Source organism: Ascidia mentula, chromosome 6, assembly GCF_947561715.1.
Source record: "Ascidia mentula chromosome 6, kaAscMent1.1, whole genome shotgun sequence".
Classification (NCBI taxonomy): Eukaryota; Metazoa; Chordata; class Ascidiacea; order Phlebobranchia; family Ascidiidae; genus Ascidia; species Ascidia mentula.
In genome coordinates this window covers 15,092,112-16,139,571 of record NC_138571.1, presented here as the reverse complement: position 1 = coordinate 16,139,571, position 1,047,460 = coordinate 15,092,112, and the positions used below count along the sequence as shown (strand labels likewise).

Genomic DNA, 1,047,460 nt, shown 5'->3' with positions numbered 1-1,047,460 from the left:
AAACTTTGCTTGTAGTTTATAGATAGGTCATTGAAAATAGGCGATAGTTGTTGTAATAAGACTCAGAATTAAAGCTACAGTTACGAAAATGAGCGAGTATAGGTCTTATGGAAAACGATAAGGGTGAAATACGATAAAGGCAACCTGTATTAGGTTTGCTGATCATATTTCATGCCTATTGTTTTCCATATGACTGATATGTATGTTGCCTTCATCGAGAGAAAAAGTGTTTGTAAACCATAAAAAGTTTGAAAAACACTGCCATACCAGATGGAAAGGTAGAGGTTTATTACTGTATGACTGCAAGACATCAAACAAATATGGGTAAGCAATTGACAATAGGGTAATTCCCCATGTGGCTGTACGTCGGTCTAGTGGGTGTCGTCCGTGTTAAACCGAAAATTGTCCTCTGTGTCAGATACATTGCTAATTGACGTAGCTGGCCACAATATAGGTCGATACAACGCCATTGAGACCTGAAATACAGTGTATTCACATAGCGTTTACAAAAAAAATGCGAAGTAATCTAGTGGTCATTCTCCCTGTATCACCGAAATGTTTTAATTGAAACGTATCATGAAATTCGTTAGTGTATTAAACGTGGTGTAGTGTTTTATATACCACTTGCGAACAATGTGAAATTGTTTTTGTAGCTTTGTTTGTTTGTGTGTGCGCAGGGCGTCGATTTGGTTTTCTACGTGTCGAACATCTTCAGAAAAATTATCGTGCGTGTGAAATAGTAAAAATGTCGTATCCGGTAACTAACGCATGAGAACGACCAGGCTTATTTCGATTACAGAATTCTTGTAAGTTTTGCACAAACGAAAACAAGGCTATAACAAAATTCATTAAAAAATATGCATTTACTTTCATAGCAACACAACTTCCTAACAGATCAAAATAATTTGACAATCTCCAAGATGATCTCTTTTTGAACCAATTTAGTATAAAGTGTAAACATCTGAGAAACGAGGGGGTTACCTAGGTCTCCTCTATAGCCCGCGACAAGTGGTTCCACCAGTACATTAGCACGGCTTACCCTTTACTTAAATAGAAACCATACAATGATTAGTTAATAAATCAAAACTTTAACCATATTACAATTTCACCCTGTAAAATATGTCGTCCTGAAGACAGGTACATGTGCGGGTGAACACAAAACACGTTACTGGTTAAAGGTGAACCCGAATCAATCAAGTCTTAACAAGTTGCTAGGTGCCCATCGGCAACGAGCATCGTCATACCACGCTCAGTGCAACGGCATTATAGAAAGAATGCACTGTCAGCTTGAAGCCGCGCTAAAAGCGCGCTTGGAAACAAATGATTGATTTGATCATCTTCCCACTCTAATACTCGGCATCAGGGCTCGATTTTTTTTCTGCTTGTCGAACATTTTGAGAAAATTATCGTAAGTGTCGAATAGTAAAAATGTCGTATCCGGTATCTAACGCATGATAACGAACAGGCTTATTTCGATTACAGGATTCTTGTACTTGCATAAGTTTGGAATACACGTTAAAATAACGACAAAGCAATTAAAACCATGCATGTTGTAGGCTGCTTTGTCTCTTTTAAGGTCCGATTGAAAGAAAAATGGTACTTGTTTCGTAACAATGCAACATGTTTGGTAACAATGCCACGTGTTCGGTAACAATGCTCCATGTTTGAAAACAATGTTTGCTTTTAGGTTTAACGCGCTTATTCACTGAACGTTAAAGCAAGTGTGGGCTGGTTTTCGCATGGATTTTGTCCAAAAATTTATTGGGGTTCCGTTTATTTAGCCATCTAAATAGACAAATTTATTTTGGGAGGGTATCACGAACGATGATACTATTAAGTTTTCAACACCACGCAACGGTTCAGTTAAAAGCTGTTGTTTGATAGAGACTCAAATACAAATTTCTCCCCAAATAATTGTTTGCGGTTTGAACTTAAACGACTTATCCTGGCACCAACGTCTTCGAACCAAAAAATTGACGGATACATTTTAATAGGAAAATCGTTGGCGTCCAAATCTTCGAAACAAGAAAACTAGTAAGATCGATGAGAATGTTGCAAGATTATCGTGACGGATACGTTAGGCTAAATGAAGTAATTACAGTAATTCAATTTAAGGTCTTTGGTAGATAACAATAGCGTTGGTCTGTTCGTAGTGCTGCATACCGGTAACTTAACATTTATTCACGCCGCTCGTGTTCAACAGTGACGTCGCGTGTCGAACACTTAGAATGGCGAAAAAGGCATAAATCGACAACCTGCTCGGCATGAACTCAACTGAAACGGAAGACATCGGATGTTCTGCCGCAGAGTTGGTTTATGGTGCTGCACTACAATTGTCCGGCAAGTTTTTCACGTCTTCAAACGAACTTCAAGATCCCAGGTCGTTTTGTCAAAGTTAAGACACTCAATGCGGGAATTGCGACCGACACCGACAACCTGGCATCGACATTCTCAAGACAGGGTGGACGTTCTATTACGTAACTGCACGTTTGTTTTCGTTCGAAACGACGCACACCGAACACTTTTGCAATGTCCATACGACGGCCCATTTGAAGTTACTCGAGAATACGCTAAATACTTCTGTCTTGAGATGGATGGCCGACAAGACAGGGTGTTTATTGATCGCCTTAAACCGGCACATTTCAAACAAAGTTTTACATCGCAGAATTCTGACAATCGTGTTTCACCTGTTCCACAGCCAAACGCACCCTATCGTCCGACAATTCAAGCAATAAAAGTGACGGACAATGTTTCCCAAACATTTTTATCCTCGGAACACGGCAACGCTCATCTAGAAAAGAACTCTCAGGTGTTTTGCTAGGGTGTAGCGTTCCCCACTTAAGAAAAATAATTTGAGGTTCGAATCCCGGTGTGACCAAGAAAAGATGTATGTAATTAAAAAATTGCATGAGTACGTTTGCAAAATTGCGTCGATATAACATCACACGGCGAATTACAATGTTATTAATTTGTTGCCATACGTTGCAATTTTCGCCCTTGATATTTACGCCAATAGCGTTTCAACCTTGTGCTAAAGCACCTCTTTTCTGAACAAATTCATACACAAAATTGTTGTAATTAAAAAAACATGTTGCGAGCACCAAGTGATGAAGGAAGTGGTTTCAGTCGCTAAAATCCTGAGGATTTTCGAAACCTTTGTTGAAAGTTTTCCCCGTGTTGTTGTTTGGCAAAACTCGTGCTCGCATTTGACAATACCAACTATACCTGTAGGCTTGTGTCCTGTAACAACGTTGTGTGGTTAGAGGAATTGTTTGTTTGGTTTATACCACCCCCGCGGTTCAACAGGGGATATCTAGTGACACGAGATTCTTTCCGCACGTCGTGTAAATGGGAAACAACGATGGATCAAGTGACAAAATCATTGCGCAGGATCATTTTGTCTCGTGATTTAACCAGTGTGAGATTTAACGAGACAGAATGTAACAGCTATGAATGGATACTACAAAAAACATTTCAGAACAGAAGCAAACTGCATTTTTTATAGGTTAAACGCATGACTAACATGCCGAATTAGCAAAGTGTCAATATATTTGACTCTTTTACATATTTTTACTGTTATCGGATTGGGAAGTAATGCGAGGCAACATATGCCTTTGTATGTTATTTCCTAACCAAAATTCGGGATTTACATGTTTTGCAAACAGTTTTCTGTTATTCTTCACTTGATTTTGTGACGTTTCTCAATGAAATTTTCGTTTGTTTTGTCACCGATACAACCTCAGCACTTACATCTTATTTTAGTACAAACTGTTGTGTTTAGTGTATTGGCCAGTTATTGGGCTTACGTTGTCAATGTTTGTATTATTTTGGCAGTGGTTGAACGGTTCAAAATATAGGCTAAAGACGTAGCACAAAATGTTTCAATGTCAGCTTTGCATTAATCAAGCAAGTCATTGGACATTTTAAAATTGTTGTTAATTTTTACGAGAGAAAAAATTACAGGTTTTGTCAAAAGGTACCACGAAGTGTATATCTGTTTGCCTTCTAGTTTAAAAGCCAGCCGGTGGTGCGTGGAATCATGAATGTCGTTTCACTCGTGTCGTTGTTTGTCAAAACTTGCGCTCGCATTTGTGTGGGATTATGTCTTGTGAAAACGTTGGTCCGCAATTGTTTTGTGGTTAGGAGGAACTGTTTTGTTTTGCTACACATCACCTCAACACTTTACGTTATTGTCAACATGTTGCTTATTAACCTGTAACCATGGGGGTGATATTACCACATTCGATATCCAACGACACGAGATTCTTTTCCGCGTCGTGTCAAATTAAACAACGCACTGGTAAAACATTGTGCAAGGTGGGTGATGTAACATGGGGGGAAGCCCGATACCTTTTGCCGAACGAGACCTGGCGAGGCGAAAACGACACCTACAAAAAGTGCCAACATTTCAAAACAGAAGCAAACTGCAGTTTTGTAGGTTAAATGCAAGACTAACATGCCGAATTATCAAAGTGTTATTATATGATGATTCCTGTGTCTAAAATAATAATGTTACATGACTCCTTCACATATTTTTACTGTAATAAAGTAATGCTAAGCAATGACTTTTAATTATCTACCAATCAAGCCAGGATTTAATTGTTTTTAATTTTTTTGCACTTGATTTTGAAAAGTTTTTCGTTAAAATTCGTTTTCGTTAAATTAACATTCGTATATTGTGTCACCCATGCAATCTCAGCACTTAGATCTTATTTTAGTAAAAATTTCGCGTTGGCCTTTTAGTGTATTATCTGGGTATTCGGCAAATGTGTGTCAGTGGTTACATTTATGTGCAGGTGACTAACAGTTAAAAAATAAGCTACAAACGCAGCACAAATTGTTTCGACGCCAGTTTTGCATAAATTAACTTCTATCATTATTATCCTGACAATATGGCTTTCACGTAAAGATTTTGTTATTTCGCAGATACTGCAAAAGTCTTACAGTTGCCGCAGTTGTTTCTAACGCCTAAATATGCATTTGATTTTGTATTTTATGCAAGTGATTATGACGTACAAATATGAAAGAATACTTATAGGCTGTCAATGTATTGCTGTCAAGCGGTTTATGAGAGAAATGATAACGTAGTGCACTGAACCCCGGATTTTTTCAGTTAAGTTTTTTTGTTGAATCTTTAATCTGTTGGTAAAACTTTTTTCTTTTTATAATTTATTTTTGATTTTGTGAATAGCGTCAACCTTCCGTTAATATCTAGTTACTATAATCATAAAGTTATTGCCACATCGAAGAAAGATGTCCAGTCCCTAGAAAAAGACCGAAAATGTGCACTGAAGGCGCTGGCACCTCAGGTGTGCGTTATTGTATAAAAATCCAAACGCTGTATTCTATTTTCGGCGTTCCAGTTAATGATTTATTTAACATTTCAACTGTCTTTCCAACCCGGGGTGAACAGAACGCTTCCAGTTACGACAAGATTTTTATGGCACAGACTATTGACGTCTTTTGTTTGTAACTGTATAACAAGGGACCTATAACGAAGGCTTGTTCAGCTCCAACGACGAGATATAAAATCTTTCGCAATGCTATGTGCTTGTAAAGTTTGGTTGCTTGTCATCTAAAATTTGAATGTAAGCTCTGCTTTGTATGTACAATTTCAGGAAACAAAAATAAGGAATTTTTTTCAGTGGGAATGATGAAATTCCACCGATACTCCAATGCATGCGATAAGCTGTATTATAGTGTAGATTAAATTTCATAAAACACAGGGGATTAAACAGCACGCAGTTTTCATGCAATTGCGTGCCTTGCCTGAACTAATAGTTTGTAACACGAACCATGACTTAGCAGGCAAATTGCGTGTGACTTATTATTTGTGTACAGGAACTCATGTCCGTGCAAATGTCACATTAGTGAGTTTTCTGATGCGAGAAAGATTGAAAAATGAAGCGCCGAAGGCAACAATATTAGGTCCCCAGAGTGCAACTTTTATAGTATGGATTTTTCCGAACCAAACGCCTTGTTAAATCAGCTGAAAACAATAAAACAATAAAAAAGTCATTATATAAAAGAAACTCGAAACTTGGTTCGAACTTTGGCTCGAAACTTTACGAGGTTTTATGCATTTAAATGTGAACCTCTGATTGAAAGCAGATTGCAGCAGGATGAGGCATGAAAACAAAATTATAGGTCCCAAATGCAGTATGTTTGTATGAAATCAGTCTATCAGTCCACTGAATCAATGAATGGACTGCTTTCTGTGTTTGTAATAAGAGCTCCTTTTTAGTTCAACTTTTGGGGGCACTGATTTTTTCCGAATATTCGGCAAAAGTTGCCGAAAAAAATCGGACGAATAAACCGAAACTAATTTTGGTGTCCATCTCTTTAAAATCGCAATAAATTTAAACAAAACATGTGCTGGAATGAATCTGATCCTATTATACAACCTTTTATTGGCACTTAAGGAATGCTGGAAAACAATCAACGTACATGAATGAAACATACAAACAAATTTACTGAATTTACGGCATGTTTGCAGAATTTTGGAGATTTTAAAGGCAGAAATATGTGATCACAATTTTTACAATATTCATACAGAATTAGTCTCAATTAAATTAACAAATTATCTATTTGGACGTATGGTTTCACTATAAGGTCGATATGGCGTGCCCAATCACAACAATACTTTTCGGTGCTGTATTTGCCGGATTGAAGATTTGTAACTGAAATTTCCGTTATGTGTCTCAAGAGCCGACTCTCCAAACGTGCCACGAATCAACTATATAACAACCGAAAACCTAATACGAGAAATGACAAATTAGATTCCTTAGTTTTCTGTTTGGCCAACAAGCCTCAAAGAATAATTGCAAACACCACTTTTTTGTCAACTTCTATACAAATCAGTCGAAATTGTTTTACTGGCTAAATTAACAAAATTTGGTTAAAGTAATAAATACCAAGACTATTTGGACGTAAGGTAAATTTTTTAAGCAAAATAAAGTGCGAACAATTGATTAGCATCATAAATGCACGCAGTTTCGATTGCTACCTCCAATCGGCCAGAAAAAAAATCTTGCGAGAATTTGCGATTTACTTCAAATAATAATATTTCCATCTATCTTTAACCTATTGCATTTGGTTATAATAGAAAAAACATTGCAACTTTAAAGTTTATTCAACATGCATTGTATCGCCACAAGCGATACAGACGAAGAAATCGACATGAGCTCCAGCGTACCGAGCCTTTTATATGCAGTTAAAAACCAAAATAAGCTTGGAAGATTTTTGATCTTCAATCAGAAGGTAGGAAATGGCTACCAAATAGCAGCATTTTCGCAATGCGGAAATATGTTTTTGTCCAGTAACAATCAACGTTACGTAATTTTGCCATGTAGAAATTTCGTCCCTATTTTTGTAAAAAAGATTTCTAATAAACTTGAATTTTTATACTCTATGGTCTTACATTGGTACTTTGACCTATACGGATGCGTCTTAATCAAGACTGGACATTCTTCTTTCTTGTAATAGGAATTCATAGGTTATCCCAAAAAAACACGGGTTGGGACCGATAAAGATGTACAAAAACTAAAAGAAATTGCTGAAAAAATGCATTTTGATGTTGATGTATTCACCGACTACGGAAAAAGTGCCATAAAGCAGAAACTTGAAAGTTGTAAGTACCAGTGTTACATAAACGTACAAGATCGCACCGCTAATTTTCCGTGTATAGATGCAGTTGATTGCCAAGACAAGAACTACTCGTGTTTTGTGTGTGCATTTCTCACTCATGGCATAAAAAAGGAAAATGTTCTAAAGCTGGCAGCAAACGACGATTTTTTGGATCTTGCGCAAGACATACTGTCCCCTTTTACCGCTGAGAAATGTAAAGAATTGTCAGAAATTCCCAAATTATTTTTCATACAGGTGATTCGTGTGTAATTCAAATTTTTCATGCCAAAGTAAAAAGCTACCAAACAAATATACGCATTTATATATTCTTTTAGGCGTGTAGAGGAAAATGGGAAAATTTATTCGAAACTCCATCCAACAGATGCCTTGAAAAGCCTGACCTTAAAAAAGTAACGGAGTTGTCCGTGGCACCGGAAGCGCATTTCCTCATTGCACATTCTACGTTGCCAGGTTTTATAATAAAAAAATTTAAAAATTAAGTGAGCTAACCTTTTGTTAAAACAAACAACGTCAGCGATGCCACTTTCTGCATGTTTAGGCGGTAATCGTTGTTGATTTGGCTGCAACCTAACTCGTACCTAACTACCCTAACTGAAGATGTCACAAAAACTTCGCCTGTGTATTGACCATCATATCTATCTTAACGTACCAGAAAAAAAAAGGCGACCGGCCAACCATATTTCACAAACCAAAGTATTAATTTCTCCTAGTAATCTAATCATAGTTTTGATTTGGTTCAAATTGGTGTGTATACAAATACAAAATATATTCTCTTAGAATCTAAGTCAAGGCGCAGTCTAAAAGGGACTTTATTTGTTCAAACGCTTTGTAGCTCTTTTGAACATTATTTAGAAAAGAAGGAATTCACTCTGAACGAGGTCGGTGTGCTTTCAAAGTTACATTGTATTGTGTTCCATAGTAAAACAAATACTAATTTGTTTACTTTTAGGTGCTGTACCATACGAACAAACGTTTGGCCGAAAAAGATATGGCAGTGGTCAGGAAAATAAAGGGAGATGATATCAATTGCATTAAGAAAGAAATTGCTTCTGTCACAACACAATTAACTAAGGACATTTTCTTAAAGTAAGTTGATTATATATTAGCAAAATTCAAAAAATTTCAAACAAATTTATACCTTCTCCGTAAGGAAGCACACAAAATGTTTTTTTAAACATACAAGTTTGTTGTGGAACGAAAATAACACACAATCTTTGTTTGCGCAATCAAAATGAAAAAGGATTATCTGCAGAAGCAAATGGGCCTTAACATCAGTGATTAAAACCTAATGTTTTCAGAGGAAATGGACTTTCGCCGATGAATCTCCAATTTCATGCAAATTCAAATAATTTTTTGATATTATCTTCCGAGGTATGATGAAAGATGACGGTAATGCACTTAAGTAAACAATGAAGTACATATTCAATTTCACACAAAACTGCTCCTTGTTTAGGGATACAACACAGAGTACGGTTTAACGGACCAACATAACTTACAGAACACTGCAGAAGAGATGGGTTTTTCCATTCATAACATTTCGTACACAAACACAAAAGACATGTCTGAAAAAATTAAAGGTCGTAAGCAATAGGAATTTGTGTTATAGAAGTTTCTTCGAGCACTGGTCACAGTTGTAGAAATAATTCAGACCGAATTGCCATAATTTTTGAGCGAGTATGGACTTTTAAGACTTGCAATGAATTTTATTGTAATAAATATATTTCAATATTACTGTTTCTTGCAGATTTCATCAGTTATGAAATCACTGAACCTAGCGTATTTCTTTGCGCCGTGCTCACTGCGAATGACAGTAATGACAGGGGAACACATCCTCACGATGACTTTACAGTTGGGGCCCTGATGAGCGAATTAGACGGGGAAAAATGTCCTAAACTGATCAGAGTTCCAAAATTGCTTTTTATCCAGGTATTTCAACATTTCGACACACACAACTATAAATATTGTTATGTTCAATTGTAATCTTTTCTGTATTCGAATCGGGTATTGTAGTGTAGAACTTTATAGGAATTAACAAGGTATTGTTGATATTTCTTTTCCTTTTTTGAAGGCTTGTAACCCTATCTTCGATGATACCACTGAAGGTTTCGATGACTCTCATCACATGGCAGAATACCCTTGCATTCACCCAACATATGCCGATTTTCTAGTATCGCACTCCCGCTCGAGTAATTATTTGCCTTTTTTCTTGAACTAGTAAGAAGTTATTACGAGTAAATGCATTTGAGGGCACGTTTTATCTCACAGACCGATACGAAGACGTCGAACGAGGCGGCTACAAATCAGTGTTTGTCACCAGTTTGTGCGATTGTCTGCTCGAGTTTCAGAACAAGTTGGATATTTTGCAAGTAAGAAATAAAAGCTCAGAACCCATCACAATATCATGCATTTATGCCCGGTTTAAACCACAAAACATATGCGTTTGCCATAGTTGTTGCGTTATCACTCTATTTTGGATACGATTCAATATATTCTAAAAGACTAAAATAAATTCTTTACTGAAGAATGATGTCGAAGGTAGCCGATCAGGGCACAGCCTGAAAGTAGTTATGTTGTTGCAACTTAACTACTGATGTAAAGCGTTAAAAAAACTATTGTATCGATGAATATGGACGCTGTAAATCAGGATACTTCACGTGAATGTACTGTTTAAAACCGCACTGCATTTGTGTTTGCCAATGAGCTGATAAGTCTTTCAGTCTATCATTGTATTACATGCTCCTTTCGATTCCATATTATTGCTGTGAAAAGACACTGCTGCCATTACCGAGACGTATCAAGTCTGATATAAACTGTTTTTAGTCGGATTAAAAGTGTTTTACAGTGAATCCTGCAGCGTAAAAGTTAGGCCTTTATTCTCTCACATTTCGCCTGCGCCATCATTTCTATAGTATTGGGTAGCGATTCTAATCCCTACAATATTAAAAGGTCCATCAAAATGGACATTAAAAGGTCCTTCCTTGTGTGGATTGTCTTAGTGTCGTATCTCAAAGTAATTCAAACACGAATTTAATTCATGACATACATTTTGTCGCAGATCATGCAACAAGTGAATTTGAAGATGTCACTTGTAAGTCTTGTAGACGTTCCTCAGGTGACAATGCATCTTACACAGCCGGTGAGCGTGGCAACCAAAAAGAATGAATAAAAAAACTATCATAAATCAATGATACGTTTTAATGGTATTTTTGTAGTGTTATTGGCCCGATACTAGCAAATTATTGGCCCGATACTGGTAGTGTGAATAGCGACAAAAGTAGGTGACTCATTTATTTGTCACATGCTTTGTTTACATGGAAGTGTGGCGAAAACGACACACGACACACGGCACTAATTCTTTTCTTTATGTTTTCTTTGTTCACCTGCGTTGTTTATTCAAATCACTCTTTTTTACTTATATGCGCGCATCACATCGCACTATGCTATTGTTTTCCATCTTTTCTCGCACTTTATATTCACACTATAGTCGTTTTTCTATGTTTGCCACGTCCCAACGCTCCATTGATTTCCGTGTAAACCGTTGATTGGTTGATTAGTCGGTGCGAAGAGGTGCTACGTTTTATCATCGTTTTAGTTCGTTTATTAAAGAGACGCCCATTTAGTGAATTCAGTGTGAGAGACTTTGGTTTTGGTGATGGGCCGTTTTTAAACCAGGAAATAATTCCGTGACAGAAGCGTGAAATTATGTGTGCAGGTCCCTTATAACACGAAATTGTTCTTGACATTTCACTGTAGATTTTTATGACTTTGCTTTGTTAGCATGTTGAAACATGAGAGTTCTTTAGCGATTTGCCAATCGTAACATTTTTCAGGTGTACACGTAGTGGATAATAAACAGTAGCGATGTAGTAAACAGTAGTGATTGTGATCGGTGAAGCGTAGCGTTGTTCGTGCCCTGTATTACTTCATTTCGCACCCTGTTAATCATTCCAATGCTGGATTGTAATTAGCTTCTCTTCCCATATAATCACGGTTGTTCCCTCCTATGGGCAGTTTTTATTTGTACGTGTTGTTGGATCATGCTTTTGTAAATACAAGAACCCACAGTGGCGATATTTTCTGTGCATGGCCCACAGGCAACGATTTTTGCCAAGCGAACAAACTGCCGACATATTTGTCTTGTTTTTAAGTACACGCAAAAAAGATTTACATCATACGAAAATTGCGATTATCGAGGATACATAACAAATATATAGGACTTCGAAAACGAAATCAAACCTATTGTAGCGCAACTGAGGATGTGACAAAGGTATTAAAATAAACAAAATTACGGCCGTGCCGTATTGTTCACACACCAACGTGGAAGTTAACGATTTGGATGGAAATATGATTGCAGTCTTCAATGGCGACGGTGGATTCCTGGTTTGAAGAAATCAAACAGCAGCATGAATAATCAAGCAAACAATTGAGCATTAAAATAAGCATGGAGTCGATAATATGAATTTTGTGAGCTGCCTACAGATGGTCGGTCACTGCCACTCTTTTCTCCGAATGGTTCGCCAAGTTCAGTGGCCATGGATAACGGTGATTGTGATCACCACAATGTGGTTTTTTTCATCGATTTGGTTTTCTCGTGACAAACTTTGCTTTTCAAGAATTTTCAACGCGGGGCCCTATTTGATTATTAGATAAATAATTAATTTGTTCAATTGAAGGCACTTTGTTCAATCCCAAACAATGTCCAATAGTTTACGGTGCAATTTTCAGACAAATTATTGCCACAAACACAGTGTGAAACTGTGGGAGATATACTTCAAAAAAATGCAGGTGACTTTACCAAACATTTAAATGACAACAAATTATGTAATTTCAAACCGATTCAGTTACTAGAGCTAAAACAAAGTTCTGTCACACTTATCACATTTTTCCAACATGTTTTTCTATTGGAGAATACCCCGAAGACCTGGCGGCCTTTTCGATGTAGAGTGCGGCAGTGAAGCAGAATGCATTGTAATCTAATGTATCAACACAATGAAAGGCACCGGTCGTGGGAGGTTCCGATTACGAACCCTCCATAGGGCTTCACACGTAAGAGCTTTTCATCGTACGAAAATTACGACTGTATCGAGGGCTGCATCACAAACATAGAGGACTTGGATGAAAAACAAACTGAAACTGTTGTAACGTAACTGATAATGCGATAAGGGATATGTGCTTCATACAAACGAAACTACGACAGTACCGTACATTGTTTACATGCCGACGTGGAATTTAAAGGCACAGGCTAATGTAGCGAATAGACAAGACTGCAAACAAACAAAAGTTTGCCAAACATTTCATTGTTCCGAGTTTTAAAAAGGTGCCAAAAACGTTTATGCCAAAGGTTTATATGGAAATGGGTTACTACGTCGTGTACGCGACAAAAACCTAATTGGTTTGTTTGACAAAGAATTGTGAAAAGGTAGAGACGAAAAACATGCGGTAGAATTGACGACAAACAATGTAGGAAACAATCGCATATGAAACTTATCATAGAGAGATGGCCTGTTTCTAACATCTGCTTTACGTTAAATACTCGCTCTAGGACATTAAGAATACACACATAAAGCGGCATTGGTATTCATACAAAGCTAAAGCCCCCCAACAGTGTGGTCGTATGTCACGGCAATGGTTCCCAATCACAATTATATCGCGTACCGCAGGTTGCTTTATGGACCGAGGGGCGGAAAGGTTTGACACGGGAAATACTGGGTAGGCGTAGCAAGGTTACATTGAAACTCTGAAAGCGCGTGAAGATACAGAACAAGTTTTTGTTTGCATTTCGAGCGATAGGCGACGGTCAGTGTATAGTTCAGATTAATACAAAAGGCATGCAAAGGGAAAGAAAAACATCATTTTGCGAAAAATGTCAAGTTCCGAATATACGAACATAAAGTTCCCAGGAAATTTTGAATAACGTTAACTTGGCGCGTATAGTGTCACTCATGAAACGCACAACAGGTTTTTTGTTGCGAATATATTACGAGCAGTGTTTCTCGATTTTAAGTTGGAACCCCCAATACGCCAGAACCACAAATTTCAGTTTAAGATTGTACAACGTCACAACACAGATCAGGGGTAAATCTATCAGTTGTTTTAATCAGAACAAAATAAAGTCTGTTTTTCACTATGTTTATTGTGGGCATTTCGTTGGTTGAAACATATGTTAAATATTTTAAAGTTTTGAGTAAAATCAGATGGCTTCCATGTTTACCAATGAATTTAACCAATGTTTGCCTTTCAACAACGTCTGGTTTGGAAAACTATTTACCAGGTTAGGTAATCTGATATAACAACAATTAAAACAAAGCGTATTCATGGTAAACCATTGATTGTCAACGGATGACTTGACCTCTTACATGAATTCACGTCGGGCTGCGATACAAAATTCTACTTTTCAACCAGGGTCAACTTTGTACACTGTTTTTTTGCCTGAAATACATGGCATAGAAACTTCAACTAAAAAGCGGTGAGATTTCTGTTGACACAAATATCAAACATGCTTTTAAAAAAATATTCGCCGAATGCATTTCATGTTTGCATATCGCATATCAGCACAAGCATTTCTCGTTCAATGTTTTTAATTTATACATCATACAATAAATTTAGGTATCTTAGTAAGCAGTCAACAACCTCATTGATAAAGCAAATATTTCCGTAAATATTTGCCCCAGTTTCAATAGTTGGTTGCGTTGCGTTAATAAAATGTTATGGCAAAGGCATGATTGATTTGAAGAAACCTTTTTGGTGATTTCCACAAACTCGCGCAATGACTTGGATTTCTTTGTGATGACCTTTGGCTTTATTTGATGAATTGTGCCAAAGACCTGCCTCATTCAGGCAAGGTCAAAATTAATTAAACCGTGTGGGCCTAAAGTAAACAATCTTCTGTCCCGATAACATACGCCTTCGTTTCAAAAACATTGACTTTTGTGAGGCAACGCACTTGTGTCAGTTAACAAAGGCTCCTGTTCGTGTTGTTTGTCGCGATTGAGAACTTCGCACATTTTTAAAAATCTTTTTAACTCTGTTATAGTCTGTTGAAAACTGAAAAGAAAACATTGCAACACACAGAAATTCTAAGCATTGTCCTATTGTAAGCCAAGTACATAATACAAAATAATAATATTTGCCTCGTACAACTGTAAAGTACAGCACATGGGGTGTAAATAGGTTGGCAATATATATTACTAGATACTTGCCATCATAATTTGAAGTCTGAATCGAGTTTTCAGTCAATTGTTTGATGTCAATAAGATTTAAAGAATGAGAGCACTTAGCTGAAGGCTAATTTTACTTACACCTGAATAGTTTTTATATAGTTTCAAAATATGCAAGGTTGTTTTCAGACGAACTGTTGCTACAAAACCGGTGTGTGAGAGAACGCGGTTACTTCAGTCATCGTCTAACAGTCATACTATATTAAAGATGTTCATACGATCTCGCGCATTTTGAAATAACCTGCAAAAAATATAATGTTGCCTTGAACTGTAGGCATGTAGCAAGGGTACATTTGAACATTGTGCATGGTATTTTTGATCAAATAGCATTTGTTCAAAAGTTATATAATGACAGGAAAAAGGTCGTTTTGAAAAGTTTATTAGTCACAGACCCCAAACCAGGTGGGGAAGTCTGATATAACAACAATTCAAACAAAGCGTATTCATGGTAAACCATTCATTGTCAACGGATGACGCGATCTCTGACATGAATTCACGTCATGCTGCGATACAAAATTCTACTTTTCAGCCAGGGTCAACTTTGCACACTGTTATTGTGCCTGAAATACATCAGGCATAGAAACTTCCAACAACTAAAAAGCGGTTAGTTTTCTGTTAAAACAAATATCAAACATGCTTTTAAAAAAAATTCGCTCAATGCATTTTACACTTGCATATCAGCAAAATCATTTCTGGTTCAATATTTTTTAATTTATGCCTCATACAATCAATTTGTCTTAGTAAAGCATCCAAAAACATTGATAAAGCAAATATTTTCGTTAATATATTTGGTTACGCTTCTTTATTAAAATGTTAGGGCGAGATTTTTTTGCAAAATCTGTAATGCCGAGAACTAGTTCTTTTTAGTGATATAACAACTCGCGATTACCTGGATTTCTTTGTAATAACCATAGGCTTTATTTGATGAATTGTGCCAAAGGCCTGCCTCATTCAAGCCAAGGACAAAATACATTGCGTCCCAATAACATAACCCTTTCATTTCAAAAATATTTGCCTTTGTGAGGCAGCGCTCTTGTGTCAAGTCCTGAACAAAGGCTTCCTTTATTTTTGTTCGTGTTATTTGTCGCTACGCGATTGAGGACTGACGCTTCGCCCTTTTTATAAAAATTCTTTCAACTCTGTATTAGCCTATAGAAAACTCGCGAAAGAAAATATTGCAACAAATGGAAATTCTAAACATTGTGTTATTGTATAAACCAACGCACAATAAAAAGAACAATACTTGCCTCCTACAAATGTATGAATCGGGAGTAAATAGGTTAGCATCGCCATACGGCCATCATAAGTTGAAGTCCACATTGAGTTTTCAGTCTTCATTTGAAAAAATAAGATTGAAGGAATGTGACCACTTAGTTAAAGGCCAATTTTACTTACACCTAAATAGTGTCCGATAAGGTTTCTACAAGTGAGTTTTGCAATACCAGATAGGCGTTGCAAGGTTACATTCATACTCTGAAAGAGTGTGAAGATATAGAACAAACACCACTGTGTTCAACATTTTGACAGGATGCTACGACTCCATGGAAAGATTATGAGCATTAAGTCAAAGAAGGCTTCTGCAAGTTTCTGTTGAATGTCAACAATTGCGCCGAGTCAGACTAGATATACGTGAGGAAACGGGATAATATGAAATGTCACATTACTGTGTTTTCTGACGCGAGACAGATTGAAAGATGAGGCGCACAATATTAGGTCCCCAAAGTGCAACTTTTATAGCATGGATTTTTCCTGAACCAAACGCCTTGTTAAATCAGCTGACAATAAAATAAATTCATTAAATTAAAGTAATTTTCCCTTATGGCGAAACTTTACGAGGTTTTATGCATTTAAATGTACACTTTTGATTAAAAGCAGATCGCAGCAGGATGAGGCATGAAGACAACAATGTTAGGTTCCAAATGCAGTGTGTTTGAAAATCAGTCCACTGAATCAATAATGGACTGCTTTCTGTTTTGATAAGGGCTCCTTTTTAGTTCAACTTTCGGGGTACTGATTTTTTCCGAATCACAACCTTGTTATAATTTATTTTTGATTTTGTAAATAGCGTCAACGTTCCGTTAATATCTAGTTACTATAATCACAAAGTTATTGCATCATCGAAGAGAGATGTCCAGCCCCGAAACAAAACGACAGAAAATGTGCACAGAAGGCGCCGACCCCTTAGGTGCGTGTTAAGTCCAAAGACTGTATTCTATTTTCGACGTATAGGAACAAAGCTTGATAAGTTAATGATTCATTTAACATTTCAACGGTCTTTTTACCCCGGGGTGAACAGAACGTTTCCAGTTACGACAAGATCTTTATGGCACAGGCTGACTATATTGACTTATTTTCTTTGTAACTGTATGACAAGGGTCCTATAACGAAGGCTTTGTTCAGACGAGATATAAAATATTTTGCAATGCTATGAGCTTGTAAAGTTTGTTTGCTTGTCATCTAAGATTTGAATATAAGCTTTGCATTGTAGATACAATTTCAACAAACAAAAATAAGGATTTTTTTCAGTTGGAATGATGAAATTCCACCTATACTCCAATGCATGCGATAAGCTGTATGGTTAGTGTAGATTAAATTTAATAAAACACAGGGGATTAAAAAACATGCAATTGTCTTGCAACTGCGTGCCTTGCCTGAACTAATAGTTTATAATACGTACCAACCAAGCTTGGGAAGCTTTGGAGACACAGATCTTGTCCCGTAAACTACATTGTCAGCAATAAGTTCTTCTTGTACTTAAACGTATGTTTAGTGCACTTTCCGTCAAGCAACCTCAGTTTTGGTCCCAATGACGTAGTTTTCGGTTGCCACCATGAAAAGTGTTACTCCTTCGCTGTCGCATCTAAACCTGTGTAGCTGCCAGGAAACAGTGTGGGGGCTGTGTTTTTTTTTAAATGATTCAAAGTCCTTCATTGGCAATGGCCAGTGGCGTAACATGATTTCCTGTTAATTGTCAACAATTGCGCCAGTCAGATTGTATTCGTGTGTTTGGAGTTCATTAAGAGAGTTCGCGAACAAGTGCATCTTTTTGGCAGATCAGTCTGTAAATCGTAACTGGCAGAAGATTTTTGCTTTATCTGAAAAGACTTTTCCTAATCCGCTGGTATAACTAATCTTTGCAATGGTAGTTGCATCTTGATGTTTAAAATGTCTTTCGTTATCAAAACTTTTCCGTCATTACTTCAGTATACCAAATTACTTTTTTTCTCTCTAAGGTGTTACAAGCGATTGCAGTGAAAGTGGAGTTGATGAAACTTGGTTTCGATATAAAATTAATGACCCGGGGAAACTTGGAAAATTCTTCATCTTTAATCAGGTAATTGATAACTGGAGTAGTGACGAAAAAGTTTTGATAACGACAGACATTTTAAACATCAAGAAGTAAAACTAATCCTTAATAAACATCTTTTAAGTCTTGTTCTTCCAGACTTTTGCGAACGTATCCGTTAAAAAAAGAGATGGAACAAACAAGGACGCACAAGATTTAGCCGGGATTGCCACAGATTTAAATTTTGATGTTGTAATATTCAAAGATAAAACAACCGATGAAACATTCAAAATACTGAAAAGCTGTCAGTAACTTTTTTGAGATTTGCAAATCTCTATGGCATTTGTATTAACTTCCTGTTGTTTTTAACAAACGTTTGTATGTTCAGTTTCTGCAAAATATAAAGATGAGAGCTTCTCGTGTTTTGCGTGTGCTTTTTTTTCTCACGGAAGAACAAAAAACGGATGTCAGGAGATTGCAGCACACCGCCTTGAGTCGGGAGGTCGAAAAGTCACCGACTATTTTAAACTTGAAGATGTGCTGAAGTGTTTTACGGATAATAACTGCGATTGTCTATCCGGAAAACCAAAACTTTTTTTTATACAGGTGACATTATCAAGTTCATAATTTTAATATAAGATAATAATTTACTGGATTATTCATGATTTTAATGAATGGGCACTTTTTACGTGCGTAATAGTTGCGTTAGCTCGTAACTCAAGGGGCCAATAACAAATACTGTGTTAAATTTCCTTTTTTTGCGTTAGGCGTGTAGGAACACAAAAAAAATTAAAACCCAAAAGAGATTCGAAACACCTAATTTAGATGACGTAAAGGTATTGTCTGTTGCACCAGAGGTCCATTTCTTCGTTGCACAATCAACACTTCCAGGTTACTATTATGTTTAACTGTATATATCACACAGTGTATTCATACTGCCCATCAAACTTTTTTACAGAAAGCGTATCACTTCGCCACACATCATCTGGAACTGTTTTCATACAAACTTTGTGCAAATCATTTCGAACATTCTTGGAGAAGAACCAAAAATTTACTCCCGAAGAGGTGCAAAACAGAACGTTTGTGCAACCGAAAAACAAATATTTATCTAAACCAAATCATAATACAGATCATCGTGTTTATTTTGCTTATTGGTAAAATCAAAGCATGTTTGTATTTCAAACTTGCTTCTTGCCTCAGGTCTTATGCGACACAAACGCCATTATGTCCGTGAAGGAACAAAAATTTGTGAAGGAAATTAAAAGGAAAAAGTATAAGTTCAAAATGAAACAACTGGTACCATTTACATCTCAGTTGACAAAAGACTTTTACTTTGGGTAATCATTTTTAATTGCGTTACTGTCTTTAAGTAAACAAAACAAACGAAATTTGTAAACAGATTATATGATAGGACGGTGTTAAATATTTTTTGCAGAAATGAGCATGAAAAAAAAGAAGAAGAACGGGGTTTCATTGGTACCAGCAGTATTGAAAAGCGCGAGACGAATTTCAGCAGTATTGAAAAGCACGAAACAAATTCCAATTCATTTTTAATTTTTTGCTCTAAGGCAAGAGTTTCTAAAATTGTATTGCCTTTTTAATCATATTTTGTGCTGCATTTGCAAGGTGCAGATTAAATACAATTGCGTTTTTACAGGGATACAAAAAGGCTTATGGTAAATTGGACCAAACTAATTTGTCCAAAACAGCGAGAAAGATGGGATTTGTTCCCCGTGAATTTCGTTACAAAGATAAAAAGTGTCTATTTCAACAAATAGAAACATGTAAGTGATAAATATGTTGCATAATTATTTATGTATGGAAAACAATTCAAAAGAAAACTTTTAGATTTTAGCACTACGAAGCACGAAAACAGCAGCATATTTCTCTTTGCTTTACTCTCCACCCATGAAGGTAATGCCTTTGACAATGAATGGGAATACGATCCTACCATTGGGGAACTGTTGAGTGCATTTTCCACTAAGAATCGTCCTCAATTAAAAGATGTTCCAAAACTGTTCTTTTTGCAGGTGCGTTTTTGCGGGGTAAAACATTAAAAAACTAAAAATGTAGTATCAGGTTGCTGATTCAACTGATCTCGACGATGGAAGCCCTGACGAGAATAAATACCCTGCTCCTCCTTCTAGTAACCCATATGCTGATATGCTGGTTGTCCATTCACGTTCCAGTGAGCAGAAGTGAGCTTTTTCGTGATAAACATTTATTAAAAAAAATATTATTATTGCTAGAGAAATATGACAACTTGCAAGACAATGTTTGTATGTCCCATTTTGTGAACATCTTGTGCGATAGCCTTCTTGAGTATCAACACCGGTTGGACATCATGCACGTAAGATATCAAATCAATGTATTGAACTTATGGAAGCTTTAAAAAAAATTTTCGTACCTCCATAAATGGTCAAAAGTGTTTCTTGCCAATGCGCCAAAAAACAATGTTCAATAGGCCTGGATTTAAGAAATTATTATATCTAAACGTCAATTTTCTCTGTCGTGTATGTACTCGTCGTCCTTTTGCACCGTCGAATAAAACTATATATGCAAAACTATACAAATTAATGTTCAGGAGAAAAAGAGTAAGTAATAAAGTTTCAGACCATCGTACAGCACGGTCACCAAACTTGGGTAGATAAAAATACGTTTATAACAAAACACTGGCCCTATTACTGTTTTGTAGATAATGAGGCGGGTAAACCACAGAATGGAAAAAAATAATCCACAAAACATGGCCTTGGTAACATCGCATCTTAGACAGTCGATAACCTTGGCTACAAAACCGAAGATTGAATGATATTGTGATATAAATTGGTAAACGTGTACCTGCTTACATTGAAAAAAATTTGTGCATAAGTTTGTTTTCTTTTTGATGTGTGTTTTCTTAATTTGAATATCATTTCTGGTGTGCTGTTGCTGACGCCGCGATGTACTTTTCACCGCCTTATAGAGGTCACTTATATTGCAATTGTGTGTATTTTATGAGCTAAGAAAAACGAGAGTATAACTGGTTCTACATAATTCGTTTTACATTTGCTCTGAGCAAGTTAATTGCCACTTGGTTTATTTCAGTTTACCCTGATGATGTTGTATTGGCCGCAACTTGAACGCAAAAATATTATGTGTATTTTGTTTGCCTTTAACTTCAATTTATTACGTTCGCTTGTTTTGCTGCACATGTTCTAGTAAGCTTATGTATATTCAGAAACACTGCTGTCACTTGTGTTTGTGCTAAGCGTTGCCTGCCTCGAGTATAAACCAAAAACCGAGGTCAGTAATAAATGTACATCAATTTAGAAACGACTAAAACCATTACCTTTGAAGTAGTTTTGCGGAATAGGGCCTGCTGCTGCCCTCATGCTCGAAAGTCAGAATGTGGTGCCAGGCCTTGAAACTTGTGCATCACAAAAACCTACATTACATGAAATTTTGATGCAGGACATTCGTTTGCTTTAGTCTGTTGTTCAAACTTCAGGTGTTTAAACGTGTCTTCCTGACAGTGCTGCTAAGAACATGACATGCAAAATCATTCAGGCGTTGTTTGATTCGTATATACGTTTTAATTCAAAGTGTGGTTCAAGAATGGAAATGTAATCACTTAAACCCGTGGTAAAATCATTTTTTTTTATTTGTTCAGTCGTCCCCTATCGCTACTTAGTAAACTGTACTAACAAGTATCTAAAAGGCAATTTAATCGACACTTTTAATGTATGTTGATAACTTGTCATGTTATACCTAGTTATTATGCTTTTTTAGCCGCATTCACAGCAGATTGCCACGGTTTTGGAATAGCACCAATATAAATTTTTAGTACGTTTTATCAGTTTATTTCGTCGCGACACCGCATTTAACAACGTCGGAATCATGTGAATTACATAGTAATTACGACGCCAACTTGAGAAAATTAAACGCTATAAATTCCGTAAAATCCCGACAAGGATTTTTGATTTTAGAATAACGGACTGTTCCAATTAATTTTCGACTGGCATATTTGGGTTTATACCCATTGTCTTAGTGAGATTCCTACCGACCTGCAAAGGCTGATTCTTGCAGTCACATTTCTGACGTTTTTTCTATTGTCTTAGTTAGATATCGAAAGCGTAATCCAAATGCAAATTTAATTCATAGCATACCTCGTGCATCAGATCATGCCAGAATGTAACTTGATAATGTCGCGCGTCAGTTCGTTTGACGTTCAGCTTGTTACAACGCACCTCTCACAGGCGGTGACTGTGGCGACTGAAAAGCCAAGAATAATAATGGCTGAAGAACAAAAACATAAATGAAAAAAATAGAACATTAAATTGTCCAAATAATAGTAATTTTGCCTCAGTCGTCTGCGCGTGATGATGTATATATACATGTTGATTTTTGTGATTGTTAACTCTGTTGGAACTGCATTTAGTGTGCTGTGCTATTATACTCACATTTTCTTGTACAAGTGATGAATATACAACATAATGTACATATATACAATACCTAGTTGATCTATTGGCAAATTAAAGTGCTGGCCCTCGGGCAAATTGCGACAAGTGGCCATAAACCAAATAAATGTCACGCTCGCCAAGAATAAGGGTGAAACACTAAAGAAAAAAATCGTCATTCAATTTTAGTTATATGTAAAAACAAACAAGCAACAACCCCGTACCACCAAACGTAACCCTGGAACCTTAATTATAATCTTTACCCAAACATTGCTTCCTTCATTCGGTAAAGTACCCGGACTCTACAGTAATGGTTCACCAGTAAAACCTAAATACCTCACAATGGTTTTACTATAAAGGCGTCTTGTTAATAAAACATGAAAAATACATAAAACATACACAGATCAACTTTCGAGTGCAAATTTCATGCTTCGCAACAATTTAACGACCGCCGTACAACGTTCACGCACATCACAAGACTCACGGTCATTCTCGCAACAGTCCTCTTACCAACCAATTAAGCAATCGCCGAAAATTTAAACAACAACTGATCTACAGTATTGTTTTACTTGTTTTTATTAAAAAACGCGTCGGTTTAGACAAAGTCACCAATTCGTCAATATCATTGCACCTATTATGCACTAAAAAGTTGTTGGTTGTCACAAGTTAATATACCCCGTGAAGCCACTGAGCTCCTGTAGCTCAGTTGGTAGAGCGTTGGGCCTGGTTAGCCCAGGGTCGTGAGTTCAAACCTCACCGGGAGCTTAATTTGTCAGATCTCGCTCCGACTTGTCGGGAGAAGTGGCTGATCCAGCTTGGCCTGTGAACCTTATGATCATAATATTACAGCTGTGATCGCCAAATATAAAGCGCCTGCGCAGTGGGGCGATCCCGCCTTGCTATGCGTAAGCATGGCATTGCTTCCACCGTCAACAATTTATTGTTAAAATAGTTGTTTGGCAACATTGCTTTTACATCGAGTTTTGGACGGATTTATGCCCTGTGATGTGCTAGCCATATATTAATGTGACTTTAAAATCCGCGATAGGCACGCGACAAGAACTGCTTTAGCTATACGTGCTGTACAAAGCTCATTTTACATTTACGGAGTTAGCTATGTTTGAATGAGTTGTCACATTTATGTCATTTCATAATTTAGGATTGGATACTTGTGGTAATAAACAGTGAATAACACAACGAATATGTTAAACTATATACAGCTGCATCTTCGGTGTAAACCATTATATTTCATATTATATGCTTTTTAAAGTCTGTAAGGTATCCAACCTCAATAATATATGCGGATCGACTTGACCTAAGAAAGACTTTGTTTGTTGGTTTTGACTCATCGTTGAAAACAGTTTTGTTTGGAAAAATCCTGTGTACCAACTCAATTGGTCTCATGGCCCTTAGAAAGGCAAGAGTCGGTGTGGTGACGTGACCATACTTTTGTATTGTTTAAGGAATTGTTTCTTGTAAATACTGCGAGGAAGTCAAGTCACAAAGTGGCATTGTGTTTGAAACGTATGAGTAATATATCTCTGTCAAATATTTTGGCTTTGACTCCTGTATCAATTGTTCACGCAATGCCAATTTCATTTAGACTCTTGTCAATTTTAGGGAAATTATAAAAGTGTTGTGTAGCCATGATACAAGTATAAACCAAAGCCAATTTCAAAAAATTTTACTCATTAAAAGATAAACTTGCTGTTATTAGCTGGGTGCCATTATGCCCTACGTTAAATTTTTGCCCACACAGAGCAAATCTTTCCAAAACTCATCACAGTGAGCTGTCGAAATCAGCTTCACAAATCCACCAACGCCATTGGCGACATTAAATAAGCTGGTTTCTCACCAATACTACTTAACATTGTAACCACGTTCCGCCCTTCCACAATGAAATGAAATTCGTTTACCAGGGGTGCACAACCTGCGGACGTAAACATGCTTTATATTACATTTGTATTGTCGGCCGTGCATTGTGAAAAAACAGGTTATGTTTGGATGTTTGGCTTATTGAATTGGTCAGTCTTTGTTATAAAACAGAATAAGGTCATGTATTTTTGAAGAAAAATTGTTAAATATATCATTTTAGTACACTTTTATGCATAATTAAATGCGAAATTATCAGTTTGGTCTCACTGGCGACTGTTGGTAAAATAAAGTCTGTGTGATGCGGCCGGTATTAATTAAAAGGTTGTGCGCCCCTAGCGTATACGACCTGTGGTAAACAGGTGCTGCAAGGCAATAACACCAGGCGGCACTGATTCTGGTATAAATCATGAAGGCGAAAATTTTCAACTGTTTATTGTTCTTTGCTATAACAAAAGCTGACATATTTGCAATTCTGGTGGATGGAGAAAATGTTATGTTAAATTTGTAATTACAAACACAGTCTAGTTTATGTAGCGAATTGGTTTATTTCGAAACAATACTGACAAGACACAATTGTTTGGTGAAAAGTTTGTTAAACAGAGTTGCATAACATACGCAAAGACGCTATACAATAACAGAACAGTGTGTTAAGATTAAGCTGGTAAAACTGAATAAGTAGCGGGCAATATTTAGGATAAACGCTCAATAAAGCTAAGCGTAAAGTAATGACTAAAAACATTACATAATTGTTTGTAATGTTGTTTGTAAATAAACTACATTCTTAAACCCAACATTGCACTGAATCACTATATTTTCAACTTTTCATTCAACATTACGTATTACTGCAAGTTTCACAGAACTCCTGAGGTGTGAGGTAACAAGCGGTACTTGGTTGTACCCCTTCAACGACATGGTAAAGTTGACTTTTTTCATGGTCTGGAAATTACAAGATCTTGTTTAGTGTCTGGATGTGGAGCAAGTCATACAACAACTTACTTGCAAGATGTCAAGTTTATCTTGAAATTCAGTCAGTTTATCACATAAGGTACGAACAACGATTGATGCCCGTCTGCTTCTTGATAGTCACCTTTGAAAAAGAGGCAAACCATGTGTAAGTAACAACCTTTAAGTCTAAATGAACAATGAAACTTTGCACTAAATTATTCAAAAACTTGTTTGAAAATTATGAATATTCCTAACTGTATCATAACACTTTCAAAAGACGAACATTCGAGTCTGCCGCAATCAATTTTCGTTAAACAACGATGACGGTATTTTATGACTTGCGGCATGTCATTTTTTTGCCATGTTGTAACTTACATGAAGATGAGTGCACAACCAAAAAATCAGCCAATGTTGGTGGAAAATGAATGCTTTTTTTCATGAATGAATTTCCTTTGTATAAACCCTCAGCATTGTCGTCAGCCTGAAATTCTGGGTCCTTGCATCATGAAAAGTAGGTATTAACTGCACTATTAATTGTGTGTTTGTTTCCTGCTAAACGCAATTAATTGTATCACTCCAAAAACTAACTTAGGACGATACCTTGACAAAAAAAACTTTAGGTTGATGCTTTAATTCTGTGCAGTTGTCCCAAGTAAACCTGTTTAAAACTTCTCCAATCTTTAAAGTGTCTCTCTCCATCAGCATTGCACAGAGAAACACGTTAGTTTGTTTAAGAAGGACAGAAGATAAACCTAATAATAGCACGAAAATTTACAAAGCTTGATATTTTCCCGACAGAAAATTTGGCGTACGGCATTGGGTTTGTCACTTACTTCTTAGTTTGGTGTTTAAATCTTCTTTCGTATGAAAATACAATTTTGCGGGAATGCATTTTAATTTTTTCGCAGCATTAATGAGGCTTTCCTCGTCAACTGCACCAAACTTGTTAGTGTATTTCTGCAAATAAGAAAAACAACTTAAAAAAAGGTATATGAAGACAAAAAAGTTCCTACATTCTGAATTATTATCAAAAAAACGTTCCATTTTCGGTCCTGTTTCATCCTATATAGAAATAAATGTAGTTTGCGAAGTGATATTTTCTTTTTAAAACACAAACCCATCTTTAAAGTAAAGCTCCTTGGTCATTTGGGTCGTTATTGACGCCATTTGCATTCTGAAGAATTTTTCTTCCAGATCTTGATCTTTGACATACAGTGAAGTGGTGGCCATGTCGTGGCAAGTGTTGCACAGAACCTAATAAACAGTTTCGATTGTATATCATATTAACGCAGAGCAACAATTGTTTCAAATTATTTTACATTTATATGTTTTAACTTGCTTCCGAAAATGCCCACAACGTGTCCAAAAAAAAAAGAAAAAATTTGAAGTCTGCGAACAAAAATTGGAAAACGACTTTAGGTTAATGATGTCACGAATATTGTCTGACTTCTTCGAATATAGGAAACAAAAATTACCTCATCGATGGTAAACTCCCGATCTTTGGAAATTAGTTCTTCAAATGAGTTACAAAGAGTTTGAATGAAGAAGGTGCCAGTTGTTAAAGAACGTAATGATTTACAGTCTGCAGGCACAAGACATATGCTTTACGTTGTAAGTCGTATTTAGTTTCAGGCATTACCACGTATATGATTCAAAACATCATATACTTTGGCGTTTATTCCCTAAATATAAATCCACATCGCATACCTGGAAGTGTTGACTGCGCAACAAGAAAATGTGCCTCTGGTGACACTGACAATTTGTTGATTTCCTTCACGTCAGGTCTCTGAACTCGCTTCATGTCTTTTGATCTGTACAATTCCTTTGCTTTTCCTCTGCATGCCTACGTTGGTAAATGCATTGGCCGGTGATGATTTTTTTAAAAAGCATTCGTTTTATCGCATGTTTTTTGAAAATAAAAACTTTTGTATCACCATTGAGTCACAAATTGTTGGTGTAGAGTGTATATTCGTCTTACCTGAATAACGAATAGTTTTGGCTTTTGTGACCACATTGGGCTCTCTCCTTCAGTAAAATAACTCAAAACTTTTCTCAATTCAAAGAGCTTGTCATATGCAGCAAGTTCAGTACCGTTTTTTCCAGTTCTTCCGTGAGTTAAAAACACGCACATAAAACACGAGTGGTTGTCATATTTTTCTTTATCAGTAGAACCTGAAATAGAACATTGCAAGTAATGTTAAAATCACTTAAAAGGTAAAATTTAAGTGAGGTACAAACATGATTTCAGGACATCAAATATTTCTTTTTTTTTCAAGTTTTTTCCCTTAAGGACCGTAAACTTCAAATCATTGGCTACAGCTTCCAATCGCTGAACGTCATGGTCTGTTCCTTCTCGAATATTGTCAGAATCACTGTTTTCATATTTCTAAAACAAATGTAGTTTACCGTTTTATCCATAATAGTGAACACTCTTTACGGATTTGCTCATAATTCTAAAAATGAAGAGATTGGCCCATACTATTGTCAACATTGTCCTGTTACATACAAAAACGTTTCGGCAAAAACTTATCCCATCATCAGACGCGGTTGGGGTAGCTCCATCATTATACTAAGTACACAATAAACAGCAAAAAATAACACATTAAACAATAAATAGAAATAGTGATTCAGAAGTGCGGTCCACATTAAGTTGTGGTTGTCGTGTAATGAAATAAGAAGGCAGTTATGCCTTTTAACGCACTTCATGATTGAATATCACTAATAAACCAGGATAATCTTTGTTGACTGGATACCGGGTGTCATCATTGACAGGATCGGTAAATACATGTGGGGTTTCGCTGTTGGCATCAGGTAATAGTGGCAAACCAGGTTCCGCTGGAACAAAGTTGTTTCAAATTAAGATTAGCAAAATTTCAGTGCCGAATAGTATTGTGTGTGTCATTTACTACAGAGGTGGACCCCCCAAATGGTTATACATCATAAGTTTGCATCACGACCTAAACGTTTGCGTAACCTTTCCAGATGAGACGTTTCAAATGTTGTAAAAACAACCTACAATTAACGATGTTACTTGGAAAATCTTTTCTGAGAGGTTAGTCAAATTTAACCAGCATGCTGATTTCCAACTAATAACTTGTTAAATTGTTCTACTAGGATATTCAACACAAATCATGCATTAAACCTAATATATATTTGTCCGATGCTGCGATTATGTTTAGCAATATTACACACCCGAGGTGCCGGCGCTCTCCGTTGTCCTTTTTAGTCGTTTTGATTCTTGAGTCATGCCTGGACGTCTTTCCTCGTTGTTGGGATAACTTATTTTTACCAACAAGCAATTAGTTGAAGGTCGGAGCTATTTACAAAATAAATTATAACAAAGAATTATAGGTTGGCCAAAAAAATAAAGAATGAAAAAAATGAAACGCTCGGTGCTCTTTGCATATTATGTCATAGCAGCGACAGACGACCCAAAAGTATCATACTTCTCTCATAAACACATCTGCTGCACAAAATGTAAAATCCAATGCATAGTTTGACATTTGAATAGATATGTGTTTAAGTTGGATTTAAAGATATAACTGAAACAACTTTTAGACTTCCACAGTCTCTGCCCGATATGGAAAGAAAAAAAATCTCTTTGTGAAAGACATTTTCAAAAATTTAATCATTCATTTTAAATCACAGCCGGATGAGTTAAAAATAAGTCCTAGTTTATTTGACTCGAAAGGCTTTGCACATATTTAGCCCGAGATTCGACCTTCCGTGTATATTCTACATAATCCTTTTTTAGAAGAAGTATTCAAACCTGATTTCGCAACAAGTGATCGCACTGAAACAAGCCACTCCGAATCAAATGGACCGAAGCATCAATATAAAGTTACAGACCACACAAACCTTGGTCGATTTTTCATCTTCAATCATGAGGTGGTCATTGTGAAAACACAGTAAGTGGGCGTGTCGTTTGCCCTCTAAGTTAACTTCTGTGTGCAAACAGAACTTCGATAATATGAATCGACGGGAAGGAACGAATGAAGATGCAAATCGATTAGAGGAAGTCGCAACGAAGCTTGGTTTTAAACATGAAACATTCAAGGATTGCACGAAAACGGAAATAGTAGAAAAAATTCAAAATTGTAACTTTTGCTTTGTTTTCTATGTTCTTGGAGACAGTTATACGAACCTTCGTTTTCAGATGCTAAATTTCATGATGATAACTACTCTTGTTTTGCGTGTGCAATTCTCACTCACGGTTATACAGTGGAAAATGGGCCAGAGTTAAGTGCACGTGACACTTTTCTGAATCTGGCACGAGACATACTATCTTACTTCACCGCCGCTAAATGCCCGGCTTTGAAAGGAATTCCCAAATTATTTTTCCTGCAGGTGATTAAACCGATCAGAGTGAATAATTCCTAAAAAATTCAAAGTTTGACACAATTTTTCGCAACATTTTGCAAATATATTGAAATGATTGTTCAGACATGCAGAGGACGTCACGAAGACCTGTTTGAAGCTTTTTCTGGACAAAATGTTCAAAAACCTGAACTCCAAGATCTAGCAGAGTTGTCAGTAGCACCGGAGGCACATTTCCTCATTGCACACTCTTCACAACCTGGTAACGCTAATATTATGAACAATAACACGAAATGAAATACTTCAAAACATTTCATGCCAAAATATGTGCGACACTTTATAACAAGTATCACCTTGAAAACTTGTAGCAACCAAATCGAAACGTAAGAAGGTTAAGGGATCCTTATTTGTTCAAGAGCTGTGCGATTCGTTTGACCACCATTTTCAAAAAACACAGTTTACTTTGAACGAGGTAAGAAGTTTTCAAATCACACCCTTAGTTTACTGCAGTTAAACTTAATCCAAAAATATTGGTTTGAAATAGATTCCAGGGCATAGTTCTTTTTAAAATTTGCACTCACTGCATTACCCAGTGGGAAATGTTACTTTTCCTGTCGTGGATTAAGATCTTTACATGTCTATTAAAGCATTTTAGACTCTAGCCCCCCTTTTCGACACCTTTTCAACCGCTTTTAGAACCGCGTCCGAAAATATTTTGTGTGTCTTCATTTCTGAGTTCCAATATGAATAATTAGTATACGCTCTAAACACGTGATCACGTCTTTTATCTTGTTAATCCAACCATGTTTGTCGGTGAACATGCATGATTGTTGTTTCTACGAAATACCCAATAACTTCATGGATTGTTAATTGTTGATTGTTAATTATATTTATTTAGGTCTTATGCCACATGAATAGAAATTTGGTTCAAAAAGATATTGAGGTAGTCAGGAAAGTAGATGGTAGGCCCACAAATTGTATTATAAAGCAAATTGCATCCGTGACGTCACAGTTGACTCATGACTTTTACTTTAGGTAAGTGAATGTTTTACGTGTGACAATGGAATAAACTCTGCATTTTTGTCCAATTTAACGTTCTAGAGGAAATGAAGGCCAACAAACTAGCTTTCAACGTGATATATTTCCGGATGTCCTGCAACACCACCGTACACCAAACCACTTTTTGATATTTTCCTCTGAGGTACAAAAAAAATGACATAGATTTGCATCATACTACTGTTAGGTCGAAACGACAATGCTCGCTATTCTATTTTAGAACTATACTTCCAATTATGGTGAACTGGACCAAATTCACTTATATGAAACAGCAGAAAAGATGGGTTTTATTGCTCAAAGTTATTCCTATAAAAACACCAAAGATATTTCTGCCCAAATTGACACACGTGGGTATCAAGAACTTTACATCAAGCCTCAGACAGTTTTATCAATTTGTACAGTTGTATTTACCATGTTTTCAATGCTGGAGCCGTGGTAACAACAAAATTTCTGTGTTGTCAGCAAGTCATTACGTCTACCGCTAAAGAAAATTATCAGATTATAAAAATCCTTCACAGTTTTGCACGTTTTTATTCCAGACTTTGATAATACCGATCATGGAAACAGCAGCATTTTCCTTTTTGCCGTACTTACTGTCAATGACAAAAATAACAGGGGTTGCAATTGGGACGATGATCTAACAGTTGGGGCTCTAATGACCAAATTTGACGGAGACAACTGTCCTGATCTAAAGAAAGTTCCAAAAGTACTTTTTATTCAGGTATAAAGTTGCTGTTAAAAAAACGAACATTCTGTGACGTTTGCTACTTTCAATATTGAGAGATGCCATAACCATTCTGCGACAAATTGTCCCCAAGTTGTTTTGCATTACATGCGTTTTGGTTTTGATTCGCTTCCGCTTTCCTTATAGGCGTGTGACCCTATTGATGATGATTCTGGGTGGCTCATATCCCTTATGTTGAAAAAAACAATGCCAGCTTACCCAGGGATTCCACCAACATACGCTGAGTTTCTTGTTGTACATTCTCGATCAGGTTCATGTTTTATTTTGCATTTACATTAAACTTTATCCGGAACAGGAGTTTAACCAAGGGTAGAGATTTGCTCCCAGGAAGTGCATAAGTGTTAAATTATTAGTGTTGGCATAAAAATATATTATTTAAAATATATCAGAATTACAGTAATATCAGAAAAATTAGAGAATTTTATTTGAACATTTTAAAGGATTGTCGACAAGAAAAAGTTGATAATTACTGTTATAGATAAAAATTTAAAAAGCACTTTGATAGCACATTGTGTACTATAACCTATAGCACGGTCCGACACAAAAAAAAAATTTGAAAACGAAATTTTCGTTTTGAAATTTTGTTTTCAAATTTCCAATTTTTCGCATGGTGTCGCAAGAGGACTATGTAGATATGCGGTACAATTTGCCTTGATTTGGCGATTGATTCTTAGTTCTTAAACGATCTTATCATAGAAATACTGGATTACATCAACTGGCATTACAATCAAACCCAAATTGCGTGATTTAGCTGTAGGTGTAGCAAATGTTCGTCGGACACTTCGATTTAGGAAATATAAATTCTTGTTAATTGTCGCAATGGTGGACTAAATTAATTGATTTGCAATTTAGCAGACAAATACCACAGTCATGTAGCAGACAATGCCGAAAAACTTCTCTTTATTTTGACGTATAGCGCGTAATAACCTTGTCTTTTACAGGTGATCGCATGTTAGTATTTACTTTTACATACAAGCGAATTGAAATTTAGCAGATATATACTGCAGCCACGTCAAGACGATCATTGAAAAACGTAATACGCTACATGTTTTATGTTTTTCTTGCCACACCAAAAAGCATTCATTAATTTGTTTTAGGAAGTAGCGGGGAATGAGAAAACGCTTGGTAGATGTTCGGTGTTGATTTTATGAAAACTTTTATAATGCACTATCAAAATGCCAAACAATCCTAGGTGAAAACTTTGGCGGAAACACGACGAACTACAATTTCTTTTGTAAACATCAAACGAAATCATAGTTTCCCTTTTGTAAACCAAATGTCAAGTTTGCAAACAAAATTTCCCTTTTGAGAACAAAATTTTGAGTTTGTAAATAAAATTTCACTTCTGTAAACAAAATTTTCTATTGCGAAAAAAATTAAAAAAAAAATTTCATATCGGAATAGTGTTGTTCAACTGATGGATAGACCCGTAAGAGCACTTTCATGAATGTTGCAGGTTTACTACTTCAGTGGATACAAGCTATATCAAATTCGAATCAACTGTTTTAAAGATAATCATCGAATATCTTACACATTTTTGTATGCATAGTGCTGAAATTCGCTGGGCTGTTTCATGTTCGTATCCACTATGAATTCTGCAAAGATGAATGCTGTATCTATCGTACTTTTAGAGTTGATAAGGGTCAAGGTGTTGAAAACGCGTCAAACCACCGTCATAGAATTTGCGCCCGTTTTAAGGCAAATCATCGAATATCCTACACATTTTTCGATGTACAGTGCTGAAATTCGCTGTAATGTTTAATGTTGGCATCCTCTAAGACTACTGCAAAGATTAATGTTGTGGCTTAAGTAGTTTTGGAGTTAATAAGGGTCAAGCTACTTGAAATTCTGGTTAGCGCCTGTTTCAACGATAATCATTCAATATCTAACACATTTTTGTATGCATAGTGCTAAAATTCGCTGGGCTGTTTCATGTTGATATCCACTATAAGTACTGCAAACATGAATGCTGTAGCTATCGTACTTTTAGAGTTGATAAGGGTCAAGATGTTTAAAACGCGTCAAACCACCGTCATAAAATTTGCGCCCGTTTTAAGGCAAATCATCGAATATTCTACACATTTTTCGATGTACAGTGCTGAAATTCGCTGTACTGTTTAATGTTGGCATCCTCTAATACTACTGCAAAGATTAATGTTGTGGCTTGAGTAGTTTTGGAGTTAATAAGGGTCAAGCTACTTGAAATTCTGATTAGCGCCTGTTTCAACGATAATCATTCAATATCTAACACATTGTTGTATGCATAGGACTGAAGTTCGCTGTGCTGTTTCATGTTGGTATCCACTATAAGACCTGCAAAGATTAATGTTGTGGCTTATGTAGTTTTGGAGTTAATAAGGGTCAAGCTACTTGAAATTCTGATTAGCGGCCTGTTTCAACGATAATCATTCAATATCTAACACATTGTTGTATGCATAGGACTGAAATTCGTAGTATTTGAGTTGATAATAAGGATCAAGCTGTTTAAAACGTCTATTCGTTTTCCAATTTAAAGTCAATGTAATTAAAAGCAAACGGTTTCCACAGTCCGATATCAAATGGACAGTGGTATCACGTTGCAAAATTTTATTAAAATTGAAGTTGAAACAAGCAAATAAACGGCTTGACGCGATTCAAAAAAGTTTGACCCATATTACATTTTAAAGTACGGAAGTTATAATAGTGATTTTTAAACTACACATGCAAGATACCAATAGCAAACAGCCCTGTGATTCTCAGCCTCATAAACAAAATAGTTTGTGAGTTATTGAATGATTTGCTCCAAAACGTGCGCCGTTCTAGGCGAATGACGCGTCTCAAAAAAAGGTTGACCCTTATTTAATTTAAAAGTGCAAAAGCTACACTAGTCATTTTTGACCTACAGGTACAAGATACCAATAAGAAAAAGCCCAGCGATTCTCAGACTCATAAACAAAATAGTTTGTGATTTATTGAATGATTTGCTCCAAAACGTGCGCCGTTCTAGGTGACGTCTCAAAAAAGGTTGACCCTTATTCAATTCAAAACAAGTAGCAAGACTTTTCGAACCTAAGTATTCTCCATGGCGGTAACCTCGTTGGCCAGTGAACCAATCGGAAACGACATAAGTTTGCTGAGCAACACACATCACAACTGTCAAAAATCCCCAAAATTATGTAAATACATCAGAACTATTAAGCGTAAAGACTTTATTTGATGGAAAGTGAATAAAGAAAATTAATGTACAGCATAACACTCAGTACTAGCAAAATTATGAAAGCATTTGAAGGACTTTCTATAAAAGTGAACAAAGTCATTTACAGCAAACACTTGGTACCAGCAGAAATATTAAAGCATTTGAAGGCAATTTTTCTATAAGTGAACAAAGTCATTTACAGCGTACACTTGGTACCAGCAGAAACATTAAAGCATTTGAAGGCAATTTTAAGTGAACAAAGTCATTTACAGCAAACACTTGGTACCAGCAGAAAGATTAAAGCATTTGAAGGCAATTTTAAGTGTACAAAGTCATTTACAGCAAACACTTGGTACCAGCAGAAATATTAAAGCATTTGAAGGCAATTTTAAGTGAACAAAGTCATTTACAGCGTACACTTGGTATCAGCAGAAACATTAAAGCATTTGAAGGCAATTTTAAGTGAACAAAGTCATTTACAGCAAACACTTGGTACCAGCAGAAAGATTAAAGCATTTGAAGGCAATTTTAAGTGAACAAAGTCATTTACAGCAAACACTTGGTACCAGCAGAAATATTAAAGCATTTGAAGGCAATTTTAAGTGAACAAAGTCATTTACAGCAAACACTTGGTATCAGCAGAAATATTAAAGCATTTGAAGGCAATTTTAAGTGAACAAAGTCATTTACAGCAAACACTTGGTACCAGCAGAAATATTAAAGCATTTGAAGGCAATTTTAAGTGAACAAAGTCATTTACAGCAAACACTTGGTACCAGCAGAAATATTAAAGCATTTGAAGGCAATTTTAAGTGTACAAAGTCATTTACAGCAAACACTTGGTACCAGCAGAAATATTAAAGCATTTGAAGGCAATTTTAAGTAAACTAAGTCATTTACAGCAAACACTTGGTACCAGCAGAAATATTAAAGCATTTGAAGGCAATTTTTCTATAAGTGAACAAAGTCATTTACAGCATACACTTGGTACTAGCAGAAACATTAAAGCATTTGAAGGCAATTTTAAGTGTACAAAGTCATTTACAGCAAACACTTGGTACCAGCAGAAATATTAAAGCATTTGAAGGCAATTTTAAGTGAACAAAGTCATTTACAGCAAACACTTGGTACCAGCAGAAATATTAAAGCATTTGAAGGCAATTTTAAGTGAACAAAGTCATTTACAGCAAACACTTGGTACCAGCAGAAATATTAAAGCATTTGAAGGCAATTTTAAGTAAACTAAGTCATTTACAGCAAACACTTGGTACCAGCAGAAATATTAAAGTATTTGAAGGCAATTTTAAGTAAACTAAGTCATTTACAGCAAACACTTGGTACCAGTAGAAATATTAAAGCATTTGAAGGCAATTTTTCTATAAGTGAACAAAGTCATTCACAGCGTACACTTGGTACCAGCAGAAATATTAAAGCATTTGAAGGCAATTTTAAGTAAACTAAGTCATTTACAGCATAACACTTGACAGAAATAATCAGACCATTCACACTCAAAAACGTTAATGTAAACTAACAACATTAATCAAAGGCTGAAATTGCATTTCATTGTTAGCTTTTTGGTTTTGATGGGGACATATTTGAGGCCTCTGAATCAGAATGTGTGCAGCTTGACCGACCTGTTCACAGAAAAAAAGCTTAAATTATGTACTGTTTCCCAGCATTCAAAAACAACTCATGATTCTATTATGCTTAACAAAATTAGAACTGATAATTCATTTTACCTTCATCTTTGGCAATTCTCCCTGCCTTGTAAAACAGTTTGTTTCCAGGCCAGCGAGCGAAGCACAAATCTTTCACCTTTATTTCTTCAAAGTGTTTTATTTTCTTTCGGCCTTCCGTTTTCAAATCTGTAATCCGGTAGATGTCAAGGCATTCACCATCATCCAAGAACACTACTCGAATAAACTTGACCTCTACAAAACAAAAAGCCAGACAAAGATAAACACTTTAACAATATTTTAGTAATTTGTTCGTATTCATTACCTTGCAAATCATCTTGTTGTTGTGATGGTGCTGGTTGAACATCTGTCAAAAACAATCAAAAGGTTAACCACATTTTATTTTGTCTTTAAACATTTAACTATACAGAGGCAATCAATAGTGCAAACCTTGCAAATCATCTTGTTGTTGTGATGGTGCTGGTTGAACATCTGTCAAAAACAATTGAAAGGTTAACCACATTTTATTTTGTCTTTAAACATTTAACTATACAGAGGCAATCAATAGTGCAAACCTTGCAAATCATCTTGTTGTTGTGATGGTGCTGGTTGAACATCTGTCAAAAACAATTGAAAGGTTAACCACATTTTATTTTGTCTTTAAACACTTAACTATGCAGAGGCAATCAATAGTGCAAACCTTGCAAATCATCTTGTTGTGATGGTGCTGGTTGAACATCTGTCAAAAACAATTGAAAGGTTAACCATATTTTATTTTGTCTTTAAACATTTAACTATACAGAGGCAATCAATAGTGCAAACCTTGCAAATCATCTTGTTGTGATGGTGCTGGTTGAACATCTGTCAAAAACAATTGAAAGGTTAACCATATTTTATTTTGTCTTTAAACATTTAACTATACAGAGGCAATCAATAGTGCAAACCTTGCAAATCATCTTGTTGTTGTGATGGTGCTGGTTGAACATCTGTCAAAAACAATTGAAAGGTTAACCATATTTTATTTTGTCTTTAAACATTTAACTATACAGAGGCAATCAATAGTGCAAACCTTGCAAATCATCTTGTTGTTGTGATGGTGCTGGTTGAACATCTGTCAAAAACAAATAAAAAGTTAACCATTCACTGAAGAAATATATTTAATATAATACAAATCACACACAACACTTACCAGATGTAGAGGCACGAGCCTCCAACAACAGTCGAGCCTTTTCAACCCTTCTGTGTGGGTGTTGTACATTATATACTTGGTCAGCAACAGCAAGTGAATGACCAGAGGCTTTTGCCACAGCAATTTGAACCTCTTTTGGCTCATCTGCCATCCATGTGTGTATGAGTTTTCGTACTTCAGTCGCCGTTAAAGATGTGTTTTCAAACACAAAAGGAATAACCTTTTTAAAAATTTTTGAAAATTCTGCATTTGTCATTTTAAATGAGCCTGTTGCTGCTAAGTTTCTTGCTGACGTTGTTGGAAAAACTGGTGACTGCCCTGTAGGTTTTATCTTGTGATACATCCAAGCCAATTTACTGGTGGTTTCAATGTCTTGTAATTCAAGTGCATTTAAAACAATGCACGCCGGTTGCTTGTCCTTCTGGTCCACCACCAGAATTGAGTAATTGCCCTCGTCAGTTTTTTCATAGTCCTGGAGCTCTCTAATGAGGAGACCAATCATTACAGATGGTCTACAGCCTAGTCTGCATATCACCCTGCAGAAAATATCCCCATACAATAGTTGCAGGTTTTCGTTTCCAACTTGGGATTCAGACATGGCTCTAATTCTTGCAACTCTCTTGAATTCTTCGCTTTTTTCGTACTGTAGTATGGCATTATATGCATTTGATTTTATGTTGGACAACTTCTTTCTGGATTTTTCTTTAGTGTAAAATTCTCTTTTCTTTTTCTCTTTGTTTATGCGTGCATGCAGGTCCATTGTTTCCGAATGCACTAAATTTAAACATTTCTCGGAAATCAAATCAAACTGATTGTTTTTGTAAAATCTAAGGAAATTCAGTAATGTAGACAAATATGCAACTTTCGATGAAACTTGACCTTCACCTTTCAAATGTTGCTCTAAATTTTCAAAAATCTTTTGGGGGTTTTTAAATACTTCAATAGTTGGTATTAAAGTTCTTATTTGGTTGGCATTTGAGTGGGCCACTGCCTTGTCAACTCTTTTGCGTTTCCCTACTCCAAACTTTGATAAGTGCTCCTCATATTTAGTTATTACAGATTGCAAAGAACCAATCTGGGTCTTTGCAACAAGAGTTTGAAATTGCTTGGATTTGGTGTCGATTGTTTTATGTAAATTTTCATAATGCTTAGATAAATTCTTTACTGCCCTTCCGCAAATGGGACAGAAGTGTCCCTCAAAATTTTGATACTTTCCAATTCTGTTTTTCTTCGCCCTACTGGCATACAGGAATTCTGACTTGTCCATGTCTGGATGGTATGTTTTGTAGTGGTATGTGACATTTTTATACAGCTTATCACATGCATGGCATTCCCTCAAACCACTTGATGATTCTACAAAGTATATTAAACGTTACTGAAGGCATATCCAAAAATTTTACACGTATTTTACTTTAGTTTTTAATTGACTAACCTAGAATAAAATTTATGTAACTTATAAAGCATACTTTTTATGTTGCTTTCTGGGTTGAACATTTTTTTTGAGTGTTTGCGGTCTTTTCTCCTTTTATGGTGATATCGCTCAATTTTTTTTCTGCAAATTAGTGAAGTGGTAAAATCTTTGTTACATAACACAAGACATTAGCAAATTCTAACCTTTGGTCTTTTTTTGCTTTCCTGAAAAAAACAAAAACAACAGTATAAAATCTTGTAAACCTATTGATTCATTCAGACACTAATTATTCGCTGTTTCTCTATAGGAAGCAGGTTGCCAATTGTCTATTATTTAAAAATTTTAACAAACATTAATAGATAAAATATATTGCAAAACAAAAATGGCATGGTCGGGTATGTAACACAATTTTATCATAAGTCTGCTTAAAGTGTAAAAAAATGAAAGGTCAGGTAAAGTAATTTTGAGGTTTCCTCATGTTTGAAACTAATCAAATGATAAACACTCTAGCTTTTTTTTTATTTAGGATGTGAAGCTTTTCAACCTATTTAGGAGATTTAAAGACGTGTTAAATAGTTTTTAATGGAAACATGCAAACACAGTTGTTTGTGCAATTGTCACATAACTGGCATTTTAAAGTTTACACCATTGTATAAAGTTAGCAAAAATTTTTTTTCAGTTCTCATAAATGAATGAATGCAACTGTATTTTTTTTGTCTAAATCCTTAAACCAAAACCTCTTTTTAAATGTTGACCTAATCAACCTGACACAAAACAGATCAACTTAATAAAAATTTTTTACTGACGCAACTCTATTTTGTTATGTAACAGTAATGTCACAATGACTAGTTTTTGAAAAACGTTGAAGATTTTTTTTGGACACTTTTTGAAAATATGACATATTGTGCTGCATAGGACAATAAATTTACCACAAAAAATGGAAGTTTTGTTATAGAGCTTGTGTCCCCAATTAAAAATGGTTAAGTCCCCCCTCCCCCCGACTGATGTAAACAGCATGTAAAAAGTAACAAAACACTTACCATTTCAGAAATTGTTGGTATTGTTTATAGTCACTGCTACTGCTGCTGGAGGAACTACTGCTACTGCTTTCTTCAGTAGAGTCATCAGATGACGATGATAAACTTGAATAAAAAGAAAATACATGTTTACATCACCCAACGGTTTTCAGAAGTTAAAAGCACTAGTAATCATATATTTACCAATAGAAGCTATCCTCATCACTGCTGCTATCAGAAAACTGTAGGGTTCTGTTAAAAAATTAAAATTATAAAGTAAACAACCCAATTTTCTTTTATTTCTGCAACACCAAGATTGTTAAAGAAGCCAAAAACCATTCTTAGATGAGGGAGTTAAAAACATTTTTTTTAAAGTTTTACCACTGATCAGAAGCCAAGACAACTGATAAGAAGCCAATAAACGTTGTATATACCTTTTATGTTTCTTTGAAGCTTTTTCATCCTTCTTATAGTCTCTAAAAATGATAATAAAATAAATTACACCACAAGAGTGAAAAATGCAATAAATTACACAGCAAGTAAAATAAAATAAAATAAATTACACAGCAAGAGTGAAAAATGCTATGAAAAAAAGTGCCCAAAACATAAAATTTTGTGAAAATATGAATGAAAAGGGCTTTAAACAACTTGTGTAAAATGCACATTAAATTCATTATCTAAACCAGGGGTTCTTAAAGTGGGGAGGGGGGGTGTAGATGCTTGGCAAGGGGGAGCGCAAACATTTTCAAAAATGACCAATCAGCGTTCCATTTGTATTTAGTATTTCCATGCAAAGAAACCTTTGTTTAAATGTTTGAAAGATTATGATGTTTGTCCCTCTTTACATCAGTTTTGTTACAATGGTAACTGTGTACCAAAATTGATCATTATATTGTCGAAAATAGTTTTGCTACCTTTATCTGCGGCAAATATTTAAAGATATCGAAGTTTAGAAAAAAAGAGCAGTGCAGAGTATTTGCAGATTGTTTCGTTTCAAAAATGCAGTCACATCCCTCCCATTGACAAACGTTAAAAAAAGCTTGTTTTTGAATTGCGCATTTTTTGAGTTGTCGGACTAAGAGGGGGGCAAGATTTGACTAGTAAGGGGGCGCGACCAAAATAGTTTAAGAACCACTAATCTAATTACTACTTATAGTTACAGCCGCGGTTACGCTGTGTGAATCTCAAGATGTGCGTTCTGCGTTGTTACAGCGAACATTTGGGGCAGTGCATAAAAGTGACAAAATAATAATGTTCCGGGCCAGAGAATTTTTTAAATTGGTGTAGAACAAGCTTACAACATATAAATCACGTTATCATTGCATTTTTTTAAACACCTATGAAGTATAATCGCAACGCAATGGGTTTGACAGTGATCAAAATGAATAGTTACATAATGCGTAGATAGCGAGCATTTGGGCGCTGCATACAAGTGTCAATTTAATGATGTTCCGGGTCATAGAATGTTCAAAAAAATGGTGAAGAATAAGCACAGAACATGTACATTACATTATTGTTGAGTTTTTTAAACACCTATAAGTGTATCGCAACGAAATGTGTTTGACCGCGGTCACCAATCAACTGCATCGTAAATGCTACGACTTACATAAATAACTCGCATTCGTAATAGCTAATTGTTACGTCATGTGTGAAACACAATTATAGAAAAAAGATTTTTCGCACAAAAGACTGTGATCTTCATAGTATTAAAAATTTTTCATGCGGTCCACACGCTATTGTTGATAAAATTTTTTAAATAAATTCGGTTAACCGAAGCTTCGATACATCACTACCAAAACTTAACATCAACTTAAAACACACAAAAGTTAAAATTAAAGAACAAGCATTTTTTCAAAAAAAAAAGTTAATTAAGCTTACTTGGCAAACAACTTTCTCCTTCTGAAATTGTCCATTTCGCCCTCCGCTGAACCACGTAACTTTGACAAAGAAAAACTGTGCCGAACAAAGACTTTGAAATCAATGTAGCCGAAAATAATTTGACATAAAACCTTCTTTCATTTGAGTGAATAACTATTGGTTACAGAATAAAGCGTCAATTTAAAAAAAAAAAAAATAAAATAAACTGTTAAAAGATTTTTCATTCAAATATCATCAGGGCTCAATCTACCCAGAAATAATAACAATTGCACTACTGCCGCGGCGCTGAATTATTCTTTTTCTGGTACGGCTTATTTGCTTGACTAACACTGATCTTTGGTGCGGTTTCGAAATGCGCTTCAGCTTTCGTTCTTATGCGTTTTATACAAAAAATTTTCATTTTTTTAAACAGCTAACAGCTTTAAATAACTAACACCAACACTGTTACGACGCACTAGTTAAATTCCAACACAGTGGGGCAACGCAAAAACAACTTGCAATGTAGGTCGAGTCGCAGCTGGGCATCTAAGCCCAGGGACAACCAGACGCCTAATAAACTGCATAAACGATCGAAACCTGCACGGTTGAAGGGACGCCTGTTTACTTGTAATGAAAACAATCACAACTTTGCTTTACTTCAAAGTAAACATTAAATTTACGCAGATTTATCGTCGGCTGAGAAAATTGCAAACGTTATTCGAAAAGAAATTATAATTCGAAACCAAAATTTGCGTTTCCAACGCCCTGGTTGTTGGGAAACATGATTACTTGTAAATAACTGATGTTCGTGCGATCCATTTTGGAATTGTTTCGAAACACGCCTTAGTGTTCGTTGTTCTGTTAAATATTATAAAAACAATTACAATTTTACTTTACTTCAAAGTAAATATTCAATTTACGCATAATTAGCGTAAACTTGACATTAAAATAAACTGCTTTTCACACAAATAACAACTTTAAACTTTCGAATAGCAACATGCAGTTCGTGGATTGTTATTATTGTAAATCTATGACGTAATTATGTAACAATTTTATTGATAAACATAAGTGGTGTGATATTTTAGTAATTTATTGGCGGAACCCAAACCAACTTGCATTTCGTTGTTAAATCAAAACTAAATTTGGTTTGCATGCATTTTTCAAACGGGAATTCAAATGAGATCTACGTGCGGAACATTTTGGAACTGTTCGAAACAGGCTTTTATTGTTTTTTTTCTTTTGTTCACAAAACATGTTCAATATTGCATGACGTTTTTGTAAATTGAAACAGTGGCTAACAGCCTTGTAAAACCATCACCAACACTGTCACGACGCACTAGTTAATTTCCAACACAGTGGGGCAACGCAAAAATAACTTGCAATGTAGGTCGAGTCGCAGCTGGGCATCTAAAACTTAAGAGAAAAAAGCCCAGGGACAACCAGACGCCTAATAAACTGCATAAACGATCGAAACCTGCACGCAGGGTTGCCAGGGTGGCGGTATTCCCGCCCAATTGGCCTGGTTTTCAACATCGAGTTGCGGGTTATTTTTACGAGTTGCGGGTTGCGGTTTATTGGGCGGGTTCGCCAATGACATTTTCAACCCCTATAATCACGCATTCTGGCACTAATGTCTCATACCAAGAGTAAACCAATGCGTTCATTTCCCGACAAACGAAACAATCGTACGGCGCAGAGAGTAATAATGCGTTCAGAGAAACACGCAGTGGGTGGGTGCGACAGAAACTTGAACCATGCAACTGGAGTCGTTTTTGCAAAGCAGCAATGGTGCTGAGAAAATTTTATTTTTGCAAACAAATTTAAAAAATATAGTAACCAATGAACTAAGGATTGCTTGAGAAAACAATGCAGTCAAGAGGTCTTTCGTAGTGGGTAAATTTTTTTGCCATAATGCTTGCAGCTTCCACGTTTGATCGCTTTACACACGCGTATGACGAAACTACGGAATACAGATGTACGAGATTTTGTAGTTGTAAAAATACATGTTTTAATTGATTGCGTTTTTTAAAGTTGTTAGTTTTAGTTATATTATGACCCAAATTCATCAAATATTGCAATGTTTTTGCTATGTATTAATGCTCCTTGCAATTAAAGAAAACGTAATAGGTAGCGCCATGGTCAGAACCAAATGTGAAAAAACGTAACCGCGGTAGGTTAAAGCTACTGAGTGCGACAATTCACTAACAGTTGTCGATTTCAAGCTAAGTCAGAGTAAAATTGGGCTGGTTTTGGGCTTGTTTCAGAAATTTCTTGTTTGGACGGTTTTTGGGCTAGTTTTGGCAAGGCGTTGGGCGGTTTTAGAAAATTTTACCTGGCAACACTGCCTGCACGGTTGAAGGGACGCCCGATTACTTGTAATGAAAACAATCACCACTTTGCTTTACTTCAAAGTAAACATTAAATTTACGCAGATTTATCGTCGGCTGAGAAAATTGCAAACGTTATTCGAAAAGAAATTATAATTCGAAACCAAAATTTGCGTTTCCAACGCCCTGGTTGTTGGGAAACATGATTACTTGTAAATAACTGATGTTCGTGCGATCCATTTTGGAATTGTTTCGAAACACGCCTTAGTGTTCGTTGTTCTGTTAAATATTATAAAAACAATTACAATTTTACTTTACTTCAAAGTAAATATTCAATTTACGCATAATTAGCGTAAACTTGACATTAAAATAAACTGCTTTTCACACAAATAACAACTTTAAACTTTCGAATAGCAACATGCAGTTCGTGGATTGTTATTATTGTAAATCTATGACGTAATTATGTAACAATTTTATTGATAAACATAAGTGGTGTGATATTTTAGTAATTTATTGGCGGAACCCAAACCAACTTGCATTTCGTTGTTAAATCAAAACTAAATTTGGTTTGCATGCATTTTTCAAACGGGAATTCAAATGAGATCTACGTGCGGAACATTTTGGAACTGTTCGAAACAGGCTTTTATTGTTTTTTTTCTTTTGTTCACAAAACATGTTCAATATTGCATGACGTTTTTGTAAATTGAAACAGTGGCTAACAGCCTTGTAAAACCATCACCAACACTGTCACGACGCACTAGTTAATTTCCAACACAGTGGGGCAACGCAAAAATAACTTGCAATGTAGGTCGAGTCGCAGCTGGGCATCTAAAACTTAAGAGAAAAAAGCCCAGATGTAAAACCCGCGAAGTTTCGCATATTTAGTGCGTGGTGATAATGTTATCACTGAAATAAACTGTTTTCTACGTAAATAACATCATTACACATTACAGTCGCATAAAACAACTCGAGTATTTCGAAAATGTCACACAATTGTGTCGCAATTTCATTGATGGCTTGTAATATTTAACTAATTTCTTCGGGGGAACCCAAACCAACTTCTGTTTCGTTTTCAAACCTAACACGAAAACGAAATTTCCTTTTGCAAAGGTTTTTCGAAACGAAATTTTGTTTTAAAAACCAAAATTTCGTTTCCAATTCCCCTTTGCGGCACACGGTCAGATTCGTATGTGAAACAAGATCTTTCATCATCTTTTGGCGTAAATAATGCAGGATTCACTTTATCACGATGAACAATCACGATTTTGCTTTACTTAGATGTAAAACCCGCGAAGTTTCGCATATTTAGTTTGTGGTGAGAATGTTATCATTGAAATAAACTGTTTTCTACGTAAATAACATCATTACACTTTACAGTCGCGTAAAACAACTCGAGTATTTCGAAAATGTCACACAATTGTGACGCAATTTCATTGAGGGCTTGTAATATTTAACTAATTTCTTCGGGGAACCCAAACCAACTTCTGTTTCGATTTCAAACCTAACACGAAAACGAAATTTCCTTTTGCAAAGGTTTTTCGAAACGAAATTTTGTTTTTAAAACCAAAATTTCGTTTCCAATTCCCCTTTGCGGCACACGGTCAGATTCGTATGTGAAACAAGATCTTTCATCATCTTTTGGCGTAAATAGTGCAGGATTCACTTTATCACGATGATCAATCACGATTTTGCTTTACTTAGATGTAAAACCCGCGAAATTTCGCTTATGTAGTGCGTGGTGATAATGTTATCACTGAAATAAACTGTTTTCTACGTAAATAACATCATTACACATTACAGTCGCATAAAACAACTCGAGTATTTCGAAAATGTCACACAATTGTGTCGCAATTTCATTGATGGCTTGTAATATTTAACTAATTTCTTCGGGGGAACCCAAACCAACTTCTGTTTCGTTTTCAAACCTAACACGAAAACGAAATTTCCTTTTGCAAAGGTTTTTCGAAACGAAATTTTGTTTTAAAAACCAAAATTTCGTTTCCAATTCCCCTTTGCGGCACACGGTCAGATTCGTATGTGAAACAAGATCTTTCATCATCTTTTGGCGTAAATAGTGCAGGATTCACTTTATCACGATGAACAATCACGATTTTGCTTTACTTAGATGTAAAACCCGCGAAGTTTCGCATATTTAGTGTGTGGTGAGAATGTTATCATTGAAATAAACTGTTTTCTACGTAAATAACATCATTACACTTTACAGTCGCGTAAAACAACTCGAGTATTTCGAAAATGTTACACAATTGTGTCGCAATTTCATTGATGGCTTGTAATATTTAACTAATTTCTTGGGGGAACCCAAACCAACTTCTGTTTCGTTTTCAAACCTAACACGAAAACGAAATTTCCTTTTGCAAAGGTTTTTCGAAACGAAATTTTGCTTTAAAAACCAAAATTTCGTTTCCAATTCCCCTTTGCGGCACACGGTCAGATTCGTATGTGAAACAAGATCTTTCATCATCTTTTGGCGTAAATAGTGCAGGATTCACTTTATCACGATGAACAATCACGATTTTGCTTTACTTAGATGTAAAACCCGCGAAGTTTCGCATATTTAGTTTGTGGTGAGAATGTTATCATTGAAATAAACTGTTTTCTACGTAAATAACATCATTACACTTTACAGTCGCGTAAAACAACTCGAGTATTTCGAAAATGTCACACAATTGTGACGCAATTTCATTGAGGGCTTGTAATATTTAACTAATTTCTTCGGGGAACCCAAACCAACTTCTGTTTCGATTTCAAACCTAACACGAAAACGAAATTTCCTTTTGCAAAGGTTTTTCGAAACGAAATTTTGTTTTTAAAACCAAAATTTCGTTTCCAATTCCCCTTTGCGGCACACGGTCAGATTCGTATGTGAAACAAGATCTTTCATCATCTTTTGGCGTAAATAGTGCAGGATTCACTTTATCACGATGATCAATCACGATTTTGCTTTACTTAGATGTAAAACCCGCGAAATTTCGCTTATGTAGTGCGTGGTGATAATGTTATCACTGAAATAAACTGTTTTCTACGTAAATAACATCATTACACATTACAGTCGCATAAAACAACTCGAGTATTTCGAAAATGTCACACAATTGTGTCGCAATTTCATTGATGGCTTGTAATATTTAACTAATTTCTTCGGGGGAACCCAAACCAACTTCTGTTTCGTTTTCAAACCTAACACGAAAACGAAATTTCCTTTTGCAAAGGTTTTTCGAAACGAAATTTTGTTTTAAAAACCAAAATTTCGTTTCCAATTCCCCTTTGCGGCACACGGTCAGATTCGTATGTGAAACAAGATCTTTCATCATCTTTTGGCGTAAATAATGCAGGATTCACTTTATCACGATGAACAATCACGATTTTGCTTTACTTAGATGTAAAACCCGCGAAGTTTCGCATATTTAGTTTGTGGTGAGAATGTTATCATTGAAATAAACTGTTTTCTACGTAAATAACATCATTACACTTTACAGTCGCGTAAAACAACTCGAGTATTTCGAAAATGTCACACAATTGTGACGCAATTTCATTGAGGGCTTGTAATATTTAACTAATTTCTTCGGGGAACCCAAACCAACTTCTGTTTCGATTTCAAACCTAACACGAAAACGAAATTTCCTTTTGCAAAGGTTTTTCGAAACGAAATTTTGTTTTTAAAACCAAAATTTCGTTTCCAATTCCCCTTTGCGGCACACGGTCAGATTCGTATGTGAAACAAGATCTTTCATCATCTTTTGGCGTAAATAGTGCAGGATTCACTTTATCACGATGAACAATCACGATTTTGCTTTACTTAGATGTAAAACCCGCGAAGTTTCGCATATTTAGTTTGTGGTGAGAATGTTATCATTGAAATAAACTGTTTTCTACGTAAATAACATCATTACACTTTACAGTCGCGTAAAACAACTCGAGTATTTCGAAAATGTCACACAATTGTGACGCAATTTCATTGAGGGCTTGTAATATTTAACTAATTTCTTCGGGGAACCCAAACCAACTTCTGTTTCGATTTCAAACCTAACACGAAAACGAAATTTCCTTTTGCAAAGGTTTTTCGAAACGAAATTTTGTTTTTAAAACCAAAATTTCGTTTCCAATTCCCCTTTGCGGCACACGGTCAGATTCGTATGTGAAACAAGATCTTTCATCATCTTTTGGCGTAAATAGTGCAGGATTCACTTTATCACGATGATCAATCACGATTTTGCTTTACTTAGATGTAAAACCCGCGAAATTTCGCTTATGTAGTGCGTGGTGATAATGTTATCACTGAAATAAACTGTTTTCTACGTAAATAACATCATTACACATTACAGTCGCATAAAACAACTCGAGTATTTCGAAAATGTCACACAATTGTGTCGCAATTTCATTGATGGCTTGTAATATTTAACTAATTTCTTCGGGGGAACCCAAACCAACTTCTGTTTCGTTTTCAAACCTAACACGAAAACGAAATTTCCTTTTGCAAAGGTTTTTCGAAACGAAATTTTGTTTTAAAAACCAAAATTTCGTTTCCAATTCCCCTTTGCGGCACACGGTCAGATTCGTATGTGAAACAAGATCTTTCATCATCTTTTGGCGTAAATAATGCAGGATTCACTTTATCACGATGAACAATCACGATTTTGCTTTACTTAGATGTAAAACCCGCGAAGTTTCGCATATTTAGTTTGTGGTGAGAATGTTATCATTGAAATAAACTGTTTTCTACGTAAATAACATCATTACACTTTACAGTCGCGTAAAACAACTCGAGTATTTCGAAAATGTCACACAATTGTGACGCAATTTCATTGAGGGCTTGTAATATTTAACTAATTTCTTCGGGGAACCCAAACCAACTTCTGTTTCGATTTCAAACCTAACACGAAAACGAAATTTCCTTTTGCAAAGGTTTTTCGAAACGAAATTTTGTTTTTAAAACCAAAATTTCGTTTCCAATTCCCCTTTGCGGCACACGGTCAGATTCGTATGTGAAACAAGATCTTTCATCATCTTTTGGCGTAAATAGTGCAGGATTCACTTTATCACGATGATCAATCACGATTTTGCTTTACTTAGATGTAAAACCCGCGAAATTTCGCTTATGTAGTGCGTGGTGATAATGTTATCACTGAAATAAACTGTTTTCTACGTAAATAACATCATTACACATTACAGTCGCATAAAACAACTCGAGTATTTCGAAAATGTCACACAATTGTGTCGCAATTTCATTGATGGCTTGTAATATTTAACTAATTTCTTCGGGGGAACCCAAACCAACTTCTGTTTCGTTTTCAAACCTAACACGAAAACGAAATTTCCTTTTGCAAAGGTTTTTCGAAACGAAATTTTGTTTTAAAAACCAAAATTTCGTTTCCAATTCCCCTTTGCGGCACACGGTCAGATTCGTATGTGAAACAAGATCTTTCATCATCTTTTGGCGTAAATAGTGCAGGATTCACTTTATCACGATGAACAATCACGATTTTGCTTTACTTAGATGTAAAACCCGCGAAGTTTCGCATATTTAGTGTGTGGTGAGAATGTTATCATTGAAATAAACTGTTTTCTACGTAAATAACATCATTACACTTTACAGTCGCGTAAAACAACTCGAGTATTTCGAAAATGTCACACAATTGTGTCGCAATTTCATTGATGGCTTGTAATATTTAACTAATTTCTTGGGGGAACCCAAACCAACTTCTGTTTCGTTTTCAAACCTAACACGAAAACGAAATTTCCTTTTGCAAAGGTTTTTCGAAACGAAATTTTGCTTTAAAAACCAAAATTTCGTTTCCAATTCCCCTTTGCGGCACACGGTCAGATTCGTATGTGAAACAAGATCTTTCATCATCTTTTGGCGTAAATAGTGCAGGATTCACTTTATCACGATGAACAATCACGATTTTGCTTTACTTAGATGTAAAACCCGCGAAGTTTCGCATATTTAGTTTGTGGTGAGAATGTTATCATTGAAATAAACTGTTTTCTACGTAAATAACATCATTACACTTTACAGTCGCGTAAAACAACTCGAGTATTTCGAAAATGTCACACAATTGTGACGCAATTTCATTGAGGGCTTGTAATATTTAACTAATTTCTTCGGGGAACCCAAACCAACTTCTGTTTCGATTTCAAACCTAACACGAAAACGAAATTTCCTTTTGCAAAGGTTTTTCGAAACGAAATTTTGTTTTTAAAACCAAAATTTCGTTTCCAATTCCCCTTTGCGGCACACGGTCAGATTCGTATGTGAAACAAGATCTTTCATCATCTTTTGGCGTAAATAGTGCAGGATTCACTTTATCACGATGATCAATCACGATTTTGCTTTACTTAGATGTAAAACCCGCGAAATTTCGCTTATGTAGTGCGTGGTGATAATGTTATCACTGAAATAAACTGTTTTCTACGTAAATAACATCATTACACATTACAGTCGCATAAAACAACTCGAGTATTTCGAAAATGTCACACAATTGTGTCGCAATTTCATTGATGGCTTGTAATATTTAACTAATTTCTTCGGGGGAACCCAAACCAACTTCTGTTTCGTTTTCAAACCTAACACGAAAACGAAATTTCCTTTTGCAAAGGTTTTTCGAAACGAAATTTTGTTTTAAAAACCAAAATTTCGTTTCCAATTCCCCTTTGCGGCACACGGTCAGATTCGTATGTGAAACAAGATCTTTCATCATCTTTTGGCGTAAATAATGCAGGATTCACTTTATCACGATGAACAATCACGATTTTGCTTTACTTAGATGTAAAACCCGCGAAGTTTCGCATATTTAGTTTGTGGTGAGAATGTTATCATTGAAATAAACTGTTTTCTACGTAAATAACATCATTACACTTTACAGTCGCGTAAAACAACTCGAGTATTTCGAAAATGTCACACAATTGTGACGCAATTTCATTGAGGGCTTGTAATATTTAACTAATTTCTTCGGGGAACCCAAACCAACTTCTGTTTCGATTTCAAACCTAACACGAAAACGAAATTTCCTTTTGCAAAGGTTTTTCGAAACGAAATTTTGTTTTTAAAACCAAAATTTCGTTTCCAATTCCCCTTTGCGGCACACGGTCAGATTCGTATGTGAAACAAGATCTTTCATCATCTTTTGGCGTAAATAGTGCAGGATTCACTTTATCACGATGATCAATCACGATTTTGCTTTACTTAGATGTAAAACCCGCGAAATTTCGCTTATGTAGTGCGTGGTGATAATGTTATCACTGAAATAAACTGTTTTCTACGTAAATAACATCATTACACATTACAGTCGCATAAAACAACTCGAATATTTCGAAAATGTCACACAATTGTGACGCAATTTAATTGAGGGCTTGTAATATTTAACTAATTTCATGGGGGAACCCAAACCAACTTCTATTTCGTTTTCAAACCTAACACGAAAACGAAATTTCGTTTTGCAAACGTTATTCGAAACGAAATTTTGTTTTCGAAACCAAAAATTTCGTTTCCAATTCCCCTTTGCGGCACACGGTCAGATTCGTATGTGAAACAAGATCTTTCATCATCTTTTGGCGTAAATAGTGCAGGATTCACTTTATCACGACGAACAATCACAATTTTCTTTACTTAGATGTAAAACCCGCGAAATTTCGCTTATGTAGTGCGTGGTGATAATGTTATCACTGAAATAAACTGTTTTCTACGTAAATAACATCATTACACATTGCAGTCGCATAAAACAACTCGAGTATTTCGAAAATGTCACACAATTGTGTCGCAATTTCATTGATGGCTTGTAATATTTAACTAATTTCTTGGGGGAACCCAAACCAACTTCTGTTTCGTTTTCAAACCTAACACGAAAACGAAATTTCCTTTTGCAAAGGTTTTTCGAAACGAAATTTTGTTTTAAAAACCAAAATTTCGTTTCCAATTCCCCTTTGCGGCACACGGTCAGATTCGTATGTGAAACAAGATCTTTCATTATCTTTTGGCGTAAATAGTGCAGGATTCACTTTATCACGATGAACAATCACGATTTTGCTTTACTTAGATTTAAAACCCGCGAAGTTTCGCTTATTTAGTGTGTGGTGAGAATGTTATCATTGAAATAAACTGTTTTCTACGTAAATAACATCATTACACATTACAGTCGCATAAAACAACTCGAGTAATTCGAAAATGTCACACAATTGTGACGCAATTTCATTGAGGGCTTGTAATATTTAACTAATTTCTTGGGGGAACCCAAACCAACTTCTGTTTCGTTTTCAAACCTAACACGAAAACGAAATTTCCTTTGGCAAAGGTTATTCGAAACGAAATTTTGTTTTTAAAACCAAAATTTCGTTTCCAATTCCCCTTTGCGGCACACGGTCAGATTCGTATGTGAAACAAGATCTTTCATCATCTTTTGGCGTAAATAGTGCAGGATTCACTTTATCACGATGAACAATCACGATTTTGCTTTACTTGGATGTAAAACCCGCGAAGTTTCGCTTATTTAGTGTGTGGTGAGAATGTTATCACTGAAATAAACTGTTTTCTACGTAAATAACATCATTACACTTTACAGTCGCGTAAAACAACTCGAGTATTTCGAAATGGCACGCAATTGTGTCTCAATTTCATTTAAGTTTTGTAATATTAAACTAATTTCTTGGGGGAACCCAAACCAACTTCTATTTCGCTTTCAAACCTAACACGAAAACGAAATTTCGTTTCGCAAACGTTATTCGAAACGAAATTTTGTTTTAAAAACCAAAATTTCGTTTCCAATTCCCCTTTGCGGCACACGGTCAGATTCGTATGTGAAACAAGATCTTTCATCATCTTTTGGCGTAAATAGTGCAGGATTCACTTTATCACGATGATCAATCACGATTTTGCTTTACTTAGATGTAAAACCCGCGAAATTTCGCTTATGTAGTGCGTGGTGATAATGTTATCACTGAAATAAACTGTTTTCTACGTAAATAACATCATTACACATTACAGTCGCATAAAACAACTCGAATATTTCGAAAATGTCAGACAATTGTGACGCAATTTAATTGAGGGCTTGTAATATTTAACTAATTTCATGGGGGAACCCAAACCAACTTCTATTTCGTTTTCAAACCTAACACGAAAACGAAATTTCGTTTTGCAAACGTTATTCGAAACGAAATTTTGTTTTCGAAACCAAAAATTTCGTTTCCAATTCCCCTTTGCGGCACACGGTCAGATTCGTATGTGAAACAAGATCTTTCACCATCTTTTGGCGTAAATAGCGCAGGATTCACTTTATCACGACGAACAATCACAATTTTCTTTACTTAGATGTAAAACCCGCGAAATTTCGCTTATGTAGTGCGTGGTGATAATGTTATCACTGAAATAAACTGTTTTCTACGTAAATAACATCATTACACATTACAGTCGCATAAAACAACTCGAGTAATTCGAAAATGTCACACAATTGTGACGCAATTTCATTGTGGGCTTGTAATATTTAACTAATTTCTTGGGGGAACCCAAACCAACTTCTGTTTCGTTTTCAAACCTAACACGAAAACGAAATTTCCTTTTGCAAAGGTTATTCGAAACGAATTTTTGTTTTAAAAACCAAAATTTCGTTTCCAATTCCCCTTTGCGGCACACGGTCAGATTCGTATGTGAAACAAGATCTTTCATCATCTTTTGGCGTAAATAGTGCAGGATTCACTTTATCACGATGAACAATCACGATTTTGCTTTACTTGGATGTAAAACCCGCGAAATTTCGCTTATTTAGTGCGTGGTGATAATGTTATCACTGAAATAAACTGTTTTCTACGTAAATAACATCATTACACTTTACAGTCGCGTAAAACAACTCGAGTATTTCGAAATGGCACGCAATTGTGTCTCAATTTCATTTAAGTTTTGTAATATTAAACTAATTTCTTGGGGGAACCCAAACCAACTTCTATTTCGCTTTCAAACCTAACACGAAAACGAAATTTCGTTTCGCAAACGTTATTCGAAACGAAATTTTGTTTTTAAAACCAAAATTTCGTTTCCAATTCCCCTTTGCGGCACACGGTCAGATTCGTATGTGAAACAAGATCTTTCATCATCTTTTGGCGTAAATAGTGCAGGATTCACTTTATCACGACGAACAATCACAATTTTCTTTACTTAGATGTAAAACCCGCGAAATTTCGCTTATGTAGTGCGTGGTGATAATGTTATCACTGAAATAAACTGTTTTCTACGTAAATAACATCATTACACATTACAGTCGCATAAAACAACTCGAGTAATTCGAAAATGTCACACAATTGTGACGCAATTTCATTGAGGGCTTGTAATATTTAACTAATTTCTTGGGGGAACCCAAACCAACTTCTGTTTCGTTTTCAAACCTAACACGAAAACGAAATTTCCTTTGGCAAAGGTTATTCGAAACGAAATTTTGTTTTAAAAACCAAAATTTCGTTTCCAATTCCCCTTTGCGGCACACGGTCAGATTCGTATGTGAAACAAGATCTTTCATCATCTTTTGGCGTAAATAGTGCAGGATTCACTTTATCACGATGAACAATCACGATTTTGCTTTACTTGGATGTAAAACCCGCGAAGTTTCGCTTATTTAGTGTGTGGTGAGAATGTTATCACTGAAATAAACTGTTTTCTACGTAAAAAACATCATTACACATTACAGTCGCATAAAACAACTCGAGTAATTCGAAAATGTCACACAATTGTGACGCAATTTCATTGTGGGCTTGTAATATTTAACTAATTTCTTGGGGGAACCCAAACCAACTTCTGTTTCGTTTTCAAACCTAACACGAAAACGAAATTTCCTTTTGCAAAGGTTATTCGAAACGAATTTTTGTTTTAAAAACCAAAATTTCGTTTCCAATTCCCCTTTGCGGCACACGGTCAGATTCGTATGTGAAACAAGATCTTTCGTCATCTTTTGGCGTAAATAGTGCAGGATTCACTTTATCACGATGAACAATCACGATTTTGCTTTACTTGGATGTAAAACCCGCGAAATTTCGCTTATTTAGTGCGTGGTGATAATGTTATCACTGAAATAAACTGTTTTCTACGTAAATAACATCATTACACTTTACAGTCGCGTAAAACAACTCGAGTATTTCGAAATGGCACGCAATTGTGTCTCAATTTCATTTAAGTTTTGTAATATTAAACTAATTTCTTGGGGGAACCCAAACCAACTTCTATTTCGCTTTCAAACCTAACACGAAAACGAAATTTCGTTTCGCAAACGTTATTCGAAACGAAATTTTGTTTTTAAAACCAAAATTTCGTTTCCAATTCCCCTTTGCGGCACACGGTCAGATTCGTATGTGAAACAAGATCTTTCATCATCTTTTGGCGTAAATAGTGCAGGATTCACTTTATCACGATGAACAATCACGATTTTGCTTTACTTGGATGTAAAACCCGCGAAATTTCGCTTATTTAGTGCGTGGTGATAATGTTATCACTGAAATCAACTGTTTTCTACGTAAATAACATCATTACACTTTACAGTCGCGTAAAACAACTCGAGTATTTCGAAATGGCACGCAATTGTGTCTCAATTTCATTTAAGTTTTGTAATATTAAACTAATTTCTTGGGGGAACCCAAACCAACTTCTATTTCGCTTTCAAACCTAACACGAAAACGAAATTTCGTTTCGCAAACGTTATTCGAAACGAAAAAAAAACAAAATTTTGATTTTAAAATGCAAGTGTGTTTTGATACAAAATTTCCTCCAAACCGACATGTTTCGCTCAAGGGCATCATCAAGTGCCCATTAAATTACAATTTTTTTTTGTTTTTTGGCATTATGTTTTTACCCAAAATTTCGTTTTTGTATATCGTTTCGAAACGAAAAAGTGTCATACGAAACGAAATTTCGTTTTTCAAAACGAAAGTCAAAACGAAATGAAGAAACTCCATGCATTTAGATAGGCTGACCATGCCCGCTGATGCATTGTTAAAGGGGATTATAAGAAAGTCGGGAAAAACGGTCACAAATCTACGTTCGTCAGCATTTTGTGCGATTGCCTGCTTGAGTTCCAGAACGAGTTGGACATTATGCAAGTAAAAAATACGCCTATGTAGAACACGGCACTAAACCTTAAAAAACGATTTTTTTTCTTAATTTTAATGCATATTTTAAAAGTAAAGTTTTTTAGACCTTACGCCATGTTCTGTAAATTAATATACCGGTCGACAATGGTTGATGCATACTGTGCCACAGATCATGCAACAAGTGAACTTGAGGATGTCTCACGTCAGTTTGGTTGACGTCCCTCTTGTCACAACACACCTCACACGGGCGGTGACCGTGGCGACCGAAAAATCAAGAACAACAACAACGTTCAAAGAATGAATACATAATGGGAAAAAAATTAAACATGGAATTGTCCAACTATAATTAAAATTATAATTTTGCCTTGGTGGTCTTCGCGTAATGATACATGTTGATTTTTGTGATTGTTAACTGTGTTGGAACTGCATTTAGTGTGTTTAGTGTGCTGTGCTACTATACTCACTTTTTCGTGTGCAAGTTATGAACATACAACATGATGTACATATATACAATACCTAGATCATCTAATCGAAGTGCTGGTCCTAGGGCGACGAAGTGTCCATAAACTACATAAATGTTGCGCTCGCTATAGCGGCCTGCATGATAAAAAATTGTCTCACTTTTGCCCTTTATTGTTATGAGGAAAAAAACAATGTACTTACTTGAACGTGAGTGCGTAACTAGAAAATCAGCGTATGTTGGTTGAATATGTTGGTATTTTGACATGCAACGAATGCCGTCAAGACCAATGGTATCATCGGAGGTAGGGTTACAAGCCTACAAAACCGAAATTTACAAACAGGTCAATGCGTCACGATTCGTCATTGATTACGTGTATGGAGTTGTACGAACCTCGATTTGGACATAGTGTATGAGGCATTAAATTATACAAAATACAACAGCTGGTGAAATAATTGCAGTTTCTATCTTCCTAACTCTTCGGTCCATACCTGGATAAAGAGTATTTTTGGAACATTTATCAGTTGAGGACAATTTTCCCCGTCAAAATCAGTCATCAGAGAGCCAACTGTAAAATCATCGTACCAATCCTCTCCCGTGTCATTTTTTGTCATTCACAGTAAGCACGGCACAAAGAAATACGCTGTAGGTTTCTCCATCTTTCACATCATTGAAGTCTAAAAAAATCATCATCGCCAACATAAATACATTTTTTAACATAATTTTTAGATTACTGCAATTCTTCGTTAAAAAATTCTTTACATAAAGCGCTGACGTAAATAAGCAAAGGCTTCAAGCGCTAAACTGTGACAGATGCAATATAATTTAAACATAGGGTCGTAAGAAGATTGAACTTAAGGACAACATTCACCGAGCTCTCCGTGCTGAGATAATCACAACGTTCTGTACCATGTCAATTGTACCTTGATGTACACTGTCATACATATTTAAAACTCTGGTTACTTACGTGCTTTAATTTTGGCAGTCCTGTCTTCTGCGTTTTTGTAGCAAATGATGTGAGTGGTAAAACCCATTTTGGTTGCAGTTTCATGAAAGTTCAGTTTGTCCAGAGAACCATACGCTGAGTGGTAACTCTAAACACGCAGCGATATATAACTTATGAGTGGATTGTCATATTTGTACAGAAGTATATCGAGCATTCACAACATTACTAAGTGAAAAAATTAATAATACCTCGGAGGATAAAATCAAAAAGTGGTTTGAGTTTGCGTGCTGAACATTTTGATCAATAACTGTTAAAGAAACTTCCTTTCCACTAAAAAAATTGGTTTTACTTCAGTTTTTGGATGTGCGGAGAAATAGAATGCGTTAATTTTGTAACATATACAAATGTTGTATTTTTTTCTTTATTAACTACTTACTTTAAACAAATGTCCTTGGTTAATTGTGTTGTGACTGACGCAATTTCCTTTTTAATGCATTTGATTTTTTCCCTGACGACTTTCATGTCGTTTTCCGCTAAACTTCGGTTCATATGACACAAAACCTAAAGGTACAAAAACGCAGAAGACAGGACAGCAAAAATTAAAGCACGTAAGTAACCAGAGTTTTAAATATGTATGACAGTGTACATTAAGGTACGAATGACATGGTACAGAACTTTGTGATTATCTCAGAACGGAGAGCTCGGTGAATGTTGGCCCGAAGTACAATCTTCTTACGACCCTATTTTTAATTTTTTATTGCATCTGCCACAGTTTAGCGCTTGAAGCCTTTGCTTATTTACGTCAGCGCATTATGTAAAGAATATTTTATCCAAGAATTGCAGTAATCTAAAAATTATGTTAAAAAATGTGTATTATGTTGGCGATGATGACTTCAATGATGCGAAAGATGGAGAAACTTACAGCGTATTTCTTTGTGCCGTGCTTACTGTGAATGACAAAAATGACACGGGAGAAGATTGGTATACGATGATTTTACAGTTGGCTCTCTGATGACTGATTTTGACGGGGTAAATTGTCCTCAACTGATAAATGTTCCAAAAATACTCTTTATCCAAGTATGCTTCGAAGATTTAGGAAGATAGAAACTGCAATTATTTCACCAGCTGTTGTATTTTGTATAATTCAATGCCTCATACACTATGTCCAAATCGAGTTTCGTACAATTCCATACACGTAATCAATGACGAATCGTGACGCATTGACCTGTTTGTAAATTTCGGTTTTGTAGGCTTGTAACCTTACCTCCGATGATACCAATGGGTGTCTAGACGGCATTCGCTGCATGTCAAAGTACCAACATATTCAACCAACATACGCTGATTTTCTAGTTACGCACTCACGTTCAGGTAAGTACATTGTTTTTTTCCTCATAACAATAAAAGGGCGAAAGTAAGACATTTTTTATCGTGCAGGCCGCTATGACGACGATGGAGAAAATACACGCAAATCTGTGTTCGTCTGCAGTTTGTGCGATTGTCTGCTTGAGTTCCAAAACAAATTGGATATTTTGCAAGTAAGGAAAACTAGTCCTTTAACAAACAAAAACAGAATAATATTTGCTTGTTGAATTGCACAAGGAAAATCTCCTGTACAAATTTGTCCCATTTTATCCATCCAGCATATTTTAAAACCATCAAAATTTCGTGCATGCAATGCATTTTTAAGCGCACTAATTTACGCTATGCGTTTGCAATCCATCCTGGAAGGAAGCTATTTAACGTTTAAATGTATACCTCGTGCATGTGTTTATACCCAAACGGTCGGTAATCGCTAACAAATTGATTAAACTACTTACGTGCTTTATAGAAAAGAACAAAATTAACAAGTAAGGGGATGTCTAGATTAGCGAGAGTTGCCCGTTAGCCTGGGAAGGCTATACTTACCTCAAAATTAGTTGCATTAAAACAGTGTTTCCTAACCTTTTTGTGGTTGCACCTTGTTGAGTGTTACGAAGTAACCTAGGTGATTAAGTAACGAACATTTTAAGATCATTTAGGATTTTTTAAATTCGAACTATATCATAAAATTACGGATAGCGAGCGTACCACCTGGAATGCCGTCGCGTACCGCTAGTGGCACACGTACCACCGGTTGGAAAACATGCATTAACTTTTTAAAGCTTCCAGAACTGACAAGAAGTCCAACAAAACAATTTCTCCTTGGTTCTTATCTAGAAGTATTCCCGACACAAAATTAATTTCTGTAAATACATTGTACCACAGATTATGCAACAAGTGAACTTGAGGATGTCGCGGATCAGTTTAGTGGACGTCCCGCTTGTTACAACACACCTCACACAACAGGTGACGGTGGCTACGAAGACAAACGATCAACAAGAGTGACTATGTTTTTATAGTTTGTCCTAATTTTCTGTAATAACTTTATTTACAACTATAGGAATTTCCATTCAAATTTTAATTTTTGTAAATTTTTGTAAATTTTTGTAAATTGGTCGTTTTCGCATTTCATTTTGTGCATTGTCATTGGTTATTGACATTGTCACAAGTTTGAGTAATTTGTGCCACGTATATTTTTCATTTATTTTCATGAAGTTTTCATTTTGTACGCAATTTAAGTTCACTGCACTTTTTATGCTGTTTATCACTGTGCGATAATTAAATCAGTTTATTACGAGTCTTCATTAACTTTCTTCCAAACATTTGGCTTCAAATATTTGATGGCGTTTGTGTTTGCTTAAACATGCACGTAACGTGTGCACTTCAAAGTGTCAGTCAGTGATCACACAGTTAAAGACCCCTGAATTTTATGTACTGCGGGTGTCCAGTTCGTTTCTATATTTAACATTTTTGTTGTAAATATTATTAATGCAAATAACAAAGTGCCCTAATTGCGTGATCCGTGAACAATTAAAACAATGGTTCTATGGAAAGGCTAAGGTTTTTCATCAAAATAGCACTGGTTGTGCCATATGAGCGTCGGTGGCGTATAACTTTCGGAAATAATTTCAGCGTTTAGTTTTTTTTTGGTTCACCTCATCCTATAGCAAACAGATTGCTGTGGCTACATTGTAACATTGAATTTTAATCACATTTCCAATCAAATCATTCGTGTGGACTACGCGAATAAACACTAAATACAAGGAGGTCCCTTAATTCCTCACTTCAACTTCCTCAGAAAAGCTTCATGATTAACAGTGTCTACAGTCAATTCAACTAAGAAATGCCTCTGTCATTCTTAGGTTCTGCAAAAATGGTATGCTGTCTTTTGGAGTGAAACTTTGGTATGACTGATAACAATCTTGTCAGCTATATGGTCATGTAACCACTTTGCTGTCATTTGGGCAATGTTAGTGATCAGAATGATGAGTTACGAACAACGCTATTTTCATTGGATGTGGCCTGTGTGGCCCACGTTGGCTAAAGTTGAGGAGATTAAGCAAATGCGGTGGTGTAATAGCTTGACGGAAATCAGTATCGAACCCACGTTTCACTACATCGTATGGCACATACGTAGTGACAGTGACAAGCAAGGTTGAATCCCTTATAATTACGAGTTAATTCGACACGATTTTGCACCACTGTACTGAACTCTTATTTACATCGAACATTATAAATTGGTACCAGGTGATACATCATAACAAATGCAGCAAGTTGCCTACGTCAACATGAGTTGTGGAAGGAAGCTTTTAGCATTGTTAAGCTTGTAATGCAAGTAAATTGTGATGCTCCTTTTTTCAGGTCTGCCACCAACGCTGTCTGAACGATCCCTCGACACGTGAGAACTCTGACTTTCGTGAGAGCAGCAGCAGCAGGCCCACCCACCCATTCCACAAAACTACTTCAAATGTAGTGGTTTTAGTCGTTTCTAAATTTATGTACATTTATTACTGACCTCGGTCTTTTGGTTCAGACTCGAGGCAAGCAACGCTTAGCACAAACACATGTAACAGTAGTATTTCTAAATATATATAAGCTTACTAGATTTCGTGCAGCAAAACAAGCGAAAGCAATAAATTGAAGTTTACAGGCAAACAAAATACACATAATATTTTTGCGTTCACGTTGCGACCAACGCATCATCATCAGGAAATGTGTAGAACCAATGATACTCTTGTTTACCTTAGCTCATATTTATCGTAAAATACACATACAATTGCAATATAAATGACCTCTATAAGGGTGTAAAAAATATTTCGCGTCGTCAGCAACAGCACATCAGAAATGATATCCAAAGAAAGAAAACAAACTTATGTACAATTTTTCTTCAATGTAAGCAGGTACACGTTTACCAATTTACATCACAATATCATTCAATCTTCGGTTTTGTAGCCAAGGTTATCGACTGTCTGAGTTGCGATGTTACCAAGGCCATGTTTTGTAGATTCAGTTTTGTCAATGTGTAGTTCACCCGCCTCAATATCTACAAAACAGTAATATGCCTATGCTCAGTTTTTTTTTCAGTTTTAGTTTTATTCTATGGTGTAAATACAATGAATACACACACGACATGGAAAATTGGCGTTTTGATATATTACTTACTTAACTCCAGGCCTATTCAACATTGTTCTTTGGCGCAATGGCAGGAAACACTTTGACCATTTATGGAGGTATGAAAATCGTTTTTAAAGCTTCTATAAGTTCAATACATTGATTTGATATCTTACGTGCATGATGTCCAACTGGTCTTGATATTCAAGAAGGCAATTGCACAAGATGTTCACAAAAATGGACATACAACCATTGTCTTGGAAGTTGAAATAACTCTCTAGTATAATAATAAAACATTTATTAAAATGTTTATCGCGAAAAAGCTCACTTCTGCTCACTGGAACGTGAATGAACAATCAGCATATCAGCATATGGGTTATTAGAAGGAGGGAAAGGAAATTTATTCTCATCTGGGTTTCCATCGTCGATCGCAGTTGGATTAGCAACCTTAAATTACATTTTTAGTTTTTTTATGTTTTACCCCGCAAAAACGCACCTGCAAAAAGAACAGTTTTGGAACATCTTTTAATTGAGGGCGGTTCTTAGTAGAAAATGCACTCAGCAGTTCCCCAATGGTTGGATCGTATTTCCATTCATTGTCAAAGGCATTACCTTCGTTGGTGGAGAGCAAAGCAAAGAGAAATATGCTGCTGTTTTCGTGGTTTGTTGTGCTAAAATCTAAATGTTTGGTTTTAAATTGTCTTCCATACATAAATAATTATGTAACATATTTATCACTTACATGTTTCTATTTGTTGAAATAGACATTTTTTATCTTTGTAGCAAAATTCACTGGGAACAAATCCCATCTTTCTCGCTGTGTTGGACAAATTATTTTGGTCTAATTTACCATAAGCCTTTTCGTATTTCTGTAAAAACGCAATTGTATTTAATCTGCAGCTTGCAAATGCAGTACATACATCAAAAATATGATTAAAAAGACAATACAATTTTAGAAACTCTTGCCTCAGAGCAAAAAATTAAAAATGAATTGGAATTTGTTTCGTGCTCTTTAAGACTGCTGAAATTCGTCTCGCGCATTTTAATGCTGCTGGTACCAATGAAACCCCGTTCTTCTTCCTTTTTTTCATGCTTATTTCTGCAAAAATTAACATAGTCCTTATAATCTATTTTACAAATTTCGTTTGTTTTGTTTACTTAGTACGTAAGCAAATAAAAATGATTACCCAAAGTAAAAGTCTTTTGTCAACTGAGATGTAAATGGTGCCAGTTGTGTCATTGTAAACTCATAGTTTTTATTTTCCATTGTCTTCACATATTCTTGTTCCGTCAGGGACATAATGGCGTTCGTGTCGCATAAGACCTGAGGCAAAGGCAAGTTTAAAATACAAACATGCTTTGATTTTACCAATACGCTAGACAATCACGATGAACTTTATTATGATTTGCTTTAGATCAATATTTGTTTTTTGGTTGCGCAAACATTTGCTTTGCACCTCTTCGGGAGTAAATTTTTTATCCTTTTCCAAGAATTTTCCAAATGTTTCGCACAAAGTTTTTATAAAAGCACTTCCAGATGCTGAGTAGCGAAATGATACGCTTTCTGTAAAAAAGTGGGATGGGCAGTGTGAATACACAGTGTGATATACAGTTAAACATAAGAGTAACCTGGAAGTGTTGATTGTGCAACGAAGAAATGGGCCTCTGGTGCAACGGACAATACCTTTACGTCATCTAAATCAGGTGTTTCCATTGCCTCCTGCGTTTTAATTTCTTTTGTGTTCCTACATGCCTAAAGCAATAAAGAAAATTTAACACATCATTTTTTGCTGGTCCATTAAGTTACTAGCAAACGCAACTATTACGCACGTGAAAAGTGCCCATTCATTAAAAGTTTTACGTCGCTTTTGGTCAGTGTCTGCACAAATATTCTAGTAAATTATTTTCTTACATTAAAATTATGAACTTGATATTGTCACCTGTATAAAAAAAAGTTTGGGTTTTCCGGATAGACAACTGCAGTTATTATCCGTAAAACACTTCAACGCATCTTCAAGTTTAAAATAGTCGATGACTCTTCGACCTCCCGACTCAAGGCGGTATGTTGCAATCTCCTGACATCCTTCTTGTGTTCTTCCGTGGGAAAAAAACGCACACGCAAAACACGAGAAGCTCTCATCTTTATACTTTTCAGAAACTAAACATACAAACGTTTGTTAAAAACAACAGGAAGTTAATACAAACGCCATAGAGATTTGCAAATCTCAAAAAAGATACTGACAGCTTTTCAGTATTTTGAATGTTTCATCGGTTGTTTTATCTTTAAATGTTTCGACATCAAAATTTAGGGCTGTGGCAATCCTGGTCAAGTTTTCTTCGTCCTGGTTTGTTCCACGTCTTTCTTCAACGGATGTGTTCTCAAAAGTCTGGTAGAACAAGACTTAAAAGATGTTTAGTAAAGTTTAGTTTTATTTTCTTGATGTTTAAAATGTCTGTCGTTAACAAAACTTTTCCGTCATTTCTTCAGTTATCAATTACCTGATTAAAGATGAAGAATTTTCCAAGTTTCCCCTTGTCATTAACATCATATCGAAACCAAGTTTCATCAACCCCCGCGCTTTCACTGTAATCGCTTGTAACACCTTAGAGAAAAAAAGGCACTAAACATTTTGTAACAACGTCTGTTTACGGAAAAAGAACATATGGTTAGGAGCCAACGTTGCAGTTTGTGACAAACCCATCGGTACGAAACCTCAGTCCTACATACGACGTAAAATTGCAAAATATTAACAACGTGGGCCCGCTTTGTTAAACGAGTGGTCTAAGCAACGGAGGTAATATTCGTTGTATTTCAGTGGAAGCAGCACGTTTATTTTAAATTATATAATTCAAAAACGCTTTTTCTTCATTAATAGTGTATACTCGGTGCCACCAAGGTGATCATGCGTAATGATAAATATGATTGCCGTTTCCCTATGTTGATATTTTTTTAAATAAATTAGGACTTTCTTTAATCGTGCAGAATAACCCCATTAACAATCTCTGGTCGCATCAACATTTGTATCTAATTTTGGGAAATAAACAGAAGACCACGCCAAGCATTGATACCACGTTAAACCAACTTACTTGTCATCATTTGGTCTGTTGACATAGTTGCTTCATGTTCGATTCCACCCTTTGACGTCATAGACGATCCTGCATCCATGACGATATAGTTTATGTTGTGAATCCACTATCTTGCGCAATATACCGCTTAAGCTAACGTCGTAGTTGTAGTAAGCCACTTAACATAAAAGAAAAATTTTAAAGCAGTGAAAACGTAGGCTTCGCATCAGCAGAAAACTGAAAAAAACAACAGACTGCAATCAGGATACCGCAAATCTCTGTGTGATGCACTCAGCATGTGATTGCAATATACGTGTGCAGTTTGTCATCTGAATTCTTTAGAATTTGTCGCGCACCAGTCACTAACAAATTGCTGCTACAATGCCAACATCTCTTGTACGCATATCATTCATAGCTGAGCCTGACAATAACGCAAATCATTAATAATAAATCAAATTTCCGATACTCTACAGCGAAATAATGAATATTATCTCAATCGTTAGAATTTAAGGCCATCCACCATTGCTATAATTAACTCTGATTCAAATTATTATAAATTACAATTTTACTCGTGCACAAACTATGGTTTTTCTATCATTTGACATTAACAATCGTCGTAATTGCACATTCCCCCCCTTTCAATAGCAATAATTGACCTTGCCAGTTGCCAAACACATAATTAAAACCTTCTTTATTTATTAAATCTAACGTAGATAAGGGTAATTTAGTTAATTTTTAAATTTAACGATATCGCAAGAAAATTAGCACAAAATTGTACCATTCCTAGCTAATGCGTCTTTGGACCCCACATCACTGTTCTGTGCGTAGAGCTGTTAGCTCGGCCTGGCATGAATGTTGACTACCGATTTCAAATCAAAAACCAAACTGTGAATTAAACGAGTTTATTTTAATCGTTTGGAAATTTACGTAATTCATCACTGCTATAACTGTCTTTGTGTCAATTTCAAATCAATTATGGTTTTGATTAACATGCTCCAATGGACTAACCGAATGGCGTCCATTTCTCATCCCATCGACATAGTCTATAATATCGTTACTGTGAGCTTTTCGTTTTATTGTATATACACGGTTTTTTTTTAGATTGCAACAATTTTGTGTATGAATTGGTTTAAAAAAGGTGGTGTAATACAAGGATGAAACGCTTCTGGCGTAAATATCAAGGGCGAAAACCTTTCAAATATTCCAACAAATTTACTACTTCGTAACTCGCCTTGGTGATGTTATATCGGCGCAATTTTTGCAAACGTACTCTCAATTGTACATTCATTATGTAGACAAATTCACATTATGGCAAATTCTAACGCACTTATCGAACAGTTTTGCGACCGATCTTATTCAGTAAATTGTCCGTTGTGACAACACATCTTTTAGTTGCATTATCATAATACCAGGAAACGTTTTAATTGTTGCAAAGCACAGTCAGCAAACTATTACGCAGTTTTGTAACTAAGTCCTCATTCTAATGGAATTATTCATATTTAAATGTGCCAAAATAACTGGCAACACAACCAGCAAAAAAATAACCACGCGGTCTGCACGCGCACTGCTACTGCGCAGCCTTTGTTATTCAGTAGAACCTAACTCATTCTTACTTAGCACCAATGATGAACACAGTGGTATTTAAAACGTCTGCTCAATAACTAGCATATCAACTTTTCTGTTCACACTACTTAACTCCAAGTTTTTTATACTAAGTAACATATACTTCAGAATGCCCCACCACGTTTTGGGCTGGCTACGCTACTGCTAGCTTCTGTGACGTTTTCATCACATCTTATTCTCTCACTGAATGTCCAAACACCTAGATGCAAAAGTCGTTAGTCTGACTTGCCGTAATTGTTGACACTCAACCGAAACTTAAGGTACGCTATCGGTCATCACCATGATTATTTTACCAACGTCAATAACCTGTTTTTCAAAAAAAAACAGACTGCAATCAGAGACCGCAAATCTTTACCGGAATCACACACAACGTTTTGTGATGCACTTAGGTATGCCATTGCCTTATACGTGTGCAGTTTGTCCTATAAATTCTGATGAATTAGTTGATGGCGCAACTATCATTGATAGCTGAGTCTGGCAATAACGCTAATCATCAATAATAAATCAAAATTCTGATGCTCTGCAGCGAAATATTAATATTATTTAATCGTTTAAAATAAACGCCAGCCACCAATATCATAAATAACTCAAATTATAATCTTGACCATCACAGTCATCGTATTTTGATCAAGGTTCACTGGCATAGCAACCAAGCTGCTTTGAATTTTTTTTTTCACGAAATCTTTGTCTTTCTGGCGCATTCTGGGCATCACAGTTTAAGTGCTAAATAGCGGAACACCGTTCAAAACATGTTGACTCCCTATATGCTTTTATAACACACCACCGCTATTATCATGAGTTTTGGTTGGTAATTATAACATACAAGTACAAACATTATTCCGTGTTACTCCAATCCGCCGCCAACAACTTAAAATCACATATACAAAAAATAAGAACGGCCCATGTATCGTTACGTTCTGAAACCACGTATTACTACCATAGTTATTTCGACACATAGTAGGGCATAATCCACAAAAAAACACTTCTTTCTTCTGAAATGATCAAATTTCATCTAATTCTTGTATACTTTACAGCTTCATCAGCTATATAATTCTGAGAACATAACGTAATATACAATTTTCATTTTATCTGGCAAGGTTCTCAAACCAACAGAATCTGTAGCGTCAAGATTTAAAACACGCAGCAACACTCTGCTTCATACTAGAAGCAGTAGGTTTTGTTTAAAGCTTGCTTGCAACCAATGCATTAAAATGTTGTCAATGGTTTGTTTAGAGGCAAAGTTTTTTTTAACGATCAGAAGCTTTTTCATGGTAGGTTGCATTCACTGCCCACGATGGGTAAAATAACACGTGGGCGGTGATTTAACATAAATCGTCATGAAAGCGTTGCACTGTGGAATATTGCATTGATTACACTTTTGAAAGAAGAACAATTGCACAATCCATACAAGGTACGAATTCCGTACAATACGAAATCCGTATACAGCATGGGTAAATAAATAATCATTTTTCGGTACCTTAAAAAGTTTTGCACCCTCACAACGAAGTTACACAAGGAACACATCCCGCAATTACGTTTTTCAGAATTTCGAGATTTTTCGTCATCCTTATTTATGGCAACTAAAGTAAGAAGAACCAAGTAATTAGTTTTTGTACTGGTATTTTAATTCGTCTTACCTATAAATTTGAGTAAATGATGTAACAGCATTACAAAATTCATGTCCTGTCACGTCATTATTGCGCAATGCTGCAGGACATTATCTGGTGTGCATTGCATGTTCTGTTCATAACTTGGATGGACCACAAACAAAGAAGATTTTGTAAAATACGAAGTGGTCAAGCAACACGCTTGCTTGCAACCATACATCAAAATATTGATAATGCGTTGTTATTAATTTGGAGACAAAGTTTGTTGTTTTAACGATGAGAAGCTTTTTCATGGTAGGCTGCATTCACTGCCCACGATGGTTAATGTACACGTGGGAAATGTTTTAACGGAAATTGTCATCACAGCGTTGCTCTGTGGAATATTACATTGATTTCGCTTTTGAAATCTGCTTTTTTCGCAATGGCTTTTCCATATGCAAAAAGACCCATTTCACAATCCATATAATGAATGTTGTATGTTTCGTTTATCCTTTGTGGCACCACAAGGTAAAAAAAATAGGTCAATGCTCTTCTAAAAAACTAGTAGCTTATCGTCCAAGCAAACCAAGGCGTAAATGGCGCAATTAAGTCTTTCTTCGCCCTAACATAACATAGTTTATTCTCACACAAAAAGCAATCAAATATAGCGAAAAAAAACAGATTACATTTTATATTAACGGGATTGGCCAGCTTAGAACCAAAAGTGATTGTCGAGAAGCCGATCTTGATCCAATAGCTGAACAAGTGACAAGGTAAGTTTTTCAACTGGCTTTTTCATTTGTCGTACCTACATGTTATTAAATGCTGCAACTGTATTATACAAAACGCATCTCCTAACAAGTCATTAGACCTGTTTGTTCGGAATCGTAAAGATCTTAGATTTAGATGGAACCCAAAAACGATTTCTTAAGTAAATGCCATTTAACGCATTGTTTAAAACTACGCAGTAATATTTCATGCAATGGCATGATAGGCAGGATCGCCCCACTGCGCAGGTCCTTGCTTGGCGATCACAGCCTATCATACCATTGCATGAAATATTACTACGTCATCTGATACGGTGGTAGAGATCCCCTACATATATGAGAAGGTTGCCTGGCAAGTTGTGCGCTTGCGCACCAGTGTACCTTGGCCACAATATACCCCGTGAAACCACTGAGCTCCTGTAGCTCAGTTGGTAGAGCGTTGGGCCTGGTTAGCCCAGGGTCGTGAGTTCAAACCTCACCGGGAGCTTGATTTTTCAAATCTTGCTTCGACTTGTCAGGAAAAAGTGGCTGATCCAGCTGGGCTGCATTGCCTGGGCTGCCAAGCCTGAAAACCTCATGATGTTGTTTAAAACTATTTGGTTTTGTAAATAAATAATGATTTATTTGTCATTCTTAGATTCTGCAAACATGTTATGCTGCCTATTTGCTTGGTTTGCTGTCTATGCAGCTTGTTTTCATTGGATTTGTTTGTGTGGCCCACGTTGGCTAAAGCAACACGTTGACGGCATTAAGGTTCATACTGCGTGGTGCAATAGCTTGACGGAAATCAGTATCGAACCCACGTTCCGCGCATTACATGACACATCGCACTGTTATTGATCAGAAGCTGGAGATCACGCGATTCTACGTACATTATGGTGTCCACACGGTTTTGGACATAAATAAACTCTATTCACACAACACTGACGCGGCGGTACAGCACTCGTCAATATAAACGTAAGCATGTCATACGGGAACTCAAAGCCTGCATACACCCATCAACAGGTTGGATAACATCTGATTTTTTATTATCGTTTCTTTTAAATGCTGCGAGGAAGTGAAGTCGTAAGGACATTGTGTTTGAAACGTTGCGTAATATGTCTTTGTAAAACATCTTAACTTTGACTCCTGTTCAGGTTTGTAGACATAAGGCTGATTCGGCCCATTAAATAATCCGTAGTAAGCTCCACGTTCTTTAAGTTGTGCTGACGTTTGGGAATAATAGCTGGTAAACCGTTCTGTTCCCCAAGTAATTTATTTTGCATATGTCATTTATGTCGAGGAAAATAAAAACATACATGACACGTGGTTTTAAGTCATAACACATAGAAGCATAAAGCACTGTATCGACAGTTTTTTTTTCTAATGTTAGCTTTTATATTCGGTCTGGTTTAATCTAATGTACTAAAAGTAATGGGTCTTGCTCCAATAACATGATGCTAAAATTTTACTCGAACCGAATACACAGAGAAAAAATTTTACATCAACCACCTTGCACAACTAATTTACCTCCTGAGGCAGTGCGCACCGTCGTACTTTTTGACAGGACGCGGATAAGAATCGCGTGCCACAGCTGAATATCATCTGGTAATTTCACGCTCACGGGTCTGAACAGGTTGAAAAAGAGAACAACGTAAACCGATAGGGTGATATAAAGTAAACAAACCAATTCTTCTGACCACAAAACAATTCTGACCAACGTTCTTACAAGACACAATCGCACAGCTATGGTTGGTAGTTAGCTACAGTTTCCGTTTAGAACCGTTAATCACCGCCAAATGAATGTAAGCACTGACTAATACGACCCAAATACCCACCCAATACACTACAAAGGCCAAGCAATATTTTGTCAAAAAAATTTGCGAGCAGTGAAAACGTAGGCAGGAGAAAAACAACAGACTGCAATCAGAAGACCGCAAATCTCTACCGGAAGCACACACAGCGTTTTGTGATGCACTCAGTATGTCATTGCCATATACGTGTGCAGTTTGTCCTATTAATTCTGATGAATTTGTTGGTGGCGCACCTATCATTCATAGCTGAGCCTGGCAATAACGCTAATCATCAATAATAAATCAAAATTCCTATGCTCTGCAGCGAAATATTAATATTATTTAATCGTTTAAAATAAACGCCAGCCACCAATATTATAAACAACTTAAATTATAATCTTGGTGATCACAGTCATCGTATTTTGATCAATAGGTTCACTGGGATAGCAACCAAGCTGATAAAGCCACGTTTTTCTCGACATGTCGGAGAGAGACAGGAAAAATCGAATGCCAGATGAGGTTTCAACTCCTTTTCGGACCCAATGATTGTGAATCAACGAATGAAACCTTGAAATATAGCTTTGAATTTTTTTTGTCACGAAATCTTTGTCTTTTTGGCGCATGGGTATCACAGTTTAAGTGCTAAATAGCGGAACACCGTTCACATGATGCCCTATGCTTTTATAACACAACTATTATCATGGGTTTTGGTTGGTAATTATAACATACAAATTCAAACATTATTCCGTGTTACCCCAATCCGCCGCCAACAACTTAAAATCACATATACAAAAAATAAACGGCCCATGTATCGTTACGTTCTGAAACTACGTATTACCACCATAGTTATTTCGACACATAGTAGGGCATAATCCACAAAAAACACTGCTTTTCTTCTGAAATGATCAAATGTCATCTAATTCTTGTATACTTTACAGCTTCATCAGCTATATAATTCTGAGAACTTAAACGTAATATACAATTTTCATTTTATCTGGAAAGGTTCTCAAACCAACAGATTACTGTGGCGTCAAGATTCAAAACACGCAGCAACACTCTGCTTCATACTAGAAGCAGTAGGTTTTGTTTAAAGCTTGCTTGCAACCAATACATTAAAATGTTGTCAATGTTTTGTTTAGAGACAAAGTTTTTTTTTAACGATCAGAAGCTTTCATGGTAGGTTGTATTCACTGCCCACGATGGGTAAAATAACACGTGGGCAATGATTTAACGGAAATCGTCATCAAAGCGTTGCACTGTGGAATATTGCATTGATTACACTTTTGAAAGAAGAACAATTGCACAATCCATACAAGGTAGGAATTCCGTACAGTACGAAATCCGTATACAGCATGGGTAAATAAATATTCATTTTTCGGTACCTTAAAAAGTTTTGCACCTCACAACGAAGTCACACAAGGAACACATCCCGCAATTACGCTTTTCAGAATTTCGAGATGTTACGTCATTCTTACTTATGGCAACTAAAGTAAGAAGAACCAAGTAATTAGTTTTTACACTGATATTTTAATTCGTCTTACCTAGATTTGAGTAAATGATGTAACAGCATTACAAAATGCATGTCCTGTCACGTCATTGTTGCGCAATGCTGCAGGACATTATCTGGTGTGCATTGCTTGTTCTGTTCAAAACTTAGATGGACCACAAACAAAGAAGATTTTGTAAAATACAGAGTGGTCAAGCAACACGCTTGCAACCATACATCAAAATAGTGACAATGCGTTGTTATTAATTAGGAGACAAAGTTTGTTGTTTTAACGATGAAAAGCTTTTTCATGGTAGGCTGCATTCACTGCCCACGATGGTTAAATTACACGTGGGAAATGTTTTAACGGAAATTGTCATCACAGCGTTGCTCTGTGGAATATTACATTGATTTCGCTTTTGAAATCTGCTTTTTTCGCAATGGCTTTTCCATATGCAAAAAGACCCATTTCACAATCCATATAATGAATGTTTTATGTTTCGTTTATCCTTTGTGGCACCTCAAGGTAAAAAAATAGGTCAATGCTCTTCTAAAAAACTAGTAGCTTATCGTCCAAGCAAACCAAGGCGTAAATGGCGCAATTAAGTCTTTCTTCGCCCTAACATAACATAGTTTATTCTCACACAAAAAGCAATCAAATATAGCGAAAAAAAAAAGATTTCACTTTATATTAACGGGATTGGCCAGCTCAGAACCAAAAGTGATTGTCGAGAAGCCGATCTTGATCCAATAGCTGAACAAGTGACATGGCAAGTTTTTCAACTGGCTTTTTCATTTGTCGTACCTACATTTTATTAAATGCTGCAACTGTATTATACAAAACGCATCTCCTAACAAGTCATTAGACCTGTTTGTTCTGAATCGCAAAGATCTTAGATTTAGATGGAACCCAAAAACGATTTCTTAAGTAAATGCCATTTAACGCATTGTTTAAAACTATTTGGTTTTGTAAATAAATAATGATTTATTTGTCATTCTTAGATTCTGCAAACATGTTATGCTGCCTATTTGCTTGGTTTGCTGTCTATGCAGCTTGTTTTCATTGGATTTGTTTGTGTGTCCCACGTTGGCTAAAGCAACACGTTGACGGCATTAAGGTTCATACTGCGTGGTGCAATAGCTTGACGGAAATCAGTATCGAACCCACGTTCCGCTGCATTACATGACACATCGCATTGTTATTGATCAGAAGCTGGAGATCACGCGATTCTACGTACATTATGGTGTCCACACGGTTTTGGACATAAATAAACTCTATTCACACAACACTGACGCGGCGGTACAGCACTCGTCAATATAAACGTAAGCATGTCATACGGGAACTCAAAGCCTGCATACACCCATCAACAGGTTGGATAACATCTGATTTTTTATTATCGTTTCTTTTGAATGCTGCGAGGAAGTGAAGTCGTAAGGACATTGTGTTTGAAACGTTGCGTAATATGTCTTTGCAAAACATCTTAACTTTGACTCCTGTTCAGGTTCGTAGACATAAGGCTGATTCGGCCCATTTCATCTTTAAGTTGTGCTGACGTTTGGGAATAATAGCTGGTAAACCGTTCTGTTCCCCAAGTAATTTATTTTGCATATGTCATTTATGTCGAGGAAAATAAAAACATACATGAGACGTGGTTTTAAGTCATAACACATAGAAGCATAAAGCACTGTATCGACAGTTTTTTTTTGTAATGTTAGCTTTTATATTCGGTCTGGTTTAATCTAATGTACTAAAAGTAATGGGTCTTGCTCCAATAACATGATGCTAAAATTTTACTCGAACCGAAGAGAAAAAATTTTACATCAACCACCTTGCACAATGATTTTACCTCCTGAGGCAGTGCGCACCGTCGTACTTTTTGACAGGACGCGGATAAGAATCGCGTGCCACAGCTGAATATCATCTGGTAATTTCACGCTCACGGGTCTGAACAGGTTGAAAAAGAGAACAACGTAAACCGATAGGGTGATATAAAGTAAACAAACCAATTCTTCTGACCACAAAACAATTCTGACCAACGTTCTTACAAGACACAATCGCACAGCTATGGTTGGTAGTTAGCTACAGTTTCCGTTTAGAACCGTTAATCACCGCCAAATGAGTGTAAGCACTAACTAATGCGACCCAAATACCCACCCAATACAAAACAAAGGCCAAGCAATATTTTGTCACAAAAATTTGCGAGCAGTGAAAACGTAGGCTGGAGAAAAACAACAGACTGCAATCAGAAGACCGCAAATCTCTACCGGAAGCACACACAGGGTTTTTTGTGATGCACTCTGTATGCCATTGCCTCATACGTGTGCAGTTTGTCCTATTAATTCTGATGAATTTGTTGGTGGCGCGCCTATCATTCATAGCTGAGCCTGGCAATAACGTGAATCATCAATAATAAATCAAGTTTGCGATGCTCTGCAGCAAAATATTAATATTATTTAATCGTTTAAAATAAACGCCAGCCACCAATATCATAAATAACTCAAATTATAATCTTGACGATCACAGTCATCGTATTTTGATCAATAGGTTCACTGGGATAGCAACCAAATCTGATAAAGCCACGTTTTTCTCGACATGTCGGAGAGAGACATGAAAAATCGAATACCCGATGAGGTTTCAACTCCTTTCCAGACACAATGATTGTAAGTCAACGAATAAAACCTTAAAATATAGCTTTGAATTTTTTTTGTCACGAAATCTTTGTCTTCTGGCGCATGGGTATCACAGTTTAAGTGCTAAATAGCGGAACACCGTTCACAACATGTTGATGCCCAATTCTTTTATAACACAACTATTATTATGGGTTTTGGTTGGTAATTATAACATACAAGTTCAAACATTATTCCGTGTTACCCCAATCCGCCGCCAACAACTTAAAATCACATATACAAAAAATAAGAACGGCCCATGTATCGTTACGTTCTGAAACCACGTATTACCACCATAGTTATTTCGACACATAGTAGGGCATAATCCTCAAAAAAACCACTGCTTTTCTTCTGAAATGGTCAAATGTCATCTAATTCTTGTATACTTTACAGCTTCATCAGCTATATAATTCTGAGAACATAAACGTAATATACAATTTTCATTTTATCTGAAAAGGTTCTCAAACCAAGAAACTACTGTGGCTTCAAGATCAAAACACACAGCAGCAACACTCTGCATCGAACTATAGAAGACGTAGGTGTTGTTTAAAGCTTGCTCGCAACCACTACATTAAAATGTTGATGTATTAATTTGGAGACAATGTTTGTTGTTTTAACGATCAGAAGCTTTCATGGTAGGTTGCATTAACTGCCCACGATGGTAAAATACACGTGGGCAATGATTTAACGGAAATTGTCATCAAAGCGTTGCACTGTGGAATATTGCATTGATTACACTTTTGAAAGAAGAACAATTGCACAATCCATACAAGATACGAATTCCGCACAATACGAAATCCGTATACAGCATGGGTAAATAAATAATCATTTTTCGGTACCTTAAAAAGTTTTGCACCCTCACAACGAAGTCACACAAGGAGCACATCCCGCAATTACGTTTTTCAGAATTTCGAGATTTTAGGTCACCCTTACATATGGCAACTAAAGTAAGAAGAACCAAGTAATTAGTTGTTATACTGGTATTTTAATTCGTCTCACCAAGATTTGAGTAAATGATGTAACAGCATTACAAAATGCATGTCCGGTCACGTCATTATTGCGCAATGCTGCAGGACATTATCTGGTGTGCATTGCTTGTTCTGTTCAAAACTTGGATGAACCACAAACAAAGAAGATTTTGTAAAATACAGAGTGGTCAAGCAACACGCTTGCTTGCAACCATACATCAAAATATTGACAATGCGTTGTTATTAATTTGGAGACAAAGTTTGTTGTTGTAACGATGAGAAGCTTTTTCATGGTAGGCTGCATTCACTGCCCACGATGGTTAAATTACACGTGGGAAATGTTTTAACGGAAATTGTCATCACAGCGTTGCTCTGTGGAATATTGCATTGATTTCGCTTTTGAAATCTGCTTTTTTCGCAATGGCTTTTCCATTTGCAAGAAGACCCATTTCACAATCCACATAATGAATGCTGTATGCTTCGTTTATCCTTTGTGGCACCTCAAGGTAAAAAAATAGGTCAATGCTCTTCTAGAAAACTAGTAGCTTATCGTCCAAGCAAACCAGGGCGTAAATGGCGCAATTAAGTCTTTCTTCGCCCTAACATAACATAGTTTATTCTCACACAAAAAGCAATCAAATATAGCGAAAAAAACTGATTACATTTTATATTAACGGGATTGAAGTGATTGTCGAGAAGCCGATCTTAATCCAATAGCTGAACAAGTGACAAGTTAAGTTTTTCAACTGTTTTTTTCATTTGTCGTACCTACATTTTATTAAATGCTGCAACTGCATTACACAAAACGCATCTCCCAACAAGTCATTAGACCTGTTTGTTCGGAATCATAAAAATCTTAGATGGAACCCGAAAACGATTTCTTAAGTAAATGCCATTTAACGCATTGTTTAAAACTATTTGGTTACTTGTAAATAAATAATGATTTATTTGTCATTCTTAGACTCTGTAAACATGGTATGTTGCCTATTTGCATGGTTTGCTGTCTATGCAGCTTGTTTTCATTGGATTTGCTGGTGTGGCCCACGTTGGCTAAAGCAACCCGTTGACGGCATTAAGGTTCATACTGCGTGGTGCAATAGCTTGACGGATATCGGTATAGAACCCACGTTCCGCTGCATTGTTTGACACATCGCACTGTTATTGTTCAGAAGCTGGAGATCACGCGATTCTACGTACATTATGGTGTCCACAAGGTTTTGGACAAAAATTAACTCTAAATTTGAGATGTGTTGTGACTAGTGGGGCTTCCGCGACTCCCTGGTTGGACATTGTAAAGTTGACTCGCTGCATGATCTGCAAAAGCATGTTGTAAGCGTAAGCAAGTGGACGACACATGATGAGGAAATAAAATTGAACACAATTGGAAGAAAATTTCAATCTCATTTCTTACTTGCATAATATCGTTTTTGTCGCAATACTCCTCCAAGTGTTCACACAATGCGCTCACAAACGATGATGCACACGAATCAACGCCGTATTTCAGATTGCAACCTACATTAAACGGTATTTTGCAGCCATTTGGGCGGTAGAACATGAAAACTGTTGCACATTTTTATCGTCATATCTCTTTATCGCCTCTAACGGTTACGTGAGATTTCTATGATAGTTCTTTGGTGTGGTCAACGAGAGAATATATGCAGAGCAGTAACGGGAAGGACTTGTTTTGCCCAAAGGCTTACTTTTTATCGCTTGTACGGTTGTAAATAAAGGTATACACATTACTGGTTTGAAACAGATTATATACGTGCCCTAAGAAACTACTTACTTGAGCGAGAGTGAACAACCAAAACATTTCTAAGTATTGGTGAAACTTCTGGATATTTTGTCATGCTGCTTGTGTCATCAAACAAACCATTTCCATTGTCTTCCTCTGAATTATTCGGTTCCTACGACGATCACAAAACGTATTGTAGAAACGTATTTAGTAAAAGGAATGCTGCGCACTTAAAACTAATTTGAATTTATTAAATTACTGTACATAAGTTTAAGTTTTTTCCTATTGTGGGTTATTAATAAACACAGCATCACGACAGATCGCCAAAAACACCGTGGAGTATTCAACAACAACAAAAACTACTACTAATTACCATTGTGTATTATCCATATGAAGAAAACATAAAATCTACACTACATTTAAACAAGGATGATTGGAAATTCATTAACGGCCACCATGTGCAATTCTTACTCATGGGCAACCTGGTTCAAATGGTCTTCAGTTGGCAGCATATGATGAATGTTATGATCTCGCGGAAGTTTTGGGATGTTTTTCAGAATCAAAGTGCCCACAATTATCTGGGAAACCGAAGTTTTTTTTCATACAGGTAGTAAAAACATTTCTACTCACAGATGGAGACGTTATAATGTCGAAATTTTCAATAATTTTTATTGAGTTTTTGATAGTTATGTAACAGTTTAGGAAAAGATTTGGTTTATTTTCGATCGTCGACTTCCTTACAGGCTTGCAGTGGTCGTCGGAAAGACCAGTTCTTTACATCAAATAATAAACCACAAAACCTATGGAAATCAAACAATGTAACTGAAATGCTTCTTTCACCTGAAAGTCACTTTTTGGTTGTCTATTCAAGTCCACCAGGTCATCAGTTATTTCATTAAAAATGATAAACGTTTTGATCTTAAATTTCAAACCTTAATAAAGTAATGAAGAAAATGTTTTCAATGATTAAATTTTTTGCAACTGTTAATTATTGATCTATTTAGGCTACGCCTCACTACGCCACTATGAAAAAGGCAGTGTATTTATACAAAGCCTCAGCGAAGCATTTGAATACTATCTTCAAAAAAATGCCGGATTTTCAATAAACAAAGTAAGCATACCATTTTAATGGCCACAAAGGTGAATAATTTTTTTGCAGGTTTTGTACAAAATGAATGATAACATGGCGAAAATTGAAACGCTAAAAGAAGATGGAAAAATTGTAAGAAAACACATTGCTTCATTGACTTCTAAACTGACGAAGGACTTTTGCTTTAAAATGGATACCAATTCCACACCAAGGTAAATACTCTTTTAATTTGAAAACAGAAGTAAGATTAAAAATAGAAATGAGAAACACACCAATGTAAAAAGTTTTGCATGCACAAATTTGTTTTTAGTTCCCCTTATGTAGACCTTAGCACTCCGGAGTTAAATGACACACAGTTGATAATGGCTTTCAGACCCAATCAACAACAGTTTATTTTTATTTTCGCATGTGAGGTACGTTTTGACTAGTTTTGACAACGCGCTATCGTATTCAAATTTAAATGTTTGTTTGAACATGAAAACGCGTTTACAGGATTACATTAAACGTAGCAAGGTAGACGTTGACAGCCTAATCACAACCGCTGAAACATTGGGCTTATCTGTTGTTTTCAAAAACAAGTTTGAGGATCTTTTAAACTGCTTTTCACGTTGTAAGTGAAAAATTATTTTTGGTGCAATAACATTTTACACTGCGTTTTTGGTAGACGACATGTTTCGTATGATGAACCTCGATTTAGAGTTAAAGGACTCCTGTTATTAGTGCGTCTTCCGCTAACTGTTTAATTCACGATAAGGAAAACCAACATTCCAAGCTCAAACCGTATGATGTAAAATTACGGTATGGGGCCTCATCACGCAAACCTCATTTTTTGCTGGATGTTTAATAAATGTTAGTATCACATTTTTGCCAGACAGCTCAAGCTGCAAATTGTTGTTATGCGTATTGCTTATAACGACACATGATTATGATGAAAGCAACAGTTGCTTTGGCAATGGAAAGACATTTTCAAAATTGCTTGAAGTTACTTCCTCGCTGAAGAATACCCCAAAAGTGTTTTTCATTAAGGTGTCTCAAACTCATATCTGTGGTTACATAAGTAACAATAAAAGTACAATGTAGTTCATAAACTGAAAACATATCTGTGTTGTTCAATATCTTTGTTTTTATGGCGGTTTTAGGAAAAAATTCTATCGCAAGATGACGGTGGAATAGATTTGTTTGGCGACAAAACGAACATGCAAAAGTATCCGATGATTTCACCAACATATCAAGATTTATTGGTTGTATACTTCCACTCAAGTAAGTAGCTTTATCGTCACAACCTCTCTCAAATTTTACAATTGTAAACTCCGAAAAGTAACAACAAGTTGTATCAATCAAAACAATACATATTTAAATATTGTTTTTAGATCATGTAGGATAAATTGGCTCTGAAAACATATTTTCGATGAGTCCTACAGTACCCAGCGGTCACATGACAATATTTGTAACTTACATACTTTTGACTAAAACATTGATTTTACAAAAGAGTAATCTTATGTTTAGGTTGCTATCAAAAAGTTGATAATAACTCTTTCCAGTCGTTGTTGATCAGCAATCTGTGTAAAAGTCTCAAGTATTTCTACGACCCGGATATAATGCAAGTAGGACAGAAACTTTTGTCCAAATTAGTTATTAACGCTTTTCAAATATTTTTACACGCATTGTTACAATTTGTAGTAATAACGGGAATAATGTTTGGGTAACATTATTCTTTTGCAGATAATTCTACGTGCTATTTCACTAATGTCTCAAAAAGATGAGGAGGATATTCCTCTTGTCATAAGCCACCTTACAAAACCAGTTTATTTGTGGTCAGAATCGATGAACGACTTGGTTAAATTGCCTTTTTGTAAAAGGGATTGGTCAAAAAAACACTATGATTTAAATAAACTGAGCATGATACCGTCAAAAAAACACCATAAGTCGAAGGTATCGTTTGATTTTTTTACTGGTGCATAATCGTTGACGTGTCGCAAAACTTTCAAAATTCAAACATTCGTACTTTCTTTACAGAAATGACGTGCGTACATTCTACATATGACGTAGTCGGTTACTTGGCCCTCATGTGCAGAAGCATAATTGTTCAAATGCATAATTGCATTGCAGTAACACGAAAAGCCTGTAAAAAATTTATTTTTAGAAAACTGATGAACTTATTCGAATGATGAGGATTACTAGTCATCTAATGGAAGTGAATGAAAATTCACAGACTGACAGTTTGTGTGGCATTGTAATCGTGCTCTATAGTGTATGTAAAGAAATAAACGAAAGTTAAAATTTTAACATTTTTGAATTCTGGTCAACAGATTCCCTTTGCAATATCATTCGTTGAAAAAGTGATGGGCAGTGCCACTGATGAGAACATTTTAATTTCGCAAGTATCTATAGTATCCTACTGGCCGGTATGTATAAAAGTAAAACTGTATAAAAGTAAAAATTTGCAGTCGCGTGCTAATAGAAATTGTCCAATTTTATTAAAAATATGCATTCTGTCAACAGATCGAACAAAGAACACATTACCTTCAAGAACAACTTTGCGTTGGTGTTAAAAAAAGTCTATTCTTGACAATACACACAGGAACTAAGTGTTTACAATTCTTAAAGAAGATGTATGGAAACGAAAATAGACGTAAGTAATGCATGTTTTCAATACCCAAAATAAGTTTATATGCTAAGATATTTAGTGCGTCGTATTTACAGCAACGTGTTACAAGTACACAACAATACAACCCCATAACCACAAATTTCACCTAAAATAACGATAATTGGGTTATTCTAAAACATTATATAATCGGTAAAACTCGCTAGATCGCTCTAATGTGGGCACGGTCTAACACCTGACTGTTTATTGAGGTGCGCTGGGCCGTTGGTTTGTATGGTATTATAAATTTCCTATTAACATGGGTGAGGTGATCATTGCGAACGTTTAATATAGTCCTTGTGGTTTTGCGTAATTTAATGTACTTTTACCTTGGGCAGTTGCATGATCGAAACAAGTGCATACTTAATCTGTTGCATGATCGAAACAAGTGTCACTGCTTAATTGGGGATTTTGCAATTCCGTCACGTACCTCTGAGCAACTAAAGAACTGTTGCAGCCCGACGAAACAATTAATACTGTGGTTTGGCGAACTGCTTAGGTATCTGTCTCTCTTTTAACCAAATGGTCTAGACTATGTCAAAAAATATTTGTGAATGTGGGCTGAAAATGTTCCAGATTTTTAGGGTAATTGTGCGTAAAATCACTTCCCAGCAATTTGCCAATGCTGAGTTGGTACAAAGCCAGTTAGTTTTTTATAGCCTAATAAATTAAAATGGGACGTTTTGATGTAAGCGATAAACGAAAACAAGGCAGTACTGTACTATAACAAAAGACATTACGAATAGGCATTTAAATTTATGGCAATACAACTTCCTAACAGATCCAAAGACTTTAACAATCTTCAAGAAAATGTCTTTTTTTAACCTGTAGCAAACAATTTAGTAAGTTCGAAACATCTGAGAAACGCAAAAACTTGGTTTGTATTTTTGCGGATTGTTTTGTTTCCGAAAATACAGAGGCACTTTAAAGCAAAGTATATTAAAATTGTATTGAGTTAAAATGGGCTGTAGCAAACACTTGTCAAGATTGCGCTATGGTTGTGTAATCTCGGGTGGAAATTTCCACTACGTAACACAATGCCTTTGTCTGCTAACACTGACGATCCAATGACTTGTTTATTCACAGATCCATTTACTTTCTTGTTAATAGAGATACCGCGCGAAAAACAAAAGCCAGATGCTTTGTTGGTGTCGTGAACAAAATGTGCCAGTGCGAAGACATTTTTGTGATTAAATAACATTATTGACCTTTGTCGTAGAAATCCCCCGGTTTCAAAACAAACAAAGGATAAATTCCCACCCTCCACCGCCACGCCGCTTAAAAAGCATTTTCTCATTTCTCATTTGTGGATAAGTGTATCTTGATCTCAATTTGTGATACTGAGAATAAAGAGACTGGCCCATACTGTTGTTTACATTGTCAGTTTTCAAACTAATGAAACTAATGTTTTTGCCGAAACGTTTTTTCGTACATGAAACATGACAATGTTAACAACAGTATGGGCCAGTCTCTTTATTCTCAAAATTATGGGCAAATCCTTGTTGATGATAAATTCCCAAATTGCACGGAAAATAACTTTCATAACTTTCTGCATCTGAAGGTAACTTTAGATCAAGGAATGATGAGAACAGGTTATCACCAATGTTTTTGCTTCATTTATCGCCAACGGTCCACATTCTCCAGTCTCAAATCTGGCCAATCAAAACTCTTTACTCCAAAGGGATCAATTTCCTGCAGGTCCACACAAGTGTATCACGCAATACCTTGCGTCAACTAGCTTCATACATCAAACAAATCGGACAAACACTGATACAAAGGATAAATAGACAAAACAATGACATCCTGGCCTGGTTACAGAGTTGGAGACGTGAGGGTCATGTTGCTTCAGAAGGTTGAGACAAGATCATGACTAGCCATAAAGACGACTGAAAAACGTCACATTGAACGGTTTAACTCTATCAACCACGCTCTCAACAAAGACTAGGGCTGTATGATTCACTAAATGCCCCAAGAGGCCACGGGCACAAGGTGAACAACAGTGATCACCCCTTCGTGCGATTTTATTGTTTTGTTTTTAGCGTCGTTACCGCCGTTACCGCCGTTACCGCCGTTACCGCCGTTACCGCCGTTACCGCAGCGAAATTTAGCTCACAAATAAAGATTTTAACATCTGTCAAAAGAGTGAACCAGCAACTAATGAAGTCGTCTACTTCAGACTGACACGGCGCATAGAATAATTTGAATAATATATATGAAATCAAAACAATATTTTGGCGGATTCGGCATTTTTAAAATTTAGTCAGTTAGAAGTTACATGCTTTAATAAATCGAACCAACACTGAAATGTATTACAAATAGTGTGGGACAGTAATATGAAGTAGAGAGTATAGGATTGTATATTCTTTGTCTACATAGTAAAGCTGCACAAACACAACGATATCACAATGGCTATTTGTCAAGAAAATTTGCTTCTGCACCTTGATAGCATTTTAATGAAATTTATTTGTGGGTTCTACGTTACTTGTGTTACTTAAAACTCACATATGTATAGTAATTTCATAAATTCAAGTTGGTTTTAAGTGTGAAGTATTCCTTTTACTAATACGTTTCTACAATACGTTTTGTGATCGTCGTAGGAACCGAATAATTCAGAGGAAGACAAAGGAAATGGTTTGTTTGATGACACAGGCAGCATGACAAAATATCCAGAAGTTTCACCGACACTTAAAAATGTTTTGGTTGTTCACTCCCGCTCAAGTAAGTAGTTTCTTATGGCGCGTATAGGATCTTTTTCAATCCAGCAAGGTGTATGCCTTCATTAAAAACCGGATAAGCGATAAAAAGTAAGCGCTTAAAGCACAAGTCGTTTCCGTTACTGCCCTGCATTTATACTTTCGTTGACCACACCAAAGAGCTATCATAGAAATCTCACATAGCCGTTAGAGGCGATAAAGAGATATGGCGATATAAGTGTGTAATATTTTTTTCGAATACTTTAAATACGATATGTTCTACCGCCCAAATGGCCAAAATTCCGTTTGATTAATGTAGACTGCAATCAGAAATACGGCGATGATTCTTGTGCATCGTCGTTTGTGAGTGCATTGTGTGAACACTTGGAGGAGTATTGCGACAAAAACGATATTATGCAAGTAAGAAATGAGATTCAAATTCCTTCCAATTTGTTCAATTTTATTTCCCCATAATGTGTCGTCCACTTGCTTACGCTTACAACATGCTTTTGCAGATCATGCAGCGCGTCAACTTCACAATGTCCAACCAGGGAGTCGCGGAAGTCCCACTAGTCACAACACATCTCACAAAACCGGTTTTTATTGGCTCGAAACCCAAATGCAACCAAATACAGGTATATAATATTTTTCCTCTGACTAACACATGTTTAATTACTGGTCTTAAAGATAAAAATACAAGAAAAAAATCCGAAAATATGAAGATATGGCTATTGCGCTATATATATTTTATGCTTTTGTTGTATATCCTCTTATACTCACTGTTCCCCAAAAACAAATGGCCTATAAAATACCATTGTTGTAAAGTGTTTTATAATATTTACTCTTTCATACAACCGGAGATTTTTGTCTTGCAAGTTGAATTTGCCAAGAAACAATTGAAACTTGAACAGTTAAACACAAACTTAACCAAACTTTTACAGAATGTTCACCCGAGTGTTAGAGGAGCAACTCCATTCCAGGAAGGATGAACTTTGCGATGCATTTAATCTCTGACATATAGTTTAGGTTATTATGTATATATCACATATGTAAAATGTACACATAACGTATCGTGTATATGTGCAAATGTTCTTGCAAATCATGATTACTGTATAAGTCACACATGAGCTTTTGTTTGCGATAAACTTTTTTTTCTGCCCCGCGTGAACTCCTGCAAAAAACAAAATTTGTACTATATCACTTTGGTGCAACTTCGATAATATTGAGCTTAACGTTAACGAAAAACGTTAACTTGTCGGGTATAGTGTCACTCATGAAACGCGCGATAGCTTTTTGGTTGCGAATATATGACTTGAATACGAAGTGTTAATTTGGCGTTCTAAACTATAAGCACTGGGTGGCGCCATAGGCCTATATTTCAGCAATCCATCATTTTTGAAAAAGGCTACCTGTTAGCTATTCATAGATCTCCGTCAGCCGTTCACCACATACAGACGAAACATTTTCCTGATTTTTATCAGTATCCAGTAAGGTTCAAACAATCGAAGTGACGAATAATGTTTCCCAAACTTTTTAGTCGCGGAACACGGCAACCCTCATCTAAAAAAGAACTCTCAGGTGTTTTCTCTAGAGTGTAGCGTTCCGCATGTAAGAAAAATAATCTGAGGTTCGAATCCCGTTGTGGCCAAAAAAGATGTTCGTAGTTTTATCATTGCATGAGTATGTTGGAAAAATTGCGTCGAAACAACATCACACGACGAATTATAATGTTATTACTTGGTTGGAATGTGTTACAATTTTCAACCTTGTTATTTACGCCAGAAGCATTTCAACCTTGAGCTACAGTACCTCTTTTAAACAAATTCATGCACAAAATTGTTGCAAATTATAAAAAAAACGTGTTGCAAGTACCGAGTGATGAAGGAGGTGGTTTCAGTTGCTAAAATCGTAAGGATTGTCGAAACCTTCGGTGAAAGTTTTCCCCGTGGTGTTGTTTGGCAAAACTCTTGCTCGCATTCGACAATGCCAACTATACCTGTAGGCTTGTGTCCTATAACAACGTTGTGTGGTTAGAAGAATTGTTTTGTTTGGTTTATATCCCCCCAGCGTTTCAACAGGGGATATCCATCAGTGATACGAGATTCTTTCCGCACGTCGTGTCAATGGTAGCGGTTTTACCGTCGACCGTCATCAGAGCGTTCTTCGGGTTCGCGAACTCGCTTTCCATGTTTGCTATCTCTTTCTCCGTGCTCGATACAATCTTCATCAACATGCTGCGGAAAAAAGTTCCACTCAATAACATTTCACAGTATTTTCCGTGAAAGTCCACACTGCATCCAAAGACTTTTTCCCAAACGTTGGCGATTCTGGTTTAAACTCACCTGTACCATTCCCCCGCCTCCTCGCTCGATTCCGCCGAAAGGTGGTGCACTTTTGATGACGTCATAATGATGTCAATGCCATTCTCTTCCTCTGTGACGTCAGTTACGTCGGAGATTTTGACTGAGGTCGATCGTCCCCCGACACTTGGCGTTCTCTTCGTCGTTATCGTAAAACTTCAACTCCTGGTTGCGCAGCGTGAACCATCTAGGTTTGGTTATTTGTTGTTGTACCTTGTTTAGTGTTTTGTTGTAGTACCTTGTTTAGTGTTTTGTTGTTGTACCTTGTTTAGTGTTTTGTTGTTGTACCTTGTTTAGTGTTTTGTTGTTGTACCTTGTTTAGTGTTTTGTTGTTGTACCTTGTTTAGTGTTCAAGCTTCGTGTAACTTACAACTGCTACGTAGAACTAACAACGGAAATATAATATGAAATACATCGCCGACCACCAACCTTTTCTGCCAATTCTTCCTTGGGAGAGTTCCTCTCAGAGTTCCGTTGCCACTGTCAGCTTTCTTAAACAGCCAGCCACACTTAAACTATCCTGTTTGCTTCTGAAGATTATGAAAGTGCTGTTACTCAGGACGCACCACCGTCTCTTCCACTGGCTCATGAGGCCACCCTATAACAGGTTGTAAGGTTGGGGTGACGCTTGCTAGTTTGTTACTTAAATGTTGTTGGTCGATCGCAAACATACGTGGAGGTGAATTTTATTTCCATAACAAGCTGAGCCATTTAGTTGTTGCACTGATCAAACCAACAACTGTATTACTATTACACCCCTAAAACGTCACGAAATTTCAGTGCGCCGTGAGAACATATTGGACGAATGCGAGTTGTGAACACTGGGAACCACGAAGGTGGAAATCTCAGTCCAACATATTATTCCGTCTAACCTTCACGTCGAGGTAGGAATGAAAGTATACGTTGGGACTCCACTTCTCTGCGACCTCCATACCGCCACTAGTGGACGTTCCATCGTCACTCATGTCGTCATCATCGACGTCATCAAACGACGAATCAGTGTAATAACTCTCTATAGTGGGTAAACACCCATGAATAATGTTTCATTATCAACAAGTTTGATTGAAAACACCAGCAATAGTTCAACCCCCATGCATCAATTCAATACAAAAACATTGATGACGTCACGACAAATCACATGATGTCGTCACTACTTTGCCATAGAAGTATTAGCACCCCGTGTCAAAACTGCGAAATTTTAAAACAAAGCCTTTAAACACTTACCGTCGTCCATATCAGACGTTTTAATGTCTTCCGCTTCGTAATTCTCCTCGTCATCTGGAAAAATTCCATCCTGTGTGTTCTGTGGGTCGGGGGAAATATTTGTTTACTAACTTTCCCATGTAAGGTTGAAATTAACCTTTTACACTTGTTGTTAGTTGAGAAACGATAAAGATTAACTTTAAATAATCAAGAATCAAAACCCTTGTCTGTTTGTAGCAAAAGAAAAACGCACACGGGCAACTGCAGAGTTACGTGTTAATAAAATAATATCAAATCGTTTGCTCTTAGCATAAATAAAACGACTGCCATATTGTTGTTTACTAATTGTCACCCAGTGCGAGAATACTTCCCTGCAAACATAAACAATATAACCACAACCTCTTCCCCGTCTCGGAAACTTACAATGTGACTCGTCGCCACTCAGGTAACTGTTACAAAACAACGTGCAAATCAGCTTAAAACAAAAACAAATATCGTACATTCATTTGATCGACGTCATACGATGTGTTATGCATCATTGCGTCCACTTGGCTTTCAAAATCTTCAAAACCCAAATCCTGGGACAACAAAATGTTTATAAAATCTTCTTTTTTGTTTATAGTATCACCAGCACCCCGAAATTTGCTTTGTGGTTGCGAGTAACTCGCTTATGCGTTGCATAAATCACAATATTACGCACTCGGGGGCAATTTAAAATCAATCAGAAACCGCCATTAAACTATAGACCAATTATAATTTAAACGGTAAATTATTTTGAGATGATTTCAGACCTAATACAAGCTGACTTGCTACGTCACGAGGATGACGTCATCGGATTGATTATCGGAATTACAACTGATAAGAATGATCTCGGGTTACGTAAAATCATTTGTCAGTGAATTTAAAAATAGCAACCACCATTATGCAATTGAGCCGGATTGAATTGTTAGTATGGACAAAACAAAATCCTAGTAACATTCACAGTGTTGTTTGTACGCAAACAACTTATATTTGTAACCTGTAGAATGTCCATTCCTCTGTTTTCGTCTGCCTTCTCGTCGGGGTAATATTCCTCACCCACGTTCGTTACGAATTCATCGGTTGCTTCAGGTTGATCCTGATTAAAAATTATTAGAGTCAGCAAAACAAACAAAAATTCTTTTTTTGTAAAAATACCAGATTATTTTTTTGCCAACTTAGATTGTTCTTAAATACCTTCCAGTATTCTGAATCATATTATGACATCACAACACTTATTCTCACCACTTCCAGTGCAAGACTCTCCCTGGCCTCGCTTCGTCGATGCATCTACATGATCTCAAGTTCAAGTTGGAAGATCCTCTCCATCTCCTCCCGTTCCGCATCATCAAGCTCCTCCTCTCCACCGGATGAGAGCATCCTCTTGTTTACGGTTGAGTAAGCACTGTCTACGTCAGCGGAATCAATGACGGCGTCGAGTGACGCAAGAGCCGATTCCTGCCCGAAGAGATAGGCGAGTTGTTTTTTTACAATAGAAATATGATTTGAAACTCTTGCTGGCGGAAACCAAGAAAAAATTAAATTAAAAGTTCCAAGTGTTAGAAAGTAACCAACCCAAAAAGCAAGTATTTTGTTTAAAAGAACAAGATTTGTTTCACAAAAACGTATACGTAGCACACACAAGCACCCACGTGTTCGCCATCCATGGATTTGCGGGGGCTGTACATTTTTTCACAAGGTGGGGGCGGTGGGGGTGAAGGAAGACCCTCAGCGTCCTCCTCCAATTCGTTCTCCGTCGCTTCCCTGGCCATTTCAGCCTCTCTCGCCATCTGGAAAAGGGAAATTTTTCCAGATAATCAGAGAGTGGCCAAGTATTGTGGGAATGATTACCACACAGAAAGTATTGCACTGTTCGTGTTACTTGTACAAACATTTCAACCAATTGCTAAAATAAATCTTTTCAGTATTTCCACTGCAAAAATCAGATTGTTGAGATTTAAAGCAATTTGGTGTCTGGGTTTCTTCAAACAATCAACACAGGAAAGGTAACTTTTCCTTCTATGCAAGGAAACCAAAAAATTTTAAGGTTTTTTTTTACCACCTCTTGTTCCTGTTTCTCTCTTCGCCTTTTTTCTTCTTCCTCCCTCGCGAGTCTCTCCCGTTCCAAGCGCGCCTACAGAAACCATTTTCTTGTCTTAGTTTATTCAAAAACCTAATTTTTGAGAACAATTCGCCCAACTTTTGAAACCTCAACAAACTTATTGCAAACACAAAGTCAAACTTTAAATATTAGTCAAACAATTTATGTGGAAATTCATAAAATTGGAGGAAACCGTTCTGTTCCAGGATTCTTACACAATGTTATTGTGACCTTTAAATTTATAAAGCTGGCGGGTAAAAGGAAAGTAAGGGACGGACAAACCTGTTCCTCCCTCTGTTTCCTCTCCCTTTCCATTTGTTCCCTAAGAGCCTTGAGTTGTCTGTGTTTTTCAAGCAGGATCTAAACAATGGGAAAGGTGTAAACATAAAGGTTGCCATGGAAATCGTATCAGCAAATGCACTCAATGACTTTTTACACAAAGTGATAGTGCTTTGGGTGTATTTAGTATTTTAAGTAGAAAATCGTAAACCCCAAGTGTGGTCATTGATAGTATGTTTATCCAACAATGTTGCGTCAAGTTTCCTTGCCAGCAAGCATCAATCACTGAAAAGAGGTCACGCAAATGTTTGGCATGTGACAACTAATATGACACGCATGGGTTGTGTAATCCTGTGTTAAACTACCAACAATTTATGTATTGAAACCATCCAAAAACAGCAACATCCTACCTTAAACATCTTCCGGGCTGCCCGCCCTCTCGTGTATTTCTGGAAGACGATCGTCGCCTCCGCCCTTTTTCTCTCCCTCTCTCGTTTTTCTGCGAGAAGAAGTTTGAATAATTTTCTTGCTTTCCTTCCTCTCTCGAATTTCTGCATTGTGATGATCCCCTTGCGAACTCGTTTGAACTTCCTCCTTGCAACAAACCCCTGAATAATGGCGGGAAAACAAGAAACACACATGTTGTGTAGTATATTTGTATAAAATACAATCATTGTTTACATTAAATAACAAAAAAATGTAAATACAATACTTTGCTTTATAGAGATGGAAGTTCAATGTTGTTTCAAATCAACAGTTGAGTTATGGCTCTGATTATAGTGTTCCTCTGTCTAGTTCTCTGCTAAAGACTAGACATGACACCAGATGTATGTTTGATACTTCGTTATTGTTCGTTCGAATAGAATACCAATAGAATCCCTAGCATGTGGTTATCCGGTCACGTGACGTATTGTTTACATAGAGATCATGTTACACTCGATAGTTTGTAAACACTACACTGATCTTACTTGCATCATTTTCACGAAGTAGTGTTGTCCCATTGTTTGTCCAAATATACTTGAAGGCTTGTCTTTTTTTGTGCTGCAAGCAAGTGTTGAATAATTTTCGGTTTTGTCTTGTCAAACTTTCTGTCATGAAAATATTTTGCAGGTTGGAAGTTGTTTCTTTGGAGTTGGGGAAATGCCGATTTGATTTGTTGAAAAATATTTAATTCCTGATTTTCCTTGAGATAAACTTTCAGTTATCGGTGGGGATTATTTTGATGAGCTGCTTGTTGTTCTCACAGGTATTCTGTGTGAGATGCCAGATCAGTTTTTTTAATCAATACTCCCATGTGTTTGGCAATTGCAATTTGGTCGGTGCATTCTTCTTTAGTTTGTGTTACTCAAAATATTTGTTTGTAAAAAAAAACAGAAAACAACAACAATTGAACTGAAAGAAAAAGTATTAAAATTGCGAACATACATATTTAAATGCATTCTCTTCTGCTATGTTGTCCAAGGATATTTACTTCACTTTTGCTTCTTCAACATCTGTTCGCAATTTTAATACTTTTTCTTTCAGTTCAACTGTTGTTGTTTTCTGTTTCTTTTACAAACAAATATTTTTAGCCAAAATTTTCCTATTCCAACCTTATTGAAATAGACCTGGGGACACTGTGGATGGTTTTGACTTGTAGGGGTCTCATAAGTGCAGTTGGTGACTGTGGCCCAGGACTAGCTCGCAAACTAGCCAGGAACAGATATTTTTCAACGTAAGTCAGTTGGGTACCCATAACTGGGCATCAAACAATATAGACGAACCACTGTAGAGCACATTATGCCCAAACAACTGCTTGGTATTCAACAGTGTTATCAGCATCAAACCATATGGTTCGTTATGGCTCATATGTATTTTTCTTTACAATCAATTTTGTTTTGAATGAATTTGTACACAGTTTTTACTTCATGTATGGAGTTTAGGTCGGCATAAACTCAACGTGATAATAAACAGTTCAAATTAAAAACCTGCATTTTGCGGCTGTTCAGCAATTCATGATATCACGTTTATAAACAGCGCCGGTTCTCTTGTTTAGAAATGTTCACAACAGATTTTTGTGCTGGAACCTGTATGAGACAAACAACAAAAGTTAAACATAAATTATATAAAAAAGAACAAAATGTTACATTATAAGATTAATGTAGCAGTTAAAATCTGGAGCTAAACAAGAATTTAACTCGACCACAAAAAGTGGAAAAACTCACTAAAAGTCCCATGAAATGGTGACAATACCGATGTCCATGTGAGTATTGTGGATGTCAACTGATGGAACTTAGTTTACATGAAAACATTTTGTTGCCACTTTTACAAACAACCTCATCCACATCAATTGTAAAAAGTTTTCTCCAATTCTATTTTGTTCCAATTTGATGAAAGTTTTGAAAATAATTTGGATTCTTCTGTGAATTGGTTGAGATGCCAAGCAACACTCATGTGGTAGGATGGGTTTGTGTAGTAAGGTTTGCAATGAAAATCCATGAATGCATTATCCACGATCTGAACGACTTTATTCTGTCGGTTTACCCGTTGTCGGGGTATGTCCCCGCTGGGTGACCGTGGGGTACGACTGCGTCTCGGCCTCGCACCTTATGGATCCGACTGAGTCTCGTTGGCAACTCGGCCACGTAGGCAACTTGCCTTCTCTATCTCAAGGTTTACTGTTGGAGTTAAAGAACTCCTTTACACAAGTCTGTGCGTCTTCTAAATAGTCTAACTCCCGACTAAACACATACATCCACCAAGCTTCAAGCCAGTCCAAAGTTGTTCATAAATCCATTTATTGATAAATCCAACGAATAAATCCAAGTACAGTACAGTATAATTGTAACTCCTATACAGTGTACTAAAGCAGAACCAACAGCCTAGACCCTTACACAGCAACAGTTAAAACACACTGATTTGGCAGGCACTAGTTGCTCTGCTTATATAGTCTGCGGTTGTTGCGCAACTTGAATGCAACTTGAAGTTGACCGATTTGGTCGATTACGTCAGTTATTTATATAGCTTAATTAACTAAGTCCCCTAATAGGTTATTTATGTATAGGTAGACTTTGTTTTCAGAATAACTAAAAGTAGTTATGTTTATTTTAGCTTTATTTATCATTTGCGAAAGAAGTACTTGTGTTTAAATCAACCTTTATTTATTATTTGCCAAAGAAATGTCTGTAATTATTTTAACTTGATTTACATAGTTAGTTTGGTTGCCTAAGTTACCTATATGACTTTATTGCCCAAATTACATGGTTTATAACACATCTATAATGTGGCTGCTTCTACCGGCTACAATTTTTTCACCTGCCACCCGCTCGGCAGGTTTTTCCTATTAAATTGTCCGGTCAGGAATTGACCTAAACCGGAAATGAGTTCTTCTTTTTTCCCATGTCGTTTTATTGGACATCACAACTTGGACATGCGTTGAACGCGTGATTACAATGACTTTGGTTTTAACTCTCGGTCATAATATAGTTATACGCTTTGGGCCTTTTTTAGTATATACATGTGTTGTGCGGCGACATAATACCCCCCCCCCGCATGTCTGGTACTTGCGGTCCATATATGAACGCAAGATGTTGGTTCTGTTGAAGAGAGCGACGTACAAAGTACACTCACAAATATATTTTATAGTACACCAAAATATATATATATATATTTACACAAATTTCCGTTGTTCGATTGTAACATATATACATATAACAAAGCAATCACGGGACACGATTGTTTAGACGAGGAGACATTTACAAAGATATAATTGTAGATCCACAGATTATTTTAGTACATTATGGAGAGCAACGAGAATACATATACACAAATTTTACATTGATACATAGGCGATAGCTGGTGTTATTAACACAGTAACAAGCGTATAATTGATGTTAAGTAAGCGTCTGATTATTAATAGTTGCCACTATGTGGACTATATATCTCTTTTATTATTTCGCTTTGTCGCTTTGCGAAACTGTTTATAGCGTTATTAGGCTTTACACCATTGAAATTGCAAGCAAGGTGTAAGTAGGTACACGTGCATTCGTTGTTTGTATCGTGAAATGGCTTGAAAAATTGCTTCAAAATTTTGAACTGTGGAAGAGTGATTACATAGGATACCAACTACTTCCACGTTGGTGCCATTTGATATCAGAAAAAGTGAGATATTGGACAGAAGTGTCCTCATGAACAAGGCTATAAATGGCTGTAAAATGCCTTGTAAGTTGAAGATAAAAAAACGCGATTCGCATTCCTCGAGGTAAATACAAATCGCGAAATGAAGTAGAGATCTACGTTATTTATTGCAAGAAGATCCATTCCACGTCACCCGACTGGGCCCAAATCAGGTTCAGTGGAACGGAGTCTTGTCGCGAATAGATTCCAAACGTAGGGATCTCATGACTTATATTTATTTGAACAGCACAATTGCATTAATATGTCGGCTGTCGCAGTCGCTGATCGAGTGACCCCATTCAGTTATAATAAGGTTTTGTGGGGTTGATCACTGCTGATGTTTACGTGTTGAAGGATGCGCGTCGCATGAGATAGCTGCCTCAGGAATTTATATCCTGATTTGAGAGATGCAGAAAGAAAGGCGATGCACGTTGCATGAGATTACATTGGCGGAGTGAAATTGTGTTAAGCATTGATTCGGTTCTTATACATATATAAACACATATAACGTTTTGGTGGGTCAAACATAAAAAATGTAACGAATCTATGTAAAAAGTGTGCTTTGTTGATTTATCAACATTTGTGCAGATGCCGGGTGTTGGAAATTTTATGCGGCCTTCAGTAAACACAGACGGCTCACTATATTTGTAAATTGTAAAAGTCTTGTGACTTTATGGATGACTTCACCAAGACCGGAGTAGTCATACCTTGAAATTTCATGGCGGTCATTCCGCATGATGGTCGCTTCTGATTGATGCATACGGAACTGTTCGCAGTTGAATTAGGAAAAATATTTCCTACTTCCATCACCGGAAAAAGGAGAGTTGACATGCAGTTTTTGTTGCGGTTTAACAGACTGCTTTTGGTAAGCGAGGATTGTTTCCTCCTGTAATTGTTGCATTGCTACTTTGGCGTTTTCTGACGCTTGGGTACCTGGCCTTTTTGGTTTTTGGTACTGAGGCAATTTATCTGCAGTTGAAGAAGAGTGAAGTTTAGTTTTTTGTTGATGTTGGGGCACGTCTGTTGAGCCAAGTGTGTTTGCCACAACAATACTAGGCTTGTCCTTTGCAGTTGTTTTTATAAGAGTGCTATTTGCATGACTGCCTCGGTGCGCAACTTTTACAAGGACTGTATTTATTTCCTTCGAGCTTTCTTTCATGTTAAATTGAACTGATTTCTTGTTTTGTGATGACTGCAACAGATTTTTATCAGGTCTGATAAACAAGTCGTGCTTTTGAAGGAAGTAGTATCCGAGAATAGGTCTTTTAACTTTGCAAACAGAGAAAGTTACAGGCATGTTGCCGAAGCCAATGTCAATGTTGAGTACAGTTTGTCCAAAGTAGGGTATGGGCTCTCCGCCTGGTCCAATAAAGTCTGATTCAACTTCTTGGGTGTGGTGCTGTGTAACTGGGAGGAAATTTTTGGATGATCCAGTGTCCAACAGAAATGACATTTTATTATTTTTGTCGTAGACATGCGGCAAAGAGTTTGATGCCGACTCGGAATATTGCCGTCGATTTGGTGCTTTTGGAATCTGATTCGGTCGGTTCATAGGCCTACAGATGTTGATATTATTGACTTGATTGTAACTGCAAGGTTTGTTGCATTTTAACGCCTTGTCACCAAAGCGTGCATGATAAAAACACAAGCCATCTGTTGACTGGTGTTGGTGCTGGGTAGTCTGAGTATTTATTTGCCCTTGCCTTTGGTATTGTCGGAAGGGCTGTCTGTGATTTCCTTGTTGTGGCTCGTAATAACCGTTTTGATTTCTACACTGTTGTGCATATTCTTGTCTTGTCGGGCGGTATGAAAACTTTCGTCGGTTGGTCATATTGTTACTTTTGTTTTGTTCAACAAAATTTCTGCGACTTTGTTGTCTTTGATTGCTTATATCAGACTTTAACTCAGTAAACAGTTCTTGTATCTGACCGGTAATTCTCTGCATTTCATTGTTTTGTGTCTGATCTTCCGGTACACTATAATCAGTTGGCGTAATGATTCTGTCAGCCAGCCACCCCAGCTCTTCTAGAGATATGTCTGGGTGTTGGGCGCGAAGTACATTGCTGACGTCCCTTGGCATTTTATCAAGAAAATTGTCCACCACAATTTGGCGTGTTGTCTCGTCATAGATTGGGTCTTTTGCGCACACTGCGCATAATCGTCCCATGAAAGTTGAAGGAAGTTCACCTGAATCCAACCTCAAAGATTTTAGCTTTGAGAGCCAAGCTGTGCTGCTTGTTCCAGTGGACAAGCGAATTAAAGAATTTTTCAGAGTTGTATAAGGGGTAAGTGAAATAGCTGCTTGTGCAATAATGTGCTCATATCTGGCACATTGTTCTTGTGAAAATCCTGACAAAAGTTGAGCAAATTTGTCTCTGTCGTCCATTATATTATACGTTTGAAAGTATCGGTCGAGGTACAGAAAATAAGAGCGGTAGTTCTGTTGCGACCATAGTTTTGGAATTTTAATTCCAGCTGTGAAGTTAAACGTTTGACGTGGAAAAGGTGCGTTTGAAAAAACATGTTGGTCGGTGTTGGATGGCCTTATGTCAGCATGCTTATCTTGGGAGGGAGGTATGCTAAATGGGTTTCTGCCCAAACTTTCTTCATCATTTGTGTTTGATCTGGGGGGAGTGCGACCTGAAACTGTGGGATTATCAGGTGGTGGTCTGTTTCCAGGATTTTCAGCCCACAAGGTGTCGGCCGGGGTTTCCATACTTGCTTTTATTTGAGTGTGATATCTAGTTCTAGATGCAATTGAGTTACCAGATGGAACAGTTTTGCGTTTTTTATTGCCTTTCTCTGCCAAAGTTGCGGACTTTACCACGTGCGGCAACGTGATGATTTTATATTAGCGTTTTGATGCAATAAATGTTTGTTGAATAAGCTGTTCTTCCTGATGGCACTTTCCTGTAGTTCCAGTGTTCTTTCTCCGTATGGGATGTTATCAGGAACAAGCTGTAGTAAATCCAATAGTAAGGTAATTCCGTTTGGCGCCTGATAAGGGTATTCTTTTCTTCGAAAAGGATGAAGGCAGACCAGTTGCGGTATAATCCGTAATCAGTATAAATCCTTATAATTCCGTATAAATCCGTATAAATCAGTATAAATCCTTATAAATCCGTATAAATCCGTATAAATCCGTATAAATCCGTATAAATCCGTATAAATCCGTATAAATCCGTATAAATCAGTATAAATCCGTATCAATCCGTATAAATCCGTATAAATCCGTATAAATCCGTATAATACGTATAATCCGAACTGTTGCCGGAAGTTGTCTTCTTGTTTGTTAATGACTGGTGCAGTTGACTGCTTGCTGTTGCTGTGCTGGGTAGGCTGCTGGAACTGGAACGGGTGTGAATTAACCCGTTCGGCGGGAAATTTGGCTGCTAAATCCGGGAATGGTCGGAATAATATCCGGACAAGTTTTGATGACACTGACTTGTGCAGTGAAATCGCCAAACTTCTGGTCCCGACTAAACACATACATCCACCAAGCTTCAAGCCAGTCCAAAGTTGTTCATAAATCCATTTATTGATAAATCCAACGAATAAATCCAAGTACAGTACAGTATAATTGTAACTCCTATACAGTGTACTAAAGCAGAACCAACAGCCTAGACCCTTACACAGCAACAGTTAAAACACACTGATTTGGCAGGCACTAGTTGCTCTGCTTATATAGTCTGCGGTTGTTGCGCAACTTGAATGCAACTTGAGTTGACCGATTTGGTCGATTACGTCAGTTATTTATATAGCTTAATTAACTAAGTCCCCTAATAGGTTATTTATGTATAGGTAGACTTTGTTTTCAGAATAACTAAAAGTAGTTATGTTTATTTTAGCTTTATTTATCATTTGCGAAAGAAGTACTTGTGTTTAAATCAACCTTTATTTATTATTTGCCAAAGAAATGTCTGTAATTATTTTAACTTAATTTACATAGTTAGTTTGGTTGCCTAAGTTACCTATATGACTTTATTGCCCAAATTACATGGTTTATAACACATCTATAATGTGGCTGCTTCTACCGGCTACAATTTTTTCACCTGCCACCCGCTCGGCAGGTTTTTCCTATTAAATTGTCCGGTCAGGAATTGACCTAAACCGGAAATGAGTTCTTCTTTTTTCCCATGTCGTTTTATTGGACATCACAACTTGGACATGCGTTGAACGCGTGATTACAATGACTTTGGTTTTAACTCTCGGTCATAATATAGTTATACGCTTTGGGCCTTTTTTAGTATATACATGTGTTGTGCGGCGACAATTCAGTTGTTGAACTGCAGGTTGCCCTGAAATCTGGAATTGTTTGCAAACAATAACAAACAATCTGATACCAAATCAAGACAAGAAATTCTGTCAAAAAAGTTTCACCCTTACCTTAAACCCACGAAATGATCTTGTTTTTTCATCGTTCACACAAATATTCAAATCATCAGATGATAATGTGATTGAAAATCTTCGAAACCGTTTTAAATTTTGTCTGAGACTTTCCACTAGAGGGTCTATGCAGTGGTGAGGTATGACATTAGTCCTTGAAATACTCACATGGAAATCATCCACAAGATGCCATGTCGATTCTATCAATTAATTCCCAAACATTTAAAACTGTACACAATAATTTAAGCAGATAATTTAACACCCTTTTCTCTGCTTTCGAGGGTTTTTTCAACGTTGAATTTAAATTCATCCAAACTTTTTTTGGGGTAAGGTATGTAAACATACGTTGCCTATGACTTTACCCAATTTCCGCGCTCATGGGGGAACGACCAGATTCGACCTCGGTGTTCCTGGGGTTTCAACGACTTGGTGTCTCCAAACAATGAAGAAATAGCTTGCGGTAAAGGCAAATTCACTTTGGTGCCAGCTTGATCTACTTGCGTAAATTCAGAATCGCTAAAATCAGAATCACTACCGTAAGCGTCGCAAAGCGAAGCCAAGGCCGCCACCAGAAATCAGTTTAAAACCGGCACCTTTAATCAAATATGAGGGAAAGCACCCGAAAAACCATTGAAGCGTGCAAACGTCAACATCTGTATGAAATGCAACAGGGGGCAAACTTTGTTTCCCCTTACAATTACTAAACATCTTAAACTGTACTGACTGCAGCGGAAACATCACTGTTCGATGGCGAGTTACTTGAATGGCGCGTTTGTAATGCTGGAAAGTGACCACGTGGTGCCGCTGTGCGTACATTTTCATCCCAGTGTTACGAACGGGAGACACTTAAACCACCTCACGGATGGGCGAAACGGGATTTCTCCGTTTCATGCGTGGCTACTCAACATTAGTTTTCACGAAGACTTTGCAATATTATAACTCTAATATTAATTTTGTTCATGCAAAAACGTTGTTACACACTAAAGGCCCGTTTACAATACAGACGATTCCGTGTTTGTTTTATTGTGCGCGCATGCTGAGTTGTGCTGGGATGAGATCTGCCGGTCTGTGCTAGGATGTGCTCGCTTTTGCTCGACGAGCATAAATTCGGACACAGTTGGGCACATTTCGGCACACATTAATGCGAGAGTGCAAGGCTACTGCTTAAAATTAGGAGAGGACATATATTATTTTAGTTCTGGTTGTGTGATGTGACCGCGTTTGACATGTGAGCGATTGTTTTGAGCGTGTGAAATGATGCCGTAACTGCATTACAAAGCGGTGTGTAGAACGGCGTCTAAGCGGGATGCTGCTGTGAAAAACCATTGGTTCAATTATACCATCTTTGTTTTCATGATCTGTGCTGTTTGGTTCAACACATACTGTAGTGTTACCTTGCGTCGTAAAAAAATACGTAAAAGCAGTACATGCCTTAACTATGTAAAACAGTACATGCTTTTTGTTGAAGAATTCGTACAGCCAATAGCAACAACTTCAATTTGTACTTATAATAACGCTGGCGGGGCTGAGAAATGCAAGGCAAGACTGACATCCTTGAAAAATTATCAACGTAACTTGTCACTTTTACTTGTCGGTTTCGTGTTCATTACAGGAAAATCCCCGTAGTCGTGCTCGATTATTCCAGTTGTGTAAACACCGTGTGTCCCAGACTGTGCTGTACCGTGCCAGACTGTGTTCGTGTGTAAACGGGCCTTAAGAGCATATTGTTTTTTGGTAGATTTGCCTAAAGAACAAGAATTTCGATACTTTAGGACGTGTGTGGCATTGCCGAAGCACGTGGTGAACGAAACAAACATTTCGTTGATGTAAGATGTTTTGCTTGTTTTTAACATACCTCTAGACAATGCCTTGATAACTATTTTAGTTCAGAAAGAATAATATTTCCAACAAACATGTTTGAAATGCTAGTTTAACCATTACACGATGAACCGGGGAAATCCCGTTTCGCCCGTCCGTGAGGTGGTTTAAGTGTCTCCCGTTACGAACAGTTTAACCATTTAATAACATTTCTGTGTTACTTGAACCCACGTGTGTATATGTGCACATTTGCATCACATCATCGCATTCCTTTGTTTCACAAAGCGTGCTCACTGGTCTACTTGCGGGAAATAGCCACAGTAATCGTTGAAATTAATGTAGATTAGACTTTGTCTAGATTCTAGTGATACTTTTAATGTTTGTGACAAGTGTTATGAATACTTAAAGGCCTGTCATGTGCCTCTTTCAGTGTTTTGTAAGCCAGTTGACTACGTAGCAAATTTGTGACGTTTGTTTGTATGTTTTAGACGCTAAGCTAACTAAACAGTGCCTTTAGAAACGTGGTACTGTGACCTTCAGAAATCTCCACCCTGCCCTGTATAACTGACTGCGCTAAACTGTGCCCTGTTTGTACTGACTACCCCAATGCTGTTTCGTTGCTGATGTATTGTGTCTCGCCCATTCTACACTGCGTACTGATTCGTTGTTCTTTCACTGCACAATATATTCACTAAAAACCAAGAGACTGGGGTGCGGTTGCGAATTTCTGACTCATCGTACATGACGTTGGTACCTACGAAGACCTGATATAGGCAGACCGATAGCGTAGGCCTATGCATCACTTTATTTATGAAGATAATACCGAGCATCCGGTTTACCATGGAAGGCAGTCTGTAGTTTGTTCAAACCTTCAAGCAAAAATTACACAGATTACCTTAAGCTTATCAAAGCCATTCCAACAAAATAGAAAAACCCCAAGAAAACAACAAAACGAACGGGAAACCCACATGGAATCGACCTTAACGGAAACCCAATAGCAGTCGCTCTACTATGATAATTTTAAATGCACTTTGAAAACGAAATTAAGATCTTTTTAAATTAAATTTGTGGGCATTGGTAACGAATGACGCTCTATTTGACTTCAGACTGGTTGACAGCACGGGTGAATATGTTTTTCTTTGCGAAAACGAAATGGAAACAATTTAGCATGTATTTTTTGTGTGTAATAAATGTTGCAATATTCTGGGAAGATGTAAGTGCATGGTTGGACGCCAAATTAATGGAAAGAATTCTACTGACCAACTTTTGATGTAGAAAACGTAAATACGAACCGAGTAAAACTGGTTAATTTGTTCTTATTGGTAGCAAGATTTTGTGTTTCAAAATGCAAATTAGCTAAATTGCAAGAATGTTTTGAAATATTCTATACAAAAGTTCAGCAAATCAAGGCAGCAGAACGAAAATCCACTGCCAACTAAAAATGGCAAAGCATTCAAACTAAAATGAAATGCATTCAAATTTAACCGCGATTGTAGGGAACGATCTGAGTGATTTTGTTACGCTGATTTTTATCCCACATTCCTTGTAACACATGCAAAGTATGTTAGAAAATACGTGAACAGAAACATGAACATTGACATGAAGACACGTTTTGCAAACTCGCCGTGAGTCCAAGGCAACTGCTGACCGAGTGCTGTTTACACTTTTCTGCTGAAACGAACGCCTGGTTACAGTTGCCTGCAGGCATAGGTTTGAACCCATGACCGAGAGCTGTTTACACTTTTCTGCTGAAACGAACGCCTGGTTACAGTTGCCTGCAGGCATAGGTTTGAACCCATGACCGAGTGCTGTTTACACTTTTCTGCCTGAACAACGCCTGGTTACAGTTGCCTGCAGGTATAGGTTTGAACCCATGACCGAGTGGAAAACAAAGGTGGACAACAACAGCGAAACCGACGCATTTCCTGCTCCTTAAGAAATGCCACCATAACCTCCTTGTGTTGTTGGCTGCACTCCACAAACTTTCGTGTTAGATTATCTTGCGCACACGTAGAGGTGGTTGTTTGTTTTTATTTTCTGGTCGATCAACATTTTCACCGCAAATGAATCGCGAAAGTTATGAAATGACGGCTCGCTCTGGTCCCCAGGAAAACAGTAAGTCGTACAAACTGGTTATATTATCTTTGTGTGGAGAAACTAAGATCTTGTTGTCTGACGCGGTTTCCCAACCGAAGTGAATAAAGCGGAAAAGTCAAAACAATTTTTTAACAACTATTGACGTCACAATTGACGCTTTGTACCAAAATGACATTTATTTGAGAACGTGTATTATGACGTCATAACCTTTACATAATGAAACGCCAGTAAAAATGGGCTTACGTAAGAGTTGGAATATTACATGACAAACTCAAGGAGAAAGATACTAGACCTCGTAGCGTAAGGGTTTGTTGGAAGCTAAATTTCCCGAACTAAAAGCACGTCTGTAAACTTAACAACAATCAGTTTACGAGGAACCTCAGCGAAGCGCGGAGAAAGAGAAGTTGTCACAATTACGTTCTGAGCTTAGAGGAATGAAGATTGTGCTGGTGGTACAGGGTTTGGTTATCGCAGCAGCTCTCGCTCTGGTAAGTTTCATATCAGCAAGAAATTAGCTTTGCGTCATCACTCTATGGGTAAACACAAGTTGGAGCGTAATTAATCAACCGTGTGCTTTGTGAAACGAGATATATTCAATCATGACCAATATGAAAGTTTCGTTTCTGGTTTGGGAGCTAACATAGATCTTGTACGCTTTCACTACTTGGGGTAAATACGAATGGAATAAAACAATGTTTGAAACAAGGTGTTTCTGATTACCGTCAGTTGGTTTATTTTTTTAATTTGTGAAAAATCGATTTCTCGTACAACATACGTCATCATCAGTTTCTGCAAACAAAATGCATTAAAACACACGAAGCTACATGTACCTAAAATAAGAAAACAAATTAAAATAAAACTGAAATGGTGAACACCATCTCCCCTCATACCATTGCATCTACACAACTGTTAACTTCACTGCAGTGCAAGGCCCTCTAACACGGGAGACAGAAAGATAAGAGAGTGCGAATCAAAACAATGACGACCCGCAGGACGAACGCACGACGTTATTGAACAACATTAAAACAATGGTAAAATATGTTCTCCATCCATAAAATACAACATCAAGCAAAACTGCCAGCAATTGCTTATGAATTCGGGGGGAATCATTTTTTAAATTTTTATTTAAACTTGGGTGCGGTTCAACCATTTGGCTTCGCACACATCCAGTCCTTTGGCCATGGGCTGTTCCACAAATACCACCGAAAAACAACTTGAAATGCTTATGCGCGTTCGTTCCGGATGATGCGCGTTTGCAAAATGATGGCGCAGAGCCGTTTTGTCGTTGCTTCTCAACTTGCCTTTGGTTGAATTCCAAAAATGTCGCCCAAGGAGGGGGGTCGTTTGTAAACGATTTGGGCCTGGCTCTTTAATTGCGCTTCTTTTTGTGTGAGCTTGAGAACCTGAGGAAATGCTGTACCCCAAGTTCTGTCTTTCGTTGTTGCGGCGCAAGCGGAATGCTTCACCGAGGACAATCAACTTGTCCTGCAAACGAACTGCAACGACCCTCCTGGTAGCTACCCTTGTGGGCGGTTCGCATTGGGCGGTCACCATGGTAACTACATATCCATGGTTAATGAAACGACAACATTAACAACAATAGCAGGCAAACAATATAAACTGCTTCAACATGTAACGTGTGCGAGTTTCAACATTGATGTTGCGACGTGCACAACATGTCATGAACAATACGTTGGCAAAACCAAAAATAAATTTTCAACAAGATGGACACAACACAGATTAGAATTTAACCAAAGGCAAGTTGGGAAGCAACGACAAGGCGGCTCTGCGCCACCATTTTGCAAACGCTCACCCACCGGCAGGAACGCGTTTAAGCATTTCAAGTTGTTTTTCGGTGGTATTTGCGGAACAGTCCATGGCCAAAGGACTGGATGTGTGCGAAGCCAAAATGGCTGAACCGCACCCAAGTTTCAATAAACATTTAAAAAATGATTCCCCCCGAATTCATAAGCAATTGCTGGCAGTTTTGTTTGGTGTTGCGTTTTATGGATGGAGAACATCTTTTTTCATTGTTTTAATGTTGTTCAATGACGTCGTGCGTTCATGCTGCGGGTCGTCATTGTTTTGATTATCTTTCTGCCTCCGGTGTTAGGGGGCCTTGCACTGCAGTGAAGTTAACAGTTGTGTAGATGCAGTGGTAGGGGACATTGTGTTCACCATTTCAGTTTTATTTGTTTGCTTATTATTGGTACATGTAGCTTCGAGTGTTTTAATGCATTTTATTTGCAGAAACTGATGATGACGTATGCTGTAGGCGAAAATCAATTTTTCACAAATTAAAAAAATAAACCAACTGACGGTAATCAGAAACACTTGGTTTCAAACATTTGCTATCGGTTAATTGCTGTCGTGTTTTAAGACTGTGCAACATCAGGGGCTAGATTCTGTTCATTTTAGAGATCACGGAATAAAACAAATTATTTTTCAGGGTTTGATTCAGATCTTCGTGACCAATGGTAGGAAAATATGAGAATTTATGAGATTGTGAAAGCTGACACTTAAATACAAAGGAAGTTATAATTACTTTAAACAAAGAATTAAATATTACCGGTTTTGTAATAAAAATATTTCCCCTTTTCGTTAACGATCGCACTTTCAGGTCAAGTTTCGAGTTGCAGGAAATTCAGACCCAACAGACTGACCTGGTGGATATTCAAAGTAAAATATCTTTCTTTAGCGCCACCTTTTGGCCTTATCATCGCCACCTAGTGATTACTAGTACAGCTATCCAGTTACCGACTACATTAATGACCTTTGTGTATACAGTATATCTTACAACTTAACTAATACCAGGAAAAAAAATACAACCGAACCATACTAAGAAAACCCGGTGAAGTTTTTTTACACTGGTGCAAAATTACATGTGAGTGCAGGAAACCGATGAAAACAAAGGGATAGAAGGGGTGCGTTGTGTGCATAAACAACACAGATAATCAAAGAAAACGTGAAGAAAAGTATCAATATGTGGTTTTCCTCCATACGATGTTGGGAAAAAATTATGTTGTATTTTTTGAGAAGGTCCGCACAGTAAATAACATCAGGCACTTTATAAATTTCGATGAATAACACAAAGACGCACTGACCTGGACTAGTCTAAAAAATACCTTGTTTTGTTTCTTAAGAGTTATATCAGAAAAACATGCATGTTTTCAGGCCAACTCAAAAAAGACAAAAACCAAACGATCCAAGAAATGCAGACCGATTACATTGGAGTTCATGGTAAGGGTAATGTTAGTGACGTAAAACATGTCAACGTTAACGTAAGTTTTATTCACAGAGTTGTCGAACAGAGTGGATCAACTGCAGAGTGAACAGAACCGCACATCTAACAGTTAAGTTCATGCACTTAACATTCAATGTCAACTCACACATCGAACATTATATTCACAGAGTTGTCGAACAGAGTGGATCAACTGCAGAGTGAGCAGAACCGCACATCTAACAGTTAAGTTCATGCACTTAACATCCAACGCCCACTCACACATCGAACATTATATTCACAGAGTTGTCGAACAGAGTGGATCAACTGCAGAGTGAGCACAACCGCACATCTAACAGTTAAGTTCATGCACTTAACATCCAATATCCACTCCAACATCTAACATTTTATTCACAGAGTTGTCGAACAGAGTGGATCAAATGCAAAGTGAGCAGAACCGCACATCTAACAGTTAAGTTCATGCACTTAACATCCAACGCCCACTCACACATCGAACATTATATTCACAGAGTTGTCGAACAGAGTGGATCAACTGCAGAGTGAGCAGAACCGCACATCTAACAGTTAAGTTCATGCACTTAACATCCAATATCCACTCCAACATCTAACATTTTGTTCACAGAGTTGTCGAACAGAGTGGATCAAATGCAAAGTGAGCAGAACAGCACATCTAACAGTTAAGTTCATGCACTTAACATCCAATGTCCACTCACACATCGAACATTATATTCACAGAGTTGTCGAACAGAGTGGATCAACTGCAAGGTCAACTGAGTAACACTTCCAACAGTTGAGTTTTGTTTTATTTAAATATAAATCTCACATATGTGTCAAATTCTGAAAACCTTTGCCCGTAAGTCACGTCATTACTCGCTTCTGCCCCTAGTGGTGTAGATTGGTGAGATATCTACACCACTAGGGGCAAAAGCGAGTCATGACGTGAGTTACGGGCAAAGGTATTGGCATACCCAACATATACGTCATCACGTGCGAATCAGAGAGGGTTCCATCTGGCACCGGTATATTCTGGTCATAATGCAGGTCGTGCAAGTATTGTGGGGTTTTCACCGCCTACTTGCTTGTAAATGAGTTTAACTCAATACTTCTACCAATCTGATGAGTTTTAGCCGTCTGCAGATCTCTGGAATCTCATATATGCTGTTTCACGGGATTCCTGTAAGACTTCAGATCTTAAAGGTCGCCAATATATCAGATCGGGAGAAGAAGTTTACTGTGAAGATGGATGGCAGGTATTGATACTGTGGTAAATATCACTAACACAGGGGTGGGCAATCCCTGGCACCAGCGCTATGTTGGGTAAGCGAGGTTATTATGCACGACAAGTAATTTACGATTTCACATTACAATATTTAACCATACGCCCGGGATTGTGTTGTTTATAAAGGTCAGGAAATTACACACGAAAGTGAAAAGTCATACATTGACATGGAGGTCATCTAACTTTTTTAGACCAATTCACCGAAAATCAGTGTCAAGTGTTTTACTTGATAAATACCAGGTGTTCCAGCGTCGTTATGATGGATCTGTTAGTTTCGATAGAGATTGGGTGGATTACAAGAACGGGTTTGGGGATCTATCAACAGAATTTTGGATGGGTTTGTATTCCAATAAAGCAATCCTTAACCAAGTACAAATGTTGCAAAACTTTGATTATGGTTTGTTTTAGTTTAAAATGTACCGCTGGCATAAAATATAAGTGCTGTATTTTACGACGTTTCGTCTGCCATTCAGTGAGACTTCATCAGGTATTGATGCCGCAATTTCAAAGTAAACTGCACTAAAACATTCAGGGGCACAAAAAAGAAAAAAGGACACGTTGACACCGCTTGTCAGATCACGTGACAGAGGCAAAACACGAAACACTGCGGGAGGCGCAACAGTTACAACAAATTGTTATAAACTGCAGGAAAGTAAACACATTGTTCTTTGTCGTTGACGCATCCACTGTTTTTGTGAATGTGAAGCGACTCAAGAATGCTAAAATAATCGCTCCTTTTGTTGAGCAATAGTCCGCACCATGTGAAAAACTCACTCGAGTTTGCGGTCGAGGTACGGAGCTTAGGAGTGGCGCAACATGACAGCATGGTATCCTTTGATGTGGTGTCATTGTTCACCAATGTACCGGTATCCCTATCAATCACCACTGTTATGGCACGCTCAAAATATACTGGCAATAACCCGTAAGGATGAAACGCCCACTAGCGGAGCAGTTGTTATTCCCTTCGTCCCTGGCCTTAACGAAACATTGCGAAGATTGATGTCGGATTAGGCATTAAAATCTATACTAAGCCCCATACAACGCTTGGCAATGTAATTTCACGACCCATTGCTACGGAGGCTTCCGAGCCAAAGGGAATGGTCTGTTTAATACCATGCAAATATTGCGATGGTATTTACATCGGCGAAACTAAAAGGGCCTTTAAGACGCGACTGAAAGAGCATCGCCGTGATGTCGCATCGAAAGATGCCAGCAAGACTGCGTTGGCCAAGCATGCGGTGACACTGCGACACGAAGTTGCCTTCGATAAAGCCCTTTCCAAGTTCTGGAAAAGGAGTTGGACCACACCAAGCGGCTCTTTCTTGAGTCGTTTCACATTCACAAAAACAGTGGATGCGTCAACGACAAACAACACTGTGTCTACTTTCCGGCAGTTTATAACAATTTGTTGTAACTGTTGCGCCTCCCGCAGTGTTTCGTGTTTTGCCTCTGTCACGTGATCTGACAAGCGGTGTCAACCTGTCCCTTTTTCTTTTTTGTGCCCCTGAATGTTTTAGTGTAGTTTACTTTGAAATTGCGGCATCAATACCTGATGAAGTCTCACTGAATGGCAGACGGAACGTCGTAAAAATACAGCACGTATATTTTATGCCAGAAGAGCGGTACATTTTAAATTGCAATATGCCTGTGGCAGCAACAGGAGTTTCAGCTTTGTTTTAGGTTGAATACATTTACTGAACACATTGTTATAACTTGTACACACCCAGTTAAATATACAGGCCAACCAAGCAAAACGTTTCAAGCAAGCTACGTAACAATCCTAGAGTCACTATAACAGTATCAGTTAATTCAATTTAAATTCCAGTGTTTTCAGCAATATTATTACAACCAACAAATTTTATCAGGTTTGGAGAAACTGCATCAAATCACCAGTGCGTCCACTAGATGTCGCCTTCGTGTTGACCTTCAGGATTTTTCCGGGGGTCAAGGATTTGCCGAGTATAGGTAAGACTATGACGTATTTTACGTTTTCAATTTAATGCCATTGTTCCAACGATAATTTACCTGATGCTGCCAGGTCGTCATAACTAACAAAATCTTAAAAGTCATTAGGGAAATACCCTCCTTATTACGTCAGATTCCCAAAATTCGTGTTTGAAGTTTGAAGCAACACAGAATATTCTTGCTGTGTTTCAATGCATTTACTCGGTTCGGAATAATTATGAAAACAAAAAGTTTAGATACCGCACACACATAGGGATGGTAATCAACTCGTAACGACCCCACATCACCGCTTTTGAGGTTTGCGCGATCGCTTGGTCGCGGATTTCCAGGACCGAGCTCAGTGGGGCTCGGATTGGGTCGAACGTCACCTTTTTGCGCAGTTCAAGCGAAAATGACCACGGTCAAACCGTTTGACAATTGGTTGCAGCAATCCAGTGAATATTAGTGCTGTGTCCCGCATCGATATATGGGATGAAAATGATTATTATATTCTCCAGCTAACACCCATGCATAATCCAGTGTTTGAAATTTCGATTTTCTGCCCAACATGCTCGGCCCCCAATGTTTTGAATGAGGCAACAAAAATCCCGTAATCGCGACGTGTAAGACGCTGACACAACTTGATTGTCAGTGTATAAGTTGTATAGTGTAAACTCTCTGTGTTCTCTTTGCCCACCCCTGCTGGTCGTTGCTTGGTTGATTGGATATTGTTGGGTCTCTATGCAAGAAAATGGGTGTATTGGCCTGCAGAGTTAATTCCTTAGGCCAGTGGTTCTTATCCGGTGGGACATTTAAGGGTTGTAGGTGGATAATTAGTCGGTAACGAAATACACAAAAGTATTTGGAAAAGAAATATAATGATATGTATTCACTGTGTGTTGAACACTTATTGGTAATTGGTAATGCCATGCGGTAGAAAAAGTTAAAAAAGTATAACAGATATAACGAAAATACAATAATTAAATTCTTAGTTAAAAAATGTAAATACCAGTGGGAAATAAGGATTCCGTTTACACTGGAAGTGGGAAATGACATAAAAAAGGTTAAGAACCACTTAAAAAAGGTTAAGGAAAATCTGTTGCCCAGACGAGTTTATGCGGTCGTTGTTGCCCAAGTCCTTGTGGTGAAATCTTGAGTGCCAAGTACTGACCTTTGCCAAAACGTTGCATCTTGACTGGAAAGTTAGAATTATCTGCTTTGTTCTTCAGCTACAATAAAGCCTCCTTGTAATCCTCCAGTCGTTTGTGAACTTAAAGTTGAAAAATAACTGGGTTTCCTTCTCAAAACTACTAATCCCACTCTGTGTTTATTGCTTAGTTGACAAATAATTATCCCACACAACACAACACAATGTATGACACATATCGTTTATTACGTCATAAAGGGTTTTATGTTTAACAATCATTTCCATGAGCAACAAACCAATGTAAACGGATTGATTTAAAACAACAAATTATCCGTTGTTATTTAAATTACTTTGCATTAAATTAAACATTATGACATTGTTGTTTTCAGTAATTTCAGCATTGGCGATGAAGGAAGTTCTTACACAATTACTATATCCGGATATTCGGGGAATATAGGAGATTCTATGGCATATAATGATAATGGGATGAGATTTACAACACGCAACAGAGACCATGATCCGTGAGTAACAATGATACAACGTGTCTGATTATATTTCTGTTTTACTAACGAAGTAAATCGAGTTGTTTAGAAAAAGATGAAATGCATTTCCTCAAATAGTTGATTTTCGTTGACAAAGTTAACCGCCTACCCTAAATCAACAATTGTAAAAATCAATTACTCTGAAACAGGGGGTTGCGTTAAAGTTTTAGTTAAACACAAGTTATAACTGAGTTTAAACAAGTTGTAACACAGAGTTGTTGACAACCGACTTAATTATAATTGCAGGCATCCAGATAACTGTGCTGTGTATTATGGTGGAGCTTGGTGGCATCGTGATTGTACATTTGCCCGCCTCAATGGTCCGTGGTCGAGAACTTCTACTGGTGTCAACACTATGAGTTGGTATTATTGGAAGAGATCATGGAGCGGAATAATGAGTTCTACGATGAAAGTGAAATGCGAATAAATGTTGGGGAGGTTTAAGTGCCGAAAATTAACATTGCGTCGTTAGTTACCATGGCAACATTGTGTTGATTTACAATTATTGACAGACATTGTAAATACTTTCACCTGTTTTGATAAAGGCTTTAAATCGTAAATAACAGGAAAGCAATTAAACCGAACCGAATTTATTTCACAAATCCTTACAATTTTTGTGTTAATAACGAACTTCACCTTTCTGCATTTTTGTTATTATCATGGTATTTGTAGGGCGTTACTTAAAACGTCTACACAAATAATAACACTGCCGTATATCTGACTCCTGATGAAAAGCCTGCTATTAAACCCACAGTCAATCGATCAGTTTAATGCATAATAAACAAGCGGACGAGGATTAACAATAACACGTTACAAACCACGCGTACAAAAAGTTTGTGTCCTATATGTCCTTTGTCCTCTTTCCCTTCAAAACACAACATAATAATTGCAATTATGACGTCGACAGTACCTATTATTACATTTTGTGCGTTTCGGATGCCACTTCTTCCATAGAATTATGTCAATGCGTCAATTAGATATTGACAACATATTCCGTTTTATCATTCCTTGTATATCATGTCGTTGTTGTAATATCGCATGCAACCGTTTCCATGCTTTATGTTGATAATCCATGTAAATACAAACATTGATCCATCAGATTTGACGGTTGATTCTGATTCGAGGATGTCAGTAAATTTGATTCAGTTCAGTTTGGCTTTCTCTGATAAACCCCAAAAATGCAGTCACGCCAATTCACCGCAAATATTTACAGAAATGCGCGGATATCGCGGCGCCATTTCACCGACTTATGTAAAAGGTTTAATGTGAGGGTAAATTGTGTAACAGGGTTTCTTGTCAACACCCAGGTCCTCATTGCAGACCAAATGAAGACGTCACGACCGTTGGCATTCGAATGGCGTCTGTCACGTGTTTCATTTGTGTTGTTGTTTTTGTCTGTTCAGTTACCTGCCTCCCTCCGCGCACACCTTGCTGCAACTCATTCTTACTTGGCACTGATGATGAACACAGTGGTGTTTGAAACGTTTGCTTCGGCATGAGTAGCATACTAGCTTTGGCTTTCCTTTACAAATCATTTTCTTGTCACCCCCAAGGTTAGACCTTATACACTCTTGTGTAATAACCAAACTTAACACAGCAGTTTGTGGAGGACACAGACGCGTCTGATGCGTCTGCCGGATGCATTACATGGAAGAATGTAGATGGCATGGAGAGAGTGAAGTTTTGTAGAATTGATTCCTAAACCCGAAATTAACTACTCAATAAATAGAATTTCTAGCCACCAAAAACCAAGGGTCATGACGTCAGTTTCAGGCCTCAAAATATGAATTTCTTTTCGATCCCAATTCAGGGTTTGTTTCTTTTTTGAAACCGAGCGACAGTGAAACAATAGCAGTAATTGGAACGTAACAATAAGCAATTGTGACATCACAGGCCTCAACTGGCTTGCCGCAGACATACAAGGAACTGTGTTTATAAAACAACCAAATCGAAGAAGCAATAAATTGATGCAAATGTACAATAAATAATATTAGACCGATAACAATGATAAAAGATAGGCAGTCTTAAGGATAAAAGGGTTAACAACAATAGGTACGAAAGCGGTTGGAATATTTCATGTTACGTGGTGACGTCGGGTGAGGTTCATGATTGCGGCGAAAAATTGTGAAATAATATTGAAATTACAAATCACAAGTTGAAATGCCATGAGTGGGACTGACAACTTTATCGCTGGTAGTGATTTCTAGGGTTATGGAATTTGGTTTCCCGAAAACAAAATAGACAGAAGGATCACCAAGTGCTTCAGGACAAGAAAGAATATGACTAGCGAAAAAAACATGTGAAAGTGGCAAAACAAATGAAAATCGTCACTGCAAGGTTTAAACACTGAAGCGGAGTATTGAGAGTGGGTGTAAGCGTATATGCCGAAACTATAAGATACATGATCCTGTAAATAAACCTTATTGGACGTGAAAGACTTGGAACATCTCGCGAGCTCGTTCGGGTACAACGACACCATGGTTAACTCTGTGGATCCTCCTAACCGACGAAAGTTTTTGCTGAGTAATGTCACAAAAACATGCATCGGCGAAGGTAATATTGTGTGGTAATGTGGAAGCCATTGATATAGATCGCTGTGGTCCATATGGTGACCCTGTGGAAAACCCCTGATCTTAACATTCAAGTTTGTGGCTAGAACGACAAATACTAAAGTTTCGTTAAAATCTGAACGCAATAAAATTGCTCGTTGTCAACTTTCAATGCTTTCGGCGGAAGAGGGCGGTGACGTAAGCTCGCATGAGTTTCACAATCTCGTTAACTTGTTCTGCGGTGAAGGAAATATCCCCTCTTGACTCGGTCTGAAGTCTGAAAACATTCGCAGATCCCGCTCCGAAAGACTGGATCCTGAGAGGAAGACACAATAACATGTTCAACTCAAGGAATGTAGCTGGAAAATCTTGTTTAATTGTTTGGAACAGTGGTTCTGAGACTTTTCAAACGTCAGAGCCGAATTCGAAACCGGCCGCAGCAAACCCGAAACCCTATTTGAAAACTTTTTTTGTAAGTGGGCATTTGACCGAATCAAACATTTGGGCCGTAGTTTACCAACAATTTTGTTTTCTGACGCCAAATAAACTGCAGGGAAATATGGACTCCACGTTACCCCACTACTATGGGAAACAACGATTTATCAAGTGGCAAAATCATTGCGCCGGATCATTTTGTCTCGGGATTTTACCAGTGTGGGATTTGACGTGACAGAATGTAACAGCCAAAATTGGAGACTACAAAAAACACTTCAGAACAGAAGCAAAGTGCATTTTTTGAGGTTAAACACAAGGCTATAACATGCCGAATTAGCAAAGTGTCATTATATGATGGTTGGCTCCTGTGTCTAATATAATAATACATGTCTCTTTTATATATTTTTACTGTTGTCGGATTGAGAAGTAATGCGAGGCAGCATCTATCTCTGCATGTTATTCCCAACCACAATTCGGGATTTACATGTTTTGCAAACAGTTTTCTGTTATTCTTCACTTGATTTTGTGACGTTTCCTAATGGAATTTTCTTATATTGAGCCACCTATACAACCTTAACACATCTTATTTTAGTACAAACTTGTTTTTGGGCGGATATTCCGCAATTGTTTAGTGGTTTGAAGAATTGGTTTGTCTGCTTTGTGTCACACCAGAGGTTTACGCAGGATATCCAGGGTTCAATTCTCGGTGTGGCCAAAGAAACATTCGAATCGTGTAGCGTCCCCCATTTAAGACAAAAAAATCTGAGGTTCGAATCCCATGCAGTGTGACCAAAAACAGATGTTTGTTGTTTTATCATTGCATGGGTTCGTTTGCAAAATTGCTTCGACATAACATCACACATCAAGCGAATTACAATGTTATCAATTGGTTGGAATATGTTACAATTTTCGCCCTTGATATTTACGCCGGAAGCGTTTCACCCTTGTGCTACAGCAACTCTTTTTAAACAAATTCATACACAAAATTGTTGCAATTTATAAAAAGACATGTTGCAAGCACCGAGTGATGAAGGAGGTGGTTTCAGTCGCTATAATCATGAGGATATTCGAAACCTTTGGTGAAAGTTTTCCCCGTGGTGTTGTTTGGCAAAACTCGTGCTCGCATTTGACAATACCAACTATACCTGTAGGCTTGTGTCCTATAACAACGTTGTGTGGTTAGAAGAATTGTGTTGTTTGGTTTATATCCCCCCAGCGTTTCAACAGGGGATATCCATCAGTGACACGAGATTCTTTCCGCACGTCGTGTCAATGGGAAAACAACGACGTATCAGGTGGCAAAATCACTGCGCAGGATCATTTTGTCTCGTGATTTAACCAGTGTGAGATTTAACGAGACAGAATGTAACAGCCAAAATTGGAGACTACAAAAATCATATCAGAACAAAAGCAAAGTGCATTTTTATAGGTTAAACGCAAGACTATAACATGCCGAATTAGCAAAGTGTCATTATATGATGGTTGGCTCCTGTGTCTAATATAATAATACATGTCTCTTTTACATATTTTTACTGTTGTCGGATTGAGAAGTAATGCGAGGCAGCATCTGTCTCTGCATGTTATTCCCAACCACAATTCGGGATTTACATGTTTTGCAAACAGTTTTCTGTTATTCTTCACTTGATTTTGTGACGTTTCCTAATGGAGTTGTCTTATATTTAGCCACCTATACAACCTCAACACATCTTATTTTAGTACAAACTTGTTTTTGGGCGGATATTCCGCAATTGTTTAGTGGTTTGAAGAATTGGTTTGTCTGCTTTGTGTCACACCAGAGGTTTACGCAGGATATCCAGGGTTCAATTCTCGGTGTGGCCAAAGAAACATTCGAATCGTGTAGCGTCCCCCATTTAAGACAAAAAAATCTGAGGTTCGAATCCCCGGTGTAGCCAAAAAAAGATGTTTGTAGTTTTATCATTGCATGGGTTCATTTGCAAAATTGCGTCGAGCATAACATCACACGGCGAATTACAACGTTTTCAATTGTTTGGAATATGTTACAATTTTTGTTTTAATGTTTACGCCAGAAGCGTTTCACCCTCGTGCTGCAGCACCTCTATTAAACAAATTCATACACAAATTGTTGCTATTTATAAAAAAAAACATGTTGCAAGCACCAAAAGATGAAAGAGATGGTTTCAGTCGCTAAAATCATGAGGATTTTTGAAACCTTGATACAAAGTGTGGAAGGTTTTTCCCACTTGCACTAATGTGCCGTTCCTAATTGAAATATGACGCATGGAATCTATTTTCATAATCGGAAGAATCTTGACATAGACACCGAATATTGACCTTCAATTCTCCATTTATTGTCCTTCAACTTAAATTGATCTGCGGTGCTTGGAATCATGAATGTCGTCAAAGATGGCATTGGAGAAAACCCGTGCTGTTGTTTGGCAAAACTCGTGCTCGCATTTGACAAATACCAACCATAGCTGTGCGATTGTGTCTTGTAAAAACGTTGGTCGGCAATTGTTTTGTGGTGAGGAGGAACTGTTTTGTTTGCTTTATTTCACACCAGCGGTTGACGCTGTCTTCTCTATTGTGTTGCTTTTTGACATGTAACTCGTTGAGGTAAAATTACCACATTGGAATCCACGAGAGTACGGACACGTGATTCTTTTCTGCGTCGTGTCAAATAGCACGACGGTGCGCATTGTCTTATGCTGTAAAATCATTATGCACGGTGGTTGATGTAAGATTTTGTCGCTGTGTATTGAGTTGGAGAAGGTTTAGCTACAAAATGGCATTTGTTTGACTTTTGTCCCTTCTTGCAATAATGTGCCGTTCCTAATTGAAATATTATATACGGAATCTATTTTAATAATCGGAAGAATACGGATATAGACGTCGAATTTTAATATTGACCTTAAATTCTCCATTTAATGTGATTTAACTTAAATTTATACTTGAGCTTGGCAAAATTAGGGTGTTCATAAAAGTGCGTTAAAGCCACGCCGTGTATTTAGTGATGGTATTGCGTGAAATTTGCACCCGTGCTATTGTGTGGCAGTGACATATTTCTTTAAAACGTTGTTCGTAGAAAATTTACAAATAATGAACTGTATGTAATGTGTAAATGAAACAAGTTAGTGCAAATATCAAAGGCCTTGTCACATAGAAGTTCGTCTTGTCTTTGTAGTGTATTGGGCGGGAATTCATCTCGCGATCATCAATTCTTACATTTACTTGTGGGTGAATAAAACGGTTCAAAAATAGGCTGCAGACGTAGCATAAAAAGCTGTATACAGAAGGTCAATGTTTTGACCTACAAGGTCTCATCAGTGCAGCTGGTGTGACTATCAGACGACTTTGCTGACCAAACGGCCAAGCAAAGACTTCCACTTTAAAATGTTTTCATGACAGGTTTGCATCAGTCAGTGACGCCTTACTTATTTTCACGTTTCGTAGTTACTTAGCTTGGTAAAATTAGGGTGTTTATGAAAGTGCGTCAAAGCCACGCCGAGTATATAGAACAGAGTTTGAACTAATAATGAAAGTGGACCGCAAAGAATCTTGCGATAAATTTCGAACCGACATCAGAATAGGCTCGAAAGTGTTTTTTTTTTCAGGGGTAAATAAGTTAAGAAACAATAAAAGAGGTCTAAGGTGAACTTTCATCAAATATTTGTAAGCTAGTGAAGATTAAAATGCTGGACATGTTGAACAGACGTATACATGTCGCTTGAAGGAAAAATCAAAGCATGGCGAATACATGTGCAAGAAAAAAATTAGAGAAATTTTGAAATTGAATATGCCAATAGGTGCAAAAAGTTTTCCAAAGTTTGTGTCGACTGGGCATAAGAAACAGTTCAACTAGACGTGTCGGTGTACTAATTGCCTAAACAATATTGCCTACAAATACACGTCCATTTGCGCGCTTTTTCCTGTTTGGAAAATATAGTATTTGTGAAGCTACATAGTATTGATGAATCATACGAGAAGTGATTTATACATACGTTTTTGTCGCTGTATATTGGGTTCGAGCAAATTTTAAACAGCATGTCATTGGTATAAGACCCATTATACTGCGAGATTTAACGACGCAGAACATAACAGCTAAGATTAGATAATCACAAAAGTGCTGAAATTTTAGAACAGAAGCAATCTGCATTTTCCAGTTAAACGCAAGCCTAATATGCCGAATCAGGCAAGTAATGCAAAGCAACATCTGGCACTGTATGTTATAATTACCAAACAACCAAAGCCAGAATTTTGTTTTGCAAAACAGTTTTCTGTCATTTTGCATTTGAACTGTTATGCCCACACGCTAGTAAAATAAGGATTTCATGAGAAAAGTAGTCTGTCCGATTAAGGACGGGTAAGAAACAAATTGAGATGCAGCCGTATCGTGTAATACCATGAAACACTTGTACGTGAAATAATATGTGTTATATCTGGCGTGTTGCCTTTGTAGTGTATTGGTTGGGTATTCAGCTCGTGATCGTTAATTCTTACATGTATTTGTTGATTACTAAACGGTTTAAAAAATAGGCTACAGAATGTTTCGACGCCAGTTTTGCCTATATAAACTACATCATTATTTACCTCAAAATATATCTTTCACAAAGAGATTTTTTATTTACATATCGGACAGAGAGAAGTGTGAAAGTTTGGCAGTTATTTCTTTATATCTAACTATTGAAATGTTAAACTATGCATTGGGTTTTTCATTTTATGCAGATGTGTTTATGATAAAAGAATGATACTTTTCGGTCGCCTGTTGCTGCTAAGCAGTTCCAAACATCATTTACTCAAAAAATGCTGACGTAATGTGCAAAGAGCACCGAGCGTTTCAATTTTATTATCCTTTATTCTACAAGCCAAACCTATTTTTTGTTATAATTTATTTTATAAATAGCTCCAACCTTCTGCTAATTGCATGTTGGTAAAAATAAGTTATTCCAACAACGAAGAAAGACGTCCAGACATGACTCAAGAAACAAAACGACTGAAAATGTCAATGAAGGGCGCTGGCACGTCGGGTGAGTGGGATTTTTTTAAATGTTAAACATAATTAAATGTTAAATCGCAAGATTTGACAAAGCGTAATCTGTTTTATCAATTGTTGATGTGTTAGGTTTAATGCATCTACTAGTAAACTAGTAGAAAAGTGGTGCCGAATTTAACACATCACTAGTTGGAAATCAACATGCCGGATAATTTTGACTAACCTCTCAAAAAAGATTTTCCAATTGTCGTCGTTAATTGTAGGTTGTTTTTTCAACATTTAAGACATCTCATACAGTAGCTCGAACAAACGTTTACCATATAATGCATAGTATACAAACAAAGTTATGATGTATAGCTATTTGGGTTGTCCACCTCTGTAGTAAATGACACACGCAATACTATTCAGTATCTGACGAAAATTGTTACTCTCTGTATACGTAACAACTTTGTTCCAGCGGAAAGTGGTTTGCCTCTGTCACCTAATGTCACCAGAGAAACCCCGCATGTATTTATCGATCCTGTCAATGATGACTCCCGGTATTCAGTCAACAAAGATTGTCCTGGTTTACTAGTGATATTCAATCATGAAGTACGTTAAAAGGCATAACTTATTTCATTACACTAATTCAGAGACGTGGCCATAAAAATACACTTTTAGGTAAAATGGTAAAATATATAGTGCTATTCTTGTTGCCGGGCATGGTAAATTTAAAGAATTGTTCTTCTGGCATTTTGGATATACAACCAAAATTTTTTCTATAATCCGACATGACTAGAAGCTAGAAGAACAGCTCTTTAAATTGGTAAACTTTATTTGTTTTAGAAATATGAAAACAGTAATCCTGACACTGTTAGAAAAGGAACAAACTGCGATGCTCAGCGATTGGAAGATGTAGCCAATGTTTTGGGGTTTACAGTCCGAACGGAAAAAGATTTAAAAACAGCCAAAATATTTGACATTCTTGACAATTGTTTGTATCTCACTTAATTTTATAAAATACTTTTAAAACTTGCAATGTTCTGCTTTAGGTTCTACTGATAAACAACATAAAAACTACTCGTGTTTTATGTGTGTGTTTTTAACTCACGGAAACCCTGGAGACGACGGTCTTCAACTTGCAGCATATGACAAGCTCTTTGAATTGCAAGATGTTTTGGAACATTTTACTAAAGGAAAGAGCCCAATGTGGTCAGAAAAGCCAAAACTTTTTGTTATTCAAGTAAGAAAATTATGCAGTGTTCAAAAACATACAATAACAAAACAAATACCTCTGTTAAACTCATTTCCAGCAATTTATGCATTAACTAACGTAGGCATGCAGAGGAAAAGCAAGGGAATTGTACAGGCCAGAAGACATGGAGCCAGTTCTAAGGCCAAACGTGGAGAACATTAAAATTATGTCACAGTCACCAGAGGCACACTTTCTTGTTGCTCAATCAACACTTCCAGGTATGCGATGTGGATTTCTATTTAAGAAATAAATGCCAAAGTATATGTTGTTTTGAACCATAAGTGGTAATGTCCGAAACTAAATACGATTTACAAAATCGTAAAAGTATATGTCTTGTGCCAGCAGACTGTAAATCATTACGTTCTTTAACAACTGGCACCTTCTTCATTCAAACTCTTTGCAACTCATTTGAAGAACTAATTTCCAAGGATCAGGAGTTTACCATCGATGAGGTAATTTTTCTTCCTTATATCAAAGAACGCAGTAATGATTCATGCAATGGCATGATTGGCAGAATCGTCCCACTGCACAGGTCCTTACTTGTCGATCAGAGTTATTATATTGAGATCATTAGGTTTACAGGCTTCCAGCAGCCGCTTTATCCCGACAAGTCGGGACAAGATTTAAAAAATCAAGCTCCAATGAGGTGTGAACTTACGACCATGGGCTAACCAGACCCAACGCTTTACCAACTGAACTGGGCTAAAGGAACTATAAAGTGGTTTCACAGGGTATATTGTGGACATGGTGCATTGGTGCACAAGCGCACAATATACGTAGGGGATACCTACCATGATATTCAGACAACACAGTAAAGTTCTATGCAATGGCATGATTGGCCGGATCCTCCCATTGCGCAGGTCCTGGCTTGGCATTCACAGCTATTGTATCGAGATCATTAGGTCAGATAATATTTGTGACGTCAATACCTTAAAGTCGTTTTCCAAGTTTTATTCATACTCTTTGAAATCTTTTTTAGTGGACATTTTGTGCGCATTTTCTTGGGTATGAAAAAACATACAAATGTAAAATAATTTGAAACAATTGTTGCTCTGGTTTAATTTGATATACAATCGAAACTGTTCATTAGGTTCTGTGCAACACTTGCAAAGACATGGCCACCACTTCACTGTATGTCAAAGATAAAGAACTGAAAGAAAAATTCTTCAGAATGCAGATGCCATCCACATCCACCCAATTGACCAAGGAGCTTTACTTCAGAGACGGGTTGGTGTTTACAAAGAATGTTTCACTTTGCAAACTACATTTATTTCTCTATAGGATGAAACCGAATCGAAAATGGAACGTTTTTTTGATACTAATTCAGAAGGTAAAAACTTTTTTGTCTTCACAGACTTTTTTTGTATTTTGTTTTTGTCTTTTGCAGAATTACACAAACGAATTTGGAAATGTTGACGAGGAAAGCCTCATCAATGCTGCAACAAAATTAAAATGCCTTTCCCAAAAACTTTATTTTGATAATAAAGAAGATTTGAACACCAAACTAAGAAGTAAGTGACAAACCCAATGTCAGATGCCAAATTATCTATCGATAAAATATCAAGCTTTGTTAATTTTCGTGCTATTTTTAGGTTTATCCCCTGACCTTCTTGCAAAAACTAACGTGTTTCTCTGTGCATTGCTGATGGAGAGAGACGCATTCAATATTGGAGAAATTTTAGACAGGTTTACTTGGGACAATTGCCCAGAATTAAAGCATCAACCTAAAGTGTTTTTTGTCAAGGTAACGTCCTAAGTTACTTTTATATTTTTATTTGCGATTAAGAGGAAACAAATGTGAAATGTAAAACGGCTCTCTGAAAAATAATCTAGTACAAATAATAGTGCTGTTAATACGTACTTTTCATGATGCAAGGACCCAGAATTTGAGGCTGATGACATTGCTGATGATTTATATGGAGGAAATTCATTTATGAACAAAAACATTCATTTTCCACCAACATTGGTTGATTTTTTGGTTGTGCACTCATCTTCAAGTAAGTTACAACATGGCAAAAAAGTGAAACGTCGTAAGTCACTACAAGTCATAAAATACCGTCATCGTTGTTTAACGAAAGTTGATTGCGGCAGACTCTAATGTTCGTCTTTTGAAAGTGTTAGGATACAGTTAGGAATATTCATAATTTTCATACAAGTTTTCGAATAATTTAGTGCTAAGTTACGTTGTTCATTTAGACTTAATTGTTGTTACTTACACTTGGTTTGCCTTATCTCTTTCAAAGGCGACTATCAAGAAGCGGACAACGGGCATCAATCGTTGTTCATCAGTACCCTATGTGATAATCTGACTGAATTTCAAGATAAACTTGGCATCTTGCAAGTAAATTGTTATATGACTTGCTCCACACCCAGACACTAAACAAGATCTTGTAATTTCCAGACCATGAAAAAAGTCAACTTTACCATGTCGTTGAAGGGGGACAACCAAGTACCGCTTGTTACGTCACACCTCAGGAGTTCTGTGAAACTTGCAGTAATACCCAATGTTGAATGAAAAGTTGAAAATATAGTGATTCAGGGCAATGTTGAGTTATAAGAATGTAGTTTATTTACAAATAACATTAGAAACAATTATGTAATCTTTTTAATCATTACTTTACGCTTAGCTTTAAATGAGCGTTTATCCTAAATATTGCCCGCTACTTATTCAGAATTACTTACAGTTGTAGGTACTTACTGTAAAAAATATGATCGATACTAATATAGCAAGCTTTCCCAGCTTAATCTTAACACACTTGTACAGAAAAATTGTACAAAAATGTTTTGTTATTGCAGCGTCTTTGTGTATGTTATGTAACTCTGTTTAACAAACTTCTAACCAAACACGTGTGTCTTGTAATTAATGTTTCGAAATAAACCAATTCGCTACAGAAAGTAGACTGTGTTTGTAATAAAAAAAATTAACATAACATTTTCCTTTATCCACCAGAATTGCAAATATGTCAGCTTTTGTAGGTGGAAACTTCCATTATAGCAAAGAACAATCAACTGGTTTAAACAGTTGAAAATTTTCGCCTTTATGATTTATACCAGAATCAGTGCCGCCAGGTGTTGTTGCCTTGTAACATCTGTTCACCACAGGTCGTTTGGGCCAGGGGCGCACAACCTTTTTCTGAATGCAGACCGCATCACACGGACTTTATTTCACCAATTGCCGCCAGTGAGTCCAAACTGATAAATTCGCATTTACTTTTGCCTAAAAGTGTACTGAAATGTTATTTTTAACAACCTAAAAAAACATGATTTTATTCTGTTTATAGCGAAGACTGACAAATTCCATAAGTCAAACATCCTAGTAAAACCTGTTAAGTTTTTCACAATGCACGGCCGACAATACAATATAAAGCAAGTGTCCGCATGAGGTCGTACGGCCATATATAGGTTGTATTGAAGTCACCAATTGCGTTGGTGGATTTGTGAAGCTGATTTCGACCGCTGATTGTGATGAGTATTGGAAAGATTTTCTTTGTGTGAGCAAAAATTCAACGTCGGGTGTAAAAGCTACAAACAGAAAAAGATATCTTGGTTATCAAAGGAGTATGAAACGACTGATGTTCATACAAACAAAATTAGTTAAAAAATAGCAGGATAAACAGATAAACCAAAACGTTCCATATCTGATCAATCAGCTACTTTATCGCTAATTCAAAGAAAATGTAATTCAAGCCTAGTGATAAATTGTCATTAGAGTTGTTTTATGTCATATTTCAAAGCTTCGAACCACAAACACCCAAAAAGGAGACTATATTTCTTTGTAACATCGTCTGTTCCGTTCAACGAAACCCAATCCCAACGTTTGCAGCGGCAAATGTTGTACACTGTTTTAACATCATGTCAATGAGTGTTATTAATCGCATTGTCCAATTCCGAAAAGGGCATAGTCATAACCGGGTAAATGAGTATTGGGGATATTAAAACACTCACAGACACAGCCAAATGGACGAGCTATTCACCAGTCTTATCATGGAAATTCATGGCGACCGTTTCAAACCAGTTGTTTTCCGTGTTGCGATGTTCTCCCATTGAGTAACAATATGGAGTCAACGGTCCGTATATTCGCCGCAGACCCCAGCCGCGGTTCCCAGTTCGCCCTATATGGTTTCTGCATTGAGTGGTTGGGTCACTTTACTAGACCAGATTTACCTCAAGTACAATGGTTCTATTTGGTTCCAAGCGCGGTTGCTAATCATGCTGAGCTCGATGACTAGACTATATTTCAAAATTCATGATATTTATTTTCTATGACTAACATTTGGCAAAGAATAATAAACCGCTATTTTGTATTCCATGTCTAATAGAGTACCCCACCTGTTTAACGTGGTAATCGACCGCGGGGTCGCTATGCTCGTATCAGGTTTTCATGCGATAAACTAAAAACGCAAACTTTGCTTGTAGTTTATAGATAGGTCATTGAAAATAGGCGATTGTTGTTGTAATAAGACTCAGAATTAAAGCTACAGTTACGAAATTGAGCGAGTATAGGTCTTATGGAAAACGATAAGGGTGAAATACGATAAAGGCAAACTGTAACAGATTGGCTGATCATATTTCACCCCTATTGTTTTCCACATGACTGATGTGTATGTTGCCTTCATCGAGAGAAAAAGTGTTTGTAAACCATAAAAAGGTTGAAAAACACTGCCATACCAGATGGAAAGGTAGAGGTTTGTTGCTGTATGACTGCAAGACATCAAACAAATATGGGTAAGCAATTGACAATAGGGTACTTCCCCCATGTGGCTGTACGTCGGTCTAGTGAGTGTCATCCGTGTTGAACCGTAGATTGTGCCAGATACATTGCTAATTGACGTAGCTGGGCACAATATAGGTCGATACAACGCCATTGAGACCTAAAATACAGTGTATTCACATAGCAATCACAAAATGTAACCCCGAAGTAATCTAGTGGTTATTCTCCCTGTAACACCGAAATGTTTTGATTGAAACGTGTCATGATGTTCGTTAGTGTATTAAACGTAGTGTAGTGTTTTATATACCACTTGCGAACAATGTGAAATTGTTTTTGTAGCTTTGTTTGTTTGTGTGTGTGCAGGGCGTCGATTTTTTTTCTACGTGTCAAACATCTTCAGAAAAATTATCGTGCGTGTGGAATAGTAAAAATGTCGTATCCGGTAACAAACGCATGAGAACGACCAGGCTTATTTCGATTACAGAATTCTTGTAAGTTTTGCACAAACGAAAACAAGGCTGCAACAAAAGTCATTAAAAAATATGCATTTACTTTCATAGCAACACAACTTCCTAACAGACCAAAATGATTTGACAATCTCCAAGATGATGTCTTTTTAAACCTTAGTATAAAGTAGAAACATCTGAGAAACGAGGGGGTGACCTAGGTCTCCTCTATAGCCCGCGACAAGTGGTTCCACTCCACCAATACATTATCACGTCTTACCCTTTATTCAAATAGAAGCCAGATAATGATTAGTTAGTTATTCAATTAAAAGTTTAATCATATCACAACTTCACCCTGAAAACATGTTGTCCTGAAGACAGGTATGCGCGGATGAATACAAAACACGTCACTAGTTAAAGTTGAACCCGAATCAATCAATCAATCAATCAATCATTTCTTGACAAGTTGCTAGGTGCCCATCGACATCGAGCAACGTCCTACCACGCTCAGTGCAACGGCATTGTAGAAAGAATGCACCGCCAGCTTAAAGCCGCGTTAAAAGCGCCCTTGACAACAAACGATTGGTTTGATCATCTTCCCATTGTATTTTTCGGCATGAGCTCAGCTGTAAAGGAAGACATCGGGTGTTCTGCCGCAGAGTTGGTTTATGGTGCTACACCACAATTGCCCGGCGAGTTTTGCAGGTCTTCGACCGAACCTCAAGATCCAAGGTCGTTTTGTTAAAATTAAGAGATTCAATGCGGGACTTGCGATCGACTCCGACAACCTGGCATCGACATTCTCACTTAAAGGTGCAATTGGGTGGTAACAAACCATTATCATTTGTCGAGCATCGTTCTACAAAAAATGTAATGTTATTTGATTTGCAAAGTTACTAAAAAGATCAGTAAAATTATAGGAACATATCGAAAAATAATTTGTGATTAAGGTTTGGCACTTTGATAAGAGTGCCATATTACTTATTAAATATTTACTTATCCTAAAGCAATGCAAAAACACCTATGTACTTGGAAAGTATGATAAGGACTTGATCTTACTTGGTAGTTATATTGGTACCTTTAACAAGACGTCGAACTGTTTTCTTTAAAATAGAACTTTGAAGGGCACCCGGAGAAACGACGGGATGGGACTGATAAAGATGCACAACGACTACACAAAATTGCTGCAAAATTAGGATTTGTGGCTGAAACATTCAAAGACTTCACAAAAACCAAAATCAAGAAAAAACTTGAAAACTGTAGGATATGGTGGCCTATACATTTTTCCATAAGAAAAAAAAATTCGTTTCGAATTTCGTTTTCCCGAAACAAATTTTGTTTTGAAATAATCAATTTTGTTTCCAAAAGCAAAATTCGAAACAGAGTTCAAAACGAATTTCAGAAAAGGTGGTTATGGTCAAAAACGAAATTCGAAACAAATTTTTTGGAAAAACTTTTTTTTAAAAGTGAATATCGCTTGATGGAAACAAAGAGCTGATATTTAATATAATGACGTCAGTATTCAAAAACATATTTTTGTAAACAAATTTTGTTAACAAATCAAAGACCGTTTTGAAATGCCCAAATTTTGAACTATCAAAAATGAAACTGTAAAAACAAAATTTGTTTTCGAAACAAAATTCGTTTACAAATGCCTTTAGTACGTTACTCACTATGTTGTAAACAGTGGGAAACAAATTATGTTTTCGAAACAAAATTCTTTTACAAATGCCTTTGGATCATTAGTATCTATGTTGCCCATAGCGGAAAACAAAATTCGTTTCCGAAACAAAATGCGTTTACAAATGCCTTTGGATCGTTACTATCTATGTTGCCCATAGCGGAAACAAAATTTGTTTTCGAAACAAAATTCGTTTACAAATGCCTTTGGATAGTTACTATCTATGTTGCGCATAGCGGGAAACAAAATTCGTTTTCGGAACAAAATTCGTTTACAAATGCCTTTGGTTCGTTACTCACCATGATGTCTATACCGGGAAACAAAAATTCGTTTTCGAAACAAAATTCGTTTACAAACGCCTTTGGATCGTTACTATCTATGTATGCCCATAGCGGGAAACAAAATTTGTTTTCGAAACAAAATTCGTTTACAAATGCCTTTGTATCGTTGCTATCTATGTTGCCCATAGCGGGAAACAAAATTCGTTTTCGAAACAAAATTCGTTTACAAATGCCTTTGGATCGTTGCTATCTATGTTGCCCATAGCGGGAAACAAAATTCGTTTTCGAAACAAAATTCGTTTACAAATGCCTTTGGATCGTTACTATCAATGTTGCCCATAGCGGGAAACAAAATTCGTTTTCGAAACAAAATTCGTTTACAAATGCCTTTGGATCGTTACTATCAATGTTGCCCATAGCGGGAAACAAAATTCGTTTTCGAAACAAAATTCGTTTACAAATGCCTTTGGATCGTTACTATCTATGTTGCCCATAGCGGGAAACAAAATTCGTTTTCGAAACAAAATTCGTTTACAAATGCCTTTGTATCGTTGCTATCTATGTTGCCCATACAGGGAAACAAAATTCGTTTTCGAAACAGAATTCGTTTACAAATGCCTTTGGATCGTTGCTATCTATGTTGCCCATAGCGGGAAACAAAATTCGTTTTCGAAACAAAATTCGTTTACAAATGCCTTTGGATCGTTGCTATCTATGTTGCCCATAGCGGGAAACAAAATTCGTTTTCGAAACAAAATTCGTTTACAAATGCCTTTGGATCGCTTCTATCTATGTTGCCTATAGCGGGAAACAAAATTCGTTTTCGAAACAAAATTCGTTTACAAATGCCTTTGGATCGTTGCTATCTATGTTGCCCATAGCGGGAAACAAAATTCGTTTTCGAAACAAAATTCGTTTACAAATGCCTTTGGATCGCTTCTATCTATGTTGCCTATAGCGGGAAACAAAATTCGTTTTCGAAACAAAATTCGTTTACAAATGCCTTTGGATAGTTACTATCTATGTTGCGCATAGCGGGAAACAAAATTCGTTTTCGGAACAAAATTCGTTTACAAATGCCTTTGGTTCGTTACTCACCATGATGTCTATACCGGGAAACAAAAATTCGTTTTCGAAACAAAATTCCTTTACAAACGCCTTTGGATCGTTACTATCTATGTTGCCCATAGCGGGAAACAAAATTCGTTTTCGAAACAAAATTCGTTTACAAATGCTTTTGGATTGTTACTATCTATGTTGCCCATAGCGGGAAACAAAATTTGTTTTCGAAACAAAATTCGTTTACAAATGCCTTTGGATCGTTACTATCAATGTTGCCCATAGCGGGAAACAAAATTCGTTTTCGAAACAAAATTCGTTTACAAATGCCTTTGGATCGTTACTATCTATGTTGCCCATAGAGGGAAACAAAATTTGTTTTCGAAACAAAATTCGTTTACAAATGCCTTTGTATCGTTACTATCTATGTTGCCCATAGAGGGAAACAAAATTCGTTTTCGAAACAAAATTCGTTTACAAATGCTTTTGGATCGTTGCTATCTATGTTGCCCATAGCGGGAAACAAAATTCGTTTTCGAAACAAAATTCGTTTACAAATGCCTTTGGATCGTTGCTATCTATGTTGCCCATAGCGGGAAACAAAATTCGTTTTCGAAACAAAATTCGTTTACAAATGCCTTTGGATCGCTTCTATCTATGTTGCCTATAGCGGGAAACAAAATTCGTTTTCGAAACAAAATTCGTTTACAAATGCTTTTGGATCGTTACTATCTATGTTGCCCATAGCGGGAAACAAAATTCGTTTTCGAAACAAAATTCGTTTACAAATGCCTTTGGATCGAAATTTTGCACACAAATACTAGATGCCAGTACAAAACGAGCAGTGAAAACCAAATTGGCCTATGTCCTTTAGCATTTTTATATCAAGCGACTTGAAATTTTGAACACAAATACTAGATGCCAGCACAAAACGAGCAGTGAAAACCAAATTGGCCTATGTCCTTTAGTTTTTTATTCGTGACCGAAAACGCATGTTTGACACTATATTGGCTAAGGATCGGCGAAATTAACTCAAATTGACAGTTGCCCGCCTGCAATTTGAACATTTCTATATCAAGCGACTTGAAATTTTGCACACAAATACTAGATGCCAGTACAAAACGAGCAGTGAAAACCAAATTGGCCCATGTCCTTTAGTTTTTTATTCGCGACAGAAAACGCATGTTTGACACTATGGTGGCTAAGGTTCGTCGAAATTAACTCAAATTGACAGTTGCCCGCTTGCAATTTGAACATTTTTATATCAAGCGACTTGAAATTTTGCACACAAATACTAGATGCCAGTGCAAAACGAACAAGAAACACCAAATTGGCTTATGTCTTTCAGTTTTTTATTCGCGACCGAAAACGCATGTTTGACACTATGGTGGCTAAGGTTCGTCGAAATTTACTCAAATTGACAGTTGCCCGCCTGCAATTTCAACATTTTTATATCAAGCGACTTGAAATTTTGCACACAAATACTAGATGCCAGTGCAAAATGAACAATTAAAACCAAATTGGCCTATGTCTTTTAGTTTTATATTCGTGACCGAAAACGCATGTTTGACACTATGGTGGCTAAGGTTCGGCGAAATTTACTCAAATTGACAGTTGCCTGCTTGCAATTTGAACATTTTTATATCAAGCGACTTGAAATTTTGCACACAAATACTAGATGCCAGTACAAAACGAGCAGTGAAAACCAAATTGGCCTATGTCCTTTAGTTTTTTATTCGCGTCCGAAAACGCATGTTTGACTCTATGGTGGCTAAGGTTCGTCGAAATTAACTCAAATTGACAGTTGCCCGCTTGCAATTTGAACATTTTTATATCAAGCGACTTGAAATTATGCACACAAATACTACATGCCAGTACAAAACGAGCAGTGAAAACCAAATTGGCCTATATCCTTTAGTTTTTTATTCGCGACCGAAAACGCATGTTTGGCACTATGGTTGCCAAGGATCGGCGAAATTAACTAAAATTGAGAGTTGGCCGCTTGCAATTTGAACATTTTTACATCAAGCGACTTGAAATTTTGCACACAAATACTAGATGCCATTAAAAAAAGAGCAGTGAAAACCAAATTGGCCTATGTCCTTCAGTTTTTTATTTGCGACCGAAAACGCATGTTTGACACTATGGTGGCTAAGGATCGGCGAAATTAACTCAAATTGACAGTTGCCCGCCTGCAATTTGAACATTTTTATATCAAGCGACTTGAAATTTTGCACACAAATACTAGATGCCAGTGCAAAACGAACAAGAAAAACCAAATTGGCCTATATCCTTTAGTTTTTTATTTGCGACCGAAAACGCATGTTTGACACTATGGTGGCTAAGGTTCGTCGAAATTAACTCAAATTGAAGGTTGCCCGCTTGTAATTTGAACATTTTTATATCAAGCGACTTGAAATTTTGCACACAAATACTAGATGCCAGTGCAAAACGAACAAGAAAAAACAAATTGGCCTATGTCCTTTAGTTTTATATTCGTGACCGAAAACGCATGTTTGACACTATGGTGGCTAAGGTTCGGCGAAATTTACTCAAATTGACAGTTGCCAGCTTGCAATTTGAACATTTTTATATCAAGCGACTTGAAATTTTGCACACAAATACTAGATGCCAGTACAAAACGAGCAGATCAAACCAAATTGGCCTATATCCTTTAGTTTTTTATTCGCGACCGAAAACGCATGTTTGGCACTATGGTTGCCAAGGATCGGCGAAATTAACTCAAATTGACAGTTGCCCGCCGGCAATTTGAACATTTTTATATCAAGCGACTTGAAATTTTGCACATAAATACTAGATGCCAGTGCAAAACGAGCAGTCAAAACCAAATTGGCCTATGTCCTTTAGCTTTTTATTCGCGACCGAAAACGCATGTTTGACACCATGGTGGCTAAGATTCGTGGAAATTTACTCAAATTGACAGTTGCCCGCCTGCAATTTGAACATTTTTGAATCAAGCGACTTGAAATTTTGCACACAAATACTAGATGCCAGTGCAAAACGAACAATTAAAACCAAATTGGCCTATGACTTTTAGTTTTATATTCGTGACCGAAAACGCATGTTTGACACTATGGTGGCTAAGGTTCGGCGAAATTTACTCAAATTGACAGTTGCCCGCTTGCAATTTGAACATTTTTATATCAAGCGACTTGAAATTTTGCACACAAATACTAGATGCCAGTACAAAACGAGCAGTGAAAACCAAATTGGCCTATATCCTTTAGTTTTTTATTCGCGACCGAAAACGCATGTTTGGCACTATGGTTGCCAAGGATCGGCGAAATTAACTCAAATTGAGAGTTGGCCGCTTGCAATTTGAACATTTTTACATCAAGCGACTTGAAATTTTGCACACAAATACTAGATGCCATTACAAAACGAGCAGTGAAAACCAAATTGGCCTATGTCCTTCAGTTTTTTATTCGTGACCGAAAACGCATGTTTGACACTATGGTGGCTAAGGATCGGCGAAATTAACTCAAATTGACAGTTGCCCGCCTGCAATGTGAACATTTTTATATCAAGCGACTTGAAATTTTGCACACAAATACTAGATGCCAGTACAAAACGAGCAGAGCAAACCAAATTGGCCTATATCCTTTAGTTTTTTATTCGCGACCGAAAACGCATGTTTGACACTATGGTGGCTAAGGTTCGTCGAAATTAACTCAAATTGACAGTTGCCCGCTTGTAATTTGAACATTTTTATATCAAGCGACTTGAAATTTTGCACACAAATACTAGATGCCATTGCAAAATTAACAAGAAAAACCAAATTGGCCTATGTCCTTTAGTTTTATATTCGCGACCGAAAACGCATGTTTGACACTATGGTGGCTAAGGTTCGTCGAAATTAACACAAATTGAAAGTTCCCTGCCTGCAATTTGAACATTTTTATATCAAGCGACTTGAAATTTTGCACACAAATACTAAATGCCAGTGCAAAACGAACAAGAAAAAACAAATTGGCCTATGTCCTTTAGTTTTATATTCGTGACCGAAAACGCATGTTTGACACTGTGGTGGCTAAGGTTCGGCGAAATTTACTCAAATTGACAGTTGCCCGCTTGCAATTTGAACATTTTTATATCAAGCGACTTGAAATTTTGCACACAAATACTAGATGCCAGTACAAAACGAGCAGATCAAACCAAATTGGCCTACGTCCTTCAGTTTTTTATTCGTGACCGAAAACGCATGTTTGACACTATGGTGGCTAAGGATCGGCGAAATTAACTCAAATTGACAGTTGCCCGCCTGCAATTTGAACATTTTTATATCAAGCGACTTGAAATTTTGCACATAAATACTAGATGCCAGTGCAAAACGAGCAGTCAAAACCAAATTGGCTTATGTCTTTTAGTTTTATATTCGTGACCGAAAACGCATGTTTGACACTATGGTTGCCTAGGATCGGCGAAATTAACTCAAATTGACAGTTGCCCGCCTGCAATTTGAACATTTTTGTATCAAGCGACTTGAAATTTTGCACACAAATACTAGATGCCAGTGCAAAATGAACAATTAAAACCAAATTGGCCTATATCTTTTAGTTTTATATTCGTGACCGAAAACGCATGTTTGACACTATGGTGGCTAAGGTTCGGCGAAATTTACTCAAATTGACAGTTGCCCGCCTGCAATTTGAACATTTTTATATCAAGCGACTTGAAATTTTGCACACAAATACTAGATGCCAGTGCAAAACGAACAAGAAAAACCAAATTGGCCTATGTCTTTTAGTTTTATATTCGTGACCGAAAACGCATGTTTGACACTATGGTGGCTAAGGTTCGGCGAAATTTACTCAAATTGACAGTTGCCCGCTTGCAATTTGAACATTTTTATATCAAGCGACTTGAAATTTTGCACACAAATACTAGATACCAGTACAAAACGAGCAGAGCAAACCAAATTGGCCTATATCCTTTAGTTTTTTATTCGCGACCGAAAAGGCATGTTTGGCACTATGGTTGCCAAGGATCGGCGAAATTAACTCAAATTGAGAGTTGGCCGCTTGCAATTTGAACATTTTTACATCAAGCGACTTGAAATTTTGCACACAAATACTAGATGCCATTACAAAACGAGCAGTGAAAACCAAATTGGCCTATGTCCTTCAGTTTTTTATTCGTGACCGAAAACGCATGTTTGACACTATGGTGGCTAAGGATCGGCGAAATTAACTCAAATTGACAGTTGCCCGCCTGCAATGTGAACATTTTTATATCAAGCGACTTGAAATTTTGCACACAAATACTAGATGCCAGTACAAAACGAGCAGAGCAAACCAAATTGGCCTATATCCTTTAGTTTTTTATTCGCGACCGAAAACGCATGTTTGGCACTATGGTTGCCAAGGATCGGCGAAATTAACTCAAATTGAGAGTTGGCCGCTTGCAATTTGAACATTTTTACATCAAGCGACTTGAAATTTTGCACACAAATACTAGATGCCATTACAAAACGAGCAGTGAAAACCAAATTGGCCTATGTTCTTCAGTTTTTTATTCGTGACCGAAAACGCATGTTTGACACTATGGTGGCTAAGGATCGGCGAAATTAACTCAAATTGACAGTTGCCCGCCTGCAATGTGAACATTTTTATATCAAGCGACTTGAAATTTTGCACACAAATACTAGATGCCAGTACAAAACGAGCAGAGCAAACCAAATTGGCCTATATCCTTTGTTTTTTATTCGCGACCGAAAACGCATGTTTGACACTATGGTGGCTAAGGTTCGGCGAAATTAACTCAAATTGACAGTTGCCCGCTTGTAATTTGAACATTTTTATATCAAGCGACTTGAAATTTTGCACACAAATACTAGATGCCAGTGCAAAATTAACAAGAAAAACCAAATTGGCCTATGTCCTTTAGTTTTATATTCGCGACCGAAAACGCATGTTTGACACTATGGTGGCTAAGGTTCGGCGAAATTTACTCAAATTGACAGTTGCCCGCTTGCAATTTGAACATTTTTATATCAAGCGACTTGAAATTTTGCACACAAATACTAGATGCCAGTACAAAACGAGCAGATCAAACCAAACTGGCCTATATCCTTTAGTTTTTTATTCGCGACCGAAAACGCATGTTTGGCACTATGGTTGCCTAGGATCGGCGAAATTAACTCAAATTGACAGTTGCCCGCCTGCAATTTGAACATTTTTATATCAAGCGACTTGAAATTTTGCACATAAATACTAGATGCCAGTGCAAAACGAGCAGTCAAAACCAAATTGGCCTATGTCCTTTAGTTTTATATTCGTGACCGAAAACGCATGTTTGACACTATGGTTGCCTAGGATCGGCGAAATTAACTCAAATTGACAGTTGCCCGCCTGCAATTTGAACATTTTTGTATCAAGCGACTTGAAATTTTGCACACAAATACTAGATGCCAGTGCAAAATGAACAATTAAAACCAAATTGGCCTATGTCTTTTAGTTTTATATTCGTGACCGAAAACGCATGTTTGACACTATGGTGGCTAAGGTTCGGCGAAATTTACTCAAATTGACAGTTGCCCGCCTGCAATTTGAACATTTTTATATCAAGCGACTTGAAATTTTGCACACAAATACTAGATGCCAGTGCAAAACGAACAAGAAAAACCAAATTGGCCTATGTCTTTTAGTTTTATATTCGTGACCGAAAACGCATGTTTGACACTATGGTGGCTAAGGTTCGGCGAAATTTACTCAAATTGACAGTTGCCCGCTTGCAATTTGAACATTTTTATATCAAGCGACTTGAAATTTTGCACACAAATACTAGATGCCAGTACAAAACGAGCAGAGCAAACCAAATTGGCCTATATCCTTTCGTTTTTTATTCGCGACCGAAAACGCATGTTTGGCACTATGGTTGCCAAGGATCGGCGAAATTAACTCAAATTGAGAGTTGCCCGCCTGCAATTTCAACATTTTTATATCAAGCGACTTGAAATTTTGCACATAAATACTAAATGCCAGTGCAAAACGAGCAGTGAAAACCAAATTGGCCTATGTCATTTAGCTTTTTATTCGCGACCGAAAACGCATGTTTGACACTATGGTGGCTAAGGTTCGTCGAATTTAACTCAAATTGACAGTTGCCCGCTTGTAATTTGAACATTTTTATATCAAGCGAATTGAAATTTTGCACATAAATACTAGATGCCAGTGCAAAACGAGCAGTGAAAACCAAATTGGCCTATGTCCTTTAGCTTTTTATTCGCGACCGAAAACGCATGTTTGACACTATGGTAGCTAAGGTTCGTCGAATTTAACTCAAATTGAGAGTTGCCCGCTTGTAATTTGAACATTTTTATATCAAGCGACTTGAAATTTTGCACATAAATACTAGATGCCAGTGCAAAACGAGCAGTGAAAACCAAATTGGCCTATGTCCTTTAGCTTTTTATTCGCGACCGAAAACGCATGTTTGACTCTATGGTGGCTAAGGTTCGTCGAATTTAACTCAAATTGACAGTTGCCCGCTTGTAATTTGAACATTTTTATATCAGGCGACTTGAAATTTTGCACACAAATACTAGATTCCAGTGCAAAACGAACAATCAAAACCAAATTGGCCTATATCCTTTAGTTTTTTATTCGCGACCGAAAACGCATGTTTGGCACTATGGTTGCCAAGGATCGGCGAAATTAACTCAAATTGAGAGTTGCCCGCTTGCAATTTCAACATTTTTATATCAAGCGACTTGAAATTTTGCACATAAATACTAGATGCCAGTGCAAAACGAGCAGTGAAAACCAAATTGGCCTATGTCCTTTAGCTTTTTATTCGCGACCGAAAACGCATGTTTGACTCTATGGTGGCTAAGGTTCGTCGAATTTAACTCAAATTGACAGTTGCCCGCTTGTAATTTGAACATTTTTATATCAAGCAACTTGAAATTTTGCACACAAATACTAGATGCCAGTGCAAAACGAACAATAAAAACCAAATTGGCCTATGTTTTTTAGTTTTTTATTCGCGACCGAAAATGCATGTTTGACACTATGGTGGCTAAGGTTCGGCGAAATTTACACAAATTGACAGTTGCCCGCCTGCAATTTGAACATTTTTATATCAAGAGACTTGAAATTTTGTACACAAATACTAGATGCCAGTACAAAACGAGCAGTGAAAACCAAATTGGCCTATGTCTTTTAGTTTTTTTTTCGCGACCGAAAACGCATGTTTGACACCATGGTGGCTAAGGTTCGTCGAAATTTACTCAAATTGACAGTTGCCCGCCTGCAATTTGAACATTTTTGTATCAAGCGACTTGAAATTTTGCACACAAATACTAGATGCCAGTTCAAAACGAACAATCAAAACCAAATTGGCCTATGTCTTTTAGTTTTTTATTCGCGACCGAAAACGCATGTTTGACACTATGGTGGCTAAGGTTCGTCGAAATTTACTCAAATTGACAGTTGCCCGCCTGCAATTTGAACATTTTTGTATCAAGCGACTTGAAATTTTGCACACAAATACTAGATGCCAGTGCAAAACGAACAAAATCAGCCAAATTAGCCTATGTCCTTTAGTTTTTTATTCGCGACCGAAAACGCATGTTTGACACTATGGGGGCCAAGGATCGGCGAAATTAACTCAAATTGACAGTTGCCCGCCTGCAATTTCAACATTTTTATGTCAAGCGACTTGAAATTATGCACACAAATACTACATGCCAGTACAAAACATGCAGTGAAAACCAAATTGGCCTATATCCTTTAGTTTTTTATTCGCGACCGAAAACGCATGTTTGGCACTATGGTTGCCAAGGATCGGCGAAATTAACTCAAATTGAGAGTTGCCCGCTTGCAATTTGAACATTTTTACATCAAGCGACTTGAAATTTTGCACACAAATACTAGATGCCATTACAAAACGAGCAGTGAAAACCAAATTAGCCTATTTCCTTCAGTTTTTTATTCGTGACCGAAAACGCATGTTTGACACTATGGTGGCTAAGGATCGGCGAAATTAACTCAAATTGACAGTTGCCCGCTTGCAATTTGAACATTTTTATATCAAGCGACTTGAAATTTTGCACACAAATACTAGATGCCAGTACAAAACGAGCAGAGCAAACCAAATTGGCCTATATCCTTTAGTTTTTTATTCGCGACCGAAAACGCATGTTTGACACTATGGTGGCTAAGGTTCGTCGAAATTAACTCAAATTGACAGTTGCCCGCTTGTAATTTGAACATTTTTATATCAAGCGACTTGAAATTTTGCACACAAATACTAGATGCCAGTGCAAAACGAACAAGAAAAACCAAATTGGCCTATGTTATTTAGTTTTTTATTCGCGACCGAAAACGCATGTTTGACACCATGGTGGCTAAGGTTCGTCGAAATTTACTCAAATTGACAGTTGCCCGCCTGCAATTTGAACATTTTTGTATCAAGCGACTTGAAATTTTGCACACAAATACTAGATGCCAGTGCAAAACGAACAATAAAAACCAAATTGGCCTATGTCCTTTAGTTTTTTATTCGCGACCGAAAACGCATGTTTGACACTATGGTGGCCAAGGATCGGCGAAATTAACTCAAATCGACAGTTGCCCGCCTGCAATTTGAACATTTTTATATCAAGCGACTTGAAATTTTGCACACAAATACTAGATGCCAGTTCAAAACGAACAATCAAAACCAAATTGGCCTATGTCTTTTAGTTTTTTATTCGCGACCGAAAACGCATGTTTGACACTATGGTGGCTAAGGTTCGTCGAAATTTACTCAAATTGACAGTTGCCCGCCTGCAATTTGAACATTTTTGTATCAAGCGACTTGAAATTTTGCACACAAATACTAGATGCCAGTGCAAAACGAACAAAATCAGCCAAATTAGCCTATGTCCTTTAGTTTTTTATTCGCGACCGAAAACGCATGTTTGACACTATGGGGGCCAAGGATCGGCGAAATTAACTCAAATTGACAGTTGCCCGCCTGCAATTTCAACATTTTTATGTCAAGCGACTTGAAATTATGCACACAAATACTACATGCCAGTACAAAACATGCAGTGAAAACCAAATTGGCCTATATCCTTTAGTTTTTTATTCGCGACCGAAAACGCATGTTTGGCACTATGGTTGCCAAGGATCGGCGAAATTAACTCAAATTGAGAGTTGCCCGCTTGCAATTTGAACATTTTTACATCAAGCGACTTGAAATTTTGCACACAAATACTAGATGCCATTACAAAACGAGCAGTGAAAACCAAATTAGCCTATTTCCTTCAGTTTTTTATTCGTGACCGAAAACGCATGTTTGACACTATGGTGGCTAAGGATCGGCGAAATTAACTCAAATTGACAGTTGCCCGCTTGCAATTTGAACATTTTTATATCAAGCGACTTGAAATTTTGCACACAAATACTAGATGCCAGTACAAAACGAGCAGAGCAAACCAAATTGGCCTATATCCTTTAGTTTTTTATTCGCGACCGAAAACGCATGTTTGACACTATGGTGGCTAAGGTTCGTCGAAATTAACTCAAATTGACAGTTGCCCGCTTGTAATTTGAACATTTTTATATCAAGCGACTTGAAATTTTGCACACAAATACTAGATGCCAGTGCAAAACGAACAAGAAAAACCAAATTGGCCTATGTTATTTAGTTTTTTATTCGCGACCGAAAACGCATGTTTGACACCATGGTGGCTAAGGTTCGTCGAAATTTACTCAAATTGACAGTTGCCCGCCTGCAATTTGAACATTTTTGTATCAAGCGACTTGAAATTTTGCACACAAATACTAGATGCCAGTGCAAAACGAACAATAAAAACCAAATTGGCCTATGTCCTTTAGTTTTTTATTCGCGACCGAAAACGCATGTTTGACACTATGGTGGCCAAGGATCGGCGAAATTAACTCAAATCGACAGTTGCCCGCCTGCAATTTGAACATTTTTATGTCAAGCGACTTGAAATTTTGCACACAAATACTAGATGGCAGTACAAATCAAGCAGTGAAAATCAAATTGGCCTATGTCCTTTAGTTTTATATTCGCGACCGAAAAAGCATGTTTGACGCTATGGTGGCTAAGGTTCGGCGGAAATAATTGATTTTGAGAGACCGCCTGCGATGGTGGTCGAAAAATTTTTTGACATTTTTAAATCAAGTGACTTTGAACTTCACACACAAATTACAGATTCTGTTTCCACTATGAACAACATGTTTGTGTCGGACTAATGGTATTACAACACAGTGATTAATGGATCAACGGCATTTGTAATCGAATTTTGTTTCAAAAACAAATTTTGTTTCCCACTATGTACAACACAGTGATTAACGGATCAAAGGCATTTATAAACGAATTTTGTTTCGAAAACAAATTTTGTTTCCCACTCTATACAACACAGTGATTAACGGATCAAAGGCATTTGTAATCGAATTTTGTTTCGAAAACAAATTTTGATTCATGCTATGTTCATGATGTTTTTGTGCAACTTTTTGCATTTTTGAATAGATAAAATCAGTTATCACAGTATATATAGACGTAAGTTATACTTACTGATGCGTTTCAACTTTAAATTAAGAAACGTTTTGCTTCAACATATGCCCTACTCACACATATTTCGCACAGCGTTTGTTTCGTGTGATAGTGGATGAAAATCTAGTTTGTTTTGGATTAATTCGTATGACATGTTCCAACAGATTAGTTTGATAAATTAGTTGAAAAAGATTTCAGATTTAGGAACAATCCTTAACCCCGGCCCCATTATCTCACGTTTGGACCAACATTGTCCAATTTATCCGATAGTGTTGATTTAAATAGCTCATTTGACACCTGTATAACCTAGCATTTTTATTCCATAATATGTTACAGCACGTTTGCGTAACGCTTCTAATTTCAAGTATGGCCCTCTACCCCCATCATGTGGCCAGTCGTCGTCAAGAATTTTGTTCACAAAATTCGTTCACAAAATTCGTTTACAAAATTTCAATTTTGTTTCCCACCATTACATAGGTTACGGTGTTGTGTGAAACAGTGAAGATCCACAGGTAATTTTCTGTATTTAGACGCAGTTGAATTCTGTGATAAAAACTATTCGTGCTTCGCTTGTGCGTTTCTCACTCACGGAGAAACTGGCAACAATGGTCAAGAGTTAAAAGGCAAAGACGAATATTTGAATCTTGAGCGCGACATACTGTCCCACTTCACCGCCGATAAGTGCGCACCATTGGCAGGAAAACCAAAACTTTTTTTCATACAGGTGAATCAAATGTAAAATAATCTGCTGTTTTTCAACATTTTGTACTTTGCCTGTTTAATGCAATATAATGAAAAAAAAACAACGCAAAAAACAATTTGATAATTTTGGGCTTGTAGAGGAGATGGAGAAGATTTATTTAATGCTTCCACTAAAGAAAGGGTCGAAAAGCCTGACCTTCAAAAAGTAACAAAGCTGTCCGTAGCACCGGAAGCCCATTTCCTTATTGCACACTCTACACTACCAGGTTTTGTGATAAAAATGTTGAAACTGTGGCATTTAACTAGACAAATATGTGTATTCTATAGCTCCCGTGAGTTCAAAACTCACCGGGAGCTTGATTTTTCAAACTTGCTCCGACTTGTCAGAAAAAAGTGGCTGATCCAGCTAGGCTGCATTGCCTGGGCTGCCAAGCCTGCAAACCTAACGACCGCGATACGATAGCTGTGATCGCCAAGCAAGGACCTGCGCAGTGGGGCGATCCTGCCAATCATGCGATTGCATGAAATATTACTTCGTTCTATAGCTTAAATACCCTTTGTGTTTTTTCGAAAAATGTATTCTTTTAGAATCGAAGTCAAGACGCGTGAAGACGAAAGGGACTACATTTATCCAAGCGCTTTGCGATTCCTTCGATCATTTCTTGGAAAAGTCAAAGTTTACAATAAACGAGGTGGTAAACAATTTAAATTTATAGTGTAAATAAGTCCTCCCATTTCAAAAGTGGTTTTGCATGGTGTATTCATGGTTAACTCACGTTTAGGTTTTGTGTCATATGAACCGAAGTTTAGCGGAAAATGACATGAAAGTCGTCAGGGAAAAAATCAAATGCATTTAAAAGGAAATTGCGTTAATCACAACACAATTAACCAAGGACATTTGTTTAAAGTAAGTAGTTAATAAAGAAACAAATACAACATTTGTCTATGTTACAAAATTAACGCATTCTATTTCTCCGCACATCCAAAAACTGAAGTAAAACCAATATTTTTAGCGGAAAGGAAGTTTCTTTAGCAGTTATTGATCAAAATGTTCAGCACGCAAACTCAAACCACTTTTTGATTTTAGCTTCCGAGGTATGATTTAATTTTATACTTAGTAATGTTGTGAATGCTCGATATCTGTACAAATATGACAATCCATTCTTAAGTTATATATCGCTACGTGTTTAGAGTTACCGGTCAGCGTACGGTTGTCTGGACGAACTGAACTTTCATGAAACTGCAACCAAAATGGGTTTTACCACTCACATCATTTGCTACACAAACGCAGAAGACAGGACAGCAAAAATTAAAGCACGTAAGTAACCAGAGTTTTAAATATGTATGACAGTGTACATCAAGGTACGAATGACATGGTACAGAACTTTGTGATTATCTCAGCACGGCGAGCTCGGTGAATGTTGGCCCGAAATACAATCTTCTTACGACCCTATTTTTAATTTTTTTTTTGCATCTGCCACAGTTTAGCGCTTGAAGCCTTTGCTTATTGACGTCAGCGCATTATGTAAAGAATTTTTTATCGAAGAATTGCAGTAATCTAAAAATTATGTTGGCGATGATGATTTTTTCAGACTTCAATGATGCGAAAGATGGAGAAACTTACAGCGTATTTCTCTGTGCCGTGCTTACTGTGAATGACAAAAATGACACGGGAGAGGATTGGTACGATGATTTTACAGTTGGCTCTCTGATGACTGATTTTGACGGGGAAAATTGTCCTCAACTGACAAATGTTCCAAAAATACTCTTTATCCAGGTACGGGCCGAAGATTTAGGCAGATGGAAACAGCAAATATTTCCCCATATTTCACCAGCTGTTGTATTTTGTATAATTTAATGCCTCATTCACTATGTTAAAATCGAGTTTCGTACAAGTTCCATACATGTAATCAATGACGAATGGTGACGCATTGACCTGTTTGTAAATTTCGGTTTTGTAGGCTTGTAACTCTACCTCCGATGATACCATTGGGTGTCTCGACAACATTCGTTGCATGTCAAAATACCAACATATTCAACCAACATACGCCGATTTTCTAGTTACGCACTCACGTTCAAGTAAGTACATTGTCCTTTTTCTCATAACAATAAAAAGGGAAAAGTGAGACAATTTTATCGTGCAGGCCGCTATGAAGACGCTGAAAATGATGGTTATGATGGTTACAAATCTGTGTTCGTCCGCAGTTTGTGCGATTGTCTGCTTGCGTTCCAAAACAAATTGGATATTTTGCAAGTAAGAAAAAACTAGTCCTTTAACAGACAAAAACAGAATAATATTTGGTCATTGAATTGTACAAGGAAACTCTCCTGTACAAATTTGTCCCATTTTATCCATCCAGCTATTTTAAAACCATCAACATTTCGTGCATACAATGCATTTTTAAGCCCATTTATTTACGCTATGCGTTTGCAATCCATCCTGGAAGGATTCTATTTTAAATACGTTTAAATGTATACCTCGTGCATGTGTTTATATCCAAACGGTCGGTAATCGCTAACAAATTGATTAAACTACTTACGTGCTTTATAGAAAAGAACAAAATTAACAAAATTAACAAGTAAGGGTTGTCTAGATTAGCGAGAGTTGCCCGTTAGCCTGGGTAGGCTATACTTACCTCAAAATTAGTTGCATTAAAACAGTGTTTCCAAACCTTTTTGTGGTTGCACCTTGTTGAGTGTTACGAAGTAACCTAGGTGATTAAGTAACGAACATTTTAAGATCATTGAAGATTTTTTAAATTCGAACTATATCATAAAATTACGGAAAGCTGCTCGCGTACCACCCGGAATTCCGTCGCATACCGCTAGTGGCACACGTACCACCGGTCGGAAAACATGCATTAAAGCTTTCAGAACTGACGAGAAGTCCAACAAAAAAAACTCTCCTTGGTTCTTATCTAGAAGTATTCCCGACACAAAATTAATTTCTGTAAATACATTGTACCACAGATTATGCAACAAGTGAACTTGAAGATGTCGCGGATCAGTTTAGTGGACGTCCCGCTTGTTACAACACATCTCACACAACAGGTGACGGTGGCTACGAAGACGAAGGATCAACAAGAGTGACTATGTTTCTAGTTTGTCTTACTCAAAAAGAAATATTTTTATATATTAAGTATATATTTTGTAAGAAATTTATGTAGAACTGTAGTAATTTTTGTTCAAATTTTACTTTTTGTAAATTTTTGTGAAGTGGTCGTTTTCGTATTTCATTTTGTGCAATGTCATTGGTTCTGTCATTGAAATTGTCACAAGATGGATTAATTAGTGCCACGTATTTATTTTCATGAAGTTTTGATTTTGTGCACAGTTTAAGTTCACTGGACTATTTATCCCGTTTATCGTTGTGCGATAATTAATTTGGTTTATTGCGAGTCTTCTTTAATTTTCTTCTTCTTTAATCTTCTTTAAAAATATGTCTGGTGCTGTGTTCATGCGGGCAACAAGGAACAATTCAGTGCGACTTTTGTTTATACTTGCCCATGCAAATGTAAAACGGCTTTAAAACAATTTTGGTTGGTTAATAGTATCTTTTGTTTATAAACCAATACATTTGTTAATTTGCTTCATGAATAGTTGGTGTGCGCCACCATTTCTTTCCAAAATACAAATTTCTTTGGTGCATCTGTCGGTGAAAGCAAACAAGTTGTTTACAAGATTCGAGAAAAGATCATCCTGGGCAAGGATCCCGACCAGGCTATGTCGATCGACAGATGTTGCCAAAGCAACAAAAACCACGACTGCCACCTTGCGGTTAACAGAGGGCTAGTAATGTAAGAACTACAGAAAATGTCAAAAATGACCTCAGGAATCAGTCTGTGCATGTAGGTGATTAATTAAATGTAAGAACTTCAATTAGATTGCAATGGGATTTAAAGAAACTGCTATTTACGGAGGTGTAAGTTTTGTGCTTTGGTACACCTTGCCTTGTATATTCAATCTGTATTATATCCAGCTAGACAAAAAAATATAACAAAATTGTCAGCCATCGTAATGCATACATTGTTTTTAATAATCTTTATTAATTTAGTTACCGTGACATTGTAGGTAAGTAATACAAGAAATAAGTTTGGACTAAAAAAAATTCATTTGATGTGAAACTATTGTTTCGTGCTTTTCTCAACTTCTCTCTAATTATTTGATACAACAGCAGTCATGCTAGTTTCACATGCGCTGTAACCCTTTATGTACTTTATCGAAACACATCGGAAAAATTTTGGAGCAGTAGTTAATCATTGAGTGGCTATTGCGCAAGAGGAGTTATGGTCGATTGTCAAGAATTGTGCCACGCCGAGCTGGCAGCTGTTGGCCATATAGATGTGGGCCTTACAATACTCAGTACAAGTACGGAATAATACTAAAGTATAAAAAATTTGGAGTTAAAAAAATTTAAACAGAAAAGCCAAAGTTAATATGCTAATTATTGAGCAGACGTTTCGAACAGCACTGTGTTCATCATCAGTACTAAGTAAAAATGAGTTAAGTAAAATACTAAGTATGATGATGGGGGGCAAATTCTACTGAATATAGGTAGATTGCGCGACTATGAGGCTTTGGAGACAGATAATTGTCACTTTCCGACTATGAGATGTTTACAAAGATCCAGTCTTAGCTGAATCAATTGGAGGTTTTCTATGGTTATATGACTTGGCTATCGTTTGTTTTCAACAAAAGTGCCACCAAACCCAAACAAATTTAGTCATATATGGCAAATAAATTAGTTTTCTATTACTTTACTAAAGAATGAGTAAGTTTTGGGACAATTAACAAAGACAAACCCGAGCTCACTCTGCGACATGACTTAGCAGGCAAATTGCGTGTGACTTATTATTTGTGTACAGGAACTCAATTTTCCATTCACTGGGTTGTTAACAACCGTTAGCCTTTTGACAGGATGCTACGACTTCATGGGGAGTTTATGAGCATTTAGTTAAAGAAGGCGTAACTTGACTTTCGGTTGATTGACAACAATTGCGCCAAGTCATACGTGAGGGAACAGGATAATATGAAATGTCACATTAGTAAGTTTTCTGATGCGCGACAGATTGAAAGATGAAGCGCCGAAATCTTTGCAATGGTAGTTGAAAGCTGGGATTGAATTTTGTTTGGAACGTCACACACCAACCAACCTATGATATGCTTTGAAACCTTCCGTAAAACTAAAATGTTTTGTTGTAGTACAGGTTACTGTGTTATATTTTATTTTTTCATTAAAATTTGTATCATGAGTTACTCATATGACCTCAGCATTTTGTAATTTTAGTACAAAAGTTATCATTGTAAATTTAGTTGCAGTGACATCCCTCCTCTTTGTTGGTAATGATATAAGAAAGAAATTTGGGCTAAATCAAAATCTATTTGATGTGAAACTATTGTTTCGTGCTTTTCTCAACTTCTCTCTAATTATTTGATACAACAGCAGTCATGCTAGTTTCACATGCGCTGTAACCCCAGGTTACTTTATTGCAAAGGTTGCTTTATCGAAAAACAATGAAAAATTTTGCAGCAGTAGTTAATCATTGGCAGTGGATGTTGCGCAAGAGGAGTTATGGTCGATTGTCAAGAATTGCGCCACGCCGAGCTGGCAGCTGTTGGCCATATAGATGTGGGGCTTACAATACTCAGTACAAGTACGGAATAATACTATAGTATAAAAAAATTGGAGTTAAATATTTTCAACAGAGAAGCCAAAGTTAATATGCTAATTATTGAGCAGACGTTTCAAACAGCACTGTGTTCATCATCAGTGCTAAGTAAGAATGAGTTAAGTAAAATACTAAGTATGATGATGGGGGGCAAATTGTACTGAATATAGGAAGATTGCGCGACTATGAGGCTTTGGAGACAGATAATTATCACTTTCCGACTATATGAGATGTTTACAAAGAGCCAGTCTTAGCTGAATCAATTGGAGGTATTCTATGGTTATATGACTTGACTATCGTTTGTTTTCAACAAAAGTGCCACCAAACCCCAAAAAAATTAGTCATACATGGCAAATAAATTAGTTTTCTATTACTGTACTAGAGAATGAGTAAGTTTTGGGACAATTAACAAAGACAACCCCGCGCTCACTGTACGACATGACTTAGCAGGCAAATTGCGTGTGACTTATTATTTGTCTACAGAATCTCATGTCAATGCAAAACCCGTCTTAGGCGTAAGAGGTCAAACGTCAGCCAAAGGCAAGTGCGCCAATTTTGAAAATAGACTTTCAAGGAACTTGGGTCAAATGATAAAGGCATTTGTCCTTGGAACAGGAAATCACGGGTTGTTTTTATTTGAAAATCGTTTTAAAGTTAAACATTAAAAGGCCTATGACGTAAATTTGCGACAATTAAATTAATGTTGTTTACTTTTCTCACGATATTGAGTTTCGGAAATTTTCCATTCATTGGGTTGTTAACAACCGTTAACCTGTTGACAGGATGCTACGACTTCATGGAAAGGTTTTGTGTATTTAGTTAAAGAAAGCGTAACTTGGATTTCGGTTAATTGACAACAATTGCGCCGAGTCAAACCAGATATACGTGAGGGAACGGGATAATATGAAATGTCACATTAGTGAGTTTTCTGATGCCCGACAGATTGAAAGATGAAGCGCCGAAATCTTTGCAATGGTAGTTTAAAGCTGTGATTGATTTTTGTTTGGAACGTCACACACCAACCAACCCATGATCTGCTTTGAAACCTTGCATAAAACTAAAATATTTTGTTGTAGTACAGGTTACTGTATGTTATATTTTATTTTTTCATTCAAATTTGTATGATGCGTTACTCATATGACCTCAGCATTTTGTAATTTAATACAAAAGTTATCGTTGTAAATTTAGTTACACTGACATCTCTCCTTTATGTTGGTAATGATATTAGAAAGAAACTTGGGCTAAATCAAAATCCATTTGATGTGAAACTATTGTTTCGTGCTTTTCTCAACTTCTCTCTATCTATTTGATACAACAGCAGTCATGCTAGTTTCACATGCGCTGTAACCCCAGGTTACTTTATTGCAAAGGTTGCTTTATCGAAACACAATGGAAAATTTTGCAGCAGTAGTTAATCATTGGCAGTGGATGTTGCGCAAGAAGAGTTATGGTCGATTGTCAAGAATTGCGCCACGCCGAGCTGGCAGCTGTTGGCCATATAGATGTGGGGCTTACAATACTCAGTACAAGTACGGAATAATACTATAGTATAAAAAAATTGGAGTTAAATATTTTGAACAGAGAAGCCAAAGTTAATATGCTAATTATTGAGCAGACGTTTCAAACAGCACTGTGTTTATTATCGGTGCTAAGTAAGAATGAGTTAAGTAAAATACTAAGTATGATGATGGGGGGCAAATTGTACTGAATATAGGAAGATTGCGCGACTATAAGGCTTTGGAGACAGATAATTATCACTTTCCGACTATGAGATTTTTACAAAGAGCCAGTCTTAGCTGAATCAATTGGAGGTATTCTATGGTTATATGACTTGACTATCGTTTGTTTTCAACAAAAGTGCCACCAAACCGAAAAAATTTTATTCATATATGGCAAATAAATTAGTTTTTCATTACTGTACTAGAGAATGAGTAAGGTTTTAACAAAAATTACTGATTAACAAAGACAAACCCGAGCTCACTGTACGACATGACTTAGCAGACAAATTGCGTGTGACTTATTATTTGTCTACAGGATCTCATGTCAATGCAAAAGCCGTCTTAGGCGTAAGAGGTCAAACGTCAGCCAAAGGCAAGTGCGCCAATTTTGAAAATAGACCTTCAAGGAACTTGGGTCAAATGATAAAGGCATTTGTCCTTGGAACAGGAAATCACGGGTTGTTTTTATTTGAAAATCGTTTTAAAGTTAAACATTAAAAGGCCGATGACGTAAATTTGCGACAATTAAATTAATGTTGTTTACTTTTCTCACGACATTGAGGTTCGGAAACTTTCCATCCAGTGGGTTGTTAACAACCGTTAGCCTTTAGACAGGATGCTACGACTTCATGGGATGTTTATGAGTATTTAGTTAAAAAAGGCGTAACTTGAGTTTCGGTTAACTGACAATAACTGCGCCGAGTCAGACTAGATATTCGTGAGGGAACGGGATAATATGAAATGTCACATTAGTGAGTTTTCTGATGCGAGACAGATTGAAAAATGAAGCACCGAAGGCAACAATATTAGGTCCCCAGAGTGCAACTTTTTTAGTATGGATTTTTCCGAACCAAACGCCTTGTTAAATCAGCTGAAAACAATAAAACAATAAAAAAGTCATTATATAAAAGTAACTCGAAACTTGGTTCGAACTTTGGCTCGAAACTTTACGAGGTTTTATGCATTCAAATGTGAACCTCTCATTGAAAGCAGATTTCAGCAGGATGAGGCATGAAAACAACGTTATTAGGTCCCAAATGCAGTATGTTTGTATGAAATCATTCTATCAGTCCACTGAATCAATGAATGGACTGCTTTCTGTGTTTGTAATAAGGGCTCATTTTTAGTTCAACTTTTGGGGCACTGATTTTTTCCGAATCACAACCTTGTTATTATTTATTTTTGATTTTAGAAAGAGCGTCAACCTTCCGTTAATATCTAGTTACTATAATCATAAAGTTATTGCATCATCGAAGAAAGATGTCCAGCCCCAAAAGCAATCAACGGGAAAAGTGCACAGAAACTTTGCGTGAAACTAGAGGTACATCTACAAGCAACATATAACCAAAGTTTATTGGTTCTACGCCAACTAAAAAATGTAGAAAACTGCACGAAAAGTAGCGGCGACCAAAAATCGTGAACCTTTTTCGGCGTCGCAAAATTTACATCACACAAGGCGCTCGCGTCAAAAAAATTCATTGTTTACATAGGAGAGGGCGCCTTATATTGCAGATATCGAATAGTTTCAAACATAGGAGAATCCACAGATTACGTTACCTCAAAGGTCAGCACAAGGTTTTACATCACACAAAAATATGTCACTGTGACGTCACAAACCAAAGTCTTATTTGTCCTTGATTATCGGAAGACCAAAGGTTGTAGCAGCAACGACATTACTCTGTACTTCGACAAGACGGGGATGGTGCGTTTCTTTGCTCAGTGACATTACATGACGTAATTTTGGGTGTGATGTCATAACTTTAACCTCACCTCTGTGTTGACTTTAATTTGATGATTCCAACATTTCTAGTTACAAACTATATTGCGAAAAATACATTAGTGGTTGATTGTGGGGAATTAAATAAATCATTTATGACGAGAACTCGTAGGCAACGCTACTGCCAGACAAAAAGTGGTTCTATGACAGAATAACAGTGTTGTGTTGCATAATCAGCTAATTTGGTCGGTTTTTCTCGGCGGTCTTTGCCGGCCTCAAATTCAATTAACCTGCTTCTATCTTTTGCTGTGAGTGGACAAAACGACAATACTAAATTGACGGTTTGTCTCTGTCGTGTTTTCAAAAGTTCATGTATCACGTTAGCGATCATAAATGCTGAAAACAACAAGAATACCCTGTCCCAGTAACTGTTTTGTTATTACGCAACTGAATAAGACATAATAGGTCGAAACAGCGGCCATCTGTCTGCAGCTCAAATTAACAACACGTTTGTTGCACTTGTTCACTTGTTGTCCCCTGTTTAATGCAAAACTATACTAAACCAGTTTTACACTCGCTTTCGCACGATTTCGTTCGCAGCGGTAAAAATGCGACTCTGATCAGCTGTATCTCAGAAACCAGTCGTATCAAGCTACTCTTTTCGCCAAAAATGTTTTAAAGTTATGAACATCTCTCAGTTTAATTATTAACATGCTTTATTTTTCCGTGTCACATGCACTTTAAGGAAGTTGGAAATCATTTATTGCTGGGCGACCATATAGGTCGCTATTCAAAGCTATATTCAAGGTTTTATTTGCACTGGTTATACTGACAAACTTGTACTGATGATGTTGTCACGCGGTTTTCTCTGTAGGTTGAGCATTGGGCCCGGAAATGCGCAGGGTCGTGAGTTGAAAACCCGTCGGGAATTCGATTATGATATCTAGTTAAAAGAGCTTAAAGCTTGCAGAACATATTTATAAAACAAAACTGAGTAAAACATCCCATAAACCACTTAAACAAACAAGATGAATCAGCAGATAGTGGCCGGCACGTCGGATGCGTGATGATGCGGAGAAGTTTAAATCATGGAAGTTTTTATGATTGTTTAAAGTAAAAAGTCCGACAAGCAACCGTTGTGCAGAAAAAAATAATATTTTCTCAAAAAGTTGTATTAAATTAAACTTTCTCATTTTTGGTTCAGCTGCTATTTCCGTGTCGTCTGATTCCGTGGAAAATGAAGAGGGCGACTTTCAATACGAAGTTAATCGCCGGAATGAGGAAAAAATCGGGAAATTTTTTATCTTTAATCAGGTAGACAATTTTCTTTAATAATAATGATAAAAAGTAATTTTTTATGTCACCGTTACAACAAGCGTTCCAGTTGGGATATTTTTTTTGTTTTAAATTACTACAAAAAACAACTTAAAATTTTTATTTCATCAGACATTTGAAGGCATTGAAGGAATGGAAAGAATGGGAACAAACGAAGATGTAAAAGCGTTGACAAAAGTTGCCAAAAATTTAAGATTCGATGTTGAAACATTCAAAAACAGAACAGTGAAGGAAATAGAGGAAACACTCAAAAGCTGTAAGTGTTTTTCGAGGCAGTTGCACACATTTTGTATTGTTTCTTTCAAAATTTTTGATGTTTAGATGCTGAAAAATATCACAGTGAAAGCTACTCGTGTTTTGCTTGTGCGTTTTTATCTCATGGAAGGATAAAAGACGGATGTCACGAGGTGGCAGCATATTGCAATAGGGAGGAAGGTCAAGTAGAAGAAGACTACATAAAACTTGAAGATGTGTTGAAATACTTCAATGATTCTAACTGCCCATCTCTATCCAAAAAACCTAAATTTTTCTTTATCCAGGTGATTATAATTAGGCTGAGTAAAGGCATGCGCCGCAATAGCAGTGGGGAAAAGGTTGTACTAAATGAATTGTAACGCGCTCTGCGTAAAAGAAACACAACACTTGTTAATTTACGACTATATGTGCGGGGTCATTGGCATGGAGCAACTAATTTACAGGAAAGAACGAGGAACACATATAAAATATAAAACACTGAACACACAGACTGCGTTTCCATATGATTTTAACGAAAATGTGCATACTCAAATGTGACAAAACACAATAAAATCCTTGATGTTTCAGGCGTGCAGATGGAATACAAAAAAAGTTCTTACACGGGAGTCAGTAAAAACACCTGACTTGAAGGAAGTAAGGAAATTGTGCATTGCACCAGAAGCTCACTTCTTCGTTGCACAATCAACACTTCCAGGTTTGCTGTCATGTTTAACTGTAGTTGTTACAATCACACTGCGCATATTTTGCAGAAAGTTTTTCAATTCGGGACCAAACAACTGGAAGCACTTTCATACAAACCCTGTGCAAATCTTTTCAAGAGTTTATCGAAAGTGAAGAAATGTTTACTCCTGAAGAGGTAAAAACTTGGTTTTTATCCAATGTTAAAGCTAGCCGTTAGATTAACAGTAACCTACTAAACCTATTTTTAATTTCAATGGCCATTTTTGTTTTAGTCCAATTGGCAAGACACAACGACTGACCTTATTTTGTTTCACCAGGTTTTGTGGGAAACGAACGCCATTATGTCCGTGAAGGAACAAGAATTTTATAGTGAAGTGAAAAATGAAACACAAAGGTTTAAAATAAAGCAATTGGCACCAGTTACTTCTCAGTTGACAAAAGACTTTTATTTTGGGTAAACGTTTGCGTAAAAAAGAACTTTTGCGCACTTGTCTAACCATGGGATGATGAATAGCTCTATTATAAGTTAATTGTTTTTTTAGAAAAGAAAAGCCAGAAAAGGCGTTCGTTGATTTACCCGAAGACTGGCCCGAGAGACACTCCAATTTTTTTTTCATTGTTTCATCCAAGGCAAGAATATTTCTCTTTTTTAAATTGGTGTTGATATAGGTATTGCACACCTTTAAGTAAATTAAAACTAACCATTTGTTATTGCAGAGATACAAAAGCAAATTTGGGACTTTGGACCAAAACAAATTGTTTGGCACAGCGAAGATAATGAGATTTAGTCCTCAACTTTTGAGTTATAATAATAAAACAGACTTGTTTGAACAAATAGACAGTGGTAAAATATGGGTTTTTATTCCATTTCAGATTAACAAAAATGTATTTTCTTGACATAGTTGTAGTTAACACAGTAAATTTACCCAAACTCAAAAGTCAAATAATATCACAGCAAATTTTCCCATCTGTTTGCGATTATCATTATATTTCTTGCGGTTGTTTGGAAAAATTGTAAATCCCCAACTGTTATAGACTTGCGGGGAAAAGTATACAACGGCTATAAAGGAGTTTTTGCTTTTGCTTTGCTCGCCACAAACGATGGGAACCCATATAACGATAATTGGGAACACGATCCCACAATTGGAGAACTTCTGGATAAATTTTCCTCCAAAAAATTTCCACAACTGGAAAATATTCCCAAGCTGTTTTTTCTGCAGGTTAGTAGTTATGGTAAAAACAATTCAAAAAAAACTGTTAATGGCGTTTGTAGGTTTTTGATCCAAATGAACTTGACTGTGGACAGCAAAACTCAAAAAAATTCCAGAGTATACCTTCTAGCAGCCCATATGCCGACATGTTGGTTGTGCATTCCCGGTCCAGTAAGAGGAGACATAGTTTTTCTTGCACGAAACATTAGGTTCATGTATTTTGTTGCATATAGAGCTCTACAAAGTCCGACAAACGACAGACGGGACCAACAAACGTAAATCCGTATTTGTAAGAAACTTGTGCAAATGCCTGATTAAATATCAATACCAATCAGACATCATGCAAGTAAGTTATCAAACCTATTTGCTGAAAGACGCAAAAAATTTTTTTTAAATTTTCCACACTGCCTGCATGCTTTATTCCTAAAATATTGACATTTTCATGTTTTGTAGATAATCAGGCGGGTTAACTTCGAAATGGAGAAAAAGGATAAGAGGGTACCCCTGGTGACATCACTCCTCAGAGCACCAGTCACTATGGCCACAAAAACGGACTAAAACTGGCAGTTTTGGAACCTTAGAACAGTAGTTTCTTTTCAAAGAAATGGTGAACAAGATTTTACGTTGTGTAATCATCAAATTATTTGCATTTTTGTTGTAGACATTTTGAGTAACATTTACATTTTTTCCATGTTGTGTAGCCTATACTTTACTTATGTTGAAACGTTTAACCAAGGTCAATGGATCTGGCTAGAATTTATAAAGCTGTTTCGACATTGCCTGTTGTCGACGTGAATCATATGTTGGCGTGTGATAATGTAAGAAACTAACCTTCGCTTGTTGGGGTGAAAAGTAAAATTCATATGGCAACACCTCGACCCATCTTCGCCATATTGGGAATCGAACCCGGGATAACCTGTTCACGTTTTTTCTTGGTATTCGGTTCTGGCGCTTGCTGTCAATTTGCCTGCTGTTATTTTTTTACCGCACCGGGATTTGAACCCAGGATGTCCTGGTCACGAAATCCGATCAGGTTTTCTTCTTTGTATATGGGTCGGGCACTTGACCAATGCTGCCAATCACCCGCCCCTTGACTCCTAATGTTGCTCAAACCTGCAAGTCGTCCTTGCGTTGCGAACGCCCCCTTGTGACAGGCGATAAAGCCTATGAGTCTGCAGCGCACAAAGACAAGGTTTTGTGTATTATTGCCTTTTGTGTCGCTGTTAAAGCTATGTCAAGTAATCTACCGCTATACATTGCATTGCACTTTGCATTTCTAATTTAGTTTAAATGTATATGGGTCTGTTCGTTTATCAGTCCATCATATGTACAATTCGATTCTATTTTTTCGCTGTGTCAAGATATAATTACAATTTTTTCCATAAGAATCCTGATAATAAACTGTTGATTGAGATTAAACTGTTTGCCATTGAATCGCGCGGAACGACAGCTGGGAGAGACATACAGACAATTATTAGGCAACGGGGCTTTGGTCTTCCACAAACTCATTCCCCTGCGCCATTGAAGCCACAGCTTTATGAAAAATAAATTCCCTTTTTCATAATGTTTATCAAGTCCTTAACGTTATTCGATATACATTATGAAAATAGGAATTTATTTGACTACTGCCGTTTTGAACAAACAAACCACACAACTCAGTATTGTCCACATTTAATACGGAGCATATTCGTTCAAGATCATTTTGCGTGTTACACCGGAGTACGTTGAATTGTATTGTCAGTTTATGACTGGTGCGACAACGTTGATATGACAGATGTTTTTTCCGTTTGGGATCTAACACCTTGGTAATGTGATAATAAACGAACAGAGCTTTTTATAAAAGTAATGACGGTGACATAAAATGTTAAAATGTTGTTTAAACGCAACTCTAGGCACTGGACTTCGTTCGAACCATAGAATAATTCGTATGTGAACGGTATCCTCACTCGTTTTCATGACGTAAACATCCTTCTCATACGTCACAATTACGTCATCCGATCCAAAACCACCGGGTGGTTTGTCACGTGATTATGCGGCGACAATTGATTCGAATTTTACGACGTTTTCCTTCCAGTTGGTGAAGGAGGGTTTCTGGTTCCTTCTCGCCCAGTAAATGTTGATGTAAACGAACCCAGCGATTGCTGACAGCGAGTTTCCTGCTAGTGAGGTTAGGAAGGATGGACCAAGTTGTGTGTACGGATCATCTGTGTTGGTACGGGCGTACACCAAGTCGCCCAGCAATCCCAAACTACCTGTAAGAAAAAAGAATAAATTTACGAACCCGTGCACTGGGATGTGATAGACGAGCGCAGAGTGGAACCTCACGAGGTTTTATACAGACAGGATATGTTGTTTGTGCAACCGCAGGGGAAATGCACGGAACTTATCCGGGTGAGCATTAGGAAACTGGGAACACCATACCCAGGTTGGTTTCACCACAGATGGGAATATATATGACTGACTAACCTGCTACACACCAAGCAAGGTTGGCATAGATCACAGCTTGGCTTTCACTGTGCGATAACAACCTCGTGTACATCGCATAAGCACTAAAGGTACAGGTAAACATTGACACGAGAAACAAGAACAACGGGAGAAGTTTTGATGCTGAATCTGTAAAAAAAATCCGTGTTTTTATTTGTGATGATGACACAAATATTTACTTCTGTTAGAGTCAAAGTATTTCAAAAAAAAAGATATTTTTGGTGTTTCGAGCAAGCTTAAACGAATTTTGTTTTGATAAAACACATTTTTATAAGAAACCTTACCAAAGAAAATGCGTTCACATTCTGGCGGGTCAGAATAACAAATAGTGAAAAATCCAAGCTTGAAAGTTCCGGGCCGTTGAATCCAGGCAGGTGAGTAGATTGAAACACAAGATAGGATGAATGAAATCAACACTAGGGACAGGTTGCGACGAAACAATCATGCTTATCAAAGCAAATTGTTCAATCTGTTACGATCGAAACACTACTGTTGGCGGGTTGTAAACATATTAATTACTAACTGAATCTACTTGAAGTCTTTTTAACGCCATCAAGGGCCATCTAACGTAAAAGTAGTCAACAAATCATGTAACCTTAGCATTTATATTTTTATACCAGCGCGCATAGCTTAATTATCATTTGACTACCTTTTTTTTCACCTGGGCATCACAACAAAATTGAAATATCAACCATAAACGATACGCAATAGAGTCATTTCCGACTCGAACTGTTTTGATCAAGGAGATTAATGTATAAACAGATTTGGAAATTCCATTAGTACGAAGGTGATTTCTCACTTAATGAACAAAAATTCCGCGGTGTGCTACGTGATCTACGCAATAAAGAAGGTGCCGTTTTAGTTAAAGTCACTAATTTGTTCATATTATTACACTTATAATGTGTCCAAAAAAAGTTGTTGGTTGTTAACAGTCACTTTTATGAGAATAGAAATGCAATACACCTTCTACAATCAATTGTTAAAAGTAGGTGCATGTCTGGCAATATTGTTTTCACATCGAGTTTTGAAGGATATCTATCCGCCACATTCAATCAATACAATTAATGCAATCCAATTGTTCTTGCTAGCACAAAGATATAAACAATAAAAAAATATATAAAAAATAATTACTTGGGAAACAGAACGGTTTACCAGCTAATACTCCCAAACGTCAGCATATAACCGTATATAGTGCTGTTTTCGGTGTGAAAAATTTCGTGGCTTCATTGATAAAAAAACAAACATGGCTGAAACACACACATCCTAATCGAACGCACTGGAAAGATTTTGAACTTCAGAATTGAAAGAAAGTAGTCCATGGCAAATCTTGAAAACAAATATTGATCACCACTTATTTTAGGCCCATGTGAATGTTAGATCTAACCACAAAACTCAGTATTGGCCATATTAATACGCAGCGTATCCGTTTAAGATCCGTACGTGTTGCATCGTAATACGTTGAATTATATTGTCAGTTCATGGCTGGTGCGCCAACATTGATATGACAGATGTATATCTACATAAAATACGCATTTCCGTTTGGGATGCAACACCTTTGTAATGTTCGTGCAGCTAAACCGACAGTCTAGGCGTCAGAGACGAACATTAGTAACGTGATGGTATTATATATATTAATAGCAAAAGCTTACAGTGGCGATGTATAGCTCGCGTCGCCATACGGAAACGAGACTCAACTCGATGGGTGGAAGAAAAAGACGACCCTTCGGTTTGTTCATAATACATTAAGAGTATAATTGATTTTGAATTGACACAAAGACAGTTATAGCAGTGACGAATTGTGTCAGTTATTGATGATGAAAATAAACTTATGTCTCTACGCACAGGGCAGTGGTTCCAAATGTGGGTTCAAAGACGCCTTAGCGAGAGATCGTTCCATGGAAATAAGATTTAATGCGAGATTTTTTGCGATTTTATTAAATCTAAAAATGAATCAAATTGCCCTTGAAAACAAAACAGACAGTTTCCCTATGAATAAGTGGTAACAAAATATGCTTTATTTTTGTTTGAAAGCTTACGTCGTTTGGTCTAAAAGTTGTCAAATTAAACGCGTAGCAACTTGAATATTCTGTACAGAAAAGGAAAATCAAACGTTCACGGGTTGTGTTTATTAAAATAGAGTGTTATGTGGCTAAGTAGGGGGTTTGCAACCATGAGTTAGAGTGATGGGTATTATGCCACTAAAAACGTTAGTTTTTCACGGTCCTAGCATACGAAGACAGTACTTATTCCTTGTCGTCACTTTCTTTCTTATTTATAAATGATTTACCGAAATAAACAAGGTAAATTTAAATGTTAGGTGGCTAGCAAGTTCGATTATTGTTATTGAAACGATGGAAATGTGCAATTACAACGATTGTTTTTATCGAGTGAGAGTGTAAAAATTATATGGTTTGTGCCCGAGTAACAATTTAACTGATTCTAATTTGAGTTATTCATAACAATGGTGGATGGCGTTTGTTTCAAACGATTAAGATAATAATATTACTTAGCTGCAGAGCCACGGAAATTTGATTTATTGTTGATGATTAGCGTTATTGCCAGGCTCAGCTACCAATGACAGGTGCACCATCAACAAATTCATCAGAATTAATAGGACAAACTGCACACGTATATAGCAATGGCATACAGAGTGCATCACAAAACGCTATGTGTGCTTCCGGTAGAGATTTGAGTTCTTCTGATTGCAGTCTGTTGTTTTTCTCCAGCCTACGTTTTCACTGCTCGCAAACGTTTTTAGCAAAATATTGCTTGGCCTTTGTAGTGTATTGGGCGGGTATTTGGGTCGTATAATTCAGTGCTTACATTCATTTGGCGGTGATTAAACGGTTCTAAACAGAAGCTGTAGCTAACTGCCAATCATAGCCGTGCGATTGTGTCTTGTAAGAACGTTGGTCAGAATCGTTTTGTTCAGAAAAATTGGTTTGTTTATTTTGTATCATCCCAGTGGGTTATGTTGTTCTCTCTCAATTTGTTCAGATCCGTGAGCGTGAAATTACCAGATGATATTCAGCAGTGACGCGCGATTCTTATCCGCGTCCTGTCAAAGGGTACGACGGTGGTTATTTTCTCAGAGGGTAAAATCATTGTTCAAGGTGGTTGATGTAACATTTTGTCGCTGTGTATTCGGTTCGAGCAAATTTTTAACATCATGTTATTGGAGCAAGACCCATTACTTTTACTGCATTAGATTAAACGAGACCGAATATAAAAGCTAACATTAGAAAACTATAACAGTGTTGACATTCTAGAGCAGAAGCAAACTTCATGTCCCTGTATGTTATATTTAACAACCTAAAAAGTCAGGATTTACTTGTTTTGCAAAACAGTTTTCTGTTAATTCGCATTTGCCCACACGCCAGTAAAATAAGGATTCCATGAGGAAAAAGTATTTTGTCCAGTTAAGGACAAGGTAAGAAACAAATTAAGATGCAGCCGTGCCGTGTAATGCATAGCTTAATTATCATTTGTCTACCTTTTCTTATTTTTTACCTGGGCATCACAACAAAATTGAAATATCAACCATAAACGATACGCAATAGAGTCATTTCCGACTTGAACTGTTTTGATCAAGGAGATTAAAGTATAAACAGATTTGGAAATTCCATTAGTACGAAGGTGATTTCTCACTTAATGAACAAAAATTCCGCGGTGTGCTACGTGATCTACGCAATAAAGAAGGTGCCGTTTTAGTTAAAGTCACCAATTTGTTCATATTATTACACTTATAATGTTTAAAAAAAAGTTGCTAGTTGTTAACAGTCACTTTTATGGGAATAGAAATGCAATACACCTTCTACAATCAACTGTTAAAAGTAGGTGCATGTCTGGCAACATTGTTTTCACATCGAGTTTTGATGGATGTCTACCCGCCACATTCAATCAATACAATTAATGCAATCCAATTGTTCTTGCTAGCTCAAAGATATAAACAATAAAAAAAATATATGAAAAATAATTACTTGGGAAACAGAACGGTTTACCAGATAATACTCCCAAACGTCAGCATATAACCATATATAGTGTTGTTTTAGGTGTGAATGATTTCGTGGCTTCATTGATAAAAAACAAACATGGCTGAAACACACACATCCTAATCGAACGCATTGGAAAGATTTTGGACTTCAGAATTGAAAGAACGTAGTCCATGGCAAATCTTGAAAACAAATATTGATCGCCACTTATTTTAGGCCCACGTGAATGTTAGATCTAACCACACAACTCAGTATTGGCCATATTAATACGCAGCATATCCGTTTAAGATCCGTACGTGTTGCATCGTAATACGTTGAATTATATTGTCAGTTCATGGCTGGTGCGCCAACATTGATATGACAGATGTATATCTACATGAAATACGCATTTCCGTTTGGGATGCAAAACCTTTGTAATGTTCGTGCAGCTAAACCGACAGTCTAGGCGTCAGTGACGAACATCAGTGACGTGATGGTATTACGTGTATTAATAGCAAAAGCTTACAGTTACGATTTATAGCTCGCATCGCCAGCACACAGAAACGAGACTCAACTCGATGGGGGGAGAAATAGACGACCCTTTGTTTGTTCATAATACATTAAAAGTATAATCGATTTTGAATTGACACAAAGACAGTTATAGTAGTGACTAATTGCGTCTGTTACTGATAATGAAAATAAACTCATGTCAGGTCGAACTAACTGCTCCACGCACAGAACAGTGGTTCCGAATGTGGGTTCAAAGACGTTCAAAGTAGGGTTTGCAACCATGAGTTAGGGTGATGGACATTGTGCCACTAAAAGCATTTAGTTTTTCACGGTCCTAGTATACGAAGACAGTATTTATTCCTGGTCGTCACTTTCTTCCTTATTTATAAAGGATTTAACGAAATAAACAAGATAATATAAGTGTTAGGTGGCTAGCAAGGTCAATTATTGCTATTGAAAGGATGGAAATGTGCAATTACAACGATTGTTTTTATCGAGTGAGAGTTTAAAAAATATATTGTTTGTGGCCGAGTAAAAAATTAATTAATTCTAATTTGAGTTATTCATAACAATGGTGGATGGCGTTTGTTTCAAACGATTAAGATAATAATATTACTTAGCTGCAGAGCCACGGAAATTTGATTTATTGTTGATGATTAGCGTTATTGCCAGGCTCAGCTATCAATTATAGGTGCACCATCAACAAATTCATTAGAATTAATAGGACATACTGCACACGTATATAGCAATGGCATACTGAGTGCATCACAAAACGCTATGTGTGCTTCCGGTAGAGATTTGCGGTCTTCTTTGTGATTGCAGTCAGTTGTTTTTTCCAGCCTACGTTTTCACTGCTCGCAAATTTTTTCGGCAAAATATTGCTTGGCCTTTGTAGTGTATTGGACGGGTATTTGGGTCGTGTTAGTCAGTGCTTACATTCATTTGGCAGTGATTAAGCGGTTCTAAACAGAAGCTGTAGCTAACTACCAACCATAGCTGTGCGATTGTGTCTTGTAAGAACGTTGGTCAGAATTGTTTTGTGGTCAGAAAAATTGGTTTGTTTATTTTATATTCTCCCCGTTGTTTTAGGTTGTTCTCTCTCAATTTGTTCAGACCCGTGAGCGTGAAATTACCAGATGATATTCAGCAGTGACGCGCGATTTTTATCCGCGTCCTGTCAAAGGGTACGACGGTGCGCATTGTCTCAGGGGGTAAAATCATTGTGCAAGGTGGTTGATGTAACATTTTGTCGCTGTGTATTGGGTTCGAGCAAATTTTTAACATCATGTCATTGGAGCTAGACCCATTACTTTTACTGCATTAGATTAAACCAGACAGAATATAAAAGCTAACATTAGAAAACTATAACAGTGCTGACATTCTACAACAAAAGCAAACTGCATGTCCCTGTATGTTATATTTAACAACCTAAAAAGTCAGGATTTACTTGTTTTGCAAAACAGTTTTCTGTTAATTCGCATTTGCCCACACGCCAGTAAAATAAGGATTCCATGAGGAAAAAGTATTTTGTCCAGTTAAGGACGAGGTAAGAAACAAATTGAGATGCAGTCGTGCCGTGTAATGCCAAGAAACACTTGTACGTGAAATAATATATGTGTTATGTTTTATTTTGACACTGACTTTTTTCATTAAAATTTGCATAATGCCTTAGCACTTATATGTTTATACCAGCGCACATAGCTTAATTATCACTTGACTACCGTTTCTTTTTTTTTACCTGAGCATCACAACAAAACTGAAATATCAACCATAAACGATACGCAATAGAGTCATTTCCGACTCGAACTGTTTTGATCAAGGAGATTAAAGTATAAACAGATTTGGTAATTCCATTAGTACGAAGGTGATTTCTCACTTAATGAACAAAAATTCCGCGGTGTGCTACGTGATCTACGCAACAAAGAAGGTGCCGTTTTAGTTAAAGTCACCAATTTGTTTATATTATTACACTTATAATGTGTCCAAAAAAAGTTGTTGGTTGTTAAAAGTCACTTTTATGAGAATAGAAATGCAATACACCTTCTACAATCAATGGTTAAACGTAGGTGCATGTCTGGGAATATTGTTTTCACATCGAGTTTTGAAGGATATCTACCCGCCACATTCAATCAATACAATTAATGCAATCCAATTGTTCTTGCTAGCACAAAGATATAAACAATAAAAAAATATATAAAAAATAATTACTTGGGAAACAGAACGGTTTACCAGCTAATACTCCCAAACGTCAGCATATAACCGTATATAGTGCTGTTTTAGGTGTGAATGATTTCGTGGCTTCATTGATAAAAACAAACATGCCTGAAACACACACATCCTAATCGAACGCATTGGAAAGATTTTGGACTTCAGAATTGAAAGAAAGTAGTCCATGGCAAATCTTGAAAACAAATGTTGATCACCACTTATTTTAGGCCCATGTGAATGTTAGATCTAACCACACAACTCAGTACTGGCCATATTAATACGCAGCATATCCGTTTAAGATCCGTACGTGTGGCAACGTATTACGTTGAATTATATTGTCAGTTTATGGCTGGTGCGCCAACATTGATATGACAGATGTATATCTACATGAAATACGCATTTCTGTTTGGGATGCAACACCTTTGTAATGTTCGAGCAGCTAAACCGACAGTCTAGGCGTCAGTGACGAACATCAGTGACGTGATGGTATTACGTGTATTAATAGCAAAATCTTACAGTTACGATTTATAGCTCGCATCGCCAGCACACGGAAACGAGACTCAACTCGATGGGGGGAGAAATAGACGACCCTTTGTTTGTTCATAATACATTAAAGGTATAATCGATTTTGAATTGACACAAAGACAGTTATAGTAGTGACGAATTGCGTCAGTTACTGATAATTGAAATAAACTCATGTCAGGTCGAACTAACTGCTCCACGCACAGAACAGTGGTTCCGAATGTGGGTTCAAAGACGTTCAAAGTAGGGGGTTTGCAACCATGAGTTAGGGTGATGGACATTGTGCCACTAAAAGCATTTAGTTTTTCACGGTCCTAGTATACGAAGACAGTATTTATTCCTGGTCGTCACTGTCTTCCTTGTTTATAAAGGATTTAACGAAATAAACAAGGTAATATAAGTGTTAGGTGGCTAGCAAGGTCGATTATTGCTATTGAAAGGATGGAAATGTACAATCACACCAATTGTTTTTGTCGAGTGAGAGTTTAAAAAATAAATGGTTTGTGCCCGAGAAAAATTTGATTAATTCTAATTTGAGTTATTCATAACAATGGTGGATGGCGTTTGTTTGAACCGATTAAGTAATAATATTACTTAGCTGCAGAGCCACGGAAATTTGATTTATTGTTGATGATTAGCGTTATTGCCAGGCTCAGCTACCAATGACAGGTGCACCATCAACAAATTCATCAGAATTAATAGGACAAACTACACATGTATATAGCAATGGCATACTGAGTGCATCACAAAACGCTGTGTGCTTCCGGTAGAGATTTGCGGTCTTCTGATTGCAGTCTGTTGTTTTTTTCCAGCCTACGTTTTCACTGCTCGCAAATTTTTTCGACAAAATATTGCTTGGCCTTTGTAGTGTATTGGGTGGGTATTTGGGTCGTACGAGTCAGTGCTTACAATCATTTGGCAGTGATTAAGCGGTTCTAAACAGAAGCTGTAGCTAATTACCAATCATAGCTGTGGGATTGTGTCTTGTAAGAAGGTTGGTCAGAATTGTTTTGTGGTCAGAAGAATTGGTTTGTGTACTTTATATCACCCCAGTGTTTACGTTGTTCTCTCGCAAACTTGTTCAAACCCGTGAGCGTGAAATTACCAGATGATATTCAGCTGTGGCACGCGATTCTTATCCGCGTCCTGTCAAAAAGTACGACGGTGCGCATTGTCTCAGGAGGTAAAATCGTTGTGCAAGGTGGTTGATGTAACATTTTCTCGCTGTGTATTCGGTTAGAGTAAACTTTTCACATCATGTTATTGGAGCAAGACCCATTACTTCTACTGCATTAGGTTAAACGAAACCGAATATAAAAGCTAACATTAGAAAACTATGAAAGTGCTGACATTCTAGAACAGAAGCAAGCTGCATGTCCCAGTATGTTATGTTCAACAACCTAAAAAGTCAGGATTTACTTGTTTTGCAAAGCAGTTTTCTGTTAATTCGCATTTGAACGAGTATGCCCACACGCCAGTAAAATTAGGATTTCATGAGGAAAAAGTATTTTGTCCGGTTAAGGACGAGGTAAAAAACAAATTGAGATGAAGCCGTATCGTGTAATACCATGACACACTTGTACGTGAAATAATATACGTGTTATATTTTATTTTGACACCGATTTTTTCATTAAAATTTGTGTAATGCATTACTCATATGACCTTAGCATTTATACTTTTCACCAGCGCGCATAGCTTAAATATCATTTGACTACCTTTTCTTATTTCTTACCTGGGCATCACAACAAAATTGAAATATCAACCATAAACGATACGCAATAGAGTCATTTCCGACTCGAACTGTTTTGATCAAGGAGATTGAAGTATAAACAGATTTGGTAATTCCATTAGTACGAAGGTGATTTCTCACTTAATGAACAAAAATTCCGCGGTGTGCTACGTGATCTACGCAACAAAGAAGGTGCCGTTTTAGTTAAAGTCACCAATTTGTTTATATTATTACACTTATAATGTGTCCAAAAAAAGTTGTTGGTTGTTAAAAGTCACTTTTATGAGAATAGAAATGCAATACACCTTCTACAATCAATGGTTAAACGTAGGTGCATGTCTGGCAATATTGTTTTCACATCGAGTTTTGAAGGATATCTACCCGCCACATTCAATCAATACAATTAATGCAATCCAATTGTTCTTGCTAGCACAAAGATATAAACAATAAAAAAATATATAAAAAATAATTACTTGGGAAACAGAACGGTTTACCAGCTAATACTCCCAAACGTCAGCATATAACCGTATATAGTGCTGTTTTAGGTGTGAATGATTTCGTGGCTTCATTGATAAAAACAAACATGCCTGAAACACACACATCCTAATCGAACGCATTGGAAAGATTTTGGACTTCAGAATTGAAAGAAAGTAGTCCATGGCAAATCTTGAAAACAAATGTTGATCACCACTTATTTTAGGCCCATGTGAATGTTAGATCTAACCACACAACTCAGTACTGGCCATATTAATACGCAGCATATCCGTTTAAGATCCGTACGTGTGGCAACGTATTACGTTGAATTATATTGTCAGTTTATGGCTGGTGCGCCAACATTGATATGACAGATGTATATCTACATGAAATACGCATTTCTGTTTGGGATGCAACACCTTTGTAATGTTCGAGCAGCTAAACCGACAGTCTAGGCGTCAGTGACGAACATCAGTGACGTGATGGTATTACGTGTATTAATAGCAAAAGCTTACAGTTACGATTTATAGCTCGCATCGCCAGCACGCGGAAACGAGACTCAACTCGATGGGGGGAGAAATAGACGACCCTTTGTTTGTTCATAATACATTAAAGGTATAATCGATTTTGAATTGACACAAAGACAGTTATAGTAGTGACGAATTGCGTCAGTTACTGATAATTAAAATAAACTCATGTCAGGTCGAACTAACTGCTCCACGCACAGAACAGTGGTTCCGAAAGTGGGTTCAAAGACGTTCAAAGTAGGGGATTTGCAACCATGAGTTAGGGTGATGGACATTGTGCCACTAAAAGCATTTAGTTTTTCACGGTCCTAGTATACGAAGACAGTAATTATTCCTGGTCGTCACTGTCTTCCTTGTTTATAAAGGATTTAACGAAATAAACAAGGTAATATAAGTGTTAGGTGGCTAGCAAGGTCGATTATTGCTATTGAAAGGATGGAAATGTGCAATTACAACGATTGTTTTTATCGAGTGAGAGTGAAAAAATATATTGTTTGTGGCCGAGTAAAATATTAATTAATTCTAATTTGAGTTATTCATAACAATGGTGGATGGCGTTTATTTCAAACGATTAAGATAATAATATTACTTAGCTGCCGAGCCACGGAAATTTGATTTATTCTTGATGATTAGCGTTATTACCAGGCTCAGCTATCAATTATAGGTGCACCATCAACAAATTCATCAGAATTAATAGGACAAACTGCACACGTATATAGCAATGGAATACTGAGTGCATCACAAAACGCTATGTGTGCTTCCGGTAGAGATTTGCGGTCTTCTTTGTGATTGCAGTCTGTTGTTTTTTTCCAGCCTACGTTTTCACTGCTCGCAAATTTTTTCGGCAAAATATTGCTTGGCCTTTGTAGTGTATTGGGTGGGTATTTGGGTCGTACGAGTCAGTGCTTACATTCATTTGGCAGTGATTAAGCGGTTCTAAACAGAAGCTGTAGCTAACTACCAACCATAGCTGTGCGATTGTGTCTTGTAAGAACGTTGGTCAGAATTGTTTTGTGGTCAGAAAAATTGGTTTGTTTATTTTATATCCTCCCCGTTGTTTTAGGTTGTTCTCTCTCAATTTGTTCAGACCCATGAGCGTGAAATTACCAGATGATATTCAGCAGTGACGCGCGATTTTTATCCGCGTCCTGTCAAAGGGTACGACGGTGCGCATTATCTCAGAGGGTAAAATCATTGTGCAAGGTGGTTGATTTAACATTTTGTCGCTGTATATTGGGTTCGAGCAAATTTTTAACATCATGTCATTGGAGCAAGACCCATTACTTTTACTGCATTGGATTAAACGAGACCAAATATAAAAGCTAATATTTCAAAACTATAAAAGTGCTGATATTCTAGAGCAGAAGCAAACTGCACGTCCCTGTATGTTATATTTAACAACCTAAAAAGTCAGGATTTACTTGTTTTGCAAAACAGTTTTCTGTTAATTCGCATTTGAACGAGTATGTCCACACGCCAGTAAAATAAGAATTTCATGAGGAAAAAGTATTTTGTCCGGTTAAGGACGAGGTAAGAAACAAATTGAGATGCAGTCTTATCGTGTAATACCATGACACACTTGTACGTAAAATTATATATGTATATTTTATTTTGACACCGATTTTTTCATTAAAATTTGTGTAATGCATTACTCATATGACCTTAGCATTTATACTTTTACACCAGCGCGCATAGCTTAATTATCATTTGACTACCTTTTCTTATTTCTTACCTGGGCATCACAACAAAATTTAAATATCAACCATAAACGATACGCAATAGAGTCATTTCCGACTCGAACTGTTTTGATCAAGGAGATTAAAGTATAAACGGATTTGGTAATTCCATTAGTACGAAGGTGATTTCTCACTTAATGAACAAAAATTCCGCGGTGTGCTACGTGATCTACGCAACAAAGGAGGTGCCGTTTTAGTTAAAGTCACCAATTTGTTTATATTATTACACTTATAATGTGTCCAAAAAAAGTTGTTGGTTGTTAACAGTCACTTTTATGAGAATAGAAATGCAATACACCTTCTACAATCAATGGTTAAACGTAGGTGCATGTCTGGCAATATTGTTTTCACATCGAGTTTTGAAGGATATCTACCCGCCACATTCAATCAATACAATTAATGCAATCCAATTGTTCTTGCTAGCACAAAGATATAAACAATAAAAAAATATATAAAAAATAATTACTTGGGAAACAGAACGGTTTACCAGCTAATACTCCCAAACGTCAGCATATAACCGTATATAGTGCTGTTTTAGGTGTGAATGATTTCGTGGCTTCATTGATAAAAACAAACATGCCTGAAACACACACATCCTAATCGAACGATTTGGAAAGATTTTGGACTTCAGAATTGAAAGAAAGTAATCCATGGCAAATCTTGAAAACAAATGTTGATCACCACTTATTTTAGGCCCATGTGAATGTTATATCTAACCACACAACTCAGTACTGGCCATATTAATACGCAACATATCCGTTTAAGATCCGTACGTGTGGCAACGTATTACGTTGAATTTTATTGTCAGTTCATGGCTGGTGCGCCAACATTGATATGACAGATGTATATCTACATGAAATACGCATTTCTGTTTGGGATGCAACACCTTTGTAATGTTCGTGCAGCTAAACCGACAGTCTAGGCGTCAGTGACGAACATCAGTGACGTGATGGTATTACGTGTATTAATAGCAAAAGCTTACAGTTACGATTTATAGCTCGCATCGCCAGCACACGGAAACGAGACTCAAGTCGATGGGGGGAGAAATAGACGACCCTTTGTTTGTTCATAATACATTAAAAGTATAATCGATTTTGAATTGACACAAAGACAGTTATGGTAGTGACGTGTTGCAGTTATTGATGATGAAAATAAACTCATGTCAGGTCAAGCTAACTGCTCCACGCACAGCAACACTGGTTCCGAATGTGGGTTCAAAAACGCCTTAGCGAGAGATCGTTCCACGGAGATACGATTTAATACGAGATTTTTTGCGATTTTATTGAATTTAAAAATGAATCAAATTATCCTTGATTACAAAATAGACAGTTTCCCCATATATAGGTGGTTGCAAAATATGCTTTATTTTTTGTTTAGAATGGAAAAGCCTTCTTCGTTTGGTCTAAAAGTTGCCAAATTAAACGCTTAGCAACTTGAATATTCTGTACAGAAAAGGATAATCATTCTTTCAGGGGTTGTGGTCATTAAAATAGAATGATATGTGGCGAAGTAGGATGTTTGCAACCATGAGTTTGGGTGATGGACATTGTGCCACAAAAAGTTTTTTTCCAGCCTACGTTTTCACTGCTCGCAAATTTTTTCGGCAAAATATGGCTTGGCCTTTGTAGTGTATTGGGCGGGTGTTTGGGTCGTATTAGTCAGTGCTTACATTCATTTGGCGGTGATTAAACGGTTCTAAACAGAAGCTGTAGTTAACTACCAACCATAGCTGTGGGGTTGTATCTTGAAAAACGTTGGTCAGAATTGTTTTGTGGTCAGAAAAATTGGTTTGTTTATTTTATATCCTCCCCGTTGTTTTACGTTGTTCTCTCGCAAACTTGTTCAGACCCGTGAGCGTGACATTACCAGATGCTATTCAGCTGTGGCACGCAATTCTTATCCGCGTCCTGTCAAAAAGTACGACGGTGTGCATTGTCTCAGGAGGTAAAATCGTTGTGCAAGGTGGTTGATGTAACATTTTGTCGCTGTGTATTGGGTTCGAGCAATTTTTTAACATGATGTCATTGGAGCAAGACCCATTACTTCTAGTACATTAGATTAAACCAGACAGAATATAAAAGCTAACATTAGAAAACTTTAAAAGTCCTGATATTCTACAGCAAAGGCAAACTGCATGTCCCTGTATGTTATATTTAACAACCCAAAAAGTCAGGATTTTCTTATTTTGTAAAACAGTTTTCTGTTAATTCGCATTTCAACTGTTATGCCCCCACGCCAGTAAAATAAGGTTTCCACGAGGAAAAAGTATTTTGTCCTCAGAATAAACTCAGAATTCTGTAATTTTAGCATAAAGTTTGTGTTGTCTTTGGAATGTATTGGGCTTGTCGGTGATTTAAACGGGTTTGTAAAACAGGCTATACAGACATAGAACAAAATGTTTCGACGCTAGGTTTTCATGAGTCAACTTCTTTCACGCTAGGTTTGCATGAGACAAAGTGGCTTTCACGCAAAGTTTTTTGTTTACATATCTGTCAATGAAAGTCTGGCTTTGGTAAAACAATCATAGGTAGTGTTTCGGTTAATTGTCAACAATTACGGCAAGTCAAACTTGCTACGTGTGCACCGATATGTTTGGACATTCAGTGAGAGAATGGGATGAGATCAAAACGTCATACAAGTTAGCAGTGACGCAGCCAAGTCCAAAGTTTTAGTGGAGCATTCTAAGTGATTTAATGGAGGGAATAATATTTAATTCATGTTTAGCCAACATGATACAACACGCCGTCATTTATATGTCCGCGAACAAGTGCATCTTGTTGACAGATGGGTCTGTGAATCGTTGTAACCAGAGTTTGTAAGAGAATTTAAATTACCAATTTATTGCAGAAGTTATTTGCTTTGTCTGAAAGGCTTTTCGTTATCCGCTAGTAGAATTAATCTTTGCAATGGTAGTTGCAAGTAGTAAGCGGTGATTAAATTTTGTTTGGAACGTCACACACCAACCAACTGTTAATCTGCTTTGAAACCTTGCGTAAAACTAAAATGTTTTGTTGTAGTGCAGCGTCAACCTTCCGCTAATATCTTGTTACTATATTCATAAACCCCAGGTTACTTTATTGCCAGAATTACTTTATGTACTTGTGGTTTGAACAGAAAAGCCAAAGCTAATATGCTAGTCGTTATGAACAGATGTTGCAAACACCACTGTGTTCAACATTTAGACATGATGCTACGACTTCAAGGGAAGGTTATGAGCATTAAGGTAAAGAAGGCTTGAGTTTCTGTTGAATGTCAACAATTGCGCCGAGTCAGACTAGATATACGTGAGGGAACGGGATAATATGAAATGTCACATTACTGAGTTTTCTGCTGCGCGACAGATTAAAAGATGAAGCGCCGAAGGCAACTATGTTAGGTCGACAAAGTGCAACTTTTACAAAAAGAATTTTTCCGAACCAAATGCCTTGTTAAATCAGCTGAAAACAATAAAATGAAATTATTTACGAGGTTTTATGCATTTAAATGTGAGCCTCTGATTGAAAGCAGATTGTAGCAGGATGAGGCATAACGACAGCAATGTTAGGTTCCTAATTCTGTGTGTTCATATAAAATCACTGAATGAATCAATGTACTGCTTTCTGTGTTTGTAATAAGGGCTTCCTTTTAGTTCAACTTTTTGGGGTACTGTTTTTTTCGAACCACAACCTTGTTATAATTTATTTTTGATTTTGCAAATAGCGTTAATTTTGATTTGATTTTGCAAATCGCCTTCTCGGTAGTTTTGTTACTATAATTATAAAGTTATTCCATCGTCGAAGAAAGATATCCAGCCCCGAAACAAAACGACCGAGAATGTGCACAGAAGGCGCCGGCACCTCAGGTATGTGTTATTGTATAAAAATCCAAAGGCTGTATTTTATTTTCAACGTACAGAAACAAGCCGAATAAGTCAAGGATTCATTTAACATTTCAACTGTCTTTCCAACCCGGGGTGAACAGAACGCTTCCAGTTACGACAATATTTTTATGGCACAGACTATATTGACGTCTTTTGTTTGTAACTGTATAACAAGGGACCTATAACGAAGGCTTGTTCATCTCCAATGACGAGATATAAAATCTTTCGCAATGTTATGTGCTTGTAAAGTTTGGTTGCCTGTCATCTAAAATTGTTATGTAATCTTCTTAGTGTGGATCCACTTAACCTAAGAAAGTTTTTTTTGTTGGTATTGACCTCCTTCATTTCTCAAAGTATTGTTTTTGGGGGGAATTTCTGTATAACTCAATAGGTCTCTGAAGCGCCATAGCCCTTAGAAAGGCAAGAGTCAGCGTGGTGACGTGAACATACTTTTTTGTTGTTTAAATTGTACTTAGGCAACACTAATTATTTTGAGGCCAGGTTGCCCAATTTACATCCAAACAAAGCTACCTATTGTGAATCTACTACAAGGAATAGCAAATCTGCTCTAACGCTAACATTATATGCTAACATCACATAAAGTCAGTCTGAATAAATATTTGGCATGGTTTTCTGTGCTTGGACGTGTGGGCACATTTTTAGTGGAACTTAAATTGTTTGGATTTTTCTGATCCTTGCGCTTTGTTAAATCTACGATAAACAATATAATGAAGATATATGGTGAATTGAGCTGTGTTTATGTCAATTTTACAAGAATAAACCCCTTAAGTATCACGTACAAAAATTTGTGGAACATAGCACGCATATTATAACATTGTTAGCGTAATAGGTCCAATCGTAAGAAGTGTTACAGTTTTGATAGTGTCAAGGCGAAGTCGGCATCAGGAAATGACAGTTGTTACATTTAAGCGATAAATTGCGGAAAAACAATTAAAAATTTTCGCAATTAACAATCAAATGAGTCAATAAATGCGAAAAGTTTTTCAATGTTTGTGTTGTGGAATAGGCATACGAAACAACATAACCCCAAAAAAATCCCCAGTGTTATTAACCGCGCAGGGCTCTACAGTAAAATTGTTGCTCTTTCTGATAAATAAACATTTTGCGTGCGAACGGAACGAGGGTAAATTTGCATGGGACAGGTGTGTAAAAAAGAGATACAAAAGGCATAAGAAGCAGCACAGAAACACCACAAACGTGCCAAAGTTGTAAGCATTTATTGGATAGACAAAGTACACAATTTCCCAAATTAAAAGAATTTTAACTGGAAAATTGGGATTACTAAATTACTACAAAGAAGCTTAGCACAAGAGAAACTACGATCTATTTGCAGCCACTACACCTCAAGAAGCCGATGACCGTCATTTTTCGCCAACGAGCGATGCTCCTGCTGTTGATAACAATCGATACACAAACAATGGAAAACCGCTGGGTGTTTTCTTCATATTTAATCACGTGGTTGGTCATGGTTAATAACCTTCCTACTGTAGGAGAGAATCCGCAGGCCGGTGCAGAAAAACCTGATTAAGCATCTTAATGTACCTTGAAATGCTTGACATAAATTACAATGCAGTACAATGGTTTTAGGTGTATATAACATTTTTCACTACAATTTCATATTAACTTTGTACCGTATGTAACTTTAAACTTATATCTGGGATACTTCGGTAAACTTTTACCCTCTTGTGTCTTGGTTCGTTTATTAGGTTAACTTCAATTGTTCTATGCAGATATATAAGTCGAAAAAATTTCCTCGACATGGAACCGAATATGACGTGGAGAAACTGTCAAAAGTTGCGGTAAAGCTGGGATTTGAAGTACACAGTTTTAAAGACCAAACAAAAGAGGAAATATTCAAAAAACTTAACAATTGCAAGTGCTTTTTCATGAGGTATTGTATGCAAAGATTATTAACTTTTAAAACGTTTCCCGTTTAGATTCAACTGAGTATCATGGGGCCAGTTACTCATGTTATGCATGTGCATTTTTATCTCACGGAATACCTGGTCCTAATGGTCATCAGTTGGCAGCATATGATGAATTTTTTGATCTTGAAAAGGTTTTGGAATGTTTCACAGAATTAAAATGTCCTGTATTATCTGGAAAGCCAAAGTTTTTTTTCATACAGGTAGAGGAAAAATAATTACCCAATCACAACAAGCCTTTTTTTTGCAAAAATCGAGTAAATTTTGTGTTAAAGAGTTGCTGGGTATTATGTATATGGTTGCGGTAACATTTAGTACTCGTTTTTTACCAAGCAGCAAGTCCATTTTATTTGCAAGCAAAAATATATTTGTCATCAGATTAAAAGAAAAAGCATTTTAATTTGGTTTAACATGTGATTGTCGACTTAGGCATGCAGGGGATCATACAAGGACCGGTTTTTAACAACAACAAAAGAACCAAAAGAATCATTAGATCTAAAGGAATTGGTTGCAATGTCTCTGTCACCTGGAGGTCACTTTTTGATTGCTCAATCAACTCTACCAGGTCATATATATTTATTTACATATGTTTTTATATCTTGAGAGATGCGGACAGGGTGTACGCGCCAGTGTTATTGCTCTTTTTGTACATTTGAATTGGGTCAATTTGAGCCGGTAGCACTATCGGATACCAAGTAGTTTTTTAGCCATAGTGCGAACCATGGTGGTTCATCTCTGTTGTTTGGTACCCAGTTTGATACCCAACGAATCGACGTTGACCTTAATGTACCACAAAGTGGAAATGCGGGTGCTTTCTAGTGAAAAAGCTAGCAGAGCGCCACAGTGAACAGCTGCACTGATGAGACCTTGCAGGTCGAAACCCTGTCTGCAGCTCTCAATGATTATTTTGTATTTTTAAATGATTATTTTGGATTATTTTGCACATATAATTGTTTCTCAGTTTACATGTGAGTTGTTTTGTGTAGTTTAATGTTGTGTTTTTTTAAAGTTTTAAAGAAAACAAAAACGTTTGTAAAAATTTTACGTGACAACATTTTCTTGAAACTGTAGTTTTTTTTGTCTGTTTAGGCCATTCATCACCACGTCTCCTTCAAGAAGGCACTATATTTATTCAAACCCTTTGCAAGATATTCAAAGAGTATTTGCGTAATACCAAAGAATTTTCCATTAATGAGGTCAGAACGGCAAAAGATTGTCATTACACATGTCAAAGTTAACATAAAATGTCTTGAAGGTTTTGTGCAAAATTAACCTCAGCATGACAGAAATTGAAACAGAAAACAAGGCAGGAACAATTGTAAGGAAACACATGGCTTCCATAACTTCCCAGCTGACCAAAGACTTCTTTTTTAAAAATGATTCGGTTTCCACATCAAGGTAAATACTATTTAAGTCCAGTAAAGAAGGAAAACAGCAAAACTCATGCAATAACCATGCTGTATTTTTGATAAAATGTACTTACAAATCAAATAACTGAAGTAGGCCTGTTTTTGCCATATTTCAATAGTTTTACATATAAATTAAACATTTTGTTTGGTTAGTCTTACCAACGCAAATAGCAACGCGTTCGTAAGTGAGGTACCGGTTCATGTTTGTCCACCAGACACATGCAAGCTCTTTTTGGTTCTATCAAGTCAGGTTTGTTTTGAATGCTGTTGTTACATATGCAAAATGCTTATTCAACGGGAACGCGTTTTTATAGGATTTTGTTCAACATAACCAGTTCGATGTCAAAAACCTGACCAAAATGGCCAAAGCCCTGGAATTTTGTGTCGAGGATTTGTCTTACGAAACCGATGGGTCGAATCTTTTGCAACTTGTTGAGAATTGTAAGTTGCAATTATTTGTAGATATGTAACTTCCTGCTTAAAGACACCGGGTAAGTGTTTTTGCTGTTTGAAAACTTTGGTTAGAGTCAAGATGTTACGTGATGAACTAAACACGTAACGTTGTTATATGCAATATAATGTATGTCATATGTATAACAGCTATTGTAAATAGAAGAAAGATATTTTTGAAGTGGTAGGCATCGTGTGTTAGAAAGTAAAGTTTCCATGCAAAGAACTCCATTGTATTCTCTGTTTTAAGCTATTTAATGATAATTGTTCCTCACAACCAGACTTCTCCAAAGCAAACTGTGCAAAAGCCAGTATGTTTGTCTGTGTTTGGCTAACTACAATGGATGATGAAGAAGGTGGCGATGAAGGAAACATTAAAGGCAATTTAGGAAATCTGCTCACAGAATTCGACGACAAAATCAAAAAAGCGCCAAAATTATTTTTCATTCAGGTAAAGTAGGCGAACCACCTTTAAGTTAGAAAAAAATTTAAAAAGTAGAATTAAAATAAATAAAAAGATTGAATGAACGATATTTAATTAATAAACCTACATATGGCCATTTGTTCTAAATTGGTTAAATCTATCTGAGGCATTTTATAAAAATACAGCAATGTAAGTATTGTTTTAATAGTTTTGAAGAGACGAAGTTACAATAACGTTTCTGTACATTTGTATAAATCTGTTTTTAAATAAATCAGATATTGCGATAAAAGCAATATGTTTTATGGAAATAGGAAAAAAGCTTGTCACAAGAAGACAATGGAAAAGGGTTGTTTGATGGCACACCGGATATACAAAAGTATCCAGAGATTTCACCGACATTTAAAGATTTTTTGGTTGTTCACTCACGGTCAAGTAAGCATAGTGTTGTATTCATAGGCGTATCCTCGATGTTTTATTGGAGGGTCGAATTTACTTTGGGGAATTTCCCGTATTTTCTACTGTAAATTAGGTTTGCCTGTGGTCAAGCAGTACAAAATACGAACACCCGTGTACGCGCGAATCGTCACATAAACGCGTATCGTTTTAAACATTCGGATGCAAGTTTTTGTGGTAGTACTTGCGCCGTAGTTATATTACTATTAGTTTGAAAGAAAGCTCTTTGTAACCAACATTGGGATTAATGTCTTTGCGCCCTCCTGGATAGGTCTATAATTCATAACCAACAATATGTAAAAAAAAGTTTCATCGACACTCTTCTTCTGCAAATTTACCGCAGCAATTCAAAGTAGTCCTTTTGGGCAGCTCCTCCAAAATTTGTGTCAAAAAGGTATGTCGTAGTACAGACCAGCATGGCCCTATCAGCACAATCATGATTTTTAATTTCTGGGTGGTTCTGTTTTTTGTTTAAACATCTCTGAACATTCACTTTGTGTTTAGATTGTTATCTCAAAGCTGAAGAAGAAAACGGTATAAACTATTTCTCGTCATTGTTTATCAGCACGTTGTGTGAGAACTTGGAGGAGTACTGTGACACCCTTGATATCATACAAGTAAGAAAATACCACGCTTCCTTAAAAACCTAAAAAAAAATCTTGGCTCTGTAATGCTCGTGTGGTGTAAAGCAAAATTGTACAAATAATGCAAACCTTGGACAGCTGCAGACAGGGTGTTCATGCACTGTTTCGACCCGTAACGTCTCATCAGTGCAGCTGTTGACTGTGGCACTGTGCTAACTTTTTCACTAGCGGGCACACTAATTTCCATATTGTGGTACCTTTCGGTCAACGTCGATCTGTTGGGTACCCTATACTGAGTACCAAACAACAGAGATGAACCACAGTCAACAGCTGCACTGATGAGACTTAACAGGTCGAAACAGTGTATGTACACCCTGTCTCCAGCTCTCCAATATTATGGCTTTTTTGCACTTATAAAATGCAAACCTGTTTTACTATAGTTACATTTTAGTTTAACCCCATTTAAACCTGTTTGTGACAAATTAAAGTTTACCTTTATGGTTTTGCTGCTGGTTTCCACATTAACGGAATACGTTTGTAGATCATGCAACGTGTTAACCTGATAATGTCCCATGAAGGAGTGAAAGAGGTGCCCCTCGTTACAACACACCTCACAAAACAGATTTTTATTGGCCCAAAACCGAAGACAGCGGAGGTTAATTGTTATTCTTTATTTGGCGTGTTACCTGAATTGGTTTTCGTTAAATGTTGACATCAATCGTCTGCAGTAAAGCAGCATAAAGAATAAAAAATATTTGAACAGCTACACAGTGTAAATTGCTTCATGACACCCTTTCCAATGTGGCAAAATATATAGATTGCCATGATCTACTGTCTGGTTTAAAGCAAAACCTACTGAATGCCCGTTGTGTCTTGAATAACAAACGTAGGAAAACAATGGCAAAATCTAAAACTACGACTTGGTGTAAAACGTGAAGGTTTACTTGTCGTTTCTAAAATTATATTGGTTTCTTGTAAACTTAAATACAATCTTGCAGGGTTTTGCGATTAGACATGTAGGGTTAGGGGAATGGAATATTACATTTGATTCTTACATCTGCAGTTGTGTGGTCGAAAAACAACTTTTGTGAATTTTTGTAGGTTTTTTACCCGACTGACGAAGGAACTCCTTTTTGGGAAGAATGAAGTCTCTACAATCGGTGTAAATTACGTATATATATATTCCAAATGGTCAAAAAGGATAAGAAAAAGGTACCCCTGGTAACGTCGCACTTCAGAGCACCAGTCATGATGTCCACAAAAAAAGAAGAAAACCGGTAGCTTTGATAAACTCAGAGCTGTTTCTCTTAAAAATATATTGTATAAGATTTATGTGTTGTGTAATCATCAAATTATATTCATTTTTGTTGTAGACATTTACCGTATCATATACATTTTTCCATGTCGTGTAGCCTATGATTTAATTATGTTGAAAGGTTTAACCAAGGTCACTGGTTCAGGCGCTTGCCCCATGTTGTTAATTGCCTGCTGTTATTTTTTGATCACATTTTAACCCAGAATATCCTGGACAAGAATCCCTTTCAGGTTTTCTTCTTGGTATGTGGTTCGGGCGCTTGACCCGGTTGTTGCTTAAACCTGCAAATCGTCTTTGCGTTTTAAACGCCCACGTGTGACAGGCGATAAAGCCTATTGAGTCTACAGCGCACAAAGACAAATTTTAACTGTAATTATGTAACATTGCCTTTTTCCTCCTAATTAGTGTCGCCGTTATAGCTATGTCGCGTGATCTACCGTTACATCGCATTGTATTTTGTATTTCTAATTTAGTTTAAATGTATATAAGTTAGCTATATATCATCTATAATGCATCTTTATTTCGATTATATATATCAATGCTGTGAAAAGACATGTCATTCATTAAGGAGATTCTTTAAACTGTTTCTCACAAGCCTGACAATAAACTGTTATTCGGATTAAAAGTGTTTGCCAGTAATCACGCAGTGGTACAGTTGGAAGAGATTGTCAGACGAATATCAGCAAACAGACTCATTCGCCTGCGCTATTGGGGCAATATCATGTCCATGACGTTATTCGATATACATTACGAAAAATGAAGATTAGTTGTCACCTGCCGTTTCGCTAGGGGTGATTTGCCCGCGCAAACACTCTTCCACCTTTTCATCCACTCATGTCACAAGGGATTAGCGGGTCTTGGATCAAAAACTTGCGGGGTGGGAACCTACCCTTTCATTAATACCCCACGGATCTACATTTGCCTAAAGCAGTGACTCACAAGCTTGTATTTATTCCACACGTTGGAAACCACAGATTAGGGTAGTGTCCTAACTGCGTTATATCTCGAAGGTTAACAATGACTAATTTTAGTTTTAAAACTATCGATGCAATGCTTCATACACAAATTACATGAGCAAAACAAATTACTTGGGAAACAGAACGGCTTACCAAATAATACACCCAAACGTCAGCACATTATACGGTATATAGTGGTGGTTTGAGTGTGAAAGATTTTGTGGCTTCATCGATCGGGAAAAAAACGTACCTAAAAAACACATAATCGGTTGCATTGGGAAGATTTATGCGCATTTATTTACAAAAACATGATTACTGTATATACCAAACATGAGCGTTTGTATGCGGTAGGCATCTTTTTTTCTACCGTGCGAGAACTCCAGCAAAAAACTAAAATTTTTACTATATCACTTTGGTGCAACTTCGATTATTTTGAGCTGCATGCAAACACTACAAAACAAGTTTTTGTTTGCATTTCGAGCGATAAGCGACGGTCGGTGTATAGTACAAAATAATACATAAGGCACGCACTGTGAAAAAACCTCATTTTGCAAAAAATGTCAAATTTTGAATATACGATCATAAACTTTCCAGGAAATTTCGAATAACGTTAACTTGTCGCGTATAGCACCACCTAGTACGTATAGTGTCACTCATGAAACGCCCGAGAGCTTTTTCTTGCGAATATCACTAGAAAACGAAGTGTTCATTTGGCGTTCTAAACTATAAGCACTCGGTGGCGCCATAGGCCCGTATTTTAGCGTACCATCATTTTGGAAGAAGACTTCCTGCTAGCTATTCTTAGATCTCCGTTTAGCCGTTACACCACAAAGAGACGAAACGTTTTCATATTTTTGATCAATAGATTCAAGCAAATAGAAGTGACAGGGAGCAGTGTTTACCAAAACTTTTTTTGTCGGCAAAACACGGCAACAATTTTAAGTTGACAGAACACCCAATACGCGGGAACCACAAAAATTTCCGTTTCAGATTGTACAACGTCACAACACAGTTCAGGGGTAAATCCATCAGTTGTTTAAATCAGAACTAAATAAAGTCTGTATTTTACTATGTTTGTTGTGGGCATTTTGTTGGTTGAAACATTTGTTAAATATTTTAAAGTTTAGAGTAAAATCGGATGGTTTCCATGGCTACCTCATTTTAACTAAGGCAACACTGAATGCTTTGTCACAATGTTGCGCAATTTACATCCAAGTCCATTATACCAGTAACATGGCTTTAACAACGATATATTTATGTACAATTCCAGACAGCGCTTTCCTATCAGTATGTTTGTAACGTAACATACATGACAATGATTGCGTACAAGTACTTGACATAAAGACTAAATTGTAATCACTAGTTGGCGTAGTATGCCCAAACGGATTTTGGCAAGATGCTTCAGCGGTACATATACTAAAATTGGAACGATACAGAGAAGATTAGCATGAAAAAAACAAAGGTTCGAAACCTGGTTAATAGTGTTCGGGAAATATGTTTTCTTGAATTAATATTTGGCAACATTTCAACATCAAGTAACGATTGCTCAACTTGGGTTGCATAAGTTGTAAATAACCCAATGACGGGAGACGATTTCTGTCAACGGAGTGAAAACACATTTTGAAATCCAACCGACACAGAAGATAAGCAAGCTCGACTGACAAGCCCACGATGTTCACGCATGAACACCCACAACAGTTGTATTCTTTAAACAACCTGAGCACCACTGCTGTGTAGCGCAAAGATAATTCTACTGGTATTCTGTCTTCAACTTTTGACTTCTTTTGACAGGTGTCGGTAACGAAACAAGTTGTAGTTAAAACATCCAATGAGATGGCAAAAGCGAGTAAAGCGCGAAAAAGGGGAAAATGTTACAAAGGCGTTGAGCTCTGTAGTTGAGGCGTGAAGTAATGTGGTGTGGGTTAAATGTTGCCATTAAAGACTGAACTTTACTTTCCGTAGTAAGACAGAGTTCTCTAAATTGAAACAGATTGCAGCAGGCATGGAAGACAACAATGTTAGGTCTCAAATGCAGTATGCTCATTTAAAATCTGTCAGTTTTTGTTTGTACCTAATATGAGCCCTTTTTAGTGCAACTTTTTTTGGTACTGATTTTTTCCGAACCACAACCCTTTTTCAATTAACTACAAACGATAAAGTAAAGCGATTTCTTTAATAACATGTTTCTTTAACTTTAACACATTTAAATTAATCTAACATGACGGCAGGTAAAAAGTAGGGGTTTGCCAATACAGAACAGGGCCAATATTCAGTCAGACATGTTGAAAGTAAGTAAACACAGAACATACAAAGGGTTGCGATATTTGTTGCTTGTTTGAAGCCCCAGTGTCGTCAAATTGTTTTCACCAACAATCAGAAAGTGTTTGCTTTTCCACCACGACTAGTTTCAAAACTGTTTACCAGCCTTTGACCGCAAAAGCTGTTGAGCTACCCGTATGGTCCAATGACATAGAAAGGTCGCTTCATGTTTAAATGTTAAAAGTTGTGGACCTCGACTTGGTGCACGGTAGTTTGTGTGTGTTACGTTTTGAGGTAAATCAGCATTATGATGTGGATTCAATTTTGGTAATTTATATAAGCCGTGGAAGATGTATCGCTTGGCTTGTCGTGGGAAATGTGTCACTTAACTGGTATGTGGCCTCGTGTGTAGCAAGGTTGCTGAACTAAGTTATGTCACAGTCTTCCAATCACTAAACTAAGAGAAATCAGACAAGATATAAGTTATCTCCAAAGAAATTGATATAATTGATATGCACGTCTAAAACACAAGAAACCTTACTTTCGAGTCAAACACAGCACATCTCCATAACTAATACATAATGGGAAAACTAAATGTATTTTCAAATTAAAACAGGATAAAAATTACAACTGGCAAGATTGTTTTGTTGGCATTGGCCTTCATTACAGAAAGCATTTTAGTTTGAAAAACTTCTGTACACAACCTCAATCTGAAACGTAATAGCCCTTAGAAAGACGAAAACCGGTGTGGTTTAAGGAAAGTTGGAAACCTTTTATTGCTGGGCAACCGTATCGGTCGCTACAGTAACTGGCAACACCGGATGATATTTTTACTGAGGCAACACTGAATGTATTGACGCCGTGTTGCCCAATTCACATCAAAGACCATTATACTAACAACATGGCTTTAACAACGAATATTTTTTTGTACAATTATGACAGTTGTTACATATGTCGTAGTTCGAACAGATATGTGTTATTTCAAGGAAATTTACAAATAATAAACTGTATGAAATGTGTTGATGAAAGCAGTGCAAATATCAATTATGTCATGAGTGTCGATCTTTTATAGTATTTTTTGGTAACGTGGGCACCCAAAGCAAATCTTTCAACAACTAACAACCCGCATTTGGTTAAAATAGGCCTTGCCACATTGACGTTCGTGACAAAGGTTGTTTCGACGGCGTTATGCCAAGCAAGCAGTTTACGGTTGATTGGTTTGCTTTTCAACATCTACAAAGGCGGTTAACTCTTATTTTTCTCAAGTTCAACCTACCAGAGCCGAAAAAATAAACTGTGCGTGCAGAGACGCCCTACTGTATTTTTACGTTTTGCTGTTACTTGAGCTTGGTAAAGTTAGGATGTGTGTCAGAGTCGCTTATAGAAGAGAGTTTGGATCTGTATTGAAGGTGGACTGCAAAGAAACTTACGTTAATTTTGAACCGACCAACGGTTTGTTTGCAACACATTTGTAGATTCCCAAACCCAATCGCGTTGATTTTTTGATGTCATGTTCTCTATGTTTGGCATAAATTTCGTTTTTGTGTAACAAAGGCTGAATTTTCGTTTTTGTGCTACTGCAACTCTTTTAAACGAATTTATGCACAAAATTGTTGCAATTTAAAAAAAACGTGTTGCAAGCACCGTATAATAAAGGAGGTGGTTTGAATCGCTAAAATCATGAGGATTTTAGAAACCTTGTTAGAAAGTATGGAAAGTCATGTCCCTAATTGAAAAACTGTGCAAGGAATCTGTTTTAATAACCGGGAGAATCCGGATGTGGACATCGAATTTTAAATATACATGTGTTATTTTTATTTGACGCCGACGCTTTTCAACAAAATTTGTATAATGCGTTACTCATAAAACCTCAGTACGTAATTTTAGTTAAAATGTTCGTTTTGTCATTGTAGTGTATTGGGCAGCTCATGATTGTCAGTTCTTACATTTATTTGTTGGTCATTAAACGGTTCCAAAAATAGGCTACAGATGTAGCAATGTTTCCACGCCAGTTTTGCATAATTCAACTGCTATCAGTATTATCCCATCAATACGGCTTTCACGTAAAGATTATTATTTCTTTGTCTAGCGGTGAATGTCTGACATTATGAAATGTGGCAACAAAAGGTGTAAATTCAAGTTAATTCAGACGGTAACAACGCTAGAATATAGTTTGTATTATGTCAGTATATATTGTACAATTATTTACCGCTGAATTGAATAGCAACAAAAAAAGGAAAACGACCCAGTTGCTAAGCAAAAATAGTAGGAACATGACAGCAGCTGAAGTGTAAAGCGAGACTACTTACGGCCGTGGTTTTGTGGATTCCCGCAAAAATGACTGCTATACTGTCGGCACATGCCAAATATCAAAATTTGATAAATCGGTCATGCTGTACGGCAATCATGCACATTATTAACGGTGCCCCAAAATCCACAGACAAACCTTTAAAACCAAAAAAAATAATTAAATAACTGTCGTGTTGAGCATCTATTACACTTTGCTTTGCTTTTGTACAGTGTATTGCAACACTAAAGTAATATACTATTTGCAAGAAGTAATTTTGGATAGCAACGTTAATTAACCAACGTTATAACGAACAGGGCTTTGCAATAAATTTCGCTTTGGCGCTGAGCTACCAAAACTTGGCAATCACATATGACAGGCAAACGTGAGAATAAAAACTGAATTTAATCTGCTGTTTAGATAAAAGAGTGTGTTGGATGCAATGAATTGCCCAAATTGTATAGTCTGCCGGAGCTTGCATGGTATTTACTAGTGAGGCACCGAAACAGCATTTTTTTTATTCGGCCGAAACCGAATATTCGGCAAAAGTTGCCGAAAAAATTCGGACAAATAAACCGAAACTAATTTTGGTATCCATCTCTTTAAAATCGCAATAAATTTTAACAAAACATGTGCTGGAATGGATCTGATCCTATCATACATTCTTTTATTGGCACTGAAAGAATGCTGTACACCTCCTTAAAGTTGATTTCGATAACAGTTAACAAACACACTAGTACAGTTTGAACAATGATTCGAAACTTTGCGTATCAGCGTTGCATGCAGTAAAAAAAATTTCGGAATATTTTTGGAAAATTCGGTCGAAACCGAATAATTATAAAAAACTTGGTTTCGGCCGGATAAATTCGGCGAACCGAACTTTCGGTGCATCCCTAGTATTTACGGCTATAGTAACTATTTTAATTAAAGTACTTAAAACGGTTTGAAAAGGAGCCTAAAACTTCAAACAAAAAGTGTTTTTGGAACTCAATATATTTTTTATTTTTCGCAATCGTACATGAATGAAACATACAAACAAATTTACTGAATTTAAGGCATGTTTGCAGAATTTTGGAGATTTTAAAGGCAGAAATATGTGATCACAATTTTTACAATATTCATACAGAATTAGTCTCAATTAAATCAACAAATTATCTATTTGGACGTATGGTTTCACTATAAGATATGGCGTGCCCAATCACAACAATACTTTTTGGTGCTGTATTTGCGGGATTGAATATTTGTTACTGAAATTTCCGTTATGCTCTTCAAGAGCCGACTCTCCAAACGTGCCACGAATCAACTATACAACAACCGAAAACCTAATACGACAAATGACAAATTAAATTCCATAGTTTTCTATTTGGCCAACAAGCCTCAAAGAATAATTGCAAACACCACTTTTTTTGTCAACTTCTATACAAATCAGTCGAAATTGTTTTACTGGCAAAATTAACAAAATTTGGTTGAAGTAATAAATACTAAGAGTATTTGGACACGTATTTACAATGTAAATCAAGCAAAATAAAGTGCGAACAATTGATTAGCATCATAAATGCACACAGCTTCGATTGCTACCTCCTATTGGTCAGAAAAAACATCTTGCGAGAATTTGCGATTTACTTCAAATAATAATATTTCCATCTATCTTTAACCTATTGCATTTGGTTATAATAGAAAAAGCATTGCAACTTTAAAGTTTATTAAGTTTAATACAGAACAGGGCCAATATTCAGTCAGACATGTTGAAAGTAAGTAAACACAGAACATACAAAGGCTTGCAATATTTGTTGCTTGTGGTGTTTGAAGACCCAGTGTCGTCAAATTGTTTTTACCAACAATCAGAAAGTGTTTGCTTTTCCACCACGACTAGTTTCAAAACTGTTTACCAGCCTTTGACCGCAAAAGCTGTTGAGCTACCCGTATGGTCCAATGACATAGAAAGGTCGCTTCATGTTTAAATGTTAAAAGTTGTGGACCTCGACTTGGTGCACGGTAGTTTGTGTGTGTTACGTTTTGAGGTAAATCAGCATTATGATGAGGATTTAATTTTGGTAATTTATATAAGCCGTGGAAGATGTATCGCTCGACTGGTCGTGCGAAGATGTGTCACTTAACTGGTATGTGGCCCCGTGTTCACAAACGTTACTGCACTAAGTTATGTCACAGTCTTCCAATCACTAAACTAAGAAAAATCAAACAAGATATAAGTTATCTCCAAAGAAATTCATATCAATGATATGCACGCCTAAAACACAAGAAACCTTACTTTCGAGTCAAACACAGCACATATCCATGACTAATACATAATGGGAAAACTAAATGTATTTTCAAATTAAAACAGGATAAAAATTACAACTGGCAAGATTGTTTTGTTGGCATTGGCCTTCATTACAGAAAGTATTTTAGTTTGAAAAACTTCTGTACACAACCTCAATCTGAAGCGTAATAGCCCTTAGAAAGACGAAAACCGGTGTGGTTTAAGGAAAGTTGGAAACCTTTTATTGCTGGGCAACCGTATCGGTCGCTACAGTAACTGGCAACACCGGATGATATATTTACTGAGGCAACACTGAATGTATTGACGCCATGTTGCCCAATTCACATCAAAGACCATTATACTAACAACATGCCTTTAACAACGAATATTTTTTGTGCAATTATGTCAGTTGTTACATATGTTGTAGTTCGAACAGATATGTGTTGTTCCAAGGAAATTTACAAATAATAAACTGTATGAAATGTGTTGATGAAAGCAGAAAGTGCAAATATCAATTATGTCATGAGTGTCGATCTTTAATATTATTTTTTGGTAACGTGGGCGCCCAAAGCAAATCTTCCTACAACTAACAATCCGCATTTGGTTAAAATAGGCCTTGCCATATTGACGTTCGTGACAAGGGTTGTTTTGACGGCGTTTCGCCAAGCAAGCAGTTTACGGTCGATTGGTTTGCTTTTCAGCCTCTACAAAGGCGGTTAGTTTTTTCTCAAGTCCAACCTACCAGAGCAGAAATAATCAACTGTGCGTGCAGAGACCCCTACTGTATTTTTACGTGACTAAAAAAAAGATATATGTTGTTAAAAATTACAAGAGTACGTTTGCAAAATTTGCGCCGATATAACAACACCAAGGCGAGTTACAAAGTAGTCGATTTGTTGGAATATTTCAAAGGTTTTCGCCCTTGATATTTACGCCAGAAGCGTTTCACCCTTGCGTTAGAAAACATTTTTTGAACAAATTCATGCACACAATAATCGCAATTAAAAAAACGTGTTGCAAGCACCGTGTAATAAAGGGGGTGGTTTCAGTCGCTAAAATCGTGAGGATTTTTGAAAGCTTATCACAAATTGTGGAAGGTTTTCCCCACTTGCAATAATGTGCCGTTCCTAATTGAAATATTATGCAAGGAATCTGTTTTAATAATCGGAAGAATCTTGATATAGAAACCGAATTTTAACATTGACCTTAAATTCTCCATTCAATGTGCTTTAACTTAAATTTATCTGCGGTGCTTGGAATCATGAAAGTCGTTAAAGATGACATCGGAGAAATTTGCACCCGTGCTGTTGTTTGGCAAAACTCGTGCTCGCATTTGACAAAACCAACCATACATGTATGACTGTGTCTTGCAAAAAGTTGATTCGCAATTGTTTCTTGGTTAGGAGGAACTGTTTTGTTCGCTTTATATCACCCAAGCGGTTTACGTTGTTCTCTCTATTGACAACCTGTTAAGATCTGTGGTGTGAAACACCCACGGACCAATATCCAATGACACGCGAATCCGCTTCGTGTCAAATTACACGACGGTGGCATTGTGTTGGAGGGTAAAATCATTGTGCAAGGTGGTTGATGTAAATTTTGGTTTCTGTGTATTCGGTTAGAGCAAGATTTAAACAAAATGTCATTTGAGCAAGACCCATTACCGCCACAGTGCCAGATTTAACGAGACAGACTCTAAAAGCTTAGATTGGATAACTACAAAAGTGCTATCATTTTAGAACAGAAGCAAAGTGCATGGCCCTTTAAGTTATATTTAACAACCTAACAATCCAGGATTTACTTGTTTTGCAAAACAGTTTTGTATTATTTCGCATTTGAACTATTATGCTCCCAGGCCAGTAAAATATGAATTTCATGAGAAAAAAATATTTTGTCCGGTTAAGGACGGCAACAAACTCATATCTAGCTGAATCATTCTTTAATGGTCACTATGGTGTAGTAATATGTTAAGCGTGTGCATGCGTGTAAGACTCATTTAAAAATGACCTTGTCACAATACAATCATTATCCAGAGGAATTATGTCAGCGTGAAAATGGTCCTTAGTAGGTTTAATTTGTACCACATGCCTATAGTAAGCCACCAACTTATTTTTCCTTAGATTTTTTTTGCTGTGTTGTCTGCGTGCTTCTGTAACCTTTAAATAAAGTAGCTGCCTACTACAACAAAACTTGTAGATGCTCATATGATCATGTATGAGTAGGACCTTATAATTGCAATTAAAGTTAAAACGTTGTGGACTTAATGGATGCTGTATCGTCCAGGTCTGAAAACGTCGCAAGCGAGCATGAGGCGACAAATGTCAGGGATATGGCAGAGTCAAAATACGATTTTCACGGTTCTGTTTTGTCGCTATTGCGAAACAAAACAGTTATCCCCTTGCCACCCTCCAGACGCCCATATGCTTCTCTCAAAACTAAAGTCCAATGGAAAGGCTAAGAATTTTTCATCAAAATAGCACTGGTTGTGCCATATATGTTACGATAGGGCTGAAGTAAAATTCCTTTTCACAATTTAACGAGCCAAAGCCATAACCTATCCGTACATTTCTGAAGTAAAAACACTTTTTTCAACATGTTTTTCTATTGGAGAATACCCCGAAGACCTGGCGGCCTTTTCGATGTAGAGTGCGTCAGTGAAGCAGAATGCGTTGTAAACTAATGTATAAACACAATGAAAAAGGCACCGGTCGGTCACCAACCCTCCACAAGGCTTTTTTTAAAAGGCGCGTATGTATACGCCTATAGAAATGTAGGCTACCATGTCGAGTATGTTTACAAAAACATAATTAGTATGTTAGAATCCATATTGTGGAAAGGTAAAAGACGGAAAACATGTAGTCGAAATTGACGACAAACAATGCAGGAATATTGCAACAATTACAGGTGAAATTTATCATAGAGAGATGGCCTGTTTCTAATATCTGCTTTACGTTAAATACTAGGACATTAAGAATACACATATAAAGCGACATTGTCATTCATCCAAAGGTGTGTGCTCATATGTTACGGGAATACGGGGCAAGGGGCGGAAAGGTTTGAGACGGAGAATAATGGACAGGCGTAGCAAGGTTACTTTTTTTTAATTTTTATTTACCGACAATAAGACGAAAGTCCGAAAACTGTGCCCTTTGTCGTGTCACCATGCAAGGTTGCATTGAAACTCTGAAAATTCGTGAAGATATGGAACAAGTTTTTGTTTGCATTTCGACCGATAGGCCACGGTCAGTGTATCGTTCAGTTTAATACATAAAACTGAACGATACACTGACCGTCGCTGACCGTACACTGACCGTTTAATACATTTTTAAACCGTGTGGGCCTAAAGTAAACAATCTTCTGTCCCGATAACATATGCCTTCGTTTCAAAATCATTAACTTTTGTGTGGCAACGCACTTGTATCAATTAACAAAGGCTCCTGTTCGTGTTGTTTGTCGCGATTGAGAACTTTTTAAAAATCTTTTCAACTCTGTTATAGTCTGTTGAAAACTCAAACGGAAATTCTAAACAGTGTCTTATTGTAAGCAGACATACAATACAAAATAATAATATTTGCCTCAATCAACTGTAAAAAGTACATAAATTACTAGATACTCGCCATCATAAGTTGAAGTCTGAATGTTGAAGTCTGAATCGAATTTTCAGTTAATTTTTTGATGTCAATAAGATTTAAAGAATGAGAGCATACTTAGTTGAAGGCTAATGTTACTTACACTTGAATAGTTTTTATATAGTTTTGAAATATGCAATGTTGTTTTCAGACGAACTGTTGCTACAAAACCGGTGTGTGAGAGAACGCGGTTACTTCAGTCATCGTCTAACAGTCATACTATATTAAAGATGTTCATACGATCTCGCGCATTTTGAAATAACCTGCAAAAAATATAATGTTGCCTAGAACTATAGGTATGTAGCAAGGGTACATTTGAACATTGTGCATGATATTTTTGATCAAATAACATTTGATCAAAAATTATATAATGCCTGACAGGAAAAAGGTCGTTTTGAAAAGTTTATTAGTCACAGACCCCAAACCAGGTGGGGAAGTCTGATATAACAACAACTTAAACAAAGCTTATTCATGGTAAACCATTCATTGTCAACGGATGACGCGATCTCTGACATGAATTCACGTCGTGCTGCGATACAAAATTCTACTTTTCAGCCAGGGTCAACTTTGCACACTGTTATTGTGCCTGAATTGCATCAGGCATAGAAACTTCCAACAACTAAAAAGCGGTTAGTTTTCCGTTGAAACAAACATCAAAATCATTTCTGGTTAAAATTTTGCCTCATACAATCAATTTGTCTCAGTATAGCACCCAACAACATAATTGATAAAGCAAATATTTCCGTAAATATATTTGGTTACGCTTCTTTAATAAAAATGTAAGGCGTGATTTTTATTGCAAAATCCGTAATGCCGAAACCGAGTTGAAAAGATATTTTTAGTGATATATAACAACTCGCGATTACCTCGATTTCTTCGTACTAAGCCTTTTTTTGATGAATTGTGCCAAAGCTCTCTGCCTCATTCGCGCCAAGGGCAAAATACATTGGGTCCCAATAACATAACCCTTTCATTTCAAAAATATTTGCTTTTGTGTGGCAGCGCTCTTGTGTCAAGTCCTGAACAAAGGCTTCCATATTTTTGTTCGTGTTGTTTGTCGCTACGCTATTGAGAACTGAGGCTTCGCCCTTTTTTCAAAAATCCTTTCAACTCTATATTAGCCGGTAGAAAACTCGCGAAAGAAAATATTGCAACAAATGGAAATTCTAAACATTGTCTTATTGTAAGCCAACGCACAATAAAAAGAAAAATACTTGCCTCCTACAAATGTATGTATTGGGAGTAAATAGGTTAGCATTGCCATACGGCCATCATAAGTTGAAGTCCACATTGAGTTTTCAGTCATTTATTTCATTTGAAAAAATAAGATTGAAGGAATAAGAGCACTTAGTTGAAGGCTAATTTTAATTATACCTTAACACTGTCATATATATTTTCTACAAGTGAGTCTTGCAATACGCGTTGCAAGGTTACTTTTAAACTCTGAAAGAGCGTGGAGATATAGACCAAGTTTTAGTTGCATTTCAAGCGATAGGCGACGGTCGGCGTACAGTTTAGATTAATACACACGCACGTACTGTAAAAGAAAAACGTCATTTTGGAAAAAAATGTCAAATTTCGAATATACAAACATAAACTGAATAACGACAACTTACCGCATATAGTGTCACTCACGAAACGCACGAGAGCTTTTTGTTGCGAATATATTACTTGAAAACAAAGTGTTCATTTGGCGTTCTAAATTATAACCAATGGGTGACGCCATAGGCCAATATTTTAGGGACCCATCATTTTCGAAGAAGGCTTCCAGTTAGCCATTAATAGATCTTCGTTTAACCGTTCACCACAAACAGACGAAACATTTTCATGTTTTTTTATCAGTATTCAGTAAGATTCGGGTAATGTTTCCCAAACACTTTTATCCGCGAAACAGGGCAACGTTCATCGAAAGAAGAACCCTTCGGCGTTTTGCTATAGGGTGTAGCGTTCCCCATTTAAAAAAAAATAATCTCGAATCCCAGTGTGACCAAGAAAAGAAGTTTGTAGTTTTATCATTACATGGCTTCTTTGCAAAATTGCGTCGAGCGTAACATCACACGTCAAGCGAATTACAATGTTATTAATTGGTTGGAATATGTTACAATTTTCGCCCTTGATATTTACTCCTGAAGCGTTTCAACCTTGTGCTACAACACCTTTCTAAGCAAATTCATACACAAAATTGTTGCATTTTATAAAAGACGTGCTGCAAGCACCGAGTGATGAAGAAAGTGGTTTGAATCGCCAAAATCATGAGGATTTTCGAAACCTTTAGTGAAAGTTTTACCCGTGTTAATGTTTGACAAATCTCGTGCTCGCATTTGACACTACCAACTATACCTGTAAGCTTGTGTCCTGTAACAAAGTTGATTTTGTTTTTATTCGTTTGGTTTGTTTGGTTTGTTTCACTCCAACGTTTCAACGGGGAATATCCAGTGACACAAGATTTTTTCGTGCATTTGCTTTATATCACCCCAGAGGTTTACGCCGTTCTCTCTATAGTGTTCCTTTTTTTACCTGTAACTCGTGGCGGTGGAACTAGCACATTGGATATTGCGTGTCCTATAGCACGACGATGGTCTAATGCTGTAAAAACATTATGTACTGTGGTTGCTGTAGCATTTTGTCGCTGTGTATTGAGTTGGAGAAAGTTTAGCAACAAAATGGCATTTGTTTGAACATTGTCCTTTCTTGCAATATTGTGCGGGTCCGAATTGAAATATTATCCAAAGAATCTATTTTAATCATTGGAACAATTCGGATATAGACACATAATTCAATTATTTACCTTTAATTGCTCCACGCAAATGAGCTTTGAGCTTTAAAATCATTGTGCACGGTGGTTGACGCAAAAGTGTTTTGCTTTGTCTGAAAGGTTTTTCGTAATCCGCTGGTACAATTAATCTTTGCAATGGTAGTTGAAAGCAATGATTGAATTTTGTTTGGCACGTCACACACCAACCAACTGTTAATCTGCTTTGAAACCTTGCGTAAAACTAAAATGTTTTGTTGTAGTACAGCGTCAACCTTTCGTTAATATCTTGTTACTATAATCATAAACCCCAGGTTACTTTATTGCCAGAATCACTTTATGTACTTGTAGTTTGAACAGAAAAGCCAAAGCTAATATGCTAGTCGTTATGAACAGATGTTGCAAACACCACTGTGTTCAACATTTAGACATGATGCTACGACTTCAAGGGAAGGTTATGAACATTAAGGTAAAGAAGGCGTAACTTGAGTTTCGGTTGATTGTGAGCAATTGCGCCGAGTCAGACTAGATATACGTGAGGGAACGGGATAACATGGAATGTCACATTAGTGAGTTTTCTGCTGCGCGACAGATTAAAAGATGAAGCGCCGAAGGCAACTATGTTAGGTCCACAAAGTGCAACTTTTATAATATGAATTTTTCCGAACCAAATGCCTTGTTAAATCAGCTGAAAACAATAAAATGAAATTATTTACGAGGTTTTATGCATTTAAATGTGAACCTCTGATTTAAAGCAGATTGTAGCAGGATGGGGCATAACGACAGCAATGTTAGGTCCGTCTATCAGTCCACCGAATGAATCAATGTACTGCTTTCTGTGTTAGTAATAAGGGCTTCCTGCTGTTTTAACAGTTTTTTTACTGTTTTTTTTTCGAACCACAACCTTGTTATAATTTATTTTTGATTTTGCAAATAGCGTTAACTTTTCGGTAGTTTTGTTACTATAATTATAAAGTTATTGCATCGTCGGAGAAAGATGTCCAGCCCCGAAGCAAAACGACCGAGAATGTGCACAGAAGGCGCCGGCACCTCAGGTGTGTGTTATTGTATAAAAATCCAAAGGCTGTATTTTGTTTTCAACGTACAGAAACAAGCCGGATAAGTTAATGATTCATTTATCATTTCAAACGTCTTTCCAACCCGGGGTGAACAGAACGCTTCCAGTTACGACAAAATCTTAATGGCTCAGGCTGACTATATCATTTTTGATAGTATTGTTTTGGGGGGAATTTCGGTACAACTCAATAGGTCTCTGAAGCGCCATAGCCCTTAGAAAGGCAAGAGTCGGCGTGGTGACGAGAACATACTTTTTTATTGTTTAAATTGTACTTAGGCAACACTAATTATTTTGAGGCCAGATTGCCCAATTTACATCCAAACAAAGCTAACTATTGTGAACCCAGTACAAGGAATAGCAAATCTACTCTTACGCTAACATCATATGCTAACATCACATAAAGTCAGTCTGAATAAATATTTGGTATGGATTTCTGTTCTTGAACGTGTGGGCACATTTTTAGTGGAACTTAAATTGTTTGGATTTTTCTGATCCTTGCGCTTAGTTAAATCTACTATAAACAATATAATGAAGATATATGGTGAATTGAGCTGTGTTTATGTCAATTTTACAAGACAGTGAATAAACCCCTTAAGTATCACGTACAAAAATTTGTGGAACATAGCACGCATATTATAACATTGTTGGCGTAATAGGTCCAATCGTAAGAAGTGTTACAGTTTTGATAGTGTCAAGGCGAAGTCGGAATCAGGAAATGACAGTTGTTACATTTAAGCGATAAATTGCGGAAAAACAATTAAAAATTTTCGCAATTAATAATCAAATGAGTCAATAAATGCAGCAGCACAGAAAACACCACAAACGTGCCAAAGGTGTAAGCATTTATTGGATATACAAAGTACAAAACTCCCCAATTTCCCAAATCAAGGAATTTTAACTCTAAAATTGGGATTACTAACTTACTACAAAGAAGGTTAGCACAAGAGAAACTACGATCTATTTGCAGCCACTTCACCTCAAGAAGCAGATGACCGTGCTTTTTCGCCAACGAGCGACGCTCCTGCTGTCGATAACAATCGATACACCAACAATGGAAAACCGCTGGGTGTTTTCTTCATATTTAATCAAGAGGTTGGTCATGGTTAATAACCTTTCGTACTGTACCAGAGAAATCCGTAGTCCGGTGCAAATAAACCTTATTAAGTATCTTAATTCACCTTGAAATGCTTGACATAAATTACAATGCAGTGCGATGCGTTTAGATGTATATAACATTTTTCACTACAATTTCATGTAAACTTTGTGCCGCATGCAACTTTAAACGTTGGGGATACTTCAGTAAACTTTTACTCTCTTGGTTCGTCTATCAGGTTAATTTAGATTGTTCTATACAGAATTTTGATAATATGCCAGATGTTCGTCGACATGGAACCGAATATGACGAGATGAAATTGTCGAAAACTGCGAAAAAAATTGGATTTGAAGTACATAGTTTTAAAGACCAAACAACAGAGAAAATATTTAAAAAACTTAACAAATGCAAGTGCTTTTTAAATAATAAAACAAATTTGCAAGAATATTAACCTTCAAAACGTTTCCCGTTTAGATTCAACTGACTACCATAATGCTAGTTACTCATGTTTCGCATGTGCATTTTTTACTCATGGAAACTCAGGTCTGTTGGCAGCATATGATGGATTTTTTGATCTTGAAAAGGTTTTGGAATGTTTCACAGAATCAAAGTGCCCGGTATTATCTGGAAAGCCAAAGTTTTTTTTCCTCCAGGTAAAGAAAAATTTTAATCCCATTACAGCAAACCATTTTTTTGCTAAAAACGAATAACCTTTGTGTTAAAGAGTTGCTGGGTTATAAGAAAACGGTTATTGTAACTGTCAGCACGTCTATTTTATCATATTTAAAAGAAACAAAATTTGTTTCTGGTTTAACATGTGATTTTCGACTTAGTCATGCAGGGGTGATTACAAAGACCTGTTTTCAACAAAAACAGCAAAACGAGTAGGACAACCAAAACATAGCGATTCACCGACAATGTCGGCTTCGCCTGAAGCACACTTTTTAATTGCCCGAGCAACTCCACCAGGTCATAAATTTTTTACATTTTTTAACTCCACAATTAGTTATTTTCTCGTTTATAAGTAAGTTGTTTTGTGTGGTTTAATGTACCTTCAAAGGTGTTTTGTCGTTTTTCCTAAACCTGTAGGTATTCTTTTTTATCTATTTAGACTATTTAGCAATGCGAAATACGCAACAAGGTAGTATATTTATTCAAACCCTTTGCAAGACATTCGAAGAGTTTTTGCAAAATACCAGAGAATTTTCCATTGATGAGGTCGGAATGGTAAAACATTGCAATTATATTTGTCAAAATTAACATAATATGGCTTGAAGGTTTTGTGCAAAACTAACTTCAATATGGAGAAAATTGAAACAGAATACAAGTCACGAAAAATTGTAAGGAAACACATTGCTTCCACAACTTCCCTGCTGACCAAAGAATTCTTTTTTAAAAATGATTCGGTTTCCACATCAAGGTAAATACTACTTAAGTCCAGGAATACGAGTAAAGAAGGAAAACAGCAAAACTCATAAAATCACCATGCTGTATTTTTGATTAAATAAACTTAGAAATTGAATAACTGAATTAGGCCTATTTTTGCCATATTTCAATTGTTTTTCATATAAATTAAACATTTTGTTTGGTTAGTTTTATCCATGCACATGACAGAGTGAACGTAAGTGAGGTACCGACTCATGTTTTTCCACCAGACACATGTAAGCTCTTTTTAATTCTATCAAGTCAGGTTTGTTTTGAATACTGGTTTCACATATACAAAATGTTTATTTCACGGAAACGCGTTTCTACAGGATTATGTTCAACGCAACCAGTTCGATGTCAAAAACCTGACCAAAATGGCCAAAGCACTGGAATTTTGTGTCGAGGATTTGTCTTACGAAACCGATGGTTCGGATCTTTTTCAATGTGTTGAGAATTGTAAGTTGCAATTATTTGTAGATATGTAACTTCCTGCTTAAAGACACCGGGTAAGTGTTTTTGCTGTTTGAAATACATTGGTTAGAGTCAAGATGTTACAAATACTATCAAATCGACAATAAGTCCTAAACACGTAACATTGTTATTTGTAATTTAATGACATATGTGACATAACAAATGTTGTGAAAAGGAGACAGATATTAACCCATGCTATGGTGACTAGTTAAGAAATTCTCTGTTTTAAGCTATTAAATGATAATTGTTCCCCAAAACCAGGCTTCTCTAAAACAAACCGTGAAAAAGTGAGTATGTTTGTCTGTGCTTGGCTAACTACAACAGATGTTGAAGACGATGATGATAACGGCAACATTGCAGCCACGTTAGGAAGTTTGCTTACAGCATTCACCGATAAAATCAAAGAAGCACCAAAATTGTTTTTTATTCAGGTAAAGTGGGCGAATCACCTTTAAGTTAGACAAGAATTAAAAAATATAATTAAAATAAATAAAAAAATGGCCATTTGATTTAAATTAGTGACAATTTTATGAGGCACTTTATAAAAATACAATAATGTGAATATTGTTACGACAGTTTTAATGTGACGGAGTTCGCTTTCGTACATTAGTTAAAATCTGCTTTTAATTACAACATATATTGCGATAAAAGCAACATGTTTTATGGATATAGGAAAAAACCCTATCTCAAGAAGACAATATAAAAGGGTTGTTAGATGGCACACCGAATATACAAAAGTATCCTCAGATTTCACCGACATTAAAAGATGTTTTAGTCGTTCACTCACGGTCAAGTAAGTATATTGTTGTATTCATAGGCGTATCCACAAAGTTTTAAAGGAGGGTCAAATTTACTTTGGGAAATTTCCCGTCTTTTTTGCTGTAAATTAAGGTTAACTGTGGTCGAGTATTACAAAATACGAACACCCGCGTTAACGCGAATCGTCACATAAACGTCGGAATATGCAATTGCGTAACGTTTTAAACAATCGGGTGCAAGTTTTTGTGGTAGTACTTGCGTCGTAATTGTATTATTATTAGTTTGAAAGAAAGCTCCTTGTAACCAACATTGGGATTAATGTCTCCTGGATAGGTCTATAATTGTGTAACCAGCAATATTTAAAAAAAAGTTTCATTAACATTTTCCTCTGCAACTTAACCGCAGCAATTCAAAGTAGTCCCTTTGGGCAGCTCTTTCAAAAATTTTGTCAAAAAGATGTCACAGTACAGATCAGCAAGGCGCTATAAGCACAATCATGTTTTTAATTTTTAAATATAACTTGATAATTTGGTTCTGTTTTTTGCTGAAATATCTCTGAACATTTACCTTGTGTTTAGATTGCTATCTCAAAGCTGAAAAACAAAACGGTATAAACTATTTCTCGTCATTGTTTATCAGCACGTTGTGTGAAAACTTGGAGGAGTACTGCGACACCCTTGATATTATGCAAGTAAGAAAATACCACGCTTCCTTTAAAACCTTAAAAAAAAGCTAGGCTCTGTAATGCTCGTGAGGTGTAAAGCAAAATTGTACAAACAATGCAAACCTGGTGTGCCTGCTAGTGTGAAAGCTAGAACAGTGCCACTGCAACAGCTGCACTGATGAGACCTCACAGGTCAAAACAGTGCGTGTACACACCCTGTCTGCAGCTTGCCAATAATGCAAACCTGTTTTGCTTATTTAATTGTAGTTTAACCCCATTTTAACGTGTTTGTGACAAATTGAAGTTTTCCTTTATGGTTTTACTGCTGGTTTCTACATTAACGGAAGATGTTTGTAGATCATGCAACGTGTTAACCTGATAATGTCCCATGAAGGTGTGAAAGAGGTGCCCTTCGTCACAACTCAACTCACAAAACAGATTTTCATTGGCTCAAAACCGAAGAAAGCGGAGGTTAATTGTTATTCTTTATTTGGCGTGTTACCTGAATTGGTTGTCGTTAAATGTTGATATCAATCGTTTGCAGTAAAGCAGCATCAAGCAAAAAAAAATTTGAACGGCTACACACTGTAAATTGCTTCATGACAGCCTTCCCAATGTGGCAAAATATATAGATTGCCATGATTTACTGCCTGGTTTGAAGCAAAACGTACTGAATATGCCTGTTGTGTCTTGAATAACAAACGTAGGAAAACAATGGCAAAATCTAAAACTACGACTTGGTGTAAAACGTGAAGGTTTACTTGTCGTTTCTAAAATTGTATTGGTTTTTTTGTCAACTTAAATACAATCTTGCAGGGTTTTGCGATTAGAAAGGTAGGGATGATGCAATACATTTGATTATTACGTCTGCAGTTGTGTGATCGAAAAGGATCAAAGTCGCAAAAAACATGAAATACAACTTTTGTGAATTTTATAGGTTTATCAACCGATTGTCGAAGAAACAACTCCTTTTCGGGAATAATGAAGTCTCTACAATCGGTGTAAATTACGTTGTATATATACACTCCGAATAGTCAAAAAAGATAAGAAGAAGGTACCCCTGGTGATGTCACACCCCAGACCACCAGTCATGATGGCCACAAAAAAGGAATAAAACTGGCAGTTTTGATAACCTCGGAGCTGTTTCTCTTTAAAAAATAGTGTACAAGATTGATGTGTTGCAACACTTACACATGTGTAAGCATCAAATTATTTGCATTTTTGTTGTAGACATTGAACGTAGCATATACATTTTTCCCATGTTGTGTAGCCTATACTTTACTAATGTTGAAACGTTTAACCAAGGTCACTGGTTCAGGCGCTTGCCCCATGTTGTTAATTGCCTGCTGTTTTTTTTTTGATCACATTTGAACCCAGAATATCCTGGACAAGAATCCCTTTCAGGTTTTCTTCTCGGTATGTGGTTCGGGCGCTTGACCCGGCTGTTGCTTAAACCTGCAAATCGTCTTTGCGTTTTAAACGCCCCCTTTGTGAAAGGCGATAAAGCCTATTGCGTCTACAGCGCACAAAGTTTTAACTGTAATTATGTAACATTGCCTTTTAACTCCTAATTAGTGTCGCCGTTATAGCTATGTCGCGTGATCTACCGCTACATCGCATTGCATTTTGTGTTTCTAATTTAGTTTAAATGTATATAAGTTAGCTATATATCATCTATAATGCATCTTTATTTCGATTATATATATCAATGCTGTGAAAAGACATGTCATTCATTACGGAGATTCTTTAAACTGTTTCCCACAAGCCTGACAATAAACTGTTATTCGGATTAAAAGTGTTTGCCAGCAATCACGCAAAGCTACAGCAGTAAGAGACAGTCAGACGAATATCAGCAAACAGACTCATTCGCCTGCGCCATTGGGGCAATATCAAGTCCGTGACGTTATTCGATATACATTATGAAAAATGAAGATTAATTGTCTCCTGTTTCGCTAGGGGTGATTTGCCCAGCGCAAACACTCTTCCACCTTTTTATCCACTCATGTCAAGGGATTAGCGAGTCTTGGAGTAAAAACTTGCGAGGCGCCAACCTATAGGTTACCCTTTTATTAATACCCCACGGATCTACATTCGCCTAAAGCAGTGACTCGCAGGCTTGTATTTATTCCCCACGGTGGAAACCACAGATTAGGGTAGTGTCCATACTGCGTTATGTCTCAACGGTTAACAATGCCAAATTTTGGTTTTAAAACTATTGATGCAATGCTTCATTCACAAATTACATGAGCAAAACAAATTACTTGGGAAACAGAACGGGTTACCAAATAATACACCTAAACGTCACGGTATATGGTGGTGATTTGAGTGTGAATGATTTCGTGGCTTCATCGATCAATAAAAAAAAACATACCTGAAAAACATACAATCGGAAGCATTATTTATGTGATTTTGTTTACAAAAACATGATTTCTGTTGTTGTAAGTTTGAGCGTTTGTATGCGGTAGACATCTTTTTTCTACCGTCCGAGAACTCCTGCAAAAAACTAAAATTTTTGAAATATCACTTTGGTGCAACTTGGATTTTTTTGAGCTGCATGTAAACAGAATAGAACAAGTTTTTGTTTGCATTTCGAGCGATAAGCGATGGTCGGCGTGTAGTTCAGAATATTACATTAGGCACGCACTGTAAAAAAACGTCAAATTTCGAATATATTAACATCATCTTCCCGGGACGTTGTGAATAACGATAACTTGCCGCGTATAGTGTCAATCAAAATTACAAAATGATCAATATTTTAGCGACCCATCATCATTTTGGAAGAAGACTTCCTGTTAGCTATTTATAGATGTGCGTTTAGCCGCTACACCACAAACAGACAAAACTTTTTTGTCGGCGGAACACGGCAACGATTTTAAGTTGACAGAACACCCAATACCCAAGAACCACACAAATTTCCGTTTCAGATTGTACAACGTCACAACACAGATCAGGGGTAAATCCGTCAGTTTAAATCAGAACAAAATAAAGGTACCACAAAGTGGAAATCTGTGTGCCTGCTAGTCTACCAGCTAGCACAGTGTCACTTCCACAGCTTCACTGATGAGACCATGAGCTGCTTTAATAAATTGTTGTGGAAAAGGCATGATTTATTTGAAGAGACCTTTTTGGTGATTTCCACCAACTCGCAATGACTTGGATTTCTTTGTGATGACCTTCAGCTTTATTTGGTGAATTGTGCCAGTGACCAATTTCATTAAACCGTGTGGGCCTAAAGTAAACAATCTTCCCGATAACATATGCCTTCGTTTCAAAAACATTAACTTTTGTGTGGCAACGCACTTGTGTCAGTTAACAAAGGCTCCTGTTCGTTTGTCGGGATTGAGAACTTCGCACAATTTTAAAAATCTTTTCAACTCTGTTATAGTCTGTTGAAAACTCAAACGGAAAAATTTTTGTAAGCCAACACACAATACAAAAAAATAATATTTGCCTCGTACAACTGTAAAGTACAGTACATGGGGTGTAAATAGTTTGGCATCGCTACATAAATTACTAGATACTCGCCATCATAAGTTGAAGTCTTAATGTTGAAGTCTGAATCGAATTTTCAGTTAATTTTTTGATGTCAATAAGATTTAAAGAATGAGAGCACTTAGCTGAAGGCTAATTTTACTTAAACTTGAATAGTTTTTATATAGTTTTAAAATATGCAATGTTGTTTTCAGACGAACTGTTGCTACAAAACCGGTGTGTGAGAAAACGCGGTTACTTCAGTCATCGTCTAACAGTCATACTATAAGATGTTCCTACGATCTCGCGCATTTTGAAATAATCTGCAAAAAATATAATGTTGCGTTGAACTGTAGGCATGTAGCAAGGGTACATTTGAACATTGTGCATGATATTTGTGATCAAATAGCATTTGTTCAAAAATTATATAATGCCTGACAGGGAAAGGTCGTTTTAAAAAGTTTATTAGTCACAGACCCCAAACCAGGTGGGGAAGTTTGATATAACAACAATTTAAGCGTATTCATGGTAAACCATTCATTGTCAACGGATGACGCGATCTCTGACATCAATTCACGTCATGCTGCGATACAAAATTCTACTTTTCAGCCAGGGTCAACTTTGCACACTGTTATTGTGCCTAAAATACATCAGGCATAGAAACTTTCAACAACTAAAAAGCGGTTAGTTTTCTGTTGAAACAAATATCAAACATGCTTTTAAAAAAAATTCGCTCAATGCATTTTACACTTGCATATCAGCAAAATCATTTCTGGTTCAATATTTTTTAATTTTTGCCTCATACAATCAATTTGTCTTAGTAAAGCATCCAAAAACATAATTGATAAAGCAAATATTTTCGTACATATATTTGGTTACGCTTCTTTATTAAAATGTTAGGGCGTGATTTTTTTGAAAAATCTGTAATGCCGAGAACTAGTTCTTTTTAGTGATATATAACAACTCGCGATTACCTGGATTTCTTTGTACTAACCTTAGCCTTTTTTTTAATGAATTGTGCCAAAGCCCTCTGCCTCATTCGCGCCAAGGGCAAAATACATTGGGTCCCAATAACATAACCCTTTCATTTCAAAAATATTTGCTTTAGTGTGGCAACGCACTTGTGTCAAGTCCTGAACAAAGGCTTCCATATTTTTGTTCGTGTTGTTTGTCGCTACGCAATTAAGAACTGAGGCTTCGCCCTTTTTATAAAAATCCTTTCAACTCTATATTAGGCTGTAGAAAACTCGCGAAAGAAAATATTGCAACAAACGGAAATTCTAAACATTGTCTTATTGTAAACCAACACACAATAAATGTATAATACTTGCCTCCTACAAATGTATGTATTGGGAGTAAATAGGTTAGCATTGCCATACGGCCATCATAAGTTGAAGTCCACATTGAGTTTTCAGTCATTTATTTTATTTGAAAAAATCAGATTGAAGGAATGAGAGCACTTAGTTGAAGGCTAATTTTAATTACACCTAAATAGTGTCCGATATAGCTTCTCCAGGTGATTTTTGCAATACTGGAGAGGCGTATAGTTCAGATTAATACACAGACACGTACTGTAAAAGAAAAACATCATTTTGCGAAAAAAAGCACATTTCGAAAATACGAACATAAACTGGATCACGTCAACTTGCCGCATATAGTGTCACTCACAAAACGCACGAGAGCTTTTTGTTGCGAATATATCAGTTGAAAACGAAGTGTTAATCTGGCGTTCTAAAATACAAGCACTGGGTGACGCCATAGGCCAATATTTTAGGGACCCATCATTTTCGAAGAAGGCTTCCAGTTAGCAATTAATAGTTCTTCGTTTAAGCGTTCACCACAAACAGACGAAACATTTTCCTGATTTTTTATCAGTATTCAGTAAGGTTCGGGTAATGTTTCCCAAACACTTTTATCCGCGAAACAGGGCAACGTTCATCGAAAGAAGAACCCTTCGGCGTTTTGCTATAGGGTGTAGCGTTCCCCATTTAAAAAAAAATAATCTCGAATCCCAGTGTGACCAAGAAAAGAAGTTTGTAGTTTTATCATTACATGGCTTCTTTGCAAAATTGCGTCGAGCGTAACATCACACGTCAAGCGAATTACAATGTTATTAATTGGTTGGAATATGTTACAATTTTCGCCCTTGATATTTACTCCTGAAGCGTTTCAACCTTGTGCTACAACACCTTTCCAAGCAAATTCATACACAAAACTGTTGCAATTTATAAAAGACGTGTTGCAAGCACCGAGTGATGAAGAAAGTGGTTGGAATCGCTAAAATCATGAGGATTTTCGAAACCTTTAGTGACAGTTTTACCCGTGTTAATGTTTGGCAAATCTCGTGCTCGCATTTGACAATACCAACTATACCTGTAAGCTTGTGTCCTGTAACAAAGTTGATTTTGTTTTTACTTGTTTGGTTCTTTTACCCCAGCGTTTTAACAGGGGATATCCAGGGACACGAAATTCTTTCCGCACATTTGCTTCATCTGGGGATTTGCACATTTACCCCAGATGTTTACGCCGTTGTCTCTTTTGTGTTGCTTTTTAATACCTGTAACTCGTGGCGGTGGAACTACCACATTGGAAACCTTTTTATCTGCGTGCTTCTGTAACCTTTAAATAAAGTAGCTGCTTTCTACAACACTGCTTGTAGGCTACTTGTAGTAACACTACTTGAGTAGGACCTTACAATTGTAATTAAAGTTAAAACGTTGTAAACGTAATGGATACTGCATCGTCCAGGTCTGCAAACGTCGCAAGCAAGCATGAGGCGACAAATGGGAATACGGCAAAGTTACAAGACATTGAGCTAAGTACAGGTAGATTCATATGTATAGCGTGGTCATGCGACTTGGTTGATAAAAACGACCCTAAAAAGGACTTTTATTTGCAAGCAATTGCAAACAGTTCTGATTTGTCCCTAAATATTTCCTATACATTTATTGCGAAGCAAAACAATATATTGGAATAGAATAGGGAAAACTGTTAACTATTCTGGAATTGGAATAGTTAACTATTCCACAATGAAGCGCAACACAAAAAAAAAAAGATAATAATGTCTAGTTGCAGCCACTACATCTCAACAAGAGGATTACCGTGCTTTTATGCCAACGAGTGACGCTCCTGCTGTCGATAACAATCGATACACAAACAACGGAAAACCGCTGGGTGTTTTCTTCATATTTAATCACAAGGTTGGTCATGGTTAATAACCTTCCCACTGTAGGAGAGAATCAGCAGGCCGATGCAGATAAGCCTGACTAACTATCTTAATGCACCTAGAAATGCTTGACATAAATTACAATGCAGTAACGATGCTTTTAGGTGTATGTAACATTTTTCACTAGAATTTCTTTAGCATTGTATCGTACGTAACGTTAAACGTCTATTTGGGATGCTTCAGTAAACTTTTACTCTTGTGTCCTGGTTGGTTTATTAGGTTAACTTCAATTGTTCTATGCAGAAATATAAGTCGGAAAAACGTCCTCGAACTGGAACCAAATATGACGAGGAGAAATTGAAGGATGTTGCGGAAAAGCTGGGATTTGAAGTACGCAGTTTTAAAGACCAAACAACAGAGGAAATATTTAAAATACTTAACAATTGCAAGTGCTTTTTCATGAGGTATTGTGTGCAATAATTATTAACTTTCAATACGTTTCCCGTTTAGATTCAACGGACAATCATAAGGCCAGTTACTCATGTTTTGCATGTGCATTTTTAACTCATGGAACATCTGGTCCAAATGGTCATCAGTTGGCAGCATATGATGAACTTTATGATCTTGAAAAGGTTTTGGAATGTTTCACAGAATTAAAATGTTCTGTATTATCTGGAAAGCCAAAATTTTTTTTCATACAGGTAGAGGAAATATAATTATCCAATAACAACAAGCTATTTTTTGCTAAAAATTGAGTAACTTTTGTCTTAAAGAGTTGCTGGGTTAAATTTTAGGTTTATGGTTGGTGTAACAGTGAGGAACTCGTTATATTTCAGCACGTCCATTTATTTGCAAGCAAAAAAAAATGTTTTTGGTTTAACATGTGATTGTCAACTTAGTCATGCAGGGGACCATACAAGGATCTGTTTTCAACAGCAACAAAAGAACCAAAAGAACCATTACATCTAAAGGATTGGCCTGCAATGTCTCTGTCAGCTGAAGGTCACTTTTTGATTGCCCAATCAAGTCCACCAGGTCATGTATTTATTTACATATGTATTTATTTATTGAGAGATGCGGACAGGGTATACACGTCATTGTTGTGGCTCTTTGTGTACATTTGAATTGGGTTAACCCGAGCCGGTAGCACTATCGGATACGAAGCAGTTGTTTGGCCACAGTGCGCTCCACGGTGGTTCGACCTGCAAGGTCTCAACGGATCGACGTTGACCGAAAGGTACCACAAAGTGGAAATGTGCGTGCTTGCTAGTGAAAAATCCAGCACAGCGCCACAGTGAACGGCTGCACTGATGAGACCTTGCAGGTCGAAACCCAGTCTGCAGCTCTCAATGATTATATTGGATCTGTAAATGATTATTTTGGATTATTTTACACATATATTTATTTCTTAGTTTACATGTGAGTTGTTTTGTGTAGTTTAATGTTGTGTTTTTAAAGTTTTAAAGAAAACAAAAACGTTTTACTTGACTATATCTCGGTTTACTAAGTACTATAAAATTTTTACTTGACTACATTTTCTTGAACCTGTAGTTTTTCTTTATCTGTTTAGGCCATTCATCAAAACATCTACCAGAAGAAGGCACTATATTTATTCAAACCCTTTGCAAGATATTCGAAGAGTATTTGCATAAAAAAGAATTTTCCATTAATGAGGTCAGAACGGCAAAAGATTGTAATTACACATGTCAAAGTTAACATAAAATGTCTTGAAGGTTTTGTGCAAAATGAACCTCAGCATGACAGAAATTGAAACAGAAAACAAGGCAGGAACAAGTGTAAGGAAACACATTGCTTCCATAACTTCCCAGCTGACCAAAGACTTCTTTTTTAAAAATGATTCGGATTCCAAATTAAGGTAAATACTATTTAAGTCCAAGAGTGCCAGTAAAGAAAGAAAACAGCAAAGCTCATGAAATTACCAAGTCGTATTTTTAATTAAATGTAGTTACAAATTGAATAACTAAGGTAGGCTGTTTTTGTCATATTGTGATAGTTTTACACATAACTTAAACATTTTGCTTGGTTAGTCTTACCCACGCAAATAGCAGAGCGTTCGTAAGTGAAGTACCGATTCATGTTTGTCCACCAGACACTGACAAGCTCTTTTTGATTCTGTCAAGTCAGGTTAGTTTTGACTGCTGTTTTTACATATTCAAAATGCTTATTCAAAGGGAACGCGTTTCTACAGGATTATGTTCAACGAAACCATTTCGATATTGAAAACCTGGACAACATGGCCAAAGCACTGGAATTTGATGTCGAGTGTTTGACATACAAAACCGATGGGTCGGATCTTTTTCAACTTGTTGAGAATTGTAAGTGTCAATTATTTAAAATATATGTAGCTTCCTGCTTAAAGACACCGGGTAAGTGATTTTGCTATTAGAAATAGTTTGGTTAGAATCGAGATGTTACAACTATTATAAAATCGACAATAAGTCCTAAACACGTAAGTTTGTTATATGTAATACAATGCCATATGTAACATAACAAATGTTGTAAAAAGGAGTCAAATATTATTTTTGAAGTGACAGTCATCGTGTGATAGAAAATACAGGCCCATGCTATGAACTCCATTGTATTCTCTGTTTTAAGCTATTAAATGAAAATTCTTCCTCTAAAATCAGACCTATCCGAAACACTCTGTGCAAAAGATGGTATGTTTGTCTGTGCTTGGCTAACTACAACAGATGTTGAAGACGATGGTGACGAGGGAAACATTGCCGCCACCTTAGGAAATTTGCTTACAAAATTCATCCACAAATTTAAAGAAGCACCAAAATTGGTTTTTATTCAGGTAAAGTAGGCGAATCACCTTTAAGTTAGACAAAAATTTGAAAAATAGGAAAAAAATTTGATTTAATTAATAAACTTACAGATGGCCATTTGTTTTAAATTAGTTACAACTGTATGCGGCATTTTAATACATTAGTGTAAATATTGTTTGGATAGTTTTGAAGTGACGGAGTAACAATAAGGTTTTCGTACATTTGTTTAAATCTGCTTTTAAATAAAACATATATTCCGGTTAAAGCAGCATGTTTTATGGATATAGGAAAAAACCTTATCACAAGAAGACAATGGAAAAGGGTTGTTTGATGGCACACCGAATATACAAAAGTATCCTCAGATTTTACCGACATTTAAAGATGTTTTGGTCGTTCACTCACGGTCAAGTAAGTATAGTGTTGTATTCATAGGCGTATCCACGATGTTTTAAAAGAGGGTTGAATTAACTTTGGGGAATTCCCCGTTATTTTGCTGTAAATTAGGGTTAATTGTGGTCGAGCATTACAAAATACGAACACCCGCGTTAGCGCGAATCGTCACATAAACGTCGGAATACGCAATTGCGTATAACGTTATAAAACATTCGGATGAGAGTTTTTGTGGTAGCACTTGCGCCGTAGTTTTATTAATATTAGTTTGAAAGAAAACCAAAATGGGATTAATGTCTTTGTGGCCTCCTGGATCGGTCTATGGTTGTATTTACCTTGTGTTTAGATTGCTATCTCAAAGCTAAAAAAGAAAACGATAAGAACTATTTCTCGTCATTGTTTGTCAGCACGTTGTGTGAGAACTTGGAGGAGCACTGCGACACCCTTGATATTATGCAAGTAAGAAAATACCACGCTTCCTTCAAAAACTTCTGGGCTCTGTAATGTTCGTGAGGTGTAAAGCAAAATTGTACAAATAATGCAAACCTGTTTTGACTGTTAAATTACATTTTAACCTCATTTAAACGTGTTTGTTTTGCTGCTGGTCTCCACATTTACGGAATACGTTTGTAGATCATGCAACGTGTTAACCTGATAATGTCCTATGAAGGAGTGAAAGAGGTGCCCCTCGTTACAACCCACCTCACAAAACATATTTTCTTTGGCTCAAAACCGAAGGATGCGGAGGTTAACTGTTATTCTTTATTTGGCGTGTTACCTTTGGTTGTCGTTAAATGTTGACATCAATCGTCTGCAGCAAAGCAGCATAAACCATAAAATTTATTTGAACAGCTACACAGTGTATATTGCTTCATGACAGCCTTCCCAATGTGCAAAATGTATAGGTTGCCATGATCTACTGTCTGGTTTAAAGCAAAACCTATTGAATATGTCCGTTGTGTCTTGAATAACAAACGTAGGAAAACAATGGCAAAATCTAAAATTACGACTTGGTGTAAAACGTGAAGGTTTACTTGTCGTTTCTAAAATTTTATTGGTTTCTTGTCAACTTAAATACAATCTTGCAAGGTTTTGCGATTAGACATGGTTGGGTTAGGGGAACGGCGTAATACATTTGATTGTTACATCTACTGTTGTGTAGTCGAAAAACAACTTTTGTGAATTTTTTTAGGTTTTTAAACCGATTGTCCAAGGAACTACTATTCGGGAATAATGAAGTCTCTACAATCGGTTTAAATTACGTTGTAACTGTTATATATGTATATATGTATATACATTCCAAATGGTCAAAAAGGATAAGAAAAAGGTATCCCTGGTGACGTCACACCCCAGACCCTAGTCATGATGGCCACAGAAAAGGAAAAGCTGTTTTTTACAAAAGATTTATGTGTTGTGTAATCATCAAATTATTTGCATTTCTGTTGTAGACATTTAGCGTAGCATATACATTTTTTCCATGTTGTGTAGCCTGTACTTTACTTATATTGAAACGTTTAACCAAGGTTAATGGATCTGACTAGAATTATAAAACTATTTCATTGGCTGTTGTAGACGTGAATCATATATTGGTGTGTGATAATGTAAGAAACATAACCTTCGCTTGTTCGGGTAAAAAGTAAAAATCATTTGACGACACGAACCATTTCCATCCACACAGAAACTCGAACCCGGGATATCCTTGTCAGGTTTTCTTCTTGATTAATGCTACAAACCGCCGTTTTTTTTAATTTTGTTTTATCACACCACACTGTAAAGAGATTTTCTATACTTCAGCCAGTCATATTCTTTTAGGTTCCTGGTGTTTTGCACCTTTTAAATTGCAAACAGATTATACAACGAGGTCTGCCGTTAAACCGTATATACATCATACAAAATGCAGGTAGCTTTACCTAAAATTGAAATGACAACAAAATATGTAATTTTAAACCGATTCAGTTACTAAAACTAAAGCAAAAATCCTCTGTTACACTACCAATGTGTCAAAGCATCACATATTTCAACATGTTTTTATATTGGAGAATACCCCGAAGACCTGGCGGCCTTTTCGATGTAGAGTGCGGCAGTGAAGCAGAATGCATTGTAATCTAATGTATCAACACAATGAAAAAGGCACCGGTCGTGGGCGGTTCGGATTACGAACCCTCCATAACTTCACATGAAACACGTAAGAGCTTTTCATCGTACGAAAATTACGACTGTATCGAGGGTGAATACGCGAACATAGAGGGCTTGGATGAAAACCAAAATGAAACTGTTGTAACGCAACTGAGAATGTGAAAAGGAAGATGATGTGCTTCATACAAACGAAACTATACGGCAGTACCGCACATTGTTTACAGACCGACGTGGAATTTAAAGGCACAGGCTAATGTAGCGAATAGACAAGACTGCAAATCAAGCATAAGTTTGCAAAACATTTCATTGTTCCGAGTTTTGAAAAGGCGCCAAAAATGTTTATGCCAAAGGTTCATATGGAAAGGGGTTACTACGTTATGTACGGGACAAAACCTAGTTGGTATGTTTGACAACGAATTGTGAAAAGGTAGAGACGAAAAACATGCGGTAGAATTGACGACAAACAATGTAGGAATATTGCAACAATCGCATATGAAACTTATCATAGAGGGATGGCCTGTTTCTAACATCTGGTTTACGTTAAATACTAACTCTAGGACATTAAGAATACACACATAAAGCGACATTGGTATTCATACAAAGCTAAAGCCCCCCAACAGTGTGGTCGTATGTCACGGCAATGGTTCCCAATCACAATTATATCGCGTACCGCAGGTTGCTTTATGGACCGAGGGGCGGAAAGGTTTGACACGGGAAATACTGGATAGGCGTAGTAAGGTTACATTGAAAATCTGAAAGCGCGTGAAGATACAGAACAAGTTTTTGTTTGCATTTCGAGCGATAGGCGACGGTCAGTGTATAGTTCAGATTAATACAAAAGGCACGCACTGTAAAAAGAAAAACGTCATTTTGCGAAAAATTTCAAGTTCCAAATATACGAACATACTTCCCAGGAAGTTTTGAATAACGTTAACTTGGCGCGTGTAGCGCCACCCAGTACGTATAGTGTCACTCATGAAACGCACGAGAGCTTTTTGTTGCGAATCACTTGAAAACAAAGTGTTCCTTTGGCGTTCTAACGGATAGGTACTAGTTGGTTTTGCTATTTATTTGGTATTTATAGATTTTTATCAGTAGGTTCAAGCAAATAGAAGTGACAGGGACAGTGTTTCCAAAACTTTTTTGTCGGCGGAACACGGCAACGATTTTTAGTTGACGGTACCCCAATACGCCAGAACCACAAATTTCAGTTTAAGATTGTACAACGTCACAACACAGTTCAGGGATAAATCTATCAGTCGTTTAAATCAGAACAAAATCAAGTCTGTTTTTTTACTATGTTTATTGCCTGAAATACATAAAACACAGAAACTTTCAACAACTAAAAAGCGGTTAGTTTTCTGTTGAAACAAATATCAAACATGCTTTTAAAAAATTTTCTCAATGCATTTTACACTTGTATATCAGCAAAAGCATTTCTGGTTCAATATTTTTTAATTTATGCCTCATACAATCAATTTGTCTTAGTAAAACATCCAACAACATAATTAATAAAGCAAATATTTCTGTAAATATATTTGGTTCCGTTTAGGGCCTGATTTTTTTTGCAAAATCCGTAATGCCGAGAACTAGTTGAAGACATCTTTTTAGTAATTTATAATAACTCGCGATTACCTAGATTTCTTTGTAATAACCATAGGCTTTATTTGATGAATTGTGCCAAAGGCCTGCCTCATTCGAGCCAAGGACGAAATACATTGGGTCCCAATAACATGACCCTTTCATTTCAAAAATATTTGCTTTAGTGTGGCAACGCACTTGTGTCAAGTCCTGAACAAAGGCTTCCATATTTTTGTTCGTGTTGTTTGTCGCTACGCAACTGAGAACTGAGGCTTCGCCCTTTTTACAAAAATCCTTTCAACTCTATATGAGACTATTGAAAACTCGCGAAAGAAAATATTGCAACAAACGGAAATTCTAAACATTGTCTTATTGTAAACCAACACACAATAAAAAGAAAAATACTTGCCTCCTACAAATGTATGTATTGGGGGTAAGTAGGTTAGCACTGTCATACGGTCGTCATAAGTTGAAGTCCACATTGAGTTTTCAGTCATTTATTTCATTTGAAAAAATAAGATTGAAGGAATGTGAGCACTTAGTTGAAGGCTAATTTTACTTACACCTAAATAGTGTCCGATATAGTTTCTACAAGTGTGTTTTGCAATATTGGATAGTCGTTTGCAAGGTTACATTGAAACTCTGAAAGAGCGTGAAGATTCACAACAAGTTTTTGTTTGCATTTCGTGCGATAAGCGACGGTCGGTGTATAGTTCAGAATAATACATAGGCACGCACTGTAAAAAAAAAACGTCATTTTGCTAAAAATGTCAAATTTCAAATATACGAACATGAACTTCCCAGGAAGTTGTGTCACTCATGAAACGGGTGGCGCCATAGGACTGAGTGGCGCCATAGGACTATATTTCAGCGACCCATAATTTTCGAAGAAGGCTTGCTGTTAGCCGTTTATGGATGTCCGCTTAGCCGTTATACCACAAACAGACGAAACGTTTTCCTATTTTTTATCAGTGTTCAATTCATTTTATTTTCGTGGACGTCAGCGAAAAATCCGTACAACTTGCGGTGGACAATTTGAACGTAGACGGTGACGAGGGACCGGTGGAACCATTCTTGGTTATAGGACCGGAAAGTGGCAATTAGAAAGTAAACTTTGCATTTTTTTTTTGTTTAACTATTTGTTTTTAAAAAAACAAACAATGTGTTTCGTATCTTTCAATGTGTTTTCAATGTATTTTCGTAATCTTTCAAATGTGTTTACAATGTGCTTTCGTAACAGAAGACATTAAACGGCGTGAACACATTTCTAAGCATGTCTATGGACTTTGGGCACGTGCTGTCGGCAAGTTTTCGATAATTGCTTGATTAATGGAATGTCGCGTCTGGTTGAACCATAACATTCCTGGGGGTGTTTACCTCGGTAAGGTTCAAGCAATAGAAGTGACGGCCAATGTTTCCCAAACTTTTTTATCCGCGGAACACGGCAACGCTCATCTAAAAAAGAACTCTCAGGTGTTTTGCTTGGGTGTAGCGTCCCCCATTTAAGACAAAAAAATCTGAGGTTCGAATCCCCGGTGTAGCCAAAAAAATATGTTTGTAGTTTTATCATTGCATGGGTTCGTTTGCAAAATTGCGTCGAGCATAATATCACACGGCGAATTACAATGTTTTCAATTGGTTGGAATATGTTACAATTTTTGTTATTAATATTTACGCCAGAAGCGTTTCACCCTTGTGCTGCAGCACCTCTATTAAATAAATTCATACACAAAATTGTTGCTATTTATAAAAAAAACATGTTGCAAGCACCAAAAGATGAAAGAGGTGGTTTCAGTCGCTAAAATCATGAGGATTTTTGAAACCTTGATACAAAGTGTGGAAGGTTTTCCCCACTTGCACTAATGTGCCGCTCCTAATTGAAATATGATGCATGGAATCTATTTTAATAATCGGAAGAATCTTGACATAGACACCGAATTTTAATATTGACCTTCAATTCTCTATTTATTGTCCTTCAACTTAAATTGATCTGCGGTGCTTGGAATCATGAATGTCGTCAAAGATGGCATTGGAGAAAACCCGTGCTGTTGTTTGGCAAAACTCGTGCTCGCATTTGACAAATACCAACCATAGCTGTGCGATTGTGTCTTGTAAAAACGTTGGTCGGCAATTGTTTTGTGGTGAGGAGGAACTGTTTTGTTTGCTTTATTTCACACCAGCGGTTGACGCTATCCTCTCTATTGTGTTGCTTTTTGACCTGTAACCGGTGGTGGTGAAATTACCAAATTGGATATCCACGAGAGTACGGACACGTGATTCTTTTCTGCGTCGTGTCAAAAAACACGACGGTGCGCATTGTCTTATGCTGTAAAATCATTATGCACGGTGGTTGATGTAAGATTTTGTCGCTGTGTATTGAGTTGGAGAAGGTTTAGCTACAAAATGGCATTTGTTTGACTTTTTTCCCTTCTTGCAATAATGTGCCGTTCCTAATTGAAATATTATATAAGGAATCTATTTTAATAATCCGAAGAATCGGATATAGACACCGAATTTTAATATTGACCTTAAATTCTCCATTTAATGTGATTTAACTTAAATTTATACTTGAGCTTGGCAAAATTAGGGTGTTCATAAAAGTGCGTTAAAGCCACGCCGTGTATTTAGTGATGGTATTGCGTGAAATTTGAACCCGTGCTATTGTGTGGCAGTGACATATTTCTTTAGAACGTTGTTCGTAGAAAATTTACAAATAATGAACTGTATGTAATGTGTTAATGAAACAAGTAAGTGCAAATATCAAAGGCCTTGTCACATAGAAGTTTGTCTTGTCTTTGTAGTGTATTGGGCGGGAATTCATCTCGCGATCATCAATTCTTACATTTACTTGTGGGTGAATAAAACGGTTCAAAAATAGGCTACAGACGTAGCATAAAAAGCTGTATACAGAAGGCCAATGTTTTGACCTACAAGGTCTCATCAGTGCAGCTGGTGTGACTATCAGACGACTTTGCTGACCAAACGGCCAAGCAAAGACTTCCACTTTAAAATGTTTTCATGCCAGGTTTGCATCAGTCAGTGACGCCTTACTGTATTTTCACGTTTCGTAGTTACTTAGCTTGGTAAAATTAGGGTGTTTATGAAAGTGCGTCAAAGCCACGCCGAGTATATAGAACAGAGTTTGAACTAATAATGAAAGTGGACCGCAAAGTATCTTGCGATAAATTTCGAACCGACATCAGAATAGGCTCGAAAGTGTTTTTTTCAGGGGTAAATAAGTTAAGAAACAATAAAAGAGGTCTAAGGTGAACTTTCATCAAATATTTGTAAGCTAGTGAAGATTAAAATGCTGGACATGTTGAGCAGACGTATACATGTCGCTTGAAGGAAAAATCAAAGCATGGCGAATACATGTGCAAGAAAAAAATTAGAGAAATTTTGAAATTGAATATGCCAATAGGTGCAAAAAGTTTTCCAAAGTTTGTGTCGACTGGGCATAAGAAACAGTTCAACTAGACGTGTCGGTGTACTAATTGCCTAAACAATATTGCCTACAAATACACGTCCATTTGCGCGCTTTTTCCTGTTTGGAAAATATAGTATTTGTGAAGCTACATAGTATTGATGAATCATACGAGAAGTGATTTATACATACGTTTTTGTCGCTGTATATTGGGTTCGAGCAAATTTTAAACAGCATGTCATTGGTATAAGACCCATTATACTGCGAGATTTAACGACGCAGAACATAACAGCTAAGATTCGATAATCACAAAAGTGCTGAAATTTTAGAACAGAAGCAATCTGCATTTTTCAGTTAAACGCAAGCCTAACATGCCGAATCAGGCAAGTAATGCAAAGCAACATCTGGCACTGTATGTTATAATTACCAAACAACCAAAGCCAGAATTTTGTTTTGCAAAACAGTTTTCTGTCATTTTGCATTTGAACTGTTATGCCCACACGCTAGTAAAATAAGGATTTCATGAGAAAAGTAGTCTGTCCGATTAAGGACGGGTAATAAACAAATTGAGATGCAGCCGTATCGTGTAATACCATGAAACACTTGTACGTGAAATAATATATGTTATATCTGGCGTGTTGCCTTTGTAGTGTATTGGTTGGGTATTCAGCTCGTGATCGTTAATTCTTACATGTATTTGTTGATTACTAAACGGTTTAAAAAATAGGCTACAGAATGTTTCGACGCCAGTTTTGCCTATATAAACTACATCATTATTTACCTCAAAATATATCTTTCACAAAGAGATTTTTTATTTACATATCGGACAGAGAGAAGTGTGAAAGTTTGGCAGTTATTTCTTTATATCTAACTATTGAAATGTTAAACTATGCATTGGGTTTTTCATTTTATGCAGATGTGTTTATGATAAAAGAATGATACTTTTCGGTCGCCTGTTGCTGCTAAGCAGTTCCAAACATCATTTACTCAAAAAATGCTGACGTAATGTGCAAAGAGCACCGAGCGTTACAATTTTATTATCCTTTATTCTACAAGCCAAACCTATTTTATGTTATAATTTATTTTATAAATAGCTGCAACCTTCAGCTAATTGCTTGTTGGTAAAAATAAGTTATCCCAACAACGAAGAAAGACTGCCAGTCATGACTCAAGAAACGAAACGACTGAAAATCTCAACGAAGGGCGCTGGAACGTCGGGTGTGTGGGATTTTTTTAAATGTTAAACATAATTAAATGTTAAATCGCAAGATTTAACAAAGCGTAATCTGTTTTATCAATTGTTGATGTGTTAGGTTTAATGCATCTACTAGTAAACTAGGAGAAAAGTGGTGCCGAATTTAACACATCACTAGTTGGAAATCAACATGCCGGATAATTTTGACTAACCTCTCAAAAAAGATTTTCCAATTGTCTTCGTTAATTGTAGGTTGTTTTTTCAACATTTAAGACATCTCATACAGTAGCTCGAACAAACGTTTACCATATAATGCATAGTATACAAACAAAGTTATGATGTATAACTATTTGGGTTGTCCACCTCTGTAGTAAATGACACACGCAATACTATTCAGTTTCTGACTAAAATTGTTACTCTCTGTATACGTAACAACTTTGTTCCAGCGGAAAGTGGTTTGCCTCTGTCACCTAATGTCACCAGAGAAACCGATCCTGCTGTCATTGATGACTCCCGGTATTCAGTCAACAAAGATTGTCCTGGTTTACTAGTGATATTCAATCATGAAGTACGTTAAAAGGCATAACTGCCTTCTTATTTCATTACACTAATTTAGAGACGTGGCCATAAAAATACACTTTTGGGTAAAATGGTAAAATATATAGTGCTATTCTTGTTGGCGGGCATGGTAAATTTAAAGAATTGTTCTTCTGGCATAAATTGATGAGATATACAACCAAAATTTTTTCTATCATCCGACATGACTAGAAGCTAGAAGAACAGCTCTTTAAATTGGTAAACTTTATTTGTTTTAGGAATATGAAAACAGTAAACCTGACACTATTAGAAAAGGAACAAACAGCGATGCTCAGCGATTGGTAGCTGTAGCCAATGTTTTGGGGTTTACAGTCCGAACGGAAAAAGATTTAAAAACAGCCAAAATATTTGACATTCTTGACAATTGTTTGTATCTCACTTAATTTTATATAATACTTTTAAAACTTTCAATGTTCTGTTTTAGGTTCTACTGATAAACAATATAAAAACCACTCGTGTTTTATGTGTGTGTTTTTAACTCACGGAAAGCCTGGAGACGACGGTCTTCAACTTGCAGCATATGACAAGCTCTTTGAATTGCGAGATGTGTTGGAACATTTTACCAAGGGAAAGAGCCCAATGTGGTCAGAAAAACCAAAACTTTTTGTTATTCAAGTAAGAAAAGTATGTAGTGTTCAAAAACATACAGTAACAAACAAATACCTCTGTTAAACTCATTTCCAGCAATTTATGCATTAACTAACGTAGGCATGCAGAGGAAAAGCAAGGGAATTGTACAGGCCAAAAGACATGAAGCAAGTTCTAAGGCCAAACGTGGAGAACATTAAAATTATGTCACAGTCACCAGAGGCACACTTTCTTGTTGCTCAATCAACACTTCCAGGTATGCGATGTGGATTTCTATTTAAGAAATAAATGCCAAAGTATATGTTGTTTTGAACCATAAGTGGTAATGTCCGAAACTAAATACGATTTACAAAATCGTAAAAGTATATGCCTTGTACCTGCAGACTGTAAATCAATACGTTCTTTAACAACTGGCACCTTCTTCATTCAAACTCTTTGCAACTCATTTGAAGAACTAATTTCCAAAGATCAGGAGTTTACCATCGATGAGGTAATGTTCTCTTTCCTATATTCAAAGAATTCAGACAATATTCGTGACATCATTAACCTAAAGTCGTTTTCCAATTTTTATTTGTAAACTTTAAAATTTTTCTTCTTTTTTTGGACACGTTGTGTGCATTTTCGGGGGCAAGTTAAAACATATAAATGTAAAATAATTTGAAACGATTGTTGCTCTGCAAAAAACATTAATATATACAATCGAAACTGTTCCTTAGGTTCTGTGCAACACTTGCAACGACATGGCCACCACTTCACTGTATGTTAAAGATAAAGATCTGAAAGAAAAATTCTTCAGAATGCAAATGCCGTCCATAACAACCCAAATGACCAAGGAGCTTTACTTTAAAGATGGGTTGGTGTTTTATAAAGAATATATCACTACGCAAACTACATTTATTTCTATATAGGATGAAACCGAATCCAAAATGGAACGTTTTTTTGTTACTAATTCAGAAGGTAAAAACTTTTTTGTCTTCACAGACTTTTTTTGTATTTTGTTTTTGTCTTTTGCAGAATTACACACACAACTTTGGAAATGTTGACGAGGAAAGCCTTGTCAATGCTGCAACAAAATTAAAATGCATTCCCGAAAAACTTTATTTTGATAATAAAGAAGATTTAAACACCAAACTAAGAAGTAAGTGACAAACCCAATGTAAATTATCTATCGAGAAAATATCAAGCTTCGTAAATTTTCGTGCTATTTTCAGGTTTATCTTCTGACCTTCTTAAACAAACTAACGTGTTCCTCTGTGCATTGCTGATGGAGAGAGACACATTCAATATTGGAGAAGTTTTAAACAGGTTTACTTGGGACAACTGCACAGAATTAAAGCATCAACCTAAAGTTTTTTTTGTCAAGGTATCGTCCTAAGTTAGTTTTTTGAATGTCATGATTTTAGTTGCGTTTAGCAGGAAACAATTGTGAAATGTAAAACGGCTTTCTGAAACATAAACACACAATTAATAGTGCTGTTAATACGTACTTTTCATGATGCAAGGACCCAGAATTTGAGGCTGACGACGATGCTGAGGGTTTATATAAAGGAAATTCATTCATGAAAAAAAACATTCATTTTCCACCAACATTGGTTGATTTTTTGGTTGTGCACTCATCTTCAAGTAAGTTAAAACATGGCATAAAAAGTTACACGCGACAAGTCACTACATGTCATAAAATACCGTCATCGTTGTTTAACGAAAGTTGATTGCGGCAGACTCTAATGTATGTCTTTCAGAAGCTTTTCTGTGTGCAAGTGTCATGATACAGATAGACTTATTATAATTTTCATACAAGTTTTTGAATAGTAAAAAGAAACCTAGTTTTTTTTTAGTGCAAAGTTTCGTTGTTCATTTTCACTTAAAAGGTTGTTACTTACGCATGGTTTGCCTTATCTATTTCAAAGGTGACTATCAAGAAGCGGACGAAGGGCATCAATCGTTGTTCATTGATACCCTATGTGATAGACTGACTGAATTTCAAGATAAACTTGACATCTTGCAAGTAAGTTGTTATATGACTTGCTCCACATCCAGACACTAAACAAGATCTTGTAATTTCTAGACCATGAAAAAAGTCAACTTTACCATGTCGTTGAAGGGGTACAACCAAGTACCGCTTGTTACGTCACACCTCAGGAGTTCTGTGAAACTTGCAGTAATACCCAACGTTGAGAGTGAAGTTGGAAAAATATAGAAGCGTGGCAATGCTGAACGAGTTTTATTTATTTACGAATAACAGTAGATTGGATTTTGTAATCATTTTAGGCATTAGTTTACGCTTGGCTTTAGATGAGCGTTCATCTGAAATATTGCCCGCTACTAATTCCGAATTACCCACAGTTGTAGGTACTTACAGTAAAAAGTATGTGCAGCGTATTTTCGATACTACCATAGCAAGCTTTGACAGCTTAATTTTAACACACTTGTACAAAAATGTTTTGTTATTGTAGCGTATTTGTGTATGTTATGCAGCTCTGTTTAACAAACTTTTCACCAAACACTTGTGTCTTGTAATTAATGTTTCGAAATAAACCAATTCGCTACAGAAACTAGACTGTGTTTGTAATAAAAAAATTAACATAACATTTTCTCCACCCACCAGAATTGCAAATATGTCAGCTTTTGTTGGTGGAAACTTTCATTATAGAACAATAAATTGGTTTAAACATTTGAAAATTTTCGCTTTTATGATTTATACCAGAATCAGTGCCGCCTAGTGTTGTTGTAACATCTGTTCACCACTGGTCTTTTTCCCAGGGGTGCACAACCTTTTTCTGAATGCAGACCGCATCACACAGACTTTATTTCACCGATTGCCGCCAGCGAGACCAAACTGATAAATTCGCAATTACTTCTGCCTAAAAGTGTACTGAAATGTTATTTTTAACAACCTAAAAACACATGATTTTATTCTGTTTTGTAACAAAGACTGACCAATTCCATAAGCCAAACATCCAAACGAAACCTGTTAAGTTTTTCACAATGCACGGCCGACAATACAAATGCACTATAAAGCATGTGTACGGCCGCATGAGGTCGTACGGCCATATATATGTTGTATTAAAGTCACCAATTGCGTTCGTGGATTTGTGAAGCTGATTTCGACCGCTGATCGTGATAATTATTTGAAAGATTTTCTTTGTGTGAGCAAAAATTTAACGTAGGGTAAAAAAGCTACAAACAAAAAAAATATCTTGGTTATCAAAGGAGTATGAAATGACTGATGTTCATACAAACAAAATTAGTTAAAAAATAGCAGGATAAACAGATAAACCAAAACGTTCCATCTCTGATCAATCAGGTACTTTGTCGCTAATTCAAAGAAAATGTAATTCAATCCTGGTGATAAATTGTCATTAGAGTTGTTTTATGTCGTATTTCAAAGCTTCGAACCACAAACACCCTGAAAGGAGACTATATTTCTTTGTAACATCGTCTGTTCCGTTCAACGCAACCCAATCCCAACGTTTGCAGCGGCAAATGTCGTACACTGTTTTAACATCATGTCAATAAGTGTTATTAATCGCATTGTCCAATTCCGAAAAGGGCATAGTCATAACCGGGTAAATGAGTATTGGGGATATTTAAACACTCACAGACACAGCCAAATTGTCGAGCAATTCACCAGTCTTATCATGGAAATTCATGGCGACCGTTTCAAACCAGCTGTTGTCCGTGTTGCGATGTCGTCGTCTCCTTTCTCCCATTGAGTTACAATATGGGGTCAACGGCCCGTATATTCGCCGCAGACCCCAGCCGCGGTTCCCAGTTCGCCCTGTATGGTTTCTGCATTGAGTGGTTGGGTCACTTTACTAGACCAGATTTACCTCAAGTACAGTGGTTCTAATTGGTTCCAAGCGCGGTTGCTAATCATGCTGAGCTCGATGAATAAACGATATTTCAAAATTCATGACATTTATTTTCTATAACTAACATTTGCCATAGAATAATAAACCGCTATTTTGTATTCCATGTCTAATAGAATACCCCACCTGTTTAACATGGTAATCGACCGCGGGGTCGCTATGCTCGTATCAGGTTTTCATGCGATAAACTAAAATCGCAAACTTTGCTTGTAGTTTATAGATAGGTCATTGAAAATAGGCGATAGTTGTTGTAATAAGACTCAGAATTACGAAATTGAGCGGGTAGAGGTCATATGGAAAACGATAAGGGTGAAATACGATAAAGGCAAACTGTAACAGATTGGCTGATCATATTTCACCCCTATTGTTTTCCACATGAACAATGTGAAGTTGTTTTTGTAACTTTGTTTGTTTGTGTGTGTGCAGGGCGTCGATATATTTTCTACGTGTCGAACATCTTTAGAAAAATTATCGTGCGTGTGGAATAGTAAAAATGTCGTATCCGGTAACTAACGCATGAGAACGACCAGGGTTATTTCGATTACAGAATTCAAGTTTTGCACAAACGAAAAGGCTGTAACAAAAGTCATTAAAAAATAGGCATTTACTTTCATAGCAACACAACTTCCTAACAGATCAAAATTATTTGACAATCTCCAAGATGATGTCTTTTTAAACCTATTTAGTACAAAGTAGAAACATCTGAGAAACGAAGGGGTGACCTAGGTCACCTCTATAGCCCGCGACAAGTGGTTCCACCAATACATTAGCACGTCTTACCCATTATTTAAACAGAAACCATGCAATGATTCGTAAAAAATTAAAAGTTAAACCATATTACAATTTCACCCTGCAAAACATGTCGTCCTGAAGACAGGTACATGTGCGGGTGAACACAAAACACGTTACTGGTTAAAGGTGAACCCGAATCAATCAAGTTTTAACAAGTTACTAGGTGCCCATCGGCAATGAGCAACGTCATACCACGCTCAGTACAACGGCATTATAGAAAGAATGCACTGTCATCTTGAAGCCGCGTTAAAAGCGCGCTTGACAACAAATGATTGATTTGATCATCTTCCCACTCTAATACTCGGCATCAGGGCTCGATTTTTTTCTGCTTGTCGAACATTTTGAGAAAATTATCGTGCGTGTCGATTACAGGATTCTTGTACTTGCATAAGTTTGGAATACACGTTAAAATAACGACCAAGCAATTAAAACCATGCATGTTGTAGGCTGCTTTGTCTCTTTTAAGTTCCGATTGAAAGAAAAATGGTACTTGTTTCGTAACAATGCAACATGTTTGGTAACAATGCCACGTGTTCGGTAACAATGCTCCATGTTTGAAAACAATGTTTGCTTTTAGGTTTAACGCGCTTATTCACTGAACGTTAAAGCAAGTGTGGGCTGGTTTTCGAATGGATTTTGTCCAAAAATTTATTGCGAATGCGTTTTTTTAGCCATCTACACAGACAAATTTATTTTGGGAGGGGATCCCGAACGATGATACTATTATGTTTTCAACACCACGCAACCGTTCAGTTAAAAGCTGTTGTTTGATAGAGACTCAAATACAAATTTCTCCCAAAATAATTGTTTGCGGTTTGAAGTTAAACGACTTATCCTGGCACCAACGTCTTCGAACCAAAAAATTGACGGATACATTTTAATAGGAAAATCGTTGGCGTCCAATCTTCAAAACAAGAAAACTAGTAAGATCGATGAGAATGTTGCAAGATTATCGTGACGGATACGTTAGGCTAAATTGAGTAATTACAGTAATTCAATTTATGGACTTTTGTAGATAACAATAACGTTGGTCTGTTCGTGGTACTGCATACCCGGTAACTTAACATTTATTCACGCCGCCCGTGTCGAACAGTGACGTCGCGTGTCGAACACTTAGAATGGCGAAAAAGGCATAAATAGACAACCTGCTCGGCATGAACTCAACTGAAACGAACGACATCGGATGTTCTGCCGCAGAGTTGGTTTATGGTGCTACACTACAATTGTCCGGCAAGTTTTTCACGTCTTCAAACGAACCTCAAGATCCCAGGTCGTTTTGTCAAAGTTAAGACACTCAATGCGGGACTTGCGACCGACTCCGACAACCTGGCATCGACATTCTCAAGACAGGGTGGACGTTCTATTGCGCAACTGCACGTTTGTTTTTGTTCGAAACGACGCACACCGAACACTTTTGCAATGTCCATACGACTGCCCATTTGTAGTTACTCGAGAACACGCTAAATACTTTTGTCTTGAGATGGATGGCCGACAAGACACGGTGTCTATTGATCGCCTTAAACCGGCACATTTCGAACAAAGTTTTACATCGCAGAATTCTGACAATCGTGTTTCACCTGTTCCACAGCCAAACGCACCCTATCGTCCGACAATTCAAGCAATAAAAGTGACGGACAATGTTTCCCAAACATTTTTATCCTCGGAACACGGCAACGCTCATCTAGAAAAGAACTCTCAGGTGTTTTGCTAGGGTGTAGCGTTCCCCACTTAAGAAAAATAATTTGAGGTTCGAATCCCGGTGTGACCAAGAAAAGATGTATGTAATTAAAAAATTGCATGAGTACGTTTGCAAAATTGCGTCGATATAACATCACACGGCGAATTACAATGGTATTAATTTGTTGCCATACGTTGCAATTTTCGCCCTTGATATTTACGCCAATAGCGTTTCAACCTTGTGCTAAAGCACCTCTTTTCTGAACAAATTCATACACAAAATTGTTGTAATTAAAAAAACATGTTGCGAGCACCAAGTGATGAAGGAAGTGGTTTCAGTCGCTAAAATCCTGAGGATTTTCGAAACCTTTGTTGAAAGTTTTCCCCGTGTTGTTGTTTGGCAAAACTCGTGCTCGCATTTGACAATACCAACTATACCTGTAGGCTTGTGTCCCGTAACAACGTTGTGTGGTTAGAGGAATTGTTTGTTTGGTTTATACCACTCCAGCGGTTCAACAGGGGATATCTAGTGACACGAGATTCTTTCCGCACGTCGTGTAAATGGGAAACAACGATGGATCAAGTGACAAAATCATTGCGCAGGATCATTTTGTCTCGTGATTTAACCAGTGTGAGATTTAACGAGACAGAATGTAACAGCTTTAAATGGATACTACAAAAAACATTTCAGAACAGAAGCAAACTGCACTTTTTATAGGTTAAACGCATGACTAACATGCCGAATTAGCAAAGTGTCAATATATTTGACTCTTTTACATATTTTTACTGTTATCGGATTGAGAAGTAATGCGAAGTAACATATGCCTCTGTATGTTATTTCCTAACCAAAATTCGGGATTTACATGTTTTGCAAACAGTTTTCTGTTATTCTTCACTTGATTTTGTGACGTTTCTCAATGAAATTTTCGTTTGTTTTGTCACCGATACAACCTCAGCACTTACATCTTATTTTAGTACAAACTGTTGTGTTTAGTGTGTTGGCCAGTTATTGGGCTTACGTTGTCAATGTTTGTATTATTTTGGCAGTGGTTGAACGGTTCAAAATATAGGCTAAAGACGTAGCACAAAATGTTTCAATGTCAGCTTTGCATTAATCAAGCAAGTCATTGGACATTTTAAAATTGTTGTTAATTTTTACGAGAGAAAAAATTACAGGTTTTGTCAAAAGGTACCACGAAGTGTATATCTGTTTGCCTTCTAGTTTAAAAGCCAGCCGGTGGTGCGTGGAATCATGAATGTCGTTTCACTCGAGTTGTTGTTTGTCAAAACTTGCGCTCGAATTTGTGTGGGATTATGTCTTGTGAAAACGTTGGTCCGCAATTGTTTTGTGGTTAGGAGGAACTGTTTTGTTTTGCTACACATCACCTCAGCACTTTGCGTTATTCTCTACATGTTGCTTTTTAACCTGAAACCGTGGAAGTGAAATTACCACATTCGATATCCAACGACACGAGATTCTTTTCAGCCTTGTGTCAAATTACACAACGCACTGGTAAAACATTGTGCAATGTGGGTCATGTATCATGAGGGGAAGCCCAATAACTTTTGCAGGACGAGGCCTGGCGAGGCGTAAACGACATCTACGAAAGTGCCAAAATTTCAGAACAGAAGCAAACTGCTTTTTATAGGTTAAACGCAAGACTAACATGCCGAATTAGCAAAGTGTTATTATATGATGATTCCTGTGTCTTAAATAATAATGATACATGACTCCTTCACATATTTTTACTGTAATAAAGTAATGCTAAGCAATTACTTTTAATTATCTACCAATCAAGCCAGGATTTAATTGTTTTTAATTTTTTTGCACTTGATTTTGAAACGTTTTTCGTTAAAATTCGTTTTCGTTAAATTAAAATTCGTATATTGTGTCACCCATGCAACCTCAGCACTTAGATCTTATTTTAGTAAAAATTTCGCGTTGCCCTTTTAGTGTATTATCTGGATATTCGGCAAATGTGTGTCAGTGGTTACATTTATGTGCAGGTGACTAACAGTTAAAAAATAAGCTACAAACGCAGCACAAATTGTTTCGACGCCAGTTTTGCATAAATTAACTTCTATCATTATTATCCTGACAAAATGGCTTTCACGTAAATATTTTGTTATTTATATATTTCGCAGATACTGCAAAAGTCTTACAGTTGCCGCAGTTGTTTCTAACGCCAAAATATGCATTTGATTTTGTATTTTATGCAGAAGTGATTATGACGTACAAATATGAAAGAATACTTATAGGCTGTCAATGTGTTGCTGTCAAGCGGTTTATAAGAGAAATGATAACGTAGTGCACTAAACCCCGGATTTTTTCAGTTAAATTTTTTTGCTGAATCTTTAATCTGTTGGTAAAACTTTTTCCTTATTATAATTTATTTTTGATTTTGTGAATAGCGTCAACCTTCCGTTAATATCTAGTTACTATAATCATAAAGTTATTGCCACATCGAAGAAAGATGTCCAGTCCCAAGAAAACGACCGAAAATATGCACTGAAGGCGCTGACACCTCAGGTGTGCGTTATTGTATAAAAATCCAAACGCTGTATTCTATTTTCGGCGGACAAGTTAATGATTTATTTAACATTTCAACTGTCTTTCCAACCCGGGGTGAACAGAACGCTTCCAGTTACGACAAGATTTTTATGGCACAGACTATTGACGTCTTTTGTTTGTAACTGTATAACAAGGGACATATAACGAAGGCTTGTTCAGCTCCAATGACGAGATATAAAATCTTTCGCAATGCTATGTGCTTGTAAAGTTTGAATTTTTTTCAGTGGGAATGATGAAATTCCACCGATACTCCAATGCATGCGATAAGCTGTATTATAGTGTAGATTAAATTTCATAAAACACAGGGGATTAAACAGCACGCAGTTTTCATGCAATTGCGTGCCTTGCCTGAACTAATAGTTTATAACACGAACCATGACTTAGCAGGCAAATTGCGTGTGACTTATTATTTGTGTACAGGAACTCATGTCCGTGCAAATGTCACATTAGTGAGTTTTCTGATGCGAGACAGATTGAAAAATGAAGCGCCGAAGGCAACAATATTAGGTCCCCAGAGTGCAACTTTTATAGTATGGATTTTTCCGAACCAAACGCCTTGTTAAATCAGCTGAAAACAATAAAAAAGTCATTATATAAAAGAAACTCGAAACTTGGTTCGAACTTTGGCTCGAAACTTTACGAGGTTTTATGCATTTAAATGTGAACCTCTGATTGAAAGCAGATTGCAGCAGGATGAGGCATGAAAACAACATTATAGGTCCCAAATGCAGTATGTTTGTATGAAATCAGTCTATCAGTCCACTGAATCAATGAATGGACTGCTTTCTGTGTTTGTAATAAGAGCTCCTTTTTAGTTCAACTTTTGGGGGCACTGATTTTTTCCGAATATTCGGCAAAAGTTGCCGAAAAAATTCGGACGAATAAACCGAAACTAATTTTGGTATCCATCTCTTTAAAATCGCAATAAATTTAAACAAAACATGTGCGGGAATGAATCTGATCCTATTATACAACCTTTTATTGGCACTTAAGGAATGCTGGAAAACAATCAACGTACATGAATGAAACATACAAACAAATTTACTGAATTTACGGCATGTTTGCAGAATTTTGGAGATTTTAAAGGCAGAAATATGTGATCACAATTTTTACAATATTCATACAGAATTAGTCTCAATTAAATTAACAAATTATCTATTTGGACGTATGGTTTCACTATAAGGTCGATATGGCGTGCCCAATCACAACAATACTTTTCGGTGCTGTATTTGCCGGATTGAAGATTTGTAACTGAAATTTCCGTTATGTGTCTCAAGAGCCGACTCTCCAAACGTGCCACGAATCAACTATATAACAACCGAAAACCTAATACGAGAAATGACAAATTAGATTCCTTAGTTTTCTATTTGGCCAACGAGCCTCAAAGAATAATTGCAAACACCACTTTTTTGTCAACTTCTATACAAATCAGTCGAAATTGTTTTACTGGCTAAATTAACAAAATTTGGTTAAAGTAATAAATACCAAGAGTATTTGGACGTAACGTATTTACAATGTAAATCAAGCAAAATAAAGTGCGAACAATTGATTAGCATCATAAATGCACGCAGTTTCGATTGCTACCTCCAATCGGCCAGAAAAAAAATCTTGCGAGAATTTGCGATTTACTTCAAATAATAATATTTCCATCTATCTTTAACCTATTGCATTTGGTTATAATAGAAAAAGCATTGCAACTTTAAAGTTTATTCAACATCCATTGTATCGCCACAAGCGATACAGACGAAGAAAGCGACATGAGCTCCAGCGTACCGAGCCTTTCATATGCAGTTAAAAACCAAAATAAGCTTGGAAGATTTTTGATCTTCAATCAGAAGGTAGAAAATGGCTTCCAAATAGCAGCATTTTCGCAATGCGGAAATATGTTTTTGTCCAGTAACAATCAACGTTACGTAATTTTGTCATGTAGAAATTTCGTCCCTATTTTTGTAAAAAAGATTTCTAATAAACTTGAATTTTTATACTCTATGGTCTTACATTGGTACTTTGACCTATACGGATGCGTCTTAATCAAGACTGGACATTCTTCTTACTTGTAATAGCACTTCATAGGTCATCCCGATAAAACACGGGATGGGACCGATAAAGATGTACAAAAACTAATAGAGGTTGCTCAAAAAATGCATTTTGATGTTGATTTATTCACCGACTACAAAAAAATTGCCATAAAGCAGAAACTTAATGATTGTAAGTACCAGTGTTACATAAACGTACAAGATCGCACCGCTAATTTTCCGTGTGTAGATGCAGTTAGTTACCAAGACGAGAGCTACTCATGTTTTGCGTGTGCATTTCTCACTCATGGCAGAAAAAAGGAAAATGTTCTAAAGCTGGCAGCATACGACGGTTTTTTGGATATTGCGCAAGACATACTGTCCCCCTTTACCGCTGCGAAATGTGCACCATTGTCAGAAATTCCCAAATTATTTTTCATACAGGTGATTCGTGTGTAATTCAAATTTTTCATGCCAAAGTAAAAAGCTACCAAACAAATATACGCATTTATATATTCTTTTAGGCGTGTAGAGGAGATGGGGAAAATTTATTCGAAACTCCATCCAACAGATGCCTTCAAAAGCCTGACCTTAAAAAAGTAACGGAGTTGTCCGTGGCACCGGAAGCTCATTTCCTCATTGCATATTCTACGTTGCCAGGTTTTATGATAAAAAAATTTAAAAATTAAGTGAGCTAACCTTTTGTTAAAACAAACAACGTTAGCGATGCCACTTTCTGCATGTTTAGGCGGTAATCGTTGTTGATTTGGCTGCAACCTAACTCGTACCTAACTACCCTAACTGAATATGTCACAAAAACTTCGCCTGTGTTTTTTCGTATTGACCATCATATCTATCTTAACGTACCAGAAAAAAAATCAAAAAAGGGATTAGGCGACCGGCCAACCATATTTCACAAACCAAAGTATTAATTTCTCCTAGTAATCTAATCATAGTTTTGATTTGGTTCAAATTGGTGTGTATACAAATACAAAGTATATTCTCTTAGAATCTAAGTCAAGGCGCTTGAAGGTAAAAGGGACTTTATTTGTTCAAACGCTTTGTAGCTCTTTTGCACATTATTTAGAAAAGAAGGAATTCACTCTGAACGAGGTCGGTGTGCTTTCAAAGTTACATTGCATTGTGTTCCATAGTAAAACAAATACTAATTTGTTTACTTTTAGGTGTTGTACCATACGAACAAAAGTTTGGCCGAAAAAGATATGGCGGTGGTCAGGAAAATAAAGGGAGAGGATATCAATTGCATTAAGAAAGAAATTGCTTCTGTCACAACACAATTAACTAAGGACATTTTGTTAAAGTAAGTTGATTATATATTAGCAAAATTCAAAAAATTTCAAACAAATTTATACCTTCTCCGTAAGGAAGCACACAAAATGTTTTTTTAAACATACAAGTTTGTTGTGGAACGAAAATAACACACAATCTTTGTTTGCGCAATCAAAATGAAAAAGAATTATCTGCAGAAGCAAATGGGCCTTAACATCAGTGATTAAAACCTAATGTTTTCAGAGGAAATGGACTTCCGCCGATGAATCTCCAATTTCATGCAATTTCAAATAATTTTTTGATATTATCTTCCGAGGTATGATGAAAGTTTACCTTAAATGATGACGTTAATGCACTTAAGTAAACAATGAAGTACATATTTAATTTCACACAAAACTGCTCCTTGTTTAGGGATACAACACAGAGTACGGTTTAGCGGACCAACATAACTTACAGAACACTGCAGAAAAGATGGGTTTTTCCATTCATAAGATTTCGTACACAAACACAAAAGACATGTCTGCAAAAATTAAAGGTCGTAAGCAATAGGAATTTGTGTTATAGAAATTTCTTCGAGCACTGGTCACAGTTGTAGAAATAATTCAGACCGAATTGCCACAATGTTTGAGAGAGTATGAACTTGTTATTTAAGTCTTGTAATAAATTTTATTGTGATAAATATACTTCAATATTACTGTTTCTCGCAGATGTCATCAGTGCTGAAATCACTGAACCTAGCGTATTTCTTTGCGCCGTGCTCACTGTGAATGACAGCAATGGCAGGGGAAAACATCCTCACGATGACTTTACAGTTGGGGCCCTGATGAGCGAATTAGACGGGGACAAATGTCCTAAACTGAGCAAAGTTCCAAAATTGCTTTTTATCCAGGTATTTCAACATTTCGACACACACAACTATAAATATTGTTATGTTCAATTGTAATCTTTCCTGTATTCAAATCGGTATTGTAGCGTGGAACTTTATAGGAAATAACAAGGTATTGTTGATATTTCTTTTCCTTTTTTGAAGGCTTGTGACCCTATCTTCGATGATACCACTGAAGATTTCGATTACTGTCATCACATGGCAGAATACCCTTGCATTCACCCAACATATGCCGATTTTCTAGTATCGCACTCCCGCTCGAGTAATTATTTGTACTTTTTTCTTGAACTAGTAAGAAGTTATTACGAGTAAATACATTTGAGGGCACGTTTTATCTCACAGGCCGATACGAAGACGGCGAACGAGGCGGCCACAAATCAGTGTTTGTCACCAGTTTGTGCGATTGTCTGCTTGAGTTTCAGAACAAGTTGGATATTTTGCAAGTAAGAAATAAAAGCTCAGAACCCATCACAATATCATGCATGTATGCCCGGTTTAAACCACAAAACATATGCGTTTGCCATAGTTGTTGCGTTATCACTCTATTTTGGATACGATTCAATATATTCCAAAAGACTAAAATAAATTCTTTACTGAAGAATGATGTCGAAGGTAGCCGATCAGGGCACAGCCTGAAAGTAGTTATGTTGTTGCAACATAACTACTGATGTAAAGCGTTAAAAAACTATTGTATCGGATGAATATGGACGCTGTAAATCAGGATACTTCACGTGAATGTACCGTTTAAAACCGCACTGCATTTGTGTTTGCCAATGAGCTGGTAAGTCTTTCAGTCTATCAGTGTATTACATGCTCCTTTCAATTCCATATTATTGCTGTGAAAAGACACTACTGCCATTACCGAGACGTATCAAGTCTGATATAAACTGTTTTTAGTCGGATTAAAAGTGTTTTCCAGTGAATCCTGCAGCGTGAAAGTTAGGCCTTTATTCTCTCACATTTCGCCTGCGCCATCATTTCTATAGTATTGGGTAGCGATTCTAATCCCTACAATATTAAAAGGAGGTCCATCAAAATAGTCCTTCCTTGTGTCGATTGTCTTAGTGTCCAATCTCAAAGTAATTCAAACACGAATTTAATTCATGACATACATTTTGTCGCAGATCATGCAACAAGTGAATTTGAAGATGTCACTTGTAAGTCTTGTAGACGTTCCTCAGGTGACAACGCATCTTACACAGCCGGTGAGCGTGGCAACCAAAAAGAATGAAGAAAAATTAAGAAGAAAAAAAAAACAAAAACTATCATTAATCAATGATATGTTTTTATAGTATTTTTGTAGTGTTATTGGCCCGATACTAGCAAATTATTGGCCCGATACTGGTAGTGTGAATAGCGACAAAAGTAGGTCACACATTTATTTGTTCACCTGCGTTGTTTATTTAAATCACTCTTTATTACTTATATGCGCACATCACATCGCACTATGCTTTTGTTTTCCATCTTTTCTCGCACTTTATATTCACACTATAGTCATTTTTCTATGTTTGCCACGTCCCAACGCTCCATTGATTTCCGTGTAAACCGTTGATTGGTTGATTAGCCGGTGCGAAGAGGTGCTACGTTTTATCATCGTTTTAGTTCGTTTATTAAAGAGACGCCCATTTAGTGAATTCAGTGTGAGAGACTTTGGTTTTGGTGATGGGCCGTTTTTAAACCAGGAAATAATTCCGTGACAGAAGCGTGAAATTATGTGTGCAGGTCCTTTATAACACGAAATTGTTCTTGACATGTCACTGTAGATTTTTATGACTTTGCTTTGTTAGCATGTTGAAACATGAGAGTTCTTTAGCGATTTGCCAATCGTAACATTTTTCAGGTGTACACGTAGTGGATAATAAACAGTAGCGATGTAGTAAACAGTAGTGATTGTGATCGGTGAAGCATAGCGTTGTTCGTGCCCTGTATTACTTCATTTCGCACCCTGTTAATCATTCCAATGCTGGATTGTAATTAGCTTCTCTTCCCATATAATCACGGTTGTTCCCTCCTATGGGCAGTTTTTATTTGTACGTGTTGTTGGATCATGCTTTTGTAAATACAAGAACCCACAGTGGCGATATTTTCTGTACATGTACTAACGCCCAAACAATGTCCAACAGTTTACGGTGCAATTTTCAGACAAATTATTGCCACAAACACAGTGTAAAACTGTGGGAGATATACTTCAAAAAAATGCAGGTGACTTTACCAAACATTTAAATGACAACAAATTATGTAATTTCAAACCGATTCAGTTACCAGAGCTGAAACAAAAATCCTGTCACACTGATCACATTTTTCAACATGTTTTTCTATTGGAGAATACCCCGAAGACCTGGCGGCCTTTTCGATGTAGAGTGCGGCAGTGAAGCAGAATGCATTGTAATCTAATGTATCAACACAATGAAAAGGGCACCGGTCAAGGGCGGTTCGGATTACGAACCCCACATAGCTTCACATGAAACACGTAAGAGCTTTTCATCGTACGAAAATTACGACTGTATCGAGGGTGCATACGCGAACATAGAGGACTTGGATGAAAACCAAAATGAAACTGTTGTAACGCAACTGATAATGTGATAAGGGATATGTGCTTCATACAAACGAAACTACGACAGTACCGTACATTGTTTACATACCGACGTGGAATTTAAAGGCACAGGCTAATGTAGCGAATAGACAAGACTGCAAATCAAACAAAAGTTTGCCAAACATTTCATTGTTCCGAGTTTTAAAAAGGCGCCAAAAATGTTTATGCCAAAGGTTCATATGGAAAGGGGTTACTACGTCATGTACGGGACAAAACCTAGTTGGTATGTTTGACAACGAATTGTGAAAAGGTGGAGACGGAAAAACATGCGGTAGAATTCAACACAAACAATGCGGGGATATTGCAACAATTACAGGTGAAACTTATCATAGAGAGATGGCCTGTTTCTAACATCTGCTTTACGTTAAATACCAAGTCTAGGACATTAAGAATACACATATAAAGCGGCAATGGCATTCATCCAAGGGTGTGTGCTCATATGTTACGGGAATATGGGTCGAGGGGCGGAAAGGTTTGAAACAGAGAATAATGGACAGGCGTAGCAAGGTTACTTTTTATTTTTTTTAGTTTTATTTAACGAAAACTGTGCCCTTTGTCGTGTCACCATGCAAGGTTGCATTGAAACTCTGAAAGTGCGTGAAGATATGGAACAAGTTTTTTTTTGCATTTCGACCGACAGGCAAGGGTCAGTGTATCGTTCAGTTTAATACATAAGGCACGCAAAGGATAAGAAAAACGTATAAGTTTCGAACATTAACTTCCCAGGAAGTTGTGAATATCGTTAACTTTCTGTGTATAATGTCACTCACGAAACGCCCAAAAGCGTTTTGTTGCGAATATACCAGTTGAAAACAAAGTGTTCATTTGGCGTTCTAAACCGCAAGCACTGGGTGGCGCCATAGGCCTTTTCAAAGAAGGCTTCATGTTGGCCATTCATAGATGTCCGTTTAACCTTTCACTACAAACAGATGAATCATGTTCCTGTTTTTTATCAGTATTCAGTAAGGTTCAAGCATTGGTAGTGACGGGCAGTGTTTCCCAAACTTTTTTTTTTATCTAAAAAGAACTCTCAGGTGTTTTGCTAGAGTGTAGCGTTTCCTATTTAAGAAAAGTAATCTCGAATCCCCAGTGTGAACAAGAAAATAACTTAGTAGTTTTATCATTGCATGAATTGGTTAGAATATGAACCTTTTTGAAACAAATTCAAACACAAAATTGTTGCAATTTATAAAAGACGTGTTGCAAGCAGCGTGTGAACAAGGATGTGGTTTCAGTGGCTAAAATCCTGAGGACTTTCGAAACCTTGTTACAAAGAGTGGAAAAGTTGTCCCCTCTTGCAATAATGTGCCGTTCCTAATTAAAATATTAAGCACGGAATCTATTTCAATATTCGAAAGAATCAGGATATAGATATTTTTTTTAAATTTTGACCTTAAATTCTTCATTTAACTTAAATTGATCTGCGGTGCTTGGAATCATGAAAGTCGTTAAAGATGGCATCGCAGAAATCGCACCCGATTGATTGTTTGGCAAAACTCGTGCTAACATTTGACAAATTCAAACCATAGCTGTGCGATTGTTTCATGTAAAACCGTTGATTCGCAATTGTTTTGTGGTGAGGAGGAACTGTTTTGTTTGCTTTATATCACACCAGCGGTAGACGCTGTCTTCTGTATTGTGTTGCTTTTTAACCTGTAACTCGTTGGGGTAAAATTACTACATTGGATATCCACGAGAGTACGGACACGTGATTCATTTCCGCGTCGTGTTAAATAGCACGACGATGCTCATTGTCTTATGCTGCAAAATCATTGTGCTCGGCGGTTGATGATTTTGTCTCTGTGTATATTGAGTTGGAGAAAGTTTAGTATCATAATGACATTTGTTTGAAATTTGTCTTCTCTTGCAATAATGTGCCGGTCCGAATTGAAATATTATGCCAGGAATCTGTTTCAATAATCGGAAGAATCCGGATATAGATACCGAATTTTAATACTGATCTTAAATTCTCTATTAAATGTCCCTTAAAATAAATATATCAGTGGTGCTTGCAATCATGAAAGTCGTTAAAGATGGCATCGGAGAAATTCGCACCCGTGCTATTGATTGGCAAAACTCGTGCTAACATTTGTGTGCGATGGTTTCCTGTAAAAAAGTTGATTGTTTCTTGGTTAGGAGGAACTGTTTTGTTCGCTTTATATCACCCAAGCGGTTTACGTTCTCCTCTCTATTGTCAACCTGTTAAGATCTGTGGTGTGAAATACCCACGGACCGATCCAATGACACGCGGCGAATCCGCGTCGTGTCAAATTACACGACGGTGGTTTTTTTTTAGAGGGAAAAATCATTGTGCAAGGTGATTGATGTAACATTTGGTCGCGTGTATTCGGTTAGAGCAAGATTTAAACAAAATGTCATTTGAGCAAGACAAAAAAAAAGCTATGATTGGATACTACAAAAAACGTTTCAAAACAGAAGCAAACTGCACTTTTATAGGTTAAACGCAAGACTAACATGCCGAATTAGCAAAGTGTCATTGTATGGTGGCTCCTTTGTTTAAAACAATAATTTATGACTCTTTTTCATATTTTTACTGTTGTCGGTTGAGAAGTAATGCGAAGCAAAATTCTGCCTCTGTATGTAGCACTTACATCTTATGCTTTGTAACACACCAGCGGTTTACACAGGTTATACTGGGTTCAAATCCCAGTGTGGCAAACAGGCGAATCGTGTAGCTTTCCCCAATTAAGGTGTTGCAAGCACCGTGTGAACAAGGATGTGGTTTCAGTAGCTAAAATCATGAGGACTTTCGAAACCTTGTTACAAAGAGTGGAAAAGTTGTCCCCTCTTGCAATAATGTGCCGTTCCCAATTAAAATATTAAGCACGGAATCTATTTTAATATTCGAAAGAATCAGGATATAGTTACTTTTTTAATTTTGACCATAAATTCTCCATTTAATGTCCTTCAACTTTAATTGATCTGCGGTGCTTGGAATCATGAAAGTCGTTGAAGATGACATCGGAGAAATTCTCACCCGTGCTATTGTTAGGCAAAACTCGTGCTAACATTTGACAAATACCAACCATAGCTGTGCGATTGTTTCATGTAAAACCGTTGATTCGCAATTGTTTTGTGGTGAGGAGGAACTGTTTTGTTTGCTTTATATCACACCAGCCGTAGACGCTGTCTTCTGTATCGTGTTGCTTTTTAACCTGTAACTCGTTGGGGCAAAATTACCACATTGGAATTCACGAGAGTACGGACACGTGATTCATTTCCGCGTCGTGTTTAATAGCACGACGATGCTCGTTGTCTTATGCTGCAAAATCATTGTGCTCGGCGGTTGATGATTTTGTCTCTGTGTATATTGAGTTGGAGAAAGTTTAGTATCATAATGACATTTGTTTGAAATTTGTCTTCTCTTGCAATAATGTGCCGTTCCTAATCAAAATATTATGCAAGGAATCTATTTCAATAATCGGAAGAATCCGGATATAGATACCGTATTTTAATACTGATCTTAAATTCTCTATTAAATGTCCCTTAAAATAAATATATCAGTGGTGCTTGCAATCATGAAAGTCGTTAAAGATGGCATCGGAGAAATTTGCACCCGTGCTGTTGTTTGGCAAAACTCGTGCTAACATTTGTGCGCGATGGTTTCCTGTAAAAACGTTGATTGTTTCTTGGTAGGAGGAACTGTTTTGTTCGCTTTATATCATCCAGGCGGTTTACGTTGTTCTCTCTATTGTCAACCTGTTAAGATCTGTGGTGTGAAACACCCACGGGCCGATATACAATGACACGCGGCGAATCCGCGTCGTGTCAAATTACACGACGGTGGTATTGTGTTGGAGGGTAAAATCATTGTGCAAGGTAGTTGATGTAACATTTGGTCGCTGTGTATTCGGTTAGAGCAAGATTTAAACAAAATGTCATTTGAGCAAGACAAAAAAAATCTTTGATTGGATACTACAAAAAAACATTTCAAAACAGAAGCAAACTGCACTTTTATAGGTTAAACGCAAGACTAACATGCCGAATTAGCAAAGTGTCATTGTATGGTGGCTCCTGTGTTTAAAACAATAATACATGACTCTTTTACATATATTTACTGTGGTCGGTTGAGAAGTAATGCGAAGCAAAATTCTGCCTCTGTATGTAGCACTTACATCTTATGCTTTGTCACACACCAGCGGTTTACACAGGTTATACTGGGCTCAAATCCCAGTGTGGCAAACAGGCGAATCGTGCAGCTTTCCCCAATTAAGGTGTTGCAAGCACCGTGTGAACAAGGATGTGGTTTCAGTGGCTAAAATCCAGAGGACTTTCGAAACCTTGTTGCAAAGAGTGGAAAAGTTGTCCTCTCTTGCAATAATGTGCCGTTCCTAATTAAAATATTAAGCACGGAAACTATTTTGATATTCGAAAGAATCAGGATGTAGATACTTTTTTTAATTTTGACCTTAAATTCTCCATTTAACTTAAATTGATCTGCGGTGCTTGGAATCGTGAAAGTCGTTAAAGATGGCATCGGAGAAATTCGCACCCGTGTGATTGTTTGGCAAAACTCGTGCTAACATTTGTGCGCGATGGTTTCCTGTAAAAACGTTGATTGTTTCTTGGTAGGAGGAACTGTTTTGTTCGCTTTATATCACCCAAGCGGTTTACGTTGTTCTCTCTATTACCAACCTGTTGCGATCCGTGGTGTGAAATACCCACGGGCCGATATACAATGACACGCGGCGAATCCGCGTCGTGTCAAATTACACGACGGTGGCATTGTGTTGGAGGGTAAAATCATTGTGCAAGGTGGTTGATGTAACATTTGGTCGCTGTGTATTCGGTTAGAGCAAGATTTAAACAAAACGTCACTTGAGCAAGACCCATTACCGCTACAGTGCCAGATTTAACGAGACAGAATGCAAAAGCTAACATTGTTGCTTTTATTTTAGAACGAAAGCATTGTGCATTTTTGCCACCAACGATCTGTATGCAGTGCATTGTCAATCCAGATCAATCAGTGGCTCTAATTAACCAGTGGGAAGTTATAAGGTTGTAGGTGATCAATTAGTTTGCATCGAAATATACCATAGTATTTGCAAGAAGAATGTTATATTCTGTATTCTCCCTGTGTCGTACACTTGGCATTTGATCACGCAATGTGACAAAAATGGAATACTCAAATTCTAAGTTACAAAATTTAAAAACAAGGATTTCGTCAAAACTGATTTGTGGGAAATGAGAGGAGAAAGGTTAAAGGTTAACCACTGAGATAGGGGCCAAGACATCCTGGGTTCAACTCCTGGCGTTTTTAAAATAAGGTTGTATTTAGTTAACTTTTTTGTAAGGGTACGTTTGCAAAACTGTACCGATATTACATCACACGGCGAGTTACAAAGTTGTTAATTTGTTGGAATGAGGTTTTCTCAATATTTTCTACGGAAGCGCTTCGTCCTCGTGTCATAGTTTTTTAAGTGAATTGGACACCCAGCGGATCGACGTTGAATAAAAGGTACCGCACAATGTATATCTGTTTGCCTTCCAGTGTAAAAGCTATAGCCCCATGCCACAATCACAAGCTGCACTGATGACATCTTATAAGTCGAAACAACGTGTACATTTGTGTGCAAAAAAAGTGGTGCAGGCAACAAGTGATATATGAGGGATATGTTAGACGTTAACATCGTTTAAGGATTCTTGAAACCTTGTTAGAAACTTTGAAAACGTTGTATTCTTTTGTGGTAATGTGGAATTCCGAATCGAAGTATTGCTCAAAGACCCTGTTTTGACAATGTAGCGAATCCCAAAATGGACGCCAAATCCAATCATTGAACGTGTAGCCGAAATTAGTACAACTCGGTAAATGCCCAGGGTACCCTGCATTGGCGGCCTACCGCGAAGATCTGGAGTCGCGCAACCACATTGATGACTACTTTTGCATTTACAAAAACATACGATAATACGTATAATAAAGGCTAAAAACGATTAAAGCGTTTGTTTTTTGGCGCTTGCATAAAAGAGGACAGCACTTCATCTGGCGCCCAACAACCAGTCTCTATCAGACCACAGCGCTACAAACATCACACAACGGCACCTCACAAAAACAACCGGTCCTCACCATGCGTCACCACCAGAGAACTGTCGGGCTTGCCACTGATTACTTCGCCCGTCAGCACCTTAACTAATTAGCGTACCACATGTCTGCCACCCAAACACGACTGCTCAAGCGTGCCAAATTAAACTGTGAAAAGGTGAAACAAATACCGATACATATTAAATATGCAGGAATATAACCAAGAAAAATATGTGAATTAAAGTGCATAGAGGTCAAGTAAAAACAAAGAAAGCAACAAAATATGCGTAAAACAAAAACAAATAAATTCGTTTTCAAACACAAGTCCTCTAACTAATGCCCTTTAATTTAAATTAGTCAATGGAGTTTGGAATTATAAATGTCGTGCAATATGGCATTGCGAGAAATCTACACCCGTGTGATTGTTTGGCAAAACTCGTGCTCGCATTTGACAATACTATTCATACATGTATGACTGTGTCCTGAAAAAACGTTGATTTGCAATTGTTTCTTGGTTAGGAGGAACTGTTTTGTTTGCTTTATATCACACCTGCGGTAGACGCTGTCTTCTGTATTGTGTTGCTTTTTAACAATGTAACTTGTTGGGGTAAAATTACCACATGGGAATCCACGAGAGTACGGACACGTGATTCTTTTCCGCCTCGTGTTTAATAGCACGATGATGCTCGTTGTCTTACGCTGCAAAATCATTGTGCTCGGCGGTTGATGATTTTGTCTCTGTGTATATTGAGTTGGAGAAAGTTTAGTATCATAATAACATTTGTTTGAACTTCGTCTTCTCTTGCAATAATGTGTCGGTCCGAAAATATTATGCAAGGAATCTATTTCAATAATCGGAAGAATCCGGATATAGATACCGAATTTTAATATTGATCTTAAATTCTCTATTAATGTCCATTAAAATAAATATATCAGTGATGCTTGCAATCGTGAAAGTCGTTAAAGATGGCATCGGAGAAATTCGCACCCGTGCTATTGATTGGCAAAACTCGTGCTAACATTTGTGTGCGATGGTTTCCTGTAAAAACGTTGATCGTTTCTTGGTAGGAAAACTGTTTTGTTCGCTTTATATCACCCAAGCGGTTTACGTTGTTCTCTCTATTGTCAACCTGTTAAGATCTGTAGTGTGAAATACCCACGGACCGATCCAATGACACGCGGCGAATCCGCGTCGTGTCAAATTACACGACGGTGGCATTGTCTCAGATGGTAAAATCATTGTGCGAGGTGGTTGATGTAACATTTGGACGCTGTGTATTCGGTTAGAGCAAGATTTAAACAAAATGTCATTTGAGCAAGACAAAAAAAAAACTATGATTGGATACTACAAAAAACATTTCAAAACAGAAGCAAACTGCACTTTTATAGGTTAAACGCAAGACTAACATGCCGAATTAGCAAAGTGCTATTGTATGGTGGCTCCTTTGTTTAAAACAATAATACATGACTCTTTTACATTTTTTTACAGTGGTCGATTGAGAAGTAATGCGAAGCAAAATTCTGCCTCTGCATGTAGCACTTACATCTTATGCTTTGTCACACACCGGCGGTTTACACAGGTTATACTGGGTTCAAATCCCAGTGTGGCAAACATGCGAATCGTGTAGCTTTCCCCAATTAAGGTGTTGCAAGCACCGTGTGAACAAGGATGTGGTTTCAGTGGCTAAAATCCTGAGGACTTTCGAAACCTTGTTACAAAGAGTGGAAAAGTTGTCCCCTCTTGCAAAAATGTGCCGTCCCTAATTAAAATATTAAGCACGGAATCTATTTTAATGTTCGAAAGAATCAGGATATAGATACTTTTTTTAATTTTGACCTTAAATTCTCCATTTAATGTCCTTCAACTTAAAATGATCTGCGGTGCTTGGAATCATGAATGTCGTTGAAGATGACTTCGGAGAAATTTGCACCCGTGCTATTGTTAGGCAAAACTCGGGCTAACATTTGACAAATACCAACCATAGCTGTGCGATTGTTTCATATAAACCGTTGATTCGCAATTGTTTTGTGGTGAGGAGGAACTGTTTTGTTTGCTTTATATCACACCAGCGGTAGACGCTGTCTTCTGTATTGTGTTGCTTTTTAACCTGTAACCCGTTGGGGTAAAATTACCGCATTGAATATCCACGAGAGTACGGACACGTGATTCATTTCCGCGTCGTGTTTAATAGCACGACGATGCTCATTGTCTTATGCTGCAAAATCATTTTGCTCGGCGGTTGATGACTTTGTCTCTGTGTATATTGAGTTGGAGAAAGTTTAGTATCATAATGACATTTGTTTGAACTTCGTCTTCTCTTGCAACAATGTGCCGGTCCGAATTGAAATATTATGCAAGGAATCTATTTCAATAATCGGAAGAATCCGGATATAGATACCGAATTTTAATATTGATCTTAAATTCTCTATTAATGTGCTCTAACTTGAATATATCAGTGGTGCTTGGAATTATGAATGTCGTTAAAGATGGCATCGGAGAAATTTGCACCCGTGCTGTTGTTTGGCAAAACTCGTGCTAACATTTGTGCGCGATGGTTTCCTGTAAAAACGTTGATTGTATCTTGGTAGGAGGAACTGTTTTGTTCGCGTTGTATCACCCAAGCGGTTTACGTTGTTCTCTCTATTGTCAACCTGTTAAGATCTGTGGTGTGAAATACCCACGCACTGATATCCAATGACACGCGGCGAATCCGCGTCGTGTCAAATTACACGACGGTGGCATTGTCTGAGAGGGTAAAATCATTGTGCAAGGTGGTTGATGTAACTTTTGGTTGCTGTGTATTCGGTTAGAGCAAGATTTAAACAAAATGTCATTTGAGCAAGACAAAAAAAATCTATGATTGGATATTACAAAAAACATTTCAAAACAGAAGCAAACTGCACTTTTATTGGTTAAACGCAAGACTAACATGCCGAATTAGCAAAGTGATATTGTATGGTGGCTCCTTTGTTTAAAACAATAATACATGACTCTTTTACATATTTTTACTGTTGTCGGTTGAGATGTAATGCGAAGCAAAATTCTGCCTCTGTATGTAGCACTTACATGTTATGCTTTGTAACACACCAGCGGTTTACACAGGTTATACTGGGTTCAAATCCCAGTGTGGCAAACTTGCGAATTGTGTAGCTTTCCCCAATTAAGGTGTTGCAAGCACCGTGTGAACAAGGATGTGGTTTCAGTGGCTAAAATCCTGAGGACTTTCAAAACCTTGTTACAAAGAGTGGAAAAGTTGTCCCCTCTTGCAATAATGTGCCGTTCCTAATTAAAATATTCAGCACGGAATCTATTTTAATGTTCGAAAGAATCAGGATATAGATACGTTTTTTTAATTTTGACCTTTCTCCATTTAATGTCCTTCAACTTAAATTGATCTGCGGTGCTTGGAATCATGAAAGTCGTTGAAGATGACATCGGAGAAATTCGCACCCGTGCTATTGTTAGGCAAAACTCGTGCTAACATTTGTGTGCGATGGTTTCCTGCAAAAACGTTGATCGTTTCTTGGTTAGGAGGAACTGTTTTGTTCGCTTTATATCACCCTAGCGGTTTACGTTGTTCTCTCTATTGTCAACCTGTTAAGATCTGTAGTGTGAAACACCCACGGACCGATCCAATGACACGCGGCGAATCCGCGTTGTGTCAAATTACACGACGGTGTGCATTGTCTCAGAGGGTTTTTACAACCCAGTTAAGTTTATTGGGTTTCCCCTCGAATCAACCCAACATGGTTTGTGGCAACTACCCAATATGTTCGGCCTCTAGACAACCAATTTGTTTTTCAGTGTAGGAGGTGAAACATCATGATAAAGGCATTTGCCCTTTGAACAGGAGACCACGGGTTGTTTTTATTTGCACTCGTTTTAAAGTTGGCCATTAAAAGGCCGATGACGTGAATATGCAACAATTAAATTAATTAATTTAACTTTCTCGCGACATTGAGGTTCGGAAACTTTCCATCCAGTGGGTTGTTAACAACCTTTAGCGTTTTGACAGCATGCTACGACTTCATGGGAAGAGTATTAAGTTAAAGAAGGCGTAACTTGAGTTTCGGTGAATTGTCAATATTTGCGGCGAGTCATACGTGATGTAATGGGATAATATGAAATGTCACATGAGTGAGTTTTCTGATGCGCGACAGATTGAAAGATCAAGCACCGAAGGCAACAATATTAGGTCCAATAAAATAAAGTCATTAAACAAAAGTAATGCCAGTCCTGGCACGAAATTTGAAGTTAATCATTGGGTTTGCGCCATGTAGAACGCCGAATTATTTGTATTTGGTCGCAAGCATGAGTTTTGCCAAACAATAACGCAAGTGCAAGTTTGTGTTTTTGGAACTCATCTTTTTTATTATTACACAGTCAACGTACATGAATGAAACATAAAAACGATTTTACTGAATTAAGGCTGATTGCAGAATTTGAAGAATTTTAAAAGCAAGAATATGCTATCGCAATTTTTAAACTATTTGTACAGAATCAGTCTAAATTAAATCAACAAACTGTCTACTTGGACGTATGGTTTCGTCCCTAATCGAAAGAATATTGTTTAGATGCTGTATACGCAGGATTGAAGATTTGTAACTGAATTTTCGTTATGTACTCAGAAAACAACTCTCCAAATGTGGCATGAATCAATCTAAGACAAGAAATGATAAATTCGAAGGATAGTTCTAAAGGTGAGTTTAATTTGCAAAATCCCCTTGCGTGATCTGCCCTATTTGGCCAACACAACCCTGAAAGTAATTGCAAACACGACTTTTTCAATTTCTATAACAATCAGTCGTAATGGTTTTACTGACCAAATTAACAAAATTTAGCTTGAGTAAAACACAAATCAAGAACATGTGGACGAAACGCATTTACAATGTAAATCAAGAATTGATTTGCGCGCTAAAAATTTATGCAATAACATCAACAAAATGTATATAGTTGAGCTACAACGTTTCGATTATCACCTCTGTCGGCCAGAAAAAGAAATCATACAAGAATTTGCTAACTTACTTCAACTGACATTACTTCTATCTTTCTTTAACCCTCAGCCGTGATTTAAGGTTATACAAAAATCCGCATCTCCACAAGCGACATGGAAGAAGGCAGCAACATTGGCTCCAACGTAACAGACAAAACTTATCCGATTACAAACCAGGAAAAACTTGGAAGATTTTACATATTCAATCAAGAGGTAGGACAAAAACCAAAAAGGACACTTCTTGAAAGAAAAGCTGCTGCACAGTGCCCATATTTTCTGGTCAAGTAACGAAAGACGCTATGTTGTTAAAATGTGGCACCATCAATTCCTTATTTCACAAAAAATTGGTAATTCGTCAGAAATAATAAAATATTTAAGCCGGCAAGCAAAGGACAGTATAATACAGCCTATAGGTGTACTTTTAACGTAAGATCGATCTGTTTTTGCGAAAAAGGAATTTGAGGGGCTCCCAGAGAAGCGACGGAATGGGACCGATAAAGATGCACAACGACTGCAGGACATTGCTAAAAAATTGGGATTTGAGCCTGAAACATTTAAAGACTTCACAAAAACCAAAATCAAGAAAAAACTTGAAAACTGTAGGTTACGGTGTTGTGTGTAACTGTGCAATACCAACAGGTAATTTCCTGTATTTAGACGCAGTTGAATTCTGTAATGAAAACTATTCGTGCTTCGCTTGTGCGTTTCTCACTCACGGAGAAACTGGCAAAAATGGTCCAGAGTTAAAAGGCCATGACGCATATTTGAATCTTGAGCGCGACATACTGCGCCACTTTACCGCCAATAAGTGCTCACCATTGGCAGGAAAACCAAAAATTTTTTTCATACAGGTAAAAAAAAAGTAAAATAATTGCTAACTGCTGTTTTTTACCGTTTGAACTTTACCTGTTTAAAACAATATGCAAAAAACGCACAAAAACAAATTTTAACAATTTTAGGCTTGTAGAGGAGATGGAGAAGACTTATTTGATGCTTCCACCAAATCGAATGTCAAAAAGCCTGACCTTCAAAAAGTAACAAAGCTGTCCGTAGGATCGGAAGCACATTTCCTTATTGCAGACTCTACAATACCAGGTTTTGTGATGAATATGTAAAAAAATTTAAATTCAAAATTTTCGCAAAATTTGTAAACGGCAAAAAATTTGCGCATTTTATAGCTTAATTATGCTTTTAGAATCGAAGTCAAGACGCGTGTTGACGAAAGGGACTACATTTATCCAAGCGCTTTGCGATTCCTTCGATCATTTTTTGGAAAAGTCGAAGTTTACAATAAACGAGGTGGTGAACAAATTTAAATTTAAAGTGTAAATAAGTTCTCCTATTTCAAAAGTGATTTTGCATAGTGTAATCATGGTTAACTCACGTGTAGGTTTTGTGTCATATGAACCGAAGTTTAGCGGAAAATGACATGAAAGTTACCAGGGAAGTAAATGGGACAAGAGCCAAATGCATTAAAAAGCAAATTGCGTCGGTCACAACACAGTTAACCAAGGACATTTGTTTGTGAGTTGTTTATAAAGAAAAAATATTACAATATTTAGTATATGGCCCAAAATTTACCCATGATATTTTTCTGCACAACCAAACACTGAAGTAAAACCAATGTTTTAGTGGAAAAGGAGTTTCTTCAACAGTTATTGATCAAAGAGTCCAGCACGCAAACTCAAACCACTTTTTGATTTTAGCTTCCGAGGTATGATTTAATTTTATACTTAGTAATGTTGTGAATGCCCGTACTCCTGTTCAAGTATGACAATCCACCAATGAGATGCATATTGCTACGTGTTTAGAGTTACCGCTCAGAGTACGGTTGTCTGGACGAACAGAACTTTAAAGAAACTGCAACCAAAATGGGTTTTACCACTCGCGTCATTCGGTACAAAAACGCTGAAGACAAGACTGCAAAAATTAAAGCATGTAAGTAACCAGAGTTTCAAATATTTACAAAAATAACATGGACACAGAGCTTTTGCGATTAGACCAGCGTAGCTCGATGAATGCTGGTTTAAAGTACAATCTTCATTCGACCCTATGTTTAAATTTTATTGCATCTGTCACAGTTTAGCGCTGCAAGCCTTTGCTTATTGACGTCAACGCTTTATGTAAAGAATTTTTTATCCAAGAATTGCAGAAATCTAAAAATTATGTTGGTGATGATAATTTTTCAGACTTCAAAGATGCGAAAGATGGAGAACCTTACAGCGTATTTCTTTGTGCCGTGCTTACTGTGAATGACAAAAATGACAAAGGAGAGGATTGGTACGATGATTTTACAGTTGGCTCTCTGATGACTGATTTTGACGGGGAAAATTCTCCTCAACTGATCAATGTTCCAAAAATACTCTTTATCCAGGTATGGACCGAAGATTTAGGCAGATAGAAACTGCAAATAAATCTCCATATTTCACAAGCTGTTGTATTTTGTATAATTCAATGCCTCATATACTATGTCCAAATCGAGTTTTGTACAACTTCATTCACGTAATCAACGACGAATGGTGACGCATTCGCCTGTTTGCAAATTTTCGGTTTTGTAGGCTTGTAACCCTAACTCCGAAGATACCATTGGTTTTGACAGCGTTCGCTGCATGACAAAGTACGAAGATTTTCCACCAACATACGCTGATTTTCTAGTTACGCACTCACGTTCAAGTAAGTACATTGTTTTTTTCCTTATACAATTAAAGGGCGAAAGTGGGACAATTTTATCGTGCAGGCCGCTATGAAGACGCTGGAAATGATGATTACAAATCTGTGTTCGTCCGCAGTTTGTGCGATTGTCTGCTTGAGTTCCAAAATAAATTGGATATTTTGCAAGTAAGTAAAACTAGTCCTTTAACAGACAAAAACAGAATAATATTTGGTCATTGAATTGTACAAGGAAACTCTCCTGTACAAATTTGTCCCATTTTATCCATCCAGCATATTTTAAAACCATCAACATTTCGTGCATACAATGCATTTTTAAGCGCACTAATTTACGCTATGCGTTTGCAATCCACCCTGACAGGGAGCTATTTAACGTTTAAATGTATACCTCGTGCATGTGTTTATACCCAAACGGTCGGTAATCGCTAACAAATTGATTAAACTACTTACGTGCTTTAACAAATAAGGGGTTGTCTAGATTAGCGAGAGTTGCCCGTTAGCCTAGGTATACTTACCTCAAAATTAGTTGCATTAAAGCCGTGTTTCCCAACCTTTTTGTGGTTGCACCTTGTTGAGTGTTACGAGGTAACCTAGGTGATTAAGTAACGAACAAAAAATGACTTAAGATATTTTAAATTCGAACTATATCACAAAATTACGGAAAGGTGCTCGCGTACCACCTGTAATTCCGTCGCGTACCGCTAGTGGCACGCGTACCTCCGGTTGAAAAACATGCATTAAAGCTTCCAGAACTGACGAGAAGTCAAACCAAACAACCTCTCGTTGGTTCTTATCTAGAAGTATTCCCGACACAAAACAAATTTCTGTAAATACATTGTACCACAGATTATGCAACAAGTGAACTTGAAGATGTCGCGGATCAGTTTAGTGGACGTCCCGCTTGTTACAACACACCTCACACAACAGGTGACGGTGGCTACGAAGACGAACGATCAACAAGAGTGACTATGTTTCTAGTTTGTCTTACTCAAAAAGATATATTTTTATATGTTAAGTATATATTTTGTATATCAGTATATATTTTGTAAGAACTTTATGTAGAACTGTAGTAATTTTTATTCAAATTTTACTTTTTGTAAATTTTTGTGAAGTGGTCGTTTTCGTATTTCATTTTGTGCATTGTCATTGGTTCTGTCATTGACATTGTCACAAGATTGAGTAATTTGTGCCACGTATATTTTTCATTTATTTTCATGAAGTTTTTATTTTGTACACAGTTTAAGTTCACTGCACTTTTTTTCCTATATATCACTGTGCGATAATTAATTCAGTTTATTATGAGTCTTCATTAACTTTCTTCCAAACATTTGGCTTCAAATATTTGATGGCGTTTGTGTTTGCTCAAACATGCACGTAACGTGTGCACTTCAAAGTGTCAGTCAGTGATCACACAGTTAAAGATCCCTGAATTTTATATACTACGGGTGTCCATTTCGTTTCTATATTTAACATTTTAGTTGTAAATATTATTAATGCAAATAACAAAGTGCCCTAATTGCGTGATCCGTGAACAATTAAAACAATGGTTCTATGGAAAGGCTAAGGTTTTTCATCAAAATAGCACTGGTTGTGCCATATGAGCGTCGGTGGCGTATGACTTTCGGAAATAATTTCAGCGTTTAGTTTTTTTTTGGTTCACCTCATCCTATAGCAAACAGATTGCTGTGGCTACATTGTAACATTGAATTTTAATCACATTTCCAATCAAATCATTCGTGTGGACTACGCGAATAAACACTAAATACAAGGAGGTCCCTTAATTCCTCACTTCAACTTCCTCAGAAAAGCTTCATGGTTAACAGTGTCTACAGTCAATTCAACTAGGAAATGCCTCTGTCATTCTTAGGTTCTGCAAAAATGGTATGCTGTCTTTTGGAGTGAAACTTTGGTATGACTGATAACAATCTTGTCAGCTATATGGTCATGTAACCACTTTGCTGTCATTTGGGCAATGTTAGTGATCAGAATGATGAGTTACGAACAACGCTGTTTTCATTGGATGTGGCCTGTGTGGCCCACGTTGGCTAAAGTTGAGGAGATTAAGCAAATGCGGTGGTGTAATAGCTTGACGCAAATCAGCATCGAACCCACGTTTCACTACATCGTATGGCACATACGTAGTGACAGTGACAAGCAAGGTTGAATCCCTAATTATGAGTTAATTCGACACGATTTTGCACCACTGTACTAAACTCTTATTTACATCGAACATTATAAATTGGTACCAGGTGATACATCATAACAAATGCAGCAAGTTGCCTACGTCAACTTGAGATGTGGAAGGAAGCTTTTAGCATGGTTAAGCTTGTAATGCAAGTAAATTGTAATGCTCCTCTTTTCAGGTCTGCCACCAACGCTGTCTGTACGATCCCTCGACACGTGAGAATTCTGACTTTCGTGAGAGCATCAGCAGCAGGAGCAGGCCCACCCACCCATTCCACAATACTACTTCAGATGTAGTGGTTTTGGTCGTTTCTAAATTTATGTACATTTATTACTGACCTCGGTCTTTTGGTTCAGACTCGAGGCAGGCAACGCTTAGTACTAACACATGTAACAGCAGTATTTCTAAATATATATAAGCTTACTAGATTATGTGCAGCAAAACAAGCGAAAGTAATAAACTGAAGTTTACAGGCAAACAAAATACACATAATATTTTTGCGTTCACGTTGCGACCAACGCATCATCATCAGGAAATGTGTAGAACCAATGATACTTTTGTTTACCTTAGCTCATATTTATCGCAAAATACGCATACAATTGAAATATAAATGACGTCTATAAGGCGGTGAAAAATATTTTGCGGCGTCAGCAACAGCACATCAGAAGGGATATTCAAATAAAGAAAACACACATCAAAAAGAAAACAAACTTATGTACAAATTTTCTTTGATGTAAGCAGGTACACGTTTACCAATTTACATCACAATATCATTCAATCTTCGGTTTTGTAGCCAAGGTTATCGACTGACTGAGATGCGATGTTACCAAGGCCATGTTTTGTAGATCCACTTTTGTCATTCTGTAGTTTACCCGCCTCATTATCTACAAAACAGTAATATGCTCAGTTTTTTATTATAAACGTGTTTTTGTCAACCTAAGTTTGGTGACCTTGCTGTACGATGGTCTGGAACTTTATTACTTACTCTTTTTCTCCTGAATATTAATTTGCCTAGTTTCGCATATATAGTTATATTTTATGATGTAAAAGGACAATCAATACATACACGACAGAGAAAACTGGCGTTTTGACATATTACTTTCTTAACTTCAGGCCTATTCAACATTGTTCTTTGGCGCACTATCAAAAACAATTTTAACCATTTATGGAGGTATGAAAATCGTTTTTAAAGCTTCTATAAGTTCAATACATTGATTTGATATCTTACGTGCATGATGTCCAACTGGTCTTGATACTCAAGAAGGCAATCGCACAAGATGTTCACAAAATAGGACATAGTACCATTGTCTTGCAAGTTGTAATAACTCTCTAGCAGCAATAATAAAATGTTTATTAAAATGTTTATCGCGAAAAAGCTCACTTCTGCTCACTGGAACGTGAATGAACAATCAGCATATCAGCATATGGGTTACTAGAAGGAGGGGAAGGAAATTTATTCTCATCTGGGTTTCCATCGTCCATCGCAGTTGGATTAGCAACCTTAAATTACATTTTTAGTTTTTTATTGTTTTAACCCCGCAAAAACGAACCTGCAAAAAAAACAATTTTGGAACATCTTTTAATTGAGGGCTATTCTTAATAGAAAATGCACTCAGCAGTTCCCCAATTGTAGGATCGTCTTCCCATTCATTGTCAAAGGCATTACCTTCGTGGGTGGAGAGCAAAGCAAAGAGACATATGCTGCTGTTTTCGTGCTTCGTTATGCTAAAATCTAAAAGTTTTGTTCTGAATTATTTTCCATACATAAATAATTATGCAACATATTTATCACCTACATGTTTTTATTTGTTGAAATAGACATTTTTTATCTTTGTAACAAAATTCACGGGGAACAAATCCCATCTTTCTCGCTGTGTTGGACAAATTAGTTTGGTCTAAATAACCATAAGCCTCTGCGTATCCCTGTAAAAACGCAATTGTATTTAATCTGCAGCTTGCAAATGCAGTACATACATCAAAATTATGATTAAAATGACAACACAATTTTACTCTTGCCTCAGAACAAAAAATTAAAAATGAATTGGAATTTGTTTCGTGCTTTTCAATACTACTGGAATTCGTCTCGCGCTTTTCAATACTGCTGGTACCAATGAAACCCCGTTCTTCTTCCTTTTTTTCATGCACATTTCTGCAAAAATTATTTAACATAGTCCTATCATATAATCTATTTTGTTTTGTTTATTTGAAGGTCGTACGCAATTAAAAATGATTACCCAAAGTAAAAGTCTTTTGTCAACTGAGATGTATATGGTGCCAGTTGTTTCATTCTAAACCTATACTGTTTTCCTTTAATTGACTTCACAATTTTATGTTCCTCCCCCACTTCCATAATGGCGTTCGTGTGACATAACACCTGAGGCAAAAAGCAAGTTTGAAATACAAACATGTTTTGATTTTACCAATTAGCTAGACAAACAAATTTATCTGTATTATCATTTGGTTTAGATTAATATTTGTTTTTCGGTTGCACAAACGTTCTGTTTTGCACCTCTTCGGGAGTAAATTTTTTATTCTTCTCCAAGAATTTTCCAAATGATTTGCACAAAGTTTTTATGAAAAAAGATCCAGATGATGTGTGGCGAAATGATACGCTTTCTGTAAAAAGTGTGATGGCCAATATGAATACACAGTGTGATATACAGTTAAACATAACAGTGACCTGGAAGTGTTGATTGTGCAACGAAGAAATGGGCCTCTGGTGCAACGGACAATACCTTTACGTCACCTAAATCAGGTGTTTCGAATGCCTCTTGCGTTTTAATTGCTTCTGTGTTCCTGCACGCCTAAAGCAACAAAGGAATTTTAACACAGCATTTTTTGCTGGTCCATTAAGTTACAAGCTAACGCAACTATTACGCACGTGAAAAGTGCCCATTCATTAAAATCATGAATATACCAGTAAATTAGTATCTCATATTAAAATTATAAACTTGATATTGTCACCTGTATAAAAAAAAGTTTGGGTTTTCCGGATAGACATTTACAGTTATTATCCGTAAAACACATCAACGCATCTTCAAGTTTAAAATAGTCGATGACTCTTCGACCTCCCGACTCAAGGCGGTATGCTGCAATCTCCTGAAATCCGTTATTTATCCTTCCGTGAGAAAATAACGCACACGCAAAACACGAGAAGCTCTCATTGTGATATGTTTCAGAAACTAAACATACAAACGTTTGTCAAACAAACAGGAAGTTAATACAAATACCCAAAAAGTTACTGACAGCTTTTCAGTATTTTGAATGTTTCATCGGTTGTTTTATCTTTGAATGTTACAACATCAAAATTTAAAGCTCTGGCAATGCTGGCTAGTTTTCTTTCGTCCTGTTCTGTTCCAACTCTTCTTGAATGGAACATGTTCGCAAAAGTCTGGTAGAACAAGACTTAAAAGATGTTTAGTAAAGTTTAGTTTTATTTTCTTGATGTTTAAAATATGTGTCGTTATCCAAACTTTTCCGTCATTACTCCAGTTACCTGATTAAAGATGAAGAATTTTCCAAGTTTCCCCGTGTCATTAACATCATATCGAAACCAAGTTTCATCAACCCCACTTTCACTGTAATCGCTTGTAACACCTTAGAGAAGAAAAGTCGCTAAATATTTTGTAACAGCGTCTGTTTACTGAAAAAGAACATATGGTTAGGAGCCACCGTTGCAGTTTTTGACAAACCTAATCGGTACGAAACCTCAGTCCTACATACGACGTAAAATTGCAAATTATTAACAACGTGGGCCAGCTTTGTTAAACGAGTGGTCTAAGCAACGGAGGTAATATTCGTTGTATTTCAATGGAAGCAGCACGTTTATTTTAAATGATATAATTCAAAAACGCTTTTTTTTTCATTAAAAGAGTATACTACGTGCCACCAAGATGATCATGCGTAATGATAAATATGATTGCCGTTTTCCTTTGTTGATATTTTTCTAAATAAATTAGGACTTTCTTTAATCGTGCAGAATAACCCCGTTTGCAATCTCTGATCGCATCAACATTTTTATATAACTTTGGGAAATAAACAGAAGACCACGCCAAGCGTTGATACCACGTTAAACCAACTTACTTGTCATCGTTTGGTCTGTTGACATAATTGCTTCATGTTCGATTCCAGCCTTTGACGTCATAGACGATCCTGCATCCATGACGATATAGTTTACGTTGTGAATCCGCTATCTTGCGCAATATACCGCTTAAGCTAACGTCGTAGTTGTAGTAGGCCACTTAACATAAAAGAAAAATTTTAAGCAATGGAAACGTAGGCTTCGCATCAGCAGAAAACTGAAAAAAACGACAGACTGCAATCAGGATACCGCAAATCTCTGTGTGATGCACTCAGCATGTGATTGCAATATACGTGTGCAATTTGTCATGTTAATTCCTTTGAATTTGTTGGTCGCGCACCAGTCACTAACAAATTGCAGCTACAATGCCAACATCTCTTATACGCATATCATTAATAGCTGAGCCTGACAATAACGCAAATCATCAATAATAAATCAAGTTTCCGATACTCTGCAGCAAAATATTAAATATTATCTCAATCTCAAATATAATTAACTCTGATTCAAATTAGTAAATAACAATTTTACTCGTGCACAAACTATGGTTTTTCTATCATTTGACATTAACAATCGTCTTGATTGTACATTTCCCCCCTTTCAATAGCAATAATTGACCTTGCCAGTTGCCAAACACATAATTAAAACCTTCTTTATTTATTAAATCTAACGTAGATAAGGGTAATTTAGTTAATATTTAGATTTAACGATATCGCAAGAAAATTAGCACAAAATTGTACCATTCCTAGCTAATGCGTCTTTGGACCCCACATCACTGTTCTGTGCTTAGAGCTGTTAGCTCGGCCTGTCATAATTGTTTACTACCAATTTCAAATCAAAAACCCAACTGTGAATTAAACGAGTTTATTTTAATCGTTGGCAATTTACGTAATTCATCACTGTTATAACTATCTTTGTGTCAATTCCAAATCAATTATGGTTTTGATTGATATGCTCTAATGGACTAACCGAATGGCGTCCATTTCTCATCTATCGACATAGTCTATAATGTCGTCACTGTAAGCTTTTTGTTTTATTGTGTATAAAACCATTACGTCACTGATGTTCGTCACTGACGCTTGACTGTTACGTTACTACCTAAAAAAAACACACTGTTACGTAGCAACCATTCCGGTTAGTAATTACCTTAGATACAAATACCTTATATTGTTACATGTTCGTTACCATATGAAATAAAACAATGTGATATAAAAACTTCTAATAACGCCGAGGACAACAATTTCAAGTTCAATTCGCAAAACAGTATTTTATGCTTGCAGATAAAGGTCGCCAGATGGCTTCTCGCATTCCTACCGGTGGCGAAATATTCCCTTGCTGGCATAATGATATAAACCAAGCTCGGAACGACAGTCAGAACATAGCGCAGGCTAACAAAAACAAAACACCGCTATATCACCAAATGCTATGCCAGCAAGCAGTGCAAGTAAAGTACACTAACACCAAAGCTATAGCTAAATAAAGCAGATTTGTAACAGATAACAACGCTGTTCCTATACCAACAAACATAGGAAGATTTTATATAAAACGACACAATGTACTGAATGTTGCGCAAAAGTATTATGGAAACCGGTATCGAGCCCACGGAATGCTGAATTTATAATTTTATATCCATTAACAAATAAGTACGGTTCCACACAAAGTTTGCAAGACAAAGTTTGTTTTTTTAACGATGAGAAGCTTTCATGGTAGGTTGCATTCACTGCCCACGATGGGTAAAATAACACGTGGGCAATGATTTAACGGAAATCGTCAATAAACCCGCGCAGTGTTGCATCACAGTGGCTTTGCGTTTGAAGGAAGATCGATTTACACATCAGGCGTGGGCTGCCAAGCCTGCAAACCTAAGGATCGCGATACGATAGCTGTGATCGCCAAGCAAGGACCTGCGCAGTGGGTCGATCCTGCCAATCAAGCCATTGCATGAAATATAACTGCGTTATTTATTAAATCTAACGTAGATAAGGGTAATTTAGTTAATTTTTAAATTTAACGATATCGCAAGAAACTTAGCACAAAATTGTACCATTCCTAGCTAATGCGTCTTTGGACCCCACATCACTGTTCTGTGCGTATAGAGCTGTTAGCTCAGCATGGCATGAATATTGACTATTAATTTCAAATCAAAAACCCAACTGTGAATTAAACGAGTTTATTTTAATCGTTGGAAATTTACGTAATTCATCACTGCTATAACTATCTTTGTGTCAATTCCAAATCAATTATGGTTTTGATTAATATGCTCTAATCGACTAACCGAATGGCGTCCATTTCTCATCCCATCGACATAGTCTATAATATCGTTACTGTAAGCTTTTTGTTTTATTGTATATAAAACCATTACGTCACTGATGTTCGTCACTGACGCCTGACTGTTACGTTACTACCTAAAACACACTGGTACGTAGCAACCATTCCGGTTAGTAATTACCTTAGATACAAATACCTTATATTGTTACATGTTTGTTACTATCTGAAATAAAACAATGTGATATAAAAACTTCTAATAACGCCGAGGACAACAATTTCAAGTTCAATTCGCAAAACAGTATTTTATGCTTGCAGATAAAGGTCGCCAGATGGCTTGTCGTATTCCTACCGGTGGCGAAACATTCCCTTGCTGGCATAATGATATAAAGCAAGCTCGGAACCACAGTCAGAACATAGCGCAGGCTAACAAAAACAAAACACCGCTATATCACCAAATGCTATACCACCAAGCAGTGCAAGTAAAGAACACCAACACCAAAGCTATAGCTAAATAAAGCAGATTTGTAACAGATAACAACGCTGTTCCTATACAAACATAAGGAAGCACATTATATAGCCTTGTCTGGTGTATTGCCAACTTCCTTCTTTCTTGCGTTCATCACGTAGCAAACCGCGGAGTTTCATGTTTATTATATTGAGACTACATGAAGAATGCTATTTCGTGTTCGCTTACTTGTGAAGTGGAAAAAGCGATTAAAAACGAAATGCTGTACAAGCCTGAGAAATCACCATTAGACCGATGGAATTACCAAATCTGTTTTAAATCACCTTTACCAAAACTGTGCGAGTCGGAAATGACGCAGTTTTGTTGTGTGTGGCTGTGATATATACACATGACGGTGTGGGAAATATACAATCTTTCTTCATACAAATTGCTTGTTGCATATTGTTTGAATGCAATATGACTATATTAAAAATATTAATGTTTTTATTATAATCAAGCCATCAAAATGAGGTGTGATCTTAAAGGCAGCGATGTCGGGACGTTTTACTCCCTCTGTGTCCACCTTTAAATAATAAGCATGTTTTTGCACGAGCAATGCTATGTTACGACAGTGACGCTTCAGCAATATTGTTGAACCAGTGCGTCGCGGCGCCTTATTCGGGAATATGTATGATGAATTCTGTCATTCTTAGGTTCTGTAAACATTTAGAGTGAAACTTTGGTGTGACTAATAACGATCTTGTCAGCTAAATGGTCATGTAACCACTTTGCTGTCATTTGGGCAATGTTAGTGGTCAGAATGATGAGTTACGAACAACGCTGTTTTCATTGGATGTGGCCTGTGTGGCCCACGTTGGCTAAAGCAACAAGTTGAGGAGATGAAGCAAATGCGGTGGTGTAATAGCTTGACGGAAATCAGTATCGAACCCACGTTTCACTACATCGTGTGACACATCGCGGCTAATGTAGTGACAGTGACAAGCAAGGTCGAATCCCTAATTATGAGTTAATTCGACACGCCACAAAACGATTTTGCACCACTGTACTGAACTCTTATTTATCATCGAACATTATAAATTGGTACCAGGTGATACATCATAACAAATGCAGCAAGTTGCCTACGTCAACTTGAGATGTGGAAGGAAGGTTTTAGCATGGTTAAGCTTGTAATGCAAGTAAATTGTGATGCTCCTTTTTTCAGGTCTGCCACCAACGCTGTCTGAACGATCCCTCGACACGTGAGAACTCTGACTTTCGTGAGAGCAGCAGCAGCAGCAGGCCCACCCACCCATTCCACAAAACTACTTCAAATGTACTGGTTTTAGTCGTTTCTAAATTTATGTACATTTATTACTGACCTCGGTCTTTTGGTTCAGACTCGAGACAGGCAACGCTTAGTACTAACACATGTAACAGCAGTATTTCTAAATATATATAAGCTTACTAGATTACGTGCAGCAAAACAAGCGAAAATAATAAATTGAAGTTTACAGGCAAACAAAATACACATAATATTTTACGTTCACGTTGCGACCAACGCATCATCATCAGGAAATGTGTAGAACCAATGATACTCTTGTTTACTTTAGCTCATATTTATGGTAAAATACACATACAATTGCAATAAAAATGACCTCTATTGCAAGGCAGTGAAAAATATTTCGCAGCGTCAGCAACAGCACATCAGAAATGATATTTAAATAAAGAAAACAAACTTATGTACAAATTTTCTTTAATGTAAGCAGGTACACGTTTACCAATTTACATCACAATATCATTCAATCTTCGGTTTTGTAGCCAAGGTTATCGACTGTATGAGTTGCGATGTTACCAAGGCCATGTTATGTGGATTCAGTTTTGTCAATGTGTAGTTCACCCGCCTCATTATCTACAAAACAGTAATATGCCTAAAATTGTTTGCTATAAACGTGTTTTTATCAACCCAAGTTTGGTGACCTTGTTGTACGATGGTTTGGAACTTTATTACTTACTCTTTTTCTCATGAATATTAATTTGCCTAGTTTCGCATATATAGTTTTATTCTATGGCGTAAATACAATGAATACATACACGACAGGCAAAATTGACGTTTTGATATATTACTTTCTTAACTCCAGGCCTATTCAACATTGTTCTTTGGCGCAATGGCAGGAAACACTTTACCATTTATGGAGGTATGAAAATCTTTTTTTAAGCTTCTATAAGTTCAATACATTGATATGATATCTTACGTGCATGATGTCCAACTGGTCTTGATATTCAAGAAGGCATTCGCACAAGATGTTCACAAAAATGGACATACAACCATTGTCTTGCAAGTTGTAATAACTCTCTAGCATTAATAATAAAACATTTATTAAAATGTTCATCACGAAAAAGCTCACTTCTGCTCACTGGAACGTGAATGAACAACCAGCATATCAGCATACGGGTTACTAGAAGGAAGGCCAGAGCATTTATTCTCATGTGGGTTTCCATTGTCGATCGCAGTTGGATTAGCAACCTTAAATTACATTTTTAGTTTTTTTATGTTTTAACCCCGCAAAAACGCACCTGCAAAAAGAAGAGTTTTGGAACATCTTTTAATTGAGGGCGATTCTTAGTAGAAAATGCACCCAGCAGTTCCCCAATTGTAGGATCGTATTCCCATTCATTGTTCAAGGCATTACCTTCGTGGGTGGAGAGCAAAGCAAAGAGAAATATGCTGCTGTTTTCGTGCTTCGTAGTGCTAAAATCTAAAAGTTTTCTTTTGAATTGTTTTCCATGCATAAATAATTATGCAACATATTTATCACTTACATGTTTCTATTTGTTGAAATAGACATTTTTTATCTTTGTAACAAAATTCACTGGGAACAAATCCCATCTTTCTCGCTGTGTTGGACAAATAATTTTGGTCTAATTTACCATAAGCCTTTGCGTATTCCTGTAAAAAGGCAATTGTATTTAATCTGCAGCTTGCAAATGCAGTATATACATCAAAAATATGATTAAAAAGACAATACAATTTTAGAAACTCTTGCCTCAGAGCAAAAAATTAAAAATGAATTGGAGTTTGTTTCGTGCTTTTTAAGACTGCTGAAATTCGTCTCGCGCTTTTCAATACTGCTGGTACCAATGAAACCCCGTTCTTCTTCTTCCTTTTTTTCATGCTCATTTCTGCAAAAGTTAACATAGTGCTTATAATCTATTTTACAAATTTCGTTTGTTTTGTTTACTTAGTACGTAAGCAAATAAAAATGATTACCCAAAGTAAAAGTCTTTTGTCAACTGAGATGTATATGGTGCCAATTGTGTCTTTTTAATCCGACAGTTTTCATTTTCTATTGTCTTCACATCTTTTTGTTCCGTCAGGGACATAATGGCGTTCGTGTCACATAAGACCTGAGGCAAAGGCAAGTTTGAAATACAAACATGCTTTGATTTTACCAATACGCTAGACAAACACGATGAACTGTATTATGATTTGGTTTAGATCAATATTTGTTTTTTGGTTGCGCAAACATTTGTTTTGCACCTCTTCGGGAGTAAATTTTTGGTTCTTCTTCAAGAATTTTCCAAATGATTCGCACAAAGATTGTATGAAAAAAGATCCAGATCTTGTGTGGCGAAATGCTACGCTTTCTGTAAAAAGTGTGATGGCCAATATGAATACACAGTGTGATATACAGTTAAACAAAACAGTAACCTGGAAGTGTTGATTGTGCAACGAAGAAATGGGCCTCTGGTGCAACGGACAATACCTTTACGTCATCTAAATCAGGTGTTTCAAATGCCTCTTGCGTTTTAATTTCTTTTGTGTTTCTACACGCCTAAAGCAATAAAGAAAATTTAACACAGCATTTGTTAATGGCCCATTGAGCTACCAGCTAACGCAACTATTACGCACGTAAAAAGTGCCCATTCATTAAAATCATGAATATTCCAGTAAATTATTATCTTATATTAAAATTATGAACTTCATAATGTCACCTGTATAAAAAAAAGTTTTGGTTTTCCGGATAGACATTTGCAGGTATTATCCGTAAAACACTTCAACACATTTGCAAGTTTAAAATAGTCGATGACTCTTCGACCTCCCGACTCAAGGCGGTATGCTGCAATCTCCTGACATCCTTCTTTTGTTCTTCCGTGGGAAAAAAACGCACACGCAAAACACGAGAAGTTCTCATCTTTATAGTTTTCAGAAACTAAACATACAAACGTTTGTCAAACAAACAGGAAGTTTATACAAATACCATGGAGATTTGCTAAATTCTCTAAAAAGTTACTGACAGCTTTTCAGTATTTTGAATGTTTCATCGATTGTTTTATCTTTGAATGTTTCAACATCAAAATTTAAAGCTGTGGCAATGCTGGCTAAGTTTTCTTCGTCCTGTTCTGTTCCAACTCTTGTTGAACTGAGCATGTTCGCAAAAGTCTAGAAGAACAAGACTTAAAAGATGTTTAGTAAAGTTTAGTTTTATTTCCTTGTTGTTTAAAATGTCTTTCTTTATCAAAACTTTCGCGTCATTACACCAGTTATCCATTACCTGATTAAAGATGAAGAATTTTCCAAGTTTCCCCGAGTCATTAACTTTGTATCGAAACCAAGTTTCATCAACGCCCGCGCTTTCACTGTAATCGCTTGTAATACCTTAGAGAAAAAAAGTCGCTAAGTATTTTGTAACAGCGTCTGTTTATTGAAAGAGAACATATGGTTAGGAGCCACCGTTGCAGTTTGTGACAAACCCATCGGTACGAAACCTCAGTCCTACATACGACGTAAAATTACAAAACATTAACAACGTGGGCCCGCTTTTTTAAACCAGTGGTCTAAGCAACTTCATAAAAAGAGTATACTCCGTGCCACCAAGGTGATCATGCGTAATGATAAATATGATTGCCGTTTTTCATTTTCGGTATTTTTCTAAATAAATTAGGACTTTCTTTAATCGTGCAGAATAACCCCATTAACAATCTCTGGTCACATCAACATTTTTATATAAGTTTGGGAAATAAACAGAAGACGACGCCAAGCGTTGATACCACGTTAAACCAACTTACTTGTCATCATTTGGTCTGTTGACATAATTGCTTCATGTTCGTTTCCACCCTTTGACGTCATAGACGATCCTGCATCCATGATGATATTGTTTACGTTGTGAATCCACTTTCTTGCGCAATATAACGCTTAAGCTAACGTCGTAGTTGTAGTAGGCCACTTAACATAAAAGAAAAATTTTAAAGCAGTGGAAACGTAGGCTTTGCATCAGCAGAAAACTAAAAAAAAAACAGCCTGCAATCAGGATACCGCAAATCTCTGTGTGATGCACTCAGCATGTGATTGCAAGATACGTGTGCAGTTTGTCATGTGAATTCTTTAGAATTTGTCGCGCACCAGTCACTAACGAATTGCTGCTACAATGCCAACATCTCTTATACGCATATCATTCATAGCTGAGCCTGACAATAACGCTAATCATCAATAATAAATCAAATTTCCGATACTCTACAGCGAAATAATGAATATTATCCCAATCGTTTGAATTTAAGGCCATCCACCATTGTTATAATTAACTCTGATTCAAATTAGTATAAATAACAGTTTTACTCGTGCACAAACTATGGTTTTTCTATCATTTGACATTAACAATCGTCTTGATTGTCAATCAGCAATAATTGACCTTGCCAGTTGCCAAACACATAATTAAAACCTTCTTTATTTATTAAATCTAACGTAGATAAAGGTAATTAGTTAATTTTTAGATTTAACGATATCGCAAGAAAATTAGCACAAAATTGTACCATTCCTAGCTAATGCGTCTTTGGACCCCACATCACTGTTTTGTGCGTAGAGCTGTTAGCTCGACCTGGCATCTTTGTTTACTACCAATTTCAAATCAAAAACCCAACTGTGAATTAAACGAGTTTATTTTAATCGTTGGAAATTTACGTAATTCATCACTGCTATAACTATCTTTGTGTCAATTCCAAATCAATTATGGTTTTGATTAATATGCTCTAATGGACTAACCGAATGGCGTCCATTTCTCATCCATCGACATAGTCTATAATATGGTTACTGTAAGCTTTTTGTTTTATTGTATATAAAACCATTACGTCACTGATGTTTGTCACTGACGCCTGACTGTTACGTTACTACCTAAAACACACTGGTACGTAGCAACCATTCCGGTTAGTAATTACCTGAGATACAAATACCTTATATTGTTACATGTTCGTTACCATCTGAAATAAAACAATGTGATATAAAAGCTTCTAATAACGCCGAGGACAACAATTTCAAGTTCAATTCGCAAAACAATATTTTATGCTTGCAGATAAAGGTCGCCAGATGGCTTGTCGTATTCCTACCGGTGGCGAAACATTCTTTTGCTGGCATAATGATATAAAGCAAGCTCGGAACGACAGTCAGAACATAGCGCAGGCTAACAAAAACAAAAACAACGCCATCACCAAATGCTATACCACCAAGCAGTGCAAGTAAAGAACACAAACACCAAAGCTACAGCTAAATAAAGCAGATTTGTAACAGATAACAACGCCGTTCCTATACCAACAAACATAGCAAGATTATATATAAAACGACACAATGTACTGAATGTTGCGCAAAAGTATTATGGAAACCGGTATCGAGCCCACGGAATGCTGAATTTTAAATTTTATATCCATTAACAAGTAAGTACGGTTCCACACAAGGTTTGCACGACAAAGTTTGTATTTTTAACGATGAGAAGCTTTTATGGTAGGTTGCATTCATTGCCCACGATGGGTAAAATAACACGTGGGCAATGATTTAACGGAAATCGTCAATAAACCCGCGCAGTGTTGCATCACAGTGGCTTTGCGTTTGAAGGAAGATCGATTTACACATCAGGCGTGGGCTGCCTAGCCTGCAAACCTAATGATCGCGATACGATAGCTGTGATCGCCAAGCAAGGACCTGCGCAGTGGGTCGATCCTGCCAATCATGGCATTGCATGAAATATTACTGCGTTATTTATTAAATCTAACGTAGATAAGGGTAATTTAGTTAATTTTTAGATTTAACGATATCGCAAGAAACTTGGCACAAAATTGCACCATTCCTAGCTAATGCGTCTTTGGACCCCACATCACTGTTCTGTGCGTAGAGCTGTTAGCTCGGCCTGGCATAATTGTTTACTATCAATTTCAAATCAAAAACCCAACTGTGAATTAAAGAGTTTATTTTAATCGTTGGAAATTTACGTAATTCATCACTGCTATAACTATCTTTGTGTCAATTTCAAATCAATTATGGTTTTGATTAATATGCTCTAATGAACTAACCGAATGGCGTCCATTTCTCATCCCATCGACATAGTCTATAATATGGTTACTGTAAGCTTTTTGTTTTATTGTATATAAAACCATTACGTCACTGATGTTCGTCACTGACGCCTGACTGTTACGTTACTACTTAAAACACACTGGTACGTAGCAACCATTCCGGTTAGTAATTACCTTAGATACAAATACCTTATATTGTTACATGTTTGTTACTATCTGAAATAAAACAATGTGATATAAAAACTTTTAATAACGCCGAGGACAACAATTTCAAGTTCAATTCGCAAAACAGTATTTTATGCTTGCAGATAAAGGTCGCCAGATGGCTTCTCGCATTCCTATCGGTGGCGAAATATTCCCTTGCTGGCGTAATGATATAAAGCAAGCTCGGAACCACAGTCAGAACATAGCGCAGGCTAACAAAAACACCGCTATATCACCAAATGCTATACCACCAAGCAGTGCAAGTAAAGTACACTAACGCCAAAGCTATAGCTAAATAAAGCAGATTTGTAACAGATAACAACGCTGTTCCTATACCAACAAACATAAGGAAGCACATTATATAGCCTTGTCTGGTGTATTGCCAACTTCCTTCTTTCTTGCGTTGATCACGTAGCAAACTGCGGAGTTTCATGTTTATTATATTGAGACTACGTGAAGAATGCTATTTCGTGTTCGCTTACTTGTGAAGTGGAAAAAGCGATTAAAAACGAAATGCTGTACAAGTCTGAGAAATCACCATTAGACCGATGGAATTACCAAATCTGTTATTGCTTTAAATCACCTTTACCAAAACTGTGCGAGTCGGAAATGACGCAATTTTGTTGTGTGTGGCTGTGATATGTGCACATGACGGAGTGGGTAATATACAATCTTTCTTCATACAAATTGCTTGTTGCATATTGTTTAAATGCAATATAACCATACTATGGTTAGAGTAATCTGCAGTGGAATCATTAAAAGCTCAACGTAATTGTCTTTTTTTGTCATGTTTGGTAGGAGATTACTTTTCTTTAACCGCGCTTGGTAATATTACGTGCATTCCATGATGAAAGTAATCGGACATAGCGATGTATATAATGTAAAAATGTAATGTTTTAACATTTGGACAAAACCCTGATTCAAAACACTTGCTAGTTCGACGACCACTCCGTATTTCTAAGGCATATGTCACTGATTTCCAACTTGCGTTGAATGACACATGCACTCATCAGTTATAAAATGTCATGACAGCGAACACAAAAATATTAATGTTTTTATTATAATCAAGCCATCAAAATGAGATGTGATCCTAAAGGCAGCGATGTCGGGACGTTTTACTCCCTCGGTGTCCACCTTTAAATAATAAGCATGTTTTTGCACGAGCAATGCTATGTTACGGCAGTGACGCTTCAGCAATATTGTTGAACCAGTGCGTCGCGGCGCCTTATTCGGGAATATGTATGATGAATTCTGTCATTCTTAGGTTCTGTAAACATTTAGAGTGAAACTTTGGTGTGACTAATAACGATCTTGTCAGCTAAATGGTCATGTAATTACTTTGCTGTCATTTGGGCAATGTTAGTGGTCAGAATGATGAGTTACGGACAACGCTGTTAACATTGGATTTGCTTGTGTGGCCCACGTTGGCTAAAGCAACAAGTTGAGGAGATGAAGCAAATGCGGTGGTGTAATAGCTTGACGGAAATCAGTATCGAACCCACGTTTCACTACATCGTGTGACATATCGCGGTTAATGTAGTGACATTGACAAGCAAGGTCGAATCCCTAATTATGAGTTAATTCGACACGCCACAAAACGATTTTGCACCACTGTACTGAACTCTTATTTATCATCGAACATTATAAATTGGTACCAGGTGATACATCATAACAAATGCAGCAAGTTGCCTACGTCAACTTGAGATGTGGAAGGAAGGTTTTAGTATGGTTAAGCTTGTAATGCAAGTAAATTGTGATGCTCCTCTTTTCAGGTCTGCCACCAACGCTGTCTGAACGATCCCTCGACACGTGAGAACTCTGACTTTCGTGAGAGCAGCAGCAGCAGGCCCAACCTCTATTCCGTAAAACTACTTCAGATGTAGTGGTTTTAGTCGTTTCTAAATTTATGTACGTTTATTACTGACCTCGGTCTTTTGGTTCAGACACGAGGCAGGCAACGCTTAGTACTAACACATGTAACAACATTATTTCTAAATATATATAAGCTTACTAGATTACGTGCAGCAAAACAAGCGAAAATAATAAATTGAAGTTTACAGGTAAACAAAATACACATAATATTTTTGCGTTCACGTTGCGATCAACGCATCATCATCAGGAAATGTGTAGAACCAATGATACTCTTGTTTTCTTTAACTCATATTTATCGGAAAATACACATACAATTGAAATATAAATGACCTCTATAAGGCGGTGAAAAATATTTCGCAGCGTCAGCAACAGCACATGAGAAATTATATCCAAATAAAGAAAACAAACTGATGTACAAATTTTCTTTAATGTAAGCAGGCACACGTTTACCAATTTACATCACAATATCATTCAATCTTCGGTTTTGTAGCCAGGGTTATCCACTGTCTGAGTTGCGATGTTACCAAGGCCATGTTATGTGGATTCAGTTTTGTCAATGTGTAGTTCACCCGCCTCATTATCTACAAAACAGTAATATGCCTAAAATTGTTTGCTATAAACGTGTTTTTATCAACCCAAGTTTGGTGACCTTGTTGTACGATGGTTTGGAACTTTATTACTTACTCTTTTTCTCATGAATATTAATTTGCCTAGTTTCGCATATATAGTTTTATTCTATGGCGTAAATACAATGAATACATACACGACAGGGAAAATTGGCGATTTGAAAAATTACTTTCTTAACTCCAGGCCCATTCAACATTGTTCTTTGGCGCACTATCAAAAACACTTTTAACCATTTATGGAGATACGAAAATCTTTTTTAAAGCTTCTATAAGTTCAATACATTGATTTGATATCTTACGTGCATGATGTCCAACTGGTCTTGATATTCAAGAAGGCAATCGCACAAGCTGCTCACAAACAAGGACATACAACCATTGTCTTGCAAGTTGTAATAACTCTCTAGCATTAATAATAAAACATTTATTAAAATGTTTATCGCGAAAAAGCTCACTTCTGCTCACTGGAACGTGAATGAACAACCAGCATATCAGCATATGGGTTACTAGAAGGAGGGGAAGGAAATTTATTCTCATCTGGGTTTCCATCGTCGATCGCAGTTGGATTAGCAACCTTAAATTACATTTTTAGTTTTTTAATGTTTTAACCCCGCAAAAACGCACCTGCAAAAAGAACAGTTTTGGAACATCTTTTAATTGAGGGCGGTTCTTAGTAGAAAATGCACCCAGCAGTTCCCCAATTGTAGGATCGTATTCCCATTCATTGTTAAAAGCATTACCTTCGTGGGTGGAGAGCAAAGCAAAGAGAAATATGCTGCTGTTTTTGTGGTTTGTTGTGCTAAAAACTAAATTTTTGTTTTTATATTGTTTTCCATACATAAATAATTATGTAACATATTTATCACTTACATGTTTCTATTTGTTGAAATAGACATTTTTTATCTTTGTAACAAAATTCACTGGGAACAAATCCCATCTTTCTCGCTGTGTTGGACAAATTAGTTTGGTCTAATTTACCATAAGCCATTTCGTATTGCTGTAAAAACGCAATTGTATTTAATCTGCAGCTTGCAAATGCTGTACATACATCAAAAATATGATTAAAAAGACAACACAATTTTAGAAACTCTTGCCTCAGAGCAAAAAATTAAAAATGAATTGGAATTTGTTTCGTGCTTTTCAATACTGCTGGTACCAATGAAACCCCGTTCTTCTTCTTCCTTTTTTTCATGCTCATTTCTGCAAAAATTAACATAGTCCTTATAACCTATTTTACAAATTTCGTTTGTTTTCCATATACTGCTATTTTTGTTGCCAGACACACTAATTAATCGGAATTGCTCTTCTGGCACTTAGTTTCTAAAGTGTTTATTGGATTGCTGCTTGCGACGCCAAAATTGAGTCGCACAAACCTTCGAGCCATTCTTAAGGCATGAGACCCATACAACAAAATAAACACTTTAGAAACTAAGTGCCAGAAGAGCAATTCCGATTAATTCGTTTGTTTTGTTTACTTAGTACGTAAGCAAAAAAACAATTATTACCCAAAGTAAAAGTCTTTTGTCAACTGAGATGTAAATGGTGCCAGTTGTGTCATTGTAAACCGATAGTTTTTATTTTCTATTGTCTTCACATATTGTTGTTCCGTCAGGGACATAATGGCGTTCGTGTCGCATAAGACCTGAGGCAAAGGCAAGTTTGAAATACAAACATGCTTTGATTTTACCAATACGCTAGACAAACACGATGATCGGTATTATGATTTGGTTTAGATCAATATTTCTTTTTGGGTTGCACAAACGTTCTGTTTTGCACCTCTTCGGGTGTAAATTTTTGGTTCTTCTCCAAGAATTTTCCAAATGTTTCGCACAAAGTTTTTATGAAAAAAGATCCAGATCTTGTGTAGCGAAATGATACGCTTTCTGTAAAAAAGTGGGATGGGCAGTATGAATACACAGTGTGATATACAGTTAAACAAAACAGTGACCTGGAAGTGTTGATTGTGCAACGAAGAAATGGGCCTCTGGTGCAACAGACAATACCTTTACGTCATCTAAATCAGGTGTTTCCATTGTCTCCTGCGTTTTAATCTTTTTTGTGTTCCTGCCCGCCTAAAGCAATAAAGGTATTTTGACACAGCATTTTTTGCTGGTCCATTAAGTTACTAGCTAACGCAAGTATTACGCGCGTGAAAAGTGCCCGTTCATTAAAAGTTTTATGTCGCTTTTGGTCAGTGTCTGCATAAATATTCTAGTAAATTATTTTCTTACATTAAAATTATGAACTTGATATTGTCACCTGTATAAAAAAAAGTTTGGGTTTTCCGGATAGACATTTGCAGTTATTTTCCGTAAAACACATCAGCACATCTTCGAGTTTAAAATAGTCCATGACTCTTCGACCTCCCGACTCAAGGCGGTATGCTGCAATCTCCTGACATCCTTTTTTTGTTCTTCCGTAGGAAAAAAACGCACACGCAAAACACGAGAAGCTCTCATCTTTATAGTTTTCAGAAACTAAACATACAAACGTTTGTCAGACAAACAGGAAGGTAATGAAAATACCATAGATATTTGCAAATCTCTAAAAAGATACTGACAGTTTTTCAGTATTTCGAATGTTTCATCGGTTGTTTTATCTTTAAATGTTTCAACATCAAAATTTAAAGCTGTGGCAATCCTGGCTAAGTTTTCTTCGTCCTTGTTTGTTCCACGTCTTTCTTCAACGGATGTGTTCGCAAAAGTCTGGTAGAACAAGACTTAAAAGATGTTTAGTAAAGTTTAGTTTTATTTTCTTGATGTTTAAAATTTCTGTCGTTATCAAAACTTTTCGCGTCCTTTTTTTCAGCATATCAATTACTTGATTAAAGATGAAGAATTTTCCAAGTTTCCCCGAGTCATTAACATTATATCGAAACCAAGGTTCATCAACGCCCGCGCTTTCACTGTAATCGCTTGTATCACCTTAAAGAAAAAAGTCACACATACGACGTAAAATTGCAAAATATTGACAACGTGGACCCGCTTTGTTAAAAGAGTGGTCTAAGCAACGGAGGTAATATTCGTTGTATTTCAAAGGAAGCAGCACGTTTATTTTAAATTATATAATTCAAAAACGCTTTTTTTTCATTAAAAGAGTATACTCCGTGCCACCAAGGTGATCATGCGTAATGATAAATATGATTGACGTTTTCCTTTGTTGATATTTTTCTAAATAAATTAGGACTTTCTTTAATCGTGCAGAATAACCCCGTTTACAATCTCTGTTCGCATCAACATTTTTATATAACTTTGGAAAATAAACAGAAGACGACGCCAAGCGTTGATACCACGTTAAACCAACTTACTTGTCATCATTTGGTCTGTTGACATAATTTCTTCATGTTCGTTACCACCCTTTGACGTCATAGACGATCCTGCATCCATGACGATATAGTTTACGTTGTGAATCCACTATCTTGCGCAATATACCGCTTAAGCTAACGTCGTAGTTGTAGTAGGCCAATTAACATAAAAGAAAAATTTTAAAGCAGTGGAAACGTAGGCTTTGCATCAGCAGAAAACTGAAAAAAACGACAGGCTGCAATCAGGATACCGCAAATCTCTGTGTGATGCACTCAGCATGTGATTGCAAGATACGTGTGCAGTTTGTCATGTGAATTCTTTAGAATTTGTCGCGCACCAGTCACTAACAAATTGCTGCTACAAATGCCAACATCTTATACGCATATCATTCATAGCTGAGCCTGACAATAACGCAAATCATCAATAATAAATCAAATTTCCGATACTCTACAGCGAAATAATGAATATTATCTCAATCTCAAATATAATTAACTCTGATTCAAATTAGTATAAATAACAATTTTACTCGTGCACAAACTATGGTTTTTCTATCATTTGACATTAACAATCGTCTTGATTGTACATTTCCCCCCTTTCAATAGCAATAATTGACCTTGCCATTTGCCAAACACATAATTAAAACCTTCTTTATTTATTAAATCTAACGTAGATAAGGGTAATTTAGTTAATTTTTAGATTAAACGATATCGCAAGAAAATTAGCACAAAATTGTACCATTCCTAGCTAATGCGTCTTTGGACCCCACATCACTGTTCTGTGCGTAGAGCCGTTAGCTCGGCCTGGCATAATTGTTTACTACCAATTTCAAATCAAAAACCCAACTGTGAATGAAACGAGTTTATTTTGATCGTTGGCAATTTACGTAATTCATCACTGCTATAACTATCTTTGTGTCAATTCCAAATCAATTATGGTTTTGATTGATATGCTCTAATGGACTAACCGAATGGCGTCCATTTCTCATCCATCGACATAGTCTATAATATCGTTACTGTAAGCTTTTTGTTTTATTGTATTTAAAACCATTACGTCACTGATGTTCGTCACTGACGCCTGACTGTTACGTTACTACCTAAAACACACTGGTACGTAGCAACCATTCCGGTTAGTAATTACCTTAGATACAAATACCTTATATTGTTACATGTTTGTTACTATGTGAAATAAAAAAAAGTGATATAAAAACTTCTAATAACGCCGAGGACAACAATTTCAAGTTCAATTCGCAAAACAGTATTTTATGCTTGCAGATAAAGGTCGCCAGATGGCTTGTCGTATTCCTACCGGTGGCGAAACATTCCCTTGCTGGCGTAATGATATAAAGCAAGCTCGGAACGACAGTCAGAACATAGCGCAGGCTAACAAAAACAAAAACAACGCCATCACCAAATGCTATACCAGCAAGCAGTGCAAGTAAAGAACACTAACACCAAAGCTACAGCTAAATAAAGCAGATTTGTAACAGATAACAACGCCGTTCCTATACCAACAAACATAGCAAGATTATATATAAAACGACACAATGTACTGAATGTTGCGCAAAAGTATTATGGAAACCGGTATCGAGCCCACGGAATGCTGAATTTTCAATTTTATATCCATTAACAAATAAGTACGGTTCCACACAAGGTTTGCAAGACAAAGTTTGTTTTTCTAACGATGAGAAGCTTTCATGGTAGGTTGCATTCACTGCCCACGATGGGTAAAATAACACGTGGGCAATGATTTAACGGAAATCGTCAATAAACCCGCGCAGTGTTGCATCACAGTGGCTTTGCGTTTGAAGGAAGATCGATTTACACATTAGGCGTGGGCTACCAAGCCTGCAAACCTAATGATAGCGATACAATAGCTGTGATCGCCAAGCAAGGACCTGCGCAGTGGGTCGATCCTGCCAATCATGCCATTGCATGAAATATAACTGCGTTATTTATTAAATCTAACGTAGATAAGGGTAATTTAGTTAATTTTTAAATTTAACGATATCGCAAGAAACTTAGCACAAAATTGTACCATTCCTAGCTAATGCGTCTTTGGACCCCACATCACTGTTCTGTGCGTATAGAGCTGTTAGCTCAGCATGGCATGAATATTGACTATTAATTTCAAATCAAAAACCCAACTGTGAATTAAACGAGTTTATTTTAATCGTTGGAAATTTACGTAATTCATCACTGCTATAACTATCTTTGTGTCAATTCCAAATCAATTATGGTTTTGATTAATATGCTCTAATCGACTAACCGAATGGCGTCCATTTCTCATCCCATCGACATAGTCTATAATATCGTTACTGTAAGCTTTTTGTTTTATTGTATATAAAACCATTACGTCACTGATGTTCGTCACTGACGCCTGACTGTTACGTTACTACCTAAAACACACTGGTACGTAGCAACCATTCCGGTTAGTAATTACCTTAGATACAAATACCTTATATTGTTACATGTTCGTTACCACCTGAAATAAAACAATGTGATATAAAAACTTCTAATAACGCCGAGGACAACAATTTCAAGTTCAATTCGCAAAACAGTATTTTATGCTTGCAGATAAAGGTCGCCAGATGGCTTGTCGTATTCCTACCGGTGGCGAAACATTCCCTTGCTGGCATAATGATATAAAGCAAGCTCGGAACCACAGTCAGAACATAGCGCAGGCTAACAAAAACAAAACACCGCTATATCACCAAATGCTATACCACCAAGCAGTGCAAGTAAAGAACACTAACACCAAAGCTATAGCTAAATAAAGCAGATTTGTAACAGATAACAACGCTGTTCCTATACAAACATAAGGAAGCACATTATATAGCCTTGTCTGGTGTATTGCCAACTTCCTTCTTTCTTGCGTTCATCACGTAGCAAACCGCGGAGTTTCATGTTTATTATATTGAGACTACATGAAGAATGCTATTTCGTGTTCGCTTACTTGTGAAGTGGAAAAAGCGATTAAAAACGAAATGCTGTACAAGCCTGAGAAATCACCATTAGACCGATGGAATTACCAAATCTGTTATTGCTTTAAATCACCTTTACCAAAACTGTGCGAGTCGGAAATGACGCAGTTTTGTTGTGTGTGGCTGTGATATATACACATGACGGTGTGGGAAATATACAATCTTTCTTCATACAAATTGCTTGTTGCATATTGTTTGAATGCAATATGACTATATTAAAAATATTAATGTTTTTATTATAATCAAGCCATCAAAATGAGGTGTGATCTTAAAGGCAGCGATGTCGGGACGTTTTACTCCCTCTGTGTCCACCTTTAAATAATAAGCATGTTTTTGCACGAGCAATGCTATGTTACGACAGTGACGCTTCAGCAATATTGTTGAACCAGTGCGTCGCGGCGCCTTATTCGGGAATATGTATGATGAATTCTGTCATTCTTAGGTTCTGTAAACATTTAGAGTGAAACTTTGGTGTGACTAATAACGATCTTGTCAGCTAAATGGTCATGTAACCACTTTGCTGTCATTTGGGCAATGTTAGTGGTCAGAATGATGAGTTACGAACAACGCTGTTTTCATTGGATGTGGCCTGTGTGGCCCACGTTGGCTAAAGCAACAAGTTGAGGAGATGAAGCAAATGCGGTGGTGTAATAGCTTGACGGAAATCAGTATCGAACCCACGTTTCACTACATCGTGTGACACATCGCGGCTAATGTAGTGACAGTGACAAGCAAGGTTGAATCCCTAATTATGAGTTAATTCGACACGCCACAAAACGATTTTGCACCACTGTACTGAACTCTTATTTATCATCGAACATTATAAATTGGTACCAGGTGATACATCATAACAAATGCAGCAAGTTGCCTACGTCAACTTGAGATGTGGAAGGAAGGTTTTAGCATGGTTAAGCTTGTAATGCAAGTAAATTGTGATGCTCCTTTTTTCAGGTCTGCCACCAACGCTGTCTGAACGATCCCTCGACACGTGAGAACTCTGACTTTCGTGAGAGCAGCAGCAGCAGGCCCACCCACCCATTCCACAAAACTACTTCAAATGTACTGGTTTTAGTCGTTTCTAAATTTATGTACATTTATTACTGACCTCGGTCTTTTGGTTCAGACTCGAGACAGGCAACGCTTAGTACTAACACATGTAACAGCAGTATTTCTAAATATATATAAGCTTACTAGATTACGTGCAGCAAAACAAGCGAAAATAATAAATTGAAGTTTACAGGCAAACAAAATACACATAATATTTTACGTTCACGTTGCGACCAACGCATCATCATCAGGAAATGTGTAGAACCAATGATACTCTTGTTTACTTTAGCTCATATTTATCGTAAAATACACATACAATTGCAATAAAAATGACCTCTATTGCAAGGCAGTGAAAAATATTTCGCAGCGTCAGCAACAGCACATCAGAAATGATATTTAAATAAAGAAAACAAACTTATGTACAAATTTTCTTTAATGTAAGCAGGTACACGTTTACCAATTTACACCACAATATCATTCAATCTTCGGTTTTGTAGCCAAGGTTATCGACTGTCTGAGTTGCGATGTTACCAAGGCCATGTTATGTGGATTCAGTTTTGTCAATGTGTAGTTCACCCGCCTCATTATCTACAAAACAGTAATATGCCTAAATTTTTTTTACTATAAACGTGTTTTTATCAACCCAAGTTTGGTGACCTTGCTGTACGATGGTCTGGAACTTTATTACTTACTCTTTTACTCATGAACAATAATTTGCCTAGTTTCGCATATATAGTTTTATTCTATGGCGTAAATACAATGAATACATACACGACAGGCAAAATTGACGTTTTGATATATTACTTTCTTAACTCCAGGCCTATTCAACATTGTTCTTTGGCGCACTATCAAAAACACTTTTAACCATTTATGGAGGTATGAAAATCTTTTTTAAAGCTTCTATAAGTTCAATACATTGATTTGATATCTTACGTGCATGATGTCCAACTGGTCTTGATATTCAAGAAGGCATTCGCACAAGATGTTCACAAAAATGGACATACAACCATTGTCTTGCAAGTTGTAATAACTCTCTAGCATTAATAATAAAACATTTATTAAAATGTTTATCGCGAAAAAGCTCACTTCTGCTCACTGGAACGTGAATGAACAACCAGCATATCAGCATACGGGTTACTAGAAGGAAGGCCAGAGCATTTATTCTCATGTGGGTTTCCATTGTCGATCGCAGTTGGATTAGCAACCTTAAATTACATTTTTAGTTTTTTTATGTTTTAACCCCGCAAAAACGCACCTGCAAAAAGAAGAGTTTTGGAACATCTTTTAATTGAGGGCGATTCTTAGTAGAAAATGCACCCAGCAGTTCCCCAATTGTAGGATCGTATTCCCATTCATTGTTCAAGGCATTACCTTCGTGGGTGGAGAGCAAAGCAAAGAGAAATATGCTGCTGTTTTCGTGCTTCGTAGTGCTAAAATCTAAAAGTTTTCTTTTGAATTGTTTTCCATGCATAAATAATTATGCAACATATTTATCACTTACATGTTTCTATTTGTTGAAACAGACATTTTTTATCTTTGTAACAAAATTCACTGGGAACAAATCCCATCTTTCTCGCTGTGTTGGACAAATAATTTTGGTCTAATTTACCATAAGCCTCTGCGTATTCCTGTAAAAAGGCAATTGTATTTAATCTGCAGCTTGCAAATGCAGTATATACATCAAAAATATGATTAAAAAGACAATACAATTTTAGAAACTCTTGCCTCAGAGCAAAAAATTAAAAATGAATTGGAGTTTGTTTCGTGCTTTTTAAGACTGCTGAAATTCGTCTCGCGCTTTTCAATACTGCTGGTACCAATGAAACCCCGTTCTTCTTCTTCCTTTTTTTCATGCTCATTTCTGCAAAAGTTAACATAGTGCTTATAATCTATTTTACAAATTTCGTTTGTTTTGTTTACTTAGTACGTAAGCAAATAAAAATGATTACCCAAAGTAAAAGTCTTTTGTCAACTGAGATGTAAATGGTGCCAGTTGTGTCATTGTAAACGGATAGTTTTTATTTTCTATTGTCTTCACATCTTTTTGTGCCGTCAGGGACATAATGGCGTTCGTGTCACATAAGACCTATGGCAAAGGCAAGTTTGAAATACAAACATGCTTTGATTTACCAATACGCTAGACAAACACGATGAACGGTATTATGATTTGCTTTAGATCAATATTTGTTTTTTGGTTGCGCAAACATTTGTTTTGCACCTCTTCGGGAGTAAATTTTTGGTTCTTCTCCAAGAATTTTCCAAATGATTCGTACAAAGATTGTATGAAAAAAGATCCAGATCTTGTGTGGCGAAATGCTACGCTTTCTGTAAAAAGTGTGATGGCCAATATGAATACACAGTGTGATATACAGTTAAACAAAACAGTAACCTGGAAGTGTTGATTGTGCAACGAAGAAATGGGCCTCTGGTGCAACGGACAATACCTTTACGTCATCTAAATCAGGTGTTTCGAATGCCTCTTGCGTTAAAATTTCTTCTGTGTTCCTGCACGCCTAAAGCAACAAAGGAATTTTAACACAGCATTTTTTGCTGGTCCATTAAGTTACAAGCTAACGCAACTATTACGCACGTGAAAAGTGCCCGTTCATTAAAATCATGAATATTCCAGTAAATTATTATCTTATATTAAAATTATGAACTTCATAATGTCACCTGTATAAAAAAAAGTTTTGGTTTTCCGGATAGACATTTGCATTTTTTTTCCGTAAAACACTTCAACACATCTTCAAGTTTAAAATAGTCGATGACTCTTCGACCTCCCGACTCAAGGCGGTATGCTGCAATCTCCTGACATCCTTCTTTTGTTCTTCCGTGGGAAAAAAACGCACACGCAAAACACGAGAAGCTCTCATCTTTATAGTTTTCAGAAACTAAACATACAAACGTTTGTTAAAAACAAGAGGAAGTTAACACAAACGCCATAGAGATTTGGAAATCTCAAAAAAGATACTGACAGTTTTTCAGTATTTCGAGTGTTTCATCGGTTGTTTTATCTTTAAATGTTTCGACATCAAAATTTAAGGCTGTGGCAATCCTGGCTATGTTTTCTTCGTCCCGGTTTGTTCCACGTCTTTCATCAACGGATGTGTTCTCAAAAGTCTGGTAGAACAAGACTTAATTTTTTTGATGTTTAAAATGTCTGTCATTATCAAAACTTTTCCGTCATTTCTTCAGTTATCAATTACCTGATTAAAGATGAAGAATTTTCCAAGTTTCCCCGTGTCATTAACATCATATCGAAACCAAGTTTCATCAACCCCACTTTCACTGTAATCGCTTGTAACACCTTAGAGAAAAAAAGTCACTAAACACATTGTAACAGCGTCTGTTTATTGGAAGAGAACATATGGTTAGGAGCCAACGTTGCAGTTTCTGACAAACAGTCCTACATACGACGTAAAATTGCAAAATATTAACAACGTGGGCCCGCTTTTTTAAACGAGTGGTCTAAGCAACGGAGGTAATATTCGTTGTATTTCAAAAAAGCAACCCGTTTATTTAAAAAAATATAATTCAAAAACGTTTTTTCTTCATTAATAGTGTATACTCGGTGCCACCAAGGTGACCATGCGTAATGATAAATATGATTGCCGTTTTTCATTTTCGGTATTTTTCGAAATAAATTAGGACTTTCTTTAATCGTGCAGAATAACCACATTTACAATCTCTGGTCACATCAACATTTTTATATAACTTTGGGAAATAAACAGAAGACGACGCCAAGCGTTGATACCACGTTAAACCAACTTACTTGTCATCATTTGGTCTGTTGACATAATTGCTTCATGTTCGTTTCCACCCTTTGACGTCATAGACGATCCTGCATCCATGACGATATAGTTTACGTTGTGAATCCACTATCTTGCGCAATATAACGCTTAAGCTTATGTCGTAGTTGTAGTAGGCCACTTAACATAAAAGAAAAATTTTAAGCAATTGAAACGTAGGCTTCGCATCAGCAGAAAACTGAAAAAAACAACAGACGGCAATCAGGATACCGCAAATCTCTGTGTGATGCACTCAGCATGTGATTGCAAGATACGTGTGCAGTTTGTCATGTGAATTCTTTAGAATTTGTCGCACAAATTGCTGCTACAATGCCAACATCTCTTATACGCATATCATATATAGCTGAGCCTGACAATAACGCAAATCATCAATAATAAATCAAATTTCCGATACTCTGCAGCGAAGTATTTAATATTATCTCAATCGTTTGAAATAAACGCCATCCGCCATTGTTATAAGTAACTCTGATTCAAATTAGTATAAATAACAGTTTTACTCGTGCACAAACTATAGTTTTTCCCCATTTGACATTAACAATCGTCTTGATTGTACATTTCCCCCCTTTCAATTGCCAAACACATAATTATGCTTTATTTATTAAATCTAACGTAAATAAGGGTAATTTAGTTAATTTTTAGATTTAACGGTATCGCAAGAAAATTATCACAAAATTGTACCATTCCTAGCTAATGCGTCTTTGGACCCCACATCACTGTTCTGTGCGTAGAGCTGTTAGCTCGGCCTGGCATAATTGTTTACTACCAATTTCAAATCAAAAACCCAACTGTGAATTAAACGAGTTTATTTTAATCGTTGGCAATTTACGTAATTCATCACTGCTATAACTATCTTTGTGTCAATTCCAAATCAATTATGGTTTTGATTAATATGCTCTAATCGACTAACCGAATGGCGTCCATTTCTCATCCATCGACATAGTCTATAATATCGTTACTGTAAGCTTTTTGTTTTATTGCGTATAAAACCATTACGTCACTGATGTTCGTCACTGACGCCTGACTGTTACGTTACTACCTAAAACACACTGTTACGTAGCAACCATTCCGGTTAGTAATTACCTTAGATACAAATACCTTATATTGTTACATGTTCGTTACTATGTGAAATAAAACAATGTGATATAAAAACTTCTAAAAACGCCGAGTATTTATGCTTGCAGATAAAGGCCACCAGATGGCTTCTCGTATTCCTACCGGTGGCGAAATATTCCCTTGCTGGCGTAATGATATAAAGAAAGCTCGGAACCACAGTCAGAACATAGCGCAGGCTAACAAAAACACCGCCATCACCAAATGCTATACCACCAAGCAGTGCAAGTAAAGAACACTAACACCAAAGCTACAGCTAAATAAAGCAGATTTGTAACAGATAACAACGCTGTTCCTATACCAACAAACATAAGGAAGCACATTATATAGCCTTGTCTTGTGTATTGCCAACTTCCTTCTTTCTTGCGTTCATCACGTAGCAAACTGCGGAGTTTTATGTTTATTATATTGAGACTACGTGAAGAATGCTATTTCGTGTTCGCTTACTTGTGAAGTGGAAAAAGCGATTAAAAACGAAATGCTGCACAAGCCTGAGAAATCAACATTAGACCGATGGAATTACCAAGTCTGTTATTGCTTTAAATCACCTTTACCAAAACTGTGCGAGTCGGAAATGACGCAATTTTGTTGTGTGTGGCTGTGATATATGCACATGACGGTGTGGGAAATATACAATCTTTCTTCATACAAATTGCTTGTTGCATATTGTTTAAATGCAATATGACTATACTATGGTTAGAGTAATCTGCAGTGGAATCATTAAAAGCTCAACTTGATTGTCTTTTTTTGTCATGTTTGGTAGGAGATTCCTTTTCTTTAACCGCCCTTGGTAATATTACGTGCATTCCATGATGAAAGTAATCGGACATGGCGAGTAATCTGACAAAACCCTGATCCAAACACTTGCTAGTTCGACGACCACTCGGTATTTCTAAGGCACATGTCACTGATTTCCAACTTGCGTTGAATGACACATGCACTCATCAGTTACAAAATTTCATGACAGCGAACACAAAAATATTAATGTTTTTATTATAATCAAGCCATCAAAATGAGGTGTGATCCTGAAGGCAGCGATGTCGGGACGTTTTACTCCCTCGGTGTCCACCTTTAAATAATAAGCATGTTTTTGCACGAGCAATGGTATGTTACGACAGTGACGCTTCAGCAATATTGTTGAACCAGTGCGTCGCGGCGCCTTATTCGGGAATATGTATGATGAATTCTGTCATTCTTAGGTTCTGTAAACATTTAGAGTGAAACATTGGTGTGACTAATAACGATCTTGTCAGCTAAATGGTCATGTAACCACTTTGCTGTCATTTGGGCAATGTTAGTGGTCAGAATGATGAGTTACGAACAACGCTGTTTTCATTGGATGTGGCCTGTGTGGCCCACGTTGGCTAAAGCAACAAGTTGAGGAGATTAAGCAAATGCGGTGGTGGAATAGCTTGACGGAAATCAGTATCGAACCCACGTTTCACTACATCGTATGGCACATACGTAGTGACAGTGACAAGCAAGGTTGAATCCCTAATTATGAGTTAATTCGACACGATTTTGTACCACTGTACTGAACTCTTATTTACATCGAACATTATAAATTGGTACCAGGTGATACATCATAACAAATGCAGCAAGTTGCCTACGTCAACTTGAGATGTGGAAGGAAGGTTTTAGCATGGTTAAGCTTGTAATGCAAGTAAATTGTGATGCTCCTTTTTCAGGTCTGCCACCAACGCTGTCTGAACGATCCCTCGGCACGTGAGAATTCTGACTTTCGTGAGAGCAGCAGCAGCAGGCCCTACCTCCATTCCGCAAAACTACTTCAGATGTAGTGGTTTTAGTCGTTTTTAAATTTATGTACATTTATTACTGACCTCGGTCTTTTGGTACAGACTCGAGACAGGCAACGCTTAGCACTAACACATGTAACAGCAGTATTTCTAAATGTATATAAGCTTACTAGATTACGTGGAGCAAAACAAGCGAAAGTAATAAATCAAAGTTTACAAGCAAACAAAATACACATAATATTTTGCGTTCAAGTTGCGACCAATGCATCATCATCAGGTTAAACTGAAACAAACCAAATAGCAATTAACTTGCTCAGAGCAAATGTAAAACGAATTGTGTAGAACCAATTATACACTCCTTTATCGTAGCTTATATTTATTATAAAATACAAATAATTGCAATATAAGTGACAGCAACTTAAGGCGGTGAAAAATATTTCGCAGCGTCAGCAACAGCACATCAGAAATGATATTCAAATGAAGAAAACAAACTTATGTACAATTTTCTTTAATGTAAGCAGGTACACGTTTACCAATTTACATCACAATATCATTCAATCTTCGGTTTTGTAGCCAAGGTTATCGACTGACTGAGATGCGATGTTACCAAGGCCATGTTATGTAGATCCACTTTTGTCATTCTGTAGTTTACCCGCCTCATTATCTGCAAAACAGTGATATGCCCAGTTTTTTACTATAAACGTGTTTTTGTCAACCTAAGTTTGGTGACCTTGCTGTGCGATGGTCTGGAACTTTATTACTTACTCTTTTTCTCCTGAATATTAATTTGCCTAGTTTCACATATATAGTTATATTTTATGATGTAAAAGGACAATACATACATACACGACAGAGAAAACTGGCGTTTTGACATATTACTTTCTTAACTTCAGGCCTATTCAACATTGTTCTTTGGCGCACTATCAAAAACAACTTTAACCATTTATGGAGGTATGAAAATCTTTTTTAAAGCTTCTATAAGTGCAATACATTGATTTGATATCTTACGTGCATGATGTCCAACTGGTCTTGATATTGAAGAAGGCAATCGCACAAGCTGTTCACAAACAAGGACATACAACCATTGTCTTGCAAGTTGTAATAACTCTCTAGCATTAATAATAAAACATTTATTAAAATGTTTATCGCGAAAAAGCTCACTTCTGCTCACTGGAACGTGAATGAACAATCAGCATATCAGCATATGGGTTACTAGAAGGAGGGGAAGGAAATTTATTCTCATCTGGGTTTCCATCGTCGATCGCAGTTGGATTAGCAACCTTAAATTACATTTTTAGTTTTTGCTTGTTTTAACCCCGCAAAAACGAACCTGCAAAAAAAACAGTTTTGGAACATCTTTTAATTGAGGGCGATTCTTAGTGGAAAATGCACTCAGCAGTTCCCCAATTGTAGGATCGTCTTCCCATTCATTGTCAAAGGCATTACCTTCGTGGGTGGAGAGCAAAGCAAAGAGAAATATGCTGCTGTTTTCGTGCTTCGTTATGCTAAAATCTAAAAGTTTTGTTTTGAATTGTTTTCCATACATAAATAATTATGCAACATATTTATCACCTACATGTTTCTATTTGTTGAAACAGACATTTTTTATCTTTGTAACAAAATTCACTGGCAACAAATCCCATCTTTCTCGCTGTGTTGGACAAATTAGTTTGGTCTAAATAACCATAAGCCTCTGCGTATCCCTGTAAAAACGCAATTGTATTTAATCTGCAGCTTGCAAATGCAGTACATACATCAAAAATATGATTAAAAAGACAATACAATTTTAGAAACTCTTGCCTCAGAGCAAAAAATTACAAATGAATTGGAATTTGTTTCGTGCTTTTTAAGACTGCTGAAATTCGTCTCGTGCTTTTCAATACTGCTGGTACCAATGAAACCCCGTTCTTCTTCTTTTTTTTCATGCTCATTTCTGCAAAAATTATTTAACATAGTCCTATCATATAATCCATTTTGTTTTGTTTATTTAAAGCCGTACGCAATTAAAAATGATTACCCAAAGTAAAAGTCTTTTGTCAACTGAGATGTAAATGGTGCCAGTTGTTTCATTCTAAGCTTACACTGTTTCCCTTCAATTGACTTTACAATTTTTTGTTCCTTCTTCACTTCCATAATGGCGTTCGTGTGACATAACACCTGAGGCAAAAAGCAAGTTTGAAATACAAACATGTTTTGATTTTACCAATTAGCTAGACAAACAAATTTATCTGTATTATCATTTGGTTTAGATTAATATTTGTTTTTCGGTTGCACAAACGTTCTGTTTTGCACCTCTTCGGGAGTAAATTTTTTATTCTTCTCCAAGAATTTTCCAAATGTTTTGCACAAAGATTGTATGAAAAAAGATCCAGATCTTGTGTGGCGAAATGATACGCTTTCTGTAAAAAAGTGGGATGGGCAGTATGAATACACAGTGTGATATACAGTTAAACAAAACAGTGACCTGGAAGTGTTGATTGTGCAACGAAGAAATGGGCCTCTGGTGCAACGGACAATACCTTTACGTCATCTAAATCAGGTGTTTCGAATGCCTCTTGCGTTAAAATTTCTTCTGTGTTCCTGCACGCCTAAAGCAACAAAGGAATTTTAACACAGCATTTTTTGCTGGTCCATTAAGTTACAAGCTAACGCAACTATTACGCACGTGAAAAGTGCCCATTCATTAAAATCATGAATATACCAGTAAATTAGTATCTCATATTAAAATTATAAACTTGATAATGTCACCTGTATAAAAAAAAGTTTGGGTTTTCCGGATAGACATTTACAGTTATTATCCGTAAAACACATCAACGCATCTTCAAGTTTAAAATAGTCGATGACTCTTCGACCTCCCGACTCAAGGCGGTATGCTGCAATCTCCTGAAATCCGTTATTTATCCTTCCGTGAGAAAATAACGCACACGCAAAACACGAGAAGCTCTCATTGTGATATGTTTCAGAAACTAAACATACAAACGTTTGTCAAACAAACAGGAAGTTAATACAAATACCCAAAAAGTTACTGACAGCTTTTCAGTATTTCGAATGTTTCATCGGTTGTTTTATCTTTGAATGTTACAACATCAAAATTTAAAGCTGTGGCAATCCTGGCTAGTTTTTCTTCGTCCTGTTCTGTTCCAACTCTTCTTGAATGGAACATGTTCGCAAAAGTCTGGCAGAACAAGATTTTAAAGATGTTTAGTAAAGTTTAGTTTTATTTTCTTGATGTTTAAAATATGTGTCGTTATCCAAACTTTTCCGTCATTACTCCAGTTACCTGATTAAAGATGAAGAATTTTCCAAGTTTCCCCGTGTCATTAACATCATATCGAAACCAAGTTTCATCAACCCCACTTTCACTGTAATCGCTTGTAACACCTTAGAGAAAAAAGTCACTAAATATTTTGTAACAACGTCTGTTTATTGAAAGAGAACATATGGTTTGGAGCCACCGTTGCAGTTTGTGACAAACCCATCGGTACGAAACCCCAGTCTTACATGCGATGTAAAGTTGCAAAATATTAACAACGTGGGCCAGCTTTGTTAAACGAGTGGTCTAAGCAACGGAGGTAATATTCGTTGTATTTCAAAGGAAGCAGCACGTTTATTTTAAATGATATAATTCAAAAACGCTTTTTTTTCATTAAAAGAGTATACTCCGTGCCACCAAGGTGACCATGCGTAATGATAAATATGATTGACGTTTTCCTTTGTTGATATTTTTCTAAATAAATTAGGACTTTCTTTAATCGTGCAGAATAACCCCGTTTACAATCTCTGTTCGCATCAACATTTTTATATAACTTTGGGAAATAAACAGAAGACGACACCAAGCGTTGATACCACGTTAAACCAACTTACTTGTCATCATTTGGTCTGTTGACATAATTTCTTCATGTTCGTTTCCACCCTTTGACGTCATAGACGATCCTGCATCCATGACGATATAGTTTACGTTGTGAATCCACTATCTTGCGCAATATAACGCTTAAGCTAACGTCGTAGTTGTAGTAGGCCACTTAACATAAAAGAAAAATTTTAAAGCAGTGGAAACGTAGGCTTTGCATCAGCAGAAAACTGAAAAAAGCGACAGACTGCAATCAGGATACCGCAAATCTCTGTGTGATGCACTCAGCATGTGATTGCAAGATACGTGTGCAGTTTGTCATGTGAATTCTTTAGAATTTGTCGCGCACCAGTCACTAACAAATTGCTGCTACAAATGCCAACATCTTATACGCATATCATTCATAGCTGAGCCTGACAATAACGCAAATCATCAATAATAAATCAAATTTCCGATACTCTACAGCGAAATAATGAATATTATCTCAATCTCAAATATAATTAACTCTGATTCAAATTAGTATAAATAACAATTTTACTCGTGCACAAACTATGGTTTTTCTATCATTTGACATTAACAATCGTCTTGATTGTACATTTCCCCCCTTTCAATAGCAATAATTGACCTTGCCAGTTGCCAAACACATAATTAAAACCTTCTTTATTTATTAAATCTAACGTAGATAAGGGTAATTTAGTTAATTTTTAGATTAAACGATATCGCAAGAAAATTAGCACAAAATTGTACCATTCCTAGCTAATGCGTCTTTGGACCCCACATCACTGTTCTGTGCGTAGAGCTGTTAGCTCGGCCTGGCATAATTGTTTACTACCAATTTCAAATCAAAAACCCAACTGTGAATTAAACGAGTTTATTTTAATCGTTGGCAATTTACGTAATTTATCACTGCTATAACTATCTTTGTGTCAATTCCAAATCAATTATGGTTTTGATTGATATGCTCTAATGGACTAACCGAATGGCGTCCATTTCTCATCCATCGACATAGTCTATAATATCGTTACTGTAAGCTTTTTGTTTTATTGCGTATAAAACCATTACGTCACTGATGTTCGTCACTGACGCCTGACTGTTACGTTACTACCTAAAACACACTGGTACGTAGCAACCATTCCGGTTAGTAATTACCTTAGATACAAATACCTTATATTGTTACATGTTCGTTACTATCTGAAATAAAACAATGTGATATAAAAACTTCTAATAACGCCGAGGACAACAATTTCAAGTTCAATTCGCAAAACAGTATTTTATGCTTGCAGATAAAGGTCGCCAGATGGCTTGTCGTATTCCTACCGGTGGCGAAATATTCCCTTGCATAATGATATAAAGCAAGCTCGGAACCACAGTCAGAACATAGCGCAGGCTAACAAAAACAAAACACCGCTATATCACCAAATGCTATGCCAGCAAGCATTGCAAGTAAAGTACACTAACGCCAAAGCTATAGCTAAATAAAGCAGATTTGTAACAGATAACAACGCTGTTCCTATACCAACAAACATAAGGAAGCACATTATATAGCCTTGTCTGGTGTATTGCCAACTTCCTTCTTTCTTGCGTTCATCACGTAGCAAACTGCGGAGTTTCATGTTTATTATATTGAGACTACGTGAAGAATGCTATTTCGTGTTCACTTACTTGTGAAGTGGAAAAAGCGATTAAAAACGAAATGCTGCACAAAGCCTGAGAAATCACCATTAGACCGATGGAATTACCAAATCTGTTATTGCTTTAAATCACCTTTGTCAAAACTGTGCGAGTCGGAAATGACGCAATTTTGTTGTGTGTGGCTGCGATATATGCACATGACGGTGTGGGAAATATACAATCTTTCTTCATACAAATTGCTTGTTGCATATTGTTTAAATGCAATATGACTATATTAAAAATATTAATGTTTTTATTATAATCAAGCCATCAAAATGAGGTGTGATCCTAAAGGCAGCGATGTCGGGACGTTTTACTCCCTCGGTGTCCACCTTTAAATAATAAGCATGTTTTTGCACGAGCAATGCTATGTTACGGCAGTGACGCTTCAGCAATATTGTTGAACCAGTGCGTCGCGGCGCCTTATTCGGGAATATGTATGATGAATTCTGTCATTCTTAGGTTCTGTAAACATTTAGAGTGAAACTTGGGTGTGACTAATAACGATCTTGTCAGCTAAATGGTCATGTAATTACTTTGCTGTCATTTGGGCAATGTTAGTGGTCAGAATGATGAGTTACGGACAACGCTGTTAACATTGGATTTGCTTGTGTGGTACACGTTGGCTAAAGCAACAAGTTGAGGAGATTAAGCAAATGCGGTGGTGTAATAGCTTGACGGAAATCAGTATCGAACCCACGTTCCTCTGCATTGTATGACTCATCGCGGTCATCGATGACGTTTCAATTTTTATCATGCACAAATTACTCATTTAAGGGTTTACATGCTTTATAAAATTGTTAATAACCACAACGAAAACGACATCATCCACTTTGCAAAAGCTAAGGCCAAATGAAAAAATGACAGCTCATTGAAAACTCGGACTGAATCACTGATGATGGCGCCATCATTTCTATAGTATTGGGTAGCGATTCTAATCCCTACAATATTAAAAGGAGGTCCATCAATATAGTCCTTCCTTGTGTCGATTGTCTTAGTGTGATATCTCAAAGTAATTCAAACACGAATTTAATTCATCACATACATTTTGTCGCAGATCATGCAACAAGTGAATTTGAAGATGTCACTTGTAAGTCGTGTAGACGTTCCTCAGGTGACAACGCATCTTACACAGCCGGTGAGCGTGGCAACCAAAAAGAATAAATAAAAAAAAATATCATTAATCAATGATACGTTTTAATAGTATTTTTGTAGTGTTATTGGCCCGATACTAGCAAATTATTGGCCCGATACTGGTAGTGTGAATAGCGACAAAAGTAGGTCACTCATTTATTTGTCACATGCTTTGTTTACATGGAAGTGTGGCGAAAACGACACACGGCACTAATTCTTTTCTTTATGTTTTTTTTGTTCACCTGCGTTGTTTATTTAAATCACTCTTTATTACTTATATGCGCACATCACATCGCACTATGCTATTGTTTTCCATCTTTTCTCGCACTTTATATTCACACTATAGTCGTTTTTCTATGTTTGCCACGTCCCAACGCTCCATTGATTTCTGTGTAAACCGTTGATTGGTTGATTAGCCGGTGCGAAGAGGTGCTACGTTTTATCATCGTTTTAGTTCGTTTATTAAAGAGACGCCCATTTAGTGAATTCAGTGTGAGAGACTTTGGTTTTGGTGATGGGCCGTTTTTAAACCAGGAAATAATTCCGTGACAGAAGCGTGAAATTATGTGTGCAGGTCCTTTATAACACGAAATTGTTCTTGACATGTCACTGTAGATTTTTATGACTTTGCTTTGTTAGCATGTTGAAACATGAGAGTTCTTTAGCGATTTGCCAATCGTAACATTTTTCAGGTGATAAACGCTGTGGATAATAAACAGTAGCGATGTAGTAAACAGTAGTGATTGTGATCGGTGAAGCGTAGCGTTGTTCGTGCCCTGCATTACTTCATTTCGCACCCTGTTAATCATTCCATTGCTGGATTGTAATTAGCTTCTCTTCCCATATAATCACGGTTGTTCCCTCCTATGGGCAGTTTTTATTTGTACGTGTTGTTGGCTCATGCTTTTGTAAATACAAGAACCCACAGTGGCGATATTTTCTGTGCATGGCCCACAGGCAACGTTTTTTGCCAAGCTTGTCTTGTTTTTAAGTACACGCAAAAAAGGTTTACATCATACGAAAATTGCGATTGTCGAGGATACATAACAAATATATAGGACTTCGAAAACGAAATCAAACCTATTGTAGCGCAACTGAGGATGTGACAAAGGTATTAAAATAAACAAAATTACAGCCATGCCGTATTGTTCACATACCAACGTGGAAGTTAAAGGCACAGGCTAAACTAGCAAATAAACAAGACTGCAAATTAAACATTGGGAGCAAACGATTTGGATGGAAATATGATTGCAGTCTTCAATGGCGATGGTGGATAATTCCTGGTTTGAAGAAATCAAACAGCATGAATAATCAAGCAAACAATTGAGCATTGAAATAAGCATGGAGTCGATAATATGAATTTTGTGAGCTGCCTACAGATGGTCGGTCACTGCCACTCTTTTCTCCGGATGGTTCGCCAAGTTCATTGGCCATGGATGACGGTGATTGTAATCACCACAATGTAGTTTTCTTCATCGAACTGGTTTTCTTGTGACAAACTTTGCTTTTTATTGTTCTGCATTTAAAGAAATTTTCAACGCGGGGCCCTATTTGATTATTGGATAAATAATTATTTAGTTCAATTGAAGGCACTTTGTTCAATAAGGTACTAACGCCCAAACAATGTCCAATAGTTTACGGTGCAAATTTTCAGACAAATTATTGCCACAAACACAGTGTGAAACTGTGAAAGATATACTTCAAAAAAATTCAGGTGGCTTTACCACACATTTAAATGACAACAAATTATGTAATTTCAAACCGATTCAGTTACTAGAGCTAAAACAAAAATCCTGTCACACCGTTCACATTTTTCCAACATTTTTTTCTATTGGAGAATACCCCGAAGACCTGGCGGCCTTTTCGGTGTAGAGTGCGGCAGTGAAGCAGAATGCATTGTAATCTAATGTATCAACACAATGAAAAAGGCACCGGTCGTGGGCGGTTCGGATTACGAACCCTCCATAGGGCTTCACATGAAACACGTAAGAGCTTTTCATCGTACGAAAATTACGACTGTATCGAGGGTGCATACGCGAACAAAGAGGACTTGGATGAAAACCAAAATGAAACTGTTGTAACGCAACTGATAATGTGATAAGGGATATGTGCTTCATACAAACGAAACTACGACAGTACCGTACATTGTTTACATACCGTGGAATTTAAAGGCACAGGCTAATGTAGCGAATAGACAAGACTGCAAATCAAACAAAAGTTTGCCAAACATTTCATTGTTCCGAGTTTTGAAAAGGTGCCAAAAATGTTTATGCCAAAGGTTTATATGGAAAGGGGTTACTACGTCTTGTACGGGACAAAAACCTAGTTGGTATGTTTAACAACGAATTGTGAAAAGGTGGAGACGGAAAAGCATGTGGTAGAATTGACGACAAACAATGCGGGGATATTGCAACAATTACAGGTGAAACTTATCATAGAGAGATGGCCTGTTTCTAACATCTGCTTTACGTTAAATACTACCTCTAGGACATTAAGAATAAGCGTATATAGCGGCATTGGCATTCACTCAAAGCAAAAGCCCTCCAAGGACAACAGTGTGGTCGCATGTTACGGCAGTGGTTCCCAACCTCAATTATATCGCATACCACAGGTTGCTTGGAGCCACTGTGTTACGGGAATATGGGCCGAGGGGCGGAAAGGGCTTGAGACAGAGAATACTGGATAGGCGTAGCAAGGTTACATTGAAACTCTGAAAGCGCGTGAAGATATAGAACAAGTTTTTGTTTGCATTTCGAGCGATAAGCGACGGTGGGTGTATAGTTCAGAATAATACATGTAAGGCACGCGCTGTAAAAAGAAAAACGTCATTTTGCGTAAGGATAAAAGCGCAAATTCAACTTAAAAACTTGGGCAGCGAACGAAAAAAAGGCCTCTTCGCAGGCCTACTGTATAAACACGGCTATTAGCCGCAAAAAAAACGAAAAAAGATAGAAAAGCCGGACGCCATGAATCGCATCGAATAGGGCAAGGTTTTTACATAGTGAAATAAAACGAGGGAAACAAAATAAAAAAGGCGCCAAAAACTTAGTTCGTTGCGCCACCACGTGTCCGGGGTCAAATGACAAGGTCGACCGGCTTCACTTTGCCCGTTGCATTCTTGCGTACCCACAGTTCACGGTCCTTGTCCGCGTCAGTGATTGCCAGGTGTTGCATTATGACGTCACAGGTCTGTAAACACGTTTGAATTTTAAAGATAATAATTCAGAGTTTGCTTTAACTTTCCAGAACGTTCGAAATGAAAGCTTGAATAACCAACCACCTCACAAAGCAGAAAAGCTCTTTGAAAACCTAGTGGTATATTTAAGTACTAAACTAAACGCACTGGATGGCGCCAGAGGTCCGCATTTTTGCGATTCGTCGTCTTTCAGGTACATTTGTCAGCAGATTGCCACACAAATATTGATTGGAACCTAAGATATCCGTTGAACCGTTACTCCACACACAGGCGCAAGGTTTTCCTGTTTTTTATCATTAGGTCCGATCAAATTATGTGTTGTTCGAGGAAAACTGCCAACATTAGTTAGGTTAGGTTGACCAAGAACACGCCAAAACTGTACGTAAAGCGTCACAATAAAAGTTTTCGCATAAAACCATATACTGTTATCGTCCATTTTGGGTAAACGTTGGCTTCACATAAAACATCGAAAACTATTGGTGCTTGAATTATGACAGTAAAGCTAACAGTTCCAGTTATTTCAACACATTTGTTGTGCTAGTTTGAAATGGGAGACATCATCGTGGCAAACTGCAAATTCATTCCAGTACATGCCAACAATGTGCGGGCAGTCTTGGGACCATTTCCTCAACTATTTGGCGGAAATGTTCCGGCAGGACTGTGAGCCTTTGCCAAAACGTCTAATTACGCCTGCTTAAGTCGCTTTTTTTTCAGTCCGCAGAGCCGCGCGGTTACAAATTTTCCAAGTCAACCCAAGTTTAATCTGCGCGTGCGTCGATCTTTGTGACGTCACAAATCGCTGCCGAAAAGTGGAAGCGAAGCGCACGCTTTCAACTCCCGGTCGACACGCAAAAGCAATTTTTGCACGCCGCACCGAGTCTTTCCGCTTCACGTTGTCTGCGTTCGGATTGTGACGTCACAAAGACGTGCTGACGCAGCTTCGGGATTTTGCGCAACGTCTGCCCTTCGGGGCTCCCTTGGGCCCGGGCCCAAGGAGTCATTGCCCGACATGCAACAGTTAACTGGGTGCAACCGTTGCATAATATGGCGGTGATAAAAATAACAAGATAGAGACAGACTAACTCACATGACTACAAAAGGCTTCAATTTTTTTCCTGCACTGCAAAGAGACCATTAACCTATGGTCTTCAATCAAACATAGGATGCTCATTTATGCTGTGGTCGCATGCTTAACAAAAAAATTTTACCCATACAGTCGCCCAACAAATTTTACATTGGTTACGCCGGTGGTCGTCCATTCTGTATGGTGCTCATCATTTTTGCTCAGTAAACCAAAAAAACAGCTCCACAAACGCTGTATTTTAACGTTAACGGTCGCTAGCCCCACCTGGTGGCACTTGGTGGTCGTGTCCTGAAGTATTTTTGCGTAATGAGAAAGGACTGATTTTATGGCTTCGATTCTGGCCACCTCGTGGCGCTCAAGCACCAGCGTTGACGTCACCATCTCCTCGAACCAGTGCTGGCGCGTTTGGTTGTACGCCTCCACTGAATGTGTAAGTTCCTCAGCTGCAATGAAAACAAACTACTTTCAACACCAGTTATTTCAAAAGGAAACCATTACCTATAGTTACGTTATAATGGGCGATAGATGCTGAATCTTTACTACAAGCAACTTTACAGTGTAACCCTGGGCGCATAATCACTGCCATAAAAGCGACAGGCATGTCTTCCTACGAAGTCCAACGTGGCCTGACTTAACCCCGAATGCATGACCTCAAGTAACCCCACCTTGTTTTGTCGACTTCTTCTTGGCCTTGTTCACGTCTTCTTTCGTCTGCGAGCAAAAATATAAGGTCAAGTTTTCTTTTCTAACGCGTGCAAGGCAATGACGGTCGATTGCTGGCGAGATCGCGGTTAACCGGGCACGTGATTTTTGCAAGATAACGTTTTAAATTTCGCCTGGTTAGGAAGTTTTAGTTTACTGCTTAAACAATAAAATGCCAGGTCACCATTTTTGAATGTAATAGCGCGGCAAATGCTGGTAGCCATGTACAGACTATATTTGAACAGTCAAAAATCACTTATTTAGGTCACGAGACATCAAAAGATTCACACATTATCTTGCCAAAATAGATATTGCAGGACGTTAGATATCAAGAATCTTAAGCAGACCCATGCTTACATATTTAGGTGAGTTAATTTTTGTTTCCAAATCTCTTCCTCTTTCCAAAAGAAGTTGCTTTGCCCTCTCAGCCCCTTGGTATCTGCAATAAAACGATATGGGTTGTAAAAGGTGATATATTTTAAGTGTCTATTTGAATATAACCCAGTGTCCATAGGCAAATCGCCAATAGAAACAATATTTACTCTTACAAAGCGATTTAAACAAAAAATCCAACGTTATCGAGAGCACAGTCGTGAGCATAAAACTACTGTCGCGTCACCTATGAAAAGGAAGGCATTCGAGGGCAATTTCTCACAGTAAAGCTACTGGAAAAGGGCTGGTAGGCAAAGCGCCTCATTAAACATAAGTCCCAGGGCGTTTTAATGCGTCACAGTGCTGAACCGCCATGTTTTGTACGCCTGGTAACTATTACGGGAGAAATTCACTTTCGCTGAAGCAGCGCACATGCTTTCCGCGCCTTAATCAAGGTCTGACGCAGTTTCACTCGTAAACAAAACTGAACTGTTATGACACAACCGGCCACTGTGACGTCACAAATAAAGTAAGAATGCATTAGCGAGGCATGACTGTGAAGTCACCTTGATTAAAAGAAATATTCTACAATCGTAAAATGCTGGATATTTATCTGTTGGCAAATGTTAACCGATGATAAGCGGTTCAAAAAATTTGTTGCTGCTGGCTGAAATTTATCATTGACTCATTATTGTGGGAAAATAAATATTAAACATTTGAGCGCCCTGGCTAAGAACGTAGGCTGATTAAAAATGAATGTTGCGTCACGGATTAAACGGTTTAGTGGTTTAACGGCTTTCAAATACACAAAACGTTAGTCACACACCACACGGCGTTAACACAGGCTAGTCTCAACGAACAGTACCATCGTGCATAACTTAAATTTTACCAAGACGACCATTACCACATTGATCAAAAGCGGAAGTCGTGGACCAGGAAAAGTCAACTAAATTTTACAAAGGCCAAATTAAGAGCAAGCAGACGATCAAGGCTTGACGCACAGACTTATATTCCTAGGCGTGACCCGTGATCTCTCGTTACAATACCTTCCCTTGCGACCACTTCTAAACACGGACAGATTGGTCGTGTAATTCGAAGGCTGGGCCATTAGCCCGACTTGCCGATGACTACGTAAACGATAACGTATGACGTTTCCCTTGTGTCGTCGGAGTTTTAACAGATAACGACATTGCGTTTGGTCAGGAAATACAAATCTTAAACTGTTGTGTAGGCGACTTGTCACAAGGTAACATTATGACGTCATAGTGGTACATCAGCGCATTAGAACGGGGCCTTTGTTGAGATGCTGCCCATGCTTTGACGTGAGGCAACATATTTTAGAGACCAACGGAGCGCTGTGGTTCAAGCAAAATATTTCTACGTCGGCTAACAGACGTAAACAAGGCACATAAACAAGAATTGTTACTTATGGGTGGCGTTTGGCTAACATTGCAAATGGTTTCTGGACGTGACAATTTTAAATCGACGAGTCGACGGAAACATACTTGTGAACTTTAGACCAACTTGCAACATGCACGACTGCAACATGTGATTCTACTCCCTGCGTTCCAAAATTACAAAAACATGCGCAAACGAAATGGATCAAAAAGGGTATGACTTAGTTCAACAAGAGAATGTTGGTGACCACATGGCTATTGCTGTACTAATTATTTCTGGCCACGTTTTAACCATTATACAACAACCTTTATCAGGGTGGAGAGTACCTCGGAAATACGCCAACAAAAAGATATTAACCTTCTGGTATTTCCAGGCAGACAACCATATTGGGACATCATTAACCTATTTGGGAAAGCCAAAAAAGTAGCACGTTACAGCAACAATATATAGTAACTGCTTGTTACCTCATCGAAATACCGTCATAACGTATGAATACACTGGAGTATATTCATAACTCGTCATAACAACTTCGTTAAGTTATGACATAACTTTCGGTTGTGTCAGCGTTTCGGTTATAGTCATGCATTGCTAAGCACAACATATATACATTTCGATGGGCAATTCTTTAATCAATGTTTGTGCATTTTAACCGCTAGCAAACAGAACTAATTAAAGTAAGTTGTACATTTATAATTGTTGACTTCGTATATTTAACCTCGGGGCCATTTTTGACCACCAACAGTCAAGGCGTTACTTTAACCGTTAAGATGGAAATAGTGATGATCACTAACTCGTGTTATCAGCTACGGTTTCGTCAGCATCACTTTCTCCTCTAAATGTCGTGACGTCACAGTAAAATTAGTGCTTCTGGCAACCGCACTTTCCACCACAACGGATAAGACCGGTTTTGTTTTTTCACGGTTGGAGTCGCCAGTCCTAATTTTTTCCACGTTTTACCCATTTATTCTGTACATTACTATGAGCTCATTTTCGTCGTTTTATGATTCTATTTGAAAGCGATATTGGCGATGTCTGATTGTAGGCGGAATATTTAAGTCAAGAGGGTCGATAAATGACTTCGGTTTTTTTTTCTTACATAACGTTTTTATTTCAATTGAATTGTGTCCGTTTCATGGAGTACATATTTTATGCGGGATAACTTCAAGGTTTTGCAAACGAAAACTTTTTGCTACGATGCAGTGTCCAGTGAACCACGAAAATCATAAAAGTCATGCGGGTGATACTGAAAGGTCACGTGGGCTGTGGGTGTTTAACACAAACAGGTCATGAACTCACTTTAACTGGACTTGTTTCCTCATTTCGCTCATGCCCGCGTCCAGCTTCTTCAGTTCCTTTTTCGAGTCCTCTTTCTGGTCGAGCAGCGGCCGTTCCACTTCACCGCGCAACTGAGCATGCAAAAAACATTGTCACGTGAACGATGTGCAGCGGAGCGTGAAGGACAAACGAGTTGGGTCGACCAAAGGCCGTATTAGGCAGAAAAAGCTGCACGGGTTTGTTTGACAAATAGACCCACGTTGACAAATCGCTGAGGCCCGCAAGCACGTTTTTCCGGGGTTGTGGAAAGTGGGCAAATGGGGCATAAGATTGCGCTCGCGAGCCGTCAAATTTAAGTTTGTATATAACAGGGCGGCGTAACAGAATAAAGAGATGCCAAAACGCAAGAAACGATGTCAATTTAATAGGCGTTTATGCCAAAATTAAAAAAACATAAAATTTAGCTAAACGAGAGCATGTGGCAACTGTATTTCCATTTTTTCATTCGTCCTTCATTGCACAAAAATACCTTAAGCGTCACTACACGGCAGGACGTATTATATCGCATTTTACCGCAAAGGGGAGAGGCCGTCCTGGCCAACATATGTAATATGACACCTTCGTCTCTCATAGCTTAAACCGCTGTCGAATGCAATGTCGTGACGAACGCACAGAAAAATCACCAATTGCACATAAATTTGCGCGTTATCACCATACATAACAGCTAACACGGGATTACCAAGCCTTGTATCTCGACTATTAACGCATCTGACAACATTGAAATTTTGCGTAAAGGCTGTTTTTGACGACAATACGTGATGTGCATGCGTCAGCCGCAAACTAACATAAAAATAAGGCATATGATGAGCACGACCATCACGAAGAGCAATATATCACCTCATTACTATAGTGATTGACGCATGCATATCACGCATAGCTGCCAATGCAACATATATTCCAGAAAACTGAACTGGTCTCTGCTTTGCCTGTACGTGATATCCCGGGCTCGATAACCTTACCACTTCCGTACGTTTAAACCCTTATCGGCCCGGATGCGGTTTAATATTTCTTTATCGCATTGCTGTCGGGCTTTGTGTACAGGGTTCTGCATAAAACAACTTCAAAAACTCGGAATTTGAAACTTAACATGTTTAAAGTCTGCGTTCAAGTTCGGATGAAAGTGTTTGCAAACAGTTGGTTTTTGGTGCTGCTAAGTTTCCCAGGCGCTTTTTACAATACTCGCAGTTGCCTTTGTAATTTACAAGCTTTCCAATTTTTAGTCGTTTTAGGTTGATTGTTTATCATAAAGGGCTACATGTGACCATGTTTTACAATACCACATACCGACCTACGTATGAGATCAAATAAATTAGCAAAGCCAATAAATATTAATACAAGTAAACAGGTTCTGGGTTATACAGGGCCTATATTGATAAGTCCCAGAACTTCCATCAATGCCCTACAACAGCAAAAATGTAAACACTAAACTGTGCACAACTGGTTAATGGGACGGGGAAATTGGAACGATTCTATTTAGATCAAGCCCCACTGCGCAATAACTTTTGATTCCCGGTTTGTAAAGCGCAGACAAACCGCGCCGATCGAACAAGTCAAAAAGAAAGCCGCGGTTTCAACACGCGTTATGGCGTTTAGCGCCAAATGATACTATGTTGCTGTATCCAACTATAATATTTAGTCAATTTTAAAGCTCTACCGGCAAAAAAAACTTAATCGACGTTTCGGCCGTCATGTACTCGACCTTCAACCTGTGTGTGAGTGCAAACAACAGTTACCTTGTTGGCAAACTCCTGGTGGATCTTGGCCTCCTGCATTGCAGCCTCTTTCACTTGTTTCCAAGTTTCGCCCAGCGTCCTGCAAATAAAACGGGGTGTTAGTTCGTCAAGATGACAACAACGTTCACCGCGGGCCGTTATTGTGTTGTTCGACCACAAGTTGATATTTGATATGAGAGCTGATCCATTTTTAGAAAACGAAGAGATTTATTTCCTCGTGACAAGAGCAAGGCGGCTATGGTGGTTATGGGAATATTACGACCTATATTTCGATAAGAAAATCGGCTTGTTTTCTACTGGCCATGGAACTGTGTTACCGCTTGGTCCATGGTAAGTTGCTTGTCCGGATTAATGTGATATTATATCGGTAACCTGGGTTGTTGCGTCAACTCTAACTAGCCATGCCAAACTATAGTGTACAAAAACTTTGCAGATAATCTATCAATTACGAAAAACCTGTAAGCTCTTTCGAGCAAAGTTGTAGCTGGGTCAATTTTTAGCAGGCGTCCGTCTGTTATAATCATACCGAACGGGTCGATACGTGACAAACTTGTAAGTTCCCCTTAGGAGAGACCACGGATATTAAGTTTTCCAAGAATAAAACCGAAAAGAGACCACAACAAATCCGCCACGGTTCACCGCACACGCCCGCGAACGCTTTCGCAGCGAAATCGCAACCAGCGCTTGTCGAGTGGAAAGCAAAAAGGCGAGCAAACAAACCCGACACGACAGTCAATCTCACCGACATTTCGCCGGAACAAAGTTGCGCGCATGTGACGGAGACCAAACAGGGTCGCCAAACACTAGTAAGGTATTCCTATATGGGTGGGGCACTCTCGGAGGGGTCGTTAACCGATTTTGGAGACGTAGCTCGAACCCAGGCGGGCTTTGGTCGCGTAAACAGCGGTCGTTATGTAATTAGAACAGGCGGTCGTGCGCGCAGTACCTAATTTCGAGCCTTTCGGTCGGCGCCAGGTATTGCACTCAATATTTATGCGACTTAATTGGCGTTTTGCTTTGCTCTTTATGGCGATTTGGACCTGGGCAAAAAGCGCGTACTTTTTTTAGAACGTGAATCACATTTTATTCGATGGTTTGTGACGTCAGTGTTTTTAAGTCACGTGGTTTTGTTATCGGCCAGCGAGAAACAGATTGAGTCATGTGTCTATCTAGCTCATAACTCATAATCGGTTGCTATGGTGCTTTTTACCTGCTTTAAACACCTGAGGAACTTTCCACGTTTAATTGAAGGTCTTAATTGAATAATTAATCATGTTTTTAAGATTAATTCTCAATTCACTGCTTTACAAAGTACTTACCCTCCTTCCTGTGAAGCATGCATACTGTTGGCAATGTTGGTGAGACCTTTCACATACTGTACTTCTAATGCTTCCCTGCAATAAAAATACATCATCATTCCACTATTCGAAGAACTTCTATTTGAATGAACACGGCAGACTGTAATTAGTGTAATAAGTCATAAACTCATCAATGGTGTGGTCACAGTACACATTGTATTATGGTTTTAGTATGTATATTATTTTGCCTTTTTAATAATTTCTGAATTTAAATTAACCAATCGAACATAATTTCCATTGTATACATAGAATTGTTATTTCCTTAGTGTGTAAAAAGAAACAATTGTTCCAAAATGGTTGCATATCAGATGTCAACGAAACGGGGTATAGGAAAAACATCAAAAGCAGTAAAGTTTCATTTTTGTTTGTCATGTACACATGGTTCGAACGAGGTATATACCATTACTTCACACTAAACAACACCACTGGCACATGGGCTTTTGTGTTTTTTGAGCTATTGTGTGCATAGAATGGGTAATAGTGTTTGCTGACAAGCAAAGGTGCACAAATGTGCATTTATCTGACCTGGCTTTGAAGAGATCGGACATTTCCCTGCACATTTGTTTGCCTTTGAGCATCTTTTGGTAGAGAACGTAGAATCCAGGTTGAAAGCTGTGATTTTCAACTCGATCCGACTGGAAAAGTTGTCAGTTTTTAAATGTTTGGAAAATTTGCTTTTTTTGTTGGATGTTGGATGAACTTTAGCTTAAAATGAAACAGCTACAAATTAAATCATTAGGAAACGAAAAACAAGAATTATTGCATGTGCAAAAGAGCTATAATAATCAATGAGAATTATTGCATTTATAAGTCCATAACCCTACAACCAATTGACACTGTTTTCAATGTGACCCCTTCGCCATGGTAACTATCATAACTTTCTATGTACTTTGTGCTTTCTGTTGTACAAAACTTTTCATATGATAATGTTAATTTGGAAATATCACCACACAAGGTAAATGCCACAGCTTGAGAAATACTGTACTTGTCAAAACCCCCTTGAGCAATTTAACACAGTACAAGACGTCATGAATGTATCATATGTCAGTCCTCACCCAAAAATAATCACAGTAGCTGAATTTTCCAGGCTGCAATAGACTTTGCTCCTTTGCCTCTTTTTCAGTGGGATAGGAGATTCCATTGTGCTGCAAGGAAATAATGGCATGAATAACACGCAATTATACTGCAGCACAGTTGCCTGGGGTAATATGGGCTTGTCAGATACCAAACTGCCATCTCTACAACCCATTGTAAAGTTTGTTGAATAAAATTGACAAATATATTTTGTTGCTACTATAAAAATTACACATTAAACAGATTTGAGTTGATTTCTATTGTTTTCTGCTTACTTTAGTTTGACATATATATATTTATATACAGATAGCATAACAAAAAAGTTTAACCCATATTTACTGTTAAGATTCCCAGGTAAACGTTATTTATCAGTAACCAAACACTAAGAAAATGCTTTAATAACATAACAACCTACAGTACAATGAAACTTAACAGCTAGACACCTTTACCAAATCACTATAGTGCAAGTACATACTATTCTAATCTGTGGTTTTGGGCTGTGCCCGTTCGACTGTGGAGTCGTTGGTCTGGGTGAGATATTGTTTGTGGAGTTTGACTTCGGCATGGGAGTCGCAGGTTGTGAATTTGACTGTGGTGTCAGTTCTATTGTGGGCTTGTTCTGTTGTGGTGTGGTTGGCAGGGACACTGAAATCGGCTTGGCAAGAGACTGTATAAAAAGCACAAGTTGAGTATTCAGTAAATGCTGTAGACACATAGTTTGCCTTCAAACTGTTACAAGCATTACTGAAAAGTCATATACATAACTCAGAAATTGCACCAAAATGAAATAAAAGTTGTATAATTAAAATCAAAAATCCTCACAAAGATTGAATCTAAAATATAAATAAACTTTTACTCTTCGCATGGGCTGTAATACCTCAATATGGTTATTCGTCTTTTCTTTGTATTCTGGGGACAAGTCTAAGGTAAGACCAGAACCTATAAACCAAAGGATATTATATAGATAATCGTACACTTGTGGTAAAGCAGAACGTTCTAAAATTTTCTCATTCAATTACGATCACAATATTGCCACAATTCAATATCCTTGATAACTTCCTGTGTTACACAACCCGCATGCACAATGACGTCCTTCGGTCTAAACAATTACCTATTTTATCTTCCTTTGGTGCTTCCTCAAGGTTCTTCACGCCATCTGGAAGTTCCCAAGTTGTTTCTATTGAAAGTAATGGGCAATTGTCACATGGTCCAAAACCCAGAAAGCATGAGTCAAGTCATACCAAAAAGCCGGCACATGCAAAAATAGCCACAGTTTCTAACACACTTTATTAATGATCGCACAAGGAAATGCTTACAAGGGCGGTTTCTTATTGCATCACAGACAGCTAATTATCCGACAATATACAAAAAACTTCCTGCATAGAACTTAATGCATGGTTTGGAGCCATATTTTGAAAGGATTGTAATCTGTGCAATACTAGCATCACTTTTAAAAGGACAAAGAAGTACATACAAGTAACTTTTCACTTGGTAATAGGAACATAAAAATTTTGCACTACAGGCACATACCGTTTGTCTTTGTGTTTACATAGTAAATCTCCCCATTGGGGGTCTTCACCTCGTTCCATTCATCAGATGTAGTGGACGAGACCTCATAATCCTGGAAACAAATAAAGGCCCATTTTTAAATGCCGACCATCAAAACCCTGTGTTTGACCTATCATTTCCTGCTTGCTTACCATCACAATTACTGAGAATAGTGTGTATTTTTAGCTGACACATACAGTTTGTCCTAATTTGAATAAAGCTCCAAAGTAACAGGAAATTGCAGTGGTTTGACACTGACAAATGATCACTTAGGCTGGCAGAAATGAAGAAAAGTATTTGAAAGTCTCAGACATTGTTCAGTTTTACAAAAATGAACTCAACATTAACTTTCTTAGCAGCAACTTGTAAAAATAAACTATGTCAGACACCTGAAATTTGGTGACATAGGACGCAGGAAACCATCCACGTTTGCCATTTAGTTCACCTTCCCACCATCCTTCGTCGCCAGAAAACAATACCTGGATAACTTCGCCTGCTTCGAAAGTCAAAGTCGTGATCTGCAAAGCACAGAGTCACCGATTGCATTTTATCGCAACTGACAGTAGGCTATATCGTACAAATGAAAGCCATTTTCATTATCGTGCAAGGAAAAGGTAGTGGATACTGACATGGCTAAGTCATTTGCAACAATTCGCAGCAAGTATATATCAGTATAAAACAGTCAAATACTCACTTCTCCGCCACCAGCACCATTGTACGAATAAATCGTTCTGCAAGTTCCTTCGGCCATCTTCAAAACAAATTAAAATAATCCCAATCACAGAATAATCCAAGTTAAAATCCAAGCTGCTTTGAAAAATCCCGAACAGGGTCCAATCACGTCAGCAAGTCCCTTGTGAATTTGAATAAATGAGTCACCTGCTACTACTTGAGCACCGCGCTGCCCTCGAACAATCGTTTCTAGAATAACGCTTCAGCGAGAAACGCGCTTGTTTACGCGAGACACGCCGATGACGTCACAGTTGACTAGTAGGTGCGACGTGCGATCGCCCTCGTGTGGTAGGATGTTAGGTTTTCGTTTTTTTTAACATTTTTTTGTGCAGCCGCCTTTGCAAACATTGCGAATGGGCGTTGCTTCGCGACAAAAGAATTATAGTTCAGCCACGAGGCGTGATTCATACGCAGACGGTCGTGAGCAGTTTAATCGCCTCACCGAAAATATTTCACCGTCTGTTGCTATTTTTAGCTGATATCGGTTAATGCATTAGCTGTACTTTTTCTGCGAGCAAATATCAGCTGGTCTGTCTGTGGCATTTGCATTTACCCTTACCTACACGTATTGGCACTTATGGCATTTTATTTTGACCGCGTGCATATCAGCACGATATTGTCCTCGCAAGAAGGACCTGGACCTCTTGGACAATAATGGACATTACGGATAATATATTTGCATGCAACATTTGTCAATAGAAATTTTTCTGATACTTCTGATACTTTGATACAAAGCAGATGTCCTCCAGTGAGGCTTCGCAACGCTCTAGTGCGTCGTTTTGTTATTGTTGAGGCTTCCAGGAGTATTTCCTTTACCATAAGTTCAAGGTGAAAGGAAACAACTAACGCAAGCGAATTTTTTTTAAAAACAACGCGAACAATTGTGTGTCGTCATATTATGTTGCAACGCTTTAATGAAAATTGATAACCACTGACATAATGTATTGATTTCCAGCAGTAGTAAAATCTTGACAACTGTCCCAATCTGGTTTCAAAAGCCTATACCATCGTATATGCTCTGAGATCCAGCTCTCAATGTGATCAATTCACAACACAAACATCATACTTTTCTCTATTTCTACCAACAAGCTACCAAACACCGTAGCACGAGATCTACTCAGGCGGCGAAAAAAAATGCAACAAAACTCAGTCGCCAAGTGGTGACGTCATGGTTTTTACAGAGATGCGCAGTGACGTCAGCGTCATAACACGGCCACGTGATCATAAACACGATTACACTCAAATTGCGAATGACAAAAACGCAAGAAAAATGGTCCGATGACGCGCGTTCGCCCACATCGGGTGACGTCATAATGGCGCGATTGTTACGTCATCACAGAAACAATGATACATCATCAAATAGTAATAAATATAAAATCCACTAGGGGGTGTGTATGAGCGTAAAAAACGTTTTTTGTGTAAATTTGTTTACAAAAAAAATTTGTGTAAATTTTTTGTCAACATTTTCTTGCAATGAATATGAACACTTTGCCGGAAAAACGGTGGACGAAAAAAAAACACATTTAAATCTATATCCGCACTTACGCAACTTGCCGTGCAACAATGATATAATACTGAATTTCTCTGCGAATCGATCAATCGTTAATCAATATTAATAACGAGTTCAGTAAATAAATCGTCAAGGTATTATCAGGTGCGCTTTGTACACCGACTGCGGGTAGATCGGAACTTTGCGGAATGATTCAGGTAAGTGGTTTGCAAGCTTGCATTGAGAGTTGCCGAGAGTGCGAAGAAACGAGAAAAGCGCAAGTCCTCGTGGACCTGGAAAATGGATTTGATCACAAAAAACACTGTTTCTATTTGTGCCACGCCAAACGTGTGGTACACCGAGCGTTTGCAACCGAGACATTCGGCGTGCGGCGATGCCTGAACGAGCAAGAACGAACACAAACAACTCGTATGTATATGTGTACACAACAGAACAACAATAACATAAACCCCACTCAGCTCAAGAGGGTATTCCCCAAGAAATGGGGTCATGACCTTCTCTCACCGCTGTGAAAAAAAATTCGTTTTTTTTTAGAAACGCGTCAACGCGTGTTAGAGGTAAGGCAATGATCAAATATATGTTCAATGTGGGTTTTGTGCAACGACAATCATTAGCGTGCGTCTGTGTAGTACGTCAATGTAACGGTATTGGTAATAGGTATAGAAAATAGAGTTTTCGCATCAAGCGCAACCATTCGAAAAGCGATATCTTAAAAAAACGTTTTCGCCGCATAGACAATACAATAACGCTCTTTTTGCGACATCTTACGGCCACCTGTCGGTTTAAAAACGTCATGCGGTGGCGCCAGAGGTCTGATAGATTACAGAAAGGGGGTGAATGTCGAAAATTTTAGCCAAATGCACGACCCCAAATTAGTGTAGAGAACGAATAAAATACGTTTTCAATAGGAAAGATAAAGAGGTCGGGTAAGTCACAACTACCTTGTATCAACAATTGCTATGAGGTTTCGGCGAATTTAAATTAACAACAGCGCGGCAAATGATTTGCGGGTCAGTGTTGATTTCTGAGGGTCTGATGTCTAGAGCATAAGCTGCAAGAAACAGCAGAGGATCACGATTCCAAAGAGGACGACTTTGGCCCAGAACGAGCTATCACCGCTGGAGGCTGAACAGCAAAAAACATGGTAATTGGGTCAATATAGGTTGCATAAAATATATTGTTTAGCGTTTGAGTCCAAATGACACGCACAGAGCCCAATTAAAAACACGGGTACGTCTTTGTAATAGAGAAAGTGCGACAGTTTTCGGGCTATTCTTAACAGGTTGCTATTACTGAGTGTTCAATACAGCAAAATTTTATTATTGGCTTATTGCTTGTACAGCAAGGTTTTGTTGCTGTTTCCTAATCGAAAAAAAAACTTATTGCCGTCGTTTTTACCTGGTTTGGGGCGTTCTTTCAGGTACAACTTTACCACGTCAGCGAAATCGTATTCTTTGGGTTTGTAACCGAGCTCTTTCATTGCCTTGTCCATGCGGTGGTAATGGGAAAGTCCCATCTTCATGATCTGCAAACAAGAAAGTTTCATTCATAAAAATCTCACCCATACAGTATAACACGAAACGTTTATGTCTTTTAATCAACGACACGCACCGTTAAGTCGCATTCTGCGTGTAGCCTTAAGCAAGCAGTTATCCGTTCTAATCGGGACTTGCGTCACAAAGGCGCTTTTATGACGTGGACAGCAGCACAAGGAATTTATAAACACCATAAGCGCGACGCCGTGCCTTGCGCTTTTTGCTTGTGAGATGCGAGACAGTGAGAGCAAAAAAAACTTGCTTCGGATTTAATAATTGTGTTTTAAGTGCTATTGGTGCCCCAGGCATAAATACATGTCGGAATAAATTGGGATTTCGTCTGCAAACAACAATAGTTTGGAAATGACAGTCAATTGACTTGATTGTAAACATTTTGGTATAACATCACAAGTTGAACAAAATCAAGTAAATAAGTTCATAGTAACAAATTCCACCGCTATTGACTACGTGCTTAATTCCACGGTCACTGTGGACAACTTAACTATCAATGGAGCATCACAAAACCTCGGACAGCCCAAAATTCGAAAACTTTACCGCGGATTTTGTCGAGTCACTCTATTAAGCGGTCGCTCTTTCCGGTTATCGAACCCGAGACGAGTTGTTGGCACGCAATGTCAAGAGTAAGCGAGTCTCAACATGACGTCATTGTACCTCCACGTGCGTTACCTCAAACAGTTTTGCTTTAGCAATGAAATAAATTATGCAGTTAAGTTTGAAGTTTCAAGCTGATTTTTCCACTTGCAGCGAGGAATAGGCACACGTGGAATCAACAATTTTCATATCCAGGGATCAAAGTTTCAGGATATATACGTATCGGGCAAGCAGGATATTTGGACAAAAGGAAAACAATCCTTTGTTCTGGACAAGGATTTTATTCTTACATAAAAACTGATAGGACATTTTGCGCAGTCTATAAATAGGCGACCTGAGCTCGGTATATTGGAACACGAAAGCGTACAGCCAAGCGGGTGACACAATTTTCACTAAATTGTATCTCTGACAAGCATTGCACGGGTTTAACAAACACTAGGTTAACTACGCGCTATATTGTAATGGTACAATGGTAAAGGGCAGTTTTAACCACTGCCGTACTCACCACATATCCAGTTAACCTGGAGTGTTTTTGACTCTACAGAAATGCATGTGATACAAGGTTTGCACTATTAAAAAGAGTTTTATATATGTCTGTGCGGGTTAATTGGACACGACTTGAGTGTAATCGGTTGTCAATTTCAATGTCAAGTTGGTTCACACGGGTTAATTAGCAATATTACAGGGGCATATAGAACGAAAACTGTTCAATTTATAATTCGCACATTATGCAGCTACAAAAAACGACAACCTTTAAAAACTCAGTAGGACATTAAAGTAACAAAAATGAAATCAAGTCACAAGATAAACGAGGCTCAATGAGCAAAAGAAACTCTGGGGTGGAAGTACCAAGCAATGATATAGGCACTGGTAGATTACCGTATGCGTAGAACCCCACTATTAAACCCAGCTAAATGACACCAACAACTAGCTGAGTGTGCATTTCATGAGAAAAGTTTACACGTAAATCCAGCACCAGAAACATGACACTGTATATACCAGTACTGCTGGACCATAGTGTAGATGCATGTCAAGCCAAACAAGTCGGTACGCGTTTCAGGAAGTAGTCGAAAGCGTGTGGCGGCGTTCAAATCGCTGACTTATGGCCTGTTGTGCCATCATACCTAGTACGACAATCTACTGCCATACTTTTGATACGACAATACAAATTGATTTATCTGACGACATTGCAAGGGTGAAGATCATCACGATTTCATGAACCTACTTCAAGTTTTGCATGAAAGTAAGCTGTACTGTGTATGGCATTAACTTTCCACTGTTTTAACAACAAACGTTCACTTGACACCTCACATAATATTTGTTTAAAAAGGTGCTGGTTCAATGGTTAAGTTAATAATACCCTACAATAGACGCCAGTCAAAATCACGCAACATTTTTCCTTAAAACGGCGCACTGTTAATGCTGAAAAATATTGGTCGGCAAGCTAACATGCGGAAAGTTATTTTTGACTGGCACCGGTAATACTGGAAAAACACGATATCGAAAACGGCTTGGCCATAATTATGCAAAGCAGTCATATAATGATGGGTGGTTGTAGGTTAAGCTGTCAAAATTTTGGAATTGAGTATACGATGCTGCCGACCACACGTTGCTAAGCGACGCCACACAAAATACCAACCAACACACCAAATTTGAAATTTTAGGCGCTATGTTGCTTTTTTTAACAATTTTTTATAAAGCCCGCACTTTTATAAACAGCCCAATGCCTGCTGGTTAACCAAATTCAGAGGATCTAAGTTTGTCAACAAGGAAGTGAATGGGTTAGATTTGGACTTCCGCTGTCTACGTTGTTATTGTTTATCGTGGCTTCGCGCTGCGCCTTGGGGCGCGAGGAGCTGTTGAAAATCAGGTACATCAACACGCAACAGTAACCACATCCTGCAAGTGCAGAATTTGCATTTCTAAACTACTTCAATGGGAAATTTGTGTGGGACCTTTCACTTTATCACGTCATAAAAGTTCGTCTTGCTGAGGGCCTAAGCAATCAAGTGGTATAGCGAAATATTTAATCCGCTCGTTAAATCGTTAGCAAGAACGTCAAACCGGCCATAGTCAAGTGGTAAATTACACGTGTTCAGCAGTCGGATACCGTTCTATCGAGTGAAGGCAACATTTACCTACTTTCACATACCGATGAGACAACAGCATAACGGATACAAAACGCCTTCAGAAAAGTACGGCAAAGAAACCATATATCCCCGGTAATTACCTCTGTCCTCGTTGCCAGCGGAGCTACGACGCGCCAGGGCTTCAGCAAATGATAAACCAGCTCCATCAAGAATGCTGCAAAGAAAGTATTGTGTGATTAACTTGATTGGTTTAAAATCGGCACCTGTATAGTCGGTTTAGGGGTTTAGGCGTCTGTGTCTGAGTGGAATGCTTGGGATTTTGAAATGATTGAATGAAAGTAGCGCGACGCAGAACATTTTTGTCATACAATCGTTCCAGACATCTTCGTTCGCGTTGTATGTACGGTGTACCGTAAAAGTACACACACCAGTATGTCGCAATTGTCCACAATCCGCTTAATACAACTGTATGATGGGGTTCGTTCGTGTTAAAGAGGTCAAATTACACCCAAGTGTATTTCGTCAGTTATGCTCCACAAATGCTGCCTTAAACTTCGTTGAAAGATACGTTTGCTTAAGTATATACACAACGACGAAGTACCCTCTTGGAAATTAAACAGTAAAAAGCGGCAGTTTAAATAGGAGGGAGTAGAGGACTCAATGTGGCGCCGATACTACAAAGGATCCCTCAGTTGGTTTCGTGTACTTTAGTCCGGACAAGTTTAACTCGGTCGCGCAACGAATCGGTTGAGAATTTTTGTTGTTGCAGAATTCTACTATAGTAGATAATATTGTAATTTCGCTATATGCCGTTTAACATAGCTTCACACTTTTTAAAGCATCAACAACAAAATGGGTGTGAACGATAAGCGGAGAGTCCTATCACGAAATTAGAAAAATCTGAAGATTATTACGTCATAAACCACCATTTCTTTCTACTTTGTGCGCGAAATTGACTAAGGATCAACACGTGTGTAGGTTTTGTCTGTGGGAACAAAACACACCCCCGGCCTACGGAACGGCGGTTATTCCACAATCGGGCGGGCGTCGCGATGCCGAGCGCACTTACCGGCGTAGTAGACGAATATGTAAGGGCACTTGTAGCGTGGCAGGGTACGATGGAGGCCGGTCCACTGCAAAAACAAAAGAACAGGTTTTGTATTGAATGTTAGAAGAACGGGTCCCTAATTCTTTGAACTTCTCGGCTTGGGTAAGTATTTGGAGGGGTGCGGTTACACGGGAGGTTTCGAAAGTTACACCAGCGCCTCATGTTCGGCACCGGCTACTTGTTACTTGATACTGCGACCAACGGGTATTTGATTGTTTAACAGTTTCGCCAACGCAAAGCCAATGAATGCCCACATTAAAAGCTATTCAACGATTTAAAAAAACGTGTTTCTTCAAAAAGTTAACAATAAACATAATAATCAAAAGAATTCCGATAAGGTTCTGAAACGCCCAATAAAAATCCCCCCTATAGTAAGTTAGATGGAACAAGTCTGTGAGAAGATGTCGGGAGACAAAAAGAGCTCCATTTCTAACGCGACTGCGGAGTGATTGTTTCCACTTGGCTCTCCTCTAAACCAGGGCTCCTTAAACAGTGTGTGTCCCTAGGAATGCCTGGGTGCGGTAATGAAGTTGGTTAAATAAATACACCACTACTATCATGAGAAGGGGGCAAGATTATTAAAAGGGTTGGGTGATTTTAAAGGGCTGATAAGGATCATGGTTGTGAATCACTGCTCTTAACCTTAGAACATAAGCGGGCGAAAATCAAGATAAACGTTCAAAACTTGTGCGTGAAGTCTTAGTATGTTTAGTGGACTCCACATACAATATTACGTCTGTGAACTGGCAGCACTGATGATGAGCACAGCAGTGTTCACAACGTTTGCTTAATAATGATGGCTGATCGGCGTACTAGCTTTGGCTTTCCAACTCCGTGTAATTAACTCGTTTTCCGCACCTAAATATTACTTTAATTTTCACAAACTTGTTTCTACATTTTCTGAAATGCGAATACAATAAAAAAGCAAACGAGTCACAATGATTAGTAAGCTACAGAAGAGAAAAAGCATGTCACGTGGCAATAGTTAACCAGCTGGGCCACCCCACAGACACCGTCATACCAGCTGCACTGATAAGACCTCATACAGTAGCCCTGTCTGCATTTCACAAAATTTTAATATACGTGAATATTACCTCCCAGTTTTGAAATAACATTAATATAAGTAACGATAAATGAGACTGGACCTACCAGAGGTGACAGGAATTCGAAGAATGGCATGGGTTTGTTGTCTGATACGAAGTAAGCCTTGCCAGCCTACACAAAAAACAAAACACTGCATTTCAACAACAGCAAAAGTAGTACATCAACTGTTTGCTAAGTTTAATGGGGCCGCTGTATCTTTCGAGAGGTAATGATTGAGATCCGGGTACCTCATGTGGCTTACAGCACTTCTAACGTACTTGCTTGCCTATTCATATGTATCTGTGGGAGATGCGTTGGTTTGACAAAAGCTTGCGGGACACTTTGATATATTAGCACATACTTGCATGCGTTGTTGACGCATGAATAATAATTGAGCTTGTGACGTAATAGAGTCATTTGTAACAGCATTCGACCTTCATTGTCTGCATTTCATTCTATCTTTGAGCGGCTTATACTGTGTGGACGTGATTTACTTGGCATTTAAAGCTACACGTGGCAATTACCGCGAATGCAAAGTTTAAGAGCACAAGGCCACAAAACTAATAGTGGCATAACTTCTTGTGAAAGTTTTCAAAATTAATCCCATTTTAATTTTGTTTCGAATAAGCCCAGATGTATACACATTGGCCGGTTTATAAATTTCGTTATCAGTATGAAGGGCGTTCCATTTCTAACCAAAAAAACGTGCCATTCCTAGAATTCACCTTGCAAAGCTAAATATAACATTTCTCCTCAAACGTTATACCCATTGAAATGAAGATTGAGGGCTAACGCTACGTCGGTTAAACAAAAGCGCTGCATTACGTCATCTAAAGAGTGGGCGTTTTCAAAGCGACAGTATGAGGGCGTGGGCTTTTGGGAGCGTTAGTATTATGCCGCACGCTCTCATTCTAGCATTCCCAGTTGATTAGCAAACTCGGCGGGAGACCTTTATCTTCATTCGCGGGGATTGTTACGTGACAATCGGCGTAAGCGCTCACGCCACGCCGCCAGTTATTTCGTCACACAAGACGCGAGTTTGAATAATTCATCGTCTAGCTCTAGGAGAGAGCAAGCGATTGTGAAGATCACAGTATGGTTTTGGGAAGCGTAATACAACCTAAGTTGAACAAAATCGTTTTTACGTCGGTCTTTATTGAATGACTCTTTGGCAATACTCATAATTAAAGGAAGTTACGCAGGTAACGGTGGCCATACTGATCACAGATCACACATTTAAAACTACTGTACAAGTCGCTAACTACTGTAAGTATGTTACACGACAACTACAAAAGGCAGCTGTTATTTAGAAGAATATCACATGCTAATTAGGCCTTAAGCCTACAAGATCGGGTTGCTTGTTTGACAGTTTTCAAGTGACTCAAACGCAGTACTGCCGATGACACGATGGCCATTTTCGCTAAAAAAGCATGACAAATACGTACAACAAAATAAAGCTGATACAAAAAAATATGATCAAACCACGTACCGCTATGCCCTTGCCAGCAGGAGATAGGGCGGCCAAAGCTAGAAGGTGAATTTGTACCAAGTTATTAACATGCACCCAGTCGACCGTTGCATCTCCGATCTTCAAAATGACCACGTTCATTTCCACGAGCGCCTGCGAAAATATGGGAATCATTAATATTGCATGGGCGTTCGGCGCCAATTTTCGGGTTTATGAGACGGTACGATGCGCACATAAGCACTTTGCAACCACAATTTGCCGAGTCGTTTTATGGTACTAAGGACTTACTCGCAACTCACAGAGCCCGCAAAATAAAACACGCATTTCAACATGATGCAAACTAAAGGAACAGTTTTTGTTACATCATAAGCAAGAAATCTGCACGATGACAAACATCACGTCCTTATATATGGTCAAGGTAAAGACAATAAGAATGCTGTAGAAGCGGGCAACCGAGAAACGGTACACTGCAAGCTGGAAACCCATCAGAACGTCGGTACACAACAACGCTGCAAGTAGGGGCATATGGTGCATCGTACATTACAGCTGCGCCGCGGTTAGGAACTTCCGAAAACTAAGGTTGGCTGCTGCCAGCTCGCTAAACGACCCTGTTGTGGTTGTGACGGTGCGTATGTCATGCCGTTCTCCCAGGAAGGCAATGTTCGCTATATAAGGGAAGATTCAGAAGTGGAACATTTTGGCGTAAGCGATTCATTTGGAAAGAGAGTTCCCATGTGACAAAATGCAATTTTCCATTTCAGCGGCTGATATCCCAGAGGAAAGCCAAGTTTCACATCGACCAACTGTCAATGCCAAAATAAATCGAATCTTTAGCCATGGCCAAACTCCTGCCGAAATTTTTCCAGACTTTTTGAATACTGTACTTTAACAGCACCGTCAGCGTGCATGACACGACGTTACACAAGCATTATATCCTGTATTAATACGCGAACGACGAAAGGAGAAACGATAACTACAGAAAGCTCCGTACAGTGCCAATTGAAACATGATCCTTTTAGAAGATCGACCACCATTTTCGAGGTTACTATGTTAAAAATAATTAAATTACTAATACGCAATGGATGACTACGTAATTGGTTCGTCAGGCGACTCTGCGCTTCTATACAATGAACTAAAAAGTTGACGTCAGACAGGAAATAAAATCATTTTGACGAGCCGACGACTGGCATGACGGCCTTGCTGGTTAACTGTCTGACTCTGGTCGGCCAACCAACATCGTGAATTTAAAAAACTCGCGGCTATCACGACCTTCGCATTGTAGCGAGTCAACATGGGTTAATGTCGCTCATCCAATAAAAATGCAATAAGCTGGATGAGAGGGCGGGTTCATAACTGGGAAAACCATTTGATGTTTTTAAAACGCCTATATTGGATTTTAATGAATAGGTTTAATGGAAAACAGTTTGAAAAACGTTTAAACATTTGTGTGGCGCCCAAATTAACGTACAGTCTCCATTACATTTGTAATCAGACACCGACTGTCCAAATGACAGTATACGGTTACCACTTACAAGATACGACCCCTGTATCAGTACACTTGTTCTGGCTTGAAATTGTCGCGCAATTAACGCGAAAAAACACGTTTGGGAACAAATCAATTTACTGAAGTTTGGAAAAAACAGCATTCCTACTTTTTGCTGAATTAGACATTTTTGACACGGTGTTCGAATTTATATTAAGAATGGACAAAATAAAGATTGACACATCCACAAAAATATATAACGACAAACTTTTGGAAACTGCGCTTTATTTTAAGAATTCGATCTGTGCTTTACGGTCATTTGTACAAAGAGTAATAATTGACAAACTTTAAAACAGAAAGTACACACCCACAGCAATTTAACGATGCTGTGTGCTTGCAGACATTGAAAAAAACATCGTAATTTCGACTTTTACAACGTGGTTTTCCCACAAACAGCTGGTGCCATTGTTTGGGGATTCGTGATTGAAATTGCGGCGACATCCAGCTGGGTTTTGACCAACTAGCTTTCAGAACGAACATAAAATTAATTGGATTCTGCTTTAATGTACATGCGCCATATTTATTATTTGTACCAATAGGACAAAGTTCGTGTATGCTGAGGGCTTGGCATTTTTTTTATCTTTTTAATGCAACAAAAACTAATTCGAGTATTGATAAATATGCCACAAAACACTGCAGTATTATGTTGTGGCCGAAGCTCAGGAACTTGAAAAAGAAATCAAGTTTTGCTGCAAGACTCCACAGCACCAGGAAATGGAAAAGAAGTCAGTTCCACTTCCTTCAGACCTTCATAACATGGACGAACAGGCAAAATCCTTTGGTAACTGACACAGACAAACAGACAGAGACGTTGACCAGCTCGAAATCAATGACAAAAAAACATCACTCATGAGTCCTACACCGGAGACCAAAACGATAATATCACGTTTTCGTATCCGGTAACTGGCGTTTTCGAAGCAATCATTTAAGGAATTATCTGGAGCCGCGCAATTCTCGGGAAATACGGTTGGTTGGTATATCAGTGCCCGGCTTTTGACCCATCATGTCTGGACTCGATCCACTAGATCGATGCAGGCCTCCTATTTCCGCCGGTTTCGACCAACGATGGACGCTCAATTAATCACAGAGGGAGAATTTCCCAGCAGTCTTCAGACCAAAACAAGTCTGTTGTTAAACTAGGTCACTCAAGACGTACATTACTCACACATAACTGAATTCACCAGCCGCAGTTATCTTGCCTATCAGTGATTCCAGAAGTAGGTGGGTAGAATTGTGGTTGGTTACTGAGGTTTAGGCCATAACATTTTCACTGTTCTACCTGTCACTGCTCTGGTATTGTTTTCCGTGCCGGCGAACTGCGCATGTGTTTTTTTTTAATTTCTTTTAAATAGTGTTGGTCGACTCTAAGCACGTTCGTAATGGGACCAAACCATATATATCAACTACGCATGCGTTGGAAAGACTTTGGCCTATTAGAGATGGCGCACAAGCCAAAGTAAAGACCACGCTGTTTTGGGGTTAACAGTGAATTGTATAAAGTTTGTAAGTGACTGTGTTGGCTAATGCTGTGTGCCAAGCCTGGTGATTGACCTCTGTTTGGTGACACGTCTAATCAACAGTCAGGACTTCCTCAATACTTTGGTGGAACTATCCCATTGAGTAATGGAGCAACCATTCGCCCTAGTCCATTTTCAAAAGCTAAGCAGATAAGTCGTAATTGGGCCGTTCTCAGGCATTTTGGCCCAACCCATCCACTTTTGACCTGCAGGTCCCATTAAATATGCCGGGGCACGTTAAGAATCAAATCCTTACTACTTACATCGTACAGTATTTTGTGTTTCAATTAATCTGTGTTTCTGGTACAATTAATTGAAATACAATATGCCTGACAGCAACAACACAATAGTATTATCTTCCCAGTCAATTTGAAATGTAATAAAAAGTTTTTTTTTCCGCCGTTTACATTTTTTAACCCAGTGTGACGTAAGATCAATAAAATATTCCGTGGTTAAGACTGTAGCACGCCGAACGGGCAAGATAAACAAAAATTTTAGTGACGAAATTGCAGATCATAATCTCACCGCTGCCCGGTCAATGTGTCTCCTTTCTCCAGGCCCAAATATCCCTGCAGGTCGCAAGCAGCAGGTCGATAGACGGGAACCCCCTGGAATGTAAATAATGTACAGTATGTTGAGTCATTCTGGCAATAGCGGAAAAGGGTTTGACGATGATGGCAAAGTGCCTATTTCATACCAGCTAAAACCTATTCGTTCTGCCATGGTGATAGGACAAATATAAGGGCTAGAAACGTGTTTCGTATCCATCCTAGACCAAAACGTGGACAAAATTAAACATATGCCCTGAAATCCCCTGATTTGGGCTCTAAATTTGTTGGGTCGTCGCAGAAAAACTTTACAGATTCAATAGACTCTGACTTCTTATAAATCTTGTTGTGAAAAGGAAAATAGGCGAAAATATAACATCTATATTACAGGTAAAACGCCAGTTTGGGGGTTTAAGTGCATTTTGTAAATCAAGACTTCGCAATATTATGCAATACCTTCGAGCACCACGTAAGCATTTACAGGCAAAATGGACACTTACCCAATTTAGACATAGGGGTTAGCACTGAGAACACAAAAACAAAGCGGGCATTTTGTTGCATATGTTTATCGTCTTTCAAACTTATCTTTTGGGGTTTAAATAGACTTTGTCAAAACAATAACAACATGGTGTATGTCTGCCATCCAAAGAAATGCGTATTGCAACGTTTTTGGTAACAAAAGTCGGCATTCCATTCGTAGGTTTTGCAAAACTTCCAACTAATAACCTACATCGCTTAATACCAAGGCGCATACGGCTGCACGTTACCGCAGCCGCAAATACGTATTTCGTCTGACAGATGGAATCGCCGATAAGGAGCTTGCGGCGTCGCGGGCGGCTTTGTGTTATGCGATGTGAAAGCTAACTTTATGCACCACCTAAAGCTAGTCAGACTGGTTCGCTCGTGGTAATGGCCGCTTGACTACATGCCTTCTCGGAAAAAGGTCAATATCCAGAATTTGAATTGAGACTTGCGTGTGATCCAGATACGAACGGCAATTATTGGATGTTAGTTTGGACATACCACAATAGCTTCGGCACTTCTGAATGCTGAACGTATAATTAACAATTGGGAAAACAATACAGTTGCCTGTCGAAGTGGTATCGCAAATACAACTAATTCAAAGGCGATTTCCCTAAACAATATCAAGGTTTGAGTTTAAGCCTTATAGGATTTTTTCATCTCGCTACATGACTTGTTAGGTAACATTTGCTTCGAGCCAGCTATGGTTTAATCCCACTGCAACGTGCGATCGATGGCGTAAATATCCAAGAAAAGGATGCATAGGGCGACGACTAAAAATAGCATAAATACGCATTAATTCTGCGTTTACTGTCCTTGTATCACGTGTTTGTTTATGTTAAGCACGCTTGACATTCACAACACGATAACCGCAAACGATTATCCCGTTGGGAAGGCACGAACGAATGTAACTACAACGACATGAAAGAAAATAATCAATACGACGCAGTAACCTTTGACCCAGTGACGTTGCGGCGTTCGACGCGATTCGAAGGCTGTTCAGAGGTAATTTGGGGCGGATTTTGAGCGTTTGAACAGAGTACTGTATCAGATGTTGAAGTAACCGTATCACGTTGCTTGAATTGGCCTATTCATGCTTTGGGAGATTGGGCTACTCGCGTCTACCCCTTTGTTTAAATGTGTTACCCCTCGGTGACGGTTTTATTTTCGTTTTCTCGACCTGCAACTGCTGATTTCAAAAAATGCACAAAAATCTAATTACTATGCAAGTGTCCCTCGCCTTGATAAACGAAACTGAAAATCATTCAAGAAGTTGGTTTGGCGGTTGAAACGGGGCGAAAATTATTATCATTTATATTTACTAGTGATGGTAGGGGTGTTTGCCAACGGCACCGCGTGATTGGTGTCTCTCGAAGGCCGCTTCAAATAATTACGCTAATTCGTTTGAAACAAGAGGTTAAAAACAGCAAATCACAAATGCAATCACCAAGCCTTACTGGTGAAACAAGATTGTGCAGCAATTAGTTTAACAAGCCCCAATTCCATTAAGCACCGTTGAACAGGGTTGCGATTAACTCCATCGACTACATTATGTCGTAAATAAATTGGGTCTGTTGCTAGGCGATATGCCACGGTCGATTAGCCACATACAATTCCCAACCGTTTTGTGTTAATAAGCACATAACAGCGTGTGGGCACTTAAGTAGCGTACTAGTACTTGACTACTGGTCGGTCGCAATATGCACTCGATTACTTACCGGCTATGTCTGAGCCATTCGCTTCCAATACCAGTTTATCAGCTTTGAGTTTTGACGAAGAGTAATAGTCCACCATCTGAAATGTTTGTTTTTATTTTAACGATTTTCAACCTAAGACAACTGGAGGGCAAATGGGAAACAATCACATTGTATTAGGGAAGCAAATTGCGATTTGCATGATAACTTTTTAATATTTTGTGGCTTGTTTTCAGTAAGTCCTGGCACTTATGCTCCTTATGCTTCCATACCACAACAAAAAATAACCATTTTCAGAATAACAACATTTCTTTTACTTTGTCTGGATTGCCATAGGGAGCGTCCTCAGTGGCGTTGCAAAGAGCTTTTCCCTCAAGGACCACATTGTAGGTGCTTGTATAGATCAGACGGCTGATGCCACATTCTTGGCATGCTGTGCCCATAAAAAATTCATGATGTCTCATAACAGAGTGCTTCATAAGTACCCAACATATCAGTTCAAAATTGTGAGTCAGCCATGGTTGGGTACTCTTAACAACGGACGTGCATTAAAGATAGATGATTCATTGAATGTCTGATACTCGCAAGATTAAATTCATGTTGAGTAAAAAAATTTAAGGTCTCTTTCTACTCACCCTTAATGACGTTTTTGGTTCCGCCGAAGTTCACGGCTTCATTCATGTCTTTTTCCAACTAAAAAAAAAGAATGTTTAATTATTTATAACAGGCTTAAAAAGTGACTTCTTTCAATTTAAATATATTTTTATTTAATTTTTATTTTAATGTATCTACCTGATCTTTTCCACTTAGGCCAAATGAAGCGACATGGTAGACACAATCGATGTTGCAACAGGCTTTAACAATATCAGAATAATTCCTAATGTCACCCTACAAAAACAAACATTTTATAAAATTACGTTATTAGTATTAGAGTATGCTGAAATTGTAGGTTAAATATAGGTAAATAATCATTATTTTCATTTTATTCAATTTGTTGCACACACAATTTCTTTATAACACCACCATGTTATGATTTTTAAACTGCATCAAATTAATTGACAACAAAGTTTTTTTCAATAGTTTTAAAATATTATTTTACACATACATAGGAACAAATACCTGCACAAATTTTAGTCGCTGGTCAAGATATTTTTCACATAGCTTCGGTAACTGGATATCAAGGATTGTAACATACGCTCCAAGATGATGCAATGTCCTTGCCAGTCTGAAGCCGAAGTAGCCACAGCCCCCCGTGATAAGAAAATTCAGTTTTCGACTGTTAAAAATAGAAATATCTGTTTTTTGTAGATCAAAATAAGGCAATTTCTTGATCTGAAAAACTCTGTTTGACCACATCTGTAGCCCAATAAATCACTATAAACAACAAAACAAAAACATAGGCCTAAAAAGCTCATTATGTAACCCAGACAAAAAAGCACAATAAATGTAATGCTAACCTGTGCCCATTGGTGCCTGTAGTTAGAGTGAATTCCCGAGGCACACCAATGTCTTCCACATTAAAATTATCACCCATGGCAATGTTAACACTCTTGGGGCTGTAGCTGCCTTACGCAAGTTCGGGAATTGAAAGATCTGCAAATGAAACAGCTTTAGCTCTGAAATAATAGGTCCTCCCACAAAACGCACTGTCGTCTGCTTTGCGTCGTCTTTAAATTTTCTACGTTAAGCATTAATTAATTAAGGCTCATGAAAGCATTATCAGCTAGTGCTCACACTTAACGGTTAAAAGGAGAAAACAAACCGCTGGTGCTCTGCGCACACAGCAAATTTAAAATTGCCGCAAATCTCTGCATAACCGAGAAGAACTATAACGCACATGCCACTGCACTGCATAGTGCGACTTTGAATAAGTGACCAAATCCTGTCTGGAACAGAACGCCGCGAAAAAATGACTCTTTTTTCTTCTTCTCTCTTTATTGGGGTTATTGCTCGTAAATTAACGTCGTATCGCTGCTTGAATTACGCGGCCATTAGGGTAAAAAGGCATGTATTCTTTTGTGTTTTAAATATTTCCTTTTATTAATTTGTTGATGCAAGTTAATTTTTCGTAAATTGGTACATTTAAAATTTTGCTTTGTTTTCAAAAGATTGTTTCTGCAGTAATCACTTATTCCGCAGAAATAATAAATCTTAAAAAAATGTACTAAATCCAGCACAATACTATATCATAACTCAATAATATTTTGACACGTTTGAATTGGCACAAAATTCAAACACTTCATAGAAAAGAAAAAGTAAACAACGGCTCGAGATTGAGCATCGGAGGCACCTCACGAAAACAGCTTTGCCGTTTACGAATCAACTAACAGGAAGCAAGGCGGTGTCACTGCATCCTCTACTCAGCTATAAGACCCACACTACACACGAAGCCCTCACAATTGAAGAGAAGCATTACGATTCTAATTGTTCTACGGCAACCCTTTAGTAAAGTGAGTATGGATCCATCCTGTAAGTGCGCAGGTATGTTGTAGGTATTTGTGTTTACATAGTATAACAGCAGTCACTTTTGTGATGATAACTTGAGCATTTTATGCTCATTTATTTACCAACAACTATCTTGCCATATTTGGCGCAGCGGCAAGTATAATTTTTATCAAAGCATCGGTTAAAATTTATTTGAGGAAGTTATGTGTTTGCTCTTCGTGTTTATTTGCAGAAACTGGCCAATGTTCTTGCACACCTGAAAATTGCAAGTGCCTGGATTGCAAGTGTCACTCTAGTCAAACAGCAGAATCAAAGCCTGGCTGTTGCAAGAGTACCGGAACTAAATAAAGTTGTAAAGTACCACAACCTTTTTTGACAGTCTGTGGACTAAACACCATTTTCATTTTTAGAATCTGATTCCAAGCTGCGAAGCATCAGAATGGCAGTTCCTTGTTCTGGCGTTTGTCCTTGTAAATAAATACAAATATAGCAATAATTATCTGGTGTTTTTATTGCGTGTCGAGTGCTTGTCAAAACAGTCTCATCTTTTCTAAAGACACGTTTCCATCGCCACTATATAAAATTTATGTTCATGTGATAAATTTCACATAAATGGGACATATAGAGTTTGTTAGTCGTCATAAAAATACATGCGCATTTTTATGCGATTAATCTTTGAACAGGCTTTGAAAAGATTGCTTTACAGGATAAAGTATTTTTTTAATTTTTCAAGAGTGTTTATTTAATTTATCCTTGTTACACTGCAACGGGTTGGAGCCTGTTAAAAGGACAAAAACTGACAAATTGTCATTGAAGGGCGTGCACTGACGGCCTGTGTCGTTTGTTGTGTCGCTGTAGTACCAATAAAGTCCAACAAAATGGGGTGCAACGCACCAGGGCCCATACGAATGTTAAAGGGGGCTATAAATATCAAAAGGAGTTATGAATATGATTGTTTTCTTTGAAACCGAAGAATTTCTATGGCAAAACTTTCCGACATCAAAAATCTAAAAAAGGTCTCGTATCGGAACATATTTTTTCCTCCTGGCATTTAATACACGTGAGTAACCTGAACTGGCTTTGTGGTGGTGCTATTTTTTAATTTTCTAAAGTCATCGAAATTTAAGCACACAAATAGTCCCCTATAAAAAAAATTGAGAATGTAACCGCAAAATGCAAATCAGGTTTCTGTGACGCTACAATGAACGTGCACAATTGAATTTTGCAGCATAAAACTCGAGAGGACCACGAGTTTCAAAATATCAGTTGAAAGAAGAGTCCTAAAACGTATTAAAAACTATATTGAGAAAAGCATTTGTGTATACAATAGCTGCACAATTTCGTCTGTCGTTGAAAGTCCTGATATATCAAAAACTAATGTTAATTTACCCCAAACATTGATAAAATGTGCGTATTACCATAGTGGCATAATCCGCACGTACATGCATGGACTATGGTATTACGTATATATGTAAACCAGATTTTTCTTGTGGTTGTCACAAAAAAAGTACTGTTAAGTTACGTTAAACTCAATAGTCATACCTAAACTTGTTTTTGGAGTAGTACCATCCAGAGAAACATGATAATAAGAATTCAGACGAGTGATGGGACGAAGCGAATTGAGCTGTCCAATAATGACACAGTTGAAAAACTGTTCAACCAAGTTGAAGACCTACTTCACCTAAAAGACTCCTCTTGGCAGATGTATCGTGAGCGCAATAGGACACAGCAGCTAAAGAAGAGCAAACAAAAACTGAAGACGGCAAAGTTGAATCATGGGGATATGTTATATTTGGTATCATCCAATGCATGCTCTTCGCGACCTGATTCATCAAGGCAGGTCGAAAAGTTGCCGGAGGTTGTCAAAGAGGATTCAATTGACTTACATTTATGGAAACAAGATGGACGAATACAGCAGAACAAAAGTGAATCTGGGGTCTTCAAAATCGATGATCTGCCGACTGAACCTTGGGACGAACTTTACTTAAAAGAAAAGGAAATTAAATTTATGTCTTTTCATGCATACATGCGACAACAAACAGCCGGAGTTGACAAAGGCAAATATTTTAAACTAGAGAATTTTCGTGCATCATATCAAATGAAAGCCAATGGGAGCAAGCACTCTGCCGTCGACTTACCATCTGCGGTGACTCTCAACCGACAAAAGTACCGTCATGTGGACAATATCATGTTTGAAAATAGAGAAATCATGGACAGATTTTTAAACTTCTGGAGAAATTCTGGCCATCAGAGAATGGGTTATTTATATGGTCGTTATGCCCCCAGCTCAGAAGTGCCTTTGGGCATAAAGGCTGAAGTATGTGCTATATATGAACCACCTCAGGACAGTTCTGTGAACTCCTTACAGTTCCATGATGATCCCAAACAGGCCATTGTAGACGAAATAGCAAAAAAAATTGGTCTGCGAAAAGTGGGCTGGATCATTACAGACCTGATAGCACAAGACCGTCAAAAAGGTACTGTAAAAAATTTCCGTAATCCCGAAACTCACTTCTTGACGGCAGAAGAGTGTATCACTGCTGCTTATCTTCAAAACCAGCATCCTAATCCCTGTAGACTGGCCACAAATGGAAAATATGGTTCCAAGTTTACAACTGTGGTGGTATCTGGGGACAAGGATTTCCAAATTTCATTTGAAGGTTATCAGGTGGGTGTTATTTGTTACTTTTATCACCATTCCTTATTTTTGAAATTTTGGTGAGTCATGTTTGCTGCCAAGATGTAGTTTTATGAACATAAAGCAATACAGGAAAATAGTCATATTACACTCCTTGTGTTGTTGCACTTTGACTCGTTACATGTGCTTGTCATTCTATTCTTATTCCAGTTTGAACGCAACTAAATTGGTCTTTAACTTTATCACAGGTTTCAAACCAAGGTATGGCTCTGGTAGCAGACGACAGTCTTATTCCAACCATTGATGCCCCTGAGCTAGGTTACATTCGTGAAAGCACACCTGAACTGTTTGTCGCTGATGTCTACTATAAGGAGAAGGATGACTATGGCAATGAAATCACAAAATTGGCACGACCATTGCCTTTAGAATACCTTCTAGTTGATGTAAGTGGTACAGTAGACCTAAAAATTTGATCAAACTGCTGACCCTGTTTAATGTCGTAGTATAGTATTTAGAACAACACACCAACAACTACACTCAAACTTGGTAAAAAGTGAATTTAAATTACTGTTTGGCAGACCCAACAGCCAAATTGTAAATGATGTGTGTCAAACATATAAAATTGTTAAGTATGGGATTCTTTGTATGACAACACAACAGATATTTGATGTTTTTGTAAAACAAAAATCGCTATAAGAATAGGTTTAAGCTTAACACTCTGTTTTCAGGTGCCAACTGCATTTTCCCGGGAGTCCCAATTTACTTGTAGCAATGATATTTGTGAATTTCCAATTTGTAATCGGGATGCTGTGGGACAGGTACAGTCATTGTCAGCTCTCTCAAAATACCTCAGCAACTTTGCAGAAAATAAGTTTGTGGATGCACTGTCAGATTTCCATGTTTTGGTATATTTGGCCACCAATGACACAATTCCATTGAAGGTAATATACTTGTTGCTCAGTGAAATGCAAAAACTGCAAGTTCCTTAAACTGTAAAAGAACGTTTAATGGTTGCTGATTGAAGCATTTTATACATTTTTGTTTTATAGTTTAGAATGATTAAATTTATTGTAAACTTGGTTCAATTTGATTTTTTGCTGATAAACAACGAGTTAGTTACTTTGATTGAAGCACATTAGGTACTTTTTGATAACTTTAACTGTAGGATGAGATGGGGGTCCTACTCGATGCAGTCCGTAACCATGACAATGAACTCGCGAAACACTGGAGTCAATCGGCCAATTGGTCAACGCTGCAAGAGCTAATGAAGCATTCCAACGAATCCATTATGGGTGATCATCAAAGCAATGCACATAATATGGATGCTGAAATGCGCGAGGCCATCAAGAGAAGTTTGCAAATGCAATGAAACAATAGGTGAGCGATCACTTATACCTACGCTGTTTGTGAAAAATCGTTTTCTCGGAATTGTATGACAATGAGAATTTATTCATATAAAATTTAATTTTGTTTTAAAATGAACACGCAGCACATAATTTAATGCGAAAGTAATTATAATGTTGACTTTTCAAAATCTAATGCTGACTTTTTTGTTGTTTTAGATACAAAACTGTGTTTGGGTGATGAGCAATACTATCCTGACTTTTTGGATGTTGTTGAAGTTGCAATAAATCATAACTGCTCTGTTTTGTGTGTGTAATTGTAACAGACGGTGTCAAACTCTTTCTGTGCATTTACAGCATAAAGCTTTGATGTTAAACCTGCATGATTTAAGGTAATGGTTTGAATTAAACTTTTTTTGACCTGTGCATGTTTACAAATGGCCAAATTATATGAATTTGCCAATTCTCCGCGCATGAACATATTACTTCTGCATCACTTGATATGTTTTCTGCTACAGTTTATTTGTTCTATGTACGTTGTTCATGACCCCAAGCCAAGTTCACATTATTCTGCTGTGTTGTTGTTTAACTGGGAATAAAAAATTTAAATTTGTTGTCATTTGGTTTAAATTTCCAGAAAAGTTCCATCTGACAGCAAAACATGTATTCATCAACGCCAACAGGGCCAGTCCCAGAATTGGTTATGATATTTGCAATGGCAAAATGCATGAATATGACTTTTAACCTTGGTCTGCTGCTAAACTTTGCGGCCCACTTTATCAAGCTTGTGGCTGGGTTAGGTTTTACGATTCCAGGACCTACACTGCATGCCAATCGTTGTTTGGTCTAAAAATTCACTGATAGAAGCCTAATGTGTTTGTTTCTTACTGTTGTTCCAAAATATGTAGTCTAGGGTTTAGCAAGGTGGGTTAACGACTGCTCGGGAACAGTTTTAACAGCACTAAACTGTAAATGAAAAGTGCCGTTAAGTTAGGCATTTGAATGAGAAATGAAGCTCGGATTTGAGCGTCTGGTAAAAATTTACGTTCATGCATGAAATATAGGCTGCTGGGAGTCAGGTACAGGCAAACGTGATATATCGGAGGCCGGTAAGCCGGAGGTTCACTGCAGGACATTAAATGTAATGACTGAAGGGTAAGTTTTTGTAACCTATTGCTGATGGTTTCTCCATGCCATCATTTGAAATGTGTATAACTTTTCCCGTTAATTGATAAAACCTCCGTTGCTCGGAAACTTTACAGGCGTCCTGTGATTCTGCTATCACCTCCGTTCTTCTCGTGCCACAAGTATTACACGAAGCTTGGTGAAGAACACTTATGTTTGGAGCAACAAAAAACATGCATTAGCGCATCGTACAAATATGTACTGGGTTGCGACAACATTTTTGTAGGCCTGTTTTTGATAGCAAAGGTGGTGCAAGTTCACTATGGTGTAAGCAATTGTTTTCATACGTAGTGGCAGTTTTCAGCAATACGTTTGGGTTTAATTGGGCGTTTCGAAGTCTCAAAAAGTGTTTGTTTTTCATAGCAAACACACGGCGAGCCATTTTGCGCCAATTCGAAAATAGCAACAAAATCCGTTCGAAAATAAATAACCACAATAGCTATGCCTCGATAAACCATGCACAATCGGACAACAGTTGGCCGCGAATGGCTAGAAAACACTTAAATAAAAGCCGAAAGGGTATTTACACATTTTGAGGTCAACAAAACACAGCTTATTTTCTACGTTTCGGTGACGAAGGCTTTGAATCCGGAGCACTGGCGCCCCGTTTACGTGAGGGAGAGTTGGAGCGAGCACTGGCGCTGAGGTTGCGCTGCCGAAATTCTTCCGATAAAAACGTCGGTAAATCTGGATGGAAGTCTGAAAATGGAACACATTTAAGTCGAGTTGTTAATTTTTTCGGAAGTTGGAGTAATTTGAATCTCAGCAATTAAAGTTACATACTGTAAAATATGGAACATATGGAAACATGCTAACCATATCAATCGCATATAGAAACAAGTGTGACAACAGATTTTTCAATGTAAATAGTAAAAATGGTTATTTAAGTGGACATTAAATTCATAAATAGCAATTTTGTTTTGCATTTAAGACAAGAAAGGAACTTTTGTTGATTTATTAACTGTTTTGTTGAACTATTAAATAAACATATCCCTTACAATCATAATTTATGCCAGTTATATTGACCAAAATAAATGTAATATTAATCATTATGAAGGTAACAAACAATTTAGCAATTGGTGACATATAAGATGTAACAAAATTCCAGATATTGACAAGCACTTTTAACTTTTCAGTCTGAAATCCTAGACATTGCCAGAAAAAAATGTATGGTAACCTTAACGCTACATATATCAAAACCAGGCAGGAATAATTAAAACCTTCTGGTAGTTTTTGGCAAAAAATTCTTAAATTATTACTTTGTTGACATGCTCTTGCTGCTGATGACGTTTGTCGTAATGGTGACTCACCTCCGAAGTTAATACCAGCCATCGCACCATTTAAGCCTGGAATACAAGATGTAAAGCCTTAATCTTAACATAACCGCAAGGGAAAATAACTGCTCCAAAGTTGCAAACATGGCTTAATATTTAAATATAACCTACACAGAATATTTTGTATTAGCGTAATTATTTTGACGCATGTAAAACATGATGTGAATTTTCTTACACCAAGTTACTTTAAATTTTGTTATGATGCTACCCGATCTATGTTTACAGTGTTGCATAATGCCAGGCTTTATCACATCGGTAATTGCTGCAGCATCACCTGGGGCAACTCAACAAAGGGCTCTTTATTTTGTCATAAAGCCAGCACTGACAGTCTAGCATTTTGGACCCGATGCTACATTCTCCTTTCATTACACAAGATGGTTTAAAGATGTTGGTTTGATTACAATTTACTTGTTTACTTCTCATGGAATGGAGATGAAAAGTTGCACACAAATAATTTCAAATCTACATTTTAAGTGTGTTTCAACTGCTCACCACGCATTAACAATTAGAAAAGTTCGTAAACACAAAACAAGAGTACAAAAAATTAATAGTGATAAACACTGTAGTAAAAACGTACTGATCTTCTGGCATAAACGTATTGTATTTTTACGATGTTTCGTCTGCCATGCCCGCCATCTCTTTCGTGCCACTGCATGTTTTAGTGTGATTCACTTGTTGTTTTATACCTGATGAAGTCTCACCGCATGGCAGGCGAAACGTCGTAAAAATACAGTACGTTTATGCCAGAAGATCAGTACGTTTTTAATTGCAATATGCCTGGCAGCAACAGGAACTTCACTGCAGCAAAAGTAAGCGAGAACGTCATTTTTTTAGGATTCAATGGCTGGCATATACCAAATAGTTCTAACTTATCAAATCAGCTTGAATATGAAAACACAATTGTTTATTTTTTTGTTTAAATTTAATCGTTCTGGTAAGTTCTGTATTTTTGCCTTTCCCACTGCATACTGTGATACAAGCTTATTTAAGACTATGGTTACCATTCATAGACACTGCTTCATGAAAAGTTTGAAGTCTGTTTTCCCTGTTTGCGTCCTGCGTTTTTGAGTGTGATGAACTCGGTCGATTTGATCGATGCGGCGGAGATCGTCCACACAAAAATCCTATTAGATCTTCTCGCCTACAAAAAATCTCAAGTTATACTTAATAAACAATTGTCTAATGTGATAGATAATTCAGCATGTTGAATAAAGATCATATGACAGTCATAAATCCTGGACCTTATGTGTCGACGCTTTTTCTTCACCCAGGAAAGCATTTCTTTATTTCTTCTGTTGTAGCCACATTGCAATGAAAGCTCACACAGGCTTTTAGATCCATCCAAGCCATCTGTAAGTACAATATTATTGCAGTTTTAGGCTTTACGATTGAAAAAATGAAAAACTGGTCCAGTTCCAGTTGTGTCGCATTTTATAATATAACCTCTCATATTTTGTCTGTGAGTATAATTTTTTACCTCTGTACATGTTTGTTGCATACTCTGCAGCATTTTGAAATGACACCCACATCTCATCGCGGGCTTGGGCCCGATCTAAAAAAGAAGTTAAATGTAATTTACCAAACTGTGTGTCTTAATAACATTTACTTTGTTCATAAAACAGAATGGGAAGTTTGCAATTTGGATTTTTTTAGTGATTATGTGTGGATTTGTGTGGACTAGCAAATGTTTTTGGTCTATTAATATATTAGTTATATAATTATTTGTGTCAATTACTGGTCTTTACAAATGACATTTCCAATTTGGTTCATACAAGACTTTTTGGCAGTCATTCTGGTATGGTTCCGCAAGCTTGCAGCAGCTACATGTTTTAATACCTTTGCACAATCATTAAGTTTCCATGAACAATTACCTTTGTACAATTGCGCAATTGCAGAAGCAGTATTTTGAAATGAGGTCCACAGTTTTTGTTCTAGGTCTGTTTGTTCATTTGTGTACAGAGTTTCTGCTGGAGGATCAGTTTCAGCCTGCAATAAAAGAACAAAATTAGTTACAAAAGCATCAAAATAAATTGTCTTTGCAAAAATCAATAAATTACCTCCAGTAGACACTGCTCCTCCCAGTTAGTAAACCATTTTCCTGGGCTGTGGTCTTGTAAATCGTTTGTACCACTCGGAAAATTCTTTCCAGACTTTCCCAATGAGTGGTCTTCCATTGTTAAAAACTTGTTAGCAGAAACTTAACTTTATCTACTACATGAGTTAGGGCACTTTGGTTTGAACAACAGTTTACTACTGAGACTATACTTTCTGAAAAGCGGACAGAGTCATTTAGGGACAGTTAAAAATTCAGTGAAAGTACATCTATTGTAGTAATACAGACAAGTTAGTTCCTGTTTCAAATACTTTAATTCCAAAGTATCCGGCTTAGTGACTTGTTAACAACTGAAGTATATAGGTTGTATGCCTGTGGTTCACACGCATATGATATTATAAGTTTAGCATTATCATGACCCTCTCCGCCATTTGCGGGACTATCGACTGTTTGTGCTCTCTCAACCATTCACCAGTATGTAGGTCAATGCGCATGCGCAGTGGCAATCAGCTGATATGTCGAAACTCTGCAAAAAATTACGTCAAGGTTCACGCTTGTCACAAAAAATTTTACCCCGTGTTGGTCATCTCCTGACAACGATTATTGCGTCACTATAAGAAATATTGTGTTGATTTGTTGAGATGTAATTAATGGCGGTAAATTGCGCAAAATGTTCCCATTGCAAACTCTGCAAGCAATCGCAAGGACTATTGTGGATCAAATTAAAGCCAAAAAGGCCAACATGGACTTATCGGATAGTTTCAAGGAGTTGGCACCAGAAAGTGAGCTACAAGAGTTGGTCGAGGAGAACAAACGTCTTGAAGACGAAATCGAAAAGTTGTCCTTTACCTCGTTGAAGCAGAAAAGCAAAACAAATTCTACTGAGGCACTGGAGAAGGCAACCGACGGCACAACTCCTAAACTTACATCGTTAGACAAGGAAAACGAAATATCCTTTTTCGGTACGAAGTTTTCTGCGTAACATTTGAGATTTACACTCGTAAGCAGGAAAATATAACGATTTGCAACTTTTGTTAGAAACCACATTCAAGCCCCTTCCGTTTGAAAAAAATGAAACAACTATTGACTCCTCCTATAACAACACTACTTCAAAACCACACACAGTACACGAGTCGTATGGCATCGATGAAATTCCTTTATATCGACCTGCGGATGATCAAACGACTTTTACAAACACCAGCACTTTTCCACCCAAAAATAATGTACCTGGGCAAAACGCTCAAAGCTTGAGGTATGCTTGTTTCTTTGTTCTTATAATGCCTGGACTATAAGGTCTATTTATTTCCACGACTTGCTGACTCCGGGTTTGCGAAGGAAATTTTCGACAATTTGACTTTGGTAGGCATTGCCTTTCAACTGCTTTATTAGAATAGCAAACATTTGTTTGTGATATCGTACTGACGTGACCAGTTGTACTGGGTGATGGTACGGTATCACATAACATAAACGTTTGGGAGTGATGTCACATAATCGTTGGCGCTTCTAGCACCCAAACGTTGGCAAAGACGTCACGTACGTCATATTCCAAATTAGCCCCAGGAGCAAATTTCCTGAAGACTGGTAAAGAAGGGCTTGTTAATGAACAACCGATAGTGTATTTGACGTCACAATCACTTATTGTCCTTAAGTATTTAGTGGGAAAGAATAACCCAGAAATGCTTGATTCACAAATGTAGCCAAATTCATTTTGGGTTGCTAAAATCTATTTTATGACGTCACTGTGGCCTATTGAAGGTCATGTCATTAACATAAAATCCATCTTACTAGGTTAGTTACTAACTGCTGAACGACTGACACACTATTAATGAACAACCGATAGTGTATTTGACGTCACAATCACTTATTGTCCTTTAGTATTTAGTGGGAAAGAATAACCCAGAATTGCTTAACTCACAAATGTAGCCAAATTCATTTTGGGTTGTTAAAATCTAATTTTTGACGTACCTTTGCTAAAATTTATTTTATGACGTCACTGTGGCCTACTGAAGGTCATGCCATTAACATAACCTCCATCATACTACGTTTTACTAACTGAATAGCGGACACACTGTTAATTATACGCATTCTATAGTTGTGCAGAAAAATTGCCTAATAGGCTACCTGTGACAGTTATGGTTTTCAGAAAGGCTTTGGATAAGCACGATGAAGCGGCTCGTCGGCTGGTCGGAGAAATAGCGTTCCAGCTCGATCGCCGAATCTTGCAACACGTTTTTTCCTACCGCAAGCGCCTGTACGGTTTTACAGTACGGAACATAACACAGAAAATTTCGGAATACACTGAAGATTTCGAAACAGGGAAAATCGACCACGAGAAACGACAGATGCTGACCGAAAAACGGAACGACCTGTTTCACTTTTTGCAACTCAACGTTGGCTACAACCCAAAATACCACCCAATATTTTCAGAAATGTTGGTAAATAAGTTCGGGGTTCTTAAAATCAACCCAAGTAAAAACTCGCCCGCCTTTGAAAGCTTGCAACAACCTGATTACGTTAAGTCCACGATGCTCAATACTTTGGATCCCGAATACACGTATGACGCGTTGATTTTACTGGACGCTTTAGTTTTATTTTCAAATTTTGACAAAAAGTCGTTGCTCGTTTGGTGACCAATAAAAAAAATTATTTTCTGCTAGTGACCCGGCTTTCCGGGTCAGGGAATGCGCGTCAATGCATAGAAATCATACGGTTTGTCTAAAATTATCTTTTTAGGCAAACTTCCGTAATAGCACAGATAGATAAAACACTTTCGATGAGGATTTGAAGAACTGCTTTTGTCAGGCAAGTTTTCCAACCATTTATTTGATTTGGCTGACGCGGTCACGTGACCGCCTCGTCATGATTGTCAGCTGACTTGCAATTTGTTTGTTGAAAGAAATTACGAAGGGCTTGGTTACAAGAAGGGGTTCGGCTGCTATCAGGTTTTGCGAACACGAACCCATAGCCGAAAAAATGCCTCGGAGGAATTTGTATGGTTGTGACAGCCATTGGTCTTGGACCTTTCAAAATGTTTTTACAATCGTTAGTTTCTTTATGTGACGATATGTATTGTATAACGATAGAGATTATGTGACGATATGGCTCGTAAAATGTTGGATGCTGGGCCATTGTTCAGCTGTAGTAATGTCGTAGTTGGACACAGCGTTGTTTGCGAAAGTATGTAGTATTTAAACAAAAACAACAAACTTTAGTAAATCAACTAATTCTGGGAATCAAAAGCATTTGTTAGATACAAGATGATCTTGTTTATTGCCCGAAAATAATACTACATAATGTACTCTGCCACTATGGTGATTGATTTTGTTAAAAAGGAAGTTGTAAAACTATTTCTTTTCTCATGGCACAAATGTATTTCGCTTGTCGGAAAAAACATATGAATAATTATCCGTTATTTTTTGTCCGAATTGTAATTTTTTGCCAATTATATCTGTAAACAAATGTATGAAACCCACTCATTCAATGCAGTATAAATTATGTAATTCCCATATAACAGGTAAAATTATTAAATTATCACCACAACAACTAGCTTTCGTGTTTGTGTTTAATTTGATTTCTTTTAGCACTGTGTAGTATTGTCTCCACAAAACGCATTGGTACTAATATTCTCAACTAAGTTTTTTGTTGAACCAAGGTTGTTAGGAACTTTATAGATGGATCTGATTTGAAAACATGATACAAGTAGAATGGCGGAGAACTCCACAAACGACGTTTTACATCAAGTGCAAATAACAGGTAAAGTCGTGAAGTAAATTTTAATACCTTTGCATATGTTGGGCTAAATTTTTTATCTCAAATAAAAACCCAAATTGTTTTCTTTTAACAACAAAAGAATATATACTTACGAGAACTATGAAATACAAAAATGGTTGGCGGTGTATATATATACATTACATTTACAAGAAAAAATATGTCATTGTTCTGGAATGTTGTTGGTTTTGTTGTTTACATTCGCAGAAACTGGTAAAGGTTAGGTTTGTTGCTTTAAAAGACTATTTATATCCTGTTGTTTTTTATGTCATTTTATTTTACAGTATTAAGAGGATATCTCAAACAACTACCAACTACTTGGATTTTTAGCAGCAGAATACCAGATTCATATGTCACTGTTAGCATTGACAATCAACCACCCCGAAAGACTGAAATCGCTACCAAAAGTCTGAATCCTATTTATGATGCACAATTTACTTTGTAAGTTCTTATGACGTATTTTGCTTCAAAACCCAGTGGAATCTCTAAAGCTCTGTCTTGGGATTTGGAGATTAACACTTTAAAAGGAAATGTCCATGTACCAGAAAATACACAGAGATTGCTGTTGGGATTACATAAATTACCAATTCATCATTTAAACCCGATTGTCAATAACGCCAAGAATGACATTTAAAACTTCATGATATTTGTCTTGATTCAAAAATAGGCATTGTTTGTGGAAAACAAATCGGTGCATCATACAGTATTTACGAAATTTACACAAAAATACATTGTATATGTACTTTATCTATAATTGGTTGCAGTTGTTAAATTAAAATGCTGGTGTGGACTTCATACCATTACTATGTGGCTTTTTCAAAATATTAGGGTGTATTTCTGGGTTTTGTAACGATAAATGGTTTTATTTCTGGGAAACTTACTCTATTAATAATATTGTCTCTTTTGCAGATTAGTTACTGTGAACAGTGTAGTCGATCTTAAAGTGTTCAGTTTCTCATCGCTAAAAGCGGACACTCTGCTCGGCTCTGCAAAGTGCAGCATCAAGGATTTGCTTAAAACTAACAAGGGCGCATGTGAGTATATGAACATGTATTGAAATCTTACCACCATTGAGCAAATATGTAGTTCAAAGTGTTATTTTTATTACTGGGTACAGGGTTTGGCGTTGACAGGTTTCCACAATCATGATTGAAACTGCCAAGGACAGAATGACATCAATAAACATGTCATAAATGTCTATTGTTAGTGTGGAAATGGCCAGTTGGTGACTGGCCAGGCATTACCATACAAATATTCATTACCTTTACACTGCGTATGTGTAATTACCACTGTGCTTAATTTCTTTGTTTAGAAAAAAGGCATTAGGCTCTTTGTCTCCATTTTTGACTATGTTTTTATTTGGATATTTTGAAGTATATATGATTTTTTGTAAAGGTGTTATAGGGCTGATTTTGTAAGGCCCGAAACATAATTAATTTGGGTTCTGGCCTTTGGATTCATTTCACTTAAACCTAAAGTGGGTGAAAAACCAACCATAAAATCATGCAGTAGTTCATTTAGAAGCAGACAAAATCAATGTCAATTAGTGGCAGAGTTCGTGCAGTGTGTTTCAAAGTGATTTGCCATTCCTACTGGCCCAGGTCATTCACACTGTTGAGTGATCCAAACAGTGTATGTATGTATCAAATAGCAGTTTTTCACAATTTCTCACATTTCCTAATCGCTGTTATTGAAGCTTTACAGCTATGTTTTTAGCTACTGCTGTAGCATGGAAGTGAAGAGGGCCACTTCCACTTGTGTCAATTCTTATCACTTAACCGAGTATAAATTTTTAATGCTAACCATATAATGGGCACTGATAGCTATTCATACAAATTCCCCAATGTAAAATGGTTCCATTTCACATCTTGACAATTATGATATATATACAGAATATATTTCAACCAACACAATACCTATTTCAGTGCACAAAGTAGACAAAAAGCTACACTTGTTGAGCGAGTCCAAGGCACAAACCCATGTTGGGGAACTTGATGTTCAGTTTGACGGTTTGGTTGTACAGCAACCACCCTCATCCAATGGTGTAACAGGTAGGTTTCATTTGATGAACAGAATAAAACCAATGATAATCTAAGTTAACTTTTGCCTGCTTTGTTTGTGAGAATGTCACAAGCTGTTAGCACGTTTGGGGGTTTTAACGCTGAAATTGCATAAATGTTATAAATACATGTCATGCTAATGATGAGATAAATATCATATAAACTTGGTCACCTGAGCAGACCATTGAAAGAACAAGGAAATACATTTTCTTGTACCCCACCCTTAAATAAACAACAGTACTGAGATTGTATGTTGTGGCCGTTGCTTTATCTATAACACAACCAGTGTGAATAAACTTGTAATTATGTTAGGTCAAGTACACCTTGAAGATTTTAACTGTTGGTAGGAGTTTATTTTGAAGACTAATGATTTGTTTTCCTTTGAAACAATTTTTTTCTTTTCGTCATACAATCGTAGTGTAACAGTTCAATTTTTCGCCAATCACTTTTAATATCGTTAGATCCTAAATATTATATCAACATGTTTTTTGGCTTAATGCACGGCATTTGCCACAGTCAAAACCTGGTCTATTATACTTGCAATTGTTAGCTTTCTCAGCCTCCGCCCAAGTTGAGAGTGGTACCACAAGTGGGCCGCTTGCACCCCCTGTTCCACCACGTGTCGCACCCCCAATACCTCCCAGAGCTGGTAAGTGTGTCGCTGATTCGGTTGTAATGTTTCATGACACTTGCGATTCAGTGACTCTTTCAACCTTGTTTTGGTGGCTCTCAGTATACCGCTGTGCAAATTGTAACACTTTTTTCGACGGAGCAACCCAGGGCAGCACAATGTTTTGCATTTGAATAAGCAGTTAGTTGTCAATCTTCAGGATTTTTTTGAACTTAAATTGTTTTTGTGTGGCTACTAACAGACTTGAGGTTTTGCGTTTTGTGCCTCCACATAAACAGGTTGAAATCAACCGTTTAAAGTGATCTTTCGGTATATTGTGCCAGTTTGTTATGAGCAATTGAGTTTTCGGTAACAAAACTACCATAGGTGGCTGCATATTCTCGTCGTATTGTGTGTGCTGTTTGCACAAACAGTTCTGTCTGTGAAAATGCTTTGCTGGTTTATATAGAAATAAGGACTTTTATCGAAATTGATGTACAATTTCATAAAATTGTGTCATATTAAAATAAGTGATGTGCTCATCTAAGTTTTTATTGTCATTGGTTTGTTCTTCTATTATCTGTTACACTTTTATGAAGACCCGACTCCGAGTACCAGCAGTGAGACTTCCAGCACCTCTGACCCCCCCGAAAGACCAGCCAGACCTCCGAGGCCTGTTCTTAACGGGTATGCACATTTTAAAAGTTGTAAAAATTTGTATTTTGAAGTTATCATGCTGTAAATATATATGGTATTATGTGCTTGAAAATAGTCGTTTACCACCTGCCACTATGACAACAAACAGAGAGTAGCCTTAACTCACAGGACACAACAACAGATTTGCACTAAAAATTTTTGCAATGTTATTCTGAATACATCTCAAAAGGTATCATTTTAATAAGTTTAAAATGTAATTTACAACCTATTATCAAGGTTTGTCAAAAACATTTTTATATGATCATTAATGGTATCATTCCACAAACAAAACAGATGCCAGTGCTCTACATACAAGCCCTGCAGAAGGCTAACAGAATCAAAAGTACATTAAAACAATACATGTGTAAAACAAATGTTCGTTGTATCAATAGTTCTTTAGCTTTGCTGTACAATAACTTCCCTGGCATGATGTAATGCCCATACAGTGGGACGTCACAGTACATACCCTGCTCCAGACATGACAACATAAGTCATTATGGCTGAGTGCACAGAACTACAACGACATGCTGTACTGAAACCAGATTAACACAAATGTAAAATGTAAAGTTGTTTGATAACAACAACTGTATATTGTGTAGGAAAATCCCCTCGAATCACACCCCCGACCCAATTTTACCCACTTCGACAAACACCAACATGCCAAGGTCATCAAGCTCAGTGGGTAAGTGCAGGCCATGCTAACGTACGCTCAGTGGTAATAGAGTTTGTCTTGTGTTAACTAACTCTATGACTTAACCTTGTTGGATTTCAATATCAGGGGAAAAGCATTTAGACTTTGTTAAATTGTGTTCTTTTGTTGATGACAAAAGTCTGTGAATGGATATGCATCAATCAATGCAATGTCCTTCCTTCAAAGAATATTCATATATTTTGTTGTTACAATAAAATTTCTCCATACTGTAGACATATTTCAAAGTAAGCCAAATAGTTTAAAGATCCAGTTTATGTCAAATATTGGCCATGGCGATACTTAAGCTTTGAGCAAAGCACTTTGTCTGGATATCAAATTATTTCCACACCTTTTCCCACAATTAATAAAAAAAGCTTCAGTTAACAACATTCAAGTGTTGGATTTGCACAAAAAAGGACTCAACATTTTTGTTGTTGATGTTATAGTTTATAATTGTTGATGCCAAGTCCATGGCTTGATTTTTATTTTACATTAACGATTTTGCACGTTGATCCTTTGTGACGTGCTGTGGTATTTCAAACTATTTCGAGATAAATGCATCATCAAATCATCATTATTTTTATTTAATTTTAAATAATATCATTATATTTCTCAATAAAAAATAGGTTTTATTCTATATATAGTGAAGCAACAAGCCTCTGATTTACATCAGCAGATTTTATTTTATTTTGAAAAATTTTGAAAGGTTTCATTCCATTTCTATTTTATCAATTCCCAATGTCAATGGTTAAAGAATGTTTTAATCATCATACTTACTTTACCCATTGTTGTACCAGACACCCCAGCCGCAGTAACTAATGGACCAACCCCTCCGAGCACAGCGGGAAATAACACGACTCCAAATGCAGCCGCTACCCCCGGAACCCACCCTTTACCTTCTGGGTAAACTTTTTGATGTTTTATATATATAAGCATGAAGGCAATAGTATGAATTCTGTGAGCTGCATACACATGGCCACTGTTTCGAGCCATAAGGTTTATGATGTTTGTTTTTGCGAAGGGTAAAGAAAACTTTATTGGCCATAATCACAGTTTTCATAAACTTATCTGGGCCCTACAAAGCAGTATTTTGAATCTAAAGCAAAAAGGCATTGCACGTTTCCAAAATCACAAAAAATTTTGCTGTGGAAAATTTTAGTGTAAACTAAACTGCTTATGTGATTGCAGCAATTACCATTTACAGTTAGACAATGTTAATCCATCCATACTACTTATATGGTCAGATAATGCCAGTTTAGATGGGTATCCTGATTAATAAAACAAAAAAATGAGAGTTAAATGCACGGAAAGAGATCAGCAGGGTTTCTGAATGTTCATACTTTGGATAACCGAGGTCTGACTACATATTCAGTGAATGAAACTTAACCCTTTCTTATTTTTTGCCTGCAGTTGGGAAATGAGGACTGACCAAATGGGCAGGGTTTATTATGTCGACCACAACACGAAAACCACCACTTGGGAGCGCCCAGAACCACTTCCGTCGGGGTAAGTCCTTTGTACTGTCAGCTGCCAATTTCTCCTGTGGTGTTTTGTCAGAAAAACAAACAACTCCCGTTGATATAATTTGCATTTATTCATTATATCAAAACATACATTGGCCAAATTGTTAATTCGGAACACAAGAGTTTGGGGAATGATTTATTTTGTCAAATTTTTGTTTCTGCAGAAGTCTTGCTAACCAGAGCAGACAATATTTAATTTGTACCTGTGACACAAATGCTCAATAAAATTAGTATGACGCAAACGCATACCACCTTGCCCTCACAAAACTTGTTATGACCAATAACCCGCCCAAATTATTTTATAAAAACCACCCGCAAGTCCAACGCAATCATATCAATTTAAACCAATGCATTTCAGGTGGGAGAGGCGCTTGGACGGCAGGGGGCGAATGTACTACGTTGACCACAACACGCGCTCCACAACCTGGCAGAGACCCACACAGCAGAGAGTTCAGAATTACGCAGATTGGCGTAATCAGCGTACCAACATACAGAATCAACGACAGGTATTCCAGGGACTGGAGTTTATATCGCAACGCACTAACGGTTAATGATTGACCGTGCGGACTCGGCGGTGCTACTGCGCGAGCCTTTAACACAAGGTCACGTGACGAACGTTGCCTCGTGACGTACCGTGTTAGGCCGATATGCGGCGTTCATAGGTTCACGCTGTTTGACTGGTCGTTGTTTGTGACGTGAGCGACATGGAGGTCTGCGACCTTTGGATAAGCGATCACGTGGCCACGCGATTGTGTTTTACCACTAGGCAGTTATTTAGGTGCGCTGACTGCGGCCTTCAACGCCACCGATCATGCACACGACATACTGTACACAACATTTAAAAACGTTTCACTGGTTTTGTTTTACGTTTAACTGCCCCCCCCCCCCCCCCCCCCCTTAGCTGTTGTGGGTTTTACTGCATTTCTATACAAAGTATGCGTTTTCGACTGGCCAGCTTTTACTAATTTTAAACAAATTTAGATTCCTATACCCTGGTGTTATTGCGGGCAGTTACAATAGTTGACCATCGAACTTCGGTTCACCAGATTTTTTCGGCACTTTATTTGTTATTGGTCGGGTAAAGTTAAACAATCCCCAACGTAAAGTTGAACAACGTGCACAAAATACTCACTAGATGATGTTTTAAGTGTAAAACTATTGCACAGACCAGTTTCCTTATCTTCATTCGTGAATCCAATACTTTCATCTCCTTTACCTTCCAGGCGTTCAACCAGCGATTCATGGTTGGCCAAACAGGGGCGCCACCGCCAGAGGCAGCAGGGAGCAGTAGCAGTTCCGGCCAAACTGCCACGCAACCAAATGATGGACTTGGAGTCCTACCTAAAGGCTGGGGTGAGTTTGTATACTGATGGAAAGAAAAAATCTTCAGCCAGACCGAATCACTCCCGGTTACTGTTTGAATATCTTAAATCGCAACTGGATACCGCCACGGTGATATTTAACTACTGTGGTGTTATGAAAATTTAATTTTTTTCCAGTCATTAATAGTTAACAAGCCTTTTTTGCCGTTGGTAATAATCACCAATGGACCAATACCCTTTGACCTCTTGAATCGGCGGCTACCTTGTAACCTGTAATTTTCTGTTTCTGACGGCGCTATTGCTAATCGCTTAGGAACGTATATATTAAACTGCTTGTGATTATTCTACCAAAGCTTTGAGCTGATACATTTTCCTTTTATTACAGAGCATACGCTGTTTGGCAAAATTTATTTAATTATAATTTTTAAATTTTTTTTGTGTCACGCAAGAAGTGTTGCTGGAATAGGTTGATTTCGCCATGAGAAAATATTTTCATTATTAAAAAAGTACCAACTGTCTACGCGGTTTCACCATCCATCGATTCTTTATCATTTAAAACCTTTTCGCAGAGCAAAGGACTGAAGCTAATGGTCGGGCATATTTCGTCAACCACAACACAAGAACCACGCAGTGGGAAGACCCGCGTACACAGGGGTGCGTAGAAACACTGCTAAACAGTTGGTTTATATTGATAAACATGCCGCGGCCAAGTGGCCTGTTTTGAACCAGTTTTTTTCCATGAATTTCAATATGCCTAATCAGGGCGTGGATTTTTTTCTGCGTGTCGAACATCTTAAGAAAAATTGTCGTGCGTGTCGAACAGCGTTGGTCTGTTCGTGGTACTGTATACCGGTAACTTAACATTTATTCACGCCACCCGTGTCGAACAGTGGCGTCGCGTGTCGAACACTTAGAATGGCGAAAAAGGCATAAATCGGCACCCTGTGCCTAATAGTGGTTGGGATTTTTTGTTGTGAAAATTGCGCGTGGACCGCTCTGGCGTTAGTTTGTCCACACGCGCTTTGTTTATTGGTATTTTACCTTAGCTCTTTGAACTATTCAAAAACTGTGCTTTGGTACACACTGGTTGCAAAACGTTTGACTTGGTCTTACAAAAATGCATATAACACCGACTTATTTTGTGAAATCATTCCCATTGAGTGTATTGTCGTCTGTGTTTGTAATGCAACGGACTTTTCAATAGCGCGTAGTTAAAAGTTAACTTCTGGTTCAGTTCATATCATCATTAGGTCATTAAGCTATTTTTAAACATTACGTATAGTTTTTACACACGATTTGTGCTCATTGAGCTTGTGTCAAGCAATGTCGACCTAGGGGCCAGTTCGTATAGTCGTCCGTGGCCTTGTTATATTCCAGCACGAGTGTATGTGCTTTAAAACATCCGTGCAGCTGGTGACCGTTGCCGGTGTTAGCTGTAGTTCAGTGCAACAGTCACCAGCTGCACTGACGAGACCTTGTTGGTCCAAACAGTATGTGTACTGCTGTCTGTATCCCAATGATTTTACTACTCTTTTGCTTTAATGTATGAAATAGTTGCCGTCAACCGAGATACTTTAAGATTCAACTTGCATGAAAAACGCGCCCGAAAGTCCAAGGTTACCAACACCTGCTTAAAAGCGTAGCACGTTAAATTTTCTTGGAGGGGCGTAATCATGTAGATATGTGATTGAACAAAACAAGGTCACGGACGACTACACGGACTTGTACTTGGAAGAGTTTACTGAAGTTCCTTTAAACACCCTCGTTTACATTAAAATTACCAACGCACTTGCATTTCAGTAAAGTATCTACAACTGTGTGGTTCATCAACCAGGTGTTACCCAAGACCTCTGGTGTCAAAATGGTTATTTGAGAAAACGCTAAAACGTTTAATACGTCATATTTTAGTGACGTCATATATCCTCAATATATGCCACCACTCAGTAAGACTTAACCCCTTGCGTCGATACCCTCCAGTGATTGGAGTCCAATCTCATTTCCTATTGTGTTTTTGCAGCATGGTTAACGAGGCCCCAATGCCACCGGGCTGGGAGATGAGATACACGGACGAGGGCGTGAGATACTTCGTGGACCACAACAAGAAGTCAACCACCTTCCAAGACCCACGGTCTGGTGGAAAATCGTCAGGGTAGGTTGCTATTGACTTGGTTGTTATTCATAGCACGAGGGCGCGCCGCGAATGTCTTTTTCTTACGTGTTATTGTAGGGTAATTTTTGGCGCGTATTTTTCACAAGATTCTGTGACACTGAAATCCATGTAATTTTGTATTGTAAGGACAGTTGCAATTCTTGGCAGGGGGTTTCAAATGCTCAATTTATTCTTCACGAAAACAAAAAATCTCACTTTATTTCGCCCAAAAAACAACGAGTTAATGCCGCGGGTTCCTCCAAACTCAAAAGTGTGACGCAATAAATCTGTGGCATAAATTTTACAAGTTGGTATTTATTTTATTTTACTCATCACTTTAGACACGGCGTTCCTGCAGCTTACGAACGAAGCTTCAAGTGGAAACTGGGTCAATTCCGGTATCTGTGCCAGGTAAGAACTACGTCCCTATTCAACCTATTGTAGTCTTTGTAAACTTGTTCCGAATCGGTGTTGTGTGAATAAGTGCTCGGAGCTGATTCTTCTATGCGGCATCACACAGGAATGGTTTCGGTTCCAGTTCAACTTTTTCGGTTTGTTTTTCGGAGAGATAGGGGCATAGGGGTGAACAAGCGGTCACGGGTTTCGCAACGAATACTGCGGCATTAGTGGGCAAAAATATATCCCAATCTTTTATTTTGTATTCCCCTCCTTAAAAAGCAGCACGATTTTTTGAACTCGCCTCTTTTGTACCAATTTCTGTCACAATAATACATCGCAGAACCAATGGAAAATAAATGCTGTCAAATTGTAATCGATCGCACTCAGTCAAATGCTCCCCAATTAGAAACATAATAAAATTAATGGTAGCCAAGCGCCTAATCACTGAAAGAACGCGCATGGCAGAAACCAATCGAAATAAATTTGACAAATGCGCAGTGCGGTGTGACAATTACGACCTTAACAAACCGAATTATTCAAACGCCAAAAATACGTAGAAAGTGCTGCTGAGCAAGCAAAACAAACGAACCATGCAATTTGTACCTAAAATATATTGACGATGGTGGAAAAATTGTGGAACTGGATGCGTTCTTTTGCAGTCCAATACACTTCCGAGTCATGTGAAGATCAACGTGGGCAGACCAACGATTTTCGAGGACTCTTTTCAACAGATCATGCATCTCCAACCGTACGATCTCAGGCGTCGTCTCTACATAACCTTCCGCGGCGAAGAAGGATTGGACTACGGTGGCGTTGCTAGGTAACGCTGAGTATACTTTGTATACCTGCTCGGCAAGACGAGCTTTTCTTCAGAAAGCGTATTTATGCGATTTTACGTGTGTTTCATCTAAAAAAGCCAGTTATTGTTTTAACTCGGCAAAAATTACGAATTTATTTAACAAGAACTGCCTATTTAATCTAATCTGTTTGCTAACAATAAACGGTCACAGCTTTTAAACGTAAATTATTTTAATTTGGTGATTGAGTGATTTCTAAGACTGACCCCAGGTGATTGCATACAATCATCCAGCAAACTTATTGTGAGAATACATGGAAGATTGTGCAATATCCTAGGTCGGTCCTAGTAATCACTTTTAACAAGACTTTTAGTGCAACGATCCCAAAAGCAAGCGGAGTTGTAAGTGGAGATCTGTGCTTTACACAAATATTTAAATTTATTGTAAATAAATTACTTAAAAAACTCTAGTGTGAACACTCTTATGATCGAATGTTCCATTGGCCCACAGTAAACCTTTATTAAAATTCTGCCACATTTGGAGTCGAACAAACCCTCCAGTTTAAAATATTACGAAACCTTCTACGCAGGGAATGGTTTTTCCTCGTTTCACACGAAGTCCTCAACCCCATGTACTGCCTGTTCGAATACGCGGGTACAAGCAACTACACACTGCAGATAAACCCTGCCTCCACCATCAACCCCGACCACATCCACTATTTCCGTTTCGTTGGACGTTTTATCGCCATGGTAAGAGAGGGAGTTATTGGTGTTTACTTATGTATAATCAGGCAACGCAGTAATGTTTAAGCAATGGCATGATTGGCAGGATCGCCCCACTACACATGTCCTTGCTTGGCGATCACAGTTATCGTATCGAGATCATAAGCTGGTCCACCTGGGCTGCAAAGCCTGTAAACCTAATGTTCAAATATATTGTGGAGCGATGGTTGCTATTCGTTTGTGTGGAATTGGTGGCGCGAGCAGCAATCAGTTAAACTTCTCGACAACTGTTTAGCGTATGTGCAGAAGGGCGTGGCAGCTTTTTAGCGTGTTTATACGTCCCCTTAGCAGACGAGAGGCAGGCTTGATAAAGGAAATCCGCATTTTGTAAAAGTGCACATTGCAATTTTGTAAAAGTTACAACCCATGTTAAAAGCTGATGGAAAAACAATAAACAACACCGGATCGGTGAACCAAGCCGTCCTGGTAGGCTGTCGATCGATACCGTATCTATAGTAGCTGAGTAAACCCATGTTAAAGTATTGTTTTGTGGCGTGGGGGAATCGTACAGAAGGCGGGTTTAACAGTTTTAACCTTGGTTTGGTTGCAGGCGCTCTACCACGGCAAATTCATCGACACCGGATTTTCGCTTCCCTTCTACAAGCGCATGCTGAACAGAAAACTAACTATCAAGGATATCGAGTCGGTCGACGAAGAATTTTACAACTCCCTCGTCTGGATCAGGTCAGACGAAGCTCCTTTTGACTTCAAAAATTTTGTTTGTTTTATGGTGTTTTTCCAAGCGGCCAAAAAGCCCAAAACGGTTTCTTGAAATGTCTGGAAACTTTTGTGGTTATTTCGCGTCAGTTTACAAATTGTCTTTGGCGTTTTTCATTTTGCTTTCAGTTTTAGTCATAACATAAATTGACGTCAAAATTGGCCAAAAATATTTTCATCCCCAATGTTGCTTTTCAATTTTCCGCTCATCAACTTGTCAGTGTGTTTTGAAAATTCGATAAGCAAACCTCAAATCCGCACGCAAAGCCAAAATCGTGTGGACAGATCCCCAGAAAACTGCAACTAAACAACTGCTTATAAGCCTAAAAAGTTGGTTCCGTGAAAGCGAAGGGTTCCATAACAAAATATTTAGGGTTCCATGAGCTACTATTTACTTTCAAGCGAAAACTGCTGAAATTCTCCCCAAACTCTTTGGGGTTGCATTGTAAAATTAAATAACCATGCAGGGTTCGGCCGACAAAAAAAATTGGGAAACACTGACACATAGAGATCAAATTAAAGCAATTCGCGTTTTTCAGGGACAACGACATCGAAGAATGCGGGCTTGAACTCGACTTTACGATGGACTTCGAGGTGCTCGGTAAGATCGATACGATCGAGCTCAAAAAAGGTGGCTCCGAAATTAAAGTGACAGAAGAGAATAAAGACGAGTACATCAAGTAAGGCTTCGCAAATGCTGGCGTTCGACCAAATCTTGTGTTTTTCTTGGCTTTTTTAGTATATTAGACCACACTTTGTCTATGAGAGCAATACCTAGCTGGTGCTGCGAAGAAATTACCACGATGTAATTTGTTCTACAACCCCAGGGTTGCCGTGCTTATTAATAAGATTTTTTTGGGGTATTGTGTGTCTAGTTTTCTTATCTAAATGTGCTTACTTTTGCATTAAATACGGATTATTGGGCACGTTGCGGTTTTGACCATCTAAGCTAAATAAAAACAAATTTCCATAAATAATCGCTTTGCACTACAAAAATCATCATCTGTCGCACAATATCCTCCAAAATCGGGCAAAGTTTCATATTATTGGATCAATGCTTAGTCGATTGCGCTTACTTGTCTTAATATTTTTAATTCTTCAAAGGTTGATGATCGACTGGCGATTTTCCCGTGGAGTTGAAAACCAAACAAAGTCCTTCCTGGACGGATTCAACGAAGTCGTTCCACTCCAGTGGCTTCAGTACTTTGATGAACGGGAACTGGAGGTGCGTAGATATGCACTTCATGTGCAACATGCATGGACGTATTGATAGGCGCTGTTAACTTATTTTTTTGCGTGCAAGCAGTTTTTGGGTGTAAACTACAATTGCAAACCGGGCTGTATATTGCACCTTGCATGGTGAATGCACCAAGTTTGTGGTGGTTTCAGATAATTTTATTGAACCAATATACATGCACTATGTGCAGTGGTGAAAGGTTCCTATGAATCTATACGCTGAAAAATAACATAAAAATTGGAATGCTGGGTAAAAAAATTCTCATTTTAAGAAAGTTAATGGTGCTAAATTTTGGTTTCGTAAAGCTTCAACCTACATACAATAAGTATCTTTCAACCGTCGGGTTTCTTAGAATGGATAAATTCCCACTTCAAGTTATGAACACGTGTAAAACAAAAATTATGCCAAAAAACAACGGCATGATATGCGAGTCCACCGTGTTTTTTTCTCTAAAAACGTACGTTCGCACCCTGTAGTACCGCTTAATAGATTAAAATGCATCGCTAACCTATACCTCTCGCCCACAGCTGATGTTGTGTGGGATGCAGGAATTCGACGTCGACGATTGGATGAAAAACACAATCTACAGAAATTACAATAAAAACAGCAAACAGGTAACTCCCACAAACATATAAACATGAGGGAGATGCAAACAGTACACATTAGTATGTAAGGGACATACATATGGCCACTGTTTCGACCTAGTTAAGGTCTCATTAGTGCAGCTTGTTGTGACTTTGAACGATCTTGCCTGCCAAATGGACTGGCAAAGACTTCCACTTTGTGGTGACTATACAATCATCGACATCCATTGGGTACCTGCAACCATCCATGGCCAAGCAAAAAGCTAAACCAATAGTTCAGTCTGCCCCAGGGCCACAATAAAACCAATTCATATTATTGGATCAATGCTTACGTACACACGATGGTGCGTTTTGCGATGGCTGTCTCCTGGGGATTGCAGTGTGGTACCCCACGGATTGACCGCAACAGCAAGTCACCAAATTGGAGTAGTCTAGTTAGCTGCCACGGTCGTCGTCAGTCACCCGTTGCATTGATCGAAACAGAGTGCACCTTTGCAGCTCATTGCTCACTATTGGCTCTACTGCTTGTATAATAACATTATCTTAAAGTTGCTGTTATTCAAAATGCCGCCTTAAAAGAAACTGTTATCATTTGGTTTTAATCGTTTTAAAGTTTACAAATCATTTGCATTTAAACAAAAAGTATTGGTAATTAGCTGTAAGTCCTTGAAAATGTTCCACATTCCTTCCTAACCTGGTCAATGTGTTCCTCTCCAGGTAATTTGGTTCTGGCAATATATCCGTGAGATCGACAACGAGAAACGTGCAAGACTTCTCCAATTCGTGTCCGGAACGTGCAGGATTCCTGTCGGCGGTTTTGCCGAACTCCTTGGTATGTAATTTGACCTTCAAGTACAAATAATTTGACATCTACTGCACCTCTCCATTCATTTGTATTTGAATTAAACTGGTGTTTGTCTTAATTACGGCACAGATTATTTAATATATGTCAGTCCGCATGTGATGTTTGAAAGTACATCCAAGAACCTTTCTAGCCCTTTGTCCCGTTACCACAACCAATGTACTGTATAGTGCTGCTATTGCTATGAGGCATTGTAGATTTAAAAGTACTTTGCTTCTGCTGGCACATTTTATTGCAACCGAAATTTCGTCTGCCATCCGTCGAGACGTTTGCAATAAAATCTAGTAAGTTATGTGCCAGAAGCGCAGTTCTTTTAAACAAAATACTGTAGTTGGTTTCTTTGGAATAAGGAGTTTTGTACGCAATCTGGTAGTTAAATGTTGCTCGCAAATGCGTTTTCAGCACCTTTTTCCGTATGTAGTGATTTACAAAACGTGTTACCATGTTTTCGCATAGCAAGATCTCGCTCCGACTTGTCGGGAAAAGTGGCTGATTCAGCTTTGCTGTAATGACTAGGCTGCGAGGCCAGTGAACCTCATAACATATAAACGTGATTTGTCTGACAGCGTGGCCGTAGTTTGACACCTCCGCTTTAGTCGATTTAATTGATTCTTTTTGTGACAGGGAGTAACGGACCACAGAAGTTCTGCATCGAAAAAGTCGGGAAAGAAACTTGGCTTCCAAGAAGCCACACGTGGTAAGTTGAAACAGGAGTCGCCAAGCGGCGATAGAGAGCAATGTGCATGTAATAGAACTGCAGTTATCATCGTCTTATGTGTTCTGCTGTAGTTTCATATTCCCTGCAGAGTTAAAATGCAAAAAAATCTTAACTGAATTGTAACATTTTGGATTACCGAAATGTTATTCGGACAAAATTTAAATTTGTTAAACTTCATCTATTCAAGGTAAGGATAAATGCCATTTTGCCCCTCGTGTATTTCTTGCCAATACTCTAATATAGACGTTTATAACATGGCAACGGTACAAATGCCATTAAACAATTTTATGTTTCTTCAATAATTAACCTTTCGACAATATTTTCCCAAAAGCTTCAACAGACTGGACCTGCCACCGTACAAGAGTTACGAACAGCTCAAAGACAAACTCACCCTCGCTATTGAAGAAACCGAAGGCTTCGGCCAAGAGTGACGTCACAACACAAGGGTGACGTCACCGCCCCCGTTCGAAATCAGGGCGTCCGATGCAAGCCACAGCACGAGGCCCTGTTACGACAATTTTCAAACCTTTCGCGTGACGTCATTGATTTGGTGACGTCAGTGCTCGGATTTTCGCGAACTGTGCGCCGCGCGCGGCACTTTTTTGTACATTGTTATGTTTGTTTGTTTGTTTGTTTGGAAGGCTATAATTTTATATATACTTCGTATGAAGCGAGGATTTCGCACTTGCGGGGAATTTGCGTGCGTGTCCACGGTCAAGACAATATTCCATCATATTAATTTATGCCCCACGTTGTTATATACATTAAGCGAGCGTGTTAACTTCGGCCGAACCTAATCCACGCGTTACCCTTTAATAATATTATAATGTGGGCGGGCGTCGGTTCCCCTTTGAAGCTGCTTCACTGGTCAAAAATCGAATACACCAGGGCACGCACACAACCGCTGCCAAATACCGCATCCCCGCCATCGACAGACCTTCGCATCGCTATATAAATATTTATGTAGATTCGTAAAAAAATATTCGGCCCACCTTGTACAGTTGTCTACCAGCTATGCAGCGCCACGTCACAATGGCGTCGCGAGCGCTGTTGCCAAGCAACGCGACCCTCGCTCGCGTTTGGTTTTTCGCATCTTCGTATGTTTCTAATATATAAGCGCGCGGCCTCTCGAGTAATACAGCATCGCGCGTTTCATACTTTCGGGTGCTATACACCTCTCCTCCACACACCCTACGCGTCGCCGTTCCTCGCTTAGCTAAAATACTCGCACTCTGTAATTACTTGTGTTCCTATTGCTATGGGTGTCGCTTTGCGCAGCGTTGGGTTCCGCGGTCCCCCCCCCCCCCCACAGGCCGCAACTTAACCGCAACGCGCGCGCGTTTATGCGAAATGCTTGTACCGTTGTATTGTGCAATTGCTCTATTCCTATTCCCTCGGCGCGCGGCGTGACGATTGATGACGTCACGCCTGGTCGTGGCGCGCTCATCCGTTTGTACAGGCGGCGTCCGCGATGGTCCCTGGAATCCGCTCCCTTTTCCCGTTGCGTCGTTCGGTCGTAGCGTTGTGTACAAAATACAAAAGTACCACAAACGAGAAACGAATGCCTTTTGTTGAGAGGAAATTGTGGTAATGTTTTCATCTCTGCGCGATTTCGAGCCCCCGTTTCTTTTGCTTTGGAACGTCGGGTCTCGAAGTCCGCGCAAAAAGTGTTTGTTCTCTGTGAAAATCAACGCCGGACGAAGCTTTAAGTGCGTCCCTGGTGTCAAACGCAGAGATACATTTTTTCATGAGAGTTTGTTTAGATTGTTTGCAATCTTTACGCCCAAGATACAGTGACTTTTTTGCTGGTTGGCTAAGACTGGCTCTATAGATTTTTTTAAATTTTTGAGTCCTTGTGTTGTTGGAAAAAACTAGGTGGTCGCGATGCCGGGGCTGACGTCATACTACAACAGAACTATATTAACACCAATTAAAATTTATTATTGCAGTTTTAACCAGGCCGTAGAAAATAGGGCGAAAGTGTTATGGATTGTAAAGTGATACGGGGTACTCTAGCGACACCGGACGGCGAAAGTGAAGAATTCGAGGTGCCGGTCGATGGCGCAAGTGTTGGGGATTTGAGAAAAGCGGTTGCGGCGATGCAAAAGGCGTGCGGACAGGCGATAACCAAGAAAATTGACGCTGCGAAGGAGCCGGATGCAAAAAAGACACGGATTTCTTCTCCTGAAGTGGAGGACCCTTAGAGTTCGTGATGGTGCTCCACCACCTCATCTTGATATGGGTGATTCTCGAAGTCGGCGTGCTTCTTTGGATCCATATGTTCTGGATCTCTTTCGTCCGGGTCCAGATGATGCAACGGATGTTCTTCTTTGTATTTGGGATTGTCGTGTGGCTCCTCGCCTGCAAATAAAAGTTGCACGTTGGTTCTTTTGACTGCGGCTTTATAGCGTTGCGTAACTACAGATTATGAACTCTCAGTGACCAAGGCTTGTTTTTCCTTTAGTAGTTCTAACCAGACATACCTAGTCCATTAATAGTGACACTACATTAAGATATGAACACAGTTGGTTAAAACGTCTACACAGTATAAGTACACCTGTTACAAAAGTGCAGATAGCTAACAATTCATACATACGCTAAAAATGTGGTTAAGTGCGACATGCCGCAGCACTGTCACCAGTCGCTGATAACACCTTTACAGACAAAAACAGTGCGCACTATTGTCTGCAACTTAATGAAATGCAACAGTTCAAGCAGTTTTCGTTGCAATAAGTCGAGATGTTCTAAAGCCATGGATTGATTGGAAACTTACGATTACTCATTTCTTAGAGGGACTTTTGTACGATTTGTGTTGCCTCATTATGATGCTTGTTTTTTGGGGAGGGGTTGTCGAAATTCTATGCCGTCATCTTTCAAATTTTAACATTGTTTTGACAACCATGTTTTTATGACATATCTGATTGTCCCGAAACTTACAGCAAACCGAGAAGACGATGGGGACAATGATATTCCAGATACCTTGGTTAAGATGAAAATCTCCCCATACTTACCAACTTGGTGTTCGACTGCTTTCTCCAGGAACTCTTTTTCCTCTTCTGCCCATTTCTTCTTCCTCTCTTCCTCATCCCTCCAGTCGTCGACTGGATGAGCCTTGTCATGCCACGAGAAGTCGTATTCCGCACCTCCGTGGTGTTCGTCAGGATTCTATGAGCAAGAGGAAATCTTAATGATTTCAAAGCAGTGAAGAAAAAATATCGCTACTTTGTTTCCATAACAGGTTTTGCAAAGTGTGTAAAAAATGATACCTGTTGTTTTTGTTTAGTCAGGAGAGAGGAGATATATACAATACACCAGCTCTCTATGATTCTATAGGCAAAGAGGAATCTTTATACTTTTAAATTTGAAAAAAAATGTGTCTCAATTTGCTGTTTTATTTCCGCTATTGATTTATGAATCGAAGTTACGTATTTTTTTTAGTCCAAGGAAACACTTTTATATACAGCAACTGCGCAATTGCCGCTATTATACCGTTTGTAAGATGTTTGCTACATAGTCTTTCATAAGTACCCTAAAGCTAATCAAATAACGTTTCCCGATATTTATCAGTGATCCCCCTGCCTTCCCGTAGTTCACCTACGTGCAATTCAACACAATAACATGCAGTACATTACCCCCATGTGGGTGACTCCCCCCGTTTCGATGAAAGCCTTCATTGCCCCGAGGTTGACGTCTCCACGGTACTTCGTCACCTGCACAAAATCAGTATTTTCAACATTTTGCTAGGCAAAGGTGCAGTTTGCGCGTGGGAGGTTGCAGGCAGTAAATTTGAAAGAAAAGTTGAGAAAAAAGAATTGACATTGCATGTGTGTGTAAAATTGCATCCTTTTTAATGTCATAACAGAGCTTTGCGTGGGTTGCCGAAAATTTTCAGGTACAACTGTACTTAAATTACGTAAGCAAACTGTGACGTATTTTGGTTTCTATGGTAACTACACAGCTTTTTATAGATTCGCGGGGCCCGATTTTTGTCAAATCGGTTGAATATGTCAAGGATGCCGGCTGTAATGAGGAAAACTAAGATAGGTTTCCTGATACAAATGATTTCCTCACGGGACACCGCGGAACAGAACTACGTTACATCAAACAAAATTATTCTCTTTTCGAGATGAAAAATTAGTATATACACTGCAACTCAGCTTTAATTTGCTACAAAATCACATCCATTCACACCTCTCCGTTTGTCCTGAACAACTTGAAGGTGGGATAAGTAACGTGAACGTCGATTTCTCCGTCGTTTGTTGCAACGTCCATCTTTCCAAACAGCAACGTCTGATTCGATCTCATTTCTCTGGCGAGTTGATTGAAGACACCCAAGGCGGTTGAACATGCATCGTTGTCGAGAACGTCTGCAAGTATTCGAGGCCATTAGGTATATGCTAAAGCACCGTCACCATAACAGGTCGACATATGCAATTTACATATAAGTCTATGTAACATAGAAACCTGTGCGATTGTTAACGGTCAGGAGTGAACAAGGCAACTGCTGCTTTGGTAATAAATGAAAATACTACTTTAAATTATAACTCTAATATTCTAACTCTAACATATTTCAAAATTGTAACAATATTGACGCTCACATAAAGTGCGTAGTCGCGCTTGCATATGTGTTGTCGGAGTTTGTTTGGAAATCCATTACATAAAGGTCAAGGGAATTCATGCCGTAGCAAATTTTTTATGGGTTTCTTATGACTAATTTATACCTATAGGTAACAAAGTTTGACCTTATTTTTAAACGCTCTTTTGAATATTTCAATCTTATTAGAACTCAAACCAAGCCAAAAATTGAAATATGTAAGTTATATCACTTACAGACTTACAACAGTTCTTAAGTAGGATTGTATAGAAAATTCGCAATTTCATTTTGCAAATTCACAATTTTTCTGATTCAAACGACTAGCACAACTCACAATAAATCATAAAGACCACTCGCTTCTCGTCGCGTATGAATTTGTCGTAGGTCGAACCGACGATGATTTTCACATCGTAGTTATTCCAGTCGGCAGGGGAAGGATCGCTTCTTATGTTTCTCTGTGGAGAATATAAGCCTGGTTGAATATTTCCGTAATAAAAACTTTAATAGCCTTGTCAGGTCTCCGAGCGTAAAGTGGCCTGAGCACCGATAAAACCATAAAGGTTATCTAGTCAGGAGTACATGTGAAGGCGATTTCCTTACGGAAAATCACGGTCATAGCAGCCAGTCGCACTGGGAGGTGATGGGTTGGGACGGTTAGCTAGCTTGGATAATCTTTCCTAATTCTTGGTGTTCAAATCTATTATTTACATGGACACACAAAAACCGTGCTTTAGTTTACCATTGGGCGATGACACACAGGTTGAGAAACAATGGTTTAAGAAACTCCTAATTTTCAAAACACCCAGATTAAAAATTAAATCGCAGTTTTAAAAGCCATTTTCATTTAAATCTCGAATGATGATGTCACCTGCACTTTGCCGTTCATGACGTCATCGGTAAACCTCACAAAGGCCTCAGTGGAAAAGTCCTTTTTAGAGGGTACGAAACGAGAGTGGTATTTGTCGATCTTCGTCATACGGTTGCACGGCAGATCTTTATCCGGGTCTACGTGGTAGAAACCAACGTACTGACTGATTCTCTCGTGTGACGAATCAACGTGAACGAAGAGGACCTTGCTGTCCTGTGATAATGTATTTGAGTTTATCGACACTGTATAACTATAACAGGACAAATTGCAATGACATTTTACAGAACTTGGTTAAGTTATGTGGCTGCAAACAGATGGCCACTGTTTCGACCTATAAGGTCTCATCAGTGCAGCTTGGTGTGACTCTTAGACGACTTTGCCGACCAAACTTCCACTTTGGACATCTGTATGCAGCTCACAAAAACCGTATTATTGGCTCCACTTGCTTATATATGTGACTTGGTTATAGGTTCTTTTAACATCTAGTCGCACTTTCCAAATAAATCTTTTCAAAAATGAGCTCATTTAAACCGCTGTAACATTTACTATTTCCTGTCACACAAGTGCTACCTTTTGTTGATACTTTTTGGCGGCTTGCTTGAAGTTGTTGAATGTCTGCCTGTAGTTTCGATCTTTGCTCGAGTAAAAGAGAATATGATGATATTCTATGGTGGAATCGTGCAAGCGACTGTTGTACTGCAGCAATCAATTTTCCGTTTAAACAGTATGTATGTGCAAAAAGTTCTATTGCATCAAAAATAATAAAGAATTTGGACGCCGTAAATCGTCGGCGTGTTTTTTTTGTAATACAGAAGATATACACTAATTAAAACATTATCTTTTTAATAAATCAAGCTCAGAAATTGCTGTAAATTAACAACAGCATTGCATTCTACCTGCAGAGTTTTTATCGTAAACCATAATTCAAAAGTTGTTCTTTCCAACACTTACAACATTATATGGCGCGGTAAATCATTTGATTAATTTTATGGTGCATTGTTTTTGGAAAACCACGCGTAATATTTACCCCGACTTGATCATGCTTCAAAACAACCGGAGTCGTTTCTTCTTCCACAAACTTCAACAGTTTGTCAAAATACGTCGCGTCGCCATCGTAAACAGATTTTTCGCCGTCCTCGAACTGTAACAAAAAAAACGAGTTTTTTAGTGATACTGATGGATCGTAGGCGGAATACATACATATTTATATATATATCAGAAGCAACGTAACGACCAATGACTTGGGTTTTTCTCTTGTATAACTTTGGGAGATTATTTTACTTTTTATTTGTACCAAAATATGTAGAACTTATTAAGCCCGCGAGACAAACCACTGATAACTGTAAAAGAGTCTCTAAGTACTACAGAGCACACCAAAGATGTGTTTGGTAGAAAAAATACAACTTGCCTTTTTGAAAACGGTCACCGAACCGCTGCTGAGGGATAAACTCCTGGCTATGCTCGCCGAAGTAACCACAGCGAAACGGGGCAACATCATCCTGGGGTCGTACACGAAATATTCACTAACTTTTTTGAAGTTTACCATTGCGTCCTCGGGTTTTCCCTGCGAGAAATGTTGGACTGTATAAGTGGAAGGAATGTTTTTCTTAAATCGATTTGCTGCAAAGCGTCAAGCATTTGCATTTTGGATGCTGAAAGTCTCGTAATGGTTTTGGACTTTTCGGTCGTCAAATAGATACATATAGTTGTTTACAGGTAAGTCACATTAGCCTATGCATTTTCATATGCAGTGTAACTGGAGTGGTTCTAAACCTCAAAGCCCAAATCGAACCTGGAACAATTATCATAAAAAACAAAAGGAAAAACAATAAGAATATGTTATAGCGACCGAATTGCAGTGTGCAATAGAGAAGCACTCTAAGCAAACCGTTCCACTTGGACCAAAGTTGGATAAATATTTGTATTTGAAAGTGATATATAGTCGCACTATATCTTTTGCATACATGTGTTGTTGACGCTTAAACAGTAATTGAGCTTGTGACGTAATACAGTCACTTGTAACAGCATTCGACGGTCATTGTCTACGATTCATTCTATTTGTAAGTGACTACCGTGTGGACGTGTTTTACTTGGCGTTAAGAGCTACATGTGGCAATACCTGCGACAATTTCAAAGTTTTACAGGACAAGGTTAAAAGACGTAGCAGAAAGGACCTCCGTGGAATCCTCACAATGTCGCTGTCTAACTCATAGGTTAAGAACCACTAATCCAGTGATTTTCAACCGGTGTTCCGCGGAACACCAGTGCTCCGTGAAAGTTCATCAGGTGTTCCGCAAGAAATTTATTAGTTTGACTGATGTTCTGTAGAACACGGATCGAAAATCACTTTTTATATGACAGTAATCATCCACTATCACCAGTTTGGATGTTCCATTGTTGTGAAACAATAAGATTCGTTTTGTAATGATAAGAATGTAAATTAGCGCGAGCCTGTTGCTGGTTAAGTACCAATGCCGAAGTACTTCCAACAATTTGGTGTTTCGCAAGATTATTTTGATAAAAGTAGTGTTCCGTGGCTCAAAAAGGTTGAAAAATACTGCACTAATCTACACAAATAATTAGTTACCCCGGGAAAACAGCCAACTATGACGCAAGTTGTTTCCCGCAGGTCGTCCAATTCTTTTGGGATGTTGATTTGAATTGGAACGTTCATAGCCAGATTGATCCAAGTAAGAATGTGCTCCACTGTCTTTGTTCCTGAGGAGTAAACAGATCAACTTTAAGACCAATGTACTGCATTTTACCGCAGTTTGCCGCTTTATAAACTTTCCCCTGTAAGTGAGCATGTCAAGTACAATATAACAATGTACTTTCAAAATGTTTTGTCCATTTTCCTAACATGTAAACATGTCGTCTGATGAAACCTTCTTTAAAAACCTTTTTTAAAAAACAAAAATAGTATTAAATAGTGGGTCTCAAAAAGTGCCAATACACTACAAAATACCAATCAAACAACAAGGGACTGATACGGCCTATACTGTAGAATATGATAGTACCGTGGTAATCAAACTTTCTGCCGTTTTTGAAAAGCCTGAAAGCAGGCATTTCGTACACAGGGAATTTTCGCAGACTTTCCGAATGCTTTTCGGCGTCCAACGTTGCCACGTGGACGTCGGGGTTTTCAGCGAGGAGTTTTGCTTCAATTTTGGGGATAAATTCAGCAGCACTGTTACTTTCCTTGCTTTTGTCATCTGTGAAATACCCGTGTTAAAAATCTGCTGTGTTCCTTGAAATTCAATTGTTAAAAAAAGAATTTGAAGACGAGCTGTAGTAAAGAATGCTTTGTTAAGCCATTGTTTAAAATCATAAACAAACAAAAGAATCCAGCTAATATTGCCGCCGTTGCCAACAGAAAAAGTCAGCTAATATTCAGACAAATCATACAGAAAGACACTCTGTATAATTATACACAAGATAGTTTCTTTCTGTGTGATTTGACCAATTATAAATAAACTGACAAGTTAACACTTTTACGACAACCTTCGAGTTAAAAACAACTTACAGTAAAAAACAAGCACGAATTTGTATTTCAGCAACGCTGCGAAAAAGCAATGATCGTCCAAAATCAGAACTCCGTTTTTTCTTGGAAAATGCTGATCCTCTTTCCTTTCCGCTGCGGCAAAAGACACAAACAACAAAAGACCCAAACAGTAGAGTCCGGTTTTAAACATCTTGCTTCCGTAACGTGTTACTGTAACTATGTGCATGGCGGAAAGGCAGGGAATCCCTTTTGTGCTGGCTAAAAACACGTGTTGCATCTGCGGGGTTCGGTGCGTGTTCTTCTCTCATTGGGCGCTTGGAGTATCGGCTTGAAAAAACAGTTGTTTTAGATCTGTTGCCACTCATTACAACATTCTGTATGCGGGGATCTATACCAAACTCCTTAGAGTTTACGAGTTTTCTTATTCTTTTTCAATAAACCCTCTTATAAAAGAATGCACAAGTTTTAAAGACACTCCTGGTATATTTCTGTGTATCACCCATATAACCAATTAAAAACTTCAAACGTACATTGACAACTCTCCATAAGGTTTATGCATCATACTTACATACAATTCAAAATTATTTGTTTTTACGATCTTTGTGATGTTTATGATTGACATGTGTGTCGATATATAACTTTAACCGAAACCAAAGAAGCACCGGTGTTTATTTAGTTCAGTTTTGATAGTTCAACATATTTTGATTGAACATTTTCTGAAGAAATGGATGCACGGTGACCGCATTTGTTGGACATTGCAAAGTAAACGTCCTGTTGCCTAGGCAATTCATATGGCGGGCTTAGTGGATTTCACAAATGCAGAGGAGGTGGAGGAATATCTCAATAACACGGAGATCGAGTTCATGTTCGGATGTCACAAGGAAAATAACCAAGACAGTTGCTTCCGCTTGGGCCAGTTTAAGGAAACCGTGAGAAAACAGTTCAAAGAAGCTGGTGCTTTGTATACAAGTTGCTGCGAAAGGTTTTCTAATGCTCCATGTTGCTACAAAGCTGGACAGTATCATATGATCGGCAAGGGAGGATTAAAGAAAAGTTATTTGGAGGCGTTTAAAAAATACAATGTTGCATGTTCGCAGCAAAACTACACAGATCACGGCAAAAACGACACCATCGCTGCAGCCTGCTGCAATATGGCCATGCTGTTGGCACAAGATACTGAAAACCGAAAAGAATATGTCAATGTACTAGAAACCAGTACAGGCACAAAACTAAAGCCTGTTAATGATATTGTTCTAAATGCATTTACTAGGGCTTGTAAACTGAATGATAAGGTAGGGTGCAGTTTGTTGAGTATGTTTTACATGGATGCTTTCAAACTGGGCGTGAACACAAACTTAAAATTGGCAGCAAGTTATGCCGAAAAGGCTTGTGACCTTGGTGATGCAAGGGCTTGTCATAATTTATCGATAATGTACAAAAGAGGTGATGGGGTACCTCAGAGCAATGAAAAGGCAGCTGAGTTTTCAAACAAATCTAGAGAAATGTATGAAGGGAATGTGGCATTAGAATTTGGAGAAAAATGATGTTTGTTCATTGTTGGGTCATTATTTTAAATAAAAATGCATTTTAGACAACTTTTACATTTACACCTTAACAAATTTTGTGCTTTTTTTCTAGTCATTACATTATCAATGAATTTTTAAAACATGTGCTCAAACTTGGAGCTGAGCAACGATGTGGTGTCAATGCTACAGAAGCAAAATGAATTCTTGTTTAAGCAAATGATGCAACTGAAAAAAGAAAGTGTGAAACTACACCGTCTCATCCAGTTGAATCGCTGGGGTCACAAGCAGTTTGCCAAAGATGATGAAACACTTGACTATATGACAGGCGCCAGCTCATATGCGATATTCGCCTCACTAGTGCAAAGTCTCACAGAGGACCCACCTTCGAAAATAAGAATGTCACCGGCCAATCAATTATTCCTGACACTAATGAAGGTCAAACTGTATGTGCCAGACTGTTACCTCAAGCAGCTGTTTCATGGCATCAATGTTGGCGATGTGCTATCCCACTGGCTGCCACAGCTTGAACAAACTCTATCTAGACTCTTTATTTGGCCACTTAACAAACAAAGAACAAACTACATTCTGTACTGTTTTAATGTGCGCTATATGGTACAAGTTGGTGTTTTGCTAACTGAAGATGGGACAGTTTGCCATGTGACGCAAGTAACACCTTCAGTCACTGAGAAGCTACTAAGCGACAAGCACTTCTTGTCAAATTTGCATCCAGGTGACCGTCTGGTGTTGGCACAAAGTGACGTGATCTACAAGGTTGTGAAATCACCAGAGGGATTAAGATTTATGATGATTTCAAAAATACCCTCAGCAATAACATCACTAAAAGCAGCAAAGGGTGTCATTGAAGACACCATAGAAAAACTACGATCCTTTGCGATTTTTGCTGGAGATGTCAGTGAGTTTAGACATATGAACTTGTTGGTCAAGATCTCGGCTGCCTTGGTCAATCTACACCAAGGACATGTGCCTAAAGTTGAAGAAGACGATGATGAAAAAATGGATGAAGATTCGACACTCGTCACCTGATATACTATGTTCCTTTTATTGACCTATATTAAATTGTGTTAAGCTTTCAAGTAAGAGTAAACTTTTCCTAAAGGTAAGTGATAAAGGTGAATTTTTTTACTTCTTTTTTTGTATGATTCCAGCAAAAAACTCACAAGTTTGTAACTGGAAATTTTACCACTTTCACTGTTCAACATTTTTCTGCAAATTATGGAGAAGAATTCCACAAACAGCAAAACAGATTTTGTATCGCATGTAATTTCATGGTTATTTCATTCAAATTCAAAAATAAACAAAAAGGCACGTATGAGATAAAACTGCCCATTTTCGGGGGCACAAAGAAAATAGGCACAACAAACTGCACTACAAGGTCATAGTTAAAAGCAACAAAGTCAACAAGGAATGAGATGAACAGCAGGAAATGTTAATCTGCAGTTTTAAAAGAGACTTGCTGAAATGGATTCAAAATCGTGTGCTTAGTAACAAGATAGGTAGCATTACATCACAAAAATGTTCAAAAATCTTGATTAAAAGTGTGATTAAACTGTAAAAGTAGATGTTTCGCAGCGTTGTGTTGAGGCTATTTTGGGGTGTCGGTCTGCATACGAAGTACAAATGCTACAGTTTGCGAATGCATGGGATTGCAATGCACATACATGATTGCACGCGTTTAGCAACCAGTGGTGGCCATTCTCGCATAATTCATTTAAAGGTCAAGGTCACTTATCACTTGAACATACCCATCACACCAAAAAATAAATGCATTGCAAGGGTTCAACAAATCAAAAATATTACACACAGAAAATAGTGCTCTATTACTACGACTACTACCTCATTGATACAGAAAACAGGGCAAAATGTATCTACCTGGCTACTATGCTTATTGTTGCAATGGTGCATAGTTTTAAAAAACATGAGCTAAATGGTTGCAAAACATTTTTGGAGCATTTGAGGGAGATACAAAAAACCTTTTAAAATATTGTTTAAAAAAAAGGTATTGTTTAAATCATTCATTTTTGAAGTAGGTTCCAATTCAAACAGGTAAATTTTATCACAAAATTTCACTAATTAAGTCCAAAGTGAACAAGCCTTGTTTTAAAAGCAGAATTCACAATCCTACAGAGCTGTTTTTCGTACAGCTTGCGGATATGATCTGTAGTACCATACTTGAAACAAAATTGCCAGGTCTAAACAAACTTGCATTATGCCACAGATCCAGAACTGCTTTGGCGCTTGATTAGCTATGAAGTAACCAGTTTTGAATATGTCTCCACTGGTCCACATTAACACCATCTGCACACTGGGAAAATAAAAAGACCAGATTAAAGTAGGCATAACAGATCAATATATACAGCTAAATAATGTGCTGTTTTATGACAAAAGTTATAAAATGTTCAGGAGGAAATCTGAAAAAAAAACAAACAACATAATTTAGAAATCTAACTGGCGGATATTTGGATTAAAACTTCCCAAATTTCAAACAATTCTTTAATTCTTAAGGAAGCCTTGTTGAATAACAGGCGAAACGTCGGTGAATAAAGTTACGTTTTATATATGCCAGAAGAACAGATTATTAAGTTACAATATGCCTGGCAGCAACAAAAACATTATAATTCTTTAATTACCAACAAAAGTTTTTTTGCATACCTCATCCCAACTGTAGAACGATTTTGAAAATTTCTGTAAAACTGTGGGGCACCAAGCATTGCTTCAATGAAAACTGCAAGAAAACCAATTGTTTCAATGTAGACTACAGAGTCGATCAATACATAGGTGAGGTAGCTTCCACATGCCATAAATAAAAGAACAGCTTGTACATAATCAGAAAATCTGTTCCACTTCCAAAATGTTCGAAGTTCAAAATCTGGAGTAAATACAATTGACATTATTTTGCTTTGTTCATATACCTGTAGATTTTACCAACTGAATAACCCGAACATTCGTAAATCATGTTTATTCTACAAATTTATCATTTTATAAATGTATTTCTGAAAGTATGCAAGTTGATAACTTTATACGACTTGTAGTTTAACGCTGTTACATTTTATCTGGCAACAAAGTATTATATTGGCAGTAAACGAACTGTTTGGGTTACTCTGTTGTTAGTCATAAAGTTTGTCCTAGACCTCACTTAATAGTTTATTGTCCTTCACCTATAAAGGCAAATCTTCCAATTAATATGTAGTATTTATGAATAATAAAGCTAATTAATACAGAAATACAACATGATATTTACCAATAAATGCTTTTCTTCTTGATGTCAAGTCGTGTATGTTCTGCACACGAACACATAAGTTCAACATGCCCATCATTGTAAAAATCATGACAATGCTTTGTAGTAGCAGAGGCAACTCAAAGTGGCGACCGAACCTATAGAGATCAAAGTTTTTAGCTGTTTTGCAATATTGAAGACGTGCAAAGTTCAATGGCATTAAAATCACAAGGGGGTTATTACACTATCAGTTTAAAGTTACATATTAAGAATCTGATGCAACCTTATCATATTTTTCTCACCAAAACATAATTCTCAAAAGATTTGCCACCAGAAGCACAAGACACACGTATGTTGAAAAACCCTCAGAATTCTCTGAACGTTTTATGTCCCTGTACTGTGGTATGTACGGTACCACACCACCGATCACCATAGCACCAGAAGATATCCATTTTACCAGGGCTTGAATTAATGCAGTAACACTCCAATGGCTGAGTGATGCATCCATCAGAACATTCTGCAGACGCATAAGTCAGCAGAACTATAGTTCACTAGCAAAGAGTTCAACAAAATAAGTTTCTAAACTGACAAGGAAAAAATTTAAATTAGCGTATTTACATCAACTGAAATTGAACTAAATGTAAAGAGTAATGCATTTTATTGAGTCAAAAACATTTAGTTCGCAAGTTTTTGCATAAAGTTTTTTTTTTCCAAATCCAATGTCTTATTCTGTTTTGACTATATCTGTTATATAACAGTTATCTGGTGTACAAACAAAGACTTCGTCCCAGTGCCTGTGGTAAAAATACGTTTGGTAATTGGCCTGTAATCATTGAGGCGCATCGATGTCAGCTGTCCTTTGATAGTTGTTACGTCACAACGTAAACAAGAGCTACCACGTGGGCAAAAGAATGGATGGTTTTAAAGCAAACAGACGGAAACTAACAACGTTATGCTTTTTTATTTTAGTTTGTACCCATTTAACAACTTTCTGTTGCGTAGTGAATAGTGAATTCGATGCTGGTGATGTTAAGGTGCATTAATGAGGAGTGTGCATAAAAGCAAAATGGTCAACAATAAAACGACTGCAAAGTGGATTCAAGTTTCTAAACAAGAACATCGCACGATAACCCAAATATCAATGGGGTTTCAAAAGTAAAAAAATAACCGATAAAACATAATGATTTTCATACCTGTTAAATTTTACGGAGCCCCTTTTCTCCCATGACTTCCTGTTTGATTTTTTTTAAACACATACGCAGTAAAGGCGAGTATTTACAGAAGGCTTTTGATTATATTTGCTTCCATTCCGCGGGAACAAGAACAAAAGCATGGGGAGAAAACTGGTCCAGGCAAGCCCTCCTCGTCGGTCATAACGATTGAAACGCATACTTAATGATTGGCAATAAGCGGAGCATCGGTTGAAGTGAACATTATTAGCTCGCTCGAAATGGAGGCAGGCTTGCCCGGACTTGTCTGGTTTGATTCATCTGCGCAATTTTTGCAGAATGTCTTCTCGATGGCGTAACATATGCTGTTGCTCCACAGGAAAAAAGTCACTCATATATTAGACCGACAATGATTTATTGTATGGTATCCATTATTAGATTTGGTGTAGCTGTGTAGGCAGTTGTGTTTTCAACGTGTGCACAACCAAGGACTCATCGGGACTTCAATTGTAAAAACTTTCCGGGATTCCCCTGCTGGTGTGAATCTTTAACCTTCGACGGTAAAATCATGGTAAGTTATAAACTTGGAATCTATAAGGTTACTATGTTTGTTGTTGTTGTTGCTTAAAATATCGTTGAAAATATTTTTATCTTTAAAACTTGAAAAAATACAATTTATCTTTGCCCTGCAGTTCTACACTTGAAATGTTAATTATTTTTTTTGCAGACAACCCAACAGTATTTTCAGACAAAACCCAAGCTTCTAGCAATTTTACAGATGGGTGGTGCGCAAGGTCAACTTTTCACAGCGAAACAGGTTATTTTTATTTGATTTTTTTTATATGTTGCCAAATGTGTAGTTGTGTACTAAGCAAATCAAGAAAATATATGGTTTTGTTAATCCAATAGTTTAAGTTGAAAAGCAATGGGATTGTTTCGTATTACAGTACTTCAAGAGCCATAATAATCTTTGAGAGCTGTAGACCGTAGTGTATACAGTTAAAATGAACTGGAATTATTTCGTATAACGATATTTATATGCAGGTTGTATACTTTCTTGGAAAATACATTGAACAAAAGGAACTGTATAACCCCAACAATCAACGACTAATATCATGCGAGTCAGACCTGCTTGGTGAAGTTTTGCAAGTAGAGCAGTTTGTCGTCAGCGATTTTGAGTAAGCAGACTAAAACCTAGTTTCTGTGTCTGTGTGTATTAATTTAACAGTGTTCCTGTTAAAGGATCAGACAGTTTTGTATGAATACTGTTAGAGATATGGTGCCCTGTCAATTTATCCATGTTTCCTTGCATTACAGTTACTTAACTTTGTATTAAATTCGTCATTTTTTCCTTTATTCATAACGTTTAGGCACAGTTCATTATCGATTTATACTTGTTAATTCTAATTTAATTCATTTAGAAATTTGTGGAAGCTTGTATTTCCTTGTTTAATCCCAGCAACAAAAAAAGAAGTTTCCTCCAAAACTTTGGTGCAAGATCAAGTAAGCATTTGCCTAAATATTTTCCTTTTTTAAGATAATTTTTGTCTTTAACTTTTATATCCTGTTAAAAAAAAAGTGGCAATGTAATTTTTGTTTTATAATTTATTTCCCCTGCGGCAATTTTACAACTTTGTAATTTGCCAAATAACTTGGTTGTTTTAAAATTATTACATATGATATTCTCGGACCAGTTGGCAATTTTTAGGGAAATTTGATTTTTAATGTGGTTTTAATTATTTCAGGGTGAACCAAGTTCAGACTTGCCATGGTGGTATTTTGTCTCAAGAAGTCGGCGTCAAACAGAAGGGGACGATGCAACTGAAGTTGGCAGTTACACTGTTAGTTCTTAATCGTTTTGATATTTGTGACAGTAAACATTAGTCATCTTTGTACGGGTTGTAATGGCAAAAAGACCAGCTTTTTATCAATATAATTGGGAATTTCAAAGAAAATTGAGTGTCTCCTTAAGCTTGCTTTGTATACAAACTAACATGACAGGTTTTTGCCCAATATTCAACCTTGACAAATATTTCAGACAAAACTTTTGTCAGTCAATGACACTACAGATCCAGAAGAACAGATGAGGCGATAAGATAAGACAAATGTTTGTCTTGATAGCACATGTAACAAGTAAAGCACATTGCATATTTTTGATGAAAAATTGTTCATTAATATGCAACAATGATGTCATAATGAAAAAAGGGAAGAATTTATGTTGCAAAGTATAAGTGTATTTTTTGACATAAAAAGAAAGAATTTAAAACCTAAACTGAGACATGTGATGAATTATGGATGTCTTAGTTCTTTTGGTGAGAAAATAAACACCGTTTTTGATGTTTTGCTAAACCTGTTGACTCCAAAGCCATTTCAGAAAAAAATGCACCAAAGTGGTGATATTATAGGCAATATCAATACTATAAAACACCAAACAATGTTGTTTGTCTGCCATACTGTAAGCCATAAAGAGAATTAAAAGCAACAGAAGTCGAACACTATGTAGTGCTCTCTACGTTTTTGCTGTTTGTTTGTGTAATGTTGTTTATACAAATTAGAAAATCAATTGAAGGTTTGTTGGAATGCTGTTACTTTTGCATTGTTCCAACACAGCAACTTATTACTAAAACATGAATGTTAGGGAACCGTAGTATTGCAGAATTCACCACATCTAGAACAATACAGATTAAATCAAACTTGTAGCACCTGGAACTGGAAAACTCATTTTATTTATCACCCTTTTTTCAACAGGGTTAAAACAATTGGATGACATTGTTTGTCCTATTATTTTGATTTGGATAAAAACTTTATAATGGGGTAAAAAAAATTCTTCGCAGGAAAAAGAAACGATTGGCGTCCACGACAGCGTATACGACAGTGAGGAAGAGGTCGTCGAATATGAACCCGTGGACAGTGAGTCAGATTCTGATGCTACAGTTCCTCTTTCCGATGACGAAGAAGCTCCAAATGTAAGACTATCTATTAAAAAAGGTCTTAGAAAGTAAAATGGTAGTACTTTCGATGGGTTTTCTAGGCCTAGTTTTTCTTGTGATATACTATTGCATCATATTCAAAAGTAAGAAAAATCTGCATAGAAAGTCAATATATTTTACTAATTAAACTATAGTAATCAAGTTGGGCTATGTGATGACAGTTATTAACTGGGAAGCATGATATAAGTTGTTGCTTTCTCATTGCTGTTATTATAACTATATGTACAACTTTGTGCAAAGGAATGCAGCCAACGAGATTCGAACCTGCAAGCATTTGAAAACTGGGCAAGTCATGCCCTTTAGTCCATGCCCATATGTGGCATTAGATCTATGGAAAGAGTTATTCACACAGGGATGTGAGCTATTTGTTTCTAACTTTTTACTCTTAGAACTTCTTCGTTTCCTGGTAACATATTCCTGTGTAGGTTGCTGGGCAGTTGACATTTTTAGTTTATGTTCCATATTTTCCAGCTCTAAAGATTAATCCCAAAGAAATTAAAGACTAGCATTATGATATACTAGCATTTCCATTATGATGCCTGTCAGCAATATTTGCTGTTTATTTTAAGCAATACACTCACAGTACCTAATTGTGTTGGGCTGCAGCAATTTTATTTGTGCTTTTTCCTGCTTAGAGTGAAAGTTATTTTAATTATTAGGTTTAACTGAACTAAAGCACCTGTGTGTGTAGAAATATTGATTAATACTCAAATTTAATACAGGTAGTTAGTTCCAAGTTTATTAATATCATTGCATAAATCTTTATTGTTTTAATAAAGTTTCTAAAAATGCACTTTCCATTTTTTTTTTTTCAGTTGGAACCACTAGAACAGTTTCAGCATGATTCCGACGATGAAACTACGACGACAGATTTCAGTATGGACTCTGACATCCTCCTTGAGGTCAGTCTGAGATAATTCACATGGAACAACAATTACATTGTTGTCATCATTACTCTTAAACCAGATATGGGCTTTAGCATGCAAACAACAGATTATATACACTTTTTGCACCAGACCAAAGCATTTCAGAGTTACAAAACCGAAAAAACATCACTGTACATTTTCATCACTATACCAAAACTTTTGAATATTTTCCATCTATTTACATAATAGTTTTTTTTCCTAAATAAGCTTGCCGCCTCTATGGAATCATAACAGAAGGTGAAAGAGCCACATGTGGCTCCGGAGCCAAGGGTTGCCGACCTTGTTTATGATGCAGTGTTCTTTTCATGCCTCTTCAGTGTATCTGTGCCTTTGTTTGTAACAAGCTGTCATGGGATATGATTAATGTTCAGCTCTTAGAAGAATCACCAATAGAAAGACAAATTTAAGTTGTATTTAACAATTAAATCTTTTTTGTAGCCTTGTAAGAGTTTTGGCTGCTGCATAAGAATTGACAAGGTCTGCATTATTTTGTTCCATATTTTTATCTTATTTTAAGTGCTTTACACTGGTTGTTTGACTTAGTATTTTATTCAAAATAATTCGACTTTGCCTGAAAAGATTGGAGCTTTGCATGAAACTGATTTTGACATCCTGGAAATGGGAGTTTGATTTTATATTTCAGTCTTTTGTGCCATGTGTGGTTCTATAATTATTTAAAGTAATTGAAACTATCAGTTCAGCACACAACCAATAGGGTGAAACATGTAATTAGTATCTGAAAACATTGTTAAGAGGTTTAACTTTCTTTTGAAAAAATGCAGTATTGATTCAACTAATTCTTTTTAAGCAATCACTTTATGAATATACATATATATTCAAACTTAAGTTTAAATGACCTTTTTAGCTTGGGATTGGTGTGTTGCATAGCAATGCTGTCTTCCCAATTGTTAATTTGAATGTAACACTTTTGTAACTACAGGAACACTGGAGCTGCCAAGAGTGCAACACTAGAAATCCTCCAACAGTGGGCTTTTGTCGGCGTTGCTGGAAGCTGAGACCAGGCTGGGTGACAGAGAGCAAAATTCAGCAAGATCTGGAACGCAGCCTTACGGACCCTACGCCATCGCAAGACAAACCAGTTTTACACAGAACTGCCAGTTTGGATGTACCAGATTGCAGCCAAACCTCGAAGATATCGGTCGGTTTAACGTTACCAAGGACTTCCAGCGAAATGAGTGAAATAACTCCCGTATTGCCGACTTTTGAAACCAAACACAAATTGCCGCCTAGCGACTATGAACAATGTGGTAAGAAACCACATTTGGACGACAGTCTGACGGACTCCAGTTCGTCAAAGGTTGGCAGTTCTTCTAGTGGTTCCACGCACAGTAGTTGGAGCGACACAAGTTTTCCAGGTCCGTGCAATATATGCCGCAATAACCCGAATGACGCCACTATAATTCATGGCAACAATAGCCACCAGTTCTGCTGCTTCCGCTGCGCAAAACAGTTGAAGAAACGAGGAAAAAGTTGTCCAGTCTGCAGACAGCCCATAATGCTAGTAATCAAAAATTTTATTGTACAGTTTTAGTTTTAATAAAAAATGTTCTTTTCCTTACGTCATTTTGGCTTTGTTGTTTCTTTTTTATCAGAGTTGGTTTATTTTAAAGTGTATTATAGAAAGGGTTTCGGTTAGTGTAAACAAAAAAAGGCAAGGTGAGCGCCAGTCCCGCGCATGTTGGTGTGGAAAAAAGAAGAAAGGCGCAGAACCAACTTGTTATAAGCTCAACAGTTTTAATTCGGTCATTGTTTGTTAAGTTTGTACTGCATTCTTTATATTCTTTAACAGTGACCCCTTTGTTGATGTTTAAAACAAAGTCATATCCGTTTAAAACAAAATCCTGATTTTTTTATTTGCTTTTTATATCGGTTACGGTTTGATGACTTCATAAAAATCTTCATTGTTAAGTTTTCAATCCAACATTATGCTATGATAAGATTATTTAGGAGTAAAACAGTTTAACGTGGTGGAAGTGTAGATTTTTTGAAAGGGAGAGGCAATTTAGTTTTGTTGGAATATATTTTTGCATGAAGCTCGACCCCTGTAATATGGAAGAATCGTCGTTGAGATCAAATGGACAACAGTATATTACCGAGTCTTCAATTTCAAACGATCACTTTGCTGCTGAATCAAAGGATACTTACGTCAGCAAACAGTTTGAAATAGAGCAACAAAACTCTTTGAGCTCATACTCAAACCTTCCCACCAAACAGTTTGATAATGATGATATTTTTGGAATTAAACCACCGCCATATGAACAAAATTCACCTTCAGTGGCATCTTATGGAACTGCTACCCCCATGACAAGCAAGCAAAGGCGCACCTACAAATTTGACGTTTTACTTATGTATGACGATAAAGTTGACCACATCTTCGCAGAGGTATAATTACAGCAACTGGTGTATGCTATAAATGATGATACATGTGTATAACTTCTAGTGCTGGCTGAATTTTTACCTTACCACAGTAGGACAACTAATAACATTTGTTGTGACATGAGTAGATAATTGGATTTACTTTGTTTTCTTTTTGAATAAAAATTAACAGTAGTATTTACTCAAAATTTAAAAACATTTACAGGAAGTGCGTGTACACACCCTGTCTGCAGCTTTGCAATAATATGGCTTTTTTTGCACATATTTACAGGAACTTTTGGAATTACTCGAGCCTCGGGAATTGAAAATTTGTGATTTTGCAAAAGAACAAACACCTGGAGTCACTAAACAGAAATTTTTTGCTGATGCACTGAAGGAGTGCAAATACACTTGCATTGTTGTCACCAGGTATTGGTCTGAACTTCTCCCTAGCATTGACTTAGTTTTTTTTGCAAAGATAGCATGGCTGGTTGTGGAACAATTTTGAAACATGTGTATGCATTACTAAACATAAGTTTGTGTGTTACATCCAAGCATAATGTTTTTATTTGTCACAAAAACACACCATTATGTAAGATGTGCAGGAATATCCTGAATCATAAAAATATTTCCTACTACTTAAAAGGGCACAGCACCTTTAGGCATACATGCCAAGTTTAGCTGGCATTGTGTGTGTAATAATAAAGGTTTAAAAGTGCATCGATATTCAGGAATTCTGAATTTACTCCTTGAAGGAGTAAATATTATCTAGCCTATGTAATGAGGGGTGTCATGATTCAGTGTCTGTGCTGATTACACACTCAGAAATAATGCATGGGAAGTCATTAGCATTTGACATAATTTTTAAACCGGTATGCTGCATTCCAAAGGTTGCTGACCGCTTTACTCCATTTCCTGAATAGGCTCTTTCCATATGGTATGCAATGTTACTAAATCAAGCAAATAAAACAAACAAAATCATCAGATAATGAATTCATTGCTGTATGTTTTGTCTAGCAACTTTATCAACACTTTCTGGCTGAAATTAAAAGCAGATATGGCCATACAAGACATGTTTGACAATGAACACAAACAATACACTTTGGTGGTAGTGGTAATGGACATGGCTCTCACTGAAAAGGATTTACCACTTGAGTTAACAACTTTGTCACCCATTTTTCGGAGAGAAAGATATTTTCGTGAACGACTTTCCAAAGCATTTGGAGGTAAGTTTGGACTGGTTTTTGTAGATTTTGATTCGTACGATGGGTATGATTTTTTCTAATTTTTGTTTTCACATATAATATATTTGCAGACCATTTTTTGAACAAACTTTTGTTTTTCCTTTTTATTTTGGCTTATTCTTTGTCACATAGATCAGTGCATGCGAATTTTCTGTTACTGAAGCTGGGCAGAAAAGCTTCACATGTGATTGCACTAAAAGTAAAGGTAACTTCTTCTGTTATTCATCATGATTTCTTAACGACAATAATTTCCAAACAGTGTATTTTTAATTTCAGCATTTGCTTTGTTTAATAAAAATTGAAACAAACCTCCATAATACACTTGGTGCCTTTTCAAATGTGTCACATGCAGTTTGTGACCACTGCATTATTGTGTACATATTGTGCAAACCTTTCACCCCCTTGGGTGTTTCGAATTTTTTTACACTACTTTAAATACAAATCAGCCATCTTAATTATCAATTATAATTCCAGCGTCATGTTTGTTTATGGAACAAGGTCTGAAGAATCAACGTCCAAGTACAACTAGCTCTTTAGAAGCAGGATCTTCGTTCCTCGACCATCAATTCACTAAAGACCCAACGAAATTTCAAAACTCCATTGAGTCCTACCATCCACCCAAAAAATTCATCGAAACTGGTCCTGAAAGTTTCACAACACTGCTGGAGAAAAGCTCATATTTGATGTCTCAAGAAAGCAGTTCGAGTGATTCCGAAACTGTAATGAGCGGGGTATGTAAGTGTATATACATTTAAAGAAATTAAACATCGGCCACTACAAACCCATAAGTTGTAAAGTTTAACACAATAAATAATGCCACATTTTTTTCAATAAAGTACATTTCTTTTGTTTTACAGAAACACAAACCTATGCCATCAAACCTGCTTTCACACCAAAGTTACTCAAGGTGAATATGCCATTGTCCGCTGAAAGAAGTTGAACCTTATATGTCAAGTCTTTGTGAAAATTAAAATTCTTTTACTCAGAGAAGTTTAATGATTGTGTTTGAAATACAAAAATTCCTTTTGTCAGTGACTCAGCAATATCTGGCAGACCATCCAGAACGCCCAAGGAACATGCAGAGTCATCACACATCAAGTCATCCCAGAAAAATATGTCAAGATTAACCAGTGTAACAAGAAGGTACAATAACAAAGTACGCTTTTTGTCTTTGCTACACAAATAAAAACATAAATTATTGTGGAACTATTGTTCTCAAATTTAGCCATGGATAGATTTTTTAATTGGTGTTGTCTTGTAAAAAAATTAATCATTTTTAACATGGTAATATCCGTTAAACTATTTCATGGCGAAGAGACATGATTTACCATAATGTTGCTTTTAGTGCCCTTTCCCTCATACTGCGTACATTTAGCGTGTTTTCGAAGGAAAAAAACAAGTTTATCTGTAATAGAAGAAAGTGTACCTCCTTGATAGTTTAGGAACAAAATTAATAATCGCTCAGGCATCGTAAATTGAATTAAATTTTGGCCCCATTTATTTGTATGCAATTGCTGGTGCACACACTAAATGTTTTAATAGCACAGGACTGTGGTTTCAGACAAAAATACTGACTTATTTCCAAACCAAACAGTCGGAAATTGGAGATAGATGTGGATGTTGATTGCAATGTCTTGTAATTCAATGTAGTTCTCCTTGTATTTTAATAAGGAACCCACGCATTGTTGTTGCAGCTCCACAGGTTTACGACAACCTGCAGAGTCGGACGAGTCCATCAGCCCGGTGATAATCAGACCTCCACAAGCTCACTGCCATGCGTCAAACCCAACGTCATTTCCCCCAATCGTCACGGGTAAGTACTTTACCAATCACGTGCTTTCCCGCTAGCCATCAGGTCACTAACAATTAAAATCATAACCGTGGAAATATTATCGGGATTTTGTGACATCAATCGGTTGCGGGCCGTGTTGTTTGGCGGTCTTTTGGAGATGCCCTCAAACATTTTCAATGTTAAATGCTACAAGCCGATGTTGAAACCAAGCGAAACTTCAATGAGGAGTTTCCCTGGGCATTACCACCAGGTTCGCTTTGGTTTACTTAAAGATTCGAGGATTACCATAACGGCAACCTTGTAACATTACAGTAGCGTTATTTACGCCACGGCCACAACCACAATCCATATACGTGTTTGTCCCGAGCGTTCCCGTAAGACATCCGGTATCACAAGCAACACTTTGTTACAAACACTATGCCGACGTCTCAGTTTAAGGGCGTGGCAATTTAATGTTTTACTTAACAGTGCGTTCGTGACTGTCCATTAGGTCTTGGATCTATAAAATTTCTGACTCAACGTCCGGTCCGCATTTTGTGATGAAATATGTCTGTGATTGAGGGGAAATACCACGGCGCCGGCCATTGTGTTCTTGCATTTCGTCTTGTGTGCAGATACGACAAAGTCATGTGGTCTCCAGCGGCATTTTTCGATAGACTCCTCGTTATGAGATTAAATGGTGACGCAAGAGTTCCTTGTCTGACATCAGTGTTCCTTATCTGACGTCAGTGTTCCAAGTCGGGACGGGCTTTTCCTGTAGGATTGGTTTCGGTCGCAAATTTGCACTCTGGCACTTTTTCGGTACTCTGTCAGAAATGTGTACATGCAAAATGCTCAAAACCTCCATGGAGCGTAAAGCGCAATTAGAATGAAATGTGGTGACATCATCTACGGAGTATATTTACAGATTTAAAGTCTTTTTCGGGTTTTGGCATAAAACCCAGGGTCATGATTACAACACTGCCTAACATACTTCGTCTGAATATTTCGTCTGTGTCCAGACGGCTGCTGTTGCTCAACCCACCTATCAAAATATTGCGTTGTGTTATTTGACCGAGCAACTGTTTATAATGCGTTACGAGGTGCGTTCAACATGAGCTTGATGGGCTGTTGCGCAACGGGAAGTAATTTAAATACAGTAGCGCCCTCTCAATACAGTACATGAAAATTAACACTCTTCCCATTGAATTACCTGTTCGATCTCTGAAACGAAAGTAGGAATGAAACTGGACTTGTTGCTTTACACCCGGAAGCCTGTTGGCCTACATTGTAAATTTTAGCCGCCTGAGATAGTCATCGGCGCCACAGGCCGTGAATAGTCTTTTTATATCAAAAGACAATAGTCTTGTTGGCCAAGAATTCAAGAACGCTCGTCAATTTGTGTTGCGTTGACTGAAACTAACGTGAAACAATGTATCGGAAGCCCATACATGCTAAACTCAGCATTTATTTCGAGGTTATAAACCCTGTCAATATGTGAAAGGGCATTTACAACCTGGGGATGACGTAGGCTTTGTTTTTATAAATTCAATGTCCCTTGCGTGGCCTCCATGAGTCAAAATACAAATCTAAACTAAGACTGAAGTCAACATCTTTTGTCTTCAGTTCCTTAATTTTATGCATTCCACTTTTTTGTTAATTGTTTTGTGAGTTGGACAGAAAATAACTAAATGAAATCGTTCAATTCTCAAAAACAAGCCAACGCGTTACGTCGCTCTGTTGCATTCCGTCGGTGCAAAACTTGTACGCACACTCAGCCCACGTGACTCGCCTACGCAATAATCTACTCACCTTTTCTAGGTACCAGTCTACTGTCAGCTGTCCCAGAAACGACCACAACAATGCTCAGCGTGGACGCTATTCATTCCAGAGAAACACCTCCACTTCCCAATGCAGAGGTACGGCAAACAAGCTTTAAATGTTGTGATGTTGTAGTTGCCACGATGCCCTGCCTCGCATGCTTATATACAGTTTTTAGCAATGGTTTTGAAACTCCAAACAGTTCGTTTCATCATGTTCCAATTTCAGTTTTCAGAACGTGTTATGTTGTGCGTGTTCAAAGTTGTTATTGTCTTCGGTAGTAATATGTTCGTGGGTCTGTTGTGTTTTGATGCTCCCAGCGAATTGGTCAATGACGCAATGTCATCTTGTTATGACATCACTGAACCGAAACTCGCTAATAATATAACGGTTTTATCAGTTAAATTTAATAGTGGGTCACTGGTAAATGAACGACTTCAAACTTTTGCAGCATTTCTCTTTCGAGGAACGGGATGCCAATGTAGTTCGTGTCCCTCCGGAGGGTGGCGGCACACCGGGCCCCAGTAATGTCGTCGAAGAGGCGTCCGCGGCCCAAGACTCTGATGATAGTATGGAAAAGGTAAACCTCGAAATTTCGACTGACGAAATTCCCGCCGCCTTTCTTCGCCCCGATCCGGAGCCGCAGAGTGATAGTGTGAGAGAGAGTGTTGATGAATCCGAGAGAAGCACTTCCCTGCACTCAATTCGGATGGCATACAACACAGTTAGTGTGGCATTTAAACGCTGGCGTGGTAAATTGAAATAGCAGCTTTCTTGGCCAAACTATGGTTTCCATTTTATTGAGGAACATTCCTGCGTTTTTCGGAAATTAGTGTTCCCTCTTGTGTCGCTATTGATTTTCAGAACTTGAGGGTTTGCAGTATGTGTGATTAAAAGTCTGAACTTGCAAATGATTCCCTGTATATAAGAATGTTTTAAAGCGTTGCATAATTTCTGATTGTAAAATCTGCGGATATTTATTTCATTTTCAGTGCAATAGTGTCTTTGCTTGGGTTGCATCAAAATATGAACTTTTAAAATCATTTGAATCTTTTTTGTTTGTTACTGTGGTGTTGTACATGGCTGTATAGTGTTATGTTTTAATGGTCACCTTAATTTAATCACCAGCATTTTTGTAAAATATAATTGAAATTTTTTGAGTCCAGTTGTGCAATATGGACGCCACTTTTCTCAACACTTTTAAATTGACAATACAACAAATGCTAGTGAGCTCATTGCCAGTTGGTGCATAGAATTAAAACTTTATTAGCCTATACAAAATAAAAACAATGAAACATAGCACATTGGTTAGATTTTTCATATTAACCGAACTGCAATACTCTGCTTGGCCAGCCTCTTGTTAAACAATATTTTTTCAAATTATATGGTGTCAACAGAAGCATACACAATTAATGTATTGAACTTTGATTATCAGGCATAAGAGAAATCCCTACAATTTGCTTGATTGTGCATCCAAGCAAACCACAACCTTGCCTTTGCTTTTCTTGGAGTATAAGTAATCCACAGCTACAGATATATCATCGATGCCCTTAAAGCCACCTTCTTTGACGCTTTGGCCAATATCAATACCACTCGATATCTTATTCGAGTTGTAAAGCGCCGATAGCTCCTCAAATGCCCTTTTCCAGTCATCCGCATAGTGGAAAAGAAAAAAACCATGCACGCAAGCACTTTTCATCAGTAACTTTATTGGGAGTGCAGCAGCAGACCTACGAAAAGACAGTTAAATTACCAGAGCTTGTAACCTAAAATATATCATAAGTTACAGTATGAGGTGTCAACCAGGTAATACCGTATTGTAAAGATAAAACACATATAAATTGAATACAAAAAGGGGCTACAGAAATCTCTATGTTGAAGCGTAGCTTTTGAGAAAAAACAACTCTTGTTGCACAAAACTCATTACCTTGCTGACTTGCTCATTGCAACTCCCATAGGTTCTTGGTAGCCCGAAATGTAACCTATTACTATTAAGCGGCCCTTTGGTGCCAGTCTGTTAACACAGGTTTCATAAGTATCACCACCAACAGACTCGTACACCACATCCACTCCATTGGGATAATCCTTCTTGAGCACATTGTTCAGGTTCTGTAAACAGGTATTTGTTTGTCAGATAGAAAACTGCTTTTTTACTGCCTGGATTTCAGTTAGAAAACTGTTATTTCCTGGCATATTAGGAGTGGGAACTAGCATTCTAACATATACAGGCGGAGTAAAATGGAAAACTGCACATTAACTTGAGTAAAGTGTCTGTGTTTTGGGTTGGTGGCTCCCAACCTTTTAAAGATTGATGCCCATATTTTGTGTTGGACCACTATGAAAAATTTGGCAACTTTTTGCGAGATTGGTTGTTGGCTCTCACAGTGAGCAACTTTGACCATCTGTGGGATTTTACAATGAAAGCAATTAAACTTAAAGTAGATTTCATGAATTGTGGACTTTGTAGCAGACCCATCAATAGAATAATTTGGTTCCGCTGAAAGATCTTCATGGGCCACAGCTTTGGTAGTTCTGATTTAAACAATCCAATTATGTGTCACCCAAAACCTCATGGGTAAAATTTATTTGTATCAAACCAATATGATAAGCATTGGGCCACTGACAAAATACATTGTGAACAAGTAATAGACGGCCATTGCAGCTTATGATTGGTAACAAACATCCCTGATTTTTTTTCAGCTGCAGAAAAAAATGACGTCTATAGGTAATATATTTGCACCAAGTATGGACTAAAACACGCCTTTACCTCTGTCTTGATGTTAATTGCATGATCACATCCAATGGACTTTAAGAACTTTACTTTTTCATCTGTGGAACAAGTTCCAATAACATGACAGCCAGCAAGTTTGGCAAGTTGAACAGCGAACTGTCCAGTTCCCCCAGCAGCAGCTGTTACCAACACCTGCGACATTTAAAAAATAGTGCACTGATATATATTTTTATGTGTCTGCTAGGTTACATACTACAGGTCACAACAGTTTGCATTGCTGTTTGGATCTTAATGTTTTTTATGGCTCTTTTACTTGTTATAATTTGTAATCTTTATGATAACACGGAACAAAAGTAACACTTTTTCTGTCACTTTCACAAATAGATAACATGCAACTGTCTAAGAAACTTTCGTTTCAGGTTAAAATCTTTCAGTCTATAAGGTGGAAATCTTCAGGGCCAAATTGCAACAGAATGGGAAATGATTCCCAGAATCAATTCTCAAGCATAGATAACATGCAGATAACAATATCTCTTATTACCTTATCTGTTGGTTTAAGGAAACCGCAGTTTTCATATGCAAGCTTGGCAGTCATGCCACTGACAAGGCAAGGCAAATACCGAGGATCCGCTTTCTTCAGTGGATATACTCTTTTGCTTGACACCGCTTGAAACTCGGAAAATGCACCATTTGAAAGGTGAGCAACCGGCATGCCTTTAATGTCCTTTGGAACATTGCTTCCTAAAGCTACCACCTCACCCACTGCTTCAAAGCCTGCATCAAATGGAGGTGGCAGACCTGGGTTATATTTTCCTGCCGTAAAATTGATGTCCGATGCGTTTATGCCGACGTAGCGGTTTTTAATGAGTACTTCATTGGCCTTGAGGGTTGGTAATGGGACAGTCTGCATTTCTATCGCTTCTTTGAAGTTTGCAGATAGCGCTCGGACAACCAGCTTTCTCATGGAAGCAGGCAAAGTGGAAGACATGTTTGTGCGAGAAAATCTACTTTTCTACAAGCTGAAAAATACTGCAAAATGTTGTGTTTTAGAAAGGTTTCAGAGGTAGAGCTTATTAGAAAAACTACAAAGTTTTAAGTGAAGTTGTCTCATATAACAAAAAGGACAATAGTAAAATCACACCAAAGCACATTAACAGAAAGCATCATTGATGTTTTGTATAAACACATAAAAAAATGTGACAATGTGTGCCTTGTTACTTTTTCGAAGCAGGTGCAAAAAATGTCTCTATGCAACGCTGTCCATTTCTCCTTTTCTTTGAACTGGTGGATGAAGACTTGCACTTTTGACTGTTGTTTTCTTGACACAGCTTTAAAACTTTCAAAACAGAACTTGAAATTGCACTTTCTTTTAACTCATTTGCAGTGACGAATCTAAAATTCCTGTCTTTTGAAAGGTTCAAGCTTTCAGCTTGTGCATTTGCTCTAACGTGAACAACATGATTAGTTTGATGAATATGGGAAAATATGTGAACAAAGCTTCCAACATGATTAGTTTGAATGTTGTCGCCTAATTCAGTTGTACAAATTTTGGAAAACAATAGCCTCGAAATGGTTATTATGTCATCACTCTTAAACTCTGAATTTTCATTTTCACCAGAGACACGCCTCCGTTTTTTTGTTTTGTTTTCTTTGTTATGTTGATGAGGGTCGGCAGCTATTGGTTCATTTGGAAATTCCCACAACCCAGCCAACAATCCTGTCTTCGGCCGTTGGGCAATTAACCATCTTGCCAAATTTTCTTCTGTGTCTTTAAAAAGTTCAAGTGCAAGCACAACAATATTTTCAGAACGAGGGGGCTTTTTGGGAGGTTTCTGGGGGTAGTTCATTACACCCAGCTCTGGATCCCAAACTGTCGATGCAGGTAAGGCCAAAAAAGTGTTGGCACAATCCTCAATGTCTGTAGTCGTATTTTCATGTTTGATTTTGACATCAGCATCTGTTTCAGTCTCAGCAGAGCAAACTTCCTGCTTCAACTTCAGTTTCTGCAAATTTTTGTGAGCCTCCACTTGTCGATAAGCTTTGCAAATGGAATTTACAGGACACTGGGAGCATTTGGGACCCTTTGGCAAGCAGACCATTGCTCCAAGTTCCATGATGGCCTGAAAGACATGTACATAGGTTTAGTTTGTGATAGTACTTAATGTGTAAGTTGATAAATGAATAGCTTTCATGTGGAAAGATACAACTGGAATTCAAAAACTTTAAAATATGGTGTTTGGGCATTGGCAGAAATATAAACAGTAATGTACTCAGCAATTTCTGGTTTACACTTGTATTATTAATATCTCAACTAGATGTCCATATACAAGATGAAATCAACTAGGCGTTTCTGCTAAAACTATAAAAAACAATTACCTGATTAAAATCACCAGGTCTTTTGCAGTCAACCACATCATTGCATAGCCTCCATAAATGAGCTTGTACATCTTTGCTTGTGCTGTTCCCACCTATGCACTGTAGACGACAGAGCACTCTGATCACATTTCCATCAAGTACGCCACATGCTTCATCAAATGCTATCGATGCAATTGCAGCTGCTGTGTACCTGTAAAATCAACATGCATACAAATTACTGTGGTCACCAAATGTCTGACTTGGCTTGTCACAACCCTTTACTTCCTAGTGCTATTTGGCAATCCTACAGCAGCCGGTGATTCCTTGTGTGAAAATCACCTTCCCATGGGTGCCTGATTCGACAACCTCTATGTAAGGTTATGGGCTGTGACAACCTTATGGCCCATGTCATTTTTGCCTATTAATTGTTCATGTGAGTAGAACTTTTTCAGGCAAATAAAAACAAATTTATTTTTACACTTGAAAGAACAGAAAAGTGATTTGCACATTAACCAAATTGTTGTCCATAAACCTCAAAATTAGCAAAAAGTTGTTCAGTGTCACCTACCTTCCCACGCCTGGTAGCTGGCTCATCAATTTTGAGCTGTCAGAAGGCATTTTACCTCCTAAACTGTTGACCACTTTTAAGGCTCCCTCTCGCAGCCTTCTCCCTCTCGAATAATATCCTAAACCAGCCCACATCTCGTTCACTTCTTCTTCACTTGATTTGCTCAAAGCTTCGACATTTGGCCATTTCTTCATCCATCTTTTGAAGCAAAATGTACGCTTTTGTTCAACTTGGTTATTATAATGTTGGTAACATGTACTTGACTGACAAAGTTTGGGCTTTCGGAAGTAAAAATACATTATGAAATTGCTGGGAAAAGAATTGAAATCAATCACATAATTTTATATATAACACTAACCTCGTGTAGTAGTCAATAACTGTTGCCACCCGAGTCTGTTGCAGCATAATTTCCGAAACCCAGACGGAATAAGCATGTTGGTTTATGTTAGTGCCTGGGCAGACTCGCCGCCATGGCAAATCCCTTTTATTAATGTCGTACCATCTCAGCAGATCCTCGCGAAAGGCCACGATTTCGTCATTAGCAAACGTGTAGGAGGAATGGGCCATTTTTTTAAGTACAGTATGTTGAAAAATTGGTTGAAAAGTGCAAAGTCTGATCTGATTAGCGATACCACGTGACTTTGTTTACACCACCGGGAAAGCTTACTGAACCGTGTCGGTCTGTACCAATATATAAGTAAAGCATACTAAAAATATGTGTTCACGTAACATATAGTATGTAAACATATGTTTAGTGCACTATGATGTAAATCATGAACGCCAAAACTGTTTTACTTTTTCTGTATATCTTAAATAAAGATACCTGATGAACAAATTAAACAAGCAAAAATGCCGTACTGATATGTCTATGCACTGCGTACAGGACAAACTTTCAAATACCTTCATTATTTAGCCAGGAAAGGCGCTTAAAAGGTTGATTAAATTTATTTGTATGTACAAAAAACGTCTGCTTGCAAACGGCTGCAGCGGCGATGGCGGAAAAAAAGAGGAAAAAATATAACAAAATTCAGCGTGACGTAAAACTCATAAAAACGCACATGGGAAAAATTTCTGAGAAAAAAATATAGAGGATCCGCCGGCTACAGAAAAACACGACAGCGCAGAAGCAGGTATAGCAAACGAACGAGCAATGGTTAATGGCACACTTAAACGCGAAATCGTTGCAGCAAACGAACAAAAAGTGGAAAAGGCGAACGGAAACGTAAGGCCCATTTGACAAAGCACAGCAATGCTGGAAGCAAAACGGTGAGGAGGGGTCAAAATAATTCGGCCCAAGTTTAGAATGCGTGAAAAATGGAGCTAAAAAGGTAATGTAGGAGTGTTTGGACACAAGTCACGGAACAGAATCTCGCACAGCAGGTACAAAAAAACATTGTTTGGTAACAGGTAACTCTGCATTTTACACCAAAGTTATTTTTGACAAAAACACGCACTTTCGAGTTATTTTGTTCTCCAGAGTTCTAAACTTGTTTCTATGTTAATACTCGCAATTACGTCAACAGTAATACTACACCATAATTCCTGTATAAAGCACTGCGGGCCAACACAGCAAAAAACACCTATTGGAAGTATTTGATTTGGGTTGATTTAAACGCAGTTGGTAGCAATGCTCTGTGGAACAAGAACGCTCAACAAACACTAAGGAAGACTCACAAGAGCGAAATTACAATGGAAAAGAATAAAAACTGCGTTGCCTTTTGGCAGTTTTACTGCATTTGCCAACAATATGATTGTTCAAATGCAAAGGAAAGAGGCGCACTTGGAAAATAGAATACACCATAAAAGGAATTACATTAACGTATTAGTTTTGGTCACTTGACAGTATTGGTTGAGGCGAGTGATATATGGCAGCTTTTTGAAACTCACGATTCAAGTATCGCTGGGACAAAGGCCGTTTGGTCAAAGCAGGCGTGCGGGTTACTTTTGTTTGATACTCGCCACCATTATCGCTTTATTGGCGTAATTTACGTGTCTTTCCAATAGTATTTGCGTAGGGTTTGTAGAAATGCAGAAACGGCCCACTTCGTATGTATATAGAATCTAGTCTGCCAGAACATACAGCGCTTTGTATAAAAATTTGAAAATGTTCCATGTGTTGGTTTGGCACAGCACGGCTTTTACGTGGGACAAAATATAAGTGCATGAAACTGGGTTTGGACTTCAGGGCCACTGTAACTGCGACCATTGGAGCCGATTCCGGCGTCGGATCAAAAACGAACGTCAGAATAACGGGACGAGGAGCATGGGATAAAAATCTTCTATAAACTTATCATTTTTTTTGTAAGATCAACGAATGACAGGAATATAATGCGACAATGGAAGAACGTTGCACAAGCCAAGCGGAATTTGCTACGAGAGAAACTCAAAAATAAAACACTTTTGTGGGCAGCGTTAATTTCAACGGGATCCTGGTTGCTACTGCCACTATTAACGTAAGTGCCTTCAGCCACTATATCGACGCTACCAACCAATCCAGTCCAGAAACGTTGTTCGCGGGTTGAAAATGGTACCCTTTTTCGCAGCAAAATGCAACTTTCTCTAAATTAGAAATCGGGGTTCTACGACATGTATAAGAATTGCAGCATTGTGCGTTTTTGTACTACATCGCCACGCAAAAAAAAGTGTCAAATTGGTTACCGTCGCCATGGACAAAGCCATCACCGACACACAATTGTATCAGGGAATTTCTGCCACACCGAGCACCCGTTTAACATAGAAAACGCAAGGGCTGTTTAGTAAAACTGCACGCATTAAAATACCAAACTGGAACACTTTGGTGCCGTTCACGAAGCTTTGCGTCGCATGTGATTGTGACGTCATCGAAACAGGGGTACCAGGTTTGCAGATGTTAATTTTGTATGGAAGCTAATTTGTAAACAAAGCTCGGTAACGTTCAACTCTACAGGTTGCAAGTTCGACGTTTTACCACAAAAACGGGCGGCCCCATCTACAAGGCACATATTGATTGCTGTTTCGAGAGCAAGCGCTGGGGGTGCCTTGTCTGCGCGCTGATTCTTCTATAATTAGCAGAATGACCGCTTTTTGAACGCGAACACGTCGGAAGCGTGTGCACAACCACGTGAATGAAACCCTACCGATTACCAGTTGCTGACATTTCGGGGTACGCGCGCCCACACAGTTGCGGCCAGGGGGCGCTGCGCATTTGGGAGAAAACTACTGTGTGACGTCACAAAGGGGCTTGTTGACCCGGATTATTACGTTAATTACAATTGCGGAACGCGTTAATAATGTCGTTTGGTTGATACATTGACATTTTGCAGTTTTTAGTTTTAATATTGGTGATATGGGGCACCTATATGGTACTCCCGTGGTTTCAAGTAGCTTCAGCGCGTATTGTTGTGCATAGTTTATAATTTTTGTTGTTGGGCAGCATCCGTCAACCTTACAATTCAAAAATTTGTGTTAACAATTCCAGTGTAAAGCAACGAAACCCTTTTTTGATTGATTGAAAAAAGGCAATGGAAACAAAATGCCCGGTATGTTTCCACAATAAGTCGACACGTATGCACCCATAAAGTGACATGAATATGATTGTAAATTAAAGGATATTGAAACGGCCAGCAATTGACAAACCGTCCGTGCACTGGAAACTATCAAAAACCAGCCAGCTGTGGCCGAAATGGGTTGAATCCTTACCGGAATGCTGACGTCATAAATGCGTGCAGTTACTATGAATCGAGTGACAAAATTAGAGAGGGTTTTCGTTCGACAAAACGTTGCACAATACACTCGGTCCTACTAGTTGTTATTATTCAATAAAGAACGCCTTTGTGACGTAATAAAGCGCGAGTTGCATACAAACATGAGTTGGGTAGTTTAGTAGTGGTTTACTGCAGTCACGTGTTAGTTGAAACAGTAACAAACCAGTGACCACACGATAGTCACAAGTACTCTGCCGTACAGTTCGCAAAGCGTGGCAGAGTGACAACATTAAAAGGAACCTAAACAATGCGCCAAGCGTTGACCAGATAACAAACCACACGGACCCGGAAATATGAAATAAAGGCGGCGCACTTTGTCATAACTGGCATACGGAAATACTGCTAAAAGAGAACACACAATCAAGCACGCCCTCACCCGCACCCGAAGGCGCTCCGTAGTTTATTACGTCACGCTGACGTCACAAACGCCGCGTGACGCCGGCCTGCCCTCGCGTGACGTCAAGGCGCCTTTCCGCTGGCGTGCGAGCGGTTCTTGTCCAGTGGGGCGCTCACTGTAGCATGAGCTGATGAAGATTCTCATGCAAGATCGTGTCCTTGACGGCGTTGAACACGAAGCGGATGTTGTTTGTGTCGATTGCCATCGTAAAATGGTGGAAGAACGGCTTGCTGCGGTCCCTCCGTTGCGATTCGAACCTGCACGCAAAGTTCGACGTCAGTTTTCCTGCTCAAACAGCCGGCTTGGGCCTTGTCCGGTCATTCGCAAGAAATGTTATGTTTTTTTTCACTCCCTTTCAGTAGGTTACCACAGTTTTATGGCACAAAACGGACAAATTCCAATTCAGTCTATCATACTTTGTTGTGAATTTAATAGGATATCATTAAAAGTTCCCAAAATTAATAGATTTGCCCAAGAAAACGCATGTATTTCTAAACTAAAAAAAATTATAAAAACAGATATGTCATATATATAGCAGGTTTGTATTGGCAACAGCTTGATGGTTATTAAACGCATTTCATGAAACTAACTAACTTCCTCAAGGAGGGGAGAACAATAAGACTTCCCCCCATAAATTAGAGACAACATGCATTCAATGCCAGGAAAATTAACAAAACCTAAGTGAGATAGGGAAAATACCTGGTTCTCTACTGGAGCTGGGCCAGTTTTGTGGATACTTGGATATACATGCCAAGTACTTTGAAACAGAAACCAACAAAAAAGGCGCTTTATGAACAAACAAACAACATTTGGTGTAACCTTAAACCATAATGTTGGTTTACCCAATCTTAAAGAGTTAGCTTATGTTAAATTGAAATTAAAATCAGTTAGGCTAAGGAATTCCATGTTATTAATATAGTTTAATAGATCTCTTGTCTCAAAATTTTAATGCATCTGTTTTACCGATGAATGTGTTAAGAATGTGAAACAAGTGATTCATATGCATGTTTCCAGAGCGCTTTAATGACCACATTTAGAATAAAGTTCAAGTCACCTGTATACTAGGTAGTTCTGTACGTCAGACAAACTAAGAGGGTTGCCCTCAAAATCGGGAAAGTAATCGGAGAGCAAAACTTCATGTCGAACTTTTTCTTCCAGGAGATCGGTTTTGTTGAGGAAGAGGATGATGGAGACGTTGACGAAGTAACTGTTGTTTACGATCACCTCGAAGATGTCCAGAGACTCCTAAATGGTAAACTACTTTTTAGGACTAAAATGCTTCAAAGCTATACGATTATATTATAATATATATTATGATGTATATAATTTAAGGTGATTTGACACCTTACACATGTGCATATGCCAAAAGGGTGGCCACCCAGGTGCAATGTTGTTTATTTTAACTTAAATGCACCACAAGTTTTACCCCATTTCGATCTTTGAAGCTTCTCTAATTTCTGATTAGAATTAATTGCAGTGAAACTCACTTCTAGTGATGAGTGAGGTTGGCCACCTCTGATATATTGGCTTACGATTAATAAGGATTTTTTATGAAACTTACAATTTATTATTCAAAAAGGGTAAAAGATAAAAACAATTTTGTGTTCAAGTTTAATCATGGTGCTGTTCCATAGTAACAAGCAGCTTAATTTCACAAATAAAATGATTTAACATTGGAACGGATTATTAGTTCTGTTTGTTGCACAAAACACAAGTGGAAGAGGCTTGTTTTTCACTGATAAACAATCATAGACAATTAACACTACTTTGTAACCTGCAATCTGTTTGTTCTTCTGTCCTCCATCAGGACTTGATCGAACTCTGACGAGGAAGCAAGGAACAGAATTGACGTCACGTCCTCAAAACACTGGAACCATTTCTATACAAAAAAAAACATATGATTGGGTAAAGTGGCTGATCCTGCTTGGCTGCAATGCCTTTGTTGTGATGCCAGTAAACCTTATGATTAGTAACTTATATGCTGTGCTTTTGATCTGTTAAAAAAAAACTGAAAACAGCGGTTGGTTTTAGAAGCATTTCTACTGAATGGTACACTTTTGCACAATTTGCATGAAAAGCTTGAATACAATTATGACTAATTGCCCGGTATATATGTGTTTGACAACCATTTCAAATCAACATTTTCAAAGTGATTCTTTGATCAAATAATTTTTCAAAATTTCTCAAATTTTGAAAAAAAGGTAAAACCATTGAATTGCTAAGGGCATAGAAACCTCAAGTTTTTCTATAAGGTATATTACCTGCCGTTGACTACGCTGGCCACCGACATCAAAGAATCGAAACGGAATTCTCCTTATCTCAAACATATATTCCTGAATGCCTTTTGTGGCTTGTCGCGATAATAATATGTCTTGCATTGTGGGAATGTACTCCTGGTTGAAAAAGGTACAATGAGTTGCTTTGGTTTCAGTCAGACAAACAACTGGAACTTACTGATTGTCCGATGCGCTCCAAATTTTCTAAGAAGTAGCGAACAGATTCGCCCTGTAAAAGTAGTACAAGGTGAACTGTGGCATGTTTTAAAACTGTTAAGTTGTTCTAGAAAACATCAATGTCAATTTAACACATTTATCAAAACATTACATTATTCTTAAGTCAGTATACATGCGAAAAACTTATCATATGTCATGGCTAAATTTTGGTCCTAACTTAAGCTGAGAAGAAACAACAAATGGAAAAACTTTGCAAACTTTGCAACTGATTCTTACCAGCTGGAATTCTCGTCGTCGATCATAAGCATTGTGTATTCCTTCATCTTTCCATAACTCCTTGATGTGCGGCACATATCTGATGAAGCTGTTAACTTCGAGGTTAGCTCCTCTGTCGAATGCCATGACAATTTCTGCCTGTTGGCTTCTACTAGGGTCCTCCCAAGGAATACCTAGTTTGTCTCTGGCATCCACCAGCACCTAAACATAAAATCGTCAGGGTAACATTCAAAATAGAATTATTTAAGCAAGCATGTTTTTTTCTTTAATTGCTAAATGTAATTTTTATTTGTGAAACATAATAATTATAAAATATAATCAACTTCATAAAAAAAAACAGTTTCTTTTATATGCAAAAATAACCTTTCTATGGCAGACAAAAGTTGCAGAAATTTAAAACAGCGTGCATTGGGAAACCACTGACCTTTAACTCCAGGCAAATAATTGGTAACAAAAACACCAGATTTTAATCCAGACAGAGTTTTATTTTCATAAAATAATTAGAATCAATCAAAGTTCAGTTAAAACTGAAATAATCTTTCAGGGAAATCTAATAAACCACACCCACATTTTTGAGGTTAAATAGTTCATAAACCTAAAAATTATTGGAATATATTACATCTCACAGACCTGTCAAGGGAATTTGAATATGTAGTATGCCCAAGATTGTATTTTAAATGTTGGTTTTCGTCCAGCCGTTTTAGGATTTAATTGCACAAAAGTATGTAGAAAACATTCTGCTACACCCAGTATCATGCAGTATGAAGTGTTATCACTAGTTGCACATAAAGAACATTTACTGCTTATGGCAATCCAGCACTATTGACTTAAAAGTAGTAAAAGGAGATCTTGGTGAAATTTCAAATTGCTGCCATCAGGCATCCATTCCTAATTACACATGCACCCTTTTTGGAACAGCGCAAGGGCAATTAATTAAAGCAAAAATTCAACAGCATGCTTCCTATAGGCTTCTTAATGTAGTACTATTGCTCATACCACGAACATGTTATGAGTGGCCAGGGTTGTACAGAGCCATACAGTCTTCACATCTGAAGTTTGACTTATAAAATGTGACTTCACTTACAACCCACAATAATTTAGCACTGCATTATAAAGGAAATATAATTTGTATTTCTTGTATGATACTGGTTTAAGACATGCCTGTTTCTATTAGAAGTTATTTGGCATATGTATATGTTGTATATGTTAATATACATATTATACATATACCCAACTGCCACTGGTATTAATCTTTAAAACATTTCACATATCATGACTCTGTTTACTTGATATTTTGACTTGCATGCCAAGGCATGAATGACTATGTCACCTTTTACTAGTAAAGTAGCTCCACTACTAAAATGTCATATGCTGAGACAACACAAAGTAGGCTTTTTTGAAGCAACAAACATGTGCTTACCTTCATGCCTTTTATGATGTTGCTGTAAATCGTTGACCGAAAATCTTTTAAAGCTGACTCATCATAACCTTGACCATGAAGGATTCTCATCTGTTTGAGAAATGTGCTTTTCCCACTTTCACCAGCACCAAGCAACAGAAGTTTCACCTAAGTGACAACAAATATTTTCAAGTTTTCATCCAAATTGCAAGCTTAGGTTATTGGTTATATTAAAGTTTAGTATAAAATGTACTGCCAGGAAATGTTTTCCATGGTATATACCTATAAGTGCAGTATACATTGTCTTTAGGGGTTTAAGGCATTTTAAACATGTAAACCCACATTACAAACCTGTCTTTTGTAATACAACTTTTCTTTAGCAAGGTCCTTGTCTATCTTATTGCTCTTTGTTTTATTGACATCACTAAAAAAGCACCAACTGCAGTCGAACGGCATCTTGGAGCACTTTTGTCCCATGGGCAGTTCTTCCACTAATGTGAGATATTTGTCCAATGACACAGGCTCAGATCACCTGCGAATTATTCTAATGTACCCTACCATTTAACCACTCTAGCCACAGTATCTGCAAAGACCAATCACATTTTACAGATATTTGTTGTCTGTTTTAAACCTTTCAAAATTTTCTGAGAAATTTGGTAAATTTTAAAGAGAAAAATAGTGCTTGTCTAAACATGTCTGAAAATACTGTAGACGTATTTGTCTTACTGCCTCGAAAATAGTAACAAGAAATTTCTTAGCACACTAATTTTTGCTTAAACATGTTTAAAAATACTTCCAACAGTGTACTTATAGATTAAAGGCATTTTATGCAACACACGTTTGTGACCACTTACATAGGCAACCACTTAAAATAAGTTGAGTCACACAACAGAAAAAGTTTTTAAATTTAGTTTGCTTATTATGTCACTGTACACATGTATATGTGCACGAACTACTTAAACTAACTTGATGCAAGATTTTTGTACTAATTATGATGCATTGTACATATGACTCAAGCTTGTTTTGGGAAAAATGCTTGTGTGTTATACATAAACACACTGACTGGCATATTTCAGTAATTTGAACATGTTGTTTTCTGGTCTGTGTGAACTTAACTTTAGCAGAAATAACCAGTTACAGCAGAGTTGGCATAAATTACCAGCAATATGATACTGCAGTTTATTTCAGATAGAAATACAACATTTTATTTTAAACTAGAAACTAAACCAAACATATTAGTGAGAACTCCTACATACAATAATATACATTGTAAATCTCACATGTTTCTTTACTACAAGGCAACGAATGGTGTTTGTTGTTGTTGCTTTCTGGGGAAATCCGTATGGAGAAAACACCACTTTGTGGCTTAAACTTGGGCATAAAGCTCTCTATTAATCATCATGAATCATAACTAACAGTGGATTCTTCTGAAGCCTTGTTTGAAAACAGAAAAGTTGGCAAATCCACAATTGCCAGCGTAGTAATGGGTGTTGTTTAAAGCCCTGTTAGTTATAATAACTCCGTCACTGACAACTCTTACTCTTATGAACTGGTAAATTCCTGCCGTTAAGCGTAGTTATATGTTTGTGCAATTTTTGGCATTTGAGAAAAGTAGTTGCTGCATGGTAGATATAGATAAGGTTAAATAAAAAGCTTGAAAACAATTTAGGCATGATAAATATATTAAAAATATGCTAAACACAGAATTTAATAAGTAGGGTTTTTTTTTTCTTAATTTTTTCGTTTTTACTTATGTTTTTGCTAATTCAAGGAATATTGTTTATAGGCCATCCATGATGCCGTAGCAACAGTCCCACACACCAACAATTATAACACGCCATCTTTTTTTACCTAAATCCGGAATAAACTCATGAATCATCACTGGCAAAACGTCAAGTGCCAAAGCAAACAACATCAGAAGAAGCCACAGGAACAAACAATTCAAATCCAGTGGTTAATAATCTGCCAAAACTTGATTGCAACACAATGAACATAGGTGCTATACACAAAAGATACTTAATGCAGCCAAAAGTGGTGAAAGTTGAAAAGTCATTTAAACCACATGTGTCAACAGTAATGTTACCTTTTTTCAAGAAGAAAGTAACATTAAAATAGCAAACATGTTTCTGGGTTCAACGGTTGTTAAATATTCTAGTTCAATGAATTAAGATTATGATCATTTTGAAGAGCTGGTCCTGTTTTGTAAAAGATGTTTAGTGATGCACAATTTATGACTTGACAAATATGAAGTCACTTCAAGTTCCAATTATTACATACCTTCAATAATGCCCCTGGGGCAGCTTACATATTTTTACATAATTCTTGAAACTAAATATAGCACTGAAACAGGAATGAAACTTAACTTTTGATGACAAACATGAGTAAAATGCCTAAATTTCATCAACCATCACTTTAGAAAAGTTCTTGACATTTTCTGAATAATTTTTTACAAGCAAATGACTTTTCATTTTGTCAAATAGACAATTTGAAGATAAACAATTAAAACAATTGTGCAAATTCAGTTGAATACAAGACCAAAAATACAAAGGTTGGTTTCAAATGTGTCTAATTATAAATGTACCCCAAATAAATTTCATGACTTTTCCATTTGTAACTTTTGCAAATTTGCAAAAAAAGCAAGATTCTGATATTTCAGAAAAAAATGTGCAAATCAATGTTAATATCACCTATTTGTGCCTAAACTAAATCAAGAAAAGAACCATATCAAATAAACCAAACAATATGTGCAACCAATTGCTTTTACAACACATTGACCGACTTTAAAATACACTACTTTCTTAATTGCAACTATAAAGTATCTGCCATAGGTGGGCTTTTGAATCAGTTTTAAGCAATCATTCCACAACATAAACTGAAAGCGAGCTTGCATTTCATACATTTATCACATTTGAACTGAAAAGGTGGTGAAAAAGCATTCATATTACTAACAGGAACATAACACTTACTCAATGTACTATGAAGCATCTTTATTGCTATATTTGTAAAGTATTACTAATATATAGTAAGTACACACCACATACTGCAGTCATGGTGTATACACTTTTCAGTCCAAAGCATCTACATGGATTTGATATTGTGTATAGCAATACAAACATGGGTAGCAGGTAGCAGTCCCATGACAGGCAACCTTACTAAGTGGATGGACATGAAACATAGCTGAAACTAGCATTGTAACAAACATAAACTATCCTTTGAATCTGTGAAACTACAACAATAACAAACAATATATCAATGCACCACAATTGTCCGAAAGAATGTACGTTTTTAAGAACAGGCCACAGTCCATACACATAACTCCACGCTGTTTACTTAGTACCCCCGTGGCCCCGTCCACTAACGCCCTGCTATTATAGCAGCGCCGGTGTAGCCTTGCTTCCAATTTCCGTTCGTTTGGTCGCAGGTCAATTAACGGACGACAATGCAAATCACTTTGCAGTCAAACGCTTTCGGATTCTTTGGGAAAATCGCATCGCAAACTTTTCCAACATTTCCAAGCAAACACACCCACCCAATATCACTAGGTGGAGCAAATGATGCAAGTTTTGAGCAGGGATTTTCATCAAGCAGCTGTAGAGCATTTTTGTTTTCCAAGTTGGACTTAAAATAATCATCTATTTAGCAAAGTTTTCGAATAAGGTTCTTGTTAAACCTAGAAAAAAATGAAAATCTGCACGAGACCAGTCCAAGCGAATTGACAATGACAAATCTTCGGATAATTTCAGAAGGCCCACGTCGTGTCATAGACCAAATTTTGAGAAATACCAATGACCAACGACCAATAACCAAAAGTCAAATGTGCGCAAAGCAAACAAAACGACCCCTTTGTCAAACGTTACTCTGGCAATTTTAACGCCACAACAAGAACCATTAAAGTATGTTTTAGCTAGTTCGACTAAAAAGATAGGCCACATAGTATAGGTCGTACATCACGCTGTTATCACTAACGTTTTAACTTTTAAATTTAAAATTGTTGTGTGTAGCCCAGACAGGCAAGGATTGTTAAGTCAGACATTAGGTTATAATGACCAACGATCGAGATACAAAGTTTGTTTTTAGTAAAACTTTTAATGCAGTGGTTCGCAACTTAAACAAAGCGACCACGAGCCTATTCCCCAAAAAAGGTAATGCTTTTACCCGTTTTCACAGGCAAATTCTCCTTTGTAGCGTTGTAGGCTATTAATTGCAAGTCGTTGTAAATACTACAACAACTAAGAGTCTAGCTTTACAATAAAATATGCCAAACAAAGGCTCTGGAAGTACGCTCGTAACGCCCCAATATGGTGTCTAAACGACACAGCAGTCCTTCGTGACACAACGTTTTGGACCCTCTGTTCCAATGCAGAATTTTAATAGTTTTTCACGGTTAATATACCCGAAAGTAATGCTTGCCACCCCTTGCATTACATCAAATATAGCAAATTAAGGCGATGGATCGCTATCCAAAAATTTCACTAACGCTTCTGTATAAGGCAATAATTTGTGTTTCAAGCAGGTGCTCTAAATCACGTCGAAATGCATCAACGTGCGATATTATTTATTCGAATCTACAAAATACGTGAGAAATAATACATTGGATGAGAGAAACGAATTCCACGATAAACAGCATGTACTGTGGTCTGAGGCAAATGACACATTGACGCATTGAACATATACGAAGCGTTTGGCCAAAGATTTTATGTTGGTAGCTGGAGTCCTCAGTACCTTGCCAGAAGTTTACTTGCAGCTTGGTTGAAGTATGACTGTTTGAATTGTAATATTGTAGCATTAATCACGTAAGTTATATACAATAAAAGTATTGTTAAATGTAATGTAAATTAAATATTGGAAAAAATATCCCGCGCAATAAAAATTTGCTAATGCAATAACATATAAAAACGCTGCAATCGCTGAAAAAAAACCTCCGTGCAAACAGCAAACTTTTTATGGTAGGATTTTGACAAATTTGTGTATATTTAATAATAACACACCAACTATAGTAACTCCAATGAATAGTGACAAGTCGGACGAAGAAACTGCAAATAAGGAGGCAGAGTCTCCAGAAACTGAAAACGATGTGCCTGAACTTTTGAAAAATGAAGATGATGTCACTTTTGAGTCACTTGGTGTCACAGATGTCCTCTGTCAAACATGCACTGAACTTGGCTGGAAAACTCCTTCCAAAATACAGCAGGAGGCCATTCCAGTTGCACTGCAAGGAAATGATGTAATTGGGCTAGCTGAAACTGGCTCTGGAAAAACAGGAGCATTTTGTCTCCCAATACTGCAGGCTCTTTTAGACAATCCTCAAAGGCTCTTTGCGTTAGTGTTAACTCCGACAAGAGAACTGGCATTCCAAATTGAAGAACAGTTTAAAGCTCTTGGTTCTGCGATAGGTATCAAAACATCCGTTGTTGTTGGAGGTGTTGATATGATGGGTCAAGCCATAATCCTCGCCAAGAAACCACATGTAATTGTTGCAACTCCGGGACGACTCGTTGACCACTTGGAGAAAACAAAGGGATTTACCTTGCGCTCCCTGAAGTTTTTGGTTCTAGACGAGGCTGATAGAATTTTAAACATGGATTTTGAAACAGAGTTGAACAAAATTTTGAAAGTTATTCCTCGGGAAAGAAACACCTTTCTTTTTTCTGCCACCATGACCGGAAAAGTGAAAAAACTGCAGAGAGCTGCATTAAGCAAACCGGTCAAGTGCGCCGTTAACAGTAAATATCACACAGTGGATAAACTACTGCAGTATTATTTGTTCATACCAGCTAAAGACAAGGACTGCTACCTTACTGCTGTAATCAATGAGCTCGCTGGCAATGCAATGATTGTCTTCTGCAGCACTTGTGCCAATGCACAAAGGACTGCCTTGATGCTCAGAAACCTGGGTATATCTGCTGTACCTCTACATGGCCAAATGTCTCAGCCGAAGCGCCTTGGTGCCTTAAATAAGTTTAAAAGTGCCACTCGGTCTATTTTGGTTGCTACCGATGTTGCCAGTCGTGGGCTGGACATTCCCCATGTGGATGTCGTAATAAATCTAGACGTGCCAACAAGGTCTAAAGACTACATTCACAGGGTAGGAAGAACTGCCCGCGCCGGTAGGTTTGGAAAGTCAGTTACTTTCGTCACCCAGTACGATGTTGAACTGTATCAGCGCATTGAAGAGCTAATTGGCAAGAAGTTGCCACCCTACGAGATGCAGCATGATGAGGTTTGTAAGCTTTAAAAAATTAGCTGTGTCTCTGTAAATTCCCTTTTTAATTGTTTGCTAATAGGCTTTTTCGCTTCTCAACTGCCGCATCATTATTGATTGCAATGATTTCATTGTAATTCACAAATGAAAATTCTCTCACAGGTCAAAGTCCTCCAGGAGAGGGTCTCGGAGGCTCAAAGGTTTGCCAGAACTGAGCTGAAGGAGCGGGAGCATGCCAAGCGTGAGAAGAGGAAGGGTAGAGATGATTTGAGTGACACGGAGGAGGCAGCCACATTTGGTGGAAAACAATCCAAACTCTTCGTTAAACAAGGCAAGGGAAAACGGAGGCGAAAGAAGTGACCTTATATTTGTGATTGAGTTTTCTTGATGTTAGGATTGGAATAAACTATGGCAAGCAATTTTTTTTACTTAAATATTTCTTAGATTTTACAGGAGTTTATTAGGTTCCAAAAGAGATAGAAGCAGGTATCATACAATCGTTAATACTGCGATTTTAAATAAAATTATATTGTGCTACAATAAATGAATGGTTACAATACTAGATATGGCCCAGATGACGCAGCAGCAAATGATTCTGTTGGCACCAAGGAGGCAAATATATACAATAGTATAGTCAAGGAGAAGTACAGATATGCTATCAACTATAGGCAGTTCCTATCACTTGATAATATATCTGTGCTTTGTCCGCTTTATCGCTGGGGGCAATAAGTAGTATGTAGAGGAGAAACTCCCACAAAACGTAATTACAGAATAATTAGTGCTGAAAGCGGCAAAAGGGAACGGGCCTCCTGCTGGACGAGAAAGAATTCCACATTCCTGTGGTGCGTGTATGACGAGTAGCAACGTTCAACGCCATTCCCTCTCCAGACCCTCTTGGATAAGCAGGAAGCCATTGAACGTAAACATCTCCACCAGTCGAACTCACAACCTTTCCTCCCTGTTCATATCAAGATAGTTGCTATGGATTAAGTGCTTGTGGGTTTTTTATTTCTTCAATTTAAAAAGTAAATTATATTAGATTTGTAACGATGTGCTTTATCTAACTCGGGCTACAAAGTCAAATGACAAACCTGGAATCTGGATGCCAACCATATATCAACATAGTTTATTGTCGGATTATCAACGTATCCCATCCATGTGCGTTTCAAGTAGTCATATATTTTATTGTAGAGTTCTTGGGTGTCGATGTCCACTAACTCTCCTCCATGGAACGCGCATAAATTGGCTGCATACACTTTGCCACCCTTGTCTGTAGATTTAACAGCCGTGGTGTAGATCAGCCTGTAGCAGTAACCACGATCCAAAAACCCAGCACTGCAGTTGAGTCTTTCTGCACCAAGAATCGTATTACAGGCTACTTCCATATCACATCATGCCATAATCACTGCAGAACTTTGACTTTAGTATTTATTCATTTGGTCAATTCATTGGATTAATTTGCTTCTAATGTTTTCAAAAATTTCAATGCATTTATAAGGATATATATAGTACAGTGATACGAATATCATTAAAAGGATTAATTAAGTGCGACATATTTTGACGACAAACACACCTTCAATCTTGTCATCAATCCGTTCAACCACAGTGTCCCAATCAATATCTGGCTGCGGCCCTGTGGGTCCGGTCTCTCCCTTTATACCTTGGGGGCCACGCTTTCCAGGTGGCCCTGGCGGACCTTTAGGACCAGACAGAACCCGATTTCCTCCAGGAGAAGAGCTATTTTCTTTAAAAAGGTTTTCGATCGGTTTGCAGACCAAATAGTCGCTGCCCAATTGACACTTGATTGCAGGCAAGGCCACAAGCATTAAAACAACAATAAATGCTGTTGTCAGGTGTATCATGTTTATATCCTTATTACCCTGCATTAAGTACAATGCTTTTTTGCTTATTTCTTTGCAGTTAAGTTTTCTCAAATCGTTGTCGTTACACAGATTTATTATATCGGAAATGATTGACCAAAATGTGTTTTATGGTTTGGTAATACGTCGTGATTTAGCAATTTCGCCACTAGGCATGTCTGCCATAGACTAGCTTCATGGCTGAATACATCGGACAAAACGATTGTTCGTATTCCTGTGGGTTTCAATATAAACGACCAAACGTCTCTTTTGCTGTTTTCTGCGTTTATTTGGTGTAATGTGTTATGTTAAACAATATTTAGGACTTGATATCCTTTGCAATATATCAAATACAGGACTTCTCACATCTCTGTAACTTCCTTATGCTCGTAGTTCCTGCTTCGTACACGAAAGTTAAAACAGCCAAGGTCCAAACATCATTTTTTCTTGATCAAACTCTTCCTCCATTGCGGTTGGGTTTATTTATAGGAGTGGCAAATTACTTCCGAAAGACATAAGAATCTGTACATGGAAAGGAGCAATGCGGTTTAACGACCTTGAGTGTGTAACATACGTCACAGAAATCAGTTCTTGTATTTCGTAATGTTTTGTGTGCAACATTGCACAGGTATTGCATAATCCATTTTGTGTGCAACATTGCACAGGTATTGCATAATCCATTTTGTGTGCAACATTGCACAGGTATTGCATAATCCATTTTGTGTGCAACATTGCACAGGTATTGCATAATCCATTTTGTGTGCAACATTGCACAGGTATTGCATAATCCATTTTGTGTGCAGCATTGCACAAGCATGTGCAAGCTCGTAAACAAATGTATTAAATATTTCGTAAGTTTTGACCTAAATGACTAACCGGTTGAATGTTCTCACAGGATATATACTTGCATTAAAATAACCATTTTAATGCGTTCCAGATAATACAAGGAGGATTAACTCCTTCCGCTAGTGTGCGTGATCAAGTGACTGCTCATACAGCACGCGTGAATCATCTATATCCGTTCCTACAGATAATCTTGATGTGTTCTGTATTTTATGCTCTTGTATTATATTACTTCGACTGGCTCGTGATATCACGTGACATTATTGACCAATCAGCTCTCATAATGAAGAGCGTTAAAGAGTCCAGTTTTTACCCGTAAATTCAGTCAAGTCTAGTCTTCGCCATTCTATTTGCTGACATTCTATCAACCTTGTATTGAAAGTTGTAATGTACCGTCGTAATAAAGAAGATAACAGAAATGAATACAATTATTCGGGAAGAGATTTTGGTTGTGGGTGCTTTATAGAACGGGGCAGAATCAGGTTTAACAATCGAAGAGACTCAACAAACGCTCAGGCCATCGAGACCCTGTTAAATATCTCAGAGACACGAGTTATTTACAGGTGTATTTTATTGTTGCCACTGGTGTTGTCAGTCGTGGGCTTATACGTCTAAATACTTACGTTACAGTTTATAGTGATATATATATAGACATTGTAATTGGGTCCTGTTGACAGTTGAAGTCACCAACAAAACATTAATTAGAACAACCTTAGTCACCACAACAAATTTGCCTTCGAAAAATCGCATTTTGATTACATTTCTCTGACCAAGTAAACGTAAACAGTTCTTATCGTAAATCATTCAGGTTTTGTAGAATTAAAGAATCGTTATGTAGAACACGAAAGTGGGTAGTTATATACAACCTGTGACGAGCAATCAACGGGATTTCGAAATATTTTCAGGCTTCTTCGTGATATATATTTATATTTTGCGATAACTCAATGCGTTTTCAAAGAATGGTAAAAATTTGCAGAAATATGTAATTACGCACATTCCAAATACTTCCAACATAATTTATAATCCTAACAATCAATGTTTCAAATTTGTTTCAACTAAATGTTTGCAGAAAATCGACCATTAATGCGGGATACGGCAAAAGGGCACAGGATGCCCACTGGAAGTATCAATAATCCACATTCCTGCAGTGGTGCGTGCATGACGAGTAGCAACGTCCAACGTCATTCCCTCATTTGACCCTCTTGGATAAGTGGGATACCACTGAACGTAAACATCTTCACCAGTCGAACTCACAACCTTTCCTCCCTGCCCATGTGAAGATAGTTACTATGGATTAAGTGCTTGGGGTTTTATTTTCGTTAATTGTAAAAGTAAATTGTATTGGTTTTGTAACGATATACTTTATTAAACTTTCAAGGTCTACAATGTCAATTGATAAACCTGGAATCTCGATGCCAACCATATATCAACATAGTTTATTGTCGGATTATCAATGAATCCCATCCATGTTCGCTTCACGTAGTCGTATATTTTATTGTAGAGTTCTTGGGTGTCGATATCCACTAACTCTCCTCCATGGAACGCGCATAAATTGGCTGCATAGTCTTTGCCGCCGTGGTTTGTAGATCGAACAGCCGTGGTGTAGATCAGCTTGTAGCAGTAACCACGATCCAAAAATCCAGCACTGCAGTTAAGTCTTTCTGCACCAATAATCGCATTATAGGCTACTTCCATATCACATCATGCCACAATCACTGCAAAACTTTGACTTTGGTATTTATTCATTTGACCAATTCATTGGATTAATTTGCTTTAAATGTTTTTAAAAATTTCAATACATTTATAAGAATATATATAGAACAGTGATACTGTAACATACGTCACAGAAACCAGTGTTTGTATTGCGTAATGTTTTGCGTGCGAAACATACGTCACAGAGGCCAGCGCTTGCACAATCCCATACTGCGGCCCATATGATAAATTCATCGAATGTTCTCGAGTAAAATAATACAAGGAGGATCAACTCCTTCAGCTAGTATGCAACAGAATGTGTGAACAAACGACTGCTAGTACAGCACGCGTGAATCATCTATATCCGCTCCCACAGATAATCTTGATGTGCCCTGAGGAAGTCTCGCCGGATGGCAGACGAAACGTCGGTTTCAAATAAACACTAGAAACTTGAGTGCCAGAAGAACAATTCTGATTAATAAGTATGCCTGGCAGCAAAAATAGCAGTATAATCTTGATGTGTACTGTATTTTATGTTCCTGCAAAATATTACTCATGATATCACGTGACATTATTGACCAATCAGCTCTCATAATGGAGAGCGTTAAAGAGCCCAGTTTAGACCGGTAAATTCATTCCATTCTATTTGATTCTATTTGATTCTATTTGATTCTACTTGATTCTACTTGATTCTATTTGAATAAGCTATTATTACTGAGACTCTACAAGCTATTCGCCGGCTTGGGATTTATTCCCATAGCCTGATAATAAACTGTTTATTTGGAATCAGCGGTTTGCTGGTGAGAACGAGGCAGAAGCAGATTTAACAATCGAAGAGACTCAATTCGCGCTCAAGCCATCGAGACACTGTTAAATATCTCTGAGACCCTTAGAGTTATTTACAATACGAATGCTGTCATAAAGAGGATTAATCAAGTGCGACATATTTGAACGACAAACACACCTTCAATCCTTTCATTAATCCGTTCCACCACAGTGTCCCAATCAATATCTGGTTGCGGTCCCGTGGGTCCAGTCTCCCCCTTCAAACCTTGGGGGCCGCGTTTTCCTGGTGGCCCCGGCGGACCTCTTGGACCAGGCAAAACCTGATTTCCTCCAGGAGAAGAGTTATTTTCTTTGAAAAGGTTTTCGATCGGTTTGCAGACCAAGTATTCGCTACGCAATTGACACTTGATTGCAGCCACAAGCATTAAAACAACAATGAATGCAGTTTTCTGATATTTCATGTTTTGCCTTTTTCTTGATCACCCTTTCCTTCTGCAAGTCCAAAATAGTTATATTGTTTGTTTTGCTTGTAGTTGAATTGATACAAACGTACGTCGTCACTTATTTCGTAAATGGCAACTTGTGATTACAGTTTGGCATTTGGCTGCATGTAAGGTCACAAGCGTCAAAGCAATGATTAGTATTGTTGTCTGATTTAACATTTCTGTCTGGTTACAAGTTAGCCGGACCCCTAAAAGTTATTCGTCCCGTCTGCACCTGGGTTAAAAGTTCAAAAAAATCATACCTGACAGATTAAATTTACAGAAATAAACAAAACATTGACACAACAGCCATTGAATTCTTACTGGAATGGCGTACCGTACTGCATCTGCATACTTTCAGCAATGGCTTGCAGGCAATCAGCTTGTTCGTGCAAACTAATCTTATCAGAAAAGATTAAATGATTTGGAGTTATCCCACGAAGTAGGTATGTTGGCAGGAGTTCGTGACTCGTCTATGTACTCTTTGGTATGCACGTTTGCTGGTGAGCACAGGACTGCCTTGAAGCTGAAACACTTAAACATGTCTGTTTTCTCACGGCCAACAAACATATCTCAGCAAAACCAAGTTCATTAACGACCTTGGGTCTATTATATTGTTGCCACTGGTGTCGTCAGTCGTGGGCTTATATGTCTAAAAACTTACGATACAGTTACATATGTATATATTGTAATGGGGCCTGTTGACAGTTGAAGTCACCGATAAAACATTAATTAGATGAACCTTAGTCACCACAACAAATTTGCCTTAGGAAAATCGCATTTTGATTACATTTCTCTGAACAAGTTAAAGTAAACAGTTTTTATCGTAAATTACACCTTTTGTAGAATTAAAGAATCGTCATGTAGAACACGAAAGTGGGTTTACGAAAGAATATACACAACATGTGACAAGCAATCAACGGGATTTCGAAATATTTTCAGGCTTCTTCATGATATATATTTATATTTTTTTCCAAATAGACCCAAGCTAATTTATAAACCCAACAATCAATGTTTTAAATTTGTTTCAACCAAATGTTTGCAGAAAATCGACCATTAATGTTGGAAACGGCAAAAGGGCACAGGTAGCCCACTGGAAGTCTCAATATTCCATAGTCCTGTAATAGTGCGTGTATGGCGAGTAGCAACTACCAACGCCATTCCCTCTTCAGACCCTCTTGGGTAAGTGGTAGCCCATTGAATGTAAACATCTCCACCAGTCGAACTCACAACCTTCCCTCCCTGCCCATATCAAGATAGTGTTACTATGAATTAAAACAAATTTAATAAAATAAGATTTTTGGTATTTTTTAACATTAATTTTTTTTTTATGTTGAGTAATAGATCAAGTTTGGTTTTATTGTCTTTATTTGTAAAAGTAAATTGCATTGGTTAGGTAACCATGTGCTTTATCAAAATAGGGCTACAACTTCAAATGATAAACCTGGAATCTCGATGCCAACCATATATCAACATAGTTTATTGCCGGATCATCAACGTATCCCATCCATGTGCGTTTCACGTAGTCATATATTTTATTGTAGAGTTCTTGGGTGTCGATATCCACTAACTCTCCTCCATGGAACGCGCATAAATTGGCTGCATACACTTTACCACCCTTGTCTGTAGATTGAACAGCCGTGGTATAGATCAGCTTGTAGCAGTAATCACGATCCAAAAACCCAGCACTGCAGTTGAGTCTTTCTGCACCAAGAATCGTATTGCAGGCTACTTACATATCACATCATGCCATAATCACTGCAAAACTTTAACTTTGGTATTCATTCAATTGGTCAATTAATTGGATTAATTTGTTTAAAATGTTTTTGAAAACTTCAATGCATTCATATAAGAATGTATATCGTACAGTGATACGAATGTCAAAAAAAAGTATTAATTAAGTACGACATACTTTGACAAGAAACACACCTTCAATCTTTTCATTAATCCGTTCCACCACAGTGTCCCAATCTATATCTGGCTGCGGCCCCGTGGGTCCAGTCTCCCCCTTCACACCTTGGGGTCCCTGCTTTCCTGGTGGCCCTGGCGGACCCCTTGGACCAGACAAAACCCGATTTCCTCCAGGAGAAAAGCTATTTTCTTTAAAAAGGTTTTCGATCGGTTTGCAGACCAAGTATTCGCTACGCAATTGACACTTGATTGCAGGCAAGGCCACAAGCATTGAAACAACAATGAATGCGGTTTTCTGATATTTCATTTCTATATTCTTGTACTGCTTACCTATGTCCAATGCAAACCGATTGTTCGTATTCCTGTGGTTTTCAATATAAACAATCAAACATCTCTTGTGCTGCTTTCTGCGTTTATTTGGTAATGTGTCATGTTAAACAATATTTAGGACCTTATATGGTTTGCATCATATCAAATACGGGACTTCTCATTTCTCTGTAACTGCCTTGCTCGTAGTTCCTGCTTCTGCATCTATCACGGCATATTTGAGAACAACATGCAATTGCTTTGTCCCGACATCAACATGTTACAGTTCATCATTCATGCTAACTTACAAGCGCCCCGTCTTCTTCATCAAGACGTTCGAAAACAATCTTGTCATCACCTTTTTCAACGTCATACGTCAACACCAACGTCATTTTCAATGTAGTTTTTCTTTTAACTGAACCCAATTAACTGCACTCTCTCTGGCTATATATTCCGTTCGAATTTATCAAGTAACCAGTCCTAGAGCAGATCAAGAGACCAGGAGAGACACAAAATTTGGTAATAAGTCCAAGTCAAGTTTAAGCCACGCTCACCAGTATAAGGAGTTGATTGTCGCCTAGCTTTCCGAGCTACTGATTGGGACCCGATTCGATGCGTTGTTTGTGAGTTGTCGATGTGTTTGTGTTTCAACGTATTAAATTGGAGGGTAAATCTTAAATGTCTACAGTCTTTGTTAAACTCGTAGCGCTCAGGAGTCAGATATGCGGCAGTGTTATATTTTGTACCACGCCCCAGACCCGGGTCAGCGCACTTCATACAGGAAAGTTAAAACAGCCAAGGTCCAAACATCATTTTTTCTTGATCAAACTCTTCCTCCCTTGTGGTTGGGTGTATTTATAGGAGTGGCAAATTACTTCCGAAGTATACAACAATCTGTACATGGAAAGGAGCAATGCGGTTTACACGTATGTGGCTACTGTGAATCAGTGCAGGAAACTTTCGACATGCCTGTGAAGGTTAATATTGTTTGTTTTGATGATGCCATGTGTGTGATTAAATGTAAATTTATAACTAACTTTACACTTTATATTTCTGATCCACTGCAACACATTGGTGCAGATGTTCTGTAACTTTTTCTCTTTACCTTTTAGGGGCATTTTTTGCCTTCCTATCCTCTGCTTCTACTTCTATGCGAAAATAGGGGTGAAAGGTTACGTGTGACGTAAGGGGGTTATTTCTGCGCATCGAACACGTAGAATAATACGTCGAGGGACAATTTTCGCAGTTACTGAAGGGCAGGTTTGTTCTGATTTACCCAAATAATGCGCGAGTTCTTTGTATAGTTTAGTCAGGTGTTGCTCTAATAAAATGTTTGATTTATACGCGTCAACTGTAGAGATGGCTAACGAGACTCAACGCGTTACTTTTGGACGTTTTCTTCGCCTAAAAGAGAATTTTCGTTTTTGGTGCTTAGTACTAATATTCCTGGACAATTTCTACTTTGCCCAAACGTAAATTTTTCCGTAAAGGAGTCTTGCCGCTGCGATACACGCGTTTTATTAAAAACTCCTATCTAAACCAATGCATTTTGAAACAATCTTTACCTGCAGCATTGTGACGTCAGACGCATTGTTGATGTAAATTTTGTAATGGAGCCTGTTGACAGTTGAATTCACCAATAAAACATTAATTAGATCAACCTTAGTCACCACAACAAATTTGCCTTTGGGGAAATGGTCTTTTGATTATTTATATTTTGCGGTAACTATATGTGTTTTCAAATATCGGTAAAAATTTGCAGAAATTTAAAATTACACACATTCCAAATACTTCCAAGCTAATTTATAATCCTAATAATCAATGTTTCAAATTTGTTTCAACCAAATGTATGCAGAAAATCGACCATTAATGTTGGAAACGGCAAAAGGGCACTGGCTGCCCACTGCTGGGAGCATCAACATTCCACATTCCTGTAGTGGTGCGTGTATGACGAGTAGCAACTTCCAACGCCATTTCCTGAACCATTCCTTTTGGGTAAGTGGGATACCATTGAACGTAAACATCTCCACCAGTCGAACTCACAACCTTTCCTTCCTGCCCATATCAAGATAGTGTTACTATGATTAAAAACAAATTCAATAAAATAAAATTTTTGGTATTTTTTAACATTAAAATTTGTTTTTTATGTGGAGTAATAGATCAAGTGCTTTTGCTTTAATTTTCTTTAATTGTAAAAGTAAATTGTATTGGTTTTGTAACGATATGCTTTATTAAACTTTCAGTCTACAATGAAATTGATAAACCTGGAATCTCGATGCCAACCATATATCGACATAGTTTATTTTCGGATCATCAATGAATCCCATCCATGTTCGCTTCACGTAGTCATATATTTTATTGTACAGTTCTTGAGTGTCGATGTCCACCAACTCTCCTCCATGGAATGCGCATAAATTGGCTGCATACTCTTTGCCACCATTTACTATAGATCGAACAGCTGTGGTGTAGATCAGCTTGTAGCAGTAACCACGGTCCAAAAACCCAGCACTGCAATTGAGTCTTTCTGCACCAAAAATCATATCTAGGTTACTTGTAAAATATCACATGATGAAAACTGAAAATGGTTTTTGACCGCCAGGTATCATGATGAATACGATTTCAAATCATATCATTGCAGAACTATGCTTTGGGGTAAGAATTCATTTGGTCAATTATTTCGTTTAGTTTGCATCAAAATGTTTTTAAAACCTTCTACGGATTTATAACAAGTAAACTAAGTTGATCCAATTAAAAGTGAAATATGCGACATATTGAGACCACAAACACACCTTCAATTCTTTCATCAATCCGTTCCACCACAGTGTCCCAATCAATATCTGGTTGCGGTCCCGTGGGTCCAGTCTCCCCCTTCATACCTTGGGCGCCCTCCTTTCCAGGTGGCCCTGGCGGACCCCTTGGACCAGACAAAACCCCATTTCCTCCTGGAGAAGAGCTGTTTTCTTTGGGAAGGTTTTTGATCGGTTTGCAGACCAAATAGTCGCTACGCAATTGACACTTGATTGCAGGCAAGGCCACAAGCATTAAAACAACAATGAATGCTGTTGTCCGGTGTATCATACTTTTGTATCTGTTGCGGGCGTTACTTAAAACGTCTACATAAATAATAACAGTGCTGTTTATCTGACTCCTGATAAAAGGTTACTCTCAAACTCAACGCCAATCGATTAGTTTAATACACAATAAGCAATCGCACAAGGACTTATAATAAAACTTCACAAGCCTCCCATGTGACGTCTGACACGAAAGTTACGGCCACGCATAAAATCGCTTGACTGGCGGTCGTTTCTTGTTCAGCCCAAGTCGCCTTGACTTAACTTTCTGTGTTCACATTTTTCGCACTGTTTTGACTCTCTATTTTACAGAAAGGGTGTGCGGCTTATATAGAACGAATGCTCAGTTTAATTAGGTTTAAACTCTACCGGAGCTTATACAAAAAAAGGACTTATTGCCTTTAGAAGAGGTTCATATACGACAAACGATTGCACTAATTATGTCCGCGAATTAACGCATTCGTCGTAAATCGGTGTGTGACAATAAAATCATTGACCCCAGTCAATTAAAGCCAGGTGATGCCAGGACAAAAACAATTACTTGAGTATATTAACGTCGTAAAATACTCTATAACACGACATAATACATGGGAAATATGACGTTAACAGCTACATATCCCTGTACTGGCAGCCATGTCCTCAGTTCAAAGCTGTTCCTTTGCTTATTTCTTTGCAGTTAATTTTTTTCACATTCTTGTCGTCACAATAATTGATTATATTGGAAATGATTGACCAAAATGTGTTTATGGTTAGATAATATGTCGTGATTTAGCAATTTCGCCACTAGGCATATTTGCTGTGGACTACATAAATGTATCGGGAAAACCGGCTGTTCATTTTCCTGTGGGTTTCAATATAAACGACCAAACGTCTCTTGTGCTGCTTTCTGCGTTTATTTGGTAATGTGTTATCTTAAACAACATTTAGGACTTTATATCTTTTGGAGTATATCAAATACGCGACGTTTCCCGATTCTCTAATTGCCTTATGAGTGTCGTTCTTACTTCAACGATACACGAAAGTTTAAACAGCCAAGATCAAAACATCATTTTAAAACACAAAAAGAAACACAAAAAATCTATGTAGGATATAATGAGGCAGTGATTCCCAACCTTTTTGTGGTTGCGTACCACCTAGTGGTAAAATAATTTTGACGCATACCACCTAGTTAAGTGTTAAAAGTAACCTAAGGTATGAAGTAACAAACATTTTGACATCACTAGCGATTTTTTTTATTCAAACTATATCCGCAAATTACGGAAAGGTGCTCGCGTACCACCTGGAATGCTGTCGCGTAACACCGGTAGGGAAACAATGCAGGGGTGCTGTGTAGGCCATCGATTAGAAAATGACACATGAGCATAAAACTACGTTATGCATTCTGCTGTGGCTTAACATATCCTTTTCTTTGCAGCCCATCGTTTGTTTTGGACTTGCGCACGCGATCGGATTGTATGACAAATTTTGGCCCGCAAACGCATATGAGTTGTTCAGCCTTACACTTAGAAATAAAATATATTGTTATTTTCGATCAACGTATGCCTAATTTTTATGTAGATTTGCCATAAAACTCGTCAAAAAATAAGCACGCTGCATTTTGATTTTGAAATTGGATTGAATTTAGAAACTCTGTCCGATTTTGGTGCAGACACTACATTGTGTGAATTACTGCAACTGCTTAATATTCATTTTCAAAGCGATAATATCTGTAAATTTGATTTTTGGCCTGTTTGGTACGTCCAAGAACGCCAATATCACTAATAATCCGTATTTAACAAATAAAAGCGCTCAAGTGCGAAAACTGAGGTCAAAATAAGCACCTTTTTAAAGAAATAGGCACATTTGTATTTTCTGAAACACTGCCGACAAAAGTAACCACAACGTTTTCGCCCATTTGGAGTTGATTTGTTTCCGACCAGAAGAAATCCAAGCAAGTAAAGTAATTTACTATATTGCAAAAATTGAGATGTTTGTAAACGACCTGCATGAAGTTCCATTCTGAAATAATTGCCCAATGTTTGTAAAATTCTACTTCTGTAAAAACATTGATCGACTCTTTCACATTCGCCCTTTTCGCTGAATAAATTTCCAAAATGTATGCAAAAAAAACTAATTTGATCACTTTTCAACCGTGGAATTACTTTATAGGCAAAAAAATTATGCCGGTGGTGTTTATAATATTGTTTGTTTCGATAATGATAAGCGTGTGATAAAATGTATATTTAAAACAATATTAAACTGTAAAAATCAACTGCAACATAGTGGTGCAGATGTTCTGTATCCGTAACGTTTGTTTTTTTCTTTTTTGGGTATATTTTTTGCCTTCCTACCTTCTACTTTTACTTCTATGCGAAAACAGAGGTGAAAGGTTACGTGTGACGTAGGGGGTTATTTTTGCGTATCGAACACGTAGAATAATACGTCCAGTGACGTTTTTTGCAGTTACTGAAGGGCAGGTTTGTTCTGATTTTTACAAATAATACGTGAGTTCTTCATCTGATTGGGTAACAGGTGTTGCTCTCATAGAATGTTTGACTTATAAGCGTTAATTCCAGGGATGGCTAACGAAACTTAAGCGGGAATTGGCGTGATTTTCTTGTATTATTTTCAAACAATGTTTTTGAAATCATCATTATTCTTCTGGCAAAGTTAGAAACAGGCAAAAAGACTAAAGGGGCACTTTTTTATTTCAAAATCAAAAAGCTTGTAAATAAATAGGTAAATATCATAAATCTGGTAAATTCTAGTTAGCCTACTACAAATAGTAGTTACATATATTTTTTAACGTAAGCTGCTCGCAATATTAAGCCTGAATGACTGTTTTACAGAATACTGTAAATTGCCCTGCTATTTTTGGCGGTGTTAACAACGTTATTAAAAATCAGCAACATAATTAACATGGCTGGATGACGGTGGGGCTGAACAAACTCTAACAATGTACAAAAGTGTAAGTTTTTCATCGCTCGGTGTCCACGATATGAGTGGAGGTAATGACTGGAGAAAAAGCATCGATGTCCCTGTTCTGTCGCAAGGTAATAATCCAAAATTTGTCATATAATTATATTATTATGTAGTCTTGTATTTTTTGTGGCATGAACATTGACTGAAAAGCCTCCTGGAAACCTTGGCATAGTTTTAAACTTATGTTGTAAAAATTGTTTGTCAGGTTGTCAAAACTTCTACCATTTTCTGTTGATTGCCGTAGTGCTGGTATTGACAGTATAATTTAAATAATATTTTGTTTGTTGTTTAGTTGGAAGACCCACGGGGGTAATTACGCTAAAAAAGAGACGGATTATGTTGGCAATACTTGCAGTTATTTGCCTCATAGTTTTTGTTCATTTGGTAACCAACAAAACGGGCATAGAAGCACATTCGTACATGAGATCAGGACTTGTCCATGAAAAAAGTAAGCGCAGGATTTTGTGTTTGGAAAATTTACTTCCAACAAAAAAAAAATTGAGTAGATTTTAGACAACTATGACTGACGATTAATGTTAACCATGACATTTTTTTTCCTTCAAGTTCACCAATTATCACAAAAACGAAAACTGATGTCATACAACAGAACATATCCGCTAACAAGGCCAGTTTCCACCGGTTCGGGAACATATTTTCGAATCGGTCTCATAACAGATATGGATACTGAATCAAAAGGTACAGGAACTGGCTGATTTTAAATGATATATTTTGGCTTGTGAATGCCCTCTTTTGTTTAAACAAATACACTGGTATTAAAACAGTTTCTTTTTTCAGACGTTGATGCTGCAAACAAATGGCACAGTCTACTTCGATATGCAACGCTGTATTTCGATAACCAGACCTTGTCAATTTCTATCAAGTGGAATGGTGGTGACAAGGACGCTGTACATCTCAACTCTGCTTATGCTAATGGGTAAGTGGTTTGTTTATAATGTTGCTTGTATCGTTAGTGGCAAGAAAAATGGCAAAACAACTACACGTAGTAACTACGTTATTAATATCATTTGTATGTTGCTGATTTGACCACTTTAAATTGTGCAGAACTAATGTATAACCAAGTATATTTAAATTTTCGATCATGTAAATTAAAACATTTCAAATCGACAATGAATATGGCGTTTAGGTCAGTTACACATGCTGTAATTATTAACAATTTGATTTTAAGCCATTGGTGTATAAGTCAAAACTGCTCATTTTATGAAAAATAAGAAAATGTTTTTGAGTTTACACATCCTTCTTTGTGTCTGTAGGGGTAGAGGTATGGAATTATCAGAACTAGCTGTGTTCAATGCGAAAGTTTACACTGTGGATGATAGGACAGGCATTGTGTATCAAGTATTAACAAACAAAGTTGCTCCATGGGTTATTTTGTCCGATGGAGATGGAAAGCAAACTAAAGGTAATGTTTGTTTTTCTGGTTTGCAACGTATTTTTTTTGCAAGAGGTTGTTGATATAGCGTTACTGGCATCAATGGTGTTAACAACCTAAAACTATTCTTTTGTGATTTAAACTGTTCAAATGTATGATAATTTGACATGAAACGCAGTTCATGATCTTAAAATCATTTTCAAAGTTATTAACTCCAAATATTTTGCACCCAATCTAAAATCGTTTAACTAAAAAATGCATGAAAAGATATTGTGATGAAAATAATGGTACAAAGTACATATGCAAAGAGCTGATTTTTAATTTTGCCATAGGTTTTAAGGGAGAGTGGATGGCTGTGAAAGACGAAAAGCTGTTTGTTGGTGGACTCGGCAAAGAATGGACAACAGCAACTGGCGAAGTATTACACGATAACCCACAGTGGATAAAAACTATTGACAAAGACGTAAGTTGGGATGAAATTTCCTTTTTCGTATCAATTGAAATCAACATAATATAAAGTGTGTGAAACATAATACACATACATAAAGTCTTTTAGTGGAAATGACTATTTTTTTAGTTAATGTTTGATGAATAAAATTTATTCCATCAACATAGTTTCTCATCTTGTAATGAATCGTGGTCATTTTGTCATAAATGTTTAATGCTACTAATTCCTGAACACTGTGTTTACTTGTTCAAATACGACCCACTTTATACGATCCACTACATTTTAACTTCTGTTTGACTGAAGTAGTAAATTTATTTGCCAAGTGGGTGTGAAAAGGTGAAACCTCATTCCTACCCTTTCAACCAACGCAAAACAAACTTACCCTACACGTGCTATGATAATTCAAGACCGCAATTGGAACATTTTTATTGGAACAGATATAATTGTTATATGTTATTCCACAGGGCTCCGTATCTCACTTTAACTGGGTTCCGAATTACAAAGCAATGCAAAGAGAGGCACACTGTGAATCTCCCGGTAATTTTCTCTAAGACTACAGTATTGTGTGTGTGTGAATGTGCCTAATACCCATGACTTAAAGGCTGTATTTTAAACATACTTGCTTCATGGAGTGAAAAAAATTGGCAAAACAAAACTATTCTGTATTTTATAAGGCAAAACGTGTAACCCATAATCTGTCCATTGTGGTGTAGTGGTTTCCAATTTTGTGTCTTTGTTTTTGCAATCCGTAAATTTTGTCACACAACAGTCGCCAGCTGCACTGACGAAACCTTTCAGATCAAAACAGTGTGTGCAAATCAATACATTTTGTGATTTAATAAGAAGTATTCCTTCCAGGTTACATCATCCACGAGAGCGCAGTATGGAGCGATATTCACAAATCGTGGTTTTTCTTGCCTCGTCGTGCGAGCCAGGAAAAGTACGACGAAGATTTGGATGAATACCGGGCCACCAACATGCTGTTCAAATGTGCCGAGGACTTTAGCAATATCAAAGTTATAAGAATTGGTAGGTGTTTAAGAAATGGAGGCAAACCTTATGCATAAGTCGTTTTGAATTTTTAAATGTCAATTTCTATTGTAAACCATTTGCAAATACGGTTGTTTGCAAAGTTTGACTTTGCAGCTTAATAGTGCAAGCAAAGCAAGTGCAACTGGTTTTATTAAAATTTAGGTGATATATCCAACATTCATAAATTTTATGTGAAAATACTAATACTACATTAAAATTATTTAAAAGTATGGTGAAATTTTGATTTTGATATTAGGTTGCTTTAAACAAGAAACTTACACACACACAAAAAATATGTAATTTTTTGCACTTCAACAACACATCTACCTGCTTTACAAAATAAGTGGGAAAGATATGTTTCAATTACGTCTTTCTAGCAGAACGACATGGCAAAAGCAGAATAAATGACCCAAAAACATTCCAAATCAAGTTTTTCAAACCCTGGCACGATTGTAACCTTTTTTTCTCTCCAGGTAAGTTGGAGAGTTTGACGCGCGGGTTTTCCTCATTCAAGTTCATCCCGGGGAGCCAAGACCGAGTCATCTTGGCGCTGAAAACGGAAGAGGTCAAAGGAAAGACGAGCTCCTACATATCAGCCTTTACGGTGGACGGCGAAATCTTACTCCACGACCAAGTCGTATCGAACAGCTACAAATACGAAGGCCTGGAGTTTCTATGACGACCGTCGTGGAGGTTCGCCGCGCGATATTTTTTTCATACTTGCGCTTATAGGATAAGTTGTGTGCTTGCGTTTAAATGTGTTTTCTTGCGCACGAAAGGCTTCCTGCAGTATTTTGCGTACTGGTTTTATTGCTGACCGAAGAAGCAAAGTGCATCTACGAATCATAAACAAACATGTCACTGTTTCTTTTGTGCTGATAAATTCACTCTTTGAAAGTCCCGCTGTGGATTAAAAGCATGGAGAAGAACAATTTTGTTTTTTTCGCATTTTGCCACAAACGACAAAAACACCTGTCGGTTTACACTATTTGAAGCTCAACAATGGTTAAAGATTTGTAGCTCTCACGATGACAATGAATATACCTAAAATTAAAAGCCTCGTGCATACTAGTTTTCAAAGCGCGTTAAGTTCGGCCTGAGAATCACCTTTAAACGTGGATTCTTCTCCCTGGTGCTATACCGGGACCGTAGCACATTCATCTGTCGTGTTTTTGTGTCCTATCTTGTCACTCTTTGTTTTGAAGCGTCCGCACTTTTCAGGACGGTTTCGCCTACTTTAAGTTGCACTTTTGGATTGCTGGAAGCGAAAAGCAGCATTTCGTAAATCTATTTTCACTACCTTAAGGCCTATAGCGATCACACCGTTGAAGTAATTCTAGAGCCGATAGGCAGAACGAGTGTTGTTTTTGCCCAAGTGTGTAAAAAATGGTGTTTTCTCCTAGTTAGCATAACTTTTACTTCGCATGTGCACAACATATTCGCTTGAAAAAACGCTACCGCCAGAGGTCGCCGTGGAGTAAGTTTACCTTCTTTTTTGTGGCGAGTGAGTGGATGCAGAGCACAAGGCGTTTGCATTGCTCAGAGCCCAATTTGTACTTTGTGTGTTTATTTTATATTTATTCCTTTGCCGGCGACCGTTATTTGTTTCCAAAACCTAGTGCAGAATGTACAGGCTGTGTAAACAGATCAACGCTAAATATTGCATTTAGCGTTTGTTACTGAACTCCGTTGAAAACGGACGGTTGGGTGAAAGCTCTCAAGTGAAAGTTGGCCATTCGTTAGGTTGTATCCAATTCTTTACTCTATAAAAAAAATACTTTTTCTGTTGTTTGGGTGTTGTACCTTATTCAAACAGTTTTCATGACAAGGACATTTGACAACTTCTGTTTTTACTGCGAATGTCGGTGCCTTCCGTCGGATTTTTGCTATGCGTACATTCGTGTCTTGCGTCCTTTGAAAAACGAGGCTTGTGCAATAATGAGGACTTTGTACAAAACTTCGGCCAACGTATTTCTGCGGTTTAAATAAAAAATAAATGTGCTTTGGCAAATGTCTTTTTTTTATGACCCGGACTACTTTTAAACCAGCAAGGCAGCTTAACGTTTGTTAAAATATACTTTAAACATCTGGACGTAACAAAATTTAAAGAAAGTTCCAGTAATGGCAAAAAATTTTTTTTGAAAAAAAGGGAATTTTTGAGTCTTAGGTACCAAACGCATTAACAATTTCACCTATAACAGCTTACCACAGATTCTTGTAACTTCATAACACAACAAAATTAGTTAAAAGAACCTCCGAAAGGGGAATTGGAAAGCTTGGCCACAACCAAATCAAGGCTTCCGATCAGTGTAGTTTTCCAATCTTTTGTCAACGCGCGGCATACACAGTTTAACCACACATACGGGTAGCGGTTCTACAAATAGCAAAGAAAGAGATCTACACGCGACAATCATACGATCCTCGGCAGTCCAAGTAAAGTACCCCGCGTTTAGGCAATGATAACATCGCGACGTTTTCCACAGAAAAATAATTTGCGTAGGCGAGATCGTCTGTACCGCCTACTTGTCACCCTAGGCTGTTTCAAAAGCCAAAATTTGTGGAGTTATGCGGTGATAACGGTAAGACAGGTGGACTTGCGCATTGCTCAGTTGCTGCGTGGGCTTTAAAAAGCGTAGACAGGTAAACACTGAACGCCAAGATAACCACCACTGGCCACGCAATACAGGTGTAAGGATTTTCCAACGGTTTCCGGTTTAGAGGATATTTTTGCAAATTACATTTCTCGAAAATTTTGCCTCCGTGCATACAGTAGGGCGCAGCGATCCACTGCGACAGATAAATACGCACCGCAACGAACAATTTAGCGAGTGGTGTATGAGAATAAAAGAACTATTGTCCCGTATCTACCCCTGAACACACACGTTTTGTCTTTGTCGCGATCTTATACAGAACCAGCAGGCGTCTATTTGTGGGCAGTGTCTGACAAACGTTTAATGAATCATTCACAGCGATGGGGAATTCCGATATTTATGACTTTTCTGTTGATGTGATGTTGGGGAACATAGCCCGTAAATAAATGCTGTGATTCCCTATGTGTTCAACGACGAGATACTGCCGATAAAAATTTCATCGCTATTATGCTGGAGAGCAGTGCTTCCCAACCAGTGGGTCGCGAAGCTATTTCAGGTGGGTCGCGAAGCATGTGTTAGATGTTACAGTTTTCTGTTAGATCACGAAATTATTGCGTTATCATTACGTAACATCGTTTGGTCATATCTCATTATGGGTCGCACAATAAAACTTGCATTAAAAGTGGGTCGCCAACTGAAAAAGGTTGGGAAGCACTGCTGTAGAGGAATATATTCACAAGTGCTACCACTTTGGCGTATGAAGCGGAGAGTGTTATAGCAATCTTTGCCGATATCATAAAACCTCAAACACCAAGCCTGAAATTCAAATCTGAAAATCAATGTCATTTACCGTTTTCCATTTCAGGCAGGAGCTTGTGATACAGAGACCACTGGCCACGTCGTTACGGTTTGAAATACACGATTCAGAAAATAGCACAAACAAGGTTGACATCGCCTGTCGCTGGCTTTCCATCGGTCGGTTGAACTTGTTTAGGCGTTTGTTATGGTGTTACGACCTGGCTTTGAGCCGGCCTTGGCAGCTTAATCTATCGTCTGGATGGTCGCCAGGATTGCTATTTGGCTAAAATTGGCTTGAAAGGCGCACGCACTCATCCGGAACGGGAAGATTACTTCCGCGTGGCAGTGACTTCTTGTCCCTGGTTAAGGATCAGCTATACTAACCGATTTTTTGGCGTGCCAAGATTTGAAATTAAATTTTCTTCGACGAGATTGCTTCCGCGTGGCAGTGGATTCTAGTTCCTGTATTAGAATCAGTTTTACTAACCGATTTTAAGGAGTTCCAAAATTTGAAATAAAATTTTCTTCGTAGTATTCTGTGAACAACATCTCTACGTGTGCCTAGAAAATCATTTCCGTATTAAAATTCGAATAAAACAACCAAAAAGATGTCATAAAAAACAAGACATACTTCAGAATGAAAGTTTAAAAACCATTGCCGGTAATTTTGTACAATAGATAGTGAAGCGAAAAATGCTTTACATCAAAGATACATGAAAATTGGTCATTTCGAAAAAATTTTTAAGCGTGCAGGAGCTGACGTGCATATGGAATGGCAAAATGAAAACCAACAGTACATAATGAAGTTGAACAACAAGCTACGCACCACTGGCGCGTGTTTACCGTCCGCTGTATGGAACCACATTAATCACTTAGACATAGCAACAACACGCGGCTGCCATATAGGTGGTCTCCAGAAAAACGCGTACTACTATTGATAAACCCTTTCCGTTAATAACGGTTTCCGAATGCCAGCCAAAGAATTTGTGTTAGGTTGTGTGCATTTGTTGTGTAACGGACGGCTATCACTGCTTTTGAACATGTTTAAACATGTTCGATGCAGTCGTGAACTTTGTTTACACATTTTCTACACATTCGTCCATGACTGTTATATGTTCCTGGCATTTCCTCTAAAGAAATCTGTCTAGTTGCTAGTTAGGCTCCTGAACTTATTTCACGGCGTTGTATACAAGTTTATTAGATGTCGAATCAGCATGTTACCCCGATTTACATGTTCATGTACACTCTTAACCTTTCAATCATATGTCGAAAATTCAAAACAACTCTAAGGGGTAACAGGCTCGTTATGTCAATATTGACTTCCCTGCCAGGAAAACTAAGTTTGCCTGCGAAACTGCGAAACTGCTTTTGCAGCTTAGGAGAAAATAAAGGCACTTTACCTGTGCGAGGTCGCCACACAAATCAAAAACGTCGTACGGTAACTGCTTGTTTGCTTAGCTCGACCATCTGTTAAACACAGAGTTATCAGCTGCATTCTGTTTGTTTCAGTAAAACTTTGCCACAATATGCTATTGTTGCAAAACAAACAACGCTTCGTAAACGTGCAGAAAAAAACAAGATAAATGTAATCCAAGCCGTATCATCTACAGTTTTGCGCCATGCACAGCGTAGTATTCATTACTTGGTAATGCCTTTGGCAAAGTCGATTGATGGTGTTGAGATCGACTACTTGGACTTAAACTTGTTGTGAAAGGAAGGGGGATTTCGGAACGCCGCGCCAGCCTCTTGAAAAAGGGTCGCAGGGGTACAAGGCTCGCGATTGAAGGCAAATCAAGTGAAGTTTGCGTGACCGAAGTGTGCAGGCTTGAGAAAAGACCGCACCGCTTTGCTTGATAGCCGTCGCCGCGGTGCGCGCGCAAGAAAAAATAGAGCGCCGGTTTTTGAGTCAACAGCTTGCCGGCCACATTAAACCTTTGCGGCGCTGGCGTAACTGCTGTCGTTATTATCGCATGTCGCATGTGGTGTTGTACATAGTGCAAATGCTTAAAAAAAGTTTTGAAAATCTGTGAGGATTCAGTGTACAGTTTGTAATTTCATTTTATAGCTGCAGTGGTGCTTAAGTATTGTGTTAAGCGATTATAGCACAGTTAGTCTTGCGAGATGCCTACAATACGTTTTTAAATTAATTTAATTAAATTAATAGTGGACCAGTTCATAAAACGGGTTGTGGGCAGTTGTACTTAACCAACACAAGATCTTTGCAAATTGATAGTGTCGCTTGGATATCGGAATGCTTGAGGTAGAAAATCGACGATACGTTATCGCGACAAAATGCCAGTCCGCGGGCTGGTTCTGCGCACGCCGTCTCCTTTTTCTTTGCACAAACAGACTTGAAGTATCCGAAGATTTTGTCGGTCCAACAGATTTTCTGTTTGGTTAGCCACAAAGCCCAGTCGCCAGCCGCACCAGTTAGTTCAGTCGCCGTAGGCTGTTTCTCTGCGATAAAGTCTAAATTCTGGCTAGTATTGATGTATTGGTTTGTGGCTTGTTGCGTTTAGTTTTTTGTATTCAGTTTATTTGAGACAAAGAAATACTTGTACAGAGAATACATTTGGGGAATTTTCAGTCGCAAACTTTAGATGCAGTTGCTAATAAATAGTCATCATGAAACTATTTTTTCTGTACAGGCCTGTTATTATTATGTGTACAGGCCTATAGGCTATAGGTTGAAAAAAAAACATGGCAAAAGTAATGGTCATTGCGTTAATTTGCTTGGGCTTAGCGCAGGCCGATATCTCAGTGCGTCCATTGTTGGCCCCATCAGCAACTTGCAAACCGTACAAAGCTGTCTTGAGTGACGTCATGGTAACTGTGGCCGCATCTTACTTTGCCGACCACCCGCGTGACAATTCCTCCGTCTTGGACCCAAAAGCCATCGTGCCTTTCACGCCGGACGGTTTGTTTTGGGCCTATTACGGCCACAGGTCCACCGCGGAAGAGTTCAAGAAGACCATCTTGGAAATGGCGTACGTCAAGTTTGAAACCCAGATCAATGAGGACCGTGTGATTCTGCGACAAAATATCGCTCTGTACGGTGCATCAGGATCTTTTGATTTTGCTCGGGAACGTCTCGCCGCTTTGCTGTTCTCTATTACTGGGGATTACGCGCAAGGCAGTGCTGACTGGTCAAGCGACGGTTGTTTGCCACAGGAACACGTGCAGTCGGCGGAACTGGGGTTGGCCATCGAGTTTGCCAGGTAGATTGATCATTCCCACGCGCCCACAAGCGTATCGTTATATCGCAGTTCTGTCCGCCGAGCGCACAAGCGGAAAGTAATAAAACCCAAGTAATCGATTACCTTTTGCTCATAAAGATAAAGTGAACGGTTGTCAAGGTTATCGCTGTGCCAATGGATTATGTCAATAACAGTTTTTTAAGATTATCTTACGTTTTGTGCGGTAAATAAGCCCCACTCCTTCCACAAGGAGTGTTGACTTATGCAAACACCTGCACCACATTTTCATCCCGTAATCTCACCCAGCAAATTTCGGCGATAACCTTTTTGCCCCTGCAAGCCAATAAGTTTGCACATATTTCGATACAAGTTCTTCGTGTTGAAGTACTGATGTGAGAAGATAAAACAACTATCTCACCTGCCTATAATTAAGTTCGCTTGCCAAAGCCTCATATATTTTTCAATGTTTAAAAACTGTGTCAGTAGAATCTGGAATAAAAGAATTATATTCGCATCATTCCTGGAATAAAACAATAATATTCACAACAAAAAAGTTGCCAAGTTCTCTTAAAATAAACGCACTAACATATTCAAATACTAAAAGTCCAATGAAGAAGTAATCCTTATATAAATGTCAACCCGTTTTTAATGACTTTTTCTTCCTTTAATCAGGCCTGGCAAACAGTGGTTGAATTATTCCAACAAAAACTCCACAAATACGAATTCTCACGTTTATTTTTTCATTCAGTTTGCGGAACGAGATCGGGGACGAATCTTTCTCAGGTTTGATGGCAATCAATAGCGGAAAGACCCTGGCGTTTGTAATCGACAGCACTGGGAGCATGGGAAGCGAAATCAGCGCCGCCCGAGACCGAGTCCGGGTAAGCAAAACCATGTTTGACCGAAAACTCTGCCGTGTATGTTATTGCGCCTGGTATGGTTTTGCGTATTTTGCAAGGAAATTTGTGTTGTGTATTGTATGTTTTAATAATTACCGAGAAAGATATTTAAATGGTTGGTTAGTCTGTTGATCTGTTAAGTGAAGAAATTAAAGTCAATTTCTGTTAACTAAGCTGGTAGTTGCAATAGCAAGGCCACTCACTTTTATTAAAATTGTTTGGAGGGATCTGTGACAAATATTACGGCAAATTACGTTGACCACCTTCAGATATGTTTTTTTTTATAGATGCGCCATCTATGAGGCTCGTACTGTAAGCAACTTTATATTGTGTAAAACTGTGTTTAAACACGAGGTCATTTTACATTGTAATTTTAAATGTGAAGTTTCCACCTGTGTCACGCACAGCAAAGTTGCGCTAAAAAGGATGGGTTTTAGGAAGAAAATATTGAATGTTACAAGCAACGTTTCACACCCTCGGTATATAACGTTAACATTTAGACCGTAAACGTTCACATGAACTGTGGACTTTGCCACTGACCTAACCTTGTGGAAACACTCTTCTAGGCGGAACTGAAAATCCACATGCTCCCAAAAGGAAGCAGTTTATATTTTGCAAAACTCTTCATATATGGCTAATGCAATGACGAAAAAAGGTTTAAATCGTCAAAACGTTTATCTTTCCGTTTATAGATTATAACTGATTTCGTTCAAAACTCCTTGGATCGTCCACAAGAGTACGTTCTCGTCCCGTTCAATGACCCCAAAGTCGGTCCTGTGACAGTCACAGCTGATGCTGACGTGTTCAAAACAGCCCTGAGCAGGTTCGTCCACCTCACACGTATAATTAGATTTTCTCAACGTGCGTCCCTTCATAATTTAATTTCTCCACTTTCTCCGGTCAGCGTTTCCATGACAGCTTTCGGTTCTTAGCTGGTCGGTTCTCATTAATTTTGTGCAAACATTACGCTAAATTGTATTTGGCAATGAGACGAGAAAAATAAATTATGAATTATTGTGAATTCTGAGAATAAAGAGACTGGCCCATACTGTTGTTAACATTGTCATGTTTGAAATATGAATCTGACGTTCTTCTGGTGAAAAACAACAAATATACACCTTTTGTTTAAAAAGGATTGTATTTTCTGATGTCATGTTTCATGTACGAAAACCTTTTCGGCAAGAACTTATGCCATCATCACATAACAATGCTAACTACAGTATAGGCCAGCAGTCTCTTTATTCTCAGAATTATGAGCAAACCCTTTAATAGTGTTCCTATTATGAATTATTATAGCAATGCAAAGGCACTATATGCAAACAAAAAGCCTCAAATCGCAAAAGTTTCCTTCTTTCAGAGTTCATGCTTCTGGTGGTGGAGATCAACCCGAGATGTGTATGGGTGGAATACAGAAGGCGGTCAGCAACTGCCGAACCGGCTCCACCATATACGTCATCACTGACGTGCAGGCAAAGGACTACGAGATACAGGTGTCTATTAGTCAGACAATTTTACCTAAAGAGGTTTATTTTGTGGCACTGGTGATGAATAACCAAACACTCGAGTGCGCCGCGTTATGCTTTGGCAGTAACACGAGACTAGTGTGAACAATAAGCGAGTAAGTACATTACCAGGGCGTCTCGATGCTTCTGCGATGGCTATCGGGCGCTTAAAAGCACAGCGAATGCATTTGAAACTGAACTCGCCGAGCTTTTTAAAACGCAACCTTCGGATTTTATAATCTGATGATAGCTAAAGAAAAACACTGCTTTTGCGGAATTACGATGCATCTCGTGCAAAAGCAAAAGTCTACTATTGTTTGACGTATTAAAACACCATTCTACATATCTACAGGACACTGTGATTGCCCAAGCCCGCTTGAAGAAAGTGCAGATCGTCTTTATGCTTACCAACGGCTTGGAATTTTGCCAACACACGGATAAACGTTATTTGGGATGTAAAGCTCTTTATCAGAGGATTGCGTCCGAAACTGGTGGAAAGGTAACGATGCGTAGAATTTTTTGTGTAGAAACATCTGCCCAGTCTGCTGGGTATTGTTCGGTACAATTGTTTAGTTTTAATAGATGTTTGCATTCGATATTTCTTTTGCCAAATGCGTTAAGAGCCTTTGTATAAAAATAAAATGTTTGTGAATAAATTGATTTACTTTAGAGAAAGTAATGTAAGTAATTTGTCACAAATACGCATGTCAGAATATATGGGCGTTTTTAATAACATTTTTTCCTATATTGTCCAGTTTAACGCTGTATTCAGTTCACCCTGGGGAAACATTGGCAACACTGCGATTCTTTTCGTTGTTTTGTCCAATTTAGGAACTGCGCGGTACTTTCTCAAACAGCATAAACCAAGCCAACATCAAAACTAATTAAATCGTGCCCAATCAGCTTCAATAATTGCCGTGGCGCCAGTACAATACGAACATAGACCGCACTGGCAACTGCTCCAACCCACACATGACTGCAAACTCCTGTTTCCAGCCATTTACTAAATGCCATTCGCCAAAAAGATTAACCGAAACAAGATTTGGAGTGATTGACGCACCGCAATATCAATCCCACGGTTTGTGGCTTATATCACGTCCGAACACTTCTAGAAGAGGTTGACTGGGGATTCGTGGTGAAAGTGGTTTTGGTTTGTAATTTCCTGCTTGGCATTTAATTTACATTATGCTGGTGGGTTAGTCGGTTGGTTTAGCAAAAACAGCCTTTAATGCTAAAACAAAAAAAAATTTAAAAGATTACTCTTTTATTTGCTCTAACCAGAAAATTCTTAGGGAATTTTTTTTATTACAAAGTGTAATTTTGTTGCATTTTCCTTTTCAAAAGTTGTAAATAGACAGCTATATGGTGCACACTGAAATTGTATATTTTTTTTATTGAAAAGTGGCGAAATACTGTTTAGGGTAAACTATTTACGATCAATACGACATAACTGAAACAACAACGTAAATACTTGCCAGAAAAAAGTGCGCACAAACAAAAACGGCGCGCTCGTGTCGGTTCGAAATTCTGCGGTTTCTGGCTTTTGTCACCCACAAACTTCAAACCGCGCCCAACGGAAATTACAAACTCGCCTGTTAAATCCCCGATATCCGCACGGCATCGCCAAACTTCTTCACGTGTTTTCATCACGTCGCCTGTGTCAACACACTGAAATCTTTACAACCCTGTTATAAACAGTATCTGGGTCGACTGCTTGTTTCTGGTGGCATGTCGAGATTACATATCTTAACAGGCAAAAAAAAAACATTTACCATGAAGCAATTACTATAATTATTGCATAGCTGTTTTGCCAAATATTTAAATCTTCAACCTGTCTGACAACGACAAAAAGTATTTATCATGCAGAATATAAAATATCGCCCCAGATATCCAGGTACCCTGCGCGCTTATATATTGTTTCCTTAGAGTAGATTCAACGTCTGCGTTTCGCAAAGGAAACGTGGCAAAAATAAAAACCTAAAAATAGGACACAAAAAAGACTAGAAATATTCCAGAAGAACGTCTGTTCCAAAGAGTTAACCTTCCAATAGCGCTTGTAATGTCTTTCAATGCTGATGCATAAAAGGGTCAAACATCTGAATGTGTTTCAATGTCGCCAATGACAATGAATCCCTGACCGTTCGTATTGAATCAATGCTGTGTTCAAACCCTTGTTACCATTGTTAAGAGCTTTTTTCAATGGGTTTACATCCAGGTTCTCATTGTGTCCAAATCCAGTCTCTTCCGCGCCACAGAGATCGTACAAACCAATTTGAAGCAAGGATTCGCCACGTTACAAAAAATTTCGCTGAAAAAGTCGAAAAGTAAGAATTGCATTTTGTTTGAGGTTTCGCTTTGTTTTGTTTTCTACATAATATAATACGTTGAACTCTAGCTTACAAAAATATTGGCCAAAAAAACCTAAACGCCTTATGTAGCAATTGGTACAATGTTAAACTCAACTTTCGTGAACGGACTGAGTCTGTCCGTTGGTTTTTAATAGTGTACTATTTATTTATATTAGTTTGAGTTGACCCAAAATTTTTGTTACGAGTTGTATCGAGCCAAAGAACTCATATATGTTTTCTGTAATTATCGGCAACATCAACATACGTCCACAGCTAGCACAAAAACGAACGAAACGACCCCCCAAAAAAGAAACGAAAACACACACAACTTATCTACGTTTCAGGTACCACCATTGGTTTTGATGTGGACAGTGGAATAGACGAAGTGTCCGTGGAGGCAGTTGGAGGTTGCAATCAACCACGTCTTCGCATAAACAAGAACAATGAGGCAGATTTATGGAAGTAAGTTGAACTTTTGAAAGTCTACGCCATGCATTTCTTGTCTAATGAAGGGCCGCGATCCAATTTGGCACTGCAGAATTTAATTTCCGGGTCGTGAATGAATTGGCTTCTGTAGAAACAACCCCGTATATATTTTACACTGCCGTTTTTCACTGCAAAATGTCATTAACATGTAATCTACGTATAGCCTCGAGTTTTTGATGCATTTATAGCTTGGAGTGACAGGGTTTTTCATGGCTTTAAGGTCCCGCTCATGCGGTTGTGAGTCCCTGAAAGGTACTCGCACCGTCACATTTTCCCATCTTAATAACTATGCATGTTCGTCGTAACCTGTCTTCCTGCGCCTTTTGGCTTTGAAAATATATGTGGCCTTGAGTACGGTCGTATTCACAACACAAAATATTCAGTACATTTTTCATTGGTTTTGTGGAAATCCAACGCCATATATGGAATGCAAGGGCTCAGCCTATATATTGTACAAGACATTCCCATTGCCTTACGCCTTACAGCATTTCTTAAATTATTCCACCGAAATGCGTAGGAGTTATAAATCCCAGTGGAAAAGGTTTCCCACGATATATTGCTAAGTTAGTGTATTTGGTAATAGTCCGTTCGAGTCTGCTTGACTATATCGTGTTTAATTTGTGTTTTTCGTGGATGTTCACAGCTGTTTTTTGGCAGACGGGGTTTATACATGGGCGTTTTTTTTTTGTTCAAGAAAGTTGCAGAAATTCTACTTAAAAGCTTTTTTTCTGATGTCGTCCCACTTTCATGCGGCATGTTCGAAACGGCGAAGTCAAAACCGTGTCAAAAATGTCGCCCAATCGCGTCTAAAAGCTCCAAAAGCGAAACACCTGTCATCGCACTGTATTGTCCTCGTTTAAACCATGACGTAATCCTTTGATATTATCCTGCCCTTGTTTGCCTTTCCAAAATTTATGCACATCCTTTCCAGGGAGATTAGGCAGCTCGTCTTTAGTTTCGCTAGATAAAGCCTGTGGTTTCATTGCAGCAACGTGTATTTTATAATCCTATAATAGATTACTAAGAGGTACCTTAGCTGGGACCAAGCGTAACCCAAAGGATGAAAAATACACTTCTGAAGAGGAAAATACTGATACACCGGGACACAGATTTGTCTGTATACATGATTCTTAAAGATCCTGCGCAGTGGGGATCCTGCGCAAATTAAAGCGTAATAAAACGCACATTTCCTATGTTACATAGGCTCATGTATATAGAGCAAGCACGTCGACGAACCTGTGTCCCGGTGTATTAGTGTTTTTATTCCAAAACACTTGTGGCTGTGACGCATCAGTGTGATATTTCGATAGACAAGCGTAGGCGTGAGAAACCGCCGATGGGGTTTGTTGTTTTGTTTTGTGAACTGAAACTTGATGAGTCTCCTCAAGTTTATATTTTGGCAAAGAGATGCTGCGGTAAGTTTCGTAAATCAATGCGTTTTGTACGTGAGAAATGCGGTTTTTCGATATGTGCGGTTTTAAAGCCATTCTAGAGTGTCCTGCCAAAATTCTTTTATGCAGGAGAAAGTTCTGCTTTTGTTTTTATCGCACATGCAGATGAAAAAAATATATATGTTTTAGTGACTTGCCAAAATTAACCACGGCCGACATCCAGTTGGCTGCATTTACAAGTCCTGTAAAATCATCAAATAAAAAACCTGATACGCTATTTACAACATCTAGTATATCAAGCTCTCGCTTTCAGTTTGATTCAGTGCGAAGTGACGTAAGACACGCCGCGACAAATTACACCCAAGTCAATATTTTCTCAAATTGCCACACTTTTCACCTTGGCAAATATTTGATCAGTCCCAAAATACTGTTTACCGCAGTCAGCTAATTGTCAGTCATTTCGTTGTGACGTAACACGGTACTCTTGTGACGTAACAGACAGGGCCACATCAAAGGCGATGGAATTAGTTGGGTTGTTTGCTCAGAGACGGGAAACCTGGCCTGATTTAAGTAACCCATTCATAAAAATTGAGTTTATCGTGTCAAGCGAGTTGTTCCTGTAGCCTTTGACTCTTGTTGACTCTAATTTGCAAGGATTGTGTTGCTCGTTTTGTCCCATACAAAATGTAACAAAAATGACAATTTCTTTCTACATTTTTTAAAAATGAATCCGTTTTTCTGTCACAATTAAACGCGCACTTTTGTTACCGACGTTTTGCCTGAAGCCTAGCTGAATAGTGTACGTGTAATTGTGCCAGAAGATTAGATTAGTGTATGCCTGCCAGCAACAGCAACATGAGTTTTTTTAATATGGACGAAACGTAAATGAAACAAGTGTTCGTCATAATTTACTTGGTGTTGACCGAGATGGCATTTGATGGGTTCTACTTTTGCCAGCACGGTCGGGTGGCCACCTAACGTCACATGCAATCTGTCGCAACCCATCACCTCCCAGTGCGACTGGCTGCGATCTTACGACAGACAGTGATTCTCCGTGATTAACTTTAAATGGGCGCATGATGAACTTGATTGTTTTATCGGTGTCCATGCCATTTTATGTATGTTGCATTTTTGCGTGCAAAATAAAAGTATTTTGATTTTTGGCAATCCAGCGTCTCTAAAAAGAGTATCTTTTCAAAAAAATGTTGCGTTTATGTATTTTGTAAGTGGAGGAATGCACTACTAGGGCGCCATTCCAAAGAACATTTCATCTTTTTCATCAAAAATGTGGTTGAAACTGCGGTGTTACCTCTAAAGCCAGCCAGGAAATGCAACTCCCATTTCGGCTGCAAAGAAATCCCGCATAAAACGTTGCGGGCTTCGTTGAAACGTCGTTGGTGGCGCAAAGCTTTCATATCAAAACCACAAGCCGGGAGCGATTTTACGGCTCAAACTTCTTTCGGTGTCGTGCCAACCACGTGACCTTTGCTTGACCTTCTCGCCGAGGGTCTTAACCTTTGACCCCCGGGCGGCGACAAGTGACCACGGTCCAGAGAAAGCTACGAGATTCACCTTCTTTGTGACGTCACACAGTCGGTGTACAGTCTTTGGGTCAGAACGAGTGATTGTTCCTAGTTTTTGGGTGTTCTGCATCTTTGTGATGCTGCGTTTGTGACTTTATCTGTTAAATTCATCTTGATGGATGTTTTACTCTTTCTACTGGTTGCCTGATAGTGTATTTAGTTTAAACTTTTTAAATGTTTTTTTGGCCGCATTTAGTTTAAATTATGTGACTCGGGTTTCATTCAAGTATTCATAGATTCAAATTTCCAAACCTCGAAATGATAGAAAGGAATCTGGTCAAGCAACAATGACAAATGATGTACACTGAGGTGTTCAGTATCAAACCACAGTGTATCCGACGGTTAAGTTACAAGAGCTTACACAAACAGGTAACACACACACACCGGCCAGCATTGATCGCACAAAACATGTTTTTCCCAATCGCCGCTGGTCACGTGATCGGCGGCGAGGGGTCACCGAGTTCACGCTCTACGAAACGGAAACCAGCACTTTTCGGCCGATGCAAATGCCTCTTATCTCCCAAAAGACCCGCACCCTGTAAGCACCTGGCACTGGCCGCCTGGCCCCAGTGTGGCGTGACGACCCTGCTTCCGCGGCGGTCACGTGCAACCGCTGAAGCGCAACGATTTGCTTTGGCGGACCGACGATGGAAATTGAAACCATGTAAAGATCCGCAAACAGTGCGAGTTGTTTGCGCTGCGTCTTTAGAACTCGTCGTATCCTCCGTAAGATCTCACTGATAAATGAATAGATCGTACGTCATTTTCAGCCGTGACTTGGGTTTGTTTGGGCGTTTTTCAGGTGCCTCGTGTCGTGCTTTTTTCCAGCTTCCTCGCCACTTCCTGAAGAAATTTATTTTACTCACGCACAATTCCATGCGATTCCATCGTTTTTCAACAGTTTCGTCCACGAAATATTGTTGGGTAATCTTTTCTCCTTGCGAATTTCCACAAGACATTTCTTACTCACAATTTCACCCAAACCAGTCCACACATCTCTCCCGCAGTTTCATCGCTTTGATCCTTACATTCCCCAACCTTGTTCAATGTTAGTGAGCAAGCTATAGGATTAATTTTTTTCGACACCGAGAATTCCTGTAAATGATACAGTGGGCAGTTATGGGCGAACGCACGAAAATATCGGGACTTTTCTGTCAACATGACCGTTTCTCACTTCTCTGGTGAGGAGTTTGCGGGTTTGTGCCTGTGGTAATGAACCTGTTGGTTCATTTGACCTTGTCTGGGTTTCAAGACCAAAACACCCAAAGAGAATTATCGCTTACATTTTGATTTGTTCCTAAGCAATCACCAGTCGGGTTAACTTTTTCGTGATTATTTGAGGAATGTTTGCTAGCGCGGCAGGAAATGCAAATATAAGCGTCCATCACATGATGAACTAGAAGAAATTATTGATGTTTCCTGTGTTGATGTTGTTTATGAGTTTTGCCATGACTATTGTTCAATGTTAATGAGCCAGGTATAGGATTAATATTATTCAACACGTTAGCAAGTTCTTCAATCATAACGCACTTGTTTTTCGTCTCGCAGTGTCGGTGATCTCTACTCAGTGACCCAAGAAGTCGACGGGCATTTCGGAAAGTGGCATCTCGCGCTGGGCGAGTCATCTAATTGTGACGTCACAATCTCAGGTCGCTCGCGCTTTGGCTTCGTGATGAACTCGTTCGTGAAGAGAGTCAGCAACGGATCATCGACCTTTCAAGTGAGTCTTTCTACTCGTTTCCGGGGTGGTAGATGTTGCTGCTCAGCTTCAGGGGGTGATGTTTCGTGGGTGACGATCTGCTCAAGATCTCTGTTGTGTACTGATGATGAACGCAGTTGGTGTTCGAAACGTACACTCTAACTAAGATGATTAATAGCATGTTAGCTTTGGCTTTTCTATTCAATGTAATTTACTCAAAGTATTTTGTACCCAAGTCTCTGTTGTGTTTGAACAAGCGGAGCTCGCTCACATATATCGTGAAAACCAATATTATTGTTACTATTCTTATGAAACCACACTGGAACACAACAACATTTTGCTTCCATAACATCTCTATACTTTTTGAATTCCTTAATTTTTCGAGATGAACCCAAGCACACCGAGTTTTGCGTCCCGCTGTTCGAGGCCAACTTTTGAAATGTGTCTACGGCATAGATGGGAAAGGTGTCATGGCGCCAATGACCGCCAAGCTTAAGATTTATTATACGGGTTTGCTGCAGCAAAACACAGCTATGGCCGATCAGGGCCTACAAATAAACCTGTTGAGAATTGTCTTTCAATGCAAAGCAACGTCCTCGCACGTCTAATGAAATATGACCTTGCCGTAATGAAAAACGACCTTGACAAGCACGCATACCCAAATAAACAGACAGAATTCCCTTCATTAGGAAGCAGAGCGAAACATCAAAACTGAACTTTTGACCGCATGAAATCACGGCCAAAACGATATAATTCCCTGGCGTCTCGTCGGCGGGTCCCACGGCTGGCGGGCGGCGCCTCGGGCACCTGCGGGATTCGGAAAAGCGAGAAAGACGGTCCCTATGCGGCCCCGAGAATTCCTGTAAGTGATACAGTGGGCGGTTATGGGCGAATGCACGAAAATATCGGGAATTCTCAGTCAACATGTCTGTTTCTCATTTGGTTTTTTTTGGGGGGGAGAGGGGAGTTTTGGTGTTTGTTCCTGTGGTAATGAACCTGTTAGTTCCTTTTTTCGCGTTTCAACACCCAAGCACCCATAGAGAGAATGTTTGGTTTACATTTTGATGTGTATGCAATCGCCAGCCCGGTTATCAACATAATTGCGTTTTTTCGTGCTTTAAATATACTAAGAAGGTAGGTTATTCAATCTTCTTGCTCCAAGTTATGTAAAAGAATAAAACATTAAACGATCCATTCGCATTTAAGTTTCGGTCGTGACATTCTACAGCTTCATGGTATTTAATGTTTGACGTGTTTTGGGCGCTATGATATTTCAAATGATAGTGACAACAGAAGAGTAGTCGATTCTGCCTTGTTGTGCAAGAACATTGCCCGGGTACTCCAAAAACATAAAATCCTATTATTCTAAACCTCGCATGATATATTTCCTTTTGGGATTGTTTTGCTTCGTATTACATTGAATCCTTGCGACCCATAAATTCTGGCATGCGGCCTCCTGCAGGACCTGTATCTCCGGTTTGGGAAAGCCTCGGTGTTGGAAAAGGAGCGAGCAAATTTTTTGGCCCTTGAGCCACATGCGGTTCGCTTTTGCGTGCCACATAGGGAATATATGTTCTTGTTTTTACCACTCGTTGCAACTGTTGATACTGTCGCTCGGGCATCAGGCATAACTGCTATGTTAATCAGTTGCTAATTTGACAAATGAAAGTTCACGCAAATGTACACATTTGGTTACCAACGCCATCACAAAAAATGTCCCGCGGGCCACCTAAAACCTTTCAGAGTGCCATATTTGGCGTGTGGAGCACGTGTTGCCCAAACCCTGGTGTATACAATGTCTTCGAATCACTTCAACAGGCGTTCGTTTTCTCGTTACTTCATCAAACGTGTGAAGTACTTTTGCCTGCTTGGCGCCAGTATGTTGTGTAGGTAAACAGTGGCCTTAGGCCTCGGGTCATTAAAATCAAGTTACAGGACAGGGATGGCAAACATTGAGGGCCAATGTTCATGTGACCTATCAAAAATCAACGGACCCATATTGTGGGACGCTGTTATCGTCGTATTTCTCTATCTTGGGGACTTATGCCTGATTTTTTGCTGGAACATCGCTCTAGGCCAGGGGTTTTTAACCTGGGGTCCATGAACCCCCAAGGGGTCCGAGAAGATACATTAAGGGGTCCATGAAACGAAATAAAATTATTCCGAAAATCCACGTATTTTCCTCTGTCCATAAGGTTTCGCTGTCCACGAATTTTAATTTTTCGACATTTGCGATGTGTTTCTTGCAAAGGGGTCCATAGCTTTTCAAAGAATGTTTTAGGGGTTCGCGATCCAAAAAAGGTTAAGAAACACTGCTCTAGGCGGTTACGTTTGTGAACACAAATTCAAATTTACGCGGAAATAGTTCGGAAATAAAAAATTAAATTTTGATCATAAAGATAAAAATATTTTTAATATTGCTGATGACATGCACATAACCTTTGTCAAAATAAATATGATCACATGTTGGGGTCAAAAACCTGTAGTCCATCTGTGTTTGGTAATCTGCAATGTCATCCAGCGAAATATAAAATGCAAATTCTGTCAAGATATAATCGCATAGGGTTTTTTGCTGATGGTCCAAGCAAACCCTTGCGGTGGTCATGTTTAATCTTGAAAGTAGAAAAAGTGTCTTTCGGGGTATTGTTCCTATTTCAACAATGTTAATGTTCGTATCGAGAAATGAAAGTTTGTATACTTTGAATCACCTATTGTCTTTATGGCCAACAAAAACTCAGTATCAGATTTTATAACAACTCCTGTAAGTAATCGTATAAAGTCGTTTGTTTGACGTTGTTCTTTATATATATATATATATTTCGCCTGTATTTACAGGCATCATCGGTATCGCTTATTTAAATAGAATAATTCCGATGATAATTGGACATACAGGCGAAATATATATATATATATAGAACAACGTCAAACAAACGACTTAGGATTACTTACAGGAGTCGTTCGTGTGGAGTTCTTAATAACCCCACTATTACTGCCCTATCACATTAGGCGGTTTGCGTCACAGGCCACTGATTTCGTGACAAAAATGGTCAAAGCGGCCGTCATTGTATAACTACACGTCAACGCCAAAGGCCCCATGCTCAAATCCTAATGTTTATCTTCAAACAGAAACTCAACGGCTTGCCTTCGGCCGGCGATCACGTGATGCTGACTGTGGATGGCTTTGGTCAGCGAGAGAGCAACTCCAGCGCTTCGGATCAAGTAAACAGCATCAATTTGTACGCCAAAGACGGGAAAACCCTGATGCAACGGATGGAAGTGAAACCGAGTGAAAACCCGCTGGATTTGTCCTACGCCATCTCGTTAAACGGACTTCCCGAGCCGTTCTATGTCGTCATAAAAGGACGTGACGTCAACGGTAAGTCGGTCAATAGTGTTTTGCTGACTTTGTACCATTCTATTTTACTATAGTGCCCAAGTAGAAGATGTGGCAATCGATATAAGATGCTTAGAAATGGATTTTAAATTTTGCTAAATACATGAATACATTTTCCTTACTCATTCAGTTCAGTGATTCTTATCACGTATTCTTGCCGGAACTCTTTAAAATCACCAACCATGCAGTTTTTCGGAAAAACATCTATACCTTCATCAAAGACTAAAAGAGATTTTCAAACGATCTAAACAACGCCAAATTTAAGGGAAATTACAGCTTCGCGAGTTCAAATCTGGTTGCACTTAAAAAAAGCTCAAGAAAAACAGAAAAATGAATGTGTTCCACTTGTAACGCACCGGCATTTAAAGGTGTTTAAAACTGAACAGTCAAACTCCCCACAACAGACACGTCACGTCGTCTTGTATCAAGTGGCCACCTGCTCTCAAAGGCCGGACACCCACCACTTGCGGTTAATTTTTCCCATGCCATACAGCTCCGTTGTCTTCCTAATTGGATTAGGTTCAGTCCGGCTCGTCTTGCTCGCCGCGCGCGCCCTCGCGCTTCGGATACTGACCTTTGAAGAAGGTGATAGTTTTGACATGTGAAATCATGAGTAATGAGTTTCGGAGCTAATGGATTGTTTTTCTATCAGGAAAAAGTGCAGGTGCGCTGCGTCCCCTTTACTGCCGTACGATGAATGTTTTTTGTGTTTGAATTTAGCGTTCGCCAAACGCGAAATAGTTATCTTTTGCGCCATAGCGTTAACGTTAAATTGGAATTATGCAATGCTACAGTAATGAGCAAATAAAAAGTAATGAGCATGTTTACATAACTTCCGCTTTTTCCTCTTCAAACCCTTATAAGGGACTGCTTAAAATAAATGTCTGCGACATTTTTAACACAATTTCCTTTTGTTCCACGCGTCAACAAGTTCTTCGAAATTCACTCGTCCGCGAACTCCGTATTAGGCTTCAGGTTACGCGTGCATGTACACATAAACACAGTAGCCCCCGCACTGCCCCATTCATTGGCGCCAACCCCCATCCTACCCCTGGGGCTACACTCCAACCCCAATTGCTAACGTGTGGCGCCATATGCCTTGCGAACAATTGCGTTTTTACGAATGGCAGCCTTGTTTTTAAGTACAGCAGGTTAATGCCCTGCGCTTGTATTACAGCTGAACACTAGTTTTGCAGTATATCGCTTTGCTGCAACAGCGAGATGCCGCTCGCTACCTATTTAGATACTACAAGTGCGTATTTAAAGAACAGTCAAAGTTGGTTTTTATTAAAAACAGCTGGAAAGAACGATTGTTGGGAAAATTAAAACTAAAGTTGTGTCCGAAATTAATAATTAAATTGCAGCTGCAGGGGTGCTCAATATATTCGTCAGCAATCAGCTTGTTTGCCGTTCCTACGTACCACACATCAAAGCCGAATCCTCGCTTTTGCGAGCTATATAAACCCCGAACACGGAAATAGATCGACTTCGCTGTCAATTGGATTTTCGCCATACATGCCCTCTCGGCGTTAAATTCAGCCAGGCTGCGGGCGCACGACTTGATTTACGCTCCGGCGTGGCTCAGCCAAATTCGACCGCGCTTTCATGTGGTTTGCCACGCTCCTTCCGTGCTTTGCATGCCGCTGTTGTTGTCTAGTTGTGTGACGTTCCCAGGTCGTGTTTGTGGCCTTCACGCATGGGTGACGCGTGGCGATGCGGGACGGTTTTGCAGGGTTTGTTATGGCCTGGGGTTTGTCGCTGTCACGATTCGACTCCTGTCTGTGTCTTTTCTGGGTAATACTGAGGTTTTATTGTGCGCATGTAGCATAATAGTACTTCTGTCTGTCTAGTTATTAAGGATTGGTTTTGCAACTGAATGCGGTCAATGCTCATACACGCATATCCCAAAATTAACGGTACCGGCAACATGCGCTGCTGTGAATAAAGCTCTTTAGAACGCAACATGTGATCCGATAGCCGGAAATTTCCATCCACAGTCCTGTAAAGTCCACCGTGAGGTTAATGTGAATGAAAGCACACACCACCATTACGGCATTACGGGCAATTTGGCTTTGAGCACACAGTTATACGCCATTTCTATAGCTATAGGGTCTACCCTATTACCTGCTGTACAAGATCGTTTGTGGGTGTTATGGTGCCTGCATATGATTTATTCAAAATGTGTTGATATATGTTGTTCAATGTCTCTTTTTACCAATTCTTTAGATGTTATCAACAATTTATGCATTTATTTCAACTGTTTGGTCGTGAAAGCCCCCCTAGCGTTAAAATAAACTTGCATGGGTTTACCTTGACAACATTTGCCATCAAAGTGACCTGCTTTCGAACCTAAGTAAGGCAATGCTGACCATGACCCCGCTTCAATCGCTATCGTTTTGTGCGAGACTTTACCAAACACTTGGAAAATCCACCATGCGGAAAGCATTGGACTTTGAAAGGAGCCCAGCTATTTGATTTCAATTCTATTTCGGTGCTCGGCGCCAGGCAGAAAAAAAACTCACAACCCTGCTATGTGTTTTGCCATGCACCTGAACCAATCAGCGCGATCGGTTCCGGTCACGTATGTATATTTTAAAACAAAGAAAGGCGCGCGAAAACCTTTTGTGTGTCCAAAATCTTTACAAGAATTTTGTTGTGGTCATGTTGAAAAACATTGTACTTAAATGAAGAAAATCATTTGTGCCAAGTGTTGCTGTTCTTTGGGCATGTTTTGCAAGTAAACCTTTTCACAAAAAGTGTATAAATACGACCCCGGTCTTAAACCCACATTGAATTTAAAAAAAAAGTTCAACTACACTTGGATCCCATTCATAAGTTCCCGAGAATTGAAAGTCGTGGTTACACACATTGAATACGAGTTCTGCCGCCTAGAATTTCGTTTTTCCGAGAATTGTTGTCACTAACATTGTACGAACTTGTCCTTTGAGCGGAGAAAGATCACAAGGCCGTACATGCAAAGTATACTATTGGACGTTTTCGACATCCAGGGTCGAAATCACCGCAAAATGGTGATGTATTACGATCAGATTTTTGCAGATTTATCAGGAAGCTCGAGATTCAATAAACCGGACCATGGCAGCATAGCTGACAACTTAAGTCCTGCGTTCTGATCGCTATGCGGGTGTTATACGGTCGCTTTGCAATCTCCCTTCATACACAGGGCACTTTACGTTATATGTATACCGAACCATACGGAGTGGGCTCTGTAGAAAGTAATTCCCACTTAAGTGTGTCGCTCATCTGTCGTGTCTTGGTCGTGTTGTACATTTTCAATACATTTGCCACTGAAATTAAGTTGGGACAAAAGCGCATTTAATTGCACAGCCAAGTGCGTTGTGGTTGGCCCACTATGTCGCTCATTTGGTGTTGTAATGCCACGTGGCGGCTAAACGAACCGACAAGAAAAAATATAGTGGGTTGGAACACATTAAGGTTTTTTAAATTAGGTTCTGGTGAGAAATTCTTTTAGTGATATTGCTCGCGATTTCTAGTGATTTTTTAGCTTTCTTGGGTCATCTTTGACAACTGCTGGAATACATTGGACACAAATGCAAGCCGAAATATTAAACCGTTTATCATAATTAGATGATTGCATCCAGGGATCTTGAAAGACCCTTTGAGATCACATGGGATTGTTGTGAAACGAAGTCTTTGATGGAAATCTCTTAATTTAAAAGCAAACAATAATGTTCATGACCACCCTTGAGGTATTTATGGCGATTCTAAGTTGTATGGGAAGTGCGAGCTCCGCGCCGATCCCACTCTTAAGGTGCCTGGTTTCACCGCATTTCGCTGCAACGAAAATCTTACGTAATCTCGGAAGAGTATGGCGACGTTATAAAGACATGTTGTTATCTGACAACACTGCTTCGTATTCACAGGTTACAATTTCACGCGGGTAATCCCCCAACTGGTGATGACGTCCCACCTGAAGTTGACTTGCAACGCCGGCGATTTAGCTTTCAAACCTGGCGAAGGGACTCGCGCCAAAGTGTCCATAGAAAACAATGGCAAAAACGTGAGTTTAAGCTACAGACAATAACAAATCGATTCAATGGATGCCAAAGCTTGATAAACGATGCCCATAAGTAGGCGAAATGTCGAACGGAAACCTTGTTAGGCGAACGACTTATGAAACCTTTGCTAATTCGCGAACCAATTGCTAGTTATTTATAGAGGTTCGGAAAGTGAAAGGGAGCATTCAACGGCTACTGTGTCCCAAATACTTAAGAGAAACGTTTTTAGCAAATGAAAAAGTTAAAAAATTTGGAAATTTATTCATTTATTTAAGAAATCTTACCTGTAGTACATACCAAAAACGCTATGGTTAATTTTGTTCCTGTAAATTCAATGGTTCCCCTAAAGAATAATTTCGCCCCCGTTGATTACTGAAGGTAAAGCAAGGTAAATGACCCGCAAAAGAATCATGATATGGGATAACAATTACTTGGGTCGCAGGACACCTTTCTCCTCACTGTCGTCGACAAGCGCAACTTCGCCACGCTCGTGGGCGCCACCTCGCGGCGAATCGGACCGAAAGTTCCAATGCGAGCTGGTATACAGGTTTCTCCTCCAGCCAAAACCAAAGACGGAGTGGCTTCGGAGATTACTTTCACAGGTTGGTGTGTTAAGTTGTTGGTGAACCGTAAACGGTTTTAGATCATTGATTTACCCTTTTTTGTTTGCATTTTCTCGAAATTAGAATGATTTCAGAAATTTCGCCCAATATCTGAGGATATTTTGGGAATCTCGACGGCAGCATGATAACTTTTTAACAACTATAAATTCTGTGAATTTAATTTTCAGCCAGTCTGGTCCGTCTAACAACACCAATATCACTAATAGTACATATTTAATGAAAAATCGTTTAGATAAGCAAACTAAGCACGTCAGCCTAATATAAACATATTTCTTTGAAATACGACATTTGTATTTTCTAGGACACTGCTCGCAAAAGTATGCATAAGTATGACAACTCCGCCTAGAAACCAAATTTGAATAACTTACTCGTAATTCGTACGCCCGATGACCTGGGTTCAAATCCCGCTTTAAGACCATGTTTTTTCTATCTACATTTAACAGAGACCAATCCGCCTTTTACGTTTGTTGAAAGCGCGGAACGTATTGAATACCTGCCTCAAACTTGTCTTGTGGCTCTTATACTTACACAAATACAATTTCAGCCAAGGGGAAACAACCAGGGGCTTTCCAGTACATCACCTGCACAGCTGTAGTGAGAAGTGTTCGCCCAAGAATCGACTCCTTGTCCATCAGAGGAACAATTAACACCCGGTTTGTCAACCTTGTTTACCGTTTTGTCCGTTTGTTGATTAATTTAGATTGGCATGTTTTATAAAGTACGGATAATACTGTAGGCTATCTTCCATTTTTATCATTGTCAGTTGTTAAAGATAAAAAAATCCATCTGTCTTAAAACGCAAAAAGACATTTATTTTACTTATTGAACCCAACGTGACCTAACCACGCATATTTTATATCTTATTCTTCGTCATTTCGCATCCCAACTTTCAAAAACAAACGATTCCATGTATGTTATTATTCAGAGATTCGAATCCTCCATATTCGTAATTCTGTTTTCCAGGTACGTGGAGACCGTGGTGACGTCAGTGATCACTAATGACGCGAATTTTGCGCGCGAAGCAGAATTTGACGTCATCCTGCCGTCGGACGCGTTCATTGTCAACATCACAATGAAACTCCACAACGAAACGATCGTTGGAAAAGTTGAAGAGAAGAAGAAAGCTAAGAAGATTTACGACCGGGTTCGTTGAAGTTACTGCTTTATGTATAGATCCGTATAGGAATGGAATGGTGTTAAATATCCAGTTATATCTTAGGAGTCAAACTCTAGGCCAGTTACCTTCTGTCTATCCAGAACCGATCCATGGCCCATTTGACCGATTTCAAATTTTTTATGACAGTTTTTTCCTTGTTTCTTTGGTGAAAATACGCGGCCACTTTTTATTTCTGATCAGGCTCCTCATTTCCTTGGACTGGCCCTGTGTGTATCTGAATCAGAATGGAATAATTCCGAATCTCAAACTATACCATATTAGCCCGATTAGAAATAAAGACATAGGCCCTGGACTTTTAAAAAAAAACCTCATCAAAATTTTCACAAGTATGCTATTGAAACTTGGGGTGCTCGAATTGCAACGGCAAATTCCATACACTTTTTCACATTAAAATGTCATTTGTTAAATTGTTTCCTTTACACAGGCGAAGAAGAAGGGCAAGGGAGCTGGCCACGTGGCAGTTCGTGATAAGTCGACCAGAGTCTACAAGACGAGCATGTTCGTTGAACCACGCAGGAACGTCTCCTTCCAGCTCACTTATCAACAGCTGTTACGAAGGGTTCGTAACATGTTGATGCCGTGTTTGTTTAACTTCTGGTGCTAATATTTCTATCCTTAAACATTTTGGTTGAGCACGAAATGCACAAAAATGTTGTGTGTAACTCGGAAGCGGCAAACTTAAATGGCGAATTAAAAAAAAATCTGCATAGCTTGATACAGTGCCAAAATCTTTGGTGGGTAAAGCATACAACCTTTTTTAAATAATATGAAAAAGAAATCATGTGTATTCTGTGGACTTGTATAAAGACTGTAAGTTAAAATTAATTTATTTTCTCCAGAAGAACATTTAATGGCAGGAACGCAGAAGTAATGCCATGCTTACGCATAGCAAGGCGGGATCGCCCCACTGCGCAGGCCCTTTATATTTGGCGATCACAGCTCTAATATTCCGATCATAAGGTTTATTAATGGCAGGAAGGTGTTTTTTTTAAATTACAATGACTAAAATCAAATTAAATCCTGTGTATTTTACGCAAAAAAAACAGAGCAGATGAATAATACACAGAAAAATAGAACGGCATGGGCACCGACAAAACCATAAAGGTTATCGATCCTGGCACCCATGCAAGAGCAACACAACATATTTTCTCGCCTGCATAATCTCATTATTGTCACCACTCTCAATGACGTTGCTAAAAAGATAACACGTTACCTCAAAAACAACAGCAACTAACGCCCATGGAGGGACTATTAAAATCGTTGGTTGGATCCGCCTAGTGCGACACAAGGGCCATTTAGCCCCGCCAAGATTAATCATTCGCAGACCACACAACAAGACCCTTAAGTCGTACACAGGACACGGTCAATTTTACCCAAATACGTCCAACTGCGCGTCACGTGTTTATTTATTCGTATGATTTCTATGATAAACTTCCTATTTACGCGCAGACCAACGGAAGGTACGAATACGTGACGTCAATCACGCCCCTTCAGCCGGTGAAACGCCTCCTAGTGGACGTTCACATCGTGGAGGAAGACCCTATTATGTTTGTTCGGGTTCCGCCGTTTAAAACCAAGCAGACCAATATCGTAGGCCCTGACCAACCGCCGGCTGGAACCACTATAACGTTCAGGTATGTGAGTCCACGTTGTCAACCTATCACCTCTTTTTGTTGATGAGACCAGGGGTCCGCGAATATGCTCACGATCACGGGAAAACAATTGGACTCTCTTGATTATTGGAAACCTTTGTGGATTAAATCTTATGTGCTTTTGAAAGAAAAATTTTATTTAAATCTCATGCTCAAGAAAATTTTGCAAAACTGCGTTGTGTATTTACATTTTTCGCGGCCCAAAATAGACAGTCTGACGACCAAAAATTGGGTCCCCACCCACTATTTGTCGACCCCTGCATTAGATGCACTTATACGATCTCGTCATGTACCTATATTGTACGGGTTCGAATCCGTAATAGCATTCTTGTTTTACGCATGTATGCCGATGCCATTGTGCATGTCTTTGTGCGTATATTGAATCAATTTGAGTCAAATTCTCCACCTTAAAAGGTATTCATGATATATGTTTTCAAAATTGGAGCGGATTTACTTTCAGCCATTTCCAACCCTTCAAAATATACAGTAACATTGTTCCTCTGGCTGGGAAGTCTTCAGCCCTTACCAATCGCTTAGGCACACCCCTAAAATTGCCCCCTCGGCGCACCCGCGCCTATCTGACACCCTAATTCCGTGGGTCACGACGCGGGTAAAAACCCGAAGGATAACAAAAAAGGCAATTGACCGTGAAATGGCTTATCTATTTACTTCACTATTGACCCACACCCCCTTGAACCTTTTGTCCGTCACTGCCCGAACTGTTTTTAATACCACTGTGACGTCACAATGCGAGAAATATGTTAGCATTGTGCAAACGTCAGACTGGTTGTCTACGACCAGTATTTGCCTCCTTTTGAACTTCGGCAGTGACGTATGTGTTAGTTAATGTAATGCTTATGTTCGGACAACATATTTCAAATCACCTTATTTTTTGCCTTTGTATCTGAACATTTAACATTCTGTATTTTTCAAACGTACCTAAAATACAACCGATAATGTGACGACACAGCCGTGTAAAATATGCAACTGAAGGCGCAAAAGCGCGGGCCCGTCCGGGAATTGAACCCGGGACCTCTCGCACCCGAAGCGAGAATCATACCCCTAGACCAACGAGCCGCTGGTAAAGCTTCCCAATTTATCACTATCTTCCATCACCAACTGGAAACTTTCGCTCCAGATGTTACAATAATATCCCTCATAACAACTATAGCCGCGTGCGCTGCGACCCAACTTAACAGTCCTTTTCCGACCACTCAAATGCACTCACGAGCCGTAACAAAACCCATCAACTTTCTCTGTAACGTTCGCTGGAGTATCTTTCATGCCGTTGCTTTTTTACCCATTTCAGTTCCGAACGCAAATCTGCCCACGTACGATTCTCGCCAACCCTTACACAACAAACCCAGCATTCACCGCTCGGTCTTTCTGGTTCGCTTCTCATTCAATACGACGTCCAGAGAGTAAGGATGCACGGAGAGGTGATTTCCTCCAACGGGTGAGTGTGAATAGCTGTAACCGCAGAACAGTGTTTAACAACATTTTTGACGGCGGAACACTGCAAAGTTCTTTTAAGTTGACAAGGAACCCCAATATGTCAAAACTGTCAACTTTGGCAAACATTTAGTTCTACAACGCAAGATTTATTTCAAAAAAAATGTTTAAAATTTTTTTTTTGTATGTTTAAAAGTTTTAATAAAGTATTTTATTTTTAATATTTATTTGCCACTGTGCCTAAATTTTGTGGCAAATCTTTTATATTTTCGCAATTAGTTTGCTCACAAAACCCAAGTATTTCGTTTTTGTCATTTATTTACCAATGTGCATAAATTTTGTGGTAAAAAGTCCTCATTTTTTCGCAGTTACTTTGCTCACTTTTTTGCGCCTGTATCTCTGGCTCCGCTTCCGAAGATAGTCGTGTTTGTCATCGACAAATCCGGCTCCATGTACGGCCACAAGATGGCGCAAACGAAGAAGGCCTTCTCGTCAGTGATGCGCAACCTCAATCCCGACGTAAGCGGTCAAATATTACATCATAACATGAGATTTTTCAACAAACAAAATACTGGGCTCGTCCGGGAATTATACCCGGGACCTCTCGCACCCGAAGCGAGAATCATACCCCTAGACCAACGAGCCGATGTGTTGTTATCACATATAAAGCAAGAATTACTATCATTTAAATACTTTTCAAAAAACACTCCAGCAAATGTCGGGATAAAAGTGCGTTCCTGCCAGTTTTGCAAAGCATCAACGCCGAACAAATCCTATTGTTTAAAAGAGCACTAAAAATACTGGGCTCGTCCGGGAATTGAACCCGGGACCTCTCGCACCCGAAGCGAGAATCATACCCCTAGACCAACGAGCCGATGTGGCTATGGACTCAAATAGCAACAAAGTTGTAGCGACAGAAATGACAAAATTAGTTCCCAAACCATCAAAATATGAGAGAACAGCATCTAATTCTATGGTATAGAAACGTGGTTTGGTAATTCAATGACTAGCGCTTTGAAAACGTGATGCAATAGAAAAGTGGGCTCGTCCGGGAATTGAACCCGGGACCTCTCGCACCCGAAGCGATAATCATACCCCTAGACCAACGAGCCGATGGATTTCTACACAAAAAAACGAATGTGACGATATTGACGGCGATTGTATAGTCACCACAAAGTGGAAGTCATTTAGCTGGCAAGATCGTTTCAAGTCACAACAAAGCTGCACCTGTCTGCGGTGTACTTTATGGGTTGTATCGCTTATACCTGACAATCTTGCTTGAGTATTTCATAAAGTGTCATGCCAACACTAAATTTAATGGTGTAACCACTTCAGATAAAGATTGTAGCCCATAAAGTCCATAGCGCGACAAAATGAAAGGTGTTACATTGTACTGCGAAAATTCGTTTCTATTGTCCTGTAGGTTGCTCAAATGGACTTTCTACTGACATAAAAACGAGTCTTTTTTTCCACAATGGTTTCTTTTTTGCAGGACTTCTTTAACATTGTTGCGTTCGACCACTGGAGTGATCCATGGATTCGAGACATTATGAGCCCTGCGACCCCCACTAGTGTTGAAAATGCGATAAACTACCTGAACGACATATGGGCTGGGGGCGGCACCAACATTATGAATGCCATGGAAACAGCATTCCATCTAATGTCGCCTTTCATGGAATCAATAGAAGGTACTAATTTTTCAAATATAGTTTTTGATCGCTCAAGGTAATTTAACCTAAATTGCTTGCTTTACCTTTGTGGATAGGTACAACAGCAACGAAAATTATTCTTTTACTGTTCATACAGCCGGAAATACAACAGTTTCCGAAAGCTCTCGACGAATTCGAAAGCGCGAGGCGTCAATGCAAGAGAAACTGAGAGATCACATGAAAATGATTGTTTTTATGACGGATGGGCAGTAAGTGCTGCTGTGTTTTGTATAATTGTTTTTTGTTGCTGGGAAGTCTGCGGTTAGGAAACAAGCAAAAACTTCCGTTTTTACGCGACATAATGTCATGTCTAAATGGTAATACAACTTGGATCGATTGAACCTCAAATTTGCCAATTGACCACATCTCTTATAAACCCGATTTAAAATTTTCGGTCGAGTTAATGATCGTTTTAACTCGTACTTTAGATCGAGTTACAAAAAATAACTTGAGCTGACCAAGTACGTTTTTTTTTACTCTTGAAAAAGCTCACTTCTCAAAACAAATTAAGTAAATTTTCGAACTGTAACTTGTACCTACTCGAATCGAGTAGCCTTACTCTCACATGTACCTACTTGACTTGAGTAACCTTACTCTCACATGTACCTACTCGACTCGAGTAACCTTACTCTCACATGTACCTACTCGACTCGAGTAACCTTACTCTCACATGTGCCTACTTGACTTGAGTAACCTTACTCTCACATGTACCTACTCGACTCGAGTAACCTTACTCTCACATGTACCTACTCGACTCGAGTAACCTTACTCTCACATGTACCTACTCGACTTTAGTAACCTTACTCTCACATGTACCTACTCGACTGGAGTAACCTTACTCTCACATGTACCTACTCGACTTTAGTAACCTTACCCTCACATGTACTTACTCGACTCGGGTAACCTTACTCACTTGCACAGACCGACATCCGGACAGACAAACACTAGACTAATCGAAGAACGAGTAGCGAGTTTGAATCAAAATCGAGTGCGGGTTCATACTATCGGGTTCGGCTCTTACGTCGACATGGGATTTCTATCGCGGATGGCAGCGGGAAATGGCGGAGCTTCCAGAAGAATCTTCGAAAGTTTGGATGCCGACGCGCAGGTAAAATCTGGTACATTATCAGAACTGCACTTTCTGGTTTAGCACTGTGAAAAGAACTTATTTTTTGTTTTCTGAAAAACACGAGTTTCTCTCGCTTTACGCAGTAATGTTTCATGCAACAGCATGGTTGGCTGTCCTCTTGCTTTATTACCAGTACCAGCCAAACGAGAGAAACTCGTGTTTTTTAGAAAACAAAAAATAGCTTTATTATCAGTTATTACCAGCCAAACTAATGCGGCTTTTTATATAAATTGTTGTTGCAACTGCTGAGATGTAATTTCTTCGGACTTAAAAGGATGGATGTTTAGTGCTGGTATGATATCATTCATACCATAATATTGAGGGTTGCATAAGCTACTATTAGATTGTAATCAAAACGTCTTGAAGAATTTGGGCTAAAAAGCATGAGAACAAGACTAAGTAGAGGAAAAAAGTTTAACTTTTCTGAGTAACGCAGATATTACTGCAACTTGACCGCCATGTTTGTATGTACTTTTAACGCCTCTGTCGGAAAAGCTGTGACTCGGTGTATCCAAATGATTGAGCTTAAACTCAGCTTTGAATTTTTGGCATCGTCACCGCAATTACCTTAATATTATTTTTAGGTTGGTCATCGTTGCAGTTCAAATTTTTATTTATAAACACAAAATAATAGCATATAAGCCTTTTGGTCAAATCTACCACAGCGAAATACATTTAAAATAGCAACGAACGTTGGTTATTTAAGATGTATGGATTCCTCGACGAAGTCACCAGCCCAGTTATGACCGACCTCGTGTTCGACTATCCGTCCGATCGCATCAAAGATGTCACAGTTAACCAGTACAGCGTGCTCTCTAGCGGCGGCGAGATGGTAGTGGCCGGTCGTTTTGACTTTGAAAAGACGCAAGACGGATCTGGTTGGGACGAATCAGAGGTGGGAGATTTTAGCCGCAAAAAATGGCTGATATTTTAGTGTTTTATTTTTCGAAGATTTTGTGGAAACGAGCGCGTTTATTGCCAAAGTGATTTGGGTGATGAGATAAAATTATCCAACTTTTGAACGGGATTATGTGATGATACCAAACGCTGTGTATAAAAATATTTTGTGTAAAACTTTGAACACGCAGCTCTTCGATCTCATGGGGGAAACAGGGATTGATGATGAAATTGAAGAAGGAGAACACGATATCAATAAGAGAAACGTCATTGTTGATATGGTGCAAGCCCGGGTAAGAGTTGCAAATCTCCACCCCTTACTGTGTGTTTAGTTACGTGGTTCGGAGTGGCGTCGATTGCCTGCTTTTTTAAGTTTCTTTTGAAAAAAACCGTAGGATGAGAAGGTTGTATTAAAGTATAGTTTAAATTTAGACAAATCTTTGCAGTTTTTTTTGCATCTTTTACGGTTGCAAATATTCATATCCGACGCTACGAAGTATTGGATAACGTCCATAAACAATTCCTTTGCGTTTATGCTGGAAGTTTTCAAACTTTGTATGTGGGCAAACTATTTCTAGCTCAGACCCATGAAACCATGTGTAAACGGGCACATCTTTGGCCTGCTACACCAGTTAGTAGAGGTTCATAAAGGCAATCATTAGTATCTCAATACGTTTCGGCGGTTAAAAATGTCCCCTTGCGTTCAGTAGAACGGTGTGTGTGGTTGATGCGTTGGATGCGGTGGGTAGTTTCCAAATGACTTCGCTGTTTTTTCGCCATTCAATTGAGGTCTTGATTTTGATGAAATCTCCAAAAACGTTTACGTCGAGTTTTCAGACGCTTACTCATAAACCGCTGATATTTCCTCGCCAACGGCCGTTTTTACATTCGTAGATTTTTAAAGAGAAATGATCGCTTGTACGAATATTGGAAAACCGCCGGAGGAACTTTTTAACTTAACATACTGAGCTGAAGACATAATGAACTATACCATATATTTAAAATACCCAAAACTCGTTTTAAAGTAACAACTTTGAAACTTTTGTAAATATTTTTGCTTAGGAACATAGCCTACAGCTTTTGTAAATTTTTAAGACAAACAATATATCCAAAATAACTGCCCTGAAATTCATTAGCAAACGTTTCGTTTGTATCCACAATCATTGTCATTGCGATCAAAATGTTAGCTAATGAATTTCAGAAATGTTATTTGGGATTTATTTTTTGTCTCAAAGTTGTTTTGTTGCCGATCCGTGTCAGTTCAGGGAGAAACAAATAGAAAGGACACTTGTATTTGTGCTGAATAATGAAAATACACTGCAAAATTATGTCGATCTAACGGTTTTATTTGCTGAAATAAACTGACTGACTGTGCAATTGCCTAATGTTCGAAGCAGGTATACACAACTATCTCCATTCGCTTTCCTCAGGTGAGCGGCAAAACGTTTGAAGGAGACTGGGAATTAGATTTTGACATCAACCCCGACAAACCAACACGCATTGACAGCTCAATTAATCAAGTAAGTCGTAAATACAACTGCTGTGGTTCAAGACAGAATTGCATGCATACTGACGGAAGTATTTACTTCATGGGCAGGTTTTAAGGCCCGCAAAACTTTTTTGATTTAAATGGACATTTCATCAAAAAAAAAACAGAAAACCTTTCTGACAGTTTAATGGATGCTTGATATCAACCTCTTCTCCTAACTTGACAAATTTTGGATCCAAACTCTTCAACGTTTTTTAGTTGTAGGCAAACGTATGTAGATGGGCGTGGATACCTTATACCTGCATGTACCCTCACAAAAACGCAACATTCTGTTTCAGGTGACAAACTTTACCGAGCGTTTGTGGGCGTTCCTTCACGTGAAAGCGATCCTACGACAAGCGATCATTGCTGAGGAATCCGAGAAGGAGGCCCTCAACGAGCAAGCACTGAACATGTCGCTCAAGTAAGAATAAGCTTTTGAGGCTTGGACGACTTGGAAAACGAAAACTAATACTTAGCTATCTGGGAGGAAAATGGGAAACACAAAGTCACATATAGACAGAAATTTTGCCCCCTTTACCGATTTTTTTCTGCGGACACCCATGTTGAGATTTCATTCAAAGCTTAGGATTGTAGAATTATGAGAAAACGTTTAAACTAAATGATGGGTTAACAAAACTAAACGCAATCCGACGGCACCATTTTCTTTAGGTACTTACTTTCGTTGTGCCATCAAAAGGTTTTTTAAATCGGTCAATATGATTGCACATTCTCACGTACCAGTCCCAGGAACTACTTCCACGTCAACTGCTTGACATTCGTCGCTGCTTTGACTTGACGAAGTTCATAAATGATTTAACGTGGTACTTTCCCGCCAGGTACAATTTTGTCACGCCACTGACGTCACTGATCGTCATACGGCCTTCCGACCTCCGGCGCATCGAGAAAGAGCTCAAGGAGGAAGAGGAACGGAAGCGCAAGGAGCAGGAGGCACTCCGTGAGAAGCTCAGGAAGGAAGAAGAAGAGCGGAGGAGGAGGAAGTTGATTAGAAAACCCGCGAAAGATCATCGGATCGCGACCTCCCATAGTTACAGTAGTTCTCGATCCGGCGGTTTCTATGGCGACCCCCACTTCGTCGTGCCTCTCGCCCAGGATAGGAAGTTGTGTTTCAACTGGGACGGGAAGGACGGAGAGGTCAGTGGTGGAGGATTTTAGTAAGGTTTGCTACGAGACGCAGCGTCACATCCAGAAATTTTTCAAATAACCACATAAAAATGTTTATGAAAAGCATAGATCTCCCCCTGACTACTTGGGTTGGCTTTGGAATAAAAGCACTGAAATTCTTGCAAAAAAGTGATTCCTAGGGCTGGTCTAGATTGTTGCTAAATCATCCAACCAAGAAATTCCTTTTTTAAATATATATGTTTCGCCTATACGGATCCTCGGTATTCTAAAAGCAATTTTTTTTCATTTTTCGAAGAATGAACGTTTAATATTCAATCCACATTGTGGCGCATTAAAAAACATTGTGTAAAGTCACGCGCCAAACAAAGAACACCATCAACGAATAAAAATACTTCTAAAACAAGCCCTTATTCTGCTACTGCCCCGTTTTACAGTGTTTTAGCATATTGTAGAGGGTTATTGTGCGCTCCCTTCTGAATCCACCCCTGTCGCGATAAAAAACTGAACTTAAGTGAGATTTTTTTTACCAAACTTCGGTCATTGCTGTGGAAACGACAACCTCTTCTTTTCGCAGATTTACAACTTATTTTACGATCGCGAAAGTGGTGTGATCGTAAACGGCCGACTGGTTGTAAAGAAGATACCCGAGTTCAAAAAGTCGCGATCGTATATTTCCAGCTTGTCCATTCTGATGCCGGACAAGAAACTGCGCTTCCTGGTAAGTGTGTCGAAATTGTTTTTCTGAATTAACAATGAAAATGTTGTGACTTCACGAAATCAAAACCCTGACCAGCAACACTTCTTTGGCGTGACGCAAGTAAAACTTCAATATCAATTTCAAATATTACTATAATAACGTTGTGTCAACGCTTCTAATTTTGGAATACATGTTTCGTTTTATTATGCATCATCAGGTCTTAATTTATATTTAAATTTATCAGTTGAAATCTATTTGAATAAGAACTGATGATGCTTAAAAAAGCGAAACATGTATTCCAAAATTAGAAGCGATGAAAAAATAATAAACAACACCGGATCGGTGAACCAAGCCACCCTGGTAGGCTGTCGATCGATACCGTATCTGTAGTAGCTGAGTAAAGATTTTTTTTAATATTTTTTTTAATTTTTGTAAGGTACTTTCCTTTATGTGGCAGACCTTCGCTTCTACTTAGTTATTTTACGTTGTTTTGTACACTTTGCAGAAACTGATGATGCCCTTTTCAGGGCGAAATATATTTTTCTGATAAAAAAAATAAACATCTTTTAAAGAGCTGTCTAATAGATTGATTTAAAAAGGCCTTACTCAGCTAAAATTAGAAGCGTGGACACAACGTTATCATAAGTGTTTTTCTTAGAGCTGCAGAAAGTAGTACACACAATGTTTCGACCAAAATCCGCAACTGTTTTTAATACGAAAGGCTCTTCTAGCCTTGCTAGTATAGTATTTCCAGAGTCTTTCATGTGATGAATTTGTGCCTGATAGCGTCTGTAACGAATTGTAAATGCTTTTTTCTGGTTTAAAGACGGTTTAACATAAACTCAATTGAATTATTTGCATTCCTATGTTGACTCCAGAAAGACCAGTAAGGTCTTATGTTTGATCGAACATACGAAACGTGGGCTCGTCTGGGAATTGAACCCGGGACCTCTCGCACCCGAAGCAAGAATCATACCCCTAGACCAACGAGCCGATGCGTTGTTATCACTTACAAAGCAATAATTACTGTCATATAAATACTTTTCAATAAACAGTCCAGCAAATGTCGGGATAAAAGTGTTCCCGCCAGTTCAGCAAAGCATCAACGCCGAACCAATCCTATTGTTTAAAAGAGCAATAAAAATACTGGGCTCGTCCGGGATTTGAACCCGGGACCTCTCGCACCCGAAGCGAGAATCGTAGCCCTAGACCAACGAGCCGATGCGTTGTTGTCACATACAAAGCAAGAATTACTGTGATTGTGAGAATGCGTGTAGTGATTGATCCAATTAAAACGGAAGCAAATAAAAGTCAAAAGTATATAAAATTATTTGTGGAATAGGTAAAAAAAAATCCCTAAAATAATAAGTGCCATAACGTTAAACCCTACGTCTAAATGAATTGTAATAATCATAATAAACACAAAATCACATCAGGTTGATTCACAAGGAATTTGCGTTTCCTCCAAACTTTTATTTACACTTTGGGGGAAAGGTTTAACGACAAAGTTAGTGTGGCGAAAGTGCCAAAATAAGGTTGCCAAATAATACCATTGTCAATCCGAAAAGCTGTTGGGTTTCTCCTATGTAACCCAAGCATGGTAGAATTAAAAAATAAAAATATTCGTAAAAATGCCATACCACAGACTATTAAATACTATTACCACAGACTATTAAATACTATTACCACAGACTATTAAATACTGTTACCACAGACTATTAAATACTATTACTACAGACTATTAAATACTATTACTACAGACTATTAAATACTATTACCACAGACTATTTAACACTATTACCACAGACTATTTAACACTATTACCACAGACTATTAAACACTATTACCACAGACTATTAAAAACTATTACCACAGACTATTAAATAGTATTACTACAGACTATTAAATACTATTACTACAGACTATTAAATACTATTACCACAGACTATTTAAATACTATTACCACAGACTATTAAATACTATTACCATAGACTATTTAAACACTATTACCGCAGACTATTACATACTATTACCACAGACTATTAAATACTATTACCACAGACTATTAAATACTATTACCACAGACTATTAAATACTATTACCACAGACTATTAAATACTATTACCACAGACTATTAAATACTATTACCACAGACTATTAAATACTATTACCACAGACTATTAAATACTATTACCACAGACTATTAAATACTATTACCACAGACTATTAAATACTATTACCACAGACTATTAAATACTATTACCACAGACTATTAAATACTATTACCACAGACTATTAAATACTATTACCACAGACTATTAAATACTATTACTACACACTATAACTTTCTTATATGTCTTTGTAAAAGTGCAGTTCCGCCAGTTTTGCAAAGCATTAACGCCGAACTAATCCTATTGTTTAAAAGCGCAATTAAAACAACGGGCTCGTCCGGGAATTGAACCCGGGACCTCTCGCACCCGAAGCGAGAATCATACCCCTAGACCAACGAGCCGATGCGTTATTATCACATAAAAAGAAGCAACCCTTTCTAAATTTTGAAACAATTTCCAAAATCTGGGTAAAATGTGCAGTTCCACCCGTTTTTGAAAAGCATTAACGCGTTTTGAATAAATGTTACCACCTAAACCCATCGTTTGTGGGGTATTTTGGTTTATAGCAGACACACTATACACTTCAGAATGTACATTTCCCGTCAATTTAAATTTGTACTGTTCCATGCAAAACATGTAATTTATATGGAAATAAAAAGCATCAACCAAAGTGACCCCACTGAGTTTTTTCAATAATGCAGTCGTTGTTCATCCCCAGGTAAATCCCCACAACGTCACAATACTGAGTCGCGACGACGAGCGACACGTTACTATGCCGGTCAAGTTCCCCACGACGTTCACGCGCCACGGCGTCACCATCCAGTTCTATGACGTCGTGCATACGTCAGCGAAAATCGCCGTCATCAGCGAAGGAATGGTATTCCACGTAAGTCTGCTTTTATTTTACGGAATGAGGAATTTTCAAACGGGGGAAATCCCCTCCAATGGGGAATTTTGTGTTTGCAGGGGGGGAGTTTTACTCGAAAAGGGAATTGCCCTTTTTGGATGTTAGAGTATAAAACATTTTTTCAATTTGTAAAAGCCTAGTGTCTTTTCTTGACATACCGAGAAAACGATAATATTCACATAACTGAATTACCATTACAGGATATTAGCGTTTAATATCGGTTAAAGGGGTCCATGGAATAACAAAATGTAAGCCACAGGTATAGAATAGGGCGATTATAGCAGACAGAGATTTTATTGCAACGAAGTTTTCATTGTATCTGGCAGCTCGAACATAAACAGTTTTGACTCGATAACATGTGCAGGCTTGCAGCAAGGAATGTGAGCTAATTTGTCTGTTATTTGTGTTTGCACAAACATTTAACCAACGTTTTTATTTGCCAGCGGTTTATCGGCCAGGTGAAAATGCTTAGAAAACAGTAAAAATAATCAGGCGTGCAAAACTATAATACAACACAATTAAAGTTGATTTCTACAAATACTTCTTTTATAAATATGTACGAAAAAACGGCATGCTGAAAAGTTTCGAAATATCGACAGCGTATTATGCTTGTTGCATTTTGTGATACAAGCTATGATACACACATACGTAAGCTTTCCGCTGTGATTAATAAAGGCTATAAATGTGGCAAACATGAAAAATTCGGGGCCACCAATGGGTCAGGGTAATGCATACTCATATACGACTCGGCTGCGATTCGGAAATACTGCGAATTCACGTACAAAAAAGTGCGAGGTTCGAGGTCACCAATACGGTTTAAATGCACACAAGTAATTTTTACAACGCAAAAGTCATAATTATTGAACAAAGAGTGATGAATGCAACTGGTTTTGTGAAATAGAGGAGTACATGTCCTACAAACCTGCACTTCTAGGACCAGCATCGATATCTGCACAAAGCGCAACTTATTTTAACTTTGACGGTTCTTCGTCGACGCAACCGACGACGCCGCCGGAAAACGATCCGGCGACCTTTCTTGCATGTCTTCATTCTTTTTGGTTCTGCAAATTAAATAAGGTTTTGACTTGACATGCGTTGTGAATTATGCCAATATCAGTCTTACATGGCTTTTCTTGCATACAGAGACATTTTTTTATTCTTTGTTTTTTTAACATTTTTCCTTTTTGCCATTACAATCAAAATGAACAGCTATTTAAAGTTAGATATCGTACGATTAGGAGACAAAAAGCATTTTTTTCTCCAAAAAATCTTATATACACGCTTTCGACACAACCAGCAAAGCTATAAAAACTGTAAGAAACATGTTTATCATTGCCATTCAACTGGTCGCTCTGAGGCTGAATAACTACATCGAAAAAGGGCTCTTTCGGGAATTGAACCCGGGACCTCTCGCACCCGAAGCGAAAGTCATAGCCCTAGACCAACGAGCCGTGTGAGCACACAGCCATCAAATATAAACCTTCACACAGATTTTGATCTACAAAAATTGTCGTTCCCTATCTATAACTCAGACTAACCCTTTGTTCGGAGTCAGATTAAAGATAAATATAACTGTAACTACTTCAGACAGAAAACTATCCTAATTCGTAATCGCAATGGCCAATCGCTAGTACCGTAATATCAATCAAGGCCTAGGTAAGAGTTAGTGGCCAAAATTGGTTGAAGTCAAATACCACAACAGTATAGCAACCATCAGAGTCCAACTAAGCAGGGGAGAAAATACATTAATGTTCAACTGTGTCGAAAACCTCCCACAGTTCGACATGGGGGGCGTTTACTGCTTGATTAAGTACCATTCAACCGGGCCGTGCTCTGCAGCCCAACAAAACCACATAAGTATATTTACTTTTCAAGTCAGTGGCCATACATCAAACATATACTTAGCCCAAGTTTTATGGCTGTGCTAATACTCATTAAAGTTTACCTTGGAACACGTCGATGCTTCGTTTGGCGAGCAGCCCTGGGTGGCATCTATTCACTATCAGGTTGCACTTCAATTTGATCCGCAAACCACAGCCCCTTAAATACTGTTTCATCTTTTGTCTGCTGTGGTAGACAATATTGTTAACGTTTTACTTTATTTGTTCTTTTCTGTATTCACACGAATTATATCCACTTTTGGACGCAGTAAAATATTCCGCCCATACAGAAACCATTTTATTTCCTCACAATGATTTTGAAGTTTATTTTTTGACTATACAAAAACGTCTGTTGCAATTTAGCAATGAAAAACACCCATCCCAACCCTTGTCTTGAAAACTTTTCTCCAAGTTTTTTTATGTTGAACACGTTTCGGTATAACAACCACTCTACAATGTTGTGTAGAGTGCATTGGAGTACACTGATATTTAATTGTTCTCAACCAAAAGGATAAAGGGGCAGCCAACGACATCATAATTATTACTGTGTTTTTTGCCTAAAAACTGACGCACCAGTCGTTTGCCTGATTCAAAGCTAGTTTTCTTCCTACCTTGTAAAAACGTTGTTGAAGCTCCTGCTTTTCGCCATCAATCCTTTCGGGCGATACAAGTTTCCGTCGATAGAACATACTAAAAAACTGGAAAACGCAACGAGCAAAGCTAAGCTTCTAAATGCAGGCATTTAGTTTTAAACTCGCCTCATGCACCCTTTACCAAATGAACACAAATCATTAATGTTCCCTGCGTCGAACACCTGGAGTAGGCTCCCGTCACGGTAAGGGAATTCCGCTGTAGCGTTCGTCCCTTTTTCCCGTGATGTCTGGCTGTAAGTTTGTATGGCTTTGCTTTTCCTATGGTGTGGTTCAGTGTCATTTAAAGTTTGGCGTAACGATTTTTGCTTTGCAACGGGCCGTTTGTGGCATTCAGAGCATTTCAAGTTGTAATTTTTTTTTACTGTCTAAAATGTGTCGGGGTCCCCAAAATTCACAAAACTGTGAAGTTCGACAAATGTTGATAAAGTTAATCAAAATGTGCAGCCGTCAACAATGTACATAAAGGCAGTTCGCCAAATACACACAAATACATAAAATGTACAACGCAAAGTGCTTAAATAAACAAAAAAATACAACACGGCGAATACTGCTTCTGTGGGTAGAGGAGGTATCTGGTTACGAAGAGAATTATTCAGGTACCAACGGCGGGTTAATACCAGCACTTGTGACGGCACAGGGCGCAAGATATCTTTACTGGTCGGATCTTTTTCTTCCTTTTGTGTCGGCGAACTGTGGTTTGCCTCTTCCTTTTTGTTTCTTTAGTTGCCGCCATTTCGTAATCTGCAATGTATGTTTTACATGTATTTCTCAATCGGGGGCAGTTGTATTCTGCGTTCGTATTATGCATAATCATTCTTAACGTAATCTACGACTACTGAGGTTGGTTTTAAATGAAAAAAAACGCTGGGATGAAAATGTCAACAGCAAAATACACTGCAGTGTTTCCCAATTTTTTTTATTATTCACAAGAATTTTAAGAAGTGTGGGCACTTCAGCATCCTATGAAAATAAAAAGAGAAAAATATGGCAGTTGTACTACGCTTGGCGACTAAATATTTTGGGAAACACTACTGTGCTGATACAAGCCCTCCCACGACCACATACGGCCCTATTGCTTTCTGTTTACGAGGCCTCGCCACTCCGGTTAATAATTACGGAAGGATCATAAAACCCTGCACTTTATTTACACAACTTGTATTAATGTGTTATTTCCCGGCAAACAGACTGCTGAACCCACCTAGATCGTCGAGGCTTCGTTTTGCAATGACGCTCGTGTGGCATCGGTTTGCCATCAAGTAACATTTCATCTTTATCAACATTCCACAACCCTTCTCGAAATTCCTTGCAAGTTGCTTTCTGAAAACCAGGTTTAGGTGATATTTGTAACTTTGCTTGCTTAGGGAGTTTGGTTCTTGTTTTACTGACAAGTTAGGCTGGATAAAGGCACCAAACAAGTACGTCATTATTCAACGAATAATATTGCTTATTCGCAAAATTGCCCGTGCAAGAACCTTTTCCAAAATGCGGAAATTCTATGACCGAATATCAACGCCGATAACGTACTTGGCTTTAAGAGAATTACATCCCTGTGTTCTGTCAGGCAAACTACAAAAACACCCGCTATTGAATTCATGCAGGCAAGCTAAGTCATCCAAAAGGCGCAATACTTTGATTTAACTTTAAAGTCTACCTATTTACATGTGCGGACGTATCTGTGGTCTGTACATGTTGTACAATATTAAAAGGGGTATTCCCCAAGCTCGTTACGTGTGTTTCGTTTAAACTTACCGCGAAAAAACTTGGTCAGCACCCTGCCATTTTTTTCTCTTCTTCTCCACCAAGGCAGCGGGACGATTTTTCCTTCGATGCCGCCTCGCCTCGCTACACGAAGCCATCAGCAAAGCCGTTAGACATGCCACGAAAAGTGCTAATTTCAATGCACAAACTGACATCTCAAGTTTTGCTTCCAATGTCGTTGGTTCGAAACTTTCTGCATCTGACTCAGGATTACCTGGAACTAATCGAGATTACGAAAGCCTTTTTCCTACAGGCTGTAGAACCGTGACATAGGAGGGTTTCGCCAGAGGCTGTGGTTCCGAACCATATTTACCCAGTCTGTTCGGCAGTTTCGATGCCAATGTCTTTCTTGTTGTTTTATTTCACCACAAAGTTTCAGGCCAACAAACACACAGATGACATCAACCTTAATATGCATAATTTTAAGATTGATGGGATTGCGTTAAACATTACAAGGAAATGTGACATATGGAGTTGAACAAACCGTTCACAAGTGTGCTTTTCGATAAATATATTGGGCACTTTGTATTATGATTTATTATATATTCTAATTCTTTGTCAACATAACACTAGCGCTTCTGTTTTTATTGTTCTCTTTTGCACGCTATCGTCAACCTTTGAGAGGCGAACAGATGCACTGTTTCGTGCCAACCACGGCGAATGCGTTTCAATTTATGTTTGTTAGCAAACATGTGCGAGTCCCTTCACAACAAGTACAAAGTCTAGGTTTGTTTGGTTGCTGAGAGACTTGAACCCGAATGAGCTCCTTTAATGGACGGTTCCAGTCACTTTTAGCCAATTTCACCCCAACTGGGGCCCGTTTTTTCAAATCCGAATACCCCATTCACCAAACCTGGGCCCGTTCTTCGAAATAGGCTCAATTTGGTAACTTTTTTTAATAACACTTTCTCCAAATCGAACAAAGTCAGATATCCACCATTTTGTATGAAAAACATTCTCGCAAGTTAATCTTGCATCTTGTCAACATCCGTTTCCGGTAAATTCGAATCGGGCCCCATATTTACTGCAACTTTTTTATGCATTTTCAAACGCCTTCCAATGGAACAGCACGAGCTGTTTGTTGCACTGTCGAGATGTTGACAATGCGTCATATTGGAATTGTTTGTTAACAAACGTAGCGATTTCTATTTCAGAAAGCTTATGGTATTTTCAAAAGGTTTTGTCCTGATTGGGGAATTATAGGCAAGGTTAGTTTTTTTGCGTCATCTTGGCAAATTTTATTAATTTTCTTTGTACATATTCACAACAAAATGCAGTGCGACAATTCGCCCAATCAATAAACAAACAATATAACAGAAGGCGTTGTTTTCAAAAAACATTTTTTGCAAATGAGGTATGTGGCTGTAAAATAATATCAAAATGGCAATCAAAACCAGCATAGCGTGACGATAAAAACAAGGTTCGGCCAAAATACACTGAAAAAAACATGTTGTTCATCATTGAAAAGCGCAGTGAGCAATCAAAATGTAAGTAAAAAAACTACTGTGTAATGAAATAAAAAATATACAATAAATAGAAAAAGCAACACACAAAAATATACTGGATCATAAGGTGTAACGTGGTTTTGAGTATTATTGTAAAATTGTAATCAACTCTTCAGTACCAACATCTGTGTCGGCACAAAGTACACGTGATCTTCACTTGGCGGATGACTTTCCTCCCATTGTGACGTCGTCTTGTCGCGCGTCGCATCCTTTGTGGTGCTACGGTTGTCGAAAGTTCGCTTTCTGAAGAAAAATTAACACCAGCGTTATTGCGGGGTTTATGATAACTTTGTGGTAACGGCTAAGTTGATTTATTATGTGTCTATATACATTGAATAGTTGTTGCAATCTGTTGAAACCCACCTTGTTCGTCGACACTTCGTTTTGCGATGACGCTCGTGTGGCATCGGTTTGCCATTAGGTAACATTTCATCTTTATTACAGTTCCACAACCCTGGTTAAAACTTTTCACAAGTTGATTTCTGCAAAAGAAGGAAAAATGTCGTTGTTACTAAACATGTTTCGAAAAATCCACGAGTTTTACTTTTAAACTTGTACAAAAGCATTCTTTTGAAGATAAGACAGAGTGTGAAACTTACCGGCTAAATACTTTGTGGTGTCTCTGCCTTCTTCTGGGATGTCGCTTTGCCTCCGAGCTGCAAGAAACTCCGAGGACAATAAATACAACAACACATAATACAATCGTACACTTGGTAACTGACATGTTCAATATTATTTTGTTTTAGTTGGCGCAAGATCTTTCTTCGATTCTCAGTTTTTGAGTAGTTTGGCTTCTGATGTCGCACGCTCTTCCTTTTATACACAATCTTGCTGCCTTTTTTCTGGCTAAGGTCCCATATGTAAATCCTTTCAGGAGGGATGTCGTCTGGGTAATATTTACTCGATCAAGCTCAAGTTTCGGGTTCCTGCCGTTGTGCCATATGGGGATACGTGAAACGTTTATTATTTGTGCACGTTACCCCATTTAGCTTGAATATTGAAATTAAACAGTGTGTGTTTTCATACATGAGTATCGGCGATTTAATTACTTTTTAGTGCCCTTTTGAAAGGAAGGAAGTAGTAATCAAGATCAATGGGTGATACTATGATATTTATATTCTGTAAACGGGAGACAGGTAAAGAGGAAAATTTTTTAAATATTTACCAAGCTGTGTTAAAATAACTACGGGCCTTTAAACTTGTACCTGTTTCGGGCGTATTTTAGTCGTTGTTTTAGATAGATATTAAGCAAAAACATCGATGTGTTCTCTACAAAATGCCAAGTTCATTGCAAACGGAGCATCCACTGTCTCGTGCCAACCAAGGCGAAATGCGTTTCAATTTATGTTTGTTAGCAAACATGTGCGAGTCCCTTCACAACAAGTACAAAGTCTAGGTTTGTTTGGTGGCTGAGAGGCTTGAACCCGAATGAGCTTCTTTAATGAACGGTTCCAGGCACTTTTAGCCAATTTCATCCCAACTGGGACCCGTTTTTTCAAATCCGAATACCCCATTCACCAAACCTGGGCCCGTTCTTCGAAATAGGCTCCATTTACTAACATTTTTTTAATAACACTTTCTCCAAATCGAACAAAGTCAGATATCCACCATACATTCCGGAAAGTTAATCTTGCATCTTGTCAACATCCGTTTCCGGTAAATTTAAATCGGGTCCCATACTTTCTGGAACTCTTTCATGCATTTGCAATCGCCTTTCAATGGAACAGCACGAGCTGTTTGTTGCACTGTCGAGTTGTTGGCAATGCGTCAAATTGGAATTATTTGTTAACAAACGTAGCGATTTCTATTTCAGAAAGCTTATGGTATTTTCAAAAGGTTTTGTCCTGATTGGGGAATTATAGGCAAGGTTAGTTTTTTTTGCGTCATCTTGGCAACTTTTATTCATTTTCTATGTACATATTCACAACAAAATGCAGTGCGACAATTTGCCCAATCAATAAACAAACAATATAACAGAAGGCGTTGTTTACAAAAAACATTTTTTGCAAACGAGGTATGTGGCTGTAAAAAATAATATTAACATGGCAATCAAAACCAGCATAGCGTGACGATAAAAACAAGGTTCGGCCAAAACACACTGAAAAAAACATGTTGTTCATCATTGAAAAGCGCAGTGAGCAATCAAAATGTAAGTAAAAAAACTACTGTGTAATGAAATAAAAAATAGACAATAAATAGAAAAAAGCAACACACAAAAATATACTGGATCATACGGTGTAACGTGGTTTTGAGTGTTATTGTAAAATTGTGATCAACTCTTCAGTACCAACATCTGTGTCGGCACAAAGTACACGTGATCTTCACTTGGCGGATGACTTTCTTCCCATTGTGACGTCGTCTTGTCGCGCGTCGCATCCTTTGTGGTGCTACGGTTGTCGAAAGTTCGCTTTCTGAAGAAAAATTAACACCAGCGTTATTGCGGGGTTTATGATAACTATGTGGTAACGGCTAAGTTGGTCTATATACATTGAACAGTTGTTGCAAATTGTTGAAACCCACCTTGTTCGTCGACACTCCGTTTTGCGATAACGCTCGTGTGGCATCGGTTTGCCATTAGGTAACATTTCATCTTTATCAGAGTTCCACAACCCTGGTTGAAACTTTTCACAAGTTGATTTCTGCAAAAGAAGGGAAAATGTCGTTGTTACTAAACATGTTTCGAAAAATCCACGAGTTTTACTTTTAAACTTGTACAAAAGCATTCTTTTGAAGATAACACAGAGTGTGAAACTTACCGGCTAAATACTTTGTGGTGTCTCTGCCTTCTTCTGGGATGTCGCTTTGCCTCTGAGCTGCAAGAAACTCCGAGGACAATAAATACAACAACACATAATACAATCGTACACTTGGTAACTGACATGTTCAATATTATTTTGTTTTAGTTGGCGCAAGATCTTTCTTCGATTCTCAGTTTTTGAGTAGTTTGGCTTCTGCTGTCGCACGCTCTTCCTTTTATACACAATCTTGCTGCCTTTTTTCTGGCCAAGGTCCCATATGTAAATCCTTTCAGGAGGGATGTGGTCTGGGTAATATTTACTCGATCAAGCTCAAGTTTCGGGTTCCTGCCGTTGTGCCATATGGGGATACGTGACACGTTTATTATTTGTACACGTTACCCCATTTAGCTTGATTATAAAAATTAAACACTGTGTGTTTTCATACATGAGTATCGGCGATTTAATTACTTTTTAGTACCCTTTTGAAAGGAAGAAAGTCGTAATCAAAATCAATGGGTGATACTATGATATTTATGTTCTTTAAACGGAAGACAGGTAAAGAGGAAAAAAATTTAAATATTTACCAAGCTGTGTTAAAATAACTACGGGCCTTTAAACTTGTACCTGTTTCGGGCGTATTTTAGTCGTTGTTTTAGATAGATTTTAAGCAAAAACATCGATGTGTTCTCTACAAAATGCCAAGTCCATTGCAAACGGAGCATCCACAATTCAAAACAATATGGCTCAAACTCGGTGATCATAGAAATCATCGCAACGCAACTTACTTCTGCGTAACATAAATGCACGCAGTTCTCTCATCGGATGGCAAAATTTTTGTAATTGATTAAGAAACATCTTTCGTTTAGGATTAATTTTCGTAGTGACAGAACACCGAACTAAAAAATGTGGTGTAAGTTTGCTTCTCAGGGTGTGGAAATTTCGGTATGGGTGCATGCGTATGGTTGTGAGAGTCATTTCGTACGATTTAACCATTTGCATTGCAGCTATTTGTTTTTACACGTGGTGCAACATATTACACACGCAGTTGCCCAAATATTAAGCAAACACACCCAGACGAATTTCTGAATTTTGAAAAACTTCTCCCCGTTACATTATCATTTATAACACTAACGTCGTTTTATTCCGACTACAATTTTTTACCATTTTGCACGTTGGCCATATTCACATCAAAAACTGGTACAGACTTGAAAAAAACCTGCATATCGCGCACCAATGACTCGTCAAAATTACATTTACTCGAACCACTGTGGTTGCGCAATGTTTGCGTCACTGGGATGTCGTTAATCAAATTCGCTACAGCCAACATCCGATCACCGTAATTTTAATAGCTCACGTACACAATATGATAATGTGTTTTTTGCATGGGTTTATTTTCTGGGGTCAGAACCTTTTGTATTCTACTGGTGTTATGTATTAAAAATATACCCTTTGATCTCACGTTGGGCGTTGTTGGTATAGTAATTGTAATTCTTTCATAAACTTGTACAACAAACAAAGCTCTTTTAAAATATATATTTTTTGTAATGGAGGTATTTCATTGATGTAAACTGAAAAAAACGAATTGAAGTAGATGCAAAATCAAATAAAAACGAGAAAATGCATTCAACATTACACGAACTCAATTGACAAAACAGGTCAACGTAAGGGCAATGGAAACATATAAAAATTTTCGTTCGATCCGCAGCAAAAAGAAAAACTGTTACAAAAATGGTGCATTGACGGAAATCATTAAAAATAAGTATAAAAAGTATGAAACAGGAGGTATAGGGAGGGTCTACAAAGTTTGTTGAAAAGTTGAGTTAAACAATTTACTACCAACATCTGTGTCGGCACAAAGAACAAGTGATCTTCACTTGGCGGATGACTTTCCTCCCATTGTGACGTCGTCTTGTCGCGCGTCGCATCCTTTGTGGTGCTACGGTTGTCGAAAGTTCGTTTTCTTGTTCGTCGACACTTCGTTTTGCGATGACGCTCGTGTGGCATCGGTTTGCCATCAAGTAACATTTCATCTTTATCAGAGTTCCTCAACCCTGGTTGAAACTTTTCACAAGTTGATTTCTGCAAAATAAAGAAAATGTCGTTGTTACTTAAAATGCTTCGGACAATCAACGAGTTTTACTTTTAAACGTGAAGAAATGCATTCTTTTGAAGATAACACAGAGTGTGAAACTTACCGGCTAAATACTTTGTGGTGTCTCTGCCTTCTTCTGGGATGTCGCTTTGCCTCCGAGCTGCAAGAAACTCCGAGGACAATAAATACAACAACACATAATACAATCGTACACTTGGTAACTGACATGTTCAAAGTTAATTTTCAAGTGTGTTCGTGGAAGTTCTTCTGGTTTCTCAGTTTTAGAGTATTTTGGCTTCTACATTCGTGCGCTCTTCCTTTTATACGCGATCTTTTTGCCTTTTTCCTGGTTTTGGGTCACGCCTTTGATTGCCTTCGCAATGGATGTGGTCTGGGTAATGTTTACTCTATTATGCTCAAGTTGTTTCGGGTTTCTGTCCTCACGCCATACGGGGATACGTAAAACCTTTATTATTTGTACACGTTGCCCCATTTAGCTTGAATAATTTTCCACCTTTGAATGGCAAGAACAAAATGAAACACAGTGTGTATTTTTACACATAAGTTTCTTAGATTTAAATAATCAAGATCGAATTGGAATCGAGGCAGATTCGCCAGATTAGTTCCCTTATTAATTTAGGAAGTCGTAATCGAAATCAATGGGTAATATTATATTATTTATATTCTGTAAACCTGAAACAGGTAAATCGTAAAAAATTTAAATATTTACCAAGCGGTGTTGAAATAATTACGAAACTTTAAACAAGTTAGCAGTTTCGGGTGTATTTTGGTTGTTGCGTTGAATAATATCACATACATAAACATCGATGTTTTCTCCATAAAATGCCAAGTCCATTGCAAACAGAGAATCCACAATTCAAAAAATATGGCTCAAACTCGGTGATCATAGAAATCATCGAAACGCAACTTATTTCTGCGTCACATAAATGCACGCAGTTCTCTCATTGGATGGCATAATTTTTTTTATTGAATTAAAACATCTTTCGTTTAGGATTAATTTTCGTAGTGACAGAACACCGAACTGAAATATATGGTGTAACTTTGCTTCTCAGGGTGGGGAAATTTTGGTATGGGTGCATGCCTATGGTTGTGAGATTCGTTTCGTTCTATTGAACCATTCGAATTGCAACTATTTATTTTTACACGTGGTGCAACATATTACACACGCAGTTGCCGAAAGATTAAGCAAACACACCCAGCCGAATTTCTGAATTTTAAGAAACTTTTCCCTGTGACATTATCATTCATAACACTAACGTCGTTTTATTCCGACTACAATTTTTTTACCGTTTTGCACATTATCCATATTCACATCAAAAACTGGTACAGACTATTGCAAAAAAATCTGCACATCGCGCGCCAATGACTCGTTAAAAATCACATTTGCTCGCACCACTGTGGTTGCACAATGTTTTCGTCACTGGGATGTCGTTAATCAAATTCGCTACAGCCAACATCCGATCACCGTAATTTTAATAGCTCACGTACACAATATGATAATGTGTTTTCGTATGAGTTTGTATGTTCTGGGGTCAGTACCTTTTGCCTTCTGCTGGTGTTATGTATTAAAAATATCCCCTTTGGTCTCATTTTGGGCGCTGTTAGTAATGTAATTGTAGTTTTTTTTACACTTGTACAACAAACAAAGCTCTTTCAAAATATATATTTGTTTGTAATGGAGGTATTTCATTGATATAAACTGAAAGAAACGAATCGAAGTAGATGCAAAATCAAATAATAACAAAAAAAAATGCATTCAACATTACAAGAATTCAATTGACAAAACAGGTCAACAGGGTAAATAATAAAGAATATGAAAAGTTTTGGTCGATCTGCATAAAAAAGAAAAACTGTTACAAAAATGGTGCATTGACGGAAATCAGTAAAATAAGTAAAAAAGTATCAAACAGGAGGTATAGGGAGGATCTACAAAGTTTGTTGAAAAGTTGAGTTAAACGCTTCACCACCAACATCTGTGTCGGCACAAAGTACACGTGATCTTCACTTGGCGGATGACTTTCCTCCCATTGTGACGTCGTCTTGTCGCGCGTCGCATCCTTTGTGGTGCTACGGTTGTCGAAAGTTCGTTTTCTTGTTCGTCGACACTTCGTTTTGCGATGACGCTCGTGTGGCATCGGTTTGCCATCAAGTAACATTTCATCTTTATCAGAGTTCCACAACCCTGGTTGAAACTTTTCACAAGTTGATTTCTGCAAAAGGGAGAAAATGTCGTTGTTACTGAAAATGCTTCGGATAATCTACGGGGTTTAGTTTTAAACTTAAACAAAAGCATTCTTTTGAAGATGACACAGAGTGTGAAACTTACCGGCTAAAAACTCTATGGTGTCTCTGCCTTCTTCTGGGATGTCGCTTTGCCTCCGAGCTGCAAGAAACTCCGAGGACAATAAATACAACAACACATATTACAATCGTACACTTGGTAACTGACATGTTCAAAGTTAATTTTCAAATGTGTTCGTGGTAGTTCTTCTGGTTTCTCAGTTTTTGTGTAGTTTGGCTTCTGCAGTCGTGCGCTCTTCCTTTTATACACGATCTTGTTGCCTTTTTTCTGGTTTAGGGTCTCTCATATGATTGCCTTCGAGAGGGATGTGGTCTGGGTGATGTTTACTCGATCAAGCTCATGTTGTTTCGGGTTTCTGTCCTCACGCCATACGGGGATACGTAAAACCTTTATTATTTGCACACGTTAGCCCATTTAGCTTGATTAATAATCCACCTTCGAATGGCAAGAACAAAATGAAACACAGTGTGTATTTTTATACATAAGTTGCTGCGATTTAAATAACCAAGATCGAATTGGAATCGAGGCAGATTCGCCAGATTAGTTCCCTTATTAATTTAGGAAGTCGAAATCAATGGGTAATATTGTATGATTTATATTCTGTAAATCTGAAATAGGTATATCGTAAGAAATTTAAATATTTACTAACCTGTGTTAAAATAACTACGAAACTTTCAGCAAATTAGCAGTTTCGGGTGTATTTTGGTTGTTGCGTTGAATAATATCATATACATAAACATCGATGTGTTCTTCACAAAATGCCAAGTCTATTGCAAACGGAGCATCCACAATTCAAAAAATATGGCTCAAACTCGGTGATCATAGAAATCATCGAAACGCAACTTATTTCTGCGTCACATAAATGCTCGCAGTTCTCTCATTGGATGGCATAATTTTTTTAATTGCATTTAAAACATCTTTCGTTTAGGATTAATTTTCGTAGTGACAGAACACCGAACTGAAATATATGGTGTAACTTTGCTTCTCAGGGTGTGGAAATTTAGGTATGGGTGCATGCGTATGGTTGTGAGAGTCATTTCCTTCGATTTAACAATTCGCATTGCAGCTATTTCTTTTTACACGTGGTGCAACATGCGGCACATGCGGTTGCCAAAAGATTAAGCAAACACACCCAGACGAATTTCTGAATATTGAAAAACTTAACCCCGTTAAATTATCATTTATAACACTAACGTCGTTTTATTCCGACTACAATTTTTTTTACCGTTTTGCACGTTGGCCATATTCACATCAAAAACTGGTACAGACTTGTGCAAAAAAATCTGCACATCGCGCGCCAATGACTCGTTAAAAATCACATTTACTCGCACAACTGTGGTTGCACAATGTTTGCGTTACTGGGATGTCGTTAATCAAATTCGCTACAGCCAACATCCGATCACCTTAATTTTAATAGCTCACGTACACAGTATGACAATGTGTCTTTTGCATGGGTCTGTATTCTACTGGTGTTATTTATAAAAATATCCCCTTAGATCTCACTTTGGGCGTTGGTGGTAATGGAATTGTAATTCCTTCATAAACTTGTACAAAAAATAAAGCTCTTTTAAAAGACAGTAATATTTCATGCAATGGCATGGTTGGCAGGATCGCCCCACTGCGCAGGTCCTTGCTTGGCGATCACAGATATCGTATCGCGATCATTAGGTTTGCAGGCTTGGCAGCCAAGGCATTGCAGCCTAGGTGGATCAGCCACTTTTTCCTGACAAGTCTTTTTGAAAGTCATTTGAAATATATATTTGTTTGTAATGGAGGTATTTCATTGATATAAACTGAAAGAAACGAATCGAAGTAGATGCAAAATCAAATAATAACAAAAAAAATGCATTCAACATTACAAGAATTCAATTGACAAAACAAGTCAACAGGGTAAATAATAAAGAATATGAAAAGTTTTGGTCGATCCGCATAAAAAAGAAAAACTGTTACAAAAATGGTGCATTGACGGAAATCAGTAAAATAAGTATGAAAAGTATCAAACAGGAGGTATAGGGAGGATCTACAAAGTTTGTTGAAAAGTTGAGTTAAACGCTTCACCACCAACATCTGTGTCGGCACAAAGTACACGTGATCTTCACTTGGCGGATGACTTTCCTCCCATTGTGACGTCGTCTTGTCGCGCGTCGCATCCTTTGTGGTGCTACGGTTGTCGAAAGTTCGTTTTCTTGTTCGTCGACACTTCGTTTTGCGATGACGCTCGTGTGGCATCGGTTTGCCATCAAGTAACATTTCATCTTTATCAGAGTTCCACAACCCTGGTTGAAACTTTTTACTAGTTGATTTCTGCAAAAGAAGAAAAATGTCGTTGTTACTAAACATGCTTGGGATAATCTACGAGTTTTACTTTTAAACTTGAACAAATTTCTTTGTTTGAAGATAACACAGAGTGTGAAACTTACCGGCTAAAAACTTTGTGGTGTCTCTGCCTTCTTCTGGGATGTCGCTTTGCCTCCGAGCTGCAGGAAACTCCGAGGACAATAAATACAACAACACATAATACAATCGTACACTTGGTAACTGACATGTTCAAAGTTAATTTTCAAATGTGTTCGTGGAAGTTCTTCTGGTTTCTCAGTTTTTGAGTAGTTTGGCTTCTGCAGTCGTGCGCTCTTCCTTTTATACACAATCTTGTTGCCTTTTTTCTGGTTCTGGCTCACGCCTTTGATTGCCTTCGGAATGGATGTGGTCTGGGTAATGTTTACTCTATTATGCTCAAGTTGTTTCGGGTTTCTGTCGTTGTGCCATACGGGGATACGTAAAACCTTTATTATTTGTACACGTTACCCCCATTTAGCTAGATTAATAATCCACCTTGGAATGGCATGAACAAAATGAAACAAAGTGTGTATTTTTATACATAAGTTTCGGAGATTTAAATAACCAAGATCGAATTGGAATCGAGGCAGATTCGCCAGATTAGTTCCCTTATTAATTTAGGAAGTCGAAAACGGAATTGATGGCTAATATTATATTATTTATATTCTGTAAACCTGAAATAGTTAAATCGTAAAAAATTTAAATATTTACTAACCTGTGTTAAAATAACTACGAAACTTTAAACAAGTTAGCAGTTTCGGGCGTATTTTGGTCGTTGCGTTGTATGATATCACACACATAAAAATCGTGTTCTCTATAAAATATCAAGTCCATTGCAAAATGGAGCATCCACAATTCAAAAATTATGTCTTGAACAAAGTGGTCATAGAAATCATCTCAAGTCAGCTTATTTCTGCGTCACACAAATGTATGCGCTTCTCTCATTTGATATCATAATTTTTTTAATAGAATTGAAAACATCTTTCGTTTAAGATTAATTTTCGTAGTGACGTAAGACCGAACTAAAATATATGGTGTAACTTTGCTTCTCAGGGTGTGAAAATTTTGGTATGGGTGCATGCCTATGGTTGTGAGATTCGTTTCGTTCTGTTTAACAATTCGAATTGCAGCTATTTATTTTTACACGTGGTGCAACATATTACACACGCAGTTGCCGAAAGATTAAGCAAACACACCAAGACGAATTTCTGATGATTGAAAAACTTCTCCCCGTTAATTTGTCATTTAAGACACTAACGTCGTTTTATTCCGATTAATTTTTTTTCACCGTATTGCACAGTACCTATATTCACACCAAAACCTGTCACAGACTTGTGCAAAAAAATCTGCACATCGCGCGGAAATGACTCGTTAAAAATCACATTTACTCGCCCCACTGTGGTTGCACAATGTTTGCGTCACTGGTATGTCGTTAATCAAATTCGCTACAGCCAACATCCGATCACCTTAATTTTAATAGCTCACGTACACAATATGATAATGTGTTTTTGCATGGGTTTATTTTCTGGGGTCAGAACCTTTTGTATTCTACTGGTGTTGTGTATCAAAAATATACCCTTTGATCTCACGCTGGGCGCTGTTGGTAATGTAATTGTAATTCTTTTATAAACTTGTACAACAAACAAAGCTCTTTCAAAATATATATTTGTTTGTAATGGAGGTATTTCATTGATATAAACTGAAAAAAACGAATTGAAGTAGATGAAAAATCAAATAAAAACGAGAAAATACAATCAACATTACACGAATTTAATTGACTAAACAGGTCAACACATGGGCAATAGAAACATATAACAATTTTTGTTCGATCCGCAGCAAAAAGAAAAACTGTTACAAAAATGGTGCATTGACGGAAATCAATAAAAATAAGAAAAAAAGTATCAAACAGGAGGTATAGGGAGGGTCTACAAAGTTTGTTGAAAAGTTGAGTTAAACAATTTACCACCAACATCTGTGTCGGCACAAAGTACACGTGATCTTCACTTGGCGGATGACTTTCCTCCCATTGTGACGTCGTCTTGTCGCGCGTCGCATCCTTTGTGGTGCTACGGTTGTCGAAAGTTCGTTTTCTTGTTCGTCGACACTTCGTTTTGCTATGACGCTCGTGTGGCATCAGTTTGCCATCAAGTAACATTTCATCTTTATCAGAGTTCCACAACCCTGGTTGAAACTTTTCACAAGTTGATTTCTGCAAAAGGGAGAAAATGTCGTTGTTACTGAAAATGCCTCGGATAATCTACGAGGTTTACTTTTAAACTTGAACAAAAGCATTCTTTTGAAGATGACACAGAGTGTGAAACTTACCGGCTAAAAACTCTATGGTGTCTCTGCCTTCTTCTGGGATGTCGCTTTGCCTCCGAGCTGCAAGAAACTCCGAGGACAATAAATACAACAACACATAATACAATCGTACACTTGGTAACTGACATGTTCAAAGTTAATTTTCAAGTGTGTTCGGGAAATTCCTTTAGTTTTTCAGTTTTTGAGTAGTTTGGCTTCTGCAGTCGTGCGCTCTTCCTTTTATACACGATCTTGTTGCCCTTTTTTCTGGTTCTGGCTCACGCCTTTGATTGCCTTCGGAATGGATGTGGTCTGGGTAATGTTTACTCTATTATGCTCAAGTTGTTTCGGGTTTCTGTCGTTGTGCCATACGGGGTTAAGTAAAACCTTTATTATTTGTACACGTTGCCCCATTTAGCTTGAATAATTTTCCACCTTGGAATGGCATGAACAAAATGAAACACAGTGTGTATTTTTATACATAAGTTGCTGCGATTTAAATAACCAAGATCGAATTGGCATCGAGGCAGATTCGCCAGATTAGTTCCCTTTTTAATTTAGGAAGTCGTAATCGAAATCAATGGGTAATATTATATTATTTATATTCTGTAAACCTGAAATAGGTATATCGTAAAAAAATTTAAATATTTACCAAGCGGTGTTAAAATAACTACGAAACTTTAAATAAGTTAACAGTTTCGGGCGTATTTTGGTCGTTGCGTTGTATGATATCACATACAAAAACATCGTGTTCTCTATAAAATATCAAGTCCATTGAAAACGGAGCATCCACTATTCAAAAAATATGTCTTGAACAGAGTGGTCATAGAAATCATCTCAATTCAGCTTATTTCTGCGTCACACAAATGTATGCGCTTCTCTCATTGGATATCATAATTTTTTTAATAGAATTGAAAACATCTTTCGTTTAGGATTAATTTTCGTAGTGACGTAAGACCGAACTGAAATATATGGTGTAACTTTGCTTCTCAGGGTGGGGAAATTTAGGTATGGATATATGCGCATGGTTGTGAGAGTCATTTCGTGCGATTTAACCATTTGCATTGCAGCTATTTGTTTTTACACGTGGTGCAAGATTGGGCACATTAAGTTGCCGAAAGATTAAGCAAACACACCCAGCCGAATTTCTGATTTTGAAAAACTTCTCCCTGTTACTTTATCATTTAAAACACTAACGTCGTTTTATTCCGACTACAATTTTTTACCATTTTGCACGTTGGCCATATTCACATCAAAAACTGGTGCAGACTTGTAAAAAACACCTGCATATCGCGCACCATTGACTCGTTAAAAATCACATTTACTCGCACCACTGTGGTTGCACAATGTTTGCATCACTGGGATGTCGTTGATCAAATTCGCTACAGCCAACATCCGATCACCGTAATTTTAATAGCTCACGTACACAATATGATAATGTGTTTTTCGTATAAGTTTGTGTTCTAGGGTCAGAACCTTTTGTATTCTACTGGTGTTATGCATCAAAAATATCCCCTTTGATCTCATTTTGGGCGCTGTTGGTAATGTAATTGTAGTTTTTTTAAAAAACTTGTACAACAAACAAAGCTCTTTAAATATATATATTTGTTTGTAATGGAGGTATTTCATTGATATAAACTGAAAAAAATATATCGAAGTAGATGCAAAATCAAATAATAACAAAAAAATACAATCAACATTACACGAACTCAATTGACAAAACAGGTCAACATACGGGGAATAGAAACATATAAAAAATTTCGTTCGATCCGCAGAAAAAAGAAAAACTGTTACAAAAATGGTGCATTGACGGAAATCAGTAACAAAAAGTATAAAAGTATCAAACAGGAGGTATAGGGAGGGTCTACAAAGTTTGTTGAAAAGTTGAATTAAACGCTTCACCACCAACATCTGTGTCGGCACAAAGTACAGGTGATCTTTACTTGGCGGATGACTTTCCTCCCATTGTGACGTCGTCTTGTCGCGCGTCGCATCCTTTGTGGTGCTACGGTTGTCGAAAGTTCGTTTTCTTGTTCGTCGACACTCCGTTTTGCGATGACGCTCGTGTGGCATCGGTTTGCCATCAAGTAACATTTCATCTTTATCAGAGTTCCACAACCCTGGTTGAAACTTTTCACAAGTTGATTTCTGCAAAACGAAGAAAAATGTCATTGTTACTAAACATGCTTCGGATAATCTACGAGTTTTACTTTTAAACGTGAAGAAAAGCATTCTTTTGAAGATAACACAGGGTGTGCAACTTACCGGCTAAAAACTTTGTGGTGTCTCTGCCTTCTTCTGTGTTGTCGCTTTGCATCCGAGCTGCAAGAAACTCCGAGGACAATAAATACAACAACACATAATACAATCGTAGACTTGGTAACTGACATGTTCAAAGTTAATTTTCAAGTGTGTTCGTGGAAGTTCTTCTGGTTTCTCAGTTTTTGAGTAGTTTGGCTTCTGCAGTAGTGCGCTCTTCCTTTTATACACGATCTTGTTGCCTTTTTTCTGGTTTAGGGTCTCTCATATGATTGCCTTCGAGAGGGATGTGGTCTGGGTGATGTTTACTCGATCAAGCTCATGTTGTTTCGGGTTTCTGTCCTCACGGCATACGGGGATACGTAAAACCTTTATTATTTGCACACGTTAGCCCATTTAGCTAGATTAATAATCCACCTTTGAATGGCAAGAAAATGAAACACAGTGTGTATTTTTATACATAAGTTTCGGAGATTTAAATAACCAAGATCGAATTGGAATCGAGGCAGATTCGCCAGATTAGTTCCCTTATTAATTTAGGAAGTCGTAATCGAAATCAATGGGTAATATTGTATTATTTATATTCTGTAAATCTGAAATAAGTATATCGTAAGAAATTTAAATATTTACTAACCTGTGTTAAAATAACTACGAAACTTTCAGCAAATTAGCAGTTTCGGGCGTATTTTGGTTGTTGCGTTGAATAATATCACATACATAAACATCGATGTGTTCTTCACAAAATGCCAAGTCTATTGCAAACGGAGCATCCACAATTCAAAAAATATGGCTCAAACTCGGTGATCATAGAAATCATCGAAACGCAACTTATTTCTGCGTCACATAAATGCTCGCAGTTCTCTCATTGGATGGCATAATTTTTTTAATTGCATTTAAAACATCTTTCGTTTAGGATTAATTTTCGTAGTGACAGAACACCGAACTGAAATATATGGTGTAACTTTGCTTCTCAGGGTGTGGAAATTTAGGTATGGGTGCATGCGTATGGTTGTGAGAGTCATTTCCTTCGATTTAACAATTCGCATTGCAGCTATTTCTTTTTACACGTGGTGCAACATGCGGCACATGCGGTTGCCAAAAGATTAAGCAAACACACCCAGACGAATTTCTGAATATTGAAAAACTTAACCCCGTTAAATTATCATTTATAACACTAACGTCGTTTTATTCCGACTACAATTTTTTTTACCGTTTTGCACGTTGGCCATATTCACATCAAAAACTGGTACAGACTTGTGCAAAAAAATCTGCACATCGCGCGCCAATGACTCGTTAAAAATCACATTTACTCGCACAACTGTGGTTGCACAATGTTTGCGTTACTGGGATGTCGTTAATCAAATTCGCTACAGCCAACATCCGATCACCTTAATTTTAATAGCTCACGTACACAGTATGACAATGTGTCTTTTGCATGGGTCTGTATTCTACTGGTGTTATTTATAAAAATATCCCCTTAGATCTCACTTTGGGCGTTGGTGGTAATGGAATTGTAATTCCTTCATAAACTTGTACAAAAAATAAAGCTCTTTTAAAAGACAGTAATATTTCATGCAATGGCATGGTTGGCAGGATCGCCCCACTGCGCAGGTCCTTGCTTGGCGATCACAGATATCGTATCGCGATCATTAGGTTTGCAGGCTTGGCAGCCAAGGCATTGCAGCCTAGGTGGATCAGCCACTTTTTCCTGACAAGTCTTTTTGAAAGTCATTTGAAATATATATTTGTTTGTAATGGAGGTATGTCATTGATATAAACTGAAAGAAACGAATTGAAGTAGATGCAAAATCAAATAAAAACGAGAAAATGCATTCAACATTACACGAACTCAATTGACGAAACAGGTCAACAGGGTAAATAATAAAGAATATGAAAAGTTTTGGTCGATCCGCATAAAAAAGAAAAACTGTTACAAAAATGGTGCATTGACGGAAATCAGTAAAATAAGTATGAAAAGTATCAAACAGGAGGTATAGGGAGGGTCTACAAAGTTTGTTGAAAAGTTGAGTTAAACGCTTCACCACCAACATCTGTGTCGGCACAAAGTACACGTGATCTTCACTTGGCGGATGACTTTCCTCCCATTGTGACGTCGTCTTGTCGCGCGTCGCATCCTTTGTGGTGCTACGGTTGTCGAAAGTTCGTTTTCTTGTTCGTCGACACTTCGTTTTGCGATGACGCTCGTGTGGCATCGGTTTGCCATCAAGTAACATTTCATCTTTATCAGAGTTCCACAACCCTGGTTGAAACTTTTCACAAGTTGATTTCTGCAAAAGGGAGAAAATGTCGTTGTTACTGAAAATGCTTCGGATAATCTACGGGGTTTAGTTTTAAACTTAAACAAAAGCATTCTTTTGAAGATGACACAGAGTGTGAAACTTACCGGCTAAAAACTCTATGGTGTCTCTGCCTTCTTCTGGGATGTCGCTTTGCCTCCGAGCTGCAAGAAACTCCGAGGACAATAAATACAACAACACATAATACAATCGTGCACTTGGTAACTGACATGTTCAAAGTTAATTTTCAAATGTGTTCGTGAAAGTTCTTCTGGTTTCTCAGTTTTTGAGTAGTTTGGCTTCTGCAGTCGTGCGCTCTTCCTTTTATACACGATCTTGTTGCCTTTTTTCTGGGTCTGGGTCTCACCTATGATTGCTTTCAGGAGCGTTGTGGTCTGGGTTTTATTTGCTCAATATGCTCATGTTGTTTCGGGTTTCTGCGGTAAGACCAGGCGGGGTCTGTGTAACGCGTGTTTTGTGTACACGATCACCCCCTTTTAGTCTGATTAATAATTGAATCTCTATATGATAGTGGCAAAAATAAATGTGTGTATTTTTAAACTTCGGGTGTTTCTGATTGTCTTAAACGCGTTGGCCTGGAGGAAAATTCCAGTAATTAGTTTCTAGACTGTTTTGGGGGATATTTGCAATCTGATGACTGATTATTTAACTTTTCCATGTTGCAAGATATTACAAAATGAAAGTATTTAGTACAGTGTCGTCATATAACAGTTCATTATACTCAATTACCTGCCAAAATTTGGCAATTTTTCAAACAGTTTTTTGGCGATAAGTAAAAGCCTGCTCTTCACGTAAGTAAATTCTCTGCAAACCGAGGGCAGATGAAAGAAAATGACAGATTTATCAGTCACAAAAATAGTTGTAATGGAAATTAGTGCGTATAGAATCTCCCTCAGTGCTCTCATTGGATTACGGACTTGACACAAATTCCTGCAGACCAATTATAAACGCTTTTCGTGGTTGACTTTCAAAATCCACGAAAGACTGGGATGAAATTTGTTGTTCCCTATTGACAATTTCAGCGCCAGCATTTGGGCAATTTCCTCCTCGTCTCACACACATTATGATCTGTTATATTTGCCATAAACTCGGGTGGCGTGTTATGTTGATGTTCATAATTCAAAATCGACTGCTGTGCTTTCCGCATGTAATCGTCTCCCGAGATTCCTTCACTTTTGCTTCCCTTCAGCCAATTTTGCAGCCGTGGTGCAACATTTGCGTGCTGAACTCACAAATCACAAAATTACACCACAACCACATGGAACATGTAATAATGCGTATATTTTTTGCAAACTACACCGAACTTGCACCATACCCGCCGACGCCCATATAACTAAAGGTTTGGCAAACATTTGTGTCGTTATTAACCCCCTGCGAATAGCCGTTAACCTATTTTTTAATAGCTCACGTGTCACAGTATGACGAGGTGCATGTTGTAAGGGAAGTGCTCCTTTATTCAGCACGAAGGCCCCACGAGGGGAAGTGCAAGCTAGCAAGTATTCGGGGCGCATGAATATGGGTCCAATGATCATCACTGCTTGCTTTAAAAGGTCCTAACACGAAAACCTCCTAACAGTCTCATGTGATCTCAAAAACAAACTCGCCAGCACATTTTTTCTCTTAAAGGACCTGGCTGCAAATGCTTGGTCATTAGCGGCAATCTGCAAGCTGCACGGTTGTGGCATTTGGTTGCGAGTAAACTGACTACATATGGTAGTCGGGTCTTCGGGCCACAGTTATAAAATCAGGTCACATTTTATATTTCACCTTTACGTGTTTTGTGGGACAGCGAAAATGCACCATATGTCTTTTTATGTACTTAACTCGAGACAAAAAATTAATGTGTTTATTTTCGGGGACATGTTCCTTAATTCTATCATCAAGTGGTTGGAAATGTTTACATAATAAGCACCCTGGTTTAAAATGAGTTTTGCAACGTAGTTTAATGAAATTGCGCCAATGAAGGGTTTTTTTACTATACTTCATCAACGTGGCAACATTGTCCTTTACCTGGTCTGTTAGTAATTCCCTTTTCGTTTATACGACAAAGTCCCTTTAAGGTTAAAACGTCATTACATATGTTTGACGAAAGGTTTTGAAAATCACCAAATCTACGTCACATTTGGACTGGAATATCATTCGCTATCAACCGACCTTCAACAAACATGCAGTGGTCGGTAGTTATGATCGCACGGCTATTCCTGTTATCGCGCGATAGCTTATATTGACTTACAAGACGAACGTATGCTTTGTTCCGAAACTTTGTAACTGAGGTCAAGTAGGTCCCTGTATATACGAGATTAGGATAGACTATCATAGCTCATGTAGCTACCCAGGGGTGCGATCGTTGGACTTTCGTTTGCGCAATATTTTGCTCATTATCGGAACCAATCTTACGAAAATAATGGTGTGCGATGTTTATTCGTGAGTTGAATCGGGAAAAGTCCCTTTAAACCGATACTCTCTATCCTTTACACTGCAAACAGTGTTATTAGGGTTGAACCAAACAGAAATCGTACCGGAATAGCAAAAACACATAATTGTGTTTCGTTTACTCTATTTCATAAATAAGTGAATAAATTTACTAAATTTTGGTTTCTCGTAACTATCTGGGATACAACAGTCGTTGAGTTCTTACCGAAAGAACGTCCACTCTTACTTACAGCACCAAGTGCTATACACAAAACCTTACAAAAAAAATATTCAAAATAAAAAAAATGTTTCTCAAAGAAGAAAAACAATGCAAAATACCGGACAAGATTTAATTTAAATTTTTATTTCTATGGATGGGTTATAAGAACATTGCAGTTTTTAAAAAACAAACCGTTCCTTTTCAATTTTCAAGGTCAAAATGTTAATTTTGTTGGTTATGGTCAAGGGGACATTTGTTAGATTCCTTGCTGCATGTTTACCAACCCAATCTACACCGCAGCGATGCAAATATTTTTTGTGTATATTTTACGTTTAATCGCGACGACCGACTCTTCAGATCGACGGCCTCTGTCCGCTGTTATCACATATCGCGCGTAGTCTGGACATGGTTGTAAACATTCAAGTCGTTAATCAAAATTTCAAAACGTCCATCGAACATTAGGCACGTATTTCAACAGTGATGATTGGGAGTGATGGACCCGAAGTCTCTGTTTGCTCCGCACAGGGCCACACGTCAGCGAGAAGTTCGCGTGTGTTTTGCGACCGATTTAGGTGCAACGCAACCTCATAACAACGTATGAGTTGTGGAAGCTACACATATACACCAGTGGTGCAATAGTTTCGATCGCGTGGTATCTTCACTGCGTATACCATTACCCAGTAAAGAAGGCTGGAAAAACGCAGCAATATGAAATCATTAATTTGCAGCAAATTTAAAGCGCCATAGCGGCAATGGTTTAAAAATATGTGCCACGTATGACTACTAACACGAATGACTTGAACACAATCACTTTGACGATTATCTCTTAATCAACCTTGATACTTTAACCGAAATCAAAATGCTGCCTTTTTGTGTATGCTGCCACAAACTTTATCACAAAATGTCTCACCACCGACTATTCCCGCGGTACAGCCCCATCGGTGCTTGTCCCATAAAGCTCGGCCCCGGGAGGCAACCGACGAGTGCAGAAACGAACCACAGTAACCTCAAGTTTGCGTAGCGTTTTCAGATCGACAATTGCGAATGTTTGCTTTGTTTTTGGATGTTGTGTGGTCATTGGGTTGACGTTTTTTGAATAAACATTACGTGCAGTTCTTGTCGACCCCATGGGACGGAAAAAGAATACATTGCGCCATTGTGGAAAACTTTCGATGGTTTGTTGTTAATTGGGTCGCAATAAGACTTCCTGTTTTAAGTGTTTCTCCGGGCGTGGCGCAAGTTGTTTAAGTTGAGTGTGTGACGTCAGCAATATCAATGCTTCTTTCAACCAAAAAATATAAATTTCATGTTTTGTTTTACACTCGTGGCTTGGTTATGTTTGTTGTAACAACTTTAGCATTCGACTGGCTGATTTAACTTTCTTGTTGCGACAATATGTTTTTACTGTGCGGATTCCGCATAAATGCATAAATTCAAGGAGGTAAAAGTATTAAAGTGGTGGACAGCACTTATAAAAACACACTGTGCATCTTTCCGGTGTTTGTTTTTATTTTTTACGAACGTAGAAACATAAAAAATGCTCTCAGATAAATGATTATCACAAAGTAAAAATCAACATCAATTTGACATTAAAAGGTCCACCACACACATATATTGTATCTACTTTTTGGAGAATGGCAAAATCCACCGTGGCGGGTGCGAAAAGGTGTCATGGCTCAGCAATCAAAGGGCACAAATAAAAAAAATAAGACATACGATGACTTTGGCTCAAAATACAAAGTACATTTTCGTTTTCTTCCACTTTCCGGGCGCAACTTATTATTAATCAAAAAACGCAAATATCGTCAAGATCTTACAAAATCATAAACAAAGTACAAAAAATAAATAATATTCAAAGTGAACGAGGTAGGCCTGGACTTCGCAAAAGTCAAATGAGCCAAAATTCAGTACCAACATCTGTGTCGGCACAAAGAACAAGTGATTTTCACTTGGCGGAAAATTTTCCATCCATGACGCCGTTTCGTGGCGCGCTTCATCCGTTGTGGTGCTACGGTTGTCGAAAGTTCATTTTCTGCAAAAAAAACACTATTAGTTACGTTGTTGTTTAACACAGACTATGCAAAAAGAGTGCTCTAAAGGCCAAGTCAATATGTACATGGGAACAGTATAAGATGCTGTGCTACGGAAAAGGCTACTTATTGCTGTACCCACCTTGTTCGTCGACACTTCGTTTTGCGATGACGCTCGTGTGGCATCGGTTTGCAATGATATTGCATTTCATCTTAATCAACATCCCGCAGCCGCTGTTGAAATTTTTGGCAAGTTGCTTTCTGCAAAACCAGTTTACCATTAGTTTCGTAAGAAGCAACAATAAAAGTCAATAATAAGAAGGTTAAAAAAAGTAAGTGTTACAGATTAACCGAATGCTTACGAATGCAAAATTAAAATTTTACCTGGAATAGACATTTCGTCGACGACTTTTCTTGTTAGCCAATGCAGCAGGTCTATAACGATTTCTGCGTTGTCTTTTCCCATCGATGCCAGCTGCCAATGTCACAACAATAACGGCAAGGAGTAGTGCGATGGTTAGTTTGCAAAAAGTCATCTTTGATATTGTCCTGAACTTTTAGGAGCTGTATGCTTCTGTTGTCGTTGTAGTAACGTCGTCTGGTATGATTTGGTTCACCAAAGTCCCCGTATTTATACAGCTCTGATCCTTCTTCTACCTAACCCCACAAGTCAAGCTCTTACGTCACATGTGTTCTGACTGTGTTTGTTTACCGCGTTCCCACCTATATGGGGCTCATAACGCGGTTGTGTAAACGTGGCGATATGTTGATTGTAGTTGGATATCATTATAGCCCCTGAGCTCAATATAGCAGTAGAAAGGGATCTAAAAATACCCGGTTTCCTTGAGATTACGGACTTACCCATGTCCAACGTGGGTAAAAAAAGGTTTTTAATTTCAATTCAGTTCCTCATTTTCCCGATATGGTGAAACAGAAAATGTTTTTAATCGCCGAGGACAGGGTCGATCTTTTTATAATTACTTGCAAATGTGGTTGGTCTTGTGCGGTTTATGGAGGTCTGAGCATTCAGCCAGAGATGCTTTCAACGTAACGTCATCTTCATGATTTCTTATTCAAATATTACCACAAGTACTTTGTTTCCGATGCTACTACAAATTTCGGTGGGTCCTTTGTATAAAAACGCCAATTGGTCCAGAACCAAGCTTCAAGGCCCCCATACGGGCCCCATACGAGTCTATGGGATCACGGACATCAAAAGGGTGCCCGTAAACACCATTGTTTGCTTTAAATTTAAGACATTTTTTACACCAGAGGTTTAATTCATTGTGTGAACTGTAGACAGATGGCCACTGTTTCGACCCAAAAGGTCTCATCAGTGCAGGTGGTGTGACTATCAGACGACTTTGCTGACCAAACGGCCAAGCAAAGACTTCCACTTTGTGGTGACTATACAATCACTGTCATCCGTTGGGCACCAAACTGAGTGCAAATTTACGGAGAAAACATCTTTGCACATAACGTGATCTCTGAAAGAAATCCTCGCACCGGATCAAATGTTTTCTATAGAACACCTAGCTATCACACCATCACGTCACATTTTCACTATCTATATTGAATTCTGTACCTCCAAACCGTGATACGTACTTTTTCCCGCACGAAAACCTCCTCAAACCTCATTAATTTAAAACAAAACTACAAAAAAACATAAATTTCATACGGGGAACGTAAATACCATCGTTTGTTTTGAAACTGATCTCAAAACCTCTTCAAAACTCTACCGCGTATTACGTCAAGAATGGGCCCCCACCTATACGTCACTCAATCCACTTTCCTAAGTGGTTTTGCCGTTGAAAGTTCACGTTGTTTCAAAATACCACAAGCAAATACGCGCACACACGTTGCAACACAACGCAACAGGTAGTAGGCGCCCAGTTGCGTTATAGTGATACACTTGCAGAGCGTTTTTCGTGATACTAATTCAAGTTTTTCGCTTCTTTTATGGCAAATTTACTACAATCGAATATTCGAAGGCTTGTTATCTGTTGGAGGTAACTGATTGGTTGATAGGAAGAACGTCATCGCAGTCAAGCATGGGAATGCTTAATATGAGAGATAACAGTGACTTGCAATTTTTCATTAGTCTTTAACCCTTAAGGTTAAGCTGTTTGGAGATGTCATTTCAACCAAAATAAACTTTCAAATATCTTCAGCGAGTGTTTTCTATCTACCTGCCATTGCGTATTTCAACGTTTCGAAAGTCGAACTTGCAAATGTTTTTTTTATCAAAAAATAAATACAATAAGTTATAACGCATGGGTAGAAAACAAAGAAAAGAAGTCAAGACTTAAATCAAAAGGTTGTTGGTCGTTTGCAGTCAAACATTTCTTCACGGAAAGGCGTCATTACTTGGGTTCAAAAGAAACAAACGCAAAAAAACGATAACTCTGGTTACAAACACGTTTTCTAACACTGAGAGTTCGCGAAAGTTTAACAAAATAGTATAAAAAGCTCCACAAATAAACAAAATATTATAAACAATTCATAAATATTAAAAATATACGATGTATTGATGAATCGTCGGTGGTCAAAATAGGATTGAAGGTATGGAAAGCGTTCACTTCCAACATAGGCGTTGGCACATACGAATCGTATCCCCTACTTTCCATCCGTGATGTCGTCTAGCGGTGCGTTTCATCCTTTGCGGTACTACGGTTGTCGAAAGTTCGCTTTCTGTAACACCATAAACAGGTTTGTAAGTTTTAAGGATATCTTTTGCTTTTGCATAACTTTTCAGATGAATAGTAAAGTTTGTACATGTCAAACTCTTCTCAGGGTGCCTGCGACATCTTTCTTTGCCACCAAAACACTTTGTACTCAGCCATGTACCGTGTAAACAAAACGTTGCACTCACCTTGTTCGTCGACACTTCGTCTTGCCATAACGCTTGCGTGGAAGCGTTCCGCCATGCTGTTACAAATTTTCTTGATCGTACCTCGACAAACAAATTTGCTCAGTACAATTCTGCAAAAACATATTGATGTTTAAGAGCTGGTCTTGGCTGTCCCTGGTCTTAACCGATCGTGTAAACTGAAAGAAGGACAAGTGATATTGTTTCTTTTGAGTTTGCATACCCCGCTAGCTGCTTGTAAAATTTGCAAATTCATTTGCAAAAAAAGCAAATTCGATTATAAATGTACTTCACCATGCCTCGAAAAATATAGCTTCTGAAATAGTTAGGCTGATAGAATAGACATCGTACCTTAATAATCGACTCCTTCGTCTTGGGGATGGCCTGCACTCGCTTCCAGAAGCCAATATCACTACAAGAGCAACAAGACATAGTGTGTAGGTTAGTTTCGAGATAGACATCTTCAAAAATATGTTACAATTCCCAGCGCTTTTTACTCCTGTTGCCGTTGCAATGTTCAGTTTGAGTCTCATCGAGCGTTTACCTGCCTTATATGTTGCATTCGCGCCCTTTTACCGCCTTACCCATCCCCCGGGTAACTTTACAGGTTACTTTCGGTCTTGGTGTGGTATTTGTTCAACTCTTCTCGTTCTTTTTAGTTCAGCTATAAGAGGGATTATGTAATGGGTGTGTAAACGTGGCGTTGTTTGAACTACGTTGAATTGTCGTTGTTTATAGTTAGCCGCTTAACTTAATATAGCATAGGAAAGTGAATATTCTATCACCCAGTTGCGTGATGATCATTAACTTGTACTTTAATGCCGTGGGTGACGAAGTTTTTATATATATTTCGAGTTCTTACGAATAAATGGGATTTAAGAGTTGTAAATCACAATCGCCGAAATTTGTTTAATCGATTTATCGTGTGTGGCCACGTCATAAATTCACCTTTGTCTCATTTAAAGTAGAATACAACGCATGTCGTATTGCGCCACAAAGGTTGCCTATTTCTTTATTGAACATTTCGGTGGTTCTGCCTATTTTCATCAGCAAATTGTTTTGTTATTTGCTTCCTATTATCCTATTAATGTAGATTATTATAGAAGTCCTGTTATAGATCGGTTATGTTCTAAATTGCGTAATCGCTCATGAAGTTGAAGCTTACCACGCAAAATCAAACAAACTTAGTATGTCACCATCAAGCAAGTGACACGTGCATATACATAGAGAAACTAGTGCAAGTATTACGTCGCGAAAAATCCCCACGCTGCACCCCCGACGTGTACCACCCCATTTCCCAATTTAACATTCGGGGAATGTCAGCCACTTAACTTTAACCTTCGCTTTCTGTGCGCATGTTGACTTTGTGTTTTAAAAATAAATGCGCTTGCTACGAGCAAACGTGGCGTTGCTGCTCCTGCAACATTGCACAATGCAAACCAGAGCTACATCGGTAACTGTACAAGGTGGTAATTACCATTCTTGTCTATCCGTTGCTCGGTGCGGAATGTTGTGGCCATGGGTTTTGTTTCTTCTTTAGCAATATGTTCTCATCTGGTTGTTATCATCTATTTTAACGTGCGCCTAAGGTCGATTGACGGCCAGATATCTCAACCACGTATTATAGAATGCGCAGATAGATTTTTAAATTTCAGTTCGCATCCACTTGATTTGAATATCACAAGTACGGTTACAAAGCTACACAGACACCCGAAAATAAAAAAAATGTTCAACTATTTTTCAAATCGTTTTCTTGCATTGCGTATAAGCTCTGCAAAACATGTCGCCACTCTGTGACCACAGATCCCAAATGCAAACCTACCGCGCTTCACGGTCTGTCGCCTTTTAGTTTTGGGAATTTCCCGAACACACGAAAGATGTACATGCAACATTTTTGCCATTTATTATCCCAGTGTGGACCGTTTGACATCGATGTGCAATAAATAAACGTGCCCGGGGGCGCAAAAGTATCCATACGAATAGTGACGTCATTCACGTGGCCTTTGTTTAAAGACAGACGTTGTTTAAAAAATTTTCGATATTTTAAAAACAAAAACAAAATATAAATAATCAAATAAATAAGTAAGTAAAAAACTTTGAACAAAAGGAAGTGTTGTAAAAAAACGCGTAAACCACACAAAAAAACAGAAATCAACAGGTCAATGGCATTTTCTGAACAAAACTTAAATAAAAACAAGTTACAGCGAAGATGAACATAAAAGTTGAGGTAAAAGTTGCGCAAGGTGACAGAAAAAAACTCCCAATAGTTCGTCAATACCAGCACATGTGCCGACACAAGGGACAACTGATCTTAACTTGTCGAATGACTTTCTTGCCCTTTCGACGCCGTCTGGTGGCCCGTCGCCTTCTCTGTCGTCTGTTGGTCGTTCTTTTCGTGTTTTCTGCATGAATAAAAAGCGACAATGTGAGACAAAGATCACGCCCTCGGGCTATCTAAGTCAGGTTTATGCAAGGCATGTCGACTGCGCAACAATTAACGTATCAGAGCCCACGTATGTGTGAATAAGTAATTACTGGGGACCCACCTTGATCGTCAATGCTGCGCTTGGAGAGAACACCAGTGTGGCACCTGTGTACGATCAGATTACAACGCATTTTGATCAACATGCCGCACCCTTGGCTGAAAGTGTTCGCCAGTTGCTTGCTGCAGAAACACAAAAGAGAAATCGTTTAAAAATCTTATTTTTTTGGCTTATTCGATGTGATTTAGCAAACAAAAAACTTACTCAATTAGTAAAAATTAAATTAAATTGCTAAAATTGCAATTGTTTTCAGCTTTCTGAATATTTAACATTTACCTAATTGCATTCTCGCTTACATCATAATCATTTCGAAATTATCAAACTCACCGAGTGAAAACCTTGCCCAACGACTGGTATCGGCTTCTTCGCCGTTGAATCAAAGCCCCAGGCTTCCCGTTTCGTTTTCTATGTCTCCGTGCCTCGCTCGAGGTCACCATCAGTGCCAGCAGGAACACAAGGCAAAAAATGACTGCAGGTTTTGTAACGAACATTTTTATGGTCTGCGTTCGAAGGTAATAATCCAACGTCAGTTCTCAGTAATGCCGGTCTGCGTTCGTGGCTCCGTATTTATACCGGTCGATTTTTTTTTCTCTTTTGCCGTGAGCGTCACGGAGCAGGTGGTTTTCCAGACCTAAAAAAAGCCGAAAGAAGAATGTTTCGGAATCTTCCTGAAGGCCGTCCTGCTTAGTCTCGCTTACGTCTATCTGAGCGGATTAAATCTCTTATCTTGTATGGCCGAAGTTCGTGCCTCGAAAATGACTTTCTCAGTGGAGTTTGCTTCGATAGTTTCCTTGCATTCCGGGCCTGCATTCCTGTTTCTTGTATGGGATGTTTTTAAACAGGCACCGACACAACCAAGTTGCTTGTAGTGAACTTTGTCTAATGTATTGTCTGTGATCCTTATTATAACCCATTTAGAGGTCCTTCTTTACCGTATATAATGCTTCAATGTTTCGAAGTATCGAGCTTTGTACTGCTGCAAAACACTCAAAGTTGCCGAAATTACTCCTAAAATTCCAACGGAAACTCCAAAAGGCATTTCAAGCTTGGCCAGAGTCACTTCACGAAATTAATACGAGCATGTTAATTGCACTTAAAGTGATCTAATGAGAGGTTTTCTACAATTATCCATGTTGAGATCGTGCATTTATGTGTCCAAACATCGGCAATTTCCTTTCCGTTTAGATCAGCGCCAGCCATGCTCTGTGGTACCGCACAAACGTTTGTCAGGATACGGTGGCTGAACCACAATGCAAAATCTAATATTGAACATGTATTATATGCGGTATTATCCGTATTCGCAAAACAAGTCATTAAAACGAACAAACCAGACTCTTTAAAAGCGTAAAGCATGACTTTTGGTTTTGCGTTGACCACAAATGCAGTTTGAGTGCCCCTGGGGCAAAAACCTATATTATAAATTCATGTAATAAAGGGTTTATCAGTCGCAATGGACCGTTGTGGAACCACAGCGCATGGTAGAAGGTGAAACATGCATTCGAACACCAATATAAAATAAACCGAAGCTAATCCAACGAAAAAGCGGGCCACGCAATTTTTAACACCAAAAAATTTTGAGGAATTGATTCGCGGTAAAAGTTTATCACGTCGTGGTTATATATGCACAGATTCTTTGCGCTACACGCATTCAAAGATTTTGTTCAGCAGTCCAATAAGTCCAAAAAAATTTGACACGGATCGTGCGCCGACAACTTTCAATAATTTGTAAATTACCCCGCCTATTACCTCATCCAACGAGAGTGTTCTGTCGACATCATGTAAATAGAGAATGTGTGATCAGGAGAGTAACCCACGCCAATGACAATTTAATCCCCATATGATGTCATTTCATCCCCTTTGATGAACTCGGTGTGGATGCAGGACTCGCGTAACATAAATGTGTTACAATGTAACCTCATGTCAGGTAGTCACGTGACATGGCGTGCTCCGCAGACCGTGTGTTTAGTGGCCCAATGTGTGCGAACGGAAAAAAACTATGGATGGATTGTCCACACTTGTTCGCTTTAATGGTCACCAAAATAACGCCTATAAAAGGTTGGATGCAGGACAACGGTCAGTTGTAAATATGTGTACGCACATTGTGCTAGTGAATGGGAGTCTTAATTGCGAAATGGTTTTATACAGCATTTGTGCATTGGGCCTATGGACAAACCTATATATATTGCAAAGTTTGCAAAAAATCCAAGCCTTGTACGTATTTAATTTAGGTTTAATGCTGAAAAACTTTTTACTAGTTTTGCAACCAAGTTATAAATTGTACGGATTGGTTGCAAGTACTTCGTTGCAGGTGTGCATATGGAGTACTTGATACGCTGCAAAATTGTTCAATTTCGCCATGCGGATTAACGTAGCTTTTTTGCCACACTGACCTCTGCAATTCTGTCAACAAATCAATAAATATGACGAAACATGTCATATTCATTCATAGTCTTTCATTGGCCCGGTTGGAAAGCTGAAAATTTTAGAAACCTTACGTCTGGGTTAATTTGGTGACCCCGAATTGCAGTTATGTGCACACCAACTGTCAACCCTGCAATGGAAAAGTTTCAAAACCTTACATCACTATGATATAAGATCCCACATTTATTTCGGTAACATTTGGCAAACATTCGCAACGTACCTCATAGATGGCTACCTAACTTGCAACCTCGGTCGGACGACACACACAGTTAAATATTGACTTATTACGTGTGTTGTTCAAGCTATAACGATTCGTGGGTGTGCGGTTCCGGTTGTAGGTCCACAGATTTAGAACCACAACGCGGTGTTTTTAATTAGAGGTGGGATTTGCATAATCCAGTGGTTAGCCGGTGGTTGAACAGAAACCCGAAACCTCTAAAACCTCCCGTTTATTTCTGCTGGTTGGGGGCACTGGCGTTTGATGGATTACGGAAGCGACGCATATAAATTTGACCTCAGTATTATTTACCGCCGTTGTTCAGCACAGTTGTCCACCGACCGTACATACAATCTTGTATACATTTGCAGTGTGTGGTTTACACCAACAGCTGATAACCTATATTTATCCGAAAAAGTCCGTTTTTGCGTTGTTGCCAAACAATACAAATCGGTGGTTTTGGCAACAATTTTCCACCACTGTTGGCAATGGGCGGTTTGCCAGCGACACCGGCTCAATATCAACAACACCAAAGCATTGCCAAACACCTCTTGCGGCAAACCCAAAATACCTGGGCACAGAAATAGCTCCACATGAATCACTCAAATGCGACTAAGCGTTGAAACTCGTCGCCCGTCCATCTTAAAGGGGAATTTCAACGGACGTGACGTCACAGATTGATGATATCACGCCTTCGACCTTGTTGTTCAGTGTTATCGATTTTGTAGATCTACGAACGACCGAAAAACATTTGCCAAACATTTAAGAAAGAGGAATTTACCTTTATATCTTGTCTCCCTGGGGCGGCTGCAGCGGCATTAACCTGGCATGACAAGGCATGTGCGGATTGTGACGTCACTGTGGATTGTCGAACGCAGTCATTGTGGTGAAGTTGTAAGGCATACGAGGCACAGGCGTCTCTCGCCCCAGGCTATTGCATATTACTCAGCCGGAGTGGATTTGCGCAACTATTGTGTTCGATAAGACGAATGCATCATCGTCTCAAGTCATTTGAGAAAGTGAAACAGGGCTTGTTGTGGACGGCGAGTAAAAGTAAACCGTTTTTCCGACTCCTCGCGCGTCTGACCTTATTTTTGGTGCAGCACTTCACCTCTGTAGTGGGTGCAAAATTGACAACTTATTGCTTAATATATCCGTTACCATCTGACGTGGGTAGCCATTATTACGGTTTACCAACTGTATATTGTGTCGTGGCGCTAATGTCGTTCCAGACGCCCAATCCCAGCACATAAAATGTATATAAAGCACGGCAACCGCATTTAAATATAAGGTTGCGCAATTTGAGCTTGGTAAACTGCCATTTTCCAACGTTATTGGCTTTTCAGACCCAAAAATACCTTGGTATCGTATACATGTCATAACATGCAAAGCATACGTTTTATGCTGCAATTGCATGCAGACTAAATAACACTGGGAACACCTTGGGCAGAGTTTAAGGTAACAACGTAGGTAGTTGTTTTAAGGCCACAGAATTTGATTTCGTCAAAGAAATTTCCTTTTTGGTCTGGTAATAATACTAGGGTCTCGTCGGGCAATCCGCGGTCCTTTAAAACTATTTAAAAAGGCGCCAAAATCGCCATAGGCTTTATTGAAACTACGGTAACAACAGAGACCTTAGTGATAGCTCCCAACTGGTAGCGACGCACACCAGAAACCTGTTGGTTAGGTCTGCGCTCGTTCCTGCCATGCAAAAACCAGAGGTTTTTGATCAAACTGCCGGCATCGGAATGCGGGCAACGCCCACGTGAAACCGCATCCTGACACAAAATTGAAACAAACTATTGAAAAAATGCAGCTTCCGCCAGCTGCGGTTACATACGTCCTTCTGCCAGCTGTGGTTGAATTGGTTATTGATTAGATTGAACAGGTGCTCATGCGTTACAGCTGTTTATTGAAGCCGTGACGTGACGTGACGTGACGTTGAATGTTGTTGATGGAGAACTTCTTTGTGGTGAACGTCAAGAGCGTTTTCTGATGTTGCGTTTTACCAATTGGTCGACGTTCACCTGCGCGATTTATGGTTGGTTAGACCGCCCACGTGGCCAAGAAAGGTTTTAATGGCGGCTAAAAATAAACGACTGGTGTTACCAGTCTCGTAGGGGCGGATGTATTCAAACAAATCAAATAAAAAGCTTTTTCGGAATTCGTGACTTGGACATCGTGGGTTCGAATCCCAGCGTGGCAAAAAACACACACTTATGTCGCGATCGCCTTTTTTTCCGCTAAAACTTTATATGAGTTAGGCAACTCACTAAAATACTAATCTAAAAAGAAATTAATATTATGCGAAACCAACCCATGATCGCTACACCTTGTACGTATCAGTTAAACGAATCATTGCTCGCCAACGCATGTGAAGCATCTGACAAGTTGCACGAACAAAGGACATGTTTACCTGAATTCCTTGGTGGCTGTTGAATGGAGCGTGAAGGGGTTTTCTCTCGTGACATTACAAATGTGCGATTCTTCCGTATTAAGTTGGGGGAAATGCACCTGCAGGACCAGAATTTCGCAATACTTACCCGTCGCGTTGTTCCAGGCGTGTTTGAATTGCTACCATGGTGACGCATACAAATTTCTGAACTATTGAACAACAACAACGAACAACCATGAGTGCAGTTTTCTTGTGTATTGAGAAACGAGAGAAGAACGCGGTCTTAAAGAGCTTTAGGCTAAATAACGGAAAAAGTTTTGTTTGGAATTAGCTTTGCCGCTAAAATCTAGAATCGAAACGGTATTAGTTTCAAAACAAATATTGCGCAACAGACACAGTGTTAAAGTAGCAATGGTAATATTTGAAAGAATTGCAGGATGATTTGTGCAATGACAACTAACAGTAAGCAAAGCAAAAAATGCATTTGATTTATTCGCTTCCATTTCATACTTGAAATATTCATATCTCAAATCTTACTGTTCTTAGTTAGAGACGTTTTTTCTTTTTTTATCTTGCATGAAACCATTTAAAATCGAGATGTTATGGTTTTATAACGACCTTTAAAAACTTTGGAATCTAAAAATAAGCGGGAAAATCACCACACCTTAAAATGAGGACAAACACGCACCATTTATCCTATACCACGTGTCGTTTGTTTGAAAACATATTTTGACGTGTTCAAATGCTAATTGCTTTTCTGAACTAAGAATTCCGGTTGACAATCGAGTGCATAGAGTTTAAAATCGTAAATAAAAAGTGTCTGCGCATTGCGGCACCCATTAGCTGCTAAAAGTATCAATGAATTTATTTCGGGGTAATTTTACTACGTTTACTCCAACCATGAATTTTTTTCAAAAATTTTAATGTCTGATTGTAAAATTCTCACCTAAATCGTCTTTTAATGGAAAGGAATATTGCTATAAATAAACTTACAGCGTCGGTTGCAGTAAATATTGAGTAGCAACAGTTCTTTTTAAATTTACAGTGCCTGGAAGCAGAATAACACTATATTAAGTTTTTTTTATTACTTTACAGTTGAAGTTGATACGCAACAAGGCAGGGAAAAACAGCGTGGATCATCTCGACTTTAGCGTCGATCCGCGCCACACGGGGGCACACTTGGACGGTGTGATTGGTCAATTTCTCAACGCCGAATTCGACATCGTCGGCGAGAAGGACGGGAAGGAGTTTATCGTCGTAATCAAGTAAGTCAACTTAGGCCAACCTGGGGCCGGACCTAAGAGTTGGCCCCCTATATTTAGATATGGGGTCCGCATATAGTTTTTGAGGTGACCCATAATTGTCCCGCGACCTGACTGAGTACAAAACATGAGGTTTTGTTTCAGCTTGCGGCAAACTTTACACAATATAAGGGACATTGAGAGCTGCAGACAGGGTGTATACACGCACTGTTTCGACCTGTAAGGTCTCATCAGTGCAGCTGTTGATGTGGCACTGTGCTAGCTGGTAGACTAGCAGGCACACAGATTTCCACTTTGTGGTACCTTTCGGTCAATCGTCGATATGTTGGTTACCAAACTAGGTACCAATCAACACAGACGAACCACGTGGAGCGCACTATGGCCAAAACAGCTGTTTGGGATCCAATAGCGCTATCGGCTCGGCTTTCGCCCAAATCATATTAGATTAGCGATAGCGCTATTGGATCCCAGTTGTTTTGGCCATAGTGCGCTCTACAGGTCGAAACAGTGCGTGTATACACCCTGTCTGCAGCTCTCATTGATTATTATGGCTCTTTTGCGCATATAATAAGGGACATTGTAAGCACTTGAGAATGTCGTTACACGTGCATTTTTGCAACGCAAATGTACAGTCTGGCGACCCATAATTAGGTCGCGGCCCACCACTTGCAGACATCTGCCCAACAACTTATTACGCAACGGCAACGGCAACAAAAGTGCTGTCTTAAATAATTCCCTTATCTTTTCATGGTTGACTTTTGGTCGGGTGAACAAAATCGCTATTAATGTTCCACATATAATTTTGAATGGTATCCGCCCCTTAAAGAGAGCATTTGAACCTATACAGTGTCAAACTATTGCTCTGGGTGCTAGATCTGTGTCTGCTATATGGCAGTAAATTTTAAATATTTATTTTGTCTATCTGCAAATGCATAACTTCCAAACACGCCCATATTATCATACTTCAATGACAGATAGGATTGTGTGGCGAATTAGTTTTCAATAAAATTGATACATGAAAAACCAAATTTTATACACTAAAGTCATGTCTTACATCATTCTTATAACCAATGGTAACTTGTACGTTCTCGTACATGTAATTTTATACATGTGACGTCAGTATACTCTTGTTGTATGGTCAAAAACGGCGATAAACGAATATACATCGTTTGCTAAAGATTTATTGATGAAAGATATGGATTTGGGGTAATTTATGCGTGATTTATGTTTACTCTGGCATGCAAACAGTTTCACGCTCTGAAATTCCCAGCCTTCTTTTGGTAAATACATCGTTTGGTAAGATGTATTGATGAAAGATGTTGACTTGGGGCAAATTTATGCATGATTTATGCTTTTTCTGGCCTGCAAATAGTTTCACGCTCTGAAATTCCCAGCCTTCTACAGCATGGCAGGACCAAAATTTTAGTCTTAACCTCGGAGAACCTTTCGTGCAAATGTTAAAAACTTTTTCAATGAAAACGTTTCAAAATCCTCTCAATAAACTCCTTGTGGCCCCAAAAAAACTTTTTACATGAAATACAGGAGCACATCGTGTAATGCAGAATAGGTGTCATGGCGGAATTTTCCTGATACATCCTTAGGTGTTGGCCCGAGATCTATGTGGTTTCCATTGCTAAATATACTCGGCCGCATTACAAGCGTCGTAGCTTGAAAACGTTCGTTGCGAAATCCGATTTGTTTCCTGCGGCGAGACCAACAAAGCGGTGTTTCTTAAGTGGTCGACAAAACCGTCAACGACGACATCTTTCGGTAAATCTGCGTCAATTCTCCGAAACAACGGTTTCAGTAAATACCGTTGCGTTGAGCCAGCAAAAAAAAACTTGCATTTAAACAAAATACAGTCATATATTTTCCACCGAAAATTTTTCATTCTAAAATCTCGTAAACACCTGGCGTATACATACAAGTCCCGGAGGTTATTGACCTGCCGCGTTGCCAGCAAAGTTACATCACTGTCGGCATTGCCGGTGAAAACGGAGCCCTAGGCTTGGTAGTTTCGCTTCGTGCACTTCACTAAGTCGTGTGAATTCGGATTTACGATATATCATGTTAAAAAAATTTACTTGTATATGAGCAAGAGAACGCATCGGTCTGGGGTAATTTTTGCGTTTTTGCGATTTGCAAAAAACTCCAATGTAAAACGTTGTTATGGTTGTTTATTGCACCAAGGAACCCAAACCACAGATGGTCAGTTCAAAGGCGGAGCAACACTTAACTGTGAGTAGTTGGTTCTCAACCATACATGCATGCTTTTCTCTGGAAAGTTGAAAAGAAAAATAGAAAAAAAATACTTGTGTGGTTGGTATTTTCCCGATTGATAAAATCAGCAAGCTCTTTCCGTCCATTCCGCATGTTGTATTCACTTTAATTTGGTTCGGGTACGCTAGGGAGAATATTTATAAATCCTTTCCATGAGTGTAATACACAACATAGCCCTAATGTAACTAATAATATGCGCACATGCTGACCTGGGTTTTTTTTTGTGTCTTTTGTCGGTCATTGACACATTTTTTTAGAAATGACACAAAAAACAAAAGCCGTTTCGGACACAATGTCCCAAAGGAAATTGGTTGGTAGATTATTTGAGCGTCTCATCGGTAGCGAAAATTCCCTTTGTGTTGCCCCGGACGTCGCTTTTGTGACTCCCGGCGAATCGTTTTCGAGTGGCCGACGGTCGATAACACCCAGCAGGACGCGGGTTTTGCGACTTTTATGCGATAAGAATACGGATACAGTTGCATGGTTTGGTAACAATAGGGATTTTTTGCGAACGATCGCAATACCACATAACTCACTGAATAATGGAGCGCGAAGAACAACCTAGAAAAAGAGCTAAAGTTGTATCTGGCACAGGCCAATCCATGTTGCTAGGATTTTCCGGAGAACTGTGATGGCATTATATCATATGGCAATAATAGCATCAGAGCTTTGGCGGCATTTTATAAATTAGAACAAAATGGTCAAACTTTAAATTTGAAGTAATGCGCAATTGCCAAACAGAAGATGACTGGCGCAAGGTGCTTAAAATAGCTGCTACGCGGGATGAAGATTTGCCAAATCTTTCAGTAATTGCAAATGTGTTACTTGTTTTTAATGCGGAAAACGCAACTGTTGAAAGGGGGTTTAGCCTATTAACACGCTTAAAAACCCCAATAAGAAACCGTTTGCAGTGTTGCACCGCCGACACACTTATGCGTTTGAGGCTCAACGCATTATCGTTTAAAGAATTTAACTACGACAGTGCACATGCGCAATGGTCAAGTAGCGCGAAACGATTGCGCTATAAACCCGATGCGTAGTATTGTGTTTTTGATGTGTTGCGTTTGTTTGTGTTGCAAAGTTGTTGTTAATAAAGAATGCGTTTCCTTATTTCTTTTTGTTATATCCACAAATTAAAAATATTATATCGTAAATGACCAAAATAAATTGAAAATGTCCTAAATTTTTGCTGGCATTTTGGTCATTTGACATAAATTTTTTGGTGAAAAAAAAAACCCAGATGCTGACAACGTGGCAACTTTGTTGCAATTACGGCCACTTGAATTCATAAGTACTGCATGTCATGTCCGTGTTGTGGTTGGACGACTGAGCTGCAGCACCTCGACAACAAGCTATTTGAAGCACGGTCTAAAAGGGCTCGTTTCGTAACAGTTGGAGATATAACCGCTCTGTGTTTATCGATTTATGTAATGAAAACTTGGGGCTGTCTTTTTACAGCACGTTGTCGTTTTTGTGTTTTTTTTCATTGCGACTTAAACTAGAATGTGTTGATCGCCAAATTAAAATGCCCCTCTCTATAGTTTTTAACGTTTAGGGCATTTTATATTCGCGCTCTTCTAATGCTTTTCAAGTGAATACCCTCACGAACTTATTGTCTTAGCATAAAGCATTGCGGAAAGGACACGACCCTTCTCCGTCAATCTGCTGATTCACAAACGCAGTCCTTTGCCCTTGCGCCCCTGGCAAACAGTGACAGATGACGTCACAACCGTATCCAAATATGCGATCTGAAAACTGCCCGAGGATGTTGCGTGACTGATGTATTCATAACCTTAAGTTCAATGCTGACGCTATGGAATACATTAAACAGAATTACAGTTGTCATACACATTTTATGACTCCCTAATCCCTCGAATGTTATCATATTTATATATATGTATGTATCATGCAATGTATACATAAACTTAAACGTTCAGGGTTATTGTATAAGGTGTTAAATTTTTTGACCAAATCAATGTCTCGATTTCTGCATACGCGTTCTCGGTGGTGCAAAATGCAACAAAAGTCGCCATATCATAACAGCAGAAAAACACTTGAATAATGTTGCAAGATCTAAAAGTGTACGTTTTCAAATAGCCACTATGACCAGAAACCTGACATATAGCACTGCTGATAATAATTATGCCGTCGATGGTTGCCATGGGTTTGGTACTAATTTTAATTTTGTTAAGGATTTTATAACCCGCTTTTAAAGGCGAGTGTGGGTGCTGGGCTATAGTCTCCTAGGAATTACAGAAAGCGTCCAAGAGGAGGCCTATAGGCTCTTACCGCAAACTGGAAACTGAAAGTATGATAGCATTCCTGCATACCGCCAGGAAGCACAGCCATACCATGTATGGATGCGGCAACACAGCAAGTTAAAGCCTCTTGGGGCGGTTTCGACCAGATAAATGCAGTTTGGTTGCAAGTACCTGGAGCGGTACAGTTTAGCGACAGACCTGCTTGGCGCCCTTGCCTGCTTGTGTGGTATTTCTATTTGGAACGCACGCGGCAATCGTGCAGCTTAGGCTTTATGCTCTCGGCAATTTCGGTTTCTAAAGTATTGTTGTCACGTTGTCGGGAACGTGCATTTCATAACGAAAAGGTTGAAGCTCTTCAGGCCTGACTTGCGAAGTTTTGCAAAGCGGTGCCGCCATTTTGCTAACGTAACCTTGTGTATGTGCTCAATGCACATACCAAATATACTTTTTAACTTTGCTTAGCTTTTTGATACTATCCCGTTTGCTGTGTTTACAACATTCCCTTAAAATTGTACAGTATTGGGAACTGACCTTTTTGAATAAGTTGCAGAATATGATAGGCGAAATTTATTTTTCCAATTAAGCAACAAATGAGCTGCCCTACGATCGTGTTTTCAAACTTATATAGAAAATACTACTCAGGGCCTAACGTGTATAATAATCACACCAACACGTTTACCTGTAAAATGCACGTGATAAGCCTACGAAAGAAAACGGATGCAAGTAGCGTCACCAAACTTTGCACAATCTCGTTTTCGTTACAGCAACAGAATCGACGCGGTTTCCATGACGAGGCGAAAGCACCCTGTTTCGGGCCAGGAGACCCGATGCTGGATGTCATACCGAAACGCGCGCGAACTGATACGCGGAGAGCACGAGCACTACTTAGTGGACGGAATCATGGACGAGCCAAATTATCGCCTCCGCTAGATGGCGGAAGCGGGCTGTCTTGAGGCGCGGGGTCGTTTCTCAGGTTAATTTTGACGTGTAAATATGGGCAAAGAACTCTTGCTTTTTTGTGTTATGCCTTGCGTTTCCTGCTTCGAAGAGAAAGATGTATTGGCACCGGTTTATAATTGCCTCGATATGCCACAGCATGCCTCGTATACTTTTCCGCAAGCTTTTTAGATAAACGTTGCTTAAGTGCAGTATTTTTCAAACAACGGACGCCCTGATGCCGTTTCAACAGTCAGTTATAAGCTTTGATTTCTGTCAGCATATATCTTTCCTCAATTGTTACGTCACAGTAAAAGTTCATGCCTCCGCTTGTGGATGGCTGCAAATGCAGTTTGTCAATAAACTGGCTTTACTCAAGACATCGTGTTTCTTGAAAGAAAAAGGTGAAATACATTACAACCCAAATTCCAATCTCACATGCTTAGTGTTACCCAACAAATGCCTCAACACAAAATAAAGTCAGAAACCTGTGCGAGCTCTCACATCCAACAAATTTCTCCCCAAAACGGGCACGACCGTCACTGGACATTCCAGGGACCGTATTGGGACATCTGCGGCCACACCCAGGCACGCAGGTCCGGCCGTCCATTTGGGACAAAAAATACCCGAAAGCACCCGATGGCTGACCACTCAACAAATTCCAACGCCCTGTGCCGAGTGCCGATTAGGAAGGCGGCATGCTAAAACGTGACAGCGGGACGGGGCCCTTGTGGCCCCGCCCCGACACTTGTCGCGCGCGGCGTGGGCCCAACCCTCAGTCCGACACGTTACACCCACGTCACCCGCCGCCTGGGCTTATTTTTGTTCCCGTTTTGACGTAGGGTGGAGTGGGGTATGTTTGCGGCTTGGATTTCAACGTATTGGGAGGGTGGGTCTAGGGTTCTAGTATTCAGCATCCTGTCCAGTAACTGCTCATTTGTTCCACCCGTGACAACTCGACTTCGCAAAATTCCGCACATGTTTTCCTGAATAGCTTATTTTCTGTCTACGGGAGCGGCTTATTTTTGATGTTAAGTTGTTGCTGTAGCCTAGACTGTTCGCACTTCTTTCCCGCCAGTATGTAAGAGTTGTGTCTTTGGCTTTTTTTATGTGCGCCGGGCACTTCAACCGACGCTCTCGCAATAATATTTATATCGTATAACTTGCGGAACAACTTGTTAAAATGCCTTCAGCCCATCAGGTAAACATCGACCTTTTGTGTTTACTTTGCACAAACAACAAGAAAAAGTTCAGACTCCATGAAACACTCGGGATTGCTATTGTGGTTTTGGGGCCACTGTGGGGTAAACAATACTGTGGGGCCGAGTTTTCAAACCGTAAGTACATGGACCGCACGGAATCCGTGAATAGGCCATAAAGAAAAATGTCTAAACAACCTATAAAATTTAAAAGAGTTCTATTTTTGAAAACATTTTCAAGTATTAAAACATGTTTGAGAAAAAAGGTTGTAATTCTCCTTGAAGTTTTTCCTCCTGGGACACTAAAATTATAAGCCGTCTTTTTGGGACAACGAAAAAAGTTGCTAATAGTTCCGTATTCACGAATATGTAAAGAACCTCCTCCGACACAACACCAGCAACACATATTTACCCCGAAACTGCCATCTGCACGTTGGGTCTAGGGAGGTCTTACACGTCTTGGGTGGCGCCACGTCAAAGCAGCAAGAGTTCGGGGAAGGGTTGTAGTGACGTAGGGAGCGTGATTCCATTACAAGGATCCTAGTCGACTGAACAAGCGGTTGTCACGTTTTTCGGCCGCAACTTAAACCTATGCCACCCTTTGACTAGTCTCTCTAAGCAGAGGGGTTTGGTGGCATGCCTATCAAACCGTTGCCTTGTAATTGACACGTGTCATGTAAAAGTTGACATGTTGACGAGATAAATGGATTGCTGTTGTTTGCGTGAATGCCAACATACCGTGCAAAATGATCGCAGATTATTGACTGTGTTGTAAGTTTTAAATTGGCCGGATAGATTGGCTGTGTTTCTTCGCATATCGAAAAACTTTCTGTACAAACCTTTTCGTATTACCTGTAAGAAACAGAGCTAGCAATGTTGTCAGTGCGCTGCAGACTGTTTCGTGTTTTGGTATCACCCCCGGAGACCTTAAAATTCCGCATCGAAACGAGGGGCTCAGGTAAAAGTTGGCAGTAGAATAGTTTGCAAATGTGCTTCCGGGCCTTGCAATTGACACCGTCAAAAAAACAACGTAATGCAGTCTTGTAACAGAAGAAGGAAAGTACGCAAAGCGCTCCGCGAGAGTAAAACAAACCAATACAAACTCGAGCGCTAAGATCACCACCGCATAGCTCGCGAATCCCCCCACACACGCGGTTTCTATGACGGGAACACAACACGCTGCCCCCCTGGAAAGTAACCCAAAACAAAACCATAACTCTCGACCCCGCCATAGAGACGGTGCGGGGGGAAAATGTGTTACATGTTTACAGTTATGGATTTAAGCACGGTTGTCTCGGGAGCCTGCGTGTTCCTCGTAGTACGAACGGTTTCTCACGCTTTCAACGAGGTACAATTGAGCGCAGCTTACATAAACCGATACAAGTGGTGTCTTCCGATGTCCTTGTCGGGAAAGATTGCGTCGCGTGAAACTCGGCGATAGACAGCGGCTAAATAAAGTTGTTTTCTCTTCGAGTAAAATCACGACGTGTCTGCTGGCATTTTGCACTTAAACATAAACATTTTCGCAGTGCCTTGACTGTTTGCTGCGGTATTTTCGCAAACATTTGCCTAAAAATGTATGTTTCATTTAGTTTTGGTTTGTAGCAGTGTAATTAAACTTGTAACTGTCAGTGAGTGAATCAACGATACGCGTTGTATTATAAAATCTTAAAATAAATTTTTGAGGCACAATCGCGGAAAGAGCAAATTACTACAACGACATGGACAGTCAAAAAAATATTACTTATTGTGACTCCTCATTGAGTCTGACACCAAATTTCACGGTAAGGTTTAACTGGAAACGTTTCCGAAAGCGAACCGTCGGCGTGGGGTTGCTTTCGCGACTCGACAAAAGCGCCCGCGCGTCCGTCGCGGCTCAAGAAGGCCCCTCGGGTGATACGACCTGGGGTCTGGTTTCTGTTTATGGTCAAAACAGGCTGACAATCCGTTTCGGACGTGATTAGACGATTACGAGGTGCGAAGTGTCGAGATTAACTTACGCGTTGTTTTGGTTGTGTCCTGGCATTTGTGATGTGTTTGCTTCAGTTGTTATCAACCTAGCCTGTAGTTTTTAGTGCTGTTGTCGTATGTGGGCCCTGGAGACTTACTTGTGTATGCGGTTGTCAGTTCTCGGCGTGGAAACAGCCATACTCCCCTTGATAATTTTAATTACGTAAATTGGATATATATATATATCCAGTATTGTGTCAAAGGCGATAGGATTGCGAAGTCTCGAGAAGAGGTTTAGTAAACTTTCTGCAGTTCCTTCAGTGTGGCGGTATCAGCCCCAGTCAGAAGGTGATAAAATGTTTTGCGCAGACCAGACAAGGCAAAATTTAAATAAAATCGAATAAGATTAAAAATTCGATTATAAAAGTGTGCCGCGAAAATGGTTTCTTTGGTAAGCAAAAGTATGGCAGTAAGTGTCTCAGATATAAGAAAACTTGCACGCAAAAATGGCTTTGCTTCAATAATTTGACAAAGGTCGGAAACACTAACATTTGTCGGTTAAACCGCCAAATATTTTAATCAGCGATAACGAACACAAATCAAATCATTTTGATTTTGCACGAGAGACTACAACATAAATGAACAACAAATACAAACGGGTAACTGGCATGGGGACCAACAAAACCTTGAACAGTGGTTCCAAAAGTCAGGCGCCATTGAATAAAGAGCGCAAGGAACGGAAATTGCGCCGATGCCAAAAGCGCGTGCTGGTGAAACGCAAAAAATCTAAATTGTTTAAAAGCACTACAAGCGCGTTTTAGTTCATCAAAGCAAACATTAGGGCAAGGCCAAAAAAGTCACGGGCTAAACTTGTTACAGTTGCAGGATTCTGCCAATCAAGGAACGTGTTTTGTGATTTACAAAAGTTGTGCTTGTTGTTTAACATTTTGTACCTAGTAAAAAAATAAGTGTGTGTTATAATGGTAAGTATTTAGATACATATTATCATTTTGTACTATTGATTTAATGATCAACGAACGTATGTGCCAACCGCTGATTCAATCTGTAATTCTCTTTTTATCAACGCCAGAGGGAACATATCAGAAAAAAAGGTCACGTTTATTCGCGTGTGAGCATTTCGATCGTGAATAAGTGTTGCTGGTGCAATCTTCGAGCAGTTTGCGGGGCGACCGCTAATAAAAGTTGGTCTCATTAAACCTAGCTCGGTTGAAATGCGCGGCAAAAGTAAGACATAAAAATGCGCTAATAACAGACCTGATAGGAATCAGCGCCGAACGAATCTGGGAAATTTCATCCGAGATCCTGCATAAGATTACGGGGTCGGCTTGGGCCAAATTCCCGCCAAAGCTAAATTGCATTGAAATGGGAAATCGTATAAAGACCTTCGCGTGCTGCGCATATAGGACATGCTCTCGTTTAGTCGTTTCTCCGATATGCGTATTTATTTGCTATGCAGATTTGATGACATTGATTTAACACAAACCGAGGCTTGTGTTAGCGGGAGGTTTTTAATGATTGCATTTTTGAGTACTTTTTCACCTCAAGCGGCTCTAAAGCAATAATTGCCGTTCAAATGTCATTAAACAAATTCCTGTTGTTGAAATGCTATTAAATCTGTCGTTTATGCATCTTCACTATAGCTTTGTTGGCCACACGCTGTAGTACGAGCGTATCTAGTCTGCCGGGCGCCATTTCGATAGCCCTCGACCTTTTCAAGCCTTCTGTAGGTAGTTTACTTCGCATTCCTAACCTACTAATTGAAAATCCCTAATTACAAATTCCGCCGCACTTCCATTCAAGATTTTATTCGAAACGCATAATGCGCATTGTGACGTGACAAGGGTGACTTCCAATGCTTTTTACACTTACACAGTATTGCAAAAAAACTGCTTTAAAAGCCACATGTAATCTGCTTGAAAAAAATCAAACGCTTTTCGCTTTGCTTTGTGGTCAACAAAAAATCTCAAAAATCTCCGTTGGTCGATTGATGCTGTCAATCACTGGAACAAAGCAAGCAAACGACAGCAGGCGTTTTGCAGATTTGCTCCTCTGGTCCGTGCGTGGGTGTGACGTCATTGCACTTTATGCTGACGTGATTGCGAAGTGGGATTTGTCCATTTTACCACAAAACAATTCCTGGTCTGAAAACTTGGTCGAGCAACAACTTTTATTGCAGTTCAGTTAACCATAAAGTTTAAAGATAATTCCAAACAAAATGACATTCTTAACAATAACAATTATTGTTTGTTTGGAGATACACGTGTGCGTTGTGTGACAAAGGAACGACAATGCCTATTTTGTAATTCAAAATTGAAACATCGTCCATGCTGTTGTAACAACACAAAAAAATAGGGACTTATAAAACACAATAAAACTCAACTTACAATTACATCAAAGAGACGACACTCCCATCCTATGACGACACAATAAGTGTTTGTTGACGAAGTTTGAAAACGTTTCAAAGCAAACCGTGAGCTCGACTGAATTTCATTGAAAGCGATACCGTTGAAGGTGGCACTTGATTGCAAACACTAACAAATGATAAGTGCTCTTGGTTTAATTAACGCTTGCAGGTGCTTGAAAGCATAACTACGCGCCGTTGACCTTTCATGAAAGTCGCTCATTAAAACTAGGTACTTGTTGCTGTGCCATTATAACACTAATGATAAAGGAAGTTGAATGACATGGCACATTTAGTGCGAACAATAACTTTTCAGAAGTTCATAAAAATAGGGGTTAGGGGGAGCAAATATGGATAGCTTTGCATATCGCGCGGGGCGGGTCTACCCCAAAACCTTAGTTGCAAATCAACCGACGAACGAAAAACGGTCGGTTAGTCTGGGTGTTGCTTTTTTCGTTTGCCTTTTGTATTGGCCGCGTGCTCTTCCCGCTTTGGTTCATTTTGCTGCAAGTCGGCGTTGACTCGACAAGGAAAATAACGTGGTGCAATTGTGATAAGGAAGACAATTGTTTTGCGAGTTTCAAGAATAAGTAATGTGAAAAAGTAACGCAGACAATAAGATGTATAATCGAGTATTCATTAAATATTTTTTTTTGCTTTAATATTTAATATTTTTGAACTGTGGAAACGGTTGCAGTGTGTAGATCACAGTTATTAAACTATTAAAACCCAAGAATTTCGAACCAATAATTTTAAAAATGAACAGTTGCAGCAATCATATATCATGGAAATGTAGAAACTTCCTGAAAATGTTTCCATAGCGGTTAAAAAATGAATTCGTGCGCTTTCAAAAGCTTTGCAGATCACAACGATAGACGTACGGTTCGTTAGATGAAATTACCACAGAAAAGTGACTGTTTTTTACCTTTTTGCCCATCTGCAGCTCAGTAAAAATCTGATAAAAGTTTCTGACGAAGGGCTCTGCCCTATAAATATAAGGCAATCTGATCCGAAGATTTTTGACAAGCAACTGCGCAACGCAGAACTTTATCGAAAACAAGCTGCCGAAAATTTGACCTCCGGTAACCTTTCAAACGCCCAATTTTGCGTTCACACGAGGAAATGTTACGTCATCTCACCATTGTCGTCTTCCTGCTTTGTCAACCATTCCTACTGACCAATGCCAGAAAATCTCACGCCCGTGGCGAGAAAACCAAAGCGGTGACGTCATCGCGAGTGACGTCACTTGCGAATAGGGAGTGGCGATGTCCGCAAGGATGCAAGTGCAACGTCTCCTCACTTGAAGTTAACTGCACCAATACAGGATTGCGGTCTGTACCAAAAGGTAAGGGTAGTTGTGTTTTTATAGAATTTTATCTTGAAAACAAAGCCAGTTTTGCAGCAATTTTTATCGAGCCCGTTCGTTTCATTGCGCAATAATTTAGATCGAAAAGTTCACCCGACTTCTTGCGCAATTCAACCCCCAGACCATTTGTCTGCTCCTGGGAAATAAGTCACACATTACGTACCTTGCAATTTGGCTCCGTGTTACGTAGTTGTGGTTTTCTCAGCAGGAAGTGGGGCTTAGGGTAATAATATGCTGCGGGATTATTCGTCAAATTGGCGTTGCCGCTTGGGACAATTCGACATCATTTTTCGGATAACGTCGTTTTCGAAATGATAACCTGATCCAAAACCGGTGGAACGCAGAACACTTCACTTGTGCGGTTTGATATGTGTGCGTGTGGGCCAGACCGCACCCAAGTGCACCTTGTCACAAGAAAGTTTGTTTTTCGGTTTTGGCAAAATTCTTCCCGGACCAAGTTTTCGTCGCGAACGCGGTATCGGGCTTACGGTGTCTTAGTGACAATAATAGCGTATTGCATTCATGCCCTTCATAACAGATGTACTTTTAGCCGGCGGATTAAAGTAACATGATTGCTGGTTTTTCTTTACGATCGAGCGATACCTTATATAAGTTGCAATGAAACCGTTTTGTTGATACCCCCAAGCTTACAGGCTTGGTTTAAATTGCACGTTGCTGCAAGCTGCGTGAGATTTCAAGAGGTTGTGCTTTTAACACGCCCCCGCCTGCTATTGTCGCTAAACCAATGAAAATCGAGACCAGGATAGGGATATTTTCTTCCTGAAGTCCAGCGCCATTTGTCGTGCGTGACACAGGTAGAAACTTCAACGTTTAAAATTACAATATAAAATAACCTCGTGTTTAAACGCGGTTTTATTTTAAGGAAAACTTGTTTCGCTAAACAGCATCATCAGTTATTATTTAACATATGTATAAAGGTTGAGATTAAAATAGTATACATGTGAAATTTTGAGGAAAACTGTATGATGAAATAAGTGAGAAAATTTGAACGCAGATTCAAAAGCAATTTTACTGTTTGCTTTTTCGTGATGCGTAATATAATCTTAACCGGTTTTTGATTCGCATTAATTTGGCCTTCGCCGCATGTTATTTTGTATGAATTCATTTGCTCGCAAGGCTTGTTGGATGTTTCACTAAAACTAACCCGGCGAAAATTTGTGGCAAACAAGAAACATTTTTCTTCCACTGGATTTCGATACCCAGGTCACTCAAAACTCGTCACTAAAATCCCCCTTTGCGACTGTTGTTATGAATGCTGTTTCCACAGCCAAGACTTGAATGCAAAAAGACAAACAGTGCAGAACTGTTTATTCGTAGTCTTCCCGAAAGAGCACTTTAGGTTGCTTTCACCTAAAACCCGGTTTAGTTTCAACAGCGCAGTTGAAGGACAGTGATGTTCACCCCTGGAGTGCTTGACTCGTGAAGTGACTTTCCAATCGAGTTCAAGTTTGTATCAACAGCCACCATAAATTCGGTGGCTGCGACTTCTGCCTCAGATACTCTCTCAATAAAAAGTATCACACAATCGGCGCCAGAGTCTTAGTGCAAAAAAATTGGCATAGTGTTTTTTCAAGACTTGGTCAAAACTCTAATGCCATCATTGCCCGCGTCACGAGTCGTGCTGATGAGCTACAAGCTACGTGGGTCTCAATCTATCCAATACCTCGTTGTTTATTATTGATCTGTAGTTTATCATATAGACGTAATATGGTAACACGCTGAAATTGCCGAGCAATCAGCAGATGTCCATCATCAGTAACTGAGTAAACGATTTGTTCAATTGACTTCATTGTGCGACATAGAAATCTTACTTGAAGGCGCGGTTTGTTTCTTGCAACTTAGTCTCTGCAAGTAATCTGACCCGCTTATCCGCATAACTTTCCAGCGCTTGCCGCACGTCAATTTCTATTAGTTTCTCTCCGAAATAACCGCCCTGCTTCAGAGATACACATGCTATAAAACATAAACTTCAACAAAGGCAGAGACGAGAATGCTTAAACTCCTTGGGATTGAGTTTTAAGTCCACTGGCTCATACTGTATCAAAGCCTTGACGCACCAAACAGTGTAATCAAACTCCTTGAGGATTTCTATATTCGTAAGCACCAAAGATACAACATCATAATCTGTTTGTGTTGCGCCAAGTTTCGAGTTGTGTAAGCGAAGTTTTTCTGTCAGGTGTCTGGATTTTCTGTGCACGTTTGTTAACGACCGTCTACATGCAAAAAGTTTTACAGATACACACAAATAACGTCCTTCTTATACAAAGAATTACAAGCAATACAATGTGCATTTTTTTCGCATGTTCAAATTTTGCCGACACTGTTGTCATTTTATTTGATCTTATTCACATTTCAAAAGCAACACTTCTTATTTTGTGAGCTGATTGGGTAATGAGAGGGGTGGCTAATGAGAGCTCGGAGGTTGTCGTTTCCCATTGTCTTTTCAGCTGTGTTTTCTGTAACTTGAATCCACGTTCACCTCTTTCTGGTGTTTATCGGTCAACAGTGTGATTGGCTCTTATATTTCCGGGCAACATGTAGTCTCAATGTCCTTCTTCGATTTTTTTAGCAATTAATTTTAAATGGAACTTCCCCGGTATCGAAAAGTAATTTTCGTGTTTGTCGGATATATTGTTCCCGTCCAGTGCCATAAATAACAATAGGCGCTAAAAGGACCTTCGCGATGGGAGATTTTGACACGATAAATAATATGCGTTACATTTTTTAAAGAAATTACGTAACCAAGCAAATATATTATGCACAAAAAAACATACGATTTTTATCGAATTTCATAGGAGACTAACTTCGTCTTGGGGAAAACAGTGGTTGGAAATCTGTGCGTTGTTAACAGAATCTGCAATTTGCGAATCTATTTCTCTGTCACGGGTACCCGGTATAATAGTGTTGGTAAATATTCTCAATTTCGCCGATTTGCCAGAAACCACTATCGTCTGAGCCCCAATTTTGGCCAATTTTCCGCAACCTACAGCCCTAAGTGACGTCAGCATTGGGGGACAGAGCACGGAGATACGTAAACTATTCACGTGATGTGTGTGAAGTGGGGGCGTCGACCCTCTAGGACCCGCCTGGCCGGAAAGATGCCTCTTAAGCCGATCGTCGGCCCCACGCAAAAACGTGCTTCAAAGCCCGCCGGGCGTCTGAATGCGATTAATCGTGGCAGGGTGCCCACTTCTGTTGCTTGATTGGCACATAGGGCGCAACAGCATCTAGAAAACATGATAAATTCGTTACCTTTGAAGGGAAACAAGCAAAGTATACAAACTACAGTGTGGAAAACAGAAAACAGGGCCAGTACGGTTACACAAATGGATACCATGGCCCACAAAGTGGTGGCTATAGTATAATAGCTTTTGGAGTACTACACCACCAACATTTGTAAATGCGTTCCGAACTGGCGACCTTGACATACCACCCACTACACGCTTGAAATCCACCCGACGATGGATGCCAGGCTGTGACCTTGAACAGTCGGAAAACTAGAGTTGTAAGCGTAAGCGTTGGCGGTTTGGTTTGACAGACAGCCTTGTTAAAACCGTGATGCCCTCATCGCTCAAAGAAATGCAGTCAGGGGTACTATCTTATCAGTACTGGCATGTCAGCAATGCTTTGATCGCAAAACTATTTAGGCACCTTGACGGCACACTAGCGGTTCAGGAATTAACATAAACCATTCATCACCTAACGCTGCAATTGATGTAAGAAACCCTTCCATGTCTATTATCGTTTGACATGCAAGGAAAAAAGAGTAAACACAACACCTGGCCTTTACCGCTTGTCAGTCACCTTTATGACATAACAACGTACGCCTCCTTGCTCACAATGGGTGTTGTTGTTTTCCCGCGTTTTTTCGAAGCAGTGACATCTGCGGGTTCAGGTATACATTTTGCTATGAGTGATTAAACAGCGTCAATCACAGCCTGGCGGCTTGGGGTTTTGGTTAGCATGCAAACGCGACGAACTGCCTGCGAACCTTGTTACAATGATTGACGGGCACCAGTGAGGATTGATAAGTTAGTGGAGCGCTCCACTTTTGGTCTAACCCTTGTCAGGTTCAAACCGCTCAGCTACCAACGTTCGGGTGCCAACCTCAGACCACCTCCGGCGCTCAAGCTTTTTTGTTTATGAGTGTTTATATATCCTAGTCTGTGAGGGGAGGGGGTCCAAGTTAAACTGTGTTAGAATTTTGCAATCCTGGGTTTTAGGAACAGGTACAATAGTGAACTGTGCAACGAATTGTTAAAACACAAAGATAAAACAAGTAGTTTTTGTGTCAATCTTTTTTATCTAACAGACACAAATTTAAAGATCCGCAAAAATATGTTTAGTAATTTCATTGGTCCCCAGCTAGAAAAGGTTGTGAACCACTGACTGAAAGTATTGCTTTCTTACAGATATTCCAAATCCAACAAAACGGTTATTCTTAAACTACAACCAAATCGAAAAGGTGCCTTTAAAACTCTTCAAGAAACTTGTAAATCTGGAGGTACTGGAAATTGCCCACAACGATCTCGACTACATTCCAGATCCGTAAGTCAAAAATGCTTCAAATTATCTCACATTAATTTTTTTGTCTTCAGTCCGTGTAGGCTTCTCGTCTGACAATATTATAGCATCAAAGTTATATTGTCGTTTTTCACTCCATTCAATAGTAAAATAGGTGCATTTCTTCCTTGGTATAGATTATGTAGTTCTTGGCAAGAGAAAAATATCAACAAAATGAGCATCGAAATTAGTCTGTGCTGGTCGGTGTCGACCGACAAATCTGTCTGTTATTCCTGGCATCTAAAATTTTGTTATACTTCTGTAGCATTTTTCGTGGCATGGCGAAGACTTTGAAGAGACTCGACCTCTCAAACAACTTTATTCAAATCCTTCCACGATCGCTCAGCAGATTGCGCAAACTAAAAGAGCTCATATTGCCGGACAACAAACTGCACAAACTCCAAGTTCACATGTTCACTAGACTCCGCCATCTGCAAGTGGTTCGTAATTTGTGCGCTTGTTTCAAAATTATTGTTTTTTTTTCTTCACAGACAGTTGTAACATAGTCTAAAATAGTGCTTCTGAATCTTCTTGTTCTGCGACTATATTTTTGAAAGGAAATTTACATGCGACGACTCTGTAGGTTAAATTAAACATCTCATTAGAAAATTCAATTTAGACTCATAGTCTTCGTCGAAATTGTGTATTAACTATTGCCTATATAGTGGCACGATGATGTCCTTCACATATGTAGTTTTTCCAATGCCATTACAGTTTCGAAAAGTCTCTTACCTTGAAATGTAATTTCCGAAAGCCAATGTGTTTTGTTCATTATACGGCTGGCTATATGTACAGCCTCTGACACATAAAACACGTGGACAGTATATATATATATTTTTGTATTTTATTTATTTATTTATTTAGATAAACCTCAGCGACAACTACCTACAAACTTTGGAGCTAAAGTTTTTCGAAAAGATGCACGACCTGCGCGAGATATATCTCCATGACAACCTCTGGCATTGCGATTGCCACCTCAAGCGCGTCGAGGAGGAATTTATCAAGCGGAACTTGACATACACGTAAGATACAGTTGTTGGAGATTCGAGTCTTTCGTGTATGCATGAGTTTACACCGCGAATTGTGGCAATAAAAATGTACGTTGTTTTTGCAGTCACGTGGTATGCGACTCCCCGGTTGCGATGTCGGGAAACTACCTGTTCCAGATGAACATAAAATCAGTCTGTCCCACAGAGAGCGGGGTACTCCTTGCAGCCACCGTCGCCGTCTTGGCAGCGGTCAGCGCTGCCCTCTTTGCTATTTACATGTGCAAGCGATCCAGCGCCGCCGACCTCGAGGTCCGCGAGGAAATTTCCGCCGTGGACAACCTCATCAATTTCGGCAAGGCTGCGGAATCGGCATCGAGGTCTAGCGTCGTTTCGGTGCTTTCACGGCACTCCAGCACCGGCAGCAGCAACAGCAACGACTTAGAATCACTCCCTGTCGGAGACAACCGCACTGGTGACGTAATCATTATGGACTCGCAAGAGCATGACGCCAAAGCACCATTGACGACAGTGGCAATAGAACATGAAGTTGGACCCGCGTCGAAAAGTGGGTTGTCTCAGACTTCAGCAGATCTCAAGACATCTTGAAAGGTTTCAGGAACACTGGGTTGACGTTATGTGATGGGAAGTCGCGCCATCGGTCGAATGAGAGGGCGTGACCATTCTAGCGGAGTGTACTGGTTTCTTTCACTGTAGATTTGTTTTGTTTTCGATATTGTGCATTTTGACCAAGTGTTATCTCACTTTCAATGCATCAGCCGTCAATAGTGTGTTGAATATTACTCAAACCTTAACGCATAGGGGTTACAAGCTATATTTGCCTAACGAAACAACTCACAAGCACATTGTGACCGAAATGTAGGTTTTTAATTTGAAATCAAAGTTGATTTTCTTTGCTTGATTATTGTTGTATTTTACCTTCTTCGTTATTTAACATTTCAGACCTTTGGCTAAGTAGCCTAACTTAAAGTAGAGCACATTGTAGTTTTGTAGTTTAGGTGCGTGACTTTTTATTGTTTATTATCTTTATGACATGTTGCGCCACTACGTGGCGTCGACATATCTTGTGGATTTGATGCATTTGTGTATGAGGAAAGATTGTTTTGATTAATATTTGCAAAATTTAGTTATTTCAAGACGTTTAGTTAACTCAAGACTTGTGACAAGTAAAACGCTTTAAATCGTTTTGGTCAGTGTAAATATTGTAAACAGTTATTACGAAGGAAATGAAACCATTTACAGATTTTTCGTGTTGTTGTTAGTTAAGTATATTTGTGTTTGACATAAATAAAGCAACTTTGCTTTAAATTGTTTGTTTCGAACAAATACGTTTGGAATATTTTCCAAATTGTTAACTTAATTCAACTTATTTGTATCCTATCCACAGCTAAAATAAATGGGATGCAAGAGAGAAATTTAACCCCTTCTGATAAAAAACTTTGTTCGATCACCGCGCTATCATTGAATTTTGCAAACCGCTTGATTTAAGTCAAACTGAAGCAAAGCGCTAGGCTAATTTACTGAACTAAAGAATACAATATTGTGTTTTAAATGTTAACACTGGGAAAACTTACCATAAAGTTGCAAAATAAATATTAGTAATGTAGTAAAAAATATAATTAATGCATTTGCTCATTGAATTTGGAAGCTCTAGTGTCCGACCCGTAAGAAATAATATTTATGCTGATCTGGATCAAATAACGTTCTCTCGTTTAACACCAATGTTTATTAGTTCGTCTACTTTGAATACCGAACTAGTTGGTAAAAATAATTGTTTTCTATGAACATAATCGGAATTTAAACATCACAGTGATCTTGAGATAGCGTTCCTCGTCTGTCGAAACTCAATTCGTCGCGATGTTCGTTTACTTGAGCAAAAAGGTAAAGTTGTTATTGTTGCTTGAATAGCTCGTTGTTTACGTTTTGTTTTGTTGAAAAACATCCTGTTGCTGATAGAGTATATTAATAAACAATAGTAAATAGCTACACCAACCGCGTCATTAAAACTGATGATGACACAAGTTCTTGCCGAAACGTTTTTCGTACATGAAACATGACAATGTTAACAACAGTATGGGCCAGTCTTTTATTCTTGCGGCATTATGAGCAAATCCATTAATAGTGTTCCTAATAAATAAAGAGCTTTGTTATAACTGTCTCGTAGTAACAAAGCTATCTCGTAGTAACAAAGCGGCATACTTAATGCATTTTCTCTTTTATTATTCAGATAGCAATTCCGAATAGCGTTGCGCTTCACAGCTTGTCGTGGAACAAGCAAGAAGGTTTCATAGCTTGTGGAGGAGCAGATGGCCTCCTCAAGGTAAACAAGTCAATTATATGCAATATTGGAAACAACTTTCTAACGAATTGATGGTTGATTAGGTTCTTAAACTGGAAAGCAACTTGTCGAAGGATGCCAACATGAGAGGCTTAGCAGCACCGAGCAATTTGAGCATGAATCAAACAATGGAAGGACATTCAGGTATGACTGCCAGGTTTAGTGCACAACTGTATGTGTGTACAAAATGTATTTGCATGTAATAGGGGTATCTTGTTGTGATAAATGCATTTGTTAATTTTATGAAGTGCAGACAGATGGCCACTGTTTCAACCTACTATGTCTCATCAGTACAGCTTGGTTTATGTTGAACTTGATCTAAGCTTTATTTGCTTACAGTATTTTCCTTGCAGGCATTGTTAAAGTTGTAACATGGAACAACCACTATCAAAAACTGACCACAAGTGACCAGAAAGGCCTTATTATTGTTTGGATGCTATTTAAAGGTATATTTGTCAGGTCTTGCTACAATAGCCCATAATATCTGCTTGCAACCATTGTCCTTATTTGAAAATTGATGTTTAAACAATAATGTTTTTTATATTGTTGAGAACTCTAATTTCAGTAAATAAATGGATTGTATATGCCAAGAAAAAAGATGTCTTACTAATTGCAATACTTTTTAACAGATAATGCATAGTAAAACAAATCAATTACCAACATTTTTTGTCCATATACATTAAATTAAATTTAAGGGGATTTTCCCCTGTGATTATAACTGACCAAAACTTAAATTAAAATAAATACGTAGTTTATGTTTGGTTTAAAACATCAGGGCAGTGGTTTGAAGAGATGATCAACAACCGAAACAAATCAATTGTCCGTTCGATGTCCTGGAACGCCGATGGACAAAAAATTTGCATCGCCTATGAAGATGGTGCTGTCATTGTTGGCTCAGTTGATGGCAACCGTATTTGGGGGAAAGAGCTCAGGAACATGCAGCTTTCCAATGTTGTTGTAAGCTAAGAAAAACACATTTCAACATTATTGATGTAAAATCTGTTATGTGTGAATTTTAGAGGAAACAAAAATGTTATGTTAAAAACTAAAAGAATAATTTTTAAGTTCTGCTGAAATAATGCCTTGCATGTGGTAGCTCATAAAATCTGCCTATCATTTTTGCAGTGGTCTCCAGACAGTAAAATCATTCTTTTCGGCACCACAACTGGTGAACTGCATGTTTATGACAGCCTGGGAAATCCAATCGTGAGTTTATTGCATTGTTTTTGGTAGTTTAGTTTGACCCGCACCACTCATTGTAATAAGTGTTCTTTTTTATAAGGATATGGAAAGTGTTTTTTTATCCTGAAATGTCCAATGACCAAAATTGGCATTTGAATCATAAAGTTAGGTATAAATTGTGGTTCTGAATCAATAAATCTAGGTAGTCATCTATTGTTAAGTACAGTACATGAGTCAAGAGTCCATTAAACCATCTCTCCTATCTCCAATCACAGCTCTTAGGTTGCTACATAACGTATGTACCTTATGAATATCAAAGGCTTCCTAAAGGCAACCCCTGTTCATTTAACTTGTCCAGGGGAAAGTGGAATTGCATTGCTTGGTGAATGTTACTGGAGCTGTTAGCATTTCAGCGTTGGATTGGTACAACGGTAGACTTGGTTATGTGGAGCAGGAGTGCCCTTGTCTGGCTGTTTGTTTCGACAATGGGAGATGTCAAATCATGAGAAATGAATCCGATGACAGTGAGTTTGTGGTACATTGTATCAATTCTATTTTTGCAATATCTTCCTGTCAGTATTATAGCAAATGGAATATCAATAAGCATCATTCAGTTGTTATTTGTAATTTGTTGGCCTCTGGGCTCCTTTCCAGGTTTCTGATTTTGATGTTTTGAGCAGTTTCATTCCTTGTATGGTAAAAGTAATAATCTATTTTAAGTTGTAAATACACAGAACACGAAATCTTTGGATTGCTGTTCACAAAAGTTTGTTTCCGAAACACTTTTGTCAACTCGGGCAACTAATCTAACATATCACTTATGTCACAGAAGAGACGCAGCAACACAAGCATATAAAAACGCAAAAAAAGGCTTATTTTTACTCCGTTTCTCCCCCAGGGCCGGTATTGGTGGACGCCACAATGCAGATCGTGGACGCGAGGTGGAATGAAACGGGTTCGACGCTCGCCATTGCAGGTTACCAGAGGTCATTGACCCAGGATAAAGACATCACCGTCGTGCAGTTCTTCAGCGCTTTTGGCGAGGTTGACATTCTTACCCTTTAATCCCAATGTATTTGTGCTCAGTGTGAATATTACATGGGTGAAAATAGTGTTTGATGAAACGATTTTTTTGCACCTGTTTTTTTTCTGAACGTGGTGGTGGACTTTTTTTGTTCAGCTATAAAGACATGCATTTGATCTTCATAGCTGTTTCATATTTTTTTTAGTTTTTTTTTGACAAACATGTTCAGTTTTTGAAATCTTCTCACAATCGCATTAGTTTCGAATTCCCGTGTACCACATACACTAAATAGAACAGCTTAGAAAACAACACGACTCCATCGCTAAACAAAAAAAGAGAACCACATACACCAAATGCTATTCTCTCAATTCTCGTTTCTTGTTTTCAGCCCCAGCACACGCTAAAGGTTCCCGGAAAAACCATCACCTCGTTGGATTTCGAGAGGGCGAGTCTCCGCATTGCGTTGGCCGTCGACAGCCACATTTACTTCGCCAACATTCGGCCTGATTACAAGGTATCATGTAAACACCATTTAAAACCATTCAAGTTTTTTCAAATTTTGCAACTATTGGGTACAGCTGAACCACATATATGCACAGTAAATGGCATGTACACCAAAACGGAGTCAAATTTGAGGTGATTTTGCCAAAGAATAACGACTAATATGGGTTAGTAAAGTGGGTTACGGACTGTCATATCGGTGGTTGGTTCAGCCCATTTGGTATTCATAACCACACCAAACCCCAATGTCGCAGAAGGTCTCTTTTTTTCAATTTGGCAGATGTAAACTTTTAAATTGGTTTTCATGGAAAACGCATTTTTTACTTACTTTTTCTTTGCTGAGCCTTGTGCTACTGTTTACTTATTTCTACTGCACCTGTTCTATTGATATTGAAGTTTCACTACGTGTTGAGTGCCCACATTAAAACTTATTGCGCAATATTTTCAGTGGGGATTTTGCAACAACGCTGTGGTTTACACGTTCATGAAACCAGACAGGATCGATCACACCGTCGTGTTTTGGGATTGGAGAAACAAAGAAAAGTTTGTGAAGTAAGACCCAAATAAATCACGGCAAACGTTCAGCGAAAAGTTTGTTAAATTAATGCTCACTAGCCGCTATTGCGTAAATCAGTGCTTCCCAACCAGTGGGTCGCGAAGCTATTTCAGGTGGGTCGCGAAGCATTTCTAAATGATACAGTTTTCTATTAGATCACGAAATTATTGCATTATAATTGTTTTTTATTCGTTTGGTTATATCTCATTGTGGGTCGCACAATAAAAGCATTAAAAGTGGGTCGCGTAATGAAAAAGGTTGGGAAGCACTGGCGTAAATGATTACAGAAAGAAGATTTTGAGAACAAAAAGTCTGGTCTGTTAAGTTTTAGAGGCATCATTAACATGTACGGCGCCGATTAGAATCCAATATATCAATATATATGGCTTTTTAACGTACCTGCATTCCCACGTATTTACGTTGTTTATTTACGTTTAAGGGACGTAGCTTGTAAAACATGTTCCTTTCATTAAATAGTGCCATATTTAAATATTGCTTTGTTGTTCCAATGTCGTACAGCACACACAAAAACGTATCACCAATCACGATCAGGTTATCCACAATCATTTCATTTCCCCTCGTGTAGATACGTGAAGCAACTTCTCCTGGTCTCTGCGATGGACGACCACTGTTGCTTAGCAACGCGATCCGAAGAGGACATTGGTCAATACGCAGTTGTCCTCTGCAACACAATCGGAACGCCCATAGATTCCAAGTTCATCGATATTGGTGGGTGATTTTGTTCTGTTAACATTTCCACTTGAATGTTTTTTGTGAAGTTGGAAGTAATTAAATATCGTTTATGGCGTCGGTAGAAGGTATTATCGAACATCGTAACAATGCAAATGCTCGCGAAAAAAACTGTGTCAGGGTACACGGTTAAAAATAATGACTGGTAAACAGGGTTGCCATAACGGCGTTATTTCAAATATTTTTTCCTTTGTTTGTGAATGGGCGTTCTTTTTTTAGGCATTTTTATGCTGTTTCGCAGTCGATGGCAACCCGATGGTAGCCCGGACTATAATTCCAAAAATTAAGTTGCTTTTCTGGTCACTGTTAGTTATGGTTGACTATTGTTTTTATGTAGAACCTCTATTTATGTCAATGACGTCGACCCACGTGATTGTGGCCTCTCGCGAAGCTATTTACACGTGGCAGTATCAAGCCTCGAGATCGCTGGGTCTATCTCACATTGTGACGTCACAACAGAGAAAGGACGGTCGCGAAAGGTATGCATATCGCTTGCACACCAAGTTTGGCGCAGAATAACTGCAAACTGTGTAAACGCTCTGCTTTACCTGCTTTAGGTTGATTCACATCGATGATGAGAAACCGCACGCAACCAAAGCTGAATTCCTTAATTTTAAAGCGGCTCAAGCTGTAAGTAAAACACGTCCTTGTGTGTTTGGTAGAATTTTTATGTCTTTTAACTGACAATGGCACATGCTCTCGAAGTACAAAATTTCACTGTAGTTTTTAAACGGTTTTGTTTGGGAAAACCAATAGTTATTTTTCATTAGGTATTTTGTTTCTTTGCCTCGCTGCAGTATGTTTAAAGCTTGACACAATTTTATTCGGGTATGTATTTCAAATCTCTCCTTGCTTTTAAGGTTATTTTGCAATATTAGTATGTTAAAACCTGAGGGTAAATTTGGTCTTCAAAGGCTGCCTGGGGGGAAAATTGGAAAAAAGGGTAGGAGCCCATGATCTAGACATATTGTCACTGATTCGTTGTTTCTTGCATTTCAGCCAACGCAGGATCCGGTTTGCAGTATCGCCGCCTCCGACCGCCTTGTCATTGCTGTAAGTAAAAGACCTAATATTCAATCAATAAGTTCTTCATATACTTTCCCGTAAGGTACAACACAAATTAAAGAAGACACAGTTGACAGCAGACCGCCTTGTTGTTAAATCTCCTCATGTCACGAGAAAGCTGTTGATTATTTTTAGTGACTTAGTCACGACTGTTATAAATACCTTATCTATTTAAATTCGTGTTGTACCTAACGGGAAGGTAATTATAAAACTGATTGGTTGAGTAATGACAGTCTTTTGTTCAACTATAGTTATCCATAAAACGTGCAACTTATACTCACTGAATCAAATTTCCAGCTAGATTATTTAAAAAAAAAAAACAGAAATGGCAACAAAATTGCTGTTACACTGCTTCGGTAAAACATTCCTAGTTATTGTACCTAATTTTGATGGTAAACAATGTCAAACACAGGCTCGTGAATCGGGAACAATTCATCGTTATACATTTCCACACTTGGAGCTAACACACCGTTACGCCGTCAGCTGCGAACCGAGATACCTGGCCCTCAACTGCAATTCATCGTAAGTTGCTTTGAAATTGCTTTTAACACCCAAACGTTTTTTCTGAATTCCTTTTACATCCAGACGCCTTTCAATCATTGACACGGTCGGAATTCTTACTTTCTTTGACCTTGACGCGAGAGTGACCGACTCCAACGGACAACAGGTTTGTAAAATTAACAATATTTACGTCGTGTTCGTGTGTTTTTTTTTTCAAGTTTAGTCGCTGAAATATATTATAAGACAATGTCAAGAAAGTTTATAAGACAGTTTTGGTGGCTTAAACACGCATAAAATAAATCATTAGATATGTAAATTGCAAACCGGAACCAAGAGAAACTATCGCTTCTGATGTTCACCATATCGGCAACAAAGTATGCAGGGCTGTATAATAGCGTTGTATATACATAATCATCGTATATACTTGTCTGTCGAAGCAACCATAATCCAACACTTGCAAAGGTGACTGGAGAACATTTACGATTCGAGAGGAAGGACGTGTGGAACATGAAGTGGGCGGTTGACAATCCGGAGTTGATCGCCATCATGGAGAAGACGAGAATGTACGTTTTCCGCGGTCTCGACCCAGAGGTGAGTGATCAAATTCAATTTAATTCGTTTTATTTTCACCAAATAAGCACAAATTTTGAAATAAAATTTGGTAAATTAGGCGGCGACGAGGGACTGGTTGAAACCATATATGATTATACGAAGCCGACCCTAAAAAATGCATGTTCGAAATAATGTAAAAATCACCTACAGTTTTGTGCGTTTTGATATAATGGATTTAATCCACTGCAGTAAGCTGCTGGATAATGTTGGACCAAATCAGGGTTTCTCAACTTATAGGGTCAATGGACTGTTTTTGAAGATGATGGGGTCCATAGAGTTAAAAAAAATAGCGAGGGGGGCCATGTACCCAAACGATTTGATAAACCCTTGATTAAATCTACACTCCTTTGTCAGATGGCAACTTTAACAAACTGTTTGCACTTTTCAAAAGGAACCACTGCAGTGCTCCGGATATATTTGCCAGTTTAAAGACCTCGAAATCAAGTCGTTGCTTCTGGATGAAATATTTAAGGTAAAGTGTTGTAGGCAACTCCGTAAATATTTATGGGGTGTGCTGTTTACATGGAATACGCAGTTCCGCTTGGCAACTTGTTTCCAAAAAGATATAAACTTCGTGTAATTAGGATCGGGGTCAACAAGACAATTGAACTTTTTCTTTAACAGCTGCCGCACTTTGTAAAATAGTCTACAGTGAATATGTGATCCCAATCTCCACCAATAGCGCCTATTTAAAATATCACGTGACAAGGTCCTGGCCATACAACGTACATTGTGCGTGGCGAGCAACATTTTGCAGAAATTATTGGATTTATTGCTTGTACACGATTTTAGTTACGCAGAGCCTGGCGGCACTGTTGGTTTCAGCTTTTTTATGGCAATAGTGTTTCCACCTTGTTTGGTTTCCGGCGGGTTACACCTAGTTTGTTACCCAATGGTTTATGGTGGCTGTAGTGGAAGTTTAGTCGGTTATTTAGCTGACAAGATCATTGTAAGTCACACCATAGCTGCACTGATGATACCTATTAGGTAGGTTGAAACAGTGGCCTTGTCTGCAGCTCACCATAGAGCACCATTGTGTTTATATTCTGACATACTAATAAACCATACAGGACCCTGAGAACCCGAATACCGAGGACATGATCGAACTCGAAGTGAAATCGTTACGCGATACTCGTGCACTTGTACAAACTGTTGGACTGAAGGACGCTTCGCAGTTTGTGGATGACAATCCGCACCCTCGACTGTGGTACGTTTTTTCCACTACCCATTTTTTGTGCGAATAACACGGTAACGTATAAAAAGGGAATAAATGCGCTAATTACACACACGAAAACATTAATATCGAACACTTTTCATGGCATTATTGGTGCAGAAAACATACCGACTGCATTCAAGACTATAGAATTTTATTGAAACTTATACTTTAACAGGCCGCTGCCTTAAATAGAGTGTAATTTTGTTGATAGCCAATAGTTCGATTACAGATTACCCCTAATTCAAGGAAAAAACAATGATTCAAGGCATTCCGTTCTTCAGAAAAGCATACACCGTTGCGATAACTTCACCATACTGTACATTTTTGCCCAAATTATGTACCTTTGCTTTCAGGCGACTGCTTGCCGAAGGATCGTTAGGTAAGCTTGATCTTGATATCGCTGAGCACGCCTTTGTGCGTTGCAAGGACTACCAAGGTATCGGTTTGAGCAAGCGGGTCGCCCAGCTCGGTAACGAAGCAATGAAACAGGCTGAGATTGCCGCCTACTTCAGGAGGTTTGAAGAAGCCGAACGCTGCTATCTGGAAATGGACCGGAGGTGAAACCTTACAGCAAATTGTTTGGGTTTGGGGTGTTGCTTCGGTAGTATTAAGACAGGTGGATTTTTAAACAATAAATACTTAAAAATTGAAATTCCTGGCAATAAAAAACATTATAAGCCCAATTTTAAAACACAAAAAAAGAATTTCTTTTTATGAAATGTTTATTTAAAATTGGTTTTTAAACATTGTTTCGTCTTTCTCTTGTGATATACCAATCACATTCTCATTTATACAAATGCTGTCGGATCTTAAAATTCAAACAAACTTCCCGCGTAAATTTGAGCTAATCGCTTTCAACCTTAACGTCACGTGTCAGGGACTTGGCGATCGAATTAAGAATGAAGCTTGGCGATTGGTTCCGGGTCGTTCAACTCCTCAAGTCTGGAAGCGGCGGATCGGACGACAAGCAATTAATTCGTGCTTGGAATGCCATCGGTGATTACTACGCAGACAGGCAAAAGTGGTAAGAAATTCGCTGTAGCGAAAAAGCTTTGAAAGTAGCGCAGGACACTGTGTTGTAGAACATTAACCTATCGGTCAGCAGCAAACCTGGCAATAATTTTTATCGTGCACCTTCAGTGATGGGTAACGTCATTTAATGCGACATGGAAATAATAAAAATATTCGGTTTCTGTGTCACATTTAACTTTCAACCAAGGGTGTTCTCTGCGATCTGGGCGCCTCTAAATAGTATATCCAGAAAGTTTAAATTTAATCGTTTGTCATTTTGTTTTTCCAAAATATACATGTATATATATTCCGCCTAAATTTAGGCATCAATTAGGCAAATAATTTACCGAAAAATAAATCAGATACGAAGTCTTTGTTGCCCATTAGGACTGTTTGGTGATTGCGATATTTATTCAAAGAGTTCTATCAATATATACTTGATATTAAGGTCGAATGCGGTGAGCTACTACGAGAAGGGCGACAACCAAGAAAGGTTGAGCGAGTGTTACTACATGTTGGAGGATTACCAGGGCATGACAAACCTTATGGAGGGTCTTCCCGACAACCATAAACTTCTACCGGTATGTTTATGCGTACATGGAATACCTGGGTCACGAAGTAAACCTAATGGTCTCGATACGATAGCTGTGATCGCCGAGTAAGAACCTGCGCAGTGGGGCAAACCTGCTAATTATTCAATTGCATGAAACATTGCTTCGTATAAACAAAATTTAATAGAGATTTCAAGAAAATGGGGCACGTCTTGTTAATACCAACAATTCTCATATGGATGTTGGTTTCAAGGTACGTTAATTTTTCAAAGAATCGACTTTCTGGCACAAATAAACGTAGATTTTTGTGTACCGATGTTGCGTCTTCCACACAACGAGATTGTTCGGGGTTATTATGACCATCAAGGTACAATAATTTTAGTCCAAGCAAAATAATTTAAAATTGCCGTTTCTCAAACACCAAATACAAAGCATTCTACCCACAGGAAATGTCCAAGACGTTCAAGATGGTCGGAATGTGCGAACAATCCGTAGCTGCCTCTCTCAAATGCAACAGGGTAAAAGAAGCAATCGACACTTGCGTGTTTCTCAATTCCTGGAACCAAGCTGTGGAGTTGGCGCAGCAGTACAACGTTAAGGTTTGGAACCAAACACAGTAGGGACTTGTGTGCCGATATTGTCGCTGCGTCGAATACTTACCTCGATATTGATGTTCAAAGCCATATTTTACCGTTTTGGTTGTACCTACATCATTTACCGTAATATGAAATGACGTTAGAACAAGATTAGTTTGTGCGTACCCGGTCCTGAAGGATAAACTAGCTTCCTCGCTACTGGACAGCACTGTCTCTTCAATCACTTGTTTTGCACCAAGATTGGCAGCTCTGTTTAAACGCCCAACCCGTATACCAAGCAAACCTGATCGGAATTCATGGCCAGGATATGTTCAAACCCCGGTGTGGTCAAGAAAAAGATAGTGTTTGAAACGTTTGCGTTGCATAATCACTTTACATTGTAATTCATGTAAATCGTAGGCACAACTTTCTCCCAAATTGGCTTAAATTCGACTCAGACACGTCCATTATTTCTAGGAGATCGATTCCCTTCTAAGCAAATACGCCTCTCATCTCTTGGAGAAAGACAACGTCCTTCAAGCCATCGAACTTTTCCGAAAAGCTGATAGATTTGCCTCGGCCGCTAAACTCATGGTCAAGATTGCAAAACAGGAAGCAGAGTAAGTATCCCATTTTTAAACTGGCGAATTTATGACTTGATTTTTGCCTAACTTTCAATCAAGCTTATTAATGAATTTCTTTGTGAAGTTGTGAATGTCGCATGACCTGAAAAACTTCTTACTTATGTGATAAAAAAAACGGGATGCAAACCTATTGGCATTGTATGATATATATTGCGAATTGATTTAAATGTAACCTATTTTGGTACTTTTTTCTATATACTCGTAGATGGTGAGGAAGTGATTCTCATCTTGTATTAATTGAAATTGATCTTTTCAGGCGTGGAGCTTCACCGTTGCAAATGAAAAAGCTCTACGTACTCGCGGCGCTCCTAGTGGAGAAACATCACGAGCAAATGAAGCAGAAATCATCAAAAGTAATGTCTGACTGCATAGTTCTGAAACCTACCCGCCTAAAATGCTTCTATTTCTACTTTTCCGCTAGGGGTCGTCACGACTGGACAGTTTCGGATATGACGAGATGTCTAGCGAAGAGTTACGCGTGATCAACCAAGCGTGGAAGGGTGCTGAAGCGTATCATTTTTATCTGTTGGCGGTGCGGCAACTTTATGACGGCTACGTGGACGCGGCAATGACGACCGGTAAAATACATTACTATCATTGGATTTATGTAAGCTCCGAAACGCCTGACTTCACGTTTTTACAATGCTTCGAACATTTCGGCGAAAGCAAGGTCTATAAATATATGTCGAAAAAGCAACTATGGCGTGACGGATCGTAAAATTGCTTGGAAAAATTAGCATAAAATCGTTACCCAACGTTTCAAGTCGCAATATTGGGACTTTCGCCTGACAATTCATAACAATCGTTTGATTGATTCCTCGCTTTCAATGCTTTTGGTTATCTCCCGCTGAGCTTGTGCCCGTTTCGCCTCCGATGTCCCAATTGACTGTACGGCCAGGAAAAGATTTATTTCTGTTGACTTTGAGGTCACAGCCACGTTTTTTTATGAAGACTTTTTTTTAAAACTACTAAATGAGCTGTTACAAAACGAAATTTGCGCAACCAATTTTCGGAGCCTACTGACCGGAGCGGAGTCATTCAGACAAGCCAGTGGTTTTAAAACTTTTTTTACGCACTTTAAATGACCTAAAATTACTTTCAAACAAAGGTGTATATTTGTTATACACCTTTGTTTGCATTTTACACTGAAAATGATTGTAGTACAACAATCGAAACGTCTGTAGCATGAAATTCTCCACTATTGCATTGGCTGTTTTGTTTCTATTGAAGTATATTTGTTGTTTTTCACTGGAAGAACAAAAATACATCCGTAACCTACTAAATGAGGAGTTAGAAAACGGAAATTGCACAACCAGATGCGTCATGTCACATCAAAATAACATTCTTTTCAGTGAAAACTCGTTTTCGATTTCAAAGTTTGGGGAATTTGGCGTATTGCAAAAACCTGCAACGTAACTTCAAAAAACGGCTGTTTTGATAACAAAGAATTCCCAACTTTCGTAGCAATTTGATTCAGCAAGTCACAACATATTTTGGATAAACATTTACGTTGTGTCATTCGCAGCCGAAGTTCTGAGCGACTACGAGGAATTCATCGAACCGTCGAAGATCTACAGTCTGGTGGCTCTCTCTGCCGCCACCAATCGAGCGTACTCGGTGTGCTCGCGCGCTTTCATCAAATTGGAATCAATCGAAACGATCAAAGAGGAAGACCGTAAGGCCTACAGCGACCTTGCGCTGGAAATCTTTACGCGGTAAAAAATGTTTTTTTTTCTTCTCCCACATGGCGTCAGGCCGGTAAGAAACCCCATATCAGGTGTCCTGTCGTCCAGTCATTTTTCTCTGCGTATGCTTCTTGTACATTTCGAGTTGCATTGCAAACGACCTTGTACCCTTACCACATTGTTGAACGTCATTAGTTGATCAGCAATAACCACGCAGTTGGCATGCATAATTTTTTGACGCAGTTAAGTTTAAAAGTAAAATTATAATATTGTATGCGATTATACAGGCATGAACCACGTGACCACAGAAGGACGGGGGATTTGTCGAACAGGATAGACGAGGAGTAAGTATTGCTTTGTTTTCAACCGGTGTACTTCAAAAGACTGGTACTCTATGGCCATTGTGTTCAGCAAACTGTTCCAAATAACAGTGTTCATTGTACAAAATTGTTACCAACAATACGCACTATCAGCTTTTACCATTACATAAAACATCTTTATTGAAAAGTAGGATAAAATTGTTGAAGGATTTATGTTTTTAGCGCTTGTTACTGTTGTAGGCCTATTCGTGTGCGATTATTTTCCCAATCATTTGTACGCAGAAAATCGCCAGTATGCTTGGTGACTGGTAGACCAGTGGACGAATACCAGCTTTGGAGGTGCACCACGTGTAAGCGATTCGCATCCACAAAGGAAATACTCACGAGACGCCACTGTCCCCTTTGTCACACGAAAATTTGACACTCTCGCACGATTTGAAACGGAATGGGGCTCCTTTAAGAGTTTATGATTTGATGTATAGTATTTTAGAAACGATTCGCAAATAAATGATTTTTTATATGGCGGTTCTAATTTTTAGCAAAACATTTTTGGAGATAAAAGAAATAGTGGGAAATTGTTAGGTTTTGGAAAAATTCACTTGAAATTAGTTTTGGGCTTGTCGTCGAGTTAGCTGAGCTTATTTATCAGACATAAAAACAAAATAAACATTCCTGGTACCGTGCTGACCTTAAAGGTTATTTTTGAATGCAGTTCAAGCAAATGTAGGCAAAACGAAAACCCACTCCTTTTTTTTATCGTTGTATTCTACCGGTTGGTACATTTACATGTTACTAAATTACATCATTTCCGCACGGTTTTCACACCAGACTCATCCGATATTAATGGTGCAGACAAAACCTTTGATCCTGTTGACCCGGTTTTTGTGTTTTGTTGCAGTTTGGTTGGTGTGGTTTTGTGAAGTTTTGTAATCAGTATTTGTTTAGTAAACAGAAACAAACCAGCACAAACTGTTCTTTGGAGGTGTTGCTTTACATTTTAATATTATTTTTCATTTTGTATATATAAATGAATACTTATTATAATATTGACTCATCATTTTTGACATGTGCTTAATCACATATTATTTTTACTAAATTAACCTCAGTAGTGGTGTTGAAATGGACTAAATTAAAAACCAGAAAGGTATTCACAGTCAATTTGCTTGTGGACAAGTTGTTTAAATAAACAGGTTATGTAAATGAATTAATTGTTAAAAACAGTTAGTCAATGTAAAGTGTATTTTTTTCAGAAATAGCCTAGGAAATATGTTTTCCATTTGTAAATACCAGACCGGACCAGCAAACAACTTGTATAAATAACAAAGACTCTAGATGTGAAAGACAAAAAAGAAAAGTTTCTATGTTATTAAGCATGCTACCCCATTTCCAGAATCAACAAACACCCATTAATCAAACTTCTCGCCAATTGCCACAAAACTATGGCATTGGGTACCAACAGACGCGAACGCAACAGATGGATTATGCCATGATGCGGTCACATGTAGGGAATCAACAACAAAACAGTGGGTATATAGCAGTGGGACCTTCGTCGGGAAACTCTTCTCTTCAGATACCAAGTATGGCATCAGCGACAAGAAATGCGTATTCATCTTATGCTCAAAACATGCAGTCCTTGCCAGGTCAGTCAATTCAAAACACAGCGCGGGGTTTAAGCCAACCCTTGCACTGGCAGAATAATGCAAGCCAAAGAGGGACACAACAAACACTTCCGTCCCAGCCACTTGTGCAGCAATCCCTGATGCAGCTTGGCATACCCTCTGCCAATGCTCAGACTGGACAGCCAGTAATGGGAAATGTTGTTAGCCATGCTCAGGCCACAGCTCAGTTAAGAAGACCGAATCAAGCATCTATTAGCCAAGCAATGAACTTGGCAACACAGGTTTATGGGTACCAACATTCACCGAGCGTTTCACAGCAAATTGGAGGCACATCAGCGACAGCAGGTCCTAGTAGAAGCATGTCACAGATACAGCAACCTAACATGTACAGACCGGGAAGTGAACTACACCCTGGTGTGCTACGAAGTCAGTCTTACTCGCAGCCATCTTCTTCGGAGTCTGTTGAACGAGAAATAGTCCGAGTTCGGTTGGACCAAAAAAAGCAAGCACCAACACCAACCCCGGTAAGTGATTAATTGCTCTGTTTCACTACTCAAATTGAGCATTACTATCCAGTTACAAATATTACTTTATATTAGTTTGGGCAAATTCCTAAGCAATCATTTTGTTAAATAACTTATTTTCATTGCTCTTTAGTATACTTTTATGCTTATTTTCATTGCTCTTTAGTATATACTTTCACAAACTTTAGTGTCATACGTAAGTTTCAATTGCAGTTTATTGGTTGTAATTGTTGTTGTAAATTATGACTGTTACAAACATTTATTTCTTATTTGCATTTACCTAGGCACAGAAAAAAGGCATTCCAGTCAATCTTACCACCACTCCACCTATTGCTGCACCTGTAAGAAAGCGTAGTACCTCAGGATATTCTGGTAAATTTAAACCACAAGTACCCTTGTCTTACCATATTTTAACATAGCAGACTTCTTACAGATGTGTTTTATTATTTTCCATCTGTATTTGCAGATACAAGTTCAAATAAAGATGACGGTGCACCTGAGAAGACCAAAATGAAATTAGGTACAAGTGCATAAGATTGAATTAAGTACTTAATGTAGGTAAATATTTGTCAGTCAAGGTATATATCCCATTCCTCTCAAATATTTCTTGAACACTTCGTATTTGTTTGTATTGTCTGCCATATGATGCATTTTTTAGTTCTTTGTGGCACATTAGAGGTTGTCACATTCAATCATTGTTGGAGTATAATCGTTGTTTGTTTATGCAGAACTTGACGATGACACAAGGGTTGTGATTGATGATGATATAGAAATAGTTGGGTGCAAGCAGGCCGAGGTAATGTCCCACAATCGAGCAGACTGCCCAATTCACATCTTTGTGTAAGTAGATGTTTTTCCATTTCCTTGCATATATGGTAGTTATATCACTTGCTGATAAGAAGTTAAGTGATAAGGTATTGTTACTGGCAGATCCAGACTAGAGGTGTGTTAGGGTTTTACCTACTTCTTCAGTATCCACTACTTAACAAAACAATTTGACTGGAAAAGGGCTTTGCATCTTCATTTGTCTGTTGAGAAATTAATCTTCACATTGTTTATTTCAGCCGGGTAGATTCTGTTACAAGTCCTTGCATTAAGTCCAATGAGAAATATTGTTCCAAGTGCTATTGCTATGTCTGCGACACACTGGCTTCACAGGTACTTATCATAACTTGTAATATTTTCAGTTAAGCCAAATAACTCTGCGTGCCAGGTTGTTAATAAATTTTATACTGGTCAAATAGTTTGTCCTTTGGGTATTCAGGTTGTCCTTGGACTAACAAATGTTGAAAATTGTCTTGTATTATTTGTTGTAATGCCAAGAATTAAACAAAGTCATACCTAATAACATAATAAAAGAATAATTTACATCACATGTTTTACTGATTTTTTGGCCAGATTTTAAAATATCTTATTGTGGTTAGGGCAGATATATCTTATTCCAAGACTGATTTTGTTTTGATCTGCAGTGTAAATTGTGGACGGACAACTCATGTGCCCACTCTAATGCCCACGCAAAAGCTAGCTGCTGGAAAGCACGTCGTAACATGAAGAAAAGTCCCCTAATGAAAAGTCTCACCCCTGAGGAAATAACACAGGAAATATCTGTGGCAGGTACTAGAAAGATTAGAACACTTGAACATGAATTTTAATATTTTGTAGTAGTTATAGCAGAATAGCATTTTATAGTATTCTCAGCATTGCCAACTTTCCTAACATTACCTAAGCTAACAGTCATCCAAAATTTCATTGTATGGCATATATATTTGTTTTGCTGAGAACTTGTGATTCTTGAAATAAATCTAATTAAACTAATTGGTATTTTCCTACTGTTTCAATCTTAATTTACAATTTTAAGTTTAGTAATTCTATCAACATTCAGTTTTGGTTATATTTTGTCCATACTGATAAATAATGTTGTGTTTACCAGGCGAAAAATCAGTGCAGTTCATCATAAGAATCAGGGAGTCGTACATAACATATCGTACCGGCATTCCATGTGACTTCCACAGTGTACCGTGTGACTGTAGTTGTCACCGTGACAACACGCTTAAACCTGAAAGTTGCGTGAGTTGCAAAGCAGTCCACGACCTACGCAAGCGGTTCAAGTAAGTTTGTGTGCAAAACCAAGAATACTTGTTTTTTGGCAATTTGCTGCCAACATCCATTTTTTTCATTTCTTGCTAAATGTAGCCATGTTTTTATGGCCTTTCACTATTAATATGGCTTTGAGCTATCATACATAAAACCTAATTATGCTCATGTCAAGTTGTTAGGTTTAGCAATAAACAAAATGTCATTTACAAAGTGGTTACTATGTATATTGTGACCTCTGCTATCTAGGACACCCATTTTGTGACACCATCTATCATGGCAAAATGGTGATTTTATCCAAATTACAATCCATATTACTACAGACATTCACTGTAGTTGGTAGTTTAAAACATGACATAGACATCACAGCAAAATGTCTTGTCTTCTGTTCTTACATTCTTAATTGTATCTGACATGTTCCTTTCCAGTTATGACCCAGTGCGAAGGGTGATATATTGTCTGTTGGAGGAAATAGAAAAGGACCATTACGAACAGCCTTACTCTGCACTTGTGTTGTATGAAGCATTGTTATCCGAGTTGTGTGCTCACCGGCCAGCTGATTTCAACCATGTTACGTAAGTTTTTGGACATTATTAATGCAGATTAATTTGCCACTGTTTTGATTATTTTTGATGAAAATATCTAATACGTATGGTATATATGTTTCTAATTTAATGCTTTCACTGTGTTCTACTTTAAAACTTCAAAAAATTGTTCAATTTGATTTGCTTGCATTACACAAACTAAACCAAAATCCATATTGTCATGAAACCTGTTATACATGAAACCTGTAACTGTTATGGGGCATTTGTAATTTAACAAAATATGCCGCGTTTTTAACCTTGCATTGTACCTAGCTGGAAAATCGTTGTACTAAAGGATGTCCCTAAAAAACTGGAAATGAACAGACAATTGCAAAGTTCTCTTTTGTATTTGACACTATTTCCTGTTCACAGGAGAATGCCGTCAAATCCAGATGTTCTCTGTCAGTGTACAACACCTCAAATAATGGATGAAAAGGTGGAACCAGCGCTTATAAAATTGTTTACGCTGAATGAAATTGACAAACCCTTCAAGGACAAGTTTTATGCTTGTGTGAATAACTCAATTCAGCCTCTCCAACTAAAAGATGTCATGAAAAGGTGAAGGAATGGCCTGTTAAGGATTATTTTGTTCAGTAAAATTTTCATCGTTTTAGTGGAAAATATGAACTTCTCCACATTGTGAAGTAAAATGTGAAAGTGTGTAAAATTTTCATTTGAGTACAAAAATGCAATCATTACAATCCCCCTGTACATAAGTTTTTTGGTTGACAAATTTTTTTTTATTATCCTTTTTGCACCAAGTTAATGTAGATTTCATTCGAATTAACAATCCAGCTTTGACATTAACTGTGAGGTTGCTGTATGATGGGAAAAATACTGGTTTGACAAATTTTACATGACTCATTGCCTCAAGTGCAATAAATTTCATCATGCCTGACAGGCACAGTTGCAGTAAACGTGTGTTTTCTTTGTCTAGATTCTTGACCATGCGTCATTGGGATGACTTGCTTCTCAGAGCGGTTCTCACTGGACAGAACACATCTGGTCGCAACAGATCCAGTGAAATGCTCAAGGAAACTATGCCCACCATCGAGATGAGAGTGAAGAAATTGGAGAAAGAAAGCAGGTAAATCTTTTAGATATAAATTACTGGAGATAAAAAAACCTCCCTTAAGTTTTTGTATGAGAGCAAGTAGAAAAGCACTTGACTACCACATCTGTATAAACGTTTATATTATTTATTTGTAAGAGCTGTGTAATTATCAGTTGCACAATTGTCACTGGGATTTGCAACTAGTTGTTCTCATCAATGTTGTATTTCACTTTAAGATTATCGGGTTTAGGCTTCTTATTTCCGATGTTGTAAATAATTTGCCATTCTGCTGTTCCCCTTGTATTTTGTGCCGCATGGAGGGTAGTAAGATGGCCAATTTAAACAAAAACCTAATTTAGTAATTCCCTAACTTTTTGCTTGCATGAAATATTACCACATGCGTGCAGCTTATTAGGAAGTTTCTTTTTTGTGGAATATTACCCAAGTTTATTAGGAAGATTTGTTCCAAATACGTAAATATAAAAGTTTCAACAGGAGGAAGAGCGACCTTGTTTAAATAAATTTATTATGCCGCACCCAAGAAAACTTAGAACTACGCACACAGCTTGGAAAATTGAAATGATTTACACGATATCATTCATTATTATTATCAGTTATATGCCAACAACAAAAATTAATGAAATACTATTTTGCAGATATTACGCAATCATCAGATATCTTAAAGTAGTGAAGATTTTCAAACCTCCAAAACATTACGAAGGTGTCTCTGTCCAGTAAGTATTTGCCTGCCAACTTTGACAAACCAATAAAACTTTACATACTTATCTGTCATAATCACCCTGTGATAAGCTCTAACCATACTTTAGTGTCCTTTATTGTGGAAAACATGCTAGTTTCATTAAAAAAATATTTCAAATGATGTTAAAGTTGGTAATCCCTGGATGTTATGTATGTGCGTTTTAGGCTTGTTCTGGAAAAATGGATTTTACGTTACACGGCAAAACTTGGACGTTTCCGTGATGTCTGCATGAAGCTTATTGAATCGAAATCTGTACTCCCAAACCTCTCTGTGGAATTCGCACTGGAATTATTCACTTTGCTCTCTGGCAAAAACCTGCCACCAAACACCCAGTTATCGAACTCATTTGAAAATGGAAGTAAGTTTAGTTTATTTTTTGGTTAGATTTAAACAAACCCATTTTCCTCTGCTGTATACCCTGAAATATCTTTGCTAACCAAGTGTTCATTCCACAGTAACTTCTTATGCAATAACTGGAGCCAACCAGACCGCCCTGTGCCTACTCATGTTGGTTTATATGGAGAGCAACCCTGCAGCATTGGGCGATTTACGATGTTACATGTGGATTGCCAACTGGGTTAACGAACAAAGCGCTTCACTCAATCACACCCTGGTTTCAAAATGGATTAACGACGCTACACAGATAATGAAATTAAGCCAAAAAGTGATGACTTGGCCGGATTCTGTGCGCCTACAGCAGTTCACTCGGAACTGCTTGCCATTTGACCACCAGGTGTCACTGTTTGTGTCTTCCTTGCTTGTCCTTCGCTATGTTACCAAGGTGAATTCCAGCTTCGATCACATTGAAGAATTTGCCGGTGCTTTCAAGGTCAGTTTTTTTTTTTGTTAAAATTCCAAAAAGTGTCTGTAGAATTAAATAAGTATTTACTTGTGCCAAACAGTCTATATAGAGTTAAATGTATCTTCAGAGTGTTTTATAGAAATAAATTGCCCATAGGATCCAGTTAACTGAAATGAAAACCCAAGGCAAAAATCATTGCTATAAGTTAGTGGTCAGTGTGTATGTTTAAATGTAACTGCTGTGGAGTAAATGCCTTCAAAACCCTGATACTTTGTAAGGTTAAAAATAAGTTGCACTCAGTACATGACCTCCCTTATTTAACTTAACTAAAAATTTGCCATTTATCGTTTCAGAACAACGAGTGGGTCTTGTTCTATCTCTTCTCGCAACAAGTCTTGCTGAGCAGCGGTCACTCCTACATACTGAGTTGGCTCACCAAGTACACGTCAACCAACAAGTGCATTGTGACGCATTTTAGCCAAGAGGCGTTGGCCCTGTAAGTTCATTTCTCACAGCGTTTTCTTCAACTTCATACGGCAATTGTGACGTCATCAATTCTCCGTAAACTGCGATTTTTGTAGTTTTTGTTGCAACGTTGAGTATCAAAGAAAAAACGTGCACAACAAATACGCTGTCTTTACTAGGCGCCATGTATCACTAGACTCGACTGGAAATCACCAGGACTGTCCGTGTCCGTTGCGTTGTGCGTTCAAATCTTCTTTAGGATTTGCTTATATGCTGTCACCTTATTGTGTGAGGGTGCACCAACTATCACATGGTTATGACGTCATACAGGTTTTGGCGCCAAAGCACTTTTAACGCTTTTACTATGCGCTGGTGTGGAACGCGCACAATATGACTGTAACCCAAAGCTTGCTTAGTTGCTTACATTAAATATAACCACGTCACTGTAGGGTAGTGTTTCCCAATAGGTGGTACTCGACGGCATTCTTGGTGGTACGCGAGCACCTTTTGGTATTTTGCGGAAATAGTTCGAGTTGTAAAAACCGTAAGTGATCTCAAAATGTTTGTTACCTTATCCCCTAGGTTACTTTGTAACACTCAACTTGGTGGTACGTGTCGAAATTGTTTTACTACGCTACCACAAAAAGGTTGGGAATCACTGCTGTAGGGCCACACAATCCGAACCATATATTAAGTATAGAAAACCTGATCGGGATTCGTGACCGGGATATCCTGGGTTCGAATCCCGGTGTAGTCAGAAAATACTTCACATTTTTCACACTGTTTCATGCGCAGGTTGATCCAGAAAACTTCCCCGCCCGAAGTATTTCCATTTTTCAAGAATATCCTCACCGACACCTGGACAAGTTTTCCCCGTCCTGTTGTGAATGCGGCAGTGAAGATTGCAGCAAAACTCGCCACACGGTATGATTCGTTTTATCTAGTAATGCACCGAAACAGCGCATTTTTTATTCGGCCGAAACCGAATAAACCGAATCTAATTTTGGTATCCATCTCTTTAAACGCAATAAATTTAAACAAATCATGTGCTGGATTGGATCTAATCCTATCATACAGCCTTTTATTGGCACAGAAAGAATAACCTCGACTGCTGTACCAAATGCTTAAAGTTGATTTATTATCATTTCGGGGACAATAAACAAAAAAACGAACACATTCGTAAAGTTTACACAATGATTCAAACCTACACTGAACTTTGCGTATTAGAGTTGGATGCAGTAAAAAGTTTCGGTTTCGGCCGAATTTTGCAAAATATTCGGCCGAAATCGAATAATTATAAAAACCCTAGTTTCGGCCGAATAAATTCGGCAAACCGAACTTTCGGTGCATCCCTAGTTATATCCACTTCAATTTTAATGGAAAGTTGCGCAACACAGTTCTGAATTCGAAGTCTTAAATACGTATATTTTCAACGGCAAAAATATTGTCAAACGAGGCGGTTATTCCTGTATATTATGTGTGCTGGGGGGTATTTTTCTGACGTGTGGGGTTATTTTTCTGGAATTTTGGTCTGCATCATAAAATTGCACGATATCCCAGCATACCAATAGCTTCAGCCGCTCTGTGTTCGTGGCGCTCCGGCGATTTTTATTTATACGAAACCTTGACAACTTGAATCAACTATAGTTACATTGCCTGCAGTGTGGGAAATTATATGTGAAAGTGCCGTAAAACGTGTTGCAGTTGTTATATTAAAGTATTTCAATTATTTTTAGTTTCCTCAACGAAGCAGAAGTTCCGGATGAGGTTGGACCTTTCCTATCTGACGTTCTGCTCACTCAAATTCTTTCTATGCAACTTTACGTGAGTAAACGACGTGAAAAGACAGCGCGAATGGCACCTTTTAGTATTTCGTTTATGACCCACTTGTAACGTATAATTTGAATACCTTAACAGAGTGGTTTTCAAACGGGGTGTCATTTGTGACCTTCAGGAGTGCCGCGAGCTATTCCTAGCATTAACTCTGGTAATTTTTTTACATTGCGGTTTGTCGGTAGTGCAGTGCCATATCGAAGGCACAAATTTTTATTATGATAATACCATCATCTAGAAACTGATAGAATGGCTGGTTATGGCATTCGTGGCCGTCGCTGATTGGTTTGACGCCATTGTGTGCCGCAAATTCCATGTAAATTTCCGCTGTGGCAGCGTATTTCAGTAACGGTTGGGTACCACTGTCCTAACAGTTAAATAACTAGCGAGTCACGTGCGATATCGTTTCTCTCATCCAAATAAACAGAACGTAGAAATCATATCAAACTGATAACTTTAACACAATATTTTGACAACGCATTTTGCATTTTAACGCTAGGTTGTGCTGCTGCAAAAATGCACGAAAAATTACTGGAAATGCTTCGGGCTTTCAACCATATACATACACAGCTATATACCGCAGGCTAAACAGATCGCATCTTATATAATTGGGATTCAATAGAACTTTCGATATACATCCGTCTGTTGTTTTCTTCCTTGGGTTTCCGCTTTTTACCACGTGCCACGTTTACGTTTTTGTATTGTCCTCCACCCCTGTATCGCGACCTTTTGTTCGCTGTGAACGCGTGTCCCAAGGCACGTACCCGTTATTAAGCAGCTTACCACGTGTTACGCGCTTGTAAGTACACTGATCTATAGTACTAATTTGATAAAGAGTGTTTTTTATTGGAGAACTGTGCCGTAGCTGTAACATTGACAACGATTAAAATACTGTATATTGAACCCATTATGATTTGAAAAACGTGTTGTTACCAATCCGTGAGAAAAAATACGCATTTTTACATGGTAACTTTGCATCAGTTATTGTGTATAGAAACAAAATCGAATTTGCTAATTTGTTTTGTTTGTTGCAAAAGGTAAAGGCTTATCTTAGAAATAAAAATTGGCTCAACGCGACGCTACAAGAACAATAAAACGATTGTATGTAAACCTCTGCGTTAACGCGTGATGTATTGCATATTTTCCACAGCAAGACAACGACCTTGCCTTGTGCTGTGAAGTAATCGCCCGTGCCAGTTGTATATGTGGTTCGGTGATGGAGATACGGCGATACAAGCAGTTGTTCCCGCGTGAACATTGGCCCAACAAGTGCTCTGAGATTTTCACCTATTTCGAACAGAAATTCACCAGGTACGATTGTGTGTCTACTTACAATGTTCTGGAGTTCGTTTTGTTCAATAGTTCTGTCGCATTTGTACGGAGTTATGATCGGGAATTACGTTTTACCCAGAACTACAAACCAGAACCACGAAATAATTTGAATCAGACATAAAATTACATTTTTTTAAAGCACTTGTGACGTAATAAAACTATGTCTCTGCAAAAAGAGTCGCCTAACTGACGTCACCACGGGCAGATTCTTGCCAAGGAAGACCATTTTCGGCGCATTATTTTCCAAAAACCTGACTGCACTTACAACTGCTTGTATTATTTCTGCAGAAACCGCATGAAACCGGATGATGTGGCGTTATTTTTACGTTGCGCAGTCATGGAGGGCAACGCCAACTCGGTCCGCATCATATTTTCGCGCTTTACGGAAAAGCACGAGTGTATGAGCAAGGTCGGAGCGATTGTGATGCAAGAGGTGAGTGGGGAATACAAGTTATACTTACGCAAGTTTGCGACCAAAAATATGCCTCTATTTAATGCAGATAGCATTGTCATGTTATGCTTGAAACGTTTTAGTCATCATCAGTTCAATATAATGGCGTGCCTGCAGTGTTTCCTCTTACTGCAAGAATATGAAAATTTTGTATTTTTTGCATTTGTTGGAAATTGTAGTCGTGACGTCGGTTCAAGAAAATTCCTTTTATGTATTTGTTCAAACTCTTTCGAATACATAAAATGATTCCTCGTACTTCGTGAAAAAACAACTTCAGCCGACATGAAATCATTTTTATCACTGTTCTTGTTTTCATCTGACGTTTCTACAGTTTTTCTTCGTCGAATAGCGCAACTGTCCAAAAAGCCACAAACAAAAAAATACCTTTCCGATCAAAGGCGATTGACACAAAAATCTCATTTCCGCAGGTAATCAACATCCTGGACTCACAAGATAAACACGTGATGGATAAACTGGTGATGATGGACGCTTACACGAAGCTGTGCTCGCACGAAACTCTCAGCTGGCTGATATGTGCCAAGTGCTCCGCTCAGGTAAGTCAACGAGGTTAGACTTCCCTTGGACTTTGGTCTCCTACCGCTCTGAAGCTCCTGGGATACGTTTGAAGCTCGTGGTTTGCGTGCAAGATTAGTTCTTGGTACATAGGCTTGTTCTACCACATCATATTTTAAATGTAAATGAGCTACACCGCAATGTATATTTGGGGTTTTATGTGGTCACAATCGATTCTACTGTTCGTCGTCGCATTAATTTGACGTAGCCATTTTACGTACATTGCAGATGCCTTTAGGATGGGTAAAAGTGTGGGTGGCATTGGAGCGTAACGGAATGAGCAAGTTTCTACGGGATTTGGTCAAGCAGATGCTCCACCAATTCACCTCGGTAAGCGTCTATTTCTTTCCGTGGAACTAATAGACAGCTAGATAGAGACGTTACTGGTGCCTAGAGAGAGATAATAAGAGAGAAATACACAACAAGCACATACTGGAAGCACAAACTGATGGTCGGAATTCATGCACCAAATATCATGGGTTCGATTCCCGGTTGGTAAAAAAAACTTGGGACCATGAAGTGTGTTTTTTTTTGTCTGCGGAGGAGAAACTGATGATGATTCGAAGGACGGGATATCGTGGGTTCGAATCCCGGTTCGGCAAAGATATTTTCTCTTAAGAGCAAGATGTGTAAAATAGTTTGCTGTGATCGCGCTCTGTGATAGGGATTCGGGTTAGAGAAGGCTGGTTCGAATCCCGGTCTGGTAGAGGACTGAAGAGGAACCAAGAAAATTTACACCAAGGTTTCTCTACGGTAGCTCGGCCTCTCACGCAGAGAGATTATAACCTTGGTGTGTCTAAGCCAACTATAAATGAACTCAGATGAACCTTAAGAACATCTTGCACATTGGTTGCGTTAAAAGTGCTTTGAAACTATAGGCCCTTATCCGATTTTTTATGGATGAAACCAGCTCCTTAACCATCCCTGTGGGGGAGGGGGACAAAGCATAAAAGGTTGAGAACTTGTATAAACTTACGGGTTGTTTGTTTTAACAGTGGATGAGGGAACTGTGCGAGTTGGAGGAAAACGACGTGAAGCGACTTCTTAAATGTCTCGAAACCTTCGTGAAGAACGTGGTCCAAACGCTCATCCAGTGTCGGTTTCAGAGCGACGAAGTGAAGAACATGTTACTGGAGACGCGACTCGTAATCGCGAATCCGCAGTTGAGAAGGTAGAAGAACTTATAATATACGTTTAATATGTTTAATTGTGTCAGAAGAACGGACTTATTAAAATCCACTATTTCTGGCAGCAACAGCAACACAATATTTGGTAAAAAAAAAACTATTCGTCCAAACCTTTGGTTTATTCAAGAAATACGGGGCGTTACAAGCGTCATTTCGCCAAAACTTAAGAAGAAACATTAACTTTTTGATTACTAGGTTTTTGGAACGTACAACATAGCCCCCTGCCACGAGAACGTAAATTGTTACGTTTTCGCAAATTTCTCGGTGTACAGTGTTTGCGGAGCTTCGGTGTTTCTCCCTCATAGGTTTAGAAATTAAGGAACTTACCTTTATTTCAAAATGTTATGGGCGGCAAAAAGAGATTTAGCTTTAAAAATAATCAGGCCTTGCTTTCCTGTAATCCACTTCGAGAAATTCCTTTAAAACATGAGATTTTTGTGCTCCATTTTCAGAATAAAAAAATGTATTTTTTCTGATACCAGCGACTACGCCAAGATCATCCACACTTCGATACCCTCCGAAAAACCTGCGCCCCCGACCCAAGTTACATCGGCTGCTCCAGCGCTCCCTAAGATTGTCACTCCAACCCCCCAGGTCCAACAGAAACCCCCGTCATCACCTATAAAAAAGCCCCCACCAGCCCCAGTGACTTCACCGAAGCCGTCCACAACCCCTCAAACTTCTACAGCAGCAAATTCTACCCCCAAACTTGATAACGTAACATCGCCTTCCCAACATGTATCCCCCAAAAGGTTAATGTCCCCCGGGCCGGCGAATGGGCCAGGAAACGGGCCAGCAGGGTCTGGGGGTCTTTCCCCTTCCGTTTGTCCCCAGTGCGGCGACCCCATGGTCAATTCGTTTAAGTGCCTGAAGTGCAAAGCTCGACGCAACCGCGACATCAAGTGTCCGAATTGCGGCCAGGTGAACAAGGACTTAAAAGGTTACAGCTGTCGTTTCTGCTACACCAGTTTGCTCACCGAGCTCGCAGCTGGCGAGACCGCATCCGCCACTGACGTCACCAGCCCTCCGGAGCCCCAGAATGCACCCGAGAAGAAAAAGACTAAAAAGAGTAAGAAGAAGAAGCGGCTTGAGAAGCAGGCGTCCAAGGATCTTAAGAGTCCACCTCGTGACGTACAAAGCTCCCATGCGAATTCCGGCTCCTCCAGCGAAACCCTAAACTCGCCTCCCGGGTCCGCTGAACGGAACAAACATCCGACCAAGATCGTTCTCCAGAAGATGAAGTCACAGGATCACGGATCGTCGAATCACAAACACGATTTTCAGGTGAAGTCCGTCTCGACCGAAAAAGAGACGATCGTGTCGCCTGTATCGCAATCTCACCCAACACATTCGAACGCCTCCCTTAAAATCCGTTTTCGCCCGAAGGACAGGATGCCGAAATCCGTGAAAATGCGCACGAATTCGTCGGAATCGAATACGCGTCAGGAAAACCTTTCAGATTCCGACAGCGACTCGGAAAATTTCAAAGATTCTGGAAACTTCTACAACAAAGTGCGTCAACCGGAACAGCGCAAGTGGAACAGCAACGATACGAGAGGTCGAAACCATTCTGGCTCTGACAAACCGAACCCCACTTTCCAACCCCGTTCCCCACCTTACGGCGAGAGCAGCAAAGCGGGCCCGAAAATTCCTCCCTTAATTTTGAAGCGTAAATCTGATGAAGCCGATCGTTCGCCAGTACACAAGCGCGCGAAAGTGGAACACCAAGTCCCAAAACGCGTTCCCAGTTTGTCCAAGAAGCAACGTGACATACTGCAGCGAATGAAAACCGGTTCGAAGCCGAAGAACTCGATCCCCGCTCCCAAGACCGCATCTATCACGCCGAAGAGCCCACCACGCAGCGCCGAGTGGGAAGTGACACGGAGACGCAAACCCGGCCCTGCGAGTCGTACTTCGTATTACGAAATCCACCCACAGTGGCGCATACCAAAACACCTTAAAGTGCCATACACGCTTGACTTGCCGAAAGTGTGCCGCGTACACTTGTCCCCATACCCGCCGAAAATCATGCGACTTATTCATGAACATCAGCCCAATCTGAGGCTAACGAGTCTGTATGCGTGAGGTCTCTCATAAGACCTTCTGTGAAGAAGTCTTATATCTTTGAGAAGAACATTCCATTGCGGTTCAAGAACGAAAATTGCCCAGAATGACGAGATGGTGGTGTGAGGTCTGAGAGTGTATGTGTCGCTGTTACGAATAGATCAGTTTGATACCACCCCCCCCCCTCCCGTGTTGCGCTACAAGAATTTCAAGGGGGGTTCCGATTTGGTTTTGGTTAAAAAAAAACTCCGACTTGTCGAGTAATTTTTTACCAGATTTGCGCAGGTGGACACGAAGGTGGTGGACAATGCAGATTATGGACACTTCACCTACAATATGGCATGTTGAACACGAGCAATTTTTTGGATTGGTTCTTGCAGTCTGGCTGCCACTAGAGGCGGTCCCCCGCTGCTGGTGCCTAATTTATTTTATTTTATACTTTGCTTGTGCGTCGATTTTCAAGGGTCTTGTTTTAACCTGCGCCTTTTGCCGTACAAGCCAGATGACAATGGCTTTTTGTTTTATTTTACGAAATAAAATGTCAAACAAACTACCTTGTGGGCGAAATGTACAGAGCCGTGATTTGGAACGCTACATCGAGCGGTAAGTTCACTGGTTGGTTGTTCGATATTTCTGTCTATTCGTTCTAACCTGAGTTTGAATTGTTGCTGGCTTTGCTTTCGGCAAAGATTTGAATGTAGAAAGTCATTCGGCGCATATCCGTGACGTCATAACCGTCCCCATATTAAACTTGTGGTCTAGAATCTAGATGCTAACGGCATTTTTTAGCAAAAGATGTCGGAGCCGTCGAATAAAATTTTTTTCGCGGCTCCACAAAAAAGTTTTAGATAATGTTTAAGTACAGTTGATTTCTATGATTAATTCGAAGAAAAAAACGTAGGTCAAAGTTCATATCAGAAGCGAACTGAGAGAAAGAATGTAGTTCTAAACTTTTGTCACTTTGTGAGAACCAGTCGCTAAAAGGTAAACTTAATGGAAGTTGAAAGGTTTATGTAGCTACAGTTGTTAAGACCTTGGTTGAGAAAAAATGCGAGTTCTTTTTCAAAGTGAGAGTACAATTTTCCAAAGTATCCTGTACAAGTCCCAGTAAAATTTGTAAGTGTTACTGTGCTAAGTTAATGCATGTTACTAGGCAAGTTTGTGCTTGCTTTTCAAACATTACAACTGACACCATTAGATAACAATTCAAAACGAAACCTGTAATGGAGATATAAAATGGATTTTTCTTAGGAGCTAAATCTTTTAACTGTAGTTGGTTAATTTTAAAGTAAGTTTCAAAATCATGTTGGAAGAACTGTCGGCTTGGTTTTGGAATGACAGATTTTGGCTTCCGGTGGGTGTTTCATTTAAGGACCTTGAAGATAGACCTGGGTTTCACTATGCTAAACCAAAGGATTTGTATCTGATGCCAGTGTATGCACTTGTTATTTTGCTTCTCCGGACCATGTTTGAACATTTTGTCTCCAATCCACTTGCCACAATGATGGGTGTTACAGATCGCAAGCGCACATTAGCCGACCCTTCCAAAAAATTGGAAAAGTTTTACAAAGCTTCGAAGCATCCAGATGACAGTGCTGTGGAAGGCATTGCCAAACAGACAGATATGAGCCTAAAGGAGGTACAACAGTGGTTCAGAAGGCGTCGCAACATGGATCGGCCACAGTTAAGAAAGAAGTTTGCTGAAGCCAGCTGGAGATGCTTCTTTTACGTATTTGCATTCAGTTTTGGAATGGGAACGCTGGTTCAAGCACCTTGGTTTTGGGACAACCTTGCTTGCTGGGTTGACTACCCTAGGCAGACAATGTGGGACTCTGTGTACTATTACTACATGATTGAAGGTGGATTCTACATATCGTTGTTATTCTCTATTGTAAAAGATGTCAAGCGAAAAGATTTTACTGAGCAGTTGATTCACCACATGGCGACTATCTTTTTGATTGTGTTCTCATATGTAGCCAACTTTGTAAGAGTCGGCAGCCTAGTCATGGCAATTCATGATGTTTCAGACATAATTTTGGAGGGGGCAAAGTGCTTCGTATATGCCAAAAAGGGCGCAGTGGCAGATCATATGTTTACAGTATTTGCAGTCGTCTTCATAGTTTCACGTCTGGTGGTGTTTCCATATGCTGTCATACACACCACTTGGGTTAAAAGTATGTGGCTTTTTAGACCCTATGCTGGCTATTACTTTTTCAATGCCCTACTCATGGTTTTGCAACTTCTACACGTATTCTGGGCAGCGATTATCATCAGAATGGCGGTACGAATGCTGGTTGTCGGAAAAATTGAAAAAGATGCACGAAGTGACGTTGAAGAACCGAGCTCGGATGAATCTTCAAATGTTAAACAGAATGGAAGCTCATAAATGTGTAAGGAGACTCCTTCAGTATTCATATTAATACTCTTTTAACTACAAAGATGATGTTGTTTATTCCTATGGCAAGTTTTCCTTTCATCATATGTTATATATATAATCTTTTTGAAATTGCAACTAATTCTCTTTTTCTAACCATGCCTCTACTCTGCAAACTAGTTGTACATTTTTTGTAAATATAGTGCAGTTTTTTTATTTTAATTATGCAGTCGTCCTTATTCCTACAGAAGCAATGATGATACATTAAGATTTTGGTCATGGTACCTCTAAAAATTGGGCTATTACCAACAGTATCTCCCTCCACCTGTATACATCTATACAGAGATTTGCGCTTTATTTTTATAGATATATGTATCTAAATAAAAGACCTATTGGGGCAATAGTTAAGGCAAACAAGCAATGATGACCTTTGTGTGATAGCAATGATGTGGTTACGTTCCTTTGCACACTGTCATTGTTTGCAATTCGATGTAAACCAAGTTTAAAATTCTTCCGCTAATCTATAACATGGGCAGATCTTTTTTACCCCACACTAGGTCATTGTCTGGTGTTCAGGTGTTTAGTGTAAAATTGTGCTTTAGTTTTTTAAATGACCTTACGTTTACATTGTATACAATTACTTGAGGTATCAGATTATGATCAGACATGTTTATTATTCAAACCCATGTGTACGTTTTATTTGAAAGTTACATATTTTCGTAAAAGTATGTTTTGTTTCATTTTAGATTTGTGTATGAACAGTAGCTTATTGGTGATAGTGTGTCACGCACTGTCAAGAGTATTAACTATCTACTTTTTATGTTCATTTGTAATGATTTTCACAACAGTACAGTGGTAATTCTTGTTGTGTATGTTGCACCAATTGCAGAAAGTGACCTTTGACTCTTTGGTGACCTTTTGAATAATTTCTCGTTGTTTGTATTGTTACGGGGGCTGCAATGAACTCTGTTCATATATGTTATCATCCTTTGTCAGCAATTTTCTAGATCTGGTTCAGAGTCTTGTTGCTGCATATTTCCCAACACAATGTGCTTGTTGCAGTTATTGCAAGTCAGCAAAATGTTACAGGAATTTTTTCGTTCACATTTAAGTTGGGTTGTTCATTGTATGTTGATATTTTGAGTTTTGCAATACACATCCTGTACCAACTGGTATACAAGGCCTCAAAAATGTTATTATGGTATAGAAGGCCTCAAAAATGTTATTATGGTATACGAGGCCTCAAAAATGTTAATATGAAACCATTTGAGATGCATTGTGTTTCCTGATGTAATGACAGCTTTTGACGAACCCAAATACTGTTGACACAATGCATTATCGCAGCTTATCCAAGCTTTGTACTCGAAACCACATGCACTTTGGACCCAGTACATCATCAATATAATTTGTATGTTTTCACATCCTCCATTACTATTCACATTTGTGTTGTGCTAAGACTAAAACGACAAATGTGGCAATGTCTTTCTTAGTGTATATGACTTAATACGAATTGTTTTTGATTGCACTGAACGTTGGAGTTTTTTACTATGACGCTGCGTTGGAAATTTTCCGTTGTGCGTTGAGTGGCGCCTCCAATAAATGACGTGTCCTGTGTTTGTGGTATCACATCACAAGTTTGTATGCCTGTCTAAAAGTTGTTGATTACTTGCAAAAAACACCCAAAAGCTACTGGCCCAGATAGGGGATGTTACGTCACCATGATGAGAATTGTCAGTAATTTATAATCAATAAATCGTGCCCTAGTGAAGACAACCATATCCTAATTTCGCGTGTTTAAAATAAACCACGTAGACCAACGGAACCAAAATCAGGCCGAATGTTCACATTCGTTAGGTCTGTGTTTTGATGGACATCTGTTTTGCTGTTCCATGACCCAACAGCATTTTGCCAAATCGATCCTTGTTGACAAAACAGAGCTTGTAATGAAATTGAACAGAAACTTGCATTAAAAGTTCGCAAAAATTAAAAACAAAACTACTTACAATAACTTGCCCCTAACATTTGCTAGACTACTAGTGGAAGGATGCAACTAGTCTTTTCCTGGAAAACAAAATCAATTCGGTAGGAAACACTGCAATCGAGTCTATTGTTCAACGAGTCTTTGGCTTATACGAAAATAGGGTGAGGCGAACAACATCCTTTCAAACAACAACATCCTTTTTTTTATACACACCAGTCATAGCGACAGTTGTAACATCAAATAGACCTCTTTACAAAATAACAAAATGTTGCCCAAGCGTAAAACTGTTATTTTTCGCTGTACAGTATTTTGAACTTGTATTGCGTTGGAACAAAATAGCCGTCGGAAAACGTACGTTTATGCATTTAAACCTGCTTATTTTCGTTATTCCTTAAATACCAGTTAAAATGTTTTGTCTCCTGTATTTAATTCATTGCTCCAATATGCAGTAGTTTCAAACCAATGATTTTGGATCTAATGACGCACGCAAAACTGCGTCAGAGACTATTGATATGGATCATACGCTTCAAATTACTTTTTAGGCGGCAGATGTCGCCACAGCGCTCTTTCATGATGTGTGAAGGAAGGAAATGCTTCGGACTGGTGGATACGGGTGAATGTGTTTTTGCGGATACAAAACGTAAGCAAGTATTTTGTGTCTATTTATGTTGCAATATTCTGGGAAGATGGAAGTGCGTGGTTAGATGCCAAATTTTTGGAAAGAATTGTACTCACTGATCAACCTCAACTTTCGTGTAGAAAACGTAGATACGAACCGCGGAAAACCAATTAATTTGTTCTTATTGGTAGCAAGATTTTGTATTTACAAATGTAAATTAGCTAAATTGCAACCCTGTTTTGAAATATTCTGTTGACAAGTTCAGCAAGTTAGGGTAGCCTGGCAAAAACTGCACTACGAACTAACAAAAGCAACTAATTAAAACCAAAATGGACTACGTTATGATTTAACCGCAGTTTTAACGTCCAGTAGGCTATAGTATATTGACCCTGCAAACGTGTTGTATTAATATAGGCGTTGTGGTCTTTTTTGTCGTTGTGCCAAGAAAAAAATTACCACGGGAAAGAAAGGAACTTAGAGGGAAACCGAAGCGTTTATTTCACTTGCCTATTTTGTCTGCCGTCTCCCGCAGTTTGTCACAAAAAAGAGAGTTATTTGTCGTGAAGGAATTTTGTGTGACTGGACACTGGATCTATGTTGCACATGTACCCCTATTTTAAGAATTTACAGATATAAAGCCCTCGTCTAAAGCTAATCAAATCGTCGGTAAATATTTTTACAAAGAGCAAATTTTGTATTTCTGGGTGAAACCCTTCTCATATTGCCGCTTTTGCCAGAGCCATTATAGTACATGTTCGTTAACCATCACCAAAAAACGCAAACAGAGCAAAAATAATAATGTGCACAATGTTTTTTTTACAACAAAAAGCTGTATGAGCCGTTTTTACATACACTGTTTATACATTGCTACTGAAGCATTTCTTCCACATGCATGTCTTTGCCATAAGAAGGTTTGGGCGTCGTGGTGACGTTCTGAGGTCTATATTGTTCATATTCCTCCTCACAGCCTTCATGCTGTGTCGTTCGCTGTATTAAACGTACGATGGCCCCAACACTTCGAAGCTTTCTCTGCAAACAAAACAGGTAAATTTGTGGTGCTGCATGTACAGAAAGTTAGTGAACCTCATGCGGTCAAACTTGTTCAAATTCACTAATTAGCAATATGTTATGGACAGGCCTAAATCGGACACAGTCAAATCCTGATGGTTATTGTTCCTTTGGACGTTTTTCAACATAGCTTTATTTAAAAATTAAAGTTAAGTCTGAAATTTATTGTGCCGCAAAGAAATCCAATGAATTAAACATATTTCTTTATGTCATGTATGAGTAAAATTTCTTCATTTGCAACGATTTGCTCGTTGTTGCGTCACAATCACCGTTTCGTGACAGAAACAAGTTCTGCTGAGTTCAGAACATCTTTGTTTCGTTGTTTTGAATTTGAGTTTGAGGAACAGGTATAACTTGAATGACGTTTAAAACTGTATTGGAAACTATTTTTAAGCATTTTGTTGATGCTGAGCGTAGCTGTGTGTCATAATCTTGCTGTGGGTTAAACGTAACTGAACTGTTATTGTTTGGTAGAATGAACTGAACTGAACTACTGCAGTTTGCTAGATTTCTTAGCCAACCAGTCTTTCCTACCTTCAACTTGATGTATGTTCTGTCATCCAGTGTCTTGTTTCGGGACATGATCCATGAAAATTCGGCAAATAGATTGTAGTGACGCAAGTCTGCACCAAGATATTGTGAGTTTTATTTAATAAATAATGACTTCACGGGGAAATTGCATTAAGGTACCGTTGGATCTGTCTTTACCCGTCAGATGATTGTGAATAAATGTTACTTTTTTTGGAAAGTTGGTAATGGAAACGTATAACTGGATGTCCTATATATATATGTCAAAATGGCAAAGAGTGTTCACACTAAAAGTACAATTAACAGCAATATGATAATATTTACACAAATTAAGTGACACTGATTTTGTATCAACCCCTAGCGGGCTAAATTTAAAGACCCAATGAGCCACTTTTGGCCCGCTGTCCGCAGTTTAACTATGTGTGGTACAGAATGTATCAGTTTGAAAACTCAGGGTAGGCCGAATTGGAAGTTTTTTGAACTTTCCAAATACTTACTATAATAACGTGGAGCTCTAAAAATGTATCTGGCGCAGGCGTATGCCACATAGTAATTCTCGTAGTCTGTGTCCACAATCCAGAACGGTGTGGCGAACGGGAGTGCTACAAAAGTACTTTTGTTACATTGGGCATTGTAGATTTTCGCATCTATATAAGTCATTGCACCTTTTCGTGGTTGCGTACCACTTTGAGGCAAAACAATTTCAACGCGCCTCACCTAGTTGAGTGTTACAAAGTAACCTAGGTGATGGACGATTTTTTACAATTTTTTAAATTCCAACCATATCCGAAAATCACAGAAAGGTGCTCGCGTACCACCTGGAATGCAACCAGTTGACAAACACTTATATATGTTATGCCAAGCTTTTAAAAGCCTAACATGTTTGAATGCCATATTTGCAGTTAAATAACTTATGGGATGGCCTAACTAAGCATGTATGCATTTTACCAGACCCAAAATTTTGGTAAATATTTTAATGTGATTTAATATTTTGATCCATCATGTGTGATTGTGTTAATACTTACGCGGTCGCATGAATGCAATGCTCATCCTGCTTTTTTCCATTTTTCCAGAACTTGCAATACTTTCGGCATCGTTGTATAATAACCCCCCGGTTGGCCTGAAATAAAATCAAATAAGTAATACAGTGGAAGACATGTGGACCCATTGAATTTTTCACCAAGTGTAACTAAACCAATAATGTTTTTTATAGTGTTTACAGTTTTTCAGCAACATTCTATTGGTTTGTAAGCTACTCGAAAACCATTTTTAGTTTTAAGCTGGACGTTCTTAGTCTCTTCATAGGCCGAAATGACTGTTTTAAATGTGTGTCATATATTATGACGAAAAAAATGAACGAATCTTGAATCTTGTGAAGTGTTTATTTTCAAAACGCTAAAAATTCCACCTACTTTTCTCTTAACTCTTCCCAATGCATATGGAGTTTTCCGTTCCCAGTATAGCTTTGGTTAAGACGAATGCACTGACCACTTTCCCATGGGTTCGGGTGTCTTCCAATTTCGTACCATCTCCCGACCAGCTAGAAACATTATAGATGATTAAGTATGGATAATTAAACACATCGCTCTGTTTACTATTAAGTTTTATCTAACTGAGCAGAGGGTAACAAACCATGCATTTGGTAGAACTCTTTTGGTATTTTTGACACTTTGTTTGTGTGCTTTTAAATGCTGCTGTATGACGGTTGTTTGGGCAAAGTAGTGTGCAAAAAAAACGCATTTTGGCAGAGGTCAAAAAACTGCTGTGTTAGTACTTAAGTTAGTAGAAGCATGTTGCAAACCCTTGCTAAAATTTCGATGTGTACAGTAAATGTTCCTAATTGAGCAGAATAATTTACACTTTTAACTGTATAAGCAGCACTTAGTTTTCCGCAACACCACAACCCTGGCTATAGGCTAAACGCACATTGTACGTCAACACATCGATCATGCGTTGACTTTGCATAGAAATACAAATACATAAGTTGATACGGTGCGCGATCGACAGCCTGCCAGGGGACCTTGTTTTGAACTGATCCACATTAGTTTAATATTCTGCAAACACAATGTGCGTGTTTCAAAAATCTTACCGCGCTGACGTTGAGATTGGGCATTACCCTCACGGTTGGACAACTATTGCGCACTATCACGCCAAATGTTGTCGTCAAGAACAAAGTACAGAGACAGAATATACAAATTCTCATGCCTTGTTGCATCGTCAAGGTGGTCGTGTCACACAAATTCGCTACAACCTTTTGAAAACAAACAGAAGGGCTTGGTTAGACACTGAATTAGATACGTTGTTTAAAGTTTTGATTTTGCATTTTCTGTTCCAGCAACTTTTTCAATGACGCTATTGATAGGTTGTACAATACCCCATGTCAAAATCACTGCGTTCATAACCTTTTCTTGCCTTAACATAGCGCACAAATTTAACATAAACACCATTTACATTTACAAGATGTACAAAGCAACTTCCCATGCAGTTTATCAAGGCCACATTTTGTGTGGCGTACCCTTCGGTTTCCGACGGTTTTATGCAGCCAAGTGCCTTTTTTCGTTTGCGAAATAACCGATTATCTGTCGATTCCGCGAACAACCAACGTAGCTGTCACGAATTCCGCTTTCAGAGTTGCGTGCACTTCACCAAAACGCGCGATTGGAAATCACGTATTTTGGGGGTGACTTTGATATTTTTTCTTGCTTCTTTGAAAATGTATGTAAAGGGTCATTTTGTTACTTGGCCTTGATAGGCATGTGGGTTTGTTCCAAGTTTACGGAAATGCATGTATCAAATTTGTTTTTGCCTTAGTGCACAATATTTTCAGCTGGGCATTGAGGGATAATGTGTTACATTAAAAAAAGGTTTGTTAAATAGACTTCTGTAAAACGGCAAGGAAATGTATTCGCCAGATTAGCATTGGGCTTTGTCTGCGTCCGCCACTTTTTAGACAAGTGTTTCTTTACTTCAAATTTATTTTGCTCTGTTGCTCTTCGTGTGGTGTAACGCAAACCAGGTAATTTTGGGGTACTTTTGAGTTCAAAGAAAATATTGCAGTTACATTTTTTGTTGACGATAGTTTTTCGTAAATTGTTAAACGTTTTTTGCACCGAACAACAAAACAACAGCCTTTGGGACTTAAAACGACGTAAACTCCGATGCAATTATCTGTAATTTCCGCTCTTCGTTCAGGGTCAGGGTTTGTACTTTAGCCTCCGTCAGCACGCTAAATAACGTAACTGTCGATTGCTATTACCCCCGTCCGGTCCAAATCATTTTGCAGCAATTACAAACACACTCTAACGCGTTTCCAATTCTCATTTACGCAGGGTTTTGCTTCGGCTGAGTCATGAAAGGCGTGATAGGGTATACTCGAATGCCAGGAACGGACTTGCTGAAGGAGCAATGCCCCCGAAATAAACGTCCACACCGGCACGCGAAGGGCAATTGTGACGTGTCTTTATTGTGTGGCAAGGGTGAACTTAGTGGAAGTGTTAAATGTTCGTGATAAAGTACTACGCATTTCGATTGATCCTCCATAACCTTTCTTTACGCAAGAAACTTTTGCCACAACCCTCGTAGGCGTGTTCTCATACCCTCACAGCTAAACGTGACTGCTGGGATTTGACTTTTGGCGATGATTTTTCGGTCACAGAAGTTCACTTTTATTCTCAATCTGGCTTTGGTCGTCTTATACATTGCATTAAATTCACCCGCCTTTTTTACAATTTAGGCTGTTTATTCAGTAGAAAAATACTAATACACCGGGTCACAAAGTTTCGCCAAACTTGATCCACATATAAGTCTTTGTAAAATAGAAATCTGTGCGAACTTTAATGGTTAGGTATGAACAGAGTAACCACTTCTTATTTTTGATTTTTAATTTCAATTAAAATACTACACTAAATTAGAGCGTTAATATTTGCACAGATTTCTATGTTAAATAGGCTTACATGTGGATCAAGTTTGGCGGAAACTTTGTCACCCGGTGTAATAGTCTTCCTATACGGCACGGCAGCAACCATTACTTGTTTTCTGCTTATTTTCAAAAATAAAACTTTTTGATCGTATTAAACTGGGAGTGCAAAAACACGAACGGTGATAATTATCATTTTTTTGTTCGTTATCTATTACTTGTCACACATTGTGTAGCTGTTTCTATAGAGTTCATGTCTTAGAACCTATTCGCAAAAAACTCTGATTAAACGTTATTGGATCTAAAAGAACATACCATGGACCACAAACGTATTTACATTCTCGATAAAAAACAAACCGCGTGCCTTTGTAAGCCAATAAGGCGTGCCAAGTTTGGCTCATCCCTGCTTTAAATCGAGGAAATTTGGCTTTACGTCACTAGGAACATTACGGTTTTGACGCTTGTATATTATCGTTACCCGGAACAGTTTTCGTGTTCGCTTTTCATCGTCATCGTGTAGCCTTGACATTTTATTCGTGCCAAAGTCGTGCCGTGGAAGACGTGTTGCTTAAAACTGCTGCGTAACGGCAGGAAAACAAAGGCGAAATTTGATTGATATCTTGTGCGTTTTTGGTTAGTCGTGTTTGCGTGCAAAAGCAAAAGGCCAGCTCTAACGGTCATGACCACTTCAACCATTTCGGCAAGAGTTTTTGTACTGTTATGCATGATGAATGATTTGTAATACTGGTGCACGTGTTTGTATGGGGAAAAGAACCCCGAAATCCCATGGTGTATGGCCACAAAATTCAGGTTCCGAATCCTTACTTTCCTTGTTTTTTTTAAAAACTATAAAACGTACGATAAGTACGGTTCTTTTTCTGGGATAAATTGTCATGGTTAGGGTTTTCAGTCTAGTGTAAAACCCTATCTAACTTAAAAATCATAGTAGATGCATAACATTAACTCATTAACTTCCACTGTGTACGCACACCTGATGTGTACGTATTAGTAGTTTCCCTTTTTAGCGTGTGAACAATGCAAGAGAGCTCAGATTCTCGTTGCGATAACGTTGATACCAGCATATGCTTCTTCGAAATCGTCCGATTCTATTTACTACAACCACGGACCTCGCCCTCACATAAAACTCTCTTTGACATCGAGTTGCTTTGGAACAAACACGAAGAAAACGCAGTATGATAACTGGCCTAAGTGATACGCATCGCCCAGTGTCAAAGAACGACAGAAAAACATTCTTTGGGCGAGTCTTACCTGCCCTTGAACCCAGGCAAACGCTCTAATGTGTTCCCAAAAACAAGATCGTCATCAAGAACGAACTGCCAGGCAACCGACTTGTTATGTCTAGATGTTGATTGCAGGGCATCTAAGAAATCTAGGCTTGTGCTGCGATAATTTTTTATCGGTGGCCTGAGTCGTGATTAACCCTGATATCGATTAAATCTATACCCTTAATTTGATTTCCAAGAAAAAAACTGCATCGCCTTATTCGTGGCGCGCTGTTGATATGTGCTATTACATTCGAATCGTGTTTCAGATCATTGGGTTTCTCAAGCAAACCATAAAAGTCCTTGTTGTGTGTTTGTACTTGATCGTTACAGCGAGTATTTGATTTAAGCCCACGACTTGATTCGGAATCATACCTCGTGCAGTTGTGCCAAGTTCCTAAAACGTGCAACGCTAACAATCGTGGTTTGGCACCTTGCCGTGCGTGACTAATTAAAATGAGTTTATGAGCAAATTTAATCATCATTATCGTACACGAAAAATGTGTTATGAGGTAAGGTCATAAATCTTTTGTTGCTTTTTAAGAACATGAGAGTTTTTAAGCCATCGGTTTATCGATTAGTCCACTTGTTTCTTTGGGGACATAAAGATTAATCGGCAACGAAATAAACAAATATAAGCGAATGATACAAACAGTGGAAGTCTACCTCGCAAAAAAAAACAATTTATCCACGTTTCTTTCACCATAACAAACAAGATATTCTTCAGAATGTAATACAGCCAATATATTTTTTTAAGCCGCAGGCATGCAGGACAACGGTTTAATTCGGTGTTTCAATTCTGCGTAAAAAGCAAACTTATGTAACACATCGCAACAACATTTCAATAAACCGCCTCAGCGCACCACAAAACTTTAATTTCCCGGGGACATTAGTCCAATATATCTAATCGTAAGATGTAACCCTGTTTTAACCTGTTCTGCATGATGTATACCCGCTCGTTAGGTGCTTATGCGTGTGTAAAGTATGTCTTCACAACAACCAACGCGTGCTTTCAGTATGTTTACCAGAGACACAATCGGTTATACATCACCCTGCGTTACACATTTCCGTGATAAAACTTATCTTTGTATCTGAGATATGGATATAAAGTACTGCAAACACGAGTTTTGCTTTCGTTATCTCAGGAGATGAAAAGATAGGCTTTGGAAATCCTGTTGTTCATTCTATAACATTACATTTTCGGCAACAATACAAGTTCCCAACTAATTTGCAAAAATGCCAAGGCAAAGTATGTTGGACAGTCATTTCTTCCATAAGCTATGAATAGCCACAAACTGAGCCTATGCTGGGCAGCTCAAAAGCTTTGGCCAAACACAGTATAAGAAGCATTACAGAGTTGCAAATTCTGAGTTTCCAGACAAAACAATCCGATCTTAAAATCCCACCTGTATTGTACGTGACATGACGTGACGTTACAGCGCTAAAGTGAAAACTGACACCGACTAAAAGCGGATTTGTGGCAATTTTTTCTCCTAGATGAAGGCTTAGCGGTGTCTGTTACCACAAAATTGCTGCCAAAATGAACTGTATTCATCCATTCTGTGCGGTATCGTGAGGCCGTCTGCCGAAGATACAGGATCGAAGCAACACTGGACGATATTTTTGACGCTATCTTTCAGCTGTGAAAGCAAATTGTGACAATAATTTGTAACATAAATTTCCACAATGTTTTCCACGTCAACAGTGACGTAAATGTCTAAATGGGGACACTTTTAGCGATGTGCTTATTCAGGTTGACATATCCTGTATAGAGGGTCGGGGCCATCTCGCGTGCGCCATCTCGTGATATGCTTAGATATAATTGTGTCCTGCTTACAGATTTTTTTCCTTGTGTAAGGTGGCAATTTGCAGAAGGTAGCAAGTGAAACTGGCATCTAGAAACCTCAGTACAAGCTACAATTCATTGCTTACATTATCGTTGACCATGTTATTGCATAGAACTGAAACCGCGATAAACTGGAATGTTCTGAAACAGGCTGCGGCATGGTCGATAAAAGCGCCTAAACCGCTATTAATTAAAAAAAACTACTCATACATAGTAATTTTGTTTGCCACAATATACTAAATTTAACCACCGGTTTTTTACACATCATGTTTACTAATATAATAGCCTGTTTTGTCGGGGCGTTCCGACGCGCGATTTTTGTAACATACCGGGATTCGAAACCCAGGTAATCCTACCAGACATGAATCCAAATCAGGTTTTCTGTATTGGTATGTGGATCGGAACGAAATGCTGGCCTGCGGTGCTGTACCGCGCAAGTAGAGCACTGAACTGCGTATCGATACTCGTATCGACATTTTGAACACTTTGAAATTATTTCCGAGGATTTTCGTGCACAGAAACCCGTGCTTTGTTTCTTGAAATATAAATGCTGGATATTTGGTTTTTTCCCTAAATGTAAACCATTTTAACACCCAAATCCATTGCCAGGTTAATACAAGTTCATTGTGATTCATAAAGACGCTATTGCTTTCTGGTTAAATTAACACTTTATTTTTGCCCGAGGCGCCATGTGCTGTTTTTTTGTGCACGGACAAGTCAAAAATCTTTAAATTCGTCGAGCACAGATTTCTGAGCTTTAAGCAGTGGTAATTTGTAAACAAGTTTGATTTCACGCGCACTCGTATGTTGGATCGTGGTGGAAGTTGTTCTTTTCATTATAACGTCACGACACAAAAAAACGTTGGTGATGGCGACAGTTGATGTATCACACCAGAATCAAACCGTTTCTGTGTAACCGAACATGTCAAGTTTGGATAAATTTACTTACTTTAACCTAAACGTGTTTGCTATATTGATCAGGCAGCAGAGATGCAACGTCAGTCTTTCTAAAGCAAAAGGTTAGGTATTATTACAGACTAAAATGGTTTTGCTTTCTTATATAACTATTTTGAAGCTATATGAGTAGTCTGGTGCGAGATATCTACACTATACTGGCCCCGTTGTGGCTTGCGTTATTGAATCAGGTTTTATTGCAGTCGGTACACGAATTGAACAGGGAGGATGCAGGGGTTTGGTAACGTAAAGCAGTACCGGTTCATGGGAAAGGATATGTTACTGCCAGCCTTTGTCGCAGTGTATGTGCAATCTTTCATTTGGGAAGCAGCCGAAATTTCCTGTACTAGACATGCTTTTTTGTGCGTTGCATAGATAAGTTAGCAAATACCCTAGAGCTTGTAGACTGAACACTTTTACGAAATACTGGAGGTTTCGAAATGTTAAGTTGAGCAGTTTCAACTACCTGAGTAAGTTTAAGACATCTGTCAAAAAACGTGAAACCGTAAGATAATAGTACTACTGCATGTGGCTTCCGCTTCTGTTTTCAGTAGCCATCTACGTACTTTCAACAATCGCCAATTTATGGGAATAAGTTTGGTGTTTTGGGGGTAAGCGCAGTGAATGGTTTTCTGGATTCGCACCGAACTATAGGCAATAGCAGCGTTCGCTGAAGCGGAAATACGTTTCACATAAACATCCGGTATTAGATATTTTGGGGCTGGGTTTCTTGTTCATCGTAACGCGCTTTTCACTGTTGTTGAATTAGTTGTTGTGTTAAACCGCCTCAAATTTGACGCCTTGTCTTGTTTTCAGTGCTGTCAGCGACAATGAGATGTTTGCATGGTTTAAGTATAGCAACCGCTATGGTGGAATTGCTCGTTGTGGCCGGTAGTTTTAACGGCTGGCCGTCACTGCAATACGTCCTCGCCAAACAAGGCTACTTCGCCAATGCTTGCCATCAGCGTTGGAAGTTGAACGAAACTTTACAACAAAACGCTACAGACAAGGATTTGTCTTCTCATTCGTTTTCATGCAGCGAATCAGAGGAGGCTTTCAACTTGGTCTACCAGCTGTCTATTGCGTGTTTAAACGTATCTACATTGGCTTTTTCCTACACTCTGGACAGATTTGGGACATGGGTGGCTCGCACCATTGCCTCTTTATTGATGTTCAGCGGCTACGCGATTCTATGCCTTGCAAGACCTGACAACAGCTGGCTGCTTTTCCCCACAGTGACGTTTATATCATCGCCGGGTTTGCTGTTATTGATTACCAACACTCAGTTAGGCAACCTTGTACCGCAGCACCGTTCCTTGTATGTTACTCTAATCAACGGTGTATTTGACAGCGGCACGGTTACATTCCTTGTGTTCAAGATTGCGTACGACCGTGGTTTTGATCCAAGTGCGTTTTTTGGGATCATGACCGCGTTTTCCGGTCTATGCGTGATCCGAACGTTCCTGCTCATGCCGAGAGCAACTATTCCCTATCCGCTTGTTGACAAAAACCTCGCCTTTGGCGTATTTGAGTGGAAAAAGAAGAAATCAGAGAAAATCATAGACATGACGGCAGGGAAAAGTGAGGATTTTTTGACTGAAACAACGGTGAAAGATGCGTATTTTCAGGTGCCCAGTTTCAAGTCCTGTCTTCTTTCGAAAACTTACATCTTTCACGCCCTATTTTACTGCGCGGGTTATATACGATACACCGTGTTTGTGGGCGGTGCTATTGCCTGGTTGGCTAGCTTCAACAACGACGATGACGTCAGTCATTACACCGAAGTGCTCGGGTACACGTTAACTGCTGGAGCTGTTGTGGCGCCTTTAAACGGTTTGGTCGCTGACTTTGTAATAGGATTTTACCGAAAACGTGCCACTGACCAGAAACTGGCAATTCTGCGCGGGCTTTTTGCTCAGGTTGTTCTAACGGCGGTGTTGCAACTTCTCCTGTCAGTAGCCGTTCTTGCAAAACAACTCTATCTTTCATTTGTGTTGGTTCTTTTCTTTAAATCCTTTCTCTTCGGCACTGCCTTCAACTTCATTGCCCAAGCGTTTCCCAACGAACATTTTGGTAAACTTATGGGCGTGGCGCAGGTCGTGGTGGGCGTATCCAGTCTGCTACAATACGCTTTGTTCAAGTGCGCTGTTGATCTTACCAACGGCTTTGCCTTGGTGAACTTATTTTTATTGTGTGGGTCAGTGTTGTGTTTTGGCCTACCTGTGTATTTATGGCTAGTATCGTACAAGCTGAGCCTTCGCCAATGTTTTCGTCGCCGAATTTAAGTAAATTTATTGAAACTGCGAAGAATTGCTGATATTACAATAAATCCAAATCACTTGTCATACAGTTTACTCTGTTCCATTGTATTAAATGTGTTTTCCACATTCACATATTTCCACACGACCAGTTATACAAAACGAGTAACGATACAACAACGGGGATAATAAGTTATGTTTCCACGATCCAAACAGGCCGGGCACATTTGACGGGTTTCACCAAATCTGACATCACCCTGGAAAGCAGTTTACTGGGGAAACCAAAATTGCTCACATACCTAAATTTTTTACCTTTGTCGACTGGAAAAATAGTTTTGTCGACTGGCGTCTCTGTGGTATATAGACCTACAGGTATCGACCGGGCCAGACATTGTTGTATCCAGTAGGGGTCCCATTTCCTTGGGCTGGCCGTGGTCCAAAACATTAATCTACTTTATCTACGCCATCATAAAAAAACTGTATCCATATCAAAATATCAAAACTTGCATATCACATAACATATAACAAAGCACCAGGCAAGATTTGAACGTATAAACAACACCTCGACACAGAATGGTCGGCATCTTCGATCCACATATAAGTGTGCAACATAGAAATCTGTGCGATAGCTTGGAAAAAATTAGGGAATGTTAATGATTGAAAAATACCAATACCACAGATACTATTACGGCGCTTTGAAAAACCGGCCTTCAATTGATTTTAGCTAGCAATGTCCCACAAAAAAAGTATTTTCACATTTTGTCGCACAAAAATAGACGCAGATTCTACTTATTTTGCGTGGCGTAGAATTCTTCACAATGGTTTCCTATACATACAAATTAAAACAAAGCATTGGAAAACTAAGTTTTGGATATTTCTTGACTAAAGGCTTTGCGATACAAAAGCAGCGGCTGGCCAAGGCACAAAACTGATACTACCAACAGGTAACTGTTCACCAACGTAAACCCAATTTCACTCGAGGCTGATATTCTAAACAACGCATACTGGAATAGGCTGGCCACGCCCACCAGGGCCTGGGTAACGCCCATCAACTTGCCGAAGTGCTCCGCTGGAAAAGCCTGCGCGATAAAGTTGAAGGCTGTGCCAAAGAGAAAGGCCCTGAACACAGCCAAAAGCACAAATGACAAGTACAGCGATCTAGTAAGTATGACAGACGATAAGAGTATTTGCAGCAGTGCCGTAAGGCTGACTTGGACCAACAGACCACGCATGATGGCGGCCTTTGGGTTTAAATTTCGATCTCTGTAAAACTTCATTACACGGTCGGCAGTCAACCCGTTTAGAGGCGCCACGATCGCTCCTCCAGAGAGCATATAGCCGAGCACCTCGGTATAAAAGCTGACGCCCTCATCGTTTCTAAAGCTACCCAGCCAGGCTATTACGCTTCCCAGAACAAACACGTAGCGAACGTAACAAGCGCTGTAAAAAGTAACATGGCCTAGGTACAGCTTTGAAAACAGACATGATTTAAAGGTTGGTATTTTATCAGGAGTAAATTTTTCATTAACAAGTTCGTTGCTTTCTTGGCATTGGTTTGTGACATGTTCCTTTGAGGATTCGTTTTCCACAGATGCGATATCCAAGTTTTGAGTTTCCGTGGTTGTTTTCTTCATTTCTTCGCACCTACTTACGCGGGTGGGGTTTCTGTTCACATTCGAGTTCGTCACTGTATATCTGGGCATCAACAGGAATGTCCGTATTGCACAGAGCGCCGCAAAACCTACCATCAACGAGTAGAACGCGATCGGTTTTAAACCGCTTTGGTAGGCGAGTTTAAACAGCAGGAATATCACAGTTCCGCTATCGAAAAGTCCATTCAGCATCGTTATGTATAGCGATCGGTGATTTGGGATCAGGTTTCCTAACTGTGTGTTGGTTACAACCAACAAAAACCCGCCTGTTGATACGGTCGCCATAGCGGGGTAAAGGACCCAACTGCTGGCAGTTGTCATAACGCACAGCAGTGAATAGCCACTAAGAAGCAAACCACAACCGATACTTCGGGCTACCCAGGTTCCCCAACGATCCAATATGTAGCCAATGGCAATAGTGAACACATTCAGACACACCAGTGATAGTTGAAACACCAGGTTGAAGCTATCTTTGGCAGCTGTACATGTTGACAATGTACTATTGCCGCCTTGGGCAGTGCTATTTGGTGCTGTTGCTGGCAATGGTTGATGCGGTTGAAAACATTGTTGTGCGAAATAGCCTTCCTTCGTGAGAACGTATTGCAACGACGGCCAACCGTAGAAATTCCCAGCGATCAGTAGTGATTCCAGCAACGCAGTACTTATGCTAAGACAGGTAGTCATTGCTACCTAAGGAAAAGGTGAATCACTAAGGTGTTTGCATTCAAACAATACGCGGTTATAATACATACACAGCAAACATTAACCACATAACATACTCTCCAACCACTCAAAACCTTACCTCCGAATGTTTGCTTTGAATGAAAAAGCTTCACTGGACAGATTCATGCCTCAAGCATAGCATCAGGTAACCTAACCGTTAAGAAATCTTTAGGTCGTTTATAATTTTACATGTTAAAAAGGCTACAGCACTTGCGTTTTAGTTTAATAAAAATCATTTTCTCTGTTCTTGCAACGACCTTATAATTAACAAAACTAAGTAATGCATAAAGGTCACATTGTTATGTCACTAAAGAAAAATTGGTCATTTTGTAATTTCCAGTATATCGTCTCTGTTGGCGTTGGCCCAAGTTTAACCATGTCAACGCAAGTTGCTTTGCTTTAGTACACGTTGTACTACGTTTCACACCACTGACTGGCGCCGCCATTACCTATGACTATCGTTTGCTTTTGCAAATGCCGAGCCTGGCATTTTATACTCTCTATCGTTTGCCACGTAAATTGCTTATGTTAAAAAGATTGAAGTTAACATTGCCTGCCTTGTGTCTTCATATTGGCACTTGGTAAGAATAAAATTGTATATACAAATTGGTGGATTAAATTAGTTCGAAACCAGAAGAAAAGAGATTGCCAAATTCTAGCCCCAAAGGTCAGGTATTTAAAAGAAGTTATTTTACATGGCACGCCAGGTAATTTACGTGTTCATATTTTAACACCTCCTACCTAATACGTCTGGCATTGTGTTGCGTCGGGAAAAGGTTAAAAATAGCCAAGATATCCGGGAATTATACGGTCATTAACCTATTAAAAGTCATACAATGGAATGGTCCCAACACAATGGCGACTAAAAACGTGTCAACAGATTTTGGTGTGCACATACACAGGTCAGCACAACTAAGAAGCAGCGTTCAAAAGGTTGCCGGCTCATCATGTAAAAAAATAAGCTTCAAAAACGAGAAACAACGTTATTGCACAATAACCTGACGTGCACTGTAGGCAACCCATTATTTTCTAAATCACAAAATTGCTTAGCACGTTTTCGGCGTTCAAAACAAAACCACTTTCACAAGATAAAGCAAGCTTACTCTGTGGCATTGTTTTGCAATGTTGCTGCGTAGCTGAATGTGCCCTGCAAACTGCCTTTTCAGGAAATCGTGCCCTAACATCTATCATTACCAAAATTCTGTTAACCTCGCTGTCACTGTTAGCATAAACAAACTGACGCATTACTTGTTATGTCCAACGTTTTGGTGACGTTCTGTACAACAGCAACACATCTACAGTCAAGCATGTCACAGTAGTACGCACAAAATAAAATGTGACTTGCCACAAGTCAAATATTTTGATAGTTTGTTTACATACTGTAGTTTACAACCGCCTTCCAATGTTTTGCATCTACAGCCAGACCTTTTAACGCCGTTGCCAGTAAATAATTTCGTCAACGTTTTGTTTCAACGTGCACTATTCTTCTTCTTCTTGCTTTTATTTGTCGCGTAATCGGACCAATTTTGCGTTATTAATACTGCTTTATCTTGAATATCGCCCATACATTGCGAGTCTTTTCGCAAAACAGAGAGAAACAGATACGGTGCGCACAACCCACCAATAAACTCGGCGTATTTTACCACCCGAGCTGTGTCGCACTTGACAGGTTTCGTTGCGGCTTGTTATGCTTCATCGTTTCCAAATGTTTTTTCCTCTGGCATTGTACAAAGGCACTAATTTCGAACAGTGCTTCAACTCAGTGTGCCACATGTGTCCAAAAAACTAAGGTTTCTTACGGAAAAACTCGTTCCAACACCCATAAAAATTCTTTTGCAGAAAGTAATCTGTAGAGTTTAGTTGGTGCACGTAAAAATACGTACAGGTCATCCGAATTTAAAATGAATGTTTTTTTGTTCTGTGCATGTTTGATTGACAATGAGTTGCGATGAATGAGGGAATGCATATGCGCATTTATTGCTGTATTTGCAGCTTAGTTGAATAGCTTTGCAATTTGCTGTTTGCCATTGTGTTTAATGTATGTTTATTTTACCTAATCCCTCTTCAGTTGCATAATTCTGCTGTAACATGTAACAAAGTTACATTAGGTTGCTGTGTAATTTGCCAGGAATGTATCAATATCAATTCGTGGAAAATGTAGCTGATCCATTGAAGAAATTATTGTAAATGTCATACTTATTATGAGTCGACAAAATTCAACTGCAGAACTTCCAGACAACGAAAGGTAAGTGACTGAGTTTTATAAACTGTTGATGTTATTGCAGAAGTAGGTCTATTAGAAGTTATGATTGTTGGCTTTTGCTCAAGGAATTTTATCTGTTTTACTAGAAAGCATTGGGTACAACTGTTGCAGTAAATTGCCTCAGCATTAAAATATTTGTTCAGACACTATGTAAAATTTAAAACAAAAGCTTTGAAAATAATATTTTCAGGCACATGGATGTTGCTGGGTCATCGTTAAGTCTCAGTTCCTCTGGGAGTGACCTGGCTACGTTGTTCGAGTGCCCAGTCTGTTTCGACTATGTTTTGCCACCTATTCTACAATGCCAAAGTGGGCATCTTGTATGTAGCAACTGTCGTCCGAAATTGACATGTTGTCCAACATGTAGGGGTTCACTGGGCAACATTAGAAATCTTGGAATGGAAAAGGTATATACATATATTTCTAATACTTGATTAGGAATTTGTGTTTTGAGCTGAAGCAAAATTTACCACATAGTTTTTAAGGCCACAGTTTATCCAAAAAGTGTGCAAAAAAATTTGCTACAGCATCTTTCAGTTTTGCTTTGTAAAGAACTTAAAACTATATGTACTGTTTTTGCCAACTTATTAGCTACATTGTGAACAAAACCTTTGTTTCGGTTTGTAAGCAGAAAGTTTTTGAGGTGCGTGCAACTTGCAGGCACAAGTAACTATGATGATTTAACATACTATTATATCTGTTAATCTGTAGTATTTGGAGCGATCTGGTAAAACATGTTTATAAAATCTTTTCTTTGCAAGGTTGCAATGACTGTGGATTTTCCGTGCAAGTATGCCTCGTCTGGCTGTGACGTAACTCTAAGATTTATACAAAAGCCCGAGCATGAAGAGACTTGTGAGTTCCGACCTTATTCTTGTCCATGTCCAGGGGCTTCATGCAAGTGGCAAGGGTCACTCGACCAGGTTATGCCTCACCTAATGACTGCACACAAGTCGATCACCAATTTGCAGGTATGTGTATTCTTGTAAGCTCATCTATTACTTTAATTTCTATAGTGTATTCTTGTAAAAAAAAAAGTTTTTTGCTCATTTTTGGCAAGTGTATTATATTTCTGTGATTTTGCCAAATTTAAGCATATATTTCAAAGGAGCAAAAACAGATAATTAGGATTAAAAATTGAGCACAAAAACGCATTATCTATTTATGCAAAGTGTGGTATTTTTAGGTTGCTTAGTAGGTCTTGTTTAAGTTACTTGTGACTTGCAGTTATTTAATTTGTCAAAGCTGCCCTTGTTTATTGCTTTACGACCCAAGCATTTACCTTACTTAGCACACAGTAAATACTTCCATTAGCAAATACTGGTGCCTCAGGTCATAACAGCTACTGTTTTAGAGACCTTTTGCCTTTCGTTAATTACTTTTTTATGGTTCAGTCTAAGACATAACATTACTTATAATAAGCATTTGTGTTTGTAGGGGTTATTAGGTGTCTGAGACTCTTGAGTTGTTTATAGTGCTGTAAACAAATAATCAGGAATGTGGCATGGTGACTGGGTTTTTTTTGTGTGTGTCATTTGTCTGTCATTGACCCAATTTTTTTTAGAAATGTTACAAAAAATAAAAGCCATTTCGGACAGAATGTCCCAAAGGAAATTGGCTGGTAGATTATTTAAGTTGCTTACATTTTTGCGAACAAAAGAATTATACCGTAAATGACCAAAATAAATTGAAAATGTCCAAAATTTTTGCTGGCATTTCGGTCATTTGACAGAAATTTTTTGGTGAAAAAAAAAACCCAGCGATGCTGATCTATTTAGACCATCTATTGCCCTGTCTGGCAATTGGTTAAACTTGTGTGCTTGTTTTTTCTGTACTGTTCTCCAAAACTTCCAAAGCGTTGTATCTGTGTAGAGGGCTTGTTACAAAAAATGTCCTCAAATATAACCTGTTCTGTTTCAGGGTGAAGACATAGTATTTTTGGCCACGGACATAAACTTACCAGGTGCAGTGGACTGGGTGATGATGCAATCGTGTTTTGGCCACCATTTCATGTTGGTGCTCGAGAAACAGGAGAAGTTGGATGGGCACCAGCAGTTTTTTGCTGTTGTGCAACTCATCGGAACAAGAAAACAGGCAGAAAATTTTGCATACAGGTATGGAATTTTTTTTGTGTATCAATACTCATCAGGGACAAACTGTTTTTGAATTTCTTAAAAATCACTGGCTATAGGTGCATATACCCTGACAAATTGTTTAAACAAAATCACCACGGCAGCCGCAGACAACATAAAAACTTTTTTCCACTCATTAATATGAACATGTCCTATTAGGACCCAACATTGTGTGACATGTAATCTGCACACCACACAGCAGATCAATATCAAGTCCTGCCTAATCTTGCGAGCCAATATCAGCTTGACACACATGTCCAATGAAGAGCGGTTCACGCCGGTATTATTCATTACATAGTGAAATACGTGGTCAGTCAGGCCAGCCAGAGCGTGGGCAGTATGTCAAACAGCCGGCACCAACCAGGTAAATTTATGAATTCCCAACGGCGCCGCAATTATTCGAGACAATTACGGCCGGCTTACCTCCGAAAGTCTTGTCGTTTTTGAAGCTTTATCACCACGTGGAAGTTGGGCCTTTTATGACGGCCGTGCACTCATAGCGCTTAATGCACTTCCACCACTTCCTGTCAAGTAGTGCTGCTAAATGCATTGACAGGTTTTTGATGCATCGACTGTGCAGAGAATGCAATCGTTTGCAAAGGTCTCATCGAGACAATAACAAGCATACAGGTTAGGCATACATTTCGACGGACATAAAAGCCGAGAAAAAAAACTGTTGTTGCGCCAATGAATTTTTCTCGATTTCAAATCTTTGTGGGACGTTGTCTGAAGTACATCTTGTCTTGCCTTTTTTTGGTGACAATTATTTGATGAATTAGACAACCGCAGTGTTCTTGTTAGTGTGTTTGGGCTTACTGAAACATTTCCAAACAAATTATGTTGTTTTTGACTCGCCCAGTGCTAAGACTTTTGCTGCAAAATTTTGGCACGGCCTGTGCAACCTAATCAAAACAGCATCATATATCCTGTGTACATTCAGCCTTAACATCACGAAAACGTCTCTTTTAGGCTGGAGCTTAACGGGCCGAAACGTCGGCTCACTTGGGAAGCAACGCCACGTTCTATCCACGAAGGCGTCTCGTCGGCCATCATCAGTAGCGATTGTCTTGTGTTCGACTCAGCCATCGCTCACATGTTCGCCGACAACGGAAACCTCGGGATAAACGTCACTGTTTCCATGTGTTGTTCGTAGCGGTTGCGCGTATTGTTACAAGCGGTGCCCGGGCCTGTATCATATGCAAGGTGTATTGGTGAACCGGAGGGTTCCTGTACGCCTTTTTTTATTTTTTGTGTATCAACTGGATGCGCACCTGACCCTGGACGCGAGTTACGAAATTTGTACTTGTTTTGGTGCATTTGGCGCCCTTCAGTGGAAACCTTTTGGTGTGTACTTGAATGAGGGTGAAAGTGTGAAACACGGCTATTGCACGATTGAGATGTTTAAAGGAAAACCCTTTGCGAGATGCTCAAAGTTTTACTTGGGCCTATTCGTTTTAACCTGTTCTCGAGCAGTGTTCGCAATTTTAACTTACGGCGCATGTCAAGTCTCGACCGGGGTTTCTTTCAGTGTTAACTCCTTTTCAAAATTAATCAACTTTGTGCGGAGTAATGGAGAACACAGTTTGAAGTAGGCGTGTCCGATCCATGTTTTTTCCAAAGACAGTTTTTCGGTTCGAAGCTCGTGCGGCTGACGAATTTACTTTGTTATTGTGCTTCAAAACAAACGGTGACATTTCGGGATGGGACAGATCATTGCATGTTTCTAATAATTTTGCAGAATGACTGATTGTTCTACTGTACCATTCATGCAAATGCCTTTGCCAATCCAGCCGTGCGCACGTGTTCGTACCTAATGGTTAATCTGAGGCTGGTTCCTACGCCCTTGGCGCCGGCATTGGTTTTCTTCCAGTAAAAATAGCTCGGGCTTAATACGCTGTTGATAGCAAAACTGGCCAAAATCCCTGGTATCTTGGTCTGCGTTGACCTGGGCTTAATGCATTGCTCACATTCCGTCGTTTTGTTTACCTTTAACTACAGACAATTTGCTTGTGCTACCTAGATCAGTTTGTAGCCCTTCCTATAAACAAACCATGACCAATTGGCTTTATTTTTTAACGCGCGCAGAAAAATCTAAAATCACACATTGCATAACCTAATAAATGAACCTATCGGCATAACGATACCACACACATTTATGTATTTATTGGTCTGTACCCTTTTGTTGCACCATAAACAGTTGTGCTCTTCTTGTATGAGATGAAAAACCCATGACTATTACCTTGTTCCCACGTGTGTTGTGGACGTTCAGCGATCGACACTCTTTGGTAGCTCTGTAAACGTTGGCATCATTGTTCCACAAGCATGTGTGCCATTTACAACACTCTACAACTTTGTTTACATGCTTTCAACCGTTAGTTGGACTTGAATTGCACCCCCTGGAGTCTCAAATATCGTTTGTACATGATTTTGACACTCACTACCTTTGTTGAAACAAAATACGATTTTGGTGGAAACACAAATTGAAACACAATTTTTGGGTCGGTTTACGTGGTAACAAAATTTTAAGATGTCGAAGGCGTTTGCGACTTCCGTACCGGCGCATTTATCGTCAGAAACTATTTAAATAGCAATTCAGTCTTTCGATACTGAATTGTTTGGCGTGCTGTATAGTATTATAAAACCTTGCCATTTTTCTTGGCTGCAAGTTCATTGTATCTGGTTCGTATTTTTTTGCATTGTACTTTTCCCTCAGCGATCGTTGTTTCACAGACATATAAAGACTAGCAGCTTACGTGATAAGAATAGTATAATATTCTACTTCCTTGAGCTACACAATCGCGTCGCCCGTTTTTTCTGTTCACCGACCCCTTTTCGCGCGATTTAAATTGTCTTTCGACGGACGTTCGTTTTGGTATAATACAGGATATGACGTCACACTTGTTGCCAACTTTTGCGTGGACAGTGCAGAAAGGTCTGTCTGCAAATGTTATTTCACCCAACTAATACAGGTATGGCGGGGACATTTTTTCACCTGTGTAAACCTGTTTTTTGCGCTTTTTTGACAAAATAGCATATTCTTGCCCCATTCACCTGTTTTCCAAGATGTTTTGACACTAAGGAACAACGGAATGCTTGTGCAGGTGTCGATTTACGCCTTTTTCGCCATTCTAAGTGTTCGACACGCGACGCCACTGTTCGACACGGGCGGCGTGAATAAAAGTTACCGGTATACAGTACCACGAACAGACCAACGCTATTGTTATCTACCAAAGTCAATAACTTGATTTTCCTTTGACATGCATTTGTCAATTTTGTGCCGTAGATGCTGGTGGCAAAAGTAGTTGGAATACGTTGATACCAGCATAAGTCGTTTAATTTCCAACCGCAAACAATTATTTGGAGAGAAAATTGTATTTCGAGTCTGTATTAAACAACAGTATTTAACGTTACGTAGTGTTGAAAAATGTACTTAATGGCATCAGTTAAATAAATGCAACCGCAATAAATTTGAGGACAAAATCCTAACCAAAACCAGCCAGCACCTCCTTACATGTAGCATTGTTACCGAACACGTGGCATTGTTACCAAACATGTTGCATTGTTACGAAATAAGTACCAACAAAATGCAAGGTTTTAATTGCTTTTTCGTTGTTTTAACGTGTATTCCAAACTTATGCAAGTACAAGAATCCTGTAATCGAAATAAGCCTGTTCGTTATTATGCGTTAGACACCGGATACGACATTTTTACTGTTCGACACGCACGGCAATGTTTCTCAAGATGTTCGACACGCAGAAAAAAATCCACGCCCTGTGCTTGTGTAATAGGTCAGGAGCTCGAATCACGTCCAAGTCTGTTTTTTAGTATCACCCCGCCCAACGTTGTGTAAATGACCGTTTCTCTATACCCTTTAGCCTTGCTGGGAATATAATTGGATTGTTTTTCCACGTTGCGCAACGGCCAAGAGCGCGCACCTCCGCAACATAAATAAATTATTATCAGCGGACAGCAGCGGAATGCAAGCTTTGTATTTAGGCACAGTAGGCCTCGGTGTAAATATTAATAGGGCCTAGGTTTTGCGACTTCGAACACGCCCCAAAAATGCAATTATTTTAGCGGTGAAAACGGAAGCTAATTAACCTAAAGCAAATTGTGAAGATTTGCGAATGTCTTTTACCTTGAAACGTCCACTTGCACACAAATTTTGGTTATATTTTTTTACTTGGATTGTAGAGCAAACGATATAAACGTTATTCGTTATATGACAAAATGCAGCGTGAATTCATAAAAGAAAGATCTTAAACAGCACGTCCCGATAAGTCTGACTCGTTTTTTAATATATATATGTTTCAAAATTTAGAACTAATCTGTGAATGGTTCCACTATTCACTATCAGCAAACCTATAGGTTTTGTATACAAAATGGCAACAATAATGTCATTGACAACCGCAATAATCGCCCGTGCGGCAGCTTGAACTGCAAAACAAGTAGTTTACTAATTCATGGCTCTGTTTATCATCAGGTCAGTATTTATAAAACAAAGAGCGTGCCGTGTTCCTAATTAACCTACCGCTGCAGTAAGTGCCTCAGCCTATGTAACTGCTTAAATGTTGGAAAGCTTATATTGTGACCGCGCAAGCAAGTTTCCAATGTATAACTGATAATTTCAAATCACTTTTCATAATTTCTCGTGGCAGTTCATTTACCCTGTGTGAACTTCAGCTTATTGTGCGCCAAATGTATATTGTGTGGGTACGCTGCTATATGCTCTGCTATTACCTATGGTAAAAGTAAACATTCTTGCCGAAACGAATCAATTCGAAAAAAAAGTCGAAAAAAAAAGCAAAATGGTTTCAAATTCTATGGGTGGGTTTTACAGGCTTCGCAGCACAGGCATTGCAGCCTAGTTGGATACAGTAGGGCGATCTTGTCAATCATGCCGTTTCATGAAACGTTACTGCATTGTATATGGGTGGGAATTGTTAAAAAAGTGAATAAATTTACCGAAATTAGGTTTCTGACAACTATTTGGCCAGCCATTTTGAGCCTTACCTAGACGGTGGAACTGTAAGAAAAAGCCCAACCTTTGACCTGTTTATGTTAGTCACCTTGACAAACTTTTGTGTCGCAAAATTTTAGGGGCATCTGACTTAGTTTGACCTTTTTTGGTCATGCCCTTAACCTATTGGTGCGAAACTATTACAGGTAATCCCAAGTTTCCAGGTGAAAACAAACAGAATGTTCGTTAATTTACAACAAACAGACAAGCATAAAATTGCCAAGAACCCCCCGACAAAAACATCATCATTTTTGCTTATACTTGGAACATACAGACAAAAATGTCACTGTTGTCGTATTTATTGGTTGGCGACCAGTCGAAACGTAAAAACACAGTTCAGAACATCGTAACAAGAATATTTATAACAGTAATATTAACGAATCCAATTATTATGTCAACTGTGGATATATAAGCAACAGTCTCTGTCCAAAACGACAGCATATACAATATCATCGGATGAGAGTATTTGCAACGTTAGGCGACTATCTACACTATAGGAAAATGCCTAACACTTTTCGGATTATGAATCGGAATGCTTGAAGCGAGCCTTGGGTAACAGTAGCGATGATAAAAGCTAAAATTGAAGATATAGTCTTTGTACAATTTGAGTTTTAAGCAGCATGCGACAGTATGTTTTGTACAAAGTGAATTTGAAGAAAGTGATAATTGCCGCTAGGTGAGCAATAACTACACTGAATTCAGGAATAAGCATATCTATACTCTACTTACAAAACCAGCAGTTGTTTCATCAAACTGATAAATACTCATCAGCATGTGCAATGAAAACAGCTTTTCGAACAGCTCCGCAATTCAAAGCTGGCCAGTCAAGGTATGAGTAAGAATGGTTTGTTAACGCGAATTAGTGGTAAATGTGGACGGACAATTAAATCACATACGGTGCGCTTCCAAATTCAACGGGGGATTGTAACAGTTTGCCCCGAAAATTACAAGTATTTACACACAGGTAACGACATAGGCTCCCACCTAGCGACACACCGTAAAATGGCGAGCGTCCGCAAGGTGGCAAAAAGAGTGCAAGTGTGGATCGTTTGTAGCTTGGTGACGAAAACCCTACCACAGAGCCCAAAGGGACTAATAAATACGGCGGAACACAGAAATCATAGGCGACGACACTAGTCGATGTGAAGAAAACAAAACCGGCCGTCGTCATGGCGACCCCTTGCCGCGGGAGGGTCGCTTTGGACAGCACAATGTGATAAAGTTTGATTTTGTATTAGATGTTTAATATTCCCACATGCTCTTCGCGCAAATTTCGCCTTCGCTGGCGGTCACGATGCCCACGTGATCGCTTGTGATGTAATCGCCTCCGCATTCTGGCTTGATGACCAGTTTGCTGTTTGGCAGCAGCTGGATCAAGAACGGTTCGGGTTCACTGCTGTTCGCAAGAACCTTCTTGTCGTCACCAACCGACCAGTATTTTCCGTTGGCACCTGTGGAGCAAACGAAAAACATGGGTGAATAAATGTGGCAACTGCTGGGCAAGAAAAGTCAAATATTGGCTGCTGTAGGCTATATGTGCCTGACTTCGATAATCTCTGTGCATTTGAATTTCCGTAAATATTATTGGCCAAATTACCTTTAATTGCAAACGCTCCCTTCATGTCTTCCAGGTAGAAAATTTCAGCCTTGGATTTGTTGCTTTCAACCTTGTCACCGCGCAGACCCATGAAGCCGTATTCGCCACGGAATACGATAACGGGCCTAAAGGACAGAAATTCGCTTTAAAATTGGCACAAAAGCATGAAAATATAAATTTGTTTATAGGTGCGCCTTTGCTTGTCTTTATGCTGCAGTTGGGACTGAATGTTCTTCAAAACCAACAGATAACATTTAAATCGTTTTTGCTGAATTGTATCTCTACATTCCAATTGCATCACTTAATATTGGGTCAATATTGGGAATATTGTTCTAACAAATTGCTTTCTAAAGCTAAATTTCCAAAGCATGCATACCAGCAAATGACAAAAACAAAGTCACCTACCTATTAGTTAGCCCGAATACGAAATCTTCATGGGCGTTCCCAGTCTGCAGATGCCCGGTAAGCACAACACTCACAGGTTTATTATCGTGGGTTGTGAGTTGAACAGTCCTTCCATTCCACTTGATGTGGAATGCGGCTGCACTAGCGCTATAAAATGATTGTGATTGAATAAACTGTTCATGTTAAGTTCATTCATTTAAAAAATCACCTAGTTAAGTCAAAACCGAATGACAGTTTAGCGTTGGCTAATGCAAACTTCCAGAAAAACATACACAAAGTCTTCATTTACCTAGAGTTGGGTGCATCAGCCTTGATGCCTTTGTCGTCGAGTCTCCAGTACTTGTCCTTGTTGTTTCGCAGCCAAACCTTGTCAGAATCCTTATCCATTTCAAGCTGAAAGATTTCGGTCTCTTCGATTTCCGTTTGGTTTGCAGACAGTTGAAGTCCTGAGAAAATTGAATGTATAATTTCGAAAAATTCCCAGCACTATTAACCGATTCCGGGAATCACTCTAACATAACATTTTAATTAAAAGCCCTTTCCAGGAAGTGGTTTGATTCTTATGAGGCCTGGAACAATTTTGACAGCAAAAGCAGGACTATTGTGTTGAGTGGGTGTAATTGATTTGTGGATGTATTCTGCTTTTGCAAATTAATTGCTTTGTACTTCCTGATACATGCAAATTGTTCATTTGGTTTCACAAGGGTTTTCAATTTAAAGATAGGCAATGTTTTAGAGTTGTAGCTTGTTTATATTCGATTTCATTCCACCTAACAATGGTTAACAATGGATTGATAATAAGGTCCCATTTCAATAGTAAACCGGTTTGATCTTAACTAATGCAGTCACAGGAAAAGACTAGATTTAACGACTTGCTAACTTGTTCCTGAATACAAGAAGTTGGTGGGCTGTTTTCGTCGTGCACCGCTTATAGGCATACAAATGTGAATACCCCGTGCATGCGCCCGGCGTGTGGGCAGGCTAATTGCGCCAGGGCACGTTTTCGGATACACGCCGTCCCGCCTTCGTGCCATGACGCAATGGTTGTTTGAGCTTCAGACTAAGATCACGTGACCCAAACGCCGGCCGCGCCAGGGGCGTGACGTCGGCAGGGCGGAGCAAATTTCCTTATGAGGCAATAAGCGCCGCTTTTGCTTTGCCGCAAGCTGCCCATCGAGGCTGTTGTGGCCAAAATACGCTGAGTCTCCAGTGCAGATGAGGATACTGCTTTCATCTGCTTGGTGAGTGTTGTGAGGGTTTGTTTACGAAACTAGAAATCACTGTCTCTGACGCACGACAGCCGGAAGTCCCAACGCGAACAAAATGAACTATAGGCGTGGACTTTTGATGCAAAAGCCAATGGCCCTTTTTTTATAACAGACTGAGCTACACCCTAATTTTGATGCGTTGTGTAATGCTGAAACCTTGGTTCGTTACACAGTAACTATACCGGCATGTTTTCAACAAACCAACGACTTTGGATCATTTTTTTATCCAGAATCATCGCATCCTTATTTAATTGGGAATATTACGTCACTGGACTTCGACTTAGCCGACACGGAAATTTCTAGGGCTATGTATACATATATTCTTGCCTAAAGTTGTGTTAAGGCAACGCTGTTAACACGATACAAGTGATGATAAGGAGGAAAAGTTAACAGAGATTTGGTTCTGATCCTTTGAACAAGATCTCTTTGAAATTCCATACACGACTCCGGTTTAATTCATTCCCCTTTATGTTAGTAAATTATGCAAAGAGCCAAAACGTTGTTGTCTTTTCAAAATCTAAATATATCAATCACCCGGCCGTCATGTACTCAAATCTATACAGTTTAAAAGAGACAGCACAGAAGATATAGAGTTTTAGGTTATGTTTTATGTGACAAAAACCAAAGAGCAAAATTCATTTTTTTTACTTTGTTGGGGACTTCAAACAGCAATCAAGGCAGACCCCTTTATTTTTTTACCTAATACCAAGCAAACAAACATGTAGTACACATACCTTGTTTTCCAGAAACAAATTTATCCTTCTTGACCGACTGCAAGCTGATTTGTGGATGTGCGTCCACAAAACTAAATTGTTCATCCGGTGACACGCTGTCCTTCCTTGTCTGTAGGGTCCCGTGAACACCAACAGGTGCAAGATACCTTTAAACACATATTGTCAGAAAAGGCAATTTCAAAGTATTGATAGAATTTATAATGTGGTTTTGTTTTAACGGTATAAGTTTGGGCAAAACAGTCAGACCTGTACAGTTATTTTGCAATTTAAACTATTGTCGTTGAGCACCTAAAACATGGTTTCTTAACTGTGGGTCCATTGCCCCTAGGGCTTTACAGCGGTCCATAAAGGGTGCCCGCAGGAACTTTCCAAACTTTCTGCGGTGAAGTTCATTTGGCGTACGGACACCACCAAAAAAAGTCTTAAACATTTGCACCGTTGCTGGAGTTCACTAAGTCAAAAAGATTTGCCAAGAAACACGACCTAACATGTTGAAAAAAATAACCGAACTATTTTTACTATTTTATGATCAGGCCCCAAAGCAAAATGCAATGTGTAAAGGTTTGGCAAACATTGTTCGCTTATCCAGTACTTTTCCTGCTTTTACTTGGCCCAAACAACTTCGGTATCAAGTCAAAAAATCTTGCGCAACCACCTTGTGTCATGCACGTCCAAAACTGCCACGTGTCCCGTGTTTTCTCAATCGACATGTGTCACTTACTTGTTGTTTTTCCTCGATTTGAAGGCAATTTTTCCACTGTAAAACTCAATGGTGTAAAGGTTGTCGTTGGACAGTTTGCCATTGAGTGACCCATCGTAGCCCAAGTACTTGCCGTTGGTCATCATCAGCGCGTAACCCCCGTCATGGAATACCAGGGTTACGAGAGTGGATTGACCCCACGGAATGACCTTGGTGAACCAGACTTCGTCGCCTTCCAGTGAGGCGTACTTCTTCCTCCGTACGTTGAAAAGGTTGATCTTGTTAAAATGTTGTATGTGAGTTTTGGGTTTTGTTGTGCTAAGAGTAAATCTCAGCGGTTTTGTGTAAAGTCGCTTGAATTTTGAAAGTATCTTTGTAAAGTCGATTTTATAAATGCCAAATAACAACGTGGCCAGAAATATTTATTGGGGTGCTCGTCCAACTTATAAATGATGTTTAGTTTTGGTTCTTAAATAATAAGCAACGAATGCCTCTGAAAATTGCAATCGCCAAACGTTTTGTTTAAACCAAACGAGAAGGGTTGTTGGTTAACCTAGATGCCTATATTTGCATCTGATTTCGTTTATTTCCACAATTGCAGACACCCTTTTCCTCACATAGAGTGATGAAATAACTCATTTTGTGCGGTCAAACACGAAAGTTTGCAACATTTAACATGACACGAAAGCTGACAGGAATCAGTTAGTCAGTTTGGTCAATTGCCAATGGCCTATATCCTTTACGAACAGAGTTCTCAAATCAAAATCGGAAAATCTATACTTCTCACAAAAATACCCGCATCTAATATGTACCCCCACAGTATATATGTATGTATCCATGAAAGGTTATGTAATTTTCTTTATCTGGAATTGTCAAACGGCAATCATGATTTATGAAAAAAAAATATCCAAACGTAACGAATAACAACAGCGAACAATCGTGCCTGAGGCCTAAGTTGGTGAAAAAGTACAGATACATGTGGCTATTTCGTGTGACGTTGATGTACTCTTCGCATAAATTTGGTCGTGGAATACCTGAGGATGCATGGCCATGTGAACGGTCCATAAAGTTCCACCCGAAATTGAACGGAAGTCGCAGTTGATTTCGCCACCAGCCAGGACGCCCAAGTAGTTGCCGTACTTGCTGCTTTTGATGGCCCACTTTCCGCCGTCTACGGTGGCTTCCACCTGGAATGCGTGGTCTGGGCCTGGTTTGTCTTCGTCACAATTCATTTCCCCCTTGCGATTTGTACCGAGGTACTTTCCGAGGTAGCTCTACGCGACAGAAAATAATTTTTAGCCAAATTTTCCATGATTTTTAGTCTGACGTAATGCTGACGGTTCATACGACGGACAAAGGTTTTCAGGAGGTTACTGATGCCGTTGTGACAGCTCAAAAAATCTGGGACTTATTCACCCAAAACGCAATCATTGAAATATTGGGTAATAGTGATCAAAAGACTTGGTTTTGTACAGTGTTTGTTCAATTAAGATAAATGTTTACTCCGAAAATGCTGAAATGCCAAAACCCACTGGGCATTTTGAACGGTATTTTGCGAAACCGTGAGGTGGTATGATTTTCCAACACATATTGTTGAATAGGAAAGCATTTGAAACTGAACGCTTAACCGGTTTGTCACAGCATGCAAAATGTTTTTCACGCAACTATTCGTTTATAAATTGCACCCAAACGAGAGATTTGCCTCGTTAAAATCTCATTGCTTGAAGCGGTGCAAACAACGCCATCACACAGCAATCGCAAAACATACACGAACACATGAGCACCGGAACTGCAGCGTTTGATGGTCTGGCGGAAATATGGCTGACGTCAAGGCTTTCCCTACAATTACTGACAATCGTGGCATCAGAAAATTGTCTTTCCGCGCGCTTTTCGCGGAACCAACACTTAGGAGGTTGGATTGTGTAGAGCTCCTTACTGTGCAACACTATCTGCGGGTTTATTGTGGTTGGCTCGAGCTTCTGCCATTAGCAGTCAGAAAATATGCATTTTGTCACTGTTTCATAATTAAGGGCCAAGTTATGCGCATTTGACCGACACCGAATATAAGGCGTATAATGAATATATTCTTTAATGTGCTAAGAAAGTGGGTTTTAATTTCAGTCACTCGGACTGGTGGAACAAAACTGCTGTGATAATTTTACACCAACCGAAGTGCAAAAATAACGTGTACAAATAAACACATAGTACAAATCAACTTCTCGAATGCACACAACTATAATAGGAACAATAATACGGTTATAAAAAGTACTTATATAGCAACAATACACCAACAGTTGTCGGGCCGAACGTTTCCAAGCTTTCTTTTCAAGTTCTCGGCAAAATCGCGAAAGAAGGTAAACAGGAAGTAGTGACGTATTCAATTGGGTTGTGAATGGGCGATTGTAAGAGTCATTGGGTCTTTCTGCTCTCTGTTAATGCCCTAATTGATTCCAGAACACGATTGCGACTACATTCAAATCCGAACGCTTTCCCTTTTCCGCGAAAAAAACTCCAATTTCTATGTTTGGCTAGCATGCAGGGGAATTCCCTCCAACTTCAGCAGGTTGACGCTGCAGGTTTTTTAAGGTCGCGTCTAGACGATGCAGTATTGAGATTATATCAGCTACCATCGGTGTGACAGGTCGTGCAATGGGATTACGATTGATCGCTACCAGGGCGTGGGACTGTAGAATGTATTGCAACGCCTCGGTGGTGCCTTGTGTCACAGTAATCATCGGATTAGATCCACAAATAGGCCTTGGAAACTATATTTTCACAGATACTGGCACCCTTACGACCCAGGTTGATTGACTACTCCTTACATTGTCATAGTATGAAGTTTGGTATAATTTCTCTTACCATAGTATGCAGTTTGGTTTTGCATGCGGTATTGTGTGGTATGCCAAAATATTTTTACACTTTGTCACTTCTTGACTAACGTAAAGCAACGCACCGGCCATGTCTTTATGAGGAAGTGCGGATCACCCTGAAATGGAAACTTGGCGGTGTCGATCACGACGCTTAAAGCCCAACTGTCAAGCTAGTGAAATCAGAGAGCTGCGCTTTTTGGTTTTGGACCGACTGAGGAACACCTCGGTCTGGGTGTCCTTTTAACGTGTAAATGATCACAGACACCAGCATTTAAAAGCTCGGAATGTATACAAGTCTGTTATTGTAGATTAAACAGACTTTTTCTGTTAAATAGGATAACTATAACTATACGATTTTATAAGCAAGAGTCACACCAAGCTGCACTGCGATGAGACCTGGATAGGTCGAAACAGTGGCCATATTTTATTCTACAGCTCACATTACCGATCCTGTAGTAGTAACTTTATACCACAATTACCTTGAAATACACGTCCGATCCTTCCGAGTTCTGTTCAAGGCTCCAAGTTTGTTTCAGCTTCAGATTCGCACCGCTCGCGTTCACTTTGTTAGCGAATTTCTCGGCGGTCAGATACTTGTGGGAGCTGCTGATCAGACCCAACGCCAGCTGTAGATTTTCACTTTCACCGTTGATTGCCATCTTCACCGGATTTCAGAGACTTAAGTTATTACTAACGTTTCTATTAGACCTACTGTCCTATTACGAAACCAGAATTCAGATTAGTTTGAAATCTTTGCTCTTCTCTGCTATGGTATCGTACCAATTCCTGCAGGCGTTCTAAAGACGCATGCACACCACTGTCTTTTATGTAACACATTAGCAACTGTGCTGCTGCTGTTACACACGAAATCGTGTATGTTAGAAAATTTAAATTCTTGGTACAAACGCTTGCCATGTTGTAGGCCGCCACAACGCGTAATGCTACTACTGTACCACTACCAGGGATCTGCAATACGCGGCGTGATCGCGCGTACTCTTTTCTCGTTTTCCACCAACCGACGTGTCTGCAGTTCACAATACAGTTGCAAGGCCGCGCCTCACGCGCGCAACCGCTTTGTTTTAACGACTTCCCTTTTGGAGAAGGCTTGTTAGCGCCAATCCGGCATGTGTGGACCCGATTACAACCAGTTGTGACTGAGAAACTGTTCTTGATGCGGACGTCAATGTGCAAGCTGGTATTTTGTGGCTTCATCCACTGCGGCTGAATCTGCCTGCAAGATTGTGAACCATGAACCGACCATGAACCCTTGTAGCGTGCGAAATGTAAACACAAAGGTGCTTAGATTAGATAAGACGTTCAGGTTGGCTTTTATATCGCCAACAACACAAACACGGCATTGTACAAAATACATAACAAACACCAAGACTACCTTTTCACACTACTAACCCGCTTACACGCAATCCAACATAAAAAGCTAACATTTTCCTGTCGGCGCATGTAGATTTCTCACGAACCAGAGCCCTTTCCTCATAATAATATCAAATGAATGTACGTGTCGTCATAATAACCTCAACTCCCTCCCACCGCAGCGGCCTTTTACACAGCTACAAGCAGACGATGAGAATATCGCACTTAACAACACGGCGTCGAGACCTCCCGTGTCCCGGGGGAGCGTCCCGTTGCCTTAAACAGGAGCGTCAAAGGCCAGCTTTACATCTAGCTTCCTCATTTTTTTAATCTCCGCCCACTGTCGGTTGGCCTGGAAACAGCAACAAGGCCAGAGTCTAGTTTTTCTATCTCTGTTTGGTTCCTGTTCGTCTGAAGCGTTTCCCCTGAGATGGTAATCGTCTTCGCGTCTGCCTGCAGCTTTTCGCCTATAACCGTGAGGTGTTTTTTCACCCGTGTTGGACTTGTAAAGGTTTAAACGCCGGTGCAACGAAAACAGCGTTCGTTAAGTTATGCAACAGACGCGCTCGACATATATGGCTGTTCAACGTTTCAAACTGACTTGTATTTTTTTACTTTGACTGCTGGACGCAATACTAAACCTACAAACGCCCATATCATTGCCCAATACGACTCTAAGCATTTAGCACTACTTGACACGTAATTATCCACTTAACCACGTGAAAACCTAGCGGCCTATGCATTTTAGAATGACCAAGCTGTACTTCCCTTGTTCCAATACACCGCTATGACGATCCTACATATTCTACATGTCTTCAGTTGTGGTTGACTAACGCTTTCGGTGCCACCGAATACTGGTTGTGCTTCGGACAGACATGCGTCATGTCAGCCCAGACGCTGACTGAGGCATACCCACAATTGGCGCATCAACAAACTATAGGCAAAGATACAGCAGCCAATAAGGAAATGCCTGCCCTTGCGGAGCTAATTGAAAAGACATATTTCAGTCAATGTGCGGTTTGCATTTAGTTTGCATTGAAACAATTGTTATTAAAGCCCCGTCAATGCCATTGCTTGCAAAGGATAAAAAGTTATGCACAGACCTGATACTAAATTAACTATACCTAGCCTTTGTTTCCTAAAAGCGGACTGCGTTTATCCTTATTCCCCAGTACTTCAAATATCGCTGCCTGTGGTCTGTCGGCATTGGAGGGTTCATCGCATAGGACCGACCCGTGCCTTGTGTAGAGCTGTTTGCGGTGTTCTTGTAAACAAGCTCGCGTCGTGTTGTGACGCGCAGCACAAGCCAATGCTGATCAAACGCTTAACGAGGGCCGGATGAGGTTCGTGTGTGTCACTTCCTATTAGGTAAGGAGTTGTGGTGGCCACGCGGCGCCGAAGCAACGCACCACCACTGGCCGACTTCCTCGTCTCGGCTGCTATGCCACTGGGTTATATCTGGACCTTGGATTGGTCCAGATAATGACAAATGACTACTTGTCTAAATCAATGTTTTAAATAGAGCTTACACAAACAAACTGTTTTCCACAGAGTGCTTTAAAAAAATTGTTTAGTAGCATATTTCATTGCGCAAACAAGACGATTATGAGAGGTTGTCTAGGTAAACAGCGTAATTAGCCGTGATTACTATCTGAATTTTTATGTCTCGTTTCGGCTGATAAATCAGACCTATTGTAATCAACTATCATCCTCACAGAGCTGCATGTAAACTTTGTTACTTAATTTACGACTTCTAAAACGAATGCAAACGGTGTACATTGCTGACGTATGCATTTATTCAAATGTACTACGCTATTAAAATACGGTAAATTACCGCAAATTCTCCTTTTTTCTAATGTATTCAGTACAACCGACAGACGCGCTCAGCTCTAATTACGCACATATGCCATTAATACATCGTTTTTAAACAGATGACTGACGTTGTTTAACATTATAGACAGAAATAGATAGCACGCAACCCCACACCCCGCAGTACACAAAACCTGTGCCACATGCTCTACTTGTTCCCGACGATTACGCTTTGATTTTGTCGATCCGCATAACGCGCGTAAAGCAACAAAGGCGGTCGAGTGCAATCTTAGCTTGTTGAAATAAAATTCTGAGTGTCACTCAAACCGTGTCGCCGCAATGACGCTCTAATACCTCGTCACTAACTCGCACTAAAAGGACCCGGTCTCGTACGACTGCACGTCGATAGAGATCCACACTAAAGTCGCCCCGCCACTTGCAAACGTTTTTCCACTTGCGCAAGCGCAAAGTCCATAATTTATTCATTAGAGGTACAAAGAGGCAGATGAGGGTTTCGGAAAAACAACAGCAGCCGATCACAACTGTGGACTCGGAGGTTATTACTTTCTCTTCCGCATACAATGTACAATGATTCAGGGTTACAGATTTTCGATATTTGTCCACACATGTTTGTAGATATGCCTCATAAGCACATGCGTTTTTCATGAAAGATCTACGGTCTCGAATCGATTAAATGAAATTAAATCATATCCGCTTCGACAGACAATGTGTAAAGAGGGGTTGTCTCACTCACTCCGACACTATCTATTTTTTTCGAAACATATATACTGTGTGCTATAGAGTGCGATGCGCAATGTGTGACATATGTATGTATGCTATCTACAGGAAATGTACCATTTATGAGACCTAGGGTGTTTAATGTGTATTATACGCATTCGATTTTATGTGGGTGGAAAAGGTCTGTAAAATGTCCATCACTATATGATGTCTACCACTCAAGATTGTTACAAACGTTAAAAATACAAAAACCTTATAGGATTGCTTAATGCTTAACAGTGAAAGATGGCGGCCATTTGGGTTTATTTTGTAAGTTGTCAATACAAAGAAATGTTTGTGAACGCTAGCTAATACGGAGTGCAAATCTGGCCGGGTGCATTAATACACTCTCATCAATTCCTTATCCACGGCGCTTGACAATACAAACATCATCACGCTGGGAAATTTACCCGTTTCTTGCACTTGTTTCGGTTGTTCAGTAACAAACCTTTGCAGCTGTTTGCCAAACCAAAGGTCACGTATGCAATACGCAAACATTTTGATAAACCCCATATAGGCAAATCAACGAACCAATTTGAGGTGTCAGTATGTTGTACGTTATTAGTTCAACTTCGTTGGCTGTTTACAAAACCATTAATTTTTAATTCGTAAAGCCTGGTGCGATTATGACTGAGTGCAGGTTCGGGCTTGTCAAACAACATATGGAGAGTGGCGACCACACAATGAACAAATGTGATTCCGTTTCGTTCCCCGGGCTTTTAATTTACAATAGGTGCGAAAATCGGACATATGGTGTCTGCGTTCACCGTGCGAACCGTGAAAGTTTCGGTTGCTCATCTGCCGCCGTGTGTGTGTAAAAGCGCCGACTATCGACCCTGTAGTGTTCGCAGAGCATATACACGGATCGTCTGTGGATCTGGGCATAAGACAGGCCTGGGAGAAGCGGAAGTAAGATATTTTTGACATGACTTCGTCTAAAATTTTGCTTCGTCGCCTGCAACAGATATTTACAAAGTACACCTCTCCGTGGCGATTGTTACATAATGTACACGTAGTGATTGTTACATAATGTACACAAGCTGATTAAACAGACCAAACCCTGGGGGAACTCCTGTCTGGCCATCTGGCCCGATGGGTCTTACAATCGAGCCCGCTAGGAGTTTGGATACATGATACATTGGTGTCGCTCAAGAACAGTGTTCACACTAACGTTTGATGTAATCTTAGTGCGCGTTTTTTTGGCAATTCGGTAACTTTTGAATCTTTAAAATAGCATCACCTCGAGACTTAATTAGGTTGTAGCTCATACCGCCTTCTAGTTGCCGACTTTCAACATCAAAACTGCATTTGAATCAAAGAAGCAACATGTTTTCACGAAATTTCATAATTGCTTGGTCAGAGTTATAAACACACACTATTTTTGTGCATACTAAAGTCTAAAAACCTTTTTCATCGTGTGGTCCTAATTTACTTTGGTAAACCCTGTGTTTGGGTTGTAAAATTCCAAATATTGAACAGAAAGTTATTTTTGATTTGTTGGTTGTCTTTAGTCACAATTTAAACAATATTTTGTAAGATTATTTAAGGTTACGAATGATTTGTTATCTGAACACCGGTAAGTTCGGATAAAAACCGCTTGAATTAAATTTATTGACGGGATTTCCCCGGCTATTGGTTTTTGTAAATTTTGTCCGGAAGGGTCGCGCGAATTTGAGATTGTAAACTGTGTTTGAAAAGAATGTATGAACTGTGTGCAATTATTGTTGGTGTGGTGCTGAGGCTGTTGTTGTTTCGAATGCCCGGAGCTGTGTCATGGATATCTTCAAGGCCAGAGATTGAAACTCCTTTGACTTCATGGAGTCGACGTAAGCTAACTTTTATGCCAGTTTTTACTAAAGCATTCTAAACTACGGTGTAACCAATAAATATTTGAGAAGACGTGACATATTTAAATATATTGTTGGTATAATACAAAGTTGGGGTAAGCATAAAACACAAATCAAAGACTACAACACAAATGAACAGTATGTGCAAAATGTATAATGGCTAAGCCAGGCATCCATATATATAAATGTAAATTCATATTCTTCACTTTATTGTTTGTTACTTTAGTTATTGAGGGAGAAGCGCTGATGAAACACTCACCAAGTTATCAGCACAAGGACACCTACCACGGGGTTGGTCTACACTTATTGTCCAAGCTTGCCTAGTATCTGTATTTGTGGCCATTGTAAGCTTGTGGAACTTAAAATAACTTTATCCATGTGCCTCAAAACTTCAATACATGTTAAAGAACTATTTTTTCAAAACAACTGCAATAAAATATCATGCATTTTTCTCATACACTGTTATGATAAGAACATTACTCCCCAATTGTGGATTAAAGTATGTATCTTGCCAATTTATTTATATATTGTGTTAACACACTGGTTAGATTTAGGTTTAAAATTATTTCACAAAATTTAACTCCAATGAATTTTTTTAACGGAACTGTTTTGTCTATAATATTTACATAACAGTTTGAAATGTTTTGTAGAGCACCCTATTGTTGGCAGTAATGTCATACCTTAACCAGACTTCACCTTCATCAGTGGAAGTAGTGTTTATAGTAAGTGTGATTGTAATATGCTGCACATGACTCAATTTAATTGTATTGTCTTTTTTTGTCACAGGTTTGTGATGTGGTCACAGCACTCGCCTTGTACTTGTTTGCCAGGAAGTTTCTTCAAAATGAGGTACTGTGTTATCTAACCTATTTTTTTATGTATATACTTTTTATGCAATACAACATTCCTTTATATACATCATCCTTCAAGTTTAATAGATTGAGTTCAATTGAACATTTTAACAAGAAAAATTAATTGCAGATGCAAGTTCAAAATGAATGCAAGAAAATGTTGCACAAAGAAGTGTCGAAAATTTTGATACGACCTTACCATGTTCAAATCGTTCCAACAATCATTTGTGCATTGTAAGTTGTTCATTCATTTACCAAACCTTTTCAGGTAGTCAATTTAATCACAATTTTGTGCATCTGTAACAAATATAGCTGATTCTACTTCAAGAACTGTCACGTTTTTGACATATCATATGATCGGTATAAATATTTGTATGTATTTGTGTGTTTTACAACATGTAAATCTTTTTTGAACTATCATTAAAAGTATGTTTTCAATTATACTCACAGATACATTTGCAACCCATTTTCTCTTGCTACTTGTGTGGCAAAATCGACAATCACATTCAACAATCTGTTTTTGGCCTTGTTTTTAGTGTCTGCAGTACAAGGTAAGACTTTTCATTTTTGTTTAGATTTTGCAATCCAAGTTTTAATTCTTCTTAGGTAGCCTATGGCAAATGACCCTTTATGTGGCATTGGCAACTTATGAAACCCTGTATCCAGTCCAGCTTGTTTTGGCAGCTGGTTTGTGTGCCTGGAAATACCAGGTATGTAGATAAACAGTGGTAGTCCTTTTCAACCAAGAAGTGTTGCAGCATTTTTAACCAAGAAGATATTTTTCAGGATGAAAGTTCATGTTTAAAACTTTGTATGGTGAAAAGCATTTCCCTTTTCTGTCTGTGGATGGCAATTTTGCTTGGTTTGTCATGTTTGTTTGAATCTACCCCGTCGACTGTACTGTTTCACTACAAATTTATGTATGATTGGTAATTGTTTCGGGAAATCAACTCTTTGTTAACTCATATTTATTTTTGTTGACAGCTTGTCTGCCCCAGACCAAACACCAAATATTGGCCTGTTTTGGTATTTTTTCACTGAAGTTTTTGGCCACTTCCACACTTTCTTCATGTGTGTTTTCCAAATCAATGCCATCATTTACAGCATCCCAATGTCAATTAAATTCAGGTAAGCCTGACCTCATGGTCAAGAAAACATGACTTTAAGTATGAATCAAAGATATACCAGTTTTTGGAGGTGGGCAGATTGTTGATTTGAGTCGGTATTCACTGTTTCAAACCATACCTCATTACTGTAATTTTAATTCATTTTCATTCCTTATAATTAAGTAAGTTGAGCAATATACCGTACAAAATTGGCTTTAAAATTATATTTGCATGTTACAAACTATTGTAGGCAGGAGGTACAGTTCTTTCAATATAAAATTTTATTTCTTCAACAACTCGAGCCAAACCTTTAACCAAACTAAATTTAAAAATGTTGTTTTAACTGGAAATAAATATCACAAGATATTTGTGTATTTAGGTCACATCCAGTGTTTCTGGTATTTCTTTTGATGGCAATTACAGGAATATTCAAGTCTTATCCATCAATTGGCGATGCAGCATTTTGGCTTTGTCTTCTTCCGCTATGGTCACACACATACCCTTGTAAGTTTTCAAATTGTTAAATTTATGAAAATATATTTCAGTATCCAAGCCCGTAGTACTATTAAAAAACGATTCTGAAGCTAGGGGCATTCCATATGCTGTTACAAAATGTTTTACAAGCTGTGTTACAACCCATTGAAATAATAAGCTGTGCGCTTAGGCATATTTCCTTTACTTGATAAGCCATATGACACCTAACTGTTTCCTGCTGTATGAATTTTCTGTTTCGGCAGATTGCTTTCGGTTTAAACGATTTTATCATTTAGTTTTACTGCGTACAGAATTTGTACAGCCATATTTATGATTGGAGGCAAATGTTGTGCGTTTTATTTTTCAAAACACTATTTTTTTTCACTGACGAGGGCCATTGTTTCGGGCCCATACTGGGTCTCATCACTGCAGCTTTGGTGACTTCGATACTCTTATATTTAGATCTTCGTCACCCCTCCGTAACTGGGGCAATGCTTTTAACCAGCACCATTCTTTGCCCCGTGATGTGGCACATGTGGATCAACGCCCACTCTGCTAACGCAAATTTCTACTTTGCGGCCACCCTGGCATACTCAACGGCATTGGTAGGTGTTCCTTCATTTGCAGCAGCATACAAAATAAGTGTTGCATAGATGAACATTTGGCCGTGTTGTACAGGTGCTGATCACGACTGATACCGCTATGGCGTACCTGAATTGGCACCACAGGATTCGTGACGGTTTAAAGCCGTGCATGCCAGGCACAACGGAAAAGGCAGTCATGCGTCTTTTGAATTGATGGACTTTTGCCATAAAAGTGGTTACAACACACACGAGAGAATACTTTTTTATCATGGAAAGTTCTGCGATTAAATGTGCCTAGATTTTGGGAAAAGTGACGAATTTTCGTAGATTACAGTTTCGATCCTAGCGTGTTGCCCTGTGTATGTATTGTATCTTTCTGCAATCTGGCAATACATTTTTTACGGAACCAAAAGCAGTTCCTAAAATTACCTTTCCTGGAATTGGCTTTTTACCTGCCCTCGTTCAGCTTTAATCAAGAAAGTTCAACATATAAAAATATTTTACCTTTCGTCACCAAACGCAAGGATAAAATCAAAAAAGGAAAGGCATCTGTCAGCGTCATTAAGTTTATGAATAACATTGGGGCACAAAGTGCAAAGTTGAAAAACCAATCGTATTGTGTTCAGAATCAGCTGTGTTGCGAAACACCAACCTTTTATTATCTTTCCGCTAGCTAGCGCTCTTTGCGCATAATCTTTGCGGCAATCGGTGATGCGTGACGGAGCTCGTGAAAATGTAAATAAACCAAGGCATGAAGTAGCAGTGAAGCGTTGCAGTTTACACAATGTGAAGGTGTTGTGTTTCCGACAGGCAAAGGTGTTGTGGAGTTTAGCGTAGAAAAATAAGGCATTAGCAGTTCGACAATTAACATTTCGCGAAAATGTTGTATTGTCTATATTGTGGGTTGCATGGTAGGACGTGATACCGTGATTGTGTGATAGATCTCTGGCATAGTATCTAACGCAGTAGTTGTAATGGTTGATACGAAGGAGTAATTTAAGGCGTTGTCATTTTGTCTTGCCAACAACAACACGTTTCTGAAATCTTTTGATGTTTATGTGAAATTGGATTAATGTCAACATTATATGTTTCTACAATTTTGTGTTTTTTTTCACTTTGTTGTTTAGAACAATCAAATCCTTGCATAATGACTTAACAACACAGGGGGTAAAAAATGTCACAGAAGTCAAATTCTGGCAGTTTGGGTTCTGCTGGAGGGACCCTTGGCCTCCAGGGACGTTTACTTGAAGTTGCAGTTGTGGTTGGAATGGATGACGAGACTGGCCTGGAGCAGCGACAACTAGAGGTTTGTTCATGATTGGTTAGGTTAAGTTACTAGCTGGCACATTAATATTCATATCTTGTTATAACTGGCTATTTACTCTTGTTTTGCTAAAAGATCAAGGTTCACATTTTTGCTGCAATGATTCCTGTAGTTATGCAGGTTTTTGGTTAGGCAGGGGTTTCTCGCCAAACAGATAACTGGCTTTTTGCTCTTGTTTTTTGCAAACATACCTCAGAATGCTGATAAAAACTCCCTGTCTGTATAATTACAGGATGCTTGGTAGCAAAAATACCAAAATTGGTTACAGTAAAGGTTGTGTTAAAAATGTGTGGCTTGATCTTTTGGCTAAACTCAGAATCACAGGCTTGTTGGTTATTGGTATTGGAGTTTAAACTTGGTTGTTTTAGATATATGCATAACTGTAGTTACTATATTCTTGACACATTCTATGTTTTGTGTTGTTATCATTCACAGCTCATAAAATTGTTTCAGTGTTGAAGAAATCCCATTACAGAAAAAACTTTTAACCAAACATTTTTAAATTTGATGAGCAAGCTGCACTGATGAGACCTTATAGGTCGAAACAGTGGTCATCTGTATGCTGCTTACACATTTTTAAATTTGTTGTAATGTCTTTGTGACTTATTTTGCAGCACACTGAAATTGAAGATGGAGTAGACCCACTGTTCCAGATGCACTTCAAACCTCAATTATTGGATATTATCTCAGGAACTCAAGAGTCCAGCCAAGTGGCCTCCATGATATTGCAAGGTGTTATTTTTACAATCTGGCAATTAACTTGCAGTGTGAAGTTAATTTATGTGAAAAATTGGAATGTTGGTTTTGTTTATGAAATTGTTGGATTTTGGTGTTTTAACTTTAAACTGTGTTGAATTCTAATAATTTGCTTTTATTGGTTAAATTCTGATATTTTACTACAATGATGCCTTGTAAAATAATATCTATTTTTCAGAATTTTGGTGTGGTGTAGACAGCAATCAAACATCCAATTTTTTAAATGGAAATTAAATGTAAAATTATTTTTAACTACAAAGGCTAAATTTACCCCCTCTTGGGAGAAATATTCTGAATGATAATTAACACCTGTACAAACGTGACAGGTACGTCCACCAATGACCCCCAAGAATGGAGGAAATCTCTGCGTCAAATGAAGAGCTCTAAGTATGTGAATTGACTCATAACACCTGTGTTAACTTCCCCTAATAGTCACCTTCCGACTAGAGGGGGGTTTTCAAGGAGCATAGCATGGTTATTGATTGTATTCACACAAGGCTATAGAAAAATATCTCTTCTTTATGTAACACCACTTACTGCACCATTCTTTGATTTTTGGCATTACTTAACAAAATAACTTTTTATACGTACCTCACAATGATAATTATGCTACAATGTTAACTGCAGTCCCTTTTTCAAGCAATAGCCATTAATAAAAGTTATGATAAACAGAACCAGAAGAGCGCCAAAATCAGTCCAGCGTTCTCGATCAGTTCGCAAACTACGACAACGAGCTAATAAAGATGAAGATGTTCCCGTCTCAACTGACTTTCTAGTAAATCTGCCTTGTATTTGTCTGCCAGGTAATATATTTTCATATGTTCAATTTACATCTATCGAAATGTGCTATTTTTCTTTGTTTTTCATACCTACATGCTTCTTCATAAAAAAGTAATTTAAAAGGCAAATTGTACATATACACTTAAATCATACAACTTTTTTTTGAATCTGTATTTGTCAACGAGCAAGTCATAAAATTTTCCAGATAACTCCAAGGTGTATAAAGATGAGCGATCATCAAAGATGCATTTTGTGGTACTGACCGACATAAGTGGTTCAAGACACTATGCAGCTGTTATGACAATGTACCAGCCTTTTTATGCAACCAAGGTCGGCTATTTTACCAGTGTTGTTCTTTATTTTATCAACAAGTTAAGTACAATGTGCAAAATAGGATTAAACTTTTGACTAACGGTCCATCCAAAAGGAAGTGGTTGCATTTGTAACATTTCCTTCCAGCAAAATTGTTGCAACTATATGCTATGCAACAGCGACATGATGCAACTTGAACGTTTATTGACACAAATGTTTAACAAACTTACTATGGGAGCTGTAAACTTTTATTGTTGTTGGTGATCAGTAAATGCTAAGTTCGGTATTTTTGTTTTTGATACAATTTGTAAAGTTTTGGTTATCACCAGAAAACATCTCATACTATTTTTTAATGCTGAATGTTTCAATCTTATTGTATCATAAATGCAACTTCGAAAAACAGACAATAATTTGTACATAAATTTCGATCAAATAAACCCGTAGTTTAAATTAACCAATTTCCATAAAATGAAGGTTGATTCAGGAAAGATTCTAATTGAAACCCAAAAAATACACATTAAACCATTGACTTTCACAATTTAGAATTTAATAAAGTGCGCCCTATTCTGTGAAACAATGCCTGGGCCATGGTTCACTGCCCAAGTCATGCCTATCCATTGTCCACGTTCTTCATAATGATGTAATGTGTGCTATTGCCTTTGTACTTTAGGCTATCACGTAACATCCCACCAAAGATAGTTTACAAAACGTAGCAACCATACAATGTCAACAGTCCATCAAGTCTTGTAAACTCTTAAAAGGCGTTTAGGCGGTTCGACCATATTTTGAATGTAACACAATCTTTTCCTGTGACAGGGCAACACCTCAAATACTTGGAAACTAAGTCGAGGGAAAATGTCCGGTTCGCTGAGCAGGCTGACAGAAAACAGTGAAATGAGTGCCGGTGAACTAGAACCGTCCCCGTGCTTCGTCCCCGCGTGCATTTGCTTTGTAAGCAGTTTGCCTTACTTCGACACGCTCAAGAACAGCTTGTCTTGGTGGGTGACATTGGACAGCGTAAAATATATAATTGTGCCAAAATCTTGTTGCGGGCGCATGTGTGCTTTCGCCTTGGCAATTTGTGGTGCCGCGGGCCCAGCCAAGATTCCGTTTCGGTGCGATCAAAATATACAATTCATCACAGTTGCAAAAAAGCCTCATACACAAACAAGAGCTTACGAAAACAATAGCAATATTCGCTTTCTTTCGCAAATCGCATTTTTGTTTCAAATTTAGCCCATGTTTCACGATAGCACTTAAGGTACAAAAGGTCAGGCTTGCAATGCAAATATTATCATATAACAAGGCCGATGGATTGTAGCCCCGCCCAGTAGTCTGCAGCAGGAAAAATGTTCCAATTTTTCCGACACCGGCTGCGCTTTGTTGCTTTCACTGAATGCTTGGGCGCATCAGATGTTGAGCCCACGGCATCGCAACGTGACGTCATATCGTTTGGGCTTACCGTAATATTAAACAGTTTTTCTTTGCGTGGGTTTTCAAACACGGTCAAAAGGGCAACGTTTATTTGTTTGGTGGAAGCGATTTTGGTATTTTTCATTATTTTGAGCTATAACAGAATCTAAGGAATTGTGTCTCATTCGTGAGTCAAATATGACGTGTTTCGCTGAAGTCATTTCATGTTCGCCGTCAATTTTTCATCTCTCTATCATTTTATGATGTCTCTCAGAATGTGAGTCAAAGTATCAAAGTCAGTTGCACCTCCACCGAACCAAAACCACCGCGCTTGTTCGTCAACGCGATCAGCCTGGTTAATCATTTAATTGCGACCGAACAGCAATCAAAACGATTTAATCGCTTGTGCAGCATTTGCGCTATACTTGACCTGCACGAGACCTTCCGTGTTCAAGAGAATGGCTTTGGGCACTCTAAAGCACCAAGGAATGTAACTATCATCATGCTCTGGCTGTAAGCCCGACCGATTTGATACGCCGCATAGGTGGATGAACGCGCAATTTCTCCGTTAGTGGTTAAATGGAGCGTGGCAATCGTCCGCTCAGGTTTTGGTTTCGGCGATAAACCTCACTCGGCTGCTACAGAGCAGTAACGGATGCTGCTATTAAAAAACTTTCGCCTTCACTAAATTACCCAGTTGTTCTTTTAAACCATAGTTCATTAATGTATTTCTACACGTGGTTTTATTTTTTTAATTTGGTGAAAAGTTTTTAAAGGTTGGTATGACCTTGGAATTGCGAACATACTGGCAATAAGCATGGAGTCAATAATATGAAGTTTGTCAGCTGTGTACAGATGGCCACTGTTTCGACCTATAAAGGTCTCATCAGTGCAAGATCATCCATAGTCGCACCAAGCTGCACTGATGAGACCTTACAAGTGATCTGTATGCAGCTCACAGAATTCATACTGACATCAGTTTCATGAATACTCTGTAAGTTTAATTTAAACCTCTGCGCAGCAGTGGATGCCATCGTGTACTTGTAGTGACACGAGAAGGAGAACCGAAAAAAATTCGTCGGCGCAGTTGCTCATGACCGGGTTGTCACGCACCACCGTCTCTTTCTCACCGTTTTTTCTGTCATGTGGCGACAAAGCGCTGTCGTGAAACTGGAGAGAACCGCATAGTATGCTGGAAATGCGGGCGTCATTTAGTTCAAAATAGCGAAATATATCGTTCCATTGCAAAGGAATTGGAATTTGAATTTTCCATTATCCGTCAGTGCAAAAAAAATAATAGGTTACAAAACGGTTGGTAACTGGTTCATAGCCGAACGCTCAACAAACTGCTTAAAAAATGTTTTTCCCGTGAGATTTAAACTTACGACGACCCTGATCATTCCAGTCCTCTGCCTACTGTGCAGAGGTGGCGAGTGATAATACCACTTTCATTATAAAAGTTCAACCACAAAGTGTATCTTTCGACGTCGTCAAAATTTGAATAGGCGCCAAACGATGGGACAATGCGCATACCTCCGTGTAGAGAATTGATCTGGAGTTGTTGACAATTGTGTGTATTTTGCAGTTTATTAAAAGACATCCGCGCCCTACCAAACCCATCCGGGTTCAGGAAGGTTCTGGAAAAATACGTCACCAATCTTTCCGTCATCCTCTGTCCGCCACCCACACTCCAAGTGGTGAGTTCTTGCTCCTATGCTGTTGTATGAGGTATTTAAGTCCCAACAAAGATATTGGGATAGTTTACATTTATTGACTGCAAATGCCTGGAGCTTTTTCGCTTTTGTAATCGGCTGTATCATGTGCAAACAGATGCAGAGTCAACGCAACAATACCGGTAGCCTTGAATGTAAATTGCACCGTTTTTATGTAATACAAATACAATGTTGGAGGTTTTTTTAAAGTTTATACAACGATAATCGTATATGACGTTTTAACAGGATACCGATTGCCACCAAATGCCTCGCAAACAATAGTTTTTAGTTTTTTCACATGTTTTGTCTTTTTGAGCCATATAAGTTTAATGTTTCCATATTTATGATCAACAGTCGCTGAATAAGAAAATGCCTAAATTTGCGAACGTCAAGTTTTCCTTTGCTACAAACTTTATACGTTTTTACATGGCTTACATTTCTACAAATACACAGACATTTACACTGGGAGGGTGGCCCTTCACCATGTTCCCATCTTCAGAACCTGGAAAAGCCAATTTCGTCACCGACCTCGACCTCCGTGTTCCTCTCTTCGTTTTTACTAGGAAACCCGCACTTCTGTTGCAAGTATGACGTTAAATTGAGCCACTGTATGTGGATAGATAGATATATTTTTGTTTGTTGTAATCTCTTCATTACATTTTTCAATGCCTTAAATTGTCACAAAACTCGAATTTTTATCAAAGTTTTTAGTTACTTAAAACAAAAAGTGCCAAAAAGTTTTGTTATATTTTAGTAATGTTTAGAACTGTGCGCATTGGGACCTCGGATGCATTTTTATGCGCTTTTTAGTTGGGATGGGCAGCCTTGTCTTGACAAGATTGTTTCAAGATATCCAATTTATGGGGTCGCTTTATTAGAATAATGTCCCATTAAAACCACCGTCTTCTGTGGGCTGCTGTTTTCCCAAAAGTACGCTTTCCCAATAGAAATTGGGTGTAGATATTATGTTTATGTCAGTGGTATTAGGAATGGACACTCAGCTCTTACTACTAATAATCACTTTAAAAAAATAAAATGTACGATTCCTTCTTAAACAAAATCCGTCCTCCGTTGAGAATCCCTGCTAGCACTTCGATCATTGTATGACTTGCTAACCAACGGATATTGGTAATGGAATTACCTGCACACACATGTTGTGCGATGCATCTACAACAGTTGATTAATTGAAACTTCCCCCATACACAAAAGCACGCAAGCACACGGTTCTTTGCCATAGAAAGATTTAAAATCAAAACATCAATTTTTCTTCACCAACCCAGACAAAGATGCTTTGTAAAATCGGCGTCGCCGAATATCCTGGGAGTGCGCATCACAAATATTGCATATTGACTTTAAAATACCCTGGAGGTATTTCGCTCTTGCTGCAGCCTATGCAAACAGACGTTGGGTCAACTTAACAATAGCGTTCAGCCTTCCTTTGCATTTATAACGTACGTGATACACAAACGGGTGAAATTACAATGTTGAAGGTCAAATTGAGGCGATGGCTTTATCTTGATAATTGTTCTCATGCAAAAAATATTTACGCACCTAATCTTATGCCAAGTACAACGCAAAAGTATTGGAGCTATTAATTGTGTATTAATTTTTGAATAATTATTGCAACTATAAGAGTAGATGATATGGTTTAAGGATAAAGGCCACCTTAACCAATTTATGGTTGACGTCATATATATTTGCCTAAACGTTTAAACAAACAGATCACAACAAACCGCCCACCCATTGTAATGACAATAGTTCGGTTGTATCAGTTCCACCTTTAAGCACATCCCACAAAACCACAAACTGGGCCGAAGTAGATTGACAGCCAATTTAAAAAAAATTGCCCTGTATTCAAGTGCATACGTTGTGGAGGGGTTTTAGTAAAAACCAAAATAGTGATTTTAGGCGGCGACTGATTGGACATTATTGGTAGTTAACAGGAGCGAACAAAAATGACTCGTTTTTTTTTCAAACAACATCAAGTTATAAGAGTATCCGGAGGGCCGAATTTGTCCATGTCTGATACAATGTTCCTGTATAGTTTAACTCAAAACGATTTAATGCTGAAATTCCTTTAGGTGATGGCTTGTATTCTGCTGGAGCAGCGACTTGTATTCATATCTGAGAATTATTCACTGGTGACGCTGGTTATGGAGGTGGGTGCTTATTTATTGTACAGCTGAGTTCCGAGTGTTGCCTATCCTACGCATAAGGCTTGTTTTTATTGGTTGGGGAAACACGTAGCTAAAGTGCACTTCTATCCGTCGGGGTGTGACGACAGAGAAAGCACATTGTGGGAAATTAGAGCTTGAGATTATAGGAGTTTGTGCTTATTAAAAATCATTAGGTGTAGCTTGCTTTGCGTATTAGAACCCTTACAATGCTTTCCACTGTATTTATAGCAGCTGGGAAACAAAATTTTGCACCAAAACCCCCAAGAAAAGACCAAGATTTTGATTTATTATTTTTTCGCAGGCTCTCCTTTGCTACATTCGACCGTTCACGTGGCCTCATCAATACGTCCCTCTACTCTTCTCCGAAATCATTGATTTTGTCGCTTGTCCGGGTATTTTTCTAATGGGATGTCACGCCATGCACCGCGAACAGATAGACCAGGTAAACTGGGATCCATGTTGTTCGGTTATGTTTAATTTTCGTGCTATCGTTGTCAAGCATTTTGGTATTCGTATTGTGGTTGATGTTTCCATGTGTTTGAAGCCGATTCTGTAACTCTGATGAACCAGAAGATTAGGTAAAATACGTGGATAAATTTGTGGGAACTTGTGTGGTTTGTGTTATGTTACCAGCTAAGTTTATTGATACCGGGAGCTTGATTTTTCAGATAGCCCTCCGACTGTGGCTGATTAAGATTGGCTGCAATGTCAGTAAACCTTTTTGATCAAAATTTGTATTGTATCAAATTTCGCATTGAATTCTGTGATTGCAATTTGGCCTTTTTTAAACGGAACATAACGTAACGCTGCACGAACCCTCAGGTTGAAAACGATCAGATCGTGGTTGATTTGGATGTTGGGAAGGCTTACATGTGCGCTTCCTACGACTGGATCAAAACGGGCGGCAATAATAACAAGGAAAACATCAAGGGATTGGAAGAAAAAGTTGATTCACACTTTCCGAACCACATAGTGGAGAAAGTCCTACAGAGGTATGTGTGCTTCAAATTAAACCAAGTTAAATCGAAATAGAACTAAAATCAAAATTAAAAAGACTGTCATTCTTGAAAAGTTTTCGAATCTGGTCTAGGTACCCGAAATATAAACCTCGGATCCCGAAAATTCGGCATATTTATAGCCTTCCCTGACGTGTGGAATTGTCTGCTTTTAGCGTTATTAGTCAACGAAATAAATGACTGTGTGTAATTCGTACGTGTGTACCATCATATGCTTGAAGCAAGTACTTGATTGATTCTCAACCTCAAAAAACAATTCGGTGGCCACAGACCAGTTTTGCTTTTTGGTCGTTGCTGTAATGGTTACCCGAAAACCACAAACATCCGCAACATTCGTATCGTAAACTCGTATATCACCTCCAAGGAACACATTTTAGCGCTGAAAGCAAATGTCTGGTTTAAAAATGTTTTACGATTTACAAATACCTCAACCCGCTCCGCTAAGGGTCCAGTCGTGTGTGCTCTTGCTCGTAAACGTTTGTATGATACGTTGGAATTTCGGTTGTTACATTTTGCCTAGTTAAACACCATCCAACTGGACTAGTCCATACAGGAAAGCTTGGTAGGACATGTGTGATGATGTCATCGTAATGATATCTAGGTTCGAAGACAAATTAAAATTTCGTGATGACGTGGCGTTGTTAGTTTGGGGATTCCCCGAATTTTTTTTTTTTTGTTGAAATCCACCAATGAAAAATGTTTTTCAATTTTCCATTGTCTCCCATGACACTTTTTGTCATTCTCACCAGGTTGTCGGGGCTTCAAATTCACAACACGGTTCACGAGCTCGCCGTCCCCACTCCTGTTACCATAGAGGAAGTTCACAAGCGGGAGGCGGAGAGAAAGTCGATCAACAACCGGAAAATTCAGGAAATATTCATGGAGATGATGATCGACTTATTCGGGTGCGAAAACTGCTTCATTTGCTTTTGGGGAGATTTGTTATAATCTATACAGTGTGAGCTGCAGACAGGTGTACACACTTTTCCGACCTGTAAGGTCTCATCAGTGCTGCTGGTGACCGTGGCACATGCTAGCTGGTAGATTAGCAGGCACACAGATTTCCACTTTGTGGTACCGTTCGGTCAATCGTCGATATGTTCGGTACCAAACTAGGTACCAATCAACACAGACGAACCACGTGTACACAGTGTGTACACCTGTCTGCAGCTCTCATTGACTATTATGGCTCTTTTGCGCATATACTATACAGTGTATGCTTTGAAAGTCCAGAGGTTGACGGCCTTGCATTCAAACATCCAGTTACAGCATTTTTGAACGCAACTGAAACATACTCCGTGTCGCAATACCTATGCATATATATTTGTCATCAGGTGTTGTTGTAATTTTTGCGTGCATGCAAAACAAAATATTCGTCCACGTCATTACACCTTTCAGCATCATAATAAGCCTCTTGCAATACACGTAGTCCGGCCGAGGCGGTTAATTATGACGTAATTGGTTTTTCTAAATAAGCTTACCGTCTGTATGGAGCCAGGATGTAGGGCTGAAAGAGTTGCCGATATATGGTCAATGCTATACGTTATATGTGTCTTTAAAGACATCATTTATCATGATTTGTCAAGGAAGTTGACAGATCTTTAATCCTATGGTAGATGTAATCTAACTCTTTTTAGAAAACAATTCCTTTTGCTTTAGTTTCGGGCAGTCAATGTATACCGGTATGATTTGGTTGCGGTTGACTTGGTAGCTGGTTGCATTTTCATTATGAAACGTGTCAGTTGTTTTTCAGTGACTGCATCTACTTCCTTGATCACGAAATCAACCAATTCCGCACGGACGAATTTATGGAAACTATTAACTCATCCGATCTACCATTCTATTTGAAGGTACCAAAATATCGCCAAAAAAAGTAACATATAATATATATATAACTAACATATTCGTTGAGGATTTGGCTTTAAATATCGTTGTCATAGCTCTCCTGATTTTGGCTGTGTTTTCTATTGTTTAAATAACCGACTACCGCATTTTCGGGATCGGCTTCAAAGCGCAATTAGGGTGAAAGTCAAAAACTCTACCTCAAATTATGTATGTTGCAATCTAGTAAAAACGCCTTCATTAATTCCCAATATCGTACGACGTTATCAGAAAAGATACCCAACCTTGTTTCAGGTGAGCAAGACGTACATGTTCAAGAGGTTCGTCCAGGATCGTCTACGTCGAACCGAGGACACTTTTAGTCGAATCGCTGAGGAAAGAAAACGGAGGACTGGCGCTAAAGCTGTCATGGCTCGAAGGTGAGGTGACAAGTTCTGTATATCAGAGGGTCGTGACACATATCGCAGTTGCAAAAATCAGACATGTTGTATTGGGAGACTTGGCCATGACATTGACATGTTTTGATTTGTTTAAGACGTTTCGGCAAAACCTCATGGCATCATAAGATTTTTAACATTTTCAGCACTTGGGGCAAGTCTCTTTATTCTCAGAATTATAATTAAATCCATTATTAGTGTTACTAAGACTCGTTGTTATTAATGTGTTTCTTTGTCTGCAGTAAGAACTTTTCTTTCGTGTAATCTTTTTTGACCTTGCACCGGCCTTTAGTGTAAGTCCCAAATGAAAAAAAACTTTTGGGCCTGCAAGAGTTGATCCATAATTGACAGCAAGCTTGAACCCATTCATGTTATTTTTAATGCTTTTATCGTATAAATAATTTGTTGCTTCGAGGCATTATGTTCAATAATTTCACAAACCTCATGCGTTTACTGTATTATCCACAGAATGTAACGTACCCAATTTTAACTTTACATACATGCAACAAATTTTCCCCGTCTGCAGAACTTTCGGTAAAATACGTTCAGTGGGGGAAGTTACGATACCTTCTCCTATACGACGATCCACACCCCGCCGACCTCATTCGTCCGGTTACGGTGATAATCGTTCCACTATCAAGATGAACGGTTCATCCCACTTGACCCCGCCCATATCACGCCCCTTCGCCTTGCGCAAAGTATCCGACAACGACCCAGGTCAGAGATTTTCATGTGTTTTGTCCAAGTTATTGGCTTAATAAAATGGGTTTTGTGAAGTATTTGTGTGCTTTGGGCAACGATATGCAGTTGTACAGGAACGTAAATCGTACACTTGCATTTTTATCAGTGTTTTTTAGTGTAAAAATTGTTTCCCCCAAATCCAGTGAACATCCAGTATGTTAAACGCAGTGCTAATTGTCCTACACCGTTGTAAATACTTATAAAAACATCCAAGATTCTCTGATTGTCGAATGTACCATTGCAAAAAAGCCAAAAAAACAACACTTTAATATCTTAAAATCAGTCTTAGTCCTGGAAGAAGCGAGAATGGCTGCGCTTTCTCTTTACAATCAGAGATAACACAATGTGCGTTTTTTTTCTTTAGGCGACCTTTTCGCGCACATGAAGGTTAAACCACAAAGAATCAGCCTCCCCACCTTCCCAGTGCAGGGGACGAACTTTAACGCAGGTAACTGTCTTAAATCGCCTGCTCATTCATCACAAAATGTTTAATTATCACCTTGAAGGTCACTTCTATCGCCGATGCGCCGAAATCGCCGGTGACGTCATGGACAAACTCTCCAACGACGGTCGACGTCAAAACGGCCACGCCCACCAGCCACACCCCAATTCGTCTACAACCCGCGCCGCTTGTCTCATCGTGCGAGGTCTCTACAGAGCTGCGATGGGGGATCACCTAAAGGGCCTGGAAGATCTGCATGCGACGGCACAGGAGGATTACAGAATGTTCCCTGATAAGTAAGTTTATATATGCGTGCGGAATTAGGGTGAGTTGCGTCCATGCATGTGGGATCATTCCAGTGTCAACGTCAGAACAGAAAAGTTTGTTTCTTACCAACATCAATACACAGCTAAAAGTATAACGATGTCTTCATCTTATAAACCACAATTAGAACTAAGATTGTTGATAAAAATACCTTCGCGGTTGGGAAATTTCGCCCTAATATATACGGATTCTGGTATGTCGGTTACAGTAACCACGTTAGCTTTTGGTATAAATAAGGGATCTCAAGAACGTAGCAAAACGTTTTAATAGTTGAAGCTTATCTAGGTATATGCGTTTTATATATGTAACTTTATGTGTGGTGCATGATGATTTCTATGGTACTTTAGGTATAGATATACAGTGCGATATATTTTAAAATCGCGAGTCCACTGTGACGTATGTGTGTTACGATTGGTAACATTTGTCATACTATAGTAGTGTCACACTATACAAAGCACAACAACACAATTCAAATTACGCCCACAACATAACCTATTAGCGTTAGCCCCACCCTTGCTTCTGGGAATAGAACAACACGAATGTAATTTCCCCTTAAACGCAAATTACTCCAGATGCTAATTTGCAAATAACTCAGCTGGAGGAAGGCGCTTTCCTCACGTCACTTGTACAACAACCTCTTTATAGTGAACCCTGTATGTAAATGATAATCTAAATGCCGGTTAAGGGGTGTGTATAGGTTTGTCCCAGTTAATCTACAGCTCTGTACTGTGTATTGTTTACCAAGACTTTTTTGCCCACACACACTGCGTATCTCGGCTAATTTTAGGTGCCTAAAATCAACAACCAGTGCCGCAAACCCCTCCAAAATGTGTTACCAAATTTTTTATTTCTGTTTAGAATAACCAGATCAATGGTTTTGGGGGATTAAGTCTTATTTTCCTATTTTCCAGAACAATTAAGGCGATCGTTAACTCGCTTCCACAGAGGGAGATGGTGCTTCTCAGAGCCTTGCCTTTCTATAAGGGCGACGACTTCTACAAGACGAATGAACTGAAGTCAAGGAACGAGTCGTTTTACTACGGAGACGAAGACCTGCCATATAACCCCCTCGGTCAGGCGATTACTTTAAGACTTTCTGTTCTGTTTTTCTTTTGTTTATTTTTAAAAAAATAAATCTTTTTTGTTACCTTTGTGAAATTTTAATGTCTAAAAATAAAAACACAATTCGAATATTAAATTGCCATTGTTTGAAACATTTTTACTTATCCAAGTCGTACGCTTACAGACAAGGCCATGTTAGCTGGGATTCTTGAGAAGAGTGACGTCACAAGCGACGGTGACGTCATTGACCGCGTGTTCGACGCCCTGTCTGTTTCGTCACAGGAGATCGACCCTGAGATTTTCGCGTCGTTCTACCATACGTGGAAACAGGTGCAAATATTGTTTTGTGATTTGGTTAAGTGGTTAGAAAATCTAGTTGAAAAACAAACATAAGTTTTTTGTTTAAAAACGTCACGTTTTTGGTCTTCCAAGGTCACGTATTTATTTCACAAGCTTGTCTTTTTTTTCTGTTTTTCCTGTTTTGCAATTTTTCTCCTTCAAGCACACAAAAAACATCATTCAAGGCAAAAAATGACATAAACTTGTCTTGGTAACAAATCTACCAACCGTGATTTGGATGTTTGGTTGCAGACACGGCATGAATGCGAACAGGCGCTCCGCAGTCTGTTGTCCGCCGGTAACACCAACTTAGGGGTGTTGCAAGACTCTGAAAGACTTCTCAAAGTTTCCTCGGTAGTTTCGTCCAACAAAGGCACTGGACGTCTGATTCTCACAACCAGAAAGTAAGATTTTATAGAAAATAAAGCGCTTTTAGACTATTTACTGGGAATATTTACGTGACCCCCGTACAAAAGACTTCACTCTGATGGTCCGGATAAATCAAAAAAATATTTCTGTGTGATTTTTTGTTGTATATCATGACAAGAACAGATAGTTTACTTTAAAAATTCTATCTAACGCTATTTTTATCCTAACTTTTTACTCAAAAACTTGTGGAATTTAGTAAGCATGATGCAAAAGCCGAGCCGACGCTTGTATTGAGAAGTCTCTATGTTTTGGTTTTAATTGCAGGTTGCTGTTTATGACGGAGTTGTACCAAGAATGTAAACACATTATCCGACTCAACCAAATCAACCACGTGAAAATGAGCAAACTAAAGGCAATCTTTCACACAACGCCCGCACTTTCTGTCAAATGCGACGGTAAGATGTATTTAAACATATAGTTTATTGTATATAAGCAAGCGGAGTCAATTTTTCTTTGAGATTTCTGTCAGCTGCATGCGGATGGCCACTGTTTCTACCTGTTTCGTTTGGTGTCTAATGTGAAGTCTGTGCCTGGCCGTTTGGCCTACTTGATCGTCCACAGTCACATCAAAGCTGCACTGACACCCACAGTTTTTGTTGTTGCTTTTTTAACTCTCTTTAATGACATTTTGCAGATGATGATCCGTTCAAAGTCGGTCTAAAGGCAGACTGTGAACTTTGGAGAAATTTGATCAACGAAATGAAGACAGGACGAATGCTGTCCAGAGGTTTGTAACACTCTGTTCCCGACATCGACTTTACAACTAGTTGTTTTGCGTCTGCAGCAGTTATGTCTGCGTATAATATATTAGTAAATGGTGTGTTGTGTAAATGGTGATAGCAAGATAAATGGACAAGGCAACAAATTCATACCCGTGCAAATTACCCGTTGAAGATTATATCTTTAACATTATACCAATAACTAACCTTGCATCGCATTGAACAACATTTTGTAAACAATGTCATTGTGCAGATTGGAAGGACCACGCCATGACCTTGGGAGCAGCAGCTCAAAACGTTGGAATAGCTGACGCAGTTTACCAAGCCGCCCTTGATGAAGGTTTCATGACCCCAGAAGCTGCTATGGAATGGGTCAACAAATTATGCAACTTCACTAAACTCCACCAGTCAGGGCAACTACGGGCGGTCCCTCTGGAAACAGACGAGGTAATGTTGTAGTTTTTTTTTGTATTTCCAACAGTGTAAAGCTTGTGCGTTAATACGTTAACGCCTAAAATCGCGCGCGCTGATTTTCGGTATGTGATGAAGGTTTTTTTAACATTAAGTTTGCAAATGCTGCCTAAAAAAAAAAGCAAAACAAGAAGTGGTGAATTATATCCCACCACATATATTGTTTTAAATCACCTATGCCAGACCACTAATATGTTTTTTTTTGTCGTCTAGATGTTGCTGCTGCGCATTGACACGTCGCCGAAGGAAATGAAAAAGACGAGCGTCAGTAAGATCATATATTCATCCGCAGGTAAACATGTCTCAATCACTTTTATCGACAGATCCGAGCATTTCGCGGTGCATACGTAAACATAAGTTGTCTGCAAATTGCGAGTTTAACTTTATTACAGTGAATGCTAAAGTTTTCTTTTTTGCAGGAATCGATGAAACGCCTCGAGTTTGGGTCGCTCTCGCATCCAACAAGATACGCCTTATTGACACCACAAGTTGGACACTCGACGCTCGTCCTATTAAAGATTGCAGCTCCAAACTGGTAAGACCGCAAACCTTGCTTGAGAATCATGAAGTGTCGATGTATGATTTGTAAACAGTTTCGGAATTTTTTTTAAGCCATTTTTCTAATTTATTGAACTTTAACACAAAAACATGTTGGTAATTTTGTAAAACTTGAATAGTATTTTTGTAGTTGCTGCATCTACAACTTTGACTTCATAATATATCAAGCTTTAACTGAAAATATATAAGTTTCTGCTACAAAATTGGTATTTTTGTGATTCCAAAGGCCGCATCCACAACTTTCGCATCATAATTTCGATTAATCGCACAGCTACGCTATGTAATCTAACCTAATGACAACTTCCCCCAGCATGCGTTGTGCGTCGTACAAAGAAAGGAATTGTGGGTAGGAGCGGCGGACAAGACAATCTACGTCATCAACACTAATACTATGAAGAAGAGTCGTGTCTTGCATGAGCACTCATCCGCTATTGTGTCGATATTCCGATGCGGAGAGTAAGTAAATGTTAAATAGACAAAGTGACGCCGTAACCGTTGGCTTAATTGGGTACCACTAACTTACGGAATAAGTAACGTAAGGAAACTCACACTAATTTACGGAGCTAAGGAACCTAAGGAAAGATTAAATTAAGTTTAAATTTGTCCTCTCAATAGAAAGTTTGCCTTTGCTAATAGGTTTTTTAGGCTATTTTCCCAATCAAGGGATGGGTTTGCAGTGGATTTTACATGTTCCGCAAAGAATAGATCCAGTACTAATACATAGTTTTAGGCACGAAGTCATATTATTTATGAAGACTCGAAATGTAACTAATTCGAATACACTTCATAAATCATACGATTCTCGGCGTTTGTGTATTGCATAGAAGCATGTGGGATGATACACGAAAAATGCTTCGCCATTGGAAATTCCAAACGCTCGTTAAACAAGCTTTCATATTAGATATGCAATTAAAAACCCCTTTCACATAGACATCGTAACTTGCAGGCATGTGGTGAGCGCTTCTAGTGACGGAGAAATTGTGGTTTGGAACAAGGAACTGACAAAATCGAGCAAGACGTTTCAGGTCGCGCAACATCCGTATTCGCTCCTCTCATCCGATAGCGTCCGAGATGACACCATATGCTGTTGTAAGTCAACACTTAATCCGGACCACCGGAATATCTCAAACATGTGTTTTATCCTGTAAATAAGCTGGTCCACAATGTAGATGTCAGTGGCATGTTTGTGGTAGACGTTACATGTCATGATCAGGTAAATGACATAGGCGACGAGTTATAATAAGTGGTCTTGGCTAAGTTATTGATAATAGATAGCTTATTTACTGTCGGAATTATTTGGAAATCCATTAGTAGCTTTCCTTGTGTGATAATTCACCCAAATAACAGGAAAAAATGTACATTTTGAAGGCACAAAGGCGTCTATCGCCATCTACAGTTTGGCCGGAGAGTTAAAACAGCGGCTGACTCTGAGCGAGTTTTTTTCGTCGCCGTTTCTCGAATCCCAGATCACGTGTTGCTTGTGCACAGACCGTGGCGAGGTAAGTTTGTGCTAAAAGACGCAAGGACTGACTATCAGAAGGACAAGTTTTGTTTCAAACGTCTGTAATTTGTGGCTTTAATTACAAAATCTCTCCTCTTATAGTTGCTTCCCCTTTTGCAACAAATTTTCTCCACAAACACGTTTCGTTAATTTTTGCGTTGTATTATTTTGTGCATCAATTCTAATACTTCTGTTTACATTAGATATGGATTGGCGACACGCATGGTTGCATTTATGTGTGGCACCAACGTTTCCGAGATCGAACGGTCTCGTCAGACTCCACAGCGCCCACCGGTGAGCGCTTTAACCGTCTCATACCGAAGTGCAACGGAGTGTTGTTCGGCGTCAACGCTGAGATAGCGATTACTTGCATCATGCAGATTGGAGACAACGTAAGTTTACGTCATATTCCACGTTTGTTAAATATTTAAATGTCTTGAATTCGTCATAAAACCCCACAATTTCACATCATTTTATTTTTTCGGTGCACGAATAAAAACAAAAGTAAACATGCAAGGTTTTTATCCTGCAGGTCTGGATTGGAAATTCCCTGGGTGACATCACCATACTTAACAGCGATACCCTGTGCCAAGATCGCGTGCTCAAGGCTCATGACATGGGAGTGACGTCACTGTGTCACGTGGAAAACAGGTTTCTGTTGCATGTTAACTAGATGTTGTTCTGAACCACCTTGCCACAAACGTTTCCTATAAACTATTGTCGATTCCGCCTCTAAAAAATGGACTGTGGTACGATTTCTATTGAAACAAAACATTGCCGTCACCGAATAATGGAAATAAAACCTTTATTCGAATCTCGTGGTTTGCAAATTACGTTTTGTCTCGCACCAGAATAAAATTAACCAAAAACCTAAACATCTTAGGATTCGAATCTCGTGGTTGCCAAGTACCTTTTTGTCTACATTCAAAGTAGAATTAACCAGAATCTAAACGTCTTTAGGATTCGAATCTCGTGGTTTCTAAATTATACGTTTTGTTTTGAATCGAAAGTGAATTAACTACATTCTAAACATCTTTGAATTTGAAACTCGTTGTTACAAAGTCACCTTTAGTCCACATTCAATGGATAATGAACCAGAATCCAAAGGATTCAAATTTCGCGTTTTGTCTTAAATCAAAGTAGAACCAGTCGGAAACCTAAACATCTTTATTGGATTCGAAACTCTTAGTTTGTAAATTACGTTTAGTTTTAAATCAAACAAGAAATAACTAGAATCTAAACTTTGTAGGATTCGAATCTTGTGTTTTTTTAATTATAAGTTTCATCTCAAATCAAATCAGAATTAACCAGTCAGTATCTAAACATCTTTAGGATTCGAATCTCGTGGTTTCTAAATTTTACGTTTTGTTTTCAATCGAAATAGAATTAACTACATTCTGAACATCTTGGAGTTCGAATCTCGTGGTTTAAAAGTCACCTTAACCAAAATCTCGAATTTCGTAGCTTTAAAATTGCGTTCTGTCTTAAATAAAAGTAGAACTAGCCAGAAAACTAAATATCTTTAGATTCGAACCTCGTAGTTTTGAAATTACGTTTAGTTTTATATCAAAGAAGAATTAACTAGAATCTGAACATCTTGGGATTCGACTTTTATGGTGTCGAAGTCTCCTTTTTCTCCTTAATCAAAGTAGAAATAACAAAAACCTACATCATAGATCATAGGATTCGAATCTTGTGGTTTCGAAGACCCGTTTTCTCCTTAATCAAAGCAGAATTAACAAAAACCTGAAACATTCTACGATTCGAATGTCTTTTTTTAAATGATACGTTTTGTCTTGAATCAAATTAAACTAAACCAGAATCCTAAACATCTTAGGATTCGAATCTCGTGGTTTCCAGATATACTTTTTATTTTAATTCAAAGTAGAATTAACCGCAGCCTGTACATCAGAGGATTCGAATCTCATGGTTTCTTAATTATCAGTTTTGTCTTGAATCAAAGTAGATTGAACCGAAAACCTCAACATCGTACAATAGCTTGAGATTTTGTGATTTCGCATTTAAAATTCAACAAAAATGTTGTTTTCTAGGTACGTTATCAGCGGTTCATCATCCAAAGATGGCAAAATAGCAGTTTGGAGGGCATTTGTCACTCAGTCCAAAGAAGGAATGAATTGATGTACGATTATAAAACAATTGCTTTTTCTGCCAGAACAAAATCCACTCTGCCTTGCATAAAAGGTGTTCCAAGTCTCCGGTTTTATTCCGGGTCTTCAAAATGTCGTTTTAACCACATTATTACGTTTTGTACTCGTTTTATTTGTTGGTTTGAACTATGGTGTGTATGTGCGTGCTCTTTAAAATCAAGTGCAAGCTCGTTAATCAAAGAAGTTTTAGTTGCTGTTTTGCTTCGAGTGCTGTTTTTATGTTCATATTTTTTATCGTTTCTGATTCCCGCGGTGCTTTTTAATTTGACTCAAGTGATTTTCAAAAGTGCGTTGCGAACTTGTGAATGTATTTAACGTCACGAACTTATGAATGTATACCGCCCTTTGTCTATTGTATGTGTTTCTAGTTGGTTGAACTAAGTGCAAGTGAACATTGACCGCTATTTCACACTAAAACCGGTATTCCATGTTTCTGTCTGTGCCTTCGTTTGTTTTTGATCGTTGTTGCTGATTGTTTGACTAAACTATGTCCTCTGTAGCACTTGATTTGTTCGGAATTTGCAGTCGTTCCACGTTTTTTTCATTAAATTCATTGGTTTTGTATAAATATGTGTACATTTTAGTTACGTTTGGGTTTCGCATAACAGTATTTCTATCAAAGTAAGTAAAATGCCCTTATTAAACTCTTCTGTCGCAACGAAACGTGACAAACCAGCCGGTAATGTATGTAATTTAGGGTTCACTGAGCAGGGACGCATTGGCCAGAGCATATTTGGACAGTTTTAGTGCATTTTTGACCTTTATTTTTTTTTAGTCATTTGATGCTGGGTGTTGTAGAAAAGTTGGTTGAAAAGCATCAAGGGGATTTTGCTGAAAATTAAATAGCAGTCATTTGTCATTTAACGTTTTTCATTTAAAAATTAGTCGCAGGATAGTTGCTTGAAAGTGGTCGGTGGTCCGGATTAAGGTGCCGACTCTGCCGCTCAGGATACATTGGCCCAAACTACCCTGAAATCGACCCTGGTGGTCCGGATTAAGGTGCCGACTCTGCCGCTCAGGATACATTGCCCAAATCTACCCTGGTGGTCCGGATTAAGGTGCCGACTCTGCCGCTCGGGACGAATTCCGAAAATCGACCCTGGTGGTCCGGATTAAGGTGCCGACTCTGCCGCTCAGGATACATTGCCCAAAACGACCCTGGTGGTCCGGATTAAGGTGCCGACTCTGCCGCTCAGGATGAATTCCGAAAATCGACCCTGGTGGTCCGGATTAAGGTGCCGACTCTGCCGCTCAGGATACATTGCCCAAATCTACCCTGGTGGTCCGGATTAAGGTGTCGACTCTGCCGCTCAGGATGAATTCCGAAAATCTACCCTGGTGGTCCGGATTAAGGTGCCGACTCTGCCGCTCAGGATACATTGCCCAAATCTACCCTGGTGGTCCGGATTAAGGTGCCGACTCTGCCGCTCAGGATGAATTCGGAAAATCTACCCTGGTGGTCCGGATTAAGGTGCCGACTCTGCCGCTCAGGATGAATTCCGAAAATCGACCCTGGTGGTCCGGATTAAGGTGCCGACTCTGCCGCTCAGGATACATTGCCCAAATCGACCCTGGTGGTCCGGATTAAGGTGCCGACTCTGCCGCTCAGGATGAATTCCGAAAATCTACCCTGGTGGTCCGGATTAAGGTGCCGACTCTGCCGCTCAGGATACATTGCCCAAAACGACCCTGGTGGTCCGGATTAAGGTGCCGACTCTGCCGCTCAGGATACATTGCCCAAATCTACCCTGGTGGTCCGGATTAAGGTGCCGACTCTGCCGCTCAGGATGAATTCCGAAAATCTACCCTGGTGGTCCGGATTAAGGTGCCGACTCTGCCGCTCAGGATACATTGCCCAAATCTACCCTGGTGGTCCGGATTAAGGTGCCGACTCTGCCGCTCAGGATGAATTCCGAAAATCTACCCTGGTGGTCCGGATTAAGGTGCCGACTCTGCCGCTCAGGATGAATTCCGAAAATCTACCCTGGTGGTCCGGATTAAGGTGCCGACTCTGCCGCTCAGGATACATTGCCCAAATCTACCCTGGTGGTCCGGATTAAGGTGCCGACTCTGCCGCTCAGGATGAATTCCGAAAATCGACCCTGGTGGTCCGGATTAAGGTGCCGACTCTGCCGCTCAGGATACATTGCCCAAAACGACCCTGGTGGTCCGGATTAAGGTGCCGACTCTGCCGCTCAGGATACATTGCCCAAAACGACCCTGGTGGTCCGGATTAAGGTGCCGACTCTGCCGCTCAGGATGAATTCCGAAAATCGACCCTGGTGGTCCGGATTAAGGTGCCGACTTTGCCGCTCAGGATGAATTCCGAAAATCGACCCTGGTGGTCCGGATTAAGGTGCCGACTCTGCCGCTCAGGATACATTGCCCAAATCTACCCTGGTGGTCCGGATTAAGGTGCCGACTCTGCCGCTCAGGATGAATTCCGAAAATCGACCCTGGTGGTCCGGATTAAGGTGCCGACTCTGCCGCTCAGGATACATTGCCCAAAACGACCCTGGTGGTCCGGATTAAGGTGCCGACTCTGCCGCTCAGGATGAATTCCGAAAATCGACCCTGGTGGTCCGGATTAAGGTGCCGACTTTGCCGCTCAGGATGAATTCCGAAAATCGACCCTGGTGGTCCGGATTAAGGTGCCGACTCTGCCGCTCAGGATGAATTCCGAAAATCTACCCTGGTGGTCCGGATTAAGGTGCTATTAACAAAACGTAATCATTAATGATAAAAATATACTCCAAGTGCAAAAGTACAGTGCTTCTTAATACAAACCTAATTTATCATTTTTAGGCTGGCTAGTATTTTGCAGTACATGTAGGAACGTTTCTAGACGTGCAACGCCTCAAGAAAACAATTCATCACATTGTAGAAACCGCTTACCTGCTGTGCATTTAGACACGTCTTGCTTATTTCCTCTGCATCTCCGTCCGACTCTTTCTTCACCGGAAGGAGCTGCGAGGCGTGGACGAGTGGTTCAAGAGTGTCTCGTATCATACTTTCCGCCAAGTTGGTCTTGCGCAGCCATTCTTCCAGCTGCTAGACGTTGTACCTGCCCAAGTCAGTTTAAAACAGTTAAAAGTGTGTAAAAACGGGATTAATTCCTAACACACCAATACTACATCTATAAAAATGTGCTCACTGCAAATATGTCACCTTCCGTGTTTGGTGTAAGTCTTGAAACTGTAACAATTATCCCAAAAAAACTGAAGTGATTTTGGTGCTTATTTATCAGTGACAAAATCCTTTATCAGCTCACAACAATTTAAAGCAAACTGAGCTTGCGGTGACGTTTATTGCACGGACGAATTAGCCCAGCGGCCTCAATCACAACTACTCGAAAACACCACGCAATGCGGCCGCGAGGAAATGACAATGTAAACAGAAACGTACCAATGCAGGTAAAGCGAAAATTACGCCGAAAGAAACCGATTTATTTCGTTGAAACAATAGCAATTTCTTCCGAGAATGTTGTTGGGATTTTAACGGAGAGAGGCCTCAACAAAATCTGGTTTGTTCGTTTTGTTGAAAATCGCGTCATGAAATTCTAAAGCGCGAGAAAGAGCGACGAAACTTGGAGAACACTGCACAAGACGGGGTCAGAAACCTAAGCGTTTGAAAAAACAAAGCAACAAAAATACCACAACGACAAAACGAATTTACAACGGTGTATGTGCGCGTCGTCCAAATGCGATAAGAATGGAAACAGCTCATCAACAATTGTTTACCGGTAATGACATCATAGATGGCTCTCTTTGCGTCACACAAATACAACGCTTGACGTCACAATTATTTTGGTATCGTTGCAAAGAAAGAAAAGGGCGCTATCTTGAGGAAACGTTTAAAAAACGAAGTGGAAAGCAGCATTCTCTCGCTAGAATGTCTCGCCACAGTTCATTAATGGTTGCTATATAGTTCTAGGTGGGATATGACTAAGTGGGTATTGCTACAGTAAAATAGGCAGAGTTTGCTACACATTTCGTCAATCAATTTCCTACAATAATAGTTCATGAAGGTGGCTACGGTCCAGTAAGCATTGCAACTGGTGATTGCGCACAGTCACGGTTCAGTGATTACACTGTTACATAATGCAACCAAAAACATGCCACAGGAGACTCAAAACATACACAGTTATGTACAGTAACTTAAAAACGAATTTGCTAGGAGAAGAAGCGCAAATACGAAGAAACGAAATCAAAATAAATAGGATGTCAGTTTAAATAAACAGCGGACAATTGCTGGAATACAATTAACAAGCCCGAGTAAATAGCAGACAATAAATCAACCATCGCACTTAAAAAAACGTTTGGGGTGCAAAATTAATGGAGAAAGCACCGGACAATTCCAGCGGATTTTTAACAGTGTGGATGTGATCAAATGCATAAAGTTTGTCAGTACCAGTCGACAATGACGAGTTACAACAGTGCGTTAATGGAAACTTAGCACACGCGAATGTTAGATTTATCGGTCGGTTGGTGATTTGTGTTGCTTATTGCACTGGATTTTTTCACAATATCAACTCCAGAGGAAAAAGTGCTTTCGATTACAAGGAACAGTTACAATGTTTGAATGTTCAGATGCTTTAAGGAATATATTCTACAAAAAAGAACGCCGTAATTATGTGTCTAAATTGCCGGAAATTTGGTTACGTTTACGGTTGATTGCGTTTGCGTCATACAACTGTGCCTACTAGTTGTAATTTTAGGGTAGTATTCTGAGCTACAAAATCCAGAACTGTCATGCACGTTAGATGTGCGTTTAGATCTTATTTTGGAGTGAAAAAAGCCTACACCAATTCTTAGCGGCAAAAGTCAGGGCAGCGGACTTTGACAGGCAAAAAGCAATATTCTAATTAAAGCAAAGCAACGAAAACATACGTGGTTGGTGGAGAACGGTAGTAGCGCACCGCAAAATGTTACTGACAAGTAAAATATACAACTTCCTGCCTACACGAGTAAATGAAACTGCGGCAATTGATGCAATAAAACTCCTACTTGCGATAACTGTTCCGCAAAAGCGGACGCGACTACACCGACTTGATCATGGAGGAACAGCGTAGGTTTTCCGGCACCGTGATCTGATCCAAGCCCAGCGGGGAAGGAGAATATGGGAAGGTGACTCCGAACATGTGGCTGTTGTCCATCAGGAGACTTTCGTTGTGTCCACCTCCAGATCTGGCCCCGCGGAGTTTGGACTGCACAGTTTTGATGAACTTGACCGAGACCCGTTCCTCGTAGTCGTTTGTCGGAGTCATCATTTGAAGGAGTTTTACGATCTGTGTTTTTGCAGAGTTGGGATCAATTATACGTTTTTATGTTGTGCGCCGCGACAATTGTGCGTTTACAAAGGACTAGGATTTGCTTCTCCACGTAAATTCTTTCAGCTTTTGGTATTAAAAACTGTTGACACCAAGACAATGTTTTTTAACAGTCGAATAACACAGTGTTTATTAAAAAAATTAATTAATTCTTGATAAAAATGACCATTTTCAAAGAGCATTCAAAAATACAGAAGTATTGACACACATAATAATACTCAAAATGAAGCTTTTGGCAGCTCTTATACACCTAACAGAACGGTGCCTCGACATACAACGGTAAAAAATCCGTTCATCACGTTAAAGATCAACGCTTACCTGCTGTGCATTTAGACTCGTACACATCTTGCATATTTCCTCCGCATCTCCGTCCGACTGTTTCTTGACCTGAAGCAACTGCGAGGCGTGGACGAGTGGTTCAAGAGTGTCTCGTATCATACTTTCCGCCAAGTTGGTCTTGCGCAGCCATTCTTCCAGCTGCGATACGTTGTATCTGCGCAAGTTGGTTTAGACCGGTTAAAACTGGTTGAAACGCGGATCCCATATTAACGATATCCAACTCTAGCCATAATACAAAACCTTCTGTTTAAACAAAACACCAGTTACATGATTTATTACCAGAATGCATTGATATATTGATTGTTTATCCTTGAAATTTAGTGTCTTGACGATTTGACATAGGAATAAAGATTAATATCCCAACGGTAATAAAACACTAACCAGTTAGAACTGGCTTCAACCGGTTACAAGCCACCCACCTGATCTGCATGGCCTTAGACCAGTTGCACAGCTCCTTTCTGACGAGTTGGTTATTCAAGGTGTGCGCCGTGATGGCGTAGAACACCTGTCTGAAAACCTGTTTGATCAGCGCCACCTCGATGCCGTGCTGGATCATCATGTTGTGGTACGCGCTCAGCTGGAACGGGAAACGGTCACGTGTACAAGGGGAATACCGGATTCAGGACAGACGGATTTCAATTCGTATAAAAAGTTAGGTTGTTTTAATAGTTTTTTTACGATTGTTCCGTAAAAAATGTTCATTTTTTGCCAAATATTAAAAAAAATACCAATACTTGGAATTACCACGCAAAACTGGAAACTTAATTTGATACGCAACCCTTCAATATTAGACAGGTTTTTGTCAGTTTGACCGCTGAATTTTACCTGTTTGAGCATAACCTCGACCGTGTAATCGGCACCGTGGTCACTGTCCCTGCTCGAACTTCTCCCACGCATTCCTGAAGGTTTCACAGACGACGAGAGACCCTGGATTGTGTCATGTTCCAACATAGCTTGTACTGCAACCACAACACAAGTTGTACAAGCGCATTGACAACTACTGTATATGTGGAACCCTATTTTATACATAGCCAAGTCGTGGGACCAGGTGTGATTGTAGAAATATATGACACCCTCATAGACCATAATTTTTTGTTTGGCAAAAATCACTACTGTATGATGTTAAGTGCAAAGTTACTTGCTTTAACGGAGAGCCGTCACTTTTAAACCACAATACAGATCAACAAATGTCAAAGCGTTTACTGAAGATTTTTTAAAATCTGGAGCGAACCACACCGTTTATTTAACCGCTTGACGCCCAAGTATACAAACGCAGTAGAATTTAAACAAGGTAGAAATAGTAAAAAAGTGAACATTGGACAAACTCCTGCAATGCTTAATGTGGAAAATGTCTCACCTATCATAGGCTTGATCTTATGAACGACGATCAGAACGAGTCGTTGGAAGAGTGAGATGGAAATGTCGCTAAACACGGGTCTGTACTCTGCAAGGTCGAAGTTTCGGAGAAGATGGCGTCGTTGCTGCTCGGTGCTGTCCCTCATAAATTCCTGATGACGTAATATATTTTTGTAACAAACCTAAGTCTGTTGTCAGTAGTATGTTCGTTTTTACTAACATATATATGTATAGACATCAATTATAGACATTGGCAGCATGGCTTGTTCCAATAGAACCAACCAGCAATATCTTTACAAAGTTTTGTCGACCGTACGTAAAGCTGACCGCAGATTTCGCTATTAAAATTTGTCATCGTACACAACTACTTATTTGATAACAGTTTTCTTATAACTCAATATAGTTTAGTTTTCTCCGAAAAGATTTGACAAATATAAGTAGAAAAATAAAATTTTACGAGTTATTTTTAGGCGAAGTAAGTACAATACACTTTCAAAAGCATTCAATTTGCAGCAAATTATAATTTTTTAAGGAAATCGAAGCTAAAAATCCTTCACAAATTGGGTAAATTTTGCGTTAGTCAGAAAAAAATCAAATAAATAACACACACTAACCTCCTCCCCACTGTACTGCTTCATATTGTGGAGGAAACGACATGTGTTGGCAAGCCAGAAGGAGATGTACTCGAAATCATTATCGTGTTTCTGAAATATTTATTATATTTATATTTAACGTAGCCAGTTGTATTTCCAGAGAATTACAAACAAACTTTCAAGTTTTGAACATTTTTTTCTTTCAAAGAAACAAAGAATCAAAGAAAAATAAGTCTAAAATCTTAAAGAAATATAAATTAATACAGTGATACACTAGCGGATTGGTAAAATTTCACATTAAATTTTACAGCACTGGGATTTTTATAAAACCTAAATTAAAATGTTATGAACTGAAAATATAAACAAAAAAGATTATTTTATAAAGCAAAACAGTGCGCTTCGCATTACTATGCAAAATATATTTGGGACACTGGTAAAAATGCAACACTGGATTAATACAAAGGTATTTAAAATGAATATTGGAGAAATGTTCCACCCACCTTTTCAACTTTCTTGATACCGTTAATAACCTGATGCAGGAGATGTTTGATCATTTTGTCATCGTTTTGATAATCAGCAAAACGCAGAAGTTTGAATATGAGGTAAGCCGGCAGCCCAGGTATAACGTTGACTGCCACCCCTCTTGGTTTGAAATCTGAAAGCAAGTTAACATATAACAAGTATTTAACGCAAAACGTCACAGGTTGGTAGACAAGAACAGTGGAGTTGATTTTGCAACAGTCCATCATGGTCAACTACCTTATGTTTGTAAGGGAAATTCTGCTTGCAGATATAAAAAAATTGTATGAACAAAAAAGACCAGAATGAAACGGTGGTGGTAATGGTGTTAATGGTACAGAAATTTGCACGCGTTATTCCAACTGGATTTAATAGTTTTAAATTAAATTGTGGAAATACTATATTTGCATATAGCGGGTTGTAAACATTCTTACTTGGCTATTTATCTAGCAAGATCGTTGTAAATCACACTAAAGCTGCACTGATGAGACCTTTCAGGTCGAAATTCTTAATACAAAACTCTTTGTGTACTCGAAAATTTAATAAAATAATAAGAAGTTATTACAAAAATCAACAAAACTATGGACGCGCTTTTTAGACGTAATAATAACATTCTTACCCACGATGAGGCCTTGTATAATTTTCACGGTATCTTCCTGTCTGTATTGCAACATGCCCATGCCTCCCTCCGTGGAGTCTTTGTGACGTAACACAGGGTGGCCGTGGATGGATGCGGCGTCCTCATCCGCGTTGCTGGACACGGCGGATGAGAGAGTCGCCATAGATTCGGACCTCGGCGCTCCTGGCAATATTTTACACATTATGAAAAACGGTCTTTTCTGATGAACAACATTTTGCTGGTAACACAAAAACACAGCGGATGTTTTATCAAGACACAGCTTTACCGTCTGACAAGTTCAGTTTTCTGCTGTACAACTTCAGTTGCCGCTTCAACTTGCGATTTTGTTTGTCCATCGATTCTATCCTGGCGAGCAGCTCCATGTTCTCGGCCGACAACCTGGTCAGCTCCTGCTGGATGTTGCCGTCGAACGGTGATGACATATCAAATGAACCATTCTGTTCGGAGCAAGCAACGTAAACGTATATTTACGCAAATTTAAGTAAAATAAGCAACAGATCACAAGCTTTATGTGCAAACAGCTACTGTTGGTAGTATTACTGAAAACAATGAATTAAAATATTCAAAAAACTATGAAAAAAATATTCAAAAAACTATGAAAAAAATTATGATTGTTTGAAACTAAATGTGGCTAGAATTTGACCAAGATTAAACAAAGTTTAAATTGCAGCTGTCATATATTTTTTTTCACGCGTTTTGCCGAAGATAATTTGTCACAAGAAAGAACACTACACATAATTATATATGTCATACACACAAGAATTTCGCATTAAGAATACTGCGGTTTATACAAATTCTCGACTAAAAGTAAATGCAAAATGTCCGATATCCCCACCTTCTTCTTCTTCTGTGTTAGGTGTAGGATGCTTTCCCGTAACTCTCCAGTCTCAAATTCGTGATTCCGTCTTTCGGCCTCCAGCTCCGCTTCCAGCATTCTGACGTAACAAAGAAACCACAATGACATTTATTAACAAACAAAGAAAACGCTATTTGCCTTAGAATCCAAAACAGTTCAACAATAACAGTTTAAAACAAAAATTACGTATTTCTATCGCTACTGTGGCAAATTTTTATGATAAAATGTTCGTTTTTAGGGTAATACTGACCTGTTGTGGTCGTACACTTTGATAAGCACAGCCTTCAAATCGCTCTTTTCCAGTTTATCGAGATTGATGTCCTCCATTCTGTTTCGACTGCCCAGCAACTCTGTACCAGTCATCGTCCCCTGCAAGGTAAAATCCAATAAAATAATGTTTTCCCCAAAAAACATACACAAAATGCGGAGGAAACCGTTGAAAAATTGATCCAAATAGTGTGGATTTAATACAGAGGTATTGCAATACACGAAACCGATACTTTGTAATAAACGACCCTTCATAAATGTCACAAACCTTGTCCACGAGGTCCATGCTGGTAGCAGGCTGGTGAGCCACGTACGATTTCAACTGAATAACTTCCGCCCGTCTCACTTCCAGTTCGTCTTGCATGGCTTGCATTTGGTTGTATAACTCCTAAAAAAACAACGATTGCGTTCACTCTATTGCTGCATGAACAACATTGCTACGATACAGAAGCAAAATCCGTATGTTAATAGGATTAGGCACGGATTAGTTTTGATTAATTTCAAGCGATTTTTAAGACCTTATTACCACGAGGTTGCAGTAATTTTGGAGATTATCATAACGTACACAATTTTTCATAGCGATCATATTTTTTGTCATTATATCAACGCAAGGCTTTAAACTTATGTGGAAGGGTGTTGAATACATGTATCACACACATAAAGAAACTGATAGTGTAAATTTCAGTGATAAAGGTATTTTCTCTCTACCTTGAAGACATCGCCGTCTTTGGTAAGAGTAGATGAAGCGTTTTCAGCGATTGTTTTTCTCAAATTCGATAGCTCAGTTTTCAGTTGGTCGTTCAACGCGAGCGTTTCTTTATGCTGGTGGGAAAAATATGAGGATGTTACTTCGTAGCGAATAAGGTGAAAAGGCACGACTTTGAAATTGAAATCCGCTTTTTTAAAGGGAAGTTTATTGCAAAATGTATTCCCAGGATTTTAATCTCTCGGCTTTTAAGATCTTTTCCCATGCAAAGTGTTAAGCAACGTAATCCCGAAATTTGCGCGAAACGCTGTGAATTGAATACGTGACAACGGTTATAAGATCCACCAAAAGGAGCTACACTTATAATACAGTTATTTAATAAAAATACAACAACCTTGAGTGGCTGCAATATTTTTTACCTGTAGTTGATCTGATAGTTGGGAGGACTTTTCTTCCTGAGCTTTTTCATAAATCCGCTCCTTCAGGCTCTTCTTTTCCTCCTCAAGCTCTTCGATCTTCTTCCTTAACTCCAAAAGCTCTTCGGTGTCTCCAGCGGAATCCACGTCACCCTGGCAACGACATTATTACCTTAAGATTTGTTTGCTATATTTTTTAAGATCAATGTAATCGCAATCAGAAAAAAAACGACGCCATCTTGAGTTCAAAATTCCCAACCTATCTATGCACAAAGTTAAGTTTCCAAGCCAAGGTCTTAGGCGCACTTACTAAAGCCGCAATGCAAAGAATTGCCAAGGTGCAATGCTTTAGTTTTGCCGGGATCGCTATTCTATCAAATAAACAAACAGAAAGGTTTAAAACAAGACAATGGAATCCAGCACCGCTACCTAATCCATTTAAACTTGTAACATCACCAATCATGTCGAATTTCAACCGCTGTTTACTCGTTTCAAATATAGAGTATTAAAGGTGCCGTTCAAAAGGAACTTATCGGCTGACATTAAACGCAATCTACAGCGGGAAAATAAGACATTCCAAATACATTTTCTCACTAGGACAGCGGACCCTTCCAAGCAATGGTGGCCCTTGCAAGTTTACAGCGCATACGGAAAAATACAAAAAGGTTTCCGGGCTTCGCAGCCCAGGCATTGCAGCCTGGCTGTATCAGCCACTTTTTCCCGACAAGTTGGAGCGAGATTTGAAAAAACAACTCACAACCCTGGGATAACCAGGCCCAACGCTCTGCCGACCGAGCTATAGGGAAAAATTCTATTTGTTGGTTTGGTTTAAAAGTTGAACGATCCTTACATTCATGTGATGTTGCATCACGGCGACGCTCCTCGGTCGCGCTATAGGAGGAGTGAGACGATTCTCATCCTGGCTCTCATCCGCATCACGCTCTTTACTCCTCATCAGCTCCAACTCATCCTACAAGTGATGAAGAAGATTTAGGAATGTTTTAATTTTTTTGTAATACTAAAATTTCGAAAATGTTCAACCGAATAACACAGAGCTCCTCAACCTGGGTTCCAGCACTTTCGACAACTTTCAAGGGTTCCACCCAAGTCATCAAATCATGACATTACCAACATTACATATTACTGCGTAACACTGGAATACTCTGTTGAACTACAATGCATTAAGCGCGGAGAGCTTGTTTGTGGAAAAAACATATTCCTGTTTCAGCGCGGCAAATTTTTACTGTTTTTTTCTGTGGTACCTTGAGATTATCGTATCGTGTTTCGAGTCGGTTGTATTCCTTGACTTGGTTCTGGTAGTGAGACCGTTCTTCCTCCAAGTCGTGTTGCAGTTGGGCACTGGAGGTCGCCATTTGTTCCGCATGCGATTCTATGAAGATAAAAAGTAGTTGCAAGTTGCGTTTCTTACTGTCTCATATTCGCCGTCTATCAGTATCATGTCACCCCTCACAAACAAACAGGGGTGACAACGTATGCATTGTCACCCGTGGATTTCGTTTAAATTAAAATTTATTGTCAGAAAACCACATACTATGCGTTAAGCTAGTTTCAAACGACCTGTATTTTCACCGTCACAATCAGGACAAACACAAGTGTCTCGTGGATTGTTACGTAACAAACTGACACGAAACGGAATTTTCGTCGCTTGCCTATATTTAGGGCGATAAGACAGACGACAAGTTTTTGCGTGTTTCGGAAACCTGGAAAAGTCACCCTTAATATTTTACAAAACGTTAAAAAATTAACGCCTATGTAGATACAAACAGAAAGTATTGTTTTGTGGCGAAACTTTTAACAACACTAAACGTACTTTCCATCTGTTCCTCCTTAGCCTTCATCTCACTTAGAGACGTTTTAAGCTCTTCCTTTACCCGATCTCTCTCTGACGTCAGCTCCAATATGATCTAAAAAGCATCGGTTTGAAATACAAGCAAGTCTTGCAAAACCCCGTTATCGAATATCTACCCCGTCTTTGTCCTCGCGTTCCTTCTCCATCGACTCGAGTGCGATCTTGGTCTCGGCCTGGGAATCAGCCAGCAGGTGGCGCACTTCCCCCACTTCCGTTTCCAGTTCGGAAATCCGCTGACGTAGTTTGCTGACGAGTGATTTTTCCTCTTCCGCCTTCGCCAACTGTTGTTTGAGGTCAGAGATTTCGGAGACTTTGTGTGTCAGGACCTTGTTGTCTTCGGCCTTGTGTAGAAAAATGACAGTTTTCAGCTCTTCGGGGTCTTGGCGGTGAAACGTTTTGATCGATATTGATTTAAAAAACGTAATGGACGTTTTGTTGGGGCGACTAGCGTTCTTCGTATGACATATTAGGTTCGGCCTTGTATGGAAAAATTACAGCTTTTAAGTACTTTTAGGTTTGGACGGAGAAACGTTTTGGTTTACGGTTTATTGTGGCGACTGGTGTTTATTGTGTGACGTGCAATGAACATTAGGTTCCAGCATGTTTGTAATACGGCAATAAATGGACAATCCCTAAAGGTGAAAGTAGTTTTTCCGGTAGAATGTTTGCTAAGCCCGACAAAGGTACAACTTAACCTGATTCGCTTTGAGCCACGTTCAAGTTCCACATCAGCGAACTTACCGAATGGTTCAACTTCCTCTGCAGTTCCATGATTTTGTTTTCCATTCCCTTGTTGAGCTTCTTGAAATGGTCCACGGACCTGGCTTCGATCTGCAGGGGTGAAAATATTCGTTACCATGGTGATCGTTAAGCTTGAATAGAGCTAAAATCTATGGTGCGCAAAACTTTGTAGTTGATTACAAGGGATAAAAAAGGCCAAAGCAAATATGTTGATCATTATGAGCAAACGTTTTGAACAGTATTGTGCTCATCATTAGTGCTGTGAACTAACTGACTGAGTTGAGACCAAGCGCCTACAAAAGCGGCTAAAGTCTTGCTTTTCGCATTATTATTGAGCATGGCATTGAATCGATATTTTGTTTAAATTGTTGTTGCGCCGTATTAAACTGGGCGTCTTTATTTGGTTCAGTATATGTTCGACTGGGATTATGTGTTGATAATGATACAAATTTTAAAGGAATGGCATAGAACAGGGCTGAAAAATAGATCCAAAGCGAACATAACGAGAATGCCGAAAGCGAAAAAGGTTGGCCAATATAACAAGTTGATGAGCTTTCACCACAATAAATGTGGGTTGCATAAGAAAAAGGATACATTGGAATAGAGAATTAAATGTTTGAAATGAGAAAAGCTACCCTGGCCCTAATTGAACGCTTTCTTTTCAAGCCCAATGGGATACAAAAATCAATAAAAGCAATATATTGAACAGACTAGATGGGACTAGAGGATTTCTAATCTGTAGACACCAAGACGTTGTTTAATTGTTTTTCTAAATAGTATTTTTTGTCCAAAATTATACACGAAGAGTGCTTGACGATCAGCGTCAATGTGTTCTTTTAAAAATTTTAAAATACGCTAATCGTCAATCTTAGTGGGTAATTTTGTAAACCTGGCAAGATAAGACAGATTCGTTGGTACCACCTGGCTAATTCCTGTTGTCTAAATGACATTTTTGTCTACCTTTTTATAGGATTTTTTCAATTAATTCGGAGAATGAGGAGACTATGGCCCATACTATTATCAACATTGTCACGTTTTTATTCGAAAAAAACGTTTCGGCAAGAACTTATGCCATCATCATTCGCAGAATTATAAGCAAATCCGTAAATAAAGTTTTTTGAGTAATTGTGTTACACTGATGTGCGATACCGACCTTGAGAGTCTTGAGTTCCCGTTTTGCGATCAACCTCCTCACACAGCATTGGAGGTAGACGATGAGACGCATTTGACGGCGATAATGAACGCGCGCCAACCACCCGCGTGTGTATCTCTGTAGAAACAAAAATATCATCAAATATACCTCCGTCTTGTATTCGAATGACAAAAATGGTCATATTGTTTGTGATTTGTGGCCCCTCTAAACAGAAAAGTGTCCCCCAACTAAGTTTAAAAACTTATAATTAAGGTAAAATATTTTTAAAAAACTACAATGAATTTTTTTTTCTCGAGAATATCGCCCAGAGTTGTACCAAAATTTCAAAACTAACATTTTCGAGTCGTTTTGCTTACCTGTATGCATATTGCTTTGGAGTTGCGCCGCATGACGTTGTACAACCTCCGGGCGAACATACCACGTGTGTGCGACTGTATTGTGACCACAGCGTTTCGGGTGCGAACGAACGAACGTCGTTTGACGAAGCCCCGCCATTTTGCTTGAATTTGGATCGCAGATTTCGTTCGGCGCATGAACCTCGCCAAGCTGCGGATGGAAATGATAAAATAATGACATTAAATGGGGTTTTGCTTTGGCAAGCCCGTCTTGGAGGCCACCAAACGTCAAATGCACCCTGTCGCAACCCATCACCTCCCAGTGCATATTTGCTGCAATCCTACGGCAGTACTATTTCGTCGCGTAATTTCCTTGCGTTTGGGCTCGCTACTGTGTTTGTTTTATTCTCTGAAGAAGTCAGAAATACAACCTTTTTGAACAAAAAGATGTATATTTGTTGTTTTTTTACGGGAAGAACGAACAGTTTAGAATTCATTATGATACCTGGTGGTCAAAACCTATTTTCAGACCGTGATTCTCCGTGAGGAGATCACCTTCACATAGGCGCTTGACTAAATAACCCTTGTGGTTTTAAGTAGCAAGGCCATTGTTCTTATTTTGTTTATTTTTTTATATTTTTTATAGGCCACCTCTGTTTTTTTCGCATAAAAAACGTTATAAAATGATTTCAACAATTGTATGTGTTACTTGTAAGTTACTTGATACGGAATATGAGGACATTACCTTCTGGCCTGGTGACCCCGGACAAATCGTTGCACGGTGATGGCTGCTTTCTTCATTCTCACGTACTTTATCTTCTGCATCCAGCACCTCACGTTCTTCTGGATCATCACTGCGCATGCGCGTAACTTGTCCGCGCGCAATTTCTCCAAGTACGCGACCTGCAGGGGAAAGCCCCTTCTGGTTATGTCTTTTGAAGGTTTTCAACGCATGTTAATGCACTGGTGTGACATATCCTACCGGTTAAGAGCCACTGGTGTAAGGATTTTGCCCAGTTTGCATGACATTTTCGATTACTTGATTTCGTGACTCAAAGAATATTTTTTATTCTTTGTCTACGTTTGCAATAATTGTTTTTGCGTTATATATTTGCTTTAATATGCAGTTCACATTTTTCAAGCATTGTTTAATCCATTTTTAATGGTAAACTACCGGAAATGATAACAGAATCACTTAAAAGATTCACGCCCATGAACTAGTTCCATCGAAATAGGAAGGTGCTCCACTATATGTTTTTATTTTTTATCATCTAAACAAGGATTTTGCAAAGACCAAAAAATGTTGTATTTCCCAACGCACCTGACCGGCCCTGAAAAAGATTTTCGACTTTCCGGGTTGGAATTTGTCGGGTTGCGTAATGAGACGGGCGAGGACGGTTTCGCAAGTTTTCCTGTAGTTTTTCTTCACGATTTCGCTGCTTCTCATCAACACGCGATACCTGGAAACGCGAGCAAAAAAAAAGAAAGATAATTATTTCGAAAAATGCAAAAGTAAAAAGAAAAAATTTACATTAATTCCCAAAAACCTTACAATGCCTCGCGCGGTTACAGGGCGTTTCAATTAATCAGTATAAGTAAATGCAAAATGTACGCACTGCATGCATAAAACACATACAGCATATAATACTCCACACACGTACATAACATTTCTATATATTAGACAGAAATATGTACTAACAATTTTGCAATGTTAACTAACTTAATAGTAACCTCGGAATGTTACAAAGGTTTAACTGCCGAATTGGGTGACGGGTTTTTTTACACGTTTGCTGCACGTATAGCTTGTATTTAGCGATTTACCTTCCGTAGAATTCGGAGTATGTCCATCTTGAAGGGTAACCAGCCGCACTGATGCGAATCGTCTCAAGAACTCCACAAGCTCTTAACTGCTGTACTGCTCTCTTCGCATCAAACCTTAACAAACAGTACAAATATCAATGACCCAATGAGAATTGGACGTAAAAAAGTTTTGTCCTGGGTGGGGTTTGAACCCACGACCGTGGGCATTGCCGGAAAATCAACTTACGTGAAACCGAGTTTGTAGTCGTTTGGTTTCACGCAACGAACGTAGTGGGGTGTTGTTGAATTGAGAGTGGTCATCAGTCTTCCCAGTGAGTCTTGGAACTTAAACATAAACGAACGGACTTGAATATAAACATCAAGATAAGTTTTTCTTGACATCAAAGCGATTTAAATGCGAGCGTTACGAACTAGGCATGTAAGTGTGTTTAAATTTCCAATGTAGGTAGGCTGACTGTCTGAAATGTTATACAGGTAAAAAATTTTATACCTGACGAAGCGAGGGAAAATCGCAAAAGCTTGTGTACTGTTTACATTACAAAAGTCAGTCTTTTGCAAAAGAGTGCCAATCAGAGAAAGAATTTAACACATATAGACTGATACGGCATGCTTAATAATTTGACAGGTAAAAAAAAAAACTTTTAAAAATCCAAGAACATAAGGTGTGGGCATATTATAAAACGCAAGAAAATTAAAAAAAGAAAATGTAGTTCAAGGTATCCAGCATTCAAAGCACAAATATATGTGAGACTTACTTGTCCCGCTACCGTCCTCCTCATTTCCTTCTTCCCCTTCATTCCTCCTGTCATAGGTTTCGTGGTTGAATGTGAGATTTTTGCCATCCTTGTTCCTTGTCTCCCGACACCAGCTTTCACCTCTTTGGCGGCTGCATCGTCCGTCTCCACAAACAGCTCACTCACCAACTCAAACTAGAGACAAGGTGCGGTGTTTTTTACCAATATTTTAACTTGAACATAAAAAACTGCAGGTAATTGAGTATAAAATTCTTGTAAGGAACAGTTTCGTGCAGTGTATCTTAAAAGAAATTGGCACGCATTTAATGGGTTTTGTGATTTTGCTTTTCTTAAATTTGGTCAACAAGGCCTCATGCACCTTTGCTTTGGCTTCAATTAACATGTTAGAAACAGTAATGCACATGCTTGTGAATGATTTCTTTAAATATTTTTCCTATAAGAGCAGGGTATTACAGTGTAACACTTATATATAGTAGAAATTTAAACTAACTGAAAAAGAACACATTCGTAACTAGTTGACAACAAATCACTAATCTGTTAATATCAGAACTGAAAACACAAAGGTTTGATGCATACACTACATAAACATACGTAAAAAAATCTGTCAACGTAAAAATTTTCTTGTTATTGAAGTTAACTATTTAGGAAAAGGTGACACACTTAAACAACTAGTTGAGCTTTGCTATTGTGGTTAATAAAGCAAGTAGCTCTTGTTAGATGGCAACAAAACAGCAACTGTTAAAATTGTTCAATAATTTAAAATGCATGTAACACTGTGCACTGTGTAATATAGTAAAACATACACGTGCAACGATGGAGTGATTGTAAAACAATAAAAACTTATCATGCACAAATGCAAATAAATACATGCTTTACCTTCTGTACTCGGTGAAGACGAGGAATGCGAAAGTAAAAAAAATAAGCAAAATATTCAATCGTAAACATGTTTAAGTAAACTTAAGTTATCATAGTAATACTATATGTATAAAATCTGTCATTGATGACATGAAAACTTAATTAACAATTATCATTTTTAAGGACTTTTCCCTGTTATTTTTGTTTATTTTGAAGTTTTCTACGAGGGCTTTTTTTAACATAGAAAAGATTTGGAAAATACCTAAAAAAAATTTGAAATCTGGCAAATGTTTGGTTGAAAGTTGGTTTAGATTATTGTTAAAATAGTTCAAGGCATAAATGCACCAAAAAGACTGAACACCCAGAAACTCAATGTTCAAAGAAGGAAGCAGGCAAAAAATATTTCCCAAACAACACGCAAGCAGCTTTTTTTAGAAGCCATTTTTACTTTTGTCATAGACTTATTTCTCTAGGATTTGAATCGGTCAGCTGCACTTAACAAGACTCAGAAATTTCTTGGTCATTGAAATCAACTGGTGTGTATGTTTACAAATTTTCATGGCTGACCAGTCAATAAAGGCAGGGGTATTTTATTGGCTTCCTCAATGCTAACAATGCAGGTGGCCACTCTGTTCTCTATTGCCTTGCTTTTGTTTTAACTTGGGCCATAAATGTTTTCATGGTAAAAATCACTTGCTATAGATATATGCAAACTCTTGAAGCAAAAAATGGTTTTGAAAACTTTATCACTGCTCACAATATCTTTGCAGCAGGAAAATATAGCTGCTACAATATGTTTTAGGCTAAATTTAGCTTACCTGGCTTGCTTTTAGTATGTTGACTTGTTCCTCTTGGACCAAGTCACGATTTTTCTCCAGAAAGCCTTCGATTTCATACCTGCAAGTAATAGAGTTCCACATTATAGAAAGAAGACTTTTTATAATGATATAAAGACAAAATTACACCCTTGGCAGGACTTGCTATTGTTCTGTTATCAGGTAGGCCATTAATTTGGGCATAGTATTGAATAAAAGCAGTTGATGATTTTTTACCATTAATATTGAAATTATTATCGTCATAGAAACTTTGGTATAACTGTTAAAACAAAGTGTTTCTATAAAAAAAGGGCTAAAAAAATAAAAAAGTAAACAGGATATCACTCCTTTCATAAACTTTCAATGTTGCCTTACCTAACTTTATCAGCAAAATGCACCACAAAAAATGAGGTGTTGGATAGTTTTGATTTATCAAAATGTTTCGACGTTTTGAGATGTTTGTTGTAAAGTTTTTGGGCCCAAGATTGGTCGCTTCCTCTTGGCATCTGCATTCAATCATTGTATAAGTCAGGTGATGAACAAATTATTATTATACAGTTTTATTGAAGGATAAAAATTCAAGATGAGCAAAGTTACCATTTACTAATTATTTGTGGGCAAATCTAGGAATTTAAAATAAAATTACTCCAACCTTAAACCTCAAAACCCCTAATGCTCAATGATAAAACACAATGCAGCATTCGAAATATGTACGATTTCTCTAACTTACACGACACTCGTCGTTTAACAAATCAAGAATTCCAAGTTTGCGTTCGATCAGATCAATGCAAGGTTGGTTGTCATAGAAATCAATGAATTTCCACTCGATTTCCTCACGGACGTACTCCTCTTGTTCCAGTTTGAACACATGCTGTAAGCAGAGGAAATTGTATTCGAATCTTCCTGTTTTAATACTTTAAATTTCAGTTTTCACCAAGAATTTTAATGGTCCTGTCATGCAGATACTTTACTGCACACTACACAAAAATATCGACCACATGTGTTTTTCACAGCAATGGAGAAAGGTGTTCTTATATGTGCATGGAAAAAACCTGTTCGATTTCATTTATAAGAGAGTTGCAAATGTGACATCTCTGTTTAAATTGCTAAATTAAGTTATGAATAGAATTTCTAACAAATATATCACAAACCAATAAACAGGCTCCTCTAAAACTTAGTTATTTTTTTGGCAATCTCAATATGGAAGATAATAATCTAGTCTTTAAACGTCACAGTTGTTCAAGTGGTTGAAGTGTTCTAGTAATAAAAGATCTTTGTGAAAAATTGGAAGGGAGGTAACATTAGTGGCTGCACAACAATGCCAGCTAATGTCATGGCTCAGCGCATAACAATCAGTGCCTGTTTTGTAGTAAGCTGGTGCTGTAAAATGCTGGGAACCTGTAGGGTAGCTGAAGCATAAATGTTAGCGCAAACAATGCAACATTTTTTATAAATACGAAACAAGGTGTTTTATACGTAATATAAATTCTCAGATAACGTTTGCCATGCAAAATATTGAAGGATTTTGCAGATGGATTTCCAGAATTTACACATTAAAAGACCTTTGCATATTAAAAAACCCAATGTGCACGAGGTTCTGTACATTAACAAGTATAAAATTTCTGGGATGATTCATAATCATGCATGTGTCATAGCTTAGTCAAAAACTCTGAAAATTAGGTGACAAAAAAATCTATATACTACATAAAAGCTTCAACAAATTTAAAAATCCTGCACTTATCCATATATCTAGTGTGTGATTTTTAGTATTCGTCATAGATATGTGCATCACAATTTAGCTAAAATTTTTAAAATGTTTCACAAAAAAACCTGCTTCTTGCACACAAACTTTCTTAAACTATCAGCAAAAACAAGCAGTTATCGACCATCCAAAAATATGAAACACTAATGCTTGAATATCCACAATAAGCCCTGCAAAGTCATGTTGGTTGTTAACATGCAAGCAGAGGTGTATTACCTGGCAAAATTGCTGTTGGAGTTTCTCGTTAGCATAGTTTATGCAGAACTGCTCAAAGCTGTTCACCTCGAATGTTTCGAATCTGCGAGGTTAGAGATGCACTCATCACATATGACACAACATGCCCCATGTAAGTTACTTTTCAAGCCATTTTGTTATTTATTTTAATTAAGCAACAGTCATCATTACCATCTTGGCAATAGGGTTAGGGTTATATTGTGGCCGCTATAGAGTCAAAATCACATATTTAAACAATTTCCAAGAATTACGATTACCATTAAACGAAAACAATTAGAAACTACACAGAAATATTTGAATTTTTGGTTACTATTAATGTACACTTACCAATTAGTTACATGGGTGCTTTTGATTTTTATTGGTATGTTAGTTTCATTAATTAATACATAAGTGCACCATGAATGAGATGAAACAAATGTGTTTCGAATTGCATAATAGTAGCTATTGAGGTTAAGATTAACCAGCAACAAAAATCAGTCTCATGAATGATTTTCAATATAGTGTGTTTAAACATATACAAATAAACACATCAAAAAAACTAGTCCAAAACTGTTAAAAGAGTAGAGTACACAAAAACATTTAAGACCCTGAATGGATGTGGCTTGACCTGAACCACTTACTTACCCATAAATATCCAACACTCCAATAAATGAATTTTCTTTTGTGGAGCTGACAAGAGCTCGGTTAACTTTGTTTACTATCCACTCAAACAATTTGGAATACATGTGTTTTGCGAGGGCGTCGCGAGCGAACAATGCCTACAAATAACAGTTATTACATTGATGAGTTTGTGTAAAGTAATTTTGTTATACAAGGGCCCAAAAAACACTATCATTTCAAAGTTGATATGTCGTCACAAAGACACTAACAAACTTAACCATAAAAATTTAAATGTCTCATTTTGAGGACATTGAATAAAAGATGTTTACATAAAATAAGAATGCATATAAAAATATCAATTAAGTCCGAACAACTTTTACATGTTGTGGATAACTAAAAAATCCGCAAAATGTAGAAAAAAAATCGAAGCCAAAAAACCCAAAATGTATTGAAAATATCTGCATACCTGATCCAATGAGAGGGGGGTGACCAGCACTTCTGCCATTGTTGTGATTTTCTTGTGGCAAAACCACTGCGCCATTTGTTTAGCTTCTATTCCTAACAGATCACACATTGTAACCAAGTGTTCGTCGTCAAGCTGAGGAAACAACAAACTTGTACTTCAAAAATATGCAGATCAACATGAAAGCAATCCCTTTTTTTACAAAAAAAAGTTTGAATGCAAACAAGATGTTATGCACTGTTTGAAATAGTTTCATCTGAAACAAATACTTTTCACAAAAGAGGCGTTTTCACAAAAAAACATGTAAGAACCAAACAGACTCTTCTACTACAAATAACATACTGAATAATATCCAACATATACCAAGATGTGGCAAAAATTCCAAATTCGGCTAAAGGTTTCACAAACTTATTCTAAAATTGAGAAATCAATAAGAAATGAATCCAACCTTGATGTCACATGTGTCATCACCCTTTGCTCCCTCTTCAATATCTATGTTCCCCATGTGGAGAATTGCCGAAACAATTCGGAATACGAGGGACTGATACTTGCTGCTAACCCCTGTTACATAAAAGCAGAAACTGTATTCTTCCTTCACATGTGCACAGTAAAGAATATTTAATTTAAATGAAAAAACAATACAAATGAAGTATCATAGCACCTCAATCATGCAAAAAAAAGCATAAATTTTCATGAAAATAATGGATATGGACTTGAATTCATAAACAATGTATCGTTTTTAACAGAGAGGCGCTCTCTTTGTATCTTAGCTTGAAAACAAAATAGTAAACACTTATATGCCCACAGGGTAAAATAATTCACCATAACACTGATGCCTAATGTAATTGAATACAAAACCAACAACAGCATTTACAGCCTTTAGATATTAGCTTCAAATAGTCACCTAGCAATGTAAGGGCATGAACGGTTTCTTGAAATTCCTTTTTATCATCCACGCCATCTATTTCAATGCAGTTTCCATTTCGGAGATATTCAAAGCTGCTCGCCGGCACTGGCAAAATATAGTGCAGTGGTTATATAGTTTGCAGTTGTTTCGCAAAACATACACCAATTTTTTTACAGCTGCATCATCAAATAATGGATAATGACACAAATGACTCTTCCAGATCAGATATATTTACTATTTTTCACAAAAAAATATTAAACTCATTTCAAGAATAGTCAAAGATTATAGTAGAATACATTTTACAAACATACTTAATTTCAATGGTTGGAATTGGGGAAGATCGCAACAAGAGCAGAGTTGGTAAAAGATGTGATAGTTTCGTTCTTCAACAGCCTGTACAGATAATAATTGGCATTAAGCTTGAACAGTAGTTCCAGTTACTTTTTCTGTTTCGTGTATGGATACCAGCAAACTCTTAACACATTTATTACCAAACATCACCTGTGTTTAATATCCATGTCAGGCACTTATATGATTGTAAAGATAATTAGTTCTAGTTGTGTTAAAGTTATTACACAACAACAAGTGGTTGTTTACTGCCTTGTTTAGTAATAATAAAAAACAATTAACCAAACTCTATGCAGGAAGTGAATTGTTTTTATGCTATTTTTCACCACCTGTGATACAACTCTTGATTTTTCCAGGAGATATGTTCGCATGTTGGCACCGATAATGTGGTACCGTCGATTGAAGCCAATTTGAATGTATTTTCCGAAGCGACTGCTGTTGTCGTTTCTCGTTGTTTTGGCATTGCCTATTGCCTGCATATAAAAAAATACACGTTTTTTTACTCATTCATCTTACTAAGGTTTTTGCAAAAAAGGGAACAAATTCAGATTTTGTGCATGCATAAACATTAAACTCAATGTCACTCTGGATAAAATTATATATATATATTTTTTTATTTTGCATCAGGATTCACAATCCGCAAACAAAATTGCAATTTGTTTTGGTTGATTCAAAATAACAAAAACCTATTGCCTATGCTTTGGGGCAGACAGCGTCTTCAGTGACTGGAGAAAGACATGCATATTTTATAAGTGTGATAAGCTCAAGTGGGGCACTGACAGCAGTTTAGTGTGTCATATGGGATCAATATAAAAACATCATCACTATTGGAAAATCTGGGTCTGTATCTTTAGGAAAAGAAAGCAAAGTATATGTGTACAATGCAACCACTGTCCCACATTTAGCTTTTGGATTTAATGAAACCAGTAGTTTCACAAGAAAACTGAATGGTGTATGAAATGAAACAATCAAGCAACAAATAATAAATAAACATTTTTTTGTTTGACAAAAATACCAAGCACACAAACATTCCCAAACACAAAATGTACATAAAGTAATACAGAGGTTGTTCTGTTTGCAAGATAACCAGATGAGGGTTCAATACAGATCAATTGATTTACCTCCATAATAGGATTAGAAGCAAGAACCTTTTGCTCAATAGTAGATTCACTACTTGAGCCTCCAACCGAGGCAAAATAACGCATGGTATATTTGGCTGAAACTGTTTTACCAGCACCTGATTCGCCGGTTACGATAATGGACTGGTTCCGCTCCTCCCTAAGGAGAAAAAATCAATATAAGTCATAAGGCCCAGAAAAGACAGTTTTGCATTAAACAATTGCCCATTTGCCAATTGTAAAAGATCAAAAGCCAAATGATTTGAAACAAAATAAGTATAAAATTTATGGTAAATTAATTACTCCTAAACATTCTTCCAATTACTCCCTGTCCAAGTTCGACAAATAAAAAAGTTATAAAAAGAGGACATATGACAAAAAGTTAATCACAATCCAGTGTATGTCTACCACATAATTACACCACAATATTATACCACAGTCAGAGTTTCATTATGTGCAACGGTTAGTAAAGAAAACAACTTTTAGTGTGTTATCTAGATACCGTGACATTTGCTTGAAAGCTTCCTCTGCGATTGCAAAGATGTGAGGGTCCATTTCCCCCATGTTTCGGCCAGAGTAAAGCTGAATGAAATCATCTGAGTATATCTGAAGTTCTTCATACGGGTTGATGGCAACAAGAACGATGCCTGTGCGGTAATACACAGGATAAGTTAACATACCCCATGTTAAATTACTGAGATCAAGACACACAAAAAAGCCTGTATAACTTATTAGACGTTTCAAAATTAAAAAAAATTATATAAAAATAATTTCCTTTTTTATTTGATGGGATAGTAATGTTAATAAAAAAATATGTATAAAATAATTTAGTATTTACTAATTAACAGTGATCAGATTTTTTTGTAATTTTGAAAAAATCTAATTACCGCAATATGTGTAAATAGCATTTCTTTCAACGAATCTAATTTGAAGATTGTAAAGCACCGCTGGTTCATGGAGGTAGCTAAGTGATGTCAAGTCATTTTCTCCAACAAGAATGTCTGGGTTTCTTAATGGCGGCAGACCTTTTTTGACAACTTCAAGGACTTGTGTTTCATACTGAAAAGACAGACACAGCTTTTCAGGAAAGCATAGTAATTAACTTGAAAATGGTACATTCCATAGATCAAGCAATATTTCTTCAAACCAAAAATGGCTTTGAAAGGTCTAAACTGACCAAAAAAAACACAACAATAATATAAAAAAAAAACAGTTGTGAATGTGAATTGACCATTATACAAAGACAAACACTTGTAGGGAATAATTACATATTTTTCAAAAGTTTTGTCTGCTTTTTGTAGGTAACGCCTTATGTCAAGATTTGCTATAGATTTAAATGTGCAGTTGATAAAATCAGTATAAGTTAACAATAATATCCCACATAGTGCTTGGGCAAACATTCTTGTGTATATAATCTACCTCTTCCTCTCCTTCTATAGGTTCAATGGAAATTGATATTTCCTTGTCCCCTTCATGATAATCCTTCAGTAAAGATGCAGCTCTCCAAACATTTTCAACATCAGGGATCCAAACACGGGTTTCCTGTTACACAAATAAACAGCCACTAATTAGTGCATGGAAATTACTTGAAAATTAAAACACCCAAAACAATTTATATGCATTCTTTTGTTTAAAACTTTTCATAGCTTACATACTAAATGGAAATAATGTATAGCTCATAGGTTAATTTACAATAAAAGCTTAAAGTTACTTTAAATATGAAGCGGCAATGAGATATCATGCTGGTAGTGTTAAACCGATTTTACCTTGGTATATAGTTCTATGGTGCTCATGTCGTCTTTTCTTGAATTGGCAAAAATAAATCCTTACAACATCATACTTTTTCGCAAGCTTACACCTATCCGAAAGTTGCCACAAGCAAAATTATAACAAATTGCTACAAACCACTGAAAAATAACAAAGTTTTGTACAAGTTCAAACACAAAGACAGACTGGATGGACCTTCAGTCGGGCCGTCCCAGAAAGTAAATAAGTGAGTCTACGTATGCTCTTTGGCGCGGAACGGAATCGAATAAAAAGTGTTTTGAACGTCAGCATTACCTCATACCCCACGAGTAGCATTTTGACAGTGACATAAATAGTCACACATAAAAAGCTATTTTTGGAAACTTGTGCGCATGATAGTAAAAAACGAAAATTGTAATAGGGAACCAATTTGCACAACAACTGCTAAACCACCGCAAGCTAATATAGATGTCTTTTTGGATTTTTCATAACAATTAGGCCCAAACAAACGCAACTAACGAATAGTAGGGCAGCAATATTGTAAACCAACTATAAAAAATTGTGGTCAATTAAAATGTTTACACTTCAAATCAGTCATGCGTCGTATTCGTGACTTCGAAGTAACAAAAAAATGACTTGGTGATTTCTCGTCGTTCTGATTTTGCCGAGGTCATGCATCCCAACTTGTCACCCAGTTTACATACACCCGAATGCAACGCGATCGTGGAAAAACTGCAGGAGTGCTACAAACAGGTGTGTTGTCTTACATAAATTTATTAGCAAAAATACTGATGATTCCTTTTCTTGGGGCGATGGATTTAAAAACTCTAGTGAACGTCAATTCGACAGTGGCGAAGTAATTCGAAACGCTTGCTGGTATTTTGCGGGTATGGCGTTCCAGCAAGAACACCAACGATTAATGTGTCTTAAAAAATTTTGTAAAACTTAGGTTTGATCAAAGAAAATTTATTAAGTTGTTTAGGAAATCTCATCCGGTTTTCGAAAACTGTTTGCTTTTTTTCATTGACAATTATATCGATCTGGTATAAAAATTGTAACCACTCTTAACCAGACAATGCATCAATATTTCATGCAATTGCTTATAACCCACTGGTTATTGAATAAACACTGAAAATTTCAGTAGAGATATATAATTAGCTTCCTCCATTTTTTGTTTGCCATCTGCAATATTACAGGTGTTTGCAAAACCAGGACAATCAATTCATCCTGACCTTCTATTTAAAACATTTGCCAAGGCCAATCGAACTATAAAGCTACATTAAAACTCTGGAAACGGTTGACATTTTGGTCACACCTCCCAACAAGTTGTAGTATACCACCCAAGCAAAATGCTTTTCTTTGAACTACAATTTAGTTTAAATATAGAACCAAAGAATTGTTTATAGCAATACACACCAGATTATGATACATAAAATTTTTAAAAAAGTAGCTATTACTATTGATTGGCCAAAATAGAGACAATAGTCAGGAATTTAAATTTTTACAAATTTGACTTATAAATATGGGTGCACTTTTTACAGAATCTTTATGAAACTTTTATTTCAGGGATAATAGAACCAATTATCAACCTTACCAGAGGTTAGTTAGGTTTCTCAATGGAGGATTGCAAATATCACAGAAGAAATATTTTTTTAATAAACCTGCAAACTTCTTGTTTTGCTACTTTTCTGCACAAAATTCTTGTAGCTTACTAAAATGCTGTAGGTTTTCTTTTTTACCATGACTTTTGCCAGGTGATGTATGGTTTGTTTACAATAAACTGTTTTTAATTTAATATGCAATGTCTGTTTTTGTGGAAAAAAAACAAATTGGTATGCAAACATTGGACGGTTCTTTTGTTAACATATTTTTTCAATGATGTATTTTTTATCTTTTTTTCAGCATCCTTACAAGAAGTTTCTTGGAGTGTGTGATGGATTAAGCAAAGATATGAGTGCATGTCTACGAAAAGAGGTTTGAAGATAATAAGAACATGCTGTTATGGTCAAAGTCTGCAGAATCACAAATAATAATTTTACATGTAGCGGGAAAATAATCGACGGGCTAACTATGAGAAAAGTTTGGAGAAACGAAAAACTTCAAGTTCTACAGATTATAAAGATTTTAGAAGAAATTACACATCTTCCAGTCAACAAAATTAATTATCTTGTTTTTGGGTCAGAAAAATAAAGTTTTTATTCCTTTTTCCTAATCTGACCCTGACTGTTGGTCTCTTTACTCTTGCAGCTGATTGTTTATGCAAAAAAAAACAAATATATATTTAAAACAGTTCAGCAGTGAACAACATCAGGGCAGTAAAACCAGAACAACTAAATGCCCTTCTCAATAAAATTGCAAACAATGGCCAAAATATTAACCATTTTTCTTTAGAAATGACTGTAGATTTTCAACAACACCTTGTGTTGACCAAATTTCAGCAAGTTGGCTGCATTCTAAGCAGTTACTTTGTTTTAACTGCATTTGACATGGGTTTCGAATTAGGGCTTTAGTGAGCTGTAGAGCCTGGAAAATCAGTATATTTTGGTTTAAAATCATATTAAGCTAAATTAACCAACCATACACTTAACTAATATTTTAGCCCTTATTCCCAAAAAGCACCAACAAAAATATATTAAGCTCTGACAAAACAATCACTATGATGATCCTAGTGACGGATGCCAATTTCCACAAAGATACATAAAAAATAAAAAAATTTCATACAAACCTCAGAATTGTGATGAGCAATTTCCGTAACAAGTGCAAGGGCATTTTGTTTAAACGTGTCATGTCGAAAAACTTCGGTCACCAAACCTTTCTCTTTCGCTTCCTGCGCCGTAATGCGCATGCCGTTCATTAACATTTTGTTTGCCTGAGAATCGACATTTCTACTGGTTAAATCTCGACTTGTCGACAGAACAGTTATTAAATCATTTAACTTCAAATTTCACCAACCATATTCATTCCCAACATTTGCGGAAATAAATAAGATGAACACCCGTCGGGAGTGACACCCATAGCGGTGTACGGGGTCCAAAACATTGCTCTTTCCGAGCAGTACACAGTGTCAAGCAGAGCGAGAATAGAACAACCCAGACCTACAGCAGGTCCCTGCACAACGGCCACCAACGGTTTTGGAAAGTCGATCAGTTTGTTGATAAAGTTGCTACAAAATTACAAAAAATGACGTTGCACTGTGCGTTGTTAACTTTTGAAAACCTTTTTCTACTCACCGCAATAGTTCTGAAAGCTTTCGGGGAGTTGTGCCATACAGTTTTGGGGACGAAATAATTCCAATTAACATCTCTACATCAAAGCCGCTGCAAAATTTTTCTCCTAATGACGTAAGCACTGCAAGCGCACATTTACTGGCGACTACGGCGTCGAGGGCGTTCATCAATTCCTCCAAAAACTTGTGAAAACATTTTTTTTACAAAAATGAAGGAACATTATGTCAAAAGGCAAATATTTTTCAATTTTACTGATGGTGGCAAAAGCCTGCCATTTAGAGTCCTACTGAGTTACGTATGTAAAGTAGGCTTGTGGAGTCGCAAAAAAAATTTTAAACTCCTATCCGCGAAATTGTTCAAATTTCATAGTGGCAGTATTAAGACGTCACAAAAATATTCGAGTAATTATGTTTGCAACGCCTTGAGCTCGATTACATGACTCCACATCCACGATATGGTTTTCCATTACCTTCGGAGTAAGTGAGTTGCCCTTCCGCTTATTAGCAAACACTATTTCCACCATGTCGTCCCGCCATTGCAAGTACAAAAGTCTTTCCGTATGAACCCCAGCCCTACGTAAGACTGATTTCCGTTGTACGACTTGCTTTCGTTCGTCTGCAGACATTTCTAGGTATTCCACTGGTTTAAACAAATTTCTGCCTTGCTTTGTCCGTGGGTAATCGTGTTCTTTCGGCGTTGGGCAGTACTTGGGGTCAGCAACGCCCACCAGACGTAAACGGTCGCTCACTTTGAACACCTTTTGCGGTGCGCAGCTTTTTGGCAATATTGCCACCTTCGGAGCGTCAATTTTAACTTTGGCAGTTTCAGAAGCAGACGGTGAGGTCGTTTTTGTTTGAAACAACGTGTTTTGAAAGTAGCCATGGTCCTTAACAAAAAGACAATCAATATATCAAAAATCTTTGAACCTTCCAAACAAACCCGGCCTACTTTTGCTACGAATGTTTTCCTTGTCTCAGTATCTGCAGAATTTTTGACTTTAGCTGCAACAACAGTCGCAACAGAGCGAACGCCTTCGGTTTGTTTTTCTGAAGATTCCAGAAGAAAAAATCAAAAAATTGGCAGCAATATTGGATTTACCGAAGAAACAAAACACAACTAACAAAGGGAACAATATTCAATCAAATATTTCGAGAACATGTGACATTTTGCTGATTTTTTATTCAGTCCTCTATTACCTGTTTGAGAGCTTGAACGAAGGTCGACCGAAACTTTTGCTGTAAACGTATTGTCAGCTAACCGTTTGACAGCTTGTTTATCTTTACTGCCAACGAACAGCTGAGATAGGGTCACATTGGCATCTTTTCTAGTTTCCCTTGTCTTTTCACGTAATTCCTGATTATGCGCTGCAAAAGCTGTCAAGTATTAACTCAACACATCGCAGAACCGATGAAAAAGAACCAACCAGTGTTGAATTCTTGAACTAATTCACGACATCCAGAAAGATTACTAAGTGGCTCCCAACTGTCATGTTTGCTAGTGTAGCCTTTCCACCTCACAAGATATTCAACGTTTGGACGCCTGCGTTTTGCCAGAACCTTTTCCACCTTTCAAGCAAAAGTATGCGGATTCAGTGGCCTGTTCAAACTAACCGGGAATTCAAGCATATGAATTATTGCAATTCCCAATTTTAACAAAACATTACTTTTAGTTTGATACATTTTGGCTTTGATGAACTTCAGAAAAGGGTTTTGTACTTCAGGTGTAATCAAACAAAACTTGTGACAAATACTATAAAACACAGTTATCATCGTAAAAAAAACATCCTCAAAAGCTATTGTAGCGTGTCGTAAAGGAAATGGCGCATACTGTAATTACGTACACCACTATGTGCCAGCAGCACGATATTTCACAATTACTGAAACTTCCTTTCACTTGTAAATAAGGTACCTCAAAGATTTCTTCATCAGACGAACTTGCCATAACAATATGTAGGAAGGTCTACATGTTGTTCGTCATCTGGTTTGGCGAAAATCTTCCCCCTTTTTGCAAAAAAAAACACACAGCACAACCACTTTTCACTAACAAACGATATGTTTTTCGGTTAATACATTGACTCCAAACAAAAATTTTGACAATTGTCTCCTACAATAAGCTGAAAGTAGAAAATAAACTTGTTTCAGCAGCCTTAGCCTTCTGTACCCTGACAACTGGTAGTGTTGAGGCTAAAAGACATTTGCGTGAATATCTTCGGGTAGCGCAAAAGGAGTGATGCGAGAAAAAAATACTCAAAGAACGTTTGCATACAAACTCCATAAAATATTCAATTTTTTTTTCTTTCAGCGTCCAAGACCAATACAATCACCGCTGTCGAACTTCGAAACACAAGCGTATCTCGCAACGTTTCAGAAAATAAAACAATGTAATTCCAGCTCGGTTTTAGGTAGAAGGAATAAACCAATTATATATACTTGATCTCAAGCCAAGCGAAAAAAGAAAATCGCCTCGTCACCCAGCCTATTTCGTCTTGCGACGAAATTCAAATGGGATTTTAAAATGTTTTGCAAGCGGATAAAAATAGTGGGAACTTTTATTTTCACAATGATCTGCGAAGCATTTAAAATTTTCCAAACTTTTGTTATCCTAATTGACCTGAATGTTTGTGAATTGTAATATCAACACAATATTGAAAGAATCGATATGAAGTATGACACCTCAAAATACAACACTCATTATTTTCTTTGCAATTTTCACTACTGATTTATGACAATAACGTTTCTCAATATCTGCCTTTTGTTACTTTATCTGCCATAAAAAACAGAAATGGGCTAGTTTCACTCAATTCAAGTAACTTAAAACAGTGCTGGCCTGGCAGTTTTTCACATCAATGAAATAAGATGTTGCTAAAACAAAATAGTTTCACTTTCTAACACTAGGCTCAATCTATATTTATTCCACATTCACTTTTCTTACACAGAAAAAGAAAATCCACATTGTCTTTGATATTGTGATATTTGATCGTCATTTGCTTCAACCGAGATTTCAGGGTTTGGTGATGAAAATATGTCATAAAACTTAGTGGGAAATTATTGAGCAATCAGGCAGAATTAAAGATAAAAATGAACACGTGTAAATACACACATTTGTCGGGGTTTTGCAATAGCCTACTGCTAAATATATATTGCACATTTAAAAGCACTGAGAGATTTGCATTAAAAAGAAACACCATAGCACAACCGACACTTAAATACTGGTCTTTAGAATGGTTTGGGAGTTGGTAAAGTCAGTTGTGTGAGTCATTGCTGAAATTACAGCTTTTATTTTAACTGTGATGAGATATAAACAAAACATAAAGAATGGCTTTACTGTTGAGAGTATTTCTATGCAAATGTTTAAAAAAGGCACTAATTCTTAACAGAAACATGAAAAATAATTCAAAAATAGGTTTGAGGAATTTAACGTACAGAAAAATTTAACATAAAACAAAATTATTGTACAAGGAAGGCTTTGCAAAGTTTTTTTTACAAAAGAAAGGATCTATGGAGCCTTAATATCTTTAAATAGTAAGCAAAAATCATAGTTTATTAAATTTATAAAATTATGTTTCTCTTTAAATACAATCCTCCATAAAGTAGCAGCTAATAGAGCATATGAAGTCAACACAATGAAAATATGCTAGTGTGAAATGTCAGGACTTGAAGCTCCATTTCTCTGCTTATCTGGTGATGGAAGTAGATTACTGACTCTTGGAGCCAATTCTTCCCAGAGCTTGGACATCTGTGTGGTTTTTTAAGAGTAGGTAAGAACAAACAATAAAACTGTTTTATTATTGCCAGCAAACAATGTTTAAAAGGTTATTTACAATTGTTCATACAATAGATAAATATTCTTGTGCGATGTTTCATTTCAACAATCCTTTTGATGTGGAAAACATTTGTTTTTTCGACACAATGTAACCACTTACCAAATCCTGAAAGTCGAATTTTTTCTAACTTTCTTAGTTCACTTATATTTGTTGTTAGAGTGCACTGTCTTTATTTGATTAAGTTTCAGTGCAATGGGTGAGGGGTAAACAAACTTATTTAGCGAAAGAATCACTGCAGAAAATCACGAAAACCAGCATAAAACCAGTGGAGTTAATGTTGTACAAATGTGGTAAACTCCTATTAATGCTCACACCCTCTGTATGAAAATGGAAGAAGTTTATTTTGTCACGATGAAAGACATTGATAATTGAAAACATTTCAGAGAATCCCAGTTGTCCACCATTGTTATATTTTCTCAAAAAAAAACAACCAATGTGTGGTAAATAATCTGTCACTATGACTTTTCGTCAGGTAATATCAAATTGTGTATTGTAAGTTTTATTTTTTTCACATCTCCTGTCACAAATATCTCTAACCCGTTTTTTTTTCTTCTACAAACCCAACAAATTATTTTATTCTGAGGAAAGGTCTGTTTTTTTTATCTCTGGTCTTGTGCAACCCAAATATACATTAATTCCATTACTAACTGAGATTGATACTAGAAATATTAACACTAATAATGGATATAATTCTGAGAATAAACACACTGGCCCTCAGTGCTGAAAACATTGACATTTTATCACAAACTAAATGAGAATAAAACATGTCCATGTTTTCAACACACTGGGCCAGTCTGTTTACTCATAGAATTAAAATGAAATAATTCATTACCGACAAGTAAATGCAGAAGTACGCAAAGCAGACATAACACCTCAAGGTAAATACCAAATTTTCTAGCTGTATTAGATAATACTTCCAAGTTTAATTATCTTCCACCATTTCACAGTTATATGAAACCATTTCCTTAAATCCAATAAATACATAAAATTGAAATAAAGGACATCATACCTCTTGGTGTCCTTTGATTTGGGTCGCAACCAGAGTGGCAACAACCTCAGACAGGATCTGCATGTTGGCGTAGATCAACTGCGTCTCCAGGTGAATGCAGTGCAATGAGAAGTAATTGCGATTTTCACGGGTTACAATCTCGTTCTCTTGCTGTTTTCATGTAAGGGATTTAACATTTCAACACTAAACATCTTGCTCCACAATATAAATTTAACATTAACTATTTTGGCTTTATTTTGTTTAAATTTCCCATACTTTAAAACAGTACAAGTTTCAAAATGTAGGCCAGACCTGGTGTTTTGTTTAAATATAAAACCGCAGTTTCTGTTTTTACTTTATGAGTAACAAGAAGGACCCACAACCAAAATACTCACAGCTAAAATCCTGGATTCAATCTTGTCAACTCCACCCTGTGTTAGTAAACAGCACACATAAAACAACACACCAATACATTACCAAACTATTTCTACAAACAATATAATTATGTACAGATCTACCACCAAAACTCCACAATAAACAGATATAATACAACTAGTATATATTCAAGACCAATTTAAAGGTTACTACCTCATAGTCCAATATTTATTTAATTTAATACGATTATACCCAAATACTTCAGCTTCGTATGCAAACATTTACCTGTTCCATGTTGGTAACAGTGGCTGCCATTCTCTTGTTTTTCAAAGCGCCATATTTCTTTAACGCTGAGTTGTGTTCTCGCAATACTCCCCTTTCGTGCCTTTCACACAAATCCTACAAGCAGAGAAAAACTGGTTTGCTACACAGTTTGTAAAAAAACATCCCTCAAAAACCCAATGTTCAAGCAACAAGATACACAAACCAACAGCTAGTTTTCTTATCCCAAGCAACATAAACAAAAGTATGATACATATTTGTATATCAGAGTCAGACCTTGTTAGTCCAGACTACTTTGTTTGTCAAAAAATGTTGGTTAATAGGGTATCTGGATTAACGAAATGGGAAAACAACATGAACATGGCACGGAAAGAAAGTTGTTTTAAAAAAAGTTTTTGGATGTAAAGAGTTTGTAGAATTAAGGTCTGACTGTAGATGTGCAGTTTTCACTCAAATATAAAAAAACATTACATTGTCTACAAAATGACCCAGAAGTGTTTCATGTTTCTCATGAAAAGGCAGGATCGCCCCACTGCACATGTCCTTACTAGATGATCACAGCTATCATATGAAGATCACTAGGTTTGCAGGCATAGGAGCCAAGGCATTGTAGCCTTCCACAAAACCAATTACTATTTCCCAAAATTGCTACATTACACTTTTACATGTCACAGAGAGAACCTACACTTTTACATGAGTAATCTATGAACCGAATACCAATGCTCTTACATGATAAGCAAGTAGTTGGTCATACAACACGTTCAGTTGGTCAACTACACCCTCTTCTTCTCGAATACCCTGAAATCAAAGCAGAAATGTCTTACATTTATATATATTGCTTTACTTTTATCTGAGAAATCAAGGCTAAGGTGACTAAAAACTGGAGAACCCTTTTTTAAAAATTCTATTTTGTTCATATTATTATTGATTAGCAACTCCAGTCATATATTCAAATGCACTAAAGAGTCTGTAAATCAGCACCTGTAAAGAGTGCTTTTCAGCAATCGAGGAGAATTCAACGGATAAACTTCTAAAGGATTGCTTCAATATACTGAGGACATTATTTCCACCCGTTGCCCATCTCGAAGCCACTGCACTGTCATTGCCCAAAGCTCTGTCAAAACACAAGCAACAAAAAAATGAAACAATATTTTTAAACAGATGGAGTTGATGAACATCAATTGAAACTGCATTTGCCAAGTGACAACAATGGCAAAAACATGTGCATAAGCTGTTCTATTGCCTAAATCCAAAAGTACAACTCAATTCTCCAAAACAAAGTGCTACAAACTGTGTGAAAAATAAACTGTTGCTTGGCATTTGTTGCTCTGTGACATCACAAAAAGCATTATGGTGATACAAGTGTTTTGTTTAAGAAAAGCTGCATAGCATAGTTTAAACTTGGAAAGCCAAAAATGGTAAGTTTTTATTTAAAGCTTATCTGCAACAATTCAATAATCTAAATTTCCAATCTAAGTTTGGAAAGCGTGAAAAAAAACTGGATATTAGGAAGAAGGAAATTAAGCCAAGTTTAGAAAAGTCTATCATTAAAACTGCTCAACTGGCCAATAAAGAATTCAAGGTGTGCTCTTGCTTAAACCACAGAGTACTGAATGTGGTATAGACAATGTCTAAACTGATAATTTGTTCTTATGATTATGGTATGAGAGTAGGAAATTATCTAAATCCTATCTTTAATGATAGGTGAATGCAGTGTTTTTTTGATGCGCTTTTCAATTGCAATTCATTGCCTTTGAAAAGAGTATACTCAATAAACAAAATATTCTTAACAAAATATATCTACTCTATATTTAAACTCTCTCTCTATATGCAAAAAATGTAATTCAAAAGATATTTTAAGACCAATAAGTTTTGGTGTTCCAAAATCTTATGAGTGCCAAACATATTTTTAAAACAGTTTTACTACACAGAGTGACAAAGAAAAATCAGAGTATGTGAAAACAGAGCTTGATGAACAGTTTGGGGGTCCATGGAATGTTGTGGTCGGCAAAAAGTTTGGTGGCGTTGTTTCCTTTACACCAGGTAAGAATTAAAAATACAATTTTACCTACAATTTTTATATTCTAATTGGTTTTAGAACCAGATAATAAATTTTGGAAAATGATGTTGTGTTCCTTAATTTTTAGGAATAGTATTAGAGTAAAATTAAACAAATAAGTTATTTTGTGTGAATTGTGGGTGCATATTTTCAGAGCATTTCATGTACTTCGGAGTGAGGGGGACCTTCTACCTTGTCTACTGCACAAGAAACATAAAATCTCGACACAAATAAACAACATTTTTAAATTTCAGCTAGACGAGTTCAAATAGGAAGAGATTTCAAGCCTGTGTCGGAATTCTGGAACTGCATAGTTTGCAAATGAATCATTAAACAAAATACCCCAATACATATCTTATTAAATTTTATGACGAAAGTAAATTTATGACGTAAGAATAAACAAGAATAAATTCCTGCTTGTTTTTCTGTGTACAGATACTTAAATACAAAATGAAAGAGCAGAATTTCACTATGACACACCTTGAAAGATTCACCGCAAGTGTAAATGTATCAAAAAATCTATAAATGGTTTGCCACAATTTTTAATTCCTTTTAATTTTTCCAAACAGTCAAATTTTTCGTTTCAATATTTATAATGCCCTTGGATGCCCAAACGAAACACCAGGGTGACACCAGGCAGTTTAGAAACCACTGGTCTAGTATATTAAAGATTTCCCAACAAAAATACAACTTTCATACATTAGCTCAGTGCCGAATCCTTGCATATCTCCAGCATTCCCTTTGGAACGTTCAGCAATACGAGTTGCCATGTCCCTCAGCTTCTGAACATGACTGGTGACTTGCCTGATTTGCTCTTTGCTGGCTGCGAACTCAGTCTGTGTGTCTGCAGGCACCAGTTCCTAACACAAGAATTTCAAACTTAAACAGGTTATATACAAACCGTATATAGGCTGCAATGTCTTGGACCATTAATACAGCACGATCAATATACAATAGCTAAGATGGCCAAGCAACACAATTTCCATTGGCAAAACTTTTTGCATTGATTTTTTTTTCAAAAAAACAGTATATGTTTAAAGTTATTGTGAAATATAGCAATAAAATACATGCGGCCAAAACACAACATAAATCTTTGTGCAAAATAATTATCATTTTTTATTGTGTCAATAAAAATGTTTTCATGTCATTACAAAAGGTTTTCAAAATAAAGAAACAATACCAAAATAGGTTTTATATAAACAATACAGACTCAATCATGTTTTAGTCAGCTGCAGATAAGGATCACATGACATGGTCATGTACAAAAAAGGTGAAAAAAAAATTTAATTAAGCAATGCCAATATGGCAACAAAGCAAAGCCAAAAAAAGCATCACATGTTACCCAAGAAGGTTCAAAGTATGAGGGGAACAAAAATAGCTTAAACAAACAAATTGAAACTGTTTCCTTGTACCTTGGCTTGGGAGGAGAGCGGGCTGGTCACAAATTCGTCTGGCGAGCCTCGAAACTGTTCCTTTATTTTGTGGGAAACTTCCTATGACAGGAAACAAGCAAACCATAGCCTTTGTTACCAAATGCATTTTCAACGACTGGACGTAGTCATAAAAAGGGATTCTCGCATGGGTATTAAGGGATTTCAAAAATAAAATCTATATGACCAAAACAATGGACTCCAACCACAAATATGAATTTATAAATACTGTTGGGGTTTGTGCATGATTGTGGTATTATATTTACCAACATACACAAAACAATAAATTTTGAGTAGTACAAGAAAAAGTGAATATTGTAAAAAATTAGCTTTGAAAAAACTGCAGTATTGATTAATGTTTAACTGTGCTGACGACTGTATGTGCTTGCGCAAATATATCAAGTGTTTATTTAAGGTTGTTGCATGACACAATACATTCCCATAACAGGTCAAGTTGCTTGGAATGTTCCTATTCCAGATAAAAACACAATGAACTACTGACATTTCCAGGGGATATTTACAGTAAAAAAATATTTTTAAAACTGGGCCTCATTTATCAACATAAAAGTTGACCCCCAATTTTTTTTAAATTACAGCAGCTATGTACACAGATATTCTAATATTCAGGTACTTGTACCGAGCCTGTACAGTATTGTCCTGTGGCCAGTGCTATGTAGTAAAAGGCAAAATATGTTCTTACATGTCCATTAAACGAAAGGAAAAACCTTAAAGCTGGTGAATCATGCATAGCAGGATGTCTTGTAATTATCTGAAGATACCTTCTGAGAGACTTGCGCCGCGATTCGATGAACTCTCTATCCGCTGTGAATGCAAACATACATAATATATACTGTTGTGATATTTGTAGACTTAAGGGTGTCTTGGGTTTCATTCACCAGAACTTAAGGCTAAATGAAACCCAGCCTTTGATAATAAGGGTGTTGTGATATTGCACTTACTGGACATTAACACTTTTTTGGGCGGCAGCTTTGGAATCATCCTGTAGGGAAATATTTGCTGCAAAAGCTCATGGAAAGCAATGAAGTCGTTGTATCTCCGTTTCACTGTGCAGTTGTTTTTCTGACAAAAATATAAAAACACAAATATATTGATGAGCAAACCCTGCACAATTTTCTGGTTTTTATTAAAATCGTCCCTCTGTATGTTGCCACTTATACAGATCAATACTTACCACACTTGAAACTTCATATTCAACATGCTTTAGAAATATTCCTTTTTTCTCTGGGACCTGCGTAACCTGGATAGCGTCATATGCACAACATTCTAAGTAAGTAACATCAAGTTCAGTAGGTGATTTTTGATTCATTTTGCTCAGCTTCTTGAGACTGTTAATTTCACCCAGATTTGGACGGGGCAATTCTGAAATTTAAATCTTTTTTCAAGAAATAGTTACAGCCAATACACAGATGAACTTGTTATAAGTTTTCTATAAACTTGAAAGTGTTACACACAAAGTAAATTACTTTCAATGCAAAGATAGTGCTTTATTTACCAACGCCTGAGAAGTTGTCCAGAAGTTTTTGATTCACACCCTTTCCTTGTTGTGCGAAAGCAACCAGTGCCAATGCCTTGTAGAGGTTGCTTCGGCTAACTGTACCATTCTTGCACTCAATGTTCTCCCAAATCTTATGATAATTAGGAAACAATCAAACTGTTGTTTTGCCAAGATTTAACCACTGGCAAGAATGCACAAACAGCCATTGCAGTTTGGCACAATCGACAAAATTAGTTTGCAATAAAACAGTATCTGTAGCTATGCACAATATTGGTTCATAGTGACCACTTTAAACAACAGTGAGTTCAAGGAAAACTAAATGTATATATGTCGCATATTTTTACCTGACTTAATACAGCTCTTTCCAGTCCTGATTTTGTCAGAACTTGTGTCAAAAGTTGTTGTGTTATTTCATCGCTTGGGTTTGGGCATAGAGAGTCATACACATCCCTGTAGTATGGTGGCACAGAACCTAACACAATACATGTAAACACCCAGGTTGTTACCACAAAATCTTAACAAAATTCCAATGCCAATGTGATATTTTAAAACAGTAAGGATGGGAATACAATAATATATTTACAGAACACAGTTTCAATTTACCTGTAAGATCACCCATGCTACAGTTCCTCCAAAACTAATCAGGAATTCCAACTGTTTCACTGGAGGATTAAAGTTAGAACCTCATTATATCCCAAAGACCAGCACAACAATAAACCAATAATATATTTACAATTAAAATAAGTAGTACAACTGCAAACAAAAACAGCCCATACAAATGCAATTAAGCTTTCATAAACTCAGCAACTGCGGAAAAAGTTTTACAGAAAGGTATTTTGTTGAGAACTAAAATTTGTAACACAAATCCTCACTATAACCAAGAATGTGCATATGTACTGTATAAACTGTCTGTGTCATACTCAGCAGCCACACACACACAAACGCCCCGATTCGCTCACAGCACATAACGACTTGCCCAAAAGCCAATGAAAGCAACACAAATGAGAACTTCTAAAACTAATTTCTATCGCTTATTGCAGCCCACGCGTATTCTAAGCTTGGCTATTTAGCTAAGCCCATGTTGCCAAACCTGGATCGATGCGTCACGCCACGCACGACAAATGCAAAAACGCAAATGTCAAAATACGGATTACCGCTCAGCTTGTAGGGTACGTTTTCACGCACAACTATCGCGCAACGTCGCAAGGGACATCTTAGTCTATGATTCGTGTGTAACTTTAAGCATGTGAAATGCAAACAAAAAAAGCAAATTCGACTATTTCTGGGATAATGCACCAAACTTGTATGTAGTTGTGGAAATATCAAGTTATTGCTATGCGACCCTGTTGCCACGCATTGTTAATCGTAGTCCATAGGCACACAATAGGAGGTGGTTTAAACGAAGGTAGAAAATACATAAACTAAGGATGTGGTATACGGGCTTCCGCTGGAACTGGTTTCGTAGAATGAAATATGTACTAATATACCAGCTAAAGTACAAACCGTTTCAAGCTGAAAAGACTTGTATATATAACATTGATTTGCATCACACTATTACCACCTTTAAACACATTGTAACTATAATGATCAAAAAATTGCATTAATTACTCGTTTTAGTAACTTTTCTTGATCGATTAATGGACATCTTTGCGATGCGGTATTTTTGCGAACATTACAGCCTCCAATAAAGTTTAAATTTTGAAAAGTGTTTCTTTATGCAAATACAAACCCTGGGCTCCCGTGATTGCTACACAAGTTGTCATTCATATTGTTACGCTTGAGTGACAACGAAGTCTTTGATCGGTCATGTGACCTGTGACGTAGTTCTCATAACATCTGACGTGTGCTTTAACAAGAGACTGGAATGTTAATTTTTGTGACTTACATTAACCCAGTTATTAGTGGTGCATTGATCCGTGAATATTGCGTCACCAAAAAAATGGAATAAGTTGTGTTTTAGTGTGTATGATATGTTTGGACGATTTTTACAAGGGTATTCCTTTGTTTGACTTAAAGGAACTGAAAATGTCACAGATTGATTAAGTATCACTTTCCTGTTTCGGTTTATCAGGTTTATGTAGGTTCGTTTTTTGTCTAAATTGATTATTAACGTTTGGCAACATGACAACAGGAAAGGTTATTTTGAAGATTCGAGCCAGCGATTTGAGTCAGGAAGACCAAATTGTTGTTTGTGATCCAAAATGGACAGTTAAAATGGTGAAGGAACTAGCACATGGAAATTCAGGATGTGTAGTGAGTATATACCAATTTATTGGCTTTTTAATTTGTCACTGTTTAACAGTTTTTTTTGTTGTGACCTTCAGTTTTGTACACTGTTCCACTATTTTCTGATGTCTTATACTTTTTACAGAACTTGCAAAAACTCAAGTACATTTATGGTGGAAAGTTTCTTCATGATGACACTCTTTTGAACACTGTCTTCAAGGTAATGTTAAGGATTTTATAATCTTAAGTTTATTTGATTGTATAATATGAAAACCTAGTTAACGAAAAAATATTTCACAGATTTTAGGTTGTTGTCAAATGATGTCAGTTGTAGCATGAAAGCGTCTATTTCCAAAATTAAATCTTCAATTCATCCATTCTTTAACTCTATTTTAGATTTCCTCAGAGCCTCAAGTAATTCACTTACTGTCAACGGATCAATCACCGCAACCTTTACACCACGTCACTTCTAACCCTGTAAGTGTTTCGGTGTTACAACTCACTCTAGAAACTTACTTACAATAAATCAATCATGTTTATTTTGAGCTAAATAGTACATACAACTTAATGAACTATACAAGCTAACGTTAAAATAGCATGGACACCGATAAAACCTTGGTGGCTATCGAGTCAGGCACCAATGTAATGGTTACGTTTAAATTTGTTCTTAGACCATGCACAACATGAACAATTCCACTTCATCACCACCAACTGAACTTCGCCACAGACATACATACCCCAATCTTACAGCTTTGTAAGTCAGATTATGTTACATAGTATTTATTGTTGAAAGTTGCTTGTGGTGTATTGATTTTCAATTTTTCATGTATAATTATACTGTGAAAAATGTTGTATGTTATAAAATATAAAACCTTGACATTTTTTTACAAAATAAGCAAAAAAATGAAACTGACATTTTTTAATACTTTCTTGATCTTTGGTTTGAGCCAAACTGTGGTTATAGTATCATTACGTAATCGATTTTCATTCAGTAAACCACTTTTGATCACACTCGTGCACTGACAAGTTTAGACCAAGTGATTCAAGCAGCAAAATATGACGTCACTAACTATTTCCTGTTACTTGGATTTTAAATGCTGAGTAACAAAACAAAGAACAAAATGCCTGATAGTGTCAACACCATGCTTGTACTGAAGGAGTATGCAGAAAATCAACCACCTTTTCTATTTCCAAATTTTATTTTTGAATTTACATCTTTAAGTCATATTTAGCTAGCAAGGAACCAATGATTTTGGTAGTTCTAGAACTTTTTTTTTGTGCGTCAATGGTATACAGAGTAACAGACTATCCTTGTCCATTTGTCAATTTTTGACATAACTTTGCTGTACACCTGAAATATATGATTGTTTGTTTTGCAGCACTCAAACAACCTGGACGCCCGAACAGATGAGTGCATACTATCAACACCCCGCTTGGCAACAATATCACCACCAAATGGCACAGTACATGCAGTAGTAAGTTCTGTCATCAACTTATCACAGTTCAAACGACTTTACATTTCCTGTTGGGTATACTTTTAAATGCTCTGTTAATCCTAAAAAATAAAAAAAAAATAAAAAAGCGATGTTCTTAGTCTTACCCAGAAAACAGTCGCATGGTTGCTAAAATTAAAAGTTATTATTTATCCCCCCTTGACTGATTACTTTACTTTTTTGTAGTTACAGTTCTGCGTATGGATCCCACCGTCAAACTTACCCCCATCACCAAATTCCTGCACAACCTCAAGTGCAAGAAAGAAATATTCAGGTACCTGCCCCACCTGCTGAGGCACCCGAAGCCAACAGAATCCAAGTAAACAATAATGTCCCTGCTCCAGACCGCGATGCCAATCCTCCTGTGAGTATCATGTCTGTATGGTGTACCTGTATTTCATCACCTTGCTCAAAAAGATCGTTTGATTTGTGCACTTTAATCAAATTCAAAATAATGTTGTATGTTCACAAAAATGTCCTGAAGTGTGATTGATGATAGCATCCAGAATCAGGGAAAGTAACTAAAGAGATTGCAATTTTAATCAGTTTCAACATAAAAAATATGTGCTGTTTGGGGGCCAAGGTGATGGTAACCGTGGTAACAATATATTTGCAGGGGTTGTCAGCACTTGAACTATAAGTGTAACTAACACACCAAGTTAACATGACATGCATTTAATTGTTTGTTGCTGTTTGCTCATTCTAAATTTTAAACATATTTGCCTTTCGCTGGAAACATTTTTTTGACAGTTTTTCATCAAATTACAAGAGCAGCTAACTGTATCCTCTCAACATTATTTGATGTTTTGTGTTACAGTTTTCCTTTATTCAAATACAGTATATATTTATTTGTTATTGGTAATATTTTTTCAAGAATGATAGAGGAGCAGCTACCTGCAATATGATCCATCCTTAGTGGCATTTAATTGGTTATTGTCTATATGCATTGCAGATGAATGCCCAAGGGGGCTTTGCAGTGGCAGATGACGATGAGCAGAATGACTGGCTCGATGTCCTTTTTACAATGATGAGGGGTGGATTTTTCCTCAGTATCATCTACTTCTACTCCACCTTGTACAGATTTGTTTTCGTCACTCTTCTCTTCCTCTTTATATACATGTAAGTTGAGTGAAATGCTTTTGCACATAACTGAGCACACATTGTATTCAAGTAGTAAACCAATGTATATCCAGAAACTATTCTGATCGGTGATAACACTATTAAATTGTCAGATAATAATTGCTTTTATGTAAACATGTATGTAAGGTTCATTGTTTTCTATCAAACAACATTTTCAGTGTTAGAATTTTTTATTCTGGGCAGTTAAACAGAAACTCCACTTTACAAGTACATGCTTTCTGTCATGAATTAGCATACATTATGTTAACATAATTAAATAAGAAGTGTCCTAAAGCCATTTTATTGGTGTTAAATAAGGTGAATTATGTTAAATAATACTCCCATTTGAAATATCTTTGCTGGAGGGAATTTTTTTATTTATTACAACATTGATTAAAGAATGTTTCAAGTAATGCTGTTGTATACTGTGCTGTTTGACTAAGGTATTGTTTTTCTTGTGTTTAGATATCAAGCGGGATATTTAAGGCCTGCAAGAAGGAGACAACAAAACGACCAACCCCAACCACAACAACCATTGCCCGACGACAACAACAATCATGAAAATCCAGCCCTACCTACTGAAGTTCGTTTAAAATATTTCTTAATTTGTTTTTATTTCTGTGCAGATAAGCTGTTCTTATATAAACAAAAATATTTGAAAATTGTAATGGAAATTATAATGGATCAGTTAACCAAACTACCCTGGCAAACTGTCTGTCGATAACTGTATTGAGAGTTTCTTTGTAGAGTTGAAAATGTAGATGATTTTGGTCATAGAAACTGATGATGCCTCTTTTAAGGCCAAATGTATACTTTTCTGTTATTTACTATGTATGAAACAGTCTGCTTCATCGATATTTTCAGCGATACACAGAAATTGTTTCATAACTTCGCAGATAAGCTGTTGAGAAAGGGTCAGGGGTAATTTAATCTTTATTAATTCTTGAAGTTAAAAAATTGCCCTTTAAAAATTACTGATCCCATTCCAAATATTTAAATTATCAAATTTGATTTGTGTTTTCAAGGGAAATTACTTATCAGTTTAACATTTAGGTATTAAAAAAAAAATACTAACCTTTTTTTTTTGCATTTTAGGACAGAGTTTCAGACGAATCACCGCAACTTCGACCAGAACCGCCGTCTGTTTTTGCCACTGCCTGGTGCTTTTTTACAACGTTTTTCACTTCCCTTATTCCGCAAGGAGCCCCAGTGGGCAATTGAATGTTGGATGGGTCAAGCCGTGCCGTGTACAGCCATTACTACGTTGTAGTTAAATTTCCCTTCTTTATTCGCTTGTATTTTCGCAGCATACTCACACTTTAACTTGACATAGTCAGAAAATTATTCGAAACTGGTTCTCCGTTCTCTCCTGTTTTATGTTTTGCGCACTTGTGTAATGCTAAAGCAAAAAAACGCTAAATACAACTTATGCCTAACAGTGGAAACCCCATTGAGCGACGCGTAAATTTTTCCGCGTTATTTTTTGCGGTTTCAGTCAAGTTGAATCGTACTGCTTTAATTTGGACGGTGACGGTTAGTTTTTCAAGCGAGTTTGCCAGCAATTGAAAGTTTTGTACATGCGCATTTTGTGGCCATGGTGACGCTAAACCCAATACGACACCCAATAAACTTCAGTATTACGGCAAAATGTGCATGTTGTGTGTTGGTCATAACAGTAGGAAATGACGCAGCTTAACTGTTGATGTACCGATCAACTCAGCAATGTGGTTGTACCAGAAATGGTGCCTTTACAGCGTTTGATTGGCAATGTTGCATAACTTGATTGATAAAAACGCACTTTTCACAAAAAAATTCAATGCAAAATTGGAGGTTAGGTTTTGTTTATGCGCTTATGCCACTCACTGTAAGCTACTTCTAACAATTTGTACGTTGTTTCACGCATAAACCACAGATGAAAGTATTAATGCCTCTGTATTGAACAACCACAAACACGCAAACTATAGAAATATCGCCACGAAAACCAAAAGGACCAACGAGCTGGTAGACGATGTAAATAAATCAATGAGAGCCTTTAATATCGACCAAATAATGCACAGCAGCCTGACCCACTATAACGACATACTACTTTAAGGCTATAAATCTGCACAACCTCAATATCAGCAGCAGTAAACCAAAATACCAAAAAGTGTAATGTGTAACCTATAAAGTAATTGGCAATGGCAACTTCCTGATTATAATGTTGATTTTTTATTGTCCACAGAATAAGCCATATACTTTCTGTAGTGTACCTTTTGATATCAACAGCATTGTGGTGATAATAATGACGTTTACCCTATAGAGTGCCACGTATGACATAGCAAGGCATCTGGAAAAATTTGAGATAAAAGAGCTTTGAGCATTTGGAAGTCCAAAGAAACTTCATGCAATTCTTTAGCAGGTAAAGTAGCGAAGAAATGGTGCATTATTCAGCTTCAATCATTTCGTTGTAGCCTTTCGTGTCCATTAAGTCTTTTAACTCGGTTGAATCGGTGATTTTCATTTTAGCAATCCAACCTATTGAATGAAAGCAAAGTTTCAACAAACTGTCCATGATTTGTGGTAAAAAATAAAATTCAATATACTATTAATCTGAAAAACATGTATTTTCTTATTCAGTTGTATATAAAGCTAAAAATGATTAAATTTTTCCTTTGTTCCAAACAAGTCCAATGATATTTTTAACCAAAAAAATGCAAAGCAGTTTTTATGACAATTTTGGCTCCACATGTTTAAAAAATGCCCAAATTAGTAAAATGACCTTCTTCGGTGGGTGAGGTGTTTATTAAACCAGGGGTGTCATCCAAAGCCTCATTAACTTCAACGATTTCACCACTCACAGGACTGAGAAGGTCACTTGCAGCTTTAACACTTTCAATGACGGAAAATATTTCTACAAATTCAAGATGATTTGTCTTTTAGTCGGTTTCCAAAATTCACCTCTTTTAATTTTTGTGCCGTCACACAAATGTAGATGCTTAGGACATTTTAAATAATGCAAAAACCCTTTGTTGCTTAAATTATGTTACACTGTATTGCACAAAAGTATTACATATATGAAATAGCAATAATAGTTCCTTTTTTAAAATATTTTAATATGAAGTAACATATGATAAGGTGGTCATTCACATTATGCAAAAGAAACAAACAGCATTTTAGTTGGTTGAAAGTCTTGTGAAATCCTTACCATCTTTTTCAAATGTTTTACCAACCTCTGGCAAGTCAACGAATGCAATGTCACCAAGTTGTTCCTGTGAAATTTAACAATTGTCACGAAAACATAAACAGGAAAACAATGTTTACCAAACACTGAACTGCAATGGTCTTGTGTCGTGACCGTTTATGTTTTAATATTTCCATGCTCAAACGACATTTCTGACCTCATACAAACACATACATAGTACATACAAATAGCATATAATAATGTTTATATAGGTTTGTTTGCCTACCTGAGCATGATCTGTTATGCCAATTGTGCCAATGTCACCATCAACTTTAAGCCATTCATGTGATTCAGCATAGTAAGTATCTAAAAGACACAATTTTTAATAGCCTGTATTGAAATTTGAGTGAATGCCACTAATCAGAATTGGGTAGCATCTAAGTTATAAAATTTGTAAACCATTTATATACTGACTGATTACTGGCCAATATAAAAAAATCAGGTAATGGACAAATACTGCACATTTTAAGTAGCCAACACAATGACAAAGTAATCACAAAACATGTAGTTGCCTGTTTGCAAAGGCTTGGAGATGTGAAGCCTTCTCACAGCTGCAACGTTTGTTTGATAACAAACGTGAGGTGAAACAGATTTGCACACATGGATGCACATGTTTGTGCCGCAAAGTTGTCTAAGACCCGAAACGGCTCGCAGGGCAGTTTGACCCAACATTATGGTCGGAGATGTGGATGTTGCAAAATGGAACAACAACAGAGTACCACTTACACTAGACTAAGTAGCATAGACTATCATGATATATTGCAAATCTAAAATAAAACAAAACATAGGAAAGAAGCTTGAATAAAAGTTAAAATATTACCAAATTGGAATAACATCACCCTGTGATTCAACCTTTTCTAAATCTTTGTCATAAAACTCTCTTATTTTTAGGATTAAATCTTCAAGCATATATTTTTTCTTGCCAGACACAGGCATGATGTTACTTAAAGGAACAATGTGTTCAACCTCTTCACAAAATAGCTCATAGTTTTCTTCCGCATCAGGGAGGTCAATTTTGTTTGCCAAAACAAGGTACGGACGGTCATTGAGGGTAAAGTCGTACTGTGAAAACTCATTTTGAATGGTATACAGCTGGTCCCAAGGATCACCTCTGGACATGTCAATTACAAATAAAAGAAAACGACACTTTTCAATGTGCTTTAAAAATCGAAAGCCAAGTCCTTTATTCAAATGGGCACCTTCAATAATTCCAGGTGTATCAGCCACGGCAATTTGTTCAAAATCCTCATAATGAACAATTCCAACATGCGGAACCAAAGTAGTAAACTCATATTCACCAATTGCTGGTTTTGCCCTGGTAAGTGCCCTTAACAAAGTTGATTTTCCAGCATTTGGAAAACCAACTAGTCCACCATGAGCAATGGTTCGTAATTCAGCAACTAATGAAATGCTTTCTCCTGGTTCTCCAGGCAGGCATCTCTCAGGTGTTGTGTTTGTGCTGCTTACAAAGAAGCGATTTCCTTTACCGCCCATACCGCCACTGCAAGCCAGAAAAGAGTCCCCATCTTTTTGAAGGTCTGCTACTATTTCCAGTGAGTCTCTAAGATGGAAAAATGTCCCAATTGGAACTTTTACAAACAAGTCCTTTCCATCTTTGCCAAACATATTATGGTTATGGCCATCAGTCCCACTTTCTGCACGATAAACAGTTTCGACGTTTTGCAAGGATTTTAGGCTTTGGTCAGCAACGAGAATGACATCCCCGCCTTTTCCTCCATCGCCCCCGCTTGGGCCTCCTGCGGCAGTGATTTTGTCTCGCAAAAAGCAGGACATTCCATTTCCTCCGTTCCCAGCGAATAGTCTGATACGCTTTTGGTCAACGTACTTTTGAAGCAAACGCTTTTCTGATAATCTGACTTGTTTTTTAACCGTCGAAACATGTTTACCTCTTACAAGGCACAAGAAGAAGTTACGATACACAAGCATTAGTGCATTCTCTAGATTTACAAAGTAGAACACGTTCAAAAACAAATAGCACTCGCTTAAAACGTGCTGCTACGTTGGAAGATCACAGACGTGAAATGCTTGTACACGAAGCATTCAAAGAAAACCAATTCGCTTTACAAGCTTTCTCAGAAAACTACCAAGGGAAACACACTTACGTATATCACTCGGAGGGCACATGTGGCTTCGCTTCGAAGCAAAAAAAAACAACACGAAAACATAAAAAACAACTAACTTATTGCGAAAATTATATTCTGAAGCTATTTTTACCAGATTGTGTTAAAGACAAGAAAGCTGTAGCAGTTTCGTTTTTGTCATGAATTGAGGCGTCACTGACCCATAATCTCTGACGGATGTGTTCATTATTGTGTCAGTCATAGTGATGTGTTCCGGGTACCCGGACCTTAACATAGCTAACCTTAACATAGCATTCTGTTTGGCAATCAAACATTTTTGCCATAATACACGAATCGGTGTTAACAAACTGTCGGATCCAAATTATCCAGCCGGATTTGATTAATAACTATCCGAATCCGGCCGGGCCGCATAATTTGGAACTGGGAACATCACTAGTCAGTCATGTCGGCCGTCCTTTGCTGCCCAAACACATTTATCATGGCAAAATTCCAGACAATCAAAGCACATTGCCACCATTTCGCAATGGTACTTATCTATGTTTATTTTTGTGGCACCACTACGTATTTTTTTTTCCTTTTTTGGTTATTTATTGATATTGGTTCGCAATTACACTGATATATATCTGTGTGTAATGTTTAAATTTTCTTGTGTTTGGGCACCTTTTACGATTTCTCCCTAATAGAGTCATGATAATTCTGGACGAATTAGGGAAAATCGTAACGTGTGGCAACCCTTGCGTATCGTAAACCTGCGAAATGCGAGGGTGGATTACAGAGACAGATCGCGATACAGATACACTTGTATTTATGTTTTACCAAATCAGTCAGCACTTTATTGGTCAGCGATGGACGTTAAATTAATCAACCGTCAAAAATGATTCAACGAGGAAACTTGTTTTTAACAGTCTGTAGCAGCTAACAGGATGTACACTCATGTGCAGTCCTCTGTTTTACTTATTTGGTTTCAAAACGCGTTGTTTCTTAGTGATATTGACGATGCCTATAGTTGCCACTGAATTGTCTGTTCACCTGTGCTCTCGGCTGAGATACGGGCAGGCCGAATAATCCAAATTATAGTTTATGGATCGAATCGAATGGAATTCAGAATTAGTCTTGTTAAAAATAGAATCGAATCAAATAGAATAGCATAGAATGGAATGGTCAGAAAGGCGAATGCGTTATAGTTGTAGGCGAAATATACAAATGACTTTGTTGCAAAATGCTTCCGCAGTGATGCCGGTGAAGCAAAAAATTAAAGCTATTCTCTTCACTGTCATTTCGTTTCAATTCGTGAAAGTTTCTAATTACGCAAGTCTGACTGTGACTATATTCATTGACAAGCTCGAACAAAATTTAGAACAAGAATTATTTTTTGCGATAGTTTGAAATTTGTCATTTTGGGATATAAATTTACGTTTTTTGATTTACTCACATTGTACAGTCGTTCCTTGGACAGAAACACATGAATGAATTACAAATGCCGACACTAGTAGCGAAAATTGTTTTCTCAACTGTGGTGACAGTCGCATTTGTGTTTCTTGTGTGCTTTAAGTTTTTTCCTGTGTTTGACTGCAAACCAGTGAGGCACAGAGTGCATTTGTGGCAGAAAGAAAAGGTCAGTACCGGGCGGGCGTATCAAATCAGTGTAGCCCACAGAACCGTGAACAAAACGGCCGTTGATCGTTACCTCGTTAATCAGGAAAAATTCATATTCCGGCAAAATTTGAAGGAACGAATGAAACAGCGCCAGACCCATATTCGAAAAGTGTGTGACAAGTTTGGTACGTTTTACCTTGAAAGAAATATAAATATAGTGCAAATGAATCATTTAGATTTTGAAGCAAAAAGAATATTAATTTGTTTCATTGTATATAGGCTACTCCCATGCGGGTGCCGCGTTGGCCCCAGCATTGCCAAACGACCAGCAGATACAGTTAGTATAAGTGATGTATACACGATTTCTCATGCAGATATGCAGCAGAACACCAGCCACATGAGGTCGTACATGTTGGTGGACAAGCAATACAAGGCGGTCGACTGCAGCATAGGTAAAACAGGCACCACAAGATTCAAAGAGTTGTTCTGGCAACTGAAGGGACTCCAGCTCAAGGATGTAGGAACATATATACATATTTTTTATTTCAAATAAAGTTCCAAGTGGTTACAGTGTGCACGTATAATGCTTAAGCAAGGGGTGGTTTTTAAGCCGGTTGAGAGGATGGCACAGTCGCTTCGCCACAGTGTACGAATCTTGGGTCCAATGTATATCACAAAAAAGGCATGACTAGGCCTATATTATTTATTGCTTAGAAGTTCTATCGCAAAGGCTCCTGTAATCTAATGTGCATTTCTTAAAAGGTCTCGCACATTTTTTCTCATAAGGGCCTATGTGTTCCGTTTTTTCTTGTGATCGACTGTAAAATAGGCATTTAGGGACTTCTTAATTTTTTTGTTTTTGTGTATGTTGTGTTATATTGTTATTTCATGTTGTGGTGGTTTTCAATCTTCAAGTAGCCCAAACCGACCTGATTAAAATAACAGTATTTGCCCTTTTTCGGTTTCGTGCAGTTCAAAGTGCAGGAGTACCAAAGAGCACTTCTGTCGGAAAAGCAAAGAGAACAAATTCTTCATAACCCCGACTATGTCAAGGTAGTGATCGTACGAGAACCATTTCAACGACTTATGTCCGCGTACAGGCAAAAGCTCGAGCGACCAAGACCTGAGTTTCCCGACCTCTCCAGGGCTATTCGCGAAAAGTACAGCCCTGTGAAGGGTAAGCTTGCTCGTATTAAATGCTGTGTACATTCGCCCAGTGAGAAACATAGTCCGCAGGTGATTGAATCTCTGCTTCATAAATTGTTGGAAATTCATGGCGTTAGTATTTTAAGTGTGTGAACTGCTGTGACCTTGTGTCATTTCTGTACAACGTAGGAGATACGTTCTGCAGCTCATTTTTACTCACTGTTTAACACGTGTAATATTCTGTAGTGCGGCTTGTAGAAAAAGCTAGACTCAATTTGAATACATTATGATGTCTTTTCTGTGCCTTCAGGTGTTATCAACATGTATAAAAAAAGTCTGGCACCTTATTTCAGGGCTAGTTGCCGTTTTGCATACACTATATTTTATGATTTCTTACCTTGCTAATTCAAAGAGTCCATTTTTACTTTCTAAATACAATTATCACAAACTTGCATGTGTCATATATCATATTCGTGTATAGATGGTATTTCACACCACCAACATAAGATAAACCAATAATACCCAATAATACCTATGGTTTAGTAAATAACTTTTTAGTTTGAGTAATTCCGTTGTTTTTTTTTGCTGAAAATTAGTTGATTTAAAGGTATTTTTTGTACTTGATCAATGCGCCCAAATACATCACGCATGGGGCACCCTATCAGCATCGTTCGATGACGCCTTGTCAATACAATATTACGCCACCGTGAAGCCGCGGGATCGTGTAATGGATCTGTACACGCTCTTCATGCAAGACTACATGCTGTTCGATTACCCGCCACCAGCGGCGCTCAAGGTGCTGTTTGGCAATGGCGATAAAGACTGGCAGTGAAGAGTTGGAGCTGCATGGCGTTTTTCATTATAGGCACCAAAGTGTAAACAAATAAAGTCGTTTTTTTACGTTTGGATTTGTTGTAATCGCATTTGTTTGGGCCCGTGGACCACTGGCCAATTTATTAAACTCTGTTGACCCCCGTCATCCATGTTAGCACCTTTTTCGTAATGCCTCCCGACTGTTCCATCAAGTAAGACAAAATGTTATTCTTTGATAACCTAATACTGGTTCAAACTAAATGAACTTCATCATTGAAATCGGTAGAGAAAGTATTATTTCTGAGAAATTTGGTAGACACCTTGATAGGCCACGTTAAATCCTACCCCCTGTGTTGCATTTTTCAATTCAGCGTCAGCCAGAGCACTTAAAAGAGAAAAAAGGACATTTTTTTTCTGGAGATCACATTAATTGTAGGTGTAACCCAACCTTAGAAGTCCCTTCATTTCGAAGAAAACAATGATGTTCATGGGCCTTTAGAATGGTATGGGCCCTGGTTTGACCGCACCGGATGCAATATCAAGTAAAATGGAAACCTAAATAAACCACTTTGTTGCAAGAATAGGTTTGTTTCCATGTCTTAATATCGACCAGATAAATCGACCGAGCTAAACAACCCGATCAATGGTCAACGCCGATCCACCAACGACTCTTAATTAGTTCAGTCATGTGATCATTCCCAAGTCAAATACATGTTTTATTTTGTCTCAACTTGCATCACAAAGGTTGTCAAGCTCTTTGGCTTGAAATTGTATGTGTTTTGAGTCCAAAGCTACGATTTCTGTTGTTATTGATTAAGAGTTTGAGTTTTGCAAGAAATCAAAACTAGAAAGTTGCAACTGCATGGAAAAAAATTAATGTCGGTAAAGGATATTTAAACAATACATGTTCATCCATAAAACCTACACGAATCTTTGACAATGATCAAGGTGATCAAGATGGCAATTGGATTTTCTGGCATTTAGCCTAACCGGAAATCCTGTCGATTGGTTAGTGCAGCTTTTTATCTGTGCCACAAAGAGTTCTGTCAGATAAAGTCTATCAAGGAACAAAACCACAATACATGGGCAAACGTACACAAACGTTGAAAATTTGTCATAGAGGAATCTTCAGTGAGTTTTGTGTGTCAGATGTAACTTACGACTGCTTTTATATAAACACCCATGTTTTTTCATTGAATAACCAATTGACGATGCTTTGGTAAAATGCGTATACTCCCATATAAACAAACGTATTGATTAAATAACATTATATATTGTGACCGCAAAGTGGAAGTCTGGCAGTCTGGCCGGCAAGATGGTCCATGGTCACACCAAGCTGCACTGATGAGACCCTGATAGGTCGAAACATTGGCCATCTGTATGTAGCTTACAGTTAAACGTTTTATGGTCTTCAGATCCCCCCAAAACAGCGACAGAAACCATTAAGTCACGGTTCTCAAACACCCTCTGGAGACTAGACGTGGACGGACAGTGAGTTTAAGGTAAACGGTCATCTGGAAATGAAGTATCTCAATTGAGGATTCGTCGTCATTAAATCGATTCGCAAATCGGAGCGTCCCCCCAGTCGGCCGAGGATGAAAGTCCGTCTTTTTTTTCACAGCATCAACGTTCGTTCAGCGTATGTCGTGTTTGCCAGCCGAGGAAGCGTTTACAGCAAGGGTGTAAATTATTGATGCAAAGTGGGACGCTATACATTCTCACACAATTGCGAACCCCAGTTACAGGTGTGAGAATTTGGGATATATAGTTTTAGAGAACGTGGATAAGTGCACTATATCGCTTAGCGGTGACAGGTGTACTTGTCCCTGGCCTCGTAACACGACTCGAAAGCGCCCAAAGTTTGCAAGACTGGGGATATAGTGCAGATCCATTGCAGTTTTCCGCCAATAAATTGGTATATTTGTTAAAGTTTACTGACGTTTCGCTGATGGTGATTCAGGTTTAGAATGGAACGTATAAAAGTGAGGCTTTCTTTCCGAAATAATTACTGATCTGCTCTTGATATACGAAACGGTCCATTTGAACGTTCGGTGAACAGAAGGTTTTCTTTCTCTTATGAGCCACAAAAAGACTGTCGTAGGGTACAAAAGTTCTTGAAACATTTACATACCTTCAGGTGTACGATATATTGTGAGCACGCTGGATGTTTTAAAACATGGGTGATTGTCATACTGGCAGTCGTATAGCAGTATCAAGTAACAATAATTCTCTTACAGATTTCGGGCACACAGAAATAGCTACTAAAACAACCTTCTCAATTCAGCTTTGTGAGAGGCCTGGACTTATTTACTTTGGAAGCGATTATTGGCGGCTTGAGTTTTGGTTTGAAAGCGAAATGTGCCGGCATATAGCCCAATAGCTGAGGAAGTAACAGATATTAGGTGACAAATATATGTTAAATATATATTGACTTGACCATTCAGAAAAAACACCAATTGGTTTTGAAAGGCAGGTATGGCTGTATCCGACCCTGCAGCTTTGGCTAGTTTCACGAACAAATGTCTTTTTAAGTAGCAGAATGTTCGTATTTTCGGTCAGTTAGTCAAGAGTACGAGGTCATGAATGTAGGCAAGTGTTAATCAAAATAAGGTTTGTGCTCCAACACAAAAAGCTTTTGAGATCAATATCCGACTGTGTGCTCTGTCATGACATTTTCCCCAACTCCTTTTAAGATTTAAATTGAATCGAATGGCGCCGATTTTATTGGAAAAATGTCAGTACGCAGAGCTTTCGACTGCGCAAAAGAAAGGACGATGAACGAAATTAGTCGTATCAATAGATGCTGTTTGGCATGTCCTATTGTGTCTATGCCAAATAAGAGGAGATTGGCGCGACAATAAAGGCAAAGAGTGACATAATGTCGCAACACATTAGTCTATAGTGACTTTTAAAGCAAAACACATTGGTCTACGGGGACTTTTGACTTAATTTGTTTTTTGTTTAAATTGTTACGCGATGTCCTTGGAAACTCAAAACGGCGTATACAAGGGCGATGCTTAGAGACGAGTAGTTTTGGAATCACTGGTTTAATACTAAAAAAAAATCTTGTTGATAAGAAGTTGAGCATTTAATTATGATTAGTCGAATATTCCTAGTTAGTGAAGCAGAAAGTTTAATATACATTTGCAATTTATTGTATGTAATTAAGTGTTGGAAAAGGTCACATTACGTCAGGGGTCGGCAAAGTTTACAAACCCTGGACTACGTTAACAAACGAAAACATTAGAGTGTGTTGACAAATAAACTATGTTTGTAAACTGCACCTGTCGAACCTCGTTAAATGGACACGTATCAAGCCCAAGGCCCAGCTGATATTTGTCAATTTCCTTAATCTTTGCTACTTTATGAATCTAATACAGCACATGAACGCAGCCACAATTAAAGTCCCAAATGTACAAGCGATACCTGTCAAAGCTCTTTAAGGCCAAAGAGCATCAAAGGGTTTAACTGACACCAAATGATCCACTAAGTTGGACCCAAGGGATTAGATAAGCGTTCCAGCAAATTTCAATTTGCCCAATGGCTTATTGCATGACAAGCCGAAACATCATTCAGTTCGACGAGTTCTGAATTTACCTCAGGCAAAGAGTGCCTGTTTTAATAACGATCGGAAAAATAGTATGCAGTCAAGCAAAGAGTAATGTGTAAGATGGCCATTGAATTTACGAAGTTTAGTAATAAAGCATATTGTGTTCTCCATTAACAAGAGTGCTCTGATATGTCATGTTTTGCAGTAAGAATAAGCAGTTTTTGAACGACTTTTCGTAAACACAACTCCTATTTCGCAGCTGTATAGACACAGATAGTGAGGGACAGTTCTTGTAAAGAAATGTTGTGATCAGGAAAGTTTATTTTTTCAGTTACAAACAGTGCATAGGCACATGGTTATACTGGACGAAACATTCTGTGGAGAAATTAGCTATGTGGGTTCAACATCGTGTCTCCTCTTAACCTTATCCATTCGAGCATGACATCAAGTTCGGTGACCATGTACAACTCAGCGCTATTAAAGTGCTAAACACGACAACCAACAATTCCATCACGCCAAAAATAATACCAAAATACAGCTGAAAGCTCCGTGGTTGATGTGGTCATGATTTCCTATATACCAGTTTAAAAGGCTGCAATTTTCAATCGTCAAAAACTGTCTGCTGTGTTGCCCGCTCTGGGCCCAAAAAATTCAAAAATACAGTGGGCAATTCGGCACGCGTATAGGACGTTGCGGTTTGGTTTTCCCGCGGGTATACGTGTTGTCATTTCTAAGACAACGCATGCAGTAGCTGCTGCAGACAAGCAGAGCCCCCAAAAGGCCGATCTTGTGCTGATCAGGAGATTCAACAGCAGAGGGCTCAATCTTAGATCGATATTCACAGAAACAAACTCCAGGCTAATTACGCGACAGTCTTGTCAGGACAATAGCTTTTTTCGTTTGATTGTAGTTGCCATAGCATTGTTGTCAGGGAGACAGAAAAATGCGATCTGCTTTGACGTTGGCTGTTGTGATGGAAATATTCAAATTCATGGTTAGACGTATGTTGCGTTGTGATAGAAAATTCCGAAATTTTGACAGAAATGTATTAAGTCGGAATTTTTCACTTTTATTGTAAGTGTGTGATTTTTGGTCTAAGATGTCAAAATACCGTGTTTTTTCACGTTATTCAGTTGCACACTGCCCTATCTTTTTATATGGGTATGTATTGGCAGACAGGCAAATAAGTGTGTCACTTTTATGTTGTGACCTCGTAATTTACAACTCCAAGGTGTCGATTTCGACCTACTGGCGGGACCTCGTGGGACCTCGTTGATATTGACTTATTCTTGACGTCACAAAAATTATCTGTCGACGAACAAATTAGTCTATTGTCTTGTTTCTCTCGAAGTATGCATGTATTGTCATTATGGCAAAGCAGATCAATGACGTTATATATTTCGTTTTCGAAACTTTTTCAGCACTCCCTGGCGGCATTCGCATCGTTTGCCTGCAGTAGTTCAGTATAGGTATCAGTAAACTGAGACGAAAGTGCTGATTAAAGACAAGATGCCGATCCGACGGGGTCACGTCGCTCCTCGAAATGTTTACCTTGACACGATTATCCGAAAGTTTGAAGGAAAAAGTGAGTTTTTATTTTAGTTTTTGATATTTAGGGTTTTTTGAAGTTAAAAAAGGATAAAACGTTAAAAGACTATTAAGGATGTAAACATTTCGTAGTCATAGAGATTTCGTAGCAACTTTTAATAAAAGATATAATAATCATTCATTTAGACAAAAGTGCCTAACTTATTACTTCGTATGAACAACTTTCCGAATTTTCGCTGGGAAAATAGAAAAAAACTGTGCATGTAATTTCGAAAACATCACGTCACAATTTGTCGCGTTCTATATCCAGTACAAAGCATTTGTTAAACGCTTAAAAAAAAAACTCCAATTTTTTAGTCAAATTCATAGGTGCGTGATGTAACAAATGTCAATAGACGCGTGAATCAAGTTTTGACGATTTCACGCAAACTTTGTGATTGTGGCGACTCATTCTGATTAGAAATCAATCCACAACACAATTACAAAACAGGGGCTAAAAATAAAAGCTAATATTGGCAGAACTGAATATATAATATTAGTCCCGAATACTTACAGGTGATCGGTTGTGGCGAACCTAAAATTTGGGCGATATTCAAAAATAATAACGTACAGCTTCGAATCACAACGTCCACGATAAACTAATGTGTTAATTTCAGATCAACGATTTGTGATCGGGAACGCCAAATTCAACAATTGTTCCATTATTTACTGCAACGACTTATTCTGTGCCGCCTGCGGTTACACAAGGGCAGAAGTGATGCAGGTGCGTAGAAACATGTAGCAAACATTGTCGCCCATAAATAATTCAAAGCAAAGCGCTGTTGACTTGATTGAAGTGTTAAGTGATGGGCAAAATAGAATTTGGAATTCGTTAGATTCTGCATACATTGTCTGAAACCATTGTGATCTCGTACAAATGGATTTTTCTGTTGTCAATGGAAAAATAAAGTTGGATAGTTTGTGGCCCCGCAAGGCCCCATCCGCGCAAAGGCAGCCCTATTGGCCGCATTTTTATGTTTATTTATCTTAAAAGCGACCTTCTCAAAGGAAAAACCCGCATCGTCGTGAAAATAGTGTGTGCGAGCGGCCCTTATACCGTGTATCTTTATTGCTTAGCGTTCTTGTACATGCGAATTCCTTTACGGCGAAAATACATCGGCCGAACATGTCCGCTTTATTCAGTCGGCGGTCAAAGACGAAACCGAGAGTCAAATTCCAGGCATCTGCTTGCACACTAAAAACGGTAAGTCCTCAATATTTCATACTCGCTCATGTATTATTAAACTCCGCGCCTTGGCTTCTACCAGCGTTTACCCCGTTTCTTATTCTACCGCGCGAGTGGAAAATTGGGGTTAATCGTTCTGTGGTCGGATTGATTTAGGGGTCATGCCAAATCCTTCTTACGTCGTTTCAAGAGTAATTGAACCTTAAATCTTATTTTTTGACACCTCCTGTAGTCCACCACATGAATCTTTTTTACGCCATTTTTTTCCACACCGTGATATTTTTGTTTATATGGGTGGGGCGCCTTTTTTAACTTTATTTTAACTACATCGGGACTTGAACCCGGGATATCCTGACCACGAATCCCGATCAGGATTTCTTCTTGGTATATGGGTCGGGCGCTTGACCAATGCTGCCAATCACTCGCCAGGTTTCGGGCGTATGACCGATGCCCGCCATCGTCCTTATACAGCCACCGCGCGGAAAAGTATGATAATATTTTAATCCGCAAGATGTCGGATGACGACAAACTTGCTTGGCGGATACAACCTGACCCGTATACCAAGAAACAAACCTGATCGTAATTCGTGGCCAGGATATCCTGGGTTCGAAACCCGGTGTGGTAAAAAAAAGCAGTGATTGACGTCACTCCAAAAAGCGTCATAGACTCGTATACCCAAGTGAAACATTTGGGCGGTCTTTCGTTCGTCAGGTGAGTTCAAAACCGACCGAATAACTATAATTTTTTTCGCGTTTTTAAAAAAAAAAATTAAACACGCAAATCAAAAATAAGCATTAATTTTACTCCTATGGTAACCTTGGTTACAGTAAATCGATGCGAAAATGCGGAATAACCCAAACATATAGCATAGACATTTTCAAATCACTGGCATTTGCCCAAAAGAGACACACCGCAATTGTCAACAGCCAAATTGAAATGCTGCTAATAAGATAATCCTTGATTACATTAGGTTTGACGAAGTAAACACATGCGTTTACCGCAAGCACTGGGTAAAACGTCATTAGATACAGCAAGATAATCTTACCGTTCGATAAGCCAAGATCAATAATTTTGCAAGGGGAATTTGCAACATTTCCTCGGCGAAAAACTGTAGTATTAATATATTTTGTCTTTTGTAGCAACTTTTCTGGACATTGCAAATACTGTAGCGCCCAATTAACGATCATTACATTATTTATGACGTCGTAGTGGACCATTGTTTCGTTGGCATGCAATGTCCTGTCCTGCGGGCCTGGTTACTTACAGGCCATTGCGCAAACAATTGAGTACTGCTACAGTCTTAATAAAGACAGTTCAAGGCAGCAGCTGCTTTGCGGTACCGAAAGCCATAAATTGCATCCACGGCGTCGAAGTTATTCCGCGTCAAGAAGCAGAGATTTTTCTGTAGTTGAAATTTGAAGGTAATATTTTCAGGGATATCTTAGTCTTTGCCGGTGTTTTATTGATTATGAAAGCGTAGGCCGGTGAATCACGTTGTTACAAGCCAGAGAAGAACGGTTGCCTGCGTTGCAGTGGTATGGACAAGTTGGCAATTTTCACACAAACATAGCAGTTTTTCAGAATGTAATATCTAAGACCTGCGTAAATATAACTTGGACTCTGGTGACCAATTTAACAAATTCTCTGGACCCCCAGTAATTTGACGCAACTTCAACATTCCTTAAAGGAAGTGTATAACACGTAGGCCCAGTATGTGGGTGTCAAGAATTTTGATGTACATCACATCATACATTTGCATGGTGGGAGTCGTTAGGCAGTAGTGCAGTTATGTTTCAGTTTATATTATTACATATGTTTAGTTTTTGTTTTGCACTCTGGTCGGCTGTAAGCTTGTACTTTTGGATATGAATAAAACTGTGAACCATATGAAAGTATAAAACATATTGGGAATCAGACATTCAAATTTGATATTTTCCTATACTATTGGCCTTTCCACGATACTATTAATAGTTGTGGCAAGTTACAAACACTTTTGCCGTCTTGTGTTATCATATTGCCTTTCTAAATCCCGTTATCCCTCGACTTAGTTTTATCTGCAGTCTTTAAAAATCACAAAGATTGTCTGTTGACATAATCCGCTCACAACTGCTACGGATAAAACGAATCAGAGTCAAGTTGAAATTGTCAGCCTCAAGTTATAGTGATGAAGTCCAGAACAGATTTGTTGACAACACAACGCTCTTCAGACATAACGCAGACATGTCGGTCTTTTCATACTAATGCGTTAAAGGGCCGAATGCCGAGTGTAGCACAAGCTTGGTATGACCAGCAGGTCTATATGAGTGCTGTCTTATCATTTTCTTCAAATGAAAACGAACAGCACAGGGAGTGTAATATTTTTAAGGATGTAGCTGCTCAGAATTAAAGGGTTGGTAACAGGAAAAGCATTTTCATGCTATTTGCGGTCGATATGGTTCAGTTCAAACAAAGTCATTGCTAGCTGGCTTAACTGGCAATCAAAACATTACTGCCCTAAATACCAACGTGCTACATAAAAATATATTTGTATAAATAGCACAATTATTTGCCGGAATCAATGCTACTCGAACCGTGGACTTCCCAGTGGTACAAGAAAATTTAAGCTAACACGGGTTACAACAGAACAATAGATTTCAAGAACTATTGGTTTACGCAATGTCCATTGTTGTGTCATAATTGCTTTTCTTAGGGTGGTACTCGTTTATGACGCAACACCAGGCTTTTCAACCGAAATGTTAGCAACACTGCTTTTTTGATTGTCTTTCAAGTTTTAAACCTTGGGTAAAGTTGCTTAATATTTGTAAAACATTCCTTATCTTATATGTGCAAAAAAAGCCATAATATTGCAAAGCTGCATGCTTTGCAATTCCTTATCTTTTTTTGTATATTTTGAGTTTCTGAGATGTGTAGGCTGTACGAAACCTTAGATAAAGTTTGTGTCTTTCAAAGAAACATTTTCACGTCTTTTTGAATCCGTTTGAAGCCTTTGGTTTCGACGCAGTGTCTTTCCTGCTTTCACGCTGTGACTTATAAAATCGATTTAATTCGAAATTTTAATTTGAATCGAAAAATCCATACAGCTGAAAACAGTAATTCAAAGACACAATATATACATCAATAGTCGATTTATAACCTGTCTCGGTAATTGTATTACACTGCATGTTATTTAGTTGGGAGAGGTTAAGCGGGGGAGTGGGTTATCATGTGGGTCTGTATTATAGAGCATGTAGTTATGGGGCGAGGTATCCACGTGCATTACACAGGTATAAGCCACTGGTATTTAATATTATGCGAATGATTTATAATTACCTCTGATTTTAATCGAAGAAAGATGTTTGGCTAATTGACAACACTCTATACACAGAGCGATGTAGAGATCAGGTTGCAGGATATATATTATAGGAGTGGTTCGCAGTGTTTTTTTGACGCCATACGGCATATATAGACCTAATAACTTGAGGCATCCGTAACTGCAGAAATTTTTGGGAAAATTGAAAGCGAGCTAAAAAATCTTTAGCAGAAAAAGCAGTAAACGATAATTTTTGCAATCGAATGAAGGAATGATTTTTTTGAATAAGTTGCAAGCGATATAGCAGAAGAATGAATGTTTTGGATACATATATTTTCAGATTTTTACTTGTTTAAAGTTTTCCAAATGTTATTACAGTCTTTGTGGCTCCAAAAGAAAACAAAAAACAACATTTTTCCTTTTTTTATTTTATGCAGGAACTCCCTTTATTTGTAACGTTGTCGTGACACCGATTAAAAATGACCACGTGCAAGTTGTTATGGTGATACTGGCTGACGGCGGCCAATCGAGCAGAGACAAGACCGACCAAAAGCAACGTGAGCACCGTTTAGACGTTGTTTGTTTGATCAGCAGATATTAAGCTGTGTGTGTCTTTTTAGAGAAACTTAAACTACCGCCATTCATATCCGGACACGCATCACCGGTTTTGTCAACATTGAGAAGGTAAGCTGCTATGACGTAGAAAGTTTTGTTGCGCAGAAATATTGTGACGTAGAATTTTAAGGCTTTGTAAGACAAACAATATTCCCAATATAACTAAAATTCAATGATCACGAGAACGATTGCAAAAGCAATCGAAACGTCGTTAGTTTAATGACTTTTTCAGCAGCTACAAGGGTTGCCGTGTTGTATGTCTTAACAGCACAAGATGTAAGCTTTTGTTTAAAGAATGACGTTGCGTGCAGATTAAGCAGGACGCAGCAGCACAGAGTTGAACTTGGAGAAGATCTTCAACTCGTGACGACGTCCAACTCGCTCGTCGATTCTCTGGCGCCACCCAACGGTGGGTTTAAGTCGACAATTTCCGACGCCGATTTTTCGGGAGCGAACATTCCAACAAGTACATACAAAACAAGTAAGTGACCACACTTTTCCAATCAGGCTTTCATCTTGCCTGTATTTGGGTCGGGCGCTTGACCAATGCTACCAATTACCCTTACTTTTGCCCGAAAAAGTGGCTCTTCAGGACCTCATGCGATTAAGTTTTTGTCCATAGCTATTATCTTTTTTTAATATAAACATTAAACACAACGGAGGTAAGAAAGTTTGTCTTGTTTTCTACTTTTAGAAATCGATCTTTCTCCCAACAAATCTCTGTTGTCAAAATCTTCGTCGGGACAAAGCGCAGAAACAAATTTTCTCACAATCCCCGAAACCACGACGCGGATGACGTCACCAACAAAAAACTCTGGGTCAGTGCGCTCTCTTCATCAGAAACCAAACCTTCAGTTGGGAGACAACAACAACCTCTTGGCCAACGGAGGTAAAAAATGCAATTTCTCTTTTATAAATTTAATCTTCAACACAAATTTTCTTTTTTAGATTTCGATGAGGTCTCTGTCTCCACCGCGCGGCTGTCTTCCATCCGCCAGGTGGCGTCAATGATGGATCTCAACTCGGCCAAGAATCTCGATCCGACCATGTGTAATTTGTTTACATTCAATTAACTTCTAAAACTATATTCGCGTCTCTCGAAATAGCTTTACTTATTTTGAAATGCTGTGGTCAGGGCCAGGCCTATGGGGAAAAATGTATTTTACCAAAAAAGGGCGACCCGTTAGATTTGCCTTTTTGGTCTTCGCGGTAAATTGTGGGACGCCTTTTCCAACTCGGTCAAATGTGCTTAGGACCGGCCCAGACTGAAATGTAGAATGGTGGTTGCTCACTTCGGCGCATTTGACTTTTTTAATAAATCTTTTCAGTGCTGTGTTCCAATTCACTGATAATTATTAGTCTATGTTTATGATACATGGTAGTTGTTTCAAGAAAAAAATAACGTGCCATGGAAACATATTATTATTATCCACCACGTGCCCGTTTCTATCGAAAGCTTACAATGCAGTTTAATCAATGTTGCACTTTGCAGGCGCTGCTAGTTTTTCCTTTACAAATTCCAACTCCGAATCGAATCTAGCTCGTTACCAGGTACAAAAAAAGTCCATTGGTTTTCCACTTATAAATATAGGCACCATTTCACCTGTTAACTAATAGGTTGTCTTATGTTGCAGAGGGAGAGACACCATATGTCCATGTTGGGATTAGATGACTTGAATACGTTAAACCACAATCCTGCGACGATGAAAGAAAAGCCAGTGGCGGAAAAAGTAACCCAGGTAAACACAACATTCTTGTAATCATTTGTGCAGTTAAGAAGAATATAAAATGCGAAGCATTTTGTAATTGTTAGTGCGGAAATCCCTTAGGAAAATGCTTCAGTGAAGAATAGTAAAAAAGGAACCTAGTAGTACAGATCAACGACTGCATATATTTTTAGTTACATCTTTGCTACTCATATCCTTAACGTTGCTCAACGCAAGGTCTATACTTGCCCGTCAAACCTTTGCAAGGTCAGACTTTTATTGAACCGGCAACGTATTTCGCTTTTACAATTTAACTAACAGAAGATTGCGTTAAACTATTCGAATTATGACGTCATACTGCTAATTCACGCCATGTTTTCCATCAGAGTTGATTCGCATGAATAGTTGCAGGTAAAGGATGTAATTGTGACACACCTGGTTTATGTCATAACACATAATGCATTATGATGACACAATCGCCGACCGAGCATTGATTCCAATAGGAAATGAACCTGAGTCCGGACGCGCCCGTGCTGTCGCTACTTGTCCTTTACGATTATTTGCGCATAAAATCGATTGGTTCCCTTTTATTTCGTAATAATTAGCCGATGAGATAGAGAGCAACCTTGCAATGAATTATGCATGGACGCCAGGCCGAACACTGGCAATTGCTTAGACAAGAGTTTGACGGCACCGCAAGAATAGCAACGCCTGTGGTTTTATGATGGTGTGAAAACAGAAGACACGACGTCTGTGTAGCATTAAATGGTTACTTGCTTGTGGCTGTCGTTGAGTACAGGTAAATTAATTTCGGCGCAAATATGGCAAAGTTGTGAAGATTTGAGGCATCTGGCGTCGAAGTTCAGTTTTAAAGAAATCTGCATTGAGCATAGGTTCTAAATTACAGGCATTTATGTCGCTGACAAGTCAGGGTAACCATCGCAATAATAACCTAAAATGTTAAAAAAATCTCGAATACTTGACTTCAATACTTGAATGTTTTTCGATTTTCAACAAACCTAATGTAGCTGCATGCTTTTTGAACAATATAGTTTGGACATCCAGTTCCATTACGCCTAATGCAAAATGAAAGTTGAGTGTACGTAGTACAAGGCAACAATAGCATTAATAATTTAACCGAAAAATGTTCACGTTCAATCGACGGGCAAACTTTCAAAAGTGCAACGCCGTTACTTTAAAGGTTACAACTAGTGTTATGGAACTATTATAGAAAAGCATTCCATTGGAATAATTGCTGTTAACACCCTACTTTGTTGTCATAACTGTTTGTAGAAGATTTTCTGCATATTGTATATAGCTATAGTATAAAATATTTTGGTAGTTGCATTCACAGTGGTCGTTGCATAATATTTTTTGCGTTCACCTTATCTGATCAAAGTGCCTGTAAAGTAAGCTTACACCGGTAGTTCTTAAACTTTTTCGCTTGCTCACGGGCCGCTTTGAAATATGGCTTTAGCGCTTTAGACGGCTTCAGTAAGTTATCTTCGGAAGGGAGCCATCATCACTCGAACAAAACACCAATTATCACCTTCGCTCATTTGAAGGTTAATTTGGTTCACGTCCTGTTGCCCACAACGATCGGTGCACGTCGCATGTTAAGTGGCCATTAACGGGAGCTGAAACGTTGTGAATAAAAACTGCCTGATTAAGAAATACCTGAGGGTAGAACTTATCTCTGAAGCGGACAGAATCTGGCCCCTGATGTTGCACCCGCGACAGCAATTAGCCGATAGGAAATGTTCGAAGTGATTCTGAGTTGGTTTATTTTTTTAAAATGTGAAAAATCGATTCGCCCACATATGCAAAGGGTAGTGTTGCCGGTGCAATAGAGCAGAGCGTTCCAATTTCTGTATTTGTGACACTTGTTCGCATGTTGCAGAAAAATAATTTGATATAAAAAGCAGGGTATAGACTTTCTGTTATGCAATACTTGTGGCTACATAAAAGAAAATAATGTAACAGCTTTGGAGTAAAAATTAGGGAATTGCGGAATTTGACTCTATTGATCTGCTTTTGAGTCTACATGTAAGTTGATGATATATTAAACGAATGGGTGGACACCATTATTTGGTTATGGTCGGTGGTTGACCTGTGGTGCAGACACTAGAATCGACACAAATTGTATCTCAGAGCAGTCAGTCTTGCTGTTTTACAAAATTTCTTTGTAGTGACAGTTTTGTCGGAATCATTTATAGAATAAGCTTGCACTCCTGGCAGCAACTATGTTAGTACAGATTGTGCCACTGAGTTTGTCATGTAATCTTTTTTGTTCTTTTTTCTGTTTGTCGCTTGGTTTTTCAGCCCACAGTTTTTCAGCCCACAGTTTATGATCGCGACTGTTGGGAAAGAAAGTTGTATTTAACACAATGTGCAAAGACGTTTGCATGATAAAGAAGGTCGAATTGCAGACAGCGGTCGGGCGGTTCGATGGCCCAATGGCAAAAGACAGTTATAACAGATAACTCAGCAAAGTTTGCATTGAAACCAGCATTTAAATACGTGTGTAACTACATTTATTTATAAAAGCAAAGTGGAGCCAATATTACGATTTCTGTGAGCTGCAGACATTTATTTGCCAATACGAATTGTCTTACCCTCGTGTCCTTCGTGTTTGTCCAGAAGTCAGGCAGACGTTTATAAGTAGAGTATATTTAACGCAACGTGATGAAGGCGAGGTCGCAGAGCTTACCGCCCCAGAACACCACTGTGACTTTTGCTGAGTCATCACGCAGGGGTCGTCGTTCTTTTGGGGATTTCCTGACCGTGACTGAGCTCGAAGAGAGTACTGCCTTACATGACAAACCCCACTCGGTGGTCGCAAATCAGGTGAAGTCCCCCAGACAACTTGTCAATTGCGCAAATTTTGTGGCTTTTTGAAAAGAAACAGGCTGTTACGTTAGTAACTTGTGAGGTCCTGTTGTGGTTTTTGAATGAATGGGATCTATAGAAATCACAACATGACCGGCATCGAAAACGTGTGAATAACGCGGTTGTTTCCCTGTAGGTGCTTTCCCTCGGCGCAGAAGTCCTTCCCGAGCACAAGCTGCAAACTCCGCACATGCACAAATGGACGATCCTCCACTACAGCTTATTTAAGGTATGACCCGGCTCTGCGTGACGTTGCAGTCTTTAACTTAACTGAATCACGTGTTCTGCAGGCCGTCTGGGATTGGCTGATTTTGATACTCGTGATTTACACTGCCATATTTACGCCGTTCACTGCCGCTTTCATACTCAAGGTAAACTATCAGTTCTTGGTGTTTTATAAACTGCTATTAGATTTGAAAATCGGATAAACGACGTTTCGATTAGTTACGTCACGAGACCGAGGTGGTGACGTTGACGCAGAGTTATAACTTGGAAGAGCCGCTCACAGTGATTGAACTCCTTGTGGACATTTTCTTTGTCGTCGACATCATAATCAATTTCAGAACCACGTAAGTATGACGTGCTGTAAGGCAATTTGATACACTAAATTCAACAACGCTTTATTTCGTCATAAACATTAGGTACGTCAACAAGAATGACGAAGTGGTATCAGATCCGACGAAGATAGTGATCCATTACTTCAAGGGTTGGTTTCTTATCGATCTCGTCGCCGCCGTGCCCTTTGACCTCTTGGTGGCGGGCCAGAGTCAGCAAGAGGTAATTTCTTTTTTTGGTCAAGCGCTCGACCCGTATACCAAGAAAAAAACCTGATCGGGATTCGTGGCCAGGATGTCCTGGGTTCGAATCCAGGTGTGGTCAGACAATAATTAAAATAAATATTTGTTGAATTGTTGTTTTTGTTTTATGTTGATTTAATGCAAGCGCTGGTAGATGGAAAATGAGAGTTTGGCGCCCATACTTTTTGTGGTTATTTTCATCACAATGAAGCAAAAGTCTAGTCATTGGACATCATTACCATTTGTTTTGATGTCCGTTTTTGCAATCATCCGGATTTTTGACTTCCACCATATTTGGTTTAGACAACCCTGATTGGTTTACTAAAAACCGCTCGCCTCCTCCGATTGGTCAGAGTGGCACGAAAAATCGATCGCTACAGCGAATTCGGTGCGGCGGTTCTGTTCCTGTTGATGTGCTCGTTCGTGCTGATCGCTCATTGGTTGGCTTGCATCTGGTACGCAATAGGTAACATGGAACGACCTATGCTGGACAACAGTATTGGTAAGCAATTTTGTGATATATAAGTTGTGTTTTCATTATATTTTTAGTTTTTGCTGATGCGTCGACCTTCAGTGTTTTCAAGAAGCGTTACTTTGACATAAAATTGATCCACTTTTAGATTACACGTGTATTGATATGGAGGTCTTTATAATGTTTCATATTGTTATGTAAATAAAAAAGGCAATCTGCCCTTCTTTTTTCGAAACTACTGTACAAAACAAGTTCCTTCATAAGTAATTTATGATTTCCTGACACAAAACAGCCATTTTTGAGAAATTAAGTCCATAAAGCAACGTTTCACTTACGTCCAGTGCTGAAAATACTTATTCACTTATTTATGAAATCTCACCTACGAAAACACAATGGTTAGTTTCTTCCTGTAAATTCCATCGCTTCGGTACAAGCATTTTTTTTACTTTCAACCCTTTTCAGTGTGCGTGTTGCACTCGCCAAATTTTTTACCAAAATACAATCGTGCTCTACAAAAAAACAAACAAACAAACAAATTCTTGTTGTTATTGTACTTCTTTTTGTTTCATGGTAATTGTTGATTTTCATTTCTACACAAAAAAAAAAAAAAATTCCTTGTAATATCGCCACACCCAAGGGTCGGTTTCAAATACCCAATTTTGCGGTTTTTACTCTCGTCTTTATCCAATCTGTTCCATTTATCGTGTTACCTGTGCCGAGTTTTCATTTTCGGACAACGACGGAAATAAACTGAATTTAATTAAAAGTTGGAAACAATGTGTTTTTCCACCAGGCTGGCTTGACACCTTGGGCAACCAACTACACACCCCATATAACAACACGTATCGAAATGGGATTCTCGTGTCGAGCACTGGGGGACCTTCAACTGAGGATAAATATATCACCGCCCTCTACTTCACCTTCAGCAGTCTTACCAGCGTTGGTTTCGGAAACGTTTCCCCAAATACAAACAACGAAAAAATCTTCTCCATATGCGTTATGCTGATTGGATGTAAGTACACGCGATATACGTTTTGCTTTCCGTTTTTTTCTGGGAACTGGTGACGCAATTTTCAGTGAAACATGTTTTGTTTGAAATAAAACCGCGTTTTGACACGATGTTGTTTTATATTGTAATTTTAAACGCGAAGTTTCCACCTGTGTCACAACAAGTGGCGTTAAAAAAGATGGACAATATGAAATGTTGTCACACAAAGGCTTGTGGAATTCACAGCGCCAGCTCTTTGTTTTCGGTGGAATCTAGAGCTCTTGGCATCGTTAGCGCCATCGGCAAAAGGCCGATATATGCTTTTAGTTTCTACAAAGAAGAATGAAACTTTAAAATTAAAGCACGCTGTCTACTAATCGTGTCCGTACAGCAGCATATCCGCCTCGTCTTTTTTGATGATTCAAAAACTCTTTTCCTTGTCTCTAAGGATTTAAAAACTCTAATGATTGTAGAACACAATCGAAACGTCTGCATGAAGTTTTCCAGCATTGTATGGGCTATTTTGTTCATATTAAAGATGTACAAAACCGTGAGTTATGTTCCTATCTTTTCCTTGTAATTTCAGCACTTATGTACGCATCCATATTCGGGAATGTGAGTGCGATTATTCAGCGACTGTACAGCGGAACGGCCCGATTCCATACCCAGATGCTCAGGATTAAGGAATTTATCCGTTTCCACCAAATTCCGAACCCGCTCAAGCAGAGGTTGGAAGAATACTTTCAGCATGCGTGGTCTTATACGAACGGCATTGATATGAACATGGTAATTACTTGCTACTGTATATGTATATTTGGCAAGTTGTAATGTTTTAAACACAAATTGTTTTTATTTTGTTTAATAATTCGGGATCGAGATCTTTGAGTTTAGTGGTATTTTTTTGATTCTTTTTTGTCTGAATTTGTTTGTAAACACGACGTTAGGTACATTAAGTTGTGTATGTGAAAAAACGCATAAATGATAGCAACAATTATGTGGATTGAGGAGAGAATTTTTATTTTTCTGTAATATACATTTGATCCTTACCTTGACTAATTTTTTTTTTTTTTTTTTTTTGACTACACCGGGATTTGAACCCAGGATATCCTGGGCACGAATCCCGGTTTTTCTTCTTATGTTGCCAATCGCCCGCTCCTTAAAACCTTTGCTGTCCCCATGAGAGTGTTAAAAGCAGAGCAAATTTGATGAAACGAATTCCATCGTTCAGGTTCTCAAAGGTTTTCCCGAGTGTTTACAAGCTGACATATGTCTACATTTGAATCGACATTTACTGACAAGTTGCCGCGCTCTACACCTGGCAAGCCACGGATGTCTTCGAATGCTGTCGATGCGGGTATAGCGTCACTGTCAATGATATTTTGTCACTAACTTGTAAAGACAGGAGTGTCGTTAGACTAAAAATGGATAACGACTAACAGCAGACAATTAGAAAGATATCGTTTCTATGGGTTACCCTCGTTGCGCACTAACAGTTGGTTTTTAATCGTTGTCGTGAACTTGTGGCCAATTTTTTTTGTACAATTGTATTGACTTTTTGTTTAAACGTTATTTTTAACCAAAATTACGCACAAAGAGTGATTCACGATCAACGTCAGAATCACACAGAAATATTAATTTTGCCATAAAGGCATGACCAGACTCTGTGCTCATAATTTCTTAAAGTCATTTCAATTTTTAGTTTAAAACAACACACGCACCTCCCGGAGATACTCTTGTGCACACGGGTGACCTCCTACCGGCCATTTACTTCATTACTCGCGGATCTATAGAAATCTTACAAAACGACGTCGTTATAGCTGTGCTTGGTAAGTTCGGAACCAAATTCTTTACAAGCGTTCTAAGCTAAAAAGAATTAAATACTTGGAACCAATTGCTTTTGTGGGTTTTTGTCTTTGATATGTAACTTTATAAATATAACTTTTATAAGACTCTGTAAGTAGAAATATTACGAGCATGCTTCACTAAAGCTGCTATTAATTCGATCTGCAAAGTTGTCATGTCCGGATGTAGGCTCTAACAAGTGTCAATAAAAAAATGCAGCCGAATGCATATTTTGTGTGTTTTGTGCATATTGTACATTTAATGATTAAAACTGTATTGGAAATACTCGTTGTTCACTTTATACTGACATGTCATGTCTATTAAATGTCAATAATTTCTGGTCTATGTAAAGTTTACCTACGGTACAAACGGTAACCACAAGTTCCATCGTATAACAACTCGTGCATTCGTGAAGGCAAGGGCGACATTTTTGGCGAATACATGAGTTTTGATCGGCGCATGGGAAAATCCAACGCGACAGTGCGTGCTCTCACTTACTGCGATTTACATAAAATCGGAAGGGTCGACCTGCTGGAGGTCATGGACTGCTATCCGGAATTCCGCGAGCAGTTTTGGGAGAATTTGGAAATTACCTACAACCTGAGAGCGGTGAGAAACTAAAGAAAATTACATCAACTTGTTTTGCATATCATCGGGCAAATCAGACGGTGGAAAAATTTCATAACCTTGCAGAACCAAGTTGTTTACCTTCAGTGTCACGCGGTTATTTTCAAAATTTAGCGAGTTAAACTCTTCAATTGAGATAAAATCAGCACGCCTTAACATTATTTTAACGACACAATCACATGTTGAATATGCGTATACAGTGTTACAACATTGCTTTAACCCAGTTTGTTTTAATTTATGCAGACAGATTCAGACGAAGCAGCACACGACCATGACGGTAAGCAAACACTGAACATACCTTTATAACAACACAGTTATGTTTCATGAAAGCGTTAGGCCTGGTTAGTCCAGGGTCGTGAGTTCAAACCTCATCGGAAGCTTAACTTTTCAGATCTCGCTCCGACTTGTAGAGAAAAGTGGCTGATCCAGCTAGGCTACAATGCCTGGGCTGCAAGGCCTTGTAAACCTCATGTACCTTTACAACAAACCTCTCCTCCTATATTTTATATATACTGTACTTAACTGTGGGAGTTTATATCGCAGACGCGTCGACAACGACAAACGGAAATCATCGATTGCCCCGCCAGGTGGAAGAGGACGCCATCTACCGGATAGTGACAGTTGCCAATGAAGAGGCAGAGGAGGACGACCCAGTTTTTCAAGAGCAAGGCTCTTGGTGGAACGACTCGTCAGATGAAAGGCCCTTAAACTGCGGTACTTTTTATAAGGCAAACATTCACTTACCGATCGGCAAATGGCGCCAAGTCTTATCCAAACACAACGAATTCAATCAGCCTTAGGCGAAATGTATAGTGTATATTCCTTATTGTGCATTGTACCTTACATTGTCTGGTAAACGCGAGTGTAAATTTCTCAAGGCATAATTCCTTAGTTATTGTCAATTATTTAGCCTTTCATAACAAGTTTTTACGCATAATCGTTTTGACAGGGGACAAAACATGCACTAAGCGGTCCCGAGAAAACAAATTAACGGAAACCAAACCGTTATCGCAATGCAGTCCCAACGGAAAAGGAGAAAGACGGTAAAAATGTGTTAAAACGTCTTTTCCCAACATTTTTTACCAGTTTTTTTCTCTGTTGCAGACGATCGGCAGTAACACCGGTCGTTACCGTGACAACTTGTTCCACGCCCAGCAAGGAAATCAACCAGCGAAGGTAATGCACAGTAACAAAAAAGCGCTTTGTTGGCAGTTATTTTAGCACCGGTAAACTATTTAGGGCGCGAAAATCATGTTCCTATTCCTTTTTTTCAATGGTACCTTGGATTTCAAACTTAAAATAAAACAAAGTATTTGCAATAAAGTTTAATATACCCATCACATAGTTTTACAATCCAGCTGCGTGTGACTTGTACAACCTTTGTTGCGTCACAATACTTGATTACTATTTCAGCGTGGAAGAGAGGCTGGATTCACTGGAACAAGGTGTCGCCGAAATTCTCAACCTCCTTCGTCAGAAAAGCAACCATGGCACTTGATTGTCTGTTTGCATCGCATTGTTGTTGTTAATTTTATTATTATTACTTGCTCACCTCTTCTGTGACGACTGGAAGTTGGACTTTGTTTTTTTATTGTTGGTTTCTTGTATCATTCGTACCCCCGCAAATTACATTATTGTCGAACTTGAGCTTGCTTGGTGGCTGCAGACAGTGGGTAATGTAGTCTAAATGACAGAAACTTTGATTCTGACCAAAAGATAACACATGGAAGATGCTATAAAAACTATACAAACGCTGCGGTAGCAGAGAAAATGGTTTCTTATAGGGTTTTATTAACCATCACTAAACGTGCCTCGTCTGGTGCATGGATGGTTATCAGCTCGCTAAGCGACAAAAATCGCCATTAACGTGTCACAATGGGTAAGTTTTAGATATGGATAGTAACCAACCCCTGGAGAAAAATGTTAGATGCACCCCAGGGTACTAACAGGCAGAATGCTAAACTCGAACACAAAAAAGTACATACACCAACTGAGGAGGATGAGTGACAGCTCATGCATGTTGCAACATATACAAAATCAGTGTAACGTGCTTTTTCAACGGATCGGCGGCGTTACACGCTACACAGCAGTTTTGGTCTTTAGCCCAAATGTGTTAAAAACGCGTCCCAAATTCTCCTGGGTAGTGGCCAAGCCCGTAGAACACAACAGACACTTGTATTCAATACAACGGAAATGACCGGCACAACATCAACGCGCCAGAACAGGAACGGTTTCTATAAACAAGAAAGAAATACAATTGTATACAGTATACGGTTTGCAGACATTCTAGTACACTCACCAAACTGTTTTGCGACCGATCTATAAGCAGGCACAGGCTGCCCGTTGCAAAATCACATTCACAAGTTGCATCAATCAGATCCCGGCAAAACTTCCAAATGTCACAAAGTTATCAGACGTAAACACTAGCCACGCCTTATTCAAGTAGAATCCTTGTTCAAATAAAATGCTTATTGTTTAATTACATGACAAAGGACTGGCAACACAAGGACAAGCAAACATAACCACGCGGTCTGCACGCGCAGAGCTACTGCGCAGCCTTTGTTATGAGTGTTGCGGCCAAACATAGAAATCACAACAATAACGAAAAGAACTATTAAATATTAGTTTGGGAATCTACAATCAGTCATGCAATAAATTCAATTAAAAGGAAAGCAAATAGAACTTTTAAAGTAAAGTCAAACAAACACATTTAAAGGAATTGGTAAGGTTAACAATTACCTTGTATTATATTTGATTCGCGCGAAGAAATCAACATAAAGCAAAAATTTTCTCCATTTTAAGAAATCACTTGTTCAAATTGTGTACCGTATCATAGATTTTACAGATTACGTCTGCTTTGTCAATGGAAGTGTGTCAGCAGCTATAGGTATTGTTATGAGTAGGCCTACACGTTTATATACAAAATTGGGTACCTGCTTTTTTAAGGATGCTGTATTGGCCAAGCAGATTCTTGTCCACAAAAGTTCCACTGCAGTCAAATATACACAAGTTGGTTGTTAAATTGTTTGATGTAGCAACAAGTTTCAGCATCAAGGCAAACATTCCTTACTACAGCTAAAATGCAAGATTATTCAGTGCCAACAGGCCCGCCTTCAATTCCTTTTGGCGTGCGGCGCTTTTAAAAAATGACGCCTCTCGGCATTGTTGCCGAACAAAGAGTGTTTCTCGCAGATTATCAAATATGCACATGCGCACAATCTTTTCCACGATTTTTTGTATTTTTACATAAATTGTGAGATGCCAGCTGTTATTTGGAATAACGAATGCATTATGTACTATATAAGCATAAAGTAAGAAACACGGAAAATAATCAGTAGGTTGTTGCATGTTGTAAACAATATCTTTTTTTTACCACACCGGGATTTGAACTCTGGATATCCTGAGCACGAATCCCGATCAGGTTTTCTTCTTGGTATGTGGGTCGGGGCGCTTGACCAATGCTGCAATATCAAGTGGCAAAGCGGGTGCTATGCAGTCCCACAGCGCCCATGTGCGTTTCTCTACCGTAATTTACTCAAAATTGACGAGAAAATATGTATCAGTACATATGTTTTAAACTTCGTTGCGATTTTAAGGCAGCCATTTTGTTATCTATCGTATATGCACCGGCAACTAACATGCTAAATGTGAAAAAGATTGCTTTGCAAAACGATTTCTAAATAACATCCTACATAACGATGATTTGCAAGAAACTGCATTTTGGTATGTACTGCCGAAAGTCGTGCTCACAACCAAACAAATTCACCGCATTCTGCAATGAAAAAAATTGTATCCCCGGGCTGTTATTTGCCAGCGCACATCCAAAAATATCATTCTGTTGCAGTTAGTGGAAAATCTTCTTTATTAAAGAGCATGTACGCTTGGCCGTGGGCAAGGAATTTTCTGCATTCTTTGGAGGCGAAATCTGCTAAGCATTAAGTACATCTATACATTCCGTGCAAAGGGAATTATTTCTCATGCAATATGCAAATATCCAAGAACACGACTGGATTTATCTGAAGTTAATGACCCTCACCGGCGTGCTTGTGGTATTAAGCACGTTGTTGCAGGATAGTTACATCCAATCTTACACTCGAACTAATGGCTTTTTGCATATGTGTTCCACCAAATTAACTCCGAAAGGTGATAATTTGTTGATAACCATTCAGCTTTTAAAGCAATCTACATGCTTGGCGGTGAGGCAGTTGCCAAATGAACGATACTTATGGTTATATGATTTGTAATTGTTTCTTAAACATAATACTTGTAACTTCGCCAACCTTTAAATAAAGAATAAACTCAAGACGGCTCTCACAAAGTTGATCTCAAAACTAAAATAATGTCGTGAATAGCCTGAAGAAAAATAGCGTTTTTGTACGTCATCACGCCTAAGATTCTTTTGCCTCAAGCATTTGAAGATTAACAGTGCTTGCATAAATTTAAGGCTGTGGTATATAACGATTCGGTTCGGTTATGCTGTATAGAGTATAGTGTTACGTTTTGCTAATCCAGGAATATTAAGTTCTTGTAAAGGGACCGTCCGATTCTGCGTTATTTAAAACTGCGTTATTTATCTTAAAATATAAACCAACCAACGTCAACTTTTGATTGAAGGTAGCAGAAGTCGATGGAGTAAGAAAAATGAAGGTTGTGTTTATCTTAAATCTTTTGGCACTGACATTTGCCTTATCTGAAGGTTAGTGGCATTTTATCAATTATAAAATTATGATTATGACATCACAGTTTGCAACAATTGACATAGTCGTTTTCGATTATGAAGCTTGTTGCGTTAAGAGTTTATAATAAAGCTTTTTGATTCATTAAGGTTGTCATCAGGGGCAAGGTGGAAAGCGCAAAAAGCGAAGTTCTCATGAGGAGACAGAAGTTTGGCGAGACTACTTTGCGGCCTGCTTGGACCATTTGGTAAAACACATGTCTGTGATTTTTTTGCTCAAATGAACAAATGAATTTTTGCCCAGTAAATATTGCGACAACTTATATTTAGGCTTTTTGAAATTTTTTGGACCGGGCTTCTCAAACGTTTTTTCTACGACTCAAATTAAAATATTTCGGTGCGACCGCTTGATGGGTTGTCTACAATAGCCGTACATGTATTATATTGCACGAACAACTAAAAGCCTGAAATGCGGATAGTTTTTGGACCACAAAGTGTCATTGCAGAACCCAAATCCGTCTTACGACTGGAGATCGAATGTTGACTTCACCATCCTTGAAAGCCAGTGGTACCTTCAAACTGAGAACGTTCTTTGCAGGTAGGTGCTAATGGAAAGACTTTTTTTTAAGTTTTAAGTAGCCAATTGTGTGAATTTTGTGAGCTGCATTCAAATGCCCACTATTTCGACCTGTTGGGTATCAGTGTAGCTGTTTGTTGGCCCCAAATTGTTGTTTCTAGTTTTCGTTAATTGGCGCCATTTTGTGTGTAGCCCTGAAAACGGGTATGATTCCGAAAGCTGCTGGAATACTGAGATAGAGGAATACCTTGAAGACGATACTCTGCTGCCAATTGTTAAACAGTGCATCACTCAGTACTTCATAGACATCTCCCACGACCCTCCACTATGTAACTATCATTATCTTCACAAAAATAGAAAATCAAAGCTACGATGCTGCTGATTGACATCTTAAGCAAACTTTCAAATACACCTGTGTCCATGACTAGTGTGGTATTATCATTGCAACTAAAATCTCTGTACCCATTGGCAAAATAAAACTGCCAACAGAATTTCCACTAAAACCTAGTTGGACCCGACGTTAAACCCAATCATGAAAACCAAAATACCCTTTTTCAAGCGATAAAGCATAGGTTTTATTATCACAAAAACGTTGCTTGTGTGGATCATGGATGAGAAGATACTTAAGAGTAAATATACATTTTTATTGCAGACCATTACTCGAGCCGCAAAAAGCGTGGTGTGGCATCGAGTTATCCGACTAGACCTCTAACTCCTAACCCGTTTACCGATTCATCCATCTATATTAATCCGAGTTACAGCAGCTGCTTGCAAAGCACTTCGGGGAGCAAACTAAAGTTTAACAAGCTTCTGTCCGCTTTAGCCAAACATACAGTGGTCAGGTGGGAATGCATTTGATGTCGTTATAACTCGCGTTGGCTTGCTTCTAAATGTGCCCAATGATTGTGTCACTGATTTTGGTGTAAAATTCAAACACATACAGCACACAAAAATTGTGCTTAAATTTGTGCGTAGTCGGACACCAGTGGCAATACAATTACAATATAATAACCAAGGACCACATATGCTAAAAGTAGGTTAAACCCTTAGCCCATTTTCGGCCGAAATGCTAGCGTATGCATTGTCTAACTAAGAGTTTTTTTGCAATATCCTATTTGTGGCTTTTATTAACGTGAATCATCATTGTGGGCATTCCCGGCAGTCGTCAAACCTAAAATTCTTTACTCGCAATTGTTGTCCCTACAGGGAGTTTTGTGTTGGTTTCGCATGGTTTAAAGTCTGTCTCTTTTTGCAGGAAATGCAACAGTGCACTAAGGAAGCGCCCGATCACCTATGCACAAAAGTTCCTGTACCTCACGAAGGCGGACAGTACGGTCTTTACCGACATCAAGGCGTGCAATCGACGCCATTTCCCTGCACGTGAGTAAAATGGCATGGGGTTTCGCACTTTGCAAGAAAATAACTCTTTTCGACCCCTTGTATACAACATGCAGTGGCGATTAGAACTTGGAAAATTAAAAAATGACATAATATGATATTAAATTAAAAATAAATTTGTGTAAAAGTTATGAAACATATTATTAAACAATTTTCTGTTTAAACGAGGAACTACAGCATTGCACATATGCAAAAGTCCTAAATTCCTGAAAAAATATGAGATTTATTATTTGTATTTTAAGCTGTAACTTTTGTACATACTGAAAGTTTGTATGTACTGAAAGGTTGAATCACCAGATCAGCGTTTGCAGTTTGGTGTTTGAACTACAAGTACATATAATTAGAATTTACATTCTACGTTGCATATTGTCAAGGCTATAAACTTAATGATTTAATTAATTATGCCAGCAAAACGTTTACGTGTGCCTGTACCTCATAATGTGTGCTATGGTTCGAATTTCGGTGTGATAAAAATAATACGTTTACCACGCAATAAGGTACATCCTATAAAACAGTGTTTCCCAACCTTTTTGTGGTAGCGTACCACTTGGGGGTAAACAATTTCGACGCGTACCACCAAGTTTAGTGTTATAAAGTAACCTAGGGGGATGAAGTAACAAACATTTTGAGATCACTTTTTAAAATTCGAACTATTTCCTCAAATTACCGAAAGGTGCTCGCGTACCACCTAGAATGCCGTCGCGTACCACTAGTGGTACATACGCTTACCACCGGTTGGGAAACACTTGCATAGAATAAAACGTCCAGTCCTAATTGCTTCTTTAAAGTTGTTTCGTATATTCTTCAGTCTTAACACTTTTTTAGCAAACTTCTGGAGCATCTACACGCCTTGGACTGAGTGCAAGCCATCGTGTAATGGCAGGCGGTCTAGACGCAGATTCTGTCACTCAGGCAACAATCCTAAGGTGAATTTGAGCGACTCCCAATGTCCTGGGAAAGCTGTACAAAGGCAGTCCTGCTCATCGAGGCGATGCTGGAGCGCCTGGGGTTCATGGTCACGATGCTCCAAGACTTGTCACAAGGGAACAAAAATCAGAACCAGAACATGCCGCGGACCAGCGTGGATTGGCAAATGTGCGGGAAACTCAAAGGACATTGCTCATTGTAACATCGGTGTCGAATGTGAGTGGTTTCATTTTTTGTTTTCATTGAGGATATATACGTATTCTATTTGGTGGTCGTTCAAGAAGATATTGGTCATCCTGGTTCTTCACGTAACTAATTATAAATTAGAAGTCCGTCATGTCCTACATATGGTGATAATTGAAAAAACTCTAATCTTACTCTTTTGTATACTTGTTTCCTCACGTTATTACAAACAAAACAAGACGAACAAGATCAGGGCTTGTCTTATATGAAATATGCTGTACACGATTAAATAGAATAAACGGCCTATATTCTCTGAAAAAATATCCAAATCGATTTTAGCTTCCTTAGAGTCTTCGTGGTAAATTTTCCCTTTTAAGCGTGGGGCACCCCTATAGTGCGAGTCCTAATTTGACCAAACAGTACTGGCCCAAGCATGAGTCGATGTCATCAAAGTTTAAACCATTTCAGGTAGGCAAGTGTGTCAGGGTGGCCAGGTTTACGACCAATGCCCGCAATGTGGTCGGGAATGCCAGTTTATCGACAGACCTCCGCCCTGTGCACCTGGTTGTCGCCCGGGCTGTGTTTGTCCTGGAGAATTGTACTGGAGCAACAAACTGAAAAAATGCGTGACAGCGACGCAGTGCAGAGGTGTGTGTGTCTGTTTGTGTGCAAGGTGTGTGCAAAATGTGTGCAAGGTGTGTGTAAGGTGTGTGCAAGCGTGGGTGTTGTGATGAATAAACAAAGTGTGCTGGCGTAGAATAGTCTTCCGTCCCAAATCATTTGCGCAAAAGCAAAATGCGGACAGGATGCATTTTATCTGTTCACAAATGGTTTGTGTTAATAAAGATAGCATTCCGGTAACACACATGGGTGCATATTTCATTCCTAGATTTTGTGCTTGTCCAAACTAACGTTACAATGGTGGCGTAGAATAGTCTTCAGTCGCAAATCATTGTAAAACCAAAATGCATGCTAAACAGGATGCAGGTTTACAACTTGTTTGTGTCAATAAACATGGCATTCCTGTAACACATAGGTGCATATTTTATTCCTAGATTTGGTCAATGTCCAAACTAACGTTTATTTTTCTGCGAAGGTTGTCCACCAGGACAGACATACCAAGCGTGCCCGCCTTGCGAGAAGACTTGCACAAACCGATATCCCGTTTGCATTCTTGGCTGTAAACCAGGTTGCGCGTGTCCTCCCAATCAGTTTTGGACGGGGACAAATTGCGTTTCGGAGTGTCGTAAGTACATGGTTTTTACCATAGTAGGCGTTTTCACCCGAATTCTATTCAAGTTTTATGACGGTATGACTGCAAAGTCAGACGATGGCCAATATCAAATGCATTTTAAATAGATAATAACACATGGGTTCTTTCATTTACTTCAGAAAAGATTCCGTCCAACCAAACACACTGGTCTTGGATTTCTGGCATGTTTACGGAATCTAATGAAAAGAAATAATAAAACAACTACTGACCATGTCTATTAACACATAACATATTAAACCCTTTCCCGTATATGTCTACTATATTCACATAGACAACCAATGTCAAATTTTTAGCCTGTTCCGGTGGTCAAGTTTTTTATAACTGTCGGCCCTGTGGAAGACATTGCAGGAATGCCTACAGAGCTTACTCGTGCACCACCACGTGCAAATCCGGTTGCGCTTGCCGGAAAAACTACTTCTGGAATCCGAAAACTAACAAATGCGTTTCAGAGTCAAAGTGTAATTGATGTATGCTGCACGGTGGTGTTAACTGTATGCTGTAGAGTAGAATATGATGGTGTGGAAATTAGTTAGAAAAACTGTACATATGTAATAAAGAAATCATACTATATAACCTATAAGCAGTAGTTTAGCGGTGCCGTTTCCACTGTTTCAAGCCATTTTTCGCTTTTGAAACACTCCCCTTGCTTATGAATCACTTCCAATCAGGGGTGGATTCTTTGGGACGATTGTATGGAAAATGACAAAACTCTGAAGTAAAATTTATTCTTATTTCGTCATTCGTCATTATTGCATCACAATGGGTTTTAAGTACTAACCTCTCCCCTAGGCCTAAAGAAACTTTCTGGATCCGCCCCTGGTTGCAATTCGTCTTGGTGACAGAATTTGATTTTACGTCGAATAAAGACAACAACCCAAGTTGTCCCTATCAATCGCATATATGCGGTTATTTTTCTGACTTTTTATTTAATAGTTCCAGTAATATTAAGAATGGTTAGAGTAATAATCACAAGGCTGAATAATACAGTTTGGTTTGTTTGTTATATTTGAAAACCCGTAGTGAATTGGTGTGTTACATATACTGGACCACCTAAATGTCGCTGTAACTTTTTCATGAGATCCGTCGGGTGAAACAAACTTTCTTTGTGTCGTAATGGGGGAATTACAGAAAAAGTAATCTTTTCGGTTAAACTTTTTGCGGGGGTTTGGTTTTCTATACAAACGACACTTCTCCTTTTCTTCCTATCGTTATCAAATGCTACAAAAACTCTCAACGGTGGCGATCACCAGTATCATTACCGACCAAGTATATAATAGATGCCTTTCTGTTCAGGTGTTCCATCTCCAGGTCCATCATGGTCGGAATGGAGTAAATTTGGATCATGTGTTGTGAGAGGCGGTGGAAACTGCGGGACTGGACGGAAAAGTAGGACCAGAAGATGTCTTATTGGAATCCAGCAGGTACATTTCTATTGTGAAAACTGTAATTTCGAACACGGCGTTGCTTGGGTAAAAAGTAAATCGAGTCTGAGGGAGCTGTTTTATATGCTATGTAGGTTTATGGAAGCATTTTAGTGTGTACTGGGTTCGACGTGTTAAAATCCACATACTTTTGATGTCTAATTTTTATTAATCTTTGCAGGGACATTCAAAGTTACTAAACTATTAAAATAAATACAAAAAAGCATGAAGCAAATAATATGAATTGGCTGTTTGGTCAGCAATATAATCCATAGTCACACCAAACTGCACTTATGAGACCTTAGGTCGAAACTGCATGCAGCTTACAAAAATAAACATTAACGTTTTTGGGAAATTTGTCTTTCATTGCAGGTGAAACCGTCGTTGTGCCCGGGAAAAGATTCCAACACACAGACGTGTTTTTCCTTTGGTGGATGTTTTAGTGCGATCCCATCTTCTTACGATCCCATACTACAAACCCTGGACATTTAGACTCCAATTATCGCTTTTACAATTGTTTCTCATTATAACTCTTTCCCAACGGTGCGTCTCCCCTACTGCAATGGAAAAATATTAAACTCATAATTAAACAGTGTATAAGCTATTGTGAATATGTGGAGAAACTTACTGAATTAGAGGTGTTTTGTCTTAGACGCGGCATCGATTCTGTGAAGCCCACTTTTTTATTTGTGTAAATAAATCGCATCAAAAATCCAAGATGGGAGGTGTTTTTTTTTAGGGCCCCAAGGCAAGAAAGTCAAAACTTGTTTTTAGAAATATTGGTTATTTTTTGGTTAATGTGGGAACAATTAAAAACGCAGACAAGACGCTTTGGTGTTCATGCTATGGGTTTGAGCGAGTAAAAGTGTTTGATTTAAAAGGTTTGCGATACCGTCGGCAATACATGCTGTCCGGACGAGTGGAAAGATAGAGATCATAATATACCAGCATTTAAATTGGGGGCTGTCTCGTCTACAAGACTTACGACAACGGTATGTACGCCTCAATATGGGGTGTATCAAACATGTTTTTTATTTCTAGTATAATTCATACAGTGTGACTTTCAAATGTTAAACAAATGGACCGTAAATGCTCTGAAAACGTTTTCAACTTTTCCCGCCATAAATGTAAAAATAAGCAAGGTGCTATATATAATGTGACTGCGTTACGTTACGATGGGCGACAAACGAAGCTGGGACAAACGGTTGCGACAGACTGACTTGTGGCGATAACGTAAATAAATTGAACTTGGCAAAAGACTGCACAATTAATCATAACAGCCTTTGGTTGCACAGCCTTATGTAATGTAGAACAGATGAGAGCAATATATTTAACAATCCCAACAAAAGAACACAGCCTTTGTCCAAGCGCATGCCAGATTTTAACGTGGCGCAATCTAGGTCTTCCAATGGAGAAAAGAACAAAATTCAACGCGGTCGGTAAACAGTCAAGCGCAGCGAACTGATTATTGTGTTGACAGAGGAGGTTACACATTCGTCAGCACGTTAGGCGACAAACAAGTCGGCCATCATCAATTCAGCAGTCAGTCACCATGATTCCTGCAGGACTGAGTAATTTAAGGTAGGCCTAAAACCGTTTTCACAAACTAACTAATCGAGAGCTGTTTTTATTGCGGCGATTTACTGAATTAATTCAATTCCGTGGTGTTAAAAATCAATACGAGATTTGCAGATATTAACAAAAAGAGTTGGCGCAGTACTTTGGAGGCTATTGCACGTGTTAGTGACAATGCTTTAGATTGAGATTATTTACCGAGAAAAAATTTTTTTTACTCCTACATAGTCTTGTATAAAATGGGGATTTCCCGCAATTTCGAATACGATTTTTAAATTCATTCTTAACATTTTGTATGGATTTGACAAAACCAAAGAAGTTTTATCAGAAACGTGCAAAATTTGTGTAACAGAAAATAACACAATAAACGTATCAATGATAAGCAAATTAACACTAATTATACCCAATTTTAACAGGAATCAATTTTTTTTAATTTTATAAGAATGGTTCAATTTCTTTATTTTTCCACTGTTGTTTGTTCGTTTGTTGAAAACCTTCTCATTGCTGGTAGCTTTGGAGGATGGGCATTTATAACCCCTGTGCTGAAAGAAGAAGGAATCTACAGTCACTTGTGTGTAAATGATTCAACGAATACTACTGTAAATGAAACATCAACTGTCTATCCCACTTGTATTGAGCAATCAGAGATTTTGAATCTTGTGTTCACGCTTACCACTTCTGTGTCAACTGCTTCAGTGTTTCCAAATGGGTTCCTCTTTCAAAAATGTAAAACCTGGGTCACTCGTTTAATAATGGTTTTGTTATATGTGACTGGATGTGTACTGATGGCAAACGCTTCCGTAACTAATCCCAGTTTGGTTTTTCCTGGTATGATTTCATTTGCACTGAGTGGTTCAATGTACTACATTACCAACATGCAGACTGCAAATCTATTTGTTAAAGCAAGATCCACAAATATATCAATCCTCGCGGGCACGTTTTTGTCATCTTCTGTTGTGTACCTGGTGTTATCATATTTGTATGAAAGTGGATTTCAATACTCCAGCTTGTTTTATTTGATATCGAGTTTTGGCATCCTGAGTCTATCTTCCACATTCTTTCTTTATCCAAAGAAGTTTATTCCTTTTCCTCCACCTGATGAGTTTTCCTATGGGATAAAAACGTGGTGCTCTAAGCCTAAAAAAGACAAAGCAGTAACACTCGAAGAGATTTCACTTACAAATCTAACCACAAATCAACCCACACAGAATCCGGAAGAAGGAGAACAGTCATTTATAAAAGTTTTTAAAACGACAATTTACTGGACCTGCATATTGCAAACAGTTATTCTGCATCTGTGCAATGAATTTTTTCAAAGTACTTTTGATTTGTGGATTCGCTCCATGACTGATAATGAAGATGAGGTTGAGTTATTCACAAGCATTTATGGAGTCTTCATACTTGCTGGAGGTCTAATTGTGTCCCCTCTTTTTGGTTTAGTTGTTGATTTGGTGGAAAGACGCTTTTACAGAAAATTCAACAACCAGAAGATTGCGAAACTGAAAGCACTTTTTCTATGTTCATTGCTGTTAAGCATTTTCGGAGTAATTTTTGCAGTGCTCGCAGCTACACCTGTCTTGTACCTTCATGTTTTGACATACTTTGTGTACAATATTTTCCGCTTGGGGATTTACAGCACAAGCTCCATATGTATTGCAACATACTTCCCCACTAAAATGTTTGGAGTTCTTCTGGGAGTTCTGCTGATATTCGGGGCTATTATCTCATTGCTTAGATATCCCATGTTAAGCCTTGTACTTCGTACGTTTGAGGGTAACTTTACCTATGGTTATCTCCTGCTTCTCATTTTGTGTTTAATTTCTTTTGTGCATCCCATTTACATATATTGGTACACAGGCCGAATAATGAAGCAGCACTTAAGATCGAAGAGTGATGGTTAAATTTGCCTTTTTTTGTACTCTCTTATCACATAGACACAAATTGTGACTTGCTATTTTTTGTGTTAGTGGTCTGTTGAGGTTCACCAAGTTTCAGTAAATGGAGTTGTGTTGTAACTTTTGTCATCCCAGGTTCTTCCAAATTATTTCATCCTGTCATATCCAACATACCAGCTGTGCTTTGATTTGAAAGTATCTAACATGACATTACTTACCTGCCACAAGTAACAGATGCAGTTTAGTGCTACTAGTGCGTGCATTTAATATGTTTCAATAATATGTAAAAGCTTTGTAATATGTGCAATGGCCAATTTCTATGCACCAACGATCCACCGCCAATTCTTCAATTTTGTTGTTTTATTTTGATTTCGTGGCTTGGACCATTCTTCATGCTAAAACGTTCGGCATCAACACCGGATGTATTTAGTGTCAGTTTTCATTAACGTTTGCGCTTTGCTTTTCCGTAACGTTCATTCGTTTTGCGGCAAAGTGCTGGAATTAATCTGCATTGCCATGTTTTGTCGCTGCATTTTACTTTCAACGTTGATACCTCACGCCAAATATAAAAGAAATAGGAAGTCTTCGCAAGAGACCAGACAATTAAGTCATCTGATGTCGAAATATCAAAATGAGTAGTGCTAAATAATTGTAAAACAATAACAATACCATTTAAAAATAAATCGTTTTATGGATGTGAAATGGTTCGACGGACCACATCGGTAAACAAGCGCAGTTGCTGTAGGTCAAAGTCTAATGCTGACATACTTCGTGGGGTTCAGTCGGTTCGTGCAACCGAGTTCGTGGAATTTAGCGACCTACGCGAACCCGTTGTTAACAACCTTATGTGTAGGCCTATATTTTACTTCAAGCTGCTATGGTGAGAGAACCAGATACTAAAATATTTGAATCCCACCTCTGGTTTTACCATTTGAGCATTTGCGCGAAGTAGAATTCTAAAACGATTTACAATTGTTAACCTGACATAATGACCAGCACCACTAATCACCACAGTACATATTTGTGATAACACAATAGAACATTTCCGTCAGCCGTCTTGCAAGATCAAAAAGTGTCCCTAAATGACCCATGCGCCGCCGATCCTGTGGCAGATCTGTTAGGAGTTCAAACGGCCTGCACTAGAGAATTAGTAACATGTTCGCCATATTTTATATAGTTAAATGTTAACTAATTATCATGTTATTTTTTGCTGCATAAAACTTAAAAAAGCAGGGAAAAACTTAAACCTGCGTTTCAAAATTATTCGCAAAATCATCAAAAACAGACCGAAAGAAAATAATTTTTCCAAACCTGCATAGACAAAAAAATGGCGGGAAAGCTTCATCGCGTTTTTTATTTACAATTTACATCAATGAGCGGTCGGTCAATGCAATTTTTTAAGTGTAAACAAAGAGAATAATTGTTTGAAAATTTAGGCTCGAACTTGTTTTGTCATGTCGTTTGCGGGAAAAGGTAAGTTTGTTATCTTTATTTAGTAGCTTGTAGCCAGTGCACCTATTTATTCATTTATTCATATGATTGCTAAGATCGTCCGCGCACTTTTGCGAAAATTTACCGATAATCCGCGCAATATTAATGAGCTAATGCATTAACATACTAAAAAACGTTGCGATCGTCCGCGCAGGTAACGATCGCCGAAACAAGATCCTCCGCGCAAAAAACAAACTTTCCAATCTGGGAGATCGCTAAATAAAAAACCTTCTGCGTTATTCATTAACAGTGTAGGTTGCTGACTAAACCACGCACAGATTTATTTAACTTCGGATATGCAAAAAGACTAAAAAGCATTTAATTCGAACAGACAAGAACTATAGTGGAGATTCAATTCAAGTCTACATAAGAATACGGCCTCCAGCTGATCAATTTGATGGCAACATTTGTCTAAATGCCACATCTTTCACCTCTTTGTCTATTCGAAGCACTCAAAACTCATCTGCAAAGGACTTTACTTTTGACTATGTTGCTGGACAGAATGTTGATCAGGTGGAAATGTAGTTTAACCCTTACATATGGAAAGAACGGAGTTTTCTTGTGTATTTTTTTAGTACTGGTTTATTCAAAAAACAAAACTAAAAATTTGTTATTATTTTTCTTGTAGAAAAATGTTTTTGATACCGTTGGGAGAAAGATTGTCGAAGGCTGCATTGAAGGATACAATGGCACAATATTTGCATAGTAAGTTAAACAAAGAAAATATCATCCTTGATTGCCACAATAATTACAATATCAAATGGCAAACATTATTTACAAACTATTTGAAAAAATTTCATGTCTGAATAATGGTTTTTGCCCCAGACTTGTGTCAGTTATTGGTTTTTTCCAGATAAACATATTTTTTAACCATTTTTAGTGGTCAGACTGGGTCTGGTAAGACATACACAATGCTCGGACCTAGTGAAAACTTTTCCACTGAGTGCAGCAGAGAGCTAAGAGGAGTCATACCGCGGGCTTTGGAATACTTGTTCCAACTGATTCAAAGAAAAATTGACCTGGTAATTAAGTTTCTGGAAAACCATATTAGTAGAAACCGTATTGTTGTTCTTTTGGCACAATAGAGCAGCACATTTCCTGTGTTTCATTTTGTTATCCAAATTTCTATGTAGCATATTATTTTACACATTCTAAGAAGTGTATGTCATCCATCATATACACTTAATGTTAAAACCCCCTTTGCTTTACTAGTTTATGATGCTGTTTGATCGATTCTGTACTCTAGTGATACCCTTATACTAATGTGTAAGTTTCATGCTTACAAATGTGTGTGATATAAAAATCTGTGTGAATGAAATGCTACAACTTTGATATTGAAATTTTTATTACAGCATGGTGACCAAGTAGAATTTCTCTGCAAATGTTCCTTTCTGGAGATCTACAATGAACAAATCTATGATCTCCTCGACCTAGATCCAACCTCATCTCTTCAACTACGGGAGTCGCTGAAAAATGGGGTGTTTGTTGATGGGAAAAAAGAAATTATGGTTTCAAATGCCACAAAAGCCTACCAGGTAATTATGGTGCCAATGTATGTAGACCATTTTAGAAAGAGTGTTTACACAAATTTCATTTATCACTAAAAAGCTGTGAAAAACCTGAAATTATGTTTTACAATGTTAATAGTGTGGTTGTGTGATACTGTTTGTACTAACAAGGCTGGGTATAGCCAATAGGTTTGCCTTGCATATAATTATATAATAGATTTGAGCTTTTCAATCAAAAGTACCTAAAAACTATCAATTTTCAGGTCTTACAACAAGGCTGGGATCATCGTCATGTGGCCGCTACTTCCATGAACAGGGAAAGCTCGAGAAGCCATGCTGTCTTTACCGTATCCATTGAGTCGGAGGACAAAACAGGTAAATAGGCAGCTAGAAAGGTCACAATTTTCATGAAAATTGTTTAGTGTTTCCATGTAATGCCACAGTTACAGCTCTGTGCAGCTTGTTTCATCTTACTACATAGCTTTTGTCAGAAATATAAAAACTTTTCTTTGTTGTATTTTTAAGCAAACAGATCGACTTTTTCTTTTGAAGTTTTTATAGCATTGTCAATGGTTTAAGGTGAGATCACCAAAGTTCGTCAGTCTTTACTAAACTTGGTGGACCTTGCTGGATCGGAGCGACAACGCGACACTGGGGCCTCAGGAGCAAGATTGAAAGAAGCTGGGAGCATCAATAAATCCTTGAGTGTCTTGGGTAATGTTATCATGTCCCTGGTTGACATCGGCAATGGAAAATCCAGACATGTTCCATACCGGGATTCAAAGCTGACGTTTTTGCTGAGGGTAAGTTTGGTTCACCTGGTATTTGACACATGGATTTCCTGACGGAGATGATAAAAAATTTGTTGCTATAATTATAAAACTATTTGTTTTCTATAGTATATACCAATATAGAACCGGGCTAAGTTTTTCCAATTTCTTTAACAAAATGTTGTGACAGTGTGCAAGTTAAACGTTGTTAGTCACGCAGTGATACATTAGTTTGTGCTAAAAAGCTCTCAAGCACATGACTATAAGTTGATAATTTAACGATTACCATTATCATTTATAGAGTTCATAATTTACTAATCATCATGCTACAGTAATTTGCAAGTCAAACTTATATGTCTTTCAACAACCACATGCGTTCAGGATTCGGTTGGAGGAAATGCTCGCACTTGCATTATCGCTAACGTCCATCCTAACTCAAGTTGTTGCGGTGAAACTCTCTCCACTTTGTACTTCGCACAGCGGGCGAAGATGATTAAGAACAAGGCACGAGTGAATGAGGATGCTCATGGTGACATCGTTGCTCTGCAGGTAACTTGTCTTGTCGCCCATGTAACTGGTTCACTACATTATGTGTCTTCTATATAATAGCAGCAATGCTATTTGCAATGGCATGATTGGCAGGGTCAACACACTGCACAAGTCCTTACTTGGCAATCACAGCTATTGTATCGAGATCGTTGGGTTTACAAGCTTCGTAGCCCAGGCATTGCAGCCTAGTTCTATAGCTGCAGAATAGCATCTAAACTGATTGTGTGAACTGGTGTACGACAGAAAAGTTTTTAATGAACCATATACTGTAGCATGTGAAAAGTAAACTAATCGCCTTGACTGCTTGTAATGTTCCTAAATTCGTAGAGGCATTACAGATATATAGGCACTCTCAAGACAGTATTATTTAAACTTTTCTGACATTTAGGAAGCTTTGTTTTATATTTTGTCACTGCAGTCGTAATGGACTGGCTTATTTTAAATACATACAAATGCAATGACATTGAATCACAGCATTTCACAAAAGTTTCGAACGTACTGACAGTTGCCAAACTTATATCCTGTTCTAAAAATTTTTCGTTGCAGAATGAAATCAGAAGATTAAAATTTATGCTGACCCAATCCCAGACATCAGTCGGTGCAAAGACACAACCGCAAGGTAATACACCTTACATGACATGGTTTGTGGGTTAGCAATGCCAACTACACGTTCGTTTTAAATGTATGCAAACTGCTACAACGTTACATAAAGGCTGTGGCGGACATTATACTAACTAGCGGACCTGTTGAAATGCAATTGCTAAACAAATTTGCTCCGTTTTGATGGTTTTTATCAGTGCGCCTGTTTGTTTGAACGCGCGGAATCCGGTCGATGTTATTAGTACCAAGTACTCTTAACAACAACTACGTTGTCTGGACAGATGACGGCGACTACAAGCAGTGGTTCCTGCAAGCCATGGAACTGTGGAAACTACACACTCGAGAAACGGATCGCATCAGCGCGAAAGTCACATCGCTTAAAAGCACAATAGCGAAGAACGAGAAAGCTCTGATGTCGGCGCGCATGATAATTAAGTTTCGCGACTCCGCTATTGAGAGATTGAGAGGCAAACCGAAAGCAGGGGAAGATGACAACAACAATAACAACGAAATAGGTTTATTGAAGAAGGAAATAAAAGTCCTCAATGACCAGGTAGTGCTTCGGGTAGCATCATTATGTATGATATGTGGTTAGTAATACTCTAAAGTTACTTCGCATATTCCAAAACAATATAATTGTTTAGCTGCATTTCCCATATCTGTTTTTGTTTTGCATTAAATTGATTGAACAAATTCATAAAAAGGGGCCATAAAAGAGAATGCAACTAAATGTTGATTTTTAACTTTCAGATTCAAAATCACCCCCAGGTGGCGGTATTGATCCACGAAAAGTTAAAGCTGGAACGTGACGTAGAACACTTGAAATCCATGCCGACCATCGAAGGTTTTTTGCAGGTAAGATGACGTAATCATCCAAAAAAACTTTTATTAAACAGCAAAATTGACATTTTATCGGATTGTCATGAATCCTAACCAGAAGCAAATGGTTTGTGCCAGGACAAAGACGTTTTTAGGGGCTTCACAACGACAATTTCTAGTTTTGGTAACATAGTTTGTTGTGCAAAAGTGACCGAATACGTCTTAAAACGTACCATTTAATTAACATTTCGATGACAAAGCCAAAGACATTTGTATTTTTTAAGACACTGCTCTTAAAAATAATCACAAACCTTATAAATAAGCACAGTTCGACAACTTGTCTATAGCACATGTTTATCCCCCTGTCTATACAACGGTAGTAACCTAAACGTTGTGATTGCAGTTCACGGTGTCGAGGAAGACTAAGTTGTTGGAGGAATACGAGAGGCTTGTCAAGGAAAATCCTCATATCACGGAAGGTGGATTGATGTTGCTTCGTCTTTTATGTTTTTTGTGTAACTTGGTGTTTTTTTCTACAGTCTTGCCAAGCCAGCCTCGCCCTCAAAACGACGGCCGGATAAAAGCGTTGGAAGAAGAACTGGCAAATGCGAAAAAGCACCACAAAGATGAAGTTACCTCGCTAAAGTAAGGACCACGTTGCTAACTTGCCAAATCACTATTATTTTATTTTAAAGATCTTTTTTTATCAAGTTCAATGGCGGTAAAAACAACAAACAAGCTGCTATTATTGGTTGATCTAGGACTTGTTAAAAAAACTCTTGTTGTAAACTTGCTTAAACGGGTGAAGTATGTTGTTGTTGGGTGAAAAAGAACCACCCAAAAACTAAACTACAAAATTATATTATGTTAAAAATCGTTTATCTTGTTAAAAATTTGCTTAATAGGGGATAATAATGTCGATCCTACCTGTCAGAAATTAACTTCTTGAAAAAATAATACAAGAAACAAAATTGTTCCTCAGTGAAAAATTGCTACGGGCGGAAACGGAATTGGCCGCCACTCGTTCCGAAAAACTTGAACTGGAAAAAATGCTCCAATCGTCACAAGACGACGCCAGAATGCAAATTAAACAACTCAACTCCACCTATAATTCCACACTGAGGACCTTGACCACTCCACAGAAGAAAGACCAGGTTTCGGCATCTTTCGAAGCTTTTTTATACATTCTTTCGAAACCTTGGCGTTGGTGCTCGAATACCAGTTAAATTATGGCCAAAACTCACTTGTCGATAAAAATCAAAACTGACTTAATCAAATAAGCTGCAACACCAAATACCTTGACCTATTAGTTTTGATAGCTGAGATTTCCTAGTAAGGGCCTGTGCATTGGGGACGATCCTGCCTTGTCATTTGATAACAGGAAATATTTCTGAACTTAATGTTCATTTGAAACAAACGGGAAGCAATTTTACCTTTTTCATGGCAGCTTTTTGTCACAATAAATTTATTTTCTCGCCAACATTTTTGAAAATGTGACAAACAAAAATGTTTGCGATGTTTATGTGTTTTTTTTCCAGCATTTTATTGCATTCCCGTCTGCTTGGTTGAATAAACACCACCCTAACCGACATTAACATATACAATGATGCCGCTATTCTATTAAACGTGCTGATTCTATTGTAGGGTTTCAAAAGACCTGGTTCCGGCGCCAAGTGTCCGAGCGCAAGAAAATTGTTGAAATCCTCGTCCAAGGATTCGGTTTTTAGTGTTTTGGATGCGAGTTTGGACGGTAGGTTGATATCATACACGTGTGCTGTAACATATCTACGTCTAGTATGTCTAATATTTCACAAATTGCATTCGTTTTAACCTTTTTTTAATCTGGCCTCAGCATGAAATGCAAAATAGTAGTTAATACGAAAAAACACTTTTATTGCTTTTGGTATAAAATGTATCGTAAATATGTTACGTAAATGTAATAGTATAACTTTTTCATTTATTCATCTGTTTTTCAATGCTTGTTTTTATTATTATTATTGAATATATTCTCGTGTAATTAAACACATCCAAACCCTATATGTATTTCCTTCAGGTTCGTTTAACTTGCAATCCGACGTACTTGACATCCAGGACGAAATGAGCAACATCGCCCTCAAGTTCGAGTTGGAAAGCGAGAGGGAGTCGAAAACGAAGTTCGAAGAGCAGGTGGTGGGTTTGGAGAGGGAGTGCAGCCAACTGAAGCAACAGCTGGCGGCGATGGTGGGAAAATGCACTGCAGTGCAAAAGGTGCTCATTAAACTCCAACTGTTACGAAATTCGACCCTAAAAACGGTTTAATTTGTTTCAGGCTGTCACGGATCAGCGAGAAGAAAACGAAGCAGTCATAGATAAACTTCAGCAAGATTCAGAAAAACATAAAGACGCAATTAAGAAGTTGAAATTTGAAAATCAGAGTAAATAGATGCGTCATAATGTACAAAGCTGTTAAAAATCCCCCTGCTTTTGCATTTAACCATACGTTTTTTTGTCGCTTACTAAAACGTTTTTGCCAATATCATTACGGGTTACATTCCATGTTTAGTAAAACTTCTTACAAGCCACATTTTTTAAGTAAAGGTCCATGTTTAGTAAAAAAGAAACAGAATAAAATGTAAGCGGTCTTTCGTCCTTTATGAAAAAATTGTTGAACTTATTTTCAGTTCAACGAGAAGAAATTGAAGATCTGAAAATTATGATGAAATCAGCCGATCGCGAACTCTCAGAGAAGAAGAGTTTATTGCTCAACTCCCAGAAAGAAATGCAAAATGTAAACCAATTTTTTTGTAAAATTTTGTTTTTCTTTTGCCAGAAGAGCTTTTAATTACTAAATAAGCAATTCATACGACAATCACTAAAAAGACGTTTAAAAACGCTCTGTAAATAGCCAACGTAAATCCATAACACATACCGGTGGAAACGTACTCATCACTAAAAATCTATTTTTTCGCTCTCAGAGACTAGAGACCCTCCGATCCTCTCTACAACAATCTCAAGACGAGCTGAAATCGAAAACCACGACGGTGGAAGAACTAACGGTCAGAGCCGAACAGCACGAGACAGAGGTGTTGGCCTTAACTGCCGACAACGATTTTATGCGAGAGCAGATGACGTCATCGAACTCCAAACTTCGGGAATGTGAAGAAACGATAGCTCAGTTCCGGGTGGAATTGGAAGTGGGTGTTGTGATTTGTACAAATATTTCGCATTTCCTACGGTAGTTATAAATGCATATATGTATGATATATTATTTCATTGAAAGATACATATATATTGCTGCCGTAGGATAGTGTTATAATAGTACTTGTGTTAAACCGATAGGCCAGATATGCAGCCATAGGTTTCGGGTTGGAGTCAGCTAGTTAATTGCAAACAACAGAAAAATCGATTTCTCCCATATAGACACCATCAGTTTCTTCTTCATAACCTATTTTATTCTTAAGTTTATGCATTGTTTGTACATTTACCTTGTGGGTTATAATTGGATCCCTCCAATACCCCAGTGTAAACCTGATTTATGAAAAATGGTGTTTGCTATACGATAAGAACCACAATCGTTGGCTTCTTTATAAACCGTTTCGTATTGACAGCGAGCCCAGGAGCAGTTAAAGGTGAGTCACAAAGCATTGGAAAGCAAGCTCGAAAATGAAAACAGGGAATTGAGAAGAAAAATGACGACTTCTATTGAGGAGGCCAACGCCGAAAGAGACAAAGTTGCCAAACTCGAATCCAAACTGGAATCCGAAGAAAAGATTTCTAAAAATAATAAGGTGAGGTGAACGTTCGATCACAGAATGGTAAATGGTCCCAAATTTTAAGCCATAATCGCACAAATGGTAAATGGGCCGAATTTTAAGCCATAATCGCGTCCAAAAATGAAATTACGGTTCCAATGTGACAAGATGTAAAATACTTAATGAAATTTTAAACAGTTGTGATGTAACAAAGCTATTGGTGCCCTCTCGTGTTTGCAGTTTCAGGCAAATTGTCATTTTGTGGAAAACCGAATAAAAATTCCCAAATTTTTTTTTTAATTTTAGGTTGCAATGTCGGCTCTGCTCCAGCAAGTGAACGAGCTGCGGGGTGCGATGACATTCCAAGATATATCGAGCGAACAACTACGAACCGAACTTAAGGAAAGCAAGGAGAATGCTTGTGCACTTGCCCAGGTCTCAGATTTATTAAATTTGTGTGAATTGGGGAAAATTTAAAATTTCCGATTTTGCCTAAAATTAGTTCTATTTATGTTTAAATTTGATGTCGAATTGATGGATTTTTTGAATAAATTTATTAATTTTTTTTTGCATGACATTTGTAAAATAAAAATATTTTTTCATATCTAATTTACGGTCTTTATATATGAAAAATTATCAATTAATTTCCCAAATACGCATTGATCAATCGCACTTAAATGACTCAATTACTGTGTCTTCACCCCCTGTCAAATCTAAAGAAACTAAACTTAAACCCAAGTGATCCAATGAATCGCTCGTATCTGTGTACAGGAAGTTGAAACCTACAAAACCCGTGGAGAGAAATACACCAGAGAGCTCGAACACCTTCGCGAAACTTTCGAACTGGAAATATCCAAACGTCAGTTCGAGGTTGGTTGAGAATATTTCAAATATTTTGCTGCTTTCTCGGTCACCAAGCTGCACTGATGAGACCTGATCTGCCGAAATAGTTTGCACTGTACCATCTGTAAATGGCTTGTCACTATTGCTTCTAAATTGCTGCTTGAACCTTAGTATTCGTTTTGCCTTCTCGAATGCTTGCCAATTAGTTTGGCTGGGTGCACACCATGAGCGTATTCTTGAAAAGCTATGTTGCGCCTGATAACAGACCATGCAAACGTTTCAATCACGACAGCATCCATTTACGGTGTAATGTAGTTAACTGTTGCCAGACTAACTGAACGTATGGACGCCATATGTTATCCGGCGACACCATAGTTTTCTGTACCTTTAACACACCGGGATTTGAACCCTGGATATCCTGGCCACGAATCCCGATCTGGTTTTCTTCTTGTTGTATGGGTCGGGCACTTGACCAATGCTGCCTGTTGTACTGATTTGTGAATATGCGCCATTAGGTGGACAACCTCCAGGATGACCTGTCGGGACTCACCGAACACTACGGGAGGTTGGAGTCCGAGATGCAGGAGAAGGATGTGAGAATCAAGAGCGCAGAGGAACAACATCAGAAGACGAGAGAAGAGGTTGCCCAACTCAAGGTGAGGATAGAAATCATATCTTTAGCATTATTCAAGGCGTTTCGTAACGGTCGGAAATGTTGGTAACAGCAATTCTCCTTACAAACGCTTGTGCTGTTACGTCACAAACGCATGTATGACGTCAAAATATCATAGTAGAGTGACATCATGGTTGAATTTAATATTTGGCATGTTTTTTTGCCTAATGTGGGTGTGAGTTTTATTGTGGTCAAGTTAACCACGACAATGTTTGGTCTACAGATCCAACTCCAATCCCAGAAGCAATTCGCGGATCAACTTCAACAAGATCACACAAACTTCGCGCTGCAAGTGGCACAGGATAAAGAAAAAACGTAAGACTTCACGTTAATTCGTGCAATTTTCAAATGAACCAATCACCAACAGGGATGAGGATCACGTGACGGAGACGCAGGCACTCAGGCGTGACGCTGAGCAGGAGAAAACGAAGTGTGAGAAGCTGAAAGAAGAGCTGTCGGAAGTGTGTGAAAAGCTGAGAGCGCACGAAGATAACATAGCTTCGAGGGCGTCGGACATTGAAAGGTAACAAGAAATGGTTTTATGGCGAAATATTTCCATAACTTTCTCTACTCGTAAAAACATCTTGAACCTCAACTAATAGTTTTTATTTTTTATTTTCCTAAACAAAACGTGGAAATGTTTGATCGGTTTGCTTGTCATATAAACTGTAGACGTACTGTGATTTATATAAGAAACGTTATTTGTGGTCATGTTTTTTTATGTGATTCTATTTCAATAATTGATACTGACGATGCCTGATTGTTGGCGAAATATCTATATATCAGAAAACGACATATGACTTCGGTTTTTTTCTTATATAACTCTTCGAAAAAGATCAAATACCAAATCTTGGTTGTCCATAAGACTGTTTGGCGTTTCCTTTACTCATTCAAACAGACCTATAGTACTGTATTAATCGTGCAGTTAGTCGCCCGCTTTACCAAAACCGCAATTTCATGATCCCAAACAAACAAAACGGCTTTGCAGAATGAACAAACTTTCCGAGGAATGTGAAACCTTGCGCTCGGAACTGCAAAAAGAACGGAGTTTACGAGAAAATGCCGAACAGGTAAGTACTTGATAGTACGGGGTGTGGGTTGCGATGTATTGTATTGGGTTTTGGTGACCGTCAACATTTCTGCACGATCTTGCCGCCGTATATTATGTGCGTGTTTTCGTACCTATTGTTGTGGAATAGGAAGACGTGATGCAGAGACCGGAGATATTTGTTTTGAAGGGACCATCAGTAACAAATTGCGCGAATATATGCGTGGTGCCCCATTTTTCACTTTTTAAGTTGGTACAAGTTTATTCATTTTTAATATTTGCACAAAATTTTGTGTTCGACGAATCATTTGTACACCCTTAGTTTTTGCATCATTTTGGTTTTTACTTTTTTAGGCAAAACACGAAATTGATTTAAAGTATTGTATTTCTCATCATAAACTTTTTTTTTGACCGCACCGGGATTTGAACCCAGGATATCCTGGGCACGAATACCGATCAGGTTTTGTTCTTGGTATATGGGTCGGGCGCTTGACCCATGCTGCCAATCACCCGCCTCATTATAAACTTAACCCTTATATGAACCTGCAAATTTATGCTATAGTGACACCTATTTCTGTTCATTTCGGCGGCCACATTTTAAATCTTCCATATTCTAAATCCACTTTTCTTATCCAATTGGCGCGATTGTAACGGCTATTACCACGAGTTCCAACTTTTCCTGTTTATTTTGCCAGAGCCTCAACGAGCTGTCGAGCGAGAACGCGAAGTTAGCCGGGCACACAAACCACCTGCAAAAAATCCACTACCTCCAAAAAATTCGAAGCGAACTAGCTGATATCACAAATGTAAATGTTGACTCACTTTGCTTCTGACCTAGTTATTAATTTTTCCTAGCCCTTGTAGCTTCGGGCGCGTTTATTTGTATGGTTATCTTGCCTCTGGTATACGCTGGTGCAGCTTTTAAGAAATGTTGATTAATTATATTTTCACTGCATAAAGCAGTGGTTGTTAACCTTTTTTATCTCATTTTCCACTTTCAGTTTAATCGGAATCCTTGTTCCGCACTTATGTTTAAATTTTTAACTAAGAATTTAATGATTGAATTTGCGCTGTATCTGTTGTACTTATTGTAACTTTTTCGACCGCATGGCAGAACCAATTACCAATAAGTGTACCACACACAGTGAATGCAGAACATGTTGTTTCTTTTCCAACTACATTTGTAATTTGGTGCCGACTAATTACCCACCTACAATCATATAATTTCCCACTGGTTAAGAACCACTGACATCGGGTCCCTTCGCCTTACCAGAAAAGAACAATTTGGCAACAATGTGGCCTAATATATGATTTCAAAAACAATTTCGTTTTGTCTTCCATAATGACAAAATTTCTATTTTTGCAGGAGCGCAACCAGCTCAAGCAGAAATGCGAACGACAAAGTGAACTCCTGCGTCACACCGAAAAGCAATCAACCGTAAAAAAGTCACGCTTCAGTTGCTCTCCCGCCCGATCCAACCCGTCTTAACCATAGTTTCATCAAAATCCAACACATTCCGCCTGTGCATCTCTTGCGAAGATTTAATACATTATCTTGCACTCTGTCCTAAACATATTTATTGCTTCGTATATTTGTATAAATGTTGTTGGCGCAGCTATTGTATCTCAAAATACAAAATCTCCGGATTTTGTGAAGTGCATGTTAGTCTGTTTTCTGAAAATCATGAGCTAATTAGCGGTCAATTTCAGTGCAACGGATTGAAAGCATTTGGAGTGGCAGTAGTCAAATGTATATTTTACAAAAGTTATCGTGTTTATTCGATTGTAAGCCGCAGCTTATAAAGGTTTTTACCCCACCCTTGGTGCGGCTTACAATCGAGTAATCACTGCATTTGAAATAATTCAGTATTTCGAACGATTGTCGATCATTTTTGACTGAAATCTACACAAAAACGGTCCCCAATGTGCTTGAAAACGGCTCGATCTATAATCATGTTTAATAGTACTTGTTTAGGCGCGCAACTTTGTTTTTGTGCGGTACATTAGTTACTATTTTTTTGAGCAAGTAGTAGTGCGTTACGCATGCGGTAACCTAAAACGTAAATTTAAAAATAGTGACCTTTCCAAGCGTGGAATAAAACGTGACAAAAGCTCGCTGTGACGTAAGAATAGAACTTAGAACTGGTTGCTGGTGTACACAGGGGCGTTAGAATTGGGGTGGCAGTTTTCCGTTATCAGGTCAATAAATTCGTGAAACTGTCAGAAAGCGTGATCTGTTGCAGAGATGTCCGTTTTGCCAAATCATTTACCCAGTAATTAATGCGTTCTGAGTTGCATAATTCGTCCCCAATGCGTTTAAATCATTTCGGTGCAGATGTCTTTTGGTGAAGAGATTGCTTGTTTAACATGTCAAACAGTTTCAACATTTAAGCCCCAAATATGTTTAACTGAAAGCGACATCAAACCTTATGAAGCTATATGCCGGTGTACTTTGTTTGTCTTTAAAACATGTGGTTGGCCGCAGCGTTCGCGTCTTTTGCTGTTGAAGTAACCTTAGTCAAACAACAGTAGCTTCAGAAGTTGCCACGTGTTGCATTAGGTACCTAATTAACATGTGTACACTTTACTACACTCTAATTCCATGTTACTGTTTATAGTGCTTTTTGATATTCTGCTGAGTATTGCTGCACTACAGCTACAGCAATTCAGTGGGTGTAAAAACTTGAGTAAATTGTGGTACATAGACTGTGCTTCATATATTTTGGTTTTGTCCTATGTAGTATACTCAACATTGCATAGCAGACGTACGAAAGCAGTTTAATTTCAAAAAGCTAATTGTAAGTGCCACGTGTACGTAACCTATTTTGCCATGGAATGGTAAAGCTAAGGCGAAATACCTCGCAGAAAGGAATTTCTTGCGTCACCAAGCACCAATTCAAAAATTGTGCGTGGTTTTCACGGCATGGAGAAATTGCCAGACAAGATGAATGTGAGGAGCTTTTCTTGGCCATTGGCGTCAGTCAAAATTCTTGATGACATCAATGGCAGTTCAGAAGCCCTCAAGTCCTTAAATTTCCTGTCTCGTGCGTAAAGCCGTTGTGTAGTACTGTTTTTTTTTTATATATTTTTTGCATTTAGAAAAAGCCTTTTTTGTGAAATTCAGTTTCAGTCGGCTATATTATATTTATAACACAAGCGCATTAATCTTATTTTTGATGAGGCAGACAATCGTCAAAATGTAACATATGCATGATATTACAGGATGGCCTTCGTTTGAAAAAGCCGACACGCTCCATCCGGCAGAACACATCAGTCGAATATAATGACAAGTTGCTGTACAGGGAGCGCATTTGTATTTATGTCAACAGTACTCCATGCAAAAAAAAAACAGTAGCTCATTAAGTTTAATTGCAATAATTTTGTAGCGCCCAGGGCAAAAAGGCGTTCGATGCGGGTTACATAACAAATTCTTTAAATTGTAAGCATTGCGGCGTGTTTTGCATGGTTAGTTATCCATAGGGTAGTGGATATACGCTATCAAGCGCCTGCATGAGAAGTATTTTGTACCTCAAGGACGCTAGCCGTTCCCTTCGTATGTGGTCTGTTCTACCAAATTAGAGGTTTATAACGAAACGGCTGACATTTCAAAAGTGTAACTTTTTGTATTTATTCTTCTGCAGGGTTTAGCTTAGTTCCGCTAGTACGAAAGTTCTTGGCAGAATATTGCTATGGCAACTGACACATTTGCAGTCTTACCCGCTGCGCAGTTTGACCCAATCCGCTGGCCCAAGCATCCGCCCAAGTCCCTGCCCCGCCCCAAAAGCCTCTGTGATGTCATAAAGGGCCTCCGAGATATATTCGCAGAGGACAACATCGACGTGGATGAGGTGAAGGATTATCTCAGTTCGTACCAAACTAAAATGGATGACTGGAAGGCAGATGCAGTATTTGACACACACAGGTGAATACTAATGTTTTGTGAAATAGTTATTTGCCCTTTGCCACACATTTTGCTGAATGTTAGTTGTGAAAAAAAACGCTTTAAAAAAGCCAATGACCGGCGATATTTTGTATCTGCGATACAGATAAGATAGTGAATAAACAATTCTGCATGGAGTGAAAATTTCACAAACAATGCCTTCCTTTGTACTAGGACCAATGCTCACCTAAATCCATAAATCAATACCACGCGAAAAAGGCTTAATCAATCGCAGGACCCCCGCCCTTAAACGATCCTTTTCGGCCTTGTGGGTATAGCGCAGTATTGCTGTTGGTCACGTAGCCCGAATTTTGCCCAGTCTGTCTGGGTTGTTAGAACTAAAGTTGCGTAAGGCAGTTTCGTATGAAGTGTACTGAATGTACTCACCGGCGCAGAATTTCTTTGCATCAGCATTTTTTTTCGAAGAACCGAACACAGCCCTTTGCTCTACTTACGCCTAACCTATTAACGCTTGTTTGAACTTTGACGCTTTAATTTGCTGACGCTGGGTTAATAACCGATAACCTTGCATACGTCACTGATAACAAAATGCATTTGCGTTGACCTCAATTCTTTTAATGGTCTGAATTTTTTTTAAACTTTTCCATCCCAAGTGTTTGAGTGATAAAATATGTTAAAAAATGGCAAAGTGAAGTCATCGACGTATTGCCAGGGTATAGGGTCAAATGGATCATGTACCTCTTTTAAGTTAAGAATTATGTCCCATTTGTGGCCTAGATTTTTTAGCATCAGCGCTATGTACTTCCTGAAGCGATATTCCAACTCAAACACTTTCGCTCGCCTTAGCCCATTAAATATTTAGGGCCCCTCCATTAAAATTTGAGGCTGACTTAAATTGTTATTGTTGTGGCAGATACACGAGAAATTTAATCGACGAAGGCAACGGCAAGTACAACCTGCTTCTGGTTTGCTGGGGAGAGGGACACGGCAGGTAAACAAAGTTCCGCTTTTATTCACACGGCAATCTTCACAATTGCACTGATTTTTGTCAATTGTAACCATTTGGCAGTGATGTATTATTGCAATCTCTCATCCACGCACTTTATTGCAAAAAAATTCGCTCTTTTATTTTAAGTCCAATTCACGATCATTCGGATGCACACTGTTTCATGAAAATACTGGACGGATCGTTACAGGAAAGCCAATATTCGTGGCCGAGCGCAAAGAAAAGTCCAATGAATACAACCAAGGTGGCCTCGTACGAAAAAGACAGCGTCGCCTATATCAACGGTATATACCCCTACGTCTTGTTGATGTTCAACTCTGACCCGCAGAGGAGAAACACGGTCATATCGTTATAACATATACGATCTAAAAAAATAAGAAAAAAAGGTGCTAAAACATGTCGATAGAGCGTTGGGTCTGGTTAGCCCAGGGTCGTCAGTAAACCTCACCGAAAGCTTGATTATTCATATCTTGCTCCGACTTGTCGGGAAAAAGTGGCTGATTCAGCTAGGCTGCAGAGGGTAGAATTTACCACCATTTTCACAAATTTCCGCCCCAAGGTGGAATATTACAACCTCAATGTCTCGGCTGAGAAGCCTGTAAACCTAATGATATCGATACGATAGTTGTGGTCGCCAAGTAAGGTCTTGCGCAGTTGGGCGATGCTGTCAATCACGACAAAAACATTACTGCAACAGGTTGCTTGTTCCAACCGCGGTGAGAGCTTCTCTGTTTAGTGAGCAAACAGTTTTGGAATGTTAATTGTTTTCTACGGTTGTGTCCCGAACCATTACGATTTTTAATTAAAGATGAACGTGGATTCTACGTGAATCGATAGGTTGTGGTTTTGAACCCCGGCGTAAGATTATCTGGTTTTTCGCAGACTCGATCGGTTTGCACCGAGTAGAAAACAACTCTCACACGAATAAAGCGGTGAGTCTTTATCTATACTCCCCCCCATTCTCGATGTGTCAGAGTTTCGACGAGCGGAGTGGTCACAAACGCAAGTGCAACGTCACCTTCCACACAAAATGCGGAGAAAAAGTTTGTTATGTGAGTGGACATCGTGGCCGGAAAGCGCTGTCAAAATCATTTAAAGTGAATCATTTGCATACGCTGCAGCATATATAGAAGTAGAATATGTTATGTTTGATTGTCCCTTAATGTTCCAGGCTATTCCAGAATATTTCAAACAATGCAGAATTTTGTAATTTTACAAACACTTGACAAAATATGCCAAGTCTATTTTAAATAAAGGCGCGTTGTTTTACCTTTTTTTACCCTTATTTCTCCAATACTTTTTTTTTTCAAAATGGTAATACACTCGTGTTCACACTGGACAATAAACTAGCAAATTTTTTTAATGTGCAATCCTCGTAACTGTGCAAACTTTGTTGAAATTGTCCTTTTTACAGAAAAAAACGCAGTAGTTGACCTATACGCTTGGAACGTTCTCAGAAATTCCGGAAAAGATATATTGCCACATCTCAAGCTTGCACTGGTGCAGAATGCAGTTGGCTTGCTGGTTTGCTTGTTGTCTTGCTGAACTGGCAAAAACGAATGCTGCTTTTCACCGAGGGATAAATGCCTTTTTTTTAAAAAAATGTGGACCTAATTTGCATCTGTGTCATATGTTTGTAAATCCTTTGTGGTTTGGTACCAAAGCAAAAAATATTATGTATATGGTTAGGACATATTTTTTCTTGTTGCTTGTTGCCTTGTTTAGAGTTCGTGCTTTTGTAATTTATTTCCAGTGTGTCGTTGTTGGCTGTTTATTGGTGTATCCTATTTTGCCAGCGGCATGAAAACGTTTATTTTTGTGGGCTAAACTCATTAAGCAAGACAAATATGTATCCCTAAAATAAGCGTCGCCAGCAGTGTCTTACTCAAATATAAGAGGAAAATGAAATGGTCACAGCGTTTAAAACAGAATGGAGAGTGATCTCCTATGTTGCTTCACCAAGAATGAAAAACACTACACCTTTGTATGTGCTGTGAATACACATTAGTTTCCTAAAGAGGAGTGAAGTAAAGGCGTAACCGTTTAATGTCAGCTACACAGCACCAATGCCGCAGAGTTGAAGTTGAGGTTCGCAGCTAAAACCGCAGGAGCACACTTACTACAAATAAAACTGTCGCCGTTTTTCAATGTCAGGGTGTATCCACATTGAATGAAAGAGGTTCTTGGTGCTAGTCGACTTTATTACATCACTATATCGATTTATGAGATCACAATCGATCGTCAACAAGGTGACTTAGAGGTTGAGACCGATGTCGTGTTAGCGGGTTTGTTTTGTTTAATCTCCGCTTGGAAGCTGGTATTGCATTCAATGCATTGAAATATTCAATAACAGACAAAGTTACCAAGAACACGAGAATGAATTGTTTCTTTTTGGTGCACTTTAGAGTACAATTAAAGTGAATTTTGCCCACATTATAACAATAATTGTACAAAAAAAATTTTAAGTTGCAAAGTATTGAGTGTGCATTTGTCACACTTTTGTTATTATAAATGAACAATGTGTTTTTTTGTTTCCACGGCGATAGTAGTTTGTTCTTTTCCCATGCAAACAGTTGCAGAGTCAAACCTGGTTAAACCCTCAATTTAGGCGCTAAACAATAGGCTGCGAAGTGGGCGTTGCCTCATGCGGCGTGAGCTGATTGGTTGGCGTTGTAAAACCCACTGCGCCTTCGATTTAGTCATGGCGTGAAAACGTGCGACTGCGGTATAAACGCCCTACTGTTGCGTGCAGACAGTCAGTACCGTATCGCAGGTAACTCGTTGAGTTAAATTTTACAACTGCCATGCTGTTTTTTAGGGAAAAAATCTGGACTTTTTTGCGAAAAACCTGTCTTACCCATACCTGTAGGCTGCCGTCAATGAACTTCGTTTAGCTTTAGCCTATGGAAATGAAGTTGATTTTGGCGTGATTGTAGCTAAGCCATCAAATAAACTGAACTAAGTGAGTGTCTGTTCAGCTCGGCCTTACCATGTTGCCGTGAAAAACATCAGGTTTCCTTTTGTTTGAGTCTGAAAAGAAGCGCTTAGGAGTGCCATTATTGTGACGCCACGGACGCATAGTATTTCCGCGAAGGCAAAGACACAGAGGTGGCGTAAAAGCTACTTTTAGTGGCTTTGTTAGGTGTTATTTCTAACCTTTGTAGTCCAGACGGGTACACTCAATGTCCTGACTATCAGCATCATAGTCCAAAGCCAATGGTGGAGTAAAAAAATATCAGTTTATTGATGAAGTTATTTAGAGCCCAACAGCAAAGCATTCGTGTAAGGTAATTATGGGCGAGTCTGGATATCCGAGCTTACAACAACAGGGTGTGCATACCAGCAATCTGAGGCTAATGGTTGAAAACAGTGACTAGTTTAACAATTACGCGTTCTTATTTTCTGCTAGCTTAAGGTGCGTCATAACAAACGACTGATTGTTAGGTCACCATGTGTCGTCATACTGCGTAGACAGCACAGTAGAGTGATGAATAGGACGTGCGAGGTATAATATATTGCATGGCGTTGCGAAGGCAGATAGAAAAAGGGCATGGGTACAGGTTCGCCGGCTGGTATAATTTTCCCGCACTCCCGAATAGTCAATACAGTCATGATCGGTAAAGCTAAGCTTAGGGTCGCTCTGCAATTGTATGTCAATCATTTCGTCTATGACGCAACAATCGTGTCACAAAACATTTTCAGCACACGCCTGTCATAGCTTTGTATCATTACAGAAGACGACTTTGGTGCAACGTGGCAGCGAAATTGTGAAGTGGTGTTAGAAATACCAGCACCCTTTGTAGTATTAGTAGTAGTATAAGTATTTGCAGCAATATAGGTGTTGTTTCGCGTGGCCCTGTGGTTCAATCTGTTCGACTTGGCATACCTTCAAGGTATACTTATATATACGTAACCACAGTAAAAAGGTACAATACTGCATAAAAACTGTTAAGTTCCAATTCAAAGTGTTATGGGCAGCATATGTCATAGCAGGTCATTACTGGAAACCGCCTACCAGAATGGCTAATTGCACTTCGGCTTAGCCTGTGGTAAGAGGAAATACTAGCAACTGTATATGAGCAGCTGGTTCGCCAAAAATAACGCCAGTCTTAACTTAATGGTGCAAGTGCAGTCATTATGCAAAGGTATATATATATATATTGGTAAAGTTGAGTACAAGAATAAAGTCTTTGCAAAATAATGGAGCTTCATATTTAACAGAAATGCAAACAGAGGTAAAGGGACCACCATTAGTCCCGGATATTTGAACAGGTAGAACAAGATATAGCTAGGTGTGGGTATTGTATACATTAAGCTTGTATCCTGCTTTTTGATAATCAGCATATACAAAGGACTTACTTCACTTACAATAGCCTTTGGCTATTTCACTTGCAATCAAGGCTTTTCTTAGGTGGTTGTTACAAACCGCAACCGAAAGTGATAAGGCACGGAAGTATATTAGTCTTTGTTTTTATTTTTAAAGCGGGCTTGGCTAGTGTTACTCCTTTCACAAGTGTTTAGCACCTCAAGTTTTTTTGTTTCAAACTTAACTTCCTCCTTTTTTCGTCTTTTTCAGTAAAATTTTTAAGTTAAAACGCAAGTAAAATTTTTCTGCGATGACGAGTGACGTGGAAACAGCGGCTGTGACGTCAACACCGTGGATGAACGACAATCCGTTAAAAAAGCTTCCACGCCAGCCGCGCACCTTGAATGAACTAATCCAAGGCCTACACGTCATCTTTGCCGAAGATGCCATCGACGTAGACGGGGTGAAACACTTTATGGAGTCATACTGCGCCAGAAAGGACGAATGGGAGCAGTGGGCTAACTTTGATGATCACAGGTCGGTTAATATGTTGACTTTTCCAACAAGAAAGCGGTAATTGCCATCTTTCAAGGCTAAAAACTCAATTTTTTCCAAGAACTTGACGCACCAACATAAATTTTACTTTTTTGTTGTGGCAGATACACGCGCAACTTGATTGACGAAGGCAATGGGAAATTCAACTTAATCCTCTTGTGTTGGGGCGAAGGCCATGGCAGGTATAATGCTTGTAATTCTATGTGTTGGAACAGGTTGTTGTATTCTTGTCCGTTTATTGTTATTGTTTTCCAGATATTTTTTGACATATTTTTATTGTTACGCGTGTTCACTACCTAGGAACTGAGCATGCCCTGGAGGCAAAATTTATTTTCCCTGTTGTCACTAGGCTGATACCGTTTTAAAGCTAGCTCTGTGTGTATATAAATGCATAAAAATTCGTTTTTTTTAGTATATCACCCATACTATTCTAGTTTTACAATGCAAATGTAACCTGATAATTTTAACATATTTCATCCTTTTGCAGTTCTATCCACGATCACTCTGATTCACACTGTTTCATGAAAGTTATGGACGGTTCGTTGACGGAAAACAAATACACGTGGCCGAACAAAAAGAGGGGAGCTATGAACAAAACCGAGGTCAATTCGTTCGAAAAAGACCAAGTCGCCTACATCAACGGTCAGTGTTTAATACGAAACTGTTTTAATTTTTAAACTGACCTTCTAGCACACAGGTTCCCAAAACTTGTTTTTGTTTGTGAAACACTTCTGGTGGTAAAAAGTCGGTTTAAAGTTTCCAGCTTTAACTGTACATTTTTATCCATCAGGGCCACTCAAATATTCATCTGTAAACATCAGATGTCCAATGCCCTTAAACACATACAGGTTAAGTAAGTCACGATTTATGAGAAAATCAGCTATGACGCCTCAAAATACCCGTTTTTAGACCGGAAATTTGTGACGGTTTTAGGGCGACTGGCCGTTGTAAATACGGAATTTCCTTTCCTGTTTGTCGGATTCCGTATCTCATAATAGAATGATAAATTAGTCACGACGCGGAATTCCTGCAGTCAAAAAACACCCTTAGTAACAGTTTTATGTCGGGCAGGTTGAAAGATTGCGTGTTCTCAGGCAAATGACCAAAGTAACGATAATTTTTGCGGACATCGAACGCGAGAAATAATTAGGCGCGTCACAATATGGAAATTAAGTGGAAATTCTTGGGCGTAACTGTTGTCATTGCGTCTTGCGGCTATACGTTGCTATTTTGATAAACTGCCAAAGCTCTAATGGTCACACACAAATTGCCGTAAAGCAGTTACACCTGCACTGCAATTGCAACTAAACAAAAACAGAACATTACAAAAAAATACGCAAAATTAAACCCGTTCGAAATCTAAAATGCAAGGAAATTATTCCAAACATGCTTGCAGTTGTAGATATTTAAACAGATATTTAGTGAGCAAGCAGTTTTGGGATATTAATTGTTTCTATGATTGTGTTCCGAGCCATTACGACTTTTATTTACAAACGAACGAGGTTTCTACTAAAATCGATAGATTGCTGGTTCGAACCCCGGTGAGAGCTCCTCTAATTTTTTTGCAGACTCGATCGGCTTGCACCGAGTAGAAAACAACTCTCACACGAGTAAAGCGGTGAGCCTCCATCTTTACTCCCCCCCATTCTCGATGTGCCAGAGTTTCGACGAGCGGAGTGGTCACAAACGCAAGTGCAACGTCACCTTCCACACAAAATGCGGGGAAAAAGTTTGTTATGTGAGTGACTTTGTTTATTTAACGCCAAAACGGCACATTTTTACTATTTTGTGTGAGAAATAGTACCAATCATGGTTTTAGTATCCTGCAGACAGTGCACTTTTCGACCTCATGTTGCAAATTCCAAAACTTACTATCATAATAAATACAGGGAATAGCAGTATTGTTCAAAAAAATGCTGGTAACAATTTCTCCTAAGTCGTGATCATAACCATGTGGAACATTGAAGCTTGATAACGTATTTGCAGCACGAAAAGATTCGGTTCGATCAAGTTTGTTGCTGTGCACACTTGCTTGTCCGCAAACATGGTTGAACGTGCGTTGAATTACCACCGATTGATGCCTTAGGGCAGTTTAAAATCGTTCTTGGTGTACCGACAAAGTGGTGGTTTAAGTCTACCAAGTAATACCAGCTATTAAATTACATTTCCGCATATGTAAGGGAAACTTGTCCTTTAATAACGCAGTAATGCCGAGGTAATAGTTCCAATTCGATGTTGGATAGCAAAGAAAGGCCGTTTGAAATTAATGTGCCCGTAAAATTCCAGTGACGCAATACAAATGCAAGCCATATTTCATTGGTTGCCGAACGTATCAAATCCATGCGCATAGCGGAACCAGTCAGGCTATGGCTACGACGCTATACGGCCTATACTCAAGTTTTTTTCACCTCTTTCGCAAAGGAAAGGAATTTTGTCTTGTTAAGAACAAACTATTTTGCTGTAGTGTTTACAAACGAAATTTTACGGTACAATCATAAAATTGTGGTTCGGGGCCCCTAGGCCAGATTTTAAGCAGGTGGAAACTTTTTTCATGTTAAAGGTACTCACAGGACACCTGACATTTAGAAGCTCTTGCAATTTTTTATGACGCGCTTCAAACGAATTCTGCCATGTGTCAGAGAGGGCATGCCAGTTTAGTAGTTATTGCGACTAGACCATGTAATCACATATTGTTGTTGTATCGCAACTTAAAACAACATTGCACCACCAGCAGCGAAGAGTTACGTTCGGCCCACGCTAGTGGGAAATGCAATTCTATTACGTCCACCTTCTCGTTGAAACAATAAATCGAAAAGGACTTCGCTCTAGCAAGCCAAATAACTTTGCGATATGCTTTGATAAGTAGTCGTAATATTATGCCACCAAGGTTCGCTATGCAACCATAATAGCTTCATAGCTGCACTCATACAAGCTTAACAGGAATTTAGTTTAAATCCAGGGAATTGATGTATTTTTAGAATTAAAATGTAATGCATTTATAATTGTGAAAAAATTTACGCGAAAAGTGTCCTGCGATTTGCGTTACTTGCAGTAATACGTTACGTCTGCAGGGACATACATTTTCTGGGCAATGCGTTTTGTATTTTGTCCGGTTACTTCATGTGACCAAATTTGATGTTTTTCGCCGAAATTTTGTTGTTGCGCAGTTCTTGAATGCTCAAACAAGGTATAGTTTTTTTCGCTTTGCCATCCTCTATATCATTGCAATTAGCAGTTCGACATCTTTGCCTCGTATGCATTGCACAAATGGTTTTGCAAAAGATCAAGCAACAGCTTGCATAACAACTTCCTCCGCCAGTTAAAACAATAGCTGGGAAAAATACTGCACTTACAAGCGACCTCATGTGCCATATGGCTTTCCCAAGTAGGCGTATATTAATAACATTAACAAGTTGGCTCCAAATACATGCGACGCGCACTGACGTTAGCATATGACTGCATTTCACCAAATAAAAGTAGGATAAGAATTTAACTTCGAATCAATTGGATTGATTTAGACTATCGAGTATACAATTGTTTATTATCAGAAAATTTGCCTACAAATTACCAAAAGATTTGCGTAACTTGCAACAAAGGGCACGCTTGTTATATACTGTGTATAGGCCTATAGCCTGACTTTTATATTATTGACCTCATTTTATGTTGTGTGATTTTCGCAAATCCAATTGTAATGCAACTTACTGTTGCTTGGACATTATTACAATCACTCCAAGTGGCTCGTGTCCTGCATTTGCAGGGCGTTGCACCGATAGCGTTGCAGCAGTTAACTAAACAAGCAGTTCTTTGTAAAGTAACCCGTCATGTTATGTTTTGCAGAAACGGGAGGACACATGTTCGTAAACGACCACGGACAGAGTTGATTTTCTATCCAAGTTCCATTGCTGAAATCCACAGGCACACTTGTCCGTTTTCACCGCTGTACAGTTCCAAGATGATGTTTTACCTTAAGGATTTTTCTTGCGTTTTCGTTTCATGTTTGCACGAATTTACTCCATTTAATCCAGTGGTTCTTAAACTTTTCTCTTATGCTGATCAATTGGAAAATTTACCGCATTTACGACGCACCAATTGTAAAGCCACCAAAATGAGTTATTCTTAAGTTCACATTTTTTAGTCGCAGTAGTAATTGCTAAGTGGCGCCCTTTTTCGCATTATGACATACTGTTTCAGAACCACTGCTTTAATATAATAAATAAAAAAATTAGCAGCAGCTATTGTTGCACACAAAAGGTTTAAAAAAATGAACCGACTAAAAATGCACATTTTTATTACGAATGTGTTGGTTGAATTGTTCCTGCAGACCTTTTTAGCAGTTTCTCTGGGTGCTCATGTGCTTATTTACCGTGTAGTTTTGCTGGTACGCGTTTTCCTTTGTCACTTTTTTAAGCGCTTTCGTCGCCGTCACAGTAGTCGTCACGTTTTTATGCTTATTGTTGATTAATAAAGTTCATGTTGACGAGCTGTGCTATTTTCTTTTAATGGAAGATGAGGCTGGTTGAGAGGAACAAACTTCATGTGCACTGTGGGTAAATTTTCCAGACAAAAATGTCACCGCTATGTTTTCAGACCCGCAAACCTGTTTTACCGGCGTCAGCAGTCTACCACACACACTACAAGCTACCTCCATGGCTAAAAGCTACAAATCTCATTTTAGTTTATTCCTGTCAGTTGGCTGGCAGCTAAGAATACAGGTGTTTGAAAATGTGTCAGGATGAAGAATTTTGCTGTTTTGTGTGGTGCTGTAATGTACGATTTCTATGAGATATTCATTTGTTTTCCTCCGTAAAATATCAATGCATTTGCAAATTCTTTGGAGTTTTTAAATGACGTTTATGTGTGTTGATTATCCATTCTAACCTGAATCTGTTCCTTAACTGAAGTAAACATTCTCAGCATTGCACATACCAACATAGAAATCACGTTACATCAAGTATATTTGCACAAAAAATTGTTGACAAAATTGTCAGTCTCCTGCGACATAAAACTAAGACGGCATACAAATTAAGATAACTAAAGTATATTTTTCTCTCTTTAAGTTGGATGCATTAACATTTTTAGTTTTGTTTTAACTTTTGATAAAAAGCTTATCGCCCTAACAAATTCTCAAATGTATAAATACAGGGCGATTAGCGACCACGCCGTGTTTCCTGCGTTCTGATTGGTTGATACCTTTGGGAATGTAATTTCTTTTCCACATGAAAGCGTTCGCATCTGATTCAGGAAATAAGCACTGTTTCGCTCGTTTCGGAGGCTTACGTTGTTTTAAAAGTAACAGAATGATAAATTTTCTTTTAAATAAAGGTATATTTCACACTCAGGTAGAGGGTAAACGTGTTTTGCTATTGTGAGGCAAATATTATTAATTATTTTCCCGCCGTTGCCGAGAACCATGTGGAAATAGACAAAAGGTTTACAAAATGCTGCAGACTCCGGTAGGCGACCTAAGCCACGACATATTAAAGTATCAGTCGTATTTGGCAGTTCTCAACAGCCCTACAACGAGTAAGTGATTAGATTTTCTTTCTGATAATCGTGTTTTCAGAAAGTTGTGCAAAACAAGCAGTTTTACATGTTCCGGAAATAACACTGCAATATGTCATATTATTAACTAATGTGATGCAAGTTAACATGTTACTATATAACAAATTTTAAAGTTAAGCCACAAAATGCATACACATTTTACATAGATAAGTAACCAGACATTATGTTGGTGATGTTATCAAAACAAAAACAATACTTTGTATATTGTGTTTTTTAAACTGTTATTATTTAAACATGTCTGCTTTACAGCTGATGAAAACAAGTTAAAAGCTGCCCAGGAAATTAGTGAGCACTTTGAAGTGAGTGACAATAAACAAAATTAAACAGTATTATATTTTGCATGTATTTGGATTTGTGGTTTAAAATATATTTTAAGTATGCCAACACTAAAATTGGAGCATTCGATAATATATATGATGTTTATTCTACAATAGGTCATAATACTTCCTAATACATTGTAAAGTACAAGTTTGCCCAACCCAATTATGTCGAATTTTGCAAATTTTCTTACTGTGGTTTCTAATGTTGCAGGATATTGCTCAATCACCCAAGTACCCTGAGTTCTTAAATGTTTTCGTTCCTTGCTTCATAAAACTGCTGCAAGATGTGGAGCCCCAATTTTTATCAGAAAGTCCGACACAGGTGAGAAGGGATATTGGTCAGCATAAATTTATGTACTATTATATTAATATCTTGTGCAAATATTGCATTCCACCTGCAGTGTTTGTTCGCTAGTCCAGTATTTTTACATTTATAAGAATGTATTTTTTTTAGCCTGTGTCTTGTATGATTTTGCTTCGTGAATGCATTGCGAATACGCATTTCCATATGTTTCTTGTCTGTTCCATCATGTCAGGCTTTCTGTTGAACACTGGTTTTTCTCTGGCAATGGAGAAAACACATGCAGAAGAAAAAAATCAACTTGTATTTTTTTGAAAAAGTTACACTTAACTGTTATTTTTATTTTTTAGCAATTAAGAAAACTCGTGCTTGATGTGTTGCACCGAATTCCAACCAATGATCATCTTCGTGCCCATGTAAAAAACATTCTCAACTTGTGCTTTCAATTGCTTGAGGTATGTGATGACTGTTAAGTAATGTTACTGCAGGAGTAATGTAAATAAATTAGTTAGTATTAAAATATACAAAAATTTATTGACTCTAAAAAATAGCTAATAAGGTGACAAAATTGTACAATGAACTATAAAAAGTGGCAGTGGTGATAAATGATTTAGAATTATTAAAATTGTGAATACCTTTCATAGGTGGACAATGAAGAAAATGTACAAGTTTGTATCAAAATCATCATCGAACTTCACAAACAGTTTAGGCCGCAAATGGCACCAGAGGTAGACAGTTCTCTTTTTGGATAATAATGCCTTAAGGTTGGCAACTAAATTATTTGTTTGTTTGTTTAGATTCAACAGTTTCTTGCCTTGGTCAAACGGATTTATGCTGAATTGCCCAAAAATATGGTAAGGATTCCGACCGACAACTTTTCTCTAAAACTTTTAGCAATAAAACCTTTTTATAAAAATTTACATTTTGCAAAGAAAAAAAAAATTACAAAGAGTCTATCATGAACATCACAGACTAAAATGTTGTTATAGATTTGGTTGTTCGAAAACCCGGTCATGCCAGAAGGGGCTTTACCAGACCCCCAGAGAATCGGCACGGTCACACAAGTAATGTACAGAGGGGGTATCCATGGAAACCCAAGTCCTGGAGGAAAAAACACACATGTAAGTTGTCAGGATTTCTATATCTCTGTGTAGCAATTGCATTGACATGTTGCTTTCTTCTGTAGACTGTTATTCCCAAGGCTTTGAATTCAATGAAGGTGCTGCAGGAAATTCCTATTACAGTTGTTCTTATGTATCAGGTAAGTCTGCAAGTATTTTTTATTTTAAATTTCTGTATTTTTATTAAACAATTTGACAAAAACTCGAATAGTTTTGTGAAGCTGTGGCTACCTCAGCTTGTTGTTTACTAAGTGATCTATTTAGTTTACTGTTTGAATCATTTTTTTTTCATTTTAAGGCAAAACCCTTTAAATAAATAGTGGTAAACGATATTTGCTACTTTTCAGTTGTACAAGCAAGCCACACAGAACGTGGTGGCTGAATTCATTCCTCTTATCATGAAAACACTTCTTCTGCAACCTTCGGCGGCTGCCAGGGCGAGACCCAACTTCAATGCCGAATTATTCGTTGATTTCACGGCAGCCCAGGTCAAGACCTTGTCGTTCGTCGCATTTTTCGTCAGACTTTACCACGTAAGTTGTAGTGCTGTATTTGGTAACTCTCCCGTTTTTAAACTGTAAGGTTTTTATGGAATAATAATCTGTGCTTCTGGATGTCTAGCTGAATAGCGGGTGAAACGGCGGTCAATAAAAGTTACATTAATTGTGCCAAAAGGACAGATTATAAAAATATAATACATCTGGCAGCAACAGTAACATAATGTAGGTTTGTTCCCAATATTTTTCCATTCCCATACTGACAGCGTACTATGCGTTTTTCTGTACATTTGTGTATTCAATTCTACAACTCTGGAACACGAAGTTAAACTATGGCAACATTGAACTGGTTGGAACTTGCCACGAGCCAATCACAGTGCGTTAAATTGTCACGTGAATGCGTGTTGTCACAGGAGAACATCATCCAATACTCAAACGAGATGGTTCAGGCGATGCTTCAACTACTTACCAACTGCACTCCTGAGGTCGCTTCCCTACGCAAGGAACTGCTCATTGCCGTCAGACATATCCTCGCTACAGATCTTAAGACACGTATGTACAGTTTGTATTGTTTCGGGCATCGAGACGCCTTTAGGATAGTATGAAAGTTTTTATGGGGTAGTTTTGATTATAAACGTCACCAAAATACGGATTTCGTTTAAATATAACTAATTATCTCTTACTACACGTGATATTGTATGTCTAACTTTAATTTCTTCAACCCATGAAACGAAGTTGCGACCTTTTGAATGCAACCTTTTTTGACTTCACCTCGTATCTCGGGCTAATTCATTGTTACGTGGTACATGACGCTCACTTAGTTGTTGACGCTCTTTTGCTGAATTTACTTAACCAGGATTCGTACCCCACATGGATCGGTTGCTCAACGAAGATATTCTGATCGGTTCCGGTTGGTCGGCTCGCGAAACATTGAGGATATTGGCTTACAGCACCCTGGCTGACGTCACTCACCAAGTTTGCGGCCAGCTCTCCTTGTCGCAAGTGAGAAATATGGATTAAAAGTTTCAAAACTTTTAGTTTTGTGTATATTTTCTTCTTTAAATGCTCTGCGAAGCATCGCATGCAAGATATGACCGCATACCTAATATTTTGTATTCAAGAATAAGTTTAAGGCACAACACCTATTTATTATCAACATTAATAGTGCAACAGTATTAAGAGACAAGCGAAAAAGTTTTAAGATGACACCTTGTGTTTAAGCTCTCTTCTGCCGTTCACCTCTTCTCCAAAAACGTACACGACGATTCGTTGACGAGCGCCTTCCAAACCATTTCCTGCAAACTGCTGTTACATTTGGTTGACGGAATTACGAAGAAAAGCGAAGCGGAAAAATGTCCGGTGAGCGTCAATGACCTTGGCACCATTGTGACGTTAGCAAGGCTGTCGCAAAGTCGGAGAACCATAGTAAAAATGCGCTACTGACAGCGGAAAATCACGTTGTAACAAACTTCGTTTACATAACAAAATATAAACTCGTTTATTTGCCAGTTTTGGTAGCTGAAAAGTTTGATTTAATTAAACTACTAGGGCTTCCACAATGTATCAATCCAAAGCCTTTTGCTCGTAATTTTTTTGTGACTTTTCGATTTCAAAGTACTTGCGTGAGCACACGGCTCTGGAACTGGGAGCCAAATAAGTTGGTTTTGGAACCAACTACGTTCCACCGAAAACAGAAACGTCCATCTTAGTTTTAGTTGTCAAGTTATGGGTGTACGGCTGGTGGACCTAGGAATGGGCAATTTATAACAAAACTGAACATCAAAAATCACTTCATACTTTCACACTCTCAATCACTCCACAGCAACAAGGCAGGGAAATTCTTATGAAAATGTTGGAGGTTTTCGTGCTGAAGTTCCGAACCATCACCAAGCACGTCCTGCCCTCTCTCTTCGCAAGATGCAAGCAATCGGCAAACGAAACTACGTCATCATCTGTGACGTCATCTGCTGCCGCAACGAGCTCGGCGTCGAGTTCAACGCAAGCTGAAACGCCACAAACGCCTGTGGTAGGTTGTGGAAATTTAAATATCAGACTTTTTAAAAAAATTTCAGAAACTTGAAACTTTCCTTGTTGTATGCATTGGATTTGTTTTTTCCCTTTTACTGTTTTTATTCTTACCCATCTGGACGTGCTTTGTTAGTTGTTTCAACTTGTCCTGTTTTTATTGCATAAAGACAACTAACGTCAGGGCCAAGCCAATGCCTTGCAAGTATTAACTATACCGTACCCCAGAAAATAATGTACTTTGAAATTCCAGCCCCCTCCAACCCCAACCGCTCAGGCGACGTTCTCATTGCCCCCCGGACCATCGACCCCCCAACCTGGGATAAAAGTTCCAGAACTCGACAAGAAAACAAAGACGGGTAAGTTTTTTTGATGGCCTTTTTAGTTCAAGATTTCGAAGCTTTTTGTGAGACCAAGCGTTTAGCTATTATCAACTTTATCAAAACGAATCGACTGGCAATTACGGAATTATTCTAGAACATCTGTTTGACATTCGGAGTCTGCGATGCTATTATCAAGTACATACACCACTTTATATCGCGACATTGATACGTGTGTGGCTGTAATTTTTGAATTCGAAACATAAAGGGTCGGGTACTTTTTATTAAATTTTCGAAATTTCAGGCTTATCCTTCACTGCTGTGACGGAATGTTTTTTTTCATTTTGTAAGTTTTTGGATTCGAATCCTAAAGATTCTATATTCTGCTTTGTCTATCCCTATTAACGATATTAGTTAACAGGCTGTGATTTTGTTACCACCAAGCGGAATGTTTCGTCGCTGAAAATTTTGGATTCGAATCAGATACATTTAATCATTTTAGATTCGAATCCAAAATATTTAAATTTCTGATTCGAATCCGATATAAATGTTTTTGCACCCTGCTTTAAACTACATTAAACCTTACTTTCAACATCCTTGCCACATTTTGTATTTATCCGCAGAAGACAGCAAGCCGTTGAGTCAAGTAACTGTGGCTGATTGCCGAAGTTTGGTGAAAAGCCTCGTTTGTGGGGTGAAGACAATCACATGGGGGGCTGGGTCGTTTAAGGGGGCCACGATCAAGGAATCCGGGGGCGCAACCCAGATCACCCCTCTCGTTTCTTCCAATAAGCAATTTTTGCCCGAGGAAACCGCACTCTTTGTAAAGTTGGTTCGATACGCGCTCAAGGCACTGGACATATACCAGGTGAGAACCGTGGATTTGAATGTTTCACTGGCGGAGATAATTTTTTTTTTCGTACGTACGTTTACTAGCACTATAACGCAGTTTGTAACGGCAGGTTTAACGTATTTTGGGGGTTAATTTCTCTTAAATAGTAACGAAACAACAGAGCGCTTATTTCGGTGTTTGTCAACTAAGGTTAACAGTACAGTTTTTGAACGGAGCAACATATGGCCGTGACCTCTGCTTTGAGTTCTCTTTCTTTGTAATAAATGCTATATTTTCTCATTTTGAAAATGTTGGTTTTGGTTTTAACCTCCACGAAGTCTACCAAATTTGCCACGTGGTATAATCCAACGAGTTAAGAAACCCTTACCCTTCATTGCAACAGATAACGGTAAGTTCGACCGGACAGACGACCGTGAGAGCGGCGAATTCTCACCCGATGAGAGTAAAAGAGGAGAAAGAAGTACTCGAACATTTCGCGGGCGTTTTTACCATGATGAATCCCCTCACCTTTCGCGAGATATTCTCTGCAACTATCGAATATGTTGTGGACCGAATTTACAACAACTACGCCTTACAGGTGAGGAATGGCCGCCAGAGGCTTGGGGTTGTTGATCACTTTGTCCCACTTCTGATTCGAAACGTATTGTTTGCTAAATTTGGTTTCTTTATATTGCGTTAAAATCGTTTATTTTCCTAGAAATTCGTCTGGGAATATTCTATGGGGCCTATGTTTGTTGTGCATGCTTTTCGTGTAAATTGAAAACTTTGAACGCTGGACGTGTTTGGAACTTCACATTCGTCACTTTAATTGTCAGATCCACAATGCACATGTAACGTAATCTAAAAAATTGTTTGGCCGGCATGTGTTTTGCTAGTTTTTAAATGGTACCATGCATTCGTCACTTATAATTCACAAGTTGTTGAACGGTGTATTGCATACATAGTATTGCAAGTTTACCCGACTTAACCAACCCTTTGCTTCTCGTTTAGATTGTGGCCAATTCGTTTCTAGCAAGCCCGCACACCTCCGCCACGTTCGCCACAATCCTGGTTGAATTCCTGCTCGAACGACTTGAAGACATGGGAATACCCGGGGAAAAGTCTAACCTGTATTTGAAGCTATTTAAGGTGAGCACACACATAAGGAGCCATTGACCTGAACTCTTCACAGGCTAACCCCAAAAAGCATGCATTTAGCAACGTTAGTAGTACAGGATTTTCCTAAAAATTTAAAATAGTGTAGCTTTTGACATGTACGGATTTATTCTGCAACTAAACCTAATAATGACATACAGTGGCCGTTATAATGACATTGGACATAAAACTTATGCACAATATGCCTAAACAGTGTTTCTCAAACTTTTTCTCATGTGACACGATTGCAATTTTGAGTCGCAGAAGGCTAAGTTTTTTAAATTTTTTCGCGGCGCCCATTGAAATTTGAAACGACGCACAGTTTGGGGGCCACTGGACTTAAACACGATATTTTTAGCTCGTATTCGGATCTGTGTCGTTGTTCGCCAACGAGAACGAACAAATGCTGAAACCTCATCTCCATACGATCGTCACGAAATCCCTTTCGCTCGCCAACACTGCACAGGATCCGTACAATTATTTCCTCCTCCTCCGCGCTCTCTTCCGCTCCATCGGAGGCGGGAGCCACGACTCCCTCTACCAGGAATTTCTCCCTCTTCTTCCCAACCTCCTGCAAGGTGTGGATCATATTTTTTAGCAGAAAGAATTTTGTTAAATAAACCTAATGGTGATGCTGTATCTTGTTGGTGTGGTTTGATCGGTTTCTCAATCAAACTTACGTCACAACTGATGTTAAATTTACGGTGTTTGTATTTCTTATTTAAAAAATGAAACATACCAGGTATTATGGAACATACTATGTATCGATAAAAGTTTATCATCAACTGGCGCATTTTATATAGAGTGTATTTTGAAATATTTTAAAGTTTAGAAGTTCCATGAAGAACAAAACGCATGTGGTACTCAAAACGCATTGATCTCTGGTGTAAAACTCACTTCTTTCACAAGGTCTGAACAGTTTGCAAAGCGGATTACACAAACAGCACATGAAGGATCTGTTCGTTGAACTCTGCCTGACTGTCCCGGTCCGCCTCAGTTCCCTTCTTCCGTATCTTCCAATGCTCATGGATCCACTTGTTTCGGCCTTGAACGGTTGCCAGACGCTCATAACACAAGTAAATTAAAAACCTTTGTAAGAAAACCGCTGTTTGTTTGTTGGTGACCCCGACGCTGTTTGTTAATATCGAATAATATCATAGGTTAGGGGTGTATGTTAGAAAATCGCTGTTTGTTTATTGGTGACCCCGACGCTGTTTGTTAATATCGAATAATAACACAGGTTAGGGGTGTATGTTAGAAAATCGCTGTTTGTTTATTGGTGACCCCGACGCTGTTTGTTAATATCGAATAATAACACAGGTTAGGGGTGTATGTTAGAAAATCGCTGTTTGTTTATTGGTGACCCCGACGCTGTTTGTTAATATCGAATAATAACACAGGTTAGGGGTGTATGTTAGAAAATCGCTGTTTGTTTATTGGTGACCCCGACGCTGTTTGTTAATATCGAATAATAACATAGGTTAGGGGTGTATGTTAGAAAATCGCTGTTTGTTTATTGGTGACCCCGACGCTGTTTGTTAATATCGAATAATAGCACAGGTTAGGGGTGTATGTTAGAAAACCGCTGTTTGTTTATTGGTGACCCCGACGCTGTTTGTTAATATCGAATACCCACATAGGTTATGGGCCCTATGTTAGAAAACCGTTGTTTGTTTGTGTAGTGACCGTTGGGTGTTTTTCGAACAAAGGCATGGGCAAATGCTAATTGCCCTTTTGGCCTGTGCTGTTTAATTGTGTTGACCTGTTATGCGAGCGTTTGAACTATTGGTGACCCCGACGAAACACATTTTGTTACGCAGGGACTGAGGACGTTGGAGTTGTGCGTTGACAATCTGCAACCAGATTTCTTGTACGATCACATACAGGTACGATAACAAGCGACTACGTAGCTTAATACCCTCTCAGAGAACCCAGCAATATTTCGTGCAGTCATATGATTGGTAGGATCTCCCAGACAGGCTATTTTTTCCCGAGTATAGGCCATTGTAAATAGGTGATTTCAAATGGCCATGTCATTCTTTATCCTTGCTGAAAACGATAACGTATAGTAGTCAGACATAAAACGGTGATATGTACAAAGTTTGGCCAATCTGCTAGATTCTTGTGAGCCTGCATAAGAGTGTGAACTAAACAAACAATATTTTTGCATTCTTTTGCGTTCCAATGTGCGGTTTCAATCCAGCCGGTCCGCGCCGAACTGATGCAAGCGCTCTGGCGAACATTGCGAAATCCATCGGACGACATCGCCCACGTGGCGTTCCGTGTTTTAGGAAAATTCGGAGGGTCGAATCGCAAAATGTTGAAAGAGGCTCAGAGCTTGGCCTTCGATGATTCGGATTCAATTGGACCTTGTTTGAAAATCCAGTTCAACGAATCCAAGTCACCGGTGTTGTTGCCTGTAAGTCAGTGTGGACTATTTTTTTGTACGAGTTGTCCATTTCTGTGCTCGTCAAATGGGCATTATTTATGTCATGAAATGATCAGAGTTATACTTCAGACTTGGTTTAAATACGGTATATATACGTTTGTATCTTCCATAACATCAATTTTTTAATGGATTTGTCTATTTTTAAAAACTTTAAAAATGAGGTTATCCTATAGTTTAAACACTGTAAATCAGCCAATAATGCATACTGCGTGCGATGTACTATTTTTAGCCCCAAATTCTTAAGTAAAAAAAACTTTAAAAAGTAATATGACTTAGCTTGCCTCAACCGGGATTCGAACCATTGTTATCCTGCGCACGAATCCCGTTTGATTTTTACTTCGTCATTCAACTTCGCGTCTTAGCCGATGCTGCGTTAAACTCGTTTTATTTTTATTTTTTTATTTTTATTTTAATTTTTTTTAAATTGTTTTATTTTTCTGAGTTAGGTTCAGGAGATCATCGCCAGCGCCCTCAAGTGCCTGAAAAGCGCCAGCACTGCTCCGTATTACAGAAGGCAATCGTTTGAAGTCATCAAGTGTTACCTTGTAAGTCGATCTACATCAATATCCATAACAACGTGTTTATCGAACAATACCACATATGACATAGGCGAGGGCTAATAGTCTTTTTTGATTTTTGCCGTTAGACTTCGTTGGTCTGTTACGTCAACGTTTGAATTATTGGTGACCCCGACGGAACCATAACAGCTCTAGATTTCGTTGTCTATCATCAGTGTATGAATTCCAGGATTGAAATAACGGATAACAAACTACTTATTCCCAAATAAACGGGTGTAAATCTATCTCATTAGTTTGTAATACGTATTTCCACACAACACTCGATGTTATGCTGTTTATAGAAATTTCATTTGTGTTTTAAATACAGTTGTTACGTCAGCTAGTATGTCGTCACATTCCGGTATTGGAATCAAAGAAATCTGAAGACTCAGATTATTTGATGAATGCGTCTAAAAATTCATTTTTTTAAACTGACTGCCGACTCAGTCACATGTTAAACTAAATTTGTGACAATTTCTTACAGGTTGGGATGATCAACAGCGGCGACAACAGAGGAAATTTTTCCCATCTCCTTCAACACCCCACGTTCAGGAACGGAGATTACCCTCGAGTGCCCGCTAGTGGCTTGTACAAGTGCTCGGACACGGTCACTAGAGACGCTTTCAAGCAAGCACTAACCGGAATGTTCAGTAAGTGGGCAGTTTTTGCGGGCGATTGTTTGGTTTTTCAAAGCGTCCGACCAATATACCAAGCAGAAAACCTGATCGGGAATCGTGGCCATGATATCATGGGTTCGAATCCCGGTGTGGAAAATAATAGCGGATTTGGTAAAGCACAAATAATTATATTATGATGGAAGTCTGAACCTTTTGAAAGGTAGAAGTTCCTTCTGCATACAGTAATCTATACACTGCCACGGTTTGGGGGAATGTGACGTTTATGTCGACAGAATTCGGGGAATCGACTAGACACTGCTTGGTAGGTTCATGTGACGGTCACTTACGTCAAACATTCCTAGGCCAAAACATGCAACGCCGCTATAATTCAGCCTTCAAACAAGTCCAAACACGGTCAGGGTAAATAGATTTTATGTATTTTTTATGCAACATGACTTAAACATGTGTTTCTATACCAAAAAAGGTCATCACAGTTTGGGAAGTTGTAACAACCCCCCCCTGATACCCGCCCCTGTGCTGCTTCTGCTCTGTATTGTGGCGCAACTCATGCTATGTAAATAACTACACCCCATATTACGATTTTTGGTCGAGAAGAGGTCTTGCCCTCTTTTAAAGATTGATCATTAAACAAGGAACATTTACTTTGGGTTTAAATAAACAGTTAACAAAGGATGTTTTGCTGCTTGTAACCCTAGGTTAAGTTCCCTGAGTTCCGATCCAAGAATTCCGCCAATCATTAACGAAATTGTTTTATTTTTCTGCCGACAATTTGCAGCAAAATCGTCCGGCCAGTTTTGTGGCATATTTAACCATTTGTCTAAATTTTTCACTTGTTTGTTATGTGCGACTTTTTATTGAGGCCTGTGTTGCAATTGCGTAGTGGCATGCACATTGCAATGGTGGCATTGGATTTGACAAAAACACTGCCTCGTCCATTGGGAATTGTAACGTAGTAAAGATGCGTTGGCAAAATAGTGACTTTAATGTCAAATTCAAATGGCTTGTTTCATTTTTATACCAACCTTCGTATTCCTATATTCATAAACTTAAACGTGAAAAAAGCACCAAAACGTGGCACGGGCCTCAACATGTCTTCACTTTCAAAAAAGCTTTCAGCTTCTCGCAATTCATCAGACGACCGAACCTGTAACCTAACGTAAAACGATTTGCAAAGTCACTTAGCCACACGCGAACAAACCACCGCCAACACGCCTAGAGTTTGACCACATGTACCCCAACAGTCGAAAGTCCATTAACCCACCCTATGCTCGCTCGCTCGCTCAATTCGGCGTGACGCGGATTGGAAAGTCCCGACTTGTTTACGTCGTATCGGTGCAGCGGAGCGTGACCGGGCGTCGTATTACGGCGCACCGAGCGTGAAGGAGCTTGGCGAATTCCACAGCGAGCAAACTGCTGTGAGGTTGTGACACTGTAGCTGATTGTTCAAGGTGCTCTCGCGTATCAAACTAGTGGCGCACAAGTTTGTTCCAAGGTCAAAGACATTCGAGCCACAATTTTGCCCAGACACGAAATAGTAACTTTGTTGGTGTAATAGCACATCACATACGTTGTAAGACCTGATCATTCGGTTTTTTCAATAGAAAATATGCTTTTTTTCGAGTAAAACTCGTTACCAATTCTTTTTTCATCACAAATTTTGCAAAAAATACTAAACTTTTTCCCATTCTAACATATCGTTTTGAATAGATAGTTAGATTTTAATGTAATTCGTCAAGGGCAAGAAAATGTAAAGCGTCCGTCACTTGTGTAAGAATTTGCTTCAAAACCAAAACAATTGGCCGAAGGCAGGGCGACGCTCGGTACCGAATGCACCGAGGAAGTTGTGCGCTCGAGGATTGCCGCCAACCATAGTAAAAAACACAGACACAACACGACCGACTTACGGACTGCTGCCTTATTTGGTTCGACTTGGCGTGGCTCGAGTTACAGGGACATTAACGCAAGGAAAGCATTAAAAATCTAACGTAGTTGCCATTGTTGCCGTTGTAGCCTTGTAAGCGGGTTAAGCATTGAAAGTCGGTCGATATGGAGTTCTATATTTGGATTTCAACCGCAGCCTTCTGCAGCAATCATGCTTGATGACCAATAGTAACCCCTTGTTTTTCAACCGCCAAACCCGTGACGTAGCGGTGGGCGTTACTTCCACTACGGTCACGTGAGCGACGCTCATTGGCTGGCGCCTCAAGCGACCGCGTGTTTTACTCAAATGTTTGTTTGGGCGAGGAAGGAATGGAATTCGCAGCTTTTCTGACGCTCCAGAGAATTTCGCGCCCATCACCCAGCAGTCAGAAATTAATCGAGGCAGTAGCGCAGGCAAATCCCAAAGTCCGCTGACCACAGCAGTGTTTCCCATAAAATTTGAGAAACATAATTTGGGTCACGTATTATTCACTCATTCAGATACAGATAATTTTAGAAAAACGTTGTTGTACTGCTGCTTCTTAAGATGTCAAAACAGAAGTCCGCCAGAATATTATAACTCGATTTAATGTGGCGTAAAAATCAAAAGGGTAACACTGTTTTTTGGCGGCTGACAACGTTGGAAGGCTCAGTAATGCCCGATTAGATAGGACAGCAGATCGATAACTTCCTGAAATTGGGACGCCCATATGCAGACAGAAGATCTCTTTCTATTTATATTCTGCCTACAGTCTCGCCTGCTTTATATAGTTTTGTACCAGGAAGGTCTCATGCTTGGAAATGCCAAGTTTTCTTTTTGGTTTCTAATCGCGTTAAGGCTTTTTAGTTGAAACAAAAAGCAACAGATGTTCCGTTTCCAGAAAGTGTTATTCGAAACCGGCATTTCACATGCAAAAAGACCCAAAAAACATTTTATCAAGCAGTAACTGTAGTTTTTTGAGTTACATTTTGGGTGCGTTTTAGGGCAGCTATACCCTTGTTGAAGTTGTCCGTGCTATTGTCTATCTGAAAAAAAAACACCACCACATTTTTTTCTACTGAGCCGAAATTACGTCACAGATATGGCGGGAAAATGTACGATAGTAAGGCAAGGTGTAGTAAGTTCAATTAAGAGTCTGAAAGGACTCGTGAGCGAGAAGGGCGTTTCGGGCTAAAGGCGCCGTTCGGCAGGTAAAAAGGGCCAGCAAAAAATAAATAAAAAAAATGCTATTCAATTAGTAAAATAATTATTTTCTACAGTGCTTTTTTCCCAGCGAAAATTTTACTTTTCGGCTAAATTTATAGCACGCTAAATGCCAGAATAAGCGAGGGAAGCTGTTAACGTTAAGCGGAAAAGTATTTTCCGAAACGATATCCGAAATTGCGTTTACTCTACAACAAGGCTTCGCGTTACATTCGTCGAATTTAGGCATTTTCCTTGTTTTTTGTGAAATGGTCGTTATGCAGCGTGACAGTCGTGTCCGCCGCATGGCGGATATTTTTAGTCAAAATTCTGGAAACCAAGATTGATTTCGATGCGAGATAAATGTAGGCAAGCAGATGTTTTATCTGCGGTATTAGGAAACATTTTCTTGCTAAAAAGGTTTTTTTTTTGTGCAAACTACAGCAACAGAGCTATGTAGACCCCCCAAAAAGGACAGTTCTTTATAAAATGGATGCAAAGTGTTTCTGTACATATATTTCACCAGACTGCATGGGAAGCATTTTTAGGTGCTTGTTCACAACCATAGAAAAGGATTATTTGTATTTTGTCTTCTTAAACTTATTTTTTTGTGTACATTGTTGTTTAAATCATGATGATTAAAATAGTTTGCAATGTTTTTTTTATAATCGCTGTAGATTTTACCAACAGCGATAAAAGCATTTAATAGCAGTGTGTATAAGAAAAACATATATTTCAGAAATAAAAGGAAAGCATCTTTAACAAGAGCTCTTCCAGTTTATTGTTACTTTGCCATGGAAAAATACACAAACTTATCAAAATCACTTGGCAACTGACTGGTTTCTACATTTTAACATTCAATTTCCTATGTATTCTTTTTAGTGTGTGCGGTAATAAAGGATCTTCGAAATATAGCACTGCCCTTTGTTGCCCACATTGTGCGTCACTTTACCTTCTGTGCCATCACACAGCAATCAGGACCATTTCCAACCACTGGAAAATACCAGAAGCAGCATGGACTCTTGGGTGAGTAAAAACAGATTGACCAAAACCCAAATTTTTGTTACGTTTGTGCTTGCTACAGCTATATTTTGTTCGACGAATGGAGTTTTTGAAACTGTACACCATTTTGAACAGCTTACTTCAAGAAAAAAGGGTTATAGCTCGACCAAACTTAGTTTTTATATTGTAAACGCTACACACATAATCCTACTACCAGAAATCCACCCAAATGGACAATCAAATAGCTTTGTCATGGTTTCGTTCCAAATGCTTTGTTATGTCATAATCCCCACTATGGAAAGCAATTGTGACGTGACACACGAGTTCTCAGTATGCTTCCAACCACGTGGCTGCTGCTTTCGGCGGTGATTGGGACATTAGATGCGTCTATAAATAGTTTCGTTCCTGCTTTTTGTGAATGGGTTCTATCACTCAACCGCTTAGAGGCAATGTGCCCGCGCATGCGCAGACAGGATATCCTGGAAGACTTAGCCTATACACGCACATGCGTCGGCCATTTTGTTCAACCTCGCACAAGCACGCGGGGTGGAGTTTTTTTTGCTGCTTTTTCGTTTGCCAAAAGGTTAAAGGGAATTGTCAAGCCAAAAATGTATTTTTCTTATTTTAAGTCGGTTTAGTTAGCTGAATTTCAAGTTAACAGATACCAAAAATAATTTTGCAAAGCGATTTAAAAAAAACGATTAACCCACAATTTCATCAAACATAAAAATCATGTTTCAAACTGAGCAAATCTGATTTTATTTTGTAACTTAGGGCAATTAGAAGCATCAGCACGCGTGACAACATCTTATGATCATTGTTTAAGTCGATAAAAAGGAGACTCCGCTGTGGACGAAAGTTATTTCATAAAATTTAGATATCAATGCGTAGGTGTTCCATGCAGTCGAAGCATTTCATCTATATTTTATTCCCAATAAATCGGTTCCCATCGTTTTATCAACGTTTTAACCTTTAATGCAACCCCATTGGACCAGCTCGAGTACTGCTGGCGAACAGGTCAAGTCGACAAACTCTTCTCCTAAAAATTATCGGCATTACCAATATTTCAGGATTCGGTACAAAGCCAGGCAGTTACGCCTACGGCATGGATCCGTTGGTCCTGGTGGATGCCGTGGCCGACTGCATGTCGTACGAGGAAAAAGAACTGTGCAAGATTGGAAACATCGCCGTGCTCCTCATTATAAGGGCAGCTGGTAAGTTTTGAGCAATAAAACTTAAATTTCTATGCGCTCGCAAGTCAGACTTAATTCTAATCCTTTGTTTTGACAAAATACAGTCAAATCCCGGTAATTCTAATCTAATTTGGAAAAATTTAGCAAGGTCTAATTCTGGTTCTAATCTAGTTATGCAGTATAAAAACATGCTTTATGCTCTAATACAAACAAAATAGTCAATGCAATAGTCTAGAATTTCATGATACAGACTAATTTGTTTGCATTGAAGATTTACAAAACCGCCAGTTATGTTCCTAACTTTATGCTCTGTCTATAACGTTTTTTTTATTATTTGGGACAAGCTTTCACCAACACTGGCAAATATTACAGCTCAAAACGTGCCAATTGTGGCGTATGTTCTGAAATGAAAATTAATTCCGATGTAGCATGAATTAAACCTGAAAAAATATGGTTGTCCAAGTCGGTCGCTGTCATCAATTACAGCAAATATGTACAGTTATGGAACAGAACTGCACAGAGGTTAAAACTGCGCAGTTGGTTTAACGGCACCAATAAAATAACACAGCTTTAAAGAAAACAATCAAATATTGCGCTACAAGCATTCTGTATCTTATTAAAATAAATTGCAACCTATCCCGCACTACAAATCACTTTCCCTGGGCAGTTGGGGTTAGAGACAGGGTGGCCATACCTTACTTATTTCAAAGATAAGTGTTTATTTTTAAGACACGCTTAAAAAATCGTATTTAACGCAATTATTAATGGGCTCCAAAATCGAGGAAATTTCTATTTTATCTAATTTCGGCACCAGCAAGCAGCGCGGTGCCTTTTTTGGTCCAGGCGATGGTAAACCTGGTTTTAGAGTTAAGGATTCGGTGGGGTTTTCGGTATGGGTTAGGGCTCTTCTCGTTGTACAGTTCGCCTTCCAGTCGTATGACTCATGTCAATATACATATCATTTCAAAGTTCACTGTCAGAAAAAAATCCCTTTAGCTAAGTATATTTGCATTTAGAACCTGGCTTGGTTATATTTAGCAGCGTTGTCGGCAGTAATACAGCCACAAATGAGGCAAAAGGATAAAATTAAATGTCAAATGTGGTATTGCGCGATCATCTTGTTTACGGTTTGTTATGTAACTTTCCAGTCTCATAAATGTACGTCACAAGTCCATCCGATATCCCCGGGGCCTTCGCCTTGACCGACTTTCCCTGCGTTGAATGCCATATTTCTCTTTCATGTTCACCTCATTTCCAACTTCAGCACTTCGTACGGTTCTGAGGCTGTCGCATTCGCTCCTGTGGAAATGTGGAGGCCTTTTAATATTATGTAGTAGGTTTTCAAAACACGTGGCCACTGTAGCTGTCTTTTATTTTATTGATTTCTTGGTCGATTTTACCTAAACTTTGGTAATTTGTACGAAACCTAAACACTGAAATCCTTTTTTTCGCCACATGTTTCGGTAAAGCAGCAAGCATCGATCAAACATACAGCTCTATAGATGAAGTAGATCCAGTGTAGTTTATATTATCCCTTCCACCATATTTCTCGAGTCTGATGTCTACTTAGTAAAAAAAAGGATTACAGCAAAGTTATTGAAGGAAACTCCGTTTCAGAAAGATAAAATTAAAACTATGTTTGTCCGCTTTCTGGCTTTCGCCATTTGAAAACGTTGTGGAAAATATTTAAGCTTTAAAAGCACCAAAATTTAAAAAGTTTTGAATTGTTTTTTTCTAACCTAGCAAAATTCTACTACAAATTAAACAGCTCACAATTACTTTTAAACAAATTTTAGTACATTTTTAGCTTAAATAGTTTGGAAATCGTTGAGATAAATTGCGCTTTTAACTTTTTGGACGTTCACAACAGGTGTTTTGTAATCTCGTCCAGTAAAAACGTGTCCCCAAATAATTTTCTAAACAGAAAATTAGATTTCCGTAGCTCAAGATTACTGCTTTGCTTTTGGGACTCTTTTCCAATCAACGTTGAAAATCTCTAAGGCGCTGATTAACCAACCAACCAACCAACCAACCAACCAACCAACCAACCAGCTGACCACTTTATATGGGTCAAGTTTTTGGGACTGGTTGCTTAATTTTAGCAGAATGTGGCCCGCGACACCCATGTATCGAAGCATGAATTAATTTGTTTGAAACAAGATGTTTCAGATTGAAGTTAGCTGGTCAAATGTTTACATTTAAAAACAAAGCGGCTTTTGTGCGCAGGCGCGGTGCTAGGATCCAATGAGCGCGCGGCGGATCTGCCACTCTTTTCCTACCTAGCGGAGAAAATGTGCGCTTGCTGCTACGACCGAGCCTGGTTTTCAAAGTACGGAGGCTGCAGTGCTATCAGATATCTTATGGACATGGTAAGCTGATTGATTAAGTTGTCATCTGAAAATGTCGCACTGAAGATTTTTCAAGGTTATTATAAGCTGCCAGTTTGCGCATTTAACGCTAAAACATATAAATTAAGGTTTTTATTATCCCATGTTCATGAAAAAACAAGTAAAAATACCATCACGCTGCTATACCACCGTATTGCGCAATCACTTGTCAACTAAAATCATTTTTCATTTGTTTCTTGTGCTAATTTACGTTTTAATTCGTAAATGGCAATTGTGTCGAAAATGCTGCTAGATGATAAACTTCACATTGTTTCTGGTTTTTTCTCCCTCCTTTTAAAGGCCTTTTTATGAATAATTTTGTTTCATTTTCTTCATTTAAACGTTGAAACATACGGAAAATAGGCTGTCGAAGCGCTAGCCTCAAAAATTCTTTTTTTTTAAATATACGTTTTAGTCGTTCATCAGTTCATATATCTGTTTGCAGCTCACCAAAGTTTTTGCGAATTGGCACTATTATTTTTGAACCAAACCTGCTTTGAATATTTGTGCCAAATGATCCATGGTCTAGCGCTTAAGTTCGTCACCTGCACATCTGTTAAGTTCGTCACCTGCCCATCTGTTTACCTCACTTTTGGCGCCAAAACCATTGTAGCGTATAATTTTTTCCGCCAGATGCCGGTGCGGTGGATATTGGAACAACAGTACGTTTTTCTTCGCGCGCTTTTCTTCGTCATGATGGATCTGACCAATGAGGTGTCGAGCGGGGCAGTAGACCTCGCCAAGGGCATTCTGAAGGTGACCACGTGGTTGTTTTTGTACATGATCTATAACATATTCATCGGGCGGGGAGGGTTTTTCCGATTTTTTTGTTTTTTCCAAGAGCTATTGAGATTTTTTCTGCAGAAAATTTCGAAGAAAGAATTCCCAGGGCAGGTTTTAACATAATTTTTGTCTTTAAACCTATTTCAAAGTGAGATATATATATATATATATATATGACACCGTCTTGGCAAAAGTATACGCACAGTACTTGCCTACAAATCATGTGTATCCAATGATAAGATTGTGGAACACACACTTTGTGGTTATAGCAACAAACGATATGACGGTTCATTAGGGTAGACTTAACCACCTTTGAACTAGCATTATTTGATGGTAGAGATCCTCGAGGAACCCTAGGGTTTCATGAATAAATCTGAAGGATTAAGTGAGGTACTATAGGTAGTGTTGGGCAAAAGATGGTGAATTTGTTCGTTAGGTCTTTGGGCAAGAAACTCATGTGACCAAAGCCAATTTTCTTGAAACGTTTACTTGACGGTTCTGGCGTATTGGAGGTTTCCAGTCAGCCTAAATAATTTTCGGAAACACTGCGTTGTGGGTTTTCAGGGCCAGAAACTCCTAAGCGAAATCCGAACTTATAAAAAGGTTCCAAAGCTTCAAAAAACTTTTTTTTACGGTATTTAGTGTTATTTATGTACCTCGGCCTTTCAAATTATTAAATGTGCCCTAAATTGGATGGATTATTCCAGTGGCCGTAGCGCAGTTTTGAGTAAAGCCCGAAGATTGGTAGAAATATTTTAAAACACCTAAAAACCAAGAAACTACTGCCAAGCCAATGACGCAACCTTAAACAAGGGAATATTAAGAAACATTGGAAACTTGAAAGCTATGACACGCCAACTTAACCGAATGATTTTTAATGACCAGGTTTAATAAAATCAAAGCGCTCTCTTGAGCCTTGAATAAATATGAACCTGGTGGCACTTAAGTCATGTGCTTTACATCAAGCCCAGAACACAGTAACTGATTCGCCTTTCAACCCTCTACGCAGGACCTGCTGGTAAAGTGTGCTTCACCTCTGCCTCCAGACCTCGCAAAAGACGAAAATGTCGTCACGCTTCAGAAGACATCGTTCAACCGTGTCATGCACGAGTTGGTTCGCGAAGTGACGTCACCCAATCAGCTCGTTCGTGAACAGGTCTGTGTTGCAAGTTGTGGTCAATCGTATCACATTCCCCTAGGGGAGATTAAATGGGAATTTAGATAAGGTTGTCATTGATCCGTATCCTGACGTACGGACGGCTGGAAAAGGAATTACCTTTAATGATGCCAAGTTTCAAATAAATTAAAACATGATGACCATTTTTGTGGTGAAAAATAATATTGACAGAACGCCGGAACATACGGGGCTAATTTGGGGCGCCAGAGCTAAAACAGCAAAAAATGCTTAAAAATAAAGATATCAAGTTAAAAATAAGAACATTTCTTGCAAGTGAGGACGGTATGGCATCTCTGACTATAGTAATGGCAGCCCTGTAAAGAGTTAAAATTTAAACGGTGTGTGGTTGGCAAAAATCAACAATTAGGTGAAAACAAAAACATTGTTATAACACAGCAAGTAAGTCTAACCACTAAATGCACTTCAAACAGTCCAAATAAATGCCATATTTAGTCGATTCGCTTCAGTTTTTAAACCATTTACAATGTGAATCTGATTTTTAAGGCTATTAAAACTTGCAGGTAAACATTCATTTTATAACCTTATTATGAGCACGTTTGTCATCACAGGCGGTGAGCTCCCTCAATATTCTTGCCGAAACTTCACGTCTCACCGTGGCTGAAATCATGACTCCCCACCGTGACGTATTGGCAGACATGATCCCGCCACGCAAGCACCTCTTGCGCCACCAACCGGTCAATACGCAGATCGGTTTGATGGATGGAAATACTTTTTGCAACTCGCTGAGGCCAAGGCTGTTTACGCTGGATTTGTCGGTTAAGGAGCATAAGGTAACTTCAGACGCGCGGGTGTAATTCGGGGTTTGGTAAACTTTTTTGTTCTAAAACCTCATTTTGAATGGAAAATTTCTTTGCAACCCAATTTTAAGAACTTCTATGAGACACAGTGACTTGAAGTATGCCAAACAATTTAAATATGTCAAAAATTTTGTTGCGACGAAAATAGGTTTTTAAGCAAATTAGAAGGAAAATGGTAATAATACAGTTTTATCAGCCTTAATATTTTTTGCGTAGAAGCTTTTTGGTTGATTTGTCCCCCGAATTACAAAACAGTTCTATAACGAAAAAGTTAGTGTTCCTTTTCTGCACTAGTAACAATTACAAGCATTCCAGACGATGTCAAAGATGGGCTGCTTCTTTTTTTGTGGGGAAACGCAAGTTGTGGTTAACGCCGGGTAAACACTGTCATGGTAAACACAACTTTATTTATTCAAAGGTTTTCTTCACCGAACTGTTCAATATTTGCGAGGCGGACGATACTGCATTGAGAAAGCTGGCCTGCTACAAAAGTGTTTCAAGTCTAATTCCACTGAGAATAAGTGCCATGAAGGCTCTCTCAGTCCTATACTATATCCCACAGGTAAATAATGCCCAATATTGCGTCACAATGTTTTTTACACAGTGCACACTGAAGAAACCTGACAGGTCAAAACAGTGGCCATGTCTGCTGCTTGCCTAAAATAATTTATGATTTAAGGCAGTTTCAAAATAAATTTTTGATGTAAATAATTCCATGTTTAATTTTATTACGATAGTTGTTAGGAGTAAAACCGCACGTTAATTTCGTAACAAGTATTTTTTTCAATCATCATAAAAAAATTAAACGAACTTTACTGAATGAATTAAAATTAAAAAAAAAAATATGAATTAGATTCTAATACCTCGTTTAAATAAAAATAAACAAAAATTACGAACCCCCAAACCGAGTCAAAGGGACAAAGCCCCAGTAATTAAACCAAGTTTATTTTCTAGGTGAAGGAAAAGTTGATCAACGTCCTTTTCAAGCAACTCGGTTCTGAGAGTTCAGAACTTATGACCACGGCTGAGGAATGCATCAGTCAGTTCCTAAAAGGAACAGAAGCTGAAGGAAAGCCGATAGAAACTGACGTCGTCCACAATGCGATGAGGCCGACCCTCCTCAAAATGGGCGACTACAGGTGTGTGGGCAACGACCTTTGAAGGTCGTTTCACGCTATGGTTGGATCAAATGTTGTATGGCATGAACTCTTTACATAATTATTGGAATCTCCAAACAGTCTTACGGGCAGCAAATACTCGGTATCTGATTTATCCAACAAGTTAATTAACAATTACTCTTAACTCATTTGTTGCTGTGTTTTTTCATATATTTGTATATTTAGCCTTCACTTAACCATCGTCAGTATCACGATTCAAAACAACTATGGCAAGTTGACATTCTATCAACATGTCGTGGTTCTTCAGCATTTGGATATTGTAATTCCGTTTAGCTACACAACCAATTCTTTTCTGTATTATAGGGAATTACGAAACATTACTGTGTGAATTTCGTTTCTGTAAATCGAAACCTGCCGTAGCGTAAACTGGTTTTACGACCGGCAATTTTACTTGAGAAAAGGTCACAGTACTGGTCTGTGTGGTTCATGTATTGCCTGGGCGTTGTTCGGTCATGCATTGCATAATCTCTGCAAACGGATTGAAAAAATTACGCTATACCCGATCAGGTTTTCTACTTGAAATATGGATCGAGTACTTTGACCAATCGACCTCCATTTCGTATTGCATTTTTTTGTTGTTAATATTATTGAAAAAGGACGCTATGAAGAAAAAAGGAAGCAAAAAGACAAAAAAAGAATAGAAGAAAAAACAAGAAAAAACAAAAAGATTAAACATAATGGCGAGAAATCGGCACAAAAAGTTAAGTTACATTCCTTATTGCATGTTTTCAGAAACCTGACCCTTAGCGTGGTGCACCACCTAGCGGCTCTCTCGCGCCTGTTCCCCAACACCTTCAACGAAAAATTGTGCGAACAACTTTTTGCCCACCTCAATAAGTGGCTGGAGGCTGCTCTGCACAAGCAGGCGTCATCTCAAGGAGGTTTGCCCACGACGCCAGGCCCCGCAGGGCAGCAACAGCAGCAGGCCCAGCAGGACGGCAAAGTCGACGTGTCAAAGGAACTCAAGCTGTGCGCCGCCATCTTGGAAATATTCCATTTAATCCCTCTGGCGCCTCAAGTGAGTGCAGTGCTTGATCTGCCCCGTGGCGGTAGCGAAAGGAATTTTCAGAATATTTGAGTAAAACGGCGGTTTGCGGTCGAAAAATTATGCAAAATGTGCTTTGCGACTGGCGCTTATATACAACTCGTTGCTACTATTTGGTGCAAGTGTTTTTGGTAGCGTTTGTAGATTTGAAGTCAAATTTCTCTCGGTGGTTATATTATTACCCTTACAATTATTCATTATAATTCGCTTCACTAGTTGCTCTCAGCTACCCTCTATACATAAGAACAAAATTCTCATTAAAATCTCACAAACAAACAAATAACAGAGGGTTGATATTTTAGTCTTTCGCACTTATTTTTCCCAAAAGAATCCAAAAAAACTAAAATCCAAATCCGCAAAAAAAATATAAAAATTCAAACTCCTGCTCCCAGACTCTCATCGAACCACTCATCGCTCTGACGGTGAAGACGGAGACAGGTTTGATGATGGAGGTTGGGAGCCCACTAAGGAAGCCGCTTCTCTGCTTCCTCACTAAACATCCGGATGCTGCTCTCAATATCTTCCTCCACGAAGTCCACGCAGCGGATCGACACTGGAACAGGATGTTGGTAAGAACTGCGAACCAGATGTTAGAACTCTTTGATAATCTCAAGAAATACCGTGATTTTTCGGGAGGAAATCACCTTTACATAGGCGCCTGACTCATAACCTATAAGATTTTATTGGTGTTTTTGCGAGACAAACTTAATTGCAGTGTGTAGTTGATGAAAATACAACTTTCTCCAGTCCAGTAGAACTGTGATTGATTACTTTTCCGATGGAAATTTGAGATAAAAAATCGTCCAGCTTTATGCCCGAAAAAGACTTCAAAATGCTTCCATGTGTGAAAAACCCGAAAAAGTTTTGACCTAAATCCTATTTCAGTGTTAATCCAGTGTAAAAAATCTGTCAATTGTGCGCATATTTCTTCTATAATCAACACAACCCCCTCCACGCACAGATCGCGTTCTTGAAGAGAGAAGATAAGAACGGGGAAATCCTTCGAGATCGGATGGAGAAGAAGACGGCGAGGATTATGACTCTCTGCTTCAGCCAGAGATCAGATTTAGTGACGACAAACTCCCAGTTCGCAGAGTTCCAGTACTTGGGAATACTGGTAAGAAAAACCAGAATGTTTTTAACCACGCCGGGATTCGAACCCTGGATATCCTGTTCACGAATCAGATTTTCACCTTGGTATATGGGTCAGGGGCTGGACTGATGTTGCCAATCAGAAAAAGGTAGCGTTACAGTAGCAAGGAGCTAGCAATCCCTGGAGGGTCATGAGTTCAAACCTCAGCGGAAGCCTTTTTTTTAGTCGTTTCAGTTACAGATGCAATACCATCATCATACCTGGTGCAAATGTATAGATTGTGTCGTGCTATTGGTTTGTGTGTTTATTGATTTTTGGTTATAAAAACGTTAAAAGGGGGTGCTTATTATGGACGGAATAACGCAATGTGGCTTGGCCGCAAGCTGTGTGAAACGCTGGCCCCGTCACATATGTTTTTGTGAATTTACTTGTCACAAAACTACCTTTGCGAAACTTCTGCAAAACCTGGGTGTTAGTCTGCAAAGCAACTTACTGTTTCCTGTTTGTTTTCAGATAACTTGGATTCTGGCAAAGCACAAAGCTGAGTTCCTCACCCACAACATGGCACTGGTCAATAAACTGCATGAAATTTGGACAACCCCTTCCTTCCACCTCAAACACGAAAAAGGTTCATAAATCTTTGCTGATTAAGTTGTTTTGCTGCGGAGCTTATTTCTATTCATTTTTTTGGCCTTTTTTAATGGGAAATGGATTTTTTTTCTTCTGTATCTTTTGGATAAACCGTTTACACTGGTTATGTTAGTTATACATTTCTATTGAAAGTCATTGTAATCTGTATTGCAACCCATGTGTCAATTACCTTAAACCTATTTAACTAGCATCTACATTTTTAGAATTAAACTTTGTGCTTTGCAGAGACGAACCTGACAACGCGTTTTGACGAGTCCCGGCTCCTATGCAAATGCCTTCTCAAGTACGCTTCAATTAAACCTGGAGAGGTCGCGCTTCAATTCCAACTCCTGCGGGCTTTTGCAGCCCGAAACCTCGCTGATTTTCAATTTCTCCGCTCATGGTTCGACGAACATGTCCCGGCAAAGTACACGATCCAACAGAAAAGAAACGTGAGTTGTTGCCTCCATTTTTCGCTAAATTTCGAATCGAATCCTATCTAAAATTCTATATAAAAATAAATATGCTTGATTTTTTTTTATATTTTTATCCATGTTTGTGGACTATCATGAGGTTTTTGGGCTGCCAAGCCTTAGTTGTGATCGCCAAGCAAGGACCTGCGCAGTGGGTCGATCCTGCCTATCATGCCATTGCATGTAATATTATTATAGTTCAGTGGCATTTGGAAGAACAACCAAAAATCAAATATGTAACAATGCAGTAGTCAAACCCTCGTAACCTATCTCAAATTTCCCCTTTCCGTTTCCAGATCTTTTTCAAGTTCGTGGAGCTCTACCACGATCAGAACTTCCCGTCCGACCTCAAAGCTCTCTCGATCCAATACATCCTCATCCCCATCTTCAAGAGGGCTTTCGATCACGGCGAAGGGGAACAACTTATCGGTGGTTCCCCCAATCCGGACGTCGACAACCCGAACGATTGCATCAGCGTCTTCATCAATAGGTGGGCGGTTTTACGCTTGTTCGAATTGTGTGACGATTTGTGGACGTACTTGCTGTATTGCTGTGCAGTCAGATGGCCAATACCACATCAGCACAAATTTTCTTGCAGTTTTTTTAATGGAATCAGTACAAGTTTGTACTTATGTGCAAATCAATGCAAAAAAGCGTCGTGCTAAATAAAAATATTAAAATAAAAAAATCATTTGCATTTTGCGCAAAAACATTAGACGCAGTTGAAAAATAAACACAAAAAATAAACCGGCATCCGATAAAACCACAAAGGTTACCGGGTACCCAACATGTGGCGGGATTAAACCTCACTGATCGTCCAACTAGTTTGTTTAACGTTAAATAAACCGAAAAAGTATAAAATAAAAACCGCACCAACGCTGGGATTCGAACCCGCTCCCTAATGAACTCCATTCTCACCACAGGGTAGTCGATTCCGAAAAACCGTACGCGGCTCCGGATGCGGTTCAGATCCAACTCCTCCGCTTCCTCTCACTTCTGGTGGAGCGTGCATCCCCCCACATCCACGATCCGACCAATAAACGCCATGGCAACAAGTTAAGACGCATCATGACTTTCGCATGGCCGTGTCTCCTGCCTCGGAATTGCGTGGATCCCGCATCCAAATATCACGGTCACCTCTTGCTCTCTCACATCATCGCTCGCTTCGCCATCCGGAAGAGGATCGTCCTCCAGACTTTCTACTCCCTACTCAAGGTAAGGAGGAGGAGGAGGAGGAGGAGGATAGAATTGATCCTCATCCCAATGTTTGTCTTTTTTTAATTTGCTTATTTTGATCTTCTAGTCCTATTTTATTCAAATTGTTTCAAAAGTATTTTTCTTGCGGTAATTCTCCCGTACTACGTAATGATGACGCCACGATGGTATTTTCGTTGGTGGTTTTGTATATTTTGCACAAATAATGATCGTCCAGGGTGTAGCATGGCATCAATATGTGGTAATAGGATTGTAATTTTTCAAGGCTTGCATTGCAAGTGATTGCATTAAGTTATGGTTATTTGATGTCACTTATTGAGAGTACGCTTTGAATTGCCCATGACGTCATTGTAGCCTCAACGTTGGTTTATTTCATTACAAATTCAACGCTTTCTGAACATTACTGCAGGCGCACGCAGTAGAGGCTCGCGTTGTGGTTCGCCAGGCCTTGGACGTCCTGACTCCGGCCATGCCAGCTCGTATGGAGGATGGCAACCACATGTTAACACACTGGACTCGTAAAATTATAGTGGAGGAAGGTCACACCCTTGCTCAACTGATGCACGTTCTACAGCTCATCGTACGACACTGCAAGGTTGGTAATTTGATCGAGTGTTGCTGGACTTTATTTGGTTTGCGGCAATCGGTTGTTAATTTGTCTTTGAATAACGTTTTGGAATATTGTCTTGATTTTAACAATGTTTAAAAGATCAACATATAAAGGCTATAAAGATTGGCGTTTTGCGACTCATTATTTTGAGTTGTAATAACATTTTTTGTTTATTAGCGTTATTTATTAAACACCAATAACAGTTAATTAACCATGCAACCTTTTTTAAGGTTTATTACCCAGTAAACGGAGGTTTAATCCAACAAATGGTCGCATCGATGCAGAGACTCGGATTCGCTCCCAACACCAACATGGAACAGCGCAGGTTGCTTTTCACGCCGATTCAGGCCCAATTTACCCTCGCGCATATTTTAATAACAAGCAATTTTCTCAGGTTGGCGGTCGAAGTTGCGGAGGTTTTGATTAAATGGGAAAAACGGCGCATTCAGGAGGAAGAAGGGGATTCCCCAGGGAACGATGGTAGGTCCATCACCTGAGTTATCCGACTTAGAACTAACTGCGATGGGTTGTCTTCTCGGTACTAATGTTGGATATATGTCCCTGAGTGGAAATTCTGACATTCGTTGACGGAATGAGGGTTAAAATCAATGAAAAAAGAAACAAAACAATACAAAAGAGGAAAAATAACTTTTTTGAAGTGTAGATTTTGTTTTGAGGGGATGTTTCGTTTTGATTAAAGTACAAAAATTTGTTGCAAAAGTTCAGTTGTGAAATGGTCCTAGAATTGTGTGGCCGTAAGTAAGCGGAGTATATTGATCCGACTCTTTGATGTTAACCTAAGAGATTCAACACTCGTAATTCCAAAAAGTATTTCATTATCACTCAATAACCGCAGAAAACATTTACTTTTACAAAAATCCCAATAAGGTGTTCCGCAATACTTTAGACCCCTGTCTTTCCAGTTAAGCGATTGATTCAACCTGTCGGTGCGATGAGCATCAAAATTGAGCAGCCACAGACATCGATATCTGCCCAAGCCCCGGGTACAGTGGTTCGAATTGACAAGAAGCACTCTGACAGCGTCATCAACTTCCTGTTACGCATGACTTGTCAGGTGACCCACAGATTTACACTTTTTTGGGCTACGGGCAAAAACTACAGCCATTCGATCAAATAATTGTCGAAAGCATAATTGGATACAATATATAGTTGCTTGTTTATGTTTCTATTTGAGTAGAGTACTGACGATGCCTATAGGTCGAAAAATTAATTCCTATATAATACCAACCTGATCATATAAAAGCAAATAAACCTCAATGTTCAGTAAATTGCACACTGTTAACTAGTTAACCGGCAAGACCATGCTCGTACTGAGAGACCTGATTGACTGAAACAGTGTCAGCAACTGCCTACAGCAAACTAATCCTTAAATCCGTACAAACACGTGCTTTCGTGTGAAAGGTTTCTGTTAACCAGGTGAATGAGAGTGGTGGATCGGCTGGGGAGCAGCTTTCGCGTCGTTGCGTGGCTCTCCTACACAGCGGCCTGCGACCGGAAATGTGGCCAAACTCTGAGCTTCATCTTCTCTGGTTGGACAAACTACTGCAAACTGTCGACCCTCCGCAACAGGGAGGGGTGAGACTGACTCGTTCGGACATTTTTTTTCTTGTTGCTTAAAATTTAATGACGTTTCTTGTGGTTATATTTCCAAACAAGTATTATTTTTTTAAATTAAGTAAAGCAGAGTTTCTCAACGGGGGGATTCCCCTAAAGGTTCTCAGAAACCTATCGACGGGGTCCACAGGACTTTCCCAAACTCTCAGTGATTATAGGCTCACTTTGTATGTGGTCACCACCAAAAAAATGTCCAAAAAAAATTCCATTGGTGATGGGACACAGAGTTAAGGGGTTCCATGGGCCCAAACGAAACGTGAAAAAATAGTTAAGAATATAAAAAAAAGTTTAAAAATCGGCCCAAGTCAGGATACTTTGCGACAACGCTTAGTTACACCTCCACGGAAAGCTTACGACACCTTCATTTGAACAAAACTTGTGCAGGGTAACGTGGGCAACATCTGCACAGCTCTGGAACTCCTCAACCTGATATTATCACTCATTCCCAAGGAAACGGTCATCCCTACGCTGAAACCTCTACAGAGGGGAATTGCTGCCTGCATGGTTTCCACCAACGTTAAGGTTTGTTTTTGTGTCAGTTTCTTGGGCTGTAATATGGTTGTAATTTATACTGTGATGTAGTATGTTCAATACATAGCGCCAAGGGGTTGGTTTGTGACGACATTTTTTGCTTACTCATGCTCTCATTTCAAAATATTAACTTCTATTGAACTATCTTGCAACTTTTAGGAAAACCCTTTAAACAATCATGTATATTTCAGTATGTTTTTTCGCAAATAAGTTTAAAATTGGTGATTTTTCTGTTCCTGTAATCAGAATCGAACTATCTTTACCACTGATAATCTCGCCAACTCTGACGTATAACATCCCAACAGGTTACAAGGTCGGTGCACGGTTTATTGACGCGACTTTTCGGATTTTTCCCCCCCACCGCTTCAGCTACATCTAGCGACGAAGGCAGTGTTGCGTCATCGCGTGACGTCGGACGCGTGCCTACCGAAGCGGAACGGGAGCTGGAAGTGTTGTATTCGGCAGTGGGAAAAACCATCCTGGAAGGCTTGGGAAGTTATGAAAAGTCAACCGCGAGCCCTCCAGCTAGTAAGTAATATGTCGATTGTGCTACAAATTTTGTGCAGAGGTAACTTTATTAGTCTGCGTCCGTAAAAATGTCAGACTTTGTGTTCAAATCTTCTTTCCCAACTCACAGCTGGACTTTTTTCAACCCTGATGATCCTTAAATCGTGTTGTGCCCACACGCCCGCCTACGTCGACCACATGATGGCGCTGTTCGTCAAGGCTTTCCAGAAGTTGGTGAAAGAGCATTTGCAACCTCACCAGCAGGCCGGACAGCCGACCGAAGCAAACCCAAGTACGTTTTTCTTTGCTTTATTGTTAATTTTCTTTGCTTGCCTATACAGAAAACGCGGGTATGCGTTGAGAATTTGAGGTAAAGTGAAAAATCCTGTAGTCAAATTGATCATCAAGTAATGGCAAAAATAAAGGGCATCTGAGTTTCCATTAAAATTCATGACCAAACACCCAGAATATTTAATATTCAAATAAGTTTTCCTTTGTTACCTAGATTTAAAAAAATGGTTAGACGGAATCTTGTCAAAGCGCTTGTACGGGTGCAAAAATTCAATATACTTGTGTGCGTTTTCCAATTTCAATACAAAACAACGTTTCACTTTTCTTGCAGTCTTGAGTGAGTTGATAGTGGTGTGTCTCGACTTGGTGAAGCACCGCATCACGAGCATGGGTCAGGAACCACGCAAGACTCTCATAAACGTCATCCTGGTGCAAATCATCGAGAAGTCACCAGACGCCAAGCTCATGAAGGCTGTCATTCGCATCATGGACGAGTGGCTGAAGGTGATTGGCTGGTTTAAATTTTGGCGCTAAAAAGAGAACGTTTTAGCTGCCGCTGCGTCTGAGGTATCATAATGCAACATAATTGGAAAATCCACTAATGTTAGTGTTAAAATAGTAATCCAACCCTCTTAAACCATGGACTCACAACGCAGGGTTTGGTTAACGGCCAAAGTGGGGGGATTTTGACCTACAATGGATTTTCCCATTTTGGTCCTTAATCGTACGCTGATTTAGATCCAACAATTCAACGCTTTTTATGACATCACCATCAAAAAAGGTGATGTCATGAAACACACTTAGTTTTGCACCCCTGCCCTAAACCTGAGGTGACAATCAAGTCACAAACCCAATCATTTAGCTCAACGCAATTGGTTAAATCTAGCTTCTGGTTGAAAATTTTTTATTTCATAGATGAAGCCGTCAGTTCCAGGCGAGACATTACAATCTCCCTCCCTACGTGAAAAGTCCCATCTTCTCATTAAGCTGATGAACATCGAGAAGAGGTTTCCCGACCAGACCGAACTTCACACTGGATTTTTGGAGCTCGTCAACTACGTCTATAGGTGAGGAGTTTGCTGGAACAGATTAACACAGAAAGGTTTCATCTAGTTTCGCTCTAACCGACCGTAAACCCTCTTTTGCCAGAAAACGAGCTTGCACACAAAAATATTATTACATTTTTTTATACTTTTAACGCGAAGGCCTGCTGTATATAATACATAAGCACCGAATGTGACTGTTAGAATGTCACAATTTTTGCACCGATGCAAAATAAGATCGTTAAAGCACAAATTTCTTTCTTGCGAATACTAAAAAAATCCTCCAGTCTAAAAAACAACATTCGCAAGAAGTACATTTCCCAGGGTTCCCCCTAGGGAAAACCCTCTCTTAAATCGACCATGTAATCCAACGCAGAGACGATACCCTAAGTGGGAGCGAATTGACGAGCAAGTTGGAGCCAGCCTTCCTAGCCGGTCTCAGGTGCACGCAGCCATCCACGAGAAAGGCATTTTTCGAGGTGTTTGACAACAGTGTGCGGAAAAACCTCTTCGATCGCCTTCTTTACATGACTTGCTCGCAAAACTGGGAGGCCATGGGATCGCACTATTGGATCAAGCAATGCATTGAGGTACATACTTGCGTTTAGCAAGCAAATTTAGTTTTATTCTGCTTGTCCTTTTTAAGTGTTGTTTTGCTGGTTTGTTTGATTAAATATTTCTTTGTGCAAAATTTTTTGCGTCAAAAAGGCAGTAATTTGTTTAAACCTGAAAATTTGTTTCGTTTTGTTCTGAAAACACGACAAACATTGGTGAAGCCAAAACTATTATCTTGTTATTGAGAGGCATATCCTGACGTTTCGGTCACCACTGCCTTTCACTGATAATTAGCAGCGAAAAAACAGTCAAAATTGTGTTGTGTTGGAAAAAAAATGCATTGTAGCAATTTGTAACAGCACCAATGGCGAGCTAAATTTGTTGCGGTTTGCAATGTTCGGCAAAATTTAACCCTTCAACCGCCACAGGCCACCCTGTACAATCATACAATCACATTGCTGGCCTGGAAGCACTCTTACTATCACATAGAACCCTCAGCCTCACAATGACCTTAACTTGTCGTTTAGCTCATTTTCAACGTCTGTGACCGCGACTCCCCGATCATCGGCCGGGGAAGTCCCTTCCTGCTCCCGGCCATCACCCACGTGATCAACCTGGCCGACGGGTCAGAACGTCACGCGTTCAACGCCCTTGCCAAGGTCAAGACGGAGCCAATGGACATCGACATGGACACTAAGGAGGAGGTAAGTTTGTGAAGCGATTTTCGGTTTTGTATTCGGTTCGGTAATTTGCTTATTACGAATATCAGGTTGTGCAACTGGGTATTCCGATTCCGTATCAGGTATTTTTATACAGTAAAATTCTATTAATTTTGTTTTGTTTTTGAATCCTATTTATTGATTCCGCCCTTTGTATTCGAATCGATCTGTATATGATTTTTCGGATCTTAGTGGGTCGATTTTAAATAATTGTATTATTCGATTCCGTGTGATAGTATTCGGGTGCAATTTTATTAATTCCGAATATCAGGTTATGCAACTGGGTATTCCGGTTCCGTATCAGGTATTTTTATACTGTAAAATTCTATTAATTTTGTTTTGTTTTAGAATCCTATTTATTGATTCTTTGTATTCGAATCGATATTTATATGATTTTTCGGATCTTAGTGGGTCGATTTTAAATAATTGTATTATTCGATTCCGTGTGATAGTATTCGGGTGCAATTTTATTAATTCCGAATATTATGTTGTGCAACTGGGTATTCCGATTCCGTATCAGGTATTTTTATACTGTAAAATTCTATTAATTTTGTTTTGTTTTAGAATCCTATTTATTGATTCCGCCCTTTGTATTCAAATCGATATTTGTATGATTTTTCGGATCTTACTGGGTCGATTTTATATAATTGTATTATTCGATTCCGTGTGATAGTATTCGGGTGCAATTTTATTAATTCCGAATATTAGGTTTTAAACTGTAGCGTTTCGATTCCGTGTGCATATTTTTCGGGTTCGTGTAAATAAAAAAAAATTGATGATTTAGGATGAAAAATTATTTCAAATCATGTCCTCTTCAGGAGGTTGAGAGCATGATGGATCAGGCGGAGGAGGAGACTGACAAGAAGCAGGATAGTTCCGAATCCTCCAAAAAAGCCTCCGCTTCTCTGGAGGCAAGTGACGCGACCCAACAACTCAATAAAATCATCACCAGGCAAGTTACGATTTTTTTGAAATTTTAGTGAATATTACTTCTGACGTCATATATCTTTGTGACGTCACATATTGGTTATAACTTAATAGATTTTTGTTGTTGTTTCTTGCAAAACAGTCGCCGTTATTTTTCTCTGCCAGTTCGTTTTGCCGTCGTCTTATATTCATCTTTGCAATTTTGTTAAAAACTTGAACAACGAAAAGCGCCTTCTTGCAAACACTGTAATAAAAATATGACCTGGGAGATTTACTCCATGTAATACCTCGACATTTCAATTTCCCTGTCTGATTAAATCCCTTCTCTCATCCAGACACTGGATGTTTCTTGAGTCTTTATCTGAGGCACGCACGTCATCGTTTCTGTTGGCGGCCACCCAGCTTTGTCACAACGATTCGCAACTTGCTCACACCGTTTGGTGTCGACTCTTCCCCAGAATTTGGGCTTCGTTCACCGAAAGACAGCAATCTGTGAGTTGGTTGATTGCAACCTTTTATTAATAATTATGTACAACGTTTAAAACCTATTGTATCATTTTCCTGCACCTAAATGCTTGTACTGCTAAACCCTGGACCATAAAAATGTGCTGCAGAAAGTATACACTCTATAAAAACAGTATTCTTTAAGCAAATAAACGTTTTTTTGCATACCATTAATAACTAGGCGTATGCACAAAACATCTGTATCCTAATTTAGCGCAAATCAGTACCTACAATGCTGAAACAGTGCCCTTTGTTTCATCACAGATCCTAAGCGGAGAAATCAGCGCCTTCGTGTGCAGTGGTTCGCATCTAGTGCAGCAAGATTGCCAACCGTCGGCCGTCCATACGATCGTGGAGGCTTTAAGTACATGCGTGCCCAGCATTCCTCTCAAACCACCTGTTATTAAATACCTCGGAAAGTAAGTGCGGAAGAGCGAGGGTTCAAATCCCGTCGACACCTATTAGATTTGTAGTCAAGTAGTGACGTATTGCGAATAGTAATATTTGGAAACCGGTTGTGTTGGGCGTGAGAAAAGTTTATTATAAATTGTACTTAATTTTAAGCCGTAATTATATGTAAGGTGATATTTTAAAATAAAACCTTTCAATATATATAAGCAAATGGAGTCAATAATATGGTTTCGGTGAGCTTCATACAAATGGCCACTGTTTTGACCTATAAGGTCTCATCAGTGCAGCTTGGTGTGACTCTTTAGACGACTTTGCCGACCAAACGGCCAGGCTGCACTGATGAGACCTCATAGGTCGAAACAGTGGCCATCTGTGTGCAGCTCGCATAAAAACCTTTCAATGTCCGATATAATATTTACACAATACGTCGCATTTGCAAAGTCACCTGAAATGGGTCATTCTTGTTGACAGGACGCACAATTTATGGTTCCGTTGTGCTTTGTTACTTGAACAAATGTCGGAAGAATGTGGATTGGATCCGTCCAAGAACAAGTCCATCACCACCCCTGGATACGAACCCGACCCCATCGTTGCCAAGCAACAGTCGGTAGGTGGCAGAATGAAGCAGTTTTAGTCGATGTGCTTGTAATACCCAGCGTGCGCTCTTGTATAGTGACTGACCCCCGTCATTTCAACCCAAATGAAACCATCATATCGTGTACATAAGTTATATAAGTAACTCATATCTGACTGGTTCCTTGTTAGGTGCTCGACGCGCTTTGTGATCTTTACTCCTTGTTGCGTGAAGAGGATATGTGGACTGGACTGTGGCAGCGGAGATGTATTTATCCGGATACGGCCAAGGCGATGTCCTATGAGCAGCAGGGATTTTTCGAGCAAGCGCAGGTGACTATAGATTCTATACACAGTAACACAGCAATAGGATGGCGTTTCTAGCATCCCATTTATTCTTTCGGAGAAACTTGTGCTATAACGCCTTCACCAAGGTTCGAACTAGCGATTTTCAGACTTAAACGAACTCGGGATGTTCTGTACAAGAATAAGTGATAAATTCAATAGTTCCTACTGTGAAGTTAGTTAAATATCTTTAAACAAACCATCACAGCTCCTCACAGCGCCACAGACAGTTGCAACAGACCACAAGGTCAAAACACTTAGGTGCTTGACATTGTGTGATACCACTTGGCCATAATAATTAACACTTACTTTTGGGGAGTTTATTCTATTGGACAACTGCTTTCTAAGTACACATATAGTCGGGTTTGACACTCACTGCTTCACATTTTCAGTCAACATATGAGGGTTTGATGACGCAAGCCCGTGAGGAACACAACAAAGGGCCAGCCCCGTACGGTGCAATCCCCGAGTACAAAGTATGGGAGGATCATTGGATCAGATGCTGTCAGGAACTCAACCAGGTAATTAATAAACTCCAACAAACTACCCTGCTGTACAGTTATACGTAAGGCAAATTGCTATTGTTGAAACAAAAGTACTTTGTGCTACTAAAGCAGAGGAAACAAAAGTGCGACTAAAGCAGAGGTTCACAAAGTTGACATTTTTAAACTAAATAGCTGATTTGACCTTTCGATGAGACCAAGGTATGTTCACTGATGTGTTGTAAACATATTTTCGTTTCATCGAAAATAAAAATCATTCGGAAAACGAAGTGATTAATTATCTGACTTTGTCACCCACGCATTTGCTTTTGAATGAATTAAATTAATTTTAACTTTTTAAATATTTATTTTCCTTTTACAGTGGGAGATATTGAACGAATACGGCAGTTGTAAGAGTGTTTGCAATCCCCATCTTGTCGTGGAATGCGCTTGGAGGCTTCCGGATTGGAACAACATGAAAGGTTCGTAATATTATATGGGAGAGGTGGTCAGATTTATCTTCTGCGTCTCCTCAACAAAAGTAGGAATGTGTTCGAGGTTAAACATACGATATGTGCAATAAAATAAAGCAAATTCACCCTGAAAACAAACAAAACATGTAATAAAGTTATATATTGCATGTAAAACTACAACAAAAATACTCGTCAACAATTTTTGTTTGAAACAAATCTGGAATTTGGAAAACACTTTCGCTAGCATATCCAGAATATAGGCTTCTAAACTTCTCTTTCTAAACGAATCGAATCCTTGTTATTCTGCGCACGAATCCCAGTTATATTCTCGAGATTTTAATGATATTGGCATCTTGATGTTCTACAACATTCTACCAATCGTCGTTGTTCCTTAAAAACTATCATTTTCAACAATTTCTTTGCTTAGACGCTCTCGTGCAAGTGGAAATGTCTTATCCGAAGGAGATGGCTTGGAAAGTTTATATGTATCGGGGTTTCCTGGCAATCTGCCATCCCGACGAACACCACTTGAATTTGATCGAACGACTGGTTGACATGGCGAGCTCCCAGGCTATTAAAGTAATCATTTTTATTAAGGCTTGTTATTATTTTGGGTAATTTCCGATTATAAATTCCGACTGTATTGCGGTGGGTTTTCGGAGTTACCGTGATTTTTTTTTTTTATGGAAATAGGTAGAAAGGAAAACTTAATCCTCCCGAAAAAATTTTTCCAAGGTAAATTTAAAAATCCCATACGAAAATCTGGTACACCGTGTCTCCCAATATGTTTTCACGTGCATTTTTACCGAATAATATATAAGTGTGTAAGGCAACAACCACTTTCCGATACCAATAGAGTTTAGTTATGGAGTCCAAGATTTACCAGTTTTACTTCCTCGATGACGTCACTTTTTGTGTGCGGCAATTTCACGAACTTTATGTTTTCAGGAATGGAAACGAATCCCTCGTATCGTGTCCCACATTCACACTCCACTGTTGCAAGCTGCACAGGAGATTATCGAGCTACAGGAAGCGGCGCAGGTTCGTTTGATTTGTCTTCGATAACTTGCAAACGAATTCAAATAGAAATAACCTGATGGTGATTGTATTTATAAATCGAGTTTACAAATCCGGTGTATGAAAAACTAGATAATTTGTGGAAAGGGTTAAGCTCTTTTTAACACAAATTTCGAAAAATGAAAATGCCTCAAGGGATTCGAATATTGTGTTGCTGGTGTTCGGATATTTAAGTACTCCCATCCATCTATATCTTTTCTATTCTGGCACTGCTTTTTGAAAGATCCGAATAACGAAAATGCTTAAATGGATTCGAATACCGTGTTTTTGATATTCTGATATTTAGGCACTCGTATCCATATTCACCCTAATATTCTATTCTAGTAAAACTCCAAAACGTCCAAGAGGATTTTCTCATCACAGCGTGGGTTTAGTCTTTAAAAAAACAAAACCTGAAAATCTAAACCTGACCATATGTTTTAATAACAGTTTAAACTCAAACAAATGTATTTATACAATAACTTGTATGGATTCGTTTACATAAGTTTAATTATTCCCACATTGCAGGTCCATCAGAGCTTGCAACCGAGTAATATCGGCCGTAGTAATTCCCTACACGACATGAAAGCGATTGTGAAAACCTGGAGAAACAGACTGCCCATGACCTCGGATGACCTCTCGCACTGGAGTGACATTTTCACGTGGAGGCATCACCACTACCAGGTGATTTGCATTAAACGAACGAAGCGAATTCCGGGAAAACATTAAGTTGTGCACACGTAACTTTCACTTGGAAACTTTACTGCGAATTGTTAAGGGTTATTTCAGCTTCTTAATAAAAAGCTTTAGGTTGCGAGTTAAAGAACAAACGATAAATATCTAAACTAAATCTCATTCTAAGTCTTTTTAGAGTTTGTCAAAATGTTTGAGATGATATTGAAACATTAAAAAATGGCTAGGAATCCAGGTTGCCTTCCTGCTATTACTTTACGATTTTGAACTTTAACATTCACAACCAACTGACTCTTTACACTAAAGTTTTTAAAACATATTCTCGAAATATCTTTGAATTGTATCTCACACCATCTTGCCAAAAAACACCCGCCATTTGGTCACACAGGCCTCGATCCCGAACACATTGTTCATAATTCATTTTACATCACCTACAGGCGATAGTGCAAGCCTATGACACAGTCTCGGCGTCACAGCAGGACCCCAATTCGACTCACGCTATGCTGGGGGTGCATGCGTCCGCCTCTGCTATCATTCACTACGGCAAAGTGGCTCGGAAGCACGGGCAGATCAACTCAGCCCTCGACTCGCTGTCGCGCATCCACGCTATACCTTCCGTACCTATCGTCGACTGCTTCCAGAAGATTCGACAGCAAGTGAAGTGTTATCTGCAAATGGCCGCTGTCATGGGAAAGAACGAATGCATGCAGGTGCGAATATGTAAAGTGCCTTGAAGAAATACGAAACACTCATTTCCTCGTGAATTAAATTTTACTGCGAAAATCACTTATTCTGATGACCGTATGTTTTTGTATTAATAGCAACCTTCCCAAAATTACCACGTTTTAAATGCTTCCTTTCCTCCTACCCAGGGTTTGGAGGTGATCGAGTCGACCAACCTTAAATACTTCACGCACGAAATGACGGCCGAATTCTACGCCCTCAAGGGTATGTTCCTGGCTCAAATCGGCAAGTCGGATGAGGCCAACAAGGCGTTTTCCGCAGCTGTGCAAATGCACGATCACCTTGTGAAAGCCTGGGCGCTCTGGGGTGACTATCTTGAATCGGTGTTTGTGAAGGTGAGTGACGGGTGTTGAAACGTGACGCCTCGAAACTTGGAGATTTAAATCCAAAAACGTTTTCTGTTACTTGAAAGCGTTGTAACTATGTTATCACAAACAACAGTATTACAACTCGTTCTGACGTCACAACCATACCGTCATCTAAGAATTTGTGATTTCCATGGTAAAAATCCTGCCCAGTACCATATGACTTTTTATGTTGTTCCAAAAGAAAGTTTTGAAACAATAAACAACGTTTCCAAAAAAGAATCTGAACCCAACGTTGCAGGAATATAGCAACTACTATAGTAATTAGGCCATGTTTCCTTTAACACCTGAATAGGAACTTACGTAACAAGAACAATAATAGCTTATTGGTCTGTCTTTCAGAACGGGAATCCTCCAAACGCAACGGAGCACTCAGGCGTGTCGGCGATCACGTGTTACCTCCACGCATGTCGTCACCAGAACGAGCACAAGTCGAGGAAGTACCTGGCCAAGGTTATCTGGTTGCTAAGCTACGATGACGTGCAGTGCACACTGGCCGAAGCCGTGGATAAGGTACGTTTTATTGGAATCCATGTTTTCCTATAAACACTAATGTATGGAGAGTATAGGCCTAGTTGTTGAAGGCTACGTCCTTCAGAGAGATTTGAACCCGTGCTTTTCTGCTCACGAATAACGAGCATGTTATCTTTTTGCATAAAGTCAGGCGCCCTGGCTGATGTTGGCAATTGCAGGTAAAATATGACGCTTTTTTATATTTAGTATTCAGTCGGGGTTCCTCCCATCCAGTGGTTAGCGTGGGTTCCTCAACTTCTCACGTGTTTGGTTTGCGGGCACGGAGGAAAACTTCTCAATCTTCTCAGTCACGTGAGTTCGTGATCTGACCTCGTTTAGATATTTGCAGACAATTTAATGGAAACGTTAACTTGATAATAATAGTAAAATACTTGGAGTTGATGAGTCTGAATAGGAAAGACAAAGCTAATATGCTGTTGATCATATTAAGTAAGTTAGTAACGTTTCGAACTCTTTCGATGATGAACCCAGTAAGAGTTCGAAACGTTTACTTAACGTACTTAACATGATCAACAGCATATTAGGTTTGGATTTTCTATTCAGAATAGTAAAATACTTTTTCCATTCAAACCGGCAACATAAGCAGAATCAGCGTGGGTTTTACCATTCGGGTGATAAACGGGCTTTGTAGCAATTGCTTAGTTTAAATTATTTCTAAAGATCGCCATGTTGCCGCTTACAGTCCATTGGTTTAACAAAACAAGTCGAACTCATACAATGTTTCAAATCACTTGTATTTCTTTTTCTTCTTACGTTTATTTCTCATATTTCTCATACTTTGGCTCCAATTTCAATTTGTTTCCCTTTTATTTAATAACTGTTACTTTACTATGTTTTAGGTGGCGAGGGTTTATCCCCAAGCTGTGTACTTCCCCATCCGCACCCTCTACTTAACCTTGAAGATCGAACAGAGGGAGAGGTACAAGAGCTCAGAGGCGACACCCGGCGGTGAGAAGAAGCCAAAACTCTCCACTGACAGCCAGGTACAAAATTTCTGTTGTTTTTAATAAATTAAAGTGTTCGAGATTCCAGTGTTTTTGATACATTTTTAAAATGCGAGAACTGTTTTTGCCTTGTTAATTGCTAAATATTGGTCTTTTTTTATTTTGTAACACCACCATTATTAGCAACACTACGATTTTCAAATTTAATTTAAACAGCTAACGTTTTTGGAAAAAAACTTACTTATTAAATTCCTTTTTTAGACATCGGACACTGCAGAGCTACAGCCTGATAGTCAAGGTATGGCCACTTTAACAACAAAATCTCCCATTTTTTTACAAGAAATGTTTTTAAAAAAGTCATGCTTTGCTACGGCTAATTAGCTTCGAGCTCCTAATCACGTGACTCGTTTTTTCCCGCGCAGAGGCGAAATCGCAGCCCCTCAGTTCCAGCCAATCGTCGACCGGAGGCGGAGGTGGCGATGGGGGACCAATACGAGCAACGCCGTCCATGTGGAGATGCAGTAGGATCATGCACATGCAGAGGGATCTGCATCCCACCCTCCTCTCGTCACTAGAGGGCATCGTCGATCAGATGGTCTGGTTCAGGGAGAATTGGCACGAAGAGGTAAACGGTTGTTAATTTATATACATATATATGTATATATATATATTCCTTTTTGCGAAGAATAAAAACTGAATGTAAAATCGTGGAAAATGAAACGAGTTTGTTATGCTCCTGGGTCGTTTCCTTGTGTTGTGGTAAATCCGATATAAATTTATTTTCTGGCCCTTTGCTCCAAGTTCTGGCAATTTAGGATGCTTTTGTTGTAAACATACAAATATTGCATTGTCACTGTTATAAAAAAAACTATTTCTGATTAATATTAGAAGTGGCGACTAAATGCAAGTTTAACACCCAATAAAACGTTGCCTTTGCGCAGGTTCTCCGCCAACTGTGCCAAGGCCTTGCAAAATGCTACAACGTCGCATTTGAAAACAAATCGGCGGTCTCCAGGGCCAAAATCACCCCCCACACACTCAACTTTGTCCGTAAGCTCGTCTCCACCTTCGGAGTTGGGATAGAAAACGTCTCAAATGTCACCCAGACTTTCTCCAGCGCCGCTTCGGAGTCGCTGGCTCGGAGGGTGCAGGTTGGTGTGATTATTACTTTGTTACGAGTTAAAGAGGTTTTTTGGATCCGTGACTCTCTCGTCTTTTTCTATTTACAACAAGGAGATCTCTGTGAAGCTTTGAATTTTCCCGCATGATTTTTTGAAATTTGAAATAACTTTGAAATAAAGCCTTTGACAAAAAGAGCTAAAATATTCAAAATTGGCAAAAACAATTATGCTTATAGAGCATTTAGAGCATCTATAGAGGCAAAATATAGAGCATTTACAATCGGAAGTTTACTATCAACGCAAAATGGCTTACTATTCGATTTGTAGTCAAACAAATTGTTTTACGTCATGTCATTGTGTTAAATCATTTCGTGCTGACGTCATATTAACCTGCATTAATTTGCATATCAGGCCACCGCACAAGACCCGGTTTTCCAAAAGATGAAAACCCAATTCACGACCGACTTCGACTTCAGTTTACCTGGCTCAATGAAGCTACATAACGTCATACAGAAGTTGAAGAAATGGATTAAAATCCTGGAAGCCAAAACTAAGGTCGGTAACTTGTCATTAATTATGCAAAATCCGTGGTTTTGGTTAAGTTGAAAAATTGATTTCGCCTATACGCTTGCGTACAGACAAGACAAACAAAAAATCTTAATGTATAAACTGGCCATTTTGGCAAAGTGTGTTTTTGTTTTTGTGTGAAAAACACAAAAAGCCCCCCCTAACGCATGTTTTTGTCATATTTTCTTTCCCATTCTCGTGTATGTAGTTGCTATAATTTAAACGAAACATTTACACGACTGTGGCGGCTAATATTATTCTATAACCACCTTAATCCGTCCACCGCTTATCATTTCCACATTTAACAACAGATTATGCCAAAGTCCTTTCTCATCGAAGAAAAATGTCGCTTTCTGAGCAACTTTTCCGCCAGCACGGCTGAAGTCGAAATTCCCGGCGAGTTTCTGATGCCCAAGCACACTCACTACTATGTGAAGATCGCGCGTTTCATGCCTCGCGTCCACGTGGTTCAGAAACACAACACGGCCGCTCGAAGACTCTACATACGGGGCCACAATGGAAAAATCTACCCGTACTTGGTAAGTGTGGTTATCTACAAATTTAAAAATTTAAAACATTTTTTTCGAGAAAGTATGCAATAAAGTGTTTGTTGGCATTTTTTATGTTTGTCTTGTTTTATTTAAATGCAGTTGGGACAGAAAAGTATTTAAGTAAGTTTGTTTTCAACATAAACTATCCCCAATTGTAACCCCTTCACGGATACACCCACGCCACGCCTACTTACCTAGTCCAATCGCTACAGGTGATGAACGACGGATGCCTGATCGAGTCCAGGAGAGAGGAGAGGGTCCTCCAGCTCCTCCGACTCCTCAACCCCGGATTGGAGAAGAGGAAGGAGACGGCGAAGCGCCAACTACTCTTCACGGTGCCACGTGTGGTCGCTGTTTCTCCACAAATGCGATTGGTCGAGGACAACCCATCTTCCTTGTCACTGCTGGATATTTACAAGATAAGGTGCGAGGGTTGTGGGTTCGACTTCCGTGTGCAGCGCAAGTTTTTTTCCCGCTTGGAGTTCAATCATTGTTTTGATTTCTTTTGTATTGGAAACCAATCAATGCAACTTTGGACCTTAGATTTGATTTTTGATCATTTGTTTAATTTTTGGTAAATTGTTGTTGGAAGGCCAGTGCGTACGGCCGGTTTGGCCCTACAGTCTAGGATAAATGGCAATCCACGCGACTGTAGTGGAACGTATGTTGTGCAAACATTGCAATAAGGTCAGAGCAAGTTTGCCAGCAGACGTACAACTATGTTTGCACAGACTTCACGAGACTTCTTGCCCATTTGCTGCCATTTTGTGATGACGACATCAATACTATCCATTTGTGACGCAACAATTTAAATGTGACACAACCATAATTGAATACTTTGCTCAGGTGCACGAAGAAATCAGTGGAGCATGACGCGCCGATCACTCGCTTTTATGAACGCCTCACAACGGTTCAAGCAAGATCTTCGCAGGTAGGATTGTTGGATTTTATCGGGTGAAGCAAATGACACATGATGTATAAAGGGTGTTAATGCAATGTGTTTGAGGCAACAACAGGTCTTACTGTTCCAAAATAAAGACCGAAAACAGTGTTTTCACCCAAACTAATTGGGAACGTACAAGTTTTTCTAGATATCTAAAACAAACACTAATAAAGATTCGTGTGTTAAAGATTCGATTCTACATAGTGCGTTCAATCAAAATCATCATCTTTTCTTAAAATTGTTATTTGCAAACATTTTCTAGCCAAAATACTAATTGACCTTTAATCCCACACTAAGGTTTCACATCAAGTCTTGCGAGACATTCTCAAAGACGTGCAGAGCAACCTTGTGCCACGTAGCATGCTCAAAGAGTGGGCAATCAACGCCTTCCCCGATGCCACGGATTATTGGACCTTCCGCAAGTCTCTCTCGCTCCACCTAGCGTTGCTTTGTTTCGCGGAGTTCGCGCTTTATTTGACTCGACTCAAACCCGAAATGGTTCAGATTGCGCAGGACTCTGGTCACCTCCACGCCGCTTACTTCAGGTAAATTATCGGCTTGGTTTGTTCCATTTATTCTGTCTCGTGCTTTTCTGTGCATTTGTCTGGACCTTGGTTGCCGTTTGGCCAATTGCACACAGAAAAAGGTAGCTTTTAAACCAACTAATGCAGCGTCCGCAATCTTAGCGTCGCGACTCACTTTACAAATTATGTAGAAACTTCATTGAATCACGTGTTAACTTATATGTGCACAACAAAATGTGTTCATCCTTTTTTGGTAACCACTACGCCGCAACCGCCTTGTTGTATAAATATGAATTAGGGTAAAGGATAATTTCACACAATTCCCGGGTATTTAACCACTTCTTAACCTTTCTTTCTTCGGCACATGAGTTGTGTGTGTTTGTGACAACATTTCGAAGAAAAACGTGGTTTGACTTTGTGCGGTCGATGAACAGGATCGCGTGACCAGGAATTCATTAGAATACTACTAAACTTTTACATGTGGTGGACATTCACACCGTTTCCAAACCTCATGATTCGATTCTCGGCGCATTTTTGTCTTTCTGCTTCCGTGAATTTAGCTGTAGTAATGTTGAAACTTTCATTCATCGCGTTCAGATTCGATATAAGCGACTCCCGCGGCGAATTGAATGCAAACCGTCCCGTGCCCTTCCGACTCACTCCCAACATCGCCGAGTTTCTCTCGCCGGTAGGTGTCAGCAGTGTGCTCACAGCGGCGATGATTGCGACTGCCAGGTGCTTTCTGCAGCCCAACTTCAAGGTGAGCTAAAATCTATGAGCTATGCGAGTTTCGGAAAAGGTTTTGGCCACTTGGTTTTAACCGATGCTATATTTCCATGCGAAAAACAGTGGACAAGACTATGTTGAAGAAAGTGTCCTAAGCGTAACGAGTGTTTGGTACATTTTCATTTGCTATATTCTTTCATGTTTCTGTTTCATTATTGCGTAGGCATCGTAAGATTTTGTATTTAAACATTAATTTATTGCTTTTATTTTGATAATTTTCTTAAATCGTATTGTGTGCTTGCTTTGTTAGTTCGAGGGCTTGCTGCGCGCAGTCATGCGCGACGAGATAATCACCTGGCACAAAAAGAAACAGGACGACAGCGGCAACAGCCAATCAGGATCCGCCTCTTCTTCAAGCGCCACCCTACAGCCACCTGAAATGGAAAGGTGGGTTTTGATTTGTTGAAAGATGATATCTTGCTTGGCAATTTAGCTGACAAGATCATAGGGAGTCAGCAAAGATGCATTAATAAGACATATTAGGTCGCAACTGTGGCACTGTATGCAGCTCTCTAACGAACGTGACTGGCTCTATTGCTTGTACACGATACAAAGGCGTTTGGTTTTGTTGGGCACAAAATCAACATCAGTCGTGTTGCCTTAAATGTCTTAAATTAGGAAACTCAACATTTGGTGCCCGAATTCAGCTTCTTACTTAACACAAATGTCCAGTCACATAGCAGAACAGAATAGTTAGTGCGCGTCCTAATCCAACGGTTCACCTTCCAGCGACCGCCTCGTGACCTTGGTCAACCACGCCGTGACGTCAGTGATGACGCGACTGCAAACCTTGGCTACTATGGAAGGTGGCGAAAGCAAAGTGACGACGTTGGTGGCTGCAGCAAATTCGCTCGACAACCTGTGCAGAATGGACCCAGCCTGGCACCCCTGGCTTTAGCATTTATGACCTCACAAAGGGTTCGCAGACAACTGCCTTTCGTGCATGTAAATTTTGTTGTAGTGAATTGTGCCATTACTAATAGCTTTTTGTGTCCGGAATAAAACAGCTCCAAATTGGCTGGTGTTTGTTGTGTTGCAGAATATTTTTCAAGGTATTTTTGCACTTCTGTATGCACTCGTTAAAACAAAATCAACGCAATAGATTTCATCGAAACGAAGCGTTTTCTTCTTGAAAAAAGACACGCGATGGGCGAAAATAATAAATGTGCGACCTACATCCACACCGTATTCAGAACGCGCAGGTTCCCAGGGCTAATTTGACATTGTAACACTATCGCCCATCCAAACCTGCCCATCAGGGGTGGCCCTTATACACGGTCTCCCCAGTACATTACTGGGTATTATCGACCCTTATCAGCATTCCAACCAACTATATCACAAGATCGCGGGCATAACGCGCAACCAGGAAACTCAATACCACGGTAGTGGTCACAAATTCAGTGGTTGACATTTTTTATACAACTCTTCGCGTAATCGTTTTCCCTAAAAGCTGTGGCGATGCAGCTGGATTGTGCTTTTTGGACATCTTTCGTGTATTGATCATTCTTACGATATGGTCTGTCATGGGGACTAGAATGGAAACGTTTTTGCACGTTCACTACTTTTAGATGAGCACTTTCCAAATGCATTAAAATTGCGACCTTGGTTTGTCAAGTTACACATATCAGGTTGTGGGGGTGCCGGTGAATTAAAAAAATATATACGACGAAGGGGTTTCGTGTCCAATATCATACCTCAAAAAATAAATGCTGCTACAGATGCACTTACAGCTCAGTGGCACACGAGCCATGCAAACTTTAAATATCTTAATGCATTGAAAAGTCAAAAATATATTTATGCTGTCTGTAAAAACCTTTCCAGACGTTTTTATGTAATGAGGTTCGGGTTTGGCTTCCCTGGGGAGATAGTTTCTCTTTAGTTGGCGTCATCGTCTTCTCAAAGTTTTGAGCGTAATCTCAGTCATTGCAAAAAAATTAACCCCCCGAGGGGCTTAGCCGAAATGACGAAACGTCAATTGGTCGCGTAATTCTAGAATCGCTTCTCCACCTCCCACTGATAGTTGCGTCACAGAGCACGCACTGGAGCAGAGGCGCGCGAGGCATGCGATTGTGACGTCACAACGAGCTCGAGCTTTCAGTTATAGGCCGGTCTGTTGGCAACAGTCGTAGAGCTGATAGCGGTCGAATCTTCCAGACTTGACTGCGAAACAGCAAGCATTAGGTTTTATTGTAGACAGTGAGGTTAATGTTGGCGAAGTCTTATCAGCGCAAGGAGCTGGCATTCCAAGCCACGGTTTCCGCAAGGCAAAATGGAATTCATTTGACGAAAAACACGGTTTAGAGAAGTTTTTAACGCTGTGGTTTCATGTTATCCAGCCTTTGGAAACGCTTTCGCGCGGTTGTGATTTGCAAATTCGGCGATATCAAATATTTTATTTTTTTAGACGTTTCTAAATCACTGGTTGCTTTTCCGTTCTCAAAAGATAAAAGTCAACTCAAACAAATAAGAATTTTTTGGCTTCCATTAGCCTAAAAGTTACTATTTTCGTTTGCTATGACCTTGCCGAAAGTGCACAGTATCGAAGGCTGCGACCCAAACCACTATGCAAAGGTCAAACAATGAAAAAGGGCATGACAATAATATTACGTTGTGCATGAGGCAACTTGGTGCTTGTAACGAGACTGTAATGGGAGAGCACTAATGAGAAGGCAGTACACCGGTAAGTCCAGCTTTCAAACGCTAGGCTAATACCATAGCGGTTTCTAAACGAGCTGAGCGTAAAGTTTGCGGTTTGGTTATAAGTTTTCCACATTACCCTGCTTTGCATTTGTACAGAGCGAAAGTTCAGCGTTCGAAGGTTGGAGAGATAAGTGGTAACGTTAACGGTGTTTTGCTTTGAAAAAAAAAACATTTATCAGACTGCAGACAAATGCCCCGTCTTACCAGCAGTATTATACAGAACTTGAACGTTTTAAATCATGTACAACCTGTGCCTAAAATAGCAAGCGCCCACAAATACTTAGTCTAACCAAGAGTGAAGCGGCTTGTGCTGATTTAAGGTATTCTTGCTAGCACAGAAATAAACCTCAGTTGTTCCTGCCTAAATGTAGTTCTTTGTAAAGTAAGTGTCTGTTTGTATTAGAATGTTACCAAAATTTGTTAGATGGACTTAGCGTCCGCGTATATTTTAGTACTTTCAATGACAGGTGCCAAATTTAGCGCGGTTATCTGGTTATGTGACCTATAGTGACCTTTCAAGACGCTTGAATGGAAATCGGCACTGCAGATCTGCTTGCCCCAATTGACTGATTGTTCAAGACAATGCGATGACAATGGATACGTTCGATTACTCCAACCAGCCGACCTTCCCATTCAACAGCTGCAATTCGGAATGCGTCAAGCCAGTGAATGTGACGCAACAGGTGACCTATTCGTATTGCTTTGTGTCATAATAATAACAACTTGCCCCCTTTATAATGTTTTTTTGTCGCGCCGAACTTAGCGCTATTTCTCCTGATGCATGATATCATACATAATATACCCATTTCCTCTGAAACGGACAACCCTGGATGACGCCATTTCTTATCAAACAATCTATCTACAAGGCTTTTACTTTGTGGCTGTACCAAATTGTAAACTGATTCCCACCAAATATTTATGTTTTTAATAGCATTGTTGTTTGGGTAGTTGGGTATAGTTGACTTTTATAATGTTAATCAGTGATTCCCAACCTTTTTGTGGCTGCGTACCGCTTGGAGCTTTGAGGTAAAACAATTTCGACGCGTACCACCTAATTAAGTGTTACAAAGTAACCTAGGGGATGAAGTAACGAACATTTTGGGATTACTTACGGTTTTTTTCAATTCGAACTATTTCTGCAAAATACCGAAGGGTGCTCGCGTACCACCTGGAATGCCGTCGCGTATCACTAGTGGTACGCGTACCACCGGTTGGGAAACGCTGGTATAAATGCTACTACGTGTACACAACTATAAGCATTTTATGATCTGGTGAAACTTTTCTTACATGTGATACTTGTTACCTAAAACTTTGAATATTATGTAAAAAGAATATGGATTGAAATCTGATGGTTAAACTGCGAGTTGATAATAATGATTGGTTGCAAAACAAACCGTTTACTTTGTAGACCGATTAGACCAGTGCTTCCCAACCAGTAGGTCGCGAAGCATTTCTGAATGGTACAGTTTTTTTTTGGACCACGAAATTATTGCAATATAATTGTTTTTTTATTCGTTTGGTCATATCTCATTGTGGGTCGCACAATAAAACTTGCATTATAAGTAGGTCGCGAAATGAAAAAGGTTGGGAAGCACTGGATTAGACTACACAAATACAATATTCCCTTTCTCAACGCTAACGTCTAAATTGCAATACTGGGGTTGTTTGATTTGCCTCAGAACGCTGGATTCAATGGAGATGCAAGTGACAGCTCCAAGGACAGCAGCAGCAAAGGCAGCAACAATGAAATTAACATTCCCAACTCTTACGTACAAGTGCGCTATGAAGATTTGCACTTCTTGGAGTGCTGCGGCGAGGGGTCATTCGGGAGCGTATACAGGGCCTTGTGGCTCCCCCAAGGGAAACAAGAGGTCGCAGTGAAGAAAATTCATCACATGGACAAAGAGGTGAACTTCAGTTTGCCTGTGCAATTAAAACTCTGTGGTTTCGATCTAGTTTGGGAATATGTTTGCGTTTGCAGTTTAAAATAGGATGATGTAAGCGGATAGTAACCGAAACAAGACCCATTTTATGTTATATTTATACTACTTTTGTGCATTCATATCTAGGATTGAATGTTATACAGGTTTGATTTGAGGAAAACACATTTCCATGTAGGTTATATATTCATTTGGTGGAATGCGGCGTATGTCTTTTCGTTGCAGGCCCATGTTTTGAGCGTGCTCAGTCACCGCAACATCATCCAGTTCTACGGCGCATGCGCAGAAGCACCAAACTTTTGCATCGTCACGGAGTTTGCTCCTTACGGAAGCTTGTTTGATTTTCTCGCCACTTCAGAAAGCGATAAGCTCGAGGTAGGAATTGGTACATTGGTACACTGGTTCCACGGACTACGCCAATGTAGGCTTTAAACATCATGACGTTAGTGTTGCCATACGTCACAATTTTCCCTGGCCTGTCTGAGATCTTAGTGTTCAAATATGCGTTTGGGGAAAAAAGGCAAAAAAATGTCCATATGACACATTTACTGCAAGTAATATTGCTCAGTTGCGGCAAAGAGACCCCAAAAGGGCCATCACTTCAAATTTTGGATCGTAAATATTGGTCAAAGTGACTTGGATAAACCGGACAGGACATGTTCGTTAACATATATGGAAACCCTATCATCAGTGTTTCCATGTCGTGCTTTTTAGTAAGATTTCTGCTTAATTTTAAGAGCAGTGTGTTAGGAAATTTCATAGAAATCGTGCTATTTTTTTTCATGTATGCGTACTTATTTGCATCAGATGCGGATTTGTCCACAAAAAAGTTCTTCGTCCTGACGTAATTAATAGTATAGCCTACAAAATTGGCAAGTAAACTACAATTTTTATCAAAAAGCTTGCCCTACTGTTTGGCCAGGGACGTCCCAGTAACCCTGCTATAATCACATATGTTTTAACCACCCGCGTTTCTTCTTCACCATTGGCCAAACTTTAATCCACCAGTAAAACATTTAACGCAAAAATGACATTCATTTTTTTGCCAAGTTTCCGCAATTAGCGTCCTGGTCACGTGACATCGGACTGGGCATGAACTATCTCCACGACGAGGCTCCAGTCACGGTTATCCACCGAGATCTTAAGTCCAAAAACGGTAAATTGGAAAATCGCACTTGTGTTCTCAATTATACTTACCCCAATCTATTAAAAAAGTAGGTTAAAGAACAGTTTTTGTATGGGGATGTTACAATTGGCGCCAAACCCGATAACCTTTGTGGTTTTATCGCTACCAAATTTTGTTTCCCGTATTAATTTGATTTTCATCCTGAAAACTTTTGCAAAATTTTTAAAAAAACATTATTAAACAATTAACAACCATGTTTTTGCAGTTGTTATCTGTCGAGACTTCACGCTGAAAGTAAGTGTAGTGGCAAACCTTTTAACAATGCCCTTGTTCTATTGACATTGTTACATCACAGATATGCGACTTTGGTGCAAGTCGATTCTTCAGCGAGACTATAGTAATGACGGTGACTGGAACGTACCCTTGGATGGCCCCGGAATTAATTCAGGGCCTGCCAACCTCTGAACTCTGCGACGTTTATTCTTTTGGGGTGGTATGTACCTTTCCTTCATAATTTCACCCAAGTATTTATAACAGCCAATAGAATGAAATGATGGTTTGTTTTACAGTGAATGCTACCTTTGTTTGACTAAATAAATTAAATTTTTTGAACTTAATGGCTAAATTTATTTGAAATAAATTTAACTATTAATTTGCGCTGTAATGTGAATTAATCTATACACAAACAAAAATTTTAACTATAAACCACAGTATTTCATTGTAAGTTGTTGCTGTCGGAATGCAATGTAATTGGTTGGTGCTAAATACGCCATGGGGGTTAATATGCAGTCGTACTAAACTCGGTATAGTGGATAATATGCAGCGGACGCGCTTCGTCAACAATATAGCCTGTACCCTTATATGCTCTCCACTCCCATTTGTCGTGATACGACCGGTAATACAGTTATCAAATGCGCATATTGACCTCTGGGTGCACAGACAGACATGCTGCGGCTCAAGCTGCAATGCCTACACTCCATGTCTGCATGCATGCATGTACGCAGGTCCTATGGGAGTTGCTGACTCGCGAGGTTCCTTTCAAAGGCCTACAGGGGTTCCAAGTTGCTTGGGCCGTCGTGGAAAATCGGGAGAGGCCGCCTCTACCCAACCAGTGCCCCAAGAGGCAAGTTTACCAAAGTGTCCTTGTTGTTTATTTATTCGCATATTGACTGGCATGACTGAAACTTTGTATTTTTTTAAACAAAGCTATTGTTTTATTATAAAGTTCAATCTATTTAATTAAGTCTGTGTCCCATGTCTTCGTGGCCCTCGTACTGGGCCATGGATCACAGTCTGGGAACCATTGGATTAAACAAAGTCTTGTAAAAACAGGGTTTGCAAGTTGTAACCTTTATTATTGTTATTCTACTTCACACAGACATCAAGATAATAATCAGATTATTGCACAATCAGAATATATATCCGACAAATACAAAAGGCAGTTTGATATCCACCGTACTGATCTGTATACTATTTGTCATGCTTTTACTTCCAGTATTACGCAGTTGATGATAACTTTAAAATTGGAAACTTTCCAGAGTAACTCAATAACAGTAAATAAACATAAAAAAGCAAAAGTTGAACCCAAGCATGAAATTGCGAAATGCAATAGGCGATTGACTTTTTTCGGCTGGGTCGAATGCAGTTACTGTAAAGCCCCTAAACCCCCGTTACCGCAAGCGCGCACTGAGACAGTCTGACGCGAGTTATGTAAAAACAAAAAAGAATTTGCCAGAATCCGCAGTGCTTATTTTTAGAAAGCCCTTGCTTGTGAAGTCAACAAGCTGACTCACGTCGGCGGACGATAATTGGATGAGCGCGCTTCCAAATTCCCTGACCGCAGACAAGTAATATTTGCCCCGTCTCATCCGTTTCCTGTGCGGATTGAAATCCCGCGGGGGAGCTATGATTCCTTCGCTCGTGATTGACTTAATTTGGCGTCGAACTATTGCTACACGTATACAAGATCAAAAATGACTTACAAATAATATAGACTGTGCTTAAATGCGTCATTTTTTGACCCTTTTCAAGCCAAAACGTACAAGAATTGATACAAGAAATCTTGTTGCTTTCTACTGCAGGTGTAGATGTCCTGATAAATACCTACCTTTGTTACGTAACAATGCCTTTTACAAAGAAGAACATTGTTATTGTTTCTGTTTATCAAAAGTGCTATCTGACAAACTCGCAAGCAAAGAGAAAATAATTGGCGTAGTTTTAATAGTTTGAACCGAAATCGCCTCGAAGAAGAATAATTGGATTATGGGCACAGTGCCGCCCAAAAGTGCATTAATTTACTCAGAGCAAATTAGCCAAAATTGGGAGGAGGTTTCACCGCAGTATAGTTCAAGAGGATTGAAAAAAAAATAGGTTTTCTTTTTTTACACTAATAAGTATTGACTCTAAAAGTTATGTCAGCCATAGAATTGCTGATGGCTAAAATTTTCACGAAAATGTGTTGTTTATTTCGATTTAACCAGTTATTGCAACTTTCCAGGTTTTCCGAACTAATAGAGAGATGTTGGTCGACTGATGTCGAATCGAGACCCACATTCCAAGACATCCTTGTCGAACTCAATGAAATGCTCAACGATGGTGAGAAAAAAAGACTTTTTTGTACTGAGATTTAGACTGATGTTTTGCATTGCTCTCAAACGTTAAATTTATATGGACAAGGTCGGTGCTAACTGCGGGGCCCAATTCGACTAAAGTGACTCAATTTGACCCTCCTAGTTTTTCATTGTTGTGGTACATATCTCCTTTTTAGGCGCGGCCCCCCCTGAAAGAGCGGGACCCGATTTGGTAAATTCAGTCAAATGTGCCTAGCACGTCGTAAATGAAATAGGGGTTCTGATGATAAACGCAGTTGCGTTTGCAACGTATGCATAATGCTCGTGCAAGTCAAACATTTCTTAGCTTGCATATTTATATTTTGGGTTGTTTGACTCACAAACAAAACTAGATTGTTCTAACCACCAAAGTTACAGCATAAACCTCGTTATCTTTGGTTTTGCGACTAAATATTTTTCATGCTATTTTTTATGAAAAATAAAATAAATTGTTTTGTGGTAACTATAACTTTCTACCTGTGTTCGAAATCTGTCGAACAACAAACATTCAATTCCGCATTACAATGTTTTTGAACTACAGACCAATTGGTTGATGACACAAACGCCTTTCTGGGGAAGAAAGATGATTGGGTTCGCGATTTGGAGGAAAAGAGAAAAGCGCTCCGAAATCAAGAAGAGGAGCTGAGCAGGAGGACAGAAAAGTTGGATGAGCGCGAGAAAAGAGTGAAGGAGTGGGAGGAAAAACTCCGAGAGCAGATGAGAAAACAGGTGTTGTTAAAAACAAATATGCGATCTCATTAACCGATGGTAATGATCCTAAACATACTGATATTTTGTTTTGAATTTACCGATATTGTCGCATTTATCGCGATAATGATTTTAAAAATACTGATCTTTCATGACAAAACGTTGGACACATGAAACAGAAAATGCAGAAATTGGTTAAAAACTTACACGTAACAGTTGCTACACTTTTCCACGTTAAAACAAATAAAAAGACATCTCTATAAAATATTTCTTGATTGACAACATGTGCATGACGAAAACCATACCAGCAAATGCCCTTAAATGCATTTATTTGTCATTTCTGCGTTGTTCGAAGTAACTTGATTCTATGCGTTTTGCCAGACGCTCGTTGGAGTCGCGAGCTACAGGAAGACAAGCGAGAACCTGAAATGCAAAATATCCGGGACGGGAGAGGGAGCCATAGAGTCGGTAAAGGATGTCCTGAGCCACATTATGTCGAAGAACGGTGGCAACAGAAACGGACAACAGGTACTTACTGTGTAGCTTGACCTTAACGCCAATGTTTAAACTTTACGAAAAGTGTAGAAATGTTTGATCCATGTTGGCAGGGAACCCAGTTATACTTTAAATAGATCGATAAAATACATGTATAATTTCGTTAACCTACGGTGTATAGTTGGTACATATTTTAGCGGTTTAGGAATCACCAACCAATTAACCCCAAAGAAACAAACGTCAAATTGTAACCAACTCATTGTGACGTCACAGGCAACATCTTCGAACTTTGGATCACGGATTCTCGACTCTTCGCCTCTCGACAATTTCAGCAAACCGATATTGCCAATGCGTTCCCTAAGTCGCCAAGACTCACTGTCGAGCCTTGCGAGCAACGGGTCTGCCACCTCTAGAATCGGTTCTTCCCTTTTTCCAGCTAAACGCTCTCCTCCCGGAGGAAGTCCTGATGCTGCCACCCCTCGGACGTCGCCGGTATTCACGAAGATGGGAAGAGGTGGAGGCAAATCCCCGCACATCGAATCCGACATTGATTACAAGAATTCAACCACAAACAAGACGATGGATCTTTTCTCCCAACCGAGCGGTTTTTCCGAATTTCCAGGAAATCACCCGAACACTTCCGAAGGTGTCGGATCGGAGCCGAGGCCGGGGAAGCCCCGCACGAAGATGCAGAAGCAAGTGTCCTCTTCATCGGAGGAGTATAACTTCGAAGGCTCCAAGGTCTCGCGCTGCACCTCGGTTGGGGAGGGGGGCTCGAACGGCGAAGTGCGCATGCGCGAACCCGAAATGCAAACGTGGGAAACGGCCAAGGGCGAAGCGAAGGTCAATCGCAGCGACGAAAATTACGAGATGGAGGTCGATGACGACATCAGGGCCTTTCCCCGACCTCCGCCGCCGAGCATGCGTCGACTGAAGTCGCACAATTCGTCGCCGTGCTTGTTTAACAACTTGCAGGGACCAGTGCACCCAGAAAAGACGGACACTGACGACTCGGGGGAAGAAGACATCAAGTCTGCGGTGGAAGCGTTGAGACAACAGGGTTTCAAGCTGGCGGAGGATTTCGCCGATACTTTTTCTAAAACATTAAACAAAGTGAAAGAAACGAACAGAAATGTCAACAAACAGCTTGCCCTGCCAAATTCCAACCTCAAGGCAAAACTCCCTGGAGCGTTGAAATACAAGCTTCTCCAGCGGCACCCAGCGGACAGTTGTAGGGTTGAGACGAAAAATAACTTCGTGTCTAGGCGCCAGTCGCGCCAAGAAAACAGCAGTAGCTCCAGTCAGTCGACGACACAATCGTCAAAAGGTGGCGCTGTTGTAAAGCGTGAGAACGAGCAAAGAAGCGAAAGCCGGAAGTCTTTGAATGAACGCAGCGAAAGTTTGAGCATGGAAAACTCAGAAAAGCTTTCCCACCAGGGTGTGCAAAGCGAAGTCAACGATATCCCAAGCAACGTTTCTCAAACTGGTGGAAAAACCGAAGTTGCCAAGGCTGACAAATCAGTTGTCGCATTGCCAAGTACATCGGATAAATCAGTGCAAGTGTCTGTCACCCTTAAATGCCCCAATTGTGCCAGTCGAGATTTAAAGCACGCCTCCTGTCAAACACAGTCAACAGACGACGCGTCAGCACCAAGTAGAAAACAAGATCGCGGCATATCACAGTCCCCTTACACCACCAAAGAATGCGTGGAACCAAAGACCCCGCCTCCACAATCCAATGGCTTGCGTTCAGGCAAAGGGCCCCAACGCAAATCCAAGAAGTACGCTGGAAAGACTAAGCTTTCCGGTGGCGAATTACCAAAACGCAAAGCCGATATTTTTGATTTCTCTAAGACAAAAAGCGACCTACTCTCACCACCGGCATCAAACAAGGAAAAAGACGCCCTACGGGCGACCAAACTGAGTGGCCGTTCCCCACCTGTGGGTGGTAGAGAGAGTGAGACTGTAACTGAGACCATTTCAGAGTCCGGATATTACCAAGGAGGTTTTCTGCGTAACCGTCGGTCCCTTTTACCAAGTTACTACAGACGTTACTTTAGCGACAGCGGCCTCGAAGAGCAAAGGTCCAAGTTTGAGAACAGCGACGCGGGCGTCGCCATTCCCACGGCCGTCGAGGGCGTTTACCCAAACGGGGACGGGGTATTTCCCTCAAAAGCCCTCGAACCCATGGGTTCGAAACGGGGTGTCCTGTTCAAGCGGTCTCTCTCCACCCCAGAAGCAATCAAAAACCCGCGCGATTTTCGCAGCATTTCTCCTGGAAGATCGTTGATTAAATCGAGTCCTTACCAAACCGGGAAACCACCGTTACCCGACGATGAGATCATTGATGACGTCATGTTCCGTAGGAGCTCGATAACCAGTCCGGCGGCGATTGTGCCTCCCCCGTCGTCCACTGATTCCGGGTGTGACGATGGGAGAGCATCAGGTTCGGTGTCGCCTTGTTTAAGTGATCCTCATCCACTGTTTATAGCGAGGACCGACCGGCGTGGATCACGTGACACACCGCAGCCAATGGTATCTTCGCCAACTCCAGCCAAGCCCCAATCTCGGCGCCACGGCATGATAGAAATGCCGAATTTGGCAAAGATGCCTTTAGAAATTGCTCCTTCGCCATCGAAGAGTCCTATCCAGGACAGATTGTCTCCGCCTCATTTTGTCGCAGGCACTCGTTTGACACTGAGCAGTCCTAGGAGTTCCTCACCAATGGCAACCCGCCATCAGTCGTTGCATTTTCATCAACGACCGGTATCAGCAGATCAAGACTCGACGTCGAGGAGAGTGAGTCTACCGTGCCGCTTTCTGACACAAATGCAGCTGCCGAGCTCACCACGGAACAACTGGATGCGGGAAGAGGGTTATTTGGATGCCAAATCGCCCAGTTCCTCTGCTCAGTATTCTGGGCGTAGAAAGCAATCACCAGTGGAAAGGGACATTATCGAGACAGACGACTTTACTTACATTATCCGGCCTCGAGGAAAACGTGTTACATAACAAATAAATTTGCTTCGTTTGCTAGTGGTCAGCTGCTTGGAAAAATTTTTTTCCCAAATTTGAATTGCTGTATATCACGTTTTTACCTGTTTTCCCATTCGTGTCAATTGTACAAACACCAGAGATCTTCAAAATTTCTTCCACATGCCCAAACTTGCAGTTGTACTTTACAATAAACAAAAAGAGGACTGTATAATTCCATATGTCGTCTTTCTGAATTTTGGGGTAAAGTTTCAGATTGTACCAATATCTTTTGAAGCCTAATGTTGTATCAGTAAAAACGCCTCAAACAGAAGCAACTTTGTAACCTGGAGATCCAAAAAACAATTGCAACGAATCCAGTTAAACCAGACTCGTCTGTGCAGTTTTGGAAAAATTAGACGGTCATCCCTAACTATACATAATACCAATTTAAACAGGATACTCAGTTGCCCGATGTTGGCAAAATACGGAAGCTTTTTAACATGCATAGCCAATCAAGGAAACAATTGTGGAAGCAATATCACAATAGGATTTCAATTAATGCGAATAAAAACATCTCCAATCGAGTTTACTTTCATAGGCGATAAATGCACCACGCTTTCAGTCCCACTTCCTTTCAAACAATATAATACACATTACTTTTTAATAAAGCAACAGACATTGTGGCCCTGTAACCTTTTCATTTGCAACATCAAATTGCAATTTGAGAACACGCCTCTGGCTCCATGTTCTTACAAACAACTTTAGTCTCAGTTCCACTATCAAAGGTCAAAACAACACAACTACATACGTTGACAATTACCACAATTTTAAATTGCTAAGCCTATTTACTAAACCAAGCCTATTCCACCCTTGAGACCATTTTTTAAAGCTTTGCACTGCTAAACCTCGGTAGAACTTGGACTTCAGTATTGGTACTACGGGTTGTTCAAGTAACAATTTACAAAAAGTTTGCAATAAATGTTAAACCAGAGACATTTTAGAAACAAAAAGGGTACCCTAATTGTTTATTGCACGAGCAGTGCAAGAATAAAAAGCTTAGACTAAGGGCTCCTTATTCTTGCACTGCTTGCGCAATGAACAATTAGGGTACAATCATTCACTGTATTATTTCTAAATGTCATTAAAACAGAAGAAAATGCAGTTTCATAAATGCTTTCATCTCTCTTTTAACTGAGTAAACTGTCAACTGCCACTTTTACACATCTAAAAGCGTAACAAATGTACAAATTTTACAATGGCAACTTCATTCACAAATAAACAATCACAGGTAAATGGAAGCTACAGCTTTGCCCAGAAGTGCGTAAAGATGAAAAACACAAGTGCAATATATATATACATATATATAGAAATAGGGTAATTGCACAGTTGGTTAGGTAAATTTACAAAAGCAAATCCTATTAAAGTTTCCTATGAGAAACAAAAATGAATTTGAAACTGTATCAAAACATAGTACAGGACATGCATAAAGTACGTGTGATGGCAAGGCTGCTATGGTTAAATTACATATCCCACTGGCCCTTTGGTGGTCCGTGATCTCCAGGCTGGAAACATTATCTTAGATTGAATCAGTTTGATACACTTCAGTGTAATCAGACTTAGGGTGTTTTGATTTACAAAATATTTCTATACAAACTGAACACAAACAGACCAGTAATATCAAGCCAACAACAGACAGCCCAATATAGAAAATAAACCAATAATCACTGCTTTCATGACTGACTATTGTAGATGTAGTATTTGAGTGAATATTTGTATCAGCTTGTGTGGGAGGTTGGTAAGACCACGGTGAAGTTGCAGGTGACTCAGTACTTTCTACTACAGTGGATGTCTTCTCTGCATCTGTTATTGGAGGTCTAGTAGTGGTCAACAAGTCCTTTTCTACTTCAGGTTTTGTGAATACGGCATCAGTCGTTGTAGATTGCATAGTGGACTTTGGCACAATCAAATCGGCACTGAAATAATTTTGTTTACCACAATACAATGAAAAAAACTATAAATCTTTGACTAAATACAGTGTATTATTAATTTGAAGAAATGACATTTGTAAAAGTTTTATAAATATCTTTTGAGGCATATACACAATGTTTTGTACATGGATGTGTCAATGTAAAATTCAGGAGAATTAGTTTGTGGATGTAGGGGTATGGCGGTTGTGGAGCGGCTTCGGCAAAGTCTAGCTATATAGCAAAAGTGCCACATGCTGATCTATTTTGGGGTAAAACATGTATATATTTTAAAATAGCATCTTAAAAATAGCAATTCTATGACAGTGACCAACTAACATGATATTTGTTATATGTGTATTACCTACTTTTAATAGAATCACAAAACAGCTAAAAACATACTAAATGTCCAAAGCACACCTGTTTGAACCCTGGCAAAAGGGCAATTGATGTGGATTGTTGTATCCATCTGGACAGTCAACACATTTGGCCATATCTTTGTTGTAGTACTGTGTAGTTGAACACTTTCCACAAACGCCATCAATGACATTTGTGCCGTCTGGACACACCTGGAATCAAAATAAAATATACACACAACACTAACCAATCTCTTTAGTCTTAACAAATAGGATATCAAATGGTTTGATAAGAAACATGCCACAATAACAAATCTTGCATTTTTATAACTGTACCGATAAAACCAACCATACCCTTGTTGACACTGTGGAAGTTGATGAGGATTTTTGTAACCGTTAGGGCAAGTTACACATTGATTAGTTGCTTTGCTGTAACGCTGGTCAACAGGACATTTTTTGCAGATTCCCTGGATTAGGTGAGTACCTACTGGACAATTCTGCAACAGTAAAAAAATAAGTTTTTTAAAAAAAAATTATGAAAAAAAGGATGTTTATTATACACATTTACTCTTTGATTTGAACAACACTGTTATCAACTGTTCATTTTAACTTACTGTCTTTGATTTTAAATATGACTTTCAATTTACATAAATTAAAATAAACTCACCAATGCAGAGGCACACACAGCCACCAACAACGTTGAAGAAATCAGGTATTTAATCATGTCTATGCAGAGTAGTTGTGTTATGCAAGTCAACAAAATTCAGCAACAGTTTTTGTTATGCAGGGTCTATGCACAAAAAAGCGTAAATTGTAATGTTGGCACACATTGGTTTGTATCATGGATACTTATCCAAGAGTATTAGCGACTGCTGCATTTTTGGGGACTGTGTGACAGTCTTCTTTGTCAAGCGACTAGGTGAAGACAGCTTTTTGGTGAGCATGCAGTCACACTTGGTACCAAGTTTAGTAGAACTAACTGGACAAACCAAACCAAGGAGCCAAGCAATTGCTAAAACTGATAGTGTCGCCAGCCACCACGAAGCTGCACTAATGGAACGTAATAGCTTTTGGACAATATTATTCAGAAAATCATACACATTTTCTATTCATCTTTTTGTTAGTTTTAAGATTTACGGAAGTCCAATGCTTGTACTTGGAATAAATGTTGTGCACAGAAAATAAATACGGCTAGTGTGGGCAATAACCATGCGAGGAAAATACTGCATGTAAGTTGCAAACTTTTAAAGCTGAGTTACATAACATTATAATGAGACAAACACAACAGAGGAATGATCACACGTATTTCAAGCAATTGTTAAGTTGTCTATGTGATGTAATGCAACGTCGTTGCTACAGATTACCACAACGACAAAAGCATTATGTTCTGTTTGTGTGTGCAAAAACACAACAAATGGCAATTAGTTGTTCTCCAGGAAAATTTTTGAAAAAGTCAAATTCATTTTGCGTGAAATACAGAAGATCGATTTAATCTCGAACGAATTTGTAGCTATTGAATCCCGGCGAGTATATCAGAAGAGACTGTTCTGAAGCAATACTTTTGTTGAAACATTTGTTGAAACTGATTATATCAGCCAACTACTTTATTCAAATTAAGATCTTAAGGTTAGAGGCCGATAGCACAAAGTACTCATATTGGACGGTCAAACGTAGATCTTCGTCACTCAACGTGGGGACACCCAGCTTTTGTTTGACAGTTTCTCCAAATATTTCTGCTAAATCCACATCCCTCATATCTTCCTTTGTTACATTTCCCTTGGTTTCGAAAATTTCTTTACGTTTTGACTCCATGTATAGCGGGTACATACTCATAGATCGAATAAAACCCTTTGCTGTGGCCAGAGTCCAATTTTGTTTTGTTTGTTTCACTGAAAAGCGCTTTTTCTTGTCAGATGGAATTTTCTCGTAAATATTCTCGTATTTAAGTACCAAACATTCTCTACGTTTTCCCACATACTCATCCTTAAATAGCAACGTCTCGGTAAAAAGATTTTGTACAAACGCTCCATGCTTGTTCCAATGCTCTTCGTTTATAATTGGAAACACTATGGGTGACGAATATCCCATTAAGGCGACAACTCCACCTTTTATGAGAACCCTTGAAACCTCAGCAAAAAACTTTTCCAAATTAAACCAATGAGCAGCCTCTGCTGCCAGCAACAAATCAACACTTCCATCTGCAACTTTAATATCTTCAGCTTTTCCGATGCTGTACGTTACATGTTGGTGTTGATTTTGTCGTTTTGCTTCTTTAATTTGGTCTTCGCTGATGTCTGAAGCCAAGACTTTGTTGAAATAAGGAGCAAAAACGTTGGTAGCTTGTCCCCCTCCACAACCAACTTCAACCATGAGTTGATATTTTGGTTTTAAACCTGAAACCTTTTCCATTTGTTGCAAAATATGATCGACAACTTCTTGTCCATATCTTGGTCTAAACTCACTGTAAGCATTGACAAGCATTGTGTCTTTGAAAAGGGCGTGTGCCATTTTAATTTGATTGTTTCGAGTAAAATATTAGGATCCTGTTGGGGGGTTAATTTTTGTTGTTTAATGTGTAAAACCATCCATAACATTATTTTCAATATACTGCCACAATGATGACTAATTTCATAACCTAATACTGTACAGCCCGGCAAAAAAAGGCCACAATTAAAGAACTGAATACCCTGAAATAATTTTAAAATACATAAAGCACGACGTAATTTTGCGCACACAAAGCTTTTACCATATACGTCGCGATCTTACTAATTCTTTACAGCAGCAATGCTATCACATACCTGCAAAGTCGGTATTGTGGTAACTGTCTGAGATTGCTCGAGGCAAAACAATTTTATCGTGTATCATCTAATTGAGTGTTACAAAGTAAGCTAGAGGATGAACTATCCGAAATTTTGAAATCAGTTACGATTTTGTAAATTCCAACTATACCCGGAAATTACGGAAAGGCTCTCACGTACCACCTGGAATGCGGTCGCGTACTACTAGTTGTACACGTACCGCCGGTTGGGAAACACTGACTTGCGCTATAAGAGAAAATTTGCCCTATCACCAAGCGCCCACCAATCGGTCATTTATTTCCTAGCGCCCCCCAATCGCCCATTTGGTCTCCAGCGCCCCCGTACGATTTGCAAACGCCCACCGGGATTTAAACCCATGTCCTGGGTACGATTGCAAACGCGCTGGCGCCCACTTTGGGAACCACTGCTCTAGTCAAAGATTGGCAGCATTAACCAAGCGCCCGACCCGTACACCAAGAATAAAACCTGATCGGGTTTCGTGCCCAGGACATCCAGGGTTCAAATCCCAGTGTGGTCAAAAAAAAAAGATTCCATTTTCGAAAATCTGCAAAAAGGACAGAGTGGACTTGATAATTGCATTATAATCAGGTTACATTTTTGCGCAATTGCGAAAAAATTTAACGTACACTATGCGTTATTATTATTGGTACAGCGAGAATTAACGCTTGGCTGATTTCATTCTTAACCAGTAAAGCCCTTGGTATTTATCCGCGCATATGCTTGTCTTTAGGACGACATGTTTGTAGGGTGAAATGATGAAACTGTACTGTTGTTAAACTTTTGTTATGTTAAGAGACAATGAAATTTTATCCTGATTCTATTTGAATAAGTTGAATGAGACATATTAATGTAAGACGTGTTAATGCATATGAATTTTGGAACGTTGATGAAGCCACTAGCCGCAGGCTCGTAAGGACCTTGATCACCCCACAGTTGGTATGTTCAGGTTTTTTTAAATGTAAAGATTAAGGCAGATGCAATTTGTTAACTGTGGTGGGAGGCGTATCTTCGTTGTGCGTTCTTTCAATACTTATACTGTGACGTAGCAATCTTCTATTATGAAAAAAAACCGCTACGCTCAGAATACACAGGACGACCATTTAGACCAGGGTGGTCTTGGTGGAAGGTTGGGTGGGCGCGTTTTTGCCTAGTGGGACGAACGGCGCAGGACCAGGCTGCGCACAAGCGGTCGTAACAATTATGTTATACTTTAATGCTTTCGAATCGCATGTTTTTTCGCGGACCCCTAATTTTACGTCAAATAATTTTTTTTCACGTAATCAGTGGAGAATACTACAAAACAATATCAACAGTAACGAATCAAGTTTATTTAAGAAGCTATTTGCTTCAGACAAATTCTTCAGTCCAGGTCCACACATAGTCTGGACTCGACACGCAATTTAGTTTGGTGTAATCACACAATCACCTGTAACTCCACTCCACTAAACAGCAAATACTACCTTCACCTTATTAGAGTATGTCACCGGCAATAAGTGTGAATTTCCATTTGATAGACTAGTAAAAAAAATAAATCATAAGATACAAAAGATAGTGTTGCGCCGGCGGATTCTTTGTTTGTTTTTGTGTGTCGAGCGTACGCCATAACAAATAGCAATAACATAACAAATAGCAATTAGTTCTCTAGCAAAATATCATAAAAATTCAAATTCGTTTTCCGTGATTAGTAAATCAATATTTTATATAGTTTTTATTAATTTTTATTTATTTTTAGCTTGCGTAACCTTTTTGCGTTAGATTCTTGACATTTTCCTTTTTGGCAGTTTTGGTAAATGGAGAAACTGATGATGCCGTTTTAGGCGAAATATATTTTTCTCTCAATAAATCGATCTGAGCTGTCTAAAGATCGCTGTGTTGGGATTTTAATACATTATTATCGTTTTCCGTGAAATACACTTCCTTGCTCTTGTACAAAAACCAGAATTACTTCTTGGGCATGCCCGGACTTGCAGTTGTGCAAACTGTATCTGTGTCGTCTTTGTACATTTTATTGTTACTCGTAAGCAAACGCACTGAAAAGAGAAAAATGTTTAAAAGAGAGTGATGAAACACTGGCTTCACAAGTTATTGTTCCGTGCTTTAAAATTTTAAAAAGGAAAAAAATACATTTGTAAAATTTAAACATTTTTGAACTAATACTGACAGTTTATAAGAAATAGAAATAATTAATCAAATTCTAATAACGTTAAGTGCCAATCACTTAAATACTGGATGGTGTTCATTTACTGTTCCTTTACATACTCCCACAATTATACAACTCTTTCAGACACATCATGTCTTCATTTATGTAAAAATTACACTATTATGAGTCGCAATAAATTACAGACCAGCAGACCTCCTATTCACAAGTGTAAAACATGTGAAGCACATGCATAAAAATTAGCAATGTGGAGTAAGACGAGCACAAAGTTGCCTGAGAGTGAGAGTGACAAAATTTGAAATCTTTTTACATGCATAGCCAATCAAGGAAACAGTTGTGGAAACAATATCATGCAATAGGATGTCAATTAATCAGCTTAAACAGTTCCCAGCCCCTAATGGAGGTTGATTCTGTGCATTTCCATACAATGTACAATAGTCCTAGGATGCATGCAATTCCACCCAATATCCCACATAATACAAAGATCGGGGTGTTGTCTTCAACACTTCCAACCTCATATCTTATGTCAGCGTTGACATTGGGCCTTTGCTTATGTGGATCTGCTGGTGTCGAAGCAGGTAGCAGTGGTCTAGTCACACTAGAACCAGACGAAGTGACAGTAAAGGGCCTAGTTGTAGGAGTTGTTTTGACAGTGCTGTAACTAAATCCAGTCGCTGTTAAAACAGTCAGAGGTATGGCAGATGTAATCGTGCTTGTTGTTGGACTTTTGCGTGTGTTGAAATGATCAGGATTCCTGCAAAATACAATTCTTATGAATGACCAACTTCATAGGAGTGACAAAAGTTGTTGATGTAATGTGGAAAAGTGGTCTTTAACAGAGTTTCACTAACAGACAGTGTCGTTTTTAATGTATATGTATAAATATATATATATGTAATCTTATCAAACCCATACCATCAGTATATTGCACTCACACACCAGTACAAATAATCCTGTTTAAAAAACACAGGGCCTACAAGTGCCACTATTCATATGTAAAGTGTGTACAAGAAAATTCATATATATATTTTAAACCTAGTAAAGGTTTAGTAAAGAAAGCATTTCCACAAATAAAAAGCTGAGATTGCATGTATGATTTTTTCTCTGACTTTAATTATTCGGATGTTAATGCATTAGTTAATTTTTTTGTGCGGATAATCATCACATTTATCAATCTGGTATGTACCTGCAACTGCAGTAAAGAAGAACTCCCTTTGGATTATGGCAACCGCTTGGGCATGGGACACAAACCCTGTGGCCATCATTGTTGGTAACACGGTAATCAGTATCACATCTTCTACAAACCCCATTCCTCCATAATCTAGTTCCACCACATTGTGAATAAGCAGTCTGTTGAGCAAAAAGCTTTCATTAAGTATATAGCTCAAACATAATACCAAACTACATGTTACTTCGTTAGAAGGGTCATCAAAGATTCTGACAGATATAAGAGTCTTCAGTGTTTGTAGGGCGATTACAAAGGTACATACTGTAGGGTTTACAGTTAATAAATGGTATGGAATAGATTAAATATTGTAGCTTTATACACTGCACTACTCTGTTTTACGTCAATAGTGCTTCTTTACCCAAGTTCAAATATACCCATGGATTTAGACAGAGTCAATTTAGGTTTAACAGAGGCCCTATTATTTAGAAAAACTTTATTTTGTCCAAATTTAAAAATATTGCATGGAGCATAAGTTCACTGGATGGACATTTCTTCACATGGGTATTACATTTCTTCTCCCCGGATATAATTGTACAACAAACTAATTACATTATCCTTCGTAACTTTACACTCAGAAATTCACGTAACCAAAATTCGTGTAACTTACTTCTGCAAATTGGTTGAATACAAACAAAAGCAATAAGCAGTTCTTCCAAACACAGCCTTTCGCCATCTCGACCAACGCCATGTTAGACCTTACATTTTTATTAAATTCATCATCATGGCATTATTTTCGTGCAGGACCACGTGGTAAAATCCCCACCGGTCCAACACCGCCATTTCAATCGGCATGGTTTTATTACAATTTCATCCACGTCGCTTCACATATTCGTTTTGGGATCATTCTCACTGCAGAAATTACACATACACGGCTACTTGATTTGTGGCATTGTGCCGACATCGCCGTGAGAAAATAAATTTCTTGCCTAAAAGCACCATATCAAGAGTAAACTGAATATAAGCCTCGTCATGGTTTACTGCGTAAACAAAAAGATTCACAGAAATCATTGAGCCTCCCTCACGATTTCGAAACAGAAAAGTTTTTCAGCGTTAGAAACTGCTGACTGCCACTCACAATTCTTTAGAATTTGTTATTATAAAATGGTGTTTTTACACATTACAACAGTTTATATTGTCGGTTTACCAGTTGTCGGGTATGTCCCCGCTGGGTGACCGTGGGGTACGACTGCGTCTCGGCCTCGCACCTTACGGATCCGACTGAGTCTCGTTGGCAACTCGGCCTCGTAGGCAACTTGCCTTCTCTATCTCAAGGTTTACTGTTGGAGTTAAAGAACTCCTTTACACAAGTCTGTGCGTCTTCTAAATAGTCTAACTCCCGACTAAACACATACATCCACCAAGCTTCAAGCCAGTCCACAGTTGTTCATAAATCCATTTATTGATATAATCCAACGAATAATTCCAAGTACAGTACAGTGCAATTGGGGCTCCTATACAGTGTACTAAAGCAGAACCAACAGCCTAGACCCTTACACAGCAACAGTTGAAACACACTGATTTGGCAGGCACTAGTTGCTCTGCTTATATAGTCTGCGGTTGGCCACACGTAATGATGCCTTATTTGGAGTTGTTGCGCAACTTGAATGCAACTTGAAGTTGGCCGATTTGGTCGATTACGTCAGTTATTTATATAGCTTAATTAACTAAGTGCCCTAATAGGTTATTTATGTATAGGTAGACTTTGTTTTCAGAATAACTAAAAGTAGTTGTGTTTATTTTAGCTTTATTTATCATTTGCGAAAGAAGTACTTGTGTTTAAATTAACCTTATTTATTATTTGCCAAAGAAATGCCTGTAATTATTTTAACTTGATTTACATAGTTAGTTTGGTTGCCTAAGTTACCTATATGACTTCATTGCCCAAATTACATGGTTTATAACACATCTATAATGTGGCTGCTTCTACCGGCTACAATTTTTTTCACCTGCCACCAGCTCGGCAGGTTTTTCCTGTTAAATTGTCCGGTCAGGAATTGACCTAAACCGGAAATGAGTTCTTCTTTTTTTCCCATGTCGTTTTATTGGACATCACAACTTGGACATGCGTTGAACGCGTGATTACAATGACTTTGGTTTTAACTCTCGGTCATAACACAGTTATACGCTTTGGGCCTTTTATAGTATATACATGTGTTGTGTGGCGACAATATAAAGCCTTGTTTGTGTAATTTGTTAGTTTCATAATGAGCCGAAAGGTTCTTTGGTAAACAATTTATTTTCAATTGACCGCAATACCTTCTTTTTTTCTTGGCAAACACAGCATATGAAATTACACATCAACACACACAAATAGTCCTGGCAAGTTTGCGGAGTCTGCCTAAAACACCATATGGTATACTATTAAAATCATTTCCGAAAACGCCAGTGACTTCAACAGCATAATTACAATACTGGCGGTAAAATTGTTTACCTATGTGGGAACTTTAATCTAAAATCATTCTAACATGTCTAGTTACTAACTACACCGCGAAAAATGTGTTAGTGTTTTCTTGCGGCGGATTTTGTTGTGATAATGAACTTAAACAATGGGGCATATATCGCATCGTTTAACCAGGTTGTGTAACCGATTATTCGGCAGTTCATCCTAAGAAATTTTAATTGCTTAACTTTTGCTAGCGGTAGTCTGAACGACAATGCTTCAATACGTACTAATTAAAGCGACAAATAAACCAATAACGGTTTGTCTCTGTCGTGTTTTTGAAACGTTTATGCTTGACGTTTGCCATCAAAAAATGCCTGGACTTCAAAAGACTGGAAAAATTTGTTACATTTCGCCCAGTCCCACTGCACAGTTTTTGGATGCAGAAAGCAGTCACCAGTGGAAAGAGACATTATCGAAACAGACGACTTAACTTACATTATCCGACCTCGAGGAAAACAGATTACATGAACAATTAGATACAACTGCTTCCATTTGTGTCAATTGTACAAACACCAGAAATCTTCAATATCTCTACGACATGCATCTATGTTGTCTTTTTACTCGTAAACAAACATACAGTACAAACAAGTATGGAAAAGAAAGAAAAAAAGGTTTAAAAGAGAGATATGAAAAACTGGCTTCACAAGTAATTGTTCGGTGCTTTAAAATCTTGGAAGGGTAAAAAATACATTAGTAAACTTTAAACATTTTTGAACTAATAAAGAAACAGAAAGCATTATTCAAATTCTAATAATGTTCTGATAATAAACTGCTAATGACTTAAATACTGAATGGTATTCAATCACTATTTGTTTACATAGTCCCACAATTACACAATACATTCAGACACATCGTGTCCTCATTTATGTAAAAATAACTATGTACAGTTGAAATAAAATTACAGACCAGCAGACCTCCTATTCACAAGTGCATAATGGAGTGTAAAACATGTGAAGCACAAGCATAAAAATTAGCAATGTGGAGTAAGACGAGTACAAAGTTGCCTGAGAGTGACAAAATTTGGAACCTTTTCAAAATTGCATATCCAATCAAGGAAACAGTTATGGAAACAATTTCATGCAATGGGTCATCATTTAATCATTCTAAAACGTTCCCACCCCCTAATGGAGGTGGATTTTGTGCGTTTCCATACAATGTACAATAGTATTAGGATACATGCAATTCCAACCAATATCCCACATATTACAATGATCGGGGTGTTGTCCTTATATCTTATATCAGCGTTGACATTGGACCTTTGCTTATGTGGGTCTGTGGGTGTCGAAACAGGTGGCAGTGGTCTGGTCACACCAGAAGCAGAGGAAGTGACAGTAAAGGGCCTAGTTGTGGGACTTGTTTTGACACTGCTGTAACTAAATCCAGTCGTTGTTAAAACAGTCAGAATTGTGGAAGATGTGACCAGGCTTGTTGTGGGAGTTGGACTTTTCTGTGTGCCGAAATAATCAGCATTGCTGCAAAATAAGTTTTTCACTGTTTTAAGTTAGCAATTATATTAAGTGTACAAAATTTCATATTTGAAAGACTTTAATTGAGTTTTAAAACCAACATAACAGATAGTGTCATTTTTCAATGTATGTATTCATACCCATAAGCCTTTTTATCGTCTTTCAGTACCATCAGACCAAGGAAACCAACCAGATTAGTTTAAAAATTCAATAATTAATTAATATTTTTTGCATCCACTCACCAATACAGATAATCCTGTTTAAAAGTCACGAGACCTAACATAAGACATAGCACTATCTACATTAATATATATATATATATAACAGTAAAGTGTGTGCATCAAAATTTATATGTATCATTGACATTAAAGGTTTAGAAAAGAAAACATTTCAACAAATAAAAAGCCCAGAATGCATGTAGGAATTTTTCTGTGACCATAAATTATGCCAACAATGTGTGTGGATTATCAGAATATTTTTGTATGTTAATGCATCAGCTATTTTTTTGTGCACATTAATCGGTAAATTTTGACATATTTTCCAATCAGGTATGTACCTGCTGCATTTGCAGTAAAGAAGAACTCCCTTAGGATTATGGCAGTCACTATCACACTGAACACAAACTCTGTGGCCATCAGCATTGGTGGTAACACGGTAATCAGTATCACATGTTTCACAAACACCATTCCTCCATATTCTTGTTCCACCACATTGGGAAGTCTGCCAAACAAAGAGAAGGCTTCAAGTATGTAGCTTGAACATAATACCATTATGACATCACTGTAACTAGCCTAATTTTTGGCATATATACTTTGGCAATTTGTTCACACACCACACAAAAATTATGTGTTAAAAAAAACTTTTTCCCTTCACAAGTTTACACACAAAAATTCACGTAAAACTGCGTAAGTTTGCAAACAAAACATGACTTACTTCTGCAAGTTGGTTTATTACAAACAAAACCAATAAGCTTCTTTTCCAAATAGGCCTACAACGTTTCGCCATCTTGGACCTATACGCCCGGTTTACAGGCAGGTCTTCACATGATCAGCATGAGTCATACAGGACCCATGTGGTGAAATCCCTGGTTCGCCACCGCCCGGCTTGGTTCCATTACATTTTAATCCATGTCTCTTTACAGATACGAAATTAGAGGTCATTTTCACTGCAGAAATTTCACAAGTGTGGATGTTTGCACTCCGGTTTGTTCATCGGTGACATCATAGTATACTCTTAGAGTATACTATGGTGACATCGCCGTTAAAAAATAAATTTCCCGCCAAACATCGCCATACCTGGAAAAACGAAAAACGCTTGTCATGGTTCACTGCGCAAAAGTTAAAATAGCTCATTGGAATCAAAATTTTGTGATTCGACACTTATGGTAATTACGCCTTACATGGTATTAGCTATGCTCACACTTTCCAAATTTTAGTAACAGCCTTGTATATTATATTCATTCTCTAAAGAAGCCTAGTCGTACGTACAGGCGAAACGTCAGAAAATACAATCTTTTTTAAACACAAGGTGTATATTTGTTGTTTATCACCAGAAAAACGTCAGATTCACAATTCAATATTCATGTCTGTCACAATTTTTTCGTTTTACAAAAAAAGTACAGCAGGTTTTGTACAAATGTTCTACTTACAAATGATAACTAACATGAAAGCAATACGGCCTTTTATTTGTATGTTTCCTCTTCAACAAAAAACGTAATTGTTTTCTCAGTTGCTTGATTTCAACAGGCAATTCAGGAAATAATTATGGAAGCAATATCATACAATGAATGTCCATATGAAATTTATTGGATGTTAAGCCATGGGCTGACTTCAAACAGCCACTTGAATTTCAGTCTTGTTACATGTATGGAACGATTCTTAATCAACACTTGGTTGCAATAAAAATCTGCTTGATAAAATTGTTATTGTTTTTAGTTTTGGGCGCCTGACTTGATAACCTTCATGATTTTATTGGTGCCCATGCCATTTTATTTCTTTTGTGTATCGTTTATCTGCAAAGTTGTTCTTAACGCAAAATACACATGATTTGATATCAATGTGTAGCCACTGCTTGCTTTAAATGCTAGTGTTGTTTCATTATATAGCTTTACCTAAAAACGAACTGACCTAGAAGTTTGTGCTGCAAACACATAAGGAGGTTCCAAGTTCGACATGACCCCCAAAAGTATTTTCCATTACATAGCCATATGTTAACTCCAGGGAAAATAACTTTTGCTTGTGATGTTTTATTAAAAAAACTTGCAAACATCATACCTACATAGTTTCACCACAATCTTGATAAAAAAAAACGGTAAATGAGACAGTGAACAACATGCCCCAGGAAATTAGTTGATACTTCTTTTTTAGGCCAGATAAGACTGAAATGGTTCATTAAACTGCAGGTATGCATATTTTACCTGTTTTTCATCACAGGCATTTGAACTTTTTTGCAAACAGTTTCAAAGAAAACAAAATCCTGTCGCTAACTATCAAGACATTACACAAACACTGTGTTGGCTTACAAATTCAGAAAAAAAGCCCCTACAGTACCATTTTAATAACCACAGTACCTTCTTTCTTCTTGGCAAACAAAGCATGTGAAATCACACATCGGCACACACAATTAGTCTTGGCAAGTTGGGTCAGTCTGCCTAAAACACCATATGATGTACGTACTAAAATGCAGTGACCTTTAGGCAAATTACAAAACTGGTGGTAAAATTCAAAATAACACACATAAAAAGTAAGTATTGTCACAGTGTGACTAAAACACATCACAATGTAGAATCGCCATTAACACATATAAAATATTTCTGTAAATCTCTCTGTAAGGCAGTTGTATATGTTAAAGCACAACTAAACATTAATCTGTCACAAGGAAGAATTGTGAAATGCAGTACAAACACATTTGGCATTATTTCAAAACACAGTAGATGCATAACAATAGACATACAGCAAGGTTACAGTAAAATTATAGTAAGAACACATGAAACATATTTTTGATCTGAGAACTTGTGGGAAGATGAGCATACGCACAATTTGATCAAGTTAGGAAGCCTTTTTGGAAAATAAATATATATAATGAAAAATAGGAATAAAATTAAACAAGTTTGCAGAATCAGCATGAAGTAGTGAGTAACAAAAGTAGCATTTTAAAATATGTCAGCATTCTGAAGTTTTGTTATGGCAGCATGTGTCTGTGTGTTTTGGCTTTGCAATCCTATTGTGGTCCGATTTTTTTGCAATATTACAGTCTTCTGTAAAGGTGCACCTCACTAATGCCACTGCCAGCTGCTGAAGTACTGTCAGCTATTGGAGCACAAGTTTGTTTGCAAGTTACAACTAATATAACCAAGACAATACTTGCAGCTACTACCAAAAGTACAACAAAAACAAAGACCAAAATCACTTTGTTTTCCATTCCTTTATCATGGTTAGTTGGGTTTGATCCATTTAATATAGGTTCAGTCTTGGTAGTAACATCCACAGGCATAGGCGCCTAGTCCGGGGGGGCAGGGGGGGCGGCGCCCCCCCAGATTTTTCAAAAAAAACGGGTGGCTTTTACGCGCGTCTGTCCGCACCATGTAACTCGTCGCATTCGTAACGTTCAAAGAAAAAAAGAACTAAAAACAATGTGTTTCTTACACGACGCGCACAAAACATGGTGACCTAGTTTCGCTTACGTAACTGACATCGGTTGTTGCAACGTCAGTCTCGCAGTATGATATGTCAGCAGGTACTTATTGGTTGTGTCGTAGACCGATCTCGTGCGTTCATCGTTAACGTCGCCCTTTTGGTTAATACGCATCGTGCATTGAAATTCAAACACAGTTTTTCGATACTTGATGACGTCATAGTAACAAATTATGACGTCATAATATAGCCGCCCCCCCTGGAAAAATGAAAACTAGGCGCCTATGTCCACAGGTGTTGTAGTATCCTTGATAGTTATGTTATAGTCATGTGTTGGAGTTGGGGAAGTGGGTTGTGAGGGAGTTGTAATAGTTGCAGTAGGGGTTGTTGCAGACAAAGTGACAGTAACAGTGGTGTTAGCTGCCATTGTTGGTTCTTCCTGTGGAATGATATTTTCAGGATCCCTAAAAATGAAAGTTGTATTGGAAAGGCCCAAATAAGCTCAGATTACACAGTAAGAATAAACATTTCATGAAAAAAAATAGATCAAGTTCCAGTTCAGACTATATTGGTTTATACAACACAACTTTCATATTTTTATGGAAAACCTATAACTTTTTTAACCTGAAAATCACACAGAAAAGTGTACTTGGCCCCAATCAGTTAAATTTGTTTTTAGTAAGAGACAATCATATACTTAAAAGACTACATACCATTTTAATAACAATCCTACTCTGGCCAAAAACCTTAGTTTGCTCATAATCATACCTGGAACTTTGACAATATGGAAGTTGGTAAGGATTCTTGTGCCCCTTTGGGCAATCTTCACACAAGCCAGTGGTCCTATTAAAAATTTGGTCCACAGGGCATTTTTTGCAGATTCCTCCAATCATGTGTTCACCATCTGGACAATCCTAATAAGATTATGATAAATTTATGCAGCTAGTACTTTCAGTAGGAATATAATTTTGCATGCTTTGGTAAAAAATGCTTTGGGCAAATTTCATGCTATAATCTAAACATTCCCCTAACTGTAAATGTATCTACAATACAGTTGAGTTTTTGCCACACTGTTTTTATCAAACATTGTTTATTTTGTATCAATGATCTTTCAGAGTGGTTTGCAACTTGTTAAATTTAGCTCTCTATCGAAAATACATTATGAAACTATTAAGAATACAACTCACCGAAGCAACAGCACACAGAAATAGAAACATCACAACCAGAGACCCAATCAGCATGTAACAAGGAAGTTTTAGCATTTTACACTCTTTTTTTGCTTTGCTAATAAAAGTACTAAAACAGAAAGTTCTGTTAAAAAACATTTTAGATTGAATCTAATCTAACAGCAAAAGCTTTTTGAAATTATACCAGTACATGCTAAAAAGTTGACAACCATTGATTAGTAGACCACTGTTCTTAAGCTGGAGGGGGCATGATTTAGTATTGAAGGGGCCATGAATCGGTCTCTAAATGACTATTTTTTATACTTGGTGAATATCCTTTCTTCTGCTATGTCAATGCAAGACCTAAAAATCAAGGTATGTTGTAACATTATATTTAACAATCGATCTCAGAGACTTGATTTTTTGCGGTCTATAAAACTAAAAGAAATATTCCCTGATTTGTTGCAGTATTAACTAACTGAACTGAACTATAATTGTTTCAGTGTTTGTTTGGAGGTTGACAGAGGCATGATACAAGGACAAATAAGTAAGGCAGGCGTGATCGAAAAAAGGTTAAATCCACTGATCTACACGATCTGCAAAACAATTTAACAATATCTTTTGGGCATACGCTATGCTCGCAACTGTCACGAGTCGCGACAAAGCTAACGTGGAGTGGACTTCGAGTCAGGTAAGACTCGCCCTTTTCTCGTCTCTCTCTCTCTCAGACTTAGTACAGAAGTCGGGTATTAGACTAGTCAGGTAAGACTCGCCTTTTTCTTGTCTCTCTCTCTCTCTCTTAGACTTACGTAGACAAGTCGGGTATGGTTTGGTGGGAACGTATTTGGCGCAGGACACCAAAAAGTTTCTTGTTGCAAAAATAAACCTTTGTCTATGACGTGCAAACTACTAAACATTTGTTTGTGTTGGTTTACTTGAGTTAAACACATGTAAGTTTCCGCCAAACATGTTAGAGAGAGAAAGACGAGAAAAAAGCAAGTCTTACCTGACTTGTCTACGTGAGAGAAAGAGAGTGACGAGAAAAAGGCGAGTCTTACCTGACTTGTCTGCGTAAGTATTTTTTCCGGCGGGAGTCGGTCGGAACCGGGCTTTATACTTTATAGCATCTACCGTGTCACCGGTTTCACCAATCCGTGACGAGCAAAACTATTAAACCGAGGTAGATTTAAAAAAAATTAGAATTAAAAATAGGTGAAAGGTGAATATTTTAAATCTTTTAAAATATATTAGAATTACCTACATAAAAACAAGTACTCTCCATTTATACCACTTTGGAAATAATAACTCAGAATGGCAACGATATGCAAACCAAGTAAGCACGTTTTGGTGCAAACCTGGCCAAAATTTATTTTAAACAAAAAATGCCGCTGGACGAAGAAGCTTTTTAAGTTAGTAATTATGTACCAAATTTAAAAAGTTTGTAAGGGTAAAAGCGTGTCCACACTGAGGCGAAGCGTACACTTTAGTTCGTTTTATTTTGTTTTCGTAAAACACGCTGTCTTGATATGTCTGGTTTGCTACGTCAAATAAACTTTCATGACCAATATACACGTGAAGGTGTGTATGTTTGTAAAATAGTACAGTGAAATGTTGTATTTTATGTTGAAATCTTTGCGTGGATGCAAGAAAGAGAAGTGATTTTTATTGCTTTTGTCTATTTATCCGTACTATTTTCTAACCGGATAACGACTGACTAGCTATAGGATTTAACTTTTTATCACATTATATGCCATTCAGGCAGTCAGAAACGGAAGATACTTTTACACCGGGTCACAAAGTTTTTTCCAAACTTGATCCACATATAAGCCTATGCAACATAGAAATCTGTGCGAATGTTAACGCTACGATTTCGTGTGGTATTTCAAGTCAAATTTATAAACAAAAATAACAGGTGGTGGCCCTGTTCACGCCTAATCATTTAAATTCGCACAGATTTCTGTTTTACACATGTTTATATGTGGATCAAGTTTGGAAAAAACTTTGTGACCCGGTGTAGTAGTATTTTCCGTCAGAAACGACTCCACGGCGCCAACAACCGGATAAGTTTTTTAACAAAATATTTTTAAGGTGGAACAAAAAGACAAATTATAAACAAGTCATTCATTTGTTAGACAAATCATATATAATTTTATTGTGTGGTTTTGGGTCCAATATTGTTTAAAGCAAACATCTGTCATGTATTGGGCGACTGCTCGGCTATGTCGGGATACAATACCCCTTAAAAATGCTTTGAATCTATTTAACTTTATATCTATTTGATAAAATGTTCGCTCTATATCAAAAAAATTAAAAGAAAAAGGTTTTATCTTTTGGTTCTAAGTCGATGGATACCCTGCAATTTTGTACAACATTAGCCTATTATATATATTGCATATCGTATTCACGCATGATTTATCATGGCCGAACGAAACCGTTTTTTAGGAGTAGGTTTTGCTTACATATCCTTGCACAAAAGCAGATTTTGACGTTTAACCAATAACAAGCCTGTAGGACTGTGCCCAGGTTTCACTTCGCTACATTTTTTCCCCTCAAAGGGCACTGGCGTCGCCATTTTGTATCAACAGAAGCTTGTGCTGCGTGTTCTACAAGGAAGTGTAACCCTGTCTGCATCATTCGTTGCGCATGCGTTCCGATTATGTTGGGAATTAAGTCAGAAACATGTGTACAGCAAAAGCAATTCTCAGGACTACGCTACGTTTACGCAAAGTCATTCAAAAATGTCTGGACAGTATGTGTCGCCCCCGGGCATAAAATAGAATGGGAGAATTATAACGTTTATTTGTGAGGTAATTCGTACAAATACAAAAACTTGTATCTTTGTCATTTTAACTACGTAACTACAGAAGTTATTGTTAGACCTTTTTTGAGAAACTAAGCTTTCAAAAAAAGTCGCTGTTAATATGAAAAATTCAAACTGGGCGATTAAATGCAGATCTTCGTCGCTAATTGAGGGAACATTCAGCTTTTGTTTAACTGTTTCTCCGAATATTTCCAACAAATCCACATCCCTTATATCTTCCTCTGTTACTTCACCCTTGCTTTCTTGTATTTCTTTACGTTTTATTTCCATATCGAGTTGGTAAATATCAACAGATCGAAGAAGTCCTTTTGTTGTGGCCAGAGTCCAATTATGCTTTGCTTGTTTCACGGAATAGCGATTTTTTTGTTAGAAGGAATTCTGTTGTAAATATTTTGACATTAAAGCAAACACTCTCTACGTTTGTCCGCATGCTCATTATGAAACCCTTGTATTGTTTCCTGCAAAAGGCTTGTAAGGGAAGTACTTATGGTTTCACCGTTTATAATAGGACACAACATAGGTGCACAATATCCGACTAAAATCAAAACGCCGTCCTTTTTAAGAACTCTTGAAACCTCAGCAAAAAACTTTTCCAAATCAAACCATTGAGCCGCCTCTGCTGCCAGCAGCAAATCAACACTTCCATCTGCAACTTTGATATCTTCAGCTTTTCCGAGGCTGTACGTTACATGTTGGTGTTGATTTTGTCGTTTTGCTTCTTTTATTTGTTCTTCACTGACGTCTGAAGCCAAGACTTTGTCGAAATAAGGAGCAAAGACGTTGGTAGCTTGTCCCCCTCCACAACCAACTTCAACCATGAGTTGATATTTTGGTTTCAAACCTGAAACCTTTTCCATTTCTTGTAGAACACAATCGACAACGTCTTGTTCGTATTTCGGTCTAAATTCGCTGTAAGTCTTGACAAGCGTTTTGTCTTCGTAAAGAGCGTGTGTCATAATGGTGTTGGGCTATGCCTATGCAAGTATACCTGCAAGTATACCTAGTTTAAATTGTAGATCAAACCATTTAAGATTTTTATCAACAAATAATTAATGAAATTGAATAATCTTTCATTATAAAACACATAAAATACGCCTTGAGAAACTCTATAAAAATTACTTTGATATGTTTTTCACATTTGCCATTAGTAAATATTTGATTGAAAACCTAACTTCTCATAAAGTTTTTCGATTACACAGCAAACTGCATGGAGCAACCCAAATTCTTGTAAACATAGAACGCGGCAGAAAGAAGCAAATGGCCTTTTTCGAGAACGTGCTTTCAACAAGGCACGTAACATTCGAACGTTAGCCAAAGCCGGAAGTTATCGTCAGAGGACCACAGAGCAGTTGGTAGTTGCGATGATCAGGTTGGTGTTTATGGCAAATCTTTTATAAGCAGCCATGTGCACAATTTTTTCGTTGTAAAAATGGAAACATTTTTTTTCGTCAAAGCAACGCTTCAGAGCGCAGTTTTTTTTTTATTGTTTTGAATGATAACAACATATGTAAGTGTGTAATGCAACACATGTTTCATTGGGAATTTTGACATTTATTGGTCAATGTCAGAAAAAGTAAATTATTTTTAATCAACGTAGTTGGGGACAGCCCAAAACGTGTGGTGAATTGCGGACTTCAATACTGCAGCAGTATTTCCGCTTGGCATTAGTGGCTTGCTGTCTTTAGTCGGCAAAGCAACCCAATCTGCGCCTGCCTTCTACTTCCTCAAACTGTGCAGTTTGCCATATGCGCATTGTGTCGTTCACTGGTCTAGTATGGATTGGAAGCAATGGAAATTACCATGTAGAGTTACAGCGTACTGCAGTTTGAGCGAGTATTGTTAAAATCGCGAGTTTGGTTTGCAAAATTTGTTACATGTAATAGTAAGGTAGAAAAAATAGCACTTTTTATGATACTTTACCAGGCCGAAGCGGAACAGCACAGTTACATTCTACCTATACCATGAGTAACACATACTCTTACGCCCTTTCCTTCATGAAGCAGCAATAACATGTAGCAATTACAATAGGTAAGTTAGCAACGAGCCGTGACTTTAAAAACACTTCAATAAGCTAGTTTTGAACATGTTGAACACAGACTGTCTACTGAGGCCAGTTTCACCGTTACACTCGAGTGCAAACGTATCTAAACTTTTTCTGTTGGAAGACACTTTTACACCGGATCACAAAGTTTTTTCCAAACTTGATCGACATATAAGCCTATGTAACATAGAAATCTGTGTGAATATCAACGCTATTACGATTTCGTGTAGTATTTCAATTCAAATCTATAAACAAAAATAACAAGCGGTGGCCATGTTTACGCCTAATCATTAAAATTCAAACATATTTCTGGTTTACACATACGTGGATCAAGATTGGAAAAAACTTTGCGACCCGGTGTTGTAGTATTTTCCTTTTCTGTTCGCTTGCCGTTGATAGACATGCCTTCAGGCCGCATCTCACAATTAAATCATAAAATTTGTCATCGTGCACCTGGTTACAGTTGCTCTTGTTTGCCAAAAACAATTGCCGGGTCTGATGGATCGACACGAATGTTTTACAGAGAAGTGTCGAATTTTTAGAGAATTTTCCAATCGCAATTGCATGATTGTTACTTGTAGTCGAGATTTTCGAGGCAGTTTGCGTATTGTTGTGTTTCGACACCGAGGGGGTATTTTTATAACACTGTGTGTTTGACAACTTTGGCAATTTTTACTCTGACGTGTCCATGAGGCGACACCAATAAAAGTTTATGGTTTTCGCTCCAAATTTTATTGATTATGATTTTTTACAAGTTTTGTGAAAACAACACAAAATCAGAGGCGATCGGCAAGGTAAAATTAAACGATCGCCGGTAGATCGCCATTGAGGTGTTGGTCGACCCAGATTTATATAAACGCCGTATGGAAGAGTGATGTTGTCCACACTGCATGAACTTGTAGGAATCAAAACCTCATTGTAAAAATAATGTACGTAATGTTTGCAAGTGATTCTAATCGTGTATCTAGAAAACAAAACACAAAAAAACATTTACAGAGATGCGAAAATATTTGCTGAAGTAGCGGATGTGGCATAAATTATTACGTCATTTTGACTCTGTAGCGCCGCTAGTGTTTGTCTCGCGTCGTATTTGCATTGTAAATTCTGGCCTGAGGCCAAATCAAATGTAAACGGATACTGTTTGTTAAATTTTATGCTATATTGCACGTTCTCCAAGTCGAAACACAAAATCTACGTTAACATTGCTTTTAGAATGTTGAACCGCATCGGATGTACAGCGTTTCTGCAAACTCAATGAGGCGCAAAAATTAATCATGCATAAAAGCAAAACATTTTTCGACTGAGTTGCGAAGGGAACACGAACTGAAGAAAGAGTGGGTCAAATGCAGTTAAGTGTGCCGTCAAGCAGAACTTGTTCGAACAGATATCTAATGTTTGCATTTATGGTTTGGTGTCGTTATATGTCAAGTTGCAGCTAAGCAAAGCCCAGGCCAGGCCAGCAGCTAAGTTGCGACTTTGTTTGCATTCGGCAGTACTTGCCTTGCGATAAATTTGCTTCGACTAAGATACGCATATACCATACTTAACAGCTTACATACCCTGTCGCACTTTAAACAAGGTTATATTGCAAGTTGACAGCAACGACAGTGCAAGGATGGAACAACTACAAATGACAGTAAAATGTAATTTTTTGTGTGTAAGTTTGGTCAAATTCCTGGTTTGAAAAAGTGTACTAACTGCAAACAACCCATTGTTCACGAATTGTGTTGCAATCTTATCGGCAGTCAACTTTAAAGCTGAATCAATTAGAAGGTTATATATCTTGGATTGTTGAGTTTAAACTTGGAAATTCCTTATTAGTAACTAAACAGAGGAAATCTTGCCGGCTATTTAGCTGACAAGATCGTTGTAAGTTAAACCATAGGTACACTGATGAGACTTATTCGGTCGAGAGAACATACTCGTAAACGTGTTGTGTCAAGTGTCAGGATGTTTCGTTTCGTTGTGGTTTTGATTTGTGGGTTACGAAAAAATATTAGCTTAGTTTTAACACAAAAAATATATTTGAAAACAAAACACTGTCACATATTCTGACCTCACTTTTCAATTTGCCACATTTGTAGCACAATTCGCGTTGCCTTTTCAGGATTTGTGTGCAGGATAACAGAAAACAACATCCTCAAACATATGTGAGTCACAATGGCACATAATTTATATAAAGGCAAAACGCTTATCAAGGATTATAGTGAATTTAGACCAAGATACGGAAAAGACGTTGTCGATTATGTTTTGCAAGAAATGAAAAAAGTTTCAGGTTTAAAACCAAAATATCAACTCATGGTTGAAGTTGGTAGTGGAGGGGGACAAGCTACCAACGTCTTTGCTCCTTATTTCGACAAAGTCTTGGCTTCAGACATCAGTGAAGAGCAAATAAAAGAAGCAAAACGACAAAATCAACACCAACATGTAACGTACAGCATCGGAAAAGCTGAAGATATCAAAGTTGCAGATGGAAGTGTTGATTTGCTGTTGGCAGCAACAGCGGCTCATTGGTTTGATTTTGAAAAGTTTCTTGTTGAGGTTTCAAGAGTTCTTAAAAAGGACGGCGTCGTGGCGTTAGTTGGATATTCTGTACCTACGATTGTCCCCTTTGCAAACGTAAGGCTCAAGAACTGGACTGAATCGTTTATACGGAATCTAATTATAGAGACAATGCTTGAATTCAAGGATGAGCATATGGAACAGCGCCTCGAAAGCATCTTTGAATACCATAACATTTACAGTAAAATTCCTTCCGACAAAAAAAATTGCTGTTTAGTGAAACAAGCAAAGCATAATTGGACTCTGGCCACAACAAAAGGACTTCTTCGATCTGTTGATATTTACCCACTTTATATGGAAATGAAACGAAAAGAAATACTGGAAAGCAAGGGAGAAGTGACAGAGGAAGATATAAGGGATGTGGATTTCGTGGAAATATTCGGAAAAACTGTTAAACAAAAGCTGGGAGTTCCCACGTTGAGTGACGAAGATCTACATTTGACCGTCCAGTTTGAATTTTATATATTAACGGCATCTGGTTTCAAAGAATAATTAGTATAAAGCAGTTCCAAAGCTAAAACTAATCTAGGTGAAGAATACACTTTGGAATCCTACAATTGAACCACTCCGTAAATTTAAACATATTACATCCTGAACAATAACATGATATTTGGATTCTTCACAATACGAATAAGTAAAGTCGTTTTACTAATTTCTGGTTGCCATAATGAAACAGAATAGTTGGCTTAAGGACGTTGAGTTCATCGTGAAATACTCCAACTTTTATATATTGATAGAACTTGTTGATAAACGTTATTTTGGAGTTTATCTGTATGACATTTCTATAAATGTGGCGATTCGTTTTGCTGTGTTGTTTGTGTGTTAGTTGATGAGGGTTTGGTATAAAGAAATTGTGGCATAAAAGCTGGGTGCTCCCATAGCGGCAAAGATCTACACTTAATTGCCTAGTTCTGTATATCTACACTAAATCGCCTTATTTTGTATATTAACGGCTTCTGAGAGTTTAATTTATATCAAGTGCGAAAATATTTGCAGAAGTAGCGGATGTGGCATAAATTATTACGTCATTTTGACTCCGTGGCGCCGCTAGTGTTGATTGAGATGTGGTCATTAACTGACCAGTCTTTGTGCTCGTACGCGATCTACATGCGAACCGTCCAGTCATTGTTTGTAGAGGGTTGTATTACATCACTTGTTCTGGTTTGGTTTTTCAAATACTTGTTTTGTGAAGAGAATGGGCTGCTGTCCATCAGATAAGATAATAGCTTTTGTCGTGGTAATTTCGAACCGGCGTGCTTCCTCGACTAACTCAGTCTCTGTCTACTCCAGCTATGCTTTGCTTGTAATTAGTTTACCTTGTGATCAGGTTACTTGGTGTTTCGATTCGATATACTCCCCAATATAATCACGTATCCTTAATCTAATAATAAACGATAAAGTAACTTCGTATCAGTTTTGAAACTGAAAGCAGGCCAGGAAACACAGCGGTTAGAACTCACGTGCGACCTTATGACAAATGAATTAGTCAAATAGGATTTCGTTATCAATGGTTAATTAAATTGTTAATACCCAGCGTTTAGTTAACAACATTCGGCATATCAACATTCGGCATATAGGCCGCAACAGTAACCAAATAGAGGAAGTCTTGCTTGGCTATTTTGCTGACAGGTTCGTTGTAAGTCATAGGTTGACTGATTAAACCTATTCGGTTGAGAGAACATACTCGTAAACGTCTTCACTATTTTCTGTAAGTTTAACTATAATTTAATCACATGTAGTAACCTGTGCTTGTGTCAAGTGTCAAGATGTTGCGTTACGTTGCGGTGTTGATTAGTGGGTTACGAAAAATATTTGCCAATTTAATCACATGTAGTAACCTGTGCTTGTGCCAAGTGTCAAGATGTTGCGTTACGTTGCGGTGTTGATTAGTGGGTTACGAAAAATATTTGCCAATTTAATCACATGTAGTAACCTGTGCTTGTGCCAAGTGTCAAGATGTGGCGTTACGTTGCGGTGTTGATTTATGTTGAAAACAAAACTCTGTCACATTTTCTGACGTCACTTTTCTATATCACAGTCATGGGCGTATCCAGGGGGGGGGGGTGGTCCGAGGGGTCCGGACCCCCCCCCCCCCCTTTTGTGAAATATTTTGGTCTTTTTTGCTAAAAATAAACGCATTTATGCGTATGCTAAATTAGTAACTGGCATGATACAAGGACAAATAAGTAAGGTTGACGTGATAGAAAAAAAATTTAAATCCACTGATCTACACAACAATATCTTTTGGGCATACGCCATGCTCGCAATTGTCGCGACAAGGCCAACAAGTACTGTGTGGACTTCGGGAGCAAGGTTACCAGAATATTTTTTTTGTTTACGAAGATCTACATTTAATCGCTCAGTTTGAATTTTCCATAATAACCGGGACCTCTCTAAGAGTTTAATTGAATTTGATTTCACCCACACGGCATATATAAATATATTATCGTACACCACGAAGAACTTTAATAGATTATTCGGTTGATCTTGTACGATATCACCAATTTATTCTTTTTCAACACAGCTGGTAAATCAATTTTGATTTGGGTTTTAGGAAAACAAAGCGCAACATATGAAATAATAAATTAAGTTTGTGAGAGATAATGAATAAAAACATACCAAATTTTCACATCGTTTAAAGCAACTTGACCATTTCCAAGTACTTTTGTGCACGCATGCCATTATTACCACTTCGTGCTGAGTGCCGCGTCATGCATGATCAATCACAGACTGTTTTTTTGGCACCGACTCTGCGATCATCTTTAAGACGATGTCTTCGCAGCAATGTAGGAGGCAATGTTAAAAATGTTATAGTTGTTTGCGATCATGGTATATTTGGTAAAATACTTTTAGCATGCAATACTTCTGCGTAAACGAGTTTTCAGTTTTATCTGAACGAGATCTTTTTCAAGTTGCGCTGTTTTGAAATTTTGCGGGTTTGTTTAGCTACATTTTTATGTAGGTTACGAAATATCCCAACTTACATTTAAACATTGTCGAAAAATTCGTTTATAATGTTCTGACACTTAAATAAAATTATATAATTCTTTCCAGGATACAAACGTCTATTGAGGCATCTTAGTATATTTGAATGAAGATTTAAACTGCAAACAACTTTTAAATCACAATGGCACACTCTCTTCACAAAGACCAAAGGCTTATCAAGGCGTACACTAAGTTTAGACCAAGATACGAACAAGAAGTTGTAGACTGTGTTTTGAAAGAAATGAAAAACGTTTCAGGTTTGAAACCAAAATATCCACTCATGGTTGAAGTTGGTTGTGGAGGAGGACAAGCTACCAACGTCTTTGCTCCTTATTTCGACAAAGTCTTGGCTTCAGACATCAGTGAAGAGCAAATAAAAGAAGCAAAACGACAAAATCAACACCAACATGTAACGTACAGCATCGGAAAAGCTGAAGATATCAAAGTTGCAGATGGAAGTGTTGATTTGCTGCTGGCAGCAGAGGCTGCTCAATGGTTTGATTTGGAAATGTTTTTTGCTCAGGTTTCAAGAGTTTTGAAAAAAAAGGACTGTTGGTTTTAATCGGATATTGTTCACCCATATTATTTCCTATTGTGAACGGAAATAGAGGCAAAACTTCCCTTCCAAATCTTCTGGAGGAAACAGTGCAAGGGTTTGAGGATGAGCATTCGGACAAACGTAGAGAGTGTTTGCTTCCGACAAGAAAAAACATTTTATTGAAACAAGAAAACCAGAATTGGAGTTTGGCCACAGCAAAAGGCTTCCTTCGATCCATTGATATTTATCCAATTTACATGGAGTTGAAACGTAAAGAAATACTGGAAAGCAAGGGTGAAGTAACAGAGGAAGACATAAGGGATGTGGATTTTGTACAAATTTTCGGAGAAGCAGTTAAACAAAAACTGGGAGTTCCCACGCTAAGTGAGGATGAAGATCTACATTTAATCGCTCAGTTTGAATTTTTTATATTAACTGGGACTTGTCTTATAGTTGCTTGACAATCGGATTCACAAAATGTTGTAACCGATGATTTGCAAAGATTATATAAGTATGGCAAATGTTGTAGTGGTTTACTCACCCTTTATGTATGTATGTATATAAATATATCTTGATCGCACTCCATGCAGAACACACAATTAATAAAACTAAAATTTCCACTTACAAATCTTTAATATTGCCTCTTCATTGGTTAGTATAAGTGGTGTATGAGCAGCAAGAGTGGACAAACGAACACAGCATGCCACATATTTCGCTTATCAGGACATATGTTGTGTAAGTTTGCATCGATATGAGCCCAACGATTGCCCGACAGGGGTCGTCGCGGTCAACTGCACATGAAAAATGACCCCAAAACAATCCTGTTTGTCCTTGATTGACAGTAGCTTCACGGACAAGGGATTCGCTAACGCACCACCTCTAAAGTTAATGAGAAAAGTAGTGGCAATGTTTCAAAACAAATTTGCGATCGCCACGTGGCCGCCAATGATAAAGACTGACAAACACTTCTTCGTAAACGTGTTTCCAGTTTTATCTGAGCATATTTCACGGCTGTGCAGTTTTGAAGTTATGCGAACTTCTTTTACTTCGTTGTCCTGTAGATCAGGTTATTCGAAATATCCAAACTTGTTATTTATGTTCGCACACAAATCACATTTCATGATACTTTTTTGGCATATATCGCGAGAATTTGACTATTTCGTACAATGCAAATAACTGTTAAATCGCATTGACACGAGCTCCTTACAGGTCGTCACGTTCAAATGCACATCCTTCCGAAAAAGGAGCCCCAAGCACCCACATTGGGGTTTTGATGATCGGCGCGTCACGCATGAGCAATCACAGAGGGTAACGTAACACCGACTCCGCGAAAAGACAGCGTCTTTACAGCAAGGTAGGCGGCAAGGTTAAAAATGTTTTAGTTGTTGGCAGTCATGGTATTTAGGTTGAAATACTGGAACTTTTGGTGTGCAATATTTCTTCGTCAACGTGTTAGCATTTTTATTTGAGCGAAATATATTTCAGGGTGTGTAGTTCTGAAATTGTGCAGGTTTATTTATCAATATTATTATGCAGGATATAAAATATCCTAACTTACTAATACCATAAAAATATTATCGAAAAATCATTATTGATATTCTGACAAGTAAATAAAATGATATAATTCTTTCCAGGTAATACGTCAATATATTTGAAGATTTAAACTGCAAATAACTTTTAAATCACAATGGCACACTCTCTTTACAAAGATCAAAGGCTTATTAAGGCGTACACTGAGTTTAGACCAAGATACGAACAACAAGTTGTCGATTGTGTTTTGCAAGAAATGGAAAAGGTTTCAGGTTTAAAACCAAAATATCAACTCATGGTTGAAGTTGGTTGTGGAGGGGGACAAGCTACCAACGTCTTTGCTCCTTATTTCGACAAAGTCTTGGCTTCAGACGTCAGTGAAGAACAAATAAAAGAAGCAAAACGACAAAATCAACACCAACATGTAACGTACAGCATCGGAAAAGCTGAAGATATCAAAGTTGCAGATGGAAGTGTTGATTTGCTGCTGGTAGCAGAGGCTGCTCATTTGCTGGATTTGAAAAAGTTTTTTCCTGAGGTTTCAAGAGTTTTGAAAAAAAAAGGATTGTTGGTTTTAATCGGATATTGTTCACCCTTACTGTTTCCTATTATAAACGGAAATAGAGGCAAAACTTCCCTTCCAAATCTTCTGGAGGAAACAGTGCAAGGGTTTGACGATGAGCATGCGGACAAACGTAGAGAGTGTTTGCTTAAATACCAGAACATATTCGAAAAAATTCCTTCCGACAAGAAAAAACGCATTTTATTGAAACAAGAAAACCAGAATTGGAGTTTGGCCACAGCTAAAGGTTTCCTTCGATCGATTGATATTTACCCAATTTACATGGAGTTGAAACGCAAAGAAATACTGGAAAGCAAGGGAAAAGTAACAGAGGAAGATATGAGGGATGTGGATTTTGTGCAAAGTTTCGGAGAAAAAGTTAAACAAAAACTGGGTGTTCCAACGTTAAGTGATGATGATCTACATTTAATCGCTCAGTTTGAATTTTTTATATTAACTGGGACTTGTCTTAGAGCTGTTTGATAATTAGTTTCGCAAAATGTTGTAACCGATGATTTGCAAAGATTACATAAGTATGGCAAATGTTATAGCGGTTTTACTTACCCTTTATGTATGTATATATATAAATATATCTTGATAGCACTCCATGCAGAACACACAATTTATAAAACTAAAATTTCCACTTACAAATCTTTAATATTGCCTCTTCATTGGTTAGTATAAGTGGTGTATGAGCAACAAGAGTGGACAAACGAACACAGCATGCCACATATTTCGCTTATCAGGACATATGTTGTGTAAGTTTGCATCGATATGCGCCCAACGATTACCCGGCAGAGGTCGTCGCGGTCAATTGCACATGAAAAATGACCCCAAAACAGTTTTTTGGCGTTGATTGACAGTTGCTTCACGCAAGCGATTCGCTAACGTACCACCTCTAGAGTTAATGAGAAAAGTAGTGGCAATGTTTCAAAACAAATTTGCGATCGCCACGTGGCCGCCAATGATAAAGACTGACAAAACACTTCTTCGTAAACGTGTTTCCAGTTTTATCTGAGCATATTTCACGGCTGTGCAGTTATGAAGTTATGCGAACTTCTTTTACTTCGTTGTCCTGCAGACCAGGTTATTCGAAATATCCAAACTTGTTATTTATGTTCGCACACAAATCAAATTCCATGATACTTTTTTGGCATATATCGCGAGAATTGGACTATTTCGTAAACCACAAATAACTGTTAAATCACATTGACACAAGCTCCCTAAACGTCGTCACGTTCAAATACACAACCTTCCGAAAAAAGAACCCCAAAGCACTCACATTGGGGTTTGGGTAAATGGCGCGTCACGGATGAGCAATCACAGAGGGTAACGTAACAACAGCTCCGCGAATAGACAATGACTTTACAGCAAGGTAGGAGGCAATGTTAAAAATGTTTTAGTTGTTTGCAGTCATGGTATTTAGGTTGAAATACTATAACTTTTGGTGTGCAATACTTCTTCGTCAACGTGTTAGCAGTTTTATTTGAGCGAAATCTATTTCAGGGTGTGTAGTTCTGAAATTGTGCTGGTTGTTTAGCAATATTACTATTCAGGATATAAAATATCCTAACTTACTAATACCATAAAAATATTATCGAAAAATCATTATTGATATTCTGACAAGTAAATAAAATGATATAATTCTTTCCAGGTAATACGTCAATATATTTGAAGATTTAAACTGCAAATAACTTTTAAATCACAATGGCACACTCTCTTTACAAAGATCAAAGGCTTATTAAGGCGTACACTGAGTTTAGACCAAGATACGAACAACAAGTTGTCGATTGTGTTTTGCAAGAAATGGAAAAGGTTTCAGGTTTAAAACCAAAATATCAACTCATGGTTGAAGTTGGTTGTGGAGGGGGACAAGCTACCAACGTCTTTGCTCCTTATTTCGACAAAGTCTTGGCTTCAGACATCAGTGAAGAGCAAATAAAAGAAGCAAAACGACAAAATCAACACCAACATGTAACGTACTGCCTCGGAAAAGCTGAAGATACCAAAGTTGCAGATGGAAGTGTGGATTTGCTGCTGGCAGCAGAGGCTGCTCAATGGTTTGACTTGGAAAAGTTTTTTGCTGAGGTTTCAAGAGTTTTGAAAAAAAAAGGATTGTTGGTTTTAATCGGATATTGTTCACCCATACTGTTTCCTATTATAAACGGAAATAAAGGCAAAACTTCCCTTCCAAATCTTCTGGAGGAAACAGTGCAAGGGTTTGAGAATGAGCATTCGGACAAACGTAGAGAATGTTTGCTTAAATACCAGAACATATTCAAAAAAATTCCTTCCAACAAGAAAAAACGCATTCTATTGAAACAAGAAAACCTGAATTGGAGTTTGGCCACAGCTAAAGGCTTCCTTCGATCGATTGATATTTATCCAATTTACATGGAGTTGAAACGTAAAGAAATACTGGAAAGCAAGGGTGAAGTAACAGAGGAAGATATGAGGGATGTGGATTTTGTGCAAAGTTTCGGAGAAAAAGTTAAACAAAAACTGGGAGTTCCCACGCTAAGTGATGATGATCTACATTTAATCGCTCAGTTTGAAATTTTTGTATTAACTGGGACTTGTCTTAGAGCTGTTTGATAATTAGTTTCGCAAAATGTTGTAACCGATGATTTGCAAAGATTACATAAGTATGGCAAATGTTACAGCGGTTTTACTTACCCTTTATGTATGTATGTATATATGTATAAATATATCTTGATCGCACTCCATGCAGAACACACAATTCATAAAACTAAAATTTCCACTTGTAAATCTTTAATATTGCCTTCTCTTTTTTTAAGTAGGGCCTATAAGTGGTATATGAACAGCAAGAGTGGACAAACGAACACAGCATGTCAAATATTTCGCTTATCAGGACATTCGTTGTGTAAGTTTGCATCGATATGAGCCCAACGATTGCCCGGAAGGGGTGTCGCGGTCAATTGCACATGAAAAATGACCCCAAAACAGTTTTTTTGGCGTTGATTGACAGTTGCTTCACGCAAGCGATTCGCTGACGCACCACCTCTAGAGTTAATGAGAAAAGTAGTGGCAATGTTTCAAAACAAATTTGCGATCGCCACGTGGCCGCCAATGATAAAGACTGACAAACGCTTCTTCGTAAACGTGTTTCCAGTTTTATCTGAGCGTGTTTCACGGCTGTGCAGTTTTAAAGTTATGCGAACTTCTTTTACTTCGTTGTCCTGCAGACCAGGTTATTCGAAATATCCAAACTTGTTATTTATGTTCGCACACAAATCAAATTCCATGATACTTTTTTGGCATATATCGCGAGAATTGGACTATTTCGTAAACCACAAATAACTGTTAAATCACATTGACACAAGCTCCCTACAGTTCGTCACGTTCAAATACACATCCTTCTGAAAAAGGAACCCAAAGCACTCACATTGGGGTTTGGATGAATGGCGCGTCACGGATGAGCAATCACAGAGGGTAACGTAACAACAGCTCCGCGAATAGACAATGACTTTACAGCAAGGTAGGAGGCAATGTTAAAAATGTTTTAGTTGTTTGCAGTCATGTTATTTAGGGTCAACGTTTGGTGTGCAATACTTCTTCGTCAACGTGTTAGCAGTTTTATTTGAGCGAAATCTATTTCAGGGTGTGTAGTTCTGAAATTGTGCTGGTTGTTTAGCAGTATTACTATGTAGGTTATAAAATATCCTAACTTACTAATACCATAAAAATATTATCGAAAAATCATTATTAATATTCTGACAAGTAAATAAAATGATATAATTCTTTCCAGGTAATACGTCAATATATTTGAAGATTTAAACTGCAAATAACTTTTAAATCACAATGGCACACTCTCTTTACAAAGATCAAAGGCTTGTTAAAGCGTACACTGAATTTAGACCAAGATACGAACAAGAAGTTGTCGATTGTGTTTTGCAAGAAATGGAAAAGGTTTCAGGTTTAAAACCAAAATATCAACTCATGGTTGAAGTTGGTTGTGGAGGGGGACAAGCTACCAACGTCTTTGCTCCTTATTTTGACAAAGTCTTGGCTTCAGACATCAGCGAAGAGCAAATAAAAGAAGCACAACGACAAAATCAATACCAACATGTAACGTACTGCTTAGGAAAAGCTGAAGATATCAAAGTTGCAGATGGAAGTGTTGATTTGTTGCTGGCAGCAGAGGCTGCTCAATGGTTTGATTTGGAAAAGTTTTTTGCTGAGGTTTCAAGAGTTCTTAAAAAAAGAGGATTAGTGGTTTTAATCGGATATCATTCACCCTCATTGTTTCCTGTTACAAATGGAAAAGCAATGACGAATTCTCTTTCACATCTTGTGAACGAGGCAGTTTTGGGTTTTAAGGATGAGCACGTTGAAAAACGTAGAGAGTGCTTGCTCAAATACCAAAACATTTACCGCAAAATTCCTTCCGACAAGAAAAATCGCTATATCGTGACACAAGCGAAACAAAATTGGACTTTGGCCACAGCCAAAGGTTTTATTCGATCGATTGACATGTACCCACTTTATATGGATTTAAAACGTAAAGAAATACTGGAAAGCAAGGGTGAAGTAACAGAGGAAGATATGAGGGATGTGGATTTGTTAGAAATTTTCGGAGAAGCAGTTAAACAAAAACTTGGTGTTCCCAGGTTAAGTGATGATGATCTACATTTAATCGCTCAGTTTGAAATTTTTATTTTAACTGGGACTTGTCTTAGAGTTGATTGATAATCAGTTTCACAGAACGTTGAAACCAATGATTTGTAAATATGATATAACTATGGCAAATGTTGTAGTTGTTTTCCTTACACCATATGTATGTATATATATATCTTTATCGTGATGCAGAATGGACAACTAAAAAACTAAACATTTCCACTTGTAATTCGCTTTTATGCTCGTCAAACCTTCCGCAAATTTAGACCATGTTGAGGCTACCACGTCTTTGGTCCTTATTTAGACAAAGTCTCGGCTTTAGACATCAGTAAAGAGCAAATAAAAGAACTTGCCGACAAACGCGACAGCAACATGCGAAAAAGTTTTCAGCAGTTGTTAAAACTCGTTCAGATAGCCACACATTTTTAATGGAGTCGAGAGCTAAAATGTGACCTAACTTGGTTTTTATAAAAAGTCAACATGGATCTCCTGCAAAGCCTTGTCAACACAAATATACTGTTTATATTTTTTTAGTACAGTTCTAAGCCTGCTGAAAACATTTGAATATAGTTACAATTGGGATGGGTACACAGATGAACTTCTTATCGAGAATGTGGTTTATTAAAATTTCAAAAAATTATAAAATTAAATCAAATATAACGCTTTCAAATTTACTCATGCAACATTTATCAGGACATAATCAGTGCAACAAATCATTGGAACCGTTTGTAAATAATCTTGGTTGATTGTAAATCGTAGTGCACAACGCTACACCAGAGTGCCCTTGCATGCTTCCATATGGCAATCTGGGAAAGGGAATTTGTTTGGAATAATGTTGGTCTCGGTGGTGAATTCAATCAAAGTTCCGCCCGGACCGGGATATGTCATCTGTTCACAAACAATGACAAATTTTAAGTATACAGAATATGGCAGAAGAATAAAATCAACAGTATGCGCGACCCCAAAAAAACGTTTCCAGTTTTTCCAAGAACAGATCGTTTGCTGACAAATGCTGGTTACATGTTATGCCTATTACTCATACATAGGCACAAACCGTTGTATGCGCTGTTGTTAGTAGCCTATCAACATGCATTAACTTTCACCGTTGGTCGGCACTATTACTTGGTACGGCGATGGGAAGAAAACATGGAAACGTGATCGGGATTCGTGCCCAGGACATCCTGAGTTCAAACCCCGGTGTGGTAAAAAAATAATAATATAAAATAAAAATATTCGTGCTATTTTCTCTTGCACGTTCGTATGTTTTTAAGGTTTCGGTGGCGGATATTCCCACACCCTGACCCAATCCCATGAGAGTGGGGTGCAGGCGGTGCGGCGCATCAGGGCCCATATCATTCTAGGGGTCCCGCGAATAGCAAAAAGGGGCCAACGAACCCCATTGTTTGCTTTGAAACTAAAGGATTTCTATCGTAAAGCTTGGGTTTCGCCTAAAATTCCAGGTGATTTGCAAAAAAGGGCCTCGCAAAGGCGCGTTGTTTTACATCAAGGCCCCTGGTTATACCTGTATGAAGAAGGCCCTCCACTGTCCAGTAACCGGGGTATCAAACTCTACGGAGTACTTTTTGTCTTCCAACTTCTGTACGTCGCTATGGTGCCACAGATTCGGTTGAACTATCGGTTGAGCCGAGGGATCAGTTGTGTTGCCTCGCAACAAGCGGAAATCACGCCTTACACAAGAAACAGTTTTGCGTATTGAAGTACTTAATACATAATAAACACACAGGAAAAATAAAATAGCATGGACAGTGGATACCAATAAAATTGGTTGTAGGAGCAGGCGTCCATCAAACAAACAAGCCTCGTGAAAATTTCTTTTTAATTATTTTTCAACTGTATGTATGGCAAATTTTTTTTACTTTCAAATGCTTGGCGAAACAATTTTCTGTCCTTTATAATTGAACACGATGCAACACATAAGCAATCGCAAAATTACGCATACCTTTTCGTCGAGAGATTCACTGCAGACCAGGCGCGAATTAGTGTTGGTTCGGTGTCCATTGTAACCTCGATGCCACCTCCAGTTGCTGTATTGTACAAAGTCCACTGTGCTTTCGGAAGGGTGTAGCCCTATATTGTTTTGTTCAAACAAACATTTTAATCACATGAAAATCTTCGTAAAAAATTGACAAAGGGTACATGTCACACTTTTATCATTTTATGAAAAAACATCCTGTTTTGCACTTAATAATGACCAGGTTTTGTGCGTTTAAATTAAACTGTAACGTCATAGTTTTGCAGTTATCACAAAGCGGTTTATCGTATCTTAGAAACATTACATTCAATATATCCATAATAATGTACCACAGCCCTTGTCTAAAAACGAAGTGAAACACATTCTATGACTGCTGCTCGGTTTGGTGCCCAACGAATCGACGTTGACCGAAAGGTCCCACCAAGTGACTGCTAGTGTAAAAACTAGCACAGTACCACAGTCAAAAGCTGCACTGATGAGACCTTTCAGGTCGAAACAGTGTGAATACACCCTGTCTACAGCTCTAAATGAATATTATAGCTCTTTTTGCACATATACGACATTCTATCTGAACTACCTTCATGGTGCTGAGGTAGAACGCGAGAATATTAAACATGATCTGCATCTCGTGGCCTGCGCACGAATGTTCAGCATTGGGAAGCATGTTGACGTACATCGGCCCTTTCATTGCCGTCACATAATAGTGTGAGTCGTCGGGCAAAAAGAACTCATCTCCACCAGTACTGAAGACCATCTTGGGCATGGTAAGACGGTCGATGTAAGCTGTATTAAAACAGGGAAACGTCTTGTATTTATTTTCTGTTGTTAGCAACGGATCGACGTTGGCCGAAAAGTACCAATGGTGCAACCTCTGCGCCTGCTAATTTGAAAGTTATTCCAGTGCCACTTTCACCAGGTGCACTGATGAGACTTTGTAGGTCGAAACAGTGTACACTTCTGTGTGCACTACAGTGTGCACTTTCAATCTTGTCTTTACATAAAGACATTTTCTTTTCATAATTTGCCTTCTTAAAAAATTAAAGCAAAAAAGTCTTGTAACAAAGTCGTTTCTGCGTTTACACAAATGGCTGTATGAGTTCACAGCTCATATCACCTTACTAGGGAAGCAAGCACGTATAATACACTACAATATCTTATGCAAGATAAAGGGCGCTTACCGTAAGGATCAACAAGGGCGGTCAGTGCCGGCATGTTAGGGTGATCCAAGTCCTTGGTGATGTCCTCATCGTAATAGTCTTTAAAAGCGAACGACCAACCACCGTAGGCTCTGTAATGGTGATGCAGGTTCTGAAAGTACAGAACGAATTAAAGGTATGTTCGGTATTTACGTACAGAAGAAGATGTATCTTGCAATACCTTTTGCATGTTTAGTTCGTCCATAACGATTGGGGTGATACATTTAACTCTCTTGTTATCCACGGCACCTGTTGTCCACGTGGTCCAGCCTCGCTGTAAAGAAGTACGTTTTATTAGAACACTGAATAATCATACCAGGTTATATAATTCATTGCAACGTATTGAGTGCAAATCAACTTCAATCCAACTATGTTTTGCTTGGTTGTACCCAGAGACTCTTGTAGTGGTAAACTAACAGTGTATTATTACACTTCTAAAGCGAAGTTAAAACGAAGGACAAGTTCTGCTGGCATTGCACCTCTGAATCACTTCTGTGACGTCATATTTACCAATAGACAACAATTGCACGTGGTTTTTGAAGTGAAGCAACGCTACTTACTTTGGAAGCACCACCAACGCAGTAGTTTTCAATCACTTTGCCTGTGGTTCTGTTCACAAAATCGGTGATAGTGTCCATGGCCTTCACCGACGCCTTCGTCATTGGCATCCTCAGAAGCCATTCGGGCTTGGAGGGGTCTTCAAGAAAATGGCGCCAAGTGTATGCGATAATGCCGTCTTCGGTCCTGCGCTGTTTCTTCGGGTCTTGCTTGAAAGTCATGTGCTCGTTTGGAATCTGCTTAAGGTCTGCGACCACGCTGTTGAAAGCATACAGAACGGGGTCATTGTTTCCTTCATCAGAAATATTACTTGGGGAACCATTGTTGTTATATGGTGTTTTTATGTCAACTAAAATGTTTGTAGGCTAGTTATGTTTGTGGGTAGTTTGCATCTTTAGTTTATTTGCAGTTGCAAACCAACCTTCAAATGACCTTCAAAAATACAGTGGCGTTGCCGCAATCCCTTTTTCCTAACACCTTTGACTTATCTTATGAAATGCCGTTTAATTGTTCGTTTTAACGAATTGAAATTCGTATCACAAATAAAATTTCGCAATTTTTACTTTATATCTTTGACATTTACAAGTTTTTGGTGGATTTTTACCTTTTCGAAGCTTCAGACATGAGACCGGTAAACGCCACAAAATCATCGGTAACTCCGGGCACGCTGTCCGGGTTGTCGTTCGATCCACCGTCGATCAGCATGTAACCATTGCTGGCCATTTCTGGGTCCAACTCATCGGGAATGTGAATTATCAGGAAATGCCACCATAACGAACGGTCGGTATCAGCGTCTAAATCACAAAACAAGAATTAAGGGAAAATGTAGCAAAGGACATTTCGTTTGTTGGCAGAACATAAGGGTTGCTATCGTAGCCAGTTTACGTTAGGTATTTTCAGCCATGTAATTCCCCGAAATGAAGAAATAACTTACTTTTTTTTAATGAAACAAAGTTATCAGTTAACATCTGCTGCCACATAAAAGAAACAATGGTAGAATTCGAAAAGGCATTGTACCTGTAAGCCACTTCTGTGACGTCATATTGATCAAATAAGAGGTGTGGCCCGGCGCCTTGTAAGTCCAATCACGCAGCACAGTATAGTTGTAATAACCGTCATTTTTCCACACGTAATCGTCCAAAGCGTTGCTTCTGACTTTGGCAGATAGACACACGAGTCCAAGCAATATCTGTAGATATGAAGTCGTTAGGAATTTGGTTTTTTTTCACATAGTGTACATTTACAAAGACACTTTAAAATCTTGATAGATCCCTTTCGACACAAATGCACCAAATACTTATTGTGAAACAACGCATTAAGCAAATAGAGACAGTTACGAAAAACCGTTAAATTATCACAAAGCCTACAAATCCAGCTATGTTAGAAGAAAAGAAAATTATTTACGTAAAACGAGCTACAGTTGTTTAAACAGTTAAACGTGTGATTTTTACACAGTATTCACAATCACCGATGAATCTGTGATTCGTTCATCTTAGAAAATCTATGATTTTTTTACACCTACTTACCACAAGCTTCCTCATATTTTGCCAGTTGACGGATCAAAACACAGACAAATGTTCTGCAATACCGAACCTTGCAACAAGTGTATTGCTTGCATATGCACGGTGCAACGACCCCCAATCATCTGTAAATCATTTCTAGAAACTCAATAACTGTCCTTGTGATAACTCTTATGTGAGCAAATAAACGAAAACAGCTGCGTACCTTTTTGATTTTGGAAGGTCGAGTGTTTCGGGATGTAGGCTCTTTGGAAAGCGACTTGCGACGGACAAGCGTATTTTCAAATACACTTAAATGTTTCTTAGTATGACATATAGTGCGGGGTTATGTTTAACTATTGAATCTTTACTTTATACTTCAACAAGCCACGCGACAGTATAAGGCTAATGACCGGCGCAATATCGTACAATGTTCTTCGTTTCAATCTGGGTTAAAATTCCACCTAAATCCAAAGAATCGTTGAATTCGTTTTGCAATCGATTAAAACCATTTCGAAAGAGACCAAAATGTGGAAAAGTTTTGAATAGGTCCGCTGACAGTGACGGAACGAAACGCATAATTCGAAGCTCCCTCATCTCCATTGCACAATCGTTTACACCTATATAGGTATATCCCGTCTTGTAAACGTAAAACATACAAAAGGGGCCTGGAAATTTCCCTAACAAGAAAGGTATGAAGAAAACCGATCATTTTAATGCACTGGGGCGTGCGATTTTGGGGAAGACGGCGGCAGCGAATCCAGTTCAAAGTCCAACGAAGTTACGACAACGAAATCACATGATTGCGAATAAAAATCAACCCATTTAAGGCGTTTGTTAGTTTTACAGACACCGCCAAAACCGGGCGACAACGATTGCGTCGAAACACAGCTCAAATATTAACAATATCACGTGTTGGTAAGTTTGCAAACAAATCGTTTGCTCTGCAAAGACACTGCTGTGCTTTGTGGAAGTCGCATTGTCGTGTTCTTGAAAAGACCCAGAGGAAATATAGCAATGAATCCTATCTTTGAGGTAAGATATGTGACATCAGGTTAGTAGGGAAAATGTTGTATGGAAAGTATATTATGCTAATAAGAATTTGAACAAATTTTACCCCAATATTATGAAGGTCTATAAATCTGTACGTCAATTACACTTGTTCTGCGATATTGGAATAAAAGACAATTTATCTTACTCAGGTTGCTATAATTGTTCTGTCTGTTGCCTCATTCTGCGGTTCCACGCCATTGGACGATTACGTGTTCCACGATGACGGCTATTACCACGTTGACGTCATCAACAGTTGGACGAACAAGGGACCTGGCCACACATCGTACTTAATCAACATGACGTCACAAAAGTGGCTGACAGGTTTTAGAGATATATAGATTCAACCGATGCATATTACGCCTCCGAGTCTGTAATTTTATAAGTTGGATTATTCTAGTGTCGTAATTATGGACTAGCAAACGGAAATACTGCGATTCACCGAACAAAAACTTTTGTTAACACAAGATGAATTCGTATTTTTGCACGAACAATTAGTGACGTTGGCGCATTTGCCGCGCGCTTTTGTGTAGGTTTTCATTTGCCACAAAAAACTTTACCCCGACTGAATATTGGCGGATATAGATTTGAATAAGACGATATTCCAATACTTCGTTGTTAAAAAAATTCCCTATACCATTCTAGCAAAGTCAAAATCTCGATTTTTGCCAATTTTACTTAAATATTAACACTTATTGTGGACGGGATCCAAACGCCCTGGAAACACTACGAGACATACAAAAACTAAAGCACTAAACACAACACTTACGTTTGTCAACAGAAAATGACACGAGCCGTTCGATCTGGTGGCATCACGTGATCGTGAACATTCCCGACAAGTTTGACGACGAGATGGGATTCAGCGGGTACATGAAGATCGTAGGTGGGAACAACAACGACCCTGCAGCGTTACCTAGTGTCACAGATACGGACATTATGCTCTCCGGGGTCATGGCTGAAAGAACAGGAAGGTGTGGATTTATATTAAATGCCTGAATGCGTTTTGTTCTGTTGGGTAATGAATGTAGTGGAGAATTAAACATCTTGAACTGCATTCGGTCAAAACAATTTCGTTTTATAAACGAGTAATTGACCCAATAAATTGTAAAAATACGCATTTGTAACCGATTTGACATCGAACGCTGGTTCGTCTTTTCGCGGGACATTTTGATCCATCAATGAAACGAATACACGGTTTCGGAAAAATAACTGTAAACAAATCAATTATTTGAAAACCAATGTAGATGTGTTACATCAGTGTAAACTACTAAATGCGAAAATACCTTCTACTGCATTGAAAAAGAAGGTGACGTCGCGGCTACAGATGGTAGATCCTGCATTAAATAAATACCCTGGTAAAGCTGTATACCTTTTTTACAGCGTAACTGCAGTTTTAAAGCAAGTTCCCAACCAATCCCTTCAGTTCAAAACTGACCCGTTGCAGCAAAAACGGACAGAAGACGCAATAATAGCTTTCACCTGGCGTCATTTTATCGAGGATCCTTCTAAACCGGAATGGCTCCTCAGAATGCCGATGACCAAAGCCGCGGTCAAAGCCATGGACGCCATCAACGGCCTGGTTATGCTGATCAAGAATAGACCGGTGGAAAAGTTTTGCGTCGGCGGGGAATCGAAGGTTAGACGCCTGCCTAGAAATTAAAGGTTACTGCACCTTAGCAGGTTAAGTTATCACTGTTTTATGGGGTATTTGAAATAATTCGTTTTTGGAGGGGATTTGGGGTTAAAAATCACAAAATAAAATTTGTATAGTGCGAATGGACAAAAACCTTGCAACAAAAGCAATAAAAGATGACAATGTGTTCCACTCAAAAGTATAAGGCGTTCACAAATGCTGACCAAACGAAAAACTTTCTTACGAAAATCACGTCCACCGTAGAATCACAATCTGTCTCACGAAGGAGCGCGATAAGCTGGCGTTGATTATGTGATACGACAGCCGACATCGTATGATCGGTGACCAACCTGCCGCCAATGGCGAGCCTGTTGGTTAAAAATAGTCAAATTAATGGTAACACCAGTCGTAGAAGGCAGTTATTTCAAATTCCTCTTGCTTCGCAGCGAGGTTGGACAACGTGGACGACGGCTGCGGTTGATTCCACGCGTGTAAAGTGTATCACACCCATCGTGATGGACGAACTCAACATGGTGAAGGTGTGCAAGAGTTGTGAAATTCTGTTTATACAAGGGCGTTTTGTTGCCACAACCTACAGACTGACGAAACAGCAACTAAATAACATTTGTCATCCATATAGGTTCAATTTCATGAATTGTGCAGTGGTAAATTATTCTTAGCATTTCTTGTGTAGTAGCACTTTTGTGACATATTATAGATCTTGGCATTGAAGAAAACCTCGTCACAAACCCTGGTCAATTTATAGACAATTTTTTTAACTGCTTACTTGCGCCCAAAATCCTGCGTCCACAGCGGTAATAACCAATGAACCGTTTTGAATCTTAAGTGCACAACTTATCAAATTTCCCAACCCCATTTTCCCACTGCTTCCTCAGAATCTCCATCACCATTACCGCTCGTACGGAGGATGGACGTTCGAATTCGACGATTATTATCTGCAAAACATTACTAGATATTTGGACAACCCAAACACTCAGAAACTCGCCGACATCGTCGATCCATACAGTGCGTTAGATAGAATTAATACCACCACATTTATTACTTACTTCAAATGTACGCAATCGCTCATTTATGACTAAAGGAAACGTCTTTGGTAAATTCAACCCTATTGGAAAACTGAATAATTTTTGGTATCTTATATCATTGGTGCGAAAAAGCTATTGGAAATAAGCTAGTCGTCAGTTGTGATGTAATGGGGAGAATTTATTGCTGTAAATTACGCCAAAATGGCTCGATTTGTTTATCCACAGCATACAGAGACCGCTTAACTATGCCGAAAATGGTCTTCAGCACCGGGTCAGACGAGTTCTTTTTGCTCGATGATTCTTATTATTATCTGAGGGATTTGAGCGGTCCAACCTACCTTTCTATGTTGCCCAACACCGACCATTCCTGCGACGGAAAGGAAGTGAAGCTTATGGACAATATCGCGGCCTTCTACGTGAGCTGTATGAAGGTAAGATTTGTCATTGTTTTGATGAAATATCAGCAAAGGAATAACCACAAGTGCTTTGTGTTGAGATTGGCGCCTGCGTAAAGTAGATATTTGTTATTTTACATGAATTTTTCATACTAAGGAACACTACTCACGGATTTGCTCATAATTCAATTATACTGATGATGGCATAAGTTCTTGCCGAAACGTTTTTTCAAACATGACATGGGCCAGTCTTTTTATTCTCAGAAATTTTCATACTAGATATTTTAAAAAAATGGTTTGTTTAAGAAATTCCAGAATTGTCATAAGAAAAACTTTATGGCTGAAGTCAACTGTTCGCAAGGTCCATAGATTTTAAGTAAATCCCATTGACAAAAAACACCCTATGAAAGTTAGTCAACAGATGCATTTTCTTTAACGCCACCAGTGCGATGCTCATATGCTGTTCGGTGCCTTTCGCATCTAGGTCTTACGAAATACTCCAATAAAAATATTGCACCTATGCCGTTTTATGAAATGGATTGTCAACGGATTGGTCCTTAAACATGTTCGCATTCCATCGATTACAATGCATTGAAATACAGGGTTACAAGATGCCCGTCCTTTCATGGCAACTGAACGGCACAAAATCGGAAGGTTCAATCTACGTACAAACCGACACCAAGCCTGGGATTGTGAAGGCTTGGTTTGCCCAAACTGCGTCAGTTAAGCGGTAAGGTTTGCTTGGATAATGATAAAAACGTGCCGTTATAATGCATGGGAGCACAAACAAATGACTTTTTCCTCCGAGACAAAGTCGTCATGCCCCAAAAAGGCCCAAAATATATGAACAGCGTATAACAATCTATCTGCAGGAGGGATTTCAGGCGGTACAAGCTGAATGAAACCCACCCCCAATCTGGTCCAGTTCTGCAACCGATTTTGTGGGTTTTCGATGACGTACAACGAGTTAACGACCACGAGTACATGGTGAAGTATCAAGCCCCTGAAAGCGGGTGGTTGGCATTTTTCATTCAGGTATTGCTGGTCATTATGGGAGGATATGGTTCATAAAAAATGTCCTGACTTTTCCGATAAAAACGTTATGTGTGATGCAGAAACCATTGCTCCAATAATGCAAGCTTTCTCGTCTTTTCCCCACGCCATTTGTGGGGCTTCCCCGCACCTGGGGGCAACATCCATAAAAAGATCTTTTTATCGTGTAAAAGTTTTAAATCAAACAAGGATTGGCTTGGTGCTGCATAAAGCGAAATACCACAATGGCACGCATTGCGCATCCCTGCGGCACGCATTCGGCGACTGTGCAAAAATTCATTGCCTATATCCGATCTAACCACAAGGCAGCAGCTAACCGTCACAAAACAAGCTACATCTTTCACCGAAACGTTCCTCTTTTCATACTTTCAGATGACGTTTCCTGTGCCCGGAGGACAAGTGATCGAGTTTACCACAGAGACAAATATAATTCCTAACGTACTTCCATACCCAGACTGTGCGGGCGAATCCTGCTTCGGAACGCTCGTGTGATTCTGTTTGGACTCCGCCTCCGTACCGCAAACGTGTTTGTGATTATAGCAAAAAAATAATGAGCTAATAAAAGCGATTTTATATGCCCAGCGAATCAAAAGGGCCGAAAACACGTTTGTGACGTCACATTAAGGAGTTGTTGTTGTTTTGAAAACGCGGATTTGTTTATCAATTGAAATTTGGTATATGAATTTTTTAGGAAAACGGTTCGGCAAGATAACAAAAAAAACGAATTTTTTTTCAGAAAAGAACATTTTTTATTGCTTTACGCTTGAAGCATTAGGTAGCTCAGTATATAGAAAAAACAAGATTACAAAGAATTTTATGTTGTTCAAATTATGGCGCAGCAAAAGGATGGATATTTTGTGCCAAGGCGCCAAATACATATTGACCCGTATTTCTTTCAAGATATTTTGAGATTTTTTTTCACCCAGACCTGGCACCTTCATGAAACGAGTTCACAGCGTCCATGCGGGGGTGCCAGAAGTCGCGTTGCGCCGGGGTAACCCGGGCCTAATTTATATTTTAGTAGTTTGAAAGGTCATTTGGTGCATGTTTTGCAATACGCTGATTTAAATTAGCTTTCAGAAAGGCAAAGTAGTTTGAGAGTGAACATTATAATATTGTGCGCTGTGGCAAAATTAGGCCGACAGATATAGGCTACGTTTAACAAATCAGCTGTTGTAAGACCGAATCCTAAATCAATGGAACTGGGCGACATTGCAACGAAAAGTGCAAATGCCTTAGATTCAAGTGAGTATCCATTTCTTCTGTTTTTATCTTATTTTGATGTTGCACCTTAACCAATGTTATCAACTGCCGAAACAGTCACGCGTTTCAATAGTTACATAAGAACTTTGACGAACCACGCAAAATGAGCACCCCAATAAATTCACGAATGGTCATAATTTTTTTTGTCATCACGTCTTGGAACCTAAAGATGCTCAAAAGACACCTTATAAAATGTTGGGAAAAATATCAATAGTCAAGACCCTTTCCAGGAGACCGCATAGCTACAATCAGTCTTAATTTCCGCCTAAAAAACGCGTTTGTCGGCCCAGCCTTAATATTGAGCGGCTCAAAGAAAAGGCGGCAAGTATAGGTCGCAATAGCGGAGCGTGGAATTTCGTCGATTCGCACGCAAGGCGGCAACGAGATTGCACTAGTGACATCACCGGTAGTGCTGCCTCACCGGAAAGAGCTGTACAAGGAACTGCTATGTTAACATTCCATCAACAAGCCACTTTCTTTCGGTTTGAGTGGGCGAATTAATTTAAATTCAAAAGTTGAAAATTGATGCGTGTTATGAGCGATAAGACGAAGTCGGTTCAACAACCTTTACATTTAGACGCAGTACTTGAAAGGCTGGACACAAAGTTTAAGAACGCCATGGAACGTGAATTAAATAGCTCTTTAGGAGCGCAAACTGTTTATCAATTCAAGCATTTTAATGTGTATTTTAGTATGCATATCGCATTAATGCATATTAATGCACTGCGTAAACGCAACGTCTCTGTATATATGGCCACACATAATAATATCACGAATGTAATCAAGCACAACAAAATGTGTGATTTATAACAATCTGTCCCAAGCCACAGTAAAGACAACCTGTAAACCAAATAATTTCTTTCTTCTAGTTGAAAGCCAAATGGCATCGTCCGAAGCGACCGCAATTCAGAAGCTAGATGGTAAAGTATCTGATATCGTGGAAGAAAAAGCGGGTAAAAATGAAACAAATTTTATGCGAAATAAGCTCCTGGAACGTTATATGAACATTCCGAGGACACTGATGGGCCTCAACCTGGGGTTAGGTCCTCCTAGGTCCTTGGGATGGTTTCAACTTGGAACGTGGAAACAAAATATTAATCTTATCAAAATATTGAATCTTGTTACGCTTTTTTTAATTTGATAACTTCGTGACACTTCCTAAATAACTTCGTGACACTTCGTAAAGGTTTGGAACAACTGCTAAAGACGTTCGTTTAGGTGTATTGTAATGTACACCCGCAAGCAAAACTAAAACAACGTAAATTACCAAACGCGTGTGTTAGAAAATGATAAAAAAAACTTTGCTCACACACAGGTTCGAGTCGGTTACAGAATATCACATCAAGGCTTCCCAGTGCAAAACCAGGTAAATATACGCGCTTTTAGTTTAGTCTGCGGTCTCTTGAGATCGATTCTTGTTTGAAACCAGCAGGACTTTTCAAAAAGAAATTACGCTGCGCGACCTCATTTTAAATAACATTTTCCCCAAGTGAACGCGCGAAATGCCCTATCATTTGAACCGCGGTCACAAAATGGAATTAAACAGACCCCAAATGCAGTTGCGATGTATACGTTGACAAGCCGCGCTTTTGAACACTTAATTGTTCTGCATTTTAAGTCGGAAACATCGTTTCTGCCGTGTCCAATCTGGCGTCCGCACTGCAAGACGATGGCTCGGGTACGTTCGTTCATAAACAGCTATATGGTAGACAGTTGCATGTTGACATATCAACGCAATAAACACTTATTTTAATATTGGAAGGCTTATATGATAGTTACTTAATATACAACGTCACCAACGAATTTGTCGCCAACAGTTTCGGGTAAAGTCAACGCTTTCGTTAACTTCCATGCCGAACTGAAGCAAAAGAATCCTGATGCCAAACAAGCAGGTTGGAAAAGTTCGTTAAAACGCACACAAATAAAAACACTATTAACTTTCTTCAACTGAACTTAGTTGGAAACGATATCACGTCGCCGGGAGGTGACGTAAAAGAACAGCTTGACAAGGAGGAGAAAATAACGGGGAAAAAAGAAAGAGGAGGTATTGCGAGATTGAAGCCGAAAAAAATCTTTTATATTTTAAAAACAATGGCGTTTTTAGGTGTAAGTAACTTGGAAAGCATCAAATCCAAACTTCCAGACGCCAAACAAGGTATTGTGACACCACTTTATTTGCTCCATGACACTGGCCACCGCTAATTACCTACTACGCCAGTTTTAAAATTAAATCACCAATCTTAAGGCTAGAGAAAACATGCTCTTGCTTTCTTAAGGTTTCTGCATAAATCTTAATTTCAAATGATATTTTTTTAATTATATTTGTACCATTTTTAGCTTCGATGTTCAGCACAATTGTAAGCAATTATTGTGCAGATTTGATTTATTATTACAGTTGGCAACGTCATTTCGGCTGTTTCTAATTTAGCGACAGTGTTGCAGGACAAGAAACCAGGTGCAGTTGATTTTTAATTTTGGAATTGGTTTTAAATTGCTCTTTTAGCTGTTCGCATTTGTTTTTTTAACAACACCCTCTTCATAGATGCCATCGTGAATTTCCACGTCGATCTAACCGGAAAGACAGAGCCGGATTTTGGAGGTGAGACCTATGACTGACTAAGTAGGACTTCTAGTACGGTATACGAGATTCCTAACTACTAACTACAGACAATGCCCTGACGATCACTGTTCTTTTTGTATTATAATACAAATACTACATGCATTTGCTTTAATACAGGATCATCCTTGTGCAGTTGTACACTATATTCAAATATAGGATAAAAATTTACCTATTTCAATACGGAGGTAACAATACCCACAGGGCCAAATATAATTTTCTATGCTACATCAGGCTGATTCTGAATTAAAGCAAGTGCTTTGTGCGGATATATTGTGAAGATTAAATTGTTCGGTATAATATATATGTAAACCAATTTTCTAAAATCAGATTTATTGTAAAAACCGTAGGAAAGGCTTAAAGAACCAAAGGTAAAAAAGGACCAAGCTGATGCAAACAAATCCAGTTCTCCTAATTTTATTACTTTTTCGCAAATGCTGAACGGCCCCAATCACAAATATAGCCAATTTTGATTCACCTGTAAGAAAGCGTAACAGGATTACATAAAGTCTTTGTTTCAGCTTACAGCGGTGACTTGGAAGCTGGTGAAAATATACGCTTGCAAGGTTAGTTTTTAACACTTGTTCATGTTATCGAGTTCAGTCGTTGAACGTAAAAATCTCAATATACGTTGCATTATATGTCTTGTTGCAATAATCATCAAATGCCCCAAATAACTGGGCACTACATCAGATAGGAAGCCTTATCAAATGAACAACAATGACGAAGAAGATGAAGGGGTTGAAGATGGGAAGAGAAGTTGCAGCAAATCTCGGGTTGCTTACATATTCTTTATCGTTCTTTCCTACGCTGCAGTTGCCACGTTGGGATATTTTGTAAGAAGACTTATTTTAGTTGTAATTGTAACATTGTTTGACAATGTTCCATTGATTGTTACAATGGAGTTTGTTGTAATTGTAACATTGTTCAACAATGTTCCATTGTTTGTTACAATGGAGTTTAGTTGTAATTGTAACAATATTTAACAATGTTCCATTGTTTGTTACAATAGAGTTTAGTTGTAATTGTAACAATGTTTTTTGCCTTGTATAGAATCTGCAAACAAGGTTGGAGAAGGGTAGAGGTAAGAAGAAAATTTGCAAAAAAAATATTCAGGGCCACCACAGCAAAATGTAGCCAGGATGGGGCCATGGGGGCCAATGCGCCCAAACAAGCATCCAAGCAAAGGAATCAAAACAAACCTTACTTTCAAATAAATCGCTTTCCCTGGTCTAATGTTGAAGTTTATACAGTTTTCCATCGCACAAACTCGACAATCCAAATTGCGACTGTTTTTTCCTAGCACTAAAAAAGAGGACTGATAAAAAGTTCTGCCCTTTTTCAGCTAGGTTTACAGGCTTGGCAGCCCTAGCATTGCATCCTAGCTTGATCAGCCACTTTTTCCTGACATGTCGGAAAAATTAAGCTCCCGGTGTGGTTTGAACTCCACGACCCTGGACTAACCAGGCCCAACGCTCTACCAACTGAGCTGAAGGAGCTTGTCAGGCAACCTACACATATGCGTAGGGGATCTCTACCACAATAATCAGACAACGCAGTAATTTTTAATGCATGAAACATTACTGCTTTTTCACCTATTTAACATTTTACTATTCCCTTTGCAGGAGATTTAAGAGCCTGCAGCAGTATAAAGACATTTCCATCACTTGTGTCTATCAACAGTGGAGTCTACCATCTCAAGGATGCAACTGGAAACACGTTTCAAACCTACTGCGACATGGTATCCAGCGGGGGCGGTTGGACCCTCGTGGCGTCCATTCACGACAACAACCCTGGAACCAGTGGACGCTGCACGATCGGTGACCGCTGGTCAAGTCAGCAGGGCAACACTCCACTGCGACCTAGCGGCGATAACACCTGGGCGAATTTGGACACTTTCGGCAGTGTAGCGTCGGCGACCAGCGACGATTTTAAGAGTCAAGGTGAAAAAATATCGTCTTTTTTGTCGTAAACTGCCTTAATTTGTCGTTCTTTTTCTATATATCGATATTTCAATTATAAATTATGATTGATCTGTTTGTAACAAACGTATCCGAACAAAATACTCACCAGGGTAGTTTTATCTTTTTTCCTAGCATAATATCAGTAAACGTTAGTTAATAAAAAACGTATTTTCACCACGTTATACTACTGGCAACAACAACAACAAAAATCAACAAAAAACCTCTTTCCCGGTACGGACACAATCTCCAGCGGCTTTTTCGCGACCATTTTCCCGTCGTTTCGAGAAATTTCACCAAGTTCGGACCAAGTGTAAAAGTTAGGATCGACCGCGGTAACATCTCCCGCATCGTTCCTCGGTTTCCCCCGAACCTTCAAGACAGCCTTACTCCCGGATATGTGCAGGTCATTTAAACTCATTAAACTTTATTTTGCAAATGAATATTTCGTGTGCAATCCTGTCAAGGTAAGGTGTTGTAAAGCAACACATACACGATGTTAAAGCTTAATCAATTTAAAAACTTCTGATTTTACATTGGCGAAGGTTGTACAATAGTTTCCAAAACTTTTACATTAGCTGCTAAGTCGGCGTTTTAGTATTACTGAGTATCACAAAACATGTATTTGACGATAAATTTGACTTTACGTTCGTCTTCGCCTCTTGCTGCCTGAAACTAGCACAAAACAACTGCAGGTCCAGTCAAGACAAAATGCGGATTGTAACAAAACAATCTAAATAATGAGCATGCAATATTGCACAAAAACAAATAAATCTTTAGAGTGTTATAGAAAAGTTCTGATCCATTTACTCTTATAAATCTCCACAAGACTAATGTTGTTTTCGACTAGATTTTAACAAAATTAAAAAACTGTAGTTTTCTTCCTACGTAAGTACTCGTAATAACAAAGAAAACTACCAGTGGCCAAAATACTCACACAACAAAACTACCTCAGCATTCCAGGTTAGAAACGAACTACTGAAAGCGCAAACACAGTTTTGGAGATCTCGTTCTTGCAATCAGCGCTTTAAACGCCTGAAACGTATTTTTTCCGTGAGGCGCTCGAGACGATAGAAAAAAAATGTGAAAAAAGAAAAAGACACAGAATAAATCTTAGGATTTTTGACACCGTGTTGATGGTCCGTTCTCGGTGGTATTTAAATCTAAAAATTAAGTTTTCATCAAACAAACTAACAAGGATTACCAGCGCAACAAATCAAGAGCGTTATTGCGGCATTAGGCAACAAAACAATAAGAGAGTATTAAAAAAGGGGCATTTAGGAATGTACGTTCTCTACGACAGGGCTTCTTAAACTTTTGTAGTATACTGACCCAATGTTTTCAGACAAATTGCTATGCGACCCCATTTAAAAACAAATGTTTTTGTGCAGCCTCTAGTGATCAGCTAAAATAGTGAAAATGATTGATGAATTTGTCTGTAATTTTACCTTTATTCTTGGTGAATGTATAATATGCATATTTTTGGGCTTTTTAGCAAAATTAGCTTTCAAGCCAGCAGGGCCCTAAGCCAACACTGCTTGTGACTTGTCCTCGAAATCACGACTTACATGACCTATCTTTTATACGCAGTTCCGCGCCCTCAACCAGCATGGAGACGCATACGCACTTTGTCCCGGAGTGAAGCTTAATGAAGGCGCGAGCAATGCTCAACATGCTTGTATCGGTTCTACCGGGCAGAACTACTGGACCGATACCTGCGGTGATTTTGCTGGGCTCTACAACCGTTTGTCAGGCTGGAGTTCAGACCCACAGCTTATCTCTACCACATTCCTTATATTTTATCGCTGAGAGGTTTTACATTGCGGGTTTGGTGGGACACGTTTAAATCATTTGTTAGCTAAATGGTCACCTCGAAACATTTGAGGACCGTTGTTGCGATTTCGCTCAAATAACAAACCTGTACATTCGAAAGGTAGAACTCTTTGAATAATTATCGGAATCTCCAAACAGTCTTATGGGCAACAAAGACTTCGTATCTGATTTATATAACATTGATTAACAAAAAACCTTTTCCATTATTAGTTATATTTTTTTTCTGATATTGATATTTCGCCCACAATTAGGCATCGTCAGTATCACTTAACCAAAATGACATTTCAGGTTTGAAATTGCTGTTTTTCGTGTATATTTGTGTTTTTTTGAGTTATCGAATATTTCCTTTATCCTGAGAGCCAGCTTAAATAAACCTGTACAAGCATCGTCACAGTGGCGTTTGTATTATTTCGTAGACAATGGGAGACAAACACAAGACGTCCGCCATATTGCACTAAAAACTACACACAGGAATACATATTTGCACGACGCGCCACCGAGACACAAGGTAAATTTCGACCAATCAGGGTAGAGTGCGAAGTCACGTGATCGCACGGGTGAGCAAGCACAGAAGATCGTCAGAGTTTGCAAGGTTTCATATTTCCTTGCGAACATGTTGACGAGCAATATTTGTAGATGCCATGGAGGTTTTAAACCGGGGTCTCTCAACCGTTAACTGTTGTTTTTGCCTTGGAAGGTAAAAAATAGTTTCTTTTTATCAAATATTTCACCGTTGCAATACTTTTTTACGTTGGTGGTTGAGAAAACCGAATTAAAACGGCGGCAGCTGTATTTAAAATGTCCGAAATAATAGAAATCACAAAATAAATAACGTATATATGAGAAGGTGGGGAACTGGACACTTTACAGTCTGCTGCTGTTGCGCAAAATTTCGTCACGGCAATGCATGACGTACAACAATGCTGATGATGTCATCGAAAGATACGTCACGCACGGAGGTAATGTTGCTGGATCACGAAAAGGTGAAAAGAGAAGAAATGCCGTTGTTGAAAATTTTTCTTGCTTGGTCTTTTTTTTTTTAATTTGGCAAAAACGAACTATTTTGCGCCTTGAAACCTTTCCAAAATATTTTGTAAACGCGGCAATTTTTTTCATGCTGTCGTTGACAGACTTATAGTATATAGTAGACTATAGTAACAAAGATATTGCATTGTAAAGCAGAAATAGCAAAGGAGGCTGTCATTTTGCCACTTGCAAGGGTGAAATCACACCCATATATGATGACGGGATCTACTTCTTCAACGCAAAAGGACACGGGAGTCATTTGGAGGAAAGGTTTATCGTAACGACCCGCCTCGTTTCGTGGGACCCCGGGCCATCATATCTCGCCGGAAAGCGGACATTCTCGGCGATGCAGAGTGAAATTTGGTGAACAATTCTCCAAACCTGAAAATATGGCAATAATAGTACTATAGTTTTTACTGTGGGGTGATTGTTTGACGGAAAAAATGCTCCATAAAAGTTGTACAAGGTATAAGGGAGCCCTGGTCGACCTGAGGTGTGTTTAAATTCGGGTTGAAGTAGTTTTTCGGGTCAAGATATTATTTTGAGGCTGTGGTTTTTAAGCTTTCTGCGCTTGAAGCGGAAAATTTTTTTTAAAAAAATGTAAACTAAAATGCCATAAACAGAACTCATTATTAAAAATAGTATTTAAAATTGCAAAATTATGCACTTCGCACCCCCAAAACAACACCTAACGTAAAAAAAAACATTAATTGTTGACTGGTAAAACAAAAAACGCAGACTGGCGGTGGTTGAGAAACGGTGTTTTAAGCAACACATACCGGTTTTGCGGAAAGATCTTTTTGAGCATTCCCTCCAACAGGACGTAGCAAAACCTACGGTTTAACTCCTCGTGTTGTAGCATTTCGAATATAAGCGTCACTCCTCTTCGACTGGTTTCGCTTCCAATCAGAGGGCGCAACTCGTCTAAAAAAGTAAGTTTTTCGTGATTTTTTGACATTACACTGGATGTGAGTTACTGGTTGAACAGTGGAAGGTATGGTTAAAATATTGCGCTGTAATAATGCCAATAAACTCTAATTGGTTGCTAATTTTGGTTTATATACAGAAAATGCTACAGTAAAGTCACCATAACCGCTCAGTTGATTGACCAAATTAAGCTGTATATGCTTTATGCTCGAAACAGACCTGCCACAAGCGTGTGTACGTATATATATCACAAAAAGCCATTAACATGAATTGTAGTTGATATGATATTGAAGTCAATACAACAGAACGTCTTTGATAATATGTAGCACAAAAATAAAAACGGTTATTCTGCTACAAAAGTAAAAGCTATCGAACCCTGTCTCGATTCTTCGCTGTCCATTTATTGCTGATAAACTTTGTGTGATTTCGCAAATAAAAAATAATGTGCTGCTTTTGCTTCCGGGCAAAAGGTATTTCTTAATATAAATGACATTCTGGCCAATATATGGAGGTAGAGTTTATTCAGCCATAGTTTTATTCGCCATATGGCCTAATAACCATTAGGTATCGCCCCACGACAGACAAACATTGGTTTAAGACAATCCGCATTACTTTTTGCCAGAAGTTCAGCTATATAAAAAAATGGTTATCGAAAACTTGTCCTTCTAATGGCTACACGGTATAAATGTACCTGGAACTACGCCATGGAGTTTGGTTTTAGTGAGAACCCGAGTCCTCATTGCCGTCGGTTCGTCCCGTTCTGGTGTTGCTTCGGCGAGAATGCCACCGGGCCAGAATGCCTCGCGGAATTTCTTCACATATTCCGCTACCTGCAAAAGGTAAACAAAACATATATAGAAGTAATGCCATGCTTACGCATAGCAAGGCGGGATCGCCCCACTGCGCAGGCCCTTTATATTTGGCGATCACAGCTCTAATATTCTGATCATAAGGTTCACAGGCTTCGCAGCCAAGGCATTGCAGCCAAGCTGGATCAGCCACTTTTCCCGACAAGTCGGAGCGAGATCTGAAAAATCAAGCTCCCGGTGAGGTTTGAACTCACGACCCTGGGCTAACCAGGCCCAACGCTCTACCAACTGAGCTACAGGAGCTCAGTGGCTTCACGGGGTATATTGTGGCCAAGGTACACTGGTGCGCAAGCGCACAACTTGTCAGGCGACCTTCACATGCGTAGAGGATCTCCACCACCGTAATCAGACAACGCAGAAGTAATGCCATGCTTACGCATAGCAAGGCAAAACATATATATTGTTTTAAAAGGAATTTTGAATGGATAATTTCGAAATCAATTAAATCACAAACACCCTTGGGCCGTGACGATTAAACGATGGTGTTTATTTTAAAACTTTTCATTATTGCGTCACAGTGGATCGTTGTTACAATGCGATACGCCGTTTCGTGGCCCGCCTTGGCGAGCTTTACACCCCTGATCCAGACAGGGGTTACAGAACCCCCCTGGTTACAAACAAGAAAGCCGTATCAACAAACCTGGTCAGCCGATAGGGCGTTGTCTACGTAGTCGACGATCTTCTTGTTCATGCGGTCTCCGAAAATCGCTCTTATTACTTGTTGTAGGACGGCCACTATCTGCCTTCTCAGCCACTGGTTTCGCTTCTTGAGGTCGAACACTTCGTCCATTAGAAGCAGGAGAATTCCCAAAGGTATATTGTTCTCGATCTACAACGTGGTTTAACATATAAAATGACGTCATAAACAAACAAAAATGTACGTTTAAAATGTTGCTCCACAATAGTTCATAAAAACCTTTTCTCAAACCACCGTGGGAAAATATGACTCAGTCATACATATATATAACTAAATCATGTATGGTGGTTTTAATCTCCTAAATTGATCAGATTGGAAGTTTCAGCATTATTGCACCGCGTGTTCTGACATCAATACGAGCAGTGCCTATGTCGGTGACAGGTTGCGAAATATTTACCCGATTGAGAAAATGGTAACAGTTGTAACCCCCAAATCACATAGGCTAAATGGTTTATGAAACAAACCGCAAATACTCACGTTGTAATCCATCTGCTCCCTCAGTTCCTCACTGGAATCCTTCCTTTCCGCCGCCGCTCCCGGTAACTTGTCCGAAATTTTAAGGAAACCGTCGGTAACTTTGTCCGACGCTTTCTGTATTCCGTCCATCAAGTTGTCGGGCGCCTGCGTCACGAAATTCGTGACGCTTTTCACCGACGTTCGCATCATGGTGTCGACCTGGGCATAAGAAAACGGATTTTCACACAAAACATGAAGCGTCAAACGACCTGCAGTCTATAAAGGAGCACAGAATTAACCACTGTATTGAGATGCATCACGAAAACATTTATTATTATTCTAAAATTTCAGTATTTCCAGTCCATACATTGCATGCAAGGATGTAAAATCGACTATTTTTAAAGTTCCAACTGGGAAAAAAATTGGCATACCTGAAAATGGGTGACATGTTCAAATTAGAAGACTAAAAAGCCACGAACAAGGACTGAAATTGTCAAAGCTCTGAACATCACTATTGGAGCGCAAAGAAACTACAGACAGTTGGCCAATACAATGCAACACTAAAGAGCAAATCAGAGCAATTCCTTTCGTAGGTTCTAACACAACAAAAAAACACATACGCCCTCTTATCCGAACACACTCAATAATAAATTAGTCCGGAAAGTTATACCTTGCTGGCGAACGTTCTGGAAGTCTTCTGATAAGCTTTGGCGTCCAAGAATAAGTGTAAGCACTCCGTCGATTTGGGTGGATGGCGAAGACTTAGAATGGTGCTGAGGTACTGGTTTAATTCGGCGCGTCGTTTCTCAAGAAAATCTTCCTTGAGATCTTTGAAAAAGGTTTTCCCGGGCAGGCCGAGATTGCCCAGGTTGCTACCCTGCACGAACAAAAGTTTCCAAAATTTCCTTCGTAACGAAAATATATCGTAAACTTAAGGGCCACCAATGGTCATTTTGCATGGTGTAAGAAGGCGTTACTTTTTTTAATCACCGCCTATGGGCCACAAACTTTAATGGTTGCTTGCTGTAAAGGCAGAACTTGGGAACAACATTACACCTGAGAGCCAGAGTATGCAACGTAATCGGTTTACAATTCAGTTTGATTGAAAATGAATCAAAATTAATCAATGCCCGCCCGTACCTGCGGAAATCCTTGGGCGCGATGGTCACAACAAACTTACACCCTATACATTTTCAGCAACATCACTGTGGATTTGCTTGTGTAAACAAAACCATATTTACTACATACGTTTTCCTTCAGGCTGACGTGGAGGTCGTGGAATTCGCGGTATCTGCGGAAAGTATCCCAGTTTTCATGTTTGCCTCCAGACCAGTGACGGGTCACAGTGATTGCGTAGAGCGCGTACGTTTTACCGTGCTCCCTACATATTCCTGAGAAAATGGGAAAGTTTGAAATTGTGGTAAGGAAATCAAGGAAACTTAGGTGCAACGACTTTTTGGTAAAGTTAGGACCCGGGGCGCGGTAAAGAGTCAGGACTCTGCGGCATGTAACGGGAATGTTTGTGAAATAAAGATAAAATTAGGACCAGAAGCAGCGTCCAGGTAAACGCAATATCGAGGCACGGCTATTACCGGTGGGGAATAGAAGGATGTTGTAAAAAGTTACCACACAGAGTTCACAATAGTAGGAATCAGAGGTAAATATATCTGTAAAGCGGTTTTCCGCAGTTTGCGATTGTAATACACGTCTATTTTAATAAGGACCAGCAGGAATGAATTAGAAAAATCAGCCCACTCACCTGTTTGCGTGATGACCGCAGACAATTTGATCGGTTCCTCTGTATCGTTGATCGGAACTTCGTCAATTGACTGCAACAGAAAATCAAAACCAATGAACGCCACGAACGTGATAAAAGTCATAGAAAATGCCAAAAAACGGAGTCGAGGTTCATTGGATGTTAGGATGATCGATTTACAACCAATCAGACTTTTAAAACATGCCACAAAACATGCTGAAATGTTTTTATGCGCAGTTAAGTTAGTGAAGCGATACGCTATACAGCACTAAAACGAGCAATTTTTTTCGCCTTTTCGCCAATACATTTACCGAGCTTTTCCAGAAGCGCGTACACTTACCGAACCGGAAGCGGAACCGTTTGTATCAGCTGACGTGAAACTTGGTTCTCGCAGTAAATCCAACTCCGCCAGCATCTTCATGTACGATCCACTCTGCTTGAAAGCTGGGTAGAAATTCTCCTCCTTCTGCATGATCTGGAATACCTGCGTCATGAACCGAACAATGACGTCACTGACGTTTCTATCAGAAGTGGCGCGAAAACTGGTTGGTGATTTCAAACGAAATTTACAAAAATATATGTGTAAGGCATAAATAGATAAAGAATAATGAAATGTTATAGTACATCAACCACAACCACAGCCCGCTGGTAAAAAAGTTGGACATACTTTTTGTTGGATGTCATCGAACAAATAGGGCGACGGTTCGCTCCCATCAAGTTTCTTCTGCAATTGCTTGTCCGTGGCGACATCTAGCGGTACTCGCGGTCGAGCCTACACGAAAAATAGTGACTATTACTTAAAACAGGGATCAACAACCTTTCCTTAGCCATGGGACAAAGCCAAATGCGGCCATGTATCATCAGGGCGTGCTTAATATTTTTCAGCAACAATATCATTCTCTTTAAACTGTTTTTGTTGTTGTTAAACCTTGAGAATTAGGGGCATTTATTTAGATTGTCTTCTCATATTGTACTAAAACACACTTGGTCCTAACCATTATTAAACTTAAAAGGTTACAGCACAGTTCAAAAAAAGGTTACAGTTCGAATGATGGAAATTGTGTAAAAAAAACACTATAAAAAACTGGATTGTAATTCCGGCGCCAGATGACAAGAAGTCTCATGGAAATATATTTAGGTCCAAATTCTTACTAGTTTTCCGAGGTACTGGTCGTAGATATTACGCCCGATCATCCGGAGGCTTACCATGTCAGGACGTCCCTGCACAGTGCCTGAAAAATAGGACACATGTGATTGAATTTTTTATTTTAAACGCAAAATCATTTCCCATTCCCAGAGCAGCAAAAAACAAGTGCTATTGGCTATTTTTAGAACACATGAGAGTAAGAAAACCGAAAACCGAATCCATCGCTTTGCAAACTCGCAAATACAAAGCATTGCAAGTTCGGGGTCACCATTAAAGACAACATCACTGAAAAAGAGCACAGTTGTACCTTGGAGTTGTTGGATTTTGACTTCGTTGAGCTGTTGTTCGGCTGCAGCTCTGTAGCCGTCCACGGTCAGCCAGAAGAAGAGGTAAGCTTGTCCGTTCACCGACTGCATGTACTCTGTTAAGTATTACCACGTTTACAGGCACGGTTAACGCAAAATCGCTACGTCAGTATTTATTTTCAGTATTTGTTTTATTCCGCGAAACAACAAAGGATTGATTTCAGTGGAGCTCATTAATTGCTTTACTGTAGTTTCAGCGGGCGATGAAAAAAGCCATAAAAAGGGCATAAGGACCAAGTGACGTCACATAGTACATTTAAGCGACCGCCATTACAATATGGAAAAAGTTGTGTTGAAAAGCAAACAGTACGAAGGACTTAGGGTGTGGCGCCCAACCAACCTTCATCAGCTGCAGGAATTTATCGTCGTTACATTTGCGCATAAACAGATTGTTGCATCATAATTCGCATTTTTAAGTAAAATCAACCTATTTGTGTCATGCGTGTTTCGTCGTTGTTGCGCTTTCGAAATGTTGACCTGTCAATGATGATATCACGAGCATGTTTTCTAGAGTTTCGCTGAGTGACGTAATTCTGTGGTGCCCTATATCGCGGGATTATGATGTCACAGTTGCAGCTGCACGATTCGGCAAAACGTTGTTTCGAAAAATCATTTTCGATTGTCAAAACGGGTTGGGCCTTTGTTGTACTTCGGTTTTTGTATTTTCATTCCGTGGGACGTTGTTAACATGCCATATGGACTTTCCCGGTTGAACAAATATTTAGTTAGTGGGAACTAAAGAAAGACTTCGCGTTTTGATTGAAATGTAAACACTGTTTGTTGGTCTAACGGGCACATAGAGGCGATTACAAAGGCCAGGACAGGGCAGTTAAAGCAATTTTGAAACGTGAATTCCAACGCCTTAAGCGCTATATACAGCACAAAAAACGAATGATACAATATGTTTGGCCAAGCTACGGCAAGAGATACTCGGAAAGTAAATGACCAAAAACCCATTTTCACAGAACAACACGCATACCAATACAGCGATTTGCACATCGTGTTCAAAATACCTATGTTTGGTGGATGCTGCTTTTGAGATGAAATTGTTGGTATACTAAATATTACTGTACGTTTCAACATAACACATCACCGCCTTTAGCCGCTATCATTTGTTATCACACTTACAGAACATTTGATTTTGGGATTAGAACAGTGATTAGTCATCTCAGCAATCCAAAACTTGCCATATTATTGCATTCTCGTGTAAGTCAACCGCAACCTAACCGCACAGAATATACTTTTACGCAGACTTACCGATAAATATCTGCAGGGCAACGTTGTTGCGGAGAATGACGCTTAATGGAAGGTTGTAGAGTTTACGCTGGTCTGGCTGCAAGCTTTCCAAATACTGAAAAGCAAAACGCAAGTAGACAGTTGCATTGTCACGTCATTCATTAATCCCACACGCACAAAATACCCTTGGCTGTTTTCGAGGCGGACAGAAAAAAAATACGAAACCACCGCTTCGAATGTAGTGGGGAGTAACCAACAGGCTCTTGTAAAAACCATGGACCAATTTGCGTCATTCAATTACACAGCCCTTAGTGTATTGTAATTATTCACTAGTGTAGAGTGTTTCTATTGCGCTAAGTGGTTTTATGTATACTTAAAAGCGAACGAGGAGATTCTTACCAAGTCACTGCCGTCCATATACACGTTGCCTTCGCGCTGTTGTCGTATTTTCCTCTCGCAGAAGGTTTTCACGAAACGCATGCTGCTTAGCTGCTGTTTCACCGCAATATCTATCGACGAAAGAGTTAAAAACATAAGCTGTGAAATTTCCGGTAGTTCCAGAATTATCCATCACCAACTCAAGGCACATATACTTATAACTCAAACACCTTAAAAAAACCTAACATCATAAACATACCGTCGCCCACGCCGTCTTTGGACTGCATTAATCTAATATCCTCTTCGGCTTTGTTACAGACAGCGTGTAGCTCGCCTACAGTGGTTGTTCGCCTTAATACTGCTAAAAACCATTCACTGCTCACGCAATTGTCACTCACCTAATAAAGAGGACAAGTTTGTGAGACTTGCGGGATCTTGATGTTGAGTTTAAATAACAACAACAAACAGTTACGGATAAAAATGCTTTGCAAGCACAGAATACTGTTGCGTTGAGTATTATTTTTGGTGGGACATGTTGCCCAATATGCTGAAAATGAACTACTTTATTGCATAGAATAGTCCACTATAGTAATGTAACTTTGAGTTATAACGATGTTTAAAACTATTCCAGAGAATGTTTAAAGCGATGTAACAGTTTCAACACAAGCACAAAAATAATTGTTGCAGATAATTGAGCTTAAAATATTGGTTACAATGAAGTGTTTAATGTTCGCTTACCATCCAATTGACATACTGATTGAGGTAGTCTGGGTCGCTGTAGAGTTTGAACATGGGCAGGAAAACGCCATGCACCAATATTTCCTGAAAAAAACGCACAGACACTTACATTTCCTTTGTAACATTCACATAACAGTTGTTTTAAAAAACTTCTGCATTGTGAGAAAAACAACAAAACTCACCCGCAGCAAGTATTTGAGAGGTCTGCAATGAAAATCCTGCTGTGGAAGCAAAAGGTACAACAAAACCTCGCTAACGTCCTGAAAAACAAAAACATTCTTGTCATAACATTGTACCTGCTTTACACAAAGAAATGAAAACGATTGTTATTTTCAGAAATGTGTCAAAATAAGGAAAATTGTTGAAGACAAATGTAGCATTTGAATTTGTACGAAGGGGTTCTGTCACACAAATGTTGAACCAACGCAAGCATGGTTGCAATGTTTCACATTCGGTTCACAAATTCTAAAAAGGTGTTTGCAGGAACTCATGCAAATCCCCTGAATGCCACCACCGGTTAAAGGCAATTTTTCTGTACTCAGGAATCATAGAGTGCTTTGCTCAACCACGAAGCTGGTCAAAAGGATAAAAACTGTACAGTAATTTGGAAAATTTTGTGTACCTGCAGATATTCGCATTGCTTCTTCTTGTCACTGGAAATTAATTCCCTGCATATTTTCTCAATGGCAACTTCGTGGTCAAAAAACAAATCTTCTATCCTCGGGAGCTCCTGGCACAAAAATTCAATAACATGAACTTGGAAAACAGCAAGTCAAAACAAAACACAACACTTCCTTTTTTTAGTAACTTAAAAAAAAATTTATACATTGCCAATTTTTTAAATTAAATTCAACATCAATAGCTTTCATAAACGTTTTCATAAATTGGGTCTAAGTAAGAAGTGTATCCAAAAAATGGGGAAAAAATGCCCAGAAAGTTGTAACACAAAATTATTTATTACCTGGCCGTTTGTGTTTTCATTTGCATTTGAGTAGTTTTTGTTCATTGATTGGGGGATTGAGCTGACAGATATGTTGTCTTGGCGATCGTCACCTTGATCATTTGCCTGTGAACAATATTACATCAGCACTTTCAGCCTGAAACATTTTTGAAAAGTGTCATTTTGTAGATACTGTGCATGCAAAATGTAATTTGCAGAAAATGAAGAATCAACATCACAGTCAAGTATTTGAGCAAATCGTTGCAAAAATTCGACAGCAAAGTTGAGCATTCAAATAAAGAAGCTTATTTTTTCATGTTCAACAAGGTTTTTCAATATATGGCCTACAATGCAGCAGCGACATAACAACAAGCACATGATTAAATTGTCGCAACCATTAAGGTTTAATGCCCTCTATACATTGTCTGCGTTGTAAGCCCTATTGAACATGAATTTGTTACTAGGGAGATACTTTTTTACATTGGCAGTGACGTTGCTAGGTAGCTACACATCACCTGATTAGGACACCTGTGGTGGTTGAATAAATACATTGTGTCCTGACATAATAGTAATCATACCACACCGGCAATTGCCATATCAACACACTGCTGTTCCTTGAATACCATAGCTTCAATTCAATTTAACTATATGGTGGTTCTGTTTTAAACATTTAGCAAATTACAGATAAGTTTGTGTTATCGGATTTTCCTGTTAGCTTTATGGCCAACAAAGAATTGTAACATATTTTATCAACAACTTTTGTATAAACTTCAAAGTCATTTGTCTTACAAGGACCAAACTTATTTCGCACACTTATTACCATCATTCCAAAAGAATCCACATGAACTTAATGACATGATTTGTGCATTTGAGGATATGCACTGGTTATTCTGGCAACTGTCAACGGGCTCAGCGAGTGGCAAACAAATGGGATAGTCGTTTCTAGTGTCACCTCCTAATTATTTCAAGTAATCTGACCGGAAAATCAGGAAGCTGCAGCTACATTTCAGTGATGTCAGAAATTTGGAATTTTTTTTCATCATTCATTTTTAGACTTTTGCATTTTTTAATCATGGCTTTTTAGTTAAAAAAGTAACAAACACATATAAATAAACATAGGTAAAAACTAAGTCATTGAATTCATGCATTCTGTTACATCAAATACACTAATCACCTAATCCACGGGCCTTGCGTTTACATCACTGTTTATCAGGCAAAAGCTTCATTAAGCCCCAAAAAAAATTTACAAACATCCGCAACATACTATTACAAAAAATAATCCATGCAGATTTTGGAGATTGTGGGTTCAGAATTTCATAAGACAGGCTAAGCGGATAAAAAACCATCAATTTTGCATGCAAATGGTCTATAAGCACTTGATTCTTGAGTTTACCTGCATAGCAGTGACACGCTGCTTAAACGCATTTGAAGAAACCTACACCAAAAGTTGGAAGAACATTTCAGACTATATAGCCATACATTTAATATGACAGGTATATTTTTTATCTGGTGTGGGAACATATAACCTATAGTTCGACAAAAATTATTGAAATAACATGTTCTACAAAGCATAATAATTTGTCAATTATAGATAAACCAATAATGTTTTTGTGAAATTATACATGTTGGAATACATTTGAGATTTTGTGGCTTGGGCCTATTAAGTACATGGGTTTATTACGTCTTTCTTTCAAAGAGCCAATACTACAAACAGCACAAAATATTAAAACTTGTAAAGCCAGAAAGGTAATAATTTGTGAGTGGTATCACACTTATAACTATATACAGTTTCTGTCCATGCAGTGACACATTTTACATGTGAACAACTATATACCGAACGTAAACAACAACACTGCACAAACACCACACTCTACAAAACACTGCACACAAAACTATGCACTGGTATTATGTGCCAGTAATACCTGTAGTTGCTGCATTTTGTCTTGTGCTGTGCGGAACAGTTTTACATGCGACGCAAAGTCGTCCACCAGGTTTGTGGTAAGGTACGGTTGCCAGTTAACCACTTTGCATCTGTAATTGAAGGGTAAATGACTGTGATGATACAATTCAGCGACAGTGGCATGAAGGCCATGTGTAACAATTAGGCCCAAAATCATTTGTTCTGCTATTATACGGCATGTATTGACTTCGCAACGCTGCCGTTTTTTGATGAGTTTTCAACATCTATGACACTTTTGAAAAGAATGTATTTTTTAACTCCAAACTTCTTTTATTTACCTCATGGCAACAGCCCTTATGACGTCGTGCAATGAATTGCGAAAACAATGCAAAAACTCTGGATCATCCGATAAGTCGTTATACCAATATTTAACATAATCTCGTAGAAGGTAATCCACACACTGAAACACAAAAAGTGTTAATCTTCTTTATTTTTGGTCAAAGGAGCCCTGATAGTTTTTCTCAGACCCCCAATCTTATGTCACGTCAATTTTTTTCCGTCCAATCAGGATTGAAGGTAGTAGAATACAAAAGACAAATAATGTTAAGACCAAGAAATATGATTCCAAAACCTACAAATTAGACTTTTTCGTATATCGGTGAACACCCCCAGAACACCAGTTTGGAAAACCCTGCTCTGTCACACATATGCCATGCTTGTATTAGAGCAAATTGTGATTGATGTAATTGGTAAATTAATTAATTTATTTAGCAGTCAAAAACATCAAATCCATAAGGCTTTTGGCAGCACTTTTCAACAGTAGTAGGATAGTTTCAAATACATAATCCTAATTCAGGAGTACAATTATGCCCTTTCATTCATTCCACAAAACCAAGAGATTGAATGATGCCTTCTCTATGTCAACTGTTTTCAACTTACTTCGTGAATTTTTTCATCAATATTAGATGAACCAGTGAGTCTTTTGTCCGGTTTCAAATCTCTCTGGGTGTAGTCAATTTCATTAATCTACATTAAAGAAAACATGAAAAAATAAATCTAATTTTTGGGAACACAAACCTTTACATGTACTTTTAGGACTGCTTTAATATTAAATCACAACCATAGGGACAAGCTTTGTTTGTGGGTGTCTTAATAGGAAATCCATGAGATCGCACATAACAATGAAAGATCAATCATTTTTTGTGTGGCTTTTGTTCAAATGTAAAAGATAAGACATTGCCAACACATAGTTTGTATTCACAAATTGGGACTATAAGAAACCTGGCATTTAGAGCTTGTGATATTTATTACACACCCACACATGTGCACTAATGCCGCAATCCATCCTTGGTCCTATGACTAAATTACATTGTCGTGGTAGCCTTAAGACAATAAGTTATGCTTTGGGCTCATTAAGAATTAATAAAAATATTACTTGTGATTAATGAATGTAAAACAAAACACCAAAAAGTTTCAAGTATATGCTTCTAACACATATTTACCGAACATTATGAAAAGTCAAACTTAGAAAGTTCTTGCACATAACATAAAAACTGGGTGACGATAAAAATCATCCCATTACATTCCATTAGTGGCCAAACAAAGCACAGTACGGAGAATAAACCTCAATTATGTGAAAATCAATAATTCCACTTGATTACCTTTTCCAGGCCAGAACACAGTGGTAACAGATCGGGCAACATTGCATTGGTGAAATACTGGCTTTGGCTGTTTAGTTCACTTTGGCTGTGGTCATACAAAATCGCAACAATTCTGAACAAATAAATTTGTTTAGTTAAAAGATAAAAACACAAAAAAAAACGTTTCTCGGTCTTTGGCTACAATGACTTAGCATTGTCACCAGTGAACTGTTTCTAGGTGTCATGTGGTTTTATTATAAAATTCTGTTGCGTTTTGCATTTTTTTACAGTTAATGCAAAATAGCAACCACTCTGCACTTTTCTGTTTGTACAAGTTGGGTGTGAAATGGTAAATCATACTAGTTGTCTCTCGATCAGCAAGTACAATTTTAAAGCCATAAATCCATTATAGTTAAATCCCAGATCAGTATGTATTATGCATCTGTCTGACCACACATTTATAATCAAAAGCAACAACGGCAAGAACAACAATTAGCTGCTGCCACAGTAAATCAATAAATTCCTTGGCTTACCCTGCAAGAAAACAGCAAAAGTAAAGGATCAAATAGAAGAGGCCGAGAAGGCCAAATGTCAAGCTGCCGAGGATAATAACGGCGGAACACCATAGAATTCCATTGTAGTTGTTGCCCTGAAATGAATAAGTTTGTGTTAACATTGTTTATGTAGATACAAAAGTCTATGAGTAATGCCATAGTATATGTATACATTAAATTTATATATAGTTCTCTTGGCTCTGGAGTGTGTTATCTTTATGAGAATAAATAAAGTGTATAATTGGTATTTTGGGTTACGAAAATATTGTTGTTGATAACCAGTAAATGCCACTTAACATAATAAACGTATGGTGATTGGTGACAAATCAACTTTAAATGCAAGAAGTAATCAATTGATCCATAAACAGCCCAAGTGTATGCAACATAAAATAACCGATAACACGCAAAACTTCACATACAGCTTTCCAATGGCCATTTGACCACATTCAAGTAAACAGCCGACGACAGCTACTATTTTGTATACCTACCTCAGTCATTCCATCCAACACACAAGCCCTGGGTGTGAATAAGGAAGAAGCCTGAGCACACAAGGCTTTTACAAATTACTTGGGTCCCAGTGCATCAGCCATTCACATATTGCATTGGGAATATGTTGCTACAGGTTGTGTAGGCCTAGTTATTAAGCTGTAAACAGAGGAACTGCTGTGTTTAATGTTGTGTCATTTGGCAGGACACACGCACACACAAAGGTACAGGCCATTTCAACTACAGTTGGTATCAAACAGCACCAGCATTCAACAAAATAACGTTGCACATCAAATAAAAGGACAAGTTAAAAGTGAAAACCAGTGATAACAATGCCATGGTGCTGTAATTTTGAGCAAGCTCTCAAAAGATATGAAAACAAAATTGAACACAACCCAAAATAACAAATGATTTCACCTTTATGGTGGATGCATTGAAAACATATATGTTTTGTCAGTCAGTGCCTCGCATGACATATTATTTTTCCGCTTCCGGACAACTTGAACACCACCAGCACAAAAACTTGACATGTTGCTCAGAGCAAACAGGCAGTCGTAAACATGTGGATGATTGGCAAATAACATGTGCAAGGCACAGGCATTGTGGTGCAACTAAGTATTTGCCGCAATGCATTGATCAACAAACAAAAGTACAGCATATGGCAAAAACTAAAGCTATGACTTTAGTAATAAAATTACAAATAGTGGAACTCTTTATGTGTCATTAGGCAGAATTTATGAAACATAAATGCCATTCACACAGACGTTTTAAACAATGTCATTTTTTATGAACAAATTAATGATTTTTTGCACAAAATGTTGCAAACCCATTTTATGTAAAGCACTACTGAGTAAAATTTCTGAATTGAAGCTGCCTTCCAAACAGGTAGTTGTAAAGTACTTGCATCCTAGTTTGGGCTGATGTAATTGCAAGCGGACAGGAAACAATACTGAGTACATAGGATTGCAAAATCCCAAGTAAACCTACAGCTAAAATTCACAGCAAAACCAACAAAGTCTGTAGTACATACCCCAAAGATTTACAAATTAACGTGTAGTTCTGGCTGGTCAAAAATAAGATTTCTTTTCTTAGGCACAACTTTTCCCTTTGGCTTATGTAGGAGCTTAAAAATTCCAGATCCAATATTCATTGGAATACCCATGATAATGCACTCAGAGACTCCTGTTATCACATCAGTTTGGCCGTAATATGCTGCATCAAAGAGATGGTCTGCCGTTTTCTCAAACGACGCCAACATGAGTACACTTTCTTTCATTTTGGCCAAACCAAACCTGGTAATGCCCAACACTTCTCCCTTGTAAGTCATTAGGTCTGCCAACAGCATCAAGTGTCGCCGGTCAATGCTCATTCCGTGGTTGACCATAGTGTACTCAACCTCATTAATTATGGTCTGGCGAGCGGCCTCAATGCCAAGGCATTTCTCAACTTCAATGGTGTTGTTTGATGTCGTCCGCTCACCGACAACTCCTGTGGTTGCCATGACGCCCCGAAGATCATTTCCTTCCACTAAAAGCTTGTACTTTTCAGCCCCACCGCTGGTCTCGTAAACATGGATAACAGCCCTTGACACTTCTTGCAAGCCTTGTACAATTACCTTTGGAATTGCTTCCTTCAGAACTTGTATAATGTGGTATAAAGACTGTTTGGCAGTCGCAGCAGGATGTATAGTGATGATGTCTTTGCCTTGAACTACAACTTGTTGAGGTTTAATTGGCAGTCGGGATGTGCAAAGGTTGTACCGCACAGTATCTGCGTTCACTTCAATTTTAAGTAGTCTGCATCTTTGAAGGTCGAGTTTCAGCAGGATGTAACATTCATCTGGCTGATACACCTCCTCCATTAGCGAGCAAATTTCTCCTAGAGTTGTCTTTTCTATACGTCCCTTGGCAACCCTCGCCATATCTTGGTCCTTGTCATTTTGCAAATGTGCCGTTATGATTGGAGTGCTGATGTTCTTAGATGCATTAATAATCTCTTTAATCCTAGGAACCCCAAGGGTGATATTCATTGAAGCAACACCGGCAAAGTGAAAAGTTTTCAAGGTCATCTGGGTTCCTGGCTCGCCAATACTTTGGGCACATAGAGCCCCAACTGCTGTACCAGGCTCCAACCTAGCTTTCATGTATTTTGATGATGCCACCTGCACAAAATTCTGCAGCTGTGATTGTGTAACTCGCATTAGTTGATACAGAACAGCAGGTTGCGTGCTGCCATTGTCATTAATTCCATAACTTGTCCTTGTTTCCGCCAACTTAACAGCATACGCTTCAACAAAATCCAGCAGCTCTTTTCTGAACTCTTCACTAATGCTAGTTTGGTTCTGAAGGACTTTTTCAGTTTGTTCAATCAGAGTTAAACTGCTCAGGGCATCTTCATGCAGGCATGGATTGTTGGCCTGCACAACTTGCAACACTCTTTGAAAGTCGACCGGTTTGTTTTTACCCTCCATGTCGGTAGGATCCAACCCATCACCACCGTACACAAACTGCACAATATCAGATGTGGACGATCGCACAGTTAAGTCATAATGTCCGCAAAGGTCTTCGAGAGACTTGACCAATCGCCGTTGCATGTAGCCAGTTTCAGCTGTTTTTACAGCTGTATCGACAAGTCCTTCTCTGCCTCCCATAGTGTGGAAAAAGAACTCTGTTGCAGTCAGTCCAGAATAGAAGCTATTTGCAACAAAACCACGGGCTGCAGGATCCTTTGAGTGTTTCTCGAAGTGTGGCAATGGTCGATCTTCAAAGCCATTTGGAACGCGGTTTCCACTGATAGCCTGCTGTCCGACACATGCGATCATCTGTGAAATGTTAATAAAGGAGCCCTTTGAGCCACACACAGCCATTGTTAGTGGTGTATTGCTCCTGTGTAGTTCACGCAGGCATGCTTTGCCAGCGTAGTCTCGAATAACAGACAACTCTTTTAAAATGACTGCCTCAAGTGATTGCTCTGGGGTGCATCCAGGCTGCGAAGGCAATTTGCCACTGGCAAGTGCGGCAATAAACTCATCACACTTTTTATAGCCATCTGATAACAGTTCATGTTTTGCCTTGAGCAGTCCCACTCCTGGAGTGACATCGCCTATCCCAATTGAAAAGCCACGATTTGAGAGAAATACTGGACATATTCTAGCAAGTCTCCACATTGCATCTGCAGCAATCTGCTGACTATAGTCTCTAAGTAATATGTAGAAAATGTTGTTCTTGGAACCAGAACCAAGTGTAGCCTTGTCCATCGCTCCCGCAAGAAGCTGGGAGTTGTGTATAACAACATAAGAGTCATTGCAACACAAATCTTCACCACTTCCAGAATACTGTTTTCCTTTTGCTCTAAGGCAAGCTTTTACTGGAGACAATTTGTTCGGCCTTAAAATTAAACTGAACAGCTGTTTTCCCGACCACAACACACAGGGCTTTAGTATTGCTGGGTATGGCAAGTCAATTTTTGTTCCAATATCATCTCCTGCAACAATGTATGCAATAATCTGCATAATTTCTGGCCGACTGAAAAACACGTCCTTCTGCGTCAGCAAATATGCAGCAGTGATAAAATCCTGAATGGCTGAAATTAAAGGCTCTCCGTTTCTAGGCGTCACAATGTTATTCTTTGTTCCCATTAGCAACAAGGCCTCTGCTTTTGCCTCTTCCGTCTGTGGAAGATGCAGATTCATCTCGTCCCCATCAAAATCAGCGTTGTAGGGATTGCAAACGCACTCGTTAAAGCGGAAAGTGCGGTGATCAGCTACCTTTGCAAAGTGAGCCATGATGCTAAGTTTGTGCAGCGACGGTTGGCGATTGAACAGACACACATCCCCGTCCATTAGGTGTCGCTCTACTGTATCACCATATTTAAGATCGTTTGCTATTTTTTCTCTGTTGCCGTATTTCAGAAACTTTTTCATGCTGTTGTGCCGCTGCTGGATAAAATTAGCTCCTGGGTGTTTGTCACATCCGTTTATTACTAATTTTTTCATTAGATTAAAGTTGTTCTTTGTAACCTTCTCGGGGTATGTGAGAATTTTGGCAACATGCACTGGTACCCCAACCTGGTCTATCCTCAAGTTTGGATCAGGCGAAATCACAGTCCTGCCTGAAAAATCTACACGTTTTCCAGATAGGTTTCCACGAAACCTGCCTTGCTTTCCTTTGAGTCGCTGGACAAAACCCCTAGTAGGTTTTTGTGGCTTCATATTAAACGGAATGCCAGATAACTCACTGTTAATGTAGAGAGCACACTGCAGCTGCAGAAAGTCCCAGTCCTCCATTATCATCTGCGACTTTGCACCCATCGCTCTGTGTTTTTGTATGACATTGTTTAAAAAGATAATTTCTGTCAGCTTCACAGTCAAATCATCCTCATTAGTGCCAGACTTTAAATCTGTAACAACTGATGGCCTGATACACAAGGGGGGTACAACAAGTCTTGTCATTATCAGGTCTTCTGGTCTACCAGATGCAGACTTCATCATTAGCAAGGGCAGATCTTCATCTGGAATTGCTCGAAATAATTCCAACACTACAAGCGGATTTAGGTCCTCCTGTGCACGATTCACTAAACTCTCAAGTTCTTTGTTGTGTTTTGTAGCGTTGTAGAACGACTGGTAGAACTCATCAATTTCAGGATTTACCGCTTTTTTCGTGTAACTTTTGTACTTTTCATGAATTATCTTGAAAAGTCCACACTTTTTTACAGTACCGTTCATCGCACCACAGTAAAAGCAGCGATGGCATTTGCGTGCTTTAGTATTAACCTTTTTTCGAAGAGATCTCAGTTGCAGGTACGTCAACCCTGGTCGTTTCAGAGTGTCTTTATAGATATGCTTTTCTGATTCAGTAATCATTATACGACTACAAGTCTTACAAATCATTTGCAGAATTGTGATAATGGCCTTGAAATAGCCGGCGTGGAAACAGGGTAACTCCAAATCGATGAATCCATAGTGGCCGAGGCATTCAGCAAGATTTTTACCACAAGTGTCGCAAAGCTTGTCTTTTTGACTTGTCCCCATGCGTTGGTCCAACACTCCAAACTCAGCCGGGGTATGGCTTTGGTCCTGCGTGTATAAATTTTTGCTTACACACTGTAGGTGAGAGTATTGTCTCATTTCTTGTGCTGTCTGTATGCCAAAGCACACTTGGTTGATTTTCTTGGCAACATCAGCCGCCCTATATTGCTCTTTCACCATTATGGCGTATCAGCACACAGCTTCACATTCAGGACTACGAAGTTGTACACTCCTATGGTATACCTAGTGGCAAAATAGTTTTTATACATTATTTTTGAAACTTACACTTTAGTGACTACACAGTGTTTATGCTTACTAACAGAAAAGCTATTTCAAAAGGGCCGTACATCGTTATCGTTACATGCAAAAAATCATTTAAATTTTTGCATTTAAAATTTGGCGACACACCCGGCTTGCAAAAAAAAATGTGCAGCAAGTACTGCTCGAAGCCAAAAAGTAAATACAAACGTAGCATAACTAATAACTTTCATTCATGCAACGCCGCAATTCTGCATTTTCTGTGGCTGACATTTATAAGTTCAGACTAAGTGATCGACATTTGGCTCCACCGCCGAATAACATGCAGAAACGACCAACAACATTACGTAATCTTATCACTGCACTACACGGCTTCCGGTCAAGGACATTAATAATAACTGACGCTACATGTATTTGTTTACTGTACAAAGTACAACGGCAAACGACCGCATCTGTCGTGTTTATGTAATGGTACGACCTCAGCATGGGTGCATCTGACGTACACTCGACCGCATTTATCCCGCTAATCTACATTTACGCTAGTAGTAACAAATGGTTAGAAAATTATCGCTTTGCAAGTATTCCGTGATTTCGCTCTTAGCTTGTCGGTTTTTATGTTTAAAAAAAAATCCGATGAGTTTTCCGAAACGCACTCTCGTTCTGCCAAAATTAGTTTGTTAAGTCGGTATTCTTTTTTTCTGAACGCATTCTCTGTCCGCCTTTAGTTTCGCAACAATATGAGCTGTTTTCCCTGAAAAAGAAATCGTTTGGTCAAGTGAAACGTAAAACTATATACGAAGGTGTACGATTTTGTTGTTTTGCCTAATGGTTGATCCGGCACTGTGCCTATCTTCAACAAGTAAACAATTACCAAATGCAATATTCGTGTCATCAAAGTCACAAGAATCCAGCAAGGTTATTGAACCCCCAAAACCAGCCTATGCACGGTGCTGTTGGTGTGAAACTTTGGGTAAGAAGTCAGTCGTTCCGTTACTCATTTGTCACAAACAAGAGTTTGCCTTTGCATTACGTCTGTGGGTATGCCAAATATTGGCTTTGCGTTGATTTTTTTTGCGTTGATGTTCAGTACACCTTCTCAAGCTGTGTACAGTGTTGCAATAACCAGCTACTACGATGATGGTCATTTTTCGTCTGGTGTTTTTGATCGGATTTGGTTTGGCCACAAACGTCGTTCAAACGCGAAATGGGGCAACAGAAAGTCAAGGTAAGCTTGATATAGATGTTATAATACGATCTATCGCTGATCTAATACTTAAAACAATGATACGAAACACGAAAACTGTAAAACACAAAGAGAAAACTGTAATGCAGCTGTATAAAAAATCGTTAAACATGCTTTGTTTAATCCTATGCTGCGAGGCGCAACTTCAGATGAAATCAGCATGAAGATCACATTATTGGCATTAGGCTTTTGATGAAATATAACGGAATATACCATGGTAGATTACTGTAAGCTTCGAGACCAAATTTCATAAAGAATATACAATATACGTGTGTGTGGATTGTGGCAGGTCTTTTGTCGTAAAAGAAAAAGAAAGCATATAAGAGACCGTTTTTTAGATACAAGAACTTGTTTGGGCGTTTGCCAATGTGTCAAATCGACCGGTTTGGTCGACTGCTCAAATGTTCAACTCCACAAAATGCCGTCGTTCTTTCCGTGCTGGGCTACACGCCTATATTTGAACAACAATCAGATTGAAGTGATCGACGCGGATGCCTTCTCCTGTTTGAACGACTTGGTCACATTGAATCTGGGCAACAACCAAATTACGACCCTCAGAAACACGTCTTTTGCAAATCTGCCAGCCTTAAAGAGTTTAATTTTACGCCGAAATTTAATTAACACTGTGGAAGCCGGCTCTTTTGCAGCTTTGAAAACAAACCTGGAAGAATTGGATTTGACCAAGAATAATTGGAATTCGATAGATCCGTTCATATTCCAAACGTCCATGCCAAAGTTACAAATCTTGCGACTTGTCGAAAACGGAATCCAGAAGCTGTATCCTGACATGTTCACAGGGCTATTCGCTTTAACGGTCCTTGATTTAGAAACAAATCTCCTCAGTAATCTTGGATCGGGAAACAGGAATGTTCTCGAAGGGCTGACCAGCTTGGAAGAGTTGTACATCGGCAGCAACTTTTTCTCGTATTTTCCCGGTCAGAACCGGTTTGATCCGGTCAAGCAGTCCCTCCGGATACTGTCCTTCTCCAACCACTTTCGCATTTCATCCGTTCCTCGCCTAATTCTGCCGAGTCTGGAGGAGTTTAGCATAGCAGGCTGTGGCCTACAATCTTGGGTAAACGACACGGTTATGAACATGACCTCGTTGAAAAAACTGGATTTGTCTAACAACAAAATACAGATCTTGCAAGCGCAGTCTCTCGTTGGTCCAACAGCACTCACCAATCTAGATATATCGTTCAACAGCTTGCTTGTGTTACCATATAGAGCGTTATCCGAGACGCCGTCCCTTTATACTCTTGTTGCGGATTATCTGGGCGTCCAAAGAATAGGCCCTGCGCCATCTTTTCTCAGTGCAAATTTCCTTAAAAACCTGTCTTACCTTTCAATGGAACGCAACTCAATAAAATCTGTCGACGACGCGTCGTTTTTCTCCAAACTTGTTTCGCTCAAAACCCTCAAACTTTCCTACTCTCCGCTTGATTACGTTCCAAGGGCAGTAGGCGACCTTGACAGTTTGGAGGAACTGGTGTTCGATGGAAACGCAATTACAAAGTGAGTAAATATCTAGGTGAGCTATTAACAGCATAGCTGCATCCAGTGGTGGGATCATATACTCTTAGGATGTTTTAGCCGTTTTGAAGTAACGCAGAGAACATTTTTAGTAGAAAAAATTATTGGTACTGACGCATTTATTTTCGAATTAATCACAGTTTAACACATTTCCATACATCACGGTGTCTGTCTGTATGTATCTGTGCATAGAAGTATCGTTGTACAAACCTTCACCTGGACTGTTTTTTCACAGTCTTTCAGCGGCATCTTTTCCCGTCTCCATGCCATCCCTGCAGCACCTAATGGTCAGAAACTCCCCATCACTTCGTAGTGTCGAGAACAACACGTTCAGCCTACTAGGAAATCTGACGTCAGTAACTTTGAGTGATAACAGTGCCTTATCCAACATCTCCCAGTTTGCGTTCGAAGGAACAAATTCGCTTCATAACATCGATATTACCAATAACGCAATCGAAGTGGGGTTCTCGCAATGGTTTAGCGGTAAGTTGGATACACTGCATGGCTTGAACTTGTAAAGGGAATATAAAAGTTTATAAATATTATTTAATTTATGGATCGAATAATCGATAGCTGGATGGCGGACAAAAGGATTGCGCAGTGGGGCGGTCACGCATTGAAATAAAGTCTGCATAAAATCTATGTTGCATTTACTTACTATCAGCGACAAAATACCGCATGAAACAATGTCGGTTTAATCATTTACTGAAATAAGACAGAAAGGAAAAAAATCCCCGCAACATCAGAAAAGTTGGCATTCTCATGTTTGCATACAAAGTATGTAGTCTTTAAAGTGGTATTTAAACAAGAGGTAATCGATTAAAATAAAATAAAAACAAAATTTCTTACAGGAAAAAGTGTCGACTCTTTTCTTTTCTCCGGGAATAAACTGACTTGCGACTGTACCGCCCAGGATTTTTTCGACTGGGTCGTCACGGAACAATATTCAAACATTACCACCAAGGACGAAATTGTTTGCTACACACCGCGAATGGTTCGGGATCGACCTTTGAGCTCCTTGTCTGGCAATGAGCTTTCGTGTGATAACAAGCCATGCCCACTAGACTGTCTGTGCTTTGAAAACACACAGTAAGTGCATTCGGTAAATAGTGCAACTCAATTACATATTTCTGTGTGCTATCATATCTGGGATATTACAACATGTATAGGTGTATGTATACAAATTGTCCATTTAAAGGACTAGTCTTTGCATTTTAAAACGTTTAGTCCCAAAACACTGCATTAAAGACCGCAACTGCTACTTTCGGTGTGTTCATCAATTGCACATTTCTGTACCATTATAGTTTGGGATATCAGAAGGTGTATTACAATAGGGTATGTATACAAATTATCAATTTAAAAGTTTGGACTGCAGAGCACTTCATTCAAGAGCCCCTCTTCCCCACCGTTTTCTATTTAAACCGTCTGTATTGTTCCTTCAAATAAAATCCTTAACCCTGAGCTTTTAGATATGTACTGAAAGTAGGACAGAAATCAAGGGCAAACCATGAACCTATGTTACATATTCCCAGATCGAGTATCGTTGGTGTAGATTGCAGCGCAGCGGAACTGAAAAGCACTCCACAGAATCTTCCCGAAACTATGCAGATTTTGCGACTGGACAGCAACTTCATCAGCTCAGTGAAAAACAACAGCTTCGAAAACCTGAAGTCAGTCGTTTCCTTGTATTTATCCAACAACCAAATCAGTGACCTTGAGGTAAACTAATGTTGTGTCTAAGTGCTCGATTTTGTTAACACAAGATGAAAAGATTGAATTCTATTTGAATAAGCACAAACTGACGCTGCCGTGAAGACGAAATTAATATTTCTGTGTAATTTTAAATGAAAGATCGCACTACCGTTATTCGTCCATCACTCTTTGTGAGTTATTTTGGGCACAAGAGTTATATTTGTAGGCTTCGCAGCCCGTTGCGATAGCTGTGATCGCCAAGTAAGTACCTGCATGACCCTGCCTGCTATTCGGTTGCATGAAACACTGGAAAGAGTTAGATTGAGATGCAAAGAGTAAAGCACACTGTTTCGGCATGTACAAGGTTTCATTAGGCTGGTTTGCAGCTTTGTTTAGCGCTGCAGTGACCAGTTATGCACTGATAAGGCCGTACAGCTCGAAACACTGTGCACTACTGTCTGCAGCTCATTGATTATTATGACTCCCATTGCTTCTACAAGAGTTTTTTGAGCAAATTTTTGTAAACCGTGCTATTGATTTTCATGTTTGCAGATCGGCGTGTTCTGGAACTTGAGCGAACTAAGGCAGCTTTACTTGCAAAACAACCGCATTGGAAGCATTGAGACACATCTGTTTGAAAATATCACCCTATTAGAGGAACTCCGAATTGATAACAATCGGCTGTCTTCAATAGGGACGAATAACTTTCGAAACCTGAATCACCTTCGCATTTTGGACGCGTCCAAAAACGCCATTGAGGTCTTGGATTGGGACACTTTTCTCGGTCTTGGTAAAGTGGACGCCTTGGTATTGGCTTCGAACATAATAGAACAAATACACCCGGACGCGTTCTCCCCACTCCGGAGCTTGCAAGTCTTGTATCTCGCCAGCAACAGGATTTCAACTTTGCCGAAAAGTTTGCTGGATGGGCTGCCGAAGTTGGTGAACGTAGATTTAAGCGGAAACAGTTTTAAATCCCTACCTGGGGAGTTTCTGATCTCATCCACGCTGCTCGTTTTAGACTTGGAAACCAACGGCATCGCAACGATAGAAAACATGGCGTTCTCTGGGCTGTCTAGCCTTCAGACGGCAAAACTTGGTGGCAACAAAATTGAAACCATTTCCCCAGACGCGTTTGCAACAAAAAATGACAGCGAACTTGTGAACTTGGATCTTATGACCAACCTGATAACACACATCCCAGTTGAAGTCTTTCAGCCACTGGTAAACCTCCAGAGCCTGTATCTCGATGACAACCCGATCAGCTCATTGGACGTCAACGCTTCTGCTTTAAATCAAACACAACCCTATCTGCCTAGACTCACCACTTTACACGTATCATTCACTTCCATAGAAATCGTAACAAACAACTCGTTCCTATCCTTGACACCAAAACTCGAAAGTTTGCTTTTGTCCGAGTGTAGATTCAATGTCATTCCATCTGTGGTGATGGATCTCTTACCAGAGCTCGAGCATCTGGTTTTAGATGGCAACCAGATAGAAACCATCACAGCTCGCGACTTTCCGAGTCACAAGAACCTGAAATCTTTAAGCCTTCGTTTTATGGCAACACTAAACGAGGTAAATATTCTTTCTTTAAATGTAGTAATTTGTTTTGTTGTTGTGTTGAAAATTTCTTTGAGTTGGCGCGGTTATAGTGGCTATTGTTTAAGTGTCTTGCCAATAAGTATTCAACGTAAAAATATGTTTTTGCTTGGTAATTTGTGCGGAAGGTTGCAATTTTGTAATTGGTTAAGACGGTTTTCACTGTGTCACCTACACATATACAACATTGTGTAAATTAAGATGAGGGGGAATTTCCTCTTCGCTAACACACTCAGCTGTTTTTATGTGAGAAATGACACATTGGTACAATTGCAGATCGGAAGTCAAGCGTTTTCAAACCTGCCCGCTTTGTCAAGCTTAAAGCTGTCAGAATGTGGAATCAACCACATCGCTTCAGACGCTTTTCACAACCTCGTCAACCTGAAGAGCCTGGACATGTCGCAAAACCAGCTTTCTTTTCCCGATCACCGTTGGTTTTCTGAATTGAATCCAAGTGTTCTGACCTCGGTTTCATTGTGGGGAAACCCCTGGTTGTGTAACTGTTCTGCCGCGGAATACAAGGATTGGCTTAATACAGAGGGAAACGTTTTTACCGCAAGTTCCTTAGATGTAATGTGCTATGACCCACTCTATGTCCAAGGCAAGTTGTTATTTTTTGGCAATTTTAGGATCTATTATAACAAAATTATGTGCGTTTTAATGTCTATCCTGTCCACATAAATTGGCTGAGCACACACTACTTCGGTGTTTTTTTTCAATTGAAAGAGGTATTTTATTCATATGTGAACGTTTCTCTTCATTTGTACTCAGGTTCGTCTATTCAGAATGTGAAGGCCCTTGACATGTGTGCGAATACCGAGGCGACGACTTCTTCCACACCAACCAGTAGTAATGGTTCATTTAAGAGTACAACCACCACATCGACCACTACCACAACCAGTGCGGCGAATTTACCGAACATATCCTGGAAACGTTTTGTGTTAGTAACCTTGGTAATGCTCATGATTAACAAAACCTTGCGTGAACTTGTTTTGTAACATATATTATTCTGTCGGTTCGGTTGATTCAATTATGTAAAAATAATAATCACATTGCGTGTGCCTCTATTTCGCTGTGAACATTTTAAATATGTTTCTTACGACTTTGAATTGAGTGTTTATTTTAACTTATTAAAGTAATATGCAGCCTTATTTTCTCAAACAAGATGAATTTAGCAATGCACTGATTATATTCCGAGAACGTATATATGATACACCTCCGGCTGCGCTAGTTAAAATGTAAATAGCTGAATTCATATTGTTTGATCAAATGAACAAGTTATAGTTAGTACAAATATATACGTTCTACGTTCCAAAAGAACCCGGTTTCGCAAGGAGCTCAGTTTAGGTTCGCAATTAAGCTCCGTGCACTTGTCTATCTGTTGTTGTAATTCTTTCAAAAGAGAATCAAGCGGAACAGTCTTTTATTCCTATGACAAAGCACGAACTCATTTCCACAGTAAAATGCGAAAATTACATCGGGTAAAATTACGACAAAAACATTCCAGGGTTACTTTCCATTTCCTGCAATTTCTCGCACAACAAAAAATTCTAGATTTCAAGGAAAAGCTTCAAAGAAAAGAATCACACACTTGATCTATGTAGCGGCACCTGCGCTTGATTAGAATCAGGGAAAAGCACAACAATATGTAGGAAAGGGCAAATCACCAGCTGCAGGATTCAAAAACCTCCCGAATCAATGGATGTATTTTTCACAATGGGCAATAGGGAACTTGTAGGAATTTGGCTATTATGAACGCACGATCCAAGAATAAGCACAGTGTATCGACTGACACATCAATACAGCGACGAAAACACTTTTTAAAGGTTTAGAACGTCGTCCGAACTTGAAGCAAGCACTGCTACTACACCAATCCCCAGTTAGTCTCAAGCTAAAACCCTAAGCTTTTAAATGTCCCGTATACATTTCAATGCAAGTTTACGCAAAAAAGGTATTGCATACACCAAAAATATAGGTTATGCATCAGCCTGTCAAAACACTACGCACCCGTTTCCGTAGCAACATCAACTACTACCGCCCTCTTTCAAGTTGGCAAGGGTGTTGACTAAGTGTCCAAGCTTCTGTTTCAGACTTATTAGCAAGCCTTTCGACAGCGGTAGCAACGGGTAGGCGAGGTTAAGATTCACGGCCTTCGATTCGTCGTCGCTCTGAGCCAACAGCGCCTCCACGCGGCTGATAAGCTTGGCGGCGAAGGTGGGACAAACCGCTTTGCACAATTCTTGAAACGGTCGTGGAGAGGAAAAGAGCACGGCGCTCGTGTGTTCGACCAGACGTAAGATCACCTGTTGTGAAGGTGGGGTTGTTTGAAATAGGTTGTAAAGATACGATTGTTTGAAATAGGTTGTGAAGTGCGCCTGTTTGAAATAGCTCGGTGTGGATATTGAATTGCTGCTGCAAGTAGGATGTGGCAACACCCAATTCCGGACCAATTGCGTCACCTTGACGAAATTTTGAGACCCAAATTTCGAAGGTGTCTCGGTTATGACATTTTTTGTCCCTGGCGACGCAAATACGAGAATACTACGTTATTTAATCGACTAGAAGATGTGGAATGCTCACAATCCCTTACATAAGGGCCTGTTTATCATTTCATCACGACTTTTTACATCAAAATCCCAGTACAAGAAAAACATAACGAAACGGACAAACTGCGCAAATAGCAGAACAAGAATGGAATATCGCCACGCAAAATTAACCAGAATTCAGCTATACGAAAACGGACAAGTTGCGCTTTTTCCGTCACAACTTCTTACCATTTCGTTGTAACATCGGCTGTTGCTTTGACCTTCAACTGTTCCTCTATGACCTTCGTAACCTGCCTCGTTGTAATAAGGTTCCGAGTTGAGAATCAAACCTACGTTAATTTAAGTTTAACAACATGAACTTTTCAAGTCATAAGCGGTTCACTAACCTTGTATAGAAATAAGCACTTGAATGAGGTTGGAATCTCCGGTCCATGTTTCGTTGCCCTGTGGTCGAAACAGTGAATAACGTTGAATGGAAATATGATAACTTTACGATGTTTAATCACGAAAGGTCACAGTCGCATTGCACGGACGTTATTCGGCTCTAAGGTCCGAAACCGATGCAAATAACCAGTAGAGGAAATGATATTACTTTCATTACCACGACACAGCCCATTGACGAGTTTTCCAAAGTTTTCGGGTAATTTTTTTCCAAACTTATTTTTGAACAACTGTAAATGCTGTGTAAAAACTCTAGTATCCGAAAAAAATAACGGGTATTCGGTTCGATTTCGAACACTTGAAATGACACAACCAAACAGATTGCTACATATAAAGATTTCCAATTTAAGATTCGAAACCATCACAAATGCGCGAATCGGTTCGGTTTCGGGAGCCGGATTCGAAACGAATATTACAACCGGATCCCACCTTTCCCATCCAGGTTCCTAGAAGACTGACGCACACTTTGCCGTCCTCGTATAGGTTCGGATTAAGTCGGTGGGAGTAGGAGATGTAGTGAAAGAGAGGGGGTGCAGTAGGGTAATCCCCGGGCAGCTGGACGTCGAACGCGAACACCCCGTCCTCGTAAGGCGTGTTTTCGGGACCGAGAAACAAGACTGAGAGGAGATCCTGTGAAATAAAGAGGGTTTGGTAACGAAACAATCTTGTAGACAGCACTTATGTCGGTTGTTCACAGTAAAATAGCTCTTGAACTTAATCCTGGAGCTTCGGAACAAAACTGTCTTTTCCCGCACAATAGGTTTGGACTGTGGTTGCGTCCAGTGGTTCACCGGGTTTCCATTTCGAATCCAAACCCACATTAATTCGGTTAGGTAACTGCTTAATAACCGAATCTTAATGAGTCGATATAACGTTCTGTCCATCAGCACCATCACTATTTTGCTCAAAAACTTGTCAAAAATTTCGGATTAAATCAACAAAGAGCTTTTACCATTCTATCTTCAAACGTTTTTACGTAGATTCCATCTGGTAAATCCTTTCTGAACAATTTTATGTCACGCTTCAGCGCCCTCAAGAAGGACTTTTGATCGGATGCGACGAATGTTTTTCTACGGTAGTGGTGGGTAGCCGGAGCCGTTGGGTCGCTTGAAAACCGCGGAAAGTCTACATGCAACAAATTCAATTGATTACAATGATTTAACGCATGACTGTTTTGTAGATTTCCGCAACTACTGCATATTTGTCCTAATTTTAAAGCCAAAAACGCAAAATGTTGATGAAATTTAGTTAATATTATTCATTGTATAGAATCGTATGATTCATAAGAATCAGTAAACTAAATGATATTTATTGTATTTTGGGGTAATGGATTATGAGGGTAATTTCCCTGTTTTCTTTATATTTCATAAGCCAGCGAAACCAAGGTTGCGACAAAAATAAAACCGTCCGAGATAAACCGACCAACAATCGCGGAAGCTGAAGATTCCTTGGAAATTATCGGCGTCGGTTCCTCGACTTCCTCATTTTCCTCGTCTAACGCCCTTCTTTCGGCTTCCCGCGCTTTCTCACGTTCCTCTTCCCTGGCAGTGACCGCCCAATAGGGAGCTGTGCCGCTGGATTGCTCGGTAGAAGTCTCGTCCTTCTTTATTACAGGAGAATCCCGCGGTTTTGGGGATACAGTCGCTTCCTCGGATTCCGCACGTCCCTCCGAATCCTCCATTTCCCACCCACTACTGTCCGAATCACTCGAGTCGTCGCTTTGATCTTCGGCGTTCCAGAACACTTCCTCGTCCTCATCGCCACCAACCCGCATTAGCTCCTGTTTTAACATTACGGTAGTTTCAGGATTTTTTGAAAACACAGACGAAAAAGAAGAACTTTCAGTGCTTGTTAAATTCAAAACAGAAGGTTTTTTAAAGGAGTTTTTCGAGCAGGAATGTTGTATGGATGTTAAGTATATGTGAGTCTGGATGTGTGCGTTTAATTTCAATCCTAATTTTTGCTCTTTTGTTTTGTGTTTGTTGTTTTCAGAATACTATAATGATGCCGTGTAGGCGAAATATATAATATTCTCAAAAGTAGAATCTTGAATGATTGTGCAATAATGTAGGTCAGTCCTAGTAATTACGATTCCTTTGAAACTAATACAATCAAGTATTTCGTATTTACTTTCCACAGCCTTGTGTGTAAGCCCGACACTCACACCACCGTCATACAGACACAGAAAAGCAAAATTTCAACAAAAGTTACAACAATTCGAAGCAAAACTAGAGAGATTTTGGCTTTAAAAAGTAACATTTCCCTAAAACAACAAAAAAATGCTCGAAAATTGACAAAAATCATCTTACATGAGGATGGACATCACTCAAAGATCCGTCGCTCCAGAGGACATGCAACTTCCCATCCGGCATCACGCGGAGGAGCTCCCCGACGCAGGAGGAAGTGTTCTCCTGCTCCGAGGGAGGAGACAGACGGACGAGGATGTCGGAGATGCGGAAGTTGTAATCAGGATGATCGGATACCTCATAAGCGCTCATCTGCAAAGGAAAAAAATGTTTTAACTTTTCGCCTTGAACGCTTTATGTATTGGTGTAGCCAAGAGGTCGGGAATCTATGGCTCGCGAGGCAGGCAACTGGATAAATCAGATAAAGCTAAGTCATTAACAGCAAACTTGATCACATTTAAACCAGGCAAAAACACGTACTTCCTCTTTCTCCAGTGCTGTGACTTCGTTGTGGTTTGGGTCAAGACTGAACCACTGAATTTCCACCATCCGATTGGCGCTGTCTGCTTTTAACACCACTCCGTACAGGTATATATCGTTCGAAGCTGCGAACATAAACCAATAAAAATACATTTTATTTGTGGGTTTAATTGGAGAACATGTGCCAAAACAAGTTAATTGTAACTGAACAGTGCGAGGGAACGTTACCATCCCCGAATACGTTATCACAAGCGCGCGCAACTAATTTGGTGACCCCGACGTGACAAGTGTTTAGACGCAATACGGAATCGTGTTTATATTTCCAACAGACAAATTACTTCTTTCGTCGCAAACAAAGTCCCCAGGGCAGAAGTCGTTTTGGTCTATATGATGAGCTTGGGTTATGTCTTTGGATGGAAGGGATTTCGCAATCGTTCCGTCTTGCCACTCCACTTCTAGCATGGTACTCGTTGAGCAAATGTCCACTGTGACGCTGTAAACATTTACACACTTTTGTAAAGTTGGTCAAGCTGACAATATCCAAGCCTATTTTGCTTTATAGTGTTGTCTGAACGACAAAATGATCACTTTGTTATCATGTTGGGTGATAGTGTGATTTTAGGTCGAATTTCACTACCCTCAGCCCAATACAGCAAGCATACACAGCTTGCCCAAATTATCACTAAAATTTTGTAAAATTAACAACGTTCCGAATATTAAATATTGCCAGAAAATTCCAACTATTGCACCTGAGCAAAATTATGCGAATGTCTGAATTCCTTGGGTTCCAAACAGAAATGTACCACAGGCATTGAAAAAAGCTTGTTTTAGAATTATTTGAAATACTTCTTTATTCTTCGACATTACACAATCTTGAGGAAAGTCACTTTGCAAGCTTTACACAAACAGCCAACCCAAGTTTGAAAAATCCATAGTGCATGGGCCATCAAAAATGGTTGAGGTAAGACAAAATGCTGTTTTATTTATGATCTACGTTACGAAGCAACGCCGCTATACTTACTATTGGCCAACTTTGTATGTCATTTTGTGTCCCACTTGTCTTGTCGAAGGAATGCTCTTTAGACTGTGGTTTTTGAAAGCTTTTAGAACTTCGATCGGAGAACAATCCCTGAAAGCTTGTCGCAACGCATATTCCGGGTTTGTAAAATTAAAGTTGAACTGCAAAGGTAGAGACACGTTTAGTAAACGCAGCATTTTTACACTTAAATAAAATCTGGCTCGCACCTCTGAAATTTGGCTGGCTTTGGATCCAAGATATTTGTTCATGGGTTCAAGGTCTTTATGCGATATCCAAACTCTACATAAAGCAGTGCTTAACATTGTGCACATATTTTGTTTGCAGCAAGGTTTGGAGAATACACAAGAGTACATTTGGCATACTTGGAATTTTATGAAGATTTAATGTTACCTTAGTAGGCCGTCAATGTCTTTGGAATCGTCTTTCTCGTTTTCATCATCTGCAACCACGGTATTCTGTAAAACAGGGGTATTTTTACAATAATAAGACAAGCTACAGCTCCAAAAGGGTATTGTACAAAACCATGTTTTAATTTGTAGCTCCTCGTAATGTGTATATGTCCAATGCGTGCGATTAAAACATAAGCTATGAACACTTCCTGCACATCATAACATTTCAAGACATTAAAATATGGTTTTCGAACAAAACATGCAGGGTATTATACATAGTATGTGTGAAAACAGGGTATCTTTGTCACATGTAATAACCTAATAAAACATTGAATGAGAGATCAACAACCAACTATTTGGCATGTGACAAGGTTAAAGTAATTGCATTGTTTCAGAGTACAAAAATATATGCAGAAACTTACAACGTCCGGATGTTCTTGTTTTTTCTCTCTGTTTTCTGCATTTGAATGGGTTGGCTCGGGCCTGCGAAAATTATTATATATTATTAATATCTGTCCTATGGAGAGGATTCTTGCATGAATTTTACCTCGCTGTGGCGTCTGGTATGTCGGTAACATTTTCCTTTGCATCACCACTTTCCTTCATTACATTGCTGTCTTCCTCATAATCACTCTCCTGGGTTGAATTTTGAGACGACTCATCTTAAGTACATTGAATAGCAGAATTACACCACATGTGGAGTAAATTCCAAAAGCTCAGATTCAGTAAATACTGTTTGGCACTGACGACAGGCATTTGATGAGCTTACCATTAAGTTTTTTGGGATTTTTTGAAGATCTGTCACCGCTCTTGGTGTTCGACATTCTTTTTCTGGAAATATCACATGAGAAAACAAATAACTTTTTGAAAATTTTTTTTTAACATGATGCAAAATTATGTAACAATACATCAAAGGTACAGAAAAGTCAGAGCTAATATGTGAATCATAATAGTTCTGTGAGGTGACTGAGTTGCAACCGGGTGTGCACAGAAGTGTATTAGCTCTGGCTATGATTAGCATATTAGCGCATGCTTTCTACATCCCTGTAATTAAGGACATGATATGAATCACCATGAAAAGGGATAAATTAGGTCTAACTGCTCACCGGTTGGCTCGTCGTGAAGCAATGTTACGTCTCGTTCGTTTTTTTGGGTGCATTAACTTTCCTTGCTGGGAAAGTTGGGCAACATCCTCTGCTGTTAGTTTGTATTGGTATCTTTCCCCCATGTGAACGTTCCCTGTCCAGAAATGCATCAAGCGCTTCACGCTGAAAAAAGTTTAGAGGTTTTTTTCTGCAGTAAAACCAATCACACTTTTACAAGAACATATTACTAGCCAAACGGCTTTCAAATTAAATTAGTTCATTAGTTTAACTAAACATAAAACCAAACATAAGTAGCTATGGTTCTCCGAAAGGTAACCACGACTGTACCAAAACGTACTTTTTTAGCATTCGCCCTGCAATAACTGCCGGAGGTGGAAGTCCCTGCACAAATTTAAGATTTATCATCTTCGATTCCCAATCCAGTTTCACGTCCACATCAAGGTCTGTGCAAAAATATGGCATTAATAGAGGCTTTTCTTCTGAAGCGATTCTGTAATATGATTTAATTTGCATTAATAATGTAATATTTCATACAATTTTTTTTTCAATTCCTAAATTGTCAAAATGTTGTATCACAAAAACTGTTGCTCAGATCAATTGCATGAAATGGTCTTTGATTGGCCAACTAGCCGACAGGACCGCCGTCAGTCACCAGCTGCACTGATGAGACCGGATAGATTGAAACAGTGTGTACAACTGTCTGCAGCTCACATATCATGTTGCTTATTAGCATTAACGCAAACCTATAAGACAAATGAATGAAAATATATTCCTCAGTCAGTGGAGTGTTGGGCCTGGTTAGCCCAGGGCTTGACTTTTTAGATCTCACTTTGTGACTTGTCAGGAAAAATTGGCTAATTTAGCTGGGCTGCAATACCTGTGCTGTGAAGCCTGTAAACCTAGCCTAAAAATATATTTTTGATATTTCTTCACCTTTGAAGTTGACAATGGCATCGGGTGTGTTTCCATCAGCGCTTTTGCTTCCCGAGCTTGATTTCTTGCTGGTAACCCCAGAACTGTTCAAATATTGCAATTCACTTTTACTGTCACTGTCCGTGAACGACCTTTGCCTCCACAGGACTTTCACCGCAAATAAAGATACCTGTGAAAAACATGCACAAAACATCAAGATTTGCATAACTGGAGGTTCAAATCATGCAATATGTGAACATTTTTAATAAGGAAATCCCCTTCTCAAATAGACGTCTGGCTTAACAACCCATATGGCCATGCCTTAACAGAGCGCTAGGTTTGATTGCAGTTGCATTAGAAAACATTTAGAAAACCACCCACAATCAATTATTTATATAAGACAAAGCAATACCTGTACTTTTGTTTTCCAATGGAAATAAAAACAAAAATAACTACACCATTTCTACATAATTTATCAAGAGAATTCACAAAAAATGCCACACAGATGTTTGAATGTAACTTGATACCTGCTCAACAACCACTTTGTATCTTGACTTCGGCTTTAGTTGCACAGTTTTTTTCTCATCATTCCAAATAATGTCTCGAAATGCTTTAGCAGTTCCAGTTAACACTTGACCAGGGTAGTAGGCACAGTCACCATCATAAAAAGAACCCTGCACAAATTAAGGATTTTTTAGCAATTTACCCCCAAAATAATCATTTTTTCAAAACATTAAGTCACTTGACTGTTTGTGGTCCAAACATAGATAATGTCTACTTTGTATTCTGTTTCTAATCAGTGAATGAGATGTTTTTTAGGCAAGGCAAGTATAAGCAGGAAATAAACAGGTTTCCACTATTGTCTCACTTCATTGGTTATGTGAGGAAATTGGTCTTCCAGTAACTCACTTCCTCTGGAGTCCAGTGGAATTTGTCCTCTGCGTAAAAGAGTATCATAGATAACCAAAACAAACATACATCATATGGTCAATTGATCCACAGTCGCAAATTATTTTTTTTAATGACACATTAAAGTAAACAATTTAAATAATGTCCCATGCAATTCAATGCCATGTGTTGCCATACACGAAAATACTATTAGTTCAAAATGGAAAAAGTAAAAAACAACAGTTGCAGGTTACTTGTTTTCAACAACAATCACATATGAAGAATGAAAAGTTCAAGTAAAAAAAATTTCTCACTTCGCGCCATTTGGAAACACCACAATAACACCAGAGTATACCCTCATTACTCTACCCAACCATGGGCCGAAAGCAACAAGATCACCTTCCATAAAAGGCTGCAAAATAAGGACAGGTATTTAGCCAATCCAATGATAAACATTAAAAAACTATTTGGTGTTTGGGTTTGTATGCCTACAAAAAAAGCACAACTTACATTTATAAACTTCAAGGTCTTGGCTGCAATATTACTGATGGTTTTTGAAGTGCCAACAATCATACCGTTACAAGTCACTTCCACCTGCACAACTGTTCCCAGCTGTAAACAGACAAAGCGCTGAGGAAAACTGAAAGCACACAAACACACAAAAGACAATGTTATACCTGTTTTCCATTTTTCTCTCGCACGACATCACAAGGCAAAGCTGAACGATCAACAAGTTGCAGCTGCAATATCATCCAAAATAATTAACTATCTGTGACTGATTGTAAAATTAATGATATACTGCTTAACGCAGTATTACTTCACAAGAAACCAACTTGAATCACCGAGTACGGACCACGTATTTATATACAGCTTAATCTTCAAACAGAACCCAATATTACAAATCATTAGTAATTTGCTTGTGTCATTTAATCAACATGTTTACAGTTGCAAATCACCTTTGATTCATCCACTTTTTCATGCTTGCCTTCAGGATACCAGGATAGCCTGACGAAGCCTTTTGGAAGATCCCAATCCTCAAAATCATAATCCGAGTCCATATCATCACTTTCCATGTCTGGAAATAAAACAACAAAATTTTGTCGTATGTGACACAATACAAAAGACCACTTCTTGTTTATAATGGAATGATCAGTGTCAGTAAAGATTTTAAAGCATAAAATTTGGATAACCTATTTTCAATTGAATACTGTCTCCCACAGCATGGCCAGATTGGAAAACATATTGTGCACGAAAGGATTTGCAAAATTTTACTGGTTATCTGTACCAAAAATTATGTCACAGTACATTAAAATCGGAGAAATAATTGCTATTCTGTGCAATGGCCACCCCAACAAAATCCTCAGCACAAATTGGAAACTTTCCAATATTGGAGTGGGAATTGCACCCCCAAAGCAAAAAAAAACATGTTATAATCTCATAACTGCCTGTACCCTTTTCAAACTGAAAAAAAGTAATGTAGATAGTACATTTAACTGCAAGTTACATTTACCTGGCGTTTGGTCGATAACACCATAGCGAACCTTTCCATTTCTAGCTTTTCCTACTACCAGATCTTCAGGATAAAACGACGGTTCCATTGCCTTTCTGTCTATTCTGTGCAAAGATAGCAAGACTTTCTGTCCAAAACTGCGGATTTTATTGCTACAGATACCAGCCCAAGTGTTGTAATCAGATACCCCTACTATGTTTGCAGTGTTTGTAAAAAATGTGTTTTAGGTCTGCGATTCGGAGGACCTGAAATAGGAAACTTCTGTGCGTCATGCATGAGTGGGGATGCCCATATGTCAGTGATAATTTTAGCTCGCAGTTGGTTGTTTAATTGTTGCAGATTCAGGTGTGCCAAATCACATCAAATAGTTTTGCATTTTCTACTGTGGCAATAATATCACAAGAATGTCTTTTTGCTATGGGTTGCTTTGAAACTGAACATTTTTGCGACAAACGCTTGGTCCACCCCACAACCCCATGCGATCTCCAAGAAAATGGAGCCTCACACCAGCACATTTTCGACTCTCCATGGTCCTGGTGGTAATGCTGTTAACTTATGCAAAACTAAACTACATTAAGCTGCTTCAGAACTATTTGTTGATGTCTCTCTTGGCGAGACCTGGTCTTGTCCAAGCCGTATTTTTACCCGACATATTCCCGACTTGCCTTTCAAGAGCAACCACAAGTACACCAAACTCTGGCTGTGATATTCGAGCTGAACGCGAAAACTTCCAAGCGGACACGGGGCAAAATTGTTTATTAGCAACACCGCAGCTGTACGCCGAAGTGCACACTACAGTCTATTATACGTTGACGATGCCCAAGAACTTGAACCGGAAAATTGTATATGATAACAGTGTGGAGCACCAGAGCTTTCGACTTTGAAAACGCGCACAAGCAAATTGACTGGGGCAGAATGGCTTGCAAGATCAAGGAACTGGGGGGATAAGCACCTTTTTGCAGCTGTAAGAACAAAGCATTACGAAAAGCTGCTACAAAAAAACGACTTGAAGAAACCGGGTTGATTCGTACTTGACTGTGGGAAATATGTCGAGGTTATTGGGCACAAAAGCACACACGACGAAATTACGGCGAAAAAGCGGAAAGCGAATTGTATTTCGGGGTCGTTCTGTTTTTAAGCGCATTTAAGCGATTATGATAGAGCGCGACACCATGCGGACACGTAAATTAATGGATGAGAGCTTGGTCTGTCAATTTAAGGGAGAAAACGCAAAAGGAACCAACACAAAAACGACAAATTTTGCGCAGAAGAGGGCCGCGAATCATGCAAACTGTAGCGGAGAGCGGCGACGCACAACACGTAAATATATGTATTTTACATGGGTGCCAGCGCAACAAAACACAGGGTAGTAACTTCTCTTTATCATCCCAGGGTGCCAATAACGTGTATCGCTGACCTCACGTGACCACGACACAGTGTTCTATCGACATTGTGACGTCACATAGGCGGCGGCGCGCGCAGGTTAATTACTTCACTGGACTCCGCGACGAAGCACTTTTTTGTACAGTATAGAAATGATTGAGAGCCCGGCCCGCGGCGCGCGATTACTAAAAGCAAAAGTCATCCGTGGTCACGTGACAGTGACGTAGTGTGAGGTTGAAAATGGCGGCGTGGTGGTGGTTTTTATTTCTTCTTCCCCACTTTCAGAAGACTTCGCCGCTTCTTCGATTTGGGGCTCGAGTCGTTCATTATCTGCGAGGAAAAGACATTTACGAGTTTGACATAAAAAGTTGCGAGGAGTCGATGGTTGAGGCCGGTTTCTCTGTCCACATGGAAAGCAAAACCACCCCCTTAAACTTAGTTATATAACAGCTACGAAAACAACACGGAATCGGTGAAAGTGCTTTTCAAAAACAGTCCGCCTTGGTATATTTCTGATAAAATAGACATGGCATGTTGCTACACGATTAAGTTCACATAGACTTTACTGCCTCTACGAAGTCAACAAATTATTACTGAAAACACCACGGTTTGTCCTGACAATATTGTTGTTTGAAAACGAGAAAAAGGACAAAATTGTTGCGTTATGTTACGAGAAAACCGTTGGGCCAAAATAACAGCGACATACCTGTGACACGCGAGTTGGGGTCTGCACTCCGCTGCTCACTGAAGCGTTAAGATTCTGCAAACGCTGCATCCACATGTTCATCTCATCCTGTTGTCAAGGCAACAAAATTACATTTAAACGTGGTCGGGTATTTTACGGATCCACGAAAGCATTATAAATTGTATTATGTGATAAAAGTGATAGACTACAGCTATAGCTTAGTAACACCACAAACACTTGACCTTACGTCTTTAACCCTCAAAATTGCAACATTACGTTATTGAGCGTGCCTTTTTAAAAAATAATAATGTTTTGATGAAAAACAAATAGTAATTACTAAAATCAGAATACAACAATAAGTGTGCTGGCCAATAACGCAACATATGCATCTCTTTTAACATAAACCAACGGTATAATTATACGTACATCGTCTTTGGCTTGCAACAGGTATTCGGTACCGGTGTTGAGGCGAATGCGGAAAACGTGCTTGCGTTTTTTGTAATCCAGAGCAACTTCGCATCTGTACAGAAGAAAATAATGTTACTGGATCAAATAAATCGTTCTATTTTTGAATTTCCTCATGAGGTACAACACCGAAGTAGCAGTTCACGAAAATTGAATTATCCGATAAGGCAGTGGTTTCCAACCTTTTTTGTTACATTCCTCCCTTTGCCCATTTTGAAACTATTCATTCCTCCCCATATTACTAAAAACTTAATCTTTGCTAAATATTTTGCACTTATTTGAAAAAGATATTTTAGTGCGGTAACATCTTAAATGTAAAAAAAATCTTAAAATTTTTATGAAACTCCTCCCCTGAACTCGTGAAATTCCTTCCTAGGGAGGAATTCCTCCCCGGTTGGGAAACACTGCGATAAGGTATAACACCGAAGTAGCAGTTCACAAATCTTGAATTACTAAATAAGGTACAACACCGAAGTAGCATCTCACAAAAATTGAAATACCGGATAAAGTACAACAGTCAAATATCAGCTCAAAGATTGATTTTGAAGTAAGGTACAAGAGCCAAATAGCAACTCACGTTACGTCGTCGATGCTGATTGACTGCTCCCCGTGGTAAGACATTCTAGAAGATGCCGCTTTCGCGTCCTTGTAGAATGTAAGTTGCTTTTCCGAAAGAACACAGAACACGCTGTTCCACGACCTGAAGGAAAACGGTTTGTTTTATTTGTTTATTTTACAATGACCACGCGCCTCTATCGGAAGTTTAACTTAACATTGGTCAAGCAAAATTGGTCGAATTAAGTTATAGCATGCAACCTGCAGGAAAAAATAACAGCAAAATTAAGGCCAAAAGTTTGGCGTATGGGATTAATGGGAATGAATACACCGCAAAGCGTTTAGAATGGGTTACACAAGCAAAGTTACAAACCATAAGTTAAGCAACATGCAGATCAGAAGTCAAACCAATTATTGCAATTAAGCGAATCGAAGCAAGCTTGCAAAATACGACAGGGCGAGCGTAGGCAGTTTAAAGCATTTTCTGCACATGCAAGTTTGCAAATACAGCCGACACAAAATCAATTGATAAAGAGTCAGTTTTCAGTGCAAAACGATTACGATTTGTGATGCAAATTGTCGGTCAGAAATGCGGTTCGCTATAGATTCGCAAATTTGATTTCTGACTGTGAATTGTAAGCTGGGGGTCTGTAAGTTCGTAAGCTGCAGGAGGGATTTTAGGTTAGAGAATAATATAAAGGAAAAAATACTGTGAGAAAAAAGGTCAAATTCTCAGGCACCGAAGAGAGCAGGAAAACGAGAGAAAAGAGAGAAAGGGACAGAGAAGAGAATAATCACAAAGAAGGGATTGATTCGTTCAGTTTTTAAGGTGATCTGAGATTCTAGCAATTTGGGGCGTGTCAAAAACCTGTTAGAGGCCTTTTTGCTGGGACTGAACATCGTCGACTTTCGGTGCAGGAACCCGTTCACACCCAACGAGCCCCCTGGGGTAGTGGGGGTCTGTTTCACTCTCATTACCACTTCAGGGGTCGAGGGGGATTTCCCGGGGGTAACGGCGAAGTCGGGTTGGTGAGCTTGTTTCGTCGGCGACTTGTGTTTGTCCTTCTGTTTCTTGTCTTTTTTACTTTTTTTGGGCGTCTCCTTCTTGGCTGGGGTCGCCGCGCTGCTTGCGCTGCTACGGTTAAAGGTAAATGCTCATTTTCAGGGTTTAAGAGCGTTTACGCATACTTTGAATAGGCAGAACAATGCGCTTTAGGAACGTGTGAGGTTAGCGCTATGGCTACCTTATCTTTTTTCCAAGTACTTTGCCCGAGTACTAAACGTGATGGAGAGGTTAAAGTCGGTTAAAAATTGCAATACTATAAATAGGATTTGAAATGTGAATGAAAAGCTAATCAGTAAACCGTTTTCAAACTAAAATATTAAATACATAGCTCTTATATAGGTTACACATATAAGTGAAATGGTCACAAAACAATATATCCATGAATCAGCTGTAGGTTACACACAAAAAGTTGCATCACAACAACACAAGTTTAAGTGTTAAAGGCAAACCTGCGCTCAATACAGCTGCAAGACAACACCCTTTGCGCGCCCAGCAGTTTAACAACAGCAGCACGCAGATACCCGTTAATTCAAGTTCCCCTTTAAAGCCGAAAGCGTCAGTAACAGATGCTGAGATCTTCGAGACTGCTTCGCACGATTCCACAATATTAGTTCCATCGCCTCATGCGTTTGTTACGAGGTCAGAGAATATAATGAAGTTATTGTTTTGTCTTTTCAAGCGGGCGATTTTACACCATGCTGGGATCAGTTTTAGCGAGTTGCAATGGCGGTCAGACCTTTTTCCGAGTCGGAGGAGTTTTCCGCGCAGAGGGGGCGACGCTGCTGGGTGGAGGCCGCGCGGGATTCTAGAACCTTCCACAACCTGCGAGGCGAAAGTTTGAAGCGGTGACGGCGTCGTTTGAGGCAAAAACGTCCGTGGCGACTTGCTGGGCGTAATAGGCGACGGCTGTTTGATGTCGTGAGTCGTTCTGGACGTCGGCATCGCCACATTGAGGGTGGAAGGACGAGATAGGGGTATGAACCGCGCTGGGCTACTGTGCACCCCTCCATCGTTGGGGATTCCCCGCTGCAAATGGTTGGAACACTCGCCGCCGTATTCGGGCCGCTGCTTTCGAGGCACAAAGCGGGACGTCAAGTTTTGGTCCCGGCCCGAACGCGACACCTCCCGCGGCGTTAAACGGAAGTGTCGCGTATCGCGCGTCGCCTGTCGCGCCACGCACGTCTCGCTGCCGTACGGACGGCGGTGGTCGGTGGCCAAACGTAGGTGTTCCTGCGACGCCGAGGGCAATTGGCGCCTTCTGCTGCGACGGTAAAGCTCCATGCGGCGGGCGTGTGCGGTAGAGCGCATAAGGTTGTCGATAGTCTGCAAACTCGAGTCCCTCCGCTTCAGCTTTTCCTTCACAAGTTTTTTTCCGTCGTCCCGACCCATGACTCTCGTTATGGCAGATACCTCGCTGCTGGCGCTGCACACGCTCTCAAGGTCAAACTCAAGGTCGCGAGATTTGGCTTGATCGGCGTCCGCAATGCGCAACAGCCAAGGATTTACGTCATCGGCAGGTGACGTCACCTCGCTTTTGGGCTCCGAACGCAAGTCGGTTTTGACGAAGTCCAGAGCAAGAAGGAGTTTTTCTGGATCGGCGCCTTTCTTCAAGGAGCCGGTTTTAGAGCGCGGTAGAGGTACTGGGACCCCTTCATGGTTCCCCTGGCCTTTACACGGACCCCCTGTCTTGATATTGGACAGGGATGTAGTGCGCACTCGGCCCGCTAAGCGAATATCATCAGCGTGAATAAAATCCGCCTGCCGTTTGCCCGCGGCTCCACGACCGGCTGAAAGCGATCGCCGTTTGCGGGGTTTCGGTCGATCTAAATCCCGCCGTTTTGCTCTCACAGGCTCCAATCTACCTTGCGGTGAACTCTCGACGGCTGGATATGCAACGGGGATTTCCTCCAAGATTCTGCCACACGCGTTATGATTTTGGGAAAAAGAGAACCGCAAAAAACACGGTTATCTTTTCGATATACAAATGACTGTGGAGGTGATCGACTTGGAGTTTGAATGAGGTGGTATACAACGTGTTGACGTGACATGCATAAAAACGAGCTTCTCTATTGGAAATAATGCACACAAATCAGGATCAGACTGTTATAATTCAGGAACATATTTCGCCGTATGGGCATCGTCAGTTCCTCAAGAACTAGACTTATTTTTGGAAAAGCTGCTGTTAAATGTGAAGTAAAGGTTGAGTAACTACTACCAGCGTATTGATATCAATCGTCGGATATTTCCTATGCATATGAGACAGAAACAAATTTAACTACTCTCTAACTAAGTTATATCCCATTCATAGCGTCTACATGCCAGAAAATGCAAAGGTACATTGTGATTCCTCACAGCTACAAATGGCGTTCCTCAAACCATTAAAAAACTCGCACCCAACGACACGAACACGGAAGCATTCGGATACCCACACTGGTACCAGTAACCTTCACCACCGAATACAACAAATCCACATTAAACTCCATACTACCAACCAACCTGCTGGAGGCGCGTTTGTTGTCGCTTTCTAGAACCTTCTTGCGCTGTAGCGACCCCGTGTGGCTGGGTTCGGCGTCGGCAGAAGCTGTACTTTCGTCGACTGGTTTGCTAGACCCTGCGTCCTCGTCAACGCCGTTTACAAGCTGTGTGAAGGAAGGTATGAGGTTACGGGTTGCCTTATTACCACCAAGGCAATGGATTGTTGTCTGTTTCACGAACTTGACGGTTCGTTGGACAGTTTTGTAGATATAGGGAAAGTGGAAATTAAATGTTCTCTCTTATGGGTTAACTTGCATGTGCACATTACATGCAATTGCTTTGGAGAGGGTAAATTGTCTTTTTGCTGCATCAACATTTCGTGTGAATCACCAGATGATAAATTAGCATAAATTTTATTTAAGCTTTTGGCAATTGGCCAATGCTGCCAAACCTTTCCAAATTTCGAGCCTTTTAAAAACTGTTTTGTTGGTAAACATGGACTTCGGCTCACAGTTTCAAAACTATGAAACGATAAAACTGGCGGCATCTTTGAAACTTTTTGAATACGCCCAAGTACCCGAGTGTGACGTCATTGCGTTATTCTATTCGGATTCGAAACACTTAACCGACCTGTTCCGAATCCACATCGATCTTCGGAATCTCTTCTTCCACTATCGCCTCTACCTCTCGTTTCGCTTTCTCCCTCAGTTCCGCAGCTTCCTGCTCTTCCTTCCTCTTTTCCTCCTCCTCCTCTTGCTCCCGCTTTTTTCTCAACTCTTCCTCTTGTTCGGCTTGCTTCCTGCGTTCCGTGTCCCGGATCTCCATCTGTGATGACAAGGAGAAAATTATACTGAAGTTCAAGTTTTATAAAAAAACTAATGTTTTCAACTGTTTTCGACCACCAGGCAAAAATTAAAACGAAAATCAACTCAAAACTACAAAAAACAACAACAAAAGATTTAAAACAGAAACAAAAACTAAAAAAATAACAACAAATCACCCCGTAAAATTACATGAACGATAAAATGCACCATAAAAAATACAATAAAATATCCAATATTAGGATTAGAGCAACAAAAACTCATTAGCACCAGGTTTCACAGGTAACCAACGTTACCTCGGTCAGTTTTTCAAGAGCCGCGAACCGTTCTTCCCACGGTAATACCCCTTTCTCGACGCCGTCCAATTTTCTCAGTAACTTCTCGGCATCGTCGACCGATTCCACACCTTCCACGGGGATGTCACGCATGACTGTTTGTTGTTGTTGCAACCAAGCGTCGCAAGTTGATGCGTCGTGTGCAAACTGGTAAACTTCCATCACTGAAAAGTGGACAAATTTGGTTGTATAAGACTTTATTTTGTAGAAATTTGGTTCTACAAGACTCTATTATTTTGTTAAAGCGAAGTAGTTACAAGAAAAGTTACATCCATGCTGGTGTGTTTAATGGAAAATTTGGACTTTACGCAATGCAGATACAATTGGAACACAATAGACTGCGCATTGAAATAGTTTTAATCGGAACCGACAGGCTAATGCTGTAGAAATTAGGGTTATATTTTTGTTTATTTGTGGCTTTGAACAAATATTGTATGACAAGTAATGGCACATGCATTTGCCGACAACCAAAAAAAACACGTTCTGCATTCTTCTAAAACCAAGCCCAACCTAATCCACAACGAACTTACGTAAAGTCAACAGATCCCATTTGTCTTGCCATCTATCCACAACCTGGTTCCGTTTCTCATTCAGTTCATCCAACTTTATCTGTACGTCGTCTTTGGCGTAGTGACCGTCGGCGATCAACTGCTTACCCAACGTTGTGCACGACTCGAACTTATCGTCCCGAGCGTCGATTTCAGCCTTGGTTCCTTGTAGGACGCTCATCGCAGTTTCGACGCCCGATACGTCCCTGAAAGTGCATGAGTTTTGTTTGTGAAGAACAGGATTCATTTTTTTTCGCTTATAAGCAAGGTCGCGGCCCGCGGGTATAAATTTTTTTGTTAAAAGTTGGTGTTTTTTATTTAAATTATATGTTATATTTTAAGTTTAATTGGCAGATTTCTGCAATTTTTGTAGGTAATTAAACGTACAGTTTATTTTGATTCATTGAAAAATGATCATACAAAGTATATCTTTACCAAACAAAGCCAAGCCACATGTAATAATAATAATAAAACACTGAAAAACCCGAAAACGGTGGCAAAAAAAACAGTAGTGACAGTCACCCTAACTCACAAAGCTTTCACAAAGAAATAAGGTAGCCTCGCTTCACCCAAAAAACACAAACCCACGTAAACTCATCACAAAAACCCGAAAAAAAACATTTAATCTCACTTTGGTTTCTCCTGCAGATCCATCTGTCTGATCGTCCCGTCCATCCAACCCATGAGGTCTCGCGCCATGTTGAAAAAGCGGAATTTGGCGAGGGCATCGGAGAGCAAGGCTGCTCGCTTCTTGATCTGATCGAGGAGGTCCTTCCAGTCATCAGCAACCGCCTTTCCCGTGTCATGGATTTTCTGAAGGTCGTCACCGGCGTATTGGCTTTCGAGGTCGTGACCTTGACCTTTCACCACCTCGACCTACATGTGAGTTGAAGGTGATTGTATATTCTATACGCGTGGGATTGGAAGGACGGAAGGTTTCCTCTATATTTCATGCAGTTTGGCCCTACCTTCACAGGTTTTTGTTATATATATAAAATTTAATACTATTTATATTGCATTTTGAACTACAAATTTACAGAAAGTGACGGCCATGCGGTATGATATGTCCACCCAAGAATATTAAAAAAATGCACACGTAACTTTGAAATAAAATTTTTGTGGACCAAACTAGTGTACCTGAGCGCCGATGGCCTTCACGTCTTGTGCGAAGATGTCATGCTTCCTCTTGAAGTCTTCAACCGCGCTGTAATCCCTTCCCAGCTCCTCTGGGATCTGGATGCTCTTCTCCTTGATGCGGGCTCTGATCTCGGCGGCGTCATAGTAGAATTTGTGTAGCTCGCAAGAAGCGACCAACATCTTAAAACATTGTGTTGTTTAATTACCCCAGTGGTTCTTTAAGGATGAGATATGCGCGATATTTGAATCGAAAATTTCTATTCATTTCGGGTAATCGAATTCGAAATCATCTTGTTAGCCCAATGCTCCCTAATTATCGGAGTAAAGGTTTCACGAAGAAAGGAAGACTAACCAAATTATACATTGCACTAAAGTGAATAACTGATACCATGGTCAGTCGGGGTTACACACCATGTTTGTTGTTCACACTGATAAAATTCGTACTACAACAATACATTTGTATACAGACCAGCAAAAAAGGAAAATGTACTACCACAGCCGTACATTAAACGCCAGCATTTTTTCACAACAAACCTCCAAATAGCTAACAGTAAAGTAATCATTTTCATACTAACGCCCACAATAGTGTACAGATCTCAGAGATCTGTCAATAAAATTGTAATTTAAGAACAAAATAGCAAACCTGTTTTCTAGTCTCCATTAATTCAAGCAAATCGGCCCAAGCCTCGTTGACGTTATCCATCCAGTTTGCAATCTCGGGTGCATCGCTATGCCCGGCGTCAATCAGTTGGTCAGACAACCTGTTGGCGTCGGCCACTCTTTCCTCTCCCGTCTTGGTCGTGTCGTTCACAAACTCATTGAACTGTTCCTGAAGCATCTGCGGCAATGGACAAATAGTTTAAATTTTGTGAAAAGGAAATGTGCCACAGTCGGCGAATTTTAGTGTTGGCGAACGGTGGATTTGTAAACGATTAACTTTGAGATAAATTGAAATCTTTTATGGTAAATTAAAGCTTTGCAATTGGGTTCCTATATGTAAAACCGGTTTATTAAGAACTGTACAACTATAGTATATAACAAATATAATTTTGTCATTTTTGTCTATAAAATTGCTTGTGGGCTGGCACATTCATAAAATAACATGCAGAATGCTGTTTTGTCCAACCTCAAACTGAAAACTGGGCTTAATCGCAGATTTAGACTTTAAATTGTCCAATACTAACGCTAAATTGAAGCCCTGCCTATAAGATCGAATCACACCAGTTTTGAAGCAATAGAGAACCCACCACGACGTGCTCATAATCCTGGCCTGGCTCTTGAGAGCTTGCCACAGTTTCCCTCTGTGCAATCCACTGTTCGAGGTCGTCAATTTCGCGGGATAAACGGAACAGGTCGCACCTCTCCCGCAGTTTGAGGCGTCTCTCCTCGGCGAGATCTTTGAGTGCGGCATAGGTGCGATCTACCTGCTGCTGTCTAGCCTCCAGTTGGTCACTGTAAGTAAAATTGTTGTATGTAGCTTTGTAACTAGGGTGAAATATATATTTTGGCTATTAACGGCTTGTTTTTCATCATCCGATGTACACGATTGGGAGAGGTATGTTAAGGATTTGGAGGTACGCATATAATCGTAACGTGAACGTGAAAGGTTTTTATTGATTGGAGGAAAAATGTTTCAGCTACTCACGATATAATAATCTTGTTTCAAAAGTATTTGCGAAACACTGACTCAGGTAAACCAGAAAATTATTGAGACACAACCCCTCTCGCGCTCTTTAGATATAACACCACAAAAGAGTGATGTTGCTTTATTTAATACCATTTTTTTTGATTCAGTGCTCCCGAAATTATATTAACCAAATGATTTCCGATATATATTAAAGGAAAAAACCTTTCTGGGTGATCGGACTCGACAAGATCGCGACAGGTCTTGGAAAGTTCCTGAATGGTTTCGGCGAAATCGTCGATGCTTTGTTCCTGCGCCTCGTGTTTCTTCAGCATCTTTGTCGCTCCTTGTGAGTCCTAAGCATACGGGTGCTTGTGTTAATTTTATGTTTAAAACGTGTTGTTTTCGGTGATACTGGCCATGCCTCATTGTGGGCGAAACATATACATCAGAAAAAAAAATACAACTCATCGAAGAAATCAGATACCTGGTCTTTGTTGCCCATAAGACTTTGGTTTGGTGATTACGATACTTATTTCAAGAGTTCTGGCTATATTATCTATTATTCATAGCTTTGTTCTTTGTTTAAGCAGCGTTTGCCAAAGTGGGTTTTGTGGTGGTGTGGCAAAATAAACGAATGAATGAATGAACGAACGAACAAAACAAGCAAGTGGAAAAGAAAGAAATTGAAAGAAAATTTGTGAGTTAGCAGAAGACACGTGCTGACGTCACACTCACCTTTGCCTTCTCCTCCGACATCATGTAGAGTTCCTGTTCACCCATCCACGCAACCGCCTCATTCGCATCGAAATAATACTGATGCGCCTTCTCTGCCTCCACCAAGCGGTCGTTTCGGGCGTCTGCTTCGTCGCCGAGTCTACAAAGAGCAATTGTTTTAAATGTTACGATTTAATATAAATAAGCGCGAAGCCAATAATATGATTTTTGTAAGCTGCATACAGATGGCCACTGTTTCGTCCTATAAGGTCTCATCAATGCAGCTTGGTGTTACTATGGACGATCTTGCCGACCAAACGGCGAGGCAAAGACACTGATGAGCCTTAATAGGTCGAAACAGTGACCACCTGTATGCAGCTTACAAAAGTTACAATTTAAAACTGGAACGAAAAATACAACGCTCGTGTCTTTTCATGTAATTTATATAAAAAAAAACTTCTTATGTTGAAAAATTTCTAGGCTTATCAATTTTAGTTCATCAAAGAACAATTTTTCGCAAAATAGTCTCAATAATACTTCACCGTCAACCAATAAAAAAAAATGCATAAAAACGTCTGTATAAATTTCCCACTCCCACGGGTGGGAAACGCAAGACTAATCCGTTTCATACCTCTTCCACTTATCCTGGAGCTCATGACAACGGTCATTTATGCGATCGACGTACGGGTTTTCCTCGTTCGCCATTCCAAGACCTCGGTTGCAAACCTCTTCTATGATCGGTTCGTGACCCGTTATCTCGCCACACAGAGCCTGGAACGCAACAAATGTTGAGTAATATTCGGTTACGTGATACAATATTGCCACGTTTGTGTCTGTAACTACCGGCTAGTTGATTTTTTTTCAGTCTTCAATCATTTTCACATGAAAATGGTTTCTTCTGGGGCGTGAGGCACGGGTTTGCAATATTAAGTTATCATTCATTGCATGTTAGTTTAACTTTCACCGAAGGGGTCGTTCAAAGTTGTTTTGAAACTTGTTCGGTTCGCATGTGCCAAAAGGTTGAGAACCGCTGGCCAAGCGGCAATATAATCACATACAAGGTAAAATGTATAGTACAAGCGAACCTGTGTTGTATTTTTTGATGACGACGAATGTCTCTTAATTCGAACATGAAAGATTTCAAAATGCATGAACCATGTGAATATTGGCTTTCAAAGTGTGGGCTATATTATTCGAATTGCATATAATCTACAATTTAACAACTGCCACCTGGCACAAAGCAAAGAAGCCTAGCATTACTGTATGAAGCCCAGTTAAATGATTTAACACAATATTTACACGTTTAGATACAAGTCCACTATGTCGTTTGCTGGTAAAAAAAGAGATACACGTAAATACTAGAGTGATTTCTGTCCTACAGTTTTGTGCTTGTAACTCACCTTATGTTGCTTCTGCAAGGCCTGCACTCCCTGTAGACTGTTGCCGTGTTCGGTGGAAGAAGCTTGCGGCATCTTTTCGTCAATCCACAGTTTTTCGTCCTCGACGTCTCTGCGAATTTACAGAATTTTTCGTCATGAATACAAAGTGGTAATGTTTCATGCAATGGCATGATTGACAGGATCGCCCCGCTCCGTAGGTTCTTACTTGGCGATCACAGCTATCGTATCGCGATCATTAGGTACAGGCTTTGCAGCCCAGGCATTGCAGCCTAGCTGGATCAACCACTTTTTCGAGATTTGAAAAATCAAACTCCCGGTGAGGTTTGAATACAAAGTGTCACGAGATTTGAGAAAGGGTGAAATGCTTGTGTATTAAGTTTGCCTTTTCGTTGGACTTGTGGTCCAATTGGTTTTTAACGAAGAGACTTACGAACCTGAAGAATTGGTGCAGGCGTTTGCTCGCATCCAAGCCATTGTCCCTCTGTTGGAGCAAGTCATCCAGGTGGTCGATTCTGTCCTTGATGCTGTCGCGTTTTCCGTCCATCTCATCAAAGTCGCCGTCGCCCTCTGACTGAAGGACGTTGGCTGTACAAAGTGTGAGGTTCAGTTAGGGTAGTTTTTAACCTTTTTTATTGCATTTTCCACCTTCGGTTTAAGCGGAATTCTTATATCCCGCTGATAATTAATTTATTTTAAACTAAGAATTAAATTATTGCAGTTTCGCTATATGTCTATTATACTTTTTAAAACGCATGGCAAGGGTACGACAGACAGTGAATACAAATCATAATATTTCTATCCAGCTACTTATGATATATTTCAACCTTGTATTTAGCTAATTAATTGTGTTTCGGGTAGTTCTTACTGCCAGGAACCGAAATATTCGGAATCGAATCGACATTTTTTAATTGGTACAAAGCAGGGATATAAATATAGTGTTCCTGTTGCTGCCAGGCATATTGTAACTTAATAATCTGTTCTTCTGGCACATATAAAAAACGTAACTTTATTCCGACGTTTCGCCTGTTATCCAACAAGGCTTCCTCGGGGTAATGAGACAGGTGCAGCACACAACTAACGCTAAAAACGTGCCAACGCGAAAGAACAGATTATTAAGATATAAATATAGTACTCCAACCTTGGCTTTCCAGTTCTTCAACTTCTTGTTTACGAATCTCGATCTCGTCTTTGTAATCTGATTGGTTCTTGAGCAAAACGTTCACACTGGCCAAGTCCTTACCAACGTCGTCCGACTTCAGTTGTTGTTCCATCTGGTTGGCAAACTTGTCCAACTCTTCGCAAGTCTAAAAGTACGGGGTTTTTACAACCAAATTCCTGCCCGACAACAGTGTGATGCAGCAAGACAATTTTTTGGGGGGATTTACTGAATTTAGGCGTTTATGAAGCCCTAGATACCCATTAGCTGCAAGCAATTGTATTTAATTTCTTCAGATTATATGCATAAAGTCCTTATTCGAATTGGATTTAAAAGACAAATTCCCTTAATATCCAATCCCTTTCCACTCGCCTGCGTAAAAAGCTCAGCTTTGTGAGCTTCGAAAAGAGTTTTTTCTTTCTGTTTCGTGCATTCCTCAAGCTCGGCCCAGTAGCGGCGCAACTCCGCCAATCTTCTCTCAATTTCTTCCTCTCTTTCCGGCTTGGATTTCGCCAGAGCACTTCCGTCCTCCTCCAATCGCTCCAGGCGATCCTTGTTTGCCGTCAGCTCGGCCGAGAAAGCCTGTGGATAAATAGAAGTTGACTTTTCGTTTATCTTTAACGAGCTGTGTTATGTATAGGGGCGATATCATGGAACCTGTCACAAACGGTGTGTACCGAAGCGTGCACTGTGGCTTTTTCGTGTTAACCGATTTAACTGGTGACCCCGATGTCATAATGCATGTTTTTTGTCATGTTATTTCATACGGACTAAAACAGTACAAAATAATAAGATTTAACTGGCAACTTGCGTTATTGTTAGCGAGGAATTCGCAATTACCTGTGATAATTCAAACACTTACAACAGCTTTAGCAAGCTACCAATATGGGGTCTTTAATCATTTACTGACCTGATGTTTCTGCCATTTCGAGTGAAGATTTCTGGCATCGTCGTAAGCGGCATCTTTAGCCGTGAGCATTTTCTCATTCACCCATTCCTTCAGCTCCTCACAATCGGCTATGAAACGCTGCATGGCCAAATTCTCCTGGAAACGCGAGATAATACATGAACAGTTCTGCGCCGTCTCGTCCATTTTAAGGGTTGACATTTTTAATTTGTTGAAGTTTGCAATGAAAGCTGCCATTGAAAGACATCTCCAAACATTGTGAACACATTCTGCGTTTGTTATCAGTGATCTAAATTCTACATTGACCCGATGTAGATGACCGTGCGCTTATGCTGGTATTATACATCTATAGCTTTAGTTTGACACTTATATTTAAACTAACGTAAGTGCACAGAAGGAAAATCCAACACAACTGTCCTTTTTTAATACTTTCCTCTACAAAAAGGCGAGTTTTGAACTAAAACAAGTTGCGTTAATACCAAAAACTACAAACAATTAAGATACATCTTAAAAGTTTAAAAGACCCGAAATCGAGTCGAATTCTTTTACCCGGAGAAGGGCTAAAACCTCCTGTGCCTCCTCCTTGTTCACATTCCGCCTCTCAGCAACCTTATCAGCCCGATCTCTCATTTTCTCGGCCGCATGATGAGCAAGTCCCGGATCACACAAGCGTTCCGCATCCTGCACGGAATAAAATACATATTTATTGGACGTCGCACTAATTTCGCACCCTGTGTTTAATTCGTACCCTGCGGAAAAATTGCGTTTCTTGTATTTTTGTGCTGGAATCAGTATATGTTCGAAATTCGCGTTAAAATCGTAATGTATGTAACATTAACAGTAATAGGTGGTACGGTTTTTCCGTCTGCGGTTTGTGGAGCTAGTGTGTATACGGTTTGTATAAACAAGATTAAAGAGGCATCCCATCGAATTCTAAAGCTCTGGGTATCAATCACTCAAGTTTTGAAAACCCCAAGTCTAAAAACACTTAAAATACGTTCTATTGAAAGAGGCGCCGATTCTAAATAGCAGTTTTCAAAAACCCTATACCTACATGCATACAATACGATGTAATAATAATTTTACGAAGGTTACCACATAAATTGTTGCACATATTTCAAAGCTTGCGACTCTGTACCTTGAGCACGGATTCGACTCTTTCATCCGCCGTTGCCATGGTAGTGACAAACGCTTCATGCTTCTTGAGCACTTCTTCCGCTGTGTCCGGTGACGTGGATGCGGAGGCGGCTCTTCGCGATCCCTCCAAAGCGTACTCCTGGTTGCTAAGCAACTGCTCAGCCTATATAAAGATGTTCAGCAGTTTTAGTGTTTGTCCTTAAATAACATTGCTGGGATAGGAATTGGTAGAAAATAATAGTGTTTAAACAACAATAACAAAATTACGATGTTACAGAAAAATTCCTAAAATCAATGGACGCTAAACCCTTGCGGAATCAACTCTTTGCCAATAAAAACGATCACGAATTTACAAAGATGAGTAATTGGAGCTATAATCATCCAACAATCATCAAAAACAGGTCACGGTAATATTTGCAAGACTCCAAACCAACCTCAACGTACAACCAATTTTTAAAAAAAGAAACCCCCAACCCCTCGGGCGGGGTTCGAACCGTCGTTCTCCCGTTCTCACAGTCACTCACTTGTTTACAGTCGCGTATAAACAGCTGGTGTTCCAGCGCCTCTTTCAGGAATCTGTTCCTATTTTCCCACATTTTCTGCAACTCGTCCCAACCTTGATCGAGCGCCTGGAGCCTCTGACCCAGGAACATGTACTGGGGGTCATCCTCGCGTCCCGCTGTTACTTGGGCCCCGGTCTCTTTGATGCGTTTGTAATCTTCCTGTAGTGGAACCGGAGAGTGTTTCAGTATTTGTATATTTTTTGGCAAACAACAACTAAAGCAACATAAACACTGTATAGGTTTCGTTTGAGTTTGTGGACCACCTGTCAATATAATGATCCCCGTGGACCCCTGTTTAAAAATTTTAAAGACCACATGACTGTATTATTGTTAAAGAAGTCGTATGGACCCCTTTATACAGGCCAAAAGAGGTCCAAGGACCCATACTTAAGGAAACTGCAAACAATAGTGATGACGTTTTGAGATTAAAACAATCGAATTTGAATACCAACATGTCTTCAGTACGAATGTGACCAATTCATATTTATGGTCTGGACCTATTTATCGATAATAATCATTATTACTATTCGAGCATTGATTGCGTGGTTGCGTTATTGATACTCCTAATAACTAAAAAGACCAAAAAACATCACAATCCTACCTCGTAGTTTTCGATCTCAAGTTTAATTGCTTGATGTTGTTGTAGAAGTTTCTCGGCTTCTGGTAAGGTTTGAGGCATGTCCTCAGATGCTATTGTTGTCTGTGTGGTGGATAGCCATGCCTGCCGAAAAAATATCACTTTGTTAACGGTACTTACTTTGCAACGCAAAGTTAATGTGTTTGGTATCACCCAAAGATGGCCAATAAGTTATAAATTATGATAAATTTTGCAGTTTTTCAGAAAAAATTGCGTGCTTTCAAAAGCTTTCAAGTCATTTCGGACACTTACCAAATCATTTTGCGATTTTTTAACAAAAAAATTTTCGAGCGCTTGGCAACTAAACCAACCCTCCAAAATCAGTTCCCTCTTGATAACTTACCTGGAAGCGGTCGAGATCCCGAAGGAACTTCTGCAAATTTCCAGCCTCGCCGAGTGAGTCTTCCCGTTGTCTCAACATCTCCCTCAGTTCGTTCCAAACCTTCTCCATCTGCTCAAATTTGCTTCTGATTTCGTCGGCCTCGTCTGGGTGTTCTTGCGACAGACGTTCTGCTTCGTCGCGCAATTCGTCCAATTTCGCCTGCGTGGCAGATGTATTTTATAGGTCAGAGTAAAATAAAACGTTTTTTGCCAATTTCAGGCACAGCGTTTTTCGGTGGAATGTTACGCCGAATACTGTTTAATTTGATTGCTGTTGCACCTGTACCAAATTGAATACCTCGTTGGTACGGACTATGACCATGAATGTACATCATACTGATTTCCACTGGACCTACTAAAGCATTGAAACCATTGCACCTACCCTACTAGGACTAACGATAGGCCAGATATGGAATATACAGTGCACAAATCTGTTCACTTTTGGATGATAATTGTCCCAATGCGGAACATCTTTTACATGACAATAATAGCCTGTTGTCCATGCGATCCTATGAAGAGCGTGATTTTCCGTGAGGAAATCACCATTATATGGGCGCCTGATTCGATAACCTCTAAGGTTTTTAGGGTGTCCATGGTATTTTAAACTTTTGTTATAGTTCATTTACGTTGTAGCCTTTTGCGCAAAATAAACATGATTTGCTTTTGATCCGCTCCAGAGTTTCCATGAAACGATGAAATCACCTGTATAGCCGCTAGATCCCTCTCCATACTGGATAACTTCCTTTGCAATGCCACAACACCAGCCAAGTCACGGTCATTGATTGGTTCGTCAGAAGAACCTGCACCGGCCAGAACCCGCGCCTTCTCTTTAATCCAACCCTCGGTTTCGTCACATTCCAGTTTGAAACCCTGCAAGCCCTTGGCGGAGGAAAGAACTTCGCGACGATCTTCTAGAATCGCCCGCAATGCGTTCCATCTGAAAGATAATGTACATATTGAAGTACTCGCGAGTGCAATATCTTTGGGCTTTTCGTGAATAAATGTGTATAAGTACAAGGATCCTAAAAGCGTTTTTTGGTCAACTGTTATAAAATATATATTTTGGTTTTACTGCATCAATACTTACACCCAAAACCCTATACTGCACAACCCTTAACACTTGTAGGTTGCGTCGTATTAATAACCATATATATATACTGAGGGTACATAAGAGCACTTACCTTGTGTTAAGATTGTTCTGCTTGGCGGTGACATCATCGGAATTCGGGTGTTCCGCATGAACGAGTTGGCGAGCGAGTTGGTTAACGACGGCCACTTGCGGCGCATGTTTGTTCACTTCTTTCTCGTAACCTAGCAACCGGAAGTTTGCATTGCGTAAGATGGAAGTTTTGCAGGATTTTTGTTTTTGAATTTAATGAATTTACAGGAATATTAATAAAATAACCATGATTTTTACAGAGCTGCTTGAATCCGTATGAATACCCTTAAATATCTCCCAAGCTATCAAAAAGGCAACTGGCATCACAAGTTTAATGCAAATCGTGGGAGAGGCATAGAAAATATCACAAAAGATGGTCACCACACCTTCAAAGCGATGTTGGACCAGTTCCATGTCCTCTATGTTGTCGGGAATAATCATGGTTTGAAGAACTTGTTCCTTCTCATCAATCCAAGCTAACACGGAGTCGGCTTCGCTGAAGAACTTGTACAGGGATCTGTTGAAGCGAGATTTTATCAATTTAAGCAACCGAGCAATTTTTTGGAGAAATTTTGTTTACTATTGTAATGGGTGAGTGCTCTAAAGTGCTGTTAAAGAATTCATAAACAGTCGTTTTGATATCTGAGGTCATCACCTGTTGTTTACGAATACTCGGGTAGATTACGAATACTCGTTTAAAAAAGATTGTATTTTCTGACATAATTCATAACAAAATACTGATGTGGACTTGTTAATGTTTCATTTTAGGACAGTTGTATAATTCACACTATGCCGAGAAAGCATTTTACAAGTCGTGACTTTTTGCCAAATTCCAATCCAATTGTCCAATAATAAAACCCAGATTGTATTTCGAATACTTCGAGATTCGAATCTGGCAAATTCAACACTAACGATTTAGACCTCATCTACACCCTTACCTTGCGTCAATCAGTTTCTCTTTGCGCGTTTTTGCAAATTCGAGCAGTTCTTTGTATCTGCTGTTAATGCTGCGAAGTCTTTCCTGAACTTCTACAGACTCGCGATCGCGTTCTGGCAGAGCTTCAGCCTGGAGTAAAATATGAGGTTAACGATAACATGCGGTAAAGTTGTGGATATCTGGTGATGATTCGTGTTTCAAACAAGTTTTCCGTGTGGTATGATAAATTGTGGACGCGGGAAAGTTGTTTAAAAAACAAGGCTATTGTTTGCTTAATGAAATGTTGAAAACTGACGATAAACGTGGTGGAAACGTTTGAATCACGACCATGTTAATCAGCCGATTCAAAGCTTTGGGATATGTATTTTAGCTAAAATGTTAAAATAATACCACATGTGAAAAAACTGAAACTACAGTAAGAATATTTCCTGCTATTCTTATTACTAGGTTCCCTGGCAACGCAGCCTAGCTGGATCAGCCACTTTTGTCGACAAGTCAGAGCAAGATCTGAAAAATCAAGCTCCCGGCGAGGTTTAAACTCACGACCTTGAGTTAACCAGGCCCAACGCTCTACCAAATGAGCTACGAAACTCAGCGGTTTTGCGGGATTTTCATAATGTTACCAACGAATTTCTATCCCTAAAAGCAAGCAACACAAAACCTAAACAAATTGGATATATACCTGCTCGTGTAGAGCCTGGATAATCGATTCATAATCCTTCAGTTCGTCCTGAACCTGCTTGTGTTTCTTTAGGAGTGATTGGACGGATGGTTCGTCCCTTCCGCAGTCCTCATTGGATACGATGCGGAACATATCGACCAACCACGTGTCTACGTCATCAGCGTCAGCGAAAAACTAGATAAAAAATTTGAAGGATGCTAAATTAATTTCGAAAGCCAGTGACCGTGGAATTGGACAAATTTGCAGGGTTTTTACTGGGATCGAATTTATTCAACGATTCCACTTTTCATTCGAATTCTATTTTATACAAAAATGCAGGGAAATTTTTAACGATTGCCTTTAAAAAAGTACACTTAACATAATAAATTGTATTGATAAATAGCAAGCCAACAACTATAGGATTCGGCGCATTGCACAGCAAGCCACGTATTTAATCCAGTTTCAACGAAAAAAATTCTGTATTCTATTACCTGGTACAGAGCTTTGGCGTCTTCAAGCCGGTTCCTACGGTCCGAGGCCAGTTTTTCAAGGTTGACCCATACGTCCTGCGTTTCCTTGATACGGGCGCCGATGTCGTCCGACGCGAAATGTTCTTGTTCGATGAGCTGTTCGCCAACAGCTACAGTGTTGGCGAGTTCGGCTTTGCGTCCATCCATTTCGTCCTCCAATGCCTTTAAAACGTGGAAGAAATGTAAGACTTTGGGGTACACGTGGACTAGCTCCCAAAGAAATCATACTTTTTTTTCAATATTGTCAGTCGTACTGATTGTCACAAGTAGCATGGAAACGGTTATTTCCGTAGGCTAAAATCAGACAGTTTTCTTACGCAAAACAAATATATTCCGCTACAACAAGCATCATCAGTGATTTAAAAACAAGACAGAAAGGGTTTAAAATTAGAAAGGGGTATCTGTTCCAGCATGCCATACGCACCGCTAATGAATATCACGCAGTTACGCAAAAAAAGATTTGTTTTTAGTCGGCGATTCAGTTCATTTTGAAGACAAAAAACGAACAATCCATTTCGTTAAAGAAACCACAAAAATCACACTTTGAAACAAATCTCCGTTTGGTGGCGTACGGGAGCAAATAGCTAAACATTACCTTCTGTTTAGTGAGAAGGGAATGAACGCTCGTCAGATCCCGCCCGAAGTCCTCACTCCCCATCAACTGCTCCTTCTCCTTCACCCAAGCAAGTTCCTCAGCCATGGAGGCAAAGAACATGTGCATGCGACGTGATTCCTCAAGCTTGGCGCGACGCTCGGCTGCCATGCGACAGAGGCTGTCGTAGGCGCTGAGGACGCGGTCCACGCGGTCTTGCACTACGGGTGGATCGCATGCTATGTATTCTGGAATGAAATAGGCGGCTTGGTGATGTGTAAGGCTTGTTAAAAAGGTTAGAAGACGAGTGTATTGTCGCATTATATCTTGTACATACTTGCACGAGTTGTTGATGCATAAACAGTAATTGAGCTTTGTGACGTAATACAGTCAATTGTAACAGCATTTGACCTTCATTGTCTACAATTTATTCTATCTTTTGAGAGTGGCTATTGTGTGGACGTGTTTTGCTTGGCATTAAAAGTTACACGTGATAATACCCGCGATGCATGCAACGTTAACAGCACAAGGTTAAAAGACTAACATGGGTAATTCTTAGGATGACGTGTTTTGGATCAGATGGGGTGAACCCTTGTGTACCAACGGTTGATTTCCAACAGTTTTACATAACATTGGATAGTGTCAGGCAAGGTGTGGTAGAATTATGACATGTGTTTATTCGACATAAAAACACAAAACTGTCGGCAAAGCCATTCACATTTCGACATAACTTGTTAACTAACAAACTGTGTTCAAACGGGTGTGGAACCCTAGATTAAAGGATTAAGTATAGCAACCAAAACGTCTGAATAACCGATTCATTAAAACAGTGAAAACAAGACAAGATCTCCTAAATTATACCTTAATACCAGTAGCCAAGAGGCCTTGCATGATGGGGCATTCACAGACAGGTCGGTCTACATGATACAGGTTTGGACAAACACCACTGACCGGGCGTGTTTCGGCGATAGCGACAGCAGAACGGTGGGTTGCCGGCGGTCGGAGAATTGAAGAGAATGCAAATATTTACTGAGCAAACTCGTAAAGCCATAATGGGAGTGCAGTGGGGGTTTGGTATTAGTTTGTAATAGGTTGCTGATAGGGCGTCAGAAGCTTGGGGGCGCCCTGAAAGCATTCTATCGTGGTGATTGTGATGTCACAGTGACGCTTATGTCGTGACGTTTTTCTTGACGCCGTTGTCTTATTGAAAAGATGTGTAAGGAAAAACTGGAACATCGCTTCGGTCGTAAAGTGGTACACGCACTAGTGCGGTCTACGACAAGTTAGAAAGCGGTTTATACATATACGGCTGATGCTCTAGTTTTACCATAAGCAACAAAGCTTCTTTAAAAAAATACACTGTTTTGGGGTCTGTTCGGTGCAAACCAAAATACTTCTGGGGGTTTACTACCAATACAGCCAAAAAAAAATATACAACTCAACTCAATATCAATATACCCCTAGTATATAAACAACTGGGAAACTGCAACAAATTGCCATGACAGTGAAATTAAGTTGTTTAATTAAATTCAACATACCTTCATCGACTGGGTGAATGAACTCCTTGCTTTGACTTTCGATCGACTTGACGCGGTCAGCGTGTACAGAGATGTCCTGCTCAATAAGAGAGTGTTTCAGGAGGATGTCCTCCACGCCCATGAGATGCTGACCAAGGTCCTCCTTCAGAAGTTGGCTCTGGAATGGGAGAAAATTTGAAGGCTTAGAAAATGTTGATTTAGTAAATAACACCTTCCCTATGGTCTGTCGCGTTTCCAGAAATTGAATTTGATTCTGGAAATCGTTAATTTTAGATGTGAATGCTATTTAGATAGAGTGGGTGTGAGTGATGTACAGCAGGTAATGCGGTCGCGCGATAAAAAAACTGAGATACATTCATTTATTCACAGAATTTATTGTGTGTATTCCAAAGACCAAATATTGGAATCATCATTAAAAAAATAGATGCAATGAATGCACACGACGGCTAAAATAAAAGTTTTACGCATAGAGGACAGAAATTTATCTGTCTTCTGATCTTTTAACTTTAATGTCGAAAAGAAGTTTTGCCTGTAAAGTTTTTCCACCACCAACAGAAGGTAATTTGCTCTTTGCAAGAGTGAAGCTACCTTAACGCGTGCTCGTTACGGGCCTTAGCAAAACAAACAAGCTTGTCTCGTTGTAACTGCGCCTTAGGTTCATTGCCGGCTTCAACATAGCGTGTTGTTCATCTCGTGTGTTTCGAGTGGTTCTGTTTTTTACGATTCTCGTTTAACCGCCGACATGAAAAGTACGTTTGCTTGCTGGCCTTTTCGGTCTCAATGGCGATTTTTACATAGAGTTCTGGGTGTAGAACGCATTCAACGACACTTTTTAAGGGTTTCGGTTTTTGTTTGTCGATTGCGGGACAAAAAAACATTTGTTTCTTAATTTTTCTTGCTATATTTTGTGTCAAATTTTTTTTGTGTGTTAAAGAAAATTTGAGATATCGAAATCTATTTTTCGCGATACTGACGATGCCTGCAAGTATACAGAAGTGTAAAAACACCTTGTTACTGACAAAAGACATTAAATTACATATAGGTAAATATATACAGAACAGCTGTATCAAAAATTACAGTTTCGCGCCAAAGACCATAAACCTATACGAAAAACAATTAAATCAGTGCATCCTAAAAGATGTCATAACATTGATGACGTCACCCACCTGGACCTCATCCTTCCAGTCGATAAGAAAAATCATTTCTTGGAACATGAGCTGGAGGCGGTGGTTCAGCTCCAACCTGTTCCTACGCTTCTTGAGCAATTCGAGCAAATACTCCCATAGTTGTAACACGTTGTCTTTCCTAAGAAAGCAAGGTAGGAATTAAACTGGTTTCTGGCGCATGTGCCTTGCGTTTAGGAGCCCATACATGGGACGATTTTGGACAATACAAGAAGATTTTTCAAAACAGCTCTTTTGCTAGAAGTAAGGGAACAAAGTGTATGCGAAAACATAGGGCATAGAATGTCGTTATGGGGCACTTTTATTTAAGCAATGTTCGATAGATAAGCCTATATAGCATGCTTTCCTGGTGTTAACATCTTCATCACGCGAAGGAATTTTATAAAACGGCGGGTAAATTAAGCCAAATAGTAAACGTAACAACATCCTATCCCAAATCTGTGAAAATAAAACGTAATTGGGTGCAAAATAAGTGTTGTTGATAAGTTTGAAAAGGAAAGCCAAACCTAGGATGCTGTTAATCACATTCTAAGTAAACGTTTCAAACTCATACTGGGTTCATCATCAGTACTACTACATTGAACTGGTAATTGGTTCAAATATAACACCTTTGTCACGTGATAAGATTGGCCAATCACAGAAACGCTAAACGACAATGGTGGAAAACGATTAAACGCAATCAAACCCTTAATATTAACCACGAGTCGCATCACAAGCCATTGATACATCACACCAACCTGTCATTAACGCGTTTAATGTCGTGGTAATTTTCCCTCTGTAGTTCGCTGGCGACCGATACGACCGCTTGCACCCGATCCTCACAAGCTTTCACGTCCGTTTCCACACCTTCGTGGCGTTTCACTGCAGCTTCCACCGAAGGAAGATCGGCACCGAAGTTATCCTGCAAAACATCAGCGGGCGATTAGCAACGTCGGTCAAACTGATTGAATCATAGATCGAAATTAAACTGGGTATGGATTTATGTCCGAGATAACCTATGGGTTCGAATCCTCAAAAAGGGTATTTAAGGGCTTGTTTTCGACATGCTAGTAAGTGGGGGCATTGCTTACAATTTGTCTGTGAAGCCTTTTTTCGACAAAAGGCTTCACAGACACTCCGATTTGTCTCCGATTTTTAAAACTCTCATTCTTTGTGTGTAGAGGATGCAACCTCATTGTGACTTCGAAATGCAATGGTGCCTAACTCCCACCCGAAAGTCCGAACTAAATCACAACATGCACGTTTTGTAGGAATATTTGGTGCGGTAAACCCAAAATAAACTCAGTCTTCACGAACCAACCCAAGGGTCGCGGGTTCGAACCCCGTTGCAGGTGCAAAACGACGTCGATTTTTATTACCTGAGATACAAGCTTTAGGTTCTCGCCGAGCCAAGTCTCTCGCATTGCTGCTTTCTGGTCGAACTTTTTGGCCAAGTGGTCGAGTCGTTCTTGTCTTGTGAGTTCGTTTCGCAATGCGAGTTCACGTCCGTGTTCGGCTTTTTCCAATTTCTCCCAGGCCTGTAGCAAACGAAATAGAATGTTTTTTGTGTGAAGTGTTTCTGTAGGGCCATTAGAAAGACGACAGATGGCCAAAAAACTAAACTTGCTGATATATGGGGTGTAAAATTGCAACTGATAAATCGTACTGAAAATTTGTTGTGCCAAACTCAAGGGTTTTTGTAAAACAACATAAAACGTAGAATTGCTGAAGTACAGGAATATGTTTCTTAATAGTTACAACATTTGTACAATACCGGTTCGGGAATATTGCCCCGAACCAGCTGGAAGACACCGGTTAAACGCAACCTACGTGACATTGAGCCGAAATTTAATTTCAACAAAATATGATAGCTTGCAATGCCGCCTTAGCGAAAAGCATTGATATAATTTTTGTAAGCATTTGACGGGGAAATAATGCATTGTAAACCGGACTCCGAGAAAGAATTGCCACAAAAAGTACCTTGTTGATATCAGACACCAATTTGCCTTCTTTGGGCGTGTAAGGCTTCTGGTTATTAGCTCGCATCTTGCTCTGCAGAGTGAAGAGTAATACTTCAAGGTTCCCCTTTTCCTCGAACTTGCCCGGCTTTTCAATGGTTCTGTAATCGTTGAACGCGGCAAGCTGGGCACTGACGCCTGTGGAACAATTTGCGTTATCGATCGGGCGACCGCCGGGTTAAACAAGTTCGGGTAGGCCGGGTTACGGCAGGTGACAGGCTAATATATGCCCTAGGAAGCAGAATATTTGTTTCAAGTTAATTTGAGCGTAAGAAACGGTTGTAGTGAGAAACAGTTTTTTTTTAATATTGCTACGAAGTTTCTATTTGGCTTTATTTTGTTTTGGGACGTTCATTTTCATAAATAAACATTGCTCTGGCCTTTGCATAACTATTACTGGAAAGACAATGGCATCGAATACACCATTTTATTTAAACCTGTCAAAAAGGAAATGAACTAATTATGATGCTTGAACAAACCATTTTGGCAATAATTTGACTCACGAAAGTGTACAAAAAAACAATTAAAAATATATGAAGCATTTTACCAGCAAGAGAGTTGGCAAATGTCCGGTCGTTTAAGATTTCTATGGTTTGTTCGATCCATTCGAGCAAGTCGGAAGCGAGAGTCTCATATTTTTCCACCATCTTGTTGCTCTCTAGGGCACTGTCGAGTACCTGAGTGGAAAAAAAATCTTTCAATAGAAGCATCAAGCTATTGTGTCATAACATACAAGACCCTTCGGCAAATACTTGTGCTGTAATTAGTTATGCAAAGCTTGACCTAAGTGCTATTGGAAATCCATATGAAAAGATTTTTTTCAGCATTGTTGGCTTGTATTTTCCTATGCAAACATTACACCATATAACTACTCATGAAATGTCGGAAATTAATTGAATGAATTTAAAAGTTGCGTTAAATTGTGATTATTTCAGTGCTCTTTTACACTACACTGTGGTTTTTGTATTACCAAAGCTACATGGCACAGTTTGTAACAGAAGTATAAGTTTATACACAAGTTGCAGCTTATACACAAGAAGTATAAGTGTTTACTACCATCGAGTGTCAGCGCAGTTCTAGTGATTGTGAGGATATCAAATTTCAAAGCAGTTTATTTTGATATTGCCTCCAATGGCCCACAACAAAAGCATATCTGGTTTCCAATACAATACATATTTGATACTCTATTTTGATACATAGTGTGTGAGATAGTAAAAAGACCAAGGGTTTTTCTGGCAAAATGTTACAAATTGTGGTGTGTATAGGAAGACAAATCAAACAAACAAAGTTGGTTTTCATGACTGTGCAAAAGATTGACAAACAAAACAGGATTAGATAAACGGTTTTAACCTTGCCGATTCTCTTTCCTTCCACAGCAATGGCCTTCATCTTCGAGAAGTAATGGTAATACGTTACTACGTACGTAATGATGGACTTTTCATCCGGCCTTTCCACAACAATATCTACAGGTAAACATAGTTATCATTTATCATTAGTAATTAAAGCCTTAATTTAATCATTTTAGCAATTCATGGTTATGAGAATATCCTTGGAAACCTAATTTCAAGTATGAAGTGGTAAACATGTATTTTTTTAACACAATATTTAAAAAAAAAGATCTATTTCCGATGCCATTATCGTTTCAACAAATTCAGGCATGAGATATAAGGGTATTTTTTGCATGTTTTACCTTCAGGATCAAGGAGTTTAGCAAGACCCAGTTGTTGTTCGGCAACATTGAATGCATTCTGAAGGTTATGTAGAGCGTTTGACTTCTTCAATGAGTCATAGTCGATTAAGTCAGGTCTGTAAAATACACATAGTTAAATGTAAACGGCCTTACACTAACAACATCAGAGGTTGTCTTATAGCACAAGGCAAGTTTACAATGGGTTTTTAATGTTTGATAAAAGTTTAAAGGGATACCTAGGCAGTTGGGAACATAACATTCAGTTTCAGACAACACGTTAGAAAGATTCAGACACTTTTCAACAAAACTTGGAAATTATTTCCATCAAACACATGGGAATTTGCATTTTACACTTAACAATAAAATGGAAAATGCAGTTTAAGAACCAACAATTCTGGACACATGCAAATCCAGCTTAAAGACAGGAGAAATACTCATGGGAGCTTTAACCAGTAAACATCATTTCAGCTTTTGCCTTACAGACATGAACAATTTAACAGGCAGGGCCAAGAAATGAACTTGGATTTCTTTCAAATACAACAATGCATATAGCAGTATGCCGGATTTCTTGCATACTGTAGGAGTGGTAAGGCCACCAATGAGAAAAACAAGATAAAGGCTGGGTTGAATTATGTGTAAGTTGCCCCTCCATTAGATGTAAATAATGATTTGCATGGAAATTTTAACTTTGAACTCAAATTTTATCTTTAACTGTTCCAAAAGCTGTGCTGAATTACAACAATTGAAATACACCAATATCCCATTTAATAAAACTAACTGATTTCAGTTGTTACATAACGGTCTATACGAGCTTCATTAAGTGACAGAATAAACAAAGTGGGATTTTTCAGAAAGGTTTTACAACTTCCAACATCCACACCACAGATAAAAACAGACTGTTGTACACAATACACTGAAAATATTTTTGTACATATTTTTGTACAAACGTTTGTCACATGGGACAAAGCTATAAACTGCTCTTTACCTGTGCTTGTGAATAATGGCATTGAAAGCCAAACCATCTCTCCAACTGGTTGTGAAGTTGTGCACATTCACGTTGGGATATCCAGCAGTTTTCATTTGACACCAGAGCAACAAGGCATCCTTGGCTGAACGGGTTTCTCTGTTATCTTCAGTCTCAACACTGATGTCTTGGATCTAAAAAAAAGAAGTTTAACACTGGAAATGTTTTAATTAAGAATTTATGAAGTGCTATGCCTGTCTGAACAATAAACAACGATGGTTGCACTAAAAGTTTTACAAGGATCAGTTTAAAGCAGTAGTTCTCAACTTTTATGAACTTGCGACCTTTGAAAAACGTCATGACAATAGCCACAAAAAACATGTTATTTTTTCAGCGAGACAGATTCGCTTGCTTGATATGACGTAACATATTTGTCTCCCAACATTCACCAATACTTCGTTTTATCACTGCAGCAGTATGGTGTGGCACAAGGATTAATATTAAAAAAACTTCATAAATTGGAAGATTTAAATGTTAAATAAGCTTACAAAATCCCGTAAATATTCAAACAAATGCTTTAAAACAACATGATTACATTTCAGAATATCTGATTTATCCAATACATATACTTCGTTTTTCCACGTACAGTATCCTAATTTCTTTAAAAAAAGGTGAGAACAGTCATGTTGTTACCTGGAATCTCAAGATTATTGTCCATATCAAGCCAAGAATAAGCCTGTGGTTTCCATCCACAATATCATGTGACCCCATATTCTCCAAGTGCACTTTCTTGCTTTTAAGGAACTGCAGTGCTTTGGCCACATTTTCCAAGCAATGGATTCTCATTTTTCCTTTTGTAGGTTTTGGCTGAACAAATATAATAATGTTGTCAGATTGTTTTATATTTTGATCATCAGAAAGACTCCTGATGACAGTAAAGATAGTTGCAACTTCACAGAGTTTCAACACAAACATATTTGTGCCAAACAGAATTAAAAAAACACTTACAAACACCCATTTGGCCATTAAATGCACTTACATTTTTTGTTACTACATGCAAAATTTTTTTAAAAACAAATCAATTTTAATTGAAAACTTTACAGTAAGGGCTTAGATATATTTTGATAAAACTGTGTTAAAAAAACACATGTTGAAATGATGATATTACCAATCTTTCTCCGGATAGAATTTCCAAAAGTTTAATGAGCATCTTTCCATCACGAAGATCCATATAAAGATCCTGAATTCGACATGAAACTCGCACCAAGTGGGAATTCACCCATTTTGTGAACGTCTTCTTCTGTACACCCTCGCGCTCATCTGCAAAATTTAAATTCTTTTTTAAAAAAATACAAAGTGTGTGCAGCAGGGTTCATCAAGTCTGTTGAGCCTTTGGGAAACAGGCATGTGAGAACCAAGACATGTTTCACTAATACACAAATAACATTGTGTGGACAACTGCAAAAAAACGTTTACATGTTTTGTTTTTGCACATGCCATTACCTGTCACAGGCCGTTACTTACTGACTCTATTTGCTGCGAATGCATTACATGCATTACAAAATATTTAACACAGGTTGTACAAAACCTTAGTCTTAGAAAACTCGCAGTCATTAATGGAAAGACTTGCCACTTAAATTGCAAGAAAATACCCACCACAAATGGGATATTTGGTGTGAAAATACAAATGGAATGTTACGGATGTTGACTTGTTGGAATGTGAGGTATGTGTAAAAAACATTTAGCGATCAACAATTCCCCTGTGACCTCAAGGTTACTGTATACACTTGGGTCTATCAAACTTTCAGCACAAAGTGACAACAAGGATGAACCCCTAGTTTATTTAATACGTGATTTACAACTTTTATTTGTTTAAAAACATCCAGTGTCATTTTTGATCTAAGAGGGGGGATTTGGGGGGTTGGTGACTGTATTGATGGTGTCGCAGCACAAAGAATGAAACATATGAAAAATAAATACAGCTTCTTTAGCCCTAATGTAAGTTATCATAGAGGTGATAGGGAAACGAATTGCTTTAGAGGTGACTGGGAAAATTTCAATGAGTTTAGTGTGGTGACAATAAATATTCCAAATGTATTGAATTGTGGGGGTGATCCCGCCTTGCTATGCGTAAGCATGGCATTACTTCTGTATTAAATTGTGTGTTTGTTTTTGTGTAATTTTATCAATACAAATGGTGAAGACAGCAGCAATGCTATTTTGTTATTTGTTGAGAGTTTGAGGAAATCAGTACTTCGTACTAGTGGATTGTTTTGTTTTGTTCGTCAAGACAAGGAAAACCGGATGGAAAGTGCTCAAAATTGCCCGCATGAAAGGTGTCCTTTGGCGCACAAAACAATACCCAGGTGCTGGGACAGACGCAGTCACGCGCTGTTGGAGGTCAAAGAAAACAACGCCCGCAAAATTGCTATCACCAGTACGCCCAAGTCCCAATCTCACACATTACAAACGGAAACTTCCGAGTTCCCGCCAAAAAGTAGCCTCTGTCAGCTTCGGCAGTCGCACCGGGGCGAAGGACAAACGGGCGTATTGACTGGCGGTCGTGCGCCGCGACCGATAACGGACGTTGAATATTAACCAGACGCCGGGTGAACTGCTTTCCCCTCGCCAAGAGCAATTTAGGAAAAGTCTCGAAGGGCGTGAATGAGCATTGCTGGCACTCCGACGTACCATTGCATTACCCACGTCTTCTTCGCAGGTGTAAGTTTTTCATTCAAAACATGGCTTGAGACGTGACATTTTTGGCTGGGTTTTACAGTTTTTTTGTGTACAAGCATAAAATCTCCATCTACCGTGTGACACGTTGTAAAGTGCTTACCCGTACCCTGTACCTTTAAGCAGGCCGGTCCTGGGAAATGCTGGGTTAAAAAAAATAAGTGTCCTGTAACTTGACCGAAAAAAATGTCATCAAGAGTTTCTAAAGCAAAATTTGGTCTTCCTGGCAAATTACGGGCCATTTTCACAGCTTTTAAGCGCGGGACTTGATGTGGTCAAACGTGTATAGGTCTGATCCTGTTTTTAATGTCTTTTAGGAAATTTTGCAAGGATACACTTTAAACACCAATGCCAGAAAACAACCTGCTATCAGACCCAAGCGATAAGCAGTAACTTGAACAGAATTTGAAAAAGCTCGGACTATGCGACAACGCCCAGCTTTATCATACGTAGTTCAAAGGGCGTTCGCAGTCCAGTGTCATAGCCAACCGGGGCAATCGGAAGCAATAAGATTGGCTACAGTCTCCCAGAAATTGGAATGACGTGTAGATGGGTTGAGATGGACCTCTCCCGGAAAACTGGTATTTAGGTTTCGAAAACTCATATTTTCAGTTGCTATGAAGCAAAACTGAACTATTTAGGCGGCATCACAGCACTTTGATTTTATTTTGTTGAAGATTTAAGTGTGTATTGAAGGCTTTCGGTGTTGTTATCATATGCGTTCATGGCTAGCTAACTGCTAATTCATGTGAAATGCCAAATTATTTACAATCACTCATTGACGCCGATCGTCCATCACTTTTTGGGAGTATTTTTTGATACCTGACCAGATAAACATATCTCTGTCGGTACCACCTAGCAAAACAGGTTAATTCCTGTTATCTAAATAACGTTTTATCTTCATGTGAAACGCGTTGTAATGCCAGGATAGAATACTAAAAGATGGCGAGATATACTGGATATTCAATCATATGCGTTATGTGCTTGAGCATGGAAAAACGAGATACTTAGGGATGCGTGCCATATTTTAACCAATTGCGTGGCTAATTTGTTTTGCACCTCAGATAGACATATTACCATTCGCGCAGACAAGCATAACTTACATACGACACATGCATTAGGTTTACAGACTTGGCCACCCAGGCATTGCAGTCTAGTTGGATCAGCCACTTAGCTGTGATCGCCAAGTAATGACCTGCGCAGTGGGGCGATCCTGCCAATCACGCGGTTAAATCAAACAAAACTGCGTTAATTGCTCATTCTCATATCTTGCAATATGTTCGTCGCAATAAAATCGTCGTTGGACTTATTGCTGGATGAGCAGCGATTAGGAATCATATTTATCACTCCAATATAACGGCCTACGCAAGTTATACCTTGCAATTTCCTTATACGACTGTCAGCAGTAGAAGGACCGAGCGCGAATCCGTAACCAGGATCGTCAAAAACATGACTCCCACTTCGAGAGCGTTTGAAACGTCCGTTGTCTGTTCGTCGGGGAGAAATCGGTTCCTCTTCCATAACGGCTAAATACGATTTCTATGCAATGATAAATCCCTTTTGCCTGCTCGGGAATCCGGATATGTTTTGATGTAAATCCAGTGCAGCGTAATCCACTTGTCTGTTTCCTTTTAACGAGCCGCCATGAGCGGTAATCCCAGTGATAAGCAGAAGCGCTTTTTACATTCAAGCTCGCCTTTGCTTGTGTGTATTTACAGCTATATCGGGCGGCCTGTAATTAACCGAAGGTATAATGAGATCATCGTTACCGGATACATGGACCGTTCGACAAGGCGTTGGTGAACTTTAACCTTTCCGTTGATTCTGTTTACATGAAAGTGATACTGTGGGCGCATTTGTGTTGATTAAATCTGTCAAATTTGCTGAAAACCACACACATCTCAGACTTTACCTATGTTAAATCATACGTCTTTTCTCTCCGGTGTATAACTGGACGCAGCAGTGCAAAGCTAAATGCCATCTCTAAGCACTGAAAAAACGCTGATCATATACACAACTTGCAACCAACACAATGCGCAAGCTAATTGTCATAACTATGTCGTTGAATTGAGACAAACCGACAGATATGTTTTTTTTTTCTAACCCTTTTGAAAGCACGGCCAGCAACCCCGCAAGTAGCTTTTTGCTGCAAAACATACCGACACAAATCTAAACCCCACTCGCCACGGTAATACCACACCCCGACGACTAACACAACACTTTCACCAAACGCCCAGCATTAAGAGTACACGCACAGCTATGCCAACAGCCACCAAAGCCGCTCAGAAACAACCACTGGTCATCGACTCTGTGATAACTGAATGGGGCCCCGACAATCGTTTGGCGAGCAGGTGCGCGACTACCGCCAATTTACAGTTCGGATCACAGTAAAATCGGGTGTTTTTGAAGCTGGGTTCTCGCCATCGTACACTGCCAGGGCGGGTGGAGCGATTTACAGCAGAGTAAGGACGCGTCCTCCTCGTAACTGGGCGCTCAAGGGCTTCCAAGAGTGCACTTGGCTCTTGTGCTGAACGCAGTGCTGCTAAAGTCTAAAACTACACGCGTTTTGGCACGGATAAATTGAAAGCGCTTTTTTCCGATTGCAATCGTTTGGAAAAGCCATGAACGGTTTTGGCGGCAATATACTGGGGAATGCTGTTCACCAGCAAAGCCCCAATGCACAACAAAAGACATCCCAAGTTGCCACTGGATAAACTTGCACGCATAAAGTTAGCCATGTAAGTGCAACCGTTACTACAAATCCAGTTACAACTTTACAGCGACATCAGATGTCTGTCACCGTATTGCCGCGCGATACTCTACCATCTTTGATAATCGCAAGAGCTCATTTTTACGTCTTTACAGCATACACTCAATCTCACAGTCATTTTTACGTAATTTCCATGTCTTATCGCAATCACCTACAACTGTTTAATTGTCTTATAGTGACAGACCTAAATGTCCAACACAACCTCCTGTACATGTTCCAGTACAGCACCGGCCATCCAGAAGCAATCGGCCGTAATCATTTCCGCCGACTCACAACTCTCATACTTTCAGCTGTTTGTTTTCCAACGCCGCCCGCGTGGATTCGATGGAAAGGCATACGAGGACAAGAGTTTACGCTGTATGACTTCCAGTCCCTATTGTTTGTACTTGCTGTAGGGGCGCGCTGTTGCGTAGGCGAGGTTTCCAGTGATTAATAATACTTACTGGTCGGCTTATTACGAGTGAATAATATCAGTACCTCGCTCAATTTTTGCTGGGCTTGAAACGAAATTTTTCAAAACCTGAACTATTGTACGTTGTTGACCTATCCAACACGTTGTACACGATACGACCAACACCAATCTCTCCGTTCCGTCCAAACTGTAACTGCAACATGGCTTTCTGTGAAACTTCTACTAACCCTTTGCTGTAGCGGCAAGTTGCACATTAATTGGCGAAAACCTGCAAGTCGTTAATTGTGGCTGTTTCGTTAATGAATAACATTTTCAAGTGTGTGCAGAAGCATGACTGTGCGCCTCAATTTCGAACGCCACCCAAACTTTGAAACGGCGGTTTTTGGCGCCATTTAGGGAAACTTATAACCTTGTTTCAAGCCAAAAGCATCGTATTATATGTATTACCGGCTGCGATGACCAGATTGTGCACCTGAATGGCCTGTAACCCAAAACTTGTACTGTGCTCGCATTACAGTCAAATGCCACTCATTGCTTAAAAGTAATCTGGCATACGATGCCAATTGCACCTGTGCGTCGAGCTACCTCAGGTCGGGGCAACTGACGTGCTACTTTTTGCTACAATACCTCAAGGCGCAAAAACAAGTTGCGTTGCAAAACCCATAACAAATTGTAGACAATAGACTTATTATAGTATTAGGAGCCAAGTTGCTTTCAAAATGCCACAGGTGATCATGTGTTAGAATATTGTGGATAATTTGACCTTAAATTCATAAAATTCAATGTACGCAACGTCGAAGGATATAAATATATAAATTCAGTCACTGAGCCACACTAACACATATATGCTGCACTTTGTAAAAACTGTTCATACCTAATCTCACTGCTATAAACAAACTTAGCCTTGAAAACTAGATGCACACAACATTATCAGTCTTAATGCAACAGCGATTCTTATTGGTTTATTTTAATTTCACATGATGAATAAATTCCACATACGCACTCGACTAACCCTATTCTAACCATATTAAAGCCAACAGCTCTGCGCTATTCAATGCCACTGAACCGCCGTCAGTCGCTAGTTGTTCAGTCAGCCAGCACTTCGATAATCACAAAATCGATTCTATGGCCTTTCCGTCGGCGACAACGTGTATTACCAATTTCGCCCTGGTGCTCCTGGAGGCCTGACGACCGCTTTCTAAGTACAACAAGCACACAAAAGGGGCGTACACAATAGAAACTTGGGCAGCGGAAACAAATAGCAGTGCGCCACGAGGCTACAGGAGTTCGCTTATTGGGGGGCCTGGAACTTCAGTCCAACAAACGATTTCAAATTGGCCAAACAGAGCTACCTATTCAGGTGCGCTCTATACTGAAAGACCATGTCGTGTTGTGGGGTCTAACCGGATGATCGGGGCGATTGTGGCGACATAATAGGAGTTGATTTAAATATGGCTTTTGCGTAGCTACTGGGCGTGAAAGATTTTGGCAGAGTTTTCCATGTTTTTTTGAGAGATTTTTGAGGTTCTTTGTACAGAAACGGGTTTAAATTAAATTTGATAAGGTTGTTTTGAAGTGATAACGGTTGATGACTGTGACTAGGCGAAATACTACCTTTCCTTAAAAAAACTATGACTGTACCAAACCACTTGCGGCTTTTGCGTACAAGCTGCGAATGAATGATCTAGAAATAACTACTTGCATGGTGGAGATATTAATTTCGCTGCAATCTATACCGTTATTGAAAACTGACGGTATCTTTTGTGAAACACATTAGGTTGGCATTCCGTAATGTGTAATTAAGAAATCTCCCTTGCCAATTTCTCGACACCACTTTCTACCCGTCAGTTTGCTGCCAAATCAACAAAATACCAAACCGGAAAAAAGCAAGAAAATTTAACATAAGCTATAAACGGGATGTGTAACAGCCACCGCAGGGAAGTCTGCCAACACACTTCTGGGGCCAAGTTTCTATCGTTCCAACCGGTTTTACGCGACGGCATTCCAGAGGTGGTACGCGAGCACATTTCCGTAATTAGTGGATATAGTTCGAATTTAAAAAATCGTAAATGATCTTAAAATGGTTGTTACTTCATACCATAGGTTACTTTGTAACGCTCAACTAGGTGGTACGCGTCGAAATTGTTTTACCTCCAAGTGGTACGCAATCACAAAAAGGTTGGGAATCACTGGTCTAAGCCTTTTTTGCAATATCTGGCTTAAGGAAAATGACGATTACTACGAGCGAATATAATATTCTCGACCACAAAACCAACTTTTGAGGATTATTTAAACTGAATCTGCTACTTCTCAACAAGCATCTGCCTGAACCTCACAAACGTGGAAGACGTAAGTTCAAATGCCACTGACTTGGTTTAAGACTCAATTATGCTTCACAACTTGCTGCAATTGCAGGGCGTGATCCATTGCACAATGAAATCGGCGGAACAGGACAGCTCCATTCATTTCGAAAACTCAGCGCAATCTCATACCACTTGACGCCAATCAAAGTCGCCAAAGCGTGACGCCCGTCAGTATTGTGAGACTACGTGGGATCACGTGACGGGCAAATACAATGGGAGTTGTGACGTAAACCAAAATAGAACTTTGAAAATCTGCTGCACCAGAAGTTTGGGAATGCTGTCTTAAGATATGATGATACAATGGGCGAGGGCAACAGGGGTTGGACGTGCAATTGAGCGTTTATACATTTTTACAGTAATTCTGCCGGGTCGCTGTTATTTTTGGGGTGAATTACCTTCAGCATTACGGAAATTGTCACAGCACTAAGCTAAATTTGTAACAAACGGCCAACAAAGGAGTCAAGAACTCAACATTCACAGGAAGATGAACTCCTTGCAAAATTAAATTCACAAATTACGGTCTCTTTGGAATTCAGAATTGCCTCAAAACCACCCTTCCGTTGGGCCCCACAATAATAATTGTTTTAACACATACAATCTACCATCCTCATGCAGGATTTGGGCAGTGATAAAATAGTGAACCGTGATTGCCACTGTCTAAAGCAGTGGTTTCCAAAGTGGGCGCCAGTGGGGGCGTTGGCAATCGCACGGGGGGCGCTGGAGACTGAATGGGCGACTGGGGTCGCTTGGTGACATGGCAAATTTTCTCTTATGGCGTAAGTCAGTGTTTCCCAACCGGTGGTACGTTTACCACTAGTGGTATGCGACCGCATTCCAGGTGGTACGCGAGCACCTTTCCGACAATTGAGGAGACTTAGGATTGTTTTTGTCCGACATGAAACCTCATATTGAGAAATTGGTGTCATTGCACTAAACTCACCCATCGCAATAATTTACAGGCAACAAATAAATTCGTTGTGTTTTTTGTTGGTTGTTGGGCGTTGTTAAATGACTAAGGTGTTTGGGGGGCGGTACAGAAAAAAAGTTTGAGAAACACTGGTCTAAAGCATTGTCCCGACAGCTTGCATTGAACGGTTCAAAACAGACCACTGGCTACGTGCTGGCCTCACGGTGACAGAAGGTATCGATTCCATGTTATGTTTGACCAGGTTTTTGTGACCTCAGACGCCTGGACGTCTCAACGTTTCAGGTTACGCATAAACATATGCAGATTACTTTCTTTAACTATTGGTCACGGCCCATTTGGGGTTTGGGGTAAGAAAATGAAAACTCACGAAGAAAATTGAGTTCTGCATGTGTCAGTTGTTTACTAAGCGTCTTAAAGAATTTACTTTTTTCAAAATGGGTTCGTAACACAAAATAGTTCGGGAAAGCTTGGATACCAAAAATTAAAGATAGTAATACAGCCTTTAGAATAATTACGCAGCTTCGAAGACTGACGAAACAATTCTAAAAAGATAAAAACGCAAAACTGCACTACTTTCAACTTTAGCAGAAGTACGATGCGTTAAAGTGCAGGATTAAGCCATAAACATACGACCAAACACACACACGAGCCAAAATTGCACAGTAATCCTGACAGCGCTTCGCAAGAGCGCGTCTGACTTCCACTTTTATTCCAGTAAAGCGGACGACGTTCGGACCAAAGCACTATGTTATTCCTACAAAACTTTCTATAACCAAAACAGGACTAAATATGACACACAAATGTGTTTCCAATCAACTTTTCCTCATGCAACTTACAACAAGCATTAAGGCAAAAACGTTACTGCAGTTGCAGGACTGGGTAACCTTGTTGACTGCTGAGCTGAACTGCACTGCGCCACGGAAAGTTACACATTAACTAGATACGATATGAACGCACAATGCGCGATAAATGGTGTGCTGCTCTGTGCCACGTTTATCTAACGCTTTCAACTAAAATGTGCTCTTAAAATCAAACAGTCGCAAAATGACGTATTGAGATTTAACCCCTGTTTGATTTTGAACTGTAGCAGCGTTAAATTGTGCGTCAGATCCATAACACGAAGGAGAATTACTGCCTGTATTGACTTAATTATTTAGTCAGCTTTTGTTGCCATGAAGGAGGATGCTAAAGCTATGTGCCAACCCTAAATTGATGCAAGATCACGACGATAACTGACCGAGAAGGATCTAACAGTAAATAGTCTTTTGCGGTTGCACAAGCCTACATAATAAGTACAAAGCTTGTCGGTTTCTGTACAGTTTATGAATTCTGTACGGTTTTTAATTTTAAAAAAAAGTTCACGAGATACGAAAAACCGCAAAACCTGAGAATAAAAAATGCGACTTTTCACTGTAATCTTGGTTACACTGTTCTTCACTCCAAGCATGTTCCAAAAAACGTGTGGTCGACGTGGTGCGAAGCGAAAACGCCACAGTGTGAGAAGATGTAGCTACGCCCTTGCAAAATAACACATTACCCAAAGCCAACGACGCTCGCAACACAATGGGCTAAATCGGGGGGCGGACGAGAAAACGTGACGAAGACGGCGAAAGAATGAATGATTAACCAATTTTTTGATAAGGGTCGAAAGGAATAAACGCAACACGTTGACAAACCGGGGAGTAATTGTGAGAGATGGAGCTAATCTGTGCCCTGTGTGGTTTTGTAAGCGTTAACGATTAACAGCAATTTGGATTGGCTTGAAGGTATATGATTACCTCATTGTAATTGTCTGTTTGCAAAAGGGGGTGATGTAGACGTTTCTTATGCGGTAGTGATGTATACACTTAACCGCTAACCCGGATTAGTCTGACGCAAGTTTGGGTTATTTAACAAATAAGTTCGTCGTCATTGTGTCTTCCAACGATCCGTTTGTTTATTGCATAAATCTAATGTGATTGACGACTGGATGTTAAAGAACTCAAAACACGATTAAAGAATTTTACTTGCGCATTAAGAAACTGCCAAGGTACTTGGCTGTGGATTTATGTAAATGACAGACATTCAGGCTTCTAAGGGACATTTTGAAATATTACGTCAGACTTTGGCCATATTCAAGAGTTCAATGTTCAAATCGCAAAAACTTCCACTGGAAGTACAATTAGGCGCAACGAGCAAGAGCCAATCGGCGTGCGCACAGAGGTCACGTGGTGCAGCGTAGCGCAACATGTGCAAAGAAGCGGAAAAGGCCAAGGGCAGAACGGCGTGGTCGCTAAATTACAACCTGAAGTGGAACATTGAGACCACTCATACTTAAAACATGAATACACTGCACCGAGTTTCAAGAGGGCTGCCTGCTGTACAATAGAGGTAGCATCGGTGATTATGGAGACTGTAGGCAATAAGCACTACAAGGTTAGAAGTTACTGTACGTGGTTGAATGTACGCGGATTTTTTTTGCAAAATTCGTTTGGTTTTCCAGTGTATACCAGCAATGATCATGCCACGAACACTATGGCTTGAGTTTGGGTTTGGGTTACAGTTTAAAAATATAACAATAATGGCAATGTTTTTGTTTTGTTTTTGTCCATGTTAGTAGTTTAAGAGTAATATTTAAACTCATTATTGTGTTGTAAACAATCATAAACAACTATAATGTTTTTGTTGCTGCCAGGCATCGGTGAATAAAGTTACGTTTTATCTTTGCCAGAAGAACAGATTATTAAGTTATCATAAACAACTGTTTGAAAAATGGTATTTCGTGCCCAAACAGGTTTGCAAAGTCATTTCAGTGTTTTGAATGTCCAAGTTTGGGTCAGTAAATCGATTTGTGTGTGGAAAACTATGCACATGCAATAATGTTTTTGCAGCAGTTTATAAGGTGCAAATAAAACCGCGGTTTCTTTCAAAAAAATCCCCTAGGGGACCGTCATTCTTTTTTGTAAGCCCTGTTGTCTACATTTTTAACCTTCAAAAAAGTTATACACTCGTCTGGGCACAAGTTGCTCATCGGCGCTCGCTATTGGCCGATAAACCAACTCAGTTCTGGTTCTAGATCAGTTCCCAATACACTTCCGACTGACACAAAACTCCCGAAAAAACTCCACAAACCTGCCAATGCCTTAATGCGATTCTTTTCGAACTGTCGAGCCGAGCTGTTGTCCAAATCCGCTTCTTCGTCCTCATACTCGGCCGTATCCCAACGCTTGTCTATGTATTCCTCCATGTCGTACTTCAAGTCCTCATTGCCGTTGTCGGTTGGGTTTCGGGGTACGGCTTGCCTGCGGATATAGGTGTTTAGAAAAGAGTAGGGCAAATGAAATGGGTACTAAGGAAGATATTAATTGTTGGTGAAGTAATGATGGTCTACTTTTTATTATACGTAGGATAACGGGATTGGAAGAATGGTAACCACTAATTGAAAAAAGCTAGTAGAATGTTTATACTGTATTTCGCAAGGAAGGGTTATTTGATCTCGATAGAATCTTGGTCTTTTCAAACACACGATATTTTAGATTCCACTTCGCAAAAACACTCCCTTCTTACAAATATTCCACGAATCGAAACACGAATAAATTGCACTGAGGTTTTTGTGCGAATCCGATTGTTTGTGACGTCACAACGGCGGCAAAATAACTCAAACGAGAGACATGTAGCAAAGTTAAAATTTCGGTGCGTACACTGAAACGGGCCCGATCAAGTAGCATATTTTATTTTAAAAATATTTGAATTTTAAAACATATTTTAAACTTTAAAACTAAATATAAGCAGTCCCATTAGGTAAAAGGAGTCAAATTCGAACAAAAATGCCTACGCGTAATCGGAAACCAACTTTTTCGCGACTACATAAACCTGCATAAAAGATCGAACAAATTCTTACGGAGCAGGATTCGATGCCGCGTTGATCTCAAACTTTTTGTTCTGTTGGACTTCACCAGACATCCTGGCGGTAGTGGTGGTCTCTACGATGTTGTTTAAATCGTCTCTTGCGGAGTCAAACTCCGTTATTCCGCCGCTTCTATCGTGTTTCTGGAGTTTCACAACAAATTTTTAGACTCTTGGTAGAGTTTCGTGCGGTCGAGCTTCTTTTTAAAAAGCGCGGGTACTTTTTAGAACTATTTTAATGGCAGATATCCCGTCGCAGTGAAACAAAGGGTTACATTCTTATTTGCACGTCGAAAAAGAGTAACTTTTGCGATGATATTTATATGGTAGTTGGCAGAAAAGGTGAACATGTACGAAAAAAGATAAAGCTACCAGCTTGTTCATTTATTGACTCCATTTTGCAAGCGTTTAAGCAATTTTGAAAACGTGTCTTTAAAAACTGCTTTCAGCAGCGTATTTGTAAACTGATTTACAAAATAACTTGACATGCAAGCATGAAAAATATTTAATGAAACGAATGCGTTTAAACTTTCAATGTCACTGCACCTGGACAACTTGTGAAGTAGTGAACTGCCCTTCCACTGAAGAAGCAACTTCACGATGGGTTTTTCTTGTGACAGATGTTGTTGAAGAGTGGTAGTGATGCACTGTTGACTTGGTCTCAATCACTTGTCGGTTTGAGAGTTCTACCTAGGGTGACACAATGAACTTCAAGTTCTATTATGCATGTTGTGTATGGTTGCATTTAGCAGTATTATAAAATGTTTCTTATGCAGTATCATGAAACCTGAACATTTTGGCCCTAGGGAATATTTTTTGGAAGTTACATTCAGTCAATTTTCAAAAAAACCTTAATGTCAAATATAGAATTAGATCCCAAATTAAAAGGTTACCAAATGCCAATTTTCATGCAAAAATATATTTGCTGGCCAAGTATAAATGGATAAATTCACATTTACACATGTTTTTTTTATAAACACAGGGGTTACAAAACAGTCAGTAAAATATATATTTGCAGAGGTATAAAGTTCTACTATTATCCATATAGTAGGTACTGACTTACACACACCGTTTGGTAAATGGGATCTAAGGGTTGCACATGCTCCACAGTTACATGATATGTCCCTCGAGGGTTACCTTCCTCATCAAGTTCTTGTGAAAATCGATCCTGCCCAACGATACAACAGGTGTAACACGAGACCAACGATCAAATGGTCAAATCTAATCAGCGTGTTACCCCTGTTTCAACTTTTTGAAATACTTTTACTAAACTAAAAGTGATGAAAAAAACAAAAAAAACAGCAAGTTTTTTTATGTTGATTTTGTTACTTTTAATGATGATGTTAAAACTACCCAATGATCTGTTTAATAATGAACAACTACAATGCATATTTATTTTTATAAGCAGTATAAAACCTTAGGCAATTTTTCTGTCAGATGGGACTTTTCATAGCCACTTTATATACGTCAAACAACAAATATAAACTGCTGAAAATGCAAACAAAAATGCAGCAATTGGACAATCATGCTTTTACAATAACAAAACATTAGCACCAATGCACAGAGGAGCTGCAGAATATGCATTTTTCTTTAACTTTACAACTTTAATTTAACTGTTATTGAAAGCAACTCCCTGAGTAACAGTCACTTTGCATTGAAAGCCAGCACAACAGACAAGCGCTAAATGCGACCAAGGACGAAAGAGTCTGCTTCAATTAGTGTAATGAGGTCCTGGGTCAAACGGAGAAAATCGTTATCCTTGCTGGATACCAATGAACAATCAGAGTGGTAACGTTTGTCTTGAAGCAGATTTGAATCCCGATTGATGTAAAATGGTTTGAACATACAGCGCAAGGACGCTGTCCACTGTGATAATGTACAGACAGAAACCGATAAAAAAGAGTGTAGAGGTTTTGCCTAATTACTTAAGATTGTTATGATCTTTAGCCCATTTTGTATTTAAACATAGGGAAAAAAGCATGCACATTTGGTTCCACGGCAAAGCGTTCTTGCTTAGGCATCAGAAACGGTGAACAAACTTGTATCTAACTACAACACAACTTTACACCAACCAAACAGGACAAACGAAACACGCGAGTAATTGACTTGTCAAAACATAAGTCGACCTTAAGAGCATTGACGAAGAACGGTTAAATGCGCGAAAAGATGTTTACAACAATAACTAAGCAAAAACATTTCGGCGCTGTTACCCAGGCGTTGAGAACTATAAATCAATAATACTGTGGACGCGCTTCGGTCTGTTATGGGAACCAGAACTCCAATTGAGACGATTCGCGATTCAGTCGAGCTCAAACACGCTCTGCTGAACATTGAAACACGTTCTCAGACGAAGCAGAGATGTGACGAGTGGTGCGGTGGACTTGCAATGCCAGAAGTTGCGCGGTTTTTGTGATGAAATATATATTGTAAATCCGAGTCTGTATTGCTGCCTTGCTGTATTGTGATAACAATGTAATGTTTCGATAGCGACGAATTTTTAATTACAAATTAGCTTAAAATATCGGTCGATTAAACGAAAATTTTACTCTTGAAAAAACTACAAAGCTGCGCATTTGCATTCAAGCATAAACCAAACACAATGGAAACAAAGGCGGAACCAAGACCATCGGTTTCTCCGGTTTCATCAGCTTGAACGTGCGATTTAGCATTTTCTTGCACAATAAAGGGCTGTCTTCAACTTAGACAAACAAAATCCCTACCCGAAATAACCCATCAAGCCTGCAATTTGCCTGTGGGACAAGCAGCGCAGTGGGTATGGGCTTTAAAATGGGTGCCACCATCTCTTCAGATAGCAGCCTTTCAATCAACACGTCTTGTACAAAGAGGTATTGAATTGCTACGTGCAGATTGATACATTGGTTACAGGATATTACTTTCCTTCCTAGAATGGATGCTGCATCTTGTGTTACGTCTGCCTTTATCAGTATGGCGGCTTTATCTGTATTACGTCACGACAGTGTTAGTTCTTTAAAGCTCGCGAAATCGTTAAACAAGCGATTCAAAGCTCCAAGGGGCAAAGAAAATCATTTTAAACCACGAAAATTTAACAGCACAAAGGCAAAACCGTTTTTAAAAGGAAAGGTCCAGTTTGTAAAAGCATTAGATTACTGGCCATCCATTTGATGGTTTTTTAAGCGAACGTATTAAAAGCGCTGTACTGAGCCACCAAGTTGTTTGATCAACTGATAAAGCCGTGTTTGCGAACAACATTCCACATTCTTTACAACACCTGGTTATAAACAGTTTTTAAAGGTGGGTGTACAGCAGTTTGGAATAGTTTCGTATCATTTGCTCGGCGACTGGAAAGTACACGTAGTTTTACTAAACGATAGTGTTTACGAATTTTCAGTATTTTTTTTCATACAATGACTCCTGTATTGTGTGTTTTTGATCGTTAATTTATATGCGAAAATAAAGTAATCACATCTTTTTGCTGACGCAACCTTGTCCTAATCGATTGTAACAAGACTGAAACGTCGATATACTTTTTAGTTTCTTTTGCCAGAAGAGCTTTAAAATTGACTGAATAAAATTATCATATTTTCCATAAAATAGCACAGCACTATTTTGACACACGATACAAATCTATCCCAATTACGGTACGATAACATCTAACTTGCAACATTTCAAATGTAACCACTGCAACAAACTGGAACAGGTTATTGGAATTCCACAATGTAACCATGCGATACTGGTATAAGTGACATGAACAGTTAAAATTCCCAAGAGCAGGTTATCGAGAAGCAAGAACGGGCAAACTGTCAATCAACCGATAACAGCGACCACAGTAGCCAGGCTTGTACGACTTCGCGCCAAACCAATGTACGTTCATTGTTGTGTCACAATCGCTAATTGTTTTCGAACAATCTCGTCCTCAGGCCACGTGGTTTTCAACTGATGGATGGCGCGAATCTTTAATATCGCACAGGGCTGTAGTGATTTTTGATGATACAAGTTTACCAACGTTACAATTTTAGGGTGTTAGTTGACCAGTTTTTCATATAGGCTCAAAACGAAGCTTTGGACTCGCAGGGCGTTTCCCATGCGCAAATAGGTCCGAACGAACGACTTGCTATCGATCCGCGGAACGTCAAAAGTACATGAAACTGTCGGTCACGTGATGAGGGCACTTTGCATTATTTATGTCCACAGGCAAAGGCACGGCCATCCTTCGAGATGCTTTCCATGAAATTATAATGCAATCGCTCCCCTTGCATCTAATCGTGTAGCATATTTTTGCGCTGTTCATGGGGACGAAAGTGGTGGTGCCTGACAGTGGATGTGCATGCAATGTGGAAATGAAAGTAACAGATCCTCTATTTAGTAAACGTTAAAATGCCATTTTAATACCTAACGAATATTGACAATGCGTGTTTTTTGATATATTATCATTTCTTATTCTTAAGATCACAATCTAAGTCACTGCAGAAGGACTTGGATGACTTTCAAAATCATTAAATGACCACAGCAAACAGTAAAATAAGACAATACACTATTTAACAAGCCCTTGTTGGGGCTGTTACTTGGCATGCTAGTACAACACAATCCGTTGCGGCTCAACACAAATACATAGCAACGCACATATTAAGCCATTGCTCAGCAATGCATGCAGGTTTTACATGCCTTGGTTTCATTGGTCAGGGATTGATAAAGACTCAACAATTCCCTTTGCTGAGTCACAAAAAAACACATAAGAATACATGTCTGTATCACCACCAACAAGCCAGATGAAATACCACTTCCTTTTTCAGTAATACAGGAAGCATTTGTACTCCTAATTACACCAATCCCCAAAGGAAACAAATATCCAAGGTTGAATCCAACACAAAATATTCAGCATATGAAATATTTGTAAAATTTCTGACAACAATCCTTCATTTTGATACAACATTAATACTCATTGCCACATCAACAAATGCAATAAATTTCTTGATGCAAGGTATCAGCCATGGACACAACATGTATGAAGCAAGCCTACTACATTATTGCATTAGGATGCTACTATCACTTACAACTCGATCCATTTTTCTTCAGAAAAGATCCTTAGAAACAACCTAGCAACTAATACGATACAAACAGGAAATCATCAATACCAAGCGATACTTTTGGTCACGAACTTATGTTCATGGCTTTCACAATTTGTTTCTAAAGCTGTGTTTTTATATGTATAAAATTGCCAAAGACAACCAGTAGTTATAATTTTACATACCTTGGTCAATTTGCAATCCAAATATATTCCACTTTTGTATTAAAACATTAAAATGATATTACAAACAGATGTCCTGAACAGAAAGCATACAGTCAGAAAATATTTTTATGATCACAAATAAAAAAATATTAGCAATTCAATGTGCGGTAAGGATTCCAATACATCAAACAGACAGAGAGACTATCTATGTAAATATTGGGTTTGGCCACAACCCATAACCAAACACTCCACCACCAAACATTAAAAGGTACTCAGGTAGAGCAATTGCAATCATGACCGATTTATTTGAAATTAGGTTACATCGCATGCACATATTTATTCTTTCATTGCAATTTAGATGAAATATTGTAAACAAAAAAGGTTTAAATGATCACTAAATTTTAACTTGCATGAAGAATAGATAAGAAATAAATGAACAATGCAGGCAAATGACCTTATAGCGCAAAATTAGCAGACAGCATGGACGCATCCCCTCAATTGCTCAAAGTTAACAACAATAACACATTCACAAAGGTGTTGAACAAACAACAAGTTCAAAACTTTTCATGATAAATTATCGCTGTATTTACGAAATCGTGTTCAACATGCTATTTAGACAGGTATTAAACGCAACCATTCTTTATTGGAAGTAACCTGCTAACGAATTTAAGTCGTAGCCCTGAAATCCAGCAAAGCTACAAGCAAAATGCACCACGCTGATAAGTCGACATCTTTGTCTGAAGAACGCGTATTGAAGATGGAAGCTTCTGCACAAGCGCGACTTTTTAATCTCTTCGCTGTAATAGTGCCATCTAGCGGTAATAAATTTGCGCTACAGTTTCCGCTTGTAAATAGCATAACATTCACCCGCAGCAAATTTTTGCCGAAAACATCAAGTTGAATTTAAAAACAAATATTGCCCGGCGCAGGAGTGGATTTAAAGTGTAAAAAATTCAATTGATTTACAAATGTTTACTAGGAAGACACTTTTTTGATCCCTAACTTGGAATCCGAATTCGGGAAAAGCAGGAGTGGGATCTGAGTCCCAAAAATTCACCCCGGACACCTCTGATAGCCATATGACCACCCCCATATTGTTTATTTTCAAAAAAACTTGAAATAAGCATTAGTTAGTGAGTGTAACGTGTGATATGAAAGTCTTACTAATTTCCCATCAACTGGAAATTGCCTGCCTCAAGAGAAGTGGATGTGCGTGACTAGCGGTTCTTTTTGCCACATGCAAGTGGGGCCGACAAATAATACGCGGACCGCTATTGCGGCAAAGTGGCTACGCAGTTACGTTCCATTAGGTTGCAGCGTTGGTTTCCTGTATATTGCTTAGGCCATAAGAAGATTAATGCGGAAGTGTTGCATGCAAATCGAGTTCAGTAGACTGTTTTCAGTAGCCAGGCGATTAAATTACGAAACTTGACACTCCCAACGAATATTGGATAGACGATATAGATAAAAAGGTGTGGGCCTACGCGTGCACACAGCAGTGTGGTTCCTAAATTTTGTTATGCGTCAACGCATTCCTCTCTTACAAAATATTTCACGTCGTCAAAAATATGGTCGTTTTGCAAAGGCGAATTTGCGTAACTTCTCTCTCAACATCCTTAAATGGTACAACTGTTTTTTATGGAATTTTATAATCGCAACAGCTGAAAAGCGGGCTTTGCAATTATGATATGCCTAACGAAAAAAATCGTCTTTAAAAATTAATACAAACAAATGCGACGCCCTTAAACACTTCGTAGCCTGCGGTTTGTTTCACAAGTTTATTCTTAGAAAAGGATGCAAGTCCAAGTGTGATGTGTCCTTTATAAATTTTAACTCAATTTCGTCCGTGCGTTTACGGGATTATCGCAAACTTATATTATACTGTACTATAAGCATTTGTTTGCCGCACAAAAAGGACAACTTTTCTTCCCAAAATTCTAAGGCTATACCTTGTCTGACAATATCTTTGGTGTACATATCTATTCGGTAAAATCAAAACACAGAATATTTATTAGGAAGTGTGTATTGTTGATGAACACGGGTAAAGTTTTAAGGAACTAGCAGTGTAAAAAAAAGGAAAAAAGAAGAAATCATTGACCATCGAATACATCACGTTGTACAGCTTTCCACAGTGCTGTTATGTTTCCTGCTCCGAAGCCAGCTGGTGTATGGAACCTCTGAATGACTTCGAAAAACAGTGTGTTTTCTGGAAATACTGGACGTGTAAAACATTGCAAGATAAACCATTTATCCTCTTCAGTGAAGTCCTTGGCGCAAGATGTGAAATGGCTTTCAACTAACACATTGTACTGTTTGAGCAATTTGCTGTTAAACTTCAATGCCTCAATTTCATCTTTTTTCGTCGAATTCAGGTAGTATGAATCCGGGGTTGTCACCAAGTCTAATCCATTTTCTTGTAAAAATGATAGAGACTTGAAGATATCAGCTGTTTTAAATGCAATGTGTTGCACACCCTCATTCAAATGTCTACATAAGAACTGTCCAATCTGGTCACCATCCGCTGAATCATTGAGAGACTCGACCAGAACAAATTTTGGAGAACTGTACCTTCCATTTTGAATCAGTTTTTTCTGCAGGGCCACATGCGCCGCTTTTAGTCTCATGCCCTTTTCTCCAACTTTAACCACGAAACCATCTTCTTGACTGTCTTCATTGTTTATGTACAAACGACTAAAGCCCATCAGGTCATGATACCATTGAAGTACTGCCGATGATCTTCCACTCTTTAAAGCAAACGCAATGTGATCAACACAATCGAATGATGCCTTGCTGGCAGGTGGCTCCATAAACACAAAATCTGGCAAAAAACTTCCTTTAAACTGTGACAAATCAACTAAAGTATGCTGGAGATTTCCAATTGGTGACTTCACCACAGCATACGATACACTTCCATTAGAGTCACTTACTTCAGTTAACGGACACAGAACTTGTTCTTTAGTCAACTGGGGACGGTCCTTCAAAAATTTGGATATGTTTTCACAGCAAAAGCAAACATCACACACTGTGTCAACTTTTTGCGATAGATTTCCTGAGCAAAACATGCCTGAATCATCATTTTCCTCCTGTTGTTGGTCGATAATAAATAAAACATTGTTGTGTTTTAAAACCATCCCAGGTGAAGTATTTCCATGCTCCAACAATCGCCTTCCACAAACAGCAAACCCCATTTTGCATGTCAAGAACTTGGAAAACTGCACACAGTCTTTCACACAAAACCTTATGTGATGTATCATAAGATACATGTTTACAGGCTATCTTTATTTTGAAACTTGGCGCAGCCAGGGCTGCAAATAATAACTATAGGCCTATATGTAAAAAAAACAGACAATAAAAATAACTTTATAGGCAGTATACTGAACATTAATGCAACAAATCATTGTAAGTTAGCCAAAAGATTTAATGGTACTGACATACTATAATACTGAATACGAAAACGTCCTGACAAACTTACTGCAAGTGCTATGATGTAGACTAGGTCGCCATAGGCTAAGGAGTTTATAAATACTCAACGCCACGCTACCACCACTACAAAACAGCTAAAAAAACATTGCAATACTTTCAAAAAATTTCAATTACCTTTCGCAATCTCCTCTGTGTTTCGCAATTATTTCAATGTAGGCTATCCACAAGATTTCAAGCTTTTGCGTCATTATAAATGACATCATCAGAGCGTTACATGTGTGTTACCTCACCGGTGATTTGACCCCTTCGCGCTTGAGTGATTACGGTTAGATACAATCAATCGGATCAGATTTTTATTGTCAGGATTATTAGGAGCAGAACAGAAGAATCAACGAAATGCCAAACAAACATGGAGTTTATTATTCAGATTTTGAAAGAAAATTAAAATCTCAAAATCGTTTGACAATTTTGGGAAACGGAGTAGGAATTTTGTACATTTTTGTTGTATACTTTCTGCACAGCAGTATACTGAGAATATAAGTATATTTTGTAAGGGTTGCAATAACAAATTATTTCATAACATCATTTCAATTTATTTAACAGTTTAGGGTGAAGGGCCTTTGTAGATATGTACTTCACCATAAACTGCCGATGGAATGAAAATATGTGCATTTCAGGGTCATATTTCGTTTATTAATTACATCACATTTTTAATCATTTACTAAAATAATCTGTTCGATAAATTCTACTTGTTTGTACACTGAAGTAAATACATAAAAAAGAAACTAAAGTAAGAAATGCACGCAAGTGCTTTTGTAGTGATTAACATGCTGTAATTAACAATAGCCTAGAGAGGAGTTCAAAAACTTTAGGGATGTTGTTGGTTGGTTTATTTGTAACTAAAACACCAATGGTAAAGGCAGAGCCCTTACGACTGCTGTAAATCTGCGGTTTGCACTCGTTTGCTCTTCTCATTGCCAAGTTCTCGGCGCACTACTCTCCTAATTGCTCCCTGCTCCTTGTTCCTCCATTGCAAAATAAACATTCGCATTTATCGCTCGAAAACCTGAGCGTTGTCGAAATTTGTTTTGCAAAATTCGACTTTTATCTAAATAGGAGTAAAGTACACATGTCTTAGCAGACTAATTGTAAGAGCTTTTTTCCATCTGGGCAGAAACAGAACGTAGATGCTCATCGTGTCATCAACAGATTGCTCTCCGCAGTGCGCACAGACTTACATTCGTTTCTACTCGGATTAAAACATCAGCAATGTAAGTTGAACTTGACGGGAGTTTCTCTTCCGTATCGTGTTGTCGTGGGGAGGAAGTTCAAACAAACCTGACGAATGAATGCTCCCTATACACTCGAATCTTTTGCGGGCAACTCATAAAGAAAAAAGCGACTTACAGGAGGAGAATACTTACACGTTTCGCTCAATATATTGCTGACAGCACATCTATCACCTGCATATTAACTGGCGGGAGAAGGAAATCGTTTGAAAATCACCTATTGTGTTGAAAGAAAGCTACAATGGTTTTGAGTAGTGTTTTGCAAAGTGTAGATATTCCAGGGTGTACTGTGGCAAGTTTCATATTGGAAATTATCTCAAAGTTTGGAGAAACTCCAGCGCTTATAGATCCTTTCCAAGATCAAGTATTGAGCTTTAATGAGGTTAAACAGAAGTCCATTGAATTTGCATTTAAATTGCGCCAACTTGGTGTGAAACAGGGCGATGTTGTCAACCTAGCATTGCCTGTCAACCCATGCACTATTACACTGATGCTTGGCGTTGCTTTAAATAAAGCCGCAATTGCCTCTTCCAATTTCCGGGACACCCATGGAGCAATTGCCCACCAGATTAACGAGGTCAAGGCAAAAGTTTGCATAATTGATTGCTCATTGGACAACGAAGATCTTGAAATTCAATTGCTGTATACAGATAAGGTTCTGTATTTTGAAGACATACAGTTAATGAAGATTACTGATAATGAAAAGAAGGCACTTTTGGCATTGAGTGAAGAATGGCTTTCATCGGGGGATGTAGATGTGTATGAAGATCCGTTCTATTTTCTATATACAAGCGGGACAACTGGCAATTCGAAAACAGCGGTAAGCACCAACCACGCAGTTCTGACACATGCACTAAACGGTGGGTCATCAATACGTCAACTTCCAGTGGAATGTTGTTTAACTGTCTGTGAACCAATGCACAGGTTTGCTTTTTGCGCAATATTTATGTATCTGACCCAAGGTATCACTCACGTCATTGTGCCCAAGCTGAATGCCTCGCAGTTACTAAGGTACACCTTAAAATACAAAGTCGAACTGTTATTTATGAGCACTCACTCCACGTTGGCTGATATTGTGCAGAACGTCATCCCTCCAAAAGATGGATTCCCGTTAAAATACATCTTCATGACCGGGGTGAATTGTCCACCAAATCTATTGCGCGCATGTCGAGAAAAATTTGAAATTGTGGCCTCTAGTGCTTGGGGTATGACAGAGACTGGTTTTATTACTATCGGGATTCCTAAACAGACACCAATGGATAGTGTGGGTGTCCTTTTGCCAGGAATTCAACTTAAAGTTCTCGACGTTGTCACTGGAAACGAAGTGGGCCCAGGTTTTGGTGGCGAGTTGTGCCTCAAAATGGCCAATGTAATAAAAGAATATTACAAAAGACCTGTTGCTACTTCTGAAGTCTTGGACGCTGATGGTTGGTTTAAAACAGGAGATTATGGGCGTTATGACAAGGAGGGCTTCGTTTATATCATGGATAGAATCAAAGACATCATCAAAACGAACGGTTATGCTGTTTTTCCTGCAGAGCTTGAGGCTGTTCTTCTTTCTCACCCTGCGGTTTCCGACGCCGCTGTGGTGCGTGTCCCACATAGCGTTACGTCGAGGCGCCCAAGGCTTTCGTTGTGAAAAAATCCAACATTGCTGTGACCCAAGATGAGTTGGTCGATTTTTGTAATGCTAAGGTGGTCGATTACAAGAGGCTCTACGGTGGATTGGAGTTTGTTGACAAGGTTCCGAAAACGGGAATCGGCAAACCTCCGAAGAGATTGCTTTCGTAGATACTTCAGTCTAAATTGCCAATAAAATGGAAACATGCAATTTAAACACCATGTTATTCTTAACGCATTGAATGCATTGTTAAAACACTCAACCGCGCCACAAAATTGTCAAAAAATTTGGAGTGTTTTATTGTAATAATTTATATAATAAACAAATTATTCTGGACAATATTTAGTTCATCATTTTCATTGCATTTTGAAAGGAGATAGTAAAATAATTCGTTTAATTAATTCTACTTGATTTTAAATTTTTCCCGTGTTCCATCATTCGGGGAGTTTTGTGTTTGACAGGTACACTTTATCCTAAATAATACCCCAGAGAATTATCCAGATGATATTTACGAACAAACTGCCTTTCTCTTACAATATCATATATCACGTGACTTCCAGTTTATACGGTAACGCTTTCGTCTTTTTGACCATTCTATTCGATTCGAATTCTATTTTACACTATTTAGAACAAGCCTAATTCTTAGTTCCATTCGATTCTATCAATAAACTATAATTGGGATTATTCTGCCTGTCCGCATCTCAGCCGAGAGCACAGGTGAACAATTCAGTTGCGACTAGACAACGTCATTGCACTGGCATCATCGACACAATTGTCAGGGCAGCCGCGTACCCTGCACTCTCCACACAACAGGGAGCTGATTGGTCGGTTATGTCACGTGATGTTATGTAACGCTTGGTGTAATATAATAGAAAAGCAAGGTGTGGTGTGACATTAGCATGGGCGAAACTTTTTTGTGGTAAACAGGATGTTAAATGATTCACTGCGACCTCGTTTAGGTTGTGATTACTTTTATGTTAGATTGCGAAAGAGACTGCACTATAGTTCGCCATTTCACGATAATTGTGCATCATACTGCGACGCTTGTGACGTCATTATTTGTATTGATCGCATGAGTTACTGCTACATAACAACAGTCGGCCGAGGAGTTTTCAAAAACTGTTTTCTTCAGTCAACTGGGGACGGTCCTTCAAATATTCGGATATGTTTTCACAGCAAAAGCAAACATCACACACTGTGTCAACTTTTTGCGATAGATTTCCTGAGCAAAACATGCCTGAATCATCATTTTCCTCCTGTTGTTGGTCGATAATAAATAAAACATTGTTGTGTTTCAAAACCATCCCAGGTGAAGTATTTCCATGCTCCAACAGTCGCCTTCCACAAACAGCAAACCCCATTTTGCATGTCAAGAACTTGGAAAACTGCACACAGTCTTTCACACAAAACCTTATGTGATGTATCATAAGATACATGCTTACAGGCTATCTTTATTTTGAAACTTGGCGCAGCCAGGGCTGCAAATAATAACTATAGGCCTATATGTAAAAAAAAACAGACAATAAAAATAACTTTATAGGCAGTATACTGAACATTAATGCAACAAATCATTGTAAGTTAGCCAAAAGATTTAATGGTACTGACATACTATAATACTGAATACGAAAACGTCCTGACAAACTTACTGCAAGTGCTATGATGTAGACTAGGTCGCCATAGGCTAAGGAGTTTATAAATACTCAACGCCACGCTACCACCACTACAAAACAGCTAAAAAACATTGCAATACATTCAAAAAATTTCAATGATCTTTCGCAATCTCCTCTGTGTTTCGCAATTATTTCAATGTAGGCTATCCACAAGATTTCAAGCTTTTGCGTCATTATAAATGACATCATCAGAACGTTACATGTGTGTTACCTCACCGGTGGTTTGACCCCTTCGCGCTTGAGTGATTACGGTTAGATACAATCAATCGGATCAGATTTTTATTGTCAGGATTATTAGGAGCAGAACAGAACAATCAACGAAATACCAAACAAACATGAGTTTATCATTCAGATTTTGAAAGAAAATTAAAATCTAAAAATCGTTGGACAATTTTGGGAAACAGAGTAGGGATTTTGTACATTTTTGTTGTATACTTTCTGCACAGCGGTATACTGAGAATATAAGTATATTTTGTAAGGGTTGCAATAACAAATTATTTCATAACATCATTTCAATTTATTCAACAGTTTAGGGTGAAGGGCCTTTGTAGATATACTTCACCCTAAACTGCCGATGGAATGAAAATATATGCATTTCAGGGTCATATTTCGTTTATTAATTAGGCTACATCACATTTTTAATCATTTACTAAAATAATCTGTTCGATAAATTCTACTTGTTTGTACACTGAAGTAAATACATAAAAAAGAAACTAAAGTAAGAAATGCACGCAAGTGCTTTTGTAGTGATTAACATGCTGTAATTAACAATAGCCTAGAGAGGAGTTCAAAAACTTTAGGGATGTTGTTGGTTGGTTTATTTGTGACTAAAACACCAATGGTAAAGGCAGAGCCCTTACGACTGCTGTAAATCTGCGGTTTGCACTCGTTTGCTCGTCTCATTGCCAAGTTCTCGGCGCACTACTCTCCTAATTGCTCCCTGCTCCTTGTTCCTCCATTGCAAAATAAACATTCGCATTTATCGCTCGAAAACCTGAGCGTTGTCGAAATTTGTTTTGCAAAATTCGACTTTTATCTAAATAGAAGTAAAGTACACATGTCTTAGCAGACTAATTGTAAGAGCTTTTTTCCATCTGGGCAGAAACAGAACGTAGATGCTCATCGTGTCATCAACAGATTGCTCTCCGCAGTGCGCACAGACTTACATTCGTTTCTACTCGGATGAAAACATCAGCAATGTGAGTTGAACTTGACGGGAGTTTCTCTTCCGTATCGTGTAGTCGTGGGGAGGAAGATCAAACAAACCTGACGAATGAATGCTCCCTATACACTCGAATCTTTTGCGGGCAACTCCAAAAGAAAAAAGCGACTTACAGGAGGAGAATACTTAACCCTTTAAGCCCCGCAATCACTTTTTAAAAATTAAAAAGTTTTGAAAAAAAATTTTGCTTAAGTTCAGGTACCTATAACTTTATTTCTACAAACGCTAGACTAAAAATTTCAACACAAAAATGATAGGAAAATTCATACTCTACACAATCATCGCTTTTCCAGTTCAATAACTCCATGTTTTCGTGTAGTTATAGCTAAAAATACAACCACCCCTACTAAAACAGCTTTCAAGCCATAGTACCCTTTATAAAAACGTCCATAACTCCCGAAATTGTGCGAATTTTAAAATAATTCGACTGTTGCCTGAATACATGTGAACAGCAAGACGCAATGAAGCGAAAAAAACGGATCGCTACAATTGAAATTTTTGAGCGACGGTACTGTCTAGTAAACTGAAATTTTAGAGAGTTATTTTGGTATAAGTTACATATATATTGTTAGTTGTTGCTTGTAAAAAGGCTTGTAAGCTTTGTTACACAGCTCAGACGTTTGCTAACTAATAGCAGATGAATTTGACAGCACTTCTAAAAAAAAAATTTTTGTTTGTTTCTTCATGTGTTCAACTGGTAGTGTATGTCAGCAAGTTGATGAAAAAAGGCATAACATCAATATATATTGATAATTAAATAGACAAGCCTTCTGCCAGTGCATATAAAGCTTTTCCATGAAATAACAGAGACAATGTATAAAAAAGACAAGGAAAAAATCAGCTGTATGAAATTGAAGCTACCCCATTTACTGGATGACGCCCACAGCCACGCCCACAACTGTTTGATTCTTGAACAAATTGCATGAATATATGAATTGCATATTTGCATGAATTCCATATATATATGATGCTTTGATACCAAATTATGCACCAGGGATGTTGCAGAGGTAACTGTAACATCACCAAATCACCATCATTGAACTTTTTGTGGATATGTTTTGGATATACCCTTCGAAAACCATTGGTTATTGTTATGCAGAGGAAAGAATTACTCAATGTTGGTTTATGTATTTGGCCATGCTTTAGAGATTATCACATTAGTCAATAATGTTTGGTTTCAATTGTGTTCAACGTAAATACAAAGCAAAACAAATTGTTATCTCCATATTTGCATGTAAATATATAGTCATTGTGATGTCATAGGATGCTAAAAAACACACCATTAGAAAGGTGAGACCTTCCTCTACAATTCTTATGCAGATCATTACCAGGTACAACTTACAGATAAAAAGTTATTAGGCAAGGTATGCAATGATATGAAAAAATTTTTGGCCAATTTTTCCATACATCTGGATTTGCATGTAAATATATAGTCATTGTGACGTCATACAGCGAAAAAAAATACACCATCGGAAAGGTCAGACCTTCCTCCACAATTCTTACGAAGATCATTTCTAGTTACAACGTACAGATAATAAGTTATTAGACAAAGTATGCAGTGACATCACTAAAAATTTTCTGCTTATTTTTCCAAAAATTTGGTTTCAAACAATGACAATTTACCAAAAAAGTTCAAATACAAAGGTACAACTTTGTTATGTTTATGTGAAACTACAGCCCTTGCGCCTTCCGTTGGTAAAAACCTCAAGTCGTTACGCGCACTACAGCGTGAGATATGCCCGAAAGAAAAAAGGCGCTCTGCTGTCTGGCCAAAGCCAATACATTGGCTTGGTGGGGCTTAAAGGGTTAAATGTTTCGCTCAATATATCGCTGACAGCACATCTATAACCTGCATATTAACTGGCGAGAGAAGGAAATCGTTTGAAAATCACCTATTGTGTTGAAAGAAAGCTAAAATGGTTTTGAGTAGTGTTTTACAAAGTGTAGATATTCCAGAGTGTACTGTGGCAAGTTTCATATTGAAAACTATCTCAAAGTTTGGAGAAACTCCAGCGCTCATAGATCCTTTCCAGGATCAAGTATTGAGCTTTAATGAGGTTAAACAGAAGTCCATTGAATTTGCATTTAAATTGCGCCAACTTGGTGTGAAACAGGGCGATGTTGTCAACCTAGCATTACCTGTCAACCCATGCACTATTACACTGATGCTTGGCGTTGCTTTAAATAAAGCCGCAATTGCCTCTTCCAATTTCCGGGACACCCATGGAGCAATTGCCCACCAGATTAACGAGGTCAAGGCAAAAGTTTGCATAATTGATTGCTCATTGGACAACGAAGATCTTGAAATTCAATTGCTGTATACAGATAAGGTTCTGTATTTTGAAGACATACAGTTAATGAAGATTACTGATAATGGAAATGAGGCACTTTTGGCATTGAATGAAGAATGGCTTTCATCGGGGAACGCGGATGTGTATGAAGATCCGTTCTATTTTCTATATACAAGCGGGACAACTGGCAATTCGAAAACAGCGGTAAGCACCAACCACGCAGTGCTGACACATGCACTAAACTGTGGGTCAGCAATACGTCAACTTCCAGTGGAATGTTGTTTAACTGTCTGTGAACCAATGCACAGGTTTGCTTTTTGCGCAATATTCATGTATCTGACCCAAGGTATCTCTCACGTCATTGTGCCCAAGCTGAATGCCTCGCAGCTACTAAGGTACACCTTAAAATACAAAGTTGAACTGTTATTTATGAGCACTCACTCCACGTTGGCTGATATTGTGCAGAACGTCATCCCTCCTAAAGATGGATTCCCGTTAAAATACATCTTCATGACCGGGGTGAATTGTCCACCAAATCTATTGCGCGAATGTCAAGAAAAATTGGAAATTGTGGCCTCTAGTGCTTGGGGTATGACAGAGACTGGTTTTATTACTATGGGTTTTCCTAAACAAACACCAATGGATAGTGTTGGTAAACTATTGCCAGGAATTCAACTTAAAGTTCTCGACGTTGTCACTGGAAACGAAGTGGGCCCAGGTTTTGGAGGAGAGTTGTGTCTCAAAATGGCCAATGTAATAAAAGAATATTACCAAAGGCCTGTTGCCACTTCTGAAGTCTTGGACGCTGATGGTTGGTTTAAAACAGGAGATTATGGACGTTATGACCAGGAGGGCTTCGTTTATATCATGGATAGAATCAAAGACATCATCAAAACTGATGGAGGCCTTGCGATTTATCCGACTGAACTTGAGGCTGTTCTTCTTTCTCACCCTGCGGTTTCCGACGCCGCTGTGGTGCGTGTGCCACATGAGCTGTACGTCGAGGCGCCCAAGGCTTTCGTTGTGAAAAAATCCAACTTTGCTGTGACCCAAGATGAATTGGTCGATTTTTGTAATGATAAAGTTTCTAAACACAAGTGGCTTTACGGTGGATTGGAGTTTGTTGATGACATTCCAAGAACGGGAATCGGCAAACCTCTGAAGAGATTGCTGGGTTCTTCCGCCTAAATTGCCAATGGAATAAACATTTGCATTATGAACAGCGTGGTATTCTTGCCCTATTGAATGTATATTGTTAAAAGTTTCAACCTTTAGAAATTGCAAAACGATTTCGAGTGTAATGCAATCAATTGTACAATAAACCAAATTTTCTGGACCATATTTCGTTCAAGTAATTAACAACAGTCGGTTTATGAGTTGTTTCAAATTCTGTTCTCCAAACCACCAATGATAAATGCAGGGCCGTTGCGCTTATACTGATGTACTTCAGCGGTTTTCGCCCGTTTACTCTTCTTGTTTACTCTGGTGCAAAGTGTAGGTCTCTCTTTACACCTTGCTCCTAGCTCTCATTAATAGCAGTTCGACTTTTTATTTGAGGCAAACTTTACAAACTGCAATGCATTTAGTCCAGGCACAAAAACGTGGAGTGACACCCTGGTTCAGGTACATAAATATTGTGTAACAAAGCTGTGCATTGGCTCACAGACAGTTAAACAACATTTTACTGGAAGTTGGTTTATTGCTGACCCACATAGTTCAGTGCTTGTGTAAGCACTGCGTGGTTGGTGCTTACCGCTGTTTTCAAATTGCCAGTTGACCCACTTAAGTATAGAAAATAGAACGGATTTTCATGCACATGCATTGGCTCACCGACAGTTAAACAGCGCTTATTCCTCTGATTCATGTGACAAAAAATCACGAAATTCGTTAGCACGCAAGTTTTCAAAAACACAACGTGCAGAAGTTTGTTTGTACGAGAGGAGCAATTAAGGACAAGAGAGTGGTGCGCCGAGAACTTGGCAATGAGAAGAGCAAACGAGTGCAAACCGCTGAATTACAGCAGCCGTATAACGCAAGGGCTCTGTATTTACCCTTGGTGTTTCGGAATTATTTTTTTTCGGAGTTATTTATGAGCACTCACTCCACGTTGGCTGATATTGTGCAGAACGTCATCCCTCCTAAAGATGGATTCCCGTTAAAATACATCTTCATGACCGGGGTGAATTGTCCACCAAATCTACTGCGCGAATGTCAAGAAAAATTTGAAATTGTGGCCTCTAGTGCTTGGGGTATGACAGATACTGGTTTTATTACTATGGGTTTTCCTAAACAAACACCAATGGATAGTGTTGGTAAACTATTGCCAGGAATTCAACTTAAAGTTCTCGACGTTGTCACTGGAAACGAAGTGGGCCCAGGTTTTGGAGGAGAGTTGTGTCTCAAAATGGCCAATGTAATAAAAGAATATTACCAAAGGCCTGTTGCCACTTCTGAAGTCTTGGACGCTAATGGTTGGTTTAAAACAGGAGATTATGGACGTTATGACAAGGAGGGCTTCGTTTATATCATGGATAGAATCAAAGACATCATCAAAACGAACGGTTATGCTGTTTTTCCTGCAGAGCTTGAGGCTGTTCTTCTTTCTCACCCTGCGGTTTCCGACGCCGCTGTGGTGCGTGTCCCACATAGCGTTACGTCGAGGCGCCCAAGGCTTTCGTTGTGAAAAAATCCAACATTGCTGTGACCCAAGATGAATTGGTCGATTTTTGTAATGCTAAGGTGGTCGATTACAAGAGGCTCTACGGTGGATTGGAGTTTGTTGACAAGGTTCCGAAAACGGGAATCGGCAAACCTCTGAAGAGATTGCTTTCGTAGATACTTCAGTCTAAATTGCCAATAAAATGGAAACATGCATTTTAAAGACCATGTTATTCTTAACGCATTGAATGCATTGTTAAAACACTCAACCGCGCCACAAAATTGTCAAACAAATTCGAGTGTTTTATTGTAACAATTTAAAGAACAAATTATTCTGGACAATATTTAGTTTGTCATTTTCATTGCATTTTGAAAGGAGATAGTAAAATAATTCGTTTAATTAATTCTACTTGATTTTAATTTTTTCCTGTGTTCCATCATTCGGGGAGTTTTTTGTTTAACGGGGACACTTTATTTTAAATAATGCCCATAGAGACTTATCCACATTGTATTTACGACCACACTGTCTTTCTCTCACAATATCGCATATCACGTGACTTCCAGTTTATACCGTATAAATTATACGGTAACGATTTCGCCTGTCTGACCATTCTATTCGATTCGGTTCGATTTTACTCTATTTTTAACAAGTCTAATTCTGAATCCCATTCGATTCTATCAATAAACTATAATTAGGATTATTCTGCCTGTCCGCATCTCAGCCGAGAGCACAGGTGAACAATTCAGTTGCGACTAGACAACATGTCAGCCGACCTTGATTGAAACTCATTGCACTAGCACCATCGAGTCAATTGTCAGGGGGTCGCGTACCCTGCACTCTCCACACTTGGAGCTGATTGGTCGGTTATGTCACGTGATGTTATGTAACGCTTGGTATAATATAATAGAAAAGCAAGGTGTGGTGTGACATAAGCATGGGCGAAACTGTTTTGTGGTAAACAGGATGTTAAATGATTCACTGCGACCTCGTTAGGTTGTGATTACTTTCATGTTAGATTGCGGAAGAGACTGATACTAGTTCGCTATTTCACGATAATTGTGCATCAATACTGCGAAGCTTGTGACGTCATTATTCGTATAGATCGCATGAGCTACTGTTACATAACATCAGTCGGCCGAGGAGTTTTCAAAAACTGTTTCCAAAACACCAATGGTAAATGCAGAGCCCTTGCGTTACGACTGCTGTAATTCAGCGGTTTGCACTCGTTTGCTCTTCTCATTGCCAAGTTCTCGGCGCACCACTCTCTTGTCCTTCCGCCTCTCATGCAAACAAACTCAAAGGAATAAGCGCTGTTTAACTGTCGGTGAGCCAATGCATGTGCATGAAAATCCGTTCTATTTTCTATACTCAAGTGGGTCAACTGGCAATTCAAAAACAGCGGTAAGCGCCAACCACGCAGTGCTTACACAAGCACTGAACTATGTGGGTCAGCAATAAACCAACTTCCAGTAAAATGTTGTTTAACTGTCTGTGAGCCAATGCACAGGTTTGCTTCACAATATTTATGTACCTGAACCAGGGTGTCACTCCACGTTTTTGTGCCTGAACTAAATGCATTGCAGTTTGTAAAGTTTGCCTTTAAATAAAAAGTCGAACTGCTATTAATGAGAGCTAGGAGCACGGTGTAAAGGGAGCCGTACACTTTTCACCAGAGTAAACAAGAAGAGTAAACGGGCGAAAACCGCTGAAGTACATCAGAATTAGCGCAACGGCCCTGCATTTATCATTGGTGGTTTGGAGAACAGAATTTGAAACAACTCATAAACCGACTGTTATTAATTACTTGAACGAAATATGGTCCAGAAAATTTGGTTTATTGTACAATTTATTGCATTACACTCGTTTCACAATTTCTTAAGGTTGAAACTTTCAACAATATACATTCAATAGGACAAGAATATAACACGTTGTTCATAATGCATATGTTTATTCCATTGGTAATTTAGGCTGAAGCACCCAGCAATCTCTTCAGAGGTTTGCCGATTCCCGTTCTCGGAACCTTGTCAACAAACTCTAATCCACCGTTGAGCCTTTTGTATTCAACTACTTTATCATTACAAAAATCGACCAATTCATCTCGGGTCACAGCAAAGTTGGATTTTTTCACAACGAAAGCCTTGGGCGCCTCGATGTAAAGTTCATGTGACACACGCACCACAGCAGCGTCGGCAACCGCAGGGTGAGAAAGAAGAACAGCCTCAAGCTCTGCAGGGAAAACAGAATAACCGTTTGTTTTGATGACGTCTTTGATTCTATCCATGATATAAACGAAGCCTTCCTGGTCATAACGCCCATAATCTCCTGTTTTAAACCAACCATCAGCGTCCAAGACTTCAGAAGTTAAAGCTGGTTGTTGGTGATACCCCTTCATTACACTCGCCATTTTGAGGCACAACTCCCCCTCAAAACCTGGGCCTACTTCGTTTCCAGTGACAACGTCGAGAACTTTAAGCTGAATTCCTGGCAAAAGGACACCCACACTATCCATTGGTGTCTGTTTAGGAAAACCCGTAGTAGCATGACCAACCTCTGTCATTCCCCAAGAGCCAGAGGCCACAACTTGAAATTTTTCTTGACATTCGCGCAACAGTTTTGGTGGACATTTTACGCCGGTCATGAAGATGTATTTTAACGGGAATCCATCTTTTGGAGGGACTGCATTCTGAACGATGTCGGCCAACGTAGAGGGCTTGCCCATAAATAACAGTTCAACTTTGTATTTTAAGGCAAACTTTACAAACTGCGATGCATTCAGTTTAGGCACAAAAACGTGAGTGATACCTTGGGTCAGGTACATGAATATTGTGCTGATGGAAAACCTGTGCATTGGCTCACAGACAGTTAAACAGCATTGCACTGGAAGTTGGCTTATCACTGACCCACAGTTTAGTGCATCTGTCAGTGCCGCGTGGTTGGTGATTACCGCTGTTTTTGACTTAGCAGTTGTCCCACTTGTGTGCTGAAACAAAAACGGATCTTCATGCACATCCACGTTCCCTGATGAAAGCCATTCTTCACTCAATGCTAAAAGTGCCTCATTTTTAACACCAGTAAACTTCATCATCTTTATGTCTTCAAAATACACAACTTTTTCTGTATGTAGAAATTGATCTTCAAGAGCTTTTTTGTCTAATGAGCAATCAACAAAGCAAAATTTTGCATTAACTTCATTTATCTGGTGGGCAATTGCCTCAAGGGTGTTTCGAAAATAAGAAGTGACGATTGCTGCTTTATTTAGAGCAACGCCAAGCATCAGTGTAATAGTGCATGGGTTGACAGGCAATGTCAGGTTGACAACATCACCCTGTTTCACACCGAGTTGACGCAATTTAAATGCAAACTCGATGGCCTTTTCTTTCACCTCGTTGAAGCTCAATACTTGGTTAGTAGAAGGATCTATGAGCGCTGGAGTTTCTCCAAACTTTAAAATAGTTTTTAACATAAAACTTCCAACAGTACACTCTGGAATATCCACATTTTGTAAAGTGCTTTTCATTGTAGCTTGCTTTCAACACAACCACTGTTTTTTTAACGATCTGCTACACCGTATCAAATGCAGGCATTTGCTGTCCGAAATGCACTGAGCGAAACTTTGTGTCAGGCCTTTTTTTGTAGGTTTTGCAAAAGGTCGTATGTATTGGGCGCCTTTTTTTCTTCGAACAAGCTGTTCAACGATGACATTCGTTGAACCAATATTAGAAGTTCTCTGCCACGCACAGTGTTCAAACAAACTGTAACACTAGATCACTCATGCAACACTTCATCACACCGCTCGTAGTTGGATTTGAAGTATGGCCTATGTGACGTCATAATACTGAAGAACTGCATTTCTTTAGGCCAGGTTTTAGGGAAATCAAAAGTCATAGAAATGTGTTTTCTATGGACTTTTGTTGTTGAGTTTTTGCCACCTGTAGCGTGCTTTAAAGTTGCTCTTAGGTATATTGAACTTCAGATAAAGTTGCCCGATTCTATTTGAATAAGAGGTTAATATTTTAAATGAATAATTTGTGTAAGAAACTAGAATCTGTTTTGCTGATGTTTGAGGCTGAAAAACTCCTGGAAGCGCATTTTTTTATTGTCACTTTGTATTTTAAACATTTCAGTGAATAATCACATGTTTTCTTTAAATTTGAAAAACACTAACTATCTAGTGCATTGTTTATCAACCTTGTTGGGTATAGGACTATTTTTGATCCAGAAAACCTATGCACGGACTACACAACACGGATGAGAAATTCCTGTCACGCATTGAATTTAACTTGTGTTGCCGACGTTTCATTCCAGCATCCACGCGTGCAAATGTCTGCGCGCTGCGAAGCAATCTGCTGATACCACGAGGAACTTGTACGTTGTAGCCTATTTCTATACAAATAAGCTGTGCTTTGGAACATGACTCACAGTTTTATAAATTTTCAAAACAAATAAACCTCATGTAACTGCTATGAACACAAAAAGAAACTTAAACAAAACATGTACCCAAGTGCTTTTTTATTGGCGATTAACATGGCGTAGTTACGAACCATCGGTCGAGGAGTTTTCCAAAAACTGTTTACAGAACACCAATGGTAAATGCAGAGCCCATGCGGCGCGGCTGCTGTAATTCTGCGGTTTGCTCTCGTTTGCTCTTCCCATTGCCAAGTTCTCGGCGCACCACTCTCTGGCTCCTCTTGTGCAAACAAACTTTTGTACGTTGTTCTCGAAACCGGTGTGTTGTCGCATTTCGTCTTTTATTTGAATAAATTAGAGGAATACGATGCTGTTTTATGTGCAAAAAAGCCATAATATTGGAGAGTCGAGACAGGGTATACATGCACTGTTTCGACCTGTAAGATCTCTTCAGTGCAGCTGTTGACTGTGGCACTGTGCTAACTTTACACTAGCAGGCACACTAATTTCCTCTTTGTAGTACCTTTCGGTCAACGTCGATCCGTTGGGTACTCACGTAATTACGCCTAAACTGAATACAACGCAGTTTGCCTTAAAATACAATGTCGAACTGCTGCGTATAAGAGTCGGAAGCAAGGAATAAAGAGAGCCGTGCCCTTAGTAGTAAGAAGAGCAAATGGATGCAAACTGCTGTAGTGCAGCAGTGTCGACGCAAGGGTTCTGCATTTATCATTGGTCTTTTGGAAAACAGCATTTGAAGCAGCTGATGGACCGAATGTTGTTCATTACTTTATGTTAATCACCAAAACAAAAAGCACTTGCATGCATTACCTGTTTAAATTTCATTTTCAATAGTCTGGTTTCAGTTTAAAATCAACTTGGATTATTCAAGTATATTATTTCTGTGCTTTTTAATGAAAATAATGAACGTTCAGAAAATTTGGTTTATTGTATACAAATTATTGCATTACACTTAAAATCATTTGACCATTTTTAGCGGTTGAGATTTTTAAGAATATACATTCAATAGGACAAGAATATAACACGTTGTTTAAAATGCATATTTTCATTGACAATTTAGGCTGAAGTATCTACGAAGCACCCAGCAATCTCTTCAGAGGTTTGCCGATTCCCGTTCTCGGAACCTTATCAACAAACTCCAATCCACCGTAGAGCCTCTTGTATTCGACCACCTTAGCATTACAAAAATCGACCAACTCATCTCGAGTCACAGCAAAGTTGGATTTCTTCACAACGAAAGCCTTGGGCGCCTCGACGTAAAGCTCATGTGGGACACGCACCACAGCGGCGTCGGAAACCGCAGGGTGAGAAAAAAGAACAGCCTCAAGCTCTGCAGGGAAAACAGCATAACCGTTCGTTTTGATGATGTCTTTGATTCTGTCCATGATATAAACGAAGCCCTCCTGGTCATAACGCCCATAATCTCCTGTTTTAAACCAACCATCAGCGTCCAAGACTTCAGAAGTAGCAACAGGCCTTTTGTAATATTCTTTTATTACATTGGCCATTTTGAGGCACAACTCTCCTCCCAAACCTTGGCCCACTTCGTTTCCAGTGACAACGTCGAGAACTTTAAGTTGAATTCCTGGCAATAGAACACCAACACTATCCATTGGTGTTAGTTTAGGAAAACCCATAGTAATAAAACCAGCCTCTGTCATACCCCAAGCACTAGAGGCCACAATTTCAAATTTTTCTCGACATTCGCGCAGTAGATTTGGTGGACAATTCACCCCGGTCATGAAGATGTATTTTAACGGGAATCCATCTTTTGGAGGGATGACGTTCTGCACAATATCCGCCAACGTGGAGTGAGTGCTCATAAATAACAGTTCGACTTTGTATTTTAAGGTGTACCTTAGTAGCTGCGAGGCATTCAGCTTGGGCACAATGACGTGAGTGATACCTTGGGTCAGGTACATAAATATTGTGCAGAAAGCAAACCTGTGCATTGGTTCACAGACAGTTAAACAACATTCCACTGGAAGTTGACGTATTGCTGACCCACCATTTAGTGCATGTGTCAGCACTGCGTGGTTTGTGCTTACCGCTGTTTTTGAATTGCCAGTTGACCCACTTGTGTACAGAAAATAGAACGGATCTTCATGCACATCCACGTTCCCTGATGAAAGCCATTCTTCACTCAATGCTAAAAGAGCCTTTTTTTCATTATCAGTAATCTTCATCAACTGTATGTCTTTGAAATACACAACTTTTTCTGTATGTAGCAATTGATCTTCAAGAGCTTTTTTGTCCAATGAGCAATCAATAATGCAAACTTTTGCCTTGACCTCGTTAATCTGGTGGGCAATGGCTTCAAGGGTGTCCCGGAAATTAGAAGAGGCAATTGCGGCTCTGTTTAAAGCAACGCCAAGCATCAGTGTAATAGTGCATGGGTTGACAGGCAATGCAAGGTTGACAACATCACCCTGTTTCAGACCAAGTTGACGCAATTTAAATGCAAATTCAATGGACTTCTGTTTAACCTCATTAAAGCTCAATACTTGATCCTGGGAAGGATCTATAAGCGCTGGAGTTTCTCCAAACTTTGAGATTGTTTTATATATGAAACTTGCCACAGTACACTCTGGAATATCTGCACTTTGTAAAGTACTATCCAAGACCATTGTATAGCTTCTTTCAATGAGTCAGATAAAATTATTTCAATTTAATTTCATGAAATTAATTTAACTCAAAAATCCTTTCTGCATTGAAATTGATTCTTGTTAAATTGGAAAACTTTATAGAAATTTATCAATTTTCACGTTGCCTTTCATGCTGTTTCGCAAATTGATTTTGATTTGTTTTGACAGAAATGCTAAACAATAAAACGGTTCTGCGCTGTTTCTAAATAAATAAAAAATAGGTTTATTTTGCTCACACCTGTCTATTCTTGCACCAAACCCTGTGGACAAAGCAGCATTGTGAGGCCACCGTTGTTTGTCTTAGCGCTCGTCTGGTCAATTGTTTGCTTAAGCTGCGGATGGCCGATTAGATTATTTGTTGCGTAAGCGCAATGTTAGCTAGCTCGTGAAAACTGCATTCTGTCTACTTCTGACTGCTGTTTAAATTTGCCCAGAATCACCAAGTCGTTCCTTAATTCCTTTCCCAGAAAACCCATTTAGTGCAAAGCTGTGTAACATCTGGTTTTCCGATGTCATTTATGTTTTGAATACCACAAAGTTTAATAACAAGCAACCTTTGCAGTCTGTTTGGTTTACTGGGACGGATTGTATTTGTTTGATTTGAAAGAAGAGCTTGATAATATGCGTGTAATTACGGCATAGTGATTTGGAATATTCCATAAAAATGTCCCTTCACTTGAACACCATTCAGGCATGACAACAAGTATTATTCTTGCGTGTAATTTTTTGAATATACTTAAGTTGTATTACTCAATAGATAGTGGCAGAAAAATCCTACCTAACTGTTTAGCCAAGCCTTTCGGGATATATTTATATTTTACGACTTTTTCATCATTATTTTTGTGTTATTTATGCATGACTGCTTTTTGTTCAAAGCCTGAAAACTCAAATTAACTTCTATTATTAACTGAAAGAAAGCGATATTACTGTATTATGTGCCTTTTTTCGAAGTTTTGTCCATTTTATACAATGACCCTGGCAATGATACAAACCCCAGCTGCACAACAGATATTCCTTTGGTAGTGCCCTTCTCCTTTAGGTAGTTTGAAAAGCTCACCGGGTGACCACTTTCCGAATAAGGCAGACATGCTTGATTGAACCAGCTGCAGTGTGGAAAGTTTTTTCTCGCCTTTGCACACAATGGGCCTTCTAGGCTGTATTTCACAGAGCATTGTAATCTGTTATTCCGGCGTTAAGTCAGAAGGCTTCTTGCTTTGTGTTCATGATTATTGGTTGTTGTTATCTGCAAAAATATGAATTCAGTTTAGCATCACCGGTAAAATACACGCAGAGTTTTAACGTAAATAGTTTAATTTCAAGCTGTGTGCATGAGTTTTTCCTTATTGTGCGAAAATGAGATTATTGAACACTACGTTTTCTTAAATGGTCCTTCAATTATTTAAAAATTGCCTAATAGGGTTATTAAAGTGAACAAGATTGCATTAACTTTGTTAATTATTAACATGATGTACTAGTTTTAAATAGACCTGACGCGATTCTACAATAGTTTCAAACTGACATTAAAGCTTCCACTTGCGTCATGCAAAAGTAGTATTGCTGGAATAGGTGGATTTCATGAAGAAAAAATATTTTTATTTCCTTTATGTTTGTCCAACATTATACTTATTCAAAATTACAATGGTATTCACTATCACTATTTACCATACAGTTCATGCTATCTGTTGTTTACTGTGCAAAATTAGTGTGAAAATATGGTAGGCATATAATTTAATTATTTTATTTATTTTAACTTTGCCTTCTCTGTTGTCAAGGTCTTCAGCATAGCCAATAGATCACTGTATAATGTACTGCTTTGGGTGGTGACTTGCGTGAAGGGACAGATACCCACAAGCTCATTTGCTACCCAAAGCTTTGGAAACCTTTGCTTTTGTTTCCTGCTTGTGCACATTTTGTCACTTTGAATCAGCAAAATTTGTATGGACCATCAGCCAACTTGTTACAACTTAAAGCAAGCAGGCCCACAACCAGATGTAAATATTTTTATGAATTTTTGGAAAACGCTTCAGGTGGGTTTCTAGATTATTTAAAGTTTGCCAATATAATATATATATGCCAAATTTGTCAAATGTGTCAATAGTACTGCAACCCAAAATAATTTTTTGTTTGCACAACTGTTATGTAATGCTGGGCACCATTTTCAGACACAGCTGGTTGCTTAGAAACGATCATATAAAAATGGTTTTGCAATATTTTGAGTTTTATGACAAAGTCGACCACTTCACGCCTATTATTTATTGTGGTTAAAGTAACTTTTTGTAAATGTAAATCAGGGCTAATAAAATCCTTAAAATGTAAGCTTGTTTGTGTTTAAAAACTGCTCACCTTGTGGCTATGATATAGAAATACCAGACAGACCACTGTGCTCAGCTTGTCATCACTTGTTAAAAGATGACCTGTGATGTAATGTCTTAATTTAATCTGTGTCTGTTCTTATTACAGGGTGTAGGGAATTTAAACATTGAATGCAATCTGTGTCAACCACTGTGCAGTATAAACAGAAATTCAAGCAACAATCACCAAATAAGGTGTGAATGTTAAGAAGATTTTATTTAACATTTAATCGAAGAAAATAGTTTTGTACTTTTATTTGTGCAAGTAAATCGCTATTTAGCCAGAAAATTTTTATTATATTCAACATTTTCACACATTTAAGCAAATACTTTGATTTCAAACAACATTATAATTTTAGTCCAATTGACAACAACCTATTTACTATCAATTTATGTAATTTTCCGTAAAGTGTATTATTTTTCTATGGTGCATAATTACTAATTTCTGCCATTACATCACAGCACTGACCGAGTTCTGATGCATGGTTTAAGTCACGACGGCTTCATTCCATTACGGAATTCAGAAAATTCACCTTCGTGCAAGAAAAAGAACAGCAATGATGGCTCCTCTTCTCCACCCCATGGTGGGAAGAAGCGAAAGGAGAATTTTCTGAGTCGCAAAGTTTATTCTAATTGGCCTCCGTGGGTAGTTCGCAACTACACCAGCGGAATGGTTGGGTGAGTTAAAATATTTTATTCTGTATTTAAATTTTGCATTGTTATTTCAGAAACTGTGTTTGTGAACAAATGCAAAGCTATGGAAATTTTTTGTGCTGCAAATGTTTTTTACGGTTTAGTACAGAGTTGGCAAACTTTTGAATTCATGGGCCACAAATTATTACAAATTTGACAGACAGGCCATGAATAAAGGTGAACAAAGATTGTTCACATTACATTAAAGCTTGTACACAAGCATGAAGTGATGTAAAAGGTTCCTCAAGCAAAAAAAACAAATGTTAATCAATGCAATATTTCGGTTAGATTTCTTGGCAAAGGTCAGCTGATTTGCAACCATTTTTAGGGGGACAGAATAGTTCTTTTAAATGTTTAAAATACAGCGTCGGCAGCAACCTCCGGCCCCAAACATTTTATGTTTCCATAACTTTTGTTGCTGATATAACACCGCATATGTGTGTAGGTTACATGAGGAAATAGAGGACTTCTACAACTTCATGAGGCCAACGCAAGAGGAACACAACATGAGACAGTATGTGATAAGGATTGTCAAAGAAGAAGTGATCAAACTGTGGCCTAAGGCAAAGGTAAAAATTGGTGGAGTGCGTTCTTCTATGTTTGGTTGCCTAGTTATAAATCTGTACCATCCGCAACTGGTTGATTGATGTGTGTTTGTTATTGTTAACCCTATTGTAAGGGATGTAATCTATCCACACAGGAAATACTTATTATAACTTGTTAACAAAAACAAAATAAAAAATAATTGATAATGTGACAAAGTGTCCATAATAATCAAACTACTATCAAACAAACTAAGGAAAAAATACTTTTCATGTATCGGACATTTTTTTAACTACAAGCCAACATATGTTTGTTTTATTTATTTACTGAATTTCAGTTAGTGGTAAACTGCGCAAATACCAAATATAGTTTTGAACTCTGTCAAAACCTGTTTTGTTTCCAGGTGGACGTTTTCGGAAGCTTTCGCACTGACCTGTATCTTCCAACTAGGTGAGTATATATCTTTTGTTGTGTTAAGGCCAGTTTGGGGCTTGACATTCATTGTGTACACCCATGCTTGGTGGAAGTAGTTGACAGAGTTGCCGAGAGCAAACAGACTTCTGATGACAAACACATTACAGCCCACAGTTATGCAGTCTGTATAATTTTGTGGTTGTCTATTTTCAGGTTTACTCTATATTTTCATCAAGTGGTTTCTGAATTGTAAAGAAATAAATTTTGGTGCTTATCTGTTTAGTTACCTTCGATCTGTTTTTTCATTCAAAAAATGACCAACTATTTCTGATAAACGATATCTTGTAAAATTTAAAAATGCTTTGATAACTCTAAAATTACAAGAGATTGTTTAATATTAATGTATGACATCTCATGCAGCGATATTGACATCGTCGTGTTTGGGGAATGGGACAAATTGCCATTGTTTACCCTGAAACAAGCACTCGTCAACAACAGAATCACAGATGAAAGTTCTTGCAAAGTTCTCGACCGAGCTGCTGTGAGTTATGTTTACACTTACAAAATTGTTTACATTTACAAGAACAACTACATAAAGCGATCACTCCATAAATCAAATATAAATTTATAACCCCCTTACTCATAATGTTTAAATTACTTTATTGTTGTATGTGCAATAAAAATATTGTTTTTTATTCTACATAAGAAAGCATCACTTTTTAAACCTAATCTATTTGCAGGTTCCAATTATCAAGTTCCAGCATTTGGAGACATTGGTAAAGGTGGACATTAGCTTCAATGTCAAGAGCGGTATCCAGAGCGTTGAGTGTATAAAGGTATCAGTTTGCTTTTCAAAAAAAAAATCAATGTAATCCATTCTACTATGACACTGATCTTAGTTTGTGAAACATCACCACCCTTGCATAGGCAGCAGCGTACCTAGCAGCTTAGTCTTTAGGGCCAATGCAGTGATTTATTTGGCTTTTCTGTTGATAAATATGGCTGTTGCTTCTTAAGCATGGAAAACGTAAGTTAAAGTTTACAATTATGTCGCAATTTGAAGGAATGACCAATATACAATTTTAATAGCAAATTATGTAATTTTGTCACTTCATAATTTGCTCATATACCACCTAAAATTGTGCAAGGAACCACCAATTTAAGATTAAAAATGCAATATTTTTATCAAAGTGTTGATTTAATTAACTATGTGTGCTTATTGGGTGCTTGTTTTGTTCAAGTGCCGTGTATGCCCTTAAACATGTCCATCGGTGTGTGAATAACTGGTAATTTACTTGGTGTGTTATTCCAGTTCGGGCTAGAGGTGCCTTTTGTGTGGTTTTTGTACGTCATGTTAGCATTGATATTCATACTATGCCACTTCTCACACATATATATCCCAAACCATACCAATAAATGTGTGTATCAATTTTTCCAATCAGCTGTAGTTAGGTTTGGCTTTCAATAAAGGCCATTTTGTTACCTGGTTAGTTAAGAGTGCGGCTCTTATTGGCGTTGTCGAGAACGTTTTTAATCCCACTTGTTAATATATTGACAAATGTGTTTAAATGCTGTCTGCAAACAGATGTGTAACTTTGTGTTGTGAAATGACATGATGATAAGCAGTGTTTACTGAAAGAAAATTGCTGTTACGGAAGCGAAACATCTGACTGATTTTTTTTGTAATCAATAATTTCAACACCCCCCACCCTTAAAGAAAAACTTAACCCCAAAGGGAGAAACTCACCCCTTATACAAAACATTGACCCTGTCACATTCTCACATTAGCGTATCTTTCCATGCAGGAGTACATGCGAAAGTATCCCCTCCTGGCCAAGCTGGTCTTCGTGTTGAAACAGTTTCTCGTTCTTCGTGAACTCAACGAAGTTTGGACGGGTGGAGTCAGCTCCTATTCTCTCATACTTATGTGTGTCAGCTTTCTCCAGGTGGGAAGTTTGTACCTGACTGTGTAAAGCATAGGATTTTGACTGAATTTTTGCCACTGAGGTTTGGGTCAAGCGCAGTTTGCGGTTTCCAACAGATAACGTTGTCATGACACGTGTTTTACTGTTGTATTGCCGCGGAAGAATTCGTGTCCTGGAAGGACTGTATTTAGCTTAGTGCAAAACCTAACACGATATATTGTCATGACCATAGCGTTGCTGTGTATTAAAACAGTAATCATATGGTTGTTACTTGCAAGCTTGCTTGCTAAATAATAATTTTTGTCGGCGGTCACTGCGTAATAGCCTGTTCGCAAATCCTATAACCCATGGCCGACCAGCACATTTGCTGCGGGACTCTATTTAGGCTCATAAGTCTTAAGCCCTTGTACTGAAAACTTGTTTATTTCAACTCGTATTTCGTCGGCATATGATCCTTTAATTGGAACCTCTTTTTGTAGCTCCATCCACGCGCCGAAACGAGCCGAAACTTAGGGGTGGTTCTCATCGAGTTCTTCGAACTTTACGGTCGGCATTTCAATTACCACAGTGCCTGTATACGGGTTAAGAACGGCGGAAGATACATGCACAAAGAAGAGGTACGTGTGTGTTTCTTTGTCAGTGGTAAGGTCGCTGCATTAAATAACAATCATATACTCATTTTTTAGTGAGTTTTACTATTTTGCCCACCTGATAGGTCTAATCATTGCTGCTGTCTGCAGTTCATTAAATACATTATTGGCTGTATTGCTTATAAACAATTATACCAGTTAATTCATATGCAGTGTGATACCAAAACACTTTCTATAAAATAGGAGTCCGTGTGTATTTGTTGGTGAAACGGCTTTGTGTTGTCTGCAGTTTCGGAAACAAATGGATAATGGGCAGACCCCGTCACTTCTGTCAATTGAAGACCCTCTGACGCCAGGTGAAAAATATAATGCGTTTACTGTCCTGGCGATTTGTGTTCCGGCTTGTCGTGTCCGTTAAAAGTTATTTTATATGTTTATGTATGGTATTTTTTTCTTGGTTCACATTTCTTGTCCGGTAAAACCGTTCTACAAAAAAGTATTTACCTTTATACGACAGCTATTTGAAACTATTTCGACTGCTTTTTGCTTCTCGGCGACGCAATCTGAAGTTTTTAAAGCAATCCTTTCTTATGCAGGTAACGACTTGGGCAGGGGGTCTTACGCGATCTTGCAAGTAAAGCTTGCATTCGAATTTGCCTACCGGAGTCTCACCGAAGCCATTTACAAATATAACCCCCAGTATCCCCCTAGCAGGTAAGGATGTTGATCTGAATTGAGCTGTTGGTCCAACATTTTACGCCTGAACCCGGAATTTTTGTGTAACAAGGCTTTATCGCTGTATAAGGAGTGACGTCATCATATACAATGGTGAAAAGAAAGTGTGGTTGCGACACAAACGGGTGTGAATTCGGGCTCTAATATTTTTTGTCCTATAAACCCAAACCGTAAAGCCTGGCTCGTCTTACAAGTCTGTTGTAATTATCTTGTCAATTAACAATAATTTCCTGCAAAATTGCGGTGCGATGCCGTTACAGACACCTTTATTAATCTGGTATTATAATATAAAGAGTGATATCGGTAAGGTTTCATCAACGGATTCATTGGCTTACAGATTTGAAAGAGGGTTTTGTTAACACTTAATTGCCATTGTACCTTATTCGGGGTGTTATTAAACCCAATAGTGTTTCGCAGTTGCACAAGGCAACCCGTACGGCGAGGTGTGCTTAAATCGTATCTAATAAACTATTTAATTAATCATTATTGCGACCGAAACTGTTCAAATACAACAAGTTCTGTCTCTATGTGTTATTTAAACTGCGTAAGACCTGAATAAGCGTTAAAGCAATTAAAACCACCCTATAATAACCATTACCCTCTTTTAACCTCCTCAGCCTTCTCAATTTGATTGTCAATGTCACGGAATGCAGCATAGAACAACGTAAAAACGCTTTGGAGAAATGGCACTGCATCATTACCAACAATCAGGTTTCTGCTCGAGGCAAGTGTTTCCAAAAGTTTTCTGTCCTTTTTTAGTATCATAGAAAAGCCCGTCCTGATAGATTTACAATTTGTGTGTCTTAAAATCTAAAATGAGATTAACACTGGTTCACAGTACAAATAGAATGCACTATTTAATGTGTTGCCGAAGAATTCTTACGCCCCCACGACTGTTTGTAAATTATAATGGATTGTATTTATTCCTGTCAGACGTTGCTAAAGACGGTACATGTATAGCAACATGTACAATTTTCCGTTTTTTAAATTGTTTTTTGACATCTTGTAATATTTCATTTGTCCCACATCGTGCTCATATAACCTCCAGTATAATTGCTATTGGAATAGGCGCCCAGCAAGGCTTATCACACTTGTCTTAATCCATTGTGGTTATATTAGGAACCGAAGAGCTGCAAAATCCACCGAGATGTTCAACCGGTTCCTCTGCCTGTAGCAGTGGTAGGTGTTCCATTTTATATGTTTTTTCGGCGTGGGTTCGAACCCCGATTAAGGCGGGGTTATACGCATGCAGCACGTCCGGATCTAAGGTTGGTGGCTTATTTGTTGATATTTCGTTGCAGTTTCAAGCATAGAGGCGGTCAACGTGTCAATCCCCTCGTTTTCTTCATGTTCCTCAGAGGAATTGAGTTCGAACACTGATTCCGTAAGTTTTCTTTGTTGTAAATGTGTTAATTTTAAACACACGCAGTACATAATTAAAAAAACACAAAGATTTAATAACTGATATACAATAACTGTTTCTGGCCAAATATAATCAACCAGAAGTCCTGTATGAACTGTGGGTTTACTTTTTAAATTCACTACTTGCAGATAAGATTGGCACCTAAACGTATTCAAACAGTATCTCCGACCATGCAAACACTTGGCCGACTTATTACAGCTGTCCTTAATCTCTTGAGCTAATTTTCGCATGCATTTTTACCCCAATTTCGATGCTATCTGCTGTAGCACCTGCGTATAACACGCTTATTAATCTCTCAGGACTCTGACGCCCCGACCGCAGCGCCAGTGCATTCCGTAAACGGGGGACACCCCTTTGTGCGCGAGACTCACTTTCAAGCTAAAAAATCCTTCCGCGAGGTAGCGCGCGCGGGTAACAAGATCACCGAACGGTCGTTGGAACGGAATTCGCGTTCCGCAAAGAGCCCAAGTCTGGTTTTGAAAAGCCAGGCGTTTGGCAAAGCAAAGGCCGCTGGCGACGAGGGGAAACGCCCACACTCCGCCCCCGATTTTAGCCAATCGGAGAAGACCAAGCACCCGGTTATAAGCTTTGAAGCAGGTGCATTTTTAGATATGTTATCGGTTGAATCTTTTTGTCATGGACATTATACAACCAATTTTTAAATGTTTTTATTTTTTTGGAGAAATTAGCGTGTGAGTGTGGTTTAAATTAAAGTATTAAAAATTGCTTCCGTTTCTTCACTAACACAAACGTTGGCACTGGAAACACAACAAACTGTTTTCTTTCTAAAGATATCAAACCTTCCAAGAACAGCAACAAACCGGCTCGCAACAAGAATCAAGATCGAAGGTTAAACGTAAGTCATCTCATATCTTCGGCTATTTTCCGTTCTATTGCTGTGGGGAAAATGTGCACCTTTTTGTTGTTTTTTTTTGCGCTGGAATTATTAAAACGCAGTAAGTAGTTCTATTGTAGCCCTTTTATCCCCACGCAAAATTAACCTTCGGTTTTTGTGACGAAACAATTTGCATATTTCCATGAACAAAAAATGGTTCCCCGAACCCCGGTTGGGACCACTGCTGTAAATAACCTTTACATAAGCTCTTACTCATATATATACAAACATAGCGTCAATACCGAATGCTCCACAACTGTTTTTGTGATTACAGAACCACAAACGCGCCGCAAACTCCAAACAGGGCGACGGCAGCTCCCAGCGCAACAACAACAACATTACCCCCGGAACAAAAAAATCCGCCCAGCAGCGCCACCCGCCGAGATAGTCCCGGTCAGACATTCGTGTTGTTTTTTACCAGAACGCAGTGTTAAGGGCTGTGTGCCTTCTGCTCTGTCGCACCTGTCTTCACACACACCCCGAGCGGTGAAGGTCGTTTGCGGACGAATTTCGGTCTGATATTTCCTACTTTTCATATCTTCGGCGGCTGCCATACTTTTATAGCCCTCCGCCTGTTATTCCGTCGTAAGGTCGTTGATTGTTCGGCGCGATTTTCGATAGCAAAACCAACAATAAAAATGCAGTCTTTAAAAATTCACCTCCAAAAAACGCCTTTCAAATTACAATCACTGCGAAGGTCATCACCACGATTTCCATTCTTTCCGACATTCAGCCATATTTCTTCTGACCTAGCTCTTCGGGACAATCTCCCTTTTTCAATTGCAGTCGCCTTTCACGGGGTAGCAACCCTCTCCTTATAAACCTTTTGATCATTTTCCGACGTTTTTCCGCGACGTTCGAAGCACACAATATAGCATTGATCAACCAAGAACAAAAAAAACAGGCCCATTGCATTCATTTATTTCGACTATTGCTACGTTTCGTGCGATTTCAATATTGAGATTCTGGATAACCAAAGGTTTTTTAATTTGCAACAACATGAACGCCTCAGCGCTCCGTCAAAGTACCCTCTCTTGCGCCGATTACGTAAATTATGCAAGCACGCTTACATATGGTAAAACAACACGATCAAAATGTGGTGCACGATGACAAAAGGTGGTGCTATGTTACAATACTCCAAAGGGAGTACCTCGTACACTAAGCAACGCATCCTGAATTAATCCTGACATTTGTGTCTTTCGGCTTGTTTTTTTTTCAAGGTGTCCACTCCTGGCACCGATTTTCCTTCTTCTGTTGTTTTCGTTTCATTTCAAGTGTTTCAGTTTCTTGCTGTAGCGTTCGGCTGCCAAAAAAAACAACGCTGTTCCCTTTTCCGTGTTGCCCATGATCCGCTGAACATTGCTCACATTTCCCAAAATCTCAATTCCTTCGTCTGTAAAGCAGGCACAGAAATTAACGAGGATTTCCTTAGCCATGTGTTCCCCTTATGCCAAACTTTTCTTCACGTTTGCCCCAGTTTCTCCTTCCCAAAACTATTTTCGTCAATATGCCATAAGAGTCTGCATTCTCACCCAAGCAATTCTCACCATATACGCCATAGATTGTGAACTACATTACTGTCAAACCTTCACCTGTCGTCAACCCATTTTCCCGGCACAATGTCGCACGCCCGTCTCCTGTCACAACCAAATAAGCACTGTGTTTCACAAGACCAGCTAAATGCCGTTTCGTCGAAAAGGTGTATCCGGTAGATGGCGCGAATGAGCACCTAAGTTTCCTGACATCAAGTCAAGTCAAATTATTGCATTTTCTTCCAAATTCTGACAATATTCGCATGAGATTCCCTGCTCAGTTTAATAATAGCATCGAAATGTATGTGTTTTCTGTGTTTGCATTTTTTGAGAGTGTGCGGCGTTTGTTCCGTGATGGCATTTTTGTTGTAGATTCGTTAACCCCATACCACGCCCGCTGTACAACACATGTCCGCTTCCCAAATATTTTCCGAAACGCCAAATATGTCTTCGCTGCTCGAAATTAAATAATACGTAGACGTTTTTTGAACAGTAGAAATTAGTGGAAAATTATTTATAATCAAATATCTGTGTATGAAGGTTCAACATTTCAAAAAAATACCTTTTTGCTGATTTGCTCGCTTTGTCCAAACGCCATAGCTTTAATGTAATGAATGAACTTTAACAAATGAATTTTGATTACGTGCGATGTTAGGGTTTACTATGGTGGAAAAACAAGGCGGTTGCGGTGTTTTTTTCGGTGTTAAGAGTTCTCCGTTGCCCAAAGAACGATTTGTTTTGTGTGTACACTCCAAATTCAGTGCGCAAGGTTTGACATTTTTACTCAAAATTGCATGAACCATTCTGCTACGTTTACGGTCTATAATGAAGCAAAAAACTGCTTTATTCAAACATTCGTCCTTTTTCACGCCCAAAAGTCATTGCAGATACTCGAAAAACGACCTTACCTTGCTTCTCTTTTATTTGTGCAAAGTGCACAGAGGAAAAAAGGGCCACCCACTGCGGTGCCTTTTTCGTGCTCTTCTCTCGTTTTTACCGCGTGACGTGTTGAGCGCCTTTTTTCCTCCATCTCTCCTTCCCCCTTTTTTCCATCTGTTCATGCCTGTTGCTGTACAAGCTGCCCCGTGACGTCATATAGTCAGCGCCGTCAGACCGCCCTTCTGCGCATGCGCGCGTTGTTCGTATTTTCTCCTTATTTGGTTGTGTATTCGCATCTTCCTGCACCCTTCTCATGCTATTGCGTTCGTTCGAAAAATTTGCAAAAAAGTTCAAAAATACAAGCGAAAAACAAGCAGTCGTTTGTGCGATCGAGGGTCCTTCACAGGATTCGAACCAGTGACCTTTCGTGTAACGCATGTGTGGGCAAACTTATGGGGCCCACGGGCAAGAATTTATTAAAAATTTGGACGAAGAGTGCTTACACTACAGTTTATGAATTAACCATAACTAAAATAAACTTGCAATGAGCTGCAGTTATGAAAAATTTAAACACGCAACGGCCAGACCAAACCCAGTTAAACCTAGTCTGCTGGTACAACAAACAGTTTTACTGACAACGCGTGCGGAGAGAGTATAATTTCCGATAGTTTTACGCCTCTGCCTCCCACATCTACACCCGTTTCACCCAAAAACTGAACTGCATTGCGGTTTCTGACAACTCGACACGAAGTTTTTTCGTAAAATTAGTAACTTTGGTTTCCACATTAGCTACAAAAATATCACAAAAACGGTATATGCGCTACACAAAACACAACAAGGTTGAATAACGAAACGCAAACAAATGTATCGACCCGCGTTTACACCGTAGACCCGAGTTGGAGTACGCAACATCAGGAACAACACCATACGTACAGTGAAACACCACAGCCAGCATGAGATATCTTTGCAATACGGGCGATGCAATCAGTTAAAAAATCACGTTTTCGTCGTAGCAGCAAGTTTACTCTGAGGGGCTTCCCCTAAATGCGGATTGGGAATTTCATCATTCCGTTTGGAAAGGGTTAGCAGCAATATACGAGAATATTGGATGATTGATCAAGTGAGTGAGTGTAGCCAAGGTAATATTCCATCTAATTTGGCAAGGCGAACATCTGCATTTGAGCGGATTAAACTCGTACATTGGGCTTAGCAGTGTGACCTGCGTTGCTCAACCCCTACGGGAACGTTGACGTAATTGGTAACAACACACCACAAACAGTAAGTTCGTATTTGAAACGCTACTGTTTTCTTCCATTTAGAACTGAGCCATTACAAAACATTGGGACGAACAACACAGTGTCAATTCCTAAAAAAACGAAATGGTGTTAATCAATGGTCCATTTATCACAAGTTACACACAAAAAAACTTGGTATTACACTAAATGTCGTCCACCACTGACGTGCATATCATTTTCTATGCACGGAAGCAACTGTAGGTCGACAGAACTTCGTAAAAATAATATGAAACACTGCTGAGCACCCAAAATGGAACAGAGGTGTCCGAGTCAACTCTTTTAGGAGATCAACGAATGCTGGGAGTCATGGTTCCAGATCTGTGCACAGCAACGAGAGATTTTGCGGTGCCATAAGGACTCTTGTTGCCTTTTTTCTTTTTCTCGTCATGCTTGGCCGGTTGTCTCGCACTGCTGGTTTTGGCGCCAGTTTTCCACAAGTACGAAATCTTGCTCTTGATCTGAATAACATAGAGGTTATGAATTATGATTATAAAGCATTTAAGCGGACAGCTTTGAAATATTATTTTTTAATAAACATTGTAACTAGCATTAATGGAAGAAGAACGTTTAAACTTTTCAATAGTGATTTATAAACAACATGGGTTTATATGAGAAATTATCGGTCACCTCTTTCGTTGGACGGTGCCCAGTTGCTTTTAAGTCCCTGAAAAAAAATTTTGCTTTGTTGAAATTTGTATTTTGTTGCATAAAAGCATGCGTATTTTTGTGGTTTGGTAAAGGGTGGTTTCTATTGAACAAGTAGTGCTGTTTTATCAACAAAACTTACCGACTGTTGTTTCCACTTAGTGTCGATTTCCTGTTTCTCCTGAAAAGTGTGAAATTGATAAAAGTTGGCATGAAGTAATGTGAACGGTTTTAACTATTATGTCTAAGTGGTACCCCTCCCCTTAAAGAAATAACACACAATGTCATGCATCAGTGATTTTGCCCTTTTCCCAGTATTGTCTTGACCTTGTGGTTCGTTGCTGCTGTTTGTGGAGCTAGAGGTATGGTGTTTTGTACACATTTAACAAACATTACATACGGTTTGTAGTGAACAGCTTTTGTTTACCTCTCTGACTGTTTTCTTTGCAAAGCCTTCAGCGTTGCCGAGGAAAGCCTGTGACCTTGTCTTTGCTCTTGTGACTGAAAGGGACACAATTGAAGTGTTACAATGTAGTGTTTTGGAGGGAACATAAAAAAGCGCACTTACGCCGAGTAACTCATTCCTGTCCATTTCTCTCGACTGGGAAATAATCTTCAATCTCTCTTGTAGCGTGGTGTCGAAAAACGTGGCGTGGAACTCATACATGGAGGCACGCAGCTGTAAATTCGGTGTAAACAACGTTAAAGGCCTATAAGAATTGATCTATACTTTTGAAGTAACTTTGATTGCAAAGGCCTTCTTCATGGAAATCTTTAAAAATTTCATTTCCATTTAGTCGGTTTTTACCAGGATGTCCCCTAGGTAAAATTGAACACCTCAATAACCATTAAAGCACACAATAAACCGAAATAAAATCACCCTATTTATCTCGATTATCTTAAAATTACAGTATTAGGCTTTGTGCAGTTCAAGCAATTATCAACGTTCTTATTTCTGTTATGGTACAAATCTACAAAACTTAACAGTATCAGAACCTGTAGAAAGAGTCGGTCAAATAACGTCGCGTCCTGCATGGTTTTCATGTTGGTCTGCGCTCCCAATTCTTCGCTTGTCATTGAGAGAATGGTGCGACTTGTGTCCTAACGAAAAAATGTGGGAATTAGAATTTGAATATCGCCACGACGTTTACAGGACATTCAGATATCCTAAATAATACTTACTAAACAAAAATACATGAAAATTGGCCAAAAATAAGTGTAGTATCCGAATTTGAACTAAATTATTATAGGCACAGTTGCCTGTTCAGAAGGCTGTGAATTTGTACAAATGAAAAAAGTTGCATGCTTGCAATGGTGCTTCCACACTTACCCTTATGGTCTGCATAATGGATTGAACAGGTCTTGATCCGAGAAGTTGTCGAGTGAGATGACCTTTGACCAAGGCTGACAACTTGCACCACCCCAGATGCATCTTTCCACTTTCATGCTAAAAATATTGCTTTATGATTTACCAACCTTTAGCAGCACCAATAAGACAAGGAAAACATTTAAGATTCTATGTACATAAGTACCGACACTGATGATGCCATTTCGGGGAAATTAATATACTGACGCTGATTGTCAATCACTCTTTGTGAGTAAGTTTTGACACAAAATAATGTTGATCATTCTGAGGTAGCAAGTCACAACATAGGGCAGGTATATTGCTTATCATGGATATGTACGGACATACTCACTGTCACTGGTATAGGGCATGGCAAAGGAGGGTTTAACTTCGCTTCTTCACCACAGCTACTGGATAACAGCTGATCGAGGTTGATGCCACCAACTAAGCCCAGGGAATTTACCAGCTGGGGGTTCCCCTGAAGTAGTTGCTGTAAAACAAATATAAGTTAAATGTTTTTTGTAAAAAAAAAAAAAAAATTCAAATTAGCTGAATTTTGAGGTGTTTGAGCGGTTGACACAGCCCATAATACATGTTGCAGAAATACATTTTAAAACCAAAGAAAATAACTAATTTGCAGTGATAGACATACAGAACAGTCAATTTATCCATATTCACACAAAGAACCAAACCATGGATAAAAACATAGGTGTAAAACCAAATATCTCATGGCACCAATATTAAATTACAGTGAACACGTGCCGTAATGCTTAAACAAAACAACCTCCTGAAGTTTGCGTAGCTGAAGTTCGTGTTGTCGCTGTAACTCCATCAACTCCACCTTGTGTTGTTCTTCCAACTTCCTGCGATATTCCTCCCTTCCTGTACTCACTGCAACAAAAAGCTTTCAGTAACACCTTGGCCATGATTGGTTATGTCATAATAGAAAACAGTCTAACATTTTCTCGGGACGTTTGGATCTTTTGCTTTGTTTCGAGGCTGTGACACAGTGCTATCTTCCGAATCGGAGGGCATCTCTAGTCTGCGTTTGACGTCACGGCCAAACACGGTGTCGTTTGCAACTTCCGAGCAATTACCATCATCAGCATCAGTTGAATATATGCTGCAAGAAAAAAAAAAACACTTCTAAGAGTGTAAATGCGGGAGGCCTATAGGTGCCCCCTGAAAGTTTTTGAAAGTTGGTTGCCTGGCCAGCCAATAGGCATGAAGTATTCACTTCTAGTTGAAACAAGTTCTACTAGTTACCAGCTAATTGCAATTAGTTATTAGCAATCATAGCTTTTTGCATGGGTGTTAATCGAAAAAAAAAAGATTGTAAAATACTGGTATTGGTTAAAAAAACCGGAGGTTTCTGACTCTAAAAACCCACTGCTTTGTGGCATCATTGGTTTTATCAATGAAACTGTCCGCGAAAACAGGATATGGAAAAAACAATGGCACAAATAACACTTTTCTGGCACATGGCTTGTTTTTTTGTAGAAAGTTGTCAATGTGCTTACGTATGCTCTTCTCTGGAGTTCACAAGCAATGGAGATGGAGCGTGAGTTGAATAGGAATTACTTCTTTTTCGTCCTTCACTCTGTCGCTTTTCTTTGGCTGCGATTGCCGTCTCCTCAGAAATTTCAGGTTCCGCAGCAATATCTTTAAAGACCAACCATTGTGAACGTTGCTGTAATTGTCTATGCTACTGGGCTATATAAAACTGCTAAAATTAGTGATATAAAAACTTATAGCTACCTGTTTCACTGAAGACTTCGGTGCTGTTAATGATGGCATCATTTTCGGGATCAAAGACATCTTTATCTGATGACAAATATATTGATTTGGTAATGAAAAGCTCGTCTGGCAAAAGAAAAACTTGTTTGTTCGACGTTATACAACAAACCTTCATCAGCAACAAACAAATATATTGACTTACACATAACACTGAAAAATAAATCGTGTTAGTTCTAAAATGTAAATGTACCTTGACTGATTTCAGAAGCAACAGAAGAGTTGTCAGCTATCTCTGATAGTTGTGATGGTGGTACCTGAATTATTTATTAGTTTGCTTGAGATGGTACTTTACCAATATAAAATACACCATTTACAAACTTAATGAAAACAGAGCATGTATACCAACATTGAGATTACGAAAAAACAAGAAATGCAATTAATTTAAATAGTTATAGCAGTAAACAAGACATTAAAACCCTAGCTTGCCTCATCTGATTCTAGTGCATTTTTGTAGGATGAAATCAGTGCTGCTGTTTCTGGAGTAGCAGAGGACATTCTAGAAACATCTTTTCCTATTTCCCCAAAACTTGACCCCTCTGTATGTGTAGACGACAAATCATCATCTTGGTCAGATTCATTCGACGAATGAGAAATCTGGTTCTTCCCTTTTTCGACAGAGTTGTCTTCATAGCTGTTAACCAACTGACTTCCGATTGTTTTAAGGGCTTCATCAATGCATTCTGTGGAACATTTCGAGGATTCGCTTTTAGGTATACTATCCAAGACATTTTTCGAACTACTCGATGTTAAAAAATCTTCTGGATTTGGAGTATTGCTGACGGATTCTCTTTCACTGTTGTTTGAACCAGGGCCAAGTCGGAAGGAGGCATACATTGTCATCTCACTGCGTACTTCTTCCAAAACAGAATCCACAAGAGAATCGGCAACAGCATCTGCTTCTGAACATTCCCCAAAGGGGGACTCCCTTCCTTTTTCATTATGTCCCGCACTTGTAGAAAGTGACGCCAACGAAGATGCATCAGTCTTAGTGCTTCGGTTCGTTTGAATTACTGTGGCTTGGGTATTGTCTGCCCACACATTCTCAGTGGTGGTTGAAGAAGTTGTTGTCGATGATGTAGAACCTGCCAACAATATGGTTACTTAAGCAACAATTTTTACATTACCAATCACAAAAACAGGTGGTGAAGATTCAACACTTGCATAAGGGAACTTAATAAGGAAAGTCAAATAAGGTTAGTGATTACATTACAAAACAATGGAAACCAGCAGAACCCTAGACAGAAATTTCACAATATTGGTGGTTCATTTAGTTAATTAAATTTAGATCAAAAAAATTAGCTATTGGATTTAATATGGTTGTAATTAATGCCCATAGCTGGTCTTAGGATTCACTTACTTGGTAAGTCTACCTTGAGGTAGCAGACTTACGCTTACAATATTGCATACTAAATTTAACTAAAACATCTGATTGGCATGACATTTTCTATTTAGTGGTTATAACATCAACCTTATCATAGTTTTTGCACTAACAACCTGAAATAGTGGGTTCAGGCTTCGTCATATCAGGCATTGTGAATGTGTCGTTCAAACTGGAATTTATAGACTTTTGTAAAAGCTTCTGCAAGCTCTTTCTGTATGCTTCATTTTGAAATCCAGCTTCTGAATCTGATGATGACGACGACGTTGGACTATCTGATTGCTCTTTGAGCATTGGAGATTTTTCAGGAGTTAACTGGATATTTGTTTCATCATGATGAGAAATATGATCTGTAAAAAAATTAACCATATTAGTTTTGTAAAAAGTGCTGGGGTCCCAAGTTAATCAGCATGCAAAGATAAGAAAATTACATTTTGTCCATTGCCAACCTGTATTCGTTTCAGCAATTTCTTCGGTCTCTTTTATTAAATTTTCATTTTCATCGACAGCCAATTGACTTGTTTCTACAGTAATAGAATCAGTCTCTTCACATGCTGTACTATTTGCAAGTGGAATTTTTGGTGAGCTCTCCTGGCTGGATATTGGCATAGTTTCAGGCACCTGAAAAAACATGATTTTGCAATATACGTAAAGTCCTACTTTTAGTGGCTAACGCGACATGCAATGCAGGCGTTATACATACATCTACACTTGATAATATGGCTTCAACTCTCGTTATCAGTTTGCTTCTTGAGTTCTGTTGTCTCCTTTTTTCTTTTTCAAGCGCCTTCGTTTTGTATGAAAGCATTTCAGATCTTGTTGTGCCACATAACTAAAAAACAGAATCCATAACATCTATTTAGATTATGCCCTATAATATACTGCAGTGCAAATGCATTACTAAGCAATGTTTAACCCTTAATCCCTTACCATTACCACAAATCTTATTGTTGATAGAACTCTAAAACACTTGGAATGTGACAATTTTCTGAATCACTATATCCTTTTATAACTTGACCCCCTGCCAATAAAAAAATACAAATATGTTGGTTATATATGTTTACCAGGGGTGGAAGGATTGACTTTCTGTAAAACTTGATGTTGGATTTTTTCATGCCAGCTCGTGGTGAATGACACCCGCAAGATGATTCAGAGAGCCAGCTTGAGTTGCTGCTGTTCGTAGTTGACGACCCATGGCTCCGATCCAAGCTTGCACCACTTACATCCTGCAAAAAAGACACACTTTGTTGAGCTTGTCACACAAATTTTTCTTTAATTTTACATATAAATGATTGGTGAAAGTTATGAATACAAGCTATGTGCAGTACAAATATATACTTACTTTGAGTGAGTCTGAAATTGGAAGAACAGGCGGGGGCATCAACAACTGGTCTAAAATTTTCTCAATTTCCATTTTGTTGCAACTTTTATCATTACAATGAAGGTCTACTCATTTTCTGAACAATAAAATGTAAAAAAAAGTTGTATCAAACCACACAGATTTACTAAAACTCCCCGACAAAAGGCCAAGAACAAAAAAGATATCCGTTAAACGACTCATTATTTCCCGCAACTGACGCCATTCAACCGTTGGTTCGAAAATCTGTGTTTGCTCAAGCCTTGAAAGGTGAAAGGTAGACCATGCACTTTCCTAAATTTTGTTTTTATCTTTTGACTGTCCAGTGCAATTATTATTTTTTAATATTTTTAAGACATTAAAGATATAAATCAAACTTTTAGTTGCAAGTGTTAATGCAACAGATTTTGTTTTAAGGTTCGTCACAAACCCATATCACCCTTTATGATAAAATTACGTCATAACTTAACATCCTTCACGGATCGTTACACATGAATGACTTCGTTCGTCAACAATTTGTTAAGTTTGAAAGTTATCAGTTGATTGTAAATTTGACTTTTGTGTTTGTATTATTCCTAATTACATCCAATTACTTGAACCAGTCATGTACATTACATTTTGAAACGTTAAATAGGATGAAATATTAATTGCCGGTAGCTCTATTTATTTGAGTTTTTTTGTTTATATGTTTAATGATTGTCTGAGCTTGTAGAGTAGTGTCTGATGTTGTAAGCTACAGTTACTATGTAGTTGAATGCAAAAATTTTCATAATTTTGCTCACATTTAACTTTCTACACAGCTTTAATCTTATAAAAGCGGGGATGGAGGGCAAGTCTGCAATAGATGAAATTGTTTTCCTGAGACAAACTGTGCATAAATTGAACGCTGCTTTATCCAAGTACCAAGGAGTTGATGCACTGTCCTCAGAACCAACAGTAAGCATACTTGTGAATATTTAAAAAATATATGTACATGATTAAGTGGAAAGTTGACTGTGTTTCACTTGAAAATGCACAATTGCAAAATTTTGTTAGTAATCTGCGTGAAAAATTAAGTGACACAGTATTGTACATAAACCATTTGCTGGACATGCATTGTCCAGGTAAATCAATAGTCGCCCAAAAAATTTCCTGTGCAAATTACCTATTGACCAAACTTTCTTAACTGGCCTTGTGATATGTCAAAAACATGAATATGTTTGTTACGTCTGCAGCATTGTGGCTTTTAAATACATTCATTTGTCTAGTTTCCTTGTGCTTTTACCTGATCAAATTGTCTTCAAATGTTGTTTATATATGTATATATACATTATTTGGTGATGTATTTTCAGCTAACAGATGAAAACTTACCAGTGGCGCCATGGTTGTCAAATCCTCTCACTTTATCTCCACTTATTCATGAATATGAGACACATCTGGCAGAATTGGTGGCCCAGCTTACCACCATGACCCAGGAAAACAAAGAATCCAATGCAAAGTTACAGGTACAAAGTTTCAAATTGTTTGTTAGACTCATGATGTATGCGAATTTAAAAATTTGTCACATGCGATTTTTCCACTATTGGTAAAATATATTTTTTGTTCAGTGTTCTACTGTTATGTATCAGTCATAGTGATTTTTTTTCAGATTTTACGAGATGAAAACAAACGTCTACATTCAGAACTTAAAGAACTTGTGCAGCAGCAGATACAGGACAACGAAATCTCAGGTCTGTACTTTTGCCGCCTCCGGCCATGTGACTTTTTAGTTTTTGAACATCATTTTTTTTACAGAGCTTGCAAATCCCCAGGATGATGCTATGCTTAAAAATCTACAGTCACAGTTGGAACTGGCGTACAAGGAGCGCGATGCTGCCGTGGAAATGAACAAGGAGACAGTTCAGTTACTCGATAAGTAAGCCACCAAAAGTTGTGTTTTACTGAAACTGTGACATGACTAAACTCTTTAATAAAACACTAGAATAAAGATTATATCTGGTTTGTTATCATAGAATAAGGGTTTATCAATAACATACAGCTGTTATATTTGAATTTTTTCAAAATCTTATACAAATTATTAGAAATTTGTGATATATTGTGGCTTTATTGAGTCCCTTTGATCAAGCTGTGACTGCAATACTATAGCGACTTTGACATATAGACGTGTAAAATTAAACTTAAACAATATTTTCAATTTGTCGCCACAATTCACTTGCATACATAATTATATTTTACCGACATTTTGCAGAATGCGATTTGAAAGCAAGGCAGGGGCTTCTCATATGAGATCGCAAGAAAGAATGTATGTGCAAACCAAGGCCAGGAATGAACAACTGGAAGATGTTACCCTGCGAATGCAGCAATCATTGGAATCTCTGCACAAGGAAAATCAAGCTTATGGACAAGCCACCACCCAACAGGTCAATTTAATGTAACTCAGGTGTAATTTCCAAATTATGTGAAATACAGCATTTTTCACTATTTTCATGCTTTTGCTTGTGGCCATGATATACTTATTCAACCAAGAGACACAAACATATTTTTTTTTGTTGAGTAGTTGTTTTTTTGATGTGATGTTTCTGCTGTGTTTCCAGAGTATCAGCTCAATCTACATTTACTTGTCCATATTTCAGCAAACTTTGCTTATTTACGCTTGTTACAATTTAGATGAATGAGATTAAACAACTCCAAAACCAAGTCCGCGATTCGAAAACCAATCTTCGCCAAAGCGACCAACGCGAAGAAGATCTAAAAAAACTGGTGGATAATTTAAAGCGGCAAGTTGCACAACTGGTAAGAAATTTTATTCTAATGTCCATGGTGGCAACTTATATAGTCAGAGGTTTTTAGCTGGTTTGTCGTTTTAATGTTATTGGGTCGTGGCAGGCTTACTTGGATGCTTTACGAATTCTATTTCCATTACACACTGCGTAACCCTTTTGCCGTTAAAGTGATAAAAAACGATTTATCGCACTACGCAAGCAAATTCGTCTCTTAAAAAGTCAACACTATAAAAAGTTGTTTTACTGACACTAAAAAACGGTCAACATGGGTTAGGCTCGTCTTTAAAACATATTGTTTGGGATGAGTCCGTCACTGGTTCAATGATACCTGACGGATTTTTGTGAAATGTTTTCCTTGTCAACATTGTTTGAAGTAACAAAGGGCTTAATTGTGACTACCGACACACAGGGCTTGAGTTACCCACAAAACCATTGTACGCAAATGTATGTGACGGTCAAAATTCAATACATTACCAGGACGAGGAAAAAAAGAATTTGCTACACAAAGATCGGATGAGCGCAACCACTATTCAGCAACTGGAAAATGGCGCCATTGAAACCGAGGGAAGGCTTGCACAAGCGTTGCAGGTAAACAATTAACCACTTTTGCACTTGATCAAGCTCTGTCCTGTTACAGAAAAAAGAACAAAGGTTACCTAGACGGGCGACCTTACTTTCTCAATTTCTACAAACAAAGAAACTGTTTTTTGAACTGAAACATTTATTTTCCAGCAAAGCACGAACGCCCAATCTCAAATCGACACGTTGAAGATACGAATCGTTGCTTTGGAGAAGACGAACGGAGAGATAGAGGGAAAAGAAATGAACTATTTAATGCAGGTTAGTCTTTCCTACATAGGTATAACCAATTTGGTTATTAAAGGTAGCTTCACGGTCATCCGAACGAATAAAATACGTTTTACTTGGTATGATAGACAGGAGGAATGGAAATGACAACAGTTTTCCAGATTGACTTTTCTCGAAACTAGATCAAAAAAACTAAAAGGCCTTCGCTCTGGCAGCTTTGAGCATTACAACAATAGGAAGGCACATAACTGTATCTGGAAGCGAGACTGTTCTTTTATTTATGCATGAGGCAATAGCACTTACAAATTAAGACTACCCGAAAGAGAAAACAACCGTGATTATGTAGGGACTAATCACATTCCTATACAATCTGTGTGCGAATGTTACACTTCGCTGATCACAACAAAAACGATGATTAAATGACAAAATAAAACATAGTAAATACTGTAAATTGAACGATCATTCCTAAAACAATCGGAAAACCCACGTACGTTTTCAGATACGCGAAAGCGCACAACTGCTTGACGACGCTCTGCTCGCTCGCGACTCAGCGCTCATCCGTGAAAAGCAGCGACAGGAAGACGTGGAAAAGGCGTCGGTTGCCATGGAAACCCTGGTGGAGGAGGTTGCGGACCGCATTAAAACCGAAGTGGATAAAGTGAACGCACACGCGAGCGCCAAGATACAACGGCTCGTCGAGGAAATTGAGGTATGGCCTTGAATTTTTAAATTATAGGTGCTAGCAAGTAATTCGTCCAAAAACGGACCTATGTAAAAAATATATATTCACATTACATAAAAAGCACTTGCTTTAATACCAGGATCAGCCTGGTATAATGGCTGAGTCCTTTGCGTCTGTGTTATTAACGAAAGAACAGTGGTCGTCAGGTCATCGTCTGTAGTATGTGGTTCAGACACACTTTTTCCATACGAAAAGTCATTATCTTATAATATCATAATTTTCCATTGTAGTTGTATAAAACAACTTCTTACTGTACAGGCGAAACGTCAGAAAAATACAATCTTTTTAAACAAAAGGTGTAGATTTGTTGTTTTCCACCGGAAGAACGAAAATTCATCATGTTACCTGGTGGCCAAAACCTATTTTCAGTTTTCAACTTATTACTGTTTCCTACGGACATGATTGGATTTCAATATCGTATTCGTGTACATATTCGCTAGTGTTGGTGTCGCGTAATCCTGTTTCCGAGCAAAAACAAACAAACAAACAAACAGGAAAAATTGCGCATGTTGAACACGGGTCAATGACACCGCTTACTAAGCATGGACGCGTCCGCATCGTGATGCTAAAACAAGACCTCCGTTCAGACACTCGAACTGGAAGCAGCCAATCTTAGATCGGAGGCAGAACGCGCAAAGAGGGCGAAGCGAACTGCTGAGAACGAACTGGATGCTGTGAGCAGACAGAGGTCAGAGGACAAAAACCAATCCAAGCTCGAGGAGTTCCAGAGGCGAGCGATCAATGCCGAACGCGCGCGAGACGACGCTCTCATCACAATACAGGTTGGTCGTTTTGTTAATTAACATAAGCATATGCAGTCACTTTTTTGTGCTATGTGCGCATTCTTTTGTTACACTTTTAACTCTGATGCGCCACAACATTTCCCGCTTTTTTCTGTTAAAATTTTGAATTATATTTAATTTCGGTAAAACTCACTTTTAACTATGAGTTTTTTCAAAATTAATTTGAGCTTTTCTGGAAAAGTAGTTGTATTTTCTTTTATAAACTGTACTGCTTTTTCTTTGTACAACTTGCGGTATACGGCGCTTATTCGTGCAATGTGCCGTAAGTTTGGCCACCTCTGCTGTACATCACCCGAGCAATTATCAGTGAAATACCAGTGCTCGTTATTAAATACGTCCCCATGTCATCCTCAAAATTGTACATCACTTTCGTTTGATTTTTTCAACCTAACTTGGTAGTTTTTGCTTGATTTTTTCGTGTGCATGATCAAGATTTAGGCACCATAGCGGTTTTTACAGTTGCATTTTGCGAATCTTTGCAAGTTGCAACCAGGGACGGAAAAAAAATTTCTATTGTCCAAAAAGTAATACCAGTACTTCGTTATTAAATACGTCTTTATGTCATACACAAAATTGCACATTCTCTTTGCACAGTCGATGGAGGATCGCATGAAGAGGACACAAATGGAGAGCGAAGATGAGAAGATGCGACTCCTCTCATCCAACCAATCCCTGGAGCAGAGAGTACAGAGGTTGCAGAGGGAAACGGATGAATCGCAACACGAGCGTCTACATCTGCTCGAGTCTCTAAACCAGTGCAAGCACGACATACAGGTGGGCAAAATGTACAGATGGACCCAGAGCGCGTCTTGTTTAATATGCGGGACTGTGCGAGCTGTTTTGCGACTGTTGTAATACGCATATAGTGAAATATTGGATAGTTTGTCCTGATTTTTTGTGTTTTGTAATTGGTCGGAAAATTTAAACTGTGTATGATCTAAATCTATGACTTTTTCAATGTTTGCATTGTATAGTACTAGTGGTTTCCAATCTTTAATGCTCCGTGGTCTTCCTACAGTAAAATTCAAGGGACCGTGTCCCACTGCTCGTCCACAAAAACATAAATGGAATCCTAAAACTGGCCAGACAAAAATATTTTTAATAAATTTTGTTATAACTCAGTCAGTGTGGACTCTGCTCGTGACATAGGCCCCGAACACTGGTATGTCTTCAACTTCTTACGTTTTGTTACTTTCACATATTAGCTTCGATCTTTTAACAATTCCACTCAACCTTTTTTCTTATTTCTCTTCTTTTTCCTTCTTTTAATTTCTCTCGTCTTAGTTCATACCAATCCCCAATATCTAAAAATTGCGCTGTTAAATTGCCAGAGATTGGAAGAACAAGCGAGGTCGGCTCGTCTCCTCGCTGCCAAGGAGTTTACCACGAGCAAGGACACACTGCAACGGGAAAAGAAACAGTTGGAATGCCGGTTAAAAAGCATCGACGACACAAACCGAAACAGCGTGAGGCAGTTGCATAAAATGCTCGCCGACCAACAGCGAATCAATGCAAGGTGAGGTTGGCAGACGAGCGCTAAATTAACTAGAATATAAGTGAGCGTATACTTGATAGTTTGCCAGGCGAAAAAACCTATTGATATAAAAGGTCCTAAGTATGGGTGTGGCAGACTTCATTCCAATGCAAGCGCAGTTGGAATATGCGTTTCGATAACAGCACCTTTACTTACTATAGTAACGAACGTATTTCTATTTTTCAAGAAACATACGAAGAATATGACCCAAATAGCTGCTTAGAAATTCATTGGCAAACTTTCCGATTGTGTACTCAATCGCATTTCGCATTGAAAATGATTGTGGATGCAATGGAAACGTTTGCTAATGAATGTCGAAGCAGTTGTTTGGGCTATATTGTTAGGCCTCTGGAGAATATAAAGCCGTAAGTTATGTTCCTAAGCAGTTCTTATACATCACAATGCGAAGTGTTTTACTTTACCATTAACTCACACGGCAGAAAAGTGATATTTTAAATTCGTCATTTCTATGGAAAGATTTTGGTCATATACTTGTTGCAGTCGAAAAAGTTGCCTAAAGAACATTAACACGGCCTAATTTCTCGCTACAGATGGAAAGAAGAGACCAAAAGCGCCGTGGAAAGATACGAGAGCAAAATAAAAGACCTTGAGTCTCAACTTTCGCAAAACAGGCGGAAATGTCACGACCTCACAAACAAACTACAGGTGAATTACCTCTGGTGAAGGAACGACCGACTGTTGTTGATTTTCAACTATCTTGTTTCAGTTTAAACAGGCAAGCTGTGATCCTGCGGTCATGGCTGAAAATGTGCCACCGGGGCAGGATTACGTAAGCGTATAGAAAGCGTAGGCTTTTAGGTTTTGAAAGTTTGTTGTTTTAACATAATCGTAGACAACAAAAGTCTAATTGTTGCATCTCATCCTTGGCGTAGTGTGATTTTGCAGTTGTTGTTTCATTATTTAACCCAACTTGGTAGTTTTTTCTTGACATTGTCGTGTGCATGATGTTGAGTTAGACAGCATCATCAGGTTTTATATATTCGCATCTTGCGAATCTTTGCAATTTGCAACCAGGGGCGGAAGAACATTTCTCTTTTCCGAAACTCGTTGTATCGCAATTATGGGGATCTTGATCATTTGACGCGTGCTCCAGACAAATCACGCTCACTATATAGTAATGAACGAAATTTATTGTTAGGCAATCCCTTTTGTCTGCCATTGCAGCATCTTTTGAAAGAATTATAACATGTTCTGAGATGTAGGGGGATCGCCCCCTTTTGACTCTATCGAACCCGTTCCTGTTTGCAATATGTGCAACGTGGATTTCATCTATTTTGTACTTAACCCTTGTCGTCATGGTAACGATAGCCTCGTATTTCTCCAGAACACAACGCGAGTTCAAGCGAGGTCAGATCCACGGATTCCCGAACTGGAAGAGACAAATCGACAACTGCGGGCTCGCCTTCACGCTTCCGAGTACAAACTCCTGAATGCGACCCAGAGACTGGGGGAGGTTCAGGGTTTACACAATTCCTTTACATTGCACGACCTTCAATGAACGTAGCTCTGCGGTGAGTGCGAAAAGGGTTTTTACTTGTCTTTTTTTTGTTTTTTTGTTGAGTAACGATATGGCGCAGCTACTGAAATTGGTTATTTATATTTATTGTTTAGAAATACTAAAGTCGGTTTGGGTTATTAATGAAACAAACCTGCATGCAAAAAAGATTTTCCTCTCGATTTTGCCATTTTAAACAATAAATAAACGGTGCCTGACCTAAGAACCTGCAGCCCATACATATATATTTTATATTTTTCTCAACCATGTAATCCATAACCATTTTACCAATTCGCATAGAAAGTGAGTGCCTTCCGAGCCAGGAGGATTTTGCTATTTTCTATAACCACTGAATTCGTTGAGCCCGAAAACTTGTACCGCAAGATACACAATTCGCATCGCTGTATTTGCAGGTTTTAATGACTTCAGACTGAAGAGTCCCCTCTGGCGTATACTGATGGGTTTGAACTTTCTCCTGCGGTCGACCGAAATCGTGCGATGTTCTCAGAAATCTTTGCAGACCGATGCGGAACTTGTCCAACCTGTTTAGCTCAATTTTATGCCAGAGAGATGTATTTTATTGCATTTGTTTTTATAGTGACATGTTATTTTTACGGTGCTCTGCAAGAATTCTAAGCTATAGGTGAAATTATTTTTCTTTATTGTGACTTCAGTCGAAAAACACGACAGTCAATGCTTTTTATTCTGTGTATACCATAAGTCTTGTACTTTTGACACAAATTGTTATTCCACGTTTTTAATCTTTACATCTTCCACGCCTGTTAGGTTTGTTAACATATTTAACGATGGCTGTCTCCCACATGCTCACTATGCGGTATTCCGTTGTTTATGCGCAAGCCTTCGGCGAATCTGCAGGGCGCACTGATATTTTATCAATCCTGATGGATGTTTTGTGTCTCGCAATGCAACTTGTTCGTTATTTTCCGTTTTTTTTTTTATAGTATACGACACTGTTAGTTTTGGAATAAAATCTGAGACTGAACCCTTTGACTTTTTTGGAGGTATTTTTTTATGACCGAACTGTTTTGATAGTGCTGGATTTGTAGTGCTTTGTTCCAATTGGTTACCATATAGATTAAATAAAGTAATTGTACAAAGAGCATAGGCCAATGCTGGAGAGAATTGAAATATTCACATTGTCCATCGGATGTCCACGCGAACTTTATTTTTATACTGAATGGTTTCGTAAACGATTTGCGAAAATTTCGAATGCGTTCGTATTAAAAACGTACAGCGGACACTTTTTTTTTGATAATATAGCAACCTATATTACAACTCGAAACAAAAAATGCAAACAATTGCCTAAGAAATAAATGATTGTCAAGTATAGCGTGACGTGTAGGCTACGTGACGGGGGTACGCTTTAAAAATTGGTATTTTTAGGTTTTGGTAGCACAATCAACACAAAATGTTTACAATGTAAAAACGAACATTACGCATTCAATGCAACACCGAAGCAAAATAAATATAGGAATTAGGCACGCATGCGTGCTTTTTGAAATTGCCTATACGGAAAAGTAATTAAAATTGCATCAATATAATTTAAAACAAGATTAAAAGCGAAGTTGACAAAACGTGACATAGCTTTCATGTACAATGGGCAAGTTTTTTTATAATTGTTTTTTTTTATCCGCGAAACCCTCCAATCATTCAATTGACAATGAACCCCTCAAATGTCAGGAAATGTCAAGTAAACTTAACGTTTTTCATTAAACTTGTCGCAATAGTTTTCTTTCGCGTTTTGTGCTCATGCGTTTCTTGCCAAAAAATGCAACTCTATACTATGGACTAATAAATACAATTCTAGGATAGACTGGTATTTCGGGTTTATATAACTGCCTACAATTGAAAAAATAATCATCACGGACCTTGAGGGCATTCTGCAGCAACACTAATCCTGAGAGGCAATTCAGGTAATTTCAATGCACGTTACGCTTTTAGCAGCTCTTGGGCATTATTTTGGTCTTCTTGTTTCTTCTCCAAGTACTTCCCATACACATACAGTCCCCCGCCTAAAAAGTTAATGAGTTGACCTCCTAGGAAAGGGATTGTAGGTGTGACGCCTCCCAGCACGAACATGCCTGAAGAGGAAAATTTCAGATAAAAATCTTTCTTTGGATAAACTGTTTGCTAAAAGCTGTTTAAAACTTTGAGATTCAAATTATACGCTGTTCCAATCCAAAAAAAGCTATACAGCTGCATGTAGCCTATGCAAAATTTAAGATGGCATAATTAAAGTAACGGCACTTCCATTAGAACACTGTATCTTTGTTAGAATTTGTGCTGTATTTGTAGAGCAGCATTATCGTCAACAATAAGATAATAAATAGAATAGTAGAATATGTCTGTCTGTGAACTTAACACTTATGTGTATTACCTAACAATGACCCACCTATGACGCTCGTAAAGACACTTTTGATGACTCCAACACACGTGGTAGTGAGCGCAGAGTTGACGGTTGTACAGAGAAACATGGAGTAGTTAAGGACGCATCCAGCTACTGATACCAAGAAGAAGCTGAGTACGAACTTCCAATCGTTGTAGTTTTCGTAGGCAACAATGTTTTTTGCCGTAACTGGAAAATAACCGTGAGTTGAAATTGTAAGTAATATAAATATAAACCGGTAAATGAAAAAAATTGGAAAACCAACATTTGTTTCAAATAAAAAATGCAACATATATGTGGTTGAAATAAAGTAAAACTGCAATAAATAAACAAACAATTCAAATCAGATATTTCAGACTTACACATGCAAAGCAAGCAAGCCACGGGTATACAGTTAATCGAATTTATGTACACAAGGTCTAGGGTTGTAAGATGTTTTTCTGTGCCGCTTAGCTGTAGCGTTACGACGTACAGAGCCATCAAAAATACACTTGTTGTTCCAAAAATGTACGACTTGGCGTCGAACTGCAAATCCCCTGTGGCTATAATGAAAAAAAAGATAAGGTTAATTTCAAACCCTTGACCATTGTATGGGAAACGCCAGGTAAAATAATTTGCTGTTTATTCCAACACAACGGGTGGCTTCTTGATTTTCAGCATAAATATTGATCTTTAAGTTGCAAAGTACAGTGAGTTTTCAAACCGATAATGTATAAACATTATTTACCAATTTACGGCAAAACTCCGTTAATTTGATGTAAAATAAGTTGTTTCAGAAAGATTATTTTCTTGTCACCGTGTTTGTTTTGTTAGCTGTATCCTGTATATACTGACCTGCAATGGCTGTTCCCGTTGTAATGATGATGATTGACCAAACGACCAGTTTCGTAGGACGTTTGGTGAGCCAGAAATAGCCCAATATCATGCTGGCCATCGGGACGCAACGCCTCAGCGAGTTGTACATTGGAACATTCATTCCCTCTAATGCGAATAATGCTAAAAAATAGAAGTTATTACCACAGGATATTGTAACCCGAGCCTGTGGCATATGGGCTAAAACCTTGCAACGCCTTGCAAAGGGCAAGGAATGTATGACAATATTACTATAAAGCACAATTAATTTGAAAGCATCTGCATTTATTAATAGGCTAAGGCCCAAAGTGTTTTGTATACATACAAGAATTATTGTTACCCATCAGCGTGTTCGTGAAAAAGTAAGTGCTCAGAAGGCCGCACGTTCGAGCGTTGGCGTAGCTGTACGGGGTTAAGTTCACAAATCTGAACGTTTTCAGTGATTTCAGAACCAAGGACATCACCACCAACTGCGCAAGTATAACAACCTCCGGAAAATCGAAAGACCATGAGCTTAACAGGAACTTGTTGAAAAAGTTCATGGATGCTGAACAGGTTCCATGAAAGATGGCGGCAAAAATCATCAATGCCAAGGAGTGGTGTGGTTTGCTGTCTGCCTCCATGGCTGGTAAGTTCATAAAGGTATTTAAGCTTTCCGCTTTTGCGCTGTTGTTTGCCTGGTTTTCCGCTTGATTAAATCTCAATGTGCTTTAATTCATTGTTGTCTTACAGCTGTTGGTAAAAATTGAATGCCTTGCAGCCGTTGGTAAATACGATACTATACAAAGTTTCAAATACCCGCGCCACGAACAATATAGGCCTAAATACTTAATTATTACCCTTTCGCTATGTAACCATTCTGTGTATAGGCATATAAGCAATGTGTCTAATTCCGACTGGTAACGTCTGCAGTTCATTAGAATTACGCACTGTGAAATCGATCAAAAAACTCGCGTAACACTAGCTACGACGTCGAAGAAATTATATGTATTAGATAGTTCTGATCTGAACATTCTTTCTTAACCTATGTCTGTCTCGCAGTAATACACGCTGCTGCTATTGTATTGCACTGTTCGTAAAACAGTCAAATGAACTGCCACTGTGACGCCCGCGGCGGTTAGTAGATATTTCCTGAGCGAAACAGGCGACACTAATTCTCAGATGTACTCCTAATCCGCACCACGGTTTGCGCTGAATGCGGCGCATAGTTGTCAGCTATTTCCACCATACATATAAAGGTACTATATTAGCCATTGTTTTCATTTTGTGTTGTTTCATTCAAACTGCATTCCATAGTAGTATTTACAGTTGAAGTTCGCAATGTAAATGGATTTAAGTTCACATTCGCGCGTTTATTTTCGACTGTATAAAATGGTTTGAAGTTCGCGTGTTTTTTCGACAGGAACCAGCAGTCATGCGCATTAGTAATCACAGAATACTAAAACAGTTTCGGGATTCTATAAGTATAAGGCGACATATAACATTACACTTTCTCGTGAAATGGCAAAATACAGTGTTTTGTCAAGTTTTCAGTTTGCCAAATTCACGAACCTTGAAGACAAGAACGGGTTTTGGGTCGTGTTCGTGAGAATCGGTTACCACAAGACCTATTTGCACAGCTCATTTGCGTTTGGCGCTAGGTGTGCATTCATCCTTTGGTAACGTCAAATGCACCAGCTACTTTTTGATTACCTTTAAATTCTAAATGTTGGGAAAAAAACAAATATATGAGCACGAATTTCGAGTCGCTTGACAATCAAGCAAAATATATATTTCACTTTCGCTTTCTGGTTGAGACATCCACTACCGCAAGTGTTTATAAAATTTTCACTGCTCGAACAGTAAATCGCAGACATACAGTAGCTAAACTGGCCAGAAGGTTATATTGTGTAGTTCTATTTCTAACATATACATTGTTTTGTTAATATATAGTGTTAAGGTTATAAGGATTTTTTTTGAACAAAAAACTTAAATTTTTGGCATTTAAATGTTATTTGGACCAATGGAGGTGACATCATAAGAAGAGAATCCTTAAAAATCTCCTCAGTACTGTGTCAAACAAAGCATTATGGATGCAAGGGTCACTAGGAAACAGACTCTGTATACAAGAGATATTTTACCAGCCAGAGTAGTCAGAAACATAAACAATGAGGTCGACGTTGACCAAATGGTAAAACAACAACTTGAAAGAGTGAAAAACTTGGAGGAAGAACTGCAAAAAGATCGCTCTGTTTTAGTCACACAGATCGAACGTCTTTATGAAAATGAAAACCATCAGGTTTTTGCCCATTTAGGTGCAACATTTTTACAGGAGCTTTTACAGGAAATAGAAAACGATGAAAAGGTTTTGCGGAACAAAGTTCTTGGCAAGCAGGAGGCAGTGGAAATGTTCAAGGGGGCTGTCAAAGATAAAGAAGTACCAGAGACTTACCTTGATGCAGCGCGGACTGATCGCGATGAGACGTCAGTCGGCCTGTTTGAGATAGTCTCTATGAGGGAAACTGTCTTTTCCGCTTTGGAAATTTTAACCAGGACCCCCATTCCACCACAGGATCAAGCACCAAACCAAGGTCTAATGGCAATGAAAGAGCAGTATGAATTTCTCCAGGTTACTTTTAAGGAAGAACACAGCAGACTGAAGCAGTTCACTGAATGGCAAAGGAACCCAGCTTTGATACAGGGAGCTGGATAAGGCAGATGCATAAGGAATAATTTTTTGTTGCTTTATGATGCAGTATAAAGTTTTTGTTTCTAATTTAAATAACAATTTTAAACGCCATTCTAATTACATTGCTTCTGCCTTAACATTCATTTTGTCTAGTGTTGATTTCTTCATATATTTTTCTAAATATTTGCAATGAGCAACAACTAATCTGTTGTCACTTTACTCCATATACATTCAACCTGTCTTATTTTTTTCTCTTCTATGCAAAACAATACTTCATAGTGTTGTTTTTGACACTTCAAAGCATTTTTTTACTGAACCATTGTCACTTGTCTGATGTTTACATTATGTTTAAAAATAAAAAGCTAACCCACACTTAATATTTTGATATTTGTGTAAGAATATGCATATATCGATCTACAAGTGTTTTGGAGTGTATTTTAAATGTTTTCTTGACGATTGCAACCAATTTTACACAAATGACGATAACAATAAAATGAGAGCGTGAAAACCAAAAGTCAACAGAGATGAAAGGAAAGTACATTTAGTGGAAGTTCTTGGAACTTGTGTTTGCCTATTTATTGATACAAAAGTGCTTGATCAGCTAAAATTGATTTATAACCTGCTAATTTTTTTTTTTTAGCGTTAGTTGAAAGTTTAACATTTTTTGGCCAATTTGGTTGTGATAAAACAAATTTGACATTTCAAATGATATTTTGCAATTTGGATGAACTTGTGGCAATTTAACTGCAACATCAACAAAATATCAGGAGATATTCCTGGATAGATATTCCTTGATTTTATTCACTGCCTGGTCTTTGCGTTGCAGTTTTTCAGCTTTTCCTTGCATTTTGTTGTTCTTGGCCATGCCCTTGCCAAGTACTATCTCAGCAACAGATGAACCACAATCTTCGATAAATGAGCCTGGGCCCCTCAACAGAAACATCCCTTCACCTTTCTCATCGCCAACAGTAAGAAAAAGGAAGATCTAGTCCAAAATCTTTTTTTTTAGATTTCCAAAAAATAAATAGGCTTTTGAAGCGTTTAATTGGCTTTATTTATTTATTTAAAATATGCTATTAATTTTGACACTTCAGCAAATAAACAAATGAATTGATGCAACTAAAATAGGAATATACCAATATTCACAAGAAATTCTTGCCAATTCATTGGTGAAATATGATCACAAAAATATATACTATTGTTCAAGAAAACTGTATAAAATCTAAAGACTTTAGGATTGCATTTTACTAAGCATGTGACACAGTTTTATAGGGTATATTATGTCTAACCTTTAGTGTTGGGATTAGATCTTTACCAGACATCAAATCAGAAAATGAAATTAAACAGGATAATAACGTTTACTCACATTGTCTGGAAGTTCGTTGGAGATAATGTTCATGAACTCAACAGTGCCCTCCTTTCTATGCAGCGACAGAAAACTGAAATCGCAAAGTTAGTGTGTTACTTTTTTTGTTAGCAGTAAAACCTGATCAACCATATTTCAAACTATCCACCTCTCCCCTGTGTTTTTGAACAGACCAGCTTCCAGTACAGCCAGATCTCTTAGCAAATTTGTGCAGTTTTTCTGCATTGTTTTTAGCTGCTTCAGAGATCTCTCTACAGCGACAGAGTGTTGATCTGGACCACACTACAAAGTGAAACAACAACTTTAAGTTACCAGCAAATTATATGGAAAGCTGAATACCAGAAAAGAGCAATTACTGCTGGTCTGTTCACAAAAAAATATTGATAAACTTTAACTGAAAAAACGTTCTTAGATAGGATTCTTTAAATGCTCAACCTTTAATTGCTTGGTGAGGTCCTTCTCTGTGTTATAACACTTTCCCGCATACGACAAAACACGATTTCCAGCCAGAAAGAACAAGTTGGTTCTTCCCTTTTTCCCCTTTTCTGCTGCCAACAGCTTTATGCACTGGAGATGTGACAAGTTGGAAACATGTGTCCCACAACACATGTTGGCCTCAATTCCTTTCATTTCCACTATTCTACAAAGCACCTGGGGTTCAATAAACTTCACCTCTTTTTTGTTAAGTTATAATAAAGCAATCTGTAAGTCACATCTCTTTGCGTAAGCTGTTATTAAAGTTATTGTTTGGGTAGTGGAGTTTTGCCAACTTTACTTTACACTTCTGGTCTGGTCAAAGATAACAAGATATATCCCTAAATTTTGGTTCGTTTGTAGCTCATGAAAGGCATAGTCAAAGGCACATCTATACATTTATTTAGGTAGAAACCTACCTGACATCACCAACATGGTCTTCGGGAAGTCCTCTTGTTCTAACTGTTTCAAGCAAAGGTGACCCCACCTGTGTTACATGAACCACCACTGGGGTACTTGCTTGTATAGCCTCATTAGCAAGTCTGTCAACCAAGAAAAAACATTACATATAAACATATTCCAGCATTTGATCTGAAGGATCTTGACCATAAACTACAGGCAAAAGTCTGGCCATAACTGCCCTTTCATATGGACACAAACAAAAAAAGCACTTGCTTAAAAAACAGAATCATAAACAACTATGAATTGTTTGTGAGGAAAATTTAAATAGTAAAAGCCAAGTAAAAATACATCCAATAATTTAAACCTGTAGAATTTAACTATTCATGGCTTTTTCATTCTTTAACATTGTTGAAAACATTTCTGCAACACAAACCTCTCAACATTTTTTATCTGCACATCAGTCACAGTTGCGGTGTCAAGTTCAATAAAAGAGATGTTTTTTCCCAAGTCCCAGGATGTTGTTTTATATCCGTAATTCTCATCAGCTATTGCTGTAATTAGGTGCTGTGAGCTACAATGGCAGTAAAACAAAAATCAAATAATTGTCACATTGATTCTTTTCAAGAGCATTATTTTACCTGTGTTGCTGCATATGATCAAACCTTCTACCCCAATCTACATCCAGTTCAACAACCTGTCCAATGTCTATTTCTTTCTCGACAAAATGTAGTGCCTGAAGAAAAAGATAAGAGCCACAAATTGACTCCAACAGGCACTACAGTGCAAAATTACTACAATGGGCATATCTTATGAAGCAAATTACTACAATGGGCATATCTTATGAAGCAAATTACTACAATGGGCGTATCTTATGAAGCAACAAGCCACTAGTTTATATCCACAGATTTATGCAGAAAATCGGTTTTCGCTTACATAGTGTTTTTAAATACACATTATCACAGTAGGATAACAGCTTGTTGGAAAAACCTGGGGTGCACAGTTGCAAAAAATTTCGATAATTGTAGTTATCTTGTTATATGGAAGCAAACGGGTGATATGCAAAAGTGGAATATGTGGAGTATTTGAAGTTTCACGATATCAATTTGCTTTTAGAAACACATTCTGCCTTATCACACCTTGTCGGCTTTTCTAATGACTCTCTTTACTTCATGGTCATTGATTCTGCCTCTGTCATCTGGTTGACCCCCTCCCTCTGGAAACAGGATTGTGTCTTCCAGTTCAACATTGTACCTAAACATTATGAGTAAAAACATTTAGCAAAACAAACTTCAACAGACTCCAACAGCAGTCACAAAGCAAACAATGAATACAAAATGGCAATTTCAAGAAGATAATTACAAAAAAACCTTAACAGTAACTATTGACACAGTAATATTACATGCAATGGTATGATAGGCAGGATCGCCCTACTGCGCGGGTCCTTGCTTGGCGATCACAGCTAACGTATCATGATCATGAGGTTTTCGGGCTTGGCAGCCCAGGCAATGCAGGCTAGCTGGATCAGCCACTTTTTCCTGACAAGTCGGAGCGAGATTTGAAAAATCCAGCTAGGCTGCCAAGCCTGAAAACCTCATGATCAGTAACTATTGATTCATTTGTTTTCTCATTAATTCTCTCGAAATACTAAAAAAGGTATTCATAATATTTCCAAACACGTCGTGACGTCAACCAGATAAATTTTATACCCTTTCGCTTTTTGAAGCTTTCCGTTTTCATTTTCAATTTTGCATTCTGCAGGTTGACATGCAACAACCGTAGTTTTAAAGTGCTTTAGGTAACTGTCAGCTTGACACATAAACACCATGGCTCCGTTGGCTAATGACCGTACAGATAAAGAGAAAATTGGTCTCAAAAGCAAAAACACGCAAGTCAATTGGTGAGTTATGAGTTTTCGTTTATAACGTAACAGGGAGATTCCCATGAAAACAGTTGCGTCACGTTTAGTTTTTTCACATAGAAATATGTTTAAACCATGTTTGTTTGTTTGTTTTGCTTCATACAAAACTGAAATATTTGAATAATCGAAAAAAGTATTGCAAACATAATGTTGTATTAAAGCCTAAGAACTTCATAGATGGCCGGTTCTATTGTTTTGCAAATTTATGCGAGGTCTCAAACTATGACGACTTAATTACGTCAAAATGTAATAGCACGCCATAAAACGCCGTAACAATGGAAATAGTGGTATTAACTCGCGTGACTTTAAAGTGTTGAATTTCAGAACGTAAAGGTGTACGTGCGGGAGGACTGACAATACAAACGACAAAAAGGAGAAAAGTTTCAGAATTGGGCGACTCACAATAGATGACGTAATTGTTTGACAGTTGCTTGAAGATACCCGAGCATACGTTCGCATACGGACTCGCGGATGGAAGAGTTGTGGTTCGAATGCTGAATATTATAACAAGTTTTGCAGCAAGAAAACCGTATTAGTTGTTAAAACATATGGAGGGAGCGCTGTACAAATGGCATGGTTACTTCAGTGGATGGACGTTAAAGTACTTCGTTCTGCACAACGGTTCTGTATGTTACTACAACAGCAAGGTAAGTTTATTGCTGCAAAATGCATTTGTACTGTGAAAGCCTCTTTTTGGATTGATAGACAGTACCTGTATCGGCCTACATACATTTACCTGGTTTTACAAGACTACTCCTTTGAATACAGTCGGATCGCGAAACCAACAAACCAGCTGTGGAAACATTCAATATGGGTTTATGCGAAATCGTGGTCGATCAACATGTGCCCGGCCAGTGGGAATTGCGCAACACTGTTGAATCAAAAGTGTGGCATTTGCGAACCGATTCTGCTCCAGAAAGGCACCAGTGGATAAAGGCTTTGGGTATAATTGCAAAATATTTCTGTAATTATTAAAATGACAGCTTGTCCAAAAAAAAAACAAAAAAACCTAGCATTCAAACTTGGTATATGTAACTTCGTAATCTTGCTACTGCAATGTTATTTTTGTTTTTTGAAGGTTCTGCCAAAGCATGTCTGTTAGACACTTCTTCTTTGGGTAATTTCTCCCGCAGTGTGTCCGTTGAGAGTTCAAGTCGCTTGTTGTCAGTTGACCAACCTTCAACAGATCATCTGGAACGCTTTTCTGTAAATGGATCTATGTACTTTGACCCAATTCGGGTGGATTTACAAACAACCAATGACTCTGGTAAGTTTCCATTGATCCTTATATTTTGAAATTTATATCCATTGAAAATAAAACAGGACGTTCGTCCAAGTTGTTGTTAACAATTATTGCACTTGTTTTGCAAGCATTTCTATATAATTAAACATTTAATGCCACTTGTTCGTCACTGTTTTGTACTATGGTAACATGTGGCTCTGACATAACAGCATTGCAATTTTCTAAGCCAGTTCTTGTGGTTCTGCATTCCAAACCATTTGATATTTTGTTGAAGGCAATGGGAGTTTAAACAACTTGCTTTTGACAAGTGACACATCAAGCTTTGTAAACTCTAATTGCAATGTTGAAGAGACCAACCACATGAACAAACTTTCCAGTCAATGCGAAAAAACTGTGGAAAATGTAAGTGACCAGTTATCTCTAGATTTCATGGAATCATATTGTCTGCACCAAGTCTCTATGTTTACATGCATTTTGCTATTGTTAACTGAAAATAAACAAAAAATCATGCAACACAGTAATGTTCATGTTGCCTAAAGCAGGATTTTAAATAAGAATGTCATCCTTTTGGTTGGCCTATTCACAACCAACTGTTTTATGCGTTGGTTTATTCTCCCATAAAGCTGTCAATGTTATATCTGGAGGCTAATAAACAACAACGCTTTTGTTTTGTTCAAATGAGTAGCTCGCATTCCTACTACAATGACAATTCAAACAATGTTTGCTCATTGTACGTGCTATTTACATATGGCATTTTATGTATGCTGCAAATGTTGACAAAGCCAGGATGTTATTGACTTGTGTACTTCTGCTGTTGTTTTCTTTGTAGTAAAACATTATAAGATATTTTATGTACTCTATATCTTGCAGATTAGGCAACTGCAACAATGTCTGGATGGCCAGCATTCTTCAAATCATGTAGAAGATAGGATAAAGCTTGTTGAAAACTCTGTTAAGACTCTCTCCAAATTAATGGGAGATTGCAAAGCCTTGCTTTCCGATCCGTCTGAAATGACTGGCACTGAACAAGAATATGGAGATGATATTTCTATGGAAAACAGTGTGGAAAGTTTAGAGCCCGATGGTCTAAAAACTTCAACCCCCAAGACCATTGATCAAGGGCCATGTGTCGGGACATTTTTTAACAGTTGCAAAACTGATTTTGGTGACGTTTTATCTGCAATAGTAAAGTGTGGTGAAAAGAACCTTGTTCCAACGGAGCTCTTCCTTGACTCTTGCCAGTGTTACATGAATTTTTTTGAAAGGTTTGCTGGCACTCTTATGGGGCCACTAAAATCAGATATACAGGGTAACATCGACAAGATAAGAAAAGTTTTGAAGATCAACCCAGGTTACAAGTATTTGGAGGTAAATCTTCCCTACAGAATAAATAACTCATATAAATAGCTTAAATTTCAATTCTTTGTGTAATTTTGTGTATATATATACAAAATTTCTCATTTGAATAAGTTTATGCAGAAGTAGTCCTGCAGTTTAAAAACTTTTGGTTTCTAAGTTGTGTTTACATTGTTTAGGCTTGTAATTACAGGTGGTACATATCAAAAATATATATAAAAAACACTTGATTTTTGGCAGGATATTTTGAACACCGAAATACCGGCCAAGCAACACACTGGCCCTGACACGGGTACACAAGCTCTTCTTTGGATGACACGCGGGCTCAGGGTAATGTGCCAGTTTTTAAGAAATGTGCTCAGTGAGGATAGTGACTCCAGGTTCGATACGTCAACCTCCCTGGTTACATCCTATAACAATTTGCTCTCCAAACACCACAACTGGATGGTCCAGAGGCTCTTCAAGTTAGTTTGTATGGTTGTATTCTAATAAAAACTCTTGTATGGTTAATGGGTTGCTGATGTGTTAAAGTGAACAAATTTGGTGTGTAGTGTTGAAAATGTAATACGCGGATTTTCTTGACAAACTCAATGAAAAGCTCCAATTTAACACCAAGGAATACATAATATTTGCCTTTTTTACTCAAATAAATTATAATAACAGCCCTGTTAATATCCAACCATTATGTTTTCTTATTGCACAAGTCTTTGTTTATAGAATGGGCCTGAAGATGATACCAGCCTATGATGCATTCAAGATCAGTATGACCAATCCCGATTCCTTAGAAGCATTGAAATCCTCTGGCAGTTTAAACTGGGAACAGCTGATTGAAAAAGAAATTATGATGCAGGGTTTATTGTATTCTGATAGAATGGAAAAAGTCACCCTTTTAATTTATGACATGTACCAACAAAATAATATTCAAATGTAATTTAATGCACTTACGCATGTACTGTATATGTATGTATTGGTTAAATGACTTAACAATGATTTTGTTATTATTATAATCGACTTTGTAGGCTTTATAGCGCAAACAGATAAATCATGTTGTTCCATTGTGTTGTTCCTATTTTTTCATTTGTACTATATTATATGTGTCTATTTTTCATTTGTAACCATTTTTTTATTGTAACCATTGTATTAACAACTTGCTGATATGTGTGGTCAGACTGTCAATACCCTGCTTCGTTGTATCAAGATATTTTCATGTCTAAATTGGCTAATAATTCACAAAAAGCACTACTCCCTTACACAAAGCTTTATAACTTGCGATATCTTGTCACACCTATTCAGAAACTTACGTCCGAAAATTTGGATTGTTGATCTAATCCATCTTTCATTTAGGTGATCGTGTGTTTACTTTTGTTTTTATGCAAGCCATGTATGGTACTTTCCCTGTTGTTATCATGTGCCTTTTTGATGCAGACTGAACAATTTTGTTGCCTAACAGATGTGTTTGCAGTGAATAAAAGGTGGCCTTTTGGATGCTGAAACAAAATACAGAGAAACGAAGAGCTTCGCAGTGACCGGGTCAAAATAGCTTTGGGCAAAACTCGAAAAACTGTTGATGTTGCAAAAAAACATCAACGTGATCAATCATGCGTGACAAATGTTTTGTGACGCAACTTCGAATCTACCACCCTCATTCTGGCAGAATTCTGGCAGAATAATTTTTCAAATTTGCCACATTTTGCAAGGCACAACAAGCATTTACTCAAAAATTGGTTTCTTTTGGATTAGAATCAAATTACAGAGATGAGCAAGCAGTTCAAACCTCAAAAAATATTTAAACAAATTTTTTCGCAGCTGTATCAATCAAAAAAATCGCGAATTAAAAAAATCGCCTGGTTTTGCGATTCAGCATAATGGCGGCATGCGAAAAACTAGTCTAATACAAAGAAATCTGCTCGGCGTTCTTGCAATAGGTGCCCATATTGACCAATATCACGAGAACGGAAATTAATTGCTCTACAACATGCAATTAACAAATTTGAAATTAAGGTGCCGGATGACCTTCAAATCGCCCATCGAATAAGACCCGCTTTTTGCGAATCAGCAGCATAATGGCGTAATGTCGGCATGCGAAAAACTTCCCTATTAAAACAATTCTGCTCGGCGTTCTTGCAATAGGTGCCCATATTGACCAATATCACGAGAACGGAAATTTAATGCTCTACAACATGCAATTAACAAATTTGAAATTAAGGTGCCGGATGACCTTCAAATCGCCCATCGAATAAGACCCGCTTTTTGCGAATCAGCAGCATAATGGCGTAATGTCGGCATGCGAAAAACTTCCCTATTAAAACAATTCTGCTCGGCGTTCTTGCAATAGGTGCCCATATTGACCAATATCACGAGAACGGAAATTTAATGCTCTACAACATGCAATTAACAAATTTGAAATTAAGGTGCCGGATGACCTTCAAATCGCCCATCGAATAAGACCCGCTTTTTGCGAATCAGCAGCATAATGGCGTAATGTCGGCATGCGAAAAACTTCCCTATTAAAACAATTCTGCTCGGCGTTCTTGCAATAGGTGCCCATAGTGACCAATATCACGAAAACGGAAATTTAATGCTCTACAACATGCAATTAACAAATTTGAAATTAAGGTGCCGGATGACCTTCAAATCGCCCATCGAATAAGACCCGCTTTTTGCGAATCAGCAGCATAATGGCGTAATGTCGGCATGCGAAAAACTTCCCTATTAAAACAATTCTGCTCGGCGTTCTTGCAATAGGTGCCCATATTGACCAATATCACGAGAACGGAAATTTAATGCTCTACAACATGCAATTAACAAATTTGAAATTAAGGTGCCGGATGACCTTCAAATCGCCCATCGAATAAGACCCGCTTTTTGCGAATCAGCAGCATAATGGCGTAATGTCGGCATGCGAAAAACTTCCCTATTAAAACAATTCTGCTCGGCGTTCTTGCAATAGGTGCCCATATTGACCAATATCACGAGAACGGAAATTTAATGCTCTACAACATGCAATTAACAAATTTGAAATTAAGGTGCCGGATGACCTTCAAATCGCCCATCGAATAAGACCCGCTTTTTGCGAATCAGCAGCATAATGGCGTAATGTCGGCATGCGAAAAACTTCCCTATTAAAACAATTCTGCTCGGCGTTCTTGCAATAGGTGCCCATAGTGACCAATATCACGAAAACGGAAATTTAATGCTCTACAACATGCAATTAACAAATTTGAAATTAAGGTGCCGGATGACCTTCAAATCGCCCATCGAATAAGACCCGCTTTTTGCGAATCAGCAGCATAATGGCGTAATGTCGGCATGCGAAAAACTTCCCTATTAAAACAATTCTGCTCGGCGTTCTTGCAATAGGTGCCCATATTGACCAATATCACGAGAACGGAAATTTAATGCTCTACAACATGCAATTAACAAATTTGAAATTAAGGTGCCGGATGACCTTCAAATCGCCCATCGAATAAGACCCGCTTTTTGCGAATCAGCAGCATAATGGCGTAATGTCGGCATGCGAAAAACTTCCCTATTAAAACAATTCTGCTCGGCGTTCTTGCAATAGGTGCCCATAGTGACCAATATCACGAAAACGGAAATTTAATGCTCTACAACATGCAATTAACAAATTTGAAATTAAGGTGCCGGATGACCTTCAAATCGCCCATCGAATAAGACCCGCTTTTTGCGAATCAGCAGCATAATGGCGTAATGTCGGCATGCGAAAAACTTCCCTATTAAAACAATTCTGCTCGGCGTTCTTGCAATAGGTGCCCATATTGACCAATATCACGAGAACGGAAATTTAATGCTCTACAACATGCAATTAACAAATTTGAAATTAAGGTGCCGGATGACCTTCAAATCGCCCATCGAATAAGACCCGCTTTTTGCGAATCAGCAGCATAATGGCGTAATGTCGGCATGCGAAAAACTTCCCTATTAAAACAATTCTGCTCGGCGTTCTTGCAATAGGTGCCCATAGTGACCAATATCACGAAAACGGAAATTTAATGCTCTACAACATGCAATTAACAAATTTGAAATTAAGGTGCCGGATGACCTTCAAATCGCCCATCGAATAAGACCCGCTTTTTGCGAATCAGCAGCATAATGGCGTAATGTCGGCATGCGAAAAACTTCCCTATTAAAACAATTCTGCTCGGCGTTCTTGCAATAGGTGCCCATATTGACCAATATCACGAGAACGGAAATTTAATGCTCTACAACATGCAATTAACAAATTTGAAATTAAGGTGCCGGATGACCTTCAAATCGCCCATCGAATAAGACCCGCTTTTTGCGAATCAGCAGCATAATGGCGTAATGTCGGCATGCGAAAAACTTCCCTATTAAAACAATTCTGCTCGGCGTTCTTGCAATAGGTGCCCATAGTGACCAATATCACGAAAACGGAAATTTAATGCTCTACAACATGCAATTAACAAATTTGAAATTAAGGTGCCGGATGACCTTCAAATCGCCCATCGAATAAGACCCGCTTTTTGCGAATCAGCAGCATAATGGCGTAATGTCGGCATGCGAAAAACTTCCCTATTAAAACAATTCTGCTCGGCGTTCTTGCAATAGGTGCCCATATTGACCAATATCACGAGAACGGAAATTTAATGCTCTACAACATGCAATTAACAAATTTGAAATTAAGGTGCCGGATGACCTTCAAATCGCCCATCGAATAAGACCCGCTTTTTGCGAATCAGCAGCATAATGGCGTAATGTCGGCATGCGAAAAACTTCCCTATTAAAACAATTCTGCTCGGCGTTCTTGCAATAGGTGCCCATATTGACCAATATCACGAGAACGGAAATTTAATGCTCTACAACATGCAATTAACAAATTTGAAATTAAGGTGCCGGATGACCTTCAAATCGCCCATCGAATAAGACCCGCTTTTTGCGAATCAGCAGCATAATGGCGTAATGTCGGCATGCGAAAAACTTCCCTATTAAAACAATTCTGCTCGGCGTTCTTGCAATAGGTGCCCATATTGACCAATATCACGAGAACGGAAATTTAATGCTCTACAACATGCAATTAACAAATTTGAAATTAAGGTGCCGGATGACCTTCAAATCGCCCATCGAATAAGACCCGCTTTTTGCGAATCAGCAGCATAATGGCGTAATGTCGGCATGCGAAAAACTTCCCTATTAAAACAATTCTGCTCGGCGTTCTTGCAATAGGTGCCCATAGTGACCAATATCACGAAAACGGAAATTTAATGCTCTACAACATGCAATTAACAAATTTGAAATTAAGGTGCCGGATGACCTTCAAATCGCCCATCGAATAAGACCCGCTTTTTGCGAATCAGCAGCATAATGGCGTAATGTCGGCATGCGAAAAACTTCCCTATTAAAACAATTCTGCTCGGCGTTCTTGCAATAGGTGCCCATATTGACCAATATCACGAGAACGGAAATTTAATGCTCTACAACATGCAATTAACAAATTTGAAATTAAGGTGCCGGATGACCTTCAAATCGCCCATCGAATAAGACCCGCTTTTTGCGAATCAGCAGCATAATGGCGTAATGTCGGCATGCGAAAAACTTCCCTATTAAAACAATTCTGCTCGGCGTTCTTGCAATAGGTGCCCATAGTGACCAATATCACGAAAACGGAAATTTAATGCTCTACAACATGCAATTAACAAATTTGAAATTAAGGTGCCGGATGACCTTCAAATCGCCCATCGAATAAGACCCGCTTTTTGCGAATCAGCAGCATAATGGCGTAATGTCGGCATGCGAAAAACTTCCCTATTAAAACAATTCTGCTCGGCGTTCTTGCAATAGGTGCCCATATTGACCAATATCACGAGAACGGAAATTTAATGCTCTACAACATGCAATTAACAAATTTGAAATTAAGGTGCCGGATGACCTTCAAATCGCCCATCGAATAAGACCCGCTTTTTGCGAATCAGCAGCATAATGGCGTAATGTCGGCATGCGAAAAACTTCCCTATTAAAACAATTCTGCTCGGCGTTCTTGCAATAGGTGCCCATAGTGACCAATATCACGAAAACGGAAATTTAATGCTCTACAACATGCAATTAACAAATTTGAAATTAAGGTGCCGGATGACCTTCAAATCGCCCATCGAATAAGACCCGCTTTTTGCGAATCAGCAGCATAATGGCGTAATGTCGGCATGCGAAAAACTTCCCTATTAAAACAATTCTGCTCGGCGTTCTTGCAATAGGTGCCCATATTGACCAATATCACGAGAACGGAAATTTAATGCTCTACAACATGCAATTAACAAATTTGAAATTAAGGTGCCGGATGACCTTCAAATCGCCCATCGAATAAGACCCGCTTTTTGCGAATCAGCAGCATAATGGCGTAATGTCGGCATGCGAAAAACTTCCCTATTAAAACAATTCTGCTCGGCGTTCTTGCAATAGGTGCCCATAGTGACCAATATCACGAAAACGGAAATTTAATGCTCTACAACATGCAATTAACAAATTTGAAATTAAGGTGCCGGATGACCTTCAAATCGCCCATCGAATAAGACCCGCTTTTTGCGAATCAGCAGCATAATGGCGTAATGTCGGCATGCGAAAAACTTCCCTATTAAAACAATTCTGCTCGGCGTTCTTGCAATAGGTGCCCATATTGACCAATATCACGAGAACGGAAATTTAATGCTCTACAACATGCAATTAACAAATTTGAAATTAAGGTGCCGGATGACCTTCAAATCGCCCATCGAATAAGACCCGCTTTTTGCGAATCAGCAGCATAATGGCGTAATGTCGGCATGCGAAAAACTTCCCTATTAAAACAATTCTGCTCGGCGTTCTTGCAATAGGTGCCCATAGTGACCAATATCACGAAAACGGAAATTTAATGCTCTACAACATGCAATTAACAAATTTGAAATTAAGGTGCCGGATGACCTTCAAATCGCCCATCGAATAAGACCCGCTTTTTGCGAATCAGCAGCATAATGGCGTAATGTCGGCATGCGAAAAACTTCCCTATTAAAACAATTCTGCTCGGCGTTCTTGCAATAGGTGCCCATATTGACCAATATCACGAGAACGGAAATTTAATGCTCTACAACATGCAATTAACAAATTTGAAATTAAGGTGCCGGATGACCTTCAAATCGCCCATCGAATAAGACCCGCTTTTTGCGAATCAGCAGCATAATGGCGTAATGTCGGCATGCGAAAAACTTCCCTATTAAAACAATTCTGCTCGGCGTTCTTGCAATAGGTGCCCATAGTGACCAATATCACGAAAACGGAAATTTAATGCTCTACAACATGCAATTAACAAATTTGAAATTAAGGTGCCGGATGACCTTCAAATCGCCCATCGAATAAGACCCGCTTTTTGCGAATCAGCAGCATAATGGCGTAATGTCGGCATGCGAAAAACTTCCCTATTAAAACAATTCTGCTCGGCGTTCTTGCAATAGGTGCCCATATTGACCAATATCACGAGAACGGAAATTTAATGCTCTACAACATGCAATTAACAAATTTGAAATTAAGGTGCCGGATGACCTTCAAATCGCCCATCGAATAAGACCCGCTTTTTGCGAATCAGCAGCATAATGGCGTAATGTCGGCATGCGAAAAACTTCCCTATTAAAACAATTCTGCTCGGCGTTCTTGCAATAGGTGCCCATATTGACCAATATCACGAGAACGGAAATTTAATGCTCTACAACATGCAATTAACAAATTTGAAATTAAGGTGCCGGATGACCTTCAAATCGCCCATCGAATAAGACCCGCTTTTTGCGAATCAGCAGCATAATGGCGTAATGTCGGCATGCGAAAAACTTCCCTATTAAAACAATTCTGCTCGGCGTTCTTGCAATAGGTGCCCATAGTGACCAATATCACGAAAACGGAAATTTAATGCTCTACAACATGCAATTAACAAATTTGAAATTAAGGTGCCGGATGACCTTCAAATCGCCCATCGAATAAGACCCGCTTTTTGCGAATCAGCAGCATAATGGCGTAATGTCGGCATGCGAAAAACTTCCCTATTAAAACAATTCTGCTCGGCGTTCTTGCAATAGGTGCCCATATTGACCAATATCACGAGAACGGAAATTTAATGCTCTACAACATGCAATTAACAAATTTGAAATTAAGGTGCCGGATGACCTTCAAATCGCCCATCGAATAAGACCCGCTTTTTGCGAATCAGCAGCATAATGGCGTAATGTCGGCATGCGAAAAACTTCCCTATTAAAACAATTCTGCTCGGCGTTCTTGCAATAGGTGCCCATAGTGACCAATATCACGAAAACGGAAATTTAATGCTCTACAACATGCAATTAACAAATTTGAAATTAAGGTGCCGGATGACCTTCAAATCGCCCATCGAATAAGACCCGCTTTTTGCGAATCAGCAGCATAATGGCGTAATGTCGGCATGCGAAAAACTTCCCTATTAAAACAATTCTGCTCGGCGTTCTTGCAATAGGTGCCCATATTGACCAATATCACGAGAACGGAAATTTAATGCTCTACAACATGCAATTAACAAATTTGAAATTAAGGTGCCGGATGACCTTCAAATCGCCCATCGAATAAGACCCGCTTTTTGCGAATCAGCAGCATAATGGCGTAATGTCGGCATGCGAAAAACTTCCCTATTAAAACAATTCTGCTCGGCGTTCTTGCAATAGGTGCCCATAGTGACCAATATCACGAAAACGGAAATTTAATGCTCTACAACATGCAATTAACAAATTTGAAATTAAGGTGCCGGATGACCTTCAAATCGCCCATCGAATAAGACCCGCTTTTTGCGAATCAGCAGCATAATGGCGTAATGTCGGCATGCGAAAAACTTCCCTATTAAAACAATTCTGCTCGGCGTTCTTGCAATAGGTGCCCATATTGACCAATATCACGAGAACGGAAATTTAATGCTCTACAACATGCAATTAACAAATTTGAAATTAAGGTGCCGGATGACCTTCAAATCGCCCATCGAATAAGACCCGCTTTTTGCGAATCAGCAGCATAATGGCGTAATGTCGGCATGCGAAAAACTTCCCTATTAAAACAATTCTGCTCGGCGTTCTTGCAATAGGTGCCCATAGTGACCAATATCACGAAAACGGAAATTTAATGCTCTACAACATGCAATTAACAAATTTGAAATTAAGGTGCCGGATGACCTTCAAATCGCCCATCGAATAAGACCCGCTTTTTGCGAATCAGCAGCATAATGGCGTAATGTCGGCATGCGAAAAACTTCCCTATTAAAACAATTCTGCTCGGCGTTCTTGCAATAGGTGCCCATATTGACCAATATCACGAGAACGGAAATTTAATGCTCTACAACATGCAATTAACAAATTTGAAATTAAGGTGCCGGATGACCTTCAAATCGCCCATCGAATAAGACCCGCTTTTTGCGAATCAGCAGCATAATGGCGTAATGTCGGCATGCGAAAAACTTCCCTATTAAAACAATTCTGCTCGGCGTTCTTGCAATAGGTGCCCATAGTGACCAATATCACGAAAACGGAAATTTAATGCTCTACAACATGCAATTAACAAATTTGAAATTAAGGTGCCGGATGACCTTCAAATCGCCCATCGAATAAGACCCGCTTTTTGCGAATCAGCAGCATAATGGCGTAATGTCGGCATGCGAAAAACTTCCCTATTAAAACAATTCTGCTCGGCGTTCTTGCAATAGGTGCCCATATTGACCAATATCACGAGAACGGAAATTTAATGCTCTACAACATGCAATTAACAAATTTGAAATTAAGGTGCCGGATGACCTTCAAATCGCCCATCGAATAAGACCCGCTTTTTGCGAATCAGCAGCATAATGGCGTAATGTCGGCATGCGAAAAACTTCCCTATTAAAACAATTCTGCTCGGCGTTCTTGCAATAGGTGCCCATAGTGACCAATATCACGAAAACGGAAATTTAATGCTCTACAACATGCAATTAACAAATTTGAAATTAAGGTGCCGGATGACCTTCAAATCGCCCATCGAATAAGACCCGCTTTTTGCGAATCAGCAGCATAATGGCGTAATGTCGGCATGCGAAAAACTTCCCTATTAAAACAATTCTGCTCGGCGTTCTTGCAATAGGTGCCCATATTGACCAATATCACGAGAACGGAAATTTAATGCTCTACAACATGCAATTAACAAATTTGAAATTAAGGTGCCGGATGACCTTCAAATCGCCCATCGAATAAGACCCGCTTTTTGCGAATCAGCAGCATAATGGCGTAATGTCGGCATGCGAAAAACTTCCCTATTAAAACAATTCTGCTCGGCGTTCTTGCAATAGGTGCCCATAGTGACCAATATCACGAAAACGGAAATTTAATGCTCTACAACATGCAATTAACAAATTTGAAATTAAGGTGCCGGATGACCTTCAAATCGCCCATCGAATAAGACCCGCTTTTTGCGAATCAGCAGCATAATGGCGTAATGTCGGCATGCGAAAAACTTCCCTATTAAAACAATTCTGCTCGGCGTTCTTGCAATAGGTGCCCATATTGACCAATATCACGAGAACGGAAATTTAATGCTCTACAACATGCAATTAACAAATTTGAAATTAAGGTGCCGGATGACCTTCAAATCGCCCATCGAATAAGACCCGCTTTTTGCGAATCAGCAGCATAATGGCGTAATGTCGGCATGCGAAAAACTTCCCTATTAAAACAATTCTGCTCGGCGTTCTTGCAATAGGTGCCCATAGTGACCAATATCACGAAAACGGAAATTTAATGCTCTACAACATGCAATTAACAAATTTGAAATTAAGGTGCCGGATGACCTTCAAATCGCCCATCGAATAAGACCCGCTTTTTGCGAATCAGCAGCATAATGGCGTAATGTCGGCATGCGAAAAACTTCCCTATTAAAACAATTCTGCTCGGCGTTCTTGCAATAGGTGCCCATATTGACCAATATCACGAGAACGGAAATTTAATGCTCTACAACATGCAATTAACAAATTTGAAATTAAGGTGCCGGATGACCTTCAAATCGCCCATCGAATAAGACCCGCTTTTTGCGAATCAGCAGCATAATGGCGTAATGTCGGCATGCGAAAAACTTCCCTATTAAAACAATTCTGCTCGGCGTTCTTGCAATAGGTGCCCATAGTGACCAATATCACGAAAACGGAAATTTAATGCTCTACAACATGCAATTAACAAATTTGAAATTAAGGTGCCGGATGACCTTCAAATCGCCCATCGAATAAGACCCGCTTTTTGCGAATCAGCAGCATAATGGCGTAATGTCGGCATGCGAAAAACTTCCCTATTAAAACAATTCTGCTCGGCGTTCTTGCAATAGGTGCCCATATTGACCAATATCACGAGAACGGAAATTTAATGCTCTACAACATGCAATTAACAAATTTGAAATTAAGGTGCCGGATGACCTTCAAATCGCCCATCGAATAAGACCCGCTTTTTGCGAATCAGCAGCATAATGGCGTAATGTCGGCATGCGAAAAACTTCCCTATTAAAACAATTCTGCTCGGCGTTCTTGCAATAGGTGCCCATAGTGACCAATATCACGAAAACGGAAATTTAATGCTCTACAACATGCAATTAACAAATTTGAAATTAAGGTGCCGGATGACCTTCAAATCGCCCATCGAATAAGACCCGCTTTTTGCGAATCAGCAGCATAATGGCGTAATGTCGGCATGCGAAAAACTTCCCTATTAAAACAATTCTGCTCGGCGTTCTTGCAATAGGTGCCCATATTGACCAATATCACGAGAACGGAAATTTAATGCTCTACAACATGCAATTAACAAATTTGAAATTAAGGTGCCGGATGACCTTCAAATCGCCCATCGAATAAGACCCGCTTTTTGCGAATCAGCAGCATAATGGCGTAATGTCGGCATGCGAAAAACTTCCCTATTAAAACAATTCTGCTCGGCGTTCTTGCAATAGGTGCCCATAGTGACCAATATCACGAAAACGGAAATTTAATGCTCTACAACATGCAATTAACAAATTTGAAATTAAGGTGCCGGATGACCTTCAAATCGCCCATCGAATAAGACCCGCTTTTTGCGAATCAGCAGCATAATGGCGTAATGTCGGCATGCGAAAAACTTCCCTATTAAAACAATTCTGCTCGGCGTTCTTGCAATAGGTGCCCATATTGACCAATATCACGAGAACGGAAATTTAATGCTCTACAACATGCAATTAACAAATTTGAAATTAAGGTGCCGGATGACCTTCAAATCGCCCATCGAATAAGACCCGCTTTTTGCGAATCAGCAGCATAATGGCGTAATGTCGGCATGCGAAAAACTTCCCTATTAAAACAATTCTGCTCGGCGTTCTTGCAATAGGTGCCCATAGTGACCAATATCACGAAAACGGAAATTTAATGCTCTACAACATGCAATTAACAAATTTGAAATTAAGGTGCCGGATGACCTTCAAATCGCCCATCGAATAAGACCCGCTTTTTGCGAATCAGCAGCATAATGGCGTAATGTCGGCATGCGAAAAACTTCCCTATTAAAACAATTCTGCTCGGCGTTCTTGCAATAGGTGCCCATATTGACCAATATCACGAGAACGGAAATTTAATGCTCTACAACATGCAATTAACAAATTTGAAATTAAGGTGCCGGATGACCTTCAAATCGCCCATCGAATAAGACCCGCTTTTTGCGAATCAGCAGCATAATGGCGTAATGTCGGCATGCGAAAAACTTCCCTATTAAAACAATTCTGCTCGGCGTTCTTGCAATAGGTGCCCATAGTGACCAATATCACGAAAACGGAAATTTAATGCTCTACAACATGCAATTAACAAATTTGAAATTAAGGTGCCGGATGACCTTCAAATCGCCCATCGAATAAGACCCGCTTTTTGCGAATCAGCAGCATAATGGCGTAATGTCGGCATGCGAAAAACTTCCCTATTAAAACAATTCTGCTCGGCGTTCTTGCAATAGGTGCCCATATTGACCAATATCACGAGAACGGAAATTTAATGCTCTACAACATGCAATTAACAAATTTGAAATTAAGGTGCCGGATGACCTTCAAATCGCCCATCGAATAAGACCCGCTTTTTGCGAATCAGCAGCATAATGGCGTAATGTCGGCATGCGAAAAACTTCCCTATTAAAACAATTCTGCTCGGCGTTCTTGCAATAGGTGCCCATAGTGACCAATATCACGAAAACGGAAATTTAATGCTCTACAACATGCAATTAACAAATTTGAAATTAAGGTGCCGGATGACCTTCAAATCGCCCATCGAATAAGACCCGCTTTTTGCGAATCAGCAGCATAATGGCGTAATGTCGGCATGCGAAAAACTTCCCTATTAAAACAATTCTGCTCGGCGTTCTTGCAATAGGTGCCCATATTGACCAATATCACGAGAACGGAAATTTAATGCTCTACAACATGCAATTAACAAATTTGAAATTAAGGTGCCGGATGACCTTCAAATCGCCCATCGAATAAGACCCGCTTTTTGCGAATCAGCAGCATAATGGCGTAATGTCGGCATGCGAAAAACTTCCCTATTAAAACAATTCTGCTCGGCGTTCTTGCAATAGGTGCCCATAGTGACCAATATCACGAAAACGGAAATTTAATGCTCTACAACATGCAATTAACAAATTTGAAATTAAGGTGCCGGATGACCTTCAAATCGCCCATCGAATAAGACCCGCTTTTTGCGAATCAGCAGCATAATGGCGTAATGTCGGCATGCGAAAAACTTCCCTATTAAAACAATTCTGCTCGGCGTTCTTGCAATAGGTGCCCATATTGACCAATATCACGAGAACGGAAATTTAATGCTCTACAACATGCAATTAACAAATTTGAAATTAAGGTGCCGGATGACCTTCAAATCGCCCATCGAATAAGACCCGCTTTTTGCGAATCAGCAGCATAATGGCGTAATGTCGGCATGCGAAAAACTTCCCTATTAAAACAATTCTGCTCGGCGTTCTTGCAATAGGTGCCCATAGTGACCAATATCACGAAAACGGAAATTTAATGCTCTACAACATGCAATTAACAAATTTGAAATTAAGGTGCCGGATGACCTTCAAATCGCCCATCGAATAAGACCCGCTTTTTGCGAATCAGCAGCATAATGGCGTAATGTCGGCATGCGAAAAACTTCCCTATTAAAACAATTCTGCTCGGCGTTCTTGCAATAGGTGCCCATATTGACCAATATCACGAGAACGGAAATTTAATGCTCTACAACATGCAATTAACAAATTTGAAATTAAGGTGCCGGATGACCTTCAAATCGCCCATCGAATAAGACCCGCTTTTTGCGAATCAGCAGCATAATGGCGTAATGTCGGCATGCGAAAAACTTCCCTATTAAAACAATTCTGCTCGGCGTTCTTGCAATAGGTGCCCATAGTGACCAATATCACGAAAACGGAAATTTAATGCTCTACAACATGCAATTAACAAATTTGAAATTAAGGTGCCGGATGACCTTCAAATCGCCCATCGAATAAGACCCGCTTTTTGCGAATCAGCAGCATAATGGCGTAATGTCGGCATGCGAAAAACTTCCCTATTAAAACAATTCTGCTCGGCGTTCTTGCAATAGGTGCCAATAAAAGATTCAATTTTGTGCTTCATCCCCTTGAACATTTTGATGGTTTTTCAACTAAACTTTTCACAGCACCCTGCACCAAACGTCTGACTGACTGAGAAGAGCAAAAAAATGCACTAAAACTGCACCAAACACGCTGAAAATCGCCCTGGCTACACCACGTGACTTCTTGCTCATTAAAACAGAAAATTGACCCCAATGCATCACCATAGAGAGTCTCAGTGACGAAACTGAGACTCTCTATGACGCAGGAGTACAAGACGGGCATTCCCCGCGGGCAAAACTATTTTAATAGAATTACTGATATGCGGTCTTTAGTCCTATTTTGATAAAATAAAGTTTGGTCCTGGCATTGAAATTCGTTTTGGTCGAAGATTGCCTTTCTTTCTGTTTGTCCCTTATGACGCAATGACTTTGATGTGGACATATTTCACGCGTTATCGTTTGACTGTACTGTTGCATTCTATTAGGATTTGATCTCAGATACCGAAGGGTTTATCAACTCGTATGGATTCGTGGTACCTAACATGAAAATTTATCTCCTGACTCCCCTACCAATGACATATTTGCAGGAATTTGTCAGGTGTAGTATGAACTACACTACATTTTCAATTTTCTTTTCCCTCAAAAGTAACCATCACAATTCAACTTTTCCTTTTTTTCGAACTGAGTACGACCTGCACAGAAAATAGAGCATATTTTTTTTACAGTATTTTGTCACAGAAATCAATTATGTAACACATGTCACAGGATAAACAGTAAATACATATGTTTGTGTGTATTGGAAAAAATAGTATTTAGCGTTATATATGACACATATCTCTAAAATTTGTTGCCATTTTATCCAAAGAGCACATGAAAAAGAAATGTGGAAAGCAATCCATCATCTAAACATATAGCAAAAATGTTTTGTATTTGTTTACACCAAGGGTGTACAAACTGCAGTCCGCAAATCAACATTTTGTAGCATGTCGAAGGCTGCTACGTGGCCCGGCCCCGGAAGTCAACAAATACAATTTTTTACAAATAAAGTTGTGTATTATTGCCAAGTTTGCTGATATGTGCAAATGTACATGATTGAACACATGTTGTACTTGCATACTGCCAAAGTTATAAATTTAGAAGGCTTATTGGTCAATATGGTCAAATTTGGTCAATATTGGCACCTATTGCAAGAACGCCGAGCAGAATTGTTTTAATAGGGAAGTTTTTCGCATGCCGACATTACGCCATTATGCTGCTGATTCGCAAATAGCGGGTCGTCTTCGATGGGCGATTTGAAGGTCATCCGGCACCTTAATTTCAAATTTGTTAATTGCATGTGGTAGAGCATTAAATTTCCGTTCTCGTGATATTGGTCAATATTGGCACCTATTGCAAGAACGCCGAGCAGAATTGTTTTAATAGGGAAGTTTTTCGCATGCCGACATTACGCCATTATGCTGCTGATTCGCAAAAAGCGGGTCTTATTCGATGGGCGATTTGAAGATCATCCGGCACCTTAATTTCAAATTTGTTAATTGCATGTGGTAGAGCATTAAATTTCCGTTCTCGTGATATTGGTCAATATTGGCACCTATTGCAAGAACGCCGAGCAGAATTGTTTTAATAGGGAAGTTTTTCGCATGCCGACATTACGCCATTATGCTGCTGATTCGCAAAAAGCGGGTCGTCTTCGATGGGCGATTTGAAGGTCATCCGGCACCTTAATTTCAAATTTGTTAATTGCATGTGGTAGAGCATTAAATTTCCGTTCTCGTGATGTTGGTCAATATTGGCACCTATTGCAAGAACGCCGAGCAGAATTGTTTTAATAGGGAAGTTTTTCGCATGCCGACATTACGCCATAATGCTGCTGATTCGCAAAAAGCGGGTCTTTTTCGATGGGCGATTTGAAGGTCATCCGGCACCTTAATTTCAAATTTGTTAATTGCATGTGGTAGAGCATTAAATTTCCGTTCTCGTGATATTGGTCAATATTGGCACCTATTGCAAGAACGCCGAGCAGAATTGTTTTAATAGGGAAGTTTTTCGCATGCCGACATTACGCCATTATGCTGCTGATTCGCAAAAAGCGGGTCTTTTTTGATGGGCGATTTGAAGGTCATCCGGCATCTCAATTTCAAATTTGTTAATTGCATGTTGTAGAGCATTAAATTTCCGTTCTCGAGATGTTAGTCAATATTGGCACCTATTGCAAGAACGCCGAGCAGAATTGTTTTAATAGGGAAGTTTTTCGCATGCCGACATTACGCCATTATGCTGCTGATTCGCAAAAAGCGGGTCTTATTCGATGGGCGATTTGAAGGTCATCCGGCACCTTAATTTCAAATTTGTTAATTGCATGTGGTAGAGCATTAAATTTCCGTTCTCGTGATGTTGGTTAATATTGGCACCTATTGCAAGAACGCCGAGCAGAATTGTTTTAATAGGGAAGTTTTTCGCATGCCGACATTACGCCATAATGCTGCTGATTCGCAAAAAGCGGGTCTTTTTCGATGGGCGATTTGAAGGTCATCCGGCACCTTAATTTCAAATTTGTTAATTGCATGTGGTAGAGCATTAAATTTCCGTTCTCGTGATATTGGTCAATATTGGCACCTATTGCAAGAACGCCGAGCAGAATTGTTTTAATAGGGAAGTTTTTCGCATGCCGACATTACGCCATTATGCTGCTGATTCGCAAAAAGCGGGTCTTTTTTGATGGGCGATTTGAAGGTCATCCGGCACCTTAATTTCAAATTTGTTAATTGCATGTTGTAGAGCATTAAATTTCCGTTCTCGAGATGTTAGTCAATATTGGCACCTATTGCAAGAACGCCGAGCAGAATTGTTTTAATAGGGAAGTTTTTCGCATGCCGACATTACGCCATTATGCTGCTGATTCGCAAAAAGCGGGTCTTATTCGATGGGCGATTTGAAGGTCATCCGGCACCTTAATTTCAAATTTGTTAATTGCATGTGGTAGAGCATTAAATTTCCGTTCTCGTGATGTTGGTTAATATTGGCACCTATTGCAAGAACGCCGAGCAGAATTGTTTTAATAGGGAAGTTTTTCGCATGCCGACATTACGCCATAATGCTGCTGATTCGCAAAAAGCGGGTCTTTTTCGATGGGCGATTTGAAGGTCATCCGGCACCTTAATTTCAAATTTGTTAATTGCATGTGGTAGAGCATTAAATTTCCGTTCTCGTGATATTGGTCAATATTGGCACCTATTGCAAGAACGCCGAGCAGAATTGTTTTAATAGGGAAGTTTTTCGCATGCCGACATTACGCCATTATGCTGCTGATTCGCAAAAAGCGGGTCTTTTTTGATGGGCGATTTGAAGGTCATCCGGCACCTTAATTTCAAATTTGTTAATTGCATGTTGTAGAGCATTAAATTTCCGTTCTCGAGATGTTAGTCAATATTGGCACCTATTGCAAGAACGCCGAGCAGAATTGTTTTAATAGGGAAGTTTTTCGCATGCCGACATTACGCCATTATGCTGCTGATTCGCAAAAAGCGGGTCTTATTCGATGGGCGATTTGAAGGTCATCCGGCACCTTAATTTCAAATTTGTTAATTGCATGTGGTAGAGCATTAAATTTCCGTTCTCGTGATGTTGGTCAATATTGGCACCTATTGCAAGAACGCCGAGCAGAATTGTTTTAATAGGGAAGTTTTTCGCATGCCGACATTACGCCATTATGCTGCTGATTCGCAAAAAGCGGGTCTTTTTTGATGGGCGATTTGAAGGTCATCCGGCATCTTAATTTCAAATTTGTTAATTGCATGTTGTAGAGCATTAAATTTCCGTTCTCGAGATGTTAGTCAATATTGGCACCTATTGCAAGAACGCCGAGCAGAATTGTTTTAATAGGGAAGTTTTTCGCATGCCGACATTACGCCATTATGCTGCTGATTCGCAAAAAGCGGGTCTTATTCGATGGGCGATTTGAAGGTCATCCGGCACCTTAATTTCAAATTTGTTAATTGCATGTGGTAGAGCATTAAATTTCCGTTCTCGTGATGTTGGTTAATATTGGCACCTATTGCAAGAACGCCGAGCAGAATTGTTTTAATAGGGAAGTTTTTCGCATGCCGACATTACGCCATAATGCTGCTGATTCGCAAAAAGCGGGTCTTTTTCGATGGGCGATTTGAAGGTCATCCGGCACCTTAATTTCAAATTTGTTAATTGCATGTGGTAGAGCATTAAATTTCCGTTCTCGTGATATTGGTCAATATTGGCACCTATTGCAAGAACGCCGAGCAGAATTGTTTTAATAGGGAAGTTTTTCGCATGCCGACATTACGCCATTATGCTGCTGATTCGCAAAAAGCGGGTCTTTTTTGATGGGCGATTTGAAGGTCATCCGGCATCTTAATTTCAAATTTGTTAATTGCATGTTGTAGAGCATTAAATTTCCGTTCTCGAGATGTTAGTCAATATTGGCACCTATTGCAAGAACGCCGAGCAGAATTGTTTTAATAGGGAAGTTTTTCGCATGCCGACATTACGCCATTATGCTGCTGATTCGCAAAAAGCGGGTCTTATTCGATGGGCGATTTGAAGGTCATCCGGCACCTTAATTTCAAATTTGTTAATTGCATGTGGTAGAGCATTAAATTTCCGTTCTCGTGATGTTGGTCAATATTGGCACCTATTGCAAGAACGCCGAGCAGAATTGTTTTAATAGGGAAGTTTTTCGCATGCCGACATTACGCCATTATGCTGCTGATTCGCAAAAAGCGGGTCTTATTCGATGGGCGATTTGAAGGTCATCCGGCACCTTAATTTCAAATTTGTTAATTGCATGTGGTAGAGCATTAAATTTCCGTTCTCGTGATGTTGGTCAATATTGGCACCTATTGCAAGAACGCCGAGCAGAATTGTTTTAATAGGGAAGTTTTTCGCATGCCGACATTACGCCATTATGCTGCTGATTCGCAAAAAGCGGGTCTTTTTTGATGGGCGATTTGAAGGTCATCCGGCATCTTAATTTCAAATTTGTTAATTGCATGTTGTAGAGCATTAAATTTCCGTTCTCGAGATGTTAGTCAATATTGGCACCTATTGCAAGAACGCCGAGCAGAATTGTTTTAATAGGGAAGTTTTTCGCATGCCGACATTACGCCATTATGCTGCTGATTCGCAAAAAGCGGGTCTTATTCGATGGGCGATTTGAAGGTCATCCGGCACCTTAATTTCAAATTTGTTAATTGCATGTGGTAGAGCATTAAATTTCCGTTCTCGTGATGTTGGTTAATATTGGCACCTATTGCAAGAACGCCGAGCAGAATTGTTTTAATAGGGAAGTTTTTCGCATGCCGACATTACGCCATAATGCTGCTGATTCGCAAAAAGCGGGTCTTTTTCGATGGGCGATTTGAAGGTCATCCGGCACCTTAATTTCAAATTTGTTAATTGCATGTGGTAGAGCATTAAATTTCCGTTCTCGTGATATTGGTCAATATTGGCACCTATTGCAAGAACGCCGAGCAGAATTGTTTTAATAGGGAAGTTTTTCGCATGCCGACATTACGCCATTATGCTGCTGATTCGCAAAAAGCGGGTCTTTTTTGATGGGCGATTTGAAGGTCATCCGGCATCTTAATTTCAAATTTGTTAATTGCATGTTGTAGAGCATTAAATTTCCGTTCTCGAGATGTTAGTCAATATTGGCACCTATTGCAAGAACGCCGAGCAGAATTGTTTTAATAGGGAAGTTTTTCGCATGCCGACATTACGCCATTATGCTGCTGATTCGCAAAAAGCGGGTCTTATTCGATGGGCGATTTGAAGGTCATCCGGCACCTTAATTTCAAATTTGTTAATTGCATGTGGTAGAGCATTAAATTTCCGTTCTCGTGATGTTGGTCAATATTGGCACCTATTGCAAGAACGCCGAGCAGAATTGTTTTAATAGGGAAGTTTTTCGCATGCCGACATTACGCCATTATGCTGCTGATTCGCAAAAAGCGGGTCGTCTTCGATGAGCGATTTGAAGGTCATCCGGCACCTTAATTTCAAATTTGTTAATTGCATGTGGTAGAGCATTAAATTTCCGTTCTCGTGATATTGGTCAATATTGGCACCTATTGCAAGAACGCCGAGCAGAATTGTTTTAATAGGGAAGTTTTTCGCATGCCGACATTACGCCATTATGCTGCTGATTCGCAAAAAGCGGGTCTTATTCGATGGGCGATTTGAAGGTCATCCGGCACCTTAATTTCAAATTTGTTAATTGCATGTGGCAGAGCATTAAATTTCCGTTCTCGTGATGTTGGTCAATATTGGCACCTATTGCAAGAACGCCGAGCAGAATTGTTTTAATAGGGAAGTTTTTCGCATGCCGACATTACGCCATTATGCTGCTGATTCGCAAAAAGCGGGTCGTCTTCGATGGGCGATTTGAAGGTCATCCGGCACCTTAATTTCAAATTTGTTAATTGCATGTGGTAGAGCATTAAATTTCCGTTCTCGTGATGTTGTTCAATATTGGCACCTATTGCAAGAACGCCGAGCAGAATTGTTTTAATAGGGAAGTTTTTCGCATGCCGACATTACGCCATTATGCTGCTGATTCGCAAAAAGCGGGTCTTATTCGATGGGCGATTTGAAGGTCATCCGGCACCTTAATTTCAAATTTGTTAATTGCATGTGGTAGAGCATTAAATTTCCGTTCTCGTGATGTTGTTCAATATTGGCACCTATTGCAAGAACGCCGAGAAGAATTGTTTTAATAGGGAAGTTTTTCGCATGCCGACATTACGCCATTATGCTGCTGATTCGCAAAAAGCGGGTCGTCTTCGATGGGCGATTTGAAGGTCATCCGGCACCTTAATTTCAAATTTGTTAATTGCATGTGGTAGAGCATTAAATTTCCGTTCTCGTGATATTGGTCAATATTGGCACCTATTGCAAGAACGCCGAGCAGAATTCTTTGTATTAGGGAAGTTTTTTGCATGCCGCCATTATGCTGAATCGCAAAACCAGGCGATTTTTTTAATTCGCGATTTTTTTGATTGATACAGCTGCGAAAAAATTTGTTTAAATGTTTTTTGAGGTTTGAACTGCTTGCTCATCTCTGTGATTTGATTCTAATCCAAAAGAAACCAATTTTTGAGTAAATGCCTGTTGTACCTTTTAAAATGTGGCTAATTTGCAAAATTATTCTGCCAGAATTCTGCCAGAATGAGGGTGGTTCGAATCTGTTATGATGGAAACCTGTTTCCTCCTGGGCTGAAATGGTTGCTTTTTGGCCCGTTTGGGGTCGTTTTCGCGCTAATTTGTCGAGTATTAATTTCTCAAGACGGAAAGTAATACAATTCATGAGCTTTGTGCTACTTTTTGCACTGTTCTGCTTTGTGGAAGAGAATGTCCGCACGCACAGTAGGCATGCTGAAAACGTCACATCCAGGGTTGATCAGGTAAGAACGACAATATATTTGTTTATTTTGTAGCGTCTGGTCGTTAATATTTGCTTATAGTCACCGCAATTTATTCATGATTAGCCCTTGGCAAATTGGGCCATATTTATGCCACCATTCCATACTTTTTAGCATGTAAAATACTGGATTTTGACAGCAACATACTGAATTTTGAATAATACTTAATTTTACAGTCTTGTGATATTTCATAGCTTTCTCAATTTATACCAGACCACTTTTCACTTTCATGTTTTTCAGATTCAGAAAGTACAACATGACAAGTCTCCACATAGAAGTGTTAAAATTTTGGAACAAAACATACAAGCAAATCATGTAGGAACCTTATTTACTACCTGTGAAACCGACTTTGGGGATGTTATTGCAGGATTTGTTGATCGTGACAGTGTCAGTCTTATTCCAATTGATGTTTTTCTCGAAGCTTGTCAGTGTTATACAACAGTTTTAGAGGGATTCGGTGGCAAGCTTTTATCCCCACTCAATTCCGACATACTTGGTAATATAGACAAGATACAAAGAGTCCTGCAAAGTAATCCTGAATACAAATACTTGCAGGTAAGTGTTGTTAGCGGTTTAGGCATCATCCAGTACACACTGTTTTTACCTATCAGGTCTTATCAGTGATGACACGCTGATCAGCTCACTGATCATTATGGCTCAACTGCTTCTAAAATTCATGCCTTAAGAAGCAAATAAGCCATATTGATATCCATAAATAGAAGGAAATTTGGACACTAGTTAAATGCTTTGAAATTTATCTATGGTATGGCTAAAATTGTAACAAAAGACACATGTATAAAAGAAAAAACAAAGTGTTTTTTTGCCAGGACATTTTAAATACTGAAATAGCAGCCAATCAACACACTGGTCCAGACACAGGGACGCAGGCACTCCTGTGGATGACACGTGGACTGAGGGTTATCAGCCAGTTTCTGAAAAATTTACTCAGCGATGGCAGTGACTCCAAGCATGATACAGTCACCTCACTAGTCAATTCATATGAAAAGTTTTTATCCATGCATCATAGCTGGGTAGTACGGAAATTCTTCAAGTAGGAAGCATTTTTATTTTATTGCTAGTTTAAGTATAAGGTAATTGTAAATAAATACATGAAAAAGATCTGAAACATTGTTGCTTATTGCAAAAAATAATATTTTTAACTTTTTGTTTAGTGTACTGTCCATGATTGAGAATGTGGCCTTTAAATACTGGTACATTATGTAAAGACTATAAGTACATTTACATTATGCTACAGGGTAATCAGTTTCAAAAGAGGCATTTTCAGCCACAACAGAAATATGATAGTTTGTGCAACTATCCTTTGTGCTATTAAGTTATGAATAGAAGGAAATTAAAAATGCTATTTGTGTGGAAAATAATTCACACAATTGCCTTTTTTCAGGGCAAGCCTTATGATGTTGCCCCCCTTTGAGGACTTTAAGACAAGTATGATCATGCCAGATTCATTGGAACAGGTAAAGACATCTGGAAATCGAAACTGGGAACAATTGATTGAAGAAGAAGTTGAAAGACAGGGTTTATTGTACAGCAGTGAAATGGAAGGAGTGATTACAATCATATATGACATGTATGCAAAATGGAATATTGAGACGTAGTTCTTAAGAGGTTTATGGACTAGCAGGTTGTTTCAAAAACATTTCTTGCTGTAAAAATCTTTTTCGCCCATTTTTATTGTCTCGTTATTGTGTTATCTCAAGCATGTGTATTGTTCGCCTCAATGTTGTTTATTAGTTTGTTTTGCCAGTTGCAAGTTTCAATACAAATATTTCTCTAGTTTATTACACAACGACAATCAAATTCTAAAAGAGTGTTCTGTTTCATTTGCCATCGATTGCAGTATTTTAAGGGTTCAGTTCAGTGTATGTTTGTTTCGTAATTCATTTCTTGTCAATTGCAGTGTTTTCATGTTACTTGTACTAACATCTCCATTTATTCGCAAGATGTTTTGTGGATGTTGACTAGCCTCATACTCAAATTTGCCCATTTTCGCCAATCATCTACCTTGTGCCATGTCTTACGATGAACTGCGTACTTTGTTGTAACAGTATCAGTACCTTTCATTCAATTTGTTTTACTTTCCACAGAGTGGAACACCTGGTTATGATACACTGTAACTGTCTACAGTTCTGGTAATATGCAACATAGCATAATTTCAGTCAATAAATAATATTTTGCATCATGCGAACAACTTTCTTTACTTGTCACAAGCAGATTATTATTTATTCAAGAAACTTTTGGCCGTTTTGATACCAAAGCTTCAAATTTTTGTATTTTCCAATTTTTTCACAGCTTGCTAGTGCAGAGTGGGTGACAGCATCAGCCATTGATGGTTTGGTACCCCCAAACCACTGTTGCTTTCCTAAAACAGTATTTAAACCTTCCAGAGCAACAGTTTTTTCTTGTGCTCTAGTCACTGGTGACATTATGACATCACAGGCATCTAAACAAAAATCGGTTGTTGTGGTCGTTGACAGTGTTTCTGGACCACTGGCGTAAACTCCAAGAAAGCGCCCAAGGAGTCGAGCCAAGTTGCCTTCGCCCTTTAAGGGTATGGTTTGAGAGGGTGAGGTAAATACAAGCAATCCATCTGGAACTACAATAAAGTGCAAAATAAGTGTGCTGAGAGAAAATAATTTAAACAAATAAGTCTACAACTATATGAACATTGGCAGTATTTGCATTAAAACTCCAGGTGTTTGAAGAAAGATAATTTGTGGTGTGATTATGAACTGTGTCTAGTGCAGTGGTTTCTAATCATTGGTACGCAAAAGGCATTTAGGTAGTGATGTCTTGTGCCGGAAGGTTTTTTGTGACATGTTATACCATATTAATAAATGCCCATGCTGATTTGTTCCACTCATGTTAAGCTAACCTTAACATAGCATTCTGTTTGGCAATCAAACATTTTTGCCATACCGGTGAAATACACGCTTGAATCAGTGTTACAAACTGCTGGAACCAAATTATCCAGCAAGATTTGATTGATAACTATCTGGATCCGGCCGGGCCGGATAATTTGGAACTGGGAACATCACTACATTTAGTTGATACATGAAAACATTTGCATTAACAAACAGTTAAAATTATTTAAATATCATGCAATTATATATGGTCTGGTGCTCAACTAAAGCAAGGTTAAAAGATGGTATATCACTCATTTGTGCCATAATTTGTTTTAATAAAATAAATAGGTGGTTCACAACAACTGTGAGGACTTTTAAGTGGTATGCAATCGATTTGAGGTTGGGAACCACTGGACCAGTGTAATTGAACTTACACTACTTGTGGCTAAAAAATTTTAAACTTTGTTTATGAAAGCAACAACATTTCAAAGTTTTTTGTGAACAAACCCCCAACTCTTCGCAATATAAATTTACAGAAAACTTTTATATATATACATATACATACCTGCTTTCCAGATAATTGTTATGATTAGTTTCTGTTTGTTCCTATCACAAACTTCACTCTTAAAAGTTGAATCCACTGAAAACGGTTGAATTAGAGAAGAGTGACAATGCACCTTCACAGCAACATTGAATTTCTAGAAACGTACAGAGTATTATGTTACATTTGTACAGCACAAACAATTAAAAACACTAATAAACTGTTTAGACATACCAATTTTTACAACAAGTTTACATTCCACACAAATTCAATAAAGTTTTAAATGGTAACAAACCTTTACAAGCTAAAAGCAATCATCACTAAGAAATGGATTAAAATAAAATGAAATACTCTTTTATATAGGACTAGTTTATACCTGCTTCAACAATGGATAGAAGTATTTAATTGAATGAGGAGGGCAGCTGGGGTCAGCATGAACCACCACATCTTCTACAATATCACATGTTCCCTAAAAATCAACATTGATTTGATATAAAAGGAACAGCAAGATGCAAATTGGTAAGTTAAGGCTTGTGTCCCAGAGCATTGGATATCTCCTTGTGGTGCCAGTGGTTGCTGTTTTTGTTTACTTAAAACAACTATGCTAACCACTACCACATTTTAATGAAAAGTACACAGTGAACGTTTACTAGAAAAGGGCTTTAACCTGTTGTTTTGGTTGTGCTACCACTTTGGGAGCAGCAATTTGTTTGACTGCTTTACTCTCCTGAGCGGCACCAGAAACCTTCTTAATTAAAGCATCCAAATCTTGTAAAAGCTTTTCCTGCCGCCATTTCAATCCTTGCAGTTCTTCAGACACCTTCAAAAACTTACTTTCATTACTCATTTCAAAAGTTTTTTGATAGACATAGAATGTATTTTGACACAAAAAACTTGTGTCAAAGCTTTATTGTTATATTTTATGAAAAAATATGATAGAATACTTTTGAATGTTGTCCTTGGTCTATGTATGTTGGTGCTTTGTACATTACATCAGGCAATTGAACATTAGCAGAAGTGAACTTGAAAAATGGAGCCACCTTGTACATTGTTTCTAAAGCCGACATGTTATTGTCAGAAGAACACAAAGAGAGCAAAAAATATGTGTACAACAGCCTGAAAACAATTGGTTCAGTAAGACTATCATAAACAGTGATTTAACCAAATAAACAAACTGCGGTAACCTTTATTCAATCATGTATACATCTCAAAAAGCAGGCATATCGAAAGTCATGGTCAAATTTGTGTTGTTTGCAACAAAATGTGGTTAAAACAAGGTTTTATTATCAAAACACAACGGCCAGAATATGCGAACAAAATATAATCGAGCACGCGCTTGTGCTTGGAGCTCGGCGCCAATTGTAGTATCGATTCGAGCGTTGCTCGATTAGTTTGCAACCACGTGACCTCGGACTGACGAGCCTTGCTATGATGGCGTTGTTGTGAACTCAAACGCGATCTTTGGTGGGAAAAATTGAACGTTTGTGCACTAGGGGGCAACGCAAGCATTAGGAGCAACAGTTTCACATGTTTCGAGGCGGTAAAATGCCGCGCCACAAGAAATATTTAGACGATTTAATGGCGAACGAACCGTTGGACGGGCGACTAAAGCTTGAGCTGAGGAAACTGAGCAATTCGGACGGGTGGGTGTCGACGACGGCCAGAGAGTCCAGGTATTGTACTGGTGGTTGCATGTAAACAGTACTGTACGAGCACTCATGCGTAACATTTTTAAGTAACACATCAGAAACAAACACTTTGTTATAAACAAAATTAAACCTAAAAACACGTTTTATCGTAATATGACGCCATTTTGAGCGTTTTTGTGCGTGGTGGCCTTGCGGGAGAACAGAAATTGACCTTCGGTCGTCAGAAAAAGTTTTTTTCGTCTTTCACTATGGTACAAGGCACATTTTAATGAATAATTTTGCTACCTACTTTAGCCTGGTCTGATTTTAATTCATTTCGGCCAATTCAATCAAAACACATGTACTTTATATATATTTTTTCTCATGTACAGACTTTTGTTCAAATATTAATATGTTGGTTTTAAATGATATTAACAATAACACTTATTTTGTGCATTCTCATGTTAAATATTGTTTCTTGTTCTTGATTTTTCCAGTTTTTAGTCTGTACATTTTAAGACATTGTCAGTTAATGTGCCATGCGTTTTAGTGCGAGCAGCAGTCGAGCTTCAACGCCACAGTCCCATGCATCATCAGTTATTGGAAATAGCAGTACGCCGACTGCACCGAAACGTGGACGTCCAAGGAAAAATCCCTACCCAAATCTATCCGATGTCAAAAAAAAGAAAAAGAAAGGCAGACCTCGATTGGACAAACCCAAACATTTTAAAATGGTTTTGGAGAAAGATGATGACTTCGAAGTGGATTACATAACTCCAGATGAGGATGTATGTTAAGAATGTTTCATGTGTACATATATATTTTAGTTTCTGTACTGATTAATGTATTTTGTTTTTGTTGCTGCCAGGCATATTCTAACTTAATAATCTGTTCTTCTGGCACATACAAAAAACGTAACTTTATTCCGACGTTTCGCCTGTTATACAACAAGGCTTCCTCAGGGTAAAGTATTTTGTTTTGTTTAGGAAAGTGACTCCCAATCAGAACCGAAAGACTCTGTTTCATTCCCTTCGCTATCTGATGAGGAACACTTTCTGGACAATGAGGAACAGGATGTTTCATCAATTGAAGGTATGTGAAAACATTTTGTTTCAGTAATATTACAAGCTAAAAAATATTCTTTTAGTTTATATTTTTTCTTACCCAATTGCAGTGTACCAAAAATTTTGTTTTATCTTCTGAGTAGTTGTGCAAAAAGGGTTCTTTAATTTTAATGGGTGTGACCAATTAGTTTGACGTGTCATTCGGGGGAGTTTAATATTAATTTTTTTTAGGTGGCATTTCGTCATCTATGTGGTTGGATGAGGAAGAAGCTATAGAAGAGGAAGATATACCAGTGCTGGAGTTGCCGGAGTCCTCCGACGATTTGTTGATCGAACGAAAGCTGGTCATGCCTGCCTTGGCTGTGTATGAGGTATTTTAGATCTCGTTATATATACCAACATGTGGAAATCGTGGCAAATCGAGACTTTCTTGTTTAGACATTAAGACACTTCCGCAACAACCTGCGATTATCTCCGATGCTGTTTGAAGATTTCTGTGCTGCAATCGCTACAAAGGATACTACTGTCTTACTAAATGAGGCAAGTGTCATCAGTTTTTTTCAGTTTGTTGTTTCTAATAAATATGCGTTTGTTGTTAATTTTATTTTTTAGATTTATATAACTTTTAATTTTTACTCAAAACTCCGCTCAAATGTAATGCAATTTGGATTTTGTTTGTTTGTGGACTTGTAAGCATTTTATAAAAACTACACACATAAACTAATTCACATTGTGTATTTTTTCCAATCCTAATTTTCTCACATTTAAGAAGTGACAGTGATTTTATGTTCTATTTATTGTTTAGTGTCACATCACATTGTTGAGAGCATTGCTGAAAGAAGAAGACCACATAGGCACGACCTTTGTTCCCCCAGATCAGAAAGACGCCTACAGTGTAGCGTTCTATTTTTTGGATCATTTAACATGGCCTGAAGTGCTCCATTATTATGTGGAAAGTTCACCCGAATATAAAGATATTTTGCCTATTGTGGAAAACAAAGACTTCCCATCTGTGGAACCACAGCAAAAAATAGAGGTATGGGTTAAGATATTACGTTAACCACGTGTATTTGCATGCTGTTTTTTGTTCACTAAAAAATTTCTGTCAAATGACCGAAATGCCAGCAAAAATTTAGGACATTTTCAATTTATTTTGGTCATTTACGATATGTTTTCGACCGTCGTCCGCTCGAAAACGATTCGCAGAGAATTTAGAAAAACGACGTCCGAGGCAACACAAAGGGCATTTTCGCCTAGCAATGACACCCTCAAATAATCTACCAGTCAATTTCCTTTGGGACATTGTGTCCAAAACGGCTTTTATTTTTTGTGACATTTCTAAAAAAATTGGGTCAATGACAGACAAATGTCACAAAAAAAAACAGTTTGCATGTAATCATTTGTCAGCATATCTGTGTAACTAAAATCTAAACAAAAAATGTCCGCAGGTTTTGCAATTCCTCACAAATCTCTATTTATCCTCCACGAAAATCCGCGATGAGCTGATGATGGATGGAACAATACATTATGATGATCACTGTCGTGTTTGTCATCGATTGGGTGATCTTCTGTGTTGTGAAACATGTCCCGCTGTGTACCATCTCGCTTGCTGTAATCCACCATTAAAAGAGGTAAAAAATTTTCACCTAGAAAAACTTTGTATCAATTAGAGTAGCTGGTTGCAGAATTAATTTTTGTTAATCCAAAAGCTGATTAAAGAGGTATTTTTGTTTGATTTTTTTTGTCAATGGGAAACCGTTTTTTTTTTTAATTTTTTAATCCCCTTTGAATTTTTTTAAGGAAGCCATTCAAATTTATTTTTATAGGTTTTTTGTTTGTACGTTTACTTTATTGTCCAACAAGTGTGTATTATTGGATTTTACTGCCTTCAGGTACCTGAGGATGAATGGCAGTGTGGGGTTTGCGTGGCGCATCAGCTTAACGGAGTAACAAACTGCGAGTCAGAACAAGAAACCAACGGGCAGTACCTCAGACACGACCCAATCGGCGTAGATCGACATGGAAGGAAGTATTGGTTTCTTGCAAGAAGACTGATTGTGTAAGTAGTGACAATTTTCTCCATCTATTGGTTCAACTGTTTTAACTGCTAATAAAAATCACTTAAAAAACATGTTTATGTCACCATGGCTTCGTTGCTTTTGATAGTTTAATTTGTTTTAATCCGTTTTTTGTGGCTCGTAGGGAAGGGGGAGATGATACTCATTATTATACGACCGTCGAGGAGTTTGAATATTTAAAGAACAGACTTGACCCTGACAAATGGGAGATGACCTTGTGTGAGGTATTTTGACTACATGCGTTTCTAGTTTAAAACCTAACAAAATTTTATAATAAACCTAATAAAAAGTTTATAATAAACCTAATGGTATGTTGTTAAGTAACATGTTTCTGTGTGGAATTTTTATTAAATATGCAGATATTCCGCAACATTTAAAAACTTAGTGACAAGGTATTTGTGCGTTTCCAGGCTCTTGTTGACGTAGCGGAGGAATTTCCTCGACATGCTGAGGTGACGGAACATCTCACGAACAAAGCAAAATGGAGCGAGCACTCTGTCACACAAATCGACAATCTAAAAAGTATGTCACTCACTTCCTATTGTGCGTTGTACATAAGTTACAACTTTTTTTCGATTCAGACAAAGTTCAAAAAGCCATTGAGGAAGAAGCCAGGGAAGCGGAGGAGCAGAGGAAACTGGAGGAATTAAAGAGAAAAGAGCAGGAAGAAGAGGAGAGAAAGATACGAGAGCAAGCAGAGGAGGAGAAAAGAAAGCAAGAAGAAGCTCTGAAAGAAGAAGATGCGGCAAGGAAAAACATGGATATAGATGCTGATAGTCAGCAAGCAGACTCCACTTCAGTAGAAGAACAACCTGTCGAAGATGGGGATGCAGAGAAAAATAAAGACGAGTGTGATAAAATGAATACAGAAGAGGACACAAGTCAGATGGACCAGAGTGTACCTGAACCTGTTGTAAAAGAAGTTGCCGTAGAAACAGTGGAGGACTTGGCTGAACCAGAAAGCAAAGACACTGAAATAGAAGGAGTAAGTGCCTCTGAAACTGTTGCAGAGTCTGCATCATTGGATTCTAAACCGGCAGGTAAACATCTTGTTTGTTGTTATAGGAAGCTATAGCTGCATGGTTAAAAATTAACTTTTAAATAGCAGCTCCTTTCATAGAGTTATGATTTTAAGAAATTCTGTGTTTAATACTATCGTTTTGAAATCTATAGAGGTTTTTTCTTGTTTAACCTTAACTACTAGTGTGAGAGACAAAAAAGTGCTCCTGTCTGTACAGTTGTTTTTCAAATTAATGTTTAATATTATTGTTTTTGAAATCCAGATGTTCATGCTGAGAATGCGGAAATGTCGGATAGAAACATTAAGACAGAAGCAGAACTTACCAATAGCGATAGCAAAGAAACAATTGCAGAAACAAGTCTTCAATCTGAATCTACCCCAAAACCACTAACTGCTACTGTGACAAACGAGAAAGCTACTGTACCCATTCTTCCAAAGTCTCAGCCATCCCCACAAGTAGTCAAGCTCCTTCCCAAGCAACAAAACCTTTGGCCTATCAAACTTGCCAACATCAAGGTTCCATTGTCAAGGTGTGACGCCATGGTTAACACAAGTGCATCTTCTGTAAAAACGCAAGCTGCTTCAGTAAGTGAACAAGCTGCAAAATGCTTTTTTTTTCAAAATTGTAATGTTATATTGCCATAAAACTTGATTGTAACTTTATATCTGTAAACTGAAGTTTGTCACCTGCAGCATGTATGTACTGGCATTTTCTTCAAACAACAGAAAGTGCTGTAGTATTTGAAGGGTAAAAAGCATGTTATTATTTCTGCAGGCTGTGACAGTGGCAAGTTCTTCTGTGCAGCAAAAAAATGCCTCCTCGGTTACATCGCTAAGGACATTGTTTGTCCTGGGCAAGGATGGAGCCCGCACCCCAATTACAATTGGCCCTGGTGGAAAGATCATCACGCCTCAAAAGTTTTTGCTCATTAATTCTCAACAAAATGCAAACAAAGTAATTACTTCACATCCTAAAGAATTAAATTTAACAAAAAGAACATAATTAAAAAATTTTTTAACTCAATACCCTTGCAATGCAAAAATTGTTTAAAAAATTCATACCCAATACCCTTGCAAGGCGAAATGCATCACATAGTAAAGTTGTATGAGTCAGTCTTGTTACTGCAAATTTTTTTCAATCTTTAAAATATATATATACGGTAGTAATATAAAAATATATAATATTTTATTCTGCAGACTCCTAAGACTGACAAAGTTAGCAGGGAGCTCAAAAAGTTACAATTCAGTGGTGCCGGCCCCAAGATGCACAAAATTGGTGTCACAGGCTCTGTAACAAACTCCCCAAACCTCAATAAAGGTATGCTTGTGATTTAACTAGGTGTTTTTTTGACATTTAAGTGTAGTTGTCAGACCATATACTGCATGTACTACCACAAAATTGATATTCCAGGTGCAACTTTACTGCCCAACACTCACGCTGCTGCTTCCATTCCCAAAATTAACAAGCCCCCTTTCAAGTAAGTTTTTCATTGAAATGCCTGTGAAAATTTTGTTATCATGTGGTTAAGTGTCACAAACATATGTTCTGTTCTCCTCCATATTGTTGTGGCATAAAATTTCAGTGTAAAACAGAATTGTTATATGCGCAAAAGAGCCATAATAGTCAATGAGAGCTGCAGACAGGTGTACACACTGTTTCGACCTGTAAGGTCACATCAGTGCAGTTGGTGACCGTTGCACATGCTAGCTGGTAGACTAGTAGGCACACAGATTTCCAGAATTATTATATTGTGACATTATTTCAAAAACTAACCATGCCATTTTGGCTAAATTACATTATTACTGAACCTTAAAACATGCCACTCATCCTTTACACTTGGTTAGAAATTGTGATAAAATAGGATATCCTACCTCAGTGAAATAATATCTCTGTGCAAAATAGTCAACATGAACGACTGAACTTTATGCTTCATATAGGCTTGGAGAAGACGAAGGTTACAAACGATACAAGAACCACTATGTTGAAAACACCCTTGCGTTAAACAAATACCAACACAAGGAAGACAAGGACAAAGACCGACATGTTGGATATAAGTTTTCCATTGGCGGACCTGTGGAGTTTGAGTGGGCAGGAGAACTATGTGGATCCAGGGTGAGTAATTGTTTCAACACTTGTTTAAACTTGAACTGTCTGGAATTTTAAGAAACATTGTTTTTAAAAGGTAGTTTGCCTGGTAATGCCATTGATTTTGATTTTGTAACACTTCTTTTATAAAGTTGACCTATGTTGAAACAGTATCTAAAATTTAAATAGGAAAGCCAAAGCATTTTAGCTTTGGCTTTCCTATTCAGACTCATCAACTCCGGATATTTTGCACCCAAATATCTAAAATTTGTTTAACATTTGCTGCAAAACTTTTGTACTGATACAAAACACTATTCTACTGCTAATGATGAGATGAAGTATTATCGCTATAGACCACCATGTCATGCTGTGCGTTTTTTACTGATCTTCTCTCTGAAGCAATGATTAAACAATGTTATACCCTAAAAACCTAATGCAAAAAACTGTCAGGAAAAGGTTTGGTGACCATGTTTCCTGACCAATTTGTATAATTACCTCACATATGCAAATTGTGGAACCTCTGAGCTGACAAGAATCTTATTTTAGGATATTCTGCATAAAAAAAATGTATTGATAAATAATAAATTTTAGACACCTGTTAAGAAGGATTACACAAAAATTTCAAATATTTTGATTGCATATGTATATGTTTTATTGTAATTCTTTGTGCACAGGATGAAATAGTTCACACCTTACGATCAGCCCTCTTCCGTTTCGAGCAGCAAATCCCGCTTTGTTTCATGCATTCCAAGTGGGAACAGTATCGCAAAATGTGGGGCCGCATGTTACTTAAAAACGATTCATCGCGTGCTTTCGCCGTTGTCCTGGGTATACTCGAAATGGCAATTCGGGACAATGTGAAGAAAACTGTTTGGAAAGATGCAATGGGGCAGTCCAGGTAATTTTGTTCATGCAGAAAAATGATTGCTGTTGGTGTAATATAAACATGGGCTCTATCATGAAACTTCCACAGAATGGTTTGAATTGTTTGTTTTCTTGTATACGTATGTTTTGGTTTTACTAATGACAATGATTTTTGGTCTGTTTTGCATCAAATCTCACTGACTTTCATATATTGTCTTGAAAAAGCTTTTTTAATAATCATGGATTTTTTTGAGAGATTTTAGGATGTATTTTCTTTCTTTTTTGATCAAACCTTGATTCAAGGCAATGACTCAAAATGGCATCGGTTTGTTAAAAAATCACAAAACCTAAATATTTAGGATGAGGCGTCTTCTGACAGCAGAAAAAGAATCGTACGAGAAGAAAAAAAAGAACAAAACAAAAGCAGAAGAGGACATTGCAAATCGTAAAGCTGTTTGGTGCAAATATCCACTGCCTATCAGGAGTATGCTTGTAAGTGAAATTCTCTTTTGATAACTAGGTAGTTTTTTAATAACTTACATCTTACAAGAGTAATATTTTTTATTGAATAATATTAAATCTTCAAAAGGGGGATACAGGTGTTTTGTTGCTTCCACTAATTCTGCAAATCTCCTACAGGTGTGGAAGATGAAAGGTGAAGAGTACAGGATCACAGGGTACGGAGGATGGATGTGGATCTCGTCTTCCTTTAAACTCATGGAGAAGCCTTACAAACCCAAGCCATACACACTCGTGAGCAAATCACGAACTCAAACAGGTCCAAAAACCGAAAAAGAACCGAAGGAGTCGGCAGATGCTTCAAAAACAGCTGAAGACGATGATGCAGCTAAAACCGAAAAACAGGAAAATGAAGATAAGAGCAAGGAGAGCAAAGAGACCAAAGCTGAAGAAGAGGTAGTGGATGATGCCAAGCAAGCGGAGGATTTAGCTGCAGAGGTTAAAGGATTAGTTGCAGCAAATGAAGTGATCGATGTTTCTAAGAATTTGTTGGTGAGGTCTGTGCTTTATGATCGAAAATGGCAGACCACTAATCTGGACAAACTTCTTCGGTGGAGGTAAGTGCCTGCCTGCATCTATGTACTTCTATTCATAACATGAAAAATATTGTTTACCTTTTCATTTTTTGTGTTGTTAGTAATGTATTGATTCTCGAATATCTAAAACTAAATTTGTTTTGTTTGACTTGGGATCCTCAAAATTTTGTGCATTTCTGATTGAGATTATACTATTTAGTTGCAAAATGCGTGCAAACACTAGTACAATGAACGTAACAAGCCTAAATATAGCCTGCACAAGCCTTTTTCAAAACAGTTGTTCCGATAAGTCAATCCAATAGAACTACGAACCATATTTGTTTTTAATTTTGAAACCAATGTCACAACATTGCCAAGAAACTTGTGTATGCTGCAGAATACTTCAAGAAAAGCAACACCTCATCAACAGCAAAGCCCTAAAGTCCCTCAGTGACAAAGCAAAAACGAATGGGGATCTGGACAGCAAGCCAGTAAACTCTCCGGCACCTAAAAAAGTGGATGGTGAAGATTTGGAGATAAGTGACGACGATTCGAAACCAAAGGTCGAGGATGCAAAAGTAAAGAAAGAAACTGTCAGCACCAAGCTTGATTGTGAGGTCAAGACTGAACCAATGGAGACAGAGGAAACAACTAAAAGTTCCACTAAAAGCAATGGAAATGCCACTGGTTTGAATGAAGGAGAGTCAACTGACACTGGAAGTGAATGTGAAAAGTTGGAATCTCCAAAGAAAAATGGAAATACAGTTACCACTAATCATGAAGTTACTGTGAAAAGTGAACCGACAAATGAAGAAAGCTCTGATAAATTGACCAATAATAATTTGCATGAAGAAAATCTTCCTGTCGCTGTGGAGCCAGTTAATGGTGGCACTGATGTCGATATTGACGATAGCACCACAAGCAGTCACCCTGCTAAAAACAACAATGATGATATTGTGGATCACGAAAAATCTGCCAGGGCTACCATAGACCATGACACTACAAAAAATCATGTGTCCAAGGGTGATTCCCCTCAACCGGAAAAAATGGATGTTGACACGACAAAACCCTCTAGCCCACCTGCACTTTGCAATGGAGTCGACTCACCTGAAACTATTACACAAAAGAAGTTGATGACATCGACCACTGTGACCACTACCACAACCGAGACAATTGTTGTGAATGCGAATGCTGGTGAAAGTAGTCAAAGCACAACAGATGTCTCGCTGGTGACCACTACGACAACAACACAGAGCACCACTGTTGAAACTGTGTCCAAAGTTTCCTCACCAAAACCTGTGCCAAAAACTGAGCCAAAAACTGAAAACGACTCCTTGGTGCCAAAAAATGAACCTTCGCAACTGCAGAATGAGAAATTAACGACCAGCATAGATATCAATATTGATGGCGATCCTGAGGGTGTTATAAAAAGCACGTACGATTCTGTCATCAAATCCTCATCAGTGCGCTTGGACCACAAAACCGGCGAAGTGCTTGGAAAAACAGTACACAGGCAATTGTCGCGTAGGTTTAGGACTGTTAAGAAACCTGGTGGCACTAACAAAGTGGTCCAAAGTAGCTCCTCCGAGTCGACAACTTGTAGGAGCTGGAAACTCAAGCGGTCGCCAGGAGATTCGAGCAAGAAAAAGAACAATGAAATCAAGGTAAAATAGTGGTGTGCAACTGGTGATTCTCTGATACAAGTTTATGTGGTAAAAATATGTTCCTGTATAAATTTTGATTTTTGTAATTTTTTTTCTGTTGGGCAAGTACTTCTGGCACTGAAAACTACCATTAGCAAGACAACACTCTGTGTCAGGCCTAATTTCAGTGGCCTGGTTCAATTTTTCATCTTGCAACAAAATATTCAGTTTTCCTATTCCCCCAATCCTCCACATTTAATGGAAGTTGGGTTTATAAAAGTTGAAACAAAATATTGACTCATTGCAATTTTGCTGATCAGAAAAAAAATTAAGATTTCCATTTTGTAAACAGATGCCGATACCGTGGAAGTTTTCCTATGGAAGGGGCAGAAAGAAGAATATTTTCAGGTGATAATTTCTACCGTTCAGGGATAAAAAAATAACTGTTATGTTCTTGAAACAGCTATTTTTTCAACGCATCGTAAAACCTATGACGGTTAACTTTAAGAAAATGTTTCTACATGGGGTTTTAGCCTTTTTACATTCTTTGCCAGACTGCCATCGGTTTGTATTAAAAACCTAGCTCAACGTGGAGGAATAGCTTGGAATCCGAAAGGTTTTCACCTAACACTGAAATGGCCTTCTATGATCGGTAAGTCACAACTTGGTGGACTGTTGTTATTGCTTTCACATTTTTTATTTCAATTTCATTTTATTTCTCATTAAATTTTCTGCATGGAGATTTTGCTTGAAGTTTGGAAAACTTTCTGCACTTTATTGTGTAGTTTTGTATAATATATATACCCACATTCACCGTCTGCACTGATAAGATCTTCGAAACAGTGTGTACTATGTGTGCGGCTCATATATATACCTTATTATTGTTTTGATTTCAGACCTCTTTTGGCCATACCCTTGCCCTCGTCCGACAATAGGAACTGTATGGAGATATAAAGTACAGAATGCAACAACCCTTGCTGCCATTGCTCATCTCTTAAGGGTTTTGTGGCACTCGATCAGATGGGATGACATGGTTACCTCACCATCCCAAGAGTACGCGTTGAACTACGTAGTTTTTAATTTTCAATTTTTTTCATCCAAAAAAGTACTGTTATCCTAAATGAATTTTTGGAACTTAGTTTAAATGGTTTCATTTAAAGACTGTCTGTGCATATTTTTAGTGAAAAAAACTACAAATAATACACTAAACTTAACATATTTATCTGTATGTATGTTTTTCGTGTGTGGTGGATATATTTTACAACACCTCATCATAATCGTAACAATTTCGTTTCAGTGACATGGTACATGTTGTCCACACCGACGAGAACATCATAACCACTGAACTACTCAGGCGCCGGGACTCTGGCAGCAGTGGTTTGCATTCCGAATACTATGTCCGTCGGATCCGTGTTCCAACTTCGGAGTATGACGAGGAAATCCCCTACAGCGAGGCGTATACCCCATCGTCAAGATCAGGCCTTCGGACCCGCACCAGGCCCATAGGCTTGCGGGAAAGGACCAGAAAAGACGGTGTCAACAATCCGAGAGTTGAAACTTTGTGGCTTCCGGAGAATGAAATTGAGCTTTGGCAGATTAGACAGTTTCATACAATGTATGTAGACATAAAATTAAATGTGTGTTGAACTACTTTGCTATTTATGTTTGATTTTGTATTAAATGCCCCCTTTTCAAGTATTTTCCCACCAACCATACCATTAATAGGTATATGTCAAAACTGGGTTTTATTAGTAAAAAATACTTTAATGCATAAATAGGAAAATCACTAAAAATATAAATTTTTGTGAACACGCTTCAGGTTACGCTCACAACAGAAAAACAACCACCACCAACACAACTTTTCATCGTCAGTCATTACCCCCAGTGCAAAGATTCGTCTTACCCCCCAGGAGAGGGTGATTTCCCTTACCCAACCACCCTCAAGAAGTACACCTCTTTCTTCAAAGAACGTGAGTCACCATGGCTTTGCAATTAAAAATCAAAAGCTCATAGTTTTCCCTGTAGTTGAGTTGAACAAAACTAAAATTTGAAAAAAAATAGCAACATTTCTGACACACTTTCTTCCATAACTTCCAAACTATTTTTGAACTAACCATGTGACAAACTAAAAGGTGTACAGTTCCTAATTAAAAAACTAATTTTCATGCAGGTCACCATCACTCCTGCTTTGCTACAGCAAGCAGCTGCGTTACATAAACAACAAATCAATGTTGATGCCAAGATTCAAGACCAGGTTAGGAGCACTCAAGTCGTAATAAGTCATGTTATAAATACTTTTGTAAATGATGTAATCGATGCAGGCGATCAAGAAGTTGATTCTGAATAAGAGCGGCGACAATGCAGTTCTACGCCTGCCAGAATCTAAAGTCCAACCTGGTAAGTTAAAAAAAAATATGAATACTGTAATTGTCTTTTTTTGTGCTTACCTGCATTAAAAAAAACGACATCAAAATTGTTTATGTTGCGAATAAGTTCAACAACATACATTAAAACAACATTAAACACACAAAGCACTATCTCCATGGTATAATGCATCAAACATATGTCGATACTTACCAAGCTAAATCTATTAACCAAGTGTTTTGTGTGAAAATTATTACTCAAAGGGTAGTGATCTCAAGGCCATCATATGTGGTGATGGTTTAGGTCCTCATACTCCAAAACCAGCAACATCACTTATGAATTGTTCTGCAATGTTTATTTTTTTTCATCCAGCAACGCCGTTCCGAACGATCACTATCAAGAACTCCACACAACCTCACACTCAATTCATCGCTCTCAAATCTGTTGCACCCTGTGAGTTCCTCACTAAAATTCTGTTTCTATTAGATACTCACGATCTTCTATTTGTATTAGATACATGCTTTTTATCGAAATGTATTTGTCTCTTATGAATGCCAACCAATTTTAAACTTTGAAATTCATGTTTCCATAACTACTTGACACTGTGAAAATCTCATTATTGCCCAGGATCGTTACATACCAGATTCCCCATAATAACAGCACACTTGGTAGAGTGGTCTTAAAATACTTGATATGTCACACCCTATAAGCAAAGTTTCTACCAAGACAGATTTTTTTTCTGTCATTGTGGATGCTTGGTTCAGGATCTTGTAATAAAAGATTCCCACATAGCAATACACTTGATATTGCCTTTCAGCAATGATTGCTGAATATTTCAGCTTTACTTTTAGACCACTTCAGTGTATTTTGCTGTTGAAAAATGGCTAATATCGCGAACACTAATGGTTGTGTTTTCATATCAGCGTCGATAGGCATATGATTGTTTTGTGCTTTCAGCTACCCCCACGTCTGGAAACACTTTTATTCAAGTGTCAGGTGGCCAGGCTTTGATCAAGTCCGGATCTCAGTACATAATGCAAGGGAACAAGATGTTACCAGGAAGACAAATCATTTTCAAACAAAGTAATTCTTCATTTTATATTGTAATTTTAGTTTCTACCTGTTTCGTGCACAAGAAGTTACGTCGGAAAAGGATGAATTTTAGTAAAAAAATATTAAATTGTCAAAGTTATTCTTAGGAACATTATAGTTTCAAAAATCTTTAAAAATATAACCCTCACAGCTGCTGTAAAATCTAATCGAAACATTTGATAATGAATTTTACAGCATCTCTGTAGGCAATATTGTTTGTCTCAAAGTAATTCACATTTTTATGACTTTACTGTAGCAAGACAACACTCTGTGTCAGGCCTAACTTCAGTGGCCTGGTTCAATTTTTCATCTTGCAACAAAATATTCAGTTTTCCTATTCCCCCAACCCTCCACATGCAATGGAAGTTGGGTTTATAAAAGTTGAAACAACATATTCTTGTTAATCTATTTTTGGAATCATTCCCCAATTAAAATTTGTGATCTTTTTTCAAGACAATTTTGCTCAAACGATTATTGTCATTACCCCGTAGAAGCCACACAAAAAGAATTATTGTTAACCGGGAAAAAGTTACCCTTAATTACTAAGTTTAAGTGTATCTACATAAAACATGTTTGGTTGAGAATTAGGCCACATGTTTCTGTTGCAGAGAAAATCCGGTGAGTTTAACAAAATATTATTTTATATTTACAAAGGTTTGTTGCCATCTTCCTCAACTCCAAGCATTCAGCCCAAAACCGTCTCTGTCACTTCCACCCATCCAACCATACGGTAAGTTTTGCCGTTTGCACTCAGTTCATTTAACACCATTGTTTAGTATAAAAGTATTTTGCATAAAAAAGTATTTTGGTATTTTGAAGTATTTTGTATAAAAAAGTATTTTAAAGTATTTTGCATAAAAAAATATTTAGGTATTTTAAAGTATTTTGCATAAAAATGTATTTAGGTATTTTAAAGTATTTTGCAGTGTTATGAGGTACAGATTTTTGTAGTTAACTTCTTAGCTGTCGGTATTTGATGAAAGGGTAGTGATTTTAAATCAATAATCTCCACAAGGAATTTACCCTTACTATCAAATTCTTACCTGCTCATGTACAACATTCAAAAGAATTGTTACATTCTTGGTTATTCTTTAAAACATCCAACAATCGTTCTTGAACCTTTCAGGTTAGCGAGCAAACCGTCAACTCCAACCACACCACAAACACCGCAGAAACCAAAAACGTCCTCTCCAGCCCAACAGGTTCTACTTCACTCGCGTTAAAATTAAGACCCTTGTTCATCACAGTATTCTTTAAACCTCTGGTCGTAACAGTATAAAAGTTGCATACAATGCCAACACGATTCAATATACTCTATTGTGTCAATATTAGTAACACTTTTTTTAAAAAAACGAATTGTTTGAAAAAAATCTTGTTTTCCAAAAACATTTCTTCGGTCTCAGGCTACACCTACGTCATCGAAATCGTCCCGTATGCAGGTGACCTTGTCCAGCAACCAGTTGAACCAACTCATGCGTGTCGGAACAGATACGAGAGTGAGGGTTTCAATCAAACTGAGCGATGGCAAACCAGGTTCGTACACAGAATACTATCAATTACTTCACATGCGGTGATACACGGGATTTTACACAACTTGGAATCAAACTAACTTTGTTTTTTAACGAACGTGCATGTCCAAGTGGCACGGCAAAGCACAATTTTTGGGGCAAGGAGCTGGTGTGGTCACCAAAGACAAAGTACAAGCCAACGACCCAGAAGGCCGTGAGATCTTGGTCACGTAATGCAAAAAAAAATTAAATAAAACAAGATTTGTATCAAGAGCCGTTGTTTGCTAAACTAAGTCAGATGTCACGCAAGACAACACTCTGTGTCAGGCCTGACCTCCATGGCCTGGTTCAATTTTTCATCTTGCAACAAAATATTCAGTTTTCCTATTCCCCCAATCCTCCACATGCAATGGAAGTTGGGTTTATAAAAGTTGAAACAATCAACGCAATTTTCTACATGAAAACTTGTTCTGTGTCCGCGCCATGTGTTTCCTCAATTATTTTTTACCATTGCCTCAGTTTCGAGTTTTTTAACAGTAAATCAATATGGGTTTTGTGAGCTACATACAAATGACCACTGTTTCGACCTATATAAGGTCCCATCAGTGCAGCTTGGTGTGACAATGGACAAACGGCCAGGCAAAGCTACTTTGTGGTGACTGTGCAATCACCATCATCCGTTTGGGCACCAACTAATATGAACGTTAGGCACGATGAGACCTTATAGGTCGATTTTGAATGCAGCTCACAAAACTCATATTATTGTATCCATGCCAAGTAAAGCAATTTACGGGTACTTCCCCTTGATTGTATCGCTAATCTGAACGTCGTGTTTTGTCCAGGTATCGGTCAACTGCAGGTGATTCCCGCCGGGGTACAAGTAACCCCTGCTCAGGGACAACAGCTCATGCAGTGCAAAGTCGGCAATGAAGTGCGGAAATTCCTTCTCACCGCGATATCGGAGAAAGGTGACAGCAACGTCCATTAGTATACGTTTTTCGACGTCCTTGTGTCTTAATTACAATGCAGATTGCTCTCGTGTCAAAACGCAGTTTGATTTTGAAGAAAATTGTTCAGCTAAACAGCATCATCAGTTCTTATACAAAAAAAGGAAAACTAAAAGTAAAATGCTTTTTTTATGTGAAAACTGATGAAGCTGTTTAGGTGAACATTTTCCTTTGAGGAAAACTGCATTTTGACGTCATTTTGTATTGTAATTTTAAATGTGAAGTTGCCACCCGTGTCACGCACGACCAAGTAGCGCTGGAAAAAGTTGAATTCCAGGAAGAAAATATTCAATATTATTGCCTTTGTACCTGAATGACAGCCTCCGTGGCGATTCGTTTAAATGTCTCCGTATCTGTAAGGTTTGAATTAATGTAAATAAGCATGGAGTCAATAATATGAATTTGGTGAGCTGCATACAGATGGCCACTGTTTCCACTATAATGTCTCATCAGTACAGCTTAGTATGACTATGGACGATTGAATTAATGTTAAAGTGGTCACTGCCTCGGCCCAGATAGCCCGTCGGGTCTGTGAGGTAGTCTCGAGACGCAAGCTTTAGCTGGAAGAACACCAGACTCTTGAAGAGCGTATTAAAAGACAGAAAACGTCATTGGTTTCTTTTAAACCCTAAACATTTTATATATTTCAGCCCCAACAGCGTTTCCGTCGACCCCCGCGTCTCCCATTCCGACCCCACTGTCACCTCAAACCCCAGTCGCGGCGAACGAGGTTAGCGTTGAGACCCCGAGTTTGAAACACCGACTTCTGCAACTCCAGCAGAGGCATCATGGTTTGATGAGACAACCTGAAATGGATGTAAAACAGTTGATGACGGATAAGGATCCTTTGTGGGGCGGGAGGTAGGTGTTGTTGAATATAACTGTTTTTTTTGTAAGATGCATAGAGATGGTCGCCGGGCGCCTATGTCGACACTGCAACAAAAACGTAATAATTTGTAAAACAATGTGAAGCTATTTGCGGCCTTTCGACGAACACAAATCGATCGAATATAAGTCCTAGCGTTGTTGGCATTGATACATTGAATAAAGGTTTTTTTGGAACAATCCCAATCACTAATCCTGGCACATAGTGTTGTTTACCATGTAATGAAAGATTTATGTGATGTAAAATTGCCATAGACTTTTCAGTCAGATCGCGCTGTATTGCGTATCTATTTGTTTCACTGATACAAAAAATCCCTAAATATAAGTTGGGGTTTTGCCACAAACATAACAATTTATTATTTCCATTCTCGTTTTTTCCCGCATTAGACCGCAGTTGAGCGACAAACCTGTTATCTACGAACGCCAGATTATAAAACGGGACATGGTGGACCGAGCCAGGAAACGTCAATCCATTACACGGGAGAACAGAGAAGGTCAACAAAGGTACGTATGTAGCGTCAGTTAACTTTACAAGGAAAATCATTTCATCTTCATTTGTTTTAAATGTCTTTTGTTGTTGGTATGGTAACACTGGATAAAAACAGTGAAAAGCGAATTTAACGCAACTTCTTATAAACACCACACTTGAGCACTCCATTTTGCTGCTTTGTATCAATTACTTCTGTTAATAATTTTATCTGTAGCTGCCCTGAACAGTGTAGCACTTTAATTTTTTATATACCTTGTCTTGAATGCCTTGAAAACCATATGCTACAAAATCCCTTATATGGCAACCATACAGTAATAAACACATCCATGAACCTCCTATTCTATTATCCAGGCGAGCGGTTGTGCAGCAACTGATGAAGTCGATCCTGGATAAGATTGAACGCAAAGAAGAGTTGGAGGCGAGAAGGAAAAAGAAGGAGGAACACATAGAGCAACAAAAGAAGAAAAAAGAAAGCATGGATGAGGTATGTGGTCGGGGTTTGAGAAATATCGAGTTGATTTATTTCGCCCTATCTTAATGCATTATACCATAAATTAAAAACTTCAAAATGCCGTTGCAGCGGAAACACAAAACAAAATGTTTTCCTATGCAACCCCACAATTTGAGGGCGTTGCAGCAACGAACAACCCTAGACCGGATATATTGGTTGAATAATTGAATGATTACAACGTGGAATTCCGTTTTTTGTTATAATCTCTGGCGTGTCGGCGTATTTTAGGCTACAGCTGATAGTAATTCTTAGCAACTCCCGTCCAAGTCGCCATAGCCAAACCCAACTGTGGTTTTTACATTTTTAACCACACGGGGATTCGAACCCTCTAACCTGCGCACCGTTCCTTACAGTTTCTTCTTTTATAAATAATTGCTTCATTTAGCGAAATAACATAGATCGGGCAATATTGAAAAAAACAATATGGCAAATTACAAGGGGTGATTCATCAAGACCATTACCCTTGAAAACGTAGAAATGCCACCGTCCATCGAATATTTTTCAAACTACTCTGTGGTTTTTAGGCCAAGTCACAACAACGCCTCCATCACCGCCTAATCCACGCCCTGAGAAAACACGAGGACCAAATTAAACAAGAAATCCGCAAACGTCGAGCAATCACAGAAAAATACATCACAAGGGTTGTGGAGGTAATTTGCACAATTTGAACAAAGACCAATGCAATGTTTTACTATCTTACGGTAGAAAATGGTTTCTATGAAAAAAGTATTGCAAAATACTGATTAACTCATGGTGCCGAAATATTTTTTTTGGTAGTAAACGTCTGTAGAGCTATCTGCCTGATTAATATTTTCAGCTTTTCATTGAAACAATGGTTACTTTATGATTATTCTATAGTATTCAGGATTGATTAAACGTATCTGCAATTATTCGTGTTGTTGTAGACAGTATTTCTTTGGAATGTGCTTCTTTGGTATTAAAAATCAAATACCTAAGCTGCGTTTGGCTGATTCTGCAAAACGTCCTTAAACGCAACATAAAAATTACCACTCTCATTTCGCAACTGCGTAAGGTGCCCTCAATCCTGGCGTACTTTAAAAATATTTCCCACTATTAACAATATTAAAATCGACTTTGAACCTGTTCAAAAAGTTGTGCGCTGTCATGCAGAACGAGCTCTACGAAGACCAAGTAAAATACGGGAAGAGGAGGCATATTCCGATCGCTTCATCCACGCCCATGTCAACCCCGGGCCAAACCTCGTACAAACGACAGCGCAAGACGTCAAGCCATTTTACCACCGATAAACTATACGGTAACGTGCTGGCCGAAAGCAACAGGAGAAAGTCCTCATCCCCAAAGAAGTCCTCCGCGAAGGACTCGAGAAAACGGGAATTGCCGAGCGACCATCAGGAGGATTTCGCTCCCGTTGCCAAGAAGAAGAAAATGATCAGCACATCCACGAAGTTGTATTGCGTATGCAAGACGCCTTACGATGAAACAAAGTGAGTTGCTCTTTTCTGTGCTGCACCATGCGTCGTATTAGCTTCAAGCTGTCGAAAGAACTTTTCTAATTAGGGTTTTATTCATCGTACAACCGCATGATAATCTCATTTTATGTCCATGTGTGTATATATTGGATGTAGGCCCCTTAAGAGAAAAATGCACCATTGAAACTACCTTTTTTGGAGATCGCATGAAATTCTGGGTGGACCAAAGCCTATACGATAGAAATCTCTTAGTTTCAAGGCAAATATTGGTGTTTGTGGGCCAAAATTGTTATTCTTTGGCCTCCTAAACTGCATGGTATGGGCCCTGATGTGCCCATTCACGGGTACTTATTGGAACTAACAAAATTTTATCTCCAAAACGGATAAAAACTGTAAACATAAAAAAAAACAGTTTACCAGTCAAACGGTACATTTTCCAATGTCTATAAATTAAGCAAACAAGCTTTAGATTGTATAATAACCGTAAACTTGACGCGCAAAATGAACCAAGCCGTGCGCTGCATCGCAGCAACGATAACCTTCACACTTAACATACAGGTTCTATATCGGCTGTGACCTTTGTATGAACTGGTTCCACGGAGTGTGCGTCGGAATATCAGAGAAAAAGGCGAAGGCAATGGAGACGTGGGTATGCCAGGATTGTGCAAAGGAGCAATCCGCCCCACAACAGGAACTCTACTGCTTCTGCCGTACGCCTTACGACGATGCCAAGTAAGTAGATGTGTGTGTTGTGGGTCATACGGGGTCAGAAGGTATTAGAGGGACGAAATGCGTGACGATTTTTTGAGTTAAATATCCAGAAGTTACTCAAATTTCTTGGAAAGTTTCTTGGCGTTGCTACATTACGTTATCAGAAAATGATGTATATTATGATCGTCAACAGCAAGACACATATCAACAAGAACTTTTTTGTACACTGTTCTTGTTAGTTGCCAATATTTCAGCCTATTCAAACATTAACTAGTCACGTACAGCTCTGAGAGAAATTTCAACCTTGGATCCTTCGGTTGTGGCCTGTAACATTATAAATAAAACAATTCGCGGAACGCCTACATCCGCTATACGGCACACAGGTTAAGAAACCGTGCCCTATACTGCCAACATGCGGAAATATACACCAAAAATATCGTAAATACGTAGGTTTTAAATTACCTCACAAAGAGTAATGGTCGACCAGCATCAAGCACTCTTTGTGAGTTATTTTGGATACCTGACGTGATAGGAAATATCCGTCAGTACCACCCAGCAAATTAGGCTGATTTTTGTTGTCGAAATCAGGGGTTCCCAAACTGGGGTCCGCAACGACTGCAAGGGGGTCCGTAATGATACAAAAAAAACAATTAGTGCGTTGTATACAGTGGGTAAGCAGTAATCACTGCAGTAATTCATAACTGGATTGGTTTCGTAAGCTTTACAATACGTTCATTGTACAAATACTCTACTTTTAAATGGTTCTTGCACTATCGTTGTATCTTACGATTTTAAATTTGTTTACAATTCTTTCTTTCGTTTCTTTTACTACGTGTCTTAAAAATTTACACTTATCGATATTGTTGACATAGTTTTGTAGTATTCTCAACGCTGATTACGTTGCAAAATAATGTGACGTAAGACAGGGGATCCGAGAAAAAAAAGGTTTACAAAATGGGGTCCGCGGCCAAAAAAGTTTGGGAAACCCTGTCTAAATGATATGTTTCGCTTTACGTAGGTTTTACATCGGATGTGACGTATGCCAGGATTGGTATCACGGTTCCTGTGTAGGCATCAGTGAAGAGGAAGCTTCGGGTATTGAGAGTTACACATGTCCCAGATGCAAGCAAGATGCGAGGGATGCCTCACAAGAGGGCACTCTTTCCGACCGCGATTACTTCAATCTCACCAAGATCGTTCGTCACCTTCAGGTAATTTTTAATCTCGTTTGTTGTTTTACGTGTTTTGTTTTGTAAGTTAGTGGTACCCAAAGAGTGCGTCGTTTTAATCTTGGTTGCAAAATTAAAAAAAATCGCGTGTTACTGCAATTTCAGCCGATTCAGTTGACCTAAATTTTGCAAATTCCAATTTCTGACGTACTTGTTGGCATGCAATCACACAAAACTTGTAGTTTTAAAATCAATACTCCATCCGAAGTGCGACGAAACACGGTATAATTAGCTCCTTGTAATAAGCGATGTTTGTATTCATAGGGTCACAAAATGGCTTGGCCGTTTCTTGAACCTGTCAGAGAAGAAGACGCTCCGAATTATTACAGAGTGGTCAAGAGGCCGATGGGTAAGCATCGAGTATTCAACGTCTGCTTTAGACCGAGTTACAGAAAATTATTTTGAAGTGAGATCTGGATAAAAGGAATTTTTTAACAATTGATTCCTTCAGTCGCTTGTCTTCTATTTTACACAATAGTGTGTGTCTGTAGTATGAAATGTATGGTAAACAAGTGGTCTAATGGGACGTTCCCTGTTGTAAAACTTTCAGTTCCACGTGAATTTAAGCAAAAAGGTGGCATTGAACCAGATTGCCTGCGACGCCACTGAATCCTACAGTTCCTTTGCTGTTAGCACATTTTCGGCTAAAAATATGTGCGTTTGAATTCACAGACATCCAGACTGTGCTGAAGAGACTGGAATGTCGATACTACATGAAACTCTCCGAGCTCGTCGGGGACGTTTCCCTAATATTCGACAACTGCCGGCAGTACAACGGCGCCGATTCGAAAATCGTTCGTTGCGCTGAGTTCGTGGAATCCGTGTTCGTCGGCAAAATCCGCGACCTCCGCGGACGCCGCCACCAGAGATGATGGAAAAAGCGAAGTGTCCGCTGAAGCTAAAGGGTCAGACGGCCGGAGGGCGCCACAAAATGGTCGATTTAGGGCGAAATGGACCGTTTCACCTACTGCCTGATATGTTTTCATTTGTACATATATCCAAACAGTACAGAAGATTGTATTGTATATGATTGTCGCGTTTTTTTTTTGTTTTATTGCGTTTTTGTTTTTTAGTGTGGTTACGTGTCTTTACCGCGGTTCGCCTCGATTTTCGGGGCTTTGTTGTGGAAGAGTTTGCCTTGATCGTGAAACTTTTTGCTGTTAAAACAAGGAGGCATATTTCCATTTTTAAACTAATCCCATTGTGGCCTCGATTCCAGTTCTAACGAGATTGATGCCCGCGAAATCCTTGAACTGTCTGTTTTGTCACACGCCATAAAAATAGACGATTATTTTATAAGGCGATAAACGTATGTCAGTACAAAAGGTGAGCTACGAGCTGTGCTGGTTCAAACTCATTCCATGATCCTCACGGAGCGACTGCTGGATTTCCTCGACGACTTGCTCGCACCACTTTTCCCACGGTTACTTCCCTTGGCACTGCTGCCACCTAGATGAAGTTTTGTTAGAGCAGTTAGTTCGTTTTTTAGTGCAATCCGACCTTAATCAAATCATGCCATACTTCTGAAAAGGATTATCGTGTTAATTTCGATTTCGTTAATCTGGGTATCTCTATTCTTAGCCGGCATTATTTCACGAAACACAGTGGTCTGGATTGACGAGGTATGACTGTGCCTGTCTTGACGGCAAGTAATCGTTAATTGCGAAGGTGACGCCGAAGGAATTTGTCAGGTTTTCAAATGCAATCGGGTCGAATGAATGAATCGAATTAGGATGCAGTGAATCTAATAAAACGATGAAAAAATGCCATAAAAACTATAGAAATCAGGTAGTGTTGGTTGGCGGTGACCGACGTATCAGTCCTCGCCTTTGTTCCCAAACAGGATGGTACAAGATCAGCGTCAGTGCGATCTTTGCATTTATGTTCAATTCCGACACACCAAGTTCGAAAAAACGCAAGATCCCGGCAAGTCGAAAAATATTTTACCGTTTATCGAATCCAAAAGATTAAAAAACGGTATGAAATAAATCCTATTTTTCAATGTTAGCACATTTCTGATAAGGAGAAAATGAGAAATTGTATGTATCACAAAAGTAGGCGATAAATATTACATAAAACCGCCGTAACAGATACCTTGGGAATGACGTTCTTCCCAGAAAATCTCAACTTTTTCTCGAATGTTTTTGTTTTCTTCCCTCCAGTCCCGTTGCCACGCGCGCAATTCGCTCACCTCTGGTTGGCATCTCACCTATGAAAAAAATGTATGTTTCATCAAATTAAAAGGTACACAGGCTTCGCAGCCTAGCTGGATCAGCTACTTTTCCCGACAAGTCAGAGCGAGGTCTGAAAAATCAAGATCCCGGTGAGGTTGGAACTCGACCCTGGGCTAACCAGGCCAAACGCTCTACCAGCTGAGCTCCACGGGGTATATTATGGCCAAGGTGCACTAGCTGCGCAAGCGCACAACTTACCAGGCGACCTTCACTTACGTGGGAATCTCCACCACTGTAATCAGACAACGCAAGATTTAACATGCTTTCGCATAGCAAGACAGGCCCTTTATATTTGGCGATCTCAGCTCTCGTCTTATAACAAAATATCGAGCAAGCAAATATTTGTTTGGTATTTGCTTTTCGGTCTGGTCTCTTTTAAAACTATATCGGCTGTATGCTAATGTCATCATAATAAGAACATTCCCCGTTTGAAATATCACGATATCCGTGGCCTGTTCCCTAAACTATAAGTTCTAGTTAAAAAGCATCGCAACATATAGCACAACGTACCATATGACCTCTGTAGAACGACTGAATAATGACTGCAGCCTCATCCTCTGTCCATTGTAGAGATAGTGGAAGGGGTTTGCGTGGGCTGTGCGTAAAAGTAGCGGTTTAAGTGTTGCTAATTAGCCGACAGATTTAAATAAAAATTACAATTTTTTCAGGAAAGCTTCCACAAATGGTATTTGCAGTAAGGTAACCTTTTCTCTTTCTGTCATTTTCTGTGGATTGTGTCTGGAAAGATTTAATGTTTAAAATCAAACAGGATAACATCGGAGCAGTTTTTTTACAAAAATGTTATGATGAACTTAGACTTTACTTCTTCAAGAAACGTTCATATTCAATTAAGTGAAATTTGCAGTATATTTACTCCAATCATATCAGGAAAAATATATTATGTGCATGATAATCAGCTTACTTGTACAGATATTCTGTGAGGAAGTCACAGGCATTAAACCTTGTACGTTTTCTCTGAAAAATAAATCAATAGTAAAGTGTGTTATGGAGTAATAATAGGACATCAGTAACCACTGAAAGTATTGAAATGTGTCAAACTTTAGAAAGTTTTGCAAATAAATTTGATAAAAAAGGGATGTCATTTTCAGCGACTAAAATAACATCGTTGGTTTATCCACATGCTTCGATAAGCAGAACAGGCTGATATCAGTAGATTTTATGTTAATTTTACTCCATATAATTTATTATCATATAAACTATTTACCTCAAAACACTTTTCGATTTTGGCTTGGTTGAGCATGGCAATAAGTGCTGGTGTGAGCACAGGAAAGACATAAGCCTCTAGATATGCCCTTGGTCCACCTTTAATAAAACAAATTGTATAAACAACACTTTAGCCACTGATTTAGTGTAAGCAATACCACTTGCTCTGAATAAACAATATTGAAAAGCACTGACACTTACTTACAAAATCATTTTTATGCATACGAGCAAATTTATTTACAATAATAGTGTGGACATGTACCTAAAACCCTAATACAAAAAACAATACAAAATAAAAAAACACAAACATCACAGATTTTGTATATTTTTACTAAAAGATATTACACTGAAATACACAAAAATTTAATTTTTTGCAACCCATTTTTTGTATTATCTCCGAATCTTAAAACTTACAACTTTTTGGATCTGGTGGGGGTGAGGGTGGTGGCGTGGGAGGTGGTTCTGGTTTAGACAACATTGTCAAACCAACCGCTGCTGGATGGCTAACAGCTGGATCAAACTCAGCTGCGGCATCAGCATCTAGGAAATTACATGTATTTCAATGTTCCAAGAACTCTTTACTTATAATTGACCAAATACAAACTGCAAACTTTTACATTTAAATTATATTTGGTTACCGATGTATGAGGCAGTGGTGTTCAGCTTCCTAGTTCTCATATTATTTACTATAATTGTAATTTTACAAAAAATGTAAAGGATATATCACTTTTACAAAAGTTCAACCATATTCTTCACAAAACAAGTACCTAATGCATTAACTAAGGAAAAAAGTTCCTGATAATCCACACAATTAACGATGGCCAAACAAATCCTTCGGGCCCATATCAAACTTTCCAATCTAGTTCGATATGGCTTAATCTCTGAAACAAAGCATTACCCACCTATTGGGGTTTGAACCACCATCCGCCCATAAACGACAGGCGTATGCCGTCGAGCTGAATATTGGGTAATATCAGTTGAGACGGAGGCATTATCGTCAAAATCCCGGTCCTCATAGGTGGCCCGTTGAGCGGCAAATTCTGTCCAATTATATGTGTAGGTTGGTTAGGGCGACATATTTTAGCACGCAAAGGTAAATTTTACCGTCACATATTTCCTCCCAGAGAGTTTTCTTCTTTTTTTCGCCGTAGAATTTTGGCGACGGTGTCGCCATTTTGGCCGCTTCGCTTCGTATGTTGTTTGGTAACAACGAATAACTCAAGCGTGACATAAAAAACAAAAATCATACGTAAAAACGAAACATTTGGATAATGACATATATTACAACAAATTTACCCTTATTTATAAAATATTCACAAGTAAAATTTTTTTCTATGATGACAAAATTTCAAATATGAGCAAAGACTTCCAAAAGCGTACGCAAACACATCACGATCTTTTGTTCATGTGTATTATTTGAACAGATGGTCGTTTGCAATGGAAAGTGGGTATACTTCAGATGTATCCCATTTGCGTTCACGCCCACTCATGAATATAGCACTGTAGACAAGGTGAAACAGTGTGAGCTTACAATACCCTAAATACATCCAACATTTGTTTTTAAGCTTTCCATAATTTGAAACAGGACCTATAGTGACAAACAAAAGGACAGGTACTTCGAAAATTAGTTAAAAGGTTATATTTGATCGTCATTTTGAAAGAAAATAGCGGAAAATAGCGTCCACATGAAAATTCCTATAACTTATATTAAACTATTTTTTATTAATTTTTTCATTATTTTGTAATATTCCAACAAAGGTAATGACGGACCTTATGTTGAAGACACTGGTGAAAATTTGACTTTAAAACTTTGGTGTATTTGAACAAGATGTCCTTAGCCGCCCGACTGGTGTCCGACCCCAGCAACTTAATTCTTCTGATGATCTGTGCAGGGACTCTGTTGCTTATGTTGCACGGGGAAACCATTGTAAAAGTTCCAAGGTACGGATTCTACGAGGTAAAATCAAAAGAATCTGGGAAACAGTGGCTTATCGGTTCAGAGTCGGAGTTGGAGCGTCTGCAAAAACTTAAGCAAAGGGATCCTACATCTGATACGAAGCGAGAGCCGCCATGCTTGCCCCAAGAAGACCCGGACTATGAAGAAAAGAAGAAAAAACGTTTGGGAATGTTTAGTGAAAACGAAGCGGAGGATGTGGTTATTGAGGGAGCGGACGGAAAGGATCTTTCCCCCGAGAAAAAGGAAGGGTTGGAAGAAGGAGGGGGATTTCAGTCGAAAGACTATGTTGTGATAGAAGATGAGGCAAATTAAAAATTTGTAAATTTGCAACTAAATGCATTGTAACCAGGTGAAAAGTATTTCAATACCCTGCGTGCAAAAGACACTGCAGCACCCATATGTAACAACACTGTAATAAGTTACAAAATATGCTGTTTCTAATTTGTACAAAAAAATTTGCATGGTCCGTTTATCAGCTGATATTTGTTGTGTGTGGAGCGGTATTAAAATTTAAAATGTACACGCATGAAAATGAGAATCAAAAAATGGATGGTTCTGGTCAAATGGTTGATTTCGTTACTCAGCACTAAAAATATATTTGTTTGGACTCAATAAATCAAGCAGCACGTTAACTGTTCCGGTAAGAAAATAATTGCCAATTTCCAAAAAAGCAGTTGACGTAAAACTTTACTTTTTTTGTTTAAAACATAAGCTTTACTTTGAAAACTACCAATGTGAGTTGAATCGTGCGTATTTTTTGTCAGGTGGGGGACTAACAGGTTAAATTAACAAAAGTCTTAAGTCCTATATATTTTTTCTTCTGTCTTTGATTTTGAATATATACAAGGGCAGGCCATTGGGATGAAAGTAATTTAAAAATAATAAATCTTGAAATTGCTTTCTTGGAGGAAATCTGTTATAAAAGCAAATTGAAATGTTTTGTTAGAAGTTTTTAATTTTATAGTCGCTTTTCGTGTCTGAGAATTTTTTTTGTCCTGAAATGTTAAGATTGTTTTCTGGTTGTGTTTAGCAGGATATTTTTGTTTCGCATGTAAATTGCAAAGATTTGTTTCAATCAATTCAAGATGGCGACTAGTAACGTAAGCACGTAAGTTGAAACCACTTTTGACAGTGTTTGATGTGACACAACAGCTAAGTTGCTGCTAGGCGCGCTAGTTGCCGTCAATTTCAGACGTTTCTTCACCTAAGCTACATGCGTTTTAGTAAATAACTCCTATCTTAAATTCTTAACCAATGCATTTTCAGCCAATATTTAACCATTGATGCAGCATTGTAACTTCAGACCCACTGATGACGCGAAGTCGGAACTATGAATAGGCCGAATATAAATAAAGCATATAGTAATAAACTTGCAGTGTGGTGTAATACTTTTTTATTTGGTTATGTATAGTTATCTTAAGGTTAATAATGATTACGGCTAACTCATTATTAAATATTCTGTTTCACAAAATTTAAACGTTTATTGCCTGATACAATTCACATGCGAATAGATTGGTGCAAATTCTTGTTTTGTGTAGGAAAAAGTGTCCTGTTTGGTGACACATGTGGTTAACCACATAATTTGTACAATTTGATTTGTTAAAGGATGGCAACTGGTGTCGTTATACGCCTGCGCAACTTGCCTCTTGTTGCTGGCACAGTTGATATTAGAGGTTTTTTCAATGGTCTGAGAATTCCTGATGGCGGCGTTCACATTATTGGTGGTGAAGATGGAACTGCTTTTATATTGTTTTTAACGGATGAAGATGCCAGGCAAGCTATGATGCGTGACGGCCAGATGGTTGCTGGAATGCCCATTAAGTTAATGCTTAGCAGTCATTCTGAAATGAAGGGTGTGATTGATGACAGTCAACGAGTTTGTGAAGAATTGAGAGGGCTCAGACCCCCAGAACCTCCAATCACAAACTTGTCAAACCATTCATCAGCCATTGGTCGTTCAGATTACCCTTCAACACAATCGAGGCAATTTCATGCAAAACCTCCTAGTCCAGGTATAATGCCACCCATGGCTGCTAGCAGTGACATGCATTTAGAGGTCAAAGGCATGCCATTTGATGTTGATGACAATGCACTGATGTACTTTTTTGCCCCAATACCACTTCTCAGCATAAGATTCATGGTTGATGAAATGGGTAGACGTACAGGAGATGCACTGGTTAAGTTTAAATCACCCATGGACTTGTACGAGGCAATGAAAAAAGACAGGACCTATTTTGGCAGTCGGTATATTAAATTAAACCCTGTTGCAGATAGGCAGCCGCAAATGCCAGTTGCATCAATTTATGACCCTATACGGGCCATGGATCGAAAGCGACCATTGTCTCCCAATGAAGGAACCCCAAAAAGATCGAGGGAATTTTCACCTTTGAGGTCGGATAATTGTGTGGAAATCCGTGGACTCCCTCCTTCTGCCAACTACAAGTCGATTGGGGAATTTTTCACTAGGTTGAGGTTTACAGATGGAAGCTTGTACATTGAGGGTGATGGAAAGGCGTGTAAAGGGCGCGCCTTTGTCGAATTTATAACTTACGCTGATTTCAAGGAGGCACTTTTGAAAGACGGGGACATGTTGAATGGTAAACAAGTGCGTGTAATCAGTTTGTCAAAACAGAACATGCTTGAACAGGTTCGGAATCACAAGAAATACATCAAGGGGAAACGAGAGGAGGAAGCCATGCGGGAAAAGGAAAGAAAACTCCAGGAGAAAAAGATGAAAGATGATCGTAAGCGCGAGTATCAGATGCGGAAGCAAAAGGAGATGGATGAATGGTTGCGCAGGCAACATCAGAAGGAAGAAGAAGAGCGCAAAAGAAGGGATTACGAAAAACAAATGATTCTAAAGAGTATGGAAGACCAAAGGCATTTAGAAGTGGAGGCCCAGCTTGCAAAGAAAAAACAGCAGCTTGCTGAACAAATAAAGCTTATCGAAAAACGTAGCAGCCCTCCTTCTGCAAGTGATGGCTTGAATAAAAAAGTTGAGCCTGTTTCTGGTGCCGGAGAAATGGAAATTGAAGATGTTCCACAGGAGCCTGTGTCGTCTGCACCCCTCCCCAAAACAGACGTTGTAGCATCTGTAGCAATGCCAGCGCCGCCTGTGTTTGGTGCATCTGGTGGCATTGTAGGTCCTGCAGGAATGCCATTTATTGTACAACCTGGTGAGTTTCCTATGCCCCCGATGCCACCAATTCCTGGCATGTTGTTACCACCAAGTTTGCCACCCATTACTGCGACTGAACATGGACCCCCTGCTTTACCAGGTTTTCCACCACCACCTTTGCCCAATGCCCTGCCACTGCCTCCAGCTCCCCCAATGATGGAAGAAAAAAAGGAACTTGTTGTTCCAAATGTTAGTCATCAACAACCTTCTAATGGTGAAATCACAGGTGGTGCTGGCACAGGTTCTCCCAGTGGGTCAGTGTTTGTAAGAATGGCAAACACACCTTTCAAAATAACTGAGGACGATGTAAGAAGGTTTCTCAGTGATGTAAGCATTCCTCCAAATGGAATCCAATTCGTAAACAAGAAAAGAATGCGATCTGGTCATGTTTTTATCAAATGCACATCTGAGGAAGATGCAAAGAGAGCCGCTTCGAAAAATGACCAACCTCTTTTGGGAAGAAATGTACTCGTACAGTTATCCAGTGTGGGGACATTTGAAGAAATATACTTCAAGCTAAACAGAAGCAAGTATGTGGCCTCATTTGACAAAGTAAACCCAAACAAAGGCAATGGCCAAGGTAACACCATTACGAAAAGAATTAAAGAGGAAAACTTAACTTGTATTTGTGTCGGAAACCTGCCATGGGATACTTCATCTGTGGACGTATTGCGTGCTTTTGATTCATTGCACGTTGTGAAACCTAGTCTTCATGTTGTCAAAGGTTTGGATGGAAAATGCAAAGGCGAAGCATTTTTGGAGATGGAGACTTCTGACGAGTGTGCAAAAGCAGCTGACATGCATGGAGTTCTTGAAATTCGTGGGAACTCTGTCAGAATCTTACCCCTATCCAGGTTTAACATGAGAAGGGACATAGAGGTGTTGGATAAAAAAATCAGTGCTGAAATCTCCAGCCATGTGTCGGACAGCCACCCAATGCCTGGCCTGCCTCCAAGAGGTGCCCCCGGTCCAATGCAAATGGAACCACCAAGGTTGCCACCCATGCCACATGGCAGACCGGAACCTCCACTTCCACCACCTGATGACCGTATGCTTTTTCCACGCGATATTCCACCAATGATGCCCCCAAGGGATTTGCCCCCAATGTTTGACCCCCGCGACTTGCCTCCTGATGCAGGCCGATTTTCCTCAATTCCCATGATGCCTGGTATGCCCAAAGATGGTTTGCCACCACTGCCTTTCGATGGTAGATTACCCCCAATGCCACATCCTGATTTTATGCGCCCTCGGACCCCACCCACACCTGAAGAGCTGCTCAGACTTAGAGGGCCACCAATTCCATTTGATAGCAACTTACCACCATTCCGATTCCCTCCTCCTAATCATCCACGCTTTCCAATGAGTGTTTCCTCAATGCCTTTGAATCCCGCCAACTTTGTTTCAGTGAAGATGGGAAATCTCAATTTTAAAGTTACGCAGGAGGACATCCTAGAGTTCTTTTGGGCATTTGAGCCAATCCCAGACTCTGTCAGACTAATGTACAGTAAAAATGGAAAGCCAACTGGCGACGGGATAATAGCTTTTCGAAACATTGATGCGGCCAGAGCGGCTCTGGATCACCGTAATGGCAAAGAACTAAGGCAACAACCAATAAGGTTGTATTTGCAATAAAGAACAGGTGGGGCACTGTTCAAGCTTATTTCTATTGTGGCTGTAGGTTTTCTTGAAATTCATTTTTTTAAGACATAGGAAATGTGTAACTTGAAATTAACTACAGGAGACAGGACACATAAACTGTGTTAATTATCTATTGGTCATCCTTGTAATATGACTGATATTAATATATAAGATACTATTTAGAGCTTATTTATTTGTGTTATGTAAATGTCAGTTCTTATTTCCCAAAATTTAGTAAAAACAATTACACTTGGTATCTGATTGATTTAATTCTAATATGCAGTAGGGTTTTTAATGCAGTGTATCAACTAAAATGTAAAATCATTGCCAAATATATGTTGTGGTATAAATACCTTTATAGGACATAGATTACAATTTTTCATGTACCACTTACTACATTGCATAAACAAATTTTATATTTCTGTCACTGTTTAAATGTGTGTATTTCTATATAATTTTTATTTCTATGCTCCCGGGTATGTAATTTCTAAACATATCATGACAAAAATTTTGTCATCTGTTCATTGTTTTGTGACAAGATTTCAAGTTTTCTAAAATTAATCTTTAGTTGTATTTAATCCTAAAATAGTATATCTATAATATACACATCTCTTCAATTAGTTAATCATATGTTTATTTTTGGAAAAAATGCAGGTTTTGTGTTAGCCTGATGTGATTTCTGACAACGAGATTTGAAACATCTCAGTCAATCAAGCTCCAGCAGTTTTGTACGTGTGCCTCCACCTGTATGTGCTTGGTGGGCAGAAGTGTCCTGTTTTTGCAATGGCATAGGCCAGCAGTGTATATTTCTGTTGTTATACACGTGCGTTTTGTGTCACTGCCATGTTATGTTGATCATGTTAGCATTTGTAAAGACAACTGTTCACGAAAGGCAGTGTTTTGCTTTTGTTGTTTATCAAACATTTGTGCTTCAATTTTGAAGCTTATGAATTCATACACAACACAAACAACTTCAAATGTGACCAAATACATAACTTTGGGATGTACATAAGTCTGTGACTATACATTGGATTGTAAAAGGCATGATATGTTTTGTCTAATCTAAAAATTATCCACAGAAAACAATCAATGGGTTAAATTTTTAGCAGTTCAGCAATCTGTATTTTCTGGAAAATTAAGTCAATAAATTTAAAATATTGCTCTTTACACTAATAACCGTAAGTGCCAACTAAATCACTACCGGTTTAAAGAAAAGATTTATTTGTGTAATATTCAGAAGACACTAAGTAAAGCAAATGGTGCTTAACACACCTATAACATTTGGTGCTGCTAAACTAGAATATAAGCATTCTGCAACTGCCAGTGGCTGTTTGTCCAAAGAAGTTTCTGTTTTAACAACCAACGCCTATTGGGTTGTATAGAAGGGTTTCTACTCACTCAAATTTGAGACAATGTTTCTGAAAACCTAATAAAATACCTGTGTCAAAATATTCTTTTCTTTTTATGTTTCAGAATTTTTTTGATCATTGAGGTGTTGAAACACACAATTTTTTTGCCTGAGAACTGACAGTGCATTTTGTCAGTTCTTTACATATGTTGTATATTCTCTCTATGTACACCCATTACCTGCCAACAAAACTGTATTGTGTTATCATTGTATAATAAATACCCCATTGTTGTGCTGTTTTATTGAAGCCTTATATTGTGCAGGCTAATATTTATTGTGTACTTTATTCTGTAAATTTTTTTTATCAATTAGAAAGAAGACACAAAACGAAAGAAGAGATTTTAGTAGGATAATCCTCGTTACTGTAATTTTTGTGTCATTGAAAGACTAGTGTGTTGTGAAACCCTCATTTGTGAATTAAATCCAGCATAGACATATTTAGATCACATGCAACTAACTCGATTTGTTACATTGAAAATCTGAAGATCAACTGCACAGGCTGTTTTTGTGGTGTCGAAGGTCACCTGCCCTCAGAGACTGTTTGTAAAGCTATGATTGTAAGCCTGATTAACTATGGATTTATTGGTGCAACATGATCTGTCGTGGAAGCACACTGTATTAGAGATTTTATTCAACTAAGATTGCTGGGTAGCGTGTGCAAGTGACCAACTGAGATTGTTTATTGAACAAATTAGAGATATAACTCTAGCATTTTTTTTTGTTTTATTCCAAACTAAATTAAATGTTGTCTTATGGTTGTAATAGTGGGATTTAGCATTCAACAGGCGATAGCATAAACATATTTAATCATGTTCATAATGAGTAAACAGTGCGCGCTACCAATATTTAATGATAGACACAAGGATTTAAGGCCAATAGTGACATTTTGCCATGCAGTTCTGTTGCATTTTCTGCAAGTAACTGCAAATTCCAGTTCAAAATCAGAAAAGTACATGCATTAGGAGGTTCAAGCAAAAAGGGCTTTAAATTGTTCATGCTGCAAGTTAGTGTTATTCTATTGGACATATTTTTGGTTGCAGTATTTAAATGTTAATCAATGTAGATAGGTTAGTTGATTAACTGTAGTGTAAACAACACCCTTTTTCCATTGGCCTACCTGTCAATTTTTATATCTTCTGCCCCATGGGCTGAAAAGATTGCCCACCCCTGGTTTTAAAGATCACCAGGCTAATTTTCTGAGAGTACTACTTGATGCTTCTTTAATTTCCATGCATATTTAGTGTCAAGTTTGTGTGAAAGTCTGGAATCCTTCAGTTATTATAGGCAGTTGTTGGCCATGTAGCATTTCAGAGCACAATTGTGTTGCCGAGGACATAATGCAATTATGATATGATAAGGCAACCCATGATGCCTGCATTTCTGTTGCTGTTTTATCTGAGACACCTAAAATTTATAACTTCATATTTATACATAAATTATATAAAAATGCATGTTGGGTATCTAAAGCATAAACGCCAGTGATGGTAGATATCCTTCAAGGGATTTTAGGGTTTCGTTGATCTGTCGACCTAAGATATCGCCCTTTCCGTCAAGAATCGGGAAAGTCGCTGTTATTGTGTACAAGCGAAAGTGTGCTTTTGTTATGTAAGCTTTTATGTACTTCAAACACCCAATTTTTTTAGTAGGTGCAAAACAAACGGTTCTGCGACAAATTTTGCAGTGTTGTTAACTAATATTTAAAGAACTGAAGACGCGCATAACGCAAGCTTGATGTAACGAAGGCGTTTGAAATGTGAGGGAAAGGTAATGGTGAAGCAAGCAGATGTAAATTTGAAGCATTTGTCAGCATTAAAAAAATAAACATTTGAAACAGCAGGGTAGCTCTACCCGCGTTACTCCAGACTACTTGATTCTATCACGTTATATCGTTTTTGTTTAAGTATTCAATTAACGAAGTAGTTATATATGCCAATCACTATGTGAAGATGCCAACAGTGCGGTCGTCTACAGCCGAACTTGTCCAATGGGCAACGGAATCTCCAGTACACTTAACTAAATATAACGGAGTTACGCAAACGAATGACTTATAACACAAAAGAAGCTGTTTTGTTTCTTTGTGATAAGGCAAGACAATGATTGCCATAAAACCCAGTGCAAAAACATATGTTTCACATTGCTTGAACAAGTTTGTTGTCACAAGATGCCGTGTAACAAACTGTTTCTGCTATATACTCTCTGTGTGTAAACACTTATGCTTACGCTAAAGAGGTTATGTGAAGTTGATTTGGCATATTTGTGATATTTTTTTGTGTCTTAGTAGAACAGCGAGGTTTCTGGATTGGAGGGGTAACACGCATAGATTAGAAAGACATCCGTTTCGACAAAATTTGTGTCGAATAAAGGGGGTTACGAATTAACGAGGCCTGACTGACTGTACTGACATCACTGACAAAATTAGTGTGCAGCTTACAGAATTTTTTTGTTACCAGTTGGCAAATTAATATGTAATGAACAAACAAATGTTTCATTGTAAAGTAATTGCGAGGTTAGGTGGGTGAACACAGCAGTCGATTGTAGCATGTTTAAAACTTTTTGTATTAGCGTATTCACGACTGGACAACGAACATATTTTCCGTTGTTGTTTGCAGACCAGATTGTTTGTAAATAACGCAATAGGCAATGCGGAGCTGGTAAGTTCTGTTCACAAGTTTGAAGTTGCTGATGCTACGGATTTCACCGATGAAAATTTATTCCAGAGCCACATGACTGTATGCATGCTGTACACACTATTGTATTTGCATGTTTCTACATTTACTTAGCACTAAGTACTAGATTAGTTGGTAGTTTATCATAGAAAAGGTGTGGCCAATACGACCATGGCCCCTCTCCTGTGTGTAAGTTTAAGATGTGTCAACCTATTTCAGTATCGACACCCCTTTAAAATTATATATGTGTTGTAGTAACGAATATCATGCAAACACAAGTGCAATTATTATGACAAAACTACGTTACAAAGAATAGTTCCCGCCTCTAATGATTCAGCATGAATGCACCAATATCACTGCTGACCTGTAGCCAGCATAACATGATGCTTAAACTGTTGCCTACCTTCTTTACAAAATTTTGCAACGTTCACAACACATATGCGAGTTATTTCGCTAGGTTTGTGAAGCGTGCACAATTACGTTGGTTGAGGCAGGCTGCGCAGAAGTTTTTGTGTTAGATTCCAATAAGATGCCAGTCCTGTAAATCGCTACGAAAATGTAAGAAGCACAAGACCAAAAAATAATCGTTAAATGTCTGCACATCCAGATATAGCACATTACTAACGTGCTTGTGTAGGATAAACTGAATTCCAACAGTTGAAATTGTGGCACAACAAAGGCTAGTTTACCTCAAATATTGTCAAATGTATCTACTTTATAACGTCATTAGGAACACAATGTTGTTTTCTGGTGGTTAGTTCCTAGTTGTACACCAGTGTCCGACTTTAAATACAAACGTAAGTTTAGTCTTTTTGTAAATATATTTAAAAACGCGAGAGAGTGAGATGCCTTTAAGGAAATCCTCTTCGGATACTTCGTCGTATGGTTGGGTCGCCGATTTTTTGTTGAATGACAAGTGAAAAAGAGAACACAAAAACTAAAGATGAAAGTGTTTCGATTCAACCAGCATGCAATAAAACTATCCTCGACATATCTACCTCTTGTATTTGTTTTATCGAGGAGAGTTTTATTGCATGACACTGCCGACTTGTACCAGTAAATACTTTTTGAATTCCATTGATCACAATTTACGAGTCCCTAAAATGTATCTGTTTGTTTTTCAGCTTTTCATGGTAGGTTATTTTATAAGTTGGTTTTATAGCTGCTGAAACCCGACGGACTACACACTGACGCTGTATTTTGTATGGAACCGAATGTCTTTGGACTTGATAGACGATGGTCAAGCACCAACTTCAACCAACCACTATGTTTATTTATGAAGTTCAATTAATGTATTTTCGTTTATTTTAAAGTTAAACCAGGACAAGTTAGTTTACCCGTTTGACAAAAAAAATCACACCGAAAGAGCAACGCGTAACAATCATCCTTATTCTTTGCGTCTACAATGGTACATTGTAAGTGGGAGAATAAAATTTCTTTGTGACGTCAAGTGTCATTGTTGCGAAATAAATCAAAACGTGCTGTGGTTACAGATGTCTCTGGCATGTAATTGAAGAAGCTGTGCGTACACAGGCAGAACTCAGTGTGGGGCAAAGGCGTAAAAATGGCACTTCAGAAAATGCTAAATTTGGGTTTCCAAACAAAATACAAAGGGGTTTCAAATTCATCTAATTTTAAGTAAAAACTGCTAAAAAAGTTCGTCAAGCCTTCGACAACAAACGCAGGAGGACTAAGTCATAATTATTGCGATAATTTTGGTGAAAAAACATTTTGGGTGTACTTGACGTTTTGGGGGTTACTAGTCAACGTAAACAATCTTATTGAGGGTTCCACAGACTTTGGAAAGATTTTTTTTAAGGTTTTGTTTTTCAAATTGCCGAAGCATAAATTATTGTTACAAAGAGTAGGCTACCAGTTAGCTGAAGGAAAAAAGAAATATGTCGGAAAAACGCGAAACAACGAGAAAGGGCTTTTGAGATTTGCGTTCATTCGTCTAATACAGCATTTCTAAATTACATTACAATAAAATTTGGGCAATGCTTACAACTCTAGAACGTCGTGATCTTTGTCAGTACTGGGTTTTGCTGTATTCACTTCTACCTAAAATGTGTAACGAAAAGATGTGGCATGTTCCAGCAGGAAACTGGATACTACTGAGCTGTATACAGAAAATAGATTTATTTGTTTTCCCACCAAAACCATCTGTGCTTATTCAGTGGTAAACTTGACATTCATGCATAACTGATTGTCTAGTGACAGGATCCCACCTGGCCAAATTAGTAGACATCAATAGCGAAAACGCTGAAGGCCGTTTATTGATGATTTACCCACACAAAATGAACTCGACAGCGAAAGTTCTATCAGTGGTTCCTAACCTTTTTCTTATATTTTCCACTTTTTAGTGTAAAGAAATCCATTTTTTCCACTAGTGTTCGAGTATTTAAACTTAAAATTTAATTACTGCATTTGCGCTATATCTGTTGTGCTTTTACAACATTTTTGACGGCATTTTGTGACCAATTGCCAATAAGTGCGTGACACACAGTGAATACAGAAAATAACAACTATTTTTGTATATTTTGATGCTGACTAATTAACCATCTAAAACCCTATAATTTCCCCACCGGTTAAGAACCGCCTTTCTGTATGATAGTAAGCTGCAGATAGGGCCACTGTTTCGACCTAATAGGCTACGTCTCATCGGTGCAGCTGTTGTGTGACTTACAACGATCTTATTAGCTGAATAGTCGGCAAAACTTCGACATTGTGGTGACTATGCAACGGCTGAAAGTTCGTTCAAAGGTAAAACTAACCTCCAAACTAATACGCTTAATATACAAACACCATGTTGACCAGTTGTACCTTCTGGCTGGCAATTTTTTATTGTCCAATGGTCAACACACAATATATGTGCTTACAATGATACTTATTCGCAAATCCACCAACATAAAACTGTCCATTTCGATTGGTCCTTTCGTCAGAAAATTTGCTAAAAAGGGAGCAAAACCCTACAGCACTACAAAATGAAGACAGTCGAAGCAATTTCTTTTGAAGTTTATTAAAAGCAAAGTGCACTAAAAAACGTTTACCGTACAAAAATAGTTACATTAAGCATGGAATTATACTCCAACGATTCTACTGTTTCCAACAATTGGAACTGATGCAGAAAGGGACTGAATCAAAACAATAAAATAACGATTACAGTACGTACTTTCAACACCGCGGAAAAGCCATAGCACCGTTTTGTTTACTGCACCGGGATTTGAAGGCTATCCTCGGCAAGAATCCCGATACAAAACATTATTTTTATCACATGCAAGTTTGTGTTATACAAAGCCGGAAAGTTATATGTTACATGGGCTGCTTGAAAGCCATGACTACGCAACTTATAATGAGTATGTCTAAAAGTCAGCACTACAGACTGGACATAAATGTGGGGTTTAAATGTACCATAGAATTATATAAAAACACCAACGATAATTTACATAAACGAACTTATGACAATAATATACGCATAAAAACTTTTAATAGCAGCGTGTTGCGTGTCAATAAAGTTTCCTCTGGCATTTTTCCAATAATTATACATTCATGTTATAAAATATTTTGAAAAGTAAATATTGTTGTCATCAAATTTCATGTTGGCCTTTTCGGGTGGTCGATTTTGAGGCATTTTAACTTGAACGAATTTTGACTTATGCATAACAACAGGCACCATTCCATTTTACCACGGCTTGGTGCGAGCCCTCTGATTTCTCTGGGAGGGAATTTCTTCCACGTCATCTTCATCCTCGTCTTCCTACAAACAAAAAGTTTTAAAGTTACTCCAGGAAAAAAAAAGTGAGGTTGTTAATGGCGGTGGTCATCAATTTTGGAAAGATTCACGGCTTTTGCGACCCTCCGATTATAAATCTATCAGGACATTTGTTCCTATGGTTAACATTTTTAGTTGAAAAAGGCGGAATAAACTTTATAATTGCCCGCTTTTCCCGCCAAAAACTATTTTCTTTGTTTAAATTGTTGCGCAATGCCCTTGGAAATTTAAAACGACGCACCGGGGCATCGCAACGCATACATTGGGATCTCAGGCTAACGCGACAGAGACAAATTTTTTAAGCAGACAAGTTTTTTAAAATAAATCTGCAAGCAGCAAAGATCATCATTATCAAAGATTGTTCAAAATCTAAAACAACAAACAAGACAAAGGTAACCTCTTCGTCATCATCATCTTCATCATCATACTCTTGTGAGTCCTCTTCAGTCTCATAATCGTCCTCATCTTCTTCATCATCATCGTCATCTTCTTCTTCTCTGCTTCTTGATCGAGACCTTACGTAAAAAACAGTTCATTTTTGAACAATGTGAAAGTTGAGTAGACTTACTGTGGCTGGGTTTTTGCTCTCGGTTGAGGTGTGGGCTCTGATGGCTGATTGGCTGCTGACCTGTTCAAATCGTCCAATGACATGTCTGCTGTTTGGTTTGCCAAGTCCATTCTATTCTGAAGGTTGTTTGTAGGTCTCAATGTATTTCTGAACATCTGTAAATTATAAGTGATAAATATGGTAAAAAAGCATCTAAAAACTAGCTGACCTTAACGTATTTTTGTTCAGATACTGCTAATATTATGAACACTTTTCAACAATAACCTATGTATGTTTTTGTTTTGTAAAACATTTTATCCGAAGATTCAAAAATAAAAAAATAATAATTTGTACTGCTATATGTTCCTCCTCTTCAATATTCTGTAGATCACTAAAAGCGATAGAATACTGCTCCAAGGCCTTCGCATGAAACAACATCTCTATCTTAATGAACTCCGTGAATATTTTCTGCAAAATATAGACCATTAAAAAACCATAGGAAGCCCGGCTTCTCTGCAAAGAAGCCAGAAAAATACCTTCAAATCAGCAATTTTCTTTGTTTCAAACTTGTCGATAGTTTCTTCCAAGGCGCGTGTTGTTCTTTCAACGTCAACTGTGCGTCGCTGCAATTCAGCTTCTGCTTGTGTCTAAATGTCAGTTTAAGTTTGGACTGTAGCTACAACAAATTAAATCTAGTTTATTTTACTATGCAGATGAAAAGCGAGGACATGGGCACTGATAACAATTTTCAAACAAGCATTCGGTTCTGGGTATCGTTCTTGTGACTCTCATTAGGCAACTGTGAAAACCATAAACATTTTTTAATACAACAGCTCATAAATGCTGTTCAAATGAAAGTTTTGCATCTACATTGCTTTGTTTAGTTTGCTACTTATGAAATGAATCCTAAGTCATTTGTGAACCTTGTAAGACAAATAACTTTTATAGAAATTCATTTAAAAAGTTGTTATATCTGTTACTTGGTCTTGGTTAGCCATAAAGGTATCAGGATATTTTATAACTGCAAATTCTCATTTATAACATTTCTATGTTCTTGTGGATTGTTATTTCTCTTGGGGTTTGTTTTGAACTTGGATAAACCCAAACATTAGGTTTTGCATTTAGCTCTTACAATAAAGATGAGCTGAGAACTACAGAGATTGAGCTTATCAAGTTGAGACACCCATGTAAAAGTACAACATTCCAGCAAGAGCACTAACCAATGCATGGCGATCACTGCCAGATTTGTTTCGAAGTGTTTCAACTCGGTCAAATTGTTTCATCTCCTGGTTTCTTGTTTTGATCGATGACTGCAGATTGGCCTATAGAAATCATGCACTTTTAGTACATAATACACTTAAATATTTATGTATGAATTACTGACAACTTCATGCAGTCTTGAAATTGAGTGTCTGAAAATTTTGTTTTTTAATTTTAGAAGTATTTTTAAAAATGACTTGGATGCGCACAAAATTATCAGAAACCTAAAATTTTTCTCCATACTTTTATGTAGACCTAAAAACAAATAAATGAAGTATTTCACATTAGTTCAAATATGCATCACCCAAATATTCAATTGTATTAATATATTCTTAAGACATGTCTACTACACACACAACATTAAAGCATAATTACCTGAGTGTGTTTACATTCTTTGCCATATGTTGCCAATGGAGTGATGACCTTTTGCTCCATTCGTTGAATCTGCATGAGAATTTGGCACAGAAAAAATAAAGCGTGGGCTTTTGTGTGGTCACGAGTGGACAAGAGTTTTACATATTCTTTGCACAACGTATGAGCATTAAACTTTAAAAGAAAAATCCTGTTCAAAAAACTAACCTGTGCATCACGGTAGTCTTGAATGGCCGAAAGGCGCTCTGCAAAGCTAGTCATATTCTTCTTCAGTGGTTCCAATTCATGCTTGGCATACTCCAAACACAACTATAAAAAACTTGGTAATCATGAACAGAATTCAGTGATCTAACTACACACAAGTGAGCTTTTGGGAATCAATGGAGTTAAGCATTTGATCATGTTCAACACCATGAAACAAAACCCATTTGAGTTTTGCAGCTTTAAGAAATAAAACTTGTCCGCTTTATTTGAACGAATTTGTGGTGATAATTTGAGTGTATAATAATGTGCATTAAATTTAATTATTTTGTTTAGTAATGGTTTACCTTTGCAACATTGTCATATTTGTCTCTCAGTCTTCCAGTCTTTCTGCAAACAGAGCCGAGTTCGTTGCAAATAAGACCAAAATGTTTGTCGACTTTTTTCACAGAATCTTCAATGATTCGTGTTTGCTCTTCCCTGTAAATCAGCACAGTTAATCTTTTTAACAAAATCAAAAAAATATGGTCATAGGCCAACATGTAATTTGTGTGGAGGATGTTTTTGTTGATTGCACGAACTAGTGCATGTTTTTCGCATGTTAATACATTGGTTGATTATTTTTCACAAATTACTGGTAAAATTTCTCAAATCTACACAGAGATTACATTTTTTCCAATCTGGGAGACACATGTTTGTTAAAACGTGTGTACATTTGCCCTTAAACAACTTAACAAACCTTGCTCTAGCTTCTGGAGATGCATAACCCCGTCGAGAAATCATATCTTGAAAATAAACAACTTTGATGGGATTTAAAAACTCTTTTCGCAGGAGTTCCAACCTGAAAAGATTTTGTTGACACACTTTTCTTCCACAACCAATACATATTGAATAAATGAAGAAAAACAAACGACAATAAAACCTTTACAAATGTCGCGTAAAACCAAACAAACATGTTTAGTTTATTGCATCGCAACAAGAAAATTTATTTTTGGCGTACCATCGTCACGCATAACTAGAACCCATCCATCCATATCCAACGGCGAATTCATATTTCATTTTTGGGGTAATAGGGTTTGTATTTGTTATTTTAAGTATGTGTGGATCTAAACCACAAATGCAGGAGATTTTTTTTAAAGATTTTTAAATATAGATTTTTGAATTTTATTGCAACACTTTTGTTTGCCTCAAAACTCTCTGTATCTTTTCTGACCATCCGACTTATTCTGCCCAAAAGTGTTTCTGCAACAGTGCGTTTAATTGCTATTTCCAAATCCATTTGAACCAATGCCAACATAAATGTGTTAATATAATCAAAAAGAAAAATCAAAATTAGAAAAAAGACAAGCCATAACAAGAACATAAAAAAAACAAAAAATGTAGAAAAACAAGTTAGTCCAGTTCCGTCATACAAGTGTGTCTGAAATTTTGCCTGAGAAGAACCCATCAGCGACGTGTAACTACAATGTCAAAGGGATAAGGTCGAAGAGTCACCAAGCTTTCCCCGTGCATGTCAATATCTTGATCGGGTTTCAGTTTGAAATCAAAACGCCGAAAAAGAGCCACAGTCTGAATAAAGTGCTCCATATTGGCGAGTTGTTGTCCGAGGCAGCTCCGTGACCCCACGTTGTACGGGATCACGTTTTGGGACTTCACAAATTGACCGTTTGCATCCAAGTGGCGTTCGGGCTTGAAAAGATGCGGGTCGGCCCAAAGCCGTGTGTCGTGATGCACGGCCCATATGTTGGGGAAGATGAGGGCGCCTTTTTGGACTCTATATCCCATGATGGAACCGTCTTCTGACGCCACATGTGGAACCGCTAATGGCACTGGTGGCCTGATTCGCAAAACTTCCTGCAAATGACGAAGAAAAATAGTGTTTTTTGGGGTGAATAGTTAAATGTAAGTGCTCAAGTTACTGTTGGCACTTTTTAATCCGAATATCCTAAGGTTTATATTGGAATTTAGTGTGCCTGCTAGTGTAGAAGCTAGCAAAGTGCCACTTCAACAGCTGCACTGATGAGACCTTACAGGTCGAAACAGTGCGTGTATACACCCTGTCTGCAGCTCGCCAAATGTTTATTGTCCTCCTAAAGGCCATTTCGTTCCAAACTTTCATTCAGAGGTGACGTGCTTATCGCTTACCAAATGGTATGGTGGCATTTTGATATTTCTGCTCCACAGACCCTGTATCCCCTCTCGTTGGGCCAGTTTTTTTGTCCACAAACTCCAGAAATATGCATTACTTACATGTAAAACAGCTTTAACATACGGCATCTTTTTGGAGATTGCCATCTTCGGGGCTCCGCTCTGCCCTATCACTGAATCAATCTCGTGCTGCACTCTTTGTTGCACTTCGCGGTGTTTGCACAAAAATAAGATTGTCCAGCAGATGGCGATAGAGGTAGTATCCATTGCGGCCATGAAAATATCGCGGACAAGATGAATAAGTTGCTCGGTGGTAAAGGACGTTGGAACAACTTTTTCATTGTTGTTGTTGTTATTACTTAGCTGGTCTTCGTTTTTGTTGCTGTTGTTGTTGTTCATGTTGTTGTTATTGTTGTTGTTATTTGCTTCCTTTGCTGTTATGGATAAGTATTAGAAAAATTCCAAAACCCAATTTTTTTAACCTAACCTTTTTCGACCTTGTCCATTTCTTCAAGAAAACTGTCAATGAAGTCACGTGATATGCCCTTATGGCGTGACGTCACGTGCAAGTCGACCTCCCGCTGGATGGCGTCATGCACAGAGTTACGTAATCGTATGCCGCGCGCGTGCACCTCATCGAATACGGGCAGATGCTTCATAAAAGGCGCGAACATAATGATCCAGGACAAGACAGAAAATTTGTTCCGTTCCATTAGCGTCTTCATGACTCTACAAACGACACGGATAAATTATAAAAGGTATTGAAATGCTTTTGTTTCACTGTTTTTGCCTTTATGCTTGCAAATATAAAGAAATTATGATTTTAGTGGCAGTAACAATTAGAGCGTTATTATATACGGTTGAACCCGAGGTCGTTTTGATAGTATTAATTGTCTCCTAATCAACCTATATGTCGTTTTTTTACCAGCAAATTTACAACATTTAAATTTATATTAAAAAATAGTATGCAAAGTCTGCAGCAAACGGAACAATGACATATATCTGAAGCTTATTGCGGAAATGTAAACAATTAGACGTAGAACGCATTGTCGCGTCGTGCAACCCACAATATGGAAATGTGGATGTCGGCTGCTGCTTATGAGTACATATTCTTTTCACTCGATTCCCTACAATAAAAAACTGTTCTGGCTATTACTGCATGGCATAATTACATGTCCGGGGTCATGAGTTCAAACCTCACCAGTAGCGCGATATTTTGTATCAAACTTTCGGGAAGAAGTTATTTTGATTCAAGTCACTGCCATTGTGTAGTTTGCCATACAAAATGTTTAATTTATGTTTTCACACAACTTTGCGACTTTTCAAAAATAAGCAAAGCCAACGTGTCTCTCTTCACAATGGTTTTTTTCGTGCAAATGAAGTCGCGCGCCTGCTAATATTGTTACTTCTCAGCTAAACTGAAAAGACGGTTACAAAGGAAGTGCTTCACATAACAGGGCTTAAAATATATTTGCACATGAAACAAGTTTATCTACGAACCCCTATGATGGTAAACTAATGACCTTGTAAAATACGGTATCCTTTCGACAACAGCGACCCTAAAATTACTTTTTCGTTGTCAATGACACCGCGGCCCACGGTTTTAGAAGACCTGTTCATACAATATAGACACATATATATGTGTAGCAATGCACAACTTCACCGTTCGCGTTTACATTACGGAATTTTCACGTACCTGCTAATCGCTTCACTACTTTGGGATTTCTCGTGACCGAACATAATCTGTGACACCACGTCCGAAACAGTTTCCAGGACCATACGGTCGATGTTGAACGGCTCGGAAACCCCAGTCTTCCCGCACAAAGCGTCCACCTGCTCGCAAAGCTCATCCGCTATCTCGATCAGCCTCGGTTCAAGACTAGCCCTGCCCATGCCAAACTCCCGGAGCGTGTTGAGGCCGAAACGCCGTTGCTCGCGGTGAAAATCCCCGCCGTTTATTAGAAGCATCCCGAGATCGCCGTCGAAAACAGAGATGCAGTTTTGCAAGCGGTCACCGAAGCTCCGCGACTTGGCCAACGCCTCGTTGATCGCTTCCAAGTTCCCGAGGATTACGACGTCTTTTAAGCCGATCTTGACCGCGCAAACGTCTCCATATTTTCGACACCACTCAGTCATCACCACTTCGGGATGGTTCCTCATGTAGGGGATTACGCCTAGAAATGGGACTCCCCGGAACCCAGGGGGGGCGCCTTTGGGGGTCTGGTTCCACCAAAGCCACACAACGAAGCAAAGAATGGCACCAAGAGCAACTGAGCTCATGTATGATGCGTTTGCTTCTTCCACGGCTGACAGTTGCATGACAGGAGGTGTTTTTTGACTTAACTTAGGAAAACGAAAATGGTAACAAAAAAGAAAGTGAAGCGTACTCTAAAATATACAAAAATAAAATGAATCTTATAGTTTTGTTACAATAACTCAGGGCTCTTCTGGCAAATAATTATTAGTTTGGTCGACGTTTCGGTCCTTATGCAACAGACCTTCATCAGGACAAGTAAGACACAAACACAACGCTAAACAGTAATGCATGAAAATAGCAAATTTTGTTTCTGTTTTTCACTTGTGGCAACACCAACTGAACTGTTTGCATGATCGGTTTGTCAAACTTACATAATAATACAAATTGTGACAAACTGCCAGGTTCTGCAACGATTGGTGTGTAGGTGGCGCAATACCACAAACTATTCTGTAATGCATTACCCAACAAATTTCACTCACAAAATGTCTTCAAACTTAGCGATTGTGAGCTGATAAACAGAGCATTATTTACTCACAAGGTAAAAAAACACCAATCTTCATATCAGTCAAAGGCATGCCACACTTGCTGTTAAACTATGCACTGATCACACAAAGGCTGGCTCGAGTCCAGCACCTGAAGCCCTTTATGACGTACATATTATAAGCGCATATTTATATTAGCAGTTACACATTAATTACTTTCCAGTCAAAGAGATGTTTTTATGTCATACCGCGTATTTCCGTGAAGCCTTTTAATACAAACCTTGATCTATGTTTGTGTGTAAAGTGGCCTCGCTGTTCGCTGGGGCTGCAAGACCTTTACTGCAGGTGTGGCTGTTTGTGGAAATCGTGCTTGATTAAAAGCGTGTTTGCAGTTGTGCTTTAAGCGTATTTTGTCCGTTTCGGCCAATGCTACACCATTAATTGTTAATCAAACCCTAATGGCCGATGGGCCACATGCACTTCGCAAATGAGTTCGCAGGGTACACGTTAGCGCTCAATTACGAAGCAATAATCAGACCAAAGTAGCCTCTCCAAATGAACTCAAAATGTAGCAACTATTTCTCTTGCTCGAGGGTGCAAATCGTGGGGTACTCGAGCCCGATTCGGCCCGCCAATGGTTTGTCATAGCTAGCAGTAAACTTTTCGCTATATTCTTACACTCCGTGGTGTAAACTTGACTGCTGTCCTTTTTTGATTCGCCCGCTACAGATCGGGGTTTGCGACTTGGCTGTGTTTTGGTATATTAGCATTTTCCGTAAATAAACATGCTTTATGCTTTCTTGTATAGCCTTACGCGTCCCGCGAGTTGCCATCCCAAATTATGTTCATATTTATCAACGTTGACCCGAATTTTGCCAAAATAGCATTATATAGTGTGTCAGCCTTGGACAGAAAAAGCGCAATTCCAATTTCCAAACTGGGTAAAATCTAAAAAGTAGCTGCTATTTCCTTTTGAATCGTTTTTCTTTGGTGAAATCGATCAATTTCATCGCCACATTTTGTGCGTGTCGTCATATTGAATATAATTTGGAAAAACTACAACCAATTAGGTGGAAATTATAATACAGGGAAAATTAGTTAATTACATGCCTAAAAATTGTTGAAAGCATATTTCTTGACCTTTTAAATGCTACTTCTAGTATTATTGGTTACGGTAAAATTGGTTCATATTCAAACACTTTGCTTACTAGTACACAGTCCATGACGTAGGTTGGTTCGTGAGAAGGCAAAGGCGGTGTGTTTTCCTTTCCGGTGGTATGGGGTCAAGGTTCAATTTATCGTCCGTGAGTGTTTGAACTAACCACCACACGCTGAAGTGTTTGCGAAAGTCATAAAATCATTTGCCATCTGTGAGGGCAAACACGCAAGGTTGATAAACGATTAAAATGCCACTAAAACGTTGCCTTTTGTTCGTAGGGCGAATATTCGCGCGGCCGGACATTTTGTTGTCTGTTCAAGAAAACAGAAAATGGCAACAACATGTGGCAGATTTGGAAAAAAATAATGCTTGCTCGCAAACACGTTTTACTAGGAATAAAACGAAGTGTTTCGATCTGGCACGGTCATAAATCTTAACCAATTTTACCAATCGCTTGCATAATCACTTTCGTTTTTATTTTTACTCCCAGATTAACACAAATTTGTTCGGTTCGGCGACAAAAATGTCTTCAGATGGTCGATGGCCCGGTAAAACGCTTTCGATTCCGTTAAAATGCGTGACGTGACGAACGTGATAACTATCAGCTCATTCACAAATTGCCGCCTCGTTAACCATTTGTTGACAAACCTTTATAGCCCTGCCTGACACGTTTAAAATGGCAACAAGCGGTAATTGCGCGTTTTTTGGCAAATAAATATTCGTGTAGTCGGAAACGCTTGGTGGTTTTAAAATTTTGTTACCATCGTCAGCGACGTTGGGCAACTATCGGCTGGGTGTATTTGGATTTAGTACAGTTTTTTTGTTATACGTTTAATTGTTAAGTCAGCTATACGTTCGTTGGTGCTTTTGACGGTCGCACGTAGCTGCTGTTGTCGTTAAATGCAAGTTGTTTGTGTTGCCTTGGAAATCGGCAATACCAATGCAAATTTTACGATTTCAATCTAGAAAAAGGATTTATTCAGTGCTGAAAACTTTAGTCAGCTTGATGTTTATCACTATTTGAAAGCCTTGGTTTGTTACTGCTGCGTCGATTTGGTTTGTGGCGTGTTCTCTGGTATCTTGCTTTTTTGTGTGTGTAAAAAACAGCGCAATTGATAAAACAAAACCGCCATTTTATAGATTTGCCTGGGAACAGTATAATGAAAAGAGGTAT

General features: G+C 38.5%; 104 protein-coding genes, 4 long non-coding RNA genes, 8 other non-coding genes and 2 pseudogenes across 130 annotated transcripts; 57 read left to right on the top strand and 61 right to left on the bottom strand.

Annotated features, from left to right (window-relative positions):
* The first annotated feature begins 6,966 nt into the window (after window positions 1-6,966).
* Window positions 6,967-11,716, top strand: LOC145906202 (uncharacterized). Its single transcript, XM_082993624.1, has 12 exons — window positions 6,967-7,260; window positions 7,486-7,630; window positions 7,688-7,881; window positions 7,962-8,097; window positions 8,425-8,525; window positions 8,597-8,733; window positions 8,946-9,018; window positions 9,101-9,224; window positions 9,392-9,573; window positions 9,716-9,833; window positions 9,913-10,013; window positions 10,703-11,716. Exons 1-12 carry the CDS (start codon window positions 7,138-7,140, stop codon window positions 10,811-10,813), a joined length of 1,545 nt encoding a protein of 514 aa, XP_082849750.1. The 5' UTR covers window positions 6,967-7,137; the 3' UTR covers window positions 10,814-11,716.
* Window positions 11,717-16,908: 5,192 nt separating this feature from the next.
* Window positions 16,909-21,452, top strand: LOC145905944 (uncharacterized). The gene is made up of 13 exons (XM_082993274.1): window positions 16,909-17,049; window positions 18,098-18,198; window positions 18,310-18,454; window positions 18,539-18,756; window positions 18,918-19,041; window positions 19,109-19,215; window positions 19,351-19,487; window positions 19,586-19,718; window positions 19,808-19,934; window positions 19,999-20,180; window positions 20,230-20,338; window positions 20,400-20,500; window positions 20,846-21,452. The coding sequence occupies exons 1-13, from the start codon at window positions 16,992-16,994 to the stop codon at window positions 20,957-20,959; spliced, it is 1,656 nt and encodes a 551-aa protein (XP_082849400.1). The 5' UTR covers window positions 16,909-16,991; the 3' UTR covers window positions 20,960-21,452.
* A 1,825-nt stretch (window positions 21,453-23,277) lies between these two features.
* Trnat-ggu (transfer RNA threonine (anticodon GGU)) lies at window positions 23,278-23,351 on the top strand. Its single transcript has one exon. It is a non-coding gene; the product is annotated as a tRNA-Thr (tRNA).
* Window positions 23,352-25,111: 1,760 nt separating this feature from the next.
* Window positions 25,112-25,891, bottom strand: LOC145906780 (uncharacterized). The gene is made up of 3 exons (XR_014402865.1): window positions 25,782-25,891; window positions 25,458-25,548; window positions 25,112-25,397 (listed from the first exon to the last, which is right to left on the bottom strand). It is a non-coding gene; the product is annotated as an uncharacterized LOC145906780 (long non-coding RNA).
* Window positions 25,892-31,709: 5,818 nt separating this feature from the next.
* LOC145906643 (uncharacterized) lies at window positions 31,710-56,538 on the top strand. Its single transcript, XR_014402845.1, has 3 exons — window positions 31,710-31,774; window positions 56,162-56,262; window positions 56,423-56,538. It is a non-coding gene; the product is annotated as an uncharacterized LOC145906643 (long non-coding RNA).
* On the bottom strand, window positions 36,475-41,904 carry LOC145906140 (uncharacterized; annotated as a pseudogene).
* A 4,989-nt stretch (window positions 56,539-61,527) lies between the features above and the next one.
* Window positions 61,528-65,368, bottom strand: LOC145906384 (uncharacterized). Its single transcript, XM_082993799.1, has 13 exons — window positions 65,217-65,368; window positions 64,629-64,732; window positions 64,372-64,516; window positions 64,070-64,287; window positions 63,759-63,882; window positions 63,587-63,693; window positions 63,317-63,453; window positions 63,096-63,228; window positions 62,872-62,998; window positions 62,626-62,807; window positions 62,468-62,576; window positions 62,306-62,406; window positions 61,528-62,061 (listed from the first exon to the last, which is right to left on the bottom strand). Exons 1-13 carry the CDS (start codon window positions 65,293-65,295, stop codon window positions 61,948-61,950), a joined length of 1,680 nt encoding a protein of 559 aa, XP_082849925.1. The 5' UTR covers window positions 65,296-65,368; the 3' UTR covers window positions 61,528-61,947.
* Window positions 65,369-69,584: 4,216 nt separating this feature from the next.
* Window positions 69,585-69,658, top strand: Trnat-ggu (transfer RNA threonine (anticodon GGU)). Its single transcript has one exon. It is a non-coding gene; the product is annotated as a tRNA-Thr (tRNA).
* A 32,972-nt stretch (window positions 69,659-102,630) lies between these two features.
* On the top strand, window positions 102,631-122,736 carry LOC145906348 (uncharacterized). Its single transcript, XM_082993769.1, has 29 exons — window positions 102,631-102,661; window positions 103,010-103,131; window positions 105,062-105,120; window positions 105,264-105,322; window positions 105,818-105,883; window positions 105,942-105,995; window positions 106,055-106,108; window positions 106,168-106,221; window positions 106,394-106,447; window positions 106,620-106,673; window positions 107,022-107,134; window positions 107,404-107,500; window positions 109,029-109,128; window positions 111,043-111,155; window positions 113,233-113,349; window positions 113,639-113,817; window positions 118,663-118,786; window positions 119,210-119,343; window positions 119,578-119,725; window positions 119,784-119,974; window positions 120,069-120,204; window positions 120,332-120,438; window positions 121,077-121,213; window positions 121,268-121,316; window positions 121,374-121,497; window positions 121,579-121,730; window positions 121,863-121,983; window positions 122,230-122,327; window positions 122,388-122,736. Exons 1-29 carry the CDS (start codon window positions 102,631-102,633, stop codon window positions 122,499-122,501), a joined length of 2,961 nt encoding a protein of 986 aa, XP_082849895.1. The 3' UTR covers window positions 122,502-122,736.
* Window positions 122,737-155,012: 32,276 nt separating this feature from the next.
* Window positions 155,013-156,031, bottom strand: LOC145906347 (uncharacterized). Its single transcript, XM_082993768.1, has 4 exons — window positions 155,992-156,031; window positions 155,753-155,884; window positions 155,451-155,597; window positions 155,013-155,236 (listed from the first exon to the last, which is right to left on the bottom strand). Exons 1-4 carry the CDS (start codon window positions 156,029-156,031, stop codon window positions 155,013-155,015), a joined length of 543 nt encoding a protein of 180 aa, XP_082849894.1.
* Window positions 156,032-170,845: 14,814 nt separating this feature from the next.
* On the top strand, window positions 170,846-178,204 carry LOC145906443 (uncharacterized). Its single transcript, XM_082993856.1, has 14 exons — window positions 170,846-170,986; window positions 172,359-172,483; window positions 172,756-172,897; window positions 172,963-173,153; window positions 173,380-173,515; window positions 174,040-174,146; window positions 174,206-174,348; window positions 174,513-174,609; window positions 174,674-174,800; window positions 175,091-175,260; window positions 175,545-175,665; window positions 176,191-176,303; window positions 176,812-176,925; window positions 177,372-178,204. Exons 1-14 carry the CDS (start codon window positions 170,959-170,961, stop codon window positions 177,414-177,416), a joined length of 1,659 nt encoding a protein of 552 aa, XP_082849982.1. The 5' UTR covers window positions 170,846-170,958; the 3' UTR covers window positions 177,417-178,204.
* A 14,459-nt stretch (window positions 178,205-192,663) lies between these two features.
* On the top strand, window positions 192,664-199,000 carry LOC145906095 (uncharacterized). Its single transcript, XM_082993481.1, has 14 exons — window positions 192,664-192,783; window positions 193,774-193,898; window positions 194,162-194,306; window positions 194,374-194,552; window positions 194,733-194,868; window positions 195,011-195,117; window positions 195,177-195,319; window positions 195,493-195,589; window positions 195,654-195,780; window positions 196,057-196,226; window positions 196,468-196,588; window positions 197,133-197,245; window positions 197,576-197,689; window positions 198,156-199,000. Exons 1-14 carry the CDS (start codon window positions 192,726-192,728, stop codon window positions 198,198-198,200), a joined length of 1,680 nt encoding a protein of 559 aa, XP_082849607.1. The 5' UTR covers window positions 192,664-192,725; the 3' UTR covers window positions 198,201-199,000.
* Window positions 199,001-215,273: 16,273 nt separating this feature from the next.
* LOC145906654 (caspase-1-like) lies at window positions 215,274-219,029 on the top strand. The gene is made up of 13 exons (XM_082994104.1): window positions 215,274-215,393; window positions 215,817-215,938; window positions 216,186-216,333; window positions 216,392-216,582; window positions 216,676-216,811; window positions 216,939-217,045; window positions 217,272-217,408; window positions 217,464-217,512; window positions 217,570-217,693; window positions 217,767-217,918; window positions 218,058-218,178; window positions 218,463-218,560; window positions 218,621-219,029. Exons 1-13 carry the CDS (start codon window positions 215,339-215,341, stop codon window positions 218,750-218,752), a joined length of 1,572 nt encoding a protein of 523 aa, XP_082850230.1. The 5' UTR covers window positions 215,274-215,338; the 3' UTR covers window positions 218,753-219,029.
* Window positions 219,030-226,315: 7,286 nt separating this feature from the next.
* On the top strand, window positions 226,316-231,735 carry LOC145905865 (uncharacterized). Its single transcript, XM_082993175.1, has 12 exons — window positions 226,316-227,303; window positions 227,529-227,673; window positions 227,731-227,924; window positions 228,005-228,140; window positions 228,490-228,593; window positions 228,665-228,801; window positions 229,014-229,086; window positions 229,182-229,305; window positions 229,478-229,659; window positions 229,801-229,918; window positions 229,999-230,099; window positions 230,781-231,735. The coding sequence occupies exons 1-12, from the start codon at window positions 227,223-227,225 to the stop codon at window positions 230,946-230,948; spliced, it is 1,563 nt and encodes a 520-aa protein (XP_082849301.1). The 5' UTR covers window positions 226,316-227,222; the 3' UTR covers window positions 230,949-231,735.
* A 5,407-nt stretch (window positions 231,736-237,142) lies between these two features.
* On the top strand, window positions 237,143-286,562 carry LOC145907490 (uncharacterized). 3 transcript variants are annotated; one of them, XM_082994897.1, is made up of 14 exons: window positions 237,143-237,728; window positions 242,919-242,990; window positions 243,366-243,496; window positions 243,738-243,882; window positions 243,941-244,134; window positions 244,243-244,378; window positions 244,479-244,582; window positions 244,674-244,807; window positions 244,916-244,997; window positions 245,095-245,221; window positions 245,473-245,657; window positions 245,842-245,956; window positions 246,021-246,121; window positions 246,800-247,671. In XM_082994897.1, exons 2-14 carry the CDS (start codon window positions 242,963-242,965, stop codon window positions 246,917-246,919), a joined length of 1,602 nt encoding a protein of 533 aa, XP_082851023.1. In that variant the 5' UTR covers window positions 237,143-237,728; window positions 242,919-242,962; the 3' UTR covers window positions 246,920-247,671. The 3 variants fall into 3 exon arrangements, with proteins under 3 accessions (XP_082851023.1, XP_082851022.1, XP_082851024.1); XM_082994896.1 differs by lacking the exon at window positions 237,143-237,728 and having other exon boundaries at window positions 239,158-242,990; XM_082994898.1 differs by lacking the exons at window positions 237,143-237,728; window positions 246,800-247,671 and adding an exon at window positions 285,550-286,562 and having other exon boundaries at window positions 239,469-242,990.
* LOC145906688 (caspase-7-like) lies at window positions 248,478-250,057 on the bottom strand. Its single transcript, XM_082994139.1, has 5 exons — window positions 249,935-250,057; window positions 249,689-249,870; window positions 249,530-249,638; window positions 249,367-249,467; window positions 248,478-249,022 (listed from the first exon to the last, which is right to left on the bottom strand). The coding sequence occupies exons 1-5, from the start codon at window positions 249,999-250,001 to the stop codon at window positions 248,909-248,911; spliced, it is 573 nt and encodes a 190-aa protein (XP_082850265.1). The 5' UTR covers window positions 250,002-250,057; the 3' UTR covers window positions 248,478-248,908.
* On the bottom strand, window positions 250,034-252,373 carry LOC145906346 (caspase-7-like). Its single transcript, XM_082993767.1, has 9 exons — window positions 252,222-252,373; window positions 251,635-251,735; window positions 251,385-251,529; window positions 251,103-251,320; window positions 250,819-250,942; window positions 250,648-250,754; window positions 250,373-250,512; window positions 250,141-250,287; window positions 250,034-250,061 (listed from the first exon to the last, which is right to left on the bottom strand). Exons 1-9 carry the CDS (start codon window positions 252,298-252,300, stop codon window positions 250,034-250,036), a joined length of 1,089 nt encoding a protein of 362 aa, XP_082849893.1. The 5' UTR covers window positions 252,301-252,373.
* Window positions 256,364-260,141, bottom strand: LOC145906516 (uncharacterized). Its single transcript, XM_082993948.1, has 13 exons — window positions 259,997-260,141; window positions 259,483-259,586; window positions 259,226-259,370; window positions 258,923-259,140; window positions 258,639-258,762; window positions 258,468-258,574; window positions 258,198-258,334; window positions 257,974-258,109; window positions 257,750-257,876; window positions 257,504-257,685; window positions 257,345-257,453; window positions 257,182-257,282; window positions 256,364-256,838 (listed from the first exon to the last, which is right to left on the bottom strand). The coding sequence occupies exons 1-13, from the start codon at window positions 260,073-260,075 to the stop codon at window positions 256,725-256,727; spliced, it is 1,683 nt and encodes a 560-aa protein (XP_082850074.1). The 5' UTR covers window positions 260,076-260,141; the 3' UTR covers window positions 256,364-256,724.
* LOC145906699 (caspase-7-like) lies at window positions 264,481-265,956 on the bottom strand. Its single transcript, XM_082994149.1, has 5 exons — window positions 265,834-265,956; window positions 265,588-265,769; window positions 265,429-265,537; window positions 265,266-265,366; window positions 264,481-264,921 (listed from the first exon to the last, which is right to left on the bottom strand). The coding sequence occupies exons 1-5, from the start codon at window positions 265,949-265,951 to the stop codon at window positions 264,808-264,810; spliced, it is 624 nt and encodes a 207-aa protein (XP_082850275.1). The 5' UTR covers window positions 265,952-265,956; the 3' UTR covers window positions 264,481-264,807.
* LOC145906345 (caspase-7-like) lies at window positions 266,025-268,481 on the bottom strand. Its single transcript, XM_082993766.1, has 8 exons — window positions 268,271-268,481; window positions 267,784-267,887; window positions 267,524-267,668; window positions 267,223-267,440; window positions 266,912-267,035; window positions 266,740-266,846; window positions 266,469-266,605; window positions 266,025-266,163 (listed from the first exon to the last, which is right to left on the bottom strand). Exons 1-8 carry the CDS (start codon window positions 268,347-268,349, stop codon window positions 266,025-266,027), a joined length of 1,053 nt encoding a protein of 350 aa, XP_082849892.1. The 5' UTR covers window positions 268,350-268,481.
* LOC145906694 (caspase-7-like) lies at window positions 272,409-273,916 on the bottom strand. Its single transcript, XM_082994146.1, has 5 exons — window positions 273,797-273,916; window positions 273,551-273,732; window positions 273,392-273,500; window positions 273,229-273,329; window positions 272,409-272,883 (listed from the first exon to the last, which is right to left on the bottom strand). The coding sequence occupies exons 1-5, from the start codon at window positions 273,861-273,863 to the stop codon at window positions 272,770-272,772; spliced, it is 573 nt and encodes a 190-aa protein (XP_082850272.1). The 5' UTR covers window positions 273,864-273,916; the 3' UTR covers window positions 272,409-272,769.
* LOC145906344 (caspase-7-like) lies at window positions 273,988-276,278 on the bottom strand. Its single transcript, XM_082993764.1, has 8 exons — window positions 276,068-276,278; window positions 275,502-275,602; window positions 275,271-275,415; window positions 274,969-275,186; window positions 274,685-274,808; window positions 274,514-274,620; window positions 274,245-274,381; window positions 273,988-274,156 (listed from the first exon to the last, which is right to left on the bottom strand). The coding sequence occupies exons 1-8, from the start codon at window positions 276,144-276,146 to the stop codon at window positions 273,988-273,990; spliced, it is 1,080 nt and encodes a 359-aa protein (XP_082849890.1). The 5' UTR covers window positions 276,147-276,278.
* On the bottom strand, window positions 279,223-280,634 carry LOC145906693 (caspase-7-like). The gene is made up of 5 exons (XM_082994145.1): window positions 280,548-280,634; window positions 280,302-280,483; window positions 280,143-280,251; window positions 279,980-280,080; window positions 279,223-279,635 (listed from the first exon to the last, which is right to left on the bottom strand). Exons 1-5 carry the CDS (start codon window positions 280,612-280,614, stop codon window positions 279,522-279,524), a joined length of 573 nt encoding a protein of 190 aa, XP_082850271.1. The 5' UTR covers window positions 280,615-280,634; the 3' UTR covers window positions 279,223-279,521.
* LOC145906343 (caspase-3-like) lies at window positions 280,739-283,073 on the bottom strand. The gene is made up of 8 exons (XM_082993763.1): window positions 282,836-283,073; window positions 282,252-282,352; window positions 282,002-282,146; window positions 281,720-281,937; window positions 281,436-281,559; window positions 281,264-281,370; window positions 280,989-281,128; window positions 280,739-280,904 (listed from the first exon to the last, which is right to left on the bottom strand). Exons 1-8 carry the CDS (start codon window positions 282,912-282,914, stop codon window positions 280,739-280,741), a joined length of 1,080 nt encoding a protein of 359 aa, XP_082849889.1. The 5' UTR covers window positions 282,915-283,073.
* A 115-nt stretch (window positions 286,563-286,677) lies between the features above and the next one.
* On the bottom strand, window positions 286,678-300,340 carry LOC145907491 (growth arrest-specific protein 7-like). The gene is made up of 15 exons (XM_082994899.1): window positions 300,121-300,340; window positions 299,816-299,944; window positions 299,409-299,499; window positions 298,990-299,055; window positions 298,756-298,817; window positions 298,354-298,545; window positions 297,860-297,949; window positions 297,330-297,439; window positions 296,766-296,840; window positions 295,447-295,525; window positions 293,675-293,784; window positions 290,966-291,047; window positions 290,572-290,617; window positions 290,171-290,349; window positions 286,678-288,815 (listed from the first exon to the last, which is right to left on the bottom strand). Exons 1-15 carry the CDS (start codon window positions 300,175-300,177, stop codon window positions 288,702-288,704), a joined length of 1,482 nt encoding a protein of 493 aa, XP_082851025.1. The 5' UTR covers window positions 300,178-300,340; the 3' UTR covers window positions 286,678-288,701.
* An 876-nt stretch (window positions 300,341-301,216) lies between these two features.
* Window positions 301,217-316,983, bottom strand: LOC145905775 (short-chain dehydrogenase/reductase family 42E member 1-like). Its single transcript, XM_082993059.1, has 13 exons — window positions 316,846-316,983; window positions 316,508-316,664; window positions 316,181-316,276; window positions 316,024-316,081; window positions 315,706-315,821; window positions 315,413-315,488; window positions 313,150-313,232; window positions 309,586-309,717; window positions 308,163-308,228; window positions 306,975-307,038; window positions 306,046-306,119; window positions 303,067-303,193; window positions 301,217-302,793 (listed from the first exon to the last, which is right to left on the bottom strand). Exons 1-13 carry the CDS (start codon window positions 316,920-316,922, stop codon window positions 302,708-302,710), a joined length of 1,212 nt encoding a protein of 403 aa, XP_082849185.1. The 5' UTR covers window positions 316,923-316,983; the 3' UTR covers window positions 301,217-302,707.
* A 777-nt stretch (window positions 316,984-317,760) lies between these two features.
* LOC145906734 (uncharacterized) lies at window positions 317,761-318,332 on the top strand. The gene is made up of 3 exons (XR_014402857.1): window positions 317,761-317,869; window positions 318,066-318,182; window positions 318,244-318,332. It is a non-coding gene; the product is annotated as an uncharacterized LOC145906734 (long non-coding RNA).
* Window positions 318,333-319,378: 1,046 nt separating this feature from the next.
* On the top strand, window positions 319,379-322,403 carry LOC145905934 (nuclear protein localization protein 4 homolog). Its single transcript, XM_082993262.1, has 5 exons — window positions 319,379-320,501; window positions 320,720-320,914; window positions 321,200-321,412; window positions 321,637-321,848; window positions 322,034-322,403. Exons 1-4 carry the CDS (start codon window positions 319,413-319,415, stop codon window positions 321,838-321,840), a joined length of 1,701 nt encoding a protein of 566 aa, XP_082849388.1. The 5' UTR covers window positions 319,379-319,412; the 3' UTR covers window positions 321,841-321,848; window positions 322,034-322,403.
* A 738-nt stretch (window positions 322,404-323,141) lies between these two features.
* Window positions 323,142-388,046, bottom strand: LOC145906084 (HUWE1-associated protein modifying stress responses 1-like). The gene is made up of 8 exons (XM_082993467.1): window positions 388,035-388,046; window positions 326,391-326,597; window positions 326,205-326,319; window positions 325,811-325,885; window positions 325,575-325,683; window positions 325,335-325,474; window positions 324,259-324,345; window positions 323,142-323,698 (listed from the first exon to the last, which is right to left on the bottom strand). The coding sequence occupies exons 2-8, from the start codon at window positions 326,505-326,507 to the stop codon at window positions 323,553-323,555; spliced, it is 789 nt and encodes a 262-aa protein (XP_082849593.1). The 5' UTR covers window positions 326,508-326,597; window positions 388,035-388,046; the 3' UTR covers window positions 323,142-323,552.
* Window positions 327,129-329,016, top strand: LOC145907299 (uncharacterized). Its single transcript, XM_082994724.1, has 3 exons — window positions 327,129-327,348; window positions 327,425-327,638; window positions 328,530-329,016. Exons 1-3 carry the CDS (start codon window positions 327,129-327,131, stop codon window positions 329,014-329,016), a joined length of 921 nt encoding a protein of 306 aa, XP_082850850.1.
* Window positions 330,007-346,815, top strand: LOC145906684 (NEDD4-like E3 ubiquitin-protein ligase WWP1). The gene is made up of 23 exons (XM_082994134.1): window positions 330,007-330,139; window positions 330,439-330,595; window positions 331,064-331,188; window positions 332,080-332,205; window positions 332,765-332,863; window positions 333,424-333,511; window positions 334,120-334,202; window positions 335,009-335,114; window positions 335,622-335,717; window positions 336,093-336,240; window positions 336,958-337,087; window positions 337,626-337,710; window positions 339,074-339,205; window positions 339,547-339,616; window positions 340,264-340,424; window positions 340,991-341,150; window positions 341,734-341,867; window positions 342,440-342,580; window positions 343,005-343,125; window positions 343,665-343,751; window positions 344,439-344,553; window positions 345,208-345,280; window positions 345,633-346,815. The coding sequence occupies exons 1-23, from the start codon at window positions 330,091-330,093 to the stop codon at window positions 345,730-345,732; spliced, it is 2,586 nt and encodes an 861-aa protein (XP_082850260.1). The 5' UTR covers window positions 330,007-330,090; the 3' UTR covers window positions 345,733-346,815.
* Window positions 346,955-354,455, bottom strand: LOC145907298 (protein disulfide-isomerase 2-like). The gene is made up of 12 exons (XM_082994723.1): window positions 354,287-354,455; window positions 353,781-353,975; window positions 353,351-353,481; window positions 352,172-352,327; window positions 351,791-351,904; window positions 351,323-351,459; window positions 350,764-350,971; window positions 350,230-350,350; window positions 349,493-349,668; window positions 348,934-349,011; window positions 348,313-348,466; window positions 346,955-347,662 (listed from the first exon to the last, which is right to left on the bottom strand). The coding sequence occupies exons 1-12, from the start codon at window positions 354,453-354,455 to the stop codon at window positions 347,502-347,504; spliced, it is 1,800 nt and encodes a 599-aa protein (XP_082850849.1). The 3' UTR covers window positions 346,955-347,501.
* Window positions 354,952-355,855, top strand: LOC145906687 (cytochrome c oxidase assembly factor 7-like). Its single transcript, XM_082994137.1, has one exon. It carries the CDS (start codon window positions 355,057-355,059, stop codon window positions 355,807-355,809), a length of 753 nt encoding a protein of 250 aa, XP_082850263.1. The 5' UTR covers window positions 354,952-355,056; the 3' UTR covers window positions 355,810-355,855.
* LOC145906685 (uncharacterized) lies at window positions 355,813-356,837 on the top strand. Its single transcript, XM_082994135.1, has one exon. The coding sequence runs from the start codon at window positions 355,933-355,935 to the stop codon at window positions 356,833-356,835; it is 903 nt and encodes a 300-aa protein (XP_082850261.1). The 5' UTR covers window positions 355,813-355,932; the 3' UTR covers window positions 356,836-356,837.
* Window positions 356,879-359,606, bottom strand: LOC145906686 (solute carrier family 66 member 2-like). Its single transcript, XM_082994136.1, has 4 exons — window positions 359,329-359,606; window positions 359,051-359,184; window positions 358,462-358,678; window positions 356,879-358,114 (listed from the first exon to the last, which is right to left on the bottom strand). Exons 1-4 carry the CDS (start codon window positions 359,553-359,555, stop codon window positions 357,931-357,933), a joined length of 762 nt encoding a protein of 253 aa, XP_082850262.1. The 5' UTR covers window positions 359,556-359,606; the 3' UTR covers window positions 356,879-357,930.
* Window positions 360,582-365,758, top strand: LOC145905526 (E3 ubiquitin-protein ligase Mdm2-like). Of its 2 annotated transcripts, XM_082992754.1 has the most exons (9): window positions 360,582-360,766; window positions 360,923-361,012; window positions 361,240-361,373; window positions 361,617-361,698; window positions 361,941-362,036; window positions 363,030-363,161; window positions 364,001-364,087; window positions 364,550-364,588; window positions 365,052-365,758. In XM_082992754.1, exons 1-9 carry the CDS (start codon window positions 360,764-360,766, stop codon window positions 365,661-365,663), a joined length of 1,275 nt encoding a protein of 424 aa, XP_082848880.1. In that variant the 5' UTR covers window positions 360,582-360,763; the 3' UTR covers window positions 365,664-365,758. The 2 variants fall into 2 exon arrangements, with proteins under 2 accessions (XP_082848880.1, XP_082848881.1); XM_082992755.1 differs by lacking the exon at window positions 364,550-364,588 and having other exon boundaries at window positions 365,052-365,755.
* Window positions 365,946-372,522, top strand: LOC145906789 (uncharacterized). The gene is made up of 9 exons (XM_082994239.1): window positions 365,946-366,514; window positions 366,780-366,916; window positions 367,505-367,713; window positions 368,206-368,462; window positions 368,589-368,638; window positions 368,764-368,874; window positions 369,426-369,544; window positions 371,324-371,421; window positions 371,775-372,522. Exons 1-9 carry the CDS (start codon window positions 366,161-366,163, stop codon window positions 372,087-372,089), a joined length of 1,650 nt encoding a protein of 549 aa, XP_082850365.1. The 5' UTR covers window positions 365,946-366,160; the 3' UTR covers window positions 372,090-372,522.
* On the bottom strand, window positions 372,605-375,181 carry LOC145906791 (prostaglandin reductase-3-like). Its single transcript, XM_082994241.1, has 4 exons — window positions 374,596-375,181; window positions 374,091-374,246; window positions 373,251-373,432; window positions 372,605-373,053 (listed from the first exon to the last, which is right to left on the bottom strand). Exons 1-4 carry the CDS (start codon window positions 375,040-375,042, stop codon window positions 372,774-372,776), a joined length of 1,065 nt encoding a protein of 354 aa, XP_082850367.1. The 5' UTR covers window positions 375,043-375,181; the 3' UTR covers window positions 372,605-372,773.
* On the bottom strand, window positions 375,245-377,576 carry LOC145906790 (adenine DNA glycosylase-like). Its single transcript, XM_082994240.1, has 4 exons — window positions 377,336-377,576; window positions 376,978-377,175; window positions 376,431-376,620; window positions 375,245-376,174 (listed from the first exon to the last, which is right to left on the bottom strand). Exons 1-4 carry the CDS (start codon window positions 377,542-377,544, stop codon window positions 375,269-375,271), a joined length of 1,503 nt encoding a protein of 500 aa, XP_082850366.1. The 5' UTR covers window positions 377,545-377,576; the 3' UTR covers window positions 375,245-375,268.
* Window positions 377,910-385,824, bottom strand: LOC145905295 (guanine nucleotide-binding protein subunit alpha-13-like). The gene is made up of 8 exons (XM_082992450.1): window positions 385,597-385,824; window positions 385,267-385,413; window positions 383,847-384,047; window positions 383,572-383,622; window positions 383,379-383,510; window positions 382,892-382,996; window positions 382,172-382,362; window positions 377,910-381,374 (listed from the first exon to the last, which is right to left on the bottom strand). The coding sequence occupies exons 1-8, from the start codon at window positions 385,720-385,722 to the stop codon at window positions 381,230-381,232; spliced, it is 1,098 nt and encodes a 365-aa protein (XP_082848576.1). The 5' UTR covers window positions 385,723-385,824; the 3' UTR covers window positions 377,910-381,229.
* Window positions 388,047-389,988: 1,942 nt separating the features above from the next.
* Window positions 389,989-391,813, top strand: LOC145906856 (putative ATP-dependent RNA helicase DDX47). Its single transcript, XM_082994331.1, has 2 exons — window positions 389,989-391,465; window positions 391,610-391,813. Exons 1-2 carry the CDS (start codon window positions 390,251-390,253, stop codon window positions 391,805-391,807), a joined length of 1,413 nt encoding a protein of 470 aa, XP_082850457.1. The 5' UTR covers window positions 389,989-390,250; the 3' UTR covers window positions 391,808-391,813.
* Window positions 391,814-391,899: 86 nt separating this feature from the next.
* LOC145906857 (uncharacterized) lies at window positions 391,900-393,323 on the bottom strand. The gene is made up of 3 exons (XM_082994332.1): window positions 393,021-393,323; window positions 392,539-392,798; window positions 391,900-392,405 (listed from the first exon to the last, which is right to left on the bottom strand). The coding sequence occupies exons 1-3, from the start codon at window positions 393,307-393,309 to the stop codon at window positions 392,223-392,225; spliced, it is 732 nt and encodes a 243-aa protein (XP_082850458.1). The 5' UTR covers window positions 393,310-393,323; the 3' UTR covers window positions 391,900-392,222.
* Window positions 393,324-395,229: 1,906 nt separating this feature from the next.
* On the bottom strand, window positions 395,230-399,327 carry LOC145907297 (uncharacterized). Its single transcript, XM_082994722.1, has 6 exons — window positions 399,039-399,327; window positions 398,554-398,813; window positions 398,178-398,351; window positions 396,806-397,031; window positions 395,551-395,810; window positions 395,230-395,415 (listed from the first exon to the last, which is right to left on the bottom strand). Exons 1-6 carry the CDS (start codon window positions 399,325-399,327, stop codon window positions 395,230-395,232), a joined length of 1,395 nt encoding a protein of 464 aa, XP_082850848.1.
* A 1,865-nt stretch (window positions 399,328-401,192) lies between these two features.
* On the bottom strand, window positions 401,193-402,404 carry LOC145907295 (uncharacterized). The gene is made up of 3 exons (XM_082994720.1): window positions 402,116-402,404; window positions 401,591-401,850; window positions 401,193-401,381 (listed from the first exon to the last, which is right to left on the bottom strand). The coding sequence occupies exons 1-3, from the start codon at window positions 402,402-402,404 to the stop codon at window positions 401,193-401,195; spliced, it is 738 nt and encodes a 245-aa protein (XP_082850846.1).
* A 2,803-nt stretch (window positions 402,405-405,207) lies between these two features.
* LOC145905422 (soluble calcium-activated nucleotidase 1-like) lies at window positions 405,208-410,233 on the top strand. Its single transcript, XM_082992614.1, has 9 exons — window positions 405,208-405,429; window positions 405,651-405,806; window positions 405,923-406,054; window positions 406,154-406,292; window positions 406,630-406,778; window positions 407,081-407,211; window positions 407,661-407,733; window positions 408,055-408,225; window positions 408,702-410,233. The coding sequence occupies exons 1-9, from the start codon at window positions 405,333-405,335 to the stop codon at window positions 408,905-408,907; spliced, it is 1,254 nt and encodes a 417-aa protein (XP_082848740.1). The 5' UTR covers window positions 405,208-405,332; the 3' UTR covers window positions 408,908-410,233.
* A 4,036-nt stretch (window positions 410,234-414,269) lies between these two features.
* Window positions 414,270-491,571, top strand: LOC145905697 (inter-alpha-trypsin inhibitor heavy chain H3-like). 2 transcript variants are annotated; one of them, XM_082992963.1, is made up of 29 exons: window positions 414,270-414,835; window positions 415,563-415,695; window positions 416,406-416,536; window positions 417,071-417,203; window positions 417,568-417,714; window positions 419,431-419,539; window positions 419,908-420,025; window positions 424,572-424,743; window positions 427,849-428,098; window positions 432,019-432,155; window positions 432,596-432,755; window positions 433,321-433,429; window positions 433,740-433,920; window positions 434,378-434,512; window positions 435,403-435,587; window positions 436,915-437,061; window positions 437,426-437,576; window positions 438,550-438,745; window positions 438,864-438,975; window positions 439,688-439,874; window positions 440,602-440,790; window positions 440,984-441,085; window positions 442,223-442,312; window positions 442,620-442,744; window positions 443,160-443,475; window positions 444,041-444,184; window positions 446,993-447,160; window positions 485,548-485,717; window positions 491,020-491,571. In XM_082992963.1, the coding sequence occupies exons 1-29, from the start codon at window positions 414,318-414,320 to the stop codon at window positions 491,183-491,185; spliced, it is 4,881 nt and encodes a 1,626-aa protein (XP_082849089.1). In that variant the 5' UTR covers window positions 414,270-414,317; the 3' UTR covers window positions 491,186-491,571. The 2 variants fall into 2 exon arrangements, with proteins under 2 accessions (XP_082849089.1, XP_082849090.1); XM_082992964.1 differs by having other exon boundaries at window positions 438,550-438,782; window positions 438,889-438,975; window positions 440,602-440,806; window positions 441,033-441,085.
* Window positions 436,611-436,682, bottom strand: Trnap-cgg (transfer RNA proline (anticodon CGG)). Its single transcript has one exon. It is a non-coding gene; the product is annotated as a tRNA-Pro (tRNA).
* Window positions 437,860-437,931, bottom strand: Trnap-cgg (transfer RNA proline (anticodon CGG)). Its single transcript has one exon. It is a non-coding gene; the product is annotated as a tRNA-Pro (tRNA).
* Window positions 438,098-438,169, bottom strand: Trnap-cgg (transfer RNA proline (anticodon CGG)). Its single transcript has one exon. It is a non-coding gene; the product is annotated as a tRNA-Pro (tRNA).
* On the bottom strand, window positions 445,085-445,156 carry Trnap-cgg (transfer RNA proline (anticodon CGG)). Its single transcript has one exon. It is a non-coding gene; the product is annotated as a tRNA-Pro (tRNA).
* On the bottom strand, window positions 446,604-446,675 carry Trnap-cgg (transfer RNA proline (anticodon CGG)). The gene has a single exon. It is a non-coding gene; the product is annotated as a tRNA-Pro (tRNA).
* On the bottom strand, window positions 478,761-479,944 carry LOC145905698 (uncharacterized). The gene is made up of 3 exons (XM_082992966.1): window positions 479,747-479,944; window positions 479,423-479,541; window positions 478,761-479,278 (listed from the first exon to the last, which is right to left on the bottom strand). The coding sequence occupies exons 1-3, from the start codon at window positions 479,908-479,910 to the stop codon at window positions 479,148-479,150; spliced, it is 414 nt and encodes a 137-aa protein (XP_082849092.1). The 5' UTR covers window positions 479,911-479,944; the 3' UTR covers window positions 478,761-479,147.
* Window positions 491,572-497,451: 5,880 nt separating the features above from the next.
* LOC145906199 (uncharacterized) lies at window positions 497,452-505,003 on the top strand. Its single transcript, XM_082993618.1, has 5 exons — window positions 497,452-498,107; window positions 502,562-502,697; window positions 502,978-503,152; window positions 503,577-503,734; window positions 503,827-505,003. The coding sequence occupies exons 1-5, from the start codon at window positions 497,885-497,887 to the stop codon at window positions 504,305-504,307; spliced, it is 1,173 nt and encodes a 390-aa protein (XP_082849744.1). The 5' UTR covers window positions 497,452-497,884; the 3' UTR covers window positions 504,308-505,003.
* A 455-nt stretch (window positions 505,004-505,458) lies between these two features.
* LOC145906744 (WD repeat-containing protein 35-like) lies at window positions 505,459-518,770 on the top strand. The gene is made up of 29 exons (XM_082994198.1): window positions 505,459-505,600; window positions 505,947-506,039; window positions 506,102-506,201; window positions 506,411-506,503; window positions 506,833-507,014; window positions 507,183-507,263; window positions 507,598-507,763; window positions 508,138-508,283; window positions 508,652-508,777; window positions 509,213-509,316; window positions 509,907-510,049; window positions 510,408-510,549; window positions 510,628-510,700; window positions 511,070-511,123; window positions 511,548-511,657; window positions 511,721-511,802; window positions 512,099-512,227; window positions 512,640-512,720; window positions 513,319-513,455; window positions 513,818-514,021; window positions 514,342-514,488; window positions 514,924-515,056; window positions 515,473-515,625; window positions 516,079-516,221; window positions 516,502-516,598; window positions 516,667-516,823; window positions 517,771-517,960; window positions 518,218-518,274; window positions 518,533-518,770. Exons 1-29 carry the CDS (start codon window positions 505,577-505,579, stop codon window positions 518,669-518,671), a joined length of 3,486 nt encoding a protein of 1,161 aa, XP_082850324.1. The 5' UTR covers window positions 505,459-505,576; the 3' UTR covers window positions 518,672-518,770.
* A 735-nt stretch (window positions 518,771-519,505) lies between these two features.
* Window positions 519,506-534,136, top strand: LOC145905460 (uncharacterized). The gene is made up of 22 exons (XM_082992667.1): window positions 519,506-520,393; window positions 520,678-520,765; window positions 520,860-520,913; window positions 521,122-521,233; window positions 521,458-521,551; window positions 521,863-522,007; window positions 522,324-522,501; window positions 522,916-523,062; window positions 523,444-523,629; window positions 524,009-524,158; window positions 524,782-524,859; window positions 525,050-525,243; window positions 525,341-525,714; window positions 526,041-526,183; window positions 526,948-527,076; window positions 527,889-527,976; window positions 529,136-529,296; window positions 529,606-529,750; window positions 530,197-530,322; window positions 530,570-530,671; window positions 531,337-531,512; window positions 532,011-534,136. The coding sequence occupies exons 1-22, from the start codon at window positions 519,611-519,613 to the stop codon at window positions 533,611-533,613; spliced, it is 5,256 nt and encodes a 1,751-aa protein (XP_082848793.1). The 5' UTR covers window positions 519,506-519,610; the 3' UTR covers window positions 533,614-534,136.
* A 711-nt stretch (window positions 534,137-534,847) lies between these two features.
* Window positions 534,848-537,580, top strand: LOC145905780 (ceramide synthase 2-like). Its single transcript, XM_082993066.1, has one exon. It carries the CDS (start codon window positions 534,896-534,898, stop codon window positions 535,976-535,978), a length of 1,083 nt encoding a protein of 360 aa, XP_082849192.1. The 5' UTR covers window positions 534,848-534,895; the 3' UTR covers window positions 535,979-537,580.
* A 1,657-nt stretch (window positions 537,581-539,237) lies between these two features.
* Window positions 539,238-542,410, bottom strand: LOC145906510 (apolipoprotein D-like). Its single transcript, XM_082993940.1, has 6 exons — window positions 542,252-542,410; window positions 541,575-541,702; window positions 541,188-541,282; window positions 540,660-540,764; window positions 540,169-540,257; window positions 539,238-539,595 (listed from the first exon to the last, which is right to left on the bottom strand). The coding sequence occupies exons 1-6, from the start codon at window positions 542,375-542,377 to the stop codon at window positions 539,434-539,436; spliced, it is 705 nt and encodes a 234-aa protein (XP_082850066.1). The 5' UTR covers window positions 542,378-542,410; the 3' UTR covers window positions 539,238-539,433.
* A 6,617-nt stretch (window positions 542,411-549,027) lies between these two features.
* Window positions 549,028-550,446, top strand: LOC145907294 (equilibrative nucleobase transporter 1-like). The gene has a single exon (XM_082994719.1). It carries the CDS (start codon window positions 549,028-549,030, stop codon window positions 550,444-550,446), a length of 1,419 nt encoding a protein of 472 aa, XP_082850845.1.
* A 172-nt stretch (window positions 550,447-550,618) lies between these two features.
* LOC145906334 (equilibrative nucleobase transporter 1-like) lies at window positions 550,619-553,150 on the bottom strand. Its single transcript, XM_082993752.1, has one exon. The coding sequence runs from the start codon at window positions 552,753-552,755 to the stop codon at window positions 551,280-551,282; it is 1,476 nt and encodes a 491-aa protein (XP_082849878.1). The 5' UTR covers window positions 552,756-553,150; the 3' UTR covers window positions 550,619-551,279.
* A 1,716-nt stretch (window positions 553,151-554,866) lies between these two features.
* Window positions 554,867-560,084, top strand: LOC145905503 (E3 ubiquitin-protein ligase Siah1-like). The gene is made up of 5 exons (XM_082992719.1): window positions 554,867-555,039; window positions 555,248-555,464; window positions 555,819-556,028; window positions 556,978-557,171; window positions 558,159-560,084. The coding sequence occupies exons 1-5, from the start codon at window positions 554,996-554,998 to the stop codon at window positions 558,340-558,342; spliced, it is 849 nt and encodes a 282-aa protein (XP_082848845.1). The 5' UTR covers window positions 554,867-554,995; the 3' UTR covers window positions 558,343-560,084.
* Window positions 560,085-562,492: 2,408 nt separating this feature from the next.
* LOC145905806 (fascin-like) lies at window positions 562,493-570,495 on the bottom strand. Its single transcript, XM_082993094.1, has 8 exons — window positions 570,263-570,495; window positions 567,948-568,187; window positions 566,935-567,191; window positions 566,214-566,359; window positions 564,501-564,657; window positions 564,212-564,358; window positions 563,807-563,931; window positions 562,493-563,660 (listed from the first exon to the last, which is right to left on the bottom strand). The coding sequence occupies exons 1-8, from the start codon at window positions 570,440-570,442 to the stop codon at window positions 563,452-563,454; spliced, it is 1,461 nt and encodes a 486-aa protein (XP_082849220.1). The 5' UTR covers window positions 570,443-570,495; the 3' UTR covers window positions 562,493-563,451.
* A 4,895-nt stretch (window positions 570,496-575,390) lies between these two features.
* LOC145906122 (GPI-anchor transamidase component PIGU-like) lies at window positions 575,391-579,018 on the top strand. Its single transcript, XM_082993530.1, has 12 exons — window positions 575,391-575,563; window positions 575,811-575,875; window positions 576,235-576,306; window positions 576,371-576,433; window positions 576,566-576,669; window positions 576,886-576,986; window positions 577,042-577,145; window positions 577,222-577,355; window positions 577,420-577,563; window positions 577,921-578,045; window positions 578,478-578,620; window positions 578,694-579,018. Exons 1-12 carry the CDS (start codon window positions 575,437-575,439, stop codon window positions 578,811-578,813), a joined length of 1,302 nt encoding a protein of 433 aa, XP_082849656.1. The 5' UTR covers window positions 575,391-575,436; the 3' UTR covers window positions 578,814-579,018.
* Window positions 579,019-579,731: 713 nt separating this feature from the next.
* Window positions 579,732-599,650, top strand: LOC145905689 (DENN domain-containing protein 3-like). Its single transcript, XM_082992957.1, has 31 exons — window positions 579,732-579,905; window positions 580,538-580,655; window positions 581,006-581,066; window positions 581,352-581,482; window positions 581,665-581,789; window positions 582,588-582,769; window positions 584,770-584,881; window positions 585,350-585,481; window positions 586,978-587,055; window positions 587,375-587,515; window positions 587,896-588,065; window positions 588,839-588,994; window positions 589,843-589,939; window positions 590,226-590,350; window positions 590,895-591,085; window positions 591,474-591,557; window positions 591,616-591,847; window positions 592,787-592,947; window positions 593,122-593,267; window positions 593,529-593,680; window positions 593,970-594,100; window positions 594,340-594,432; window positions 594,678-594,871; window positions 595,109-595,187; window positions 595,315-595,430; window positions 595,764-595,909; window positions 596,400-596,542; window positions 596,822-596,952; window positions 597,158-597,346; window positions 597,487-597,605; window positions 599,006-599,650. The coding sequence occupies exons 1-31, from the start codon at window positions 579,774-579,776 to the stop codon at window positions 599,091-599,093; spliced, it is 4,155 nt and encodes a 1,384-aa protein (XP_082849083.1). The 5' UTR covers window positions 579,732-579,773; the 3' UTR covers window positions 599,094-599,650.
* A 2,456-nt stretch (window positions 599,651-602,106) lies between these two features.
* Window positions 602,107-625,823, bottom strand: LOC145906715 (unconventional myosin-Va-like). 2 transcript variants are annotated; one of them, XM_082994168.1, is made up of 41 exons: window positions 625,687-625,823; window positions 625,340-625,462; window positions 624,808-624,979; window positions 624,423-624,567; window positions 623,924-624,080; window positions 623,132-623,275; window positions 622,766-622,847; window positions 622,452-622,559; window positions 621,996-622,108; window positions 621,551-621,682; window positions 621,109-621,242; window positions 620,467-620,548; window positions 619,219-619,359; window positions 618,864-618,994; window positions 618,492-618,570; window positions 616,819-616,992; window positions 616,290-616,387; window positions 616,064-616,177; window positions 615,564-615,702; window positions 614,988-615,145; window positions 614,264-614,453; window positions 613,908-614,024; window positions 612,755-612,844; window positions 612,130-612,354; window positions 611,975-612,068; window positions 611,406-611,533; window positions 610,994-611,113; window positions 610,147-610,296; window positions 609,730-609,843; window positions 609,290-609,409; window positions 609,005-609,123; window positions 608,734-608,833; window positions 608,164-608,335; window positions 607,878-608,060; window positions 607,240-607,394; window positions 606,761-606,850; window positions 606,148-606,298; window positions 605,616-605,749; window positions 605,210-605,367; window positions 604,770-604,944; window positions 602,417-604,409 (listed from the first exon to the last, which is right to left on the bottom strand). In XM_082994168.1, the coding sequence occupies exons 1-41, from the start codon at window positions 625,711-625,713 to the stop codon at window positions 604,161-604,163; spliced, it is 5,487 nt and encodes a 1,828-aa protein (XP_082850294.1). In that variant the 5' UTR covers window positions 625,714-625,823; the 3' UTR covers window positions 602,417-604,160. The 2 variants fall into 2 exon arrangements, with proteins under 2 accessions (XP_082850295.1, XP_082850294.1); XM_082994169.1 differs by lacking the exons at window positions 602,417-604,409; window positions 604,770-604,944 and adding an exon at window positions 602,107-602,186.
* Window positions 625,824-626,202: 379 nt separating this feature from the next.
* On the top strand, window positions 626,203-627,883 carry LOC145905879 (COX assembly mitochondrial protein 2 homolog). Its single transcript, XM_082993197.1, has 3 exons — window positions 626,203-626,419; window positions 627,569-627,640; window positions 627,712-627,883. Exons 1-3 carry the CDS (start codon window positions 626,339-626,341, stop codon window positions 627,826-627,828), a joined length of 270 nt encoding a protein of 89 aa, XP_082849323.1. The 5' UTR covers window positions 626,203-626,338; the 3' UTR covers window positions 627,829-627,883.
* A 15-nt stretch (window positions 627,884-627,898) lies between these two features.
* On the bottom strand, window positions 627,899-631,001 carry LOC145905878 (chromodomain Y-like protein). Of its 2 annotated transcripts, none has more exons than XM_082993194.1 (9): window positions 630,802-631,001; window positions 630,317-630,458; window positions 630,090-630,266; window positions 629,842-629,939; window positions 629,363-629,779; window positions 628,897-629,075; window positions 628,619-628,829; window positions 628,392-628,535; window positions 627,899-628,189 (listed from the first exon to the last, which is right to left on the bottom strand). In XM_082993194.1, exons 1-9 carry the CDS (start codon window positions 630,832-630,834, stop codon window positions 628,040-628,042), a joined length of 1,551 nt encoding a protein of 516 aa, XP_082849320.1. In that variant the 5' UTR covers window positions 630,835-631,001; the 3' UTR covers window positions 627,899-628,039. The 2 variants fall into 2 exon arrangements, with proteins under 2 accessions (XP_082849320.1, XP_082849321.1); XM_082993195.1 differs by having other exon boundaries at window positions 630,090-630,257.
* Window positions 631,002-631,792: 791 nt separating this feature from the next.
* Window positions 631,793-640,115, bottom strand: LOC145905617 (sorting nexin-8-like). Its single transcript, XM_082992863.1, has 14 exons — window positions 639,970-640,115; window positions 639,711-639,838; window positions 639,364-639,496; window positions 639,043-639,230; window positions 638,810-638,930; window positions 638,551-638,672; window positions 637,833-637,913; window positions 637,120-637,280; window positions 635,343-635,475; window positions 635,091-635,159; window positions 634,365-634,478; window positions 634,100-634,135; window positions 633,726-633,875; window positions 631,793-632,628 (listed from the first exon to the last, which is right to left on the bottom strand). Exons 1-14 carry the CDS (start codon window positions 639,983-639,985, stop codon window positions 632,527-632,529), a joined length of 1,554 nt encoding a protein of 517 aa, XP_082848989.1. The 5' UTR covers window positions 639,986-640,115; the 3' UTR covers window positions 631,793-632,526.
* LOC145906339 (putative dynein light chain) lies at window positions 635,712-636,674 on the top strand. The gene is made up of 4 exons (XM_082993757.1): window positions 635,712-635,723; window positions 635,839-635,943; window positions 636,293-636,404; window positions 636,575-636,674. Exons 1-4 carry the CDS (start codon window positions 635,712-635,714, stop codon window positions 636,652-636,654), a joined length of 309 nt encoding a protein of 102 aa, XP_082849883.1. The 3' UTR covers window positions 636,655-636,674.
* Window positions 640,116-641,421: 1,306 nt separating the features above from the next.
* LOC145906196 (homocysteine-responsive endoplasmic reticulum-resident ubiquitin-like domain member 2 protein) lies at window positions 641,422-645,843 on the top strand. Its single transcript, XM_082993615.1, has 9 exons — window positions 641,422-641,619; window positions 641,738-641,812; window positions 641,989-642,069; window positions 642,264-642,346; window positions 642,972-643,067; window positions 643,272-643,449; window positions 644,038-644,204; window positions 644,670-644,787; window positions 645,300-645,843. Exons 1-9 carry the CDS (start codon window positions 641,488-641,490, stop codon window positions 645,423-645,425), a joined length of 1,056 nt encoding a protein of 351 aa, XP_082849741.1. The 5' UTR covers window positions 641,422-641,487; the 3' UTR covers window positions 645,426-645,843.
* Window positions 645,844-646,117: 274 nt separating this feature from the next.
* On the bottom strand, window positions 646,118-648,187 carry LOC145905676 (glycine cleavage system H protein-like). Its single transcript, XM_082992937.1, has 5 exons — window positions 647,937-648,187; window positions 647,651-647,730; window positions 647,389-647,452; window positions 646,963-647,094; window positions 646,118-646,718 (listed from the first exon to the last, which is right to left on the bottom strand). The coding sequence occupies exons 1-5, from the start codon at window positions 648,094-648,096 to the stop codon at window positions 646,627-646,629; spliced, it is 528 nt and encodes a 175-aa protein (XP_082849063.1). The 5' UTR covers window positions 648,097-648,187; the 3' UTR covers window positions 646,118-646,626.
* Window positions 648,188-648,190: 3 nt separating this feature from the next.
* Window positions 648,191-649,513, bottom strand: LOC145905675 (mitochondrial ribosome-associated GTPase 2-like). Its single transcript, XM_082992936.1, has one exon. It carries the CDS (start codon window positions 649,369-649,371, stop codon window positions 648,241-648,243), a length of 1,131 nt encoding a protein of 376 aa, XP_082849062.1. The 5' UTR covers window positions 649,372-649,513; the 3' UTR covers window positions 648,191-648,240.
* Window positions 649,514-658,112: 8,599 nt separating this feature from the next.
* Window positions 658,113-674,180, top strand: LOC145906752 (voltage-gated inwardly rectifying potassium channel KCNH6-like). The gene is made up of 25 exons (XM_082994205.1): window positions 658,113-658,216; window positions 658,836-658,942; window positions 659,296-659,422; window positions 663,131-663,250; window positions 663,314-663,377; window positions 663,620-663,789; window positions 664,003-664,197; window positions 664,257-664,358; window positions 664,801-664,859; window positions 664,943-665,047; window positions 668,040-668,132; window positions 668,194-668,274; window positions 668,348-668,472; window positions 668,545-668,680; window positions 669,004-669,202; window positions 669,966-670,184; window positions 670,747-670,946; window positions 671,389-671,514; window positions 671,860-671,986; window positions 672,418-672,611; window positions 672,873-672,906; window positions 673,173-673,343; window positions 673,579-673,672; window positions 673,734-673,805; window positions 674,043-674,180. Exons 1-25 carry the CDS (start codon window positions 658,141-658,143, stop codon window positions 674,125-674,127), a joined length of 3,081 nt encoding a protein of 1,026 aa, XP_082850331.1. The 5' UTR covers window positions 658,113-658,140; the 3' UTR covers window positions 674,128-674,180.
* Window positions 674,181-677,190: 3,010 nt separating this feature from the next.
* On the top strand, window positions 677,191-683,794 carry LOC145906228 (properdin-like). 2 transcript variants are annotated; one of them, XM_082993653.1, is made up of 11 exons: window positions 677,191-677,325; window positions 677,455-677,552; window positions 677,811-677,902; window positions 678,074-678,210; window positions 678,534-678,723; window positions 679,137-679,261; window positions 680,105-680,422; window positions 680,858-681,037; window positions 681,486-681,635; window positions 682,956-683,083; window positions 683,456-683,794. In XM_082993653.1, the coding sequence occupies exons 1-11, from the start codon at window positions 677,271-677,273 to the stop codon at window positions 683,573-683,575; spliced, it is 1,593 nt and encodes a 530-aa protein (XP_082849779.1). In that variant the 5' UTR covers window positions 677,191-677,270; the 3' UTR covers window positions 683,576-683,794. The 2 variants fall into 2 exon arrangements, with proteins under 2 accessions (XP_082849779.1, XP_082849780.1); XM_082993654.1 differs by lacking the exon at window positions 680,858-681,037.
* Window positions 683,795-685,083: 1,289 nt separating this feature from the next.
* Window positions 685,084-687,149, top strand: LOC145906226 (equilibrative nucleobase transporter 1-like). The gene has a single exon (XM_082993650.1). It carries the CDS (start codon window positions 685,102-685,104, stop codon window positions 686,557-686,559), a length of 1,458 nt encoding a protein of 485 aa, XP_082849776.1. The 5' UTR covers window positions 685,084-685,101; the 3' UTR covers window positions 686,560-687,149.
* A 775-nt stretch (window positions 687,150-687,924) lies between these two features.
* LOC145905911 (kinesin-like protein KIF15) lies at window positions 687,925-700,189 on the top strand. The gene is made up of 28 exons (XM_082993237.1): window positions 687,925-688,026; window positions 688,376-688,557; window positions 688,673-688,749; window positions 688,925-689,066; window positions 689,397-689,579; window positions 689,816-689,927; window positions 690,132-690,355; window positions 690,704-690,871; window positions 691,418-691,490; window positions 691,753-692,024; window positions 692,222-692,326; window positions 692,694-692,769; window positions 692,830-692,935; window positions 693,273-693,444; window positions 693,935-694,040; window positions 694,344-694,537; window positions 694,599-694,704; window positions 694,951-695,057; window positions 695,245-695,463; window positions 695,878-696,057; window positions 696,328-696,456; window positions 696,793-696,891; window positions 697,380-697,520; window positions 697,761-697,852; window positions 697,905-698,060; window positions 698,526-698,607; window positions 699,281-699,391; window positions 699,952-700,189. Exons 1-28 carry the CDS (start codon window positions 688,008-688,010, stop codon window positions 700,072-700,074), a joined length of 3,756 nt encoding a protein of 1,251 aa, XP_082849363.1. The 5' UTR covers window positions 687,925-688,007; the 3' UTR covers window positions 700,075-700,189.
* A 2,041-nt stretch (window positions 700,190-702,230) lies between these two features.
* LOC145905542 (cysteine dioxygenase-like) lies at window positions 702,231-705,424 on the top strand. Its single transcript, XM_082992773.1, has 5 exons — window positions 702,231-702,507; window positions 703,400-703,477; window positions 703,622-703,776; window positions 704,375-704,544; window positions 704,907-705,424. The coding sequence occupies exons 1-5, from the start codon at window positions 702,275-702,277 to the stop codon at window positions 704,919-704,921; spliced, it is 651 nt and encodes a 216-aa protein (XP_082848899.1). The 5' UTR covers window positions 702,231-702,274; the 3' UTR covers window positions 704,922-705,424.
* Window positions 705,425-708,072: 2,648 nt separating this feature from the next.
* On the top strand, window positions 708,073-712,831 carry LOC145905540 (cysteine dioxygenase type 1-like). Its single transcript, XM_082992772.1, has 5 exons — window positions 708,073-708,335; window positions 708,458-708,535; window positions 708,841-708,995; window positions 709,922-710,091; window positions 712,191-712,831. Exons 1-5 carry the CDS (start codon window positions 708,109-708,111, stop codon window positions 712,212-712,214), a joined length of 654 nt encoding a protein of 217 aa, XP_082848898.1. The 5' UTR covers window positions 708,073-708,108; the 3' UTR covers window positions 712,215-712,831.
* An 851-nt stretch (window positions 712,832-713,682) lies between these two features.
* On the top strand, window positions 713,683-759,678 carry LOC145906519 (transformation/transcription domain-associated protein-like). The gene is made up of 76 exons (XM_082993950.1): window positions 713,683-713,876; window positions 714,165-714,214; window positions 714,447-714,557; window positions 714,887-714,991; window positions 715,181-715,264; window positions 715,334-715,390; window positions 715,526-715,657; window positions 715,723-715,797; window positions 716,005-716,190; window positions 716,568-716,706; window positions 717,011-717,156; window positions 717,376-717,513; window positions 717,977-718,180; window positions 718,433-718,538; window positions 719,123-719,367; window positions 719,735-719,929; window positions 720,343-720,480; window positions 720,845-721,064; window positions 721,396-721,562; window positions 722,307-722,372; window positions 722,690-722,905; window positions 723,382-723,480; window positions 723,977-724,142; window positions 728,116-728,259; window positions 729,306-729,449; window positions 731,655-731,797; window positions 732,449-732,571; window positions 733,608-733,754; window positions 734,345-734,566; window positions 735,012-735,155; window positions 735,548-735,732; window positions 736,504-736,789; window positions 737,209-737,385; window positions 737,778-737,933; window positions 738,423-738,537; window positions 738,786-738,991; window positions 739,309-739,502; window positions 739,936-740,227; window positions 740,637-740,822; window positions 741,068-741,162; window positions 741,232-741,317; window positions 741,761-741,912; window positions 742,275-742,433; window positions 742,857-742,994; window positions 743,309-743,531; window positions 743,641-743,802; window positions 744,133-744,305; window positions 744,717-744,868; window positions 745,221-745,434; window positions 745,927-746,103; window positions 746,937-747,070; window positions 747,381-747,537; window positions 747,814-747,968; window positions 748,432-748,567; window positions 748,726-748,866; window positions 749,271-749,399; window positions 749,743-749,842; window positions 750,261-750,412; window positions 750,782-750,874; window positions 751,418-751,573; window positions 752,020-752,292; window positions 752,455-752,661; window positions 753,034-753,204; window positions 753,412-753,516; window positions 754,065-754,208; window positions 754,431-754,467; window positions 754,592-754,794; window positions 755,111-755,320; window positions 755,702-755,845; window positions 756,169-756,396; window positions 756,621-756,832; window positions 757,255-757,339; window positions 757,649-757,896; window positions 758,473-758,635; window positions 758,912-759,048; window positions 759,391-759,678. The coding sequence occupies exons 1-76, from the start codon at window positions 713,792-713,794 to the stop codon at window positions 759,557-759,559; spliced, it is 11,814 nt and encodes a 3,937-aa protein (XP_082850076.1). The 5' UTR covers window positions 713,683-713,791; the 3' UTR covers window positions 759,560-759,678.
* Window positions 759,679-761,819: 2,141 nt separating this feature from the next.
* On the top strand, window positions 761,820-771,436 carry LOC145905553 (uncharacterized). The gene is made up of 11 exons (XM_082992786.1): window positions 761,820-762,044; window positions 763,041-763,268; window positions 763,527-763,676; window positions 764,352-764,457; window positions 764,693-764,721; window positions 764,783-764,920; window positions 765,432-765,550; window positions 766,925-767,022; window positions 767,578-767,765; window positions 768,126-768,272; window positions 768,513-771,436. The coding sequence occupies exons 1-11, from the start codon at window positions 761,949-761,951 to the stop codon at window positions 771,249-771,251; spliced, it is 4,038 nt and encodes a 1,345-aa protein (XP_082848912.1). The 5' UTR covers window positions 761,820-761,948; the 3' UTR covers window positions 771,252-771,436.
* A 1,027-nt stretch (window positions 771,437-772,463) lies between these two features.
* Window positions 772,464-775,110, bottom strand: LOC145906216 (uncharacterized). 2 transcript variants are annotated; one of them, XM_082993639.1, is made up of 4 exons: window positions 774,203-775,110; window positions 773,890-774,032; window positions 773,600-773,748; window positions 772,464-773,188 (listed from the first exon to the last, which is right to left on the bottom strand). In XM_082993639.1, the coding sequence occupies exons 1-4, from the start codon at window positions 774,257-774,259 to the stop codon at window positions 773,178-773,180; spliced, it is 360 nt and encodes a 119-aa protein (XP_082849765.1). In that variant the 5' UTR covers window positions 774,260-775,110; the 3' UTR covers window positions 772,464-773,177. The 2 variants fall into 2 exon arrangements, with proteins under 2 accessions (XP_082849765.1, XP_082849764.1); XM_082993638.1 differs by having other exon boundaries at window positions 773,600-774,032.
* Window positions 775,111-775,143: 33 nt separating this feature from the next.
* On the bottom strand, window positions 775,144-775,905 carry LOC145907293 (putative methyltransferase DDB_G0268948). The gene has a single exon (XM_082994718.1). The coding sequence runs from the start codon at window positions 775,903-775,905 to the stop codon at window positions 775,144-775,146; it is 762 nt and encodes a 253-aa protein (XP_082850844.1).
* A 2,390-nt stretch (window positions 775,906-778,295) lies between these two features.
* Window positions 778,296-780,633, bottom strand: LOC145907292 (uncharacterized). Its single transcript, XM_082994717.1, has 4 exons — window positions 780,348-780,633; window positions 779,699-779,862; window positions 778,986-779,266; window positions 778,296-778,384 (listed from the first exon to the last, which is right to left on the bottom strand). Exons 1-4 carry the CDS (start codon window positions 780,426-780,428, stop codon window positions 778,296-778,298), a joined length of 615 nt encoding a protein of 204 aa, XP_082850843.1. The 5' UTR covers window positions 780,429-780,633.
* Window positions 780,634-782,483: 1,850 nt separating this feature from the next.
* LOC145906556 (uncharacterized) lies at window positions 782,484-784,695 on the bottom strand. The gene is made up of 3 exons (XM_082993990.1): window positions 784,583-784,695; window positions 784,206-784,369; window positions 782,484-783,655 (listed from the first exon to the last, which is right to left on the bottom strand). The coding sequence occupies exons 1-3, from the start codon at window positions 784,652-784,654 to the stop codon at window positions 783,274-783,276; spliced, it is 618 nt and encodes a 205-aa protein (XP_082850116.1). The 5' UTR covers window positions 784,655-784,695; the 3' UTR covers window positions 782,484-783,273.
* Window positions 784,696-787,132: 2,437 nt separating this feature from the next.
* Window positions 787,133-788,587, bottom strand: LOC145906470 (uncharacterized). Its single transcript, XM_082993885.1, has 3 exons — window positions 788,469-788,587; window positions 788,050-788,195; window positions 787,133-787,745 (listed from the first exon to the last, which is right to left on the bottom strand). Exons 1-3 carry the CDS (start codon window positions 788,541-788,543, stop codon window positions 787,556-787,558), a joined length of 411 nt encoding a protein of 136 aa, XP_082850011.1. The 5' UTR covers window positions 788,544-788,587; the 3' UTR covers window positions 787,133-787,555.
* A 3,079-nt stretch (window positions 788,588-791,666) lies between these two features.
* On the bottom strand, window positions 791,667-792,224 carry LOC145907291 (putative methyltransferase DDB_G0268948). The gene has a single exon (XM_082994716.1). The coding sequence runs from the start codon at window positions 792,222-792,224 to the stop codon at window positions 791,667-791,669; it is 558 nt and encodes a 185-aa protein (XP_082850842.1).
* An 8,995-nt stretch (window positions 792,225-801,219) lies between these two features.
* LOC145907290 (putative methyltransferase DDB_G0268948) lies at window positions 801,220-801,969 on the top strand. The gene has a single exon (XM_082994715.1). The coding sequence runs from the start codon at window positions 801,220-801,222 to the stop codon at window positions 801,967-801,969; it is 750 nt and encodes a 249-aa protein (XP_082850841.1).
* Window positions 801,970-803,144: 1,175 nt separating this feature from the next.
* Window positions 803,145-804,241, top strand: LOC145906612 (uncharacterized). Its single transcript, XM_082994070.1, has one exon. It carries the CDS (start codon window positions 803,194-803,196, stop codon window positions 804,079-804,081), a length of 888 nt encoding a protein of 295 aa, XP_082850196.1. The 5' UTR covers window positions 803,145-803,193; the 3' UTR covers window positions 804,082-804,241.
* A 1,020-nt stretch (window positions 804,242-805,261) lies between these two features.
* Window positions 805,262-806,387, top strand: LOC145906564 (uncharacterized). The gene has a single exon (XM_082993998.1). The coding sequence runs from the start codon at window positions 805,309-805,311 to the stop codon at window positions 806,194-806,196; it is 888 nt and encodes a 295-aa protein (XP_082850124.1). The 5' UTR covers window positions 805,262-805,308; the 3' UTR covers window positions 806,197-806,387.
* A 359-nt stretch (window positions 806,388-806,746) lies between these two features.
* On the bottom strand, window positions 806,747-811,732 carry LOC145905504 (autocrine proliferation repressor protein A-like). The gene is made up of 11 exons (XM_082992722.1): window positions 811,597-811,732; window positions 811,398-811,516; window positions 810,889-811,060; window positions 810,476-810,665; window positions 809,874-810,129; window positions 809,495-809,587; window positions 809,296-809,425; window positions 808,695-808,900; window positions 808,085-808,212; window positions 807,647-807,812; window positions 806,747-807,012 (listed from the first exon to the last, which is right to left on the bottom strand). The coding sequence occupies exons 2-11, from the start codon at window positions 811,410-811,412 to the stop codon at window positions 806,893-806,895; spliced, it is 1,476 nt and encodes a 491-aa protein (XP_082848848.1). The 5' UTR covers window positions 811,413-811,516; window positions 811,597-811,732; the 3' UTR covers window positions 806,747-806,892.
* A 619-nt stretch (window positions 811,733-812,351) lies between these two features.
* Window positions 812,352-817,341, top strand: LOC145905505 (autocrine proliferation repressor protein A-like). Its single transcript, XM_082992723.1, has 10 exons — window positions 812,352-812,405; window positions 812,573-812,744; window positions 813,202-813,391; window positions 813,801-814,056; window positions 814,500-814,592; window positions 814,950-815,079; window positions 815,325-815,530; window positions 816,097-816,224; window positions 816,367-816,529; window positions 816,920-817,341. Exons 1-10 carry the CDS (start codon window positions 812,388-812,390, stop codon window positions 817,037-817,039), a joined length of 1,476 nt encoding a protein of 491 aa, XP_082848849.1. The 5' UTR covers window positions 812,352-812,387; the 3' UTR covers window positions 817,040-817,341.
* On the bottom strand, window positions 814,509-815,569 carry LOC145905506 (uncharacterized). The gene is made up of 3 exons (XR_014402749.1): window positions 815,438-815,569; window positions 814,841-815,009; window positions 814,509-814,613 (listed from the first exon to the last, which is right to left on the bottom strand). It is a non-coding gene; the product is annotated as an uncharacterized LOC145905506 (long non-coding RNA).
* A 3,796-nt stretch (window positions 817,342-821,137) lies between the features above and the next one.
* LOC145907289 (intelectin-1-like) lies at window positions 821,138-824,197 on the top strand. Its single transcript, XM_082994714.1, has 5 exons — window positions 821,138-821,263; window positions 821,481-821,511; window positions 822,053-822,370; window positions 822,709-822,794; window positions 823,979-824,197. Exons 1-5 carry the CDS (start codon window positions 821,138-821,140, stop codon window positions 824,195-824,197), a joined length of 780 nt encoding a protein of 259 aa, XP_082850840.1.
* Window positions 824,198-824,622: 425 nt separating this feature from the next.
* LOC145905325 (sorting nexin-13-like) lies at window positions 824,623-839,496 on the bottom strand. Of its 2 annotated transcripts, XM_082992494.1 has the most exons (26): window positions 839,339-839,496; window positions 838,830-838,945; window positions 838,318-838,429; window positions 837,596-837,682; window positions 836,995-837,116; window positions 836,679-836,787; window positions 836,150-836,191; window positions 834,778-834,882; window positions 834,439-834,546; window positions 833,999-834,076; window positions 833,817-833,900; window positions 833,338-833,476; window positions 833,100-833,209; window positions 832,722-832,815; window positions 831,407-831,520; window positions 831,105-831,184; window positions 830,620-830,724; window positions 830,293-830,436; window positions 829,956-830,025; window positions 829,445-829,587; window positions 828,867-829,073; window positions 828,218-828,415; window positions 827,684-827,872; window positions 826,866-827,004; window positions 826,027-826,171; window positions 824,623-825,628 (listed from the first exon to the last, which is right to left on the bottom strand). In XM_082992494.1, the coding sequence occupies exons 1-26, from the start codon at window positions 839,345-839,347 to the stop codon at window positions 825,520-825,522; spliced, it is 2,958 nt and encodes a 985-aa protein (XP_082848620.1). In that variant the 5' UTR covers window positions 839,348-839,496; the 3' UTR covers window positions 824,623-825,519. The 2 variants fall into 2 exon arrangements, with proteins under 2 accessions (XP_082848620.1, XP_082848621.1); XM_082992495.1 differs by lacking the exon at window positions 836,150-836,191.
* Trnat-ggu (transfer RNA threonine (anticodon GGU)) lies at window positions 827,213-827,286 on the bottom strand. The gene has a single exon. It is a non-coding gene; the product is annotated as a tRNA-Thr (tRNA).
* LOC145905323 (DNA-directed RNA polymerase III subunit RPC1-like) lies at window positions 839,490-844,597 on the bottom strand. Its single transcript, XM_082992492.1, has one exon. It carries the CDS (start codon window positions 844,540-844,542, stop codon window positions 840,376-840,378), a length of 4,167 nt encoding a protein of 1,388 aa, XP_082848618.1. The 5' UTR covers window positions 844,543-844,597; the 3' UTR covers window positions 839,490-840,375.
* Window positions 844,598-845,824: 1,227 nt separating this feature from the next.
* On the top strand, window positions 845,825-851,691 carry LOC145907288 (uncharacterized). The gene is made up of 8 exons (XM_082994712.1): window positions 845,825-845,845; window positions 846,153-847,378; window positions 847,632-847,879; window positions 848,248-848,485; window positions 848,929-849,115; window positions 849,641-850,669; window positions 850,970-851,294; window positions 851,465-851,691. The coding sequence occupies exons 1-8, from the start codon at window positions 845,825-845,827 to the stop codon at window positions 851,689-851,691; spliced, it is 3,501 nt and encodes a 1,166-aa protein (XP_082850838.1).
* Window positions 851,692-852,108: 417 nt separating this feature from the next.
* LOC145905616 ((E3-independent) E2 ubiquitin-conjugating enzyme UBE2O-like) lies at window positions 852,109-862,323 on the bottom strand. Its single transcript, XM_082992862.1, has 26 exons — window positions 862,315-862,323; window positions 862,191-862,281; window positions 861,637-861,755; window positions 861,358-861,420; window positions 861,191-861,292; window positions 860,995-861,092; window positions 860,661-860,730; window positions 860,320-860,466; window positions 859,814-859,982; window positions 859,218-859,323; window positions 858,881-859,042; window positions 858,544-858,605; window positions 858,322-858,436; window positions 858,197-858,257; window positions 857,776-857,840; window positions 857,592-857,664; window positions 857,368-857,525; window positions 856,685-856,839; window positions 856,347-856,471; window positions 855,990-856,178; window positions 855,103-855,460; window positions 854,633-854,805; window positions 854,110-854,310; window positions 853,626-853,683; window positions 853,468-853,568; window positions 852,109-852,996 (listed from the first exon to the last, which is right to left on the bottom strand). The coding sequence occupies exons 2-26, from the start codon at window positions 862,276-862,278 to the stop codon at window positions 852,718-852,720; spliced, it is 3,297 nt and encodes a 1,098-aa protein (XP_082848988.1). The 5' UTR covers window positions 862,279-862,281; window positions 862,315-862,323; the 3' UTR covers window positions 852,109-852,717.
* Window positions 862,324-862,935: 612 nt separating this feature from the next.
* LOC145905971 (spectrin beta chain, non-erythrocytic 1-like) lies at window positions 862,936-909,810 on the bottom strand. 5 transcript variants are annotated; one of them, XM_082993314.1, is made up of 50 exons: window positions 909,759-909,809; window positions 909,562-909,610; window positions 905,592-905,696; window positions 905,075-905,218; window positions 904,524-904,672; window positions 903,755-903,924; window positions 892,603-892,754; window positions 892,128-892,301; window positions 891,456-891,628; window positions 890,471-890,586; window positions 890,131-890,243; window positions 889,328-889,457; window positions 888,743-888,918; window positions 888,142-888,300; window positions 887,521-887,684; window positions 886,766-886,904; window positions 885,600-885,756; window positions 884,065-884,309; window positions 883,431-883,631; window positions 882,961-883,134; window positions 882,280-882,407; window positions 881,728-881,858; window positions 881,364-881,493; window positions 880,885-881,119; window positions 880,145-880,342; window positions 879,766-879,885; window positions 879,126-879,323; window positions 878,603-878,764; window positions 878,014-878,145; window positions 877,468-877,602; window positions 876,930-877,139; window positions 876,540-876,705; window positions 875,836-875,986; window positions 875,402-875,510; window positions 874,633-874,772; window positions 874,023-874,161; window positions 873,510-873,640; window positions 872,908-873,112; window positions 872,304-872,498; window positions 871,661-871,840; window positions 871,155-871,399; window positions 870,506-870,729; window positions 869,937-870,139; window positions 869,450-869,644; window positions 868,841-868,983; window positions 866,147-866,413; window positions 865,301-865,423; window positions 864,685-864,778; window positions 864,280-864,366; window positions 862,936-863,903 (listed from the first exon to the last, which is right to left on the bottom strand). In XM_082993314.1, exons 2-50 carry the CDS (start codon window positions 909,571-909,573, stop codon window positions 863,835-863,837), a joined length of 7,698 nt encoding a protein of 2,565 aa, XP_082849440.1. In that variant the 5' UTR covers window positions 909,574-909,610; window positions 909,759-909,809; the 3' UTR covers window positions 862,936-863,834. The 5 variants fall into 5 exon arrangements, with proteins under 5 accessions (XP_082849440.1, XP_082849442.1, XP_082849443.1 ...); XM_082993316.1 differs by having other exon boundaries at window positions 905,598-905,696; XM_082993317.1 differs by lacking the exon at window positions 866,147-866,413 and having other exon boundaries at window positions 909,759-909,810.
* A 1,953-nt stretch (window positions 909,811-911,763) lies between these two features.
* On the bottom strand, window positions 911,764-913,007 carry LOC145906249 (4-hydroxyphenylpyruvate dioxygenase-like protein). The gene has a single exon (XM_082993677.1). It carries the CDS (start codon window positions 912,998-913,000, stop codon window positions 911,828-911,830), a length of 1,173 nt encoding a protein of 390 aa, XP_082849803.1. The 5' UTR covers window positions 913,001-913,007; the 3' UTR covers window positions 911,764-911,827.
* Window positions 913,008-914,690: 1,683 nt separating this feature from the next.
* Window positions 914,691-916,088, top strand: LOC145907287 (uncharacterized). The gene has a single exon (XM_082994711.1). The coding sequence runs from the start codon at window positions 914,691-914,693 to the stop codon at window positions 916,086-916,088; it is 1,398 nt and encodes a 465-aa protein (XP_082850837.1).
* Window positions 916,089-920,793: 4,705 nt separating this feature from the next.
* Window positions 920,794-922,494, top strand: LOC145906448 (putative 4-coumarate--CoA ligase 2). Its single transcript, XM_082993862.1, has one exon. It carries the CDS (start codon window positions 920,879-920,881, stop codon window positions 922,439-922,441), a length of 1,563 nt encoding a protein of 520 aa, XP_082849988.1. The 5' UTR covers window positions 920,794-920,878; the 3' UTR covers window positions 922,442-922,494.
* Window positions 922,495-923,342: 848 nt separating this feature from the next.
* LOC145907286 (uncharacterized) lies at window positions 923,343-923,936 on the top strand. The gene has a single exon (XM_082994710.1). The coding sequence runs from the start codon at window positions 923,343-923,345 to the stop codon at window positions 923,934-923,936; it is 594 nt and encodes a 197-aa protein (XP_082850836.1).
* A 1,939-nt stretch (window positions 923,937-925,875) lies between these two features.
* On the bottom strand, window positions 925,876-927,429 carry LOC145907284 (putative 4-coumarate--CoA ligase 2). The gene has a single exon (XM_082994709.1). It carries the CDS (start codon window positions 927,427-927,429, stop codon window positions 925,876-925,878), a length of 1,554 nt encoding a protein of 517 aa, XP_082850835.1.
* A 1,981-nt stretch (window positions 927,430-929,410) lies between these two features.
* On the bottom strand, window positions 929,411-930,967 carry LOC145907283 (putative 4-coumarate--CoA ligase 2). Its single transcript, XM_082994708.1, has one exon. The coding sequence runs from the start codon at window positions 930,965-930,967 to the stop codon at window positions 929,411-929,413; it is 1,557 nt and encodes a 518-aa protein (XP_082850834.1).
* A 1,795-nt stretch (window positions 930,968-932,762) lies between these two features.
* Window positions 932,763-943,291, top strand: LOC145905602 (terminal nucleotidyltransferase 4A-like). The gene is made up of 17 exons (XM_082992845.1): window positions 932,763-933,012; window positions 933,446-933,531; window positions 933,799-934,014; window positions 934,475-934,598; window positions 934,976-935,022; window positions 935,407-935,527; window positions 935,727-935,822; window positions 936,792-936,932; window positions 937,391-937,528; window positions 937,791-937,857; window positions 938,098-938,215; window positions 938,854-938,960; window positions 939,356-939,415; window positions 939,538-939,620; window positions 939,959-940,256; window positions 940,451-940,515; window positions 940,829-943,291. The coding sequence occupies exons 1-17, from the start codon at window positions 932,923-932,925 to the stop codon at window positions 940,940-940,942; spliced, it is 1,971 nt and encodes a 656-aa protein (XP_082848971.1). The 5' UTR covers window positions 932,763-932,922; the 3' UTR covers window positions 940,943-943,291.
* Window positions 943,292-943,748: 457 nt separating this feature from the next.
* Window positions 943,749-950,884, bottom strand: LOC145905836 (uncharacterized). Its single transcript, XM_082993141.1, has 19 exons — window positions 950,768-950,884; window positions 950,490-950,651; window positions 950,129-950,257; window positions 949,875-950,046; window positions 949,542-949,775; window positions 948,474-949,129; window positions 948,238-948,301; window positions 948,009-948,074; window positions 947,771-947,912; window positions 947,210-947,373; window positions 947,035-947,141; window positions 946,603-946,740; window positions 946,236-946,352; window positions 945,902-946,006; window positions 945,474-945,584; window positions 945,333-945,406; window positions 945,048-945,086; window positions 944,888-944,924; window positions 943,749-944,718 (listed from the first exon to the last, which is right to left on the bottom strand). Exons 1-19 carry the CDS (start codon window positions 950,837-950,839, stop codon window positions 944,548-944,550), a joined length of 2,760 nt encoding a protein of 919 aa, XP_082849267.1. The 5' UTR covers window positions 950,840-950,884; the 3' UTR covers window positions 943,749-944,547.
* Window positions 950,885-951,380: 496 nt separating this feature from the next.
* LOC145905795 (sodium channel and clathrin linker 1-like) lies at window positions 951,381-959,957 on the top strand. Of its 2 annotated transcripts, XM_082993082.1 has the most exons (17): window positions 951,381-951,435; window positions 951,583-951,718; window positions 952,114-952,266; window positions 952,410-952,491; window positions 952,556-952,676; window positions 953,010-953,181; window positions 953,429-953,554; window positions 954,022-954,132; window positions 954,277-954,384; window positions 954,851-955,060; window positions 955,681-955,875; window positions 956,491-956,670; window positions 957,228-957,412; window positions 957,982-958,096; window positions 958,158-958,220; window positions 958,776-958,962; window positions 959,360-959,957. In XM_082993082.1, exons 2-16 carry the CDS (start codon window positions 951,605-951,607, stop codon window positions 958,947-958,949), a joined length of 2,109 nt encoding a protein of 702 aa, XP_082849208.1. In that variant the 5' UTR covers window positions 951,381-951,435; window positions 951,583-951,604; the 3' UTR covers window positions 958,950-958,962; window positions 959,360-959,957. The 2 variants fall into 2 exon arrangements, with proteins under 2 accessions (XP_082849208.1, XP_082849209.1); XM_082993083.1 differs by lacking the exon at window positions 958,158-958,220.
* A 306-nt stretch (window positions 959,958-960,263) lies between these two features.
* On the bottom strand, window positions 960,264-962,931 carry LOC145906225 (uncharacterized). Its single transcript, XM_082993649.1, has 5 exons — window positions 962,546-962,931; window positions 962,188-962,349; window positions 961,716-961,895; window positions 961,360-961,542; window positions 960,264-961,048 (listed from the first exon to the last, which is right to left on the bottom strand). The coding sequence occupies exons 1-5, from the start codon at window positions 962,841-962,843 to the stop codon at window positions 960,897-960,899; spliced, it is 975 nt and encodes a 324-aa protein (XP_082849775.1). The 5' UTR covers window positions 962,844-962,931; the 3' UTR covers window positions 960,264-960,896.
* A 1,213-nt stretch (window positions 962,932-964,144) lies between these two features.
* LOC145905710 (uncharacterized) lies at window positions 964,145-965,160 on the top strand (annotated as a pseudogene).
* A 174-nt stretch (window positions 965,161-965,334) lies between these two features.
* On the bottom strand, window positions 965,335-969,011 carry LOC145905709 (alanyl-tRNA editing protein Aarsd1-like). The gene is made up of 9 exons (XM_082992976.1): window positions 968,822-969,011; window positions 968,252-968,366; window positions 967,754-967,848; window positions 967,549-967,686; window positions 967,133-967,255; window positions 966,675-966,879; window positions 966,388-966,521; window positions 966,240-966,312; window positions 965,335-965,858 (listed from the first exon to the last, which is right to left on the bottom strand). Exons 1-9 carry the CDS (start codon window positions 968,938-968,940, stop codon window positions 965,637-965,639), a joined length of 1,224 nt encoding a protein of 407 aa, XP_082849102.1. The 5' UTR covers window positions 968,941-969,011; the 3' UTR covers window positions 965,335-965,636.
* On the top strand, window positions 968,906-973,115 carry LOC145905708 (pleckstrin homology domain-containing family A member 8-like). The gene is made up of 8 exons (XM_082992974.1): window positions 968,906-969,012; window positions 969,358-969,680; window positions 969,802-969,976; window positions 970,112-970,300; window positions 970,551-970,678; window positions 971,147-971,644; window positions 971,873-972,096; window positions 972,350-973,115. The coding sequence occupies exons 2-8, from the start codon at window positions 969,582-969,584 to the stop codon at window positions 972,561-972,563; spliced, it is 1,527 nt and encodes a 508-aa protein (XP_082849100.1). The 5' UTR covers window positions 968,906-969,012; window positions 969,358-969,581; the 3' UTR covers window positions 972,564-973,115.
* A 20,358-nt stretch (window positions 973,116-993,473) lies between these two features.
* Window positions 993,474-995,334, top strand: LOC145905994 (glycolipid transfer protein-like). Its single transcript, XM_082993368.1, has 4 exons — window positions 993,474-993,694; window positions 993,953-994,267; window positions 994,540-994,763; window positions 995,115-995,334. The coding sequence occupies exons 1-4, from the start codon at window positions 993,512-993,514 to the stop codon at window positions 995,326-995,328; spliced, it is 936 nt and encodes a 311-aa protein (XP_082849494.1). The 5' UTR covers window positions 993,474-993,511; the 3' UTR covers window positions 995,329-995,334.
* Window positions 995,335-995,936: 602 nt separating this feature from the next.
* LOC145905995 (aminoacyl tRNA synthase complex-interacting multifunctional protein 2-like) lies at window positions 995,937-998,343 on the bottom strand. The gene is made up of 6 exons (XM_082993370.1): window positions 998,302-998,343; window positions 998,062-998,233; window positions 997,785-997,937; window positions 997,494-997,586; window positions 997,142-997,274; window positions 995,937-996,326 (listed from the first exon to the last, which is right to left on the bottom strand). Exons 2-6 carry the CDS (start codon window positions 998,182-998,184, stop codon window positions 995,953-995,955), a joined length of 876 nt encoding a protein of 291 aa, XP_082849496.1. The 5' UTR covers window positions 998,185-998,233; window positions 998,302-998,343; the 3' UTR covers window positions 995,937-995,952.
* A 221-nt stretch (window positions 998,344-998,564) lies between these two features.
* Window positions 998,565-1,020,657, top strand: LOC145905317 (nucleosome-remodeling factor subunit BPTF-like). Its single transcript, XM_082992486.1, has 42 exons — window positions 998,565-998,790; window positions 999,296-999,533; window positions 999,732-999,837; window positions 1,000,041-1,000,180; window positions 1,000,248-1,000,349; window positions 1,000,615-1,000,845; window positions 1,001,258-1,001,440; window positions 1,001,702-1,001,868; window positions 1,002,012-1,002,111; window positions 1,002,298-1,002,409; window positions 1,002,469-1,002,927; window positions 1,003,171-1,003,493; window positions 1,003,684-1,003,863; window positions 1,004,106-1,004,226; window positions 1,004,320-1,004,386; window positions 1,004,847-1,005,021; window positions 1,005,669-1,005,892; window positions 1,006,218-1,006,350; window positions 1,006,498-1,006,934; window positions 1,007,290-1,008,556; window positions 1,008,888-1,008,943; window positions 1,009,090-1,009,187; window positions 1,009,432-1,009,588; window positions 1,009,833-1,010,150; window positions 1,010,355-1,010,505; window positions 1,010,706-1,010,789; window positions 1,010,857-1,010,932; window positions 1,011,272-1,011,352; window positions 1,011,857-1,011,982; window positions 1,012,646-1,012,721; window positions 1,013,118-1,013,193; window positions 1,013,395-1,013,524; window positions 1,014,342-1,014,467; window positions 1,015,157-1,015,367; window positions 1,015,779-1,015,895; window positions 1,016,233-1,016,365; window positions 1,016,917-1,017,042; window positions 1,017,524-1,017,858; window positions 1,018,402-1,018,575; window positions 1,019,573-1,019,765; window positions 1,020,048-1,020,132; window positions 1,020,456-1,020,657. Exons 1-42 carry the CDS (start codon window positions 998,645-998,647, stop codon window positions 1,020,653-1,020,655), a joined length of 8,040 nt encoding a protein of 2,679 aa, XP_082848612.1. The 5' UTR covers window positions 998,565-998,644; the 3' UTR covers window positions 1,020,656-1,020,657.
* Window positions 1,020,658-1,021,075: 418 nt separating this feature from the next.
* LOC145905318 (IQ domain-containing protein K-like) lies at window positions 1,021,076-1,024,436 on the bottom strand. The gene is made up of 9 exons (XM_082992487.1): window positions 1,024,346-1,024,436; window positions 1,024,144-1,024,281; window positions 1,023,656-1,023,781; window positions 1,023,243-1,023,340; window positions 1,022,940-1,022,992; window positions 1,022,675-1,022,755; window positions 1,022,528-1,022,612; window positions 1,021,878-1,021,992; window positions 1,021,076-1,021,232 (listed from the first exon to the last, which is right to left on the bottom strand). Exons 1-9 carry the CDS (start codon window positions 1,024,413-1,024,415, stop codon window positions 1,021,138-1,021,140), a joined length of 861 nt encoding a protein of 286 aa, XP_082848613.1. The 5' UTR covers window positions 1,024,416-1,024,436; the 3' UTR covers window positions 1,021,076-1,021,137.
* Window positions 1,024,437-1,026,740: 2,304 nt separating this feature from the next.
* LOC145905486 (uncharacterized) lies at window positions 1,026,741-1,031,603 on the top strand. The gene is made up of 2 exons (XM_082992700.1): window positions 1,026,741-1,030,015; window positions 1,030,669-1,031,603. The coding sequence occupies exon 1, from the start codon at window positions 1,026,805-1,026,807 to the stop codon at window positions 1,030,006-1,030,008; it is 3,204 nt and encodes a 1,067-aa protein (XP_082848826.1). The 5' UTR covers window positions 1,026,741-1,026,804; the 3' UTR covers window positions 1,030,009-1,030,015; window positions 1,030,669-1,031,603.
* A 5,484-nt stretch (window positions 1,031,604-1,037,087) lies between these two features.
* Window positions 1,037,088-1,041,129, bottom strand: LOC145905925 (CBY1-interacting BAR domain-containing protein 1-A-like). Its single transcript, XM_082993251.1, has 10 exons — window positions 1,040,980-1,041,129; window positions 1,040,588-1,040,720; window positions 1,040,247-1,040,348; window positions 1,040,043-1,040,111; window positions 1,039,628-1,039,729; window positions 1,038,944-1,039,054; window positions 1,038,762-1,038,875; window positions 1,038,429-1,038,583; window positions 1,038,258-1,038,375; window positions 1,037,088-1,037,845 (listed from the first exon to the last, which is right to left on the bottom strand). Exons 1-10 carry the CDS (start codon window positions 1,041,021-1,041,023, stop codon window positions 1,037,771-1,037,773), a joined length of 1,023 nt encoding a protein of 340 aa, XP_082849377.1. The 5' UTR covers window positions 1,041,024-1,041,129; the 3' UTR covers window positions 1,037,088-1,037,770.
* Window positions 1,041,130-1,041,686: 557 nt separating this feature from the next.
* Window positions 1,041,687-1,044,707, bottom strand: LOC145907282 (cytochrome P450 2U1-like). The gene is made up of 4 exons (XM_082994707.1): window positions 1,044,085-1,044,707; window positions 1,042,876-1,043,117; window positions 1,042,491-1,042,822; window positions 1,041,687-1,042,094 (listed from the first exon to the last, which is right to left on the bottom strand). Exons 1-4 carry the CDS (start codon window positions 1,044,705-1,044,707, stop codon window positions 1,041,687-1,041,689), a joined length of 1,605 nt encoding a protein of 534 aa, XP_082850833.1.
* Window positions 1,044,708-1,047,460: the final 2,753 nt, after the last annotated feature.

Excerpts from the sequence above, each read along its gene's own strand:
- LOC145906684 (XM_082994134.1), top strand. The coding sequence starts at position 330,091 with ATGGCGGAGAACTCCACAAACGACGTTTTACATCAAGTGCAAATAACA. Across the intron at positions 339,617-340,263 it reads AATTCCGGTATCTGTGCCAG|TCCAATACACTTCCGAGTCA; the intron begins GTAAGAACTACG and ends GTTCTTTTGCAG. Across the intron at positions 343,752-344,438 it reads ACAATAAAAACAGCAAACAG|GTAATTTGGTTCTGGCAATA; the intron begins GTAACTCCCACA and ends GTTCCTCTCCAG.
- LOC145906095 (XM_082993481.1), top strand. The coding sequence starts at position 192,726 with ATGTCCAGCCCCGAAGCAAAACGACCGAGAATGTGCACAGAAGGCGCC. Across the intron at positions 194,869-195,010 it reads TGCCCGAGCAACTCCACCAG|ACTATTTAGCAATGCGAAAT; the intron begins GTCATAAATTTT and ends TTATCTATTTAG. Across the intron at positions 195,118-195,176 it reads GAGAATTTTCCATTGATGAG|GTTTTGTGCAAAACTAACTT; the intron begins GTCGGAATGGTA and ends TATGGCTTGAAG.
- LOC145905486 (XM_082992700.1), top strand. The coding sequence starts at position 1,026,805 with ATGGCAACTGGTGTCGTTATACGCCTGCGCAACTTGCCTCTTGTTGCT.
- LOC145905676 (XM_082992937.1), bottom strand. The coding sequence starts at position 648,096 with ATGTTGGGTCAAACTGCCCTGCGAGCCGTTTCGGGTCTTAGACAACTT. Across the intron at positions 647,453-647,650 it reads GCATAACAGATCATGCTCAG|GAACAACTTGGTGACATTGC; the intron begins GTAGGCAAACAA and ends TAAATTTCACAG. Across the intron at positions 647,095-647,388 it reads TAAAACATTTGAAAAAGATG|AAATATTTTCCGTCATTGAA; the intron begins GTAAGGATTTCA and ends TTGAATTTGTAG.
- LOC145906448 (XM_082993862.1), top strand. The coding sequence starts at position 920,879 with ATGGTTTTGAGTAGTGTTTTACAAAGTGTAGATATTCCAGAGTGTACT.
- LOC145906202 (XM_082993624.1), top strand. The coding sequence starts at position 7,138 with ATGCATTGTATCGCCACAAGCGATACAGACGAAGAAATCGACATGAGC. Across the intron at positions 7,882-7,961 it reads CCAAATTATTTTTCATACAG|GCGTGTAGAGGAAAATGGGA; the intron begins GTGATTCGTGTG and ends ATATTCTTTTAG. Across the intron at positions 8,098-8,424 it reads TGCACATTCTACGTTGCCAG|AATCTAAGTCAAGGCGCAGT; the intron begins GTTTTATAATAA and ends ATATTCTCTTAG.
- LOC145906470 (XM_082993885.1), bottom strand. The coding sequence starts at position 788,543 with ATGCTAAAACTTCCTTGTTACATGCTGATTGGGTCTCTGGTTGTGATG. Across the intron at positions 788,196-788,468 it reads TTCTGTGTGCTGTTGCTTCG|GATTGTCCAGATGGTGAACA; the intron begins GTGAGTTGTATT and ends TAATCTTATTAG. Across the intron at positions 787,746-788,049 it reads CCATATTGTCAAAGTTCCAG|GGATCCTGAAAATATCATTC; the intron begins GTATGATTATGA and ends TTTCATTTTTAG.
- LOC145905504 (XM_082992722.1), bottom strand. Across the intron at positions 810,666-810,888 it reads GTCACAGAAGTGGCTTACAG|ACGCTGATACCGACCGTTCG; the intron begins GTACAATGCCTT and ends TTTGTGATTTAG. Across the intron at positions 808,213-808,694 it reads TCTACCTCAGCACCATGAAG|GGCTACACCCTTCCGAAAGC; the intron begins GTAGTTCAGATA and ends AAAACAATATAG.
- LOC145907283 (XM_082994708.1), bottom strand. The coding sequence starts at position 930,967 with ATGGTCTTGGATAGTACTTTACAAAGTGCAGATATTCCAGAGTGTACT.
- LOC145905878 (XM_082993194.1), bottom strand. The coding sequence starts at position 630,834 with ATGGCAAGTTCGTCTGATGAAGAAATCTTTGAG. Across the intron at positions 629,940-630,089 it reads TCGTTCAAGCTCTCAAACAG|AAAAACAAACCGAAGGCGTT; the intron begins GTAATAGAGGAC and ends TGGAATCTTCAG. Across the intron at positions 629,780-629,841 it reads GGAAAACATTCGTAGCAAAA|GACCATGGCTACTTTCAAAA; the intron begins GTAGGCCGGGTT and ends CTTTTTGTTAAG.
- LOC145907292 (XM_082994717.1), bottom strand. The coding sequence starts at position 780,428 with ATGGCGTTGGTCGAGATGGCGAAAGGCTGTGTTTGGAAGAACTGCTTA. Across the intron at positions 779,267-779,698 it reads CTTCTTTACTGCAGTTGCAG|GAATCCTGATCATTTCAACA; the intron begins GTACATACCAGA and ends TGTATTTTGCAG. Across the intron at positions 778,385-778,985 it reads CACCCCGATCTTTGTATTAT|TGCGTTTGCTTACGAGTAAC; the intron begins GTGGGATATTGG and ends TTCTCTTTTCAG.
- LOC145905318 (XM_082992487.1), bottom strand. The coding sequence starts at position 1,024,415 with ATGGCGACACCGTCGCCAAAATTCTACGGCGAAAAAAAGAAGAAAACT. Across the intron at positions 1,023,341-1,023,655 it reads CCCACCAGATCCAAAAAGTT|GTGGACCAAGGGCATATCTA; the intron begins GTAAGTTTTAAG and ends GTTTTATTAAAG. Across the intron at positions 1,021,233-1,021,877 it reads GGAAGAACGTCATTCCCAAG|GTGGCAGCAGTGCCAAGGGA; the intron begins GTATCTGTTACG and ends AACTTCATCTAG.
- LOC145905995 (XM_082993370.1), bottom strand. The coding sequence starts at position 998,184 with ATGTCGGCTTTAGAAACAATGTACAAGGTGGCTCCATTTTTCAAGTTC. Across the intron at positions 997,938-998,061 it reads ACCAAGGACAACATTCAAAA|GTGTCTGAAGAACTGCAAGG; the intron begins GTATTCTATCAT and ends AAGTTTTTGAAG. Across the intron at positions 996,327-997,141 it reads AACAATTATCTGGAAAGCAG|TTCCAGATGGATTGCTTGTA; the intron begins GTATGTATATGT and ends ACTTTATTGTAG.
- LOC145907297 (XM_082994722.1), bottom strand. The coding sequence starts at position 399,327 with ATGAAATATCAGAAAACCGCATTCATTGTTGTTTCAATGCTTGTGGCC. Across the intron at positions 398,352-398,553 it reads GGTTGGCATCGAGATTCCAG|GGAGGGAAGGTTGTGAGTTC; the intron begins GTTTATCATTTG and ends TGATATGGGCAG. Across the intron at positions 395,811-396,805 it reads GATTAATGAAAGGATTGAAG|AAAGACTTAACTGCAGTGCT; the intron begins GTGTGTTTGTCG and ends TTATTGGTGCAG.
- LOC145906228 (XM_082993653.1), top strand. The coding sequence starts at position 677,271 with ATGAAGGTTGTGTTTATCTTAAATCTTTTGGCACTGACATTTGCCTTA. Across the intron at positions 677,326-677,454 it reads GACATTTGCCTTATCTGAAG|GTTGTCATCAGGGGCAAGGT; the intron begins GTTAGTGGCATT and ends TGATTCATTAAG. Across the intron at positions 681,636-682,955 it reads AAATTGCGTTTCGGAGTGTC|GTGTTCCATCTCCAGGTCCA; the intron begins GTAAGTACATGG and ends CTTTCTGTTCAG.
- LOC145906510 (XM_082993940.1), bottom strand. The coding sequence starts at position 542,377 with ATGCAACAAGGCATGAGAATTTGTATATTCTGTCTCTGTACTTTGTTC. Across the intron at positions 541,703-542,251 it reads CCAATCTCAACGTCAGCGCG|CTGGTCGGGAGATGGTACGA; the intron begins GTAAGATTTTTG and ends TAATGTTTCTAG. Across the intron at positions 539,596-540,168 it reads GAACATACATCAAGTTGAAG|AGAAAGCTTCGAAGTGTTGG; the intron begins GTAGGAAAGACT and ends TTTTGTTTGCAG.
- LOC145905542 (XM_082992773.1), top strand. The coding sequence starts at position 702,275 with ATGGCAACTGACACATTTGCAGTCTTACCCGCTGCGCAGTTTGACCCA. Across the intron at positions 703,478-703,621 it reads TGGGGAGAGGGACACGGCAG|TCCAATTCACGATCATTCGG; the intron begins GTAAACAAAGTT and ends TTTTATTTTAAG. Across the intron at positions 703,777-704,374 it reads CAGCGTCGCCTATATCAACG|ACTCGATCGGTTTGCACCGA; the intron begins GTATATACCCCT and ends GGTTTTTCGCAG.
- LOC145906685 (XM_082994135.1), top strand. The coding sequence starts at position 355,933 with ATGTGCTCAAACTTGGAGCTGAGCAACGATGTGGTGTCAATGCTACAG.
- LOC145905698 (XM_082992966.1), bottom strand. The coding sequence starts at position 479,910 with ATGTTCGTTACAAAACCTGCAGTCATTTTTTGCCTTGTGTTCCTGCTG. Across the intron at positions 479,542-479,746 it reads TTGGGCAAGGTTTTCACTCG|CAAGCAACTGGCGAACACTT; the intron begins GTGAGTTTGATA and ends GTGTTTCTGCAG. Across the intron at positions 479,279-479,422 it reads GCGCAGCATTGACGATCAAG|AAAACACGAAAAGAACGACC; the intron begins GTGGGTCCCCAG and ends TTATTCATGCAG.
- LOC145906686 (XM_082994136.1), bottom strand. The coding sequence starts at position 359,555 with ATGCGTCTGCAGAATGTTCTGATGGATGCATCACTCAGCCATTGGAGT. Across the intron at positions 358,679-359,050 it reads AAGAAGAAAAGCATTTATTG|ATTTTGAACTTCGAACATTT; the intron begins GTAAATATCATG and ends TATTTACTCCAG. Across the intron at positions 358,115-358,461 it reads CGTTCTACAGTTGGGATGAG|TGTGCAGATGGTGTTAATGT; the intron begins GTATGCAAAAAA and ends TTATTTTCCCAG.
- LOC145905971 (XM_082993314.1), bottom strand. Across the intron at positions 883,135-883,430 it reads ACGCCAAAGCTCTGTACCAG|TTTTTCGCTGACGCTGATGA; the intron begins GTAATAGAATAC and ends TTTTTTATCTAG. Across the intron at positions 875,987-876,539 it reads TGAAGAACTGGAAAGCCAAG|CCAACGTCCTTCAGTCAGAG; the intron begins GTTGGAGTACTA and ends CACTTTGTACAG.
- LOC145906564 (XM_082993998.1), top strand. The coding sequence starts at position 805,309 with ATGGCACACTCTCTTTACAAAGATCAAAGGCTTGTTAAAGCGTACACT.
- LOC145905795 (XM_082993082.1), top strand. The coding sequence starts at position 951,605 with ATGGAGGGCAAGTCTGCAATAGATGAAATTGTTTTCCTGAGACAAACT. Across the intron at positions 954,385-954,850 it reads AAATGAACTATTTAATGCAG|ATACGCGAAAGCGCACAACT; the intron begins GTTAGTCTTTCC and ends GTACGTTTTCAG. Across the intron at positions 957,413-957,981 it reads CAACAGCGAATCAATGCAAG|ATGGAAAGAAGAGACCAAAA; the intron begins GTGAGGTTGGCA and ends TTCTCGCTACAG.
- LOC145905879 (XM_082993197.1), top strand. The coding sequence starts at position 626,339 with ATGCATCCCAACTTGTCACCCAGTTTACATACACCCGAATGCAACGCG. Across the intron at positions 626,420-627,568 it reads TGCAGGAGTGCTACAAACAG|CATCCTTACAAGAAGTTTCT; the intron begins GTGTGTTGTCTT and ends TCTTTTTTTCAG. Across the intron at positions 627,641-627,711 it reads GTGCATGTCTACGAAAAGAG|CGGGAAAATAATCGACGGGC; the intron begins GTTTGAAGATAA and ends TTTTACATGTAG.
- LOC145907282 (XM_082994707.1), bottom strand. The coding sequence starts at position 1,044,707 with ATGCAACTGTCAGCCGTGGAAGAAGCAAACGCATCATACATGAGCTCA. Across the intron at positions 1,042,823-1,042,875 it reads AATGGACAAGGTCGAAAAAG|CAAAGGAAGCAAATAACAAC; the intron begins GTTAGGTTAAAA and ends TATCCATAACAG. Across the intron at positions 1,042,095-1,042,490 it reads ATGTTAAAGCTGTTTTACAT|GAAGTTTTGCGAATCAGGCC; the intron begins GTAAGTAATGCA and ends CGTCATTTGCAG.
- LOC145906122 (XM_082993530.1), top strand. The coding sequence starts at position 575,437 with ATGTATGAACTGTGTGCAATTATTGTTGGTGTGGTGCTGAGGCTGTTG. Across the intron at positions 576,434-576,565 it reads GGAAGTTTCTTCAAAATGAG|ATGCAAGTTCAAAATGAATG; the intron begins GTACTGTGTTAT and ends AATTAATTGCAG. Across the intron at positions 577,564-577,920 it reads CCAATGTCAATTAAATTCAG|GTCACATCCAGTGTTTCTGG; the intron begins GTAAGCCTGACC and ends TTGTGTATTTAG.
- LOC145906744 (XM_082994198.1), top strand. The coding sequence starts at position 505,577 with ATGTTCGTTTACTTGAGCAAAAAG. Across the intron at positions 508,284-508,651 it reads TCTTCAGCGCTTTTGGCGAG|CCCCAGCACACGCTAAAGGT; the intron begins GTTGACATTCTT and ends TCTTGTTTTCAG. Across the intron at positions 510,701-511,069 it reads ATTTTAAAGCGGCTCAAGCT|CCAACGCAGGATCCGGTTTG; the intron begins GTAAGTAAAACA and ends CTTGCATTTCAG.
- LOC145907295 (XM_082994720.1), bottom strand. The coding sequence starts at position 402,404 with ATGATACACCGGACAACAGCATTCATTGTTGTTTTAATGCTTGTGGCC. Across the intron at positions 401,851-402,115 it reads GATTGATGAAAGAATTGAAG|AAAGACTCAATTGCAGTGCT; the intron begins GTGTGTTTGTGG and ends TTTTTGGTGCAG. Across the intron at positions 401,382-401,590 it reads GGTTGGCATCGAGATTCCAG|GAAGGAAAGGTTGTGAGTTC; the intron begins GTTTATCAATTT and ends TGATATGGGCAG.
- LOC145905323 (XM_082992492.1), bottom strand. The coding sequence starts at position 844,542 with ATGGTGAAAGAGCAATATAGGGCGGCTGATGTTGCCAAGAAAATCAAC.
- LOC145905697 (XM_082992963.1), top strand. The coding sequence starts at position 414,318 with ATGGCAAAAGTAATGGTCATTGCGTTAATTTGCTTGGGCTTAGCGCAG. Across the intron at positions 439,875-440,601 it reads GTTTGGATGCCGACGCGCAG|ATGTATGGATTCCTCGACGA; the intron begins GTAAAATCTGGT and ends TGGTTATTTAAG. Across the intron at positions 442,745-443,159 it reads GCACTGAACATGTCGCTCAA|GTACAATTTTGTCACGCCAC; the intron begins GTAAGAATAAGC and ends CTTTCCCGCCAG.
- LOC145906348 (XM_082993769.1), top strand. The coding sequence starts at position 102,631 with ATGACGGCTCGCTCTGGTCCCCAGGAAAACA. Across the intron at positions 121,498-121,578 it reads TTTGAACACCAAACTAAGAA|GTTTATCCCCTGACCTTCTT; the intron begins GTAAGTGACAAA and ends TGCTATTTTTAG. Across the intron at positions 121,731-121,862 it reads CTAAAGTGTTTTTTGTCAAG|GACCCAGAATTTGAGGCTGA; the intron begins GTAACGTCCTAA and ends TCATGATGCAAG.
- LOC145907294 (XM_082994719.1), top strand. The coding sequence starts at position 549,028 with ATGGTGGAATTGCTCGTTGTGGCCGGTAGTTTTAACGGCTGGCCGTCA.
- LOC145907290 (XM_082994715.1), top strand. The coding sequence starts at position 801,220 with ATGGTTGAAGTTGGTTGTGGAGGGGGACAAGCTACCAACGTCTTTGCT.
- LOC145905934 (XM_082993262.1), top strand. The coding sequence starts at position 319,413 with ATGATAATAAGAATTCAGACGAGTGATGGGACGAAGCGAATTGAGCTG. Across the intron at positions 320,502-320,719 it reads TTTCATTTGAAGGTTATCAG|GTTTCAAACCAAGGTATGGC; the intron begins GTGGGTGTTATT and ends ACTTTATCACAG. Across the intron at positions 320,915-321,199 it reads TAGAATACCTTCTAGTTGAT|GTGCCAACTGCATTTTCCCG; the intron begins GTAAGTGGTACA and ends CTCTGTTTTCAG.
- LOC145906694 (XM_082994146.1), bottom strand. The coding sequence starts at position 273,863 with ATGGGATTTGTTCCCAGTGAATTTTGTTACAAAGATAAAAAATGTCTG. Across the intron at positions 273,501-273,550 it reads CAAAACTCTTCTTTTTGCAG|GTTGCTAATCCAACTGCGAT; the intron begins GTGCGTTTTTGC and ends ATGTAATTTAAG. Across the intron at positions 273,330-273,391 it reads GGTTGTTCATTCACGTTCCA|AGAGTTATTACAACTTGCAA; the intron begins GTGAGCAGAAGT and ends TATTAATGCTAG.
- LOC145905505 (XM_082992723.1), top strand. Across the intron at positions 815,531-816,096 it reads TCTACGTGAGCTGTATGAAG|GGTTACAAGATGCCCGTCCT; the intron begins GTAAGATTTGTC and ends ATTGAAATACAG. Across the intron at positions 816,530-816,919 it reads GGTTGGCATTTTTCATTCAG|ATGACGTTTCCTGTGCCCGG; the intron begins GTATTGCTGGTC and ends TCATACTTTCAG.
- LOC145906699 (XM_082994149.1), bottom strand. The coding sequence starts at position 265,951 with ATGGCTTATGGTAAATTAGACCAAACTAATTTGTCCAACACAGCGAGA. Across the intron at positions 265,770-265,833 it reads ATTTCAACAAATAGAAACAT|TTTTTAGCACAACAAACCAC; the intron begins GTAAGTGATAAA and ends ACAAAAATTTAG. Across the intron at positions 265,367-265,428 it reads GGTTGTTCATTCACGTTCCA|AGAGTTATTACAACTTGCAA; the intron begins GTGAGCAGAAGT and ends TATTAATGCTAG.
- LOC145906339 (XM_082993757.1), top strand. Across the intron at positions 635,944-636,292 it reads TGGCCAATAAAGAATTCAAG|AGTGACAAAGAAAAATCAGA; the intron begins GTGTGCTCTTGC and ends TTTACTACACAG. Across the intron at positions 636,405-636,574 it reads CGTTGTTTCCTTTACACCAG|AGCATTTCATGTACTTCGGA; the intron begins GTAAGAATTAAA and ends GCATATTTTCAG.
- LOC145905616 (XM_082992862.1), bottom strand. The coding sequence starts at position 862,278 with ATGGAACCGTCGTTTTATCCTGAAGATCTGGTAGTAGGAAAAGCTAGA. Across the intron at positions 859,324-859,813 it reads TGCCATTGTCAACTTCAAAG|ACCTTGATGTGGACGTGAAA; the intron begins GTGAAGAAATAT and ends ATTTTTGCACAG. Across the intron at positions 858,258-858,321 it reads ATACCAGACGCCACAGCGAG|GCCCGAGCCAACCCATTCAA; the intron begins GTAAAATTCATG and ends TAATTTTCGCAG.
- LOC145905709 (XM_082992976.1), bottom strand. The coding sequence starts at position 968,940 with ATGGTGTTTATGTGTCAAGCTGACAGTTACCTAAAGCACTTTAAAACT. Across the intron at positions 967,849-968,251 it reads TCATTAGAAAAGCCGACAAG|GCACTACATTTTGTCGAGAA; the intron begins GTGTGATAAGGC and ends CTTTTTCTTCAG. Across the intron at positions 966,313-966,387 it reads TTCAAAAACACAGGGGAGAG|TTTTCTGTCGCTGCATAGAA; the intron begins GTGGATAGTTTG and ends TTGCGATTTCAG.
- LOC145906687 (XM_082994137.1), top strand. The coding sequence starts at position 355,057 with ATGGCGGGCTTAGTGGATTTCACAAATGCAGAGGAGGTGGAGGAATAT.
- LOC145907299 (XM_082994724.1), top strand. The coding sequence starts at position 327,129 with ATGGACTTATCGGATAGTTTCAAGGAGTTGGCACCAGAAAGTGAGCTA. Across the intron at positions 327,349-327,424 it reads AAACGAAATATCCTTTTTCG|AAACCACATTCAAGCCCCTT; the intron begins GTACGAAGTTTT and ends AACTTTTGTTAG. Across the intron at positions 327,639-328,529 it reads CAAAACGCTCAAAGCTTGAG|AAAGGCTTTGGATAAGCACG; the intron begins GTATGCTTGTTT and ends TATGGTTTTCAG.
- LOC145906791 (XM_082994241.1), bottom strand. The coding sequence starts at position 375,042 with ATGTCTTCCACTTTGCCTGCTTCCATGAGAAAGCTGGTTGTCCGAGCG. Across the intron at positions 374,247-374,595 it reads TCCTTAAACCAACAGATAAG|GTGTTGGTAACAGCTGCTGC; the intron begins GTAATAAGAGAT and ends TAAATGTCGCAG. Across the intron at positions 373,054-373,250 it reads GCAATGAGCAAGTCAGCAAG|GTCTGCTGCTGCACTCCCAA; the intron begins GTAATGAGTTTT and ends GTCTTTTCGTAG.
- LOC145906196 (XM_082993615.1), top strand. The coding sequence starts at position 641,488 with ATGACAACAGGAAAGGTTATTTTGAAGATTCGAGCCAGCGATTTGAGT. Across the intron at positions 643,068-643,271 it reads ATGGCACAGTACATGCAGTA|TTACAGTTCTGCGTATGGAT; the intron begins GTAAGTTCTGTC and ends ACTTTTTTGTAG. Across the intron at positions 644,788-645,299 it reads ATCCAGCCCTACCTACTGAA|GACAGAGTTTCAGACGAATC; the intron begins GTTCGTTTAAAA and ends TTTGCATTTTAG.
- LOC145906343 (XM_082993763.1), bottom strand. The coding sequence starts at position 282,914 with ATGGATGCAGGATCGTCTATGACGTCAAAGGGTGGAAACGAACATGAA. Across the intron at positions 281,560-281,719 it reads CCAAACTTTTTTTTATACAG|GCGTGCAGGAACACAGAAGA; the intron begins GTGACATTATCA and ends TTGTTGCTTTAG. Across the intron at positions 281,129-281,263 it reads AAAAATTTACTCCCGAAGAG|GTGTTATGTCACACGAACGC; the intron begins GTGCAAAACAGA and ends TTTTTGCCTCAG.
- LOC145906715 (XM_082994168.1), bottom strand. The coding sequence starts at position 625,713 with ATGAGCACCATAGAACTATATACCAAG. Across the intron at positions 622,560-622,765 it reads ATTCCAACCATTGAAATTAA|TGCCGGCGAGCAGCTTTGAA; the intron begins GTATGTTTGTAA and ends ATATTTTGCCAG. Across the intron at positions 614,454-614,987 it reads CGGGGTCACCAGGCCAGAAG|CTTGGCGAGGTTCATGCGCC; the intron begins GTAATGTCCTCA and ends TTCCATCCGCAG.
- LOC145907289 (XM_082994714.1), top strand. The coding sequence starts at position 821,138 with ATGAACAACAATGACGAAGAAGATGAAGGGGTTGAAGATGGGAAGAGA. Across the intron at positions 821,512-822,052 it reads AAGGTTGGAGAAGGGTAGAG|GAGATTTAAGAGCCTGCAGC; the intron begins GTAAGAAGAAAA and ends TTCCCTTTGCAG. Across the intron at positions 822,371-822,708 it reads CGACGATTTTAAGAGTCAAG|TTAGGATCGACCGCGGTAAC; the intron begins GTGAAAAAATAT and ends CAAGTGTAAAAG.
- LOC145905780 (XM_082993066.1), top strand. The coding sequence starts at position 534,896 with ATGTTGGAAGAACTGTCGGCTTGGTTTTGGAATGACAGATTTTGGCTT.
- LOC145906347 (XM_082993768.1), bottom strand. The coding sequence starts at position 156,031 with ATGGCCCTTGATGGCGTTAAAAAGACTTCAAGTAGATTCA. Across the intron at positions 155,598-155,752 it reads ATGTGAACGCATTTTCTTTG|ATTCAGCATCAAAACTTCTC; the intron begins GTAAGGTTTCTT and ends TTTTTTTTACAG. Across the intron at positions 155,237-155,450 it reads CCTTGCTTGGTGTGTAGCAG|GTAGTTTGGGATTGCTGGGC; the intron begins GTTAGTCAGTCA and ends TTTTTCTTACAG.
- LOC145906752 (XM_082994205.1), top strand. The coding sequence starts at position 658,141 with ATGCCGATCCGACGGGGTCACGTCGCTCCTCGAAATGTTTACCTTGAC. Across the intron at positions 664,198-664,256 it reads CAACCTCTTGGCCAACGGAG|ATTTCGATGAGGTCTCTGTC; the intron begins GTAAAAAATGCA and ends TTTCTTTTTTAG. Across the intron at positions 668,275-668,347 it reads CTGCCGCTTTCATACTCAAG|TTACGTCACGAGACCGAGGT; the intron begins GTAAACTATCAG and ends CGTTTCGATTAG.
- LOC145905689 (XM_082992957.1), top strand. The coding sequence starts at position 579,774 with ATGTCACAGAAGTCAAATTCTGGCAGTTTGGGTTCTGCTGGAGGGACC. Across the intron at positions 588,066-588,838 it reads GTGGAGAAAGTCCTACAGAG|GTTGTCGGGGCTTCAAATTC; the intron begins GTATGTGTGCTT and ends CATTCTCACCAG. Across the intron at positions 595,910-596,399 it reads TCGATATTCCGATGCGGAGA|GCATGTGGTGAGCGCTTCTA; the intron begins GTAAGTAAATGT and ends CGTAACTTGCAG.
- LOC145905675 (XM_082992936.1), bottom strand. The coding sequence starts at position 649,371 with ATGCTTGTGTATCGTAACTTCTTCTTGTGCCTTGTAAGAGGTAAACAT.
- LOC145905325 (XM_082992494.1), bottom strand. Across the intron at positions 827,873-828,217 it reads GGGAGCAGATGGATTACAAC|ATCGAGAACAATATACCTTT; the intron begins GTGAGTATTTGC and ends ACCACGTTGTAG. Across the intron at positions 826,172-826,865 it reads ACTCCATGGCGTAGTTCCAG|ACGAGTTGCGCCCTCTGATT; the intron begins GTACATTTATAC and ends TTACTTTTTTAG.
- LOC145906344 (XM_082993764.1), bottom strand. The coding sequence starts at position 276,146 with ATGGATGCAGGATCGTCTATGACGTCAAAGGGTGGAAACGAACATGAA. Across the intron at positions 275,603-276,067 it reads AACAGACCAAATGATGACAA|GTGTTACAAGCGATTACAGT; the intron begins GTAAGTTGGTTT and ends TTTTTCTCTAAG. Across the intron at positions 274,157-274,244 it reads ACAAAAGACTTTTACTTTGG|AAATGAGCATGAAAAAAAGG; the intron begins GTAATCATTTTT and ends TAACTTTTGCAG.
- LOC145905836 (XM_082993141.1), bottom strand. The coding sequence starts at position 950,839 with ATGGAAATTGAGAAAATTTTAGACCAGTTGTTGATGCCCCCGCCTGTT. Across the intron at positions 945,087-945,332 it reads CAAAGAAAACAGTCAGAGAG|GAGAAACAGGAAATCGACAC; the intron begins GTAAACAAAAGC and ends CACACTTTTCAG. Across the intron at positions 944,925-945,047 it reads CTAAGTGGAAACAACAGTCG|GGACTTAAAAGCAACTGGGC; the intron begins GTAAGTTTTGTT and ends ATTTTTTTTCAG.
- LOC145907293 (XM_082994718.1), bottom strand. The coding sequence starts at position 775,905 with ATGGTTGAAGTTGGTTGTGGAGGGGGACAAGCTACCAACGTTTTTGCT.
- LOC145905503 (XM_082992719.1), top strand. The coding sequence starts at position 554,996 with ATGAGTCGACAAAATTCAACTGCAGAACTTCCAGACAACGAAAG. Across the intron at positions 555,040-555,247 it reads GAACTTCCAGACAACGAAAG|GCACATGGATGTTGCTGGGT; the intron begins GTAAGTGACTGA and ends TAATATTTTCAG. Across the intron at positions 555,465-555,818 it reads GAAATCTTGGAATGGAAAAG|GTTGCAATGACTGTGGATTT; the intron begins GTATATACATAT and ends TTTCTTTGCAAG.
- LOC145907291 (XM_082994716.1), bottom strand. The coding sequence starts at position 792,224 with ATGACACACGCTCTTTACGAAGACAAAACGCTTGTCAAGACTTACAGC.
- LOC145906226 (XM_082993650.1), top strand. The coding sequence starts at position 685,102 with ATGGTTCAATTTCTTTATTTTTCCACTGTTGTTTGTTCGTTTGTTGAA.
- LOC145905806 (XM_082993094.1), bottom strand. The coding sequence starts at position 570,442 with ATGGCAATCAACGGTGAAAGTGAAAATCTACAGCTGGCGTTGGGTCTG. Across the intron at positions 564,658-566,213 it reads ATTTGTTTCTGGAAAACAAG|GACTTCAACTGTCTGCAAAC; the intron begins GTATGTGTACTA and ends CAATTTTCTCAG. Across the intron at positions 564,359-564,500 it reads GCTGATGCACCCAACTCTAG|CGCTAGTGCAGCCGCATTCC; the intron begins GTAAATGAAGAC and ends ATCATTTTATAG.
- LOC145905994 (XM_082993368.1), top strand. The coding sequence starts at position 993,512 with ATGGTTGCTTTTTGGCCCGTTTGGGGTCGTTTTCGCGCTAATTTGTCG. Across the intron at positions 993,695-993,952 it reads TCACATCCAGGGTTGATCAG|ATTCAGAAAGTACAACATGA; the intron begins GTAAGAACGACA and ends CATGTTTTTCAG. Across the intron at positions 994,268-994,539 it reads CTGAATACAAATACTTGCAG|GACATTTTAAATACTGAAAT; the intron begins GTAAGTGTTGTT and ends TTTTTTTGCCAG.
- LOC145906225 (XM_082993649.1), bottom strand. The coding sequence starts at position 962,843 with ATGAACTTACCAGCCATGGAGGCAGACAGCAAACCACACCACTCCTTG. Across the intron at positions 962,350-962,545 it reads TTTCACGAACACGCTGATGG|CATTATTCGCATTAGAGGGA; the intron begins GTAACAATAATT and ends TCTATTTTTTAG. Across the intron at positions 961,049-961,359 it reads TGTCTTTACGAGCGTCATAG|GCATGTTCGTGCTGGGAGGC; the intron begins GTGGGTCATTGT and ends TTTCCTCTTCAG.
- LOC145905540 (XM_082992772.1), top strand. The coding sequence starts at position 708,109 with ATGACGAGTGACGTGGAAACAGCGGCTGTGACGTCAACACCGTGGATG. Across the intron at positions 708,336-708,457 it reads GCTAACTTTGATGATCACAG|ATACACGCGCAACTTGATTG; the intron begins GTCGGTTAATAT and ends TTGTTGTGGCAG. Across the intron at positions 708,996-709,921 it reads CCAAGTCGCCTACATCAACG|ACTCGATCGGCTTGCACCGA; the intron begins GTCAGTGTTTAA and ends ATTTTTTTGCAG.
- LOC145905775 (XM_082993059.1), bottom strand. The coding sequence starts at position 316,922 with ATGGGTGATAATTTTAATGTGGAAGACATTGGTGTGCCTCGGGAATTC. Across the intron at positions 315,489-315,705 it reads CCTATGGCAATCCAGACAAA|ATGGTGGACTATTACTCTTC; the intron begins GTAAAAGAAATG and ends CAAACATTTCAG. Across the intron at positions 307,039-308,162 it reads TCGAATTCCTGTCACCTCTG|TGGACCGGCCTCCATCGTAC; the intron begins GTAGGTCCAGTC and ends TTGTTTTTGCAG.
- LOC145906345 (XM_082993766.1), bottom strand. The coding sequence starts at position 268,349 with ATGGATGCAGGATCGTCTATGACGTCAAAGGGTGGTAACGAACATGAA. Across the intron at positions 267,888-268,270 it reads AACAGACCAAATGATGACAA|GTGATACAAGCGATTACAGT; the intron begins GTAAGTTGGTTT and ends TTTTTCTTTAAG. Across the intron at positions 267,036-267,222 it reads CCAAACTTTTTTTTATACAG|GCGGGCAGGAACACAAAAAA; the intron begins GTGACAATATCA and ends TTATTGCTTTAG.
- LOC145906334 (XM_082993752.1), bottom strand. The coding sequence starts at position 552,755 with ATGACTACCTGTCTTAGCATAAGTACTGCGTTGCTGGAATCACTACTG.
- LOC145905460 (XM_082992667.1), top strand. The coding sequence starts at position 519,611 with ATGTTATTAAGCATGCTACCCCATTTCCAGAATCAACAAACACCCATT. Across the intron at positions 523,630-524,008 it reads CTAAAAGATGTCATGAAAAG|ATTCTTGACCATGCGTCATT; the intron begins GTGAAGGAATGG and ends TTCTTTGTCTAG. Across the intron at positions 527,977-529,135 it reads TTCTTTCTATGCAACTTTAC|CAAGACAACGACCTTGCCTT; the intron begins GTGAGTAAACGA and ends TATTTTCCACAG.
- LOC145907491 (XM_082994899.1), bottom strand. The coding sequence starts at position 300,177 with ATGGCCGAAGGAACTTGCAGAACGATTTATTCGTACAATGGTGCTGGT. Across the intron at positions 290,350-290,571 it reads GAAGAAGTCGACAAAACAAG|CTGAGGAACTTACACATTCA; the intron begins GTGGGGTTACTT and ends TTTTCATTGCAG. Across the intron at positions 288,816-290,170 it reads CGACCACCAAGTGCCACCAG|ACCTGTGACGTCATAATGCA; the intron begins GTGGGGCTAGCG and ends ACGTGTTTACAG.
- LOC145906654 (XM_082994104.1), top strand. The coding sequence starts at position 215,339 with ATGACTCAAGAAACGAAACGACTGAAAATCTCAACGAAGGGCGCTGGA. Across the intron at positions 216,583-216,675 it reads CAAAACTTTTTGTTATTCAA|GCATGCAGAGGAAAAGCAAG; the intron begins GTAAGAAAAGTA and ends TAACTAACGTAG. Across the intron at positions 216,812-216,938 it reads TGCTCAATCAACACTTCCAG|ACTGTAAATCAATACGTTCT; the intron begins GTATGCGATGTG and ends TTGTACCTGCAG.
- LOC145907286 (XM_082994710.1), top strand. The coding sequence starts at position 923,343 with ATGAGCACTCACTCCACGTTGGCTGATATTGTGCAGAACGTCATCCCT.
- LOC145905553 (XM_082992786.1), top strand. The coding sequence starts at position 761,949 with ATGACAATGGATACGTTCGATTACTCCAACCAGCCGACCTTCCCATTC. Across the intron at positions 764,458-764,692 it reads AGATCTTAAGTCCAAAAACG|TTGTTATCTGTCGAGACTTC; the intron begins GTAAATTGGAAA and ends ATGTTTTTGCAG. Across the intron at positions 764,722-764,782 it reads GTCGAGACTTCACGCTGAAA|ATATGCGACTTTGGTGCAAG; the intron begins GTAAGTGTAGTG and ends GTTACATCACAG.
- LOC145907490 (XM_082994897.1), top strand. The coding sequence starts at position 242,963 with ATGATAAATTCGAAGGATAGTTCTAAAG. Across the intron at positions 242,991-243,365 it reads TTCGAAGGATAGTTCTAAAG|GTTATACAAAAATCCGCATC; the intron begins GTGAGTTTAATT and ends CCGTGATTTAAG. Across the intron at positions 243,883-243,940 it reads CAAGAAAAAACTTGAAAACT|ACGCAGTTGAATTCTGTAAT; the intron begins GTAGGTTACGGT and ends TCCTGTATTTAG.
- LOC145906216 (XM_082993638.1), bottom strand. The coding sequence starts at position 773,673 with ATGGCCAAATGTGTTGACTGTCCAGATGGATACAACAATCCACATCAA. Across the intron at positions 773,189-773,599 it reads TTTTGCCAGGGTTCAAACAG|TGCCGATTTGATTGTGCCAA; the intron begins GTGTGCTTTGGA and ends AAATTATTTCAG.
- LOC145906789 (XM_082994239.1), top strand. The coding sequence starts at position 366,161 with ATGAAGCTCGACCCCTGTAATATGGAAGAATCGTCGTTGAGATCAAAT. Across the intron at positions 366,917-367,504 it reads ACTTGCATTGTTGTCACCAG|CAACTTTATCAACACTTTCT; the intron begins GTATTGGTCTGA and ends TGTTTTGTCTAG. Across the intron at positions 371,422-371,774 it reads CTCCACTTCCCAATGCAGAG|CATTTCTCTTTCGAGGAACG; the intron begins GTACGGCAAACA and ends AAACTTTTGCAG.
- LOC145906790 (XM_082994240.1), bottom strand. The coding sequence starts at position 377,544 with ATGGCCCATTCCTCCTACACGTTTGCTAATGACGAAATCGTGGCCTTT. Across the intron at positions 377,176-377,335 it reads GTTATTGACTACTACACGAG|ATGGATGAAGAAATGGCCAA; the intron begins GTTAGTGTTATA and ends TTGCTTCAAAAG. Across the intron at positions 376,621-376,977 it reads CAGCTACCAGGCGTGGGAAG|GTACACAGCAGCTGCAATTG; the intron begins GTAGGTGACACT and ends TTGATTTTACAG.
- LOC145907288 (XM_082994712.1), top strand. The coding sequence starts at position 845,825 with ATGGGGCAACAGAAAGTCAAG. Across the intron at positions 847,880-848,247 it reads GTTCTCGCAATGGTTTAGCG|GAAAAAGTGTCGACTCTTTT; the intron begins GTAAGTTGGATA and ends AATTTCTTACAG. Across the intron at positions 849,116-849,640 it reads ACCAAATCAGTGACCTTGAG|ATCGGCGTGTTCTGGAACTT; the intron begins GTAAACTAATGT and ends TCATGTTTGCAG.
- LOC145906346 (XM_082993767.1), bottom strand. The coding sequence starts at position 252,300 with ATGGATGCAGGATCGTCTATGACGTCAAAGGCTGGAATCGAACATGAA. Across the intron at positions 250,943-251,102 it reads CCAAACTTTTTTTTATACAG|GCGTGCAGGAACACAGAAGC; the intron begins GTGACAATATCA and ends TTGTTGCTTTAG. Across the intron at positions 250,062-250,140 it reads TCTGAGGCAAGAGTAAAATT|GGATACGCAGAGGCTTATGG; the intron begins GTGTTGTCATTT and ends GCGTTTTTACAG.
- LOC145906693 (XM_082994145.1), bottom strand. The coding sequence starts at position 280,614 with ATGGGATTTGTTGCCAGTGAATTTTGTTACAAAGATAAAAAATGTCTG. Across the intron at positions 280,484-280,547 it reads GTTTCAACAAATAGAAACAT|ATTTTAGCATAACGAAGCAC; the intron begins GTAGGTGATAAA and ends CAAAACTTTTAG. Across the intron at positions 280,081-280,142 it reads GATTGTTCATTCACGTTCCA|AGAGTTATTACAACTTGCAA; the intron begins GTGAGCAGAAGT and ends TATTAATGCTAG.
- LOC145906688 (XM_082994139.1), bottom strand. The coding sequence starts at position 250,001 with ATGGGATTTGTTCCCCGTGAATTTTGTTACAAAGATAAAAAATGTCTA. Across the intron at positions 249,871-249,934 it reads ATTTCAACAAATAAAAACAT|ATTTTAGCATAACGAAGCAC; the intron begins GTAGGTGATAAA and ends CAAAACTTTTAG. Across the intron at positions 249,468-249,529 it reads GATTGTTCATTCACGTTCCA|AGAGTTATTACAACTTGCAA; the intron begins GTGAGCAGAAGT and ends TATTGCTGCTAG.
- LOC145905422 (XM_082992614.1), top strand. The coding sequence starts at position 405,333 with ATGTACAAAAGTGTAAGTTTTTCATCGCTCGGTGTCCACGATATGAGT. Across the intron at positions 405,430-405,650 it reads TGTCCCTGTTCTGTCGCAAG|TTGGAAGACCCACGGGGGTA; the intron begins GTAATAATCCAA and ends TTTGTTGTTTAG. Across the intron at positions 407,212-407,660 it reads TAAAAACTATTGACAAAGAC|GGCTCCGTATCTCACTTTAA; the intron begins GTAAGTTGGGAT and ends GTTATTCCACAG.
- LOC145905526 (XM_082992754.1), top strand. Across the intron at positions 361,374-361,616 it reads TTTGTCGTCAGCGATTTTGA|AAATTTGTGGAAGCTTGTAT; the intron begins GTAAGCAGACTA and ends TAATTCATTTAG. Across the intron at positions 363,162-364,000 it reads ATGACGAAGAAGCTCCAAAT|TTGGAACCACTAGAACAGTT; the intron begins GTAAGACTATCT and ends TTTTTTTTTCAG.
- LOC145905317 (XM_082992486.1), top strand. The coding sequence starts at position 998,645 with ATGTTTCGAGGCGGTAAAATGCCGCGCCACAAGAAATATTTAGACGAT. Across the intron at positions 999,534-999,731 it reads ACATAACTCCAGATGAGGAT|GAAAGTGACTCCCAATCAGA; the intron begins GTATGTTAAGAA and ends TGTTTTGTTTAG. Across the intron at positions 1,014,468-1,015,156 it reads CACCGCGATATCGGAGAAAG|CCCCAACAGCGTTTCCGTCG; the intron begins GTGACAGCAACG and ends TATATATTTCAG.
- LOC145907284 (XM_082994709.1), bottom strand. The coding sequence starts at position 927,429 with ATGAAAAGCACTTTACAAAATGTGGATATTCCAGAGTGTACTGTTGGA.
- LOC145906556 (XM_082993990.1), bottom strand. The coding sequence starts at position 784,654 with ATGGCGAAACGTTGTAGGCCTATTTGGAAAAGAAGCTTATTGGTTTTG. Across the intron at positions 784,370-784,582 it reads TAATAAACCAACTTGCAGAA|ACTTCCCAATGTGGTGGAAC; the intron begins GTAAGTCATGTT and ends TTTGTTTGGCAG. Across the intron at positions 783,656-784,205 it reads CTTTACTGCAAATGCAGCAG|CAATGCTGATTATTTCGGCA; the intron begins GTACATACCTGA and ends CTTATTTTGCAG.
- LOC145905911 (XM_082993237.1), top strand. Across the intron at positions 689,580-689,815 it reads ATGCCACAAAAGCCTACCAG|GTCTTACAACAAGGCTGGGA; the intron begins GTAATTATGGTG and ends ATCAATTTTCAG. Across the intron at positions 690,356-690,703 it reads AGCTGACGTTTTTGCTGAGG|GATTCGGTTGGAGGAAATGC; the intron begins GTAAGTTTGGTT and ends ACATGCGTTCAG.
- LOC145906199 (XM_082993618.1), top strand. The coding sequence starts at position 497,885 with ATGTTACGTCATCTCACCATTGTCGTCTTCCTGCTTTGTCAACCATTC. Across the intron at positions 498,108-502,561 it reads ATTGCGGTCTGTACCAAAAG|ATATTCCAAATCCAACAAAA; the intron begins GTAAGGGTAGTT and ends GCTTTCTTACAG. Across the intron at positions 503,153-503,576 it reads GACTCCGCCATCTGCAAGTG|ATAAACCTCAGCGACAACTA; the intron begins GTTCGTAATTTG and ends TTATTTATTTAG.
- LOC145905708 (XM_082992974.1), top strand. The coding sequence starts at position 969,582 with ATGGAGGGAGCGCTGTACAAATGGCATGGTTACTTCAGTGGATGGACG. Across the intron at positions 970,679-971,146 it reads GCGAAAAAACTGTGGAAAAT|ATTAGGCAACTGCAACAATG; the intron begins GTAAGTGACCAG and ends TATATCTTGCAG. Across the intron at positions 971,645-971,872 it reads CAGGTTACAAGTATTTGGAG|GATATTTTGAACACCGAAAT; the intron begins GTAAATCTTCCC and ends GATTTTTGGCAG.
- LOC145906249 (XM_082993677.1), bottom strand. The coding sequence starts at position 913,000 with ATGTATCTTATGATACATCACATAAGGTTTTGTGTGAAAGACTGTGTG.
- LOC145907287 (XM_082994711.1), top strand. The coding sequence starts at position 914,691 with ATGGTTTTGAGTAGTGTTTTGCAAAGTGTAGATATTCCAGGGTGTACT.
- LOC145906443 (XM_082993856.1), top strand. The coding sequence starts at position 170,959 with ATGTGCACAGAAGGCGCCGGCACCTCAG. Across the intron at positions 174,147-174,205 it reads AAGAATTTTCCATTAATGAG|GTTTTGTGCAAAATTAACCT; the intron begins GTCAGAACGGCA and ends AATGTCTTGAAG. Across the intron at positions 174,610-174,673 it reads TTTTGGTTCTATCAAGTCAG|GATTTTGTTCAACATAACCA; the intron begins GTTTGTTTTGAA and ends GCGTTTTTATAG.
- LOC145905295 (XM_082992450.1), bottom strand. The coding sequence starts at position 385,722 with ATGGGACAAAAGTGCTCCAAGATGCCGTTCGACTGCAGTTGGTGCTTT. Across the intron at positions 384,048-385,266 it reads ACATCATAAAAGGCATGAAG|GTGCTGGTGGATGCCAGAGA; the intron begins GTAAGCACATGT and ends TTTTATGTTTAG. Across the intron at positions 383,623-383,846 it reads GACGACGAGAATTCCAGCTG|GGCGAATCTGTTCGCTACTT; the intron begins GTAAGAATCAGT and ends CTACTTTTACAG.
- LOC145906857 (XM_082994332.1), bottom strand. The coding sequence starts at position 393,309 with ATGATACACCTGACAACAGCATTTATTGTTGTTTTAATGCTTGTGGCC. Across the intron at positions 392,799-393,020 it reads GATTGATGACAAGATTGAAG|AAAGACTCAACTGCAGTGCT; the intron begins GTGTGTTTGTCG and ends TTCTTGGTGCAG. Across the intron at positions 392,406-392,538 it reads GGTTGGCATCCAGATTCCAG|GGAGGAAAGGTTGTGAGTTC; the intron begins GTTTGTCATTTG and ends TGATATGAACAG.
- LOC145907298 (XM_082994723.1), bottom strand. The coding sequence starts at position 354,455 with ATGTTTAAAACCGGACTCTACTGTTTGGGTCTTTTGTTGTTTGTGTCT. Across the intron at positions 349,012-349,492 it reads TGTTCAGGACAAACGGAGAG|GTGACGAAGTACCGTGGAGA; the intron begins GTGTGAATGGAT and ends GATTTTGTGCAG. Across the intron at positions 347,663-348,312 it reads AGCAGTCGAACACCAAGTTG|GCGAGGAGCCACACGACAAT; the intron begins GTAAGTATGGGG and ends TTTTATTTGCAG.
- LOC145906084 (XM_082993467.1), bottom strand. The coding sequence starts at position 326,507 with ATGGAAGACCACTCATTGGGAAAGTCTGGAAAGAATTTTCCGAGTGGT. Across the intron at positions 325,886-326,204 it reads AATTGCGCAATTGTACAAAG|ATCGGGCCCAAGCCCGCGAT; the intron begins GTAATTGTTCAT and ends CTTCTTTTTTAG. Across the intron at positions 325,475-325,574 it reads AAAAAGCGTCGACACATAAG|GCGAGAAGATCTAATAGGAT; the intron begins GTCCAGGATTTA and ends GATTTTTTGTAG.
- LOC145905617 (XM_082992863.1), bottom strand. Across the intron at positions 638,931-639,042 it reads AATATGAAGTTTCAAGTGTG|AAAAACAACTGCACAGTGAA; the intron begins GTAAGTATTGAT and ends TATTTTTGTCAG. Across the intron at positions 634,136-634,364 it reads CTGTTACCAACATGGAACAG|GGTGGAGTTGACAAGATTGA; the intron begins GTAAATGTTTGC and ends TTACTAACACAG.
- LOC145906516 (XM_082993948.1), bottom strand. The coding sequence starts at position 260,075 with ATGGATGCAGGATCGTCTATGACGTCAAAGGGTGGAAACGAACATGAA. Across the intron at positions 259,141-259,225 it reads ATTCAAAATACTGAAAAGCT|TTTCTGAAAACTATAAAGAT; the intron begins GTCAGTAACTTT and ends TTGTATGTTTAG. Across the intron at positions 257,877-257,973 it reads TTTTAATTTTTTGCTCTGAG|GAATACGCAAAGGCTTATGG; the intron begins GCAAGAGTTTCT and ends GCCTTTTTACAG.
- LOC145906856 (XM_082994331.1), top strand. The coding sequence starts at position 390,251 with ATGAATAGTGACAAGTCGGACGAAGAAACTGCAAATAAGGAGGCAGAG. Across the intron at positions 391,466-391,609 it reads ACGAGATGCAGCATGATGAG|GTCAAAGTCCTCCAGGAGAG; the intron begins GTTTGTAAGCTT and ends ATTCTCTCACAG.
- LOC145905865 (XM_082993175.1), top strand. The coding sequence starts at position 227,223 with ATGAGCTCCAGCGTACCGAGCCTTTCATATGCAGTTAAAAACCAAAAT. Across the intron at positions 227,925-228,004 it reads CCAAATTATTTTTCATACAG|GCGTGTAGAGGAGATGGGGA; the intron begins GTGATTCGTGTG and ends ATATTCTTTTAG. Across the intron at positions 228,594-228,664 it reads AGGAATTCACTCTGAACGAG|GTGTTGTACCATACGAACAA; the intron begins GTCGGTGTGCTT and ends GTTTACTTTTAG.
- LOC145906612 (XM_082994070.1), top strand. The coding sequence starts at position 803,194 with ATGGCACACTCTCTTTACAAAGATCAAAGGCTTATTAAGGCGTACACT.
- LOC145905925 (XM_082993251.1), bottom strand. The coding sequence starts at position 1,041,023 with ATGATTTCTCGACGGGGTTATGCATCTCCAGAAGCTAGAGCAAG. Across the intron at positions 1,040,349-1,040,587 it reads AATATGACAATGTTGCAAAG|TTGTGTTTGGAGTATGCCAA; the intron begins GTAAACCATTAC and ends AGTTTTTTATAG. Across the intron at positions 1,040,112-1,040,246 it reads AAGACTACCGTGATGCACAG|ATTCAACGAATGGAGCAAAA; the intron begins GTTAGTTTTTTG and ends ATTCTCATGCAG.
- LOC145905944 (XM_082993274.1), top strand. The coding sequence starts at position 16,992 with ATGTCCAGCCCCGAAACAAAACGACAGAAAATGTGCACAGAAGGCGCC. Across the intron at positions 20,181-20,229 it reads CAAAACTGTTCTTTTTGCAG|GTTGCTGATTCAACTGATCT; the intron begins GTGCGTTTTTGC and ends ATGTAGTATCAG. Across the intron at positions 20,501-20,845 it reads ACCGGTTGGACATCATGCAC|ATAATGAGGCGGGTAAACCA; the intron begins GTAAGATATCAA and ends ACTGTTTTGTAG.
- LOC145905602 (XM_082992845.1), top strand. The coding sequence starts at position 932,923 with ATGGACCATCAGCCAACTTGTTACAACTTAAAGCAAGCAGGCCCACAA. Across the intron at positions 938,961-939,355 it reads CAATCAGGTTTCTGCTCGAG|GAACCGAAGAGCTGCAAAAT; the intron begins GCAAGTGTTTCC and ends TGGTTATATTAG. Across the intron at positions 939,621-939,958 it reads TGAGTTCGAACACTGATTCC|GACTCTGACGCCCCGACCGC; the intron begins GTAAGTTTTCTT and ends TTAATCTCTCAG.
- LOC145906519 (XM_082993950.1), top strand. The coding sequence starts at position 713,792 with ATGCTGCAGACTCCGGTAGGCGACCTAAGCCACGACATATTAAAGTAT. Across the intron at positions 732,572-733,607 it reads TCGCCAAGGGCATTCTGAAG|GACCTGCTGGTAAAGTGTGC; the intron begins GTGACCACGTGG and ends CCCTCTACGCAG. Across the intron at positions 753,205-753,411 it reads TGGCCGAAGCCGTGGATAAG|TATTCAGTCGGGGTTCCTCC; the intron begins GTACGTTTTATT and ends TTTTATATTTAG.
- LOC145906384 (XM_082993799.1), bottom strand. The coding sequence starts at position 65,295 with ATGGATGCAGGATCGTCTATGACGTCAAAGGGTGGAATCGAACATGAA. Across the intron at positions 63,883-64,069 it reads CCAAACTTTTTTTTATACAG|GCATGTAGGAACACAAAAGA; the intron begins GTGACAATATCA and ends TTATTGCTTTAG. Across the intron at positions 62,407-62,467 it reads GATTGTTCATTCACGTTCCA|AGAGTTATTTCAACTTCCAA; the intron begins GTGAGCAGAAGT and ends TTATTATACTAG.